Source organism: Bos mutus, chromosome 22, assembly GCF_027580195.1.
Source record: "Bos mutus isolate GX-2022 chromosome 22, NWIPB_WYAK_1.1, whole genome shotgun sequence".
In the NCBI taxonomy this organism is placed as follows: Eukaryota; Metazoa; Chordata; class Mammalia; order Artiodactyla; family Bovidae; genus Bos; species Bos mutus.
In genome coordinates, this window is record NC_091638.1 from 35491242 (window position 1) to 36644674 (window position 1153433).

At 40.8% G+C, this 1153433-nt stretch overlaps 1 protein-coding gene and 1 non-coding gene across 17 annotated transcripts; both read left to right on the forward strand.

Annotated features, from left to right (window-relative positions):
* Positions 1-165656: 165656 nt before the first annotated feature.
* Positions 165657-808251, forward strand: MAGI1 (membrane associated guanylate kinase, WW and PDZ domain containing 1). Of its 16 annotated transcripts, none has more exons than XM_070359138.1 (25): positions 165657-166587; positions 544672-544788; positions 674601-674720; positions 689774-689980; positions 697918-698119; positions 706942-707024; positions 710930-710968; positions 716496-716553; positions 718364-718473; positions 721237-721329; positions 727022-727204; positions 727728-728348; positions 760895-760926; positions 771395-771611; positions 775213-775296; positions 778109-778200; positions 780502-780694; positions 783634-783927; positions 786950-787153; positions 795859-795952; positions 796092-796152; positions 797134-797277; positions 800418-800556; positions 802616-802704; positions 804606-804805. In XM_070359138.1, exons 1-25 carry the CDS (start codon positions 166275-166277, stop codon positions 804660-804662), a joined length of 3846 nt encoding a protein of 1281 aa, XP_070215239.1. In that variant the 5' UTR covers positions 165657-166274; the 3' UTR covers positions 804663-804805. The 16 variants fall into 16 exon arrangements, with proteins under 16 accessions (XP_070215239.1, XP_070215241.1, XP_070215240.1 ...); XM_070359140.1 differs by having other exon boundaries at positions 786953-787153; XM_070359139.1 differs by having other exon boundaries at positions 710933-710968.
* Positions 808252-917376: 109125 nt separating this feature from the next.
* LOC102283897 (thymosin beta-4) lies at positions 917377-917511 on the forward strand. The gene has a single exon (XR_001351724.2). It is a non-coding gene; the product is annotated as a thymosin beta-4 (transcript).
* The last annotated feature ends 235922 nt before the right edge of the window (positions 917512-1153433 follow it).

Consider the following 1153433-nt stretch of genomic DNA (forward strand, 5'->3'; position numbering starts at 1 on the left):
GGGGAAGGAATAGTTATGCGGTTTGGGATGGACATGTACACACTGCTAAATTTAAAATGGATAACCAACAGGGACCTACACCTCTTTAGCTCGTAGAACTCTGCTCAACGTTATGTGGCAGCCTGGATGGGAGGGGAGTTTGGGGGAGAATAGATCCATGTATATATATGGCTGAGTCCCTTCCATGTTCACCTAAAACTCACAACATTGTTGATTGGCTATACCCCAATACAAAATTAAAAGTTTAAAGAAAAAAAAGGACAGTCTTCTTTTAAGTAATAACAACAAGGTTATGCTTTCCATGCGGGTTTGTGTTTTCATTTCATATGAGTAAGGAAAAAAAAAAAAAAAACAAGGCTGTCCTTTCAATAAATGGCTTTGAGACAGTTCAGTTCAGTCGCTCAGTCGTGTCCGACTCTTTGCGACCCCATGAATTGCAGCACGCCAGGCCTCCGTGTCCATCACCAACTCCCAGAGTTCACCCATACTCACGTCCATCGAGTCAGTGATGCCATCCAGCCATCTCATCCTCTGTCACCTGCTTCTCCTCCTGCCCCCAATCCCTCCCAGCAGCAGAGTCTTTTCCAGTGAGTCAACTCTTCGCATCAGGTGGCCAAAATACTGGAGTTTCAGCTTTAGCATCATTCCTTCCAAAGAAATCCTGGGGCTGATCTCCTTCAGAATGGACTGGTTGGATCTCCTTGCAGTCCAAGGGACTCTCAAGAGTCTTCTCCAACATCACAGTTCAAAAGCATCAATTCTTCGGCGTTCAGCCTTCTTCACAGTCTAACTCTCACATCCATACATGACCACAGGAAAAACCATAGCCTTGACTAGACGGACCTTTGTTGGCAAAGAAATGTCTCTGCTTTTGAATATGCTATCTAGGTTGGTCATAACTTTCCTTCCAAGGAGTAAGCGTCTTTTAATTTCATGGCTGCAATCACCATCTGCAGTGATTTTGGAGCCCAAAAATATAAAGTCTGACACTGTTTCCACTGTTTCCCCATCTATTTCCCATGAAGTGATGGGACCGGATGCCATGATCTTCGTTTTCTGAATGTTGAGCTTTAAGCCCACTTTTTCACTCTCCTCTTTCACTTTCATCAAGAAGCTTTTTAGTTCCTCTTCACTTTCCGCCATAAGGGTGGTGTCATCTGCATATCTGAGGTTATTGATATTTCTCCCGGCAATCTTGATTCCAGCTTGTGCTTCTTCCAGCCCAGCGTTTCTCATGATGTACTCTGCATATAAGTTAAATAAGCAGGGTGACAATACACAGCCTTGACAAACTCCTTTTCCTATTTGGAACCAGTCTGTTGTTCCATGTCCAGTTCTAACTGTTGCTTCCTGACCTGCATACAAATTTCTCAAGAGGCAGGTCAGGTGGTCTGGTATTCCCATCTCTTTCAGAATTTTCCACAGTTTATTGTGATCCACACAGTCAAAGTCTTTGTCATAGTCAATAAAACAGAAATATATGTTTTTCTGGAACTCTCTTGCTTTTTCCATGATCCAGCGGATCCTGGCAATTTGAGACAGTTAGATAACCCTTCAGATGAAAATTATGTTTCATCCCTGTCTCATAATTTACCTCCAAAACCAGTTCCAAATGGGTTTAAAATTCTCACTTGACATAATTTGACTATTAAACTACTAGAAGGAAAAGGTAAATATTTTAATATTCTTAAGGTAAATAAACAGGTTTATGCATGAGTTTTTTTAACTAGGAAAAAATATTTGCAACACATATGACAAGAATGAATTCTTAATACTAAATAGCTCCTGTAAATTAAAAAGGGACTTCCCTGGTGGTCCAATGGCTAAGACCCCAAGCTCCCAATGCAGGGAGCCTGGGTTGGATCTCTGGTCAGGGAACTAGATCCCATATGCCACAACTAAGACCCAGAGCAGCCAAATAAATATACATTAAAAAAGAAAGAAAGAAAAACACCAATATCAATAGAAAGAAATGGAGAAAGTCACAAAGGAAGAAAAATAAGTAGCTAATGAACATGTGAAAATATTTTAAATTCCTTAATAACATTGAAATGAAAATTAAAACAATACATTTTTTAAACTTATCAAATAGGCAAAGACTTTTCTAGAGTGTGTGTTTGTTTAGTCGCTGAGTTGTGTCTGACTCTTTGCAACCCCATAGACTGTAGCCCACCAGGCTCCTCTGTCCATGGGATTCTCCAGGCAAGAATCCTGGAGTGGGTTGCCATTTCCTTCACCAGGGATATTCAAGACACAGGGATCAAACCCTCAGCTCCTGCCACATATCCTGCATTGCAGGAAGATCCTTTTACCACTGAGCCACCAGGGAACCCCAAGATTTTTCTAAGGGGAGCATCAAAGCAACTTTTCTGGTGAGTGATATGGCAAGATATCAAAACCCTAAAAAATGTTTTCTATTCCTCAATTTTTCTACTTATTCCATTGTACTCTAAGGAACTATTTTTTTTAATCCATAGAAATATGACTATAAGGATACTCATTTCACAGTTATCCAGAGCAAAAGAAGAATTTTTCTGCAACCAAAAATGTTCATCATTGCATGATTGAGATAATGTGGTTATAGTATCCATATGTATCTGTTTAAAGCCATGATGTAGAAGAATCTTTAATGATACAGAAGGATGGTAAACATAAAAACAGTTGCACAGGGACCTACCTGGTGGTCCAGTGGCTAAGATTCCGAGCTCCCTATGCAGGGGACTCAGGTTCGATCCCAGGGGATCAGGGAACTAACTAATTTCCACGTGCCTCAGCTAGGTGTTCATGTGCCACACTAAGACCTGACGTAGCCAAATAAATAAGTAAACAAATAAAAATATTTTTTTAGAAACGTTGCACAAGAGCACTTGCATATGTTGGTTTCTCTCTTTATGCCCCAGCAAATCCACTCTCTATTTTCTCTTCTCTAATTTTCTGTCCTAGAGAGCCGACCCTTAGGAATTGCTCCCTAGTTTCCAATATGGTTTGGCCAATGAAAGTCATGGACAGATGTGAAGATTGCTGGAGAAAGAGGTCAGGGTAATTCGTCTGTGCTCCCTCCCTGCGCCCACCCGGATCCCTCCCATGGAACAGCTTCCGCTCTCAGGCTCCCTTTCCCCTGCAGGTCTAGGGAGCATGATGGCTTCCCACTGTTGTAAGCACTGGCTCCCTCTTTGTACCTTATTGATTTTCCAACATTGCCCAAGTTTCTCTTCAAAATCCCAGTTGGGTGCCTTCTGTTTGCTGCTAGAACTCTGACTGACAGAAGACACTCTATCCAGTTTTTTGAAACATTTACATAGTAATTATCTATTGCTACAATAACAAACTACCCTAATAACTTGGCAGCTTAGAAACATGTCCCACCTAAGAGTTTTTGTGGGTCTAAAATCCGGAAGTGGCATAGCTAGGCCAGGCTGCCTCAGAGTTTCCCATTACGCTGCAGTCAGCCAGGGCTGCAACCCCATCTGACGGCTCAAATGGAGACCTTCTTCCAAACTCACTCATATGGTTGTTGCCAAGATTCAGTCCTGCAAAGAATGTTGGAGTGAGTGGCTCAATTCCTCGATGTCTGTCAACTGGAGGCCTCCCTCAGTTTCTTGCCACGGGGGCTTTACATATGGGAGCTTTCGACATAGCCCCTGGCTTCCATCAGAGAGAGAGCACCCGAGACAGAAGCCACAATCTTTTATAATCTAATTACACTCAAAGGGAGGGGATTATACAAGGGTAGGCTATAAGGCAGCGACAATCAATGGGGACAATCTTACAGGCAATATATCAATATAATTTACAAATGCACAGAAAAAATCTGTATGACGACTGGTTATCTTTGGGTACATTAAAAATGATTTCTATTTTCTTCCGGCGTGACTGGCCATTTCTAATGAATAAACATTACTGCTGCAAATTGTTACCATCATTTATTGTTTCTGACCCTCCAGCCGACAGCCACTCACATGATATTGCTTAATTTCTTTGCCTTTTCCATGGGCCAATTTATATAAACCTGCCTAGATTTCACCAAGCATGAATCAATTATCTCCCATTATTGGATTTTGTTTAGTATTTGACCCAAGAAGAAGCTCTAGCTATGTTTCTAAAACACACATTAAAATAATCAGGGTGAAATTTGCTCAGCTAATTTTTACATTCTCTGACAAAGATCTCCACTTCGTTGGATGTGGGGAAAAAAAAGTTGTTCAGTCGTGTCCGACCCTTTGTGACCCTATGGACTATACAGTCCGTGGAATGCTCCAGGCCAGAATACTGGGAATGGGTAGCCTTTCCCTTCTCCGGGGGATCTTCCCAACCCAGGGATCAAACCCAGGTCTCCCGCATTGCAGGAGGATTCTTTACCAGCTGAGCCACAAATTATCCTAAAACCTTGTGCCTTGTGCATCTACTGCCCATCAATTTGGCAAGCCTGTCACACTGAAATACAACAAGGAAGTGCCTTTGCTGTAATTGCTCTCCTCTGTTCAAGTGGCAAGTGATAATTATGTCACCTGTGTGATCCCTGACACAGATGACAACAGCAGGTGATTTTTCTCAGCCACTCACTACTGAAATTCAAGGACAAATTGAGCTTTTTTTTTCTTTCTCTCTGCAGTAGAGGAAATAATGGGAATACAGAAATGAGGTCCATGATCTTCCCATTTTAGGAATTTAAAACAAAAATGTCCACCATTAAACCACAATCTTCTGGCTAATCACAAATAAGAACTTTATTAGTCTTCAAATTAATTCCATCAGCAAGTGCTAACCACATTGGTGTCCATAACAGACTTTCTTCTTTCTAAACATCTGATCTTCCCAACTTCATTTTTTATCATGGTGTTCCTTGATTCTTACAATCTGCTAGGCTAAGAAGCCTGCCTCTTGTCCAATTTCTTAATTATCCCTGATGCCTAAACCATTGCCTAATTCTTTAGAGGACTTCTTCCTCTCCTTTCTGCAAAACGACTTGGTTTAAGCCTTCATAAATCAAAACTTAATGACCGAAAAGATCATAAAGACCTTCTCCCAATTCCATATCCCCATTTCCAGTTCATCTGGACAACTATGCAAGAGTAAAGGAAAAAAAAAAGAGAACCATCTTATCCCAGGCCTTATGTAGATGACTGATTTCCCTATCAATTTTCTCAGTTAATTTACGCTGCCGACACCTGTGACTTAGGTATTAAAATCAAGTCTGGGCTCCTGGTTTTTGAAAGGAAAACAGTAAAACCCAAAAGGAAGTCATTGACACTTTGAAGGACAGTTTGGCAGTTTCTTACAAATCCAAATGTAGTCTTAACATATAATCTGCGAATTGTGTTCCATGGTATTTATTTCGTGTATTTCAAATCAGTCAAAAACTTATGTCCACTCAAAAATCTGCAGATGGATGTTTGTAGCAGCTTTATTCATAACTGCCAAAACTTGGAAGTAACCAAGATGCCATTCAGTAAGTAAATGGATAAATAAACTGTGGTCTACCCAGATAATAGAATTGTATTCAGTGTTGAAGAAAAATGAGCTATCAAGCTGTGAAAAGACATGCTGGAACCTTAAACACGTGCTACCGTTTGAGAGACGTCAATCTGAAAATGCTGTATACTGGATGATTTCCAACATTCTGGAAAAAGGCAAATCGAGACTCTTCTATGTGATGCTATAATGGTGGATATATGTCATTACGACTTGTCAAAACTGATAGAATGTACACTACTGAGTGATTCACCCAATGTAAAGTATGGATTTGGATGATAATAAAGTTTCAATGTAGACTTATCAGCTGTAACAAACACACGCCTCTCACGAGGGATGTTGATAGTGGGGGCAGCCGTGGGGTGTGGGCGGACAGGAACCAGGGAGCATATGGGAACTCCCCAGTGAGTACTGCACATGGAGCACTCTCTGCTCAGCTTTGCTGTAATCTAAAACCGCTCTAAAAGATAAATTATATAGTAATAATTTTGTAAAAGGTAGTCATTGTACTATACCCTGAGATTCCCACTGAAAACAAACTTCAGTCAAATTCTATCCTCCTTCTACAGGGGTTGCAGCTTCCCTGGTGGCTCAGAGGATAAAGCGGCTGCCTGCAATGAGGGAGACCAGGGTTCGATCCGTGGGTTGGGAAGATCCCTTGGAGAAGGAAATGGCAACCCACTCCAGTATTCTTGCCTGGACAATCCCATGGACAGAGGAGCCTGGTGGCCTACAGTCCACCGGGTTGCAAAGAGTCGGACTCCACTCGACTTCACGTCCACTTTCACTTTCTACAGGGGTTGGGATTAGCAAGGAAGGAGAGAAGGGAGGGATGGGAGAGAGGGAGGGAAGGGGGAAGGAAGCAAAGAGAGTGCAAAGAAAAAAGGGGATATAAAACTATATATGCAAAGAAAAATATGTTGTCTCTGCTCCATGGGCTGGAGATGCTTTTTCTCCACCCTAAATGTTCATTGACACATGAATAAACAAAATGTGGTGCATACATACAGTGAAACCGCGTATGTATGCTCATTCACTAAGTCTTGACCGACTCTCTCACAACCCCATGGCCTGTAGCCCACCAGGCAAGAATACTAAAGTGGGTTGCCATTTCCTTCTCCAGGGGATCTTCCCAACCCAGGGATCAAACTCACGTCTCCTTCATTGATAGGCAGATTCTTTACCACTGAGCCACCTGGGAAGCCCATTTGCTTATTACCTTAGGTCAAACAAACAGCAGTCCTCCATTCAAAAGGACATGACCTTTTACTCTGAGTTACCAGCATGAGTCCTAAATGAACACTTTAGGCTTCGTGCTACACACTGAATAATCGTCTCCATCCATCCCCAGGTGAACCAATTAGAGCTCAAAAAATCACTTTTAAAAGGTGACTTAATAGCTTTGTCATGTCTCAGGTCTAATGTTACTGACATTGCAAAATGGCCTCTGTTCCCCCAAATAATCACAAGAGAGCGTTGTGTCACTTAGGTGCAAGTCCCATGTACTCTTAATTTTTAGTTCCTCTTGCAGGTTTTATTCCTCAACAGACATTCCTCAACAGCAGCTGAAGCTACTGCTTCAAGCTCTTGGCCTGCCAGGCACCTTTCTCTGCTCTTGATCCCCCAGGGAAGTTGATCTTCTCCACACCTTCTGCCTCAGGGCTTGTGCACAAACTCAACCCCTACTTCCACACCTTTCCTTCTTACTTGACCTTTACTGACGGCTCAGCTTACTGTGGTTTCCTGACACGTTGTCTTCTGTCACATCGCCCTCATCGTACTATATTTCTCCTGTAGCTTTTCCCCCGCACTTATCATAATTTGTAATTCTATGTTTGTATGCTCATCTGTCTCCACCACTAGATTATAGAAGCCATGAGTGGGGACTTCCCTCTGAGTCCAGAGATTAAGAGTGCAGTGCAAGAGATGCGGGTTCCATCCCTGGTCAGGGAACTAAGATCTCACATGCCATGGAGCAACTAAGCCTGTGCAGGACAACTAAGACCCGATGCAGCGTAATATATAAATAATAATAAAATCCATGAAGACAAGGTCCACGTCTATCAAGTTCACCACTGTACTCAGCACCAGACACATAGGAGGAGTTCAGTTGTTGGAAGAATAAAGGACAGACAGGAGAGAGGAAAGGAGGAAGGGAATGAAGGAGACCATAAGAAACAGGTGCATCTTCAGGCATGTAGCAAAGCTGATGTGCATTGGGAAGATTCATCGGGAAGCCAAGACTTCTGGAGACCAATTCCAGAGGGTCTGTAATGCTATGTGAATCTTCAGGTGTCCTTTGCTCCAGAAAACTATTCCTCCTCTATGTCTGAGGGTTGGAAAGCAAAGGATGTCAATTCAGAGCATGTGGTCCTGACAAAGGAGCATGTGTAATCCATACAGCAATCCCTAGCCTCATTTCCCTGATCCCTCCCCTCCCAGAGTTCACTGTCATTGGCCTGCCGTGGTATTCATTCAAAAAATGAGCTCTCCGGACTTCCCTGGTGGTTCAGTGGCTAAGACTCCGAGCTCCCAGTGCAAGGGGCCTGGGTTTGATCCTGGTCAGGGAACTAGATCCCACATGCTGCAACTAAAAAAGATATTGCATGCCATAACTAAGACCCACTGCAGCCAAAATAAATAATTTTTTTTTACAAAAAGAAATGAAACAAGCTCTTTCAGTAGCACAAGTGAATCCAACCAGTGCCATGAGAAACCAGTTGTGCTGTGACCTGGTTGGAAATATAGAATGGCCATTTCACAAAAGCAGGTAATCATCTCTCTTTTTAAAAGTCATTGAGATGATCGATGAGATTGTGTTGCTTGCAGATATTAAACATGAAGACTAAAGAAGAATCTAGATTTTATCTTAGTAAATCCAGAGAAAAAAATCATTAAAAATAATCTTCAAAAAAGCTAGAATACAGTTGGCAAATCCCTCAGAAACAAAGTGATTTTTCTGTAGTGTTTTAATTATAAAGTCTTTTCCCATGCAATATATGGTTTACTCTCAGCAAGTACTCAGCGAGTACTCAACCTACACAAGTACTCAGAGGATGCTTACTTTATGCTTGCATATAATGAATTTTCTAAAAAGTTTTAATTGAATTTGTTACAATATTGATTCTGTTTTATGTTTTGGTTTTTTGGCTGTGAGGCATGCAGGATCTTAGCTCTCCGACCAGGGATTAAGCCTTCGTCCCTTGCATTGGAAGGTGAAGTCTTAACCACTGGACCACCAGCGAAGTCCCTACAATGAATTTTTAAATCATGAAAAATAGGCAGAACTACTGTTGTGCTGATAAACTGTTTCAACAATTGATCAATAGTAATCAGTTCAGTTCAGTTCAGTCTCTCAGTCATGTCCGACTCTTTGCGACCCCATGAGCATGCCAGGCCTCCCTATCCATCACCAACTCCCGGAGTCCACCCAAATCCACGTCCACTGTGTCAGTGATGCCATCCAACCATCTCATCCTCTATTGTCCCCTTCTTCTCCTGCCCTCAATCTTTCCCAGCATCAGGGTCTTTTCAAATGAGTCAGCTCTCCGCATCAGGTGGCCAAAGTATTGGAGTTTCAGCTTCAACATCAGTCTCTCCAATGAACACCCAGGACTGATTTCCTTTAGGATGGACTGGTTGGATCTCCTTGCAGTCCATAATAGTGAAGAAGAAAAGTTAAAATTTTTACATAACCTCCTGCCCTTTCTGCCTCTGTAACTCAGCTTGCTCTTTGCAAAGTCTGGATCATATAGGTCTCAGAAAGTGGGGACTCACAATACTAGGAACTGGAGCTTATCTCATTCACTCTTGTCCTACTCTTTGCAATCGCCCTAGCCCCTACAAACCCGCAAACCCGCTTAATCATGCCTGTCCGTGTATAAAAACTCTGTAACCCCTTTGCGGCTCAGAGGTTGGCATGTTAACTCCTCTGGGCCTGCCGGCATAATAAACCTGAGTTCTCCAATTCTCCAAGTGTGGTGCTTGGTTTCCCAAGTACTGGTTTCTGCAATAATAGTAGATGATTATATCATACTGTCTTTCTTCTCTACTTGTATTTCTTCTCAGCTTCTAAAATAGTCCTCTAAAAGAAAGCTTAGATGGACAAGAAAATTGGGACAGTACTTATGATCAAGATTTAAAATTATAGCAAGACATATATTTCTAAAATGTGTATTATGTGCCTATCTTCTTTTCTAAATATTTTACAATTAATGATGAGACTCATTTGTAATTTTTTAAAGGTTGATTTTAACTATGTATTTCTTTTAAATGAAAGTTTATATTGTTGTTGTTTACTGGCTCAGTCATATCTGACTGCGACTCTGTGCACAGGATTTCCCAGGCAAGAATACTGGAGTGAGTTGCCATTTCCTTCTCCAGGGGATCTTCCCAACCCAGGGATCAAAACTGTGGCTCCTGCCAGGTCTCCTTCATTGCAGGTGGATTCTTTTAACTGCTGGGTCACCGGTGAAGCCCAAAGCCCATGAAAGTTTGTAGCATTTGTCAATTGCTTTAGGTAGGAATTTGAAGATGAGGGCCAAGTTTCATATGCATTGTATTCTTATTCATCAAAGAATCATGCAAAATATTGCAAGTGAATCATGCACAATATTGCATCGGGCCCTGGGCTGAACCAAGATCTGCCTTTGAAACCACTTCAGAGTGTGTCTTCTTGTAGTTCTGCCTCATTGGAAATGACAAACTAAGATACACATGGAAGGTTTTATCTGCCTTGTTTGCTGTGAAACATCTAATTGTTGGGACAATACCGGACTAGAATGGTCTAAAGGATTGGTAGAAAACTGAGACTGCAAACTCTCGGAGCTAATGTAACACACCTATAACTTGTATGCATGGCAGCTATGCCTGTCCATGTAGGTGAAGAAGGCCAGAGGACTGGGAATTTGAATAGCAGCTGGGTCCCTCAGTGAGGTGCAGATGCTGTGTGTGTGGTCTATATCCATCTAAAAAGCTAAGAAAAGATGCTGTTAGGCAAAGGTTTCTGGATCTCCAGAGTCTGACGGCCATTTAGAATCTGTAACTACCACTGGGCTGATACAATCATATTAACTGAAGTCCCTTTTTTCCTGAAATGTCTTCTGTCTGATGCTTTACAAAAATTTATTCACTCTTGCAAAAATAATATCTACCCTTCAGACTTTTTTTAATATAAAAGAAACTGTGTGGGGACTTCCCTGATTTAGTGGCTGACTCCACACTCCCAAAGCAGAGGGCTCAAGTTCGATCCCTGGTCAGGGAACTAGAACCCACGTGCTGTAACTAAGAGTTCAGAAGCTGCAACTAAAAATACTGCATGCCGCAACAACGATCAGGTGGGGTGGTGCAACTGAAACCTGGTGCAGCTAAATAAATACATACATACATAAATAAAGAGAAACTGAGTGTACAGCTTTGCAGGTTGTGTGCTGCATGGCTCCAAGAGGAGACAATCACAGAGTAGTTCTCGTGAACGTTTCACGCAGTGCTCATTGCACAGCTCTGGGAGACAAACATTACATTTCATTCCGTGTAACTGGCAAGCCTCAGAGCAGTAGTGCACAGCCTACCCAGCCTTACATGGCAGCCCTCGATCTACCTCAGTTTGATGTTTGTTAGTTCTAAAAATGGACCTGCCTTGGAGTAGAGAAAGTGAGGATTTTGCACTAAATGATACTGCTGCTTGGCCCCATATCTCTTTGGTTCGCCGGCAGTTGTAAACAGTCCCTGGCACAGTGACAACATCTCAACTCAGCAATCAGTGTCTCTTGTCCTCTATCTGAATGCTCTCCTGCTCCAAGAGCTTGGCGGGCACCATCAAGAAGTGTGGGTAAATCAATGCTCCACCCTTCACTCTAACAGGGACATTTTGTACATGTTCTACATCGTTTCTCAGAGGTTCCCCAGGATAACTGAGCCCTAGTAGCCCCTAGCCCTAACCGGCTATTTTATGCACACTTTGTCACTTTTTCCCCTTTCCTGTCTCACTTTTTCCACTTCCTCGTTTGTGCTTCCAGGAAGTGTCTCCCCCCAGAAACTACCTGCATCCAAGTCTTTGTCTCAGGGTCTGTTGTAGAAGAAACTGAAATTGAGACAGATGCCCTTAGGAACAGATGACCTTAGTTGGTTCTGTAACCTGAGTGCTGGTCTGGGGCAAAATGCTTATTGGATGAATGAATGAATAATTCTCACACAGGGCAATGGACTGCCTCTACTCATCAGGAAGGTGCAAAGTGACAACAAATTAAGCAATGAGTTTTCAGGCCTCAAACTGCATCTGTGACAACGTAACGGGAAACTCAGCTGCCCATCACAGAGCCAACAGAGCGTGCTGCATTCCAGATGAAAATGACTGCTCCTTGAGCAAGCACTGACATAGTTCCCCTTGTAATTTTGAGTGGGGAGAAGTATAAGACCCTTTGTATTTATGCTATAGAGGGTCTTTCTCCACCTCTCAGATTCTCTTCAAGCTCTTAGTAAAATAGCTGCAGACACCCCTAGTCTGATCTGGGACACAAAGCCTTGAGATAATCTAGCTTTGGAAAAATGACAAGTGCATCTGCTTTCTAACCAGAGAAAGATATAAGACTCTGGGGATGAGGAATTATAAATCCATTTCTTTGTTCTTTAAAATCACTGCTTTATCTTTGAGCCTCAACAATGCTTTTTTTCTCCCTCTCTAATTCAGGAAGGAATACATGTGCAAAGAGTGTGAAATTAACAGAATGCATGCACAATCTTAATAAATAAACATGAAAACCTTTTCGTTGCACATCACTAGCTTCATTCAATTAGTATCATGTTAAAACACTGTTGCATTGCACAACCTTTTGATTTGTGGAAAAACTAAATAAAACAAACAAAAAGCTAGTGAATAAAAAAAAAGCCTAAAACTCTTCTATTTCCACCAGAGTACTCAGCCAAACATGGAAGCAGCAAAATCTGTCTTCCAGAATTCTCATTTCCATCTCAGAACCCCTTTAGTCCTCCTGGTTAATACACTTCTCCCATCCAGTACCAGTCTTCCTCTTTGCAGTCACCTAACTGTCCAGAATGTTAGCTGATACCTAAGGCAAGGAGAGTGGTTTAACACATTCATGGCAAACATATTACAAAAATCCTCACTTTGCCTCATTTTGTACATGCAGACATTGCTAATCTATTGCTGAAACAACATCACTCAGCTCAACGAATTGCTGCCAGCAGACAGCAGCTATTAATAAGAATTGGTACCAGAAAGTCACTCCTTCAACTAATCTTTACAGAACTCCAACTACGTTCCAGTCACTATTCTTACTCAAGGAATGAAAATGAAAATGAAAGAGCAGTGTCCTTGATGACATGATAGAGTGGTGAACACAACAGACAGTATGTGCCTGTCTGTTGAGTATGAGGCATCAGCATTTTAACAAGTGCTTTTGAAAACAGAAAACTCTGAATATCCAAAAGAGTGAACCTACAGGAGTAAATGTTATGGGTGCTTTCGGCTGCATACACCATCCTGACACTTTCATTAAAGCTTCCAGCTATATGACAAGCAATTCTAGTACTGTATCATTAGGTCAATTATCTCATATTGATTACAAATTCAGACACAAAGGAAGGAGGTACATAAACTGAGTAGAGTATCCCTTTTTTTCACTTCTTCCCAACACTCTGCATGAGCACTATTTGCAGAGATGGTGATTGACAGGGAGGCCTGGCGTGCTGCACTTCATGGGATCGCAAAGAGCCGGACACAACTGAGCGACTGAACTGAAGTGAACTGAACTGAAACTATGCATGAGGATACAAAGATGACTAAGTTCCATTCTCTGCCGTTGTACTGCTCACAGTGTCACAGGGGTTATGAGGACATCTTTACATTGTTTCTGACCTCCCCACCCTTGTAGCTTACTTGACATTCAACCTGGCTCTGACTTTAACTATACCCAGATCTTGACTCTGATGCTCACCCTAACCATCATACTACCTTCACCCTGGACCTGACCCTCACCCTACCTTGACTCTGATAATGACCCTGACCCTGATTATATACACCTTCACACTTGTGTCACATTGATACTAAATCTGACTCTGATCCTCACCCTGACTCTCCCCTAAACAGTGACCTTACATTCCCACCTTTTCCTTGATCTTAATCCTCACCTTGTTTCTGAAGCTGAACTCAACTTTACCCCAGATTTGACCCTTATGTGGCCTCCCTCTGTTCCTGATTCCCACAGTGAACCCAAGAGTAACCTTGATCTCCACCTGCCCTCAACACCCTGACACTGACCTAACAGCACACTCGCCCTCAACCTGATTCTGATTTCTACTTTCACTCTGACTATAAACCCTTCTTGGGTCATGACTCTTAGGTTGACCTCAACACACATTTTGACCCTGATTCTGAGCCTGATCCTTTCTGTGACCCGAAGCTCACACTCACCGTGACAGTGACCCTGAACCTCACCGTCAAGCCTGTCTGTGATCCTCTTCTTGACACAAAACTTGGTCCTGACCCTCATTATTAACCTCACTGTGACCTGAAACCTACCCTCATCCTGAGCCTGACAGCCTCTGTCATCATGAACCACTTAAACAATACCTTGACCCTTTCCAGAGCCTGATACTGACCCTCATTCTTATTATGACCTGTGCTCTGATGTGAGCCTTGCCTTCATCAGGAGGAATTTAAATATAAAATCTTGTACAATTATACTCTGGTTTTATCAAGATTCCTTGTAACTCAAGATAAGAATGTATTTTTGAAAACTATGTATATACACTTTTGAAGTTTTGAATTCATACTGCATGCTTTCAAATACGCTGTTTTGATTTGTGTTAAGATAGTCTACTTCAAAGTAAGAAAGTGCAGTTGAGAAGAACGTGTGGTCCTCATTGATTTGCCTCAGAGAATAGGCTCAGTTTTGTTAATTCTAACAGTCATTAAGAATTTTCTTTAGATATGAAGGTTTTCTTTTTCTTCAGCTAAATAAAAGTAAGTTTTTCTTTTTTGGTAGCGTCAAGACCATCATCTTTATTAGAGATGAAACTTTGATTCTGAGCTTGATTTCTTCTTTACACCTTGTCTGAACACATATATACAGTTTTCAACTATGTTTGCTTTAACTTACAAAAAGAAGTTATTGTTGGAAACAATTCATAAATACGAGCTCTTTCACATACACAACTTCAGTTCAGTTCAGTTCAGTTCAGTCGCTCAGTCGTGTCCGACTCTTTGCGACCCCATGAATCCCAGCATGCCAGGCCTCCCTGTCCATCACCAACTCCCGGAGTTCACCCAGACTCACGTCCATCGAGTCAGTGATGCCATCCAGCCATCTCGTCCTCTGTCGTCCCCTTCTCCTCCTGCCCCCAATCCCTCCCAGCATCAAAGTCTTTTCCAATGAGTCAACTCTTCGCATCAGGTGGCCAAAGTACTGGAGTTTCAGCTTTGGCATCATTCCTTCCAAAGAAATCCCAGGGCTGATCTCCTTCAGAATGGACTGGTTGGATCTCCCTGCAGTCCAAGGAACTCTCAAGAGTCTTCTCCAACACAACAGTTGAAAAGCATCAATTCTTCAGCACTCAGCCTTCTTCACAGTCCAACTCTCACATCCATACATGACCACAGGAAAAACCATAGCCTTGACTAGATGGACCTTTGTTGGCAAAGTAATGTCTCTGCTTTTGAATATGCTGTCTAGGTTAGGCAAGCCTTAAGCTTGAAGCTTGTTCAAACTCATAGGAAGAAAAAGCAGTTGAGATGAAATGCATTTGAGTTTTTTTGTTTTTTCCTCACATAAATCTTGCATATGTCTCAGTTTAGGCAAACAAGAAACAGTATTGAGAACAATTCATATTGGTGCAAATCAGCTCAGCCTCACACAATCCTTTCATAAGAAAGTCCTTATTTCTCCTTAGAGTAAACCGAGATAAATGTAAGGACAGCAAAACAGATTCATTTCAAAGGTACACGCTTCCCTGAAGAAAAAAAATATATAAAACATTGTTTATAAACCATAATGACCCCATATTAACTGACTCCATATTTCTTAAATTATCAGTGAGTTAAAATATGCACAAACTTTTGGGTGACAATACATATATATTTGTATTTGTCTTACCAAAATGTTTAATTAATATGAGATAATGCTGACACCAAAAAATTACCGGGATGGCTTTTAACTTTCTGTCCTCTAGGTGTCACTTATGACTACAGAAAAAGAAAGAAAAGAATGATTACTTCAATTAAAAATAATAATTAATGTAGTTGATTGAGAGATTCTATTCGATTTTCTATGTGTTTATTTAAAAAAGTTGCTGCAGTTCATTCACATAATAAATGTAATATGACCTATATATTGCTTTATTTAGTAAACTGGCAATTACATTACGTTTTAGAGCTGTAAGTATAAAGTTTAAATTACTACCTAATTATGAGTTTGTGTATCCACAAAAATACTGGATTATAGAACTGGCCCCGTTTTCTAGCAACAGCCAGTCTACAGCAAAGCCTTCACTTCCCTGGGCCTTCCCCAAATCACCCAACAAAAGACCAAATTCTGTAAGAGTTGTTTGTACCAGTCTCCTACTGAGACGCCCTGTGGCACACCAGCGCTGTGCATTCTCCCTCCATGCAACCAGTAATAAGCCCAGGTTATTCAACAGCTATGTTCCCAGGAGTCACTGATTCAAGGGCACTGACAAATCAAATGCATGCATGGGCTCAGGCCTTGTGGGTCAGCCTGCGTAGAGTTAGAATACCTTTTTTCTTGTTTTCCTTAACATTCAAAAATGTTAAAATAATAGAAAATAAAGACTATTTTCAGAGAAAAGGCTGGATGATTTTAAACTTTCTACCCTCTGGGTATCTTTAATGTTTAAAGAAGAAAATAGGAGTTGCTTACTTTAATTAAAGATACTAAATAATTAACAGTATTAACTAATTGATGCTAATTTATATAAATTTCAATAGAAACTATACGAGGTATAACGATTTCACAGACATACAGACCTACATATAGGGTAATTAAAGCTATTGCCAGAAACTTGAAATTATCTCCTATTTATATGTTTGCATATATGTGTGTGCTTGAATTCATACAAATAAATGTATATCAATAGACCCTTTACTAAAATGCATTACATAAATAATGTTAAGAAATAAATTTGAATTTAAGATTTTCGTGTAAAATTACTTTAATCCGGGATAAACAGAGGTTCCTTTTGTCACCAAATTATTGTTAATTCTCAATGCTTTATGCATACTCTTCAACTATTCTGTTGAGATTCCCTTGCATAGCCCTGACCTAATTTTACTTGTTAATGGTAAAAAAAAAAAAAAATGCCATCGCAAACTTGAATCCTTGCCTAAAATATGGACCACAGACCTGCAGGTGGAGACACCCAGCGCGTGCCGTTGAAGCGAGCCCGCTGGCCTTCCCAGCGCAAGCGCACTTTCTCGAAGGAACAGGTAGTCACAATCTGATATTTATCTGAGCCTTGACCCTGCCTGCTGTGTTGTTCTTCCTTTTGAGGAAAGAGGAAGATGCAACAGATCTCCCTGTAAACCCTTATCCTTGCCGCTAACGGGCACTCCAGGGGCTGCGTAAGGGTTCCCTCGAGCTGGAATTTGCAAAGACCCAAGGGACAGAGGAACCTGGTGGGCTGCAGTGCATGGGGTCACAAAGAGTTGGACACGACTAAGTGACTCACACACACACACACACACACACAAGGGTTTTTGAAACCTTAGTTAATTTCAGTTCTAAAATTCCTTTAGTCTTCTGGGTTGTTTGTGACTTGTAGGTGATAAGGACAGTGGAGTTTCTGTGTAAAAGCACTTAATCGCAGTGATAGTGAAATGAGTATCTCAGTCATTAAAGGAGTAAGTGGGAATTCCCCTGGTGGGAAAACAAAACCCACCCCCCAACCCCCGCTCCACCCCAAGTTTGGGCATAACTCTCCAGCAAGGAAAAGCTTAGATGCACTCTGACAGTAAATATACAATGTAAGCAACAAATTCCTAATTTACTTCAAAAAGTATTTGTATGAAGTCCATTTGGAAGTATTTAAAGGACCCTGGGGCTCTTGGTTCCTGTTCTGGATCCACCCACCTTGACAGTTTAAAGGTTGTATGATTGGCAAGTAAGACTTGTTTTGGAAACATCCCTGGTGTCTACTTGTAAAATTAGGCCACTGATGTTGATCTGATACTGTTGCAGGTTTATCTTTGCTTCCTAGGCAACGTTATGAAGTACTGTTGTACAACTCCCTTCTGCAGTTGTTTATGGAGAAGGCAATGGCACCCCACTCCAGTACTCTTGCCTGGAAAATCCCATGGATGGAGGAGCCTGGAAGGCTGCAGTCCATGGGGTCGCTGAGGGTTGGACACGACAGCAACTTCACTTTTACTTGTCACTTTCATGCATTGGAGAAGGAAATGGCAACCCACTCCAGTGTTCTTGCCGGAGAATCCCAGGGACAGGGGAGCCTGGTGGGCTGCCGTCTATGGGGTCGCACAGAGTCGGACACGACTGAAGCGACTTAGCAGCAGCAGCAGCAGCAATTGTTTTGGCATAATCAGCCATCCAGAAATGTAATGAACCTCTTAAGTTGAATTAGGGACGTGTTTCTGACATTTTTTTAATTTCTCAAAGATTTCTCTTGTCTGCATGATTATAAGAGTATTTATCTAGGTAAAAAAAAATTTTTTTAACATCGTAACGGTCTGCCGAAGCGTTGCTATGAGATTATAAGTCTTATTCTTTGACCTTTTATTTTTCATTACAGCTATTTTCTTAGGTACTAACAAAGTACCTAAAAGTTCTTTAATGTGTTGTCCACTTTATTTAGATTTTCAAGGTTAGAAAAAACTTTTTTTTATATATTTATTTAATTAATTTGTTTGGCTGCATTGGTTCTTAGCTTCAGCATGTGGAATGTTTGATCTTCACTGTGGAATCTTTTTGTTATGGCATGCAGGATCCTTTAGTCCCAACATGCAGAATCTTTGGTTGCAGAATGCAGTTATTTGTTCCCTGACCAGGGATTGAACCTGGGCCCCCTGCATTGGGACCAAGGAGTCCTAGCCACTGGACCACCAGGGAAATCCCAGAAACACCTTTGTTTCTAAGTAACTCTGAATTTGTGAGCTACCTCAAGAGCATATTTGTATAAATATTTGCACTTTTATTTTTTGAGAGCAGGCAATCACGAATGAGGACAATTATGCTAGTCATCTGAGCTCATTTATTTGTGGAAGCTGTCTGTCTAAAGGATGACTTAACTTTGTTAAAAAGGATGCTTTTTAACTTTCAACAAATTGGGTCAAGGCTATCCAAGGGACTTGCCAAGAAAGTGGTTGAAGAGTATGCAAAAAACATAAGCGTTAATAATTAACCAACAGTTAACATTTGGTGACAAAAAGGAACTTCTGTTGATCTGGGCATAAAGTAATCATTTTACAGAAAAGTCTCAAATTTTAATATTATTCTTTGGGTACTTCACTTGTGTGACAAATTGTAGCAAAAGATCCATACCTATTCCGTATGCACCAAGACATGTGTGCCTCTGTGTGCTCGGTCACTCGGTTGTGTCTGATTCTTTGCAACCCCTATGGACTGTAGCCTGCCAGGCTCCTCTGTCCATGACTTTTCTAGTCAAGAATATTGGAGTGAGTTGCCATTTCCTCCTTCAGGGGATCTTCCCAACGCAGGGATCAAACCCGCATCTCCGGGGTCTCCTGCTTTGGCAGGCAGATTCTTTACCCCTGAACCACCTGAGAAGCTCAAGAAATAAATAGATATAAAACATATGAGTAGATAATTTAAAGTTTTAAACTTTAAACTATAATTGTCAGTATACTAAATAAAATATCATCTTAAATTTATTATGTGAATGAAGTGCACAACTTTTAAAAATAAACAGAAAATCGCTTCTTATGCGTACACCTGTATCTCTGCAGTTCAGTAGCTGTCCACACCAAGTACTTTCTTTAAATAATCCTTCCTTTCTTTTCTCTCTAGACATAAGGGACACCTAAAGGACAGAAAGTTAAAAACCATGTAGGTAACTTTTTATAAGCATTTATGTCATATTAATTAAAGGCTCTGAGAAGGCATATACAAATAAAAATGTATTATTCATCAAAATATTTGCATATTTTTTAATCCATGGACATTTTAAGAATAAAGGATTAATTAAAAATTACTTAGTAAACAGTAAATTTTTATCTTTTTGTCTTTTTAATAAGAATGTGCCTTTTCAAGTGTTATGCTGTACTTATATTTATCTTGCTTTCCTCTGAAAAGCAATACAGAGTTATCTTTGAAAAGAATGTCTGAAACTGAGCTTGTTTATACAAATACTGACTCTTTTCCCTACTGCTGCTTAGACTCTTCCTCATTGGCTCTAAGGGTGTGCCTTTGAGACGAACATCCACACTTGTGTTCATCTTAGTTTACTCTGAGAAGCACTAAGGAGTTTCTTTTTCGAGAAATATCTGAGACCGAGCTTTTTTTCCATTAATACGAATTTTTTTCCATTGTCCTTTCCGTTTGCCTACGCACAAACATATGTAAAATTTATATAAGCAAAAAACCCTCAGAAACTCACCCTCATCTTCACTGCATTTTCTTCCTGTGAGTTAGAACAAGATAAGAGGACTGTAACCCATATTTATGAAAATAAGTTCATATTTACACACTGTTCTCTATAGTAACTTCTTATTGTGAGTTAAGGCATGTATCACTGAAAATCACATTTGTGTGAAGAAACTAGCAGTACAGAAATCAGATGTTAATCTCTAAAGAAAATTCTTATTGAGAAATCAATGAGAACCACACATTCTCAAAAGTAGACCCTATTAACACGTCAAAGCAGGACATTTGAAAACATACAATACAAATGTAAGAAAGTTCAGAACTATACAAAGTTCTCAAAAGTATGTTCTTGTTGCTAGTTGTAAGAAATCTAGGTGAAATTTGTATGAGAGTATACAAGATTTCATGTTCAGACCCAACTTGGTGATGGTAGGTAATTGTTAGGGGCAGAACCATTCTGAAAAGCATTATGAGAGTCAGAGTCACATTGAGGGTCAGGCAGGGTGAGGTTAGGGGTCAAAGTCACAATGACAGTGAGCTTTAGGATCATGACGAAGGTCAGGATAGGTGTTAGGATCTGGGTCAGGGTATACGTTGAGGTCAGGATCAGTGAGGGAGTTACTGTCAGGGTGACAGAAGAGAAGGTCTGGTACAAGTTCAGAGCGAGGGTGGGTGTACATTTCAGAGTCAGTGTCAGGGTGAGGGTCGGGTTGAGGATCAGCGATCACCATCAAGGTCAGGCTAAGGGTCCTGATAAGAGTTAGGGTAAATATATGAATGAATTTCAGGGTCAAGGTGGAAGTGATGATGAAACGCAGAGTAATTGTCCTTCTTCATACGAGGGACAGGATGAAGATCTGCTCAGGTTGAGATTCCAGTCAGGTTCACTGTCAGTGTGAGGAAAAAGTCAAGGTATGATCAGGATTAGGGTCATGTTGAGGATCAAAAAGGTGACAAAAAAAGTGAGGGTCAACTTCAGGGTGAGAGTAATGCAAGGGTCAAGGTCAGGGTGCTAATCAAGTTCAGAACGATGAACAGGGTCAAGATCACCCAAGAGTAATACTGGGGGCTTAAGGAAGTCAGATAGAGTCAGGGTGACGTCAAGGTCAGAGTCAGTTTGAGGTAAATAAGGTAAATATGGGCATTAGGGTCAGAGTGAGGATCAGGTTGATGAAGCAGAGGTTCTGTGTATTTAGGGTCAAGTTTATCGAAATGGTGAGAATAAGGATGAAGTTCAGGGAGAGGGTCAGGGTCGGAGAGTCAGAGAAAGGGTTAAGTTCAAGCCACATTCAGAGAGAGGTAGATGGTCAGAGTAAAGGTTCATTGATGGTTCTGGTCAGAGTCAGCATGAGGGATATGTTAAAAGTCAGCGTAAAGCGTAGAATCAGGTCAAATCCAGTTTCTGGGTCAGTGTGAGAGTAGAGTCCGCATCAAGATCAGGGAAAAGGTTTTCAAAACAGGGTGATGATGCGGGTCCAGTTAAAGGCAGGGACAAGTTGAGAATCAATTCACGTAAGGCTCCGGGGTGGGAAAGTCAGAGGCAATGTGAAGGCTGACCTTAGAGTCAATTCCACTGAGAATGAGGGTCACAGTGAGGGTCAGGTTGAAGGTCAGTGTCAGGTCAGATCTGGGGACAAGGTCACTGTGGGGCTTGGGATTAGGGTCATTATTTATGCACAGAAAGCCGATAGCTACTTCATGATCCTCCACACTTTTACTGTCCAGTCCACCATGTCAGGTCTTTGGAAAGACCTACCTGAAAATCTGTGGCCTCTTAGGGCACATCTAGAACGGCAAGAAGTATCCGCAACCTCCATTGCAAAAGCTTCCATCACGCCCCTTGAGCCAGTGCCCTGGATGAGTCCTAGCCTCCTCCAGGCATATTTTAATTCTCTGTCAAAGAATTAGAGCACGGCTGCTTGGAGGTTCCCTAGCTTTTCACCCACACTCCCCTCCCTGCAAGCGCTGGTGAGGCCCCGAAACCACTGGCCCTCCAGCCAGAGACTTCTCTCTGGGTCTTAGTTGCCTCACCTGTAAAATAAGGAATTGGATGGTCTTTTCAGACTCCACGCGATCCTTTCAGGTGCCGACTCCTAACTTTCAGGCCCTGCTTCTCTTCTGAAGACTGGAGAATAATGTCTCCCAGCTTTTAAAACTCCCATCCCACGCAGCCCAAAATACAGGGTGATTGTCTCACCTCACAATTCAGAGCCTACCTCCTACACAGTTTCAGGGGTCAAGGAGATTCGGCCGAGCTGTGATTTCTATAGTTTGTGTTGTGAGAATAAGAGAGATTTTTGACATTTCCCCAAACATGAACATCATAATGTGAGATCTGCTTTTTCAAGCAACACCGCATCCCTCACTCCCTTAGAAGAACCCAGCGAGCTCTCTCAGGCTGTCATTTTCAGCTCTCTTTTCAGCTCTCTTTTGGGAATCTCTGTTCTCAAATCATTGAAAGGTATTGATTATCTGCTCTACCACTGCCGTGTTCTCCTTCTTTTTGTCCTGATTGCCACTGTTTGCTGTCAGTTTTCAGATAAGAAAAGAGAGTGCTGTTGAGGCTCTATTTATAATATGTCCTTGAAGACTGAGTGCCGACTTCTTTGAGCTAAAAACTGGCAGGTTAGCAGCAAAGACTCAAGGTGGAGGGTGGTCCTCAGGCAGGTGTGTGTGCACGCACACACACACAGCACACACTTAGCCTCCAGGTCAAAATGAATAAAGAGAAAAGAAATATAGATTCAGGGAAAGAGGGGAAATGCCAGAAGCATAATAGAAACTCCATACAAGTTTGGTGAAAAAAAGACCAGAAAAGAGAGAATGAGAGAGGAAGGGAAGAATTCAGAGAGATAGCAAATTTAGTTCAGAAAGCATGAAACTTGGCATCAGGGGACTTACATTCGAAGCCTTTAGATTAGATTTGTTAGGCAATCGAGCTTGGGAAAGTTTCTTGGCTTCTCTGAACTTGGGTATCCTCTTCCCTCAAGTGGGTGTAATGTTTCCTTTCCAACGAATCTTAGATCAGATCAGATCAGTCGCTCAGTCGTGTCCGACTCTTTGCAACCCCATGAATCGCAGCACACCAGGCCTCCCTGTCCATCACCAACTCCCAGAGTTCACCCAGACTCACGTCCATCGAGTCAGTGATGCCATCCCACCATCTCATCCTCTGTCATCCCCTTCTCCTCCTGCCCCCAATCCCTCCCAGCAGCAGAGTCTTTTCCAATGAGTCAACTCTTCGCATCAGGTGGCCAAAGTACTGGAGTTTCAGCTTTAGCATCATTCCTTCCAAAGAAATCCCAGGGCTGATCTCCTTCAGAATGGACTGGTTGGATCTCTTTGCAGTCCAAGGGACTCTCAAGAGTCTTCTCCAACACCACAGTTCAAAAGCATCAATTCTTCGGATGGCTATAAAAACCAAATGTAATCATAGTTATGGAAGCTCTTTGTAAACTCAAAATATTGGGGGGGAAAAAAAGCAAAAAACCTGAAAATACACAAGGCTCCCACCCTCCTTGACAGAGCTGCGATTTAGTAGAGCAAATTTAGTAGCAGCCTTTATGACTTGCTCTGCATACATTAAAGCATCTAACCTCACAACCATCTTGCAGGTATAAAGTACTACTATTCCTCTTCGGCAGATGAGGAGCCACCAGCCATACAGAGAAACGGTCTTTTGGTGGAGGTCACGCCCTTAGGGAGCCATTAACTAGGATTTGAACAAGACCCTAGTGCAGCAGCCACTTCCCTTAACCACAGGGCCGCCTCTCAGACCCTAACATGCATCCTGAGCTGTTTAACATCCCCTTACGTGTGCTTAGTCACTCAGTCGTTCTCTGTGTGACCCATGGACTGTAGCCTACCAGGCTCCTCTGTCCCTGGGGATTCTCCAGGCAAGAATACCAGAGTGTGTGGGGTCATGCCCTCCTCCAGAGGATCTTCCCAACCCAGGGATCGAACCCAGGTCTCCTGCATTGCAGGTGGATTCTTTACCGTCTGAGCCACCAGGGAAGCCCTTAACATCCCCAGTGAGAAGAAATCCATCTTCCAGTGTTAATTGACATTGACACTGTGTGAGTTAGGGAGGGCCGCCACAACAGAACACCACAGGCCAGGTGGCTTCCACAATAGCAGTGTATTCTCTCACGGTTCTGGGGCTGGAACTCCAAGAGTGAGGCGCCAAGATGGCTGGTTTCTGGTGGGAGCTGTCTTCGAGGCTTGCAGATGGCTGCCTTGTGTCTGGGTCTGCACGTGGCCTTTTCTCTGAGTTTGTGGAGAGACTGGGATCTGTGGTGTCTCTTCCTTTCTTCCAAGGACACCAGTCCCATAGGGTTAGGGACCCACCCTATGACCTCATTCAGTATCAGTTACCTTGCTGCTGCTGCTGCTAAGTCACTTCAGTCGTGTCCGACTCTGTGCGACCCCATAGACGGCAGCACACCAGGCTCCCCCATCCCTGGGATTCTCCAGACAAGAACACTGGATTGGGTTGCCATTTCCTTCTCCAGTGCATGAAAGTGAAAAGTGAAAGTGAAGTCGCTCAGTCATGTCTAACTCTTCACCATCCCATGGACTGCAGCCCACCAGGCTCCTCCATCCATGGGATTTTCCAGGCAAGAGTACTGGAGTGGGGTGCCATTGCCTTCTCAGTTACCTTACTAAAGGTCTTATCTCCAAATACTGTCACATTAATGGGAAAGGGTCAGGATTTCAACATACGAATTGGGGGAGGACGTAATTCAGTCCACACTAGACACATACTCCAAAAAATAAATAAATACTCTGTCAACTTTTTCTCCCCAAGGAGGAAATTTTTTAATCCCATCAGCTCAACAGCAGCCACTGCAGTATAATTCTTGAGCTCTGAGTCCTGCTCAGATAACTCCCATAATGACAAGCAGCTCTGCTGTCAAAGGAATGAAGCGGGTTTCGTGAAAAATACTTAAAACGTTCCGGCTCGCTCCCTCCCTCCTCTCCAGAGCATTCCGCAGAAGTGAAAGGTCTGTCCCTTGTTCCCCTCTTGCCAGGAGTTCCTATTTATAGTTTCTGGCACTGACGCGTCAGAAGAAGTCAAGAGTTTTCACATCACTTCCAAGGCTTTACAGCATGCCGCCCCTTCCCTATCCCCCAGGCCATTATAAATTATTATTCCTTGTTCCCACAGGGTGGGAGCTGGGGGAGAAGGGAAACAGAGAGGTTTGCAGTATGCAAAGCTACAAGTTCTTTTAAAAAGCAAAGCAAAACAAAACCTAGAGGAAAAGGCATTCTGCTTTGTATCTCTGTAGTGCTTTCTGTTGGCTGGCGGTGGTTTAGTCAAGTTGTGTCTGACTTTTGCGACCTCATGGACTATGAGTCCCATGGAGCCCTGCCAGGCTCCTCTGCCCATGGGATTTCCCAGGCAAGAATAGTGGATTTCTATTTAGGTCTCTTCAGAACCAAGCCCTCCCCATCTGTTCCTTAAAACTTAGAGAAAAATTTCCTGTGGACTTCATCCTTGAATCCTACTTCAGAGAGATGCTGATGCATTCGAGGGGAGAGAGACAAAGGCCAGAAAGGTTTGTTGCCTGGAGGCCAGAAGCCATTAAAGCGTTTTACAACTCATCTCCCCACTTGTGCCTGCACATGATAAATTACCAGCATCCATCTATCTAACAGGATCAGACTTCAGAATTTGTGAGCCATATGCTCACGTCATTGCTTTGTGCAAATAGAGACTCTAAATATGCAACAACTTGGCACATTTCATGCGTATTTGTCAAAATGTTCTCTTGTCTCCCAACACGTATTAATATATTAATAAAAAATAATACTGAATAATTCCAAGTGGCAGCTGTGCACATGATTCCAAACTGGAAGTTCAGTTTGCACATTTAATGAAAGTTATTTTTAATCATTTGAAGGGAAAAAAAAATAGCCCAGCAACCAGAAGTCCTTATAGAAGATAGAATGAAGCTCATATGTTTACAGTTTTTATAGATGGCTGCAGTCCATGGGGTCGAAAAAAGCCAGACATGACTGAGCGACAGAACAGCAACAGAGGAAGGATAGAAATGTGGCTGAACTAGATTTATCCCCAGTAAAAATTCTGGATTGGGGGATCAGCTATGCGGGGCAATAGCAAACACTTTACTTTGGGAGCCTTATCCAGGTGACAGGGAAATCGATCACACCCCATCTTTACCCTCATAATGCTAATCTCACAGGATTCTGGAGAAGAAATTGATACATTTTAAAAAATTTGTCTGTTACCTATGCTTCCCCCTTGGTTACCATAGTCAACAACAGAAGCTTTGGGCTTCTAAAGAAAGCAAGAAAGTTGCATTTCAAGGCAACAAATAATAAGTTAGAAAAAAAAAATCTGGAGGAAAATATATGAAATTGAAACTACAGGTTGTAGCTTTGAGCTGAATTTATGTAGGTCATTTTAAATCTTTTTTTAAAGTTTGAATTCACTGACTTACTAGGAAACATGTAATACTGCTTTAACTTTCTAATCAGGGAACATTTTAAAGTACATATTATGAGAAAATATAATAAATGCCTGCATACTTTGCAACCAAAATGAACAAATGTTAATATTCTGTCCACTTCAAATCTTTTCTTTAAAATACATAACAAAAGTTACAGATTAAGTTGAAATCCTCTCTGGAGCCCTTGCAAGCTCCATTTTCCTGTTTACTTCCCCAGAGGTGGCCACCACTGTGAATTAAGAATGCATCCTTCAGCCATAAGCACAGGTAGCCCATCAATTACATATGATATTGTATGTCCTTTGACAATTGCATACACATCTTACTGTATCATTCTTCAACTTAATTTTGCGTTATTATACGCATACTTGGGCTTCTCTGGTGGCTAAGTGGTAAAGAATCCACCTGCAATGGAGGAGCCACAGGAGACTTGGGTACAGTCCCCGGATTGGGAAGATCCCCTGCAGCAGGGCATGGCAACCCACTCCAGTATTCTTGCATGGAAAATTCCACGGACAGAGGGGCCTGGCAGACTATAGTCCATAGGGTTGCAAAGAGTCGGACACGACTGTAGTGGCTTAGCAAGCAAGCACATGCATTCTTAGGGCTTCTCTGGTGGCTCAGACGGTAAAGAATCTGCCTGCAGTGCAGGAGACCCAGTATCAGTCTCTGGGTGAGGAAGATGCCCTGGAGAAGGGCATGGCAACCCACTCCAGTATTCTTGCCTGGAAAATTCCATGGACAGAGGAGCCTGGAGAGTTACAGTCCATGGGGTAGCAAAGAGTTGGACACAACTGAGCAACTAACACTTCCACTTTCATGCATTCTTGAAGGCATTCCTCCTAATACTTGATGACATTTTTTTTAATGTTTAATAAAATTTTTTAACAATTTACATTTTTACTTTAATTTGCAGGAGGAGACATTTCATAAGCTCAATAAGTCTAAGTAATTGGGAGACACCTATATAGTTCCAGCACTTCACAGAATATTATCAGAGAACGGCACTCCCTCAATGATTTACTTTGGGAACCTCTAAGACAAAGATTTTGGGGCAATTAATCTCTTGAGAGTCCCTTAGACTGCAAGGAGATCCAACCAGTCCATTCTGAAGGAGATCAGCCCTGGGATTTCTTTGGAGGGAATGATGCTAAAGCTGAAACTCCAGTACTTTGGCCACCCCATGCGAAGAGTTAACTCATTGGAAAAGACTCTGCTGCTGGGAGGGATTGGGGGCAGGAGGAGAAGGGGACGACAGAGGATGAGATGGCTGGATGGCATCACTGACTCCATGGACGTGAGTCTGGGTGAACTCCGGGAGTTGGTGATGGACAGGGAGGCCTGGCGTGCTGCGATTCATAGGGTCGCAAAGAGTTGGACACAACTGAGCGACTGAACTGAACTGAACTGAATCTATTGAGAGAGTCCCAGGAAGCAAATGAATGAGGAAGTGTGGGATGAGAACATCAGTACCAATGAATATGACTGAAACTGCTTTGGGTGGGGCCACAGAACCTCAATACCACCAGGACCTCTTGTAAACACACGAAACACTGCCCAGGATTATTGGTCTAAAGGCGTGGCGGATGAGAAATTCAACCCTAAGTTCCTCTTCTCCACTGTTGACGATGGGCTCCAGGGCATTAACTTCCCCCAAACTTCAGGGCTGCACCTTCCATGGATGGTGGGGGCATCAGGAATCACCCCAAAGGAGAATAAGACAGAAGCCCACCAGGATGCAGCCAGCCAAGGTGGAGCTGAGCTCACCCTGAATTGCTAGACCTTCTGAACCCCGACCTCCAGCCGCAAAAGCTAGAACACAGCTAGTGGCAGATCTTTTTGCCTTACAACTGAATCTGATTTCTCCACACAGAGTCGGCTTTGTCTGTCTTTAAACAATTAGAGAAGCATCTTACTGTGTCATTCTGCACCTTATTTTTGCATCCTCATTAGGCTTTCTTGAGGGCTTTCCTTCTATGTTACTTGCTCTGGCATTTTAAACATAGTTATTACATTTTAACAATTTACATATTTAAAATGTAATTAGCAGGAGAAGACAGTACATCACCTTAGTAAAGTCAAAGTAACTGAGAAACCCCCTCTATTACTTTGAAGTGAGCCTACTTGGAGAGAGTGGGCTGCTCCCGCAAATTCAACAAATATCAGGAAAATCAAATTTTTTAAGTCTAAAGAGCTGTCTCAAGTAGAAAATTCCACACAAGGGGTCACCATCTTTGAAGTCACCCATCTCCTATAGCCCAAAAGACAACCAAAGAAATAAATCAATTCTGTTAAGTTCACTCATTTTACCACTTTCTCTCCCAGAAGTAGAATAAGAGAGCAGCTGTCCAACAGTGTGAGAAAGCCAACAACATCTTCCTCTTAGGCCTGTACTTGACTAAAGTTAAAGGGAATGAGCCACAGCGGTTCATAAAACTCCAGCACAGGGACTATCCTGGTGGCCCAGTGGATAAGAATCTGCATGCCAATGCAGCAGACACGGGTTCAGTCCCCAGTCGGGGAAGATTCCAAATGCAGTGGAGCAACTAAGCCCCGCGTGCCACAACTGACCATGCGCACCTGGAGTCTGTGCTCTGCAACAGGAGAAGCCCCTGCAATGAGAAGCCCACAGACTGCAACGAAAACCCAGCCCAGCCAAAAGTAATAAATAAATGAGTGAACTAACTACTTAAAAAAAAAACCTTCCAGCACATAATAAATGCTCAGTAAACATATTGTGAACCGTTGACCCCACTTTGTACCTAAAATGCCAACTTTACTTAGCATGATTCTTGAAGGAAGGACAAGTCCATACCCTGAGGGTTTCATACACCATCTGGGTCACCCAGCGATCTCACTGATCCCCATCTCCTGGACAATCACAGGACGGACAGAAGATGGGTACCTCAGAGACATACAGGGGACCACTGCATCTGTTCTATGTGGGGGCAAAACGTAGCATGTGGATTCTATCTGAGGTGGAGGGGACAAGAGATGCTTGCCAGGAAGGGTAGGAGCTTGAAGTGTGTTAATCGCTCAGTTGTGTCCAACTCTTTGTGCCCCTGTGGACTGTAGCCCTCCAGGTTCCTCTGTCCATGGGATTCTCCAAGCAAGAATACTGGGGTAGGTTGCCATGCCCTTCTCCAGGGGATCTTCCTGATCCAGAGACTGAACCCAGGTCTCCAGCATTGCAGGCGGATTCTTTACCATCTGAGCCACCAGGGAAGTCCTTGGTAGCTCAAAGCAGGAGAGCTGCTCACCAGGAAGTGTTGTGAATTTTTACTGAAAACAAGTTTCACTGGGGGTCCACTGTGATTCTCCTTTTGTCATTTATTCTAGTGGTTTTGGGAATAGTTGCTCTGTTCAGAGCCTCCTTGTTACTTATCATTATCACAAAGATTGCCGAAACCTAATCTACTGTGTTCAATCCTGCTATGTCAGCACTTCCAAAATTCTGCAGGCTAGAGATCACATCATCTGATGTTCACTGTGGTACCCAGGGAACCGTCCATTCACTCAGTCAACAGGGCCCATCCTTCGATTAAACCTGCCAAGCTCCCAATGCCAAAGGGAAGCTGAGGATGACAGTGATTGACCGGATGACCCCCACCATCACCTCGCTTTTGCCAAAGTGTGATTCTTACATTAATTGCTTGATGACTGGAGAGAGACTTTATTCTTAGAATTATAAAATTATAAGACTAGAAAGAGATCTAAGAAGGTCATTTATCTCCAGGACAATGAGCTCAGTTATGTGGTACAAAAAGATGTAAAGAACAGACTGTTGGACTCTGTGGGAGAAGGCGAGGGTGGGATGATTTGAGAGAACAGCATTGAAACATGTATATTAACATATGTGAAATAGATTTCCAGTCCAGGTTCGATGCATGAGGCAGGGTGCTCAGGGCTGGTGCACTGGGATGACCCAGAGGGATGGGATGGAGAGGGTCAGGATGGGGGACACACGTACACCCGTGGCTGATTCATGTGAATGTATGGCAAAACCACCACAATATTGTAAAGTAATTAGCCTCCAATTAAAACTTTAAAAAATAATAATAATTTAAAAAAACAATAAAAAAAATAAAAAAATAAAAATTGAAAAAACCAGAAAGATATGAGACACCTCTTCCTTTCCACGCGTAGTGGATGGGGGTTGGGGAGGGGAGAGATTTGTTACCCTCCCTGCCCTCATCCTTCCCAGGTGGCGCAGTAGTAAAGAGCCAGGAGATTCAAGAGATGCAGGTTTGATCCCTAGGTTGGGAAGATCCCCTGGAGAAGGAAATGGTAACCCACTCCAGTATTCTTGCCTGGGAAATTTCACGGACAGAGGAGCCTGGCGGGCGATAGTCCGTGGCGTTGCAGAGTCGGACACAACTGAGCGCACGAGCATTGCTCTCGCTCTGTCTTACCAGCTTTCACGCCTTCCCCAACAAAAGCAACCAAAAATGAAGTCCTCAGCAGATCCTACAGATTCTGAAGTGTCCCTTAGGATCAAAGGATAATGCAGTTGAGGGGATGGGTGAAATGGGCGAGGGGGGGTAGGAGGTACAAACTTAGAGCGATAAGTAAGTCACAGGGACGTGATGGACAACACAGGGAGCAAAGTTAAAAACGTTGCAGGAACTCTGGATGGTGGTTGATGGCAACTAGACATAGTAATCATTTCATAATGTGTGAAGATATAAAAGCATTGTGGTATACACCTGAAACTAACATAATATTGTGTGTCAATTATAATTCAGTTAGAAAAAGGACAGGGACTTCCCCGATGGTTCAGGGGTTAAGACTGTGTGTTTCCACTATAGGGGGTGTAGGATCGATCCCTGGTCAGGGAACTAAAATCCCACAGGCTTCACGGCACAGACAGAAAAAAGAAAAAGGACAGTGTAAGCTGTCCTTTGACACCTGTCTTCAATGACCATTTATTTTGTTGGCTAGATATAAGGTGATGTTAGACTTGGAAATGGTGAATTTAAGTATACACAGACGCCTGAGAGCTTCTAAATTCCCACCCTCTGCTTTTGGCTGATATTTTTTCCTTAACAGTCTCAATTTTCCAGCAACATCCTGTAGCTGCAAATAGGTTTCAGAAGATTTGATTTCTTATTTAATCAATGAGGCTCAAATCTACTTTTGATTTACTGAGCTCCAAGGCATCCTCTGAATTTGTATTAGAGCAGCCCGCAACAGGCACAAGGACTGTCATTTGTAAACAATGCCACCATTCACCAGCTCTCTCTGTGTTTCCCTCTTCCGGCTGTAACAGCGTTTGTCATTTCTAGTTTGGGGGGTTTTTATGGTTATATAACACCTCAGTCGGAGAAGGCAATGGCACCCCACTCCAGTACTCTTGCCTGGAAAATCCCATGGACAGAGGAGTCTGGTAGTCTGCAGTCCATGGGGTCGTGAAGAGTCGGACACAACTGAGCGACTTCACTTTCACTTTTCACTTTCATGTATTGGAGAAGGAAATGGCAACCCACTCCAGTGTTCTTGCCTGGAGAATCCCAGGGACGGGGGAGCCTGGTGGGCTGCCATTTATGGGGCTGCACAGACTCGGACACGACTGAAGCGACTTAGCAGCAGCAGCAACACATCAATACTTTTCTCAGGTTTGATGGAAGATGCCAGAATATTTGTTCAAGTTTTTCTTCTTTCTTAAAGAACTCTATGTAAGCATAGACAGCTTTTCTAAACCATTAGGTGGAGGTGTAATACTCTTATACCACAAAGTAAAAACAGGATGAAACACTCCCTTTGACACGGCACCTCCTTAACGATGGGAAAAAAAAAAAAAATCCAGGTGTGGGTTTTCAAAGATTCCGTTTATCTAAACACCATATTCAAGCCAAAGATCAAGTGCACTTATGATATTCTAATGACTAAAGAAAATTTGCCTTTTTTTAACTTCATAGTGGTTGCCATTTTGCCAAGTGCTTTCCTTCGACACTGTGCCCTGTAATCTCACAGGTTAATTATTTAATCCTCAAAATGACCATAAGGGCCACATATATTTATTGCCATATTGTAGATGAAGAAACTGACGCTTAGAAGTCAGGTGTTCAGATAAACTGTATGCTCAGTGTACCAACTGTGTTTCATTCAACACAGAAACACAACTTACTTTCTGGATTAACTAAACCAATGCAACTTACTTTTGGAATTAACTAAAGTGGGAAGCCAGGTAAACTGAAATGGACCCTCTGAACCTGTAAAGCTTCGAGTGCTATGCTCTGCATAGCAATAGTTGGTGACTTTTCATAATGCATTTTCATATGTCTGACATCATTTCATTTTAGTTTTCATTTAGAAATAATGATGAATATTAATAAGTGCTCAAGGCACTGTCTTTTCTTATGAGAGCCTTATCACACGAGTGGGAGAGCGTCTAAAAGTTTGGTTCAAAATGGAAATGTGGATATAAACGCTGAAGTGCTGAGATGTGGGGATTCTGGGCTGCATAACTTAACTACAAGTCTGCAAACTGCTCCCTAGCCCTGATGAGTTTGGGGCGACTGTACTTTCCAGGGAGAGTCGTTTGTCGGCCATAACTTTATACAGAAGAGGAAAAAAACTCAAATTTGGTTGAATACTGAACAATGGCATCCTATCTGTTTTCTGCTGCTTGTTATGTCAAAGACAAAGAAAGGCAGAAAACCACCTGGGCTGGGACAGCGGCAGCCTCAGGAGAAACCAAACCTGTTCAAACCTTGACCTTGGATTTCTACCCCCAAATCTGTGACAGTAAAGAACTTTGCTTTTGAACAAAAATGTCCACCAACAGATCAATGCACAAAGAAGTCGTGCTACACATATACAATGAACTATTACTCAGCCATAAAAAAGAAGAATGAAATAAAGTCATCGGCAGCAACATGTGGACACCGAGAATGATCATACACTAAATGAAGTAATTCAGGCAGAGAGGGACAAAGAGCCAATCACCTCACTTAAAAGTACAATGGGAAAAACAGATACAGCAGTTCATTTTGTAAAGAATAAATTTACAAAAAAGGAAACACACAAAGTTAAACCACCAACATAGGATTACATACTGGAAAGGTTAAGGAAAAAGAACACATTAGAAGGTCTGGATTCGCATATACACAGAAATATAAAAGTAATAGGAATTCACGAGCAATTGACTTCAGACAAGAAAATCTACTCCACCTTCAGCTCTAACTGCTATGGGAAAATAATCAGAAAACTACTAGATGCACTGTGATATATGTATAAATGAAATTATTGGCTGTACATAGAAAAAGCACACCATTGAAAACCAATTATTTTCACGTCAAAACAAATATCAAGTTTCAAAAAGAAAATAATACAGGAATGGGAGTTATATTGGTTTCAGTCCTCGGGGACCTGGGCTGGAGACAGATCCCTGGACCCCGAGCAGCCTTGACTCCCAAGACTGGACTGGGCTGAATACAGGGTGCCAGGGGACAAGGGACTAGCAAAAGGAGCACAAATTTAAACAGAGAGCATTGAGGCCTGTGAACGGGACGTCAAACTACAGATCCTGGCAGTCTCTGCTGCTGCTGCCGCTGCTGCCGCTGCTGCTAAGTCGCTTCAGTCGTGTCCGACTCTGTGCGACCCCATAGACGGCAGCCCACCAGGCTCCCCCGTCCCTGGGATTCTCCAGGCAAGAACACTGGAGTGGGTTGCCATTTCCTTCTCCAATGCAAGAAAGTGAAAACTGAAAGTGAAGTCGTTCAGTTGTGTCCAACTTTTAGCGACCCCATGGACTGCAGCCTACCAGGCTCCTCTGTCCATGGGATTTTCCAGGCAAGAGTACTGGAGTGGGGTGCCATTGCCTTCCCCGTGGCAGTCTCTAGTACACTTCAAGTTAGCCTGATGCATCTCAAGGACGCTGGATCCTCTGGACTGAAAGCTCTTGAAAAGACACCTGGCCTCAGACTCCCAGTGATGGCGTTCCCCACAGCAGTCTGTTTCTCCTGAGACTCCGGGCCCCTTCAGACAGGACCCTGAGCATAGCTGTTTTGACAGGATTGGGGATTTTTCTGGGGGCGGGGTGCAGGGGAAGGGAAAAAGTCAAAAGACATGCGCCTTGGCACAGGTTTGCCACTCAAATCTATAACCCTGGAACTCAGCTCTGTTGGCAGAGGGACCCCAGTAAGGCATGAAACAGTGCTGTCGCCTTGTGGACATTTCTAGTAACAGCAAGCGGAAAACCGGTGCTTCAGTTCCGTTCAGTCGCTCAGTCGTGTCCGACTCTTTGCGACCCCTGAATCGCAGCACGCCAGGCCTCCCTGTCCATCACCAACTCCCGGAGTTCACTCAGACTCAAGTCCATCGAGTCAGTGATGCCATCCAGCCACCTCATCCTCTGTCGCCCCCTTCTCCTGCCCCCAATCCCTCCCGCATCAGAGTCTTTTCCAATGAGTCAACTCTTCGCATGAGGTGGCCAAAATCCTGGAGTTTCAGCTTCAGATCATTCCCTCCAAAGAAATCCCAGGGCTGATCTCCTTCAGAATGGAAGGGTTGGATCTCCTTGCAGTCCAAGGGAGTCTCAAGAGTCTTCTCCAACACCATAGTTCAAAAGCATCAATTCTTCGGCATTCAGCCTTCTTCACAGTCCAATTCTCACATCCACACACAACCACAGGAAAAACCATAGCCTTGACTAGAAGGACCTTTGTTGGCAAAGTAATGTCTCTGCTTTTGAATATGCTGTCTAGGTTGGTCTTAACTTTCCTTTCAAGGAGTAAGCGTCTTTTAATTTCATGGCTGCAGTCACCATCTTTAGTGATTTTGGAGCCCCCCAAAATAAAGTCTGACACTGTTTCCACTGTTTGCCCATCTATTTCCCATGAAGTGATGGGACCGGATACACTTCTAGTCACAAAGCCTGAAGGGCTGAGAATGATACCTGACCTCAAGCAATGCCCAGGGTAGATTGTTGAAAACATCTCAACAGGGCAGACTTTCAAGGACCCAATCTCTAGAGTTCAATTAACAAAAGGCATTTTGGTTTGTTTTTTTTTTTAAGTCCATGAGAGGCTGATCCACGTCCCTAAATATCACAAAAAATATGAAAGCTGCAATAAGGAATCACCTGGCAGCCCTCAGAACTGCCATCATGAAAAAATTAAAACTGAAGTTTTGGGGAGAATGGATATGTGGGAATGGATGGCTGATTCTCTCCACTTTTCCCCTGAAACTCTTCAGTCTCAGTTCAGTTTCTGAGTCGTATCTGACTCTGTGACCCCATGGACTGCAGCATGCCAGGCTTCCCTGTCCATCACAAACTTCTGGAGCTTGCTCAAACTCATGTCCATCAAGTCGGTAATGCCATCCAACCATCTCATCCTTTGTCGTCCCCTTCTCTTCCTGCCTTCAATCTTCCCCAGCATCAGGGTCTTTTCCAGTGAGTCAGCTCTTCCAATCAGGTGGCCAAAGTATTGGAGCTTCAGCTTCAGCCTTCCAATGAAAATCAGGACTAATTTCCTTTAGGACTGACTGGTTTGATCTCCTGGCAGTCCAAGGGACTCTCGAGATTCTTCTTCAACACCACAGTTCAAAAGCATCAATTTTTTGATGCTCAGCTTTCTTTATGGTCCAACTCTCACATCCATACATGACCACAGGAAAAACCATAGCTTTGACTAGATGGACCTTTGTTGGCAAAGTAATGTCTCTGCTTTTGAATATGCTATCTAGGTTGGTCATAGCTTTTCTTCCAAGGAGCAAGTCTCTTTGAATTTCATGGCTGTGGTCACCATCTGCAGTGATTTTGGAGCCCAAGAAAATAAAGTCTGTCATGGTTTTCATTGTTTCCCCATATATTTGCCATGAAATGATGGGACCAGATGCCATGATCTTAGTTTCTGAATGTTGGATTTTAAGCCAGCTTTTCAACTCTTGCATTGATGCTAATTGGCTCTTCTCCACAGTAAAGTAAAAAGTTGAAGGAAAAAATACAAAGAAACAAACATGGCACCTCAGGGTACAAGGAGTCACGGTGTGAGAGGGCATGGAGAACTGATAACGCGACTACACTTCTCGGGGACTGTGTAGTTGTTAATAGTCAGGACAGAGGACAATAAAGAGATTGCTTAAAAAGCTGGAAATTGAGATGCCGCATGACTGGTCCTTTTCACTCCAGGCCTCTTCTGGGAGAAAGCTGTGATTCTGGAACGACACAAGCAACGTTCACTGCAGCATGACTTACATTCAGCAAAAAGCGAAGCACCCAAAAGTTCCAGGGACGATGATGGAACAAGAAGCCGTTTCATATACCTACAACAATATGCCTCAGCCAGAGAAAATAATGAGCTAAAATCTTGTCCAGCAGCATGGACGTACTTGCAATGATCATACTAAGTGAAGGGAGACTCCGATAGGACAACAAAAGGTCTGGGATATCCCGCATGGGGGAAATATGAACATCCATACACATGGACTGGTTTTAAAAAGAGAAACTGACTCTGAAACTTAGAAAGGAAACTTCTGGTTACCAAAAAGAACGGTCAGGTTCAGGGAGGTTTAAATACAGAGGTTGGTTTGAACATATACACAGTAGTAGAGGCAATGTAAATAGTCCAACAAGACCTAAGGCATAACTCAGGGAAATCTACTCCATGCCCTGTAATAGCACCAATGGGAAAAGAGCCCCAAGAATACACATAGGTATATGGATACCGATCACAGAAGCCACCACTGCTTTTTAATCAGCTCCACTCCGGTATACAATGATAACTCAATTTAAAAAAAGAAGAAAACCTCAGAAATAAATGCCTGGGGTATTGGCCTCAGGCCTAGGAGACCTGGGCTGGTGACACGTCCCTAGACCCTGAGCAACTGTGGATGTCGAGGCTGGACTGTACTGAATCGGAGGGTGTTAGGGAGCATGGATCAGCAAAGGAGCCCCACTTTGGAGGGGGAGTCCCCTGTGGCCTGTGGATGGGACCCTGATCTTCAGATGCAGGCATGTCCTCGGACACCTCCCCCTGGACTGCTGCTGCTGCTGCTGCTAAGTCGCTTCAGTCGTGTCCGACTCTGTGCGACCCCATAGATGGCAGCCCACCAGGCTCCCCCGTCCCTGGGATTCTCCAGGCAAGAACACTGGAGTGGGTTGCCATTTCCTTCTCCAATGCATGAAAGTGAAAAGTGAAAGTGAAGACGCTCAGTCGTGTCCGACTCTTCACAACCCCATGGACTGCAGCCCACCAGGCTCCTCCATCCATGGGATTTTCCAGGCAAGAGTACTGGAGTGGGGTGCCCTTGCCTTCTCCTAGTGCACCCAAAAGACAGCGGGGCTTCTGGGCAGAGAGCTCCTTGAAAACTCCCCTGGCCTCCGAGACTCTCGGTCCCGGGCGTCCGCGCTGCAGCCTGTGTCTCCCGAGACTTCGGGCCCGTTCTGAAATTACCCTGAGCATCACTGTTTGGGCAGGACTTGGGAATCTGCCGGGGAGGTGGGGGGAAGGGTGCAGGGGAAGGGGAAAAAATGTCAAAAGACACGAGCCTTGGCACAGGCTTCCCACTCGAACCCGGGAACGCAGCTCTCTGTAAAGATCCAGTTAGCCTAGGAGCCCCAGTAGCGTATGAGACAGTGCTGCCGCCTTGTGGACATTTCTGGTAACAGCAAGAGAAAAAACGGTGCTTTAGGGACACTTCCGGAGAAGGCAATGGCACCCCACTCCAGTACTCTTGCCTGGAAAATCCCGTGGATGGAGGAGCCTGGTGGGCTGCAGTCCATGGGGTTGCGAAGAGTCAGACACGACTGAGCGTCTTCACTTTCACTTTTCACTTTCATGCATTGGAGAAGGAAATGGCAACGCACTCCAGTGTTCTTGCCTGGAGAATCCCAGAGTCAGGGGAGCCTGGTGGGCTGCCGTCAGTGGGGTCGCACAGAGTCGAACACGACTGAAGCGACTTAGCAGCAGCAGCAGCAGGGGCACTTCCGATGCACAAAGCCTGAAGAGCTGAAAAGGATACCTGACCTCAGGTAACTGTCCAGGGCAGATAGTTGAAACAAACTCAACAGAGCCCATCTTCAAGAATCCAATCTCAAGAGTTCAACTTAACAAAAGTTGTTTGTTTGTTTGTTTGTTTTTGAAAGCCCTTGTAAGGCTGACCCACGTCCCTAAATGTCAGAAAAATGAAAATGGAAACTGCAATGAGGCAACCCTCAGAACCACAGTCATCAAAAAATCAACAAGTTCTGTTTCAGGAAGAACGGATATATGGGAATGAACAACTGAGCCTCTGGCTCTTCACCTTATACTGTCACATTCACGCTAATCAGCTGCTCTCCACAGTAAAGTAAAAAGTTAAAAGAAAAAAAAAAGGGCATTGGGGTACAAAGAGTAAATTCACAAGAGGGCATGGAGAACAGAACCGTACTACACTTCTTGGGAACCGTGTAATTGGCAACAGGACAGAGGACAGTATGGAGTTTCCTTAAAAAATGGAACATTGAGATGCCACGTGACTGGTCCTTTTCGTTCCAGGCCTCTTCCTAGAGAAAGCTGGGAAGTGGGGATGACACAAGCACTCCAGCATTCACTGCAGCATTATTCACATTTAGCAAAAAGCAAAGCACCTACAAGTCCCAGGGAAGATGGATGGATCAAGAAGCTGTTTCGTATACCTAGAACAATATGCCTCAGCCATAGAAAATAGAGAGCTAAAGTCATTTCCAGAAGCATGGGCGGACGTGAGATGATTACACTGAGTGAAGACGGACTCCCAGAGGATGACAAGATTTCTGTGACACCCTGATGGGGGGAACATGAACAGCTATACAAATGAACTGGTTTTAAAAGGAAAAACTGACTCAGAGACTTGGAAATGAGATTTCTGGTTACCAAAGAAGAACGGTGGGGTTCAGGCAGGTTTCAATACAGAGCGTGGTTTGAACATCAACGCAGTAATAGAGGCAATATAAATTATCCACAAGAAGCTAAGGCTTAACTCAGTGAGCTCTACTCAACACTCTGTAATACCGCAGACGGAAAAAGAATCCAAAGAATACACGTTGACATCTCTATAACTGAATCAGGATACCGAACACCCAAGACAACACCACTTTGTTCATCAACTCTACCCCAGTAGGCAATGATATCTAAATAAAACAGAGAAGAAAAACTCAGAAACAAATGGTTTCCAAAGTTGGGATTTACTTCTGGGGTGAGGGGTTATGGTGAGGAAAGAACCCCTTGGGGTTTTTTTTTCCCCCTTTGGCTGCCTGGCAAATGGGATTCTAGTTCCCCCAAGAATTGATCCAGTTGCTGGATCAAATAGAAGCATGGAGTTTTCACCACTGGACCACCAAGGAAGTCCCCTTGGGTACTTGTTCTAACACATAACACTTGAATTTGCAACCCGGGAACGGAACTTTCCATAAAGCTCTTGTCTGAGTAACCAGAACTGGGTATGAAGAAATCCTGCCACCTTGTGGCCATTTCCCATAACAACAACCTTAAAACCGGGGCTTAGGGACACTTCGTGGTAACAAAGACCTTCCCTTGGTAGGCTCAGACGGTTAAGAATCTGCCTGCAATGCAGGAGACCCAGGTTCGATTCCAGGGTCAGGAAGATCCCCTGGAGAAGGGTATGGCAATCTACTTCAGTATTCTTGCCTGGAGAATCCCATGGACAGAGGAGCCTGGCGGGCTACAGTCCATGGGGTTGCAAAAGAGTCGGACACAACTGAGCGACCAACACTTTCACTTCACAAGACCTGGGGGACTGTAAATGACCCCTGCCCTCAAGAAAGGTCCTGTGTGGTAGGGAATCAGAAAAGAATGTAAAACACACAGCCTGCGAAAAAGTCAATTTCAAGATGTAACTTTTATTCACACTGTTTAAAAATAAAACACATGACATGATGCTCAACATTTGTAATTATTAGAGAGATGCAAATCAGAACTACAACGAGGTATCGCCTTGCACCAGTCACAGCGGTCATTCTCAGAAATTCTACAAATAAAAGTAGCTGGAGAGGGTATGGAGAAAAGGGAGCCCTCCTAAGCTGCTGGTGGGAATGGAAACCGACAATCTCTGTAAAGAACAGTATGGCAGTTCCATAAAAAACTTGAAAGAACATTATCAGGTGATCTGACAGCTCCACCCCTGGGGTTTATCCAGAGAAAGCCAGTATTCAAAAAGACCCTCAACCCCAATGTCCATTGCAGCAGTTATTTACAAAAGACAAGACATGGAAGCAATGAAAATGTTCACAGACAGATGAATGGGTCAAGAACATGTGGTATATACAATGGAATACTACTCAGCCATTATAAAAGAATGAAATAATGCCATCTGCAGCAACACGAATGGGCCCAGAGATTATCATACTAAGTGAAGTGAGTAGAAAGAGAAGGATGAATACTGTAAGATACCACTGATATGTGGGATCTAAAATATGACCCAAATAAACTTATCTATAAAACAGAAACAGACTCATAGGCATAGACAAGAGTTTTGTGGTTGCCTAGAGGGGGGGATGGATTGGGAATTTGGGGTTGGCAGATATAAACTATTAAATATCGAATGGAAAAACAGCAAGGTCCTACTGTATAGCACTATACAGGGAACTATATTCAATATCCTATAATAAACCATAACGGAAAAATACGAAAAGAATATACATACATATCTGAATCACTTTGTGGTATAGCAGAAATTAACACAATGTTGTAAATCAACTATACTTCAATAAAATAAATTAAATGGGTCTATATATATATATCTCTGTCTCTATACTTCTTGTTTAAAGCCATCCATCATGGAGGACTTTGTTAGGATAACCCTAACACATGCATACGGAGCCACTGACCAGTCTTGCCTGAACTTGATTTGCTAGAATTTTCAGTTTTCTGAGCCTATGTGTGTGTGTATATATATATATATATATATACACATATTTTTTACTTAATCCAATATGATTGAGTTTCTAACACTTGATACTTAAGATTCCTCACACATACTCCACTGAACTCTTATAGCATTGGTGGTGGGAGGGCTACAGAGAATAGGATGGTGTTGGACTAAAACTGTGTCAACTAGGCACGGTTGAAGAAGCTGGGGATATTTAATCAGCAGAATGACAGTGCAGGAAGGGAGTAAAGGAGGAGTGAGGCTATTTTACATGATCTCCAGGAGAGCAGGACCTTTTCCTGAGAGGTTCCGTGCTGTATCGCCAGTGCTTGCCACAAAGGAGTTGCTCTATAAATATGTGATGAACAAATGCCATGAAAATGGCAGAGGACTTAGTTGCAAGTAATAGCACATGTTTAACAACAATAAGGTGGGGGAGGGTTTATTAAAAGGCTACTAAATAAACCAAATAATTTCTGGGATGACTAGAGAATCTGATCAGAGGAAGCACACTGGGTCATAATCAAAATCATGCTACCAGGCACTTCCTGGTGGTCCAGTGGTTAAGAATCCACCTGCCACTGCAGGGGACACTGGTTGGATCCCTGGTCCAGGAAGACCCCACATGCCACGGAGCAACTATTGAGCCTGTGCCCCAGAGTCCATGAGCCACAACTACTGAACCCATGTACCGGGAGCCTGTGGCTCTGCAGTAAGAGAAGCCACTGCAATGAGAAGCCTGTGCTTTTTTGCATCCAGGTAATATTCTTTGAGTGTCTACCCTGCATCTGGCATAGTTTCTAGAAGCTGGTGATACAGATGTGAACAAGGCGAACAGGCCTGTGTCCTTGGGGAATTGAAATTCTAGGGGCAAGATTACAATAAATACAAAAAGCAAGATACAGAACGAGATGAGATACAGTAACCAAGAGTGACTAATAGGTGGCTGTTTTCATGGGTTGGGCAGGGTAGGTCCTTAGGAGTCTTTTGTGTTGATACCTAAATGGTAAGCCCAATGTTTAAAGAACTAAAAATTGTACTCCAAGGCAGCGGAAATACAAAGTGCAAAGGGTCTGTCTAGGTAATGAATGTGGTCTTAGAGGAATAGAGATGGGACCAGTGTAGGTGCCATATAGTAAATTAACACTGGGTTTGAGGCCCCAGTAACTCAATAGTGCAATAAGCTTAGTTTCTGACCACTTCGTAACTATTTAATAGGCTTTTAGAAATAGACTCTGTGTGTACTAATGACAATTTAGGAAATCTAAAAGTCCTTGTAAAAATTCAAGAAAGGGCCAGCACTTTTAAAAATTATTAATTGCCATTTTAGGAAGACCTGTGGGCTATAGATCAATTTTTAGAAATTACTTGACCTAGGTGGGTTCTGAAGGGCTCCAAACCACCTCTATCAGTTGGAAGCTCTAATTCACCAAATTTTTAGATTCCACTGCAGCCCCTACTTTCACTTCAACCGTCGACTCTTCAACATCTCTAAATTATACTCCAAAATGTCCTACTTTTAGAGAAAAACACAAAGTCCCATGTTTCCAGCAGAGATATTTCAAGTTTGGAGGAAAGAATAAGACTAATTATGGTTCCGACTTGAAGTCAAGGCTCCAAAAGGACTCCCTAAAAATGCTTTAGAAATGCAAGCTTTTGTAAAGAGCTCCCCACTCCAAAAGAGAGAGAAGTTAATTTGAGAGAACATCTGCAAAAGTTTTTCCCTCCTTCAGAATTTCAGGAATGTCACTGTAATAGATTCATCTTAGTGCAGATAAAATCAAAGGCAGTGAATGTTGGAGTGTTCTATCATCCAAAATGGCAGCCATTTCACTGCAATTTAAGCAAAACATTAAGGGAGCAATGGTTTCCTTAAGGTTCTTGTTATGCAAAAAGCTGTTTGCACTTAACTCTGAGCAGCGAGGCATTTTTAACCCATACGGAAAGAAGACAGAGCTCTGTCAGGTTATTATGTAGTTCATTGAGAAATTCAATAAATGAAACACATTAGCCTAATATCAAAGGAGGGAAAATTGAACATTTTCTCCACCATCAGGGCAACACAGCTGCAGGACTGTGTTGAAGGAATCACGTTTATTGTGCACTTAAGGACACCTGGAGAGATTAAAGGATCAGCTCCAGAGAACATTATGGCAGTTTTTACACTTTCTGCTGGACAAAAGGTTTTCAGATATTTTTCTTGTCCTCATAATAACTCTTAGAGTTCGCAGGCTAGTAAGGATTCTTTAGGTTGCAGATGAAAGATACATGTCTTAAGCATGCTTAAGCATAAGAGGGAATGTATTAGCATATATAAGTGTGTGTTAGTTGCTCAATCGTGTCTGACTCCTTGCAACCCCATAGACTATAGCCCGCAAAGCACCTCTGTCCATGGAATTCTCCAGGCAAGAATACTGAAATGGGTTCCATTCCCTTCTCCAGGGGATCTTCCTGACCCAGGGATTGAACCTGGGTCTCCTGCTTTGATTCAGATTCTGTACATCTGAGCTACCCGGAAGCCAATTGGCATATATAAAATGTATTATATTCAGGTCTGGCTGGGTCCAGAGGTCAAACAACCTCTCTCCCTCCCTCTCTTTCATTCTGTCTTAACCCTTCCCTCATGTATCTTGGTTTCATTTTTCTTGAACACATTAGTGTGATCTTCTTCTGTTGCAGATGGCTTCCTACAAGCAGCTAAAGCTTATGTCATCCTTGTAGATCGTACCTCCACATGAAGCAGAAATCAGATCACGTGGGGAGATTCTAACGGGCCCTGCCTCAGTCATGTACCCATCCCTTGAGCCAACCTCTGTGAACACTGGAGCAGTTTGTCACCGTTAGCTGGGCTCACGTGTATGGTTACTATGGTGACCAGACAGTAAATGTGATTGACAGTCCAGCTACAGCCACATGGAATTAGGGCTGGGGGTACTATTTCTGCAATGGAAGGAGGCATGCTAAGCTGACAAAGGCTACAGATAGAGCCAATATCGTTAGTTCCATTTTGCCAATATACAAATTTTAACAGTGGACTTGCCCAAATTAAAACATGTCTGTTAATCATGACCTCGTTAAACTTCATTCCATAAGACAGATGAGGTTTAAAGTGTATGGTAACACAGATAAGTTAAACCAACATGGAAGAAAAAGTTCAAGATTCTGCTGAGAGTCAGTCTTACGTAGGAAGATGTATATAGTCTGTTTATGAAGGAGGAAGGAGGAAATACAGTAAAGAGAGTTATCTGAGTCCTTGTCACTTCCCCTCTAGACTGCAAACTTTTTTAAGGAAAGAGTCTGTGACTTCCCCCTTTCCCCCATGTAGGTCTTGGCAAATAATCGCAAGCAGCAGTAAATGTGTGCTGAATAAACAGAAATAAATTAGCACCTTTCCTTGTCCTCTTTTCCTTGGTAAATTGATGTGAGTTCACTATATCAACCTCAGCACTATGTCCATCTGATAGACAAAGCTGACCTTCTACATTAGCAGGAACTGAAGGTGTTGACATGGATCTAAGAGCAGTACAAAGAAGCTGGAAGCATGAATTTGCAGATTAGAGCTGAGTTTTAAATAGCCTATGATTCAATTCCTCCAATTTTACATATCAGAGAATGGATGCCAGAAAATGCATATCAAGCCCCAAGTTGCCTGTGGAGGGAAGTAGCAGAGGTGCACAGGCTACTGTCCTTGGTTCTGAACCATTGCTTTTCCTAATGGTGGACACTTGTATGCCAGTCCAACTTCTCGTGGTCCTATGGGTGCTTTTGTATTTCTATCTTTGAGATAAATGGGGAAAAAAGATAAGTTATTTACTGCCTCAGAGAAAATAACTGAGACTTGTATCACAATATATAGGTTATTCTACAAGCATTTGATAGTTCTCTCATTTTTTTTCTGACAACTATACCCTCTTCTTCCAAGATGTGCTTATGTCATCCCAAGAAGTGAGTCAGTTTGCCTCAAAGTTCACAAATGAAGCAGAGATCCCAGGCTTCCTGAGTCCTAGTCTGTTGGGTTTCTACCCACCTCTCCCTATTACACCTTACTGTCTTACTAATATTTGAAAATTCCATTTCCAAAGTCTTAAGACTAAGGCTTGTGTAAACTAATCACCCCAAAACTAAGGGACTTAATCAATATGTATTGTCTTACAGTTCCTGTGGGTCGGGAATTCGGAAGCTGCTAGCTGAGTTCTGGCTCAGGATCTCTCATGAGGTTAAGATATGAATCAGAGCTGCAGGCAAGCCGAAGGGTGTCTGGGTCTGGAGGAGCTGCTTCCAGGGACATTCATCCACACGGCTGACAAGTTGGAGCTGGTCGTGGGTGGGAAGCCTCAGCTCCTCTCTTTGTGGGCCTCTCAACAGTTCCTTACATTGTTCTCACAACCAGGCAACTACTTTCCCCCAGAATGGGCACTTCAAGAGAATGAGGGAAAGGCAGCAGTGTCTTTTAGGACCTAGCCTCCAAAGACATATGCCGTCACTTCCATTAGTCAAAAAAACCAACCTAATACAAGCAGATAAATACTAGGAAGCAGGGATCATTGGGGCTCATCTAATGGCAAGAGCCTCTTTTATGCATTCTTATCACAGCACTTCTCCTGATGTGTTGTAATTACCTTTTATTTGCACACCCTTCTGTAGCATACACAGCTGTCTGCTTACCAAGAGTCTTTATTCCCATTCTCCTTGATAATAGAACGCTGCTTTTGTTCAGGTATTAGAAAGCAATTTTTCCAGGTATTAGCAAACTATGACCCATTGAGCTAAAGATAGTTTCAACAGTTATAAAAATTAAAAGAAGAATAAGCAACACAGACCGTATATTGCACTCAAAGCCTAGAATATTTTCTGTATGATCCTTTACAGAAAAAGTTTGCTAATTCCTGATGGTAATCTCATTCCCAACTTTCCCTGAAGGGTTTAAGGACAGGTAGGGGTCCCAATTCTAGTCTGAAGAATAAAGAGAAAGCCTACTGGGCTTGGGGAGCTTTTGGAAAGATTTTTTTCTTCTTCATAAGAAAGAAATGATATCACTAAAGGAGATCCCATATACTTTTCATCTATCCTGCTTTTGGGGTTGTTTTGCAGTCAGCAAAAACAAGACCGGTAGCTGACTGTGGCTCAGATCATGAACTCCTTATTGCCAAATTCAGACTTAAATTGAAGAAAGTGAGGAAAACCACTAGACCATTCAGGTATGACATAAATCAAATCCCATATGATTATACAGTGAAAATGAGAAATAGATTCAAGGGACTAGATCTGATAGATAGAGTGCCTGATGAACTATGGACGGAGGTTCCTGACATTGTACCGGAGACGGAATCAAGACCATCCCCGAGAAAAAGAAATGCAAAAAACCAAAATGGCTGTCTGAGGAGGCCTTACAAATAGCTGTGAAAAGAAGAGAAGTGAAAAGCAAAGGAGAAAAGTAGAGATATAAGCATCTGAATGCAGACTTCCTAAGAATAGCAAGGAGAGATAAAGCCTTTCTCAGCGATCAATGCAAAGAAATAGAGGAAAACAATAGAATAAGAAAGACTAGGGATCTCTTCAAGAAAATCAGAGATACCGAGGGAACATTTCATGCAAAGATGGGCTCGATAAAGGACAGAAATGCTATGGACCTAACAGAAGCAGAAGATATTAAGAAGAGGTGGCAAGAATACATAGAAGAACTATACAAAAATGATCTTCATGACCCAGATAATCACGATGGAGTGATCACTCACCAGAGCCAGACATCCTGGAATGTGAAGTCAAGTGGGTCTTAGGAAGTATCACTACAAACAAAGCTACTGGAGGTGATGGAATTCCAGTGGAGCTATTTCAATTCCTAAAAGATGATGCTGTGAAAGTGCTGCACTCAGTATGTCAGGAAGTTTGGAAAACTCAGCAGTGGCCACAGGACTGGAAAAGGTCAGTTTTCATTCCAATCCCAAAGAAAGGCAATGCCAAAGAATGCTCAAACTACCGTGAAATGACACTCATCTCACAGGCTAGTAAAGTAATGCTCAAAATTCTCCAAGCCCGGCTTCAGCAATACATGAACTGTGAACTTCCAGATGTCCAAGCTGGTTTTAGAAAAGGCAGAGGAACCAGAGATCAGATTGCCAACATCCTCTGGATCATGGAAAAAGCAAGAGAGTTCCAGAAAAACATTTACTTCTGCTTTATTGACTATGCCAAAGCCTTTGACTGTGTGGATCGCAATAAACTGTGGAAAATTCTGAAAGAGATGGGAATACCAGACCACCTGACCTGCCTCTTGAGAAACCTGTATGCAGGTCAGGAAGCAACAGTTAGAACTGGACATGGAACAACAGACTGGTTCCAAATAAGAAAACGAGTACATCAAGGCTGTATACTTTCACCCTGCTTATTTAACTTATATACAGAGTACATCATGAGAAATGCTGGGCTGGATGAAGCACAAGCTGGAATCAAGATTGCTGGGAGAAATATCAATAACCTCAGATATGCAGATGACACCACCCTTATGGCAGAAAGTGAAGAAGAACTAAAGAGCCTCTTGATGAAAGTGAAAGAAGAGAGTGAAAAAGTTGGCTTCAAGCTCAACATTCAGAAAATGAAGATCATGGCATCCAGTCCCATCACTTCATGGCAAATAGATGGGGAAACAGTGGAAACAGTGGCTGACTTTATTTTTTGGGGCTCCAAAATCACTGCAGATGGTGATTGTAGCCATGAAATTAAAAGACATGTACTCCTTGGAAGGAAAGTTATGACCAACCTAGACAGCATATTAAAAAGCAGAGACATTACTTTGTCAACAAAGTTCCGTCTAGTCAAGGCTATGGTTTTTCCAGTGGTCATGTATGGATGTGAGAGTTGGACTATAAAGAAAGCTGAGCACTGAAGAATTGATGCTTTTGAATTGTGGTGTTGGAGAAGACTCTTGAGAGTCCCTTGGACTGCAAGGAGATCCAACCAGTCCATCCTAAAGGAAATCAGTCCTGGTGTTCATTGGAAGGACAGATGCTGAAGCTGAAACTCCAGTATTTTGGCCACTTGATGTGAAGAGCTGACTCATTTGAAAAGACCCTGATGTTGGGAAAGATTGAAGGCAGGAGGAGAAGGGGACAACAGAGGATGAGATGGTTAGATGTCATCACCGACTCGATGGACATGAGTCTGAGTGAACTCCGGGAGTTGGTAATGGACAGGGAGGCCTGGTGTGCTGAGGTTCATGGGGTCCCAAAGAGTTGGATACGACTGAGTGACTGAACTGAGTGACTGACTGTGAGAATGGTGCTGTGGCAGCCACTTTGTAAATATGAAAGGAAAGCCAAGAATATTCTGGAGAAGTTGACTCACACCTCACATTGTTGAGTTGCTTAGTTAACCAATCCTAAAACAACCTATTTCCATATTTTTGTTACATGAGAAAATTTAAACTATCTTCAAGCCAGTCCTTGGGATCGTGTTACTGGCGGCTTAAATCACACCAAATTATATATACCTTCCTCTAGACAGTGAATTTTTAGAGGGTAAAAATGCATGCTTATCACCGCCGCCGCCGCCACCAAGTCGCTTCAGTCGTGTCCGACTCTGTGCGACCCCACGGACTACAGCCTACCAGGCTTCTCCGTCCATGGGATTCTCCAGGCAAGAACACTGGAGTGGGTTGCCATTTCCTTCTCCAATGCATGAAAGTGAAGTCACTCAGTCGTGTTTGACTCTTAGGGACCCCATGGACTGCAGCCTACCAGGCTCCTGCGTCCATGGGATTTGCCAGACAAGAGTACTGGAGTGGGGTGCCATTGGCTTCTGCCATGCTTATCACAAAATCTTTTATTTCTACAATAAGGTCTGGCATAAAGTCTAAAGTATCAGTTGTATAAATCACGGTTTCTCCACCTCAGCATGACTGACTCTGGGGCCAGATAATTCTTTGTTGCAGAGGCTGTCATGTGGATTGTAGGATGCCTAGCAGCATCCCTGGCCACCACCCCACTAGATTTTTACTTTTTTTTTTATTTTGACAGCACCACTCAATGTACAGGATCTTAGTTCCCCTACCAGGGATTGAACCCAAGACCCTTGCAGTAGAAGCACAGGGTCTTAACCACTGGTCCACCGAGGAAGTCTCTCTACCTACTAAATCTCACAAACACCCCTTCCCTTATATTGTGACCAAAAAAATGTTCCCAGACGTTTCCACATGCCCCCTGGGGAACAAAATCACTCCTGGTTGAGAATTACTGGTATTGTGGAATGATTCCTAGGATATTTGTTTCTAGTGTACGTGATGTATTATGCAAAACTTTAGATCAAGTTTGGGGTTCGGCAGAGAGGCCTTCAAGACAATGGGTACATTGAGAGAGGGTGATGGAACCATAAAAACAAAAAGAGGAGGGAGGTGGGCACAGTGGAAATCCTGGCTGTTCCTCAGGCTGGAGAGGGTACAGAGATAACCACTCCCATCTCCTCTTCTGATGCTTTTTGTTGTTGTTGTGTGGAAGTTATTGGGCATGATGACAAAGTTTCTTGGTCTGGGTCTTGGACAAAATGGTCCTGGGGACCACAAAATTTCTGATGATGAAGATGAAAAGAAAGAAATGTAATCTTGCTAACAGTACCCAGGTTTTAGGGAGGCCATGGCCCTTTGGGGCCAAGGTTTTGATAAAGAATGGGGTAGTGGGGTGGCTGGAGATTAAGTAGCACCCAGGACTTCCCTGGTGGTGCACTGGATAATAATCCACCTGCCAATGCAAGGGAGATGGTTCGATCCCTGGTCCAGGAAGATTCCACATGCCTCTGAGCACCTAAAGGCTGTGCTCCACAACTACTGAGCCCAGGTGCTGCAAGTACTGAAGCTCGAGCACTCTATGGCCTGTGCTCCACACAAGAGAAGCCACTGCAGCGAGCTGCCTATGCACGGCAACTGGAGAGTAGCCCACAGGCAGCAATGACGACCTAGTGCAACCAAAAGTAAATAAATAAACCAATCAATTAAAAAAATAAAGGAGGTAGCACCTAAAAGTGGTTGAGAAAACATAACTCAGCAATGAGAAAAATCATTGTATCAAGAGTGGTTCCCAGCAATATGCCTATCTCTTTTGAAAACACAACAGAAAAGCTTCCAGCAAACTGTTTTCTGTCAAACGCTGGCCCCTGACAGATTGTGGCATATGGAGTGTGGTTTGTCTCTTAAGTCATTGGGGTTTTCTCACTCAACATCACCAAATGGCGGCTGTAATTATGGCAGTCAATGCTTCTCAAATGACAGCTTTCTTTCTCCCTTAAAAGGGTGAATGTTTTTAACAAGGCTGTGGAGTAGACCACAAAGAAATATGTGCTGCAGGGCTTTTTGGAAGGGCGGCTAGAGAATGCAGTTGATCACTCAGAAAGGAAGCTGGTTTCCTAGAAAGAGCCTGGGGTGAAGAGTGAGAGAGCAGAGTTCCAACCTGGATCCCGTCTCCGCCTCACAGGCCAGCTTGGTGACCTTGGCTGACAGGTCCCTCTGTCTCTCTGAGCCACGGTTTTCTCAGCTGTGACTTTGGAGGATTGAACAAAAACATCTTCATGAAAGAGCTTCTTTAACTGCACCTACATAAGCAAGGAGGATTCTTACCCTTATTACCTCCACAAATTGTATTCTAGGAAAGGTGCAGGAGTTCTTCCCAGGTGGCACTTGTGGTAAAGAACCCAACGGCTGTGCAGGAGCCACAGGAGGCACAGGTTCAGTTCCTGGGTCAGGAAGATCCCCAGAGGAGGGTATGGCAATCCACTTTGGTATTCTTGCCTGGAGAATGCCATGGACAGAGGACCCTGGCCAGCTATGGGGCATGTGGTTGCAAAGAGTTGGACATGACTGAAGCAACTTGGCATGTGTGAAAGGTGAACAGCCTCCTGACTGCTTGTGCAAAGTCTTGCTACGTAAACATGCACTCTTGAGCAGCCTCTAGATACTACATTAATATAAGTCTGGTGTTCAGCCTTTTGCTTAAAATCCTTCCCTGTACCTCATTGTCCCAATGTTACCTTGGATGGCTGGGCATAGTCTAGCCTTTCTTATGCTCCAGCCCCAAATCTTATTGCTTTCCATGTTACTTCTAGGCTCTAGCTACCCCAAAGGACATGCAGTTTCCTGCAGCTGCCATTTCCTCTAACTTGCCTTGATAAATAGATATATGTGTACCTTTGGCACAGAATGGTCTCCCTCTACCCAGCCCTTCACCTGACTGAATCCTACTTTTGGTTCAAGTCCCAGTTTAAAAGCCCCTTCTTCTGTGTTATGGGCTGAATTGTGTCAGCCCTCAAGTTCATGTGCTGAAGCCCTAACCCCCAGTATTCTGAATGTGAGTATGTAGAGATAGTGCCTTTTGGTGGTTCTGGGTGTTCATTGGAAGGACTGATGTTGAGGCTAAAACTCCAATACTTTGGCCACCTCGTGCAAAGAGTTGACTCATTGGAAAAGACTCTGATGCTGGGAGGGATTGGGGGCAGGAGGAGAAGGGGACGACAGAGGATGAGATGGCCGGATGGCATCACCGACTCGATGGACATGAGTTTGAGTGAACTCCGGGAGTTGGTGATGGACAGGGAGGCCTGGCATGCTGCGATTCACGGGGTCGCAAAGAGTCAGACACGACTGAGTGACTGAACTGAACTGAACTGAAGGTGAAATGAGGTCTTATGGGTGTACCTGATCCAGTATGACTGGTGTTCTTATGAGAAGAGATTAGGACACAGATATACACAGAGGAAAGACCAGGTGAAGATGGCTGTCCAAAAGCCAGGGAGTGAGGCCTTGGGAGAAATCAGCCCTGCCCACATCCTGACTTTGGACTTCCAGCCTCTAGAACTGTGAGGAAATAAATTTCAGTTGTTTAAGCCACCTAGTCTAGGGTACTTCATTGTGCAGCCCAAGCAAACTAATATACCCTAGGAAGTCTTCCATGAATTCCAGAAGACCAGCTATGACCTTCTGTCGCCATCCTTTATTTTTCTTTTCCAAACACTTATCATATTGAAATGTTCTGTCTCCTTAGTGTCTGAGTGTGTGGGCGTTGATGGCCTTGAGTTGTGGGCCTTGAGGGGTGGATGACTGAAAGTCTTGAAATCAGGGATTATGTATCTTATGTATTATCAAGACCTCCCTGAATGCCTGCAGGCATATAGAAGGCATGCAATGCAGTATGTTTCCATAGATGAATGGATGGGTATGAATGGAAAACATCATGTCAGTTATCCAGTAATTTAGGTAAACAAAACCTCTCTCACTTAAGAAAAGACAGATTCGGAGCGGCATTTCCCAGTTCTTCTTCCCTTCCCTTCGCTCAGTCGTGTCCGACTTTTTGCGACCCCATGGACAGTAACCTACCAGGCTCCGCCATCCATGGGATTTTCCAGGCAAGAATACTGGAGTGGGCTGCCATTTCCTTCTCCAGGGGATCTTCCCAACCCAGGGATCGAACCCGGGTCTCCTGCATTGCAGACAGACGCTTTACCGTCTGAGCCAATAGTTTACCTAAATTCAGTAATTTCTAATCAAATTATCTGTACCTCACTAGATCTATGAAGGTACACATTTCAAATGTTCCCCAAATTTGGCCTGAGAATCATGAATAGTCAAAGAAAATTTTCTGGTGGGTTTTCCATTATTTATCTATTTATCTAGGTTCTGTGTCTCACCATGTCTGTTTCACTCACATTCCCCATAAGAGTCAGAGTAAGTGATGATGGGAGGAGAAGATGAAAGAGAGAAGAGTTTCTTGGTGCATTTGCTGCTGCTGCTGCTGCTGCTAAGTCACTTCAGTTGTGTCTGACTCTGTGCGACCCCATAGACGGCAGCCCACCAGGCTCCTCCATCCCTGGGATTCTCCAGGTAAGAACACTGCAGTGGGTTGCCATTTCCTTCTCCAATGCATGCATGCATGCCGTCGCTTCAGTCGTGTCCGATTCTGTGCGACCCATGGACAACAGCCCACCAGGCTCCTCTGTCCACGGAATTCTCTAGGCAAGAGTACTGGAGTGGGTTGCCACTTCCTTCTCCACTTGGTGCATTTAGGGATCCACAGTCTGGAAGCATCTTAATATCTCCTGTGTGCTCAGTCACTCAGTTGTGTCTGACTCTTTGTGATCCCAAGGACTAGCCCACCAGGCTCCTCTGTCCATGGGATTTCCCAGGACAGAATACTGGAATGGGTAGTGATTTCCTTCTCCAGGGGATCTTCCTGACCCAGGGATGGAACCCACATCTGTTGCATCTCCTGAACTGGCAGGTGGATTCGTTACCCACTGAGCCACCTCATCAGCCCTAATACCTCCTGCTGCACCTCAAATCCATGTATGCTGATTCCATAGGAAAGCAATTGGCCTCCACTTTCTATGTAACCACCAATCATAGCTCAAAATGATAAGAGTTTAAAGGAATAAATACAAGACTGGAGAAATTCTTTAGAAAATAAAATCCTATTTTGCATTTTCAGTAATTAAAATCACCCAATAATACCCAGACAAGATCCGCTTTCTTGATATTTGGATAATGAACAACTGAAAGCCAAGACAGCCAGAGGGAGCAATTAGGGAGAAAAAGAAAATTAAGAACTTGCCAATACATTCTATCTGTCAACTTCATCAGTGAAGTGTTCCCTTTAATTGCCATTGATTTTCATAATAGTTTATTAACCCAATATGTTAATTTAAGTTTGTCACAGGCTATACATGTAGAATAATGCATTTTTTTGTCTTGTTGTGGGGGGATGGGGGCTAGTGTAATGGGAATAAATTTATCCCCCTTACACAAAATTGTTTTGCTTGGGCAGAACTTTATTTTATTTTGGGCAGAACTGACCCAAATGGATCAGTCATCCTGACAGTGTTTTGGTTTCCAGCATTAGCTTCTGAAGCACTCTATTTACTCGTTGGCTTTGGAGAGTGGTGGTGGTAGAGAAATGGGAGACAGACTGATTTGACAAATTAAGTCAATAAAACCATCTTATAACTTTCATTATCAATGTCTTATGAATGCAGCCTAGGACTTGTGTAGAACTGAGAGAATCACTGTCAGAACTCATTTGTTTTGCCACTGAAGACACTTTATAAACCTCATGAGTTAAAAAATGCGGCTTCATGAACTTCCTTGGTGGCAGAGTGGATTAGAATCTGCTGCCAGTGCAGGGGACATGGGTTTGATACCTGGTCTGGGAAGATCCCACATGCTGCTGGAGCCGCTAAGCCCAGGCACGGCAACTACTGAGCCTGCGCTCCTAGAGCCCGCGCTCTGTAACAAGAGAAGCCACCACGATGAGAAGTCGTGCACTGCAGCAAAGAGTACCCCTGCTCACCCCAACTAGAGAGAGCCTAAGTGCAGCGAGAAAGACCCAGCACAACCAAAAATAAATTTAAAATAAATTTATTTTTAAAAAATGGGCCTTCACGATACCTGCTTCATCCTACCTTCTCAAGTGGGCACAGGGCCCACATCAGATCGTGGAAGGGCTTCTTAAAGGTAAGAACACAAAAAGAAAAGATGTTACAGGCTTCCTTGTTTACCGGAAAGTATCTTTAACCTCCAAACACTGAAGGACATAGCAGACTCTCAGAGCAAACGCCTGGAACCAGAAGCTTGCAAGATTTACCAATCTTGGCTAATAAAATAGAAATTAAACCCCGATCACTACAGAAGGGAAATCAGATTAATGGGGTGGTACCTTATCTGAATAATAATTATGAATTAGGAGATTCCATTACAAGGCCCAGGCAGGGCATGCTTTATTGGTTCATCAATAAGGCATGCATTCTAATGGACTGGCATAAAACATGCTCTGAGGATCTTCCCGCTCGATACCAGAAACTCAAAATAATTTACATGGTACAAAATCGCTTTTCTTCCAATCTGTAAAACACTCATGAGAAATACTGGGCTTTGTAGAAATATGAGGATTTAAAAGGTCATGGATGCTTCCATCTTTCCTTCCTTCAGTAGGATCACAGCTACTGTGCTTATACTTGTCAGGCCTAGAATTCCCTAAAAGGCAAAAAGCGACCGTGGATTTGCACAAGGGTCTTTGAGGTAGGGCCACGGGATGTGATCATGGTAGTTGTTAGCCTATGGGTTAAAGATTCATTCCCAGATCGGGCTGACACTTACCCCCGAGCCTTTCCATGTGACAGTGCGTTCTCGCACCCAGGCCTCTTTGTGGAAGCCACTGCCCACCAGCTCATGTCCCTCAGCCACCTCCTTGTTGGCCCTCATTCCAGCATCAAAATGGGGACACAGTTCTCACCATATTGAACCCCATCCTTTGGGTCCCAAAGCATCCTGCTGGGGCACAGAGTATTATTACCAGGTGTTTCAGGAACTTCTTGAGCTCTTAACTATTTCCTCTCTTCCCTGAGACTCGAGATCAATTCATGAGACAAGGTTGTCTCTACCTTTCCCTTTTTCCCCTGCCTCTTCACATATAAAGAGATAACAAAAAACTACCTTATATAGTAATTGGTGAACAAAATACCTATAAGATACCAAAACACCCTATACCAACAAGAGAAACCTATAAAATACCTATAAAATACCAAAACACCCTATAACCAACAAGAGAAACAACAGCACTTAGGTTTGTACTTAAGGGAATTAAAAACAAGCATGCACAACACTTCTACGTACATGTTTGTTGGTGGCAATGTTATTCATAACAGCCAAAACGGAAAGCAACTCCAATGGCTATCAACTGATGAACAGACAAATAAAATGAATTACATCCACACAATAGAACAGTATTAAGCTTTAAAAAGGAATGAAGTACAGATACGTGCTACAACACGGATGAACCTCAAATATATGTTAAGTGAAGGAAGCTGAACACAAAGACTGCATGCTGTCTGATTCCATTTATATGAAAAGTCCAGAACATGTAAAGTCAGAGAGACAGAAAGTCAGCAGGTAGTTGCCAGGAGCTAAGGGAAGAGGGGAATGGGGAGTGACTGTGGGTTGATTTCCTTAACTGCAAAATGGGGATTATAATTGTACCTCATAGTATAATTGTAGAAATTAATACATGTAGAGCTTTTAGAACATAGCTGTGAGACTTCATTTTAGAACAAGAAATATATGTTTGGTCTTCATCCCCATTTCTGGCACAGAGCTCCTAAAACCCTAAGTGAAAAGTGTCAAAGGTGTTTTTTTATGTTAACAGGTGTGGGACTGAGTTCTTCACCTGTGGAACCTGGAGCTCTCTCTCCTTAGAGACTGTCAGAATTGACTTGAACTGTAGGACACCCAGCTGACCGTGTAGAGTATCCTCTCTTACTCTGAAATTGTTGACCAGAATAGTTAATTGCTTCTTATAATTAAGTTTGCAGTAAACGTTATCTGTTGCTATTTCAAAGGATTCTGAGAGAATAGACTTGCCCATTGCTGCCTCCTTTCTGTGGAAGACTACTGGGAAAAGTCCAAGATGACTTGAAGTTAAGATAAACAGATGAACGTCTCTCCCATGCACTCCCTCGGCTCCCCCGACCCTGCTGATGCCGGCACTAGGCAGGCCCCCAAAGAAAGCAAAGGTAGGTGGCTCTTCGAATATGGCTTGTCCTGAGCCATGGAGAGTTAGAGAAGGTGACTCCTGCACCTGGTTCTTCCTAAACCAGCCCAAACTCCATTCCTTGCCACAGATTGTTCTTCATATCATGATAAGCACAGAGAGAATTGCAAGGAACATTCTGGACTCTACTCTTAAGCCCTTCTTCATAAATAGAACAACCAGATCCTGGCACTATTTTGGATATTTTGGGCCATAATGACAGACTAAAACACTGTAAGTAGCCATTAAAAATAACCACCTCACTCCTTGCCCCATCATCTTACATTATATTGCCAGTTCCTCCATGCACTTATCTGAAGTTATCCTGCTAGTGTTCACATTTGCTGTAATGTACAATTGTTGGTCTTGTAGAATGAGGGCTCCGGGAGGACAAAGTTCCTGACTGTCTTCCTTGTCGCTGCTGGATCCCAGCACCTGGAATAAAGACCAGAACATGGCAGGCATTTAGCGGCTATTTCTAAAATAATAAATGAATGGTCCTTGCCCCAGCACTCAACACAGTGCCGACGTTCCAGACACAATAATCTCTCTCCAAAATCACCGCTCAGCCTCCATTCCCGCTCTGAGAGAACCAGTCAGCGTTTGCCCTCTGCACCTCTGCTTCTGGGGCCCCTCCACACTGGGGGTGGCTCAGAGGACCTCCCTCACCACACACACTGCCTCTGCCATCATGGCTGGTTAGACCTGGGCTAGATTCCTTCTCTAAGCTGAGACATTCCTAATTTTGTTCAGGAAAATTTGGGCTTGGCACTCAGAGATTCCGATGAATAAGAGTTGGTGCTTAAAATGTGAAGCTGGAGAGGTCTGGATCTCAAATATATTCAAAGCAGAAGGAGCTAGTATGAAGGTAAAGAGAATAAAACTCACTGGCACCCCACTCCAGTACTCTTGCCTGGAAAATCCCATGGACGGAGGAGCCTGGTAGGCTGCAGTCCATGGGGTTGCTGAGAGTTGGATACGACTCAGTGACTTCACTTTCACTTTTCCCTTTCATGCATTGGAGAAGGAAATGGCAACCCACTCCAGTGTTCTGGACTGGAGAATCCCAGGGATGGGGGAGCCTGGTGGGCTGCCGTCTATGGGGTCGCACAGAATTGGCCACGACTGAAGTGACTTAGCAGCAGCAGCAGCAGCAGAGAGGAAGTGAAGAGATGGGAGAAGAGTGAGGAAGAGAGAGGGAGAGCTAGTCCGGGCAAGTGAACTCATTGACTGGAGCATGCTGGTTTCCAGTTTTTCATCTTGCCCCTCAAGACTCGGCTGTGCTTCTAGCCTTGGTTATTTCTTTCACTTTACATTAGTTTGACTGGGTTTCTGTTTCTTGCCCACAAAAAATTCCTGACCACTAAACCCTAGCGTGTGGGAGGCATCCTCAAAACCTTTGTTGACTTGACTTCATTTTTCATATATTCGTTCATTTGTTCACTTACCCAACAAGTATTTATCAAGCTGGGCACTGACCTTAGAAAATAGAGGAAAACAGATGTGCAGAAAGTTAGACACTGCCTCTGCCTTGGTGGAATTAGGGCAGGGAGACAGCATTCATCAAATAAAGACAAGAAGAGAAACAGTGAATGTTTGCATCGTATACTGTCTGGTATGTGCCAGGAATGTGTTGGGCTTAGGTCATCATCAGTATTAAGGGGACCAGCATCTGCTTAGAATGGGGACCCACATACAGTTCTTTACCAACTAAAGAACCAAGCACTAATACACATTTTATCTGATTTGACCCTCAGACTGATCCCACATAATTGATTTTTAAAAGATGTCCATTTTATAGGCATGTTTGTAAAACTGAGCCCCACCCACAAGGGTTAAGTGACTTATCCAAAGTCAGTGAGGCTGGTCAGAGGCAGAGCCTGGACTTAACTGCTGTCTTCTGTCTCCAAAGCCCAGTAGGGTTCTTTAGCAGTCCTGCAAAATGCTGCCTCTACGAGGAGATGACAAGTATGGCAGAACCATACACACTGCACAACCCTGAAGAAACATCGGGCAGAAGGTATCCAGGCAGGACTCTGCTCTGCTATTTTTAGGATAAATTCTGCTAAAACTATGCAAGCAGCAAAGGGAAGAGGCAGTTAGTTAGCTGTGGCTGCTGGAGCAGCGTGTCTATGCCCAGTGCTGGGTCTCTGACAGAGGCCCAGGATCCCCCACCTCAGGAGGCAGGATGGATGGCTGAAGTTCACGAGGCCTCCTATCTCTTCCCTAAATCTCCGGGCAGCCAGGGTCTGGTACCTGGGGGTTTCACATGCAGGCATCACAGTGAGATGATAAACACAGTCCTGGCCACAGAGCTTCTAGGAGACTCAGACTAGGCTTACTGCAACTACATTAAAAGACTCAAATAAACTGGATGTTCCTGTGGTGGGGTTGGGGGGGGGGGTGGTATCTTGTTTTTCTTTCTGACTCATCTCTCAGCATTCTCAGAAAGGAGAGAATTTACCTCCTCAGAGCTATAAAAACGAATGTCAGTGAAACCTTCAGAACTTGCTTGATGCACTGGAACCCTGTCTTCAGGCAATCTTTCCTCCAAAGAAGACGAGAGCTGGGTTTTTATTTGATTTTACAAGGACAAGCAACATTCTGTTATTGTTTCTCAAGGTGTGCTCTGTGGAACACTGACATTCAAATCAACTTTATCAGAGTAAGTGTTCGCTAACTGGACTCTCATTTCAGATTGGATGAATTAATTCTTCAGAGCATGGGACCCAGGACGTTTCATTTTAAACAAGTACTCTTCCTAATCCTTAAGTACAATAAAGCTTGAAAACAACCATTCATCACTATATGTTCCCCTACCAGGGTGCCAGAACACGCTGCAAACAAATGACTGGTTCTAACATCTTGGCCCTCTAGGTCAAATGTTCTCCACTTCCATACTATCAACACCTGGGCCAGGTAGTTATTTTTGCAGATGGGGGTTTATCCTCTACATTATAGAATGTTTAGCACCATCCTATTAGATACCTATAATGACTTCCCTCCAGTTGTGGCAACCAGAAACAGCTCCAAATGTCAATAGAATGTCAATGACCAATGACAAGTGTCCCCTGGGGACAGAACCCCCCCCCTTTACACCCTACTGAGAAGCACTGTTGTAGATAAGTGGGTTCCAATCCTGGGTGAACATTGGAGTCACTCAAGGATCTTTGTCAAACTTGGATTATTGAACTTAACCCTAAGAAAGTCTTGTTTGTTTGAGTTGGGGTGGAAGCTAGGCACCATTAAGTTTTCCCAGATGATTCAATATGGCAGAGTTGAGAATCCCTGCTCTAGGGAGATGCTGGAGGCATGAGTCTACACGTATGTTTGTGACTTCATGGGAGCTATAAACACTCAAGTCACATTGATGGCATTATCTGAGCACCTATGTATCATCAGGACCAGGCACCCAGATAGGATGACAAAAGCCACCTCTTTTGAAACTAACAAACACAGAGCTTCAGCCAAATACATTATAAATTCCTCCCATCTCACCCCACATATGACCTAAATCAGAATTTAAAACAGAACTTTTCTTGATGGCTAGGAAAACAGATACACTTTTTTCTACTGGACAGTAAAATATAGAGATATGACAGCTGAAAAAGCTGCAGTCATTTTGCTACTATCAAAGAAGTGGACCAAATATGGAAAGGGTGCTCAGAGGAGGGCAGCACCAAAAGAATCACAGAGCAACAGAGCTATAGCCTTGATCCAATTGTACCTGAATTCCACCCTGCCAAGTTGTAATCAGTTACACGACAAGATAAACCATCTTTATTTTTTAAGTAAGCCAGCTTGAGGTGGGTTTTCTGTTACCTGCAATTCAAAGCACTCTAACTGATATACCACTCCAGACCAGCATCCTCTTGCAATTATAGATGGTCCCCAAATTACAGTGGTTTGACTCACAATTTTCCAACTTTATGATGACGTGAAAGAAACACACATTCAGTACAAACTGTACCTTAATTTTGAATGTTGATCTTTTCCAGTCTAGCAATATGATATTGTCTTGAGATGCCAGACAGGGCAGCGAGTGTAGTTGCCAGTCAATCATCAATCACAAGGTAAACAACTGATACACTTAGAACCATTCTGTACTCTGAGAACCACTCTGTTTTTCACTCTCAGTATAGCATTCAATAAATTACATGAGATAGTCAAGCTGCTGCTGCTGCTAAGTTGCTTCAGTCGTGTCCGACTCTGTGCGACCCCACAGACGGCAGCCCACTGGGCTCCTCTGTCCCTGGGATTCTCCAGGCAAGAATACTGGAGTGGGGTGCCATTTCCTTCTCCAATGCATGAAAGTGAAAAGTGAAAGTGAAGTCACTTCAGTCGTGTCCGACTCTGTGCGACCCCATAGACAGCAGCCCACCAGGCTCCTCCGTCCATGGGATTTTCCAGGCAAGAGTACTGGAGTGGGGTGCCATTGCCTTCTCCGGAGATAGTCAAGACTTCATTATAAATTAGGGTTTGTGTTAGATGATCTTCCTCAACTTTAGGGTAATGTAGCTGGCACAGTGGTAAAGAATTTGCCTGCCAGCACAAGAGATGCAAGAGATTCGGGTTTGAACCCTGGGTCAGAAAGATCCTCTGGAGTAGAAAACAGCAACCCATTCCAGTATCTCACCTGGAAAATTCCATAGACAGGGGAGCTTGGTGGGCTACAGTCCAGGGAGTCACAAAGAGTCAGACATGACTGAGTGACTGAGCACACACACATACAGGGTAATGTAAGTGTTCTGAGCACTTTAAGGTAGGCTAGGCCATGGTAGAACCATGGTATTCAGCAAGTTAGATACATTAAATGCATCTCCAACGTATAATATTTTTCAGTTATGATGGGCTTATCAGATATAAACTCATTATTAAGTCAAGGAAGATCTATATTGTATATTGCTTAGAGCTAATGAAACGAAATAATTTTTAAGGTAGGGCAAGAAAAGAACTTAACATAAAATTTTCTCTATCTTTTGAGCTCCTAACCCTCTCCCTTTAGTGTGCATTGTACCTTAACTAGATCCCCTAAGAAGACTCAGGAATGCCTACTAGTCAAAAAAAAAAAAGAAGAAGAAGCAATTTCTTCCCCCAGCAAGGTAACACCCTTTAGGAGATGACATTCCTTTCTCAATTCTGTAAGGGGTTACAGTGACCCATTACTAGTTTTATTTTAATGTATAAAAATATACTAGTTTGTCTCAAAAACTTATATAAATGTGGTTTGACCTCTAATGGGTGGAACAGTCCTCAGAAGTTCCTGAACAACTGTCTCCTGGGTTATAATCCTCTGATTGGCCTGAATAAAATGTTCCATTTCTTTCTTAGATTGACTATCGATTAATTTTTTTTTTTATCAACAAGCCTTGATAAAGAGTGGTCCTTGAACCAGCAGCCTCAACATCATCTAGGAACTTCTTAGAAATGCAGAATCACAGGCTCCTCTTCAGATCTAGTGAATCAGAAACTGCGCTGTAATAAGAACCCTGAGGGACTCATATGAACATTAAAGTTTAAGAAACCTGGACTTAGGTAACTGGTCTCTTAAGCACTGAGCTAGATAATAGGGAGCCAAGGATAAGCAAAAAACAGACTTGGTTACTTGGTTCTATGACTTGGTTAAATGCCCTGTTTTATACTTGCCAACACTTCAACTCCATCAGTTCATCCATTCTTTCACTCATTCAACAAATATATATTTAGCACTACCTTTATGAGTTAAGGGCCTCCCTGGTGGCTCAGTCAGTAAAGAATCCACCCGCAATGCAGGAGTCTACCTGCAATGCAGGGACAAAAGTAGCAGAAACATTAAAAAGTGTGCTCAGAGAAGAGAGAAGAGGCATACTCTGCCCTTTAAGAAGCCCCTTGTGCATTTGAGAAAACAGATACCGAAATCACACAGATAAATGTTAACGTGCCAATGATATAAGTGCTACCCTGGAGAGGTCCTGTGGGGGTTCCTCCCATCCGGTTCCTCCGTGGGGGATATTTGATTTTATCTGAGTGGTCAGGCAAGACTGCCCTGAGGAGATCTGAAGGGCGAGTAGAGAAGAGTGGGACACATAAAGAGGAGAATATTTGAGGCACAAGGGAAGACAATGTGTAAGCTTTTCAAGCTGGAAGAAGCGAGTGAACACAACAGTTGCCAGGAGCAGGGAGCAGGGAGGGTCAGAACGAGATCAGGTAACCAAGGGTCAGCGTCTTTAACAATATAAAAACCACGTTAAGGATTCCTCCCTTAATCCTCATAAACTAACAGCCACTGATGCATTTTAATATTTATTTCACTTTGATAGGAATACTTAACATGAAATCTACCCTCTTACCACATTTTTACATGTACATTATTGTTGACTTTAGGCTGACAATGTTATACAGCATTTCTAGAGCTTATTTATCTTCCCTAACTGAAAGTTAATGCCTGTTGATGAGTATTTCCCTGTATCCCTCACTCCCAGCCCCTAGCAACCACCCTTCTTTGATTTTTAAATTTGACTATTTTACATATCTCAAATAAGCAGGGTCATGTAGTATTTGTCTTTCTGTAGCTGGCTTATTTCATTTAGCATAATATCCTTGAGGTTCATCCATGCTGTTGCATATTGCAGTTTTTTTTTTATCAATAGTATTCCCCCATGTGTATATACCACATTGATTTTATTCATTCATCTGTCAATGGACTTTTAGGTTGCTTCCACACCTTATCTATTGTGAATACTGCTGTTTTGAACATGGAAATGTTAATTTCTCTTTGAGACTCTGATTGCAGTTCTTTGGATCAGATACCCAGAGTTGGGATTGCCGGATCACATAGTAGCTCTATATATATATATTTTTTTAACTTTTTTGAGGAATCTCTATATTGTTCTCCATAGTGGGTGCATCAGCTTACATTCTCACCAGCAGTGTGCAAGCCTTCCCACCCTGGCCACAACCTCCACCTCCTCGCCAACATTTGCTGCCTCTTTTGAAAACAGCCATCCTGGCAGGTGTGAGGTGAGACCTGATTATGGTTTTGATTTGCATTTCCCATGGCAACCCACTCCAGCGTTCTTGCCTGGAGAATCCCAGGGACGGGGGAGCCTGGTGGGCTGTCGTCTGTGGGGTCGCACAGAGTCGGACACGACTGAAGCGACTTAGCAGCAGCAGCAGATAATTAGTGATGTTAAGCACTTGTTCATCTGCCTGTCAGTTGTCTGTTTGTCTTCTTTGCAGAAAAGTGTCTTCAAGTCCTTAGCCCATTTAATCAAGTTTTCAGTTATCTTGCTATTGAGTTGTAGGAGTTTCTAATACACTTGGACATCAGATTTGTGGTTTCCATGTATTTTATCCCATCCCATAGGATAGCATCACCATGCTGATTCCTTTGCTGAGCAGGAAGTCATTGACATCTTTTAAATATAGTGCTTTCCCACATAGCACAGTTTGTCAGCTGAGAGTGTACACAATCTGAGCCCTTGTCCCAACACCTTTCGTTTTTGTCTTCCCCCTCCTTGCCTTATCACCCAGCAGAGTAGACCAGCATGGCCCCTAGCTTGTTGACACCACACTTGTTATTTGGGGCTGACAGACAGAATGGAGCTGTGGGTCAGGCTGACTTGAACCCAGTCTGCTTCTATATCTTCGTTGCTGTGAGGGCCACAATGACAGTGATTACAGGTGACAGCATCACAGCGTACTCAGCACTCCATCACACACCTGGGCACAAGGAAGGGCAGACTAGGGACTTCTCTGGCGGCCCACTGGTTAATATTCCGTGCATCCAAGGCAGGAGGTATGGGTTCCATCTCTGGTTGGGGAACTAATGTTTAATGGTGACGCCAGAAAAAAAAAGGACAGACTAAATAATCATTAGGTGAATGACGTAACCCAGGGAAGCTGCTGGGGGCTTCCTTAATCATCACCCCTAGTGACTGCTGGCATCAAGACTCCCTGGAGAGCTGGCTCTCTGTCTACTGAGGGAGGCGCCAGGTGGATGTGCCAGTGGGGCACTCAGAAGGACCCCTGGCTTTGCAGAGGCAGCTCTGGAAGCCCAGGTCTATGGTCTAGGCCAGGAAGCCTTGAACTTGGGCCTGCTTGGTCAGGATGCATGTCCTGTCCCCAGGAGAACCTTCTTATGCAATGTTCTCCAGGTCTTCGCATGAGAGCCAGTCAGCCTGGTCCCCCACGGAGCGTGCCCACACATGTGTGGTTTTGGAGCCGTGTGTAGAGCTGGTGTGCCGGGGACGTGTCTACTTCTGCAGCCAAGAGTGTCCTGAGCAGGATTGTCCTGAGTGTCCTGCTTTTGTAGACAGCTGTACGGTTTCAGAGGGCTCCCCAGGCGGCACTAGTGGTGAAGAGCCCCGTGCCAATGCAGAAGACATGAGAGATGTGGGTTTGATCTCTGGGTTGGGAAGATCCCCTGGAGAAGGGCATGGCAATCCACTCCAGTATTCTTGCCTGGAGAATCCCATGGACAGAGGAACCTGGCCAAGCTATAGTCCATGAGGTTACAAAGAGCCGGACATGACTGAAGTGACTTAACATAACATTGTTAAAAAAAATGTGAAAATATAAAAAAGAAAAGAATCACACCTTATCTCACCCTTAGAGGTGATGATTACATGCATTTTGGGATATACTCTTTTATAATTTATTTTTTGCAGGTAAATACATATGTACACAAGGCTGTGGTTCATGTGATTAGTTTGATTCAGTTCAGTTAAGCCGCTCAGTCATATCCGACTCTTTGCGACCCCATGGACTGCAGCACACCAGGCTTTCCTGCCCATCACCAACTCCCAGAGCTTGCTCAAACTCATGTCCATGGAGTCAGTGATGTCATCCAACCATCTCATCCTCTGTCGTCCCCTTCTCCTCACACCTTCATTCTTTCCCAGCATCAGGTTTTTTCCCATGAGTCAGTTATTTGCATCACATGGCCAAAGTATTGGAGTTTCAGCTTCAGTATCAGTCCTTCCAATGAATATTCAGGACTGGTCTGCTTTTGGATGGACTGGTTGGACCTCCTTGCAGTCCAAGGGATTCTCAAGAGTCTTCTCCTTGCTTTTGGATCATCAAAAAAGCAAGAGAGTTCCAGAAAAGCATCTACTTCTATTTTATTGACTATGCCTTTGACTGTGTGGATCACAACAAACTGTGGAAAATTCTTCAAGAGATGGGAATACCAGAGCACCTGACCTGTCTCCTGAGAAATCTGTATGCAGGTCAAGAAGCAACAGTTAGAACTCGACATGGAACAACAGAATGGCTCCAAATTGGGGAAGGAGTACGTCAAGGCTGTATATTGTCACTGTGCTTATTTAACTTCTATGCAGAGTACATCATGAGAAACGCTGGGCTGGAAGAAGCTGGAATCAAGATTGCCGGGAGAAATAGCAATAACCTCAGATATGCAGATGACACCACCCTTATGGCAGAAAGTGAAGAGGAACTAAAGAGCCTCTTGATGAAGGTGAAAGAGGAGAGTGAAAAAGCTGGCCTAAAACTCAATATTCAAAAAACTAAGATCATGGCATCCAGTCCCATCACTTCATGGCAAATAGATGGGAAAACAATAGAAAGTGAGAGACTTTATTTTCTTGGGCTCCAAAATCACTGCAGAGACATTACTTTGCTGACAAAAGTCCATCTAGTCAAAGCTATGGTTTTTCCAGTGGTCATGTATAGATGTGAGAGTTGGACTATAAAGAAAGCTGAGCGCCAAAGAATTGATGCTTTTGAACTGTGGTGTTGGAGAAGACTCTTGAGAGTCCCTTGGACTGCAAGGAGATCCAACCAGTCCATCCTAAAGGAAATCAGTCCTGAATATTCATTGGAAGGACTGATGCTGAAGCTGAAACTCCAATACTTTGGCCACGTGATGCAAAGAACTGACTCATGGGAAAAAACCCTGATGTTGGGAAAGAATGAATGCGGGAGGAGAAGGGGACAACAGAGGATGAGATGGTTGGATGGCATCACCAACTCAATGGACATGAGTTTGAGCAAGCTCTAGGAGTTGGTGATGGACAGGAAAGCCTGGTGTGCTACAGTCCATGGGGTCAGAAAAGGTCGGAAATGACTGAGCGACTGAAGTGAATTGAACATATATACATATTTTTTAAAAGAAAGGTGAAATTATTATTCAGTTTTTAAATTAAAAGTTCTCAAAAGTGAAAAGTGCATAATAGTCTACCTTTCCTATTAAAACAAATCATAGGAAGTTAATGTTCTCAGATTAAATTTCAATCATACAAAAGATAACGTTATCTTTGCAGAACATTATTATTATTATTATAACGTCACCTTTTCCCAAAACAATTACAAAAAATATATTTTCAGAGTTCTGGTTTATAAAGAAGTGACTTAACTTTCAAATTTTACTCAGGCTGGGAAAAATAAACGTGGGGAATATTTTTTTACTTAGCTGGTTTTCAGTGAATTTCTTCTATGATCATAGAGGAGAAAGGGGAAAAAAAGAATTAAAATAAGATAGCACATTTTCTAGTTTCAATTTCCATCTGGAGAGGTTATATTTAGCTTAAAATGAGAATATAACATTTTGCCTAGGTACCTCACTTTCAAAGGAAAAAAAAAAAACTGCCAAATGATGAGTATTAAAAAAAAAAAAGGTATGTGTTTCACGATCTGAATGGAATGCTGAGTCAGCAATGCCTGTCAAAAAGGCAAGGGAATTTGGAATTTTGTATATTACTAAGGACTATCTTATAACTGGATGCCCGGACATGGCTGAAACCACGCAGAACATTCTCACTGGTTGGTACTTCCACAGATGTACTGAATATGAAGTACACTTTGGAACCTGATATGGCCAGCAATGGGCTTCCCAAGCGGTTCAGTGGTAAAGAATCTGCCTGACAATGTAAGAGATGTAGGTGGCATGGGTTCAACCCTTGGGTTGGGAAGATCCCTGGAGGATGAAATGGCAACACACTCCAGTATCCTTGCCTGGAGAATCCCATGGACAGAGGAGCCTGATGGGCTACAGTCCATGGGGTTGCAACGAGTCAGATGTGACTCAGTATGTACCTAAGGACATGATCAGCAATGAGCTACATTATTTGTATACTTTACACCCCACCACCCAATTCATATGTTGCAATTCTATCCTTAGTGTGATACTATTAGTTGGGGGAGGAGGGACTTTGGGAAGGTAATTAGTTCCCAAAGATGGAGCCCTCATGAATGAGATTAGCGTCCCATTTATTAGATCCTTTATAAAAGGGACCTGAGACAGCTCTCTCATCATCTTTCCACCATGTGAGGATACAGTGAAAAATCCATCTTTCCACCTAGAAGAAGGATCTCACCAAACCCAACCATGCTGTCACCCTGTCCCTAGAATTCCAGCCTCCAGAACTATGAGAAATAAATATTTGTTGTTTAAGACATCCAGTCTGTGGTAGTTTGTTACAACCACTTCAAATGACTGAAGCAGTGTCCTTTAAAATGAATATGATCACATTTATCTGTCCGAGCATGATCTAAGATAACAAAGTGTTTATCTAACCAAAAAGAACTAGGAAATATTTATTCATGAAAATCCCGAGAAGTGTTTATACTGCCTCCTGATCGTTTCTGTGATCTGATATCTTCATTTTCTCCTCTTAGATGATACTCATTGCTGTTCTCTCTCAGTTTCTAGTACTAGCATGCTACGGGAAGACTTGGCGCATACAGGTTTCCCACCACGCCCCCAGTCTCCAACTTTATTAGCTCAGTTTTTTAAACCACTGATTTTACAGTAATTCCTAAAATATTCCTTTTGGACTGCATCACCTCTCTGAGTCACCCATCCTGCCCTCATGGCTCCAGAAACTTCTTGGCTTGGGTGTAAACCCTACTTCTTGGGCCAGGGCTTCCCCAGTTGCAGAAAGAACTGCTAGGTCAGCCAGATGTCTGACTGTTTCACCTACTTAGCGCTTGTAAATGCTGTCTGGCATCATGTTCTCCACATTTTCCCAGTTTCCAGAACTTTATGAGTACTGAACTTTTGAAGGCATGTTGTGAGGGATGAAGGGACACAGAAGCCCTCAGCAATGATGGCAACGCAGCATCCACTCCCGTGTCTGGGTGGTTTGTATGAGAGTGTGCACAGAAGTCACTCTGTGCTCTTGGCCTTAGTTCAGCCTCCTTCCCCCCACGACTCTGCACTTAGAGACTCCTCTTCTAGTCCATCCCAGGAGATGGTCTTTGACCCTGGTTGGCATTATGGTATGCTTCTTAACATTGACTTGCATCACATTCTCCATACACACAACATCCTGCCACCCCTCAGCTTAGCACTCCTACAGACAACCACAAATTCTCTGTGAAGCAGAGTACATTTTACACATGCAGTGAAATCTGACCCCCACCCCGGCCCCCGCTGAGAAGGACCTGGGGAGCAGTGGTGTGCCACGTTCTGTTCATTGAGAATGATGGGTCCAGAGTCTAAAGTTACCAAGCTTCACTGCCTTCACTCCAAAAACAGGTCCCAGTTTTTACTGAGTAGAATTGTAAAAACTCGGGGGCCCTCTTCCAGGAACGTATGGTTAGAAATCATACTTCAACACATGCTGAAGTCACAGGCTCCAGCCACAGTGGCCTGATTCTGTTGTTTTGGTTCTTTAACTACACCAAGAGCATTTACGCCTTGGGGCCTTTGTTCAGTCTATTCCATCTGCTTGGCTGCTCTGCCCTTAGATGGAGATAAACTGTTTCCTTTTTATCATCCAGGTCTGAGCTTGAATATAACCTCAGAAAGGCCCTTCCCCACCACCTATACTAAGTAGCTCACACATTCCTGCTTGTTGCTGCTCATCAAGTATCCCCATTTCATGTACTTGTGGGTGCTTGGCAGCTGAAATGACCATACTTATGTTTTTGTTGTCAGGATCAGCTTCAGCATGAGTGACACGTAAGTTCTCTTGGAATCCCGTGTTTATTCGGGTTCTCCATGTGGTTTAATGCTCTGCTGTCACTGTCTTGGGATTCTAACTTTTTTTTTTTTCCAAGAAGACCTTCATTTTCATTTTATACCACAAGTTATGCACCTCTCCAGCTTACTGTTTATTATCTCTTTGCTAGTAGGTACCCAGGAGAGCAGGGTATCTCCTAGGTTCAATATTGTGTTGTCAGTACTTAGGACATTACAGAGAATACTGTAGCTGCTCAATGAGTATTTGTTAAGTTAGATAGAGGATTATTATGTGACCCAGCAATTTCACTCCTGGGTATATACCCAAAAGAACTGAAAACAGATGTTCAAGCAAAAACTTGTATACCAATGTTATAGTGGCACTATAACTAAAAGGTGGAAACAACTCAAATTTCCATCAGCTGTTGAATGGATGAAGAAAATGTGCTATATCTGTAAAACAGAATATTATTTGACCAGGAAAAAGAGTGAAACACTGATATGTGCTCTGATATGGATGAATGTTTTCCATAGCAAAATATTATGCTGAATCAGTCAGTTCAGTCACTCAGTTGTGTCCGACTCTGCGACCCCATGAATCGAAGCACTCCAGGCCTCCCTGTCCATCACCAACTCCCGGAGTTCACTCAAACTCATGTCCATCAAGTCCGTGACGCCATCCAGCCATCTCATCCTCTGTCATCCCCTTCTCCTCCTGCGCCAATGCTATGTCAAATCAAATACAAAAGATCACATATTTATAATTCTGTCTTGTGAAGTATCCAGAAACAGTTAATCTGTAGAAATAGGAAGTAGATTGATGGTTGCCAGAGGCTAGAGGAGGCAGGGGAGGAAGGAGAGATGGAGAATAACTGCTTGACGAGTATGGGGTTTTATTTTGGTATAACAAACATGGATGGAGTTGGATAGAAATGGTGGTTGTGAAGTGAAGTGAAGTGAAAGTTGCTCAGTCGTGTCTGACTCTTTGGGACCCCATGGACTATACAGTCCATGGAATTCTCCAGGCCAGAATACTGGAGTGGGTATCCTTTCCCTACTCCAGGGGATCTTCCCAACCCAGGGGTCGAAACCAGGTCTCCCGCATTGCAGGCAGATTCTTTACCAGCTGAGCCACAAGGGAAGCTGTTGTCGCACAAGCTTATTATGAATGTATATTACTAAATGCTGCACAATTGTTTCTTTTTAAAAGGTTAGTTTTGTTTTAACTGTGTATTGTTTTAATTTTACCTTGTTTTTTTAAAAAAAGAAAACTGAAAAAAAAAATAAGTATTTGTTGAAAGAATACATATTTATAGAACTTGTGACCAAACTCTTTCCAAAACCAAGTATAGCGTATTCTTAACTTAGCCTAGGGCTTCAGTAATTTCAGTCCATGAAGATAAGGGCACATTCACACCTTTCTTTGAAAAAACATTTTAAGTACTTGCTTCGTCAAGTAACCTTGAGAGAAGGTTAAGGTTACTTCCAACATCAGACCTTGTTATCATTAAGATGCCAACTTTTTTCTACATTTTTTTTTTGGTGGTTGTTTTGTTTGTTGGTCTTATGGTATCTTTATTTAAAAAAAATTGTAAAAGAACTTTTTAGATAATTATAGATGCATATGCAGCTGTAAAAAATATTATACAGAGAGATCCTGTGTTCCTCCTCCCAATGGTAATATCTTTCAAAATTATAGAACAATATCACAACCAGGAAATTGATATTTATACAATCCATCCATCTCATTCAGATTCAGTGGTTTTATCTGTACTCATTTATGTGTGTGTGTTCTGTCTCTAGACTGAAATGTAACAACAGTTCCTTTTAGTATTTCTATAGTCTGTCAACGAATAAGACATTCCAGAGAGATTGTGGCACAACCAGAATAACCACAAGTAAATGGCTCTGAGCACAAGTTAAAAGAAAGAAACATTTCCAAAGAAGTAACAGGGGCCTAGCAGTCTGGAACCTGTTAGGTCAGCCATGCCTTATTTACATTCAGTTGACCCTTTCAGCGCCAGGATTCTCAAAAGGGCTGGAACATATTTTGGTTAATTCAACAGACTGAGGGATGGGGTACTCTAAGATACTCTTCTTTCATTTGAGAAAATGGGAAATGTAAAAGCCAGCAAACATTGGTGGGAGCATAGAAAAGATGCCAGCAAGATTGTTTTTACCTGTTAAGAACACGTGTTATTTCGTCCTGGTAACAAACGTAACTTGGAACTCCACAGGCAAATACATAGACTTGAGGACATTTCCCAGTGTTGATGTAGGCTCCATCCTGTGTATTAACTTAATTTATGTGAAGGTTCTAGTGAATGTTCCTTTCTACATTGCATTTGTTAAAGGGTCAGACATCTCTTTTGCCTTGTCAACATCCCTTCACCATCATCTGCTAATAGCATGTAGGTTTTCCCTTGAAGGGCCACTCACCTCCTCCCTGGTTTTGGTAGTGTTACGTACAAACACCTCACCTCTCTACTTGTTTTGGTAGTGCAACGTACAAACCCTGTTTTCTCCTGCTCTGCCCCTCTGTCACCTCCCCTACCCCTGCCCTGACACACACACACTCATGGCTCAGTGGAAGGACTCCATCAAAACATGTTTTTCTTCTGGACACAATGATTGGTTCAGAAAATGCACATATTCAAAACTGGTCAAAGAGATGTAATCCATGATCTTGCCCGATTATGGGCAATGATGAAGAATCTCTTTCCATTGGGTTTGAAGGTGTTAATACATGTGGAGACCGTCAGGGATGTCATGCTGGAAAGGAAGCCAACAGGGAAGGGAGCAGAATTGACAGCCTTATTGATGGTTCTAAGTGTCTAGAACCAGCTATATCTAAAGCTCTGAACTTCTTAGTTACATGAACTAATAAGATTGAAAAATTACATTTTGGGGTGTAGTTTAATTTTTGTTTTGGTTTGGTTTTTTGGTCACTTGCAACTCACTGAGTAGGATCAAAGTACATAACATTCATTAGGCTAAGCTTGGAGCCATAAATCCTTAAGCTAATTTTAGTCTCTGTCCTCTCATCGTTCAACAATCCCCTTATCTTCTCATGTGTCTGCATTACTGCCTGCAATAATTTGCCTGACCCAGGCTTTGGTGCTTACTGCAAAAGAAGGAACTCAAGTAGCGTGAATGAATGGCACTGGGAGTACATTAATTCTCCTGCCCCTACAATGCTGTCTTTTAAATAGGTTATGCATGCGTCATGCTGCAGCTGACCATCTGTACTGATTATTTAAGTTCTGTAATGAAATGGTCAGGTCTCTCATTGTTTATTTATGTGATGCAGACAGCCACTCTCTAAATCCTACTTCAATCTTCAGTAACTGTTTTGTAGGCTACATGCTCTAATGACTGCAAAAGAAATGTTTGCTGCTTCAGATGGTGTTATTAAAAGAAAATTGTTCCCAAAGAAATTCTTATCTCCTGATGGGGGGAGCTAAATCACTATAAATTATGGAAAAGGAAATTGCAAATGTGTCTTGCTTTCTCTTTATTGGAGGCATTGTTTTATCACAACTGTCAAGGAGAGCGCACACCTATTTTGAAAGCTTTTTACAGCTTTGAATTAAGCCCAAATGGAGAAATAAGAGGCTGCACGATTAGAGCAGCTGACTGGAGTTGTGCTTTGCAAGGCAAAGGCAGGGTTTTACTTTCTTATTCACAAATGGCACCAGCGAGGGGGTGGGGCGGGGCAAGGCGGTGGAAAAGCCGAGAAAAGCAACGGCAAAATACAGTTAAGAAAAACAACCGAAGAGATCACCGGAGACCTGGCAGGAGGATAATAAGAATCTTGAAAAGGAAAGGGGAGACCTTTAGAATTGCATTACTCTGGGGAGGAGACGGGAGGGGGGTTGCGGATTCTCATTTGTTTCAACCGAATAAGCACAATCAGTCAATCCATCAGTGTTGCTGTAAACTTTGTCCTTATAAAAATTGCATAAAGGGTGGCCGTTCCTCGTCTGTCCATCACAGGCGATTTCAATGGACTCGGCTCAAAGCATTACGCAGCGAATGTGTTCGCGGAGGCCAGCAGAGGGAGCGCGAGATTAATGGGTGGGCTCCCAGCGTCACCAAGGCGACCGGCTCCTCGCTCAGGACTGCCCAATCCAGTTTGTGCAGGTGAAGCTGTCTCCATGGCTCCTTTCCTACCCACCACCCTGCATCTCCTCTTCCTGACCTGCCCCCGAAAACAGCCATGAGCTCCCTCCAAGCTGTCTGATTGGTTCATCTGGGAACATTTCTACCCAAGGGTTCACAGGTTGACGTTCTCTCGGCAGATCCCACGATGAGCGCAAAAGCAAGGCCCTACTGCGGGGAAACATCAAAAATGGTGCTGAGGGAAAAGAATTCCGTAACACCAAGTAAAAGGCTGATGATCTAATGTTAAGTGAAGATAACTGGTTGCAAAACTGTGTATACAGTAGTAGCCTGGCGGGCTACAGTCCACAGAGTCGCAAAGAGCTGGACGAAACTGAGTGCACACGAGCACTCACACATATACATATATATATATTTTTTTAATTATAGAAACACTGAATTTTGACAAGTTAAGAATGATTGACTTTGATGCGTGATGTGTGTGTGTGTGTGTGTGTACAGGGAGGTGGAATTTGAGGGAGGCCTTTTTTATTTGCTTTATTGTCTTTTCGTATGTTTCAAATGTGTATTCTGGGCACAGCGTATACAATGTGTACACTGACCACATACAGCTTTGATAATTGTGGGGGAAATGAAAGACTGGAAATGCTTGTATGTATTTCATGTGTTCATATGGTATACTCTCTACTTTATAATAACACAGGGAATCATGTGAGAACACCAAGTATCATCACAGAAAGAAAGAAGCAAACGAGGCTCTAATTAAGTCCTGTGTGCTAAGGACTGTGTGCGAAGCTGAAGGATTAAAAAGATAAGCTAGGTGTACTCTGGGGAGCTTATAGTCACCTGTATCATCTTATTCCTTTGTCACAATGACTCTGGGAGGTAGATGGTAGTGTTCTCAGTTTGATGGCTAGGTTCCTAGAGGTGGTAATCGACCCAAGGCCACTTACTTAATACACAGCTGACTGTTTTTCATCTGGATTTTCACCTCCAAAGACTCTTCTCCATCCTAAATTTGAGGCCTCGTAAAACTCATTGGAAAAGACCCTGATGCTGAGAAAGATTGATGACAAAAGGAGAAGAGGGTGGCAGAGGATGAGACGGTTAGATAATTTCACCGATTCAATGGCCATGAATCTGAGCAATCTGGGAGATAGCGAAGGACAGGAGAGCCTGGCATGCTGCAGTTCATGGGGTCACAAAGAGATTCGATTTAGTGATTGAACAACAATAAGAGTCATGGTATTTGCCATCTCCTAGTTCATCACTTCATGGTAAATAGATGGGGAAACAATGGAAATAGTGGCTGACTTTATTTTTGGGGGTTCCAAAATCACTGCAGATGGTGACCACAGCTGTGAAATTAAAAGACACTTGCTCCTTGGAAGAAAAGCTATGACCAACCTAGACAGCATATTAAAAAGCAGAGACATTACTTTGCTGATAAAGGTCCACCTAATCAATGCTATGGTTTTTCCAGTGATCATGTATGGATGTGAGAGTTGGACTATAAAAAAACTTGAGCACCGAAGAATTGATGCTTTTGAACTGTGGTGTTGGAGAAGACTCTTGAGAGTCCCTTGGACTGCAAGAAGATCAAACCAGTTAATCCTAAAGGAAATCAGTCCTGAATGTTCACTGGAAAGACTGATGCTGAAGCTGAAACTCCAATACTTTGGCCACCTGTTGTGAAGAACTGACTCATTGGAAAAGACCCTGATGCTGGGAAAGACTGAAGGTAGGAGGCGAAGGGGACGACAGAGGATGAGATGGTTGGATGGCATTACTGACTCGATGGACATGAATTTGAGCAAGCTCTGGGAGTTGGTGACGGACAGGGAAGCCTGGTGTGCTGCAGTCCATGGGATCACAAAGAGTCAGACACAACTGAGCAACTGAACTGAACTGAGTTCATAACTGTTATTGCAACCTATTTTTGACAGCAATCTATTTTAAGAGAAGTTTTATACTACTAAGGCAAATTCAAAACAGAATAATTTTCCATAAATAAAAGATAACCGTTAAATAAGGACAATAAAAACAAACAAAAATAATTAAGTATTGACCGTGCTGGGGAAGCTCTGAGGCTCTCTTTGTTGTAGGAGAGTAGCAAGAATGAGAGAGATGTGAAAGGCTCACAGCCACTACATTGAGGCTTTCTTCTCGAATAATCAGAAGACCTGAGCGAGAACTGAGAGGGAGTAGCCACGTATGCAATTTAATGCATACCTTAAATGAGACCAACCGAAGCTTTCAGAAATATGGTATCATTTGATGCAAAGCCAAGAAAAACATCCCCACCAAAGCAGAACAGAGAAACCTAGCAGTTAGAAAGACAAAGCTGAGGTGTGAGACTGTATAAATCAAATTTATTATGAATCTCAAGATTATGGGGTATCCTTTTTTTTTGATAACAAGTAATGACTTTGAATATCAGCATCAACTGGAACATAAAGCTAAAAGCAATCTTTTAATGCATAAAAATCTGTTTCTCAATAAGAAGGCAGTGCTAAGGGATAGAACAAAACAACAGTTTAGGAAGTGAGTGGACAGGATTCAAGTCCAGGTCGGCAGTTTATTGCCTGTATATAATACTCTGAGTTTCTGTGAGCCTAACTCTCTATCTATAAGCCTAGGGAGAATGATAAGAGGTTTTCTATGATTCAGTGGCCATTTGTATAATACCTTAGGTTAAAGGATAATTTTCACAAAAAGGTAAAGGCATGACTCTCCTTAGATACGAAGGGTGAAGTGAAAGTGGAAGTCACTCAGTAGTGTCTGACTCTTTGTGACCCCATGGACTATACAGTCCATGGAATTCTCCAGGCCAGAATACTGGAGTGGGTAGCCTTTCCCTTCTCCAGGGGATCTTCCCAACCCAGGGATTGAACCCAGGTCCCCTGCATTACAGGTGGATTCTTTACCAGCTGAGCCACAAGGAAAGGAATACCTTGTAAATATTTTATTTCACTATCAGTGAAATGTGACAACTCATTCAAAGAAGAAGTCAAAGAGAAGAGACATGTATAGATGGGAATGCTAAAATAAATTTACAAATGGATACAAAGCTGTCTTCTTCCACAACGAGAGGAAAATCAATAGACTGTTCACGGGACACTCTTTGCTTGTCTATGGACAAGAATTATTTGTATTACTAGTTTCCTCATCAAACTCTGAATTGTTCTGGTCAACTAAAATAGTTTTCAAGTTGAATTTTAGCTCAATGGACTTGTAAAATAGCTTAGTCACAGATAAAAATGTGTGTTCCTGTAGGGGTACGAGATCCCCAGAGGTATCAGTATTCTGCTGAAAGACTATCCAGTCATCTCTTTTTTAAAATTCCAAAGTCTTAAATATTTCCTTATGCTTATGTCAAGACCTGATGTGCAGAAGTTAACACCACTTTGAAAATAAATTTATAATACAAAATAGATGAAGTAGGGGGAAAAGTGTGCTCAGAAGCTCAGTGGTGTCTGACTTTTTGTGACCCCATAGACTGTAGCCCACCAGGCTCCTCAGTCCTGGAATTCTCCAGGCAAGAATACTAGAATAGGTTGCCATTTCCTTCTCCAGGGGATCTTCCTGACCCAGGGATGGAACCTAGATCTCCCGCATTGCAGGCAGATTCTCTAGTATCTGAGCCACCAGGGAGATGAGGTGGGAAACCTGGGGAGGGAAGGGGAAGGGCTTCCCCGGGTGGCTCAGTGGTAAAGAATCTGCCTGCCAATGCAGTAGACAGAAGAGACGCAGGTTCGATCCCTGGGTCAGGAAGATCCCCTGGAGGAGGAAATGGCAGTATTCTTGCCTGGGAAATCCCATTTCAGAGGGGCCTGGTGGGCTATGGTCCATGGGGCTGCAAAGAGTTGGACACGACTAGGTGACTGAGCACATAGTAATCATCTAACTAATGGAAAAGATGGGACAGAAAAGGCCCTTTCCAATTCTCAAATTTTAGGGTCCCATCACCTAGCAGTTTATTTACATTTTACAAAAAGCTAAGTTTTAAAAAGGCTGGGAGTAAATTGAAAATCATCCTGACACAGCCACTGTGGAAAGAAATATGGAGGTTTATTCAAAAACTAAAAGTAGAACATTCCAGCAATTCCACTCCTAGAATATACCAAAACCCCCCAAAAACACTAATTTGAAAAGACACATGCAATATCATCAAATTCACTTAAAAAAAAATCAACTTGAAATAAAAATAATTGCTGAAATTAAAATGTAAGTCAAGAAAAAAGAACTGCTTATAGGAAAACAAAATTAAATAACTTTCAGTAAAAGGTGTTATATAATCCCAGACTTTTCCTTATTTAAGAAATACTGACAAAGAATGACACTATCAAAGATGAAAGGTGGCAGAAGCTCTAACTCAAAGTTCTGATCAATACAGAAATTTATGGTAAAACAATTTCCAAGACTTTCTACAAAGTGACCAACATAATGATTTTAAACTCATTCTTTTGCAAAGTTCTCTAACACTGTTTCAATAACAAAGAGTATCATTTTTTAATACAGTCAAAAAGGTAAACCAAGCTACATTTCCTAACCAAATTAAGGTAGCTTGTGAGCATCCGAAAGTTGATTTCCTAATTTCACTAATTTCTTAATTTTACTGTGAACTCCGATTTCCCAGGAAGCTCTGTAAGTCTCTGAAATAGTTCACCCTGGCCCCTAAATGGACTGGTTCTTATTGTCAGTGCAGGGACCATTCCCAATGACAGATCCACAATCCAATAATTCTCTCTAAGCCTCTTAAACCACCCAAGCCTTCAAATAAATTTAGTGAACAAAGCAAAGGAGTTCAAGTGACATTTCCTTCTATTCACAAAAACTTCAACTTTTATGTTCAGTAATTAATGGCACTGTTTAACCAGGAACGACACTACAAAATGAGGGCAGTTGTTATTTACCATCACCGTGAAATAGAGTGTCAAAGGTTATCACAACAGGATATCTGTGTTTAAATGGAAAGAGATAAAGAGACAAAGTCAAGCTAGTTATGCCTGTTTTGTTTTCCAACTGGAGGGAAGTCTGCTAAAATAGACTTCTGAATACCTACAGCTGCCATCTCAGCACCAATGGTAATTTTGATGTTCTAGCCCTTCTTTCCTTTCAATTGGGGGTGACCGAAACGAACATTAGAATACAGCAATTCTGAGTGCCTGCAATGTGAATTATTTTACTGGCATCTTCTCTTGATCCGGATGGAGTATGCATTTTCATTCTCATATTATAGAAGGAGGGTAGGTAGGTTCTAGAAGCAGTCTGGAAACACTGATAGTGAGCCTGTGCTGATGTTGGTTTGGGGAGTGCGGACATCCCCATGTCTTCACTTTAACCGTGAGAGATTGTGCTTTCTCACAGATTCCTCTGCCATCTTCTTATTAGGATTCATTAACAACTGTTATTTTGACCCTTCATCTTTATTTTTATTGAAAAAGGCACAGCTTTAGAGAAACACTCTTCCCTCTCCCTGAACTTATCCAGGAGAGATGTTGAAGCTTAGAGGTTTAGGTTGCATGTGCAGTCAGTAACCCACTGGATTCAAACCCACATCTGCTCAGTTCCTAAGCTGATGTTCTTTCTTCTTCATGCACTCTGTCCTCGTTGAATGTGTATTCATTTAAAAATTGCTTTTAGGAAATTCCCTGGTGGTCCAGTGGTTAGGATTCTGTGCTTCCAGCGCAGGGAGCATGGGTTCGATCCCTGGTTGGGGAACGAAGACCCTACAAGCTTCGGTTCGGCAAAAAAAAAAGAAAAAACATTGCCTTTACCTGTTCCATGTAAAAAGAACTTAAACTTTGCAAGTAAAACCAAAATAAGAAAGTAAAAATAACTCAAACTTCTATCCTACAATGTTTAATACATAAATATGGTGTTTTCCTGGTTTTTTAATGCATCTTAGGAAACTGGAATCATTCAGTAATTACATTATTTCATATCTTCCATATTTTTATTCAAGACATACTGCTGCTACTAAGTCACTTCAGTTGTGTCCGACTCTGTGCAACCCCATAGATGGCAGCCCACCAGGCTTCCCCTGTCCCTGAGATTCTCCAGGCAAGAATACTGGAGTGGGTTGCCATTTCCTTCTCCAATGCATGAAAGTGAAAAGTGAAAGTGAAGTCGCTCAGTCATGTCTGACTCTGTGACCCCATGGACCACAGCCTACCAGGCTCCTCCGCCCATGGGATTTTCCAGGCAAGAGTACTGGAGTGGGTGCCATCGCCTTCTCCTCAAGACATGCTAACATCATATTAATGTTTTTTAGAAAGTGGTTGCTAGTACTTGCAAGTAATTCCTTTGTATTCATGGACCAGTTTCTTCAAACCATTCAAGAAACATTTAAAAATCATTTTGATTATCAAAATCTTTCATCATAAATCTTTATCCTATGAGTAGAATTATTACATCAACAAGCTATGGAATTCAGAAATTGAGAGCATAGGGTTTTGTTGTCAGCAGTTTCAAATACAACTGAATAAGCAGCAGGGACTTCCTCTAAATAGATTATTAGCAAAAAAAGTTGTAGGTGATAAAAACATGAAAAGGTCTGAATCATTATAACTCAGATTTTTCACAATTAAAAAGAAAAATCTTTCACTTAGGCAGCATTTACACAGTACCAAAACATCCAGATAAAGAATGAAAAACCATCTTGACGTGGCAGTTTTGTAGAAGTGCTGAATCATCTGGGCAATCTTGGTAACATCAGGGGTAAAAGAAAGCAACACACAGCACAACACTGCAACCAAAAAGTGAGATGCAAGGGAAAGCCTTTTAAACATCTGTATGCAAAGTATAGGACTTCCCAGTGGGCTCAGTGGTAAAAAATCTGTCTGCAATGCAGAAGACCCAGGTTTGATCCCTGGGTCAGGAAGATCCCCTGGAGAAGGGAATAGCTATCTATTCCAGTATTCTTGCCAGGAAAATCCCATAGACCAAGAAGCCTGGTAAGCTACTGTTCATGGGGTTACAGAGTTGGACACGACTGTGCAACTGAGCACATACACACACACACACAAAGCATAAAAAGTCACTGGTGAAGGTAACGGAAGGTAGTATATTATATCCATGTTACAGTCCCAGTGCTCACTGACATTGTTCCACCTTTCTCCTTAATGATTCTCTTGAAAGTGGACTTGGATGCACCTGAGGATTTGGGTGTAGGAAAGAGTTTTAGGAACCATACTTGTCAATTTGCACAAAGGTGCTATTATAGCACAAAAGGATTGGGAGAAAAAGAACTGGCAGCAGGAGACCATACATTAGCCCAGTCTCAAGAAAAAATAAATCCGATAGCATTTGAATTTGCAATTATGGTCAACAAACTTTCTAGATGCAAAAATAACATATCTGTTGCCATTTCCTTCTCCAGGGGATCTTCCCGACCCAGGGATTGAACCCAGGTCTCCTGCATTGCAGGCAGACACTTTACCCTCTGAGCCACCAGGGAAGCCCATCTTATAACACCTGAGCACCTGAGAACCTTTCTAAGGCTGTGTGTGAATCAGAACATAACACAGAGTTTCACCCAACACGGCAGCCTCTTGACGCTAAAACATCAAGCTCTCAAAATGCATCTTCTTTAATATTAACCTACATTCAAGAGGATATATGTACACATATAACTGATTCACTTTGCTGTATTGCAGAAACTAACACAACAGTGTAAAGTCACTATACCCCAATAAAATTTTTTTAAAAATTAGTACATTTACCAGATGGGCTCATGATTGAACAGAATGTCTCTAAAATTACTCCCTCTCTTATAAATTGCCTGCATCCAGTTTATTTTCTGGAAACATTTTTTTCTTGCATTTGCCTATACCAAGCTTTAAAAACAAAACAAAACAATGCCCTCTGACCCCTCCATCTCATGATCATTTACCATTATTTCCAGGAACAATATCACTTTTGCTCTGTGTGTCAGGGAGAAGAGAGGAGAGAATTTTAAAAAGCATCAAAAAGGAGAAAAGGACTCATCACAGCTTTGAAAGAATGTTTAGGAAAACTAAGGATGATTTATCCCACCTCTTGAAAGCTGGATTTTATAGAACTAGGCAGACATGGTTATACTGCTTCCTTGTCCTGGATTAAATTATAACCAACAAAGGATCAGTAAAATTGCAATTGATCTTGGCAAGATTGCTTGTTTCCTCCTTGAGAATTCAGCTGAAATGTCACCTCTTTGGACAGCTGCTTCCCTGACTTCTAGGTACAATGTAGCATCTGAGTCACTCTAATGTCTCCCCTTATTTTACTACTGCAGCTGTTTGGCATTGTTGGTTTCTGGCAAGTGGGTATGTATTTACCGATGGGTGTGTGTTTGCTTTCTGGTTTTCTGTTTGCCTTAACTACAGTGACAGGTCTGAGGGAGTATGGTTCTTAGAAGTCTCGGGGCAGCTGGCATTGCTAGCCGCTTACTCCAGGATGCCTTTAATTGTACTCTTTTCCCCAATTTTGTTTATGAAATAACACAGCTGACCAAAGAAAATGAAGTAAACAAAAAATGCTGTGTTTCTTAGTATTGCTGCTAGGTGGCCAAGAGATGGGTACGAAGAAGTAAGTGGAGATTGTGCGGGTAGAACTTTACAGGAAGAGATTGCTCGTAGGCTGAGGAGTCCTCTGGAACACACATTTTCCTTTGGCCTTTCCCCTGTTCCTGCCGGGAATGCAGACACTGACGGAGTCGAGGCAGCAAACTTGGGACCGCATGGAGAAGGCAGAAGCAGACAGGGTCCCTGGTGGCCCCTTGGAGCCACTGCACGAGCCCCGGACTGCCTTCGTCTAGACTTCTAATTATACGAGAAAAATAAAACCAACTCAGTTTAAGCCGTTGCTTCCGGTGTTTCTGCCTTCCAAAAGCCATTCCTAGCTACTATAAAGCGACGTTCCTAGTATTTAAACAGTGCCTGGTAGTTGACGGTCAACATTTTTGAGACAGCATGAGGGCCGTTGAAGGCCATTCATAATCAGGTCCTAACGGGTATATGTTAACATGTGTAGATGTCAATTAATCATATTTTTTCATCTCTTGGGGTTTATAAGTCAATTGACATAGAGACACAGGACACTAATAGAGACTTTTTAAAATGACCTTTCATTCATTCATTTCATTCATAAATATTAAATGACTTTTCATTTTCGTTTAATATTTATTGAACATCTACTATGTACCAGCCACCAGGCTAAGCATTGCAAGTAAAGCCACAAACACAACAGACCAAAATTCTGCCCTTGTGGTGCCTCTGTTAAATGGGGTGAGAAAGACAGTGAGCAAGATACACGTGTATGTTAGAAGTGGAGTGGCAATTTAAATACGGTGATCAGGTAAGGCCTCGCTGAAGAGTCATTTGAGCATAAACCTAAGAGGTTAAAACTCAGTCATCAAAGGGAAAAGCGTTCCAGGCAGAGCAAATGAGTGGGGCTGTCGTGGACATTTTCAGGGTCTTGCCCTTATGCCTCAGGCTTTATTAGTAGAGGGCCGGCCTGAGGTCAAATTACCAGCATTTTTATCCTTTCTGCCTGTAGGCTTTCTCTGGGCGCTGGAGCCTTCTATGTTCACACAGGCAGATAGATGGACATACACACACACGACTAGCTGGCAGTACTGCAATCAACAGCTGCCAGCGACAGGAGAGAGTTGGGGCATCACCTCCAGGCCCCGTGCCTCTCGGGAGGGCTGACCCTGCCGTGTCCGTTCCCCACTGGCTCCCACACTTTGCCAGTGGAACTGAAATCAGTGGTCCACAGTGGCGGCTGCCTCAGTCACATTGCATATTAGGAGACTTTCCTTTCCAATCTCCCTTCCCAATGTCCTGTGGTATTTCCTTCACTTCCCCAGCTAAATAACTGACACTCAAATCCTTGTCTCTTGAGTCTGCTGCTGGGGGTGCGGGGCGACACAAACAGAAAGGCCCTGAGTGTGGGCACAGAAGGAGGCCTGGATTGTTGTATGGAAGGAGGCAGGGGAGTGACAGGAGAGAAACTCAGAGAACAAGACAAGATCACGCCACAAGGCCTGGAGGATGCTCAGATGTAGTAAAATGGGCTTCATGGCTGGCGCTAGTGGTTAAGAACCTGCCTGCCTATGCAGGAGACAGAAGAGATGCGAGTTCCATCACTGGGACATGAAGATCCCCTGGAGGAGGCCATGGCCACCAACTTTAGTATTCTTGCCTGGAGAATCCACACCCTGTAGGGTCACAGAGTCGGACACGACTGAAGTGACTTAGCACGCATAAGATGGGAAGCCATTGGAGTGTTTTATTTTTTGGCTGCACTTCACGACTTCTGGGATCTTAGTTCCCTGACCAGAGATAGAACTCATGCCCTCAGTAGTGAAAGTGTGAAGTCCTAACCCCTGGACTGCCAGGGAATTCCTGGGGTGACAAGTTCTGACTGATACTTTAAATGTTTGCTCCAGCTGCTGTGTGGGGAACAAATTGTAGGAAGAGACCATATTAGAAACAGGGAGACTTAGCAGGAAATTATTACAACTAACATAGATAATAGATGATGAGAGTTTGGACCAGAGTGGAAGTTTTATCGTCATTAAAGTTGGAGGGAAGAATACTGCCAACACAGAGCCAAAATAATCTTCCTGTCTCTCCTCGTCTCGGATGAATTTATTCTCCGCGTAGAGCAGCTGGAAAACTGCAGACCTCCCAGCACGGGGCAGGTCAGCATTCAGTAAGCTCCACATCCCTGGGTTTGAGTCCTGGCTCCATCACTTGCTATCACTGCATACTGCACAAGTTACCCAATTTCTCCAGGGCTAAAGATATTACCTTCACAGCTGCTGTGAAGATCAAACTAAATGAGAGAATGTTTGAAAATTGCTGCAACTGCCTAGACCAATAAATTACAGTTTTAATATCATCATTCTAATTACCAGATTTCATCAAAATATAAGACACCATTATTGGTAAATGCATTGTTATTTATCTACCTCCAAGGAAAAGTAAGGATTTCCCAGGTGGTATTAGTGATAAAGAACCTGCCTGGCAATGCAGGAGACATAAGAGATGCAGGTTCAATCCCTGGGTGGGGAAGATCCCCTGGAGAAGGGAATGGCAACCCACTCCAGTATTCTTGCCTGGAGATCCCATGGACAGAAGAGTCTGGAGGGCTACAGTCCAAGAGTCAGATATGACTGAAGTAACGTAGCATGTAAGGAAAAGTAAAAATGCTGCCAAATGACAACACAAGGCTTTAATGACAATCATGCATGATGCCTGAACAAGGTAACACTGGCTTCTCGATGCTTTAAAATTTCTTTCATCTATTTCGAGGAATTTGGCCATTTCTCCTTCCTTCAGCTCCATGACTTGACATGAGATGAGAAATACTTTTGCACATACCTGAGAAACAGCATGAACTCAAGTATGATTGGCAGTTTCATCTCCTTGAGGGGATGTGTGTTCTTAGGTTTCTTCTACAAATATTTAGAAGAACTGAAGTAATCCTCCCTTGATGAATGTTTGTAACAATCACATTATTTGTACCCTGCTACTCTGTTTCTGAACTCCCTTGGTGGCTCAGCAGTAAAGAATCCTCCTGCCAATGTAGGAGACGCAAGATCGATCCTTGGGTTGGGAAGATGCCCTGCAAAAGGAAACGGCAACCCACTCCAGTATTTTTGCCTGGAAAATCTCATGGATGGAAGAGCCTGGCGGGCTACAGTCCACGGGGCTGCAAAAAAATCAGATACGACTTAGTGACCACCACCACCAACTCTTGTTTCTGTATCCATGAAAACTGTGGATATAACTTTCCATTTTAATGCTGAATCATTATGTTCTCTTTTCTCAAGTTTATCAAACATCAGTTAAACCCAATGTGTGTAATTTTAACAATGTGCAAAATGTCATCGATACAACAAAGATGAATAGACATGACCAAGTTAATTAACAGATCCACAGGTAAAAACACCTGCATCACGACCCAAAAGAAATGCATACACGTGTGCACCAAAACTCATACACTAAGATATTCACAGTCGCCCTCTCCCTAAGAGCCTCCAGAGGGAAACTTCCCAAAGGCCTATCAGTGGTGGGATGGATAGCGTTCAGTGTGCGCATACTGCGAAATACACAGCAATCAATAAGAATGAATAACCACCGTCAGCAATGACAAATATCAATCTCACAGACATAAGGTGGGGAAAAAGAAGGCAGATACAAAATGTAATTTTATTTATATCAAGTTTAAGAATAAGCAAACCTCACCTATGAGGCTATCAGAAGACAAGAGAGTTACTTGCTGAGGGGAGTCTGGGGACGGTGGATGGCTGGATTTAACCATGAGACGAGCATTCAGGGTGCTAGCAAAGCTCCGTTCCTGGAGCTAGGTGCTGACTTCCTGGGTATGAAGAGTTTATGAAAATGAAAACTCATTGAGCTTTACACTTAAGGAGTTGTGCGCTTTTCTGTGAGTATATTATAGACCAGAAAAGTTTAAAGTATTGAAGCTCTGGATCATTACATACACACATACACAGGTATGCGTATACAAAAGCAAAACTGATCTTTTTTGTATTAGGCTAAAAAAGTGGCACTTGAGTTAAGGATGACGTGTCTTGCCCTTTATCATAAAATTTTATGTGTGAAAACTTTATGCCAAGCAAAACAATAAACACTTAATTCATTCTTTGCCTCTTGCATGTCGTTGCCATCAGAAACAACATTTTATCGAGTAAGAAATCATTTCTTTTTATAATTTCTTTCAAGGTCAAGTCCCGCTAAGCCTGCTCTCACACCAAACACACATCCACATTAAGCACTGAAGTTTGCACCTCATTTGAAGTTTTGATCCAGTGCCAGGGACCTCTTGTGAGCATAAAATACTACAGGGACACAGCAGGACAAACAACCAGTTCTGCCTGGAGGAATCTGGAAAGCATTTCCCGAGAAGTATATGTAACAGGGCTTCTGCACAAGGATCCATAGGTCACCAGGTCAAGGCTCAGTTATTAGATGAAATGAGAGTGATGAGCTGGAGGATGGGCCGTGCTCCGATGGGATTCTGGTTTCTTTGTATGTGAGTAAATTTGTCTCTTCTTATTTATGCTGCAATTTACCAAACGCCTGATCGCTCCTCCACCTTCTCTAACAGCCTTAGGGTCTGGGGAGGCTTCAGTCTTCTCTCCAAGACTGTCCATCCTGTCTTCCTGAAAAATACAGTGTCACTTATTTTTATCGGCTCTTACCTGCTCTGCTGTGAGAGTCAATTTACATCTCTCCTCAATGAATGTACTAGTTTATCCCCTAGCTAATACCATGGATAGACCTCCAGCTACCCCCACAAGGATCAGAAGAACTACTCAGCCCATATTCTGCACCCACAAAACCAGGAGATATAACAAAATGTTGGGTTTTAAAAAACTTTTTACTGGAGAATAGTTGATTTACAATGGCATGTTAGTTTCAGGTGTGCGGCAAAGTGAATCAGTTACATGTATATCTACTTGCCATTGTAGAGTATTGAGTAGAGTTCCCTGTGTTGTACAGTAGGTCTTTGTGAGTATTTGTTTATTTAATTTGGCAGCACCTGGTCTTAGTTTCAGCATGCGGCATCTTCAGTCTTCTTTGCAGCATGGGGGAACCTTTAATTGCGGCATGAGTGATCTAGTTCCATGACCAGGGATCGAACTCAGGCCCCTTGCTTTGGGGGCACACAGTCTTACCACTGGACCACCAGGGAAGTCCCAGTAGGTCTTTGTTGATTATCTATTTTATATATAGTAGTGTGCAATGTCAATGCCAATTTATCCCTCCCCCTCTTCCCCCCTGGTAATCACAAGAATGTTTTATGTATCTATAACTCTAAATGCTGGTGTTTTATGCCACTCTTTTGGTGAAGCTTGGTATACAGCAAGAGATGACTGGAGCAGTAATAACTGGATTCAGACGATGAATAATTTAAAGGAAATACACTGAATTTGGGGAAAGATTGAGAAACTTATTAGCCCAAATGAAGATAACAGAATAAGACAATAGAAATGAAACTTAGAGAACCACTGGGACAAACTTTCACGTTTTGGTGGTCTTGAAGCTCAGTCCTTGGCCTTCTGCTTTTCTCTAAATAAATACTCCCTGAATGATTTCTTTCAGTCCCATGACTCTAAACATCATCTATATGCCAATAACTCCCCAGTGATATCTCTGGCTCAGATCTTTCTGCTAAAGTCCAGACTCACTGTTTCAACTACCTACTCAGTTGCTTCTCTTGGATGTATATCTAATAGACATGTGGAAATTAACACAGCCAAACTCTACACTCAATCCTCCACTCCACCCCTGACTTGTTCCCTTTGCAGTCTTCCGTATCTCAGCAAATTTCCACTTCCTCTCTCCAGTCGCTCTGGCCAAAAACCTGGGATTCATCCTCGTCTGCAATCTTTGTCTCACTTTCTGTATCCTATCCACCAGGAAATCCTGTTGGCTCTACCATCAAAATGAATCTATGCTCTGTGCTCTTTTATGAGACAGTCAGGCATGGAGTTCCACAAAGAACTCCACACAGGAGTGGCTCAGGCAAACAAGTTTTAATATCCTTACAGACCCTGGAAACAGGAGGCAGAACAGGTCACCTAGGGCCATATGAGGGATACCAGGTTGGGTCAGGGAAAGAAGACAGGAAGGAGGGGAAAATCTAGGTCAACCTTTACTGAAGTTTCTGCAGGAACTGCAAAGCAAGGCACAGCTGGGTGAATGGTTTAGGACTGGCTACTTGGAATAATTCTTTGGAACTTAAGCTCTCAGGGTGGTCTCTAGTTACCTGGTCCCTGGCTTCAGGATGATTAAGGCAGAGGAATGGGAAGCAGAGGTCAAGGAGAGGATGTCTATCTCTGAATTGGTTAGTCTGCAAACCAAAGGCATGCTGAGCCCTTTCCTATCTCTAAGAATAGCCTTGTGAGGGGCAGTCTTTTCCTAGCCAGAAAGGTGTGTTTTTTTTTTTTAAAGACGTCGAAACATCACAACATAAAGAAAATTTAAAAACATAAACAATGCAATCCAGAATCTGATCCCCTGTAACACTTCTACAGACAATACCATGGCCTAACTCATCATCTTCCCTCACCTGCATTAGTCCATGCTTGCAGCCGCTGGAGGACAGATAAAGGCGATCAGGCCAAGGCACCAGCAGTACCAATTGCAGGGACATCACACAGAGTTGCACTAATGACCCGTGTCATCTGGCTTTCCACGTTAGAGTGCTTCCAGCACAGACACATACAGACACGTACTCATTCAATGAACGTATCATGAGCGCCTGCCCCATGCCATGCACTTTTCCAAGCACTGTGGACACAGTGGTGAGTAGGGCAGGCAAGTTTTGTAGAGCTCATAAATGCACCCCTTCTTGTTCCAGAGGAGGCAGTAACGAGCCTGAACTTGGCAGTGATCAGATTGATTCATTTGCTTTATTTAAGTATGACCAAGATTTAATTCAGATTCTTCCTTTATATATCCAATTGGTCTCCAATGGTGGGTCTTCCTACCTCAAAATATTTCAGGGACTCAGAGTGGATCCTAGCCTAGCCCACCATCTTTTCTTCTTCCTTCCTTTCTGATTACTTCTCCAGCTGATGTCACTCAGTGCCATGACTTTAAAATACACTTACTTATTTGTGGACCACCCTTGGTTAGAAAAAGAAAAAGAGGAAACACACTAAAGGAATTGCTTAATACTATGTTACTATGTACTGGCAGTAAAGGAGATTGCCAGCTCAGATTTCAGTCAGGACCACAATCTTAAAAGTACCCCTTGGTGAACTTAGAACAGAAATTATAAATTATAAAGCAAAGGCTCCACAAAGAACAAGAGGCCCAGAGTCTGAACCTGATTTCCTATCTTCTTCTATTACATATGGACATTTCCCATTGGAAGACTTTAAGAGTACAAATGTGCTCCCCACCCCACCATATTTAAAAACAGCATCTCCAGCCTAAGAAGCCTTTAGACTTCTGCATAGTAACAGAACCTCTAAACACCACTAAGGTGTGGGCCACTGTTCTCAGCCAAGGGCTATTTTGTTCCCAGGGGACATTTGGCAATATCTGGAGACATTTTTGGTTGCTGTGACAGCCAGAGGTTAGGTGCTAGAGGCATTTAGTAGGTAGAGGCCAAGCAGGCATCCTACAGGGCACAGGATGGTGCCTACAGCAAAGAATGATCCAGCCCCAAATCTCTAGAGTGCTGAGGCTAGGGATAAGTACCTTCCCTCCTTCCTCCTCACCCCGCCTCACTCCGTCCCTCTCTGCACCTCTCAGCCCTTCAGTGATCAGCTAAATTCAATAGCTATGACTCTAGAAGCTTAGACCACCAGCCTTCACAGTCTGGCTCTCAGTTTCTGAGCGGCTAATACACACTGTCTCCAATAAAGCACACTTGCTGATGTGCATGCCCTTGGGTAATTCTCTACCCTTGAATCTAATTTAAATATATTGGCCGTATGGGATGTGGGGATCTTAGTTCCCCAATCAGGAACTGAACCTGTGCCCCCTCCAGTGGAAGTGTGGAGTCTCAACCACCAGACCAGCAGGGAAGTCCCCTATCCGTGAATCTAAATGTCCCTGTGATTCACTGTCTCCAGTAGGTGCGTGCATACTCAGTCGCTTCAGCTGTGCCCGACTCTTTGCAACCCCATGGACTGTAGCCCACCTGGCTCCTCTGTCTGTGGGATTTTTCCCGGCAAATATACTGGAGTGAGTTGCCATGCCCTCCTCCCGGGTAACTTCCTAACACAATGATCGAACCTGTATCTACTGTGTCTCCTGCACTGTAGGCAGCTTCTTTGCACTGAGCCACTGGGGAAGCCCCATTGTCACCAGCAGAATGTGGCAAATGGGACACTATGCATGATATCAGCCTAAGCCTTGGGAAGGCCTGGGGGCATCTGCTTTTGTACTTGGGAATTCCTGAGGTGCCATGTAAGACATCCAGCTACCTGATTAGAGAGACCAAATGGACAGGCGACATGGAGATGGGGAGGGAGAGGCTCTGAGATGACATGTAAACAGAGAGCAGCCCAGTGTCCCAAGTGAGTCAAACTTAGAGGCATTCCTGTCAAAAGAGACAAGCTCACTGAGCCCCCAGATAACTGTAGCCCCGGAGATGTCACTAGGAGCAGCAGAACTGCCTGGCTGAGCCCAGCCAGCTCACAGAATTGTAGGAGACAACAGAAAGGCCGTTGTGTGAAGCCTTTATGTTTGAAGGTACCCTGCTCTGCAATGATGCTGCTGCTAAGTCGTTTTAGTCATGTCCGACTCTGTGTGACCCCATAGACGGCAGCCCACCAGGCTCCCCCGTCCCTGGGATTCTCCAGGCAAGAACACTGGAGTGGGTTGCCATTTCCTCCTCCAACGCATGAAAGTGAAAAGTGAAAGTGAAGCCGCTCAGTTGTGTCTGACTCTTAGCGACCCCATGGACTGCAGCCTACCAGGCTCCTCTGTCCACGGGATTTTCCAGGCAAGAGTACTGGAGTGGGTTGCCACTGCCTTCTCCACTCTGCAATGATAGACAGTTACAACTTTTTCCTAATCTTTAAGATGAGAAGAGGAGACAAGATCATGGTGTTTCAAATTCTTTTTAGTCTCAGATTCCTGATCTAAACAAAATCTTACCTGGAAGCACCATGTTTGTAAATCTGTCAGGAACGCCTTTTTGAATGCAAGTGAAACCCCTGGAGTAATAGGCACATTTGGCCTTGGAATACGGAATGAAGCAGGGCAAAGGCTAATAGAGTTTTGCCAAGAGAATGCACTGGTCATAGCAAACACCCTCTTCCAACAACACAAGAGGAGACTCTACACATGGACATCACCAGATGGTCAACACCGAAATCAGATTGATTATATATACTTGTAGCCAAAGATGGAGAAGCTCTATACTGTCAGCAAAAATAAGACCGGGAGCTGACTGTGGCTCAGATCATGAATTCCTTATTGCCAAATTCAGACTTAAATTGAAGCAAGTGGGGAAAACCACTAGACCATTCAGGTATGACCTAAATCAAATCCCTTATGATTATACAGTGGAAGTGAGAAATAGATTTAAGGGACTAGATCTGATAGAGTGCCTGATAAACTATGGACGGAAGTTCGTGACACTGTACAGGAGACAGGGATCAAGACCATCCCCATGGAAAAGAAATGCAAAAAAGGAAAATGGCTGTCCAGGGAGGCCTTACAAATAGCTGTAAAAAGAAGAGAAGCAAAAAGCAAAGGAGAAAAGGAAAGATATAAGCATCTGAATACAGTTCCAAAGAATAGCAAGAGATAAGAAAGCCTTCCTCAGTGATCAATGCAAACAAATAGAGGAAAACAGAAGAACGGGAAAGACTAGAGATCTCTTCAAGATAATTAGAGATACCAAGGGAACATTTCATGCGAAGACGGGCTCGATAAAGGACAGAAATGGTATGGACCTAACAGAAGCAGAAGATATTAAGAAGAGGTGTCAAGAATACACAGAAGAACTGTACAAAAAAGATCTTCATGACCAAGAAAATCATGATGGTGTGATCACTCACCTAGAGCCAGTCATCCTGGAACGTGAAGTCAAGTGGGCCTTAGAAAGCATCACTACGAACAAAGCTAGTGGAGGTGATAGAATTCCAGTGGAGCTATTTCAAATCCTGAAAGATGATGATGTGAAAGTGCTGCACTCAATATGCCAGCAAATTTGGAAAACTCAGCAGTGGCCACAGGGCTGGAAAAGGTCAGTTTTCATTCCAATCCCAAAGAAAGGCAATGCCAAAGAATGCTCAAACTACCACACAATTGCACTCATCTCACACGCTAGTAAAGTAATGCTCAAAATTTTCCAAACCAGGCTTCAGCAATACGTGAACTGTGAACTTCCTGATGTTCAAGCTGGTTTTAGAAAAGGCAGAGGAACCAGAGATCAAATTTCCAGCATCCGCTGGATCATGAAAAAGCAAGAGAGTTCCAGAAAAACATCTATTTCTGCTTTATTGACTATGCCAAAGCCTTTGACTGTGTGGATCACAATAAACTGTGGAAAATTCTTTAAGAGATGGGAATACCAGAGCACCTGACCTGCCTCTTGAGAAACCTATATGCAGGTCAGGAAGCAACAGTTAGAACTGGACATGGAACAACAGACTGGTTCCAAATAGGAAAAGGAGTATGTCAAGGCTATATATTATCACCCTGTTTATTTAACCTATATGCAGAGTACATCATGAGAAACGCTGGACTGGAAGAAGCACAAGCTGGAATCAAGATTGCAGGGAGAAATATCAATTACTTCAGATATGCAGATGACATCACCCTTATGGCAGAAAGTAAAGAGGAACTAAAAAGCCTCTTGATGAAAGTGAAAGAGGAAAGTGAAAAAGTTGGCTTAAAACTCAACATTCAGAAAACGAAGATCATGGCATCTGGTCCGATCACTTCACGGCAAATAGATGGGGAAACAGTGGAAACAGTGGCAGACTTTATTTTTCTGGGCTCCAAAATCAGTGCAGATGGTGATTGCAGCCATGAAATTAAAAGACGCTTACTCCTTGGAAGGAAAGTTATGACCAACCTAGACAGCATATTCAAAAGCAGAGACATTACTTTGCCAACAAAGGTCCGTCTAGTCAAGGCTATGGTGTTTCCAGTAGTCATGTATCGATGTGAGAGTTGGACTGTGAAGAAAGCTGAGCCCCGAAGAATTGATGCTTTTGAATTGTGGTGTTGGAGAAGACTCTTGAAAGTCCCTTGGACTGCACGGAGATCCAACCAGTCCTTTCTGAAGGAGATCAGTACTGGGTGTTCTTTGGAAGGAATGATGCTAAAGCTGAAATTCCAGTACTTTAGCCACCTCATGCGAAGAGTTGACTCATTGGAAAAGACTCATGCTGGGAGGGATTGGGGGCAGGAGGAAAGGGGGATGACAGAGGATGAGATGGCTAGATGGCATCACTGACTCGATGGACGTGAGTCTGAGTGAACTCCGGGAGTTGGTGATGGACAGGGAGGCCTGGCATGCTGCGATTCATGGGGTCGCAAAGAGTCGGACACGACTGGGCAACTGAACTGAACTGAACTGAACGAAAGCCCAAATGAAGTAGCTTAGACAGTAAGGGGTTCCTTTCCTCACATGGCAAGAATTCTGGAGCCAGATGTTTGCTGGCATTGATTCAGTAACTCATTGATCAAATTCCATGTGTGCGATTCCAGGCATTCCCATCATGCTTATGGACACATGGTGACAAGACTGCAAGTGGAGAAGCAGACACAATGCTGGCCATGAAGGGAGGCGGAGGAATAAAGGCAAGGTCAGAACCAGCCACACATGTCCCTACTACTAAGGAAACCAAAGTTTCCCCAAAGCTTCAGCATCACGGACTTCTCATGTTTCCATGAGAAGCCATAGTTGGGTCACATGTCAATCCATAGCTCCCAGCCAGACCAGGGACTGAGGGACAGGATTGTCGCGAATGACTCTGATCAGACCCCACAGCTTGAAGTTGGGCCCACTGCCACTGCACAGAAAATCAGGGTGTAGGAAGGAAGTGGGGGAAGAGGACTGAGCAGTAAATAGCTAGTTTCTGAAACAGGGCAAAAAGCATAAAAATGGAGTTGATCAGTCTGGACTGGGGAGGAAGGGCATGAATTCCTGTCACTTCAGTCTCCCATCTATTACAATTTCCCCTTTACCACTGTGAGACTCCAAGGGGGCTTCCAAGAAGACCCCAGAACTCTAGAAATCTGACTGTAAAACTCACTTGATTATAACTTGTCATTTATTTCAGCTTTAACTTTCTAGAATCTGTACAGTCAACTGATGTAACTTCTTAAGGTAGTAACTTCCATACTTTTTTTTTTCTGAGTGCGATAAGCATCTTAAATTTTAATTATCTCAAGTGGTTAAGACTCTCCACTTTTCATAATATTTCATTCATCCATTCACTAACCAGGTCTTTTACAAAACCCTGGGATTTCTCCCACATGTAATGATAACAGGTTAAAAATATATTTTCAGGATCATTGTTTCAATGATCTTCACAGGTACTCTGTGAGGTAGGTATTATTATTTCTTTTTACAGGTGAGGGAAGGAGATCCAGGAAGATGGGGAAATGAGTCAAAGTTGTTCATTGTTGGAAATGCCACCCAAATCATCTGACCCCTTGTCAAGTGCTCTTTGCACCTAGTAAGTACCATGATCTCTTCCAGAAGCTGGGGATGGAGTGGTGAACAGGGCAAGTGAAGGTCTTGCTCTCATACACCTTATGTGGAAGATGAGAAAGACATAAAATAAGCCAACTTGTAGGGCATTCCCTGGCCTTCTCTGGTGGCTCAGTGGTAAAAAAATCTGCCTGCAAAGCAGGAAACTCAGGATCCATCCCTGGGTTGGGAAGATCCCCTGGTGAAGGAAATGGCAATCTACTCCAGTATTTTTGCCTGGGAAATTCTATGGCCAGAGGAGCCTGGAGGGCTACAGTCCACGGGGTTGCAAAAGAGTCAGAGAGGACTTAGTGATTAAACAACAGCAACAAGGGAATTCCCTGGTAGTCCAGTGGTTAGGACTCTGCACTTCCATTGCAAAGAGCACGGGTTTGACCCTTAGTCAGGGAACTAAGATCCCATAAGCTGCACAGTGCAACCAAACAAAAAAGAAAAGTGAACTGGTAAGTGAATAAGCAGTTATTTCAGAGTCCAAAGGATTAAGGAAACAATAAAATGGGGTGAAGTGTTGAAAGAATATTGCTGGAGTAAGCTGGACGGGCTTCTTTCAGTGCAGTGATGAGGAAAGCTACTCTGAAGAAGTGATCCTTGAGCTGAGAAAGTGCCAAGCATGAGAAAATCTGGGAGGAAGACCTCCAGGTCATCATAGAAAAGCTTACATATTTGAGGGGTTGTGAGGAGACCACTGTGGTTGGACTGGAGGGTGGAAGAGGCATTGAGTCAAGAGGAGTGGTCTGAGAGAAGCCAGCCCACTCGTTGGTCCATGACTTCATAAAGTCTCGAAATTCATCGTCCCCATCATTCTCTTTACAAGACTCTGGTTTCACTTTTGTCTTCTTTGAGGGTCAAAAGCTAGAAAAGTCAGATCCACTGATGTTGATTCTGGAACCCAGTGGCTTTATAAGAGTAGGCTTAGAGGAGAAATGGTAAGAGAGAGCCTACAGGTGAATCTCCCTAATGCTGTTTCTTTTTTTTTTTCTTCTCATTTGGAAGCTGGCATTCACCTGACCAGATGAATCATGGTCTTTGCAGCTAAGAACTGCTGAGTCAAGAAAAGATGATGCTTTGCTTTATGGAACGTATGCTGTATCTGTAATATATCTATTCTGAAGTGGAGGGGTGGGGTGCCACTGTGGTGGTATATACTCCAAAATATGAAGGGACAGCCCTAATGTCCTTAGTTCCACAGCTGCAGAATTTATGGGATAAGCCCTTGGTATCTGTTAGAAACCAATCAACAGACATCCGCCAGCAATGAACAGTTTCACAGGATTATTGCCCTAACAGACTTTGTTCACATGAGATAGGAGTTTTTGTTTTTAAATAAGATAAAGAGTGGAATTTGAATGTTAGGTGAGGTCCTGTTGAGCCTGAGCATCAGGAAGCTTCAGTGGACAAGGAGAATCTTTCACTGCGCAGGGATGATTTGTCATCTTCACAGAGTTTCAACAATCCCCAAGTACTATTTATAAGGCTTCCTAACAAGACAATGGGAAATAAACTTGAGGTAACTACATTTGCCCTTTGACATGAGAGCTAAAGTGACTTTTAAAAGAAGCTTAACATAATGGTAATATAATCTGTAACCAATCAACAACTGACTGAGGCTGCAAGCACCACCCTTACGTGCTTCATGATTTATGACAGTGGCCATTATCCCTTTAACAGAATGAAAGGCCACTAACAAAACCTCAAATATTAACAACAAGGATATGTCAGTGAATGGAATAAGAATGAATCATACCATAAAATAATGTCGATAATGACAACAATGATGACCATGATAAATTTTGCCATTTATTAAGAGCATATTATGTGCCAGGAACTTGGCATGTTTTATCTCAGTTCTTACAACATCCCTGTGAGGTAGGTACTAGTGTAATGACAGCTACTGTCATAATACTGCTGCTGCTGCTAAGTCACTTCAGTCGTGTCCGACTCTGTGTGACCCCATAGATAGCAGCCCATCAGGCTCCCCATCCCTGGGATTCTCCAGGCAAGAACACTGGAGTGGGTTGCCATTTCCTTCTCCAATGCATGAAAGTGAAAAGTGAAAGTGAAGTCGCTCAGTCGTGTCCGACTCTTAGCGACCCCATGGACTGCAGCCTACCAGGCTCCTCCATCCATGGGATTTTCCAGGCAAGAGTACTGGAATGGGTTGCCATTGCCTTCTCCTAGATGCTCATTAAACAGAAAATAAAACTAGTCTAAGAATTTGGTAACATGCACTGAGATACTTAATTCTAGGTGTTCTGATTCTACAGGAAGTGAACTTAACCACTAGGCATTCTGCCCCTTAAGCAGCGTTTGTGCCAATTAGATCAGATTTCTGTTTTTAAAGATCCTTTGAAAACAGGTGTTTCAAAACCCACTGAGCCTGTTTCTCCTCCGAGAGGGGGCTTTTAGTTATGTTTTGATTTGGCTGTATTTCTAAATTCACCGATTCACAGTAAACAAACATGTCAAGCTCAATCAAAGACAGCTTAAAGTATATACTGGTTTGGTTGGCTAGCCATCCATGTTCTATGTCATTTGAAATGGTTGGTTTGCACACTTGCTTGTTTGCCAGGAAAAATTCCATGATGGAGTTGATTCCATGAAGGAGTTTAACCTTCTTAACACAACAAAGGTAGTCACACACAGGTCTCCCTTTGGAAGGAAGGGAAGAGGAAAGAAAGGCGGAAGGACAGCCTCTCATTGCATCCTAATTGGTATCCATGAGGGGAGAAGAGCCAAGAGCAAATCATCCTTTAGGTTCCTGAGATGCCCAGCAAACACCATCCCTATGTCAGGAGAGTTACTGGCCGAAGATGAAGGGAGACTCCCCTCTCCCTACCAGCCTCTGATCAGTTAGTTTATTTTGTAAGGCAGCGAGCAACAGGTTCAGAACTCCAGGAGGCAGACTTCAGTTAGAATAGTTTTCCAAGAAGTTCCTTTTAGTGTCTACTCAAAATGACAGCAAATCATGTACTAAAACACACATTTCATAATTTTCTCAGATTCTAACTGCCCCCTTTTCTCTCCTGGTTAGTGCCTCATTCCTGTGTGGTCATTCTTCCACTTCAGGGGCAGGGCACCTGTTTCCTGAGCAGTTGCCAGGGGTTGGGCGATACAGTAGGAAGAGCGGCAAATTAGTTCTCCATGAGGGTAGACTTTGACAGTTGGGAATGGGAAGAGGGAGGGAGAAGAATAGATAAGTCCCCTTCCTTTTCTCCTTCCATGAACTACTCCCAGGCACAATGCTTTCTTGCAACCCAGAGAAAAGCACTATGTATAAAGCCTGAGGAGTGGTTCATGCATCTCTTCATGACTGACAGATAAAGCTAAGCATCACCCTGCTTCCCATCTTTCCTTGTCTGGCTACACTTTTTCCCTCACCATCACCTCCCTGGGTTTGAACATCCAAAATCAAAGTTTTAGTGCCGTACTCATGGCTTCACTGCGAGAGACCAAACTCTTGGATCTGGGTGTGGCTATTTGACTAAGTTCTTGCCAATGGGTTATGGGAAGTGGAATATACAAATTCTAGGTCTTGCCCTTAAAAACAATTTAGTAAACGCCTCCCTCCCGTCCTCTTTCTTTCTATCATCCCACTCGCCACTGGCAGGGAAGTAGCACTGATCTGAACAGTTTTGAGGCTACAAATCAGCGATAGCTGAGCTGCCTCGCCAGTTCTGGACCATTCATCACTGGGTCTGCACATGAGAGAGAGAAACTTTGGTCTTTAGAATGAAAATGCATTGGGTGCCTCTATCTTTCCTTGGGTTCTACTTTCTGAAGAACTCAAGCCAAGGCCAGTAATAATCAGGTATTATCTGTATTCCATTTGCCAGCTTTCTTCTGGTAAATATTTTCCCCTGAATTATACGAAACATCCTGGCTAAAACAAAGGTGCTACTCCCACTCAGGAGGTTAGATACATCTGAGAAGAAATGCTTCCATGCTCAAGCATCGCAGCTGTTAACTTGGACCCAGCTTTTCCCCCTGTAGGGTGACCTTCTTTTATACCTGAAATGATTGACAGATGACATCCAAATGCAAGCATTGATCTTTGGACCACTGAACAGTTGGTTTGCTTTATTCTCAAATAAAAGTATGACAAAGATACAAAGCACGCTCAAATTCTCATAATGTAGAGAAAGATAGAAAGATTCAAGAAGTTCCCAGGCTTCCATTCACGTCCCCAAGTAAAATCACTAAATTAACCCTTACAAATAAAATAGTCTGTGCCATAATCCTTAGTGCTCAACTCTGTGAACATGAAGGAATGGTCACTGCAAGGCAAATAGCCGAGGTCTTGTCCTGCTGAGTCAGGGTCAACCAAGGGTCCTCTGACAAAATACCAAACCTAAGGACAATGTATCTGCAAGTAGACTAGAGGGATTTTGGAAATGAAACAGAAGGGAAAAAACGCCAAATATCTCTCCAAATATCAGCAATTCTACTTCTAGGAATTTACCTTAAGGAAATTACTCAGTATAGTAAGTGCTTTATGTTGTTGTTTAGTCACTAAGTCGTGTCTGACTCTTTGTGACCATATGGGCTGGGGCCTGCCATGGGATTCTCCAGGCAAGAATACTGGAGTGGGTTGCCATTCCCTACTCCAGAGGATCTTCCCCACCCAGGGATCAAACCCACATCTTTTATGTCTCCTGCATTACAGGTGGACTCTTTACTGCTGAGCCACTGGGGAGTGGCTACCAGATAGCCACTGGATAGTCAGGAATACCATAAAATGATATCTATGGCAGGATTGTGCATGTTAATATAATAATACAACCCCCTGCTGAATAGAAGTATCTATTATTTTAGTATCTATCTATTAGTAGCATTGTTTTGCAAGTTCTGATATAGCTGCACAATATATTACTAGGTAGTCACTCAAAAAGATGATAAAGGTCTGTACTCACTGACATGAAAAAGAAGTTCATGAAAGATTTGAGTCTTAAAAGCATGTTGCTAAATACAGTAAGATGGTGGGCTTTCTTGGTGGCTGAGTGGTAAAGAATCAGCCTGCCAATGCAGAGGATATAAGAGTTTGGTCATTGGTCATGGAAAATCCCACGTAACTCGAAGCAAATAAGCCCGAGCATCACAACTATCGAGCCTGTGCTCTAGAGCCTGGGAGCCACAATTACGGCTGCAGCTACTGAAGCCCGCACACCCTAGAGCCCACGCTCTGCAATAAGAGAGGCCACTGAGAAGCCTGAGCCCAGCAAGTAGAGAGAAGCCCCTGTTGGCCACAACTAGAGAAAAGCCCACAAAGCAATGAAGACCCATCACAGCCAAAAATAAATAAATAAATAAATTTTTTAAAAAGAAAATTAAAACAAATAGATACATGCAGTAAGATGGTGTCTAAATTCTAGAGCTGCTGCTGCTGCTGCTAAGTCGCTTCAGTCGTGTCCGACTCTGTGCGACCCCATAGATGGCAGCCCACCAGGCTCCCCCGTCCCTGGGATTCTCCAGGCAAGAACACTGGAGTGGGTTGCTATTTCCTTCTCCAATGCATGAAAGTGAAAAGGGAAAGTGAAGTCGCTCAGTCATGTCTGACTCTTAGCGACCCCATGGACTACGGCCTACCAGGCTCCTCTGTCCATGGGATTTTCCAGGCAAGAGTACTGGAGTGGGGTGCCATTGCCTTCTCCGAATTCTAGAGCAGCAGTTCTCAAAGAGTGGTCCCAGGGCCAGCAGCATCAGCACCATTTGGGAAAATGCCCTATTTCAGACCTACTGACTCAGAAGCTCTTTAATGAATTAAGGCAAGCCTTTTTAATAGCTTTGTAGGTGATTCTAACACATGCTAAATATTGAAAATAATTAGCATCCCTTTGTTATTTTAATACAGCTTAATACCAGGGCTATTAGTTATAGTGTCCAGTAAAAAATACTCAGCCAAATGGTCTTAAACAATATGTAAATTTATTACTTCACGTGAACTTGAATAGGGTAGGTTCTGAGACCTCTGTTTAAGGCTTCGTCTCCGTTTCTTATGATTCTTTCACATATGTGCTTCATCTTCAGTCCTGGCAGTCAGGTGGCTATCGTAGTTCCATGTATCACACACCACATCCAGAGGCAAAATGGACAGTGTTTTCTGGAAGCTCCTTCTTAATAGTAAGGAAACTTTCCTAGGAGCTCCTGTTGCCCTCAGCAGACCTTTATTCCTTTCTCATTGACTAGACATGGTCACAAGCTTATTACTTAGTTAATTACTGGGGAAAGTAATAGGAAAACCAGGATTAACTTAGTAATGATTTGCCCCTGAGCTGGTCATCAGTTCACCTCTCCTGAAATATGGCCACTGAACAAAGTTGAGGTCCTGCTAGTAAGGAGGAAAAGGGGAAATGAATTTTGAGTTTAACAACAAACTGTATTCTACCCTAGGTCTGCATTAATAACTGCTTTTTCATATTTATTGGGCCAAATAGTTCATTCAGAAAAATCCAAATGAACTTGTGGGCCAGCACCATACTTTTCTACAAAACTAGAACGGGTTACCATTTACTTCTCCAGGGAATATTCCAGACTCAGGGGTTGAACCCCCATCTTGTGCACTGCAGGCAGATTCCCTGCTGCTGAGCCACCAGGGAAGCCCCATCCACCACTCATGTGAGTTAACTTGTCAGGTGTGATGAAAAATGGGGTCTGCTGTGTGTTTTTATTTTTTATTTCTAGGGTCTTCCTTGCTTTGGAAATGGCTCCTCAAGCTCCAAAAAAAGGATTTATATCATGCAAGGTTTTCCTTTTTTCTTTCTTTTCCTTTAAGACAACTTAAAAGACTAACAGTATCACAAACTCTGTGGTTGTGGGGCAACTGGAAACCACATACATAGTTGGTAGGAGTATAAATTAGTACAAACACTTTGAAAAAAACAGTCTTATTCTTTGACCTAGCAACTTCATTCCTAGAAATCCCAAAGATATGTGTGTATAAGCATGCATAAGAATATTCATAGAAGCTTTCAAACTGGAAACAACTTATATGTCTATCAACTAAGAAATGGATGAGACAATGTGGTACAAGGCATACAATGCAATACTACATAGCAATGAAAATAAACAAGCTCCTGATACTAACAACTTCTGTGAATGCATCTCACAGATTTAAGATTTAATGAAAGAAATAAGACTCAAAGTAATACACATTGTATAGTTGTATATGAAGATTGAAAGCAGGCAAAATTAATCTAAGTGATGGAGTCAGAATAGTTTTTACCCACGCTAGAAAAGAAAAACTTCAAGTGTGGTCTTGGTCTATCAAATAAATAGCCTTTAAAATTAAAACAGTGTTGTATTTGCAAATGAAGACGCACTGACCTGTGCAATAGGAAGCCTCAAATTGACTCAAGGATATACAAGAATCTAGCATACGATAAAGGTGGCATCTCAAATCACACAAAGGACTATTCCTCAACCATAAAAAAGAAGGAAAAAACACCATTTGTAGCAACATGGATAGACCCTAGAAATTATACTAAGTAAGTCAGAGAAAGACAAATATGTGATATTACTCATATGCGAAATCTAATTTTTAAAAAAATGATCAAATGAACTTATTTACAAAATAGACTCACAGATTTTGAAAACAAATTTATAGTTACCAGAGGGGAAATGTAGAGGAGGGGAGGGAGGGATAAACTAGGAGTTTGGGATTAACATAAACATGATGCCTGTGTGCATGCTCAATGGTGTCTGACTCTGAAACCCCATGGACTGTAGCCCACCAGGCTCCTCTGTCCATACCATTTCCTACTCCAGGGGATCTTCCTGACCCAGGATTGAACCCAAGTCTCTTACGTCTCCTGGATTGGCAGGTGGATTCTTTAGCACTGAGCCACCTGGAAAGCCCATAAACATTGTACTATATATAAAATAGACAACCAACAAGGACCTACTATATAGCACGGGGAACACTACTTAATATTCTGTGATAACCTATATGATCAAAAAGAATCTGAAAAAGAATGAATATGTGTATAACTGAATCACTTGGCTGTACACCCGAAACTGAGACAATGTAAATCAACTCTACTCCAATAAAATTTTTTAAAAAGCAGATAATAAAAGGTCATGTTTAAAGGACACAGGAAGCAACAAGAAGGGACTTCCAATGGCCTAAATCTACCCAATGGACAATCTGAGAAAGAAATACTGATAGTAATGAATTATAATGCATAGAATAAAAGAAATCTCCATGAGTACAGACTAATATTAATAAATAATTAAGTGAAGAAATAAATGTAGGAGAAGGGACAGTTCTTCCTTACAGGAGAGTTTCAATTCATAAGTAGGAAAGGAATGGTAAAAATAGAAAAGCACCGGTTTGGCAAATAATGGATGCTAAAATTAGTCAGTAAATGCCTGATGAGTAATAAGGTATTTGCATGGTCTCAAAATATCTCCCAAGATAATTATTAATTAGAAAGGGGGGAAATATCTTTACATTTGAGAACTCTGGTTACCTTCATCGTGTGATCAGAGCTAATGTCAACAATATCGAGATGTTATCATACGTCTCCAGTTAGAAAGCACTAAGCCAAGCACATCATTTCTGAAGCATTCTTGCCAAAATCACATAACCTGAATGTAATCTGGGGAAACATCACACGGACTGAATTGAGGGACATTCTGCAAAATAGTGGAATGGTCTCTTAAAATGTCATGAAAGACAGGAAAGACAGAGGAACTGTCCCAGATTGGGATAGACTAAAGGGAGAAGAAACCAGGATACAATGTGTGACCCTGGCTTGAATCCTGGATCAGAAAAAGAACTCTAGTGGAATAATTGAGATAAGGTCTGTAGAAGAGTTAGCAGTATTGTATCAATGTTACAATGTTCTCTGGGTTTTAAGGATTGTCAATGATTAAGAAATATGTCACCACTGGGGAAAAGTGGGTGATGGGTAGACAGAAATTTTTTGTCCTACTTTTGCAACTTTTTGTTTTTGGTAAAGATGAGATTATTTCATAATGCAATGTTACGAAAAAACAAAGGAATATTGTTCCCTTCCTGAGAAGTATCGACTGGGAGGGATATAAGGAAAGCTGGGGTATAGATACTCTCTGTCTTGATGCTGGTTGGGGGTACATGGGTGCATACATATTTAAATTTCCCTGTACATTATGCTCAAGATTTATGCATTTGGCTGTAGGCATGTTGTTCCTCAATTTTTAAAAAGTTTTTTAAAAAGGGATCAAATCAACTTAAAGTACAAAGTATGAGCAAGCTCAGCAATGCTCAACCCTGCATTAGGCTGGGCTCTTAATCTTTAAAGTATTAGTTGCTCAGTCATGTCTGACTCTTTGGCTTATAGCCTGCCAGGCTCCTCTGTTGATGGAATTCTCCAAGTAAGAATACTGGAGTGAGTAGCCATTCCCTTCTCCAGGGGATCTTCCCGACCCAGGGATCAAACCTGGGTCTCTCGCATTGCAGGCAGATTCTTTACCGTCTGAGCCACTATAAACGTTCAGACATGTACTATTTATCGTCATGTTGCTCTCAATGACTATGGCAAATCCCAGAGAGACATCACATGTTAAATTCACAGCCCAATTCAGGTTTTCATAGGTGCTTGTAATTGGCAGAGATTATGTGACATGGTTTTTATTTCACCAATTTTTCACGACAAAACATTGAAGGAGATTTCAGGACCCACTTCCAGCCTTTTTAAAGATAAGGAAACCAGGTCTCAGAGAAACAAGAAGACATTGACCACTCAGGCAGAAACTGGCAAAGCCAGTCTTTAAAAGCCAGATCCATCTAAGTCTTAGGTGTTTCCTGTTATTCCATACTGCCTTAAACAGGAAGATTTTTTATTTGCATGTTAAATGGATGAATTCCAAGACATTTTATAGCTCTTAGCACCTGAATTATGGTCATGATTTTAGCTGCAGTCTAACCCCCACCTCCCCCACACACAGACAAAATAGCTAATTTAATAAGGGTTTGGACACTTGACACTTGATAAAGAAATGTGACTTCAAATGTTTAAGAAAGAAATTTTTCCAGTTTAGCTTTTTATCAGTTTGATTTATTTTCTCCTTTTGCTAACTTTCAGACTTCACTTCATTAACTTTCCCTTGAATTTAAGTTGAATGCCTATCACTATTTATAATAAAATGAAAGAACAAATTAAGACAGGCTCATCATCAAGTCAATGAACAAAGACTAAGTGCAGTAATGCCTTCTCACAGTGCTTCTTTGTATCTCTTTGCCACACATATTAAAGACAGGTCTGCTGCTGCTGCTGCTAAGTTGCTTCAGTCGTGTCCGACTCTGTGCGACCCCATAGATGGCAGCCCACCAGGCTCCACCGTCCCTGGGATTCTCCAGGCAAGAATACTGGAGGGGGTTGCCATTTCCTTCTCCAAAGACAGGTCTGCTGCACCTCAAATACCTCTTATTCCCATGAGTCCAAGAAATCCTGAAATCATCTCTATCTAATCCACAGAATTCAGCAGGCCCCTCTGTGAGTAAAATAGGCATGCTAAGTTGCTTCAGTAGTGTCCAGTTCTTTGCGACCCTGTGGACTGTAGCCCACCAGGCTCCTCTGTCCATGGGATTCTCCAGGCAAGAATACTGGAGTGGGTTGCCATGCCCTCCTCCAGGAGATCTTCCCCACCCAGGGATCGAACCTGCGTCTCTTATGTCTCCTGCATTGGCAGACGGGTTCTTTACCACTAGTGCCATCTAGGAAGCCCTCTGTGGATAATACAACCAGTGTTTGAGACTGAAAGAAAGTGTTAGTCACTCAGTGGTGTCCGACTGCTTTTGACCCCATGAACTGTAGCCCACCAGGCTCCTCAGTCCATGGAATTCTCCAGGCAAGGATACAGGAGAGAATAGCCATTTCCATCTCCAGGGGATCTTCCAGACCCAGGGAATGAACCTGGGTCTCCGCATTGTAGGCAGACTCTTTACTGACTGAGCCACCAGGGAAGAGCCCTTCAAATCTGAGATACCTGGGTCAAGTCCTCACTGTTTTTTCAGTGATATGACCTTGGGAAAGTTACTGAACTTCCCTGAAGTCCAGTTTTCTGATCATTAAGATGAGATTGACTGCTACCAATACTACCACTCATAGTCCTTGAATTTGGAGTAGGTGGAGGAGGTCAAACATGTAAAACACTTTGCATATCCTTCAGAACAAAATCATTGTTAACTATTATTATTTTCTGGCACGAACGCAAGCTGACAGATATTCTGTTCACGGTTCAAGCATTCACTCTTGTTATTTGCGTTGATTACTTACTATGCACAAATCACTCTGAAAGACACAAAGATGAATCCTTTCGTATGTCAAAGCTGAAATAATTTAACTCTGGAATACATTCTAAAGACAAGGAATGGGCATCTACAACATGCCAGCCACTGTATTAGGTACGGGACAAACAGTGGCAAATAAAGTCCCCAAACTCCTAAAGCTTGTATTCTATTGGGAGGAAACAGGCAATAAACAAAAAGATGAAAGATGATTGTAGCTTGTGCTGAAAGTAAAGCAAGTTCATGTGACACGGTGTGTACCTCAGGGGGTCACCGGGTGACTGTGCAAAGCCTCTTCTAACCCTTCCAGCCCCGACCTGACCTGTCTGATTGCTTAAATGCCCACAGAGCCAGAGCATCCCATGTGGGGCTGGACAACAATGCAGAGACAGGGGACCCAGACAGAAGGAGCCTCCATCCTGGGTGCCCGGCTGCCCCTGCTGCTCTTCTCTGAGCTCCTGGGAGTCTGTGTTTTTGTCACTCGCAGCCAAAACAATGACTTCCTCTTGGCTGAGGATGTTTCTGCTTCCCATTTTATCAAATACATAAATCTAGAAGAAACTCATAATTTGATTCACAAAAGTAGAGAGAAGGACAGACTATAAACCAGTAACAATTTAGACTTATTTTGTACAATTTTTGTTTTTTTTTTTTAGTATTTACTGAGTACTAAAGAGCTTGGTGGAGAAGGCAATGGCACCCCACTCCAGTACTCTTGCCTGGAAAATCCCATGGACAGAGGAGCCTGGTAGGCTACAGTCTATGGGGTCACAAAGAGTTGGACATGACTGAGCGACTTCACTTTTCAAAGAGCTTCCCAAGTGACTCAGTGAGTAAAGAATATGCCTGAAATGCAGGAGACACAGGTTTGATCTCTCGGTCAGGAAGATCCCCTGGAGAAGGGTATGGCAACCCACTCCAGTATTCTTGCCTGGAGAATCCCATGGACAGAGGAAGCCTGGCAGGCTACTCATAGGGTCGCAAAGATTTGGACATGACTGAGGCAACTGAGCATGCATGCACTGAGTACTAATTTGTGAAGCTTCATTCATATTCACGTGTGAACACAAGCAAACACAATCCCAGTAGTCAAGCACTTACACAGGTGACTGAGGCAAGAGTTAAATCCAGGTGTGAACTAGAGTCAAGGCCAAAATTTGACCTCCTCCCTTTGCCCTCTCCAAGGTCAGCCAGGAAAGGAGAGAAAGTAAACTGAGAAGATAGAGGCACATGACAGAAGGGGGAAAATGAAGAATTAGTTTTAGACTCATCTCCAGAGTCCTCTTGATGGTTCAGATCAGTTCAGTTCAGTTCAGTCGCTCAGTCGTGTCCAACTCTTTGCGACCCCATGACTCACAGCACACCAGGCTGCGAGTCCATCACCAACTACCGGAGTTCACTCAGACTCACGTCCATCACGTCAGTGATGCCATCCAGCCATTTCATCCTCTGTCATCCCCTTCTCCTCCTGCCCCCAATCCCTCCTAGCATCAGAGTCTTTTCCAATGAGTCAACTCTTCGCATGAGGTGGCCAAAGTACTGGAGTTTCAGCTTTAGCATCATTCCCTCCAAAGAAATCCCAGAGCTGATCTCCTTCAAAATGGAAGGGTTGGATCTCCTTGCAGTCCAAGGGACTCTCAAGAGTCTTCTCCAACATCACAGTTCAAAAGTATCAATTGTTCGGCGCTCAGCCTTCTTCACAGTCCACCTCTCACATCCATACATGACCACAGGAAAAACCATAGCCTTGACTAGACGGACCTTTGTTGGCAAAGTAATGTCTCTGCTTTTGAATATGCTGTCTAGGTTGGTCATAACTTTCCTTCCAAGGAGTAAGCATCTTTTAATTTCATGGCTGCAGTCACCATCTGCAGTGATTTTGGAGCCCCTAAAAATAAAGTCTGACACTGTTTCCACTGTTTCCCCATTTTTTTGCCATGAAGTGATGGGACCAGATGCCATGATCTTCGTTTTCTGAATGTTGAGTTTTAAGCCAACTTTTTCACTCTCCACTTTCACTTTCACCAAAAAGCTTTTTAGTTCCTCTTCACTTTCTACCATAAGGGTGGTGTCATCTGCATATCTGAGGTTATTGATATTTCTCCCGGCAGTCTTGATTCCAGCTTGTGTTTCTTCCAGTCCAGCGTTTCTCATGATGTACTCTGCATATAAGTTAAATAAGCAGGGTGACAATATACAGCCTTGACGTACTCCTTTTCCTATTTGGAACCAGTCTGTTGTTCCATGTCCAGTTCTAACTGTTGCTTCCTGACCTGCATACAAATTTCTCAAGAGGCAGGTCAGTTGCTCTGGTATTCCCATCTCTTAAAGAAGTTTCCACAGTTTATTGTGATCCACACAGTCAAAGGCTTTGGCATAGTTAATAAAGCAGAAATAGATGTTTTTCTGGAACTCTCTTGCTTTTTCCATGATCCAGTGGATGTTGGCAATTTGATCTCTGGTTCCTCTGCATTTTCTAAAACCAGCTTGAACATCAGGAAGTTCATGGTTCACATATTGCTGAAGCCTGGCTTGGAGAATTTTGAGCATTACTTTACTAGCGTGTGAGATGAGTGCAATTGTGCAGTAGTTTGAGCATTCTTTGGCATTGCCTTTCTTTGGGATTGGAATGAAAACTGACCTTTTCCAGTCCTGTGGCCACTGCTGAGCCTTCCAAATTTGCTGGCATATTGAGTGCAACACTTTCACAGCAACATCTTTCAGGATTTGAAATAGCTCCACTGGAATTCCATCACCTCCACTAGCTTTGTTTGTAGTGATGCTTTCTAAGGCCCACTTGACTTCACATTCCAGGATGTCTGGCTCTATATGAGTGATCACCATATAGATCACCATATAGATCACCATCGTGATTATCTGGGTCGTGAAGATCTTTTTTGTACAGTTCTTCTGTGTATTTTTGCCACCTCTTCTTAATATCTTCTGCTTCTGTTAGGTCCATACAATTTCTGTCCTTTATCGAGACCATCTTTGCATGAAATGTTCCCTTGGTATCTCTAATTTTCTTGAAGAGATCTCTAGTCTTTCCCATTCTTCTGTTTTCCTCTATTTCTTTGCATTGATTGCTGAGGAAGGCTTTCTTAGCTCTTCTGCTATTCTTAGGAACTCTGCATTCAGATGTTTATATCTTTCCTTTTCTCCTTTGCTTTTCCCTTCGCTTCTTTTCACAGCTATTTGTAAGGCCTCCCCAGACACCCATTTTCCTTTTTTGCATTTCTTTTCCATGGGGATGGTCTTGATCCCTGTCTCCTGCACAATGTCATGAACCTCCATCCATAGTTCATCAGGCACTCTATCTATCAGATCTAGGCCCTTAAATCTATTTCTCACTTCCACTGTATAATCATAAGGGATTTGATTTAGGTCATACCTAAATGGTCTAGTGGTTTTCCCTACTTTCTTCAATTTAAGTCTGAATTTGGCAATAAGGAGTTCATGATCTGAGCCACAGTCAGCTCCTGGTCTTGTTTTTGTTGACTGTATAGAGCTTCTCCATCTTTGGCTGCAAAGAATATAATCAATCTGATTTCAGTGTTGACCATCTGGTGATGTCCATGTGTACAGTCTTCTCTTGTGTTGTTGGAAGAGGGTGTTTGCTATGATGGTATCCAGTACTAATTGTGGCAATCACGACTGAGGCCATCACACATTTACAAATTTTTATAACTTGAAGGTACTGCCCAGAGTAAGATTTCCCATGCAGGAGAAGAGAGTCCTCAGACTCTGCTTTTTGGCAAGCTTAGGTATGGCTCTCAGACCCAACCCTACTCATTGCCTGTTTTGTTTCGTTTTTAATAAAGTTTTATTGATGTAGAGCCACTCTTGTTCATTCAGGTGTTGGTTTTGGCTGTGATTGCTTTCATACCTCAAGTGACAGAGGTGAGAGGTTGTAACAGAGGCATTAAAGCCTTAAATATCCTCTACTCAATACTCTATAATGACCTGTGTGGAAAAGAATTTAAAACAGAGTGGCTATATGCCTATGTATAACTGATTCTCTTTGCTATAGAACAGAAAGTAACACAACATTGTAAATTACCTATACACTCCAATAAAAATTAAGTTTTAAAAAGCCTTAATATTGACAATCTGTCTTTTGTAAAATAAAATAAATAAGCAAACAGAAGTGAAGTGAAAGTGAAGTCGCTCAGTCATGTCCGAGTCTTTGCAACCCCATGGACTGTAGCCTACCAGGCTCCTCCGTCCATGGGATTTTCCAGGCAAGAATACTGGAGTGGGGTGCCATTGCCTTCTCCACGGGACCTCCCCCACTCAGGGATTGAAACCGGGTCTCCCGCATTGCAGGCAGACGCTTTACTGTCTGAGCCACAGGGAAGTAAACCTCAGTTAAATAGAATCAGGAGACCAGAAGGGGGAGCCCTCATGCCCTAGGAAGAAAGACTTTTCTTTCCTGGCAAGGACTCAGCCAATGAATAGTCATGGAGCCTTTGTTTACTCTAGCCCTCCCAACTTCCTTTTCCCCTCTATAAAAGCAGTTTCCTTCCCTGGCTGTGCAAGGCTTGCTGGAGTTGCAGATTCAAATTGCAATTCTCTCCTTATCCCAAATAAATGACCCCCACCTTTTTTTTTTTTTTTTTGCTGGAGAAATATCCAGCGGTCTACTTATTTCAGGTCAACACCCTTTACAGAAAAGTTTACCAACCTTTGCTCTCTGATGTGGCTACAGTTCAAAGATCTTCGTATTTATACCACACCAGTTCCGTTGTAACATCAAGCTGAAGCCTTGGGACCAAACACTAAAAATCTGTTTCCATGGATTTTTCCACTGCTGAACACATGCATTCAGGGATAATGCTGGACCTCTGTATCATAATGAAAACTTTAATTAAATGCTCAGCAATGCAAAACCCATTCAGACTCCCACTCTTTCGTGTGTGTGACCAGTCTGTACACCAGGAGACACCCCCGAACCTTGTTAACACATGCCCTTGTGCACGCCAGCTACCTCGACAAAAAAACGTGACAATAATCTTAATTAAGTTTAAATCCACTGGATTCATATTCTATCGAGTCACAATAAATGAATGTGAAAGAAAATGAAGAAAGTCACCTTAGGGAAGATGACTTTTAGAACACGGTTGGGAAATAGAGGGAAAATGGGCATCCTGGCTGTCTTTTTGAACTGACAGAAAACTGTACTGATTACATTATTCAGCAAGTAATGAAATGTTCCTACACACTTATTCTCAGAGGGGAGAACCTGGGGTTTTAATCAGTTGGTAATGCACTTCCCTCAAATCTTGCAGATTTGTCAAATGCTGTAAATGAACCACAGTTTTCTCTCTTTTCGTCTCTGGGGCCCAGCTCTAGTTTTTCAATCAGCACAGGCAACTTTAAGCAGACAGGACAGCTGGGAAGGGAAACAACCCTTCCAAAGAAGGCTGAGCTCCCCGTGCTGGCCCCAGCTGTGTGTGAAGGGCTGCTGACCCCACCGATCCCTCAGGTTTTTCTGAAGCCTCCTTTAAGGCGGCAGAGGCAGAAGGAGCTGCAATATTTAAAAATTTTCTGGTCTCCTAATGGGAAAGCACTCTTGGTAGGTAAAGCCTGGTTTCTATGCTCGGTTCACAGCGACCACACAACGTGCTTTGATGCCTGACTCGGCTTGATCCTTTTCCTGTCTAATTTCAGCCACTTGTCATTTCTGTTTCCTCTTGGCTTCAAATGCATCGTGGCAATCCTTTCCTGAGGGCGGGGGTGGGGGGCTGTACCATCAATCTTCCTGCGGATTATTCACTGGTTGGATTATAGGACGCATGTTTCTAATCCCAGCTGGGCTTCCACATGCCACCCAGCACGATCTCAGCCAAACCCTCCTCTGCCATCTTACATGCTGGGGAAAGGAAAGCCAGTTCGAATTAGTTAATTCTGGTCTCTGCCTAAGAGAAACAGTACTACCAGAGGATTAAGAGAAAAGGCTTTTGCAGGGAGATGAACTTGGATCTGAGCATCGGTTTTGCCTCTTCCTGGCTGTGTGGCCTGCGGTTAGTGTCTTAACTGTTCTGAATCCGTTTTCTCATTTTAAAATGGGGTGGCAATACCCAACTCCCAAGCTTGTTATGAGGATTAATTGAGTACATGTATAAAAAGGACTTAGATCCTTAAAATAAATGTTCACGAATAAGAGTAAATCCACCTAGAAACTGTGAAGGAGAAAAATATCAGCAAAGCAATAGAAATATGACTGGAACACTGACAGGTCACAGAAAAATAAATATAAATGGCTCTCACACATTTGAAAAGATGTTTGACCACCTCACTTATAATAGGAAAACTGCAAGTCAAAACTGCATAAGGATATCATTTTTCACCTATCAAGTTGGCAAAAATTCAATTCAAAAGTTTTACCCAGTACATTCTGTAATAAATAGTGGAATTGGGCATTTTCACACATTGCTGGCAAGAGTGAAAAATGGCCCACAACCCTTTGGGGAGCTTATTGGCAATCACTATTGAAGTTATGAATGCATTTACTTTTTAACTCAGCAATTTCACTCCTGGGATTTTTTTTTTTTTTTAACAGCTCTACTTAAACCAACGTGAAGTAAAGTGACAGATAAACCTCATTATTGATTGTAAGATTGTGAGCATGTGTGAGCAAGTGGCTGCAAATACCCAAGTGTCAATCTAAAGAGGAGTGGATAAATAATCCATGGTACTTCCATACAGTATCACGTGGCTGAGCAAAGGATGATGCAATTCTCCATGCCCTGTGGAAATATCTCAGGGAAACTATTAAGTGAGAGAGGAAGGATGTAGAGTAGTATATATAGCATTTCTATGTAAACAGGGGACAAATAAGAATATGTTTATATTTGCTTATATCTGGAGAAATACAAACACCAGAAGGTTATACAAGAAATTAATGAGTGGGTACATATAGGAGGCTGAAGGTGGAAAATTAGGTAGGTGGAGTCAGGAGATAGAATAAGACTTCTTTTGACTGCAATATATTTTTAAGTTGTGTGAATATATGACCAACTCCAATAATACAATCAAAATAAAGAAAATAATTAACATCTTCTAAAATGAATACAGACTTCCCAACTCAGATCCATATTTGACTTCTCTGTCATTTTGAAAACCCTAATGGTCCTGTGCAAGGTTGTACGCAGCGCCTATAAAACAGGTAGCCAGGTATGTCTCTTACTCTCAATCAGAGAGTTTAAGGCATACTTTTTCCTGAACAAAAAATGAATGAGCTTGCTGCTTTCAACTGCAGAGAGAATGATCATTAGCTGACTCTGTCAGAAACTATCAAAGAACCAAGGAATGGCATGAAAACAATGAAGTTTTCATTTTTCAAATGGAAAGTAGAAAGCAGACCACTGAAGGAAGAGCTTAATGACCTTAGATATAAAAAAGGAAACTATAAATGTATTCCTTCTCTGAACCTGATGGAAGGCTTTAGTCCAGCTTCCTTTTGGAGGATTTCCATTTGAAATTGAAACCCCAACGCGACAGTGGTGCTGTCTCTACAGGCCAGGAAAGCAGCACTCACCTACCCGGTCGTGTTAAACCTGGAGAGAGACTTGTTAGGTCAAAGAGGATGTTCCTCCACAGAACTTTCAACTTTTTCCTCATCATCAATCCTCCAGGAAAAATGGAGGGGAAGATCAGCTCAGACAGATGACCAGTAAAGTGACTTCTATGCCAAGAAGCCAGTAAAAATTTGTTCACCCATGATTTTCCTTCCTGGATCCACAATAATTTATACAAAAATGCCATCTCCTTACCGCAGGGTGCCTGATTTATAAGATGGGGCATCTGTTTCATATCAAGGGCCTCTGAATGGAACAACACTCCACATTCTAACAAAACAGAGAACTCATTTCATAAATCACTTTCAACCTATCAGATATCTCACACTGAACTTCTTTTAAATCCAGGCACATTTTTCTTTGCCTCAGAGCTTGCCCTACATGTTGCTATTGAGAACACAAAAACACTTGAAGCTTTGAAAAGACTCCAGCAGAGCAATAGCAAACCTAGTAATCGGTCTATTTCTTTCGTTTGAGCTTAGAAGAAGAACCTGTTATAAATGTTTTCAGGAAGAAATATTTTTAAAAAGTTACTGTCCTCAGGGAGCCCAGAGAGTCCAGGAATTTGCAAACAAATGGAACTTATTTTGTCACTTCCTGTTCCTTTGCCCAGAGCAGACATTACTAATTGATCGACTACTTTCCACTGAGCTTGCTTGAAGTCCTGCTGTCCTTCTCAGGCCCCAAATGCCAGGAAACCTCTGTTAGGGAGCAGCAGTTAACATGCAGGGTGAAATAGTCCAATTCCATCACTTTAAACAAAAAAAATTTTTTTAATTTATTGTTGGCTGTGTGGGTCTTCGTTTCTGCACAGGCTTTTCTCTAGTTGTGGCAAGTGGGGGCTACACTCTAGCTGCAGTTCGAGGGCTTCTCCTTGCCGTGGCTTCTCTTGTTGTGGAGCACAGGCTCTAGGGCACTTGGACTTCAGTGGCTGCAGCACATGGGTTCAGTGGTGGTGGTTCCCAGGCCCTAAGAGCACAGGCTCAGTAGTTGTGGCGCTTGGGCTTAGTTGCTCCGAGGCAAGTAGGATCCTCCCAGATGGGTGCTCAACCCTTGTCTCATACATTTGCAGGCAGACTCTACCTCTGTGCCTCCAGCAAAGCTCCTGATCACTTTCAAGATAATAGAACTGAACCCCAGAAGGGGAAAGAAATTTTGCTACAGTCACATTGTGAATTAGTGATGCATCTGACACATAATCCTGAGTACTGAGCCCCAGAGATCGCCTTTATCTGCACCAACACATGACTTAAATTCAGAAGATCAAGTAGAATTTTGGTGTATGTGCAATGGGGAAGCAGTGTGGGTTTTGTTTTTCAACAGAGCTTTCTTCAGAAGAAGTCCTTTTACACCAAACCGATCCCGATTAGCCATGCTTTTCAGATAAAGAGTTTACTAATCATTCTAATACAAATGATTCAGAAGCTCCTGGAAGCCTGCTGCTCTAAATATTATTTTGTTTTAGCAATAATCGTCTTTTACCATCAAATATGCTTCCTCCTCAATGCAGAAGAGATAATTGTTATTAAACAGGAAATTACTTTTCATTTGGGCTAACACAAAGGACATTCTTCATCACAGTTACGCAAAGACGTGGTGAATCTGCTATGCTAAGTCACTTCAGTCGTGTCCGACTCTGTGCAACCCCATAGACGGCAGCCCACCAGGTTCCCCCGTCCCTGGGATTCTCCAGGCAAGAACACTGGAGTGGGCTGCCATTTCCTTCTCCAATGCAGGAAAGTGAAAAGTGAAAGTGAAGTCTCTCAGTCGTGTCCGACTCTTAGAGACCTCATGGATTGCAGCCTACCAGGCCCCTCCATCCATGGGATTTTCCAAGGAAGAGTACTGGAGTGGGGTGCCATTGCCTTCTCCGGGTAAATCTGCAGTGGCTCTTTAATCAATTGATTACAGAGTTTATTAAATCTCAAGTGGGTTTTTTGTTTTGTTTTGTTTTGCTTCACTGAAATTTCTTAGAATTACAGAATGTCAGAGCCAGAGGGGACTTTACATTTCATCTGATGAGACAACTAGGAGAAAGCAGAAGGAGAGTCCTAGACATGACTTGCCCAGGGTAGCACAGTGAGGGCCCGGGTATCACAATTCCAAGCTCCCTTTAACTCAGCATCTCACAGGTCTGAGATCAAAACGAGCAATTCCCCATGTAGCAGACAATGCAAAACATACTGAATTCTCTGATCAAGCTTCTGAAATTGTAATGTGTGTATAAATCCCTTGATGATCTTGTTAGAATTATAGATTCCTCCTATGTAGGTCTGGGATAAAGCCTGAAATTCTGTAGTTCTGACAGCTCCCAGGGGACACTGATGCTGCTGATCCCTGGACCAGTCCTCTGTTTAGTCAAAGATAGCCATCTCAATAGAGAAACTTGACTTAATTCCAAATTTATAAGTCACATATAACTATTGGGTCAATCAGATTATCTCAGGTTGTAAAAACTGAATTACAGTTTACATAGTAATGAAGGTTTATGTGAGAAACTGGTTAATTAAATGAATTGAACTTGATAAGAGTTCCTTGATAAGGAAACAAATCAATTTCCCCCATTGCCATCTTCAGATCTTCTCTACTGTGTTTGTCTCCTCTACCCCAGGTCAATATCTAGGCCAGATTCCATGGCTTGTTCGGGAACATCTGAGATTAACAATCTCATTTTCAGGTATTAGAATGTCCAATGTAGTGTAAACTTCAGTTTCTCATCCATTCCAGCATTTTTTCCCAAGTAGCTCAGACCTGACCCTACATGGGAGAGCAAAATGCTTTGATGCTTCTCTCCTTGTTGTGCCTCCAATTTTAGCCACTTTTGGGTACTTCTGGATCACAAAGAGCTGAGGCTGGGAGAAAGGGAAGAGCTTATGGTCTTTACTGAACTTCAAATATGGTCCTGTCAATCCCTTCTTCGAACTTTTCCATTGTACTCCAGTAGGTGACATTTGCCTTTTTAAAAATACTCTTGACAACTATTATATGTATAATCTATGGACCTTAAATCCGTAGAGGTGTATATTTGTGGACTAAAGCATGTTTCTGAATACAGATGGTTTTAAAGGTCTGATAAAATGGTGCTAATTCTACTAGCATAATGGTTGGCTAAAATGGCATTGAATATTTCTTCTACTTCCATTAATTATAGCAATTGAGCACCTACTAATTTCTAGGCACTCCTTGAAGACTTAAAATCCTAAAATTGCTATGAATTAATGATAAAAGTACTATTAGAATTCTAGTAAGTGACATTTTTTTTCTCCCCATGAAAAATGAATCATACAGAACCTTAAGCTCCTGGTACATTCACACAGTAAAATATCTATCAATGTATTTCTATAGAAAGACATCTATGATAGATTTAGTGAAAAAAATGTTTATAGAAGAGACTATACATAGTATGTATGTGTAATTACAGTTTACAAGGGTATAAACCATCATGTTAACAAAAATGATGATTCAGTTTGTGGGAGAGCTTTTATTTTCTAATTTATTCTTTCCTGTACTAACTTTTTTCTTTTTTACTGTAATCCATTTACAAACAGAAAAAAACATTATTAAGAACTAAATCTCCAGTTTTTCCCTTTCCAGGTATCTTTTGTGAGACTCTGTAATACGTTAAATTAGCCTACCCAATGGAAATAAATATATACGAGCTACAGATAAAATTTTATTCTGTTGACTAAAAAAGATGTACAACTTGAGAGTTGTGAGTTAAGTTTTATTTGTGGCAAAGTGAGAACTGCAGCCCGGGAGGCTGCATCTCAGATAGCCCTGAGAGTGCTCTAAAGTGGCAGTGGGGGGAAAGTCAATGTATATAAGGTTTTGGTGAAGGAGAGGTTCATGAAGCACTCATTTTACAAAAGGTTTTTGTTAGTCATGAAGATCTGATGTTACCTTGAAGGGATTTAGTGCTTCTCTAGATATGAGGAGATGCAAGGATTGAGATAATAAAATCTGTCCCTAAAAACATCCAACTATCTAAAGACCTGTCCCACGAGATTCCCTGGAGCACAGAGTGCCTCTCTCCATCCTGAACTCCCTCAGGGGTTGTTGAAGGTCAACAGCTACATCAGCATGGGTTTCAATTCCCGTAGAGGCAGATGGCAAGAGCCTTTGTGTTCAGCCATGGGCAGTGCTCTTGGTAAGTGCCACTTTGTAGTTGACATAGTAATAAAATATTTTACTTAATCTACTATATCGAAAAGATAGCCATTTTAATATATAATCAATATAATGCCATTGATATATTCTTTTTTTTCCTAAGCCTTTGAAATTCTCTGTATTTTACATAGGACATCTCAGTATGGCTAGAGTCTTGCTGTATAGAACAGAGTGGTTTTAGATGGGCATATGCCCTAATTCTCCATAACAATAGGGTAGCCAGTTCTGTTATTGGTAACTTTCCGCTTTTTTTTTTTTAAATTTAAACTGATCATTAAAAAAAAAACCAAAGCAAAATAAAACAAAGACCTGCTCAAGAGTTAATGGTGTTTATTTTTAGAAGGAGAGTCTTTAATTTACAGGTTGTTTATGTTAAAATTCTATTGTTAAAATATTATTATTACATATTATATCAGTAATATTCATTTATTTCAACTTCCCTGGTGGCTCAGACCATAAAGAATCCACCTGCAATGCAGGAGACCCGGGTTCAGTCCCTGGGTTGGGAAGATGCCCTGGAGGAGGGCATGGCAACCCACTCCAGTATTCTTGCTTGGAGAATCCCAGGGATGGAGGAGCCTGGTGGGCTACAGTCCATGGGTTCACAAAGAGTCAGACACGACTGAGCAACTAACACTTTCACTTTCAATATATATTTATTTAAATAGAAAGGAAAATATGGGGACTTGCGCTGCGGCCCAGTGGTTAAACCTCTATGTTTCCACTGCAGAGGGCCTGGGTTCAATCCCTAGCCGGGTAATGAAGTTCTCACATGCTGCTGGGTGCAGCCAAAAAGAAAAAAAAATATAAGAAAGGAAAATATGTATAACAGGTTTTAAAATTTTTATTAGAGTATAGTTATGTATCAGTTTAAAAGAGAGTTGGTGCTGGGTTATTTGTTTGAAGAAACTGCTGCTGTCAGGAATGCCTTTCCCTGCACTAACACACCTTGGGTGAAACCTCTCATCCTTGTCTCTACTTTCATTCTCTATTGTTGACAGGCAGAGTCAAAGCCAAAATCTTCACGAGCTACAATTTTTGCTAACCCCTGGAGGAAGGAAGGGCAGGGAGATAGCAAGAAAAGGCCACACTTAGCAGAGATCACTCAACTGCACCATGAGAGAAGGACTGAAACTATCTCAAGCTTCTCTGAATAATCGAAGTGACATCACAAAGGTCTGATTCCTTCTAAAGAGTAATCCTGTTCTCTTTTTTGCAGTAACACCAATCCCATGGGGATATTTTCATTGCCTGATCATGAACAAAAGAGAATGGCTACAGTGTATCCAGGTAGGCCTGGGTTTGTATGTCTCTGGGCTTCCTCAACTGTAGACATCATAATATATAACTTACTTCATAAGACTGTACCATAATTTGATGACTCTTTCATAACATTATCTTGCTATTCTGTAACAATATACAAAATACAGGGACTTCCTTGGCAGCCCAGTGGTTAAGAATCTGTCTTCCAATGCAGGGGATGTGGGTGCAAGTCCTGGTCAAGGAACTAGGATCCCACATGCTGCAGGGCAACTAAGTCCACCCACTGCAACAAAAGATGCCACGATGAAGATCCCACGTGCCACAACTAAGACCCAACAGAACCAAAATAAATAAATAAAATAAAATTTTAAAACACATACACAAAATACAAATAGAAAAGTGCATATATCCTAAGTATAAAGCACAATGAATCGTCACAACTTAACAATATACTGCTGTAGGAAATTCTCTGGAGATCCAGTGGTTAGGATTTGGTGCTTTCACTGCTGAGGCCCAGGTTCAGTTCCTGGTTGGGGAACTAAGATCTTGCAAGCCTCAAAGCACAACCTACATATATATGAGTGAGTGAGTGAAAGTCGCTCAGTCATGTCCAACTCTTTGTGACCCCATGAACTATACAGTCCACGGAATTCTCCAGGCCAGCATATTTTTAGCCGTTCCCTTCTCCAGGGGATGTTCCCAACCCAGGGATCAAACCCAGGTCTCTTACACTGCAGGTAGCATCTTTACCAGCTGAGCCATCAGGGGAGCCCAAGAATACTGAAGTGGGTAGCCTGTCCCTTCTCCAGTGGATCTTCCTGATCCAGGAATCAAACCGGGGTCTCCTGCATTGGAGGCAGATTCTTTACCAACTGAGCTACCAGGGAAGCCTATATATACATACACACACATAGAAGTGTAACCATCACTTTGATCAGAAAACAGAATACTTTCAGTGGCTCAGTAGCTCTTTCCAGTCTCTATGATCTATGTTAATTTTATTTTGCTATGTAAAAATCCAGTTTAGTGCCTTAAAACAAGATACATTGATTACCTCAGCTTCCACAGGGCAGGAGTCGGGGTGTGGCTTAGCTAGATCCTCTGCTCAGGTCAGAGGTGAGAATCAAGGTGTCACACAATGCTTGGGTCTTATTTGTGACCTGAGCTCATTCATGTTGTTGTTGGAACTCAGTTTCTTATGGCTCAATAACTGAGGTTCCCCTCTTTCTTGCTAGTTGCTGGCAGGATACCAGTCTCAGCTCCTACAGGTTGCCCACAGTTCTTGCCATGTGGCTTTCATCCAGTTAACCCTGTTGCTTTCTTTCAGTCTAGCAGTAGCTGATCTCTCTAATTTCTATCTCTGACCTTTAAATGCTCTTTCAAGAGCTCACCTGGTTAGTTCAAGCTACCCAGGTCAATCTCCTGGGTGACTAAGATCTTAGTCACAGGAATTATATCCCATCAAATCACAGGTTCCACTGTATTAAAGTGGCAGAGGTTATGCTAGGGAGTAATACTACTGGTATGGATCATGTGGCTGCCTTGGAATTCTCCTACCACACCCTTCTCTAAGGGTAGCTGCTCTCTGACATATATATAACACAGGAGTTTTACCTATTTTTGATCTTTATAAAAATGGAATCATACAGTATGCCTCTTGTGTCTTGTTTCCTGGATTCAACATTACAGTTGTGAAATACACTCATCCTTCTATATGTAATTGTAGATGGTTCATTTGCATTGCTGCGAGTGTGAATATAACACAATTTACTTACTCATTTAAAAGTTGATGGGTATTGGGGTACTTCTTCTTTTGGGGCTATTACTAACATTGCTCCTATGCATATTCTAGAAGATATCTTTTGGTAAGCACCTGTACACATCTGTGTTGGGTATATTTTTACTAAGGAGTGGAATTGCTGGGTCATAGGGTATGCATGTGTTCAGCTTGGGAGAGAGTGCTAGTTTTCTAACGTGGCTTTACCAAGCTGTATACCCACCAACAATGTTAGAATATTCCATAAGCCTGTTTTGAAGAATGTAAAATATGATCATGATAAAGAACACAGGACAGGATCTGGGATATATTAATAGTAATAACTAAATAATAGTATTCCCAGTGGAAATTAATTAATGCCAGGTGTTATCTTCTGTTACACTATTTTTTGAGATATGTGTGTCCTGCTTATTGATGTACCCCTAGTGCCAAGCCAAAATGTATTAAATAGCCTAAGGAACATATCTGTGTAGAGTAGTTTCCTGATCAGAAACAACTTCTTTAGATTTGCATTTACTTTCCTTTTCCTGGGTCCCTGCATCAAGGCACACAATAAGATACTGAATCTCCATTGGTCAGATCTGAAAGTTGTACAGGACTCACTGAGAAGGTAGTTTCTTCAAACTACAAGCCAGCCAGCAAAATAAAGGACCACGGTGATTTTGCATACAGCATCTATCTCTAGAACAAAACTACTCAGATTGTGTCTTGCAGGACAAGATTTAAAGAAAGATAGCTCAGTTGGTGGGATCACTAAACGAAAAGAAATGTTTTGCTTTAAAACCTAGCCTAGGGGCTTCCCTGGTGGTCCAGTGGTTAAGAATCCGCCTAGCAACGCAGAGGACAGGGGTTCCATCCCCCGTCTGAGAGCTAAGGTCCTGCATGCCAAGAGGGCACTAAGCCACAACTAGAGAAATCTTGTGGGCCTCAGTGAAGAGCCCATACATGGAAATAAAGACTCAGGGCAGCCAAAAAACGAAAAACAGAGCTTAGGGAAAGATTTTATCTCCCTTTGCACGTGATTAAGGGCTTCCCTGGTGGCTCAGACGGTAAAGCATCTGCTTGTAATGCGGGAGACCCAGGTTCGATCCCTGGGTCGGGAAGATCCCTGGGAGAAGGAAATGGCAACCCACTCCAGTATTCTTGCCTGGAGAATTCCATGGATTGAGGAGCCTGGTAGGCTACAGTCCATGGGGTCGCAAAGAGTTGGACACAACTGAGTGACTTCATTTCACTTCGCTTTGCTTGCATGGGATTAACACTTGAAAGAGGACACTTAGCAGTAAAGAAATGCTAATCTTCTGTACTGGGTTACCTTTTTATCCATGGGCTCAAGCATACCAGCTCCTCCTAATTGTTTGTTTGTCCTTACTCTACTCCTAATAGTCTTCTAAGGCTGCAATTGCATGCCTTAGAAGGCCAAGTCAAGTTAAAGGGAGTAGTATCAGTAATAACCAGCTCTGGAACACCAGCCTTGAAATTAAAGTTCTTGCCTAGACCAAAAACTCTTCAGAAATTGGTCTGACTTTAATTAGTGGTCACTTCGCTCCTCTAAACTTCTAATTCCTCATTTGTAAAATAGGGCAAATAAAGGCAACAACTTTAAATCATTGATTCAAGAAAGATTTCATTTCCATTATATGCTAGATTCTGCTTCAGGCAATGAATAAGTTTATCAAATGCTAATCATAAATCAGCTACTGTTTAATAATTAATAGTAATAATAATTAAATAATTATTTGCAAATCAACTATCAACTTGGTGAAAATGTATCTGAAAAATGTGGAGTCTTATGTGCTGTGTGCTTAGTTGCTTCAGTCATGTCCAGCTCTTTGTGACCCCATAGACTCTAGCCCACCGCCTCCTCTGCCCATGGGATTCTCCAGGCAAGAATATTGGAGTGGGTTACCATTCTCTTCTCCAGGAGATCTTCCTGACCCAGGGATCAAACCTGCATCTCCTGGGTCTCCTGCATTGGCAGAAGGGTTCTTTATCACCAGCACCACTTGGGAAGCCCATGGAGTCTTGGGCTGGCTTAATTATTATCAACAATTATTTGCATACCAACTCTTCACTGGGTGGGAAAGTATCTGAAACATCTAGAGTCTGAGGCTGGCTTCCTAACCCACCTAACCCCAAACTTACACCCACCCACAAAAATAAATCATATGCCCACTGACGACCACAGTTAAATCCAACTCCTCAAGCCTGTATCCTCCAATTATTGTGAACCAGGAATGACAACTGAGTTTATTGTCAGCCTAAGAGCTTCATAATTAAAAAAGGGAAATTTGCCACGTTTTAAAATCATAGAAAAATTGGGGGATTATCTGCCCCACATTTCCCCTCCCATTGGCTAAGAAGATTAGGGGGCAGATCATGAGATGGGTCTGAAGGCAGACAGATTCTCATTCTCCTCTATTTTCTTACCTTCCCCACCTTCTGTCCCCTCCTGAGTCCCATCCCCACCTCCTAGAACAGTACAAGAAACTACCAGTGAGAAAACGTTTCCAGAGTGTCTTTTTCTTTCCTATTAGAGAAGTGTTCAAATTTGCTTATGGCCTTATTCATATTATTAAAGAGTAAATACTAAATTAACATTGAAAGGGGAACAAAACCACAGGAAGAGAATGGTACTAAACAGAATATTCATCTCTGGAGGGGCTTCCCTGGTGGTCCAGTGGTTGGGACTCCCAGCGCTTCCACTGCAGGGGGCATGGGTTCTATCCTAGCTGGGGAACTAGGATCCCAAATGCAGTGGGAAGTGGCCAAAAAATAAAAATAGACATTGAAGCAAAAAAAAAAAAAATTCCATGATAAATAACAACAAAAAATAATCTCTGGAGCCAAAATTCTTAGGTTCAAATCCTGGCCACTTCATTTTAAGGCTGCCAGATAAAATACATGGCAGCCAGTTAAGTTTAATTCTTAGATAAACACCAAATGCCCATTTAGCAAAAATACAGAGATATTTGTATTTACACAGTGGCGCTAGTGGTAAAGAACTCACTTGCCAATACAGGAGATACAAGAGACGTGGGTTCAAATCTGTCCCAGGAAGATCCCCTGGAGGAGGGCACGGCAACCCACTCCGGTATTCTTGCCTGGAGCAATCTCATGGACAGAGGAGCCTGGAAGGCTACAGTCCATAGCGTTGAAAAGAGTCGGATGGGACTGAAGGTGACTTACACGCACACACACACTAAAAAATTATTTGTTGTTTGTCTGAAATTCAAATTGAACTAAGTGTCCTGTATTTTTATTTGCAAAACCTGGTCCTTCTACTCTGTTTACTGTTTTTGTGACCTGATGCAGGTTCCACAAATTCTCTATGCTTCAGCTTTCTCATCTGTAAAATGGATGAGAAATGGGTGTAGTAAAAGCACATTCTTCATAGAACAGTTGCAGAAGTTATTTTCCTTGTTCAATAAATATGTGTTTTTCTTCCTTCCAGAAACACGGGTAGGGCAGTACTTTCTTGCTCTCTTCAAATTAGGTGAGGCCTACAATCTGCTTTCAGTTCAGTTCAGTTCAGTTCAGTCGCTCAGTCCTGTCCGACTCTTTGCAACCCCATGAATCGCAGCACGCCAGGCCTCCCTGTCCATCACCAACTCCCGGAGTTCACTCAGACTCACGTCCATCGAGTCAGTGATGCCATCCAGCCATCTCATCCTCTGTCGTCCCCTTCTCCTCCTGCCCCCAATCCCTCCCAGCATCAGAGTCTTTTCCAATGAGTCAACTCTTCGCATGACATGGCCAAAGTCCTGGAGTTTCAGCTTTAGCATCATTCCCTCCAAAGAACACCCAGGGCTAATCTCTTTTAGAATGCACTGGTTGGATCTCCTTGCAGTCCAAGGGACTCTCAAGAGTCTTCTCCAACACCACAGTTCAAAAGCATCAATTCTTCGGCGCTCAGCTTTCTTCACAGTCCAACTCTCACATCCATACATGACTACTGGAAAAACCACAGCCTTGACTAGATGGGCCTTTGTTGACAAAGTAATGTCTCTGCTTTTCAATATGCTATCTGCTAAGTCACTTCAGTCGTGTCCGACTCTTTGTGACCCCATAGACAGCAGCCCACCAGGCTCCCCCGTCCCTGGGATTCTCTGGGCAAGAACACTGGAGTGGGTTGCCATTTCCTTCTCCAATGTGTGAAAGTGAAAAGTGAAAATGAAGTCGCTCAGTCGTGTCCGACTCTTAGCGACCCCATGGACTGCAGCCCACCAGGCTCCTCCGTCTGTGGGATTTCCCAGGCAAGAGTACTGGAGTGGGGTGCCATTGCTTCGGGTTACATGTGCTTTAATTTGCTTCCTGGGGGTCCCAGAGGCTGCTCTCCAGGCGGAGGCGCCAGGCTGGGCTCTTCTGCAGCGGGCCCCCCACGACAGCCCTGCAGACCCTCGGGAAGGGCCGTGTCCTCCTGCAGGCCGCCTGTGCCCTCCATGAACTCCTCGTAGGTGATATTCTCTGCAAACGGCCGCGGCCCGAGCAGCTCCACCATGTCGGCCCGCTCCAGCACCTCCTTCTCCAGCAGCCGCCTGCCCACCTTGTCCACCTGCTCGCGGCAGCGCGTGAGCAGGCCCGGGGTGCACGCATGCGCGGAGCCGATGAGCCGCCGCACCTCCTCGTCTGTGAGCTGGGCCGTGGCTTCGCTGAAAGGCTTCTCCACCAGCGCCTCGCCTGGCCGCGGGAGATCGAAGGACACCTGGCCCAGTTTCTCGCTCATCCCGAACTGCACGATCTGGGCATAGGCACTCTGGGTGACCTTCCTCAGGTCGTCCTGGGCGCCCGTGGTGACCCGCCAGAAGAACAGCTGCTCAGCCACGTGGCCGCCCAGCATGGCACACATGCGGTCAAAGAGCTGCTCCCGTGTGTACAGGTACTGCTCCCTGGGCAGGCACTGGGCATGTTATCTAGGTTGGTCATAACTTTCCTTCCAAGGAGTAAGCGTCTTTTAATTTCATGGCTAGAGTCACCATCTGCAGTGATTTTGGAGCCCCCCAAAATAAAGTCTGACACTGTTTCCACTGTTTCCCCATCTATTTCCCATGAAGTGGTTGCTGCTGCTGCTGTTGCTACTAAGTTGCTTCAGTCATGTCCGACTCTGTGCAACCCCATAGACGGCAGCTCACCAGGCTCCCTCGTCCCTGGGATTCTCCAGGCAAGAACACAATCTGCTTTAGCCAATGAGAAGTGAGCAGAAGGAAGGTATTACTTCGAGCAGAAGTCTTAAGTACTGCTGCACAATTTGCCAGCCTCTGTTTCCTAGTCAGAGGGGCCTGCAATTTTCCAGGTGCAGCCAAGGTAGACAGAGGATGATGTGGAGAGGAGCCTCCCACTTATACCCACAAGGACCCAGAAAAACTTAAGTGTGAAGGAGAAATACATATACAGTTTTTATTTTATGGAAGTATAGTTGGGAAAGGTCAGTTTTAATTCCAGGCCCAAAGAAGGACAATGCCAAAGAATGTTCAGACTACCACACAATTGCACTCATTTCACATGTTAGCAAGATAATGCTCAAAGTCCTTCAAGCTAGGCTTCAACAGTATGTGAACCGAAGACTTCCAGATGTACAAGCTGGATTTAGAAAAGGCAGAGAAACCAGAGATCAAATTGTCAACATCCGTTGGATCATAGAAAAACCAAGAGAACTCCAGAAAAAATTCTACTTCTGCTTCATTGACTACACTAAAGCTTTGACTGTGTGGATTACAACTAATTGTGGAAAATTCTTCAAGAGATGGGAATACCAGATCACCTTATCTGCCTCCTGAGAAATCTGTGTACAGGTCAAGAAGCAACCGTTAGAATCGGACATGGAACAATGGATTTTTTCCAAATTGGGAAAGGAGTACGTCAAGGTTGGATATCGTCAGCTTGCTTATTTAACTTATGTGCAGAGTACGTCATGAGAAATGCCGGATTGGCTGGAGCACAAACTGGAATCAAGATTGCTGGGAGAAATATCAATAACCTCAGATAGGCAGATGATACCACCCTTATAACAGAAAGCAAAGAGGAACTAAAGAGCCTCTTGATGAAGGTGAAAGAGGAGAGTGAAAAATCTGGGTAAAACTCAACATTTAGAAAACTAAGATCATGGCATCTGGTCCCATTACTTCATGGCAAGTAGATGGGGAAAAAATGAAAGTAGTGACAGACTTCATTTTCTTGGGCTCCAAAATCACTGCAGACATTGACTGTAGCCATGAAATTAAAAGAGCTTGCTCCATGAAAGAAAAGTTTTGACAAGCCTAAGGCAATGGCACCCCACTCCAGCACTCTTGCCTGGAAAATCCCATGGACGGAGGAGCCTGGTGGGCTGCAGTCCATGGGGTCGCAAAGAGTCGGACACGACTGAGCGACTTCCCTTTCACTTTTCACTTTCCTGCATTGGAGAAGGAAATGGCAACCCACTCCAGTGTTCTTGCCTGGAGAATCCCAGGGACGATGAAGCCTGGTGGGCTGCCATCTATGGGGTTGCACAGAGTCGGACACGACTGAAGCGACTTAGCAGCAGTAGCAGTAGCAGTAGCAGACAGTGTATTAAAAAGCAGAGACATCATTTTGCCGGCAAAAGTCCATCTAGTCAAAGCTACAGTTTTTCCAGTAGTCATGTACAGATGTGAGAGTTGGACCATAAAGAAGCCTGAGCTCCAAACAATTGATGCTTTCAAACTGTGATTCTGGAGAAGACTCTTGGGAGTCCCTTGGACAGCAAAGAGATTAAACCAGTCAATCCTAAAGGAAATCGATTATTCATTGGAAAGACTGATGCTGAAGCTGAAGCTCCAATACTTAGGCCACTTGATGGGAAGATCAGATAATTGAAAAAGACCCTGATCCTGGGAAAGATTGAAGGCAGGAGGAGAAGGGGACAGAGCATGAGATGGTTAGATGACATCACCGACTCAATGGACAAGAGTTTGAGCAAACTCAAGGAGATAGTGAAGGACAGGGAGGGCTGGTGTGCTGCAGTCCATGGGGTCAAAAAGTGTCAGACAGGACAGAGTGACTGAACAGCAACAATAGTTGATTTACAATGTTGTGTTAATTTCTACTGTACAGCAAAGTGATTCACATATATATATTTGTATACATATTCTTTAAAAAATTATTTTCTATTATGGTTTATTCCAAGATACTGAATATAGTTTCCTATTCTATATAGTAGGACCTTGTTGCTTCAGATTTGCATCTGATAACCCACACTTGCAATCCATCCCTCCTTTGCCTCCCCTCCCACTTGTCAATTGCAAGTCTGTTCTCTATGTCTGTGAATCTGTTTCTGTTTGGTAGATAGGTTCATTTGTGTCTATGTTTAGATTCCACGTATTTGTGTCATATGTTTAAATTCCGCACATAAGTGACATCATATGGTATTTGTTTTTCTCTTTCTGACTATTTCACTCCACTATTATTTCTCTTTAGGTTCACCCATGTTGTTGCAAATGGCATTTCATTCTTTCTTAGAGCTGAGTAATATTCCATTGTATATGTAAACAACATCTTCTTCAACCATTTATCTGTTGATTGACATTTAGGTTGTTTCCAAGTCTTGACTACTGTGAACAGTGCTTATATGAACATTGGGGTGCATTTTTCTTTTTGATTTGTAGGAGTTTGAGTAAACTCCGAGAGTTGGTGATGGGCAGGGAGGCCTGGCGTGCTGCAGTCCATGGGGTCACAAAGAGTTGGACACAAGTGAGTGAACTGAACTATTCAGATTTACATCCAGGAGTGGAATCACTAGATCATATGGCAACTCTATTTTAATGTTCTGAGGAGCCTCCATACTATTCTCCACAATGGCTGTACCACTTTACATTCTCATCAACAGTAAAGGAGGGTTCTTTTTTTTTTCAAACTGTCTGGAACTTTTGTTATTTGTAAACATTTTAATCATGGTCATCCTGACAAGGGTGAGGTGGTACCTCACTGTAGTTTTGTAAACACCTGTAGTTTTAAACACTGAAATGTGAGAGCTGTTCCTTAGCATCTCTGAACCCACCCTGACAGAGTCCATAGGAAGACTGCATGACATAGCAGTTAGCACTGGGAACATGAATGGTATATAGCAACACTATGTAGGTAATTTGACTGTGCGGATCACAATAAACTGTGGAAAATTCTGAAAGAGGTTGGAATACCAGAACACCTGACCTGCCTCTTGAGAAACCTGTATGCAGGTCAGGAAGCAACAGTTAGAACTGGACATGGAACAACAGACTGGTTCCAAATAGGAAAAGGAGTATGTTGAGGTTGTATATTGTCACTGTGCTTATTTAACTTAGATGAAGAGTACATCATGAGAAACATTGGGCTGAAAGAAGCACAAGCTGGAATCAAGATTGCTGGGAGAAATTTCAGTAGCCTCAGATATGCAGATGACACCACCCTTATGGCAGAAAGTGAAGAAGAACTAAAGGGCCTCTTGATGAAAGTGAAAGAGGAGAGTGAAAAAGTTAGCTTAAAGCTCAACATTCAGAAAACTAAGATCATGGCATCCAGTCCCATCACTTCGCGGCAAATAGGTGGGGAAACAGGAAACAGTGGCTGACTTTATTTTTTGGGGCTTCAGAATCACTGCAGATGGTGACTGCAGCCATGAAATTCAAAGACGCTTACTCCTTGGAAGGAAAGTTATGACCAACCTAGACAGCACATTAAAAAGCAGAGACATTACTTTGTCAACAAAGGTCCATCTAGTCAAGCCTATGGTTTTCCCAGTAGTCACGTATGGATGTTAGAGTTGGACTATAAAGAAAGCTAAGCACCGAAGAATTGATGCTTTTGAATTGTGGTGTTGGAGAAGACTCTTGAGAGTCCCTTGGACTGCAAGGAGATCCAACTAGTCCATCCTAAAGGAGATCAGTCCTGGATGTTCATTGGAAGGACTGATGTTGAAGCTGAAACTCCAATATTTTGGCCACCTGATGCAAAGAGCTGACTCATTTGAAAAGATCCTGATGCTGGGAAAGATTGAGGGCAGGAGGAAAAGGGGACAACAGAGGATGAGATTGTTGCATGGCGTCACCAACTCAATGGACATGAGTTTGGGTAGACTCTGGGAATCGGTGATGGACGGGGATGCCTGGTGTGCTGTGGTTCCGACACGACTGAGTGACTGAAGTGAACTGAACTGATGTAAGTAATTATTAGTTTAAAAAAAAGTGTGCAACACTCTTTCAGTACTAAACAGGGGTTGAGATAGGCCTTGATTGCTGTCCCAGTTTTGGTAATAAACATGTATTGTCCAATTTTCTGTCTCCAGGCCAAAGAAATCTAATCTACCCCTTCCCCACAGTGTTTGGTAATAAGCTCTGTAAAGTCAGCAGCATTGAGCTCAGGAAGTTTCTTTAATCATTAGACAGAATTTTCATGTCGAGAGCACTCCTGATATAGGTCCACTCAAATTGCAGCATCGGTTCTAACTGAACGGCGGACTGGATCGCAGATGACCCGGGCTGAGCAATCTGCGGAAGCCAACCATGTGCACAGTAATTCAGAGAGGGCAGAGCCGCAGGATCCAGGGGAGAAATCATGGGCAGTTAATGAGAATCAGATGCAGTGTAACTCCGACCGCAGCGCTCGTCCTGATCTCTGGGCACAGAGAATTACATCCATAAACAGACCAGACTTGATTTTATACAGCACTTTCATCCCCCAAAGAATTCCAAAAGCGTTCCAAAAGAATGCTCTGGTTGCTGGTAGCTCAGTGATGGGGAAGACAAACAGGGAAATTGTTGTGTTCACAACCCAGGCTCTGAACCTTTGTTAGAATCTCTGCCCTCCAGAATAGGCTAGCTTGGGAGACCAGGAACCCTTTCCTGTTATGAAAAACATACTCCCCCTGTCCCTTTCAAATATAAACATGCTTATAAAAGAAAGCCAAGCGTGCATTCAAGAGGCTTTCAAACTCTAAGAACCATAGTAGAAGCACATAGTTCATATCAGATTCAATGATTCACTATATTGATTTCTATGTATACTTGGATATATACATATTTTTAAATATACAACTTAAACGAAACTTCACTAAATACTACTTACTCTTCTCTTCTAACATGTGATGTATTCTGATGTTATCTATTCTATTTCATTTATAAAATGCTGACCACTCTCCATAAGTTAATACTGTTATTGTTTAGTCACTAAGTTCCATCCAACTCTTTGTAAACCCATGTAGTGTAGCCCTCCAGTCTTCTCTGTCCATGTGATTTCCCAGGCAAGAAAACTGGAGTGGGTTGCTATTTCCTTCTCTGGGGGATCTTTCTGACCCAGGGATCAAACCAGCGTGTCCTGAATTAGCAGATGGATTCTTTACCCACTAGCCTCCTGGGAAGCCCAAGTTGATGTTACAATCCACATATATGCAAGATCTTACATTTTGAAATTTGTTTCACTAAAAGATAGTGAAAGAGAGTGGAGGACTCTAACGTCACAGCCCTTTAGTTACACCACAACAGACAACCCTGGGACAGTTACTTCACCTTTTTAGGTCACAAACTTTCTGGGATTCTTTCTGGTTTAACTTGCGGAAATTTTTATGTATGGCACTTATGTAGAAAGTGAAAGTGAAAGTTGCTCAGTTGTGTCCGACTTTTTGCAACCCCATGGACTTACAGTCCATGGAATTCCCCAGGCCAGAATACTGGAGTGGGTGGCTTTTCCCTTCTCCAGGGGATTTTCCCAACCCAGAGATCAAACCCAGGTCTCCCACATTGCAGGCGGTATCTTTACCAGCTGAGTCACAAGAGAAGCTGAACCTAAATTCATATGCTGAGACTTTTCCCCAAATTCCTTTGTTGATTCAGAGTTGGGTTTAAGGTATGGAGAAAGTCCACTTTCTTTTAGTACTAAACACAGTTTTGGGCGGCCCCTGAATCAGAATGGTGAGCTTTTTGTCGTCGTCGTTGTTGTTTTTCTATTGCAGGTAACAAAATCCTCCCTGTATCCAAGCACACACAAAGGAAATTACTGGTTCAAATAGTAAACTAGTCTAGAAGCTATAGATTTTAGCACAGATGGACACTGTCTTCCCTCATCTCTGGGTTCTACTTCTCTCTCTCAGCTATTATTTTGTCCTGTTATAGATAGGATTGCTCCTTGAAACTAGTGAAGATATTTGTTTGTCAACACCTCTAGACTTAAATTCTTCCAGCCTAATAATCCAAAGGAAAGAGGGCACCTCTTTCCTGACTGTTTAAGCAAAGTTCTAGACTTCTCATCAGCCCAGCTTAGGGGGTCACATTCCCATTCTTGAACCCAATACTGTGGCCAGGTATATGCACTGTTCCAAATGGTCATGTCTGGACCGCGTGTCTACCCCCAGGGCACAGTGATGGTCTCAGAACAAGCAAAGTACGTGAACTTGAGAATCTCACACAGGAAAATGAATGGGCCATATCCAGAAGTCAGGGACACGAATTGTAAGTAGATGACGAAAAAGCAAAGGCCGTTACTGACCTCTGTGCAGATGTCCAGATATAACTCCAGTCTCTGCTTCCTATTCAGTCTTAAAGTACAGAGACAAAGCTGGCATTCTATCACTCTACTTGAAGAGTACTTTTCTCATCAAGAGAAATCCTGACATTTTCTCTCTCCAATCACTTTGAGAAGTTAGAAGCTGTGGCAAGGGATTCTCTTAGCTTTCAAATGGAAAACTTAATGTGCCATGAACTTCTGGTCATAAGCTAAGAAGTAAAAACTCTCTTTGGGCCTTTTAGAAATCAGCTCTCCAACTTTATGGCCATGGTTTGTAGTGTACTAATTACCTCCCTGGTTGTACAGCAGCTGCCTTCGCAAACAGAGTTGAAACCTGCAGGTCACCTTGGATTAACCAATGTATTGTGTGCACAACTGCCAGGGCCCAGAATATGTGCTCTGTCTTGAACAGAAAAGCACACGAAGAGGGAACACACACAGGCACACAAAACAACTTTGGCTAAATCTGACAAACAGGAAGAAAGCATATTGGAGAAAGATGGCTTGGGTATGATTATTTTCCTGCATTTTGCTAAACACCATTTATCTTCTGGGAAGAAGTACAAACAGAGCTGTGGCTTTCAGACTGTGCAAATATTATTGCTATGCATGCGAAGAGATTAACTCACTGAAACATAGAAAAACACAGACTCTAAGGAGTAGTACAGATTCTTTCTTTTGACTTGCGCCTTTCTCTTGTCAGATTATCATGGCCAGCATTTTGGTTTTTTGTTGGCTTGCCTTTTTAGGGTGTTTGTTCCTTGCTTTGGTTTGGGGTTTTTCTTTCTTTCTTCTTCTTCTTTTTTAAATGATTTCTCACAGAATAGTTCAAAACAAACTGAGAAAATGCAACCTTACTGTGATGTAGGCTCATTTATCACCTTCAAGAAACTGACAGTTTTTCTTCGATAACACTATTTTGCCTTGGGTTTAAGATGCAAAATACAATAGTTATTACTTTATAGGTATCCCATCAGGAATAAAGAAACTGGTGTTTTACCCACTGCCTAGAACACTGTCCCCTCCTTTTTCCTTGGCTGTTTCTTTTTTCATTTTCATATCTTTGCTTAAATGTCAGGACTTAGTTTCTTAAAAATTAAACATACTCAAAAGTAAACAAAATTACCACAACAACTGAGCAATTCTATTTTTAGGCATGTGCCCAAGAGAAATGAAAACATCTGCACAAAAACTTGTGCATGATTGTTCGTAGTGACATTATTCTTAAGAGCCCCAAACTGGGAAACATCCAAAGATTTGTCAACTGGCAAATGGATAAAATGGATAAACAAAAATGATATATCCACAGATCGAAATATTATTTAGCTGCAAAAAGTACTGATATATGCTACAACACTGATTAACTGAAAAACCTTTATGCTAAATGAAAGCAGTCAATACAAAAGATCACATATTGTGTGATTCCCCTTGTATGAAATCTCCAGAAAAAAGAAAATCTATAGGAAGTACTCAACAGGTTGCTTGTGACTAGAGATAGAAACAGAAATTAACTGTACATGGGAATGAGGGAGCTTATAGGGGTGATGAGAATGTTATAAATATTGTATTTTTATGATAGTTATACAACTCAGTCAATTGAATGAAAATCACCAAATTGTACAACAAAAAAATTTTAATAATAATAAAGCCAGGGCTTTTTTAGCCTGAGATTAAATAAAATGCCCTTGCTGTACCTTCCCTTGGCTCCTGCTTTAGATAGCCTCATTCCATGTTAAAGTACCTGGATTTGGTCTCAGATACACGTGGATTCTATTCTCAACTGTGCTATTTACTGGTTTGATCTTGGACAAATCACTTCCCCTCCTTAAGACTTCAGGGTGCAGGTCTATTTGTATTGAATTATTTGTCATAGCATCAGAATGTTTTTGTGTTTGTATCCTTTCTACCTAACTAGACCATGCACTTAGGGCCTGTTCTTCTGTCTCTCTTGTACTATGCCTGGTGACACAGCTGACATCTCTGGGCAGTGCAGTGTGGAGGGTAAAACCTCTGCAACCAGGGTGCTTGCATTTAATGACCCACTCCCTAGCTGTGTGACCGTGGCCAAGGTATTTAACCACACTGATTCACTATTCTTAAATGTTGGTTTTTTTGGTGTGTATATGTGTGTGAGTTATTAAAGTCTTCTGAAAATTAAATGAGATGATACAAATTACATGAGGTGAAGCATGCTGACACATATACAGTGATCAGAACAGTGCCTGGGGGCCCATTAGAATTGCTACGTGCTAGGTATAATCTGTATACTCCATATCTGGACAGATACACATAACACACATCTGCTTGGCTTTTCACTTCCCACAAGTGTTTGGATCCACTCTCGAAATGCATCACCACCAACCAGCCTTGGTAACACTCTTCAACAGAAAATGCTCACCTAGACCTCTGAAAGCCTGGGTGTTTATGGTTCTCCTTTAATCCTCCGCCTCAGTTCCTCATCAAAGTAGGTTGTCCTTCAGTAAAAACTTAACAAATGCTTTTGTACTTGGATTTTGTACTAGCAAATTCCATTAATTTGAAGAATTGTGCACTTAGCATAGTAATTGAATGCTCACTGAGTATTGGAATTCTAGGAGGTGGAGACTGAAATACTTGTCCTTGAGAAGTTTGAGATCAGCATCAGAGATTCCCAAACTCCCTGGGTATCAGTGACCTCGAGAAACAGTAGGTGATAAAGTGTGGCAGGAGGAAGGAAGGATTAAAAAATCACTCCTCTACCCCATCACCTCCAGAAAGTTACATCTAACTAAAACAATTTTTTAAAGTAATGTAATATCTGCAGAAGACCATCTTTAGAAAACCTTGCTATTTTCATTGATCAGTAACATGCAATCAATGTAAACATAACATGTTTGCTATGCAAACACAGTCTCAGTTAAGTCCCCTATGAGATTGTTCCTCAAAACGAACTTCTGACTTACCCCTATGTTGAAATTTTGGAATTGTCATCCAAGTATTAAGTTTTGTTTGCTCATTTACTTATTTAAACCAGTATTCTGGTGGATTTAAAAAATACAGATCCACTGGACTTTCTGACTCAGAATCTCTAGAGGTAGAACCCAGGCATCTGTCCTGTTTACTGTCCCCCGGGGTTCAGTTAACAGATCTGTGTTGGGGAACCACTGCTCACAGGTGGCAGAAAGGGAGGATGGGTTACACTAAAGACAGGGAGACCAGTGAGGAGGTGAGAAGTGAGGAAAAGGTGAGCAAGGCAAGGATGTGGGGGGCTTAGCCCCTCAAGATGTCCATGTCCTCATCCCTCATCTGACATGGCAAAGGACTTTGCAGATGTGATTAGGGACCTTGAGAGAGGGAGGTTATCTGGGTGAGTTCTTAGTGTTATCACAGTATCCTTGTAAGACGAAAGGAGAGGGAGATTCAGTTGTACAAGAGGAAGAAGTCTTTGGATGGGTGACCATAGATGCAGGGAGAGGAAAACTGTTGTTCTTGTTGGAAGCAGCCATTAGGCTTGATCAACGCTGGTGTTAATCCACGTATAATTTACAGTTGGGCCTCCATGTCTATGCTTCTTCTGCAGCCATTGATTCAACCAACAGAGGACCATGTACTGCTATATTATTTACTATTGAGAAATATCCCCATATAAGTAGAAACATGCGGTTCAAACCTGTGTTGTTCAAGGGTCAACTGTACAGAAATATGTAGGAATGAAGCCATTAAGAGCTGGCAATTGTTAGATTATGCAAGGTTTAAAAACAGAGCGAGAAGGAAGAATCAAAAAAGAGTCAAGATTTCTAATTGTTGATGGATGAATTGATTCCTGACCTCCTCAAAAAAAAAACCCCAAAAACAAAAAAGGAGGTTATAAAAAAAAAAATAGTGTTTGGGCTTTTACTCAGGGAAGGTACAGGTGAAGATGGCCAACAGATAGCTGGATATACAGGTTTAAGATTTGGGTTCTATCATCTGCAAAAGGGAAAGCTGAAATATAATCAATGTCTGCTGGTTGCGGGGACTAAAGGAGACAGTGTATGTGGAAGTCTGGTGTGTGAAGGTATTCAACACACCAGAGGAAATACCTCCACCACAGCAGAGTTCCATGATCTGGGGTCTGTTTCCAGGCAAAGGAGGCCATGAGACTTTGTCCCTTATCCCCACGGTCACCCCATTAGTCTATTTGGCAGAATGCAAAATGCTAACTGGAGTGGTCATTAAAATAGTCACTAACATCAGCTAAGGTTTAAATGCCTGGTGAAAGGTACCTCTGTTGACCCCAGAGGAAGACGCAGGCTAATGCAGCCAGTCAATATTTCTTAATTGAGTAAAGCTTCATTAATTGGGGCACAGAAAGGCTCAACTCTTAACAGAGTTTATGTTTTCCCTCTTTTTAAAGAAAAGGGAAGCAAATGAAGAGTTTAACAAGATTTCCAGAGGGAATATTTAAACACCTTACAAAAGCAAACTGCTTTTAATCACCTTCAAACACTTGAGAAGCACCATTGGCCGTCCAGCTGATTTCTGAATGGCAAATCATTTCTAATTCTTTATTAAGCAAGTACTCGAGGGAAGATGAAGGAATAATTTTATAACCTGGTTCTATTTCTTGGAAATAGTGAAACTGTTTCCTTTAAAATATGTCACCATTCTGACCTCCACTCATTCTAATTGGCTTTCCTCTAACAAGGAGTAGGGGCGTCCCTGGTGGCTCAAATGGTAAAGAATCTGCCTGCAGTGCAGGAGATGTGGGTTCAATCCCTGGGTTGGGAAGATTCCCTGGAGAAGATTTAGTGAAAGCTATGGTTTTTCCAGTAGTCATGTACAGATGTGAGAGTTGGCCCATAAAGAAGGCTGAGAGTGAAGAATTAATGCTTTTGAGTTTTGGTGTTGGAGAAGACTCTTGAGAGTCCTTTGGACTGCAAGGAGATCAAACCAATCAATCCTAAAGGAAATCAACCCTGAATATTCATTGGAAGGACTGATGCTGAAGAGGAAGCTCCAATACTTTGGCCACCTGATGGGAAGAGCTGACTCATTTGAAAAAACCCTGATGCTGGGAAAGATTGAAGGTGGGAGAAGAAGGGGATGACAGAGGATGAGATGGTTGGATGGCGTCATTGATTCAGTGGACATGAGTTTGTGCATACTCCGGGAGATGTTGAAAGAAAGGGAGGCCTGGCATGCTGTAGTCCATGGGGTCACAAACAGTCGAACACGACTGAGTGACTGAACAACAAAAACAAGGAGTCAGATAAATGAGAGTTTCATAGATCTTCTCCAGAGCTCCTTCTCCACCACCTGTCTTAGCCATGTATTTTGAGGTTCCTGGACTCAATTCCAGTGTATGAGTGTGTGTAGGGGTAGGGCTCCTTCCCATATCAACAAGCAATTTTCAGGACACCAGGTGGCGTCCTATGATTCAACTCAATTCTGACACTGCATACCCAGATATAGCGTCAGGTTTCAGAGTCAGGGTTCAGTCCCACAGGAGTGCCCCATCTGCTCTCTGCTGTCCCACTTCAGTTATCTCCTGTGCTTGTGACCAGCTGGCTAGAGACTGGAGGTTCTGATGATTCTAATTCATGATGCCAAATGCAAGTCCAGGTTGTCAGCTGTGCATCTGACCAACTAGCTATAGACTGAAGGTTCCCACAGCCTCCTCCCTTAATTTGCTAGAGCAGCTCGTAGAACTCAGAAACATTTATTTACTAGGTTACTGGTTTATTATAAATGGATTTAAAGTTAAAAGGATTTAACTTTAATAATAGCCAGATGGAAGTCAATAGCCAAAAATCAAAAAAATTCAATTAAAAAATAGGTTCAGTTCAGTTCAGTTGCTCAGTCATGTCTAACTCTTTGTGACCCCATAACTGCAGCACACCAGGCCTCCCTGTCCATCACCAACTCCTGGAGTTTACCCAGACTCATGTCCATTGAGTCGGTGATGCCATCCAGCCATCTCATCCTCTGTCGTCCCCTTTTCCTCCTGCCCTCAATCTTTCCCAGCATCAGGGTCTTTTCAAATGAGTCAGTTCTTCGCGTCAGGTGGCCAAAGTATTGGAGTTTCAGCTTCAACATCAGTCCTTCCAATGAACACCCAGGACTGATCTCCTTTAGGATGGACTGGTTGGATCTCCTTGCAGTCCAAGGGACTCTCAAGAGTCTTCTCCAACACCACAGTTCAAAAGCAGCAATTCTTCAGTGCTTAGCTTTCTTTATAGTCCAACTCTCATATCCGTACATGACCACTGGAAAAACCATAGCCTTGACTAGATGGACCTTTGTTGGCAAAGTAATGTCTCTGCTTTTCGATATGCTGTCTAGGTCATAACTTTCCTTCCAAGGAGTAAGCATCTTTCAATTTCAGATATGCTGAATAGATATTTTTCCAAAGAAGACTTACAAATAGCCAATAGGTGTACTCAAAGATACTCCATGTCACTAATCATAAGGGATATGCAAATCAAAACCACAATGAGATGTCCCCTCACACCTGTAAGTAGGCCTATTATCAAAAGACAAGAAATAGCAAGTGTTGGCAAGGATGTGGAGAAGTACTGGAGAGAATGTGTATTAGTATAGCCACTATGGAAAACAGTGGGCTTTCCAGGTAGCCTAGCTGCTAAAGAATCCACTTGTAATTCAGGAGACCTCAGTTCGATTCCTGGATCAGGAAAATCCACTGGAGAAGGGATAGGCTACCCACTCGAGTATTCTTGGGCTTCCCTGGTAGCTCAGATGGTAAAGAATCAGCCTGCAATGCAGGAGACCTGGTTTCGATCCCTGAGCTGGGAAGATCCCCTGGAGAAGGGAATGGCTATCCACTCCAGTATTCTGGCCTGGAGCATTTAATGGACACAGGAGCCTGGCAGGCTACAGTCCATGGGATTGCAAAGAGTCAGACACAACTGAGTGACCTCCACACACATGGAAAACAACATGGGGGTTGCTCAAAAAATTAAAAATGCAGCCGTAATGTGATCCAGAAATTCTACTTCTGGATATTTATCTAAAGACCTCAAAAACACTAATTTGAAAAGAAAAATATGAGCCTCCATGTTTTGCACACACAGACACACACACATACAGTGGAACATTATTCTGCCATAAAAGAGAATTAAATCTGGCCATTTACAACAACGTAAATGGACTTTGAGGGTATTACGCTAAGTGAATACTACATGATCTTACTTACATGGGGAATCTAAAAACAAAAAACCAAGATGATAGATATAGAGAAGAGCTGATTGGTGGTTGCCAGATGTGGCAGGTGAAGGATGGGAGGAACAGGTTAAAAGAAAGAAAAAATTAATTAAAAAAAGGTTTTTTTTTTTTCGTCCCAGCTCCCATCATCTTCTACCTGGACTCCTGCAACAGTTCTTCCTCTAGCTTGTTGAATCTACTCAACAGTCTTCTAATTTCCCCAGTGACAAGTGCCAGTGAGATCTACCCAAAACAAAGTGTAGTCTCTGGAGTCAGACTGAATGGGATCATTAACCCTGGGACTTTTGCTCCTGCATAGTGTTTCCTAACCTCATTGTCTTCATCTGCAAAACTGATAGCAGTCACTGCCTCTGAGGTTTCAGGTGAGGATTAGGTGAAGGTGAAGGGCTTTCCTTGGCACCTACAAATAACAACTGCTAAGTAAATCTAGGTTCCATGACTGTGACCACTTGGCCTGTCCACCAGCCAACCAGTTTAGACAATCTCACCCCAGTTATTACAAACTAGCACGTGTTTATTCTGCAATAGTCATTTATCAGTTTATGAAGTAAAGTGCAAAAGGAGGTTTATGCCTTGTTTTTTTTTCCCCATAATTTTTGAGAAGCATAATTAGGAGAATATGCATATAACTTAAATGAAACCAATCATGCTTATGAACGGTCTAAGTCATGGATATAAAAGGAGCATTTAAAATATGAGTAGATGGATTGTTTCATTATTCTTTCTTTAAAGTGAATACAATTCCTTTCATATGCCTAACAGACTCTTCCCACAACTTATCTCCTGTAGCTCCCAGTAAAAAGATCAAAAACATCTTTAAAGAAATTAAAAAAACAACTCTGAGTGAGCCATTAAATATTCAGAAGGGCACTTAATCTATGAAGAAAGAATGCAATCCGTAGCTGACCGGAGATAAACAAAGAAAAATTAGAAAATAATGCTACTCTGAAATCTTCATTGTAATTCTCTCTAGACACAAATAATGTGTTTTCTATCAGGTGATTCCTTTTTTCTTAGGAGCTGTTCTAATTGCTTAAAATTTGCTCTGAGTTGGGTAATTCAAAGTGTCTCACCATCATATTTTGTGGAAAAGCTCATTATCTTAATGTGAAGGAAGCTTTCTCTAAAATGATGAAAAGAATATATTTAAATGAAATGCCATTTTATTCTTTTTAAAGGACTTAGGGCTGCAGTTTGTACTTTAAGAGGCTCTAAAGACCGAAGACATTACAATGGCTACTCTCCACACCCAACCTCGTATTTCAAAATAAAAACAACTCTAAAATAAGTGGGGGAAAAGGCCAAAGTTCTACTTTTCCCACAAGGACTACATTGTTGATTTCCTTCAAATAGCATATACTTAAATTCTTCAAATTTTTTCTTGGTGAAGTTACCTGATCGGCTTAATTTGCCTAGTACAGACTCAGCGTAGTACGGACCCACAGGACTCGAACTATTTGCTAACTAAATAATAGTATAGAGCTCTTTGCAATTAACCCATCACTTGTACATAAACAGTACCTCAGCAAAGCACTACTGATTTCCTTAAGTAAACTAAATGGGCACCCTTACACTGTTTATTTTTAAAACTTGTTTAGCATGTTCAGACAGCAGAGAATATTTCAAAAACTCCGCAGGTTTCAGTTTATCAGAATTTGAGTTAATGAGTTTTTGGTAGGTAGCCTAACATGTGGAGAGAAGGAATGAACAAAGAAGAGAAGAAAATTATGTACAATGGCTGTTAAAGATAACAGAACACAATCTTTTCAGTGGATTTTAAGCATTTGGGGAGTAAACAAAATATTCTTTTGTAGGAATATGCTTGACACCTGCTGGGAAACCCATTTTCCCGGGAAGGTGAAGGCTTTCAATACCTGCTCAATTACTTTGTGCCTTGTCACTTGTTAGGCGACTGAAATTTTAAAGAAAAAGATGGTACTAGTTAACACCTCATTGCTGCAGGAGTCATTCATTCAGCAAGCAAACTTTTTATTGGGTCTATTCAGTATCAACCTATGATCTTAGATAATTAGGATGAAATTACCAACAAGACTCATATATAACCCTCGTCACACAGAACATACATGTTTGGAGAGGGGAAGAAAGCTACCCTTGAGGACATTTATTTCCTAGTAACCATGTGCCAGGCACTCCTTTAGCACATTACATGTGAATGCATTTTTATGAATTTCACTGATAGGACTGAATTAGAAGCTATGCAATTCCTGTCTCTCCTTGCAGTTACCATCAAAAGTTGTTCAGCAGGAATAAATTAATGGTTAGGATTAATACACACACATTACTTTACATACATATATATCTATTATCTGTGTATATATACATAATAGATAACCAAACAAGATCTACTGTATAGCACAGGGAACTATACTTAATATTTTGTGATAACCTATAAGGGAAAAGAATTTGAAAAAGTATATATATATGTAAAACGGAATCACATGTATTTATATATATAACAATCACAGTATGGTGTGTGTATATATATATATATATGCATGAATGTTAAGTTGCTTCAGTCATGTCCAACTCTTTGCAACCCTATGGATTGTAGCCTGCCACCCTCCTCTGTCCATGGAATTCTCCAGGCAGTAATACTGGAGTGGGTTGCCATTTCTGCCTCCAGGATATATATATATATATATACACATACACATATATGTTAGATATAAACATGTATGTATAGGTTATATATATAATGTATATATGTTATATATATAACCTATACATATATGTTATATGTGTGTATATATGTGTATGTATGTATATATAACACTGAATCACAGTGTCATACATATGAAACTAACACAGAACTGTAAATCAACTATACTTCAATTTTTAAAAATTTGTTAGCTGAAAAATTAAAACCACCATCATTAAACCTAAATTTCTCCAAAAATTTTTTCTATGTAATATATTTAAAAAGGGACCTATGTTCTTCAAAAATGTCACTGTTATGGAAAAAAAAAAAACGTGAAGAATTGATCAAAATTAAAGGAGACATAGTAACAGAATGTAATAAGTAATCTTGGTCTGAATCCTGTACTGTAGAAGAAAAATACAATAAAGATCCTTATTGGATCAGTCAACAAAATTGGAATTTTGTTCCAAAAACAGATTGAATAGAAATATTGATTAATGTTTAATTACCTGAAGTGGGTAACTATAGTGCAGTTATGTAAGAGAATGTTCTTATTCTTAGGAAGACACAGTAAAGAACTTAAGGTGGTATAATGAATGCAACATAACTGCAGATGGTTTGGGAAAAATATTCTATATATGACAAATGACAAAGTAAATAGGGCAAGACATTAACAATTGGTGAATCTAGGTGAAGGGCATTATGGAGTGTTTTTATACTATCTTGGTAATTTTTTTTTCTTGATGCTTGTAATTCCTTGCAAATAGAAGTTTAAAAATACTGTAAATCTAAAACGTAGGCTCCCTAATAACACAAAGGTAGGGATGAAAATTCCAAGTACATACTCTCTGCAGCTGGGGATCATTAAGAATGATGTCCTGTTGTGACCAGATATTAAAAGTCTGATCTACTATGGTGAATTTCTATGGATCTGGGCAATAAAATGGAACATTCTCCCAGCCTAGGATTTTATTATCATTCCTCTAAGGATGTATTCTTGGTTAGATATTCTTTATTTTGGCTCCAGATCACCTACAACTTCAGGATGTGTTTTGAAGTCAATTCATCTCCAAGGCCTTCCAAATATTGAAAATGTCATCAAAATATGAAGTAGAACTGAGCAGACTTTTGCGTTAAAATTCTCCCAACCTATTCCCATTTCCACTCATCACTGTGTGTGTGAGTGTGTGTGTGTACGTGTGTGCACATCCACACGCACTCCATCATGTCCCACTCTTTGTGTTCCTTTGGACTGTAGCCTGCCAGGCTCCTCTGTCTGTGGAATTTTCCAGACAAGAATAAGAGAGTTGGTTGCCATTTCCTTCTCCAGGGGATCTTCCCAACCCAGGGATCGAACCTACGTCTCTTGTCTCCCGCACTGGCAGGTGGGTTCTTTACCAGCTGAGCCACTAGGGAAGCCCTGAGCCACCAGGGATGCCCACTGCGGAAGTTTTACTGAAATCTGAAATCCCTAAGTACCTTAGTCTCTTGATAGCTCAAATATAACTTTTTGCCCTGATTTAAAGTTTTCTTTAACAATGTGATTTATGCGCTAACTTAGACATTTCTCAGGAGATGAGGGATTCAAAGAGCAGCCATGACTTGGGACCCAGGGAAGGAATAATTTTATGGAGGCTCAGTTATAATGGGGAAAATAATTCTTACCTCAGAGGGGATGATGTAAGAGATAATTGTCGTTTGCAAAATGCCTCAAGGTCTTGAGATAAAAGGGGTCATTTTGGTGTATCAGGCTGTCATTTTTATTATGTGCTTTCTTATTTTTCTTTTACAGATTATGGAGCAAAATCGTTTTAAATGAATTCAAAGCGGTTGCCTTACTTCACCGATTAAACCACCTACTTGCCCTTGGTCATGGGCAGAGTTCTTATCAATGGAATGAAGAATAAAGTAATTCCTAGCTTTGTTGCTTCTCCTTTTAATTTCACTGGCTTTCTAAATGAGCTACTTTATTTTCAATATATTATTCCACTTTAATTACTTCCGTATTATTCTTTTAGTTTAAATTATACAAATGACGCTTGCCTTAGCACATTAATGGTAAGTGTACAGCCAGGGAAATTCAATTTCACCGTCTTAGTCTAATTGGGCTGCTCTAACAAAGCATCATAGACTGTGTGGCTTCTAAACAACAGAAATGTGTTTCTCACAGTCTTGGAGACTGGCAGTCTGAGACAAGGGTGCTAGTATGGTTGGGTTCTGACGAGCATCCTCTTCCGGCTTGTAGATTGCCCTCTTCTCCTAGTGCCTTCACATGGAGGAAAGTGGACACGGGAGTACTCTAACCTCTTTTCATAAGGGCACTAATCGGTGGCTCAGACAGTAAAGGATCTGCCTGCAATGCAGGAGACCTGGGTTTGATCCTTGGGTTGGGAAGATCCCCTGGAGAAGACAACAACTACCCGTTCCAGTATTCTTGTCTGGAGAATTCCAGGGACAGAGGAGCCTAGCAGGCTATAGTCCATGGAGACAAGAAGAGTCAGACAGGACTGAGCGACTTTCAATTTACTTCAATCCCATTTACCAAAGCTTCATCACATGACCTAATGACTTCCACTTCCAAATTCCATCACATTAGGAGTTAGAATTAGGGGTGGGGAACACAAACATTGAGTCCATAGCATCCACCAATATTTACTGAACACCTGTCATGTGTTAGGCACTGAGAGAAAACCGGTGGACTCACTTGCTGAGTTTATGAAGCTTGGAGTTTAGTGGTGCAGAAGCACAAGGAATAATCATAAAATAAATAGTCCATTTTAAGGTTTGACAAAAGACATAACCAGAGGCTTGATACTATTAGGATAGAGCCTGGTATAAACTTCTAATAGATCTTCCTAGTTCTGTTTGTAATAAATGTGATTGCAGATGTCCTCAGAGGTAAGACATTTTAATAACACACTAATTTGTCAGGAACAGTGTATCTAGGTCAAAGGAAGAGCTCAGTCTCAATTGTTAGTGATGATTTTGGTTTTCTCTGAGTTTTAATATTTTTGAGGATATGATGGAACATTGCAACTGTAGAAAAAAATTGCAGACACTGAGCCAAAACTGGTTCTTATATAATTGACTGTAAGCATCAAGAGGAAATTAAACATTTTTAAAAAGAAAAATACAAAATAAACAACACTGCAGTAATGAACTTAGGGACAAAATATTTATGAGTCATTGCAGTTCCCTAGTGGAACATCTAGTTATCATTTATTGAATGCTTTCTCTTTATACAGAGTAAGGACTCAAAAAATGATACCTATTACTGTGTTCTATTTTGGAGGCTCATATTGTGGTAAGGACTCACTCAGATTAGCTCAAACAATGTGGAGATGTCAAAAGGATCTGAAAATACAGGCAATCAGCAATTTCAGTTCTGTGGTAAATGATCTCACAGGGACCTAGAAAATGAAATGTTCTATCTAGTCTAAGACTAAGAAGAGGACCCATCTTACTTTAAAGAGATTTGAATGCATGGAATATTTCTGTAGAGTAAAAGTCGCTCAGTTGTGTCCGACTCTTTGCAACCCTGTGGACTGTAGCCCAAACCAGGCTCCTCTGTCCATGGGATTCTCCAGGCAAGAATACTGGAGAGGGTTGCCATTTCCTTCTTCAGGGGATCTTCCCAACACAGGGATCAAACCTATGTCTCCCACATTGCAGGCAGACGCTTTAACCTCTGAGCCACCAGGGAAGCCCTTCTGTAGAGTAGTGGTTCTCAAAGTTTGGTCCTTGGATCCACAGTATCAGCATCAACTAGGAATTTGTTAGCAATGCAAATTCTTGGTGCCTGAGACCCACTGTATCAGGAATTCGGATTTGGAACTAGTATCTCTATTTTAATAGGCCCTCCAGGCAAGGAGAGAAGATTGTTTCTAGATTTCCATCACCTTTACCATCCGGGATAATTGGGACATCAATCACCAATTAAACAGAAGTCTCAATTTAAACAATAAATGGAATTATGGACTGACCTAATTTACAGATATAGAAGCTGGGACTCTCTGCCCAAGTTTGAGGAAAACTGCCCTAGACCAGACATGCCCTGGTTAAGTCTGGCTAGTCACTGGGTATGAAAACCTTGGCTACAGGATTTCATGACTTGACTATATGACTCAGCCTCTTCTCTCTTTTGGGTTTTGCTTCCTTAGCTAACACTTGTTTTATTTTCTCAGTATCTCAATTTGAGAGGGTCTGATTAGTGCCATATTGTAACAAATACTCCTATTGGACAGAGCTCTGGAGCCAGGCCAGCCTATCAGTCATCAATCAGCTTATAAAGTGGCTGTCTTAGGGTCCCATGCTCACTCCTGGTCCAGTCAGCCAAGACCAGAGAGCTGGGCCTATAGGGAAGCCCCTGTAGGTGGGGCTACTGATGCATAATGAATGGCTTGGAACTGTTTATAGAAGTATTCTATGGAAGGCTCTTCATCAAAAGGGACTATTGGTCCTTTACTTTTATCACCTAGAAATATTGAATGACCTAGCATAGACATGACTTCTGATACAGGTCCAAAAATGAATTGGCTTGTACTGAAATAACTGTGAAGCTGTTATAATAAAGTCCCTTAAATACTAATGTGTCTAAATAACTACAGATGACTGGACATTCATCGGACCTACCACGTTTTTCTTCAATGAAGGTCCTTGAGGTAAGGATCAGTACCCAAAATACTCCCTGGCACATAGTGAGTACTCAGTAACTATTTATTGAATAAATGAATGGATGGATGGGTGAGTGAGAAAAAGGAATTTATCTGGACCTACAGATTACCATACGAAGTGAAGTAACCAGAGAAAGACAAATATCATATGATATCACTTATATATGAAATCTAAACAAATGATACAAAGTCATTTACAAAATGGGAATAGACTCACAGACATATAAAACAAACTTAAGATAACCAAAAAGGATGCGATGGGGGAATAAACTGGGAGTAAGGGATTAACAGATACACACTATACATAAAGTAAACATTAAGGATTTACTGTACAGCACAGGGAACTATATTCAATATCTTGTAATAGCTTATAATGGACAAGAATCAAATAAAAATATATGTAATATAATATAGTATAATATAATTTAAAACTGAATCACTTTGCAGTATACCTGAAAATATCCTAATATTGTAAATCAATTATGCTTCAATTTTAAACTCTTTGTCAAAGGGAAGGGTTAACACACACAAACAAAAAAGCCAACAAAAACAAATTTTTGAATTCTTGTATTCAGAGTCTCAAATTTAAAACTTTTGATTCAATAGCCTGTATTTATACAGGCTGTTGTTGAGAACATTTTACATAGCTTTCAAACATAGGAGCATACACAACAACATTTGCTGTAGCTTTATGTAAAATAGCTAAAGGTTATAGTCTAAATGATTCTCTAAAGGACCTTGGTTAAATAAATCACAGAACCAAAACAGAATAGTTTGGAGCTGTTTCATAATTTTAAATGAATTTCTTCAGAAATGTGCAACAGGTATTTGCCACAATTGCTTCATTTCACTGATTAAACAAACAAACTAATTTATTCACCCTTGTTTGCAGGTAGCAGTGAAATAAAGAATGAAAAATTCCTAGCCGTGTTGTCATATTTAAGAAGCAGTTTTCCCATCAAAAAAAAACAAAACAAAACACAAATATGGTTGTTGGTTGCCCATCAACCACATTTCAATTGAAATAAAAAAATAAGGAAGCAGCTTAAATATTTTCTGATATGGAACAACCTCTGAAAAATATTTGTAAGCAAAAAAAGCAAGATGCTGACAGCATATATTAAGTTTGCCAAAAGATTCATTTGTGTTTTTCCATAATGTCTTATAGAAAAACTCAAACGAACTTTTAGGCCAACCCAATAGCACCATTTGTGTCAACTGAAAGGAAGATCTTTGTGCAGAATATCTTTAGAAGTATACTAAGAAGCCTGTAAAGGAATTAAGTGTTGCCTTTGAGGAGGAGAACTGAGGAAAATGGGATGGAGACACCCTCCTCACTGTCTATCCTTTCATACTGTTGCCATTTTTAAGAAAACACATGTATTCAAAATGTTATTAACATATTTAAGGTGTTAACACTTGGAAGATTTCACTTAAAAAAACTAAGAGAAAATAGATCTTGCAGCAATTACAGCTGCATTCTGATTTCCTATCAGATCAGATCAGATCAGTCGCTCAGACGTGTCCAACTCTTTGCGACCCCATGAATCGCAGCACACCAGGCCTCCCTGTCCATCACCAACTCCCGGAGTTCACTCAGACTCACGTCCATCGAGTCAGTGATGCCATCCAGCCATCTCATCCTCTGTCGTCCCCTTCTCCTCCTGCCCCCAATCCCTCCCAGCATCAGAGTCTTTTCCAATGAGTCAACTCTTTGCATGAGGTGGCCAAAGTACTGGAGTTTCAGCTTTAGCATCATTCCTTCCAAAGAAATCCCAGGGCTGATCTCCTTCAGAATGGACTGGTTGATCTCCTTGCAGTCCAAGGGACTCTCAAGAGTCTTCTCCAACACCACAGTTCAAAAGCATCAGTTCTTAGGCGCTCAGCCTTCTCCACAGTCCAACTCTCACATCCATACATGACCACAGGAAAAACCATAGCCTTGACTAGACGAAACTTTGTTGGCAAAGTAATGTCTCTGCTTTTGAATATGCTGTCTAGGTTGGTCCTAACTTTCCTTCCAAGGAGTAAGCGTCTTTTAATTTCATGGCTGCAGTCACCATCTGTAGTGATTTTGGAGCCCAGAAAAATAAAGTCTGACACTGATTTCCTATACATACTACTATATTTGGCCAGCGAATCCAGAAGTTTCAGTTTGAGTAACGGAACATATAGACTTTGTGGAAGAGTCCAGAAACAGGGCCAGATTCAGTTGCTATCTGATTCATGTTATGGGGGCTCCGCTGCTCTTTCCACTCAGTTCTCTCATCTCTGGCCTCTGAATTAGCACTGGCCTCGGGCTGGCTTCCCCTATCAGTGGCAAAAAAATGTCACTGCTGTTGCAGGGGTTGGCAGCACCACCACACAGCCCAGCATTAGGGGAGCCTCTGTCCCAGCATTCCAAGTGCAGTGCCCGAGGTTCATGCCTGGAACCAGCCTAGCTCACAGGTGCAGAGCCTGGCATCCGTGATTGTGGCCAGGTGAACCAAATGGGCCACACCTGGGTTCCCTGCTCCTACCCCTGGGACGACAGAATTCACTTCTGTGGTACCATGATGTAATGGGATGCATGCATGCTCAGTCATGTCTGACTCTTTTCAGCCCCCCCTGGACTGTAGCCCTGCCAGGCTCCTCTGTCTATGGAATTTTCCAGGTAAGAATGCTGGAATGGGTTGCCAGTCCCTTCTCCAGGGGATCTTCACCACCCAGGGATCCAACCCTCATGCCACCTGCTTTGGCAGGTAGGTTTTTTACCACTGAGTCGCCAGGGAAGCCTCCCTGGTACCACAGGTGGCCTCAAATGCAAGATGAGAATTGTTGGGAAGCAGGAACTGAAGAGTGGAGGCTGATAAGAAATATCAGAAATTCTCCCCTGAAAGTTGATTTCAAGTTTGGAAAAGGAGGGGTTGGCTAACTCTTTGCACTTTGTCCCAGACTCATGCTATACCCTTTTGTTTGTGTGTTTGTTTCCTAGCAGATGAAATGCCTTGGCAATCCATCTACTGGATGGGCAGTGGTATCTTAGATAACACCACACATTCTTGAAATAAAAGAACAATATTGTCTTCTCATCTGACAGTTTGATTCTTTAAGACTATGCAGTAAGCACCCATCATAGACTAGAAGTGCACTATGGCTAAGTCAAGATGAGAATGTCATCTTGGTATGACAAAGGGAGAAAAGTGCCGCATGGACTCTTTCTCAGTGGGAGGAGATCTTCAGGGTCACAGTCAGCTTTTATCTACGATTTTGAAATAGAAGTCACAGCTTTGAATACTACCGAATTTGCTGTGCTGTTCTGAACCCAGAATCTGGCATAGTCTACTCAAAAAACTCTAGTTGCCTGTTACCACTGAGGCTTTCAGCTGGTTGTAAGACTGCTGGAGCTGTTAGCCAGTCAGCCAGCCAGTCCACAGATAAAACCCCTGCCCTTGGGACTTCTCAGCTTGTCCAATGGTTAAGAATCTGCCTTCCAATGCAGGGGACATGGGGCTCCATCCCTGGTTGGGGAACTAAGAGCCCACATGCTGCAGGGCAATTGAGCCCTCACACCACAGCTACAGAGCCTACATATGCTCTGAAACCAGCATGTACCACAACGGGAGAGAAGCCCATGCGTGTGCAACTACTGTGCCCTTGAACTCTGGAGCCTGCGCTCCACAACAGATCCCGCGAGACTGGGGCTGGTGCACTGCAATTGGGAGCCATCTGCAGCCCTCTTACCTCAACGGAAAGATCCCATTTGACACAGGGATGATGCTGAGGGCTGCCTCCTTTCCCCTCAGTTCACCCTACTATTCCTAAGGGAACCCTGTGTTCAGATTTGATCAGGTATCTTTTCTATTTTTCTTTTGCAGGGATGTGGGAAGGGGACATAGCAAACAAGCAGGATCTTCGTTTCTTGGCTGTGGCACGTTATTACTTTCTTTAAATATATGTATATAATTGAATTTGTTTATGTTATTTGGGGCTGTGCTGGTTCTTCGTTGCAGCTAAGGCTTTCTCTAGTTGCAGTGAGCAGGGGCTACTTCCTAGTTGTGGTTCGTGGTTGTGGTTCACGGTCTTCTCACCTCCGTGGCTTCTCTTGTGTGGAGGGCGGGCTTCCGGAGTCCTGGTGCAGGGGCTTAGTTGCACTGAGGCAGGTGGAATCTTCCCGAACCGGGGATTCAACCCTTGTTTTCTGCATTGGCAGGTGAATTCTTAACCACTGGACCAGGGAAGTCCATTTCTTAAGATAACAATGAAAAGTTTGCCACAGCGATTGACTCTTCCTTTCACAAATGATTTCTCTTTAGCATGCAATTTGATAGCATTACCCATAGTAGGACTTCTTTCAAATTACAGTCAACCATTTCCAACTCTGCTGCTCCTTTATCAACTAAGCTTATGTCATATTCTAAATCCTTTGTTGTCATTTCAATAATCTTTACAGCGTCTCCTCCAGGAGATGAAGGAAATAATGATCTCAAGAAACCATTTTCTTTGGCCGTCCACAAGAAGCAACTCCTCATTTGTTCATGTTTTATTCTGAGATTGCAGCAATTTAGCCACATCTTCAGGCTCCACTTCTAATTCTAGTTCTCTTGCTATTTCTACCATAGCTGTGGTTACTTTATTCACTGAAGTCTTGAAAGTTATATAGTTATATGTATATATATATATATATAAAAAGTTATATGGGAGGGTTAGAATCGACTTCTTCCAAACTCCCGTTAATATTGACATTTTGACCTCTTCCTATGAATCTTGAATATTCTTAACAGCATCTAAAATGGTGAATCCTTTCCAGAAGGTTTTCAATTTCTTTTGCCTAGATTCATCAGAGGAATCACTGTCTGTAGAAGCTATAGCCTTAGGAAATATATTTCATAATAATAAGACTTGAAAGTAAATATGACTCCTTGATCCACAAGCTGCAGAATGGATAATGTTGCTAGCAGGCATGAAAACATTATCTCATTGTACATCTCCGTCAGAGTGGTTGGACGACAAGATTCACTGTCATTGAGCAGCCGTAATATTTATTTTTAAAAATAATTTATTTATTAAGTTTTGGCTGTGCTGGGTCTTCATTGCTGTGTGGTCTTTTCTCTACTTGTGATGAGGGGGGGCTACTCTGTAGTTGTGGTACGCAGACTTCTCATTGCTGTGGTTTGTCTTATTGGGGAGCGCAGGCTCTAGGGTGTGCGGGCTTCAGTAGTTACAGCACGTGGTCTCAGGAGTTGAGGTTTCTGGGCTCTAGAGCACAGGCTCAGTAGTTGTGGCACATGAATTTAATTGCTTCATGGCATGTGGGATCTTCCTGGACCAGGAATCAAACTCATGTCTCCTGCATTGGTGGGAGGATTCTTTACCACTGAGCCCCCAGAAAAGCCCAGTGAACAGTAATATTTTACAAGGAGATTTTTTTTTTTCCCCCTGAGGAGTAGTTCTCAACAGTGGGCTTAAAATATCCAGTTAACCATGTTGTAAACAGATGTGCTGTCTGTCATCCAGGTTTTGTTGTTCCATTGACAACGCATAAGCAGAGTAGATTAAGCATAATTCTTAAGGGCCCTAAAATTCTCAGAATGGTAAACGAGCATTGGCTTCAACTGCAAATGACCAGCAGCAATAACCCCTCACAAGAGAATCAGCCAATCCTTTGAAGTTTTGAAGCTAGGCATCAACTTCTCCACTCTGGCTACCTCTCTAGCTATGAAAGTCCTAGAGGACATCTTCTTTCAAAAGAACATTGTTTTATGTATATTGAAAATCTCAGGATAGTCACCTTCATAAATTATCTTAGCTAAATATTTTGTATACCTTGCTGCAGCTTCTACGTCAGCACTTGCTGCTTCTGTTTGCACTTTTCTGTTACAGATATGGTTTCTTTCCTTAAGCCTCATGAACCAACCTCTGATAGCTTTAAATTCGTGTTCTACAGCTTGCTTACCTCTCTCAGTCTTCATAGAATAGAAGAGAGTTAGGAACTGGCTCTGGATTAGGCTTTGGCTTAAGGGAATGTTCTGGCTGGTTTGATCTTCTATCCAGACCACTAATATGTTCTCCATATCAGCAGTAAGGCTGCTTCACTTTCTTATCATTTCTGGGTTCACTGGAGCAGCACTTATAATTTTCTCCAAGAACTTTTTCCCTCTGTGTTCACATCTTGACTAACTGGTGCAAGAGGCCTGACTTTTGGCCTGTCTAGGCTTTTGACATTCCTGCCTCACTAAGCTTCATCATTTCTAGTTTTTACTTAAAATTAGAGACATGAGACTCTTCCTTTCACTTGAAAACTTAGAGGCCATTTTAGGTTTATTAATTGGCCTAACGTCAATATCATTGCATCTCAGGGAATAGGACAGCAGGAGGAGAGGGGCCGAGACGGGGCCGGGGGAACGAGCCGTTTGTGGTGCAGTTGGAACACACACAGCATTTATCAGATGAGTTAACTATGTCCTTATACAAGCACAGTTTGTGGTGCTGGAAAACAATTACAATAGTAACATCAAAGATCACTGATCACACATCACCATAACAGATACAATGTTAATGAAAAAAATTGAAATACTGTAAGCATTACCAAAATGTGACACAGAGACCAGGAGTGAGCAAATGTTGATGGAAAAATGGAACCAGTAGATTTGCTTGAGGTGGGATTGCCACAAACCTTCAATTTATAAAAATATTAATACAATATCTGCGAAATGCAGGAAACTGAGGTATGCGTCAGTTAGACTTTGTTACATTTGTTGGTAAGACTAGAATGTTTAAACAGGCACAGAAACTGTTAAACCTTTCCCTCCCCAAATACCCGTCAGACCCAGCTCCCTGCTCTTTACATAGTCACTCAGTTGGCAGTTTTGTTGGCCTGTAGTTTCTTGCCACAGAGGAGGCAATGGCACCCCACTCCAGTACTCTTGGACGGAGGAGCCTGGTGGGCTGCAGTTCAGGGGGTCGAGAAGATTCGGACACGACTGAGCGACTTCACTTTCACTTTTCAGTTTCATGCGTTGGAGAAGGAAATGGCAACCCACTCCAGTGTTCTTGCCTGGAGAATCCCAGGGACAGGGGAGCCTGGTGGGCTGCTGTCTCTGGGGTCGCACAGAGTCGGACACGACTGAAGCGACTTCGCAGCAGCAGCAGCAGCAGTTTCTTGCCAAGAATGGAGATCGAAAATCTCCCATAGAGCAATTAGCTTCAGGGTTGACCAACTAGAAGCCAAACCCTGCAGCTATTTTTCTCCCCACATTCCTTAACTCCCAGGAGAGCCCAAGAGGATGAGGAACAGGGGTTAGAAGGCAGGGTTCTAGAAGTTTCTTTTTCTTACTTTAGAAAGGCTGACTTGTGTGGCTGGAAGAATTGTGTACGGTGTAGAGCAGAGAGTGCTGTGTCTGAATCTTTGGGAGATGAATTTCCTCTACCTCTTTAAATTTGGCCTTTCAGTTACTAATGACACTAAAGGAGCTACATGGTTTCTTCCTGAGCTTTGTCAGGATTTGCTCCATAAATTACCTGGGAAGATGCCATATGCAAATTCACAAAGAAATAGCACTCTTGATATTCATGGTGACAGCTTAGTTATCCTCAAGGGGAAGGGAAGGAAACGTAGGTATCTTTTTTTTTTCCCTAATAAAGCCTTTCCTATCGACTCCGATTCCATGACGATTCTTTTGTAGTAACAGTTGGAAGCAGCCTAGAAATTTTAGTAATAGCAATTTAGCCTAAATTTCAATATAACCTCACAAAATCGTTTTAAAGATCTGTTCACGGGATACTTTTCCTGGGATGTAAAAAGTCACATATGGTGATAAAACTATGATTGTTATCTCCCCAAACCCAGATCACTTTCCTTTTAATGAAATTATCATTAGGAAGACTAGTAACACTCAATTCACATATATACAAAGGTGAACAAAAAAAAAGCATATATTAATCATCATTATTTTTAGGCTAGGTGACAACTTATATAAAAAGTATTTCATTATAACCAATAGCAATGACACACGGTTGACGAATGAGGACTCTGAGTCTCAGACAGGTTATAAAACTTGCCTAAGGATAACTAGTCATTATGTGAGAGCACTGGGCTTTGATTCTAGAGCTGCCAGTTTTGAAAGTCCATGCTCTAAATCAAGATGCTGTACTGAACGCTGGTATTTCATGTAATATTTACTTTTTTTCCTTTTTAAGTTGTATTGTATCTCCCAGCACATTCTGTTTCAGTATACTACCTTTTAAAAATGGTATCCCAGTGAGCTTTTAAATTGAGGTAGAATTCACTGAACATAAAGTTTGCTATTTTAAGCTTATTATTATTATTATTGACACATGGCTTTTGGGACCAGGGATTGAACCTGGGCCACTGCAGTGAAAGCACCAAGCCCAACTACTGGACTGCAGGGAATTCCCTATCTTATCCATTTTAAAGTGTACAAGTCAGTAGCATTGAGTACATTCAAAGTACTGTGCAGCTATCACCATTATTTAGTTCCAGAACATTTTCATCATCCCAAAAGAAAATCCCATGATCATTACCTAGCACTCCTCCTTCTGCCTCCCCACAATTCTGATAACCCCCAATTTATTTCTTATCTCTATGGATTTGCCTGTTCTGGACGTTTCGTATAAATGGAATCACACATTATACGGTCTTTTGTATATGACTTCTTTCACTTAATATCATGTTTTCAGGGTTTTTTGCTTTATAGCATACGTCAGTCCTTTGTTCCTTTTTTACAGCTGAATACTATTCTACTGTATGGAAAGCTACATTTTCTTTAACATAATTTTTTGATGGATTTTTGGGTTATTCCCATCTTTGGCTATTATGACAATTGCCGCTATTAACATCCACATACAAGTTTTTGTTTGTACGTCTGTGTTCAATCCTTTTGCATATATAGATATATACCTAGGAATTAAATTGCTGGGTGATATAGGAATTCAACATTTAGCTTATTGAAGAGCCATCAAACTGTTTTACAGTGTATGCATTATTTTATAGTTCCAGCAAAAATGCATAAGTGTTCTAATTTCTTTGCATCTGCATCAACACTTGTTATTTTCCATTAAAAGAAAAATTGTACCCATCCTAGTGGAGGTATAGTAGTATCTCATTGGGGTTTTGGTTTGCATTTCTCTAATGACTAATGAAATTAAACATTTTTCCATGTGCTTCATTGTGTTCTTAAAAAATATTTTAGAATAATTTTAGATTTATAGAACATTTACAAAAAATATAACACAACATTTTAATAACAATTTCCATATCAAATGTACTGGAAGGCATTTCTTTGCCTCCTCTACTTCTTCCACCTTGAGTTTTTAACTTTTTGGTAGAGAAATATGTCATTGGAAAATACAGTTATTAATGAATGTTCTGATACATTATCTATTTTGGTTACAAAATTATAGGGGTAGGTAGTATTACAGTGATATTAGAAATTAATAAATGGAGGTACATAGCATAGAATTAAGAAGATCATCTGTCTTAGTCACACCAGATCTAACTATAATGGTCGTATCATCTTAGGCAATGTACTTAACCTCTTTGGACCTCAGTCCTTCCTTTTGTAAAACAGGAGTAGCATCTACCTCATAGTGTCCTTATGAGGGTTAATTGAGTAAAGATATTGAAAGCAATTACATAAAGTAGTTGGTGGTGGTGGTGGTGGTGGTGGTTTAATCACTAAGTCATTTTAGACTCTTGTGACTGTAGCCCGCCAGGCTCCTCTGTCCATGGGATTTTCCAGGCAAGAATATTGCAATAGATTACCATTTCCTTTTCCAGGTGATCTTTCTGACCCAGGGATTGAACCTGAGTTTCCTGCATCTCCTTCACTGCAGGTGCGTTTCTTTACTGCTGAGCCACCAGGAAAGCCCACATGAAGTATTTAGCACTTAATAAATGAAGGATTTACCTTGTTTATTTGTTTGGTTGGTTGCTTTTTAAAGCAACAAGCAATCACCTAATTTATCTGTATTCTCATAGTTGGTCAGGGTCTATGGGATACCATCAATCTATCTCTGGATCATTCATACATGTATTCACTCATTCTTCGAATATACATTGGGTCCATATTATGTATGAAGCTATGGTCAAGAAGGTGAAAACATCAATAGTATTAAGAACCAAAAGTTTGGAAGCAGAGAAACCTAGGATTAAATCCTAATTACCACTTCCTAGGTGTGTAACCCTGTGCGAGTGATATAGCCTCTGTTTTGTCATCTATTAAGTGTGACTACTAATATCCCCTGCCTCATAGAGTGAAAGAGAAAATGTTGGTCACTTAGTCATGTCCGACTCTTTGTGACTCCATGGACTAGCTTGCCAGGCTCTCTATCCATGGAATTTTCCAGGCAAGAATATTGGAGTGGGTTGCCATGCCCTTCTCCAGCGGATGTTCCCAACCCAGGAATTGAACCCAGGTCCCCCTCATAGCAGGCAGATTCTTTACCATTTGAGCTACCTGGGAAGCATCATTGAAAGCACTTACCAAAGCATCCTGCACACTGAGCACTCCCTCAAAATGTGTTAACCACTAAAGATTTAACAAGTCAATAAATGCAAAGGCTCAGAAGAGCACATGACATATTGTAAATGTGTCTCATTATAACTTGTTTGCTTTTTAACCACTGAAAAACATAAAACCTTTCTTAGCTTGTAGGTAGTACAGGGAAAGGTTAAGAAATATGGCTGTGGGCCATAACCCAAGGCATAGTACATCATATGCAGAAAGGATAAATATGGTTTCTTGAAATTTTTGTTTCAATCATATATATATGTGTGTGTTTATATGTTTATGTGCTGTTTCTTATTCTGAACAGCAATCAAAGAATTTGAAAACATTAATCTAGAGAACAGTCTCAGCTCTCTGGAGAGCAGTGTCAAAATGCCAGCTTGCCTTAGCAGGTGGGTCACACAGCTTTACTAGTTTTAGGCTTTAGTGGTATCAATTCAAAGTATAAAGTCATACCAAGAGAATAGATTTAAATAAAATTAATAACTGAAAGGGAAGTTGGGTCTAGTTTAAAACAAAGTAGCCTAAGATTTAAGCAAATAAATAAATAAAAGAAAAAGAGAATTGCTATCTGTCTAGTTTTGCTCCCATCACTCAGCTGTGAGTGTTCCCAGGACTCTCAGGATTTTAGAGGAAAGGTCACAAGATCAAGGTCAAACATTTTAAAAATGCAGTTGCTGTGAGTTTGGAAACAGAAACATTCCCAAGCATATGCCAACTTGTGCATTCACTAAAGCAGGGGGCTAACTTAATAATTAAAACTGCAATGTCTTCCAACACTTAGCTTAATTCAGCAGTTCTCTGCTGCATGTAAAATCCTTGGGGTACCCAAACTTAGGCAAGCTGAATTTCTCAGCCAGAATTGTCAGGAATGTTCAGAATACAAGCACTCCAAATTTGGGAACTGACTTCCTAGGGGATGTTGCTCATAACTGTTCCTGGCTTGGCTAAGCCCCCCCTCACCTGGGCAACAGTCCATAAAAATGAGTTTAAAATTCTAGGAATGTGCTAAATCTGGAAAGTGAGTACCGCATCTTTGGGGGTCCTTGTTCATCTGGCTACAAGATTTTATAGGGAACAATTTTCCAAAGATAGTACAGTTCAAGGAGCAAGGCTGCTCAGATTCCAGATTGCTGAGTCATTTTCCAAAACTCCACCTAGTGTTTGCTGGATCACTTTGTGGCAAGACAGAGTTGTCCTTTATGGAAGCACATATTCACACTATATTCAACTGTAACCATCTGGGAACTCAGTGAATGGTTCCATAAAACATATCTTCAAGTATCATAACGTGATCATAAAACGACATTCTCTTTCACTTATTAAAATACTATTAAAATAAATTATAGGTGAAGGAGGCAAGAAGTTCTTCTAAAAATGGCACCTTTAATTTCTGAAGCCATGTTTGCAAATTATAATTTTCCTAAAGAGATGTCTACCAAGATGACCCTAGCTCCTTGTCACTGAACTTACCCAACACAGTTGAACTTGTATTTTTTTTTTTTTTTTTGTCTATGTATCCAGTTAGGAGGTAACCTTCCTCCAGCCAAAAAAAAAAAAAAAACAAAGCCTAGTGGGTCTTTTAGTTCTATATCATCAGTGCCTAGTGCAAACTGACAAAATAAGTATTTAATCAGCATTTGTTGAAGGAACAAATGAATGAAAACAATCTAACAACCTACCAACTGTCACAGATCATCTTAAAATATTTAACTTTCTCTTTTTTAGTTTAGCTTCAGAAAAACTTAGGACTCATTTCAGAATATTTGAAATTGATGTTATGTAAATAATTTAACAAACCATCTGTATTAAATAAGTATAACACTTGACTGGCTTCCTTTGTAAAGGGTACAATCCTGCACTACTGCCAGCTTCAGAGTTTATTCATAATAGCTACCAATGTGTGGGCCAACCACTGCAGCTTTGATTGAAATCAAACTCCCACTGTATTTGTATTCTTGGAACTCTTAGTTAACTGCGTTAAGAGGCAACCACCATAGGAGCTTGTAGAGAAAAGTACCTTAATGACCTTTCCCTGAGTCTCAAGTCTATACACACACTGCCAGGCTTGATCAGGTAGCCAATCATGTTTGTGCCTCACTTGTGTTTATTCTCAAAGCCGGTGAAAAGCACACAAACTCCATCTATACTCTCCACAATTGACACTGAAAGCTTTAATATAGAATGAAATTTCTCGCATTGCTTTTCCCATCTGTTGGTGAAAATCTTTCTTTTGGGATTACTAAACGTAGATGCACGTGGTTGTCTTTCCTGGATTTTGGAAGAAGGTCAATCCATATGTAGTATGAGAGGATGAGGGCAACTAAGGAAAAAAGAACCAAGAGATGGAGGGATAAAGCTGACAGCATTGCTTGAGCCTCTTAATCTAGGCTTGCTGAAAACTAGTTTCATCTCTAGTCTTGCCAGTTATAATGGATTAATACATTTCCTTTTATTCCTAAGTTAGTTCAACTAAGTTTCTGTCCCTGGCAACCAAAACATCCTAATACAAATAATTACTGTAGTCTCATGCAGAATCCTAAATGATCATGAATAGGGCATTGTTTTAATAAATTTTGGAACATTTAAAGAATGGAATATTATTGAGCTGGTAAAAGTGATAGATATAGGTTTATATTTAACAAATAGAAAATTGAGGATATATTGGTGAGTAATAAATTGGTGGCACAGTGGTAAAGAATTCACCTGCCAATGCAGGAGATGCAGATTCAGTCCCTGGGTCAGGAAGATCCCCTGGAGGAGGACATGGCAACCCACGTCAGTATTCTTGCCTGGGAAATCCCATGGACAGAGGAGCCTGATAGGCTACAGTTCATGGGGTCTCAAAGAGTTGGACACAACTGAGCAACTGAGCACACAAACACACACACAAATAAAAGGTATAAAGGATTATTTTATTCCATAAACTATAAATCCTAAATGAGGAGAGAGACAGCTAAAGAAAGTAGATTGTGTCAACGTGTGTATATTTGTATTGGCCAAAGTCCAGGAGGAGATAAACCCAAGTATAAAAGTAGGTAATACAATCTTGAATGATTTAATTCTGCCTTTTTATTTATCTATTTTTAAAGTTGTTCAGCAATAATTTATACTATGGAGTATTTTTAAAAATGCCCGTATTGCATCCTTGATTTCAATGTGTAATCTCCTCTTCTTTCATTCAGTTCTGCTTTAGTGCAATAAAAATTGTTAAATATATAATAAGACATACACAGAATGAACACCTTCACTAATCAAATTATTATTTAAGCATCTACCATGTTCCAATTACTGTATTTTCATAGAGTTGGTGGGAGATAAAATAGATACAAATATCTATTATGAAGAAAATTGCAAATATCCTGTTCATAAGGAAATTTACTGTCACCACGTATATTTTCAGTGGAATTATGCAGGATGATATACTTCAGTATAGCTGAATATTTGGGAAATTTTAGGAGAGATTTCCGTAATAAATTCTTGGGTTTCTCTTGGTTCTTCACAGCCAATATTGAAATTTCAAATCTTCCAGTTACCAGTATTAATTTTTTCCCATGGAAGTGAACCAGAACATTAGCCAGGATTAAACTCTCTTCCTGGAGTTCTTCCTCTAGGATATGAAAATAATAGTTCACATGCGATTGGAAGATCACGAGAATTAACATTTTATTTTTTCTTCCCTAGCTGAAAGGACTAGAGGGGTACTGTGGTCAGAAAAAACCTGTCTGCCTCCCTGTGAGGAAACGAACATGTTATCAAGTGAATCATAAAAGTGCCTCCAGGAGGTGACTCAGAAAGTGGTCCTCACTATCTGTTTCCCTCTATCTGAAATAAGGGTTTTAACTTCCTTTGTTGATCTGCTCTAAATTACCAGTTTGGAGTCAGTTACCTTACTGAATATGAAGCATTTACCTTGATATCTATAATATATGCTTCTTGATGACATTCTTCAGAAACTAAAAGATAACCAATTTTTATGTCCTCTTTTGCCTCACAGTCAACCAACTTATCTCCTGTCTTCACATTTTCAGAAAAAGGAGGTAAGTTACCACTTTCGACTGCAGTAATGCTTTCTTTACTCACAACTAGAAACCTTTGAAAAGAAATGTCTTTGGAAGAAAGAAATGCACAATTTTACATTTGTGGATTTTCTTCTTCCTTTGAGTGGAACTACCTATAGGAAAATAAGACCATCGTTTTTGCAGTTTATTATGTCACAGTTTACTTCTTAATCATGTTTATTAAGATTTTGTTGTTGAACTGCTTCTGCAGTAACAGTATATTGGCATGTCACCTGTACCAGAGCCCACAGATCTCTAGACACTTCAGAAATGTTTGCAAATTAATCTCTCTACATTCCAGTAAATTATTTGATCTTCAGAGCCCACTGAAGGAGGACTGCAGATTGGATTCCAGAGTGGAACACTGTATTCTTTCAGTTTATAAGGAAGAGATGGGAGAGTGTTTTAACTGTCTTAACTGGTATGCATACACTATGTGGTGGATACTGGAGCCAAAATATGCTGGTACCCAAATATGCTAGATGGTGGATGGCCACATCCTACCCCTCCCATAGGGCTGTAGTTCTGAATGTGGGCTTTGGTTCGGGCCCCTGCGTTCACATCCTAGCTCTATCATTTCCAGGCTCTTGAGCAAATTTCTTTACTTAACTAGCTTTACTTTCCTCTAAAATCAAAGTCACTCATACAAAATCAAGGCCATACCTACCTCACACAATTGTTATAATGATTAAATAAAATAATGTACATAACTATCCTGGCACACATGGTAAACCTCAAAGTTAGGTATTTTATGGCATTATTTCCCCCACTAGAATGTATTGTCAAAGTCATAATGTAAGTGAGGGAAGCCAGAACACAGGGTTCTTCTTTATATATATTCAAGAAAAATCTACTTCAAGATAACTATAAACTCTTAAGAAAACAGTCTATAAATATCAGTTTTAGCCACCAAATCTAAATGGGTTTCGTGTTTTTTTTTTTATTTTTTACTTACTTAATTTTTTGGCCATGCCACAGGGAACTCATGCCCCCTGCAACAGAAATGTGTAGTCCTAACTAACCACTGAAAGGCCAGGGAATCTAAATGGGTTTCATGCTAAAGGTCACATACTACATAGTTTAAGGTCACACTTCACCCATGCATTCACACATTCATTCATCAAGTGTGTAAGTGCACACTCACCTCAAGGCATGGGTTTAGGTGCTGAGGATTCAAAGTTTGGATAGAATAAATATGATTTCTGCCCTGAAGCTCCTTCCAATCTGGGACACAGAAACTGAACCAGGAGAAATAGAACAAACAGAAAGGTTCAGAGGAGAGGCAGAGAGTTTGGGAACATCATAAACTTAATGTCTGGAAATTGGCAGTCTCAGCTGTTTTGAAAGCTCAAACTACTCCTTTTTAAATTCCTGGATTTTAATATGTCTCTCTATACCTCTCTCTACCCTGGTGTCTGTGCCCTCACTCTACCCTTCTTTTTTGGGGGGGTTATTCCACACCTAGAATCTGAAGTAGGCTAAATTCCAAGTCCTTTCCTCTTCTCTGCTTCAGGGTCATGTGGAACCCTGGAGAGGGAAGATGGTGCTGCTGCCAGTGGAAGGAACTGCCGACCACTTGATCTTGTTTGGACTCCTCTAGGTAGGTGACCGCTGATTAGAGGCAAGTGGGAGAATTCCTGGCAAGTGGGCACCCACAGTTATAAAATATGGAGTGTGGGAGGTGGGAAGTATAGAAGGGCAAGCTTACCAATGATCTGTAGGGAAATCTGTGATTTCACTCTTAAGGTGGTATGCAAAAATGTGCATTTTGGGAGGAGGATTCACTCACCAAATACTTGAACATTAACAAGGTACCAGATACTGTTCTAAGAACTGGGACTACATCAGTAAACCAAACTGCCAAAATCCACTACCTTCCTGGAGTATATGCTGTCCAAGAAGATGTGGACATAGATTCTTACCCTAAAAGTGTCTGTGAGCTCAGGAATCAAGATGATAGACTGTGGTCCTCGGTGTTGTGTACTAGCACCATGCATGTAAAGGCAAGCTTAAACATCCAGAGGATAGAACCTATCCTTAAGATTCTGACTGGCTGGATCTTTATTTGGTTTTGGGACTGAAGCTTTTTAATTTCTCATTCATTTTGATCCAGTCAAGCTGGAGACAAATGGATATCTTCTGAGAAAAGAGGCTGAAGATGGTTTCCCTTACCAAGAAGAGCCATGGAAAACTGGCCACTTCCTTCTTTTACAAATACTAGAAGGCAATAGGATTTTTCAGTTTTGGATATCTCAAGAGAGAAGTAGCAACGTTCTTCTCTTATATTTATTGGCTTAGAAAAGTGCCCTATAAGCAGTGCTTTAAAATATTTAAATGTATGCCTATATATTTTAAGTTTTAGAGAGAAAAGGAGGAATTATCATGTAACTTGAAACCCCGAATGATTCCTATTTTCAAACTACTACTAGTAAGCTTTTTATTATATATCACTTTACAAGTGTCCTCCCCGTAATACTCCCCAAAATCTTGTCAGGTATTGTTACACTTACTTAAGAAACTCAGGCTCTGAGGGGTCCCAGCGCTTGGTCAAGATCACACGGACACTGGACCGGTGAGAACCTAAACCTCAGAGCCCGCCTCTCAACCCTGACCTCTGCGGCACCCCGTCCTTTCGGAGTCCTTTACACTCACTTCCCTTATTTAGCACTTGAAATCTCTTTTGTGACCCAAGATGGATAAATAAGTTATAAATCACTGAGGAAAAGAAAATGTTTAGGAGACTATCGCCCAGGCCGATTGGGGAGTATTTGGGGAGGGAAGCCTTGCCGGTGCAGGATATTCTTTCTGTCCGCAGCCCCCGAGCACGTTCCGAAACCTAGCAGGGACATTATTAGCTGGCTCTACCCCCGCCCTCGGGCGCCGCCCGAGGCAGAAGCAACTCCCGGCTGTGAATTCCGAGAGGTGGCTGCCGCGCCCACGCCCCCGCGGGCGCCAGGACTCGGGTGCAGATCCGTGACCCAGGAGTGATCCTTATCTCCTGGCCCCGGGGCGGGTCCAAAGGCTGCTTAGCTCAGCCAGGAACTTGAGTCCAGGACAGACGCCTGGTTCCAGAGGTCTCTAGCCGCAAGGGAGTTTTAAAGAGCTAGACCCTTTTCGGTTGAAGACCCCAAGCCCCTCTTGCTTTTTGGCTTCTTTCCCTCGCCTTATACTTTATCTGCGTCCAGAAAAGTTGGCCCTAAAGTTTAAGGATGCAGATAAATGTGTGTATACGTGTGTGAGCGTGTGACGGATCCCATTTGGGGGACCACCACAGCACCGCCCCCCCCCCCCCAGGGTCGCAGAGGCTGGAGCACACCCTGCTCCAAGACCAGAACCCGCCTGCACAGTGCAGGTTGGGGGGAAGCCGGGCAGGCGCACTCCTCTGGGTTGGGTTCAGGGTATTAGAGGGAATTGCGGCGGGGGGTGGGCTAGGTGACCGACAGCGTGGCCAGCCACTGGCCGAGGGCGGTAAGGAAGCTTAGGCCGGCGTGTGTGCGTGCGTGTGAGCGCAAGGGAGTGTGAGTCTCCCCAACCCCCACCTGTTTGAAATGGTTTTAAAATGCCCAAGCAGATTGCCTATGTTTTCAAAAGTTGCAGACAGTTGGAGTAAAACACTTGCTCGTCTCCCAGACCCCCGAAGGGCTATGCAGAGTCGTGAGCACTGAAATAAAAGTAGGAACGAGAAGGGCGTGTGAAGGGGGAGAAAAGTGGCTGATCCTGGAAGGGTCGGACTTAGGACCCAACGGGAAGCATATTGGAATCTCTCACTTCGGGAAGGCCGGGTGGGGCGGGCCGGCCGGCAGGCGGTCGCGGGGCGCATGCGCGCGCGTCTCCTCTTGCCGGCCGCTGCGCTCGGCGGCGCGGAATAGAATGAACTGTAACAAAACAAGCCGAGCCTTTGTATCTGCTTAAAGGGGACGCAGGCACTTCCCTCCTGTCCCCCCCGCCCCCGCTCAGCTACCGCGTCTCCAGGGCTCCCAGCAACTGCCTGGAAGGGCTTCCCTCACCCTCAGAAACTGCCCGCCCGCGAGGAAAGGCGAACCAGACGGGAGGCAAAGAGGAGACACCGCATTTCTAAGAGGCAAGAAAGAAAGAAAGGAAGGAAAAAAAATAATCCAAGCGGCGCAGAGTGGACTCTGGTCCCAGAGAGCACGGTCGGGCGCCGGAACGTGGACCGAGAAGCACCGGAATGCAAACAAAGCTCGCGGGCGCCTGTGCAGGGCTCGCGAGGAAGCCCAGAAAGTTTGTTTTATGATGGCTTGAGTGAGCGAGTGTGTGCAAGGGAGCGAGGCTGCCAAGTTTCTCTCTCCCGCTGCGTTGTTTGGGGGGGAGATGTCTCTCCCATGAACCAGCAGGGGCTTGGGGGCTTGTGCTGTGGGGGGCACCTGTCTCTCATTTTATCATTATTTTTTTTGGCGGAGGTAGGAGGGGTGTAACTCATCATGTCGAAAGTGATCCAGAAGAAGAACCACTGGACTAGCAGGGTTCACGAATGCACCGTAAAGCGGGGACCCCAGGGAGAGCTGGGGGTGACGGTGCTGGGGGGCGCGGAGAACGGAGAGTTTCCGTATGTTGGAGCAGTGACGGCTACCGAAGCGGCGGGGCTTCCCGGTGGCGGCGAGGGCCCTCGGCTGGGCGAGGGCGAGTTGCTTCTGGAGGTGCAGGGGATCCGGGTGTCCGGCTTGCCCCGCTATGACGTACTGGGAGTCATCGACAGCTGCAAGGAGGCCGTCACCTTCAAAGCCGTCAGACAAGGTAAGTCGGGACGCGCCTCCTGGAGGCGCCCCCAGAAAAGGGAACCCGGCTGAGAAGCCTCCTCCCGCCCCCCTTTCGATTTCCCGCTTTTCTCCTGCGAACGCGGTATAGGGGCGATGTTGAGGCCGTGTGCCCAGTGATGGTGAAATACACCAAGTTGTTGAGAGGCTGTGGATTGTTTGCCCACCTGCGTTGGGAAGAGGGGCTTGGGTTAGCTCGGGGAAGCGCAGAGATTTTTCCCTGGCCCGGTTTGCTAACCTGTTATCTCTGCCACCAAGTGCAGCAGTGGCTTGCCTGCACCGGGAGGAGAGTTGGGGAACTGAGGCAGGGGCAAAGTGGACGCTCTCCTGGTTCCCTGGGCGAGTGTTGCAGCGGGCGTAGCTACGGCGTTCTTTGAAATCTTAGCTGTTTTCAGACCTGGAGAATGGGTATGAAGGAGGTGAGGGTCTTTGATTGTTGGACCTCCTTAATCAGAAAATCAGCATCACCCTGTGACCGGCCAGGTGGGCTAGGGCATCACAACCTTTCAGTCCCAAAGCCTGCAGCCTGAAGATCTTGCATTCACCCCACAACTGGATGACTCATGTGTCTCTACCGTGTGGCCTGGCCCCAGACTTGTGGGTGGCGGTGGGGGGAGAGAATAGAGAGGGTATTTTAGCGCCATTCAAGCCCAAGTTTATACTACCACCAACATCACCACCATCCCCATCACTGCAACCATCGTTATCATCCCTGTGAAGATGATTATAGCTGCTATTTCTTGTCGCTTATTATGTGTCAGGTTCTGTGTAAAATGCTTTCCTTGCACTCTTTTGTTCTGATGCACAACAATTCTGAGAGCGAGTTTTTCTTATAAACCCCATGTTACGGATGAAGAAGGTGGGACTGACGTTGTTTCATTTACTGATGTTGGTTCAGTTACTTGCCCAAGGTCACACAGATACCAAGAGTGAGGGTTTGAAAATCCTTGTTGCAGAGCCTTAACCACCAAGGAGGAAGAGGTGGGGGATGAGTGTGGGAGACCTGAGGAGTGCACTTAAGAGAAGGGAGTGGAAGCAAATTCACCTCTCAGAAGCTTGGAGAGGAGTGATGACCCTTCTGATGGCTGCTGGCTAGGGGGAGTCCCTTGCGTCTTAGTTTGGTATAGGCTCAGGGCTGTCCCTGAGTAGAGAAGTAGAGAAGGAATGGATTCCATTAAAGGGGTCCCTTGTATGACCAAACACCGTGATCCAGGTTCTTCCCTGCAAAAGCACCAGGTTGAGCCTTGGTGAAAAGTTCATACATGTGCCTGTGTACTTGAAAGGGCAAGCAGCAGAGGAAAGGAGGGCTGGGCTGAGCTAGTCCTCTTTTGGAAACAGGCCTGTTCCAGATGACGTGGAGGAGGGGGACAGGGAGAAGAGACGGGCCTTTTGGTAGCTTTGGGAGCTGAGGGACTGACAGTTATGGGAATCTCCTTACATTTGGTCCTCAGTATCTGATTGCACACCTCCTCCAAGAAGCCCCCAGGCATCCTGCCAGGATGAAGAAATCAGCCTTCTTCTGGATTCCCCTAAATGTGTGTCTTGTCAGTTTTTTACTTATTCTGAACTATGCGTTAGATCCCTTCCCTTCTTTCCATACAAGGTGATAAGCTCATTGAAAGGAGAGAATATGCCTCATTTACTGCATATCACCTCAGCTTTGCTTAAGGTCAACACCTTGTCTCACCTGGAAATATGTCTCCCGAATCTCTGAACTGGCTGTTTTGTATTACATAAACTTATAAAGGGTGCAGAATAGTGCCTGACACATAATAAGTGCTCAATAAAGACTAGCTATTGTTACGTTTCAAGTGAAATTGGGGCAGTTATTTATTTCTGTGTCTAGCTTTTAAGTTTAGCTTTAAAAAAAAATGTGTTAGCACTTTATTAGATATTAGGTATAGAATGATAATAACCCAGTGTATTACCATTACTCCATTAAAACAGGTTCCACTTACTCCATATATCACCAAACATTTTGAGACATTTATGTGCTATGTACTGAGCTGGCAATGTTAGAGATAAAATGAAGTTTACAAAACAGTCCTCAATCTCTAGGAGCATCCAGTCTCAGGGAAGAAAATAATGCCTATGTACAAACAGGATCTTAAAGTGCAATATAAATGATACTTAAAAAAATGAGCATTAGCATTTAGGAAACTAGGAACTAACTTCCAGTTGTATGATCAGAGAAGGTTTCCTAGAGGACTTCGTTGTTGTTCAGTCTCTAAGTCATGTCTGACTTGGGTTTTTTTAGTGTCAGGAATCTGAATTATGAGGTTAACTCCATAATTCAGGTTCCTGCATTACTAGGACTTGATACAACTGTAGAGAAAATACTGTCATAGCATTTGATGGGGTCGGCTGCAGGTCATCATGCAGGGGCATCTTGGAGACATGGCTGGTAGAGGATGGGCACGAGTTCCTGACTATCCTGGAGATTATGGGCGCAGGGAGCGTTTTACTAGTGTCTAATTGATCAATGGGAGCTCATTCTCAGTGTGTGAGATACTATAGGTGGCTGAGCCTCCCTCCACCAGTTACCAAACATTGGGAGGCTTTGTCCCAATGCTGCATCATCGTGAAACTTTGGAAAGGTCAATCAGGTAACCCAAGTGTGTTTGGAATCAGAGGCCTCTGGGTTTGAAGGAAGCTAGTGTCTCCCCATCTTATTTCCTTTCACCCGGAATTATTCTGTGTGCTATGCAAGAATGCTCATAGAAAGTGTGTGTGCATGTGTGTGTATGCAAACCTACTTGTTCTTCTTATAGTGGAATAAAGTTATGGATGGGGACATTTGAATGGCCTGAAATCCACTGCAATGTGAAAGCTACTATTTCCTGTCATGATTACACAGGCGCAGGCAGCTCTTCTAACATCTTCATTACAGAAAGAAGGCACTGGAAAGCATTTCACCAGCCTTCTCTCTCTCTTTTTTTGGTAGCTTGAAACTTTTTATTTTGTATTGGGATATAGCCGACTTAACAGTGTTGTGGTAGTTTTAGGTAAACAGGGAAGGGACTCAGTCATACATATATATGTGTATCCATTCTCCCCGAACTCCCCTCCCATCCAGGCTTCACCATCACCAGCCTTCTCTTTCATATTGAGAATATGATTTAAATTATAGGACAAAATTGTTCTTCTTGTGTTTTTATTACTGTGTTTTAATCATATTAAATAGGCTCCTACTTGGTAAAGGAAAATAATACTTTTGAGTTGTCTGCGCCTTAAACTAGCTACTCCCAGGGCCACGGGTCACTCTGGGTGCTGTCTGTATGGAAATGTCATGGTCCTCTTGTGGGAGAGAATTCTGCTCTATTTCACGGCAGCTCTCTGGAAAGTTGCACAGACTAAACTAGTCTGTTGTAAATGGTATATGAAATAGGACTGGTCTGTGAAAGAATCAAGCTAAATGGATCTACTTGGTTGGAGTTGGTTTATTTTAAATGAAGGATGACAGTTTTTTGTCATAAAAGTGCCTTAAGAAATTTACATATATACGCTATATAAAATAAATCACTTCATATATATAATAAGATATATATATACATGTACTATATATACTATAGGTTTATATTTACCTGTAGTAAAATGCACAGATCTTAAGTATATAGTTTGATGGGCTTTGACAAATGTATATGCTCATGTCTGCTTCACCCAGATCAAGATACAGAGCGTTTCCATTACCTCAGAAATTTCCCTCCTATACTTTTCCAGTCAGCTCCCTCCACCTCTTCCAGAGGCATTGACTATTTGATTTCTCTCACTTTGGGTTAGTCTTGTCTATCATTGAAATTCATATCAATGAAATAATGCACAAAAGACACTCTTTTGTGTCTGGGTTTTTGCCCTCAACAAAAGATTTTGGAGATTTCGTACTGTGTGTATCATGGTTGTTTTGAATTGGGGAGTAGTATCACATTGCATACATATACCAGATTGTTTATATTTTTGTTTCTCGATGGACATTTGGACTGTTTTTTTCTTTCACCTATTATGAATAAAGCTGCTATAAATGTTCCAGTTCTGCCATATCTTTTCCAATCTTTGATCTTATCTATCTTTTGAACTTTATTCTAGTGTATGTTGAAAAAGGAGAAAAGTGAAGTATTTTTGAATGGTATATTCCAAATTAGGCACAGTGAGAGATTAACAACAACTTGAGAAAACAGAACGAATTATAACACTGTATACTGTAATAAAAGGTATGTGAATGTGGTCTCTCAAGATCCCTTACTGTACAAATTTAATGCCTTTTCTATCTTATCAATATCAAAGCATTTATCATGCACTGCAGCCGCAACTTTGCAATTTTAAGTATGAAAGCAAAACTAGCATGTATTTCTTTTTTCCTTCTTTATGATTTTACAGATAGAAAATTCATTCTTACTGTAGATCTTAGTATCCACAGCTTATGATTTTTTTTTGATTGTGCCATGTGGCATATGGGATCTTAGTTCCCAGATCAGTGATCAAAACCTTGCCCTCTGCGGTAGAAGTGCAGTCTTAACCAGGGAAGTCCCCACAGCATATGATTTTATTAAGTTGAGAACTTGTACCTTTTCACTTCAAGGAAGTACTTTATGGCTTCTCTTTGGCAGATCTGGACTACCAGCATCTCTCCTCTTGTGCTTTCTGGCCATTATTGATCACAGTAAGGGTCACTTGAATACAAGAACTGCTATACCTAGACAGTTGATTTGATAACGGGACTTCTAAGTGACTAATAGGCAGGATACCCTGGACAAAGGGATGATTCATGTCCTGGGCAGGACAGAGTGGGAAGGTGGGAACTTTCATCATGTTACTTGGTGCACAATTTAAAACGTGTGAATTGTGTATTTGTGGGATTTTCTGTTTTATATTTTCAGACTGGGGTTGACTGTAGGTAACTGAAATCACAGAAAGTGAAATAGCAGATAACGGGGAGCCATAATGATTAAGGAAACATTTCTGTAGGCTGTAACTAGTATTTTTTGAGCACTTGCTTCTAAAAGGCCTTGCCCTTGGCTGAGCTAGTGCTTTATGGGCATTTCTTTATTCCTCCCAACTGGACTTATGTGTCAGAGACTGAAGTCCAGAGGGTTTGGGTGGCTTTTCCAAGGGTCATACAAGTGGCTGAAGTGGAGCTGGAACTCAGCTGTGTTAGGTGGCAAAACCCATGCTTCCAGTTCTTGGATCAGTGAATTTCAAGTAGGGTCCCCAGACCAGTGGCATTGACATCACCAGGGAACTCGTTATATGTGCAGATTCCTGGCCCTTAACCCAGCCCTACAGACACCTAAACTCAGGAGTGTGCAGCCTGTGGGTGTTTTAAACAAGTCGTCACGTGATTCTGATGCATGCTCAATTTTGAGCACCGCTGTCCTAGGATATAGAGTGACATTGAAAATATTGCATTGAACTTCCCTGGCAGTCTAGATGTTAAGACTCTGTGCTTCCAATGCAGAGGGCATGTGTTTGATCCCTGGTTGAGGAACTAAAATACCATATGCTGCACAGTGGGGCTGAAAAAAAGAAGAAGAAAACAAATATGGCATCAAATGAAACAGATAATCGTGAACAAGCTAGGTGACTAGTGCTGTTATCTCCAGTATGTTACCTATTTGGACCTTTCTTTATACCTAAAATAAGTGGTTATGCCTCTTCAGTTCCTTTGCATTCATAAAATGCTAAGATTCCCTGAATAACCCAGACTCCAAAAGTTTAAAAGGGTGTGATTGTAGTTTCCCAAACTGGTAATATTATAGGTCACGCTTACATATTTTTGTAAGTGAATTTTGTGGTTTTGCAAATTACCCAGGAACCAAAACTGTCCCTCCACTTTTTTTTTTTTACAGACAGAATGGAGACAATAAATAAGACACAATTTAAAAACCACAACACCACCACCAGACCCTTCCCCTCGCTGTAATGAGGGACTTAGGACCATTACACAATTGAATATAGTTCTTTGTGCTTTTTTGAGTTCTGTTTTGACATTGCGTGTTTATTTTGACCAATTGGAATGTATTACAACATTTTAACAAAATAATTCTGTTCGTGTTTTTTTTAAAACACAGTGCTTTATCTTGCTTGGTTTCCTGTGAATTCTGCTTTTGGGGTCTCTGGGCTTGCTTCCTCCCCCACCCCCCGACCCCACCCAAGATGGTCACAAGATTGACTTGTCTATTTAGTGTCTCTTCAGAAAGACCTCCTCATCTGGTGGTGTGCTCCTAAAGGCTTAACAACTGGCTCTGGTGGCAGGGAGACACTGATTTGTTGCATCACTGGAGTTGGAAAGAGATGGATGTAATTGGTTCTCCAGAGCCAGTCTGAGCTGGCCCCTGTGTTCACACTGATCCCCATATAAGAGAGCTCCCTGTATGACATGCCGTCTCCCCATTTTGGTTTGTGTTTTCATAGCCTTGATATAATTTCACATTATCTTCTTTTGTTGCTTCTTTATTGTCTGTCTCTCTTCCCACTGGAATGTAAGGCTCATGGAAATAAGAAATTTGTATCATGTGTTCATGCCTCTGTTTCCCTAAAATAGTACCTGGCAAGTCATCAGTTTGGTACAGTTGCCCCATCGTGTCTGTTTGCAACCCCATGGACTGCAGCAGGCCAGGCTTCCCTATCCCCAACTCCCAGAGCTTGCTCAAAGTCATGTCCATTGAGCTGGTGATGCCATCCAACCATCTCATCCTCTCTTGTCCCCGTCTCTTCCTGCCTTCAATCTTTCCCAGCATCAGGGTCTTTTCCAGTGAGTCAGTTCTTCTCATCAGGTGGCCAAAGTATTCGAGCTTCAGCTTCAGCATCAGTCCTTCCAGTAATTATTCAGGACTAATTTCCTTTAGAATGGACTGGTTGGATCTCCTTGCAGTCCAGGGTACTCTCAAGAGTCTTCTCCAACACCACAGTTCAAAAGCATCCATTCTTCAGTGCTCAGCTTTCTTTATAGTCCAACTCTCACATCCGTACGTGACTCCTGGAAAAACCATAGCTTTGACTAGGCAGACCTTTGTGGGCAAAGTAATGTTTCTTTTTTTCAGTATGCTGTCTAGGTTTGTCATAGCTCTACTTCCAAGGACCAACCGTCTTTTAATTTCATGGCTGCAGTCGCCATGTGCAGTGATTTTGGAGTCCAAGAAGATAAAGTCTGTCACTGTTTCCACAGGTGCTCGCTAGAATTTGTTGGCTGCATGAATGAATTTTCTCTTCCTGCTTCTTATTAGGATGGTGAATGTAGATCAGGCCATCTACAACATGTTTCCTCCTTTCCTCTCTATTCCTCTTTGATTTCTTCTCAGTTTGGATCCTAATATGTTCATTTTCTCATCACTAGGCATTCTGATCAGCTGGTTCTCTAATAATTTATACTGAGCTATAAATAAATAAATAACTGACAAGGCTTCATGAATTGTACTTAAGTATTTCTGCCTGTGGACTCTAGGTGGGGTTTAAGAGGTAAAATTTCAGATGTTCATTCAACAGGATGACGAGGAACTGTCCTGTTTTCTGTTTATGTGGGACCTGGTCTATGTCAGCATCCAGAAGAATGACACTTTACCTCTGTCTTCTTGTAGCCTTGTCCCTGGGTGCAGTTTTTCCAGCCAAGAGCGAATCGGATCTTTGCTGCAGAAAGCAGCCTGATTTTTGTCCTCTCTTGCTCTTAAACTGAGCTTTGTGTTTATGTCTTCTTTTTTTTAACTTAAACTTTCAAAAATCAATCTGTTTTTGTTCTTGGTGCCAAAAGACCACTCTCTGAAGGATATATTTAGGTTTTACTGTGGAACATTCTACAGCTTTTACAAAAAATAATGCAAGGACAGTGAACCCAACATGTCCACTGTTTCTGGTGGCTACTCTTTGCCAATGGCCGTGTTATTTAAAAATCGAATAACTTGACCTTATGATGCCGTGGCATACAGTGGGCTCACTGCATTTGTTGGCATTCATTACCCAGCTAGTTTCGGATGGCAGAATTGATGATATCCACCAAGGGGAATTAAGTGGTTTATAAGGGAAAACATTCTGACATCTCCTTACCACAAGGGTTTACATGAAGGATGTTACTTTATAAACGATGATTATTTAATGCAAAACACCAGTCTGTGATGTCAGTGGTCCCTTCCTTAAGTTTGTATATACGTGTAACAGAATATACTGATTTTTGTATACACTGTGAATAAAGGCTGTCAAATTCGTTAAGGGCTGACATTCATATCCTAAAAAAAGGAGGTTACTGCCTTCCTGCCTGTCTTTATGGAGCTCATATGTGAGATCTATAACCTTGAAAAATCCTTGGTAAACACTGGAGCTTTGCTCTACTGCGCTCCTGTGGATGTCAACATCCATGTAGTATGTCTGGGGAATTTGTTTTGGTGTTTTTCGCAGCTGAACCTGCATGGATGTCAAGGACAAGCAAGTAATGCTGACTTTCGCTTTATGGTATAGCAGCCTGTGGAGGGTCCAGTGTATTCTAGATGTTATCCTTTCTGAAAGCATGTAGCAACCTGAGAAGATGTAATTTGAACAATGTCTCTTATGATTAAATAGTAATCTCTTTTTATAGCTAAATAATTAAAGAATGGATAATCTATAACACAGTTGTTTCTCTAGTCCTTCTGTCTCTGAGTAAAAACTGAAATCCTCCTGGTGACTCACAAGACCCCCCACCTGCCAACGATCTGGCCTGTAACTTGTCCTCTGTCTCCCCGGCCGTGGCCTGGTGGTCTCCACCTGGTCACCTGGGAGGCTTACTCCCTCATGAACTTCAAATCTTTCCCACTTGTCTTTGTCATTCCCAATCCTGTCCTCTGCTTTATTTTACTTTATAATATGTGAAGTATTTCAGAATGACTAATTTCCTTACTTTGTCTCTCTCAAATATAAGCTCCAAGAGGGTAGGGTTGTTGTAGATCTGTTTCCTGCTGGATCCCCAGTACCAAGAATGGTGCCTAATGCATAGTAATTGCTCAAGTATTTCTTGAATGTTCACTGTCAACTTTAGAGTTAGAAGAATTCTCTCTGAGCTTGGTTGCCTCTGAAAATTCTGATATTTGAAAGTCTCTGAAAATGTAGGTACTTTATGATAAACTGCATTAAACTTGATATAACTTTTGCTGTCTATAACTTGGGCTAAATAGAGCTTCACTGATTGATTTCAGAGTAACCTTGAAGACAGTGAGCCTTGTGGGCTGGTCTCAAATGGTCTTTATTTTAGGGATTTAGACCAGCACCGTGCTGAGTGTGCCAGATAACTTTGCACACTCTCTCACCCTTCAGTGGATGATGGTGGAGATGTTCCAGGCACCGTCAGTTGTGTGTATCGACTTTTCCTGTTCCATCTGCAGTCTGGTGAGAATGAGTTACGTAAGAGAATTACATCCTCCCGGCTAAGGTGTCAGCCCTGTTCTTACTGCCAGCGGAGGCATTAGTGTGTGACTTTAATGGGATGCAGTTATGTTTTCCACAATAAGGCTAATCTTTCAGTCCATTGTGAGGAGAGACTCGAAGCTCTCTTTATGGACAGTGGCATGGTGGTGCAATTAAAAGGCCATTATGCCCTGATTTAAGCCATGTTTCACAGTTATTGCCATATACAGTGTTAACAGGACTGTATGCATTTATCAATGTGTTGTAGATTGGCAGGTTTTGGACTCAGGCTGGCCTGGGTTAGAAGTCAGGCTTTTCAGTATAATACCTGCGTGACTTAGGGCAAGATACTCTTCCTCACTGTGCCAGGATTTCCCCTTCTGAAAATGGGGATAATAATACCTACTACCTGAGGCTGATGGAAGGATCAAATTAGGAGACTGAGGTAAACCACATGGCCCAGGGCCTGGCACGTGGTGAGTGCTCACGAAATACCGGCTTCTGTTATTGTTTGAATGTTCCCTGTTGGAAAGCACGTGCGGGAGAAGAAAGGATCTCTTGAGAGATAGCAATTGTGGTACACAGTTCCCTAGAGAGCTTTTCAAGTCTAGAAAAAGCCCTCATTTTTCTGCCTGATTCAGATGCCACTATTTAAAAAGGCTGAGACTGGATTAGTGCAGACAAGGAAGAAGGAAACCTCTGGATCTCTGCCTGAATTTCTTCCGTGTTGTCACTGGTGAAGAATTAATTCTAATGAGTGTCCTCAGGACCCTGGTTCAGGAAGGTGTAGGGAGGATGATCCTCTCCCAGTTTCCTGGGGGTCCTGGGTAGGGCAGTACCAGCAAAAGTATCCTTAAGAGCTTGACCCTGAGGTCCTCTGGCCTTCGTGGCACCATACCTAGACTCCTGAATCAAGAAAGGCTGGAGAGGCAGTGGGACTTGGTGGTACAAGCTTTTGAAGTCAGCCTGGTTGGGTCTGACTCCAGCTGAAGAGCCATAGGCATGTTAACCTCCCAGAACGTCAGTTGTTCCAGTTGAAAATGAGAATAATGCCTACCTCATAGGGGTGGTTGTGAGGATTAAATGAGAAAACATACGCAAAACAGTTTATCCTGTGCTTGGTGTGTATGGTATGTAGTCCTTACCGCCATACCTACCTAATAGCAGCCATGATAATTTTCAGTTCAGAAATGAAGACCCATCAACAAAGACCCAACAATCCATCCTCTGCAGAAGTGGTTTTTCAACTGAAGAGGATTTTGATCCCCAAGGGACATTTGGCCATGTCTGGAGATGTTGTTGGTTGTCTCAACTCTGCTGCTGCTGCTGCTAAGTCACGACAATCGTGTCCAACTCTGTGCGACCCCATAGATGGCAGCCCACCAGGCTCCCCCGTCCCTGGGATTCTCCAGGCAAGAACACTGGAGTGGGTTGCCATTTCCTTCTCAATGCATGAAAGTGAAAAGTGAAAGTGAAGTCGCTCAGTTGTGTCCGACTCTTCGCGACCCCATGGACTGCAGCCTATCAGGCTCCTCCATCCATGGGATTTTCCAGGCAAGAGTACTGGAGTGGGGTGCCATTGCCTTCTCCGTGTCTCAACTCAGGATGGGGCAATGCTAAGTGGCATTTAGAGAGCAGAGCCCAGAGATGTGACCAAACATCCTACAGTGCAGAATACGTCCACCTGATGCGAAGAGCTGTCTCGTTGGAAAAGACCCTGATGCTGGGAGAGATTGAGGGCAGGAGGAGAAGTGGGTGACAGAGGATGAGATGGTTACATAGGGTCACCAACTCAGTGGACATGAATTTGAGCAAACTCCAGGAGATAGTGGAGGGCAGAGGAACCTGGCGTGCTTAGTGACTGGACAGCAACAACCATCGCAGAGAGATATCCAGCCCCAGAGGGCCCTGAGACTGAGTCCAGAAGCTCTTCTCTCAGGTGTAGTTTCATGGTTGAGATTGGGAATCTGAATTAGAAGCAGTAAACTGATCATCATAATTACTATATATTCATCTTCTGCCATGTCTCTGAGACCCCGGTTAGGGTTTTGCCTGGGTGGATGATGTCATTCTCATTTTAGCTATGAGAAAAGTAGCTTGAGAGCTCAGGTAATTTATCCTGGTCCCCAGGTAGCTTACTTATACTAGGTAGATTCCAGCTCAGATCTGCCTGGTTCCAAAATTCTTGTCCTAGGTTTTTCCACACTAGAAGTGTGTTGACCTCTGTTAAGCTGTACCATTGCTGTCTGAGACAGCAAACCATGCCCGGTGACCTCACCTATCCCCAAAAAGAGTCCCAGAATTAATAATAATAATCATAAAATGGATTTGCAAAGTGTTTATTGGGCAGAACACAGGGTGCTGCTACAGAGTTTCAAACAATTCTGCTTATTTGCCTTCTCTTTTCCCAGATCTCCATCACCAACACTGTTGATTATTTCCTCCTCTGTGCTCTGTCTTCCCGCATGCACATCATGATTTCAAGAGTCCCAATAGTGTCTTGAACGCAGATTTGCTTGTCTGTCTCCTGCACTGGGTTATGTGCTTCTCACAGTCTTGAAGGCAGCATCCCTGTTTTATGTCTCTTTGTAATCTCTGCCCTCTCTAGGTTCTCAAGCAATCACCTTTGAATCGAAATCTTTTGAGGTAACGAGTAGGCATAACTTTTAAATAAATAAAAATTCTTGCCTAAGATCTCGTTGGCTCAAAAATCTGTGGCTTATTTTTAAAGCATATTAAATATACTTAGCCATATGTCTGACTTTTCCGTGATGATTTAAGATGGTTGTCTGCCAGTTGTCGTAGCATTTTGAACTGTCAGGAAAATATTGAATTAATTGTGTTGAAGGTCTTAGAGGGCCTTTTTTCTGACCAGATGTGTGCAGCAGTGGAGCCTATTGCTTATGTAATGTGGCCACGGAAGGCATCACTTTGGCTTGATTTAAATAGAGTCAGTATTTTACCACCTGGATTCTTGGCTAAGCGTTGGAATTTACATCAGATAGGGAGAGCCTGTTCATTTCCTCCTCCAACTATCAGCCTGTTTAAGTCTGTGTGACTTGGTTAAGAATTCAAAACTCAAGATCAAGTTATTAAAAAATGACTTTCTTTGGTGTTGGAGCATGTAGTTTTTTTTCTTTTCCTCTTCCCAGAAAGCACAGGCATGTAGATTTTTTTGGTTTCTAATTTTTTAAAAACTCAAAGTTGTGATCTTGGATGACTGTCGATCACTCTCCATTGTTGTTCTGTGCTTCCATAGCTTATGGTTTTTTCATGGTGAAATTCAATTTGTTCCCTCATTTAAACAATGTGTACTATACAGAAAGATGTGACTGTATGAAAGGAAAATGTACCCACATTGCACATAATCCCGTCTCAGAGAAATACATGTGTTACTCTATTTTTACCCAGACATTTATATGTATATATAAACATATATAAATACACATACTTTTTTTTTTTGGTAGACTTTTTTGGGAGGGTCTTTTTCTTCTGAAAATTGAATGGTACTGCACATGTAGTTTTAGTGTGATTTTTCTTTGTGCCTAACGACATATCATAGACTTTTTTCTTACACTTATGTGTAGATCAACTTTACCATTTTGATGGCTGTGGAATCGGTTTTTAGTAGTGCTATAATATGTTAAATCGTGTTTTCAGAGTGAACATTTAGGTTGTTTTTAGTTCTTGTTTTATACAACACATTGCTGAATATCCTTATATATACATTTCAGTGAACTTCTTCAGCTATTTTCTTTGGATAGATGTCTAGAACTTCTTGTCTCACTTGAATTTTATCTTTTTAAAACTAATGCCTTGAAAAAACCATTCAGGCTGCTTATCAACTTAACTCCCTGCCACCTGGATGTGACAGTCCTGTATATTTCTTAACTTAGCTCAGTTAGAACAGATCCTACCTAGCACTGGAATTGTTCCTTTGCAATAGTCATCACAAACGCAGATAATGAGTGGATATTTTAAAGGGCATCAGGGAATGGTGGGGACTGGGGTAAATTGGAAGGAGCTGTTTTGTTCAAAGGGAGCAGTTGCCACTCAGCTTCAGCTGGTTGTTGACTTGTCAGGGCACTGCCCATTGTTGCCAGATTTTTTTAAGCTTTAAAGAGAAGTGCAGAATCTTTGATTGTTAAAAAAAAATGAACTTTGCCAATTTGAAAGTGTTAGTTCAAAAATTTTCTAAAGCATGGATAAACCAAGCAACACATCTGGGAGCCATATTTGGTCCTCAAGCAGCAAGCTGCAGCCTCTGGTTGACCTGTTTGTCTCTCTCACTTGATGTCTCTCATACTGTTTCTTCAAGAACATTTATCACATTTCTTACTCATCTGTGTTTTCAGGGCCCAGAATAGCCACTGGCTCCCAGAGAGGGCCCACAAACGTGTGTTGAGGAGAATAAGAAGTTCCAGAAGTGGTCAGGTTTGTCTCTTTAGACCATGTTAGTTTATTGGTCGCTTAGCTGGTGACAGCTCTCCCATTCGAGTCACAAGGAGATGGGGAGAGGCTGTATTTTGACAGCTGATCTTGAGTCTTGGACTATTTTATTTCAGGGTCCTGGTCTGCTGAGTCTTAGAACTGGGTGCAAAATAACATCTTGATGACATTTATGTGAGTATGTACTGGGAACAGTATATATTCTCTGCCCTGAGGTTATTGTACTCTAAAATGTGTAGTCTTCCAAATTAAAGAATGAATGACTTTTATGTGTATTTCTTAGGGAACTTCTAAATATGGCAGGAAAATCCCTAATAACATGTCTCGTTTGGCTATTCTACAGGTAAATCAGGACCCTGACCTTTAGTCCAAGAGCAGATGCTTTCAGAGCACGATTCACCTCTGTTCTCCAGGCCAGCATTATCTGGTAGAATTCTAGTTTTTTGAAAACCAGTGCAGCCCTTCTTGCTTTCCTGCCTGCATCATAGATCGTTTTGTGTTGCAGGATTCATGGTGGGCACCAGGCTTGCTGACCTAGGATGGGGAAGGGGACTTGTGTAAATCAGATTTGAAATTTAGGGAGTGCAGTTTTTCTGTCATGGAGCCAACCAAGGACGGGCCTCTGTAAAATGAAAACTGTAGAGTTGGCAGTGAGAACCCGGCATAGAGCTCAGATTGTGCCAGGTGTGGATGGGGACTGTGTTTCTATTCTCTTCTGCTCCCATTGCCTTCTTTCTCTCCATATCTGTATCATAGTGAGAACATTCCAAGAGACTGTCTAGGAATTCAGATTTTAGATAAGATATACTATATGTAATTCAGAACTTTGAGTGTGAGACAAAACTAAGGACTGTTTTCAAGTGGAGACTGCTGTATGCTCTGATCCACCTCCTTCAGTATGATCACCGCTTTTGGGGCACCCATGATTCCCCTAAGTTAGGATGAAATTTGGCTTCTGTCCTACTTTAAAATGCCCAAGGATAAGATGGAGCAGGAAAGGCTTATATTCTGCAGTGTTTTAACTGTTTTTATTATTTTTTTTTAATTTTAATTTTTTTGCTGCCCTATGCCACATGCAGGATCTTCCCAGACCAGGGAATGAGCCTGTGCCCTCTGCAGTGGAGTCTTAACTACTGGACCACCAGGGAAGCCCTCTGCAGTGTTTTAGGCTGGACAGACATTGGTGAGCTTCCCGAGCTTTGGTATTTGGCAGAGAGAAGAGTCCAGCCATGAGGAATCATGCCACAGTGCAAAGTCACCGTTTAGTACCTACACAGGGTCTAGGAAGACTCTTTAGAAAGCACAAAGTGTTGTCTCAATATTGATGTATTGTACACATATCATGATTTGAAAAAAGAATGTCAGAGAGTTAGGATGCCCAGCAGAGGAAAACTCAGTGCAGCTCTTGGCTATTTCTGTCTCTGTCTGTGGGAAAATACTGCCATAAGGAAGAAAGGCCTAGGCTTTCTAAAGCAATGTGAATCCGTTTCTGAGACATTTTAGCTAAAAATGTAAGCTGAAGCTATTCTGCGTGAATTATCTCTGAGGAAGGCGATTGTTAGAAGACGGCGTTACTGGGGAAGATGATAGCTGGTTGTCACTGCTGGAATCTGTTTTGGTGGAAGGAGCCCGTCCATGGGGTTTGATAAAACATGATGAGTCACCCTATTGCCTGGATTCCTGAGGGAAGAAAGACATTCTGGAAGGGCTGTGGGGGAAATCTTGGAGAAAATAATCAACTTCAGAAACAGGGGCCCGCAAATTAGGTTTTGGATAAATGGAAAGTACATCAGAATTACCTGGGAGAGTTTGTGAGCTCTGGACATCTGCGGGCGAGTCCGTTGGTGCCGCTGACTCATGTCTCCCTGCCCAGTGGAATCCTGATAACCCCAATTCCAAAGAGTGGTTCATAAAACGGTCACCGATTCAGAATCATCCAGTGTTTATGAAACTCGGGGGTTACTTGGCCCCATCTCAGACCTGTGGAATCTAGAATCCTAGAGGGTGGACCCTGTGAATCCACACGTTTGTTTAAAAAAAATTTTTGGCTTGTTGTTGTAAGTTTAAAGCTTGAGACTCCAGGCCTTGAGACATCCTAGCCTTTTCAAATCCAGTTCCCTAATAAATGATGGTAGCAGACCCCACTCTACATTTAAATGAACATTGATTGGGGAATGGAGTCAAGAATAGAAATACTAATTGAGTTATTTGAGCTGCTGGTTCTTTTAGGGTGCACATACTGGCTGTGTGCAGATGCGTATGTGGAAGGTCATCTTTTTGCTTCAGGATCCTAGCATTAGCCTAGTAATTTAAGAGACCTCTTCCTCATCACCGTGCTTGCCTTTTTGTAAAATAGAAAGTAAACTCTGGAGAAGGAAAGTATTAATACAACCCAGTAGAGTTTTTTTTTGCAGTGATGGAGATGTTCTTCACCTGTGCTGTCTGCTGTTTTATACACTAGCATAAGGAGATTGTGTACTTGTCATGCGGTGGCGTGGCTACCTCTCACCAGCCATGCTATGAAAAAGGTTTTTTTTCCTTTTTATTTACATAGCATTAAATTAAATTTAGCCATAAGTAGCCACGCTGCTGGAGAAGGAAATGGCAACCCACTCCAGTGTTCTTGCCTGGAGAATCCCATGGAAGGAGAAGCCTGGTGGGCTGCAGTCCATGGGGTTGCACAGAGTCGGACACGACTGAAGCGACTTGGCAGCAGCAGCAGCAGCCACGCTGGAGAAGGCAATGGCACCCCACTCTAGTACTCTTGCCTGGAAAATCCCATGGATGGAGGAGCCTGGAAGGCTGCAGTCCATGGGGTCGCTAAGAGTTGGATACGACTGAGTGACTTCACTTTCTCTTTTCACTTTCATGCATTGGAGAAGGAAATGGCAACCCACTCCAGTGTTCTTGCCTGGAGAATCCCAGGGACGGGGGAGCCTGGTGGGCTGCTGTCTATGGGGTCGCACAGAGTCGGACACGACTGAAGTGACTTAGCAGTAGCAGCAGCCACTCGTGGCTAGAGTCTACCAGACTGAACAGCATGGGAGACGTTGCTATTACAAATGGTGAGGGCAGTCATATTTCTTTAGTGACACATTTATCTGTTCCAAGAAAAAGAGGCTGAAGTGACCCTTTGTGTTGATGTTTGTTAAGTGTGAAAGCCTGGGACAGGTAGATTTTAAGTGTCCTTTTGACCGTTTTATCAAAACGTTTTATCAAAAAAAAAATATATTTATATTTACTGGTGGCACTTTTCTTGAAGAAGCTCGGTATGGCAGTGTGCTGCTTGTCTCAAATGGAGTGGTTTATATAGAACAGATAAATTCCATGAAGCTAGGGATGATGTTTTTCCTGTGGACTGCTCAGTCTCCAGCACCTAATATAACAGATGGTTGAATAAATTACTTCAATTTGAGTATTTTATGCAGGGAGGGAAACTCTTAAGTTACCTGGCATAAGCCATTTTATCACTTGATGCTTTTGGTTGCAAATCAAAGGAAAAAACAACTCAAATGGCTTAAACAGCAAAGAGGATTAACTGATATATGTAACCAAGGATTTCAGAATAAGAAGGGAGCTTCAGGTAGGGTTTGATCAGGGCATGGGCCATGTTTTTCTGATTTGCTTCGGAGCTGCCACTAGCCCATATGATGTCTTTGTTCAGAGTAGAAATTATATCTCTGCTGGGCAAACACATCCCTGCGTGGTGTGGAGAGCAGAGAATGGATTGGATTTCAGCCTATACTTACCAACTGTAGGGACACAGCCTAGATACTGTAAAGGGTAGCCTTGATTCTCTCAGTGCTCTCTTCACAATGCTGGCTTGACCTTAGGATGGCTTCTCTTGTTTGCAGACAGGTGACCGTGGCAAAAGGGGTGACAGGCCTGCTTATTTATAGCCAGGGGGAGAGAGATGGAGAAGAATGCCACATACTGTGTGTAAACCAGTCCTTGAGGCTTAAGCAGATCATTGGCCACTTGCAGTAGGACTGAGTTTAGTCATCTGGGTCCTTGGTATTGTACCAAGATTTAGAAATCCTGGTCTAGACTTGTGTTACCTTCTCATAGAACCTTCCCCTCCTCCAGTCACTCACCACTGCATCACTCTACTTTTGCTTTTGCCCTCATCGCCATCTGAAATTAACCCCTTTATTATCTGTCCCACCAGAATGTGATTACCTTAAGGGCAGGAACTTGAATCATATACTTTGCTATTCGTCTTTTGGCTGCGCATTGCAGCTTTCAGGATCTTAGTTCCCCAACCAGGGATCCAACCCAGGCCATGCCAGTGAAAGCACTAAGTCCTAAGCACTGGACCACCAGGGAATTCCCTGCTTTCTTATTCTTGTGGCCAGGCAGTTTCTGGCACTTGATAGCTGAGCAGAACAAACCAATGAATTGGTCCATTCATTCCATGGACCAATGAATGAATGAAGCTGAATGGCTGCCTTCTCATGGTGGGTAGGTGCTTTCAGATATATGCATGGCTTAGGGAAGAGATGAAAATTATCCAGGAATTTTGATTGAGCAGTGCAGGAGAACTATGGAGACACACCATGGATTCCTGAAGGGCAGAGTGAGAGATGAGCAGACAAATTTTCAGTCTGCTGGCAAAGCTTGACAAGCATGGACTTGAAGAGAGAAATGGAATTAAGTAAGCAGAACAAGCATTGTGTTGTGCTGAGTGAGGTAACAGCCTGAGCACTCAAAATGCAAGGGATGTGAAGAAGGTCACCAGCCTCATTAGCTGTAGCGGGTATTGCTGGAATACATACAGAATCAGGCTATAGGGAACCATGAACTCTGTGAGTCAAAAGAGCTAGGTGGTTACAGTGGGCTGCCCTGATTTCAGTTCCAGTCTACTCTTTACCTGCTGTATGGCCTTGGGCATGTGACTTCACTTCTCTGTGTCTCAGTTCCCTTGTCTGTAAAATCCAGTGATAATTCTAGTTCCTGGCTGCAGGCCACATAGCTAGCTTCTTACTTAAGAGTTTTGGAAATGCAGATTGGGTTCAAATGCTGGCTCTGAATACCCTGGTAGATGGGTGTAGGAGGGGGATGCCATCTTTAGGGAAAGATAGTGTGGCCAAATTCTGTTACCCAAGCATACCGTCTTTGGAGGAAAATAGTCTTCTTTTACGGCTCCCAAGTAGTGGTAACAGAAAGTTGCAAATGTGAGAAGATGCCTCGGTTGCTCCTGTGTGTATTGTGTGTATGAGAAGTACAGCCAGCAATAATTAGGGACCCCATCTCTGACCAAGATAAGAGGGGGAAAGTTAAATGAATCCCAGATAAGAAAGCAATTGGCAGATTTTTAACTCCCGCAGAGGAGTAAGGATGCTTGCTTCTCCTTTATTAAGTTGGCTCCTGGCATTCTCACGGTTCAACTCTAATGCCTTTCTCCTGCTTTACTGTATGAGATCGTAAGTCCATCTTTCTTGTCAGAGTCGGGAGGCCTTCTGGCCCTCACCTCCTCATAGTTTGTCCTGTCGTCTGCCTTTTGGACTTCACTTATGGGAGTGAAAACCCAGCAGAGAAAGCTAGTACCAGTGATGCCCTCAAGAGCAGAACTAGGTTCAGTGCTGGGCAGGTCAGGCTTTGCTCTGAGGGCTGCACAAGCCTGATCTTTAATCCTCAGCACAAGCTGTGAAGTGTGTGTGGTGGTGGAGGTTGTGGTTTCGTCGCTTAGTCATGTCTGACTCTTTGAGACCCCATGGACTATAGCTCGCCAGGCTCCTCTGTCCGTGGAATTTCCCAGGCAAGAATACTGGAGTGGGTTGTCATTTCTTTCTCCAGGGGATCTTCCTGATCCAGGGATCGAACCTGGGTCTCCTGCGTTGCAGGCAGATTCTTTACCACCAGGTTCTGAACCACCAGGGAAGCCCATATATCCCCTCCTATCACCATCTGATTCAGCCTCAACACAGAAGTCACATCTGAACAGAAGACTGCTGCTGCTGCTAAGTCACTTCAGTCGTGTCCGACTCTGTGTGACTTCATAGACAACAGTCCACCAGGCTCCCCCGTCCCTGGGATTCTTCAGGCAAGAACACTGGAGTGGGTTGCCATTTCCTTCTCCAATGCATGAACGTGAAAAAGTGAAAGTGAAGTCGCTCAGTCGTGTCTGACTCTCAGCGACCCCATGGACTGCAGCCCACCAGGCTCCTCCATCCATGGGATTTTCCAGGCAAGAGTACTGGAATGGGGTGCCATTGCCTTCTCCAGAACTGCAGACAGGCCTTGCCTAAAATTGAAGTGTGTATACCATCCTCCCATATTTAATTAATTATATTAATTATTTTAAAAACTTTTAATTTTGTTTTGATTAACAATGTTGTGGTAGTTTCAGGTGAACAGTGAAGGGACTGAGCCATACATAGGCATGTATCCGTTTTCCCTCATACTCCCCTCCCATCTAGGCTGCCATATAACACTGAACAGAGTTCCCTGTGCTATATAGTAGGTCTTTGTTGGTTATCCATTTAAAATATAGTAGTGTGTACATGCCCATCCCAAACTCCCTAACTATCTTTCTAGTTTAGAGGTTGAAGCATTGAGGCTTGAGAGGTCATTACAATCCTAGGGTTCTCCTCAGATTAAGTGCCAGCGATGGCATTTCTGCAGGCTTCCACCAGGATGCTGCATTACTGCCTTGTGGGATCAGCTTCAGATGGCACCACACCACTGTGTGAATTCAGGGTATGGGGACTTCTGGAGTGTAGTCTGGAGAAGGCGGGGAAGGCCGGAAGCCAGGCACCCTTTCTTGTGTTCGGGGAGTCTACAGTCCTTGTTCCTCTCTGGGGAAGGAAATGTCAGTGCCTGGGAGGTGGTTTGCAGTGAGTTTGCTTGGACCATCGCAGCTTAGAGCTTCTGTTTATCTGTCTGTACCCGTGCCCTGCGTAGATCCCGACCCAAGTGCCTGCCTTTCCCAGCACTTAGCACGACTCTCTTCTTATGGTTCCAGGCAATGGGACTTGCTCTTTATGGCCATAGCAAGGTTGTATTTGACTTTTTGAAAAATGGTGGTAAAGTATGTGTAACATGAAATTAATTTAACCATTTAAAAAATGCACAGTTCAGTGGCTTTAAGTACATTCACATTGTTGCGCAATCATTAGTCATCTGACTCCAGAACTCATCCATCTTCCCAAACTCGGTGTCCATTAAAATCTCAGTCTCCATTCTCCCCTCCCCTAGTGCCTGGCAGCTACTATTCTAGTCTCTGTCTCTATAACTCAGACAACTCCAGGTACCTCATATGAGTGAATCATACAGAGTTTGACCTTTTGTGTCTCGCTTCTTTCACTTAGCATATTGTGCTCAAGGCTCATCCAGGTTGTAGCATGTGTCAGAATTTCCTTTTAATGGCTGAGTAATATTCCATTGTATGGGTATACCACCATCGTGTATCCATTCTGCTGCCAATGGGCATTTGGATTTTTACCTTTTTCTATCTGATTTTTCCCACTGCCATCAGAAGCAGGTGCAGTTAGATTTTCTTGAGATCTTGGCTGCATCTGTTCTGCTTTTTCTTCTTTCTCATAGCTTTGCCTGACCTTCCCAGGTGTGTCAGGAACACCATTTGCTTGATGTCTCTGGCTCAGAGGATGGGGAATTTGTTGTCTGGGTTTGCCAGCTTTGCCATCAATACTTCCTCATCATCTCTTTGGCACTTAGAGGGGTATGTATATTGGTCACCAGGTTTTTTTTTTTTTTAAGCTGTCCCTGGTCAACTAGACTTGGAGGCGTCAATCTTACCATCAACTTTGATTTGGCCAACACTTCTTCCTGAGTTTGAGGCCATAAGCTTAGAAGTGATACTCACCAACTTTGCATTTCAGCTCTGTGTGTGCACTCAGTCTCTTTAGTTGTGTCTGACTCTTTGTGACACTATGGACTGTAGCCCGCCAGGCTCCTCTGTCCATGGAATTCTGCAGACAAGAATACTGGAGTGGGTTGCCATGCCTTCCTCTAGGGGATCTTTCTGACACAGGGATCAAACCTGGGTCTCCTGCATCTCCTGTATTGCACATGGATTCTTTACCCACTGGGTTCAAATCCAGTCCCACTGCTTGACTGCTGTGTGACCTTTGATGCATGGTTTTACTTCTGTGACCTTGTATGGTTGCTGCAAGGATTAAAAGAAATGTTGCAATGAAGCTCTTATTGTGGAACACAGAGCATTGAATGAATGATATTATATTACATTTGTCAGCTTCTCTCTTTTGAATCTGATTACTTTTGATTTTAGGTTTATGGAAGCACTGAATTTACTGCATAATTGACTTAAAACACTTCTGTTTAACACTCTGCATTTTTATATTCTTCCTTGGCACTAACACCTCGTCTTAGATTTTATGGAGCTGAATTTGTTGGACCAAATTATATGGAGCAGATTTGATAGAGACACATTCTAAGTATACTCTCTTTATGTCTTTATGTTATTTTTCTTAGATCTCTCTCTTGAGGTCTGAATTTAGTCACCACTCTGGAAGCTACAAATGATTACAGAGCAATTAAATGATTCCTGAGTCTTTAGAATTCTAGAATGATTGGTATAAAGATAGGCATTTTCCAATAAACTTGAGGCAAGAGTAGTTACCTAGTTCGGTCAGTTATTCTTGCAAATGTTTATTCCAGCTGTGAATGGGATCATGAGGAAACCACTAGACATTTATTGCTTATTAAATGTTTTGTATACTTTTCTCTCATTTAATGCTTCTTAAAAGTACTAGTTAGAGCCTGACTGTGTGCTATGCTTTGCTGTCAGTGCTCTGTATTATTTTATTTACTCCTCAAACAACTCTGTGGAGTGTCGGTACTATAATCCTTCCCATTTTATGGAAGAAAAAAATTGAGGCTCAGAGAAGTTAAAAGTATTCTCTGCCATTGCTGTTAATCTCAGAACTGGAATACAAAGTGAGTCCAGGGATGATGGATGCCCTTCTGAGCACTGGGAGGTGGTTGGCATCTTTACTTGTTGATAAAGAAATGGACCTCTCTGAGGATCAGCAGAGCCCATAGAGGTCTTTTTTTTTTTTTTTTTTTTTTTTTTTTTTAATTTAAGTATAGTTGATTTACAGTGATGTGCTATTTACAGCTGTACAGCAAAGTGACTCATATATATATATATATATACACACACACACACACACACACATTCATTTTCATAATTGTTCTTCATCGTGGTTTATCATAGGATATTGAATATAGTTCCACCCATCCAGGTCTTTGATGCTGTGTCTTGAGCTGATTTTGATTTATTACAGCAATCTCCATTATGTACATTACATCTTCCATTTTTCCAGGTCCAGAAAAACCACTGATATATGACAAGGGCAGTTTGGACAAACCCTGCGAATGATGTAACAGATCAGCAAGGTGGTTGAAGGGAAAAAACTCTGTACTTCCCAACTATTCCATTTTACTCCTACTTTCAAATGATCCAGGACTCTGCTACTTTGTACTGCCAATACCTCAGTTTCTTTGTCTGTAGAAAGAGTACTATGCTGTATTTGTGGATGTCAAGACATATTTCTAGAATTCAGTGAGGTTATTGTTTGCGTGTCTGCCGAGGTTGAGTGTCTATCCTGAGCACATGGCTTCTTTGCCCCTTAAGTGCTAGCAGTGGCTTTGGCTGTGCACTCCTCCCCGGTGGAGCTCCAAGTTGCTCATATGGTGCAAGTCTCATTTTGGAATTGCTCCCCAAGCTTCTGCAGTGCCCAGTCGTGTTTGCTGTCTTGAGGCCGCAGGCTGCAGCAGGGCTATATGAATATGTCTTGGGCTTGCAGAGTGCAGCGTGGGGCAGCTCCGGGACTGGAGGGACTGAAAGAACCCTCGGCTGAGCCTGGGTTCAGAGACCTGGCATGCTCCATCCACGGAACTGTTTCATCTGTCCCTGCTTTATATTTAAAATAAATATTTGGTTTCATTGAAAGGGAGAGCTGGTGATGGATAGGTGATTCAAGGTCAGGAATACCTGAGTGGTGATTCCACTAAGTAGCAGGTTCCCACCCCCCCACCCCCCGCCTGAAAATCGAGGCCCCATGCATATAAAGATATTTTATAATCCAGGAAAGAATTCATATGTAACTAAGGCAAGGAGGTCTTGGGACTCTGTTGATTTCCCTCTCAAGTGGGATTTTAGGTGCAGCGTGGGGTACAACATAGGGACACAGGGCCACTGTGTTAGGTACAGACTCTGGGGTCAGGCAGTGGAGAGTCTCAACCCACTCCAGTGTTCTTGCCTGGAGAATCCCAGGGATGGGGGAGCCTGGTGGGCTGCAGTCCATGGGGTCGCACAGAGTCGGACACGACTGAAGCGACTTGGCAGCAGCAGGCAGTGGTGAGTCTGAATGTCTGATTCGCCTGTGGCTTTGGGTGAGACTTGTAACCTCTTCAAGTCTTAGTTTTCTTACATGTAAAGTACCTACCTTATAGAATTATATGTGAGGATTAAGTTATGATAATGGATGAGAAATATTCATCAGAATGCCTTGTACTTTGTAAGTGCTCAATTCATGTGAAATACCATTGTTATTAGTATAATTTGAATCCATTGAGCAATAACATTAAAGGCTCCATTCAACAAACACATATATTATATGGTTTCTATGTGCAATTGAATGTGCTAGATTCCAAAGGACTCACAGTCGAATGAAACTTAGCCCTCAAGGGTGTTCTCTCATTAAATAGTAATAAATTAAATTGTTAGCATTTCTTTCTGTTATCTTATATGTTAAGTATTTTCTATACATTTGCTCATATAATTTTCAAAATAAACCTTAGGGTAGTTACTATATAACATCCCCATTTTATGGATGCAGAAACTGAGGCCTGGAAATTGGGTTAGGGCAGGTCTTTTGCCTGTGTGTGCCCATTGACTCTTGTCTTTGAGTTCCTGTGATTTAGTGGTGATTGTGGACTCTAATTCAGGTTATGGGAAAGGGGTTACAGTGGGGGGAATTAGCATGGTGGGCTTTCGTAGGAGGAAAAGATGATGTGAAGACGGTTTGTAGTTAGTCTGGCTCAGGACAGGTCTTATGGAGGTTGTATTTATTGTTGGTAGCATATTTAAAGAGATGGGTAGAATGTTATTCTAAGTGGAGGGAGCAACAGAGTAGAGGCCTGGTGGCAGGAAAATTCCATATACACTCATGGCCCAGATTGTCTGGAATTGAGGGAACATATAAGGAAATCATGGAATGAGTTAACATCCTTTTTTGTTTGTTTGTTTTGTTTTCAATTTGGCACAGTTGATCAGGGTATGAGGATAGAAATGCCTTTGACATCTCATCTTGGATCATTTGGTCAAGGCTTCTCGGGCATGGTCTCTGACCCCTACCAAAAGGTCACTTACTGCCTATTCTTTTTTTCTCTCTCTAATTTTGTATACATTTGCTTTAAAAAAAGATCAGAAGATTGTTTACATTCTGTAGTGCTTTACAGTTTTCAGAAGTATCCCACACATGATTTCACATAATTCCATAATAACCTTTTTCATCTCCCTTACCCCTATATTGTCCCTCTCACCACTGGTAACCTATTTCTCTATATCTCTGAGTCTTCATTTTTGTTTTATTTGCTAGTTTTATTTATTTATTTTTAGATTCCCCATATAACTGATGTGGGGCTTCCCAGGTGGCTCAGGGGGTAAAGAATCCACCTGCAGGGCAGGAGATGCGGATTCAATCCCTGGGTCAGAAAGTTCCCTTGGAAGAGAGCATGGCAACCCATTCCGGTATTCCTGCCTGGAGAGTCCCATGGACAGAGGTGCCTGGTGGGCTACAGTTCACAGGGTCGCAGAGTTGGACACGACTTAAGAGTGAGCATGCACGCACATAAGTGATATCATACAGTATTTGCCTTTCTCTGACTTACTTCACTTAACAGAATGCTATCCAAGTCCATCCATGTTGTTATAAACAGCAAAATGTCATTCTTTTTTATGCCTGAGCAATATTCTATTGCATATTTCTGGCCCATCTTCTTTATCCATTTGTCTGTTGACGGACACCTAGATTACTTCCATACTGTGGCAGTTGTAAATAATGCTGCTATGAACACTGGGGTACATTAGCATGCTTCCTTTATCAGCTTGGCAGAAACTCAAAAACTGTCAAGGAACTGTCTTGATATGACCTGGGAAAGCATTTGGGGAGATCCCTTCAAAAATTGTAGCCTTTGATTTAGCATTTTCACCACCAGAAGCCTATTCTCTGGAAATACTGCTGCTACTGCTGCTGCTAAGTTGCTTCAGTCGTGTCCGACTCTGTGCGACCCCATAGACGACTCTGCCGTCCCTGGGATTCTCCAGGCAAGAACACTGGAGTGGGTTGCCATTTCCTTCTCCATTGCGTGAAAGTGAAAAGTGAAAGTGAAGTCACTCAGTTGCGTCCAACTCGTAGTGACCCCATGGACTGCAGCCCACCAGGCTCCTCCGTCCATGGGGTTTTCTAGGCAAGAGTACTGGAGTGGGGTGCCATTGCCTTCTCCGCTCCGGAAATACACAAGCCCATAAAAGATGTGTTTAAGGTTATGTTCCCTGTAGCACTACTTGTAATGATGAAAATATGAAGTTGCCTTACATGTGTTTGAAAAATTATGGTACCTTATACAGTAGTATATTCTGCATTAACAACAACAACCAAAAAAATGAGGTGATCTCTGTTTTCTGACATGTAGACACATCATATGTTAAAAAAAAAAAAAACACTCCACAGGAGACAGCAGAATTTATAGGCTCATCCCATTAGTGTGACTCATTCACAGTTGACCTCATGGGTGCCTGTGTGTGTCCCTTAAAATTGTGAATGACAGGTAACTATGAGCCATGGCTACCGCTGAGTGGGATGGCATCTGTCACACTTTGCTGCAGAAATGCCTGGTCCACACCTGTTAACTCAGTGTGATTATTCTCATGCTCCCTTTCAGCCTTAAGTGCCCTGGTTGGGATGATGAATTACATGGTTACTTTACCTTCCTCTGAGGATTAGAATTGGGGCAAGAGGACAGGGAAAGTGGATGTCACACACAGGACTTGGTATAGTTTATAACAGGCAAGTATTATTTTTATAAGGTAAACTGAGGATATGCTCCTAAGATATTATGCAGTGGTGTTCTGCGTAGCCACAATGTGAGGCCATTACTAAAGGATAAGTTACCTTTTTTTGGTTTTGTCTGATATCTGAGCATCTACTTTGTTCTGCTTAAATAAGTCTTGGGTCCACTCATTGAAGATACTCCTTTGTCTGAGAAAAGTGCTTATAAGGCTTCCAACTAACAGCCTTTTTCATTGATCTAGTGGGGGTTTTTGCATTTCCTTCTTTCATTTGGCTCCTAGGCCATTAAATTGAAATTCTCTTTTGGAAAAACAACACACCTTAAAAAAAAAATGTAAAAATTGTGGGCTTCCTCATCCCTGGGTTTCTCAAACATAAAAGACACAATAGGAGTCAGAATTATTAAATGAGCTAGATGTAAACTCTTGACCTAGAGTGGGCTTCAAAGTTGGCTGGGTTCCTCTTTTCTTTGCTTCCCAGTAAAATCATAGAGGAAATAGAGATGGGTGGGAAGTAGCTGCAGTTAAAAAACAGCAGTGATTCAGACTGCCCAGACATCATGGGCACCTTTGATGTGCTGAGCCATTTTCTCACATGCCATCTCATGTGTTCCTTACCAAAACTCTTCAAGAGTGTTATAGGCCCTGTTTTAAGCCTTTGGAGACCAAGGCTCAGAAAAGCGAAGTTCCTGGCCCAGGTACGTGGGATTCTACTTGGGTTCCTTTGGGGATTCTAGAGCTCCCTCCACGCCACTAGGATTTCCCCTCCTCAGCACTATAAACATTTTGTGCTGGATAATTATTTGAGTGCCACTTTCTTGAGTAACTTGACCAAGAAGATACATCTGTAAAGTAGATGTGTTTGGATTTGAGTTCACACACAAAAATTACTTTTTATCTTTTGGCTGTGCCACTCATGTGAGATCATAGTTCCCCGACCAGGAGTGGAACCAGAGTCCCTTGTGTTGGAAGCTCAGCTTCTTAACCACTGGACCGCCAGGGAAGTCCCCTGAATTCACATTTGACTGGTCCCCAAACCTATACTGAGACAGCTTGCAATGAGAGTTGCCACAGAAAAGAATACCCATGGCAGTCTGTTTCATTTTCCATGTGGCTTTATATCTGCTGAGTGTGGGGACCCCCTTGAGGTCTGCTGAATTGGCTTTCTCTGACACTTTTGTCACAGGGGGTGAAAGGAAAGGTAAAATCATTTGTCCTAAACGAATCATCAGTTGGAAAAAACAAGTCTGAACTCTATGCCTCTATTATGTTCCTCAGCCAGGGGTGACTTCAAACACATTGGTGTCCCTCCAGTTCCTCTGGGAAGCACTTGACTCACCAGGTCCTTCATCATTAAAATCCGGTGGGGAGCACTTGGCTTCCTTTCAGAAAGCTCTCAAGTCCTGGTGCTTGGCTTACAGCTGACTGGCGTTCTGCTTGCCCCGATTGCACTAGTACAGGACCAAAGATATAAAAGACTTCTTCTCCACTTTTGTCGATGCCTGGAAATCCTGATTGGTGGTGGCCATGGTGTGCAAAAAATTGGAAAATAAAGGTAGTTCAGTTTATGGTTGAATGAACCCAGAGTTGGAGCAATTCCTCTAAATACCCCAAACAGGAAATTCCAAGGAGGAAGTTACATTTTACCAAAATTCAGTCCTGAGGGATTTTCAGGTCACTGCCTGCTGAGGACATTGCAGTCCAGCCAAGACAGAGAGGTATAGTGAGGTGCTCCCGGTAAGTACACTTCTCTTTAGCCTTTCTTACTGTTTTCTTTTTACCTTTTCTTTTTTTTGGCCTTGCCATATGGCATGTGGGATCTTAGTTCCCCAACCAGGGATGGATCCCATGCCCCTTGCATTGGAAGTGCGGGGTCTTAACCACTGGACCACCAGGGGAGTCCCCAACCTTTCTTACTCTTCACCTGACTCAGGGGGTCAGATTCTTTTAGCAGCAGCTTCCTTCATCCAAGCTTGTCACTCAGCTGGAATTTGGGTGCATCAGGTCTCATTGGGAATTGGTGAATCTCATGCTGATTGCTTCAAGGAGTGGGAGAGCCCTTAGTGGGAACTGCCACCCTACCACTTGGTGTGTGCCCCCAGGGAGCCCTCAGGATCCATGAGCCTGCTTAGAGCCTGGGCTCACACTTGGCACATGAGCCGGCAGCTTGTCCTCTTTGTGCTTTGTTGTGCAGTGGGCTTAATAGCAGTGTCCACTTTGTAGAGCTGTTGTGGTGACTTAATGAAATAATAAATGAGAGATGAGGGCTTCACATTGTGTCTAAGTATTTGCTCCTTGGTAATGAAGATGATTTTTTAATAAAGAAGAGTTAATGTGTTCATGGAGACAGGTTGAGAACCACAGTGATGTGTAAAGTAGGACATATTTCATTGAACACATACTACATGCTAAGGGCATTGCTTAGGGCTTGTAGACTCTGTTTCTGCTTTGTTCAAACCAGTCAGACCCCTGTGATGTAGGGATTATTATGGCCTTGAGTAAATGAAGGCTCAGAGATGTCCAGCAGTAGAACCAGGTCTGAATTCAGACATTCCTAGAGTCTCAAGTACTACTTAACATCCCTCCAACACTACAGGAAGCCATTTAGGCTCATTGACTAGCTTAACTGTGTGTTTCTCTTGCTTTAGCATTGGGGCGCTTCTTGTATACTCTTCTGTAGGTAAGGGGCTCACTTTGTGTTGTGGGGTGGGTGGCAGGCAAGGTAGAGCCAAGGTGCAAAAGGAGGGAAGGTAAATGGTACAAAGAGGATTGTCTGAGATCTGAGTCTTGCTTCCAGAGTGAAATCTCTGCGATCTGTCCACTTGTCTTTTACTCTCTTTTTTTCTCACCTTGGGGAGCCTACCTAAAACCTGCCAGAGACTTCCCTCTGTTCTTAGGATCAAATCTTTCATGGATCTACAGGAGCCCGTGTGATCTGCCCTCTGCCTCTCTTGCCAGTCTCATTTTGTACGTATTGTGCCAATATAGTTCCTTTAATGTGTGGTGTTCCTTCAGGCCACAGGGCTTTTGCATGTCTTTCCTCTCTACCCGAATGCCATACCTTCTCCTTACCTAGTTAATGTCTAAGTCATCCTGCAGATCTCAGTTCTATCATCAGTTTCTCTAGGGAGCCATCCTTGACAGGGTCTGATCTCCTTATTTTCTACTTTCGTAAGACCACACATTTTCCTTTGAAAGCATTCATCACATTTTTTATGTTGTACTTTTATATGTATTTGTGGTTGTATGAGTCTTATCTTCCCTCCACTGCTCCCCCTCCCCCCGCCCAGTGCTCAACTCAGCTGCATGAGGGCCACTGACTTTCTGTTTGTTTGTTTATTGCCTGCTCTGCATCTTCATTGCTGCGAGGGGACTTTCTCTAGTTGTGACAACTTGGGGCCACTCTCCAGTTGCATTATGGTGGCTTCTTTTGTTGTGGAGCACTGACTCTAGGGCACATAGGCTTCAGTATTTGCAGAACATGGGCTTTGTTGCCCTGTGGCATGGTAAATCTTCCTGGACTAGGGATCAAACCCATGTCCCCTGCATTGGCAGGGGCATTCTTAACCGCTGGACCAGCAAGAAAGTCCCAGCATGCTGTTTTTTATATCAGTTTTATATATCTACACGCCCTGCCAGAGATGGTGCCTGCATTCCATGGGTCTTCACATTTTGGAGACTAACTGAAGGAAGAGATGAAGAGAAGATGGGTGGTTCTTCTGGGTTCACCAGATGGTGTAGAGCCCAGCAGAGTAAACTTGAATATGTATGTGAATCATATGGGGATGTCAATTCTGACTCAGTGGCCCAGGTTGGGCAGCTCTAACAAGCTGCCAGGTGATGCTGATGCATTGAATAGTAAGAATCTGTACAGCCAGGTAAGATCCAGAGAACAGGTGTGGCTGGTGTGCACACCCCTCTCCCATTTGTACCTTTCATTCTCTGTTGCTCCCGAGGAAAGTAGAACAGATACACTGACATGGTTTCCTCTTCTCTGTGGCCTGTCACATTTAGTTGTTCTCTGTTTTCCTTCTTGTGTGCAGTGTATTTTGTCTTTTGTGTCAAGCTCATCCGTATCATGTTCCAACTCCTGTGATGAATGGTCCTGAAGTATTTCCTCTGAAACAACACTGCGGCAACAACAGACCTTACCGAAGGTGGCTGCTTGGAATACAGTTAAGGGATTTCTCCTCCATGTAGCAATGTTCTTTTCCTTGTACATTTATGGAGCTGAGTTTCTTTGTCCGCTTTCCTCCTCGTCGTCAGGCTTGGACTGTGCCTAAGACATGTGGTGCCAGAGGACTTGGAGGCAACTCCTGGTGTCTTAGGCACTGATTAGGTTCTGAGTGTGTGACCCAACTTTTCTGCTTCTTGTTTTTCTTATTCTCTTGTTTGCAGCTTGATTTTTGTCTGTTAATTAATTATATAGGAAAAGAGGCAGTGACTTATTGGGAAAATGGGAATGCCACCGTGACCAGGGGGCTTAGAAGAGATAATCAGATAGAGCTGATAATAACCTGAAGGTCTACCAGGATGGGACTGGGGACTCACCCTCCTCTCCTGACCCTCAAATCCGGCCTCTGCCCTGTGCTCTGAGCTTGGTAGAACTCAAATACATTTTATAGGAACTTTGTGCTTTAGATAAAACTGTTGAACTAAAAACAAACCAAACCAAAATTTAAAAATGTATAATCCCATTCTCCCTTAATATTTATGTGTCTGTTTAGATGTTTTTATATCATACTCTTTAAACAGTATAATATGTGACATCATTGGAAACTTCCTTAAGTCCTGATACCATAGGATAGTTAGCGTTAAGCAAATAAAAAAGCTTTATTTGGCATTTGCTGAAAGTAAATCACTTTAGTTTGACTTAGGCATACACACATACATACATACATATACCCAAATATATGCATGACTGTAGTTACATATAAACCCGTATACATACATGTGTGCACACATTTGTGTTGCAAATTAAAAAAAATTACTTGATTGACATTATGAGAAGTTTCTAAGACTTTAAAACTGCAACTAAAATCCATGGCACTTTTCTCTTTTAGAAGGTTGGAATTCCTTTTATTTTACATTTAACCACTGGCAGTAATTTCTCAGTCTCTTGTGAGTTAATTTTTCTTTGTTGATATTATTTGTATAGTAGCAACACAGATGCCTCCTTTCCTGGTTGCTTGTCCTGCCTGGTGAATAGTTCATGCTGAGGAACAATAGATGAATCTGTATGATTTCTATTTGCCTACTGTGTTGCTTGGTAAATCACGTTCTTAGGCAGAACTGAGTTGTCAGTTTTCCAATTAAGCCTCAACTTATTACGATTTTTTTTTGGCCCTGCTGTGCAGTTTGTGGGATCTTAGTTCCCTAACTAGGGATCAAATCTGGGTCCCCCTGCAGTAGAATCACTGAGCCCTAACCACGGGACAATCAGGGAATTCTCTCTAAGCCTCTCTAAGCCTTTTTATCAGCTGTGTGGACCCCATGAAAATCCATAGGTCCTGGTGCAGCTTCTCCTTCAAGGAAAGTCTAGGGCCAACCGTAGAAGTGATTCTCATCTTACATCTCTTGAAGAACGTTTAGAGGAACTCAGGCAACACTTGCATCCTCTGACAGTTTGTCTTCAGTCCCATTCTTGGTACCTGGTAGATGCCTTGACGGTCTCCTCATTGTACATTCTGTATTCTCTAGCAAGTCTCTCCCTGACATCCTGTTGCCCTTCTTCTTGGTCTCTTCCTCCCTCTCTTTTTCTTTATCCTTCAGCTGCTATCTTCTAATCTCCCTTTGCATTTTACTCCTCCACCCACACACAGTAATTGCCTCAGTATGTTGAGTAAGACACAAGGAGATTTAGGAATGGAGTAAGTGCTAAGTGGAAAAGGCCAAAGTTTTCTTAGGAGGTGAGGGGAGGCAAAGAGGCTGTGGATATTGATTACTGAACAAGTATCAGTAGGGCAGTTACTTACATAATAAGTATCCTAACCTAATATCAGATAGCGATGATGGTCCTGGTCGGTGATGGTACTAGAAATCTGAAAGATGAGTCTGTGTGTGTGTGTGTGTATGTGTGCACGCGCATATGCACTTTCAGTTGTGTCCCACTCTTTGTGACCCTGTGGACTGTGGCTTGCCAGGCTTCTCTCTCCATGGGATTTCCCAGGCAAGAATACTGGAGGGGGGTTGCCATTTCCTCCTCCAGGGGATCTTCCTGACCCAGGATCTAACCTGGGTTTCTTGTGTCTCCTGCATTGGCAGGCAGATTCTTTACCACTATACCACCCAGGAAGCCCAAAGATGTGTTTGTTACATCCTTAAAGAGGAAGAGGCATGAATAGGTATTTTAGGTTTAAAAAGGGGAAAGTTGCTGAAAAACCATGGGATAGTGTCGATCATCTCTGCTCTGCCTCTCCTTCTTGCCATCTTAGAGAGCAGACTTGCTTTGAATGCTACATTATCAAAGACTGAAGTCTCCCTTGCAGTACATCCAAAGATCTGTAGGTCACATCAGCTCTGAATTAAACCTCACCCATGGCTTTGCATGTGGGGCTGCTTTATAAACAGCTGCTCTCTGTGTTCCATTACAAATTGAAAAAAAAAATCTATTTAACATGGTGAATTCATGGTTTCATAGATTTCGTCTCAATGTCATCTGAACTTTGGAATTGTAATTCAGCAGATGTTGTATTACTCTCGGACGTTTACATCATATGTCAATGGAATACAGAAGGAACCAAACTGTAATAAAACAGGGGAGGTACATATTGTATGTTGAGGACACTTTTAATTGTTACCAGGGCCAGTGTTTGTAATCATGGCTTCAAAGGAAACTCAGTGGGCTTCTGTGGCTAAAAAGCCGTTCCTCTGGCTTTGGGCTGTGATCTTTTGCCTATCAGAGTGTTGGCTTTAAATTGACAATAGTCAAGGATACCTGAGATCCAGATTTTTGTACTTACCTTGGTCATGGGTTTCTTCTGTCAGGGGTCTGTCTGCGTGGCAGACTGCATTTCCAAAGGTGGAGGCAAAACTCTGTCCCAATCCACAGGCTTATCTTATAACATGACTGTGACTCTTCTTCCATAGAGTAAGGAGGGGCTGTTTATATCTTCTCCTCCGGAACCTGGGCAGACCTTTGTGATCCTCTTGACCTTCAGAGTATGATAAAAGTCATACTGTAACTTTTGAGGCAAGACCATAAAAATGCCATGTGTTTCTGCCTTACTCTTGGAACCCAGCCACCATGCTGTGAGGAAGCTCAAACTAACCCGTGCAGAGAGACCACATGGAGAGGCCATGTGTAGGTGTTCCAGCTAATGGCCAGTGTGAGCCTCCAGACATGTAAGTGAAGATGCCTTCAGACGTTCCAGTGCTTAGCTGTCAAGTCACCCCCAGCCAAAGCCCCAGACACTGTGGAGTCCAACTGTCTCCATTTTGCTCCATCTGAATTTCTGAATTCTAGAACCAGTGAGCCTAATAAAATGGTTATTTCGTACCACAGAGTTTGAGGGTGATTTGTTTCAGAGCATTAGTAATCAGAGAGAGAGGGAGTGAAACAAAAAGTGTTCCATTCAAGTGAATTTTGAGTGTTCTTCCCCCCCCCCCACATATGGATATTTATAACATGAAATAATTCAAAACCTCTTGAATTATTTAGCTTGCCTCCCAGGTATAAAGGAAGTAGCATTGTTAGCTCAAGAAAGAGTACAGGTAGATGCTGTGATGTACTCACCTTTTCTTGGTACTGTTCTGTTACTAAAACAAACTAACAAAAAGGTGAGAATGTACTCCAGGCAGTTATCAGGTTAGCCTTAAATTACCAGGTTAAGCCTTAAAAGCAATTGAGGTTTCTCTTTAACGTGAAATGTTTGAAAACTTTTGGTGTCCTGACATCCCATAGGATCTGCAGTATTCTTGGTTTTGAGTTAATATCTTCCTATATAGCTCCCTATCCATGATAACTTTTCTAAACCACATTTGACAAATATTTGGTGAAAGGCACTTTCTGGTAACGTGTGTCAAGGCTACAATGACCTTGGCAGTCACATGTCTGTTATCTTTATCTTTTGTATTTTTTTGGCCATACTGCTGAGCTTGGACATTATTAGTTTCCTGAGCAGGGCTCAAACCCATTCCCTCTGCAGTGGAAACGCGGTGTCCTAACCACTGGACCCTCTCTGTTATCTTTATCTTACAGAAGCTGATACCGAGAGAGAGATGACTTGGCTGGGGTCACACAGCTAGGATGTGGTAGAGCTTAGACTGGGGTTCTGGCCTCCTGGCTCTCAGGCCAGCACTATTCTTGGGACACCATGCTGTTTTCAGACAGAAATTGCCTAAAGGAGATTTTTAGAAAGTGTTACGCACTCAGTGTTGTCTGACTCTTTGTGACCCCATGGACTGTAGCCCGTCAGGCTCCTCTGTCCATGGAATTCTCCAGGCAAGAATACTGGAGTGAATTGCCATTTCCTTCTCCAGAAGGTGATTTTAGTGTCAATAAAAGCTGTTTGTATTCACAGGAGATGTCCTGAGGACTATTACGTTCCTTTTTTCCTGGTACATAAATAGGTAAATACATTTAAAAAATTTTATCTGTCCATGAGTGATAGAAACAAATAATATGACAGGAGATTTCCCCCTTTTCTGTAGTGGAGTAGTTTTCATTCATGCCCACCCTCTTTTAACCTGAGGAGTCAACAAGCCAATTTACTTGCCGTTATACTGTGGCCAGACCGCCAGTGCACAGGGCCAATGCCAAAGAAAGGGGAGGGGAGGAAGGGAAGGGACGAAGAGTTTGAATGAGAGTTTATGGCACCGCCTGTCTGTGCCTCATCACTACATTATTAGGTACCAAAGTTACCATTTCTTCTTTTGTATGTTCATGGCGAACAGGTCTAAGTAGTTCAAGCAGAAGTTTTGCCTAATATATGAATATACATCTAATACTGCCTGGATGGTGTGTATGTATTTGTGTATATGTGTGTTTATTGTTAATTCCACCCCTGCATTAATTCTCCTGTTGGGTCAGTCATTAATTTACCTGCCTAAGCTAATGGTCCTTCTTAACGCCTGTTGAACCTGGAAATATTAGAGGCCAGCTCTGAAATGTAGTGAATCAGAAGCACTGCTTTTGGTAGTCGTTGGGACATGCAAGTGTTAAGTAGTCCTCATTCGTTTTGGAGAAAACACAGATCATCTTTTCCTCTCCGAAATGTCTTAAAAATAGTCTCCAATTCTTGCCTAAGACCTATGTCCTTTCACATAAAGTAGGGGCGGTAGCGTTGTCTGCTGTATGATTGCATAAAAAGGAAACAAAATGTCAAGTGGTTAAAGTGGATAGGTAGGGAATTTTTTTATTATAGAGATGTTTTAAAATAGTGAGATCTCACTTCTGCAGCCAGACTTATTTTTTTTCTTTTCTGCAAATTGACCCTTTGTTTTGAAAAGTGCTAATTTAAAATGCTTTATTTATAAGCATTGATTAGAAGTTGATTGTAAGCATGATTATAAGTATGGTTATGGAAGTTAGTGTTTTTGTCTGAGGAAAATGAATGCCAGGGCCTTTACTGGCAAGAGATTTCCGTGTTGACCAGTTGTTTTTGTTTATAAGACTCACTCCATGGAATTGAAGCAGCAAGCGTGTCAGGTGACTTCAGAGGGTCTGAAGTCTAGAGGCAGGAAGTAGTTTGTCAAAACTGAGCTTTCTGTTGGGAGGGATCAAGTATAGAAGCCGGGGAAATATCTGGACCTTGACAGTCATCACAGAGGATAGCTTTTTTTTGGCCACACTTCCCAGCACATCAGATTTTTGATTCCCATTCAGGGATTGAACCCTCACTCCCTGAATTTGGAGTGCAGTCTTAACCACTGGACTGCCAGGGAAGGCCCCAGGGTAGCTTTTCGTTTTATATACAGGAGAGCTTTCAACGTCCATCTCTTTCTAAGGGCTTTCATAGCTTGGCCTGTGGGCAAGCAGTTATTTCATTGAATTTGGCATAAATGTCCAAGATTTTCCATTGTTTTTCAGATTATTTGTGTTTTGATTAGGCAGACATATTGTTATGAACTGCAGAGGAAGCAAAGTCTGAAGGGCAAGTAGGAACAGTTTTTAAGGCCTCAGTCATGTACATTTCTGTATTGTATTGGAATGGAGTCCAATCAGTTATTTTCCTTGTTACTCAAACCCTCATTGAGGCTCAATTTTCCCTTCTGTAATATAGGGCTCATTATAGGAACTACTGTTAGTAGTCATGAGGATTTAAGAGAGATCCTGCCTGTTAGGCCTTTATGACAATGCCTGGCACATAATAATCACAATTATTTTTAGATATTGTGCATGTTTTTTGGAGTATTCAATGTTTATTTCAAGATTTTCCTTTTAAAACCCCATTGAGGTGAATTCTTTCTTTTTTTAAATGTATTTTTTGAATTTAAAATTTTATAATTGAAGTATAGTTGATTTACAATGTTGTGTTGGTTTCAGGTATAGAGCAAAGTGATTCAGCAGAGTCATTCAGTTATGTATACATGTGTGCTCAGTCACTTCAGTCATGTACAGCTCTTTGCAATCCCATGGACTGTAGCCCATCAGGCTTGTCTGTCTATGGGATTTTCTCAGCAAGAGTATTGGAGCAGGTTGCCATGCCCTCCTCCAGGGGATCTCCTTGACCCAGGGAGCAAACCTGTGTCTTAGGGGCCTCCTCTGAACCCTTGTATTTGCTTCTTATTGAAATATTCAGTTATTGTCTGAAAACTTTTATATTTCTTCTGTTTGATAAGCAGGTACCTTAAAAAAAATTACATTTCTCCATTTCACCACCTCCAGTACCAGGACAAGGTATCTTCCTATTGTCTTAGTACATGCTGACTGCAGCTCTTGGAGCCTCAGTTTCCTTATTGCTCACTAGATCATTGGGGTGGTTAAATGAAATAATGTGTGTGAAACACTTTAGACAGGGTTTAGCCTGGCGTGGATTGTCACTGAGGTTGGTGGACTGAGAGTGAATAGTTCCCACCCTTTCATAAACTCTGATAGAGAAGATTGAACCCATGATCCAGGGGATTGCATTCCTTAAGTGCCCACTCTGGGCCCAGCCTTTGTGCTAAGTGCTGACCACCCCGACATCAGCCCCCAGCTCTCCTGTCCCCCCAGGAAGCATAGGGCCTACGCCAAGTTTTTAGCCCACCTGCTTACTTTTTGAGATACTACAGATTGCAATACCTTTCATCTTGTGTGGTACCATTGGATAGTCTTCATTTTTAATCCCTACCATTACTTGGTAAATAACCGGAGTTGAATCATCAGCGTATGTGTATATAGGAAGTAGTTTTTGCCTTAATTATATATATATATATATATACACACACACATATATATATATGTATATATATATATACACATTTTTTTAAGCCTGTTTTCTTCAGTAAGAAAATTTAATTGGGATAGGAAGAAAGAGAAGGGAAATTATAGATTAAAACCACATACTATCTCTCAACCTGGTTTCCTGTGTCGCAGAGTTCTTAAAAAAAACCTTTGGGGAGGGGGAATCTCAAGTTTTTTTCCTTGTTAAATGAGAACAAAACCTACTGGACTAGAGTTTGTTTTCTAAAGATATGGTTACGTAGGTTAACTAAAATGTCAAGTTTCTTTACTTTTAGTTGGAATTATCTCACCTCTGTTGGTTTCATTGGCTATCTTGGGAACAGATAAGTTTCTCATTAGTTCATAAGTGCAGCCGGGGAGCTCAGGCGTCTCATGACTGGGCTGTATTTGCAAAGCATGATGCAGTTAGTTCTCTGGATGGCAAAAAGATAATGGACCACTGGTATATCCTACTGTGGCTCTGTTAGGTGCTTCTCCCCTATTTTTTCCACACTTGGAAGGGACGAAGGCATTGATAGATTATACCCATCTGCACGTACAATATTTTAGTATTTCATATGCTTGGCACATTCAAATTAAACATATCAGTACCATAGCTGGGAAACATATTGGTCTCAGATTTTATTGGTCCTTCCCCCTTTCTGTCTGTCTATCCTCCACCCCACTGAAATTGTATTTATGATTGTATTACAGAGGGGTTCTTTCATAGCTGTTGCATTGAGTAGTGAAGGGTCAAAATGAAAAGATACTTAGAGATTGTAATGTGGCTTTACTCCCATTTCAATGTGATTCTAGTCTCTGCTAAGAAATGAAGTAATTGTAAATACAGTATGTAAGTGAACTGTAAAACTACTTCCATTTAGTGTTCAAGTAATGGAAATAGATCAACAATAACCCTACAAAGCTATATGCCTTAAAAGTTTACAGCCTCAATTTTATGAGCTTCAAGGCTTTCTGCACTAGACGAAAGGGATAGTACCCCATTAAAGTTGGTATCTTATGAGCCTGAAGCCTTCACCAGCATTTTAGGAAAGGAGGAGGTTAAAAAAAAATTCATGGTTTCAGAGTATAATCTATAAATGGAAGAAGTAGTTATTATCTTTTGGTTCTGGTTAAATAAGAAAGACCAAACTGTTGGTCTCCTTGGTCCCAGTTTCTGAATATGTATTCTTTATTACACAAAGGAAGCAAAACCAGGCTTAAAACTTGATGTGTTTAGAACTGTCACAAATAGTGGAGTTTTAGAAGGGCTAAGTGGAATGAAATTTTTTTCTTTAGTTACTTTAGCAAACGTACATGGGAAAAAGTGAAAAAAACATATCGAGAGGCTGCTGTTATAGTCATCTATCGGTACAAAAATGGTGTGTAACAAATCACTCCAAACTCCTTGGTATTCAACAGTAAGTTTTTATTCTCACACTTCCACGTCTGCAGGTTGGTCAAGGAGCTCTTTTCTGCAAGTCTCTTTCTGGGGACCAGGCTGGTGGGGGCATTGGTAATTTAGGGCAGGTTCTCCTTGTGGTGCAAGAACCCAAGCTCCTAGAAGGCAAGCAGGTATACACATAGACAGATAAGTCTCGTCTTGGAAGTGACATGACACTGTCATTTAGACACATATCCAAGGCATGTTAATGAAGTATATTTCTCCCACCTTGGTTATAGGAGAAGGAGGGAGAGATATTTGCCAGGAAAAATTTGAATCCATACCCACTACTATTTGCTGTACCTTGTAAGTTCAGAGTTACAGTGATGAACAAGACTGATAAAGTCCTTGCACTCAAGGATCATTTATTCTTGTTTCAGGGGAGCAGGGGTGGAGGGAAAAGATCGTAAACACAACAGGAAATACTGGGACAAGATAGTTTAGGTAGTGGGTGAGATGATGAGGTAGGACATACTGCCTGAGATATCATATGTGTGTATTTTACTTTGTCATTTGTTTAGAGTTCTTTAAGGCTGATAGTTTTTTCTTCCTAGTGTGATATCGCTATAGTTTTATAGGTCTTGGCAAATCTGAACATTGGTCTGTGGTCAACGTGGTGCAGGTTTTCGTGGTTTGGCTCTTGTATGAAGTTTCGCACATGCTGGTCAGAGGAAGTGAGGAAGTTTGTTGCCAGACCACGTCCATCAAGGCCGAGGTGTGCACTCACACACATTTTTAAGTCGTCTCTGGAGCAGAAACTATTCTCTTGAGAGTGTCAAGGGCTGGAGGCAACAGAATCTGCGGGATGTAATCTAAAGAACCATCTATATCCCAATTAAATTTCTGCCTTCACTAAGCATATTTGGAGCCAGCAGGCTGTTTCCTTTTCAGGAGTGAGAAGTTGAAAGTTGAACACCCAGCAAGGTGTGTCCTGGTGATGATGTCATTTGATACTGCGTGTGGCCACACATGAGTTGCTTAAGCAGCAGGCATGTCCTTTGGTGATTAAATCTTTAACCCTGGCTGACTGGGGCCCTCTCTCAGATTAGGGTGCTTATACTATCAGAAACACCCCAGAAAGAATGGTAGAAAGCTTCCTGAGTTCCCAGCCCCTCCCCTGACTGTCCCAGCTGTCAACACAAACTGGAGTGTCTCTTGCTTTACCTGGCAGAGAGCTCCTGGCTCAGAACAGGAAATGTGGGAGTTCTCCACCCAACCTTGACAGACAGGAGTGGAAAGGAGCAAAGCTAGAGGAAGTCTAACTTCATTTTTGGTTTTCAGACCGGCAGACTGGGAGGGTGACTTGAAGTTGGGGATTTTTTTTTTTCTTAGTTTTTCATTTATAGTTATCACTAAATATATTCCAATGATGGAAAATTACGGCTTTTCACTTGCCATTTGGCAGCTGTGCCTGTATCTCTTTTTTAGTTTTTGGTGTATATTTGAAATTCAGTTAGACTTGAATGGGATGGAATTAGACTTAAAAAGAATGAAGTGTCTCACTGCTAATGTAGGGTTAGGTGTGGTATAAAAAGGCGAGTTATAATAGTAGCTAGCAATTATTGAGAGTTTATTGGGTGCTGTGTCCTGAGCAAAGCACTTGACGTATCATTTTTTTCCCCTAACTTCCTAACATCTTTATGAGGTGGGTGTTATAATTATTCTCTTATTATAGATGAGGAAACTGAGGCTTAGAGAAGTGCAGTAGTGGCCCAAGGTTACTGAGCTCATGACTGGTGGGTCCTAGATTCTGATCCACACTTGTATGTCTAGGACGCAAATTCATAGAACTCTGGTTATTATTAGGAAGCAGATAAAGAGCCTTTTGAATTGTTGTACAAACTCTCGTTACGAAGAACCTATTGCCAGGGTTCACACAGCATGGACTTGGTACTTGGATGTTGAGTACTATGGAAACCAGTGTGCTTGAATAATTACAGATGGGAATAGAAGGACCCAGTGGAGCAGTGCTCTCTCAGCTGGAAGAGATTATGGGAGGTTGTTAAGTTGGTGTTTTAGGAATGTGCTTGCTATTCCTTCATTTCCCCTGCTCCCCTGACTATAGCTGGAGTAGGATTTGAATTCGTTGTTTGGGGCCTGGAGACACACTTCGAATCTGACCCCTTTCTCAAAAAAAAAAAAAAAAAGCCTGTAAGGAGCCATCATTCCCTAATTGCCTACAGGGAAAATGGGAGAAAAGATTGTGTCCTCTTGTTTCCATCAGCTGCATGGTTAAAAAAAATATTTTCAATTTCCAGTTAACTTGAGCTTTCAGGGGGACCAAACCTGTCTGCCTCTTATTATTTCTCGACTTCCCTGTGTTGGGTCAACTCAAGCCACTTACCTCCTAAAGACTCATTGTAGTAATTGGCCAAACCCTCTGGACAGGCACTGTCGAGTAGAAAATTCATCCTGAGACCAGATTGCTTGTGTTATTTATGCTGCTGCTTATCTCGGCGCCTTTATGGAAATGTGTTTCTTGTTGTCTGCACCAGGGAGATGCCAAAGCTGTGTGACTCATCAGAGGGTCATGGACGGTGCCTTCCGTGTTTGTCTGAGGCCTGCAGTGTGTGAGCCAGGGGCAGTCAGCGAGGAACAATACAGTGTTCTCCCCTCCGAATCTTGTATGTTGGTGGGGAGGCTTCTGGTCCAAGACTCTGTGCTCCTCACTTTTAGCACCTGATTTCTTAACGCTCTGTAAGCATTTCTAACCATTCAACCGTTCTTGTTGGGACCCCCAACTCGTGGGTGTACAAGGCGTCTCAGAGACCTCAGCTCTATTAGATAAGATACCACTTTGAAAATAATGAAATGGTTGTTGAATTTGTTCTAAGCCCCTAAGTTTTGGTTAATTTGGTTTTAAAAAGGTAATTGAAACATACGTTCAGGAGATAGTTCAGTCTCTCAGGTGTGTCCGACTCTGCGACCACATGGACTGCAGCACGCCGGGCTTCCCTGTCCATCACCAGCTCCCAGAGTTTGCTCAAACTCATGTCTACATAGTTGGTGATGTCGTCCAATCATCTCATCCTCTGTCATCCCCTTCTCCTCCTGCCTTCAATCTTTCCCAGCATCAGGGTCTTTTCAAACGAGTCAGTTCTTTGCATCAGGTGGCCAAAATATTGGAGCTTCAGCTTTAGCATCAGTCCTTCCAATGAATATTCAGGATTGATCTCCTGTAGAATGGACTGGTTGGATCTCTTTTGCAGTCCAAGGGACTCTCAAGAGTCTTCTCCAACACCACAGTTCAAAAGCATCAATTCTTCGGTGCTCAGCTTTCTTTATGGTCCAACTCTCACATCCATACATCACTACTGGAAAAACCATAGCCTTGAGTAGATGGACCTTTGTTGGCAAAGTAATGTCTCTGCTTTTTAATATGCTGTCTAGGCTTGTCATAGCTTTTCTTCCAAGGAATAAGCGTCTTTTAATTTCATGGCTGCAGTCACCTTCTGCAGTGATTTTGCAGCCTAAGAAAATAAAGTCTGTCACTGTTTCCATTGTTTCTGCATCTATTTTCCTTGAAGTGATGGGACCAGATGCCATGATCTTTGTTTTTTGAATGTTGAGTTTTAAGCCATCTTTTTCACTCTCCTCTTTCACTTCATCAAGAGGCTCTTTAGTTCTTCTTCGCTTTCTGCCATCAGGGTGGTTTCATCTGCATATTTGAGGTTCTTGGTATTTCTCGTGGCAATCTTGATTCCAGCTTGTGCTTCATCCAGCCCAAGCATTAAAAATATCCAGGAGATATTTAGTCAGCACTAAGTGTGGGTGCCTCACTGGGCTGGTCTCTGTACCTCCTGGAGCTTAGTGTATGTGTGCGTGCTAAGTTGCTTTGTTTGTGTCTGACTCTTTGCCACCCTATGGACCATACATTGCATGTAAGGATCCTCTGTCCTTGAGATTTCCCAGGGAAGAATATTGGAGTGAGTTGCCATGCTCTTCTCCAGGGGATCTTCCCAACCCAGGGATTGAACCCATGTCTCTTATGTCTCCTGTATTGGCAGGTGGTTTCTTTACCACCGGTGCCAACTTGGAAGCCATATTGTATGGATGGGAAGAAATAGATTTGATATAGTTTCCCAAGTTAAAAGTATTTTGAAAAGGTCAATGAGTTGCTCATGGGATGCTGAGTTCTAGAGGATTTTGTGTTGGAAGTGTTCCCTTTGGCTTACCATTTACCATTTTCTGTGTTTGTTGAATTGCCTTCAGGCTGTGGGTTGTTCTCTATTTTTCATGAGATGGTAAACTTCTTGAGGGCAGGCATGGAGTTGATTCTCTCCTCTGAGGAGGTAGAGCAGGCTCGAGATGGAGAGCATGGATCTTGGAGTCAGGCGGGATGTTGTTCCTTGGTATTTATTAGCTGTGTTGGGAGAAGTTTACTTAACCACCTGAGATGGGTATGTGTGTGTGTGATCTCTCTCTCTTTTTTTTTTGTCTATGCCATGTGGCATGTGGGATCTTAGTTCCCTAACCACGGATCAAACTGCTACCCCCTGCAGTGGTGGTGCAGAGTTTTAACCACTGGGTAGCCAGGGAATTCCCTGTGATCTCTTAACTACAGATAATGTTAACCTCCTGGAGTTCAAAAACTGTAAGATGATGTAGCAGGTAGTCTGATAAGATCTGATAAGATGGCGTTTGAACTGCTGAAGGCATAGGCTTGTTTTGATCAAATGTCATTCAATTTGGTTAAAAAAAAAAAGAGAGAGAAGCTACCAAGGATTGTTAAGGGTACAGTTGTGAACAAATTTCTGAGTTCGGTCTGTGGAACCTAGAACAGGCTTGGCACACAGTGCCTCGCCAGCATTTGTTGAATGAATGACTAATGTGTGAAGTCTGTTTGGATGGAAGTTATTCTTGGTCAGTAGGTGTTCAGTAAGGGCTTGCTGGTTTTTGTAATTGACTCTCAATTTCTACAGCAATCCAGCCTCTAGCTACCTCGACATTTGTTCCACCAACGCAGGGCCACACCCTGTGGAATAATGGGCCAAAAAACTGTCAGTTTGAAGTGTCATTGGGGAATCTGACATCAGATGAGTTGCTGGTAAAATCATCCAAAGCAAGCAGATTAGCTTTGTGTCATTATAACCAGCACCTTAAGGCCTGATCCAATGATTCTCCATTAAGTGGGGGAATTGTTTTAGACATTTTCTGCTTGGAACATCTGAAGATAAAGCTGAATGACAGTCAGACTCTTGGAAAGAAAAGGAAATTTGTGAGAATCTGATAAGGTTCTTCCCTTGTGCTAAGTACTGGATCTGGAAGGTGATGATGTTGTCTGGGTTTTTGCTACCTAAAATGTAGTCTTTGGACTGACTGGCTGCTTCAGCATCTCCTAAGAGCTTATTAAGTATGGAATCTCAGTCCCCTTCCCAGTCCTATGAGATGAGAATCTGCATTTGAACAGGATCCTCAGGTGATGCCTTGGCCCATTGAACGGGTGATGGGAGGAGAATTGGAGAGTTTTGGTTAAATGGGCCTGATATTGAAGGGAAGGCAAAACTAAAAGTGCTGTATAAAGGCAGACAGGATACACTGTTAATTGACAGTTAACTTTGGTCACAATTAACTTTGGTCTGTTTTTGGCTCAGTACAAACAGCATTCAATCCATGTATTTTTATTACAGAGAATGGAGAATATCACTCAGGGATCTGAGGAAGGAGAGCAAAATACTTGTCCTAAATTACTTATGGGCTGAATGTCTGTGTCAGGACATTGGTGAGGTCCTGATTCCTTAACTCTATAACTGGCTTTTTTTTTTTAAAAGAAAGGGAAAGCAGGCTGACATATGCCTATTATATGTCAGTTAGTACACGACCCACCTTTTGTGCGTTGTTTCAGTTCATCATCTTACAGCTTCGGGAAGATGTGGAGGTTTGAGATTAATTTGATTGTGAAAGTTAAAGTGAAGTTGCTCAGTTGTGTCTGACCCTTTGTGACCCCATGGATTGTAGCCTACCAAGCTCCTCTGTCCATGGGATTTTCCAGGCAAGGGTACTGGAGTGGGTTGCCATTTCCTTCTTGAGAGGATCTTCCTGACCCAGAGATCCAAGCCGGGTCTCCTGCACTGCAGGCAGACGCTTTGCCACCTGAGCTACCAGGAATTTGATTGCCCATGATCAAACTCTGCATCTCTCTGGCACGTAAACACGTCTGTGCCATCATCCTGCACACTTTTTTCTCGTGGCTTTGGGATTTATTTTTTTTTTAAACTAAAATCAACATGAAATTTAGGGAGGAATCTAAGCAAGAAAAGCACATCTTTGGTCAGTTAAAGTCTTAGTGTAGTAGTGGTTGGTAAATGTTTGAATTTTATTGCATCAGAAGCAGGCCAGGAGACAGCTAGGATGAGCTCATGTGAGCTATTTTTTTCAGTTTTCTGGGAACGAGAAAAAGTGATGTCTAGTTCTGCATTTCCAACACCTATGTCTCATAAATATACTGAAGCTGTAGAGACACACATATAATGCCATTGAAAGAGAACACTAAAACACATATCTGAAACAGAAGTCCTCAAATATGAGTCATTTGGAAACCACCTTCACAATTTCCCCCCTGTTTTTCTGTAACTATTAACCTGTTTTTCTGTAACTGAGTCACTTTTAAAGAATTAGATGTGTTTTAGGAGCAAGCTTTATATCAGTTTTCCGTGGAAACCCGCACTGTTTGCCATGAATGTAACCCATCTTAAATACAAGCTTCTGGGCCTGAGTCCCGCTGTCCATTCATTAAAGAGTGACCTGGAGGAGTGGGGTGGGGGAGGGGAGCGAGGCCCAAGAAGGAGCTGTTATATGTGTAATTAGGGCTGATTTGCGCTGTTGTATGACGGAACCAACACAACAGTGTAAAGCAGAAAATGCGATTAATCAGTGTTAGATGGGAAAAACCCCATCTAGTTCTAAGCTCTGGCCTTCTGAGATCCAAAATTTGAAGAATTGAGAGAGAATTAGACAGGAGTAATTTTCTCAAAATGTCATTCACTCATTTCTGTGTCTCTCTACCATCGGAATTCTCCTCCTGTCTATTGGCACATATGACTGAAGATGAGTAAGTTTTCATGGTTGGAATTCTCTTCCTTGAGCCATCCCTGACCAAGTGGTTTGTAGACTTTAGGAACATTGTATTATACTGAGTTCATGCTCATCATTTACCCTGTGTGAGGAGGCAGACTGCCTCAAAGGAATATAGTGCCATGGCAGGAACTGAATTTGAAGAATGAAACTTGAAGCATGCGTGTGCCTGAGAATGGCTTGATAGCTATGCTCAGATGGTTTTAGAAACTTCAGCTAAATAAGGAGAGTCTCTTTTGCTCCAGGGCCGTTCTGTGGCAGGCTGCCATAGTAGGTGGCACCTTCCTCAAGGGACTTGTGGATCTTTCTAAGGCAGCTGGCCTGGGCATTTGGTTTAGATGTTGGTCTTCCATCAGCAACCTCCTTAATCTGTAATAACTTTTCCTTTTTCTGCCTGTGGTGGAATGCTTACTGAAACCCTCCCAGGTATTTATAGTACTTGGAGCAAGATAGAGAACTGAGAACTTGACTTCATTCTCCTGTACTTTGTCATGGTGCACTCTTGTTAACTCCTTCTGCCTCTTGCCGGCCACTTGCTGGTTCCTCGTCCTGTGTCTACTTTTTCCTGTCTGCTTTCTCTCCATTCCCCTCCCCACCTCCATCTTTTATCATCAAAGATCTAGACTTGAGCCATTCTTGAACCACCTTCATAATTTTTTTCTCTGTCTGTCTACCACCTGTACTATTTTTTACTTATATTTTTCTGTTGGTCAGAAACTTTTTACAAGATAGTCTGTTAAAGTCTGTAAAATCCTTGGTTTTATAGGATCACTAATGTTTTCCAAATATTCATAAAAATGAACATAAAACTGTTAACACACAATGTGCCTGGTATGACAAAGTCATTTCACATACCATCCTGGCCCATGTATTTTGGGTACTGAGCTCTGACCTGTAGCAGCGGTTTTTCAGCTGAAGTACATTAGATTCATGTGGGAAGATATTAAAAAAAAACAAAAACAAAAACAAAAAAAACAACCCAGCAAACTCCATGTCCCGAGCTTTATCAGTTAAATCAGAATTTCTGAGAATGGGTTACAAGTAGAACGTGTTTTTCTAAAAAGTGTCTGTGGTGAGTCTGTTGTGCAGCTGGAATTGAAAACCACTGAGCCTAGAATAGGGTCAAATAGTCTTACTATCTTTAGTCTCTACCTGTTTTAACTCATGTTTTATTTTATGTCTATGTTAATCTTCTCAACGCTGTGATTATCAAGGCTCACTGGTTGTATAGAAATAATTAAAGTGCTTTGAATAGTATCTGCAGAGGGAACATTTTAGGTATAGTTTGGTGATACTGGAGTGAAAGTGAGCAAACTTGGGTTCTAGGTTCAGGTCTGCCATGTTTTAACTTGAGGACTGTAGGTAAATGGCTGTATCTTTCTGAATTTTAGTTAAGTCAGTAGTCACATAGAGAGACTCATCCATAACCTGCGTATCTCCCAACTCAGTAATGTTCAAACGAGAAAATGCATTCTTAACATGTGCCATCAGGATATATAATATAATTATGATTGATTCACGTTGGTATGGCAGAAACCAACACAGCATTGTAAAGAAATTTTCCTTCAGTTAAAAAAAAAATACCAAAAAAATGTGCCATCAAAAGTATTAAGGCTATCATGTCATGCAAGCATGATTAATTAGCAAGTCTGGGGAAAAATAAGAAATAGCATAGGAAGAGTATGAGGAGAGAATATTTCACATTAGTGGTGGATGATTTAAAAAAATGACTACTTGATAATTATAATTATAGAACCTACCCTATATTTTTGCTCTCGGGCTGTTCATAGTCCCCAAAATGGAACAGCTGGGCTCATCGTAGTGCTTGAAATGAACAGTGGCTGTTAATTACAACTAAAATAAAATACATATTCGGGTCTGAATTTGGTGTCTTGAAGTTAGACTCCCTTTCCTTGTATCTCATAGTGTTTACTTTGTTTTTACTGCAGTGGGTTAGCTCTGGATTTGCCCTCGTTTGTGGTAGAGTCTTGGAAGTTGCGTGTTTCCACACTGGTGATAGAAGGCTTGCTTTGTTCCAGATGACAGCTCAGGTGCAGGAGTGTGGGTGAAGAGAAACATCTACCTTCCCCATCTCCCAGGGGGCTTATGGGCGCTGTATGAATTCCTCCTCTTCCTAGGGACAGTTTCTAACATTATCAGGAACTCAATTATGCCTGATTTAGCCTTCAACTCGAAAATAGCTGGCCTTCCTGGCTTCTGGGAGCCATAGGCTAAAAAAAAATTGGATCTTACAGACAAACAAAAACGTTAAGTTTCAGGACAAGTGGACATCTGAGTGACTTGGAGAGGCTTCTGAATATTTCCATTACTTACTGATGTAGGTTTCTTTTTTGATTGGAATGTCCTAAGTCCCTATTAATAAGCTCTGAAAAGTTGAGAGGATTTTTGTTTTTCAAACTTTAAAAAAAAAAGTATTCAGATAATAACTTACACCTGTTTTATATTTTCAGTGCATTTGCAGATCCCTGTTCTCATTTTAGCCTTATAACACACTTTGAGGTAATCAGGAAAGGCATCAGCTTCGTTTGATAGAAGTAAATGGTGCTGGCAGTTAAAATCCAGCTTTAAGTAAGCTGGAGTCAGAAAGTAAGTGTTTTGAATTCTGGCTCCTATCATTTACAAGCTGTGTGACACTGGGCAAATTAGTTAGTTTCTCTGAGCCATATTATCATGGGCTGTAAGAATGTAGTATGTGGCTGTATGAAGAGTTAAAGGATAACACGTGGGAACCCTTGTGATTTAGCATAGAATTGCTGCTGCTGTTCAGTCGCTAAGTCGTGTCCGACACTTTGTGACCCCATGAAAGGCAGCACGCCCGTCTCCCTTGTCCTTCACCATCCCAGAGTTTGCTCAGACTTGTGTGTATTGTGTTGGTGATGCCATCCAACCGTTTTGTCTTAGTTAATAGCTAAGTTTCACAGTGGTTAAATGATGGGTGTAGGTCAGAGAACTAGCTTGTACACAGAACTCCTGATGTTTGATACTGTGGGAAAGAGCACTGGCCTGAGAGTTTGAAAGTTTACTTACTAGTGCCGACCAGGCCATGGATCATCCATGTGCTCAAGAGCTTACCCTGTCCTATGTTCGTATTATTTACATTTATATAATTATAATTAAATGAATAGAAATCAAATAAAATAATACATTTAATTCCTTAGTTACACTAGCCTCATTTCAAGAACTCAGTAGCCATGTGTGGCTGGTGGCTCCTGTAATTGCATAGCTTAGCTGGACAACAGTGGTCCCCAACCTTTTTGGCACCACTGACCGGGTGTGGAGGAATGGTTTCAGGATGATTCAAGTGTGTTACACTTGACAGGAGGTGGAGCTCAGGCAGTAGTGTGAGAGATGGGGAGTGGCTGTAAATACAGATGAAGCTTTGCTTCCTTGCCCACCTCCTGCTGTGCAGCCTGGTTCCATGGAGCTGCCTATATCCTCTGTCCATGAGATTCCTACTATGCCACCTTGAGCCTCCCCCGACCCCACTGAACATAATCCCTGTACAGACTTGTAAATATTTTATGAGAAGTTTTATACACTAAGACTCAAAAGATGGTGTATATGTATTTTGCATGTAGAGGCAATGGCACCCCACTCCAGTACTCTTGCCTGGAAAATCCTATGGATGGAGGAGCCTGGAAGGCTGCAGTCCCTGGGGTCGCTGAGCGTCGGACATGACTAAGCGACTTCATTTCACTTTTCACTTTCATGCATTGGAGAAGGAAATGGCAACCCATTCCAGTGTTCTTGCCTGGAGAATCCCTGGGATGGGGGCGCCTGGTGGGCTGCCATCTGTGGGGTTGCAAAGAGTCGGACACGACTGAAGTGACTTAGCAGTAGCAGCAGCACTTACCCCTAGTGTTGTAAGTGGGGACCTCTGGCTGCCTTCAGAGTTCAGATTAAAACAGCACTGCAGTGCAGCACCTTCTGACCTTGTAGGAGTGGACATCTTAATTATGTAACTTAAAATAGCAAAGCGATATTTTCCCTGCAGTGCTGTTTTGGCTGCAACTGGGTTTTATCTGAAGACAAGCTCCTTCAGTCTCTTGGCCTAGGCCCCCTGGGCATCTGACCTTTTCCTAGTGGCTCTGAAAAGAACCTAGTGATTTAGGGAGGGGATTTCTGTGAACACTTCGGTCTGAGATTGGCTTGGGATTCAGTTCCCACCCTCTCCTTATCTCTGGGGCTAAACTTGGGCAGGCTCCCTGCTCCTTGTGTTGTGCTGGATATTCCTACACAAGGTGCAGCTTCCAGAATGAAGGCAGATCCCTGTTCTCGTTTCCTCACTGTTGACATACTTCAGTCCCAGTCCTGGACAGAGGTTGGGAGACACTTGGGTACTTTCCACCGTGCATTCATAAAGGGAATAAGTGCCAAACAGGCTATAAAAATGATGGTATATTTTAAATATTTATGCCTAATAAATTTGTGCTTTTAATGCATACCTAATATGCCATGTGGAGTTACTGCCATTATTATATGGTTATGGTTTCATAAAAAATATTAATTACTAGTGTCTTAGAGGATGTGCGGTCTGATAATGGGGCTCATGTGTAAAGTTGTATTGACAGTGATGTAATTTCATTCCTGTCAGTAGATTATAGTCACATATATCTAAACTCACTATGAGACAATGTTGCAAGACTGAATTTGAAGCTCTCTGTGACTAAGAGACCCTGGAACTAAGAGCTTGCAAAAGCCTTCATGACAGTCTTGGGACGGCACAGTCTAGCCTATAAAAATTTTAAAAAAGAAAAAGTTTTTTAACAGCAAGGAGCATGGCTTTTTTAATGCATGGGGTTTCTTAGAGAAGAAGAAAAATCCAGGCTACCTCATAAAGGAGAACTTGTTTGCTTTCTGACATAAATATTTGCTTCCTTTTCTTTATTATGTAGACTTACTTTATTTTTCTCCTCTTGCTTTCTGCTTCAATAGCTCCTGATTTATAGACTATTGCTTACTCGTGTTCCCCTTTGAAGTTGTGAAAATTAAATGAAGTTCTTTCATCCCAGTAATGCAGAGTACAGCGTGGTTCTCTGAGGTCTCTGTGAAGTGACTTTAAAACAACTGGTGAGCATGGCAACTGTAGGCTTTTCTGTCTTTTAAAATTTACTTACAGAATTTGGATTAAAAGAATTGGAATGAATGGGACTTCCCGGGCAGTCCAGTGGTTAAGACTCCATGCTTCCAGTGCAGGGGGCGTTGGCTCAATGCCTGGTCAGGGAATTAAGACCCTGCATACCAGTGCTGCATAGCCAAAAAAAGAAAAAAGAAAGAATTGGCACTGACAACGAGATTTAGATAGCATGATTTCAAATTTGAATGCTTTTTTCTAAGTACATTTTCTTTTTAGATAAATATTGTGTTTAAAAAAAAATCAAATTAAAGGGTTTGGTGGCCAGTCCTTTAAATAAATCATTTATCCGCCCCTCCCATATTCTTCTCTTCCTCCCAATTATCCTCTCATTATTCCCTCATGCCCTCATCTTTCCATCACTCAGCATTCCTAGAGTGGACAGAAACATTAGTTGGGAGCAGCTACTTTCTTGGGTAACTTTGCCAGGTTACTTAACCTTTCTGTGTCTCAGTTTTCCAGATTTGTAAAATAGGAATAGTGATATTACAGCCTCAGATGATAACTACCATAGGTACAGTATATAAATTAGGGGGAGGTTTAAATGAGTTAATGCATATAATGTACCTGGCACCCAGGAAGTACTAAGTACATTGTCATTAATATTACTTTTCTGATGTTATTATTAGTCATCATTATCATCATCCTTCAATTCACCTGCTCTCTCATTCATCCACTATGAGCTGAATGCCTTCTTAGAAGGGAGTATGTTAGTGGTTAATGGAAAAATGTGGTTTTGCATTCATGGATGCTTGAACTTAATATTTATTAAAAAAAAAGAATTCTGTTTATACCAGGGTGGGAATGCTTAATGGAATTGTCGTGGCCAATCTGTATGTTTATATCTTACCCCTTTTAAAATATATAAATATAATAGACCATTATGTATTTTCAAAAGATAATGCCATTTTATTCTCAGATTGGGACTTCGCTGGTGGCTCAGATGGTAAAGAATCTGCCTGCAATGCCGGAGACCAGAGTTTGATCCCTGGGTCAGGAAGATCCCCTGGAGAAGGGAATGGCTTTCCTCTCCAGTATTCTTGCCTGGAGAATTCCATGGACAGAGGAGCCTGCTGGGCTACAGTCCATGGGATTGCAAAGAGTTGGACATGATTGAGCACCTAACACTTTTTTTTTCAGATTAATATTGTGGAGAGGAGGGGAGATTTTACTTTTGTTTTTCTTTGGAGTAATTTGAAGTTCTGCCTCAGTCCAGTTCTTTGTAGCAGCCCTTGCAACCCACTTTTGGTACTGATGGCAAGCACATTTCCTCAGTTATTAACTATGTATTGTGAGCCTTTTGTAAGGCTGTTAGCCTCTCGAGTTCCATGATGAATTAGATAGCCATTCTCTTACTCTGAGCATGTAACTAGAAGTATGCTGAGTATTGGATGGAGTTCCCAGAGTTTCAGGAACATGTGAGAGAAGTTGTTCTTTATACCAACTGTATAGGGAGTGGCAAGTCAAGGACTTGGCAGAAGATAGCATTTAAGCTGAGACCTCGTTCTTGACTTGAGTCTTTTCTGAGAAGGGTCAAAATGATCACAGTGGCCTATTCGGTAGCCTGATTATTTTTGTCATATTCAAGGATATTGTCAATGGCTGATTGGATCTAGTTGATAAGTCAGTATTTAGGCTCTTCCTCATTGGAAATGTATGTGATAAACAATTGGGAAAAGTTTGAAATGTCTATCTATCTGTCTTGATCTCATTGAAAAGTCTTTACATATCACATTCTGAAAAGTTCAATAGGATTGAAGGTTATGGAAGGGAGTACAGGACTAATAAACTGTATAAAGGAATGAATCCCATGCCTTTTTCTCCCTGGTACTTTGAGAGGCTAAAATAAACTTCATTTCCAGTATTTGATTGTTTATTTACTAACCACCTTTTTGGAGGAAATGTCATATTGTCTCAGAACAATGGGGGTATGATTTCAGACAGTGATTTGGGATAGACCCAATTTGGCTCAAGTGTTTTGCATCTGTGAGTTCAGGTGAAAAGGCTAGTGGCACTGCCGAAAATCCAAGAGAGCTGAAAATGGAAAACTAAAACAAAATAGTGTCCGTTTTGAGTCTACACCATGTCTCAATTTAGAACCATTAGTCAAGAGGGATGTGTTACATGCTGCAGACTTCTGCCCTAGTTGATAGATTGCTGTCTTTCACTGGCTTTTGGATGATCAACTCAAGGGCAAGGGTTTAGGATCAGAGTAGCAAATGGGTTAAGTCTATGTGGTCATTGTTTCCCCAAGCCCATGACAGACACAGCTGATCAATTTTGGCACCTTCTCCCACCAAACGCAGTTGTGGTTGCAGTTATTCTCAGGTTATTAGAATTGGCACATGAAATGAAACTGTGTGTTATTCATAATAATATGACATGATTTTTTTCTACTGATGTGTCCTAGATTTTACCCATATTAAATTAACTTAGAAAAAAAAGATCAAATTATCTTAGAAGCAGAGTTAATATTTGCAGAGATCCTTAGGTTCAGATGAAGACATAGGTTCTATAAATACATTTACAACCTATCCTAATTTTATCCATGGATGAGTTGGGGTGTGCATCTGAATCAGGGCCAACCTCTACGCTCTACTAGTATAAGTGTGTAATTAAGGTAAAGGGTTTGGAACACGCCAGCTAGTCCTAAAATTAGCTCTTGCTTTGATGTTCCCCAGGTGCAAATGCATACATCTCAGATTCTTTCACCCTTGATTTCATTGTCTAAGGCATGTGCGTGGCCTTACCAAGGTTGCAGCAATTTGGTTCTGGCTCAGATTAAGTAACTGAGGTTGTTTTTCTCTTATGGTACATAAGACATATTTGAAGTATCCATTGGACTTGCAGAAGCTTATATGCTTGTTTGTCTAAATATTCTTTTAAGGAAAAGTCTTACGTTGCTTGTATTTAGCTTGTGATAGTCCAGCACAAGCTATTTCAAGTTATTTTTGGTCTGATACATTGAGGGTTATGTTGTATTCCTTGGTATCTTTTAAGTGGAGGTAGGCAGTGCAATGCAGGAGGGGGTTTGAAGCTTACTTGTCAGGAGATACCAGTACAGCTACACATTCCCTCTGGCTCCTTTAGGAGGGAAGCCCTTGGACTCCCTGCAACCTTGGGCAAGTTATGTAACTTGTCTTGAGTAAAATGGGGATCATAACAGTACCTGCCTCATAGGGTTGTTATGAGGATTAAATCAAATGACATAACAGAGATGAGTAAATCCACTGACCTTGGTTGCAAAATTTCTGGGGTGCCAAAAGCTCAATAATCAAGGTGCTGCCGCTACTGCTGCTAAGTCGCTTCAGTCGTGTCCGACTCTGTGTGACCCCATAGACGGCAGCCCACCAGGCTTCCCTGTCCCTGGGATTCTCCAGGCAAGAACACTGGAGTGGGTTGCCATTTTCTTCTCCAAATAATCAAGGTAAATAATAACAAATGCAATACTTTTAAATTTATGCAAACATTTATGACAAATACTAAAATTGAAAATAAATTCAGGATCTGACCCTGCACACGGGTGCCCCAGCCTCATTCTCCCCGTCTGCATCTGGCCCTGATGGTTGTTCAGATGTGCTCTCACCCAGGACCAAGGACTCAGCAGCTCTTTCAGGAATGGTGATCTGCTGTACTGACCCACTTTGCAGGTCAGTTCGTTTTGAGTCATTAGCACATACTTTCAAGATGGACTCTCTAAAGCCAAGAGTGCAGCCAAATCCTGAAATATTGCTGAGCTGTTTATCAGGAGAGACTGACTTTGCATCCTTGGTCTCATAGCCTGGTGCTAGAAACGTCTGGGGCTTCCCTTATAGCTCAGTTGGTAAAGAATCTGCCTGCAATTCAGGCAGATTCCTGGGTTCGATTCCGGGGTTGGGAAGATCCCCTGGAGAAGGAAATGGCAACCCACTCCAGTATTCTTGCTTGGGAAATCCCATGGACAGAGGAGCCTGGCAGGCTACAGTCCATGGGGTTGAAAGAGTTGGATATGACTTAACTAAACCAGCACCAGAAGCACCTGAATGATGGAGTCCCCAGACACTGGAGTAATCAGTATGTCCTATTATTGCATAAAATATTCACTCATAAAGATCTCTTTAGGACCCCGTATCTTCAAGTGTATCAACTCAGCTGTTCTTTAGAGAGTTGAAGTGTAAGTTCCAGTTCCTACTGCTGACCTGGTTTCTAAAAACAAAATGAGGAACAGGGAGAGACATGATTCCGGAAGAGGCTTCAATTGTTGCTCATATGTCTCTGAATATTTTATGTAGTAAAACAGAGATTCTGCCATTCAGTTCCCTAAAGTAAAGAGAACTAAGAGTTTTATAAGCACGTCCCCAAAGAAGCTAATCAGGGTTCCTTGGGGTTACTGGGCTACACTGCTTTGAGGAAAAATAGCACAGCCCTGAAGAGTACAAATAGCTGAAACCACACATCCCAGTGGGCTTCCAGCCAAGTGCTCCTGAAGGAAACCGTAGTTAACTGCTGGGAAGGGTTTGTTGGATGGCATTTTGATTAAGCATCAGGCTACTTACTTCCCAGCCCTGGGAATGTGATCTCTTGAAGATAGAAATACTGTAGTCCACATAGGAGTTAGAGGAGCAGCAAGAGCTTGTAGGCTGAGGTTGTGCATTGTGTGATAAATTACTGTAAAAGAAAATTGGACTGGATTTTTAATGTTCAATTCTTATTTATTCAGAGATCCTGAGATCTCTGTAAGTTGACTGCGGCAAAAACAATAAACAACAAAACATGAAAACCCCCAAACCTGGCTGTTTTCTCTAAAACTCTTTTTTTCTGGAATTAAAAAAAAAAATGAGTGAGTTGAGTAGCTATTTAGGCCCACTGGATGAAGAAAGAGATGCTCTCTGGATACTTAAAATTGTTGCTCTGTGATTGAAGAAATTTAAAGCTGAGTCACCCGTATTATATTATTTCAGATTGTACCTGGCAACAAAGAAGCTGAGGGCACTGGTGGAGGCTGGCAGTATTTGGGGGGATGGGGTAGGAGATGAATTAGCTCCCTTCTTCTAACCCTTTTCTTTCCAGCATCCGGCAGTGAGTAGAACAGAGAAGGTCTCTGCTCTGACGGGAGGGCAGCAGGATGTGATAGTTAAGAGTATGAATTCTGGACCCACACACTTCTGGATTTGAATCCTAGTTTTATCCCTGAGTAGCTGTGTGTCCTGGGCAAAGTATTTAACCTCAGTGTGTTTGGTGTTCCCATTTGTGAAATGAGGATGAAAGTATTGATTAGTTGCCTTATGTGGTTGTTGAGAGAACTAAGGTACTTGGAACTATGCCTGGCAACCTAATGAATTTTATATCCAACATCAGCCTTAGTTTTTTATCAACTGCTGTTATTACAGAGCTTGTTGCCTTATGTGTACCCACATGCCAGGCACTAGGCATGTTAATGAGTAAATGCAGGTAAAAATAACAGCTAATGATAAGAGAGAATGGGATATGCAATATTAGTTTGATTGGTTGCGGAGAGCTGTTCTGAGAAGTTGATACTTGAGGCAGGACCTGGATTCTAAGGAGTCTCCCTCGTGATCATCTGGGGGAAGAAGGAGCAGCACCACCAAAGGCCCTGAGACAGAAAAGAACCTAGTGAGCTTGAGGAAGAGCTGCAAGACCAGTGGGACTCAAAGATGAGGTAGTGGCCATTTCACGTAGAGCTTTGTAGACCTTGGAGGTGAACTTGGATTTTATCGTAAGGGTATTTGTAAGGTGGGTGTCCAAATGAGCAGGGTCTTGACTTGGTTTTGGAAAAGCTACTCTGGAACCTGTACCTGAGTGTGCTCTTCGAATGAAGTAAGTGAAGTTGCACACAGGTTGAAGGTGACCATGACACTGGCAGTGATGTTGACAACCTTTGAAGCACGTCATTGGATGGAGGAGAGGTCCACAAGGGTTAGAGTCTATGATGACCTCTGGCCTCCTTTCCAAGGCTGAGATGCTTAAAGCACAAATTAAATGGAAGGAAAGCCATGCTCTTTTATAAATAAGTATTGAACATCACTAAAGAGGGCCAAGGTTAACTGTTTTAATTGACATTTAGGTTTCCTGAAATTAGAATTTGAATGATTGCTGGAGTGGTTTCCGTTTCTTATTAACTTAAAATATTCAAACGATTTCTGCTTGAAAATACCTGAAAGAGATACCACAGAGAATGAAGGTGTTTTTTTGAAATGCCTTCTGCCTTTGTTGCTTCTGAACAAAGCAGGTGTGAAAGTGTGATCTGAATTAGGGCAGGTAATAAAGCTTCTACCAATTTAGTATTACAACTTCTAATGCCTTTTCGTGGTTTAACTGCCCTTTAAACTAAGTGTGTTTTGATTGACTCATGTATGTAATTGAGTTTGCTTCAAAAGACTGACAGAATCAAATTCAAGAGTAATTAACTCTAGAATATGGTAACGTCAATAAACTTAGTGGTGAGAAATGTCTTTTATATATATATATATTTTTTTTTAAAGCATTGAAGTATATAGTTAGTTGATTTTTGTGTTAGTTTCAGGTGTACAGCACAGTGATTCAGTCATACATACATGCAAATATATGTGTGTGTTTATATTTGTATGTATATATTTTCTAGATTCTTTTCCATTATCGGTTATTACAAGGCACTGAATTTCGTTCCCTTTGTTGTATAACAGCAGTAGGTCTTTGTTGTTTAGCTGTTTTGTATATAGTCATGTATATCTGTTAATCTGATACTTCTAATTTATCCCTTCACCACCTTTCCCCTTTGGTTACCATACTTTATTTTCTATATGTGTGAGTCTGTTTCTGTTTTGCAAATAAGTTCATTTGTAACATTCTTTTTCAATTCCACATTTAAATAATATCATATGTTATTTGTCTTTCTCTCTCTGAGAGACCTGAAGAAAATTTTATCATTGCCTTGTGCATGGCCTATGTTTTAACCCCACTTCTCACTTTGAAGAGCAATCATGAACAATAATTTCCATCATTTGAAGGTGTTGCTGATAATTTGCCTTACTTATGAATATCCTACTACTCAGCAGCTTTTACAGAATCATCTAGGGTCATATATGGGCTGAACTGGGAGGGGCAGCAAGGGGTTACAACCCACAGAAGAAGGACGATTGAGGTTACCAAATGCTTCTGGCTTTTTTAGCATTTGCAATAGAACTTTGATGTATGTGTGTGTGTGCGCTCAGTTGCTCAGTTGCATCTGAATCTTTGCAGCCCATGGACTGTAGCCCACGGGCTCCTCCGTCCATGGAAATTTTCCTGGCAAGAATACTGGAGTGGGCTGCCATGTCCTCCTCCAGGGGATCTTCCTGACCCAGGGATTGGACCCGCGTCTCTTGCATCAGCAGGTCGATTCTTTACCACTGTGCCACCTGGGAACTCTAGAATACTGATGAAATATTTGCAAAGGGCAGTTTTGAACATACCAGAAGAGGAAGCAGCCATAAAGACTGTCCTTTGGGAGAGGGACCATCTCCATCATTCAGCAGTAAAACTGAGTTCAGCCTGGCGTTTGTTTCTTCTTAATTCCAGATCCAGAGGGGGGAAAAAGATTTAAAGTACTTTGTATTAATGTATGCTGGCCACTGCCACCATCCTCTGGAAGCCACATAAGGGTATGCAGGAGCTTGATCCAGTCACGGAAGAAGAGCTCAAAAACAAGAGTCAACATTGGTCAGTTATAACTTTATTTTAGTTCAAGTCTGAGTGATGTCTGATTACAGACAAAGAAATAGAGGGAAACTGGTGCAAAGCTTTCGGTGATGTAAAAACCATCTTCCAATTCAGACTTGGGTAATAAGGCATTCTAAAAAAGTGTTTCCTTCTATTTTATGCCTTACTTAAAATGTAACTTATTTATACAAGGGCTCAAAATGACAGCTCGTTTTGTGGTCTAGATTGTTTCTTCATTTATATCTAACCTGTGCTCCAGAAAGAGCGAGATGTGATTTTAGAGATTTGCCTTTTTGGCATTGATGCGTTTGCTAAGTTAAGTTTTGAATTTTTAGAGTGTAAACCACTATTGCCATGAGTTGGGAGTTAGACAGCAGGAGCACTTTGGTCATTTTTGGATCAGGAAGAAAATTAAAGTTGACATTGCTCATAGATGGTTACTTTGCTTTTATAAAACCAAAAAGGTATTTCCCTTTTTGGTTTTATAACATAATATGAATGCTTTGTGTAAGCTTTTGCTACTGTACAAAAAGAAATCTGCCTCTGATGCTGTGTTACTTTGTCAGCATCTGAGCTTGGCTCAGAGATTTAGAAGAGTTGATGATTTCAAACTTTACAGCCTTTAGAGTGGTCCTCCATGATTCCAGGTATTCACACCCTTGTGCAGGACTGGCCTGTGTGACCCCTAGCAGACTTGATGGTGCATCTTTATAGAAGCCTGCCTTCTTTCCTCAGCACTTTTTCTCTTTCCCTCTCTCTTGGGATCCCTCACTCTGGGGAAAAATCCATGTTGTGAGCAGCCGTGTGGAGAGGAACATGCAAACAGACATATGCATGAGCTTGGAAGAGTATCTCCAGACCCAGTCAAGCTGTAGATGACTGCAGTCCTATTAATGTTTTGACTCCAAGACTGTGAGAGATCCTAACCCAGGACCACCCAACTGAGCCATTTCTGGTTTCCTGACCTGCAGAAACTGCGAGATAATAAAATTTTATTGTTTGAAGCCAGTGCATTTGGGGTAATTTGTTATACACAAAAAGAAAATAAATACAGTCTAGTAATATAAGATTGGTTAATTTATCCACCCATGCATCTACCCTTCCATTCATCCATCCATCTACCCACCCCACCCATTCCACCTACTTTATCCATACATTCATCCATCTATCCAACTCTCTGCTTTCAACAAATATTTGAGGAATTACTCTTTCCTATGAACTATACTCAATGATTAGAAAGCTGAAGTGAATGCCACAATCAGTGTTCTCAAGGACTAAAAATATCTACTTTTCCCCATTAAATCAGAGTGGAATACTACCTTTCCACTTTCCTAGGATTAATTTTTTTAAAGGTAGAATTAAATATGACTTTAATAAGTGAATAAATATTTAAAGGAAATTCTTGTTTTGTTCTCTGTCTTTCCTTTTTTATATTCTTTATGCTACTCAAAACAGGTAACAATAAACATTGCTTGCTAAGTCAGTTCAGTCTGTTCCTACTCTGTGTGACCCCATAGACTGTAGCCTTCCAGGCTCCTATATCCATGGGATTTCCTAGGCAAGAATACTGAATGGGTTGCTCTTTCCTCCTCCAGGAGATCTTTCTGACCCAGGGATTGAACCTGAGTCTTTATGTCTCCTGCTTGGCAGGTGGATTCTTTTAGCGCCACCTGGGAAGCCCATAATAAACATTACTTTAAATCTTACTTGGTTTACATGATAAAAATGAATTTTAGATGAAATTAATGCAAAATATATGGCATCAGTATTTATAAGTTGTATATAATGCTTTGATTGAATTCTTGATATTCATTGTTTATAATTTTCCCCTGATTATATGAATGATTCCAAAAATAAAAAGTTACTAAGGAATTTCAGGAAGAAAATGTGATTTGAGCCAGATTAATGCATGGGTACATGCTCTGTCATGTCTGACTCTTTGAGACCCCATAGACTGTAGCCCACCATGCTCTTCTATCTATGGAATTCTCTAGACAAGAATACTGAAGTGGGTTGTCATTTCTTCCTCCAGAGCATGCCAGACTCGGGGATCAAACCCACGTTTCCTATGTCTCCCGCATTGACAGGTGGATTCTTTACCACTGAGCCACCTGGAAAGCCCCAATTAATACTTAATTGTAAATACTATTAATAATATTTATTGGGGTGCTTTCTCTATGCCAGATTCTGTGCTAAGCAGTTTATTTACATATTTTCTGTTAGTCCTCAAAAGGTATTATAATTATTATCCCTATTTTGTGGATATGAAACTAAGATTTAGAACAATTAATCAGCGCAGAGTCCAAAAATCAGTAAGGGTTGGAGGTGATTTTCAAGCTCGGGTCTCAAGATCTTCGCTACTCTGTTCCACGTCGATGTATGTGCTTGTATACCGATACGAAATGCCATACAAGATGTTTCAGGAGTTTGTAGTTTTTGCAGGGTACTCTCAGTTGTCCTGTTTTTTATGTGTAAACAGAGCCCTTAAAGCATGAGTTGGCCAAATTTGTATCAGAATATCCTGGGGGCTGTAATAGTCAGAACTGTAAATAGAGGTTTTGTATTAAGTCCTGTGCAGCCTAAAGGAACTCTTCCTTCGTAAAGATGCTGAAATTGGGGGAAAAAGAGAAAGAAACATAGATTACAGTTCTCATGAAGACTTACTTTATCTCATTAAATTTTGATCACTGTTAAGAGAGGAGGCCGAGATGAGTTGACTTATGCCTCCTGGAGGAGAACAAGTCCCCTTACCTTTGGTCTTTAGAAAGCCGTGTTTGTCACCCACCTGGAGGGCAGTGCACTTGGGAAGGTGTTCCGAGATCAGGACTGGAATTAATTGGCCCTGGCTTTAACCCAAGCACCACTGTTTACCAAGGGTATGACTTAAATCAGAGGCCTAAGCATTTTTTAGCATATTTCCCATATATAGAATTAGAATAATATTAGCATACTATTATGTTGTTCTGAGGATTGAGTAAATGCATATATATGTGTGTTTAATAAACGTTGACTATTAATAGTTTAATATAGGGTCGCTCTTCTTTTCCCTTTCTTCCTCTCTTCATCATCATCATCCTCATCATTAGCAATGATTTTACCAGGAATACCTGAGATTTTAGGCTGGCTAGAAACTTCAAATAAAAATTAAGGAACATAATGGTTCCAGCCAAGTGAAGGTCATATGGTGCTGACTACCCAGGAGGTTACATAATAAAAACTGAGTTAAGAGGAATACTTTTAGTTAATTTACAATTTAAATAAAAGAAGAAATGTGTATGCATATGGCATACACATAGGGGAGTGGAACATTACTGCATCAGGAAATATTCAAAATTGCCAGCAAACCTCCCTCCCACCCAACTAAAAACCAAAAAACTTCTAAAAATAAAAATAGAAAAATAAATTTGTCAGCGAAATTTCATCTTTTGGTAAACATCTTTCTAAAGTATTTGTATTCTGTCTTTTTTTTTTTAGCACTAATGTTTTGGATTTAAAACAATATGCTTTGGGTCACAAATTCCTCTTGTAATAGTTTTCTCCTTTCCACTCTTTTCTCTGCTGCGAGTGTGTGTTTCTCTTCCCTGCTGTCTTGTATCCCTGGTGGTTTTCCAAATAAGAAATGGATGCTGCTTTGCCATGTGACGTGACCGAATTTGGAACCTGCTAGAGGCTGTGAGGATGGAGGGAGTGGGTGTGAGAAAGCTTTGTCTTCATGCATTCTCTCTTGTGCCCCAGGTCAGTCTTCTCCTAGGTGCTGTTCCTCTTATTATCCCCGGATCGAATCTTTTTCCATTTGCCCTTGGATTCTTCTTCTGCTCCTTCTTGTATTGGTGCAGTGTGATTATTGAATATGCCCCAAGGGTGAGCTTGGGGCATAGAAGCATTAGAAGTTTGCCTCTTGGAGAAAAAAATCCAAACCGTTCTTTCTCCTTTAGGCACTTAGTGCAGAGGTGAAGGGAGGCTGGAGCTCTTGAAAGCCCAGGGAAGCACATCAGGCAAGAAACAGAAAAACTTCCTCCCAGCAAGATGCAGGAAGGCATCTCTGTGTTGTGGACATGATGGAGCATTGGAGTTGGCTTCACCGATCTTTGTGGATGTTGACAGGGCTCCTGTGAGCCTTCCGATGGTTCAAGGTTTGGTTTCTTTGACTTGGATCAAAACATGCACTTGACTTGATGTGAATTTTATTTCCTCCATGGGTGAAGGGTCTCGGATAGTATAGTCTGTTGGCTGCCAGCTTGGAGTGACTACCAGGGACTGCTGAAAGGAGAAATTTTGAAAGGGGAGTGCTAAATGAAGCTTGTGCTTCAGGGAGCAGTGCAAATTAGATCCTTTCTGAATCAGATGGTCTTCTCGGATGATAATGCATTATGAGAGGTGCCAGAATTTGTTTTCTTCAGATTTAACACCATTTAAGACTATAAGCCACCGGCCCTTAAGAAATGAAGCACACTTCTACATTGGACTTACCTTCTGCAAAACTCTGAGGCCTAGTGGGCCTCCTAAATAATTCATAAAAGTTTATAGTTCAGGGCATTACATTTAAAATAACCTATACACATATAATTCTAGAATGCAACTCCTAAGATACTTGTGGCAGGTACTCATTGATGATTCTCTTGGTGGTAAAACCATGACCACTAAAACTCTTTGTATCAGATAGCTTTTGGTATAAACATACTGTGTAACAAACTGCTCACATATCCCATAGCCTGTAATAATAACATGTCTTTCTCTCAGTCACAGGTTGGTGAAATGGCTTTAAGGCAGGCTGTGGGTTAATAGATCTTGGCTTCAGAGTATGGGGTTGGGTTTGGATCTGTTCTGTTTATTTCCTCTTTCTTTGACTAGCAGCTACTCTGGCATTTTCTTCTGATGGTGCATCAATCGAGTGTGAAAAGGCAAACCAGACTGCAAAGTACATGGAAACCTCTGTGTCTTGTCATCCTGCCCAAAGCAGATCATGTGGTTAGATCCAACATTAATGGTACAGGGAAATATACTGTATCCATATCAGAAAAAAGAAAACTATAAATTTACAGGGGAAAAGGGCATGGATGTATAATTTTTATGCAGAGATAGCATGAAGAATCATGAGGCATGGTTTAGTCTACCATACTGTGTTAGGTTTTATAGGTCCAACCCTCCATTCATCCATCCATCTGCCCTCCCTCCTTCTCTTTCTTTCTTTTTCTTTTGTGGTAAAACATACATAAATCTGGGCTTCCTGGGTAGCTCAACTTGTAAGAAATCTGCCTGCAATGCAGGAGACCCCAGTTCTATTCCTGGGTTGAAAAGTTCCCTGGAGAAGGGATAGGCTACCCACTCCTGTATTCTTGGGCTTCCCTGGTGGCTCAGCTGGTAAAGAATCTGCCTGCCATGCGGGAGACCTGGGTTCCATCCCTGGGTTGAGGAAATCCCCTGGAGGAGGGCATGGCAACCCACTCCAGTATTCTTGCCTGGAGAATCAGCATGGATAGAGGAGCCTGGTGGACTACAGTCCATGGGGTCACAAAGAGTCGGACACGACTGAGCGGCTAAGCACAGCACAACACATACATAAATCCATAGTTCTTTATGTGGCATTAACTACATTCATGTTTTTGTGAAGCCATCACTATCACCCAGAACTTTTCATCTTCCTCAAGTGAAAGTCTGTGCCCATTAAACACCAACACCCCATTTCTTCTTTCCCCCAGCCCCTATCAACTTCCCTTCTATATAATGTCTCTATGAATTTGATAATTCTAGGAACCTCATGTAAGTAAAATCACCTAATATTTGTTATTTTGTGACTGGCTTATTTTACTTGGCATAATGTCTTCAAGATTCATTCATGTGGTAGCATGTGTCAAATTTTCCTTTCTTTTTCGGGCTGAATAATATACATATACCATATTTTGTTTATCTAATCATCTTTCAGTGGATACTTGGATTAATTTCATTTTTCTGATTCTTTCTCACTGATTTTCCATTTTTCCCTATGGCTGGAGTCATCTGACTTTGCCTAATAATCCTTTCCACTCCAGACCCTGTGTTCATTCTTGTTCATTCATTTATTCATTAATTCAACAAATATTGAGCGCCAGTATGTGCCAGCAGTTTTCCTCAAGCACCCTAAAATTTCTCAATAGACAGAGTTGTGCTCTCCTTTTTGGTAGCCAGTAGTTACATGTGGCTATTTAAATATAAATCAAAGTGAAACAAAATTTTAAAATGTGTTTCTTCACTTGCAGTAGCTGCCTTTCAAAGGATTAATAGCCACATGTGGTTAGTGACTACTGTATTGAATGATGCAGATATAAAACAGCTCTCTCCTTCTGGAAACTTTCTTCTTCTAAACCACAGACCTGTCAAAGTCACCTTTTGAGTGCAAGATGGCCATATTTTATTTGTCTAGATCTGAGCAACCAGCTAGCCAATCAGAGCCCTTCCTCAGCATTTATGAAAGTAAACTGAGCAAATAATTTAGGTTTCTCTAGATCAGTGGTAATTTTACCCGCAGGAGGCATTTGGCAATGTTTGGCAAGAGTTTTGGTTGTCACAGCTGCAGGGAGAGGGAGGTGCTACTGGCATCTCATCTGGAGGGTGGAGGCCAGGGATGCTGATAAACCTCTTACAATGCACAGGGCGGTCCCTGCACCACAAAAGTATATGGCCCCAAATGCTAATGATTCCAAACTAGAGATACGTTCCTGCTCCTGGTGAACTGTTTACAGATGATACCCGATATCTGAGAGACATGGTTTCTGGTATGTAGAAGAGGTGGAGACCCCTGACCAGGATCCAGTTTCCTTGTTTCTGAGACCAGCCTCTTTCCTTTGTTGGGGTTCTGTATAGGACCTCAGTGTTATAAAACTTTCTTCTTTCACCTGAATTCTTTTGAGTTGGGTTTTTAGCCTTTTGCTGCATGTTCCTAATAAGGTAAGTTATTTAGTAGTTCCTTATCTTAATTCCACCCTGTGTAAACTGGCTCAGAGGGTAAAGCATCTGTCTGCAGTTGTAGGAGACCTGGGTTCCATCCCTGGGTTGGGAAGATACCCTGGAGGAGGGCATAGCAACAACCCACTCCAGTATTCTTGCCAGTAATACTCTCTTACTCTTATGTCTACACAGAGTAGGGATTCACTGCAGTAATCTTATGGAGATGTTTTAACTACATTCCAAAGGGAATATCTCATTCCCTATGAATGAAGTATTATTTTACATAAGCAAATCGTGGGACCTCATCATACTTTACTAGTGGCCTTTGGGTTGGTGATAATCTTTAGCCCTACTTGTCAAATCAAAGGGCATCAGTAAAATGCTTATTTAAGATTTTATCAACTCAGCAGGCAGTGGGAGCACCTGAGGATTTTCTGTCTTACATCACCGTATGGACCGAAAGACCTGTATGTACTTAGTGAAAGTTTTAGACGCTCAGTCATGCCTGACTCTTTGAGACCCCATGGACTGCAGCCCACTAAGCTCCTCTGGCAATGGGATTTTTGAGGCAAGAAGACTGCTTTATTCTCTTCTCCAGGGGATCTTCCTGACCTCGGATTTTTGAGTCAAGAAGACTGCTGTATTCTCTTCTCCAAGGGATCTTCCTGACCCAGGATTGAACCTGGGTCTCCTTCATTGCAGGTGTATTCTTTACCATCTGAGCCACCAGAGAAGCCCATATGTACTTTAAGGGGGACCTATTTTTTATGGACATGCTGCAAGGCAAGTAGGATCTTAATTCCCTGACTAGGGGTTGAACTCATGTTCCTTGCATTTAAAGTGCAGAGTCTTAACCACTGGACCGCCAGAGATGTCCCAGGACCTGTGATTTTTGAAGAAGACTTGAATTTTAATAACTTGGAAACTGTATGAATTAACATGATTTCCCCAAATCGATAGCCCCTGAGATACTTTGATTTTATCCCTGAAAAAAATCCATGGCAGAATGTCCATGGAAGTGACACATTTTTGACCTGGATATTTTAATCAACAGCAGTTAATTAGACACATGCATACTTTTTTCCCATTTATCACTTTGCTGTACAGCAGAAATTAACACATTATAAATCTTTAATAAGAATATATAGAAAAATATATAGAAAAGAAAATTTACATAAATACATATACATGCATAGACTCTATGTAATTTTTTATGTTCTGTTCCTTATTGTTTTCACTTAATATTTACAACTTTGTCTCAGAGCTGTTTTTCCATCAGTAGTGAAACTGGCTTCATTCTTTTCAGTGACTTGGAGTTCGCCCTCCTGTCAGTGTTCCATACATTATTTATTGAACCAGTCTCCTGCTAATGTGCATTACAGTCCTCTCCAGGCTTTGGGTTTTATAAATGCTGCAATGAACAATACACTCTTGTATCTTAGTCTTTATGCATATATAATTATATTTGTAAAATAAAATCCCAGTAGTGGACATTCTGGTTCAAAAGGTAGGTACATTTTATGTTTCTGTGACATATTGCCAGTTTGCCTTTTAAAAAGATGCACCGTTTTCTACCTTAAACCTGTTTATGGACGTGCCTAAAATTTCGTCCTTGTACTTCATTATAGTCTTTACCACCCTGTTTCCCTCTCCCACTCTGCTTCCTGCCCCCAGACCCAGTCTAGAAGTTGAGAAGCCTTCAGTGAAAGGGTTTATGTTATTGAAGTCTGTAGAACACAAACTGCAGGAGCTTTCATGAAAGACACAGACCTGTCCCCTGTGTGAGCCCTGCCCCGATTTCCTTCCCGGCGGGGTAGGCAATGCCGCCGGCCAGTGGCCCCCTTCCCCTTCGTTTGCTGGCTCAGCCTCATCGGTGTGAATCCCTTTCCTCACTCTTCTCTCTTCATTCCTTTGGGAAGCTTTTAAGAGCTGGTATTCGTCGCTAGCACCCCGAAAGTCCAAATCTGCTCACTTGTCCTGGGCGCGTGCCAGCACTTAAAGATGGGCATGGTTGGACCACTGCATTCTTTGCCCTTTCGGACGAAGATGTGTCTTGTTTTATGTACAGTGTCAAGAAACGATTTCCAGATGACTGCTTCGGCCTGGCATCTCCATTAACGCTTTCAGTGGGGAGATGGTTTCTCTAGTGAAGCTGGCAGAAGACCAAGCTTTTCATCCCCCCAGCTCCTCTGTTTCCCAGCCCTCCATCCCATTTGGGGTTACCTGTAACTTGATTCTGTGGCTTCTGGAATTTAATGGGGACACTTAAAGAAAAGGGGATTAAAAAAGTCCTTTCAACATGACATCATCGGCAAATCCTTTTTTTCAGTGTTCTTCCATTTTTGAGCAAGAAAACAACATCCTGGGCTCATCCTCACTCTCCTTCAGTATTTTATTATGAGAAATTCTAAACATCTAGCAAAGTTATAAAAATTTTATAGCGAACACTCATATGTCTGCTAATAGATTTTGTCCTAAACATTTTACTATACTTGTATTATTATATCGCTGTCTCCCCATTCATCATTTGAGGCTTTATTAGTGATACCTCTGGCATTTCAGAGGCATCATGGCATGAGTGTGGTTTGGAGTGTGAGCTGTGGGTTTGAATCCTGGCTCCTCTGTTTGAAGCCTGTGACCTTAGGTAAGTTACCAAACCTCTCTGTCGCCTCGGTGTTCTCATCTGCAAAATGGAAATAATAATAGTGCCTACTTCAGGGGGTTTGTGAGATTAAATGCATCAGTACATGTCTAGCATGTAGAACAGGACACAACATATCAGTCACTTAGTACATGCCATAAAGTAAGTGCTAAGTTAAGTTTGATTTCCTGGATTAAAAAAAGAAGCAATAAATTTCCTGGATTTTAAGGAGAAGCAACTGTGTACCTGATATTGGGCCAGACATTGTATGTACATTGCCTCATTTGAGCCTCAAAATAACCTTCAACAGGTTATCCTATTTGTGGATGAGCTAACTGAGGCCAGAAAGTGGCAGGGATTTAGTCACAAGTATATCCTACTCCAATGGTCATTATCTCCATGCTTTGTTCTTTCTTTTTTAATCACAAGATGGAGACATTGCTGGATTGTATAAGGTGGCAGAGATTTCTATGGCTAAGGAAAAAACTTTTCTTTGAATGCCAGAAGCAGGCACCAGCACTCAAGGTTTTACCACTTTGGTTTGACCTTGAGCTGCTGAAGGTCAGTCTTGCAGAAGAAAGAACTTGCTGTTTTTTTGTGTCTTGTTAAAATTCTTTGCCTTCCCATTCACACTTCCAGTTCTGGGTCCTCCTGCTGCCTGGTGTGCTGATTGACCTTGTGGGTAGGAACTACCTTGAGGGTGTTTTGGAGTACCATTGTATGTCACCTGTTTAACATCTCAAATGCTAGCTTGCCTGCTAAGTGGCTTCAGTTGTGTCCAACTCTTTGCAACCCTATGGACTGTAGGTTTTTTAATCCAGGAGATCCTGGTCCATCAGGCTCCTTTGTCCATGGGATTTTCCAGGCAAGAATACTGGAGTGTGTTGCTATGCCCTCCTTCAGGGGATCTTCCCTACCCCAGGGATCAAAGCACTTGGTGCTAGTGGCAGGATCTGCCTGCCAATGCAAGAGACAAAAGAGAGGCAGGTTCCATCCCTCTGTTGGGAAGATCCCTTGGAGGAGAGGAAGTCTGCAGTAAGCGGTGTTATGCACACACCTCAGGTAGTAAAGACCAGATTGAAATAAAGCCCCTAGGCATTTTTTGTCTTCTCCCTGGAGTTCCTGCCTCCATTCAGATTCAATCCTTTCCCCTGTTCCTCTTAATTCTAGGTGCTAATATGTCTTTAATACCCTTTAACATTTGCTAATCTCCCTTTCTGTTGCTTAGGTAGAGCAACGGTAAAGAATCTGCCTGCCAGTGTTGGGAGACACAGGTTCAGTCCCTGGGTCTGGAAGATTCCCCTGGGGTAGGAAATGGCAACTCACTTAAGTATTCTTGTCTGGAGAATCCCTTGGACGGATGAGCCTGGTGGGCTACAGTCCATGCCAAGAGTCTGACACGACTGAGCGTGCACACGTGCACAAATCTCCCTTTCTAGTTGAGAGGCCCTAGTTTTTAATGACATCATTTTGCCTTGCTTGTATTTGCTTTTGGAGTTACCTTATTTTTATGGCAACTGATTCTATATGTCTGCTTATAGAAGTGATAAAGTTTCCATATAAGATATGTTTATTTACATAAATATAAGCTGGGTTTTTTTTGGAAAGTGAAGATGGAATAATAAAATGGTACTCAATTGTGACCAGATTTGTCAGAATGAGTATACAGATGATGGTGTTTAAAGAAATACTGACCAGTCCTCAAGGTTTTTTGTCCTGTCTCTTGACAGTAAATGCTTTGGGCAGAGTGAACATTTATCAGGAAGTTGCTTCTGTTTTGAAGATACTCAGTGGAAAATGCTCACCCTACATCTGTCTCTTGGCTGAGAAGACGTGTGCAGTAGGTTTTGGCCTTTCTGGAAGTTTTCAGAGCAAGGCTAATTAAAATTATGCCTTGGAGCTCTGGGCAAGCACACTTGTTTTTATAAGACAGCCCTTGGTATCATTGGTACCTAGAGTGGTTGAGTTGGATGCTGATGTTTTTAACTTCTCCTTGAATTTCTTTGCATTTCTTATGTGTCCGGACACCCAGGAAATGGTTACTATATGTCTTGTTATTCTTGGGGTGACTTCATAAGGCCAAGGGACATCAAAAAGGGCGTTCTCAGAGAGTGCCTGAAAGGGAGTCCAGGATAAGCCTCAGGATTGGCATGGTTCTCAGTGATTCTGTTCAGGAGGATAAATGTGTACCCCTGCTCTCAGAATCTGTCTGAGCTGGGTTAGTGCTAAATTATTGGATCATCCTTTGGAAAGGAGGGAAGGTAAGGACAGGATCTAACCTCAGAAATAGAAGCAGATGCTCACTGATAAGAACTTGTTCCAATTCATGGACCCTTGAGAAAGGTGCAAATGAAAAAGAGAGAAACCGATTGATTGATTGGGAGAGACTGAGAGATTTCTAGGTATATAAAGGAGAACTCCTTTTCTTTGCATCACTTGGTAAAAGGGGAAACCATGACTCATGCCATTGTTCTGTGAAGAGTTTTCTTTCCCTTTGATTCACTTGCTGACAGAGGGATAGGGGGCCCATTCAGATTGTCTGGGTGATTTCAGATGAGCTCCCTCTACCCTTTGCTTTCTCCTTCTTCTTGGTACTGATTTTGACATTAGTACAGAAGTGACTTTCTCCCACAGGGGCTATGGTATCCACAGGTCCATGGTTTGGCTTCTCCTGAGTTCTGGTGGTCTTCACTTCCCCACGTAGCTGTGCATGTGTGCTAGGTTGCTTCAGTTGTGTACAACTCTTTGTGACCCCATGGACTGTAGCCCGCCAGGCTCCTCTGTCCACAGGATTTCCCAGGCAAGAATACTGGAGTGGATTGCCATTTCTTCCTCCAGGGAGCTTCTTGACCCAGGGATCTATCTCAGTCTCTTGTGTCTCCTGCATTGTCAGGTGGGTTTTTTTTTTTTTACCACTGGGGCCACCTGGGAAGATCCTGTGGAGCTGTGGTGATGGTGGTTTAGTTGCTAAGTTGTGTCTGACTCTTGCAACTCTGTGGACTATAGCCCACAAGGATTCTTCTCCAGGCAAGAATACTGGAGTGGGTTGCCATTTCTTTCTCCATGGAGCTGTAACTCTAAAGTAATTCTTGGGAGTCAGGTTTCCCGAAAGAGACTGGAAGGAGAGTGAAATTCATGGGCAGGGCAGTTACTGGGTTAATGGATTAAAAATATGTTTGTTTCTCATTCTACAGGATAGTGTCTTGTAGCTGCCTTGCAGGGGTATGATGTGATCTTAAAAGTGTTAGAAGTCGATTCTCTTTGTCTGAATCTCTATTCCCGGACTTGTGGACACAAGGGAAGGGAAGAGGAGGTGTGACAAATTGAGATAGTAGCATTGTCCTATATACAGAATAAAATAGATAGCTAGTAGAAAGCTACTGTATAACACAGGGAGCTCAGCCTTGTGCTCTGTGATGACCTAGAGGGGTGGGATGGAGTGTGTGTGTGAGGGAGGTTCAGAGGAAGGGGATATATGTATACATATAGCTGATTCATGTTGTTGTACAGAGAAACTAACAATAGTGTAAAGCAATTATACTCCAATTAAAAAAAAAATTTTTTTAATGGCATTAAAAGGACCAGTCCTGGAGGACTCAGGAATCCCACCACCTTTCATTGGGAGCCTGGCTCAGCCACTTCCTAGTCTTCTTCTGGTCTCCGACAAGGTACTTGAGATTTTTGAGCTTCATTGTCTAACATATGACTTCAGTCAACAGATTTCATTATATACCTACTGTGCACCAGAGACCACGCCAGCTCTTACGATAAATGAGTGAAAAAGCAGGCAAAGCTTTCTGCCCTCACGGAATTTTTTTTCCCCTTCTCACTTAAGATTATTGTGAAATTTAAATAAATTAGTGCCTGTAAAAGGGTATAAGGCTCTTGTTAAAATTAGAAAATAACTGTTATCGAGAAGTGATGAGCTGCCCATTCTACACTGGGGTGTCATTATTTAACAATAGAATTATTGAAAAATGACTTCATTATTCTACACACAGTATTTTTTAAAAATTTGTTTTCTTTTAATGTTCTTTTTTCTTTTTTTTTTTGGCCTATATGAGAGAAACCAAATTTCTTTGTCCCTGTGTCTTGACTTTTTAATCACTATTTTGATATAACAAAGTCCATCTTTTTTTTTACATTAATTTTTATGGGAGTATAGTTGATTTACAGTATTGTGAAAATGTATCTTCTTAAACAACTCAGTAGGAAAGTGCATTTATTTGGTGTGTGTATGCACACGTTTGTGCACGTGTATAACTCTTGGAAAAACTTGAATACATTTGAATAATACAGTTGAGTAGTGTCTGTGAGGAAAAAAAATAAAACTGGATATGCTTCCTTCTTATCTTGAACCTACTGATTATGAGAAAGGTAGTAGAAGAAAAAGAACCTGCTGTTGAATATTATTCCAAGTGGGTCATTGAAAAGTGTCCCAATTGGAAATAACCTCTTCCAAAGACCTTAACTGATTTGCTCAGGTGGCTCCTAAGTGTTTAGTTCAAACCAAGCAACTTGATGTGAGCTTCTTTCTTCTTGGCACAATGGAATATTCATGATGTTTATCAGGGAGAAACTTCATTAAGGGAAGCCTGACAAGAAGGTCATGGGAAAGAGGAATGAGTCTGTTGCTACTGGAAAGCTTGATTTTTGAAACATGTAGAATTACATAAACAGATGTACTTCTGTATGATCTTTTTGGCTCCTGACTGTATTGAAAATGAGGATACTTATTCTTTGTAAAGTGTTTTTTGAGGCACAGTCTAGGTGCTAGGTCTTCCTTACTTCATTGTTAACTCCAAAGGAGCTCCATTAATATTATTGCTTTGTGGTAAGTTGAGTTGTATATTGAGGGTCCACCATGTGCTGTATATGGCTCAGGTAGCCCATCATGTGGGCCCTGTGGTCTGAACCACAAGGGGAGGGAGGCAACTGTTCCATCCATGGTGGAAGGACTAGATGGCCCTCTTGCAGATGGAATTTTGCCTCTTTGAGAATGCAGTGTGAGGTTCCCAGCATCTATTGGTAATACAAGGATTTCATGTTTTTTTTAGTAATATGGTAGGCATATGTATGTGAGTTTTTAGAATTGGTACTAGGACGGTCTTCCCAGGTGGCGCAGTGGTAAAGAATCTGTCTGCCAAGGCAGGAGATGTAAGAGATGTGGGTTTGATCCCTGAGTCAGGAAGATCCCCTGGAGTAGGAAATGACAACTCATTTCAGTATTCTTACCTGGAAGATTCCATGGAGAGAGGAACCTGGCGGGCTGCAGTCCATTGGGTCCCAAAGAGTTGGACACAACCGAGTGACCGAGCACCCATGGCAACAGCAGAGCACGTATACAAAGGTATTTCAGCTGCAAAAGACGACCATACAGTTCGCACGTTATTTTTCAATGTACTTTTTTAGTTTTATATTTTTTCTCAATTTACATAAGATATCTTCAAGACCCTAGTAATTTATTCAGTGCTGACAGTATACAGTTCATTTGCACACGTTCAGGAGCTTAAGCAACTCTCTCTTAGGAAGGGATGGGCTGAGTCACTCAGTGAATTCAAAGAGGTAAGGGGAAATGAATGCTGGGCAAGTAGCACTAAGATCAAGGTGACTTTTGTTTCTACAGATCTGTGTTGAATAAGTTTCTGATTTGATCAAGAGTAGTTTTCTATCGTTTTCCTTCTGATGTATCTTAACACATGGGGATAGCCTTATGCAGGTTGCAAACAGCAGTAATCTTACCCTTCTTCATTCACAGAAGTTTGGTGTCAGGGAAGTTCAAAAGGTTATTCTGGAATTTCGTGTATTTCAAAGCAGAAAAGGAACCTAACTTATCCATCTAGCCTATCAGCCTTTGCATGCCTGCTATGCCGACATATAGGGTGTACTCTGTGCTGAGAGTATGGAAAAGATGGATCAGTCCCTGTCTATCAACAGCTTAGAGCTTAGAGTCAAGGTACAGAAAGTCAGCAAGGGTTACGGGTTATTAACAAACAAGGAAGGAATGCATGTATCTAGAGCATGAAACTCATTTCTTACAATTTTTTTCCTCATGGCCATATAGGAGGAAGGATAAGGAAATTGTATGTAAACTAAGGTGGGGACATTTTAGGGGAGAAGTGAGAGAATGGATATGGGTGAAGAGTACCAAAAACCCACTGCCCGGCACAGTTCTGCTCCACGGCAGTCTTGTGTATTAACATATGTGTATGGGCACTGAGATCCACAATTCTAGCTTGAAACCTGGGAGATTTTCCCCTGTGGTTTCAGCATAAAAGATTGTAATTAGATCATGATTAAGCACATTTTCACTGTTTTGGAGCCACTCCATAGGACAGGCCTTCTTTTTTGTTCGGCAACCGCAGGGACCAGTGACATCCTAGCCTTTTAGAATTGTTTGTACTTACTGGTTTGTTGGAAACCACTCTAAAGACTGCAGTCTGTCCACCCATCCCCCAACTCTCTTCTCCAGAGATGTCAAAACCCTCTTGTGGAATCTGTGAAATGTGAACTATGACTTGGTTATATGAGGTTCAGTGAAATAGCTGGAGGTTTTCCCAGCAGAAGGCTAAGCGGAATCGTCTAGACATCGCCTTCTCCTTATCTCGGCAAGCCTTTCTGGGAGCTTTTCCACATGGGGAATCTAGGCAGAAAGGAAAATGAACTTGACTGTCTAAAAACCCCTCTGACTTTTAGATCTCTCCTGAAACTTACCAGGCTGCAGTTTGTTGTTTTGAATAGAACAGGAAGATATTTGCCTTTGTTGTTATTACGAGAGAGATTTTTCATTTATCCATTAAGACTTTATCGAGCACCCACTGTGCACAGATATTTTGCCGTAAGCAATCAAAGATGGACAGAAAAGTGATGTTCTTTGCAGCAAATGAAATTAAGTAGATAAGGATATATGACAGTTTGAGTAAAGGGCTGATTGGAAAAGAATAACATTCTAAGGGTCTAGAAGATGAAAGGACCCACAGGGGAAGGGGAGGTCAGAGGAAGCTTGGAAGCAGCAAGCTTGAGGCAGGTCTGAAAAATATCTGAGAGTTAACCAAATGAAGGGACCAGACAAACAAACCACTTCAGAGTCCCAGGATCTGTATCTCTTGGAGGTACCATACCTTCAGGGGCTCTTGGAGAGTTTGAAAATTTTTTTAAAGAAATGTGGTTTTATTTTTATTTAGTTATTTAATGACTGCACTAAGTCTTTGTTGCTGTACGCAGACTTTTTCTAGTTGCAGCAAGTGGCCGGGGGGCAGAGGGTGCTCCTCTCTAGTTTTGCTGGATGGTTTCTCCTTGCGGTGGCTTCTGCTGTTGCCAAGCAAGGCTCTAGGGCATGAGTTTTAGTAGTTGCTACGCATGGTCTCTAGTGTACAGGGTCAGTGGTTATGGCCCATGGGCTTACTTGTTCCACAGTGTGTGGAATCTCCCCGGACCAGGGATCGAACCTGTGTCTTCTGCGTTGGTAGACGGATTCTTAACTGCTGGACCACGAGGGAGGTTCAAGTTTGAAATCTTATTTGTCCTTTGGCAGGTTGAGAAGCAGTGCAATTCTTTCTATACTGGCCAAGGGGCATAGTGAGTATTTTTCCTCACTAGGAGCATCAAGATTTTTTTTTAAATCTCAGATACATGGGCCATATCATACTTAGCCCTGTTGTCTTATAGGATTGCTGAAGTAAGTCTGCCATGGTAAAGATGACATTTAAGACCAGGCTGGTCCTTTGTTTTCTCTTAGTAGCTGATGTTGAGAATGCTCAGTTTTTCCCCTGGCATAGAGGATTTTGTACCAAAATACCAAATGACTTCATCATTGCAATAGGAGAGTTATACTTTTGAACCCCTGGCACTGTGTGTGTGCGTGCGCATGCGTGTGTGCCCCTTCCTGAGATGGATCACTATTGTGTCTCTTTGATGCCACAATAAGCAGGTCTTTATTGAATACAAACATGGTTTACAATACTGCTGAGAAGATTTCTCTGTAGAGCTTTTCCTGTGTGTTAAGATCATTGAACTTGATTTAGAATGTCTTATACAGTACCTACCCCTGCCCTCCCAGTACAGATCTTAAAAACCTGGTTTATTTTTCAAGGTTTTATGAATTTCCTTACTTTGTTTGTTTGTTTGTTTTGGAGGGAAGGGAGAGGAAGGTCATCTGAAAGAGAGTCACATAAGTCTTAAGCGGACAGTGGATAAGTTTACCCCGAAGGCTGGATCTGAAATTAGAACTTGGCAATAACCAAGAAGCTCCTTCTTAGGACTTGCTTCCTTCTCCCCGAAAGTATCCGCTGTCCTGACTTTGCTCCCCCCCGATGAGTTGTGCTTGTTTTGGAACTCTGTATAAATGGATTCATTCAGTGTTGTGTTCTTTTGCTTTCATTTCCTCACCATTATCCTGAGGTTTGTCTGTGTATAGCTATGGTTCATTCATTTTCATTTTGGTATGGTATTACAATGTGGAGACAGCAACGTTTACAGGCATGCTTTACTTTTGGTGACATTTATGTTGCTTGCAATTTGGGACTCCTTTGAATAATATTACTGTCACTGTGACCATCGATTACCATCCATGTCTTGGTGTACATGCAAAGTACTTGCATGTCTCAGGGGTGAACCCTGGGATGCAATTGCAGGATTGGGGCATAGGATATGCATTTATCTAATTCTACTAGATAAGTTTAAATAGTGTTCCAAGGTGGTGGTGCCAGTCCACATTCCCACCAGCAGTATATGAATTTCTGTTGTTTAACATTCTCACCTACACTTGGTATTGCCATTCTTTTCATTTTAGACATAGAACAAGTATGCCTACTTTAAATTTTAAAAATTGGTCATTGTAGAGTCTAGGTGTTTTTGGTGAAAAGAATGAGATTTGGAGCCCAGAAACCTTGAATGAATTTTGCTTAAACCCTTGTTGAGGGACACTGAGGTACTGTCTGAGCCAATTTTCTTAAAGTTTGACCTCCAGAATCTCACAGACCAGGGTCCAAAAGCCAATGGCAAACTTTGTGAACCTACACCGTGGCTTGACCTCCATGAGCCTCAGTCTTCTCGCCTACAAAATGGGAATAATTTCAAATTCATCACAGCACTGGTATGAAGAGTCTGTGGGTCAGTCCACCAAAGAGCATGTCATTCCTGGCCCATGGTCATTACAAAAAAGAAGCTATGAGATCGTTGTGAGTCACAGGAAGAAGTGGCTGCTGACTACAATGCTTTGGAACACTCCTGTATTTGTTTTAGTTTACCTATTTTTAGGGGAAACAAAGTTATTTCACTCGGCGCGTTGGACGTCAAAACCCAATATATCCTTTCTGGAACATCCTCGCTTGTTTGATGTTGGGTGGCTCTGTGTGTTGTTTTGAAGGATGGTGTGTTTATAGCTCCGCGGGACTATAAACACTCCTTGAGCCCAGGGCAGCTCTGAATTTGTTTGCAGTTGACACCAGGGCAGCAGAGAAGGAAATCATCTTCAGCTTGTGTTTTGACACAGAGGAGTTTTTGTTTTTCCTTTGTCAAGTCTCAGCATCCTCCACCGAAAACTAACAAAACATTCCAGCCCTGGTAAATATTGTGACGAGCAGCCCTGTGTGGTTGTTTTTTTCCTTTCCTTGCCATCACGGGTGAGCGAGGGTGGCATTTTGAAAGATCAGTCATTGTCATGCTGATATTTGAAGGACAACCAACTGTAGCAATTCCAGAGATGAAAAAGTGATAATAAAGAAAAATAGGAACCTTAAGGTAAATATTTCTTTCGAGGGAAACTGGGAGACTTCTCAAGGAGGAAAAAGCAGAGGATAGTTATGTGGGTTGTTTGCATTCCCTTCCCTAAGCGCCTGGATTTATCATGCTGCCTCTCTTGAGCCTTAGGAGAGATTTTTCCAAGAAAGTTGAGCTGTGGTTAATTGAGTCTCTTCCCTGTGAGCATGGCCTTCCTCTGCTCTATTTGCCTGGCTGGGGAAGATCAACTACAATTGGGGTGCAAGCCAGGCCAAGAGGGCAGGAGAAGAGTAGCCCCTTATCTCTCAGCCTCCAAGAGTTTGACTTGGTGGAATTTCATGTCATAAAGATTATTTTTATTAATTAAAAAAGTATAATATACCCTATTTTTTTTAAACTTCCCCTATCATTTTCTTTTTTTTTAAGAGAGAAATAAGTCAGTAAAGAAAAGCCAGACAAGAGACCAAAGAGACCTGCTGGGTTGTGAGTTGACACCACTGGTGTGCATCCCTCCACATGGTCTCTTATTAACTCCATGATGTAGAGCAAATGCTGTAATTTCTCTAAGCCTCTGTGCTTTCATCTCTGCATGGAGAAAGTAGTCCTACCTTTTGTTAGAAAGGTTGTGGCAAATGGGACAAATGTTACCAAATAACATGTGAGAATTGCAGTTACCTTAAGTACTTGGTATATATACGTTCATTAATTCTTACCACAACCGTGTGGGTTGTGGGCTCTAATTTACAGAGGAGGAAACTGAGGCAGAGAGTGTCTAAGTAACTTGACCAAGCATCACTCAGGTAAGAAGTAGCCAAGCTGGGATTTGCACAGGAGACAGTTTGGTTCCAGAGTTTATGTCTTTGTTACAATATTGCCAGTTTTCCACCATCCCTCCAACCAGGGTATCCCCATCCTTCACTCTTATCTAGAGATAGGCATTTCACAGGTTGGCATAACTCCTCCTATGTAATTTGAAGCAAGAAAGCAGATCCAAGAAACTGGGTCCGTGTTGCTTGTTCCCTGACACACTGTCATAAACATTTTTCCAGGTCAGTACCTATAGCTCTACCTGGGTCAAAATTTAACCGCCTTGGTGAGAGCTGGCCATTTTAGCCCAGCCTTGGCGGGGGCTGGCTGGCTTTCAGAGAAACCCAGTTCTAGCTGGCTTGTTGCCTAGGAACTGGCTTTCTTTCCCACAAAGTAGCTTCTGAGAAAAACTGTGGGAAACAAATGACTTCAGAGGTTTTGAGAAACAAAAGTGCAAACTCTAACAAATTTCATCTGGCCCCAAAATGTTATTACCCCAAATCTTGAAAATATTTTCTTATAGGATTATTCCCCTAAGGTTGTTAATCTGAGAACGGGCCAGGCCTATTAGGCCTGACTTTTTGCCCCCTGATATTGAAATCCTGTGTATTTGAGTGCCGGAGTGCGGGGGTCGAGGTAAAAATATTTCTCTGGAGAAAATGAAGTCATTTTATTTAATATTATAGTTACCACTGGGCCTCCATCATTTCAGCAAGGGGATGACAGTTAACATAGCCAAGAAGAAGCTTTTATATTAGTCCAAGAAATCTTTTAAAAGAGAGCAGTGGGTTTTCAGAGCCACAAATATTGATCGATTGTATCTGCCCTAAAGATTCTTGATGTAGTTAAATTTTACCTAAGAAGCCTTGTCTATCTAGATGAATGTTATTGTAACATTATCAGACTCTTTCTTTTAGTGGTTGGCATTCAAAGCTTTTTACTTTAGTGTTACAGAGTGGCAGCGTGCTAAAATGTTTCTGTGTTGAGATTACTGTGTGTATTTTTGTGGGGCTGTTATCTGGCTCTGGGAGCCTAGCACAGCCTGGAGACAATTCTGCGTTTGTTCACAGAAGGCAAGAATGTGGCCCTTGTACACCTGCCTCCCTGGATACACCTGTAGGGCTGGTTTCTCTGGTGGAAGCTTATGGCTGAGCGCCTGACACAGGCGGAGTTCACGTGGTCCTGGCAACAGTGTCAATAGTGACTGGACACCTAGGAACTAAGGTTTCTGGGTCATTCTCCTGCTAGTTCAGTCCCATGAGCATATGTGTAATCTCTCTTGAGCTGGTGTGGTGAAGTCGAAACTTGGCTTATCACAGGCCTCAATTCTCCTGGAATGTATTTCAGATAAGAGTTGGAAGAAATGGCAGGCCTAGCATTCTCTGTGCTGAGATACAGAGGAGCTTATTTTTCATCACAGACAAAGAAAGGCATTTGGTTTAATTTTGAAACCTGATTGTGAATAGGCTGCAAGGTATAAAGGTGGCCTTTATTATATACAGGTGGCCTTTCTTACCTCATCTAGCTTTACTTTTTCAACGAGTGATTAAGAAGCAAGAATGAAGATGGTAAAACAAAACAAAACAAAACCCTTAGCTCACTTGTAATGAGCAGTCTTGAGGTTCCATTGTTTGGTGTTGACCTCACCTTGAAGAATACAATAGGCAGCTGGTTTCTCTTGGAAGCCCAGCTGTGTGACCTTGGGAAAGTTATTTAACATCTCTCTGAGCCTCAGTTTTCTCATTTTTATTAGGGGATAATACTGATAATACTTAAGTCATAGGATTGTGTTAAGGATTTAGGAGTTATTACTTGGAGTCCTTAGAACAGTACCTCACAGACAATAGGTATAGTAGAAGTGTTTGTAAATTAAAATAAACTGGGAGATACTTTGTGCAATTATATTTAGTTGCTTAGTTGTGTCTGACTCTTTGTGACCCCCATGGACTGCAGCATGCCAGACTTCTCTGTCCATCACCAGCTCCTGGAGCTTGCTCAAACTCATGTCCATCGCATTGGTGATGCCATCCAACCATCTCATCCTGTCGTCCCCTTCTCCTGCCTTCAGTCTTTCCCAGCATCAGGGTCTTTTCCATTGAGTCAGTTCTCTGCATCAGGTGGCCAAAATACTGGAGCTTCAGCTTCAGCATCAGTCCTTCCAATGAATATTCAGGACTGATTTCCTTTGGGGTGACTGGTTGGATCTCCTTGCAGTCCAAGGTACTCTCAAGAGTCTTCTCTAACACCACAGATCAAAAGCATCCATTCTTTGGTGCTCAACTTTCTTTATAGTCCAATTCTTAAGTCCATATATGGCCCCTGGAAAAACCATAGCTTTGACTAGATGAACCTTTGTCGGTAAAGTAATGTTTCTGTTTTTTAATATGCTGTCTAGGTTGGTCAAAGCTTTTCTTCCAAGGAACACACATCTTAATTTCATGGCTGCAGTCACCATCTGCAATGATTCTGGAGCCAAAAAAAAGTCTCTCACAGTTTCTATTGTTTCCGTATCTATTTGCTATGAAGTGATGGGACTGGATGCCATGATCTTCGTTTTTTTTGAATGTTGAGTTTTAAGCCAACTTTTTCACTCTCCTCTTTTACTTTCATCAAGAGGTTCTTTAGTTCCTCTTGCTTTCTGCCATAGGGTGGTGTCATCTCATATCTGAGGTTATTGATATTTGGTCTGAAATGCAGTAATTGGGTGTAATCTCAAAAATGACAGAATGATCTCTGTTTATTTCCATTCAGTATCAAACCATTCAGTATCACAGTAATCCAAGTCTATGCTCCAACTTCTAATGCCGAAGAAGCTAAAGTTGAACAGTTCTATGATGACCTATAAGACCTCCTAGAACCAACACCAAAAAAAGATGTCCTTTTCATCACAGGGGACTGGAATGCAAAAGTAGGAAGTCAAGAGATACCAGGAGTAGCAGCTAAATTTGACCTTGGAGTACAAAATGAAGCAGGGCATGGGCTAACAGAGTTTTGCCAAGAGAATGCACTGGTCATAGGAAACACCCTCCTCCAACAACACAAGAGATGACTCTACACATGGACATCACCAGGTAGTCAGTTATATTAAGTGCCACTGAAATTTCTGTGGTTTTTGTGGTTGCTGAATATTCTGACACACAGAAATTAATCATTAGGTCAAAAGACTATTTTTTGATACTATGCACTTAAAAATTTTTTTCTTTCCTTTTAAATATACATTCTTCAACAAGGTTCTCCTGTATAGGATAGGAAATTATATGCAGTATCCTGTGATATATTATAATAGAAAAGAATATGAAAAATATATGTGTATAACTGAGTCATTTAGCTGTACAGCAGAAAATAACACATTGTAAGTCAACTATACTTCAATAAAATTAAAATATATACATTCTGAACTGCTCTTCCTGTTCCCTTTGGAGAGCAAAAGTATCGGAAAAACACAAGTGCAAGCGTTTCCTTATAATATTGGTTTGGTTGTGGTCAAAAACTTCAATAAAATTAAAATATATACATTCTGAACTGCTCTTCCTGTTCCCTTTGGAGAGCAAAAGTATCGGAAAAACACAAGTGCAAGCGTTTCCTTATAATATTGGTTTGGTTGTGGTCAAAAACAGGAATTGTGAGTCATGACCTCCAAATGAACAGGAATGAGCCAAGGTAAAATGACATCCTAGGGATAGGGGTCATTTTTGACAAACAGATTCAGGAATTCACCAGGTATTAAAACAGTCCTTTTAACCTAGAGTCCATGGATCCCCACGGGGATCTATGAGTAAATATTAAGGGGTTTATACATTTGGGTGGAGTAAAAAGTAAGTACATCCACATTTCCCCCCTCACCCTGAACTGCACTTGAGCATTTCCTTCAATTATAAATGTAGGCAACAAACCTCAGCAGCATAAACAATACCCATAACTTTGCCATCAATAGAAATCTTGGAAAATTTAATATGGCATGACAGATTCATTTATGCTTATCTCTAGTAAGAAATTTTACTAGTCATTAGACTCATCACTATTTATTTATGGTTTTTCAGTTCTTTAATTATGAAAAGTACAATTAAAAAAAGAAAAGCACAATTATAAAATTATTTTTGAAGTGTTTGGGCAACAGTATTTTAGTATAATTGGTTTCATTTGTGAAACCAATTTATTTTATTGTATTCATTTAATAAAATAAACCACTCATTTTATTTATTTATAAGCATCATTCTTAGAAGGGTCCATAGGTTTTATCTGACTGCCAAAGTCCAGACACAGAAAAGGTTAAGAGGGAGTTTTAAAGCTGAAAGTTTAGGCTGATTTAAATCTGAAGAGTGGTGCTGTGCAATTAAATATAATGTGAACCACAAGTAGTTAAAAATTTTTAATAGCTACTTTAAAAGAATAAAATGAGTATATATAATTACTGTTAATAATACAGTTTTATTATTGTATAAATAAAGTTAATTTCAATTGGTAAATTAATTATAATAAGTTAATTTTAATGATACTCATTTTGACTGAGTCTATTCAGAATATTATCATTTCAACAAGTAGTCAATATTAAGTTACTAATGAGATTTTTACCTTTGTTTTCATACCGGTCTTTGAAATCAAGTGTATCTTTTACGTTTAGAGTACATCTCGGTTTAGATGCTATGATTTCATTGGAAATACTTGCTGTGTGTGTGTGTCTCCATACTTGAGTATATACGTTTAAAAGAATTTAGTTGGAAAAGTAGATTCAGGTGGTTTAAAATAAAATGAAAAGTTTTCCATTAACTGCACTATCTTTTTAAATCAGTGAAGATGAAATTAAAAATAAAGTTTCTCTGCCACACTCGCTCGCCTTATAGGTATGTAAGCAGTCCTGTGCGTGGCCTGTATTCATTCTGTTAGCCCATCTTGGGAGCCAGACTAGATATGAAGGCCTGGGCAAGGAGAAGCAGGAATAGGACTCCAGGGAGACTTCCTTAAGATAACATGCGCTCTTTTGCTACTTTGTTTAGTGAACCAAGTGCTTGTTTTGTCCTCTCCTTGAAGTCTCCCCAGCACTCTGTCTTCCAATAGACGCTCATCCTTCCTGTTCCCCACTAGACCCATACAGAATGCAGAACTCTGGCTGGAGCTTTGTGTATTACAGGGTAGACATTTCCATTCAAGTGTTGGCTTTTGAAGATCAGTGCGAGCTGGCATTTTGTAATTTCCATTCCAACTGGTAGAAGAGGGATTTACAAATTCTTGGAGAGGAGAGATTCTAATTATTTTCCTTGAGCAATCCTTTGGCATAATAAGGGAATTAATTTACATATGAATTTATAGTAGTTATATCTGTGTTTTGCAGGACTCAGTTTCATCATTTAGTCTTTTACTTTAGTCCTTACTTTTTGGATTCAAAGCCTATCTTTTTTGACTATCATTCACGAGGTTGGGCAGGTGCAAGCCTAGTGTTTTGGTTTTGTGCCCGTGTGTGTGTGTGTGTGTGTGTGTGTGTGTGTGTACTGAGATATAGTTGGTATATAATATTATATGTTTCAGGTGTCCAACATAGTGATTCACAGTTTTTAAAGATTGTACTCCATTTATAGTTATTGCAAAATAATGGATATATTCCCTATGCTGTACAGTATATACTTTTAGCTTATTTTATACATAGTACTTTGTATCTCTTAATCCTCTATCTTTATCCTGCCCCTTCTCCCCTCTCTCTTCTCACTGGTAACCACTAGTTCTCTATATCTTTAAGTCTGTTTCTTTTTTTGTTGTATTCACTCATTTTAGTTTTTAGATTCACATATAACTAATAACACAGAGTATGTATCCTGACCTACTTATTTCACTAAGCATGAAACCCTCCAGGTCCATCCATGCTGTTGCAAAAGGCAAAATTTCATGCTTTTTTATGACTGAGTGGTATCCGAGCCTAGTGTTTTTCAGTCTTAGCAGGGCTGAGAGGAGATGTAAATCCATGTGGAGTTCCTTTACCAGGAAGGTTAAGTGAGGCTCCACATTTTCCACAATTGACTGCAGTTGTTCATGTCTTTCCCTTCCAGGAATGGATCTCTGAATTAAGCTAGGTAATTTCAGCCAAGACTAAGCTCTCCACAAGACTAAGCTCTCCACTTGGGCGGTCTAGCTCTATTTTTATATCCTAACGTGTGTATCTAATTTTTGATCCTGAATGTGGCCTTTTCATTTCTTCTGCTTAAAATTGACAAGCTGTGAAAACATTATGAACCAATAGAGTAGCTAGTCCCAATCCGGTTTATTGTTTCCTAGACATAAAAGTTTAAACATTTGAGGTTTAGATGGATATGGAAGGCAGTCAGATGCTGTTGGTAAATGAATTCTATACTCCTGGGTGTATTTGGCTCTTTGACAGAATGTTGAACTCTTTGGGACCTTAGAAACCTAGAAGCATGTCCCACCCTTCAGCTGAACTCTGGGCCTGCATGTTGATTGTCATGGTGTTTCTAGGGCTTCTGAAAGAGAACCAAAGGCACATTTCCTGCTCTTGGGGACTTGGAGTCGTTAGTCTTGGTAAAACTAAGCTGTGAATTTGGATAAGCCTGAATGATGATTGAGACAGAAGGTACAATTGTCAGTGGATTCTGTTTTGTTTATTTAATCGCACACCTAACAGAAACTTAGGAATTTCCAGCTAAGCAGCAGTAATAACATCAGAAACAACAGTGGGCATTTACTGGTTCATTCAACAAGTGTTTAGTGGGTGCTTCCTGTGTGTCAAGCACTGTTCTAAAATATAGCTACCCACACAATGGATGCAGAGTTCTCTTGGGTTTATTGTGCAGATGTTGGGGACGTATCAGATGTGACACAGGCACACTTGTACTTTAACGAGTTGGGTGACTAAAAATTTATAGCTGAATGTTCCACTGCTATGGAAGTGTGCTCAGGAAGTGACAAATGCTTGGAAGAATATGGAGCAGTTAGTCTGCTGAGTGCATTTGAAGGAGTGACATTTGCCTTCTTTTCTCTTCACTTCTTCACTCTGCTCTTGTCATCTTTTTAGGTTGGTTACTGGGCAGTTGAAGGAGGCTGGGTGAGTCAGTTCAGTCCTTTTGCTTTGGGACATAAAAATTCAGCTGCATGGTTCACAGTGTATCTCTGCAGTAGCTTCTTCATGCATTGCAGCATTTGTTTCTTAATAAATCTCTTGTGAGATTTTATGATGCTAAAATGAAAATAGGTTTTAAATTGTTCAAACAATTTGAAGCAGTTTAAATTTTAGATAATTTAAATAGTTGCTTAGACATTATACATTGGTATGAATGAAGTTTGAAATGCTTGAGTTGAAGAGGAATGTCTTTGCTTGTGATATTAAGGGATTTGTTTTACAAATCTATTGAATAAGCTGAGCCAGTATGAATTATATTCTTATCGTTTAAAGAAAAGATGTCCAAAGTTCAAACATGGGTTTTGAGGTTTTGAGTTAGTCCGACTGAACTTTCCAAGAATTTTCAACCTCTTGGGTTTAACACAAACTGAAGTTTAATGAGGCTTGCCCAGGTGACTTCTAATCCTGTTTCAAAGTTTACCATAGCTCTGCTTGAACACTTTGAATTTTATTACAATGAAAGGGAAAATTACTGAGCATTTTATTCAGGCTGCTGCAGTAGGGAAAACTTTCATTAATGAGGAAAGTCTCAAAGTAGAGAGAGAAAACTCGACATTTTATAGAACAAGAGAATCCCTGAGAGAGGGCCAAGGGAGGTGGGTCTCATCTCAGAATATTCCAGGTCTTGTCCTTTTGCCCTTAAAGAGGGAATTATTGAACTGGTCTTCTTTTCTTGGGCTTAAAGTTCCACACTGTCTTAGCCACACTGGGCAAAGTAGTTTTAAAAAGGTACCACTGGTAAAAGCTTCAATAGTTAATCAAAGATGTGCAGTTTATAATTAGTGTTATTTGATCACAATAATTTCATGATAGCTTGTCTCAGTGTAGTCTTTTGGCGATTTTAAGATATAAATACAGAATTTTTTTATATGGGCTTCTCTCGTGGATCAGCTGGTAAAGAATCCACCTGCAATGCAGGAGACCTTGGTTTGATCTCTGGGTTGGGAAGATCCCCTGGAGAAGGGAGTGGATACCCATTCCAGTATTCTGGCCTAGAGAATCCCATGGACTGTATAGTCCATGGGGTTGCAAAGAGTTGGACACGACTGAGCGACATTCATTTTTCACTTTCACAGGATTTTAAAATGCTTGCATATTATCTTAAGCCTGAATTTAGAGAAATGTTGTTTATTCTCCCCCTTGTGCCATTTTAGGTTGAGCATACATTTTTCTAGGTACTTAAGCCTTTGTGGGGTATAGTTCCATCTTGCAGTTATGTTTGGGAGTTTTACAAATTTCAATCCCAGCCTTAGTATGGATACAGGTATAAATATAAAAGGACAGAGGCTGACTCTCTTAGCATTTTGCTGGTCTGCTTTCAGAAACTGTTTACTGTGGCTTATAGATCTAATTCTCTTGTAACACTGGAATTCTGTTTCCTTTAGGGACTGCAGGAAGTGCAAGCTGGGAAATTATTTTACATAACAGTCAGGAGAAAATGTTATTTATTTATAAGCTACTCAGGGCCTGAAGGCCTTAGGGCACCAAACATAATGCCCTGTAGAAAGCAAACCAGTTTTCCTTGACATTTAGCTGTAAATTGAAATTAATTCATATAAAATACCTGAGATGAAACACTTTAGTAGTGGAATTTTGGGTACTGCTTGGCTTTCCTGGTTTTGTCATTTAACTTCAGAAGTATGCTGTATCAACTTATTAGTTGGATAAAATTCTCCAGCTATCCGCATTTTATTCTGTACTTTCTCTGTAGCTGAAAAAAATCTTTGTGTATTGAAAAATTTTATGTGTTTTGTTGCATGTGGATTTTATCTTTTTTGTTTTCATTCCCTTTTGTCTGGCCCTGCTTCTTTTGAAAGGCACTGGAAAGGTGGTATACCCTGGATATGTGTGTGTGTGTGTGTGTCTGTGTGTGTCTGTGTGTGTGTGTGTGTGGTCAGGATACCATTTTTGGGAAATGGATGACTGCAAAACAGTCAGGCCTGCCTACTTGTGGGTGAATGACATAACCAGCAGCTTACTGAATGCCTTGCCAAGACAAATAGGACTGAGTTGTCCTCTTTGGTGGCTGATCCTGCCCAGGGTGAATTTCATACCCCCATTGAGTCTGTCTTTCTCTAACCTGGAGATGCTTTTGCTGAAATTTGGAACCAAAGGGGATGGGTGGAGGACCAGAAATAGAATGTAGTGAAGCTTTAATATTTTAAATCAGGAAGTAAATGATAAAATGCAGAAAAGGGAGGGAGCAAATTCTAACTGCACTGAGTTCAGAGGTCAGCATCAGTAACCAGAAGGAGGAAGAGGAGGACTTGGAGCTTTGAAAGTCCTTTAACTGGGGCTTGTTGGCAAGAGAGCGGACATATTTTTTTGCTTCCTCTCTATCAGCACCCTTTCTGTTCTCCAGTGATTCTCCCATGGTCCCAGGGAGAGGGCATACACAGGACTGGCAGGAAAGGCTGGAGCCTCCTTTGCAGACCCTCTCCAGGTGGCTGCTAGCCCTTGTGGTCAGCCTACTCCACTCCCTCCCAGTGTCTACATCTGAGACCGACCTTTGGGTCAGCCCCAGACGGCTGCCTAATGGCTTTTTCCTCTAATGTAATAAATAAATTACAGCAGGGAAATTTTGTTTCCTGAATTATTTTTTCGAATTTATTTGAGGAATACTATATTACTTTAAAATAATTTTTAAAAAGTTATTACCACCTGAATGCTTGTTTCTCATGTGTGCTTTTCTCACTGATTGGATTTTAGCACCTCAAACTGGAATCGCCATGTATTAGGTACCCACTGAGGTTTCACTGAAAGAATGTGTGGTCTACAGACCACCGCCTCAGAAGCTGCTGCGTGGTTGTTAGAAATGCAGATTCTCAGGCACAGCACAGGCCTCAAGAATCAGAATGTCTGGAGAGTGGCCAGAATATCTGCATCTTAAGATTGATTTCTCCAGCAGACTCCTGTTGAGAACTGATGCCCTAATACACCAGCTATCTTCAGTTTTTCCTGTTGTAACGTGAGGATGTTAGTTCCTGTTGTCCAGTCCAGACTGCCTGCCTCTCCACAGCAATATCATATAAGGAATATCCCCTGTGTAACAGATGAGTGCTGATATTATATAATTCATATTTACCCAGTTACACATTTTGGTGTTATCCAGCGAACCGACAAGTCTCTATATTGCCTAAACAATTCCCTGTTTTTACCTTACCACCCCCACCCCCGCATTTTTCATTGTTTCTTGTTTTGTTTTTTGCCTTGCTTTTGCACTTTTCCATTTTAATACTCTGGCAGACTAGAATTTAATAAACATTCGATGAGTGAATCAATGAATGAATGAATGGGTATGTGAATGGCACACATACATGTGTGTGTGTGTGCACGCATACCCTGTTGCTCAGTAGTGTCTGACTCTCTGTGACCCCATGGACTCTAGCCAGCCAGACTCTTCTGTGGAATTTTCCAGGCAAGAATACTGGAGCGGGTTGTTATTTCCTCCTCCAGTGGATCTTCCAGACACAGGAATTGAATTCAGTCTCTGGCATCTCCTGCATTGGCCGGGGTGTTCTTTACCACTGGTGCTTCCTGGGAAGCCCTCTGTTATTCTTTAATGCTACAAAGAATAATTTAGGCATCAGTTCAGTTCAGTTCAGTTCAGTTGCTCAGTGATGTCCGACTCTTTGCGACCCCATGAATCACAGCACGCCAGGCCTCCCTGTCCATCACCAACCCCCGGAGTTCACTCAGACTCACGTCCATTGAGTCAGTGATGGCATCCAGACATCTCATCCTCTGTCGTCCCCTTCTCCTGCTGCCCCCAATCCCTCCCAGCATCAGAATCTTTTTCCAATGAGTCAACTCTTTGCATGAGGTGGCCAAAGTACTGGAGTTTCAGCTTTAGCATCATTCCTTCCAAAGAAATCCCAGGGCTGATCTCCTTTAGAATGGACTGGTTGGATCTCCTTATAGTCCAAGGGACTCTCAAGAGTCTTCTCCAACACCACAGTTCAAAAGCATCAATTCTTCGGCACTTAGCCTTCTTCACAGTTCAACTCTGGTGAGCTAGTGGTTCTTTCTAGAAGTATCTTGTAGAGAGGAGATAGACTATCCAAAGGATTTTCTTCATGGTCTTAAAATGTTTTATTTATTTAAAAGACTGTATTAAAAATTGCTAACTCTGTAAAGTAATAGATGTTAACTAAACTTACTATGGTAATCATTCAGAATATATATATATATATATATATATATATATATATACACATATATATAAAAATTATTATTGTATATTGTAATACAACATTATATGTCAATTATATCTCATTTAAACTAGGAAAAGAAATGCCAACTCCTTCACGCTAAAAACATTTATGTCTATATATTATAAAATTATTATATTAATAATATACAATTAATATAATTATATGCACACACATACACACATACATATAGGCACCCAGTGTAGTGCTTGTACATAAACATTTGTTGGGTAGAATACTGCATAGATGGATGAATGAGCACCTTCCCCCAAAAAAAGACTTTTGAAAGCTTTTAGCATCTATATAGCAGTTTTAATCTCATTTAATCTTACTTATACAAAAAAGATCTTCATGACCTAGATAACCACGATGGTGTGATCACTTATCTAGAGCCAGACATCCTGGAATGTGAAGTCAAGTGGGCCTTAGAAAGCATCACTATGAACAAAGCTAGTAGAGGTGATGGAATTCCAGTTGAGCTATTTCAAATCCTAAAAGATGATGCTGTGAAAGTGCTGCACTCAATGTACCAGCAAATCTGGAAAACTCAACAGTGGCCACAGGACTGAGAAAGGTCAGTTTTCATTCCAATCCCAAGGAAAGGCAATGCCAAAGAATGCTCAAACTACCGCACAATTGCACTCATCTTACATGCTAGCAAAATAATGCTCAAAATTCTCCAATCCAGGCTTCAACAGTACGTGAACCATGAACTTCCAGATGGTCAAACTGGATTTAGAAAAGGGAGAGGAACCAGAGATCAAATTGGTAACATTGGCTGGATCATGGAAAAAGCAAGAGAGTTCCAGAAAAACATCTACTTTTGCTTTATTGACTATGCCAAAGCCTTGGACTGTGTGGATCACAACAAGCTGTGGAAAATTCTTAAAGAGATGGAAATACCAGACTACCTCACCTGCCTCCTGAGAAATCTGTATGCAGGTCAAGAAGCAACAGTTAGTACTGGACATGGAACAACAGACTGGTTCTAAATTGGGAAAGGAGTACATCAAGGCTGTATATTGTCACCCTGCTTATTTTAACTTCTATGCAGAGTACATCATGAGAAACGCTGGGCTGGAAGAAGCACAAACTGGAATCAAGATTGCAGGGAGAAAGATCAATAACCTCAGATATGCAGATGACACCACCCTTATGGCAGAAAGTGAAGAGGAACTAAAGAGCCTCTTGATGAAAGTGAAAGAGCAGAGTGAAAAAGGTGACTTGAAACTCAACATTCAGAAAACTAAGATCATGTCATCTGGTCCCTTCACTTCATGGCAAATAGATGGGGAATCAGTGGAAACAGTGAGAGACTGTTTCTTGGACTCCAAAATCCCTGCAGATGGTGAATGCAGTCATAAAATTAAAAAATGCTTGCTCCTTGGAAGAAAACCTATGACCAACCTAGACTGCATATTAAAAAGCAGAGATATTACTTTACCAACAAACGTCTGTCTAGTCAAATCTATGGTTTTTCCAGTGGTCATGTATGGATGTGAGAGTTGGATTATAAAGAAAGCTGAGCGCTGAAGAATTAATGGTTTTGAACTGTGGTGTTGGAGAAGACTCTTGAGACTCCCTTGGACTGCAAGGAGATCCAACCAGTCCACCCTAAAGGAAATCAGTCCTGAATATTCATTGGAGAGACTGATCCTAAAGCTGAAACTCCAATACTTTGGCCACCTGATGAGAAGAACCGACTAATTGGAAAAGACCCTGATGCTGGGAAAAATTGAAGAAGGGAGGAGAAGGGGATAACAGAGGATGAGATTGTTGGATGGCCACCTGATGTCTGTCACTGACTTGATAGACATGAGTTTGAGAAATTTCCAGGAGTTGATGATGGACAGGGAAGCCTGTCGTGCTGCAGTCCATGGGGTTGCAGAGTCGGATACGGCTGAGTGACTGAACTGAAGTGAACTGAATTTTACTTACTCAGTTAGGACATTCCTTTATAAGGGAAGAGGAATTCAGGATCAGTTCAGTTCAGTTCAGTTGCTCAGTTGTGTCCGACTCTTTGCAACCCCATGAACTGCAGCACGCCAGGCTTCTCTGCCCATCACCAACTCCCGAAGTCCACCCAGACCCATGTCCATTGAGTCAGTGATGCCATCCAACCATCTCATCCTCTGTCATCCCCTTCTCCTCCTGACCTCAATCTTTCCCGGCATCAGAGTCTTTTCTAATGAGTCAGCTCTTTGCCTCAGGTGGCCAAAGTATTGGAGTTTCAGCTTCAACATCTGTCCTTCCAGTGAACACCCAGGACTGATCTCCTTTAGGATGGACTGGTTGGATCTCCTTGCAGTCCAAGGGACTCTCAAGAGTCTTCTCCAACACCACAGTTCAAAAGCATCAATTCTTCGGCGCTCAGCCTTCTTCACAGTCCAACTCTCACATCCATACATGACCACAGGAAAAACCATAGCCTTGACTAGAAGAACCTTTGTTGGCAAAGTAATGTCTCTGCCTTTGAATATGCTATCTAGGTTGGTCATAACTTTCCTTCCAAGGAGTAAGCGTCTTTTAATTTCATGGCTGCAGTCACCATCTGTAGTGATTTTGGAGCCCAGAAAAATAAAGTCTGACACTGTTTCCACTGTTTCCCCACATATTTGCCATGAAGTGATGGGACTGGATGCCATGATCTTAGTTTTCTGAATGTTGAGCTTTAAGCCAGCTTTTTCACTCTCCACTTTCACTTTCATCAAGAGGCTCTTTAGTTCTTCACTTTCTGCCATAAGGGTGGTGTCATCTGCATATCTGAGGTTATTGCTATTTCTCCCAGCAATCTTGATTCCAGCTTGTGTTTCCTCCAGCCCAGCGTTTCTCATGATGTACTCTGCATATAAGTTAAATAAGCAGGGTGACAATATACAGCCTTGACGTACTCCTTTTCCTATTTGGAACCAGTCTGTTGTTCCATGTCCAGTTCTAACTGTTGCTTCCTGACCTGCATACAGGTTTCTCAAGAGGCAGGTCAGCCTCTTTCATATCTTTCAGAATTTTCCACAATTTGTTGTGATCTACACAGTCAAAGGCTTTGGGATAGTCAATAAAGCAGAAATAGATGTTTTCCTGGAATTCTCTTGCTTTTTCCATGATCCAGCGGATGTTAGCAATTTGATCTCTGGTTCCTCTGCCTTTTCTAAAACCAACTTGAACATCTGGAAGTTCACGGTTCATGTATTGCTGCAGCCTGGCTTGGAGAATTTTCAGCATTACTTTACTAGCGTGTGAGATGAGTGCAATTGTGCAGTAGTTTGAGCATTCTGTGGCATTGCCTTTCTTTGGCATTCAGGATCACTTGTCATTAACTCATCTTTAGAGACTGCAAAATGCTTAACAGAATTGAGTGAGAATTCCTAAGCACCTCCCTTCAGTTAGTCACAGGTTCAAGGCATTTGTAGGCTGCGTCACGAAGAATGCCTCTCTGAGGCTTTGTTTTCCTTCCATTTAAGAAATATGAGAATTAGCTATGATTTCTCAAGCTTTGTAGTACCACATTTTTTACCATGGAAGAAAAAATATTCCCAGTCCATAAATAAATTTGAGGTCTTTTGAGTTCTACAGAATGAATCCATTTCTTAATTTAGAATTTCTTGGCTTGCATTGTGTTTGAGGTATATGACATAAACTGTTTCCCAAACTTATTTGACTACAGAACCCCTTCTTTAATGCCTGCTGGTCTTACCTCTCTACAGGGCACCTCTGGCACATATGGTCCTGAAGTGGTGTTTTCAAATGGTAGGACAAGGTTCGTAAATGATGGTAGGGAAATTTATGTAGTAGGTTGCAATCAATTTACATGTAGGAATATGTATGTACATAGGATTAGTACATCACATATAGTGGGGTGTTGTTTTCTAGGAAAAATAATATGACTTTTCCCCCAAGGTGTGAGTGTGTCCTAAAAGTCAGAGATAGAAAGGGACACTTCAAAACAGTGCTCCTACCAGAAGAAAAACAAAAGAACACAAAAATAACAGCCAATTTAACATGAAGAATGCCAGCATATAACCATTAAAATATCATGTTCAAATAACCAGGCCACATTAACTTTATTTAGCAATCACTTATGTTGATTCCTATGTTGCAACACTATTGTAAACCTTGTATAAATATTAATTAATTTGATCCTCATAACAACCCCGTGCTATCATTATTCCGTTTTATGGATGAGAAAAGTGAGGTGCTTGCTAGCATTCTGTGTGATACAATGAACTGTAAAGTCAAAAAGTGGCAGTAATAATTTCTCCAGTATGTATTACTTTGACCTCTTGTTTAATAGTGGTTATTAAAAGCCAAAAAGAGAAGTCAACCATATAATATTGGAGTGGGTATCATGCCAAGTATTCTTTCTAGCCCCATAGTAATGAAGTTGAGGGACATAGCAAGTTATGCTCAGCTGCTGGAATGATCAACTGTCTGCTTGATAGCTCTTAAAATATGACAGCTGTCCAAAACATGGATGAAACTTCTTCAGATACTGTTTGCCAGCCATCCTTAGTAAGAAATATTTTTCTTTGATAATAAAGTGTTTCACTAATGTCAGGATTACTCCTCTTGTTGGTTTTGTATCTGTCTTCTCTGAAAGCAGGATAAAGCTTTGATGAAAGTAACGGTTCTCACAAACTCCACTGTGTACATAGTGGCATGCTGAGTTGGCCACAGGTGAGGAAGAAAACAGTGCTCAGGACATACTACCCCGAAGTATGACCCTTGGCATGTTGGATATTCTTTTTATTGAAGTATAGGGGTTGGAAAGATCTCCTGGAGGAGGGAAGGGCTACCCACTCCAGTATCCTTGCCTAGAGAATTCCATGGACAGAGGATCCTGGCTGGCCACAGTCCCTAGGATCGCAAAAAGTCCGACATGACTGAGCGACTACCACTACTACTACTACTATAGTTGATTTACGCGGCTTCTCAGTTGGCTCTGTGGTAAAGAAATCGCCTGCTAGTGCAGGAGATGCGAGTTTTGATCCCTGGGTCGGAAAGATCCCCTGGAGAAGTAAATGGCAACCCACTCCAGTATGCTTGCCTGAGAAATCCCACAGACAGAGGATCCTGGTGGGCTACAGACTCAACAACAACAGCTGATTTACAGTGTTGTGTTAATTTCTACTATACAGCAAAGTGACTCAGGTTTTCATGCATATATATTCTTTTTCATATTGTTTTCCATTCTGGTTGATCACAGGATATTGAGTGTTGTTCCATGTGCTATATAGTAGGACATTTGTTGTTGGCATTTGACTGTTTTGAACTGAAGGAGTTTGAGAAGTGGCATTGGCATGAAGGGCTCTCTGACCGCCCCCTGAAGCAGGCTCGTGACCTTTGTGTGCCCTGGAGGAAAGGAGCATCCTTGCTTCTCCTAAGACACCACATGTGTGCTCATTTGCTCAGTCATCTCTGGCTCTCTGTCAGCCTTTGGACTGTGTAGCCTGCCAGGCTCCTCTTTCCATGAGATTTTTCAGGCAAGAATACTGGAGTGGGTTGCCTTTTTCCTCCTCTCAGGGATCTTCCCAGCCTAGGAATCAAACCTGCGTCTCCTGTACCTCCTGCATTGTAGACGGGTATTTACCCACTGAGCTGTTAAGACACCAGGAGAAATCTGAATTAAGAGGTTTTGCCAGGCTTCCTCCAGTTCACTACCCTTGCCTCACGTCCTTCTGTCCTGTCAGCTTTTTCATGACTTTGTGCTCTTCATCAAACAGTATAAAAAAATGCTCAGATACTACTTTGGTCTTCATTTCCTTATGAAGGCTTCTGTGTCATGTAAAACTTATATTAAATAAATCTGTGCTTCTCTCTTGTTAATCTGTCTGTTGATATAGAGTCCTGGCTGAGAATTGAGCAGGACAAAGAAAAAAAGACGTTTTCCCCCCTCCTCAACAAAGGAAACTGGCATTCTCTAAGAAAGTTAATATTTTTTCCTCGACTGCCCCAGAGCTGTTGAGAACTACTTTTTTATTTCTAAAGCAGTTATTTGATTCACTTAGGAGAGAAGCTGAACTCATGAGCCTTGTGACTTTATACTAGAGTTGTGGTTCTCATTTCAGTGATGTTAACCTAGCAGTGGTTCTCCACAGGGTTCATGGTGTCTCCCAGGAGACATTTGGCAATATCTGGACACAGTTTTGATTGTCACACCTGGGAGGGTGCTGTTGGTACCTAGAGGGTAGAGGCCAGGGATGCTGCTTAAACGTGCTGCAATGCACAGTATAGTTCCTCAGAGGAAAGAATTTACTAGCTGTGAGAGCAAACATTGCTACAGTTGAGAAAGCCTGCTTTGGAGAAATTAGATGCAGTTTAGTATTAGTGAACCATCTTGGGTTTAACTAAGGACAGTAGAATTCAACTCCTTTGCACCTTGATTATATTAATTTTTTTTTTCCCTTCGCTACAGTTTCATATGCAGTTGCAGATTTTAGTTGGCAGGGAATAGAATCCTGCAGTGGTGAGGAGAGGTGAAAAACAATGGCAGTTGCCTGGAAAATCATAGTATTTATAGAGTTTCTCTAATTGTTGAACTTTGGAATAACAGGAGGTTGTTTGGGGTTTGGAATTTGTATGTTGGTAGAGATCTTCTGCTGAAATACATGCTACAAACAAACTAAATCATGATTAAAAATTTCAGGTTGTCCCTGTGTTAGGTAGTGTGACAACTGCTTTGCATATATTATTTTGCTTACTCACGATAGTCAATAAAATTTAAAATCTTACTCACTTTAATGATGAAAAAAGAATCTCAGTAGTAAAATAACTGGATCCCCTAATTCTTTCTTTAAGCATGATGCAAGGTCTTTGGCATCACGGACTTGATGGACATGAATTTGGGCAAGCTCCGGGTATCGGTGATGGACAGGGAAGCCTGGCGTGCTGCAGTTCACGGGGTCGCAAGGAGCCGGACACGACTGAGCGACTGAACTGAACTGAAAGTCTTTGAGTGGGCATTCCTAAGAGTTGCTTTCCTTGTGAGCTTTGCTTTGTTTGGGATAAAGAGAAGTTGGATGTAGAGAACTTCGTGAGTGTGACTCTGGTACTGTGAAACCTTTCCTCCCTGATGATCTCCTAGCCTACCTCCGGGTACTTGATTACCAGTAATGTGAAAGTTCTCTTACTAAGGGGCAAAAGGGTAGAACTGACAATAGGCAAGTTACAGCTTGTACTGCACTGATATTTCAAAATTCTTCTTTTTTTTAATTTCACTAAAAATTTGTCTTTCTCATTTTTTCTTCCTTTATCTGAGAAACTATAAATTGATCCAGAAACTAGGTAATATTTTGAGTGGCCATTTATCAAGTGGCCACAGTGTGCATACTAATGTTCAAAGAATATGAGGAATGTCAGTTTTGCTTCCAAATCCTCATTAGCCCTGAACTACTTGATATCGTGACTGCTTCAGTCTTTTTACTCCCCAAATCAATCACCCTTTCCTTTCTTGTAGGGTCTGGGATGTGGATGATACATTCTAGGGAAGATCAGAGGGGCTAGTCTGAGTGATGGAGAAGTAGGAGTTGGTGTTTTATATGGCCCTTGTTACTCCTACTTAATAATTTAAATGGGCTCATCTTTGAACATCCACCATTGAAACATTTTCTCAGAAACTAGAAAATGAACCATCTTTAAGACCCTTTGACAGTGTTTCATTGCTATACTTTCACATTACTTAGTCTGTGAGTAATTCAAGATCAGTTGTCTACATTTAGCTGTTTGTAATTTGTTTAGAATTAGCATTGGTGATCCGTCTGGTTATTGATCCCTGCCACCAACCCAGTGTTTAAATATGAAATACTGTGAAATACAGATAGTAAAATGTACTTTGTATATATTTTTAATAGTAAAGATTACACAGTTTGCTGTATATAGGTCTTTGTGCTGATAGTCATAAAATGTGGAAGCCTGCAGGACTTGAAAAAGGAAATTTAAAAAAACAGAGGAAATAAAAAGACTTCATGTCCAACTAGGGGGCCACCGTAAGTTCAAAAGAGAATATTTCATGGATGATCTGAGTGTTCTAGTTTCTGCATAAACAGTCTACTTATTTTAAATTAATCTACATTAATTTAAAATATAAGTAGATTGATTTATGTTTTTCTCTTTAGCTGTATAATCAATCACAAAGGAATTACTAATGCTAATGTTCACTCTATAAGCATAGGGTCTCCTAAATTAATGAGTTAAGCAGGACAGGATGTAATAGCCTGAGAGTGTTCTTGCTGTTTACCTCCAATGGCTGCATCCTCTGTTCGTTTTTTTTTTTTTAATGCCCCTCCCCCTGCTACAAAGGCTGAGCTCTGGCAGCCTACCACAATAAAATGATTTCAGTGATGTGGTCTCATTTCAGGAAATGTTTAATGAGTCTCAGGAAAACTATAAATAAATCTTATGTCACTGTTACACCAAAGAACAAGGATATCTTGAGGCCTGAGATAATTAGGATGTCCTACCTACGTACATTACAAGCACTCTGCATTTAAGGGGTGTGTGTTTGACACTTGTTTTAATTTATTCCATTCTGGGCTTTAAATTGTTTTGTCTAAATGCTGAAAGGGGAAAAATAACAAGTCTCCATGAATAATGGCTAGTAGTGAGGTTTTCCTTTTGAACAATGTCAAAGGAACAACATCTTAAGAATGTTGTTCAACAACATCTTAAGAATGAAGGAGACATTCAGAGATTGTCCCTCCTGTCCCAGCCTCTATGTAGTGCTTGAATCACCTGGAGCAGGTAAGTGAGAGCAGAGCCTTTGTGTTGTACAGTTTCCCCCAAGTAACACTTCAGTTAACTAAGCTAAATTGGAAGATAGTGCATCTTTCCATGGATCAAGTTCTTTATTTCTCATGGTAGCTCTATTTTTATTTGTACCATGGATAATTGAAAAAACATTGGCAGTAGCTTGTAGATTGTCTTCCTTGTATGTATTTGAAGTTGAGCGCAAGGATGATCATATTGATATTTAATGTGAAATATATTCTCTTAAGGTAAATAAAATATCTGATAAAGACTTTAAAAAATATTCTCTTAAGGTCACGTGTGTGTGTGCTCTGTCGTGTCTGACTTTTTGTGGCCCCGTGGATTGTAGCCTTCCAGGCTCCTCTGTCCATGGAATTTTCTAGGCAAGAATACTGGACTGGGTTGCCATTTCCTACTTCAGGAGATCTTCCCGACCCAGGGATCAAAGTCATGTCTTTTGCATCTTCTACATTAGCAGGTGGATTCTTTACCACTGCACCACTTGGGAAGCCCCCTTAAGGTCTCAGGTGTGTAGTTAAATAGTTCATCCTTAGGAAAATGTTATTTTGGCCATATTCCTTTGATTCTGGCAATTGCTGTTAAAAAAACTAAATACATAAATAAAATTAAATAAAAAGTAAAGAGCTGCCATATTCTTTTTTCATTGAATTGATTGGGAGGCTTACTTCCCCTGTTTAAAACTCTTTTGGGCTAAAGTAATCATCAAACTGAAGAATGTCCTTTAGGGAAAATTCTTATTTAATTTTGATGTAATTTAATTACCTCTCTCTTTACCCTTCTTGGATTGAGAGGTCACCCTTTGCAATAGCACTCCTATTTATCAGAAGTGAAGTTGGGGGAAAAAAAAAAAAACTAAAATAAAATTTATGACTTAAAAGTTCTATTTGGCAGGTGAGGGATAGTGAGTCCTGGGTGGTGCTTATTTGAAGCAGTCCATACAGCAGACACTCATGCAGACAGGTAATTCACACTGCAGAGGCTGCCTGAAGCCAGGTGGTTAGCCCAACATCCGCAAGTTGACCAGCCCGGGGAGACAGCTCCAGAGACAGTCTCCCTCTCTCCCTGTAGGCAGTCAGGCCACCTTCAGGAAAAAGCTGACTTCTAAACAATTTCCTGGTGAGCCAGCTGGGGAAGGAGGGGATTTCCTTAGCTGAACACTGTGCCCTGCCATTCAAAACAGACAAAGCTGGGGAGCCTGGGAAATAGGAGGGAAAGGGCAAAGGAGATGTGACAGGGAGGGGCAGACTGAGGTCCACAAATTGGTTGAAAGCATTTTCAAGGTATTTGGCTGCCATCCTTTTGACAGCTCTTGGTGATCTCCAGCGGTCATAACTTGCTGTTGGAATTTAGATTCCAGAAAATAGGCCTTCTTCTCTTTTGCTAGTTTACTTCCCTGATGAGATTCTCTGCCTGGTATAAGCACACGGGTATCAATTTGCTTTTGGTCATCTGTACAAACTGGCTCTTCATTGGGATGAAAGATACCATCTATAGAGAAAGTTAGGGAGAGAATTGGTTTTTTTTAAGCAGTTTGACTCAAATTTTGCTAAATTTTTGACCTGCAAGATAGATAAAATTTCTTTGCTGTATTTATGAGTTGGCACCATGGTGTGGTAAGCCTTTTGGTGTCTCTGATCACTACTTTCACTTCTGAGACCTTCTCTTTGTTCCCATATTTGCCATTTAAAGACAAGGCTTTTTGGAAAGCTCTTCTTCTGTGGCTAGTCTAACAGGTTAAAATGAACCCATCTCCCAGATAAAAAATAATGTATGTAACTATCTAAGAATTAATTTGTAGTCATCCTGCTGCAGATTGTAGACAATCTAATGAAACATGAATGAGCTCAGATTCTGCCCCTTTTTTGTTTTTGTTTTATGTTCTTTTGCATTTCATAATCCATTCTGTCTCTCCTTTAACTTTACAAGATTTTTCAGCTCCTGGAAATCTTGTTGGCCTGGGCACTGTGTCTATGGTATTCATAGATTATGTTACTATATTCTAAAAACCCATCCATGTCTTGCCATTGATTTCAGGATGAATTTCAAAGTCTTTTACCTGGTCCTGTACAATTTGGCTTCTTTCTATTTGCTAACAAAATCCCCAAAGCATAGTAACTTAAAAAAAAATAAGAAAAATAAGAATTTTTTATTTCTTATGATTTTTTGAGTTGACCAGATGGTAGTTGGGCTAATTTCACCTGGGTTCATGAGTCAGTTGGAGGGGTAACTGAGCTCTAGAAGGTCCAAGCTCATCTCCATCATGTGTTTGGTCTTTGGTTCTGGTTGTCTGCTGGGGCACCTTGCTTCTCTTCCAGGTGGTCCCTTTGCCTCCATTAGCCTAGACTGGTTTCCTTACCTGGTGGTTTTGGGACAGCATTCCAAAGGAGTGAAAGAGGATATGGCAAGGTCTCTTGGGGCCCAAACTAATAGAGATCACACAGTGTTACCTTCACCACATTTATTGGTCAAAGCACATCCCAGGCTGGCCAGAATTTAAAGGGTGAGGAAATAGACTTCTCTTCTTGCTGGAACTTGTTGCACAGAATTTACTCTGCTAAACCATTCCTTTCTCGTTTTCCACTTGCCCCCTTTCATTGCACCTTTTAGTCTCTTACTTCTTTCAGTTCCTTAAATTCATCTTGTTTTCTAGCTTTTGGCCTTCAAACATGTATGTCTCTCCACCTGGAATATACTTTCTTGCCCAACTCTCTCCGCCCCCCCTGCCCCCCTCCCCCGTTAATGTATACACATAGTTTAGTTTTTAATTTCATTATCCTTACTAGAGTTTAAAAAAAAAAAAAGTTTTTTTTTTTTACCTTTCCTGGTAAACTGGAAACTATCAGAGATCAGGATTGGTGTCTATCTTGTTCTTACTTTGTGTCTAGTACCCAGCACAGTGACTGGCTTATAATAGCTACCGTTAGATAAACACTTATGGAATCCCAAGATCAAATTGGTGTAGATTCGTTATTGTTGTTTGCTCACAAGATGATTTTGAAGTTCCCCTTGGAATACTACCTCCTAGCCACTCTAAAAGTTTTTTTTTTTCCCCCTTCTCAGCCCAGCAATCTAGCATCAAGATGATAGCCCAGTTGAAGAGGTACTTGGTTGTGGAGTAATTAAGGTGGAACCTTTTTCTTGGATTTAATGAGTCATTAGAGCTGTTAAATCACTTGCTAGCCTCAAATGAGTGTTTGGAAGAAGTCCTACCTGTAATCCCTAAAATAGGTGGTTAAAAATGTGAAGTTAAGCTAAGCTTTTGTTTGTAAAGAGTGGAGAATGGCTTTCCAGTAGCTCAGCCACCCTATTAGTTCTTCCTTTTCTGAGTCTGTATTATACTTAGAATCAGTACACTCTAATTGCTCTCTAATTATGCCATGTGCAAATCTCAACCTCTCACCTAGAATCAACTTTTTGAAGGAATAGAAGTGTATTTCATACCTCATTTATTTTCTTCGCAGGGCATACTATCATAAATAATTAATAGACTCTGGCTCAGCCAAAACATCCTCCTTCTTTCTTCTTTTGCTCCAAGCATTAGATTTACTGTTAAGAGTTTCAGCAAATATGTTTTCTAATCTAGTCATTTGTGGTAGCTAGTCTCCAAGACAGCCCTCCCCCCTCCGCCCGACCTCAGCAGTTCTTACCTCCTTGTATTTATGTCCATCTATAGTCTCTTCCGGAGAAGGCACATTTCTTTTCCAGGTGGAACTTTTCAAACAAAGCTCTAAAAACAATAAAACAATGACATCTGCCATTCATTGAGCTTTTGTTTCATGCTAGGCCATATACTCCGAGAAGGCAATGGCACCCCACTCCAGTACTCTTGCCTGGAAAATCCCATGGACGGAGGAGCCTGATGGGCTGCAGTCCATGAGGTCACTAAGAGTCGGACATGACTGAGCGACTTCACTTTCACTTTTCACTTTCATGCATTGGAGAAGGAAATGGCAACCCACTCCAGTGTTCTTGCCTGGAGAATCCCAGGGACGGTGGAGCCTGGTGGGCTGCCGTCTCTGGGGTCGCACAGAGTCGGACACGACTGAAGCGACTTAGCAGCAGCATAGTCTCTTCCCATACCAAATTATACCGACATTTGAGCCGGTCCAGTATGGTGGAATAAAAGACATTGTGGCTTCTGGTATGCTTTTTTTGATCATTTGCTGTGAGGTAAGCCAGATGCCACTTTAGGATATGCAAGCAGCCTTTGAGAATTGTCCATGTGGTCAATTGGACTATGATGTGAGGAACCCATGTCTCTTGCCAACAACCATATGAGTTAGCATCTTAGAAGCAGATCCTCTAGCCTCCACATGACTGGTCAAAATCCTGACTGCACAAACATGAGGGACTGAGCCAGAGCCACGTAGCTATTTCCAAATCCTGACCAACAGAAATAGTAAATATAGAGATAATTCATGACTCTTGTTATTTTAGGCTTGTTACATGTTGAGTAGTATGTTACATGGAAATAGAGAAGTATATATTGGCCATTTTGCATTCTCTCTGGATTCTAAGAAATAAATGTGGCCTTTGTCTGTGACAAGATTGACTGAGCTTTGCCCTGGAAAAGATACATATTACATAATATATCTATTTATTGGGAGAAACATAACTATAACTTTTCCTGGATACCCAGATTTCAGTGGAATATTGGGTTAGATGCTACCTAGAGACAGATGAGAAAATTGTGTCATCTTTCATATCATTCATACCTTATATGATTAAAACTTTGAAAAGATAGAAATGTTAAGTAAGTTAAATCTGGTACAGGGTAGTATAGCAGAGTGCTTTATTTAAACTTACAAATTGGCTTTGGTTTAAAGTAACAGCATGAGCAGAAAGGAGATTTATTATATAGAAAGAGAAATGTTTCATGGAGCCCCAGGTTAAGGATGGAGGCAGGTCTCATAAAGGATCTAGAACTGGAGTAGAAAATTATAAGGACTCTTACTTCATCTCTTCTTGCTCTAGATATCTTTTTCTCCAGCTGGACTTTCTCTGATTTTCCATTTACGAGGTGGGATTTGGAACTACAGCTCCCTTTATTATGTGAGAGTTTTAGTCACACAGAGACTCCATTCAAGTTTCCCCCAAAGAGAGAATTTGATTGGTAGAGTCTCAGCCAGATGCCCATTCCTGAGCCAATCAGCCATTGCCCTAGGGGAGGAGCTGGAGTTGGGGGGCGGGACTATGGGACTGCTTGTAGCGTTTTCCTGTTGATGATATAGGTATGTTGGGTGGGAGTTGGGTGGGGAGAGTAAGGATACTGTAGGGGGCGTTAGGTTCTAAAGGAGCCTGTGGGACAGACAGAAATCTCAGAGGTATTTGCTCAGATAAGAGAACCAGTTTTAGAAAACATGATGTATTATCTAAACTTTTGTGCTGCTTTGAGGCAGCACATTCTCAGCCTGTCGTTCTTTAAAATGGCAGTTGATGATAAAACCCTAAATATCATTTCCCTTCTCTCCCTTATTCCCACTTAGATCCTGGGTTATAAATGTTACTACCAAGAACTTTAGTGAGAATGTAGTTTATTACCCATGTTAAAGGTCAAAATCAGAGACTGGTATCAATAATGTACTTTTATAACACCTATGAGGAAAGTCAGTGTTCTTGGCCATTCCAAATCATCACTTGTAAATATACATTTGAAAGAGTGGGAGGAGTGAAAACAAATACCCTTCTTCTAGTCCATGTACACTTAAGCTTTGTCTGGGAATTTGGGCAAAATACATGTGGCAGTTCTGATGTTCTTAATTTGCCACATACATCTTAGAGTCAGGATGTCTGAAATACTTCCTCCTTGAACAATATAATGAAATAATTGGGATATGGCACTAGTTTCCAACAGGGCTTTCTCTGTGTTGTTTTAAACAGAATGGAAGAGAAAAATGAACAAGAAACTGACGTACTAGTCAGATTAAAAAGAGCAAGTCTGACGCATTCCTCGCTGAAAAAAATAGTTCACTGAACTCTTCTGAAATGTTTCTAAGCATTTGTGTCTTCACAAGTTTACTTTACTGCATTTTTTTTTCTATTCAAAAATGCTTGCATGCATCAATCTCTTGATTTATCTGTGGAATATTTGGCATTTCCCAGTTTCAGTGAAGTATTTGGAATAACGTATGTGATGGTAGGGCTTTCCTGGTGGCTCTGATGGTAAAGAATCTGCCTGCAATGCAGGAGACGAGGTTTGATCCCTGGATCAGGAAGATCCCTTGGAGATGGGAATGGCTACCCATTCCAGTATTCTTGCCCGGAGAATTCCATGGACAGAGGAGCCTGGTGGGCTACAGTCCAGTTCACAAAAGAGTCAGATATGACTTAGGAACTATTGTAATATTCCAATGGGAAGGGGGTATTTTAAAACACGTGTTTTAGTTAGTGTCATAAGGCTTTTCTTTAAGTGTACATATCCGCATATGCTAGGTATAATACTATTACAGTAAGCGGGAACCCTTCCCAGGGCTCTAGAGATCCTGTGTAACACTCAGAAATGCACGTGCTGATAAAGCAAGACTTCTGTTGGGAAGGGGCGCCTGTGCAGAGAACAGTAAGGCAAGGGAATCCAGGAGAACTCCTCTGCAATGTGGCTCGAAGTCTCAGGTTTTGTAGTAATGGGGTTACTTTCTGGATGGTCATCTTGCTTGGCTCATGTCTGTCTTCTTGGTGGCACATGTGTCTCTCAGCCAAGATGAATCAGTGAAAAGGACTCTGGAAGGTTGGTCATCTCCTTCTTTTGGCCTCTCCCAAATTCTCATGGCTAGTGTTCTTTATTGGGACCTCCTGTTGTGGGACAGCTCAGGCAAGTAGTTATCACTTGCTTGGCCAAGTTGTGTGGTTCCCTAACAGTACAATGAAAAGTCAGTTGCAAGAAAATATAGGTGGGGATTTTCCCTGTGCCATACATAAAATTGGGTTCAAATCCTTTTTTAATGGTAGTATTTTTTGTGCCCTTGGGAATAATGCATAACTTGTTTCTTATCCTATAATATTGGAGAAGGAAATGGCAACCCACTCCAGTGTTCTTGCCTGGAAAATCACATGGACAGAGGAGCTTGGCGGGGTACACACCCCATGGGGTTGCAAAGAGTCGGACATGACTAAGTGACTAACACACACATCCTGTAATATAACTTGAAAAGAAGTTGAGCAAACACAAGAATGCACGTCATCTTTTCGATAAATACTTGGAGAAGCTGAAGGCTGAGACATAATCGGAAGAACCTAATGCTTATTTTAGATACAATATACATTTTTGTTATTCAGAATTTGCTTTTAAAGAGTTTACACTGACACACTTTTAAGGGATTTACCCTGTAGGAAACGTGTGAGGTCCCCACGGAACTAACTTCATTTAATTGCTTGCCCAAAGCCATGAAGGTATTATTACATCAAAGAATGAACTAGAACCCTGGATTTCTGACTGAGTACACCTCCCATGCTACATCCCCTCAGCTTCTCATCCTAAATAATTCCCCTGACTTGGTTTCTGGACCAGGCCTCCTGGTTTGTGGTTTATGGTACCTTATTTGTAAGGATTTGTTTTCATTTTTTACTTTATAACTTTGACAGCATGAAAGGATCTCAGTTAAAGAACAGGTGAAATTGTCCAGTATCTTACACAGATTGCATTACATTCTTGCTTTAAATATTTTGATTCCATTTCTTTGTAATGGTGGAGTTTTTGTCACCATTTTGTTACCACCAAGGGTGGAGAGGGTACTTGTGTAAATGAGTTTTGAATCAGAATGAGGAGAAAGGATGAATGAAGTAGAGATAGCTTTCAGGACAGAGGCGCTACAAAACAGATTCATTGTCACAGGCTTTTTTCATTGAATGCTCTGCGCACTCATTATCATTGCATCTCTGAAAACTGCTAATTGCATCATTTTCAGGGTGTGGGGGTGGTGGTGGTGGTGGGAGATGTCCTTTTCATTGTTTTGCCTGTAGGCTAGAATGGTAACACTGCAAGCTATTCCTTGTGAAACAGCTCATTGTAACTTTCTTATTTGGAAGGTAGGTTTTAAAAGGTGAAACTGCACCTTTTATATTTATAGGAAGGCATTGGCTGCTTTTCTGTTGACATCAGGACCATGGAAATCAGATCTAATGTAATTTGACATGTATTACAGAATTTTAGAATCTTGAGGGAGAAGGAAGCATACAGCCAACTTATGCAGCATGCTTGCTCCTGTGGCAGTGTTGGAGGTGCGGAGATGGGGACAGTGGAGATTCCTGTGCGCACAGAGCTGAGTCAGTGGGAAAACAATGCATTGATTGCATTTCATGTACTTCTGACAAATGATGTCCATTTTCTGTTTAAACATGCTCCTGGGGCCACTTTGGAAAACTCTCTCACTGAAAGTTTGTCCTTAAGTTGCTCTTGCCCTGAATTCTGTCCTCAAATGTAATTAGTGGTATGCTGGTTAATGGTTATCAACCTGCTCAGGGCAGGGAGTGCTGATTTGTAGTGTTTGCCAGTTTCCACTGTGTAAATACTCACACTTTGGCCAATGTTAAGTCACTAATGAAAAGACACTGAGCACAGGATTGGGAAGAGTTGCACACAATTGGCTCCTTGGTGTTAATATGAGTGGTTTCTGCCACCACTGAGCTCCATACACAGTAAATTATCATGGCTGTTAATATAATAACTGTAAATGAGAATGGATAACAGTTTATTGGGAACAAGAGTTTTAAAAGCTCTTTTACACACACACACACACACATTACCTTATTTGAGCACCATGATAACTGGGAAATAAGTGTTATTACTCACCTCATTTTAATACAGTCTCTATTCCCAAATACTTGGATTCTCAACTTCTTTATAGTTATCTCTGTGAAACTTGAGGTTATCCAAATATTTAGAGTGTAATTGCTTGTAAGTGGCAGATTCAAACCCATGTCTTTCTGATACCAGAATCTTCACAGAGAATCACTGTAAAATACAAAATTAAAAGCTGATTGCATTTCATCTAAGCATTTCCTTTCTGGTTGTATGCACCCACAATTCTAATAAAATAGCTCTTTCATTGATTGAGTTTACTGAGCATCTGTGTGTGTTAGTCATTGTTCTGGGCACTCCTGGTGCATCTGTTAACAAAACAGTAAATATCCTCCCCTTTATGGAGGGAGATAGACAACAGACTCATGTAAAAGCGAGCAATTTGCATGTTAGGAGGTGAAAATGCTGTGAAACAAAATAGAAGAGAACGAAGAGGATTTATGTATATTGGAGAGACTTGGGTTGCTGTTTTAAATATGGGGATAATATTCCTCACATGCCTTAATTTTCAGACCTTTCACGATTGCTCATTGCCTTTTCTCAAAAGGACATGCTGTGTTAAGTTGTGTGTCCTGAGCCCCAGGTGTCATAGTGCAAACTGGTCCCTAATAGGTTAAGAATGCAGCCTGAGAGGCCCTTCTGTCTCCATGGACCCAAGTCCCATTCTTGGCTGCTGTTGTCTTGCGGTCAGTGCAAGCCACAGGTCCCTAACCACAGGAATGCCTGCCAGCCATATTAGCTTTCCCTCATCAGATCGTTTTACCATTGACTGATGGAACCTAGAGGCAGTACTTTTGATTTCTGTGGTTTCTCATTATGCAAAATAACTACAGGGGCAGCTTAATTTATTGGCAGATGAATTTGCATTTGTGACATCTCTAGGTCTTAATGCTCCTTGAGGCAATGTTTTCCAAAGTGTGGAATCACTCATGAAAAGTGAGGGGATTGGCACTGAATGATGTTGAGTCTTAAAGAGAGTTGCTCCCCTTGTAGTTCACTGTCAGTGAGTGTGATGCAGTTGAGGATACAGTCTCATTTTGGTGCCAGTGAGTCTTTAATATCTTGTATCAGTTGGAAAGAGTTGGACACAACTGAGCAACTGAACAAAAACAACAATCAGTTGCTGATGTACCTTTTCTCAAAAGAGAAAGAAGACAGGGAGAAGAGGGTGTGTAGGAACTTTAGAGTCTCCTCAGATGACTGGTTTAGCTAGAAATGAACATTCCTTTAGTTACAATATATTGTATTTATTTATCTTTAGGGTTGTCTTATAGTAGATGATATTGATTTTCTTTCAAATTGAAACTGCTGCTGCTGCTGCTGCGTCTGCTGCTAAGTTGCTTCAGTCGTGTCCGACTCTGTGCGACCCCATAGACGGCAGCCCACCAGGCTCTCCCGTCCCTGGAATTCTTCAGGCAAGAATACTGGAGTGGGTTGCCATTTCCTTCTCCAGTGCATGAAAGTGAAAAGTTAAAGTGAAGTCGCTCAGTTGTGTCCAACTCTTCGCTACCCCATGGACTGCAGCCTACCAGGCTCCTCCATCCATGGGATTTTCCAGGCAAGAGTACTGGACTGGGGTGCCATTGCCTTCTCCGCAAATTGAAACTATTCATGTTAAAATGTGTTTAAAGAAATTTGAAATAAATAGCAGATGGTTTTTAAGTTTGACACATGATGAAGGTAAATCTTCAAGTTCTTAAGTTTGGTTAATGTTTGAACTGAATGTTTGTCTAAACAATGCTGCAAGATCAGAAGTGGATACAAAGCTCTTTAAGAGGTCAGATCATAAAATAAGCAACACTTTAGAATCTAAGAACATTTCCTCATAATCATGGGTGTGTATAGCAGTCAGGAGTGTGAACCATAAGTCTCTTGACTTGAATTCCTCTCTTACTAGTTGTGTGATCTTGGGTAAGGTTCTTAATGCTTGGTGCATCCTCAGTGTGCTCATCTGAAAAATGGGGATAAAAGCCCTTATGTCAAAGGGTAGTAGTGAGGATTAAATGAGTTAAATACGTTAAAGATAGTTATGGCTATGTAAGTGTGAACTATTATAATTATTTTAAGAGAGTGATGTTCTTCATGGGAATTCTTCATGTTTATCAGTCTAACCCATACGTTCTAGTTCTTAAAGGAGTGTTATGTAGGGTTCTAGGTTATGTAAACAGAAAAAAGAATGAGCCACATTGTGTTAATATTATGAACAAAAGTTCTTATTGTTTTCCTCCCAGCTCCACTTTGGGAAATTATGTTTTCACTGGCCCTGGGTTGTTTATAATTGTCCTTGTTGAGTCAAGGTGGGCGTTTTTACACTAAGTCTGGGCAAGATGCCCTTTATTGTCATTTCATGTGACCTCTCAGCCAATTTCTGATGTATAAATAACACATAAAAACACCACCTGGATTGAGGCCTTTTATTACTTTGGAATTAAATTTCAACGGAAATATCAAGGACGATGCAATAGATGAGGAACTGGAAATTTAAAGGTGGCCTAAATATGGGTCTGCTTTTTCTTCTGCCATCTCGTGACTTCTGTTATAAATAAAATTTCCTTCTGGATTCCTGAATGAGCAGCTGTGTGTCCCATGGTGAGCTCTGTAGGACTTGAGCTCCCCTAGTGATAGAAAGTGTTTAACAGGTAGAAAAAAGGATCTGCTGGCCAGACAAGTTTGGGAAAGACTGGGACACGTAAAGCTCAATGGATTTATCTGCTCTTATGTTTGTTCACACGGTTTTATGCATGGAAACCCATCATGATGCTTTAAAAATGAAAACAGCAATAACAGTTAACTTTTATTTAGCACTTACTATGTGCCAAATGTGGTTCTGAGCACTTTACGTGTATTACCTTGTAAATCTTCAGAGTGGCTCTAGGAGGTAATAAGCACGACTGTTATTCTCACTTGATATGTGAGGAAACTGAATCCTAGATTGGAGGATGTAGGATTTCTTAAATGTTATCTGACCAGAGACAAGTTTTTTGACTCACCTTATGTAATGAGAGCCATGGGAAGCTTGGTCTAACGCTCTAAACACACTAATTCACATGTAGATAATTTTGGATGTCGGATGACCTTTTTCTGACCTCACGTTTCTAGGCCTTCTGGTTTCTGTGGAGGAAATGATGGCTTCTCTTAAAATCCCCATGTTATATAGATTTGTTTCCCAAAGATTTTCTTGCTTGCTTTGATGCTTTAAGTTCTGAAAGTGCAGGACTCATACATCTTAAAGTGACAGATTTAATTTTCCAACTTTACAGTCTCCTGGATGGAGAGAATAGATCCCTTTTCTGCAGACTGAAAAGGGATCTTCTTCATTTGAGCATTTTAGTAGCATCTCTTGAAGGTGAGAACTTGCTGTGTGGAAATGGAAGATAGCTTTGCATAGGGCTTGTGATCTTACTGGAGTCAAATGAAAGTACATCTGATTAATAAAGGGTTTATATCCTCCTGAAGTTAAAAGAATGAAAAAAAGCTATATTTTTCATCCTAGTTTTAAATGCACATCAGCTGGTAAAATGCCAAAATGGCATTTTGACAAATGGTCTTCACTTCAGTTATTTATACATTTCCCTGAATTATTTCAGTGTTACACAAGTGATGAAATCATCTTGAGTAAATTACTGCCTCTGCTCCCATAGACAGTTGAGTCTAGTGTGTGCAGAATTCTTCCATTATTTCCCATCACTCTTAATATACAATCCAAATTTATTATTGCTACCTACAAGACCTAACCCCTGTCCTCTGCAGCTTCAGGGCTGATGCTAGTTTGAATCGCCTCTTTGTGGTAATGAGGAAATAATGCTCTTCTGGTCAGGCTCTACATATGGATAGGGCTACACATGTTCCTTGGCCATGTGCCCTTGTGCAGTGCACAGCCCGTACAGCTGCACATAACTGACCATCTCATAATGTATTGCCCGTAACATCTTTTATGTTTCTTCGGTAATTCTTATCTCACTTAAAATGACTGATTGAATGTCTCTCATTTTTGCTAGAGGGTAAACTCTCTGTAAACTGTGTCTGTATTTGTCATTTTTACCACTGTATTGTTAAGAACAAGCAAAATGCCAGGTACCCAGTATGCTTTTTATGATGTTTATTGTTTATGATGTTTATTGAAGGCAGGCTTGACAATTGCATCCATGGCTGGGGCCATGGATGTCTATGGAATGAATAGAGAAAGCATAGGTCTAACATGGAAGGATTAGAAATCTTTTGACTGAGGTGTATGAACCTGGGATTTAGAATCAAACTTGCTGGTATAGACCAATCAAGTTTTATCTAGGTACTTTTCAGCCCTTAGGGAGGCTATATTTTGCACATATCTTCTGTTGTGAATCTCTTATATTTGACATAACCAGATGTTCCTGCTATCAAGAAGAAATGGTGTGTTTTCTCATTATGTGCTGTGTTAACAGAGCTCATCTTAGGTGTATGTAGTAGTAATAGAGTTGGGCAGTACACAGCCCTTAGCATGCGGCTGTTGCTCTATGCCATTACAGCACAACTTCTTACCAGGCAACGGTTACCGTGAAACCACTAACGGGAGACCACTGATGTGAGATGGTTAGAGGTCCCTGCTCAGCCATTGGTTGGTGACACAGTGGGCTCCTCCCCCAAGTGAGCAACTGTCAATTGTCAAAGAGCGACTGTTAGTGATCTTGCTCAGACATTGGTTGGTGCTGCAGTTGGGCCCCTCCCCCAGGTGAGCACCTGTCAAGAGTGGCCGTTGGTGGCCTGTTCAGCCAGCAGTCAGTGGAGTGTTGGAGAACGAGGTAAGAGGTGGATCCCAGCCTTATCCCATGGCTCCTCGGTTCACCTGGCCTCGGGCTGGCACGTGAATTGGGGGCCCAGGGAACAGGCTGGGGCCTTTGTCCTGCAGGGCTTCAGAGCCCACATCAAGGCTGCCCACTAGCCAAGCCCAGGGCTTGAGGCAGCGGTGAACCTCTCTTCCCTTTCCCTCTTCCTCAACCCGATGGCAGTGGCTGTCTGCTGTTCTTTATTTGACTTTGTGCATGTCATGTTGTGTATTAGATGCTCAATTTCAGTAGAAGGGCACCAGTAATAGTACTTGTGTCTTAGGAAGTTTTCAGCATTAAATGTGATAATGCAGACAGTGTAATACACAGCCAGTACAGGGTAAAGCATTTAATACTCTCTTCTTGTTCTTTTCTTTCGTATTTAACCTGAACCTAAAATTACTTTCTAAAAAGAATTTTTTTTGTTAACTTTTTCCAAATCAGTTCTGATTTTCTTCTTTGTTTCTCTGACTTTTGTTAGTACGTTGCATACAATTATTCTTTTTAACTCATTCTTCTATGATTTCAGGACAAAATGATCATTCCTTGGGGATCAGGGAAATGGAGAGTGCAGAGTGTATTACAAGAGAGGTAATGATGTCTGTGTTGATTGGAGATTATTCTGATCTGGAGGTAGAGTTTTTAAGAAAGTTGTTAAGTTGAGGCTAAAATACATACTTAAAAAAAATTGTCTTTTCAAGTCAGTTTTTTTATGATTGCACATTGGCTTGAGCAGATATGTGATAAGGTTCTTTCAACTTGGTGAAACCATGTTAAATAATTTCTGCAGTGGGTTGAAATGGTAATAAAAAGTCAAAATCGTACGTTTGCACTTTTAGTGCAATTATCACTTTTTACTGAACTTATTTTGGCAGTGGAGTAGATTATAAGTATAAAATTGCAACCTAATTCTATTTTGTGCTTAGTGAATGTAAATATAATATAAATTAAAATCCATGTATAAATAATCACAAGGGATAATTTAACATTAATTTTCGTCTGAAATGTGAAATTGAATAAATGTTGTTAAGTTTCTTTTTGAGAAGTGGCAGAATGGGCTAAACTTAATTATACTGTATTGTTTAAAAAATATGTAAGTTCCAGGAGAGAATGAAGTTTATAAATATGGAGTGCCTTGAGATGATTGAATCTAAGAGAAGTTAGGTTTTCTTCTGACTCATGTATTATGGCTTAAAATGAGATGGTTCAGGATTAGAAATTCATGTGGTGTTTGCATGTGACTGTCAGAATTTGATTGAAGATCCAATATGTTTTGTTCCACACAGCTTAAAACTGGAAGGAAAGTAATTTTAGAACAACTTGTTCTTGAATATTACCGTCTTTAATGACTATTAACAGAGGCCTTAGAGAAAATGAGGACAGAACTCGAGGAAATAATACAACAGAAAGGAGGTGGAGACCAACACTTTGAATAAGTGAACAACTGATATTTGTAAATGAACTTCTGTTTGTTTTCTGTGATGTGAACAGGACCATGGCCGTAACTGGTGACGTGTGAAGTGCCCTAAAATAAGATGTGGCCGCCTTGAAAGGTGGCTCGTTCATTGGCATCTGAGCTCTCCAAACCCACCCTGGGTCATTCTAAGCAGAAGCTGTGAATGGACTCAGACATTAGATGAGAAGTTGGGCCAGGTGACCACTTAGATTCCTGTCATTCTTGCATTTCCAGAAATTTTAAACTGAGGACCACTGGATACAATTGAAAAATTTAAAGGAGGCAACATGATTGAAGGTCTAGAATGTGTGTGTGTTCCTTTCTGTTTAACTGCTCTTGATTATCCTAAATCTGTTCCCTTACTCAGCTTAAATGTCCTCCCTTTGGAGAGGCCATGCCTAGCTAAAGATTTGTTCTTGTTTAGTCGGTAAGTCATGTCTCATTCTTGGTGACCCCGTGGATTGTAGCCCTCCAGGCTCCTCTGTCCATGGAATTTCCCAGGCAAGAAGACTGGAGTGGGTTGCCATGTCTTTCTCCAGGAGATCTTCCCGACCCAGGGATTGAACCTGCGCCTCTTGTGTCTCCCTCATTGGCAGGCGACAGTGCCTGTTGCAGGCAACACTGCAACACCAGGAAGGTCCTTGAAGGTCTAGAATATTTAGTTGAGAAGTAGACTTTTGATACACAAATGAGTATCTGGCTATTAATGATACATTAGAGTATCATTAATACTCTAATGGCTAAGAGTATGTATGAGCAAAATTTTTCCAACAGTATTTAGTGTTCATTGTCAGCAAGGCCTCAAATGGTGGAAAATTGCCTTTTTCTCACTTGGCACAATGTGAGAGGTGTAGAGGATGGAGGGAGGAGAATAAATATGAATGAGAATATATCCAAATTCCCTCTTGGATGCCTTCTCTTGTGTAAGCATTTTGGGGATTAAGAAATAGCAAATCTGTATAAAAACATTGAATTCTTATGTTGTTTACCTGAAACTAGTATAATGTTATATATCAATTTTAACTCAAAGAGAAAACAAATGGAAAGCTGTGTTGTTTTTACATATATAGTTTCAGAATGAGAAGTCAGCATTTTATCTTCTGGGTGGGAAAAAAAGAACTCCAAAACCAGTTATATTAATTCACTCTTCTCCAAAATAAATGGTGATGAAATTCTCTTGAGTAGGGTCATGAAAACTGATCTTCTCAAATCAATGCTTAGCTTATTTCCTGGTTCCACGTACTCTGAATCCCCAGTAGACATGCTATTGTTGTCTGCCAGAATAATATAGGACTCAGATTTTATGCCCTTTTGGCTGGTGTTCATTTTGTAGTGGTTGTTCTATTTATTTTTATTTTTTGGAAAATGAGGATTATCATCTTTCCTTCAGAAAATCAGGTCTCTCTGGGTTTAACTGTTCAGCACTTTTTATAAGCATTTTCCATATGAGACATTTGTTTATGGGGATGGGGAGTAATCTGAAGTAAAGAAAAATATTTGAAATATTTCAGGCATAAATACCTTGATTTTCAATTCACCTGCCTAGCCCCTAAGCAGTAGGATGAAAACAATTTATTTATTGTAAATAGATCAGTTGAAGAATGTTGTGGAGCTAGATATTTCTATAGATTCTCAAAAGAATACATTGTACAGGTAAAAATTTCCTACTCTAGATTTTTAATCAAGATAAGCTAAGTAAAGAATGCATAGGGGGAAAAGAGGTTATTATATGAAATCACGTGTATCAAACTTTTGAAAATTGTAAAGAACTGTAGAATATAAATTCTTTCATTCAATAAAAAATAGAATTTTATATTAAATATCACACTGTGATTAAACTCAGAGTAATTACAAAATACATTGGAAGCCCAGTTGCTGCCAACAGTCAAATGATATATAAACTATTTGAGGGGGAGAAGCATCTTAATTTTAAGTACTTTTTAATTGTAAGTGCAGAAGATCTGTAGTGAAGAAATAGGAATATTCCTATACAGTAAGTTGAATCTGGAAGATAAAAAAAGAATGCAGAAAATTAACCTGATATAATTAAGTCCCTGTTTAAATTACAGTTGTCCTGAGCATTTAATAAAAATGCTTAAAGATAACAATTTATTTGTTAGGATTCTGACCCTACCTCAGTATGTAGCTATTCTCTTTATAAAATTAACTCAGTCTCATTCTGACATTTTTCTGTGTAGCTTAAAAAAAATAGATTTTGTTTTTTAGAGCAGTTTTAAGTTCATAGCAAAACTGAGAGTAAAGTACAGAGATTTACTCTATACCCTCTGTCCCGACATGCGCACAACCTTGTGTGTTATCAACATGCCTCACCAGAGTGATAACGTTTGTTATAATTGATGAACCTACACTGACACATTGTTATCACCCAAAGTTCATAGTTTCCATTAGGGTTACCTCTTGATATAATGTAGTCTGTTCAGTTCAGTTCAGTCCCTCAGTCCTGTCCCAATCTTTGCGACCCCATGAATCACAGCACGCCAGGCCTCCCTGTCCATCACCAACTCCCGGAGTCTACTCAAACTCATGTCCATCGAGTCGGTGATGCCATCCAGCCATCTCATCCTCTGTCGTCCCCTTCTCTTCCTGCCCCCAATCCCTCCCAGCATCAGGGTCTTTTCCAATGAGTCAATCTTCGCATGAGGTGGCCAAAGTACTGGAGTTTCAGCTTTAGCATCATTCCTTCCAAAGAAATCCCAGGGCTGATCTCCTTCAGAATGGACTGTTTGGATCTCCTTGCAGTCCAAGGGACTCTCAAGAGTCTTCTCCAACACCACAGTTCAAAAGCATCAATTCTTCGGCACTTAACTTTCTTCACAGTCCAACTCTAACATCCATACGTGACCACTGGAAAAACCATAGCCTTGACTAGACAGACCTTTGTTGGCAAAGTAACGTCTCTGCTTTTGAATATACTATCTAGGTTGGGCATAACTTTCCTTTCAAGGAGTAAGCGTCTTTTAATTTCGTGGCTGCAGTCACCATCTGCAGTGATTTTGGAGCCCCAAAAAATAAAGTCTGACACTGTTTCCACTGTTTCCCCATCTATTTGCCATGAAGTGATGGGACCAGATGCCATGATCTTCATTTTCTGAATGTTGAGTTTTAAGCCAACTTTTTCACTCTCCTCTTTCACGTTCATCAAGAGGCTCTTTAGTTCTTCTTCACTTTCTGCCATAAGGGTCGTGTCACCTGCACCTGAGGTTATTGATATTTCTCCTGGCAATCTTGGTTCCAGTTTGTGATTCCTCCAGCCCAGCGTTTCTCATGATGTACTCTGCATATAAGTTTAATAAGCAGAGTGACAATATATAGCCTTGACGTACTCCTTTTCCTATTTGGAACCAGTCTGTTGTTCCATGTCCAGTTCTAACTGTTGCTTCCTGACCTGCATACGGGTTTCTCAAGAGGCAGGTCAGGTGGTCTGGTATTCCCATCTTTTCAGAATTGTCCACAGTTTATTGTGATCCACACAGTCAAAGGCTTTGGCATAGTCAATAAAGTAGAAATAGATGTTTTTCTGGAACACTATTGCTTTTTCGATGATCCAGCGGATGTTGGCAATTTGATCTCTGGTTCCTCTGCCTTTTCTAAAACCAGCTTGAACATCTGGAAGTTCGCGATTCACATATTGCTGAAGCCTGGCTTGGAGAATTTTGAGCATTACTTTACTAGCGTGTGAGATGAGTGCAATTGTGCGGTAGTTTGAGCATTCTTTGGCATTGCCTTTCTTTGGGATTGGAATGAAAACTGACCTTTTCCAGTCCTGTGGCCACTGCTGAGTTTTCCAAATTTGCTGGCATGTTGAGTGCAGCACTTTTACAGCATCATCTTGTAGTCTGTGGGTATCAACAAATGTTTAAAGACTTATATTCTTGGTTATGGTATCATACAGAGTATTTTCTCTGCCCTAAAAATTATCTGTGTTCCTCTAGTCATCCTTCCTGCTGCTCTAACCTCTGGCAACCACTGATCTTTATACTCTTTGAGTAACTTTGCATTTTCCAGAATGTTATATAGTTGAAGTTGTATAGTATAGCCTTTTAAGATTGGTTTTTCATTTAGTCATATGCATGTAACATTCCTCCATGCCCTTTCATGTCTTCATGGCTCATTTCTTTTTAGTGCTGAAAAATGTGGTCCAGATTTACCACAGGTTATTTATCCATTCTCTTACTGAAGGACATCTTGGTTACTTCCAGATTTTTACAATTGTGAATAAAGCTGCTCTAAAGATCTGTGCATAGGTCTTTCTGTGAATGTAAGGTTTTTACCTCCTGTGGGTGAATACCAAGAAGCACGACTGTGTGGTAGCACTGTTTAGTTTTGTAAGAAACCACCAAAATGGCTTCCAAAGTGGCTGTACCATTCTTTGTTCCCACCAGAATGAATGAGAGTTCCTGCTGCTTCTATATCCTTGTCAGCATTTGGTCTTGTCAGTTCTGAATTGTGGCCGGCCGTTCTAATAGATGTGGAAGTGGTATCTCTTTGTTTACCCTCTGAATTCAGTTCATTTCAGTTGCTCAGTCGTGTCCAACTCTTTGCGACCCCATGAATCTCAGCACGCCAGGCCTCCCTGTCCATCACCAACTCCTGGAGTTCACTCAGACTCATGTCCATCAAGTCAGTGATGCCAACCAACCATCTCATCCTCTGTTGTCTGCTTTTCCTCCTGCCTTAATTTTTCCTAGCATCAGGGTCTTTTCCAGTGAGTCAGTTCTTCACACCAAGTGGCTAAAGTATTGGAGTTTCAGCTTCAGCATCAGTCCTTCCAATGAATATTCAGGACTGATTTCCTTTAGGATTGACTGGTTTGATCGGCTTTTACTTTATTATTATTATTTTTAAATTTTAAAGGTGACACTGTTACAGAAGGCTAGACAAAAAAGCGAACCTTCTAGTCACTTCTGCTTAGAGTTAGTGGTCTGATGTATGCCTTTCTAGATACTTTATTTATGTGTGAAAAAGAGAAATATCCATAGGTAAATTTTAGTTAAAAACAGATTAGTGTAAACTTCTTTTTTCATAGTTCTTTGATATGTAAGAAACACCTGGCAGTCCAGATGAAATTTTTAAAAGTCAAAGGTACATTTTAACTAAGAAAACTAACTAAGTCACTTCGGTCGTGTCTGACTCTGTGTGACCCCATAGATGGCAGCCCACCAGGTTCCCCCGACCCTGGGATTCTCCAGGCAAGAACACTGGAGTGGGTTGCCATTTCCTTTTCCAATGCAGGAAAGTGAAAAGTGAAAGTGAAGTCGCTCAGTCGTGTCCAACTCTTAGCGACCCATGGACTGCAGCCTACCAGGCTCCTCCGTCTGTAGGATTTTCCAGGCAAGAGTACTGGAGTGGGGTGCCATTGCCTTCTCCAAGGTACATTTTGGGGGCTATTAATATATTCATCAGGTGTATAATTTCAGAAGGTAAGAGGATGTACGATGAAACCCCTAATCACCGTGGTTCCCCTCAGCTCCCTTGGTGGGTTCTCTTGGGTTAATGACAAGGTATGCGTAGGTGTATATTGTGAAACACAAATGGTAACTTTATAGTCATTTTACATCTAGCTTTTTTATTTTTTTTTAACACTGACAGTACACTTTAATTTAAAATAAATTAAAGCTTGATTTACTAAGCGCTGAGCCTCTTGCTTCATGGTTACTTAATTATTTTTAGAATTAAGGAAATACAAATGAACTGAGATGTCCATAGGGAGGAAAGCCAGGAAGGAGAAAATACCATTAGTTACCTGATAGTCATCATTTTACCAAAGCTAAGAGACGGCGGTTTTCAGGAAAGCATATGGAATATAGCTCTTGATGGAGCTACGTGCCACTTGAAGGATACGTGTGGATAATCCACAGGGATGATTCACTATGGTGCAGCTGTAAACTTCTTTTAATTAGGTAGGAAGCACCTGGGTGTTATTACTTCATCATTTTTCCTCTTCCCAGTCCATTTTCTTCAGGGATTAAAAAAAGAAAAAAGCTCAACAAGTTAGAATTTAAATTTTTTGTAGGGGAAAGTGTTCAGTGTCCTATAAAGGGGAATTATACTGATCATCTGCTGGAAGACGAGGTGAGAACAGTAACATTAATCCGTGTGAATTATAGAGGGAAAATGTGTATATTGCAAAGTGTTTGACAGGGAGCTGTGTATTAGCATCCTATGTGTATTTGGATTTGCACTTCTGATTTGTGTTTAAAAATATTTAATAGAATTAATGCTAAATGTGTACAAACTACTGTTCAAGTTTGAATGGCACTAGTATTTTTTAATCTTCTCTGGGTTTTGAGCATTTCCATGAGGTGGCACTGGCATCTTTCCATGACTTCTGGAAAGTGACTGATGTTGGTCACAAGATAAGTAGCTTCTCCCAAGGGATTGATCAAGGTTGTTTACCTATGAAATTTACTCTGTCCTCCAGTGAATCATTCTGTACATCATGAGTAGTAGTAACTAACATATCAGTTCAGTTCAGTCACTCAGTTGTGTCCTACTCTTTGCAACCCCATGAATCGCAGCATGCCAAGCCTCCCTGTCCATCGCCAACTCCCAGAGTTCACTCAGACTCACGTCCATGGAGTCGGTGATGCCATCCAGCCATCTCATCCTCTATCGTCCCCTGCTCTTCCTGCCCCCAATCCCTCCCAACATCAGAGTCTTTTCCAGTGAGTCAACTCTTCGCATGAGGTGGCCAAAGTATTGGAGTTTCAGCTTTAGCATCATTCCCTCCAAAGAAATCCCATGGCTGATCTCCTTCAGAATGGACTGGTTGGATCTCCTTGCAGTCCAAGGGACTCTCAAGAGTCTTCTCCAACACCACAGTTCAAAAGCATCAATTCTTTGGCGCTCAGCTTTCTTCACAGTCCAACTCTCACATCCATACATGACCACTGGAAAAACCATAGCCTTGACTAGTCGGACTTTTGTTGGCAAAGTAATGTCTCTGCTTTTGAATATGCTATCTAGGTTGGTCATAACTTTCCTTCCAAGGAGTAAGCGTCTTTTAATTTCATGGCTGCAGTCACCATCTGTAGTGATTTTGGAGCCCAGAAAAATAAAGTCTGCCACTGTTTCCACTGTTTCCCCATTTATTTCCCATGAAGTGATGGGACTGGATGCCATGATCTTCGTTTTCTGAATGTTGAGTTTTATGCCAACTTTTTCACTCTCCTCTTTCACGTTCATCAAGAGGGTTTTCAGTTCCTCTTCACTTTCTGCCATAAGGGTGGTGTCATCTGCATATCTGAGGTTATTGATATTTCTCCCGGCAATCTTGATTCCAACTTGTGCTTCTTCCAGCCCTGCATTTCTCATGATGTACTCTGCATATAAGTTAAATAAGCATGGTGACAATATACAGCCTTGACATACTCCTTTTCCTATTTGGAACCAGTCTGTTGTTCCATGTCCAGTTCTAACTGTTGCTTCCTGACCTGCATACAAATTTCTCAAGAGGCAGGTCAGGTGGTCTGGTATTCCCATCTCTTTCAGAATTGTCCACAGTTTATTGTGATCCACACAGTCAAAGGCTTTGGCATAGTCAATAAAGTAGAAATAGATGTTTTTCTGGAACTCTCTTGCTTTTTCCATGATTCAGCGGATGTTGGCAGTTTGGTCTCTGGTTCCTCTGCCTTTTCTAAAACCAGCTTCAACAACTGGAAATTCACGGTTCACGTATTGCTGAAGCCTGGCTTGGAGAATTTTGAGCATTACTTTACTAGCGTGTGAGATGAGTGCAATTGTGCGGTAGTTTGAGCATTCTTTGGCATTGCCTTTCTTTGGGATTGGAATGAAAACTGACCTTTTCCAGTCCTGTGGCCACTGCTGAGTTTTCCAAATTTGCTGGCATATTGAGTGCAGCACTTTCACAGCATTATCTTTCAGGATTTGAAATAGCTCAACTGGAATTCCATCACCTCTACTAGCTTTGTTCGTAGTGATGCTCTCTAAGGCCCACTTCACTTCACATTCCAGGATCTGCCTCTAGATGAGTGATCACACCATCGTGATTATCTGGGTCGTGAAGATCTTTTTTGTACAGTTTTTCTGTGTATTCTTGCCACCTCTTCTTAATATCTTCTGCTTCTGTTAGGTCCATACCATTTCTGTCCTTTATCGAGCCCGTGTTTGCATTAAATGTTCCCTTAGTATCTCTAAATTTCTTGAAGAGATCTCTAGTCTTTCCCATTCTGTTGTTTTCCTCTATTTCTTTGATTTGATTGCTGCGGAAGGCTTTCTTATCTCTCCTTGCTATTCTTTGGAACTCTGCATTCAGATGCTTATATCTTTCCTTTTCTCCTTTGCTTCTTGCTTCTCTTCTTTTCACAGCTATTTGTAAGGCCTCCCCAGACAGCCATTTTGCTTTTTTGCATTTCTTTTCCATGGGGATGGTCTGATCCCTGTCTAGAGTGTCTCGAACCTCAGTCCATAGTTCATCAGGCACTCTATCTATCAGATCTAGGTCCTTAAATCTATTTCTCACTTCCACTGTATAATCATAAGGGATTTGATTTAGGTCATACCTGAATGGTCTAGTGGTTTTCCCTACTTTCTTCAATTTAAGTCTGAATTTGGCAATAAGGAGTTCATGATCTGAGCCACAGTCTGCTCCTGGTCTTGTTTTTGTTGACTGTATAGAGCTTCTCCATCTTTGGCTGCAAAAACATAATCAATCTGATTTCAGTGTTGACCATCTGGTGATATCCATGTGTAGAGTCTTCTCTTGTGTTGTTGGAAGAGGGTGTTTGCTATGACCAGTGCATTTTCTTGGCAAAACTCTATTAGTCTTTGCCCTGCTTCATATACTTCATAATAAAAATTAACTATTGTTTAATTGTGTGTGTAGGTCTGCAGTAAATAGATTGCCAGAAACTTCTCCAGCAAAAATATTTGGGATCAGCAGAGAATCAAAGTTTGATAGTCTGCAACCTTGGCAAGTCACCTGCAAGTTCCTTCTTTGGCAAGGGAAGGAGACCACTTTAGCAGAGAGGAAAAGGAAATTGGAGGAGGGCTATAGTAAACAGAGACCCTGGCTTTTCATTGGCTGAGTCCTTGCCAGTTTCTTCCTCCCATTGGGTTCTTCTATCATAGCAGGTATTGACCCAGCTGTATTTAATTGAAATGTCTTTTTATTAATATTCTTAACAAATGCCTGCTATCTGCTAAAAGTGTTACAAATGTATTCTTGTGTAATCTGTACTGCAGTACAGAGGGCTTGATATTATCATCTTTATTTTATAAATGAGCAGACTCAGGCTCAGAGAGGTGACATATATTGCCTGAAGTCACTCAAGAGTTGATTGTAAGGCGTTCAACTCACTTGTACAGTGTTGAAAATCTGGTATGTTTGTATGTACACCTTGCAAATAGTCATCCACCATAAGCAAATGTATTTGACACATCTGGGTTGACACTCTATTCTCAACTTGGCAATTTGTGAGTTTAATGTGCTCATCAGGCATTTGCAGAGGAGTTGGGTCAAATCCTCTTAAGAATGGTGGGTCTCCAGAGGTCTCAAGCCAGAAGCCTGTAGGCTGAATGTGGACTGCGCCTGTTATGTTTTGTTTTGGAGAGGGGAGGAAGGGAGAAGCCAGTACTGTGTTTTAATTGAATGGAGCATGAAGGCCTTGAGGCTTATATGTGCTCTCAAGCTCCGCCTTAGTCCCCATAACTCTTATTTCCTTAGGCCCTGCCTGCTTCACTCATTAAGGTTATCTACATGGGCCCTGATAGCATCCACATTTGCAATTGCAGAAACCATTAAATCAGGAAGTATGCTTGTTAGGATGTGTTCATTTGTGGGTTCAGATTTATTTACATTACTCTCTATAAAACAATGGGTCGACTTCATTACCAATTTACCGTTAACATGTTTCACAGAAGGCCTTTGGTAGGTAGAATTTCCTGCCTAACTTCTGTCTGCTGACCTGTGGTAGAGTCAAATGTTGCATCCCCTGAAGACTGATGTTTGGTTGATTAGAATAATATACCCTGAGGTGAATTTTTTCGTAAGTCTAAATCTCTTGACTGAAAAAAAGGTGAAAGCAAGTTTGTTCATCATCATTAGGAGAGAAAGAAGAGTCTGATTTTTTTGTTTTCCTTTCCTTCCCTTTCTTGCTTCATTCCTTCCTTCCTCCCATCCTTCCTAATTGACTCTCCAGTTTTAGATGACTTGCATTTTGGCCCCATATGAATGTTTTCTAAGTTATTAATAATGTTCAAGGAACCTTAGTACTCCTTGAATAGTAGGAAGGGAACTTGGGATACTGAGTCAGCGGTAGAACTCCCCTCCCATGCTGCTATTTATGTGCATTGCTATGTTTTGAAAAGAGGTCTGTTTCATGTATTTCCATCTTTAAATATTTTCTACCATATTTTCAATGTGTCTCACATTAAATACTTCCCTGTAGGATGCTCAATACAAATGTTTGGGAAATGTTTTTCATTCCAGCATTTACTCAGGAACTTAAAGTGCGTACTATATTAGAGTATGTGGGCAGTACCATATTTAAGGAATATACTTAGTTTACCAGAGAACTCCCCTGGAACCCATGCTTTCTGTACATCACCTCCTTGTCCTCCAAAACTGCACATACCTATCAGCTTTCTACAGAACATACATTGAGATCGCCTCTTAATAGAAGTTACCTAAAAACCATGAACCATGGTTTTTGTTGGTTTCTTTGGCTTTGTTTGGGCAGGGGGAGGGGGAGGGTGAGAGCATGATCCCAATTCCATTTCATTGGATTTATTTTGTGAAATTCAAGTTTGTCAAGTCTGAAGAATTTTTAATGAAGCATTGAACTTCATAGCTTTGTTGCATTTTAAATGATTAGACTAAATAAAGCCTATGTCATTCTTCATGATGTCTGTGGGTGGATTGCTTGATGACATGGGAACTGCATTTCTTTCTGTTTTGGTGACTGGCAACTACTCTTATCCTGCAGTTTGTAACACATTGGACAGATTTGACCAGATGTCTACTCAGGTGGACCTGCTTTGCTTCTCCTGGTCATGTTTGTTAATATCTTGTCTTGGTCGTAAATCTTTCCTGAACAAAATACTTTCCTTTGATTCTTAAAATAATCCTGTGAGATTACTATAGGAAACATATTTCCCCATTTTATTAAGGAAGCTAGTTCTAGAAAATCAAGTCACTTGCCCAGGGTCTCATGGTGAGTTAATTCAGTGACTTAGTCTTTCTAGCTGGAGAAGGAAATGGCAACCCACTCCAGTGTTCTTGCCTGGAGAATCCCAGGGACGGAGAAGCCTGGTAGGCTGCAGTCCATGGGGTCGCACAGAGTCGGACACGACTGAAGCGACTTAGCAGCAGCAGCAGTCTTTCTAGCTGTATGTCTGCATTCCCAAAACTAACCCTGCTTTGCGTATGACTTGAAAAAAATACCTTTGTGTTAACTTGATTTTTTTTTAAAGCCCAAAATGAGAATTCCTTACATTTTGGCACTTGTTTATTAGACAAAACAGGGAGTCCAAATAAAACCAGATGTGAGCTGTTTTTAACTGTGCCTGAATCCTAATGATCCATATGTAAATTACCACTTGTAGCTAATTTTTAATCCACTGATGGATTCTTCCCAGCTTCTCTCTTGGCTGTTCTGTCACCCTGCCCCTGCCTTGGTTTTGTCAGAGCTGCTTATAAAGCAACTCTAAAGTCTGTGGACATTACTTTGCCAACAAAGGTCCATCTAGTCAAAGCTATGGTTTTTCTAGTAGTCATGTATGGATGTGAGAGTTGGACTATAAAGAAAACTGAAGAATTGATGCTTTTGAGCTGTGGTGTTGGAGAAAACTCCTGAAAGTCCCTTGGACTGCAAGGAGATCCAACCCGTCCATCCTAAAGGAGATCAGTCCTGAATATTCATTGGAAGAATTGATGCTGAAACTGAAACTCCAATACTTTGGCCACCTGTTGCAGAACTGACTCATTTGAAAAGACCCTGATGCTGGGAAAGATTGAAGGCGGGAGGAGAAGGAGACGACAGAGGATGAGGTGGCTGGATGGCATCACCGACTTGATGGACATGAGTCTGAGTGAACTCTGGGAGTTGGTGATGGTAGGGAGGCCTGGCGTGCTGCAGTCCCTGGGGTCGCAAAGAGTCGGACACGACTGAGCGACTGAACTGAACTGAACTGAAAGTCTGTGGACATGGCATGTGTGATTTAGGATGCTGACATTTTTCTTAAGAGAACAGCACTTTTTTTTTTCTGTTTAGATGAAATAATGGATTGTTTCATTTAACTCTGAATAGTTTTCAAGACAGGGCTTGTGGACATTCAGATTGGCAGAGTTTTTAAATGAGACCCAAGGGAAGATATGGGTTGGTCATCTGCAACCAGTTAACAAAATAAAAATCGCCAAGGTACAATTAGTTTCATACCCATTTCCTCCATCCCAGTCAAATGTTATCATTGGTGGTTGGGAATTGAGGTTTTTGAGGGTATACTTGGATTTAAATCCTGGCTTGTTTTTTCCAGAGCAGTGTATGTATAGTCTTCGGCAAGATAATCTCTTTTCAGCCTTAGTATACTTGTCTGTTAAAGGGGATTGCACCACCTATCCTGTGTAGATTAGGTGAAATAAGGTATGGTGAGAGTAAACACCTAGGGATGGGTAGATAAAATAACTTTATCACCTTGGTAGCAAATTCAGTGCTGGAAAATTACAAGTTAGTGGGCTATAAAATTATGGTTTTGTATTTGTTTGACAAAGCAGAGTACATAAAAAAGTAAGAGTACAGGATAGGAGTCATAAAAACTTTGAGGAAGGAGGTTCATGGTGTTGGGATGTAACATTGAGGGTCTTGAAAATTATCTGTGATTGGGTTTTGGTACCAAGCTGTCAGAATGATCTTGTCAAGCATGTGGGCTTTGTGTGTTTTGGGTGCAAGCAGCAGATTATCTGCCCTGCATACACTTTAAGCAGAAGATGCATTTATTAAAAACCAACAGTAGAGACATGGAGGAAGTAGCCTATGGAGTCTGAGGGTCACATGAAAAATGGAATCAGAGTGGTTAGAAACTGGACACCTCCAGGGTTGCTGGGTGAAGGAACTGATGCAACCATCTCTGTCAAATGCCCCCTGTAGATTGATTGCCCCCTGGCCTTTTTTAGCCTTTTTCTGCTGGAACAAATGGTCCAGTTTGGGAAAGTGTCCACACAGAGTGCTTTGACTCTCACTCAACCAGAGCCAGTGAAGAAAGGATTTTGTCTTTTGAAAAAATTGCGTTACTCCTACCAGATGCAGGGGAAATGCATGTTGGGTCGCAAAATTTTACCATGTACGGAAGACACCTGAAGGTAGAAATCAATCAGTGATGTTGCATAGGTGATGAACAGAGATTTGATGAGACCAAGGCCTTTGCATCAGGAAGATATTGGGAAGGAAAGCTGGAGCCATTGTAATATTTTGGTAAAGGTTGAAAGTCATGTCTTGTTTTTACAGCAAAATATTATAAGTAAATAGTTCTTATTTACTTATAACAATTCTTTACAAACCATCACTGACTCTTTCCTTAGATTAATTTCTAATTTTTCCTGGCTACCTCATACCTCCATCATTATAGTTTTCGGCATGTGCTGACCCAGCAACCACTTTAACATATAAATAAGAAAAACACTGACTAATGGTGACATGCTTTTTTCGTTGTTTTCAACTGTCTTATTTTCTAGGGTATTTGATTTTCCTCTGGAATGTGTTTTTGACAGATTTGTATATTGTCAACACAGGATTTATCATCATTTTCTATATATCTGCTTTGAACTAACTGGTATAGTTAGCTCTCTGTATCCACGGGTTTTGCATCCATGGATTGAACCAACCACAGATTAAAAATATTTGAAAAAATTTTCCATAAATTTCCAAAAAGCAAAACTTTAATTTGCAGCACATTGGCAACTATTTACATAGCACTTACAATATATTTTACAACTATTTATGTGATATTTACTTTGTATTAGGTATTATACCTCATGTAGAGATGATTTAAAATATGTGGGAGGATATGCACAGCTTATAAGCAAATAGTGTACAATTTTATATAAGGGACCTGAACACCTGCGGAATTTGATTTCCACGGGGAATCCTGGAACCAGTTTCCCTGGCAGATATTAGAGGGATCACTGTATATTCTTTTCATGGGGATAAAAAAATCTCATAAATTTGACATTCCTAGCTCATGACATATCTAGCTCATAACAAAGATGCTCTTTAAGTCTTTAAATTAATAGCCCAAGCTACTTAAACTACTTATTATTTTGTATTCAGTTATTCAGTATAATGTTTTCTAAACAGACATATGGTTATGAACTAACATTGTATTGATATTATTTGTGTTTGCTTATATTTGGAATCCCCAAACCTCTGAAATAAAGCTGGCAGCAGCTACTTTGGGAAGATGTGGGCTGTAGAACATAATATTGACACTCGCACTTCATTGATGGTGTCAGTGTAGGAAGAGGGATTTTATACTTGTGATTATAACTTGAGAGTCGCCTCCTGGAGCTGGGAGGCACTGTGAGCAGAAAGCACCCTCTAAAAAGAATTCAAATACTGTTCTTGGAAGTAGTTTCACTTTTGAGTCCCAGTTGTGTATAGGGTTGGCACTGCAAAATGAGTTAATTCCTCATAGCTGGGAGGAAATATTTTAAAACCATAAATGTACCATTTTTATTACTAAATTGATCTTCATCAGCATAACATGCTAGGGAATGAAAAGTCTTCTGAGTAGCAGGCCCACTGTGTTACAGATGGAAATGAGGGGACTGTGAATAGCCCTTATAGCTAATGACCAAGAAAATCCTCTGATGAGGTACATGGGAAGGTTGCCCTGCATTGGACAAATGTTGGAAAGACTGATCAATGTTTTTTGGAGGGGCAGGTGGCCAGAGAATCCTGATCTACTTTATTTTGGACAGGTTAGTCAGTTTTTTCTTAGCTGATTGTTGTATCCTAACCTATTTCTTGGCAACCCACTAGAGTATTCTTGCCTGGAGTATCCCATGGACAAAGGAACCTGGTGGGCTACAGTCCATAGGGTTGCAAAGAGTTGGGCATGATGTAATCCTAGTAGGCCTCTTGGAGGAAGTGATGTTTGAGTTGCAATATTGAGCCAAGCTAGGCACATGGATATTGGGGAAAGAGAGTTCCCTGCAGAGAGAATGGCAAGTGTCAAGGGCCTCAGGCAGGAACAAGTCTGAATAAACCATTGGATGTTTGAGGAAGGAAGTGAGATGGAGAAGGAATAGTTAGAAACAGGTTCCAATGACATGACAGTGAAGTTTCCCAGGAGGATTAATGGTGACTAAATGAGGATTCTGGGTCAGGCAACATGAAAAGCCAGGTCTACTGAAGGCTTCTACCTGAAAAATGTCAAGCCTTTGATTGGCCAGTTCTGGAGAGCAGAGTCTTCCAGATTTTAAAACAATTTGTCCTTTTGCTTTTAACCCGATTGTTTGCTTTCATAATTCCTAATGTTTCAGTAGTGGAAGCTTGACTGAGCTGTTATAAGATCCAGGACAGAGGTGGGAGTGGAAGCATTTTGCAGGTGGTAACCTTCAAAGTGTTTGGAACCGGAGACCTGGGTCTGAGTCTTAACTCTGTCACTGACAATCTATAGGACGCTGGGCAAATAACTTCATCTCACTAGGCCTCAGTCTGTGAAAAGATAGTGATATTCACCCACTAGAGTTTTCTGAAGGATCAATGGGTATAACATATATAGAATGTTTATTATTATTAATACATATGACATCATATTTGAAACCAAAGAGAGGTAAGCAGTAAAGATTCTTAGGATTTAAAAACTCTAATTAAAGGGCTTTTAAGGCAGTAGCATGACTAAAACTAATGTTACTGTTGTAACTGAGCTATTTCTTTTTGAAAATCCTTAACCTGCACCAAGATGAGCTTATTCCAGTGGTTATTGTTTTAAGTAAATAAGAAGCAAGATTTTTCTCACTGAATGTATGGATCCATGCTAGATCCAATGGGCTTCCCAGGTGGCTCAGTGCTAAAGAATATGCCTACTGATTGGCGAGGCTCCTCCGGGGCCCCCGCCAGCCACCTACGACGTCTCTGAGACCGAATTTGAAATAAGAGCCAGGCGGTCCCCGCTTCCCTGCGCCCGACTTTTCATAGGCTGGGAAGCGAAGCTTGAGAAACTTGACGTTGTCTTGGGCAGAGTGCGTGTAGCAACAGATCAAAGGAAAAAGGGGAAGAAAACGTGTTCTCAGCTGCCTGGCGAACTCGCTGAGTTGCTTTTGTCTTGCGGGCTTCTGCTGGCTTTGGTGTTTCCCCTCGGAAGACCGCGGCGTGGGCTTCAAAAGTATTAAAAAAAAAAAAAAAAAAAAGAATATGCCTACTAATACAGGAGACATGAAGTTGATCCCTGGGTCAGAAAGATCCCCTTGGATGAGGAAATGGCAACCCACCCCAGTATTCTTGCCTGAAAAGCCTCATGGACAAAGGAGCCTGGCGGGCCACAGTCCATAAGATCACAAAGAGTTGGACATGACTGACCATGCACACTAGATCCAATAGGGAGATCTCATTTTTCTCACCCAACTCAGATGCAGAAGTACATTCTTAATTTCTTTTTAAAACTTCTTGGGAAGACCATGGACTTTGTTTTAGATTTAGACTTTTAATTGTCTTTCCCTTGAGAGTTTAATGAAGGCATTGACTTTCATGGATACTGACGACAGGAAAGGTCTGGGAGCCTGGGGGCTGTTTCCCTCTAGGAAAAGATGTATACTCACTGTACACCTCCTCTCCCTGCATGGCACAGCTCTTGTGCTGCAATTAGCTGCTTGTCTTGGCTGTTCTTCATACTGGGCTGAAATCCTTCCTTGCTTCTGTGTGCCTGTGTAATCCTAACCCTCTGTAAGTCCCACCCTCAGTGCTTCTTTCTCTACGAAGCCTTCACTTGCTCTTTGAGCCACCTTAATCTCTCCAATCCTTTTATTAATTTTAGACCATGAGTCTCCCTTTACTCTCTTAGTCCTGATTCAAGTCCTCCATTCTCTTTATGGTTAACTGCTATCGTTGTGAACATGTGCTTTCATGATAGCAGCATATTTTCAGGCAGAAGAATGACACACCTCTCCATTATTAGGTAATGCAAAACACATGTTCCAGTACAGAGATGTTAAAATAAAAAGTGAACAAATGCAAAGTTATTTTTTTTAAAAAGGAATACTTTAATTGTATATAAACCACCCCAGAGATTCCATTCTTTTAGCATTCTGAAAACTCTGGAGAATGCTTCCTTGTACCCAGAAACAGCACACACAAAAAAATCTATCAGAGGACAAGTCTGTCTTGATCTTTATGGCACTGCCCTCTGGTTTAGATATATTATTTTTCCCTGCTGTGTAGTATAAGTTGGATGGTGTACAGTCCTCAACTGAATTGTTAGACTATATTTTCTCCCATTTCTGTACTCTTTGGGTAAGTGCCACTCTGAACATGGGTATTATAGACTCATGTTGCCTCATGTTGGGTGCAAATGGTGTTTTAATTCCTGGTGCACAATTATTGATACAATTCAACTTTTAGAGATGTAACAAGGGCCTGGATGACTTTAATGCCTCTTCCAATCCTGAGAATCTGCTTTCAGTCAAGTAGGGGAAATAGAAAATGAATCGGGGTTGGTCAATGTAGGTAACTCTGGCCTTCACCAGCTCTCCTCACCTCATAGATTGTAGATCTATCAGCCATGAATGTGATGGTGTTTCTGCACTGTCTAGAATTCGTTTGAAAGGTGAGTACTGAATCAAAAAGTTATTACACAATCTAGATGATTTCCCCAAAGATGACATATTCTGTGTTCCAACCTAATTTGCTAGGTTTGAGTGTTTTCAAGGAATTTAAAATTTTCTGTGCCTGATTTCCAGCACATTGTAAACTGGGCCATTTGTAAAAGGTACTTAGGAATTTTGATTAAAGTAAACCAATTGGCAGGGAATAAAAACAAAAACCTTTCAGGAAGTATCTTCTTTCTTTTCAAGAAACTGATCTTGAAGGTATGGGTGTGTGGGTGTGTGTACATACTCCTCTGTTCATTACCCTTAATAATGACATTTCGTAAGTGCTTTTTGTGTGTTCAGAATTTAATTCTCACCGCACCCTGTGAAGTTTAGGCACTGCTGTTATCGCTGTTCTGTAGATGTAGAAACTTTACCCCAGAGAGGAGCGACTTGTCCAGGGTGGACAAGTTCCAACTAGGAACTGGCGGAGTCAGGATATAAACCAGGGTTGCATAGCTGGAGCTTTTATCTTCTGCTCTCCCACTGCATGAAGACTAAGAACTTCTGGCTGAGTGTGGACAAATTCCATGGCTCCTTTTTAAAGGATTGGCCCTGTGCCTAATTTCAGCCATTTGATTGACACTCATGATCTCTTTTGTTCTCTTCCTTTGATCTTTCATTTTTGATTCTGTTAAAGCTCCTTAGGGCAATTTTAGTTTCCTGATACTAATAGTAATGTTGGAAGGTCAGTGCTAGTGTCCTGGTCTTGCTCTGAAGCTCCAGATGAAGGTGGTATCCTTGCCCTGGCATCTTCCTTGGGAGGGAGCATGATCAGTTTCCTGCACGCAGGTGTGAGCAGTCATTCTAGCAGCCCCGCCCCTTTCTCGGAGTTGCTGGGAGAGCCCTGATAGCCTGTCCCAAATTGGAATAAGGGGGAGGGAGCCGCAGGCTGGTACAGGTAAGAGAGCCCGAGCTCGTTCTGTTGTTTTACAGCTAAAACTCAGCCCTTCTGCTTGTGACTCCAGCAGGGCCGCGGGTGCTTTCTGCAGGAACGAATGACTCCATATGGGGGTTTATTTTTACACTTTCAAGGGGCTGGGGCTACCCCTGCCTCTGAAATCAGTTTTGGTGGGTGGCTGTCTTCCTGCATTGCTGGAATTTCAGTGTGAAGGAGCCATCTTGGCTCTTTTTATTTTCATTACACTCTTGGAAGCTGGGCTTCACGTTGAGGGCTGCCAGTCTGTGACTTCCCTCCTGGAGGGAGAGGCAGTGTTCCTGGGACCAACTGTTTGGGAAGACAGAGCTCAGAGATGTGGGAAGTCCTTTCTCCTTCCACTTTGCTTGTGTGCCTCCCTTTCATTTGTGTAATGCTAACATCCCAACCTGTACAATTGTTTAGGAAGCAGAAGCAAATCCAGCTGTCTATTCCTTATTCTTACTGTATTAGAAGATATCATTGGTTTATAGCAGAGAATGCTCACAGAGGTTTTATTGTTACATTTTTTGATGTTTAGTATCATGGGGAAAAATTAAGTTATGTTTGTTCTTTTGCAGAAAACAGTCCTGGAAGGTTTTTGTTTGTTTGTTTGTTTGGTATGGTGAAAGGGGTGTATTTTAATAATAATGATTTTTTTTGAACCTAGCAGGTGTCTTCTGAAGCAGAATGAGCATGTTCTAGTAAAAGTGAAAACTATTGGAACTCTGTGGGATAGCAGGCATTTGGGGGAGTTTTTAGCCATTCTTGGCTATTTCAGCCCAAGTGTGTGGAAATGAGAACAGTAGAATTAGTCTCTACAAAATTTGCCTTTTTCCCAGAATCTGGGGATTGGACAGAATCTTCCTGTAGCTTAAGCAGAAGTTATTTTTGTTTGTAGATAAATGATTTTCATCCTTCTGAAGCTTAGGAAAAATAGTTTTCGATAGAAACCCCCTCTTGTCACTGCAGTTCTTTCTTTTCCACAGCGGTAGCAAGTGGTGAATGAGAGAATGTTTCTAACTGAAATCACAAAACTTCATCTCAGCCAGCTTTCAATTGCATCCCCTGTGTAGGATTTGCCAGAGTTTCAAACAAGACTGTACAAGAAAGGAAAAGAATGTGGTATTCACAGATACTAAAACATTGTAAAAACAGCGCTGATATCTGTAGCCAGTGGGATCACCGTCTTTCCCCAGCCCTTACTCAGTGGATGAACAGAACTGCAGTTCATCTGCTTGCTCTGAGCTCTCCGGGCTCGGTCTTGGTTCTGCGTGGTGGATTCCTCTTCTGTTCAAGTGCCACCTTGGATCATTTGCCCTTCCCTTTCTCGCCTTTCTTATCTGTTGATTATTTTTGTTAATCTTTCATGTAAGGCTGAGTTGCAAGTAGTATAATGCTTTTTAGCAAAAGCAAAACGAAGGTATGTATTTGTAGGAAATAAGGTGCCTACGAGATAAGGTAAGGCATGTAGTCAAGGTAAGGCATGAAGTCAAGCCTTTAAAATACCCCAGGACTTGGGGCTTTGAACCTTATTTGGTTTTGCTATAAGTATCTGCCCTTTCCCCCTTAATATGCTGTTGCTTTAGTCTTCTGTTTCATAAAAATAGACTCATCTCCCTTCCATACCAGAACGTGATTCCCTGCAGTTCCCAGCATACATTTCTAAACTCTCACTGGCTCAGCCAGACTGAGGTTGGAATCATGTAGTCCCTGTTGAGAATTCCAGGGAGAGGAGCTCTGATTGAGAGAGTTGGGTCCATAAGAGCCTTGATCCATAAATGGTGCAATGGAGTTCTATGCAGCTGTGGTAGCTGGAAGTGTGTCTGCTGAAACCAGTAAATAGGAGTATAACAATGCCTAGATAATTGGTGGCAGAGTATTTCCCAGGCTTCCCGGTGGTATACACCACAGTTGGACTTTATGCTTGTCCACTGGACCTTGTAGGACCTCTTGCTAATTCCCTCTCCATCCTAACTTCAGCTTTATCGGAACTTAAACACTGGTATTTATATGTGTGGTGTTGGACAGACAGATATGGCAAAGTAATTATGTCTAGAATATTATTATTATTTAGTGAGCATTTGAGTGTCTACTGTGTTACGCTTTGTTTCAAGTCTGGTATTAGACATTAATTACATGACTCATTGTATTTTTGTCCATATCTTTACTACCTCTTCCCGATTTTAACTGTTTTTTTCTGTCTGCTTGTCACGCATCATGTTGATTATAGTGAACAGCAAGTTATTTTGAGAGTTAGGTAGTGATGTTTGATATGTATCTTTTATGTTCTGGTGGTGGTTGTGATTTTAAATAGTTAATGAATTCAAAGATGCCCGATAAAGGCAAGATAAAATCTGTAAGAAACTGCATATGTTCTTGAAGGAAGCTGCATGTATCTTTGAAGAAATATCCATGGCATGAAGATTGGATATCTGCTGCCCATCACTTGTCCCAAAGACACTCAAAGAATAATTTACCAGTAGGCAAGAAAGCTCATTATATTCTGGGTCTAGGTAATTGAGGCTAGATGTGCATTTCCATGGGCTTAAGGCCATTTTAGTACTCTCACTTTGGACTTGACCAAGACTTCTGTTTTCTCTGGAAAAGGAATGCATCAGGGAGAGTTTGTTTTAATTTGCATTCCTTAATCCAATTTTAACTTTAATCCCCCTTTGCACATCTAATTCAAAATGTAAGCAAGTTACCTGAAGTATATTAGAAATTATATTAAAAATCTCTAGGGGTTTTTGGTGCATGTATGGAAAATTAACATCGATGCCAAGGTCCTTGCTCTAAATTAATTTTCCAGCATAAAAGTGAAAACAACTCATAAGTGTTCTATTCCCAGTCCTCTTATTTTATTTCTCTGGTATTGTTGTCTACAAAGGATTTTAGTCCAGTCATGGCAAAGGGGTTGGTAGTTTTTGGCATGGGTGATATTTCCATTATCTGTCAGCACCTCTGAAAGGTTCTCTCTCTCTCTTTTTTATGAAGTTGACATTCCTCCTCTGCCTTCCTGTGATCTGTTTTCATTTCATGATAAGCCTGATTTTTTTCAGATGAATGATCATGAAGGTACATGTTGTTAGTAAGAGTTATAGAGAGAAAATAGACCTGAGTAAGTGGGAATTTCCTGCCTCTGGTGACTGTTTTCATGGACCTGAATCCTCTTGGTGTAGATTTCACAGTGTGAATGCATTTTTTTACAGTGTATTGCTTTGTCATTGATTTCTGTTGTTTTTATTTGTTGCTCTAAGTCAGTTTTTTGAAGGACTTTGTATAATAAGCATTTCAAAATGGTAATAGAAACTTTTGCTGAAATGAATCATAGGAATGAATGAGCCATCAACTAACTTCTATTGTTTGTACTTGCCAAAATTTGAATTTCAGATTATATTTTTTGTTTGATATGTGTATGTGTGGGTAACTATACACACATGCACATATAGATCCATAATACAAACAAATATGTATATTCAATTTTTACAAACAAATGACTACATTATATGTTGTGGCCACACTAAACTCTGCTATGTCACTACTTTTTCTTAAGGTATTAAAAAATAATACTTTTTCCTGCACCCCTTACCCCCACCCCATTTGTATTTAAAGTTTTCAGTGGAATATCATTTGGTAAGACTCAGAATTTGATTCTTTATAATTAATGTTGGACTTCTGGGTGAAAATACCTAGCAAAAATAGATAAACTGAAAAAAGTTATTTTGAGCACTGATTCTATTGAAAGAATTATTAAACTTGTGGCATATCAAATGTTCTGGCTGGCATATTAAATGTTATCTCAAGCATTTATCTTAAGAATTGTACAGAGAAAAAACAGCTAATTATGAAATTATCTTGAGTTAAATATTTGGATTTGGGCTACAAGTTAATTTTAGGGGCAAATATCTCTTTGAGAACAATATGCCTTTAAAAATGCTCCATTTAAAGGCATAGAACGTGGGAAACTGCTTATATGATTTCCATTAACTTTCTGATGCAAAAGAATGCTCTGTGTTTGTTAGAGTAACATTAGAAGAGATTAAAAAAAACCTTCCACCAATGTTATCCTTTTGTGATATGTTACTCTAGTATATTTGTATATAAAATTAAGATTTATATTGAAGTGTGTACAGGTTGCTACTTGAATTTTCACTTTGCAATAAATTGTGAATATTTTGTTCTGCCAAAAACATCCCCATATGATTTTTACACTGTCACTTTAAGGTTTACTCAGTATGCACCGTGCATGTGTGTGTGTGTGTGTGTGTGTGTGTGTGTGTGTGTGTTGTCGCTTCAGTCCTGCTCGACTTTTTGCGACCCTGTGGACTGTAGCCCGCTAGGCTCCTATGACCATGGGATTCTCTAGGCAAGAATATTAGAGTGAGTTGTCATTTCCTTCTCCAGGGGATCTTCCCAATCCAAGGATCAAACCTTGCATCTCCTGCATTGACAGGCAGGTTCTTTATCACTAGCACCACCTAGGAAACCCACACTGTGTGTGTGTGTGTGTGTGTGGTTTCCTTATTGTCAGACATCTTGGTTGTGTCCCCTTTTTCACATTTTAAACAACTCTGTGATAAAACATCTTTATACTTAAATCTTTGCCTGACCAATGAATGTTTTTCCTGGAAGGGCTTTCCAGATACAGAATAGCTGAGTCCAAGGTGTTTATTGTTTACTGTTTCTAGCCCTTTTCTTTTTGACTCACATATAATAACCAAGTTTTCCACTATTGATCACCTTCGCATTGTTGTGACTACTGCTGCTATTGTTGTTGTGATGATAATGATGGTGATTTCACATCCTGGTGGTTTCTGTTTTAACTAGGACTTCAGTTTTCTTCCTTGCCCAAGTATGTCTACTCATGCCTGAATTTGAGGTTTTGTAACATTTTACTTTTGGCCTCAGCCTGTAAGAGGGAAAATAACCACAGCTGGTAGAGATGTGATCTGTCTTGGACTTTCTCAGCCAGGCTGTTGGATGTTATTGATAGGATCCTCTTTGAGCATCCTTCAGCAGTGTGGCCCAGACGCAGTAAGAGTGAATCTGTAGTCCTCTCCTTGCTGGAGGAATGCTAGGAAGTGTTTCCATTGCAGAGCAATCAGGGTACCTCTTGGTGTCTAGGCAGCTAAGGAATGTTGAATAATTAATTGGTTTCCAGAGAGATGTTAATTTCTGTCATTGAATATTATTTTGGGCTTAATGGCAATTATAGTTTGATTATTGGAGAATCCAGTTAGAAGAGAAAAGCATTTAGAGGTAAGTATGTTGATGACATAAATATGCACTGTTTTCCAACATTAATATGGAGGTTGACTTGGTATAATTTTGGATGAGGCTTCTCCATCGAGATGGTTTATTTTGATGTGAGCCATTAACTATGCAATTGGCACTTTGAACTACAGTTAAAATATGTGATTCCCTTTGATAAAGCTCCAGGATAGGTAGATAGTCATTAATCATTTCAAAATTTATGGTGGGGGTTTGGAAAGAAAAATTGTGATTATTGTTTGAAGGCAGAGGTAGTGTCTCTGCTGTGCCTTGCATTCTGGAATGACGGACAGTAATTTTGAGAATTCTGGCCTCTGACTCTGGAGCATTAGTTTGATTCTGAACTCTTAAAATGTCATTGATTAAACTCAGACCAGGAAATACTGTGTGTATTTCACATATTGTATTCTTGGGTGGAGAGAAGAGGGATTGAAAAAACAATAATTTTTAAAACCAGGCATTCTATGCTTCCGTGATGTCTCAGTGGTAAAGAATTCGCTGCCAGTGCAGAAGACACGGGATTGATTCCTGATCTGGGAAAATCTCACATGCCATGGAGCAACCAAGCCCATGTGCCACAACTATTGAGCCTGTGCTCTGGAGCATGGGAACTGCCATGACTGAAGCCTGCACTCACTAGAGTCCTTGCTCCCCAACGAGAGAAGTCACTGCAATGAGAAACTCACACACTGCAACTAGAGAAAAGCCCCCACTTGCCGCAACTAGAGAAAAGCCCATGCAGCAGTGAAGACACAACAGAGCCAAAAAAAAAAGATATAGTGATTAAATAAAATAAGGCATTTTGCTTATTACACTTGATATGAACCCATCACGGAACAAGTGCTGACCCTGCCCACTTGAAAGATGCATTTGTCACATTCATGCCTGGCATTTCCTCAACCCAATGATCCAGTGGAGGATGGATGGATTTATTGTCAGGTTATGCAAGACCATGTGCAGATTTTTAAGTCTCCCGCAAACATCCCAGACCCCTATAAAAGAGAAATCTTGAATTGTTTTAATAGATAACGTGAAGTGTCTTCATTTCTGATCCTTGTTGTATCGTTCAGTCCTCTTTGGAAGCGTCACAGTAATGGGTGTGTGTTATCTTTGCCTCATGTGAGGGTGCTATGACAACAGTAAACATTCACATTACAGTTTTCATAAGGCAGTGACTGGGGATGATGCAGGCAGCCTTGGCTTGTAATAAAGATGTGTTGTGAAATTTCCCATGCCAGAAGAGTCACTCATTGCTGGGCTTGGCACTTTCATGGCTGTGGATGGTGATGACTAAGGATTCCTTTCTTGACTTGACCTCAGGTGAAGATGGTAGCTCACTGGGTTCTCTGTGTTGCCTGGGTCTGTCCTATGTAGGCTTCTCTGGATGGTGGCATAGCTGCCCTAGGTGGCTCCTGTTCTTCTCAAGGACTGTCTTTACAGAATGCTCTTGGTACTCCATTTCTCTTAACACTAATCTTAACCCAATTAAAAACAAGCTCTAGTATTCAACATGCTTGACAAGGCTAAAAATATAATAGGATTTTTACTTGCCACCTTTCCAAAATCTGATAATTCTATATTTGGATCATCTTTTAGCATAATTTTTATGAGATGCTTTGCTTTTTAAAAAATTTTTTTCAAAAACATGGGTATGCTACCTTTTGCCAAAGAATAGCACAATTTCAGTGGTGGTTTTACAAGTAATGGTAAATTGTATAGGTTTTGGAATCACCATGGCCTGTTTTAGCATCTTAATATAGTTTATTAGTTATGTCAACTTAGGAAGGTCACAGAGCCTTTCTGAAACTTAGTTTTTCAGTCTAGTTAGGAATCATAATACTCGTCCCTTGGGGATTATGGCACCAATTGCCTGTTGTGATAGCTCCCATTCGACTGGACACTGTTTCCATGGGGAGGAAGCAGGCAGTGGAGTCTATGTTGCTTCTCTTTTGAGTCAAGAGGAATTTGTGATGATGATGGGAGTGGTGCTGTGAGAATTCCAAGACAGTGTCCTGAAAACAGAGCTATTTGCTGAGTTGTCTTGGGACATTTGCCTTTGGAATCCAGCCAGCAGGCTGTGAGGAACCTCAGGCAACCACTTGGAGGTGCTCCCACTGGTGTTGTAGTGGACAGCCCCACTTGAGCTAGGGGGATACTGCATGAGTTACCCCTCGCTGTTGAGTCACCCTCAGTCTTACCAGCGGAAGCTCCAGGAGTCACGAAGCAGAGACAAGACATTTCCACTGTGCTATGTGTAAAACTCTGATGCACCACAACTGTAAAAGGTAATACATGTCTGGTTGTTGTCTGAAGTCATGATATTTTGGGGTGATTTGCCATGTGGCAGTAAGTAACCAGAACAAGTTAATTGCGAGATTCAAATGAAGCAGTCCTTCTTCTAGATTTGAATCCTGTCTCCACTTTGTATTTGTTTCTTTAAGTATAAATGGGACTCCCTCTAGACTTATCATGATATTTAGTGTTTTAATACTTGTGAGATGTCAAATAAATGATAGTTGTTATTTCCTATGAAACTATATTGTTGGAGTTTGAGAATGTGTGGAGGGATTTATGTTGATTGTTGTGATTTTTAAAGGAGTTACGTAAATGTTGTTTAAGCATTTTTAGGTAAGAAACCAGGGGGGCTTTTGGATATCAAAGTTTGAATGTAATTTTTGTGAAATGAAAAAAATCTTTTACTAATATCTGTCAAAACATTTATTTTACACATCTTGCTAAGATTGTACATGTCCAAGAACCTTTGGTTTCAGTGGGTAGAAAGAGGAATACATATTCCATTATAGAAGATCAGATGAAGAAAAGGGCAGCAGAAGGAAATCTTACTTTACTCGTGTTACATACCAAAAACTGTGCTACAGGCTTTTATTTACTGTGGCTTTCGTAGGTACTTTGAGGCAAATAACTGTAGAAGAATCTTACTACATCTTTGCTCTCACTGAAATTGAGTTTGTTACTGTCCTTCTTTGTTGTGTTTTGGGGAAAGAGGAATTTGTTTAAAGTCACTGATAGTATTCAACTAAGGGTAGTCAAGAATAGTCATTACTATGGCTCATTGTGTTGCAGAGTAGCTGAGAAGACAGAGAATATGACTCTGGATTGAAAATGTTGAGCGCATTGCTAAGCCCAGAAGAGAAGGATTTGTGCTGATTCAAAATCTGTGGAAGCAGTGGGACCTTTCCAAGGACTCCCAGAAACAGAAAGGAGTTCTTGGCTTTTTCAGCTGATAGATCTTTCTTTTCTCCTTTCACACATGTTCCACTGCAGGTTGGATGATTGGTCTTTTTGCTTAGTTACTTCAGCCATTTCAGTCTGACCCAGGTCTGATTTAGTAACTCTCCCTGGCTCTCAGACAGTATATTACCCAGGTTAATTGAAAGATCACTCTGGCTAAGGATGTGGTTTCTATTTTTTTAGAGTCTGTATTAAAAAAAAAAATTAGACACTTACTTAATATTAGTTATACTTTTAGGATCTGGTAGTTTTAGAAAGCTACTATGAATCTGGTAGTGCCTATTTATTATACATTGCATCTCTGTATTACCATATCTGTTAAATATGTGTGTAATGGAAAATATTTAGTTTATATTATTTATTATACAGATAATATAGAGTACCAAACCTCTTGGAATAACTGTTTTCCATCTATCAGATTTTGTCACCTGAAGTTCATAGCAGCATTGGATTGAAATGTCTTGAACATCTGGGCAATCTTTATGCTTTCTCTTTCTTTTAGAATGGGAGAATTAAAGGCTTTTAGTTTTTTATAATCAATATTTTGTTTTTGAGAGTTTTTTTTTAATTGTAAAGAATACTGTTTTAGCATTTTAAAATTTAATATCTGTGTGTGTATGTAAGACTGTAGTGAATCAATTTTCCAGTTTCAGGTTCACAATCTGAATCGTTATTATAAATTTTATCCCATTTATTACTTGAATACTTTGATTTTCTTAACTTCTGCCAGTAATAACTTGCAATAAACACCAAGTTTTTTTTTTTACTTCTCAGCTTAGCCTCATAAGAGTTCATTTGGACCTTGAGAGTTATAATGAGTCTCTTAAAACTTTGGCTGACTGTATTAGACAGTCAACATGATGTATGCTCAACAGTTTTCCTTGATTCTGGCCATGAGGATGAAAGACAGTCCTTTTCTCCAGCTCTCTTTGAATACCCTTGGGCTTTTGTAAAGTTGTTTAGGTGAATTCTAGATGCTTAATATTTAATTCTAGATACTCTAATATTTGCTAACATTCAATGTGTGTGATGTTACTCTGTTTGGTGTGTTACTCTGTTTGGTAGTGTAGCTGTGCTCTTACGTGAGAATAAGTACTTGGCAATGGATAGTATACCAGTGCCCAGGTTGGGTAACAGCAGCCTACCACACTCTCACAAGGTCTTGATAGCCTTCAGACACTGATCCATGTTCAAAGATGTACTGATTTAACATTCAGATTGAAAATACTGTGCCTTAGATCCAGGGATGCCCTTTGATTGTTAGTTTATTAATATCTTAACCAGATATAGAATGTGTGTATTTCTGTTCCTTTAATTTTATGTGTTTCTTTTTTTTCCTGTTTACTGTATTAGTCTGAGATAAATTGTTATGTCCATTAAAGGAAAGAAAGTTTAAAAAATAGGTTTAAGTTTTGTGGTGTGCTGTATTTATTTTAATGTACAGTAGAACTTATATGAATGTATGGATTTACTTGATTGACTTCAGAAAGCTGTGGTTTTATTTGTAGATAGAAATTTCATTGCCTCCTCTTGCCTCTGCATTTTCTTTTTTAATTGGTGTAACTTACAGAGTTCTAATATATGCTTTATTTTTGAAGTTTTTGTATATTATTAAAGTAGTACACATTTATTATAAAAATTCTAATAAAACATAGATTTTTTTAGGAAGAAAACTACATTTTTTTCCTGTTACCTACCTCCTTCTTTCTCCAACCCAAATGTCCAGATCTATAGAGATAAACCAATTTCACTTTTATTTATTCTGCACATATAAAGTATGTAGATAATCTTTAGAATTTAAAAAATTTAGATGATTTTTAAATAAGCTGCTGCTGCTGCTGCTAAATCACTTCAGTTGTGTCTGACTCTGTGTGACCCCATAGATGTCAGCCCACCAGGCTCCCCCATCCATGGGATTATCCAGGCAAGGACACTGGAGTGGGTTGTCATTTCCTTCTCCAATGCATGAAAGTGAAGTTGCTCAGTTGTGTACAACTCTTAGCGACCCCATGGACTACAGCCTACCAGGCTTCTCCATCCATGGGATTTTCCAGGCAAGAGTACTGGAGTGGGGTGCCATTTTTCTTCTTCGTTTAAATAAGCAGATATACTTATTTAATTCTTGTTTGAAAATCTGGCTTTCAACTTAGACTACCCTTAATATTTTATTATAGCTATACTTAGTATTTCATGTGTTGGCTCAGAAGTCTTGCGTCCAAGGCTACTGACTAGATTAGTACTCTAATCTATTAGAAATCTATTAGAAATTAGATATTCTGTTTTCTTAAATGATTAAGAAGTCAGAAGCGTTATGTACAGCTTCTCAACTATTTTTTGAAGAAGAGATATGTAAGATCAAGTTCGAGAAATCAAACAGCCAGTTCACTGCTTCCACTGGATTCTAAGAACAGGTTTCAGTCAGTTCAGTTCAGTTACTAAGTCATGTCTAACCCTTCGTGACCCTATGAACTGCTGCACACCAGGCTTCCCTGTCCATCACCAACTCCCAGAGCTTGCTCAAATTCGTGTCCATCGAGTCGGTGATGCCATGCAATCATCTCATCCTCTGTCGTCCCCTTCTCCTCCCGCCTTCAATCTTTGCCAGCATCAGAGTATTTTCCAATGAGTCAGTTCTTCGCATCATCTGGCCAAAGTATTGGAGCTTCAACTTCAGCACCAGTCCTTCCAGATCCTTAAAGGATCAATTTCTTTTAAGATCGACTGGTTTGATCTCCTGGCAGTCCAGGGGACTCTCAATGGTCTCCCAACACCACAGCTCAAAAATATCAGTTCTTTGGTGCTCAACTTTCTTAATGGTCCAACTCTCACATCAATATATGACTACTGGAAAGACCATAGCTTTGACTAGATGGACCTTTGTTGGCAAAGTAATGTCTCTGCTTTTTCATATGCTGTCTAGGTTGGTCATAGCTTTTCTTCCAAGGAGCAAGCATCTTTAATTATTTCATGGCTGCAGTCACCATCTGCAGTGATTTTGGAGCCCAAGAAAATAAAGTCTGTCACTGTTCCCATTGTTTCTGTATCTATTTGCCATGAAGTGATGGGATTGGATGCCATGATCTTCATTTTCTGAATGTTGAGTTTTAAGACACCCTTTTCACTCTCCTCTTTAAATTTCATTAAGAGGCTCTTTAGTTACTATTTGCTTTCTGCCATAAGGGTGGTGACATCTGCATATCTGAGGTTATTGATATTTCTCTCAGCAATCTTGATTCCAGCTTGTGGTTCATCAGTCTGCCATTTTGCATGATGTACACTGAATATAAGTTAAATAAGCAGGGTGACAGTATACAGCCTTGATGTACCCCTTTCTTAATTTGGAACTAGTCTAATCTTCCACGTACAGTTTTAACTCCTTGACATACGGGTTTCTCTGTATACAGAGAAAAATAAAATCTGCATACAGATTTCTCAGGAGGCAGGTAAGGTGGTCTGGCATTCTCATCTCTATAAGAATTTTCCACAGTATGTTGTGATCCACACAGTCAAAGGCTTTAGCACAGTTAATAAAGCAGATGTTTTTCTGGAACTCTCTTGATTTTTCAGTGATCCAGCGGATGTTGGCAGTTTGGTCTCTGATTCCTCTGCCCTTCCTAAATCCGACTTGAACATCTGAAAGTTCACAGTTCATGTACTGTTGAAGTCTAGCTTGGAGAATTTTGAGCGTTACTCTGCTAGCACGAGAGTTGAGTACAATTGTGTGGTAGTTTGAACATTCTTTTCCATTATCTTTCTTTGGGATTGGGATGAAAACTGACCTTTTCCAGTCCTGTGGCCACTGCTGAGTTGTCCAAATTTTCTGGCATATTGAGTGTAGCACTTTAAAAATATCATCTTTTACGGTTTGAAATAGCTCAACTAGAATTCCATCACCTCCACTAGTTTTGTTTGTAGTAATGCTTCTTAAGGCCCACTTGACTTTGCATTCCAGGATATCTGGCTCTAGGTGAGTGATGACACCATCGTAGTTATCTTGGTCATGAAGATCTCTTTTTATAGAGTTCTTCTGTGTATTCTTGCCACCTCTTCTTAATATCTTCTGCTTCTGTTAGGTCCATACTATTTCCGTCCTTTATTGTGTCCATCTTTGCATGAAATATTTCCTTGGTATCTCTAATTTTCTTGACGAGATCTTTAGTCTGTTACATTTTATTGTTTTCCTCTATTTCTTTGTATTGATCACTGAGGAAGGCTTTCTTATCTCTCTTTGCTATTCTTTGGAACTCTGCATTCAGATGGATATATCTTTCCTTTTCTCCTTTGCCTTTCTCTTCTCTCCTTTTCCCAGCTATTTGTAAGGCCTCCTCAGACAACCATTTTGCCTTTTTGCATTTCTTTTTCTTGGGAATGATCTTGATCATGGCCTCCTGTACAGTATCATGAACCTCCGTCCATAGTTCTTCAGGCACTTTGTCTGTCAGATCTAATCCCTTCGATCAATTTGTCACTTCCACTGTACAATTGTAAGGGATTTGGTTTAGGTCATGCCTCAATGGTCTAGCGGTTTTCCCTACTTTCTTCAATTTACATCTGAATTTGGCAAGAAGGAGCTCATGATCTGAGCACAGTAAGCTCCTGGTCTTGGTTTTGCTGAGTGTATATAGAGCTTCTTCATCTTTGGCTGCAAAGAATATAATAGTCTGATTTTGGTATTGACCATCTGGTGATTTCTATGTGTAGAACCGTCTATTGTATTGTTGGAAAAGGGTTTTTCCTATGACTTCAGTATTCTTGCCTTGAGAACCCCATGAACAATATGAAGAGTATGAGAAGACTAGGTTTAGTTGATTATTAGCTGCACTTAGTCACTCTTGTCTGACTCTTTATGACCCCATGGATGGTAGCCTGCCAGACTCCTCTGTCCATGGGATGTCCCAGGCAAGAATACTGGAATGGGTTGCCATTTTTTTCTCCAGGAGATCTTCCCAACCCAAGATCAAACCTACATCTCCTGTGTCTCCTCTTCTCTTGCATTGTAGGTGGATTCTTTACCCACTGAGCCATTGTAGTTTGCACATGCTCTCAAATGATAGTGGTTTTAGTATCACAGAAGTTCATTTCTGTCTCATCTAATGGTCAAACCCTATAACAGTTCAGGGTTAATGTGGTGCTTCTGTGGGGTTGTGAAGTTGGGTTCATTTCATTTATTACTCTGCTGTTTGCAACATTTTGTCCTCCACAGCATTCCTGCTAGTGGTCAGGGGACCATGGGAGTGCAGGGCTCTGCTTTTTGTAGACATGTCTTAGAAATTACACACTCCACTTCTGCTCACATCTCATTAGCCAGACCTCATCATATGGTCATAAGCAGATGCAGTGGAGCACTTTAATCAGAGCAGCCATATGCTCAGCTCAGAAATTTGGAGCATGTGGGGAACAGGTATTTTAGAAGGCATCTCACAGTCTTTGTTACGAGTATAACTTTATCATTTTGTTTAAAAGGAATCTTGAGACATAAACATTTTTTTGAGATTAAGTGAAAAATCCCCTTGATGGTACCAAATATAAGTTAACCAAATAGTTTTCTCTTTTAAGTATTTTCCTTGTTATTAATCATTTATGTAGTTTGACTGTCAAAAAGTATTACATATAATTTTGCTGATAATGAAACCTTTTTGTTGTTTTTTTTGGTATTTGCTAAGTTGTTTCTGACATTTGTGACCCCATGGAGTATAACCTGCCAGGCTTCTGTGTCCTTGGGACTTTCCAGGCAAGAAAATTGGAGTTGGTTGTCATTTCCTCTTCAGGGGCATCTTCCTGACCCACGGATCGAACTCATGTTCTCCTGCATCTTCTGCATTGACAGGCAGATTCTTTACCTCTGAGCTACTTGGGAAGTTCAATGAAACTTTACATATGAATATTCTCTACAGAATAAGTAGAAAGCTAAAATTAGGAAACTATGTAAAAAATAGGGAGTTCTGGAGTATAATAGTTCATTTCTCGGTCTAACGGAAAGTTGGCTCATTACATACATATATGCCTAATCGTTAAGAAAGCATACCACCTAATTCTTGTAGAGTTACTTTTACTTGAATTTATCAAACTTGTTTGCTATACTCAGAAAATATAGACAAATAAAACTGTAATACCTCTTCTCAGAGATTACTGCTGTACAACATTTGATTTTTAAATAGTATTATATATATGTGAATATATCTGTATATAGAAATATATACACATAATACCCACAATTACATAAGCATTTGACTCAGAGATGTTAACTGCTTCATAGCCTGAATTTTTCCCACGTGATCTATATTTGATAATGTAGGATGTTCACGCTTCTATTGTGTTGTTGGAAGAGGGTGTTTGTTGTGACCAGTGTGTTCTCTTGGCAAAACTCTGTTAGCCTTTGACCTGCTTCGTTTTGTACTCCAAGGCCAGCCTGATTTGCCTGTTACTCCAGGTGTCTCCTGACTTACTACTTTTGCATTCCAGTCCCCTTTAATGAAAAGGGCATCATTTTGGGATGTTAGTTCTGTAAGGTCTTGTAGGTCTTCATAGAACCGTTCAACTTCAGCTTTTCCAGCGCTACTGATCAGGACATAGATGTGGATTACTGTGATATTGAATGGTTTGCTTTGGAAACGAACAGAGATCATTCTGTTGTTGTAGAGATTGCATCCAAATACTGCATTTCGGACTCTTTTGTTAACTCCATTTCTTCTAAGGGATTCCTGCCCACAGTAGTAGATATAATGGTCATCTGAGTTAAATTCATCCATTCCAGCCCATTTTAGTTTGTTGATTCCTAAAATGTCGACGTTCACTCTTGCCAGCTCCTGTTTGACCACTTCCGATTTGCCTTGATTCATGGACATAACATTCCAGGTTCTTATGCAATATTGCTCTTTACAGCATCAGACATTGCTTCCAAAACCAGTCACATCCACAACTGGGTGTTGTTTTTGCTTTGGCTCCGTCTCTTCTTTCTTTCTCGAGTTATTTCTCCATTGATCTACAGTAGTGTATGGGCACCTACTGACCCAGGGAGCTCATCTTTCAGTGTCCTTTTTGCCTTGTCATACTGTTCATGGGATTCTCAAGGCAAGAACTCTGAAATGGTTTGCCATTCCCTTCTCCAGTGGACCACGTTTTGTCACAACTCTCCATCATGACCCATCCATCTTGGGTGGCCCTACACGGCATGGGTCAAAGTTTTATTGAGTTAAACAAGGCTGTGGTCCATGTGATCAGTGTGGTTAGTTTTCTGTGATTGTGATTTTCATTCTACCTGCCCTCTGATGGAGAAGGATAAGAGGCTTATGGAAGCTTCCTGATGGGAGAGACTGACAGAGGGGAAAACTGGGTCCTATTCTGATGAGTGAGGCCTTGTTCAGGAAATCTTTAATCCAATTTTCTGTTGATTGGCTGGGCTGTGTTTTCTCCCTGTTGTTTGACCTGAGGCCAAAGTATGGTGGAGCTAATGTGGACATCACCAGATGGTCAATACTGAAATCAGATTGATTATATTCTTTGCAGCCAAAGATGGAGAAGCTCTATACAGTCAGCAGAAACAAGACTGGGAGCTGACTGTGGCTCAGATCATGAACTCCTTATTGCCAAATTCAGACTTAAACTGAAGAAAGTAGGGAAAACCACTAGACCTTTCAGGTATGACCTAGATCAAATCCCTTACGATTATACAGTGGAAGTAACAATAGATCGAAGGGATTAGATCTGACAGAGAGAGTGCCTGAAGAACTATGGTCGGAGGTTCGTGACATTGTACAGGACACAGGTATCAAGACCATCCCCAAGAAAAAGAAATGCAAAAGGGCAAAATGGTTGTCTGAGGAGGCCTTACAAATAGCTGAGAAAAGAAGAGAAGTGAAAGGCAAAGGAAAAAAGGAAAGATATATCCAACTGAATGCAGAGTTCCAAAGAATAGCAAGGAGCGACAAGAAAGCCTTCCTCAGTGATCAGTGCAAAGAAATACAGAAAAACAGTAGAATGGGAAAGACTAGAGATCTCTTCAAGAAAATTAGAGATACCAAGGGAATACGTCATGCAAAGATGGGCTCGATTAAGGAGAGAAATGGTATGGACCTAACAGAAGCAGAAGATACTAAGAAGAGGTGGCAAGAATACACAGAAGATCTATAGAAAAAAGATCTTCACGATCCAGATAATCATGATAGTGTGATTGCTCATCTGGAGCCAGACATCCTGGAATGTGAAGTCAGGTGGGCCTTATGAAGCATCACTATGAACAAATCTGGTAGAGGTGATGGAATTCCAGTTGAGCTATTTCAAATCCTAAAAGATGATGCTGTGAAAATGCAGCACTCAATATGCCACCAAATTTGGAAAGCTCAACAGTGGCCACAGGGCTGGAAAAGTTTAGTTTTCATTTTAATCTCAAAAAAGGATAATTTGAAAGAATGTTTAAACTACCGCACAGTTGCACTCATCTCACACACTAGGAAAGTAATGCTCAAAATTCTCCAATCGAGGCTTCAACAGTACGTGAACTGTGAACTTCCGGATGTTCAAGCTGGATGTAGAAAAGGCAGAGGAATCAGAAATTGAATTGCCAACATCCGCTGGATCATCAAAAAAGGAAGAGAGCTCCAGAAAAACATCTATTTCTGCTTTATTGACTGTGCCAAAGCCTTTGACTCTGTGAGTCACAACAAACTGTGGAAAATTCTTAAAGAGATGGAAATACCAGTCCATCTGACCTGCCTCTTGAGAAATCTGTATGCCGGTCAAGGAACAACAAACTGATTCCAAATCGAGAAAGAAGTACATCAAGGCTGATATTATCACCCTGCTTATTTAACTTATATGCAGAACACATCATGTGAAATGCTGGGCTGATGAAGCATAAGCTGAATCACGATTGCCAGACTAAATATCAGTAACCTCAGATATGCAGATGTCACCACCCTTATGTCAGAAATCAAATAATAACTAAAGAGCCTCTTGATGAAAACGAAAAGGAGAGTGAAAAAGATGGCTTAAAACTCAACATTTAGAAAACTGAATCATGGCATCCTGTCCCATCACTTTTTGGGAAATAGAGGCTGAAGAAATGGAAACAGTGAAAGACTTTATTTTTCGGGGCTCCAAAATCACTGCAGATGGTGACTGCAGCTGTGAAATTAAAAGATGCTTGCTCCTTGGAAGGATAGCTATGACCAATCTAGACAGCATATTAAAAAGCAGAGACATTACTTTGCCAACAAACGTCCGTCTAGTCAAAGCTTTGATTTTTCCAGTAGTCATGTATAGATGTGAGAATTGGACCGTAAAGATAACCGAGTGCCAAAGAATTGATACTTTTGAGCTGTGGTGTTGGAGAAGACTCTGGAGAGTCCCTTGGACTGCCAGGAGGTCAAATCAGTTAATCCTAAAGGACATCAGTCCTGAGTAATCATTGGAAGGACTGATGTTGAAGCTGCAACTCCAATACTTTGGCCACCTGATGCGAAGAACTGACTCATTGGAGAAGACCCTGATGCTGGTAAAGATTGAAGGCATGAGGAGAAGGGGATGACAGAGGATAAGATGGTTGGATGGCATCACTGACCCGATGGACATGACTTTGAGTAAGCTCTGGGCATTGGTGATGGACAGGGAAGCCTGGTGTGCTGCAGTTCTTTGGGTTGCAGAGAGTTAAACATGACTGAGCGACTAAAGTGAACTTAACTGTCATTCATGCTACATGTAAAAACCATTTTGTACCACTATTAAGGTACCTATTTTATGGATATTTTAGAATCGATATAATGAGTTCCAATTTTGAATATTTAGGCTGTGTCTGCACTTCTGCTGTTCTAAACAATACCATGATGAATATTTTTGTGTACATAATGTTGTATATTTTTCTGAATATTTACTTGAGACAGGTATTACATGCAGAACTGTTTGGTGATGGGATTTATACTTTTTTAAGGTTTTTGATAAATATCATGTTAATACAAATTTCCTTGTATCCTACTGAATGCTCGAGTTTTATCTTTCACTTAAATCTGTGATAATCTGATAATAAATATAGTTAATTTTTTAGTAATTGGGAAATTGATTCTAGTTATTAAAATTTTTTTTTTCTCCTTTGATTTTATCCCTCACTTGGAAATAGTGTCTCTTTGTATTCGAGGGGATTATTTTTATTCATGGTTTGCTTATGTTGTGTGTTTGTAGATGGTGGTATAATTGAGTTCTCCCTTTATTCTTCCACTCCATGTGGTACAATTTATCCTTTCTTATTGGTAATGAGTCTGCACTTGGATACCTCATGTTCTGTGCTTTCTGTCAATAGCTCCCTGTTGTATCTAAGGATAGGCAGCAATTGGTTGGCCATAGGGAATGGAGATTGGTAAGCTTTGTGTGGGCCTGCAATTCTTTTTGTTAGATTGTGAGTTTGGGAATCACATTAGTGGACCATCACTTTAGATCGCTTTAATATATCCATCTGTTGGTGAACTACCTCTATTTATCTTCCTCTTTTCATTCTTGTTCTTTTCCATAACTTGTTTTTCAATTAGAATCTCTGTGTCTTTCTTTCTTTTTTTAACCTACTGGAGTATGATTCTGAAAGAATTCCTGTCTTCTTTCTTTTTGGTAAACTTGGGGAATTAAGACTGAAAAGCTTTTTTTTTTCCCTAATGAACAAGAAATATAGTAGCCCTGGTAGTTTATTTGGGAGAGTCACAGTTTATTGAATGCCCGTAGGCAATTCACATATACATAAAGCTCAAGATAAACCATTGTAATTTTTGCAGTTTCCTCTCTCTTTCTTTCTCAGGGTAAGAGACAGGGAAAATAAGACCCTAGAGTAGGTTAGAACAGTGGCTGTCCTGAAATACATCATTTGTCTCACAACTGGATATTCTGATGCCAGTGTTTAGAGTAACAATTTCTGTCAAAGAATATCTTTTGAAAACTGTCAATATTAGTAATTCAGTAATTCACACATTCCAACTTAACTGGGTGGTCTTCCAGCAGTAGAATCTTAGTGCAAATTGCCATTTTCAGTGGAACTCCACAAATATGTCTTTACTGTAATTGTTGCAGAGTTATTTATCTTAACAAGTATGAAGTTCTTTGCTATGATCCATCCTGCTTATAAACAAGATACTGTTTTTCATTCTTGAGAATTACATTTCAGAATTTTAGACTATTTTTTTTAGGCAAGAAGTTTCTAGTGCAACTTCTGCATGCTTATGCTTTTTTAAATTGACTTTTGATTGGAAAATGATTGCTTTACAATGTTGTTGTTGCTTTCTGCCATGCTTCTGCTAAGTCACTTCAGTCATGTCCGACTCCATAGACAGCAGCCCACCAACAACATAAATCAGCCGTAAGTATACGTATGTCCTCTCCCTCTTGAACCTCCCTCCAATGCATATGTTTTTGAAACACTATTTCCAGCTTGTTTGGTTAACACAAAATCCAGCTTCAAAAACGATTGTATGATGAGGTACATCATAAAAAATGATTTCTTATGATTTTCACTGACTTTGGGGCTCCTTTTTAATATATATGTTTTACTTGTGCTCTTCTCATGAGAGTCCCTTGTTATATTCGTACCCAGTCTTCCACTTTTTTAGTGTAGCTAGGCCCATGAAAAGACTGGCATTTTAAAGAAATTGGACAGATCGGCAGTTGTGTGAGCTGCTGCTGTGGGCTTCCTAACTGCACTTGAGATGACTTTGGGCATTTTCTTCGCGGAGGTGATTGGCCCACATTTTCTTTGATCATTTTTTCCTCGTTCTTTTGCTTCCTTTTTCTCCCCTCCCCCCTTTTTTGCCCATTGGGGAACATCTATCTCATTTAGTTTTAATGGTTTGGACAGCCAAAGTTCTCTGACTTCTGCTGGGAGAATATGTGACTTAAGCTAAACCCATAAGACCCTTCCAAAAGTTAAATACAGAACTGAGTGATGTGAAAACTTATTCACCCAGAGGTGAGAAGAGACCGTGGCCCCTGCTTCCTAGATCTTTAGAGTTATTTTGTTACCTGTTCTTCCTAAGGCTGTTTCTTCAGCCTTTTATTTTTTGGTCACATGATAAATTGCTTTTTTTCTTTTACATTAGCCAGAGTTGGTTTCTGTTGCTAACCAAAGAAGCCTATTTGAAATGTACAATGTACAACTGTACAAATGTACAATGAACAATTTCACAGTGGCTCAAGGGCAGCTAGTGCAGCAGCCAGGGAGCCTCCAAGGAGGGTATTTACCTAGCTGCCAGGAGCATTAGTTCACATTAGTTCATTTCACAGAACACCTGAGTTAGAATGAACACATATGAATTTATAAAAAGAAAGGCTGCTGTCAACGTGCAAGCTTAATATAACATTTTAATGCTTGCCTATTGGCAAGCCATGTGGAATTCAGGAATTTCCCAGATAGAAGACTGCTTGATGAATAGGGTAAGATAGTTGTATGATCCAGGATAGAAACCTGATTTCCTCTTGATAGTGCTTGAATGGACTCTGTCAACCCATAGCCCTTTTCTCTGCTAGATTTCCAGAGTGTCCCATGCCTTTTTAACCACTGTCTACTGTGAGGAAGAGAACTTTGAATTTCCTCTCCTACCCAGGTCACCTGCAAGGAAAGTTACAACTAATTTAGAAAGATGTGAAGAGCTGAGGTGCTCCACCATAAAATTGAGAGCACATTCGTCTTTAAATTTATGCTTTCTTAAGGCTAAGTCGTATCATTTTATAAAGCTACTCCAAATGTTAAGATGAGCTTAATACAGCTGCATTATGTTCTCAAGTTCCTGGGACTTAAACCATGCTACCTGGATTGGACTCTAAATGCTTCTGAATTCTTCAGTGTATGTTAGAGAAAACCTCATGTTCATGCTCTAATGTGGCCATTCACAGTTGTTGGCCCAGAGGAACAGCTTTAGTCTCTACCTCCTTCTTATCCTATTTTCCTCTCAAGATCTTGGAGGAAACTTGACAGTAACACCTCTAGATTAGAGGCTGAAAAAGGACCCAGCCTTCCCAGAAAGATAGCTAGACTTGATTTCCCCAGATGTTTTATGTGTCCAAGACTAGAACGTCTTAGGACTGTTGCTGCCCCTGATGTTTATTTTTCTTTTCTGTCACCTTCCCTTCCCTAAGGATTGTTATAATAAGTTTACCTGGTTTCCCTGACTTTAATCTCATCCTTTTACTTAATTTTGTTGATGTCATCAGAATAACTTTTCCAAGAAATTACTTTGATCCTTCTGGTTTCCGTATGCTTTCTGTCTGTAGAGGGGCTGTATAGCACACTGGTCTGGAGCACAGGTTCTTGAGTTTAAATGCTTGGGCTGACTGATTTTTCTCTTGGGTAAATTACTTCCCCTCACAGTGGCATGATTTCTTCATCTGTAGAGTGGGGGATAGTTATAGTACTTAGTGACTATTGAGAGGATTAAATATGTTTGATATTAAATATCAAAATGGCCTTTGTTCTACTTTTTAAGGCTAAAGTTGATTACCGTTTCTTAATCACTGGTATATGCCATGTACTGTGCTAAATTTTGTTAATATGTTGTGAAATAGCTATCCTCCAAGGTAGTCTTCAGCTCCATTTTTCATGTAGGAAAATGAGACTTGGAAAGGTTAGGGCCTGAAGTCAGAGTACTTAGCTGGTGAGGTGGTAGAAGAAAAATTCAGAGCACGAACTGCCCTATCCACACTGTTGCTCTTGGTTCCTCTTGGAAACTGCACTGTATGAAGTTCTGACACACCTGGCCGTGGTCATCCAGCCAGTAGTGTGCCTGCTTGTGACTTTCAGTGTTGCATGCTCAAGAATTGTGCCATATATTATTTTTCTAATCAATGGAAATGCTCTCGTGCAGATTTTTAAACTACTTAGGAAAAAAAAAAAGACATAATTTCTTAGAATAGAATTCCTCCATATCAAAAGACCAAACAATGTTTAAATACTTTAAAATAATTTGTAAAGTTGACTCTCTTATTGAATCATTTTAAAGCAGATTCAGTGGTACATCTTGGCAGTTCTCATAAAATTTCAGTGTATTTAGAAAAGAGGGTCATTCTGGATAATGATTTTGTAGATAGAGAATTGAAGACAGAAGGTTGTTTATTGACTTGCCAAAGGCCACCTGGTAAATTAACAACAAAACTTGCTTTACAACCGTGTTTTCCAGCTCCTTCTGTGCAGTTTTCTACCCTGAGACCATCTTGTCCTTTAAGGCAAGAGAGTAATTTAAAATTTATATGTGATGCTTCCTGGGAAACCAAATCTGTTTGAAATTGTATTTGGGAGGAATTGACACATCTGCCAGGCAACATCCGTGTGTGGATTTCAGTGATGAAGGACGAAGACATATAGGTGCCTAGAAATTGGTTATTAATATTTTTTAAGTGTTGGGATGTCTATAGTGTGCCGGTTATTTGTAATCTTGACTTCAGGCTTGATATGAATCTGCTGTTCCTTCCACCTGGGAGAATCCACACCATTTCTGTTTCTCATCCTTCTCAACACACCTATTCTTGTCATAGTCGTAGTTTAGGTCTCAGTGTCAAACTCTTTCTCAGAAAATCCAACCCTTATTCACTGCTCTGATTCTTCCTCATCTGACCTCACTTCTGTTCTTCAAATTTCCCCCAATTCCCATTTCAGTTTCTTCCTCCCTTTTAGGGGCCAATGTGTCAGAACTTGACTTTGAATCATGCCTATGGATTCTCCTGCCCAAAACATATTGTCCTTGGTGAAATCATGGTCATCAGAATCTTCAGATTCAGTACATTCTACTACTGGCTACAAAACATCCAGTGTTCCAAAATAATAAGCACCTTCATTCACATGGAGAACCTCTCACAAGAATCATTTTTTTTTAACTTGTTACTTATCCCAACCATTCCTAATCATGTAAACATAGGACACTTTTCTCCTGATCAGTACTACCCATCTGTATTATATAATTAATTCTGTAATATGATTCTTCACTTTTAAGAGTGAAGACTGCATGGCGACAGGTTCAGTTCCTGTCTTGGTCATTGATACATCCGCTGGGAAGTGTGTAACACAAAGGAGAAGCTTAGTAAATATTTGTTGTATAAATGCACATTTTGATGAGTGTGTGCAAATGGGCAGTGGTTGAGAGATTGAGGGTGAACGGGAGGGTAGCATGATGAATCTGGGCATCAAGGAGCTTCCAGTCCAGAGGAAGAGAAAAATGGTAAATGATAAAATTCATTTACAGGATCACTGAACTGAGGGTTAATTGGCAGATCAAGGAAAGGGATGACTTGATAAGAGAATGAGAAGTAATTGGTCCTAATTGGGCTGAGGAAAGATAAGGTAGAGCTCACAAAGTAGATGAAATTTAATTTGGCCTTGAAAGATAAACTGATTTAGGAGGGTGGGAAGGGTTCGAAAGCATGACAAATTGCTGTTGTATTTACGCATCCCTGGATCCCTTGTATGATTTCTCTCCTGTCAGGATAGGAGACAGATCCTACGGTTGGGAATCAGGGAACCTGAGTTTGTTGCTGTTTATCATGGGACCTTGCTCACTGCTCTGTATTTCAGTTTATTTGTAACAGAAAGGTATTACACATGAGGTTGAAGGACTCTTTCTCCTCTAGAATTCTAGGATGCCACTTTGTCCTTTGACTCACCTGAGATATGTGCCTTTCTATTGTGACCTTTCTTTTCTGCACGTCATGGAAAATGTCAGTGAGGAATTAGGGTTGTGTCATGGTCCTCTTTGTGGCTTGCTGAGTGCGGACCTGTTCTAGTGTTTCTCTGGTTTTGTTTTAATAGGTGAGGTGTGCAGTTAGAGCAGAGTGGGTAGTGGGATTACAACCTCTTGGGTTCTCCTTGGATCGCCCCAGGTCTCCAGGTCAGGGTTTTGTCAGGCTGAGTTGGGTCCACTTGACTTAGTGGAATACTGATGGTGAGCAACCCCATTGATACAGACTTGGTCATTCTCGCTTCCTACATGTGGATTTGGAAATGCATGGCCTTTTGACCCATAGCTGCTGAAATTCCTTCTTGCACATGAGTTCCTGGGAGAGGTGTCAAGTTATGAAACAAGTGGAAGCAGGGGTCTGAAGAAAGGAATAAGGCTGGAGTTGAGCCCAAACTGCAAATATTTACAGGGTATCTGTGGCCTTTGCAGATCTAAAATTATCTTATGTTAATTATACTATATTTTGAGAACATCGAATGTCCTGAGTGTGATTTTGTTTTCATATGAAATTACTACATTTCTACTCTTCTTCCATGGTAAATTGAGAAGTTTGTTCATTAGATAATCTTTGATACTTCTTAAGTTATAACATGCTATGAATTTTTTAATGAAGGTAGGTGTAAGAGTGAATAGGTAACAGAAAAACTGGGATAGGGGAAGCATCTCCTGTTTGTTAAAACATCATTACTCTGGCGCTTCCCTGGCAGTCCCGTGATTAAGACTCTGCAGTTCCAATGCAGGAGGCATGGGTTTGATCCCTGGATCAGGAAGAAAGTAGTAATCTTGCATTTCTCTCCTCTTCACTTTTTGCCCTCGAGAAATTTGCTTTCTGGTGCAAAAAGAGGAATCAACAAAGATGAACTTCCAGGTTGTGAAAACAATAGTGCCATCTGGTTAATTACCTTTTTTGCTGTGTGGATTTCTTCTGTATTTTCTGGGAAGGAAGTGTTCAATATATACACAATAAATTGTAGGAGTTGTGTGTCTGTGTATCTATGATTCAGGTTTGATTTAATCCCTCATTTATGATGGCAGGGATCTGTTTGTGAAATGATGAATTGCAAATGTTCATCTTTTTTCTTTATTTCTGAGATATTAATGAACTTTGCATGTAAGGCTTGCAAACTGTGAGATCCAAAGAAATAGATTAATCCTTTTGTAGAGGAAAATAGAAAATATTAATGATCAGATACCATTAATTTAGTGAGTCCTTAGTGTTTGCCTGCTAAGAGATTTAGAGATATCATTTATGCATTCAGCAAATATTTAATATCTGGTTAGTTTGTGCCCAGGTACTGTTATAAGGTATTGGCTGTTTACTGGTGAGCATGACTCAGTCCCTGTCCTTATAGACATTAGGGTGAAGAAGAATTAAAATCAGATCCAGAGATGTTTCATTGTTCAAGAAAATGATGAAAATGTGGAAGATGAAAGTGATGTGACATTGTTGAGGTGTGTCCTGGACCAAGAGCACTTTCCTAATCGTTAGTTCAGGAGTTACAACGATTTCGCCAACTTGTCTTTGATTTTCTCTATTGAAGAAAAATTAAGGCCATTTCCTCCCTGCTTAACCTGCTGAGATGGTTTAGTATGGACACCTCCCTGTGATCTGTGACTGTCAGCTGTTCTTCAAGTTCTCACTTGTGAGGTGTGTAATGCTTACTTTTATGGCACAAGCATTTGATCCTCCCACCCCGTCTGTTATAAAGATCCTTGTTTGGGTACCATTCTCCAGTATTTCTTGTCCATAATTGTCCCGCCAAAGCATAGCTCCCTTTCTGTGATACGACTTCCAGATCCCTGATGTTTTAGCTCATATGTAACCCTTGGATTCTCTGCTGACAGAAAAGGTGAGATATTGTATACACACACTTTAGTCCGCAGTGGCACGCAGAGGGTCACTGAGGACTGCTATGATGGTGATAAGCACTGTCAACACCACCCCTGCCCCTATTGTTAGTAGTGTATGGGCTTGCTAGGGAATTTTAATTTTTCTTCTAAGTTTTTTCTTTTTTTTTTTTGTCATATGGACAGGCCAACAGCTGATCTCATGTATCTGTTGCGGTTGATAAGGGGAAGGGTATAGGGGAGAGGAGGGACTGTGATAAAATGTGAGATCTGGGGCCCATCAGACCCACTTCTGCAACTTATCAGGTGTGTAATGTTAAGACAAGTTTTGTATGCCTTCTAAGCTGGTTTCCTTATCTGTAAAATGGGAATAATAATAACCATGAAATGATGTTGATTACTTATTATGAATCAGACATTTTACTCAGATGGTCTACTTCGAACCTTTTAAATAACTCCTCTTTGGGTTGTAGGAATCGTTATTATTTCCAATTTACATATGATTCTTAGCATGGAGAGATTAAGAGCTTTGTGGACACACAGCCAGCGTGAACTGGGGCTGGAATCGGAACACAGGCAGTCTGGTTGCTCAGGTTGCTGTAATACATGAGACTTTGTACATCACTTCCCTTGGTACATTGTCATGTTTATTCAAAGTGTAGTATCACAACCACAGACTGGGCTTTCAGCATCAAATAAAGCTTCTTCTTCCCTCATGGAGGTGGCCTTGACTGCTCTCTCAGTTCAGTTCAGTTGTTCAGTTGTGTCTGACCTTTGCGACCCCACGGACTGCAGTACGCCAGGCCTCCCTGTCCATCACCAACTCCTGGAGCTTGCTCAAACTCATGTTCATCAAGTCGGTGATGCCATCCGGTCATCCTCTGTCGTCCCTTTCTCCTCCTGCCTTCAGTCTTTCCCAGGTAAACTGCTCTCTACCCAGAACCCTTATTCCCAACTTGGAGTTCTTTCTGCCGGCTGCAGGTGGAGGTGGGTCTGATGTTCCAAATTCCTTAACGCAAAGGAAGAATGATTACTTATCCAGTGTTTAACTGTTCATCCTGGGACTTCCTGGTGAACTTAGTCACTTCTTTTCACTCTCTGCTTCCACTTCAATTTCTGGTTTGGCATCAGCATGTTGAGAAATGTTAGAGGAGCTTTGCAGCTAGCCTCTGGTGCCTCGATGAGCTTTTGCACCCACAACTAGGTGTCAGACCTGCCAGGTGGGCATACTTTTTGTTTACTGAGAAGCATTTCTTTCTTTCTTTCTTTTTTTTCTTAAGGTGGCTTGATGGCATGGAAGTTACTCCAAAGTAAGATCTGTATTGACTTTGATCACTTCACCCCCAGCTGGAGGAGTTCTGGCCCCAGGGGCAGCTGAAACCAGCTCCGGTGGGGTCAATGATGAGGATTTGGGGGAAGAAACTCTCTAGTGCAAAAGTCAGTTCCCACCTTAGCACCTCTGTTCATCCCCCAACCTGTTGCCTACATCAACTGGAGGTGGCTTCTGGTCTGAGCTGGTCACCAAATCAATCCAGGCAGCTTTCCTTTTGGGCTGTGACAAGGAGCTGGGTTCTGGGCTATTTGTAAACAGGTTGACAGCATCGAAACAAAGTGTAATATTTAAACCAAAACACAGAACATGCAGTCATGGTGGCAAGCCTGTCCCATCTCTGGTGTGATTTGTCCTTTACTTTTATTTTTTCCTTCTCATCTTGTGGTAAAGAAGTACTCATTTGAAGACTGGAGAGAATGATTATTTTGTCTTTATTTGGATAATTAAAGGATGGATATACACTCTCACATCTAAAATTTTGATTTGCAATGTGAACCCTATGACCTGAGTATTTCATCCAACGCCAGAGTGGTTTGGCTATGGACCGTGGTTTGTTTTTGTTCTGTTTTTTTGTAGGTGATTAGATTCTTCTTTAAAAAACAAAAACAAAAACAGTTTATTTATTTAAAAAATATTTTGGCTGCGTGGTATAGCATGTAGATCTTAGTTCTCTGAGCAGGAATTGAACCCACATCCCTTTCAGTGGAAGCTTGGAGTCTTAACCACTGGACCGCTAGGGAAGTCTCTGATCGGGTTCTTTTCTGATGCTCAGAAAGCTTCAGCACATAAGTTAACTGAAAATTCAGGTTTGTATATTTGGTGGGAAACACTTTCTCTGTCTTTTTCTTACCATACTCATTCTGTTCCTGAGAGCTAAGACACTTTCTCCCTGGTTGAGGCCCTGTTCACTGCAGTTGGATGCAAGCTGAGATCATCTCTAGGGAACCAGCCCTCATGGGTGGAAGTGGAGAAAAACACATTAAAATATCTCTGGGCTTTTGAGAGCTCCTCATTTTTATAAGGAGGCTGCCGATGTTTATGGCCCTGACTAATTACTGGTGTTACTCATCTCAGTTAAGCGTTAGAAGACAAGGAGTTGAACTGTGGAGGGTTTCATCTCTTCTGTGGAATGAATAAACTCATATTGGTGGTTATGTCAAAATGTCTTAAAGATGTTTTCTAAGACGTCTCCAAGATAATTTTTTTTATAAATTTCAGAGGGAAAAAGGCCCCGTAGGTTGGGCCACAGAGTGTGTTGATCGCAGCATGAATTTTGAATTGAGACCTCCTTTTGAATCTCAGCTCAAACTTGAAGAGGGATTTTGGGTTTAACTTAATTTTTATTTTAAAAAATTAATAAAGCAGTACACATAGATAATTTTAAGAAGCTCGAAGATTTATAACAGTAACTTTAGAGTCCCCAACATCACTCCTCCCTACCCTTCAATGGGATCCCCCAGAGGGTACCATTTTTAACTGTAAGTTTTTCTTTTGAAATTTCCCTTTATATTTAGAACTCATATGTTTGTGTCTGTTTTGTAAAGTTTCAAATGTAGGTATCTTGTCTTGTTATGTCTTATTATCCCTTGAAAGGACCTTGAGGTTTGTTTTCTCACTCCATGTAAAAACGCAAAATTCTTCCTCTGCCCTCCTGAAATCTGCATAGTAGTATCAGTGTGTCAGCGTTTTTGGATGAGCATTCACAGTGAAGTCTTATAGTGTACTATAATTACGTGTTTTTTTATGGCACAAGTGCTTTGCTTTTTCTGTTGCTTGTTTTTCTTTGTATCCTAATTCTTCTTCAAACTCTCTACCAGAACTGAAAAATCCTCCCAACATGGTCAAACCAATCAAATTCTTCAGTTCCTTTAAAAATTTTCTTTGGAGTCCTGTCTCATGTTGTTTACTGTCTTTCTGCCCTAATCGTAACTGGGTGTTTTCTGTGTCTGTCCCATAGTGTCATCTTGGAATTTCTCTTCCTAAAGTCTTTGAAAGGGAAAGTGTCTTAACCCTTCTCAGCCATGGTTCTTCCATCTGTGAAATGGGGATAATATTATCTATCACAGGGAGTTATTGTGAGAACTTAATAAGCTGAGAGAACTGGAAGGCAGTGGCGTGAAATAAAAACTTAATCAGTGTTAGTTACTGTTATTCGTGTTAAAGAAAAACTTTCTCCTCTTCTTTATCATGTTAAATTATGCTCACTAATCTGCAATGCATCTTTAAGAATCAGGTGTATTTTTATAGCTGGAAAAGACCTGAGATATAACCTTTCATTTTGCAGGGAGACCCAGAGTAGATAATGTGTCTTTAACAAGGTCATGGGTCTAGTCAGTACAGAGAAGTGGAGCCGTAAGTAGATCCCTGTATCTCTAACATTAGTTATAGTCATGTGTTCTTTCCATTTTCTCATGTAGCCCAGTAGCTTGCAGGGTTTTTAATTTTGTTTTTATTGTGTTATGTCTTAGCCACTTCTTCTTCCTTTGCCTAATTTCTTAATTTAAAACAAATAAGTTGTAGCTTTATTGAAATACAGTTTGAATATCAATCACTCACTTAAAGTTTGTAATTCAATAGTTTTAGCATATTTACAGAATTGTATGCCATTGCCAAAATCTGACTTAACATTTTCACCATCTCAAAAAGAAATCTTGGAATTTTGCTATTACTCCCCTGACCCTTAACCCTCAGTTCAGTTCAGTCGCTCAGTCGTTTCCGACTCTTTGCAATCCCATGAATTGCAGCACACCAGCCTCCCTGTCCATCACCAACTCCCAGAGTTCACTCAAACTCATGTCCATCGAGTCAGTGATGCCATCCAACCATCTCATCCTCTGTCGTCCCCTTCTCCTCCTGCCCCCAATCCCTCCCAGCATCAGAGTCTTTTCCAATGAGTCAACTCTTCACACGAGGTGGCCAAAGTATTGGAGTTTCAGCTTCAGCATCAGTCCTTCCAGTGATAACCCAGGACTGATCTCCTTTAGCAGTATTAAACACAAGTACTTCATCCAGGATTTTCTGGAGTAGTTCAAGAAGGAACAATGATTGTATGGAGTGAAGGACAAAGGAGAGCTGGCGGATCTCTTTCCATAATATTTAGCCTCATCTTCATGGCAAGTTTTTGAGTTTCTTTTCCAGCATTCACTAGAAACTTTGCATGAGGATAATGATAATGGTCCAGATCACGCCTTCCTGCCACTTCTTTCTGAAGTCTCACCCCTCAGTCTGGTCCCAGGTAGAAGTGCCTTCTTATTGCATTTTCTTCTGGCTCTACCTGCCATGTTTTGTGCTCTGTCGGCCTTACACCATGTTTCTGTTGCTTTCTAAGATCCTGCATTTGCCTCCTGGGAAGCACCCAGGGTTCCACAGATATTTTTGTTCCTCTTCCCGTCCATAATTCCCCCATTGTCTTCTCTCGGTGCTGTGCTCTTAGCTGGATGGCGCTGCGGTATTTCCGTAACCCCAGTACTGGAGCAAGTCACGTATTACAGAGGTGCAGGAAAGAAATGTTAACCTCCCTCCTTCCCCCTCCAAACTCACCCTTCCCTCAGCCCCACTCCAGCCAGCCAATGATGCCAGATTGATTAGCTTTTTGTACTTGTAGGAACATATAAAAGCCTTAAGACCATAGTCTGTCTTCCTTTCTTTACTAAAATGGTAGGGCCTCACTGTGCACACAGTCCAGTTTTCTCCTTCTCTCTCCTTTCCTCTTTCTTGTGATTTCTCCTCCTTCCCTCTCTCGCTCTCTCCTTTCTGCCTGCTTCCCTGCAGATCCATGCTCTCTCCTTTTCTGGCTCCTTTCCCCTTCATTTCCCCCTCTCCCCTTCCTAATTTGAGTTGCTTGCTTCGTTCAGTCATCGTGTAGGGACCAGGGGGTTTAAAGATGCACTGAGACAAGGCCGTCACTTTCTAGGAGACCAAGATCTTGTGAGGAGATCAGAATATGAATAGTTTATTGTTATAAAACTTTCTGTCTTTTGGACAGTCCTCCTTACTCACTCAGAATGCAATTGAAGAACCATTGGCGACCCAAACTCCCTTCTCCAGTATTGAATTGACCTTGGGTCCTGAGAATTAAAAAAAAAAATCATATCCCAGTGCTCAGGCAGCCTATTATATTAAGTCCATTCCTATCCTTCCCATGTTTGTTTACATTATAGATATTTGTCAACATTATAGGCTTCTGTCTACAGTAGAAATAAACTCTCAGCATCGTTGGTAGAATAAATAGGTCTTTCTAAGAGGAATTGCATTTAATGAAGAATGGCTTTCCCAACCTCGGAAGTAACTTGATCCATTGTAAGGGTAGCAATCAGTGATTCAATCTATACAGCCAGCTATTGGAATGCAATGCAGATTTCATTTTCTGGGTTGAAGAATAGGGGAGATATATTGACACTTTATTACTCTGTGCCCAGTCTTATACTGCATGGTCCACACCTCTCACCCTCTCATTCTCACTCTCAGACATGAAATAGCCGGCAGTGGAATTGTTTAATTGCAGACAAGAAATGTGAGGTGCTAAACAGTAAGAATCTCTATTTCAGTTTAGTTCACTTAGAAGTATTCATTGGGTGCCTATTGTGTGCCAGGCTCTGTTGTAAGACACTTGGAATACATCATTAAAAAACAAAGAGGCTTGCCCTTAGGCAGTGTACATTCTAAAAAGGGTAGGTAGGTAGGGTAGGATGGATACAAAAGTATGAGCATAATCAATTATAAAATTATAGAATACAGTAGAAGTTGGTAAGAACTGTGGGGGAAAATAAAGTAGAGCAAGGTAAGGGAATTGAAAGTGGTCAGGGTTTAGCAGATTATTGTAGTAAATGAAATAGTCAGGGTAGACTTCATGGAGAAGCCAAGAATTGAGTAAAATATGCAAAATATTACCTATTATCTCATTAAGAGTTGGAAAACTGATCTACCAAGTCTTTGTGGAGCTGGGCAATGCAGGAATGGTTCATCCTGTTACCCATGCCCCTTAATGGCTTATAGTTTCTCTAGGGAGATCCATTAGCCCCAGGAAGTGACTGGGTGGCGGAAGGAATAGAGCAGACAGTTTTTCAGTAGAGTTCAGAGGATGTGAGACTGTATGTCGGTAGCACCTCCTGCAGGTAAATACTTAGCACATGTTACGTGGAGACTTTGTGACCAACTTCCAGAGATTTTGAGCCATTTTTCCAGAACACTAGGAACCTCTCTGGGATTTTAAGTGATGGAGCTCTGTGTTCAGAGTCATATTGCCTTTTGAATGTGAGTTTTACCATTTGACAATGATGATTGTGTTCCTTCACCTCTTTCAGCTTTGCTTTCTTCCTCTGTAAAACAGGAAAATTGATACTTAGCTCAAAAGTTCTTGTAAAGCTGATATAAGTGTTACTGACAGTGTTTAGTATGGGGTCTGACACATTGTCACAGTGGTGATTATTCTTATCCATTCTCATCTGTAGAAACATCTAAGGTTTTGTTTCAAGAAAGGAATCGTTGGCAAGATGCTTTAGATAACAATTAGTCTTGCAAGGCCCCTTGTCTAGGCCAGGTGAGAAGCCCAGAGTAGGGAGGCCCTGGCACTTCTCACTTCTGCTTCCTAACACGGGGCCAACTTTTCAGAACAGCATATGGACCAAAAGAACTCACGGGGATTTTTCTCAGCAGGTAGACTCGTAAACAAATGACAGGACAGAGAGAAGTGACTTGTGGAGTCTTGATAGATCAGCAGTTACAAGGAGTCACCCCTGGGACCACCATCTGTTCCCAGTCCTCCCCTGGCTGAGGTTAGCTTTACGTGGTAGCTGTTTTCTGTGCAGCCCATTCACATCCTTTAAGATGAGGTGGGTTCTCAGTTAGTGATACAGAAAGGAATTCTGGACCTTAGCTCTTGGGGAAATATTCTAGGACTGCTTCATGTATTCAGAAAGCATTGCTGCCATCAGTGTGTGAGACACTGCACTAGGGGTTGTGTAACCAAAACTAGTGGAGGCACAGGCCCTGCTCTCAGGGGGCTTCTGACATAGTGGTTCTTTGGGGTGACCATGGGAGCGTGGGTGGATGATGGTTGGATGATGATAAACACTGGGTGTTTATTTTGGGCCAGGTAAGGGCTGATTCACACAAAGCACTTCTAGGTCTAAAGTCATTTATATGTCACAAAAGCCTTGGGGGAGATACTGTTGTTATGTCCAATTTACAGATGAGAAAACTGTGCTGGAGAATGGACACTTAAAATATCAGATTTCCCAGATGTCTGTGTTTTCAGCTTCTCCTTAAAAAGACCTGCAGATGGATGGACGTGGATGGGCTTGCATCCTGCTCAGTGACGGCCGGCAGCAATTGTGTGGCTGCTCATCCTGTTGGCTGGCTGTAGTCCTCACTGCTCCATAATCTCTCACCCTCTTCCCTGTGCTGACTACCTGACCTCCTCCACACTTGGTGAGCAACCCTGAGTTATGCTGTTATTCAAGTTTATTTGATTAATATGGCAGCACCTCAGTTGCGGAAAATGGTCAGCCTTAGAAAGAAGTGAAGTTCAGATGCCTTGGGAAGGAGAAGGGAAGGGGGACAGAGGAAAGGTGTAGGAGGCAGTGCCCACGGTAGAAACGCTATCTTGCCTCTATATGCATATAACTGAGACACTGCCTCTCTTTAGTTCTAGAGCACATATTACATAGGTTATTCTGTCATAACCTGGCCTCGATGCTGAAACCTGACTTCTGTGCACTGTTGCAGGATTGATTTTCAGGGACAGAGTGTTGGGTGAAGTAGAAAAGAATAGCTTTAGTGCTTTGCCAGTCAGACCGGGATATAGTGGGCTAATGCCCTCAAAACTGTGTGTCCCAACCCAGGAGGATTGGGTGAGGAGTTTTATAGCAGTGGTTCAAGGGGAGTTGCTGATAGGGATTAAGGTATGTGAAGGGCCTGCACTCCTTTAATCTGGTTTCAGGTGGCCTCCTGATCAGCCTCTGTGGTTTTTCACGTTATCAGACTGTGGCCTTCTTCTCTGGAATGAAGAATGCTTCATCAAGCAGTTAGCATCTTCCATTTGTTGGGGGTTCTAGTCCTGTAGAAGAATTCAAAGATACTGTTCTGTGTATCCCTTGAAGAGGAAGCAGGATCCTGGCTCAAGGTTTCCATGCCCAGGAAACCCCCAGGGTCCTGCTCGGTTTCATTCTTTCTCAACTGGCTTTGCTGAACCCTTGTTTAGGTAGTCTTCCTTTTTGCTTTAGAGTTTTCTTTGTTCCCACCTTTTAAAAAAACCTGCATATCTCATTTTTAAAGAAAATACGGGAGAAAAACATAAAGAGGGTCAATATCAACAATCCCTCCCAAGCATATCTGTGCTATTCATGTGTAGTATAACTTCAGTTTATATATGACTCATATAGTTTTATATCCTATGTAATATTTATATTTTAATAGAATAATATAAATGTTTAGTTTATATATATGTTATGTGTTTATGTTAACAAAATTTGAATCAATATATGTAATATTTTGAAAACAATTACAGTATTTTGAAGTTTGTTTTTCATGTAATAATACATCATGAACATCATTCCCTGTCAGCAGATGTACCTGTGATTTTTAAAGTATGCAAAGTGATCCTTGTTTCGATGTACTAAAGTTACTGCTTTGGATATTTGCATATTTGCATTTTGGCACACATCCTAGATTTTTTTTTGGCTGCACCACACAGCATTCAGGGATCTTAGTTCCCCGACCAGGGATTGAACCTTGGCCACTGCCTTGGAAGCATGAAATCTTAACTAGTGGACTAACAGGGAAGTTTCCCTAGATTATTTGTTTGACAAATTTCCAGAAACAAATTGTACCATCAAAGCGTGAAGAATATCAGTCTATGCTGTCTTAGTTTCCCCTACTTCTGATTTTTTAATTAGAACATTATCATATGTATACCTTCCACATACATAGTATATGTATGTGAGTATGCGTGCATGTATTGTATGTATAGTCATGGATGAGCATGTATATATGTGTGTGTGTGCATATGTACATATGTGTGTGTGTAGCAGTACTATAGATGTCCTTATCTAAAGTGTTGAAGGGCAGAGCTGCTTTTGTATATCCTTATGATAATGGTAGATATTTACATATATTCCTTTATCCCTGCCAGCTTTCCCTACAAAAATCTTCATTTCCCTTATTATGCAGCCTCATGAAATCTCCATGTTGTGACTGAGGCTTGAGACTGAAGAGCAGAACAGTGACTAGGCAGAACTGTCCTATTAGTTCAGTATTTCCAGTGAATCACCTCGAAAAGCTACCTGGGTCTGCACCACAGCCTGGAGGCAGGTAGCAGGGAAAGGGCACCAGTGCTTCCCTCCTTCTGTAACTCGTCCAGGGTCCATAGTGAGGCTGCTCAACCTGGGAAACTGAAAATGCAAAGTGCTGTTTTTTCCAGTTTGATGTGCAGCTGGCAACACAGTAGCAGGCCCGGTGGTCTCACTGCTCAGCTTGTGCCCTGGGCCCTGTTGTGGTGCCGTGGCTGATGGATGGCCTGGACCATCCACACTTGCTCATCACAGCTGCTGTTTTCTCAGTTGGCAAGCAAAGCAGGGAAGCAAGCCACCTCTTCCACCTGCTCACAGAAGTGGTCCATTCCATCCATTGCTCAGGAGGAAACTCGATTGGACTGGACCAGGAAAAAGAAAGAGAAAGGGCCTGGAATCTTCTGATCAGGATTATAAACGCCCTACAGACGTTTTCATCTTGGGTAGAAAAGCCCATTATTGACATTTTGGTTAAAGATCTTCCATAGGTTCCTTACTGTGTGTGTGTGTGTGTGTGGTCAGGCGGATGTAAAATTTTTCTTTTGCAAAACAGGACTATGTTGAATATGCTCTTCTGTAACCTAAATTTTAAAATTTAGAAGTATATTATTTTTTCATGTCAGTATTCTGTTGAATATTCATTTATGTATTTATTTATTCACTAACTTTTAAAAATTACACAAAAGAACATGCTTTCCACCACCATTCAATATCATTGGGAGAGACAGATAATAGTCAAATAATTGTAGCAATGAATGTGAAGGAACTCTGAAGGAAAGTTACTTGGTGGGCGTTTAGCAGAGAGGACCCAATCCCCAAGGAACTGTCACTGCAGTTGCCATCTGAGGTCTGCATCTATTTTTATAGCTGTGTAATAATTCCATTTATGGATATGTCATAGATTATATCGGAGAAGGCATTGGCAACCCACTCCAGTACTCCTGCCTGGAAAATCCCATGGATGGAGGGGCCTGGTGGGCTGCAGTCCATGGGGTAGCTAGGAGTTGGATACGACTGAGCGACTTCACTTTCACTTTTCACTTTCATGCATTGGGGAAGGAAATGGCAACCCACTCCAGTGTTCTTGCCTGGAGAATCCCAGGGATGGGGGAGCCTGGTGGGCTGCTGTCTATGGGGTTGCACAGAGTCAGACATGACTGAAGTGACTTAGCAGCAGCAGCAGCATAGATTATATAACATTGTTGGGCTTTTTTTTTTTTCCCAGCTTTATTGATGTATGTGGTGGCATTTAGATTATTCTGATTTTTCATCCATTGTGTTCATTTTTTATGGATGGATTAGAGCTTTGAGCTCTTGGTCTGGCAGTGGAATGAATTTGCATGTATTTACCAACATCCTTATCTGGCTTCTGATACTCAGTGGTCCAAGTTTCCAAAGCTCAGACTGGACTGTAGACAAAGGTAATAGACCTGCCAAGGAACTGCACAACGAAGTGGCCTCGTTTGGTAACTGGACTATGCCCCTTTTCCTTTGTGCCTCTATGAATCTACTTGTGTAACATTTACCAGGGCCCTGCTCCTGCCAAAGAGTATGTTAAGGGTTGAGAACATGAAGTTGGGAAGCTCTTAGCCTCTTCCTTCAAGTACACCCAGTATATGTGATGATTTAGAGGCTGTTCACTCTATAGTATTATAAGGCAGCTTCATGTAGTAAAGGATTGAACCTAGTCTGTTCCATCTGTTCTGGAAGCCCGAGGACATGGTCACCAGCTCCACATGGGTGGCTCAGTGGAGGTTGTATATGAACTAATCCTTGAAGGCTGATTGGAATTTTGTCAGGTATTGAGGGATTTGGGCTTCTGATAGAAGAAACCCTAAGAGGAACAATATCAAGGATTACAGAGGCCTGGCAATACCTGGTACTTAATGGAAAGTAGTAGGTGTATCACTGGCTTTTTGGTGGGAAATGGGCTTGTAGAATATTTGGGGCTGGATTGGCAGAGACCTTGAATGCTGTGCTAGGAAGGTTACATCTCATTCTGTAGGTAGTGAGGAGAGAATCGTTTCATCATGATTATGTTGGGGAATATTAGCTCATTTAGCAGATTAACTCCAGAGCCTCTGTGACTTCACACCATAGAAATTAATTTCTCCTTCACATAATGTCCAAAAGCAGTGTTTGTAATTGACATGCAGCTCTCTTTCAAGTGTTGATTCAGGACCCCAGTCTTTTCCATTTCGGGGACTCTGCATCTTCAGTCTGTGGCTTCCATGTCATATCTGCAACAAGCTGGTGGAAGAAGAAAAAGCACAGAGCAGCCTGAAGTTTTTGTATGCCAAGTTTATAAATGGTCTCATGTCATATTTGTGCACATTTCATTGGTTATAACTAAGTTCCAAGGCACCCTCAAGCTGGACATGGGCTTGGGAGTGGAGCCTAGGTGCAAACGTTGCTGCATCGCTGTTTTAGTTGTGGTGGATTGAGTGTGATCTAGAGGAGAAGGAGCCCAAAGACAGGGAGGGCAAAGGGCTCAGCATGAAGGCATGAATAATTAAGGCTAACATCTTTTTGTTAGTAAATGTGAACAGATGTCACTGTAAGACTGGAGCTAAGTTACTTCATAAGCACCAACCCTGTGAGGCAGTTTGGAGAAGAAAATGGCAACCCACTCCAGTATTCTTCCCTGGAGAATCCCATGGGCACAAGAGCCTAGTGGGCTGCAGTCCATGGGGTCACAGCAAGTCAGACACGACTGAGCGACTAGCATGAGGTGGTCACTGTTGTTGCCCCCATTTTACAGAAGAAAAATCTCAGCCTGGGGATGGCTTGTTGAGAACTGGAAGAAGCAGGGTTCAGAACGAGGCAGATCTTAGTCTAGCATCTGAGTTTTTAGTCTAGACTGACTCTTGCTGGGCTGTGCTGCCTTCCTAGAATGTAGGAGGAAGGGGAAGGTGAGCATTTGGACCAGGTGTGCACAGAGGTGGCCAGTGCCTCATGAGATGTGAGGATAAGAAAGAAGTCCAAGCTGAACAAGATGTCAGGCTTGGGGGCCCAGGGCTGCCCATTAGAAACAGGGCATGCTCTGTGTGACTCTGTGTGAGAGACCTTACCGGTTGTTCCAGATCTCCCATCTCACAATGCCTGACCCTGTTGTTCGCACATGGACTGTACATGCCTGTTCACATCTTGACAAGTTGCCTTGTAAGTAGTTTTATTGGTTTTTATTGGTTGCTCTGTAGTAAGGGAAAGTTTGATGCACTTTTAGATGGGACAGTGGAGGCACAGTCCCTGTGACTCAGCCCTTGAGTCATTCCGATCTTCATTCTCTCAGGCTGCCTCTCCCCTCTGCCACCTTCCAGTCATCTTCAAGACCAAGGTCAGATGGCCTGTCCTTGGGAAGCTTTCTCTAACTTCCATAGTCAGAGGCAATTTTCTCTCTTTTCTGTTCACGCTTTGACGTTATCTCTCTTTGTGTTTATTTTTTGTAATAATCTATTCTGGACTCTTTCCTTTGTGAGGATATTAATTAACATCCCCAGTTTCTGGGGTTTATATACAAATGGGGTTGCAGGGGGCATACTTTTTGTGGACATGAGGTTTGTTCTTTTCCTCTTATGAATATATAAAATGGAGGTTGCAACAGAAAATGTTTAGGGGCCAGGGAGGTGACATAAGAGTGACCCTCACCTGTCTGGGACAGTCAGTTGGTGGGGTGGTAGCTCAATGAGAGAGTGCACACGTGGTCTGTAAAACTGCTAGCTAAACTTAAGAACAAAGCAAAATATTGTTTTGGCAAACAAAATAGTTACATGAGATATGATCAGCCCTTTGGTTTTTTATTTGTGATCTCTGATAAAGAATATAGCTCTTTGGAGAAATCATAGAAAACAGGGATTATTAACATCAAGAGCATATAGCCAAGCCTACCTAGCCCCCTGCCCATCCCCCAAAGCTGAAAACTAGTGTGAGGAGACCTTGTTTTCTGTCACTCTTAAATTTGGCCTTGTGGTCACAGGGTATGCCATCAGCTGACCCGCTGACATCCTTTGAAATACTGCTGAAATCAAGACTTTCACTGAGACACGAGCTGCTGCTGCTGCTAAGTCGCTTCAGTCGTGTCTGACTCTGTGTGACCCCATTGACGGCAGCCCACCAGGCTTCCCCGTCCCTGGGATTCTCCAGGCAAGAACACTGGAGTGGGTTGCCATTTCCCTCTTATTTGAATTCTGCATGTTACTTTGGAAGTAATGAGAAAACAAGGGAAGGTAATGAATGTTGTTTGTTATTTTGAAATGGCTCAAAAGCGTAATTTGTCATGTCAAACCCAGTTGAAATCTATGAAGGGCAGTCTCTTCTCAAAGGAGATGGTGGAAATGGAAGAAGAGGGAAAATTACTCACGATGAGTTTACTGTACACACATCCTGCTTTTCTCTCCTGAGGACGCCTTTCAGAGGCACCAGCTGCCTTGGTGGAGGGCAGCTCAAATCACAATCCCAGAGGGATGTTCTCTGTAGCATCTGACTGAGGATGCCATCACCATGGCAGATCCCCACAGGTCCTGTTAGAGATGTACCCAGAGATCCCTGTGACCTCCCACAAGGACGTCTTTCTTTTTGGAACCGGAGGGAAGGGAGCAGGGCACAACCTTTGAAAGATGACATAGCCCAAGGAGGCAACATAAGCTGATTAGAATCAGATGGGTCTAAGATGGCAGTCAACTTTGACTAGAACTTGATCTTCAGTATATACTCATCGTAACACATTAGAAAGCTAAATGACACACTCAGAGGTGCCATGACAGTTCAATGACTGACCATCAAGGACCAAAAGTGGGAGGTGGCCCAATTCCTGGAAATCTCTACCTCTTCCCCAAAATAGTGGGAATAATCCTCCCACTGATGGAGAAGGATAAGAGGCTTATGGAAGCTTTACTGAGGGGGAAACTGGGTCTTTCCCAAATTGGGAAAGGAGTACATCAAGGCTGTATATTGTCACCCTGTTTTTTTAACTTATATGCAGAGTACATCATTAGAAATGCTTGACTGGATGAAGCACAAGCTGGAATCAAGATTGCTTGGAGAAATATCAATAACTTCATATATGCAGATGATACCACTCTTATGGCAGAAAGCAAAGTAGAACTAAAGAGCCTCTTGATTAAAGTGAAAGAGCAGAGTGAAAAAGTTGGCTTAAAACTCAACATTCAAATAATGAAGATCCTGGCATTTGGTCCCATCACTTCATGGCAAATAGATGGGGAAACAATGGAAACAGAGACTTTATTTTCTTGGGTTCCAAAATCACTGCAGATGTTGACTGAAGCCATGAAATTAAAAGACAATTTTCCCTTGGAAGAAAAGCTATGACCAACCTAGACAGCATATTAAAAAGCAGAGACATTACTTTGCCGACAAAGGTCCGTCTAGTCAAAGCTATGGTTTTTCCAGTAGTCATGTATGGATGTGAGAATTGGACAATAAAGAAGGCTGAGCTCTGAAGAAGGGATGCTTTTGAACTATGGTGTTGGAGAAGACTCTTGAGAGTCCTTTGGACAGCAAGGAGATCAAACTAGTTCATCCTAAAAGAAATCAGTCCTGAATATTCATTGGAAAGACTGATGCTGAAGCTGAAACTCCAGTACTTTGGCCACCTGATGCGAAGAACTGACTGGAAAACACCGTGATGCTGGGAAGGATAGAAGGCGGGAGGAGAAGGGGTGACAGAGGATGAAATGGTTGGATGGCATCACTGACTTGATGGACATGAGTTTGAGTAAGCTCCGGGAATGGACAAGGAAGCCTAGCGTGCTGCAGTCCATGGGGTTGCAAAAGTTGGACATGACTGAGTGACTGGACTGGACTGAGGTCCTGAAACCAGGTGTTGTGATCTCAGTTGAAAGATTGTGGGTTTTGGCTAGGTTTGAGTCCCAACCAGATGTGTTCAAGTCCCAGAGTGGGTTTTGGCTGGGTCCGAGTCCCAATCTGAGGTGAACTGTTTCATTTTGAGTAGTGTGGAGGGAGGGAGGGGAAGCACCAGCTCTCTCACTGCCCATCTGTGAAGCTCTGGTTCATCCTTGATCCACTGTTTGTGTCCATTTTTGACGATGGCTCTGTTAGTATGCTTGTTTACAATTCTGGTATAAGGAAAAAAGAAAATCATATATTTAAAGCACATGCCACAGTAGTGGTGCTGAAATCTCAGCTTCTCTGTACATCAGTGCTAAACCAAATCTTGGAGACAGGATTTTGGGTGAAGCATAAGAGTAGCTTTATTGTTTTGTCAGATAAAGGGGGCCACAGCTGGCTAATACCCTCAAAAGCATGTGTCCCAACTTGGGGGAGATAGTGAGCAGTTTTATAGCAGTTCTTCAAAGAGGGCGTGATCAGCTTGTGGACATTCTTTTCATGGATTGGTGGTGAGGTAGGTAGCAGTCAACATCATTAACCTTCAGGTCCAACTGGTCTGGGGTCTGCATTCTTGTGGGCAGCATACCATCATTAATTGTTCCCTTCTCCTCCTTTCCTGCCCATGGTAAGAATTTCTTGCTCTTTAAGTTTGAAGATTCTGCTTGTATTTATAGTTGATACAGAGGAACTTGGTGTTAGCTCATTCAGGAGTGAAGATGAGTTAACTTTGAATTACTAATGAAATCAGTGATAAAATGCAATTTGTTTTATTGCTATTGCAATTACATGTAGTTGGAGAGTATGTATTTTTCTAAAATAATTCTTGAATATTGCAGTGTTGTTTTACCTCATGTAATCACACAGGTGGAGTTTCTTGCAGAAATGAGAAATACAGGTCCTCGGTGGGGTTTTTTTTTTTTTGAGTGAGTCATTAAACATTTATTTTCAACTTTCTCAGTGTTTTTACAAAGCAAACTTTTAGGGTCATAATGCTACCCATGACCCCTTACTTCTTCCCAAAAGAGGGAGAAAGTCAGAATTGTAGCACATGAAGAGGTAAGGAGTAGAATGGAGTTAAAAGAATTTTAAGTTCCTCCTGGGAAAAAGCAATGATTTAGTGATCTCTTATTAGAATTTTGAAATCTTGCTTCTCATCTTTTCAAATTTATAAATAGCATTTCCCATCCAAACAGAGTCACAAATCCACAAGGTTAAAAATTTGTAGAGTTCACGGAACCACTGATGTATTGTCTCCACAACAACTGGCTTGTGTTGTGAGTATTAGGCATGGAACTTTCTTTTTGCTAATCACGCTGTTTTAGAAACATCCCTTCATGTTATGTCAATGTGGAGCAGAGACTTCTGAAGTCATCTGGAAGCTTCATTTTGTCGTGAATTTTTGTTCAATGCAATGATAACGTTTAAGATTATACCATTATTAAGGTATTATACTTATTATTGTAATTTTGCAGTTAATACTGTTGAAAACACTAGGTTTTTATGAATCTTTACTTAATAGTGTAAATGTTATATCGCTTGGTCAATGCATTCCTTCCCTCTTCCCGGTCGTGTATCCTTTTAAATGCCTAAGGGATGTTTTCAGGGTTTCCCTCCAGAAAGGATGAAATACAGGTAAAGCAGGACCCACCTGTGACTGTCCCATATATAGTCTGACAGACTATAGCACCATCTAACCAGCTTCCTAGGGCATAGCACTTTTCAGGATTTCAAGAAAGGCAGCATCTCAGGTGTGCACATTTTTAGCTTTTTAGGGAAGGGAAAGTAATATTATCTTTACCCTGTTGGTTTTAGCTGAGACACAACCCCCACCACCCTCTTAGTAATAAATGAAAGATTCACAGGAGGAAAACAAATAGAGATTTAATAACATCTTTACCTCTTGTATACAGGAAATATACCTAGGAAAACTGAATAAAATTCCCTGAAATAACCCAAACCATATCTTAAATGCCATCTCCAGTAAAAGACAAAAGAAGATGTTAGGGATGAAATAGGGGCTAGTCAGTTACGGGAGATTCCTAGAAAACCACAGTCAACCAGAGTATGGTTAATATGCAGCTTTAAATCCTTTATTCTCTGTTGATAAGAATTTCTTATTCATGTTCCTCTTCCTGGGACAGACAGGAAGATACCCTTACAAATGGAAATTTCTCTTATCAAGTAAATGTCTCTTAGAAAAGGTAACTCTTACTCACTTTTCAAAGCTTCACCCTGTCGACTGTTTCTTAAAAATGATCAGCCCTAAAACAGTGTTTTTGTCTGAGAGACATGACATATTTTGGGGTGGCAAATTCTGCTTTCCTTCAGGTTCTTCCTTTAGGGGAATACTGGGCAGAAGAGCCAAAAAAATCACAGCCTTGCTGATCAGCTCCTTGTAGCATATCCCTGAGGGGAAGAAGATCAGAGATGCTGAACTCCGAACTGTGTGATCTGGCAGGAAACTCGACCTCCGTCAGTTGGGTTCCAAGATCTCTGCTCTGGCCCGAGTAATGTGAGGCTTAACCTGTGTAAATTTACAGAATAGCCATGAAAGCACTCTAATTTTCAATGATTCCTGGGTGATAATTACACAGTTTTCATCAATTTTAATGTTGTTAAAATGTGAAAAGTAGGACATAGCTGAAATCATAGATGACTTGGCTTCACTTTTGTGTTTTGCTGGTTTGTAAAATCTACAACAGTCTCAGACTTTGGGCAGGCCTCGTATGTTTCCTCCCTCCAGAAAACCACTTGCCAGTCCTCATAAAGACCAGTTCTGTTTCCTGTTCTGAATACCTCTGACCATGACTCTAGCAGCTGCCCCTAGGAAAAAGGCCAGCTCCTATGGAGAAATAAGGTCTGCCTTTCTGCCAGGTGTGCTTGTGTGTGTGTGCGTGGCCATGAATCCCGCTAAGCACCATTACCTCTGTTTGAACTGGCTGATTCCTGTCAAGTGAATAGGGCAGTTAGGTTATATTGGCTTTCATACGGTTCCTGCATTTTGAGGAGACTGGTTGACAGTTTTTCATATGTTACTCAATTAAGAAAAAAGGAAGTCTGGTGCAGTTTGAGGTCCACTTCCATTTGGCATCCTATAAACTTGAGCATGTATCAAGCCTCCCAGAGAAGAGAAGATCCTGTTCCTTTGTGTGCTGACTGCAGTCAAAATCATGTTTCCTTGCCAAGTTGATGATTAACCTCTCTCTATTGAACTGTGGTGTTGGAGAAGACTCTTGAGAGTCCCTTGGACTGCAAGGAGATCCAACCAGTCCATTCTGAAGGAGATCAGCCCTGGGATTTCTTTGGCAGGAATGATGCTAAAGCTGAAACTCCAGTACTTTGGCCACCTCATGCAAAGAGTTGACTCATTGGAAAAGACTCTGATGCTGGGAGGGATTGGGGGCAGGAGGAGAAGGGGACGACAGAGGATGAGATGGCTGGATGGCATCACTGACTCGATGGACGTGAGTCTGAGTGAATTCCGGGAGTTGGTGATGGACAGGGAGGCCTGGCGTGCTGCGATTCATGGGGTTGCAAAGAGTCGGACATGACTGAGCAACTGATCTGATCTGATTGAAAACTGCAAGGCGTTCAAACCAGTCAATCCTAAAGGAAATCAAACCTGAATATTCATTGGAAGGATGGATGCTGAAGCTGAAGCTCCAATATTTTGGCCACCTGATGCGAAGAGCCAACTCATTAGAAAAGACCCTGATGCTGGGAAAGATTGAAGGCAGGAGGAGAAGGGGACGACAGAAGACAAGATAGTTGGATGGCACCACCGACTTGATGGACATGAGTTTGAGCAAGCTCCGGGAGTTGATGCAGGACAGGGAAACCCGGTGTGTTGCAGTCCATAGGGTTGCAAAGAGTGGGACACAACTGAGCAAAACTATTCCTTCTTGTCCTTTTCTTATTCCCTTCAGGATTGAGAAGTATCACAGAAAAGGGGAAGTGAAACCCAGCAGCACTCTGGAGCCTCCCCTCTCTCCTAGGCCTTCCTAGAGTTCCAAGAAGCAGATTGAAGCAGTTACTAATTAGGGAAGTGAGGCAGAAACTAACAAAAGCAGTGAAGCTAACAAAATCCTGGTAACTTAAACAATAATTCAGCAATAAAACAAAACCCTAATTCCTCCTTGAGGGATATACATATGTGACAATCTGTTGCATATCTTTGAGTTGTTCTACAGAAACTAAGACCCCTGCCCAGGTGGAGGGTGCTGACTACATGCTGATAACCCAGACTGGTTGGAACCAGAATATTGATGATTAAGATTCCTGAAACATCACCTCGTTACCTCACCATGAACCAATCAGAATAAAGTCCACAGACTTCAACCATCACCCCAAATAAGCTGATCACTTAAAAAACGATTGTTGACATGAAGGTTTAGCTCATGATATCCTCCCTTATTCATCCGAAATATGTCAGAATAAATAGGAGCAAAGCTTGGTGTGTTCTCTTAGACTCATTGTTTTCTGTAGTGCTGCAGCATTTCTATTACATGATGTGAAGGTGATCTTGTCATTCTGCATGTTGGGATATGTGGAAGGAAAACAGCATCAGGCAGCGTGCAGTTTGGACTGAATTGGATTGGGCATCGGAGTTCATTCACTTAGTGCTCTTGTAGATACTTTATTGGATACGACTTTAAGTGTTTGTCACCACCTGCCATTTGATTTTAATTTCTGTCACCTGGGATAGTTTTTTTTTTTTTTTTTTAATGATTGGATGGAGGAGGTAGGCATGGAAAAGCTGAACATGTGAGCTGTATAATAGATACCGAAAGTTTAGTATACAGAAGGGTATTGGGATGGGTCCTACATTCTGTCCCTCTGGAGTCTTCAATTTTCCTTGCTTTTCTTCTTTCCCATTGAGAATTGCTAGTCTCCAAGCTCTCCCTGTGCCTGTGCTATCCACTGTGGTGCCCATTAGCCACATGGGTCGATTTAAAATGAAATATAAATTGATGAAAATTTAAAAGAATGAAAAGACCCTCAATCCCTCCAACACAATAGCCATGTTTCAAGTGGTCTGTAACCACGTGTGGCTGCCGGGTAGGACAGTGCGATGTAATTGTTTCCATCCAGGCACAAAATTCTGTTGGACAGCACTACAGTCAGTCAACTCTGAAAGAGCAGACGGCCTCTGCGTGTGTGTGTGTACGTGTGCATATGTACATATTAATTCCATCATCCTTAGTGCAGAAATGGGGGTGCCTGACCATGAAAAGCTCCCAGTGACTATCCTCTGCACAAGTGAGTTCGAGAAGGAGAGGTGAATGAAGGGATTTCGTTCTCCATGTGCTTGGTTTAATGCTCTGCTTTTTCCCCCCTCACTCGAACTGATGTCCCCAGCGAGTGTAATGCTTTCCAGGAGTGGTTCTTATAAGTATGCATGTGCCATCTGCCCCCTTCTGACTTCACTTATTTAATTACATTTCCTCCCAGTTCTTCAGAGCTGTTTGATCTTTTGCCTGAAGGTCTCAAAGCAAACATTTCACAGGCCATTTTCTGTCTTTTGGACTTATACTGGGTCCTACTCCTAATGGCATTTTTCTTTGAGTACATCCTGTACACTGGGCACTAAGTGTGTTAGGGCAATAATTTAGTGCAGTCCTTGCATTCTTTGTGGGAGGTAGATTCTCTTGGAGTCCCCATGGGAAAGCTGAGGACTGCCAGGATAAGAAGCTTGCCCAAGGTGAGCCAGCTGTGTAGAACGCGTCAGATCTAGTGGTCGCATCCATATCGAAGAATTGAAAGCCACCAGGTTGGACCCTCTTTCACTATGCCCTTATTGCTTTCATTTCTGCAAATATTCTGATTCATCTTGGAAGTACCTGGGGCTCTGTATCATTTAAGATTAATTGTATTATATCATTTAGGATTAATTGAATTAATGTCATTTAGGATTAATTATATTGGGATGATAGTGCAGAGACCCTAAAATGGTAGCCTATACAAGATTGACTTTTTTCCCCAGGAAATGAAAAGTCTAGGCAAAGGTGATCTAGGGTGTTTAAAGCCCATTGTAATATCATAATTTTTGTTTTCTATTCTGCTGTTCCTGAGTCAGGCTCTTATCCTCACCTTGAATGAGAGAGACTTCTTTGTCAAATTCAAGGTAGGAGGGAGCAAGAAGGATGAGAAGGAGGGTAAGATTAGATGACAGCTGTCTGTCCTGTTTTAAGGAAGTTTTTGGAAGTTCCACCCAGTGACTCTGCTGGCACCTCCTTGACTTTCCCTCACTGCAGGGGAAGCTGGGACATGTAGTCTTTCATCTGAACATCCTTTCCCTAGTGACATTGACCTTCTGCCCACAAGTAATAAGGGAAGAATGAGTGTTAGGTAGGCACCCTGTAGCCTGGCTCAACCCCATGCTTTTATTTCCATTTTAGAGGTTGTGAATGCATATTCCATGGATGTGGGCAGGTTCTATTCTATAAGCCCAGACCTTAACTATTTATTTTTATCCTTAAGGATAAGGCATACCCTCTCCAGCTGCAGTCAGCACACCCCCTCTTGTGTAATGCCCAGCACATGTGCTTGTTTATGGTCACTTTCCTGGTTTCTGCAGACACTTGAGTCTCCAGCCCCTGATCAGAGGATGCTATTCCCATCTTTCAGGTGCCACACTTTTCCCTAGATTGTAGGGTTTTGTTGTTTTCTTTGCAGTACCAAGCAGCTTGTGGGATCTTAGTTCCCCTGCTGCTGCTGCTGCTAAGTCGCTTCAGTCATGTCTGATTCTGTGCGATCCCATAGACAGCAGCCCACCAGGCTCCCCCGTCCCTGGGATTCTCCAGGCAAGAACACCGGAGTGGGTTGCCATTCCCTTCTCCAGTGCGTGAAAAGTGAAAATGAAGTTGCTCAGTCATGTCCGACTCTTTGCGACCCCATGGACTGCAGCCTACCAGGCTCCTCCGCCCATGGAATTTTCCAGGCAAGAGTACTGGAGTGGGTTGCCATTGCCTTCTCCGCTTTGTTCCCCTACCAAGGATTAAACCCAAGTCCTTGGTAGTGATAGCACGGCGTCCTAACATCGGGGCTGTCGTGGAATTCTCATTGTGGGCTTTTAACAGGCATTTCCCTTTTCAGGGACGTGACCATCTGTCATGGCTTATCATCCAGGGGGTATGTGGGAACTGCCCTTCATAGTGCAACCTAAAGAGCCAGGTGACACAGCAGATAGCTTGATTTGTAGATCTCTGCTTTTTTTGTGGCACAGAGCACCGTCTGGGGGGATGTTGCAAATTACCCTGAATAGGATTTCCTGGAGTGGTGTTTTTAAGACTAACTTTAAGCTTTTCTATGAATATATTTGAAAGTTACCCATGTTGTAGAGAAGATGGGTCTCCTAAATCTAGCCTTTGAAACCACTTTTATTTATATGGTGGGCTTTTTGTATGAATCATATGGAAACGGCGATTCCTACAGTACAGGAATTACAGTATGGGAATTCCTGAGCTTTTTGAGTGGAGAGTGGATGCATGTGATTCACTTCATTCATTGAACCATCCATCCATCCATCCACCCATCCCTCATTCACCCATCCAAAGATCTGATATTTTGTATGTACAAAGCACACTCTAAGTTACTGGGTTTACAAAATCCTTGAGTGCAAGAAAGCATATTGCATTTGTTTATGTTTCTTTGTTTTTATCTGCTTAATTTTTCCCCCCCAAATGAAAGGTTAGACTTTTCATACAATCGATCTATTTTTGTCAAGGGCATTTCTGAGAGTTCTTGGTTTAGAAGACCATTTTCTTCCATAAAGATTTCTGCTTTTAGTATTAGCTACAAGATATGCCAGGGAAATCATTTTATCTCAATTTCATAAAATATGTTCTTGTATAGATAGAGACTGCTTTTCTTTCCTTGTCATCCAGTTACCCTTTTTGGACACATCTTAAGATTTATTTATTGATTCAGAAATTCATTGTATGTTTCTTTAATATTAAGCTGATGGGGGAGGACAGTATGGACAGAGCAGATTAATGAGTAAGTTTTAGATGTATCAGAACTTGCCAGCAGCCAAGAAAAGTGTAGTGTTCGAAACTTTTGATAGTAAGGCATTTGAGGGCTGGAGTGTGTGTTAAAAATATTATTAGCACAGGGTATGCATAGAAAAATGAGCTAAGATCTTGCTCCTGCCAGGAACTCACTTATCTGTATCTTAAACATGCACTCGTAGGACTGTTCATATCACACAAGTAAGGTAATGCTCACAGTTTCCCCTGAGCTGTTCACTACATCCATGTTGTGTTGGGCTAGCTAGAGATTGTCATCAATATTAAGACACTTCCTTTTGAATCTTGGGTTACAAATCAACAGAGGATCTGGTGGTGTGCCTCAGAGTAGAGACCACAAATATTTTCTCATAGTTTACCATTTATTTAAAATATGGGTGTAAGGCATGTCTTCTGTACCGCCCCCTTTGTAATGGACATGTGTGTGAACACACCTGTAGTGTTTGTTTTTACTTATTAGGTATGAGCGCCACACTTCTACCCACCATCCTAAATGTGTTTGATCACTGTTCTCCTCTTACTTTTCTGGGCAGGCTCAAACCTGATGCTGACCAGGGGCGGGAATTCCATCCCTGTCAGCCTGCTGTTCCCCTGACTGGGTGCTGTGTCACCTCATGGAAGCCACCAGGAGAAATGCCTTGGTCGGGATCTCTTCCTTGTGCTGGGGTGAAAAAGAGGGCAGTTGTAGGTAGTGCTGACCCACGGACACTTGATACATAGGCCAGTCGTAATCCCAGCTGGTAGAAGAATCGACTACTTGGCTTGGGCCCTTGTGCTCTTGAGCCCCCAGGTCGATTTATTCTCTTTTAAAACCTTAGAAACCTTCTCTATAGGATCTCAGCGTTTGGCCTTCATCCACATTGCTCTCAAATTCTTCCCCTTTTCCTCTTTCTCTTGTAGATCAAAACTCTGCAGCTTCTTCTTTCTTTTGATGCTTATGTTTTCATACTTTTTCACTTAAACTTTGTTTTTTTTTTTTTTTAAATTACTGAGTATAAACACATGATTTCTGCCAGCATAATATATTTTAGAAAAAATTCCCGAACATATGTGGCCATGTCAGTATAGATATATATATAACTTCGCCTAACAGATTTCCCCCAACTTAAGTTTACAAATATACACCCCATCACTACTACCCAACAAAATCCAAATCAAGCAATAACATAATATTTATAAATCACTGAAGTGGGAGAAAATAAGATAAAGAAATTTACAAAAATAAATGAGATCACTTTCATACAGCTATTACTAGTATGCTTCTGTAAATATGATCATCTTTGATAGTTTCGCAAGGGTGGTAGTTTTATCTCTGACTGGAGATTTAGCTACTCATTTAGTGAAACATTGCAGAGTGAGCCCTTCCTGTGTGCCAGGCCTAGTTCTAGATGCCAGGCACACAGGACATCATTAACAAAGCAAAGTCCCGGCCTTCTAGTGGGGGTTGTTTGAAAATAAAGGAAGTGTGGTTGTGCCTTTGCAGGGTTCAAGGCCTCGCCTAGGTTCATGTAGCAAGTTAGGGAGGGTGTGAACGTTGCATCCTAGATGTTTCTACGTCAGCAGTTTTTCTTCTGTAGTCTTGTTTATCAGTTCTTTCCACCTGTGCACCTCTGTAAAAACAGAGCATGAAAAACTCAACTACTTTGACTGCTTGAGTTTTGTTTTTTCCTGAAAGTTCATCCAGAGTTTATGTAGTATTCTATTTTATATCTTTGTTTTCATATGATGTAATGTCCCTCCTTTTATCTTTACATTCCAGGAAGATGTTTCTTGTTTACTTGATGCTTCAAGGATATCTTTTCTTTACTGTGTGGCCCAGCTTCCTGGTTTGTCCTGGATTGAGGGGACTCTTGGGATGTGTGACTTCCTTAACATAGAGACAGCGCTGGACCATCCTCCTGGTTTGCCTGGGACTGAGTGGTTTCCGGGGTCTGTGGGACTTCCAGTGCTTAAACTGGGCAGGTGTCAGGCAAAACGGTACTTGTTGGTCATCCTTGATTGCATACCGGAAGTGGGAGGGGACTACATTTATCTCAGTTTGTAGCACATCACAGACATGCTGGTACATACTCTTAGAATGTTCTACAAATAGTTACATTTAAATTAGCATTATTATTATTTTTTTAAATAGAGAAGGAAGTTTGGCTGCTGATATTCTATCTTGCTTCTTGTTGTTGTTCAGTTGCTAGGTTGTGTCCTGTTCTTTGTGATCCCGTGGATACAGCACACCAGGCTTCTCTGCCCTTCACCATCTCCCAGAGCTTGCTCAAACTCATGTCTATTGAGTCAGTGATGCCATCCAACCATCTCATCCTCTGTTGTCCCCTTCTCCTCCTGCCTTCAATCTTTCCCAGCATCAGGGTCTTTTCTAATGAGTCAGCTGTTTGCATCAGATGACCAGAGTATTGGGGCTTCAGTTTCAGCATCAGCCCTTCCAATGAATATTCAGGGTTGATTTCCTTTAGGATTGACTGGTTTGATCATTATTTTTTAAGCAGAGAAACCGGGTATCTAAATAAGTTTGGCTGGTGATATTTTGTCTCACTTCTAATGTTAGTTATTTTGGAGAAAAATATGATACGGCCTTTAAACTATGATAGTGCATAATTGATAAATTGATTTTAGGTATGTATACATGTTTTGTACCTTGCTAGCCAAGTATCTTATTTATCTGTACTGCAGAGAAAGGCTCTACAGTCTATGTGTGTTTGTATTTGTGTGTATTTTCCTTCTTGTGCTGAGAATTTTCAATGAAGGGAAGAAAATGAACTTAAATTTATAAAGAGATAAATACAGTTTGTAGTAGTGGGGGAAGAATAGCAGCTGTGTAATTTAGTGTCGAGGCTTGGGTTGCTGGACCCTGACAGTCCTGAGTTTTACCCCTGCCCACGCAAGCAAGATGCTCTTGGTTGAGTTGCTTAAACTCTCTTAGAAGCTGACTCTGGAGGAAAGAGTTTATTTCTTTGGGATTAAATTTCTGTAGGTGTCCAAACACCAACATCAAATCTTTAGTGGAACCTGGAAAGAAGGAAAAAAAAAATGTTTATTGGTTTATATTTTAGTTCTGTTAAATCTCTTCTGTGTTAGGTGTGAAGAAAAAAATATACCTCCAGTATACCCTCTGAGAAGGCAATGGCACCCCACTCCAGTACTCTTGCCTGGAAAATCCCATGGATGGAGGAGCCTGGTAGGCTGCAGTCCATGGGGTCGCAAAGAATCGGGCATGACTGAGCGACTTCACTTTCACTTTTCACTTTCACGCATTGGAGAAGGAAATGGCAACCCACTCCACTGTTCTTGCCTCTAGAATCCCAGGGACGGAGGAGCCTGGTGGGCTGCCGTCTATGGGGTCGCACAGAGTCGGACACGACTGAAGTGATGCAGCAGCAGCAGCAGCAGCAGCAATACACCCTGGGAACACCATTTAACCATTTGTACGAGTTTGGCAAAAATGTGTATTTCTTACCAAACAATCAAATGACAACAAACACAACAACAAAAAATCAGTTATTCATTGACTACTTAGGGACATCTTAACTTTACTCTTTATAATTAACTTATAAAAGTGGTCTATCAGTTGGTATTGTCCAAAGTAACAGATGCAACCAATCCCCCAAATACCAGTGCTACCAACAACAACAACAAAAACACAAAAAAGAAAGAAAAAAGACTTGCTTTTTTCTCAGTGTACTTATGCATCAGTTGAGTCAATGAGTGGTGAGTGGTCCTTCCCACTGTAGTCACTCAGAGCCATGGAGAACTCACCCTTCCTGGGTGGTTTAGAATCTGGGGTTCAGAGTTTGGAGTGGACACAGTACAGTTGATTTCTACATACATCTGATGGGCTAGAACCAAACATATGCTCTCCTACCCACCTCTCACTTATAAAAGAGGAGACCGGGTAGTTAACCCTTTCATGTCTTCACTGGCAAAGGGCAAAAAATGGTGAACTGCTCTGATGTCCACCACATGTGGAAATCTCTATTTGAAGATGAGGGACAAGAGACTAAGAAAATTTAAGTAACTTGATCTAGAGCATCCTGCTTGCAGGTGATAGGACTCAGTGCAGATATTTTTGGAGGGGGAGGGTTCTGTTTATTTGGCCATGAAACTTCCCTATTAGCTCAGACAGTAAAGAATCTGCCTGCAGTGCAGGAGATGTAGGTTTGATCCCTGGGTCCGGAAGATCCCCTGGGAAAGGGAATGTCTACCCACTCAGTGTTCTTGCCTTGAGAGTTCCATGGATAGAAGAGCCTGGCGAGCTACAGTCCATGGGGTCACACAGTCAGACATGACTAAGCGACTAACACTTATGTTTTCATTTGCCAACACCATATGGTATGTGGGATCTTAGTTCTTCCCCAGGAATTGAACCCACACCTCCTGCAGTGGAAGTTCAGAGTCTTAACCACTGGACCACCAGGGAAGTCCCTGTCTCTGTATAAATTATCGTTTTTTCCCTTTATTGAAAACTCTCAGAAGAGAAGGAACACACACACAAATACAACGTAAGTTGAGTAACTCTACCAAAAAAGTAATTTTCTTTGTACAAATTATGCCCCAAGTTATTTTCAATGTATTTTAATTAAAATTTGCCTGTCGGCTCTTTGTAAGTGTTACTGTAAGCTGAGCACTAGTAGGTCTGTGGGACCAGGGGTAAATGTATTTAAGTGCTGAAGTAGATTCTCAGTTCATAGGACTTCAATGTGAGCATCTTATTAAGGTTGTTCAAGCCTAGCATGGGATGTGAAACATTCTAGGTCACTTGACTTTGCTTCATCCACCTCTTTAATTCTCCCGTATATTTCCCATTTGGTTTTCTAATGCTCGAGACCATTCAGGATAACACACAGTTCTCATGGTCACCATACTTTCAGTTACTTAGAGAGACAGAGTTGGACAGAGTGGATTTCTTCAGACTTGTGTCTCCTTATTGATGCTTAGTTTAAGTTTACCAAACATCCTTCCTATCCTTTGGGTAATTCTTACCCTCTGGTTATCTCTTTTGTGCTTCTACTGGGCAAAGGTATTTAGGACTTTAGAGCTATCAAAGGTGTACTGAACTTTTAACTATTTAGCTAATGTTTGAGCACTTGTGTGTCCAGTATAATTACACCTATACTTAGTAGATTTCCAGCCAAGGACAATTTCAACTTGACTGCAGTTAGTTAATAGGATTTAAAGATAGAACTCTTAAAACAAAACTGGAACTTCTCCATTTTCATGCACATATATTTGGATGAATCATCATTGTGGTCATCATGACAAAGCAAATCATAGTATAGCAGTGAGGACCATTAAAGACAGGTAAAACAGTATTTAAATCCCTAGTTCTGGGAAAAGTTTTTAATTCAGGCTGAGCCTCATTTTTCTTACCTGTAAAATGATGACATGGACAGTACCCAGTGGAGTCACATTATCAGAAGCACATTTACCTTAGAGGAAACTGTCTCCCCATCCTCAGCATGAATGAATGTTGTGGGTGGTTCCCCATGCTATATGGTTTCAGAAGTGCTCCAGCTGAGCCGGGCGTGAGTCTTTTCAACTCATGTATTTTGATAGAAGTTCTGTATTTAAGAGAATGCTCTGGAGGTGAGTGTTTCCATGTAGATAAAAACTAAATTCGTTCAACACTTTAGTTAGAATTATGTGAATGAAATATAAAGATTGCCTTCTTTCTTCCGTGGATAACCCTGACAGAATATCTTCCAGGTCTTAGTTTCCTGGTTCGGTGGAATTTAGGTTTTAGAGGAGGAAGAAAGCCACCAGGTGGTGCCAGCCATTTTCTGATGCAGAAAGAAGACAACTCAGCTAAGGAATTTCATCCGGGATAACCTTAATAGTTTGGGATCTCTTAAGGCACTCAGCCATCTGCCTCAGATTTAATGTTATTAAGTACTTTGAAATTCTTGCGCTTTAAATCCCTATGGAGAAGACTGTGTCTCTGGCTTGTGATCTGTCATGCTATACTCTTAGCTGATTGGAGTTTTGTATTTACAAAGGAAAAGTAGTTGCCTGTAGTGATCAGCTGTTGCTTTTTTGCATAGCCATTTCATTATGCAGCAATGTTTTAGTACCTATTCTCAGGGTAGTAAAAATTTGGTTCAGCAAATTATTGTGTTAAAATCAGTACAAACAAATCATGCTTGGTATTTAGTAAGATAATTCTATCTGTAATCTGTAGGGAGAACAAATCAATGTTTCCCTCTTTTATTTTGGAAGGGGGAAGAAAAGGCCCTGGAGGATGAAAAGATCAGATGATTGTATTAATTAACCCATCCATCCTTTCACATTTTAAATGCTTCCTTCCGGAAGCGATGTGGTCTGCTGGCTGTAACCTCAGATCCTGAAGGCAGATTGCCTGGGTTTGAATCCTTGCTCCAGCATTTCCTAGCTGCCTTGGATAGAAGTCCCTTGACCTCTCAGTCTACAGTTATCCCATCTGTTTTGGGGGTAAGAGGACCTAGTTTGGGGTTGTTGTGAGCTACAAATATGAAACATTTTTTTTTTAACAGAATAAATGCTCAAAAGACATTGGTGACCATGAATATTGGTACTTTGATCCCAGTTGCTACCTAGGATTATTACAAGGACTTTCAGGGAGCCAGAGACCCCATCCCACTTTCACTGCTCTACTGTGCCATTGGTGGCAGAGTGTCATCTAACAACCCAGAACATCCAGAGCGTGATCCCCATTTTGCAGATGAGGAAATGTTGCTCAGAGTGGTTAAGTGACTTACGAGACCAAGCTGCATCCAGCGACTCAGTGTTGCTGTAAGGTGTACAGTGCTGCACAGTCTAGGGTGAAGTTTACCTTTTCATCTGTTGTTCACTTGAAACTGTATTGTATCAGGGCTTGTTGCATCCTAGAATGACACCAGTGTTCAGTCAGCCCCTAGTCAGCTTTGGAGCTTCCTGTGAGCGTCTTGAAAATAACACTTTTACATGAACACTACCTTCTGTTCCTGTTAGGATGAGGCTAGCAGTTGCTGCATTTATAGCTGCCTGATCTCCTGTGCCCTCGTTCTCTGTGTATGCCTGCAGCCCAAGTCAGTTTCTATGGGTTCAGAACTGGCCAAGTGAAGGGCTTAAGATTAGTACTTCTGATTTGTAGCTTTGATTCCCAAATTTTTCATAAGGAAGATTTATGTTTGTTTGTTTGTTTGTTTTAATCACAGCCTTCTACTTACTTTTTATCTTTTAATTCAATAAGGAGGGCAAAAGGATTGGATAGGTTTTGCATGTAATCTGTCTCTAGGCCATAAGGTCAGTAACATATTGGGTGATATCATGAATGATCTTGAAAGTAAGATAGCAAAGCTTACTCTTTGTAAAACATGGTGAGCTCTGAAGCTTGCCAGAAGGAAGGAAGGGTGGAATTATGGAGAAGTGTTTTGCTGTAGTCCAAATATTTCTTTCAGCAGGAAAAAAATATTAGGTTAAAAGTACACATGTATAAAATTCAAGGGAAAGAGAACGAAAAAGAGGTGAAAACAGGTGTGAATTTGTTTACTTGATTAAATAACCTTTTATACTTCCTCCCTTAGAAGAGTATAAATTGTGATGTTACAAATGCTGATATTATTTATTTGTTATCTCTTAAGAAACCCAGGAGGGAAAAATCAATTGCTTCCTCCTCTCTGGGAAGCAGCTCCATAACTCAGGGCTGTGACATCTGTTTTGATGTTAGGGAAATGGTAATAAAAATTTGATTGAGGCAAGACATTTCTGTGGGTGGTGGGGAAGGTATGGGGCAAGGTCTAGAAAGGTAGAAATAATAAAACATTCTGCTGCTGATGTTTAAATACAGAGTTGTTTAAATACTAATTACCAGAGTTGGCTTCCTTTATGTCTATATTATCACCCTAGATAATGATCCTGTTTTTGAAATGAGCCCCCGATGTCACTCAGGCGTTTTGAGTTGGCTCCCTTCAAGCCAGTTGTAATATGGATCGTTTGTTTTCCATATGTGAAAACCCTCTTCACCTCCTCCCTCACTCACTCCTGGATAATGTCTGGACACATTTTTGATGAACTTGGTGGTGGTGGGAGATGCTCCTGACAGAGGCGAAGGATGCTGCTAAACATCCCACAGTGCACAGCAAAGCCACAGCAGTAGAGAATTATCCAACCCCAAACGTCAACGGTGTGAGGGTCGCGGAGTCGGATACAACTGAGTGACTGAGCACGCACACAGCGCATAAGGAAGTGTGAGATTTGGGGTTATGCCTTTAAGTAACCAGAGAGCAATATCAGATAGGAGCAACATAGCAAAGACCATCATAGATTAGCATGCAGACAAAAACCACTCTTATATCTCTAAAGGAGAAAACAGTATAGCAAAAGAGAAGGAAAATGACAACATGTTTTGAGTTATTTTGTGCTTTACAGTCACCTGTGGTTTTTAGGCCACAGGTAAATGCTCATTGTTGCCAAGCAGCAGGAGCTTGGCTGGAGCTTGGGTGAGCAGCTGGTTGCAGGAGCTGCAGATTTCATACAAGCAAAGGATGAAGACCCTGCTAGTGTGGTATTCCCTTGTGGTGAGCTGGAGGAATAGAGACAAGGGTGGTCTGACTTTGCAGGTGTGTGCGTGTTGGAGAATGGGGCTCGAAGAAATCCAGGGGCCCTGTCTCACCTATGGGAGGTTGTTGCATTTCCCTCCTCTTTCCACTTCAGTGTGCTCTGTCTTCTCTCAGCAGGCACTGCAGCTGGTGTTGACCCGAGGCTTGTTCAGCCAGCTGCTGCAGAAACACCAGACAGGTCCTGGGATGGAGGAGGCAGGAACAGGGAGGCACACATCTGCCTTGGAAACTACATTTGCCTGGGATTATTCCTAGTAGGAAGTGGTTCCCATATCCCACCTGTGCTGCCTTGGAGCTGAGATATCATGGTTGTTTCACAAGGAAACTGATCTGATTCCATTTTCCTGTGTGTGTGTTTTTAAAGATTTCATTTTGTTCATCATTTTTTTTTATCAAAGTATAGTTAGTATATTAGTGATCTTAATTTTTTCTTTGTTGACATCCTCAACCTCTGTTGCATTTTAGAGATCCTTTAAGGAACTAGAAAAACTGTAAGAGCACTGCGCTATGCCTGCAGAATTAGATTAGTCTCTTGGTTACCTAGGGCTAATCAAGGTAACTGTCAGTACCTAAGGTTGTTTACTGTCCTGATTGTAATCTCTAATGCAGAGTTTTCAGATTTTCCAATGAAAAAGTTATCCTTCTTTGGCTTTGTGATGTTGTGTATTGCTCCTTTTACCTCTTACACGGGGCTGGATTCCCTCACTTCAATCCTGGATCCCACAGCCTGCTCTAGGCAACACTGAGCTGGTAAACCAAAGGAATATGTACCCGACACTGCGTGGGTGATGTGGCAGAAGCCACCCAACTAGAGTGTCCTGATACTGGGCCCTCAGGGTGAGCAGCCTGGTTGTATGCAATGATGTGGACTTCAGTTTGCCTTTCTTCTCTTCTTCATGATACCAATTTCGTTATTAAAGCAGAAATAAGCAAGAAGCCTAATACAGTCTACAAGGGAAGAAAAAGCATGGTTGAACAGAAGGACTGCATTTTGGTTTCAGGCCAAGGTGGGAGAGCCTATGTATGGTGCAGTGGGTGCTGAAATTGTAAATATAAGTCATTAAATCTGCCAAATAATGGTCTATAAATACTAGTGTAAAAGATGATTCTCATTTACATTTAAATAGTGTAGATTTCTTAGGTTTTACTATAAAAATGTAATATTAATGCAAATATTATTTGGCAGTGAAAGTAAATATACTACACAGAGTTATTAATTTGTTATACACAGTCATCTATTTTTAAATATTGGCTTATCATGAATGGTCTTTATCATACTTATGAGCCCGATTTGTTAAAGTGGCAAGAACTAGAGACAGGAAATGGAGATTCACGGAATTAGAAAATGCATTAGGTTTGGATTGAAAGTGAATCTTTTTTGTATTTGTTTGATATAAACTAGCTTGCTGGTACATTTGTCATTGCTATTAAGAGGCCCATCTAACACTTTTCTCTTCCTGTCAAACATACCTGAACTAGTGAATTTTAGAAAAGTTATGACCAACCTAGATAGCATATTGAAAAGCAGAGACATTACTTGGCCAACAAAGGTCCGTCTAGTCAAGGCTATGGTTTTTCCTGTGGTCATGTATGGATGTGAGAGTTGGACTGTGAAGAAAGCTGAGTGCCAAAGAATTGATGCTTTTGAACTGTGGTGTTGGAGAAGACTCTTGAGAGTCCCTTGGACTGCAAGGAGATCCAACCAGTCCATCCTAAAGGAAATCAGTTGTGAATATTCATTGGAAGGACTGATGTTGAAGCTGAAACTCCAATACTTTAGCCACCTGATGCAAAGAGCTGACTCATTAGAAAAGACCCTGATGCTGGGAAAGATTGAAGGCAGGAGGAGAAGGGGACGACAGAGGATGATATGGTTGGATGGCATCACCGACTCAATGGACGTGAGTTTGTGTAAGCTCCAAGAACTCACTTCAATTAATATGAAATAGGCAGGCTCAATGTAAAAGGATGGAAAAGTGTATCATGGAAACAGTAATCAAAGGAAAGCAAAGGTGGCTATATTAATATCAGATAAGGTAGGCTTCATAGCAAATAAAATAACTACAGATAGAGGCAGTTTATAATAAAAGGATCGTTCACCAAGTTGATATAGGAATTCTACATGTCTGTGCACCAAACAACAAAGCAGCCAACTATGTGAAGCAAAAACTTATAGATGAAAGGAAAAATAGACAAATCCATAGTTATGGTAGGAGACTTCAACACCTCTGTTTCAGCAATTGTGAGAACAAGTGAGAAGATGAGCAAAGATATTGAAGAATCTTTAGATTCTTCTTTAGATTCTTTAGATAATGAAGCAGCACCATCAACCATCAGGCTGGCATTTATAGATCACTCCACCCATCAAAAGTAGAACATGCATTCAAGTACCCACAGACCATATACCAAGATGGGCTGTATCTTAAGCCATAAAACAAGCCTCACCAAGTTTGAATGAATTGAGATTGTCCTTTGACCATGATGGAATCAAAAGTAGAAATCAGTAAGGGAATGAGAGCTCCAGCTATTTGGGCTTTCTGTTTTGTTTCTCTAACATATTAAACCCATCCACACCACTTGAGGTCTCTGTCTAGATGTCTTTCCTCAGGTTTTCTGCTGACTTACTCATCTAAACTCTAAATTCACCACCATCTCAGAAACTTTGGTAGTTTATCTAAAGAAAATTTGGGTTTCCCTGGTGGGTCAGTCGGTAAAGAATCTGCCTGCAATGAGGAGACCTGGGTTCCATCCCTGGATTGAGAAGATCCCCTGGAGGAGTGCATGGCAGCCCACTCTAGTATTCTCCCCTGGAGAATCCCGATGGAGAGTGGAGCCTGACAGGCTACAGTCCTTGCAGTTGCAAAGAGTCTTACCTGACTGAGTGACTAAGCACACAAAGAAATTTTGCACAGCATTGTCTGGCTACTATCTTCTTGACTTCACCACCTTCATCAACTTTTGTATTAGTCTGCGTTTTCTTAGTACCAGGTGGCTTAGTGGTAAAGAATTTGCCTGAAAAATCCCATGGACAGAGGAGCCTGATGGACCACAGTTCATAGGGTTGCAAAGAATTGGACACGACTGAACATGCATGCATGCACTTACTAATATCTGAAATTACCTTTTCTGTTGTTTACTTATTTATGAGCCAGTATTATACACAAGAATATTAGCTTCAGGAGACTTCCCTGGCAATCCAGTGGTTAAAACTCCATGCTTCCCCTGCAGGGGTGTGGGTTTGTTCCCTGGTTGGGGAACTAAGATCATGTATGCTGCATGATGCAGCCAAATAAATATATGTGTAAGTTTCAGAAAAGTAGGGATTACACTTGCTGTATCACCAGTCCCAGCCTCTGGGGCAGTACGTGCTGAGTAAGAATTTGTTGAATGGATTGTAGATTTCAATCACCTAGGTAGCCACATATACTAGTTATCCAAAGATACTCTCTCTGTCACAGAAAGCCACTAGGGGTCTTGTGAAAGTTAATAAATAAACTCTTTACTGCATGCAAATGAGACAAAGAGAACTTGCCTCTCTCTGTTTAGCTAACCTTTGGTTCACATATTTGTTTTCCCAGCTAAGGAAACTCTTAGGGGAGCTTGGGTTGAAATAGGACAAATGCTTATAAGCATTCAGAAGCCTGCAGACTTAACTTGTGGAACAAGGCTGGTGGTTCCCTGAAGCTGATTGTAATAATGAAGTAAAAATGGAATTTAAAAATTAATATTCTCTATTTTATAGAGCATTGCCAAGACTTGAAAATAGGTAAATGATTACCAAACAGCGGTTACCCTATCAAATAGATAGTTGAACATACACATGCATATTAAGTGAAAAATCATTGTCAAGTTTTTGTTCCTTCTATTTTGGAGTTGGACATGTGCTGTTGGGTAAATTGAAGAAATCATAGTGCATAGCTTTGGGAGTTTGATAGATCTAGGGACCCAGTCCTTGGTTTGTCACTGGTTTTGTTGGGAGATACTTGGAAAGTCAGTTTACTCTTTCAAGACTTAGTTACATCAACCATAAGAAGGCGAATGGCAAAAGCACCACTGTAGAGTTGCTGTATGTATTTTAATAAGAAAAAAAAATAATGCATTTTTAATTTGTTCCCTTGACACTGTCGTATACTGGGTGAAAGTAGTGAAGTAGTAAGTAGAGGTCAAGTTATCTCCCTCCCCCTGTCCCCAACCACATAAAAATAATCAGACTTGCAAACTCAACAGTATCCTTGATGGTGTGTCATTTCCATCAAAGTGGATGGAGACCTAGATGGTTGTATTTGAGGCACATCCTTTTCTTGATTGACAGTCATGGTAGTGAATGTCAAGTACCACTTGTATGTCTGGGGTGGGGCTAGGCTGTTGAGGTACAGAAATGAACAAAAAAATTAGGTCTTGGGAGAGAGATGGTCAGAAAAAAAGGACCAGCTACAAGGCATATAGTAATTGCTGGAACTGACACTGTGGGCTGGGCTCTTTTGTACCGGAGACAAAGGAACATGCACCTTCCCTCAGCATTCTCCAAGGATGAGTGACTCTTCAGCCGACAAAGGTAGAGGAATCAGGCGGAGTTTACTTGCAGAGCAGAGAGGTATGGAAGAACACACATTCAGAGATTTGCTAGCAGTCTGGCTATGAAGAATTGCCATAAACTTTTTAGTTTTGTGATTTCCCAATCCCTAGGAATTTTATTTTCAATAGGTTTAGTTTTATTACACGTACTGAAAACACACTGAAAGTCTTTCCCCATTGTTTAAAAAAAAAAAAATATCTGTTTGCTTCTCCCTTGGCATAATTTTTTGAAGGCTTAACCAAATTATAAGGCGTGAGGACCCTACAGAACCAGCTGCATTTGCAGGCACTGATGTGAGAGACATCAGTTCTGCCAATTAAATGTGGCAGATAGTGGATCTGCAGCGTGATTTATGCTGATGGCTGTGTGGTTGTTCCTTTTCTGTACACGATTAAACATTCCTCTGTGGACAGACGAGAGAGGTGCTCTCAAAAAGAGAGATGGTTGAGAACAACAGAGACCAAAAGGCATTCGGGAGTGATGACAAGAAAGTGGTAGAGACTTCTTGATAAATAACGGTATGAAGTCTCTCAAGAGAGTATGGGCACTATTACTGAAAGCAAGGTCCCCACAATTATTAGTCACCATTCACTAAGTCCAGGAGGGAATAAATGACATAAATTAGAATTCTGAGGATGTTCTCCTCAGTGTAACCTTGTGTCTCACATTGTGGTGGCAGGATTCAGATTTGCCTTTTTCAATTTCATATATGCAGTGAAGACTGATTACCTGCCACCTTTCTTCCCTCCCTCTCTTCCTTTCTTTAAAGTCCTTGCCGTTCAAGTGGGGCATTTAATCTAAAAGTCCCATTCTTGCAAGTAGGTTGTCTTTAGTAGGTGCTTTTAAAATTCTCTCTTGCAAAAAATATTTGTGGAATTCTGTTTTGTTTCATTTTGCTTTCCTGCCCAAATCTTAAGACTAGGAGTCATTTAGCCTGATTTTTTTTTTTTGGTTCAGAAACTTGGCATTCTTTATTGTGGTTGCAGGCCAACTGTCAGGAGTTAGAGGCCAGTCTTCAAGTCTATTTTATGGATTAAGCATTCTATTTTGTGTGCTTTGGAAGAAGAATGGCCAAGTCCAGCAGTGTATTTGGTCCCAATGAGATGCTCTCCCTTTTTTATTTTTCCACTCCACACACTCCATTCTTAAAATTATAAAGGACGTGGAACTCACTAGCTTGGAATTTAATCTGAGCATTGTTTAGTTTTTATAAACAGGGATGCTACTTTGATTGTATAGGAATTTCTCCCCAGGTAGCCCTATTCTCTTCACAGTTAGAAAAGGAAGCTTTTAGCAAAGGAGAAGCTGAGGCTTGCTGGGAAATCCACACTTGCTTGAGGTTGCTCATCAAATCAGGGTTCAGAGCAATGGGCTAACTGACTCCTAGCTCAGTCTTAGACGGAACATCCTCAGAACCTGACGACAATAGGAACACTGCTATTCCACTTTGCACTTGTGAATTTAGAGTGCAGAATCAAATGAGAACCAACCTCATCATTTTACACGAGGGGGAAAATCTTGAGGCCCGATTATTTGTCTAAAGATGTACATCAGATTATTGGCAGAGTCTAAATGCCAGCCTTGTTGTCACTTTAAAAATTTCATATAACCATCCTAAAACCATCAAATGCTGCCTTCTCTGTGGTTTTACGCACTTGTTTGGTTCAATTTAATATTATAAATCTCTTCATTGGTTATCACCAGATGTCACATTTGGGATTTGTGATAAACCATGGAATTATTTTCATCTATTTATATTTTACTTACCATAGTATTGAAGTAAGATTATATTCTAACCTTGATAAACTTTGGGCAAGTGTTCTGGTATTTGATTACATGGGCGTATCTAATTATTTTTAATGGATTGTGCAACAACATACTGTCACGTCGAGTGAACTCTGGGAGTTGGTGATGGACAGGGAGGCCTGGTGTGCTGTGATTCATGGGGTTGCAAAGAGTCGGGCACGACTGAGCGACTGAACTGAACTGAACTGAACTGATAAATTATATTGGAACTTGATTGTGTTTGTCAAGTCAGCCTTGTATTATTTGAGGTTGGTTGCTGGATCTCATATTGATATAAAGTCTGCCTTTGGGAGTCTTGTGGACATAATGTCTACTGCTGGAAAATGAGTATAGCAGCATATTCTCCAAGTATTGGTTTTGTGTGATTTAATATTTAGAAATATAATTGAATCATTTTTCTGTTTTAAAACATTTTCTGTTTGTCTTAAGAACTTAGTTGAACCAAGTTATGGGTTGGTGAAAAACGGAAAGTGCCAACATGCTGCCACATGTATTTTTGGGGAAGTGATTTTTGTTAGGGGAGAGGATAGTCATTCTGTTTATAGTATCTTTCCCAGGTGTGGTTTTACCTGTGTATAAAATAACTTCAGGTGGATTTGTGATTATTAAAAAATTCCTTAAAATGTTAAGAGAATTAAAAATTCTTAGATAGTAAAAATATCTTAAGACTTATCCATAAGATAGAATTTGGAAATCCTGCGATGCCTCTAACAGAGGTACCCTCTGACACATATGTGCCAAGACTAATGGTGGTATTTAGCCCATGATGCTGGTTTTCATTTTATGGGTCTGAGCAGTGCTGGTGGCCAGGACCCAGAAGAATCTTTGCCCCTCTCTGTGTACCAAGCTTTGTATAAATAATTTTCTCCTTTGTGTATGGGATGCAATTTTTCACCTGTATGTAGATTCTGTTGTGGTTAATAAGATGCAAAGTCATTTACAAGCATTAATGAATCCAAACTAGATTTGGGGGATTATGTCAATATATACTTTACTAAAAGCATAACTATTCATGTAGGAGCCCATGCCATTTATTGCTTCTATAATAGCTCCTTATACTTGAAAAAAACTTGGAATTACTGGTCAAAGTTAATTATCTTTGCTTTTGAGGATAATCTGGGTTGATTTAATATTTTTGGTAATAATCTTTCAGAGACCCTGCTGAACACCAACAGCTGTCTTTGGTATTGCAAATGTGGTTCTACAGCCGCTCTCACTTACTGAAGAACATTTGTAAACAATGTACTATGTAATTTGTTCCTTGTGATTTTAAAGACTGAAATCCTAGAAGATATTCTGTCTCACAAGGCTTCGTTTTGCCTGAGCTCATGTATTAGTTTTCTCTTGCTGCTATAACAAATTGTCATGAACCTAGTATCTTATGACAACACAAATTTATTTTATATTTCTGACACAGAATTTACTAGGCTAGTATCAAGGTGTTGGCAGGGCTGCATTCTTTTCTGGAGGCTCTTGGGAGAGATCTGTTTCCTTGATTGTTTGGGTTGTTGGCAAAATTCATTTCGTTGTCATTGTAGTAATGAGATCCCCATTTTCTTGCTGGCTGAGAGCCATTCTTAGCTTCTAAGGACCCTCCATTTTCACTAGCTGGTTACTATATAATCTTCCATCTTTAAGCCAGCAACAGTGGTTGTGTTCCTTTTGCTTTTGAAATCTGTCCTCCTCCTCCTATCCTATCTCTCTGACCAGGACTTGTTCTCAGTTCTTAAGGACTCATATGATTTATATTGCACCTACTGGATAATCCAGGATAGCCTTCACATCTAAAGGACCGTGTGTGTGTGTGCATGTGCTCAGTTGCACAGTTGTGTCTGACTTTTTGCAACCCCATGGACTGTAGTCTGCCAGACTCCTCTGTCCATGGGATTTCCCAGGCAAGAATGCCAGGGTGGGTTGCCATTTGCTACTCCAGGGGATCTTCCTGACCCAGAGATTGAACCCCTATCTTTTGAATCTCCTACATTTCAGGCAGATTCTTCACTGCTGATCAACCAGGAAAGCCCCTAGAGGACCATACCTTTTCTTTATCCTACCTGCCAAGTCCTTTAATGTAACATAACATAATATCTGGGCATTAGGATGTGGACATCCAACGGAATACTATCCTGCCTACATAGCCTAACATGACTTTAAAATTTGAAACCATGTTAGTTTGCTTAGATTTCTGCCTTCAGGATTTGGTGATCAGAGTATTCATCATTAACCATAGGGTAACATTGTAGTTCTTGCTCCCTTTCCTCTAGGCCCCATATTAAAGAGTCATTCAGAGAAATCTGGCCATATATCTAAGATTAGACTACCTCAGAGAATAGCAACAATGCAGAAGCTAGATTTAACTGTAGAGAAGTGGAGAGAAGTTTTGGTGGTGGAAAATCTTATTGCTGTGGGATGACCCTTCTTTCTCCTATCAAAGTTCAGCCCCAGAGTTAGCCTGTGATGCTGATGTTTGATGTTCACTCACCTTGTGATGGAACTTGATAAAGAAATAGTCCTCCTCTGGCCTTGAGATATGTTAAGATGTGCTGAGTTAAGACAGTGAAAAGTAGACCTAGAGGAGAACTTTCGGTTTCAAGTACAGATAGAAACATCCGAGACTCAGATCTTCCTTAAACTGACTTAAAATCCATCTCCTCTACACTGCCAGGAAAGCAGATGGGGTCTTGTCATTGCAGAGTGAAGCAGTGTTAATTAATATATTATGAAACTGACTCCAGTTGAACATGCACTTTATATGAATGAGTGGTTACGGATTCCTCTGAAAGGAGGTGCTCAGGGAATTTTTTGGATGGATATTAAGTCTCAGCATCGTCATGATTGATGTAAAGATGCTATTTATTTTTACACATAACTTTTTATTGTACTGCAGGCAGTTGAAAGGACTTGATGGGATATAACTTACATACTACATAAATATGAGAGCTGTATTTCTCAGTACTGAAGTGATATCAGAGAAAGCTTATCTTTCTCTGTGATAATTATCTCAGTAATATTATACAACTTCCTCCATGCTAATGTGCATAGCTGGGGAACTAGAAATTTAGTGTGTGGTGGAGGGAATGTAGGTGCGTAGGGCTTGAAGAAAAGATGCACCCGATAATGCTGTGGTTTGCCCCCTTCACTCAGGCATCCTGGGTCAAAAACAGTAAAATTTAGATCCTGGCTTGCTTGGAGGTAGAAGGTTATAGTGCTCAAGATAAAGAGTTTTGGACAAGGGTGATTTGACTTCATAGTTAACCAACTTTGCTGTGTGTGACTTTGGTATTGTCTTATTTTACTGAGTACGATCTGGATGTTAGTCTCCAGAAGGGATTTTTGAGCATTGAGAGACTTTTTCTTTTTAAGTAATATGTTGGTACTGTGCTTGGCATGAGGTGAAGTGATCAATAAATGGAAATAGTTGCTTTCTTCTTCCCTTGCACCCCCACTTGCTGTCTGACATTCCAGTTCATCATTAACTTTCTCAAGTTCTGCAGATCTCTTATGCTTCTGGTCATGGGTATTCCTGTTTTGCTGCTGTATCAGGGAAACTAGTGGAATATAGAAAGGAAAGGAAAGAGTTACCCAGTGATTAGTGGTGAAGATAACAGGAATTCTCTCTCTTCTCTGTGTATGTGTGTGTGCGTGTGAGTGACCAGTATCCCCCTGGGGCTCTGCAGTGTGGTAGTTCTCAAGATGGCATACATTTGTAGACCAAATCTCAGATTCCTGGTACTATGGAACAACCACTGAAGCTGTGAAAATGTAACTGTAAGATAAACGAAATATTTCTATGTAACATAGCTGATGAGAAGATCCCACATCTCAATTTCTCAAAAAATTGTGCAGGTTAAAAGTATAAATAGCAACAAAATAAATGATAACATTGAATTGTAGGCCAAAGAATAAAATGATTATCCATGAGCCCACAATGAGCCCTTCACTCTTAGAAGGGGGAGCTAAATTTGCCTCCTATGAAGTGTGGTATGAACTCAGTAACTTGCTTTCAAAGAATATAAGGTAGGGAATGGAAAATAGTGACTTTACCATGGAGAAACCTGGTAGACACAACTTTACTAAGTGAATATGGTCAACATCACCAGTGATAAGCCATGCTAACATCATGTGCCCCTAATATGGTATGATTAGAAGCGTACCTCACCTGTTCGTATTTTACCCACAAGTTTATAACCCTAGTCTAATGAGAAATACATCAAAGAGAAATGGAAGGTTGTTCTATAAAATACCAAATCAGTATTCTTCAGAAGTGTCAAAGTCATGAAGAAAAGGCAAGTCTGAAAAACTTGAAGAAAAGAAGGAAATCCTTATTTTAGGAGCCTTATAATCATCTGATTACTCTGGATTATGGAAATTGAACTCCCACGGGAGATGCTGTATCTCCTGAGATCTCTTTACTGGAGTAGGATACAGGCGCTAGTGGTACAAATTCATATTAGATTCGAATAACTCAAGTAATGTGAGAAGAACCTGGAGGATGTTGCTAAGAACAGTGCTAGTAGGATGGATTAATTTCCTCTTATTCATTTTTAAAGACTTTCTCATTCCTCTCACTAATGTTATCGTTTGCATTATGTTTGATAAAATGTTTAAAGGCATTGGAAAATACTCACATTTGAAATAGGAAATGGGTCATGTTTCTGCCTTCAAAACCTACTGCAGACGGTTTTGGAGAATCTTTGATTACTAGAGCATCCGAATGGCGAAACTGTTGATTTCTCAATACAATGATGTCTTTGTGGTAATTAGAAAGTTAAAAAAAAAATACGTGCTGGTATATGTCATGTTGGCCTGGTCTTCTGAGTTGGGCACAAAATTTTCCAAGTGTTGAATGCTATGGACCAGTGTATGCAGTGATAGGAAAGGTTCACTAAGAAAAGAATTCTTAATTATATGCTAGTTTTTTTTCAAAGTTTCATCAGACTATCTATTCTTAATTAGTCTGGAAGCAGGTAAAGGTGCATTTAGGCCAAAACAACTTCTCAGAATTTACAGGGAACTCTGATACCTAATTCATATCAATATTTTTTAAAAAATAAATAAAATGAAAAGGAGAGAATACTCCCCTCTACTTCTTACCCCAGTCATCTTCACATACAGGTGGTTCATGATTCTAGCATTGAAATTTGTATACTTGGGCCAGTATCATAACACTAATTTCTTTTCATTTAAGTTTTATTGTAGTCCCCTGCCCAGTTTGAAATTATAGCCATTTATTCCAAAAACTTTGGAAAATTCAGAAAAGTTAGATAAACTAGAATTTACTCATACTCTTACCAGCCATTGATAGATAGTGTGTTTTACATATTTTTCCAGATTTTTCTCCCTTTGTTTGTGTATGTATATGTATTTATACATATGTAAGTTACTAAAATGGGATCCCATGTGAAAATACATATATATATATATGTAGTTTTAAAATTACCTCTAATATATAATTGTAACTTTAAAATACTGTGGACACCTTTCTTTCTCCATCAATATATAGTTCAGCATTACTTTTCAAGGTGTTTTGGAATTCTTTTGTATAGTTTTGCCCTAATTTATTAAATCTGTCAAAAAAAATTTTTTTTTAATTTGTAAACTTTTGGCTCTGCTGGGTCTTGGTTGCTGTACAAGCTTTTCTCTACTTGTGGTGAGCAGGGACTATTTTCTAATTGTGGTGCATGGTCTTCTCAGTGTGCTGGCTTCCCTTGTGCTACACGGGCTCTGGGGTGCACGGTCTCCAGTAGTTGCGACACACGGGTCAGGAATTGCAGCTCTCGGGCTCCTGAGCACAGGCTCAATAGTTGCAGCACACAGGCTTAGTTGCTTTGAGGCATGTGGGATCTCCCCCGACCGGGGGATCAAACCCATATCTCCTGCATTGGCAGGCAAATTCTTTACCACTGAGCCACCAGGGAAGCCCAAACCAGTCCCTTTTGGATGGCTATTTTGCTCTGTTGGTGTGCTGGAAAAGAAAAGACTTCTGATTTGTAGCACTTGGTGATTTCCAAGGTGTAAACATAGCCACTGTGACTGATTTCAGCCTATTAACATGAATGTCACTGAACCTGCAATTGAAAAGAGATACTGCAAGCCAGCTTCAGCTACCTAGTGCTAGGGTTCAAAGTTTTATACAATTGATGTTAAGAACAGTTTTTTAAGTAAAAATACTGTTTAAAAGCAAGGCCCTCAGGTAGAGAAAAGACAGTGCCATTGGCCAAAATGGTTAATTGGTGAGCTATAAAGTATGTTGCTTCTCTTAGATTTCCCAAAACTAACCTCAGGCTTATGTTTTCAAAAATAATACATTAAAATGTCTTAAACCAAGATGCTCTTTACAAATGGTTCATTCATTGTCTGCTCTACTTTTTGAAGATAATTCTTTCTCCACTTTGTACTTCAAGGATCTTTTCCCTTAAGCTGCTTGTGTGTGCATGTTTGATTGTTTGAGGTAGGCAGTGCAGATCATGCTTCTCACAGGGAGCATTTGTAAATATTTAGTATCCATGTAATCTTTAAATATTTTTGAATATTGCCACAGATTCGTTGTTGTGTGGCAGCAGAAGAGTTTATGATGGAAAGTAACATGGTGCTTTTCAGCAAGCAGATGTTTCCTGTAATTTACTGAGAGGTTAAATAATTGATAGGAAGAGAAAATCCACGGCTTTGAGCAATACTGGCTGCTTTCCTGACTAAAAACCCAAACCCTAGATGCTGCTATAGATTCCAAAGGTATTTAGGTGGCCACTTTCAGGAGGAAGTGGAGGGCTATTGTGTCTCGTTTCTTTGTTGGTGAGTCCATTAATGATGGAAAGAGGTTGAGTCGGCTGAGAGCAGTGGATGGATTTATTTTTGAAGATGGTGAAACTCATGCAAAATCCTTTCAACAACTCATTTGGCTTGTACATGCTGCTTTCTAAGGGTCTCCCTCACCATTCCTGTATATTTTAACAGCTCAAAGCTAGGGAATTAACTTTGGGCCTTCAAGACCTGCTGACCCCCTCCCTTGTTTGCCTTCATCCATGCAGTGGAGTATGGCTCATTTGCCTCATGCAGCAAGTGTACAAATAATACTTAAAACTTTGGAACTTGTAAAGTTCCAAAAAATTGGAACTTGGCCACCAAGGAGTTGGAGAGAAGTCCAGATGTGATGAGCAGCCAAGTCCTGTTATCTGCATTTCTGCAGCTCTGGCACTTGTTAGGTCTTTCATCTTAGACTCCCCAAGGGCTTAGGAAAAGAACGGGATGGGGATTCTCAAAATCATGTGCAATTCCAAGTTAGCAGGGGTAGTGAGTAGATGTGGGTAACTTGGCCAAACAGCCTTTAATCCTCTTTTAATTAAAACAAGTTAATCTTCAGACTTTTCCTGGGAATAAACCTGATATGACAACCAGTAGCCATAGTAATTATTTTAGCTAGGTATTGTGATAGCCATTTTGTGTTTAATTCCAACAACTCTAGGAAGTAGAATTTTAAATATTCTCTGTTTTACCAGTGAGGACACTGAGGCAAAGAGAGTTTAAAGGATTCATCTAGTGTCCCACCATCTGGTCAGGGGCAAAGCCAAGATTTATACACACGCTTAAATTCTAGAGCCTTCCTGTGCATTGCTGCCTCCCATGGTGACATTGGGGAGGAGGTGTGCCGGGCATGTGTCCATGCTTCAAAATGAAAGCCCCGTGAAAGGCTTATCATCCTCAGGATCTAGATCAGTACAGGTGCAGTAAATACCATTTTTCAAAAGAAAAAAAAATTAGATTCCTTTGGGCTGGACTTTTCTCACTGTTACTGCATTCTAGTAATCATGGAAATGATGTGCCAAGCTGTGAGTACTGAAGGAGAAGCCCCCTGGAAGCACAACAGAAGTGGTAGACGGGAGGGGATGCTGTTGACAACAGCGGTGCATACAGCGTATGGAAATAACAGTAGAAGAAGGCTGGGAAAGGTTTTATTCAGATTTATGTAGGCCTCACCAGTTGCCACTAGCCTTCGGACTAGTGGAGTGAGTAATGTGAACCAAATGAATAATATGAACTAGTGGGGATACCTCTACATTCATTTCTTTTTTTTCTCTCTTTTTTTTTTTTGGTTGAAATGTAATTGATGTACAATATTATGTTAGTTTCAGCTGTACTGCATAATGATTTGACATTTCACACATTATGAAAAGATTACAGTAAGTCTAGTAACCATCTGTCTCCATAAAGTTATTAAAATATTTTTGACCATATTTGGTATGCTGTATTTGACATCCTTGTGGATAATTTATTTTATTGATACAGTTAGAGGTTTGTACCTCTTAGGGCTTCCCAGGCGGTGGTAGTGGTAAAGAATCTGTCTGCCAGTGCAGGAGACACGGGAGACACGGGTTTGATCCCTGGGTCGGGAATGGCAACCCACTCCAGTGTATTCTTGCCTGGGAAATCCCATGGACAGAGGAACCTGGTGGGATACAGTCTGTGGGGTTCCCAAAGAGTCAAACATGACTGAGCATGCATGCACCTTGTACCTCCTAATTCTCTTCACCTATTTTGCCCTCCCACCCTCTGCCTTCCCCACTTCTGGCAGCTACTCTTGTTCTCTGTATCTGTAAGTCTGTTTTCATTTTTTTTTAATTACACATATAACTGAGATCATATGGTATTTGTCTTTCCCTTACTTTCCAGCATAGTACCCTCTAGATTTACCCATGTTGTTGCAAATCACAATATTTCTTTCCTTTAAAAAATCACTAAGTTTTATTCTTCTGTATGGGGTGTGTGTGTGTGTGTGTGTGTGTGTACCACATGTTCTTCATCCATCCATCTATTGATGAACACTTAGGTTGCGTCATACCTTCGCTATTGTAAATAATGCTGCTGTGAATATTATTATGCATATGTCTTTTGAATTAGTATTTAACCCTCTCTTTCATTTAACAAATATTTATTATGCTTTTTCTTCTTTTTTAATTACTGCAGTAAGGTTATTAAACATCCAACATTTTATATATATATATATGATGCATATACATATATGCATGTAACACTGCATATGTATATGGAATGTTAAATGAAACAAAGTTTTTTCCTTGTATGAGAACTCTCCTATGATATACTCTCTTAACAACTTTTATATATAACATACAACAATGTTAAGTATATTTGTCATGCTGTACATTACATCCATAATACCTATTAGGCTAAAAGGTTAAGGACCCTTGGTGCAGCTGTGTTTAAATCAGAGTTGAAGGCATACTTCTTGACTTAAATGGAAGAGATTGCTACTCTGTCACTGGGTTTCCCAGTTGGCGCTAGTGATAAAGAACCTGTCTGCCAATGCAGGGGACAAAAGAGACACAGGTTTGGTCTCTGGGTTGGGAAGATCCTCTGGAGAAGGAAATGACAATCTCCTCCAGTATTCTTGCCTGGAAAATTCCATGGACAAGAGTCGGACAGGACTGAGCAATTCAGCACGTAAGCATGCACTCTGTCACTACCATTCTACCTGCTGGCCCCTCGAAATGGAGGATGATGTCACTGATGTAACAGGAGATGGGCTGTAAATAGCAAGAAAACCATGGAGAAATCTCAAATGCTAAAGAGCAGACTTCTAAAACTGTTCGCATTTGTGGTAAGAGCACCAGAGACTCATCTCCAAGGATCTCCCAGAAAATGGTAATTTTATGCGGTGCAAGCTGAAAGGCAGAAAAAAATATATGCTACAATAAATAACACTATTCAAGTATGGTGATTTTTTTTCTCTCACTTTGAAATACTTGCTTCTGTAGCAGTAAAGACTTGTTTCTCTTTGGGTACTAATTTTTGGGTATTCTAGAAAGTCAGCTTAAAGGTCACTTAGCTAATTTATAAATTGCTGGGATAATGCCTAGTATGGTCCAGTGGGATGCTTCTTCAGTGCAAATGCAGCATATTTGCTTGATACACAGGTATATAATTCTGCTCAACAATTTCTGGATGGATACATTTATCCTTCAACTTTGGTTTTTATTGTTTTAATGCTGGGTGGACTGTATTATATTGGTAGAATCAACACTGTGTAAAAAAGAAATTACTTCAGTTCAGGGGAAGATCTATGTCTTAACTGTGACCTGCTGCTATGCAGGTGTATCCATTGATCACTAGAATGACCGATGTGAAGGTGGTGGGAAGAAGATAGAGTACCTAAAATTTGGGGGAAGCTAATTTAGTAATTATGAAACAGCTTAAACTCCATATCCTTACCACCTATGGATGGTAAGCACATACCTTGTTAGTAAAGAATGATAGAAATATGTATTTGGGGCGTGAATAGGTAAATAGATAGGTTTTCCAGCATGAATTAAGTTGAATCAATGCTGTCAATTGATCTTGCATTGAATCCTGTTAAAACTGCCTTCTGAGAGACAGTCATCAGGAGTCTTATGCACATTGGCCTCCTCCACACTCCAGTTTCTTTTCTCCAAGGCTACCAGGATAATTGTCCTATAAAACTCAAATCTGGCACCTCCAGGCTGTTAAGGATAGAAGCTGAGACTCCTTAATGTGATGTATAAATCCTTCACTGGTTACCTCTGCTCATTCTCGGGCCACGTCTTGAACCCACTTTCTTCTTGAGCTTAGTGAGCATTGCCTTCTCCTTTATTTAGTGCCCTGCTCACCACTGAACTGTTGTACATGTTAATTTTTTGGATAGTGATGCTCTTAACATCCCATATTCTCTGCTCCTCCATTGATTCTGTTTTCCAACTTAGATCACATCTTCTGAAAGACGTTTTCTCACTTCCATATGTGGGCTGGATCCACCCTTCTCTATGTTCTGACAGCATCCTGATTGTGCTCCTATTAGAGCACTTATCAGCTCTTTTTTATCCATAAATTTATGTTGTTCCATCAGACCATTAAACTTACCATGTTCATTGTCAGATTGCCAGTGTCTGATATGGCACTTGTCATATGGAGCCTCAATAAGTATTTTTTGAATTAGATATTGAAGATAGATGTGCAAACAAAAATAGTACAGTGAATACTTTGATAGGAAAATGTATAAGATATCCCATGGAGGATCAGTTAACCAACTTTTTTTCAGGCCAGGGTAGTGTTTGAATTATATGGAATATTGTCTTTAAAGAAAAAAAGGACTATAAGCTTTAAAACAAATTCTTTTTTAAAAGATAAAGTGAGATATATTCATAATTTCACTCGTCCTTTGCTGCAGCTAATGTGTTATGTCTTTGACTTTCACTGTGTAATTGAAAAGGAACAATTAGTAGATATCATGGTCTCTTCAGTCCTGGGTGTACATTGGAAGGACTGATATTGAAGCTGAAACTCCAATATTTTGGCCATCTGATGTGAAGAGCTGACTCATTTGAAATGACCCTGATGTTGGGAAAGATTGAAGACAGGGGGAGAAGGGGACAACAGATGATGAGATAGTTAAACGGCATCACTGACTCAATGGACATGAGTTTGGGTAAACTCATGTGATGGACAGGGAGGCCTGGGATGCTGTGGTTCATGGAGTTGCAAAGAGTTGGACATGACTGAGCAACTGAACTGAACTGATGGTCTCTTGCATTGGAAATGACTGTTTTAGGCCATTATTATAGTCCAAATTTCTTTTAAGATTTGCTTTTCCTTTTTATTGGACCATTGTGTCTTGTATTACATTTGTATGTCATTTTCTTGGAAACAAAGGCAATCTCTTTCTTTTCATTGCTGTCATAAAAGGGGGGTTACAAAGGCCAGAATAGTAGTTGGTACTTAGATGATATAGAGTAGAATAGGAATGGTCCAAAAGAACTGTACCCGGAAAGCAGCTGATGATCTTGGATCTTGAATACATTCAACACATTTTCAGTGTTCCTAATCCCTCTTCCTCTCTCTTTTCTAGCAGCTCTTAGTTGTTAGCCTGTCTTGATTTTGGAAGTTGGACATTCAAGTATATTATCAAGTTAATAAGAAGTGTATCAGGAAGTTTTTGGTGTTTATCTCCAGACAGTTTAATTTACCAGATGAAGTTCCTGGTTTTGTTTAGATTGGTATTATGCTCAGGTTTTGCATGACTGCATTATAAAGGTAAATACAGAGCCATAGAGGATGTTTCTTTTTGAAAGTCCCATTCAGAATATAGTAAATCGTTTTAAATAATTGAGGTATTCACATATATAATTAGTTAAACGTTAAGTTTTAAATTCAGATATAAAATATTTTAACATTTGATATGCAAAATGCAAATAATCTGAGCTTTTGAAAAAACCTCTCACTTGATGGCAAAATTTAGGGAAATACACACATCTCTAGAATGACTACTGACATTTAGTCTTGTAGCCCAAATTAAGGAATGTTAACACACAGGCATGTTTCTTATCAGAGAATTTTTAGAATTCCTATTGAAGTAGAAGTGAGGCTTTTTGGTAGACTGTGGATATTTTTTTGACTTTTCAGGTGGTTCAGTGGTAAAGAATCCACCTGCCAATGCAGAAGATTTGAGTTCCATCTCTTGGTTGGGAAGATTACCTGGAGGAGAAAATAGCAACACAGTCCAGGATTCTTGTGTGGAAAATCCCACGGACAGATGAGCCCATGGGCTACAGTCTACAGGGTTGCAAAGAGTTGAACACGACTTAGCGACTGAGCACATACGACTGAGCACATATATTTTTAGACTGTAACTTGTGTCTAAGCCCTTATATTCCTCAAGTGTTATTAGCTACAGTATTCACGATATTAGGTAAATGTATTTATATTTTCTACACTATTACTAATCAATCCATGGAATATATATGTGTGTGTGTGTGTGTGTATATGTATATATACTTTAGTAGATGCCAAAGATATGAAGATGCAGTTTCTTCACATCCTTAACTGTCTTCATTTCTTTGCATTATCTGTGTGATATGGTGTATATAACAGCCATGGCTTGCAGGTGGTACTTGCTTTATACAGAGCAAATAAAGAATGATTCTGAAGACTTGTGTCCTCAAAGCATATTTGGCTGGACATACTTTCTATGGCATTGATTTTTTTTTTTTTTTCCTGTAAGGTACTCAGAGCATCTGAATTGTTAACAAAGCTCCATTTTGGAAAATTGGTCCTGATGGATATGAACAGTAAGGCCTTATCTACCTTGCCTTGTAGCTTACAGTCCATATCCCTCTTTTTAGCTGTTGCAAACCAAGGATGCTGAGATGCATTGAGGGATCTCTGGAGCTATGTTATCCATTATAGTAGCATCTATTCTCGATTAAATGAAAAATAATTGAAATTAAATGTTAAATTGACTTCTTCAGTCACTCTAGCCACTGTAGCTAGTAGCTACCATACTAGACAAGGCAGATTATAGATTATTTCGAACATGGACAACACTGTGCTAGAGTATTCTAAAACTTCGTTTGGTCACTTAGCTCCTTTTTATTAACATTTAATTTCCACGCTGCATCATTCCAGATGGTAGTTTGACCTGTACTCTCTGTGTAAATCACCTGTGGAAGTATATAAAAATTCTGATGTAGAAACTAATTGGAATCAGAATAGGGATCAAGGCCTGGGGCCTGGGCACCAGCATTTAAAAAAAAAAAAATTCCCTGAGCCATTCCAGTCAGCTGCTGACATTAAGAGCCACCATCTAGACAAAAAACATTTTGTTTTTTAATGGGACAAATCTGTCCTTTGTACTTGCTACCTCTGTCTTTTGTTTACCAGCCTCCTTTGGAACTTGGCTGGAGAGAAATGTAGATATAATGTTAGAGCTCGCATTTAGAGTCAAATGACCCTGGGTTGTTCTGCTTCTTTACTTGTTGCTTGACTTTTGGCCAGTTACTAAACCTGGCCAGACTAAGGTTTCGTAACTAAAATATAGATAATAATAGAATTTGCCTTGAAGCATATGAGGATTAAGATAAGGTATACAAAACACTCCTATATAAACTGCATATAATCACAGTTCCTGGCACAAAATCCCTTTATAAATATTAATATATCTTATAATAGAATATATTTTACAACATAAAATGGATTTTATAATTTAAAAATATAATATAAAATTCATGCTAAGATAATACTACAGGATTTATCTTCATGGATTTTGCCCTTTCTGACAGGGAAATTTTAAGTATTTCCTTACTGTATCTCATGGTAACTCAAGGTAAGAATTTAGGCATGCCTGTCAAATGAGTAGGGAGATATTTTGCAACAGGAAGGTTCCTTTCTTTCTTTTAATAACAGACATTTATTTCTCACAAATGTACATGTTTGGAATCTCAGATCAAGGTCCCAGCATTTTTGACTTTTAATGAGAACTCTTTTCCTGGCTTTTCCATAGGAAGGTTTCTGTAGAGTCTGCTATACCTACTAGAAGTTGCTTGCTCAGCTTTTCTGGTTCACAACATAAAATTGCTGAGCAGGCTTGAATTTGAGTGTTCTTAGCAGGTGTTCGGAGAAGGCAATGGCACCCCACTCCAGTACTCTTGCCTGGAAAATCCCATGGACGGAGGAGCCTGGGAGGCTGCAGTCCATGGGGTCGCTGAGGGTCGGACACGACTGAGCGACTTCACTTTCACTTTTCACTTTCATGCATTGGAGAAGGAAATGGCAACCCACTCCAGTATTCTTGCCTGGAGAATCCCAGGGTCGGGGGAGCCTGGTGGGCTGCCGTCTCTGGGGTCGCACAGACTCGGACACGACTGAAGCGACTTAGCAGCAGCAGCAGCAGGTGTTCTCTCTTGAGACTTGACTGGATTTGGTATTGCCTCCATGCTTAGAGCAGTCAGGGCTTCACTGGTGGATCAGATGGTAAAGAATCGGCCTGCAATGCAGGAGACCTGGGTTCATTCTGTCCTGGGTTGAGAAGATCCCTGGAGATGGGAATGGCTACCTACTCCAGTGTTTTTGCATGGAGAATTCCAGGGACAGAGGAGCTTGACTGGCTACAGTCAGTGGAGTTGCAAAGAGTCAGACATAACTGAGCAACTAACAATTTTCACTTTTTAGAGCAGTCAACATCCAGTTGGCGGCCCTGGTTTGGATTAGGCTGGACCAATTTATTCCCAGACATCAGGCCCAGACATGTCAGATTTTGAGGAAAGAAACTCCCTTCTAGTTCTCTGAGTCCTTGAGCCTTTCATGAGCTTACATGTAGAAGTGGTGATGGAGGAGCACATGTCAGCTCTGCTGTTCGCTATCGGCTCCTGGAACCCTTTAGACAAGGGACGCTCATTGCAGCAGCTGGCTGGGAATGTACCAGGTAGGACTTAGCAGTATATCAGTGGATCTATAGATTGAGTTTCCCAATGGATGATCTTGCAGCTTTCCCAAGTCAAAACTAAAATGCAGTTAAGTTTTATGAGCTTCATCCATCCTTTTCCTCTCTGTAGACACTAGTAATTTCTTTCAATAGGTATGTTTTCATAAGCTGCCTATTAAAATGCCAAGACTCTTAGCAACTGGTTATATAAATGAACCATTCTATGAGTGAATTTTAAAATGATCAAATCAAATTACTATAGAAGTGAAACCTGAATTATCGCCGTTTCTTAAAGACATAAAAACACAACAGCCATACTTTTCTAGATAAAAGACTTTTGTAATGTTCTGTGATGCTCTGAGTGTTCTTTGAATTGTCCTTTGGCTGTGGGGAAAGGCAACCCGTTGAGTTGTTAGTGAGGATATGCAGTTGTTTTAAGAAAATGAAATGCTTGCTTTGTTAGCTGCAAATGTCCCTGCCCCTGCCAACGCCTGTACAGTTCAGATTGGAGTCCTTTAGGTGAGATTTTTGACTATGTAAAAGACATGGCTTTGAACTATCTATAATGTGAAACATGCCATTTTAAAAAGCTTTGTTATCCTTTGTTGGGGAGGGGCTTTGAAAAAAATTGCTTCTATATTTGCTTTTGTTACTTATAAATGTATTCTCCATTATTCCAGTTATCCATAAAGTTATTATATTTTAATAGAACAGCCAATGGAATCGAAACGTATGCATTCAGTTCAGTTCAGTTCAGTCTCTCAGTCATGTCTGACTCTTTGCGACTTCATGGACTGAAGCATGCCAGGGCTCCCTGTCCAACACCAACTCCCGGAGTTTACTCATACTCATGTCCATTGAGTCGATGATGCAATCCAACCATCTCATCCTCTGTCATCCCCTTCTCTTCCCGCGTTCAGTCTTTCCCAGCATCAGGGTCTTTTCACATGAGTCAGTTCTTCGCATCAGGTGGCCAAAAGTACTGGAATTTCAGCTTCAGCATCAGTCCTTCCAATGAATATTCAGGAATGATTTCCTTTAGGATGGACTGGTTGGATCTCTTTGCAGTCCAAGGAACTCTCAAGAGTCTTCTCCAATACCACAGTTCAAAAGCATCAGTTCTTTGGCGCTCAGCTTTCTTTATAGTCCAGCTCTCACATCCATACATGACTACTGGAAAAACCACAGCCTTGACTAGACGTACCTTTGTTGGCATAGTAATGTCTCTGCTTTTTACTATGCTGTCTAGGTTGGTCATAACTTTTCTCCTGAGGAGTAAGTGTCTTTTAATTTCATGGGTGCAGTCACCATCTGCAGTGATTTTGGAGCCCCCAAAAATAAAGTCTCTCAGTGTTTCCACTGTTTCCCCACCTATTTGCCATGAAGTAATGGGACCAGATGCCATAATCTTAGTTTTCTGAATGTTGAGCTTTAAGCCAACTTTTTCACTCTCCTCTTTCACTTTCATCAAGAGGCTCTTTAGTTCTTATTTGCTTTCTGCATAAGTTTGGTGTCATCTGCATATCTGAGGTTATCTATATTTCTTTTGGCAGTCTTGATTCCAGCTTGTGCTTCATCCAGTCCAGCATTTCTCATGATGTACTCTACATACAAGTTAAATAAGCAGGGTGACAGTATGCAACCTTGACATACTCCTTTCCCTATTTGGAACCAGTGTATTGTTCCATGTCCAGTTCTAACCATTGCTTCCTGACCTGCATACAATTTCTCAAGAGGCAGGTCAGGTGTTCTGGTATTCCATCTCTTTAAGAATTTTCCACAGTTTATTGTGATCCACACAGTCAAGCCTTTGGTATAGTCAATAAAGTAGAAATAGATGTTTTTCTGGAGCTCTGTTGCTTTTTTTAGGATCCAGAAGATGTTGACAATTTGATCTCTGGTTGCTCTGCCTTTTCTAAATCCAGCTGAAACATCTGGAATTTCGCGGTTCATATATTGTTCAAGCCTGGCTTGGAGAATTTTGAGCATTACTTTATTAGCGTATGAGATGAATGCCATTGTGCGGTAGTATGAGCATTCTTTGGCATTGCCTTTGGGATTGGAATGAAAACCGACTTTGTCCAGTCCTGTGGCCACTGCTGAGTTTTCCAAATTTGCTGGCATACTGAGTGCAGCACTTTCACAGCATCATCTTTCAGGATTTGAAATAGCTCAACTGGAATTCCATCACCTCCACTAGCTTTGTTCATAGTGATGCTTCCTAAGGCCCACTTGACATTCCAGGATGTCTGGCTCTAGGTGAGTGATCATACCATTGTGAATATCTTGGTCATGAAGATCTTTTTTGTATAGATCTTCTATGTATTCTTGCTACCTCTTCTTAATATCTTCTGCTTCTGTTAAGTCCATACCATTTCTGTGCTTTAGTGAGCCCATCTTTGCATGAAATGTTCCATTGGTATCTCTAATTTTCTTGAAGAAATCTCTAGTCTTTCCCATTTTATTGTTTTCCTCTGTTTCTTTGCACTGATCACTGAGGAAGGCTTTCTTACCTCTCCTCGTATTCGTTGGAAGTCTACATTCAAATGGGTGTATCTTTCCTTTCTTCCTTTGCTTTTCACTTCTCTTCTTTTCTAAGCTATTTGTAAGACCTCCTCAGACAGCCGTTTTGCTTTTTTGCATTTCTTTTTCTTGGGGATGGTCTTGATCTCTCTCTCCTGTACAATGTCAGAAACCTGTGTCCATAGATCTTCAGACACTCTGTCTATCAGATCTAATCCTTTGAATCTATTTGTCACTTCTACTGTATAATCGTAAGGGTTTATATTCGTTAGGCATTTTTACTGAAGATAGTTTGCATTCTATTAAAATTTCACAGAAATAAAATATCTTTCATAACCAGGAAAAGAAAAGACTTGATTTTATGGGTGCCTTCTAGAAGGACTGAGCTGCTGATGATTTTAATTGCTACATTAATGGAAAGTGAAGGTTGAACACTGGCTAAAGTAGGAAAAGGGCTTCCATTGTGGATTCTTGTGTACCAGACACTGAGGCAAAAACTTTTCTATCATCTTAATTAAATTTCCTCACCATCTTAAAGATGAATTTTATCTTAATTGCCTTATGCAGATAAAGTTAAAGAGCATGTTAGAAGTACATTTATGTATTTTCTTTTAAAAGATGTAAGCCAATTTTAACTAGTCATTTTGTGTCATTAATTTTAAGTCATCTAGAATTCCTTTAAAACATAGCATGCCAAGTGTCATTGCTAAATCTTTTAATTATCCTGTAATTTTATTCAATCCTTGCTAGGAAAAGATGTTTTTACAGTTTTGGACCACAGCAAAAATGTGCCCCCATCTCACACATCCTACTGGGGAGCACTGGGTCAGAAACAGATAATTAATAATAGCAACAATAACAGCTATTAACATTCCTAAAATACCCACTTTGTGGCAGCTTTTATGTTGTACCTACACTGAGTCAGAAATACCATGAGAGTCCAACTTGGTGGGGCATTCTTATTTTCCCTCTCTACTTAAAGAAATTATCATTTGTCTAGGAAAATATGTTTCCTGAAAACTATTTACATGGCTTGTCTTTGAGCTTCATAAAGCAAAAAAACCAAACAAACAGTTTCGTGCTGAATTAATTTAGAGATGGTGTGATTCGGAGTTTTTGTGGGAGTTTGCAGTAAAAGAAAAAGTTTCATATTCATAGCCTGTTGTATGCCTGTTCCCATGCATATGTATATAAATACATAAAAGGTTTTCATTTTCTTAGGGTATGTAAATATACATATTGGATTGTATTCAGTTAATTAGCTAGCAACAAAAGTAGCTCAAGTAAAAGAAGAAAAAGAGGGTGTCTGTTATACCAGGGTGTTACATGGTGTTCACCATCACACGTGAGCTGGTACTTGGGAATGAATGGGCTGTCTTCTGGACCTGAAAAACTACTAGGACATTGTCTGGCTCTCTTGCCTCTGCTTTTTAGTTTTTGCTGCATTCTGCTGAGCAGCTTTCTTATTGAAGAAAACATGAATAACCCCTAGCCGCTTCTACAATTCCAGCCACCCACGGAGACTAGCTGGCTGGCTCTCATTCACAGTTCCAATTTCCCTGGAAAGTTAGATTCTGCTTTGCCAAGCCTGGGTCATGTGACTGCTTTTGGCCAATGAGTGCAGCCTGGATTCCCTGTCCAAACATGGCTGCCTGGGGCTCCCCTGGAGATCTGGCAAGAAGCTTCCCAAGAAGATGATTGGCTTCTGGGCTTGGCAGACAATCCAAAAGATGTCCAATATAATAAGAAAAAAGCTACCCAGGATTCAGCCACTAATCTCGTAGACTCTAACCAGGAAATGTTAGCAACTGTAGTCTTCATTGTTTGTTCATGTCAGTACTGTCTGAATTATAAGACCAAGGAAAGTTATCGTAACAGAAAGATGTTCTGTTAACATTGAGGGGCCAAGATGCAAAGAGTTTTTTCTGTGAAACGACATGCAGATAAATAATGAAGTATGTATGCCAACTTTTTGCTTTCTTGTGTACTTGCTTTGGTATTATAGAATATTTTCTATTGTTAACTTGCAGAAGCTAAAAGTCTATGATGAATCGAGCAAAAAATCATTCTTTCCTTCTTCCTTATGTGTTATGGACTGAATGTTTCCATCCCCTCCAAATTCATATGTGGCAGCCCTACTTGCTAATGTGATGATATTGGAGGTAGTGTCTTTGGGAAGTAATTAGATTTTGGTGAGGTCATGACCTTGTAGCCCCCTTGTTGGGAATAATGTCCTTATAAGAAGATAAACAGACCAGAGTGCTCCATTTTGTCACCATGTGAGAAGAGAGTGAGAACGTGGCCCATCTGGAAGCTGGGAAAGAGCTCTCCCCAGGAACCAAATCAGTTGGCGCCTGAATCTTCCACTTCCAAATTTTATTAACTCTGAGAACAAAATTTCTGATGTGTAAGCCACCCAGTATTTTGTTATATTTCTAGCTGATTGGGGCAGTATGTAGCAATTCATTAAATTATTCATCAGTCTTTTGTTTAAAACCAATGGATTAATTATGCCAAAAAATATGTATTAAGTGTTTATACTAGGTCAGGAACTTACAAGGTAATGAAGATACTGCCAGAAGCCTTCCTGAAACATGTGGTCTTGCATGGGAGAATGGGGAGAGAGACTGAACGTGTACATACATAACAAAACAAGTGCAATATCAAAAGTATGTAGGTGCTTTGAAGCACAGAAATAGGTTGCTGAAAATGAGAGTCTGTGGAACTGAGGATGAAACAGGGCTGTTTCCATACCATTAATTTTAAGTCATGAAAAAGATGCATAGGCTTGAGACTGGAGGAAAGGGAAGAATTGGGCAAAGACTCCTCCAGATAGAGGGAAAGACAGTCTTTCGGCTGGGTCATAATGAGCTAGGCAGATCGGGTGTGCCTGATCCTGGGTCATGAAGGCCTGGTAGATGGTGAGTTTTTATTTTTTAACAAGTCTGCGTGGTTTGTAGTCCTTTTTTGGAATATATGACGGATATGACAACAAGCAAATACATCTGGGAATGAGAGGTCCAGGGAACTGTGGGGCCACAGTAAATGCAGCATCTAGATTTCTCAGGAGCGAGGAAAGAAAGTAGGGAAAACTTCTGACCATCCCAGGCTGAGTGAGGTGTGTCAGTGTAAGGTCTAGAGGCTAGATATTTTTGTTTCATCTCAAGGATCTGGACACATGGGGTGTCTTATCCCTACATTCAGAGGTGTGAGTTGAGAAAGTCGCTGAACAGGGAATGCCGTTGAAACTGGAAGACAGATCTCAAGGTTGCCATTAAAAAAAAAAGAAAATCTTTATCTGCTCTTCCCTAAAATACCTTTAGCAGATATTTAATGAAATTACTAAGAAGGCAAACCCATCCTTCTGGTAGTAACATTATTTGTGAGTCATTCTGCAGTTTGATTAACTGCATCATTATGTGTTTTTTTACATATGTATGTTGTGTAAGTAGCAGAGGAATGAGATTTGAACTTGTATCGCCTGTATTTTGTGGAAATGTAGAAACCTCTTTGTTGCCATATGTTGACACTGGTCTGTGCCCCTTTGGCTGACTGAGGAACACAAGATATCCAACAGAAGCCTGCCGTCATCTTCCCTGTGACTAACCTCTGAGCATCACTGACAGACAGGGAACCTTTGTTGGATTTTCAGAAATTAGAGAAGGAAAATACCCATCTGTTCATTGCGTTCTCTCCAGGGAGCCAAATTGGAACTCATTCTCCATTTGTTGTTGTGGTTACTATTTTCTTGTCTGGAGTAGCTTCTGCCTTGTGTTCGTAATCAACACTCTAATGGAATTACTCATGTTTCATTTAACAGTCTGTTTTGAAATAACCTTTTGGAAGTATTACTTTTCTGGGTGAAGACGTTACTAGCCATGCATATCCTTTTAGGTGGATGGAGCAGAAACTGGATAAAGAGAGAGGCCTCCTGTGGGCTATCTTTGTGGCTTGTCTATCTCTGTGGCATGATTTGAAACCCATTTGGAAAAAAGGTCTTCTTGGTCTCCCCAGAAGTGTCACAGTATCTGAAATTCCACCATTAGCATGCATGCCTTCAAGTTTAAATAACTTTATGTAAAGGGACATTACAGGCAAAGAGGAATATGACAGCACCTTTTGGTGAATTAATTCTTATACTGGCTCATGTTTGTACTGTAGATTAAATTATAAGATACTTGTAATAAGTGGAGATCCTGAAATGGAGAAAAATGGTAGATAATGGAGAGAAGTTTGTGTGTGTTGAGTGGGGGATCAGAAGGGGGACTCAGATGAGCACACAGAAGAAGTAGGAGTACAGTTAAAGGAGGGGGGTCAAACTGGGGATGTGTAGTAGGGCAGTAGAGACGAAAGGAACATAAATGAGTTTGAAAGACTGTCAGTTTTTCTAGAAAGAAGAGCTGTGCAGTATTTCGCATTATATGTACATGATACATGATTGGAATGTGCAGTATATGTTTTGCCTGCATCATCTCCATTCCCCTTACTTGATAACTGGATACCACCTCCCACCCTTTTCTCCCTGGAGCTTCCAGGCTCCAGGGCTGGGCGTGTCACTAGGTCAACAGGTGAGAGTGTCCCCGTCTTCAGCTTCAGTTGGGTTTTCTGTCGTAACTGAAAGGGTTTTGTTTTTTTAATTGTTTGGGATTTTTGCGTTGTGGTAGAACTGAGCCACCATAGTGTTACAACTAAGTGAACAGCCCAGTGCAAGGTGTTCCTGAAAGACCCCTAATGTAAGTTGTCCCTTCCTGCTCCATAGTTGTCGCTTCTCCGCCACCTTTAACGCCTCCAGTTGTCTGGCTTGTGTAAGCTCTCCTTTGCCTATTGCAAAAGAACTTAAGATGGATGACATCTGAGAACTGAATTTCTGTGATCCTGAAAAATTATATAAAATTCTTTAACCTACTTATTTCACTTCCCTTTGGAAACAGTTGTTGCTATATTCTAATGGCCTTACATGTAAATTTATCTTCCACATGTGAGCTGCTGAAGTGTCCAGAAACAAGTGTAGGATCCCAGTGTGGTCAATTATCCTAGCTTTTAGATCATCTCATCACTGTCTGTGATGGGAGGGCTCTGTGAAACCTCAAACAATGCTTTTTAACTGGTGTGTGTAGGTAGAATAGTCTCTCACTTAATAACAATCCCTGGGCCCTTTTAAACCATAATCATGGCCTCAATTCTCCTGTGTTATTCCCAATATCCAAATATTTCTCTCAGATTAAATATCTGTACTGTAGATTATTTCCTCCTTGAGTGTTGCTCTCGTTTTCCCACCATAAATCTCCCTTTGTGTCTTTCCTCCCCTTTTGGATTATCCGCCAGACACATTGTTCATGGACCTCACATGTCCCAGCTGACCTTCAACTGTGAAGTTAATATCCTGGTAAAGGGAAATTTCACTTAGAAAAAAACCCCCAAAATATCTGGTTCTACTTAAAATTGAAAAAGCCAATACCTAAATGGAGCCTGAGGTAGTCCAGAGGGACAGGATACCGGAACAGTCCCCAGTTTGTGAGGTGGTTGGATCATGAGTGAGTTCTGTTGGTCTTCTCAAGATCTCACCACAAAGTGGGACCCAAGGGGATTTCACCTGCATCGGTTACTGCCCATGGTATGTGTGCTGTTTATATTATTATTCTTTCTCAACCCATAAAATCATTGTATCCCTAGTAGTTGAAGCTCAGTTGTCAGAACAATCTCATTTTAAGTCTTGGCTCTATTCTGAAAGTCAGTTATGTGACCTTGAATTATTTATTCAAGTCTCTCCGGATGTAGTTTTTTTGTTTTCTTTTTTTTCTTTTTGTTTTTACCTGTAACATAGGAGTGCTGGTGTCTATCTTGAGGGGTTGCTCTGAGGATGATCAAGATGGTATGTAAAGCATATGTTATTAACAGGAGCCTCCCAGGAGTTTCCTGGCCAGCGATGCCCTGCTTCACCTGCCTCTCCACAAAGTCTGTTGTATTCTTTGGGTACCACACTATACATTCACCTCTCTTTGCAATAGCCTATTAGTGTTGCATTAAAAAACACACTCATGATTCTCCTTGGGGAGATGGCAGTATGTAGCATGGTGGTTAAACTTACTGATTTAGAAATTGAACCCTTGTCACCCCCTTAATAATTAGACTTTGAATAAGGCACTTAACTTTTTAAAACTTCAGTTCCTTTATCTATAATATGTGGAAAATTGTAGTAACTATCTCATAGGGTTGTTTTATAGGATAAAGTATAGATAAAGTCCCTAGTACAATATCTGATGTAGAATACTAAGTTGAAATTGTTTTGATCTGCTATTATTACTGCTTTTTTACTATCTTCATCATCATCATTATCATCATCTGTGTCATTGTTGTTTCTTAGTGTTTCTCACCCAAGGGCTGTTTCAGCCCCCAGGAGATATTGGGAATGTCTGGAGATTTTTTTTTTTGGTTGTTGTGACTTGGGTGTTGGCATCTAGTGGGCAGAAACTTGGTATGTGATTAAGCATCCTGCAATGCACAGTCTCCTATAAAAAATAATTGTCTAGTCCCAAGTGCCAAGAGTGTTGGGGTAAGAAACTGATGTAAATAAATTGTCCATAGCAGTCAGTGATGTCATCTGGAAATCTTTCTTCTGTTTTGATATTCTGGAATTACTGTGTCTCTTTTGCTAAGCCATCTGAAAAATGCTCTGTTTTGAAGCATGATGAATTCTTTGGAACTTTCTGCCTTGCTTGTATTCTGCGCCAGGCAGAGTCTGTGCCAGGCTGTGTCAAGGAGCTAATGGTGTGATCCTTCTCTGGGTTTCTACATTGCTAAGACAAATGTTTGTTTTTCAAACTTCTTGAAGGTTACAAATGGGACTTGAATGTCCTTGGAGTTGTCCCAGGGAGAGATGGAGAGTGGATTTTAGAGATTCCTTGAACAGTTTGTGCTAGATTCATGTTATCATTATTATCTTAAAGATTTAAGTTGTTTTTATGGACCTTCTTTAAAAAAAATTTGAGGCCTTCATGTTATCATTCCTGTGTGAAAGAAGGTATGAGGTATTTTGTCCTTAGCAAAATTTATTTAACAAAATATTTTACCTTCGAACATTCAAGTGATGGGTGGAATAAGGTTTCCAAAGGGAACAATTTTAAGATGAGAAGTTTGAAGGGACACATTGTGTCACCTCTGAATATTTCCTTAGTGTATCTTTTAGTTTTAGTCAACAAGCATGTGAATAGAAAATTATTTAAGCATTGACTATTGAGAATAAAAGTAATTTTCAAATAGAAATGTTTAATGCATTCTTATTTGCAGAATACCCTTTATAATATCACATATGTAGTTTAGATCCCAACAGTGTTAAATTTTCACCTCCTAACAGAATGCTGTTAGATTCCTCATACTACTTTTGGTCTATATCACTGCTAGATTAGAGATATTTTCTCTAATACAAAAGAAAAAAAAATCAACTTGTTTAATCATTGTCTTATTCAAAACCTGTTTCACTTTCCAAGTAGCAGAAAACAAACAAAAAGTGGAGGAAGATGTTACTAAAAACATAAAAGGAGGACCTACTGAGGGGGTCTGTTGGGATTGTTTACAACGTTGTCTCTGTCTTTATCTGCTTGATGGTTTCGTGGAATTAGCCATCAGCAGAAGACGTCTACATACAGGCCAAAATTTGCTCCTCACAGCAGCTAGGCTGTGCTCTGCTTAGTAGTGTCCCACTCTCTGCGACCGCACGAACTGGAGCCTGTCAGGCTTCTCTGTCCATGGCGATTCTCCAGGCAAGAGCAGTGGAGTGTTTTGCCATGCCCTCCTCCAGGGGATGTTCCCAACCCATGGATTGAATCCAGGTGTCCTGCATTGCAGGCTGATTCTTTACCAGATGAGCCACCAGGGAAGCCCAAGAATACTGGAGTGGGTAGCCTAGCTCTTCTCCAGGGGATCTTCCTGACCCAGAAATCAACCCGGGGTCTCTTGAATTGCAGGCAGATTCTTTACTATCTGAGCTACCAGGGAAACCCAGCGAGTAAGCTAGCTGTCAACAAAATACAGACACTTAGGAGTGATCCTTTGAGGGGAGTCTTGGATAGTGGGCTGAAGTCACCAAGGAAGGAAAAATGATCAGCATTCAGTCCTTAAGACATGACCCTGGAGTTTCTTCAGGCACTTATTCTTTCAGCAAGCCATTTGATAAGTACATAATTCAGTGTTGGTTGTATGCCAGTCACTGTGTACTTGATGGGCTTTACAGGGACCAACAAAAGAAAGAGGATTCTTGCTTGAGTGTTGCCAGTTTACTAATTCTCATTGATGTGAACAACTGCGGAGAGCCACTGGTTTCTCATTTCAACATGCAGTGTAGAGTTGGCTAGTCTTGTATGCTGAGGATGGCAAGGGTGAGGAAGGCTTAAAGTAGTTGCAAAGGACTGTTTACTTTTTCTAGGTATCTCTTAGTGTTAGTGTTAGTAACTCAGTCATGCCCGACTCTTTGCGACCCCATGGACTGCAGTCCACCAGGCTCCTCTGTCCGTGAGATTTTCCAGGCAAGGATACTGGAGTGGGTTGCCATTTCCTTCTCCAGGGGATCTTCCCAACCCAGGGATCGAACCCGGGTCTCCTGCACTGCAGGCAGATTCTTTACCGACTGAGCTACAAGGGAAGCTATCTCTTACATAATTATTTTACCCCCTCCCATTATGTTTAGTTTCATGACTAATTCGTGAATACATGCAGGTAGTCAAAAATTAAAACACCAAAGATAAAGGAAAAATTACCTCCATCTCTTTCTCTTCCCTCCTTCCCTCAACCAAATAAAATTCAGAATTCTTCTGTCAGAAGAAGCCATTTTGTTCAGACCTCTTTTGAGACAGAGAGGTCTAGGAAGGAGGGAGAGAAGGAATGAGAAGTTTTGAGGGGCAAAATTTGTGTCTCAAGTTCTGTGAACAGTGTCTAGCACATAATAGGGTGTCAAATATCAGTGGAATGACTTGTTTTTAAGTGAATGCAGATACTTTGGGGATTAATAAAATACAAACTCTCTTGGTTTTTAAATGTTTTTAAAAACATGTTTGTTGGGGGTATAGTTGATTTACAAAGTTGTGTTAGTTTCACTTGTACATCAAAGTGAAACTGCCATACATGTACATATATCAACTCTTATTTTGATTCTTTTCCTATATCGGCCATTACAGGGTATTAACTAGAGTTCCCTGTGCTATAACAGTAGGTCCTTTTTAGTTATCAATTTTATATATAGCAACGTGTATGTGTCAATCCCAATCTTCCAATTTATTCTTCCTCCCTTGGTGAATTTCTTAATGGTTTTTAAAATATGTATTTTCTTAAGCAACATATTAATAACTGAATACTTAGTCATTCCACTGAAGTTTAAAACCTGTCTACATTGTTGGAAAAGTTGGAGCCACTGAGTTGGAGTGCTGGACAAGCAGTGGGTGGGCAAGTTGCTGGAAAGTGAGACAGGCTTCCAGGATGATGGTTCCTCAGATTTTTAGAGATCTTCCTCAGACCTTGATAATGTGAAACTTTTTTCAGGCCAAGTTTGTCTAAGATGGTAACTTCAGTGAAGTTACTCAAGTGAAGAGTTTTTTTCTACAGAGTTTGCAGTCATCTTGATGGAATCTAAAATCTAAGGGGTCTGTCATTTTTCTATAATGTTATGACTTTGCGTCTGATCTCAAGACATTGGTACTTTTATCAGTTCAGAGCTTCCAATTGTTTTTTCTTTTTTTTAAACCCATCCTTTGAATGTATAGGATTAGATCTGGAAATCCTCAAGCTGTTGAAATTGACTCCATCAGTGTTTTTGTATAACTGGAAGCTAAACACCTGCTGTTTAGGAAATCTGTATTCCCTCCCCCTCCTGACTGTGGTTGTCTCTTGCCATTTCTACAATGAATATTCTCCTGGAATTTTTAGCACCATGGTGTGAGTCTAAAGAATGTTACCCAGAGTTGTTCTTTATCTCTCATTTTCATAAACATCTAACATAGAAACCAGTGTTGCTTGGCAGTTTGCAAAGAAACATAAGGTGACTGAGAAGGAGAGTTAAGTAAGAACTTGCAGAGAAAATTGCTTGTACTCACTCATTTCATCCCACCCTCTTGTCTCCAAGAAAAACTTAAAAACTATGTAACAAATAGCCTCATTCTAAGTCAAAGAAAGTATATATGCTGTGGAATTTCTGGTAGAATATAAGAATACTGAAGTGCTTGAAAACCATAGCAATGGACACATTTTTATTTTTTCAGTTTGTATTTCTCTTTCCCAGAAGTACCAATTTTGCCAGTTTCTTGTATGGCAATTTTTTCTTGCTTATTTAAAAATATGTCTCATGGTGGGTGTTACCTCTTTCAGTGAATACATTTCACACATTTGAAGCAGTTCCTGGTTTGCTCACAGAGCTCCTGTTTTCTGGGCTGTCTGGTGGATGATCAGGAGGCTGTGATAGTGTTGAGTTGGTCTCACTGACCCTCATGTCTGGCCTTCTCTAAAGATCCCTCTATTTCCTCCTGGGGATAAGAGAGAAGTTCAGAATTACTAAAGGCTGGTCTTCAATTTTAAATAAACTAAGTAATGGACGGTTGACTGTATTTAACAGTTAATGCGGCGTGCAGCGCTTCCCATTTTTATCTACTTGTACATTTAACTTTTATGGGACCTTTAAATGAGAGTACCAAAAATTGATGAAGAAAAAGATGATGATGGTGGTGATGATGATGATTAGCGCTTACTAAAGGCTTGCTATCTGCCAGGTATTTTCCTAAATACTTTACATGCATTGAGTCATCTTTCTTCCTTAGAGCCCAGTATGGGGGCAACATTATTAAGATCTCCATTTCCAAAACAGAAAACAGAGGTTTTGGGAGATGAAGTAACATCCTTAAAGGTGGTTCAACTAGTAAATGCTTGACCTGGAATTATGTAGCCTGAATATTCATTCATGGTATCAAAAAAAATCTGGAAACACATTATAAGATTATTTTTGACCATTATGTTAGCTGTTTGTTCAAATAATATGCTCACTTTTTTAACTACTAGGCAGGCATCTTTTCAACTGAAGAACATTGAAACGTTCTTTGGGTCCACTTACTCATCTGGAAAAGAATGTACAAAATGCTACAGCATTTCCAAATATTTTTTTTAAACACGAATCAAAAGAATATACTTTAAAAAATATTTAAATATGGGTTTTATTATGCTTAGTCCTTTCAGATGCTTTGTGACCCTATGAACTGTAGCCTACCAGGCTCCTCTGTCCACAGGATTCTCCAGGCAAGAATACTGTAGTGGGTTGCCATTTCTTCCTCTAAGGGATCTTCCCAATCCAGGGATCGAATCCATGCCTGCTGCATCTCCTGCATTGCAAGCAGATTCTTTATGCTGAGCCGCACATTAAAACTACAGTTGTCTGATTTGTGAATCAGTCTTTAATATAGCTGTAGTATTTCTGTAAGTGTTTTAATTAAAAGAAACCTCAGTTCACAATGAGGTTCTCAGTGAAGATTGCTTTAGATCTTGGAACTATTTATTTTGATTGCAATCTTCCTGAGTGTTGAGCTTAACGAAACTCAAGGCATTCTTCTGAAGCCACAGTAGAGACATAAAAGCCGTAGCAGCTCTACACTCATCTTGATGGGAGTCCTACCACTGATGTCTTTCTTTGAAACCTAAAGGTGACGTCTTTAATGTTCAGAATGATGTCAGCTCTCTGGGCTCTGATGACTCCGTTTCCTGTGAGGAAGAAGGACATGGAAGGGTGGGGAGGTCATTGTTCAAAGCACCTGTGGCTGTGTTTTTAAAAGGAAGAATTGAAGGTATGTTTTAGCAATTCAGGCAAGTTAAATCCCTGTCAAGAGTTGTACTGCCCATATACGAACATTCCAGGTTTATCTAATCCAGGGATGTACTTACTCATAGCACTGTAATCATAACATACCTTCTAATGTGCTGAATCAAATTTGTATCTTTTTTCCCATGTCTCTATTTTGGACTCTTCTAAGTTCCTGATTATTAATATTGGTTAAAATGCTAAATTTATAGAAAATAGGTTTTTGTTGTTTTTCTACTTCAAATCTATTTCATCAGAAGAAGAAATTGAATTCTTATATCGCAGTAATTAAAAAGCTTTTCCAGAATAATACAGTTAGTCCTAGACTCTCTCAAGGCATCATGACTCCATTAGATGACTCCTTAGAAGCTTCTTCCCTGTTGACTGTGCTACAGTGTTTATCTGGCTCCACTTATTCTTTTGAAAACTTGAGAGACCATTGAAGCTGGGTAATGGCTTGTATTGTCGATGCTAATTACACTTGCTTTCTGTCTCAGAGAATGAGGCTTTTAATCATTTTTCCTTACAGTTAAAAAACTGCCAGCGGATAGTAATAACTCAAGATTCAACGTACAACAAGTAATCATGACTCCTGAGGCATAGCCAAAGTTTTCTAGATGAATAGCAAGTGCTCTTAAAAAAAAGAGAAGTATGATTAGATTCACTTTAAGATCTCACCCTGAAAAGTTGAAGGGGAGAATGAAAAATTCTTGAAAATCTGTTGGTAATAGCTAGGGCAAGGATCTTCAAACTGTGGCCCTCAGACCAAATCTGCCCTGTGATCTGTTTTATAAGTAATGTATGTTCCCCCCCTCCCCCCCCCACCATGTGGCATGCAGGATCTTAGTTCCCTGACCAGGAATTGAACCCATGCTCCCTGCAGTGTGTAACCCCTGGACCAGAAGGGAAGTCCCTATAAGTAAAATTTTGATGGAACACAATCATTCTTATTCGTTTCTGTGTAGTCTAAGGCTGCTCTTCCAATACAACAGCAGACTTGAGAGGTTAGGGTAGAGAATGTATATCCTGCAGTGCATAAAATACTTACCAGTCCTTTCTTATACATATTAAGGTGAAAAGTGAAATTAGTCACTCAGTGGTGTCCAGTTCTTTGTGACCCCATGGGCTATAGCCCATGAGGCTCCTCTGTTCATGGAATTCTCCAGACAAGAATCCTGGAATGGCCAGAAAAATAAACAATCCAATAAAAAAAATGGGCCAAAGAACTAAACAGACATTTCTCCAAAAGAAGATATACAGATGGCTAACAAACACATGAAAAGATGCTCAACATCACTCATTATCAGAGAAATGCAAATCAAAACCACAATGAGGTACCATCTCACACCCGTCAGAATGGCTGCTATCCAAAAGTCTACAAACAATAAATGCTGGAGAGGGTGTGGAGAAAAGGGAACCCTCTTACACTGTTGGTGGGAATGCAAACTAGTACAGCCACTATGGAGAACAGTGTGGAGATTCCTTAAAAAACTGGAAATAGAACTGCCTTATGACCCAGCAATCCCACTGCTGGGCATACACACCGAGGAAACCAGAAGGGAAAGAGACACGTGTACCCCAATGTTCATCGCAGCACTGTTTATAATAGCCAGGACATGGAAGCAACCTAGATGCCCATCAGCAGATGAATGGATAAGAAAGCTGTGGTACATATACACAATGGAGTATTACTCAGCCATTAAAAAGAATACATTTGAATCAGTTCTAATGAGGTGGATGAAACTGGAGCCTATTATACAGAGTGAATAAGTCAGAAAGAAAAACACCAATACAGTATATTAACGCATATATATGGAATTTAGGACGATGCATTGCAGGCAGATGTTTTTACCATCTGAGCCACCTGTGAAGCCCTTTCACGTACATAAGATATGCCAACCCCTTAGTTAGAGCATCAAAATCAGTGTAACTATTATTCATTAGGTTTAAGCTTTAAGTATTCAAACTGAATGAATAAAAATACCTTAATTCTGTTTCATGGAAAAGCTGAACTTACTAACAGCTTGCTTGCCCCACTTAGATGTCACGGTGCTCAGAGCCAATTCCTGTGAGAGCCGAATGCCCCAGTCCCTCCATGTTCTGTTTAGTAGTTGAACACCGAAGAGACAAGTGCAGGATGAGGGCCAGGTTGATGCAGGCAAGCCTGGGGACAGAAACGGTGGGGAAACCATGAAGTGAAAGTCTCCCCAAGGTGGCCTTTGCTTCCCCAGTAGGACTGAGCACTGTAGCGGCAGCTGAGGAAAAGAAAGGGTTGAGTTTTGAGAGTTGCCTATATATTCTGGGTCCTAGTCCAGTATCAGATACATGATTTGCAAATATTTCCTCCCAGTCTGTAGCTTGTCCTTCCGATGAGCAAAAGTTTTACATTTTATATCTCATTCACGGTTTCCCTTTCCATGGATGGTGCTGTTAGCCCTTCCAGATCTTCTGTCCATGGCTTTCCTCTCATCTTTTTACTGTTACTGTACCTCCTAGTTTGAGGATGTGGTCCAAGAAGGGGAAAACCTGGGACCCAACATGTATTTTTTATCGTGGATGTGCAGTAAATTCAAGATACTGTGGTTTCTATGTCCCAGGAGAAAAGAAGGGGATGCGTTTGCAGGCTCGCTGGAGTGCATTGTGAGGAGGAGGTTGGATAACTTCTCAGCCACTGGGAGCTTTAAGTATCATCTGGGTCCACAAGGTGCCAGCATCACATAGTGGAAAATAGACTTGTTTCTGTTTGTGTGGTATGGATGCAAAAATATATCCGTGTAATCCATAACTAGAGTCTCTGTTGGAGTATGGAGAAGACAAAGCAAGGAGAAGAACCAGGGGCACAGTGCTCTTGAAAGGCAGTTCTTCTGGACTAAACAGCTCAGATATCTGCTTCAGTATTCTCTGTGAAATCATAATTTCTTCTAAATACCACTCCAGATTCTTAGGCTAACCGCCTTGAAGTTAACTCAGTGGTTATTTTGATTCTCTAACTTGTCCATGGTCTCTTTTTGGATAAATACTTTGATATGCATAGCCCATGCCTCAGGGTGGGTTTTTTTTGATACTCCTTTTCTGATCTGCTTTGTGTAATTTCTCAGTTCCATCTCATATCTATCATTCTGTGATTCTGTGATTCACAGTGGGAAACAATTGGTTTCTTTATCTCAGGCTCTATTGGTGAGAACTCTTCATTAGTACCATTGTATATAATTAACCAACTTATGTATCAATCATTTTATCCTTTACCAGGGCCAGTAATTTTATTAAAGATGATTGCAAATAGATTCATCCCATGTACAATCTGTCACAACTAAACTGGCTTTTTCCCTTCAGCAGAGCCCAGAGAACCTAAATGGTCTGAATCCAGTTGAATATGACCAAGCCCTGCCAGTAATTGCCACCTTGGCTTCATGGCTGTGCCTTCCAGATTCCCTTCTTTCTGAGGTTGGCTCCCCCAGAGACAGCCTTCACAGGGTTTCTCAGCAAGAAAAGAAACCTATTCAGCTTAGCTGGTTGCCTGAACAAATCATTTGGATCAGAATTTAGCCTTATAATAAACCAATTTTTAAAACTCAGAGACGGTATTTCTCCTACATTGATGTGCTTTAGAGTAAATCACTAAGGGAGACTTAAAATACAAATTCTAGGACTGCCTCAGAAGTTCTGATTTAAAAGAATGGAGTGGAGGTAAGAACACTATTTTGAAAAGATACTCACAGGCAGTCGTGTTGCTTGTGGTTCCACAAGCCATACTATTATACTATTATAAAGGCCTTAAAGAAACATCAAAGGGTAGGTTTGTGTGTGTGGGTATATATGTATATGTATATACATATACATATGTTTTTCTTTTTTATAAATTATGGTCCAGTGGTCTTATAGTTGTTCCTAATTCTTTAATATTGTATCTTGATTTTTACATGTTGGGTTTGTTTAGTGAAATTCAGTTCAGTTCAGTTCAGTCGCTCAGTCGTGTCCGACTCTGCGACCCCAATGAATCGCAGCACACCAGGCCTCCCTGTCCATCACCAACTCCCGGAGTTCACTCAAACTCACTTCCATCAAGTCGGTGTTGCCATCCAGCCATCTCATCCTCTGTCGTCCCCTTTAATTACTTTGTAAGGTTTTTGGTTTGACCTCAAAGAAATTTACAAGAGTCTAGAAAATATGGAGGAAAGGAAAAGTGCAGCTTCCAGACATGCAGCCCATTGTAGCCATGGCTCCCGTAGGATCTAGCCTAAATAAATTTTTTTGTGTGTGTGATTGGCTCCTCTTTACCTCCTTCATCCTTGTCAGCCTCTGTTCCATAGTTGGTTTCAACTATATTAAACCCTGTTATTTCTTGAACTTGCTAAGCTATTCTGCTCCCAAGTTTTTGTACAGGCTTTTTGTTTTCCTGCCTGGGCTATTTTTCTATTTATGTCAGTGGTTAGATTCTTCTCTTAAATTTCAGCTGTATTATCACATCCAGATATAGTTATTCGTAACCACCCAAAGTTAAATTAGGTGTTCAACCTCTGTGTTCCCACACCATCTGCCTACCCTGACATTCCTGTCTCTTTGGTTAGCACCGCTTTGTATCTGTTCATCAGCTCTACTAGGCTCTGTGCTTCCAGAGGGCCAAAAGGGAATGTGACCTTTTCGGCCCTTTTTGCTGTTATGTCTCCAAGCACCTAATATAGCCCCGAGTTACATGGAATAATTTTTAGGTATATAAATGAATGACGTGTGAGAGTTAGTTTCCTTGTCGCTCAAGTACAATGTGTTTTGGCGTTCTATTTAAAGTTTCTGGACTGCCTAGAACTGGCTAAACATAACATCTTTGTTTTGACAATACACTCTTCACTAAAAAATGGCAGAGGAAGACTTTTCAAGTTGAGTTTATCGTTTGGTGATCCAGTTTCTTGCAAAGTGTGTTGCTATGAAAGTGTTTGAGTGCCTGATGAATTCAAGGTACCTTAAAGATGACCAGTGTCTGTGTCTGCAGCAGCTCATCCTCTACCCATTTGTTAATCCCAAATGAAAAAGCAGTCTAAAAAATCATGCCTAATTTTTATTGTAGTTGAGCCTAGGGGGTAATAGAATTTTTGCAACTACACCTGGCTTCTGGGTAGGAAGTAGGGCCAGTATTATTATCGCTTTAGATGCTATTCTGATGTCAAACTGTTTGAAATATGAGAGGGATGGATAGGAATATGATTTCTGATGAAATGTTTTGTGCTTGTGGTTTATTGAGAGGTGCATTGATTGAGGAACTTTAAATAGGAAGACCAGAGACAATGCATTGAGAGAGAGACGTCAGTCAGTATTAAAGGATTCCTTGGACAAAGAAATTATATTTAACACCACAGAATGTCTCTGAGAACTTGTTTGGGAGATACTTATTCGGTGAAATGACTGTAATGTTTTATTCATTTTTGGTATGGATCAAGGGAAATATTTTGATCTTGCTTCCAAGGCATAGGTAAAACTTTCTTTTTCTTATAAATTTAGGAACTGTGGATTTCACTCAGTCATTCGTTTCTCTGATTCATTTAATGAATATTTATTGAGTGCCACTTATACCAGGCATTGTTCCGACGGAAATAAATAACAAAGAACTGGAGACCAAGTATTTATAACATGTTTCATTTCTTGTAATGATTTTTTATTTTATGCTAAATAAATAACTTTGTATAATGTGTTATACAGATAGAAGGGAAAAAAAGAATGAGACACAATGTCATCCATAGTTTCTCTGAAGGAGGTTAATGTTAAAACGTTTACTTTTTATCTGTGTTTAAGTCATGATTTTCTTTTCTTTTTTTTTTAAGTCATGATTTTCTAAACCTGTCACCATCTCTGCTCACACTATTGGCTTAAATGTATTGGATGAAATATACTCCAGCATTAACTCCAACAAAAATTGGAGAAGGAGATCAAACTTGTAAATATTATCCAGGTGATGTAAAATTGGTCTTCCCTGGTGGCTCAGATGGGAGAGAATCTGCCTGCAATGCTGGAGCCCTGGGTTCAATCCTCGGGTTGGGAACATCCCCGGAGGAGGGCATGGCAATCCAATGCAGTATTCTTGCGTGGAGAATCCCCATGGACAGAGGCTGGCGGGCTACAGTCCATGGGGTCGTAAAGAGTCTGACGCAACTGAGCTACTAATGCTAAGCACAGTGTAGAATCTCCTGAGTCTGAAGCTATGAAGAAAGCGCCCTCTTGTGGCTGCCTTTGGTTTTAAATTGTTTTTCAAATTGCTTCCTTATTTAAAACTATGGAGCAGTTCATAAATACATATGGAGAACAGAATAGTATATTAATTATGTCTCAGTAAAGCTGTTTACAATGTAATTTAACTTCTGTACCCCATATGGTTTTTTCCTCTTGTGTGTATACCTAGGAATGGAATTGCTAGGTTATAGGGTAATTCCGTGTTTAACTTCTGAAAAACTACAGGACAGTTTTTCAAAGTGACTGACAGGTCTTAATTTCTCCACATCCTCACCAAAACTTGTTATTATGCCTTTTTAATTTAAGCCACTCTAGCGGATGTGAAATGGTGTTTCATTGTAGCTTTGATTCACAAGTCCTTAGTGAGTAATAATGTTGAGCATCTTAGGTGCGTAGTGGCCACTGTGTATCTTCTTTGAAGAAATGAGTATTTAAATTCTTAGTGAAAGTCTTCTCAGTCGTTGCCAACTCTTTGCAACCCCATGGACTATACAGTCCATGGAATTCTCCAGGCCAGAATACTGTAATGGGTAGCTTTTCCCTTCTCCAGGGGATCTTCCCAACCCAGGGATTGAAACCAGGTCTCCTGCATTGCAGGCGGATTCTTTACCAGCTGAGCCACCAGGGAAGCCCTTAAATTCTTAAGCCAGTTGTTTAATGGGACTGTCTTTTTACTGTTGAGCTTCAGGTTTTTTTTTTTCCATCTTATAGAAGATAATGGACCTTAATCACTATGTGGTTTCCAAATATTTTCCCCATTCTTCAGGTTATCTCTTCCCTTTCTTAATGGCATTGTTTACAGCCCCTAATTTTACTTTTAATGTAGTCCATTTTGTCTGTTTTTTTCTTTCATTGCTTATGCTTTTGGTCACACCTAAAAAACATATTTTGGTTAAAGGTCATGGAATTTACTTCTGTTTTCTTTTAAGAGTTTTAAAGTTTTAGCCCTTAAATTTTGTCTTATGATCCCTTAAATCAATTTTTACCAGTGGCCCAACTGTATTTGCCTCATAGGTTGTGAGAACTTAATGAGGTTGTATTTGCCTCACAGGTGGTGAGAACTTATACCTAGAACATAGCCAACACTCAGCCAATATTAATGGTTGCTATTGAACTTGAAAACAGATCAATTTTACTAAAATAGAATCCTCCACCTATTAAGATCGTACCCTAAAACTGTAATAAAAGTGAACTTCAATTACTCTGAAAGGCAGATATAGTGAGGAAAATAATACTAATAATAAACAACTGTTCATCTAACTTGTGATTTTTTTTCTTTTGATAAAAATAATCCATGTAATTCTTTTACAAAGAGTTTATATTATTCTTTGTTTAAAGAGGTCTAGACAAAAGTTCAGTAATTACTCCCTGTATTAATTTCCTTTTTACTACTGTTAAAAATTAAACAAATTTATGACTTATTATACTTTTTTAGGTTAGAAATCTGACAAGGGTCTCATGGGGCTAAAATCAGGTTATCTGCAGGGTTGCATTCCATTCAAATCTCTAGGATTCCTTGACTTCTCAGTTCATTTCAGTTCAGTCACTCAGTCGTGTCCGACTATTTGTGACCCCATGGACTGCAGCACGCCAGGCTTCCCTTTCCATCACCAACTCCTGGAGCCTACTCAAACTCATGTCCATCAAGTTGGTGTGATTGCAGAGTATTTCCCTTTGATAGCCATGAGTTTCTAGACATGGTACCTGTAAGAAACTGACATGCAAGGCATCTCATTCCAAGCTGTGTGAGATAGTCTGCCCAGGAGGATGCTCTTCTCACGTGTCTCTGTTTTTACAGAACCATTTGCAATGAGGGGCTCTCCAATCAGATGGTTCAGCTTCCCCCTGACCCTGTGAGGAAAGCTACCTCAACTGTGTTTTTGTAGCCTCAGAGGGAGAGGCAGAGTGATAGAGATTAATCAGAATTGACTTCAAACTGTTACCAGTTTGACAGCCTCATGGAGGCTGTTTTCATTATGGTTATTGCCAGTATGGCCCCCAAAGCTGTTATGATCCTATAACAGCATCTCAGTCATGAGATGAAACTGAATTATCTATAATATGACTTTAATGTCACGTCAATTTCATTATATCCTTCTTTTTAGAAAAGCTGTAATTGTATATAATTTGTATAATAATTATTTTAATGAAACCGTTTCTATGAAACAAACTGTTTACTTAAAAAAATAAGACTCCATTCCCTGATCAGGGTTGATGAGGAAGTTAGGACAAAGAGAAAACCAAATGCTTGTAGCATTGAGAGAAACCCTTAGCTTAGTGCCTGGCACATGGATGTGCTCAGTGGATACTATGAACTAGCTTATGGAAGTGAAAGTGAAAATTGCTCATTCATGTCTGACTCTTAGCGACCCCATGGACTATACGGTCCGTGAAATTCTCCAGACCAGAATACCAGAAGGGAAAGTAGCCTTTCCCTTCTCCAAGGGATCTTCCCAACTCAGGGATCGAACCCAGGTCTCCTGCATGCAGGTGGTTTCTCTATTAGTTGAGCCCCAAGGGAAGCCCAATAATGCCGGAGTGGGTAGACTATCCCTTCTGCAGCAAATCTTCCTGACCCAAGAATCGAACCGGAATCTCCTACATTGCAGGTGGATTCTTTACCAACTGAGCTGTCAGGGAAGCCCGAATGAATTATCTTATGACGATGCACACCAGTATTTGTTTTTGAGGATTCTATTTGCAGGCGTTGTTCTCTTTTCCTTCCAAATTTTAAAAATATAAATACAGAAGTATTACAACATAAAAACTTAAAAGCACTGAAAAAATAAAATTCATCCATAAACAGAGCCCTGAAAAGGTATAAGTGGTGCTAATACCTCCTTCTGCCCTCAGTGAGCTAGATTTTTTTCCTCTTCTCTCATCAGCCCCCCTCTGTGGACCACTGTTAATAATTTGATACCCATCCTTCCTTAATTTTTTTAAGTTTTACACACAAATCCACATTTGCCCTTAAAACACACAGTGGGTTATTCATCTAATTGATCAAAATGGTGATTTATTTTAATGTTAGGATCATGTTGTTTTAGAAAAAAAAGAGGAACTTTAGTTCAACTGTTAACACTTTCTGACCTTGTGTAATCTTGAATATGAATATAAAAACTATTTGAAAATTAGCCTTCCCAGATTCTTCTTCATTTTAAAATTTCGTTTACTTATTTGTGACTGCACTGGGTCTGCACCGCTGCTCACGGGCTCTTTTCTAGTTGTGGTGAGCAGGGGCTACTCTCTGTATTTGCCCTGTGAGGGCTTTTCATTGCAGGGGCCTCTTTTGTTGTGGATCATGAGTTCAGGTTCTAGGGCTAAGTCCTCTGTATCTGAGGCGGGTGGACTTGGTTGCTTAGTTCATGTGGTATCTTCCCAGACTGGGGATCACACTTGAACTTGTACCCCCTGCGTTGGCAGGCACATTTCTAACTACTGGACCGCCAGGGAAGTCCAGATGGTTTCAGATCTGCTTGTTCATCCTTTGGGGAAAGGGGAGTCGCTCAGTCGTGTCTGACCCTCTTCCACCCTATGGACTGTAGCCTACCAGGGTCCTCTGTCCATGGGATTTTCCAGACAAGACTACTGGAGTGGGTTGCCACCTCCTTCTCCAGGGGATCCTCCCAACCCAGGGATTGAACCCGGGTCTCCTGCGTTGAGGGCAGACGATTTACCATCTGAGCCACCAAACTGGATGAGAACAATTCAAATTAAATTTGTGGCTTTCTTATTTTCTGGAATTAAAATACCTTGAAATTAAAAGCACCTATGTTTAAATCAGTGCAGTTATTACTAATTTAACATTAATCAAAGAAAATCAACCTGTATAATCATAAATGGATGGATAAAGTTAGAAAGAAACTGTGTTCAGTAAATAACTATTACGTACATCTGTTGAAACAGTGTCCCTTTTGGTCAGCTTCTCATTTTAAAAATTATCAGGGTCTTCTCTCTCTCTTTTTTGGTCACGCCTTGGCATTTGGGATCTTGATTTCCCAATCAGGGAAGAATCCAGTGCCCCCTGCGGTGGAAGCTGGAGTCCTAACCACTGGACTGGGACTTCCAGGGAATTCCCGGGTCTTCTCTTTCTAAATTACAAGTCCAATTTAAAAATATGTCAGTTGGGTGTTAGTAATTTAGCATTAAGTGTTGATTTAAAGTACTCTGTGTAAGTTTGCTGCTGCTGCTTCTAAGTCACTTCAGTCGTGTCTGACTCTGTGCGACCCCATAGACGGAAGCCCACCAGGCTCCCCTGTCCCTGGGATTCTCCAGGCAAGAACACTGGAGTGGGTTGCCATTTCCTTCTCCAGTGCATGAAAGTGAAAAGTGAAAGTGAAAGTTGCTCAGTCGTGTCCGACTCCTAGCGACCCCATGAACTGCAGCCATCAGGCTCCTCCATCCGTGGGATTTGCCAGACAAGCGTACTGGAGTGGGGTGCCATTGACTTCTTCGGTGTAAGTTTGCTAGGGAGAGTATTTTTGCCATCCTGCTTACATGTTAGATGGCCATGGCCTTGAGTAAATCTTTCCTTTTTCCTGCTTCTTATTGTGACACATTAAGTTGACAGCATCATCTCACAAGGCACCACCTCTTTTTCAGGTTGTCAGAAGTGCTACATCTGTCATCCCACCCCCTTCTTAAATGCTGTGATTTGCGTGACAATTCAGATACCCATCACAAGTGATCTGTAACAGATCTAGCCAGTAAGAAGGTGTTTAGAATTACTTGCTACTGTCGTGGCTTAACAACATACTTGTTACTTTCAAAAGATGGGTCTTGGAGACCTTAAGATATCAAGATCTTTTTCTTTATGATGTGAGAAAAGTTCATTAGACTGTGACTTTACAAAAAGGCTTGTGTTCCCACGGGAGAACTATCCATTCAACTAGACCCATAAATCTTAAGTTGAATTTTTCTGGGAAGGGGCAGAGGCTATCAAATTAAGGGATGAATCTATCAAGTGACTATGTGGTTCCTGCCATTAGAAAGCAGATTTAACTTTGCCCTTGCAAAGTTTAATTTAAAATTTTTCCACAATTTCTTAGGCTGGAAAACACAGGCAGAGGAGACCTTATCACTAGGGTGAGGATGTATTATATCTGGAAAAAATTTTAAGTGTGAAAATGAATGTCATCTGAAAAAGCCTGCCCCTGACCTTCCTTACTTTGGGCTGAGTTCTTCCAGAAGCTAATTGAGAACCTTCTGTATCAACTTGAATCCAACCTCGGTCCATTTGTTGCCATCTACATGGAGAAGAGGGCCATGAACATGAATGCTGGCCAAGCCCAGGATGTGATGGATGAGGTCATATTGCCAGTAAGCTGAAGCAGAAACTTAATAGTGAAGAAAAAATGAGTATATTAAGTGGTTATTTGGAGAAGGCAATGGCACCCCACTCCAGTACTCTTGCCTGGAGAATCCCATGGACGGAGGGGCCTGGAAGGCTGCAGTCCATGGGGTCGCTGAGGGTCAGACACGACTGAGCGACTTCACTTTCACTTTTCATTTTCATGCACTGGAGAAGGAAATGGCAACCCACTCCAGTGTTATTGCCTGGAGAATCCCAGGGACGGGGGAGCCTGGTGGGCTGCCGTCTATGGGGTCGCACATAGTCGGATACGACTGAAGTGACTTAGCAGCAACTGGTTATTCCTGTGGAATTGTGGAGCATGACCAAGCACAAGCACAGTACAACTGTTTGGAGAGTCAAAGATTTTTACTTAATTGATTAATACAGGATTTCTTAACCTCTGCTCTATTGATGTTTGGACTGGATAATCCCTTACTGTGTATAGAAGGGCTGTTTTGGCTATTTTATGTATTGTTGTATATTTATCCACATCGTTGGCCTCTACCTGTAGGCACCAGTAGTACCTCAGTCATTGTGACAACCATTAATGTCACTGGACAGTGACAGGGTCCCTGGGAGCATCGTCACCCCTGTAGAGAGCTTTTGGAAATCATTGCCATCTTTGGAAATTTGTTAATAATAAGACCATGAGCTGAGATGAAGAGTTCTCTTTATAAAAGTTACTAAATATAAAGATAAATTCTGATTATTTGGCTTTATTCATCTCTGTTTATTTTTCTGTTTATGAAATTTAAAAAGAGAAGGGCATGAAGTTGGGTGGATCTGAGTTTGAGTTCTGGTCATTTCTGGTCCTGTGTGGTCTTGGCAAGTGGCTTAACTGCTGTGTTTCCTCACCTGTGCAGGTGAAATGATGGTATTAATCTTCTTGGTATGCAGTGAGGAAGAAATTAGATCATATATGTGAAGGGCTCTATAGAGGGCCTGGAACGTGCTGGATATTCAGCAAATGTATCTCTTGTTCTCACCTACATTCCCCCAAAGTTTTTTTTTTTTTCCTTTTCTTTTTAATGCTTTGTCTTTAATGAAGTTAGTGCTGTAAACTCTCTCGTTTGGCTCTTGTGGGACTTTTCAGAATATGGATCTAAAATTTCTTTGTATGCTGTAAGTTCTCATAAGTATGAGTAAATGATACACAACATGAGTAAATGATACACAACATATAAATTATCGTGATGTTGAAAAAATGAAAGGGAAAGTCACTCAGTGATGTCTGACTCTTTCTGAGCTCCTGGACCATACAGTCCTTGGAATTCTCCAGGCCAGAATACTAGAGTGGGTAGCTTTTCCCTTCTCCAGGGGATCTTCCCAACCCATATTACTAGGTCCTCAAATAGCACTCTTGTAGTGTAGCTGAAATGTATTGCTTGTTAACTTTGTGCCAGGGATCTTGCTAAATTCCTTACAAATACTATTAATTTAATCTTCACAAAAACCCTATGAGACGGGAACACAAAAACTTATCATCTCCATATAGAGATTGTTTACACAGACGCCCATAGATTATATTAATACAGCACCCTGACCAAATAGGCAGGATTCAAAGCCAGCTGTGTGTATATGATCCTCATTTTTTAAGGAGACTGAACATATTTTTCATATTCATTTGATATTATACTAAGGATGGCCCCTTGAGTTTTAATAAACTAGTGATAATGAACTTGGTGTTTATTTGCTTCTAGTTACTTTTCCCCCTTGACTTTTATTCTGCGATCCTCATCCTGTTCCAGTTACAAGCAGTAGCTAATTTAACCCTTTCATGACGACCCCCTGAGACAGATACTATTACTCTTTGTTTTCCAGATGAGGAAACCAAGGCACAGAGGCTAAGGGATTTACCTGAGGTCACATAGCTGTTGAGCACAGTATCTGTGTATCTGCTTCTGAACTTAGAATAAGGATCCTCAAAGACTTAAAAATAGAACTACCCTATGATCTAGCAAATCCACTTCTAGGTATGTAACCAAAGGAAACAAAAAGATTAACTTGAAAAGATATCTGCACCCCCATATTCATAGCAGTGTTATTTACAATAGCCTAGACATGACAGCATGCCAAATGTCTACTGAAGGATGGATGAATGAAGAAATTGATATATATAGAGTGTTATCCATAAGAAATGAGGAAAACCTGCTGTTTGCAGCAACATGGATGAAGCTTGACTGCATTATGTTAAATGAAATGTCAAATGGGAAGAGACAAATATGATCTCACTTATATGTGGAATCTAAAATAACCATCTAAAATAACCAACCAACCCCCACCCGCGCCCCCGCCAAACTCGTAGAAAAGGAGAGTACATTTGTAGTTGTCGGAGGTTGGGGTGGAAAGAGGGAGAATTTGAGGAAGGTGGTCAACAAGCTTCTGGCTATAAGGTAAATAAGTACTAGGAATTTAACATATAACATGATGACAGAAGGTAACACTGCTGTGTAAGATGTAGAAAAAAATGTTACAGGTGTAAATCCTAAGAGTTCTCATCACAAAGAAAAAAAATTATTTTTGCTCTTTCTTTTCTTTTTATTCTGTCTATATGAGATGATGGATGCTAACTAATTGTGATTATTTCACAATATATATAAGCCAGACCATTATGCTATGTACCTTAAGCTTAAACAGTGATATATAATAGTTATGTCTTGTCAACTGAAAAAGATGCACGTTGTGAGAACTGTAGCACTTTTATTCGGGGACCTGACTGTAGCCTGGGAGACAGCCTCTCAGATAGCTCTGAGGAATCACTTCAAAGAGACAGGAGGAGATGCCAGTCTTTATACCGTTCTGGTGAAGGAGTACTTGCAATCCAGCATACATCTCAGTTACTGTCTTTCAGGAGAAACAGATGGCTCAGGGAGTTTAGTGCTTGTCAAACTATGGAAAGATGCAAGAATCCAGATTCATAAAAAATGTTTTCCCCTGAAGTATTACTAAGGACCTGTTTTGCTTGTTTTTCCAGAGCAGAGAGTGCCTCACCCTGTTTTTCATCCTGAATTCCTTTCAGGGTGGACTGTAAGTCAGCAACTGCAGTGGCTAATAACTTAATCCTTGTAGAACTGGATGGCAGGCAACACTGTTTTTTAATCTCAAGAAAACTAGAAAAAACTTTAAACAATAGGAAATTTTGTTTTTATAAATTTGTAAATGTTACAAAGTTTTTAAATTTTTATTTGTGAATAGTTTTAGAATCAGGAATGTGTTTTAGTGTTCAGTGCTTGCTTTTGGTACACATTCTTTATTTTAAAAAATTATTTTATTGACATATAGTTGATTTGCAGTGTTGTATTAATTCCTGCTTTAAATTTTAGTGACTGGTTATACATATATATACATTTTTTTAATTCTCTTTTCCATTATGGTTTATCACAGAATACTGAACATAGTTCTCCGGGGGATACAGTAGGTCCTTGGTAGAAAGATTCGTATCTTTCTGTGTATAATGGTTTGTGTCTGCTGATGCCAAATCCCCAGTCCTTCCCTCCCCTACCTTCCTTCCCTTATTAACCATAGTCTTTCTTTACGTCTGTGAATCTGTTTCTGTTTTGTGTTCGGTTCATTTGCGTCATATTTTATACTCTACAATAAAGGGATTCATATGGTGTTTGTCATTCTCTTTCTGACTTACTTTACTTAGTATGATAATCTCTAATTGCACCCATGTTGCTGCTTATGGCATTATTTCATTCTTTTTAATGGCTGAGTAATCTTCTGTTAGGGCTTCCTTGGTGGCTCAGTGGTGAAGAATGTACCTGCCAATGCAGGAGACGCAGGTGTGATCCCTGGGTCAGGAGCATCCACTGGAGCGGGAAATGGCAACTCACTCCAGTATTCTTGTCTGGGAAATCTCATGGACAGAGGAGCCTGTTGGTCTGCAGTCCATGGGGACACAACTTAGTGACTAAACAACACCAGCAAATTTTCCATTGTGTATATGCGTACCACATCTTCTTTGTTCATTCATCTGTTGATGGACATATATGTTGTTTTCCATGTCTTGACTGTTGTAAATAGTTCTGCTCTGAATATAGTGATGCATGTATCTTTTTGAATTATACTCTTGTCTGGATATATGCCCAAGAGTGGAATTGCTGGATCATCTGGTAGTTCTGTTCTTAGTTTTTTGAGGAATCTCTATGCTGTTTTCCATACTGGCTATACACATTTACATTTGCACTAACAGTGAAGATGGATTCCCTTTCCTCCACATTTTGGTGCACATTCTTGATCTGTGCGTTCATTTGCCACCCAGCCTGTCAATCCACGGCCTCTCATTGAGCATCTGCTGTGTTCTTGGCACTGTGCGAGCCCTTGAAGCCCCTCAGGGCTGTAGGCAGATGTAAAATGAGGAGAAAATAAAGGCCTTGTTGGAATCAGTGATAGAAGCCGCAAGTGGTGTTCAACCCAGAGATAATCTGGGTATGAATGAAGCAGCCAGTGATGGGAGTCAACAAGAGTAGCTGAAATGCAGAAAAGGTCTGATGGAAGAGATCAAATCACTCTTTGTTCATGAATGACACAAATGTCTTTCAGCTGTTCTAGGCTAGAAGCCCTGTGGATTCATGTTTTACATTAAATCTGTGGTTATTGGGGCGGGGAGGGGGAGCGCGTATACCGTTTTTTGTTGCTGTCAGGATTTTTTTTTTTTCATTATGATGCCTGAAAGCTGGCATTAATTATTGTAGCGGTGAGTCTGCCCAGAGATTTCTTGCAACTGCCAAGAAAACCAAATATTCGCAAAGTCAAAATCACCCCAGATGTGTTCTATTATAATTTAGAAATCAGCCTTTACAAAACTGATGTCCAATTTATCGTTTAATGTGTTTGACAAGGAGATCTTTGTGTATGTTTTAAAAAGCATTACCATTTAAAAAATTATGTTTTCTGGGACTCAGAAACCTTAAAAATTCTTGGGAAGTATATCTTTCCTTCATTCACTTCATCTCTTTGGAAGTATATCTTTCATTCTTTCACTTCATCACTTTTTTTTTTTTTATATTAATGTTCGTGTGCTGTTTTAAAAAGAAAAATTGAAAGGAGGATTTAATTAATGGAAGGTAAAACATTCCAAAGCCATAAAAAAACCCCAGCTGTCTAATGCCAGTAGTGTTTCATGCAGAAGGTAGTAAAGAATGCTTCATTAATTTCATTTATTCTTTCTGTACCACCTATGGAGAAGACAGGAATGAGTATTTATACCTCAAGGAACTGGTAAAAATTGCCAACTGGGTAGCAAGGGTGACCAAAAAAATGCATTCATGTAATATATTCACCTGTACTTTGAACACTTTGTAAGCTGGTGGTTTTTGTTTTCTTTCTTTTATAGAAGCCCATTTTCATTTCTTTATTTCATAAGGAATATTTGTTCATTGAACAGCAGTAAGAAAATGCTGTTAGAAAGACCTATGGTTTTACCATTTTTTATAACCTTGGCTGATACTCCTGTGTCGATTAGTACAGATATTTTCTGTGTATGTCCGTCAGCATACAGTCTTTGTTGTTTAGTTGCTCAGTCGTGTCCGACTCTTGCTACCCCATGGATTGTAGCTTGCCAGGCTCCCCTGTCCATGGGATTTCCCAGGCAAGAATACTGGGGTGTATTGCCAGTTCCATCTCCAGGGGATCTTCCTGACCCAGGGACTAAGCCTGTGTCGCCTGCATTGCAGACAGATTCTTCACCACTGAGGCACCAGGGAAGCTATGCTTTCTTTGAAGAATAGATACTTTCAAATTGTGGTGCTGGAGAAGGCTCCTGAAGGTCCCTTGGACATCAAGGATATCAGACCAACCAGTCAGTCCTAAAGGAAATCAACCCTGAATAGTCATTGGAAGGATTGTTGCCAAAATAGAAGCTCTGATACTTTGGCCACTTGATGTGAAGAGCCAACTCATTGAAAAAGATCCTGGTGCTCGGAAAGATAGAAGTCAGGAGAAGGGGACGACAGAGGATGAGATGGTTAGATGGCATCACCGATTCAGTGGACATGAGTTTGAGCAAACTCCAAGAGATAGTGGAGGACGGAGGAGCCTGGGGTGTGGCAGTCCATGGGGTCACAAAGAGTAAGACGTGACTCAGCAGCTGAACAACAATGACAGCAGCTTTTACAATGTCTGTCATTTTCCCCCAAAGTAAGCAGCAGTGTTTTTGCAGAGTGGTGGGGGGAAAGGTGAAACTTTTTTATATAACATGATTTCAGAAAATTTAGAAAAATACATTTGAGATTAATGTGTATCTATATTGTGTTAATGTGAGTCTCCTGTATTTAAGAATATAATGATGATAAAGTTGTAGCCAATCTTACTGACCTCTTTCTCAGTACCAGGCACTATGAACTTAATGTATATTGTTCTATCATATTTTCACGACTACCTTGTCATGACGGTAAAATTTTATCCTACATTTGTAGACAGATGAGGAAACCGAAGCTTAGAAAGGCTAGATAATTGGCTCATGTAGCTAATCAACTGCAGAGGCAGCAATCAACCCAGTCCTACCTGGTGCCAAACACATGACCTCTTAATACGGTCTCCCACTGGCCAAGGCCAGGAACGCCTTGCTAGGCACAGAACACCTGCTCATCTCCGTTTGGCTCTTTGTTTCAATTTCTTGACTGTCTTACTGTGATTTTAAGTTCCACATAGTTGTTCTTCAGCAAATGGGAAAGTATTGTGAGTGTGCTGTTTCTCTTAGCAGAATAGTTGAATATCAAGATGAAGAATGAGTACACAGCGCAGTCGTACGCTGTATGAACAGTAGCTTGACTGACTCTTGAGCTTTAGAGGACACCTGCCAGTGACGTTCTAAGGAAAATATGTGAGCACTTACTCTAAGTCCTTTTCTACCAAAACCTGGGTATTCAAAATAAGAAGGAACCTTTTGCTCCAAGAAGATTTTAAATGGAGGGCAAATTTGGCCTTTGGAAACTAATTATTCTAGAAGTGTTTGCAGGACAGAAGTTGTGCTCATTTCAAATGTATTTACAGTAAGTTTGTTGGGTGGGAAGAAAATCACAGGGAGATTTTAGAGGCAACAATAATATTACCTTGGTAATATCACTGATAAATGCCTTCTGTGCCTTTGATAGCAGCAGCGTAGGTGATAAGCACCGTTTCGTCCTGCTCAGGACTTCTGTGCTTGTCAAAAACAGAATTTTACTTCAGCTGGAATTATATTAATGTCATAAACAGAAATTCATAATAATGAAAATTTTCATTCAGTATTAGGATAAAACGGAGAAGGCAACGGCACCCCACTCCAGTACTCTTGCCTGGAGAATCCCATGGATGGAGGAGCCTGGTGGGCTGTAGTCCATGGGGTCGTTGGGAGTCGGACATGACTGAGAGACTTCCCTTTCACTTTTCACTTTCATTCATTGGAGAGGGAAATGGCAACCCACTCCAGTGTTCTTGCCTGGAGAATCCCAAGGATGGGGGAGCCTGGTGGGCTTCCGTCTCTGCGGTCGCACAGAGTCAGACATGACTGAAGCGACTTAGCAGCAGCAGCATTAGGATAAAATGTTATACTCTTTTGGTTTTCAACTTTTTTTTATTAGCTAGAGAATCTGAGGCAATGAAAACAAATATCCTGTGCCACTTAATTATTGAGTTGGTTGCATTTGGGATTCTGTAGTGTGTAATTTTTACAACAGAGCTATGTACCCTTTGGAATTTTCTCTCTTCCTGTGAATTCTTCCTCTTTGTTCGTTGTTCAGAATTATTCTAATTTGTAACTTGTTCAGCAACCACAAGTAATTCATATTAAATTGAAAGTACAATGGGATATAAAAATTCTAATCTTTGTATCTAATTACAAAAAATGTCATTAAAATTAATGACTTAAGTATAATTAAAGCATAGCCAGCCTAGTCAAGGAGATCTGAGGCCTGAGAAAAGCAAATTAGAACAGTTATATTTTCCTTCTGAATTGACCGTACTCTCCAGAAGGCAGTCTTGTACACTTCTTAATCATAGAGGAAATTCAAAGGTGATTGTAACTTAGAATTCCAAGTCCTGTCTACCAGCACCACAGCCTGTGTAACTTTCTAAGCCAGTGTTTGACTTTGTACATTCAGAATGGTGTTTTCAGACCTGGTGTCAGAATATTATGAGTTCATCTGCCAGCAATCCTTACCCAAACCCCATCCTGTTAGGTCATTAGTCTTCAGAAGGCGTTGACTCGTGTTTTAATGTGTCAGTCCTTGGTCATTGTGATTCAGGGTCAGTGAGAACATGAGAGTTCGTGTTTTTTCTTTAACTTTGCATTTTATGGTGGTTAAAGTAGTAATAGCTAATATTAATGGAGAGCCACCATATTTGAAGAAGTCTGGTTATATCTCATTTTAATAGCCAGTTTTTTTTAAATTGCAGTATGTAATATGATAATTGTGATTTTATATTATACAGTTATGAAATTTTCCTTGTGGTTTATGACACTGTCTCTTCTCTGCCACCTGAAAACACTGAGAACCACATTTAAGATTTATTTTTCCCACTTTCACATATTACCTGTGCTGATATTTGCCTAATAATAGGGCGCTAGTGGACTGCAAGGAGATCCAACCAGTCAGTCCTACAGGAAATCAATCCTGAATATTCATTGGAAGAACTGATGCTGAAGCTGAAACTCCAATACTTTGACTACTTGATGCGAAGAACTGACTGTTGGAGAAGACTGATACTGGGAAAGTTTGAAGGCAGGAGGAGAAGGGGACGACAGAGGATGAGATGGTTGGATGGCATCACCGACTTGATGGACATGAGTTTGAACAAGCTCTGGGAGTTGGTGAAGGACAGGGAAGCCTCGTGTGCTGCAGTCCATGGGGTCACAGAGAGTCGGACATGGCTGAACGACTGAACTGAACTGAATTGAGTGGTTAAGAACCCACCTGCAAATGCAGGAGACATAAAAGATGTGGTTCGATCCCTCGATTGGGAAGATCCCCTGGAGGAGGGCATGGCAACTCACTCCAGTATTGCCTGGAGAATCCCATGGACAGAGAAGCCTGGTGGGCTATAGTCCCTAGGTCGCAAACAGTCAGACATGACCGAAGCAACATCGACTTCCTTAAAAATTGGGGAAAAAAAATTACTAATGAAAGAAAACTCACCTGTATACGAACCACTCATTTTTTGAATGCTTATTACTTATTAAAAAGCATCTTTCATAACCCTTTCCCACCCCTCTGTGCAAAGTGCACCACACTTTAAAAAACACTTGAGTCGAATAAGTGTCTTTTACCCATTTGAGCTGAGGCACACAGAGTGACTTGCTTCTGGGAAGGGCTAGTGCGTATGGTCAGAACAAGAACTGACCAGTGGAGTTTTGCCCAGCTCTGGTTCTTTTCACACCTGGCAAGATGAATGGCAGATTAACTTTACTAAGTGATGTCCTGTGGTATTGAAAAGGGTAGAGAAAAATGCATGTTAGCATTTTAAACACTAGTAATGGTGCTTGGCCAATTTTGATATAAGGACAGGAATGACAGTTTTCTAAGAGGCATCCTCTTTAGAACGGGGCCCAGATAGAGAATCCCAGGGAACAGTTGAATGGCCTGAAAGCTTTTGTCCCAGTGGATGCATTTCTGTAGGCAGAAAATTCAAATAAGCCTGTGGAAAACAGAGAGCAGTTAGCATTATGATATATTTTCTTCTCTATCCCTCACTTGCCCTGTATCCTCAGTAATAAGGTACATGAGAGCTATATCATGTCAAGGACCCAAGATAGCAGTCTTCCAGATGGCATATAGATCTGCCAGTTGAGACTTTCAGTGGTGAATTTTGGACACGAACATCTTTGTGCAAGAACCCTGTTGGGTGCATTGACTTTCATTAGAAGTTGTGACAGCAGAAGCCGTCTCATTCATTATGTTTAAGTGACTTTATTGGAGAAGTGATGCAAGCTGGGCAAACTGTTCCCAAATACCCTTCACCCCTCCCAAAACCTGAACTTTAAGGGTCTTTTAACATCTTTCTGCTTCACTTTCCTTTGTGTCAAACAAGTACATGAAATTTATTGCACCAAGATTAAATGAGATGGATAATGAGATTAGGTAGTTGCTTACAGTGGTTCTGAAATGGTTTTTAAATTGTGCTTTTGTTTTCACAACAGTTTAGAGGTAAATAAGACACATTATCATCATCTGTGGGTCCATTCTAGAAAAATCAGATCGTGCTATTTTTTTTAAGGCATTGTTATATAGAGATGGTAGCAACACTTTTAAAACAAGGTGCATATTTATTTCCTTGGTGTCCAGGGGTATGTGTTATCAGTGTCTGGATCTGCATCTTCTCCCCACAGAAGAACAGAGAATGGTGCTTTAGAATCCCCTTACAGCCCAGGGCTTCTTCAACTTTCTTTTACATATGAATCCCCTTGAATATCCTTAAAATACAGCTAGGACCTGGGGTGGTGCCTGTCACTGTGTATTTTTAATAAGCTTCCTGTGATGCTAATGGCCTTTGAGCAGTAAAACCCAGGAAGGGCAAGTGCAATGTGAGCCCATGTTTGTAAAAAGATTGTTGCAAGAAGGGGACTCCTTCCAGGGCCCAAGAGTGTGTTCTTGTCTAACACTGGGAAATGAATTGTTCGAGGAGACACGTGCTGATTATTGGGAAGGGGCGCCTGGGTGGAGAGCAGCAGGGTAAGGGAACCAAGGAGAACTGCTCTGCCACGTGGCTTGCAGTCTCAGTTTTTACGGTAATGGGGTTAGTTTCCCGGTTGTCTCTGACCTATATTCTGACTCAAGGTCCTCCCTGGTGGCACACGCATCACTCAGCCAGGATGGCTTCCAGGGAGGAGGTTTCCAGGAAGTTGGTAGGACATGTGGACTTGTGTTTCCTCTCTCCTTACAACATGTCCTGAATTATTCCAGTTGGTGGTAGTGTGAGTTCCACGTTCCTTCCTAGGACCTCCTGTTGTAAAATAACTCATGCAGACGGTTGCTGTCAGGTCTGGCCAGCGCGGTCAATTTTGGTCAGTGGTTCTCCTGAGAAGATCATGAAACAACCCTTAAATACACACATTGATTAGAATTATATACATTAAAATAACCATTTTGCCTTGCTTACTTGGATTCCTTTGTCATTAAAAAAAAGATTGATGACTTTTGAAGAATATTTTCCTGATTCTTTTCTTTGATGATAAAGCAGACAATGAGTTCAGACTTTGCAAAAAAATATTTTAAGTCACTGCTTCTTATTAAGGAGATGTTGACTTTAAAACTGAAGTACTTCGATTGAAGTTACCAAGATCTATTTGCTAGTTTTACATTTCCTGAATTCTTGCCACTGAGTTTGGGATAGGAAGGCTTACTCAGAATCCCAGCGGGCTGCAGTAAGGTGGCACTGGAAAAATTTACCTTGTCCCTGGGGCTTAAAGGGGAAAATATTATACTCTATGTGGTGCGGTTTTTATCTTTTAAGAACATATTTCTCACATTTTATAAAAGATAATGATTTCTTTAAAGTAATGCCACCATAGAGTTGTCTAAAGCAGAGATACTAAAAATTAAATTTTAGGAAGGTTCACACGCACAGTCGTGTGTGCTTTACCTTAACTGGAAAAAATGGGCCTTGACTGCTGCATTTCATCTTTGTCATTTATTTAATAGATGTGAATAAAGTCATTCCACCCCACAGCTGGCTCTATTATGTAAACCCCGCAGGAGTGATTAGTTTTTCAGAAACCATTCTAACTTTCTGCTCTTAGATTTCAGTAGTTGTTGTAAGCATGCGTGTGCACTTTAGTCAAGCAAAAATGATTAAAAAAACTTAATTGAGGCAAGTGACCTTTGTTTTACCAGTTCTTGAATTTGATGTGGTAGAACCAATATCCTTAAAAAAATGTTTTGTTTTTTGTTTTTTTCCTGCAGTTTGTTTAGAGGATTTCCATTAGGAAAAGGATGCTTGCCTTATTCTGTTGTCAGAGCTTCATCCTGGGATGTTCTGTCCTTCACAGAAGAGGATGGCTTTGTGCTTAATTAATTTTTTCCTTTTCTTTTTTCCTTTTAGCTGCCCTTGGTCTTTGTTGCTGTGCATGGGCTTTCTCTAGTTGTGGCATCAAGTGCCACCCTCTCGTTGTGGTGTGAGGGCTTCTTACTGCAGTGGCTTCTGCGAGCCCGGGCTCCAGGGCGCACAGGCTCAGCGCTTGTGGCTCCCAGGCTCTGGAGTGCTAGCTCAGTAGCTGTGGTGCGTGGACTTGGTTGCCCCAAGGCATGTGGAATCTTCCTGTATCAGGGATCGAACCCTTGTCCCCTGCATTGGTAGGTAGATTATTAACCATACGACCAGCAGGAAAGTCTAGCTTTTGCTTTTTAAGTGCTATAAAAATATTCTCCAATTTAGGATGGTGGGGATTTTGGAAATGCGTTGAGGAAAGTCTTCATTAACCAAACAAAATTATGAGTGACTCAGAAAGAGAAAGCATATGTATTTTTGGATCATACAGGGGTTAGGAAGGAACGTTAAAAGTGTGAATAGGTGATTATTGATAAGATGGAGAGGCAACAGTGTGAGGATCTGAGGAATTCTTACTGACCAAATGGAACCTCTGTGCTGGTTGGTTTTGCATGCCATAGTTCTGCCATTTCTGCTAGATAATCGAGACCAAGCACATAGAAGATAAAAAGAAACTGCAAGTCAAAGAGAGGCATATGACTTGCTCAGGATAGTGGTCTGCTATCAACCGTTAGGACAAGAACCAGGCATTTTCCCCCCATGCTGGTGTATTTTGTATTGCTCCGTCACACTAATGGCTGTGGTGAAGGTGTTCCTTTCACTTCAGCAGACCGTGTTTCCCACTCTTGCCATTTTATCGAACTTGCCAATTTGTCTTTACAGGTGTCTTGAAGCTCTTGTCAGTAGCTGATGTCTCAGCTTTTTTTTTTTTTTTTTTTTAAAGGGGGAAAAAAGCGTTTAGCATCTCTTCCCTAAATGTGTCCCTAAATGCTAAGAATGTTAGTTTTTTTTTTTATCTCCACTAGGAAGATATTATGGTATCGTATCATTTCCAACTGTTTGACATACAACCCCCCACCTTGTTTTTGTTTTTTAGTGTATCCTATTAAACTCTTGTTTTGAGCTAATATAAGGAACATTTTTTCTTAGGTATATACCTCCCGTAGAATCCCTTTCAACCTGGTTTCAAATCTCTCTTACTTACATTTCCTTTGGGCAGAGTTTGGTTTGTGTCCCTCTTAAGGTGTGGCACCCAGACTGAATTACAGTAATTTGGGTGTTTTGTCAGTACCATTGATGTCCACTTATCCATGGTTTCACATTCTGTGGTTTCATTTATCCCAGGTCTACTGCGGTCTGAGAACATTAAGTGGAAACTTCCAGAAATAAACAGTTCATAGGTTTTAAATCATGTGCCCCTCTGAGCAGCATGGTGGAATCTGCTGACCTGCCCTAGGAGAGCATCATCCCTCTGTACGTCATGTCCACCTGGTAGTCACAGGAGCAGATCAGATCTACTGTATTCACAGTCCTTGTGTTCTAGTGGCCTTTATTTTACTTAATGACCCCAAACGGCAGGAGTAGTAGTAACACTGGCAGTTTAGGTTTGCCAGCGAGAAGTCCCAGAGTGCTTCCTTGAAGGGAGTCCATGAGAGTTCTTGACTTAATGAGGAAAGAAAAAACTGTGTGCAGAGGTTGCTGAGATCTCTGGTAAGATTGAATCTTCTATCCGTGAAATTGTGAAAAAGGAAAAAGACATCCATGCTAGTTTTGTTGTTGCATCTCAAAGTGCAAAAGGTGTGGCCACAGTGAGTGATAGCTACTTAGTTAAGATGGAAAAGGCATTAAATTTGGTATTGAATATGGTATTTTAAAAGACAGATAATATTCACATAACTCTCATTACATTATATTGTTATAGTTGTTCCATTTTCTTATTAATTATTTTAGTCTCTTACTGTGCCTACTTTGTATATTAAACTTTACCATGGGTATGTACACCTAGGGAAAAACATAGTATACATAGGGCTGGGTATTACGTCCAGTTTTAGGTATCCACTGGAGGGGGAGTCGTAGCACATATCCCCTAGCAATAAGCGGGGAACTGTTATATTGCCTGCTAGAGCAGGATGCCTCCTTCTTTTTTAATTTTTTATTGAAGCATAATTGATTTACAACGTTGTGTGAATTTCTGTTATACCGCAAAGAGACTCGGTTATACGTGTGTGTGTGTGTGATTCTTTTTCATATTCTTTCCCATTGTGGTTTATCACAGGATATTTAATGCAGTTTCGCGTTGTTTATCTATTCCACATATACTAAATTGCATCTGCTAATCCCATAGTCCCAGTCTACCACCTACCCTCAACCACAACTGTTCTCTAGGTCTGTGAGGACACCTCCCTTCTTCTAGATCATGTGCTACATTGAATACCACCAAAACTCATTAAAATCTCTACTTCTGAGCTGAAGCAGATTCTTCACACTTATACCAATTTTCTGAGCATTAATTTGTTAACTTGTGCTGTGCCTTGTAGAAAGAGCTGTGCTAAATCTGTGAAGCTTAATTAGTACTAAATATGTTAGGAAGGCAAATGCAAATAGCCATAGTTGTTAATTAAATAAGCAGGGAAATGTTAGGTGTAGTTCATTCCTACCTCTTTATCTCAGGTTAATAAGTAGCAAGAATAAAGCCACAGGTGGGACTGGTGTTTGGGATGGTCAAGTAATCAAGTTATTATTTAGTTAAGGGCAGCAAGTATTTTGGTTATATTAAGCAGAGTTATGTTCATATTAACAGGTTAGGCAGATTTTGAAGAAATGAGAATATTGTCCAGGAAGAATCATTACCCTGCTTAGAAACAAGTTTAAGAAGGACAGGAAATCTGAAAATGTTAACCCATGTGAAGATTGTCCATTGACTTGCTTATAGAAACAAAGGAATTGATTCTGTAGGGAAGGAACCACTGGCATTCACCAGCTAGTGATAAATTCTCTACAAAATTAATTCCAAAATGTTGTATAAGCTCTGGTTGAATACTTCTAAAGGCTAGTGTCACACTTTTTTTTTTTTTTTTTAGTGTCACACTTTTTAAGGCAAGGTAAAGATGGAGGAAAGGCACTATAGGCTAGTGAATTTGGGGTTAGGCTATGCTGAGCTTGATTCCTGACTTGTCCAGATCTCTAGTTGAATGACGTGGGTTTATTACTTAAATCCTTTAAAATTCAATTTTCTTTATTATGTAAGATAGAGTTAATCAGACACACTTTCTAAGATTGTTAAGAGCACTAATGAGACTCTTGTGTTTTACAGTTCTCAAATATTAGTACCTTTATAGTTGTCATTGCCATGACCAGTTATTGAAGGAGAACCAAATACTTGGCACTAAATAAAAATCGAGCCCCATATTAGCTATCTTGTTGTAGTTGGGTGGCTTTTACCTTTAGTATTAGCCCATTCCTAACACCAGTACTGTAAATGGGATTCATTGTGTTTGCCAGAGATTTTCATTCTATAGGAGCTGACTTCATGTATTATACTTTTAAAATAGAACAGATCAGTCAGAGATAGTGTTAATCACATAACATTAGCTTTTGAGTTTTGTAGGACCCAGGACACTATGGCAAGAGCCATCCATTGACCTCTAAGATGGAAAGTATGCATTGCATCCCCAGGGACATAGCCCCTTAGGAAAGCCAACCTCACTGTTTGGTTGACTTAATTTATTTCCTATGATTTCTTTGATGATTGAGTGTTCACTTTTCTGCCATAATCTTGGTTTAGTGTTGAAACTGCAAGGAGATAGTACACAGTGTGCTGCCAGGGTACTTTGAGTCAAGTGAAAAAGACATGAAAGTGGACAAAACAGGAGTTGCTGTTTTTAAATGTCTGGCAGAAATCTTGAAACCCCAGGCATGAACTGTATCTGTTGTGTAGGCACCACTAGTTCATGTCAGAAGTGAATGGATTTCTGAAATTCCATTCAAAAAATCATGTTAATTGATACTTTTTTTTCCCCACATCTTGTGCTTTTTGTAAAAAAGAAAACGGTAGATATAAATATATATATATCTCGATAATTCAGTATCATACCATTTTTGACATCTCTTTTTTTTTTTTTTGGCAGAGGAGGGGTTGAGTTCTGGAAATTCTGCTAACTGTATGAAGTATTTTGTTATAAAATGAAAGAGAAAACTTTTAAAATACTCTCTTATAAATTTTTTTTTGAACAATTGGGGTTTTTTCTTTATTAAAAAATGTGTGTATAAGTAATAAAATATGGAATATACTACATTCCCAAAAAGGAGATTGTGTTGTTTTGTAACGATTAATATAGGGTTCTGCTTAAGAACATACACTTTGGGCTGACAGCCTGGATTGGATCCCTAGCTTTTGAACTTAGCAGTCATGTGATTGGGTGCTTTGTCTGTCTGTGTCTCAGCTGTCTGAAGTGGTTGAGAGGATTAAATGAGCTAATAGGTGGAAAATATCTGACAGACAGTGAGTGCTATGTAAATGTTGCTGTCATCCTTTGCATATATTACATCGTATGACTTGATCACAATTTTGTGACCCAGCCCTACTTGGGGGATAGATGATATTTTCATTTTTTGGTTTTACTCTGTTGCAGTGAATATCCTTGTATGTACACCAATGCCTGCATTTAGTAGACCATGTCCTGAAGGTGATAGAGTGATGTATACATTTATACCATATAGAAAATGCTGCTCTATTTCTTTTTCTAAGTGCAGACCAGAGTTTAAATCCTATCTCAAGCCACTTACTAGCTATACGACTGGTAAGTTATTCAGCCTCTCAGGACCTGTTTCCTCTTTGATAAAATAAGAGGAACCGATAGTATCTACTTCAATGCTGTTTATAAGGATTATATGGAAAAAGCATGTAAAACACTTAGGGAAGTGGTTGGGCCATTATAAACGCATCAGACATGATGTAACCAAAGGAACAAATAGAAACAGGATCATTATTGTTAATGATAGCATTCTTGCTTCCCCAGAGTCCTGTTCACGATTCTCCAGTAAATGAATAAATGAAGAATGAGTGGTTCACTACTTTCATGGGATTATTATAAAGTAGAATAATGATGGTGTCTGTCTGAGAGCTTGTGCATTTTTGCTTTTTTTTCTTCCCCTTCCTACTCTTTGTTACCTCACTGTCTATCTGCTCTGCAATATTGAGATTCCTAAAAGAGGCTAGGTTTTAGAGAATGAATAGGTGCTTTGAAAGTACCTCTGCTGCAAAGATCTCTTTTCCATCATCAGAGAGGTCTATACAAAATTTCTGATTTGGAGAAGAGCGAAATGGATTTTCAAGGAGGTGCCAATGGAACCCCTTCCCAGGATACGTTTGTGGTTTTTGTTGGAAAGGAAAGTGAAACCAGATGAGCTGCGATTGTTTACGGCTTGCCTGCCTGAAAGGACCTGGGCATTTGAAGTGGTTTTTACCTGTTGAAATGCAATTGTTCTGGAGTATGTGAATGCTGGATACAGAAGACTGAGTTACAGAAACAAGAAAGGAAAGTGCTTGCCCTCACTGCCCTCTGGCCTCCTGAAACATTGTGGGTTTCTTTCACCATCTGCTCTTGAGAGGCTTGGATCTCCAAGGGTTAACAGTCCTCGCTTTGTGTCCATTGAGTCCTGTATACAAACAGGATGGAAAATGCAACTCTTCATCTTGTCAGGGCCATTTTTCATTTCTCTCAGCAGCTGACTTGTTTTCACAGACACCTGGAAGCCCAGCAATCCTCCCCTTGGAGGGGAAATAAAACTGATCGCATTCCCTACTATGTGGTCCTGAGAGGCAAGACCCGTCAGGTTTACCTGCAGTCGTCACTAGCCTCTCTTTGCTGTGACTGCCATGAAATTGTGCATTCCAGGCTCATTCTTGGCTGGCTAATGAGGAGCAGGCTGGCTGACAGAATAAAGACTTCTTTTGCAGCTTTGTGCATTCAGTTTGTGGCTTGTTTGAAACAAAATTGTTCTCTCCTCTTAACCTTTCTGCCTTTGCCACTGTAGACAAGAGACAGACATAAAAGCGTTTGGAGAGGTTAGGAATGAAACCTCATGTAATTACTGTAGGAAAAGGCTCAACAACGTTGGGATTTGGTATTCTGTTGTAGTTCTTTACAGTCCTTACTTGACAAGATTACGCCTAGGACTATTGGAAATGCTTTATTCTTCATAGAAATGTCTATAATGGTTTTCTTAAATTGACTCTATTTGCCTTCTCTGGCTGTGTTGGTATCTCCAGTTATAGTCTTGAGTTGAATAATTATTCCTCTGAATTTGGTTGGTGATCATATGGTGAAGTTGTATAGGTTTATGATGCCTGAAGGCTGTTTTCCTCCAAATATCCCATCTTTTGCCTTCTACATCTCAGGGACACTCTGAGAATTGGACTTGCTTGATGAGAGTCAAGATTGAGGGTTTAAAATAACATATGTTATTTTACTTCATCTGCCATGTGGAAAGGCTTCATTTTTTCCTTCTTCAATATCTGCCTTTTTCAGGGATCCTTGATCGTGCCTTTAGGTCATCTGTCCGTATACACTAAATATGTTTAATGACAAGCAAGCTCACTGCACTCAAATACAGTTTCCCACCTACCTCAATCCCTTATGTCAAAGGTGTGTTTCCAGAAGCTTCCCTCTACAGGCCAGCTCAGGCATGTAGTTTCTCTTCATGGTCTTGAGGTGAAGCTCGTGTGTTGAAATTTTAGGTTCATGAGAAATTTCTCAGCCTCAGTTTCACTGTTCCTCTTTTTTTTTCCCCTCGCCATGCCTCATGCATCATGCGAGATCATAGTTCCCTTATCAGGGATTGAGCCCGCACCCCATGCAGTGGAAGCCTGGAGTCCTAACCACTGGATCTCCAGGAAAGTCCCCACTGTTACTTTATTTTAAAACAGGGTGTCAGGTGGATAAGGACTTAGACTTTGAAGCCTGACAGCCTGGGCTCCAATTTCAGCTCTGTTGCTTCCCAGCTGTGTGACCCTGAGCAAGTTTCTTAACCTCTCTGATGGCTAATTTCTTCCTTTTTCAAAGGGGATGGTAATAGTAACTATCTCATAGTACAGTGTTTGGCATGTAGTACACCATCATGAAATGTTTGCAATTGTTAATCAGTAGACATTCAAAACTGTGAGCCTGCTGTGAGCCTGGTCTTCCGGATGATGATGGTGTTGATGACAGTCATTGTGATGATAACAGAAAGCAACATCAGTAGTGATGGTTAGCATTTATTCTGCATGTACTGTATGTTAAGAGTTCAACATGTGCTTTTTCATTTCAATCTCAAAGTAGTTCTATGAGGGAGAGGTACTGTTGTCATGTCCAAATTTGACAAGAAGGCTGAATTGTTACCAGTATTATGTAACTTTCTACTGATCAGAGCTAGAAAGTCGTAGAGCCAGGATTTGAATCTGGGTTGTATGATTTGAGTTGGGCTTGATTTTAATTTCAGTGCCACATCAGTCATGTTAAAATGAGCTTCATTTTGAGTCTGTTTGACCTATCCCTTTCAATAGGGAGATTAGATTCAGATCAGTTTTACTGGACAAAGATATTTATGATAGGTGCTGCTTATGGTGGCTTTCCTCTCCTTCCATTGGGTTGCTGGCTTAAATATTATTCTGCTATAATTACACACTTGATCTGGAGTCCCACTTCATGCAAAGAACAATAGCAGCTGTTTGTTCTTCAGAGAGCTTGTTCTGTGCCAAGTTCAGATTTTTTTCCAAGTGTTTCACGAGTGCCTTTCTTGGGTACAAGCTCCACATGATTAAAAGAAAAAAAACAGTGAGACAGACTGTCCAATATGTGGAATGTTTTGAGTATAATAAAATCAGCTGCTAGATCTTTAAAGACAATGAATACCTTTCTTTCCCTCTCTTCTCTTGGTTTTGTCAGTTTTAGTCTGCCCCAGTCTTGACTTGGGAAGGTGATTAGTTTAACAATGTGTGTCTCTCGTTTTCCTTTTTTTGGTGTGTGTGTGTGTGTTCCTCTCTGTGCTTCTTTGAGAGACTCAACTAGAAGTCAGAGATTTATCTCCTAGAGGGTCAGTCAGTACACTCTTGAAGTCAGCAAGTGTCCTTTTTTTGGGTTTGAACCACTTAATTAGGCTCTAGGATTTCAGGTGCCTTTAAGCTGTGTGTAACACACTTAGATATCACAGAAATGGGCCTCTCATGTTCTCTCTTCCTTGGAGAAGTTCCTGGCAAGAGAAGAAATACTCCTAAATGTCTCCCTGGAGCAGAATGTCTTTCAGTATTTTTCAGAGGAAATTAGGTGCTTCATTTAGTTAAAATTTAAGTGTGTCTTACTTTCTATATCAAAAGATGGAAATCTTAACTTTAAACCAGGGAAAGCAGAAATGAGTATTTTTTTCTTTTTAATTTCTTTAAGAATCCATTTTAGAGTTCCAGTTTAATGAATCAGACTGTAAAGAAGCTGGCAGAGAAACCTCAAACTGAAGTTGTTATTTGTCCCTACATCTTCTGAGAAGATGGTTTAAGTAACTAAGTGGTTATGGTTTTATTTATAGAAATTTAGTTTACACTATATTTTAAAAAACTCAACTGGTTATATAGCTACAGTAGAGTCCGTTTGTTTTCATGTTCAGAAAATCTCTTTTCTGTAAATACCCTCCAAAATGGTTATAAGTCAATGGTTATAAGTCACTTAATGGTTATAAGTCGCTTATTTATAAAAAAGAGTCCATATAGATAATCAAATATAGTTTTTCTCCAGGTTTCTGGTTAAAAAAAATTAGCTAATGGAAATCTACATAGTTTGGGAAAGGCTTTTGAATGATTTTATAAACTTTGCATTCAAAACTGTAATAACCTAAGGCTATGATATATTACAAGATTCTGAAGTATATTTTAAGTGTCTGAAAGCAAATTATTTCTTCACGGTTTTAGAGTTATTTTCTTGAACTGAAAAGCTTTCAAACTTCGCCATCTATGTAAAAGTTTAAATATAAGTTCCAAAGGAATTCTATTTTTTATCAAGGTTCAGTTCAGTTCAGAGTACTCTGCACTGATAATAAGAATGTCTGCCATTAACCTCACACAGAATGTGTCACTTGGGAATATTACCATAATTTTCCATACATGTAGTTTATAAGAAAAAGACTGCCACCATAATTCACGTTTGAGCATGTCCAGTGGGCAAAGGGCATATTTCAGGATATCCAGATACCATGAAAGGCTTGTTGTTGTGGACACCTCTGCAAATAGCAGGTCCTGGAGGCTGGCGTGCACACATCATGTTTATAACTCTGTACTCAGCCTGTCCAGTCCCAGAGCCGTGTTGCATTTAAAGAAGCATAGTCCCATGTGAATTTTGATCTTCACTCATGTTTTTACAAAGAACCCAGGTGGTACCTGTAAAGAATTTGCCTGCCAGTGCTGGAGAGGTAAGAGATGCAGGTTTGAATCTCGGTGGGGAAGATCCCCTTCATGGCAACCCACTCCAGTATTCTTGCCTGGAGAATCCCATGGATGGAGGATTCTGGTGGCTTACAATCCGTGGGGTCGCAGAGAGTCAGAAACAACTGACGCAACTTCACGTGCACGCATGTTTTTACGAGGTATTGAAGGTTGTCCAAAACCACTGACTATATGACAGCTCTTACTGAAATTTTCTCGCGGCTCTTTTCTCTAGCTACTCAGTGCTTGAGAACTTGGCTTTCACTTACACCATCATGTACCACCATTCAGTTCCTTAGCTGTGCTGCAGAGAAATGTGTACAGTTTCTTCCTAACAGACTTTGTTTCCCCAGCGGTAGGCAGCCTCCATTCTAACTCTGATGTGGAAACTCATCAGATTGTCCCTTTCCTTTTCATCCAGTGGGGGTCAGGGAGGAAACCCAGTTGGGAAAGAGAAGAAGAAATCCAGGAATTCTCCTGTATTAATGTTTTCATCACCTGCATATTGTGTCGTTGTTCCCAGATTCAGAATATTTTTGGATATTCAGAATATTTTTAGATTCTTTCATTGTGAAAGTTTAAAGTATTTTAAAAATTTAAAGTGAGAGCTTATTCATAAGTGGAGAAGTAAAAATAGTAATGCTGTATGAATGTAACATGTAAGAGATCAGAAAGGACAGATTTTGAATTATCCAGGTTCAAAGGTGATTCATTATTTGTATTATAACATAATAATGCAGAAACTTGCCTCTGGCGTAACAGTTTCCTCGAATGGGCACTATTTTAAATAAGTTGGCGCAGGGTTAATGAGATTTTATTTTAATAATTATGGTAACTTTGAAGAATAGCTGTTGCCTTAATTTTTTTCTAGACTTGATTGTGGTAAGTTAATTTCATTATTCACATGAGAAAATATTAAAGCATTATACTAACCTTCCTGTAGGTCATCAATATATATAGTCATATCCTTGGGTCTCATTTACATTTTTTAGAAGATATTTATTTTGTATGCTTATATGCCTACCATCCTCATGCTGAATTCCATCACATATGGTGTGGAAGAAATTAATTCTGATATTGCCCACGCTCTTTCCCTGCCTCGTCTACAACTCTGCACAAAATAGTGATTTTTATTTCAAATAAACTCCCCTGTGTTTGTGTAAATGTGCTGCTCTTAGAGACTGCAGGTATAGGGCACAAGAATATGGGCTGCATCTGGTCAGAAATGACCATGAACCCAGACAAGTCAATTAAGTTTTCTAAGCCCTTTCCTTAATTGTCAAAAGAAGGTAACTACCTTCTTGGGTGAATTGTTTAAGCATTCATTTGAGAGAATATGTAAGTTGGTATAGCTACTGTGGAAAATGTTATAGAGGTTCGTCAAAAAATTAGAAATAGAACTACCATAGAATCTAAAAATTCAAATATATCTCAAGGAAATGAAATCACTGTGTCAAAGAGATATTTGCATCCCCCTCCCCACCATGTTCAGAGAAAAGTATTATTTATAATAGCCAAGACACAGAAGCAACCTGTGTTTCCATCAGCAGATGACTGGAAGAAAAAAATGTGGTGTATGCATATACAATGAAATGCTGTTCAGTCATAAAAAGGAAACTGTGATTTGTAACAACAGAGATAGGCCTCGATGCTACCAGGAAAGATGAATATTATATGATCTCACTTATGTATGAGAACTCATAGAAGCAAAGTAAAAATTGGTGTTTTCCAAAAGCCAGGAGCGGGGATGGGGTGGGGTGGGAAATGGGTGAAAAAATTGAAATATTCTAAATATACTGTGTTTGGGGGGATAGTAGGTGTTGAACTGACCCTTCTTCTACCCTCCTTTAATTGGAAGGTACTCAAATCTTTTAAACATGGAAAATAGCAATCAACTGATATGGATTTAACCTCTAAGATATAGATTTAACCTCTAATATTCAAATCAGTTGACTAGGAGTTTGCCATGTGTTTATCTGTAACTTGCATATTTGGTTTCAAATAATGAGAAGATAGAACTTAAAACCTAATAGGGCTTTTCCAAAGTTTTACTTCTTTTAGCTTCCTGGAGCTAACATTGCCTTTGGGGGGTAAAACTGGTTTATATAAAGCTGTTTTCCTTAAGGTATTTCCTTTCACAGTAGCACCGCTAAAAAGGTAGACTCAGCAATAAAAAAATTACATCATAAAATACAGTTAATAAAATGCTTGTCTTGGAAACCTGTGAAATAACTTACGTATTACTCTTGAAAAAATGATGAGGGTAAAAACCTGGGGACTAGAACAAGTGAGTAAGCATCAAATTGGTTGAACATGTTTTTGAGTGCCCATAATGTTAGTAAGTCTTTGATAGATATTTTAAATAGTTAACTGTTTCATTTTGTTATTACCAATTAGCTGTTTATTTTTTTTCCTTCTTGCAACTGTCACTTGAATAGAGACAAATTAATTTTTAATATGCCATTGTTTTTACATCAGATACTGGCATATTTGCTTGATTTACTGTTTGTGGTAATGATCAAAATTCTGTCTCTCATCAGTAACTAGGACATAACAGTTTTGCTTTTATGCCTTAAAATAATCGGTAAAAAGTTAGTTTTTCCAGCAGGAGCCATCATGTGTTAGATTTCAAGTGACTAGGAAGGAGAAGTAAGGTTTTCTAGGATAAATTTTGGGAAAACAATGAGAAAGATTTTGTGTGATTATAGCTAACGTTGAGGGCAAACTAACTTGCTTCTTATATAAGACTTTGTGTCCATCAAAAATTGCCTGCATCCACATGGTCCGCTAACAGGATTGCGGCTGAAGGCAAGTCAAAGTAATTAGGTATCAAGGAGGGGAGAGTTATTATGATTTGTTAAAATGGAGCTAGGCAGGCCAAAAGTGGGATGAGGAACAAGGCCAAGAAGAAAGCTTAGAGGAGTCCAGCTAAAGTTTGGTCTAAGAGAAAGTCTTTGTCAACACACAGGGATACAGGAAGGCCTGTCCCCTTAGTCGCTTGGCTCTTTCTGGATGCTTAAAAATCACACCTCTGAGATTGCACTTATATCTTTACAAAATCATTTCTAAAATTTTATGGAGAGAAACCATTTTAGATTAATTATGTGATTCATTTTGACTTTAAATTTTCTTTATGAGCTGGGTTGCCATTTGTAAAGCACTTTCCTATACATTATTTCATTTATGCCTCACAAGAAATCTAAGTAGGCATCTTAAAGACAAAATTAAAGCTTAAAGAGATTAAGTGACTTGGCTGACATCATACTAAAGTAAACTTCAAAACCTGAGGTTTGAATCTCGATCTTAAAAATATTTTTAGGTATCTTTAGAAACAGCTTTAAAGGTAAATACCTTTAAAAATTTCTTCTGTAAGGAATTCTGTATTTGCAAAAGACTGAACAGAACAAAGAAGGAAATTAAGAAAATTAGTGATCAAGTCTTTCAATTATTCTGTTTTCTTTTAAGCTGTAAAAATGTTATATGAACTTAATTGTAGAATTCGTATATATTTCAGTGAAGGAGAAAAATATGTTTAATATATAGGTGCATATACAAATTCACATGAACACATATTCTTGCAATACCTACCGTCCACATTTGCCTCAGTGACACTTACAAAGAACATTCTTCAGTGACATTTGGAAATCACTTTTGTCATTGGTGTCTTTTTCCTAAGGCTACTATTAAATGACACAATTGTCGTCTTGTCCTCTTGGTAAGAAGTATTGCTAGCGTCTAGGAAGTGTTTTTTAGAAAGCAGCTTATCAGAACTGTGTAGAACAGTGCCCTTTTCTCTAAAGGTTAGTGCGACATCATAATCTGAGATTGAAAAGAGACATCAAAGTAGACAAGGAGAGACACTGTTTGCTCTTTGAAGCTGACCCTGCCACACAGTGAAACCACTCTGGCCTGACTGATGCTGCAAATGTCTCATTCTTTCTCTCTCTGTGTTAATAACCCGTTGCCCAGCAGGGGGCAGGACAGTTTCTTTCTTTGTGGGAAGAGGGCAGCCAAAGGCTCCTTGTACTTCAGGGAGTCTCAGGGCTAAGGGCAGAAATGTAATTGGCACTTTCCTCCTCTTTTAAATGCAGAACTAGCTATCTCATTTTAAGCAAATATTTTATCCAGATAATTATAGCTTATAACTGTTAGGCACTTGCTCTCTGCCAGGCGCTGTGCACATGATGAATGTATTAGCTGGGTAAATTCTGTTAAGATTTATGACATTATTTTTAATACCCGTTTTAAAGATGAATAAAGTGAGGTTCTGAGAGCTTAAATAGCTTGCCCACTGCAGCTTTTTTTGGAGGAGGGTTCAGGATTGGGAACACGTGTACACCCCTGGCAGATTCATGTTGATGTATGGCAAAACCAGTACAATATTGTAAAGTAATTAGCCTCTAATTAAAATAAATAAATTTAACAACAACAAAAAGAAACAAAAAATAAAAATAAAATTAAATTAAAAAAAAAAGCTGGCATTGAGTCGTTTGTAAGTCATTAGTTGATTTACAATATTAAGTGTTTCAGTTGTGTAACTTAGTGATTTGCAATTTTTAAGTTATACTCCATTTATAGTTATTATAAAACATGGGCTATATTCCCGGTGCAATACAGTGTATCTTGGTAGCGTATTTATTTATTTTGCCCATAGCACTTTCTTAATCCTCTGCCCTGTCTTGTTCCTCCTCCGTTCCCTCTCCCTACTGGCAACCTCTAGTTTGTTCTCTGTATCCCTGAGTTTGTTTCTTTTTTGTTATGTTCACTCTTACGTTTTGACTGCATCTTATATAAAGGAAGGTTCAGAGATTTTTTTATAAGCTGCTGCTTCTTTGGTAATTCATTTCAGTATCCAAAGACACCTCCTGTTGTAAAACTCTTTGACTACAAAAACTCCAAGTAGTATTTTATTTCTTACGTTCATTGAGGACAGTTCACTGAGGACAGTTGCGTATGTAACAGCCTGTCCTTCAAGGTCTACTTCCTTTCCTCTGGGGCTTTCAGATTTCACTGTTTGTAAAATTCTTCGGGGGAGCTTGTGAAAATTTCGTATTCCTGTGACCTGAAGATTCCAATGAAATGAATCTGACTTGTGTCCTAAAGTGTGCTTTTGTCGTCGTTGTTGTTGTTTTTTTACAAATATCTCTAGTGAGAAAGCACTAGGTTTGGAGAAATTCTAATCTAAATAGCAAATTTTGAACTTAAGTCTGATTCTCAGAGTCACTAAATGATATTAAATAGATTGTCTAAATGTATATAAACCAGTATTTGTGAAATAAATCTCAATTTAGAGGACCTATGTTGTGAGATCTTTTATAAAATTTGTGAGTTCATCTTCTTCATTCATCTCGTTTGTTAATGCCAGATTTTGTCTTAGAGGGAGATGCATCTCTACATGAGAAGCAGTATTAAAGATTTCTTTCCTACCTCTCTGCTTATAAATCCCAGCTCCTCAGTCACTTTTTAAAAAGCCTGTTCTCCCAACCCCTCTGTGACATGTGTACCTCCCTTTTGAACTCTCAGGTTTCACATATTTTCATCCCTGTCTCCATTAGCACACTTGGCAGAATTACAGGATGCTTCCTCAATGGTCCCCGACCATCATTTTACTGATTACCCCCTTGTCTTTTTCTCCTGTTTGCCTGAGGGCTTTGATTTTTCTGATTTTAATTTGTGGCATGTATCTAAGCTTTAGCAGCAACTGGACCCCATCCTGTTTTGCCTGCCCTTAACCAGAGCTTTGCCCTCCAGGAAGCTGGATTTTCCTCATTTGTGCTATAGTCTTTCTGACCCGTCTTCCATTGCATCATTATTTTGACTTTAAATCCCACCTTCAAGGTTATGGAGCCTGGTGGAAAGAGGATGCTCTGTCTTTATCACCTGGACTTTGCCGGAGGAGGCTCAAACAAAGTATGTATTTTGGAATAAAGATTCCAGAACATGGCTGGAGGCCTTCCCTTTGTTTGCTTGGCCACGATTTGATTCTGTAATATCAGCTCTTTCTGAATATAACTTTCAACTTCACTCACATAATAAATGATTAGCCTGCAGCACAGTGTAATAGCTGATTTTGGTCTATGTTTTACATATAACAGAATCAAATTCATCTTTATTTGTCCTGATGCTCAGTTACAAGGAGAACTCCAGCAATAGCAGTAACAACAGTTATTACGAATCACATTTTTCAGACACTTCCAGGGCTTCCTTTCATTTCACGTTCCTTACAGTCTTGGCTACAGTTTGCTGGCCACCACCAAGTGCTTTCCACTCGTCTGTGACCAAGTCTTAGATGCCTGTCAGCTCTTCCACTAGAGAGAATTGGCTGTTTGTGCTGTTTTCCTCTCTTTAATTTTGTGCATCCTGTCATTTGCAGAGTCCTGGGCTTCCCTGGTGGCTCAGATGGTAAAGAATCTGCCTGCAATTCAGGAGACCTGAGTTTGATCCCTGGGTCAGGAAGATCCCCCGAGGAAGGGATTCGCCACCCTCTCCAGGATTCTTGCCTAGAGAATTCCATGGACAGAGGAGCCTAATAGGCTACAGTCCATGGGGTCACAAAGAGTTGGACACCACTAAGCAACTAACACTTTTACTTCATTTTCATCAATGGTATTCCAAAGTATCTCTGTATCCATCTCCTTCTATCACTGTTCCTAACTGGCCAAGCTGACGACGCCCATCACGCCCACTGTCATCACTCCTCTGTCTTCTCCAGCGTTTAGTTTAATCCCCTTTCCCAGAGTTGCTTTGGGATCCTGTGTTGCTTCTGCCTTTTGTACGTGTGTTCCCCCCAAGTTTCAACATGGTTGGACCTTTCATTTCCTCACCTGGCAAAATACTACTTGTTAACCAGACTTCAATTTTGACAACGTCTCCTCCAGAAAGATATGTTCTTCTTATTGTCCTTCCTTTGGGTGCCTATAGTATCCTTTCTTTACCTTTTAACATATATCAGACTCCATAATTCTGGTCTTTTTTTAAAAAAAAATCAGTTCATCAACTTGATCACCAGGTCCTGGATGTCAGGTCTGACACACAGTTGGTGTTTAATAGGGGTCAGTTGAAAGAATGAATGGACAGCTGAACCTAGCCTGTCCTGTACTGAGTAGGAGCACAAAGCAATAGCTATAAATTTACATCATCCTGTGTCTGAAAATTGCATATCTTTAATTGCCTTTCCCTAGCATCCTGTACTCTCTGGGGGTTACTGCTCGGTTTTTAAAACCCTAACCCAGAAGAGAGCTCAAAGATCTAAAGGCTCACATCCTTCCCCTAGCTTTACGTTAATCATGTCCAGAAGATTTGAACTTGAGAATTGGAATGTCTGTACAGTCTTTGCCTAAGTTTCCTTCTCTTTGCCACAGGAGAAAGTGACTTTAGTCACTTTAGTCTATGATGACATTTTCAAGTTACCTGGTATATATTAAAACAGGAAAATCTTAATTCTTCTAATCTTGATAAGAACGGACCTGAAAAGTCTTAATAGCTAAATTCTGCTACTATGGTGCCTACAGCCATTGGTTGTAGCTTGATTGTCTCTGAGACTTTTTGTTTTCGTAGTCCCTCTTAGCTGTCATAAGAGAGAGGAGGTGTTCTGTTTCAGGCAATCATGCTGGGAAGCATTTATCTTATCCATAGCATTCTTCAGAGTCACACCTTAGTTCTAGTCACCATCGCCTCTCATCCTGGTTGCCAAGCATTCCGTTTACAGGTTTCTCTGCCCACCTCCTTCAGTAGCTTCAATTCTTCTTTTTTATAGGTCAGTGGTTCTCAAACCATTTGATCTCAGCATTCTTAATCCCCCCTCTTTCTTTTGTAAGGAATAATTGATTTACAGTATTATTTTCAGGGATACAACATAGTGATTCAAAATGTTTATAGATTATACTTCATTTGTAGTTATAAAATATTGGCTACATTCTCTTTGCTGTACTATATGTCTATGTTGCTTGTCTATTGTATATATAATTGTTTCTGCTTATTAATCCTCCACCTCTATCTTGCCCTTTTCCACCTTTCCTCTCCCCACTGGTAACCTCTAACTTGTTCTCTGTCTGAGTCTGTTTCTTTTTTCTTATATTCATTCAGTTCATTTCACTGACTCAGTCATGTCTGACTCTTTGTGACCCCATGGACTTCAGCACACCAGGTTTCCCTGTCCTTCACCAACTCCTGGAGCTTGCTCAAACTCATGTCCTTCAAGTTGGTGATGCCATCCAACCATCTCATCCCCTGTCATCCCTTTCTCTTGCCTTTAGTCTTTCCCAGCATCAGGATCTTTTCCAGTGAGTCACTTCTTCGCATCAGGTGGCCAAAGTATTAGAGCTTCAGCTTCAGCATTAATCCTTCCAATGAATATTCAGGACTGATTTCCTTTAGGATGGACTGGTTTGATCTCCTTGCAGTCCAAGGGACTCTCAGGAGTCTTCTCCAACACCACAGTTCAAAAGCATCAATTCTGTGGCACTCAGCTTTCTTCACGGTCCAACTCTCATATCCACACGTGACTACTGGAAAAGCCATAGCTTTGACTAGATGGACTTTTGTCAACAAAGTAACGTGTCTGCTTTTTAATATGCTGTCTAGTTTGATCATATATTCATATATATGCTGTCTAGGTTGGCTTACATTCATTAGTTTTATTTTTAAGGTTCCAAATATACATGATAACCTGTAGTAACTATCTTTCTCTGACTTACTTCACTAAGTATAATATACTCTGGTTCCATCCATGTTGTTGCAAATGGCAACATTTCATTTTGATGGCTGAGTCATATTCCACAGAATGTGTGTGTGTGTGTAATGTCCTTGTCTATTCATCTGTTGTTGGACACGTAGGTTGTTTCCATATCTTGGCTACCATAAATACTGCTGTTGTGGACATTAGGTGCATGTGTCTTTCTGAATTACTGTTTTTGTTTTCTTCAGATCTATCATATGGTAATTCTATATTTAGTTTTGTGAAGAATCTTCATACTTTTTTCCACAGTGGTTTCACCAATTTATGTTCCCACCAACAGCGTTCAAGGGTTCCTTTTTTTTCCCACATCCTTGGCAATATTTGTTATTTGTGTTTCTCTTGATGATAGCCATTCTGACAGGTCTGAACTGATATATTATTGTGGTTTTGATTTGCATTTCTCTGATGATTAATGATGTTGAACATCTCTTCATATGCCTGTTGATCATCTGTGTGTCTTCTTTGGAAAAGATAGCTGTTTAGGTCTTCTGTCCGTGTTTTTAGTCATGTGGTTTGTTATTTTGATGCTGAGTTGTATGAACTGTGTATACACTTTGATTATTTACTCCTTCTCAGTCACATCGTTTACACATATTTTCTCCCATTCAGTAGTTTGTCTTTTTGTTTTGCCGGTGACATCCTTTGCTGTGCCAAAGCTTTTAAGTTTAATTAGGTCCTGTTTGTTTCTGTTTTCTTTGCCTTAGGAGACAGATATTTTAAAAAAAAAAAGCTGCAATTTATGTCAAAGAGCATTTTACTTTTTTTTTTTCTTCTAGGAGTTTTACAATTTCTGGTATTACATTTAGCTCTTTTATCCATTTAGAGTTTATTTTTTCATATTGGATGTGAATCTCTTTCTTTTTAATAGACTTTAGTTTTTAGAGGAGCTTTGGGTTTACTGAAAAATGGCACAGAAAATGTATAGAGTTCCCACATACCCTTTTCCCTTTACCTCATAGTTTCTCTTATTAATAACTTCTTGCGTTGCTGCTGAACAGTCACTAAGTCATGTCCAACTCTGTATTTTTATACAGTTTTTCTGTAAACCCAAAGCTGCTTTAAAAATCACTAACATAGTGTGTATTTTTGTTAGCATCCATGAACCAATGTCAATATATTATTTAATCAAAGTCCATAGTTTGATTCACTGAGTGAATGGATGGATATTCAACTAGTGAACAGGTGAATTCAGTGATTAGATGGGATTTTGAGTGAGAGTGGAGGACTTATTTCATTATGTAATTATTGTGTCCTGGAAATGACTAACTGCCCCATTAATAATATAATTGCTGTCAACTCTGAGTTAAGTTTGATGCAATGGTTTCATATATTTGTGTTAGGAGCGCTTATCAAATATACGTTCTAGATGGAAACGTTTCCATCAAAACAGTCTTGAGTTGGTGGGAACAATGCACTTTGAATTAAGACTTCAGTATTCCCTTGCCTTTGCCAGTCTTCCGTGAGAAGAAGAAATAATTGATTAAACATGTAGCTTAAATGACTAAGAAAGACATAAAATTATGCCAGTTGAATTTTAATATGTGTTATGTGTTTATGTTTTTCAGGTAAGGAATTATATTTCGTTCTGCCTGGTTTCCTAAGGAGCCTGACAGGTGCTGTCTTCTCGTGTTCATTTGTACCTTGCCAAGTCATGCAAAATGTGCTTGCCTGCAAAATTAGAGCTTCAGTTGTAAGTAAGATGCTCTGTGCTTTTGTCAGTGGAGTGAACCCGGAGGTAAGAGCTCTGCAAGACATTCTGCGTTGCATTTGCTCTCTCTTAGGCTGATGTCAGCGTGCCAGTCAGATTCATAACCTCTGATCGTAAGCTCCTCTCCCTACACCAATGTGTAGACCATCTGTCCTCATACTGTTCCTGCTATATTCTTCCTTCTTGGGGCGGCTTCCTTTTCCCCTTCTGCTCCATTGTTTATCATTCATTATTAAAACGCAAAGCCTGATGATTTCCTATATATAACAGTTCCACTGTAGTACAAAATTCAAATATGAAAATACAAATTTTTAAAAATTATCAGTTGTAGAGGAACCTCGAAAGCATTGTGGTACTTGAAAGAAGCCAGAGACAAAGGCACCGATATTATATGATGCCATTTATATGAATTCTTTAGACAACTTCATAGAAACGGGGAGTGGACTAGAGGTTACCAGGGATGGGAGGAGGGAGGCAGAGAGTATGAAGTTATTGCTTAATAATTACAGAACTTTTATTTGAGTTGATGACTAAGGTTTTTTTCCTCCCTGTGTTATTGAAATATAACTGAAAAAGTTTTGTAAATAAATAGTGATGATGGTTGTATAACTGTGAATGTAAGTAATGCTGCCCAATTACTCATTTAAAAATGGCTAAAATGACTAATACAGTGTGTGTATATTTTTATATACACACACAAATCTATATGTAATCACAGTTTTTAAAATGTTGAAAAATAAATCAACCATAATCCTACCCCTCTGAGATATCACTCAGGCACGTTTTTCTTACCTTTTACATTTTTAACAATTTTCTTGATAATGTTTCTTATTATTGAAGTTAAACTCATGTAGTATAATAAATTCTACATCACTTCAGTATTTTTTCCATACCTTTGGAGCCTTCGCATCTATACTGTCAACTACATAAGATTTCATCCTAATCAGGGACATTGATCCAAGACCAAGTGCTGTTCATCCCATTCCTGGTCACGCGATCTGTCCGTTTTGTTCGTTCAGCATGCAGCTCTTGAGCACTCACCGTGTGCCAGTCATTCTTCTGGGCCCTCTGAACCCAGAGGGTTCTTCTGACCTATGCAAACTACTTGTGTGGGATATATTTCGAGTGACACTGGGCTGAATGTTCTAGGATTCTGTCCCCTTCCTGGGGTCTGAGATTCTCTGATATAGGGCATTTAATTTTGACACTTTAAATGCAGGTAACCTGGCCATGAACAAGCAATGATGAGCATTTTCCAAAGTAAGCTCTATTGGACATTCCCTGGTGGTCCAGTGGTTAGGACTCTGCAGTCTCATTGCTGAGTGCCGGGGTTCAATCCCTGGTCAGGGAACTAAAATCCCACAAGCATATGCTCCAGCCAAAAACCAAACAAACAAAACAAAGTCAGCTAGCTCTTCTTTCTTATTCTGTGGATGCTCGACAGACATGCTTTAGGCCTTTCCTCAAAACGGATTTGTAATATAATAGCTCACTTTCCTAGAATGCTAATGAAGGAGGGTGTAGTCTCATATTTTAAGAATGAGAAGGACAGAGCTCGCACACAATAGTGGAGTCTTGGTGAATACGTGTCTATCTTAACGTGTAAATGAATTCTCCTCAGGCTTTCTTTTCTTCTATTAAAATGTATCCCATTCAAGATTAGAGAATCAACACAGGAAAAATGAATATATTTTAAAAATACGACAGGGACAGGGGAAAAATACACATTTTCACAAAAGCCTTAATGAAGTGCATTGAAGTGTTTTTTAGCATTTTTAAATACTGGTGGTAACTAGGTTTGCTTCAGAAACATTTATCTTGGTTGATTTATAAGTGAGATGGTGGAGTAAGAATAATTGGAGAAACTGTTTGGGATCTTCTGGACTATCTTATCATTGTGTATAACTGTACCAGGCGTATAGTAGGAACTTGATATGCAGCTAGATGAATGAAGGGATTTTTGAAAGGACAGAACTTTTTAACATTAGACCATGAATGTTATCACCACAGGGCCAAAGATATATTTTAACACATGATCTCAGGGAGATTGGAGAGGTGATCATGGGATGGTATGACTCCTGTTTGTATTGTTATGAGCATCTGGCAGTAAGAACTCTGTGCTGATGCCTTTGTAGATAGAGAGCAGATAGCATTGCTTTTCCTAGAGATTGATAAAAATAGGGCTTGTTTTACCCTACCTCCTATTATCCCCTTCAGAAGCTAAGTATCCTGTCTGTTTTCAGGCTTGTATGTGGGCAGATGTTTCAGAGTCTATTTACAAACATTTCCCAGACATATTGTCGATCAGCAGGTTTCCTCAATTAACATGCAGCTTCTTCAGTCTGTTTTCTGTGTTCTGATTGTATGACAAATGCTATAGGGTTTTGTAGATGCAGGGACAGAGAAGTTTACCAACTCAGCAGAGTCCAGGGAAGCCTGATAAGGAGTCTGAGGGCGAAGTGTACAGCATGGAATTCATTAAAATTGCACAGGAAGCAGTTTGGTTGCAGTCTTGACTTGAGTAAGAACATGGCCAGTTGTTCTGTGCCTATCCTGCCGGGTCCTGGGCAGTGCACACACACATTCACTCACATGTGGTGTCTTATGGCATCCTCTGAAGAGTTTGGAAGAGAGACTGGAACCTTTATTTCACAGATGAGGACAGAGTGGCTCAGAGGCCATAGAATTGACCGCAGTTTGGACAAATTCTCAGTGCCCCCCAAGTCATACTCTGTTGTGTCAGGCTCCAAAGTCCTACCTGCTCATATAAACAAGGAATTATTGAATGAGAAGCGTGTTCTGGGGTGTGTTGGATTTTTGTGAAAGGAAAAAGATATGGATGCATTGTCTCAAAACATGAGCACAGAGATTCTGAGAGTCATCTCTTAAATATGAGAGACAATGTAAAATTTTGACATGGTCCCTGATACCCTGTAAGTCATGAGTTCTATTGCTGCTGTTTTTGTTATTGATACAGAATAGCAGAAGACTGTGTAGACAGCCTCTGTTCTTGTACTTAATATGGTGGGCATGGTTTTGAGAAACACGGGTTGGAGTCAGGCTCTCCAGGTTCAGATCTCAGGGTTGTAATTTCCTGGATTGGTAACCCGTGGCCAGCTCATTAACGTGCCTAAGCGCTGCTCTTTGTCTTTGCACATTGGGGATAGTAATTGCACTAACCTCCTAGGATCCATTCAAGGATTAAATGTTAAAGTCATGTGTGAACTGTACCTTGTACATCTGGCACTCAGAAAATGTGATTAATGTTATTATCAGTCATTAGTGTCATTGTCAGTTGATCATTATAAACCCTAAAAGGCACCCCCATTGGAAGCTGATCCATGGTATTTCCTAGCAGAAATGTGAATCTAGGTTGCTGATTTGATATGTGAGTGGTGTGTGTGTGTGTGTATTGAGTATACATTCTTATCAGATGCTTCAGCTGAACTAGCACAAGAGAACCAATTATAAGTCTCCTTGGAGGCAGTGGGGAGGATGGGTGCTCGTTTCATTGTAAACCTATGATTGAAAACACTTTGGGACTGGAGTGAGAAGATGTGGCCTGAAGCCATTGGCACAAAGTGGAAAGAAAACTGGGAGCTTTGGAAAGCACTCTTGCTTACAGTGAGCCTTTTTATGTTAGAAAATTGTAAGAGGATACAGAATCTAATTTTAGGAGACCTAATGAGGCTGGTTTCACAGGCTAATGCTATGTGTGGTTGGGTGTGTGTATTCAGTCAGTGGAGAAGTGGAACCTCAATCTTGCCTTGTCACCTACTTCTGACCCATTTGCCAGAGGTAGCTGGCTGGAGTGATGCTGATGAAGTGGAATCTGATGGCCTCAATTTTTGAAGCCTTTCATTGATTCTAATTTGACAGGACTTACTTGGGTTTTGGTGACCTGGCCCTGGCCACCTGCTCATCGAAAGTCTTTATTTCTTGCTTGCAGCAGAGTTGGAAGGGCTGATAGTAGGTGGTGGCGGTTGGTCGTCAGTGAGAAGTGGCTGAAGCCCTTAGACCAAGCTTTCAGGCCCCACAGCTTATTAATGGCACTTGCCTGACATCTGTAGACACTTGCCTGGTGCTACAGACATTTGTCACCTGTGGACAAAGATGACTGTGGTGTCTTTAGTATAGGAATTTATCTCCCCATTGCTATGTTCCCATCAAACTTTCTTCTGCTTACCCTCATTGAGACATTTACACAATTGGAGCATTCCAGTGTCTACCATGTTAGATTCTGACTCCGGGCACACTTGGTGAATGAATAAATTAGTTCCAAAGATTGACTAGGGGGCTTCCCTGGTGGCTCAGACGGTAAAGCGTCTGTCTGCAATGCAGGAGACCCGGGTTCGATCCCTGGGCTGGGAAGATTCCCTGGAGAAGGAAACGGCAGCCCACTCCAGGATTCTTGCCTGGAAAATCCCGTGGACGGTGGAGCCTGGTAGGCTACTGTCCACGGGATCACAAAGAGTCAGACACGACTGAGTGAAGGGAAGAAGAAGAAGAAGAAAGATTGACTGGTCTCTTACCTGAGACCAGTAGAAGTTGCTTTTATCATTAATTTTGGGGCAGATCTCTGTCAAGCTAGACATCCATCCATCCATCCATCCATCCACCCACCCACCCACCCATCTATTCCTTTTACTTTTATTTCTTAAATTTTAACAATTTAGAAGTCCTTCCAATTCAGTTGGTTCATTTATTTATTTATTTTGGCTGTGTAGTACAGCATTTGGAATCTTAGTTTCCCAACTGGGGATTGAACCCATGCCCCCTGCAGTGGAAGCACAGAGTCCTAACTTCTGGACCGCCAGAGAATTTCCCTCATCCCTCATTTTAAAAAACTTGAAGTAGATAGTATTAATGTTCAGTTTTGGCAGGTGAGGATACAGGGATTTGTAATATTTGATGAACGTTGTTGTCTTTGAAATTAATAGTATTCCCTTAAACAAGGCCCCTGGAGCATTATTCATCTAAAAATAACCACTGTCAAATCCTAAATAAGTCTGCTGCTGTGTCAGGGAACTTTTCATATGTGTTCGAGATCCACAGATAGAATTGAAAGACCCTTTGCAGTGAGACACATATAAAGCTATAGGTGAGTTAAATGATGGAAACAGAGAATGAGGGGTGGGTAGCCAACCATTTCCTCTCTGAATTCATTTTAACAAATATCCGTGTTGTTTCTGAAAAGGCTATGTCTGGGAATTTTAGTTGTTAGAGCTTCTTAGGTAAGATAGATAGCTTTGGATCTGGGTTTGGGCTATAGCTTGTGTACTCACTGGTGGGATGACCCTGAGTGGGCCATCTCATCTCCATGGGTGTCGTGAACCCTGACTATAGAGATAAGAATGGCAAGTCTCACAAAGACACCTTCAGAATTCATTGACACAGTGCCTGTTAAGTGCTTGGCATAGTGCCTGGCATGGTCTATACATTTAATGGATGGTGGCAGTTATCATTGTTAAACTGTTCATATTGAAATGCCTGATTTCTTCAGTTGTAAATGAGAATTAGCAGAGGAAAAAATCTTTGCTTGTGGAGCTCTTTGGTTACCATGTGTTGCATTTTGTTTGGTCTTTAATAGGCTGTTGATAATAATCACTATCTATGCTGCTCTGGGACCTGGGGGTTGCATTTTTACACAGTTTCCGCTGACTTTGATCCACAGCAAGAGTTATGTGTACTCAATTTCAGTGGTATCTGAGCATGAGTGGAGTCTTCAGATTGCCCTTGACCCTTTGACAACATGACTGATTATTCTGATTTATAGTCTCCAAATGATAAAGCAAGTCCACAGAATCTCACTGATCCCACTTATTCTTCAGTTCAGTTCAGTTCGGTTCAGTCGCTCAGTTGTGTTCGACTCTTTGCGACCCCATGAATCACAGCATGCCAGGCCTCCCTGTCTATCACCAACTCCCGGAGTTCACCCAGACTTAATGTCCATCGAGTCGGTGATGCCATCCAGCCATCTCATCCTCTGTCGTCCCCTTCTCCTCCTGCCCCCAATCCCTCCCAGCATCAGACTCTTTTCCAATGAGTCAACTCTTCGCACGAGGTGGCCAAAGTACTGGTGTTTCAGCTTTAGCATCATTCCTTCCAAAGAACATCCAGGGCTGATCTCCTTTAAAATGGACTGGTTGGATCTCCTTGCAGTCCAAGGGACTCTCAAGAGTCTTCTCCAACACCACAGTTCAAAAGCATCAATTCTTCGGCGCTCAGCCTTCTTCACAGTCCAACTCTCACATCCATACATGACCACAGGAAAAACCATAGCCTTGACTAGACGAACCTTTGTTGGCAAAGTAATGTCTCTGCTTTTGAATATGCTATCTAGGTTGGGCATAACTTTCCTTCCAAGGAGTAAGCGTCTTTTAATTTCATGGCTGCAGTCACCATCTGCAGTGATTTTGGAGCCCCCAAAAATAAAGTCTGACATTGTTTCCACTGTTTCCCCATCTATTTCCCATGAAGTGGTGGAACCGGATGCCATGATCTTTGTTTTCTGAATGTTGAGCTTTAAGCCAACTTTTTCACTCTCCTCTTTCACTTTCATCAAGTTCCTCTTCACTTTCTGCCGTAAGGGTGGTGTCATCTGCATATCTGAGGTTATTGATATTTCTCCCGGCAATCTTGATTCCAGCTTGTGCTTCTTCCAGTCCAGCGTTTCTCATGATGTACTCTGCATAGAAGTTAAACAATCAGGGTGACAATATACAGCCTTGACGTACTCCTTTTCCTATTTGGAACCAGTCTGTTGTTCCATGTCCAGTTCTAACTGTTGCTTCCTGACCTGCATACAGATTTCTCAAGAGGCAGGTCAGGTGGTCTGGTATTCCCATCTCTTTCAGAATTTTCCACAGTTTATTGTGATCCACACAGTCAAAGGCTTCCAAATTGCCAACATCCGCTGGATCATGGAAAAAGCAAGAGAGTTCCAGAAAAACACTTATTCTTACATTACCTCAATTATCACATCAGCATTTGTTAAAAAAAACCAAATGATAAAAAGCATTTGATAAAAAAAAAACTTAAAAATTTGATATCAAAAACATTTGATTAAAAAAACAAACTTAAAAAAATCAGCCTTATCCAGGGGAGAGGGGAGCAGAGGGTGAGATGTATGGAGAGAGTAACATGGAAACTTACATTATCATATGCAAAATAGATAGCCAATGGGAATTTCCTGTATGTCTCAGGAAATTCAAACAGAATCTCTGTATCAATCTAGCGGGGTGGGTTGGGGAGGAAGAAGGGAGGGAGGTTCAAAAGGGAGTGAATATATGTATACCTATGGCTGATTCATGTTGAAGTTTGACAGAAAACAACAAAATTCTGTAAAGCAGTTATCCTTCAATTTAAAAATAAGTAAATTTAAAAAAATAAGGGAAAAAACCTCAACATTCAAACAACGAACAAAAAATCAACCTTACTCACTTTTAAAATGAGAGACCTAAAACAATGCATTCTGCTTTCATTTGTCTATTATTAGAACACTTGCAGGGAGCAATCAATACAGTGAAATTGTAAACGAAGCAGTCTGCATGACTCTCGTACATTCATTTTCATGGGAAAAATTAAGTGCTACGAATATAATACAATTCCAGTAGGGATTTGAAGCAGTGTTTGGAAATGAAACGACATCCATTGGTCTTTAAATGTAACTTTGCATCTCCTTCAGGAATAATTTGCTTTTAAATGATCAATAAAGATTTGGCGAGCTTTTTGAGTAACTTAACTGTATGTACAGGTTCAAACATTGTTTAATATATAGAGAGAGACTCTCATGTGAATCACAGTGGTCAGTAGGATAATTTTAGGGTCTGTTCTCTTGCTCTCTATCTCTTTCTCACTTACTCACTCTGTCTCTTGTCCAGAGCTGTTAATCCAGATATGATACTGGATTTAGGCTCCCTGGGAACTCCTGGTAAATGCATAAATATATTGAGAGATTGCGTCTTTTTATTAAATTTTAGCAACTCTGCTTCCTTCAGAAAGCTTCAAAGGTTATGTATCTGAGTGGAGAACAGTCACTAAGGAGATTTCAGTGCTGCTTGCTGAAATAGAGATTTGACTAATGATAGTAAAGGTTATATAGATAAGATAGTGTATTTAACCCTCAAATGAAAATGAGCTGGCACGTTGCCAGCTCATCCTCATTTGCTAAATCTTTTCTCATATGCCTTGGTCTGTCAGCTCTGGAGAAAATGGACTGAGAGTTTGTACTCATTTTTGAAAAGGATAAATGGAAGTGAGGAAGGGCCATTATGCTGATAGGAAGGGTAGATTGGAATTTAAATCAGACCGAAGATGAGGAAAGGTAACAGTAGGAGTTAAGGCTAGAAATTTTGTTTTAGCAGCCCTGCATTGCCCTTCCGTGGGGGACAGCAACTGACAGCAGCGGTGCCTCGGCCTCCTGCAAACATGAAGGCTGTCCCGTTGCCTCCACTTCCTCCTTGGGGGATGACCTTCTGACTACCTGTCCTCTGAGCTTTTGGACTAAGCAGGCAGGGAAGAAATAGCCCAAACTGGGAGTGATTTATTTTTGTTTTAATATGCCATATAAAGCTACTTTGTTTCAAAATTAAGTTGAAAAACCCAAGAAAGGGACTAGCTGAAGATTTAAGCAGTCTTCAAATTACCACATCTGCTACATCTGTCCCTATTAACCAGATGGTTTTTTGATAGGCTGAATCTCATTGCAGGAGAGATGGATGAGTTTTCCTTGTCTGGTTTGTCTCTTGGTTTGTAGTTGCCATTGACAGATGGTGTTACAGCAGAGATATCTGCCCTGGTGGGCAAATCCAATTTATTGTTGTGATTTCTTTTACCCAGTATATAGTGTTTTGTGGTAATTTAAACATCAGAATCATGGACATTTTATATATATAATTGGGGACTTTTCTGTAGGAAAAAATCAAGTTTTTTTGCAACCCTGGGCCCAGGAACGAAGTAGATCCTCACCCCTAGAAGGGGCATGAGTTTTCCAGTTTGTCACAGTACTCACCATTCCTTAAGTTTTTATACCCAGCTTATTTCTGATTTGCATTTCTAATCAATGAATTCTAGAATCACCGAGTCACCATAAAAAAGAATAAAATAATGCCATTTGCAGCAACATGGATGGAACCTAGATGTTATATTAAGTGAAGTAAACCAGACAAAGACAAATATATGATACTGCTTATTTGTGGAATCTTTTTTAAAAAAGAGAAACTATACAAATGCACTTACTTATAAAACAAAAATAGACCCACTGCATAGAAAACAAATTTATGGTTATCAAAAGGGAAGGGGATGAGGGATAAATTAGTAGGAGTATGGGATTAACAGGTACATACTATACTGAATAACTTATGCTTAAATGTTGATGTACAGTCAATCTATGACAAGATTTTTGCATGATTTCCTCAGGTAGTCAAAATGGAAAAACCTAAGTCTCAGAAGAGTTTTGAATGTTATATTGAAGAAATCCTCATTTTAAATCAATTTCACATTCTTGTTTTTAAGTCATCAGAAATAAATGAATAAAAAGTATGTAGTGATGTGAAAACTTTAGCAGTCTGGTCTTTTTTTTCCTGCTGTAATATTCAGCTCCTTTAGAAGGCAGTATAGAGCAGTTTAATGTTAGAGTCTGGGGCAGGGTCACCAGTTTGGAATAATTCTGAAACCTTCTATCTTTCTTGCATGTAAATTCTGGGAGTACAAGGAGTTCTTGGAGATGTGAGAAAAGGGATGAAAGTTAGATTTTCTGCTAGGTATTGTTTAGTATCATCCCTAGGAATCAAATAAGAAATGTGTATGTACAAAGTATTGGCAAGTTTTTGTGTCTTTTATTTTTTTGTGTGTGTCTTTTAAATCATTCTGGCCAAATATTGTCTTCATGTCTGTTTTGTTTGACTACTAAGTGCCAAAGAACTGGACTGTAATCCTAGCACAGAAACAATGAAAAGAAAGCCAGAAGCTCTTCCTCTCTAGTTTCTGTTGTCTCAGATTTCTGGCCTCTATCTTTAGACTAAGACTGAATTCATTTTATTCCTGAACAGGTTGGCAAGAGCTATTTTGCTTAATTGATTTACATGGTTATTTTCTACTAGGCAGCAAAGTAATTTAAAGGGGAAATTTTCCACAGGACTTAGAATTGTTTAATTTGACATTTTATTATCATCTTTATACCATATCTGAACCCCAGATAATCACTTTAACAATATTACATCTGGTGGTTTCTAAAATTTGCAGACCCTGTGCTTAAAACTTAGCAAGAATAGAGACTGCATCTTACTTTCCAATCTTGGCGACTACTAACATTTAATGTTTATCTTAGTCCTTGATTCCTGGGGGTACATGTACACAGTTTGCTTATTGGCTGAGTTTTAGGAAATACTGTTGACTGTTTAAAACACTAAAAATTGCAATTTATGTGTAATAATGTAAATTTCTTTATATGCTACTGGAATTCAGTTTTAGCCAGACTGCAACCAAATGTTAAGGTTGGCTATGCAATAGTGTTTTTAGCTATAACATAGAAATTACTTGTATATGTGCCTGACTTGGCAGAGAAACATCCTCATGTTTCCTTTGGAGCTCTATATTCTGACAACAGATTGCCTCCAAGTTTCACCTTTTCTTTATATACTACTTGTTATATCACTGGAGTATGTGTTGTACATTTAAAATTGACATTTAAATCACCTTCCAGGGATAGTGGATGAAATAACCTGTTGTATTTTTGTTACCCTTGGAGTTATCCGATCACTGTATTTGGAGGGGTGGGAAGATATTTCCAGAGACGATTTGATCCTGCTTCTTTGCAGAGGATATGGTAAAACTTGGTATGGAGATGACCATCTCTCTTATTAAGAACAATCCTCAGAAAATCCAAGGAGGAGAGTTAGATAATAACTCACCTGCTTTTATAGTTCTGACCCATTTCAGTTTCCCACAATATTCAGGCTTAACAGGAGATGGAAGATATACTATTATATTTTTTTCTTTAATGGCCACGTGTTTATGTGGTTTTTCATAGATCCCTCCATTCTGTGAAACACTTGTGGCATAAACAACTATTTTTGCCTAACTAGCACCTATCCCCTCAGTTTTGTTTGTAGTCAGCTTGGTCTCAAGCAAAGCAGGTTGACTCCAGTAATCCTTGATGAATTGTGATTGGTCTAAGCCAGTCTAGTCAGTCCATTCTGCTTCAGCAGTGATTGGTATAAAGATGTGCATTTGACTCAGTCCTAACCAATGAGGCTTAAGGGGAAGTGGGAGAGATTCCCTTCCTGAATAAAAATGACTCCCATGAAGGTAAATCCTTTTGCCCCTGTCTCTCTTGCTTTCTGCTTTAATAGAGGATATGTTGCTTGGAAAGGTAGCAGCCAACTTGAAAAATGAGGAGACAGGCTTGAAGAAGAAAACTCACATGCTGAGGATGGTAGACTAGAAAGGGAGAGCTGTGTCTTCATCAGCATTGTGGAATAGCTGAATCACTCCCAGGGACCACCTCTCTCCAGATTTCTAGGCAAAAAATAAACTGCTAATTATTGAAGCCACTGTTATTTAAGGATTCTCTTATTTGCACTCAAAAGTATTCCTAATTGATATACCATGTAAAGGTAACATGCAGTGGAGAAGTTCAGCAACTCAACTAGATGAAAAGACAGCAGTGTATTTTATCTCAATCTGCTATTCTGTAAATATTATTTTCTTTTGGCCTGGAATGAAAGACAGATGTTGAGAAATGTAGACTCCCGGTATTTGTGGCCAAGTTTTAATTTTTAATTGAACATGAGGTCCCAAAGTATTTGGCAACAGAAAGAAAATAATCTAGCATTTCTTTTTTAATTAAATCATCCTGTACTACTGTATAACTGAAGATCAGAGCTAGCAGGGTTGCGTGTCACGGTGATTTTAGTGTTGCTGTCTTTTATTGCAAACTACTTGTTTTAAAATCTAGTCCAGTCTGCTGCTTAGGCTATAGTACTGTATTTACAGTAGACTGACCCAGAGTTTGCCTCCAGAGACCCTGAGTATGACTGTATTCCTGAAACAGCTGAAGAGGTCAGGAGGTGGAGTTTACTTTCATTAGTGATAGGAGCCTCCAGGATGGGTTCCCAGGGAGGGCAGGCACAGGTCTACTCAAGGAACCTGGGCTTGTTGGGGAGTTGCTGTAATATGTAGATAGAGCAAGATTAGTAGTGTCTCTTCTGAGTTAGATTCAGCTTCATTTCTAAACCTAAAGAGCTGTAGGTTACTGCACTTAGAAATTCAGGTAAAACCAAATCTACAAGGGACCAGACGGAATATGTCTGTTGTTTATTAAGTATTGTGCAAAATGTTATACCTGGAATATTAAAATGCACTGATTGTGTGTGATTCAAACCAACCTCAATGTTTAGCTAGAATTACTGAGAATTTTCATCTAGGAAATATTTTGAAATAAATACATTTGTTTGCTAATATATAGATGTAAGAAACGTCAAAGTAGCCTATGAATGTAATAGTAATCTTTAAGTGGCCTGCATGAATGAGTAGATGAACAGTTTGTAATCAGTGCTTGGTTCAGTATAAATATATTTCTGTATAGTTTGTTCTCTTCAGATTGAATACCCTCCTCCCTGTAATAATTTGTTAATCCCTAATTTGTAGAACAGAATTTGAAAAAATTGGATAAAGCAGAATACTGATTCAGATTACCCAGGTCCAGATTTTCACAGAATCCCATTTAATAGGACCAGAATTAATCAGATTTTGTCATATGCCAAGGTTTTCTCTTTTAAATCTCAAGAGTTATTAAAAATGGTAAGTTATCATTTTGTGAGGCAATGTCATGTGGGTATTGATTAAAAATCAAGGTAAAGCCTTACTATTTTTAAAAAATAATTGGCTTCAGTACACACTTGGGCTCTACTAGAGGAATAATGCTTGTGTAGGTAAAAAAAAAGTTTTATCCTCGAGTTCTTTCTCTTTTTTTCCCTTTCATTTACAATTCAAAAGAAGGTTGTTAAGAATAAATGATGCTGTAGACAAGCTAACATGAAAGCAAATTTTTTGATTTCTTTGTGTCACTTCTTTGGCATGACTGTATCTCCTCTGACAATAGTGCAGTGCCCCCGTGTGACAGAATATCTTAACTGGTCCTTCTTGCTGCTGCTGCTGCTGCTGCTAAGTCGCTTCAGTCGTGCCCGACTCTGTGCGACCCCATAGACGGCAGCCCACCAGGCTCCACCGCCCCTGGGATTCTCCAGGCAAGAACACTGGAGTGGGTTGCCATTTCCTTCTCCAATGCGTGAAAGTGAAAAGTGAAAGTGAAGTCTCTCAGTCTTGTCTGACTCTTAGCAACCCCATGGACTGCAGCTCACCAGGCTCCTCCCTGCAGCTCACCAGGCTCCACCACCCATGGGATTTTCCAGGCAAGAGTACTGGAGTGGGGTGCCATTGCCTTTTCCACTGACCCTCCTTAGTTGGATGAAAATCAGGCCTGACTCATCTCTGCAGAATTTGGACTTTAGGCCCTAAGATTTGAGGAGGTAACCTACTATCAGTCAGTTCAGTTGCTGAGTCGTGTCCGACTCTTTGCGACCCCATGAATCGCAGCACGCCAGGCCTCCCTGTCCATCACCAACTCCCGGAGTTCACTCAAAGTCATGTCCATTGAGTCGGTGATGCCATCCAGCCATCTCATCCTCTGTCGTCCCCTTCTCCTCCTGCCCCCAATCCCTCCCAGCATCAGAGTCTTTTCCAATGAGTCAGCTCTTCGCATGACGTGGTCAAAGTACTGGAGTTTCAGCTTTAGCATCATTCCTTCCAAAGAACATCCAGGGCTGATCTCCTTCAGAATGGACTGGTTGGATCTCCTTGCAGTCCAAGGGACTCTCAAGAGTCTTCTCCAACACCACAGTTCAAAAGCATCAATTCTTCGGCGATCAGCTTATAATTATTCTATTTCATTTCTTTACTTTTTCCTATCACTGTTTCCCACACAACAGCACCCAACTTTATTTTAAAGAAAAATTTATTTATTTACTGATTTTTGGCTGTGCTGGGTCTTTGTTAAGGCTTCCCTGGTGGCTCAGATGATAAAGAATCTGCCTGCCAGTGCAGGAGACACGGGTTCGATTGCTAGGTCTGGAAGATCCCCTGGAGAAGGAAATGGCAACCCACTCCAGTAGTCTTGCCTGGGAAACACCATGGACAGAGGAGCCTGGAGGGCTACAGTCTATGGATTTGCAAAGCGCTGGACACGGCTTAGCAACTCGACAACAACAGGGTGTTTGTTGCTGCTCAGGCTTTTCTCCAGTTGGAGTGAGCTGGGGCTGCTCTTCAGTTGAGGTGCTTGGGCTTCGCATTGCAGGGGCGGAGCACGGGCTCTAGGGTGAGGGGCTTCAGTAGTTGAGGCTTGTGGGCTCGGTAGCTGCGGCTCATGGCCCTAGAACACAGGCTCAGGAGTTGTGGCGCACAGACTTAGTTGCTCTGCAGCTTGTGGAATCTTCTCAGATTAGGGAACAAAACTGTGTCTCCTGCATTTGCAAGTGGATTCTTTACCAGGAAGCCACCAGGGATGCCCTAACAGCACCCATTTTTAATGACAGAAATCATGTCAGGGCTTTTACTGTTAAAAAGTACTGAGTTCCTTTCCTTAGATGTGCATCCGGATTCTTTACCCTGGGTTCTGTGGTCGCATGTGATCTGTTCCCTTCCTTGGTCTACAGGCTCATCTTTTGCCACCTTCTCCCTCATAGGAAGTTTTCTAACTGCACTTACTGTCTTTACCCCAAACTCACTTCTGTCTCTAAGCACTTGCATCTGTTGTTTGTCTAGTAAGGGAAACCTCTTTTCAGATCTTTGCTTGACTGACTTACTCTCCTGGTTACAGACTCCAGTCCTGTGTCACCCCAATCTTTCTTGCTATGTCACATCACCCAGGTTGATGAGTCACGCTTTCAAGTCTGAATTTATTTTGTATATCCGTATTTCTATTGTCCGTCTCCCTTTCTGTGGATAGAAGTTCCATGTGGCCCACTGTAAGTATTTCTAAGGACCATGGGATCGCCCAGTGCCTAAGGCACATAGTAGGCACTCATTGATGCTCCTCAAATGGAGCAAAAGGAAGAAAACAATGTAAAAAATATACCTGGAATATTTTAGAAGTAAAATGGCAGAATTAATTGAGGCCATCGGAGAAGGCAATGGCACCCCACTCCAGTACTCTTGCCTGGAAAATCCCATGGATGGAGGAGCCTGGTAGGCTGCAGTCCAGGGGGTCGCAAAGAGTCGGACACAACTGAACGACTTCACTTTCACTTTTCACGTTGGAGAAGGAAATGGCAACCCACTCCAGTGTTCTTGCCTGGAGAATCCCAGGGAGGGGGAGCCTGGTGGGCTGCTGTCTCTGGGGTCACACAGAGTCGGACACGACTGAATCGACTTAGCAGCAGCAGCAGCAGCATCCAAATATATTCTTACTCTCTTCTTCCAGATCACATTCTGTCCTTTGTATCATAAAATGTCTACGTCATCAGGAACTCCATCTGGAATAATACCTCCTTTCTTTTTTTATTTATTTTAAAAACAATTCAGATGTAACTCAAATGCTTATTGAAGCCCCTTCATCCAGTCACAAGCTTAATACTCAGAGCAGCAGTTCTCACACTGTGTTCTGTTCTTAATCCAGATGAAACACCATTAAAACGTGAGTGCTGTCAAATAAGTTGGTGAAATCCAGCAGTATCGTATTCCTTTAGCATATTCCAATAGCATATCAAGGGTTTTTCAAAGTCTGTAGTAGAGAAACCCCTTATTCCTTTGTGTTACTATTCACTATACTTACTTAGCCATGGAGTGCCCATCCCAGTATATTTTGCTTTCTTCCAAACTCCTATTAAGATTGTATGGAACTATAGCCTGTCCTTCTGCCTACAACCTTTGGCATATCATGGCTGAAATAGCCAGTGGTATTATTAGCATGACATTTCAGAGAGAATTTAGAGCTCTAATAAAATGCATATAGGATGAGTTCATCCTGGGGCTCTCATTTCCCCAAATCCCCACTGAGGCCCCCAGGGCTGAGGGTATCAATTTTCCTAGGAACCCTAGTTGAGAAGCTATGCTTTCTAGCACATTTATGAATGGAGTCCTAGATAACGTAGACTATGGCCTTTCAAATCACTATGTGTAGAAGATCACTGGAGAGAATCACATTCTCTTCAGCTATTTCCTAGATGTCATCTGTGAAGTAAAAATGGCATCATTCAGAGATTTTTGGACTTTCTGAATGCTGCAGAAGTTTGGTTCCCCAACAAGAAAGTATGGTAGTACATGCCTGTGGTATAGTTGTTAAAGATTGGTAGAGTTTTAAAATCTACTTCCCAATCATAAGAAAATATACATTGCAATAGTTCTCCAATGTCAGAGACTCAGTGTCTTTACCAGATTGAATGGTTTAGCATCACACATGCTAAATTTTCTCTTCTCCTAGACTCCCATTTTGGCATAATTTAATTCAAAAGCAAGGTTTCTTATTGTGAAATATTAAGCCAAGGTGTTTTATATAAAAAGTGTTGAATTATTTTATTCTCCGGGTGGCAGAGTTTAAATAAGATGAAAGTGTAAATCTAATCAACTACAAGACCATGTCTATTTTATGCTGTATAGATTCTTGAAAAAAGACTGATTCATATGCAACAGTAATTCATTTAATCTCAACAAGTCTTTGCATAATTTTATATTTCTTCACTCTACAGAGTCTGCCAAGAATTTGTTCATATAAATCTCTTTTCCCCTGCTAAATTGGCTTCAGAAAATATTTGAAAAGCAACCAGACTATTAACCCTTTAAATCATAGTTTCTTTCCCCCTTTTCTTTCCCCCCCTTTTTTTTTTTTTGCTAGTTAGATTATCTGAAACCAGGTTTTCTGAGAGGTTGAGTTTCCACGTTTTTCTTATTATGCACAGAATTTTCTAATATTGGAGCAGCCAGCTTGGAGTGTCTCAGCTAACCTCTAGATTTTTTGGTCTATGATTGGTTGAGGCTGGCTCCTTCCACTTTTTTAGTTGGCTGGAATCAAATGTGTTGCCAGTCATTCTGCAGTTATGGTGGAGTGTAGATGGAGGAGATCATAGTTCTTTTCTTTCAACCCCTTGGTGTCAATGAAGTCCCTCACGTTCCTTCTTTTTTGTGCTGTGGATCAAAAAGCAAGCCCACATGTTTAGTTTCCAGTCTTAGTTTCTGAATAGCGGTTGGAAATTAAAAGCATCTATTCATTGTGATCTTCAGAGATTTGGTAGAGTTTCTAAGTCCACTTCCCAACTGTAGGAAAATGTCTACCAGTTTTTGCATAGTTGGGGCAGTGGAAGGCTGTCTCATGATTGTCCTTCTGCCTCCTGGTGGGGAGAGTTAAACATGTAGCCAGATATATAATATCTGCTGCTGTTGTAAGAACATGGGGATATTTTAGTCATTTTTTTATCTATAGTGTGTGCTGAATGGTAATAGCCAACATTTGATGCCTGTTTCTCACTGTCTTTCTCAGATGGAAACACTGAGGCACACGCAGATTAGCTGATCGCTTTAAAGTCACTTGGTGATAGAGTCAGAATTCAAACCCAGGCTTCTTGGTCCCAGAGTCCATCTACTTCACCATTGTACTCCTGTGTCTGTTGAATGAGTTCATTATAAATGGAAGAGATAAAGAATAAAGCTTAAGGAATCTTGTTTGGATTTCTTCTGATCAGATTGAAAAATTGAGTACTCTTGACTCCAAACCTGGGCCTTTTGATTTTACAAGACTGTGGAGTTTTACACTGTGGTTCTCCTTAGTGCTGTGTTTTTCATTATGATCTTTCATTTAACATATATTTATTGAGCACTTAGCATGTGCCAGGCATTATCTGAGTTAATGCTGTTTCAGCAAAAAGTAAAACGGTGGAGAAACCCTACTTTCATGTAGCATACCTGCTACTGGGCAGTGCTGCCTATTTTTTTGAGCCAGGTATGCAGTAAAATTTCCTGTCCAGAGACTTTGTAGTTATGGCCACACTCAGGTAATTCAGAACAGAGTCCTGTGCCTAAGGGACTTTCTTCTGGATGGCTGAAAGATAACTTGAGCAAGTCATTCTGGTAAGAACCTGAGAGATGAGACAGAATCACTTAGATATCTTCAGTATGGTGGCGATTTTTGTTGCTATGGTAACCACTTCTCTTAGCATCCCTCTCCACTGCTACATCATAATTTTGACAGGACAGTGTGAGTGAGTTTATGAACACACAAATGTACTTTTTACAGAGCCTGGTTGGAACAGAGGAAATCTGTAATACCTGTGTTGTCTTTATAAAGATCTTCAATGTTCAGGGTAATTAAACCTGTCTGTGCAGGCTTCTAATTGCCCCTGCCTCGCCTGGAATATCAGATTGCTTTGTTTGTAATGATAGTCTGCCTACAAGCAATGGGCTTTTTAAAATATATATGTTCACAGGTACACCTAGCAGATTCTCACTTTTTCTAATCCAGAAAACATGCTAATTTTCACACAAAGCTCTCTGAAGCTCATGCTACATCTCAGTGAAGATGAAATACTTGAGGCTCTAATGAGGCCCTCCTCTGTGATTCAGATTTCATTGCTCTCACTTTAGCATAAGTTCTCCACAAAACTGTGATTATGATGTGCATTTTACATGTCAGAATGACTGACTTTATCATCTTTTGTTGTTGTTGTTGCTGGTTTCCTGAGATTAATAGGGAGCACTACTTAAAGAGGAGTTGTGTGTTCAAGAGGCATAGATGCCAGCCTGTTTTGAATGGTGGCACAAGTTACATCTGAGGAATCTAGTCACCATCCTGGGGAACCCTGTGAGCAGGAGAAAGGCCTTGGCAGAATGATTTAGGAAAATATAAAGAAGTCCTGAGACCTTGAGTAGTTTCCACAACCAGAGATACCAAGATAAGACTCTCTGCTCTTGTCTCTGCCATCTGGAGGGTCTCTGTTTCCTTCTTGAGCTACCTTGGGGTTGGGGGGGTGTCAGATCAAGACATTCTGTGTGAAAACCCCAGTAGTGAACTTTTGATGAGGTAGCTTCTTTTTTCTCCCGTACACCCACCCATTTTCCTCACTACAGTGTATCCACAGTGACAGAGGGATTTCACTGCTGGCCATACCCCGTCCCCCTCCTAGGGCCATCATTTTCTCATTCATGTATTGACAGTGATGTCATAGGGGAATATGAATTCCTATGAAGCAGTGTTCAAAGTATTTGTTACTGATAGTATTTGTTCATCTGGGAGAAACAAAGTTACAAAATAGCACATAATGTTCCATTGTTTATTAAAAGTTATTTGTATAGTCAATATAGGGCTTCCCAGATGACTCATGATAAAGAATCCGCCTGCCAGGGCAGGAGATGAGGGGTTGGGAAGATCCTCTGGAGGAGGAAATGGTAATCCACTCCAGTATTCTTGCCTGGGAAATCTCATGGACAGAGGACCGTGAAGGGCTACAGTTGTTGGGGTCACAAAAGAGTCGGACACGAATGAGCACACGCACAACAACAATGGATATAGTCAATGTAGTTTAATACAGAAATCTGTACAGTAAATATGGTATAATATCCATACAATAAATGTAGTGTATTATCTATGCTTTACAAAAATGAAGTTGTATATAGTAATACATGAGGACTGTATGTGTGCATGCATGCTAAGTCGCTTCAGTCATGTCCAATTCTGCGACGCTGTGGACCGTAGCCCACCAGGGTCCTCAGTTGATGGGATTCTCTAGGCAAGAATACTGGAGTGGGTCGCCATGCCCTCCCTCAGAGGATCTTGCCAACCCAGGTATCAAACCCAGGTCTCCTGCGTTGGCAGGCGAGTTCTTTACCACTAGTGCCACTGGGAAGGCCATATGTACCGTGTATGTATGTATACATTCTGTGTCGTTCATATGTGTTTGTATAAAGGCACACATTTATGTACAGTTTGAACAAATCTAAAGCAGTATGTTTATACTGATTATCTTTGTGTGGACAGACTGCTGCTTGTAGATTTCTTGGTATTTGTGTCTCCTGGTGTTTTGCAATGAATATGTAATTTTTTGGTTCAGATGTTATTTTTTGAAAGGGCATTTACTCTGTGTCCTTTTGTTTGTAGGGCTGTGTGCTGCTGGTTGGAAATTCTGGAAGACAGCTCGTAGGATGGGGTGAGGAGCAGAGAGAGGGCAGGGTGGAGTTGGCAAGGACTCTTAGTGAGTTTTGAAAGGAAGGAATGATGGAAGGGAATAAGGAAGGAAAGGAAGAAATGAGAAATGAAGGAGGGAAAAGTACTGTGCTCTAGTTTGAAAGGAAGGGACACATCTGTAAAGGATGCTTAGTGATGCTTGACTTGGGAAGCATGAGTCCAAACAGGACACATACATTGTTCATGGGAGATTCATATGCAAAAAGAGGAGCTTATTCATCTTACTCTTATGTTGCCCTCCTTAGTGTTTTATCAACTTCTAGGTTCACATTCTCATGTTTGTATGTGACTCTTATAATAAGTTGACTTCATTTATGCTCAGAAATCTATATCATCCTTGATCACAGGCTACTTACGACTTTTTATAAAAGAGTTATGAAAAGGTAAGAAAATTTTAAGGCAGGGCACGTGACCAGTGCTTAACTAAAGTGAACCACTTATGCTTTGCAGATAAAAGAAGTGTGAGAGAAGAGGTCCTTTTGAAAAGATAAAGCAAATACTCAGCATTGCCACGTTTGGGCTGGGGCACGAAGGTCATCTCCCTTTCTCCTGGCTGTTGCTGTTACTGATCAAAAATTCGTTCGTCTTTGTCTTGGTCTAGAAATGTGTGCTGTGAAGAGAATTGCATCAAGTTCTGAGACTAATCCTCTTTTCATCATCTTAGGCAGTTAGGTGTTAGATCCAGCCACAGTGCTCCTGGCAGTTTTGTAGAGTTTACTTCTACTGTGAGAGTGCCCGGTCATAGCTTTCTTAAAAAGAAAGTCTTCTTGACCAAATCGTGTCATGTTAACCTGAGACAACACAGCCTGCCGGTTGTGTGTCGTTTTGACCCTTCAGAAACACTTTGATGGAGAGCTAGGGAGACAATTCAGAGCCCCAAGGAGAGATGTGGAGCCAACAGATTCCTGTTCATGGAAGATGTTGTTAGTGGTTATAGAACCCTCCAGAATCACTGTTGATCCACTCGATGAGACAGACTCTGCCTCAGCAGCAGACATTTAAGATTCTTACGTTGTTTCCTTCTGACGGTCATCTTCTGCCACTGCATAATGGTTTATGTGGGGCTGGAGCAGACTCAGCCCTTCTGGGCCTAGGGGAGGGCATGTAACTCAGCTTGGCCCATCAGAATAGTACTTCATCCTCATAGCCGCTGAGATTAATTTACGTTGTTGTTCAGTCACTCAGTCACGTCCGACTTTGCAACCCTGTGGACTGCAGTATGCCAGGCTTCTCTCTCCTTCATTGTCTCTCGGAGCTTGCTCAAACTCATGTCCATTGAGTCAATGATGCCATTCAACCATCTCACCCTCTGTCGTCCCCTTCTCCTCCTACCCTCAATCTTTCCCAGCATCAGGGTCTTTTCCAATGAGTCAGCTCTTTGCATCAGGTGGCCAAAGTATTGGAGCTTCAGTTTCAGCATCAGTCCTTCCAATGATTCAGGATTGATTTCCTTTAATCCTGGTTTGATCTCCTTGCTGTCTCTCAAGAGTTTAGGAGTCGGGATAAATCAAGATGGGCCAATCAGAATCACCCGCAGGACTTTGCCAGACCCATCAAAGAAGGGATTTTGGGGGTTGAAAGCAGTGGGCTTGAAGCTGTGTGCAGCCACTTTGCTACCATGTGGGGAGATCTTACCTAAGAATAAAACTAAACAAAGCCAAGACATACAGAGAAATGTGTCAGTATAATGTTAGGACAGAGCACTGTTGATGTTTTGGGCTGGGTGATCTTTGTTGATGGGGGCTGTGTTACACCTCATAGGATGTTTGACACCATGCTTGACCTCTACCCAGAGATGCCAATTGCACAGTCCCTGAACTTTAGGTTTGGTAACTGGACATGTTTCCAGGTTTTTCCAGATGTCCTCTGAAGGACAAAATTGCCTCTAGGTGAAAACTACTGGTTGAAGCAACAGGGTCTAATTGGGTTTGAAGAGAACGCGTGAACTTTTTGGTCGTTTGTACTGTATCAGTTTTCTGTTGCTGTTGTCTATATGACTGTGTTTCTGTCTTCGTATCTGTGACTAAAGCCAGAAAGTATTCTTCTCTTTTAAGGAGTCATATGATTAGATTGGCCCATCCAGGTAATCCAGAATAGCCTCCCCGTCTTGGTCCTTAATTTCCTCTGCTAAGTCATTTTGCCATGTAAGGAGACGTATTCATAAGTTCCGGGAGTTGGGGTGGACATTTTTCTGCCTCCTGCGTGCACTGATTAATTTCTTTTTTTTTTTTAATTTCTTTTTTGCTTGAACTAGATTGACGTCAGTGACTACAGCCAAAAATTAACAATAAAATGTTTGAGATCTAGTATTGGAAACCTCTTTTTAATCATGGTACAGTTTATAAACTCAGTTTTTTTAAACTGCCAGCACCTAACACAAAGCCTGTTACACAGTGGGCCCTCCCTGTGGACTCAGTAAATGTGAGTTTATTCTTTCCATTCGTCTTGGGTGCCATGAAGAAGAGTTATTAGAAACTTTACCACGTGAATTGTTAGACAGGACTCTGGGAGAGAAAATGAAGAGAAAGGAAGTAAACATTCCCTGCAAAGAGAAGCAATTAAGTGATTTTAAAGAGCTGGGATTTCAGAGTCAGGTAGCAAAGAACGAATTGCAGTTCCCCACTGTTCCTACCACTCTGTGAAATAAGATAGTCAGTCTTCATGGTAGCCTAATTGCTGCTCTTCCTTACCTTCATTTTTTGTGCCTTTAAATCAACCTGGGTGGATAAGAATTTATTACTTTTATTTTCCTTCTCAGAGCAGTTTCTCAAACTGCTCAGACTCAGAGCAGTTTCTCAAACATATGTTTATGTTCTCAGCTGTGTGTCCTGGAGTCTGTGAATTTTCTAACAGGGAGATTACACAAATCCCTTTGGAATTACCATTTACCAGCCTGGAGCACATCCGGTGGTCCTTTCAATGCCTTGCATGTCCTCAGAGACTCTCCTGGCTTCTCAGGTTGGTCCTGCCTCTGATGTCCTTCCTCACTCCACAAGAGATGCTGTCTGGTGCATCAGCCCCCAAGGTGACGCCCAGGGATGCCTTTCATTTCAAGCGATCCAAGGGAGCCTGACTGCTTTAGTAGAGCACGTGCCCTCTTGGAGGCTAATTTTTTGTTTTCAAAGGCCTCAGGGAACAGAGAGACCTGAATCTCACATCCCTTGACTTATGACAGGGAACTGGGAACTTTTTGAAAACTCCATTCTCATGAACTGCTTCCAGCACCTCTGGTTGTTCAAAGGACAGCTTATATGGGAGTGTCCTGGCCTTACGGTGCTCAATTTGTGAATCCCAAACAGAATGAATTTAACAACCTAAACTCTTCCTGATTTTTTACTTCAGCAGAAAGCCTTGGTTATAAAATGCAATGTTTTCCTATAATGAGTGTGCATAAATATTTCACTAAGGCAATTATCTTTGACGTGAAATAATTCTGCAGCTTGGCTAGTGCCTGGAAGAAATGATCAACCTACTTCCTTCCCCTGAGTGATTTCTTTTTTAAATAAACAAAATGTGCGTCTGAAACGGCGGTTCATGTGTGTGCATGTCTCTCTGTACCTGCCATTTCCTTCCCTGGAATTTGCATGTGACTTCTAAGAGGAAGTTGTAATGAGATAGGAAAGCAGTGGGTTTTTTTTTTTTTTTTTTCTTCTTTTGTTTTTGGCAGTCACAATGAAATAGTCAATGGCTGGTCCAGTTGCAGTTTCCAGACTCCTAGCAGTATCCTTATTTGAAAATGCATTTCAGATTCTGAGCTTTTGCCATATATAATAAGAGGTAGTGAATTCAACTTACACCTTTGCACTTAAAAATAAAATGGCTTGGAGAGAAGAAAGAAAATACAATAATAAGAGTCTGGGAAAAGCTTCTGACCCTTCAAAAATAATAACTGCTGCCTGTCCATTTTTTACTTTTACTTGAGATAGAGGAAATTGTTACATACCATTTTTACCATCTGATACAAGTGATATGCCCTTTTGCTGATTAAAACTTACTTGTCTAAGCTCATTTTTCTTCCTAGATAGGTCTCCATTTGAGAGCAAATCTGTGTGCTTTATCTCATTTGCAAATTTGCCACCTTCTTTGTTTTTATGATTCTTTGGCGTTCCCTCTTTCCCTGTCTTTTTTCATAATTTCATCACTGTACTATATGCTGATTCTAAAGTTGTGTCTCTATAGGGTCTCTGGTCTTTCTGACTTGCTAGAGGAAGAAAAAAAAGCCATCGTTCATACAATAGTTCTCTAGTGATGAGGAATAAAAGAAACTGCCCTGCTTAGTGGTGGTGGGAAAAGAAATTGGAGATGATTTAGACTGGGGCTGTGTGATGTGTGTATATTTTGTGATGATGGTATCTGAAAACCATCATTAAGAGAGCCTGCTGTGTCAGGGAGGAAGTGACTGAGGACTTATCTATAGAAAACTAAGTTAAAGGTGACTGGTGATTTTGGAAGGATGCTATCAGGATTGGAGATTCTACCCTGCATATGAACTAGAATGGCCTATTATGGTATCATGCATGCTTCCAGAAAACATAAGGCTCCTGGGCCAGATAAAGAACTTAATCAGTCACAGCACAATAGGCACCAGGAGCATCACGTATATATCAGCTCCCCCACATCTCACGCAGGCGATGTGAAGGGGCCTCAGGGAATACTGTGTGCACTGGGTTTGCTGCAAAGCCAAGGAATTGGGAGCTTGGGGGATCCATCTCATTTATGCAAACCTGCTTTTTGCTCTGGAAGCAGACAAGACTTTTCCCCTCAAGATTGCTCTCTGCAGACAAAGACCTGTTGGTGGCCTTGGCAAAGAGTGGTCAGGACTTAGCATTCTTTGCTGGGACTCTCAGGGCTCATGGCCTGTGGTGAAATGCTACTCCCAAGGTACTTTGATGTGTCATATTAATCATACAACTAGCTGCCATTTACCGAGCATCATCGTGCTCCAATCACAGCATATGTACTCAGGGTAGTTTAATTTGCATCCCTGTGACAACTCCAGTGCAGTGTATGACTGTTTGCTGCTGCTGCTGCTAAGTTGCTTCAGTCGTGTCCAACTCTGTGCGACCCTATAGACAGCAGCCCTCCAGGTTCCAACATCCTTGGGGTTCTCCAGGCAAGAACACTGGAGTGGGTTGCCATTTCCTTCTCTAATGCATGAAAGTAAAAAGTGAAAGCAAAGTTGCTTGGTCTTGTCCGACTCTCACGACCCCATGGACTGCAGCCCACAAGGCTCCTCCACCCATGGGATTTTCCAGGCAAGAGTACTGGAGTGGGGTGCCATTGCATGCAAACTCACATGTAAAGAGTTGAAACAGCATTACCTGCACTAAGGTGAAACTGTTATTTTGTTTTAGCTTCTTATATGTCTCTTTCCTGGCTCTTATCACAACATGTCCTTTTGTTTAAATGTTTTTCTCTGTCTTCACTGCTAGAATGAAAGCACCTTAATGTCAAGGATTTCATCTCATTCACCTTTGTTTTCCCTGCAGCTAGATTATGTGCCTAGTGGTGTGTTAGGCATGAGGTAGATCTTTCTGGAGTATGTCTGTTTTGTATCCCAAGGGTTTTCTCAAAGCTACTGTGACCTAGTAGATACCTCAAATATTTGTTGAATGAATATATAAATGAGCAAATGGACTTGCCCAGCTACTTAGTAATGGAGTCAGGACTGGAAATGAGGTCTTTCTGACTCGGAGTTAATTATTATTAGTCTCTGCCCTTCTCAATTAGTGGTGGAATCAGCCTGATGCACAACCATCCTTGGAGCTTATGGTTCTGTATCACTTGTTTTAGTAGTTCCCACAAGGTAGACAGTAAGTATAATTTTGGAAGTCAGTTACAAATGAGTTTCATTTGTTTTTATTTTTGGAATCTCTCTTACAGCTTCATAGGGAGAAAACAATGGGAGAAAGCAATAGGTGCCTCTCAGAATTTGAAACAACCATTTTTACTGAAGTATGAGCTTCTCCTTCCAGAGCTTTCTGTGAGTGATAGCATAGAGGGCTTGCCCAAGAATGTTGAGCTTCTTCCTGGGCTGGTTTCCATGGTAATGGTTGCAGCTTTGGGCTGGGGCGCAGAGAGAGGAAGCAGCAGACAAGGTGATACTGCATCGTGAGGAATCCCAGATCCTTATGACCACAAATAGTACGGTCTGCAGCCAGTGACAGTGGGCAGAAACTGGCTCATAATGTTCGAGGAATGGGTTCTGAAAAGCTGTTTTTGTCTTTGGAAGAGAGGTTTGCCTGTATTCAGGGTCAAGACTTAACAGTAGGATTACTTTTCTAACTAAGATTTGCCTCAATACATAGTAAGTTGGAGATTTTACCTGTGAGGGAATAAAGGTAGAATGGTGCTCTTGTGGTAAGGTTCCCAGAGGCATCCCAAAGCACTATGGGCAAGATTTATAGGAATAAGTCAGAAAGAATTTCATGGAGAACATATTTAAAGAGTGCTGTTTGAGTAATCTCTTGCTGCATAACCTTTCCAAAGCAACACAGTTTACCATAACAACTTTATATTATCTGCCCTGGTTTGGGGGGTTGCTCTTGTTCTGGTCTCTTGTGTGGTTGCAGTTCAGGTGGGAACTGCAGCTGTATTCATCCTGGGGGTTCCTAATTCATGTTCTGGCTGATGCTGGCTCATAGTTGGGACCTCCCCTTGAACTGTCAGCCAGCACATGTGCTGGTGGTCTCTCTACCTGGCCTGGTTTCATCACCCTGTGCTGACTGGGGTGCAGGAGTGCGTGTCCAGGAGAAAGGAACTGGAAGTCTCTTAAGCCCTCAGCCTGAAAACTGGCACAACATTGCTTCTGCCATATTCTGCATGGTCATGTTGTCTAAAAGCCCACATTAAAGGGGAGGAGACATAGACCCTACCTGCCAATGGAAAGAGTGTGAAAAATGTTTAGGTTGTCTTTTAAGCCATCACAAGTGGCAGCTCTGCCCTCTTGCTATCCTTCTGAAGTTCGTAGACAAAACAGTACTAAGTAGTCTTCCCAGGTGTAGCACTAGTAGTAAAAATCCTTCCTACTGTATAGGATCATAAGAGACCAGAGTTTGATTCCTGGGTCAGGAAGATGCCCTTCAGGAAGCAATGGCTACCTGCTCCAGTATTCTTGACTGGAGAATCCCATGGACAAAGGAGCCTGGTGGGCTACAGTCCATGGAGTCACAAAGAGTCGGACTCATCTAAAGCGACTGAGTACATAAGCACTCTTGAAATTTAAGGGGAGACATGATACTCAAAATCAAGGGTCTTCTAAACTTGCCCATTTTAAGCCTGTGTTTGTCCGTTATGGACTTCCCTGACGACTCAGATGGTAAAGAATCTGCCTGCAATGCAGGAGACCCAGGTTCAGTCCCTGCATCAGGAAGATCCCCTAGAGAAGGGATTGGCTACGCACTCCAGTATTCTTGCCTGGAGAACCCCATGGACAGAGGAGCCCGGCGAGCTACAGTTCACGGAGTCACAGAGAGTTGGACACAACTGAGTAACGAACATTTTCGCTTTTTCAGTTATGCCTAAACTGTCTCCTTCCTGTAGTATTTTGCTTTTCTAAATCAACTCTAAAGGATTGTGAAGTCTTAGGGAATAACTTCTTCAGTTTAGTTCAGTCACTCAGTCATGTCCAACTCTTTGCGAGCACATGGACTGCAGCACACTAGGCTTCCATGTCCGTCGCCAACTCCCAGAGCTTGCTCAAACTCATGTCCATTGAGGCGGTGATGCCATCCAACCATCTCATCCTCTGTCATCCCCTTCTCCTCCCACCTTCAATCTTTCCCAGCATCAGGGTCTTTTCCAATGAGTCAGTTCTTTGCATCACGTGGCCAAAGTATTGGAGTTTCAGCTTCAGCATCAGTCCTTCCAATGAATATTAGGTGATCTCCAAAAGAGTACTTTCAAAAGCCAAAAACTTAGACTTCTGTGTTCTTCTATGTTCACTCTTTTCTCCTTGAGTAGGCTTTTTGGAGGACATATGGCCATAAGGTCACTGATTTTGGAGACAGTTATTCCCCATAACTTACAGCATACCAGACACTTCTACGCATATCAAGCATTGTCTGATTTACACCAGTTATAGTTTGCATTTCAATTAATATAGAGGCTGGTGTCATATGTATATTACAGCTACTCATTTTCTTTTCAAATTGCTTGACAAAAGCATGTCTTGAGTTTTTAACCTGTTACATATGACACATAAAGTGAGCACTTTCATGTACTGATGGAGGTGACAGAATTGGATGTCAGCTTGCTTAAACACAACTCTAATGGATAAGAAACAGAAAGGAAGGTATTAAATGTATCCTGTCTTGCTGGAAGCTTGTGTTAGCAAAAAAGTGCTGATATCCTTGCTTTGTCTATAGTTCACATCTTCATTTTCCCAAACCTCAACTATGATGTTTCTAAAAGAGATTTAAATATTTTGTCCTCCAATCTGTTTTTTTTTTCCAGTAGATCTTAAAAGTGAAGGGAAACCTCAGAAGTATTAACAGAGGTGGTTGAATTGACTCACTTTAAAAGGCAAAGTCTTGGCAAAAGACACAGCCTCAAAGATGAATTTTCTCAAAACTTTTGAGGACTCTGTAATCCAGTGTGCTAAGCATTGGACTGGAAACAAAGAGATAGAGGGTTTTCATTTCTGATGTGTCACTAACCACGTCTACCTTGGAAATTGGTTTAAGACATGTGTCAGGCTGCATATCTTTCTTTCCTCCTCAACTCTTTTTATACTTGTAAAAAACTGAGTGATACTGATGTGAATATAGAGCGCATTTCCGTCACACAAAAGGGAACAGAGATCTCATATATATAACATATATGTGCATCCGTCCATCTTTATTGGAAAATGGCTGACTAGTTTTAAACTTACTTTCTACCCTGCAGAAGCTGGGATGTGGGGTCTGTCCCATTTTCTGAGGTCTAGTTAAATTAGAACAATTTGTTAACTCTTTTGAAACCTCAGATTTCCCTCTCTGAGCCACAGAGCCAGTGTAGAATTGGGAGAATATAATAGGGTGAGAGTGGGAAATTACTCCGCTTCTTGGCTGGATTTCTCCTTTTATCAGCTACCTTAGCAGTAAGGGGGGTAATAAGGGGAATGCTAATTGATATGAATGCAAGTTCTCTGTAAGCTGTCAGAAGACGTGGAGTGTTATCTTTTGTCTGTTCTTTCTCCTTTTTCCTTCCTCTTCTTTTTCTTTCTTTTTGTTGATCATACCGTATGGCATGTGGGATCATAGTTCCCCGACCAGGAATTGAACTCACTCCTCCTGTGGTGGAAATGGGACAGCTTAACCACTGGACTGCCAGGAAATGCCCCCTCCATCTCTTCTTTCTTCTTTAGCCTTCTTCCCCACCCCCATGCATCAACTCTTCTCTCCTCCTGTCTTGTTTTCTCAATTTCAGTTCAGTTCAGTCGCTCAGTCGTGTCTGACTCTTTGCGACCCCATGAATCGCAGTTGGTTACTTTGGTCAATAAGTTGTATGTAGAAGTACGTCCAACTTCATGCTCTTTGATGATGAAATGCCATTTAATATGTGTACATTAATGCTGTATCTAATGATGCATAGCTCTTTGTACCTATTCAGTTGTATATTCTTCACACAGTCACAGCCTCAGGTGGGACTGGCATGGTCATTACTTGGGTTTTGACACACCTTCTAATTGTCAGTATTTTATTGATCACTTTTCCTCTGGTTCGACTATTGATGTAGTTTAAAGGCTTTATGGAGAAAGAAACTTGAGAGGGAAGTTTTGATACCCTTGACTGGCAAAACATCTTTTATCTCTGTGGCTTAGTAACTCTCTCTTCTCCACAGGTGCCTTTTCCTTCTTGATTGCATATTTTGATTATTTACAAAGTGCTTCCATGTGGCATAACATCAAACCTGAAGCATATGAGTCATGAAATATTTAATTTGTAAGTGTGAAATGTCAGGTTTAGTTTGAAAGTTATACCTTAGGAGCCTTGCTAATCAGCCCTGAAGAATGTTTCCTACATCTAAGGTTTGGTCAGACTTTGGGGATAGAAGTTCCTATACTGTTTACAGTAACTATGGCATACACATTCATGTTTGATCAATGAGCTGTCACCTCTCTAAGTTCTTTGCCAAGGCTTCAGTTTATCCTGCTGCCTCCTGAAAGAGTGGCTCATTGGAGATGATGGATGAAACCCACAGGTGGTTTGGGTATGGAAATTTTTTATGCCTCCCAAAGATGGAATTATAGGGCTGGATTTAAAGCAAATTGAGCATCCTAAATAAATGTCTTCAGTGTCTTCCTGCTGAAATGAGAATAAGGTGCAGAAACTTATTACCATGGCCAACCAAGCCCTGTGGTGTCTGGCCCCTCCCTGCTTTTTCAGTTCCATCCCATGCTACCCAGCCCTGTTTTCATTTGTCTGAAATCAACAGAAATGCCATAGTGCTGTCATAATTACTTTGTTTTAGAATCTTGCATTTCCCTATCTTCTTTCTGAATCTCTCCCTTCTCCTCCCATGCGTGCTAGGTTGCTTCAATTGTGTCTGACCCTTTGCAACACTATGGACTGTAGCCTGCGAGGCTCCTCTGTCCTTGGGATTCTGCAGGCAGGAATACTGGAGTGGGTTGCCATGCCCTCCTCCAGGGGATCTCCCCTACCCAGGGATTGCACCCTGCTCTCTTGTGTCTCCTGTGTTGGCAGGCAGGTTCTTTACCACTACTACCACCTGGGAAGTCCTCCTCATCTTTTACCCCAGTCAGGAGCATCCTGGGTTTCCTCCCAACATCCCAAGCTTCCCTATGCCCTTTTTATTTGGCAGATTCTATTGTAAGTAAGTATAAGTGTTAGTCGCTCAGTCGTGCCCAGCTCTTTGCGACCCCATGGACTGCAGCTCACCAGACTCTTCTGTCCATGAGATTTTCCAGGCAAGGATACTGGAGTGGGTTGCCATTTCCTTCTCCAGGGGATCTTTCCAACCCAGGGATCAAACCCAGGCCTCCACTGCAGGCAGATTCCTTACTGACTGAGCTACAAGGGAAGCCAATAGAAAAGCCAATAGAAAAGATTCTATTGTAGTGTTGTCTGTTTCCCAGCTCATTGAAACAGGGGACCTTGGCTCATTTTTAACCGTTTTCCCATGTGTTGGCTTGTGGTTCGTACCTAGGATATGCTGAATCTATACTTGTTGAACCAGTGAATGGAGTTAGAGAGGATGGGGGAAGAATTTGTTAACTCATGGACTTAGACTAAGTTTATGCTAAAAATCCAGTTCCTCCACAGAAATATACAGCAGGTAAGGAAATGATCTTTCTACTATAAGAGTTTTCCTTCATTAATAAAATTATCAGTACTAACTTCTTGTTTGATTCTGTAATGTGAGGACAGATGCTCTGAAACCTGAAGAATCTTGGAACTTTTGTTCTGTGGCATTGAACTTAAAGGTCAATAGTTATTTAATTTTAAAATTAACTTTTTCATATGGAAGTAATCTTTGAAATGGGATGAGTGAAGGTCTCATCATTGAGGGGAGTGTGAAGATGTCTAGGATCAATTATAATTCAGAGACTTATAGCCATAGATTTCAAGAATTGGGTGTATAATTAGTCTTTCTTCTCTTAAGGGTCTAGTTGGAATTTTAGTAAATTCCTAGAGAACCTCATAGATGGCCTTGGTTTGCCACTGAATGGTAACCACTTTCTAAAACTTCACAGGGCAGAAAAAATACTCAGTTAAGCTGCTGCTGCTATTGCTAAGTCGCTTCAGTCGTGTCCGACTCTGTGCGACCCCATAGATGGCAGCCCACCAGGCTCCACCGCCCCTGGGATTCGCCAAGCAAGAACACTGGAGTGGGTTGCCATTTCCTTCTCCAATGCATGAAAGTGAAAAGTGAAAGTGAAGTTGCTCAGTCATATCTGACTCCCAGCGACCCCATGGACCGTAGCCCACCAGGCTCCTCTGTCCATGGGATTTTCCAGGCAAGAGTACTGGAGTGGAAGCTAACACACTCAAAATTTTTTTAATTAGCTAGAATAGCACTTTATTATCAAAATGTAAGCTTACAAAATTTCTCTTACTTCAAATGAACCTTGATACGAGCATATCTTGACTTATCATATCTTGACTTAACACCATGAAAATGAGAGTTTTTATAAAATCTTCCAAAATTCTTGGCATCAGTGTCCTATCTAGTATTTGTATGAAAGTAATATGTGATGAATTGTGACTGATCCTTCACATCAGCAAAATTCTCCAAAGATTCAGCCAGGCAGAGCCATTTTTAATTGATTGGAGATTTGGGAAAGCCACTAAGGAGTTTGTGCAGCAGTAGAAAGCCATATTTTGAGTCTAGAAGGAAAGTAGGGATTAATTGAAAGAGTAGGTAAATATGAGACATACCTCACAGGGCACATCTATTGCAGAATGGAATGAGATGGGGTCTTGTGCATGACTATGACAGAGGAGAAATATTTAGCTCATTAGATAGGTGCATGTCTGCATAGGGTTAGTGTTGATGCTATGTGTCATTAGAAAAAAAAAGAATCTAAAAAAAGTCAATCTTTACAAGTCAAGGCATTCAGTTCTCAGGAATTGATGAAAATAAATGTTGAAAAAGAAACTGATCTACAATAACATCCCTAAACTTAAAAATCCACTTCAACTCCATTGATTCTGTTGTAAAATGTGCAAGTTCTTGGTGCCAACTCAGATGAGGGGGATTAAAAAAAAGCACAGATTCAATTAAAAATAATCTGTCTGGACATAGATAATCGGAAACAGAGAATATCAAGGGCAGGAGAAATCTGGCAAGGGGTAATGTCCAAAAACTCTCAAGGCAGCATGTGGAGAGTGGGTAGCACAGGCGGTCTGACCTGAGCATCTCCCTGGGCAGCATAGATGTTCGGCCCTGGGCACACTGGCTGAGGCAAACCTGAGGCAGGTGCACATTTGGTAACAACCGCGTCAAAGAAAATTGGAAAGAGTTGAAGCTTGGGAGCAAGCTGCAAATGAAACTGTGTCTTTTGAGAAGAACAGCACTCTGTTTAAGGATGTTGCTAACTAAGACTGTGTTGCTGAACGAAAACATAAAAGCAATGAGGCAGAACACTAGACTGGCTGGACTTGCATGGTGTTGCTCAAGAAACAGTATTTTCCTAAGAGGATTGTAAAAAGAGAACAGTGGATTGATGATCTCCATCCTCTTTCACTCCTTCTCATCTCCTGTCCTGGGAGATCCTTCATTAACTGAGACACCTTAAAAGCTAAGTAAGCAATAACGGGCTATTAGGTTGTACCTGCTTCCCTGTAAACCTTCCCTGCACTTAATTCTAGGCAAGTGAATTTCTTACAGCAACTGTAAGGCCATCATTGTCTAAGAAATCCCCAGCTAACACTGTCGTTTACAATTGCCAGGTTAATGGGAGGTTGGGTAGCATTTTATTGACAGTGTTCACTGCCATTTGTGCTGTAGAATTCATTTCCCTGAGGTTCATTTACCCAAGCAAATCAGTTCAGTGGCATCCTCCCTACAGGCATCCCCATCCATGAGAGGGAAAGACTGTGTATAGTCTTTTGTGTCATCTGAACCTGAAATGAACCTGCCACTTTCTATCAGCATGACCTTAGGCAAGTTTTGCACATTATGAATTTGAGATGCCTGCAAGATATCCAAGTAGCCATGTCCAAGAGGCAGTTGGCCATATGGGAGAAGCTCAAGAGAAAGGTCCAGCCTGGAAGACTCATTAGCATAGAGAGAGTAATTGAAGACTTGAGCTCAGATTGAATTGCCTAAGGGCAACATGTCTAATGGAATGGGAAAGGGCACCAGGAGTGTATTTAAATTTTCTTGAGCAAGTTTTTATTGGGTCTTTATACTAATGAGCCAGAAAAGTTGTCCAGGGCAGTCTTGCTAGCATTTGAATAGATAATTGATTCACCAGTCTCTGGTCTTCACTTATACCTCATTCCTGGGTTCAGTGTATGCGCTCCTGGTGTTCATTACTCTAGTTAAGTTCACTCAGCCATTGGGGCAGCTGTCATATGTGCTCATCTTCTGGTTGAGTAGCCATAAAACACATATAGCAGCAATGGCTGAAAAGCCAGCCACCCTCTGCCCAAACAGTAGGGAAAAGTACATCATGCCTTGAAGCCCAAGTGAGGCAGATTGGCAAGTGCTGCATGGATCTCCTGAACTTGGAGGGTGCCCTGACTCCCTAGGCCCCTACCTCAGTGTTTCTGCTCCAGATTCTACTTGAAAGTGTTCTATGAAGGCAAATACCTTCCATTATCGTTAGCAGGGGGATAGCCCTGGCTCTCTGATGTCTAAGGAAGAAAGTTCCTCAGTGCCATATGTGGAGCTCAAGCTTTTAGGAGTGGAAATTTTAAAAGCGAGCTGCATATTTATTTATTTACTTGGCAAGCATGCATTAAAAGCCTCTGCGTTTGAGATACCCTATTGTCAATACAAAGTCTCTGCTTTTAAGGAATTCACATTCTAGAAGAGAGATACATAGATAAAATAAATGAAATAATTATAAGTGATTAATATTCTGGTAGAAAATAATTGAGTAATCTTCTTAGCTTCCCCAGTGGGTCAGCAGTAAAAATGTCCCTCTACAGTGCAGGAGACAGAGGTTTGATCCTGGGTTGGGAGGATCCCCTGGAAGAGGTCATGGCAACCCACTCCAGTATTCTTGCCTGGGAAATCCCATGGACAGAGGAGCCTGCAGTTTGGACTGGTAGGTTACAGTCCATGGGGTTGCAAAAGAGTTGGACACAACTTAGCAACTTAGTGACTAAACAACAAGAAATGTTTAGCCTAGGGATGGCCTCTTCAAAGAGTGGACATTTAAGCCGAGTCCTGAAGGACGCAAAGGGGATAGATTTAGGACAATCAAGGGCAGTTAAATAGTTACAAAGGCCATGCTGGAGAGGCTTTGGTAATTCTAGGCAGTGGGAGGTGTATGCATGTGTGAGATGTCTCCCAGGCTGGTGACCCTATGACAGACGACAGCAGTGACTCAGAGAGTAGTGATGGCATTGAGCTTTCCTGGGTTTCCATTTGATTTCTCATTTCAAAGGCATTGGGTTCAACTGTGAAAAACTTTCTGCCTAATGAGTCCATCAAAGAGGTGGTTTGTTGTGTGCGTGTGTGGATTTTTAAAGAAGCAGGGTGGCAAGAGTCCGCCTGTAACTAGGCTGAGACCTTTGAAATTGACACTTAAAAAATGTGTGTATACAAATTCTTCTAGACGTTTGGATTTAGTGCTGCCATTGTAGGAGACCAGTGAACGTAGGTACAGAATACCGATCAGAAACTTCCCTCAGATTTGTCATCTCCACTGCAGCAAATATTCCATACAGAGCACTGAGCCAAGAGGACAGTCACAGTTCCATTGTTTTTACTTGGATTTCCTGAGGGCCGAGTCCAGGGGAGGGCAGAGCACAAAAAAAAAAGAAAAAAAAAAGGCAGGGAGGGAGGGGGAGGGACAGAGAGAGAGAGAGAGAGAGAGGTGGAAATATGTGCAGGCATTGTGGAGGAGAAGGCAATGGCACCCCATTCCAGTACTCTTGCCTGGAAAATTCCATGGACAGGAGAGCCTGGTGGGCTGCAGTCCATGGGGTCACTAAGAGTCGGACAAGACTGAGCGACTTCACTTTGACTTTTCACTTTCATGCACTGGAGAAGGAAATGGCAACCCACTCCAGTGTTCTTGCCTGGAGAATCCCAGGGACGGGGGAGCCTGGTGGGCTGCCATCTATGGGGTCGCACAGAGTCGGACACAACTGAAGCGACTTAGCAGCAGCGGCAGGCATTGTGGGGGATTTGCATGGGGTTTACATAGCACTTGATAAGCTGAAATCTGGTCTCCGAAAATGTTCAAATTAAAATTTTATAACGGCTACCAATGTAGCCATTTCTTACTATTTCCCTCTCTATTTCATTCTTTCCCTCACATTGACTGTCTGTGATGCATGTATCTTTTTGTTAGAAATGTACAGCTGTGATTCAGAGAATCTAAGAAGGAAAAACGGGGAAAATCTGAGTCTGCCAGAGACCATTTCTTGGCAAATGAAGTTTGCATTCAAGTGCTTCAAGTCTAGTCACATCTTCCTCTGTCCTTTAGTGGAAGTGCCTTTATTTGGGAAGCTCAAGGAAGCCATATGTGTGATAGGGAAAAAAGGAAGTCTTGTGTAGAAAGCTACTTGGATTCCAGTTCAGGCTTTGGTCTTTGTGTTGTACAATTTTAGATAAGTTACTTTGTCTGTTGGGACCTCAGTTCCTTTGTTTGTAACTGAGGATAAATACAAACGTCCGAGGGCCATTGTGAAAATGAAACACCATGTACTATGAATGTAGCACTTAGTGTAAGGCTAGCAATTCTTATCGCTAACTTGTTTATATAAACTGTCCTCAAGCCATATCATGGGCATGGTTTTTGTCTCTGAAATTTGATAATGAACACTGTTGTGGTGGCTGCAGAATGTCAACTGCAGTGATTTGGGGACCCCAACACTGTGTTCTCTAGAGTTGGGGAGTGACTTAAGCACTTTGGTTTTCTGAAGAGCCGTGCGCAGCTTATAAATACTCACATTTGCACTTAATATTTAATTAACACATGCACTGACTTCATTAGAAGCAATTAGAGAAACAACTTCAGGTAAAGACAGTTTGTGAAATTTCTGGACATGGGGCCAATAGACACTCATGTTCTCAGTCCTTCGAGGATTTCTTACAGGACGTTTTGCAGTCATTTTTTAATTTGCTGATGCCTCAGAGAAGGCAATGGCAACCCACTCCAGTACTCTTGCCTGGAAAATCCCGTGGACAGAAGAGCCTGGTGCGCCTCAGTCCATGGAGTTGCTAAGAGTCAGACACGACTGAGCGACTTCACTTTCACTTTTCACTTGCATGCATTGGAGAAGGAAATGGCAACCCACTCCAGTGTTCTTGCCTGGAGAATCCCAGGGACGGTGGAGCCTGGTGGGCTGCCGTCTATGGGGTCGCACAGAGTCGGACACGACTGAAGCGACTTAGCAGCAGCAGCTAATTATCAGAACTTCTACCTGAAACAGTCACAACAGTGGCATAAGGTTAGATGTGCTTGTTCCATTTTATTTATAAGTAGATCTGTGGCAGATATGGAATATGAAGCTTGATTCTTAAAAATGCTGAAAACATTGACTCTATTTTGTACAACTTTTTGTGAAAATTACAATCCCATTAAGGTGATAAGATCAAGTTTGCTATTATTTAAGAGCTATCTTATTCACCTTATAAGGAATCATGTTTTTAATTTACAAGACAAAAGAGTAAAGTTTTGCCTAGTTAAAGTTTGAAAAAGTTCACATCCATTTGGGGGCAGCAGTTATGAAACTGGAATGTACACCAGAATCGTTTAGAAGGCTTGTTAAAGGGCCCCTATTTCTGGGTCTTTACCTTTAGAGTTTTTGATTCAGGGTATGTAGAGTCAGGCCCAAGACTTTGCATTTCGAGCTTGGAAGGAGGGGGCCTGATGCTGAGCTTAGGGACTGCATTTTGAGAATCACTGCTTTAGGGAAAACCCATAATGGGTTATGCAGGGGCGTTTCCCCATCTTGTTTCCTTGTTACATGTGTGTCATGGTTGGGTGCATTGCTTTTTGCTGAGAATGTGGATTTATGTTTGACTTCTGTCTAGAATTTTTTCAAATTGGGAAATTGGATTTATGGTATTTGGTAGCAAGATATGAAATCCATATATGTTGCAGGAAAGGGGACCCCTTCCAGGACCCAAGAGTGAGCTCTTGTCTGACACTCGGAAGTGAATTGTCCGAGGAGACAACACGAGCTGACAAAGCAAGAGACTTTATTGGAAAGGGGCGCCTGGGTGGAGAGCAGTAAGGCGAGGAAACCCAGGAGAACTGCTCTGCCACGTAGCTTGCAGTCACAGTAATGGGTTTAGTTTCCAGGTTGTCTCTGACCAATCGTCATGCTTGGCCTATGGTTGTTCTGACTCAGGTCCTTCCTGGTGGCACGAGCCTCTCTCACCCAAGGTGGATTCCAGGAGGTTGGTAGGATATATTATGGGCTGGCGTCTCCTCCCTCCTTTTGGCCCCTCCCAATTTTTCCAGTTAGTTTTTAGCACCAGCACCATGTTCCTTTTTCAGACCTCCTGTTGCAAGACCACTCATGCAAGCAGTGACCATTGTGCCTGGCCAAGGTGGGCAGTTTCAGTCAACAGTTCCCTAACGTATAGACAGGCTTTCATGGGTGAATAAGCTATTCTTTCAATGAAAATAGGCTTTAATCATTTTAATTATCAGTGGGAATTTATTTATTTATTATTCATTCATTCAGCATATATGTTTGGGGGACTCTCCTTATGTACCCAGTATTATTCTCAGCGTTCTGGATACTTCTTGAATAAGGAAGACAAAATCACTTTTCTAATGGAGTTTAGGCATTTAGGTGGCACATGGGAAGGGATGGAGGGAGCAAACAGACAATAAATGATGTCAAGTAAGAAATATCCTAAAGAAGAATAAAGCTAATGGGAATACAAAAAGTGGTGGTGAGGGAGGGCAATTTTACAAAGGGGAAAAGCCATTGAATACCAGACCACCTGACTTGCCTCTTGAGAAATATGTATGCAAGTCAGGAAGTAACAGCACCAGACATGGAACAACAGACTAGTTCCAAATAGAAAAAGGAGTCAAGGCTGTATATTGTCACCCTGCTTATTTAACTTATATGCAGAGTACATCATGAGAAACGCTGTGCTGGAATCAAGATTGCTGGGAGAAATATACCAGAAATAACCTCAGATATGCAGATAACACCACCCTATGGCAGAAAGTGAAGAAAAACTAAAGAGCCTCTTGATGAAAGTGAAAGAGGAGAGTGAAAAAGTTGGCTTAAAGCTCAGCATTCAGAAAACGAAGATCATGGCATCTGGTCCCATCACTTCATGGCAAATAGATGGGGACACAGTGGGAACAGTGGCTGACTTTATTTTTGGGGGGCTTCAAAATCACTGCAGATGGTGACTGCAGCCATGAAATTAAAAAGACACTTACCTCTTGGAAGGAAAGTTATGACCAACCTAGGCATATTAAAAAACAGAGATATTACTTTGCTAACAAAGGTCTGTCTAGTCAAGGCTATGGTTTTTCCAGTAGAATGGATGTATGTATGTATGTGATGTATGGATGTGAGAGTTGGACTATAAAGAAAGCTGAATGCCAAGAATTGATGCTTTTGAACTGTGGTGTTGGAGAAGACTCTTGAGAGTCCCTTGGACTGCAAGGAAATCCAACCAGTCCATCCTAAAGGAAACCCAACCAGTCCATCCTAAAGGAAACCAGTCATGAATATTCCTTGGAAGAACTGATGCTGAAGCTGAAACTCCAGTACTTTGGCCACCTGATGTGAAGAACTGACTCATGGGAAAAGACCATGATGCTGGGAAAGATTGAAGGTGGGAGGAAAAGGGGATGACAGAGGATGAGATGGTTGGATGGTATCACTGACTCAATGGACATGAGTTTGGGTAAATTCTGGGAGCTGGTGATGAACAGGGAGGCCTGGCGTGCTACAGTCCATGGGGTCCCAAAGAGTCAGACACGACTGAGCGACTAAACTGAATTGAACTGAAAAGCCATTAAGATGGCTTCGAACATAACATGCTCAGAACAGAACTCTTGGTGTCTGCACATGAAATGAAGTCTCTTTCTCTCTCTCCCAACAGTTCACATAGCAAATGACTTTCCAGTGCTGTATCTATCCTTCAAAGAGGTCTGGACACCTGCTTCAGTGACATTCATTCATTAACACTATATACTGAGTGTTGTGAGGCAGACAGTAAGAAGCCTATAAGTAGATTGACTTGATAATTTCAGATCATATGTGCTTCAAAGAAGAAGAACTTGACTGAGTCCTGAAAAATGAGGCCATTTACATAATAGGGGATGCAGAAGAGCAGCAGGTTCAGGGTTCCATGGCTAGATGGACTGAATGAGAATGTGTCTTGGGCACAGATCCTGTTTTTTCTTAGTTCACATGTATCCTTCTGGTCCGTGAATCCTTTGATGGGGGTGATGGATGCCTGAGTCCGTTCTGGGCTTTCCCTTTAATATCCCCCACCATCCCACTCTCTTGCTCTCATTTCCATTTTGTCTTCCTTTCTGAAATTCTTTTATTTCTTATCCTCTTTTTTTTCATTTTTCCATTACTTATGTTGATGAGGATTGTGTGGGGGACTCTATTAGGATGGATTTCACCTGGCATTTATGTGTTAATAAGCTTATTAGTTTGGGGACTTCCTTTCTTCTTTGCCTCCATAATTATTTTTTGTAATAAGAGCCCGTTTCATTTTCTCTATTTTCCCTTGAGCCCAGGAGACCTTATATACAAAAGGTATTTCTCATCCTGTACCTTGATATAGTGTTTGCTCAAATACACACACAGAAAAGAAGTCATTCAACAGGAAAAATAAAACAAAAAGGAAACCAGTTGTTTCATCTGTTCAGAGAGGCAGCCAGCCAGAGTAGTGAGTAGTAATTACAGTATTTTGTCATGGAAGTTTTTGGTTGTAAATAATAGATGTCTGTTTTTTGGCTTACTTTTGTCTTATTGCCCATTGGAGGGCCTTGCTTTGAATAGTGCAGCTGAGGGCTTAGTCATGGGAGCGTGAGTTAGCGAGAAGTATGGGGCAGCTGCTCTTTGCTGTGTAAGAGTTTCGAGGTGTGGTTGGTGCAGAACTGAGGCTCAGCCAGAACCGACCCTGTTGTCAGAGTGTGTCTTGATTAAAGGACTCTACAGTGAGCCCTTTTTGCTCTCCAACCTTGAAGATGGCTCACTATGCTCTGGTATACTCATCTGTAAAATGGAGTTAATTGGGCCCACCTTATTGGGTTTCTGTGGGGATTAACTCACGATGGTGATGAGAAGAGTTCACATTTTGAGTGCTTGAAATCCACCAGGCAGATGCCAGAGCACTTTCCATTCACCGTTTCTGTTGATCTTGCAGTAGCTGCTGAGATCAGCACTGCTGCCCTCATGCTCCTCTTGGGGAAAGGATGGCATGGAAGGTTAGGTGAACCGCTCAAGGGCACCGAGGTTAGTGCAGTGCCTGATACACATGGAGCGTTTCTGGAAAGGAAATAGCTGCTGCTGCTGCTGTTCTTTAGATTTAACAAAAGAGAGACATAGTTTGAATATATTAGAGTATAAGAGATCTGATACCTAATATGTGTTGTTTTCTGTTTATGTAGTTGTCTGACTCCATTTCATAACACTAATTTTCATCTTTGTTTTTCTACTGATAAAAAATCAGTTTAAATTTTTTGTTTTTATCAATTTTTTTTCCTCCTCTAAATGCTCTGAATATGGACATGCTATCAGAACACAATATCTTTTGGTCCTCTTGGATCAAGCCTTCTTTGTGTCATCTAGGAAGACTCTTCTTGACGCCCCTTTGGGGATAGGGGAATAGACATTTTGTATAAGTCAATGAAGATCCTCCAGGAAATTATGACTGTGGGCATTCCTTCTACTTCTTCTAATTTTTAGCATCTTCAGAATCTCATTTGGTTTACTTGGAAACAGAGCCAGTTTGTACACTACTTTTTATGTTTCTGGTGGGTTGGACACAAGAGTGTAAGGGCAGGAAAGATGAGTCTGTATCTGAGCTCTGTTTATAAAAGTTGCCTGATCTTAGGAAAGTCTCTCAGTGTTTCAGCATCTCAGCCCTCATAACCCCAAATGGGGCTGGTAGGGATGATGACATGATGATGATGCTAGTGAACTGTCCATCTTGTAGGGTTACATTAGTTAAATACAACTTTGTAGGTTAAGGCTGCTGTAGGCTTTTATTCCTCCTCTCAAATTATATATTCCATTCTCTGTGTGTTCTACTTTTCCCTCATTTTCTGTTTCCTTTACAATGTTCCTTCCTGCCTTCTGTACCCTTTCTTCCATTCTTTCCATCCTTCCATCTGTCCAATAGTCTGTCCACTCACCCACCCACCCATTCTTCCTTCCATACACCCATCCATCCATGCATCTGTCTATCCATCCATCATCTATCCATCTGTCTATTCATCTGTCCATCCAGCCAGCCATTCAGCTATCCCCACCCCCTCTTCAACTTTGAGTTTCAGTTTTACCAAATGCCCCTTTGCACCTTGGGCCTACATCAGTGAACAAATTGTTGCCAGTTACAGTGCCATGGCCATATAGATGTTAATCTATACCATGATCTTTAGATAATATGCTTTTCTTATCTTATTGTGTTTATTTTCTGTCCTCCCCTCTATCCACTAGATTTTTTACTTAATGTCCTAAGTGTAGCTGTATCCCCAGTGTCTAGAACAGTTCCTGGCATGGAGTGAATTCTCAACAAATACTTTTGAATAAACAAATGGATCCCTACTGAAACTTAACATTCAGGCAAGTTGAGATATAGATGAGCTTGCTTTTTCTAAAGATTTTTTTAAAAATTTTTAAGAGGTTTTGGTAGTTTCAGAATTGTAGCAGAAGATAACTATGAACAGTTTGCAAATGATGGCCTTTGTAGATTTGGGAGTTTGTTTAAAGTGTGTTGAAATTGATTTTCTGGGAGAAGAGAGAAATGCTGAGCTGATGTGATTCTGGCTTCCCACACCCAGCTTTAGTCAGACTGGTTTTGCTTTTCTCTGATTTATGTATCTGGCTTCTACTTAAGATCTGATTTGAAGAATGGTTTCCCCTACTGAAAAGTTTTATTTTAGATTAGAAAATTCTTCAAATGCAACACTGCCCTGGCAGTCTCCTGTTTTGGCCACTTTCTGACCTCCTTCAGGCATTTTCCACATCAGAGCCAAGATGGTATTCTGAAGTATAAACCTGACCACCATGTCACTCCCTCAAAACACTACAATGGATTCATGTTAATAATAAAAGCAATATCTGCTGTTTATTAAGGCTTACTAAGTCCATTCTGAGTGTTTTCTGTGTATTGACTCATTGGATCCTTTGTACTATAGAGAGAGTCTTCTAAATCCCCATTTTACAGATGAGGGAACCAGGTTTCAGAGATGTTAGAACTTGCCCAAGTGACGCAGCTGGCAATTAAAATTAGAAGAGAGACAAAATAAAGATATTAAAAGTTCCTAAACTTTTTTTTTTTTTTTGTTCCTAAACTTTTTTTGCCTGGACCCTTTCTGGCACTCTGGTAAAACCTATGGAAACTGTCTCAGCATATTATTTTTTAACTGTATAAATTAGTATTACAAAGAAAACAATTGCATTTAAATATAATGTGCAAAACATTTTAAATAAACTTGGAGCTTATGGATCGTAGAAGTAATATATGAACTTCTTCAAATGTATTAAGTTACGAGATCCAGAGCTAGGCACAGTAACTCCATAATTTGTAAGTAGTGATAAATGTATATGAATTTCGTGGTGTCTGCAAAACCCTAACAAGATAGGAAAATGGATTCTAATTTCTATTGGTGAGAAAGTGGCAGCTATTGCTATAATAGCATCATGATTTGTTGCCTGCGCTCATAATAGAAGGAAATGCTGAATTTTAGTCAAAAGAGAATAAAGATAGAAATGTAATTTTTACCCATCCAAGTTCTGAGACCCTTGGAATATAATCTTAACAGTAGGTCCTTCCCTGTCTTGTACCCTACGGCTTGGCCTCTGGTTACCTTGCCAGACATGTATCTCCTTCCACATTAGCTTCCTCTTTGCTCCCAGTCACACTGCCGACTCTTGGTCCCTCATATGCCTCTCCATGAGACCTTCGCACATACTGGATCTCCTGCCTGGAATGTACACCCTCTCCTTTCTCACTCTGTTCTTTCCTCCCCATGTTGGTACAGTGTCTCTTCCCCAGGGAAAATCTCCTTAGTCTCCCCTCCAGGTCACAGAACCTCTTTTGGGATCTCCATGCTCCCACTCAGAACTCCAGGTTGGGGATTCTTTGTGTGATCATTTGAACAAAGTCTGCCTCTATATAGAGTTTAAGCTTTCTGAGTGTATTTGTTTGCTAACATCACCAAATATTGACTAGGTGGCTTCAGCAACAGAAATTTATTCCCTCACAATTCTGGAGGCTAGAAGTTGGTTTCCAGCAGGATTGGCTTCTTCTGAAGTTTCATTCCTTGCCTTATAGATGGCCACCGTCCTTCTGTGTTTTCACATGGTCTTGCCTCTGTGCATGTCTGTGTCCTAATTTCTTCTTCATATAAAGATACCCTTTGTATTGGATTAGGACCACTCTTATGACCTCATTTTAACTTAATCACCTTTTTTAGGACCTTATCTCCAAATACAGTCACATTCTGAGAATGCTGGGAGTTAGAACTTAAATGAATTTGACCTGCATGGAGATGGAGCACAGTTCAGCCAATAACACTAGTGAAGGGAGAAAGTGTGTTTCATTCGCCACACTTTCCCATCATCTAGCATCTAGCACCTAACCCAGAGTTGACCGATAAATATCTCATGGGCTTCCTTGGTAGCTCAGCTGATAAAGAATCGGCCTGCAATGCAGGAGACCCTGGTTCAATTCCTGGGTTGGCGAAGATCCCCTGGAGAAGGGATAGGCTACCCACTCCAGTATTCTTGGGCTTCCCTGGTGGCTCAAATGGTAAAGAACCAGCTTGCAGTGCTGGAGACCCGGGTTTGATCCCTGGGTTGGGAAGATCTGCTGGAGCAGGAAATGGTAACTCACCCCAGTATTCTTGCCTGGAGAATCCCCAGGGACAGAGGGAAGACTGGTGGGCTCCATGGAGTCACAAAGAGTGGGACATGACTAAGTGACTACCACACACACAAATATCTATTAAATGAATGAATATGGATGCAAGTATAAATGAATGAAATATACTTTGTTGACTACTGAAACATTAAAAACATGCCTTTTTATCTCATGTTCTAACATTGAGCTTATTCTTTGGATTCTATTTTTCGCTGTTCTGAAATGAGTCCATCTGATCTAGGAATGTCCAAATCACATTAAATGGAAAATCTCATGTGCCTATACTTGTCTACTTGATTCAGCTCAAATAGCGTTACTCATGTAATTAAATAACAGACTCAGAATATTTAAATTTCAATTCTGGGCTGATTAGTTATAACCTGAATGTTACTCTGTTCTGACATGCAGCACGTTGACTTTGGTTGTTAAATCGAATCGCTATGTGGTTGTAGAAAGCAGGGTGTTAGCTTCTATGAGAAACTAATTAGATTGGAATTGGTTGAAGCAGCTATTTTCTGGGATGATTGCAGTCCCTGTACGCATGCCTTTTTCTTTTTGCTCCCATGTAAGTATAGGTGGCCACAGCAGTCTCAAATACAAAATTGAAAAATGTAACACAGTGCTGAGAGTATAACTTCTAGAAGTACATTATCATGTGATAGGCTGTGATAGTGGGATTTAAATTCTGTTGGATTTCAAAAATCAAGGTTCTTAGCATTTTTATCAATGTAGCAGCAAACTGGGAAGAATGAGCTGAGGGATGTACTTAACATGGGACTGGTGGGTTCTTTATTTTTTTTTTAAGGTTTTGCATGTGTAAGTCGCTTCAGTTGTGCCCAACTCTTTGTGATCCCGTGGACTGTAGCCCTCTAGGCTCCTCTGTCCATGGAATTCTCCAGGCAAGAATACTGGAGTGGGTTGCCATTCCCTTCTCCATGTGTAACATAGGCAAAAATATTTAAGTCAATAAATTTTTAAGGAATTTCCTATATTTTGATTCTTTCCACTGCCAATCACTTTAGTTCTACCAAAGTCATGATCTTCTAGATAAGATAGGCCTTTCAAAAAGTTTTGTTCAATCCACAGCTGTCATTTTAGTCAGCCCACAGTTCTTGCAGTTGGACCTCTTTGATCTCCAGTGGAATATGGACACACTTCAAAATTCCCCATCTGTACTCTTTGGGATCCAATTTCCTCAAGCAGTTTACTGTAGGACCATGTTTAGGGTTAGAAGATAGATCTGCCTGAATTTGACACCCTCTAAAAGTATTAAGTTCATATCATATTCACTCCTAAGTTGTCACACCCTAGAATAGTACACATCGTTGGGATATGCCAAGACCTTTGTAAAATCCAGATATTGTGTTTTCAAGATAAAAGGCTAAAAAAAGAAGCCATCTTTGTTTCATGTCAACATTAAAATTAGAGTACTCAATCAATACAGCTGATGATTTAAATGTAGCTGATGGGATCTTGAGTGTAGTGTTTTCCCTAATGTTCCTGCTGCTGCTGCTAAGTCACTTCAGTCGTGTCTGACTCTGTGTGACCCCATAGACAGCAGCCCACCAGCCTCCCCCGTCCCTGGAATTCTCCAGGCAAGAACACTGGAGTGGGTTGCCATTTCCTTCTCCAGTGCATGCAAGTGAAAAGTGAAAATGAAGTCGCTCAGTCATGTCTGACTCTTAGCGACCCCATGGACTGCAGCCTACCAGGCTCCTCCGTCCATGGGATTCTCCAGGCTGGAGTACTGGAGTGGGGTGCCATTGCCTTCTCCAATGTTCCTGAGTACTGCTAAAAATAAATTACAAATAAATAAATAAAAACATAATAATAAATGAAAGTTTTTTTGGTCAAAGAGCACAACCACTCTTAAAATGCTGATATTCGTTGTGACTTTCCAGGTCAGAAATACAGTGTGTACACTTGCACACATTCCCCCCCCCCCCCGCCCCCGACTCTTTTTTTCTTAAGGGACTGGTATCCTGAGAAACATACTTTGAGGGTGGTTTCTGTAGACAGTCTGAAATTAGTTCACACATTTTGTTGCTTTGGGGATATTTCTTAGAATTTCATCTTTTACCGTTTAAGATATCAGAATTATATGTTGGTATTTCACAGGCATCATTCTAAATATGTTTTTAATGCAGACCATTACAGTGGTTAAAGTGTAAGTTTTAAAACTATATTTAGCAGTTAAAAAAAAAACTCCTCAAAGTTTCCTTGTTTATTGTTGCAAGTGTCAGAAAATCAACTCCAACTGGCTTTAACAAAAAATTGTGTGAAAGTGTCTGGACAGGGATTTTTAACTGCTAAAGAGTGTGTCATCAGGATTCAGCCCAGTTCTGTCTGCAGAATTTTCTCTCCCTCTGCAGTCACTTGATCATTAAGGAAGATCTTTTCCTGTCTAAGGAGAATGACTCTTGTAGGTCTGCTCACTTAGTGTGTGCAGTGGCTATTTCCTTTCTTCCAACAGAGTCCTACATTTAATTCTCATTGGTCTGGTTTGGGTCCTGTGACTCCCTGCCTCCTACTTCCTCCTAGTCCTGTGTGGGCAAAACTGGATTGTGTACCCTGTCTTATGCTGAGGGGTGGGGGCTACCCCATTAAAAGTCCATGCACAGAGCAAGGAAGAGGACGTGGGGTATGGATCCCTAGGGGAAAATGGAAGTACAGTGGCCCAAAGAAGCAGAAATGTATGCCTGGCAGGTGAAAACATCAGAGGTATTCACAAGCCTGCCTTCAGGCTTGTGAATACCTCTTTTCCTGTAAATCCAATGAAAAAGATTTCAGTTAATTAAGTTTCTAGTTAGTTAAACTGCAGCTGATTAAGTTTGTTAGCTAACTAGGTACTGATGAAGTAAACAAATAGAAGAAATGTCACAGAAATAAAATCAACATATCCTGACAATTGATTCTGTGTGGGAAGCAAGTGAGAGGGAGGATTCAAGGATGACTTTATTCCAGATGAGATGACTGTTGACTATGAGGATTTCTTGTCTGTGAGCTTGACCACCTGGGGTACCATGTTTGTCCCATCTTGGTGTCACTGTAGCCTGGCATATAGTTAATTGTCAGTGACTTTTTTCACTGTTACAGGATTAGAGGATTGGGATTTTTATTTATTTATTTATTCTTGGTGAGAAGTCATGAGCTGAAATAAGGGAGCGTAGGGGAAAAAGCAGATTAAGGAGAAAAGATGCTGAGTGTGAATTTGGAAGTGAGACTCACTTGACCTATTAGTGGAACAGTGGCAGTTGGGAGCATGGAATCAGGTCCATTTGGTTGTATCCTGGGAAAATTCAATTTTAGCTGTAACTTCAGTTTAAAGCAAAATTTTCCCTGGTAAAAGTGTAGGCATATTTCCTCATGAGATGCAGGAGGTGGGGTGCTGTATTAAGGAAGAAGACTATTCAAGGGAAGTATTTATGGGGCATTTTCTCTTAACTGCACTGATATGTTTCCCAGTGTTTCCATTTGTGAGTGGCAAATTGTGTTCCTGCCACGTTTTAGTGACATTAACATCTCACTGCCTCAATGAAGACAGTTTGGGGTACAAAAATTATAGTCAAGGAAAAATTCACATTTGTTTCTACTGTAGTCAGCTGAACTTCAACTCTTTTCCTAGGGCTGGAAAAATAATACTACAAACAGAGCTGGAAATGGGTAAATAGTTTCTTCAGTAGTTCTCAACGCTGAGACTCCCTATTTTATATTTAATAATAAATGTTTTAATATTCCCTTTAGTTTCCAAAAATAAAACTAGTAGATAATATATTTTAAAATATGCCTGATTCCTCTCTCTCTGTTTATTATTTTTTGTTGAAGTATCATTGATTTATAATGTTTTGTTTCAAGTATATAGCAAAGTGCTTCAGTTATTACATTTATAAGATAATTGCATATGGTTCCCTGTGCTATAAAGTAGGTGATTGCTGTTTATCGATTTTATATATAGCACTGTGTATCTGTGAACCCCAAATTCTTAATTTAACTTTAATTCATCTCATTCTTTAAAATCATGTACTTAAGTAACCCTAGAAAATAAAAATGGAAGTAATTTATAACAAATGATACATGTTGCAGTATGTGAGTGATGCTTCAGCACAGGTTTTCTAGAGCATCACTTCTCTTGAGAATTTTCTAAAATGCATATTCTGATTCTGCGGCTCTGGTGTGGGGCCTGAGATTATTCATTTCTAACAACCTACAAGGAAATGCTGGTACCAATGAGTTTGATCCCCATTTTGGACAAGAAGACTCTGAAGGACATAATAAGATATCAGATGCTTGCGCGTATACACAAATTCTTTACGAATGCTGCAGCTATGAAACCCGCTGCTACAGATGCATTGAATGGGCTACTGTTGCTGTGGGTGATGCCATTTTTGAAATGGTAAACAATCCTTAGTAAAGTTCCTAGCAAAGCGGAATAGCAGTTTCTTCTCATTTTACACAATTTTACATGCTGAGCATATTAAGACTATAAAGCAAAAACAGAAACAAAAAATTATTATTTGCATTTTTGTGAACTGAAGGAGGTTTCTCTGTTTGGAGGCTTGGCATTTTGTTTCCTACGCACTAGGGCAGCCCTGTATATTGGGCTGTATATTGTCACCCTGCTTATTTAACTTATATATGCACAGTACATCATGAGAAATGCTGGGCTGGAAGAAGCACAAGTTGGAATCAAGATTGCCAGGAGAAATATCAATAACCTCAGATATGCAGATGATACCACACTTATGGCAGAAAATGAAGAACAACTAAAGAGCCTCTTGATGAAAATGAAAGTGGTGAGTGAAAAAGTTGGCTTAAAGCTCAACATTTAGAAAACTAAGATCATGGCATCTGGTCCCATCACTTCATGGGAAATAGACGGGGAAACAGTGGAAACAGTGTCAGACTTTATTTTTCTGGGCTCCAAAATCACTGCAGATGATGATTGCAGCCACCATCTTAAATGGAATTAAATTAAATTAAATTTATTTTAATTAAAAGCATCTTAATTAAAAGACGCTTGCTCCTTGGAAGGAAAGTTATGACCAACCTAGACAGCATATTCAAAAGCAGAGGCATTACTTTTGCCAACAAAGGTCCATTTAGTCAAGGCTGTGGTTTTTCCAGTAGTCATGTATGGATGTGAAAGTTGGACTATAAAGAAAGCTGAGTGCTGAAGAATTGATGCTTTTGAACTGAGGTGTTGGAGAAGACTCTTGAGAGTCCCTTGGTTTGCAAGGAGATCCAACCAGTCCATCCTAAAGGAAATCAGTCCTGAATATTCACTGAGAGTACTGATGTTGAAGCTGAAACTCTAATACTTTGGCCACCTGCTGCAAAGAACTGACTCATTAGAAAAGACTGTGATGCTGGGAAAGATTGAAGGCATGAGGAGAAGGGGACGACAGAGGATGAGATGGTTGGATGGCATCACCGACTCAACAGACATGAGTTTGAGTAAACTCCGGGAGTTGGTGATGGACAGGGAGGCCTGACGTGCTGCAGTCCATGAGGTCGCAAAGAGTCGGACATGACTGAACGACTGAACTGAACTGAACTGAGGGCAGTCCCGAGTTATACACAATCCTGGGAGACACTCTACCCATCAGATCCCACTCCTGCCTCTCAATTGTTCCCTTTCCCTCTGGATTCAGAAAACACCCCGTAGAGTTCTAAGATGCTCCCTGGGAGCAAGTACCATCTGTTGAGGACTGATGAACCCAAAGACCAATAGACGGGAACAGGCCACAGGGACAGTCACAGGTGTGCTGTCACTCCCTATAGTTTATTTAGGCACATTGTCCCATAATCCAGGCCCGTGCTTAATAGAGAGATGGAAGTCCTTGCACAGCGCATGACAGCTGAAGGGCACATTCTTTTTGGAGGTGTTTTCCCTTCTGTTCACTTTGTTACCCTGGTAATCGGGGGAAGTTGCTATGGCCGTATTTGCTGCTGACAGATTTGTTTTGCAGTGCGTTGTGAGAGGGTGTTAAATGCAGGCCTGTGAAGAAACTGACGCAACTGGAGATAATTTGGGGGGTGGGGTGGAAATAAGCAATTGTGACTTCCTGGTAAGCACAGACTGAATTGTTTTTCCAGCTTAGTTTTTACCTCTCCCCATGGCCCTGTATTTCCAGTGTCAGAGACCATGGGTATCCTCCTGACACAGAAAAGGAAAGAGCAGTTTTTCAGGGTGATGTAATCCTCTGAAGTCCTACCTTTGTACCGTACAGTTCTGCTGAGTCTTATTCCTTGGTTTTAATAGTTGTATTGCAAGAAAGATTTATTTTCAAGGAACCACCACTTCTGGATTCAACGTTACTGCCTCAAATAGGTTCTTACCTTAAAAAATCTTAACACCTTAATCCTCAGACAAGTTGCCTTCTCTCTCATTGTGCTGGGTAAGAAATATATACAATGAGGATGATTTTTTTCCTCCTTTTGATATCAAGCATTTTTAATACCATTGAAGTATAAGAACCATTGGATTATATACATTTTAGAGTATTTGAAAAATAAATTACAAATTTGAGAGAAAAATTATACAGCAAGTAACCGTGTGCCTCATCTCACCATCAGAAATGACAGCTGCAGACTTAATCCTTTTTTAATATAAAAATAGTATAGGCACATGTTCACATTTTAACAGAATCAGAATAGTTCCACTCATTTTGTATGCTAGTATTTTTATTTAGTGTTATAAAGTATGAATCTTAATGATGCTTCATATTAGCACTAATTTTTTATTAATAGAAAACTTAGAGATACTCATAGGTTTGCAGGCAGTTTCATGAGATAGATACCTTTGACACTTGGCCCAGTTTCATCCAATGGTTACATTTTGCAAAACTCAAGTCTAGAAACAGAAACACTGAGAACAGACCTGTGGTTGCCAAGGGGGAGGGGGTGGGGAGGGGTGGAGTGGAGATGGGGTTTAGCAGATGGAAACCATTATGTATAGAATGGATAAACCGCAAGGTCGTGCTGTACCTAGCAAGGGGAAATGTATTCAATATCTTGTGATAAGACAAAATGGAAAAAGGATAAAAAACGGATGTATATATGTGTATGTACATTTATGTACACATTATATACATATATATGTATAACTGAATCAGTTTGCTGTACTGCACAAATCAACTCAACATTGTAAATCAACTATATTTCAATTTAAAAAAAAAAAAAGGCTCGAGTGATCAGAGGGTTGGAAATTTCATACTGTGCCACTGACTTTCAGGGAGAAAGAAGTAGCTGGAGATGAACTCTATGAAAACTTTTGAACCACAAGATTTGGGGAACTTCCCTGTTAGTGAAAACATCAGCACGACACACTACCAGCGGGCATGGCAGCCCCCCCCCCACACCCTCTTCTCTTTGGCTGTTCCTTAGTTGCATCTCTTTGTATTTAACCAGTAGCAGTAAGTAAAAACAGAAAAAACAACAAAAAACACCTCTAGTGTAATAGCCCACCACAGATATTGACACGGATACAGTCTACCAGTTTTGTTACAGTTTCTCCTGTTGTGCTTGTACTCATTCGTGTGGATACATGTACTGGGTTTTGTAAAGTTCAGTCACCTGCGTACGTTTGTGTGTCCACCGCCACAGTCAAATATGAACAGTTTTGACATCACAACTAGCCCTCCTGTTTCCCTTTTACAGCCACACCCATCTCCCTCCTGGCTCCACTTCTAACCCCCGATAACCACTCCTCTGGCTCAATTTCTAAAATTTTGTCTTTTCAAAAATTTTGTTACTGCAATATTACATATTAACATTTTGGGGTGCCCATCCTAATTCTCTGGAGATTCATCCACATTGTTGTTAGTATCAATATTCTGTTGCTTTTCAATTGCTGAGTAGTATATCATGATACATAGACACATACTATATATATACACAATATATATGTGTGTCCATCAATATATTATTACATATATATATATTTAGATGTATGTATGTATACGTGTATAATTCTATGTATTCCACAGTTTGCTTAATCACTCATCTGTTGAAAGACACTTTGGCTGGATCCAGCTTTTAGCTGTGAGAAAGCTGCCGTGAACATTCGTGTACAGTTTTTTTGTGTGGTTTCTTGTTTTGAATAAAAATTTTCATGTTTTTCCCCCCTGGAATAAACACACATGAGTGCAATTGCTGATGAAATGTTTAGTTTTATAAGAAACTGACCAACCATTTTCCAGACTTGTGTCATCCTCCCCAGCACTATACGAGTATAATGCAGTTTTGTCGCATCCTCACTAGCACATGCTGTTGTCACTGTTTTAATTTTATCCATTCTGATAGGTGTGAAATGATCTCATTGTAGTTTAAATTGGCATTTCCCTAGTGCCTTATTATTGGTTCTTTATTACTGCTTATAAGGGCTTCCCTGGTTGCATAGTGGTAAAGAATCCTCCTGCCAATGCAGGAGACGTGGGTTCAATCCCTGGGTTGGGAAGATCCCTCGGAGAGGAAATACTTTTGAGGTGGCAACCCACTCCAGTATTCTTGCCTCAGAAATCCCATGGACAGAGGAGCCTGGCAGGCTACAGTCCATGGGGTCACAAGTTGGACACAACTGATCAGCTACACAATAGCAATAATGCCTAATAATGTTGAACATCTCTTCATGTGCTTGCCGTCTGCAGATCTTCTTCAGTCAGATATCTATTCAGGCCTTTTGCTCATTTTTTTAAATTGGACTTTTTGTTTCTGATGTTGATGTTTGAGAGTTCTTTATATGTTATAGATACTAGTCACATATGTGATATGAAATATTTTCTCCCAGTCTGTAGGTTGTCTTTTTGTTTTTCTTCACGTGGGTTTTCGTAGAGCAAAAGTTTTAAATTTTGATTAGGTTCAAATCATCAATTTTTTTGTTTTATGAATCAATATTTTGGTATCAAGTCTAGTAATTATAATAGTGAATAACACTTGCTCTAGATCTAAAGATTTTTGCATTTATTCCCCTCTAAAAGTGTAAAAGTTTTACATCCTACATTTTAATCCTTGATCCGCCCTGAGTAAAGTTTTGTGTGTGGTGTGAGATTATGTCAGTAGTCTTTTTTTTTTGCCAATGAATATCTACTTGTTCTAGTACCATTTGTTAAAAGGACTAATCCTCTGTTTGAATGCTTTTTGTACCTTTGTCAGTCAGTCAGGCATGTTTGTGTAGGTCTGTGTCTGGGTTCTAGATTATGTCCCATTGATTTTTGTGTTTTTCCCTCTGTCCTCATTACTGTAGCTCTGTAACAAACCTTAATATTAGGAATTAATATTAATTAATTCCTAATTAATATTAGGAATTTATTAATTAATTCCTAATTAATATTAGGAATTCCTTCCTAATTTCCTTCCACCTATTCTTTGTCAGGATTGTTGCAGCTCTTCTAGGGCTGCTTGTCGTGGGTGGGTCCTCTTTTCTGCTTTTGCATACCTGTCCTTGATGTTCATTTTCAACCCTGGACTCAGTGTTCTAATTTTCTCTCCAGAGATTATTTTGTTTTACAGAGGGAACATTTCATTTTCCCAGGAAATCCTGTCTTTTATTTTTCCTTGCTCAGTTTTCACAATTGTAGATGTCAATGATTTTATTTATGTGTACCTAAACCTGCTGGACTTTTCAAGGACATTGCCGTACACTCATTCTGGCCTTTTTTTTTATCATCATCTACTTAGATACTTGGGTATCTAACTTCTTTCGATTTTGTTCAAGTTTATCTACATGATTGGGAATGGGGATGAAGAGTGGAAATTAGCCACTGACATTCTCACAGTATTATGTTCAAAAGCAAGAGGGTTTTGCACTGGAATCTCGGTGAACCTGAGCATAAATATAAGTGCTCAGGGTCTGCCAGTGTTTATTTAAACAGAAAGTTTTTTGGCGTTATCTTCTTTGGAAAATGTTTCCAAACAATATGACAGCAAAATGATAGTGTAAATTGTAATGTCTGTCTCAGTTAGATTTATAAACATAGGAAGAGTCTTTTTCTGAAAAATGTTTGAGTTGTTCATTAAGAGTGAAAATGATATAACTCATATTATGAAATAAGGGCAGGATGAAATAATGATTTTTATCTTTGAGAGTCATAGGTCCTTTGTTACTTGGAAGGGAGTTGAAGGGAACAGCTTGTTTGGGGCAGATGTTTTTAGATTGTGGTCTGTGAGTAAATCCCAGGTGTTTGGAAGAGAGAAGGAATACATTCAGGGAGAGATGATTTAGAATTATTCTTAGTTCATAAATAATGGAATGGGTGCTCTCAAGTGTCTCTGATCATGCTGTAGCGAATAAACCATGGAGTACCTAAGCTCTCTTCTCAAAGTTCCTGAGACACTTGTGCACAGAAGATGAATCAGAGTGCAAGCACGTAGAAGGCTTTGTCCCCATGCCCCCCTGCAGACCTTGGTTAAGCACGTCTGGACCTACGGACCTGTGGGGAACACCTTTCCTGAGCCCTGTCAGGCAAACCAGGAATCAGTTCTTCGGCGCTCAGCTTTCTTTATGGTCCAGCTCTGACACCCGTACATGACTACTGGAAAAACCATAGCTTTGATTAGATGGACCTTTGTTGGCAAAGTAATGTCTCTGCTTTTTAATATACTGTCTAGGTTGGTCATAGCTTTCCTTCCAAGGAGTAAGCGTCTTTTAATTTCATGGCTGCAGTCACCATCTGCAGTGATTTTGGAGCCCAAGAAAATAAAGTCTCTCACTGTTTCCATTTTTTTCCCCATCTATTTGCCTGAAGTGATGGGACTGTGATCTTCATTTTTTGAATGTTGAGTTTTAAGCCAACTTTTTCACTCTCCTCTTTCACTTTCATCAAGAGGCCCTTTAGTTCCTTTTTGCTTTCTGCCGTAAGGATAATGTCATCTGCATATCTGAGGTTATTGAGATTTCTCTCAGCAATCTTGAGTCTAGCTTGTGCTTCATCCAGCTTGACATTTCTCATGATGCATATAAGTTAAATAAGCAGGGTGACAATAAACAGCCTTGATGTATTTATTTCTTTCCCAATTTGAAACCAGTCCATTGTTACATGTCTGGTTCTAACTGTTGCTTCTTGACCTGCATACAGATTTCTCAGGAGGCAGGTAAAGTGGTCTGGTACTCCCATATGTTTAAGAATTTTGCACAGTATGTTGTGATCCACACAATCTCAGGCTTTGGCATAGTCAATAAAGCAGAAGTAGTTGTTTTTCTGGAACTCTCTTGCTTTTTCTGTGATCTAAGGGATGTTGGCAATTTGATCTCTGGTTCCTCTGGCTTTTCTAAATCCAGCTTGAACATCTGTAAGTTCTCACAGTTCACGTACTGTTGAAGCCTCACTTGGAGAATTTTGAGCATTACTTTGCTAGCATGTAAGATCAGTGCAGTTGTGTGGTAGTTTGAACATTCTTTGGCATGTCACGTGCTTGTGACAATTCTAATATATATCCCTGGTTGTCCCAGTATAATTAACTATTTAAAGTACTCCCTTTCACTCTGAAGAGGGTCCGTGTCTGGATGATATTACAGGCCCCATAGGCTTAGCGCACTTAAGTCCTAAACAAATCTAAAGGAAAGTATTGATGACAGCACGAGGTGACCTCCCTTAAAGCCTGGAGGAGGCTGCCCGAGGCTTCTGTCCACTAATGTGCCCCGACTGAGATGAGTTAGGCACAGCGCATGGGAATCTAATGGAAATACTTGCAGATCTGTTCTACTTTTTCTCATGAAGGAATAGGAAGCATACAAAGAAAAAAGTACGAAATGTCAGGGCTTTTCCTATGCATGCCTTTCCACCTTTTCTACCCATATTTCAAAGCGGGGAATCTTTGAGGTCAAGGGAGAAAAAGGTTCTGTCTCCTTCATCCCCCTTCATCAAGAGAAGAGTCAATGCCAGAGTATCAGCAGCATCTTGCCATACTCTTTCCTAGAGCCTTAACCATGTTACTGCCCAAGAGCCATGGAAACTTGGAAGATGGGCAAGATTCTGCAGCCCCGTGCAGTCAGACTTCTGACTGGCAGAAAGCAACCCCCACCCAGTCATTGAAAACACCAGAATGACCTTTGCCCTCTCCTACCATGGCAGTCCTCTTACTGGATGGTAGAATGAAGGTGGGAGATATGAGGGGTTTTCTTAAAGCCACATCTGTCTCCTGCTCTTCATGAATAGTCCCCAGTTCTTATCATTATTTTGCCTCTAAGGAATGGGGTGACATGATGCAACTTTTCCACAAGGTAAGGGTAGCATCGGTGCCTCCAGTCTTCTTAGGTATAGCATGCTTAACAGTATTTTTTAAACACATAAGTAGTGATACCAACAATTTGTATATCTCAAAAAGTCTCATCTTAGCAGGAAATGAAACTGGTATCTTAAACATTTCGTTAGAAAGTATTTGTTACTATTAATGGCACTATCAGTAAGGAATGCATACAATATTTGACATTTGAGCAGTAAAATTCACACATTTCTCACTGAACTAAAGAAGATAGAGTAGAATGCCGATATGGGAGGACTACGTTTTTTGTGACTGTGCCTCTAATTCATACTAGTTTATGTGAAAAAGAGAAGAAAATAATTAGCAAACCTGAAGGCTTGATTGTTAAGTTCCTTGTTTCATTCTTTCTACCCTTTTGGGAAGTATACTGGAGTGTTTGAGGACCTCTGAGCAAGAGTGGGGACATTAAACAGCTACAGGCCTTACGTCATCTGTCCAGGTAACATGTAGAACCCTCTGAAGGCAGCACCCTCTGTAAGGTCTTGTGGGTTTGATTTATTCTCCTTTCTTTTTTTTTTAAATTATTTATTCAATTTTGACTGCACTGGGTCTTCATTGCTACACATAGGATTTCTCACTGTGGTGGCTTCTCTTGTGGAGCACACGCTCTAGCACACGGGCTCCAGTTGTTGTAGCACAGAGGCTCAGTAGTTCCTGCTCATGGGCTCTAGAATGCAGGCTCACTAGTTGTGCTCTCGGGCTTAGTTGCTCTGAGACCTGTGGGATCTTCCCAGACCGGGGGTTGAACCCACTGTCCCTTGCATTGGGAGGCGGATCCTTATCCACTGCATCACCAGGGAAGTCTTCTCCTTTCTTTTTGATGGATTTTCTGATTAGTCCAGGGGAGGCTTTCATTAGGCCGTGGGAATGCTGTTAAGGAAACAGTAAGACTTATCCAAAAAATCCCCAGGGAAACATTGATCACAGTTCTTATCACCATAGATACCTGTACAGGGATGGTCCTAAAATGAAGTAATCACTGGCTCACTGTGTGTAATTCATGTATCAAACACAATGCAATTGCAGAATACTTGAGATAGTTGAGTATTTACCACATTCAGGTTTTTGAGCTGAAGGAGGTAGGCAGGTAAATGGCAAGCTCTTCCTGCAGAAATGGCACATGCAAGGGGAAAATTGATTTATTAGTCCAAAGATATGCTTAGCTGACGAGTAATTAAACAACATGATTGAGGAGGAAAAGCTAAGTAGGTAGAACATGGAAATAACAAAGAATTTTGTCACCATCTAGGCCATTATTCATGTTTGGAGATTAGATAGCTCTTAACTATTCATTTGGGTCTCCATGAGGATAGAGAACATCTATCTTTGAAGAAAAAAAGGATACGTTGAAATGAACAAGAGATTCACAAGATAAGTATGTGTGGAATTTTGTAGCTGTTCAGAAATCTGTTGAGTTTCGGAATAGGAGAGCCATGCTCCACTGATCGGAGAAGGTGATGGCACCCCACTCCAGTACTCTTGCCTGGAAAATCCCATGGATGGAGGAGCCTGGTAGGCTGCAGTCCATGGGGTCGGGAAGAGTCAGACGCGACTGAGCGACTTCACTTTCACTTTTCACTTTCATGCATTGGAGAAGGAAATGGCAACCCACTCTTGCCTGGAGAATCCCAGGGATGGGGGAGCCTGGTGGGCTGCCGTCTATGGGGTCGCACAGAGTTGGACACGACTTAGCAGCAGCAGCAGCAGCAGCTCCACTGCTGGACAGTATTGTTTGAAGGGCATTAGCACAACAAGCTGACAACAAGCACAGCACTGATAAGCAAAGGAATGAAAAGATGACTCTGAGGTTTTTGCATTGAAAAAGGCAAGCTGTGTGTTAGTATCAGTGCAACCAAATCCAACTACACTTCCTTGAATCTTCAGAAAGTCTAAAAAGACAGAGTGGACATGAGATAGTCTGGATTATCCATTCCTTCCATTTTTAGGACCAGAAAGTCTTCTGTGCATTTCCCTTAATCCCATTGTGCTGTTACTTGATCTGGTAGTAGTGCTCACATTTATTTTGTTGGCAAAGGGATTTGATTTAATTTTTGGTCTGCATGGTAGATACATAAAGAAAACACAAAAATACTGCCACTTAGTAGATTTTTCTTTTTTTAGGGAATGGAAACACAGCCTACCAATGGTTAATAGTGTTGCATTTTTGTCCTCACCTGTGGCACATGCCCTGGTATCTGTTCTTTAGTGTATTTCTTTGTGTTTTTGCATTAGGCAGAGGTGGGTCGCTTGGTATATGAAGAGTTTTACTGTTTGGCATGGATACAAAAGATCAAGCAGGAGAAGTTGCCACTGAGCTTTCATGGCAACTACAGAAAGCTGCAAGCTGTAGAAAGTATGGAGGCAACAAAAGTGCCCCTTTTCCTAAAGGATAAATCTGGATCCAAATTTGACTTTTTAAACTGCTTTCCTGTTTCCACAAACTGATGTGAATTCTTTTTCATTTTGTTAAGTACTCTTCTCGAATTCAACATCTTTCTTCCTGCTTGTGTCAGTTATTGGAACACCCCCCATTGCTGTTTATGACACTACCAGACCTTGCTCATTTGTCACCAAGCCAGGTCATATATTCTTTGATGGTCATTACCCTTAACTCAGCTGGCACTGCTGGATGGCTTATGGCTGTGGAAGGCTCTTTCTTACTCTTTATGCCTTCAACTTGCTGTATGGCCTGACCAGAGCTTCAGTGTACTCTTTTCCGAAGCTTATCTGATCTTGCTGGCGAATAGTAAATACCAAAGCAAGACAAAACCAAAAACTTATGAAGGAAAACAAAATAAAATAGTAAAAATTTAAAAAGTCCATTAAATAGTTTTCTGCTTACCCTATTTAGCCTAGTCTCAACTCTATAAAGATCTTGTTTATGCTATAATAATAATGATCATAATTAATGATGATGATGGAATGCAGTCTCCTAGTTCATCTTAAACTACTCTGAATTGTTTATCTTCTTTCCTACTAAGAAGTTTTAAATTTGTAAAGTTCCCTCCCCTGCTCGTAATAAAATATCAGTGCATGGGAGACACTGAATTAATATTTGTTGAATTAAGTTAAAAACATCTGGTGAAATCCCTTTGAATAGCTCATTAGTAATGAAGTCTGGTAAGTTCCTGTATGAGCAGCAAACTGGGGTATGTCATTCTGTATTGTCAAACATGATATTGTCCCTCCAGAAAAACATTGTTGGTTTTGTGTGATTTCATTGACAAATTCAAAGGATGGGGTGACCATCTGTTTTCTATAGCTCCTGAGGAAAGAACAAAAAGACTGGGCTCTGAGCTGAGAAGAAGAAGAAGAGGGTAGATAAAAGGAAGAATTTTTTTTCACTGTTCATGTTATATAACCATTGACTGGATTATCTAGGAACTCTGCCATCTTCTTCCCTAGAGTCTTCATAAAAAGGAATGTCCTCTTTGATGGAGATGATGGGCACAGTTTTTCCAGATGACCTCTCTGGGCTGATTCCAATTCTGTGGTTTCTGGTTCAAGTGTTTCCCCCTCTTATTCTCCAGATTTTTTTTTTTTAATTATAAGGGAGATTTGTTTGTTTAAAAATATATGAGATTTCAGAAACATATAACATAAAAAAAAATGCAACCTCTGCTCCACTTTCTTTCCCCAGAACTAACCACTATTATTAATGGTTTATGCTATGCTAACTCGCTTCAGTCGTGTCCGACTCTGTGTGACTCCAGAGATGGCAGCCCACCAGGCTCCCCCATTCCTGGGATTTTCCAGGCAAGAACACTGGAGTGGGTTGCCATTTCCTTCTCCAGTGCATGAAAGTGAAAAGTGAAAGTGAAGTCGCTCAGTCGTGTCCGATCCTCAGCGACCCCATGGACTGCAGCCCAGCAGGCTCCTCCATCCATGGGATTTTCCAGGCAAGAGTACTGGAGTGGGGTGCCATTGCCTTCTCCGTATTAATGGTTTAGTGCCTGTCTTTTTCTGCTTTTTACTTTAAATATAAAAACATATATACATGCATATATGACGAAACATGTCGTGACTTTTATAAAAGACGATTATAGTTTTTATTCTTTCTAATTTGCATATTTTCTTTCATTACTGTGTATGCACATTTCCTTCTTTTTAATGATTTTGTAGGATTTCAATATATATTTGTCATAATTCTGTAACTGCTCTCAAATAGATACATGTTGGGGTTGTTTCCAGAATTAAATATTGAATCCAATGCTGCAAATATCCTTGTACTTTACCAAAGCGTAATTTTTTGCTCAATTTTATCAGAGGCTTTCTTTATATTATATGCTCAGGTAATCATGTGGTTTTTTTTCTCTAAATTATTGATATGTCTAGGGTATTAATGTTGAAGGGTTTCACAGGTGGTTCAGTGTTAAAGAATCTGCCTGCCAGTGCCGGAGACATGGGTTCAGTCCCTGGATTGGGGAGATCACCTGGAGAAGGAAATGACAACCCACTCCAGTATTCTTGTATTCTAGTATTGGGGAAAACCCCAAAGACAGAGGAGCCTGGTGGGCTATAGTCCATGCAGTCATGAAAGAGTCAGACGTGACTTAGCAACTAAACAACAAAACAAATTAATGTTGAAAGTTAATAAACAAGGTGAAAATTGTACAGACATTCCCTGACTTATCATGGTTTGACTTATGATTTTTTGGCAAAAGTGTTCTGTATCCAGTAGACACCATGCCTTGAAGTTTTATCTTTTCCTTGATTAGTGGCACATAGGGTGATCCTCTCCTGTGATGCTGGGCAGTGGCCGCCACTGCAGCTCCGCGTCGGCCATGTGAGCGCAAGGGTAAACAACCTTTAGGATTGCAACCGTTCAGTACCCAGACAGCCATTCTGTTTTCACTTTGAATGCAGTGGACAACAAGTTACATGGGATATCAAGACTGCATTATAAAACCTTCTTTGTGCTAGATGGTTGTGTCCAACCACAGGCCAAGTATTCTGAGCATATTTAAGGTATGCCGACTAAGCCATGATGTTTGCTACCATTTAGACTTAATGGTTGGAGAAGGTGATGGCACCCCACTCCAGTACTCTTGCCTGGAAAATCCCATGGACGGAGGAGCCTGGTAGGCTGCAGTCCGTGGGGTCGCGAAGAGTCGGATAGGACTGAGCGACTTCACTTTAACTTTTTACTTTCACGCACTGGAGAAGGAAATGGCAACCCACTCCAGTGTTCTTGCCTGGAGAATCCCAGGGACAGGGAAGCCTGGGAGGCTGCCATCTATGGGGTCGCAAAGAGTCGGACATGACTGAAGCGACTTAGCAGCAGCAGACTTAATGGTATTTTCCACTTATGATGGGTTTGTCAGGACATAATCACATTGTAAGTCAGGAAGTTTTGTACAATACTGTCATGATTTTTTTTGAAAATCTGTCAAACCATTCCCACTTCTGCTCTAGTATTTCTCAGTGAGAACAGCTCAGCTAATTTTTCCTCTGAGGTTGAAATAGATCATTGTTTCTTTGAATGAATCTCATGAACTGACTGGCTTGTGTTAAAGAACCATCTTTTATCAAAGACAGTTGTTCTTGGTTTTGTTGCTATTGTTTTGTTTTGAGCTAAGTAATACAGTTTAAATTCCTAAGTCAGATGTGGATATGAGACTCTACCATTGTAATGAACTCTGCAATAGATCTTTCTGTTGTTTTTCCCTTTAGTTTTGGGGTCAAGCCCCACTTGGTTCATGGTGGATTTGCTTTTGTTTTTAATACACTGTTGAATTCACTGTGCTCTATTTGTGTGTGAGTTTGTATGAGCTTATCTCTTTATGTTTTTCATAGGTTCCTTAATGGGTAACCTTTGTACATGTTCTATCATGTACTGTTAGTACACTTTTTCAAGTAGTATTTTTCTGGCACCTTTAAAAATTTTTCTTGTGTTTAAGTTGCCATTTATGCTTTGGCAGAGATTACTTTGAGACTGATGACTGCAGCTTTCCAAACTGATTTATTCAAAGCAAGCATCTTCCTTCCTCCTTGAAGTTTGGAGGCCATGGGGGTTCCATTTTTAAGGCTGATACGTTGCTGTTTTAAATTATACCGAAAACTCTAAACATATGGAGCTTTTCATCTACCCTTCCATCACACAAGTTAATGAATGTCATGATTTTATTTTTATTTGGCCTCATGAATCTCAGTGCCCACATGATGTGATTAAGAGTGATGATATGGTGGAAGTTTTGTTAGGAAGATTAGAGAGCATCAGGTCAGAATGTTTCTCCCCCTCTAATTTCTGAATCTTTTATCTTGTGAAATACAGCAGAGTCGGCTGCTTGCATCCTTGGGTACTGCACCCTTAGAATATCAATGGCGCTCTCCCCTCTTCTCTGTTGGGAACCTGATACAAAAGCAAAATTGGGAATGCACTTTACAGTGTCTGCAGGAAGTTTGAAGTTTATTTATTAACACTAAATGCATCTGTTGGGCTGCGGTGATGAGTTTAATCCTCTATTTTAATATTTGGTTTGCAACTGATTAATAGCTTGAAGCCTTCACTGTCATACAAATGTAGACTACTGATGTGACTGGGAAGTGTACCAGATTTTTAATTAGATAGCAAGTTGTGTGGTGGGCAGCTCTCAAACCACAGAACACCTGGATCTAGGTTGGAGTGGAAATAGTGACAAGGTGAAGGGGTGCATTGGAATTTTTTTTTTTCGCAGTGACTAGAGAATGAACCTTGTCTAAAAACATAAAATCTGGGAAATAGCTGCTGTAGGAATGAGGGAAAGCTGAACCGTGTCAGTAGAAGAGATGAACATGACTGAGTATCTCTTTGCAAGCCCATGGACTGTAGCTCCCCAGGCTCTTCTGTCCATGGGATTCTTCAGGCAAGAATACTGGAGTGGGTTGCCATTTCCTCTTCCATGGAATTTTCCCCACCCAGGGATCGAATTCCCATTTCCTGCATCTCCTGCATTGGCAGGCGGATTCTTTACCACTGAGCTCCCTGGGAAGCTCAAAAGAGAGGGAGGGTATTCTTTAACTTGTGCACTAGTGTTCTCCTTGGAAGGAAAGTTATGACCAACCTAGATAGCATATTCAGAAGCAGAGACATTACTTTGCCAACAAAGGTTCATCTAGTCAAGGCTATGGTTTTTCCAGTGGTCATAAAGAAAGCTGAGCGCCGAAGAATTGATGCTTTTGAACTGTGGTGTTGGAGAAGACTCTTGAGAGTCCCTTGGACTGCAAGGAGATCCAACCAGTCCATCCTAAAGGAGGTCAGTCCTGGTGGAAGGACTAATGTTGAAGCTGAAACTACAATACTTTGGTCACCTGATGTGAAGAGCTGACTCATTTGAAAAGACCCTGATGCTGGGAAAGATTGAGGGCAGGAGGAGAAGGGGACGACAGAGGATGGGATGGTTGTGTGGCGTCACTGACTCAATGGACATGAGTTTGGGTAAATTCTGGGAGTTGGTGATGGACAGGGAGGCCTGACGTGCTGCGGTTCATGGGGTTGCAAAGAGTCAGACACGACTGTGCGACTGAACTGAACTGAACTGAAATCAATTAGCATTTCAACCTGAATATTTGGCGATAAAATATAAGAAGTTGAAGTGTAAGTAACCTTAAATATTTTTATGTGGACCAGGAGTGGATTACTCTGGTGCTGAACATAAAATTCTTACGAAATTTTAATATGAATATATAAAACATCAGGAAATTTGAGGCAACTTTACCTCCAGGTCACTACAGGGAATTCATTCAATGTCCACATACGTAAGGGGTGCAGATATTGGGCAAAATGTTTAAGGACTTCTGTACCACACCATTAAGGATAGTATAAAGTTGCTCCTCCACATGCAAAATTTCAATTAAGGAACCTTGAACCAAAGTGAATAAAGAAACTGTGAACCAGAGTAAAAGTGCAACTCTACCGACCACCAACAGATGGCGGTAGTGGTCATTTAGTTGACACCCCTCTAGGCTTGAGCACAAGTATTTTTTAGCACTCATCTCTGTATAACCTATTGTATACATCAGTTTAGAAGCTTGTATAGAAGAAAGCAATTTTTGATACTTGTTTATGGCCTGGTGGCATGACACTTATGTTCAGTTGATTGCCTTCTGTAATTCCATACTTGCCAAGAAAGTTGAAATAGTTTCTTTCACACTTTAATATTGATAAGACCTGCCTTGATAGAGTGGCCTTGGTAGTATATATTTAAAGGAATGGATTTGAAACTACAGTTACAAGTCTGTTTTCTGTGAGATCAGTTTCTCGTAAGTTGATTTAGTGATATATGATCTTTTCTTAAGTGATAGCGTGCAATTAATTTCTGGGCAGAAGACTGTATCCTGGTGTTTTAATTCAAGAAGTCTCTCCTTTCCTCTTGACCCCCTGCATATTCCCTTCTATTCAACATTCTTGCAGGAATTCTTTTCTTCCCCGTCCTATTTGAAGAATGAAAGAACGGTTATTCTCTCTTTCACTTTGGCCACTCCAGACACTTTCAAGTATAACCCCTTTCACTTCATTTCTACACATGGGCATATAAAGTAAAAGTGAGCTAAACTGATGTAGCATGCCGATTATATACAAATTTTTACAAGCAAACAAATGTGTCTTCTTTTAACTCTGTTTGTATAATCCCTCAGCAGTTGTTTCCTTACGCTCCTAAAAGTGAGCTAAACTGATGTAACATGCCGATTATATACGAATTTTTACAAGCAAACAAACGTGGCTTCTTTTAACTCTGTTTGTATAATCCCTCAGCAGTTGTTTCCTTACGCTCCTAACTAGTATATACAGATAGAGCAATGACAGTTTGAGGCTTTAAAGTACTTTTTTTCAGTCATGGAATGAATTTTGTTGAGTTGGGATAAAAACTGGGACTTTCAGACTAAAGCCTTCATGTTTATAGTGTAGATAATGTCCACTTTTTTTTGCATTCTTTTACGTAAGTGACATGGACATATTTCATGAATCCAAAAGCGTGAGCACATTTCCCAGTGTTTTCTTCAAATCGAAGATTTCTGGTGAATATAGTTCATGGCAGTGCTGGTTTGGGGGATGGTTTTTTTCAGGGATGCAGTAGATACTTTGCTTAATGCCAAGCGGCATTTCTAATTTGAGATTAAATTTCACTTCCCCTCAAATGTAAAGTGGAAATTAGCCTTTTTCCAGCAGTGATTCCTTACCAGTTTTGTGTCTGCAGTGAATAGATTGTGTTTCTATTAAGAAATCTGTCTTTGGCCAGATTGTCTCATAGCTCCATGACGGAGTTGTTCAAACTTTTCTGTTTGGGGAATTTGACCCACTTTGTGCAGCGTGGCATAGAAATTGGGCTGGAGTGGAACACTGGTTGTCGGACGGTTTCACCAAGTGGATGGTTAACTGTGGAGAGGTCTCCACATCGTCTAGCTGTGTCTACTCAACTTACCAATAAGGGATTTGAGACTCTGAGAAGGCAAGTAATTCCTCCAGATGCAACTAATGGGGCCAGGGACAAATGTCTCCTCCTCCTCTTAAGTTTCTCCTGAGCCATTTTGCTGGATCCCTAGAAATTGGAAGCTCTGGTAGGGCTTGGTGCCTGCAATTCTAATCTTATTTTTAAAAGCATCTAATTCATAGTCAGGTTGAGGAATTCCTCTACTCTGTTTCTCTTAATTTGCAACACTGCTGCTCAATAAGGGCAGTTTTGACTCACAGAGGTCATTTGGCAAGCTCATTGGAATGAGTTTTGTTCTTACCAGAGCCACTTTTAATTGTCACAAATGGAAATGGCTCCTGGTATCCAGTTGGTGGTGGCTAGAGATGCTGCTAAACACCTGTGATGCACAGCACGGAAGTATTGAGTCCTGTGTCCAAATTGAGAAACCTGATTACAGTAATTAATAGCACAGGGTCTCAAGTCTGCCAGACTCCAGATTGAATCTTACTAGCTCTGTGACCCTAGGCAAGTTACTTAATTCCTTGAAGCTTAGTTTTCCCATCTGTAAAATGGGGATACTTCACAACAGGGCACACTTAACAAAAACTTAGAAGCATGCATGGCTGGTAGCAAATTCTCAATAAACATTTGGTGTTATGACTAAATTATCATTACAGTGCATGATTTTTAGTTTTGATATAATATCGTTAAGACATGGCTGAAAACAGTGAATGAATGACCTTCAAAGGTGAAAACTTACAAAAAGCACTTCGGCACATTCTGGGGGCTTGATGCATGCTTGTTGATTTTTATTAAGTTAAAAATCTGAATGAGAGTGAAAGAGTGTGAGTGTGAGTGTGTGTGTGTGTGTGTGTGTGTGTGTGTACCATCACTGTTTTTCTGTACGTATCTAGTAGGAATGATGAGCCCCCAGTATGCATAGCCTCAGGCTCTACTGATCCGTATCAACTGTGGAGGGAGCTGAGGTTTCTGGAGGAAGGACAGAAGACAGATAATGGTACTTAAAAGGACCCAGGGAAGGCAATGATCACTGACTACTTGGGGCCAGATTCCTGCTTGCTCTTCCTTTAATCCTATGAGAGAAGAGATTGAGTTTTACTTCTGGCATTTTCTTTGCAAACACTTTTAGCTAGGTGGTAAACTCTTTGTGGGCAAAGACCTTTGTTATGCCTCTTCTGTAGCCCATAATGACTAGGCCTGTGCACATACACACGTGTGTGTGTGTGTGTGTGTGTACATATATATATATATGTATAGATATAGATATAGATATAGATATGATGTTCTGGGAAATGTTTAACACTGACTGCTTTTTCAGAGGATGACAGATGTCATTGAATATGGAGTTGGAAAAGAATTTTACTCTGAGCCAGTACAAGTGAACTCTAGTACACAGCTATTAATACTCCTTGTGTGTGCCAGGTACTGTGCTAAGTATTATAAGTATATTAATTCATTTACATACTTATGTATATAAGTATATAACTTCATGTCAGCCCTTTTGAGGTAGATGTACTAGTAACATCCCCATTTTGCAGGTGAGAAAACTGAGCACAGAAAGGTTAAGCAAAGAACCTAAGGTCACAAAGCTGGTAAATGTCAGAGTTGGGTTGGGGACCCAGGCAGCCTAGTTTCAGAGTGTGTGTCCTGCACCTCAGCATTATATTGTTATCACTCAGAAAACTCTTAACAGGTCCAGAATTACTTCTGAAAGACACCCCTTCCTCCTGGCTGTCTCCTTTTCGCTCACATGCAGCCCTCCCTTCCGTCACCAGTGCCAAGCACACATCACGCTTCTCATGTAGGCATGTCTCTGATGGCTTCAGAAAGCATAATTAAGTTTTACCTTCTGGCTGCTTTTCTCGTAGGAGCTAGCCACTGTGGGATTCTGAAGAACCAAACTCTATTCTGCATAACATTTGTTCATCCTGTTTAAACCACCCTTTCATGTTCTCAAAAGACTCCAGTACTTGTCCATTTGGAATTGTCCCTCAAGGCCTAGCCCATTGCTTACTTCTTTATGGACTCTCTCCTGATGCCACCGAATTATTTACATAAAGGCCTTTTGAAAATGAACATATCTTAATTTGAAGACTTTCTCCTCTGTTCTTATTCCAGACAGAAGGAAGGCCATTTTCACTCCATGTGGACAAACAGGAAACTGTCAGTTTTCTTCTTTAAGAGCATTCTTTTGTCATGCTCGTCTCTCCCAGTGGGGTAGTTGTAGCTATTTGTAAAAGACTTAACTTGGATTGTATTGTCTGGTTTGGGATGGATGTTGTCATGGAGAAAAAAGAAGTGAAGCCCAATCTTTGTCTCCCACTGAGGACCCTTAACTGTGGCATGCCACCATGAGGCAAATGGTGCAGCCGTGGAATTTCTGAAGGGATCCAAAACTGTATAGAGAGGGATCTGTGATGAGTCCTTACATTTAGGAAAGGAGAGTGAGGAGTCACAGAGGACCCGTGAGAGCAGTGAAGGGCCCATTGGTGGCAGATGGTTTTATCTTTCTCTGTGGCCTCTGCCAGTAATATATTCAAACAATATTTCTCAGTGTTGTTCCCTGGAGTTTATAGGTGCTTAAAAGAAGTCCCTCATCATCTAAGTCTGAGAACTGCTTTTTGAAACATGTTTCAGACATGTTTCATTCCCTTTAGGGAGTCTCTGAGCTTTCATTATATTTTATGTGATGGAATGTCTGCAAGGTTTACCTAGCAATTTTCCTAGTCTCACCTGCCATAGAATTCTTTCTTCTCGAATAATTTTATGGGATTTGTGTTCAGTAGAAGATCCTCTGGGGAATTTTGTATTGAAGATAAAAATTGTTTGACATTTGAGGATGACCATGAGATCCACACTGAGCAGGAGTCAGTCATTGAACTCTTAAGAAAATACATTTCCAAGTCATTCATAATCCTGTTAATGTCTCTGATGATTGTTTAATGTTTTAAAATAATTCTGTTTATTTATTTTTGGCTGTGCTGGGTCTTGGTCACTGTACGGGCTTTTCTCTAGCCACTGGGGCTGCTCTTTAATTGTGGTGCACAGGCTTCTCACTGTGATGGCTTCTGGTGTGGAGCATGGACTCTAGCGGGCACGGACTTCAGCAGTTGTGGCTCCTTGAGCTTTGTTGCTCCATGGCATGTGGTATCTTCCTGGATTAGGGATCAGACCCGTGTCTCCTGCATTAGCAGGTGGACTCTTTACCAATGAGCCACCAGGGAAGCCCACTGTGATGATTTTTTAATGCTATTTGTCTATTGCTGTGATTATTAATGTAATAGTTCATGGTAAACAAAGGCACAAATGTGGAGTTTTCAAGAGGTGGGAAATTTAAATTTGCTGAGAGTGACCAGGAGTCGATGATGAACTCCTATTATATACTGATGAACATGAGTGACGGAAGAGATGATTGCATGGCATTACCAAGTCAATGGGCATGAGTTTGAGCAAACTCTGGGAGATAGTAAAGGATAAGGAAGCCTGGCGTACTGCAGTCCATGAGGTTGCAAATGGTCAGGCATGATTTGGTGACTGAACACCCCCACCACCATGGGTTAGTGTAACTGTGGTTAGTATAGAAAGCCTTCTGCCTCAGTGAGTACACTTTTGGCTGGAATTTTAGGTGGGGTTACTTTTTAAATAACCCCATGAAGGTGTTGGATTTTTTTTTTTCCCCTCTGGTGGTTTTAGGTAAATTGTTGACTGGAAGCAAAGATATAATCCAGATAGTTTCACGACATCAGCTTGTATTTCTGGCTCCACACATTTAATTCAGGGTTATGCCAGATTCTGGGATGAATAGTTAAATTTTGTTAGGGAGCATAGTATGCCCCAGATATTCATAGACACAGGTCTGTGGATAAAGAACATTCAGATTTATGGACGCTTGTGCTGAAATTTTAATTCAGAGCACCAAGGTAAGCTTAGAAACGTGTGATTTCTATGGGTAGTCTAAGAGGAGTTGGTGCTTGTTATTTGCAGTACTTATGTTCTGTAGGGCTGCCGGAATGCTGAGTTTGCAAATACTGAGCTATTACTCCTAGGGTAAATACAGAATTAGGTTCCTGCAAGCTTTTGGTCACATTTTCGTCCGTTACTCAGTGCATGTCTTTGTTTTATTTCTGTTTCTGTTTACGGACATTTTATGTAACATGTACTTCTAAAAATCATACATTCAGAATTTCTTTATAATGAAACAGGAAATAAGAAAGATTTAATATTTTCCTGACCCTGCATAATGTGACCATAAATTTCTTTGACTTTCAGTCTCACAGTCCTGTCTACTATGCTGTTTTTTAAAAAATCAGTTGTCATCTCAAGAACTCACAAATGTAGCCACTTTTCTATTTTTTTTCTGTAGCTTCATCATGTGCTATAAATGTTACTTTTAGCACTTTCTGGAGCAGCCTCATGTACAGATGGGCAAATTTTCTATTCCTTTTTCTGGGTGTACCTACTATTGAACTCATGGCACTATATAGCCTCTTAATATCTGAGACTGATTGGTTCCAGGACTCCTGCCCCGGGGATACAAAAATCTAAGGATTTTTATATAAAGTGGTTTAGTATTTGCGTATAACCTAGGCTCATCCTATATGTGTATTGTGAATCATCTCTGGATGATTATAATACCGGATACAATGTAAATGCCATGTAAATAGTTGCTGGTGCATAGGGAAATCAAGTTTTGCTTCTTGGAACTTCCCGGAAATTTTTTTTTAATCTTTTTGATCTGAGATTGATTAAATATGCAGATGATGAAAGCCACCTGTAGTTCATGCCTAAATGAAACTTATCTAATGCGTATTTTTTCTGTAAGGCACATCACAACCTTCTTGCACTTTGGGACACTAACAGCATTTTAGCAGTTTATTTGAGGGTTACTTTCAATAGAGAAATCACAACAAAAAGCACAAAAGTGTGAAAACATGGCACTTAATAGATCATGAGAAAAATGCTTGTTTACACTGTGAAACCTACAAAAAGAAGATAGAGCCTCACCTTCTTTAATCTCCTGTAATGTGATGTTGGTCAATGAAAATTTTTCACTGATTGTCATGTGTCTGTGAATTATTGGGAAAGTGCCGCAAATGTTGATTTAGGGGTTACATATAGGTGAATTCAGAAATACCTACTCTGTGGATAATCAGTATGAGGAACCACCTCTGGAGAAGAATTCAAAATCCCTCTTCTGACAGTTTGTGTCAGAGTGCCGTAACTTCAGACTCATTATTTAGTTTCTCTTATCCTCAGGTTATTTTTTGGTACAAAATGTGACAGTATCAGATGCTCTCTCATAGGCCGTCATGACCATTACTTGAGATAATGGTCAGAACAGGTTTGTATATGTGCATACTCCATAAATGTGAAACGTTCTGTGTTGGTGGCCGTTATGATCTTAGACTTGGAGTAAACTGGCCTACTTCATGCTAAAGGTTTAATTTAAGTATATCTGTTTACTTTCCCTTGCAAGCAGACTATAATAATTACAGTTGACTGTGTACAATGCTGGGATTAGGGAGAGTAACCTTCTGTGCCATTGAAAATCCATTTATAACTTTATAGTATTTGTGGTTCCACATCCACAGATTCAACCAGATTATGCAGTAATGTAGTAAATTACTGTAGAAAAAAAAATCTGTGTGTGAGTGGATCCACCCTGTTCACCCTGTGTTGTTCAAGGTTCATCTGTGCTTTAGAGGGCTGCAGTGTGCACTTTATCGACATACCGTTGGTGACAGAATTTGGTTAGCTCTGAAGGCCAACAGAACAGTTACAGTGTGATGAAGCAGTATGAATGCAGTCTACCATTTTCCCAGTAGTCATAAATATCACTTAGTCAGCATTTACAGTATTTTTTTCCTGAGGTTTTAACATTTGGGGGTAAAGCCCCTTTCTCACCACTTAGCATATTATAGTTCCCCGTCAACTATGATTATCATTCTTTTGCTTTCCACCAGTGGTTCACAGTGGAAGTGATTTTGCTTATCAGGGGCATTTGGCAGTGTCTGAAGATCTTTGTGGGTTGTCATAACTGGAGGTGCCACTGGCATCTAGTGGGTAGACGCCAGGGTTGCTGCTAAGTTTCTTACAGACACAGGACAGCTAGCTGCCCACAGCAAAGAACTCTCTGGTTCAAAATGGCCATTGGGCCAAGGGAGAAAAACCCTGAATGAAACTGAAAGCTTCCTGAGCTCAGGCACTGACTTACTCACCCTCCTGAACTCTGGCACAGGAGTGGATACTCAGTGGGCCCTCAAGGGATACTTGTAGATTGAAGGAATTTACAAATGCACAGACCTTTGGTTGGGCATGTCCGCAGGTGGGCTTCATGACCTCTAATCTTAAGAGTTAATCTTTGACTTTTCTCCTCCCTTTTCATTTTATTATTTATAAAATTTCAACTGTGCCATATTTCAAACATATGGAAAAAAACAACAGAAAATAGTATAAACAGAGCTCACAGTGTGGTCTGTGGAGTGGTGCCAGTCTGCAAACTGTTATCAGTCCAGAAGGAGGCCAGTAGAGAATGTGGGAGTAAGAGTTTAGGCATTTTGAGAGCAATTGGCCAATCCTGTGATGTTTCTGTTGAATATAGAGTATTATCGAACTGCAGCAGGTTGGAAATTTAAAAGCCTGATTCTTCACTTTTGCTAGTTTGAAAAGTATAGATAAAGAATTATCGGACTGCAGCAGATTGGAAATTTAAAAGCCTGATTCTTCACTTCTGCTAGTTTGAGAAGTATAGATAACCAATGCTCAGATTCTGACTTTCTGACAATGCTCAGATTTCACAAATGTTGACAGTTTGGTATCTTTTTCTTTTTTGAAGTTGGCCAAGCCGCTTGTCTTTCAGGATCTTAGGTGCTTGAGCAGGGATCAAATCCATGCCCCCTGCTGTGGAAATGGGGAGTCTTAACCCCTGGACCGCCAGGGAATTCCTGACACTGCTATCTCAAGCTTGTATTTGTTATCTCCCTTTCAGCCTCACTCTGTCGCCTTTTCTCTGTTTGTTAAAGAGGTACAACATTGCTGACACTGAGCACCCAGTCCGTGCTTGGGCGCAGGTAGGGTGCCATTCTCTGGAACAGGTGTTGCAGTGCTCTGCTCAGCATGCTGCCTCTCCACTCCACTCAGAACCCTGTCTTCGCCCACCCCAGCCCCATCCAGAACCACAGCGAGTCGACAGAACCAGCTGCTGGAAAAACAATAAGCACATACGTACCATACTGACTTCTCAAACTTCCATTTAGGTCAGAGATTGGCAAGCTACTCCCGTTTCATAAAAGTTTTATTGGAACACAGCCATGTCCATGCATTGTCTGTGGCTGCTTGCACACTAACAAGCTGAATTGAGTGGTTGCTACAGAGTCTGTATGGTCTGCAAATTGTAAGATAATCAGTGTGGTCTTTTATAGAAAATGTATGGTGATTCCTAATTTAGACAAGCACTTTTTCATGTAAAACCAGGCTAGGTGCTCATTTGCATATCTGATCTAAACAATTTGATTTCTCTTTGAACTAAATAGGTCCTACTTGTTATGATGGGGGTGAGAGAAAGTGGTTCCAGTCAAATGATGATTTTTATTTTTATTTTTTTCTCCTTTAATGCACCTTTTGGTTTGTTTTGATAAAGCTTCTATCCTAAATTTGTTAGTGGAGTTCTTGGTAATTCCTGTTTTTTCAGTATGTCCATGGTCTGCTCTTTTGGTGGTCATAATAAAGAGATAAAGATGAAACTGTGGTTTTCCAGTAGTCATGTATGGATGTGAGAGTTGGACCATAAAGAAGGCTGAGGGCTGAAGAACTGATGCTTTTGAATTGTGGTGCCAGAGAAAATGATTGAGAGTGCCCTGGATAGCAAGATAAAACTAGTCCATCCTAAAGGAAATCAAGCCTGCATATTCATTGAAAGGACTGCTGCTAAAGCTGAAACTCCAATATTTTGGCCACCTGTTGCAAAGAGCTGACTCATTGGAAAACACCCTGATGCTGGGAAAGATTGAGGGCGGAAGAGGGCGACAGAAGATGAGATGGTTGGATGGCATCACCCATTCAATGGACATGGAATGGAATGGAATGAACTCAATGGACATGAGTTTGAACAAATTCTGGGAGATCATGAAGCACAGGGAAGCCTGGCATGCTGTAGTCCATGGGGTCGCAGAGTCTGACGTGACTTAGTGACTGAACAACAATAACATAAGAAATAACATAGAAATAACAGGTGATGATTACTAGTACACAGTACCAGGGTATGTACTTTGTATGCCTTACATCATAGCAAATATGCCCCTATTTTCATATGGGGAACCCAAGGCCCAGATATGAGACACCCAAGGTCTTCTAGCTTAGAAGGAGCAGGACAGGGTTTCCAACTCAAATATCTTGACCTGAGTCTAGGCATAACCCTTATACATCAGAGGCTTTTGTTTATTGATGTGTTGCTGTGGTTTCTGTTTTCCCCATATGTTTTAGAATGTTAATTTTCCAGCTCTTTTTCTGAAAAACCAAGATGTCATTTTAAATGGCTGTTTTCCACTGAATTTGTCCTTGTTTAATTATGAAAATGACTTGTGCATTTAATAAGATGCCACTTCCAAAACAACCTACAGGATTCATTTTGTTGACAGAAAATCATTTATTCTGTAATTTACATAGGATAATGGGGGTATGCTTTGACATTTGCTTTTCTCCCCACTCATTCTAGATTGAGACTAGGGATCTGAAACGGCTAGTTCTGCCCCCTGGGGAGAACATATACCCACAATTAATCTAGTTGCAAACCATCTGCTGAGCAAATGTCTAGAAGATAGACATTTGGGCTTTTCAAGTTTGTTTGTTTGTTTTTTTCTAGAGCTCTCAACTAATGTTGGAAAAGATAATTCTGTGTCCTGAAGGGTGCCTGATTTGCTCGGAAAATGAGTATTGGTGCTGGAATCCTGGGGTGTAGTTTAGTGTTTTGTCTGATATGCCTTTGAGGTGCCAGTTTGATGAGTGTGTTTTTATTTGAACTTGATGCTTTTCTGCCTACCACTTTTATTCCCAGAATTAACTTCTAGTAATAACTGGTCCTCTGGCACCGTGTAGTTGACTTCAGTGTGTTGTAATAGCTTGTCATGGAAGACTGGACCCTGTGGCCTCCCATGGAGATGATGTTCCTTGTTAGTCTTGTTTCATTATAGCAAAATTTGTCTAATCTGAAAGTGAAAAGCATAATTAGAAGACAGATGTCAGGAAACTTTTTGACACCCCTGCTTTCTGTGATTTTAAGCCTAGTTTGAAGTAATCATGTGATAAGAGCAGAAATCTGGCGCATTTTCCTCTAATGAGATCTGGAAACTTTCAAAAGACAATAATGTCCTTTGTTCCCCATGAATGTGTAGATTTCAGAGTTGTCAAGGGGCAATCACTTTGTATAGCTAGACCACTCCCTCAAAGGTGGCTAAATATTGGTGTTTGAGTATTTATCTTAACCTTGCTTGAGTTTTTTAGAATGTAATGTCTGTGGCCCTACACAAGACCACGTCTCCCCCAGCATTTTGTACTTGACTATTGTTCCACTCATCACAATTCTGATTATTTATATAATTTCACATTTAATGTGTATTTCTACTGCTTGACTATGAACTCAGGGTGAAACCGTTGTCTGACAACTCTGCAGAGTGGGTGACATGGGATAATCACAGAGTGAATATTTGTGAAATGAATGAGTCAAATCAATAAAAGTTTTACCTCACCAAATATACTGGGTTCCTTTGGAGGCTGAAACCATGCCTTCTCTTTCTTGTATGTACGTAACAACAAAGCAAGAGGAGTCATTTTCTAAATAGCTGTTAAATTGGACAGCTGAGTGATTTCTGTGTGGCTGATTTATAATCTGTGACTATTTAGTATTGTTCTCGGCAGGCTATAAAGCACAGACTCAGTCTATCACATGGAGAGACCCAACCAAACTCTGGGAACCTGTTCTCTTCACCATCCACTCATTCGGAAATTCTAGGGATGAGAAAGGTAGCACTTGAGGCCAACATCACTGTGACACAGGGAGTGATTTGGTGCTGAATTTTTCCGGAAGCAGAATTGGCAGTTCTGGGATAATTGTGCATCATGGCATAGTGTTTATGAGCATGGACTTGGTAGTCAGACACACTATACTTCCTGTCTGGCGACATTGGGCAAGTTATTTAATCTGGCTGAGCCTCACTTTCCTCTTGTATAGAGTAGAGTAAATACAGGACCTACCTGGTAGTTCCTTTTCATAGTGTTCATGGAAATGCCAGACTGGATGAAGCACGAGCTGGAATCAAGATTGCAGGGAGAAATATCAATAACCTTAGATATGCAGATAACACCACCCTTATGACAGAAAGTGAAGAGGAACTAAAGAACCTCTTGATGAAAGTGAAAGAGGAGGGTGAAAAAGCTGGCTTGAAACTCAGCATTCAAAAAACTTAAGATTATGGCATCTGGTCCCATCACTTCATGGCAAATAGATCATGGCAAATGAAAACAGTGAGAGACTTTATTTTTGGGGGCTCCAAAATCATTGCAGATGGTGACTGCAGCCATGAAATTAAAAGACGCTTGCTCCCTGGAAGAAAAGCCATGACCAACCTAGATAGCATATTAAAAAGCAGAGACATTAGTTTGTCAATGATGGTCCATCTAGTCAAAGCTATGGTTTCCCCAGTAGTCATGTATGGATGTGAGAGCTGGTCTATAAAGAAAGCTGAACCCTGAAGAACTGATGCTTTTGAACTGTGGTGTTGGAGAAGACTCTTGAGAGTCCCTTGGACTGCCAGGAGATCCAACCAGTCCATCCTAAAGGAAATCAGTCCTGAATGTTCATTGGAAGGACTGATGCTGAAGCTGAAGCTCCAATACTTTGGCCACCTGATGCGAAGAGCTGACTCCTTGGAAAAGACCTTGATGCCGGGAAAGATTGACGGCAGGAGGAGAAGGGGACGACAGAGGATGAGATGGTTGGATGGCATCACCAACGTGATGGACATGAGTTTGAATAGGCTTCGGGAGTCGGTGATGGACAGGGAAGCCTGGTGTGCTGCAGTCCATGGGGTTGCAAAGAGTCAGACACGACTGAGGGACTGAACTGACTGACTGACTGACCTGGTGGTTGCTGAGATGAGGTGACTGTAGAGGACTGGCATGAAACACGTGAGGAGGGAGGCACCATCACTGATCCTTAAAAGAAGGAATTGTGGATATGCTGCTGCTAAGTCACTTCAGTCGTGTCCGACTCTGTGTGACCCCAGAGACGGCAGCCACCAGGCTCCCCGGTCCCTGGGATTCTCCAGGCAAGAACAATGGAGTGGGTTGCCATTTCCTTCTCCAGTGCATGAAAGTGAAAAGTGAAAGTGAAGTCACTTAGTCGTGTCCGACTCTTCTCGACCCCATGGACTGCAGCCTACCAGGCTCCTCCATCCATGGGATTTTCCAGGCAAAAGTACTGGAGTGGGGTGCCATTGCCTTCTCCAATTGTGGATATAAGTTCTGGTTAATTCCTAGTATTTGCTATCTTCATCCTTGTGTAGTTACATTATGGCACTGGGAAAGAAAACCCTCAAATTTAGACCCACTGTACTTTTGTACTTTGTATATATTTCATTTGGTTTTGGCATTGGACAGAAACTTAGGGTAGGAGCACAGAATGTTGCTTATGAGCTGATAACTCTTTCTTTTAAAAGCTGGACTTATGAGAGAGAGAGCATGCGTGCACATGTGCGTGATGGTTGCCTTGTGGCCCACAGCCTTCCTACTCAAAGTGTGATCCGTGCACCAGCAGCATTGGCATCACCTGTGAGTTTGTTAGAAATGCAGAACTTCATGGCTCACATCAGTCGGGAGGAACCAGATCAACATTGTAACCAAATTCCTAGATAATTGAAAAAAAGGCGCATTAACATCTGAGAAGATACATCTGTTAGAGTTCCTTCATTTGGTTACTAGCAAATGGGAATCTTGGTGCTTATAGATGGCATTGGAGGACAGAAAAGTTAAAAATCATTTTTTAAATTAAATGTTTAATTTAATTGTTAAAATAGCAGCATTTTCCTTGACCACTGAATTTTGACTCAATAACTAACTGGAGCTTTCATTTCTTTACTGACATATTGATATTTGGTTTGTCACATCCTTACGGAAAGTCAACAGTGATATTTATAGAGATCTGTGTAGTTCTCTGGAGTCCAAAAGAAAGATTTTGTAAGTGATTTTGAGTCAGAAAGACTATAATAAATAAATGTTAAGAAACCCTCACCTCATTCCACCTTTGCAATACAGATTGTTCTTTTTGGCATTCAATCTCTTTCCCCAAGGAACATAACAGTTAAGTCACTGATTTTCCCTAGTGTGACTTCCACATCGTTTGAAAGTCCTCACATACTCATTGACGTTAAATCCCAAATTGCTTTCTGTGTACACACTTAATGCTTCACTGATAAATATATCAGATGTGATGCAAACATTTCACATGCATTATCTCAATTGACAAAGACCCGCACGGGAAGATACTGCTCCACTAGTTTGATAGATGAGGAAATTTCACTCAGAATATTGGTGACCTTCCCAGTAGCAGGTGGTCATTCAGTGGCAGAATCAAGATTTAAACGAAGATCTTAGTACTATCGCCTCTATCGGAGGTTTTTTCCAAGTTCGTTTGATTTTTATTAGGCTTTGCTCCAGACTTGGGAGCAAGTGTCATTGCTATCATGTTGTGGCTGCACAAAGCTCAGGCTAATTAGGATGCATGCAGATAGAGGTTTTTATAGAAAGCAAAGTTTAACCAGACTGACCGTTGAAGCAGGTAGGAGGCAGGCAGGGGTGTTCAATTCCCCAATTGCTTGGGGGATCCTGCTTTGTGTTCCCTTTGACAGGGGAATTCATTTAGGAAATAACTGCAACTTTCTCCCTCAATAACTAGCTACATATGTCTATTGTACATATTAAATAGAGAGACTTTCCCCTACCTCTCTTAATTCAAAGGCATCTTTTCTGTTTGTTTTACCTGGGAGGCATTGCCACTACAGGCCCTGGAGGTGGATCTCAGCCCCACATTTGCTGTACGCCTTGGGCAATATACTTAGCCTGTCTGTGTTTCTGTTTCCTTCTCTTTAAATCGGAACTAACAGTAGTATTTACTTTTTAGAGATGTTGTGGCTTTGAAAGGGGTGTGTGTGTGTGTGTGTGTGCCCTAAACATGTGTGTGCATGTTCAGTCATGTCTGACTCTTTACCAACCCCATTGTAGCCCATGGACTAGGTAGCCCACCAGGCTCCTCTGCCCATGGAACTTTCCAGGCAAAAATACTGGAATGAGTTGAGATTTCCTCCTCCAGGGGATCTTCCCCACCCAGGGATTGAACCCATGTTCCTGCATTAACTGGTGGATTCTTTACCACTGTGCCACCTGGGAAGTCCCGGGAGGCTTATCAGGTTCTTAGCCCAATACTTGGCAGGTATTAGGCATTCCATAATATTAACTATTGATATCATTATCCTTAGCCTCTTTATCATCATGTTTGCTATTGTCTCTCTTTTTTGATACCTCCAGATATAGCCTATGTTTGGTGTGGAACACCGTAGATATTCTTCCATTTATTCCCTTTTTTTTTATTTCTTTTTTTGTTAGATAGCCCTTCTTCATTTCCCCCATGGAATAAGAAGTTTGTACCAAAAGATTCCCTTATATTTTTACCTATGATGATTATCTTAAGTCCATTAGCCTCTTTTATATTCCGTAATATTTTATATTATGGAATGCATAATATAAATGATGAAATGCATATAATAACATATTATGAAATGCATAAGATTTAGAATTGAAAATTACTTAAAAGATGCATGTTATTCTGTGTTTAAGGATGGTTTGGCATATAGAATTTGATCTTCTTTGGATGTGAGATCTAGTTTGAAAATTGATACCAGACTTCACCTCATTTCTAATATTAAGCCTTCTGGGAGGCCAACTGGAAAAGAGAAAGAGAGTTAACATCATAGCAGTGTTATATGTAGTTTGAGATACAGTAAAATGCATCAGAGGCAAAGGGGCTTTGAGATGGATGCAAGTTTTCTTTTGATCAAGAATGAATTTTCTCAATATATGGCCTGGAATTTTTGTGGTGATATTGAGGTAAACTTTTTTTAAATTTAGCACTTCTGAAACTTCATTTCTCTTTCCCTGATGCAGACTTGATAAGATTGGAGGATTATGTTTTTATACTGAAATCTGGAATGGTTAGCAAGAAGACCCATGCGTGCATGCTCGGACAGTTCCAGTGTCTTTGGCACTAGAGCTTTCCAGGTTGTCAGTGAACTCAAGGTACAGTCCACCTTTGAGAAGAAACTAAACGATAAAAACCAAACAAATCCCCCGAACTTAGAAAGATGATTTCTTGCTAAACAGCATGACTTTTCGCAAGAGTGTGAAAGAGCCCTGGGAACTGGCTCTTACCACGCTGTTTGAACTTGGGCAGCTTTCCCAACTTGTCTGTGCTTCCGTTTTTGTTTCCGAAAACAGAGATAATGATAGTTCCCATTTCGAAATGTGGTGAGGATTGAATTTAATAATGTATGTAAGCACTTACCACAGTCCTGCAATAAATTGCAGTCAGCGTGGTGATGCATGAGGATGATTCAGAATTCTCCTCTACATGTCAAAGTGAGCAACATGGAAAAACTCTTTGAGTTAACACATCTGTAGGCATTGTACCATCAGTGGAATGAAAACCAGAAAAGCTCTTCATTTTCTCATGTGTGTTTTGCTAGAGTTTGGGTTCTATTTCCAAAGTCATAGTTGACTGTATAATAATCTGTACCATAACTCTGTGTGGCTGGATGTAGATTTTTTTCCCCCCTTTTAATTAGTGCATTGCTTTATATTTTCTAAAGCCTTCATGGGTTTTCGGTGAAGAGTTTTCCAGTGCCATCTGGGATTACAGGTGGTGAGATGCTGATTTTTCCCCTTCTCTTCTCTCTGTGTCTGTATTCCCAGTCATCATACTGTTAGAATGCCAGGGAGTTGAATGAGACCCCCCCGCTGGCCTTCATACTGGTAGGAAAATGCATTGTGTGTAATAAAGAGAGCTTATAAAGGCTTCTGTAATGATTGCAACTGTGCTAAGGCAGGAGACAATTTTCACTTTTTGAAATTGATCTGAAAGAAATGTAAGAGGCATTTTCATGTTGAAATTTAGGTTATTTGACAGTTACAAAATACATAGTTCACTCCACATGTACTTTATGCTTACCATTTTGCATTTCTCAAACTACTGGACAATGAAGTCAATGTAGTTTGTATTCTTACAAGCTGGGACCCTCAACACTCAGAAACTTGGAAAAAAAAATGCAGTAGACAGAAGGAGTCAGTGTGGAACGTGGTCCCTACACAAAGGTGCGTTTCTTGCCCTGACCAAAGTTCACACTGCTGCTTTGGGGCAAGAAGAGATAAAAGCAGGTAAAGTTAGGCAGATTGGCATGTCATCTTGCCCAGAATGAAAAAAGACATTCTTCAGGGCAAAAGTAGACAGTCACTGCCCATGTCACTAGCACAGAGAACAAGACTCAGCAGTGTGTGTTGAATTAAGCTGTGAATTTGAAGCTTTTTACTCTGCATGAAAGCGGCGAGGAAACCTTTTCACTGATCATTATCAGGCACTCATACTTCAAAACCATGCTTTTCCTTTTGCTTATATTCCCAGTGGGTCAGCGTTCCACAGCTTTCTCCGTACCTTTAACTTGTGCACTAGTGTTCTCCTGCCACCGTTTAACAATGTAACAGCACATTTCCCTGCCCTCGATTTTGTGTATCTTGCTGTGTGTTTGTCAAAAAGCTTAGGGCTGAAGGAATTGAGGGGATAACGCTGGACACACCAGACCACAACAGTTTCTATTCTGTGCCCTGTTATCTGGGCACAGAGATCTGCAGCTTAGCAGAATAAGGGCAAGTGATAAATCTTTACATTCCAGAATAATTTCATTCCAGATGCTACCTTTGCCATCTGTTCTGTATCTTAGCAGATATATAAAGGCTTACTGTTTTTTATTAATTAATTTTTTACTGAAGGATAATTGCTTTATAGAATTTTGTTTTCTATCAAAGCTCAACATGAAGCAAAGGCTTACTTAAAGTTACCTTTTAGAGTTTTTGTTTACTTTTCCTATTCTGTTATTGATGGTGGAAACCACATGAAAGTATGGAGAATCAAATGAATCATCTCTAATCTCAGCATCCAGAGATATTCCTGTTAACATATGGCTGTGTTTCTTTCTGGTTCATTTGCCTTGCTTAGAACTCTCCCTGTAACAGCTTCCTCTACTCCATGGAAATATACCACGTGTGTGTGTGTGTATATTTTGAACATAGCTGGAGTTGTGTTTTATATTCCAGAATCACATTCTAAATAATGTTTATCACCAATTTAACTTCCCCAAACCTTCACCCCTGCCACATTTAAACTAATCTTGGCCTAACTCCCTCACTGTCTCAGGGAAAAGGAAGGCACAACAGAAATTCAAAGAAAAACTAAGGTTGATTCTTGGCCTTTGAGCTTCCAAAAGCCCAGGTTCTGGCAGCTTAGTGGGATTTTTAGATATAATTTAGATTACCAGTAATTCTGGCTTTTTAAACTTTTAGTACCAGACTCAGCTTAAGGTCTGATTCCATTGCATGTGATACTGATTTTTTTTATATATATATCCCTCCCCTGCACCCACATTGATGGTCCAGATAATGTAGAAGCATAAGGATGTTTGGATTTCATTTAAGAACAGTGGGACACCCGTGAAGAAATACAAGCTGGAGAAAGGCAATCAGATTTGTGTATTTGAAAAATTGTTTTATGTCCCATGGGAGAGGCCAAGACTAGAAGCTCAGTATTTGGTTAGGAGGTGTCTGTAGTAATTCAGCAGTGAAATGTATGATGGGAAGAAGTGAGCCTATTCAAGAGAGACACAGAGGTGGAACTGGGAGAACTTGGCAACTATTGTGGTATGGGGGATGTGGGAAATAGAAAGAGTCAAAGATGCCTTTCAGGTATAAGAAGGTGCCTTTTCCTGTTCACCAGGTTGTGAGTTGAGTGGAGATTTTCATTGGGAAAGAAATGGAAAAATAACATAGAGAGTTGCTTACCTCTTTGAATGTATTTGTTAAACACTAGTGACCTCTGTGGATGAGTTAGTTCACCTTGTGCCCTTCTCCTAACTATTCAGTGTTCCTGGACTCCAGCAATTTAGGCTAATAGGCGGTCATATTTTGATGATAACTTTGGCCAGGACTGCAGTCTACTTGCCCATAGTTTTGGGCATAGTGACCATTTCAGGTATGCCTCACAATAATTCTAGTCACTGGCTTCAGCCTTCAAAATATACATATATTCAGTCTCTAGAAAATCAGTGAGCAGTTGACACCACCATTATTTCAATCCCAGTAAAGCTGAGGCCTCTTCATGCATGGACTTGCATTGCATGCCCTCTGCTAATACTTGATGATTCCTCAAATGCAGTCATAGGAGGTTGAATGGTGGCAGTCATTCTGTTGTGTTGGCAAACCACTAAGCCACAGAGGCCAAGAGAGAGTTCAGTTACATTTAGGATTCACTAGGCTACTCTGTTGCTTAAGCAGTGGTGCTCAGTCGAGGACAGTTAATTCCCCAGGAGAAATTTGGCAATGTCTAGAGATGTGTTTGGTTTTCACAACTGGCCACAAATGAGTTTTGGCATCTCGTGGGTAGATACCAGGGATGCTGCTGAACATCCCACAATACACAGCACAGCCCCCACAACAAAGAATTATCTCACCCTGGATGTCAGTAGTGCTAAGGGTAAAAGTCCTGAATTAAAGTAAAACTTTTATTTGTTCTAGTTGTTATGGCTCTCTTACTGTCTTTGAGTGACTGTGAATCACCCTTCCTTTTTGAAATCTTTAAAAAATGACCAGTGACTTCATATTTAAAAGTAAAAACCAGTTTTCTTACAAGAGTGTTTATTTATCTACCCTTTGATAATCAGAGTTTAAAAATACTTAAGTAATGATTTCATAGCATGAGTGTGACTAGTATAGAAACAGTAATAAAGCTCCTTTAGTTTTCATTTTGGATGGCATGTGTATAAATAATTGTTGAAGTTTGAAAGTAGATATTGTTTTGTTCAGCCAGTGTAGCATTATCCCTTTAATTACAGTGTTTTTTTTTTCCCCCTTCAGTGTAATAGTTAAGGAATATAGGGTTTTAGATGTTTACATATAAATATTCCCAGAACATGTTTGAACTGGGTCACTACATACAGAGTTTATCTGAAATGTAGTCATTTTGAGATGAGGTGGGGAAAGTTGGCTTGTAGTAAAAAATCATTTGAAGAGTTAACTTTGGGGTTAAGTTAAGCATATAGTTTTTTTCAACTGTGGGACACGGATTATCTCTTGGATCCTTTGAAAATCTGGTGGTGTTTTCTTGGTGCCATTTACAAGGATGACATGCTTGGGATTCTGCCTGCAGTGAGGAAAAAAAGGAAACAAAGAATTTAAAAGTTGACTCACTGATGAGCAGTCAGTTGCTTTCTTTGTCTGGTGCTGATGCCATGTGTCTGGAGGAGTGGGTTTAATGTACAGTCTCAGAGACCGTAATGTCCAGGCATACAGCTAGCCACCATCACAGTCAGGACATTGAGTATTTCTGGTGAGTGTTGGGCTCTCGCTGCCATATCTGCATCCTGAAGCCAGTGTAGATCCAAAGACTTTGGACCTGCAGGGAGTGTTACTCTACCGACAAGTTGGACCTTATGTCTAGGGCATATTTGAGCTGCTTTGGGTGTGCCTTCAAATGAGAGTCCTTTGGACCACTCTTTGTTCTTTTTGCAGGTAGTTAAACTGGCTAAAACCAAGCCAGGGCCCTTGCAGATCTGGTTGTTCATGAGCCTGGGTAACCTCAAGTATGTGGGATTTCATTCTACCAGGCCGTCATGATCTTAGGAAAGCAGCAAGCCAGAAAGTAAAAAGTGTTGATCCTCATACATTGGCCCTGGCATCTTGTCATGTAACATATTAGCAGGATTATAAGTGTTAAGAACAAAGTGGGGGACTTGGTGGGGAAAGAGTCATAACCCCTCTGCCCCCAAACTGCTCTTTTTATGTTGTGCTCATTTCCTGCCAGGCACACACAAATTTCACTGGCATTAAGGAATTTCAGATGTGTCCCCTGCTTATTTTGCTTATGGGGATATAATACATACATTCCATGTTGGTACAAAGTCATCACTATGGTGAATTAAGAATTGTGTAGTAGGGAATTCCCTGGTGGTTCAGTGGTCAGGACTCTGTGCTTTCACTGCTAAAGGCCTGGGTTGATCTCTGGATGAGGAACTAAGATCCCACAAGCTGTGTGGTCTCCATCCTCCCAATCATGTAATAGTTCATATCAGTGCCCCTCAAACTTTATTTGCATGTTCATCACTTGGCAACGTTTATTTTTTTGAATGTTTATTTGTATTTATTTATTTGCCTGCACCAGGTCTTAATTACGGCACGTAAGATCTTTCATTGCAGCATACAGAATCTTTCAGTTGTGGCGTGTAACTTCTCGGTTGCAGCCTGTGAACTCTTAGTTGATTTATGTGAGATCCCATTCCGTGACTAGGGATCAAACCCAGGCCCCCCTGCCTTGAACCTATTACCTGGTTCCTTAGGTAGAGAGAACAGACTTTTGTTGGACTCTTGTCATCTGCACCTATTGACATTTACTTGTTGTCAGCGTCTTCTGCTGCGATGCTGGGTTATATGGGACATAAAGAAAGAGAACTCATCTGCATGCTGAGATCTTTCCTGAGAGTCCTAAGAGGTGTGCCTCTGTTCACATTTCAGAGCCTTCTTGTCAGTTTCATAGATGACATTGGAGGTCTGCTGTTGTGGTCCGTGGGAGGATGAGGGAAATGCACATCTGCATTATCATCCCAGAAGAGGAGGTGTTACTCCTTTACTGTTTATAGACAGCAGATGTGACATTGACTTGGCTCTGTAAGCCAGAACATTTATTAATGAGAGCTGTCGAGTTGGCATGAGATGTTTGATAAAGGCATGGTTTTAAAGGAGATAATAATTCCCCAGAAAACTGGTTATATGCATTTATCCAGTTCTTGTCTTTCCAACCCTTGTAAGGCACCCTCACCTGGAGAGGCTCTATTGTAAGGGCAGAGATGATGAGAAGCTGAGAAATGAATAACCTACCCCACCATCTGGCCTGTTGCAGTTCCAAAAGTCACATGGCATAGCCAAGTTAGTTCTTCTTCTCTGTGTTTATTTGAGGTGCCAAATGCTAGATTTAAGCCAAGAACCGATTTTGAAAATATTTTTCTACTTCTGTTTTGTCAAACGTGTTCCTTGGCATATTATGTTAGGGCTTGTTCTGCTAAAGCTTAGCAGAGCCTTCTGTTTCTTCAAGCTGATTTGGCTTGCACAATTTAAACATTAGACCCTGGTTTTGGAACAGAATTCTTCTCTAGAGATAGCACGAAGTGTTTTAATTTCCAATCAGGTAATACCTATCAAATGAAGGATGGAGCTTTTATTCTTTAATTGTTATTCTTTTGTATATGGGGCTTCTATTTTAGCTATTTTCTGCTCAAGCCTGTTTGACTACATTTTCTCTTCTCTTTCCATAATCTTTCTAATTATGGGGGGAAACGCAAATGTTAAGCTAGAATTCTTTTAACAAGAAAAAGAAATGAAAGTGTAACTGCTTTACTTTCATAATTTGATTTTGCTTGAACTTTTAAGATACCAGTGTGACTTTAATATAAAGAAATAAAGACTACACATGAGGGTTTTGGGGAGTATACATGTCTAGGTATGATAGTACAGAAATACCTCAAGGAAAATTTTAATATACAGATGAGGAAAAAGTTTTCTGCTGGGGTTAAATATATGTAGTTGCTGATGAAAAAGCTTTAAAGCCTTTTCACTTATTCCCTGGGCGTCTTTTGGAGAGAGGGATGATTGTAGTAGCTTCTATATCTCTGACTAGTGGCAGAATAATATTTCATTAAAGGAAATTGATTGATTGTGAGCACTGAACAGCTTGATTGAGAACTGAGGGTGACTGAAAGCATCACTTGGTGTTGGTACTTGAAGAAATGAAGTAGCCCATGGTTCAGTGTCAGCTTAAGTGTAGAATCCATCAACAGAATAATTACCCAATTCACAGCAGTTACATTTGTGCTGTGTTTAATTTAGGGGAGACTTCTGTTTGTTCTTCCATCGTCTCTGTTTCTTCCTAAGTGTGTCAGTGCTTTCTTCAGCTCCAGAAGTCAGCCTGTACCACTTTTCAGACATCAGCATTACTGTGTTCATGTGGGAAAGCCCTGCATTTGTGCTCGCAGTCCACCCTGTCCCACCTTGTTCTTTGTCATTGGTTGTAGCCCCTTTCCCACCTTTTCACTTGATATGTGTTCTTCAAACTAAATATATGTAACTTACTACTTTTCTCAGGAATTGATCAGAAAGCCGAAGGAATGGCTGAGCTGCAGTGAGAGACATCAAAGTCCAAGTCACCCAGCGTCCCCAGAGCCTTTGAAATGAATTTTCTACCTGGCTAATTTGAGTTTTCTTCCCTAGTCAGAGCAGGCAGAAACCCAATTTAATTTCCCAGGGCTATGGCTCTAAGAGGGTGTTAGATTTTGTTTGTTTGTTTGTTTTAAGCTCTCTTTCCTCTTGGTGTTCTTCACTCCACCCATCCCACCCTGCTCCTGGTTCAGAGTCTGATTTCACCTTTGAAGCTCAGGGCACTTCATCTTAGGAGATCCTACAGGATTCTCTCTACACAGAAGGTTCTGCATAGATATTCTCACAATTAGTGACTTCACTAAGTATCCAGAATCAGAGAAGTAGGCTAGGCTTAGAATGCTGACTGCACACTGCAATCCCTAGGGAAGATGAAAAACCAAAACAACCCACCACTGTCCAGTCTCTACTCATAGATTCTTATTTAGTTGCTCAGAGATGGGAGATTGGACACTGGTATTATTTCAGCTGTGCCCTAGTGATTCTAATGTTCATCAAGGTTCATAACCCTCCCTTCCAGGTAATATCCAGTTACCTCTTCCATTCTGAGTGAGCCTGGCTGGTTGCTTGTCATTAGGACATTCCAGGCCCCAAGGAGAGACCAGTTCCCTGCTTTTGCTGTTAGAGACATGTGAGGGAAGCCAGATGGACTCCATTCCTTCAGGTTCTTACGGTGACCCTAAATCATTATCACCTAATTTTCTTATTTAATATGGCTTATTCTAAAGCAGGAATTCTCAAATGTGGCTTGACATCTCCCTGGGGTGTAGGCTGGTCTCAAAAGGCGTCGCAAAATTTATTTAAGATCACTTTAATTTCTAAAGAAAATTTTCTGTCTCCTGTGAACTGGTCTGAAATCAAGCAATGGAAAAGAGGGTGTCAGAGGTTCCCAAAGGCTGAGGTGTTGACATACTTCTGTTTGTTCCTCTGACAAATGTTAGACCCCCTTCTATGTTTTGGTACCTCTGGAGTGTCACCTGTGACTTGCTTGCCTCATAACAACAATCAGTAATTAGATTTATTGCCTCATTTGGTGACTTTGTTGCAGTTTTTAAAATGTCAGTTTAGAAGTCTTGTGAGTATGTCTGTGTATCAGTAATTTTTTTATTTATTGGTTTTTGGTTTGTTTTAGCATACTGGGTTTTTTTAATTGAAACATAGTTGATTTACAATGCTGTTTTAGTTGCAAGTGCATAGCCATGATTCAGTTATACATATATATATGAATCAGTTATATATATATATATATGATTCTATTTTAGATTAATTTAGATTAACATTCTTTTTTAGATTCTTTCCCATTGTAGGTTATTACAAGATCTTGAGTAGAGTTCCCTGTGCTATTAAGAATTCGGCTGCTGTAACCTCTATGATGTGTAAATACTCAAATAACTTTGAACTGTCTGAACTCCTTAGCTAGCACTCTGCTTCCTCAAAGTGGGGGCAAACAAGCCAGAACAGGTTTACATGTAGCAGGGCCTGTTCAGAGTGACTGCTGAGCTGATGAGCCAAGAGAATGGTTTGTCACTTTTTCTGAGAGGCATAGCTGGATTAATTTTGCGAGAGGACACCCGAGGGAGGAGCCCTTGCTGGAATAGAAAGGAGAGATCAAGATAAGTATCAGAATGGGAGAGAACTCTGGGATTGTCAAATCTAGCCTTACAGGTATGTGAACCAAGCTGATTTATTAGGGATTTCAGCAAGATTCATTAAGTGCCTGTTAGAATACTGCATGTTGTGTTGGAACTACAAGAGGTAGTTAATGTATTTGGGTTCTGCAGAGAAACAGAACCAATAGGAAGTCTTTTCTATTTATGGATATTTATGATAAGAAATTGGGCTTCCCTTGTGGCTCAGCTGGGAAAGAATATGCCTGCAATGCAGGAGACCTTGGTTTGATCCCTGGGTTGGGAAGATCCCTTGGAGAAGGGAACAGCTATCCACTCCAATATTCTTGTCTGGAGAATTCCGTGATCTGTATAGTCCATGGGATCGCAAAGACACATGACTGAGCGACTTTTCTTTACTTACTTTACCGTAAGAAATTGGTTTATGCAGTTATGTAGACTGACAAGCCCCAAGGTCTATAGTTGGTAAGCTGGAGGCCCAGAAATACTGATGGTATGAGTCTAGAGGCTTGAGATCTGGGAGAGCTGATGGTGTAAGTTCTAGTCTGAAGGCTGCAGGCTTGTGACAAGGAGAGCTGATGTTTTGGTTTAGTATGAAATCTGGAAAGCTGATGTCTTAGCTTCAAGGTTGAGGCAGGAGCGCTTATTCATGGGCAAGTCAGCTTGCCCTCAACTGATTGGGTGAGGCCCACTTATATTAGAGATGGTGATCTGCTTTACTCAGTATATTAGTTGAAACATGAAAGTCATACAGTAGGATTCTCATAAGAAGCATGCTAAATAATACTTGACTAGATACATAGATATCTAGACACCTTGTGGTCCAGTCAGGCTGATGCATAAAGTCAGCCCTTACCCATGACTTTTCCAAAACATATGGCACAGATGTAGGTCTCAAATCAACATCTCCTGACCCTTGCTCAGAGTTCTGTCTGCTTCATGTTCCTATTTTATGACTCATCTGTAACAAATGAACAATAAAGACAAAAGTAGCCGTAAAAATCAATAAATGAGGCTTCATCAACCATCAAAACTTCCACTCATCAAAAGATATCCCTAACAAAGTGAATAGACGAGTCACAGGCTAGGAGAAGGGGTCTGCAAAATTTATTTCTGACAAAGGATTGATATGCAGGATGTATAAGGAACTCTTAAAGTCAATATTAAGATAAACTAATAAAAAGAAGTTAAACAATTTGAATAGAAATTTCACAAATGAATAGAAGATACTTCATATCCTTATCCATCAGGGTAATACAAATTAAAGTAATGAAGAAGCAATATAACACATATATGAAGAACATTGAAATAAATAGTAAAGTGAAACATGAATGCCAGATTTCCTGATAACTGGTGCTGGACTGAAGGGTGTTTGATACTCTGCACTGTCATTCATATTCCATACAAACCTAAAAGTCCTGTCTCTGGCCTCCGCACACCTTTGGCCATAGAGTGTGCCATGGATGCACTATTTGTAAGTGTTCGGTGTGTGAAAGCAGTCCAGTGACCGCATCCAAGTTTTAGTTAGTTTTCAGCCTAGTAATATGGAAAGCTTAACTTGTTTAACTTGTTTTTTACATTTTGTCATAAGCATTAATCATTAAAAAAACTCTCCTTGAGGACAAACAACTCCACAAAAGGTACATTTTAGAATATGATACTGATACTTCCAAGTCAAGGGGAGGGGAGCTAGCATTTGCGGAACATTGCATGTTTTCATTTATAATTTCATTTCATAATCTTGACCACCCTGTTGTATGTACTGTCATTATCCCCATTTTCCTAATAAGGAAACAGAGACCCAGAGTGATTAAGGAACTTGCCTAAGAACACTGAGGTAGCAAATGGCAAAGTCAGGATGGGAATGTAGTTCTGCTTAGTCCTTCTTCAGTCACTAGTGTTATTTTAAGTAGTGTTTTCGTCCTTCATCCACTCATTTAATCATCACTAGGTCTATGCCGATTTCTCCTCTAAGCTGAGAGGGTCTCAGCTCTCATGTGAAACTATCATGGTGGTGGAGGACACATAATAAACAAGATAAAGAAATATATTGATAAACCACCTCAGATGGCTCAGTGGGTAAAAAAACCATCACTTTAAGTGGCTCAGTGGGTGAAAAATTCACCTGCAGTGCAGGAGATGCAGGAGACAAGGGTTCTATTCCCAGGTCAGGAAGAGCCGCTAGAGAAGGGCACGGCAACCTACTGCAGTATTCTTGCCTGGAGAATCCCTTGGACAGAGGAGCCTGGTGGGCTACAGTCCATAGGGTCACAAAGAGTTGGACATACTGAAGCAACTGAGCGGTCATGCAAAGCCTGTGAACACAATAAACCAGAACGATGGGCTAGACACTGGTGGAGGGGCTTTCTGTTGAGAGCCTTGCCCGAGACTATCTCTGCTGCATCATTGTTAAGACTAGCACAAACCTCTGGTCTCAGCATTAAGCTCTGATTCCTCTTTCCCAGCATCCCTGCACTAGAAGACAGATATGTTTATGTAAGTATGTGCAGAGGAGATCTTAGCTGTTTGAAATCATCCCCAGTATGAGGGTTTTTCCCCCAGTATTCTTCTAATATGCTCTTAGATCTAAATGGAGAAAAGAAAGAAAGCTCGACAGGAATAACTGTTCCTGATTGCTCTTCATTTATCCGTCTCCCAGGGTGGTACTGCCTCACTGGGCTTGTTGCAGTGACTGGAGATCACTTCAGGCATTTATTTGGAAGCTGCCAAGAACCGGGCTGCTGAGGTTCAGAGAGTAAACCCACAACAAAGAATTTTCTTGTCCAAGATGCCAGTGGCACTCCTGTAAGAAACCCTTGGTGAATCGTGCCATGGGCTTAAGCTTGTATCTCTTAAAGTCTTGTGTATCAAGGGGGTGAGATTTGACCAGCTAGGTCTGAGTTCTTTCATCCGTGGATTTCCTTTAGGTCTTTCCCATTCTGTGACAAAGGCCAGGATTCTGACCAGATCCAGTTGATGATGTTCTGTGCTTTTCCTCTGGTTATCTGGATCCATGAGATGGCAAGACAGAGAATGGTTTATTGAGTCTGTTTTTCTTTACTTGTATATAAAATTTTAAATGCTGTAGCACTTTGGCTTGCAAGTCTGTGCTCTAGTTAAGAAAAAGATGACTATTAAGAGCCATGTTTTCATCTACAATTGGAGAGTTCATCAGAGAGAAACCAGCTTGGCAGATGTGCTGGGGTTTCCTTACATAAATCACCTCCCACTGTCGGGGTGGGCATATGGCCAGTGAGTGTCCTAATTATTGAATGGCTTTTATAGCCCCATTATTTATAATCACTTTTGAATAACAGCTGAAAGATGGTGATGGAATGAAAATAGTAGTGTGAAAACGATAATCACTTATGGAATTACAGGAATTAGAAATATCTTGTGACCACCTATGAATTAAGAACTCTTTCTCCCAAATAATTTTTAGCCACATATACTGTATATCATACTCTCTATAAATGAGAACTGTGATCAGTCCCTGTAAGAATTCTTACCTACTGGTTTCACGAAAGTAAAACAGCCCGAGAACCCTGCACATAGGCACATTCACATAGGTGCATTATGTACATTTTTTTAGAAATAAATTCTGTTTTGGAATATTTTAGATGCAAAAAGCTGCAAAGATAGTACAGAGCATTCTGGAATCTCCTTTACCTAATTTTCCCCAGTGCCAACATCTTGCATAGTCATGATACATCTGACCTAAGTTGCTTTTACCAGTGTCTATTTTCTGTCTATGTTGTATTTAGTTGTCATGTCTTAAACTCCTCTAGTCTGTACAAGGTTCTTAATCTTTTCTTGTTTTTCCATGACCTTGACAGTTGCGATAAATACCAGTATATGTTTTCAACAAAAAGTTTCACCCTCCACTGCTGGATAAACACCTGGTTTAGAATCACAGAGATGAAAGGGGGAAAGTGTAGAGGTTTGGAGTTAGGATATCTGAGTTCTAGTCCTACCTCCATCTGATCCCTTCAGTACCTGAGAGTCTCACTTTCTTCATCTGTTTTGAAGTGGGAACAATATTACCATTCTCCCTGGGTTTTATGAGGTTTAAATGAGATAAAGTTCATGAAAGAGATTTATGATAAAGCATCAAACATATGATCGTCAAAGGGAAATTCTTATTTATAATGTCTGAGTTTTTCTATCCTGCAGATCTGTATAGAGTGGAGATTGACACCAGTAACATTCCATTCCAGGAAACATTTAGTACATTTCTCAGAAGGCTCTTTAAATGTATAAAATTGTTCTGCTTTGTAGAGGCCATGAGAATGGGTTATGTTTAAGCCATTGAGTTTTTTTATGAAAGCCCCACCAGTGCAGATCTGTGGCTCACCCTCCTACTCTTTTTCTAAGGCAGTTGTTTGTACACCAGAGCTACCTGTATACACACAGATGCACAGTCATGTAAAGCCTGGCAAGCTTAGGCAAACATCACGTTTTTGAGAGAGAGACAATCCTTGGAATGGGGTGGTGGCAAACTACAGCTTGTGGGCCAAGTCCAGGCTACTGTATGTTTTTGTAATAAAGTTTTATTAGAACATAGCCAGGCACAATTGTTTACATCTTGTTTAGAGTTGATTTACTGGTAAAACAGAGCTGAAGAGTTGGAACACAGACCTTACAGCCTACGAAGCCTAAAATATTTACTATCTGACCTTGCAGAAAAGTTTTGCCTGCATCTGCTGTAGAATCTTACTGATGCAAGATGTCTTTCTTTCCATTCTCACCTGTCTGGGACCATATACTTGTGATTCTCTTATTTGTTCTCAGTTCTGAAACATTTTTAAAGAGGAGTACTGTGCAAAGCATAGACTTATTAGGATGCTTTGCTCAGGGAAAATGGTCTCACCTTTTTCAGACCCATCAAATAATGTGTAGATATTGTTGGTGGGCTCTGTTCTCACAATCCAGCAGAAATTGGAGTGGCATGTGCTAATGTAATCCTTGTTGTTCAGTCACTCAGTAGTTTCTGACTCTTTGCAATCCCGTGGCCTGCAGCATAACAGGCTTCTCTGCCCTTCACTATCCCCTGGAGTTTGCTCAAACTCACGTCCATTGAGCTGATGATGCCATCCAGCAATTTCATCCTCTGCCGCCTCCTCCTCCTCCTGCCTTCAGTCTTTCCCAGCACCGTTTGTATGGCTTGGTGGCTTCCCTGGTGATTCAGACGGTAAAGCATCTGCCCACAATGCAGACCTGGGTTCAGTCCCTGGGTCAGGAAGATCCCCTGGAGAAGGAAATGACAATCCATTCCAGTACTGTTGCCTGGAAAATCCCATGGACGGAGGAGCCTGGTAGGCTACAGTCCGTGGGGTCCCAAAGAGTTGGAACACGACTGAGTGAATTCACTTTAACTTTATGCTTCTATGATATTTCCTTGTGTAGGTCAGAGGACCTGGAACTCTAGTCCTAGTCTGCTGTTGCTTGAATGATATCAGACCATATTAGAATATAGTTTACCACCTGCATTATCTATTCTTATCTGAGAATAAATTGGAGTGAGATTGGGACGGTAGGGGAACAGCTGTGTTAATTACTATGGATGTTCAAACTATGGAATGCCAATGGCATCTCAGTTTGTATTTGCCTTCAGAGCCATGTCCATCCAGTGTTCACTGTTAGCACTTGAGTCCTGCAGGTTGGTTGAGCACAGTTCTGTTAGATCCTAATGTCTTTTTAAGAATTTAGTGTCTTCTTGAAGGACGCACACACACTATCGTCAGATTCCACTCGTGGTTCTGATTGTAGAGACATTTGACTTCAACTTTACATGAGGTCATGCAGCTGTTTATTGATTAGGGTTGGGCAGAAGCTCATATCAGCTATATAGTGTTGCCAGCAGGGGACCATTGTCTTTTCTGCTCTCAGTAAACCTTTTATTTATTCATTTTTCTGAGCAGGTGTTATTCTACTACCCTGTTTAACTAGAACGAATATAAGAAGCACAAAAGGCTGGAAATAATGAGAAAAATAGAGATGATGGAATTTGAACCTTGTTTTCTTTTCCATGCTTAATTCAGGTTTCTTCTCGCTGTGGGATGAAATTTATCAAAAGATTGACCAGGAGAAAAAGAACCGAAAAAACAGGCAGAATAATAATAATAAAGCAGCTATCCTGAAGTGCTAGCAAAATGTTTCATGCTTGTCCATGTGGGGAGTTAAATGTAGATAGTAATTTCTGGAGCTTCATCAGCATACAGAAATCTATCCTGCAGCCTCTGTTTCACATCACAGACTCACCATGTATTTTTCTTTTCTGTTTTTTAAGTTCTGCAGAAACAAGATTGTAAGGATAGCAGTCTTTGTACCACTAGGGGAAAGGATTCAATCTCTGCTGGTCTAATGAGATACCACCTGCCTGGAGTCATGTGTGCTGTGCCTCTTATTATAAAGTGTTGTTACTGGCTCACTAGTGGAGTGGCAGCATCTCTTGAGGTTTGCAAGAGATGGGAGAAATAGGGAAAAGCTCATTCTTAGAACCTAGTTCCCCAAGTTTTATTAAGGAACTTTGCTGGCCTTAGACCTTTAATTTGAAGACTTTAGCATGTATAAAATCACTTGAAGGCTTGTTAAACCATAGATTGGTGAACCTGACTTTCAGAGATTTTAGTTCAGTAGGTCCTGAGTACAATGTAGTAATCTGAATTTCAGTAAGTTTCTGAGTAGAGCCGCTTAGGCTAATGTTAGAGATGATGAATATCCTGTACCCCAAGTATTACACAAGAATTGCTCACCTGGAGATGCAGAACCAACGTCTGGACCAAGAGTTAGCCAAATGTGGCCCCTGGGCCGAATCTGCTGCCTACGTTTGTAAATAAGTTCTATTGGAAAACAACTTTTTTTACATATAATCTATGGCTGTTTTCATACTACAAAGGCAGAGTTGACCAGTTGGACTGAGTCCATGCATGCCCCCAAAGCTGAAAAATATGTGCTGTCTGGCTGTTGGCCCTTTACAGAAAAATTTTGCTGACCCCTGACCTAGACCAGTGCTTCCATGCCATTTGGGGGAAGGCGGCTTGGAAGTAATTCTGTAACTGGCACACTGAGTGTTACCAATTTCTGTATTTTTTAGACACAAGGGTTCTTTTGTTTTTATTTTTATTTTTTTACTTAAATACATATGATAATGGAATTCATTTGTTATTTCTCAACAAGCCGTTCTCCAAATCAGTTTTCTCATTGGAACCAACAGTTTCTCAGAATTAAAGGAAACATAGTTTTAGTAGCCATGCTTCCTCTCTTAATACAGAGTTTTGAATTAGAATTATTTGAATTATTGGTGGAAACTTTTTTTATAATTGCATAATTTAAAGGAGAAAAATCATTCTCATATGGACTCTGTAATTGTCAGATGTGTGTTAGTTGCTCAGTCATGTCTGGCTCTTAGTGACCCCATGGACTGCCCACCAGGCTCCTCTGTCCATGGAATTCTTCAGGCAAGAATACTGGAGTGGGTAGCCATTCTCTTCTCCAGGGGATCTTCCTGACCCAGGGATTGAACTCAGGTCTCCTACATTACAGGCAGATTCTTTACCTTGTGAGCCACCAGGGAAGCCCCCAGTTGTCAGATCAGTGATACTATATTTCCTTCAAAAACTGCTGTATGGAAGGCAGTTTGTCAATATGTTATCAAAAATCTTTAATGTTCATACTCATTGCTCTATTCATTCTACTTCCAGGAATTTCAGCAAAAATTCATATTTAATGTTTTCCATTACAGCACTATTTATATTATTTTTTTTTTAAGAAAAAAAAAAAACATCTAATTGACTGTTAATGTGAAGCTAATAATATTAAGGTGAACCCACACTGCTATTTTGGGACCATTTAAAATCAAGCTGGAAGGAAATGCCCTGGCTGTTCAGTGGTTGAGACTCCGTGTTTGTACTGCAGGGGGCATAGATTTGATCTCTGGTTGGGGAACTAAGATCCCACATGCCTTGTGATGTGGTAAAAATAAATGAAATCAAGCTGGATGAAGTGATGCTGATACAATCTTTTTGGAGAGGATTTTCTGTCAAGAACCTTAAACGTTTTTATACCTTTTGTACCAACATTTTCACTTAAGAATCATGAGAAAGTAATAAGAAATACAGATAGATTTTGTATAAGGAAGATAAGCGCAGTGGAAACAATTTGTATGCTTAATAATTGGTAATGATTACATAGGTTGTGATAAATTGATAAGCTAAAGTACTATGTAAATTAAAAGTATATTTTGAGCTCTAATAGTATATTGGAAATGCTTATGAATTATTAGAATATTTGGGTATGAATCATGTATATCACACGATCTTACGCATCCCATGTTAAATAGGTACTCATGGAACTCTTAGTTCCACTCAGACCTGTTCATCACAGCTTAACTGAAGCTCAGACACCAAAGTCATTTTTGAGTCCTCTCTTGTATTTGGTATTTTCCTCCATCACATAGGTGAACTCTATCAGTTTCAGCTTTAAATTGCACCTCCTCTGTCCCCTCTGCCCTTCTATTTGGTCATTTCCTTAATCCAGGTCATCTCAGGTCTCGTTGGGTCAGCTTCATCCCATTTCCTCCCTGTACCCTTCACCCACTGCATGGCTGCAAGAGTCATCTCAAAATTTAGACCAGACCTTCCCACCTCCCTGACTAAAATCCCTTGAGTGGATTCCTACTGAGCTTGGAATAAAGTGCAGACTCTTATGGTCTGCAAGGTACAAAATTATCTGGTCCCTGCTTATCTTTGGAACCTCAATATGAGCCTAGGCCTTGTCTGAGCTTTATGCTGTTTCTCTAAATTTTAACCTCTTTTCCGCTTCTGGAACTTTTACACATGCTGTCCCTCTGCCTACAGTGCTTTACCCCACACTGAGCAAAACTAACCAGCTTCTCGTCTTCCTTTTCATCTTACTATTATCTCAGACCCGAGGCCTGCTTTTTGCTTCCGGAAACGGGTGTGTCAGTCCTGACTCAGGAACTCAGTGTTTTCATGCCCTCTCTTCTGGGCCCACAGGGTATCTGGCTGAAGGCACTTAAGAAAGATTTGTTGAGTGAATCAACGAATCTGCTCCAATATTTAAGCGTATTATAAGTATGTATGTATATGCATACTCAGGGCATATAGTACTAAATGTTAATGGTGATGCAAATTAAATAACAGTTTATTTTTAAACTTTTGGCAGCAAACAACAAAATTCTGTAAAGCAGTTATCTTTCAATTAAAAATAAATAAACTTTCTTTGGGAAGTTTTGTATATTTTTTAAATCTTGTAATTAATTTATATTGCTTCTTTATTGTGGTAAAATATACATAATATAAAATATATCATTTTAACCATTTTTAAGTATACAGGTCTGTGGCATTAAGTACATTCACTTTGTTGTACAGCCATCAACACCATACATTTCCAGAATTTTTTTTGTCCTTCCCAGGTGAAACTCTGTACCCATTAAATATTAAATTTCACCAGTAACTTATCTTATTTTCACAATAAGAAAAACATTAGGAAAAATATGTTATGACAAAACAGATAGCGAACATATTTTTTCGGACAAAGCTCATTTAAACATATATCAGATTGTAAGTCTGAGTGACTACAAAGCTAGTACATTTGTTCTTCACCTTATAATTTTGTATTAGAAAAGCCTATCCTGTATATAGTTCATATATACAGATGTATATATATATATTACCCCTCCCTTTTCCTTTGGTAACCATAAGTTTGTTTTCTATGTCTATGAGCCTATTTCTGTTTTGTAAATAAGTTCATTTGTATCATTCTTTAGATTCCACATATAAGTGGTATCATATAGCATTTGCCTTTCTCAGTCTGACTTCACTTAATATAATATTCTCTAGGTCCATCCATTTTGTTGCAAATGACAGTATTTTATTCTTTTTTATGGCTGAGTAATATTTCAGGTTTTTTTTTTTTTTTTGAGTGTGTGTGCACATGCCTGCGTGTATACACACACATACACTGTATCTTCTTTAGTCATTGATCTACCGCTGGACACTTAGGTTGCTTCCATGACTTGGCTATTGTTAATATTTCTGCTATGAGCATAGGAGTTCACATATCTTTTTGAATTAGAGTTTTCACCTTTTCCAAGTATATGCCCAGAAGTGGGGTTGGTGGATCGTATGGTAGCTTTATTTTTTGTTTTTTTAAGGAACCTCTATACTATTCTCCGTAGTGCTTGCACAGATTTACTTTTTCCCATCAACAATGTAGGAGAGTTCTCTTTTCTCCACATGCTCTTCAGCATTTATTAATTGTAGACTTTTTGATGGTGGCAGTTCTGGTTGATATAAGGTGATATCTCATTGTAGTTTTGATTTGCATTTCTCTAATAATTAGCAATGTTGAGCATATTTTCATGTGTCTCTTGGCTGTCTGTGTATCTTCTTTGGAAAAATATCTACCTAGGTCTTCTGTCCATTTTTTGATTGAGTTTTTTTGGGTTTTTTTGTTGTTGGGCTGCATGAGCTGTTTCTATATTTTGGAAATAAATCCGAAATAGGTTGCATCGTTTGTACATACTGAATATTTTCTCCCATTCCGTAGGTACTTTTGTTTATGTGGAAAACTAATTTCTTGACCGTGCAGATTTCTACTGACTAGCATTCCTGCTTAGAATCTGTATTCTAGGAGATAGAGATCAGAGCAGAGTTCCCTCATAATCCCTCATAGAGACCAGAGCAGAAAATGATGCTCTGGTTGAGTTGGTAGAAAACTATCTAGCATGGGAGAGCAATAGTTGGAGAATAGCACAACGCAGTTATTTTGGGAATTGTTTCATGTTTAAATAATAATAGGCAAGGTTTGTAACGTAAATACTTGATGAAGGAATCATACCAAGAATATATAAATAGCATCTTATCAAGAATAACAAGACAACCTATTAGGAAAATACACAAAGACTATGAACAGGCAAGTTACAGGAGAAGAAATGTTAAAAAGAAAAAAAGAAGGTCCAATTTCATTAATACATGGTTTGTAAATAAATTAGTGTAATGTATCAAATAAATTGATAAAATATCAATTCATCTTTATTAGATCAGGAAGATTTTTTAAAAAGATGGGTGGTTTGTATATGCTCAGTTATGTGTGACTCTTTGCCCTCCCATGGACTGTGTAGCCCACCAGGCTCCTCTGTCCATGGAATTTTCTAGGCAAGAATACTGGAGTGGGTTGCCATTTCCTACTCCAGGGGATCATCCTGACCCAGGGATTGAATCCTTGTCTCTTGCATCTCCTGCATTGGCAGGTGGATTCTTTACCATTGCACCACCTGGGAAACACCATGGACAGTGCAGAAAAGAGTTGCTGGTTAGTTTGAATGCCAGCGTACCAAATTGGCTCTTGGCTCGGGTCTAGGAAATTGCATTTCCAGAGGGTTCTCTCCATTCCCAGAACTAATAGCGGCTTATTGTGCTTTAACTGTTGATGCAAAAGATACATTTTATCCTTTCCTTCTGAGAGTTTGGAACTTGATTTTATGCCAGGCAGAGGCTGCCTACATGATTAGTTCCTAATACAAATTCTGGGCCCTTATGTGTAATGAGCTGCCTTGAGTGTCTAAAGGGCACATTTCACATTGTTGCCCTGGGAGTTAGAGTGACTTCACCGGGGAGGGGGCTCTCAGAAGCTTGTACCTGATTTCCTTTGGACTTTACTGCCCCTGGAACCTTTTCCCTTTGCTGCACTTGAGTTGTACCCTTTTTCCATAATGAAATATAGCTTTGAGTACAAGTATATTCTGAGTCATGTGAATCTTCCTAGCAAATCTTCAAATCTGGGACTAGTCCCAGGACCCTACATTCACAAATAATGGCAAATGTTGGCCTAAGTGTGGGGAAATGGGACTTCCCAGCCTTTTGGTAGAAAAGCAAGTTGGCCCCAATGATTTTGAGAATTTAGAGATACCTAGGTAAGTTAGAAGGTGACTACATCTATTTCCAGGTTTAGATATTTTAAGAGTAAAAAAATACACAGTTTTGCTTTTTTTTTTAAAGTATTTTAATGACACTTACTGCAGCATTGTTGAATTGTCAGCAACATTGGAAATAGCCTAATTATCTCTGAAGGAGAAATAAAATTACTGTATTTTAAAAATGGAATATTATACAGCATTTAAATAATTCAAAAGTACACTGATTGACATGGTTAAATTTCTGTCAAGTAATGGTAATCAAAAGAGCAGAGCTATATTGTTGTACATTTAAAACCACAGAATTCCAGATATATACATATGAAAATATGAAATAGTGGCTAATCCAAGACAGGGTCTAAAGTCCCCCTTTTGCTATTTAAATAATAAAATTATCTTAAAATTAGCTCTGAAACCTTTTGTTGGAAAAAGTTCTGTATGTTGCTGACCTGTGTTCTCTTTTCCATTTGCAAAACAAATCTTGAATTTCACAGAGAGCGAAGATGCTATGACAAACCCTTCCTCTAACAATTATTATTTCATTGGCTCACTGCCCTTGACAATTAGGAGAAGATTTATAGACATGTTCCCCTGAATAATTGGCAATTAATTTGAGATTAGATGCCCAAAAAGTACAGTATTTCTAATGTAATGCGAAGGTTGAGGCTTTTGGCTTATAAATGTCATGGAACACAGAGTAAATGTTAACCGGCAGCGAAGTTAACCTTGCCCTTTTGCACATCCGCAGTAGGGAGGAGTTTTAGTTTGATGATCATAAACTTTAGCTAGCTTGGCTAGTTTGATTGTAAAGCTCAAGTGTCAACAAAGAGTGTCTATGAATTAAGAATGCTTCCAGTCTCAGTGCCCCAGGTTCATCTTGATAGGTATTGAATATGATTCATAAGGATCTATGTGGGATAAAGGAACACTCTATCCTGAGTCTTCTTTGGATTTTTGTTTTGGACTCGTAAGGACCTATATGAAATAAAGAGATACTGAATCCCGAGTCTTCGGAATTGCTTTTGACTTAGGCAGTGGTACATTTGGATCCCATAACATCTTTACAGCTTACAGATCAAATGTTAGCTGTCAGTGTGTTTTTATTGCACAGAACTCTGGTCTCCTAGGGGAATATAAATACTAGGTTCTAGGCAATGGGGATTTTGCTGATAAACTTTCTTTTCCTTGTGGTCAAATTCAAGAACGTTTAGACCTAGAAGTAGAGTTGACCAGCATGACTATCACATGTCAGTAATTTACTAGTTGATTTTATTTTCTGAACAATTCCAGTGCAGTGCCAGTTCAGTTCAGTCCAGTCGCTCAATCGTGTCCAGTTCTTTGCGACCCCATGGGCTATAGCACACCAGGCAGGGGTCCATCACCAACTCCTGGAGCTTGCTTAAGCTCATGTCTATCAAGTTGGTGGCACAGTGCCAGGAGTATATTAAATCTGTGCTAAATGTTAACCAGTTTACACATGTCCAGAAAATTTTAGTGCAGTAGAGTTTTATTAGAGTGCTGAATATTCATTGGAAGGACTGATGCTGAAGCTGAAACTCCAATACTTTGGCCACCCAATGTGAAGAACTGATTCTCTGGAAAAGACCCTAATGCTGGGAAAGATTGAAGGCAGGAGGAGAAGGGGATGACAGAGGATGAGATGGTTGGATGGCATCACCAACGCGATGGACATGAGTTTGAGTAGGCTCCGTGAGTTGGTGATGGACAGGAAAGCCTAGTGTGCTGCAGTCCATGGGGTCTCTGAGTCAGACACAGCTGAGCAACTGAACTAAACTGAGAGTTTTATTCCCTTCTGGAAACTCTAGAAGTAGCCTTTATTCCAAATTTCCCTGTGCCTGTATTTTGTTTCTGGCCATGTAAGTCAAAAGTTTTATGTGCATTTTTTAAAAGCTCATTTTAATTATAATTTCTTATGTATCTAATTCATAGTTAGTATTTTGTATGTGTGTGTATTTGGCCACTCTGTGTGGCTTTTTAGGATCTTGGTTCCTTAACCAGTGATTGAACTGAGGGAGGCCCTTGGCAGCGAGAGCTTGTTGTCCTAAGCATTGGACCACCAGGGAATTTCCTCTGTGTATTTTTAAAAGGAATACCAGTCCGTTTTTGGACTGATCTCAGCTCTTTCTTCACTTGCTTCAATGGTGGCCCACTCTAGTGATAATCTCCATCTTTTATTAAGTGCTTTCTCTTCGCCAAGTACTGTCTGAATCTCCTATAATCTTTACAAGTCTTGTATTAGAGCTACTGTTACGCCAGTGCTCTGTTTTCATAAATGAGAAAAGTGAGGTTCAGAGAGAATAAGCAAGGCACTTAGGTTCACCAGCTAATAAAGAGTAGAACCAGGATTCACACACAAACCTGTCTGTCTCAACCACCAAGATTTACTCCACTCTTCTTTCAGTTTCTCTCTTTAATGAGAAATTGAAAACTAAGCATTTAGAACAGTGCCTACCATAGTCTTTCGATAATTATGTACAGTTTAAATTTTTGAAATTGATTTTATGATAGTACAATTTCTATACTATAAAATGTCTCCATTTAGACATACTATTCTGTAAGTTTTGATAAATGTGTAAACCTGTGTTATCACTAATACAATTGAGATATACTGCATTGGAATCCCTGCCGCCCGTCCCCCGCCACCACCCCCCCCCCCCGCCCAAGTTTCCTTTTGATTTCCCTGTTTAAAAAAGTTTTTGTCTTGCTATCAGTGTTGGCTCTCAGGAAGTCATAAAAAATAGTTCAGACTTCTTGCTTATCCTTCACCCTGCCTCTTCCAGTGGTAGCATTCTTATGTAGCTATATAGTACAGTTGCAAAACCAGGAAATTACAGGTATACTCTATAGAGTTTGTTCCCTGTGTGTTAATCTCTGCCTGTTCTCACTCCAGGTAACTGCTGAACTGTTTTCTGTCATTGTAGATAGGCCTGCTGTGAAGCTTTATATATAAATGGAATCAGATAATATGTTGTCTTTTGTGTCTGGCTTCTTTTGCTCAGCATAATGTATTTGAGATTCATCAATATTCGTGGTTTGTATCTTTTAATTGTTGTGTAGCATCCTGTTGTTTGAATATAATACAGTTCCCTTATCCATTCAGTGTTGATAATCATTTGGATTGTTTCCAATTTGGGGCTAGCATATAATGAATGAAGTTGCTGTGATGATTCATCTATAAGTTTTGTGTTTATATGTGTGTACTTGTTTTCACTTCTCTTGCATAAATAACAGTGGAATTGGGTCATTTGGTTAGTGAAGATTAGTTTATAAAATACTGTCAAGTTGTTTTCCCATTTTAGACGCCCACTAGCAGTATATTGCCTGGAAAATCCCATGAACAGAGGAGCCTGGTAGGCTATAGTCCATGGGGTCACAAAGAGTCAGACACAACTGAGCGACTTCACTTTCACTTTCACTTAGCAGTATATAGGAGTTCCTGTTGCTTCACAGTCTTGCTAAAACCTAATATTGATTTTTTCCATTGTGGCAGGTATGTAGTAGGATCTCACTATGACTTTAATTTGCCTTTCTCTAATAATTAGCGGTATTGAATATCTTTTCATATGCTTAATGCACAATTGTATATATTTTATAAACTATATATTCAGACCATTGTGGGGAGGTGGGAAATGTGTGTTTGTGTGTGTGTGTGTGTCTTCTTAATAAATATTTGATGAATAATTGAATGACCTGTATTTTTCTTTTGGCCACTTGAAATCTTAGGTGTACTACAACTCAAATAAAGTAGTTCAAATTGAGTTTCATTAGTCTATTCTAAAATGATCAGCTATAGTAGGAAATCTGGTTTAGAATATGATACTAAAATAAAGATCAGTAATTCCTCTCCTAGGAATCATAGCATCTTCTTAACCATCAAACTTTGATGCTCATAACTTGCTCTTTTTGACTATGGGAAAATTATCTTCTGAAGACGTGAATTCTGTGGTTCACACGGATACTGCATTGTTTCTCTAATGCTAAAGATGCTCTTACTTAATTTTTATCTTGTCTAAAAACAGAAGGACAATCTTAGCCTTGTTATTTTTAGCTGTCACTGAAGCAGTTTTCTCCATTAAGAATAAGTGTTAGCTATGTTGATCTATAACCCATCTGCTGATCATGTAGACTATAATTTGTGTTTATAATTTTTTTTAAAAGTTTGGTTACCTTCTTCTTTCTGTGATACATTTTGTAATAATATATTTTTTAAGCTTTTGTTTAGGTCTGTTAACTGTAGAGAATTAAAAAGAAATAAACACACAGACCAGCCCAGATAACTATTGCTTAAGCAACACCAATTAAAAAAAAAAAAATGTGTTCAGTGATTATAAATCAACACAGAATAGTAAGATCTATATATCTCTTTCTGTCTGTATAATGAAGAGTGACGTATCCTCTTTTATTTCCCAAACTCAAGTCCTTCTTCCTAAAGGAGACTGTTGTTAAAACTTTTTGGTGGTTCCTTCCATTAATACATGTCTCTCCTTTTCTTTATTCTTCTCACATAAAAGGTCAGATGGTAGTTACCATTCCACATATTTTCCTGCAGTTCCAACACATGAAGATCTAGCTTTTGTAGTTATTATGCAGATGATAGTTTTACTTAGTTGATTCCTGATGGTTGTTTCCAGGGTTTTTTTGTGATTATTTTTATTTATTCACTGCTACAAAAATGTTTCAGTGAACAATACTGGAGATTTGGGCAGACTTTTGCAAGTATAGCCATAGAGTAAATTTATTCCAGTTGAATCCCTAGTCAAAGAGCATTTTATAATTTGTCAGCTATTGATAGATTGTCCTCTGTAAGATTTCAGCCATCCACTTTCCATCTAATAATGTTTGCAAGTGTCTACAATACATATTTTAAATGTAATAGCTTCTTTTGAATTCTTTGTTGTTTGATTCTCCTAGTATTATGTGAATTGGGATCCCCAAATTAATACTGTTTCAGTGCTGTTTTATGTTTATTACATTCCTGCTTGCTTTTTCCCCTGCATAGGAAAACCAAAACTTAAGTCTTCCTGATGACAGAGGGTAGCAGACTAGAATGGCTTCTTGTGGCTTTCCTATACATGGCTCTCAGGCTGCTCAGTCTCTAGGAAACCTGATGTTTGATGCCTTCTGTTTTATATATTTCCTATAGGAGGAAAGCTGAACAAAGACCTGCGACATTTTCTCAATCAGAGGTTCCAGAAAGGGTCGCCTGATCATGAGCTCCAGCAGACCATAAGAGATAACCTTTACCGCCATGCTGTGCCTTGTAAGTAGCCAGTTTGGGACATCTTACTGCTGGTGGGTGTGTGAAAAGTTGAGGGAAGACAAACAATAGCTGGTTCTGGAGTACTTGGCAGTTTGCTCATTTAGTGACTCCCTAAGTGCAGGGAGTCCAAATTGACAGTGTGGGACTAGCAATCCAGTGGTTAAGACTCCACGCTTCCAATGTAGGGGGTGTGAGTTCTATCCCTAGTTAGGACACTAAGACCCCACATACTGCAAGGGGAGGCCCCAAAATGGCGAAACAATTTAAAAACAAGCAAAACAATTGACAGACAGAGTACCTAACCAGGTGAATTACTTAGTTTTTCAAGTTCTGGCTTGAATATGCCAGGCAAATTATTTATCCTTTGTAAGGGCATGTTTTCACAGTAGTGAAAAAGACATCTCACTCTTACTAACTTCACAGAACTGTTAGAAAGTCAGAGGAGTGACATTTGTCATGTGTTTGTATCGTATGGGCACGGTGTAAGCCTCATAAATGTTAACCATTTTTGTTATGAGTGGAAAGGACCAGGCCAGAGGCCTTCAAACTGACCTCTGAGGATTTCAGTAGGTCTCTGGTGGCCCTCAGCAAAGGGAATGCCTCAGTGAACTCTCTCTTCCCACCTTAATGAAATTCATAAATCATGATTTCATGTATGATTTCCTTTGAAGAAAGCCTCTGTGATTCCACAGATTAAAAATCCCAAAGTTCCAAACCTATTCAGTTCAGTTCAGTTCAGTTCAGTCTCTCAGTCGTGTCCGACTCTTTGCGATACCATGAATTGCAGCACGCCAGGCCTCCCTGTCCATCGCCAACTCCTGGAGTTCACTCAAACTCACGTCCATTGAGTCGATGATGCCATCCAGCCATCTCATCCTCTGTCGTCCCCTTCTCCTCCTGCCCCAAGTCCCTCCCAGCATTAGACTCTTTTCCAATGAGTCAACTCTTCACATGAGGTGGCCAAAGTACTGGAGTTTCAGCTTTAGCATCATTCCTTCCAAAGAACACCCAGGACTGATCTCCTTTAGAATGGACTGGTTGGATCTCCTTGCAGTCCAAGGGACCTATTAGATAAGACCAAATCTGAGAAAGCAAGATAATAGAACATAGGGACTATGACATTGGGAATTTTGTGGTTAAGGGAAAGAAGGAAGGGAGGAGGGAATCAGCCTACCAGATCATGAGGTTTAACCATGCTCTATCAGTCTACATTCTCATCCAGCTCATTATGAGATGAGAATCCTGGGAAGATGTGTGATTATTTACCTTCATTCAAAATAGGAAGAGAAAAAGAAGAAAATAAGAAGAAAGAATGATTTTTATTTTATTACTTGGGAGTTTTCTTTTTTCCTGTTATCCAGTCCTTCAAAATTTTATAATTAAAAAAATTTTTTTTAATCACCTAAAAAAAGGAGGACAAATTTGAAGTTCAAGGTACTCTGCCTATTGTTCTAATTCATTTGCTATGGACGGTTTTTTTTTAAAAGAAGTAATATTTTTCCAGTGATGTGCTTGAGTGCTAGTGTTTCCTCATACTACTGAAAATGATGAACAGAATAGATTTCAGGCACGCCGTGGTTCTGCAGGGACTTAGACTGGAAGCGTAGCTGGGGACCTTTGGCGATCAGATTTTAGGACAGACCCTGCCTTCCATTTCACCTATTCATAAAGCCAAGAGTAAGAGACTGAGTTGACTGCAAGTGACTTGGGCCAGTGCCCCAAAGTTGCCTCTTTCTGCTGAGTGGAAGAGCCACATTTATTTATTTTCAGAGCTGCATTTGACAGAGAAAATATGATCATGCATTAATGTGAATCTCTGGCCCCCAGTTCTTTTAATTTTGTATTATTAGTATTGAAAGCCATAATCCTAATAGTATCCTAACTGTTCCTTACACTTGGATTAATAATAATAATGATGATAATACCTATGGTTACTCACATGAATGGGCAGGGATTGCCTTTCTATTTTTATAGAAATAAAGAAAGAAATCAAGACAGGAAGGTAAGCCAATTAAAGTAAGGCCAAATGTGACTAGGGTTTCAAGCCATTGTCCTACCTCTGATATACTGTCCCATTTTACACTTAGAATAGCAGCCCTTTGAGGTTGAGGTTTCCAGTACCCATTTTCCAGATGAGGAAACACAGAGCAATCAAGTAACTGTTACATGGCAGATCCAGGGCTTTGGGACTTGTAAGCCATCCAGGGCTATTTCTGTAGCTCGACCGTTGCTGCCTCCGAAGTTCTAGTAAGCAGGTTGGATGCAATTTTGCATAATTCAGTAATTGCAGAATCATGATTGTTCTCTGTGTAATTTTTCCCCTACTCAGATTCCAATTTAAGAAATGGGGAATGAAGCAAATGAGCACACCATTTCTTGACGCATCTGTGGTGTTACTATGGTTACATTTTGGCAAGATTTTCCATTTATTTTTTCCAGTGATTTATTGGACCTGACTGTGAGCTAAATGGCTTGATTTTAAGCTTATCACTCTGTAGGAATTGGGGCAAAAATGACCTCAGCCTTTTAAAAAACAGTGGAAAATAATATTTTGTCTTTGCTTATATAGAGCCATTGGTATTGATGTTTCATGTCTATGAAACCAATAAATCAGAAATTGAGAATGTGGAGAGAGATTTTTTTTTCACTAAAGAGAAAAGAGGTAACATTTCATTTTATATTTCCTGCATAAAACAGGAAGGAAACTTGGAAGAGGTCTGTTTCTGAATCTGGCGCCGTGTGTGCGCCTTGGAACAGGGTCCCGTGGGATTTGGTTATGGGCTTAGATGACTGGGGCCACACGTGTGTTTATTTTGGTTCTTTGGCCCATGTGACTGACAGAGCAGAGCTCAGTACCAAGCTGTCGTGCTCATGGGTGAGGAAGCCCTGGACCGAGTCACGGATCTTCCCAGTGATGTTGTTGACTGTGCCACAGGGAAATGAACTCCTGCAATCTATATTTTCCAGAACTTCCTGCTGCCGGTATTTCAGTACCTTTGGTCTTTTGAGAAGGGATGATCTCATGAGCAGGTGCTTGGGAGCTGGGGTAGACTTCCCTTTCTGTACATTTTAGGAGGCTCACATGTCACAAGAAATGAACAGATAAGGCTGTTTGTTCTAAAGTTTGTTTTAGTGTCACCATAGTGTAGTAGAACCTTCTGGGCACCATGATGGGTTTTGCCATTCAGAATTCCATTTTATCCTAGTTTTTTGGCAAAGACAGTGGAAGTTTTGCATCCGTATTTTCGGGTAAAAAAATGAAGTAACAAATGTAGTTTCCTCAAAATCATACCAGTTCTAATGCCGCATTACTCACTTCTCATCCAGAATTTACCTAGTTAAATTGTTCATTTAGTGCTATTTTTGCTATAGTCATTATTATTTTCTACTCCTCTTTTGTTTTGATTCAAAAACATTTTATTCCATAGTATGAAAAGGGTCATCATAGATAAAATTTAATTATATTATCATTGAAAATTATTTGTTTCAGTTCATTTGCTCAGTTGTGTTTGACTCTTTGTGACCCCACAGACTGCAGCACACCAGGCTTTCCTGTCCATCACCAACTTCTAGAGCTTTCTTAAACTCATGTCCATGGAGTCGATGATGCCATCCAACCATCTCATCCTCTGTCATCCCCCTTCTCCTCCTGCCTTCAATCTTTCCTAGCATCACAGTCTTTTCTAATGAGTCAGTTTTTGACATCAGGTGGCTAAAGTATTGGAGCTTCAGCTTCAGCAACAGTCCTTCCAGTGAGTATTCATGAGGAGTTCATGATCTGATCCACAGTCAGCTCCCAGTCTTGTTTTTACTGACTGTATAGAGCTTCTCTATCTTTGGCTGCAAAGAATATAATCAGTCTGATTTTGGTATTGACCATTTGGTGATGTCCATGTGTAGAGTTGTCTCTTGTATTGTTGGAAGAGGGTATTTGCTATGACCAGTGTGTTCTCTTGGCAAAACTCTATTTGCCGTTGCCCTGCTTCATTCTGTCCTCCGAGACCAAACTTCCCTGTTACACTAGGTATTTCTTGACTTCCTACTTTTGCATTCCAGTCCCCTATGAGGAAAGGACATCTTTTTTGGGTGTTAGTTCTAGAAGGTCTTATAGGTCATCATAGAACCGTTCAACTTCAGCTTTGTCAGCGTTAGTGGTTGGGGCGTAGACTTGAATTGCTGTTATACTGAATGGCTTGCCTTGGAAATGAACAGAGATCATTCTGTCATTTTTCAGATTGCTCCCAAGCACTGCATTTCAGACTCTTGTTGAGTATAAGGGCTACTCCATTTGTTCTAAGGGATTCTTGCCCACAATAGTAGATAGAATGGTCATCTGAATTAAATTCACCCATTCCGGTCCATTTTAGTTCGCTGATTCCTAAAATGTCGATGTTCACTCTTAAAATGTCCTGTTTGACCACTTTCAATTTACCTTGATTCATGGACCTAACATTCCAGGTTTCTATGCAATATTGTTCTTTACAGTACTGGACTTTATTTCCATCACTAATCACATCCACAACTGGGCATTGTTTTCGCTTTGGTTCTGTTTCTTCATTCTTTCTGGAGTATTTTTCCACTCTTCTCCAGTAGCATATTGGGCACCTACCGACCTGGGGAGTTCATCTTTCAGTATCATATATTTTTGCCTTTTCATACTGAAAATTACTACCACCTCCCCCCCCACCCCAAATTACTGTGGAAAAAGAGAGAACTAGATGCAGAATGAGTCAGAAGCCTTGGTGTAAAATATGAGGGCTGTTCTATAACTGGTCAGCTTGGTCAGATAGCCTCTCTGAGTCTCTCTCTCTCTTTTTTTTTTTTTCTTAAATCTCTAGTAAAATGGAACTAGAAATATCTATCTCCAACATTGTCTCACCAAACACTGACAGCAGCCCCAAGAGATGGATCCATTGGAGGAGACAAAGGCTCAGAGAGATTGCTTCGAATCACACAGTTAGCAAGAGCATGGACAGGGTTTAACCAATTCTCTAACTCCTGTACTGGGTATAATTGACAGTAATGTAATTAGAGAAACCTGTTTGCAGTTCAAGAAGCAACCATTAGAACTGGACATGGAACAATGAACTGGTTCAAAATTAGGAAAGAGTATGTATGTCAAGGCTGTGTATTGTTACCCTGCTTATTTAACTTATATGCAGAGTACATCATGTGAAATGCTGGGCTGAATGAAGCACAACCTGGAATCCAGATTGCAGGGAGAAATATAAATAATCCCCAATATGCAGATGATACCACCCTTATGGCTGGAAAGCGAAGAGGAACTAACTGAAGATCCTTTGATAAGGGTGAAAGAGGAGAGTGAAAAAGCTGGCTTAAAACTCAACAATCAAAAAAATAAGATCATGGCATCCAGTCCTACCACTTCATCACTTCATGGCAAATAGATGGGGAAACAATGACACTGTTATTTTCTTAGGCTCCAAAAGCACTGCAGATAGTGACTGCAGCCTTGAAATTAAAAAACACTTGCTCCTTGTAAGAAAAGCTATGGCAAGCCAGAACAGCATATTAAAAAGCAGAGGCATTAATTTACCAACAAATGTTTGTCTAGTCAGCGCCATGGTTTTTTTAATAGTCATGTATGGATGTGAGAGTTGGACTATAAAGAAAGCTGAGCCCTGAAGCATTGATGCTTTTGAACTGTGGTGTTGGAGAAGACTGTTGAGAATCTGTTGGACTGCAAGGAGTTCAAACCAGTCAACCCTAAAGGAAATCAATCCTGAATATTCATTGTAAGGACTGATCTGAAGCTGCAACTCCAATACTTTGGCCACCTGATGCGAAAAGCTGACTCATTAGAAAAGACCCTGATGTTGGGAAAGATTGAGGCGGAGGAGAAGAGAATGACAGAGGACCTGATGGTTGGATGGAATCTCTGATTCAATGGACATGAGTTTGAGCAAGCTCCTGGAGGTGGCGGTGAACAGGAAAGCCTGGCATGCTGCAGTCTATGGGGTCGCAAAGAGTCAGACACAACTAAGAGACTAAACAACAACGATGTGATTAGAGCAGTATACCATGGACCACTGAGATTGAAAGAAGAAAGAAAGAAAAACCTCACTGTTGAATTATAAATGTTTAAAATCATAGAGTTTTATGTCTTGGGGGTGGGAAGCTAGATAAGTCATTGTATCTAAGAAATAAGCGTCTTCTCTCTGATTTTCATGTATTTCACTGATGTGTAGTATTGAATTTTAATAACTGCTTAATGATTATTCAGCTTTTAAAAAATCACTGTAGGAATCTCTTGAGATATATCAGTGGTCTACTCATGGAAAACCACCTTAAGATAAATGGATCTTTTAAAAAAGAATTTTTAAAATTTTCAGCTGTCTTGGGTCTTCCTTGCTGCATGAGCTTGTCTCTAGTTGCAGTGAATGGGGGCTATTCTGTAGTTGCAATGAGCAGGCTTCATTGGTTTTATCTCAATATTTGTGGTTCCCGGGCTCTAGGGCACAGGCTCAATGGTTGTGGTGCACAGGCTTAGTTGCTCCTCAGCATGTGGGATCTTCCTGAACCAGGAATCCAATCCGCAGGCAGATTCTTTACCACTGAGCTCCAGGGGGATCCCCAATAAGTAGATTTCAAATGCATGTAAACATCATCAGTGTTGCTGACTTCTGTCATTCCTCAGAATCATCTGGTTAATATTTCTGTCTCCTGCCCCTTAAATCCTGCTTACATTCCCAATCCCCTTCCCCTAAATTCTTTAGTCATACAAACTTTGTCCATTTCTCAAATATGCCTGATATCTTCTTATAACTGGGTATAAATTATTGTCTCTTTTCTCTCCATCTTTCCATCTAACCAGTTCATAAGCTTCTTGTAAGCTTTAGTCTAGATGCTGCTACCTCCAGGAAGGCCTCCGTAGCTTGTGCCCACCGCCTTCCTCACTGCTCCCCCAGCCCCGCCACCCCATTTGACCACGTACCCTGCCTGCTGTATATCTATCTGTTCTTTTAGAATCCTACTCTTCTGAGGCCAGCGACTGGATCTACCTCAGTGATCAGCCCACACCTGGCTGGCTGAGTTTCTGGAACATGGGATAAATATCTATTGATTGAAAGAACTCATGAAGAGATGGATAGAGACCCACTTTGTTTTTCTTGTTTTATTATTTTTTTTCTTCATTACTTAACATTTTGGGGAATCAGCAGAGCTACTCTTGCCATAAAACTCTCAGAATAAAGGGCAGCTCAGCGGCTTGAGCTCCGAGTTGGCTGATGAAGACTCCACTGATTACATGACTGAGAATCTAAACCCAGAAAGTCCAGGCTCCTGGTGAGCTTGGAGCTGGAGTGCCCATTCACAGCCCCTCCTAATTACAGTCTAGATATCACTGCACTTCCTGCAATGATAGCCATTCTGCTTTATGACTTCTTGTCTTAGCTGATGTGACAACATCTGAGATTCTTGTTTTGGAACGGCTGCTTTGCCCGTGAAGATAAATGCGTTACCTGACAGGGCTTGTCATTTACTCTACTGCTGCTGTCAAAACGAGATACAACTCATCTAGGAGTCTCAGGGCTCTGGAATGCCGAAGTCCACCCCTCCTGTTCCTTCTCCCTTCTCTGGGCTCAATAGAGATTGAACACCTCTTTCTTTTCAAGCAGAGGTCATTTGAAAGAGGAAAGGATAAGTCAGTTTTTTCTGTAGCTTAACATGTTGATCAAGGCTCTCCCTGATACTGAGATCATTGCAACCTGTAAGAGGCATTGATCATTGACTTAAAGGAGTTTACAAAGGAATTAAACATCTTTGATCTCTAAGATTATTTAAATCTAATGTGGTAAACATAGGTGATCCTGCTTTTTATTTGTAGTGGTGGTAGATTTTAATGGGCATGTTAGCATCTGCTAACCAACAGTTGATGTATTTATTATTTTGAATGTGACTGTGATGTCAGGACCATAAGTTACCTTTGGTGTTATTCAAATGTGTTAGTTTCTCTTAAGCATAGCTGTTTCCAGTACTTCTTGCCTGGAACTAACTCATTTTTCATTTACAGCTGATGATACTAACTAGACCACTTTATCAGCAAGAGGCCAGGATAAAGAACTGGGTATAGGAACTTTGCTTCTTTCTTAGACTGTACATCTCTGTGTTTAGGTTGTGTTTGACACAAGTAGAAGGCTTCAGATTTTCATTCATGATGTAGACAGTTCTGTAAGCAACCCCAGGACTAATTAGATGAAAGTCACTAGAAATGTTCTCACTGTGACTATTTCCCTTTTCCTCTTACCAGTTAGTGATGGCTGATATTGAAGGATCACTTTAGTCTTTACCAAGCCCAGCCTTGTTGCAAAACTCTGACTAGTAACAGTTATAACAGCTCTCCAAGTGCCCTCTTTTGTGCTCATACTGTGTCCCACAAGCGTTGCCATAATGCTGATACATAGGCTGTCTCTCACTCTGGGCTCAAAAAAAAAAAAAAACAGTCTACTGAGGACCTGAACTCAAGCTCACTGCACTGGTAGACCCTCCCCCTTTTCTATTCAGTTGCAAATGTTTGTTGCCCACAATCAGATCAGTGTATGTCCTCATCCCTTCTCCATCACTTCCCCACTTTTTCTCTCCTCTTCCATTCTACCCATCAGTCCTGTATTTTACCATGTGCTCCTAGCTGGTCTGAGGTCTGGAGACTCCCATTACCCACTGGCCCATCCCTTACTGCCTATGCCTGTCCTTTCTTTCTTTCTCCATCAGATCTTACTTGTTCTACATTGGTTTCCCATGGGGCTGTCCAATAAGAAGCCAAGAATTATAATAAAGAAGTGAATGGTTCATATGATGGTACAGAGTTCTCTCTTACATAATACTTATGTCTTAACACATATAAGTTTAAACTGATGCTTCTGTAAACATCCTATAAAATGGGATATTCTGGCAACAAGGGATGTTCATAGGTAGGGATGAATTCTTAGGGTTTTGATTTGTTTTTGTACTTTTTCTAGGTTTAACACAGTATGGTATACACAGAAGATATTTTAAACATAGGCTTGTCTATGTCAAGGGGATTTCCCCCACTGCTGGCTGTTTCACTTCTCAGATGTATGAATTTTCCCATTTCATCAAGTACAAGCTGAGAAGGTAAAGCAATAGTAGGCAAGGAGTTTTGTGCCAAATTAAAAGCTGGCTTAAAGCTCAACATTCAGAAAACTAAGATCATGGCATCTGGTCCCATCACTTTGTGGCAAATAGATGGGGAAACAGTGGAAACAGTGGCTGACTTTATTTTTTGGGCTCCAAAATCACTGCAGATGGTGATTGCAGCCATGAAATTAAAATATGCTTACTTCTTGGAAGGAAAGTTATGACCAACCTAGATAGCGTATTCAAAAGCAGAGACATTACTTTGCCAACAAAGGTCCGTCTAGTCAAGGCTATGGTTTTTCCAGTGGTCATGTATGGATGTGAGGGTTGGACTATAAAGAAAGCTGAGCACTGAAGAATTGCTGCTTTTGAACTGTAGTGTTGGAGAAGACTCTTGAGAGTCCCTTGGACTGCAAGAAGTTCCAACCAGTCCATCCTAAAGGAGATCAGTCTTGGGTGTTCATTGGAAGGACTGATGTTGAAGCTGAAACTCCAATACTTTGGCCACCTGATGTGAAGAGCTGACTCATTGGAAAAGACCCTGATGCTGGGAAAGATTGACGGCAGGAGGAGAAGGGGACGGCAGGAGGAGAAGGGGACGACAGAGGATGAGATGGTTGGATGTCATCACCGACTTGATGGATACGTGTTTAGGTGAACTCCGGGAGTTGGTGATGGACAGGGAGGCCTGGCGTGCTGCGGTTCGTGGTGTCGCAAAGAGTCGGACACGACTGAATGACTGAACTGATTAGGGAAAAAACAAAAACAAAAAACTTGTTTCTTAGGTGTAATCTAGATTTAGAGTTATCCCATCAGTAAGTTCATGAGAAAAACTTGGACATTCCTGATCTGGATGTTCTCTCTTCTTCTTGGGGCTAGATCTTCACGTGTGCTGGGCTTTCTGCTATGCCGGACCAGAGAGGCTGGCAGGACCCTAACCAGTGCTGTTGACTTGGGTTCTTTGAGACTCCGTTTCCTCATTACCTGTGTTGATGTTTCTGAGGTACCTAAGCCCCCCGCAGTGATCATGGCAGTTCATAGATCCTCTATTTAAGGGTCCTCTTTGTATAAGTTTTTTGTTTTGTTTTGGTTGTACCGTGTGGCTTGCAAGATCTGTTTCCCCACCAGGGATGGAACCTGGGCCATGATAGTGAAAGACCAGAATTCTAACCCCTGGGCCACCAGGGAAGTACCAAAGGTCCTCTGTGTAAAGTAGTCTTCTTTCTTCCAGACCCTTTTCCCTTTCCTTTCTAACATGACTCTTCAAGTTCAGCTGTTTTCCCTTTTTTCATGTTGTCATTAGACTTTGGGCTTTATGTATATGGTTCTCTGTTTTATGATTTTTATAATTTTTTTTGCAGGGTGGGGGGGTGGATAACAAGCTAAGTTTAAAGAAAAAAGATTCTCCAATGTTTGTTGAGTAACAACCCAATATTCAGTGTTAGGTAAGAACATAGTGGAGATTAATGATTGGCTCATTTAGCCTATAATAGGCACACTTGAAATAGCACATTCTCTGCATATCCCCAGCATCAGCTAGTTCCCTAATGTCCTTTCTTCTTTGTATTTATTATTATATGTTGTTAACTGTAATTGCCATTGCATATTTGGTGAGTGGATGGAGTCATATTGGAAAAAAAAATGAAAAACTATGAACTTAAAGGCTCATTACACTGGATTTGATTTATATGTGTCTGTTAATAGACTCATATAAACATGGTTTGGCTGGTGTTCTTTATTCTAAGGTTCTCAGGAGTGTAGAACAAGGAAAAGCCATAGGAGTTTAGATTTAAGTTTAATTACAGTTGATGGAATTTCTGATCTTCTTGTGAAAACATGTTAGACCAACCTTATTGCTTAATAATAACATCTGTCATTAATCGAGTATTTACCATTACGTACCAGGTACTGTGCCCAGTGATTTACAAGTTTTGTCTCTTTTATCCTTCACCAGACTCTGAAAGGCATGATGTTACCATCCCTGTGTTAGGAGCATGGAATGAGGAGCTTATAAGTGACTTGTTCAAGATAAGCAGTTTAATAATGATGGAACCCAGATTCAAATCCAGTACTAATCTCCCTTGAGAGGCCATGCTCTTGGTTTATATCTCTGGGTTCAGTCACCTTAAAGACCAGTTTTTAAATTAATGTATTGAATTTAAAAGAGTCTTAATAACATATAGATTAGTCCTTGGCTGGATGTAGGATGCTAGCATATCTGTTTGGCAGCCATGTTAATTTATTTAATTGCTTTATAATTTTAGCTGACATTTTTCATCAAGATTTGTTGAAATTATAAAGCAATTTCCATAGAAACTTATGTAGGGACAGGGAAGTTTCACAGTATCCTTACCACTTAGTTATTTTAAGAATAGATCTGATGAAATTTTAGTAATTTTAGATTTAGGAAGAATCATTTAAGAGAATGACATACAATATATATTTAAAGAAATCTTGTATCAAAAGTGTTTTATAAAACTATGTACAAATAAAATTTCTAGCTTCTCTAATGGATAATGGACACTTATGATGAGATCCAAGTAAGAACACTTCACCAGTTATGCTATGTTAAGGTTACCTAAAGTCTCTATGAAATGAGCTACCCACAGTTTAAACAGTAAGAAAATGTCACTTTTGTTAGTTTCATTCATGATAAGAATAAAGTAGACTTATGACCTGCTTGACATATTGCCTATTGCATTTAAATTTTAACCAAATATACATCTCTATTTTGGGAAAATACACTGTAATGTTTTTAGGGATATAGGGCCATGGTGAATGCAGCTTACTTTCACATGGCTACAAAACATTAGAAATGGTTAAAATTTTGTATTATTCTTATTCTTACAAATTTCTATAAATATGCAATTATTTCCAAATAAAAGTATTTTTAAAACAGTTCAGTTTAGTCACTCATTTGTGTCCAACTCTTTGTGACCCCATAGACTGCAGCACACCAGGCTTTCCTGTCCATCACCAAGTCCCGGGGTCTACTGAAACTCATGTCCATCACATTGGTGACGCCATCAACCGTCTCATCCTTTGTCATCCCCTTCTCCTCCCACCTTCATCTTTCCCAGCATCAGGGTCTTTTCCAAAAGTCAGTTCTTTGCATCAGGTGGCCAAAGTATTGGAGCTTCAGGTTTAGCATCAGTCCTTCCAATGAATATTCAGAACCGATTTCCTTTAGGATGGATCTCCTTGCAATCCAAGGGACTCTCAAGAGTCTTCTCCAACACCACAGTTCAAAAGCATCAGTTTTTCGGTACTCAGCTTTCTTTATGGTCCAACTCTCACATCCATACATGGCTACTGGAAAAACCATAGCTTTGACTAGATGGACCTTTGTTGGCAAAATAATGTCTCTGTTTTTTAATATGCTGTCTAGGTTTGTCATAGCTTTTCTTCCAAGGAGCAAGTATCATGGTTTCATGGTTGCAGTCACCATCTGCAGTGATTTTGGAGCCCCCCAAAATAAAGTCTCTGTTTCCAGTGTTTCCCCATCTATTTACCCATACCAAAAGTTTTTTTAAAAAAACAACGAATGTAGTTTTTGGAAAAGGGGATTATATATTAGTGTTATATTTTTGTTTTTCCAGATTATTAATGTTTTTAACATAACATTGAGATTTTGTTAGTACTTTGATAGATCTTATTTATTAAACTATAGCGGGACTAGCCTGAGACATTGTGCATATATTAAAACAAAAACCCTACACTTACGGAATACCAAATACATGCTAGGTGTTGTAGTTTTAGTTTCTCATTTAACCTTTGCGGAAAAACTGTGGGTATAAAGTAATTGTTGTTGTAAATAACAATTTACGTAAATGAGTTTCCTCATTTACGGATGAGGAAACTGAGACTTGGTAAGGTTAATACTTTGTCTTAAAATTGTGGAGTCGAACTGCAACTGAGGCACTCGCCACGGATGCTAATGCTGCCAGTAGTAGCCACCACATTTTCTTCACTCAGACTGTGTATAGATTCATATACACAGACTCAATATATTTAGGAAATAAGCTAGGAAGAATTCTTTTAAATGGATCCTAAGTATCTGCTAATGGCATTCTAGATTACTATGAGTATAATTATCATCATTAGAATTCTTACCATATATTGAGTGCTTGCAAGGTGCTAGGTTTTATATTATATTTGTGTAATAGCTCATTTAATCCTCACAGTAGCCTTGTATGTATATGTTATTACTCTCCACATTTAGGGAAACTGAGGAACAAGGTGATTGGATACCTTGCTGAAGATGTCATGGTGAAGGTAGAACGGTGTTGTCTTGTTCTAAAAGTTTCCTTCTTAGCCCGTGGCTCATATTGCTTGCTATTTATAAAACCTGGAGAACATTAGAAAAAAAAAAAAGGAAAATAATCAGTAATTCAACATACTCCTTCCTTTTTTGGAGAACAGAGGAACTATTTTTTCATACTCTTTTTTTGGTGGGGGAATGGGGGTATTAGGTCCATGACCAGGAATTGATCTCACTCCACAACAGTGAAAGTGTGGAGTCCTAATCACTGAACTGACAGGAAACTCCCTGTTTTTCAAGAAAATATGTCTTCGTCTTAGATTCGATCAAAGCTACCACATTATACAATTCCAGGGGGCACTATTCAGTTTATAATCTATGTAAATGGTGCCCTGGGTTGTGGGCAGCACCCTGACTGCCTGGCTTTATGTCGTGGCTGAGTTCCAGTAGTAGATACTCAGCTAGCCTGAAAGAGAACCAGTTGCCATTCATTTGGGATGCATGCATCTCATTCATGGTAAAACGGTACCTTACTCCTATGAGGGTAATACCCACCAGATACTTGAACACCAGAAGCCTAATCCAGTCCAATTACAAGATCTCTTCATCCTTAATTCTGCTAATTAAAGGTTTGAGACAGTACTGGAATTGAATCTTTTAGGGTAGAAGCTGATATTTCTTTCATTTATCCTGCCTTCATTCATTTGCTCTAACTATTCACACAGCCATTCTCCATTTATTTCATGTATCTGTCTATTCAGCAAGCGTGTATTGAATACTACTGTGAGCAGGTCACCATGATAGACGCTCAACATTTAGGGGGGAAACTGGTTACCTTTCCTGCTTTCAGGGAGTTTATAGCATAGTGGGCAACCACTGTAACAAAGAGACAGCTGTAAGAGAGTGAAGTAAATCCCATGGTAGAGTAAGCCCAGGACTACATGACATACAAGGACAGACACCAAGCTCAGTCTTGACACCAATGAATCGGTGTGACCAGGACGTGAAATAAATCCCCAATTTGAAGACATAAGGAAAAGGAGTGGAATATCTTTCCTAGGAAGAATCAGGAAATATCGACTCATGTAACCACGGGCAAGTGACTAACATCTCCGGGCTTAATTCCTCTTTAAAAAGGAGTATGTTTATTAGGGGTATAATTGACTCGTTAAGCATCTTAATATCCCAGGCCCAGTCTCAAGATAATATAGTCCTTTGTACAGTGCTCTCTCCTGAGGACTCTTCAAGAATAGACTGCTTAGAGTTTTGTTTCTTCTGAAATGTTTAAAAGTAACAACAACAAAACCCAGTGCCACAGTAAAAGATAGGACGTGGTTTTAATGCTTGCATTTACTTAATCCTTTTAGCATACACATAACAATGCAGTATGATAGGGCCGTTCACTAACTGCAAGATGCCTAAAACATTAACTCAAGGTATATTAAAGGCAGTAGAGTCTAGTAAAAGACTCCAAGTCCAAATACATTTCTTTTAGTGTATCTTTGTCACTGTAGACATAACTTTATTTGATGATAACAAAAGTCTAATTTTAAGGCCCTATGTGAATAGTAGACGTGGGTTAAAGACCTTGCCCCTTTGCCTCCTTGGCAATCCCAGTAGATATAGGATGCTATGAGATGAGATAGGGGCATCCCTGATAGCTCAGTTGGTAAAGAATCTGCTGCAGTGCAAGAGACTCTGGTTTGACTTTTGTGTCGGGAAGATCTGCTGGAGAAGGAGTAGACCACCCGCTCCAGTATTCTTGGGCTTCCCTTGTGGTTCAGCTGGTAGAGAATCCACCTGCAATGCGGGAGACCTGGGTTTGATCCATGGGTTGGGAAGATCTCCCAGAGAAGGGAAAAGCTACCCACTCCAGTATTCTGGCCTGAAGAATTCCAAGGACCGCATAGTCCATGGAGTCACAAAGAGTGGGACACAACTGAGCGACTTTCTAAAACCAGTTTGAACACCTGGAAGTTCACGGTTCACGTATTGCTGAAGCCTGGCTTGGAGAATTTTGAGCATTACTTTACTAACGTGTGAGATGAGTGCAATTGTGCGGTAGTTTGAGCATTCTTTGGCATTGCCTTTCTTTGGGATTTGAATGAAAACTGACCTTTTCCAGTCCTGTGGCCACTGCTGAGTTTTCCAAATTTGCTGGCATATTGAGTGCAGCACTTTGACAGCATCATCTTTCAGGATTTGAAATAGCTCAACTGGAATTCCATCACCTCCACTAGCTTTGTTTGTAGTGAAGCTTTCTAAGGCCCACTTGACTTCACATTCCAGGATATCTGGCTCTAGGTCAGTGATCACACCATCGTGATTATCTGGGTCATGAAGATCTTTTTGTACAGTGCTTCTGTGTATTCTTGCCACTTCTTAATATGTTCTGCTTCTGTTAGGTCCATACCATTTCTGTCCTTTATTGTGCCCATCTTTGCATGAAATGTTCCCTTGGTATCTCTAATTCTCTTGAAGAGATCTCTAGTCTTCCCCATTCTGTTGTTTTCCTCTATTTCTTTGCATTGATCTCTGAGGAAGGCTTTCTTATCTCTCCTTGCTATTCTTTGAAACTCTGCATTCAGATGCTTATATCTTTCCTTTTCTCCTTTGCTTTTCACTTCTCTTCTTTTCACAGCTATTTGTAAGTCCTCCTCAGACAGCCATTTTGGTTTTTTGCGTTTCTTTTCCATGGGGATGGTCTTGATCCCTGTCTCCTGTACAGTGTCAGGAACCTCTGTCCATAGTTTATCAGGCACTCTGTCTATCAGATCTAGTCCCTTAAATCTATTTCTCACTTGCACTGTATAATCAGAAGGGATTTGATTTAGGTCATACCTGAATGGTCTAGTGGTTTTCCCACTTTCTTCAATTTAAGTCTGAATTTGGCAATAAGGAGTTCATGATCTGAGCCACAGTCAGCTCCTGGTCTTGTTTTTGCTCCATCTTTGGCTCCAAAGAATATAATCAGTCTGATTTCAGAGGAACCAGAGGTCAAATTGCCAACATCTGCTGGATCATGGAAAAAGCAAGAGAGTTCCAGAAAAACATCTATTTCTGCTTTATTGACTATGCCAAAGCCTTTGAATGTGTGGATCACAGTAAACTGTGGAAAATTCTGAAAGAGATGGGAATACCAGACCATCTGACCTGCCTCTTGAGAAACCTATATGCAGGTCAGGAAGCAACAGTTAGAACTGGACAGGAAACAACTGACTGGTTCCAAATAGGAAAAGGAATACGTCAAGGCTGTATATTGTCACCCTGCTTATTTAAATTATATGCAGAGTACATCATGAGAAATGCTGGGCTTGAAGAAGCATCCTATAAAACCATCCTATAAAAGAAACATCCTATAAAACCATCAGATGGACTGAAATTTGGCCTAAAATCTGATGGTTTGGTGCATGACTGTAAATAAGTCTGAGGATCTACATGTTTTTGCCCTAGTGAATAGAAGTTTGTGACTAATAGAGGTTCTGTTGAATTTCAAGTTTGCTGCTTAATGTGGTCCTCCCATGCAGGCCACCTGCTAGAAGGTAGGTATTCAGCTTCCTTCATTACACTGGAATCAGACACCCCATGCAAATCCACCATCATCTGGGATCCTTTGGAAGAATTTTGTACCTTCTGACTGTAGATGTGGATGATTTGCAGAAGCAAACTGTTCGGTTCAGTTCAGTTCAGTCACTCAGTCGTGTCCGACTCTTAGCGACCCCATGAATCGCAGCACACCAGGCCTCCCTGTCCATCACCAACTCCCGGAGTTCACTCAGACTCACCTCCATCGAGTTGTGATGCCATCCAGCCATCTCATCCTCTGTCGTCCCCTTCTCTTCCTGCCCCCAATCCCTCCCATCATCAGACTCTTTTCCAATGAGTCAACTCTTCGCATGAGGTGGCCAAAGTACTGGAGTTTCAGCTTTAGCATCATTCCTTCCAAAAAAATCCCAGGGCTGATCTCCTTTAGAATGGACTGGTTGGATCTCCTTGCAGTCCAAGGGACTCTCAAGAGTCTTCTCCAACACCACAGTTCAAAAGCATCAATTCTTCGGTGCTCAGCCTTCTTCACAGTCCAACTCTCACATCCATACATGACCACAGGAAAAACCATAGCCTTGACTAGACGGACCTTTGTTGGCAAAGTCATGTCTCTGCTTTTGAATATGCTATCTAGGTTGGTCATAGCCTTCCTTCCAAGGAGTAAGCGTCTTTTAATTTCATGGCTGCAATCACCATCTGCAGTGATTTTGGAGCCCCCCAAAATAAAGTCTGACACTGTTTCCACTGTTCCCCATCTACTTCCCATGAAGTGATGGGACCGGATGCCATGATCTTCGTTTTCTGAATGTTGAGCTTTAAGCCAGCTTTTTCACTCTCCACTTTCACTTTCATCAAGAGGCTTTTTAGTTCCTCTTCACTTTCTGCCATAAGTGTGGTGTCATCTGCATATCTGAGGTTATTGATATTTCTCCCGGCAATCTTGATTCCAGCTTGTGCTTCTTCCAGTCCAGCGTTTCTCATGATGTACTCTGCATAGAAGTTAAATAAGCAGGGTGACAATATACAGCCTTGACGTATTCCTTTTCCTGTTTGGAACCAGTCTGTTGTTCCATGTCCAGTTCTAACTGTTGCTTCCTGACCTGCACACAGATTTCTCAAGAGGCAGGTCAGGTGGTCTGGTATTCCCATCTCTTTCAGAATTTTCCACAGTTTATTGTGATCCACACAGTCAAAGTTGTCTGGGGAGGCCTTACAAATAGCTGTGAAAAGAAGAGAAGCCAAAAGCAAAGGAGAAAAGGAAAGATATAAGCATCTGAATGCAGAGTTCCAAAGAATAGCAAGAAGAGATAAGAAAGCAAGCTATTAGATACAACTAAAAAAATGATATCTTTAGAGAACATGGAGCAGTTAAAAAATATAATTTGATATAATACTTGCTGTTGTGTTCTGAATTCATGTTGAATACTTCAGGGGCCTGGCCTGCCATGACCTGTCAGCCTTCTTTCTCCTTTCCTCTGTTCTTTCCTTCCTTCCATTGTCCTTCCCACCCTCCATTTCCTACCCCCTCTTTCTTTTCTTTCCTTCTACCACAAACTGTCTTATTTCTTCCCCTTGTTCCAAACTCTGGCAGTAGAGCAGTCCATAGCCATTATTGGAGCTATGTGTACATGGGTTCTAACAGAGACCCTAAAAAAAAGTTAAGGTAGAAAACAAATAAAACATCTATAATAAATTATATAAATCCTAAATTCATAGCTCGCTGAATTTTTGTGCACATTCACGTTTATACCCCCACCCCCATGTCTATGCAACCATTTCGCAGATCAACAGGGAGAGCACTGAGCATTCCAGCAGGCCCCTCATGTCTCCTCTTATGATTGTGACTTAAGTGCCCTGGATTGTTTGGTCTGTTGTTGAATTTCCTATAAACAGAATCATACAATGTGTATTATTTTGTTCTAACTCCTTTTTCTTCCTTAGTGTTTGCATGTAACAGCAGCAGTAGTTTGGGTTTTTGTTGTTTTTGTGCTGAGTCTTGCATTGTGTGACTATAGCACCATCTTTATCCATTTTTCTGTTGATTTAAACTATCTCCCAGTTTTAGCTTACTTACTGCTGGGAACATTCTTATGTAAGGGGATGTGTGTACTCATTTCACACCCAGAATTGTTGGCATATGTGTAGGCATATGCAGCCATAAGCAGTTCCCTGTAACAGAGATCGTCACACAGTTTCCAAAGTGATTGTTCCGATTTGCACCAGTACTTCCATGCGTGAGAGCTCCAGTTGCTCCTCATCCTCGCTGACATTTCCTATCGTCAGTCTTTTAGATTTTTCATCCTCCTGGTAGATGTGCCATGGTATTTCATTATCATTTGAATTTTCATTTTTTTAAAATATATAATGATATTAAGCACATTTTCAAATGTTTATTGTCTACTTGGGGACCTTCTTTTGTGAAATACAATTGAAATCCTTTCCCATTTTTCTTTTTAATTGGGTAGTTTGTCTTTTTATTGCTGATTGGTAGAAGAAGCTGGGTTTTAAACCCTGACTCTGCTGCTTATTAGATGTGTTTGGAAAGGTTGCCTCACCTTTTTGAGTTTCATCTATAGGATCGGGCCAGTAACACCTATTTTATAGGTTGAGGTGAGAGTGACTTGAAGAATTGTATGTTAATTTCTAGTAATATACATTAGTATGCCTGTGTTTCCAAGCACAGAAAAGGCATGGGTGACTTATACCTAAACTGAAAAAAAGTCTGTTCTGCTATCAGGTGAACAGCCTATTGAGATATTTTAAATACCTTTCTTTTTCTTTCCCAATATTCTCTTCTATTTTTTATACTTACATAACAAAAGGGAAGACAGTGCCCATGTGCATAATACACTATAGGCCAAAGTGACTTATCTCCTACAAAAGGACACTGGAAGTTGTATCTGTTCCCCTAAGAAGTCTGTGCTTGCAACTGGGACAAGTGAGAACCAAGAGAGTTTCTGAAAAGGAGAGAATAAGATAAAATGCAGATGTAGGACCCAATTAAAGAAATCTGCCTGCCCCGGGTAGTGGTGGGAAGCATGTCCTTTATTTCCTTTTTCTTCCTAGTCAGCCAGTTTCTTGAGACTTTGCTTTCTCATTTGCAAAATAGGAATAACAATACTTTTCTTAAAGGGTGATTCAGGTGGCCTGGAGCCATCTTGATCTCCTGTAAGCACTTCACATCTGGACAATGCGGGGATGGGTCATGGGCTTGGTGATTGTGCTGGCCATGATGGGGATAGTGGTGATGGTATTGAAGATACTGAAGGGACGACTTATGTTAGCAGACTTGTTTACAGCCCACGTGAAAGGCTGTTTTGGGGCAGACAATAGCAGTTTCAGGAAGTAGGTGGGAAGGCTAGAAAAGAGCAAAGAATCCTCTGTTCTGAGAGGAATTAGCATAGGTTGCCCATTTGTACACCAGATTTGTGTGTGTTGAAGATGACCTGGGCATCCCAAACCATATTACTGTGATAGATTATTTATTCCTAAAAATATCAAAATCAGAATATCCTAATGGTATAGGCAGTTATTGAAACTCTCCTTGAATACCTGTGTCAACATTGAGCAGAACCTTATTTCAAGGGAACTTCCTGGAAAATCAGTCCCCTTCAGTTTTCAGGATGCTGAAGAGGCACAGGGTTGTGACTGCTTAGTCAACATGAGCTTCGGTTGTGGATGGAACTGGTTTGACTCACCACCCCTCCACTCTGTGGCTCTGTGATCTCAGATAAATTACTTCCCTGAGGTTTCCTAGTTTATAAAATTGGGACAGTAGTATCATCCCAGTAAAATTGTGATGAGAGTTATGTGACATAAGACATAAGAAGCACCAACAGAGGTCCTGGCAAGTAATAGTTGCTCAAACTGCAGAAATATATTCATGTATCTGATGAGTAGATGTACATGCTTTATTTCTATGACAGCTGTTTATGAGCAGAGTGGAGTGGTGCAGAGGAGGACGAAAGGGTCTTTCGATGTAACTACTCTGCTGTACAAGAGGACTTGCTAGACCTCATCTCTGGGTTGTGGACAAAAATGGGCTTTCTTTAAAAAAAAAAAAGGCTTTCTTGTAAGGTTTGGTCTCTATAATTCTTCCACTATAATGTTTGATGTTAGAGCAATTACCATTGAGAAAAGTCTACCGTATAACTCACCTACTATCGAGGAGGCCATGTTGGACAATTTATACATAAGGCCCACTGATAGGTACTTTCAAATGCTGCATAGTGTAAGCTTAATTCATTCTCTCCTCCTCATTAACTCTGATCTGCTGAAAGCCCTTCAGCAGACTCTAAAGGTAGGATAGGCACCCTGCAAAGGACTAGTTGGCCTCCAAGGGCTAGTTTTTCTTTTATTGCCATCTCTTGGGCTCTCCATCTCTGAGTCATTGCATATCTGCAAGAAGATAAGCACTCCCTGCAGTGGTGCATGGTCCCCAAGAAGCACAATTGTCTTTCACAACAGACTCTCTGCAAAGTATCGAATCTGTATTTCATGCCCCCTTTACACATTCACTGTGACAGATTTATTCAGAAGCCTTTTTGGCTGGTATATGAATGTAGTGAAAGGTTCTAACATGCACATGGTGAATATACTCTTGGGAGTCCTAATTTGTATCCTGAAGGCAGCAGGAGTCAAAAGACACAAAGATGATACTGTAGGTTCAATGTAAGTTTCGCAGTTTAAAGGAGGGAGAGATGTGGTCTTGTAAAGCAGGTCATTGTAGAGAAATCTGGTCATAAAAATGTAAAGAGTCAATTTTGACACCATCCTTTGAGCAGTTAAAGTCTGAAGTTCCTGAAGCTTTGATCTTTGATAGCACCATTGCAGGATCCTTCTATTAATTATCTTAAATTGTGTATTTTCATTGCATGAGCCATTTTCTTGTGTAATAGCTGGAAGCCTGATTTTTTTTTTTGCATTTTTTTGGAAAACCTGTAAAAAATCTCATTTGAGTCCCATCTAAGAATATGATCATCTTTCACACCTTGAAGAGAAGTAATGCTAGAATTATGACACTTTAATGTAAATGTTCAATGTCTATCCTATTTCCATTTCTTGTTGAAATTTACAGCCATAAGAATTCTATATATTTCCCCTTTGCTATTTGGCTCCTCCGTTGACTAACAAAAGCCAGAAAATTGTCAGTGGAGTTTTTGCTTCATAAAGGGTCTCTTCCTCACACTTCCGTGGAAATTTGAGTTAAATATCCAGCTGGAAAATACCATCTCAAGTTGATCTATATATTTTTTAATGCTGGAAATCCAAGTTTATTATAAGGAAAATACCCATTTCTTTGGGTACGTAAATACTCAAAGCTAAGTGATATGTCATTTGTCTTTGACATATGAAAGTTGTTATCTTTCATCCATAAGTCATGAAAAAACATGAACAATATAAACTCCAGTATCACTCTTATAAGTTGATCTTATATTCAGGCCCCTTGGTCACTTTAAAAAGCATCAGATATAATGAGATGCTTCTGATTTCCTTCCTAACCAATGCTGTTTTCCTTAATAACCAAAATATTTGTTATTTCTTATAATTAATGTCCATATCTGATTAAATATCATTTTCCAAACCGAACTTGGCTACAGAATCTAAACAACACAGATTAAATTATTATCATTTGAAGAATATTTTTCATTTTTATCAGCATCTCACTTGGTTAGATAGCACCATTATTTCTTGATTCTCAGACAGTAAGAAATCAATATTTTTTTCTGTGATTGGCTGTTGTCGAACACAGATGTAGATGTTTATTGTGGTAGTTTTCTTTTTTTCTGGAAAGCTGTTAATTCAAAGATGTATTTTATAATTAATGATATCTTAGAACTAAGAAAATTTTGGTATTATAAAAATTACCAGGCTACTGCTTTAACGTTCTGGTCAGGCTTGCAAATCCAGCATTCAGAGACTATTTATTTAGTTCCTTAGGGATTTTTGCCTGCAATTAGAATACATTGCCATAAGGTGGCAATAATGGTACCCTCTTATCTACCCTCCATGTTCCAGTCAGAGAGACAGAAAATTTAGTCTCCAGTGAACACTTTAATTTTTTTTCACTTCAAATTCCTTTTCCTATTATGTAAGTGATGCATCTCAATTTTTTCATTAAAACAAAAGCATCACAATGACTGTCAGCATCCTCTGTGACCATCCCACCCTCATGCTGTTTTCTTTTGTTTTCCCCAAAGGCAACCACAGATCACCATTTAAAATTGTCCTCTGGGATAGTTTCCTAATCATTCATAAATATATATACAAATCCACAGAAAATGGATAATACATAGTTGTGTGTGTGTTTTGATTACCATAAAGGGTACCACATTCTTCTTTGAAAGTCTTTATAAAATCTGCCCATAAAGCATCCTGGCCTGGGACATGTTTTTTCCCTTATAAATGCTAGGAAAAGGGAACAAGGAGACAATTCTTTAACATCATTTCATTTTAGTTAAAGCCATTGTTCTACTTAGGATTCCTATTGCTTCTTGAGGTAGTTCCATTAATTTATTGCCCTGGAAAATGATCTGTTCCTACTAGATTTTGAAATTAAACTGGTATAAAGCTGTACATGGTATTCTCTTATACATGAAAATAAATCTCTTTTATCTATTTTTAATGCCACCTCTTTTGTGCTAAAGTTGATTTTTTTTTTTTTGAGTGTGTGTCATTTCTCCTCCCCACTCCATACCCATCCATGGTCATAATTGCCAAAGGCTTTTCAGTTTTATTAATCCTATAATAAAACAGCTTTTTTTTTTTTTTCCTCTTGATTTTTTTTCTTTGTTGCCTCCAGTTACCTATCTATATTTCCACCTTAATTTCATTATTCCTTCTTTCTACATTTTTAGAACAACTTTATGGAAATGTAATTCACATACTATGTAGTTTACCCGCTTTTCAAAAATTCAGTGTTTTTTAGTATATTCACAAGGTTGTGAGGGTATCACCATAATCAAATTTTAGGGTGTTTTAATCGTCCCCACAAGGAATCCTTGACTAATTAACAGTTATGCCCCATTTCCTCCCAAATCCCAAAGCTTTAGGTAACTATAATACTAGTCTATTCTCCGTCTATAAATTTGCCTGCTCTTGGACATTTCATATCAATGTCTTCCATAGTGCAGCATTTTGTGTCTAGTTTCTTTAACTTAGCACAATGTTTTCAAGGTTCATCCAAGTTGCAGCATCTATCAGTACTTAATTCCTTTTTATTGCTGAGTAATATCCCATTGTACGGATACACCACATTTATGAATTCATTTGTTAGTTGATGGACCTTTGGTTTATTTCCTCTTTGGGTTGTTATGAATAATGTTGCTAGCAACATTCAATTAAAAGTTTTGTGTAGAAGTAGTTTTAATTTCTCTTGGCCATAGATCTAGGAATAGAGTTGCTGAGTTTTCAATGATAGCCACCCAAGTGAGTTTGAAGTGGTATCTCGTCTTGGTTTTGACTGACATTTCCCTAATGACTAATGATGTTGTACTTCTAACATGCTTATTGGCCACCTGTGTTTTGTCTTTGGAGAAATATCTAAGTACTTTCTCTTTTTTTAATTGGGCTATTTGTCTTTATTGTTAAGTTGGAGGGATTCTTTGTACAGTCTAGATGCAAGTCCCTTATCAGGTATGTGATTCACAACTATCCTCTTCCATTTTGTGGATTGTCATTAAAAAAAAAATGTTGGACTATAGTTGATTTATAATGTTGTGTTAGTTTCAGATATGCAGCAGAGTGAATCTGTTATACGTGTACATATATCCTCCATAGATTGTCATTTCACATTATTGGTAATATTGTTCTTAGCACAAAACATAGATTTTGATGTAGTATAACCTACCTATTTTTTCTTTTGTGACTTGTGCTTTTGTTGTCATTATCTAATGCAAATTTACTGCTGTGTTTTCTTCTAGGAGCAGTATAGTTTTAGGTCTTACACTTAGGCCTATGATTCATTTTGAGTTACTTTTCATGTACAGTATGAGGTGGGTTTCCAACTTGATTCATTTGTATGTGGATATTCAGTTGTCTCAACTCAAATTTTCTTTGGCTTCTTTTAAAAATTCATTTCATTTTTATTTTATAGCTTCATGAGTATAAAGCATAAGACATTAATTTTCTGTCTCTCTTGTTCTCTAATAAATGCATTTAAAGCTATAATTTCCTTCTGTTTAGGAATCTAGGTACATCCCACAGATTTTATTGTTATTATTGATAATTTTCCTTCTTTTTCTATTAATTTTTTTCTGTTTTTGTTGCATTTTACTCCACAAAGGTAGCCTGTATTATTAATGTCACATAAAAAAATCAATATAATTTTATCCAAAGTATATTTCTATTAAAAAATAAAGTTTTTTTCAACTCTATCATGTACTACTTATTACATGCAAATGCTGTGTACTTGGTATGTGCTAATACATATTTATGGGAAGACATATGTAGAGCAACCTAAATGTTAGAAGTGATTGATGTCACAGTAATAACACTTACTAAGTACTTTTCTCTGCCCCAGCCACTCATATAAGTGCCTTGCCCAGTATGTACTCAGTCTTTGTAACAATCCTGTGAGGCAGGAACGCTTTATTCCCACTTTATAGGTGAGAAAGTGAAGGTGTAGCAAGGTGATGTCTCTTACCCAATGATTCATACCAAGAGAGAGCCAGAGGTGGGTTTTCAACCCAGCTAGTCTGGCCCCAAATGCCACTCTGATAATTACTACATTCTATCGCCTCCTAAGTGGTCACTCTCCCACATTTAATTGGTCTGATTTATAATTATTTCTGTAATTGCTTTGAACACAGTCAGTGGAGGAAATTCTTGGCCCTTTTCTTTCCGTTGTTAGTTAAATATTTTCATAAAGGCATATCTACATTTCGCTACAACTCTGAACTGTGCTGTGGAGACACTGCATAGCTCACCCTTAAGTTTCAGAAGTTAGACATCCAGGAAGAAAGGCTAGTTCAGGACCTACTGGTTTTCATTTGTGTGTGTGTGTGACAAAAAGAAACTCAGAAGAAATGCAGTGAAGCATCTCTCCTGGCTTATGCTGGAGACCACACAAGCTCAGAGAGCCAGTTTTTGAGATCAAGTGTGTACTCTGATAAAAACCAAGTAGATTTTCATGGAATCTTTTCCTTGTGCTTCATTAGACATAGAGAAACCTGGTTTTTGGAGCTCTGATTGAAAATAATTTGTTATTGTTAGGGACATTTCCAAACCAAATGAGGGCTATTTTTCTCCCCCTATTGAAGATTGGAAAGCTACATCCTTGAATACTTATTGAATAAAAGTTCCCTTCTTTCTTTCATAAGGAGAATGGCTTTTGTATTTTTGTTCCCATCAGTGCAGTCTCTAAGCAGATTCCTTGCAAAAGAGCAATTTAATTTGTACTGCACAATCATTTTCTTGTGGAAAACTAATAATACACAAATTCCATTTTTCAGCATTGGGTTGTAGCTAAAGGCTTTTAAAAGTTTTGTGTAGAATCTTCTTTCCTTTTTGTTTCTTCTTTTTTGATGATGATCAAGAGGGGAAATGATGTAAATGTTCACATGTTTTATGTACATGATTGATAAAGAAACCATCCCCTTAAGTTTTTATTGTTTCTTGCAAACCAAAAATGTAATCTAATACTCCTCATTCACTTCTCAAGGCCTTTCCAGCTTCCTCAAAGTAGATGTGAGTCAAGAATGAAGCAGATGAAACTGCTTTATCTTCCAGGGTATCTGTTTCTGACCAGGTGACATCCAGGGTGCTGCTGTGTGCCTTTTGCTAAGCCTGGGGAGCTGTCCCAGTTTGTAGGTGTCCACAGAAGCAGAGGATGGAGGTTTTCATGTTGTGAGGACTCTTTACATAGAGATAAAGTCATAATAATCGTAGGTGACATTTAGTGAGCACCGTTTTTTTGTGTGGTGAACTGTGCCAGGCACTTGGTATATATTATCCAACAAGTAGATAGTTTTAGTACCTTTTACATGTGGAGAAAAACAGATGCAGACCTAGCAAGTAAGTTACCCTCTGCCCCACAGCAGAAAGCTAGAGAGAATAGGGAGAACCCAATAAGTGTGACTCCAGAGTTGAGGTTTTGACCATCATGAATGACTAGAAGGACAAGGAGCTTTAGCAGTGCTGTCCGTCCACATCCCGGTTAGTCAGGGAGCAGATAGCAAGATGGATGTGCACACAGAGACTGTTTACTGGGTAGCAAATATCGAAGGAACACATTTTGTTTTCTCATCTGGTGCGAAATGCAACTGATGCTGCCTTCAAGGGTGAATTCTTTATTACCCTGTGATTTGAATGTCTCTGCTGCCCTCTCACCTTTCCCTCCATCATCCTGCTTTACCATCACATGAAATCTGGTCTTCTGTCCATGTTGAATATAGGTTCTGCATTGTCCTGGTCCACCCTAACCCCCAGGAATAGACATGTCCCTTGCTTCCTCCCTCCCTTTTCTTATATTCTTCTCACTTGTCCCCCTGAAATATTTCTCCTGCCCCCTTATCTCCTCCTGTCCCAACTGACTCAGGAATTTTCAGAGGCTGCTTACATAGGGCTCTGTCACACCTGGGTGAGGGGAAGGCAGGCAGTGGATTGTCTCCCTCCTTTGACAGTCTGTGGGCGTTCTCTGCCTTACAAGTGGTTTCAGCAGTTTCTAAGGACTGACCATTTGACAATAGAGGGAAAAAATGTACCTCTTTAGAGCCAGATGGCTTTCAATAAAGTTTTCTCGGTAAGGAGGGTGAGGGCCCCTAAGGAGGGGAGGGATGCCTCTTTGGAAGCAGAGGCGAGATAACACCACTAGTCTCTTACGTTTAAAGAGTGGATTTGAATGACACAGAGATAAGCCCTAAAGAACAGCTTGATTCTGAGCCCACTTCTGCTCTGAGTTCTTGAAGTGGCTGTTCCTTGAAAGTAGATTTCACAAATTAATATGCTAAGCTTCTCCATCCACCTCTAACTCCAGGGAAAACTATTATTTCAAACATCAGAGTTATTATCTTTGAAGTTCCCTCCAGAGTTGGGGACAAGGCAGAAGGACAGAAATGAGTCCCACCTGAAGGTGCTTGGAAGCCGGCTGCCCCTTCCTCTTGGGAAGTCAGGGTTGCATCCTTAGCCAAGAGAATCACCACCTCCCCCCGTCTTTCCTTCCCCCAGCCTTCTGCGTCTTGCAAATGGAGCAGCCTTATATCCCGCCTTTCCTTGGCCAGGGTCTCCCCCAGGACCTCACGGCGACGGGGACCTGACACGCCTGGCGGGAGAGAGAGGCCGTGCCTGCTTCGCTTGGCTCTTGGCTTCCGCCCTCTCCGCAGGTGCGGCCCTAATCCCCCTGGCCTAGATATCCGGCAGCCTCTAGGAACCCGGGCTCTGTGATGTAATGCTCTTTTTTCACACTCCCGGCTTAAATACAGATGGAAATTGTTGTCATGTGTTAGAAATGTCGCCTGTAATATAAAAGGCGCAAGCTTGGGCATCTTCGTTTCCTTCTCGCACCGTCAGCTGCTCCTGCCGCCAGCGCCTGCTTCCCTCGCAAAACCTCTCCATGGTCAGGTGGCGGAGGCGCCCCCAGCTCGCCTAGGAAGGGGTTCGGATCCCACCCCACCCCCTCAACCCCCGCCTCTCTTTACAGCCGCTGCAGAGCCGAGGACCAGCGTGGTGGGAGGCTCTTTCTGGCTCACAAAGGGAAGGATTAATCTTGGCGATTGGGCTGGGGTTTGCAGGCAAGTACAAGAGGTCCACGATCGCCCGCTCTTCGCCCCCGCCGCCCCCTGCCCACCTCTGGATTCGAACGCTCCGCTGCGGGAGGAAGCCTGGGCACAGGCAGGCGTCGGCAGAGGCGCACCGTCGCCCGAGGTTTGCGCTTGGGTTGTGGGAACATCCATGGAGGTGAAGATGCCCTGTGTGGTGTGTGGACCAGGGAGGAGGGGCGGGGAGAAACCGGGCCAGCTTGGGAGGGCCAGATGGCTGCGGCTGCGTTCTAATTCACCGGACAGGCCCGTTTGGCCCGGCAGGGCGGGCGGGAGGGGGTGGGGGGAGAAAAAAAAATCAGGGGTCAGTGGGTAGGGAGAGGCCGGGCTCTGGAGCAGATGCCTGGCGAACAATGGGGCTTTTGAAGGGGATGCTGGAGGAAGTGTGGCGCGCGCTTTGTATCGCCTCCTCCGCATTGCAGGTTGGAATCGGGCAGCTAAATTTTAATGAAGTGCATTCCAAAGTGTGCTCGTCAGCCTGGGCTTTCGAGAGAGGGGCTCGGCTGAATGGGAACCGGTGGTGGGAGGGGGAAGGGGGCGCCGAAATGAGTTCCTGATGGATGGTAAAGGAGGAGATGAAAGCCTGCTCAGTGTGGAGGGCAGGGGAAGGGACGGGGGAAAAATCAATAGGTCCTCGTGCATATTAATAGGCTCCAGCAGGTGTTGGGAAATGTATGTTACTGCATTGTTCCGGCGCCCAGGCTGGGGTAGGCGGGGAAGAGGGTGAGCTACTTCGCCCGGGCACTGGTGGGCAAATGTCTTTGCACTTTGGAGGGCTTTGCAAGCTCCCGGGGAAGTGAAAGGAGGAAAGAGCTGCCATCCCTTCCTCCCGTTTTACCCATTTTTAAAAGTAAGAGAGTACCTGCAGGTGCAGGCGGCTTTTTAAGTTTCCTGGAAATTAACATGTGTGTATCAGAGCACTGTCTTATCTAGGTAAGATATGGATGTCTGTGGGCAACCAGAAAATAGCAATCAGAATCTAGAGTCTGTGGCTTGCTGAGTGCTTGGGAGCTGAAAGGCTCTTCTCGCTGTCTGGTTCTTCTAAGTGAGTGGGCCAAGCAAGGAAGGCTGGGAGGGTTTTAGAGAGGCACGAAGGCTGGCCCTTCCCCTTCCCAAGTCGTGAGTCTGTCTGACCTGAGTGCCAGGCAACAGTGGAGTGTGCATGGAAGCTGTCATGTCGTGGTGTTGAAACACAGACTTTTGCCTGGAACACAAAGGGAATGGATTTGTGCCTGAGCCAAATTATTTGAGGGTATGTGTAGCATATTTATAAGGATTAGGAGGTATGTAGTGTCCTTTTCTCTTTCCTAGAGTTTACTGAGCTCGTGCTTTGTCAGTTGAGAATCATTGAGGAGGCTACTTACTCATGAGCGTGTGCTGACCAAAAAAGCCTTGCTGGTTTTTGTTGTGGTCTGTTTGTTTGTTTTACTATTCATCTTGAATAATTCTTCAGTGCTTTCAAAACGTTCAGACATGTTTGTTGGGGGAGCCAATAAAACTGGAAGCTTTTGCATGAGGTCATCGTGACTTTTTCATTTTAAAAATACTTGAGAGTGGGTGTGTATACAACGCAGATGAACCCATGTATATGAACTCAGTAACCCCAATAATAACATACTGTCTTTCTGGTTCTGGGAAAATACATTTCTTTAGTTGAGAAAAAGCTTGTCTTGTATCACCTGTAAGGCTATTACCTTCTAAAAATTGGTGTTTTTGATAACTTTGCAAGCGCTCAAGTATTGATTGGATATGCCTGTAGGTTCTTTTCTTGATTTAACTTGCACTGGAACTTGTCAACAAGATGCAGCTCATCAGTTGCCCATGAATTTTAGTGCTGTTGAAAGCTTTAGCAGATTAATGGTATCAACAGGGTCTTGATTCCTCCATTTCTCAACTGAGCAAACAGAAGCAGTCTGCCCTGGCCTCCCAGTGTCTTTCCTTTTATGTTTTGGAGAAGGGGATGGGCCAGAGGGAAAAGCTCCCTGCTGATGACACTGGTCTCTACTCCTGAAGTCCACCTCACCCCTCCTGGACCTCACCAAATGAAATACTGAATGTATAGGTTTGCATCCCTATGTAGTTTTTTTCGTAGGCTATATTTCTGTGGCAGCATTATAAAAAAAACAAGTTTGGGTTTTGGTATTTGAATTTGCTGTGCATGTAATAAAGATATGTGGGATCAGTTTTTTGTTCTTTTCACTTACTATAGCTCCTGAATGGATCTGTATTTCTTTTAGACTTGAGTCTTACCTGCTGGTTTGTGCTGAGCAAAAACATGGAGAGTTGTGTTTATCTTGACACCTCCCACAGGGGAGTCCAGAGCCTCACTACCTTTTAAGTTAACTGTGGTCAGAGGAGCAGTTTGTGATGGAGCCTCTGGTGTGTTTCCTAGAGCTACCAATCATGGAACTTGGGTTCTCTGAAAACTTGCAGGTAACAATTTCATTAACAGAAAGGACCATCTCAAACCAGTATATTTTTTCCGACAGCAGGACTGTTTTTGTAGTCAACAGCTGTAGCTCTTTGACATGCATAAGTGTGAAAACAGAAACGGTGCCCGTACATTAAAGGCACCACAGAAGCCATGACAATAGCTGATGTTACTAAGACTCATGTAGCAGAGGCTTCTGATGAGACACTCCTTCTCTCCCCCTTGTTTCCATTCTCTCATAGCATCTGGATGTGGGTAGAGGAGAGGAAAAAGAGGAGAGAGAGAGAGAGAATGAGACTCCCATATTCACAGAGGAGCCAATCTCCATGATTACGTGATACCAGTGATAGAAAAATTAAATTGTAATTTCTGTTTGATCCTCTGTTGTGTCACTTAAAGCAGGTGATGTAATACCAACAGAGATTGCTGATTTACTGATCCCAAGAAGTACGTAGATCCATGATGCTGGCTGATTATAGAGTTGCTGTAGGGAAAAGAATTTGGGAGACACCTATAACTAAAAGTAAAAGAATTTCTAAAAGGAGAAGTAAACACAGAGATGATAGTGTTAGAAAAAGGGAAATCACAGGAATCCCTCAGCTCCCTCAAATACACAGCAAGTGTTTTTTTTTCCCCTTGTAACTATATTTTCATGGCAAAATCCAGTTAGTTTGGTGATCACCATTTTCATATTATGTTTGCTTCTTTTTAAAATTGTTTTTATGTTGATAATCAGATCCCAAATATTTGACTGTAAGCACATCCCTTGCAGTCATACTGACACCCTCTGGCACCAGAAAAACTGTCAGAAAAAATTTGAGAATTCTGGTGGGAAGAAGAGAGAGCAGTGCCAACCATTAATTCAGTAACTCTTCTGATGGCTGTGTCTGACAGCCGGTCGGCTCTGGGTGACTTTTAGAGCATTATAAACACTAAGTGCAGAGATCTTGCTGGCTTGTTGGGTCTTGATGACAATTTTCGGCCCCTGGGGATCTCTGGCACAACTGATCAATTTAGGATGCTCACAGCCAGGAAGATTATGCCCAAACAGTACCTCTGAAAGAGTGTGGTATGCCGTTTTCACTGATAAACCTACTTGATATGTGGTGCCATGGTGATAAAAATGCCACACTGAACCCATTCACTTCCCCATAGTCTATTGAGTTGATGACTGAATGTGATCTAGATACCTGTTTTTGTTTTTTGTTGATGCAGTTCTGGAGCTGCTGTTAATGATTTTTATTCTTTGTTCCAATGAGGTTGACATCCGTTAAAGTTTGAATCGACTATCAGACTTAGCAGAATGGTAGAAATATTGCCTAGTATTTACTAAGATGTTTGAGAAGATTGTAAGCATGAGAGTAGAAGAGGTCTTAGAAATGAATTAATAGGCTGAAAGTTCTTGAATGAAAAGATTTTGAATGTGTTGACATTTACGTTTACCTAACCTGAAAGGACAGCAAAAAAGCATAGTGCACGTAACTGCTTTGTGAGGCTCAGCATTTTTGTCCCTGGAGGGTTTTGCTATTCCTTTTTCTGTGTATGAGTTCTAAGCCCAACACTTAACCTATCACATGTGTTCAACAAGCAGTTGAATGAGTGGTTGCATCGAGAACATAGACCAGTCACTGTGAAAAAGTTTGAGTTATTTCCAGGAGTGGAATTACTCAGCAAAACAGCAAAAAGCACAATTTTATCAAATGTTGTTTTAAAAATAGAAAAAGGAAACAACCCTTTTTATCAAATTTAAAAACATTATTCTTTCCCACAAGCCAGTTTTTCCTGTTGTTCTATTGGAAATTTAAATCATTTAGGTTTCTACTAATTGGTTAATTGATCTTAAATGCTCAGCTATTCTCTTTATTAGAGAGTCTCCTTTTTCCATGACCTGTCCCACTGTAGTTGACCTTGGGTCTGAATTATTGCACTGGGTATTCTTCGTTGCCGCCATGAATATTAGATCAGTGGGAATCTACACATTTGACAATTACCATATGAAGTAACTTGCCTGTGAGACAATAAATGCCATAATTTTCAAGTTGTGGAGCAGTGCCAAAGAGAGTTGCTCTAAAAATACACAATGATTGTGAGAGAGACCTGAAAGGGAGCAAAAATGTCTAAAACGTTTTAACTCCTTATTTGGAGGCTTAATACTCTAGTTTATGGAGGCCTTTGATATTTCTTTTTGAACTGTTTCATTCATTGCTTATATTTTTACCTGGAGGTGGTCTCATATTAGAACCAATTTACTTTATAAATATTTAAGAGCCTACTATGTGCCAGACACTTCCTGAGTATTAGCACAGTGACCAAATCAGACAGTTTCCCTGCCCTCCTCGAGCTTGTATTAGAATCTGTATTAATTTAGTCCTAATAAGATCAGGGAATAGGGAATAAGGTTGAAATGATTAGTTAAAATGAAATCTTTCAGCTGTGAGAAGCTTGTTCCTAAAAATGTCTGTGGTTGGTAAAACTGAGATTTGCTTGATTCCTTGTACAATGAAACAAGGCAGTATAAAATTACACAGGAGCCTTCTTTCTCTCCTCAACTTCACTCCTCAAAAATAACTTATTTTAAAATATGTCTTTCAAATATAAAAACTATAGAAATTTGGTTTCCCTCCTTTTTTGCTTTAATATTTATACACACAACTTCTTTTCTTTTTTTTTTTAATTTCAAAGTAAACGGTTCAGTTCAGTTCAGTCACTCAGTCGTGTCCGACTCTTTGCGACCCCATGAATCGCAGCACGCCAGGCCTCCCTGTCCATCACCAACTCCCGGAGTTCACCCAGACTCACGTCCATCGAGTCAGTGATGCCGTCCAGCCATCTCATCCTCTGTCGTCCCCTTCTCCTCCTGCCCCCAATCCCTCCCAGCATCAGAGTCTTTTCCAATGAGTCAACTCTTCACATGAGATGGCCAAAGTACTGGAGTTTCAGCTTTAGCATCATTCCTTCCAAAGAAATCCCGTGGCTGATCTCCTTCAGAATGGACTGGTTGGATCTCCTTGCAGTCCAAGGGATTCTCAAGAGTCTTCTCCAACACCACAGTTCAAAAGCATCAATTCTTCAGCGCTCAGCTTTCTTCACAGTCCAACTCTCACATCCATACATGACCATGGGAAAAACCATAGCCTTGACTAGATGGACCTTTGTTGGCAAAGTTATGTCTCTGCTTCTGGATATGCTATCTAGGTTGGTCATAACTTTCCTTCCAAGGAGTAAGCGTCTTTTAATTTCATGACTGCAGTCACCATCTGCAGTGATTTTGGAGCCCCAAAAAATAGTCTGACACTGTTTCCACTGTTTCCCCATCTATTTCCCATGAAGTGATGGGACCGGATGCCATGATCTTCATTTTCTGAATGTTGAGTTTTAAGCCAACTTTTTCACTCTCCTCTTTCACCTTCATCAAGAGGCTTTTTAGTTCCTCTTCACTTTCTGCCATAAGGGTGGTGTCATCTGCATATCTGAGGTTATTGATATTTCTCCCGGCAATCTTGATTCCAGCTTGTCTGTTTAGTCGATAACAACTTTTTTCCCGTAGCTGAAATTGATATCTTAATATGATAAAGTAAGTATTCATACATAGTTCTTGGTAACGACTATGTGGTATCCAAAGCATGACTTGAGGATTGGCATAATCTATTTAAATATTACCTGGGTAAAGAGATTTTAGATTGTTTCTGTTTGTCTTTTTTTTTTTTCGGTATTGCTAATAGTGCTGTGATAACTATCTTTGCATAGTAACTTGGCTTTTATTATTGTCGTTATGACTGGCCAACCTTCCACATCAGTACCTATATGCTTACTTCATTCTTTCTAATAACTGGAACCCATATTTATCAGATGACTATTTGCTGGGGCTGGTTCATTTTCTTCTCACAAAATCATTAAGATTTTCATTCAGCAAATACTTATTAAACAACCTTCATGTGCTAGAAACTGTTCTAGGTGCTTGGGATATTATTGATCAAAAGAGATAAAGATTCTTCTTGAGGGTTTATGTTCTAGTCAGGGAAACAGACAATAAACAGTTAATGTACTCAAATAAGTAAATTATTTTGTATATTAGAAGGTGGTATGTGGGAGGGGAAGCAATGCAGAGTAACATTGTCAAGACTGTGGAAATGGGGCATGTTGTAATTTTAAACAGGGTTATCAGGGTAGACCTCTCTGGGAAAGTAGCATTTAAGCAGAAATTTGAAAGAATGAACTGAGGGGCCATGTGTATATCTGGCTGAAGTACAGATGTCCTTTGGTGGAGGTGCAAAGGCCCTGAGACAGAAGTAGTACCTGCGTTGTGACAAGAGTGGCTGGAATAAAGAGAGCAGAGGCTAGAAATGTGGAAAGAGAGGTCAAATTGTAAGGGACAGCAGACAGGTCATGCCAAGCATTGTGGATCCTTTTAATTACTTGACTCCGAGTGCAGCGGTAGTCATTGCAGGGTCTTGATTGGGATAATGACATGTCTCAATTAACATAGGAGAAGTCTCACTTTGGTTAATGCATTAAGGATTTATGGAAGGGTAGAAGCAGGGAGCGCAGCTAGGAATCTGTTATCGAAATCCTAGTGCAAGATGGTAGTGGTTAGACCAGAGTAGCAGTAGGAGTAAAGGTGGTAGGAGTGGTTGGGTGATTTTGAAAGCATCCCCAAAGCAATTGCCTGATGGCTTAGATGAGGGATGTGAGAATGACTACAAAATTTTGTTTGTTTGTTTGTTTGTTTAAATGGAGCACCTTAAAAGACGGAGTTGCTCTTTACTGGATGGGGAGAGCTAGGGCTGTGTCAGAAAGTGAAAAGTGAAAGTGTTTGTCTCTAAGTCATGTCTGACCCTTTGCGATCCCGTGGACTGTAGTCTGTCACGCTGCTCTGTCCGTGGTATTTTCCAGGCAAGAATACTGGAGTGGGTTGCCATTCCCTTTTCCAGTTAGATCTTCCCAACCCAGAGATTGAACCTGGGTATCCTGCACTGCAGGCGGATTCTTAACGGTCTGGGCCCCACCAGGGAGGCCATGTGGCTGGGTCATCTCTTGTTGTAAGATCTGGAGTTTCATTTTGGACTTACTGAATTTGAGATGTTCATTAGACACGGACGTGGGCTGTCAGGAAGTCAATGGGTGAATTCATGAAGAACATGGCTGTACCATCATCCTGCAGTTGTGGAAAGGTAGAAACAGTGCTGAAAAAGAGCATCTTGCACATACACCTGGGCGCCCACCTGTGAATCCTAATGAAAGCTAAACTGAAGCTGGCCTCACTGAGTTTCAGAGTGTGTGCATTTTAGGATTTGAAAGTACTTCCAAATTACTCTACCAAAAGGATTGTATGATTTACATTCCCATCAGTGTGTACAAGAGTATTTATTTCGCTTCATCTTTGCTGAAACTTAACATAGTTTTTTAAAGTTTTGCAACTTCAATGGGTCAAAGACTTTTTATGGGCTTTTACTTTGAGCTCACATGTCCTCTGATCTCAGAAGCTCTGTCCAGCTCTGGAACACATAGGACTGTTCCCTGTTCTGTGAAGGTTTGCACAGTGGTAATGCAGGTCATACTTGGTAGCTTGAGGACTAATTGCTTGAGGATTTAGCTCTCTGGAAGAGGATGCAACCTATTCAGCATTGTTCAAGCAGCTAATTAAAGACTAATGGGGGGACAGCTAAGTAGCAGTTTTAAAGTACATCTCTTTTAAAAGGGGAAATGTTGAATTATATCCTCTTGAAAAAGAACAGTTCATTCTGACATTTGGACAACTTTTAATAGCGAGTGTTGAATTCAAATCATTGACATCACCAAGATAGTTAGAACTTTGAGAGAATTGCAGTCTCTTTATTTAAAGTTAGGCCAAGTCAAATGAGCACCAAGTTAGAAGTTTTGTGACTTCCTTTTACTAGTTAAATAAATAGTTGCTATGAAACAGCTAAGTTCTAGATACTATGTTAGATCTAGAGGATGCAAAGATATATGAAACACAACCTTTATCCTCACAGAGGGTCCATTGGAGTTGGTGGGGGAAGACACATATACAACCAGACGTTCCAGTGTGCCATGGGCTATAAAAGAATTATGTAAAAGTTCTTGGGGAATAAAGACATTGGCCTGAATTTTGTCCAGAATTCAGGTCAGGGAATTTTCATGAAAGAAACATTGGTTATGGGTTTGAAGGACAGATGTAATGTATTAGAGACGTGATGTATTAGAGGATGTGTGTAGCCAGTTATACTAGAGGAGACATTGCAGAAAGAGGACCCAAGCATGTGCAAATCATGGCGTGAGAGGTTGGTATTTCTGGGAAGCATCAAGTCATTGATTGCTGAATGTGCAGTCTTAAGAGCTGTGAGGGACTGGCGAGGGGAGAGACACAGAGGCCCTTGTATGTCCTGCCAAGGAGCCTGGAACTTCTCCTGAGGGCAGTGGGAGACTTAGAGTTTAGGGTAGGGAATAACATGGTCTTATTTGTATTTTGAAAGCCACTCTGGCAGACATCTAAGACAGGGTTCATCAAACTATGATCCTCAGGCCACTGCCTGTTTTTGTTAAAGATGTTTTAGTGGAACACAGTCCTGTGTTTATGTATTGTTTGTGGCTGCTTTTGTGCTACAGTGGCATTGTTGAGTAGTTGAATCAGAGACTGTACGGTCTCCAAAGCCTGAGCTATTCACTCTCTGGCCCTTTACAGAAAAAGTTTGTCAACCCTTAATTTATGGGATGAAATTAATGTGGGTGGTGAGGAGTAGAGTGGAAACAGAGAAGCTAAAGTGAAAACTTAAGGCAAAGGAGGCCAGGAGGAGGGGAGACTCAGGAGGTATTCAGGGCAGAGAATTTAGTGAGTCATGGGATGGGAGGTGTAGAAAGAGGGAGGAGGCCAAGATTGTGTGCAGGGTCCTGGGAAGAGTGACCAGGCTGACCAGAAGGTCATAAGGGACATCTGAATGGAAATGTCCAGCTGAATGAGGAATAAATGAGCCTAATGTGGTAGAAACGGGTGTTCAAAATGGTGAGTTTGAACCTGTGTTCAAAGTATCTTGTTATCATGTGGAAGTCCACAACCATCTAATCCCACTGCCCCATCAAACATCATATTCTGGAAATGAGTCCATTCTTTGACATTTTTGATCTTTCTTGACCAGTCAATGCTTGTTGTCGTGTGTGTGCCCTTCAGGAGGCCTTGTTTGCAGACTACAGGATGTCCGTGCTGACTCTCCCTTCTCTGATCCTTTTATGTGGATTCAGTGGAAACACTTTACTGCCTATGTGGTTCTTATATCAAATAATCATTTCTTGTTTCCCTATCTAGATCGTAAGTTCAAGGATACACTCTGTGTCTCATGCATGTTTGTGTGTGTGCTAGGTCTACCATGAAGTCTCAAATTAGGTGTATAAATGTTTGTTTCTAATTTACAGAAGCCAATAGTCACATGATGGGACAAAAGCATTCTTATCTTACCTCTAATATCATTCACTCAGTTGTTCAACAACAATTTATTGAGCACATTGTACATATATGCCACTCTGCTAGGTATCAGTTCAGTTCAGTCACTCATTCGTGTCCGACTCTTAGAGACCCCCATGGACCGCAGCACGCCAGGCCACCCTCTACATCACCAACTCCGGGAGTTTACTCAAACTCATGTCCATTGAGTTGGTGATGCCATCCAACCATCTCATCCTCTGTCATCCCCTTCTTCTCCCACCTTCAATCTTTTCCAGCATCAGGGTCTTTTCAGATGAGTCAGTTCTTTGCATCAGGTGGCCTAAGTATTGGAGTTGCAGCTTCAGCATCAGTCTTTCCAATGAATATTCAGGACTGGTTTCCTTTAGGATGGACTCGTTGTATCTCCTTGCAGTCCAAGGGACTCTCAGGAATCTTCTCCAACACCACAGTTCAAAAGCATCAGTTCTTTACCACTCAGTTTTCTTTATAGTCCAACTCTCACATCCATACATGACTACTGGAAAAACCATAGCTTTGACTAGACGGACCTTTGTTGGCAAAGTAATGTCTCTGCTTTTTAATATGCTCTCTAGGTTGGTCATAATTTTTTTTCCAAGGAGGATGCGTCTTTTAATTTCATGGCCGCAATCACCATCTGCAGTGATTTTGGAGCCCCGAAAAATAAAGTCTGTCACTGCTTCCACTGTTTCCCCATCTGTTTGCTATGAAGTGGTGGGACCAGATGCCATGATCTTAGCTTTCTGAATGTTGAGTTTTAAGCCAACTTTTTCACTCTCCTCTTTTACTTTCATCAAGAGGCTCTTTAGTTCCTCTTTGCTTTCTGCCATAAGTGTGGTGTCATCTGCATATTTGAGGTTATTGATATTTCTCCCAGCAATCTTGATTCCAGCTTATGCTTCATCCAGTACTCCCTTTCCTATAATGTACTCTGCATATAAGTTAAATAAGCAGGGTGACAATATACAGCCTTGATACACTTCTTTCCTGGTTTGGAACCAGTCTGTTGTTCCATGTCCAGTTCTAACTGTTGCTTCATGACCTGCATACAGATTTCTCAGGAGGCAGGTCAGGTGGTCTATTCCCATCTCTTTCAGAAATTTCCACAGTTTATTGTGATCCACACAGTCAAAGGCTTTGACGTAGTCAATAAAGCAGAAGTAGACACTTTTCTGGAACTCTCTTGCTTTTTCTATGATCCAGTGGATGTTGGAAATTTGATCTCTGGTTCCTCTGCCTTTTCTAAATCCAGCTTGAACATCTGGAATTTCACGGTTCACGTACTGTTGAAGCCTGGCTTGGAGAATTTTGAGCATTACTTTCCTAACATTTGAGATGAGTGTGCAATTGTGCGGTAGTATGAGCATTCTTTGGCATTGCCTTTCTTTGGGATTGGAATAAAAATTGACCTTTTTGAGTCCTGTGGCCACTGCTGAGGTTTTGAAATTTGCTGGTATACTGAGTGCAGCACTTTCACAACATCATCTTTTAGGATTTGAAATAGCTCAGCTGAAATTCCATCACCTCCATTAGCTTTGTTCATAGTGATGCTTCCTAAGGCCCACTCGACTTCACATTCCAGTATGTCTGGCTCTAGGTGAGTGATCACACCATTGTGATTATCTGGCTCATGAAGATCTTTTTTGTAGAGTTCTTCTGTGTATTCTTGCCACCTCTTCTTAATATGTTCTGCTTCTGTTAGGTCCATACCATTTCTGTCCTTTATTGTGCCCATCTTTGCATGAAATGTTCCCTTGGTATCTCTAATTTCTTGAAAAGAACTCTAGTCTTTCCCATTCTATTGTTTTTCTCTATTTCTTTGCATTGATCACTGAAGAAGGCTTTCTTGTCTCTCATGAAGATCTTTTTTGTACAGTTCTTCTGTGTATTCTTGCCACCTCTTCTTAATATGTTCTGCTTCTGTTAGGTCCATACCATTTCTGTCCTTTATTGTGCCCATCTTTGCATGAAATGTTCCCTTGGTATCTGTAATTTCTTGAAAAGAACTCTAGTCTTTCCCATTCTATTGTTTTTCTCTATTTCTTTGCATTGATCACTGAAGAAGGCTTTCTTGTCTCTCCTTGGTAATCTTTGGAACTCGGCATTGAAATGGGTGTATCTTTCCTTTTCTCCTTTGCCTTTTGCTTCTTTTCTTTTCATAGCTATTTGTAAGGCCTCCTTAGACAACCATTTTGCTTTTTGCCTTTATTTTTCATGGGGATGGTCTTGATCACTGCCTCCTGTACAATGTCAGGAACCTCCAACCATAGTTCTTCAGGCACTCTATCAGATCTAATCCCTTGAATCTATTTCTCACTTCCACTGGATAATCATAAGGTATTTGATTTAGGTCATGCCTGAATGGTCTAGTGGTTTTCCCTACTTTTGTCAATTTAAGTCTGAATTTGGCAATAAGGAGTTCATGATCTGAGCCACAGTCTGCTCCCAATCTTGTTTTTACTAACTGTATACAGCTTTTCCATCTTTGACTTCAAAGAATATAATCAATCTGATTTTGGTGTTAACCATATGGTGATGTCCATGTGTAGAGTCTTCTCTTGTGTTGTTGGAAGAGGGTGTTTGCTATGACCAGTGCATTCTCTTGGCAAAACTCTATTAGCCTTTGCCCTGCTTCATTCTGTCCTCCATGGCCAAATTTGCCTGTTACTCGAGGTGTTTCTTAACTTCCTACTTTTGCATTCCAGTCCCCTATATTGAAAAGGACATCTTTTTGGGTGTTAGTTCTAGAAGGTCTTTTGGATCTTCATAGAACCATTCAACTTCAACTTCTTGAGCATTACTGGTTGGGGCATAGACCTGGATTACTGTGATACTGAATGGTTTGCCTTGAAAATGACAAGAGATCCTTCTGTCATTTTTAAGATTGCATCCGAGTACTGCATTTTGTGCTCTTTTGTTGACTATGATGGCTACTCCATTTCTTCTAAGAGATTCTTGCCCACAGTAGTTGATATAATGGTCTTCTGAGGTAAATTCACTGATTCCAGTTCATTTTAGTTCGGTGATTCCTAGAATGTTGACGTTCACTCTTGCCAGCTCCTGTTTGACCACTTCCAATTTGCCTTGATTCATGGACCTAACATTCCAGGTTCCTATGCAGTATTGCTCTTTACAGCACCTGACTTTCCTTCCATCACAAGTCACATCCACAGCTGGGTGTTGTTTTTGCTTTGGTTCCATCTCTTCATTCTTTCTGGAGTTATTTTTTCACTGATCTCCAGTAGCATATTGGGCACCTACCTACTGACCTGGGGAGTTCATCTTTCAGTGTCTTATCTTTTTGTCTTTCCATACTGTTCATGGGATTCTCAAGACAAGAATCCTGAAGTGGTTTGCTAGGTATCAAGGATACAATGATTGCCCTCATGAAACTTAAATTTTAATAGAAGACAGAAAAGATGTTACCCTCTACGCTTTTCTTAAAAGTATAGAATATAATATTGCAAGAGAACACTGAGATTGCATTCTTGCTCAGTTGTCTTATTTTACATATGTTTAAATTGTGCATATATAGACCTTGAACTGCCCATTTCAGAAGTAGAGTGACAAGGCTTTCATTCATGTTGTTCAGATTGAACAGTGTGATTTGATTTCCATTCAAGAACATTGCAATTCATTGTTTCAATGCACTTTTGTATACAGAGAGTTGCTTGTTATATTTACTCTGGTGAGTGTCCATTCTGAAGTGTCAGGGTTTTATTTTTGTTTTTTTTCTGCTTTCAGACTTGTGTTTTCCTGCAAAATCTCTGCCATACTGGGGTCAAATGTAGGGAGGAATGCTTCACCCTGGTTCCCATTTTATTCTCATGTCGATATCTGTATTCTTGGAAACTGACATGGAAAATGAAGGAACACGGAGTCTCTGGCGGCTTCCCGTTTTCATCATTATAGGAGTTGAAAGCATCAATTTTCATTTCATGCTTTGAATTGCTTGTAATATAGGTTTTTAACAAGTCTTTGGTAGGCAGATGAGCCAGAGCTCGGGGGCTGTTCATGAAAGGATCCTCTAAGGAAAGCAAGAGAATAAGCTCTCGAGCCCCAGGGAGGGAACCATATGTGTGCTGGGGAATTGAGCCATGAGTGTTACTCTCCCAAAACTGCCAAGCGGAGCTGCTCTGGCTTGCCAGAGACTTCATTTATACTTACTGATTGAGAGCCTCTGTTAGGTCTCTTTGTGTTTGATGAGTCTTGCAAAAAAGTGGGATGGAGAGTGTGGCTAATATTCCAGTGATAGTAAGAAAAACATCAGGGGAAGGAGAGACTTGGGGCCCAAAGATAACTTATTGGGGAATGGCACAAGATGTCAAAAGGAGATAACCGTGACTTTGACAGCAGAGCATTTACCCAGCAGTAGCTGAGGATGGAAACTCCTGGGACAGTTGACCAGGTTATTCTTATGGTGCATCTTCCCTAATGGGAAACCAGCAAGCCTTTGGGAAATTACAGCTTTGTGACAGTTTCTGTCTTGTAAAGACATACATTAGTTACAGCAGATTTTATGACATTACAGACTGAGGAGAAACCTGTCTCCCCTGGCCCAGGAGCTCCCCTGTACCACATTTTTGTATTTTCCAGCATTCAGAGTGAAGGTACTGGAGGGAACTGTTCTACTTGCCAACCAGAGGGAAGGTGTTAAGGAAAAAAAGTCTGTTACTTGCCAGTAGGAAAGTATGTGTGGTCCAACATTTTGTCTTTAAGAAAATTACTTGAAATTTGAGATGGCTATAATCAAGATGAGTTTCCAGCATCGTAATGCATCTATGAGAGGTGTTTAATTTGTCATGTTAAAAAAGCACAATTTTTTGAAGTGAGCTTTATTCACCTTTCAGAGTGTACTTGCAATAAAGTTTGCTCTTCTTGCTAAACTATTCTCTGAGTTTTGGTAAATGCATACAATCTTGTGACCATCATTTCATTCAAGATACAGAACAGTCTCACCCCTTCCGTCTGCAAAATTCTTTCCTCTTACTCTTTTGTTCTTAGTCTCTTCCCCATCACTTGGCAACCACAGCTGTTTTCTGTTCTTAATAATTTTGCCTTTTTCCGAATGTTGTATAAATGAAATCATATAGTATGAAGCTTTTGGATTTAGCTTCTTTCACTTACTAAGAGGATTTCAGGTTCATTCATTTTGTTGCTTCTATCACATTTGTTCATTTTTCTCACTGCTTCATATTCCACTTTATGGACATACCAGAGTGTGTTTATTTTTTTGCTAGTTAAAGGACAGTTGAGTTGTTGCTGGTTTTAGGGGATTATGAGCTTCCAAAGGAAGCAAGAGAATAGACTTAAGCCCTAGGGAAAGAATCAAAGATATAGTAGAGAGGTTTTGTGTAAATACACGTTCTCAGTTTGCTTGGGTAGATCCCTAGGAGTGAGATCACTGGTTATGGTGAATATGTACAACTTTATAAGAAACTGCCAGTCTTTTGCAAAAAGCTGAACCATTTTGCATTCTTTCTTAGCAATGTTTAAAAGTTCCAGTTGCTCTGCATCTTCACAGGCAGTTGGTGTTGTCAATTAAAAATAAGTTTCCCTCACCTCCAGACAAATACATAATATGGGGGTATTTCTTTGTGATTTTAACTTGCATTTTCCAAATGATTAAAATGTTGAACATGTTTTCATGTGTATATTTGACATCAATGTTTTTGGTGAAGTGTCTTTTATCCATTTTTTAAAGTGGAATTTTTTTCAATTACACAGTTTAAGAGAAAAACTATCACTCTATCACTCTATGTACAAACTATCACTCAATCCTGCTCATGTTTGGCTTGCCTGATTTTTTTCAATACAAATAACACTTTCAAGCATTATTTATAAACATTTTATTTTTTAAAACTTAGAGTTGACTTACAATATTGTATTAGTTTCAAGTGTACAGCAAAGTGGTTAAAGTATATATGTGCATATATATGGAAAAGGATCTATATATAAGGATGTATCCATACACATGTATTCTTTAGAATATATTTAGATTCTTTTCCATTATAAGTTATTATAAGATAATGAATAAAGTTTCCTGTGCTATACAGTATAAACACTTTATTTTCAAACATTAAGCTTATGACAGGAATCAGACAAATCTGGACATCTTGGCTCTGTCATTGACTATCTGATTGACCTTGGCAAGTCATTTGACCTCTTCAGCATTCAGTTACATCGTCTGTAAAATGGTCTCAATGCCTACTTACTGATGGTTGTTAGGACTGAGTGCCTTGCATAGAACATAACACATAATAGGTATTCACCAAATACCAGTTCTCATAAATATCAGCGTCACTGACTCAGGTGAACTTAGGTAGGCAGGTCTGTGTCAACCATTGCCGTGTCAGTGTCTAGCATGGTGCCCAGTGAAGTGATTGAATGAAGATGTGAAGTGATTGAATGAAGAGATGAGTCAAGGAAAGCATATTTATGCTTAACTCACCGAGAATATCACGCATATGGTTTTGTGAGACAGTGTCGTGAATCTAGGAGTATTTGTTGAGTTGTAGCCCTGTTACATTTTACATTTATTTTAGTGTGTAGTTATTGATATCTTTTTACCCACACACTTCAGATTTATTTTTAGGGAGGCTGAGGGTGGAAGCATTTGGGATGCTGCATGATTTTCTTTTTCTTCTCTCTGCTTTTATATGCTTTCTCAAGGGCCAAAGAACCATGACCCATGACTCATTCTTAGGTGTCTCTCCCACTTGAATGGGATGCTAGCAAATAATTGCAGATAGATCGATGGCTTCCGAGCTTTGCTGAACACTGCTTATCACTCAGCTCTGCTAGAGGTTGCTGCCAGTTTCGTTTTGGCTGTTTTCTGGTTAGTGGGTGTGTGTAGGCTGGTCTTTGCCTTTTCCAAGAAAGAAGGCCGGTAGATAGAGCATCTGAGTTCCTGTGTCCTGACCCCATTTTGAAGAAATCGCTGATTTTGGCAGGGTGATTTCAGAGCTTCACCAACTCCAGAAATGGTCTGGAAAACCGTTTTTTCAGCTGGTCGCTGCTGAGTCAGCCGTTAGAAGTGGGCCTGAATGTCTCATTCTGTAGGCAGAACAATACTGGAAACTAGCCTTCCACCCTCAAAGGAGGCAGTTAGCATTCAACCAGTATGTTCTCTTTTGCAGAAGTAACTTTTTTTTAGGTCGTGGTAGATGGAAATAAGGGTGGGGAATGTCTGAGTCTGGATGCTCGGTGATGTGTTAATTATTTTAGGTCCATTGTGCTACAGACTTCACACCACTGTCGCTGTGGAAAGTTCTGCAAATTGAACTGCCTCTCATATTCTGGTAATCCATTTCACCTTTGAGAGGCTAGTAGAAGCTCTAATCTCATCTTTGAGGAGAAAATGACAGAGCTCTTCTTGGTATAGATTTTCAAAGCAACTTTCTCACCTGGTAAATTTCCTCCTAACCTGAATATGTTTAAAGTTCTTCTTCATTAAAAAGGTGGTTAGAGCATTCCTTTGAGTTCTCAGAGTCCTGTCCTGTTCTTCTTAAGCCTCATCTTGGTTTTATCTATTGGATCACAAAGAGCTGACTTACAGGCATGCAATTACAATGAGAAGGTAAATGCCCTTGAACTTTGCCCTGTTTTAACTTCTTTTCTGTTGCTGTGCATTTGTTTGTTGTTGGGGATGTTGGCATGCTGTTTCAAGAAACCTTGCAGTCAGCACAGACTTGCCCTTGCTATCCATAAGGAACTCCACTATAAGAAACTTAAGGAACCTGATGAAATTAACTGAAATGGGTTCTAGTTAGAGGTCAGAGAAACACACATACTATTTTCAAATGAGAGACAGGTTATCTCTTACTCACCTGTCCTTTCATGCTGTGATATTGCTTCATTTAACTGCCTTGCAAGGAACATGTTTTTGAATCTGAGAATAATGAAAGTGATGTCATTATAGGTTAGGAGACATTTTAAAATCAGTTGTAAAATCTTGAGATGGTGCTAGTCTGAGAGTAACACTAACATCCTGAAGGAGAAAGAACTTAACATACAGACTTGGCTGCCCACTCTGGTAGCCTCTAGCCATTCGTGACTTGGAGCGTTTCTTATGTGACCAGGTTGCACTGAAGTAAGCTGTTCATGCAAAATATATACTAGATTTTGAAGAATTGGTATGAAAAAGACATTTTCATTAACATTTCGTTGTTGACTTCATGTTATAATTACAGTATTTTGGATATATCCGGTTAGGATAAAAATTGAAACAGTATTAAATTAATTTCACTTGTTTATTTTTACTTTTTTAAAAATAATTTTAAATTGAAGTATAATTATAATGCTGTGTTAGTTCAGGTATACAGCAAAGTGATTCAGCTTTATATGCACATACATACATTTTATATATATGTATATATTTCAGGTTCTTTTCCACTATTGGTTATTATAAGAATGTAGTTTCTTGTGCTATACAATGGATCCTTAATGTCTGTTTTATATGTGTATATGTATATACATACACACACACACATATATATATAGTGTATATGTTAATCGTAAACTTATTTTTAATGTTATGCATGTAATTTAACATTGCATGTGTGGTTCACATTATGTCTTTATTAGACAGTGCTGAAAGACTGAGTATGAAAATGGTACCCTTCATCCCAAAGGCTGGAGACATTGTAGTCCTGTCTCATAGCAGTGTTCATTTGCTTAAGAGGTCTATCCATCTTTGGAACATTCACATTCATGAAGTAGAGCCTGTGAGAATTGTGATAGATCAGACACAGGTGATGATCGAGGTTTCTTCCCTGGATAGTTGGGCTCATGGCAGGGAATATCACCTGAGTGGTGACATTCAAGATGAGAGAAGTGGTCACAAGGTGAGAATATGAAGGGCAACCCCAGCAATTTCCCTAGTGAAGCTTGCTTTCCACAAGAGTCTTACTTGACCTCGTTTTTGTGTTCAGCATCCTCACGTACGTCAGCACTGGTGAGGCTCTCTCTGCTGTGATGTAATAGGAATTCCGAAGGGCTGTCACCTGACGTGAAATGCTTCTGTGCCATGTTTACAATCATCCCTTTTGCTAATATTCCCAGGAATAATGAGAGAGGCCCCTGTGTGTAGTGCTGCCACCTGGTTTGTTTGTTTTTTTCTTTCATCTAGTCATTACCCAGAGCTGAGCCTCTGTGTCTGGTGTGACTTCTGTGTCTGGGTAGGATCAGACACTCAGAACCAAAAGAGCTGTATTTCATGTCCACAGGGAGCTTACAGCATGCCACATGTTATCTGGGTTTGAGGATGCAGCAGTGAGAAAGCAGATTTAAGTTCCTACCTATAGGGAGCTTACATTCTGGTGGAGCCTGTGGTATAGTTTAAAACCTCAACTGGAATAAATTTGTGAGCTGGGGAGGAGGGTTGCCTTGGGGATTATGTAGCCCAACCCATTTATTTAACAGAATAACTGATATTTTACATGTTAAATGTATCATAGGGGTTAGTGCGATACCTCACACACGGCAGGCTCCAGTTGTGTATATTCATTTATTCCACAGGTATTTATTAAATGCCTGCTACATTCTAGGCACTTTTCTAAGCATTGGGAATATATTGGTAAGTAGAAGAAAGATTAGTGTTCTCAAGGAACTTTGATTCCATCTGAGTGTAGATAGTGGGGTATCTGACAATGGCATAAGATAAAGTAAGTTATATGGCATGTCTGTAATTGATAAAAATGTATGAAAGGAAAAAGACAAGTATAGCAGGGTAGTAGTGGGTATTGGGAATGCTGGTGGGAGATGGGTTGCAACTTTCAATAGAGCCTAATTTGAGAGGTATCTGCTGTGCAAGAGTTGGTGTGGAGGATATTAAGGACTGGCAGGGATGAGGGGCTAGAGGGGTTGGGTTACATTCCAGGTAAAGGGAAGAAACTGGTACAAAGTTGCCAAGGCAGGAGCCTACCTAATCTGTTTGAGGAGTAGTCAGAGGGCTAGTGTGACTGGACCACAATGTGCCAGAGGAGAAAGAATATTAGAAGATGAAGTCAGGGAGGTGAATAGGCAATTGGATCAAAGGGTAATTTCACTTTTACAATCCAGGATTTTGAACAGAGAACTTCACTGGTCTGACTTAACATTTTTCATTAAAATTTTTTTTAAACATACCTTTTTTGGTGTACAGTTCTCTGAGCTTTGATAAATGCACACAGTCATATGACCGCAACCACAATCAAAGCACACAGTCAGTCTTCCCATCACTTCAGAAACGTCCCTCGTTCTACCACTTTGCTAATAACTTAATACTTGAGAGGACAGTTTTGGATGCTCTGTGGATTGTAGACTATGGGAGAGCACCTGAGATGCAGGAAGACCAGTAGGGACACTTATGCAGTTATTAAGGTGAGTAGTGATGGAGGGTTGCCTGGAGCAAGTGAGGACTGGTCTTTTCTGAAGGTAGAGGTGTGGTAGGTGTAAAAGAAAGCGAGCAGAAAATCATGACATGATTTTTGCCCTGAGCCAAAAGGAAAACTGGTGTCATTTATTGAGATAGGACAAGTTGTAGGTTTGAAGGGGAAGAATATTGTGCAGCTTTGGACATTTTTGATTTCATTAGCTATCCAAGTAGAGATATCAGTCGGAAAGTCAGATGAATTGAAATGCACAAATAATTTTTAGAAACCAATTTTTTAATATCATGAAACAGTTGGGGAAAATGTGCAATTCTTAAAGGAATCCACTTGTAAGTCTTTAGCATTCAAAAGTTCTTGGGTAATCTGACACCCAGGACTTTTGTGTGCACAACTTTATGGTCCGTCAATTCGTTCTCTTTCTTGTTTTTTTCTATTTTTGCCTATGCCACACTGCATGTAGGAACTTAGTTTCCCAACCAGGGATCAAACCCACGCCCCCTGCAGTGGAAGTGGGGCATCTTGTCCCCTGGACCACCAGGGAAGTCCTTCAGTTCGTTTCTTTATCTGTTCTTTGGTAGACAGACCTACATCCTTTCTGTGCAGAGAGTACCACAGAGTTCAACATGATGATAATGGTCCTGGTGTTTGCTTAACTTAATTGAAAACATGACCTGTGTTGGTAGTGAGGAAGAACTAGTTCCGAAGAACTCTTTTTATTCCACCAAAGATGTTAAACTCCAGGAAGAACTTCCAGTGTTTGACTTTAGGTCATCGTGTATTGACTGACTCATTTCTGGTGCCTTTAGCTGCCAATGTACTTGAGTTGAAGAAGAGAGAACCGAAGGGAAGGCTAAAAATAAAAGCAAGATATGATGTTAGTTGGCAAAGAAAAGTAGAATGCAAAATTCTATATATGGTCTAATCTCAAACTAGATTGAAAGCTTGTATGTACATGTACAGAATACATTCTGAACAGAATATTCTGAAATAGAACAGCCACTATCTCTCTGTTGTGAAATGATGGGAGAGTTTTATTTCATTTAAAGTATTTTTGGGGGGGAATTTCAATAAGTAGATATATTTTTCTTTTTTAAAAAAGTATTCAGGAAATGTTTATTCAATATTAGATTCAGACACAGATGAAGGCAGATCGGTGAATAAGACAGGAAGAGGTTTTGCAGCTTCAGGGAGCTAATAGCCTTGTGAGATCATTGTAGTTTTATAATTAGAAGAAAGATACACTAATTAATGAAGAAAGAATGCAAGTGAACTTGTCTAGTTTCATTGGCTTTTTTATACACATGGACTGAGCGAGTTTTTTATGAATCACTCTCTGTCCACGTTCCTTCCTGTGATGGTCTCAAAGAAGTGAGCCTTGGCTCTGTGTGACTCTTGGCTGAATTTCTGAAGCCACTCGTATAATACGGCATATCTTGTAGTAGTGGGTTGAAGGGTCTATCTCGCCTTACCATGGTGAGGGGCTACATAATGCCTGGACATGTAACAGCCTTGGGCTTAAGTGATCCTGCCACAGGGCAGCTACAAAGATCATACTTCCTTGACAGAAGCTTTGGGGAAAAGTCAAACCTGCTGTTGCCTTCCCAGGGGGCTCAGTGGTAAAGAATCTGCCAATGCGGGAGATTCAGGAGACACAGGTTCGACCCCTGGGTTGGGAAGATAGCCTGGAGGGGGAAATGACAACCCACTCCAGTATTCTTGCCTGGGAAATCTATGGACAGATGAGCCTGGCGGGCTACAATCTATGGGGTCGCAAAGAGTCAGACGTGACTGAGCATGCACACATGCATACCTGCTGTCAGTATGATCTAAAATGAGTTACCCAGCCTTGCTAAGCAAGCTTCTGCTACCTCATTTGAATAATATCTGGGACTAGTTGAATCTGATCCTCTGCGAGTCCAGAATTTACACAATGGTGGTGCTGGACAATGCCTGATTTGAATGTGAAGAACATTCACCTCATGGATATTTACATGAATATAATTATCCAGCCTCCCTTCTGTTAAGAGATGTCCTGTGCCAAATCCATGCTTTGTTTCAGTGACCCAAAAAATGGAGCTGATTGCGGAGAGCTCACAGAGAATACCCATTCTCACTGAGAGACTTAGATCAGGGAGGTTTCATTTTCCCCCATGACTGTCTTTCCATTTAGACTCAAATACATTGAATAGAATTGGCATCCAGCTCTTAGATTAGTGACTGGCTAGATGCCACAAGGAGGAACAAAGAGAAATAGGAGGGGTTATTTTGTACCTGAGGATTTGAAATCTGCAAGACACATTTGCTCTTATCTTCTCTGTACTGGATTTTGTAGCTGGTTGAGTTTTGCTTTCCTCCTTTTTTTCTCTCTTGTGTGAAAATGTTGATATGGTGACTTTCTTCTAATTTTATCAAATACAGTATGTCCAGAAACAAAACAGAACCATGTTTCCGTGTGTGATTCCTGGCAGAAATGGTGCGATTTCATCTCAGGATGAAACTGTGAATTTGTGAGAAGCAATATGGTACGGGTACTTAGGGAAAGCAAAAGGAATACAGAGCCTGGCTGCCAGTCGCCTTTGTCTTGGTGACTGGAGGAAAACACTCGTGATTTGTAGGAGCTGAGGCCCCTGAGGAGAGAGTCAGTCAATGAGCAGGCAAGCCGGGTAAGGCCAAGGCTCAGGCAGTATTATGTTTCCAGTAGAGCCATATAATTTATGCATTCACATTGCACAAGTGTGTGTTTATGTGCACGTGAGAGAGAGAAAGAGAAAAAGACAGAAATGGAGAGAAAGAGGCACAGAGGGAAAGAAAGAACACAAATGAAAACACATATGGACAGAAGAGCATAACTGGGTCCAGCTGCCTTGGAGGCTGTGCCTGGAGTCGGGGTGACATGGAAGACAAGATTCTGTTGATCTCAGTTCCCAGGGACCTCACACAGCATCAGCACCTCGAGCTGAGTGTGACAGTGCTAAAGACACATTTCGTGTATGGTGAGGCTCTTTAAATATAAGCCAGCATCTTCACGCAGGGCTTATCTGGAGAAGCAGTAAGCTGTTCCAACACTGGCGACAAATGAACTGGGTTGAATGTGTGGAGAGGAGAATTTATTTCATAGGCAGTCTAAGGGATTTTTCAAGGTCAATTTTGATAGTCAAGCAGAGCTGGGGTTAGGTGAAGCCAATGAGCCACTCACCTTCAGCACAAAATTAATGCAGGTGCTAAAAAAAAATTCATAATCATGAGAAACAATGTTTTTTAAAAGTCAAAAATTTTTTAAAATAAATGTAGAATCGGTGTAACTATTTTTTTTCCTTTTGCCTCAGGCTTCAATACGACTCAGCATGACACTATTAACTGATTTCATCTTTATTTAAAACTGATGCTTGGCTCATCAGGGATTTGTTTGCATTAATTTTGATTTTAAAAAATGTTACATGAAAATAACTATTTCTCCCAGTTACTGAATTCTGGGGGCAGTTCAGTGAAATTTGCACTCAAGTGATGTGGCTTAGTTGTTTGACTATAGTCCAGCTCTGTTCATGACATTTGCATTAGTTTTTAACTTTAGAAGCCCTGAGTAAAAAATGACTCCAAGGGACAAATAAAGCACACAGGGTGACTATCTTCAAGAACCTCAGTATTTATAGAATATTATCTATGTATATGAATTGAAGTCTTTTTAATATGCCATGATATGGGAAAGGCTATTTACACATTCATTTATTTAGTAGCTCTTTATTCAGCACTTCGTATGTGCTTGGCACTATTTTAGGTGCTGGAGTTACAGTGATACACCAATTAGACAAAATGTCAGTATTTGTAGAGCTCACATCCCATTGGTAACCGTATATCATCTCTAGTTTTCACAACTCTGTAATATAGATATCAGTTTCACCATTTCATAGGTGAGAAAAATGATGCTCAAACATAACTCTAACTACAAATAACTATGGCATTGTCTAGTACAGAATCTAGTGTTGAAAGGATTCAGAGAAAGCCATAGTTACTGTGATACGGGCTTAGTCAATAGGAAACTTCTGGAATGAGTCTTAAATTGATTCTTAGAGGAGAACATTATGGAAACATATTTAAACACAAGACTTAATGTCAGCAATAATACCAAGCCCATTTCCCTTGATTTTAGTAAAGCAATAAATGGCACACTGAAAGCCAGGCAAGAAAATAAAGATAGAAAAGTGTTTACCTACCTTAATCAGCAGCACCCTCTAGACATCTGGAGTGGCATGAGGGTTAACCTTTTGTACCAGCTCCAAGCTGTTAGAACTGGAATCCTTTATCCAGGCTTAGAGAGGAAGAGTATAGTGATTGGTTAGTCATATCTCCATGGATCACCACTAGTTTTATTCTAGTATGTTACATACATTATGATATTGGTGCCACTATGTTGATTATCCTAGTGTCTCAAGGTAAATTTCCAGATTGTCAGTGTTGAGATACATCAAAATTATTGTTGAATGGGTTATTAATAAGTGTCACTGTATAGGAGAGTATGTCTATTTCTACAAAAAGGCATGGTGGGATTTTGATTGTGATTACATTGACTATAGAGAGATCAATTTAGGGGAGAATTGACATTTTAAAAACATTTGATCATGAAAGGAATACATCTTTTAAAATATTTCACAGTACATTTTTAATAGTATTTATATAGGTCATTCAAATTTTTAGTCAGTTATCCCTGAGTATTTTTTATTTTTAATGCTATTATAAGTATGATTTTAAATATGCAATTTCTGATTACCAAGGACAACTATGCTGCTGCTGCTGCTAAGTCACTTCAGTCGTGTCCGACTCTGTGCGACCCCATAGACAGCAGCCCACCAGGCTCCCCCGTCCCTGGGATTCTCTAGGCAAGAACACTGGAGTGGGTTGCCATTTCCTTCTCCAACGCATGAAAGTGAAAAGTGAAAGTGAAGTTCCTCAGTCGCATCTGACCCTCAGTGACCCCGTGGACTGCAGCCCACCAGGCTCCTCCATCCATGGGATTTCAGGCAAGAGTACTGGAGTGGGGTGCCATTGCCTTCTCTGAAGGAGAAGTATAGGTATACTTTATTGCAATAATGTGCCCCACACAAATTTTTTAGTTTCCCAATATGTATTTGCTTTTTCTTATTCTTTATGAATAAAATGTGTGAACCCAAAGTGAAATTCATAGTAACTCCTGGGAAATTCTTTGGGGAGTGTGTAAGTGGGAGAGAAATCATCTGGGTTTAGGTGAGAGATCCTTCCTAAAACTGTTGAACAAATCAGGTGTTTCTATGATCTGGTTGCTCTTTTGGGAAGAAAATATTATAGGTAGGCATGGGTTTTTGTAACTAGACGGATCTGACCTTGAATCTCTGTCCGGTTAACTGACGTGCCTGTGGGCTTTTACTTTTTCTGTTTTTAAAATGGGCATAATATCTACCAGGCAATATTGTTACAATGATACAGGGTACTATAAAAAAAAAAAAAACTAACATAGAACATTTAAACTAAATGGTAATAAATGGTCATCTCTACTAAAACTGTTATTGCTGGTCCATTTATATGATCAAAGAAACACAAGGTCTCTCTCAAATCTACCTTTACACTCAGTGCCTACATTATCTTCATGTTTGACAGGTGATCTCCTGCTTCTGCTTAACTAGTTTGAAGGATAGATGTTTATGACTTTATAGTCTTTTAATTCTTCTGCTGCAATGGTCAGCAGTGTCTACCTGATTGGTTGTCCAGTCTCCCCTCATATTGTGCCACACATCATGGGCTAGCAGCACTGGCTTTCTTTCTGTCCCTCTAATATCTTTAGCTTGTCCTTAGCTTGAGGTGGTTACATTACCTGCTCTCTTAGCCTGGGATATAAATCCAGATTGCCTCACTGAAAGTAATGTGATCTTGGACCATCCTTTGAGTCTTAATTTAATTATCCATGAAAATGGGATAGTAAGGATACCCTCCTTGTTAGTGATATTGATGAAATATAACTTGTAAAATATTCAGAACTAACGACAGACTGGTTCCAAATAGGAAAAGGAGTACGTCAAGGCTGTGTATTGTCACCCTGCTTATTTAAGTTATATGCAGAGTACATCATGAGAAGCGCTGGGCTGCAAGAAACACAAGCTGGAATCAAGATTGCTGGGAGAAATATCAATAACCTCAGATATGCAGATGACACCACCCTTATGGCAGAAAGTAAGGAGGAACTAAAAAGCCTCTTGATGAAGGTGAAAGTGGAGAGTGAAAAGGTTGGCTTAAAGCTCAACATTCAGAAAACGAAGATCATGGCATCCGGTCCCATCACTTCATGGGAAATAGATGGGGAAACAGTGGAAGCAGTGTCAGACTTTATTTCTTTGGGCTCCAAAATCACTGCAGATGGTGACTGCAGCCATGAAATTAAAAGACGCTTACTCCTTGGAAGGAAAGCTATGACCAACCTAGATAGCATATTCAAAAGCAGAGACATTACTTTGCCAACAAAGGTCCGTCTAGTCAAGGCTATGGTTTCTCCTGTGGTCACGTATGGATGTGAGAGTTGGACTGTGAAGAAGGCTGAGCGCTGAAGAATGGATGCTTTTGAACTGTGGTGTTGGAGAAGACTCTTGAGAGTCCCTTGGACTGCAAAGAGATCCAACCAGTCCATTCTGAAGGAAATCAGCCTTGGGATTTCTTTGGAAGGAAAGATGCTAAAGCTGAAACTCCAGTACTTTGGCCACCTCATGTGAAGAGTTGACTCATTGGAAAAGACTCTGATGCTGGGAGGGATTGGGAGCAAGAGGAGAAGGGGATGACAGAGGATGAGATGGCTGGATGGCATAACCGACTCGATGGACGTGAGTCTGAGTGAACTCCGGGAGTTGGTGATGGACAGGGAGCCCTGGCGTGCTGGGATTCATGGGGTCACAAAGAGTCAGAGGCGACTGAGTGACTGAACTGAACTGAACTGAACGGTGCTTGACACACACTAAGTGTTCAGTATTATCAACCAATCTGATCTGCCTCACTCTCATTAATCACAAGGTAGTAGGATTAGTTCCTCCCATGTTTTTCACATGACTTCTCTGTTAAAGGATAAATTCTTCCTGTCCCTGTCTCCTAAATGCCCTAACCCCATTGTGATATATGTGATATATACATACAGAATGGGTAGCCTTTCCCTTCTCCAGGGGATTTTCCCAACCCAAGGATCAAATCTGGGTCTCCCACATTGCAGGCAGGTTATTTACCATCTGATCCACCAGGGAGGTCCCATATATATGAGCATAATATACCACTTGGGGGGGTGGGAGGGGACATTTAGGAAAGTATACAAATATATAAATATATTTTTCTGACTGACCAAGTGATTTTAAACCTTTTAAAATGCAGCAAATTATCAACATTATCTTGGAGCTATTTTTGATCAGCATGCCATTTGAGTTTTCATCATGGATAAGCACACATCACTGAATGGGACAGAGTCAAATATGGAATTTGTTTATATCTCTCAAAATTGAGCCATCAATCAAAACTCTTGTCCAGTTACTTTTGGCTCCTCCCTTGTCAAGGATGTCGTAGGTAAACCCTCAGTTCAGCTCAGTTCAGTCGCTCAGTTGTGTCCAACTCTTTGCGACCCCATGAATTGCAGCATGCCAGGCCTCCCTGTCCATCACCGACTCCCGGAGTTCACTCGGACTCACGTCCATCGAGTTGGTTATGCCATCCAGCCATCTCATCCTCTGTCATCCCCTTCTCCTCCTGCCCCCAATCCCTCCCAGCATCAGAGTCTTTTCCGATGAGTCAACTCTACCCATGAGATGGCCAAAGTACTGGAGTTTCAGCTTTAGCATCATTCCTTCCAAAGAACACCCAGGACTGATCTCCTTTAGAATGGACTGGTTGGATCTCCTTGCAATTCAAGGGACTCTCAAGAGTCTTCTCTAACACCAAAGTTCAAAAGCATCCATTCTTTGGCGCTTAGCCTTCTTCACAGTCCAACTCTCACATCCATACGTGACCACAGGAAAAACTATAGCCTTCACTAGAGAGACCTTTGTTGGCAAAGTAATGTCTCTGCTTTTCAATATGCTATCTAGGTTGGTCATAACTTTCCTTCCAAGGAATAAGCGTCTTTTAATTTCATGGCTGCAGTCACCACGTGCAGTGATTTTGGAGCCCCCAAAAATAAAGTCTGACACTGTTTCCACTGTTCCCCATCTATTTCCCATGAAGTGATGGGACCAGATGCCATAATCTTAGCTTTCTGAATGTTGAGCTTTAAGCCAACTTTTTCACTCTCCTCTTTCACTTTCATCAAGAGGCTTTTTAGTTCCTCTTCACTTTCTGCCATAAGGGTGGTGTCATCTGCATATCTGAGGTTATTTATATTTTTCCCAGCAATCTTGATTCCAGCTTCTGCTTCTTTCAGCCCAGCGTTTCTCATGATGTACTCTGCATATAAGTTAAATAAGCAGGGTGACAATATTCAGCCTTGACGTACTCCTTTTCCCATTTGGAACCAGTCTGTCGTTCTATTTCCAGTTCTGACTGCTGCTTCCTTACCAAATGGCTTTTGAAGTCCCGATGCACTTTGCTATATTCTTTGACCTATACTCTGTGATAACGAACCCTAAGAATTATTGAAAGAAGCTGATTGGTTATGATTTTCTCTTGCTGATCCCATGGTTATATCATTATGTACTTTTGAAGGGTGCATTTTTTTAAAAGCAGCCTTTCCAAATTGCTTACTTATTTATGGCTGTGCTGGGTCTTCAGTGCTGTGCATGGGCTTTCCCCAGTTGCATTGTGTGGGCTTCTCATTGCAAGGGCTTCTCTCGTTGTGGAGGACAGGCTGTAGTCTGCCCAGGCTTCGGTAGTTGTGGCTCCTGGGCTCTCGAGCACAGGTTCAGTAGTTGTGGCACACGGGCTTAGTTGCTCTGAGGCATGTAGAAACTTCCTAGACCAGGGAACTGGACCTACGTCCCCTGCACTGGCAAGCAGTTTCCCACTGAACCGCCAGGGAAATGCTTGGATACATTTCACAAATTTATGAAATACAAAAGTCTGTTTAAGAAAGTCTTCTGAAAATTTCATTTAAGGATTCATTTGAAGATCATCTGGACACTTTTTAAGAATAACACTATACAACTTCCTTTTAGTGATAGGCCTTTATTACATGTGTTCATGATGTTTAAAATCATTTAAAGAACACTTGTTTTCTTTTGCATTTTCCATGGTACAAAATTTGAGAAATAGTTTCTTTTAGATATTTGTATTGCTCAATAGAAAAGTTCTACGATATAATTCACATGTAGTTGAGTGATGGGGGCAGTGCACCTTAGTTTCAACCACTGCAGTTTTTAAAATGGAATTTTCCAAGCATTTAAAGCCTAATGTGGGCAGGTGCATTTGGGTTTTTCATTTGCCGGAACATATTTCATGTTTAAAATTTTAATGAAAAACAATAAAAAGGAAACTGGTTTATAGGTTTCTGGAAAAAGAGATGAACTTTCTGTCTGCCCTCTTCAAGGTAAAAATATTAAAATAGTAAATATACCTGATTTTAAAAAACACTGAAGGCCATTTTCTTCAGATACAGTGGCAAAACTGAATATGTTATACTGTAATTGACAGTTTGCTTTGGTTTCCTTTATATATATATATATATATATATATATATTTCTTTTTTTGAATCATTAAATTAAAAAGACCAAAACCACTTGACAGCTAAAGGTTGAGCAGTGCACTGGGGGAAAAAAAGTTATTTTATCTGTTTTCATTGCTTATTCTGTTTTCTGTTTTTAACTTGATTTTCCCCCCAGAAATGAGATAGACTATTATAATAAATCTAGATATACCCAACACCTTGTTTTTATAGTTATCAACTCTTGGCAAATCTTGTCTTATCTATGCACTTATATCCTCTGACACTGGATTAATTTGAAGCAAATTTTTGACATTGAATAGTTTCACTTGTTCAGTTCAGTTCAGTTGCTCAGTCATGTCGGACTCTTTGCGACCCCATGGACTGCAGCACGCCAGGCCTCCCTGTCCATCACCAACTTCCAGAGTTTACTTAGAATCATATCCATTGAGTCGGTGATGCCATACAACCATCTCATCCTCTGTCGTCCCCATCTCCTCCTGCCCTCAATCTTTCCCAGCATCAGGGTCTTTTCAAATGAGTTAGTTCTTCGCATGAGGTGGCCAAAGTATTGGAGTTTCAGCTTCAGCATCAGTCCTTCCAATGACCACCCAGGACTGATCCCCTTTAGGATGGACTGGTTGGATCTCCTTGCAGTCCAAGGGGCTCTCAAGAGTCTTCTCCAACACCACAGTTCAAAAGCATCAATTCTTCAGTGCTCAGCTTTCTTTATAGTCTAACTCTCGCATCCATACATGACTACTGGAAAAACCATAGCTTTGACTAGACAGACCTTTGTTGGCAAAGTAATGTCTCTGCTTTTGAATATGCTCTCTAGGTTGGTCATAACTTTTCTTCCAAGGAGGAAGCGTCTTTTAATTTCATGCTACAGTCACCATCTGCAGTGATTTTGGAGCCCCGAAAAAGAAAGTCTGTCACTGCTTCCACTGTTTCCCCTTCTATTTGCCATAAAGTGATGGGACCAGATGCCATCATCTTAGCTTTCTGAATGTTGAGTTTTAAGCCAACTTTTTCACTCTCTTTCACTTTCATCAAGAGGCTCTGTAGTTCTTTGCTTTCTGCTGTAAGTGTGGTGTCATCTGCAAATCTGAGATTATGGATATTTCTCCCAGCAATCTTGATTCCAGCTTGTGCCTCATCCAGCCCAGCATTTCTCATAATGTACTCTGCATATAAATTAAATAAGCAGGGTAACAATTTACAGCCTTGACGTACTCATTTCCCTATTTGGAACCAGTGTGTTGTTCCATGTCCAGTTCTAACTGTTGCTTCATGACCTGTATACAGATTTCTCAGGAGGCAGGTCAGGTGGTCTGCTATTCCCATCTCTTTAAGAATTTCCCACAGTTTGTTGTGATCCACACAGTCAAAGGCTTTGACATAGTCAATAAAGCAGAAGTAGACATTTTTCTGGACCTTTCTTGCTTGCTTTCTCAATGATCCAGTGGTTATTGGCAGTTTGTTTTCTGGTTCTTCTGCCTTTTCTAAATCCAGCTTGAACATCTGGAATTTCACGGTTCACATACTGTTGAAGCCTGGCGTGGAGAATTTTGAGCATTACTTTCCTAGCATGTGAGATGAGTGCAATTGTGGAGTAGTTTGAGCATTCTTTGGCATTGCCTCTCTTTGGGATTGGAATAAAGACTGACCTTGTCTATTCCTGCTGTGGCCACTGCTGAGTTTTCCAAATTTGCTGGCATATTGAGTGCAGCACTTTCACAGCATCATCTTTTAGGATTTGAAATAGCTCAGCTAAAATTCCATCACCTCCATTAGCTTTGTTCGTAGTGATGCTTCCTAAGGCCCACTTGACTTCACATTCCAGGATGTCTGGCTCTAGGTGAGTGATCACACCATTGTGATTATCTGGCTCGTGAAGATCTTTTTTGTACAGTTCTTCTGTGTATTCTTGCCACCTCTTCTTAATATCTTTCGTTTCTGTTAGGCCCATATTATTTCTGTCCTTTATTGTGCCCATCTTTTTATGAAATGTTCCCTTGGTATCTCTAATTTTCTTGAAGAAATCTCGAGTCTTTCCCATTCTATTGTTTTCCTCTATTTCTTTGCATTGATCACTGAGGAAGGCATTCTTATCTCTCCTTGGTATTCTTTGGAACTCTGCATTCAAATAGGTATATCTTTCGTTTTCTCCTTTCCCTTTCACTTCTCTTCTTTTCTCAGCTATTTGTAAGACCACCTCAGACAACCATTTTGCCTTTTTGCATTTCTTTTTCATGGGGATGGTCTTGATCACTGCCTCCTGTACAGGGTCACAAACCTCCAACCATAGTTCTTCAGGCACTCTCTCTATCAGGTCTAATCCCTTGGATTTATTTCTCACTTCCACTGGATAAGTCTAAGGGGTTTGATTTAGGTCATACCTGAATGGTCTAGTGGTTTTCCCCACTTTCTTCAATTTAAGTCTGAATTTGGCAATAAGGAGTTCATGATCTGAGCCAGAGTCAGCTCCCGGTCTTGTTTTTGCTAACTATATAGAGCTTCTCCATCTTTGGCTGCAAAGAATATAATAGGTCTGATTTTGGTATTGATCATCTGGTGATGTCTATGTGTAGTATCTCCTCTTGTGTTGTTGCAAGAGAGTGTTTGCTATGACCAGTATGTTCTCTTGGCAAAACTCTATTAGCCTTTGCCCTGCTTCATTCTGTCCTCCACGGCCAAATTTGCCTGTTACTCCAGGTATTTCTTGATTTCCTGCTTTTGCATTCCAGTCCCGTATAATGAAAAGGACGTCTTTTTGGGTGTTAGTTCTAGAAGATCTTGTGGGTCTTCATAGAATCGTTCACCTTCAGCTTCTTGAGCATTACTGGTTGGGGCATAGACCTGGATTACTATGATACTGAATCGTTTGCCTTGAAAACGACCAGAGATCCTTCTGTCGTTTTTAAGATTGCATCCAAGTACTGCATTTTGTGCTCTTTTGTTGACTATGATGGCTACTCCATTTCTTCTAAGGGATTCTTGCCCACTGTAATAGATATAATGGTCTTCTGAGTTAAATTCACCCATTCCAGTCCATTTTAGTTTGCTGATTCCTAGAATGTCGATGTTCACTCTTGCCATCTCCTGTTTGACCACTTCCAATTTGCCTTGATTCATTGACCTAACGTTCCGAGTTCCTATGCAATATTGCTCTTTATAGCATCTGACTTTACTTCCATCACTAGTCACATCCACAACTGGGTATTGTTTTTGGTTTGGCTCCGTCTCTTCATTGTTTCTGAAGTTATTTTTCCACTGATCTCCAGTGGCGTATTGGGCACCTACTGACCTGGGGAATTCCTCTTTCAGTGTCCTATCTATCTTTTTGCCTTTCCATATTGTTCATGGGGTTCTCAAGGCAAGAATTTTGAAGTAGTTTACAAATTTCGTTTGTAAATATTTCAGTACCTTTGATCTGATGATCATAGGTTTTATAGATAGTGGACTTTTCTTGATGTTTGGTATTCTTTTTTAGTACAGTATTAAATTTCTAATCAACTTATAATTTTTTTCTTTCATTGTTACATTTTAATGTGATCAGATTAAGCATATATTCCTTTAAAATTTTGTAGAAATGAAGGAAGCTTACTTATGTGTTGAGGGAAAGTGTTGCCTGTCACCTTCCTTCTCATTCTGCAAATTCCTCAATTGCCTCATCCCAACTGAGTATTTCAGTAAAAATAGTGTAAGTCTCAACAATCAGCAGTTAAGGTTCTCTTGAAAATTATTAATCTTAGATCATTAATAGAAAAAGTCCTGAGGTGGATTTATACCAAAGTAGTGAGCATGGTTATTTTTGCATTGTGCAAGGAGTTATATTTTCGTATCTGCATTTTTGATTCTACAATGCACATATATTCATTTTTATACCTGAGTATGGTTTTTTAATATTTAAAATTATAGCTAAATATACATAACAAAATTTAACATTTTGACTATTTTAAAGTATGCGGTTCATTTCTGTGAAGTACATTTACACTGTTACACAACCACTACCATCATCCGTCTCCAGATCTTTTTCATCCTCTCACACTAAAACTGTGTGGTCTCCAAAGTATAATTTCCTATCCCATCCTTTCCCCAGCAGATGGTAACCATGTTTCTTCTTTTTTTTTGTAAATTTAATTTTTTAAGATATCTCATATAAGTGAAATTATATAATATTTGTATCTGGCTTATTTTACTGCACGTGTCTTCAGAGTTCATCCTTTGATGTGTATCACATTTTAAAATTAAAAACTTTTTTTCACAGTCAGACTTTAATTGTGCCCTTTGTTTTATAGTTGCAGAAACTGTTTGACACTCATTCAAACCTCCAGAAAACTTGAAGGTGAATGGGGGTCACAGGACTCTTTTTGCAGATGCAGAAACTGAGATTCTGAAAGCCTATATAGGCTTGCAAGGAGTACATGGTGTTCATATCCGCAGACAGACCTTGGGACTCTGGGTGTACTTATTCTCTATTTGAATCACTCGGTGAAAGGCCTATTGATGGCAAGAAGTTAACATAAATCAACATTTCATCTTATTTTAATGACTTTATTGGCCCTGTGGGTGGCACAGTTCCCTTGTGTGACGTTGTCTCAGGTATCAGAGACCATTTCACATCTCTGCCTCTGCACAGTGCCCATCCCTTAATGTGTGACAACCAAAATCACATCCATGCATTTTCTAAAAGTTTCCTGGTAAAGAGGGGTTGGTTATGGTGGTGGTAGGCATTACCCTCTGTCAGATGTATAGGGTCTGAGATATGCAAACCACTTTACATTCATTTCCTATGATTAAGCATAAAATAATATGGAAACTGCCCAGAAGTAAAAAATCAAGGATTACTATTGTTATATAATTCACAGTAATAGAGAATCTACCTGCAGTGCAAGAGACACACATTTGATCCCTGGGTCAAGAAGATCCCCTGGAAAAGGAAATGGCAACCCACTCTAGTATTCTTATCTCGAGCATCCCATGAATAGAGGAGCCTGGTGGGCTACAGTCCATGGAGTTGCAGAAGAGTTGAATATGACTTAGTGACTGAGCACACACAGCAAATTGTTGCCTAACATAAAATGAATCTACCCAAACGAAATCTTCCTAAGAATACACATCACACTGACGTTCCTTCAGGTGGGGTGGCCTATCACAGGGCATTCGGTCTAAGTGGGTGTCTGCAGTGGGCCATTAGTCACTTTGGAGAAGGAGAAGGATCTTTGTGTTACCAGTGACCAGAGAGGACATCACTATGAGTTGAGTCTGATTTTTTGCTCTCAACAGAGAGAGATTGACAATCTCTGCTGAGAGGCTGAACCTCTCAGTAGTGGGAGAGTGAAGGGCTGCATTCATCCCTGCAGAGAGACTGAATGTCATTGAGCTATGGAAGCTCAGGGCTTTTCGTCTTTAGCGGATCCGTTTATTGGTCTTTGTTATAGCTCTTACACATGCTTTCTTACTTTTATCCATTTAATTTTAGGCTTTATACCGGACTGGATAAGATTCTCTGGATACACCCAGAATATTATGAATATAATATGTGGGTATCTTAAGGGTACTGTGGCTAGAACTGAAACTAAGCACCATTATTCATACACGCAAAGCATTCTGCATGCCCCATGTTGGGAACTGTTGCCATAACTAAATGAAATGGGCTGTGCAGGTTGACGACAGGGAGGGTAGGGAATTTGAGAAGCTAGGGCACATAAAGGGTATATTCTCCTCTGCTCCAGCCTCCATGCCAGGCACAATGCAGGCCCCATGCTGTCACATCTTCTCCGTTTTTTCTAAGGCAAGCTAGAAATGTGGATTTTTTTTTTCTATGACTTCTCCCAGTTTTTAAATTTATTTTTAAACTTTTACTTGGATGATAATTACTTTACAATACTGTGATGGTTTCTACTATATATCAGCATGAATCAGCCATGAGTATGTATGGGGGAGGTATGCCCCCGCACTTAAACCTCCCTCCCACCTGCCTCCCCATCCCACTCCTCCGGGTTGTCACAGACCACTGGCTTTGGGTTCCCTGTGTCATACAGCAAATTCCCACTGGCTATCTACTTTACATACGGTAATGTGTATGTTTCAGTGCTACTCTCTTAAATCATTCCATCTTCTCTCTCCCCCGAGCTGTGTCCAAAAGTCTGTTCTCTATGTCTGCATCTTCATTGCTGCTCTATAGGTAGGTTCATCAGTACTATCTATTGGCAATATTTTAAATTGTGCTAAAATACATATAAAACTTACCATCTCACACAGTGGTAAGTGCATGGCTCAGTTGCACTACATGCACACTGTCGTGCAGCCAGTCTCCAGAACTTTCTTTTCCTTGTGAAACTGAAACTGTACCCATTAAACAACTCCCCGTTGCCCCTCCCCCAGCCCTTGACGACCGTCCTTCTACTTTCCATCTCTGAGTTTGACTACTTTAGGGACCTCATATAAGTGTGTGTGTGTGTGTGTGTGTGTGTGTGTGTGGCTGTAGCACACAGAATGTAGTATCTTGTTCCCTGACCAAGGAACAAACTTGAACCCTCTGCATTGGAAGCGTGTAGTCTTAAGCACTGGACCTCCAGGGAAGTCCTCTCAAATAAGTGGAATCATAGACAATGCTGGTTTTTTTGTGATGGGCTTGTTTCACTTAGTATAATGTCTTCAAGGTTCCATCTATGTTGTAGCATGTGTCAGAACTTCCTTTTTAAGGCTGAATAATATTCCTTTGTATGTGTAGGCCAACTTTTATTTACCCATTCATCCGTTGATCAGTACTTGGGTTGCTCAGCAACTAATTTATCAAAGGAATTGGAAGCACAGTGTGACAAAAAAAATTTCAGGTGTCTGGATTTAGGACATGGGCTGCCATTTGCATCAGCTGCCCTACATGGATAATAAAATTACACATGGACGTTTTTATGCACTCATTGCTATCGGTCACGGAAACCTTGAAAGTGCAGAGGATAAAGTAACCCCGGAAATCACACTAATGGGTCAGGCCTCCATCTACTTAAAGGCTTGATTTGTTCTGTAAGTGAAATTTATGGAGCATTATCAGAGACTTTTCAGGACACCCTGCACTTATATTTAATACTGAATGTGGTTAAAGTCCTAAAGCAAACTTGGCAGCAGTTCTTTGGGAACCAGCACACAACACCTTGCATGGAGCTTAGCCCAACAGCAGGCACTAGTAAGTGCAGGATGAATGAATAAATTTCAGACCCAAGTTGCACTCAGTCCCTGTTATCTGGTACACTGCTAGAGAAATGAAATCTTTTGCCAAAGCAGCCAACCTGAGCACAGCCTGAGGGCTAATCAAGTGAAAGCTTCCTGCCTATGTGCAGTGGCTGCCTGACTCGGAGTTTCAGAGAGATGTCTCCTTTCTGTGCCTTGATTTGCTTGTGGTTAAGGACTGATGACAGACCATGCAGCACATCACCTGGATTCCTTGAATGCATGTAACAAGGCCTCTCTACGCTCATGTGGACAACAAACAAAAGCCCCAAATACATGTTTCCCAGTCAATTATTATTTTACTTTCATTGCCACAAAGCTTGGTTTATAAACCAGAGAAGATGAGGGAATGAGCTGCGGAAACAATTCCTGCTTCTCTCCCAATATGAACAGTGCCTATGATTTACTCAGAGATGTGAAGAATTTATGAACAGTCGGTCTTAAAGTAGTGGCTTGGCTCTTTAGCAGTCTTCCATGTCACTTCCCCCTCTGGTTGGGTCCTTCCCCTGGTAAATATGTTCCCTTAGGACCGTGCTTTTTAAGGTTTCTGTGTTGGTGTTGACATAGATGCTGACAAAAGGATTTATGTTCTAAGATTCCTTTGAAGGAAACATTGAGTGACTAAGAGAGATTTACTAGAGACCTGTTCAGCCTCAATTAAGTGTGAATATCACCTGCCTGTGGGGTATGTGATAGCAGTATATGAGGAGTGCCTGCAGTTTCCCCTCCTCTTTTTTTTCCCTTATTTCAATTTGATGAAATGGTAATGGACACAGTTATAGGGCTTTCCATCAAATACTTTGGACATTAATTTTTTAAAATTTAATTAATTAACTGATTTTTGGCTGCTCTAGGTTTTCGTTGCTGTGCATAGCCTTTGTGGATCATGGGCTTTAGTTACTCAGGCTTCAGCAGTTGCACTGTGTGGGCTCTAGAGCATGGGCTCAGTAATTATGGGACACAGGCTTAGTTGCTCCATGGCATGTGGGATCTTCCCAGACTAGGGATCGAACCGCATCCTCTGTATTGGCAGGCGGATTCTTCACCACTGACCATGTTAATTTTTTTAAAAGTTACTTTTTCCACCAAATGCTTAGGACATTATTTTTTTAAGTATTAGTAGCTCTCCTTCTTGGAAAAGGCAATGGCACCCCACTCCAGTACTCTTGCCTGGAAAATCCCATGGACGGAGGAGCCTGGTGGGCTGCAGTCCATGGGGTCACGAAGAGTTGGACACGACCGAGCGACTTCACTTTCACTTTTCACTTTCACGCATTGGAGAAGGAAATGGCACCCACTCCAGTGTTCTTGCCTGGAGAATCTCAGGGACGGGGGAGCCTGGTGGGCTGCCGTCTATGGGGTTGCACAGAGTTGGACACGACTGAAGCGACTTAGCAGCAGCAGCAGCAGCTCTCCTTCTATAGAATCATTTGACGGGGGGCATTGCTTTTCATCCTTCACAGGGTTGGAATAGTTATCAAGGGAGGAAGAATGGCCCCAAATTTAGACTTTTGACATCATCTGCAAATGAAGGGTGACATAGATTCATATAGATACATTCACAAGATTTTAACTAGTATTGTTGTTTAGTTGCTAAGTCACGGCCAACTCTTGTGACCCCATGGACTGAAGCCCACCAGGCTTCTCTGCCATGGGATTTCCCAGACAAAAATACCGAAGTGGGTTACCATTCCCTTCTCCAGGAGATCTTCCCAACCCAGGGATCGAACCTATGTCTCCTGCATTGGCAGGTGGATTCTTCACCACTTAGCCACCAGGGAGGCTGTTAACTAGTCTATGTAAAGATAAATCATAATTTTTATAAGAATTTCTGTGTGTTTGTACAAAAGGCCTCAAAAAACCAGAAGCTTCCCGGGCTGCTTCTGACATGGAAGAGGCCCTGTTGATTTTGCCTGCTTTTAGAGAAGTACTACTAATTAAAGCTGTATTGTACCTTGGATTGCTTTTTGCAGAATGCCTAAACTCTTGAGCAGAAGCATGTGCTTCATATTGCAAAGCAAAACAAACCAAACCTCAGTAGTATTGACTTGGGAAAACTGACCTTTATGTTAACATGTCATGTTAACCAAAGCCTTAAGAAACTCTGAAAACAAATGTCCCCAGGTTATGAGTATGAAGTGTGTACTTCAGCTTTTTCTACCATTTGCAGTTCACGTAACTATCACAGATCATTTGTGTTAATTGTGGAAAGAAAAGACAGATAAACAAAAGGGGGAAACGAAAATCATCCAAATTTCCTTCCTATCTTTTTTCTGTGAGTATATACATGAAGTTTGTAGATGTGTAACACGACTGAGCGACTTCACTTTCACTTTTCACTTTCATGCATTGGAGAAGGAAATGGCAACCCACTCCACTGTTCTTGCCTGGAGAATTCCAGGGACGGGGGAGCCTGGTGGGCTGCCGTCTGTGGGGTCACACGGAGTCGGACTCGACTGAAGTGACTTAGCAGCAGCAGCAACATGTGTGCATATGTTAACCAGACTTGCTTTTTATCCTTTTTTCCTACTTCAAATGTTGTGCCATTTTTCTCTTCCAGTTCCTATACCTGGCTCTTAAGTGGTAAAAGCTCTTTCTGAGTCCATTGAGTGGTGGATTTTTCCTTAGCTGCTACTTGGTGCCCACTTAGGGGCATGTAGATTGCTGCAGAAATATTTCTTAATAAGAGTAGTTTTACCCAAACTGAACCACGTTGTTTAGCTGAAGAGGGTTAGAATCTGAGATACTAAACCAACCAAAACACTTTGACTTAACAGTCATGAGTGCAGGTGGCCACTGCATGTTTTTATTTAAAACTTCTCCTACAGTTCTACTCTTACAGTCTTCTACAGTCTTATGAAATACTTGTTGTCCGTTACTGTGCCTGCATATTTTCTAATTAGTACAGACATGCTAGATTTGGCTACATACTGTGGGTTCACAGCAAGGAATATGATAGGCCATTGATAAGAATAATAGAGTTAGTCTGTATCTGATACAGGCCACAGCATTTAATAATGAGAAATAAAGAGAAAAGATGTCTTAAATCATGTACACTTCTTTCCTCTTGCTTTTGATCACTAGAACCGTGTTTAATCGTTTCATGAATTGCTTGTACATTCATGTTTATGTGTGTATGTGTGTGTGTGAGTCGCTCAGTCGTGTCCAACTCTTTGCGACCCCATGGACTGTAGCCCACCAAGCTCCTCTGTCCATGGAGTTCTTCAGGCAAGAATCCTGGAGTGGGGTGCCATGCCTTTCTCCAGGGGATCTTTCTGACCCAGGGATCGAACCTGGGCATCCTGCATTGCTGGCAGATTCTTTACTGTCTGAGCCATGAGGGGAGCCCAGTATATATACCCCTATGTGTGCATGTGTGCATATGGGCTTGCGTTGGTGCCTGTTGGTGAGCATCTAGGTTTGGGCAGAAGTTACTGTTAGTATCCATAGTATCGTGGCAGTTCAGCTGGTCTCAATTGAAGTTTTACTGCATTTGTCTTCTCTGGGGTACCTGTAGGCTGAATATGTAGCCTGCTGGCTCATCTCTATTTTTAAGTGGTATCCCACTTGGTCTGAAGCCTTTGGAAACACACTGTATTTCTGCCATGGATGGATTGGTTGGCAGTGAGAGAGCAGTAAACTTATTCTCTCATAGGCATTTAATGACGTTCAAACATTGGTGATGCCATTTAAGAGCAGTTTTGACAATTAGTCTCTCTGCTAAAGACCCTGGCTGCAGGTTAGAATACTGTTAGACCATCAAAATGTTAAGCAAATAAATCTTGAGTTTGCTATTGAACATGAGATGAGGCTGTGCCTATTTTTAATTTCCTGGGGGATTCAGGAATAGCTATTACATGGCCCGCTTTTTTTTTTTTTTTTGTCTACTTGTTGTTAGTATTGTAAATTAGATAACAACTCTTGTCCACAGTTATTTCAAGATTTCTGCAGGGAGTTATTTATAAGGGATTTTTAAAATAAAATCTCATTCATTCTTACGCCATCTAATCATCTCTTTGCCTTGGCTAGATCTAGTCAGTGAAAAAGAAAAATCAGAATTAGATGTGGAAGGAGGCCAGAAGCAGGGGCAGAACATGGCAGTGGAAATATCAAAATCAGGGCATTTGTGAAGCACATTGTGATTGTAAAAGGAAGGAAAGAATCTTTAAAATAGATCTGTTCTGACGTTCTATTTTTTATTTTTTTCCTTAAAAGATTTGTTATCTATTTTTGTAGCCTTGTCTAAGGCAGGGTCCAGGATCCATGAGGTCACCTGCCAGCCCTGCACTCCATTCTGATCAGTTTTTCTGACCTAGTGAGGAAGCCCCTTTAATAGGAGAGAAGGAATGGAGAACAGTGAATCCAGGAGCTCAGGTGGTCCATTTGGCCTGAGGGGACCTGTGTCTTGTTTCCCTGGAGCCCAGCCTCTGAGTGCTGGAGTGCTTCCTTATCATATGTCCTTTTGCTGGAAGCTGCATCTTTGATGTATTTTCCAAGTGCCACACTCTAGTACTTACCTTAGTGAGAAAGTAAGGATGAAGAAGGCTTATGGATCACCATAAGAAGGCTTATGATCACCGTAATATGACTACACACATTAAGGCTTGGTTTGATGTAAGTTTGCATTCGGTTACCATTAGCTGTTGGCAGTATTTGTACTGAATTTATAACAACTCCTGATAACAACCCAGTGAATTTGCATGAATGTCAATCCCATTTTATTGATGAGAATATTGAGTCTTAGGAGAGTGGAGTACCTCACTTACCGAGCTATCAGTGGCTGCATCTGGGTTTGAATCCAGGTCGGAAAGATGACAAAACTTATTCTCATAAGCACTGATTATATTAGAGATCAGTATCATGTATGTAATGGGTGTTTGCTGTTGTCAGTTATTTTGTAGACATTCTTATGTAATCTTTATGAAACCCAGTGATGTTGGTCTGATCTGACTCACCCAAGATCACAGAGCTTACAAGAGGTAAGGTGAAGTTGTGAATTCTATCCTTGATTTTGTTTTCTGTGCTGTCAAACTGATTTCAGTCCTGGAGGCAAAGGAACTATAGGAATTATCTATGTTTTTACCAAAATTAGGCTCTTACTTTTGAGCTGGAGTTCAGCTCTTTCTGCAGCCTCTCTACCCTCTTGTACGATGATGTTGGGGATAGTTAGAGGGAACCCACCACCATCCCAGAGAGTGAACATCTGGAATGCCCCTGCTCTGACCAGTGCCGATGGAAGAAGGGACCAGGAGAGACACATCTGTGCATTAGCTTCCCCATCTTAGCTTAGAGCAAGGGAAATGGGTACTCACTGTGTGATTTGGGGTAAATTCTTAATCCCCATGACTTGAAATGTTTCCTTATCTGTAAAATTTATAGGATAATTATAAGAAAGTATATTCAGGACACATGAGAACCATGGTATCTATTTCTGTTTTTGCCAGTCGGAGTCTCCTCTTGCCCTTCTCTGAATTTTGAGGTCTTAAAAGCCAGCTTCATCTAATACATGCTTCTATGTTAGCCTCCTTTGTATTTCATAAAACAGATTTGTTTAGCTAAGGCTTGACCATGAGGATTTGAATAAGACATCAGTAGTTTCTGCTAATTGATTTTCTTTGCATATAAAGAGGGACTGGATTGGCTATACTGAAATGTAGGTATTTTCTAGATCACTTACTTCTGGGTTTTTTTCTGCCCCAGATTTTGTTTTTTATAAAAGAGATTTATATGTGGGCTTCAGAGACCTACTTTTTCAAGCTTGGCTATTCCAAGGACCGATGACTCCCCAGTATAGACCTTCAAAAGTACAGTGCAGTGCAGGAGAAGAAAGCAGACAGAATTGAGGTTTTGGCCAGGAGCCACTTGCAGGTGTTCAGGATGGGTAGCAGGCAGTGGACACTGGTTTGACATCATGAAGGCACCAAGCAAGCACAGAGTGGGTTGGATTTTCCCAGATCCTCTTTTTTTCCCCAACTTCCATTTGTTACAGGGCTCAGCCACCTTTACTCCAACCCTCTTGCTTACTGGTACCCTTGTTACCATCTCTTAATTTATTACTTATCTTTGATTCAGTACCATTCTGGGGAATTAGGAAAGAAGACTGCCATGTGGTAAGTCACTTCAATCATATCCGACTCTTTGTGACCCTATGGACTGTAGCCCACCAGGCTCCTCTGTTCATGGGATTCTCCAGACAAGCATACTGGAGTGGGTTGCCATTCCCTCCTCTAGGGGATCTTCCCGACCCAGGGATTGAACCCGCATCTCCTGCATTGGAAGGCGGATTCTTTACCCCCGAGCCACCAGGGAGGCCTGGAACGGAGACTAGAGCCTCACATATAAAAGGGGTATTTGGTAGCCTCCAGTAGTACAGAAGTGCTTCCCTGTGGCTCAGCTGGTAAACAATCCACCTGCAATGACGGAGACCTGGGTTCAATCCCTGGGTTGGGAAGATCCCCTGGAAAAGGGAAAGGCTACCCACTCCAGTATTCTGGCCTGGAGAATTCCATGGACTGTATAGTCCATGGGGTCACAAAGAGTCGGACACAGTTGAGCCGCTTTCACTTTCAGTAATATAGAAATTCAGAGAACTTGTAGGAAGCTTCACTTAATCAATTCACTCTTCATTCTGAAAGGTGCCCTCAGCCTGCTAACTGCCTACGTTGTTTAGAAGGCTGCTGTATTTGTTATTACTTTTATGTGACAAACTACCCACAGACTTTGTGACTTAAAACAATGGATGGCTTCATATAGTTCCTGTAGAAGGGGAAACTGGGAGTGCCTTAGCTGGGCTGTTCTGGGCCAATGTCATCTCAGTGGATATCAGCCTAGGTGGCTGAATCCTCCAAAGGCTTGGCTGGGGCTGGATGATCTATTTCCTAGCTGTCTCACTTGCATACCTGGTTACTGGGTGTTGGTTGTGGGCAGGTTGTTAAATCAGGTGTTGGAATAACTGCAAAATGTAAAGAGAAGTCATTAAAAGAAAATCTAAAACATTCACGTTGCTTTGCAAGTGTCTTTACATTATTACTCCATTTCAACTGAACCCAAATGGGAAATCATAGACTCTAAATTGTAAGTGTTTATATCAAGAAAGAGCCTATAGAATCCTAAACTGGTAACATATGTCCAAAAATAGTTCTCAATCTACTTTAAAAGATGGATGAAGGAATGAACACCCTGTGTGTTAAAATAAGATACTTGACGTATGTATGAATAATTTTGTATGATTTCTTCTCTTGTGATTAACTCAGTATGTGCTAGTCTCAAACATGGTGAAAAGAGGACTCAAGTTTCACAGGCTTTCTCTTACAGTTTAATTTTTACAAAAGGAAGTTTAATACATTCTGTTCCTCCAAGAGTCATATAAATCAAGGCATTACTTTTTTTGCAATATTGCATTTCATCAAATCTGAGATGCAGAGTTTTAGAAATGCAAATACATTCAACCATCTTGTTATTTAACTGGCAGTATATTTCCTGCCTTATTGCTTCATAAATTACAATTGTTATCTTACATTTGGTGAAGCATGGTATGTCTTATGATTTTATTTTCTAGAAAACATGTTAAATACTTGTTAATGCTCATTGTAGTTGAGGTGGGCATATCTGCCCAGCTGTGGTTTGGCCACGTCTGTCTAAATGTATTAATAAAGTTTTATAAAGCAATGGTTTCTTTTAAAAAGTGAAAAACTCATATTTTATCTTCTTTGAGTGAAAGTAATCATCACATCTGTGTGTCTCATTTTTCTGATGTGTCAAATAAGAGTGGCCATAAATTAGGTCTAAAAAGTCTCTGTCAGTTTGATTATCCTAAGATTCTGGATCTTTTCTAGAAGAAAACAGAACTTAATTCTTCATCTGCGTGGTTGGGGGAGAGTCAGAAATTTTTTATAGTAGGATGAAATCCATCAATCCTCTCCAACAAATAGTGCTCATGAGAGCATAGTATCAGAGTTTGTGATTTCAGGAGGGTCATGAACTCTTGGGCTTCCCACATGGCTCTAGTTGGCTCTCTGCCAATGCAGGAGATACGGGTTCAATCCCTGGGTCAGGAAGATCCCCTGGAGAAGGGCATGGCAATCCACTGCAGTCTTCATGCCTAGAGAATTCCATGGACAGAGGAGTCTGGCGGGCTACAGTCCATCGGGTCGCAAAGAGTCAGACACTACTGAAGTGACTTAGCATGCACCACACATGGACCCCTGCCTCAGAGCCCTTTCCTAAACATCTCAGGGTTCTTTGACCTCCAGCTAAGCAGATACTAGGATTTTGCTTCTTGAGTTTAGATTTTTCTGTGTGGTGGTTTTTTCCTTTGTGAAAAACAGGTGAAATAGAACTTTTTTGAATTATTAGTTTATCCGTTGCTAATATCCTCCACTTTAATCTGGCCAGAATCCTTACTTTTCCTTTGCCCCAACCATAGATACTGTAAACGGGGCCCTGGTACTGAGGATAAAGGACTGAATACACGTATGGAGGGGGGAAAAAAGCTCTCAAAATACTTTTATGAAATGAGATCTTCTTTATAACTCAAAGCTATGCCAAATAGGGAAGTGTTACTAATAAAAAAAAAATCATTGTTATATGTTCTGAATTTTCTTAATCATGTTTGAAGATCTGTGAAATATTTTTCTATATAGAGGTACAAAGTCTTGATAAAACCCTAAGGTATAGAGCCTGTTACCGACCGAAATAAGGAGAGCACCAGGTTTGACACTGAAGTGCCTCAAACAGGTTGTTTTTATTTCCTCTCCAATCTTTATTGGGACTTTCCTGGTGGCTCAGTGGTAAAGAATTTGTTTGCAATGTAGGAAATGCGGGTCCTATCCTTGGGTTGGGAAAATGTAGAGAAGGAAATGGCAAGCCACTCCAGTATTATTGCCTGGGAAATCCCGTGGACAGAGGAGCCTGGGGGGCTACAGTCCATAGGGTCACGTCACAAGAGTCAGACACAACTTAGCAACTAAACCACCACTACATCCAATCTTTATTATTTCCTTCCTTCTGCTGACTTTAGGTTTTATTTGTTCTTCTTTTTCTCACTCTTTTAGGTGGTGGGTTAGGTTGTTTATCTGAGATTTTTCTGGCTTTTTGAGGAAGGCTTGTATCACTATGAACTTCCCTCTAAGAACTGCTTTTGCTACATCTCATAGATCAAACAACTTTTTCTCTTTCTCTGTGTATCTGTCGTACTGGTTGTGTTGTTGCAGTAAGACTACTGATAGAAGGATGCTTTGCCTGTAACATTTTCAAAAAGTGGACTGCATCTGTACTGATGCAAAAATTTATTCCAATGGATCACCTTTTATGCCTTTTATGAGCTTTTATGCCTGGCAGTAGAGTCCATTTCTTCAGTTACTTGTTAAAAAGGCTGATTTCAAGGCTCTTTCTCTGGAAATTCTGACTGAATGTATCGAGATGGGGTCAAAAATCCAGGTTTTTTTGTTTGTTTGTTTGTTTGTTTTTAAAGCAAGCACCCCTGTTGAAAGTATGTATTCAAGAAAGGCTGCACAACCCTAGCTTCCACATGCAACCCACTGGAAGTGATGGCTAAAGCCCTGTGTTTCTTGGAAGTGAATCGTGGGCCTTGTGTTCCCCTTGTCTACCCATAAGACCTTAAGTGGGGAAGTAGCTGAAGGTGCATTGTGCAAGGAGAGAATAAAATATATCATCAGCTTTGAATTAACACTGGGTATTGATGGCCTGTCACATCTCTTTGGGGTACCGCTGGCTGTATTTTACTTCAAAGATGATTCCGTTTATGACCAGCAGTCTTAATGTTACAGAGGGGAGACCAACAGTGTAGTTTTCATCTTTGGTTGAATGAAAATCAACCAATTAAAAATAGAAACAAGTCAGGGCACTTAGTCCCCTGGTTGGGTATTGAGAACATTTACCTCTAGTTCTTAGGAAGACATTGTGCGTAACATGCAGTACTCTGATAATTATCCTTCAAGGGTGAGAAAGTCTATTAGTGCCCCGGACTTCCATAGATCTCCATGACAGTGACAGGAGGGAGAGTGCAATCTGGCCAGATCGGGATCAGATGCTATTTTATTGTTATGATTAGCCTCTTGGGTTTGACAGCCAGTGTTCCCTGTTGAAGTTATGCTGCAGAGTGACAGTAATGGTGGATGAGGCTGTGTTTGGATACTTGTTTACATGGATCTCTCATATTAATTACTGACTACATCTAGGGCTCATGTTATGTATGAAAGTTAAAGTGAAGTCGCTCAGTTGTGTCCGACTCTTTTGCGACCCATTGGACTGTAGCCTACCAGGCTTCTCCATCCATGGGATTCTCCAGGCAGGAATACTGGAGTGGGTTACCATTTCCTTCTCCAGGGGATCTTCCTGACCCAGGGATCAACCCCGGGTCTTCCACATTGGAGGCAGACGCTTTAACCTCTGAGCCACCAGGGAAGCCCCATGTTATGTATAGTGACTCCCTACCAAAAGCAAGTTTAGCAAGGTGATTACATTAATGAAGGAAAATCTTCCCGGTATATGACTCTGAAAATAGAATCACATAATGTCAGAAAGTGAAGAGGAACTAAAAAGCCTCTAGTTGAAAGTGAAAGAAGAGAATGAAAAAGTTGGCTTAAAGCTCAACATTCAGAAAACTAAGATCATGGCATCTGGTCCCATCACTTCATGGCAAATAGATGGGGAAACAGTGGAAACAGTGTCAGACTTTATTTTTCTGGGCTCCAAAATCACTGCAGATGGTGATGGCAGCCATGAAATTAAAAGACGCTTATTCCTTGGAAGGAAAGTTATGACCAACCTAGATAGCATATTCAAAAGCAGAGACGTTACTTTGCCAACAAAGGTCCGTGTAGTCAAGGCTATGGTTTTTCCAGTGGTTATGTATGGATTTGAGAGTTGGACTGTGAAGAAAGGCAGAGGAAAAGAGCCATATGCCTGTATGCAACTTACACTCCCAGCACGGGGCATGGCACGAGCACACGGATGGCACAGCAGTAGCAGCAAGATTTGGCCCATAGGTGTTGCCCCATAGCTATACTCAGAAAGGCTGAAATCCCTAAAATATAGAATAATATCCATGGCATTAGGAATTTTTGTTTTGCTTGGTTCATTGCTGATTACCAGCCTCTGGGCACACTTGTTGCAAGAATGAATGAAAAAATCATCATCTTTCTTAAATTTACTATTTCAAAATCATTTAAATTTGGAGAAAAGTTGCAGAAATAGTATGAAGTTTTGCCATAACCAGCTTCCCCTAATGTTAGCCTCTTACGTAACCATGTATGATGATCAAAACTGAGAAATTAACATTGACACAATACTGTTAACTAAGGACTCTTTGGATTTCACTGTTTTTTTCCCCACTAGAGTCTTTTTCTGTTTCAGGGTCCGTCTAGGGTACCATATTGTACTTAGATGTCTTGTCCTCTCCAATTTGGGGGATTTCCTCCTCAACCAATCCTAGTCTTTCATGACCTCAACATTTTTTTTAATAAACTGTAATAAGTTATTCTGTAAATTGTCCTTCAGCTTAGATTTATGTGATGACTGAAACCTGGAAAAGCCTTTGTACTGAAAAAGACATCATGAGGAATTGGTGCTTTGGGTGGACTTGATGGAGGAGTGAGACTTGGATGGACAGAAAAGTCGAAGGTGGAGTTTTCGGGCCAGAAAAAACTCTGTGCCCACATCTCTAACTGGGAGCACCTTGGTGCTGTCTTGGTTCTTTTCTGCATGTGTAAGTGATGGGTAACCTGAGTTGACTGATTAAGAGTTGTAAGCACACCTTGTCTAGCTGCCCTGCTTCTTTGCATCTTGCCGTTTTCTCATCAGCAAGAAGATCTGATTCGGGCTCAACTCTAGCTTCCAGATGCTGCTGGCTGTGATACTGGATTTGGGCTTTGGTTCCCTGGATAACAGAGCTGATGGGCTTTTTGCTATCTTTTTATCAGAATTTATGCTCTTCTGTAGTCTGGTGACACAGGGCCTTCTATTTATTTTTACTATGACTATTATATTGGTTAAGACTCAGCAAGCACTGTGCCAGGCTCTAAGCCAACTTTTCTCAATGGGGAGCAGTATCACCCGTAAGGGGAAAAAACATTGGTTTTTTGGGAAGTGAAAAAAAAAATTCTTCTTGTGTATAAGTACACAATACCAAAACAGCCATATGAGATATCTGTGGTATTAAAATTTCACTGAAGGAGGGGGGGGTGTTGATTAGGGGAAAAGAAATCTTAAAAAACTTACTGATAGGATCAATGAGGGAGAAAAAAGGTTGAGATATGTTGATTTAGGCCAGATGACTTGGCTTATGTCATCTCATTTTAATTCTCAACATTATCTCAAGGGACATATTATTCCCATTAAAAAATACAAATGGGGAAATTGTGAATTAGCAGAATTGAGTACCTTCCTCAAGGTCACAGAGCCAAGTGTAGATTGCTGCTGCTACTGCTAAGTCGCTTCAGTCGTGTCTGACTCTGTGCGACCCCATAGACGGCAGCCCACCAGGCTCCCCCGTCCCTGGGATTCTCCAGGCAAGAACACTGGAGTGGGTTGCCATTTCCTTCTCCAATGCATGAAAGTGAAAAGTGAAAGTGAAGTCGCTCAGTTGTGTCCAACTCGTAGCAACCTCATGAACTGCAGCCTACCAGGCTCCTCCGCCCATGGGATTTTCCAGGCAAGAGTACTGGAGTCGGGTGCCATATTAGGCATATCCATTCAGGACAGGTAGGCTCCAAGGTCAAGCTCTAAACAGTGATCATCCTTGTCAATTTGTAGCCTTATTTATGAAAACCAGTAAAAAAGAAAGTCAATAGAATAAAACCATAACATATCCTAAGGAAAAGTTTTCTAGGCTTACTCAGTAATTAGAATTTCCTGTTATATTATTTCCCCATGATTAAGGTTAATAATTGTGGGTCAGTTCTGCATACATTTACAGTGTTGATATTAGGAGTCCAGTCAGCTACAGGAATATAATTGCATGAAGGCAGGTTTTTTGTCTGTCCACTGTTGTATCTCCAATGCTGAGAACAATGCAACACATACTAAGTGCTCAAAAAATACGTGTTGAATAAATCAAAACAAAAGGTTATTGTATTTTAAGAAAAAAAAATTCAAAGCCAAACTCAATTACATCTGTTTGATGTTAATGCTGTGATGCTTCCTCTTAAAAAAATAAACAGCAACCACCAAAGTGTATGACAAGACGCATACCTACCACAGAGAAAATAAGTTCTGGGTGGCCATTTGAGTTTGATGTAGAAACTGCCTCCAGCTACTCAAACTCCAAACATATGACTTAATATTGTTATACCATGCAGAGCTAAGAGAGATTAAATCAGACTTAATTTTTCCATCCATTTTGAGGGGTTAAAAAAAAACAACAACCAATATTATTGTTTGAGACAGAATATTGATAATACAATTGGCTGAAATATACAGTGTCATCTTTTCTTTTTCAATTGAATGTCAAGACCAGCTATTTCTGTTTTGGGGTAGGGACTAAACCTATCTGAGATGTATTATAGTCATGGACAGATGAATGCAAACCCCAAGTTGTATGGGATATAATTTCTTCCCCTTGAGAAACTTTACATTTACCATATGTGAACAGGAAACATAAATTAGGTTATTACACACAATGCATCTCATAAACCTTACCAAGTGGAAGCACATGCATTTCCTTGAGATACTGCAAAGGTTCAGGAGTGACTAAGGAATTAAGTTGGATTTGCCAAACTATCCCTTCCAGACAAATGCAAATTTCAGTTTTTCACAGACCCTTCCTGAAATAAGTAATTCAGAGGATCAGGGCCCAAGAAAGGCTTGGTTGGCTCAGAAGAAGCCCATTTTCATATATATGAGTCGAGATAGACAAAAAGGTGGTGACTTCACCACCAATCCTCATTTTCTTATTCTCAGTGGCATATACCCGCAGCATTGAGAGGGCTTCTAAGAAGGTTTACCATGAGTGCAAATGAAATAAGAAGTCATGAAGGTCAGAATCTGAGAGTGGGGAGGAATTTTGCTGGCTGCTTCAAAGGCTAAGCCACTCTCCTGCCCCCATGTTAGATGAGCTGCTTTTGGATGTGGGTTCAAATATCTCTTTCTCTAACTCACATTTTTTTTAGGGTCCTGTTAAGTGGCTTTTTTGTTTCCCTTTGTTTTTATTTCTTTTTTTCCCACCACTGGAAACTTATAAACCTTGGTATTATATGGTAATTAGATGGGGATGCTGGGAAATGGAGACTGAGGACACACACTCTCTCACTCTCTCTCACTCTTACAAAGACACACTCACCCTCAAACCCTATTACCTGGGCAGGCTGCCCTCCAGCCTTCATGGAGAGGTGGGGACTTCAGGGCTTCTAATTACAGGCTTTCTGCCTTTGAGAACCCTCTCAGCAGGAACACCGTGTACTACAGACACTCCTTTCTACACACTGAAAGCCCTAGCATAATTGTTTGAAATGGAAAGTCACTTTCACTTCAACCTGCACCCACCCGCTTACCTTTCTGGAGTTATTAGCATAGACATTCCTTTACTGCATCTTTTCACAATCAGGCTTATCTAGTCTTGTAATGAGCTCCACTAGAGAAATTGTCGGAGAAGGCAATGGCACCCCACTCCAGTACTCTTGCCTGGAAAATCCCATGGACGGAGGAGCCTGGTGGGCTGCAGTCCATGGGGTTGCTGGGAGTCGGACACGACTGAGCAACTTCACTTTCACTTTTCACTTTCATGCATTGGAGAAGGAAATGGCAACCCACTCCAGTGTTCTTGCCTTGAGAATCCCAGGGACGGCGGAGCCTGGTGGGCTGCCGTCTATGGGGTCGCACAGAGTCGGACCCGAGTGAAGCAACTTAGCAGCAGAGAAATTGTGCTAGGTTCACTCTGGGAAACCCCTCATGTCAAATCCTTCTCCTGTGGTTGCTAGGGGGAAAAAAGACACAGGAGTAAATGGGTTGTGGTGTTTGCTCTTTTGGCTAATATTTTTCCACACGTTGGATGGGAGTCCCACTCAGACCGTCGATGTGGATTTTATTGTCCTCCGCTTCTATAACTCACATGGAAACTTCATTTTAACATTATGTAAAGTGTTTCAAATAACTGCATTAGGGCTTCTTCCTTGGGAGATACTTTGGGGTCCCAGGCAGTGACATGCATATGCTGGGGACCAACCCCAGTGTTGTCAAATTGATGACTTCCCGTGAATGCTCCACTCACTACCGCCACACTCCACCTGAAATTAGAACTAAAATTCTATATGAATCAAAAGGAAATGCTGAGGTGAGGTGATAGATTCAAAGGGAGCTCTGTTTTTTTTTTCCCCTCTTAGCCCAGGGAACTCACCTTTTTCAGGTTTTTTTCACCAGAGAAGAGGTGAAGTATTTTCCAGAGTTCAAAAGGCATGCCTCTTGACCTTAAAAGTTCACAAAAGGCAGAAGCATAGGGAGACCAAGATTCAGGACTTTGAACTTGGACTGACCTGAGACATTGCTCCAAGCTCTTAGCTGAGTGACCTTTGACTGTTACTTAACCTCTGAGCTTCATCCTTTTCATCTTTCAGAGGCCAGACAAATAGTTCCCTCTTTCCAGGGCTGCATGATGATGAGATGGATTGGCTTTGCAACTAGAGAGTAGGGGTCTTTTTTAGGATTTCTTTCTTTGTTTTTTTTTAAGGGACCTTGAATGCTAAGCTCAGGTGTTTGGCTTTTATTCTATGGATTGGGGCCAATCTAAGTTTCCTGAAGAGTGAAGAGACGATTTGTATTAACCAAAGGGTCACAGTGGTATACTGGAACACCAGCGCAGTACTTTCAGAATCGTCTGTACCAGGAGAGAATAAAAGGCTCCTCATAGTCATTAGTAAAAGGGCAGGTGCTATTTAAGAATTGTTATTTTAAATAAAATAATGATGAGGAAGGAAGGTTCAACTTTATTCCTGATATATTTTAAAGTATATCTGACTCTCCTGTTTGACCACCGTCTCCACATCCGTTTCCAAGGTTGCAACTCTTCGTGGGCCCATATTTCCTTGGTTACCCTGGACCGGGACCACGTGACCTCCCCTCCCACGCTGGGTACCGTGAAAGCCCTGCTTATCCACACCCCACCCCCTCCGCACCCCTACCCAGGCCCTGTGGATGGGGTGGGCGGGAGGCCGCCGCTCACTACCGGGGACCCAGCAGCGGCCCCTGAGTGTGAATAGCGCACATTGACGACGCTGCCGCCCAAGAGGGCTGGGGACGCCAGGGCACTGCCTCTGCCTGCGGGCCCCATAAAAGGAGCAGCTGCCGCTGGGGCCGCTCAGATGCGCGGGGATGAGGCGGGCGGCGGCTGAGTGCGCGCCTGGACTCCGGCAGTGACCGAGGCAGACCTTGGGGCCACTCTAAGGGCCCGCAGGTAACCGCGGGCGGGCGGGTTTTGTCCCCGGGCTTGGGAGGGACAGCAGGAGGAGGGCAGGGACGAGGGTCAGGGTGGCAGGAAGGAGGCTGGGCAGGGATGAAGAAGGGAGGAAGCCAGGAAGACGGGAAGGAGGAGGAAAGGGAAGGAGGGAGAGGGAGGGAGGGAGGAAGGAGCCACGCCAAGGAGCAGCTGGCACGCGCTGCACTTGCCTCCAGCCCAAGCGTTCAAGTTCCCCACCTCCGACCTCTCCCAGCTGCGGGGCCGGGCGCCAGGCGCATCCCTCCCCAAAACGCTCCCGCGTCGCGCGCGCCTCGCGGATACTCAGCCATGTTTTCTGCGCGAGCATCTCCGGCGGCACAGCTGAGCGGCAAGGCCCCCACGCGGGGACAGCCTTGGCTGCGGCGTGGGGGCAGGTGGAAGGGGATGAGAGCGGTCGCTCTGCTCCAGGCTCGCGCTGCTTAGGGCAGAGGGCCCGCTGGATGATGCTTTACTTTGCTTCCAGTTGGGTAAAAGCCAGGGTTGCCCCCCGCCCCCCGCTGCCTCCCGTTCCTGCAAACCCCACTTCACTGGCCTGCTGCCACTCTCTGAACTGTTGGCTCCCCCACCCTGTTCTTCCTCAGCCATCCAGCAGCCTGTATTTTGAGCTTCTTTTAGAGCGTTGTTTGCATATAACTGGGCTCAGCTGGAGAAAAAGGAGAGGGACTGAAAAGGAGGAGGGCCTTTTGTGCTGAGCCCCATTGTAAAGCCCTCTTCCCCCCACCCCAACTCTGAGCCGCTGAAGGTTCCCAACAGAGAAGGATGGATGCTAAGGCACCCCAGAAGTCCTTGGCTTGCTGTCTGTCAACTGCCCTTCTCCTCTATTGGGCTTCTTCTTCTGTGGGTAAAAGGTCGCTCTGAAGCTGTGAGGGCTCCATTTCACCTGGGATGCCCCCAGACATCCCGTGGCTCTAGTTGCCATGGCTTCGCTGCCCACTCACAGGAAATGCAACTCCTGGCAATCACGCCTGTCTGCCAAAGGCAGAGTTTCTTCCTCCAGCCCGAAGTAGATCCACGTTAGCAGGCTCTGCGAATTCTCAGCAGAGTTTGGTGGTTATTACAGATGCTTGCTTGAGGAGCTCTTGGATGGGAGTTCAGGAGTTCCTCAGTGACTCCTCAGTTGAATATTGTCCTTAATTTTCTCCTAATAATGAATTTTCACAGTTGGCCTTTTCTACAACATATGATGTGTTTCAACCCCAGGCTGTGCTCCCTGAGGTAGTTTTGTGGTTGTTTGTATTTTGTTGTTTGGTTGCTCAGTTGTGTCAGACTCTTTGCGATCCATGGCTGCAGCACGCCAGGCTTCCCTGTCCCTCACCATCTCCCGGAGTTTGCTCAGACTCATGTCCATTGAGTTGGTGATGCCATCCAACCATCTCATCCTCTGTCATCTGTATGTAAGATAGGTGATTGTAGCTCTATTCTAGAATGAGTAATGGCAGTGTTGTCGTAGTGGTGAGCTGTCTAGAGAGCCTAAGCATTGACTGGGCACAGTTCTCAGCTATATTATCCCTTTGATACATAGAGCTACCAAGAATCTCTAATAGATAAATGGAAACATGGAGAGATTAATTTATCCAGTGTCCACAGTAACCACTTGCTGGGATTTGAATCTAGGCAGTATTAGTCCAGAGCTGATGCCCTTAACTCTTCTTCTTTGAGGAAGGTGGGCAGTAAAATCTGTCCATGGCATCATCATTCTGAGGTTCCACCAGGTGGATTCAAGAAGACTCACTGTAGAGTCAGATAGACTGGGGTTGAATCTTGGATCCAACATATGTAGAATTGTGAGTTAACCTTTATCACTCCTCCATGGTTTGTCATTTTAAATGACTGGTACATAATTTATAAACAATTGTTAAATGGATTTTGTAGTTGCAGGAGCACAGTGTCATAACCAGTTACAGATTTTAAAGCCAAGGCTGTCCATGTTTATGTTCAGTCCTATCACGTAGGGGCTGAATGAACTTGGCAAAATATCTAAACTTCTCTTAAGCCTCAGTTTTCACATATGTAGAGGGGTTCTCCTGCAACCAAATGAGAAGATGTACTTAAAATCCTTGACACAGGGTCTGGCATACATGGTACTCAAGAAATGTCATTGTTGGAGTTTGTTGTTTGGTTTGGTTTGATGGTGTCTTTTTGTGAATCTGTGCAGGTTCCTGTATTGGGTTTGTTTTTATTTTGTCATTTCTGAATTTGTCTGGTTCAGCAATTACTCCTTGGGCTGCAGTGCATAATGTGCTTAGTCTTTCAGTTGTGTCTGACTCTTTGCGACCCCATGGACTGTAGCCCACCAGGCTCCCCTGTCCATGAGGATACTCCAGGCAAGAATACTGGAGTGGATGCATCATTACCCTTTGCAAATGTTGTGGGACACACACACACACACACACCCAGAACATGTACATTTAAAATGATAAGTACTAAGTGAATTCTGTCTTGTTCAGTAAGAACTCTGTTTCTCTTGGCGAAGCAGTCACTCTGACTTTTAAGGGTTAGGGAAACTTCAAAGTTAATTTTAAAGCTGTCTGAAAACCAGCTGGAAGAATTAGCACTGCACCTAACAGTTGCAAGGGGGGAGAAATGGATTGGCAATGACATTTGCTTTCTTCCTGGGTTCTGAAAAACTGTAACATATTCTGCTAAACTGTTACAAATAATCAACTGGAATTTTAACTTAGTTAAACAATTCTAGGAGAATATCTTCTCCCATGTGGTTTTATAGATACTGATTAAATGAAAAGAACTTAATGAATAAAACATTTTCAAGATACAATGTTGACGTAAATTAACTGGTTTTAAATGGCTGTTTAGAATTTGGCCCAAATATTTGTTTATAAATGAAGAGAATGCTATAAGATCAACATTTATTAAAAAAAAATAAAGCATGCATTAACTGGAAAAGAACCTAAAAGCCCATCAGTAAGGGATTGGTTAAAGGCATAGTAGCATATACTTACAGTGGGTGAGTTACAGCCCCTTGAGAGAATGAAGTATGGTTTCTATGCTAAGAGAAGGCAATGGCACCCCACTCCAGTACTCTTGCCTGGAAAAGCCCATGGATGGAAGAGCCTGGTAGGCTGCAGTCCATGGGGTCTCGAAGAGTCGGACACTTTCACTTTTCACTTTCCTGCATTGGAGAAGGAAATGGCAACCCACTCCAGTGTTCTTGCCTGGAGAATCCCAGGGATGGGGGAGCCTGGTGGGCTGCTGTCTATGGGTTCGCACAGAGTCGGACACACCTGAAGCGACTTAGCAGCAGCATAGAATGTAATACTGCAGTATCAACTCCATGAGTTTAAGGATTTCATCCATTTTGATCAGCTCTCTAGCACCTGTACAATAGTGCTTGCTATGTAATAGATGCTTAGTAAACACTGACTGAATAAATGAATGTGTTCATTGAGGCAAAACAAGGTATTGAACAGAGTTTATAGTTCAATGCCATGTATGTTTTTAAATGAGTAAATATATATTTGTTTGCAAATGTAGGGCTGGGGGTGGGAGGCAATTTTTGTGTTTGCTGGTTGATTGATTGTTATCTTGTTTTATTTTTTAAACCCTTCCCCATTTTGTACATGTACTAGTCAAAAACTGAAAAGTTAAGAGTACCTAATTTTCCCCAGTGTTCTATTTAACTAACCCTTTCTGTTATTCTTTGATTATATGCTGTTTAATTTCTTTGCCTTGTTTAAGTACTTGTAACCCTTTGATAGGACTTCCCAGGTGGAGCTAGTGGTAGAGAACTCACCTGCCAGTGCAGGAGACATAAGAGACTCAAGTTTGATCCCTGGGTTGGGAAGATCCCCTGAAGGAGGAAATGGCAACCCACTCCAGTATTCTTGCCTGGAGAATCCCATGGACATGGGGGCCTGGCAGGCTACGGTCCATGGGGTTGTAAAGAGTTGGACATTACTGAAGTGACTTAGCAAGTCACACACACAACTCTTTGGATCTGATGATAGGATTGGATTTTTTTTTTTTTTTTTTTTTTTGAGAGTTGTCTACTGGATGTAATTCCTACATTGATTCATTGTCCTGCCTTTGGAGTTGCTCATGAGGGAGACCCTTTTTTTGTCTATTAGAACAGGTTTCATGCACCTTCATGCCTTATACAAAGCATGGTCCCTCTCAGGAACCCCATAAATTATTTTGTAATGAATGGATAGCTAAAGTATGAGTCACATCAGTTCAGTTCAGTCACTCAGTCATGTCCGACTCTTTGTGACACCATGGACTACAGCATGCTAGGCTTCCCTGTCCATCACCATCTCCCAGAACTTGCTCAAACTCATGTCCATAGAGTCATTGATGCCGTCCAACCATCTCATCCTCTGTCATCCCCTTCTCCTCCTGTCTTCCATCTTTCCCAGCATCAGGGTCTTTTCCAATGAGTACGTTCTTCCCATCAGGCCAAAATACTGGGGCTTCTGGTTCAGCATCAGTCCTTCCAATGAATATTCAGGACTGATTTCCTTTAGGATGGACTGGTTTGATCTCCTTGCAGTCCAAGGGACTCTCAAGAGTCTTCTCCAACACCACAGTTCAAAAGCATCAATTCTTCGGCACTCAGCTTTGTTTACGGTCCAACTGTCACATCCATACATGACTACTGGAAAAACCAAAACTTTGACTATATGGAACTTGTCAGTAATATCTCTGCTTTTTTAATATGCTGTCTAGAGGTTGGTCATAGCTTTTCTTCCAAGGAGCGAGTGTCTTTTAATTTCAAGGCTGCAGTCAGCATCTGTTGTGATTTTGGAGCCCAAAAAAATAAAGTCTGTCACTGCTTCCACTGTTTCCTCATCTATTTGCCATGAAGTGTTGGGACCAGATGCCGTGATCTTAGTTTTCTGAATGTTGAGTTTTAAGCAAAACTTTTCACTCTCCTCTTTCACTTCCATCAAGAGACTCTTTAGTTCTTCTTCACTTTCTGCCATAATAAGAATTTTAGTTTCATAACAATAAGGGCTCGTCTCATTAAGCAGTTTTTGCTTCAGGACAAGTACTTCCTAATTTTTGAAAAACATCATATATGTACTTTCAGAATTCCGACCCTTATGTAGGTTCTAGAAGGAGGTAGTCTCCAAAATATGAGATGCCCCAGGAGAATGCAGGAAGAAACTCTCAAGAGTTCTGTATCTTTTTAATACTGTTTGCTGGCTCAGATGTTGATAGTGTGGGATACCTGCTTTCTCTCATTGCTTTGTTTTGTTTCTGACCAGACCATTGAAAGTTTGTTGCACACATCATACTCTCACCTTTGCTCCTCTTCCCCCTCAATCTTTCTTTTAGTTACTATATTTGGGGATAGGTATTACACTTCTTTCTTTCTTATGCATTTTTAAGGATACATGTTACAGTTAAGAAATAGATGTTTTAAAAGTTGTCTTAATATTTAGTATCTATCCTTTTTAAAGATCTGGGCCTTAATTTTTACCATCCTTAACCATCTTGGTAGAGTAATACCAATGTACAAGTTTCCATTGCTGACCTCTAAAAGAATACTGATTCTTATGTCTTAGAAGAGATTGTTACAGATACATGTTCTTGAACCACCCACAAACCTCAAAGTGTGCACTCTCCCTGTTGCAATGAGGAATAAACCAACTCGTTCAACTATAAGTATTTTCCTGATTGTTTTGAAAGCGTTTGGTATTTAGTTGTGAATAAACCACATTTTGTCAGACCTCTCCACCATGACCCGCCCGTCTTGGGTGGCCCCACATGGCATGGCTTAGTTTCATTGAATTAGACAAGACTGTGGTCCGTGTGATTAGATAGTTTTCTGTGATTATGGTTTAGTGTTTCTGCCCTCTCATGCCCTCTCACAACACCTACCATCTTACTTGGGTTTCTCTTACCTTGGATGTGGGATATCTCATCACAGCTGCTCCAGCAAAGCGCAGCTGCTGCTCCTTACCTTGGACGAGGGGTATCTCCTCACCACTGCCCCTCCTGACCTTGAATGTGGAGTAGCTCCTCTCAGCCCTCCTGCACCCCTGCAGCCACTGCTCCTTGGATGTGGGGTTGCTCCTCTCGGCTGCCACCCCTGACCTTGGGCATGGGTTAGCTCCTCCTGGCCACCGCCCCTGGTTTTGAACTGTGGTGTTGGAGAAGACTCTTGAGAGTCCCTTGGACTGCAAGGATATCCAACCAGTCCATCCTAAAGGAGATCAGTCCTGGGTGTTCATTGGAAGGAGTGATGCTGAAGCTGAAACTCCAGTAATTTGGCCACCTCATGCGAAGAGTTGACTCATTGGAAAAGACTCTGATGCTGGGAGGGATTGGGGGCAGGAGGAGAAGGGGACGACAGAGGATGAGATGGCTGGATGGCATCACCGACTCGATGGACGTGACTTTGAGTGAACTCCGGAAGTTGGTGATGGATAGGGAGGCCTGGCGTGCTGCAATTCATGGGATCGCAAAGAGTTGGACACGACTGAGCGACAACTGAACTGAACTGTGAATAAACAGAATATTTCAGAAGTGCTTGAGTAATATTCTAAGTACAGCATTTTGTCTGAAAATTACGAAAAGAAACTGAGAAGTACAAAAAGATATCAAGAATAAATGGTTCTTAATTACATAAACTAGGAATCATCATTTTGAATACAGCTATATTTTCTTTACCTATATCCATTTCTATATCTTTCTTTCCATATGTATACATACTCTCTCTTCATGTGTGTCTGTATAAATAATGTGTATAAATATATATGTGTATATATGTATTTATATTATTTTGATCAGAAAATTCATTCAGGATTTCCTGTAACATCTAATGTACTTTTGTATCCTGCTTTTTACATTTAACATGAAATCATGAATATGACCTTATATAAATCTGATTTTGCTCAAGTACTTATTTTTTTATTATTAAATAGTATCTTGACATTAGATAGTTGCTCATTCATTATCCTCCATAAAATTATCAGCTTTTACTTTTGAACTGGCTGTGAGCCACATCTTCATGTTTTAATGTGTGTTTAGATTTCTGTTTATTTCTTTAGCCTAGTTTTCCCTAGAAAGGTATATACTGTAAAGAAGTTCTTCTTATCTAGTGCCTAATTATTCCCCACCCCCCCCACCCCCTCAGAATTGTTGATTCTTGTACCACCCAGAGATTTGGTGCCAGTTGGAAACTGGGACTGGCAGCACTGTGGGGAGCCCTGAAGTCCTCTTTCAGCTCTGCTGCATCTCTGTACATCTGCTTCCTTCATCCTTCTCCCTGCACACTTGTTGTTACTTACATTTTACCCATGTGGCTGCCTTTGCTTTCATCACATAGGAGGATGGCGAAGGGCAGTTCTAGTGAAAGAAGAATTACTGTACATTAATGCACCCCAGGGCTTCCTCAATAGCTCCATTGGTAAAGAATCCTCTGGAATCCAGTGCAGGAAACCCCGGTTCAATTCCTGGGTCAGGAAGATCCGCTGGAAAAGGGATAGGCTTCCCACTCCAGTATTCTTAGGCTTCCTTTGTGGCTCAGCTGGTAACGAATCTGCCTGCACTGCGGGAGACCTGGGTTCAATCCATGGGTTGGGAGGACCCCCTCGAGAAGGGAAAAGCTACCCACTCCAGTATTCTGGCCTGGAGAATTCCACAGTCCATATAGTCCATGGGGTTGAATAGAGTTGGATACGACTGAGTGACTTTCACTTTCACTTTGATGCACCCCAGTGTATGGAAACCAGATTATTCTAAAACTTCTTTAAGGTCAGGATCTGATTAATCATTAGCTCTTCGTCCATGCCTAGGAGGTAACATTGTAAAATGTACTCTCCAATAAATATTTCTTGCCTAAGTAGAGGATAATCCTGTTTGACTTAAAATAACCTGCAATATTAAAAATACTTTTTATCAAAGACAGCCTTTTCCCCAGAACAAATACATAAATTTATAACCCTTATACTTTTTGACTTCATTCTATCATCCTCCAGATTTTTATTCAGGGCCTCTTTTTATCCAGACACTGTTATGGGAACTGGGAGGTATAGCAGTGAGCTCAACTAACCTTACATTATGGAGTGTGGATACAGAAAATAAACCCCTAATAAATATACAATGCCAGGGAGTGGTACATGTTTTGATATGAAATAATAAAGCAGAATGAGAAGATAGAGTATAGTTATTCACAGTTTCGTGTTCCTTGGTTTCAGTTACCTGAGATCAACCATGGTCCAGAAATGTCAAATGGAAAATTCTAGAAGTAAACAATGTACTAGTTTTAAATTGTGCACCATTCTGTGTTGCATGAAGAAGTCTCAGGCCATTCTGTTCTGTCCCACCTGGATGTGAATCATCCCTTTGTCCAGCGAGTTCTGTCCATTTGTCACTTAATAATAGTAACCCTCTTGGTTATCAGGCTGGCTGTCCTGCTATCAAAGTGTTTGTGTTCGAATGATCCTTATTTTACTCAATAATTGCCTCAAAGCACAAGAGGAGTGATACTGGCAGTTCAAAAGTGCTAAAGAGAAGCCATGAAGTGTTTCCTTTAAGTGAAAAGAGTAAAGTCCTTGTCTTAATTAAAAAAAAAAAAAAAAAAAAACATGCTGAGGTTGCTAAGATCTATAGGAAGAACAAATCTTCTATCCATGAAATTATGAAGAATGAAAAAGAATTCATATTTGTTTTGCTCTTACACCTCATACTGCAAAAGTTATGGTCATAGCTTATGATAAGCATTTTTTTAAGATGGAAAAGGCATTAAATTTGTTCAGTAAGATATTTTGAGAGATCACATTCACATAACTCCTATTACATTATATTGTGATTGTTGTTCTTTTTGCTAGTTATTGTTGTTAATCTGTTACTGAATCTAATTTATAGATTAAATTTTATCATAAATATATATGATGAGAAAAAATGTAGTGTGTGTGTGTGTGTGTGTGTGTGTGTGTGTGTGTGTATAGATTCTGTATTATCTGTAGTTTTAAATGTCCACGTCCACTGGCATTGTTGAAAGGTTTCCTCCTGGGATAAGGAGGGACTACTTTAAAGGGATTTAGAAAAGGCAGAACTAGAGATCAAATTGCCAACATCTGCTCCATCATCAAAAAAGCAAGAGTTCCAGAAAAGCATCTACTTCTCCTCTATTGACCACGCCAAAGCCTTTGACTGTGTGGATCACAACAAACTGTGGAAAATTCTTAAAGAGATGGGAATACCAGACCACCTGACCTGCCTCCTGAGAAATCTATATGCAGGTCAAGAAGCAACAGTTAGAACCAGACATGGAAGAAAAGACTGGCTCCAGATCGGGAAAGGAGTACGTCAAGGCTGTGTATTGTCACCCTGCTTATTTAACTTATATGCAGACTACATCATGAAAAACGCTGGGTTGGATGAAGCACAAGCTGGAATCAAGATTGCCGGGAGAAATATCAGTAACCTCAGATACGCAGATGACACCACCCTTATGGCAGAAAGTGAAGAGGTACTAAAAAGCTTCTTGATGAAAGTGAAAGAGGAGAGTGAAAAAGTTGGCTTAAAGCTCAACATTCAGAAAGCTAAGATCATGGCATCCAGTCCCATCACTTCATGGGAAATAGATGGGGAAACAGTGGAAGCAGTGACAGACTTTATTTTTTTGGGCTGCAAAATCACTGCAGATGGTGACTGCAGCCATGAAATTAAAAGACTCTTGCTCCTTGGAAGAAAAGTTATGACCAACCTAGACAGCATATTGAAGACCAGAGACATTACTTTGCCAACAAAGGTCCGTCTAATCAAATCTATGGTTTTTCCAGTGGTCATGCATGTATGGATGTGAGAGTTGGATTATAAAGAAAGCTGAGCACCAAAGAATTGATCTTTTTGAATTGTGGTTTGGAGGAGATTCCTGAGAGTCCCTTGGAGTGCAAGGAGATCCAACCTACGATCCTTTAGGAGTCCATCCTAAAGGAAATCAGTCCTGAGTATTCATTGGAAGGAACTCCAATACTTTGGCCACCTGATGCGAAGAACTGACTCATGGGAAAAGACCCTGATTCTGGGAAAGACTGAAGACGGGAGGAGAAGGGGATGACAGAGGATGAGATGGTTGGATGGCATCACCGACTCAATGGACATGAGTTTGAGTAAACTCTGGGAGTTGGTGATGGACAGGGAGGCCTGGCATGCTGCATTCCATGGGGTCACAGGAATAGGACACTACTCAGCAAATGAACTGAATTTCAAAGAGATCTGTATTTCTTCAGGGTAGAGTGGTCCAGGAAGTCAAATCTAAATTAAGAAGCCTCTTGTATTGTCTGTGATAGTTGATCTAGAATAGTTATCATAACATAGCTGTTACTGAACGTCTAACTACCAGCTGTCACTGTGTGTGCTTTGTGAGTCTCCCTTAAGCACTTCATGGTGACAGGCACTTCCATCCATTATTTAACCTCATATTCTCACTGGTCTTATGAGAGAGCTATTATGCCTTTTCTAAGTATATGGCAAAGCAAGAGAAGTTAAGTTACTGACCCAAGTTCACACAGCTCCTAAGTAGCAGAGGTGATACTCAAATCCAGAATTGAAATCCCTTTAAAACCAAAGGCTATGAGTCTAGAGTTAGTCCTCTGGCTCCTGAGGCTCAGAAGGAAAAGGCCCTTGTGGTCAAAACCACTGGTGAAAGGTTAATTAGAAACTATTGGTATGTAAACTATTTGTATTGATGACAGACTGCTTTTATTTCCAGAAAGTGGGTATGGGCACAGGGCCTCTCTTCATATGCTAACTAGTTGTACACAAGCTGCTGAAGTTCTGAGGACGCCAGCTCCCTTTGTGTCTTGCAATAGCATTGCAAGGTTTGCTCTGCTTTTGGTCGTGAGTTATTTAACATATGTTTCCTTACACCGCTATTATTGAGCACATATGCTTTGGCCCATGATCACAAATGCGGGTCCAGGTTAAAAGGACACAGGCATCTTTTTTTGGTTGTTGTTCGTATTCCTCAGAGAACGGGGATATCCATTTCAGATGGCCCCTTGGCAATAGCGGGAGAGAATTTGCTGTTTGATGGTAGTTGGTGTGTCTGTCTTATTTCACAAAAGAAAAATATTGAGGACCAAATGGAGAGAAAGTGGCTGCTCTGGGTCTGGCTGCTGCCTTTCACATCCATCTGGTTCTGACATGAATCTTGTTCAATGAGATTGAGATGATAGTGCAGTGTCTAGCAAATCTTACCAATTGAAGAGAATTACATTGAGGCTGTAATTAATTTTTCAGCTCAATTACATGCTTCTCTTGATAGCCTTAATGTTTTCTTTTCCTGATTTCAAAGAGCTTTGGTAATTTTACAGTTAAACCCAGCCTAACGTGCGGTGCATCTACCTGTAGGAGATTTCTGGATGTATGTATTTCTTTCCAACAATGCTTAACACAAGACAAATATTTTTGGATGAGAGAAGGAGAGAGATCAGTGTCACACTGTGCTAAAAGTGTGATGTGTACTTTTCTGTCTGGGCGACCAATTTCCCGTTGAGTCCATCCCTGTTAAAGGATTATTTGTAGCTGAGGCAGTTTGTTGCCTGTACTGAGAGTAGGTGGCCTTGAAGCCATTGCTTTCCTGAAATCCGTATTTCTGCCTTATGATTTCATTCTTATGCTCTAACCTGTACATTATGGAAAATGTGAGAGGCAGATCCACAGTTGTGATTACATTTAACTTCATTAAGTTTGTTCTCTGTCTCTTTAAACGTAGTTCTCAGAAGTTAGTGGGGAGAACATGGAATCCTAATTTGACTATAGCAGTGATTGTTTCTAGTGATTCTTCAGTGTAAGGAGGAAGACGGGAAGGTTATTTTGGAAATATTTGAATCGAATACTGATCTCCTGATTTTTGCTTTTATTACAAGTTGTTTTCAGGTCCTCGAGAATCTTGTTCAGAAAATATCCTTTTCCTCTACCTTTCATCCCTTTTTCCTTCATACAGTCATTTAGTCAACATTAAACTGTGAGGAAACAAAAGTGAGTAAGTTCACTTTCTTGAATATGGACTGTTGAACAGGAGGAGAGATAAAGGAACATTTAATAGTAGTCCAGTGTGGTAAATGCCATCACATGCCATATTGTAGGAGGAAATACAAAGGAGGCATAGAGAAGGGAGTTGTTGTTTCTGCTAATGAGTCTTGGGAGATGGTTATAGAAAAATGGGCTTTGTAGTATAAATAGTTTTCCAGGCAAAGAAAGGAGGAAGGATCTCATGAAGAGAGCTAATATCACGAGCAAAGGCATGTTGGCATAAATGTGCCTGGTGTTTTCATGCACAGTTGATAATGGAGGGCATCTAATATTTAAATGCATGAAATGAATGGTAGATGATGGCAGGTGAGGTTAGAGAAAGTAGATTGGAATATATTGTGAAGAATCTGAGAGTTGCAAACCTGTGGTAATCCTCAGAAACACCCATATTTCACTTAGAACTCTTTTCCATTACCATAGTTAGAATCTGAAATTAGTCCTGATTTAATTAGAAAAGAATTTATTGGCTTATCTAATGGGAAAAAGTCTGAAGATACAGCTGCCTTCAGGAATGACTGGATCCAGGTACCCAGAATTTGTTACCATGAATCTGTACCTCAGCTCTGCTCTGTGCTGTGTTGGTTGAATTCACAGGCTAGTCTTTGATGGGAATGATATTGTTCCTCACAGCTGTAGACTCCCATCCTTGCAGCTTAGCAATCTCCCAGAAAAGTGAGTTTCTTTTTCTTAATGGTTGCAATCATAAGTAAGTCCTGAGATTGAATCCAGTCGGATTAACTTGGATCATATGACCACTGCTGAACACTTTGGCTAGAGAATGGACCACGCTGATAGCTAGATCAGGGTCACTCACCAGACTGTAGGAAAATAGGGAATGGAGAGTAGATAGAACAAAACAGTACGTTCTCAATGCAAATTCTACTCTGTAAATTAAAAGGATTGTCTTCTTTGAAAAGACTGTGAAATCCTTTCGGATGCCTTTTTACCTTCCTTACTGTTGTAAGGAGGCCAGCCAGAAGGCATAGTATCCTTTTTGGTGCGTTGGGACAACCCTGATGGATGGGATGGGGAGAGAGGTTGGAGGGGGGTTCAGGATGGGGGACACATGTACACCCATGGCTGATTCATGTGAATGTATGGCAAAAACCACTACAATGTTGTAAAGTAATTAGCCTTCAATTAAAATAAATTAATTTACAAAAAAATAAATTAAAAAAATTTCTAGAAAAGATAAGATGTAGCAACATTTTCATACCTTCCATTTAAAAAAATCATATTTCACTAGCACATCATTTTTCCCCCATTACTATTATCCAGTATAAGGTTCCTGAAAACCTCCTGTGTGGAAAGTACTAGAAGCTAGGAACCTGAAGTGTCCTAGGAGTTATTACACAAAGATGAACTCCACCTTCACAGAAGTTACAGCTTGTTAGGGGAGAGAAGATTAGAACAAAAAGAATAAAATAATAAGTAGTGAAATGTGAGTCTATGTAAAAAACTAAATCAAAATCAAAATTTATAAGGAAAAACATACATATAATACAGTCCATGTCAGCTACCTTTCAATACTGTGGGTAAAATCTCCAGAGTGAGCAGAAATTGAGGCATGAATCTTTTTCATTTGTTCTCAGTTTTCATGTGCCCCTTATGGTGTGAGCATCTGACCAAGTAGGTATGAATCTAGTGCTTTTCTTTATTTTTTTTTAAACGTGGTCCTCAGAGGGAAGGGATGGGGAGGGAGGTGGGAGGGGGGGGGCTCAGGATGGGGAGCACACGTACACTCGTGGCTGATTCATGTCAAGTATGGCAAAACCACTACAGTATTGTAAAGTAATTAGCCTCCAATTTTAAAAAAATAAACACATAAATGTGGTCGTTGAATTCAAGCCAGCTTGCTCAGCTGCTGTTTAACCAAAGCAGCAGCCATGAAGGGTGATTTTGACTGTAAGCTGTCAAGAAAAAAATATTGAGGTGTCATAATTAAGAAAGAGATGACCTAACTGATCTCTGTTTTAAGAAATGTTAATTTTCATTTTGTCAAGTACAGCCATTTGCCGTTTTTCTTTGAATCATCCCTCATAGTCAAAGGCATAAAATAGCTTTCAGTTGAATGAAATGTATGTGCATGTCATTGATAGTTTCATTCTATTAAAAGAGAAACAATATTTGCGTTACTTTCTGGATTGAAAAGATCACCGTGTTCGTTTTTCTGGTGTGATACATACATGTATACTCATAGAAATACACGTGAGCTCACATTCTTATGGATCCTATTTCAGTGTTCCCTGCCCTTTTCCTTTGAAGATGAACTTTACTCCCAGAGACTGGTGGGATCCGTCTCCACAGCTTCCTTCCTCCTCTCCCCTTTGCCATCTCTGGCACATGACCTCAGAAACTTATTTCAGAGCTACAAGAGATGAGCCATCTCATCTAGTTCACCTGCTTTTTTTTTTTTTAACAGAGGAGAGTGAGGTCGTTAAGCTTCCTCAAAGTTAACAATGATCTTCCCTTTGAAGAGTTATTGATGCACCAGGCTTATAGGAAAGGGGAAAATTGTTTTAATGGCCTGGCCTTAGAAATATCTGCTGTCATCAGTTTTCCTTTTCATCTTTCAGTTCCTTTTCAAATTCATCACAAATCAGTAAAATCTTTTGGGGAACAAGAACAGCCCCAAGAAGGAGCTGACCTGGGCCAACATCTCCTACCAGCCGTTTTGGATTTCGCCAGGGTTATTTTTGCTCTTGGCAGTCTAATTCCTCCCTAATTGCAGGGCCATATGGTGCCTTGTCCCCCATGTGGAGCATTGGCACTTCCCCTTCAGTCTCTGTCCTTCCTGCTGCACAGATTACCTGCCATGGTGAAGGGGTTGAACAGACTCATCCTGCAGAGATTTTGCATCTTCTACACCTTAAGAACCAGAGCTGAATGCTTGTCTTGATGCTCTAGATTGGAGACCATAGTTGAAAAAAGTTGTACAACAGATAGTAAAATGAGATTGAGTTTCAGAGGCAGTCAGACCTGGATTCCAATTCTGGCTCACTCTTGCTGTCATTATCGTCATACTCACTTATGTCATAGTGCTCGTTTATGCCAGGAGCTGTCATCTCATTTCCTAATCTCATTTATTTGTCACCTCAGGCCTTGTGGAACTGAGGCTTGAAGTAGTTACTGAGGCACTTGTCCACATCACATAGCTCAGGCCAATTTCAGACTCTGGTCTTTCTTTTTCCTAACCCCACACTCCTAACCAATAGTCCTTTTTAACTCTAAAATAGTATCTAGTTTTGTGCTTTATACTGCATTCTTTGTCATGATGTAATCTGGAAGTGGAACCATTAGTGGTCATTTTTTGAAAAACTATCCCAAGGTAACATTTACAAAAGTGATAAAAAGTTTTCACAAGCAATCTTAGATAGTAGTGGAAAATCTGAGACTGGATGGAGGTAGTAAGTGAGATGATTTTATAAGACTTTGTAGACTGAATTTTCAAGGCTTCTTCCTTGCATTGAATTAAATCAAGAAAGCGTCTTAACCATGAGGATAATTCCTTACTCATATGCACAGAAAATGTTTTGAGATGGGTGGTCTGTTTGGAATTGCCTTTTTTGAGAATATTTGGTCTCTTTAAAAGCACTTCGTAAAATCCTATTTGTTACTATTCTCAGGGGGGTGATCAAAGTCTTTGAATTCTGGAGAGTGATTTAGAAGAGAGGACGGAGCAATGACAGAACTTTTCAATAATTGAGTGTTTTGTGACATTTTTAAAGCTATCTTTTGGAAGATATCCATGTTTTGTTGATAGAACACTACACAAGTGATTCCAACGTTCTCCAAAATTAGATCCAAAGATGAAAATAATGGGTAATGTCTAAGCTCCTCTTTAAGTATACACTGAGCAAAAGTTACCATCAACTTACCATTTACTTCTTGAATATTTAATGGTGCTCTAAGGAATGAGGAAAACAGTATTGTCACACCATGAAGTCACTGGGGACAGTGACTGTGTCAGCTGTCTTTGTTTCGCCAGTGTTTCCACCCTGTGGGTGCTGAGTTACTGTTTATTTTACATTAAATCTACCAATACTGAGATTAGTTATTAACTAGCACCTGCCCTTTTAATCCTTCTAATAACTCTGTCCTGTAGGTGCTATTTATTCTCATTTTACAGATGACAATACTGACGTAAGGGAAGGTCAGGTCATTTGTCTAAGGTCATTTGGCTGGAAACTGGAGGAGCCAGGATGATGCCTGATTGCTTCCCTTTCATTAGGTGCACCGTGGTTCTTTTATTGAGATGGCTAGGGAATTTAGAGGTAGAGAGCAAACCTATACTCGTTCAGTTTGGGCCAGGTTAGTTTTAGTAATCATTAATGACTTAAAAATCATTAATGACTTTTACTCTGAAAATAGTGTGACTCACATAAAGTTGCAAATATAGTACAGAGAGTTTCTGTGTTTCCTTCCCCCAGCTTCTACCAATAATAATTTCTTAGGCATGCACTATATTAATTCTGAGATGCTTCAGTGATCTGAGTGAAGATTTCACATAGACTTTTGGATAATAGACAAATCTGCAGCTCACACTGCAGCTATAAATTTAAAATCCATCAGTATGTATATGTAGAACCATGGGTCTGGATTGAAACAGTTAGGGTTAATGTTCCCAGAGATTCTGGTGTGTCCTGGGAGACTTTAGGCTTCGCAGGTGGCTCTGGGGTGAAGAATCTGCCTGTTAGTGCAGAAGACTCAGGAAACGTGAGTTTGATCCCTGAGTCAGGGAAGATCCCCTAGAGGAAGAAATGACAACCCACTCCAGTATTCTTGCCTGGATAATCCCGTGGACACAGGAGCCTGACGGGCTACAGCCCATGGGGTTGCAAAGAGTTGGGCATGATTGAGTGACTGAGCACGCCCATGTGGGAGACTTTAGTGTAAGAGGAGAGTTTTGGCACAGACTTGGAATCTACTTAATTAATGGTTAGAGGTACACTTCATGTGAATTATGTCATTCACTTCTCTTAGCGACTCAAAGACATGTGAATTATTTTCCTTGTTTCTTAGACAGGCAAATGGAAGCTTACAGGAACTGTAGATAGCGACATGGCCGGTAGAGATTCCAGCAGTGATCTGTCTCCAAACCTATATTTTTAATTGCTATGCCATACCATTTGGAGGAGTTTTGTGATAGACGAGAGAAATCAAGGTCAGCTTTAGCACTTGCCTAATTAAATAAAATGGGTGAATGGTAACAGGTATTCTGAAACTGAAAATCAGAGTAGTACTCTGAGCACTGAAGGCTGCTCTTTATTTTAACCTTGAATATTGATTATGGGGTCAATTTTCCTTCAGGTGCTCACTTTATCTTTGCTCTACACAAGGTACTACTTCATTCATTCAGTTCAGTTGCTCAGTTCTGTCCGACTCTTTGCGACCCCATGGACTGCAGCATGCCAGGCCTCCCTGTCCATCACCAACTCCAGGAGTTTACTCAAATTCATGTCCATTGAGTTGGTGATGCCATCCAACCGTCTCATCCTCTGTCGTCCCCTTCTCCTGCCTTCAGTCTTTCCCAGCATCAGGATCTTATCAAATGAGTTAGTTCTTTGCATCTGGTGGCCAAAGTATTGGAGTTTCAGCTTCAGCATCAGTCCTTCCAGTGAATATTCAGGACTGATTTCCTTTAGCATCGACTGGTTGGATCTCCTTGCAATCCAAGGGACTCTCAAGAGTCTTCTTCAACACCGTAGTTCAAAAACATCAATTCTTCGGCACTCAGCTTTCTTTATAGTTCACCTCTCACATTCATACATAGCATCCATTCATTCAGCAGACATTAATGGAACAGCTAGTACATGCTAGGAACTCTGCTAGATATAAGGGTAATACATAAGCAGGGGGTATGGAAAGGACATAAAATTGTTTTAGGAGATTGCAATTTGAAAGTGAGAGTTGGTCAAAATCAGCTAGTGATGGAGCTGCTGCTGCCGCTGCTGCTAAGTCGCTTCAGTCGTGTCCGACTCTGTGTGACCCCATAGACGGCAGCCCACCAGGCTTCCCCGTCCCTGGGATTCTCCAGGCAAGAACACTGGAGTGGGTTGCCATTTCCTTCTCCAACGCAGGAAAGTAAAAAGTGAAAGTAAAGTCGCTCAGTCGTGTCCGACTCTTAGCGACCCCATGGACTGCAGCCTACCAGGCTCCCCTGTCCATGGATTTTCCAGGCAAGAGTACTGGAGTGGGGTGCCATTGCCTTCTCCGCAATGATGGAGCAGGGAATAGGAAAGGTCTTAACTGAACAAGTATAACAGGATTATTACAGAAGGTGTGTGCTATATGTATGTACATATTTAGTGTAACTACATATTAATTATATCTACGTATATGTAACAGATGTGTATATTTATATATATTATTTTATGTATGTGTGTGTGTATTTCATATATATGATATATTTAACATATTTAAAACCCATTCTACTCCTAGGTATATACTCAATATAGTTGCAAACAGATGCTCAAACAAAAACTTGTTCAGAAATGTTCATAGCAGCTTGCTGTTCACAATAGCTAAAAGGTAGAAACAACTCAGACATCCCTCAACTGTAGATAAAGAAAATGTGGGGTGTGCACACAACAGAATATTATTCAGGAATGAAAAGAAATGAAGTGCTGACATATGCTACAATGTAAGTGAACCTTGAACACTTTATGCTCAGTGCAGGAAGCCAGGCAGAAAAGGCCTCATTTTGTACAGTTGAGTTTATATGCGAAGAACCAACTCACTGTAAAAGACCCTGATGCTGGGAAAGATTAAAGGCAGGAGGAGAAGGGGACAACAGAGGATAAAATGGTCGGATGGCATCACTGACTCAGTGGACATGAGTTTGAGCAAACTTGGGGAAATAGTGAAGGAATAAAGAGTCTGACATGGCGTATCAACTGAACAACAATAAATTTATATGAAATGTCCATAACAGGCAAGCCCATAGCAGTTACTGGGAGTTGGGGTAGAGGGGAATAGGAGTAAATGCTTAATGGGTATGGAATTTCCATTTGGGGTAACAAATGTTTTGGAATCAGATTATGATGATGGTTGCACAGCATTGTGAATGTACTAAACACACTGAATTTATACAGTAAAATGATTTGAATGGTGAATTGTATATTTTTTCTATTTTACCTCTATAAAAATAAGTATTCAAAACCTTCCACTTTTAAAATGGAACAGAACTTCCAGGATTTCTTTTTTTATTTTTAGAGCAGAAAACATTCTCATTAGACATTAATTAATGGCAATATTTTGAATAGCTGCAAGTACTGTATTGGCACAGTGGTGAATTTTTACCTTGGAAAGAAGGAAAAGAAAGGTGTGTTGACATTTGCTGTGTGTGTGCTCTCTTTTTAGACCCTGTGCAAAATGTTTAACCAGGTTATCAAGTTTAAATAGCTCTTTGTTGAGGGTGGGGTGGATGTATTTTCTCCGTGTTACAGATTCAAAAGTAGAGGTGTAGGTGTTCTGTAACCTGCCCAGCGTTGCGCAGAGAGGTATAGTCTCTGTGAGTGCTGGGGTCCTTGGATGTTCCGCTACATGGGGCCAGGTACCGATCTCCGGCCCTGACTCCTGGCCCACCATGGCAAATGTATTCAGTCTGGTCAATGAATGGACATAGGTCTTTAGCTACATAAAGCAGCTCCATTTTTGATGACAAGTGGACCACTTTTGGGGGAGGGGGGGAATCATTCCTGAGAAAACAGATGAATTTTGCACCATTAGATGAATCTCTACTGATTGACATGGAATAAAAGTGAAGTGCAAACATGGTGTTTCTGATTGGTTTTAAAAGTCTTGAGTTTGAAGTCACGCTTTTCAAGGTGTTTGAATTCTTCCTGATGTAAATGATAGAAGTGGAACAAGAAGGACTTAATAAGTAATTTAGAATTACTTTATTGTCCTTTTAAAGTCTTGATATTCTTTTCAGTCAACCAAAAAAGGCAGTCTATAAAATTAACTTTAAGTAAAGCTCAGTATTCTACACTTCTTGTGAACTTGCCAGTTGGTACTTATAATCTCTCTGAAATGTAATTGACTTTGAAAACAGTATTGCAAATATGTATCTGTGAGATGATGCTGAGGGTCTTCATGGTAGCATCCCCAGCAGCCATGTAAGTGCTGGTTCTGCTGGCTGCATCTTGGCCTCCTTGGATGTAGACTGCTGGAGTGACCAAGGGATGCTTACTTTTACTCTGCAGGTTTAGCCTAAAAGCAATGATTCAGAACGGCTATTTGAGAAATCAAGAAAATACCAGAGAAAGAGAAAATGTATGATTGTTAGCCTTCCTGAAATTTAATGGCCCTTGTCAATGGGTTAAGCCTGCATTCTTGCTTTTATGCATGGTTTCAAGCCTGGAAATAAGGACTGAATATTCTTTTTTCCTTTCTCACTCCTACCTTCTGATAGCCTTTACAATTTATAGGAAAACCTAAGGCTGAACACCTGTGAGTTTGATGGCTGTTTAATTTTTTAACCTTTAGAGGACTGTGGAATTACTTAATCACCCAGTTACCCATATTGTTAATTGAGGGAGCATTCCCATCACAGGATTGAAGAAGACAGGTCTGTGAAAGGTAGCCTGGAGATTTACCCCCCTTGGCTGTTGCACTTATTTAAAGCACTGTAGAGGTGGGTTAAATGCAGGGTCCCACGTGCTGGAAGGTGGTTAGTTAGGCCTTTGGTTGGTAAACTATTGTGGGTATATGCAGTGGGTTATTAGAGTAATTGAACTGTGCTTCCATAAAGAGGAGAGTTTCATTATCAGATTCTTGTTTGAATACTGTCATAATAGCAGCTGTGGCACATATGACCTAATTTGCATGCAGATAAGAATTCTAGACAGCTTGGTAGCATAATTACTACATAACACACGTTGCTAGTAAGAACTGGGGCTTTTACCGGAGGTGTGCTCCTGGGACGCATCTCCCTGACTTTGTTAAGTTTCTAATGATAGACAAGTAGGAAGTGGCCATTTCAGTGATGCCCTACTTGTTTTACAGCATCCTAATTTGAGCAGCCTTTTTGGTGTAATATGGTAGTGGTGTCAACACCACCTTCCCAATGAACCAAATCGCAGGAGGGCAGGGAAAATAAGAGTGGGTTGCCCTTTCCTACTCCATGGGATCTTCTGACCCAGGGATCAAACCTGCATCTCCTGAATTAGCAGGCAGATTCTTTACCACTGCACCACCAGGCAAGCCCGAAAGGCACAATAGATTTTACTAACTAGAAAGTCTGATGAATTGGGGCAATGTAAATTATGATGAAAATAGAGACTATAAGATTAATTCTTTGAAAATCTAACAATAAGAAACAGGTTTTTTGTTGTCTTTGCAAAGATCGGGAAGCCTTTTTTTCTGTGCACATTGTGTAAAAACTTTCATCTCCCTGTGGCTGTGATTCGGTGAAGTCACTGAGGTCCCCAGGGGAGTGAGCACCTGTTTGCATGCAAGCAAGAGACTGTTTGCATCCCTTACACTGGGCATGGTGATTATAGTATGTGCTCAGTAAATAATTATAGAATGAAGAATTAGATTTTTTTTATTGTCATCAAAAAGTCTACATGTGGGACTTCGCTGATGGTCCAGTGGTTGAGACCTTGCCATCCAATACAGGAGATACAGGTTTTATCCCTGGTCCTGCAGCTAAGTTCCTACATGTCTCATAGCCAAAAACAAAAAGCATATCTTAAAGCAAAAACAATATTGTAACAAATTCAATAAAGACTTTAAAGATGGTCCTCATCAAAAAGAAAAAAAGTCCACACATAGTGATTGTTGGAGAAGATAGAAGAAGAGGTTACCTTTGTACACTGTTAGTGGGAAATGAAATTGGTGCAACTGCTATGGAAAACAGAATGAAGCTTCCTTAAAAAATTCAACATAGAACCACCATATGATACAGCAATTCCACTCCTGGGTGTATATCTGGAAAAAAAAGAAAACACCAATTCACAGAGATACATGTATCCCAGTATTCAGAGCAGGATTATTTATAGTATGATATCACTTATATGTGGACTCTAAAAAATAAAACAAATGTATACACAAAAGAGAAACAGACTCATGGGTATAGAATACAAACTTGTGGTTACCAAAGGGAAGAAGGGAAGGGGACAGGGACACATTAGGGTATGGGATTAGCAGATACCAACTACCATATATAGTAGTAGGTTCACAGTATTGTAAATCAACTATAGTTCAATTTTTCAAAGATACCATTTTATTTTACCTTTCTCAAGCTACTCTATTGGACTTGAAGACTCAATATCCTTAAACTTAATGTTTACATTTCTGATTACCACTGGTTCTTTAGTGAAAATCTTTGGGTATCATGAATTTATCTTAAATACTTGATTGTTAAAAGCATTCCAAACATTAGTTATTTCTCTGCAGATTGCCTCAGTATAGCAGATGATAACCAATAATATGCTTGGTTATAAAGAGTCTAAGGAGAAGAAAGCAAACAGAACGACTAAGTGTTGATGGGATTTGTGGGGCTCAGTTGAAGCTGTTGATTTGAGGAAGGTGTTCTGTTCAGTGCTTGCTGGAATTTTCCCAGGAACCTTGTCTAGAAATGAGGCAGCCTTGACATCAGGACAGAGGGATGGCTGCATCTGGGGAACATGCTGATTGATCATTGTGAGCTGAAAGGGGGGACCACAGACTCGTTCTAGGGAGATGAGAATGTTTACAATTTGAGTCTAGAAATGCAGCTAAGTAGGTATTAAAATTCTGGCTGAGGTAAGTGGAGCAGGAGGGAGTGGAGAATCTAGCGAACCACACAAATGAACCTCTGTTTTAAAGTAATTGTTTCTGGAAGACATATGTGAGGCTGCACCTCCAAGCTCTGTGGTCTTGAGTGCTTGATCTGAGGGGCACAGTTTGCCAATTATTAATGGGCTAGCCTGGGAGCTTTGCCAGTTTTCCTATTACATTTTTCTGGATCACAGCCAGAACCTTGTGGATGAGCTCCCACCTCCAGAGAGAGCCCCATGGAGCTGAGAGAGCTGGAATGTGAGTGGCCGCAAGGAATTCTGCCTGGCCCTACTGACCAGAGATCCCCCTGCTGTCATCCATCGTGTGCCTCATCCTGGTTCTGTGGTGAGGACTGCACACTTACTTGCTTACTGCTCGCTCGTCTGCACACTCCCCCAGCAGGCCGGAGGAGCAGGCTGTGTTCACACCCTGTAGGGTGTGCTGCGTTTGCTTCGTTTTTCTTTGTTTCCTGTGTTGCCCGACCCTACTCCATTCTAGCATGATCAGTCTGGAACTGAGTGATGCCCTGAAACACCTGAGCAGTTGCTCTGGAAATTGGTCAAAAAACAACTAAATGCCTCTGTCTTTTCTGTAAGCAAGAAGAGAACGAGAGAAGAGCTATGGGCTCACATTCATTAAATCCTGTGAAAGGCCAAGCCTTGTATATACAAGAGTTCTACCAGTTATCTCAGAACTTTCAGAATAGAGCAGTGAGCTGTGATGAGAAATGAGCACTACTGCTTTATTGGGGTCCTTTGTCTTCTTATGGAGTCTATCAGAGACTCCATTGTTTCTAGATAGAACATGTTGGAAGGTTTCCACTGGGTAGCATCCATTTTCATTGTATACCAAGGCTCGTGGTTTGAGAGTATCGGTTACTATTTTGGTTGTCCCACATTGCTGTGGAATTACAGAAATATCCTAAAGGCCAAAACCAACTTGCCTTGCTTCTTTCACTCCCTCTTTACTTTTCTTCCTCATTCTTTCTGTTGTTCCTCTTTTCCTTCCTTCCCTCCTCTTTGTCCTCCCTTCCTTTCTTCCCACCCTTTCTCAAAATTTTACTGAGCAAAATTTTACTGGAGTAACTTGAGGGCAGTGTTTTCTGAGATCTCTAAATTTGAGTTTCTGTTGCTGTCAGGAGCTTCATTGACTCTTCTGTAGTGAGATCTCCCAGGATGTGCACTCTGGAAATATTAATGTTTGTCCAAATGACACAAAATTAAGAAAAGGATTTTTTTCAGCTTGGTGTCTAATTTGTGTCTTCTTCTCAGTTCTCACCACTATTTCTAATTCGTGCTGGCACTGAAAAGAGTCCTTTGTTAGAATGCTTAGGCAGTTGAGTTTTAACTTAGGATGAGTTCATTTTCAAGCACATGATGCAAATGAAACAGCTTTAAGGTCTAATTTTCCATTGAAATTTTCGTGTTTGGTGAAGTGTCTAACTTCACCATGGGGCAAGATGCTTGCTTTGAGATGCACAGGAAGCAGAGACCACTGGGAGAGCAGCCTTTCATTTCCTGGTTACTCAAAGACAGAAGGTCATGTAAATGGAGTAACAAGAGCACTCTCCCTTGTTTTTCTGTCTTTTGTGTTTATTTTTCCCCCCCTCCATCTCTCTCCTTTTTTCTGATGTCACTCATAAAGTTTGCTCACATCAGGTGACATTTATAATGATTGCCCTGTAATGCTCTCTTGGACTTTATAGTGTGTAGACTAGAACATCGTCTCATTCAGCATTCCTAGCATCTGAAGTAGAATTTTCTCCTCTTGAGATTAAATGGCAGGGATACAATGGTTCAAAAACCATTTGTTTAGTGATTCTTATGGGCTAGCACACCTCTGAGCAACTGCCTGTGCTTTATTGATTGATTGCGGTGTAAAAGACTCCTTAGTAGACATGACATGTGTGCCCAAACGCTACAGTTACTAACAGCACCCAGGGCATGGACGTGCTGGTTGAGGAAACAGCCAAGTTCTTGGACTGGAGAGTGGTAAGTGGCTGTGGTGTGGCCGAGGACCGGGTACTGTGAGAATCCACAGTAATGATACCCAGCCCAGTCTCTGTGTGTCAGGCTAGGATTCCTGGAAGAGTTGGCATCTGCCCTGAGAATTACCCTGGAGGAGCACATGGGGTGCAGTAGGGATTGGTAGTGTAAGTGTTGTGTGAGAGGGAAACAGCAAGCTTGGGGTTTCCACGTGTAGACAGTTCCAGTAGGTGCCACATTCAGAAGTTAGCCAAGACTGCCCTGCCTTTGGAGCAATTGCTTGGCTGGGGGTTCCAGGGCACCGGAAGCAGCAAAACTGAGATCCTCAGCGCCGACGGATATGACCGGAGGAGAAAGCTCGAGCCAGTCATGGGAAGCTTCCAGGAACTCTACAGAAACTGAGTTTTATGTTTGTAGACTGTGGCAAGCTTCAAACAGGTGAATGATGTAATTACATTTGAATTTGCTGTTCTTGTCTCCTGAGCCTAGAAGGTATAATCTGTATAATTAATTATTGTCAGATTTTTATCCTAAACTTAGCTTTATGTGGTAGATGAGGCGTCATTTCTTCATACTGAGATCCTCTAAAACCATGAGTAAGCTTCGTAGGAAGTTAAGGATAGTGGTACCCAAATTTTGCTTGCTTCTGTTAGTATTTCTCAACGTGTGTGTCAAGGAATACTAGTCCTGTGAAATGCCCACTGAAGAAAGAGTTGGGTAAACAGAAGTCTTGCAGTAAAGAATTCTGTTGAATTGGATTAAACCTGGTGCTTTCCAAAATCATTTGACTTAGATTTCTTTACGGCTGAAAATCTGTTAACATTTGCAGGCTATGCTGTGGGAGAAAGCATTGTTCTTAATGAAGAATATTGAATGAAATATTCAGTATTCAATGAGGAATGAAACTGGTTTTTCCTTTCTCTGTGATATGTTCTCTTGATTGCTACCTCTCTATAGCAGTTAAGGGAATCAGGAACCCATTGCTAACTTAAGCTAGTGTAGTTGTAACGAAGAACACTGGAAATTGTAGAGAAACACATCTTCAGTAAATTGAATCTTGTTAAACTAAAGCATAAGGTTAATAGCCATTGCAGGCTTTTTGTTTCTTTTTGCTTTGGGCCACATCCCACCATTTGTGAGATCTTAGTTCCCCAAATCAGGGTTTGAACCTGGATTCTCTGCAGTGAAAGCACAGAGTCCTAACCACTTGACCACCAGAGAATTCCCCGAAAGTCTTTTTAAACAGCAGACCTTTGGTTTCTGCTTTAGCAGATGCATGGTGACTTCTCTGTAAAAATGAAAAGTTTTAGAACTGTTAGTTTGTAATGACTTTCTAATGCATTTCACCATTTGGCAGTTTAAAATGATAACTTGAGTCTTCATAAAGCTCTTATGCCTTAAATTACTCTTTAACATATGGTAAGAGGTATAATGTTTATCATAATCTAACAACCACCAAATAGGAAACTAAATCACTCAGAAACTCAGGTATGCATATTTAGATTAAAACAGTGAATTTTCGTCATTCATGAATATTCATTGTGCTTTGTATTTACTCGGTAAGTAGTACAGGCCTCATGTCAATATTTTCTGAAGTCTGTATTTCACAAACTAATGGCGCATCAGCATGCATGTTTAAATATTTATTAAACTAGTTCTAAATGTCTGTCATACTTGCTCCTAAATCACGGGCTGCTGATGTTTTTTAAGAAATATTCGTTTCTAATGTCCTTCCAGTGATGTATCTTGAAGGCTGATTATTTAATGTAGAGATATGTGACAATAGGTTTTTCTGTTTTGTTATAATTGTTAGGTCAGAATTTTATTGCTCATGGCTAAATGCCATGGAAAGACTTCTACTGTTAAAAGCAACTCTCTGTTCAGTGTAATCTCTGTGATAAAGTGGAAATGGAATGTGAGTCTCAAACAGTGATCTGTTATCAAACCCAGGTTAATAAAGTGGTCAAGCGATGCTTCTGTTTAAGTCTCTCCCACTGTTTGTGGTGAATGTTACAGTGTATGTCTTGGGTTTTATGATGAAGTTTGCACTAATTATCAGCAACGAGATTCTGGATAGAATGATAAAATCATTCTTTCTTTTATGAACTTACAGAACCTCATAAGTTGGTGTCATGATGGTTTGCCCTCCCCTGGGTTGGCTAAAACTTAAATAGATTTGGTGGTCTTAAATTTTGGTAAGGGTTATGCTGAGGTATTTAGTTAGCTTCTGTTACCACCATGCTTCATCAGTCACAAGAGGCTTCTGAAAGGAAGTTTGACAGATCATAATAAGACAAATAAGACATCTTAATAAACACTGTTCACGCTTAGAAGATGGGTAGTCAACTGTGGTTGCTCATTCCCCTGGGGCTAATTCCTTTTGTAGTTCAGCTCTTAATGTAATGGAAATCAGGGAGTCATGCCACACAAGTTTCCATTTTGAAAATGTTCCGTGATAATGCCATTTTTTAAAAAGGTGAAAACCAATTCTTTTGCTAGCATACTTTTTTTGGGCCGGGGGGGGGAGGGTTGGGGAGAGCACTCATCATGTGTCAGGCACTCGCTGAGTATTTTATGAACATTATCTCAATGTAACCTCACAATATTTTTAGAAACTAGGCCCTATTATTAATCTCATTTACAGACAGGGAAGCTGAAGTTCAGAAAAATCAATGAATTTGCCTTGGGTCACCTGTTAAGCAGCTTACCTGAGTTTAAATACAAATCTTTCTGACTCCAAAACTCAAGTTCTTAACTGTATTAATGTAATATCTCCCACATAAGTGCTTCAGAACTTTTTTTTCCCCTTTTGGCTGATCCAATCCCCAGTGAATTGTTAGCCACCTCTGTGTCACAGATCACTCCATCACTCCAAAATTTAGCGGCTTAAAAACAATAGCAAGCATTTATCTTGTTCGTGAATCTGCAGTTAGGCTCAGTCTCAGTGGGGTGTCTTCACTAAGGGTAGGCTGGGTGGTTCAAGTGAAGTTCGAGGGTTTACTTCTTGTAGCTGCAGCCCAACCGGGACTGTTGGAGGGAACTTTGGTTCCTCTCTGTTGTCTGTCCAGCTCCCTCCTAGCATGGCTGCTGTGTTACAAAAGCCTATTAGCAAGTATAAGAGGCCACATCACAAGCTACAAGAGTTCTTTTGACTGGGCTCAGTAATAGCATAGCATCACTTTCTCTATATTCTCTTGGCCAAGCAAGTTATTGGTGATGGTTTAGTCGCTCAGTCATGTCTGACTCTTTGTGACCCCATGGACTGTAGCCCGTCAGGCTCCTCTGTCCATGGGACTTCCCCAGCAAGAATACTGGAGTGGGTTGCCATTTCCTTCGCCAGGGGATCTTCCTGACACAGGGATCAAAGCTGGGTCCCCTGCATTGCAGGCAGATTTCTTTACCAGCTGAGCCACCACGGAAGCCCAAGCAAGTTAATAAGCAGATTCAAATTCAAGAGGAGTAGAGTTGGGCACCGTGTTTTAATGGGCAGGATTAGTAGCTCTTTTCCATTCTCACAATCTATTACTTCAGTTGCTATAATATCCTCTTAACTATTGTTCCTCTTCCTTTTCTAGTCCAGCATGGAGTTTGTTCTCAACCCAGTAGACAGAGTGACCTACTTAAAATCAGTCTGTAAAACCTCTTGACCCTGCTCTGGTGAAAACCCTCTAACTGCTTCCCTTCTTATTTGAAGTAATAAACAAAGTCCTCATGGGGGCCTGCATCTCCTTGTGTTATCAAATCTTTGTCCTCTCTGCTCTAATGTTTGTCTGTCTCTGTTCCGTGTTCTCATTCAAACACCAAGTATGTTCCTGCCTCAGGGCAGTTGTATTTGGTGTTGCATGCTGTGTATGCCTAGAATACTCTCTCGGATTTTTTATGTCACTCCCACCTTCCTTTCTTCTAGACCTCTGTGCGTTTTATCTTCCAAGTGAGGCATCCGCTGACCAGAGAAGACTGAATGCCGCTTCACCATCCACAATTTGCTTTCACTCTTTTTCCACTTTTGCTCCCTTACACTGAGTGTCACGTGACATTTTTATTAACTTATTTATTGTGTTATCTCCACGCATTAGAATATAATCTCCATGAGGACAGAGACTGGTTTATTTTGTTGCTGGATCACAGTAACTTGCACAATGCAATACCTGGCATGTAGTAGGTGTTCGGTGAATATTTGTCAGATGCACAGAGGAACTTGATTTCAACACAGATTTAAATTTTTCATGGCATTAATGTTTATGAAGTATTTTAATTTATGAGTATAACTTTGTGTCTCATAATGCTGTGGGATTAAGTCTGGTTTAACAACAGCCATTTGGAATTTCAGGTCTTACCGAGGAGATCCACAATGAAATCTCTGCTTATTCCAATCTCCTCCTCCTTTTTCTTTTTGTAAACATTCATGGAGATTATCATCTTGTGAAGTTTTCTAAGCCCCAATGTACCTTTCTTTCAATAAATACTTGTACAACTGCTGCATGCTCAGTCTGTGCTAGTCACTGAGGATATAGTAGGACAGGCACAGCCCTGACCTTACAATGTTAACCTCATGATGAAAGAGAAAGACAGTAAATAATTGTACATATATACCAAGTCATTACAGAGTCTTTAAAAAGCACTCTGAAAGCTATGCAGCGGTCTGTGAAGGGGAGTTAGGCAGGATTTGCTTTAGATATAGACAGGGAGAAACTGGGTACAAGGAGGTCTTTAGGCTGAAATGTAGACCGTGGTTTTTGGTTAGTTTTAAGCTACCAACCAGAGGGATATGTTTATTCAACTAATGTGAATTTAGCACCTACCATGTGCCAGATGTTTTTCCACACAGTAGGGATTCTGCTTTAACAGGACAGAAAAACCCTCTATTTTCATGGATTTTACATTCCACTATGAAGATACTAAAAAATTTTTTTTATAATCTAACATTGAAATTACTGTAATACTTTACAGTATATTCAGCAGGGTCAAGTCAGGAAGACAGAAGCAATACTAGGTATTTCAGCAGAGAGAATCTAGTAATGTAGGGTCTGAAAGAGCTAAAGGAGAGCTCAGTGTTACTCAAAGAGAAAACAATAAGGTCATGAAGCGGCTCACACTGTTAGGGAGGGAGAGTCCAATGAAAGGGGGGAATGTTAGGAGAGGGACTTCATGGCTGAGAGCTCAAGAGACCTCTAAGGAGGCAGCACTGGCCTGGGGTGTAGGTACCTCTCGGATGGCTTGGGGAAAGTGCAAAGGCCCTGAGGCAGGAACCTGCCTGGAGTGTTGTGGGAACAAGGAGACCAACGTGGCTGACACAGAGGGAGACATCAAGATATCTGGTATCAGACTTAATGCTCCAGTGTCAGGAAACCCCAAATTTTAATACCAGTTCAGCTCCCTCTTTAACTGACCATCGAAAGCAAGTAATACATGCTTTCCAATGCTCAGTTTGCCCATTTGGGAAACAGGGATACAAACACTATGTCCTATGGTTATGATGACATTTCAAGGGGAAAAATGTACTTTACACAGTGGCTGACACATAGTAAGTGCTTCATAAATGCTTGGTTGTGGTGGTGATAATAGTAGACCTATATTACTATTTTATACAGCTCTACTACTACAGAGAATTCCAGAAAAACACCTACTTCTGCTTCATTGACTGTGCTAAAGCCTTTGACTATATATGATAAGAAAAAAATGTAGTGTGTATATATATACATATATATATATATACACACACACACACACACACACACACACACACACACATATATATGGATTCTGTATTATCTGTAGCTTTAAGCATCCACCGGGGTTGTTGAAAGGTATCCTCCTAGGCTAAGGAGGGACTACTTTAAAGGGATTTAGAAAAGGCAGAGGAACCAGAGATCAAATTGCCAACGTCCGTTGGATCATCAAAAAAGCGAGAGAGTTCCAGAAAAACATCTACTTCTGCTTTATTGATTATGCCAAAGCCTTTAAATATGTGGATCACAACAAACTGTGGAAAATTCTGAAAGAGATGGGAATACCAGACCACCTGACCTGCCTCCTGAGAAATTTGTATGCAGGTCAAGAAGCAACAGTTAGAACTGGACATGGAACAACAGACTGGTTCCAAATTGGGAAAGGGGTATGTCAAGGCTGTATATTGTCACCTTGCTTATTTAACTTAAATAAATTAGTTATTTATTTAACTATAAAAATTCAGTTATTTAACTAACTTATTTAACTTATATCGTGTGAAAGCCAAGCTGGTTGAAGCACAAGATGGAATTAAAATTGTTGGGAAAAATATCAATAACCTCAGCTATGCAGATGACACCACCCTTATGGCAGAAAGCGAAGTGAAACTAAAGAACCTCTTGATGAAAGAGGAAAGTGAAAAAGTTGGCTTAAAACTCAACATTCCAAAAACAAAGGTCATGGCATCCGGTCCCATCACTTCATGGCAAATAGATGAGAAGCAATGGAAACAGTGAGAGACTTTATTTTCTTGGGCTCAAAATCACTGCAGCCATGAAATTAAAAGACACTTACTCTTTGGAAGAAAAGCTGTCGTCAACCTAGATAGCATACTAAAAAAGTAGAGAAAGTACGGACAAGTTCCATCTAGTCAAAGCTTTGATTTTTCCAGTAGTCATGTATGGATGTGAGAGTTGGACCGTAAACAAAGCTGAGGGCCAAAGGATTGATGCTTCTCCAACACTGTGGTGTTGGAGAAGACTCTTGAGAGTCCCTTGGACTGCAAGGAAATCAAACCAGTGAATCCTAAAGGTTGGAAGGACAGATGCTGAACCTGAAGCTCCAGTAATTTTGGCCACCTGATGTGAAGAAGTGACTCATAGGAAAAGACCCTGATGCTGGGAAAGATTGAAGGCAGAAGGAGAAGGGGACGACAGAAGATGAGATGGTTGGATGGCACCACTGACTCGATGGCCATAAGTTTGAGCAAATTCCCAGCAATAGTGAAGGACAGGGAAGACTGGTGTGCTGCTGTCCATGGGGTCCCAAAGAGTTGGACAGGACGGAGCAACTGACCTGATCTGATTATTATTTTAACACCTGCTGTCAGAAATGCTGCTGCTTCTCTTCCTTTTCTTCTTGATCCTGACTGCTACTGCTGTGAAACTTCTTTCATGACCCGGAGCCTGGAGCCCAGGACAAGACATTGCTTTTAATCAATTTCGAAATGTTTAGAATTCCAACCCCTATACTCCATGGACAGGTTTCTGAGTTGTGCATCAGTCAGTACTGCTTCCTACAGTAAACTTTGTGATGTGTCCTCCCTCTCAGTTTTAGAATTTGTGTAATTGAAGCATTACAGCGGTAGGTGTGCTGGTGTGTTTAGAAAAACAAAAAACAGTTGTTTCCCTCTGTCCAATATTGGCCACGGTTATTACGCTGATTGTAGTGGAGGCTGCAGTAGTTAGGGATGATTCTGACGACTGAGAGTTTACCTCACAATGCCAGGACTCAGTGGTGACTGGGGACTTAAGGTCCTTGAATATTGATACATTGCCATGTTCCTTTCCGGATGGTGGAGAGGCTTGTTTTCTTTATGCTTTTTATGGGTTTGACATATTCTAGAGCATGTACTTTTTATCTCTGAAAAGATGAAAAATCTTATCTCTGAAGAGAGAAATAAGAGAGTAAAAGTTATTGATTTTTAAGCTAGCCACTTCTTCCTCAATTTTGATCAGGCCCTATTTTATGAATGTCCTATAGCACTTTTATTTTGTTGTAAATGTCATTCACTGACCTTAGTTGCTCATTTAAAGGTTTAGGAAAGCACTCTTCCCTTTTAAATGTCTCATTTCCTGTTTTACATATGTACAACAAAAATCTTCTGTACAGATTGGTAAAAAGTCCCTAACTTTAAAAATTAATCGCTTTAGTCTCTTACTGCTCTTTTCAGATGTAACATGTATGGCATGTTGAGAGTAAAATAAGCTTTCTGGATTTCCCAGCTGGCTCAATCAAATACCTATACCATTTTTTGTTTATTTATTTTGTTGTGTGAAACCAAATCTGTGGATGGCCATGGTGGTAGCTTTTGGATAAAACTCAGTTTTTATGCTTTTTGGATTTATTGAAGATGTTGACTCTTTGCTCCCTCCGGGCAAAAATGTGGGTTTCCTAGAAAATGAAAGTGTAAGTGCTGGGTAAATAGGTTAAGAGGTAGGTATCTGGTGAAAACTCCTTGTAAGAGCTCCGGGATCATCTGTCACGTCCTCAGGTCTTCACCTGCTGACAGGAAGCTAATGGCAGTGGTACCCATGCTGCCAGATCAAGGAAATAAAGATTGCCTCTCCCTGCTCCTTGCCCTTGATCAGCAGGCGCTGTCAATAGGGCTGATGAATGAGAGAAACTCAAGAGTGAGGACCAGGAAGCATTGTGCAATATGACATTTAATTACTAGGTGTGAAATAAACCAGAAACAAATGAAACCACTCGATTTTTTTCTAAAGATAGATTGTTCATATGTCAGAGCTAAGATGTCATTGCCTTTTAATGAATTGGTTTATAAAATGCTGTCCTTAATAGTCATTGATTTGATCCTTGACCTGATTTTATCTGGACACATATTAGGTCTAGTTTGTGTTAAGGACACGGGCATAATTTGCTTTCTTGAGGTAAGGAGAAGCCTGTGGACTGAAAATGATGTGGCTATTTTTGAAGGCAGCTCTTTCACTCACCTGACATCTCTGAAATAAGGTTTCTTTGAAAAGGGCCAATTTCTATTAGAAAGCATAGAATAATTTAGAGTTTTATATAGTAATTATTATAAGTAACTCACAATAACATTTCTACTTGATTTTACTTATTCAAAACTGGCCACTCACTTCCTAATAATGCCTTTGCTATCTCATACACTATTCTAATGAAATCATTTCTTTCAAAGTCAGTGTAGGTGATATCATATGAACTCAGGCTTCCGTTCATTACTGTCTTCATTTTTCCTAGCAAATGTTTAGAAGCATTAATAATTTGTGTTTAATTTCAACTCTGAAAGATACTTGATTTGGCTTACCAGGCAGAGTGAAAAATAATAATTTATATGAGTCATCTATCTAGGAAGTGTAGTCTATAACATAAAATGACCCAGAGCTGTGACAAGAGAAGTACTGCATAATGTGAGACTGTAATTGCTCATTGAGAAATGAATTAAGCAAAAGAAGGGCAATAACAGTTCATCAGCTGGATCTCTACATCATTTTGCAGTTGTTCCCAGTCCATATTTTTTTGGAATGTGACTTAGAGTTGGAGAGGTAGTTGGCAAGAATTAGATACGGTAATGTATGGTCCCAGGGTGGGGGAAGTCAAGGCCGTAATTCAGTTTTCTGGGAATCTGCTGATGTCATCATTTATGGGGAAAAGCATAAGTAGCTTACGAACAATAGCAGAGTCCCAGGAGTGAATTCAGCTGCCTGGGATCCCATCCTTATGTGATGTTCACATGTTCATATTTCTCAGACTTGGCTCATAAGACACTTTTTGAATGTTAGAGTTTTGAGTGCCAATATAGTCTTCTCAAGGTGAAGGGTGGTATTACGGGAAATTTAAAAGGCAGAGAAGGACATGCTAAAAAATAGAAATACTCAGTTTTTATGCTTTTTGCTCAGTTTTAACACTTTTGAAACATAATCCTAGAAATTTTACTGTTCACATCATGTTTTCCTTTATTATAAAGGCCATACTCTGGTGTTTAAGTAAGGAAACACATAAACAGTGCCATAAACATGTATGTCTTTGGTATATGCTTAATGTTGTTCAGTTCAGTTCAGTTCAGTTGCTCAGTCGTGTCTGACTCTTTGTGACCCCATGAATCGCAGCACACCAGGCCTCCCTGTCTATCACCAACTCCTGGAGTTCACTCAGACTCACGTCCATCGAGTCAGTGATGCCATCTAGCCATCTCATCCTCTGTCGTCCCCTTCTCCTCTTGCCCCCAATCCCTCCCAGCGTCAGAGTCTTTTCCAATGAGTCAACTCTTCGCATGAGGTGGCCAAAGTACTGGAGTTTCAGCTTTAGCATCTTTCCTTCCAAAGAAATCCCAGGGCTGATCTCCTTCAGAATGGACTGGTTGGATCTCCTTGCAGTCCAAGGGACTCTCAAGAGTCTTCTCCAACACCACAGTTCAAAAGCATCAATTCTTCGGCGCTCAGCCTTCTTCACAGTCCGACTCTCACATCCATACATGACCATGGGAAAAACCATAGCCTTGACTAGACGAACCTTTGTTGGCAAAGTCATGTCTCTGCTTCTGAATATGCTATCTAGGTTGGTCATAACTTTCCTTCCAAGGAGTAAGCGTCTTTTAATTTCATGGCTGCAGTCACCATCTGCAGTGATTTTGGAGCCCCGAAAATAAAGTCTGACACAGTTTCCACTATCCCCATCTATTTCCCATGAAGTGATGGGACCGGATGTCATGATCTTCGTTTTCTGAATGTTGAGCTTTAAGCCAACTTTTTCACTCTCCTCTTTCACTTTCATCAAGAGGCTTTTTAGTACCTCTTCACTTTCTGCCGTAAGGGTGGTGTCATCTGCATATCTGAGGTTATGGATATTTCTCCCAGCAATCTTGATTCCAGCTTGTGTTTCTTGCAGCCCAGCGTTTCTCATGATGTACTCTGCATAGAAGTTAAATAAGCAGGGTGACTATATACAACCTTGATGTACTCCGTTTCCTATTTGGAACCAGTCTGTTGTTCCATGTCCAGTTCTAACTGTTGCTTCCTGACCTGCATACAGGTTTCTCAAGAGGCAGGTCAGGTGGTCTGGTATTCCCATCTCTTTCAGAATTTTCCACAGTTTATTGTGATCCACACAGTCAAAGGCTTTGGCATAGTCAATAAAGCAGAAATAGATGTTTTTCTGGAACTCTCTTGCTTTTCCCAAACTGCTTTATTCTTTTAGCATCTCATATTGTGTGTCACACAGTATTTCCTTCTGTTTTCTTTGACAGAGCAGTTATACACTTGACAAGAGCCAAAGTAAAATTTACACGGTGATGAGTGTTAGTCTGAATACTTGAGAAGACTTTAAGAATTGTCATGCCTAGGTCAACAGAGAACCAGTGTATTAATTAAATCAATGCAAACTCTTTTTTTCTTATGTCCATCTCGACTTGCTCTTGTAACTGTTCTCTCTTGGTGTTAGATATAAATTGTTTTCTCTCTTTATATCCAGGTTTATGGTATTTCTTTAGTAAGTCTATATTTACCCTTTCCATGAGAAGGAGTTAATTGTATGAAGAATAGCATGATAACATGAAATTATGGGACTTGAGGGCCTCACATTCAGACATACTGTATTCCAGCAAATAGGCATCTATCTATCCTTATAGATACATGCTAGTGCTTAATGACAATGATCATTTAAAATTATGGTATTTACAGAGCAAGTTGACTTTATGATTTCTTAGCAAAATGCAGTCCACAAAGTTGTGGCTGGGAGTTGTTTGCTTTTGTATGAGAGGTTTTGACAAATAATAATTAAAAATAGAAAATTTTGTGTGATGTGAAACTTGTGGGAAAAGAATGCCACTCTTGGGATAATTAAATTAGGCGTTATGTACAGAAAACCTGTGTTCCACAGTAGCAGTGTAATGAAGGGGCAGTAGTTACTTTCTTTTCTTTTAAAGGGAAATGGTTGGAGAGAGAGAAGAGGGCGTTGTGGTGGTGATGGTGATGATGCTTTTGTTGTTACAGTCAGTGTTCATTGAATGCAGATTATGACCAGACCTACAGGTTATATGTATTGTCTTAATCCTTACACAAGTTTATGAGGCAGGTATTATTGTTCCCATTTTGGAGATGAAGAAATCATGGCCCAAAATGTTTAACTTGGCTATGGTTACACAGTCAGTATCAGAGCTGGAGTTTGAACTCACCAAGTCTGATTTTAGATCTTGTAACAGTTTCTGTCTATATGGCTGTTCTGGGAGAATTTCAGACCCCTGCAGTTTTTAGGAAGATATAACATAACATGGTCAATAATTTCTGATCTCACGCTTACACTTGATTCATATATTAGAAGAACTAATGAAAGCAGGTTACTGTTGAAGAAGAAATTTATGCCATGCACATATTATTCACAGAAATGTTAACAACTCCTCTACTGAATAGTCATATCCTTGGAGACAGAGACTACCTTCTGTTTATCTCTGCATATCTATAGTTCAGTATTATTTTTAACAGTGTTATTGATAGTGTAAACTCCATAAAAGTCAGCATTTTTATTATATTCCTTAAACTGTGAAACCAGCTATCTAATTTCAGGACATTCTTTTTACCCCTGAAAGAAACCATCTACCCATTGGCAGTCAGTCTTATTTTCTTTTTAAACTAAAGAAAGAAAGCTGCCAGAGATTAGCAGCATTTAGCAGTGGCTTGCAGTCACCTAATTTATGAAAACTTGACATTCTCCATTAATTATAGCTTTTCACCGAAATAACCATTTTCTTTCACATGCTTTTGAAATTACCTGGTTGAAATCATTGGCATTAGTTCATTCCATTTTATACAAACAATTGCTGTCATTAATTCAGAGAAAGTAAAATGTATAAACTGTCATAATACTGAAAGTCTATCTGATCTAATCCCTTCTTATCATAGACAGCCTTTAGTACTAAACTATGGCATTACTGATTTTCAGAATTCCTTTCTGAGCAAAAAAATGCCTCAAGATAATCCCCCCAAAGTTGATTTTTGATAAGCGTGTATGGAGTGTTGGAAATTCTTTTTGTTCATTGCCTGAATGCTGAATGTTTGCAATGAATCTGTGACAGCTTGAAAATTTTCCCTTTCCTGTTTTTAATGAACACAGGATTTCCATGACTATATTTGCCTCTCCCCCGCATCAAAGAGGAAGAATGGTTAATATGCATGTTCAAGTTATTGCTTGACTTGCCTATTCAGTGATTCTGGCCTGAATTACCTCATTATTCTGATTAAGAGGTAGTAAAACATATTTCCTGGGAGCTCAGGGTTTGGATTAAGGAAGTCATAGAGGGTGAGGCTGAGCATTCTCCCCCAGGCTTAACTCCATCAGCACCCCTTCGTTTTGTTTGATGAGGACAGAGATGAAGAGCTATGAAAACTAAGCTGTCTCCCTCCTCCCACTAGTTTGTTCCTGTACCCAGTGCTTTCTTCATATACAGGGGTTTTTGCTGCCCTGTGGAAATAAAGTCTTGAGTTCAAATCCTGGCTCTGCCACTTAGCAACTGTGTAATTTTTGGCAAGTCACTTCATCTCTATGTGCCTATTCTGTCACCTGTGAAGTGGGGACAATAATAATAACTATAGGGTTGTTTTTGTTTGACTATTTATTGGATTTAAAAGGACACAAGCATGGCACTTGTTTTAAATATTTTGTTCTTTTCCTGATTATTAAAAATTGAGGTATAGTTGATTTATGATGTTTAGGTATACAGCAAAGCGATTTTGTTATACATATATATATCTGTAAGTATGTATATGTATGTATGCATTCTTTCTCAGATTCTTCTCCGTTATAGGTTATTGTAAGACATTGAATATAGTTATAGTTCCCTGTGCTATACAGTAGGTCCTTGTTGTTTGTATAATTTTTTTAGGTCCCACATGTGAGAGAGATCAAGTGATATTTGTCTTTCTCTGTCTGATTTACTCCACTGGAGAATGTCTAGGTCCATCCTTGTTAGTGCAAATGGCATTATTTCATTCCTTTTTATGACTGAGTAGTATTCCATTTTATGTATATATATCACATTTTCTTTAGCCATTCATCTGTTGATGGACTGACTTTAAACATGAACACATTCTCTTAGGAGAAAAGGTCTATTGGTCTTCTGTCCTCAGTTCTCTGTTCCTGCCTCCTGTTCACTGGCAGCCCTGGTAATACAAAAGTTTCAGTAAAAGCAAGTGCTTTTTATCCAGGAGGAAACACCCACTAGCTATTCAAGGGGCTCCACATTTGGGTGCCTAAAGCCATGATTAAGGCGCCATAGAAAAGTCACTAGTGTTTTGAGTCTATTAGACATGCAAGGCTTTGTGGTCAGTATTAGTAGATACATTGTTTCTAAATCTCTGGGGAGGAAGGGGATTTACACCCTTGTGGTTGGTCAGGCTCCCTAGAAAAGGGCATGTACTCATAGAAAAATGTTTGTTATGGTACATGCTACAAGATTTGTATTTCTGAGATGGTGACAAGAGGACACGAGCATTCATGAATTGGAGCCAAAGAGTTAGGACTTATCCCTACAGGGTAAAAACATAATGATCGCTTAGTTGTAGGACACACCTTCCTTCCATTTTTAAAAAACGTAAAGATCGCTTAGTTGTAGGACATACGTTCCTTTCATTTTTATGTTGAAATGAAATAGATGGGGTGGACATGGTAAATAGGCAGATGATCTCCTAGCCGGGGTAAAGAAGGTTGCATTAACTGAGGGCCAGAAATGACGCAGGTTTGACTGTGAGAATATCTGGTAGGAAAACAAAATAATATGTAATGTATTTAAATCATATGCAGAGAGGTTTTTCTCCTTGAACATATCTCCAAGAGTGTTGATGAAACTCACCTCCGAGTTTCCCAGCTAGCCAAATCCAAGTCAGCTGCTCATCACCTACTTGTTTGTTTCGGGTACTCTGTCCCCGCTGGACACCGTGATGGGAGTGGCACATACCTTGTCTCCCTTTGTGCCTGCACAAAGCCCAGAGGTATAGGTGTTTTTACTACTTAAAATTGTTGTCTTAAATTTTGATGGTTTTATTTTTTTCCACCCTCAATGTAGGTGAGGAAGCTGAGACTTAGATGGATCAACCTAAATTCTTTAGAGAGTAAGGTGATGGAGTAGGACTCTGAAACTGCTGTTTTCCACCTTAAAAACTAGAGGCTCTAATGTCTGTCCTGGGTTTTCCTGGTTGGTAGAGAACTAGTCCTAGTGGTTCCCAGCATGACTTCCGTGATGAAGTGAGATGATTTTAAGCAGTGTTCTTGATGCTACTTAAAGATCTAATCTAATACTGAGCATATGACTCTCTGTAATTAAAAATAAAATGCTTGTAATTGTGTTAAGGAGAAAGTCTCAGTTTGGAGCTAATAAATCTCTAATGTTTGTTAATCTCCCTTTGTAATGAGAGAATGTGGACTTCAGGCTCAGAGCCTAAGACTCTAAATAAAATGAACCAATTTTATTTTTGTTGTATTTATTTTTAGTTGTTTATGACAGGCTGGAACTGATTGTTCATTGTAGGTAATGCTAAGTGTTTCCTTTTTGAAGTTTTATAACAGTAAAATCTGCTCTTTGTCGTGTACAGTTCTATAGGTTTTGAGAAGTACATTGTCCTTCACCTTCCACCGCAATCAGGATACAGAACTTTTCTGCCTCCTCAAACCCTCTCCACTCCTCCCATTCCCTGGTGCTGCCCCCTTGCAGTCAACGTCAACCATACACTTGGCAACAGCTGGTTTATTCTCCATCTCTATTGTAGTTTTGCCTTTTATAGACTATCACTGAAATGGAATATGCAGTATCTAACCTTTTGAGTCTGGCTTTTTTTTTTTTTTTTTTACACTTATTAAAATGTATTTGGGATTAATCCACATTGTTGTGTACATTTAAACTGTTGTTGAGTTCATTGTAAGGACTTTACACTGTGTATCCAATTGTCAATTGAAGCACATTCAGGTTGTCTGTCTGTTTTGGGCTGATTATGTGTAGAGCTGCTTAAACATTTGTATATAGGTTTTTGTATAAATGTGAGTTTTCATTTATTGAGGATAAATATTTAGGAGTATGATTTGGGGGTCCTATGTAGATTTGTGTTTAACTTTTTAACAAGCTGCCAAACTCTTTTTCAAGTGGCTGTACCATTTTGCATCCTTACCAACAATGTATTAAAAAGTTCCAGTTGCTCCATGTTTTCACTAGCATCTGGTACTGTAAGTTTTTTTTTAAAAGCCCATTCTAATAGGTATATAGCAGTTAAGCATTTCTTTTGATCTCAAGATATGGCACAAACCGTGTGCGTGCATGCCAAGTCACTTCAGTCGTTTTCAACTCTTAGTGACCCCAGGGACTGTAGCCTGCAAGGTTCCTCTGTCCATGGGACTCTCCAGGCAAGAATACTGGAGTGAGTAGCCATGCCCTCCCTGAGGGGATCTTTCCGACCTAGGGATCGAACCTGTGGCTCCTGCATTGCAGGCAGATTTTTTCCACTGAGCCACTGGGGAAAAATTGTGTGAGTGGTAGGTAACTTAGTGAATTTGGGGAAAAAACATGTTCTACTCTACTGTATCTCTGGCAACTAAAGAATAAAGACTATGAGGTTATCTTGGATATCTAATGAATTTCAAGCAACGTAAACACTTGTTTTCTTAACCTGTAAGCAGATGGAGTGACTATGATTTTTGAAAGTCTCGTTACATTTAGATAAGCAAAACCCAGATGAAGTTAACATCAGATGATCCCATTGAGTATTAACAATTTACTCTTAGTAATGATCCCTCTACTAGCAGTCTGGCCTTGAGGCCAGTTGAAGTGATGACTTGCCTTGAAACTTAATGGCATTGGGAACACTTAGCAGTAGGAAATAGCATATTAGTGTTTCATTTCTAAATTTTTTTTTCTGGCTTGAACTGGATATTTCAAAAGAAATTCTAGAAATAAGGCGAGAATGCAGATGAGCTCCAAATCTGGTTTTGTTTCTGTAGCCATTTGTTGTTCAGTGACTGTTGTGTGAGATTCTGCCCCGCCATGGACTGCAGCACACCAGGCTTCCCTGTCCTTCACTGTCTCTCAGTTTGCTTAAACTCGAATCCATGGATTCGGTAATGCTATCCAACCATCTCGTTCTCTGTAGCCGTAGTTTGTGGAGCTTGATGATAAGGAAGGTAGTTTTTTGATTTCCTCATCAAGATTCCCTCGTGCCAGGTACACTGAAAGTTTATGAACCATACAATGTGCCCAAGAAGCAAGCAGCCACTCAAGCTTTGGAGGCAAACTTTTTTGGGTACTGCTAATTCGTACTGAGACAGTCAGCAGGGCAGAGCTCAAATTCATTTATCTGGTGCAGAAAAGGCTGATAGTATTCACTTCTCTGGTGCACATTTTGTTAAATTTTAACACTTAAAAAAGACTCTGTGTAAGTGATGAATGATTTGAAATTTAAAAACCAAAATCAGGCAGAAAAATATTGCCACCTTCTCCTAACTTTAGGTCGCAAAGTGTCGGATACAACTGAGCGACTGAACAACCACAACCTATTCATAGCTAAAGGCAAGTAGTGAGGACCTTGATGCTAGCTTTCTATAGTTGGAAACCTTGGGACGTATTATGTGTTGATTCAGTTGGAGCCTCTATTCTTTGGCATGTTCTTGCAAGGATTAAGCTAATATCGAAGTTGTTTGAGTAGGATGCCTAACAATCAGGACTTTCAGGATTATTTTATTATTTTATTCGATTTATAAAATACCAAAACAGCTAACTACAAGCACAGTGGTACAATTCAGAGAGATGTAAAGAAACAATTTTTTTTTCTCCTCCCATTTCTGCACCCACCCTCTTCTGGTTACCGCTGTTAAGGATTTATTCCATCCATTTGCTGCTGCTGCTGCGTCACTTCAGTCATGTCCAACTCTGTGCGACCCCATAGACGGCAGCCCACCAGGCTCCCCGTCCCCGGGATTCTCCAGGCAAGAACACTGGAGTGGGTTGCCATTTCCTTCTCCAATGCGTGAAAGTGAAAAGTGAAAGGGAAGTCGCTCAGTCATGTCCGACCCTTAGCGACTACATGGACTGCAGCCCACCAGGCTCCTCCGTCCATGGGATTCTCCAGGCAAGAGTACTGGAGTGGGGTGCCATTGCCTTCTCCGTCCATTTAACTATTTATTAACTCAGAAAACATGTAGCACCCATAGGGCTTTCTTTTCTCTTTTTCAGTAAAATGCAGTGATTATTTTTATACTTTATGTTACTTAACTGTATATTATAGATATTCTTTCTCATAACTGCTTGAGCATCTAACTAGTACTTCTTTACAGAGGAAAAAAAAATTTCCTAAGGGCAGATCTACCATATTTCATTTACTCATTCCTATGTTCACAGGAACTCACTTTGTGTGTGTGTATGTATTTTGGAGGACTGCTTTTGTTTTGATCTTGTTGCTTTTGGTTTTTGTTTTGGCTGCCAAAAGTGATGGCACAAATATCTAGGAAGACTTTTTTCCCAAGATACCATATCCAAAAGAAACATAAAGCTTGACTGTCATTTTTCAAAGCAGATAAGAGGCTTTTAAAGGATGAGTTTCCTGTGTGAGGACAAGATTCTGCCGTTTGACTGTTGTTGTTAAGTCGGTAAGTCATGTCTGACTCTCTGTGACCCTGTGGACTGTTGTTTGCCAGGCTCCTGTGTCCATGGCATTTCCCAGACAAGAATACTGGAGTGGGTTGCCATTTCCTTCTCAAGCAATTTGATATGGTTCTTATTTTTATTTCAAAAGCTGAAAGTGCTTTGCGGGCATGGTAGTGAACATAGTACTGGAAACGCCCTCCTGGTTTAGAAATGCACTGGCCAATCCAGTTGCCGCTAGCCACGTGTGCCTCTTTAAATCTAAAGTAATTAACATTAGATAAAATTTCCGTTCAGTTCCTCTGTCACGTTAGCCACATATCAATAGCTACATGTGTACACGTGTTGAACTTTAATGCTGTGCACCTGAAATGTATTTAATAAAAATAATAATAATAACCAGATGTGGCTCGTGGCTACCATCTTAGACTCACGTCTATGAAACATTTCCCATACGGCAGAACGTTCTTTTGGACAACAATGATTTCAAATGACTAAAGTCAGATTGCCTAACTTTCAAATCATAGCTTTCCCCAGCTGAGTTGTATGTGACCTTGGGAAGGTTACTTTGCTTCTCTAGGTGTCAGCTTCCTCATCTTTAAAAAAGTGAGTATAATAGCAATCCTTCTGTGTTTCTGAGAAAGATTAGCTATAGCACTGTTGATTAACTGTTGAACACTTTACCTAAGATATAGGTAAGCATCAAATAAGTGGAAGCTGTCCTTTTTTCCTAGTGTTTGATTATCTCTTCTTTCTTTTGGAAGGCCAGGGGTGAGCTCTGTTTGTTTGTTCAGACATGGTAGCTGCAAGATATTGTTGCCCTGGTTTCTAGCTGGACCAACAAAAGACGGTATAGTAAGCTGGAAGCAACTTCCATGTGTCAGCCTGCTGGTTTCTTTAAAATACGTTGTCCCTGAGAAACATGGTAGAATTTGTTTTACTTCTCTTCTGCCAGGAAGTAACCCTTCTGGCTTTGTTAGAAGTGTGGTTTGTAATAATTGTACCCACCCCAGATGGCTCCTGAAAAACCTTTGAAATGCCATCTGCCAGGCGTGTGTCCAGCAGGCAGCCTGTCATTCTGCTGAAAGAAAAGAGAGGGCGGGGTCCCCTCCCAGGCCCTTTCTGCCTAGCATCTCTGAATGGGAGCCTGATCATGTGGACCAGGCCCAGGGCCGGTTGCTCAGAGGATGACTCCAGTAAGCTCCTGCTGGTCTGCAGAGAGGAAAGGTTTTGTCTGGGTAGTAAACCCTGAAGGTTTTGTGGGTGGAGATGAATCTTCCCCCATCCCCTTCCCCTGCTGTTTAAAGGCCATTCTAAGCGTATTTATTTCCAAGGGAAAATGGTGTCTGCATGTTTTCATTTTTCCTCTACAATGTACCATTTTCCCCCAAGTTCTTGATTATTTTCAATCCTTTCAGGAAATTAAGTCCCAGAGGTTAATGTTGTCTCAACAGTTACTCTGACAGATTGTTTCAGAAAACATGACTGGAAGAAATGTCAACGATAAGATGATTATAGGAAGGGGAGAAAAAACCAAAATATTGTCTGGTGTGGAAGACTTTAAAAAAACAAACAAACAGATCTTCTGTTTGGTCTTCCTCATTTACCTGCATTTGGGGGCGCTGGGAATGGAGGGATGGATTTAGTTAATAGAATTTTGGTATGGAGACTTGAGTGTGAGAGTTGCCATATAGAACATATTTAAGACAGATTCTTTCACAGCAAGTTTCAAAGAGGTTCTGTTCTTGCCCTACACGGGAATTTCCCAGTATGATGCATGCAGACTTCGTGTTTTCCAAATAGCTGGCTGAACAGCTTCTGCACTTGGCTCTGAGACATCACACCCTCCTCCTCTGCTCCTGCTTTGTTGACAGCTGCCTCTTCATCTCCTCTGAGGATCTTTTCCTCTTCTTAGTTTCCAAAAATTGTAAAGTTTTTGTGTTTAAGTCAGACTTCTTGACTGCCTTTTCTATACTGTCTCTCCCCCTAGATTCTCTCTCTTGCCTTCAAATGCCAGTGGTTTAGTGATAACTCTCAAATTTAGGGCCCAGCCACCCATCTGTTTTTTGGTTTACATATTCAGCTGTCCAGAGCTCTCTACACCCAAGGTGTCTGATAGGCATCTCAAGCTTTCACATATTCAGAAGTGAACTCTTAATTTTTTTTCCCTTATACACCATTCCCCCATCTTCTTGATGTCTGTAAGTAGCACATCCCGTTTGCCCAGGGATGTGCTACTTATTCTTCTGTTTTTCTTACACACTCCATCAGAGGTTTCTGTCTTTAAAATCTAAACCTAGCCTGGCCTGATGAGTTGATGTACTTTGAACACATCTATCCTGTATACTCTCTTACAGCTGTTTAAAGTGTTCACCATTCATAATAGAAATCTCATGGCTTCTTATCACCTCCGTCCTATTGTTCTTGTCTGTGCCTTGATTTTTTTTCTCAACTGGACACTGAAAAGGGTGAAAGTGTTAGTCTCTCAGTCATGTCTGACTCTTTGCCACCCCATGGACTATAGCTCGCCAAGCTTCTCGTTCATGGCAAGTTTCTAGGCAAGAGTACTGGAGTGTATTGCCATTCCCTTCTTCAGGGGATCTTTCCCAACCAGGGATCAAAGCAGGGTCTTCTGCATTGCATGCAGATTCTTTACCATCTGAGCCACCAGGGAAGCTCAATTATGTATATAATTTGAACTATAATACCAACTCATTTCATTCTGTAATAACATAAACTGTGTATCTGGTAGCAGGTACTGAGCTAGGCCTTTTAAAAGCCTTGTCTTATTCAATACACGCAACAAACTTATAGGTAGTTTATTGTCCTTATTTCACAGATTAGGAAACGGAGAAACAGCAGAAGCTCAGGAACCAGACAGACCATGAATTCATCATTCCCTTTCTATGTGTACCTCCTCCACAGCAGTATACGGTACTCTTTATGCTTCTGGAGTACCCACTGTATGCCTGACACCCGAGATGTAAATTTAAACATTGTAAAGTACCTCAAGGGTGTCATAGTCTGCCAGGGAAGCAAGAAATGGAAACAACTTAGGAAACAGTTTAAGAATAGACTTTTGGACACTACACAAGCAGGCTTCTATACCAGAAAGTCCTGGTGTGCTGAGCATGACAAGCAAACATTTGTAACATAACTGGTACTATGGGCAATTTGCAGCTTTTTGTAACACTCAGACTTCAGATATTAGAAAAATTGGACTTGTTTAAAAATGTTTTGCTTGAGTAAAATATGTAAGAAGTGTTGACTTCTTGACGTAAGAGAATTCTGGATATCCATTGTAGATGCATGGGAATTCACATGGGCAGGTAACCAGAGACTGTGTTCTGCCATGAACACTGGAGACAACATAAGTTGGTTATGTAATTGCTTTTTAGGGAGAATTAGAACTAGGACTAAGGGGAAAAATTCCTACTTATTATATTTTTAAAAATGACTTAATAGCACTATGGGTAAGTGTGCCTTGCAGAGTGAACCCATGCTGGTTGTATGCCTTACCTAACTTAAATGTTGGAGCAGAAATCATGAATTTTGCTTTTTTTTTTTTTAATCTCCCCTACCATTTAATGTAGATTTCTAGTATGTACTCCGAAATTGCTTATGGTTTCTTTTCTTTTTTTAGTTTGAGTGTAAACCACACTCCTTCCACACTTTTGATCGAGGTTGAGTGGGCTAAAATGACAGGTCTTTCGCCCAGCACCTCAGCTGGGTGACTTAAATATTCTAGAGGGCCTGTGTTATTTCATAAGAAGAATTGTTATATTTATGAGTCTTTGAATGCATGATGAGGTTAATTCAGGGGGAGAATTTTCTACCGAAAGCAGTGTCCTTTTTCTCCTGTCAGAACTTACGGGTGGCCTCTTTTTGCCAAACATATTAATTACATGGAGACACAGCAACATTTTGATCCCTGGGAGGTATCCAGCCACAGATCTTGGGCAATTGAATTTCTCTAGTGATGTGTTTATGCAGCGGGTGTCATTTTCTTCAAAGGGCTTATTACATTGGAAGTTGCCGGATATATTGAGGAACACAAGAATTTCAAGGCCTGTGATAAAAATATAAACCCCTTAGGCTGAGCTTAAGGTGGATAATGTTTTTAGAATTTACTGGAGCCCTAAAAGCTGCTGATTGTGAATGTTGTCTGTATAAAATACAGTTCACCCTTTTCATTCAGTGCATTCATCATTTTTTTCAGTGATAAAAATCTCCCTGGGCTGCCTTGCTGTGTTTGGTTTTCTCTTTCTGGTATTTGAGGGGCCCAGGCTCGAGAGGATGAAAGTCAGGATGCTTTTCTGCTAGAAAGACATTACCTTTGCCAGCTCCCTGTCTCAGTAGGTGGGTCTGTCAGCTTAGGTACTTACTGAACTGGTTATTTTAATTACACCTGGATGGGGCGCTTCCTCTTTCAGTGGACTGATGTTTTCTTGTGCCTTTTGTCTTGTCTGCCACAGGCACAACCCGGTCTCCCAGAGAAGGAGAGGTGCCTGGCGTGGACTATAACTTTCTGACTGTGAAGGAGTTCTTGGACCTCGAGCAGAGCGGGACTCTTCTAGAAGTTGGCACCTATGAAGGTGAGCTGATCTGTATGGCAGCAATGAGTGTGCCTCTCTGCTGGGCACCGCAGAGGATCCTGGGCCATTGAGGCAGAGATGTTCTGTGGACTAGTGAAGTCTAAACATCTGTAGGAGATGGCAGTTCACCTTAATGGGATTAATAATAACAAAATATATGGAATAAGGCTTTGTGGAACTCTTTAAAAATACTTTTGATTTTTTTTTTCCTCCAGGATTTTTCTCCTTTAATTTGTTGATTTAAATGCGGGCATGTGTGAGTGTGGGCGTGTGTGTGTGTGTTTAATATGGGTATGTATGGTATTAGAAAGAAGAGGAAGAAGACTCATAGCATAAAATGTGACGTTATAGGTGGTGGTGTTTTAGTCTCAAAAGGACTGGAATGTCATTTGTACCACCAATTGATGTTTAATATATTTTGGAATAGATGATACATTTTCATGGAATATTTCAAAGCAGAATATTTCAGAAGTATTCAGTAAGTAAGCTCTTTCCTAGATCTATCTTCCACCTGCCTAATTTCCATTTCTCTTTTCCCCAGATACTAAAACCGGTGTTATTCATTTCTGATTACTCTTCTGAAGTTTTTTTTTTTTTTAATGTAAATACAAACACATATATGCAAGTGTCCACATACATGTATTTGTTTCATACATGTGTTCTCATATCTTCCCTTATAGAAGGTATATATGCTAGTTGGCATCTTACTCTTTTATATCATGAAAATATGTCTTCTGAGTCTTTGAGGTTCAGTACTAGAGTGCTTTTTGTTTTCTTTTTTAAGTGAGTAAGTAATCTCCTGAATACGTGGACCATAATTTATTTAACTAGGTCTTTTTGAATAAACATTTTTTAATATTTCAAAACATGACTGTGTTGAATAACATGAGTATAAATCATTTCACATAGGTGAAAGTAAATCTGTAGGATGGGATCAAAGCCTAATGTGGGGAGAAAATTAAACTTACATCTTCTGAAGACAGTGTTATAGCTTGATTGTTTTGTTGAGTGTCATTATTTGAGACAGAAGGATATACTATGATACTGTTAATAACTGGATCAAGTTATTAAGTTTTGTGTACTTTTTAGAAACTCTCAAAATCTGGATTTATGGGATGAACACAGTGGCATTTTGCAGATGAGATTTAAAAACAAAGGATGAATACAAAATAGACTAATTTTCTTAGGGGCATTATAACTCTGACGTGATAATTGCTCTGTTTCAGGGGCACTTTTTGCAGTGGGGACAGGGAAGAATGTTAACTTTGTGCCTACTGTTCATGTCCAAATTTTGAATATACATTTAACATTAGGTAGATATTAATGAGATTCCTGATTGTGAATACAAGAAGATTTGCTTTGAGTATTGCTGGTTATCCATTGTTGTGAAAGTCGCTCAGTCATGTCCAGCCCTTTGCAACTCCATGGACTGTAGCCTGTCAGGCTCCTCTGTCCATGGAATTCTCCAGATCAGAATACTGGAGTGAGTAGCCATTCCCTTCTCCAGGGGGTCTTCCCACCCCAGGGATCGAACCCAGGTCTCCTGCATTGCAGGCAGATTCTTTATCGTCTGAGCCATCGTTATCCATTGTTGTCGTTTCCTTGAAGTATTGGGATTTGACTGGGGGTTGGTGGGCTGGGAGATCTGAGAGTGCCCCAAGGAAGAATGATTTGTTCAGACTGGTTCATATATACAATGGAATATTACTCAGCAATAAAAAGAAATGCATTTGAGTCCGTTCTAATGAAATGGATGAAGAGTGAAATAATGACATGGATGAAGAGTGAAGTAAGTCAGAAAGAGTGAGACTAATATCGTATATTAATGCACATATATGGAATCTAGACAGATAATACCTCTGATCCTATTTGCAGGGTAGCAAAGGAGACGCAGACATAAAGGACAGACTTTTGGAAAAACTGAGGGAAGGAGAGGGTGGGATGATTTGAGAAAGTAGCATTGAAACATATACATTATCATATGGAAAATAGATAGCCAGTGGTATGACACAGGGAACCCAAAGCTGGTGCTCTGTGACAACCTAGAGGGCTGGGATGGGAAGGGAGATGGAAAGGCGGTTTAAGAGGAAGGGGACCTATGTATACCTATGGCTGATTCATGTTGATGAATGGCAGAAGCCATCACAATATTGTAAAGTATTTATCCTCCAATAAAAAGAATTGACCTAGTTGTGAGGTTAGAAAAGGGATGGGGGCTCAGTGGATATACCAAGAGCTTCTTCAGTGTGTTCTTTTGTAAATGTGAATATGGTTAAAAATTCACGTGGCTAAGAAGAGAGCAAGTGTTGGATCCTCTTTGCTGTAAGAAAGTGAGTTGTCCTGTCTGAAATCACTTATTATGACCATCAGAGGAGCTTTAATCCAGAATATAAAAAATATTCATTTGCATGTTTGGAGAGGTTAAGGGTGGGAGTGGCTGTGCAAAGCCAAAGAGTACTTTGTTGAAAAAGAAAAGCATGTGATTAGGTAACAGCATATCAGGGACAAAAAAGAAAATCAACTCATTTTATTGAGGTGTTTATGTTACAAGTGGTACGTAGGTGGAGTCACTTTTTTCCCCACTAGTTTTATCGCTTTGACAGAGGTAGCTATTATCCCCAGCTTTTTCGATGAGGATGCTTAGACCAGATAGCACTTTGGGACTTTGTTAAGGTTGTGCAGCTGGTTCCAGAAGGCGAGAGCCAGGAAACAGACCCGGCTGTTGGATTTTTAGATCCCATGCTCTTTCCTGGAAATGCCAAGATGATACTGATGTAACCAAAAAGTTGTGATAATAGACCCTTAGTACTTTCACCCGACTTCTTGCTGGGCAACAACAGGAAAAAGTTTTTCAGAAAATGTCTAGTCATCCGTCTTTCTGTGAATGTCATTCAGTTATTTTAGAGTTGAAATTCTCATGCTGCATATGGGTCCAGTGTCTTTTAGCCTTTTACCTGTGTTCTTCAGCATTTTGACCTTTTGGCTGTATGATTTCCCTGCTGTACAAGACGGCTCCTAATTTTTTGGTAGCAATTGGAATGTATTGTATTGACTTTCATAAGGTGAAAGCAAAATGGAATTTGTATGATATGCCAGATAGTGTTACAGGAATAGGGCTGGAGAGATCTTTGTGAGCCCCTCTGGGCCCCCTTAATGGGGATTCTGTCAACTGGACACTAACAAGCCTGCAGGCTGGGCTGTGGCCCTGCCAGAGTTTAAGTCTCAGCCCCTTTGCTGCTGAGCTGTGTGCCCTCTGGCAAGTTACTTAATGCTCCATGTCTCCTTTTTCCCTTCGGTAAAATGAGGATAATAATAGTGCTTTCTCATAGGTAGGATTAAATGAGACAATAATTGGAAAGGGCTGAGCACAGCGTCTGACACACGTAAGCTCTCCGTCAGCATTAGCTCTTATATTTACACACACGATTGGCCCCAAATTGCCACCCTGTTGGATGGATTCTCTCCTCCTTCTCCTAGTCAGTAAACTAGTGGATTTACCAGTAAAATATCTTTATTTACTTCCCTAGGTACTCACTGTCTATTTCCCTTGCTCACATTTTTTCCCTCTTGTCCTGACCTGGCTCCAAAGAGGAAAACACCGCAACGCAAATCACTCTTCAAAGCAAGACTTTTAAACAGCTTGAAGTAAAAGTAATGAATATACACTATGGAATTCTTTCTAGAGTAAAGAACTTAAACATCTTTAAGTCTGAGTTGATTCTCCTCCTTCTCACAGGAAACCTCTGTTAAGGGTCTGGTGCAAAGATTCAGAAAACATAGACATAAATGGCATAAACCTAAGTATTGCTGTCCGTCGACTTAACACATCCTGGAGATCTTTCCAGTTACCCCACGCAGTTCCACCTCATTCTTTATAAATGCTGCAAAATATCCCATTGTATGAATTTATATAGTTGATTTAACTAGCCCCCTGCAGGTGGACATTTAATATGCCTCCTTCCCCCACCTTTTAATGTTTTGTAAACAATACTGCTGCGAACACCTCTGTACAAATGTCTCACTGTACTGTTTTGAATGGATTTATAGAGGAAATTCCTGGCAGTGCAGTTTTAAAGGCAGCCCTTCTGTGCCTACATGGTTCATTTCAACATTTTCCATGGCATAGGGTGTGATGTATGGGGCAGAAGATCAAAGTAGCTCTGCCTTTGAAGGTGCTTATGCTTCATAGTGATTTATTTCTGACAGTGTTTGTTCAGTATATACATGATGAGTGCTTTTCAAAGTGCATTATGTATAACAACTCACTTAATTATCCAGTAATCCTATGAGCTGAGGACAGTTTGTCCCCATTTTACAGAAGAAGAGTATGAGGCCCAGAGATGCCCACTGTCTTTTTTAACTCCACATGGTGAGCCCAAGATAGAGCTGGCATTCAAACCCAGGCTTATCTGGCTCTAGGGTCTCTACAGCCCCTCAGTCTTGGGAGGCAAAATAATTTAAACAGCTTCTAGAGAAGTGATGAGTGCTCAGAGAAGAGAACTACAAGAGTGCTCCATTGACGCTAACATTAGGGTCAGTCCCCTTGAAGAAATGGACTTTGATCTGAAGCTTGTCAGAGGATCTCATGAGTTCAGGTGTGTTAGCACCGACCCTAAAGCCTGAATCTCGAGAAAGCAAATGCAGTGTGAACCAAGAAAAGGTCAGAACGTGTGTGCTAGAGATGGAAGATCAGGGAATCATTTCTTGCTTCGTGTACAACCAATGCCATCCAACAGGACTTTCTTCAGTGATGAAAATGTTCAATATTCCGAGCTGTCCAACACAATAGTCACGGACCACATGTGATTTTTGTGACTGAGAAGCTGCATTTTAAAATTAATTTAGTTTAAACTAATTTAGCCTTAAATAGTCCCATGTGTCTGATGACTGCCATATTTTCTAGGGCAGTTCTAGAATGAAAGCTTCTGCAAGGATGGTTGAGGACCTACTCAAGAAGATCTTTCTCTTCTCCGTCATCTGACTTCAGAGAGCTAAGGTCATCTTTAAGAGCTAATCTCCTTTTGGAAAACATAGTTTTAAATCCTCCCAAAGAGGATGTCACTACAGAGGAGAGGTGATCTTCTTTATGTACATTCTGTGACATATATAGGGCAGACAAGTAGAGTGAACCAATAAAGCCTCAAGGCCTGATAACCTTCTGAATATTCTTTCAGGTCCAGTATTTGTTTGGGGTTTAGAATTTCAGGGTTGTAAAAGTTTAAACTGAAAGGCAGTAGAGCTCATCTCTTCAGAAAACAAAACCGAGGTCCAGAAAGAGAATGTCTAAGACACTAAAGGGAATTGGGGACCAAATCTGGCCAAATGCCTTTCACTAAGGTCATGTCCCAGGCAGGACTGAAATGCTCATCTTGCCTGAGTCTGCTGCTTGGAAATGGATACTCTTCCTGTAGACTCTCTTACTAGTTTGTGCATGCATCCATTTAACCATTAATGATAAAATGTTTAGCAAAACCAGACATGATTGTTGTCCTTAGAGGGCTAACAGTAGTCTGTAGCTCCTAGTAGACTGTAGCCTGCCAGGCACCTCTGTCCATGGGATTCTTCAGGCAAGAATACTGGAGTGGGTTGCCATTCCCTTCTCCAGGGGATCTTCCCAACCCAGGGATCGAACCTAGATCTCCCACAGGCAGATTCTTTACCATCTGAGCCACCATTTTTAAGGCAGTGTCACATTATTATATCAACGGTATGAAAAGTTTATGTGGACTTGCTAATGTATTAGTTATTAGAAGAAGAGATAAAAGATTCAGGTGATGATATTCCACCTAGGATGACTCCTGCTTCTGTTGGAAAGATGTTGGTACTGTTTGCTTAGATTAGAAACACTGGGAAAAGCCAGGATTGGTGTGGGGTGTCAGGGGCTCCATGATGGAATTTTCCACCCCCATCAGCTGTAATGCTGGCATATTATGTGTATCCTCCAACAGAGTAGATGCCCTTTGTGACTGTTTAAGGAACCTAAGTATTACCCCTCACAAAGGCATACGAGTTATGAGTAGAGTTCATAATTGGTCTCAGCTCTGCAGTTTGAGCCAACTCCTCATTCTGTCACTGGCTGCAGTCAACATCAAGGCAAGACACAGAAGACAAGACTAAACGTGTCTTTCCTCCTTGGCCCAGCTTAATTGCGACACTGAGCTCATTTATTGGATGGCATTCTTGAAATAAATCAGAAGCACCATCTCCTTTTTTCCTTGCTTTTTTTTTTTCTCCTGTTGACATTTTTGCTCAATACGACAGGTCACTGCCTCAGCCAGCCCTTGGGACTTCTCTGGGAGAGAGTTTGTAAGGGCGGAATGTTCAATGAGGGTGGTTCCAAACATGCCTGTTTTACAAATGCCTCTGGGTAGAAGAGGCTGATTGATTATACACTCTGAGCTTGCAAAGCTTTTCCCTCAGCATGGAAGTGCAGTCCCAATGTGACATTTCCAGTTGTAGTTATGTGTTGCATATCTCTTCATGCTAATTAGGAAGGGAGTATGTCTGTCAGCCTTCAATAATGGTACTGTTCTGCTTCTTAGAAGGTCTGCAAAAAGGCAGTTGCCAAGGGTCTGCTTTGGGGGGACATAGTAATAAAGGTGGGGTGAAGAGAGTTCTTGTTTGTCATTGAAGAAGACGAGACCGTCTGGAGTCCTGTTCTTTGGCAGGCCTCAGCAGCCGTCTGTTGTGATAAGCTCTGTTGGCAAACTCCACTGTGGAGTGTTCTCTGTTGATAATGAAAGAACCAAAGGAAATCTGTATGACAATTGTATGTTCCTCTGCCTTTCAAGACAAGGAAGCCAAGCCCAGGGACGTTTTGGTTAACTTTCTGCTCAGAGATCCCCAACCATTCCTGGAGTCGAGAGCATAGACAGTGAAGACAGATCCATGTTTAAATGCCAGCTGTCATTAAGCAGTGTGTGAATGTCAGTTTCTTCGTCTGAAAATGGGAATATTATTTTTTTTTTCTGTAGAATTGTTAATGATTAGAATAAGTGAGGGAGAAGGCAATGGCACCCCACTCCAGTACTCTTGCCTGGAAAATCCCATGGCTGGAGGAGCCTGGTAGGCTGTAGTCCATGGGGTCGCTAAGAGTCAGACACGACTGAGCAATTTCACTTTCACTTTTCATTTTCATGCATTGGAGAAGGAAATGGCAACCCACTCCAGTATTCTTGCCTGGAGAATCCCAGGGACGGGGGAGCCTGGTGGGCTGCCATCTACGGGGTCGCACAGAGTCGGACACGACTTAAGTGACTTAGCAGCAGCAGCAGAATAAGTGAATGTGTAGGTAGCAACATATCGTAGATGCACAATAAAGGTAACTTTTTGTTAACGTTCTTTAAATATGTGCTTTGATAACAATACCCAATTTTACATCTTAGAGCTGCTTAGAGTATCAGGAACAACTGATGCTGGGGTTTATTACATGCTCATATTGTGCCAAGCACAGTACTGAGTGCTTTATATATGTGATCCAGTTTAATCTGGCAAAAACTCTGTTTCACGAGTACTGGTCTTTCTACATGAGAACCGAGGCTGGAAAGAAAGCGGTCCCTTACCTTGTTCAGGATCACAACACTATTAACTTACTTTGCCCTTTCTGGTCTTAAATTCAAAGCCAAATGGCACGAGTAAGAACAAACCTCTACTTACAGAGCATGGGCTTCTTATCCTTCTGTGCATGCAGATCATAGATTTGTAGAGTGGAGCAGGTCAGTCAAGAAAGAATAAATAGAAAGTGATGGGCGTTTTATGAATGATACCATCATGTGTTGAGTAAGCAAGTGGCAAAGTGAAGTGATGTGGATCTGAGATAATTCAGATAGAATTGATGGCCTGAAAAGAAACTGCCATGAGTCATGCTCTTAAAAACCAGATCCGCAGTATAGGTATTGAGCATCCTGGGCTGGGCTTTGTGTGTGCTATCTCCACTTGATTCAGTTACTCATTCTGCAGAGAATCACCGAGTGGCACCGTGTGCCCGGCACCATGTTTGTTTTGGGAATGCCGTAGTGCACAAAACACATGTGGATCCTGCCTTCATGGAGCTTACAGTTTAGAGGTAAAGACAGATATCATTTCATTAAATAGCCTGATAAACTGAGCAAAGGGCCTTGGGAAGGAAGAGATACAAGCTTCCCTAAAAACATATACTGGAGACTTTGATCTAGTTGGTGGGGACAGAGGATCAGCAGGTGGTATTGGGATGAGAAGCAGAGGAAAGAAAGTTAAACAGAGAGAAGAGTGAGTGCAAGAGCTGTGAGGTGAGTGGGGGCACAGATTGCATATGAGGCCTGAAAGAAAACCAGTGAGATTTGAGCAGAGACAGCAAGGGGTTCAACTGTGAAGCTTGCCTGCAGAGCCTGCAAGAGTCAAACATGCATGACCTTGAGACCAAGACAAAATCAGATATGCTGGATCTATGTCCTTAAGTACTGTATACATATTTGTGCTTTACAAAGAGCAAGAGTAAGGTTTTTGGACCCCACACATCTTACCCTGGGCTTCCCAGGTGGCTCAGTGGTAATGAATCTTCCTGTCAATGCAGGAGACGCAGGAGACTTGAGTTCGATCCCTGGGTTGGAAAGATCCTCTTGAAGAAGAAATGGTAACCCACTCCAGTATTCTTGCCTGAAAACGTCCACGGACAAAGGAGCCTGATGAGCTATAGTCCATGGTGTCACAAAGAGTTGGACACAACTGAGCACACACTCAACTTTTGCCCCTTGGGTATAGTATTGCCCCTTTGATAATAATATGCTCTAGATTTCCAGCCATTCGTGGTCATTGTCATCCTGTCCTGCTGTTTATTTTCAAAGCTTGTTCTGTTTGGAAAAAGACAAGCAAGCCATCTCTCCCTTCATCTCCCCCACCCCTGCCACCTCCCAGTTCTAAAGAAACATAGGACTACAGGACAAAGGACCTAAATGTGAATTCTTTTCTCTGATTTCTTCACCTTTGCTGCACAGAAGGTGGTCCATGGACCAGTATTATCAGCATCACCTGAGTCCTTGTTAGAAATTCAAAATTTCAAGCCCCACCTTGACCTTTTAAAAGAGAATCTTCATTTGATGTAACTATTATTTGTACAGAGTTTTAAAAAGTGATGTATACCATGCAGAGCATTTGTGAAAATCATGTTCTAGTTCATTTCTGCCTTTCCAGCATAGTGCCTAGCATAACAAGAGGTTCTCTGTAAGGAAATGAATGAATGAATATTAAATTTATACAAAGTGAAAGGCTTTAAAGATTTGATTCATTCTGGCTTAAAACTCAGGGTTGCAGTCCTCCTTCAATATTTTATCAAGCTCTAAAAATTTATTTGCAGTCCCCATTAATTTTTAACTGTGTGTCAGAAAATATTTTCTTTGGCTTGGTCATGGCCAAAGAATGTGCCTGTTAATTATGGCCATTGGTGGCTTCCTCTTGCGTCTTCCCTGCCCTCCTCTCCCTCCCCAGCCGTCATCCCTGCTGAGTTGTGTTGTGGAGCCAGTTCTGAAAATAGCAGCTGGGACATGCACAATTGTCACTTGGGAGAGAGCCCAGTCACCTCAGGAAGTGTGTGTTGGCTAACATGGGGACTGTGGGATGGTCAGGCTCGTGTCTCTTAGAAACTGTGCAGCCTGCCAAGTGATAACCTAAATTAATCTTTTATTCATGTATAATTCTTCAAGTGATTTTTACTTAGTACCATTAAGTGATCCATATAGTCTTCACAGAAAGTCTCTTGTGCATATTCTATGTAAGGTTCGTGTTTCTGGATAGGCTTGACTTGATGCTGACCAGAGTGGAAATGATTGATGAGGTGGAGAGTTTCCTGGAAGGGCAAGGTTTTGAATTTAAATGCCTGGAGGTCAAAATGAGTGGAGTGAGTAAATACATGGCGGGTGAAGGTAGTGTTGGTGGGAACGGTGGTAAACGGAGGAGTGCACGAGTCATCTTGCCCTTGGTTGTGTGGAAAGATAACGTGGCCAATCCCAGATTCAGCAAAAATCACTTCATTCACAGACCCATCGGAATTCCTCAAGTTTAAAGTTTTCTTCCATCTCTCTTATGTCCATGGCCCTTTATCTGCTCAGACCTTAGGGCACTCTTCTAGGTTGAGGTCAAGGTGTTTGTCTGGCAAAGGCTGAGACACACCAAAGATATCAGCCAAAACCTCTGTGCAGAAATCCTTAATTGTGTGTGTTCAGTTCGGTTGCTCAGTTGTGTCCGATTCTTTGCAACCCCATGGACTGCAGCACGCCAGGTTTCCCTGTCTATCACCATATCCCAGAGCTTGCTCCAACTCATGTCCATCGAATCAGTGATGCCATCCAACCATATCATCCTCTGTTGTCCCTTTCTCCTCCTGCCTTTAATGTTTCCCAGCATCAGGGTCTTTTTCCAATGAGTCAGTTCTTCGCATCAGGTAGCCGAAGTGTTGGAGTTTTTCAGCTTCAGCATCAGTCCTTCCGATGAATATTCAGAATTGATTTCCTTTAGGATTGACTGGTTTGATCTCCTTGCAGTCCAAGGGACTTTCAGAAGTCTCCTCCAACACCACAGTGTAGTGTGGTCCTGGTGAATTTGGTCACACACTTGTCACCAACATTGCCCATAAGAGACAAATATCAGGAAAACAGACCTTACAGTTTATCCAGCAGCATGTCTCAGTATATCCAGACTTGAATCAGAGATATCAGTTTTTAAATGTGGGTCACTAAATTCTTTATTTTGAAAAATGTATCTGCAGTGGAAAGTGGAACCCTCTGCCCTTAGGAAACACCACTTGATAGAAGCTTTTCTGTAAAGGTTGTAGGTAATACGCTAGAGAAGTTTGAATAATTACACTCTCTCGTATTTATAACACCTTATAGTTTACAGGGTACGTTCAAGAAAGTTACATCATTTGATTGTCGTGGTAATCCCTTGATGTTATTTGAGCTCATGCTGCCATTACCATATCACAGAGAAAGTATGAGATGATAGTAAGTAATTTGCTCAAGGTTATTTGGTCATTGGGAGGTTTACCTGCTTGTTCCTTTATGTCAGTAAAGTTGTGGTACTCTGTTACCATATGGCAAGCACTTCAGACACATTGTCTCATTCATCCTACTAAGGTGTAAAGAGCTTCCTTTTAAAGATTCAAAACATACACTGTTAACATTAAGTATTATAGCATGTATCAAGCCTTGTAATGAAGTCTTTTGCAAGTGCTAAAAGCATTAAATGGACTGTCTCATTGTATCCTCATAATAGGATGAGTCGGCTCTTCACATCAGGTAGCCAAAGTATTGGAGCTTCAGCTTCAGCATCAGTCCTTCCAGTGAATATTCACTGTTGATTTCCTTTAGGATTGACTATTTTGCTCTCCATGCAGACCAAGGAACTCATGAGTTTTCTCCAGTACCACAATTCGAAAGCATTATTTCTTTAGCACTCAGCCTTCTTTATGGTCCAACTGTCACATTCATATATGACTACTGGAAAACGGAGCTTTGACTACATGGACCTTTGTCAGCAAAGTAATATCTGCTTTTTAATATGTTATCTAGGTTTGTCATAGCTTTCCTTCCAAGGAGCAGGCATCTTTTAATTTTATGGCTACAGTCACCATCCATAATGACTTTGGAGACCAATAAAATAAAATCTGTCACTACTTCCACTTTTACCCCTTCTATTTGTCATAAAGTGATGGGACCAGATGCCGTGATCTTAGTTTTTTTAATGTTGAGTTTTAAGCCAGCTTTTTCAACCTCATCAAGAGGATCTTTAGTTCCTTTTCACTTCCTACCATTATAGTGGTATCATCTGCATATCTGAGGTTGTTGATATTCCTCCCTGCAATCCTGATTCTAACTTGTGATCTATCCAGCCTGGTATTTTTGCACAATGTACTCTCCATATAAGTAAATAAACAGGGTGACAGTATGCAGCCTTGTCATATTCCTTTCCCGATTTTGGACAAGTCATTCTATGTAAGGTTCTCACTGTGGCTTTCTGACTCACATACTGGTTTCTCAGGAGACAGGTCAGGTGGTCTGGTACTCCCATCTCTTTAAGAATTTTCCACAGTTTGTTGTGATCCACATGATCAAAGGCTTTAACATAGTCAGTGAAGCAGAAGTAGATGTTTTTCTGGAACTCTCTTGCTTTTTCTGTGATCCAGTGATTGTTGAGCATACATTAATCTGTACTTTGCTGCTGCTAAGTCACTTCAGTCATGTCTGACTCTGTTGACCCCATAGATGGCAGCCCACCAGGCTCCCCCGTCCCTGGGATTCTCTAGGCAAGAACACTGGAGTGGGTTGCCATTTCCTTCTCCAATGCACGAAAGTGAAAAGTGAAAGTGAAGTTGCTCAGTCGTGTCCGACTCTTAGCGACCCCATGGACTTCAGCCCACCAGGCTCCTCCACCCATGGGATTTTCCAGGCAAGATTACTGGAGTGGGGTGCCATCGCCTTCTCCGTGTCTATACTTTAGATTAACCCAAATGAAATTGCTGATATTTGACAGTTTGCCTTCTACATCAACAGTTGCATATGGTTCAGTCTAATAATATGTACTTTATCTGTCTCTAATCAATCTTATACTGATTTCCAGAAGCAGGAAACAACTATGAATAAGTGGGTTGTTTGGGGGGAATTTGTAATTGTGTTGAGAAACGTGCTAATCATTTACTAACTTAAGAAAGACCCTGACCTCCCTTGAAAACTGAGGAAAATCCACATAAATTTGTCAAATTTAGGTAGAACATTTCTTTTCCAGACATTTATTTCTGTCATAAACAAGGATGTCTAAGTTTTAATTGATTTTTAAATGACAATAGCTTCATGAATGTTATAAAATTGTAATTATAAAACTATGAATCAAGAGTTTTTTAAATCACATCCTTTAGTGGAAGATTCTTATTTGTAGACATTGGTCTTACTTTAATCTCTAACTCAAAAATGTACACTATGTTTTGGTATGATAAAGATCATAAAGAATTCGGTAGAGCTTTGTCTTTATTTCTTGTTCACCATGAAAATTACTTTTTAAATAGTCAACTGTTTTATTTATCTAAACCCCACTTAGAATCTTCAGTTAGTGAAAATAGTCAATGCTGCGGCCTTCGACTTAAGAAAGATCCTTAAGACCCTCGTCAACTGCGAGTTTCAACTTCATCAAATGGGCAGCCTTTGGTGTAACCTGTTGAGAAACACACGCTGAGTCTTGGCTTATGCGTGTGTGCATTTTCCCTGCACTTGTGTTAGTCCCTAGAAACACACACGGATGCCGTTTCTTCACGCTGGTTCCACTCTGTCTCTGTACCTTTGAGTCAGAAAGCTGAATGAAGGTTTTGAAGAGGTCGAGATAGCACCTTGTGTGAGAGAGTGTAAGCCACCAGAATGTGCTCATCGGCTTCTGTGTGGTTTCCTTTAAGTTCAAACATGGTGCCCTTTAGTCTGCTGCTCTTTTTAATATGTGTGTCCAAGATTTCCCTGCTGACACATGCTGTTTACACCACTCTCAAAGAAAGTGGATGCATATGTTCATAAATTCGATGATTCAAAAAATAGTTTAAAGAAATAATGTTCATAAAGAAAATTTAATATAAAGATAAAGCAATGTATATAAATTCTGTAATATCTGTGTGTCTCATACAGAGAATCATACTCCTTCTTCTCTGCTTCTGTGCTTGTATCATTAAAATGTGTATTTTATATGATTTAATTATGTGGTGAGGTTCGACAATGGGATATGATTCTTGGGAAGAAACAGCGTGTATAGGATTTGTTATTATTTACAAATTTTACTTTAGCAAGCACAAAACTAGAGACATTACATAGGATTTTTTGTAGGGCTTAATAAGATCTGTCTATCTGGCGTTACTCTAAAAGATGTGAGATGGTAAGTGGACGGTTGGCAATCTGATGTTGATGCTTTTGGTCATATGGTCACTGAATATTATTGATTTTAAGTTGTCGTTTTCAAACGTTGCCCATTCGTGAATTACCTTCAAGATTTTGTCTGTATCTTGTTACAGGGTCCATTATTTTCTTGACACTTTCTTTAAAATAACTTAATTGTTAACTTGTGTTCAAAAGGAACATCATTGCTACCATTGTTATTATGTACTCAATTAATTTCTTATTAAATATATATGCTTTTTTTAAACTTGAAGTTTAATTTTTACATTTTAAAAAGTCAATTTTATAAAGTATTGCTTTATCACTTAACTTTTTAAAGTAAATATTTTATTTTACTAGTTAGATTTCTGTACTGCACACTAAAAATATACACATTTTAAATTAAAAAAAAAAAAAAAATTAAGACATAAAAGCCTATCCTGGTCCTGCCCAGAGTCACTTTGCACATGAGAGTCAGAGCTGAGCCAAACTCTAGAGGGAAGTGGCTAAAAATGAAAATGGGCACTGACCAAACAAGTGACCCGTGAAGGGTGCCACTCTGCCACTGCTGACCCAGAGTTTCCTGTGAAAGCTAGGCAAGGGTTTGTTCCAGCCACACATGGCTGTGCCAGTCAGACCTGCCATTCAGTTAAAGAGGTGCCACGTGGTGTTCACGCTCTTTTTTTAAAAAAAGTACTGCTTGGGTTCCCTCTTGAGGAGTTTCCTTATTAAGGGAGGGTGACCTCCACTGTGTCAGCTTGTAAGGGTGCTGGCGGTAATGAATTTGTTATTTTGTGTGCCACTCACTCCAAATTGGATTCTGCATTATGCTAGTGCATATATGTGAAACGGTGACCAATTGAAATTCAAATGTAATGAGGATGAAGCTTTTCCATTCTGCACAGCCGCTTTTGTTTTCATCCCTAGTAGGTTCTTTCCCCACCACAATGCAGCTTTCCTCCTGGCTTCTGAAATCTCCATGTCTAACTGGGTAGGACCAACATGTTTTCTTACCCATTCCAGAAATGAAATACAGTTTGTTCTGGTTTTCTAATCTAAAAAAAAAAAAAAAAAAAAATTTTTTTTTTTGAATGGGCTAAGAGATTTGGATTTGCAGACTTGAGAAAAACAAAGTATTCTTTCTAAAACATGCAAATGTGTCTCTCCATCACCTAGGAAACTATTATGGGACACCCAAACCTCCTAGCCAGCCAGTCAGTGGGAAAGTGATCACGACGGATGCCTTGCAAAACCTTCATTCTGGCTCCAAGCAGTCGACCCCAAAGCGAACCAAGTCCTACAATGATATGCAAAATGCTGGCATAGTCCACGCGGAGAATGAGGAAGAGGATGATGTTCCTGAAATGAACAGTAGCTTTACAGGTAAAGACCAGATGATGCTCCCCCTCAGTGGACTTGGGAAAGGAGGGCGGGGGGAGGATTTACAAGGAGTTGTGAGGAGGTTTCTGTTCTCAGCAAGAATTTGGAAGGATCACCAAAATTCAAACTCTGACCACACAGTGCTTATGGAAGAGATGGTCTTTTTATCCTTTTCCTGTGCCCAGAAATTTTTTTTTTCTTTTTTAAATTTTATTAATTTTTTTAATTGAAGGATCATTGCTTTACAGAATTTTGTTGTTTTCTGTCAAACATCAACATGAATCAGCCATAGGTATACATATGTCCCCTTCCTTTTGAACCTCCCTCCCATCTCCCTTTTTTTTTAAATTTTTATTTTTAATTGAAGGGTAATTGCTTTACAATACGGTTTTGGTTACTGCCATACATTAATGTGAATCGGCCATAGGTATACATATGTCCCCTCCCTTTTGAACCTCCCTCCCACTAGGTTGTCAGAATACTGGCTTGAGCTCCCTGGGTCATACAGCAAATTCCCACAGGCTGTCTGTTTCACATGTGTTCGCGGGTATGTCTCCATGCTACGCTCTCCGTTCGTCCCACCCTCCCTTCCACCACTGTGTCCGCAAGTCTGCTCTGTATGTCTCAGTTTTCCACTGTTGCCCTGTGATGGTTCGTCAGTACCGTCTTTCTAGATTCCACATATATGCGTTAATATACGACATTTGTGTTTCTCTTTCTGACTTACTTCGCTCTGTATAATAGCTGATCTTTTCCCTGGTTTTTTTTTCATGCTTCTTGTCAAGAATCTTTTAACTTCACCCAGCTATCTTAAAGGGACAGGAGGGAAGTGTTTGTAGAAGGAAATAAAAAATAATCGGCATCCTTTCTCTCTCTTCAAAATGATACCTATAAGAATCACTATTTTGTTCATTTATTACTTGGCCTTGACACTGCTCCATAATTATGCCTGATTGTTTATAAAGAAAAGTAGGAGAATTTGTTTAATATCACTTTGATGCTATATGGAATGCATCCTTTTATCTCATACCTTTGTAGATAGAGATACAGTGGAAGTAAATCATGTTTTCAGTTAATTAATGCAAAGTTTACTACATTCCATAAGAAATAAAAAATGGAAAAATAATAAATATTCTAAGATTATATTTTGTATATGTATTTTATATTGCATAGCATATATTACTCATTGCAGTATAATTTTTAATATACAGTCAGAGCTATCTATGCTCTAGCTTAGTAGGCTGTATTTTATGAAAGGCTCTTCAAGGACAAACCCTCTGCATAAAGCTATGCAGATTAGGAAGTGCACATTCCTGGGAGGCACTGTTCACTGAGGCCATGATATATGCTCTGTAGGTTAGCACAGTGACCCAGAATGGGTCAATAATATTTTTGGCTTTGTGGGGGTTTAATACACAGAGTAACTCAAAATTTAACAAATGCCTAAGACATGAGTTACTCCAGTCTATAAGGTTGTGACTTTGAAGACCATCTTGTTTCTTCTGTTTTTCCTGTACTTGTTTTCTTTGATATTTTAGAATATTTTCCTCCTTGTGCTGTCAAGTCTAACAGTCTTTCAGAAAAACAGCTTCTATTAGTTGAGTGCTTTCTACTGCCTGTATGGACCTCTCTGAAGCTTTCTCATTCATTGAACACAGAAGTCTAAAATTTTTCAAGTTAACAATTAAAAAAAAAATGTTTTTGGTGGCTTGTCATCATAACAGTAGCCCAGCCATTCTGCAAGAAGCACTAGAGAAAGGAGGAGACCCGGTTTGCTACCCTAGCTTTGTTCTTGGTAGCTGTCTTGTTATGAACTTAGTATCTAACTTCTCTAATTACTGATTAGGGTTCAATCACATCAGGTTCCCCCTTCCAGCTTTAAGGATTCAAGTTCATGAAAATTTCCATTTTCTTCATTATGCCGGTCACTGACCTATTGTTAACAGTATCTAGGAGAAATTTACCTGTTTTTACTTAGGCATTTATTGAAATCAGCTAATTTTACCTACTTCAAAATATTTTATCCATATATAGTAGCTGTCACCAAAATGAAAGCACATTATGGATAAAAAAAAAGGGTCTTGATTTTTCAGCAAGTAAGACTAGCAAATCACGATATAACCCCAAAATATAGACGTGTACCTTTGTATGTCCTCCATTGACTAAGTAGATTTGTTGGTACAAAGCATGAACAGAGCAGGGATAGCTGATTGTAGGTCTGGGTGTTTCCTAATTTCTAACTGCTAAAAATCTCTGTTGTAGAAGCCAAGCCTCAGAAAATCTGACCTTGTAACACCCCTATTTGAAATCCTGGTGTCAAAAAAACCAAAAATCTGGCCCCTGGTCATCATTGCTAAAAGCAGTCTAAACATTCATCTATGCACAAAGAAAGAAAGCTGATTGTCACCTGATCAGATGTACAGGGAGAGAATTGATCTTGAGATAGACAAGCAATCGGGCATCTTCAGTATGCAAGGGATATGTTGAATATGTCTTCTTATTTACCAGACTGCAAGTATGACAGCTGAGAAGCTGTCATACTCTCACCCGTGTGAATTCTTCGAAATAATTGACACTGCCCAGTCTGTGAGATGTGTACCATGCCAGCTGTGTCAAAGCATATTGCATTCTGAACCACTGATAAGTAGCAATCCACCAGCCGCTTCGAGGTCTTGGCTCCTGGTTGGGCCAGTTGTGATGAAGGGTACTGGATTCAAATATAGAAACACAATACCGCTATTTAAAATGATATTTAACTAGGATGTTTTTAAATAATGGGCTGTTGGTACGATTTCAGCTGACATCTGCTTGGGTCTTTTGAAAGGAACACAGGATATCTAAATAACACGCCTAAATAATATTGGCGCTGTCTGCTGCCAGAAGAACAGGCTACTGAAGGCCTGGAGCATCCTGGGGAGGTTGTGCCTTCCTTTCTGAAAGCGAAGATGGAGGCAGGAGCTGAGTAATGAGCAGTCATCCCAGGTTCATTACCATAGAACTTACTGTCGAACACAAGGCAGAAGGAGAATCGTCCTCAAATAATGCCCAAATTATAGATTTAAAGGAGGCCCTAGAGAGAGAATACTGTATGTGCTTCACGAAGATAGATGTAAGCTTAAATTGTTGGGCAAAACACACAGTTATTTACATAATAAATTAAAACTTTTTTTTAAAAGATTTTTTTCACTAATGAAAAACTTGGAAAATATATAACAAACCACTACAACTAAAAAGTAGTTGATGCATCCATCAACCGTATCTAAGAGACACCAAAAGTGTTATTTAATTGTCTTCCAAAGCTTGTTTCCTCAACGGCTTCCCTATTGTTCAACATTAGGCTGCCGATGCTTCTTTTCATTAGTGATTAATGATAAAATACTGCTTTGGAATGTCAAGAGATAACGATATTACCAAAAGAGCTAATGTTTCCCAGTGCTCTGTGGCAGGCATTTTGGTAAGCTCTCATGCATATTACTGGGGAGTCCTAACCACTTGTCCAGTATTACTCAGCCAGTGAGGGTCAAAGCTGTCATTTCAACCCAAAAACCTTGACTCCAGAATCTATATGGCTTTGTGTTTTAAGTTAAGTTTGTTAGCCCTTTGCAGCATCAAAGGTTTTGACTGGTTATGTACACAGTGAGTGTACACATAAATCTAAATGCATGTGTAATTTAAAATAAGCTCCAGAATGTGTGTTTGACATGAGCTTATGTTCTCAAAGTCATCTTCAAAATCTCCTGAGTGTGTGTGTGTGTGTGTGATGTAAATACTGGGAAGTGTCTGCAAATGAAAATGTTTTCTGTGTTTGTTTATGGTTTATGAGTCTTTTTCACATGTATATTATAAACCTTTTGGAAATTTTGAGAAATAAGCAGTCTAACTATTATCTTCCCCATTTTGTAGACAGAAACCCTGAGAAATAGTGTTATCAATCCCACTGGGCAGTTGGAGCATGTAGCTTCTTATCTACTTGCCAGTCTCAGTATTCCAGTAATCCATTCTACCTGTCCTCTTTGGATACATTGGCAATCTTTAGTAATAATTTAGTAATCTAATCGTTAGAGCATGATAGCAGTGCTCTTAAATGTTTGTAAATTAAATGAAAGAGTTTTTGAAGTCAGAGCATGTGTCAGGGTCAAAGCTGTGATAAGGAGTATGAATTTTTAAAATCTGCCCCACTCTCTCATTTTTGAACTTCTCATTTTCTTTCAGAGAATGAGAATGTTTAAGGTTCTATTGAAAAAAGAAACAGAAAACTAAACATATCAAGCTGTATGTGTTTAATATCTATCTTTTTTTTTTCCCCAAAAAATTAACTAGATGGAAGGAATCCTTGGGTAACACATGTCAAATTGTCATGATGTACATTTTAAATATCTTACAGTTTTGTCAGTTATACCTCAAAGCTGAGAAATTAATATCTGTAACTTTTCGTATGTCAGTTATATGTAAATAAAGTGGTTTTAAAACAGGAAGACACTGAGACCCTATAAAATAAATAATTGGATAATTTAAAATAAGGATTCATTGCTAGAGGAATTTCTTTTTTCTCTAGGAAGTTACAATTTACATATATGTATTTCCAGTGAGCTAATATTCCCTTCATGTAGTCGAGATTTTGGAATGCTGGCAGGACTTTCTTCCTCTCCCTCCTCTCTCTTCTTCTCAGCATAAATTGTATACATTAGGTATTAAATCACATTATTTCTCTTTTCATCTGTAGTGAGCTACCTATGGCTACCATCCTTTTCCTGTTACATCTAGTTTCTATTAAAATGGGTTAATTAAGATTTTTCAGTCAAATTATTCAGTGTCTACTATTGTCCCAGCATTTCTCTGACTCTTAAATGTCATATTAAGAGATGACCACTGACTTTGGCCCTGGGTATTTCTGGTAGCCAGTCCTGGTCCTGAGCTCTCTGGAGCACTCTGAGCGCCAGGTGCTTTGGCACCTGCTTTGCGTGTATTGAAAACGTTCCATTCTTATAGTGCATGTGTTATGCCCATTTTACAGATGAGAAAACAGATGCCCAGAAAGGTAAAGTCTCTTTCAAAGACACACAGCTAGAAACAGGCACACTGTGATTTGATCTGTGGTTTGATGTCTAATCCATCCTTTTCTGCCTGTTTGTTATGAATCTGCAGCCTATGGGCCAGCTCTGGCCAGGAAGAAAAGATTAATAATAACAACTTTAATGAGAAAGATGAGGTTTATTGTATATTAAAAACTGTTCTGAGTGCTTTACATAAACTAATCCTCCCTACAATCTTATAAGGTAGGTACTGTTACTATTCTGACTGTAAAGATAAGGAAACTCAAGCACGTAAAGGTTGAGTAAACCCAGTAAACATAAAGCCAAGATTCAGACTCAAGTAGACTGGCCTCACAGTCAGTGCTTATAGTCACTACCTTTCTTTTTTCTTTTTTTTTTTTTTTTGCTTGAGCCAGACACACTGCTTTATTTTGTTAAGGAATTATGATTGGTAGATTGGTAATTTTTGCATCGAAATATAAATTTCCACCTTCTCGTAAAGAGTCAGAGATCTGGAAACCCTGAGTCCACTTTTTTCAGGATGTTAATTGCCTGGCACAGAGTTCTCTACTTCCTTCTGATAGGATGTAGTGTTCTGGATATCCGTTATTTGTACCATGTGGCTGCACCGTACTCTGGCACATTGCCAGCTGACTAAACCTATCTGAGAAACTAAAGATTCCAGTGAATTTTTTTTTTTTTAAGTACTTTTTGTATCTCAGTCTTCAAAATGTAATGCTTGTACTTGAATCTCAATCACCTGGGTGCTCTCAAAGTATGTATTTTGAACCTAATTCCAAATCTATTCTCTGAAGTAGGGAGCCATGCCTGAAGGAGGGAATGGCATCCCACTGCAGTATTCTTGCCTGAAGAATCCCATAAACAGATGAGCCTAGAGGGCTACAGTCCATGTGGTCACAAAGAGTCAGACATGACTGAGGAGACTTAGCACACATGCATGCTTTTAATTCTTGCCAACTTTTGAATTTTTGTTATTCATTACCAATTTCAAGGGCTTTTCTGGTGGCTCAGCTGTGAAGTGTCTGCCTACAGTGCAGGAGACAGAGGAGACACAGGTTCAGTACCTGGTTAGGGAAGATCCCCTGGAGTAGGGCATGGCAACCCACTCCAGTATCCTTGCATGGAGAATCTCATGGACAGAAGAGCCTGGTGGGCTACAGTCCTAGGGTTGCAAAGAGAGTCGATCACGACTGAAGCAACTGAACACATACGCTCACACCAGTTTCAAACTGTTTCTCCCATGGTGGCCTAATTTCCTCTTTTTTTCTTCTAACTTAAAATTTTACTAATCGCCACTCATGGGTGCAAATTGTAAAAGCAGTTCAGATTGGTTTAAGCAGGAGAGGGAGTTGAGGGGATCAAGCAATTAGAGAAGCCAGGAGTACATGTAATGAGAGAGGCTTCATCAGGGGTTTTGGGTGACTTTCTCATATTTCATCTTTTCTCCATGAGGGTTTAGTTCTCAGATAAGCCTTGCCAAGGTTCATCAAGATGGCCATCAGCACCATCAGCATTCTCATCTCACAACATGAGACTCTACCAGCTTATTAATTTTAGCATCAAGAGGCTACCTCTTGCCTAATAGTTCAGCAAGCACTTGTATGCTGAACCATCAGTAGTTTGCTAGGGATCATGTGCCTGATCCAACCGTAAATGCAAGAGTGAAATGGGTGTGACTTGAGCCTCCTGCGTGAGCTTGGAGTGGGCATAGGTCAGTGTCCACCTGGACCACACAAACCTTCGATGAAGGAGAAGATTTCCAAACGGAGATCTGAGTGGTTGGTACCAGAGGAAGAGGTTATAGATGCAGGGCATTGAAAGACCCCAGGCTTCCTTCTCCAAGGCAGTGGATATTTGGTGGAGGTAGTTGTTTAATAGGCTTGACGCATCCTCCATCCAGCTTTTGGATTGCCTTTATTCTCATGTGTGTCATTGGGAGCTACTCATCAGAGAAAGATTTGAAAGCAACCTTTTATTATTCCTCAGTTGGCTTTGAGTAAATCAGAAATGTCTGTAGGAGAACTATTGTGGGAGACAGAAAATGACTACATCCCCCGATTAATGTTTTAAAGTCCCATAGAGATTGACATTTAATATCATCAGCCTCTATAAAAATTCAACCAGAATGTCAACAATGCCGTTTGTGGAAACTCTGATGACATCCCCTCTGGATATTTCTAGTTAACAAGAAGGCAAAGAGATTCAGAAACTTAGAGCCTTCAAGACCCAAGTCAAATCAGTCCACCCACAGGATACTTTTTGGGGGTAACTGTCTTGGTTTTCACAGGAACATTCTACTCACTTTTCCAAAAGAGGCTAGACTGACTCATTGGTGGAGCTGTCTCTATATTCTAAACCTTTGTAGACTTGTTAGTTTGATTTGTCATTCTTTGATATTCACCACCATCTACCAAAAATATTTTAGATAAATTTTTACAAATGGATGATAATGTCACTATCTCTGTGTTTTCAGCATGGACTTTTTCCTTGCCCCAGAAGTCCTTTTGAGTCATGAAGCCAAATGATACCTAAGTAATGAGAGTTCAGCTCAGTCTGTGACTTGATGGCCTTCTTAAAGTTAGAGGGACTTGAGGGTTTGAGTCATGAATATGTTTCTTCTTTGACATTTCCGGGATTGTGAGTAATGCATTATTTGAGCGTATTTTCTCCTTTTCTTCTTTTTCAGTAAAATAAATTTGGTTCATCATGTCAGTGTTTTCTATTAAAAGAACTTTCATCTAAGTAAGACAGAATATAGTTGATGTCCTGCAGTTAGGAAAGGATTTTAAGAACATAAGTGTGCACAATAATGATCACCCTGGTTTGGAGTATGATTGATGAATTTTTTTGTTTTCCTCTCTCTTTCTCTCTCTGGTGAATAAATAGCCGATTCTGGTGACCAAGAAGAGCACAGTCTCCAAGAAGCAGCACACCCACCTGTGAATAGTAGCATCATCGCTGCTCCCATCACGGACCCTTCTCAGAAGTTCCCTCAATACCTACCTCTTTCTGCAGAGGATAATTTAGGTCCTCTACCTGAAAACTGGGAGATGGCCTATACCGAAAATGGAGAAGTCTATTTTATAGAGTAAAGTACCATTATTTCTACTTGAATCTCTCCCTTTTTCCCCCCTATTTCCTTTCTCTTTCTCTAGCAGCTACAGATGTAAATTAACTCTAAAAGGATTGATCACATGCTATTGGTCTTCTCTCCTACAATTTAACAAGCCTTGTACAAAAAAAGCAATTAGCATAACATCCTAACCATTGCATCTGAAGAGCTGGAGGAAGCATAAGAATAATTATTTCCCTAAAGAGTCAAACAACTAAATTATGGTGCATATATAAATTATGATATTATATATTAATATGAAGAATATATCTAGCTCCTTAGAAGAGGTAAATCCTTTGCTTTTTTTTTTTTCTTAATTGGGTTACAGTTTCCTTTGAGTGTTAAAGAGTTCTTCACATATTTTTGATTCAATTTCTTAATTACATTTGTGATTTGCAAACATTTTGTCCAAATTTGATTTTTCATTCTTAACTGCATCTTTTAAAGAGCCAGAAGTTCTTAATTTTTATGAACTCTAATCACTTTCTTTTTTCCTTTGTGAATTGTGCTTTTATTGTGGAACCTAAGAAATCGTTACCTGACTTGAAGTCAAAATTCAGTCATTTTCTGCTATATTTGTTTTAGAAGTTTTACAGCTTACATTTTACATTTTGGTATATGATATATTTTTAGTTAATTTTTTTACATGGTGCAAGGCAAATGGGTTAAAGTTTGAGAATATAAAGATGTGAAAAGTCTTTTAAAATTAAAAACTTAAATATTATATAGTTAAACATTAGCAACCAATACTGGAAAGGAACAAAAAAATTTATAAAATTGAAACCTTTCTAGAAAATCTGAGCTAATATAATTTCTTAACCATGACAGTCAATTTTTAAAATTTTTTGTCCCTCCTTTTGAGATTTCCTATTAACATTCACCATAGTATTATGAACCTGTAAAAAATAAAAATAAAAAGACCAATTAAACTTTGAAACAATTCAAAACGTAGGTAAATCTGTTCTACTCAGATGGATTAATGTTACAGGTCTGCTGTTCATGGAACAATAACAACAGAGGACATTTCTGAACAACATGAAGTATCTTATTTTGTAAAATACATGGGTATATACACTTATGTACTGTGCTGTGTGTATATTTGTTTTCTGTGAAAATGTAGATATAATTCTATGTGAAGAAAATTCCAGAAATATCTATTAACACTTGAGTTTAAGTAAGGAATTTAAGGAATTTATTTTCTTAACTACATTATACATTTCTGTGGGGTTTGAATACATATTCCCACTTAGAAAGATATTCCAGCATACATTCTGTAATCAGAAAAATCAGCAAGGATAAGAAAGTACAATTTTCTTAAAGATTTGGGAATAAGGGAGAAGGCTTGGGTCTCAAAACATCCTTTCTCAGAACTAACCTAGGAAATCAGAGATGAGTAAGCTATTGCTCCTGGGTTATTTTCCAGCCTGAAGGAGATGACAGTCCACATTTGTGTCTTCATGTTAATAACAAATGCTTGTTGAAGACATGGGTGGACAGTGAAGTCTTTGCCTTAGATTTAGGAAAGTACAGTGGTTAAGAACTCCCCAAAGATCATTATCTGTTTGACCTTGAGTTTGCCTCTCCGCATCTCAGTTTTCCCTATCTGTAGAAGGACATGAGTGTTATTGATCACGCCTACCCTGTCAGATTTTCGTGAGAGTTAGATGAGATAAGGGATATAAAACTTGGGCTTGTGCCAATTAGTGAGTATTATTGTTACTGTTACCATGTTTATCTTCATCATGTGGTTATTACAGAGAAACGTAAATGTTATGAAAACGGATGTCAGCTATAAGCTTAGAATTTTGTACTTAGCTTTTGTGAGAAGTTGTCCTTTAAATTATGTCTGTTAGTAAGGAAGAATTGTGTGGAGCAAAGGAAAATAACAACAGAGGAATTCCTAATACAGTAATATGTGAAACTCAAACTTTTGGAAAAGAATGTGTTAATAGTTTTGCTCAAGACTGACTTGATAAATTTGAAAAAAAAAAATTGGTTATTTTGAGGGTTAGTGAGGACTGTGGTTAGTAAAAATAGTTAATGAAGATCCAAGACTTTGAGTTCTTTAGAGGAGAGTATGCTGATTTGCTTACTTTTTATAACCTAGTTTAGCTTTTAATCAGTGCTAGAGTTGGAGTGTGAAGAAAGCTGAGTGCTGAAGAATTGATGCTTTTGAATTGTGGTGTTGGAGAAGACTCTTGAGAGTCCCTTGGACTGCAAGGAGATCCAACCAGTCCATTCTAAAGGAGATCAGCCCTGGGTGTTCTTTGGAAGGAATGATGCTAAAGCTGAAACTCCTGTACTTTGGCCACCTCATGCGAATTGACTCATTGGAAAAGACCCTGACGCTGGGAGGGATTGGGGGCAGGGGGAGAAGGGGACGACAGAGGATGAGATGGCTGGATGGCATCACCAACTCGATGGACATGAGCTTGAGTGAAATCCAGGAGATGGTGATGGACAGGGAGGCCTGGCGTACTGCGATTCATGGGGTCGCAAAGAACCAGACACGACTGAGCAACTGAACTGAGGCCAATCTTTTGTCTGTTGTTTAATAGAAAATTTATGCAAAAGTATAGCTTATGATGACAACTCTGTGATTTGGTCTGCAGCAGCCCAATTCCATACACATTAAATTATTAGATGCACACCATTTGGGCTTCCCTCATGGCTCAGTGTTACAGACTCCACCTGCCAATGAAGGATATGTAGGTTCAACCCCTGGGTTGGGAAAATCCCCTGTAAAAGGAAATAGCGACCCACTCCAGTATTCTTGCCTGGGAAATTCCATGGACAGAGGAGCCTGGCAGGCTACAATCCATGGGGTCACTAAAGAGTCAGATACAACTGAGCAACTAAACAACAGCAGTGTATCCTGTTTGATGAGTTTTCCAGTGTCCCGCGTCCTGAAAACTTCATCTTAGACTGTCTTACATCGAATAGCAAGTTAAATTTCTATAGACTCAGATCTACCTTGTTTTACTTATACACATGTAAGTCTATGTTAGCTCTACAGTTTTATGGGAAATCTAAGAAATACTGGAACATTAAAAATTAAGCATAAACTTGCAGACCCTGGATATTGTATAGGAAATGAACATAAGAAGACTTGAAAAGGAAATAAAAATAATGCAGATTGGCTAGAGAACTTGGGATCACAGAAATGACAAGTCATAAATTCCCTGAATTTTCTTTTTACCTCATATATCCCAGATTTAGAGCTATAGAAGCCAGTAATCCAGAAACACCAACAAACGGACACCAAAAAACAAAACCCTCATGAAAGGAAATAAAAGGTACATAGACTGGTTGTCTAACTGGAAAATCACCAGAAATATATAAGAAGTTCTAGAATAAATGAGTTCAGCAAGATAGAAGCTAATCATACAAATATCCATGGTATATCTATATACTAACAATGAACAAGCAGATAACAAAATTCAAAATAAAATATAATTTACATTTACTTTAAAAAATCAATTAGGTATAAATATAATGAAATATGTACAGTATTTGTATTCTGTAAACTACAAAATGCTGATGAAAGAAATAAATGAAAGTTTAAGTAAATTGAGAGACCTACTCTATTCATGGATTGAAAGACTCAGAATTGGTATAGTAAAGATGTCAGTTATCCCCAAATGTGTGTACAGGTTTAATATAAATCCTGTCAAAAATCTCAGTGAGGCATTTTGTTAGTATTGACAAGTTTATTCTAAAATTTATTATCGAAAGGAAAAGGAACTAGACTAGTTAAAACAGTTTTGAAAAGGAGAATAAAGTCATAGTAATCGGTCTACCCAATATCAGGCTTATTATAAATCTACTGTCGTAAAGGTTGAATGCTACTGATGAAGAAAAAGACCCATAGATCAAAGGAACGCACAAACAGACCCACAAATGTGTCCAACTTTCAGTAGAGAATGCAAAAGCAGTTCAATGCACGGAAGGTAACCTTTTCAATAAAATGGTACTCTAAGCAGCTCTACAGCCAAAGGCAAATAAATTAACCTGAAACTAGACCTCTTGCCTTATTAAAAAAAAAAAAAACTCAAATCATCGTAAAGTATAAAATGTAAAGTAACAGAATTTTTAAGGGGAAGAAAAATAGAAATTCTTTGAGACCTAGTAATAGGTAAAGGGTTCTCAGATGTGACATCAAAAGCATAATCCTAAAAGGAATAATTGGTCAACACAGCTTTATCAAAATGAAAAAATTTCACTTTGCAAAGACTGGTCAGTAAATGAAAGGACAATCTATACACAGGGAAAACATATTTATAAAGCTTGTATCTCAAAATGGACTGGTATCTAGAATATGTAAAAGTGAAGTCACTCAGTTGTGTCTGACTCTTTGTAACCCCATGGATTGTAGCCTACTAGGCTTCTCTGTCCATGGGATTTTCCAGGCAAGAGTACTCAAGTGGGTCGGCATTTCCTTCTCCAGGGGATCTTCCTGACCCAGGGATCGAACTCAGGTCTCCCGCATTGTAGGCAGACGCTTTTACCATCTGAACCACTCTCAAAACTCAACAGTAAAAAGAAAAAAAAATCCAATTAGAGAATGAACTAAAAAACACTAAATGATGGTAAAGATGCAGAGAAGCTGTATCACTAACACATTGCTGGTGGGTATGTAAAATTCTGTGGTATTCCAAAAAGCAGTTTGGCACTTTTTTAAACTAAACATTTCAATTAGCATAGAACCCAGCCATTGCACATTTCTCCAGAGAAGAGAATACTTCGTTGTGGTTGTTTAATCACCAAGTTGTGTAGGACTCTTTTGCAACCCCATGAACTGTAGCCTGCCAGGCTCCTCTGTCTGTGGGATTTTCCAGGCACGAATACTGGAGTGGGTTGGCATTTCCTTCTCCAGGGGATTTTTCCAACCTAAAAATCATACTTGTGTCTCCTGCATTGACAGGCAGATTCTTTACCTCTGAGCCATCTAGGAAGCCCAAGTGAACACTTACATTCACATAAAAGCTTGTGCATAGATGTTTATAGTAGTCAGTTCAGTCACTCCGTTATGTCCGACTCTTTGCAACCCCGTGAACTGCATGTAACACACCAGGCTTCCCTGTCCATCACCAACTCCTAGTGCTTGCTCAAACTTGTGTCCATCGAGTCGGTGATGCCATCCAACCGTCTTATCCTCTGTCGTCCCTTCTCCTCCTGCCTTTAGTCTTTCCCAGCAACAGGGTCTTTTCCAGTGAGTCAGTTCTTCACATCAGGTGGCCAAAGTATTGGAGCTTCAGTATTAGTCCTTCCAATGAATACTCAGGATTGATTTCCTTTAGAATTGACTGGTTTGATCTCTTTGCAATTCAAAGGACTCTTAAGAGTCTTCTCCAACACCACAGTTCAAAAGCATCAATTCTTTGGTGCTCAGCTTTCTTTATGGTCCAACTCACACATCCATACATGATTACTGGAAAAACAATAGCTTTGACTAGATGAACCTTTGTTGGTAAAGCAATGTCTCTGCTTTTTAATATGCTGTTTAGGTTAGTTATAGCTTTTCTTTCAAAGAGCAAGTGTCTTGTAATTTCATGGCTGCAGTCACTCTCTTCTGTGATTTTGGAGCCCAAGAAAATAACGTCTCTCACTGTTTCCATTGTTTCTGCATCTATTTGCCATGAAGTGATGGGACCGGATGCCATGATCTTTGTTTTTTGGCTTGTTGAGTTTTAAGCCAGCTTTTTCACTCTCCTATTTCACCTTCATCAAGAGGCTCTTTAGTTCCTCATTGCTTTCTGCCATAAGGGTGGCGTCATTTGCATGTCTGAGGTTATTGATATTTCTCGCAGCAATCTTGATTCCAGCTTGTGCTTCATCCAGCCCGGCATTTCACATAATGTTCTCTGCATATAAGTTAAATAAGCAGGGTGACACTATATATCCTTGACTTACTCCTTTCCCAATTTGAAACCAGTCCATTGTTCCATGTCCAGTTCTAATTGTTGCTTCTTGACCTGCATACAGATTTTACAGGAGGCAGGTTAGGTGGTCTGGTATTCCCATCTCTTTAAGAATTTTCCGCAGTTTGTTGTGATCCACACAGTCAAAGGCTTTAGCATAGTCAGTGAAGCAGAAGTAGATGTTTTTTTCTGGAATTCTCTTGCTTTTTCTATGATCCAGTGGATGTCTTTCCCTTCTCCAGGGGATCTTCCCAACCAGGGGTCGAACCCAGGTCCCCCACATTGCAGGTGGATTCTTTATCAGCTGAGCCACCAGGAAAGCCTGTTTATAATAGGTTTTCTTCTAAATAACCCAAAGCTAGAAGCCACTCAGGTGTCCTTCAGTGGTTAAACTGTAGTACATTCATGCCATGAAACACTGCTGACAATAAAAACAGTTACTGATGTATGCAACAATCTTGAGGAGAGTTATGCTGAATGAAAAATGCAAATCCCCAAAGATTCTATACCATATGATTTCATTTATATAACATTTTTGTTATGACAAAAGTACAGAAATGGAGAACAGATTAGAGGTCGCCATGGAGAAGAAAATGGCAACCCACTCCAGTGTTCTTGCCTGGAGAATCCCAGGAACGGAGGAGCCTGGTTGGCTGCCTTCTGTGGGGTCGCACAGAATCGGACACGACTGAAGTGACTTAGCAGCAGCAGGGATTAACAGTGGGTTTTTTGTAGGTAAGGGTTGGAAGGGAACCGAGTGTGGCTATCAAAGGGTGACATGAGGGATCCTGTGATGATGGAAGCCTTCCATATATTGACTGGCTGTTAGTATCCCAGTTGTGACTTTGTACTATAGTTCTGCAAGATGTTACCTTTGGTGGTATCTTGGTAAGGTGAATGTAGGCTCTCTCTTTGTTCATTCTTACAACTGCATGTGAATCTACAATTATCTTGAGATACTAGTGTTTTTTTAAAATATCACACCTAATATTCCCTCCCGTCATTCTCCATTTTTGCTCTCTTATTTGTAAGATTAGCACAGACCATGGTTTCTAGTGTGGGACTCCTTGGATTTGATTCCGTGTGTCAGCAGGGTGTCCTTTGCAGGTTTCTTCACATCTCTGTCCTCAGTTTTCTCATGTGTAAAATAGGGAGTCATCATTTTAATACTAATGATACTCCTCTCACAGGGCTCTTGGTAAGGATTAAGTAAATTGTAATTTATATGTAAATGACAAAGTAGGTTTAGATAGTTTTAATTGGGCTTTTGGTTATTCTAGAGGTCCTGCTTCATGATAAAGATAATGGTTCCCCAGCTCCCTCTCTCTTCCCCTTCAGCTTTCTTTGCTTATTGGACCCCATCTCCCAAGAGCTCTGTCTCTGCCCAGGCTTTCCTGCAGGCATCTCAGCCAGGCCCTGGGTTATACCCTGTTCTCTGAGCCAGTTATTTCTCTTCCTTCATCTCCAGGTCCAAACTGTTCTGAGCACTAGTCTTGTATATTCTCCACATACCCTTCCCAAATATACCCTCCAGTTTCTTCTGCACTCCCCACCTACACTGGTGCTTAAAACCTTCAGAAAGTTCTCCTTGTTCTGAGGATAAAACCCCCAAATTCTTAACATGCCTGCAAAAGTATGCATGATTGGCAAAATTAGGACAGATTAGATTCGGATTGTTCTACATAGACAAGTAAGTATTGTTGGTTGAGATACTTGTAACTGTATTACCTTTCATTTGTTTTATTTTATTTGAACACATTTTAGACAATGTTTGTAGGCTTTTGCATATTCTGTTTCTCACTTAAGCCTTAAGTTTTTCCCATCAATTAATAAGATTTGAATTAGAATTAAAAACTGTGACAGTTTTTTCAACATTACTCCTTGGAAGGAAAGTTATGTCCAACTTAGATAGCATATTGAAAAGCAGAGACATTGCTTTGTCAACAAAGGTCTGTCTAGTCAAGGCTATGGTTTTTCCTGTGGTCATATATGGATGTGAGAGTTAGACTGTGAAGAAGGCTGAGCGCCAAAGAACTGATGCTTTTGAACTGTGGTGTTGGAGAAGACTCTTGAGAACCCCTTGGACTGCAAAGAAATCCAGCCAGTCCATTCTGAAGGAGATCAGCCCTGGGATTTCTTTGGAAGGAATGATGCTAAAGCTGGAAGTCCAGTACTTTGGCCACCTCATGCGAAGAGTTGACTCATTGGAAACGACTCTGATGCTGGGAGGGATTGGGGGCAGGAGGAGAAGGGGACGACAGAGGATGAGGTGGCTGGATGGCATCACTGACTCGATGGACGTGAGTCTGAGTGAACTCCGGGAGTTGGTGATGGACAGGGAGGCCTAGCATGCTGCGATTCATGGGGTCGCAAGGAGTCGGACACGACTGAGCAACTGAACTAAACTAAACTGAACTGAAACTTAAGACTTCATACCTACACTTGCGGAAAAAAAATTTTTTTTCTGTGTTTCATTTTTGGTTTGCAGCTTGAACTGTTGGACTTGTAGCTCTTTGATCCTCTTGTTTAGTTTGCATAGAATGGACTGGTTGCTCAAGCAGAATTTTGTCCCAAATCTACTTCAGGTCAATCAGCCCAGTCATTTGCCTATCATCTGTCTCTTAATCGAAGGAAAACGGTGTCTATTGAAACACTTCTCTGGTTGGGCTCGACCCTCCTGAAGGAAGTAGGGTTTCATGTCCAGCCTCTCCAAGCTTCTTATTCCAGGGCTCTCTTTTGCCCTCAGTTGACTGTTGACAGTATCTTTGCTTTAGTGAAGAGTAAATATTCAAGACTGTTTAAATCTTTTGTCATTGAGTTTTTACATTCCACGCCCCCCCCACCCTTTCAAACGTATTTCTTGTTTCTGAATTTCAGCCACAATACAAAAACAACATCTTGGTTAGACCCTCGGTGCCTGAACAAGCAGCAGAAGCCTCTGGAGGAGTGTGAAGATGATGGTAAGGGGCTAAGAAAGTCTGGGTTTAAGTGGGGTTGTTCACACATGCAAATTTTATTTTATTTTTTATCCTTTTCCTGTACTGTATGGCATGTGGGATCTTAGTTCACCAACCAGATTGAACCTGTGCCCCTTGCAGTGGAAGTGCAGAGTTGTAGCAAGGTCAGCCAGGTTTCTAACAAAGAGTTTTTGAAAGGTAATCCAGTTTCTAGTAAGTGCATTATGGTTTTCAAAAGCAGGAGAGAAATCTCTACAATTGTTTTAGAAGAACAGTTTGTTTAAACATAAAGACGTACTCAGCTCTCTCTTAGAGACAGAGCTGCAGCACAGCCAGGAAGGATTCAGATGTGGATGCAACCGAAGCCCTTCAGGAACTTGGAGAAAACTCTAGAAAGTCTCTACGAATTTAGAACCCAAAAATGCTTTGGTCACTTACCTACTGAACTGTAATCATATATTGTGACAGTATTAGAGAAAAAAATATTAGAAACTTTTCTTGAAGTGTTCATGCTTCATAATTTGAGTGTTTCTCCAGGTTTAGCATTAAGAAAGCAGATCTTATTATGTTTGGGAATCTCTGTGTGGCTTAAAGTGTATCTTAAATATGAGAAAGTACATTCTTCCACAAGAGAGGCTGAGGTGTTACCCTTAGCCCCACTCTTCCTGTTAATTTAAAGAAAAAAGGTTCAGCTGTCAATAAAGTCTAATTCAAGGCTTTGGAATTTCTAGTTACTTTTGCAAAAGTGAAGAAGAAATTAAGGTTGAACAAGTGTGTTCCCTTTTGATTTGTCCTGTTTTACCAAAATTGCTCTTTGACACGGACAAATTAAAAGGGAAATGGCGTGATTTACTACTCATTATTTATTCCTGGCATTTGAATTAGTAGTATAATTATTGAATATACATTTTACTGTAAGTTAGTGAAACTTTATTATTCTATGGGGCAGAATTATTGCCTGTATAAACTTTATATTTGTTTGAAAATATAAGCCAGTAAAGTATGATCCTGTGAAAGCTTTAAACTACAGGATATATGTGGATTGTAAGATTGCATGAAATGAACATAGAATTGTGTGTTCATGTTTATCTGAGTAACTTCAAGTGGAAATACAAATCCTTCTGACTGAGGAGGCATAACTGAGAGACCCATTTTATTCTGATTGCTTAGTCGTAAAGAAGAAAAGGAACGGGCATGGGCAAATGCATTATTTCGCATGCTTAAGGATAATGGGCTATCATGATCATTCACATATTCTCTTAAACATGTGATACAGAAGTGACCAGTTTTCAAAGATAAGAACATAAAATACATCCAACCATAAAACTTCTTGGAACAGAATGTAATCTTCATTTGATGCCTGAGATTTTGAAACTGTTTTAGGCCCTCTTATTACCATCAGATCTTCAGTTTCACTATCCATTATAATTATACTGGGAATGTATGAAAATGCCTGTTAGTATAATTTGATAGATAATAGAAGATTCCAATAGCTTTTACTGAGAAAAATGATACAATTTTGATACAATTACTGAATTTTCTTTTTAGCCATTCTAATAATTTTTAATTCTTAGAGTTCATGTCACTGGTGTGAACATTATTCCCTTTGGAGCAAGTATGTATTCATATCCAGTGCAGTTCACTTAGTGATGGTCGCTTCACCGTTAGAATTCATATGTTCTTTTTCTGGTAGAAATTATATGTATGTCCGTGTGCCTGTAAAACCACAAATGGTTTTAGTATATACAGGCAGAGTCTACCACAGTGGCAAGTATCCATTCCCACATCTGCCTTTTCTCCTGCCAATTACCACAAAACCCTCTTGTGTTGTTTATATCAGGTCACAAGAATCACATTGTTCTTTTGCAATACTGTTGCTGTGTTTCTTTCTGCTCTCTAGAGGTCATATGCATGTTGAATGTAACAGTATAACATTATATAAAAAATGTTCTGTTATCTTTTTCCTGTCTCAAAAAAGCAGAAACTAATTTGGGATTTTGATATTCAGTGTATAACCCTTGTTGTGATTTCTGTGTTTTAGTAGTTCCATTAGATTTCTCCCTTGCTTATGAGCTCTGGGCCAGTATTGTAATATTTAATAATGCTTTTTGTCCTAAAGAGAGTTTACATTCATTTTGATTAAAACCCGACTAATGATGCCCATCAACCCAAATGTGGTCTTCTAAAAGTATTCCCTGTCAGTACTACCAGCTGAGTTCACCTTGCCTCCCTGGCGTCTCTGGAATTCATTCTCCATTTTCCTCACCATGTATACCATCCTAGTCAAGGTCGTGCCGATCTTCGACCCACACTCTTGCCCACTCTCCTTCTTGCACTGTATTCAGAGCAGTCTGTTAAAATGTGTTTGTGTTATCACCACTGACTCAAGCCCTGTTTAATGCTGTAGCTCTCTGGTCTGTTCAGTGAATGCCAGGTTCAAAGCTTGTCTTTCCAAGTTCTCTGTGGTTCAGCCTCTAAGCTTGTCTGACTCTAGTTCCATCACACATTCTGTCCATCACCCCCAGTCCGTATTGAGTTCCTGCTCTGTGATAGTTAGATGTGCGGTTCTCCCTTCTTAGAATGCTCTTACATTCCACGAATAATTGTTGAATGCTTTTTGTATGTCACGTGCATTCTGGGAATGTCAGTTGCATCATTGAACACAATAAACGAGAAGCCCCACTCTAGCCGAGCTTGAATTCTAGCCATTTTTCACTCTAAGTCTTTTCCTTAAATTTTACATAACGTTCAGATGACGGCTCAGGGACTTGCACATAGTAAATCTCGTTAAAGAATTTTTAAGGGAATGAATGAGTGCCCCAAAAGATATTTTAAATAATATCCTAATGAGGATTTTCATGAAAGATTTTATGTAACTAAGATTCCCTTCTTAGGGAACAGTGCCAGTGTCCACCTTATTACCTTATTGTTGGCAGTTGGTGACTAAAGTCAATAATCGATTCATTTGTTTGTTTGTTTATTCATCCATTTGAGAAATATTTGGTGCCTGTTATATATCCAGGGCTCCAGTGGGCACTGAGCGCTGCAGTAGTGAAAGCTGCCTTGATCCCGTGCTTGTTTAGCTCATGGTGGAGGGGACAACCATAACTGTGTATGAAGTGACTTGTTGTATGGTGTCCTATATTCTCTTTGCAGTTATCACAAAATGTTTTACTGACAGCAAGAGGTGGTCAGGAGTGAAAAGGATCTTGACTTGTTTTGCTTATTGAAATTACAGAGAACGTTTTCATTCTAATATTTCTGAGCTGCTTGACTTAGAAATCTTACACAAAGTAAACTCTGCTTCCCAATCGTCCTTTCAGGGCAGCCTTCAAGCCTCACCCCCCGATGTATATCATCCTGACATAGTTCATTTTTCTAACTGCTTTTGAAAGATAAAAGTATAGCTTATCTTAGAATCTTTGTTCTCAGTTTGACCTCACCTTCCGTTTTTCAGGCAGTAGTATTACTTATAGGTTAAGTAATTTTTTAATTGTGAGTATAATTGCCTCACAGATTAGAGGATCATAGAAGGATTAAAAGGACTAATATTGAAAGGTCTAGCAGCTTTGTTTGCTCGAAATAAGGTCTGTAATAAGTGACTTCCCACGTAAGAACACCAAAAACCGCAAAGGTGTTTGTCATCTTTTACAACCAATCAAACCTTATTTTGACTTGCAAGGAAATGAGCCATGTAATTATGTTGCCAATATCAGCTCTTCCCGTTTAGTGATTTACACTGAGGTCTCGAGTTGAGTAGCCAAGCCAGTGAAATAGCCACAATGCAGGTAAGGACAAAATAAAGTGATGTGTTTGCTGTTTTTCTTGAAGGGAGTTTCTTTCCTTGGTGCTGGTGTCTGAATTTTTCTTTCTCTCTTTTCTGTCTCATTCCTGCTATTCCTTTGGAGAAGAAGGGATCCATACGGAGGAGCTGGACAGTGAACTAGGTAAACCCTCCCAGCCTGCATGACTTGCTCTGGTGCTTTGGTTTCCAGTGACTTGCTTAATCCCTCTGTTTCTTTAATTTGAACTTCTTCAATTACGATTTTCATTCCGGCTTAGCCACGAAAGGTCAGTCGTATACAACTCATGTGTCTGACTGCAGACATCATACAGAGTTGTAATAAATTGTGTCTACAAAGAAAATGTCTGAGGGAATTGGGGCTAGAATGAGAGTTAGCAGATCAGTACTCTCGTAAATTAAGGATTAAGAAAAAACCGAGGGATAGATGCTTGCCATGTCCCCTGAACTCTCCTATAGTCTATCTCAGTCTCAATTATTTATTTGGTATGAGTGGTTTTCTCCATGGGGAATATAGAAAAGCAAAACAAACAAAAATCTACCAGACTAATTGAAAGATCTTAGGGAGAGTAACAGCAGTACAACAGTTCCACTGATAAACTGAATGGTTGCTAAGTCCTAGTGTAATATTGTTAGTCACAGGCTACTTGTTGAGTTTGTAACTGTAGTGAATGGCTTGAAAACCAGATGCTGGTTTCTGTGTTATTGTCCTTCGAATGTGTATGTCAGTAGAAATCAAGTCTGACTACTCTGAGTTCTTGCAGTTTGGGAATAATTTACATTAGTTGATCATGCCAAACTCTTTTATCTTTGCTGTTGGAACATATTGAATTATGTTCCCTGGTAAGTTAAACGTTTAATGTTCATCTTTGAACGGTATAAAAATTAGTTTGCTTTCCATCTGATGCATGTATGAAACGATAGATGGGAAAGCACAAGTTTTGGCTAAATTGCACTTGAAAGCCTTGGCTGATTGAAAATTGACAATAATATATTTTTAAAACAAGATTATTTAACATCAGTATGAATAGAACTGTCCTGAGATTATTCAATCAGGCTAGCATTTTTAAGTTTGCCTTAAAAACTGATAATATAAATATTTAATACAGATTATTGGGTTTTGTTCAGTTTGATGTTTTATTATCTAAATAAAGATGATTTATCATGGTTGGCTCAGGATATAATAGAATTTTGCTCTATCTTTGTTAATGTTTGGAACGTATCCTGTTGTTTTTGGTGGATATGTCAACAGTGGTCAATAACTGTTGAAAGATATATTTTTAAAGACATACAGTAAGTTGTCATTGTGGTAGGAATGATTTGAGATTCAGCCTGTGTAATAGAACAATTTGAAACTCATTTTGTAAGTTAAAAAATATATTAATCTAGTGATATTAATTATTGTTGAAAAAGACAGAACTAGGTTTTCCAGATGAAAAATGAGCGCCTCAGTCCTTCGTGGAACCAGTTTAAACTACTCTGTGTGTGTGCTCAGTCGTGTCTGACTCTCTGCAACTCCATGGACTGTAGCCCCTGGCTGCCTGACTGATGTGTGTGAGCGCCCACCACCATGTGTAGCTGGCTGGTGAGATAATTCCACTGTGCACAGGGGCACAGCCTATTTGCTTCTTGGAAGCTTGAATGTTGACATTTTTAGGGAAAAATCAATTGTCCTCTTTTTTGGTATACCTGTAACATTGTGGAAACATTCCTGTGCTGTTAAAGACTGCAAAGTAAGTGTTACTGGCTGCATAGTATCCCTTTTCATGTTCAGAGCCACAGTTCTGGGAGATGGTTTGGTAAAGCAGAAGCTGTCTCAGGGGTCAAGGCACATTGCCTGGCTTCATTTCTGGGCTCTCCCACCTACTGACTCTGTCACCTTGGGGAAGTCATTCACCTTCTCTTAGCTTCCTATTCCTAACCTGTAAAGACGAGCTCCTATGGGGCTTAAGAGAAAACTTAATGATATTGTATCTTACTATGTATTTGTCCCTGTGATCACATATTGTTTTTGCCAATTTTCTGATTTATTAACCAGTTCTTCCCTGTTGGACATTTTTCTTCTTCCTTGTGATACTTTTTGTGTCTAATGTGGGACAGGAGAGCAACATGTGTACTACAGAGTTGGCCCAAATGTGTCCTTGTGTGTAGAGATAGGACTCCCTGGTTTTTGTCTGTCTGTGTCCTCTGTATAAAGAGTGGTGTACATACACACACACACTTTTTCCTTGCATTCACTTCAGGTTCTTTTGACAAGCTCACTGCCCATTTTCTTAATAAGAGGATCCTAATTTCAGACAATAGCAACTGTCAAGGTTTTCATTGGAAAATATGATTCTAGATGTGACAAGGACACCCTCTCTATAATCTGCGTCTGAGAAGTAGGGGTTGTGGGCTTGAGTATTGGACCCAGATCATTTGCTTACAGAGTTGTCATTTCTGAGCTCTGTTGTTTGTGCTGAATCGGTAGCTCCATTATGCACTTTGGGTTTGTAGAATTTATCACATCTTCTGTAGTAAACTCCCCAGAATCAAAAAGCACTTGGACAGGCTTCTTTTTGAATTACAGAGTATTCATGTGCTGCAGCCAGTTAGGAGGCAGAGACAGAGAAGTGAGGTCCCCTCTCAGCCAACACTGAATCACAGTTTAGAAATTTATCTCTGTTTGTGAACATGACTTTTAATCTGTGTGTTGACAAAACTCTGGGAACATTAGTCTGCTCCATATTCGCTTCCATGGTGATGATTAGTACAGCGTGAATTTTTTAGTGGTAGGAACAGCAAGCTAACAGGCCACGTGGATCTGTCCTGCTCCTTTTGGCCTTTCTTACAATTGCCATTAGCTAAGCTTAGGTGCCAGGTGCTATGTAAAAGGTTTTCAAACCTTATTTAATCTACATTTGACCTTCAAGGTAAATCTAGGGGAAAGGTGTGGTTTCAAGATGTTAGTAAGTAGCTGAACATGAGGCAGATAGAAAAGAGTATGGCTAAGGTTCATACCTTAGATCTGGACAACCCCAAAAGGATCTTCGCCACCTTCAGTCTCAGTCATATCTTGTCCAGACTGGTCTGAGGTCTGACAGTTGTTAGACACGAGGGCGTGGCTCTCTTAAGTAACTTTAGAGTAAGAAAAAATTTTAATGTCATCATTTTTTAGGCTTCAGTATTTTCTCCCATTTTCAACTTTTTAGACCCAAATGGCACACTGCAAGACAAGCATCCTGTTTTAAATCGATGACCAATTTCTATTTTAAGCTTTCAGAAATGAATTTCTATTATTAAGTTAATCACCACATTGGAAGTGAGAGATCTATCTTTTCAATGTTAAATGAGCTTTATCTTGAAAAGCTGGACCATTTTTGGAGTTTGTTAATCTGTCCCAGAAGAGCAAATGTCCAAGTACCAGTTGGCCAACGTCGTGTCTCAACCCTAGTATGTAAGTTGTCGAGTAGGTGACACGGCTAAGTCAAGGGTGGCTTCTCTTCTTGAAGCCCTCTTGGACCTCCATTAGAGCACTCCCTGTGCCATATTTGAATTGTCTGCCCAAACGGTGCCCTTGTAATTATCTCTGTGTCCTTGGTGTCTAGCACACCCTCAGGCACTCAACAAATGTTTGAGTAGGCACTCAACAAATGTTTGACAAGTAATGGAATGGATCAAATTCTTAATTTTTTCCCTATGTTAGCCAAAGATGATCAGGCCATATATATCTTTTTAAGTTTTTTTTTTTCTTTCCCCAAATGTGGACCATTTTTTAAAAAAGAGTCTTTGTTGAATTTGTTACAATGTTGCTTCTCTTTTTTATGTTTTGGTTTTTTGGCTCAGAGTCTTATGGGATCTTAGCTCCCCAACCACCAGGGATAGAACTCGGACCCTCTGCACTGGGAGACAAAGTCTTAACCACTGGACTGCCAGTGAAGTCCCTAGGTCATACATTAAGGCTGCCGAATTTGAAAAGAAGTTTGATTCATTAAACAAGGTGCAGTCAGTCCCCTAATACCCACTCACTCTTCTGCCCTGTGCCAGCACAAACATATGCCTGGGCACCAATTTGCATTTTTCTAATCTTCAGATTTCCCAGCTCTTTGGAAATATTTTTCCTGGTTCATTTTCATTTAAATGGTAATTTCCAGCATTGTAAGGGGAAACCACTTCCCAGGCATTTGATTCGCATCACTTCACAAGACACTGCGTATAAAAGCCAAGTTGTGTCAACATCTGCACATTGGACCTGCCTTGCATTTTAGTAGCTGTGTCTCCCAGTATTCAGACTTCTTTAGAACCTGCTAAGTGTTCCCCACGCCTGTAAAGAAAGGGGGAGGGGAAAACATGTCTCTGTTTGCAAACAAATAACATGTGGAGCAAAACCCATAAAATTAATGTCTCTTGATGTGCAGCCAAATCTGAGCAAAATGTAAACTTTGAGTAATTAGCCTGTGTGTGTGTGTGTGTGTGTGTGTGTCTGTGTATCTGTGTCTGCACATGTGTGTGTGTGCATGCACGACTCCATTTTAGTGTAGAACTGTTTGTGTCTTATGGAAAACCTAAGCCCTGATGAAATGGTCACTATTTTCAAATGGTGACCACAAAATCATGGATTGTTTTTTAAAGTCTTGTTTTTCAATCAAGTGTAATGTTCAGTTCAAGTCAGTCCTAACGTGTCCTTCTAGGAATAAAGGTTCGCTTTGGAGTACAGTGTTCTATACCACCTTGCCTCAACTACACACAGAGCAGAGTGGCTTTGAAATTAAGTTGAGAATTGCAGCTCTGCCTGAAAAATTGTTTAGTGACACAAAATACCACGTAGCTGCTCTTTCACAGGGTCATCTGGTGCAGTGGGCTTTTGGAAATAAGCTCTTGTTATGACAGAACCCTCTGTTACCTCGTTAACGGAGTTGCAACTTTCGATATGAAACTTTATGAAGTGAAGTTCAGTGGAGCACAGAGGAGTTTTCCGAAAGGCATGCATATTCCCCAGCACCATTTTACCACCAGCATTTAAAGGAATGAAGTATACCCAGTTATGTGGAGAGTTTTGGGAGAGCAGGACCGATGTTTCTGCTTTCATAGGCACAGCCTGGTGAAGATTTGGGCCTGTCCAGATGTAGCCAGTTGAGTGATAGGTGTGTACAACTCAAGAACTCAACTCCAGGTGGGCATTTTTATTTACTTGGTAGCATTTTAATTAGGAACAAGGAGAAAATTAGATGCAAGTTTTAATGTATTCTAGGGAGAGCAAAAATGGGACTTGCATTGAAAATGAAAAAGAACATTTATTTTCAGCCATTTTTGCTTGTGTGGTAAGGCAGTCTAGCAATAGAATGAGAACACTGCAGATATTTAGGATGGGAACCAGGCATTCAAGGCAAAATTTAAATATATTTTCATTAAAATCTAGTTTAATAGTTGATTTAGAATGAAGGCACCTAAGACTGCATTATATTAAGTTTCCTTTGCTTATACAAAATATCAGTAAAGAATTGTTCTTTGTGTGGAAAAACACTGATAATATAATGCTCACTTTTTAATTGAACTTTAGACAGTATTTTTATTTGGACTTAAGACAGTATTTTTATGACTTTTTTTTTTTTTTTGCCTAAGTTGGTTGTTGAAAATCTCTAGGCTCTTCAGGAATATCTTCTTCTTGCTCTGAATGTTCTTTTATTTTTCAGAACTGCCTGCTGGTTGGGAAAAGATTGAAGACCCTGTGTATGGTATCTACTATGTAGAGTAAGTGCCTATTAAGACACATTTTAGTTTGCATTCTTCTGTAATTATATACATTTATGCTGAATAGAATTTGCCATTGTGATAAGGTAAAAACAAGTACTAATAGTAGCATTATATTAATCTTATAATGAAAAAAATAATGAATAAGAAAATATTCAGCAAATCTGATGATGATATAGAATAAAATCCCTGAGGGCAACATGTCTTCTGTTTACTACGGTATTGCCAGAGCCAAACATAGTCCTGGTCTATGGCAGGTACTTAATAATAGGTATTATTTGAATGAATGCGAAAAGCAACTACTCAATAGACCATATGAGTATGAGTTGTTTATCTTCAGGAAGAGCATCAGCTTTGCCTATTGTTTTGCCCTGTTTTGCTCAGGTCTGAGATTCTCAGTGATTACTTATTCATTTAAACTTTCTAAATTCTCCAGTACCAGAAGGTAGCCGTTTCCTTCTCCAGGGGATCTTCCCAACCCAGGGATCGAACCCAGGTCTCCCGCATTGCAGGTGGATTCTTTAGCAGCTGAGCTTCCAGGGAAACTGTTAAAAAATAAAGCCTGGCTTGAAAACAGTATTTTGAGTTCTAAATAATCACAGAGTAGGAATATTTCTAAACTTCTTATGAAATATGATTTTGATGAGGTAAAAAATATGTGTAGGCCTGTATATATATGTGTTGATGTAATATGTGAATATATACATATATCGTAATCGTTGCTTAGTTTCTCAGTTGTGTCTGACTCTTTTGTGTCCGCATGGACTGTAACCTGCCAGGCTCCTCTGTCCATGGGATTTCCCAGGCAAGAATAGTGGTGTCGGTTGCCATGTCCTTCTCCAGGGGATCTTTTTGACCCAGGGATCAAGCCCAGGTCTCCTGCATTGGCAGACGAATTCTTTACTGCTGAGCCAACAGGGGAGCCTACATATATATACACTGAATAAGAATGGCAAAAAAAAAAAGTGCTTTGGATTCATATATATATTTGTAACGTATGTGTGTGTATTTTTATGTTTCCTTGCCCTTATTCATTTTGGAGCCATCTGAAGTATCTGGGTCTTTGTCACTTTGAACACATCACATTTGCTTAGGTTAGCTGCATTTGGATGGAATCTTTTTGCCTAGGGCTTGTACTTTGAATCCTGACTCCATGCCTATTGATCAAAATAGTTGACAGATGTTGGTATAGTCCTTCTTTTAACTTGATCTTTGGGGGGCAGGGTGCTTATGGTTGCATGAACTGTATTGTAGAAAGTTACACGCAGTTTCTGGCACTACATGTTACAGACAACACCACATATCCACTTTCAGCTCCATTTTAAAATAATTCTGTAACTGACTTCTTGTTGAATTAAAGAAACGTCCTTTGTCACGTGATTCTTTGGACATTTGGGAGAGTCGGTGTTTACAGTCCTGGGACTTGAGAGCTGACCATGCTGAGCTTGAAGCCTCCTTAGTGCTGACTAGCTCTGTTTTGTTAGGTCAACTGTTACTTAACTGCTCAGAAACTTATTTTCCTTATCCACAAAATAACAATAAAAATAGGACCTTCATCTTGGCATTTACTGGAGATTTTTAAAATAAATCACATGTAAAACTGGTTGTACAATACTTGGTACAGATAAGCAGTCAATGTGTGGAAACCATTCATTTTTATTTTTATTGTATCTTCCTAACTGTGCTTTTTGACACAAAATGCTCAACCACCTGCTTTGCTCAGGTCCAATCAAGGGAACTTGGCCTGATTGGCATTTTGCTTGTGGGACAAAATGTTTCCTAACTGAGTGCAATATGCCTTCTGTTCCAGCCACATCAACAGGAAGACACAATATGAGAACCCAGTTCTAGAAGCCAAACGGAAGAAGCAGCTGGAGCAGCAGCAACAACAACAACAGCAACAGCAACAGCAGCCAGAAGGTTGGCTTTCCCTCTATCTGTGGGCCAGAAGCTCCAGGCAAAGCCTGGGCACTGACACCCCCGTGTGGTCAGAAGAGGCCACGAGGATCATGTCCTGTGTGGTGCTAGGAACTCAATGTCCTGGAAGCGTGGGGAGTGATGCAGAACCTCTGCTAGAGTCCACACCCTGAACCCAGACAGCTAAAGTGGGGGGCCCAGTTTAAAAGCACCCAATCTCCACTCGGATTTAGAAAGGGGCTGTTGTTAGATTGGAGAACATTTCTGATGGTGACAGAATTCCCTTGTCCCCGGGAGCTTTTGCACAGCTGCTGCTGCTAAGTCACTTCAGTCGTGTCCGACTCTGTGCGACCCCATAGACGGCAGCCCACCAGGCCCCACCATCCCTGGTATTCTCCAGGCAAGAATGCTGGAGTGGGTTGCCATTTCCTCCTCCAGTGCATGAAAGTGAAAAGTGAAAGTGAAGTCGCTCAGTCGTGTCCTATATCTAAATCCAAACCACTGCTAGCACTTTAAGAAGATGTGCAGGGTATGGAACTAACTTTTAATTGTAGGCATGTAGGCATCAGGGACGGAGAAGGCAATGGCACCCCACTCCAGTACTCTTGCCTGGAAAATCCCATGGACGGAGGAGCCTGGTAGGCTGCAGTCCATGGGGTCACTAGGAGTCAGACACGACCGAGCGACTTCACTTTGACTTTTCACTTTCATGCATTGGAGAAGGAAATGGCAACCCACTCCAGTGTTCTTGCCTGGAGAATCCCGGGGACAGGGGAGCCTGGTGGGCTGCCGTCTCTGGGGTCGCACAGAGTTGGACACTACTGGAGCGACTTAGCAGCAGCAGCAGCAGGCATCAGACAAAGCTGGTAATTTTCGGGGCTCTCAAAAAATTAAAAGTTACTTCGTGCTCTTCACAAAAACATGAACAGTTCAGAAGTGGAGAACATTTGCATCTCCCTGCTGGCTCCCATTCTATTCTCAGCAATAAGCAATGTGCAGAAATTTTCTGGAGATATACAAATATGCAGATTTTAACAAACACCAGGTCATAATTTATGTATATGAATACATTCTGTATTTACATACATATTAGTTTTCTGGCCTATTTTTCTCAGTTAAATATATCTCTTGCACCTTTTCAAGGATGCTTAATATAGATTTACCTTGGGATTTTTAATGACTGCATAATATTCCTTTTATGAATCTCTTTACTTCATTTAGCCATCTGTGTATTAGCAGATGCTTAGATTGTTCTTCATTTTTCATTGCAGTCTTTAAAAATATTAGGTTTACTGCTCCTTTTATATGAATATAAAATTCAGTACTTCTCTTATTATCATATTGAACTTAATAAATATAGACCATAGCATGGAAGTTGGCAAACTTTTTTGTAAATGACCAGATAATAAACACTTTAGGCTTTTCTATTCTTACAGCATCTATTACAGCTACTCATCTCTGCCTTTATGGTATGAAATATGTTATAGACTGTAAACAAATGTATGTGGCTGAAACACTGAACCCTGAAATTTGAGTGTCATGTAATTTATGTGTCAACAAAATATTCTTCTGAATCATTTAGAAATGTGTGAAAGCCGTTCTTGACTTGCAAGCTTGATAGAAATAGGCATGGGGGCCAATTTGGCCTGTAAGCCATAGTTTGCCAACCACGGCCATAGGCTGTATTTTAGAGAGTGTGTTTGTGTGTGTGTGTGTGTGTGTGTGTGTGTGTGTGTGTGTGTCTTGTGTGGCACAAGATATACATGCAATCTTGTGCTGCCAGCCCTCAGCTATTGAGAAGTTCTCCTTTCTACCTTAATCTCTTTTCTATTTAAAAATTTTAAAAAATATTTTTATGAATTTGGGGAATGAGAATGTACAATTGAAAAATGAGTATAAAATTGACTATATGTACACAGTTGACTGTGTACATAAACTCACAAATGAATCTTAATGATTCTTAAGATTCATTCGCAGTGAGTTATTTCTTGGTCTTCAAAGTGAACGAGACTACCCTTAGTTCGTAAACTTAGACTAGTTAGGACTCGGGGGTTTTTGTAATGGGTCCCCCTCGGGTTTTAGAGATGATAGGGGACAGCACCTTACCAAACTCCTGAAACCTACCTTTACTGCCCCAGCCAAGCAGACTTCAGCTGCCCAGCCAAGTCTCAGATGAATTATAGAAGTTTCTGCCTTATTGGGCCTGCTTTAGTTTACTGTATATCTTTTCTGATATTTTCTTACTTGATCTCACTTTGAACTCTGCAGCCAGAGAGAACTGGAGATATTATTGGTTGTATTTTTATTGGTTTTAGTTCTGTCCTCAGAGGTCTTAGGAGAAAGACACAAAAACGCACACACACACAGGGAGGGACCTTAACACAGAGTAGGTGTGCTAAGTGGTGTCCTACTCTGTGCAGCCATATGGGCTGTAGCCCGCCAGGCTCCTCTGTCCATGGGATTCTCCACACAAGAACGCTGGAGCAGGTTGCCAGTGCCCTTCTCTAGGGGATCTTCCTGATCCAGGGATCGAACCCACATCTATCTCTTATGTCTCCTGCATTGGCAGGGGGGTTCTTTACCACTAGCGCCACCTGGGAAGCCCTACATAGAATAGCATCAGATACCAATTTCTTTTCAAGTGAAGCTCTCTGCTTCTGGTTTTATTGGTTTGGATAGTTTTGTAATGAAGAAGGTGGTGAATCCTGAGTAAGGTGACCAGTGATTGGAAGGAAAACAGTAAACTGTTTCTTGTTTTCATTGTAGAATGGACAGAAGATCATTCATCGCTTGTGCCTCCTGCTATTCCAAACCACCCCCCAAGTAATCCGGAGCCAGCCAGAGAAGCTCCACTTCAGGGTAAAGTGTTTTTATAATTGCATCCTAGTTTGACTCAAAAGTTTAATTTTTTTCAAGAAACTTTAAAAAATGAAATCTGATAATTCCCAGACCTTTGCAAAGGATTGTTCCAAGATAGTTCTTTGTTGTGGGGCTGACCTGTATATATGGTAGGGAATGAGCAATGTTCCCAGCCTCTACCCACTCAATGCCAGGAGAAACCCTCCCCCAATGTGACAAACAAAGCTGTCTCCAGATATTGCCAAATGCTGCTGGGAGTGGGGGGATGGTGGTATGCAAAATCATGTTGAGTTGTGAACCCTAAATTTAGAAGACACACACATTTAATACTGTGTTAAATAAGATACATTGAAAATTCAGCACTGCATGTTTTAAGATTCTAGTCAATGTATTTGCTTTTGAGTAAGATTTTCTTGTAAATGTAAAATGGTTTGATATTACTGTGTTTTACACTCTAACCTCTGTTCTTGTTGCAGTTTGGGCATTTATGCATGTATTCCAACGTTTCATTGGCTCTCACTTATTTACATTCACAAACAGTATGCATCCCTACTGAGCTTCATTACAGAAAATTGGAAGCTCAGAATCTTGCTACTTTCAGGCCTCATTACTTTTAAAGGATAGAAAAGATTTGGGGATTTTTTTCTTTAGCTTTTTTCTTTTAGATAAAAAAATAGAATAAACATCATATTTAATAGTGTTGGGGAGTATGTTACAGAACCAATAAAAAGCTGTAAAATTTGTCTTTTCTTCTCTCTACATTTTTAAAGATATAAATGTGTTAGATATTAAAAGATAGGGAAGATACCCCTTTTCCCTAATTTTCATTCCTCCATTTTTTTATAAGAAAAATTATTTCCCTTTTAGCTGATATTATCATGAGATTAGTGTTAATATCAACTTGTATAAAATAGTTTGATACCATTTAATGGTGGTAATGTTTTTAATACAGACAAAACATAGAAGATAATGATATATAAATTAATATCAACAGGATTGTGGTCTCCTCTGTATTTTTAAAGTATAAAATTCCTTCTTCAACTTCATGTTGTCTTCTTTCTTTCTCTCATGGTAAGTTAACTACACTAACTTTTCAGTTCCTTGAACCTCTTGTTAATTCCTTGAATCCTTGAAACTGTGGACCACATTAGGGTCTTTGCATATGCTGTTCTCTGTTTGCAGCTGTCTTTTCCTCCCACTCTTTGCTTTGCCAACTTCTGCTCATCTAAGGTTTTTGTTGGATTCTGTCCTATTCACTCTTCCCATGTCAAACTTCTCATTTATAGAATTTAACAGTTGGTAATTAGTGTTCATTTGAGTTCAGTTATTTAGCAAGTTTCCTCTTCAGACTTTAAATCCCATGGAGGTATGAAACTGTGTTTTGTTTTGTTTTGTTTTTCCACTGTAGGATATCCTGAACTAGATCTCATCCTCTCTGCTAAATTTATTATTGTGTGAAATAACGTATGTACATCCATGATAAACAGCCTGGCTTCCTTAAAGGATTGTCTTAGAGATTAAATAAATTAGAGCTTTAAAGTTTCAGATTCTGAGTGTCAAATGCTTTGTGCACCAACTGAGTTAAGAGTCCAGACAGTATTGATCTGTATGAGGAACTTTATTTCAGATTCTTCTCTTTCTTTCCCCCCCTCCCCTTTCTTCTTTAATCTTCTTGGGTTCCCTAGTGGTTGGAGTTTGGGAGAGGCTCACTGAACTCCCTGTGGGAAATAGTCTATTCTTAAAACTTTCTACTCTATAGTCTCTGTATTGATTGTTGTCTTTCAAGCATAATCGTAATCTTCAAAGTATAACCAATACCATAGAAGCCAGTTTAAATCCATACTCTCTGACTCCAAGCTACAGTTGTAAGAAACATTAAGTTGGGCTTTATCACCATAGGTTACAACTCTGAGTTCCCTATGTACCTGTTAAGCATCCTGGTCTGTGTTCCTGACAGTACTCTCAGGAAGAAGCTGTGTAGCTAATAGGGTTAGATTTGTTTGGTATTAATTTTGCCAAGTTCATTGCTCAACTGAACTTTCCTCTGATCAAGAGAGTATCCTTCTCAAACTCAGAAAATGTTAACTTTAAAGAGATTTGCTCTTGGGAAGTCTCTCTAGCTTCCAGCTTTATGCTCAGAGATTTTGCAGCTACCCCTTCACCCTACCCATTTCACCACCACCATCAACAAAATAATAACCTACATTGATAACCTCTTTTTATGCATCAGGCACCTCCTTGAGCACTTCAGCTATGTTGTCTGTCACCGTTCCTTCTTACAGCTGTCATGTAAATAGTGAGGTTAGTACCCTCATTATCTCCACTTATACACCCGACACTCAGGCAGAGAGAGGTTTAGTAATTCACACACAGCCAGGAAGTAGTAGAGCACAGATTTGAACCCTGGGTGTCCTTAGGAACAGTTTAACTTCTGACTTAAACCTTTTTGTTGTGTTTTTTTTTTTTTTTTTTTGTGGGATACCTCATCGTCTTAATGTATGCCATTCAGTTTGGATGCTACTGGGTACATGTTACCTTTTAAATTCAAGTTAATTCCAGTTTTAAAAAATAAAAAAGTTAGTTTCTTGTTTCCACTGGCCACATTTCAAGGGGTCAGGAAAGCCTCGTTTTTGACTAGCGGCTGCTGTATTGGATAGTATAGATACCGAGCATTTCCTGTGTCACAGGAAGTACTCTGGGGCAACACTGTTCTATGGTATTCACACACTAGTTCCAAGAATAGTGCCATCTTGGCGGAGAAGCAGGCAGCTACAGGTTGTTCATGAGTAGATGTTTTTGGGCCGAGACCCAGAAGTTCCAGATTCAGTGAATCCAGGGCAGGCCCTAGAAATGAATACATAAAAAAAAAAGCTACCCAGGTGATCCTTCCACCTCACCAGATCTTACAACTGGTGACTAGTCAGCAGATTAGCCTGTCTTAGAAAATTACATGTGCCACCAGGCTGCAGCAGAGAGCTCCTCATTCCACTGCTTGTATATAGAAAAGCACTTCTCCAAAGCTACAGTAACTGATGACCTACCTGTACATAAAACGTAATAAAATGTGCATAAATGTGGAACCCTCTGATCTTCCCTCCCTAGTTAAATGTTGAAACAGAAAGTCAGTGTGTAATTTCAAAGTCCTCTTCATGTCTCTTTTAAGCTGAAAGCATTCTCAACTCAAAATATGCTAATGGCTTTTTAAAATATTCATTTAGATAAACTGCCAGATTTTTACATTTTCTAACTTTGCTATAATCAGGGTGAAAAACTTACACACCCAGCCACCTCTTGCAGCCTTCTCAAAGACACGTTAAATTTCATTTCTTTGTGTTCTTATTCGTTCATTCAACACACATTTTTGGAGCACACACAATGAAACAGGCCATGTTTTATTTACACTCTGGACATGCAATCAGGAATCCTTGTGGAGTTGGTTCTAGTGTTGTACGTGTGAGCATGTGCTGTGCCTCTCCTGCAGTGGGGTATGGGGGAGAGGGAGAAAAAACTCCCAATCAGTGAGTAAGCTGTATCCCATGTAGGATAAATGCTGAGATCAATAATAAAGCAGGTAGGGGGGATTGTGAATGCTGGAGGAGATATTGCAGTATTTAATAAGGGGTCAGAGAGTGTCTCACTGAAAAGTTGATGGTTATTGATGTCTTTGCCTAAGTGAAATATGTGTTTTCCTTAAAGCTTTCCCTAGTAGCCTCTGCTTCAAGAATAGCTGTTATTCGCATATCCCATAAAGGGAAATTCGGGGGTTATCTGAATGGTTCTCAATTTTCCATCTAGTCATTGCCATGGCAACTCTTTCAGTACAATCCCTGACTGCGCTTGACATCCCTTCCCTGGTGCTTTGGCAGATGCCTTCACATGGTGAATCCAACTCGGTCTTGCCATGGTGACAAGACTGTAGTTTGTCGTGCTTCCAGCCAGCCTTGGGACTACAGTAGAGGGGAGGAGGTTAGTGAGCAGACCTGTGACTCCAGGCAATTTAAAAAAGCCTTCTTAAGAGCCAGAGACTTTTGAAATGTGCAATTAAAAATTGTATGTGTTCCCAGAGACCTTTTTAAAAAGACCTTTTAGATGTAGCTAACCAAAAATAACTTGCCTTCCTGTGTGCCAGCCTCCTAGTGCAGGGGTATATGGAGACATGGAGATTCTTTTCTCCTTTTTTTGGATAGCATATTTGGTAGTAAAGTGATAGGGCATATGGGGAAGCTGTGTCAAGGGCAGGAAACAGGAAGTATAATAGGAGAGCTGAAAGAGTCTGAGCCCAGAATGATGTTCACTACTTTGAAATAATCAGGAAAATTCAATTGAGCTTCTCAATTACAGAGAAAGGCCCAAACTCAAAATAAAATATTGGGTTTGTGTATAAAATGTTGTTTGTGAATGTTGTCAAGAGAATTCACTAAATGTTTAGAAGCTATTTAGCTGTATATGTGTTAATTTATTTTTAATGAGACAACTGATTTTGGACATACCTAGGCTATTTCACAAATTGTTAAACGATGCAAATGGACAGGAAAAATCAGTTGAATTTAGAATTCAATTCAAAATAGTGACTCCTTTTAATTTTTAAAATAGCGATGCTCTGTTTATTTATTTATTTATTTTTGGTTGTGCTGGATCTTCGTTGATGTGCATGGGCTTTCTCGCATTGCATCGAGCGGGGGCCTGCTCTCTAGTTGCGATTTGTGGGCTCCTGATTGTGGTGGTGTCTCCTGTCCTGGAGCACGGGCTCTAGGTTGTTCAGGCTTCAGTGATTTGTTGCATGGTCTCAGCCGTTGTGGTGCACAGGCTTAGTTGTGCTGGGGCGTGTACAATCTTCCCAGACACCCGGGCATGCGGGATGAACCCAGGCCCCTGCACTGGAAGGTGAAGTCTTAGAGAGTGTGTATTAGTCACTCAGTTGTTTCTGGCTCTTGGTGACCCTGTGGACTGTAGTCCACCAGGCTCCTCCATCCATGGGATTCCCCACGACAAGAATACTGGAGTGGATTGTCATTTCCTTCTCCAGGGGATCTTCCCGACCCAGGGATTGAACCCGGGTCTCCTGCATTGCAGGCAGACTCTTTACCAACTGAGCCACAGGGAAGACCTCCTAACCAGTGGACAAACAGGGAAGTCCCATGATTCTCCATTTTTTATTTATATGAGTTATTCTTTGTGACCATACTATGTCTCCTGGTATCATCTGTTTATTTTCAGAATGAGTTTTCTCTTTGAAAAGTTATTGTGTAATTGACTCTACAAATGGGAGCCAAACTCAAAACAATACACTGGAAGCCATAGTAGAAAATATAATCTGTAACAAAACAAAAGACACAAAGCAAAGACCCACTCCATTTTTTTTTTTGAAGGGCCTCATAGCAGATCAGTTGCTATCAAACTACATGAAACAAGACCAAGGATCTGTGTCAGACAGTGGACACCAATGTCATCCTTCTGTTATATTTTCTTTTGATCTTTGTGCTGACACACAGTGAACCCTAGCCCCCTCCTTACACTAAAGGGTCTGGGAATTCCCTTATAACTGAAATCAAGAAGGGCTTTATTGAAACACCTCTGTGCCCCCATGCCCCAGCACAGGAGTTTGGAGAGAGATCTCTAACTTGTATCATTTCTTATTTACTTCATCTTTTCACTCATGGTGACCTTCCTTCCACATCTTGTTTTGATGCAGGCAAACCCTTTTTTACACGAAACCCTTCAGAGTTGAAAGGCAAATTCATTCACACGAAGCTGCGGAAAAGCAGTCGTGGCTTTGGCTTCACAGTTGTTGGAGGGGATGAACCTGACGAGTTTCTACAAATCAAGAGCTTGGTCCTAGATGGTCCTGCCGCCCTGGATGGCAAGATGGAAACAGGTATGAGACACCACATGGTCCTCTGTGGTCAGGACCAGACAACACCATGATTTCTTGAGCTTGTCATTGTCCTTTAAAAACTTGGCGAATGAGCAAGCTAACTGTACTACGTAAATGTGTTCCCTGGTATAGATGAAAACCTTTGAAGCTGCTTTAACATTTTCCCTTTTGGGTAACTGTTAGGGTGCTGATGAGTATAGTAAAGGAGTAATTTACTAAAAATGCAGATCCATTTGAATGAATGAATTCTCAACTTGGTATTCTGCAGTGATTTTTTTTTTTTTTTTTTACAAAAAAGCTCAAATGTTCTTTCAATGATCATTATACTCCCATTAGCAGGGAAGCCGGTAAATGCTACAAGAATGCCTTATTAGCATAAACAAAGTAGTAGCAGCTGTCTTTTCGTGCCTTGCAGTATCACCCCCTAATCCAATTTCAGTTCAACTTCTTATTGGTAGGATTTTATAGTATAAAATCGATAGACTTTCCTGGGCAGTGTTCTTAATCCCCAACTCTTTTGCAGGAGACGTAATTGTGAGCGTGAATGACACCTGTGTTTTGGGACACACACATGCACAAGTTGTGAAAATCTTCCAGTCCATTCCCATCGGTGCCAGCGTGGACCTTGAACTCTGCCGAGGTTATCCACTGCCCTTTGACCCAGATGACCCCAACACGAGTTTAGTGACTTCGGTGGCCATTCTGGATAAAGAACCAATTATTGTGAATGGGCAAGAGACCTATGACTCGCCAGCTAGTCACAGTAGTAAAACAGGCAAAGTCAGCAGTATGAAGGATGCCAGGCCAAGCAGCCCTGCGGATGTGGCTTCAAATGGTTCCCATGGTTACCCCAACGACACTGTCTCTTTGGCTTCCTCCATAGCCACTCAGCCAGAACTCATAACTGTTCATATAGTGAAAGGGCCAATGGGTTTTGGTTTTACTATCGCGGACAGTCCTGGGGGTGGCGGCCAAAGAGTGAAACAGATTGTTGACAGTCCAAGGTGCCGAGGCCTGAAAGAAGGGGATCTTATAGTGGAAGTTAATAAGAAGAATGTGCAGGCCCTAACTCACAACCAAGTCGTGGACATGCTCATCGAATGTCCAAAGGGAAGTGAGGTCACATTATTGGTGCAACGAGGAGGTATGTAGATTTATTTTGTTTCATTTTTTTAAAACCTTACATCCATTGTTATATATACTGGTTATCAGGTGGCTCTTTGGGGCTTTCTAAATGTCTACTCCTTTAAGATCATTTTTATTTAAATACTGGGAAATGCATTCAAAATGCCTTCTGATTTCTCCAAATGCTGGCCTCTTTAGACTAAAGGTTATGTTTATACATTATGTGTTTATACAAAGGGCATGCACATGGGGTAATACTGTTGCTGAGAGTGGGATCCAGCTGCTCGAGACTCAAAAGCCAATAAAAATGCAAGGCTGGTGGAAAGGAAAATTTGCTTTGTTTTGGAGGCGGGCAACCTGAGGGAGGGTGGACTCATGTCCAGAGGCCGAGTCCCACCCGCCCCTCCCCCACTGACATTCAGTGGGCTGGAACTTTTATAGCAGGAGGAGGAGGTGTATAGGCAGAGAGAAGAGGCTACATGTGGAAATAGCACCGTCGTCTTAAAATTGGTCATGCAGTGGTCTGATCAGTGTCATCTTGATTGTTTCACAGGCAGTTAGTTTTCAGTTCCAGGGTCAGTTTATTCCCGTTTCTTTGAGGCCAGTTCTCAGAATTGTGGCAGCTTATGTCATGGCTACATTCTGATCATCAGGTAGTTAGCTTATTCCACCTGATGGGGGTTTCAGTGTCTATAAAACAGCTCAAAGGATATGGCTCCAAATGCTATTTGTAGACATTGAGGAAGACCCCAAGGTCCCTGCCTTTGCTTAGTGACTAAACTAATATTTTTTGGTTCTGTTTGATTGTTTTCATTTGCTTCTGCATTTTCTCACTTCTCCAATTAAACTTAATCTTTGACTAAAGTTTTTCTATGGACAAAAGACAGGCGGAAGACCTGGAGGGAAAGAACCATAGTATCCTGCTCTGTTTCAGTTTCCTTTAAACGTAAATCAAACTGTGCCTTTTACAACCCATTAAGATTTGAAAACCTTTATCCTGTAAGTCTCCTGAACCTGGTCTGCACAGCGTGCATGTGAAATGTAGCTCTTGTCCACTCTTCCAGCCTCATCTCACACTCCTCTCCCTTCCTCAGTGTGCTTGGCCACCTGGCTTCTCTGTGATGCCTTCAGTTCTCTAAGCCCTTCTGTGTCAGGGCCTTTGCACTTTCTGTTTCCATTGCTTGGAAAACTTTTCCCCAACTCTTCACTTGGCTGGCTCAGTCTCACTCAAGTCTCCTCCTGAGAGAGGGATTCTCTGATTATTTCTCTAAAGTAGCCCCCAGCAATCCTGTGTAATCCCTGTTGCATCACTCCATTTCTTGTTAGCTTTTATCATAGTCATTATTATCGCAAGCCTTTGTTTTGTACATTTTCTTATTTTTCTTTGTTGCTTTCCCTTTTTCATTAGAATCTAATATCCTTAAAGCCGGGGACCATGTCTGCATGTTGACAGTTGTCCCTGGCATTTAACATAGTACCTGACTCCTGCTAGGTGTTCATGCATGAACAGATAATGAATGAATGGACACGTGATTATTATTTCCCTTGGTGGGAGCAACAGTTCCATGAATCATATTAAAAACATCTCAGCATACCCACATTTTGATGAAGTGGTTAAGAATCTCAGAGAAGTGAGGTATTCGAAATAAATCTTGAGACAGTTGACTTTCTTCTTTTTCCCCTGTCAGCACCCCCATCCCCCCACCCCTGTCCCACCAGAACTTCCAGGACCTCACACTGAGAAATATTTCCTGGGTCAGTGTTTGTGGCCAATCTTGACTGATTACCCCCCACAATGGGCAGGAGATTGGTAGTTCCCCTGACTCTTGCCAACATGATGTGTTTATGCACAGAGTATTCTGACCCTCTGAAAAAGATCAGGACCAGACTTCTACTTTCTCTCTGTTTCACTGAGATGGAAAAGCTTGTGTATGTTGGAACAGCGATGATCTTGGGCTCTCATGAAACTGTGTGTTCTGTGATCAAAATGATTGGGGTTGTTGGAAGGGAATCCAGAATTCAGAACTGTCTTTGTGAATCACAGTGCTCAGTTCACCATTCTTAAACAGGTATAAAAGCCATTTGCACATTTTTTCAAAGAGTTATTTCTACCAATAATATTTTGAAGTGTCTTCTTGTACCCAGATCACTTGATTTCACAGATGTGTTTTAAACAGTGACCAAAATGTAACAGGAAGTGACCTGAGGTTAAGGATGAGGAGGGGGAGAGGGTGGAGGATGGTAGTACCTGGCACTCAAAAGCAGGAGAGCAGTTTACAAAGTACTTTTCAAACCTACATGCGCCTCTCAGGCCATGTTTACCATGTCCCTGAAAAGGTAGGCAGGTACCAACCAAGAGCAGGATTGAGAAGTTCACCTGGATTCTTGGGTTTCCAGTCCAGTATTCTGCTTTACTTAACTCTGAATACCACTGATTTTTGCATATTTGCTGGTTTTAGTGGCCAGCAAGTTGGAAACTTGTAAATAGTTTTTGGTACATTAGGGCATCTCTGATTCAGCCACTGCTCATTTGACATTACAAATCACACTGTTCTCCTTCTTCATTTATTTGCCCCTCCATTTCTTTTGTCATTTTGTTCAGTTTTTCTTTTCCATTCAATTTAATTTTGAAGGGACGAAAAACAAAGTATCATTGTAATCTACTAAACCACGATGGTTAATGGAACCATTTTGTAATCAATCTGCCCAAGCCAGCAAACAACTCATTATAAAAACATATCCCTAGCTGATTCACTTTGTTGTACAGCAGAAACTAACACAACATTGTAAAGCAATTATACTCCAATAATAAAATTTAAAAGTTTTTTTAAAGAGTGTACAGGGAAGCATGTTAAAGAATCTTAACCACAGCGAAATACAATGGAAATGATCAGACTATTCATCAATAAAGTATGGGTTAAAAATAAAATACCCTTGATTTCAAATATGTTTATTTTCTCTCTTAATTCCTCAGACCGTCTTTCAGTTAATGCCATTACATTATAACATTAAATTAACAAGAGAAGCTCCAGAATACATTACCACATTAGTCAAGATCTGCATAGTTTATTCCAGAACCTGAGTAATTTAAAATCACTGTAACATCAGCAGTCTTTAAATATGCTATGTGCTTTGCGTTTGATTTATGTATGGGATAGAACGTTTGTACATCTTCCCGTGGCAAGCCAGCACCAGCTACTATTAATCTTTCTAGAAAGCATAATAATATATTTGTTTCTGCCATATATCAGTTATTTGAATCAGGGCTGGCATTTTAATCATTCTTCTTGTATGATGGGAGTGTAAATGAGAAGGTTTGATGATCAATAAGGATAGCAGCTAGGTTAAATGAGAAAGCAAATGGCCACTTCACTGATTCTTTCTAATGAATCTCATTTGTGTCTTAACTCCTGGTAAGCAGATTGATAAACTCATTAAGTCCACACTTGGCTTGATTCTCAGGATTTTATATCTCAAGGATGGTACTTTCTGTGCTTTAAAGAAGTAGTCTTTCTACTTTGGGGCAAAACTTAGCTACATTTGCATTTTGGTTTTCACTCGTAGTCTCCTAAACTCATTTTTTATTTTTGTTCTGGTTGAGATCAGGTGTGTTTTGTTTTTCTTTCCATCTCCCTCCTGCCAACCTGAAAATAAGCAGAGGTTGAAATATTGTTTGTAAATTTCTGGAGACAGTTCTCTGGGTCAGGCTTGGGCTTGCTGGGGGTGTCCATCCATAGCTTGTCAGTTGGGATCGTTACTGATTTGTTTATAGGTGTCTTCTCCGTAAACAAGGCCGTGTCTGTGGCTAGCAGTCAAGTTCTATAAAGGGCAGCCCCTTCTTCCTTAGCCTGGCTTCCCATCGTCCCATGGCCAGTCCATTCCTCCTTCTCCCTCTGCTGTCCAGTCAGGAGAATGCCTTTTATTTTTCTTAATTTTTCACAGAGCATTTGCATTCAGAAGACCCATCACCTGACACCAGTGTGAGTCTAGAGTCTTTTTTATGTTTGGAAAATGGTGCTACAAGGTTATTACTATTGTTTTGAGTAATTTTTTTTAATTTACAAAAGATGAAGAATTTGTTTCATAAAGGTTTTTTACTTTTAAAAAGGGGTTATAGTATATGTAGCATAACTACCTGTGCCCCCTGTGTATTTTGTGTATTTGGCTAATTTCTACCTAGTAGGAAGTGCGATGCTTTTGAAGATACCATTGGGGGTGGAGTCAGAATACTCTTGTTTCAAGAGACAACTTGGAATATTTCTTGAAAGAGAAGACTGTGTGTTTTACTTTGACAGAATATGTGTATTGAAAAAGCTGAACTGAGGACTTCCCTGGTGGTCCAGTGGTTAAGACTCTGAGTTCCCAGTGAAGAGGCCTGACTTCATTCCCTGGTCAGGGAACTAGAGCCCACATGCCACAACTAAGATTCAGCGTGGCCAAATTAAAAAAAAAAGAAAGTACATATCATTTTGTGTTTGTTGTTGTTCGGTCACTAGGTCATGTCCGACTCTTTGCAACCCCATGGACTGTAGCGTGCCAGGCCTCTCTGTCCTATACTATCTGCTGGAGTTGGCTCAAACCCCTGGCCATTGAGTTCTTGATGCCATCCAACCATCTCATCCTCTGTCGCCCTCTTCTCCTCCTGCCCTCAGACCTTCACAGCATCAGGGCCTTTTCAACGAGTCAGCTCTTTGCATCAAGTGGCCAAAGTATTGGAACTTCAGCTTTGGCATCAGTGCTTCCTATGAATATTCAGAGTTAATGTCCTTTAAAATTGACTGGTTTGACCTCCTTGCAATCCAAGGGACTCTCAGGAATCTTCTCTAGCACCACAGTTAGAAAACATCAGTTCTTTGGTGCTCAGCCTTCTTTATGGTCCAACTCTCACATCTATCCATGACTACTGAAAAAACCATAGCTTTGACTGTAATGGACCTTTGTTGACTAAGTGATATCTTTGATTTTTATGCACTAAGTTTGCTACAGCTTCTCTTCCAAGGAGTAAGCGTGTTTTAATCATCTTGTTTTAAGTGTTATTTAAAAGAAAAAGCTAAACTAGGGTTCCAGGAGTCTGCCTCTAGTTCAACCTCTGCCTGTAACTCCTCTATAACTCTGACTGGGTTACAACTCCTGCCCTGAGACTCATTTCTTTATCTTAAAAAAAAAAAGGAAAGAAAAGAATATTTTGAACTAGATCATCTTTAGGATAACCGCTCTAATTTTATGCCAGTACTTTCATTGACGTGTAGAGGAAAGAAAGATTTGAGAGTCGGATGATGCAAGTTTAAATTCCAACTCCTGCCTTTATTCCCTTTGTGACTTTAGGCAAGTCATCTGAAAAAAGTAGCACTTGCGCCAGTTCCGGACCTAGAAGCAGTCACGTGATGAGTAGTGTGTTACTGATCTTATCTAGTATCAGAAGCCCCTGAGTGTGGTAGCTTACTTTTTCTCTTTTTAAAAAGAGTTTTATCCTTTATCTGCAGAATCTTAATCTGAGTACACGATGTGCAGGCACCTGTGTTTTTTTTTTAGAAGCTCTACCAGCAATTCTGATATAAAATCAGAATTGGAATCAGTCTTAGGCTCCTGCCCTCCTGATTCCTTCTCATTTAGATTCTGTGACATATAAATGGAAGTTAAATAAGTTTATAAAGTTTAACAGTTGTTTTCATTTCTAAGTAATATTCTTCTTCTAAAGTCTACTTTCTAAGCAACAGATTTCTCCATCTTTGCTAAGGTCCATTGCAGCTCCCAAATTTGATATTTTTCTACTTTAGAGGAGGTTAGAAAGGAGGACTTGGTCTCAGAGATGCTTCTCTTGAGCTTATCCCCCGAGTGGCTTTAGCTGATCAAAACGGAATTAGAAGTGATGCTTTGTTTACTGAGTGCTCTTGTCAGGACACTGAGTAATTTTAGGATCTGAATGTAAAGTAATGAAATGCTAGGATTCCTGGAGGGCAAGACTCTATCCAACTTGTACTTTTGTATCTCTGGACATCATGGGGAACTTGTATGTAGTAAGGTCTCAGTTAAATACCAACTGGATAAATTTAACTTCCTCTGCAAGTCACATTAGAAAATTAATTTCTTAGCTTCACAGTCACTCTTCATAACTTCTGAAACATAAGAGAGAGATGTTAAAAGACAATAAATTAGGTATAAAAATGGTGGTAGTGATAGTAATGATCGTGTTAAAAACATTATTGGTTATACTATGTACCAGAATTGTTACCGTGGTACAAGCGATACATACACACTTAAATAAACCTCTTAGCATCCCGTTGTCACGACCACAGTGGAAGCATCCGTTTGGAGTGTGATTCTGAACAGGGCTCTGTGGGAAATGAAGGCAGTGATTGGTAGGGGGGAAAAAAGGAATTGCTTTTGCTGTAGGTGTTGCGACTCCACAGTTAAAATTGCTTAGTATATAAAGCAAAAGGGAAATTTCTGGTTTAGTTGGTATGTATAAGACACTCCCTTGCTTAAAGCTTCTGTAATAAAAACACTAAACGTTTCCACAGTGTGCCAGGCTGACTTGGTTCTAAACATTTTACATGTCTAGCCCTCTGAAGTGATTAAAACCTGGTTGTTGTTTAGTCGCTAAGTAGTGTCTAACTCTTGTGACCACGTGGACTGTAGCTCACCAGGCTCCTCTGCCCATGGGATTTTCCAGGTAAAAATACTGGAGTGGGTTGCCATTTCCTTCTCCAGAGGATCTTCCTGACTCAGGGATTGAACATGCATCTCCTGCATTGGCAGGCGGATTCTTGACTGCTGAGCCACCAGGGGAGCCTGATTAAAACCTTATCTCCCCTTTAACGATTTTTTAAATAGGAAATCATTTACATTTTTATTTGTTTATCTTTGAGGTCTTTATTGAATTTGTTGCAATATTGCTTCTGTTTTATGTTTTGTTTTTTTGGCCCCGAGGCATGTGGAATCTTAGTTCCCTGACCAGGGATCAAACCTACACCCCAAGAATTGGAAGGCAGAGTCTTAACCACTGGAGCAGCAGGGAAGTCTCTACCTCCACTTAAGAGGAGAGGATCCTGAGGCCCAGAGAAGCTCACTGATTTACCCGGAATCACACAGCTGAATTTGAACCCAGCGATTCTACTTCCAAAGAGAAATGTCTTACCCACTATGTTAAGCAGCCTCCTGGCTTTTAGATGAGAAGCTCCAATACCGTAACTGTTGAGCAGTACGCCTTATACATAAAGGAATGAATGAGGTCTGAAGTCCGTGGCAAATTAATGCAACTTAATTTTCATACAAATTAATGATGATATTTAGTTGATTAAATCGTCATCGATCCACATAGGGAAAGCAATATCTAATCTCATCATCCAAGCACATGATTAGCATTAGCTGTTCTTTGTGTGTGTTTTTCCTCTGTCTGAAACGATGTAGAACCATCATAATTAGAACTGCAGTGAGCTGTGCCCTGCCTCAGAGTTAAACCCCAGTTATCTGGCGCCTCTGTTCTCTTTGCCCTCTGGTCACGGACTGGAGAATGAATTGCAAATTGCACCACTTAAGGTTTGACTGCCAGAATCTCTTCAGTTGAGCTGCAGGGCCTCGGAAAGGAAAATTCAGGTTGCTGGCTGAGTGATACCCTAAAGAGGTGGAGAGTCCTGTGTATTCACATCAGCACAACCCATCCCGTCCCCCTCCTCTGTCCTGTCATCCTCCCCTGTCTTCCCCGGCCTCTGCTATCCATCATGTGGCACCTGGCCTTGCCGTGGCCTTGCAACAGGTCTCGAAGCTTCCTGTAGTCCATTCTCCAGCTAGAGTGATTTAAAGTCAATTGGCTCCAGTCACTGCTAGTGTCAGGATGACGTCCCATCATTCAGAGGAAACTCCAAAGTCCTGTGTCACAGCCGAGAGCTGCTGTTTTTTCTGTCTGTGTATTTCTTCTTGCAGAGAGCCACGGGGCTCTCTCCCTGCTGTCCTTCAGGCTTCTGCTCTGACTGCTACATAGCAAACAGTGTCCACCACCATCATGCTCTGCCCTTTCCTCCGTGAGAGCAAAGACTGGGTCTCAATCACGATTGGATCCTCACCACCTAAAATTGTGCCTGGCACATTGTAGGTCTTCAGAAAATTCTCTATACTGAAAGAAAAATAGAAATTAATGCCAGGCCATTTGTTTTCATAAGTCCTCATCATCTTGGACAGAACTTTCTGGGATGAGCGCTTATCATTAGAGCTGGGAAGATGGGCAGCAGGAGATGGACCACCTCAGAAATCACAGAGCATGAAGGTGACCTAGCCTGACTTCCAACCCAGGCTTCTTGGCCTACAAAACCCATCCCTCTATCATGGGCTGTTCTAAATGGCAAGGGAAACATGGTAGAAATGAACTTATATACAAGATAGAAATAGACCCACAGACAGTAGATAACAAACTGATGGTTACCAAAGGGAAGGGATAAATTAGGAGTTTGGCATTAATAGATACACACTGCTATGTATATAATAGATAAACGACAAAGACCCACGGTATAGCATAGGAAATGTTTTATAATAACCTATAAGAGAAAAGAGTCTGAAAAATATTACACACACACATACACACACACGTGTGTGTGTGTATGTGTGTGCTTAGTCACTCAGCCATGCCTGACTCTTATGTGACCCCATGGACTGTAGCCTGCTAGGCTCCTCTGTGGGATTTTCCAGGCAGGAATACTGGAGCAGGGTGCCATTTCCTACTCGAGGGGATCTTCCCGACCCAGGAATCGAACCCATATTTCTTGAGTCTCCTGCATTGGCAGGTGGATTCTTTACCACTGCGCTACCTGGGAAGCCTGTGTGTGTGTGTGTGTGTATGTAACTGAATCACTGTGCTATGTACCTAAAACTAACACAACATTGTAAATCAACTCTACTTCATGTAAATAAATAAATGACAAAGAAATACATTACATGACAGTGAATCATGGTCCAATTAAGCCTGTTCTCCAGGTCCAGTGCAGTTGTTACTATCCACATGTGGCTATTTAATTAAAGTTAAATACAATGGAAAATGTAGTCTGATGGACCACATTTCAAGAACTGAAGAGCCATATGTGGCCCATGGCTACCATATTGGACAGTGCAGTTTTAGAATCTTTGCATCCTCGTAGAAAATGCTGTTGGACAGTGTTGCTTTAGAGATTTTGATTATTTTGCCCTCAAAAGTGCTATGTTGATTATCCTTCATTTTACCTTTTCTCTTGTTTTTAATGCCTTTTAAAGCAGAAAAATATGAAATTGAAGGCAACTTCATGGTTAATGTACTTCTTTTATACAGATGATAATAATAATAGGTCCTATTTATTAAATTCTTTCCATGTGTAGGTACTGCTCTCAGCTGTCTACATGTGTTAACTGGATGTTAGGGGGTCACAAGGAATTGAGACTCAGAGAACATGAAACACTTGAAACATATTAGTGCTTGGGCGATCTGCTGTGTTCCAGTCCTGAGATAGCTTATCAGCTTTTAACCTGGCCAGGAAGCATCTCATGTGTTATACTGGACTGCTGTTAAGGAGTTTAATTTACATTATTATATTATGTAAAGTATCTTTACCCCAAAAAGGGAAGAAACTTTAACACAAGAAAAATTCACCTTAAATTCTTATATATAAAATAGTATATAATCTGCTGCATGAACTATCAGCAATTTACAGTTTGTCAGACCTCTACTTAAAAAAGGAAGGTGTAGATGTCATCTTGGTGTGTTTATCTGGTTTGGTATCTCAAACTAATTGACCTCCCCGCTTACCTGTGATGCTTGGTTTTTCTAGTAATTTTGAAAGTCAAGTCCTCTTATTAAATCCAGTGTGCTACCTAATAATTTCTTAGTGATTAAATGTAAACTTAATGCACCAAGTTATTTGCTTTTGTGCATTATTTATTATAAATGTATATGTGATTTATAATCTTCATTAAGGAGTGGTGACGTTGTCTCCCCTTTCTGGAAGAGTGTAGGAATTTCAAGTTAGAATTATTGCATTGGTCTGTGGGCTGTAGAGAAGGCAATGGCACCCCACTCCAGTACTCTTGCCTGGAAAATCGCATGGACAGAGGAGCCTGGAAGGCTGCAGTCCATGGGGTTGCTAAGATTTGGGCATGACAGAGCGACTTCACATTCACTTTTCACTTTCATGCATTGGAGAAGGAAATGGCAACCCACTCCAGTGTTCTTGCCTGGAGAATCCCAGGAACGGGGGAGCCTGGTGGGCTGCCGTCTATGGGGTCGCACAGAGTCGGACACGACTGAAGTGACTTAGCAGCAGCAGCAGCAGTGGGCTGTAGAATACTCATTCTACCTACAGCTCTGCATTTAAATGTAAAGAGGTTCTTTTGTTTTCCCTTTTGGGGGGGACAAATTCCTAAACATTGTGGGCCAGGCATTGTCTAGGTGCTGGGAATGAAACAGATCATCCACAAACCAAACAAGTTTACTGCAGATTTCATGACCCTTTTATTCTACAGGAAGGAGAAAAAGGGCAGAAATATTCAGATGAGCAAGAAAATATCATCCAGAGAGAAGTGCTGTGAGGAAACTGGATGAAGTGGTGTGGGAGTGACAGAGGAGTAGGGCTGCTTTCAATTAGGTGACAAGATTTGAGTGACCACAAGGAAGGAAACAGCATTCCAGGAACAAGGGACAGTTAATGCCAAGGCCCCAAGAAGGAACTAGAATGGGGGACAGTGTGGCTGAAGAAAGATGAGCAAGGGGAGTGGTGATGAGCTTCAGAGACCAGCACCCAGGGTCTAGAATTTGGATTTTATTTTTTGTGTGATGTCTGGTTTTAAGAAATGCAAGGATGAGATCTCGTTAACATTTTAAACAATCCCTCTGGCATATTTGTTGAGAATATATTTTAGAGGAATTGATGTGGAAGGGGAGACCCAGTAGGGCCATTGTGGTGGTTGGAGAAGGGTGTTTGCAGTGTAAACTCTTGTGATGGCCATGGAGACAGAAGGAAGTTGGGGGTCGGGGGTGGTGTTTAAGGAGTGTTAAGGAGTGCTCAGGAGAGTTGACAGCACTGGGTAGGTTGACTCAAGATAAGGCTTGGCCAACTCTTGTCTCTGAAGGACCAGATGGTCTGTATTTTCACTTTGTGGGCCACATTCTCTGTTACCACTACTCTCCTCTGCCATTGTAGCAGATGACGTGAACATAAATGGATTGGTTGTGTTCCAAGAAAACATTATTTGGTCCTGGGGCTACAGTTTGCTGAGCCCTGCTGAAGAAGGAAAGGAAAGGAGAGGAACCAGGAATGACCCCCAAGTTTCTTGCTGGGGCAGGTAGATAGACAGAGGGACCATTTGTTGAGATGTGTGTACTGAGGTAGGAGTGGATGGGCCTTGAACTCAGGCATCAAGGGTGCCTTCTCAGACATGGTAACTGTGAAATGCCCATCTGACATCCAAGTGGAGCAGAAACACAGGCAGTTGTCTGGGACCTGGAGTTCATTACTGGCAAGTTAGGACAGGCGAGATAAACACTTAGGAGCCATTATCTTAGTAAGTTTGCTGCATACCACAAGCCATGGCCTGTTACTAGGTCCTGAAACTACTGTACTGGGCTATGACCAGTGTTTTTCTCAAAAGCAAAATAAAATAGAAACAGTAATAATATGTCTTCCTCAGTAAAGATAAGCACATGTTCATGAAACTTTGACTTATATGTGTGCATACACATATACACTCACATATGAACACATGTATGTATGTGTGTGTCAATCTGTTACCAAGTGCATTTCTCACTGTGGACTATGTTCACTACCATTTGTCAAACACACATGTAGATAGTATATAGAGCCATGAAGGTGAATGAAATTAGCAAAAGAGTAGAAAGGAAAGAAAGAGCCAGGACAGAAGCCTGGGGCACATCATCTTGCAGGGATCAAGCTGAGGAAGAGGGACTGGTAACGGAGATCATGGGGCACCCAGTGCAAACAGGAAGTGTGGTGTTACGAGTCCCAGAGAAAAAAGTATCTCAAGTGTATTCCTTCCACATCAGGAAGTGGAGGCATGTGAGGGTGGAAACATTGTGTGTGGCATTGGTCATCTCTGAGAGCGGAGTACATGATGTGTCTATAAGCAGCAGCCTGGAGTGGGGCATAGAAGGCAGGAGTGGGGTGGGGATTTGATCAAGTGGTCCAAGAATTCTCCCTGTGAAATGGAGCAGAGAAAAGAGCTACTGGCTAGAGAGGTCGAGAGGGCTGTGCAGTTGAGAGAATTTGCCTTGGTTTTTTACATGGGAGACCGTGCAACGTGTATGTCGATAGAAACCACCCAGAGGATAGAGAAACTGGATATGCAGAGGAGAAAGGGGCATCATTGTAGGAGTGAGGGCTTTAAGAAGGGAAGGAAGTAGGACCCAGCGTCAGAGAGGAGGGGTTGGCCTTTCGAACAGTATTTGTAAGTTGCAGAAAACAGAACTAGATTTGGTGACTCCCTTTTCTCCTAAAATTAAGCTAGTGAAATTTCTGTGTATTTGAGGTTTTCTGTTTGTAGAATCAGTTGAGCTTATATATTGTAGCTGTTCTTCCTCTCTCTTTTGCATCCTTGTTCTAAACTGGTGACAAGCCTTTTTCCAGTTGACCCATCGTGTAATCGAGGTCTGAGTGCATTCCATGTGCACAGCCCTAGGATAAGGGGAGAGGAACCAAGGTACCCGCAACCCAGATACAGAAACAAGACTAACCTGTGAATGTAACCAGCAGTAATCTGTAGTCTGAATCTGTGCCTACAGATTGGGGTAAGAGGTGCATCAAGGAGGAAAGGGATGACAAATGGCACCTTTTAAATGACATGAGGCCACAGCGGAGTGTCTCAGCCTCAGTACTATTGACATTTAGGGTCAGATTTTTTTTTTTTTTAATTGGAGTTTAGTTGATTTACCGTGTTGTGTTACCTTCAGGTGTGTAGCAAAGTGACTTGGTTATACAAGCGTCTATTCTTTTTCAAATTCTTTTCCCATAGAAACCATTATAGAGTACTGAGTATAGTTCCCTATGGTATACAGTAGGTCTTTATTAGTTATCTGTTTTGTATATAATAGTGTGTATATGTCAATTCCAGTCTCATAATCCCCGCCTTCTGCCCCCACACTTAGGGCCAGATAATTGTTGCAAGGGTTCATCCTGTGCGTTGCCAGATGTTGAGCAACTTCCCTGGTCTCTGCCCAGTGTGTGCCTGCCTCCACATTCCCTCCCCGAATGTCTTCAGACATGACAGATGACCAATGGGAATGGGACACAATTACCATTTGCTGAGAACTGCTAGTTCTACTAGTAGTTCTACTAGAACTACTACTGAAGTACCTGAAGAATTGAGAGTTGTGAGTGGGTGGTCCATGAGTAGTATTTGGCATGACCCACTCATGTATTTTTTAGTAGTCTCTTTAAAAAGTATTTTTAAATTTACATGCCTTTGGTTGGTGCCAACAATTCCAATTTGCCACAGCCTGCCATTTCCTTTTTTATCCCATCTGGCCTCACACACTCCTGTGCTTTTCCTGCCCACTGCTCATACACAGTGGACTTTGAGACCCCAAAACAGCATGTGTGCAGGCACTGTGAGGAGGACCTGTTTCCTAGGAATTTCTTTTTACCATCCTTATCTCAAAATTTCAGGAACTGGCTGCTTTTCTTTTCTTTTGGATTTAATTTATACTTTTTTTTTTGGTGACGAAAGATGACATCCTCAGACTTTTTTTTTTTTCTTGACATTGAAGTTTATTTTCTTCCTTTACTTGGGTTCTATATGAAAATTAGTTAGTGATCACCTCTTTGGAATGGGGGCTGTGGTGTGAGAGGCATCTGATACAAGGAACATTATGTTGGGTTTTTTAATTACTATTCTCCCTTATTTGATACTAGTTTTGTGACTTCACTTCATTAAGCTTCTCTTTATTGGAAGAGGTATCTTCCTAGCCTTTCCTCTAAGCATTTTGCAGTTCTGAACATTTTCAAAACAGTTATTGAGGCAGAGAGTTTACTCAGGGTAATATTTTTCCACCTTCCTTCATTTTCCTTAAATTAAATCACACATTCTTTACCACCATCTGGAGTTAAGTGTCTGCTATGGTTTTTATTGAGTCTGTCTTTGCATTGCACCTGCAAATTTTAAAACATTCCCCAACTTGTATCCTGCCTGGTATTTCACATGTTTGTATTCCTGCTCAAAGATTAGTCATGTCCTTCATTTATGAACATAATCCTTTTTGGTTCCGAAATCATGTTGGTAGAATTTTAACATCTTTGAAAATAGCGCTGGGTCGTTAGAAGTGTTGTTTCCACTGGCAGCGTGGAACCTGCCTTTTTGTATGCCAAGTTGCTGCCTGGGTTTATGTGACAATCCTGTTTAGTGTGTGTGTGTTTCTAATGTTCTTGATGTGTTTCATTTCTCACCACACGCAACAAATGCTGTTCAGCCTTTCTTTTATGCAGTGGGCTTTCAGTACTGTGATAATCTCTCATTATAGATGAATGACATGTGAGTAAACATCTAAAATACAGTGTGGTTAATCATATCCTCTCCATTTCCTTATGCTCAGTTCTTTTTCCAGAAATTCCATTTAGCATATCACCTTTGCCATGAAAACTTCTCATATCCTAGTTTTGTAATTTTAACACTTGAGGCAGAGTTATTCAAAAGATACTTTTGCACTGTATCTTTTTTTTTTTTTTTCAAAAGTTTTAAATTTTATTTTATTTTTAAACTTTACAATATTGTATTAGTTTTGCCAAATATCGAAATGAATCCGCCACAGGTATACCTGTGTTCCCCATCCTGAACCCTCCTCCCTCCTCCCTCCCCATACCCTGCCTCTGGGTCGTCCCAGTGCACCAGCCCCAAGCATCCAGTATCGTGCATCGAACCTGGACTGGCGACTCGTTTCATACATGATATTATCTTAGGATAGCAGTCAAAATAGCTAGGAAACTGCAGCGTGGAGCAATGTTAAGATCCTGTAATAGAGGGAATTCCTTTCCTCTCAGGTGTTGGGTATCAGCATGCCTTATTCAGCCACCTGTTTTGTTTTGTCTTTTGGTATGGTTTGTTTATTTATTTGGCTGTCCACGTCTTAGCTGTGGCCTGTGTAATCTAGTTCTCTGACCGGGGATCAGACCCAGGGCCCCTGCATTGGGAGCACAGAGTCTTAGCCACTGGACCACCGGGGAAGTGCCTTCTGTTTTTATGAGACATTTATTTTAACAGTTGGTGTGTTCAGGGTCCATGGCATGAGGAACCCATCAAAAAAAACCCTATATTTTAAAAATCTTTCTTATGGTTGCATAATACAAAGCAGTTTATTTTAATCATTTGGAGACAGTTGGAATTAGATCTATGCTTCCTGAGATATTTATATTGTTTCTAAACTGAAAAATGTTCTCTGTGATTACTTTTGCCATAGATACCAATGACCAAAGTGGGAAATGTTTGTGTCGGAAAAATAATAACAGTGCACATGAATTCATGGAGTCTTTGTTTTTGTAGTTTGCCCCTGCAAAATAACTGTCACTTTGACTTTGGTGATGAAACAGGAAGGTGCAGTTGTTTTTTTATCCCAAAGTTTCTCAAACCGGGCCCTATTGATATCATGGACCAGGCAGTTCTTTGTTAGGGGGGCTGCCCTGTGCATCATGGGATGTGTCACAGCGTCCTTTGCCTCTGTCCTCTAGATGCCAGCAGCACTCTCCTCCTCCTCCCCAGCAATGATACCCGACAGTGTATTCAGACATGGCCGATGTCCACTGAAGGGCAGTAGCAACCTGGAATGAGACTCCTTAGACACCCTTTATTTTTACTTCTTGGAAATGGTGTCTTATTTTTTTTTTAAGATGTAAATGGAATTAGTTTATGGACTTTTGTGTGTTGAATTTGGATGGAAGAGAGTTCATGGGAGAAGTCCCCGTTCGTTCTCAATCGTTGCTTCTATATTGATGCAATCAGCTGCATCGATCAGCTCACTGATGGAAGTGACCCACTGGCCCACATCATGTTCTCCGTTCAGTCCTCCTCTCTGCCACTTGCCAGCAGTTCTGCCTGGGCCAGCCATGGGCAATGTCCCTGAGCCTCGCACTGTCATCCGAAATACGAGGGGATCTGTACCTTCCTCAGTATTTCAGTGAGGATGGAACGAGACGAGGACTCGTCTTACTCACCCTGCGGCCCGGTCCTGATGGAGGGTTGACTGCTCTGTATGATTGGATGGGGCTTCAAGCCATCCAGGAGAAAGAGGGTGGATGAAATATTCAGGTGGTCCTCCCGTTTTCAATACTTCAGGAGAAGTTTTCTGGGGGAGAGACAAGAGAAGGCAAAAAAGAGTCACCTCAAGAAAAAATGTGGCCGGAGATGTTTCTTATTCTACTCTGTGATGACAGTGATTTTCAGTAAACAGTGAAATGAGAATAAAGCAGGATAGAGAAGTAGGTTATTCGTGAAGTTTTATAAGCTCTCAAAGACTCTCTTTGGGAGATTATATCCCTCTATCTTTTTTTTTTTTCTTTTGAAGTATCCTTTTACTTATGGAATAGTAGTTGGTTGTTACCTTTCCACCCCCTTTTTAATGTTTCTAGTTTGCAAAATAAGGAATTGGCACTTTGTGGTCAGTTGCTCAAATCCATTTAGTGAAAAATTGCTGGTTCCTAAAATCTGAAATGCAGGAATCACTGCTGTAGAAAAGGAGGCTGTCAGGATGTTAGAGAGAGCAGAGGAAAGGAGGTGGGATTCTTGGAAGTAATGTATGAGTGGGGAGTCTAGAATCCAAGCCACAGGAAGAGCAGTGGGAACCTCCTTGGTCTTAACCAGGGCTTCCACAGTCTCTTAATTTAGGGAGAAAGTGAGTGAGAAGTTCAAGGCCAGGGGTGGATTCATCTGTCTGCCCTGTGTTGCCCTTACAAAATACTACCTTTATTGGTTAGACTCTTTCAGAAATTCTTTCGTCATGTATAAGTTATTAAGGTAACTCAGAGAATGTTAAATCCAAAAGCAAGAGAAAAATTGGATGAACTATACACATTCATGATGCATGAGACATGCCAAAATATCTGTGGCTAATTCCGCGTATATAAAAAAGTGTCAAAAACTTAATGATAGCTTTTTTAAAAAAATCCATTTTCAATGGGTCCATTTGCATTAAGTTCTCCCTCTGCATTAACTCTAAACCTGATTAGAGCTTTATTTACTAAGAAAAAAAAAAAACTGCCAAAATCAGATAGGGGAGGGAGCAAAAGGATTCTGGCATTTGATCTCCACCATGAGAAATGTGTTGAGTGCCTTCTTCAGTGTAAATGCTTACTGGGGATCATCTGTGTCATTTCCAATATGAATTTATGCTACTTACTCTTCCTTGCCATAAATGGAATGTACTTCTTGAAGGCAAATGCCCTGTTGTACATCTTGTTCCCAGCTGAAATATTTCATTAAAAGGACTTGCAGTCCTTGAATTTCCCTGCATCTTAAATGTACTTGACCTATAAAAGTTCTTTCTAATTGAGATTCATCCTGAGTGGGGCATTATGTGTGTTGGGGTGTGTGTGGGTGAAACCGATTCCCATATTCTGCCTTTAAGCAAATCCAATTCGCAAAATGAGTATTGACTCACTGAAACCTGCAATCTAATAGTTGAACAAAGCATGAGCTTCTACTGCTTCCCATGGCTGTATGAAGCAGCTGTCATTAGAAATTGACAAAGTCAAGGTAACAGCTTTTTTCCCTCTGCAATTCACATAATCACTTAGACCAGGGCAGATATTGTTTCAGCAAGAGGATTTTGAAGACATTTAATATCTCCATGGGAGAAGAATGGGGCTGCTCATCATGTGTCCTTTGCCCGTTGGAAAAACATGACCCGTTAGTAAATGGCTCTTTGGGTCTGACTGCCAGACACTTTGAATAATGCAGTGCTGTCGGACTCATAAGTTGGATCTCCTTGCCTTTGTTAACATGACCCATGCTTTCCAAAAGCTAATATGATCTTCTAAATTTAAGAGATTGGAGTCAGGTTTGATACAGTGCCAGGGGTGGCTTCCGTCGCAATTAAGCAGTTTGGTAATGAAGTTAATTGAAATGGCTGAATAATAGATGCCCTTACAGAGCAGATGGGAAAATTGCCCTCCTATTTGGCAAAAGTACACTGTGACAGAAAAGTGATTGTCACACCCAATCAAGGCTGTTAAAACTGCTCAAGAGATTCATGAATTTGACTGAAGAAAAGAACGTGAAATAGTTTTCATCCTCCCGTGTTTGCCTTTTGTCAGGAAGGGTGAAGCATTTGGAGCTTTTTAACTCAGTGTTGTCATAAGAAGTTGCTTTTCTAAGGAAAGGGATGAAGCTGTCCTTAACTGAAAATGTGTTTAGATTCTCCAGGAGTCCCTGAGAACACACTCCTCTGATGAGACCAATAACTGTCAGGCTTGGGGTTGCTTTGTGAGCCTCCAGTTAATCCTGGGACTTGAGCGATTCCCATTCGTTGTGATAAGGAATTTAGAACACCAGGTGGCACAGTGGAACCTTGCTCTCCGCGCAGAGGGAGGCAGCGGTGAGTCAAGCTGAGCCTGGCAGCTCACCAATAAATCAAGGAGCAGCCCAAGGATCAAGAGCTGTTAAGCAGTCACAGCAGAGATGATGGTGATCAAAAGAAAGGCCAAGTCGCCCTCCCCTTTGCCTCATCAGCTCTTCTTGCAACCCTCAAGACATTTACTCACTTTCTGAGTTCCCAGCAATCATGCATTCATTCCAAAGATACTTGTTGAAATGGGACCAGATACCCTCAAGGGCTGGGGGACTAACTTTAGTATAACATGCAAAGTCCCTGAAACAGAGACAATAAACAAGTAAATGGTAATAAACAATATAAACAGTAAACAAATAAATATATAAGTCACAGGGTCTATGAAAACAAACTGAGCTATGTGAATATAGTGGAACAAGAAGGGTCTTTTCTTCTGCTGACCAGGGTTCCTAAATAGCTTCTCTGAAGAAGTGACATTTGAGGAGAGCCCTGAGTAATGGGAAAAAGCTGCCCCATGTAGATCTGCAGGAACAGTGTTCCAGACAGAGGGAACAGCCAGTGAAAGTGCCCAGAGGAATGAAAGGAAAGAGCCCAGAAGTGGAGAGAGTGCACCTCTGGCTGTGGTGCATGGTCAAGGGGGAGAGTGGTGGGATTTAAAGAGGCAAGCAGGCTCAGAGCAAGGAGGGCTTTGCGGGACACAGAGTTTGTGTTTTGTTGAAACTGTGTTGGGAAGCCACAGGGATGTGTAGTCAGGAGTCCATGTAATCTGATTTATGCTGTAGAAAGATGTCTCTGGCCTCTTTGTGGACAATGAATTAAAGTGGATGAAGAATAAAACAGGGAGACCAGGTTTTTGGCCCTTGTGGTCACACAAGCAAGAAAAGGTGGTGGCAGTGGAGATAGATGTTTCAGAATACATTTAGAAGATGGACATGGTAAGAAAGATAAATAAGCCTCAAGAAGGGCCTCAAATTTTAGAGGTTTGAGGTCTAGTAAGGTTAAGACTGGAGAAGGCAATGGCACCCCACTCCAGTACTCTTGCCTGGAAAATCCCATGGACAGAGGAGCCTGGTAGGCTGCAGTCCATGGGGTCGCTAAGAGTTGGACACGACTGAGTGACTTCACTTTCACTTTTCACTTTCATGCACTGGAAAAGAAAATGGCAACCCACTCCAGTGTTCTTGCCTGGAGAATCCCAGGGACAGGGAGCCTGGTGGGCTGCCGTCTATGGGGTCACACAGTTGGACGTGACTGAAGCGACTTAGCAGCAGCAGCAACTTTACTATAATCATTGATTAGCTCTAGTAATTTTCTGATGGAGTCTTTAGGGTTTTCTATGTAGAGGATCATGTCATCTGCAAATAGTGAGAGTTTTACTTCTTCTTTTCCAATTTGGATTCCTTTTATTTCTTTTTCTGCTCTGATTGCTGTGGCCAAAACTTCCAAAACTATGTTGAATAGTAATGGTGAAAGTGGGCACCCTTGTTTTGTTCCTGACTTTAGGGGAAATGCTTTCAATTTTTCACCATTGAGGATAATGTTTGCTGTGGGTTTGTCATATACAGCTTTTATTATGTTGAGGTATGTTCCTTCTATTCCTGCTTTCTGGAGAGTTTTTATCATAAATGGGTGTTGAATTTTGTCAAAGGCTTTCTCTGCATCTATTGAGATAATCATATGGTTTTTGTTTTTCAATTTGACCAGAAACTATAAAACTCCTAGAGGAGAACATAGGCAAAACACTCTCTGACATACATCACAGCAGGATCCTCTATGACCCACCTCCCAGAATATTCGAAATAAAAGCAAAAATAAACAAATGGGACCTAATTAAACTTAAAAGCTTCTGCACATCAAAGGAAACTATTAGCAAGGTGAAAAGACAGCCTTCAGAATGGGAGAAAATAATAGCAAATGAAGCAACCGACAAACAACTAATCTCAAAAATATACAAGCAACTCCTACAGCTCAACTCCAGAAAAATAAATGACCCAATCAAAAAATGGGCCAAAGATCTAAATAGACATTTCTCCAAAGAAGACATACAGATGGCTAACAAACACATGAAAAGATGCTCAACATCACTCATTATCAGAGAAATGCAAATCAAAACCACTATGAGATACCATTACACACCAGTCAGAATGGCTGCGATCCAAAAGTCTACAAATAATAAATGCTGGAGAGGGTGTGGAGAAAAGGGAACCCTCTTACACTGTTGGTGGGAATGCAAACTAGTACAGCCACTATGGAGAACAGTGTAGAGATTCCTTAAAAAACTGGAAATAGAACTGCCTTATGATCCAGCAATCCCACTGCTGGGCATACACACTGAGGAAACCAGAAGGGAAAGAGACACGTGTACCCCAGTGTTCATCGCAGCACTGTTTATAATAGCCAGGACATGGAAGCAACCTAGATGTCCATCAGCAGATGAATGGATAAGAAAGCTGTGGTACATATACACAATGGAGTATTACTCAGCCATTAAAAAGAATACATTTGAATCAGTTCTAATGAGGTGGATGAAACTGGAGCCTATTATACAGAGTGAAGTAAGCCAGAAGGAAAAACACCAATACAGTATACTAATGCATATATATGGAATTTAGAAAGATGGTAACGATAACCCTGTATACGAGACAGCAAAAGAGACACTGATGTATAGAACAGGCTTATGGACTCTGTGGGAGAGGGAGAGGGTGGGAAGATTTGGGAGAATGGCATTGAAACATGTGAAATGTCATGTATGAAACGAGATGCCAGTCCAGGTTCAATGCACGATGCTGGATGCTTGGGGCTGGTGCACTGGGACGACCCAGAGGGATGGTATGGGGAGGGAGGAGGGAGGAGGGTTCAGGATGGGTTCTTAAATTTGTAAGGAATATATTAAATTAAAAAAATTTTTTAAACAAAAAAAAAATAAAATAAAATAAAAGTATATCACAGGACTTGGTGTCCAGGCAACCTATTAGTTATATAGCTTAAAAGACTGGCTTCATTGCCTTCAAATCAGAGACCCAGATTATTAGCATGTGTAGCTTTAGATGGCCAATGATTTCCATACTGTGACTTGGAGTAAAATATCACAGACATCTTAGGAATTTGATTGACCATACATGGACTCTCATGCTGTTTGTAGAAAGGAAGCTCTCTTTCTAGATTCACATTACAATTATGGGTCCAAGATACCTCTACCCATTGACCTATAGGTTGATATTCATATATTCCATGAAGCTATGTGCCACATTTGCTATGAATACATTTTGATGCACAAACACTGTCATTCTAATCACTTCATGATGGGCTACGGTCCAAATAGATGAAGCACCTTTAAATGAGACTGTACAGTTCAGTGTTTAAATGCATAAACTTGACATTAGACCAGATCTTCAGACCACTGCTCACCTAACTGTGTGACCTTGGCCATGTTATTTACCCATCACTGTCTCAATATTCTCATCTGTAATCACAGAGATGCTATTAGTACTTGGATAACAGTTATGAAGAATAAGTGTATGTCAGAGGCAAGCTCTCAGTTCTTGTTATTTTTGCATTTAGCTCTTACTTTTAAAGACCCCCTTTGTGTTTATTTCTTAACAAATAGGAAGCTGAGTCAGAGACCCTTCAAAGTGTTTTTTATATTTTCAAAAGTCAACAGTAGGACTATCCATGTTACTTCAGTGACACTCTATCTGAAGTGACCATTTATCTTTCAAGAATTGCACGAGGACAATCCATCCATCTTACCCAGATTTTGGAGCAGCTCGGAGTATTATTGACTCTGGGTCTTTCCTCACCTGTGCCAGTTCAAGGCTTATGACTTTGAGGTGAAAGGCCCTGTAAACCATTAGCAATCACCAGCCTTGCAAGCCATTTATTTCTCTTCAGGACATATTTATTAGGCTATATGTACTGTGTAATTGAAGCAGACTTCTCCATGGCTGTAAAGCTGTACAACTGTATTCTTAATCTTCCTAACAAAATGCCACCTGACGTAGCATTGGGAGCTCACTTAGTCCAAACGTCAGAAGTCTAAGCATCTCTTTAAATTATGGTGGCTGTACTATTTAATAATGACCATTATGAGGTCCCCAAAGGAAAGAATGTCTTCATCTTTTTAGAGGCATTGAGTCTGATGCTCCTGTTCTTGGCAGCTGGTATCATATTTGCTTTGAAAAATTATGCTGCAGGGTTGATGATGGTATTTGGCTAGAAGAAGGAGATAAAAATCAAACATAGCTAAATTAGTACCATTTTTCATTTTGCTTTATGGATTCAGTTTTGTGATACATTGTGTTTATAAGGTCCTTCAGTGGAAATGTACTCTAGTTTTAACTTGGCATTGAGTTTATGCTGGCACACTAACTTTGTTTGAAGGGACAGTAACTTTTTAAAAAAAGGTCATCATTATTATTCAATCAGGAATCAGTTATTGCATGTTCCAACGTCTTGACCTCATGTTTAGATGCTTCAGTGGTCATTGTCCCCTCTGCTCCCTTCTTCACATTGGATTTGCTTTTTTCTCTCATACTTCCAAGAGCAGTGGAGCTCCCTCTTATCACAGCACTTAGTACTGATCACATTGCATCATAACTGTTATTTTGCATCTTTCTCTCTTTAAAAAAAAGAAAATTATTGTTTTGGCTGTACTAAGTCTCATTTGTGGCATGTGGGATCTAGTTCCCTGACCAGTGATTGAACCCAGGCCCTGTCTTAAAAGAGAAAGAGGTGGGACTTCCCTCATGGTCCCCTGCATTGGGAGCTCAGAGACTTAGCCATGGGACCTCCAGGGAAGTCTCACCTCTTTCTCTTTTAAGACAGACTATAAACTTGTCCAGGTCAGGGCCATGTCTGATTTACCTTTCATGCTTCAATAGGCACTTGGCAGAGCTCAATAAATCTTGAATGGATGAATAGGTACATGGACAGTCTCGTCTCATGATTCAGGTCTTATTTTAAATACTCTATTTAAGAAAGAGATGCTTGGCCACTGAGTATAAAGTAGCCATGCATGCCAGGCACTGCATGTTCCATCATCCTGCTTCAGTTCAGTTCACTCGCTCAGTCGTGTCCGACTCTGCGAGCCCATGAATTGCAGCACACCAGGCCTCCCTGTCCATCACCAACTCCCGGAGTCCACCCAAACTCATGTGCATCGAGTCGGTGATGCCATCCAGCCATCTCATCCTCTGTCGTCCTCTTCTCCTCTTGCCCCCAATCCCTCCCAGCATCAGAGTCTTTTCCAGTGATTTCAACTCTTTGCATGAGGTGGCCAAAGTATTGGAGTTTCAGCTTCAGCATCAGTCCTTCCAATGAACACCCAGGACTGGTCTCCTTTAGGATGGACTGGTTGGATCTCCTTGCAGTCCAGGGGACTCTCAAGAGTCTTCTCCAACACCACAGTTTAAAAGCATCAATTCTTTGGTGCTCAGCTTTCTTCACAGTCCAACTCTCACATCCATACATGACCGCTGGAAAAACCATAGCCTTGACTAGACTGACCTTAGTTGGCAAAGTAATATCTCTGCTTTTTAATATGCTGTCTAGGTTGGTCATAACTTTCTTTCCAAGGAGTAAGCGTCTTTTAATTTCATGGCTGCAGTCACCATCTGCAGTGATTTTGGAGCCCAAAAAAATAAAGCCTGCCAGTGTTTCCACTGTTTCCCCATCTATTTGCCATGAAGTGATGGGACCAGATGCCATGATCTTCGTTTTCTGAATGTTGAGCTTTAAGCCAACTTTTTCACTCTCCTCTTTCACTTTCAACAAGAGGCTTTTTAGTTCCTCTTCCCTTTCTGCCATAAGGGTGGTGTCATCTGCATATCTGAGGTTATTGATATTTCTCCCGGCAATCTTTATTCTAGCTTGTGCTTCTTCCAGCCCAGCGTTTCTCATGATGTACTCTGCATATAAGTTAAATAAGCAGGGTGACAATACACAGCCTTGACGTACTCCTTTTCCTATTTGGAATCAGTCTGTTGTTCCATGTCCAGTTCTAACTGTTGCTTTCTGACCTGCATATAGGTTTGTCAAGAGGCAGGTCATGTGGTCTGGTATTCCCATCTCTTTCAGAATTTTCCACAGCTTATTGTGATCCACACAGTCAAAGGCTTTGGCATAGTCAATAAAGCAGAAACATGTTTTTCTGGAACTCTCTTGCTTTTTCCATGATCCAGCGGATGTTGGCAATGTGATCTCTGGTTCCTCTGCCTTTTCTAAAACTAGCTTGAACATCTGGAAGTTCACGGTTCACGTATTACTGAAGCCTGGCTTGGAGAATTTTGAGCATTACTTTACTAGTGTGTGAGATGAGTGCAATTGTGCGGTAGTTTGTGCATTCTTTGGCATTGCCTTTCTTTGGGATTGGAATGAAAACTGACCTTTTCCAGTCCTGTGGCCACTGCTGAGTTTTCCAAATTTGCTGGCATATTGAGTGCAGCACTTTCAGAACATCATCTTTCAGGATTTGAAATCTCAAAAACGAAAGAATGATCTCTGTTCGTTTCCAAGGCAAACCATTCAATATCACGATGATCCAAGCCTGTGCCCCAACCAGTAACGCTGAAGAAGCTGAAGTTGAACGGTTCTATGAAGACATACAAGACCTTTTAGAACTAACACCCAAAAAAGATGTCCTTTTCATTATAGGGGACTGGAATGCAAAAGTAGGAAGTCAAGAAACACCTGGAGTAACAGGCAGATTTGGCCTTGGGGTATGAAATGAAGCAGGACAAAGGCTAATAGAGTTTTGCCAAGAGAACACACTGGTCATGGCAAACACCCTCTTCCAGCAACATAAGAGAAGACACTACACATGGACATCACCAGATGGTCAACACTAAAATCAGATTGATTATATTATTCTTTGCAGCCAAAGATGGAGAAGCTCTATACAGTCAGCAAAAACAAGACCGGGAGCTGAATGTGGCTCAGATAATGAACTCCTTTTTGTTCTGCTTAATTTCCTTTAAAAAAAAAAAAAAAAAGTTAAGTGATTTATTTGTTTATTGGCTGCACTGGGTCTTCACTGCTGCACACCCGGTCTCTCTAGTTCTGGCAAGTGGGGGCTACTGTGTTGCAGTGTTTAGGGTTCTCACTGTGATAGTTTCTCCTTGTGGGCCATGTGCTGTAGAGCGCAGGCTCAGTAGTTGTGGCATATGGGCTTAGCTGCCCTGAGGCATGTGGAATCTTCCCAGACCAGGGATCAAACCGTGTTCCCTGCATTGGCAGGAGGATTCTTATGCACTGACCACAAGGGGAGTCCTATCCTGCTTCATTTTCTTCACCAAAATTATCACTCTGAAATTATTTGTGGATTTTGTTTTTCTATTTCCCCACAGAATGTGAACACTGCAAAAACAGGTTCAGTTAAATGCTGTATCTCATGCCAGCTCTTGGCACCTAGCAGGCCCTTAGCCTACTTTGCTTAAATGAGTGAGTGCATTTTCCCTAATTTCCTTCCTGCCTTTAGTGAAAAAAGTTAAGGCCAACTGTACCTACCTTTTTCAGTTTTCTGGACTGTCCTTATTAGCATTTCACTGGTAAGGTGAGGGCAAATTAAATTTGTTTTGTGGTTTATATATTATGTATTGAACAAAACAAATGAAATACTAATTGATAGAGAATGGTGCAGATGGCTTTTTTCCAGAAAGGTTACTGGCCATTAATGTTAATTGTTCAGAGCCATTGGTTTGCAATCGAATAATCATCACATCTGCATTACCAGGAACATCACAGATTTTCTCACTCCCTTTGCCCTGTACCTCTTCCCATCTGGACCTTAATGATCTCTTGGTATTTGGCTCCCTCAGCATACTACTCTATCCTCCACCAGTAAAAGCATTACCTGCTAGTTTCATAATTTTTTCATGCAGCAGCATTTTTGCACATAAGTATTAGTGTTCTGGTGTGTTCTTTAATGCAGTATCGCTCCTCAAATTTTTTTCTTAGCTGTGCCCTTTAGATCTTCCCAAAAAAGAAGGAGAGGAAAGCAGTGAAACCCTCCCCTTTCTGCTTGATTCTTCTCATTGTCCCCTCTATTTGCAGATGAAGTATTTTGCATACCCTGTTCTTAGAGACACAAACTCAGCAGAAATGAACTTCATTCTAGGAATTGCTTCTAACACCATACTCATGTGCTTGAACAAGATGATTTAACCTGCAGATCATATACCCCAACAGAAGGGGCTTCTCAGGCTCCCTGGTCAAGGTTTCAGACGCTCCTTGAATTTGTATGCAAAACTGTGTGCTTCTCTGCAGCTTTGCTTCAGAAAGGCTCAACAGCTTTGTATCCCATTTTCAATCGAGGCCATGGCCCATAATTTAGCAGTACAGACACTTGAGTAGAAATGGCATCATTGAATCAAGAGAGAGCTAAAACAAACTCCAGTTATTTTTTAATCTAGCAGTGCACTAAAGCCAGTAGGTATATCCCACTGTCCAAGTGCATTCAGTGTGGCTAAATGTTCAATAAAAATTAACTCTTTATGATTCTAGTTGTAGTGTATATAAATTATTGGAAAACACCAAAAATAAGATGAATCACCTATTCATCCTAGCAGTCGGGAAGGATATTTTAATACATCTTTCTGTAGTCTTTGGGTGTGTGATGTATGTGTATGATATAACATTTTTTAAAAACGAATTTATATTGTCTGGCAGGTTTTAATCTGCTTTTCATGTCTTGTCCCATGTTGCTTGATAGTCTTCACTTTTACAATCCATTCGTTTTTAATCAATTCATAATTTTCCATCTTGTTGATATAACAATATGCTTGCTCATTCCTCGGTTCTTGGAAGTTCAATTTGTTTCCATTTCTGCCTTCTTTAAATAACACTGTGTGGAACATCTTTTCTATGTATATCTGTGTGAGACTCTTTGTGTTCCCTTAATACAAATCCTAATGATAAGTTTACTGAGTTAAAGTCAGTTGTAATCTTTGAATCCTGCATTTAGCGTTATGCATTGTTAAGTCTTAGAATAAGAAAGAAAACTTGTAGGGTCTGAAATGAAAATGTGCTCAAAAGTAGTCTTATTCTCTTTGAATTCTATCTAAGACTAGCCTCTGACCAAGTTCTTAGTCTTCTTTCTGTGGCTTTTCTGTGAGCTACCTCTGTCTTTCTGAATATATATAAGTTCCTTGCTCCTTACACATGGCATTACCATGTTCAGCAGTGGTAATGCATCATTTTGCTCTGCACACTTCTAAGGAATCCCTTGTGTTTGATGATGTAAATTAGTGACATAGCATATGTTAGAATACTGAGGTGGAAACCAAATGTTTCCATTAAAATTCTCAAATCTAGAGACTAGGTGAAAAGGGGAATGACTATCACAATGAAAAAAAAAAGGAAATTGATGACCCAGTACATTTTTCTTATTTGAAGATCCACTTTGCTTTTGACAATGACTTTAGCATTCCCCCCTTTCAGACCCTTTGTGCAATTTTTCTTGGTTCTTTCAGAGAGTAAGGTTGGTAGACATTCTCACTTCCTTTCAGCCTAGAGGAAATTAGGTCCAGCGAAGTCCAATCTCTTTCCCAGCATCTCAGGTTTTATTTATCTTGGTGACAAAATGGGAAAGAGATTGACTTCTGTTTGGCTTGCCTGATACCCAGCTGAGCTATCCAGTGTCTTCCCTATTTCCATCTAGTCAGTAGGACAAACACAAGTCTTAATCTCAACAGGATGTTTAAAGAAACTCAACGTGTATATATTCATTTGGGGAAAAAGTAAGCAACTCTTGGAGAAGAAGTCAGTAGTGGCTCTAGAGATTTAAAAATGTAATAAAATGTTCTGAAATTTGCTGCATTTATCTTACTTAAAGAGGCAGTATAGACCTTATTGTGGGATCTGTGAGTATGTATATGTTCATAAGTAAATAAAGCTTTTCTTGTTGTGGAAGATTCTAAAATAGGTAATAAAGCCATCCATGATATCATTGGCCCAAGAACACACGGTTTTAACGTATAAATTTCTGTGCTTTATTCCCAAATGCTTTGTATTCTGTTATATTTTTACTTTTTTCATATAAACTTTCATGTACAACCATTTTAAAAATTCACCAAGAATAACACTTGCCATTTAGTTGTATGAGAACACGTTCAGTAGCATAGTTTATGGCCTTGATAGCTAAAGGAAAGAGATTCCTCCTCCTCCTCCTCATGTTAATTGGTCATTTATCAGTCACTAGCAGATCATTTGCCATTTGTTTTCTCCAGAGGCACACCTTGTTCATTGGAAACTTTAGAAATTCAGGCCCCCAGGTTTTCTCACTTCTGTAGATCACACCCAGAGTGACACTTTGAAGGTACACTTTCCTGTGAAATTTCCTGGGATCCCTTTGAAGTTCCAGGCTCTAAGAGCAGATGGTGCTGTCCATGGATTTTTTCTTCTGCCTCTTCTCAAAATCCCCCTTCCTTTCCCTGAAGGGAGCAGATGAGCCCATTAAAACAGGTGCTCTTTCTGCCCATATGCCTCCTATGTAGTATGTGACATGATTTCTACAAGACGGGCTTCCTGCTTCCCCTGGGAACACAAAGTTTACCTTTGTCCTAAGGAAAACCACTGACATGCTGTTGGTATGGGATGGTTCTGCTTTCTGTGGCCCATCCAAGGTAGGATGGCCTGCAGTCACCTCCAGCTAAAGCAGAGCCACCTAGCAGGATTTCTCAGTCTTGGAAAATTCTGCCGAAAAGGGATCTCTTTTAGTGCTTTCCATTAGGTCTTCACAGCTATTTTCAGCCCATCTGAATAGCTTTGGTTGAAATAAATTATAAATTGTCATCAGGAGCTTGGTTCCAACATTCATATTCATTAGATTTTAAGGTTTAATGATGATGTGGACCTAAAACAAATCTTTGATTTCTTCTTTTTTTAGCAGTCAAATGGAGTCTCTTGATTTTTGACTTTTTAAATACTGTTTTGTGGGCACATTTGGCTCCTGTCAATGGTGTGGCTTTTTTAAAAAGAAGAGTTTTGGCAACTAGCCAGCACAGAAGAGCAAATCCCTCTTTATTTGTAAAACAACTTGCTGTGTCACTTGAGCCTGGGATTTTTTAGAAGTGTCCATGGACTGCTTCTTCAGAGCAAACAGACTAACTGGTTACCACAATATGCTTTAGACTGGTTGATTTTGCACAGTTAATGGAAGGGCCATTAATTAATGTTTAGTTTATTGCCTCAACAAGATGTGAATATGTTGTTGTGAAAAGAATTCTAGATTAAGTCTGAAGCCTGCTTAAAATAGTCCATCCACTCCCTGCCCCTTATTTCCCCACTGGAAATACTTCACTTGCCAATATTTGTGTGTGACAGTCAAGAGCACGGAGGTGTCTGAATCTGTATAATACCCATCTCTTATGCCTTCCCTTCAGCTTCATGCTGTTCTCATTCAGCATTATAGTTTGGAGACCATTCATGCTGTCACTAATAGAGATAGCTTGTACCTTTTAACCTCTGCTTCATAGGTTGGCTGTCCCTGAGTTTATCTAGAACTTCCAATCGTTTCCAGATTCTTTTTGTACTAGTCACGCTGCAGTGAGCAGCATGTACCTGTAAAACTTTGAATGTGGGTGTGAATATTTCACTATGATAGAGGATCCAAAGTACCCTTTATTTTATATATGAAAATCGTAAGAGATTGAGGATTTGAGATGGTCAGAGTTTCAGAACTGATAAGCAGAGTGTAAATTGAAGTCATTTTCCCTGACTCCTCCAAACTAGTTGTAGATTCTTTACAAAGTTTTGTAGAGGGTTGTTGGAATCCTGGGCGATGACAAGTCTAGCAAAAGCTCACTCCTGTGAAGTATTGTTTATTCCAATGCACTAAGATCAGTCTGAATTAGAGAAAAATCTATATTTAAAGATGTAATATTAGACCATTTTAATGTGTACACAGTGACTCAAAACTAATATCACTTGATAAAATTCCTTAAGGGAATCTCATTAATGAACAAATCAAAGCACCTAATGATTATTTTTAAGAAAAAATGACACATCTAAATTGCTCAAGACAGTTATTCTCATCCATAGGCAAAATATTTCCCCTAGCATGTTAAAATGCAATATATATATATATTGCATTTTATATATATAAATTGTTACAAATAATAAATATTAATATAGTCTATAAATATAAAAAAATATATTTTTTATATATTGCATTTTAACATCTTAGGCAAATGCTTTCTCCTAATTAGAGTAAGATAACCATAACCATTTATTTTTCCTCCTGAATGGTGTAAATTAGCAAAGAAGGGTAAAAGGGTTGACATTTGAGGTCCCACCTGCTCTATGCCAGGTTTGAGGCTTTTAAACATTTTGTCTATTAAATTACCCCAAATGGGCACAAAGAGTCTTTAGTCTCTCCGTTTCCTAAACTGAGGAATGAAGGACGGTAAAGCAACTGACTGAAGTTAGCCTACGCAGATTTGCCAGAATTGAGAGAGTGGTAATCCTTGTCCTACAGTGGTGTAGTTCCCTTAAAAGAGTCCTCAGACCTTCTGTGTCAAAATTTCCTGGGATATATTTTCATTCTGCAGGTTCCTGGGCCCCTGACGGTGGGCCCTGGGATTCTGCTCTGGTAAGAAGTTGCCAGGTCCTCCATGTGCGCTCTGAAGTCCCAGAGCCACTGTGCCAGACCGTGCTGACCTCCTTTCAGTGAGATGACAGTCCATCCCACAAGAGTGGCCCCGCTGCCCGTGGGGCCGAGCAGCCCCGCCACGCCCTCTTGCAGGCCCCATTAGCAGTGCTCCTCTGCACTTCCGCCTACTCACCCACTTCCGCCGCCTCCCCCAACTTGCATTGGACTTAGCACGCCTCGTGGTTTGACAAGTCACTTCTAAGTAGAGGTGAAATCATCACTACCTACAGATCGTGTTCCAAAAAAGGTTGACATTTCCGGTGCAAAGTCATCAGATCCCAATACATCAGGACCTGTATTGTGCCTAACACAGGTGGAATCTGCGTTTTGCAATCTAACCTTGGCTCAAACCAAAAATTAAAAAAAGAAAAAAAGAGAGAGGACAGCTTGCAGAAATGATTACTTTTTAAACACCGATAAACGCTGTGCTTTTCCTTTCCAGCCCTCCTTGGCCACACTCTTCTTGGTGACAGGTTTCCCATAAGTCTGCCCCTAATGGCTGCTGAGTTTCCCAGAAGTGAGAGCAACGGTCCCTTTCAGCTCTCCCTCTCCCAGTAAAGACAGTGGGGGGGTTTGGAAGAGCCTGCTAGGATCTGTGAGCACCTTTTCTCCTCTGCCTTTCTCTTTCTACATTATTATCTTTTTCTCTCAGCACCATGAAATTTCTCTTTTTACTTCCTAACCATCTGCTTTCGAGGGGCTGGTCCTGGGAAACTGAATAGGAGTGTACTTGCACGAGTGACGTGTGGAGAGGTGTGCCATGATCCAGAGGGGTTCCTAGACTGGCTTAGGTTTGTGATCTGTATGTGCTGGCAAAAGAGGATCTGTCTTTGTTTTGGTATTCAGCTCATCCAAATAAAGAAGGCATTTCCTCTCCTAAAAGGCAGGGGGGAAAAAAAGACTGAGAAAAAAATTTCTTTTTTAATTTTAACCATGGACTCCTCTGAAACTAAATATACACCCCCTTCCTCTGTCCTGATTGGTCCTCATCAACTGACAAGTGGATCGTGTGGAAAGGAAATATCTTGGACTTAATTGTAAGTTAAGTCTCTCTTAATCCAGAAGAGCATTTGAGATTCTGTCCAAGTGTTCAATTTCCCAGGCCGCTGAGGTCTGTGAATTTCTTTTCCCAGCCTCCAGGCTGCTGCAGTACAAGTCAGCATAGCTAATGCAGATAGATCTCCTGCCTCTCGCTCTCCTCCTCCCTCTGCTTTGATTCGATATGAACAGCCTGGTAACTCCGATGCTGGGGAGAAATCTGACATAACTCTGCAGATGGCTAGGTTGCCATGAAACACCTGGGGATTGTTCTTTAAGGAAAAGGTAACATTTATATGCTAATGATCTCTTCCCCCCCTCCCCCCAACCCCTTCCCTCCTTGTTGCATTTTTTCCAGGACTGCCAGTTCCCAAGAAGAGCCCAAAGTCGGTAAGGACTTGTCAGTTACTTGGTACTGGTTTTTTGGGGGGTGGAGGGTGGGAGGCTGGTGGTGGGAGGAGATGCTATCTGGCTGGACTTCACTAAATGTGTTTTAGAGTGGGTGGAGGAGACAAGAACCAAGGCTCATTTTATTAAGTTCTGGAGCTCCATTTGGTATAAAAGGTATTATCTGGGTTTGTCTTTAACTGTCCAGTGATTTGTAGGCAGGGTGCAGAAGCCTGGATAAAGAATGCACGTTTGTAATCTTCTCTGTATAAATGCTTCACAACTCTCATTCCAATGCATGAGTCTCTTAGATGTTTTAACTTGATATAAATGCTATTGTTTCTTTTGGGAGGAGGGAAAAAAAAACCCTCCACCTGCTTCCTGAATAGCATTGCTCTCAACTGGTGTTTCCAGCCATTCACATGGGTGGATTCCCTCCCTAAGCTTTCTTATGCACTGGATGATAAATTATTTAAAAATTGTAAAGCCTGTAGGTTTACGGAGGAATAACTCTGTCCTGTGTATATGCCCATGCTCACATGGAAAATGCCCCAGAACTGAGAATAAGACATTTTCCCCTCTGTGGAAATGTCCTTTGTTGTTTTTCCGGCTTTAGCGGCATTATGCTGCAGGTATAGGATTCTTTAAAAAAAAAAAAATCAATGTTATGCTGTCCTTTCTAATCTGGTTTCCCTGAAGATGCATTACCTAGTTGACATGTTAGCTAATAGCTTAGAGGCTCTAGTGTTTTGCTTGGTGGTGGTGAGCTTCTACTCCCAGGGCACTGACAACAAATTAAAATGCTACTTAAAAACTCAAAATCTGGAACTCCGGTGCCTGTGCAATTGATCCAGGTGAAAGAACTTTTCCCAAATCTTTAACACCAAGATACAGAGAGAGGGGTGTGCTTCCTTGTGGCTTAGAATATTAGGGGGCGGGGGAGGGAAAATTGACAACCTTCTGCCATCCGGGAGTGGAGAACCCTTAAAAACTTTGCAGCTTATGTGCTGCAGCTGAATTTTTCCACCTGTCTCCAAGACTGGCAGCAAGAGGCAGAAGTTTATTCATGAGATGAGAGAGGGGGCTTCCTGCATTCATAAGCCCTGCTCCTAAGTTCTCCAAAGAGAAAAACCTGCAATAATTGATGTGATTCCAGTGGCATGATGCTATGGTGATGGGAACATGTGACTTTGTCTGCCTCCCTTGTCATTTTGTGTTAATGTCCAAGCTGAGAAGGGCTGGTCGGTGTCCGTGTTGGAACTATGGAGATTCCAAAGCCTCTGTGTGTGTGTGTGCATGTGCACACGTGTGTGCGTGTATGTGCATGCATATGTGTCTCCCCATCCCTGGGTCATAGTCCAGAAACCTTTTCAGCCTTCAGAAAAAAATAGAAGCACAACTGAGAGAGGTGTCACATGAGCTTGAGTTATCAGGAGTCATCCTTTTTTCTCCCCCGCCCCCTGGCATGCTGCGTGATGCATGGACTTACTTTATGCACTCCACATGAAATGGAGTCTTGACATGGAGCGTACTGGGGGAGAGAGCAGTTTGGCACAGGCAGGATGACATCAGTAGCAAGGTGTTCTGTGTTGTTTTGCATTCCATTTAAACTTGCTGTGCAAAAGGATCTTTGTAGATTCATTTGCATCTTTTTTTCCCCCAACACATTGTGGAATTTCCTGCTGAACTTAAAGGATATCAAACAGGTATAGGGGCCCGCATTCACCAAGTCAGTTAAGAATTCCCCATGACCGTTTATTTTTATGGAAGCCGTGTCATTAGCAAGCAGCAAACCAATTACTCAGGCTACATTCCTAGGGAAAAAGCCTCTCTTAACTGCTTTGCCCACAGTCTGCTGGCTCTTAATTACCACAAGCTAAGAGACTGGTGTGTTGCTGGGTTAGAAAAGAGCCAGCCCCCAGCTTGGGGCTTGTCCTTCCCTGGTTTCTCTGCCAGGACAGGGATGGTGGTTTTCACAGCATTGCTGGCACCCTCTGGCAGCTGCTGCACAAAACTGGGGGGGCTATCAGCCAAGGTCTGCTGTTGCCAGTTAGAGCCTTGCTAACATCTGTGATCAGTAGGAGTTCTGTACAGGTGGGTTGAAAGCTGTTCCCCTTTCCCAGTATGAATTTTGATGAAGTCCTGCCAGAGAGACAGATGACGATGAGATTTTTTTGCGTAGGATGGGAGGAAATCCGTGGGGAAGTTGAATGTCCTGGTTCCAGAACGCCATTCCCATAGTGACAGACAGACAGGCTGCAGAATGAAATGTACACTGTCTGTGCCTGGGTTATGATACGCTGAGAGTTACTGTTAGTTCTGAGATACACTGTCTGAACTGAGGATGGTGTCTGTTCTTTATTCATAGAGGCTCCTGATATTGTTGACTTGCTCATGTGACTGACAGCTTCCTTTGCCCTCATATCTTTTTTCCCCTAAAATTTCAATAATTAAGTAGTTGGGGTTTTTTTAGAACAGAAGGACTTCTCTTGTTTATCTCATTTCCCCTCCTGGATAGTCTCTGTAACTTACTCTCAATCAGCAATTTCACCTACTAGGTTTAGTGTAAATGTTAAATTTATGGTTTATATACTCATGGGGGACAATGGTGGTGTCTTAATAAAATCTTTCTAATTTAATACCTGGACATCCATATAGCATCAGGGATTTTTCTGCCAAATGGCAGAGACAAAAATAAGACATATTTGCTGTCAGGTTTTAGTCCTCACTGGGAAACATTTGGTGGCCCAATTTAATCATCTTGACTGGAAACTTGTTTAACAGAGACTCTGTCAAAATTGCACACAAGGATTTTGTGTGTGAGAATTGAAAACTCTCAGTATCACACTAAACCCTGAATTTGAAGTCAGTGTTCACCTAGGTTTGTTCGATAGTTCATTTCCCAATCGTTGCTTTCTTTTCTCTCTTCTTTCATCTGCCCATCTAGCCATACATTTCTCTTTTATCTACTCATCCTTTCATCCATCCATTCAGCAAGCTGGTGTTGAAAAACTACCAAGTGTCAGGTTTGGTGTGAGCCACTGGAAATGATGTAATAAATAAGATGGTGCCTTCCTGGAGCCTACAAATGATTTATTGATTGCTCCTTTCAAAAAAAGGATGCCCTGTCACAGATCAGTAAAAACTTTTATGCATTTGTTCCATCAATGGGTATTTATTGGGTATCTCCTATGAGCCAGACCCAGACCCAGGAACTAAAACAGAAAACATTCAAGCCCTCATACAACTGGAGAGAGAGAAAAAGACAAATCTATACTCACCGTCTTCATGAGGTCTAAAGTCTGATGAGCATGTATTTTTAAAAGGTAGCCAAGCAGAAATACAACATTGAACAAGTATACACGTAATAAAAGTCATTGAGCGCTTAATGATGATAACCTTAGTGAAGTAGTCATCCAAAGCCATAAAAAGCCATTTAAAAAATTGAGTTAGATGCTGTGATGGGGCTATGAAACTCTTCTGAGTTCCCCAGCAGCCTATGCAATGTAGGTAACCACATTATTTACTTATCTTTTATTTTCAAATTAAAAAAAAAAAGCATAATGTGTTCACTAAAGAGACAGTATGTTTCTAGTTTTGAAAAAAAGTTCTCGCACAAAGTTTTCCTGCTACTGCTGTTGCTAAGTTGCTTCAGTCGTGTCTGACTCTGTGCGACCCCAAAGACGGCAGCCCACCAGGCTCCCCCGTCCCTGGGATTCTCCAGGCAAGAATTCTGGAGTGGGTTGCCATTTCCTTCTCCAATGCATGAAAGTGAAAAGTGAAAGTGAAGTCGCTCAGTTGTGTCCCACTCTTTGCGACCCCATGGACTGTAGCCTATCAGGCTCCTCTGTCCATGGGATTTTCCAGGCAAGAGTACTGGAGTGGGGTGCCATTGCCTTCTCCAAAGTTTTCCTAAAGGACGCCAAATGATGAACAAAGAAGTATCTTCAGTGAACACAATGGATGAAAGTAGCAACAACAACAGGTTTCTGTTCCATTGTTCTCTGTCCCTTACTCCTGGAAGGACTGCCAAAGACATAGTTGACAGCTAGTCATTAAAAAATACAAGAGAGAGATGTTAGGCAATGTACACAGTTAAGTAACCCAGCCTGAATCCGCCTGAATGCTGCCTCTTTCTCACATTCTCCGTTGCCTTAGTGCCCCGAATGCCACTTAACCCAGAACCAGGACAATGGTTCAGCCCACCTAAGTCCAAGCTGCAAGGAAAAGCAGTGGGAGAAGTAGATGGTAGAAGGCCTAAGGGTTGCTTACGTAAGTCTTCTTGCCTCTCATTGCTCACAGCAGCTCAGACCCTCAGCCCTTTGGAGCCCTACAAAATAGACTTTGCTGTTGTATTCGACTCCATTAAAACATGCGTAGTTCATTTTCATATTAATCAATACTTCCCTTCTCTTCTCCATTAACTCCTTCCTCTTTCTTGCTTTTTGGAAAAAAATCATTTGACTTAGACCCATAAATGATAAAAGAAAGAGAAAAAAGGACCGTCCTCTGCTTTGGCTTGTATTTGAGACTGATTTTGGAGCAACCTTTAATGACATTGGCCTAATACCTCATCAGCACTTGGAGTTTTTCCTGTTGTCCATGTAAATCACTGCAGTGGCCTTCAGTCTTGGCAGATACATGAACTGTAAATAATTTTGCTTTAAAAATGGATCAATTTGTCATTTTTAAGCCACATGAATTCTTTTCATCATTTAAGCACCTAAGTGCTGTCTGTATTAGTTTGCTCTTCCGAGCAAATATTTTCAGCTCACTTTATAAGTACCTCGACTTTGAGATCATTCTGTGAAATACTAATGAGCTGGCTTTTTCCCCCATTCCCATTTGTAAAATCCATTGCATCTTTCCAATTTCCCTGGCCTGTCAGTAATAAGGAAATCATTTGTTTTAGGGGGATTGGATCAGTGTTATTTTCAAAGGTCTTATGACACAAGTTCAAGGCTAGTGTGTGGCCAAGGACTTCCAAGGAGTTTTCAAAATTGAACCCGTTTCTTTCTTCCTAGTTGGCCCTGATGTGATACTCAGAAATAAAAAGTCTTGCTCCAAAAGTGTCCACGTAGTGATAACAGCTTGTGTTGGAGATATTCAGCTCAATATGTGGTACTCCTTTCCAATCGTTTATTTAAGCTGGAGACCTAAAGGTAGATATCCATGTCTCTAGGAGCTCCTTTTCCTCTGCCTAACCATTCCTCCTCCCCTCTGCTCCTCCTCCTCGTCTCCTCCTTTCAAGCTTTCAGCAATGCCTGTCAATCTGGCACCAAAACGTCTTTTGACTTTACTTGTCCCTCCCCTTTGTTGCTGCTTTTCCCCTGGGGTAAACCACCCTCTGTCCTTCACCTGTTCTGTACAGTAGCCTCCTGACTGGTGTTATGCTTTTACTCCCATCCCCGCCCACATATTCTCCAGGTAGAAGCCAGACCAAACTTTCTGGAAATAAGTTGGCTCTTGGCACATCCCTGCTTTAATTTGTTAATGGAGTCTTCCTCCCCAGAACTGAGAGTGAACCCAGACTCCTTAGAGTAGCCCACAAGGCCCTTGCATTATTTGGTCTCCAAGTTCATCTCAGGCCACCTCTGCACCCCGTCTGCCCCCCAACCCCAGTGTGCCTCCATAGCCGTCTCTCAGTTCTTCTAACAGTTTAGGCTCCGTGTTGCTTTGCAGACTTAGCACATGCTGCTTTTAGCAATGGAATATTCTTCCAGAAGCCACCCCTTACTATTTTCCTAAAGGATGTTGCAGTATGTTGTCATCAGTCTGTGTTGATTATTTGATTACTGTCCATCTACATGCACATGTACACACGCACACACACGTACCTCCCCTAATAACTTCTCAGATAATATCTCTTTCTTACTTATACATTAGATCTTTCAGAATCTGGCTCATAGCAGGCCATCAGTATATATTTATTGGATGAGGGAATAAATGTATGGCAGGTATTTACTCAGGAGGGGCTGTTCTGGGTCTTCTGTCATTGATGTTCTGGGTGTTTGCACCGTCCATGTTCTTAGCATGCACAGAACTACTTCAGCATGTATGCGTGTGTGGGTGCCAAGTAGCTTCAATCGTGTCCAATTCTTTGCAACCACGTGGACTGTAGCCCACCAGACTCTTCTGCCCATGGGATTCTCCTGGCAAGAATAATGGGGAGGATTGCCACGCCCTTCTACAGGGGATCTTCCAGACCCAGGGAATCCAACCCATGTCTCTTATGTTTTCTGCAATGACAGGCAGGTTCTTTACCACTGATGCTACCTGGGAAGCCCTTGAAAGTATATCTTTAACTATTAATGCTTATTTGGGGGCCAGTTTCTCACCTAGAAAAATGAGGTGAAAGATAGTCATACTATCTTTGCATTTTTCTGATGCAAGTCAGATCCTGTGTTATAACAAGTTCAGAAGTAAATCTGTTCTTATGCCCCAAGTCTTCTGGGAGGTAATGCAGACTGTTGAAAGGCATACAAGATGACTTTAATTTGAGAGCTATATAAACATTGGTTTTCTCCTGGACAGTTCTGGACCTTAACCAAATAAAAGACAATGTCACAGCTAATTAACATGTTCTCAGAAAATAAAAAGGTGTATTTTGAACTTCTCTACACCCACCGAACATAGCTTCACAAAGTTTAGGTGCCAAGATATTAAATACAGAATGCATCTTCCAATTAAGTCATTTTTATAATTGAACTTGAGAAGAAACATAAAGCAAGGTTAAATCTTATCAGGGAAAAGTCCAAAAAGCTTCCAGATGCTCATATGTTTAGCCCCTGAGGGTAGGTTAGAATTATTCCAATTAGTGATAGGTTAGTGGTGGCATAGTTTTTAGAGCATATTCTCAGGATGCTGCTTTGCTTTGATTTTCCACATTTAGGAACAAAGTTTAGATGGGATTCAAAGGGGATGCAGAGGTGCAGTTTGATGGAGAGGCAGTTTTGCAAACTCAGTCTGGATCATATCTGTCATTTTGTGATAAATTGGACCTAAATGTGTCCTTTATGGGAAAGTTGAGAAAAGGTGATAAAAATTTTTAAATGGCCTAAGCCATTTCCAGTAAACTTTATTTACACTCTTTGGTTATGGTGAGGCTGTCTCTTTAGTTAAACACAAGATTTCCAGGTCCTCCATGTCAGATCTGTTACACTGGGATAGCCATCAGAGGGTCTTGGAAACCCCTGAGGTGACGGACAGAATCTCTGTGCATGCCTTTGTGAGCATGTGTGTGAGAGCACATGTGTTCTCTGTTGGAGAAATGTCCAAACTCTTTCAGTGGGACAGGGCTGCCGGAAGAAGGGTGTGAGGTTTCCCTCAGGTAATCCTGTAGTGGCCCTCACAGGGTCCCAGAGGCTTCGTGAAGAGGAGCCTCTGTACAAAGGATGTGAGAGCTTCCAGAGTCTGAGTCCGACTTTAACCATAAACTGAACTTAGTGATAATGGTCGGAACCCACATCTGTCATTTGCTACTCGTTTGAAAAGCTGGGAAAGGGAGGGCATTTGAAGAGAAGGATGCAACTCTCATGGTAAACCCAGAGGTTCTTCATCTATTGAATTGTTTGCTTTCACTTTTATTTATTTATTTTAAGTTTTTCACTTATTTATTAATTCAGCTATTTATTTTATTTTTTAAATTTAAAAAAATTAAGTTTATTTTAAATAATTTTAAATTATTTTAATTGGACACTACTTTACGGTATTGTAGTGGTTTTTGCCATACATTGACATGAATCAGCCATGGGTGTACATGTGCCCCCCATTCTGAACGCCCCTCCTGCCTCGCTCCCCATCCCATCCCTCAGGGCTGTTCCCGTGCACTGGCTTTGAGTGCCCTGTTTCATGCATGGAACTTGGACTGGTCGTCTTTTTCACATATGGTAATATTCATGTTGCTTTCACTTTTAAAATATCATTTTCCTCCCCGTCCACGTGGTAGTCACTTAGTTGTGTCCAGTTCTTTGCAACACTATGGACTATAGTCCACCAGGTTCCTCTGACCACGGGGATTCTCCAGGCAAGAATACTGGAGTGGGTTGCCATGCCCTTCTCCAAGGGATCTTCCCAACGTAGGGATCAAACCCCATCTCCTGAATTACAGGCAGATCTTTACCATTTGAGCCACCAGGGAAGCCCCCTCCCCCACTCCTTTCTAGGCGGGCGGAAACAAAACGCTTCCAAATTGTAAAAAGTAGAAAGTTACAGCCCCATTAATTCTCCTTACTAAGGTTCATTTCTAAATGAAAACAGGTTTACATTTGGTCTGGATTATAAAAACATTCTCTGTGCATTATGCAAGTAAGAAGTAGGCAGTACAGGAAAATACAAGAGGGGGAAAATTCCCCCCTAACCCAATATATTTTCTGTTTGTGCTGGGATGTTTACACACCCAAAATGGGCTGACACTGCACATATTTGTTTATAACGGAGACCCTTGTAAAGACTGCAGTGAAGAGAAAAACAAATTCCCATATATGTGTATAAGGGGATAGGAGTGTATCCGTCATTAACATTTTTCTGACTCTGAACATCTTCAGCATGTCTCTAGGGGAAGCAAGAAGGCAGTATTGATCTTCTTAGGAAATAGAAAGGGGATACCTGGCCCTGAGAGCTGAATTCACCTTGGTGGGGGGCATTGTTGGAAGTTGGCAGAACCAGGTTCTGTCCCAAGTCTTGGAATGCTGATCCATCCAGGTCTGAACTGAGCCCCTGGTCCTCAAAAGGGAACGTGGTGACGTGGGGTAATGGTGATGGTTGTCCTTGCCAGTGTGTTTTCCTGACCTCTCCATCGGCTTTTCCCTTGCGTCTGAGTGCGTTAAGCCTCTCATACCATTGGTTACCAAGACTTCTTTGCTAGTTTAGAATACGTTCCTCAAGTTTCTCCCACAGGCCACACCGAGTATAATTTTAAAGCATGTATTTTACCTTCATGAAACGCATGCCCCATTTTCCTCAACTTTGAATCCTTGCTAAAACCTATATTCAGATCTGTAATCTGGAACAGTCAAGGGAAAATTAAGTTTTTGTCCTCCTTGACCTTACTTTGATGTTTATTTCAAAGCAAGGACTGGAAAGGGAAGGAGTAGAGGGACCTAAGAAGTAAATGAGAGGGACCTTGGAAATTTCCGTTGAGATGGGAATAAAAGTTGGAGGCTACCTGGGGAGAGAGCAAGGAAGAATGATGTGATAGGACTGATCGTGAGGCCAAGGGCAAGAGTTTGATACTATAAAGAACATTAGGGAACTGGAATGTCTAGGTCAGAGATCTTATAAGCTACTTGATAGGCTACACAGAATCTATAACACAAGCTGGAGATGCCCTTTTACTATAACTGTAGGGATAGTGTGCTGTAAGAGACAGGACTCCAGGATTTTTCTTTTGAATGAGAACACACACCTGGGCTTACCACATCTTTCGTTGGAGAAAATAAGAGCAGAAATTATTTTATTTCCCGTCCAGTATTTTTCCTCCCACTAGATTTTGCTCTCCCTTCAGTGGTCCTTTCTACAAAGAGCATCTCATAAAATGGGAAGGGTCTTTTGCTGAGCATATTTTAAGGAACAGGAATTTGCTTATTCTAACTGAAATTCTAGTGAAACTCTGTGCCTTTGACTACTGCTTGGAGTTTGAACAAGTCAGTGCACATCTAAGAAGGCTTAGCCCTGGAGGTCAACCCATATATAAAGTTGGATCTTGGTTTTCAAGCAACAGTAGTTATCAGGAGATCAGAGGTGAAATGTGATGCCTGCAAAACTGATTCACTAAGAATTATGAGAGCTCTTCAGATAGTAGTTATTTATATAGTTGTAAGTACAAGTGCACACATAATGCTAGGCATGGGTTGTTTTTTTTAAAGATCTGATCCTTATTTCTTACAGACTAAAAAGACTGCTAGTAAACCCTTAACTAGAGGTTGGGTATTTTATTATTGAAAGATGGAAAATGCAGGATCTGAAGGAACCTTGTTAACCCTGATTTACTTCCTTGGATATTTTAGCCTTCTGTTTAAACCATGCATGATATTTTCTGTCAGATATTTGATTTTAAAATGACAATGTTTATGCAAGTATTAAGATGGAAGGATTTAACTCCTGAATAAAATTCTTTGTAATTAGAAAAAAAGAAGATGTTAAAACAGATACATCTCATAATAAACAAGCCTGGTGTCTTAGCTGAGAACCTGTGATGAAAATTGGATTTGTTTTCTGCTCCAGCCCTGAAAGCAGTATGTTTTGTGATGATGTCCTTCTATCTGGCCCACCCCTCTATCTGTCTGTCAATCACCTGGAGATTTATCTGCATTCAGCATGAGCCCGACGAAGGTGGAAGCCAAAATGTTGTTGATAAATTTATGTATGTGTGCACAGAAGTGATGAACAAAAAGTGAGCTGATGGAAAACACGCACTCAGGGAACCAATAATAATCTTCTCTTCTTGCCCCTCTCACTTGCTTCCTTTCAGCAACCACTGGAAAGAAAAGACAGCCAGAATAGTTCCCAGCATAGTGTCGCCAGCCACCGAAGCCTGCACACTGCCTCCCCCAGCCACAGCACACAGGTGCTGCCCGAGCTCCCACCCGCCGAGGCCCCGGCTCCAGATCAGACCGACAATTCTGGGCAGAAAAAACCAGATCCTTTTAAAATCTGGGCCCAGTCCAGGAGCATGTATGAAAATCGACGTAAGTAGCACCCTGGCTCCTGTCTTGCCTGGACCCCATCTTGGTGCTCCAACTCTGTCTTGAGGGTTGTTGAGAATAGATTGTCAGTGTGTGAACAGGAGAGAGGTGAATCCGGGTGAAAGGTGACAGCATCTCAGAGCAGTGATAGAATCTGCTGGACATTCATGGAGGCTCTGTTCTGTCATCTGTTTGGGCGGGGTGGGGTAGTCATGGATGGTCATCAGATGAAGGGCCTGGGGGAAAAATGGCTTTATTTTTCCTTTCTGTCAGAAGAAGTGGCAGATAAGAACTACTGCCTCATTTATGCTTCCCTGCGTGGAGACGGTGGCCTCCTTCGAGCTCCTGTCTAGTGAAAGGGCTCTCATATACAATAGAACATAAATACAATTGGTGTGGATTACAAGAGTAATAAGAAGAAATTCAGTGCTTTTTTAGTGGTCTCTTGGTTTTTAAGAATACTTATAATGTTTTAAACTGTTATTAATCTTTCTAAACATTCCTTTCAAAAAGGAAAAAAACAAGCAGTGGGTATTTGTGCTTTAATTGTTCATGCTGTAGTTTTGTGTATTCCTTCAGCTTCACCTTTTTGATAAATATGAACTACTGTTGTCTTATTGGCTCTGATAAACTGAATAGTCCCTGGACTTTTTTTTTTTTTTTGCTTTTTATTATGAGATGATTTCAAAGACTGTTCACCACAAATAATATTCATTTATCTTACTAAATCCATGTTCCTAAAAATACTTTAATCTTAGGGCGTGCAAATAGACACCGCTTCTCCTTTTTTTTTTAGCTGTTGATTTTACTGACGTTTTTTCGTACGTGTGGTCAGGACGAAGTAACTATAAAGTACATGCACTTTAGATTGTCATGGGATAGGAGAGCATGTTTAATGAGGGTCTGCTAAAGGGTCTGATTAAAATTGGAATAGAGAAAGGAATCACTCTGTCCATCCTCGTGGCCCCCACTCCCCTCAGCGTAAGTGTCCTTTGGAGTCACAGCTGGGGTTCTCTCCGTACAGCCCTCTGGAGAGGCGAGACGCAGAGGTGATGGGGGCTATGGGAAGTGCTACAGCCTGCTGCCCACCCACTTGGACTTGGCCAGGAGGCAGTCCCTGGCTGGCTGAAGCAGCTCCTCTGTGACCCAAACCGGACAGGAGAGTGAGCCCAGCAACCTGTCTGAAAGCAGGCCACACTGCTGGGTGAAAGTCAGCACTTAGGGGACATAAGGCCTGTCTGCAGTCTTGGTGATGGTCAAGTGTTAGAAGTTACCCAGAGGTTTGTCTGTCTCCTTTTCCTCTCCAAGGGAGAGACATCATTACCTTCTCACTACAGTAGTATGTGGAATTAAGTACAGTCTTTTGGCTAAGGTTTCACTATGCTGGCAAAAGCCCGATAATTTGAGAAGGATTTATTTAGTCTCTGGACTAGAAAGACCCCTGGAGTATGCCTGACTTCAGGCCAGAAGAAATGAAGTTCCATTTGGAGCATCCCTTGTAAGCAGTATTGCTAAGCATGAACCTGGCGTCTGTTCTCACTGGGACTTCTCATTGATTGTAATGATTTCATTGAAGAAAAGTTTTTCAAAGAGTATGTTCACATTCCCTTCACATTTCCAAGCACACGGCTCCTCCAATCAATGACCCAACTTCAGCTGATGTGAAGATACCGCTTTATTGACCATGTCCCTGCTCTTCTCAGTTAGTACACATTTATGACTGAGTTTCCCATGTATGAATCTTTTTGCAGTAAAACAAATTGTGTTCTGAAGTGCTGGTGAGGGCTACATGGATTGACAGACAATTCTAACACACCCGAGGAACACAAGGCTCTAGCTCAGATGCCATTTTTACCTTGATGGAAATGGTATTTCTGTTATATCAAGCGGTATTTCTATTATATCAAGACTTTGGTATTTACTTTTTTAAAAGTTTTCACCAGGAAAAAAAAAAAACAACTAATTCTGCCATAGCCAGCTGCTCTAAACCTAGAATGAGAAGCAGACCGAAACATTTGGAATGGTGCCTCTTTAGGCCTTGACTTTCTAGGACATCTAAGGAATAGGATCTAGCAGCACAAATGAGAAGCAAATTTTTTTTTTTTTTTTTTGGTGATTAGAGGCTCCATAATTGAGTGATCGTAGAACCTAATTGATGTTAAAATTCACACGGATTTCTTCCTCACAACTAAATGAGGATAATGATAAGATTTCTCTCTCCATGTTATTCAGTATCTATCACAGATTTTTTTTTTCTTCACAATATCTATTGAATGAACCTACATTAGTCTTGTCTTTTAATCAGTATTTTGCTTTATTCCAGATCAGTTTCTGCCATTCCCACAGGCTGTTTTTTAATCTGCTTTTTTGAAAAAAAGAAAAATTGCAACATGTAGCCGCATTAAGTGTGATTCCCTGCCCCTCCCTGCAAGGCAAAGTACTCCAGGAAAAACAGGAAAATTAAAGTCAACGGGAGCACCTTCATTGTACCCTTAATTTATCCCCCTTTTGAGGGGGAAATATATTTTCCTTATATTTCATTTCATTGTGAAGGGCGGTGTGAAGATTCTTAACCAAGTCTCTGATCCAGTTCCTTCACATGGTATGAATGCCATGAATACCACATTCTTTATATGGCCATCTGTCAAAACAGCAGTGTCCAGATGAATCAATCTGAATTACAGATGTGTTAATAAATCCCTTTGATAAACTTAAATGTTCAGTTAAAAACAAGCATGGAAGTCCCTTAAAAGTCACATTGACTGTTTTGTATTTTTTCTAGATTACATGGCAGTTGTGCATATCTTTAAAAAATGACATTGATGAAGTCAGTTATTTGTAAATGTTCAGGAAGAGCAGCTGGTATCCACTAGTGTTTACTACAAAAGAAAATCTAAAGCTTTCACTTGAAACTTTACCTGTTCGCAAGAGAGTTGGGAAAGAAAAAATGACAAAGCTGTCATATTAACCGGCTTACACCTGTCCCTTGAGAGACATGCTTACTGATCTCGAATTGGTGTACAGCTCCTTTATCATGGTTTAAGAAGCTTGGAAGCTCTAGATTTTAAGAGCTATTGTGACAGTTCTTACTTGTGTATTTGTTCAACTCTTGGCCAGATGTGATGACTTGTGTCACTAAATAACATAGTATTTTGATTGAACTGCCAAGAATACATCTGAACAGGTATTAGTCAAAGAATTAATCGCATCAGAAACTTGATACTATTTTAAATGACAAAAGCATGCTTACATTTTTCTCAAAAGGAAATAAGTGGTTTAGATAAATCTCAGGTTCATGACATGATTCAAACAAGGTCATATGAGAATGGGTACTTTAGAGTATAATTAAATAGGAAGAGTCTTAAGATGGTAATGCTGGTTCAATGAAATTCTCAATGGTACTGTTGTAAATTCTAGCTTTTTGACGAGAAAAGTACCATGAAAAAGAAAAGACTCAAACTATAGTCTTTTAAAATCCACAGCAGCCTTGACCTTTACTGTGAAAGCTTAACTGCACATTCCTTATCAATCAAAACTAAATTAAAATGAAGTAAGAGAAAGCACATACATTAAGCTTTGCAAAATTGTGACATTAATATTCCAGCTATGTCACCTTCGCCTGCATCGGGATTGAGCAAGGGTGAAAGAGAGAGAGAAATCAATTCCACGAATTTTGGAGAATGTCAGAGTAAGGATCCGCTGAAAACTTTCATTTCTGTATTATTACTCATCCTGTTTGATGTTCCCATTGGTCTGGGGGTGGGAAGAAACTCAGAAAAAGGAGGGAAGAAAGTGGGATGCCAGGAACAGAAGTGTTTGGGACTTTCTTGTTGACCAAGCCTAGATCAAAGACAAGGTGAAGTAAAAAAGTGATAGGCATGTTGTAACCAAGTCTGCAAATATGTTGTGTGTCTGTAGTAATGGAGACACCAGGAGGGTTCTCTGCAAACCTGGTGATCCCATTGTCTCTAACGATCAAAGGAAGTCTTTTGACTGCTCTGTCGGGTTGTTGATGGAATTACAAAGGAAACGAGCTGCTCTTCCTGTCCCCTGTTCCAGTGCTTAGAATAAAGAGAGCTGGATGAGATTTTCTTAGCTCTTCTTGATTTAGACTGGGAAAAATAAAAAGGCGATAGTAATATCAGAAAGTTGGTTCTACCGTGCTACCTCCTAAAAACTTAATTCTAATAAAATCTTCCTGAAATGAAGAAGAGAACAAAAACAAACATTTTGGGGGAGTAGTTTAGAAACTGTAATGCCATTGGGAATAAGTGGCAGCAGAGGACAGAGAAGATAAAATAATTCTGTAATGTGTTTCGGTACTGATTGATCACCAAAGTTCTATATTTGGTACATGGTATTTGGTTGGCGGAAGAATATAATTGTCAAAATGCTCAAGTTCAAGGGCCAAAAGACTTTCTTTGTAACTTATCTGTGTTTGTGTGTGTTTTCCTGAAGGTTCATTGTTTGCATCTTCTGCACCCTTGGGGTCTGTCATTGGGCATCTTCATTTTCAATCGGAAGCTCTTTAAGTAAATTTGCCATTTGCTTATTTCTGAGAAGAATTTTTTTTCCCCAATGGGCTAAGCTGTTTGATAAGCCTAAGTCTGTTGCTACATTTGGTGTCACTATAGAATGGGCAGGTGTTCTGGTGTTACATGATGCTGTGATAAAAATAAAAATTGGTCTGGGCTGGAGGTCTCTGCAGAGGTCTTTGCTTGTTCACAGAAAAGTTCAGCTATTTTCAGGCAGACTCTGCCAAGAACCTTGTGTTGGCTGGAAAGCACCCATGGTCTATTTTGGTAATAATTCTCCTGCTTGAGTGAACCTAAGACGGAGACTCAAGTTGATTTAATTTGTTGTTTCAATGAGGCTATTACAGCAAATACCCTTTAGCCAGCTACTCAAACAGAAAGAAAATATTGTTACCTTAGCACGCTCAAGAAAATACCATTCTCAAATTGTGTTTCTGGGAGTACTGTGATGTAGCTTAACTCCATGTACCATGGCGTCTGACAGCTTAGCCCAGGCAATTATAATGAAATGTGTTGGATAAGAAGATTCATTGAAAGCACAGCATTAAGATAGCTCAAGCACAAATATTGGATTCAGGCTCCTCTGACTTGGATTTACCTGTTCATTTAGTTTCTTTTCTCTTGACATATTCATTCACTGTCATTTTAAGCTTATGGGTGAGTCCCCAAAGTGGGACATCTGTCACCTGCTTGAAATCTGAAAAGCCACCTTCTTCTTCCCATTGCCATTGTACAAAATCAGAGAAGGTGGAAACTAAATTCTTAGTATCTACACACTCCTTTAGCCCCAAAGCCAAGGAATTAAAGAAACCAGAAATTCTGCAGAGCAGTATTTGAAAATCTCTTTTAGGATTCACAGCCACTAAATTATTTTTTTTCTCTTTAAATAAAAGATTGGTCATCTTATAGACTATAAAACACACTACAAATACACTAAAATATTAAGTAAGAATTAAATAGGAATAACCCTTTTTTATTACCTTAGTTAAGTCATAATGGTGTATAGGACAGTCTCATGTACAATAAGCATGGTCTTACGGAAATTTCTTTAAACAAAAAATGAGATTTCCATTTCAAAACCCTGAACTGTTACTGCATTTTGAAAGTAAAATATCAAGTTATTGGCTAATAAATTAGTACTTACAATGTTGAAATATAGGCAAATCATGGAGTAAAAAACTCATTTAGTGATGAAATATGGTTCATTTTCATAGAACAATTTGTTGTTGCAAATTGTAAATTGTTCATTTACATAGAACAATTGATCTTAAGGATATAGAAGGCTGGCTACTTTTTGGTAATAGTAGTGAAATCATAGTAAATGTTCTAAATTGGGAAATATTAGGATGTTTGAGAGTAACTAGTTTGGCAAAAATGACCTAACAGATCATATTATCAGTGTGCTAGTCTTGGTTACTTTAAGGAAAAACAGAAGCGGTGTTGTTTTTTTAATAGTTTTTGCCATAAGCTGTTTTTTTTCATCTTGTAGTTTATAACATCGGCACTTAACAGGTCTCCTGACTCCTCGTCCCCAGCCTCCGCATCAGAGGTCAGTCTGACTTAGCATGAACTCCTTCCTCAGATATGGGCACCCACTTTGTGGTGCAGAGCATGATAATTTTAATTTACTAAATTCCTCTTGCAACAATACCCAGGAGAGTGGCGAGCACTGACTGCAGCCTTCATCAGGAATAATTTCTTGATGAGGAACTATCAAACAGTGATTAGTCCTTTGGAAAAAAGAAACAAAAACAACACTTCAGGCTCAATGACTGTCCCCACGATTTATTTTCGCTCACCGTCCTCTTTTATTTCACCTGTCCAGATTATTTTGTTTGCTTGTCTGTGTTTGAAAACTGTCATCCATTCAGGCACGGTCAGTATTGGTCCTGTGACTATGTTCGCCTTAGGGCTCTGATTCCTTTTATCACAGAAATAATCTCTCTTCCTCTCCCTTCTCTGCAGTTCCAGATTATCAAGAACAGGACATCTTCCTCTGGAGAAAAGAGACCGGATTTGGATTTAGGATTCTGGGTGGCAATGAACCAGGGGAACCTGTGAGTCTCTTGTCTCCCTGCCCCATCCTGTCCCTCACAGTACTAATTTCTAAGAATTCAAAACCAATTGGCAGCAGTGACAGATCACCAAGATTCGAGTTCCACTAGGTGCACCCAAAACTGTTTTCATCTTTTGAAAAAAAAAGTTTGATTTACAATGTTGGTGTTAATTTCTGCTATTCAGCAAAGTGACTCAGTTATATATATATGTATCTTCTCTGGCTCTTTCATCTTAACCAGTGGGAGTTATTCTTTGGGTTTTGTGGAGCTCTTTCTGTCTTGAGGAAGAAGAGACTAGATCCTTTCTAAAGAGTGTGTATTCATGTTTGTGGAGGGCGGCAGCTGCAGCATCTGTAGCTCCCTATCAAAGAAACAGAAACCAAAAAAAGCAAAACAGGAATAGACATCAACTGAGAACACAATGGCCTGATCCTTCTGGGCAATTCTGTTAAATCTACCAGCAGGTCGTTGGCTTTGTATATTGAGTAGCTAGGACATAGAAGGCACTTCACAAGGCATTATGAGAGATTAGAGAAAGTAGGAGCACTCTCTTTACAAAATTAGAGAAAGAACCCTGAACAAGGATCAGGAGACATTTAATCTCTCCGGGCCTCATCTTTAGAGTACATTGAGGAGACCACCGTGAGATTCTTTTGAAAGGGGAAAAAAGAACTAAAGATAAGTATTGTTCAAATTTTCCTCATCACAGTAAAAATAGTTATCATTTCTTGTCTGCTTACTATGTGCCAGTTGCTATGCCAAAGGCTTTTAACGTACATCCTTCTCATGTATGCATCAAATCTATGAATTTACCCCCATTTTCAAATCATGAAATAAAGACACAGAAAGATTAATGTGATCTTGCCTGGGATCACAGAGTTAGTAAATGGAGGGACTGGAAAGGCTGTGATTCCAGAGTCCGTATTCTTAACCCCTCTTCTACCAAAGTTCTTTGTAAAAGATACATGTCATGTAAAGACCGTTGTGCATTATTACCTAGTGAGAAGGCAAGGAAAACAGATGTTTTAGCTAAAGTTTGTAATGTGCTCAGTCACTCAGTTGTGTCTGACTCTTAGCAACTCCACAGACTGTAGCCCGCCAGCCTCCTCTGTCCGTGGTATTTTCCAGGCAAGAATACTGGAGTGGGTTGTCATTTCTTTATCCTGGGGATCTTCCCGACCTAGGGATCGAACCTGTGTCTCCTGTATCTCCTGCATTGCAGGCAGATTCTTTACCACTGTGCCACCTGTGAAGTTTAGTGACCGGTTAATATAACAATACCAAGACACTAAAAATAAAGACCTGTTCTGCATGCCAATGCTATAGACTATGGAAATAGGGATGCCCAACCAGACTTTGCTTGATTCACCCTTTCATTTAACAGTATTTATCGTGCATTCCCTATTGCTAGGCACATGCTGACCTTTAAAGAAAAGTTGTATTACTGTTATACTTAGCAGAATTTTCTGAATAGAAGGCTTATAGAAAAGGAGAAAAGGTTTTGCCCATGAAGGGAGTAAAATGATTGATTTCTGCAAAGGGGAAAAAAGAATGAGTCATCAGCAAACCACAGATAAATGTCAAGGAAGCAAACAACAAAAGGTTATTTTTTTGCACCACTTAAGAATTATTGTACCACCTAGCACAGCAGCTAGAACCCAGTGAAGGGCACGGATACAGACACAAATGAATGGGCTGAATTTTGCTCAGAGATGTGAAGGCCATCATTACACAGACAAGCCTTGTTTTATTAAGCTTTGCAAAAATTACATTTTTTTGCAAGTTGGAGTTTGGTGCCAACCTTCCACTGTCAGATGATGGTTAGCATTTTTTACCACTTAAGTTTTTTTTTTTTTTTTTAATTAAGGTATGTAATACCTTAATTTTTAGACATACTATTGCACACTTACTAAACTACAGTATCTGTGTTTGTTTGAGCAGTTAGTCGTGTCCAACTCTTTGTGACCCCATTGTCTGTAGCCCACCAGGCTCCCATGACCATGGAATTTCCCAGGCAAGAATACTGGAGCAGGTTGCCATTTTTATCTCTAGGGGCTCTGTCTGACCCAGGGATTGAATCCGTCTCTCTTGGGTCTCCTGAATTGGCAGGCAGATTCTTTACCACCAGCGCCGGGTAAACATAACTTGTATGCATTGGGGAGAAAAATCATGTGACTCACTTTGTGGTGATACTTGCTTTATTGCGGTGATCCAGAACTGAACCCATAATGTCACCAAGGTGTGCCTATAATAGTCAACCAAAAAGGTTAGTGTTTCATCTATCATCTAATTACTCAACAGATTTATATTGGTCACATCGTACCACTGGGTGCTGCTGATACGGACGGCCGTCTGAGGTCTGGGGATGAATTAATCTGTGTGGATGGGACACCAGTCATTGGAAAATCACACCAGCTTGTGGTCCAGCTTATGCAACAAGCCGCCAAGCAAGGCCACGTCAATCTAACGGTGCGGCGTAAAGTGGTGTTTGCGGGTATGTTTTTCATTCATTCCTTTAGACATTGCCTTGTCGCTTTATGCACAGAAGAGGCCCCCTTCCTGTGTCTGCCTCCTCAAGCATCTATTTTAGCAAATGTTTGCAAATGTGATTAAGCACAGAATTTCCAGATGGTTTGCTTCTCTCAAACCCTGCAAAACCACTGTCACTCAAAAGTACTGTAATGTGCCAGCCATGCATATCCAACAAAGGCTTTTAGAGCAAAGCTAGTTGAATATATGGTTACGTCCCTCCATCCCCTTGCCAACCAGAACTTAGTCGTTGTCTTCATTTGATGAGGATTCTCAACAAAAGAGGTCACTGTGACAGGTGAATTGTAGCACCCAAATAAGAGAGCAAAAATCAGTCTCATGCTGCCGAATAAGCTTATAAAAAGTTACTCTATTGTTGACAGTCATATGTATTAAACTATTTTAATTTTTTACTTTTTCTCTATAAGAAAGCCGTATGGCTAGCCAGTTTTAGGTACTCTTTGATTTCTTCCTCTACACCCAGAAGTCCTATATGTTCTTAACTCAAATATAACCTGTTTTGTAAAACCCTTGGCAATTCTCTACTCCCTCCAACTGCCTGCTGATTTTAGCCTTCCTTTCTTGCCATCCTTGGCAATCATGGTTTACTTCTGTGCTAGAATCTGCCATTTTGAGACAGTCCATGGAGTGTCTTCCTTTCGCATTCATTCATCACCTTTGTTGGCAGCCCCCACCTCCAAGTATTTAAGACAACCCAGAATGCTGAAGAAAGAAATTCCATGTTATATCAGTGGAATTACTGAAAAAGTATGACATGAAATTTTATGAATTCTCCATAGCTATGGTACTAGTGAAACAGCTACTTATCAAATAAAATCAACTGGCTCCTTGTTTAGGAAAAATTAGTAGAACTCACTTCAATGGTATGTAATTAATTTCAAAAGAATTAAGACATCAGGGTCCAGTGTGAAAGCCCTACTACCTGTTGCTGCCATGGAAAGCAGTGTTAATCATTTATGTCCTGAGAGCTCGTTTATGGTGTCAGGATAACATGGTGTCCCGTGTAGCCAGAAGCAATCAGAAATGACTTTAGAGATGAGTTGAAAACTTTTTATTTCACTGGTCCAGATAAAAATAATAGAACAATGAGATGTTTGTTTCAGATTTATTTTTTTTAATTTTAAATATTGGGGTTTTTAAGCTCTTGGGTAAAAAGGCATATTAAATCTTTGAAGAGACATAAGGCTCAGTGAAATAAGCCAGTCACAAAAGGACAAAAATGGTATGCTTATACCTCTATGAGGTGCCTAGAGTAGTCAATGTATAGACAGAAAGAATGGTGGCTGCCAGGGGTTGGTGATTAGTGATTAGTTGCCAGGGAAAGTGATTAGTGTTTAAAAGATAACAAAACTTCAGTTTCAGAAGATGAAAGTTTCTGGAGATAGCTGGTGGGGATGGTTGGACAACAGTGATTCTGTACTTCGTGCCACTGAAGGATACATCTAAATGGTTACAATAATAAGTTTTAGGTTCTGTATATTCTACTACTATAAAATGAAATCTATGAAAGGAGATGCTTTAGGGAATAAATTTAGTAGTCCTATCCAAAATCTGAACCCATATTTTGCTTTTGGCATGAAAAATGAGTGGTCCCACCTACTTTTGTGGCTATCTAGGAGTGGTTTACCCTGCCACTTGATAAAGCAATAAAACTGGAATTTGATAAAATGAATTCTGAGGGAGGTTAATGTATCCAATTCTGTGATCAGAGTGGATCATTGACATCTGGAATCTGGGAAGAAAAGCAAAGTATACCTCTGACAGGTGTTGTCAGGAATCCTGCAGTAGGGAGGTCATAATGGTGCTGTCAACTTACAGTCTCTCTGATGGAAAAAGCAGAAGCAGAGCTGAGCAGAAATGTGACTTGAGGGTAATGACAACTTGAATGCAGATATGTCTCTGAGGCAAAGATGGTGGGCCACATCTTATGCTTCCTTCAGTGGGTTGTTTCTGTTTGTTTCATTGACGTCTTACTGCTGTACAATATCACATATGTTACAAGTGTATAATACAGTGATTCACAGTTTTTAAAGGTTATACTCCATTTGTGAAATGAAGTGAAAAGTCGCTTAGTCATGTCCAACTCTTTGCAACCTCATGGACTGTAGCCTGCCAGGCTCCTCTGTCATGGAATTCTCCAGGCAAGAATACCGGAGTGGGTAGCCATTCCCTTCTCCAGGGGATCTTCCCAACCCAGAGATCAAACTCAAGTCTCCTGCATTGCAGGCAGATTCTTTTCCATCTGAGCCACCAGGGAAGCCCATTTATAGTTATTATAAAATACTGGCTATATTGCAACATTGTAGAATATATCTTTATAGCTCATTTTATACCTAATAGTTTGTACCTCTTACTCCCCTACCCCTATCCTGCCCCTCCGCCCATCTTCTGCCCTCCGATAACTGCTAGTTTGTTCTCTGTACGTTTGTCTGCTTCTTTTTGTTAATCCACTAGTTGGTTGTATTTTTTAGATTCTACACATAAGTGATGCCGTGCAATATTTGTTTTCTCTGTCTGACTTATTTCACTTAGCATAATGCCAAGGGGTCATTTTTCTATCTGTGAAGCAGGAAATATTTCAGAATGGGCCAGTCTTGCTGCAGATTTGAGTCCAAATACAGATGCTGAGACACAGTATGCCCTAAATGTAACAGACTCTGGGTGTCCCCTTTGTTCTCCCATGGTATCGATGTCTGCAGATCCTGAATGTAAATACTAATGAGAGTGGTTTTCAGTTCCTGTGTCTCAGTTATGTGAGGCCAGGTGCTGTTATAGCTGTCACTCTCTTGGTTTGGTTGTGGGGTGGATGGGGGAAGGAGGAAGGGGTTGACAGGGCACATTTCTTGCAAAGGCGGGTAACCAAGAGGTACGTCTCTTGCACAGCCCCCAAAACCGAGAACGAGGTACCCTCGCCAGCCTCATCCCATCACAGTAGCAACCAGCCGGCCTCGCTGACGGAGGAGAAGCGGACCCCGCAGGGCAGCCAGAACTCCCTGAACACGGTGAGCTCAGGCAGTGGCAGCACCAGTGGCATCGGCAGTGGCGGCGGCGGCGGCAGCGGTGTGGTGAGCACCGTGGTCCAGCCCTACGACGTGGAGATCCGGCGCGGCGAGAACGAGGGCTTCGGCTTTGTCATCGTGTCATCGGTGAGCAGGCCCGAGGCCGGCACGACGTTCGGTGAGTGTGGTCACTTCTGCTCCCCAGCGTTTCCTGGGGTGACTGTTCTCTGGAGAGGGAAAGACGAGCCAGAATCTCATTAACAGAAATGCTTGTCATGCTTTCCGCTTCAGGTAATGAAAGTCTTAATTGGGGACGGACTTCATTGGGTAGCTTTTCCCCTCCTGAAGGTTGGGATTTTTTTTTTTTTAACTCTTCAGCTTCCATTCTGGTGGCACGTTCACAGGCAGACAACGTCATGCATAGGTGAAATTTGCAAAGAAGCCCCTTGACAGGATAAACTGTGAGAAATTCTTGCCAGAGAGAGACCTTTGCAAGGTCCTGAGCAGGGTATCAATCATAGCAGTTGTCTCAGAAGGTCTCCGCATTTTTAAAAGAAGCATATGGTTTTAGAAATAAATGCCTGGGGGGAAAAATAGAGGTGTGAGGAGTAAAAAATATACATGCAATGCCCTTTCCATCTTATCTGTGTCCTTCCTCTACTCTACCTATCTCCATCTGAAATTTTAAAATTTTAATTTAAAATAATATGTTTACTGTTGCCTGGTGGAGAATCTAATTAAAATCTGAGTGCAGAGCTGTTTGTCTTCACTGCCCTTGAATTCTAGCAGGGGTGGTTGTCCTGTCTCACCCAGATGTTGGGGGTTTCAGCAGAGAGTGGAGAAGCACAACTGTCACCCTCTCACAAGGTCAGCTCTCTGCAGGGTGCACGGGCTGAGACAAATAGGAAGCCAGGTGATTCTAGGAACTAGGAATCACGAGTCTTCCTACTAGAATGGATCATAAGTATATACTCCAGAACTGATCCACCTTCTTCATTAAATAAAATGTCATTTGTTGTTTTTCCCAAGCACATTTGTTAGTTAATATGGAATATGATGGGAGACAGGAAGGGCTGTGAAACATGCTTCAGCTCTGTCTCCAAATTGGCCTACCCACAAGGAGTCTGAGGACCACTGGTCCAGGTCGCTTGCTGGCTAACATCAGCTAGGTGCTCCATCCTGTTGGATTTCTGCTCTGGTACAACTCTGTTTGTCTCCATTTAGTCTTGGTACTTTGCTTCCTGCTAAAGTCATGTCCCTTTAAGGTGCAAACTTCAGGGGACAGTGCGTCAAGCCAGGTCTGTGCATGTGTGGCTGCAATAACAAACACGCATTACTAACAGTGCCTCTCTGAGCTCTGTTAATAGCATTATCACAGCATGTTGTGGGTGGTGGGTGACTTGACCTCAAGGCAGGGTGGTTTTCTGGCTTGTTTCTCCATTAGTTTTGAAGACTTTTCAGTCCAATTTGAAAAGAAAAGAAAAGCAGAGGGGACAAAGACATCTCAAATTATTTTCTTCAGATCTGCAGTTTGTCCCTATGCACCCGGTGATATTCTCAGAATTTGAGTTCTCAGTTTCTCCTTCTAGAATGAAACAACAGATACGTCTGGTGGGAGGTTTTGTGTTGTTAACAAATATCGAATGTCTTCACTCACCGTTTGGTGTCTGATTGTTTTCCTCCAACTTCTACAATGAGCAAATTAAACTGTCCCTAATACCTTGCATGTGACCTCTCTCCTGAGCTACGCAGACTTTCCTCCCACCTGCTGTATGATACCTTTCCCATGGACTTGTCCTTGGAGATGGGCTAAACTTAATCAAGACCTTGAATTTGAGTATGGAGGCTTTCCACCACACCTGCTTGTTGCTTTCCAGAAGACTGTTTAACTCTCTTTTGAAAAATTCTTTAACTTTAACCTTAACATCCAGTGATACACACTCAGGCAAATATGCTGAAATTCAAAGCAATTGCAGCTCATTTCCCATACATTTTATCCTTACGCTCTGAATTAGGATGGAAGAGCCTTCTCTTTCAGGGTTTCCCATGTTAATTTTGTCACCCTTTCCCAAAGATGGCTCAACTACGTAACTATCTTTACAGAAAGACAAACTCTCAAAATCAGTGGACGTGCCCAAGGAAGTTTACAACTCAGTATGCAAGTATCTGGAAACACTAGATCAGGCCTCAAAGCCTATTTTCCACCTCTCTTCTAAAAGTTACCAGTCACTCTTGGTTGTGACATGAAGTGCCTCAGAGCACACAGTAAACTTTCTTCTTCAAATGCACTTTTCCTGATTTTTCCCGTCAGAGCTGTGTAGTAACTGAGGAGGACAAAGGAAATGATTAAAGAAAAAGGGTTGAGGAATGATTTGAACCTAGCTTCAGATCACTGTTCTCCATCTGAGTATGTACTAGATTTTCTTACAGCTTTGAGGGGATTTCTATGAGGAAGAAGGAGGATTTCAGAGCTAATGAGCCATTTGGGCCCTTCTCTGAAAGCCCGCGAGAGCAGCTGATTGAGCAAAGGTCATAAAAGGAAAAACGCGTGTCAAGGTTGGGTGCTTTCTTGGCTCGTCTCGTAATTACGCCCCTTTGCTAAAGCTTTCCTCGTGCTGGATAGCAGGCAGAAAGTCTATGTGTTCGTCTCTTCGGTGTCTTCAGATTGGATTTTTGGCACTGGTGGACTCTCTGACCTCACTAGACACCCAGGGGTTGTGTTTTCTAAATGGGGGAAGAACAAAACATTGGCAGAAGCGTAAGCAACAGCTGGCAAAAAGGAAGTGACATGAACACAGAATGTGCGAAAGCTTCCACCCCAGCTCTGGGTTTCATGTTTGAAGTCCCCACATAAGCCCACAGCAAGTTACTTTGGGGGCTCTTGAGAATCTTTGGAAATGGCTAAAGATCCCAAATTTTGCCACTGATAGAAAGAGGAAAGCTGGAGTGTCCCCCTCATTTTTAATCGGGAGAGGACTGCAGCGATGAACTATCATTTAGGGCTGTAACTCTTTACACAAACGCCCGAAACTTTGCCAATGTTTTGACCCTCGGCACAGAGTTCTCCTTTAATAACATTTGCTTAATGCTTTAATTAATTAACACTTAACCTTCTCTTTCCCTTTTCAACCCTTTTTCTCCTCCCTTCACTCTATTCCCATGTAACGTTAAAAAAAAAAAATTAAAACTGACTATCAAAGCAGGCAATGCATGTGTGGCCATGCCTCACAAAATAGGTCGGATTATTGAGGGGAGCCCTGCTGACCGATGCGGCAAGCTGAAAGTGGGAGACCGGATCTTGGCAGTAAATGGATGTTCCATCACCAACAAATCCCACTCTGACATTGTCAACCTCATCAAGGAAGCGGGCAACACAGTCACCCTCCGCATCATCCCTGGGGATGGTAAAGTATACCTCTCGCGTGTGTCTCTGTCTCTCTCTCTCTCTTCGTTCTTATTCTGTCTTTGGTGTTCATGTAATTGAATAGTGTTGACTTAGAGACAGTCCTCTCCGACCCTCTCTGAGTATACCCATCAAGCACTCATGAGCCACTGTTACTAAATCTTACCTCACCGTCTTGACTTTATCCTCTTGCCCAGGGACCCTGTCTTGCTACAGAGATAAACATATCAGAAAATTTTTAACTCTCTCCAATTTATTTTGGCTGTGGTGCCCTTGTCTTTAAAACAACAGAATAGTTTGGGTATAGGTGGTAAAACTTGCCTGATATTCTACCTGGAAATTATAGACTTTTTTAAAAAAACAGGAATGTAAAATCTGAGTGTATAGTATGATGATATCATAAAACCTATGTAAGGACAGTGGAGAGCCAATGCTGGTTTTTTTTTTCGATCAGAGTAAGTGAATGTATCCATGTTTTTTATTTAATAGAAGGTTATTAGAATTTGTGCTATATGATTTGTCTCTACTTTGCATGTGGATGAAGAAAGAATAAAATCTCAGTATTTTCAGTATTTTGACAGGCTTCCATTAAACTAGGCCTGTTCATATTTATTTGGTTTATATGGTTCAATTCAGATCTCTGATTCTTTTATAACAGTGGTGATTCTGCCCCTTGAGGGACATTTGACATTGTCTGGAGTAGGTACTAAATGATAATCTAGCGGGTAGAGACCAAGGACACTTCTAAACATCCTACAGTACACAGGACAGCCCCCACTACCAAACATTTTCCAGCAAAAAAATATCAGTACTTACTTTATTATTCTTGCTGCTAAGTCACTTCAGTCGTGTCCGACTCTTTGTGACCCCATAGACAGCAGCCCACAAGGCTCCCCCGTCCTTGGGATTCTCCAGGCAAGAACACTGGAGTGGGTTGCCATTTCCTTCTCCAATGCAGGAAAGTGAAAAGTGAGAGTGAAGTCGCTCAGTCGTGTCCGACTCTTACTGACCCCATGGACTGCAGCCTACCAGGCTCCTCCATCCATGGGATTTTCTAGGCAAGAGTACTAGAGTGGGGTGCCATTGCCTTCTCCAAATTACTCTTACATACTATATTATTATAGTATATAATACTTATTATATTATATTATATTTAGTTATTTTATTATTATTATTTAATAAAAATGGAGTTGATACACTAATGTCTCTAAGAACCTTCAGAGAATTAAGTCCTGTATATTGACTTCCTTCTAAGCAGATTTTGCCCTTGGGAAAAAAAAGTGATATTTTTCCCAGAATGTTTCAGTGCCTTTTTTTTTTTTTTTCTCTACTATATATTTATAAAATAAAATATATTCCAAAGTCAGTGGTTATTTCTCGAGAGACAACTGTGGTTTATGGTTATAGTGTGATAAAATTCTATGCCACTGATCTGTAAAATAAGAAAATCAGAAGTTTTATCTGAAAGTAATTCACCAGATCAACATTTTTATCTACTAATTGCTAGAAAGTGAGCCATGTTAGTTTAAAATTTGAGTACTATAGCCTGTGCATTTCAGAAGATGTAAGTCTAAAACCAAACAATAAATATTTGAAAATTGTTCATTCTAAGAACAGGGATATTTCACTGTACCAGAAATACCCGCTGCCAAATGTGGAGGGAAAAAATAGCTCCTTGAATGATGGTCTATTTCAGCCTGCCTCAAATGCATGGTTAGTAATTTACCATCTGGTCTAGAGTCCATTCTACCAAATCACCACTCTGGAAAGCTATTAGAATTTAGGAAAGTAGTCACAAGATGATATAACCTAGGTTCCTAATGGAAAAGATGAAGGAAGCTAGGAAAATTTGGTGACAAATGGTGGAGAGAGCCTAATGTAGTATATAAATTTAGATACATTTATCTCCATGCTGTGGTGAGATTTCAGAAAATTAATTCAAAAGAAATGAACACAGGATATAACTTGCTGAGTCTATGTTGGTTAGTCTGTGGGAATGAAAATTTCCAAAAAGGAAGGAAGGAGAGAAAGAGCTCCTTGAGGGAAGAGCTTAGAAAAGAATTCACAATCAGGAAAGATAAATATGCAGAAGCAACTTATATTCCTGTGCACGTACTTGTTGACTTAAATTAATATTGGGCAAGGGAAAGTATTTTTTGAGAACCTGAACACCAAGAACTGGAAAGCAAGATAGATTATCCAATAACATTTGTCAATAAAAAGATGTTTTTTAAAACCACAGTCCTTCAAAAGTGTAAAATTTGAACAGAGCTATCACAGGCTGTCTTGGTGAGAAGAAAGTAGATGTTAAAGTTGATACAGTGTAGTTAAGGATTGATGTGCTGCTGAGGACGTGATTTCATCACAAGATATTTCAGGAATTCACCACCATGATAATAAAACTCTTCACCAATTACTTTGTCATTTTCAAAGTGCAGGTAAAGGGAATCAAGTCTGACAGAAAGTGGATTTCTAATACTCATCTTTGTGCAGGTAAAGGGAATCAAGTCTGGCAGAGGGTGGATTTCTAATACTCATCTTTAAAGTGGGGCCAAAAATTGCCATCTTGGAAGTTAGAATGAAGGCAGTAGGGTTAGATTTCTGGAGAGATGCTGAAGCAATCCATGAGGATTTTACAAGAACCTATAGAACAGAGAGTGACCTTTGCAATCTGATGAAGAGAAAATCATGCTGGATCCACTTCCTCTCCATAAAAGTGTGCTGGACATGGTAGATTGTAAGGTAAAAGGAAGGCATTCTCTCCATGTCAGAAAGTTCTGGTCTCCTTCAGTCTCTTACTCTAGTGTTTAATGGACTAGCCCAGAGACATTTTGTTGAGTGATCTTCATAAAAAAACTGAAGTCCTTCATCGGAGTGGCTCAGGAGCTCTTAGAAATCCATCTTGTTCAGGGTACTGTTCTCAGAAACACAAGGAGCCACTTCAGGAAGAGGCACTCTAATGAGCCAGACAGAAGGAGATAAGCTGACCAAACTTGGAGGAGATGAGGCTAAACACTTTATATTAGTTTCTGGGCTAGTTACTTGTTCATTATGGAGTTGAAGACTAACTCATCCTTTCTTTGCACAGCTCCTCAAAGGGGAACTTAAAAAGCAAAGTAGTCTTGAAATAATATCACAACGTGGTTGAGCAATTTTAACAGTTCTTGGCGGTTATTTTTATCAGACAAGGATTGAACTGCAGTCATCATTTTCACACTGTCATTGAATACTTGTGCTTTCTGATTTTATCCTGTCATGTCAGTCATATTTCAATTCAGGATAAATGTTTGCAAAATGTATATTCAAAGATGCCTCTAACAGATAACCCATTTACTATTAATGGAGTCATGAATTAAGGAGAGATCACATATACTTAATGACTGAGAATGGCCCTAAATGAAATTCACAACCAAAATATTAATATATGGTTTAAAGGAATAAACCATACCTGGCATTAGTCCCCAAGTGAGTTTTATATATATATTTTTCCCTTCTATTTTACATAAGGCATCAGAACCATTTAAAAAATTTTCTTACTACAAACTGTTTTAGTTTTCTCACTAAAAAATGATCAAATTAAAAAAAAGAGGACGATGCACCCTTGATTGGGCCATGCTGGGAACTTACTCCCTATCCATTGGCTGTGCCTTGTGGCAATTCTTCCCCAACCAGGAACCATACCCACGCCTCCTGCAATGGAATCATGGGATCAAGATCGACTGTTTTCCAGGGAAGCAGCATGCTCATGTTCGTTCCTCTTGTCATCAGTCACCTGATTTCTCCAGCTTCACTTCTGTCCTCACTCTCTTTCTCCCATTCCCCTCTCACCGTTCTGTCTCTGCTAGCCCCCTCCAACAAAAGCTTTGAAACATGACCCCCCTTGATTTGGGCACTATTGTGTCATTCACAGTTCTCAGACAGGCGTGTTCAGGGGGGTTCTCACCATCCTAGGCTTTTGCGACCTTTGGGAAGAGGCTGGGAGGTGGAGTGAGGGCAGAGCCTCTTCCCCTGTGAGAGGTGGACAGCTGGATAGGAAATTTATCATGGCAACACAGAAAGGCCCACAGACTGGCTTACATACTGAATTTGAACTTGAATTCTGGCAAGTCAGAGCACACATGCCTCCTACTACTGGAGTGTATAGAAATACCCTGTGAAGTCTGTGAGTGAGACTAATCAGAAAGAGCAGATCCTGACTGAGCCAGGCTCTCATGGAATCATCAGACTGAGTCAAGTTCAAACTAATGAAAATATTTATGAAATTAAAAATACATTATTTAGGGACTTACTTGGAGGTCCAGTGGTTAAGTATCCATGCTTCCGCTGTATGGGGCGTGGGTTTGATCCCTGGTTGGGGAACTAAGATCCTGCTTGCCCCGTGGTGCACCCTAAATAAATAAATAATAAAAATAAAAGACATTATTTAAATATAGTCTCTTTTCCCTGAAGTCTTTTTATTTTTTAATTTTTTCTTTTTATTGACGTATAGTTAGTTAACAACGCTGTGTTAGTTTCTGGTGCACAACAAAGTGATTCAGTTATACGTGTTTATGTATCTGTTTCTGTACTTCACATCTCTCTGACTTAAAGTATTTACTTGTATAGGAAGTAAGGCTTGGTGACACAGGTAATGCCATTTCCTTGGCAAAGGTAGATATGATAGCTAGCATATACTCAGGCAAGAAGAACAGAGTTTCTATCATACACATTTTAAAAGCCTCCACAAACTTTTCAAATATTTATGGGATTTAAATTTTCAAATGCTTCCTTCAGGTGTTTATTACATATGTGTTTATGCATTAAAATATTTATGAATAGAATGATTGTATCCATTGTCTATTTGCTTGGCCTTGTAATGTGGTTCTGTAAGGGCAGCTAAGGATATTAACATGGGAGCAAGGTTAGAATGGTAATCACTTGTCACGGAGATAAGTTGAAACCCAAGATAGAAGCTCCTTTCAGAAGTTAGTGCCCTGGTTTAGCACAGCACCGTGACGGTGCCTTGAGAGGTAGGATATGCTCCTCTCGATACGTGATTGCTGTGGAAACGGTAGTAATATCCATTTTCATTCTCCCAGGAGAGTTAAAGCAGGTATAAACACTGTTTAAGAAAGCACATAGGGCACTTGCTGGAATTTATCATGAAAACAGTCAACCTGTCCACCTGCCTTAAGAGTTCCACAAGTCAAATACATTGACAGTCCTTTTTAAAACTGTTGCTAGGGTGTATATTATATCAGACCCGTCTTTTGTGTTTATTCTTTTATATGGGGGACAGTTTACTTTGGACTAGAGATAGAAATTTGTGAGGATGGGCTTCAACTCCGTAGTTTTAAAAGCTGGAGAGAATTTCAGCACACACGGTCTTGGTTTGATTCTAAATGAAGACTTAAAAGCTCATTTAAATATATATATATAACATTATAGATCTTTTAAAAAGCATCCTGGAAATTGAGGATATGGTAAAAGTTAATAGTGCTTGAAAATGACCCAGGAAATCTAGAAGTCAAAACCAGAGTGTTTTGTATTTTAATTCATCTGTGATACAACTTAGTGAAGTTGGTATTTATACAGGAAGGTAAAAGTACTTGCTTGTTAAGAAGGAAATGTACCAATCACATCCAATTTCCTTGACCCCTGAATAATTCCCTTGTAAATAGAGTGAAACTAAAAGTTAACTATCAGGCAGACCCTGGGTTTAATTGCCAGTGCCTCCACTTGCTCTCTGGATGACCTTGGACATATTGCCTACTTTTTGTAAGCCTCAGCGTCTTCAGCTTTAAAATGGGCATAATTAATCGCACCTATTTCTTTGAGTTATGAGGATGAAATGAAACAGTGCATGTGGGAAGGAACCGTACACGGTGTGTGGCACATTGGAAATAATTGAAATATGGTGGTTGTTCATAGATTAAGAAAAACAAACAAAAGGAGAAAAAATTCAGTGGGCTCGCTCAAATAGGCACTTGCATACCAAATGTTAATTTCCGAAATGCTTAACGTTAAGCTTCAACTCAGAACAGATTTGCATATAAATATTTGAAAATAGCAAAGGAATGATGGGAGGAAAATAAATAAAAGAATTCTACTTATACGTATGTTGAGTGGTTATCTGTTACATCTCATCAAGCCTTGAAAATGGCAGAAGTACTTGAAAGTACTTGAAAGTATAAGAAAAAGGCTTGAGAATAGGATCTGATCTGCCTAGAAAACTCTGGCTACCAAAAACACCCAAGAACTCTAAAGGGGAACCTCTGCACAATTCAGTAATTATAATCACTCTAATTACAAGGAAACTTTCTTTTTGGTATCCTGATGGTGATTTCCCCATGGCCCAAGCAATCTTGTGATTTCCCAGAGAGTCTCCATAAAATTAATTACAGTACATAATATGAAGTTTTTGTAAAGGACCAATACATGTTTATGAAACTTCTGGCAAGTCACATTGACAGGCTTTGCAGTCTACTAGTCCTAGGTAGGAGCACAGCAGGTAGACTTTATGAAATACCACTTCAGTTTATCACCTTGGTTGTGCCGGTTAACTGCGGTCATAAAAACAGACTAATATTATGCTCTTAATATTGTGATAACGGTAATAAATACATGCCACCCATAAAAAAGATGGTCTTCAATTTTTGAGCAGTTTTTACGTGCCGGGCACGAGCCCAAACACTTTTCCTCCCGGGTAGTCTTTGCATCAGTGTTCTTAGATACTTCTGTTGTTCTGTATGTGTAGATGAGGAAACTCAAGCATAGAAGGTCTAAGTAACTTTCCTTCAAGTCCCAGCTAGTAAATTGCAAAGTTTGGGTTGCAAAGCCAGGTAGTCTGAGTCTAGTCTCTGACCTTGTAACCAGAACACCCGACGAGCTTGAGAAGCACCACGTCCCCCTCTTGGAGGGTCCCAAGGTATACTGGCACCATTAAGGGCCCATAGGGAACACAAAACACAGACACGCAAAAACACTTCTGTCTCATCCACTGGTTTTCAGCCCTGCTTGACCACAGATTACTGTTCCCTCAGATTCTGGTGCAGCATTTGGTAGAACAGGTTCTGTGGGAGACATCGTTCTGAAGCATGAACTTTGTTCACCTGATTGCGTTACATTTTCTTACTAATCTTGCACCACCACTATCCAGATCATAAGCTTTAGGGCTGGAATAGAAACTGTTAAAGTCATATTTCAACTGTCTCATTTTGCAGAGAGTTTAAAAAACTTAAACCCATTTCCACAGTAATAAATACAGAATAGAAACAGTAGCAAGGGCACTGGCTGCAGTCAGTGTATGTTGAGTGCTTACTATATGTCAGATACAGTGCTATGTGTTTCATATACTTTACTCCAAGGAAAGGGATGATGATTGTCATCATCCCTTTCAAGGAAAAGAAGACATACAGATAGTGAGTCAAGGACAAAGAGGTTTGAACCCGGGTCTGATCTCCAGCCCTTTGCCTTTAACAGCTATTTGTAATGAAAATAGAATAACGGAAAGTCAGATCTAAGCTGAGTAGCATTTTTAGCAAAGTACAATGGAAGATAGAGCACAAATAAGTGGGATTAGTGAGATATCCATAGAAACTCCGTTATACGTGGTGGGTAGATACATGTATTCCACAAACTATGGAGTGCCTACTGCAAACCTCAGAACTCCTAGAAACTTCTAGACTTCATGGTACACTGTGAAGTAAAGGGGTAGTTTACAGGCTAATCTAAGAACTTCACCCCCACATTTAGCATTTTCTTGATTAGAAAATGTGTGGCAGGTTCCAAAGTGTCAATCTAAAAATAAATTCAAATAGTGCAGCTTACTCATCATTGTTTATTATCTGCCTTGATCTTAATGGAGAAATAATTAGTAAAAGAACATAAGACTGATACTATGTAAATTATTTTAATATATTTTTATATATGCACGTCGGTTAGCAGTCTGTAGGCATGTTCATGAGTGTTTTCAAATCCTAGGTTTCCAAGCTCCCAGAGATTAATGAAGATGTTTATGAATGTGTTTAGTGAAGAAGAAAGTCAATTTACATAAGAATACAATCATATTTGTTACATTAGGATGGCTTCCTGATTTGTACAACTTAGATTTACATACTGGCTCTGACTAATGCAAGTTTTAAAAATAACTCTTCATGAGTGATACTAGGCAAGATCTCACAAGAATTCCACATTTTTAGTTGTGTTTCATTAAAAGCTTTGGGGAAGAAAGTAGATGTTCTCTGTATGTATATTTATTAGTAGCAAGAAGTTAGAACACTGACTATTCACATGAGAAAATCAAGCAGACTCACTAAAGATCACCGATAAATTGCAGGGACATTAGCAGAGACATTTATTATTAGCCTGTAAAAGTCTGGGAAATAATTTTGCAGTGATTTGATGGGACTGCCCTTTTCAAGTGATGGGGGAAGAGTGAAAGGCACCTACCTTGGCTATGATTTTTAAAGTACCATTTTCTTGGCAAACTCTTTATTTCATTTGTGGAGATACCTAGTTGGAGGAGTGTCATGGGGGTGTACATGGCTCACATCATAGAAGATCTTAGAATGGTTCTTTACACTCTTTTTTAGAAATTCAAGTCAGAACATTTTGAAATGGTGACAGAGAATTCAGATGTCATTCAGGTGTGGGGCTTCTGCACACCCGATTTGATGATGTCTTCTCCGGGGCCTTCATTTCATGATGTTCTCTCTTACCCTGCAGAGTCTTCAAATGCCACTCTGCTGACCAATGCGGAGAAGATAGCCACCATCACCACCACACACACCCCTTCGCAGCAAGGAGCCCAGGAGACCAGGTCAGACATGACTTTGGCTTCTTTTGTTACTTTCAGGGGAAAAAAGTAACTCTTGGTGGTGTGATGATACTGCTCTTTGATTCTTTCTCAGGCTCTCCACGGCTTGCTCTTATATATATTTTTTCTCTTGCTTTGGCAGGAATACCACCAAACCAAAGCCAGAATCTCAGTTTGAATTCAAAGCACCCCAGGCAACACAGGTGAGGACTGTTTCTCTTTTTGCCTTATTGGCTTTGTGCATTTCCTTCCAATTTCCTGAAGCTCTTTTTACCAGGTATCTCATAAGGTACTTGCAATTAACATAAATAACCTTTTATGTACTAAATATATACTAAACATGAACTCACATTGGGTTATCAAGTAAATAACATTACTTTACTACCTTTGAAAAATATCCCTAGACATCCTTTTTCTGGAGGCAGGGGACAAGGAGGACCAAACAAAATAAAATGCTACCAATTATCTCAATAATAGGTGATCAGAGAAAGAGCAAAACAGGAGATAGCTGGTCATGGTATTCGTAAAGGCATTTATGTCAAGAAAATGTCTTTTGGTTAAGCTGTTTTTCAGACTTGTGAATTTCAGGTGAGGCTCCTAAAGCTACCTACCTGTCCCACAAGGTGGTAATGGAGGGTACACACGTGATAATAAGTGAAGCAGATTTGGGAAACATTGGGTGATACAGAGTTAAGTAGTTTTTTTTTTTTTGTTTTTCCTCCCCCTCACTGGCCTTCTCAAAGCCTTTCCTAATCTTTTCCCAATTCTCCTAACCAGCATAGGAACCACTGTCAGGATGTGTGGGGCTTGCCATTGCTATCCAAATGATGAGATATTTTAGGGCCTTGGGCAGGGAGGCTAAAACACCAGCAATGTGCAGGATGGTATTATTTAATGAAGGATTTTTCCTGCCACAAATGCAAGTCACAGCCTCACTGATTAAATTTTAATATATGTGTGTTGGTATGCAATCTGTATGCACACTCATGAATGTTTTCATATTCTGGATCTCCAAACTCCTAAGGTTAATTGATATTAATAAACAATTAGAAACCACCAAGAAGGGGATACAAATTGTGCCTTTGGGTCAAATGAGCCATAATGGAGAGTGTTTGGGAAAAGAGAGAGAAATGTGTGTCAATTTAAGTCCTCCCAGAATAACTGCGTTTAATTTCTTTGAATAGGAGCAAGATTTTTACACTGTGGAGCTGGAAAGAGGAGCCAAGGGATTTGGTTTCAGTCTTCGAGGAGGTCGAGAGTATAACATGGACCTCTACGTTCTGCGCTTAGCAGAGGATGGTCCTGCCGAAAGGTGTGGGAAGATGAAGGTAAGTAAGGGAGAGGCATCTGGGATGGACGTGAATAAGTCATCTGCAGTGACTTCTTGACATCTTATGATTAGGGCCTGCACGCTCGTGAGCATTACATGTTTCTACAGCTTTTCATCTCTCCCTCAAGCTTAGATGTATCTACCAGAATTAGGTGAGCTCTTCCAACTCTGGCATTGAATAAAGGATTAAAATCACCCATGAACTTAATAAAGTGGATATTGTCTGAATCCCATTTCCAAATCCCAATCCCATTTTCCATCTCTTATACTTAATCTCGTATTCAGTTCAGTTCAGTTCAGTCTCTCAGTCGTGTCCGACTCTTTGCGACCCCATGAATTGCAGCACCAACTCCCGGAGTTCACTCAAACTCATGTCCATGGAGTCGGTGATGCCATCCAGCCATCTCATCCTCTGTCGTCCCCTTCTCCTCCTGCCCCCAATCCCTCCCAGCATCAGAGTGTTTTCCAATGAGTTAACTCTTCCCATGAGGTGGCCAAAGTATTGGCGTTTCAGCCTCAGCATCATTCCTTCCAGAGAACACCCAGGACTGATCCCCTTTAGAATGGACTGGTTGGATCTCCTTGCAGTCCAAGGGACTCTCAAGAGTCTTCTCCAACACCACAGTTCAAAAGCATCAATTCTTCGGCGCTCAGCCTTCTTCACAGTCCAACTCTCCCATCCATACATGATGTGAGAAAAACCATAGCCTTGTTGGCAAAGTAATGTCTCTGCTTTTCAATATGCTATCTAGGTTGGTCATAACTTTCCTTCCAAGGAATAAGCATCTTTTAATTTCATGGCTGCAATCACCATCTGCAGTGATTCTGGAGCCCCAAAAAATAAAGTCAGCCACTGTTTCCCGATCTATTTCCTATGAAGTGATGGGACCAGATGCCATGATCTTAGTTTTCTGAATGTTGAGCTTTAAGCCACCTTTTTCACTCTGCTCTTTCACTTTCATCAAGAGGCTTTTTAGTTGCTCTTCACTTTCTGCCATAAGGGTGGTGTCATCTGTATATCTGAGGTTATTGATATTTCTCCCGGCAATCTTGATTCCAGCTTGTGCTTCTTCCAGCCTTACTTCCCTGGAATTCCTGGATATCCCAGCATGCTTTGAGAGCAGGAAGCCATGTGGTTCTGTAGGTTCTGGGTGGTGAGCTCCGTTCAGTCTCTCACTACTCACTGCCACCTTTCCCTGGCCTCAGGAATGAGTTAACTGTCTTTCTTAACAGTGGGCCAAGGACACCATAGCATGAATATTCAAGATCATTTGGTATTACTCAGTAATGCAAATTTTAAATGCACACATGCCAAAAAAACCACTGTGTTCTATTTCGATATCTAATATCTCCTACCACGTATGAATATGTTGCTCTTCTGGGCAGATCAAATGATTTTTAAAAAATCATTTGTTCATTATATCTAGGGGGCATAGATTGAGACATACATAGGGAGCAGTTTGGAAGGAATTAAAAGAAATCAAGAGTCAGATCAGGAAAGGAAAAAAGTGAATAAAATTAGTCCTGAGCAGAAAGGGCGGAAAGTGACCAAAGATAAGGAATTTAATAATTGTAACTTAAGACAGAATCTTGAAGTTTATATTTCTGAAGACTGAATTTTTTAATAAGATTTTTTTAATTGAGAAAGTAGACCACTGTGATTTTTTAGAATTAGATAAAAAAAATGATGCATAGTAAGAATATAATTTCCAAGGTCAAATTATGTACCAGTTTCTTTTTTTTTTTTTTTTGTACCAGTTTCTTATATATCCTTCCTCTATATATACACATGCGTAATTTGTGCATATACAGTGGTATATAGTCCTTTTGTTCATATTTCAAACACATGGATTTTGCTTTTAGCACCCCACTCCAGTACTCTTGCCTAGAAAATCCCATGGACAGAGGGGCCTGGTGGGCTGCAGTCCATGGGGTCGCTAGGAGTCGGACACGACTGAGCGACCTCACTTTATTTTTTCGCTTTCATGCATTGGAGAAGGAAATGGCAACCCACTCCAGTGTTCTTGCCTGGAGAATCCCAAGGACGGGGGAACCTGGTGGGCTGCCATCTATGGGGTCGCACAGAGTCGGACACGACTGAAGCGACTTAGCAGCAGTTACTCATTTAAAAAAGTTTCTGATTGAAAGAAATACCATTATTATATTTTGTATCATGTTATCTAGTTCACATGACATACTGTAACATTTAATTGGACCTCAACATGAAAGGCATGAGTTGTTATCCTCCCCTTACTCAGATAGGAAATGAACTGCAAAAAAGTAGAGAACTTAGCCAAGATCACTTAGCTAACAAGTGATAGGACTCAAATTCAGTGCCTTAAACTCCAGCACCAGTCTTTTTCTCTTCTGCCTTCTAGAATATGTGCTTCTTGAGAGGAAGTATCTGGCCTGTCTTGTTCACTCCTTTACCTCCAGCGTATTAGCAGTCAGTGTATCAGCCTGGAGTGTGGTCTCATCTGAAGGCTCCTCTAGGGAAGGATTTGCCTCTAAAGCTTCATGGTTGTTGTCAGGATCAGTGCAGCTTGGGCTGTTGGCCCAAGCCCTCTCTCGTTTCAGTACCATAGGCTCTGTCACAACATGCATCAGAATAGACAAGTGAGACGACAAATGAGGGCCAGTAAGGCAAAAGCCAAAGTTGTTTTGTAACCTTATCTTTGACCTCTCATCACATTTACCATGTTCTGTTCGTGAAAAGCAAGTCATTCATTCCAGCCCACATCCAAAGGAAAGGAGTTTACACAGGGTTTGAATTCAAGTAGGCAAGGATCACTGGGGGCCATTCTAGAAGCTGTCAACCACATCCTCTTCCTTCAGCAACTTGTATTTCACATCCTCTTCCTTCAGCAACTTATATTTCCCTCTGCTTTATTTTTTTACCTTAGCGCTTACACTATCTAGCATACCATGTATTTTTTTAAGTTGCCTGTTGTATTATATTTCCCATATTAGAATGTCATCTCCTTGAGGACAGAGAGTTTGGGGTTGTTTTTTTTTTTCATTTCTGTCTCCTAAGTAATAGAAGATTTTTCTGGAACATGTCCAATGAAATCATAAAGCATCTCCATAGCTGATGAAACCCTTTGGTGATCTTCTCACTTGGTTCTCTCTTTCTGGCAGGTTGGTGATGAAATTTTAGAGATCAATGGTGAGACCACCAAAAACATGAAGCATTCTCGGGCTATAGAACTGATTAAGAATGGTGGCCGCAGAGTGCGTCTGTTTCTGAAGCGGGGAGACGGCTCGGTCCCAGAATATGGTGGGTCAAACTATGAAAACATTCCTTCCTTCCCTGGCATGACTCCATGAATTTGTCTCCAGAACTGCAGCAGGAAAGTCTTTGTTTCCCCTGTTCACCAGTGTCTTACCAGCCTCTCGCACCATGTGATTATTTGCCTCGCTTGTTCTGAAATCTCTACACATTTCATCCTTTTGCTTGCTCACGTGGACTGGGGCATGGTCTAAGATGAGTTCTTTATATAGCCCCCTTTCTGATAATCAGAGAGAACATTTTGTCTAGTCCGACCAAGAGCGAAGGAATGTTTGTTTGAACTGTGCCAAACCGTTTCTCAGATCCAATTGTTAGCACAAAATGACTCTACTCCTTTTAAGAAGCAGGAAAGCAGGTTTCCTGAGTGATAATGTTGAGGCACAATTTTTTTTCTCCTCTCTTGTTTTTGATTACTTGATATCTTTATTTAAGAGGCATGAATTTTGGAGATGATTTGGGGGCCTTGCTCAGCATCAAGGAGGTGTATACAGTTCTTCTGCATGCCTCCCACTGGTCCCTACCCCAAATCAGACCACCTGAGCCCACAACTCAAACAAACAAACAAACAAAACTGTTGAAACTTTAGCCATATGTTTTTAGATGATAAAGGATGAAATCAATTCCCAGTGCCCATCATGAGGGAAACATGTTACTATACCTTTCCTGTGAGGAAAGCCAGCTTATGCATAGAGTTCCTTTGTCATATCTGTAGACATGATTTGACCAAACAGCAATGATCTTTACATAGCTTAGTGTTCTGATGGCGAAATATTGTATATTATAATAATTATGTCCTATTTGAGATTCTTGTTTAAAATTTAAAGGAAAAAAAAAAAAAAAGCTATGCCCTAGATGTAGGGCTCTTCTTCCCAACCAAAGGTCTACAAAAGTTTCTATAGAAACTGTGATTGAATGGTCCCCATATACATTGGTCCCCTTTATTAGGGATTTATCTGTTATTACCCTCTTTTCTGAAAGTCATTTGGCACAATTCCCAGTTGCGTTTTGGAGTTGATGAGATCCTTAATTCAGGTGCAGGTCAAGGAGAACGAGAACTCCTTTGAAGGACAGTCTTCCCAGGTGTTGGACATCCATACAGGTGCAAAATATGAGGGGCCCCTGGTGGGGGAGGGGTGGGTATCTGATGAGGCCCCTTTAGACATGCCCAACCACAGGGGAAGTATTTTGACAACATTACGATGCCACAACTGTGCACTGTACTAAACCTTGACTGTAGGTGTACCGATGCCACTGAAACTGTGTAACAATGTCTCCCTTTTCTGTCTTCCCTATGCTTCTGTTGGATGTGATCTTTCATTTGCGAGTCATCATCAGTAACCTGTGTACCTTCTCAAAACCTATGTCTGTTGCACTGAGGATGAAAATCCAACACTAACCAATGTTCTTTGGGCTAAAAATAAAGATCATTTCAATACACCATTTTTTTTTTTTTTTTTTCCAAAAAGGGTTGAATGTGCCAGGGTTGTGCTACTGTAACGTCTCCATATGTCATTGGGACTAAATTTCTCTAATTCTATTGATTAGAGTCACAAATGGGTTATAATATGTTAAGTTCCAATATTTTTCTGACTTGATTGGAACCTGCTTCTCTGTGAGGCTATTTTTGTAATGAGTTTTTTGTACTTAATTTAACTGCCGCGGTCTTGGGGGCGGGGAGGGGGAGGGAGGGAACTTTGTTTTTCTGTTGTTTATTGTTAATGCTCTCCTATGCCAGCCTGTCATTGTTCCAGTTGTTTGAAAAAGAAAGAAAGTAAAAGAAAAAAAGGATGCATCCATTGTCTGGGTTCTCTCACCTTATCTGGCTGTCTGAAAACGTCACTGTTCTGATTTTGGTCTCTGCAGCCTTATTTGAGTGTTGCCTTAGACTGTCTGACTGGACAAATAAACTCTCTTTACCCTATGTTAACAAATGCAGATTTTTTTTCTTTCCTCTTTGTTATAGGGAATCTAAATGTTCAACTTTTTCTCTTTCTCTCTTTCTCTCTCTTCTCTGACTGTTCTTGGTGCTGGGCCCTCCCTTCTACAGCGATGATACCTCCTAATATCGCTGCATGTATGAGAAATGAAAAGCTCGGGGAGGCTTGCTTCTACCTTATGGGCCATAATCAAACTACGGTTTGTAGCTCAATCAATACTAGGTGTTTCTGTGCTGTGGCCTAATTTCCTCATTGCTTCTGCTTTAGCTCTGTTTTGATATGTTTGGCAATTCATTCTGAGCACCCTGCGTTCTTTGAATTGTAAGTACACCACTGACTCTGTGGAAGCCTTACTCTCCCTTCTCTTAAATATAGGTGTAGGAAACCCCAAGGTTAGATTTAGGATGGTCACTGAAGCCCCTTCCCTCACCTAGATCTTAAAATGACTTCATAAGCTTCTGTGTGTGTTATTTCTAGACACCTCCCCAGCCATTCCAAAACAACAAATCTCAGATCGCAAAGCTCTCACCTCAAGAGATAAGACTCTGCTAAAACAGGAAGATGAGATTTCCTACTTAGTTATCTCTTGTCGAATGACAGTCCAGGGGCCAAATCTATCCACAGCCTGTTTTTGAATTGATAAGTTTTATTGGCACAAAACCATGGCCATTTCTTGAATGTGTTGTCTATGGCTGCGTTTGCCATATAGTGGCAGATGAACAGTTGTGACAAAGTATGTGGCATGCAAAAACCATAAATATTTTACTCTTTGGCCCTTTACAGAAAAAAGTTTACTGATTCCTGCTTTAGGCTATGTTCCTGTTTTTGTTAAAACTCACCCTAGGTTTTGGGAGATCATTCGTGAAAGATTAATTGCCTAATGTTGACCTTGTTGACTCATTAAAGATCCTTAAAGAGCACCAATGATTTCTTAGTCTCTGTGACTGTGGCCCTGGTTTGTCCTCTATGATACAGCACATCATGTCTGGTGCTGAGCCTGGAATGGGATAGTATGTATGACTTACTGGGTTTAGGTATGACAAAGCTTTGAAAAGAACTCTCCTAAATCCAGGATGCTATTTAATGTTTTTGCAGTGTCATTTCAGATAGTTTAACAATAAAAACAGGAGCCTTTATAGGGCTCCCCTGCTTTTTAATCTACAGATGTCTTAAGGTTATAAAAAGTCACCCAGTGAATCCACACCTTAGATGTAATTCTGGCTGCTTTTATAGCATCAAGAAGAGTGCTTCTGTGCAAACGCCATGTAATGTCAAATGTGCACTTGACAACCTCTCTTCCACTTCCTTTTATCTGTCCAATGACTCCACAGTTTAAAAACAGCTCCTTAAACATATGCAAAAATAAAGAAAATAGTTGCACAGCACTCACACAGGTAGAGAGATGTTTAATGGACCCTCCCATAATGTCACGTTTGCCTGTCGTCAACATCTGGCTGTGTTGCCTCTGTCATCACCAGCCTGGATGTTTTTTTTTTTAATGAAAGTATACTTTGCTTACAGTAACATTCATAAAGCCTGAGGGTCCAGAGCAGTGAATTTCTACCTCTCTATGAACCCATTTAATCCCTACTCAGATCAAAACATAGATTCTTTCCATTCCCTTACAAAGTTCCCTCATGCCCCTCTAGTTCAACAGCCCAGATTTTTGTAAGCAAATTAAAACAATCTTTAAACAAAGGAATATTTTCTGTCATGGAGTAGGGGGAGATGTCAGGGAGGAAGGGTGATGGCTGGGGGAAAAAGAAAGGGAGATACTAAGGGGGAGGGCCATTTTGATACTTCTAGACAGATTACTTGGGTTATACCTTTAAAGACTAAACTCATGACTGATGTTACAAGTTGAATGATCTATATGAGTATAAAGATAGTAGGCTAGATACCAAAAGCCACAAGTACCAGTTTTTAACCATGGCTAGTTGCAATTATACTTAAATTAACTCAGAGTCAGTTTGGCTTTGATTCTGACTGCTTTTAACAGTTGTTTGTTTGTTGTGACTAATGGGGTCTCAAGAGGGCGGGTGGGGACAGGAGCCAAGGTCCTTGATACCAAACTGTTGCTCTCGTTTCTCTTCCTGGCAGACCCCGGCAGCGACGGGAACGGCCCCCCCACCGGTCCACAAGGTGTTCCGGAAATGAGGGCTGGGCCCCCGGACCGCCGACAGCATCCATCATTGGAGTCCAGCTACCCACCCGATCTTCACAAATCATCACCACATGGGGAAAAGCGGGCACACGTGAGAGATCCCAAAGGCAGCAGAGAGTATAGCAGACAACCCAATGAACATCACACGTGGAACGGAACTTCTAGAAAACCCGACAGTGGGGCTTGCCGACCCAAGGACCGGGCACCCGAGGGACGAAGAGACGCCCAACCCGAGCGGATGGTGACCAATGGCCCCAAGAGGAGGTCTCCGGAGAAGCGGAGGGAAGGCACACGCAGCGCTGACAACACTTTGGAGAGAAGGGAGAAGCAGGAGAAGAGGAAGGAGGTTTCCCCGGAGAGGAGGCGAGAGCGGTCCCCGACCCGCCGGAGGGACGGCTCTCCAGGCCGGCGGCGGCGGTCTCTGGAGAGACTCTTGGATCAGAGAAGATCGCCCGAGCGCAAGAGAGGAAGCTCGCCCGAAAGGAGAGCCAAATCCACCGACCGGAGGCGGACCAAGTCCCCCGAGCGGAGGAGAGAGCGGTCCCTGGAGAAAAGGAACAAAGAGGACAGAGGCAGCCACCGGGAGAGGGACGAGACGAGTCTAAGACAGGACACCGGCCGGAGTTCCAGACATCCCCCGGAGCAGCGGAGAAGACCTTACAAAGAATGCAGCACCGACCTCAGTATCTGAGAGCCTGCGTCACATTTCCAGCCTTTACCATGTCAAAGGTTCGAAGAGGAAGCTCACAAACCTGAAATCATTTAGTTTCTTACCTAATGAAGCATCTGACGTCAGCTTGATGATCCTCTGACTAGCGACATTTGATGCATTTGAAATCTTATAAGAAAAAAATATATATATGAAAAGTGTTGTGCCTGATGTATCATATTAAAGAAAGTATTTTTAAATGCATACTTTTTTGGGAAATTATTTGCTAAATGCTTCCCCAAAGGGATATAAATTTTGTTTCTACATAAACTGTAGAATTGTTAAGAATTGTTCCCTTTGGGGGTGGGGGTGATCTTTTTCTCTCCTGGTTAATTGCGGCTGTTGATCATTTTCTCTAAGTAAGGAAAATTATTGATCAAATTTAATTAATTTGATGGAGACTGTTATGTACTGATGTAGTGCTGTAGTGTAGTTAGGAGTTTGGTTGTTGTTGTTTTTTGATAAAAGCAAAAAGGCAAAAGTTATATTTGTAAAAGCTGAGGACTCTGGAATAAATGAGGATTACTGATGATCCTAAAGTTAAGCAAACTGTATGAAGAGACTACTGTTGCAAATGAAGGATATTTATAGCTAAAGGACACAGCACAAAGCACAAAGAAATGTTATGTTCTCAAGTTATTCTCCATTCAGAAAACAGTTTGTACTCTCCCTGGCTATAGAAAGGTGCAGAGAGGAGAAGGTTGGTCGCCATTACCTAAACGCAGCCCAAGCACAGATGGTCAGGTTCGTTAGCATCACCAACACTGAATGAGAATCTCATTAAGGCAGTGCCATGAAAGTTTTGCTCACCTACTAGAAGGAACGCACAGCAAACACCTTTGGCGTTGTCTTGCCTGATTTGAGACTGAATAGTAAATGGCATGGGAGACAATGTGCTGGTGTGAGGAGCCCGAAGAATCACTAGTACAGAAAGTTTCCCCTTTTTATCATGAGCCTGTGGTTGCCCTTTGCCAAACTGGGGAGGAGGGAGTAAGCCTTGGTAGAAGGAACTTCTCTATTGATATTTAAAGACATGAGGGTTGGGCATGCTCATTCTTAGAAATGCCAGTTTTCTTTGGAACCATAATAAAAATCTCCAAAATGGTTGAAAGAGAAGGATTCAATCTCATTGGTTCTAGATCTGGTTGACAAACATCTGCACTTATGACCCTGTCCTTTTAATCTTTGGACAGAACAAAGTATAGAAATTTTTCCTTAATAGAAGACATTCTTTTGCTATCTCACAGGAGGTTGGTTGGGTCGGCTGTAGCCCCGGGTTGTGGTTGAAATGAATTACTGCCTAGCTGAGCCAAAACCTTTGCTTGTACCTGTTGGACCACAACAAATCGCTGCTTATGATGCATTGCGTATTTCCGTAGTACTGTTTTGCATTTTCCATACAGACACAAAACTTTGCAAGTCAATCACTGTTGTTCTCATGGTACTGTTTAAAAAAAAAAAAAAAGGATAAAGAAAAAAAATGGAGAAAACCAGCCAATTATCTTGTGTACAGAGTTAAAAATTGTAATTAATAGAGCCTGTTTTAAAAACAAACAACTGTTGCCTTTTTTTCTTGTATAAAAGAGAATTTATGACAAAAAAATTAGCTGTGAGGAATGTGACATGTGTTTATATTTCTGAATATGGAACAAATTGATTCATTGGGATATATTTTACTGTAAACTAAATCAGGTATGTAAAGCTGTTTTAAAAATGGGAGACTATATAAGTAATTCTCTAAAGCTTTAGTTGGTTTGAATATCATCATTTCCTCCATGGTGAGCCTGCTTGTGAATTATTAAGCACTTGTTTGCATTTCTGTTCTTCATTCATTTCTTGCGGTGTGCTGTGGACTTAATGCTCTTTCTGTATTGATGAAAAGCAGTATGTGGGCCAATCTTTTTATAAAACACTATGCATATATAAATATTACATTGTTCATAGCTTTATTTGACTTATGGGTTTATACAACATTACAATGAGTAGCTGTCCTTCTGTGGATATGCACAAACCAAGTTCATTTCCTGGAACAGACACAATGTACATTCTATAGCTAAAAAAGAGGAAAAAGTCTGAGACTGCTATTTTTATCTTCAGAGTTTTCCATACAGAGCATACATTGAGCTACAGTAGTATGGTGAGGGAGAACGCAACTGAATAATGATGTTCTTTTTTCATCAATTTCCTAAGAGCCAACTGGGGATTTTATTCCTAAGGCTCCACTGCTAGGAATTCTCTCACTCATTCTAGCCAAATCCGTGATATTAAATGATCGATGCTCTCAATTGTGGTCCAGAGTTTTAAATAAATGAAATCAAGAGGTGGATTTTTGGAGTGGATCGTGACGTTAACATCTCAGTGTCTCTCTTGTTGTCAGAGATGTTTGACATGTTAAAATCTATGTGCTGCCCACCTGGGCTTGGCTTTATCCGTGAAGACTTAGTGTGGCAGTGTCATCTGAGTTTCATACTTTGAAAATACCGTACTTTACAGGGACTGTACATTAACCAGAAAGATAAGAGTTTTTCTCTGAACTACTGTAACCTTAAATTGGAGACTGATTCTTTTGAGCCTACTTTCCCTAGTTCCCCACTTCATGTAAATGTCTTGATGAGAGATGATATGAATGAGTATTTTGTATGATTAAATCAAACCCTTTAGGAACTCCCCTCCCACCCATGAGACAGTTGATGCTGGAAAGAATGTTGTGGGGAGGACTTAACACCCTACTTGTATTTTTTAAGTTTCTTTTGTGAAAGATTTTTTAATGCATTTTTACTGTAAAAATACATGGAAATGTATGCATTCCATAACCACGATTGCTTCTGGATTGATATCTTTCTTGTCTCTGTGTTGTCTCAAATATATCAGGGTCACGTAACCAAGTAAGAGTGTCTGGCTCCTAATGCAATGAACTATCGTAACATTCTGTTGAAAGGGAAGAGATGATGGTCTTTCAGTAGTATGGTGCCTTGCTACTCAGAATCCAGTCTGTAGACCAACTGCCATCTCGTCACTGGAGAGCATATTAGAAATGCAAAGTTCAAACCCCACTCTTGACCTACTGAGTCAGAATGTGCCTTTAGCAAGACCCCCATCTAATATGAATGCACATGAAAGTCTGAGCTGCATGGTATTGCACAGAACCCTGGTGATAAAGCACAACCTGCTAAGCCAAGAACTTCATTGCCTCCTGACTGTGTAATATTGGGCCAGTTCCTTAACTTCTTTTAAAGAATCAGTTTCCTCATCTTTGAAGGGGCAGATGTCATAGAGTTGGTGAAAGGAAATGCAAAGTGATTAGCACACCTCTGACAATCAGAAAAATCCTCAGTAAATAACACTAAACCTTTTTTTTTTTAAGGAGGATTTTCTGCATGCCAGTCAGTATTCTACTCCTTTGTATTGTCCTGGTTTATTTTCCAATCAAAACGAAGAAGTATTTTCTCGATTAAAATGGGGAAGAAGGCCTTCTATTTTAATTGTAAAGTTAGCAAATAATGTGGTTCATACTACTTCACAAGTATAAAAATTACAGTGACCAGTGTTTTAAAATAGGAATCCAAAATGCCATGCTGTGAAAGTTAAGATGAAAATAGCCTCAAAACTTATCTTTTGGTGATAGAGATGTATGTGAAGTTACACATACTTGAAACTTGATGAAAAGGCTAACCAGTCAGTGAGTGACTCTGCATGTATTCTGGCTGATCATGTAGTTTGTAATCCTTTCCAATTTCCTTACAGTTTTTGGATTGTTCTTTCAGATGACTTAGTAGTTAGGATTTTCCTACAGAACCTGAGTTCCTAGGCACTCAAAAAGTATCGTGTGTGATAGTATATTGCTTTATTTTGTCACCAACATGGTGATTGTAGACACTGCTCACTTCCCAAAACTCTTTTGCTAAAGATGCTATCTAGATTGGTCCTTGGCTTAACTGACAATGGAAACTGTTTGTGAAACCCTTACATTGCACAAGTTCTTTGCCTGTCATAAATGGTCACACCACAAAGAAGGAAGGTGCTGAGGGTCAATTAGAGCTCTCAGGATTTTTCCTGCTGGGGGGCCAGTGTGAGACCACCTGAGGTGGTCTGCATCAATTGGGAAAGGTCCTTCCGAGTTCTTGCAGGAGACTTTTCTTACCATCCCTCAGCATCATCAGCATGCGGTATTTAGCACAGTAAGATGCTAGTGCTCTTGCACCATGTGTAATTACAAACTTTTAAGAAAAATAACGAAGCTGGCCCCTTCCAGTACGGTTATTTGTTTTTGTTTTTGCAGGAGTGGACCTTCTGTGAAAATGTTTTGACAGTTTCCTCTAGTGATGTCTTTAATCATTGTGCTCATTGTCAGGGGCAGGAGTGGTGTGGTTTTACTTCTCCACACCACACAAGACATCAGGTGTTCCCTCAAGCCAAAGGGCAAGGCCTTTTTGAAAGCACATAGATCTCAGCAAGGTGGTGGAACTGCACACCTCAGATTGGAACTTGAACCCACTGTCTTTGAATTGAGATCACATACCGGGCCTCAGAACTTTATAAAACTCAGATTCTTTGTGTCTCATCGCAGAAAGAATTCAGTGGGAGACAAAGTGATAGGTAAGAAGTGGACTTCTTTAGAGCCATACACATTCCATAGACAGAATGCAGTCTGTCTCAGAAGACAAGAGAGACCCTAAGGCATGGTCATCTCAGAAAGTGAGAGCAGTAAAGGCCGAAACACACACTACAGTGTGGAGTGTGGGCAGGCTCCATAGGTGAGAGACCCTGAAATACGGGGTGGTGAGTTTTTATGCCCTGGATAATTTTTTTTTTTTTTTTTTTGGCCATGTCCGTGCGCTTCCCAAGTTGCACTCGCGCTACCTGTCAGTGCAGGAGACGTGCAGTGTAAGAGATGCATGTTCAATCCGTGGGTCCGGAAGATCCCCTGGAGAGGGGCGTGGCAACCCACTCCAGTGTTCTTGCCTGGAGAATTCCAAGGACAGTGGAACCTGGCAGACTACAGTCCATAGGGTCACACAGAGTCAGACAGGAGTGAAGCGACTTAGCACGCACACACTCACAGGCACAGGCCATAGCATGCACACACTCACAGTCACAGGCCACGGCAGTGGAAGTGCAGAGTCCTAACCATTAGACTGCCAGAAAATTCCCTGGGGTGGGTAAATTCATATGCTAATGAGCAGGAGGATTATTCCAACTATTTGAGGGGGTTGGTGCTGGGAAGGGCTGGAATTTCTAGAAACTGTCGTGCTGGTGGGCGTGTCATTTAGCTAATTATTATAATGAGTGAGTAAGGAGGCCCAAGGTACACTGGAGGTTGAGGCTTCCGCCATCTTGGACCTAGGCAGTTCTAACCAGTTCAGCAGTGTCCTCTGGCTTCAGTTGTGACCTGGCTGCTTCCCTCCACTTTCTGTGGTATTAACAGTAAATACTGGAGTTTTGCATGTGACTGCTGCCTTTCCACCTAACTGCTAAGTGTGCTTTGTCATGTTGAGGAAATAATAACTTGGTCTGCACAGCAGGGCCCTCTAAATGCCACACCATACTGGTAAGCATTGACTTTCTAAGTATATTTATCTCTCAGGGAAGAAATTCCCTTTGATTGCCTAGGATCCTACAGGTGAAGGGAAAAGAGCTCAAAAAGGCTGCTAATTCCTACATGTGTCATAGTCAAGGCTGTGACACATTCATTCAACACATTGAGGACCACTGTGGGCCAGGTACAGCCTGCGACTAGAAACACCTGCTCCCGGTCTTGAACACGTATAGCTTAGTGGGGGAAAGTGAATGGTCAAATACTTATAAACTCCATTTCAAGCAGAAGCACAGGGTATTGTGAGAGAAAGTAATTGGGGTTTTACGCAGACTGAGGAAGGTTATGTTTCCATAAGGAAGAGGGGTTAACTGGTCAAAGGGAGAGAACATGGTTCAAAATGGAAAAGAGAGTGCTTTGAAGGGCCGTGGGGCCGGGAGGGTGGTTATTTTGAATTTTAGACTTTGTTGTAATAAGTGACCACAGGAGAGTGTAATGGACCCCCTCACCCCACCCACCCAACCCGGCTCCGCAAGCTATATGTGTGCTGGGGAGGGGCTGGTGACCAGCTCAGGTTTGAACTTAACAAAGATGGCCTTGGATCTGCACAGAGAGCAGATGAGAGGAGGGTGGAGGTGAATCTTCAGAGAGCATCGCTTATCGTAAAACAGCATCCTGGTCAAGACAGGAGTTCTCTTAGGCGTGTTTATCATCCTCTTGTGAGGAGAATTCGTTTCCTTTCCAACCTAATCCTGCTGCCCCACCCCACCCCCACCCCTACTGCCTTCACTAGACGTTTGTTAAGACATGCAGAACACTCTGTACCTGGTTTCTTTCTTTTTTTAATAGATGATTTTGTATTTTATGTATGTATTTATTTTTGGATGTGCTGAGTCCTTGTTGCTGCGCAAGGGCTTTCTTTGGTTGCCATGAGTGGGGGCCGCTCTCTTGTGGAGCACCCGCTCTAGAGCATGGGCTCCATGGTTGTGGCACACAGGCTTAGCTGCTCCATGGCACATGGAATCTCACCAGACCAGGGATCAAAACCAGATCCCTTCATTGGCAGGCGGATTGTTAACCACTGACCAACAGTAAAATCCTATATTCTGTTTCTTGTGTTAAAGTCAGTCATTCACTCTTCTACCTGGTTTTCTTCAGGTTTCTTCCCACCAGAAGTTTTTTTTTTTTTTTTTTTTTCAGCTTCTGGTTTAAAACCTTGTAATCCTGTTTTCTTTTTGAGATCATCTGTAATACATCTTTCTTAAACTATAGAAGCTCAGTTGAGTATTACCCCATCTTTGTTAAACATCCCCATATTTGTATTCAGAAAGGAACTGCTCCTAGAATATCGCACTTGGAAAAGTAGTGTGTTTGGGGGTTTATTTTTTTGGCTGTGTCACATGGCATATGGGACCTGAGAACCTGAACCCCATGCAGTGGAAGCACGGAGTCCTAACTGCTAAACTTCCAGGCAATTCCCAGCAGTGGAATTTTTTTTTTTAATTTTACAAAACTAACTCATTCTTAAAATATTCATGTGTCGGAAGAGTATAAAATAAAATATGACATTGTTCCTTACTATCTGTCATTCCCAATCCCGAGAAATTATTATTAACAGCATAGTTTATGACATTTACAATCTTTTTCTACATAAGTATGTGTGTATACATACATATATATGTATATATATATATATATACACCACACACACACTTTGGGAGTTTGATTTTATACAACAAAAATGGGCCATTGGGACTTTCCAGGTGGTCCAGTGGTTAAGAATCCATCTTACAATGCAGGGAACGTGGGTTCAGTCCCTGGTTGGGGAACTAAGATCTCACATGCCCCAGTGGGGTGGAAGGCACCTCAGCACAACTGATATATGTATCAGTTCAGTTCAGTCGCTCAGTCCTGTCCAACTCTGTGATCTCATGGACTGCAGCACACCAGGCTTCCCTGTCCATCACCAACTCCTGGAGCTTACTCAAACTCATGTCCATTGAGTCCGAGGTGCCATCCAACCATCTCATCCTCTGTCATCCCCTTCTCTTCCCACCTTCAATCTTTCCCAGAATCAGGATCTTTCCTAGTGAGTCAGTTCTTCACATCAGATGGCCAAAGTATTGGAGTTTCAGCTTCAGCATCAGTCCTTCCAATGAATATTCAGGACTGATTTCCTTCAGGATGGACTGGTTGGACCTCCTTGCAGTCCAAGGGACTCTCAAGAGTCTTCTCCAACACCACAGTTCAAAAGCATCAATTCTTTGGCGCTCAGCTTTCTTTATAGTCCAACTCTCACATCCGTACATGACTACTGGAAAAACCATTGCTTTGACTAGACAGACCTTTGTTGGCAAAGTAATGTCTCTGCTTTTAAATATGCTGTCTAGGTTGGTCATAGCTTTTCTTCCAAAGAGTAAGTGTCTTTTAATTTCATGGCTGCAGTCACCATCTGCAGTGATTTTGGCGCCCCCAAAAATAAAAGTCTCTCACGTTTTCCATTGTTTCCTCATCTATTTGCAATGAAGTGATGGGACCGGATGCCATGATCTTAGTTTTCTGAATGTTGAGTTTTAAGCCACCTTTTTCACTCTCCTCTTTCACTTTCATCAAGAGGCTCTTTGGTTCTTCTTTGCTTTCTGCCATAAGAGTGTTGTCATCTGCCTATTCGAGGTTGTTGGTATTTCTCCCAGCAATCTTGATTCCAGTTTGTGCTTCATCCAGCCTGGCATTTTGCATGATGTACTCTGCGTATAAGTTAAATAAACAGGGTGACAATATACAGCCTTGACGTACTCCTTTCCGGATTTGGAACCAGTCTGTCATTCCATGTCCAGTTCTAATTGTTGCTTCTTGACTATGTGTGTGTGTGTGTATATATATATATATATACACACACACACACATATATATATGTACATATATATATATACATACACAGAATTAGAGTGTGTGTGTATATATATATATGTATATAAAATACACATATCTGTCCTTCATCCCGAGTTACTTCAATAGCTTTCTTCTTGTTTTTCTTGCCCACCTACAGACTGTCTCCACACAGCAAACCTTTCAAAATCCCAAGTGAAGGGCCAGAGTCCTTACAGCAGACTCTAAAGCGCTGTGTGACCCAGCCTTTCCTTCTCTCCTGATGCTACCTCTCCAGTTCTGCTCCATCCACACTCCAGGCATGCTCCCAGCCTCACTTACTACCTTTGCTCTAGCTAGTCCTTCATCTGGAAAGCTCTTTCCCCAAGGATTCACAATGGACTCCCTCATTTCATTCATTCTGCTCAAATCTCCCCCTTCCAATGGGGCTTATCCTGGCCACTTCCGTTTACAACTTGATTCCCTTTCTTAGTTCTCTTTTCCCCTCCATGGCACTTAGCAGCTTCTAACATGTTGTACACTGTATGTACTTATTATCTTTATTGTGTATCACCTGTCTCCCTCCTTTAGAAACTGGGTTGACTTTATGTATGTGCAGTCCTGCACATCCGTGGATCCCATACTTGATTTAATGCTCTGCCATCACCATCTTAAAATTTAGTAATTCTTGAGCAAGGAGCAGCACATTTGCGGTTTGCACTGAGCCCTGCAAATGATGTAGCTTGCCTTGTACAGAATACAAGATTCACAAGATCTTGGTGCTGAACCCTGATGTATTTCAAGTTCCCGTGATAGGATCATATTTATAGTAGATGCACATAATATTTGCTCAGTAAGTAGAAGTATTATATTTCTTAGTTTTTTAGTTTTCTGAAGTTGAACGTTTACTTAACTAGTTGAGTCACAAAAACACGCTGCTGCGAACAACCTAATACGAAAACTCAGTACTCTTGGGTAGTTTGAACACTTTTAAAGGGATACATTGTGAGTGCTAGTTCTTTTTATTTTTGGTAATACTAGTATTGTTGAGACTTTGCCTGCTTTCATTGGAAATAGCTGTCTTGAGAAAAGTGCTTGCAGACTGGAGACCTATATCTTATCAGGGAGAGTTACCAAACACAGTGTAGCCACTAAACCACCAGTTCAAGGAAATCACCCAGAAGCTTTCAAAATGCCTGGACCCACCCTCAGAGATCCTGGCATAATTAGTCTGGGGTGTGACCTGGCTTTTCTTAAGTTCCCAGAGGATTCCAATTGGCTGCAGTTGCATTCTTCATTTACTTTAACCTCATAGACTGTGTGGGATTTTCTTTCTGCTTTATCGTATCTACTATTGTCATTTTTAGTTTGCAATATAGCAACAGCTCAAAGGAAAGATGGTTAGAGAATATTTTCCCAAAGTAAACTAATGGCCTATACAGTCCATGTAATTCTCTAAGCCAGAATACTGGAGTGGGTAGCCTTTACTTCTCCAGGGGATCTGCCCAACCCAGGGATCAAACCCAGGTCTCCCACATTGCAGACAGATTCTTTACCAGTTGAGCCACCAGGGAAGCCCAAAGTAAACTAAAATGCCTTTCAATTCCAAGAAGCTAGTAGTCAAATAAAAAGATAATAAGTGTATATATTTCCATTGTGAGTTCTGTTTAATATTCCTGCCACTGCTAAACTTATTCATTAGTAAGGATAATGGAGAGACGTCTACATCCTGAACAAGAGATCTGAACACTATCATTTAAACCAAAATTTAGCTGGTGTACTTCCACTTAAATTAGTTTGAGAAATACTTTAATGATCTTACAAAATGGAGCAATACAATGCAATGCTAAGTCGCTTCAGTCATGTCTGACTCTGTGCTACCCTCTGGACTGCAGCCCATCAGGCTTCTCTGTCCATGGGATTCTCCAGGCAAGAATACTGGAGTGGGTTGCCATTCCCTTCTCCAGGGGATGTTCCCAACCCAGGGGTCAAACCAGCTTCTCTTACACCTAACCTGTGCTGGCAGGTGGGTTGTTTACCTCTAGCGCCACCTGGGAAGCCCATGAAATGGGACATGTGGTATGTTAAATAAAACCTAATGAAATAACGAGAATACTGAATAATTAGCAATTAGCAATCATGATGATGAACCATTGTTTTCTAACAAGTTCTTCCAAAGTATTTATCATTCTTCTTCCCTCAACCCCCTACACAGCTATTGTACTTTTAGCAGACAACTTTGGGGCTGAAAAGTAATTATTCCGTGGCTGAATAAGGGAAATGTGACATTCCTATGACCAAAACAACATCCATACTTTAAAATCCACGGGGTATAAAATTCTTGGGAAAACAGTGCTGGGAATAAGTGCCATTTACATAGATTAACATAAAAGACTCTAACATTTATCTAGGCCACTGGTGTGGGATCCACCATTGAGATGACCAGCCCTAACTCTGGACCAAAGGGAAATATATTTGAAATAGTCATAGTGTCTAGACGGAGGCAGGATACATCTTTCATTGACTGATGAATGTGGCAAGACCAGTGAAAATTTCATCTGTCTACCCAACACATCAACTTGGTAGCCCTCCCTGTCGTCACCCTTTATGTAAGGAATTTTATCAGGCAAATTCTCCATATATCCTTGGAATAATAACTTAGTTGACTTTAACTCCTCCGTTGTCTCCTGAAAATAGAGCTTTGTTCAAAGCAGGTTGTTAGCAAGTATGTAGTGACTACTGTTTTCCAGGCACAGTGCTCATTGTCAAAGGCAACAAAAACCCCAACCTTCCTGAAGTTTAGAGTCTGACAGGGTGGATGGACATTGAATGATGAACTTCAATTGTGGTAAGAGCTGTAGATATGGCCGCAGTGCTCATAACTGTCTGTAAGAAGGCAACTTACTCTGGACAGTGCAAAGAAAGGCAAAGAGGAAGAAGGGCTTGCCAAAGAGAAAGGAGAGCTGGACAGAGGCCTCATGGCAGAGGGAGTGCAGCTTGTTCCAGGAGTGAATCCAGAGACCCATGGGACTAGAAATCTAGGCCAACAAGAGAGGAAGAGGGAGGAGCAAGACTTGGAATGTGTCTGTAAGCCATAGGGAGAGAGCCTTACTGGGTGAGAAAAGAGAGCCCAAAGGAGCAATTAACAAGGGATCAAGTGATTCCCCCATCACTAAAATGTCACACACACACACACACACAAAAGCTGTGAGAATGGAGGACATTTGACATCTCTATAATCCTGAAATCTGCTAGAGTAACCACAAATATTTGAAAGAAAAATCATGTATTAATCTCCTTTTTACAAAGAAGCAAATATTGTGTGTATTCTTGCTGTAAAAGCCAACCTTTAGGTTATAGAAAATGCACTGAGGTTGCGTGTACCTCTGCCCTTGGTCACTTTTTTTGTTTATTTTAAACCAAGTAGGTCTTACTGGAAATGTGTAATAGGAAACATTTCCTGCAGATAGATGGGAAAAATTATTGAGCAAGGTTACAAACCCTGTGAAATCACCCAGTCTGATTTATGATGTCTTTTCCCCTCAGGCTGTTTTGGTTTTATTTTAGAAATGTATTTCATGGGGGGTTATTTTTATTACTTGGATGTATTATGTTTGGATGGCTCTTGTTTTGGTCTTTCTTACTAAAAATTTGTTTTCTTTCTCTCTCTGACTTCAACTGATATGAACTGAATAAGAAATTCCAAAGGTGCGTGCCTGGAGAATGAAAATGTTTTAATTGTACCCCATATTAGTGAACTTTAATTTGGATTTGAGAAAGAGTTAGTGCCTCTGTGTGCCCCGCCCCCCCCATGATGGCATGAACAGTGACATTCAAAGATTGGCAAGAGATCTGCTCCATTCATAGGATTTAGACCAAAAAGGATTCCCTATTCTCTTACTGTTTTTAATACTGTTAGAAAGAGCCAGGTGTGAGCATCACTGAGAGTATGACTCAGGCTTTGAAAATACTCCAAGGACAGGTGTGACAAAAACCTTAACTTTTTATTTGTTTTGTGACACAAATAATAGATACTACATTAGCTTTGTTTAAAAATAATCTAAATAGCATAAATAAAAGACCCTGTTGATGACACCCCCACCCCCAATTCCAGTCATACCCCACAGCTAGCCACTGTTACCACATCAGGTCTGTCCATTGAGACACATCACTGTACATACATAAATGTGTGTGTGTGTGTGTATATATATACACACATATATACAGAATAGAGAATATAGAATAGAATAGGGAATAGAGATGGGGAGTTTTTGTGGAATTCTAAAATAAGTGCATGATAATATACATATTGCTTGGCAGTGTTATTTGTTTTTTCTCACATAATATATTTTGTAGATCTTACCAGTTTAGTTAGTGTTCTCACACTTTTTTTCTTGTTTTTTAAACTGCTGAATAGTATTCTGTAGTCTACTAGTCTGCTCATGCTGCTGTAACGGAACACCATAGATTCAGTGATTTAGAGAACAGCAGTTTATTTTCTCATCTTTTTCTAGGCTAGAAGTCCAGAATTAAACTCCTTGGATTGGTTCCTGGTGACTACCCTTCCTGGCTTACAGATGGTTGTCTTCTCTTTCTGTTCTCATATAGTCTTTTCTCTGGGCATAAGCCCTGCTGCTGTCTCTCCCTCCTCTTGTAAGGACACTAATCCTTCCTGATTAGGGCCCACCCTTATAACCTCATTTAAGCGTAGTTATATCCTTAAAGACTATCTCTGCAGTCACACAGGGATTAGAGCTTCAACATAAGAATTTCAAGGAAATGTAGTTCTGCCCATAGCATTTATATGGATGTATTATACTTTCTTTAATCTCTTTAACTGTATCTGCCATGTAGAAATTCCTTTACATTTTTTTGAAGTTTCACTACAGCATGATTTTGTCCTCTTAATCTAAGAGACTGAGATTTCCTTCGCCTCTGGGGGTATGGGAGTCGAGTGAGAGGGAATAGAGATAGGGAGGGATAGGAAGTAAGAGATTGATTTCTAAAAGGCTGATTCCCCAATTACTCATTATCACTTTGCCAAAGTGCCCACTTTGCCCACTTTCAGCTTCTTCTCTCCCTGCAAAGAAAGTGGGAGAATTTGGCATTTGAGGACGCAAAGTTGGAGGAGGCTGGCAAGGCCAGAAATGTCCGCTGTGGGCTGCACATCCTCCGTAAAAATGAGCATTGCCAGTGGGAAACCTCGGAGGACCAGAAAAAGCTCCAGGCCACAGGCAGACACCCCCAGCTTAGTTCCCAGCCACTCTTCAGACAGGTTGCCCAGGGGGATTTGCATCCAGTTACCAAAGGCTGCGTTCACTATTCTGTGCATCTTTAGGAACCCTCTGCATGCATCCACACCCGAGTCCCTGATGCATGGGAAAGTCTGGAATTCCCTGTTCATTTAGATGAAAGAGTAATAACCCAGGGAAGATAAAAACTGTTTTTTTCTGGTAAATCTACCAAGGCCCTCTGGAGGTGAGCACTACTGGAGAGAAACACTTTGACCTCTTGCTTAAGACAACGATTCTCAGTTTTGCCCCCAGGGCACAGTTATCAGCATCTGGAGACACTTTCTTTGTCATAACTAGGGGAGGGGGAAGGGTGCTGGCTACTACATTTAGAGGGTAGAGGCCAGGGATGCTGCTGAACATTCTCCAAAGTACACGACAGGAACAACGAACTATCTAGCCTCCAGTGTCAGCAGTGCCAAGGTTGAGAAAAACTGGTTTAACCCAAATGATAGAAATTTGCTGGGGACTTGCAGCTGGGGACTTGTATCTTTTTTTATTGAAGTATAGTTGACTTAAAATGTTGTGTCAGTTTCAGGTATACAGCAAAGTGATTCTGTTTTATATATATAAATATATATGTATATTATTTTTTTATTACCTTATACTGCATAGGTTATTGCAAGATACTGAATATACTTCCCTGTGCTATGCAGTGGGTCCTTGCTGTTTATCTCTTTTATATATAGTACTATGTATCTGTTAATCCCAAACTCCTAATTTATCCCTTCTCCCCCTTTCTCCTTTGGAGACCTTAAGTTTGTTTTTTGTCTGTGAGTCTGTTTCTATTTTGTAAATAAATTCATTTGCACTAACTTTTAGATTCCACGTATAAGTGATATCATATAATATTTGTCTTTGACTTATGTCACTTAGTATGATAATCTCTGGCTCCATCCATGTTGCTGCAAATGACATTATTTCATTGCTTTTTAATGGCTGAGTAATATTCCATTGTGTGTATATATGAAAGTGAAGTCGCTCAGTCATGTCCGACTCTTTGTGACCCCATGGACTGTAGCCTATCAGGCTCCTCCATCCATGGGATTTTCCTGGCAAGAGTGCTGGAGTGGATTGCCATTTCCTTCTCCAGGGGATCTTCCCGACCCAGGAATCGAACCCGGGTCTCTCACATTGCAGGCAGACGCTTTTACCATCTGAGCCACCAGTGTATATATATATATATATGTATATGTATATATACCATATCATCTTTATTCATTCATCTGTTGATGGACACTTAGGTTGCTTCCATTTCTTGGCTTTTTTGAATAGTGTTGCTGTGAACATTGGGATACATGTATCTTTTTGAATTACAGTTTGCATTTTCTCTGGATATATGCCCAAGAGGGAGATGACAGGATCATACAGTAATTCCATTTTTAGTTTTAAGGCACCTCCATGATATTTTTCATAATGCTTGCACTAATATACATTCCCACCAGTGTAGGAGGGTTCCCTTTTCTCCACACTCTCTCCAGATTGATTATTTGTAGAATTTTTTATGATGGCCAGTCTGATCCAGTGTGAGATGATACCTCATTGTGCTTTTGATTTATATTTCTCTAGTGTTGAGTACTTTTTTATGTGCCTGTTGGCTATCTCTCTGTCTTCTTTGGAGAAATATGTTGGGGTCTTCTGCCACTTTTTGAATAGGTTGTTGGGGTTTTTTTTTATATTGAGCTGAATGAGCTGTTATGTATTTTGGAAATTAAATCTTTGTCAGTTATATTGTTTGAAAATATTTTCTCCAGTTTGTCTTTTTGTTTTGTTTATGGTATCCTCTACTGTGCAAAGTCTTATGTGTGATTGGGTCTCATTTGTTTAGTTTTGCTTTTATTTCTATTGTTTTGGGAGACTGACCTAAGAGGATATATTTATATTTAAAGAATGTATTGCTTATGTTCTCTTGTAGGATTTTTATGGTATCATGTCTTGTATTTAAGTCTTTAAGCCATTTTGAGTTTATGTTTGTATATGTCAGCAATTTATATGTGGAGTGTTTTAACGTCAGTAATTTATATGTGGCTGACCAGATTTCCCAAAACCACTTGCTGAAGAGATTCACTTTCCTCCATTGTGTATTCTTGCCTCCTTTGTTGAAGATTAATCGACCATCTGTGTGGGGTATTACTTCTGTCCTCTCTTTTCTGTTCCTCTGATCTATGTCTGCTTTTGCAGCAATACCACACTCTTGTGGTTACTGTAGTTTGTAGTATTGCCTGAAATCAGAAAAGGTTATGCCTTCAGCTTTGTTCTTTTCCTCAGGATTGCTTTGGCAATTCTGGGTCTTCTGTGGTTCAATATGTATTTTAGGATTATTTGTTCCAGTTCTATGAACAATGTCATGAGTAATTTGATAGAGATCTCATTAAATCTGTAGACTGCTTTGAGTTTTATTGCCATTTTAGCTCTATTAATTATTCCAATCCAAGAGCATGGGATATCTTTCCATTTCTTTGAATCATCTTCAGTTTCCTTCATCAGTGTTTTATAGCTCTTAGCATATAAGTCACCTCCTCCTTGGTCAGGTTACTTCCAAGGTTTGGGGTTTTTTTAATTTATTTTAATGCAATTTTAAATGGGATTTTAAAAAACTGTCAGTGTAAAGAAATACATCAGATTTCTGCATATTAATCTTGTATCCTGCTACCATGCTGAATTCATTCATCAGTTCTAATAGTTTTTGTGTGAAGTCTGTAGGGTTTTCTATAGAGTATCATTTCATTTGCTTACGATGTCAATTTAACCACTTCCAGGGATTCCCTGGTGGCTCAGACTGTAAAGACCCAGGTTTGATCCCTGGGTTGGGAAAGTCCCAAGGAGAAGGGAAGATCCCCTAGAGGAGGGCATGGCAGTCTAGTTTTCTTTCCTGGAGAATTCCATGGGCAGAGGAGCCTGGCAGGTTATAGTCCATGGGGTTGCAAAAAAGTCAGACACAACTGAGCAACTTCACTTTTACTTTTCCAATTTGGATACCTTTTATTTCTTTTTCTTTTGTGATTGGACTTCCAATACAATGTTGGATAGAAATGGTTGGAGTGAGCATCCTTGTCCTGTTAGCAAGAAGGCTTTCAGCTTTTTGTCATAACTGGCTTTTATTTTGTTGAGATATGTTTCCTCTGTATTCACTTTGGTGAGAGTTTTATGGATGTTGAATTTTATCCAATGCTTTTCCTGTACCTATTGAGGTGTTCATGTGGTTTTTGTCTTTTCTTGATGTGTTATATCACACTGATTGATGTGTATATGCCAAACTATCTTTGTGACCTAGAACAACTCCAACTTGATCATAATATGATCCTTTTTATGTGTTTGCTAATTTTGTTGAAGGTTTTTGCATCTATATTCATAAAGACATTGACCTATATCTTTCTTTTTTGATATCGTCTTTGTCTGATTTTGGTATCAAGGTGATGGTGGCTTCATAGAATGACTGAGAGTATTCCCTCTTCTTTGATCTTTTGGAAGAGTTCAAAAAGGATAGTTATAAATTCTTCTTTGTAGTTTTGGTAGAACTTAGGGAAATAGTTTTAAAGAATATTGACATCTTAATTTTGCAGAAGATACAATTTTTAGACGAGCCTCCAAAATTGGTAATTTGAATGTTTCCTTGAAATGGTAGACATCTCAGTGAACAGTTTCCTTTTATTTATTTATTTTCAGATAGCTACTGAAGCAGTCTGTTAAATTTCTTAGTTGTAACATACAGGTTTCTTAGGAGGGCTGACATCTACAGCCCTCCTAAGTTTGGTTACATATTCAGTTGCATTATTTCTCACTATCAAGTGGCCTTGATCTGAATTTCAACCACCAACTGAGGCTTCACCTTGAATTAAATAGTAATGCATGCATCAGAAGGTGTTATGGGAATTAATTAGTTAACTTTTGTAAGGTTCTTTAAAGATAAAAAATCCTGCTTTTGAGTTCTCCGTTTTACAAATAGGCAGGTTAGGCATTTTTTAGCCATTATGAGTAGCTTTGATTCTGTCTGGTTCTTCCTTGCCCAAGCAGTTAGTTTGCTGTGAGGAAGGATATTGGAATAAGCAGTAGTGACCCACGGTGGAAAAACGCTAACCTCGTTTGTGATGGCTATTTTCAGATTCTCTTTTAGTGGCAAGATGAGGAGAAAAAACATCCCCAAGGGAAATTAACATCCCTTAGTAGTGATGGGAGACTTCAAGGCAGTACTTCTGAAACACCGATAAGTAAATTCGAGAAATGGTGTGTGTTCTCTTATGTACTTGATCCATTCCCGCTGTGTCCCCTACTCCCTGTCCCTTATAAAATGGAAAATATGACGGAGTCTGCTAAAATCTTTCAAGTAAACCACAGCCTATATTAGGGAATCTTTATTTCCTATGCAGACTCTTATCTTTTAACCCCTCTGGTGTTTGTCTCTTTCTTCCCTTATAATGATCAGCTTTGTCATTTTCGTCATTAACTTTTATTTGTACAACCTTTTGTAGTTTGGAAAAAAGTTGTAGTCCGAATGTGCCAAGCTCTGTCCTTGCCTGCTGCACACCCCATCTAATCGTCACAACACCTACTGAGGTGGGTACCACTGTCCCCAGTTCACAGATGCCATAACTGAGGCTCACAGAGGTGCTCTCATGACCCTGGACACATCTGGGAAGCGGTGATGCTGAGACTGATTGTTTCAGTGTTGTATTCTTTCCAGCACCTCATGCAAAAGAATTTTCATTGCACCTTTTCTTTTCCACTCTGGCTTTTGACTCCCTGTGAGTCTAGTAGGAAAGGTGGTATTTTCTCTGTTCTTCAGATTAAAGAGACAGGAAATAAAGGATTTGCCTACAAATGCCAACAAATGTTGTTGAGTTCATTTGCTCACCTCACAGGTACTCTGCAGCCCCTGCAGTTCAGACTGTGTATTGACCCCTGGTGACCCAAGCCCATAAAGGCTAATAGACAAGTCTTAAGGGACAAGTTCAATGCCCGTTTCCTGCTTTCCCTCTCTTCCCTTTCTACAGCACTGCGCACACAGCTGACCGCCCTCTCCTTGGCTCTCCACCTGTGCTGTTCCCTTCCTTTCCTCTGACCTATACTGTCCACCCATCTTCATTGTCTCCTTGCCCCTGTGTCCTTTTAGATGCTAATAGCTTCCCATGGGACCATCCTGGGTATTCTTCTCTACTTTGGTGTTTCCACCTATGTTCATAATCAATGTGTCCTAAATTTTGCTGCCATTTTAGAACTACCTGAGGATGCATTTAAACATCCCAGTGCCCAGACTGCACTGTAGATCAATTAAAACAGAGTTTCTAATCACTGGTGTTTTTAAAAATCTCTCTAGATGATTCCCAAGCGCAGCCAAGTACAAGAAGCAGAAGTGGGAATCATTTCCCAAAAGTGATTCTCAGGTATCTACTTCTAGCCTCAACCTCTCCTCTCAATATGAGACCTAGGTCTCCATCTGCTCTCCATGTCCCATTGACACCTCAAACTCAGTACATCCAAAACCTAGGGTTACCAAACTTAGCAAGAAAATTACAGAAGGCTTCATTACATGTATATGTCAGATAAACAATGAATAACTTTTTAGGTTAAGTATGTTCTAAGTTTTGCATGGGATATGCTTATCCTAAAAACGTATCCATTGTTTTTCTTGTATTCATATGTAACTGGGCCTCCTGTATTTTATCTGGCAATCCACCCTAGAGAAAAACTATCTCTGCTGTTGAATTCCCTTAGCTTGGGAGAGAGCTTGCCCGTGTTCCCTGTTGACCTAAAGTCAACGTCAGAGCTTTCTTTCTTTGACCCAGTTCTTCCAACTTCACGTCCTAGCTCCAGCTCTCCTGAGCAGTCCTGAAATGCTCCCCAAGTGTCTTCTCACTTCTTTGCCAGTGTGTCTCCCTCAGCCTGTCTCCAGTTGCCTCAAGACTTCTTCTTATCCTTTCAGGAGTATGTCAGTTTTGTAGCTGGACCCCTTTGCATCTATACTCTTCCCTCAAGTAATGTGATTCCCTTGATTTGCCAAAAGAACTTTATAAAACACAGATCTCATTATGTCACTCTTCCCTATAAAAGCCTACTTACCAGGGTCACTCACTGCTGAAGACAAGGCAGTGCTCCTCCAAATTAGACCCCAACCTAACTTTCTAACAGCTCCCCTACCTCCATCCTAGACCCCCAAGCATACAGTCTTAGAAAACATTGTAGTCTGGCACTTGCCTACACTTCAGTTGCTGCTTGGCCTTGGATGCCTTCCCCTTCCTAACAAAACTATAACAAACAAAAAATGTACTTTGAGGCCACTCTTGTGACTTTCTAATCTATTAGTAATTCATGTAGACTTGACCTTCTAACTCTTACCAGCCGTCAGCCACTTCTCCCCAGCCTCACCATTCATGCTTTTTCAAGATACTAGCATCTGAAGCCTGGACTAATGTAGAACTTACTTATTGGTCTCATTTGCCCCCTTCTAAGTGTGAACCTTTTTAGGAGTAGGTCAGATGCTGCCTGGGTGCCCCCTCCCTGCTTCATCACACCCTCTCCCCTGGTTGGTTATGGTCAGTGCACATCAGCTGGACTTCCAATGGCTAGAATCTGAATTTTGAAGCCTATGAGCGATCTCTGGCCATTGGAACCATTCTTACTATGTAAGCAGCAGACTGGCAGGACCAGGGATTAAATAATCCAGTCCTAACAGCCCTCAACCAGTGCTTGACAAGTCTTATGTGTGTGACCAATACTGCTTCTTAAGAGTTTCCCAGCAGGATTAAGTGTTAATTGCTCACCATGATAATTTGCTTGTTAATTCACCATTAATTTGTTCCTTCTGGTCTCTGGTTTTCCTCACTCCTGTGTTGACTTTTCCTGGGATTACCTCCCAAATAAGCTGAAAAGTGAAAGTGAAATTGTTCTGTCGTGTCTGACTCTATGCAATTCCATGGATTGCCTGCCAGCCAGGTTGCTCTGTCCATGGGATTCTCCAGGCAAGAATATTGGAGTGGGTTGCCATTTCCTTCTCCAGGGATCTTCCCGTCTCAGGGATTGAACCCGGGTCTCCCACACTGCAGGCAGACTCTTTATTGTCTGAGTCACTTAGGAAGCTCCCAAAGAAGCTAATTGCCCTTAAATCTTTGACTCAGAGTCTGTTGCTAGGGATCCCTCAAACTCAAACTAAAACTAAAATACTTCTCTTAAGCATGGTTAGATAGAGGAAAATAAGCAATGCCATTTTTCAGCTATTCTAAAAATTTAATATATCGGAACACAGATTTTCAAAGAATCAAAATGAATGAATGAATTTCTATGATATCACAAGATTGACTTCTTTCCCTCCTTATTGAAACCCCTTCCTAAAGCTGGGGAGAATTATTGTCATCAACAGTTTAGAGGTATGCCTATGCAACCTCTTAAGTGCCTCCCTCACCCATGAAACAAGGGGCCCTGGGAACCATTTTTACAGTCTCTAACCCTGGTCATATATGGTTGGACAAGTGTGGCCCTCTGACCCAAGCTGGACCAATAAAATCTACCTTATCAGGAATATGAAATTAGGACTTAGACTTTCTGAATCAGTTTGAGCTGAGAAAAATAAACCATAGGAAAAACAGGACAGCCATTTTCCACCCTGTATTCTCTACCATGTGGGTTAAGGAACAGAAAAAACTAGTTTGCAGAGAGAGGAAAATAAAGTCAGCAGAGATGAGAGAAAGACTGTCTTGTTTCCTGGCTGCTTTTCAGCCTCTTCTGGAAACTGCTGCATCTTTGTCCATCAATTCTGAGAAACAACCTCTATCCTCTTAAGTCTCTCTCTCTCTTTTTTTTTTTCAATGCCTTAGCCAATTCAAGTTGGTTTCTGTTACTTGCAACCAAAAGATTCAAATGAATACAGTTTCCATGGAGCTTGCAACAAAAGAAGGAAAACATCTTTGATGTGTTTTCTTGGTGGAAGATTTTTGTTCAGATCACTCAGGCGGCTAAACAGAAAGCACCCTGTGCCCACAGGAGAACAGTCTGGATGAAGGTAGGGAGCACAGTGCTCTGTGTTTTTGTTTCCTGACAGGCTTTTTTTGTTTGTTTTAGTTTGCCTCTCTAACCAGAGTATTTTGATGCTATTTTACTTCTTAAGACTTCTTGTCTCTGTTAAGTCTTAACTTTGGGGGAAAGTATATTTGAAAATAATCACCACTGAAATTATAAAAGACTTCTTTTCAGCATGGTTAAGTAGAGAAAAGAAGCAGTACTGTCTTTCAGCTATTCTAAAATTTTGAAACATAGATTTTCAGAGAATCAGAATCAGTTGATTCCTCCCACTCTTTCCCCTGGTTGAGTGATAGCATGATGTGTTCCAATCCCAGAGAATGCGTGGCTGTATGGAGCTGATATTGGGGTGGCCACAGGGATGGGCCAGCTGCATTGATGACCTCAAATCATTGTCTGTCTGGATTTATTCCTTTTGCCCTGAAACTTTATAGTTTCCATTTCAGTATGATTCTTGGCCAGCTTTGTGATTTGCATTAGCCAAGAGAATGTGTTGGAAATGATGACACAACGGTTTGGGGCCTAGGTCTCAAGAGAGCTCACATGTTCCACCTGTTTTCTTGCATAATTGGTCTCGCTCATGTTTGGACTCCAGCCATGGCATGAGAACCAGCCCTGGCTAATGTTCTAGAGGACGAAGACCTTAGGGAGAAGAGCTAAGTCATCCTAGTCAAGGCCATCCAAGGCCACCCAGCCCCAGCTGACCCACTGGCTGACTGCAGACATATGCAAATCCAGCCAAGATCAGCAAATCAGGCCCAGTTTAGCAGAACCATCCAGGGGATCACTAGATGTTGGAGAAATGACAGATCGGTGTTGTATTCAGTTACTGAATTTGGGGATGATTTGTTTAATAGCCTGACTGTAGTAATAGATACAGCATATAGACCACCTGATTTTTCTTCTATTGGAATTAAAATGCTTAAATCCCTGACACTTGAAAGAGAAAGATATTATAAGTCTGTTCATTTGTGTTATTATTTGCTTTTCAACAGATTAGGAGGCTATACTCTGTATGATTGTCTTAATATGGGCCCCACTGTGTACATGAAAGTCACTTGAGGGTTGACCGGGATGTCATCTGCAAGAGATTAATCCTACAGAGCAGCGCTCTGTAACCCATGGACCAAATCCCACCTGTGGCCAGTTTTTGTCTAGTTTTATTGGGACACACTCATACTCACTTGTTCACATGTTATCTGTGGTTGCTTTTGGGCTACTTGATAGAGCTGTATACTTTTGACAGACACTATATGGTCTGCAAAGCCTAGAATATATATTTTCTGGCCTTTATAGGAAAAAATTTGCTGATCCTTACTCCAGAGAATCTAAAACTAAGGTTCCATGTCCTAATGATTGGAAGAGAGGTGCCATATGGGTTAAGACTACAAGGGCAGAGAAATCAGCAGTGACAAATAACAAGCTAAAAACCTGAAGTCTCAGAGATAGAAGCTGCAAATGGCAACCACCCACTGGTGCTTTTCACGGGAACACACGCATGCACACGCTCCACGGAGAGACACAGCAGGGGTTTGTTTAATTAATGACCAGTAGCAGTTTCTCGACTCAACCCCAGAAGGCCCAGCTTGTTCTAAATATAAACGTCACCCTTAAACTCCTTAAAAATCACTTTTGTCTGTAGTCAACATCTGAGTCTGTAATCCTTCTCTCTGGAGTGCAACTTATTATTTTTTTTTCTTTTCAGTGTAAAAAACCATAGAGAAAAATATTGTAAAGAGATTGGTCCCAAAGAACCCTGCCACTGATTTACCACCTAACAAATAAATGAAGGGAGAGTCAGGAAAATTAACCCAGCTTCTCATGGATGATGGATCCCAGTTACTCAAATCATTCCTCCTATCAACTATCAACTATCCTATTTCAGCAAGAAAAACTATTCTATTTTAGCAAATGGGAATGAAAGGTATGGGTAAGTGACATGGATACAATTTTCTTCACAAATTTGTCTTAACTGAAATGTCTGCAGGAAACACATAATTTAAATAGCAGTTCAGAGGCTTTCATAAAGAATTCTAGGCTATGATTATTCAGCTGTGTCTGCTTTCCCCCTCTCTTTTTCTCGCCCCATTGATAGAGCTCTCGCTATGTGCCAGGCGTTGTACAGACCCTCTCCCCACCCCCTACCTTCATGCCAGAGGAGAACCATGTCAAAGGCAGCAAGTCCAAGTTGACACTATTGATTCCTCCATCCAAACTCACTCCTGCTGTCTTGCCCAGCCACGTGAAATTTCAGCAGCCCCACCCGGATGTTCACACCCCAAGTTAAGCATTTCTTTGGCTTCTGTTCCCTTTGTTTCTCCCTTCTGATATATCTCCTGATTCTAACAGTTCTTCCATCAACATATAACATTTTCTGACAACTGCTCCATGTGCGCATTGCTATCATCACAGTCTCCACACCAGCATCTCTCCTTGGGTGCCTGAGTGAGCCTTTGTAAGTGGACCCATTTCTTCTATTCTACCCTTGAGGGTCAGTTCTCCCCATGGTAGCCAGTGATCTCTTCAAGAGGAAAACAAAGTCAAATTCTTTTCAAAACTTCTCTCAGCTTCTCTTGCCACTCACATTCCAAATCTCTTACTACCATCTCTGAGGACCTGCGTGATCTAGTCCCTCACTGATCCCGACTCAACGTCTTCTTCCTTTTGACATCAGCGTTTTAGACATCTACACTCCTTCCTGTTCTTCCAAACCACTGGCTGATTCTCACCCTAAGGGTAGGTGCATTTATACTTGCGCTTCCTTCTCCCTGTAAGACTCTGCCCTTGAACAGCCACATCCCTCTCCCCCTTACTGTTCTCTTAGTGCTTCTCACCTGGGGCAGTTGCACCCAACAGAGGACATCTGACAGCTGCCTGGAAACATATTTGATTGTCACAACTGAGGAAGATGCTAGTACATCTAGTGGGTAGAATCCAGGGGTGCTGCTAGGCTTCCTACATACACAGGACAGCCGCAATGTTGGGAGTTACCTGGCCCCAGACGTCAGTGATGCTGCCAAGGATGAGAATCCCTGCCCTCCTCAGTCCTTTGCCCCATTATTTTCTCCTTGAGAAAAGAGAAAACTTTGATGCTCACTCCCTGAAACAGTGTTTCCCCTCTTCTGATTCCAATTCAGTTCAGTCACTCAGTCGTGTCCGACTCTTTGCAACCCCGTGGACTGCAGCACGCCAGGCTTCCCTGTCCATCACCAACTCCCAGAGCTTACTCAAACTCCAGCCATCTCATCCTCTGTCATCACCTTCTCCTCCAGCCTTCAATCTTTCCCAGCATCAGGGTCTTTCGCAATGAGTCAGTTCTTAATATCAGGTGGCCAAAGTATTGGAGTTTCAGCTTCAGCATCAGTACTTCCAATGAATATTTAGGACTTCCTTTAGGATGGACTGGCTGGATCTCCTTGCTGACCAAGGAGCTCTCAAGAGTCTTCTCCAACACCACAGTTCAAAAGCATCAATTCTTTACCGCTAGCTTTCTTTACGTTCCAATTCTCACATCTGTACAGGACTACTGGAAAAAACCATAGCTTTGACTAGACAGACCTTTGTCAGCAAAGTAATGTCTCTGCTTTTTAATATGCTGTCTAGGTTGGTCATAGCTTTTCTTCCAAGGAGCAGTTCAGTTTAGTTCAGTTGCTCAGTCGTGTCCGACTCTTTGCGACCCCATGGACTGCAGCATGCCAGGCCTCCCTGTCCATCACCAACTCCCAGAGTTTACTCAAGCTCATGTCCATTGAGTTGTTGATGCCATCCAACCATCTCATCCTCTGTCGTCCCCTTCTCCTCCTGCCTTCAATCTTTCCCAGCATCAGCAAGTGTCTTTTAATTTCATGGCTGCAGTCACCATCTGCAGTGATTTTGGAGCCCCCCAATATAGTCTCACTTTTTCCACTGTTTCCCCATCTATTTTCCATGAAGTGATGGGACCAGATGCCATGATCTTAGTTTTCTGAATGTTGCATTTTAAGCCAACTTTTTCACTCTCCTCTTTCACTTTCATTAAGAGGCTCTTTAGTTCTTTGCTTTTTGCCGTAAGTGTGGTGTCATCTGCATATCTGAGGTTATTGATATTTCTCCCAGCAATCTTGATTCCAGCTTGTGCCTCATCGAGCCTGGCATTTCACATGATGTACTCTGCATATAAGTTAAATAAGCAGGGTGGCAATAAGCAGCCTTGATGTACTCCTTTCCCGATTTGGAACCAGTCTGTTGTTCCGTGTCCATTTCTAACTATTGCTCCTTGACCTGCATACAGATTTCTCAGGAGGCAGGTCAGGTGGTCTGGTATACTCATCTCTAAGAATTTTCCATAGTTTGTTGTGATCAACACAGTCAAAGGCTTTGGCATAGTCAATAAAGCAGAAGTAGATTTTTATCTGGAACTCTTTTGGTTTTTTGATGATCCAGTGGATGCTGGCAATTTGATCTCTGGTTCCTCTGCCTTTCTAAATCCAGCTTGAACATCTGGAAGTCCATGGTTCACGTATTGTTGAAGCCTGGCTTGGAGAATTTTGAGCACTACTTTGCTAGCATGTGAGATGAGTGCAGTTGTGCAGTAGTTTGAACATTCTTTGGCATTGCCTTTCTTTGGGATTGGAATGAAAACTGACCTTTTCCAGTCATGTGGCCACTGCTGAGTTTTCCAGATTTGCTGGTATATTGAGTGCAGCACTTTCACAGCATCATCTTTTAGGATTTGAAATAGTTCAACTGGAATTCCATCACCTCCACTAGCTTTGTTTGTAGTGATGCTTCCTAAGACCCATTTGACTTCACATTCCAGGATGTCTGGCTCTCGGTGAGTGATCATACCATCATGGTTGTCTTGGTCGTGAAGATCTATTTTGTACAGTTCTTCTGTGTATTCTTGCCACCTCTTCGTAATATCTTCTGCTTCTGTTAGGTCCATACCATTTCTGTCTTTTATTGTGTCCATCTTCACATGAGAAGTTCCCTTAGTATCTCTAATTTTCTTGAAGAGATCTAGTCTTTCCCAATCTATTGTTTTCCTCTATTTCTTTGCATTGATCACCGAGGAAGTCTTTCTTATCTCTCCTTGCTATTCTTTGGAACTCTGCATTCAAATAGGTATATCTTTCCTTTTCTCCTTTACTTTTTGCTTCTCTTCTTTTCTCAGCTATTTGTAAGGCCTCCTCAGACAACCATTTTGCCTTTTTGCAATTCTTTTTCTTGGGAATGGTCTTGATCACTGCCTCCTGTAGAATGTCACAAACCTTCACGAATCTTCTGATTTCACTCACTCCTTATTCTCTTATTCAGCTTAACAACCACCTGGAATCAGAGTTCCATTTAGGTTTTGTGTCTTTCATCCCTTAAATTTCAGTTTCCTGAGGGCAGGAGCTCGTCTGCTTTACCACTGGTTCTTAAGTGTCCGTGGCCAATGCCTGGCACACAGTAAGCCTTCAGTACATGTTGATGGATCTCTGAGGTTTGGAAAGGTTAGTAATTTGCCAAAGATCACATGTGGCTAGGAAGAAGCAAAGTCACCCATGTGTCTATCACTCCCTTAAAGGCCCCGCACAGACACATACAATCCAAGGGAACAGCTTTATGCTGGTTATGTAAATGTAGCTTTAAGACGGTTTTCTCAGCTTTCCCTTTTCAATTTCCCATAGTCTTCCCATGCCCTATGGCAAGTTGCTCCTATGTAGAAATTCTCAATTCATTAAAACCCAGATCCTCTGACAAACAGTTCTTGAACCTTCTCTTCCTAATCCAAAAAATGGCTAATGAAAGTGAGATGGAAATGCCAGGCAGCTGGGAGCCAGATAAGTCTATCAGCAAGTTCCACTGTCAATATTGCATTAATTGCTTGTTTAACCTTGAGATCTCTGTAGCTTTTCGCTCCCAGACAAAAATTACCAGTCCCCTTTAGTACCAACTTGGCAGCGACAGAGGAAGATTTGAAACGATTATCCCCATTTAAAGATACCATGAATTTCTGGCTCTTTTTATAAGTGAACATATTATAGTGTCTTTTGTTCTTGCAAAAGTGAAGAGCTTAGAAAAAGTCATTTATTGTCCCTTCTTGACTTTTCTGTAGTCAAGAAGGGACAATAAATATCTTCGTATTTTATTCCTCAAAGACTTGGCATTTCTGTAGTTTAACATTGAACATTGTCATTTTAGGCTTGGCCCATTTCCCTAGATTTTCTTCCATCCTGCCTATGTTCTCCCAGTCTCTTCTGCCCCCTAACACATCATTTCTAATGATGAATACATAGCCATTCTAACCATGGAAAGAGTTGACACATTGGAAAAGACTGTGATGCTGGGAGGGATTGGGGGCAGGAGGAGAAGGGACGACAGAGGATGAGATGGCTGGATGACATCACTGACTCGATGGACGTGAGTCTGGGTGAACTCCGGGAGTTGGTGATGGACAGAGAGGCCTGGCGTGCTGCGATTCATGGGGTCGCAAAGAGTTGGACACGACTGAGCGACTGATCTGATCTGATCTGAACCATGGAAATGATCTTGACCTGGAGAGCCAGTTGTTTAAGGGAGCCCCCAGCTGGACACCACCAAGGTTGCAAAATGGATTGAGCCATTTCCTTATTTACAAGGAGGTTCCCAGGCCTTTGGCTGTGTGCTTGCCTTTCTGTCTTATCAAAAGCTGTGTGCTTTCCATGGCACTGGAGCCTGTTTCTTTAGTGAATCAATTTCTTGGCAGCCTTCTTGGTGTACAGCTGAGCACTTCATTTTCTCATTTGGGATTTCCTGTCAACCTTGACCTTGGCTGGCTCTGGCTGGGAAAGTAGCCTGCAGACTGGCTTCGCTTAGACTGAATTACCGCTTTTTTAGGAGACAAGTTGCATGTGTTCCCCCTCCATAATCCCTCTGAGGTCTTCAACTTGAGAGGACCCTGAAGCTCTTTGAATTACATTCAAACAGCTGTTGTGTTGGCTGCAAAATTTAAATTAGCCAAGCTCAGGAGAAAGCTACTAAGGCAATTCATGTTTCAAGGAGGTAGTATATATTGAACATGCGGCAGGATGTCACAGAGCGCCTAGAACTCAGGCTTTGGGGAATGAACTGGTTCGCATTTTATTCCAGTGTGTACATGTTGTGTGACCCAGGCTAAATCACTGAACCTCTCTGGGCTTTAATTGCCCCACAAAATGGGATTTCCTATATATATTTAATATCATTTTAGAGTTTGGGGGAAGATTGGAAATAGCATATGTATAGTGACTAATAAAGTGACTGACATGTAGTGAGGCTATTTGTATCTTTACTGAAAAATAAATAGCTATGGAATTTTTATTTTCTGTGAAAAGCTCAGTGCCTTTTGTTTCTGTTGAGAGACAGTCTGAATGATGACCCTCTGCACTCGTGTGTTGGGGAGGGCAGATGAAAGACTGAGTTTTCTGAGGTTGGGAATTTCCGTTTGAAGAATACATGGGGAGAGGGAGGTTTTTAAGGGAGAAGAAAAACAGTGTGCTCTATCTGCTGGCAGAGTTATGGGTATGAGATTCTGGTTGTGCTGTGGGACCATCCATAGAAGGGGTCTGGTGACTTTGCCATTGCCTGACAGTCTGACCCGGAGATATGCCAGGCAACTGGAACTTAAGGTTCTCTAGTCTGTGTAACTTCCAATGACCAGTTTGTACCTTCTGATTCAACTCTCCGTAATGCCCAGATTGTATTTAAATGCTCTGCAAGCAGTGTGTTTTGTTTTATACTGATTTTTTCCTGTTATATTATCCTTCCTTTTCCCCTCCTTTTCAAACAAGTGTTTGATATGTGAGTGTCTTAGGTTGTGCTCCTCTAGAAGCAAACCGCAAGGGAAACCATTGAATGCAAATTGTTGCTTTGGAAGGTGATTCTAGGATGCACTGGGAAGGTGATGGGGGAAGTGAGACAGGAAAAGAAGGAAGCCCACCCAAGGTAGCTTGGTTGTTAGATACCTCCGGGGGCTGCTGGGGCTCAGTCCCACAAGCAGTTCCCTGGGAGACAGTGGGTAGCATCCTCAGGGATGTTCCACCAGAAGCTAGGACATAAGCCAAGCAGCAAATGCTGAGAGGTGGTGGCTGGGGCATTGGTAGCAACCGAGAAGTGGGATAAGGTAAAGACAACAGCACCTAAAAATGAGGAGGAGACCAGTTTGATGTTGTTAAAGGAACCCTAGACCAGGAAATGAGGAGAACCAGTTTTGAATCCTCTGACTCTACCCAGGTGGGTAAGCTTGGGCAAGTGACTTCCCTTCTCTGGGTCTCAGATTTTCTCATCTGTGGAGAAAGGACCATGGGCTAAATGATCCTGGAGGCATCTGGCAGCTTAGAAAGTCACTGGTCCTTTGAATCAGAGTACCATGATGGACTCAAAGGAACATGTTGATGTTCCCCACGAGCTTGTTTGATTGCTCAATCATATCTGACTCTTTGCAGCCCCATGGAATACAGCCCACCAGGCTCCTCTGTCCATGGAATTTTTCAGGCAGGAACACTGGAGTGGGTTGCCATTTCCTCCTCCAGGGGATCTTCCCAATCCAGGGATTGAACTCTGTCTCCTGCATTGGCAGGTGGGTTCTTTACCACCAGCGCCACCTGGGAGGCACTTGTCCTTGCTGCATAGATATTAAGTGATAGAGGTGAGCTTTGAGATCATGCCCGTCTGACTTGTAACTGCTGTTTTCTACTGCCTCCCACTTTTGTGGTGATGGCCCAGAACATCCGTGCTATAGAATCCTCTCACATGTGGACCCATCTGTGCACATTCAGTGAGACCCCCCCTTCCTCTGTCATATCTTAGGACCTCTAGATTATGAACACAACCTAGATCTGTCCATAATATAAGCTTTTAGAATGGAATGGAATCTCTACTTACAATACACTTTTCTCAACATCATCGTCGTTGTCATCATAGATCAATCACTTCTTGGTGAGTGACTACTTTCCTGGTACTTTTGGCGCTTTATGTTTGTCAACTTTCTCAATCTGTACAAGGCTGTGAAATTGGTGCAATTATTATTCCTGTTTTAGATACAGGAAAACTGAAGCCCAGAGATGTTCAGTAACTTGATTGGGTCTCTTGGTCACATATGACCGGATAAGGGCAAAGCTAGGGGTCTGGCTGAGAGCCTACACTCATTTCTCTATCACTAGTTGGTCTTTGCAGTCTCTCATACTTACCACCTTGGCATTTGCATTTGCAGGGTGTCCCGCCAAGTTAGAGCTCAGACTGCATTTCCCTGTGCCACCTAGAAATCAACAGAGGAGTGACTGAGAGCCATTTCAGCCAAGATGATCCAGGTGCCAGTATGTGACTTGAAACCCTTTCGTGTTGTCTTTGTTCCCTGGTACGTTCTACTTACTGTAAATGCTGTTACCCTGAAAGAAGTGGGTTAAGTCCAAAGAGACTTTTTCTTCTTGAACCCATTTAGGAACACGGCATCTGCCTGGGTCCTTATTACTGTTTGAAAACCATGTTGCCTCCCAGTGTTCTCACAGTATCTGTCCTTCATCTGTCCCCAGTTACTCCTGAGCTAGCGTAAGCACGGTTATTCTGCACAACAGCCAAGTTCCACTGGTAAAAGTGCTTCTGGTTGCAGGCTCCAGAGCATTCTGCAAGTGAAGACACACAGGCAAGACTGGCCGTGCCACAGGCACCTGTGGTGGCTTTTGATTTTTCTTTGATTGAATGAAAGATTCTTTAATTTCTAAACAGGATTGGATATAATCCCTAATAAACTCCCCCCTCATACTGTGCCTTCCCTGTCCCCACTGGTAACTGCTTGCTTGTTCTCTGTATCTGTGAGTCTGCTTCTCTTTTGTTCTATTCACGAGTTTGTTGTGAAAGTGAAGGTCGCTCAGTCGTGTCCAAATCTTTGCAACCCCTTGGACTGTACAGTTCATGGAATTCTCCAGGCTAGAATACTGAAGTGGGTAGCCTTTCCCTTCTCCAGGGGATCTTTCCAGCTCCAGGGAATCAAACCCAGGTCTCCTGCATTACAGGCAGATTCTTTACCCAGCTGAGCCACAAGGGAAGCCCAAGAATACTGGAGTGGACAGCCTATCCCTTCTGCAGCAGATCTTCCTGACCCAGGAATCAAACCGGGGTCTCCTGCATTGCAGGCAGATTCTTTACCAACTGAGCTATCGGGGATAGTTTTTAAAATTTCACATAGGAGTGATATCATACAGTATTTGTCTTTCTCTGTCTGACTTATTTCATTTAGCAGAATGCCCTCCATTATATATATGCACACACACACACACACACACAAACATATATATGCCACATCTTCTTTTTCCATTCTTCTGTTGATGACACTTAGGCTGCTTCCATACCTTGGTAATTGTAGACAATGTTGCTATGAACATTGGGGTGCATGTTTCTTTCTGAATTAGTGTTTTTGCTTTTTTTTTTTTTTTCGGGTACATACCCAGGAGTGGAATTGCTATGTCATATGGTCTTTTGATTTTTAGTTTTTAAAGAGACCTCCATATTGTTTTCCACAGTGGCTGCACCAATTTACATTCGTACCCACAGTACACGAGGGCTCCCTTTTCTCCACATCTTCTGCGACATTGGTTATTTGTGGTCTTTTTGATGATAACCGTTCTGACAGGTATGAGGCGATTATCTCACTGTGATTCTGATCCACATTCCCCTGATGATTAGTGTTGGTGATAATTCGATGACTTCTTTACCTACTTGCTCTGCATTCATTCATTTGTACATTCATTCAAGAATCCCACACCAATTCATGATCAGATTCTCTACGAGGTACCATGAGGAACACAACAGGTGAATAAGACTTACTCAGAATCCTCAGAGGTCTACTGGTCAGCTTTCTAAAATACAGAGTGGAGGTAGAGATAAGGAAAGAACCAGTTAATCACGGAATGAAATTAGGACACTATCATGAAAAAAACATTAACTAGTGAAAAGTCACCACCTTAAATATTTGAAAATACATACTTCCTTCAGAAAATGATAGGAACATTTTGGCTGGGAAATAACAAGCATTCCTCAAGTTAGAAAAAGCAAGGGGATAAGACATGGCATATTTTCAAAATAAATTAATTTTAATTGCAAATTTTAAAATGTCAAGCTCTTTTTAAAAGCTTGCTTAATTTTTTTTTTTTCTTTTCCGTTAGTTATTTAGCAATGTTAGAAGTAGATCAGATTGTGCTGGTAGCTCATTTGAACTTAACCTCTGATCTTAGCTCTGAGGGATCTCGAGGCTTGCTGTCCACCAGAGGTAGGTACAGTTCCTTAGATGGATATGAAAGCAGTTTGTAATTAGACAGGAAGATGGAGAGAGACTGCAGTTGTTCCCGAAGGTGGTGGTTACAGGTGCTGAAGTGTGGACTTTCTTTAGCAGTGACAGATCCATTTGTCCTCAGGAGAGGAGAGAGCTGAAGGCAGGAGGAGAAAAACACTTCATTTTGAAGGATAGTTGCCCATCGTGATCTCTGCAGGGGGCTTGCTGGATTATTTAGAGAGCACGGGTAAGATGTCCATGGGAGGTATCAGTGAGGATGCAGAATGTGGATCCCATGGTCTCCTGAAACAAAAACTGGTGATGGGCACTTCTTCCTGGGTAATCAAAATCCTTAAGCTGTAAATAACTAGTGTAAACCATGCTGTTCTCCTCTAAATAGACTCATTGGCTATTGTGAAATAACCAAAGCATTATAGGATAAGGCCTATAGTGTAGGGACAAAGAGGCTCCTAAAATACCAACAGTTGCTGAGCTTCATCGAATTTTGTCCCCAGTCATGCATTTGCCTATACTCTTCACTAGATAAATATTTATTAAGCAGCTACCATGTACTTGCAATGTTCTAGGTGCTGGGACTTAATAGTGAATGGACAGAAGAAATCTTTGTCTTTATGCAGTGTATATGTTAATGGAGTGATATATCCACTGCCTCTTGAGAAACCAGTATGCAGGTCAGGAAGCAACAGTTAGAACTGGACATGGAACAACAGACTGGTTCCAAATAGGAAAAGGAGTATGTCAAGGCTGTATATTGTCACCCTGCTTATTTAACTTATATGCAGAGTACATCATGAGAAATGCTGGGCTGGAAGAAGCACAAGCTGGAATCAAGATTGCCAGGAGAAATACCAGTAACCTCAGATATGCAGATGACACCACCCTTATGGCAGAAAGTGAAGAGGAACTAAAAAGCCTCTTGATGAAAGTGAAAGTGGAGAGTGAAAAAGTTGGTTTAAAGCTCAACATTCAGAAAACTAAGATCATGGCATCCAGTCCCATCACTTCATGGCAAATAGATGGAGAAACAGTGGACACAGTGGCTGACTTTATTTTTTGGGGCTCCAAAATCACTGCAGATGGTGATTGCAGCCATGAAATTAAAAGATGCTTACTCCTTGGAAGGAAAATTGTGACCAACCTAGACAGCATCATGTATGGCAAAACCACTACAATATTGTAAAGTAATTAGCCTCCAATAAAGATAAATAAATAAATAAAAAGCAGAGACATTACTTTGTTAACAAAGGTCCGTCTAGTGAAGGCTATGGTTCTTCCTGTGGTCATGTATGGATGTGAGAGTTGGACTATAAACAAGGCTGAGCCAAAGAATTGATGCTTTGAACTGTGGTGTTGGAGAAGACTCTTGAGAGTCCCTTGGACTGCAAGGAGATCCAACCAGTCCATCCTAAAGGAGATCAGTCCTGGGTGTTCATTGGAAGGATTGATGTTGAAGCTGAAACTCCAATTCTTTGGCCACCTGATGCAAAGAGCTGACTATTTGAAAAGACCCTGATGCTGGAAAAGATTGAGGGCAGGAGGAGAAGGGGATGACAGAGGATGAGATGATTAGATGGCATCACCGACTCAGTGGACATGAGTTTGGGTAAACTTCGGGAGTTGGTGATAGACAGGGAGGCCTGGCGTGCTGCAGTTCATGGGGTTGCAAAGAGTCGGACATGACTGAGCGACTGAACTGAACTGATATATCCACTAAATAAGTAAGTAATAAAATTATGCAGGATGTCAACTGATGATGAATGATATGTACAAGTGAGGGACAAGGGTTGGAAAGAGGGGATGTGGGAGCTGCAATTATAGATTGTTTATTTTTAGCCATTGTTGTTGTTTAGTTGCTAAGTTGTGTCTGACTCTTTGTGACCCCATGGACTAGACCACCAGGCTTCTCTCTCCATGGGATTTCCCAGGCAAGAAAACTAGAGTGGGTTACCATTTGCTTCTCCAAGGGATCTTCCCCAACCAGGGATTGAACTCACATCTCCTGCATTGGCAGGCAGATTCTTTACCACTGAGCCACCTGGAAAGCCTACAGTTATAAACAGGAAGGTGTATAAGGTCTCATTGAGAAGGTGAAGGAGGCGGGCCAAGCTGTGCTTATCTGGTGACAGAGCACAGGTCAAAACTGGGGAGAACTAGAAACTCAAAAGTCCTGAGTTGGGTGGGTTCCTGTCCAGTTCAAGGAGTAAGAGTGAGATTGCTATGGTGCAAAGGAGAGTAGTAGGAGATATAAAGAGATGGAAGCAGTGGAGGTGAATACCCTTTGCTAGTTGAGCCACTGGTATTTATTGACAAATTAGATGTGGCCTGGAAGAGTGAACTGGGAGTCCAGAATGATTCCAAGGATGTTGGTCCAAGCAAATCAGATGATGGAGTTGCCATTTACTGACATGGTGGACCATATTTACAATATAATGTTGACTTACAGTAAGAGGTTAAGTGAGAGATGGTCAGTCACCATTTCTTCATGCTGGATCCATGGGAGACACTAAGTATGGGTTTGAATGTGATCTCAGAACAATTCTTAACATAGTTCTCCTGGAAGCCAATATGTGTCAAAGTTGGCATTCAGGATGAAACCACTGCTGTGTTGCCTATGACTCAGGTACAGGGGTGAGAAAATATGTGACCTACTTCAGGAAGAGTTCTAGCCAAGAATGATTTAATTTCTATAAAATATAGTTTATTAATATGCTTCATAATATAGTTGATTAATACTCTTCAATTCCTTACCCTGGAAGTCCATGCAAGGAAAAGATTGGCAGAAGCGTGCAGAATTATCCTCAGAAACTCTGCCATCCTGACTATAACATCTTTCATTGTAGAGTGGAATTTCATATGGCATGGAGCTGATTGATGCCACTATAGCGTGACTCTTTGAAGGACAGGAGCTGTGTTCCATTCATTTCCATCTGTTTAGTACTTGGATCACTACAAATGATCAATAAAGTTGATTACCTTGAACATTTTTGGATTAGCACGGGGCCTGATTTTAAAGTGACATTACCACATTATGTAAAACTATCAAGCATTTATTAAGTACCTGCCTTGTACTGATTATATGAGGTCTAGTGGAGCCAGTCAAGAGAAGGACAGTGTGGGCTGTCTAAGCCAATATGTATGGAGAACTTACTGCATGTCACACACTGGGCTTGATTCCATCTGGCCCTCAAGTAGCCCTGAGTTTCACAAGGATGCTCTCAATCTATTTTAATGGCTTCATTAAGGATCACAAATTCACATAAGCATAGAACTTGCACAGAGATGTCAGAGAATCATGTCATCCAACTTCCTATCCTTAAGGCACGTAGAATAACGTTATCCACACTGTTGGTGTGAACAACAAAAGGCCAGAGAAGCCTGGCCAAGGGCATACACCCGAACCTTTCTGGAAACTGTTCTCAACTGGGGCATTTTGTCCTCTAAAGGACATTTGGCAATGTCTGTATTGCCAAAAGAGACACTTTTGTCTGTTTTAAAAAACAAAAAGGTTCTATTGGCATCTAGTGAGTAGAGGCTGGGGATGCTATTACTCATCCGCTAGCATACAGAATAGCCCCATAGCAAGGAGTTTTACAGGTCAGAATGTCAAGAGTGCCAAGGCTGAGAAACCATTATGCCTATGCTGGAGAGCATCAGAGCTTTGGGTCTGCTTACCATAATCTGAAGGAGAGGATGAAACAAGAAGTATAGTTTTAGAAATATATAATGTATGGCACAGAGTCTCTTTAAACCGCGAGGCCCCCTGTGTGCGCTGGACAGTGTGGGAGTGTTTGCTTACACAGATACTCAGCCTTGTCTTCATCTGATGGGGCTCTGGACTTCATTTTGACTAGTGTTTGTGTGTTCTCAGTCAAATTGGGTGGTGTTTGGAGAAAAGTCAAGAGGTTTGCTTAGGAAAAAAAAATATTTTTGTTGTTCTGTTGGCAATTTGCTGTTGATTTTTCCAATGCAGCCAAGGAGAGAACAGGGGCAAAAGCTCTGATGTATGGCGATGAGGTTGATGATGGTGAACCGTGGTGTGTGGGTATATCATATGCTGATGATTTGTAAACTCTCCCCACTTTGAAACAGGTGAAAGAAAAACTGTCAAAGTCAGGATGATATTAAGGGTCAGAAAGTAGCCTAAAAATACTTCATTCTCTTACTGTATGACATGGACTTGAAAAGTAAAATTTAACCCTCCACTGGCTTCTTGACACCTTTCAAGCAAAGCACCAAAATTCTTACCCTGATCTACAAGGCCTTGCCTATGTCTCTGACCATCTCTCTCGGTTGTTCACTTCCCTGGCTTCCTTTCCGTGCCTTAAGCACACAAGGCATGGTCCTACCTCAGGGCCTTTGCATTCCCTATTCCTTCTTCTTGGAACTTTCTTCTCCTGCATTTCCCCCACTCCTTCATGTCTCCATTCAGAGTGGCTGTCTTCGAACATTACCTCCCTCAATGTCTCTCTTTATTCAAGAGAATACCATGTTAATATCTGATATAAGTTTTTAATTGAAGTAGAGTTGATTTGTAATGTATTAGCTGCAGGTGTACAGCAAAGTGATTCAGTTATACACACACACACACACACACACTTTCTTTTTCAGATTCTTTTCCCTCGTAGGTAATTATAAAATATTGAGTACAGGTCCCTGTGCTATACAATAGCTCCTTGTTGTTTATATATTTTATGTAGAGTGGTCCCAAACTCCTAATATATCCCTCCCCCTCTTTCCCCTTTGGTAACCATAAGTTTGTTTTCTACGACTATAGGTCTATGTGTGTTTTGTAAATAATTTCATTTGTATCATTTTTTTTAGATTCCACATGTAAGTGATATCATATGATATTTGTCTTTGGCTTACTTCAGTTAGTTTGATAATCTTTAGGTCCATCTGTGCTGCTGGAAATGGCGTTATTTCACTTTTCATGTCTTAATATTCCATTGTGTATGTATACTCTACCTTCTTTATCCATTCATCTACTGATGGACATTTAGGCTGTTTACATGTCTTGGCTGTTGTAAATAATGGTGCAATGAACACTGGGGTGTGTGTATCTTTTCGTGTTAGAGTTTTCTCTGGATATATGTCCAAGAGCGGGATTGCTGGATCAAATGGTAGCTCTTTCTTTCATTTTTTAGGGAACCTCCATACTGTTCTCCATAGTGGCAGCACCAATTTTACATTCCCACTAATAGTGTCAGAGGGTTCCTTTCTCTCCTCTCCAGCACTTCTCATCTCACATAGCATATCATTTGGTATAGCTTTTCAGTTTGCTTGTCCATTCCCTGCCATCCTTCAACACCTGCCCCACCCCTCTTTAAACCTGCAACTGCTCATCTCTCCTCCATTTCTATTATTTTATGATTCCAAGAATGTTACATAAATGGCATGTCACAGTGTGTAATCTTTTGTGAGCGGTTCTTTTCAGTCGGTGTAATTCTCTGGAGGTTTGTTCACATTTTTCACATGTATTCAGAGTTCCTTTTTTTGCTGAATCATATTCCATAGTATGGATGTACCACACATGTAATTTTTCACCCATGGAAGGTCAACTTGGCTGTTTCCATTTGGGGACCATTAAGAATGTTGTAAACCTTTGTGTACAAGTTGGATTTTGGCTTCTTTGGCTTCATTTGGGGATATACAAGGCAAACAGAAAATCCAAGATATTTAGCACCGTTTCATTCCTTTGATCTCAGATCCCTAGCTGAACTGCCTTCTTCATTCCTTTTAGAGTTTCCTTATGCTTGGCACCCCACTCCAGTACTCTTGCCTGGAAAATCCCATGGACGGAGGAGCCTGGTGGGCTGCAGTCCATGGGGTTGCTAAGAGTCGGACACGACTGAGCGACTTCACTTTCACTTTTCACTTTCATGCATTGGAGAAGGAGATGGCAACCCATTCCAGTGTTCTTGCCTGGAGAATCCTGGGACGGGGAAGCCTGGTGGGCTGCCATCTATGGGGTCGCACAGAGTCTGACACAACTGAAGGGACTTAGCAGCAGCAGCAGCAGCTTGTTTCATATACAACACCCAGGGTTTTAGTTATACTTAGCAGAAAGACTACTGAAAAGTACATTCTCTTCTCCCAGAAGCAGCAGCCCTGGCATTCTTTTTCATTGGTGAGTGCCACCCTGTAGTATGAGTGCATGGGTATATCATAGTACAGGTCATCCAACGTAACATTTTCCCACATTTTTATTCAAAAAACCATGCTCCCCAGAATGGCCTAGTGCACGTCTATTTGTGCTCCTGTGAAGATGCTTTTCTGTGATATTAACCAGAGTGCAATTTCTTGATCAAAGGGTATAAACCCTTTTGTTATTATGTAAGTTTCAGGTGTACAGCATTGTCATCTGACACATATAAAAGGGTATAAACTCATATTTTGATAGATACTCCAAATTCTTTTACAAAAACGCCTTCCTATTATACGTCCCCAGCCACCCTAATAGTCACTGGGTAATGTCTGATGGACGTGGAAGGCCGACTCTGTCCTCACTCGATGTGTAATAGGTGCAGGTGAGGTAAAGTGGGGCAGATCCATTGTGACCTGGAAGTGGGCTCAAACATGGGATCATCTGTTCCTGCATCTGAGTGTTGAGTGCTTATTTATTTTTTACATAACAACTTAAAAGATTTATTGTTGGAGGATAATTGCTATAAATTGTTATGTTAGTCTCTGTACAACATAGTGAATCAGCTATGTGTACATAGATCCCCTCCCTCTAGAGCCTCCCCCGCCCATCCCATCCCTCTAGGTGATCACTGAGCACTGAGCTGAGCTCCCTGTGCTATAGCAGCTTCCTCCTAGTTACCCATTTTACACGTGGTAGTATATATATGTCAGTGCTTGAGTGTTGAGAATTTAAAAAGCTGGTCAGATGACTGATAAGAAGCTGGTCCCACAGCTCTTAGTTCCAGTGTATCGGTGGTGAGGGCCTCATTGAACTGATCAGAGAGCTGTGTTTTACAATGGGATGATTCCTCACTGAGCCCTTCTCAAGCTCGTGAGAGAGTTTGGTTGGCTGGAGAAATCAGCCTGGGCTCAGAGTCAAGAAGGAACCAACTTACAGCTCTAAAGGTAGGTGTGTGTGTGTGTGTATGTGTGTGACTAAAGTTCAGGAAGATGCTAGGGGTTGTCTTTGTTGTAGGGAGAGGAAGAGAGCCAAGTGGTGAGAAAAGGAAAAGTGATGGAGCCAGGAAAGCAGGACTACAGAACCACGAAGGTCTTACCAGGTGGAGGGAATCGACTGAGTTGGATATATCTGAAGTTATGGTGATCTGTGTGGACATAGGCAGAGAAATCCCTGTAAGAAGATAGGCCCAGAGTCACCCCTGTGGGAAAGGGATATTGAGAAGAGGCTAAGAACCAAACTACTAGGGAGGCCCTGGGACACACGTGAGGAGATAGCAGAGGAGAAATTTTGGATATGATTCTTTACAAAAGAACAGGATTTCAAAGACAAGGGAGAGCATTCTCGAAAGACAGCACAGTACTTACTATATTAGTTTTCCCTGCTGTGTAACAAACTTAGCAGCTTAAAATAACACACAATTATTATCTCACCATTTTTGTGGGTCAGGCATTTGGGCAAAGCTTGGCTGAGTTCTATATGCAAAATCTCACAAGGCTTCAATGAAGGTGTTAACTACGGTTGGTTCTCATCAGAGGCTCAACTGGGGTAGGGTCCACTTCTAAGTTTCATTAAATTGGTGGCAGAATTAATTTCCTCGACATTGTAGAGTTCAGGGCAGCTTGCTTCATTAAAATGAGCAATGGAGAGAGAGAGAGATAGAGATTCTAGAATGAATATGCTAGCAATAGAGAATGTTATCTAACATGATCAGGGGGTTTCATCCCATCCTTTTGGTCGTATTCTGTTGATCGAAAGCAGACACTCAAGGGGATTGGATGACACAAAGATGTGAATGCACCAGGCATGTTGGGGATGGTGGTTGCCCATTTGTATTTGGTCTGTCACAGTAGCAAAACACTGGAGGTTATTAGAATATTGGTTTCAACTATTGGACACAAAGCTAGATCTGAAGTTTCCTGCTACATTTTATTTTTTTTATTATTATTTTTAAAATTTATTTTATTTTTAAACTTTATATAATTGTATTAGTTTTGCCAAATATCAAAATGAATCCGCCACAGGTATACATGTGTTCCCCATCCTGAGCCCTCCTCCCTCCTCCCTCCCCATACCATCCCTCTGGGTCATCCCAGTGCACCAGCCCCAAGCATCCAGTATTGTGCATCAAACCTGGACTGGCGACTCGTTTCATACATGATATTATACATGTTTCAATGCCATTCTCCCAAATCTTCCCACCCTCTCCCTCTGCAACAGAGTCCATAAGACTGTCCTATACATCAGTGTCTCTTTTGCTGTCTCGTACACAGGGTTATTGTTACCATCTTTCTAAATTCCATATATATGCGTTAGTATACTGTATTGGTGTTTTTCTTTCTGGCTTACTTCACTCTATATAATAGGCTCCAGTTTCATCCACCTCATCAGAACTGATTCAAATGTATTCTTTTTGATGGCTGAGTAATACTCCATTGTGTATATGTACCCCAGCTTTCTTATCCATTCATCTGCTGATGGACATCTAGGTTGCTTCAAACACTCTCTGACATACATCACAGCAGGATCCTGCTACATTTTAAAAATTACTTTATTTTAATTGGAGAATAATTGCAATACTGTGAAGGTTTTTGCCATACATCAACATGAATCAGCCACAGGTATACATGTGTTCCCCACCTTCCTGAACCCCCCTCACTTCCCTCCATACACTACATTTTCAGGATCCTTGAAAGACAGTTTGAGAGATTTGCCCTTTGGGCATTATGGAATTCTTAAAGGACCTTTCCATCCTTGGCCTCATGGTGCTTCCTGAAGCCAGCATCCTTGCTAAACAACCCATTTTTAAAATTTCAGTTCTGTGCTTTGATACTCATTTCCCAAGCAATCATTTCTTTTTAGAAGTGTTGTAGAAATGAAATGACAATTGCATTTCAAGTGCAGTATCTACATTAAAATTAACCTTGACCATTTTCTGTGGTTTCATTATTTATATAGTTGTTGAAGCCAAATACACAAACTCATCCTGCATTGAGAAGGAAAACAGTAGGTAACCTTTTCTACCTTTTCTCTACCTTGACTACTCTGTGGGACTAATTGTGGAGAATAGAATGTGCTACCCACTCAATGCTTCATATCTTTATTCTCTCCTGTGAGTGTCTGTTTAAGGAGATTTGTGAGAAAAGAAAAGATTCTTCGGAAGTGTTCAGGAAGGTAAAAATTTATGGAGATGTAGCTCATTTGGACTATGTCATAAATAGTTCTCAAATATCATAGAAAAGATTGAAATATAACAGTAGCACCAAATAAAAATGTTCCCTGTAGGCGGAATTTATAAGCCTCTAAAATAGTGTTTTGCACTGTTTTAATTATCAAAATGTTTTGTGAACTTCATATGATGTATATTTGACCAAAAGTAAAATCTTTATAATGTACTTATACCTTATTGAAAATGACAATCTCATTGGTGATTAATTTTTTGCTTGTGTATGACGAGAATTAAAAAAAAATCTTGTTGAAAAGTGTGGACTTTTTTCCTGAAAGATGCTTATAGGCAGAACATGAGTGCTTGTAGTGGTCATGGACACCCCCATCCCCAAACCACCTGTTGTGGACATCCGTGGTCTCTACATTAAGAAACTCTGAGTTGCATATATTTGGGAAAAATCAGATCAGATCAGTCGCTCAGTCGTGTCCGACTCTTTGCGACCCCATGAATCGCAGCACGCCAGGCCTCCCTGTCCATCACCAACTCCCGGAGTTCACTCAGACTCACGTCCATTGAGTCAGTGATGCCATCCAGACATGTCATCCTCTGTCGTCCCCTTCTCCTGCTGCCCCCAATCCCTCCCAGCATCAGAGTCTTTTCCAATGAGTCAACTCTTCGCATGAGGTGGCCAAAGTACTGGAGTTTCAGCTTTAGCATCATTCCTTCCAAAGAAATCCCAGGGCTGATCTCCTTCAGAATGGACTGGTTGGATCTCCTTGCAGTCCAAGGGACTCTCAAGAGTCTTCTCCAACACCACAGTTCAAAAGCATCAATTCTTCGGCGTTCAGCCTTCTTCACAGTCTAACTCTCACATCCATACATGACCACAGGAAAAACCATAGCCTTGACTAGACGAACCTTTGTCTCTGCTTTTGAATATGCTATCTAGGTTGGTCATAACTTTCCTTCCAAGGAGTAAGCGTCTTTTAATTTCATGGCTGCAGTCAGCATCTGTAGTGATTTTGGAGCCCAGAAAAATAAAGTCTGACACTGTTTCCACTGTTTCCCCATCTATTTCCCATGAAGTGATGGGACCGGATGCCATGACCTTCGTTTTCTGAATGTTGAGCTTTAAGCCAACTTTTTCACTCTCTACTTTCACCTTCATCAAGAGTCTTTTTAGTTCCTCTTCTCTTTCTGCCATAAGGGTGGTGTCATCTGCATATCTGAGCTTATTGATATTTCTCCCGGCAATCTTGATTCCACCTTGTGCTTCCTCCAGTCCAGCGTTTCTCATGATGTACTCTGCATAGAAGTTAAATAAGCAGGGTGACAATATACAGCCTTGACGTACTCTTTTTCCTATTTGGAACCAAAAATAGTAAATTCAAATATAAAATATATAACATATTTAGTCTATACCTGGTGATTTTTGTTGTTGTTCAGTTGCTCAGTCGTGTCTGACTCTGTGCAACCCCATGAACTGCAGTATACTAGGCTTCCCTGTCCTTCATCATCTCCCAGAGTTTGCTCAAACTCATGTCCATTGAGTTGGTGATGCCATCCAACCATCTCATCCTCTGTCATCCCCTTCTCCTCCTGCCTTCAATCTTTCCCAGCATCAGGAAAAGATTTGGCTTTTCTAATGATTTGGCTCTTTGTATCAGTTGGTCAAAGTATTGGAGCTTCCGTTTCAGCATCAGTCCTTCCAATGAATAGTCTGGGTTGATTTCCTTTAGGACTGACTGGTTTGATCTCCTTACTGTCAAGGGAGTCTCAAAAGTCTTCTCCAACACCCCAGTTCACAAGCATCAATTCTTTGGCACTCAGCCTAGGTACCTATAGACTTGAGGATATCTCTGGACATATTTTGGACTACTGATCTAAGTGACAAGAAGGAGCCTTCACTAAATGTTTGGGTCCTCGTGGGAAATCCTGGATGCTGAGGATAATGAAGACCCTGCCCTGTGTTTGTATTGAGACTTTGTTTTAGTAATGAATGACAGTTCTCTGCAGGGAAACATTGTTTTCCATTGTGCTAGTGTGGGAGACATGTAACAGTTTATTGGGGTTAATAGTGAGGAGAAAACAGGAATGCCATTGGTTGTTTCTGTATGCATGAACAGGTATGAGAGAGTGAGAGACAGAGAAAGAGAGAGGGGAGAAAGGCACACACATACACACACATACAGAAACAGAGACACACACACAGAGACACTGCTGCTTTCTCTCTATAGAGAGCCAGAGGGGGAGAGACGAAGGAGCAAGGAAAAGAGAGAGACTGAGACAAATAGAAAGACACAGAGAAATACACATAGAGAGGAACATAAAGAGAGAGACGGACAAACAGAGAGGCATGTGGAGACAGAAATTAAGTTAGGGAGGGAGAAAGAATAAGAGGTAGAGACAGAGCCAGGGACAGAGTCTGTCAGATTGCTGTGAAGACTAACAGACAAGCATGACACGGGCAGAATGAGAGGCAGAGAATTTCTTAGCCTGTGAACTCCCAGGGGTGCTCTTACCTGCTGACCAGCAGCTGGGTACCAGCGATGTGCTTTATCTCCACGGCTGTACTGTGAAGGGGCTGCTGGATGATTGAACAGAGGCAAGGCCCTTCTGGGTGAGTTACTTCCTGGGTAAAATTAGGCGATTGAGAAAGGACATCAATATGGACCTTGCTCTACCACTTGTTAAGCCCTTGGCTGGGACTGTGCTGCTGGGCTGGAAGGAATTGATCAATACCTCTTAGCTTTCCAGGAGATTTTTGTTGAATTTCTGAAAAAGTTTAGCTGAACTTCTGGAAATGTGTTTATCTCATCTCTCCATGAATGCGAGAACGTCTAAAACAAAACATGCTTTCAACTCTTCCCAGAAATTTGCTAAGTTTTTTTCCCCCTGAATGCCTGGTCCGTGAATGTTACATAAGGCAAAAAAAAGTTATTTACAAAGACATTATACTAGTCTTTCATGGGGGATCAGTCAGGGCAAGCATTAACGTCCACAGAGAGATGGAAAATTTGCTGGCAGCATCTTTTGATGTGCAGAGAATTGCCCACTGGTTCCCCACACAGTAAATGGCTGTAATTCATGCAGTGACTGTTCAGTGCCTTTAATGTCTTGTAACATGAAAGACTTGGATTTTAAAAATCTTGCTTGGAAAAATGATAGGTCATGTCTTCGTGCATATGTCCCTGATAAACATATGCTTTGAGCAGGTATTCAATCTCTCCTACCTGCTGAGTTGATGAAAACTCTAGAGAATTTACCAGAAAAACCTCCTTTTCATATGTCATCATCACATTGCATTAGGACCTCATTTGTGTCAGAGGAATGACTTATTGTTCAATCAAACCTTGACACGAGCACTTTTCCAACCACCAAAATTAAGCATCAATATTTCTGTCCATCCTGGGACCCACTAACTTGAAAAAGTGTGGGTGAGAGAATAGAAGTGGAAATCAAAATCACCCTGATGAATTGTAGCCTATAAATAAAGATGGGAGTTTAGTGGATACTTATATCATAGACCATCTTTAAAGGATGACATTTTACAATGAGTGGCCAGGAAAGTGCATGGTGTGAAAGAAAGACATTTTAGAACAGCAGCCTTGACTAAAATAGCTGGGATTAGGAACTGTGTCTATCTTGGTGATTTTGTGTTACATTCAGAACAGTGTCTAGCTCTTTAGGAGATGCCCAAATAATATTTTTAATGAATTAAGTGAACAAATGAATAAAAATAGTGTTGTTAGAAATATGCATATGTTAGAAAGGAGGACCTAGAAAATCATGCTTAGTAATACAGAACTGTTCATTTTAAAGAGAAGATGGAGACAGGAATTTTAGAAGACCGTTGATTGATAATGCAAAGCAGATGTAGCTGATTCTACAACTGGCAAAAGCATTTAAAGTGTTGTTTTTAGTCACTCAGTTGTGGCCTACTCTTTGCGACCGCATAAACTGTAGTCTGCCAGGCTCCTCTGTCCGTGGAATTCTCCAGGCAAGAATACTGGAATGGATTGCCATTTTCTTCTCCAGGGGATCTTCCTGCCCCAGGTATCGAACCTTGGCCTCCTGCATGGCAGGCTGATTCTTTACCATCTGAATCAATGTAGTTTCTTCTCATACTTTCCACCCCCATATTCTTTTCTTCAATAAGACGTTTTGCTTTGGTGAGAACTGAGTCATTAGGGACAGATCAGGGACCCTGGCTCTTTGGTGGAAAAAAGGTAAGTCTGTGAAATTGCCACATAACATAGTATGTAAAGCCTTTACCTTCCTAGTGATATTAATATTGTTTAGGTGATTGTCATATTGTAGGAGCAGCTATTAAAAGTACTTTCTATTTAAGCTGTGCTGGACATTGTGCTATATATTTTATATGCTGTTATTTAATCATCAGAGAATCTGCAATGTTAGATGTTATTAGCTTTGTTTACTCATGAGGAGAATGAGGCTCACAGAGGCTCTGCAATTGGCCCAAGTTTGCTCAACTAGATTGGGAGTAGAAGTTTATGCAAAAACATTTTCATTACACATCCAGTTACTCTTAGTTGCAAACATTAACTTCAATGCTAAGCTCTTTGTCTGTGACACAAATACTTCACTGTCTGGGAATGTCCCAGATTAATTCTTTTATTCTGTTGCCATAAGGTCTGTGTCTGTCTATCAGTGTGAGTATTAGATTATTTATTAACTCTTAGAGCACAGAGTTGGCTTCTTAAATCTCTACACAAAGTACCTGGCTTTGTGTCCCCAGAGTCGGCCACTTAGAAAGCACTCACTAATTTATCCAACAAGTCACCAAATGAGTGAGCAAGTGTCACATGTGAATTAGGACCTTTCCTTTGGGCTCACTTTTAATGTATAAATAAGTTTGTGCTTTACATGCTCATTATACACAAATTCTAAAGTATCAGGGAAAATGATCAAACAGAATGTTGAATTTTACATCAGGAAAGCTTTTGTGATGCTGATGAGGTATGTGGTCCTGTTCTCTCTCCTGGGGCTAGAGGTGGGACTGGTGGCTCATGTCTCATTTTCTAGGTTGAGAGCACTGGTGATTTCAAAGTTCCTTTGTGGGCAGTTATGAGGAACTCCATGTGGAAGGGGCTGGCGCATTTTCTCTCCATATCCCTTAGACTTCTACTGCTGCTGCTGCTGCTGCTGCTAAGTCGCTTCAGTCATGTCCGACTCTGTGCGACCCCATAGACGGCAGCCCACCAGGCTCCCCCATCCCTGGGATTCTCCAGGCAAGACTTCTGGAGTGGGTTGCCATTTCCTTCTGCAATGCAGGAAAGTGAAAAGTGAAAGTGAAGTCACTCAGTCGTGTCCAACTCTTAGCGACCCCATGGACTGCAGCCCACCAGGCTCCTCCATCCATGGGAGGATGGAGTACTGGGATTTTCCAGGCAAGAGTACTGGAGTGGGGTGCCATTGCCTTCTCTGAGACTTCTAGTATAGGTATTCTTTCAGGGCTAGTTAATACTAAGCCACAATTACCAGTTTTCCTCACTATCCTTAACTCCCTTAATATTCGTGTTTGTGTTCTACTACCCTTCCTGTGGATTTTCTATTTTTAAACAATTTATTTATGTATTAAAAAAATTATTTATGTATGTATTTGAGTGTACTGAGTCTTAGTTATGCTATGTGGTATTTGATTCCTTGACCAGGGATCAAATCCGGGCCCCCTACTTTGGGAGAGTGGAGTCTTAGCCACTGGATCTCCCTGTGGATTTTCTAAATGTCAAATTCTGGGGGGTAGAGACACCTCATAAAAAACTTACTCATAAAGGAAGCCTTCGGTTTTCTTTTATAGTTGCCCAAGAGCTGGTCCTGACTCATGTTTCAGGATTGTATCTGACTGCTGTGTGCTGGTTCAACTTGGGTGTCCACTTGACTGGGTCACAGGGTGCCCAGATATTTGGTAAAATGTTCTTTTGGGTGTGTCTTTGAGTGTGCTTTTGGATAAGGTTAATATTTGAATGGTAGACTGAGAAAAGCAGATTGCTCTACCTAATGTGGATGGCCCTCAGCCAATCCACTGAAGGCCTCAATAGAACACAAAAGCTGACTTTCCCATGATGAAGGGATAAACTCCTCCTGCCAGACTGCGGAGCTGGGACGTCGCTTTTTTCCTGGCTTTAAACTTGAAACATTGGCTGTTCTTAAGTCTCGAGCCTGCTGGCTTTTGGACTGGGGTTTATTCCATCGGTTCTCCTGTTTCTCAGGCCTTTGGATTTAGCCTGGACTTAGATCATTGGTTCTGTTGAGTCTCCAGCTTGCTGACTGCAGCTCTTATGACTTCTCAGTCTCCCAAATCACATAAGTCAATTCCTTACAAATAAGAATCTCTTTATATCTTCATTTATCCTGTTGGTTCTGTTTCTCTGGAGAACCCCAAGTAATACAGCTTGTTATGATAAAGCCTGTAAAACTTGTATGAAAAAGAGGTCTAATTGTCTCAGAGAAGAAGGAAAGGTCTGGCAGTAGGCAGTACTGGGTCAACACGTAGCCCGCTGATCAAGTATCCAGGCTCGCTCTCTCCTCTTTCTTTGCCTTTCTGTGTGACTTTTTCTCATACTCATAAGGTGGTTGCTACACATCTAAGGGTTCTTCTTACCTTCCAGGCAGGAAGGAAGTCCAGGGACAAAAGCTAAAGGGCTCGTGGGAATGCTCATGTGGTAGCTAATACCTCATTGGCCAGACTTACAGGTGTCACATGGACACTCTTCTTCCAAGGAGTTGGGAGATAAAGCCTTAGGTCATTATGTTACTGCTACAAATAAATTTTGGGTTCTGTTAGGAAGAAGTGAAAGTGAAAGTGTTAGCTGCTCAGTCATGTCCGACTCTGCGACTCCATGGACTGTGGCCCTCCAGTCTCCTCTGTCCATGGAATTCTCCAGGTAAGAATACTGAAGTTGGTTGGCATCCCTCTCTCAAAGGGGTCTTCCCAACCCAGGGACTGAACCCGGGTCTCCTGTATTACAGGCAGATTGTTTACTGTCTGAGCCACCAGGGAAGCCCATTAGAAAGAAAAGGGGATTATATATATATATATATATTTTTTTTTTTTTTTTAGGTCACTAAGTCACTAGCAATATTCTCCACAAATTGTTGGGTAACTATGCCATAAGCATATCGTTAGGTAACTGTGACAATCAAAAAGAGATTTCAGTATTTCTTTGGCTTTGGAGATTATGTGAATTCACAATTCATTTGAAATTAAATATTATATATAAGTTTCTCCAAATTCAGTGCATGATTAAATGTTTCTAGTTAATGAGAGAAGATAGTTACATTTACTGAGCAGATACTATATACCATGAGCAAAGCCATTGCTTTCTATATTACCTTTTTGTTTCTATTGTCCCTATCTTAAAAATAGAGTAAACGAGCCTCAGGGAGATTTTACCTAAGTTGTCTAAAACTGCAAAGCAAGGAAGTAGAAAAGTCAGGTTAGAACTCATAAAACTCTTGTTCTTATAAGAAAGAACATATAAATTACATGTAGCAACATAGGTATTTTTAATTCTGCTCAGCACAGTGTTTTGCATTTAGTAAGCTCTCAGTAAATGTCTGTTGATCATATCAATTTTTTTTTTCAGTTGCAGCCACTGACATTGATACTTCTTTTACAAGATCCTTTCTAAGTCCCAATCTAGAAGAGCCAGCTCACATCTGAAGCCAGAAAAGCATCCAGCAACCATTTGTTGAATACCTTTTCTAAGCCAGTCCCCTCTAAAGCCTCTCTTATTTTTCTAGCTGTTTGTTTTGTGTGCTGCATTCTGGATAAGTGCCTTCTCTCTTCTGTTCCACTTATTCTCTTGTTATGTGATCTCCTGCTCAATTTATTGTTTCAACTTTCAGTTGTTGTATTTTTAATTTATGCAAGTTTAATTTGGTTCTTTTTTCAATCTGCTGGAACACTTTTAGAGTTTCCTATACCCTTCATTTTCAAATTTATCTCATTTCCTTAAGCAAAGAAGCATAGCTTTTTAAAAATGCTCCATGTCTTATAATTGCAGTATCTGAAGTATTTAAGTGTCTGTTATATCTGCTGTTTCTCACTCATGGTATATTATTTCCTTAGGTAATTTTTGTCACCTTTGTGGCTCACTGACCTTAAGCAACTGTGTGTGTGTGTGTGTGTGTGTGTGTGTGTGTGTGTGTGTGGAGGGGCACTTCCTGATGACCAGAGAACTATTTTAAGCTAAAACCATCGTGTATAGTTTTTTGATTGCTTAGGTGCTGCAAAATTGAGACAGTAAGCCCTAGAGAGCTTATCCATGGTTTACACCCTCTCAAGGACAATTCTCTTTTCTTTTTCTTTCCTTTCTTTACTCCTGCTCTGCTCAGCAACAAGGTACATTTCCCCAAAACTACTGGGATGGAGGGAGTGGGGTGGAAAAACTGTCGGTTGATCCTTTCTCTGATGCTGTAACCCTTTGAGATCTCAGCTTAGTGCATACCCTGTGAGGTGGGTTACCAGACACACAACAATGAACGGGCCCCATACTTTTGTAGCCCTCGTCCCACTAGGCCATCAAAACACAATTTCGTTTCTTCCAGATTGGCAAATGCCTTCAGAGCTAAAGCAACTCATAAGTTTTCCATTTACCTTTCTTATTTTAGTATTGTACTTATTCGGTATTTCCTCTCTATTTTGTCAGCTCTTTGATGCTGCTAAAAGGATTACAAATGTTTAATGCAGCAGTTTCAGCTGTTTTCAGTAGGAGAGCTAGTCCAAATAACTTGGTCTGTCATTGTCACCTCATCAGCCTTTTAAAGAATCATCCTATTATACAGAGTGAAGTAAGCCAGAAGGAAAAACACCAATACAGTATACTAACGCATACATATGGAATTTAGAAAGATGGTAACGATAACCCTGTATACGAGACAGCAAAAGAGACACTGATGTATAGAACAGTCTTATGGACTCTGTGGGAGAGGGAGAGGGTGGGAAGATTTGGGAGAATGGCATTGAAACATGTAAAATATCATGTATGAAACGAGATGCCAGTCCAGGTTCAATGCAAAAAAAAATAATAAAAAAAAAAAAAAATAAAGATCATCCTTAATAACCTTTCTCCTTTTATAATTAGGGGAAAAAAACTAAGAAATTCAGCAATTTTGCTTTCCTTTTGTTGGACTTATGTTCTATTCTTTTCCTTTCTTCTTTTAAATTTTGAGATTACTTCTAACTTTCTGGGATTTATTATTTTTTTCCAATTGTACCATCAGCTTCAGAGTGCTGAGGGGAAATGGAGTGACCATATGGTAACTACAGCAATGAAATTTGGTTCTTTACTCATGTCTCTATAGGATGTGGTATTAGGCACAGAATCACCATTTCTTTATAAAATTGACCAAATTGGCTAATTTCCTTAATGTATTTAACATATTTCCATAATGAATGTGATCTGAGCTGAATTAGCCTGGTAGAAAAATGAGTTATGCATGAAGACATAAATTGGGAGGGGGAAGTATGAACCATTTCATTCACTTCTTTAACATGAATGCAACGTCAGATTACATGGATTTTACAGATCTGGCCACTAACTTCATTCACTTGCACTTTTCATTAACCTTTAGCTGGTTTATTTCTTTTTTCTTTCATGCTTCATGAAGTGCACTTAAGAACTCTGTTTTGTTCTTATGGGAATGTGACATAAGATGTATCATTCCCTGTTGAATGAGTTTTTTCAGATTATGAATTCCTCTCTCCCTCCTTATTATAAATGTCTTTTTTTCTTTCTTTTGAAAAAACATTCTCTGTAGTTCTATGTAGACTTTTTATGTTTATTACTCACTTAACTTTTCTAAATGGAGATAGTTCCACTTTTGTATTCTCATTGTTTGAGTAATACATCTCTGTAAAAATGCAGAAAATCAAAACCTTTGGGGGATGCTGCAATGGCACCCCACTCCAGTACTCTTGCCTGGAAAATCCTATGGATGGAGGAGCCTGGTAGGCTGCAGTCCATGGGGTCGCTAAGAGTCAGACACGACTGAGTGATTTCACTTTGACTTTTCACTTTCATGCATTGGAGGAGGAAATGGCAACCCACTCCGGTGTTCTTGCCTGGAGAATCCCATGGACAGAGGAGCCTGGTGGGCTGCCGTCTATGGAGTCGCACAGAGTTGGACACGACCAGCAGCAGCAGCAGCAAAAGCTTTATTATTTCCACATCCTGGGAAAGGGATCCAAGGCTGTTAAAAAGCTGCCTAGTGGCTGCAGAAAGGAGCTTCAAGAAGAAGCTCTGACACCAAAGAGGCTCCTCAAAGTCCACTCGGCTTCCGAGGCTGCTAGTCAAGCTTGAGGGTGAGCCTTTCAATGAGATGCTGGCCCAGCCTCACCTGCGGACCAGTCATCCTGCGGAGGTTAGTCACATGGTCATACATTGTCTCGATGCGTTTCACCTGCTCCTGTGAGACGCTGCTTTCGGTAAGTCACAGAGGTGTGGGTTTGCCTGGGCAAAACCAGGGTGTGCAGGCCCACCAGCTCGTAGTTCAGGTTCTTCTCCATAAAAATGACTGCTTCCACAGCACTCTGGTTTTGCCCCACCTGTCTTGGGACGGCTACTGGATGTTCTGGAAGACAGGGGCTGCTGCCACAGTGGTTTTGCATTTTCAAGAGGTGCTGGGTGCCCTCTTATTTCTCCCCGGCCGATTGCTGGAAAAAGCCGGCACACACCTTCTGGAGACATTGTGAAGGTGGAAATAGAAGCCAGAGAGAGGCAGGTATAGGAGGCCCACAGATGCATGGTGGTTGATGACAGCTTCCATGTTAGTAAAATAACTCTGACAAACCCGGGAGCTTGTGGTTGATCCCTAATAAGGAGTAAAGCTCAAAAAATGGTATTGGCTGGCCCCAGTGACTGAGGATAGTTGAGAGGCTGGTTCCAAAGGTTGTGACTGGAAACCTCTGAGACACTGTCCAAAGCTCTTCTTTTTTTTTGAAGATAGTATATTCTTTGCTATTATATTATTGGTGGTGGTTTAGTTGCTAAGACATGTCTGATTCTTGCGACCCCATGGACTGTGGCCCACGACGCTTGTCTATCCATGGGATTTTCCAGGCAAGAATACTGCAGTGGGATGCCATTTCCTTCTCCAGGGGATATTCCTGACCCAGGGGTTGAATCTGGGTCTCCTGCACTGCAGGCAGATTCTTTACTCACTGAGCTACCTAGGAATTCCCCATTATTATTATTGCTTGGGTTATTGTTTTAATCTTTTTTATTTTTTAACTGGAGGATAATTGCTTTGCAATATTGTGTTGGCTTCTGACATACATCAACATGAATCAGCCATAGGTATACGTATGTCCCCCCGCACCCGGAACCTCCCTCCCACCTCCCACCCCATCCCACCCCTCTAGGTTGCCACAGAGCACTGACTTTCCAGAATTAATTTCTCTGATGGTTGATTAAGAGTTTTGGTAAATATAATTCCAAATTTCTCTTTCTCTATCTGCTACTGCTGCTGAGTCACTTCAGTCATGTTTGACTCTGTGCGACCCCATAGACGGCAGCCCACCAGGATCCCTCATCCCTGAGATTCTCCAGGTAAGAACACTGGAGTGGGTTGCCATTTCCTTCCCCAATGCATAAAAGTGAAAAGTGAAAGTGAAGTCGCTCAGTCGTGTCTGACTCTTAGCGACCCCATGGATTGCAGCCTACCAGGCTCCTCCATCCATGGGATTTTCCAGGCAAGAATATTGGAGTGGGGTGCCATTTCCTCTCCAACATGTCTAAATTTGTGTGTATAGTATATACATGTATGCATGTATATGAAGTGTATGTGTATATGTGCATACACACATACGTATTTATAAAAATGTGACCACACCATACAGCTATAAGAAGGTGTGAGGAAAATAAAACTGTTCTTCTAATGACACAGGTACATCCACATCTGTCTCTTTAAGGGGTGGCAGCATTTCTTTCTGCATCAGATAACTTTTGGCTTAGCAAAAATACATGAATAGGCTATTTATCCACAAAACGATGGTCTCTGTAGATGTCTTAAAAGTAGAAAATTGAAACAAAGGAATTAAATTCCTCTCATAAAAAAAGAATGTGAGCGCTCTCCAGGAACCACTGTGGAAAGGGGCAGAGGGGCTCTGGAGGAAAGACAGCTAGCTAGCAAATTAGCTAGAGGCAAACTAAAAGCCAGTGGCAGTTAGAGAGGATTTGAAAGAAATGATGGCCAAGATCCAATCCTTAGTCAATTGCTATAAAAGTGTTGAGACTCCCCCCTTCCCTGCCTCTGGCCCGTAACTGTTTTCTAAACCATCTATAGGTGGTTTAGAAATCTCTTTTGTCTGGGGCACTTTCTGGAGTGAAGGCACTGGGATAGTGTTCAACATGGCCTGATATTGTGCCGAAACACACAAGAAGGGAGAGATTCAGAGTGGTGATGGAGAATTCAGTATGAGATAGAAACTGGATCCAGAGCTGATGAGACGCTATTAAGCTGGGACTACACCCTGGATCCCTGTTCTTAACCACTGGAGTCCTGAGCATGGTAGCCTCCATCCTTCCCACGTGCTAGCCTTTACTGTCCTCAGGTATAGACCAGTATCATTTTTATTTCTCAACTAGTATTACATCCCTAGTCATTTTAGGATTTCTTAACTCCATTTATTACTCTATCCTCACCCCATACCTGTTCTCGAATTCTCCAATACAGCTTCAATAGACAGTTAGTAAATGCCATCTTTTCCTTTTCAACATGTATAAGTTAGAACCTTTTAGAGTCATTCTTATCATGATTAAAAAAGCAATATTTGAGGAGATGATTTGGTTGAAAAAGTGAAAGTTAGTCACAGTCATGTCTGGCTCTTTGTGACCCCATGGACTGTAGCCCACCAGTCTTCTCTGTGCATGGAATTCTCCAGGCAAGAACACTGGAATGGGTTGCCATTTCCTTCTACAAGGGATCTTCCTGGCCCAGAGATCAAACCCAGGTCTCTCGCCTTGCGGGCAGACTCTATACTGACTGAGCCACCAGGGAAGCCCCTGATTCAGTTGATGGCAGCCTCAAATGTTAGAAATAGACCTTTTTAAAATTTGATAGTGTCTGGTACATACTGTCCCTAACATTAGTGACTTTTTTTTCTCACTTGTATTCAAAAAAGCTATAACTAAGGGCAGGGTAATGAATATGGCTAAAGAAACAGATGGGTTAGAAAAGAAAATAATATGGAGCTCTTAATGCCAAGATTCCCCATTCCACTCTTTTCAGCCAGTAGACTACCCTTCCCTGTGCACTCCTAACAAGAGACAGGATATTTATTTTCTGGGGAGATGACTCTTTCATGCTTGCAAAGACTTAAAATGTATTCATAGTATCCTGCCCTACGAAGATTCTGGAGGTTGTACTCCTATAAACAATTGGGTAGAAAACAGCAAAAAAGCAAACGTAGAATTCAGGAATGGGCGCTCTAATACAAAGGAAAAGACCTAGAATGACCATTGAGTAGCAGGCCTAGAAATGAAGGTCCAGAATGGAGCAAAAGTGGGTGGAGATCTTTGGTGAAGAAAGAAAATAGAACTGATGTGTGTGGGTAAGTGGAAAATATTATTCACAGGTGTGTAGTAGAGATGTTGAAGCATTTGAAATTTTTAACAAATTGTACTCAGAAAATCAGGCTAAAACAAGAAAATAAACCCAAGGCAGTGATTGACTCCAAAAACTATGAAGGACTGTCCAAAGAAGGCATGGTCAGAAAATACAGACTGGCTCAGAAGTATCATAAAATGTGTAGATAATATCTAAAATGGGTGAGTTAGGAAAGAATAGTACAGCCCTATTATTTATAAATATGGAAACAAATATTAATTTAAGGAAAGCAATAGAAGAGTTTGCATGTTTGTTGCCTGTGGGGAGTTGGTCTGAAGGATGCAGAAGAATCTGGATATGTCATTAAAATAAGTACGCTGTTGGCAACCCACTCCAGTATTCTTGCCTGGAGAATTCCATAGACAAAGGAGCCCGGAAGGCTACATTCCATGGGGTCACAGAGTCAGACACAACTGAGCGATTCGTTGGTTGGTTGGCAGGCATTTAAAACCATGCACCTGTAATTTTTTGATAAACATTAACTTTAAAAGTCAGACTTTATTTATTTATACAACAGGGCCCATAAACACAACCCAAAGACTTCATTTGGTGTTCAACTGAGAATTTGTCAACACTGGGAGAAAAATGGTCTGTTTGGAATCACTGAGAGATAGTACACTGATACAAAATCAAGTAGATTAAGACTGTGGCGGATTCATTTTGATATTTGGCAAAACTAATACAATTATGTAAAGTTTAAAAATAAAATCAATCAATGCAAAAATAAATAAATTAAAAAAATAAAAAAAAAAAAAAATAAAAAAACTCTATGTACTATTCAGAAACGTGCCCTTAATTGTTTAATTTGTGGTATTGTAGTTGCATGAATGTTTCCCCTGTGGTAACTTGGGAGGCTTATGGTTTGCTTGTCATTCTTCCAGCGGTTGCCTTTATGCCATTGTTGAATATGCATAAATACTGTTATTGCTTTAGCTACTATAGATGGTCTCTACTAACTCCCTGCTGGGAAAATGGAAAAATTATTAAACTATGTCTTTTCTTTAAAAAAAAAAAAAACAAAGACTTGGAGTGATTTAAATCATTTTTCTTGATATTTTTAAAGCCAGGCAATTTTTCCTTAATCACCATGTGAGTTGGGACCCTACATGAACAGAGACTAAGGTGCCAGACTTAGCAAAAACGAGCAAGCAAGCAAACAAGCAAAAGAAAAATATATCAAACCAAACTAAAGTGATTAGTTACATTTGAATTTCAGATAAACGATACCTTTTTAAGTACAAGTATATTTCAAATACTGTATGGGATATCCTTACACTAAAAATCTCTGAAACTTAAATTGAATTGGGTGTCATGAATTTTATGTGGAGACCCTATATGATGCCCGAAAGATAATTGTTGGGTCTCTCTTTTCTTCATGACCCGTTATTATCTGACATCTAAGAATTATGAAAACCTGCTTGTAATCTACCTCTATTTTCAAGCTCTATCAGCTTTGGGGATTAATGAGTTCCATAAGGTCACTAACCCACCTGTAAGTTTAGAAGAATGAGTCTATCTGTGTCTCTCTGTCATAAATTTGTCTGTAACTTTCCAATGGCCACACTAATGACTTGGATGCAAAACCTTAAGAACAAATCCAGGTACAAGTCATGTTAAACAAATCTGATAGCAGTTTTTAAAACTTTGGTGGTTAAAGAAAGGATGTATGACATGGAATGACATATCTGAATAAGCTGGCTTATACTTGATAGAAGGTGGTGACCTTGTTTTAAGACTGTCAGACATAAAGTTGATCTTGTCCTCTCTTTGAACTCAAGCCCAACATGTTAATAGTCATGGCTGTTACCAATCAAGCTTTTATCCCAAGTCAGTCCATTTTTCTGGTTAGAATTTTTCTCTGGGACCTCTTTCACCTTTAATATAATTGCAGAGTAATTCATTTTTCTTCATTGGCAATTAGCTGGTCAGAGTTCCAGCGCCCAGTTTTCAAATCCTTTCCAGAATTCAACTCTTCAAACAGCTTGGAGAAATCAAAGAAGCCATAAAGTGGTCTATTGCATGCCTCTGCTTTTCAATTATTTCCAGCATGGTAAAGATTCTATCTGTAATGGACTTAGGAGTATTAAGTCCCTAACTTTATAATGTGGCATTTTCTGGTTATCAAAGAAATTTTCTGAAACCAAATGTATCTTACTATAATTACTTCCCTAGCTTGTACTGCTCTTTTTTCCCTGTCCTTCTTCTCATTTATAAAAGGCAGAATAATTTTCTCTTCATAATTCCCATCTCTTTGATTTTCCGTATCTAGCCAAAATGTCAATAAGCCTCTTTGTTTGAAGATTATTGGCTTCTATAAGTGTGGTTGCTTCAGCAATTTTATTCCTTTCATTTTTTCAACTTAATCTGTATCAGTCATTTTATTCATCTTCTGATAATTCACCCCAAACTGCAAGATCTAAAATGGATTGTGTTATCTGTGTGTATGCTCACATATGTGTTTGTTTCAAAAAAAGCAGATATGTCTAGGGAAGATGGGATACTAGAGTAAGTTGTTGAGCTTCATCTGAAGATTCTAAAATATTATCTTGGGCAGACCTGAAGGACAGTGAGATGTTTTGGAAAATAGACAAGACTAGAGAATACGACTACAACAATCACAGTCACTGAATGTATGTATGTGTGTGTTTGTGGGCAAGAGAGAGAGACTCTAAATAAAAAAAAACATAATAATAATCCTGTAATGGATGGAGCCATACAGATCCACAATTGAATCCAAGCCCTATGATTTTCTGTCTGTGTCATAAGACTAAGTCACTATAGTTCTTCCTATCCCCAATTTTATCACCTCTAAAGCAGTAACAGCATCTACCATGTAGATTGGGCTCCAATGAGATGAGAGTAAAGTTTGCATGGGCTCTGCCACAAACTTGTCTCATAATAAAATGTAGCTATTCAGAAAGCATTTTCACACAAAATGCCATTTTTGGGGAGTCAACCCCAGATCCACCCCCTCAACCTGCGTGTTTTGCAGAAAATATCTCAGTGTCAGCATAAATGAATTGCTTCGTGCCTCAGGGCTTCTAGCTAGACGAACAGGGCTTAGAATGTAGGAATTCTGATGCTCTCTGTTCTGTGTAACACACCACACTGCCTCATGGTTTCAGTGGTACGGAGATTCTTTAGAAGCATCTGCTTTCCCTGAGTTAATTTAAAAAGTTCTCTGCATCGTGGTTTCATTAGATTATTTGAGGACGAATCATTGTTTTTCAAGGCTGTCTTGTACTTTTATGAGCTTTTGGAAAATTTTCATTGTAGACTATGCCTCCGGGGGCTCTCTGGCCCCACAAAGAATGGAGAATGGTGACAAAAATCATCAAATACAAAAAATAATGAAAAAGGAGATTTGTTCTATGTGATGTGTATAATGTCTGTGATTCGGAGTTGTGAGAACATTTGTTGCTACCTACCAGGAGCAGGAGTAGTATCCTGAAGTACCTCAGAAGGGAGCACAGGGCTGTGCAGACACTGGCAAGGACAGTAAGGGCAGACGGTATTTAGCAGTGACAACCTCGTTTGGCTCAGTTGCCGAGGGGTTATATTGTTTGCTGTCCTTTAAGAGCCTTTGCTAAGTTGAAGTCAGCTTTGTCTCACCTGCCACTGAGAGATGCTGTAAACAGAACTAGATGTTTCCAAGGAGCCATTTGCCCAGTGGCTTTTCTTCAGTTTTTTTTTTTTTTTTAATTTATTATTTCTTTGCTTTTGGCTGTGCTGGGTCTTCATTGCTGCACACGGGCTTCCTCTAGTTGAGGTGAGTAGGGAGCTGGTCTTCACTGTGGTGTGAGGGCTTCTCATTACAGTGCCTTCTCATGTCGCAGAGCATGGACTCTAGGCGTGAAGGCTTCAGTGGTTGTGGTACATGGGCTTAGTTGCTCCATGGCGTGTGGTATCTTCCCAGACCAGGGATCGAACCCATGTCCCCTGGATTGGCAGGTGGATTCTTAACCAGTGGACCACCAGGGAAGTCCTCTTCTGCAGTTTTTTTATCTCTGACACAGAAGCTACAAAGTTATGGTAACTCTTCTCAGTTATTATGAAAGTATTTGCGTGGATTTCACCTGAAAAGTGTGGAACACACGACCGTGCTTGGTGGGTGCTTTTCTCTTGGGGAATCCACTTGAGTATGGAGGAACCTGTCAGTTGTCTGCAGGAGACACAGCCATTTCTTTTTTTCCAAGAACAGAACACAGATTTTTCTTGGACAGTAATGTGTCTAGGTCTGCCGGTGAGTCATGATTGGTCGAAGTCTAGCCTTTGCCACCTACCCCTGTACTAGGGAGCTGCTGATATAGCTCTTGCTGATTAGGTGTAAATAAAAGTCAGCTGAGGCATCTTGGAAAGCAGAGGTTGTGCGTACCACCCCTCTCTCTTCCTGAATTGTCAATGTGATGCCAGAAGCTACAAGAGTCATCTTGTAACTATGAAACAAGAAACATGAAGACAAAAGGCCAAAAGGTAACCATCAGAATGAAAGCTAGTGATTACTGACCTTCATACTCCTTGTGGAAGCCACAGAGAGTTGGGTTTTCTATTGCTTTAAGCCAAAAAGCACTCCTAATAGCTTATTGCTGGTTATTGCTGGTGGAGTAGGTTTTGAGTCTTTTTGCCTTTCTTTCCTCATATAACTTTAATTTTCTTATTCTTGCTTTGGAATAATCGTCAGATCTTTTATCTATCCTTTCCAAGGTATCTATGAGGTGTGTGTTAGTCTCTCAGTCATGTCCGTTAGTCGTTAGTCTCTTTGCAACCCCATGGACTGTAGCCCACCAGGCTCCTTTGTCCATGGGATTCTCCAGGCAAGAATACTGGAGTGGGTTGCCATTTCCATCTCCAAACCTATGAGGTAGTAAAGTAAAGAAAGAAGCTATTGAATTCAGAAAGTTTGAATATGATTATCATTTGTTTCAGGGACATGACCATCAAGGAGAATTTAAATATTTTTCTTGGACAAAGATTTTATTTTATTTTATTATTTATTTTTTCTTATTTTTTTTAAATTTTATTTTATTTTTTAATTTTATAATATTGTATTGGTTTTGCCATATATCAACATGAATCTGCCACAGGACAACTATTTCATTGATTTTTATCAGAGTATAGTTGCTTTAGAGGATTTAAATCTTGAAGGCTCAGTTTTCTCATCTGTAAAATGAGGATGATGATAACCACTTCAACAGTAATGATAATAGCTGACTGACATGTGATGCTCGTTTATGAAATGCCAGGCTCTGAGCCAAAGAAATTTGTTGATATTATCAAAGACTTCTCAACATGGTGACAATGTAGATATTTTAAACATTTCTAGTGTATTGAGAAAACGAAATTTATAAAAATTAAGTTATTCATCTGAAGGTTTATGTCTTTGAACTCATCTCTTTCAGGTATTTATTCAATCCCAGTGTTAGCCAGCCTCCAAGGAAGCCCCCAGGGGTCCTGGCATCCTAATAGCCACACGCTGGTAGTCTCCCACAGTGGCCCAGGTTTCATATGTGTGAACATGGGAATACAGCAGAAGGATTGGTCTGTCACTTCTGGAATGAGATTATAAAAGCCTGTGGCTTGCATGAGTTCTCTCTCTCATCACTTGCTCTGGGGGATGGAGTAGCTAACTGCCAGGTTGCAAATACTTTCAGAAGCACACAGAGACATTCACACAGAAATGAACTGAGGTTTGCCAAACTGTGGATTCCTCAGCCCCAGGCCACTCTCAGATGCCTGCAGCCCCAGCTGACATCATCTTTATGAGAGACCTTGAGTCAGAACCACCCAACTTAGCTGCTCTTGAATTCCTGACCCATAGAAATTATGGGATAATAAATGTTTATTGTTTTAAGATGCAAAGTTAAGGAGTATTTTTCTACTGGAGCAACAGATAATGAATACAGTCACCTTCTCAGGGCGTCTTTCCCTGATTCTCCTATTTAAAACTGACTCCCTCCCTTGCTATCCCAGAACTCCCCAACCTCCTTACACTTTTTCTTCTTAGCCCTTATTACCACCTGAAGCCTCTAAAGACAGGGGTTTCTTGTCCATTTCATTTAACACTATATCCTTAGCACGTAGAGTGGCTCACGGCGCATAGTAAGGGCAATCACTAGGAAATGAACAAATGCTCAGCTCCACAGTCTCCACTCTTAAATATGTTTCCTGTCTCATTTGCAAAATAATGCATGAAAATGCCTCCTGGAATGTCTGGTGTTTGTTTTCAAATTTGAATGACCTTTTGCAGTAGGAGGCTATCAATCTTAAGCCATATTTCTGTTAGGACTTATCCCTACTATAAGTCTTCTCAGTCTGTGAATCAATACATAGAAGGAATTTTAAGTAAGATGTCTATTAGAACAAGTAGACCCCAATTCTAATTCCATCTCTACCTCTCATTTGTTTGTAACCATGAAGAATGAACTTTCTTCCAACTTCTTTTTTCTCGTCTTTGCAGTTTCCTTTTTATTCAAACACGTTGTCTTATTCATCTTCGTTATCTTAGGAAAAAGCAAACTATTTTTAATAATTTGCTAATAATTGTGCCTATTTCATCTTCATTTATATTAAAAGTTTTGCCTAGCAACTTTTTGATGATGATCTTAGGGAAAATAAAGGCCAGAAGGCTTGTACTTGCTTGGTCTTGTCATCAGAGCCCAGAGTTAAAGAAGCTTAGATAACATACTTGGAAATTTACAAAGCTGTGTTCAAGGACTTGCACTGACCACCACAGTGGAATATTTGAAGAGTTAAGGCCAGGGGCATCTACCCAAGTCTTTGATCTACAATAGTTGCTAACTTAATGAGGCTTTTAGGTTTAAGGCATCATCTCACCTACCAAAGTCTTTTCTATGGAAGAGGGTGGAGTAAAGAGTGATTTCACAGTAGAGTTTAATACCCACTACCTAGTTTGGGAAAGAATTATTTAGAACATACTTCTTGACTGCTCAGTACCAGCTCTTCTTTGTCATGTATCCTTTGTTCTGAGTTTTGGTAGTATTTGGGTCATCTGCTCTTGTTGATATTCAACACTTCCATTTTCATTTATATCCTCCCTGTTTCTGAAGGTAACTTTGGTCAAGGTTTTGTGTTAATGATAATTTCTCATCTTTCAGTATTTACCTTGTCCTTTCTTCCCATCTCTTTCTCTGTCCCTATCTCATTCTGTATCTTAGGATGTTTTGATTGAAAATAAGAACATTTCAGTTCAAGCTCTTTTGCAAAATATGGACAATCTACAGAGGTGACATAAATGAAAACTGTGAAGATAGAGCTTCAGATGTGGTTTGATCCAGAATTTTATGATGTTACTAGATATCTAGATACTTTTTTCTGGGATTTGCTTGATTCCACTTGGCAGCTTCATCCTATTACTGGTTTCCTTATGGTTTCAAAAATTGGTATTGTCAGGGAGCTCCCACTTCAGCAAACCATACATCCAGAAAAAGAATATGCACCTGTTTTCTTGGGTTCCAGGCTACAACATGAGGATCTGCAAGAGTTCAATTCACAGGCCAGGAAGAGGCTACTGGTTGACCCCTAATATCTATTCTTCTTTCCTAGTAACATAATTGTAGCCAGGCACATATATGCCTAGAAAAAAAAAAACACACAAAACTGTTTTCCATCTTCCTTTGCTGTTAGTGTGACTGTGTGACTGAGTTCTAGCCAATGAGAAGTAAGTGAAACTGTTGTGTACAGTTTTGCTGTTTTTTCCCCTGGAGTAAAAAGAGGAAATGAGTGCTTTTTCGTTGCAAGCACTCTTGGAAATATGCAGATAAGAGCAGAACTTGAGGAAGAGAAGAGTAACAAGATAGAAAGAGCTTGGGCCTCTCTGCCGGCACAGAGCAGAATTGTTATACCAGCTTGAGTTGTATCTGATAGAGAAATACACTTTGATCTTGTTTAAGTCACTGCTGGGGCTTCCCCCATAGCTCAGTCGGTAAAGAATCTGCCTGCAATGCAGGTGACACAGGTTCGATCCCTGGGTTGGGAAGATCCCCCGGAGAAGGAAATGGCAACCCACTCCACTATTCTTGCCTGGAGACTCCCCTGGGCAGAGGAGCCTGGTAGACTACAGTCCATGGGGTTGCAAGAGTCAGACACAATTTAGCAACTACACCACCACCACCACTCCCCCAAGTCACTGCTCATTTGGAGTCTCTGTCCCATTCACAGCTGCATCCTTTTAAAAACACCTGCCTAATACTGACACAATCACTGACCTAAGGGGTGAAATGCAAGGATGGGTTCAGCTGAGGTCACACATTCCCCTGCTGAGTTTGGGGTGGAGTCGGCTGATCTCCAAATACAAATTGAAGACTGTTTAGAACAAAGAGGGAAACTACCACCAATTATTCAGTAAGCCTTGATTTCCTTTCTCTACCTCTATTTATTTCTGGTTTTAGCTTTCATAACTAGTTTGCTTACAACTCAGAGATTGCTGTTGGCTTTAAGCAGCCCAAACAGATAAATAAACAACAAAACCAGGAGGTTGTCACGACATCTTAGAAAATGGTGGTACTCAAACCAGGGTCTGGTGACCGCCGTGAAGGGCATGTTGCCCCTTTGCAAAGATGACAGAAGATTGAGATGCACGTCTTCCTTTGATTTTCATTTTTTGTCAGGAAAGGCTGTGTCTTTATCATGAAGAATATGCTCAGTACTTGTTTGTCACTTGAATGTGTTTAATCACCACAGCACAGAGAATTAAACAGGCTCTCCAAAGAGAATCCTGAATGTGCCATTAACCAAGAAAAATGGGGGTAAGAAATAGATTGTAAAAATACGGAAATAGCTCTAAAGGAAAATACATTTCCCCAGTGGCACAAAAGAATAAGTTTTAGGATATATGAATAACGGCACAGTGATATGTACCACAATTATGGAGAGGAATCAGAAATAGGGAGAGAAAAATCTTAGAGTAGACATTTGCCAAGTTCACCTGCTTTCATTTCATTTCATGGTTTGCTTGTTCATCTGGTAATTCATGGATGGGGATTCAGAACTTAGCATGCTGAGAATTTGTTTTCACTGTGTATACGTGGGAGGCAGTTAAGGGTGGGGTGAGCTGGAAGGCAATTCACTGTTCTGCTTGTCCAGATTTACCTGGAAGACCCATTTCACAGATTGAAGTCAACTGCCAGCAAGTAGTATTGTTTACCCTTATAATTTCTCTTGTGTAAAAAATAAAGTCTTTTTGGATTTCAAAAGACATTGCCCCAGACTTTTTGAACAGAGTTAATCAATTTATCTTTAATAAAGTAGAAATCAATTTATCTTTAATAGAGTTAAAAATCTGTATTAAAAATGCATGAAAGTCAGTGGAAGAAGTCCCCACAGTACTCTGGCAAGGAGGATAGAGCAAACACAAGAGTGCAGAAAAACCACCAGCAGATAATGAGGAAATTGCTGTGAAGGTTCTTGTGCTTGCATTTGCATAAGAGCTCCAGCTATGTGCATTGTTTCACCTAAATATTTTATACTATGTCACCTTAGGCTGTATCACACATCAGTCAAAGCTCGGAGCTTTTGCTCAGTCTCTCTCTTTCCATTGTTGTGTGAACAATGTGCTTCAAACACTTGTCTAAACAAGGTCTATTGCTGCTGCAGGCGGCAGCAGTGACTGCTGGGATATCAAACGAGAAGAGTGGGAGAGGAGTTGAGCTGTTGGTTGGTTCCACCGCATGCAAATGCCTGGCCTGGATTAAACCCAGACTTGGTGCCCATTGATTCTGGCTGTTATTGGATATATCTGCCTGGGTTATTGTACTGTAGCCTGCCAGGTTCCTCTATCCATGGGATTCTCCGGGCAAGAACACTGGAGTGGGTTGCCATTTTCTTCTCCAGGAGATCTTCTGAACCCAGGAATCTCACCCAGGTCTCTAGCATTGCAGTCAGATTCTTTACCGACTGAGCTATGAGGGAAGCTCATGGGTATGGGCACCACATGTCTTTAAAGACTTTCCAGGATAGTATGGTGAAAGTGATTGCTTTGTTTGGGCCGAATGGACAGTCACATGTATACAGCCCTCAGTTCTGGTGTTTTTTATAGACTTAAAGGAACAACTTCCCATCCTAGTTAAGTGGCCTGTGGAGAGTATCATTCATTCTCAATGTTTCCGGAAAATCAGATAGAGCTTTTCCTTGTTTGCTGAGTCTGTGCCAAGAATGTACCAAGACCACTTAAGCATCTGACTCCTCTGCTCCAGGCTTGCACACAAGCTCATGGTGGGACCTTGTGGCTCAGAATTAGATGGAGAATGTTCGATATCTCTTGGCAATGACTGAGGGGATGGTTCCTGTCCGTGATCTGGGGGACCAGAATGGCCATTAATGGACAGCATAACATTCTGGGAGAGAGTGGGATAAATAGAGGGAGAGTGGAACACAGAATTCGTCAGTCTAGGGAGCTCAAAATGTTTTCAAGAACAGTGGGCACGGGCCACAACTTGTGATTTATAATGGAACTGAAATTGATATTTGAGTGACTCTTAAGTCTGAGCAAAGAAAGCTCTTGATTTTGATGTAGGGAGTTGACACCTGGAATGAGTCCCTGCCTGCTGAGCTATACTGGTCCCAACTGAGTTAAGCTCTGCACGAAAACACTTCTGTCATGTTGGCGCATGATGCTACATTGTCTATTGTAGAGACCATGGTGCTGGAGGCAGGGGACCGCTAAAGTTAACTCCCTGCCAGGGTCATCAGTGTCCTGGTCCTCTAAAGCCAGAGTTTCTAAAGTCCTTTGATCTTCAGAATCCCCCGGAGAGCTTTAAGCATTCTGATTTTAGGTCTACCTTGACTTACTGATTGGGACCCTTTGGTATGAGTCCTGAGATGAAGTCTTTGAAAAAAAAAGTCTCTGCAGGAGGTTTTGAGGATTGCCTAGAATTAAGAATTGCCTTGAGCAGCACTGCATCATGGTGAAGTGTGGATACTTAGAATCAGACTGTACAGGGTTAACCCCTGTGTTGCTACTTCTGAGCTCTGAGCCTAGACTAGCAACTTCTCTGTATTTCAGTGCTGTCACCTGTAGACAAGGGGAATGATAGTACTTCCCCACTATGCATGAGTGAGGAATAATGTGTGAAGAACTTAGCATAATGTCTGGCATGCAGTCAATACTCTCTATAAATTAACTGCTGCTATTAGCTATTAGGACATGTTAGTCTTTAAGAGCCAGATCTAGTCATAGCTTCTCCATGCATCAAAGACCAGAACAATGATAATAGCAAAGCGTTATGCAGAGGAGGCAATGGTGACCCACTCCAGTATTCTTGCCTGGAAAATCCCATGGATGGAGGAGCTTGGTGGGCTGCAGTTCATGGGGTCGTTAAGAGTCGGACATGACTGAGTGACTTCACTTTCACTTTTCACTTTCATGCATTGGAGAAGGAAATGGCAGCCCACTCCAGTGTTCTTGCCTGGAGAATCCCAGGGACAGGGGAGTCTGGTGGGCTGCCGTCTATGGGGTAGCACAGAGTTGGACACAACCGAAGTGCCTTAGCAGCAGCAGCAGCAGCAGCATGCAATATTTGTTTTGTGTCAGAAAGCACAAGGTTTTTCCCAACAATTATACCATCTCGTCATCACAAGTTCTCCATAAAGTAGGCTGTGTTAGTATCTCTGTTATTTAAAGGAGGTATCTGATATTCAGAAAAGTGAGGTCCTATAACCAGAGTCTCATTCCTTACAGCTAGTGAGTGGCAGTGCTGGGGTTTGAACTCGGGTCTAACTGACCCCAAAGCCCTCGTACCTAATAAGGGCTATCTTCTTCTGCTGTTGTACCTACCATAAATCTCTCCTTTATCTGAAAAAATTATAGAACTGAAAAAAAAAACCCATGTTCACTCAGTACTCCTCCCTGTCTTCTGTGTGTCTGTACCAGCCACAAACTTATTTAATAAAGCCTTATGTTTTTACAGTGTTGAATGTTTTCTCAAATATCTAACACCTTCTTCCTCTCTGCTGAGAATGACTGTCCTTGAACATGGTTTAATCTGCTTCACACAACTATGATCTTGGATAAGCCAGCTTATTGTTTCCTGTATGAACACTGTGAGCATTTTAAGGACAACGAGAGTATTTATTGTCCTTCTTTTACCATCCTCAGGGCCCAGCCCAGTGCAGATGAAATAAGATATCATGGGCAGATGCTCAAAGAACCTTTGCTGAAAGCAGACTGACCAAGTTTGGGTTCATATACGATTTTTCTTTCTGAAATCTCTCCATTGGAAGTTGAGACTATATTCCCTGCTCTGGAACACTTAAAATTTCTTATTCTCAATTCCATATCCACAGTCTATCTTGGGGAGCCTTAAAAAGATCCAAAAGAATCGAAATTAAGCTTTTGGAGAGATATCTGTACTCCCATATTCATTGGAGCTTTATGCATAAAGGCCAAAAGTAGACATAGTGTAAATGCCTGTCACAGATGAACAGGTGATGAAAATGTGGTGTATACATACAAGGGATTATGACTCAGCCTTCAGAAAGAAGGCAGTCCTGCTATTTCCAGGTCCTTCAGGACATTGTGGACATTGTGTCAAGTGAAATAAGTCAGTCACAGGAGGGCAAATACTGCATGATTCCACTTTCATGAGGGGTATGAGCCCGTGAAATGCACAGAAGCAGAGAGTAGAATGGTGGTTGCCAGGGGTTGGGGAAGGTGAACTGAGGAGTTACTGTTCACCAGGTATAAAATTACAGCTTTTCTAGATGACTAAGTTCTTGAGATCTGCTGTATAATATTGCACCTATAGTTACCAACACTGTACTGTGTACTTAAACAGTTGAGTAGATCTCATCTTAAGTATTATTTCCATAATTAAAAAAAAAACACAGGGTTACTCACATGAAGTGGGAGTGAAACTGCCTTTCCTGTCAGGTTAGATCTGTCTCTCATTTGCCTTTGTCTCTCCTGCCTCTTTACTGCTCCCTGACACCAGCATCCTCTCTACCTGTGGACATTTCATGGTCTCTTTTGTGTTCAGGGAGTAGTCAGATAGACCTTCATTATAGCCTTGAAGGGCTCTATATTTTCCTTCTTAGCATGTTTTCCTAGCATATTGTCCTTTCAAAGCCTTTTTTTTTCTTTTTAAAAAGATGCTTACTTAAATTTATGTTTTCATTTTTTGGCCGCATTGCATGGGATCTTAGTTCTCTGACCAGGGATCGAACCTGTGTCCCCTGCAATGGAAGTATGCAGTCTTAACCACTGGAAAACCAGGGAAGTCCCTCAAAGCCTGTTTATCTGTGCCTTTACTTGACTTATGTCTCCACTCTCAGAATGAAGTGCCTATTTTGCACACAATATTTTCTCTTATCAGAGTACCTGGTCCTCACAGAATATTTTATGAATGAGTGGATGGATTTATTATTGTTATATTTGTGAAAAATAAGCATGGAGAGTAATACAAGTCAAATGGTCTCAGTCACAAAAAGGGAATAATTGACTCACATAATTGAACACGTCAGGTTTCAATTCAGGAATGGAGGCAAAAGGAGGCAGATGCTTAAACAGTGAGCATCAAAATCTGCTTTTCTACATGTCTCAGCTTCACTTATATTACCTTCATGATTAGGAAGTCTATTATCTCATGGTGAATAGGCTGCCACCAGCTACAGGCAAGTATACTCACAATTTCATCATCTCACTGAAAAAAAAGCTGTTTTCTTCTCCATTCTTCCATCAGAAGTCCTGGACTTGAATGTCACTGGCCCAACTTGAATAACATACTCATGTCCTGAACCAATCACTGTTGCCTGGAGGGAGGATCATGTGAATGGTCCAGGCTTTGATCATGCCCATGCCAGGATCTGGGGAGGGTGCGCTCAGCCCCACTAGCAAAGTGTATTCTGAGAGTTGGGGAGGTATTTTCCCCTTGCTAGGTCCTAGATGTTATCCCCGGAAGGAAGAAGATGGGGTCCTGGAGAGACAAAACTCACAATTATTCACTGTGGTTCAAACTACTTCTAAGTCTGATGAGTGTCCCTGAAGTTAAGAAGTAGAAAAGCTCTTAGAAAGAAAAAGCTCATTAACTAAAAGAACTCTCTAGATTACTAAATGAGGCCCTCAACGGCAAATTTCAAAGTAAAGGCAAAAATTATCTGTACCAGCGTACTCTTCACTTCTTTGCTAGTAAGAACCTTCACTGTGATTTATTATGGTGAAGAGGTGAACCCTGAGCCGGGCGGAGCACACTGTGGATGAAAGACAGCGCAGGATGGAGCAGGGCTTAACCAACGCAATGATCTGTACACGTGTGCTTCCTTGAGTGGAAATTACAGAGCCTCCTTCCACCCATATCTCACCAAGTCAGCCAGGCTTTCTAGGCTTCTGTATGTCCTACTAGCTTCTGTTTTCACTACGTTATTCCAGGGACCCCAAGAATGGTCCAAATGATGGGAAATGGTCTAGCTGTCTATAGTAAGGCTTTAACTTCCTAGTGAAATTCTCTTGGATAATATATTTATCTCTAACCTGAGGTAGCAAGTGCTTGACTTTCATTTTGGGCTCAGCAATCATTCATCTTCTTAATGCCATCAGTTTTTTTTTTCCCCCCTGGAGAACTAGCCCTCCTGCAGTGAATGTGGGCTTGCATGTACCACTCTCCTGCTACAGAAACTGAAAGGTGAGGAGAGGAGAGCAGACTCCTCCTCTGCCAGTTCTTTGAAAGAGCCAGGGGCTGGATGTGTGGCTTGAGTTCAGCCAGTCAGATGCTCTCTCTTGTGACTTAATTCTTGAAATAGTGATACAAGCCTAAAAATTTGGAGGAATTTTCATGGCTGTTGGTGGCAATGGTAGTAACAAGAGTGGTATCACCTGTAATATACTTGACTAGACTATTTCTGAAGAGAGTTACTATGCGTCCTGTTTCTATCAAAATCACCCCTGCAGAGCCCTGGCTGTCCCCACACCCTACTTCCCAGCTGCTTATTGGAACTGAGCCATTTAAATCGTTCCAATGAATCCTTCTTGCTAAAGGTCATCCCAGTTTGTTTATCTTCCTTGAAGCCAGGAATCCCAACTGATGCCTTTTTTTTTTTTTAATTGCTTAAACTGTATTTTATAGGTAAGTAATTCTAATTCCAAATTCATCCACCTTCTGGAAAAGCTTGCACCTTAGGGTGAAGCCACTGGGCTGGGACTCAGAAGCACTAAATTTAACCCTCAGTGCTGTAGCCATTTAGGTGTAGGATTTCAGTAAGTTATTTAATGTCCATCTCAGTTTCTTCATGAAATGGGAATAGAAAGACTTTCTGAGCATAAGGATATTGTGAGTGCCAGAAAGAATGTGTAGCAGAGTCCTGAAAAGATAAAAGGCCATGTAAACTATCAATGTGAGATAGAATTATGTGGATCATCCATGAGTGGATGAATTTAATCGAATTCTTCAGGGTTGCAACTTTATTCTACCTCCACTCAGCACATGCTAATTACTGACATTGGGATTCATGTATTCATTCCAGAGACTTTTATTAAGTGCCCACTATGTGCCAGTCACCAGTTTCTAATTAGCATTTTTATAAGGAATTTATCATTTGCTACGTGTCTGTCATCTTCTTCCACTTCTACAGAATACATGAGTCAGATCTCCATGCCTGCAGGAGGAAATCACTGACTAGTTTCCAGATGTCCTGCCTCCATTGCTGAGTATCTTTTTCCTCCTAAGAAAGCCTTGATGAAACAAGGGCAGCCAGGAAGCAGCCTTTCTTTCCTGCAATGCTTTTACTTTCCCCAACCAAAAAAAATTTTTTTTTCAACTGTGTAAGTCTTGGTGCTATATCCCCCACCTCTACATACACCTGCCCCAGCATTTCTCAAGTTGTCCCTGCTGGCAAGGGGAGAAGACCCTGATTAGCAAGCATTAAGACTTTGATATCAGTAAGTTCTGGCAGAACAAGCAAGGAGGCAGGTGATAATGTTCCCAACTAAAGAAATTTATTTTCTGATAAGAATCAAAAAGTAAAGAAAAAAGGTGAGATCTTCAGTTCAATAACTGAGTGCAGTGCACAAGTCTTGAAATGAAATGTATGTGATATGCACTGAAAGCTACATTGTGTGATCAGCAGGGCAAAATTTCAGAAAATGGTCGCAGGTAATAGTGATGACTTGGAAACCTTGACAAATGGAGTTTACCTGAAATGAGCTAAGGATTTGCTTATTCTTGTAGGAACCTAAGTAGACCCTTCTTTCTTGCAAAGTATTATAGAATCAGTTTTTCTTGGAGATTTATTTGTCTACTGTAATAGAGCTACGAAATGATCCTAGCTGCAATTACTATCTAGCTAATTCCAATGATGTAGGGGGTGAGACCTGAGGTGAAGTTGACATTTTTAATGTCAACTATTCATAATTCTTAAAGGAACACAAAGAAGAGAAAATTTGGCTGCCACCTAATTATTCATGGTGATTCAATATTTCTGGAGTGCCAGCTCTACCAAGGGCACATGAGAGTGAGCACAAGAGCACATTTCGAGAGGGGCCCTTTGCTTTTGTTCCTCAAAGCTGCTTGTTTTACTGAGGCGGACGAGCCTCCCTCTGCTGGGACTGGCTTCTGTTTACCACTTAAAAGCAAGCCTTTGCAAGAGGTGACCCATAGGAATGTGGATTCTCAAAATGTGGGACCTTAAAGGGACCTTGGAAATCATACATTCAACCTCCCCTCCCTGCCCCTGCCACATTTCCCCCCCAGAAACTCAAGCTGTAGGACCTAAGGGAGTTGTAAGATGGTGACACATGTCATACTGGAATAGAAAACTAAGAATTTTGAAATCCTTCCACCAGCTATATTGTCTCTCCATTTTTGAAAAACAGAACCAATTTGAAGATATAGCACAGTTTATATACCAGGTTATAAATGGCTCTATCAATCTATGAGATAGGGTCTTTGCATCCCCTTTCTTAGGGGTTATTTTGTTCATTTTAAATAGATTGTTTTCTAAACTCTTGTGGAGTGGAGGAAGGGAGAGGCAGATGTCAATTTCCAGAAAACATCTTCTGTGAGAGCAAACAGAGAAGACTAGAGAGTGTGAGAAATTCAGCTTCCGGAGAGAGGCTCAGTGGGCTTGATGACCTTGATGTTCATGCTATAGTTGTTATGGCAACAGGAAAGTGAAATGATGGTTGCTAAGGGACACCGAACTGAAGCAATCTCCATTACTTACTGGTCACTCCACTTTGAAACTCAGAAATCCACCCCAAGCTGGAATGAGTCAGCAAAACAAATTTTTAAAGATGGAGTTAAAATCGGGTTACATTTAGTACTTTTTGTTCTTGAAGAAGGTCCCAAGATTTGGTCATGGTTGGAGCAATTGTTTTAAAGGCCTCAGATGACTTAAATGCGGTAAAATCTTCCAAATGGGAGGCATTCTCATGTGGCCACGTCTGCAAACCTTTGCAGGCACCATGCCACCGTTTCATTTACAAACAGATGAGTTTTGAAACAGGTAATATATTCACAGTGTCAATCTTTGCCTCAAGAAAGGTCAATATAATTAGTGAAGAGAAAGCTCAGGCTGTACCTGAAAATGACTAATGAGTCATTGAGTGGAATGTTGCCCTGTGCCATCTTGGGGGAACTGTCAGTGACATCAAAGTTCATTTTCCTGAGCGATGACTCTCACCCTCCCTCAAAAATTTCCCGGTGTACGGAGGATACTTTGTTGACCAAGTAATGCTGGGAAACAGTGACCACAGTGGAATTAAATGCCCTGTGTTGTGATGCTCAGGTTGGAGACCACATGCATGAGTCATGTGGAGATGTCCTCTCTCCATCTGGTACACAGTAGGCACTCAATATATATTTGATAAGTTGTGTGGGTGACAAGAAGGGACAGACGACTGTATGCATGCAGCCTGTGGATGAACATTTTTGGACATGTGCAGAGATACATGAAAAATGGTTCCTGTCCTTTAACCCTTCTTCTTTCATTCTTTCCCTCCTGCCTGAGCGTCTTTCTTTCTTTATGCATACATTTCCTGAACATTTCCTATCTGCCAGGTGCTGGAGATACAGTGATAAGTAAGGGTATGCACTTAGCCTTCAAGAGGCATGTTCACAGTAGGATCGTGGACTTGTAAACAACTGTGACAGGCTGCAAAGTGTGATCATGGAGGTATGAGTGATGCAATGGGAATAGAGAAGAGCCAGCACTGTCTGGGGGTGTCAGGTGGGCGCTGAGAGAGGCATCCTCGTGCAGCATCCTTAACCATGGGTGTGCGTGCTCATGCATGTCCTCTCTCGCATGGGTGTGTGCGAGAACTTGTTTGTGGGTGGTGTTGGTGATTTGTGCCAGGGAGGTTCCTTGGGAAGCAGATACCAAGTTAGAGGTAGGCATGGAAGAGGGTTAATACCAGTGGAGGATGAGAGGAAGGGAGGAAGAGTGGGCAGGGAAAGCCTTCAGACCATGAAGTAGGGCTGGCACCTAGGACCGGTAAGGTGAAAGGAAGGCCTAGGAGCCTCACATTGTAGGATAGACCTGAGAGAGTCTCAGCTCGTCCAAAGGGAGCCCTGGTGTGAAGGTTACCTGCAGAGGCATTTCAGGACATGTCAGGCCTGTACCATGCTGTGCTTCAGTCTTGGCTGGAGTGTACCTGGGACTGGGGGGCCTCCGCTAAAAATTGAAGCAGATTCTGATACAACCATGGTGGAGACTGAGAGCTAACTGCACTCTCTGTTTCTGTCTCTCTCATTTTTCTTTCTCCTTCCCTCCACCCACCCACTATTGTGGTAAAAAAACACACAACATAAAATTTACCATGTTAGCCATTTTCAAGTGTACAGTCATGTTAAGAATATGCACATTGTTGTATAACAGTCTCTGGAACTGTTTCATCTTGTACAACAGAAATTTGATATCTCCCAAACAACTTTCCTTTCTCCCCTCTCACAGTCCTCCAGTGACCACCATTCTATTTGCTGTTGCTAAGAGTTTGATTCTATTCTGCTTTCTGTGACTGGCTTATTTCACTAAGCATACTGTCCTTAAGGTTCATCCCTGTTGTAGCATGTGTCAGAATTTCATTCTTTTCTCAGGCTGAGTAGTATTCCCTTGTAGGTATGGATCACACTTTTTTATTCATTCATCTGTTGATGGACACTTAGGTTGATTCTACCTGTTGGGTATTGTGACTACTCAAGATGAACATAGCTGTGAAGATATTTCGTCAAGATGCCATTGTCTTTTGAAGGAGATGTGAGTGGTATACCCCCATGACTTCGGCACTGTTAGAGGTCACATCTCTTTTTGGATGGATTGCCACAATGCATAAATGGAGATGCCCATCATCCAGATGTTTGGGAGTAGCCGGATGATTGATACCAGGCTACTGTTTTAATATCCACGTTTATTCTGATAGTTTCTTTTGGGCAACTCCTTCTCTGAGAAATTGTCCCTCTCTGCACACAAAGACATGCCACCTTGCAATCATGATTATTTTATGTAACTATACTTCTAAATGACTTCAGCAGTTTGGATGAAAATAGACTCCTGAGTAAAGTGAGTCTTTTCATTGGTTGGGCTCAGCTATGAGATGTTCTGACCTGGGAATTTGGAATTGGGACACAGGGATGAGAGGGAGCTGGTTGGTGGCACTGGATCTGGGAAGCAGTATGAGAAAGCGTTGAGGTAGCTGTGTTTCACTAGCTGTTAAGAAGAAGCAGAGAAATCTGGGCTTGAGAAGAATGTGCACATGAGGAGTGAATAACTGAAAAGAGCAAGACAGAAAATAGCTTTGCCCCAGCTCTTCCAGTTTCAGTTTCTCAACAGCCTTAAAATTCCATGAGATATTCCTGACCCTTAGAAAAATTTCTCCTCTTAAGGCAGTCTGGGTGGGTTTCATTTTTGGTAACCAAATAATTCTGAACCTTTGTTAAAATGAAACTAACCTTAATCTCTTCTGATATACCAGCCAGAGTTTTCACCCTGTGGCTGAGAGCAAGCTAACCTGATAAGAAATAACCCTGCTAATCTGTGAACTAGAGAAGAGATGTTAGTCCTGGACTCAATTTTAGCTCCCATCCTGCTACTTTTTGACGGTGTGACCTTGGACAATTGCTTACTCTTTGGGCTGAAATTACTGCATTTGTAAAATGAGAATTGCTCCTGGCTTATAAAATACTGTGCTTTGGGAGTGTGTGTGATGCGATGGTCTGTGACAAGTACCAATGGCTGCCGTGTTTTGGCTGCACAGTTGGTGGAAAGGCAGAGGGATTAGTTGGTGTTTTGTAAAAGATAATGAGACTAAAATATATATTTGGACTTGCATGTTGTGCACATTAAATATGTTGTTACTGTTTAGTAACCTATCAGGAGAATGACACCTGATGCTGTGAATCAAGTTTGGTGCACAAACTATCATCACTACAGTAGCTCATTGAAGGGCTACAGTGGGATGGAAGATTCTCAAAGGCCATGATGGGAGAATGGATCTGGATGAGTTATCTCATACTTCCAAGACAGGCCTCCCCATGGGGAAAATGGAAATAACAGTGCTCTGCTTTATTCATGGTGATTTTGTGAAATCAAGTCAGGTAAAGTGTATTAAAGCGCTGTGAATTCTCCGAGTGCTTTTCAAATGTGAGGACTTGGTTATACTTATTTATAAAATTTATTCACTTGTAATTTATTTTGAGTTTTGCTATCATAAATAAAATTCTTTTCTTATACAGTTGATTTATTTTTAACTTTTTTGTTTTATATGATAATATAGTTAATTAACAATGTTGTGTTAGTTTTAGGGGTACAGCGAAGTGATTTAATTATATATTCATGTATCTATTCTTTTCCAAGTTCTTTTCCCATTTAGCTTGTTATATAATATTGAACAGAGTTCACTGTGCTGTATGGTAGGTACTCGTTGGTTATCTATTTTAAATATAATGCGTACATGTTAATCCCAAACTCCCTGACTAAGGGATTGGTGTTATGAATAAGAATAGGTAGGATTTATACTAGCAGAGAAAGACAAGGAAAAGGAATTCCAGGAAGGGAGAAGATCATGAAGACAGATAGAAGTAAAATTGTATGTGATCTCTTGCTCTCTCTCTCATCTCTGTATCTCTCTCTATTACTACCCCTCTCTCTCCATGTCCATTCCTGTCGTCTCCAGAGATAGAGATAGCTGTGTAGAAAGATACAGAAATATACAGAGATAAGGACAGGAATGAGGAAGGAGTTGATGGAGGAGGGTGGGGGAACAAAGCTCACCTGACCTCAAAGGAATTTCCTAGGATTTGAAGAATAGAACTATACATTGAGAACTATTTGCTAATGGAAGCATTTAATCTAACATGGAAAAGTATTGGGACATAGTGAATATTGGGACATATTCCATTTTCTTTGGTTACCCAGTATCCAAGCCCTGTTATATTTACAGCAAAACTCTCCTATCAAGGGTAGTTCTTTCTGGGAAACTGAGGGGGCCAACATAGGTTGAAGATGACCCTGAGACAGACGTTTGTCTGTATGTGGTTCACTGGGATGCACTCTTCGGAGAAATGCCTGTAAGGGAGACAGGAAAACAGGATGATGTTGAACTGTGTTGTAGTTTGTCAACCCACAGGAGCTCTGAGTCTGGGATGGTCCTTTGCTGCTGCTGCTGCTAAGTTGCTTCAGTCATGTCCGACTCTGTGTGACCCCAAAGACCGCAGCCCACCCAGCTCCCATCCCTGGGATTCTCCAGGCAAGAACACTGGAGTGGGTTGCCATTTCCTTCTCCAATGCATGTAACTGAAAAGTGAAAGTGAAGTCGCTCAGTCACGTCCGACTCTTAGCGACCTCATGGACTGCAGCCCACCAGGCTCCTCTGTCCGTGGGATTTTCCAGGCAAAAGTACTGGAGTGGGGTGCCATCACCTTCTCCGCTGGGATGGTCCTTTAATGATGTCCAAATTGAGGCATGGGGGCCAGACTTTAGTGTCCCTGTATCCATTGGCATTGATTATGGGCTGCCCCTAAAAGAGAATGTACCCCAGGGTGAGGCGACCCCTCCCACTGGAGGATGATTCCTTGGGAAGGGCATCAGTAGGTGACATCCCAAGGGGTGGGAGGAGCTGGCCGTGGATGACAGCATCCCCTCCTTGGGCCACTTTCCCTGTCTCTATGCTGCCTGGCTGCTCTGGCATGTGCACTTGTGTGAGAGCAGCCCATCCTGGTCTCTCACCACAGAATTTAAATCTTGAGCAAAGGAAACAGAGAAGAAGGACCCATTAGTATTCACTTGGGGCCATGACAGCAGCTGCAGGCATGCTTGTCTTTTGAGGTTTGTGGAAGCAGTAACTAGCCCAAATATGTCTGATACCCGGCTTTCCAGTGTCTCATGGTTCCTTAGCATTTCCACGTCCTGGCTCTTGAATCTCTGATTGATACTGTCTTTCTAATATCCTTCCAGTAAATTTCTTTTTATCAGTAAACACTGAGAGTTCATTTTGGTTTCTTGGACTTAGGAATTCATGACTAGTTTATTTATTTATCTAGGGCTTCACTGGGTCTGTGTTGCGGCATGTGGGCTTCTCGTGGCGGTGGCTTCTCTTGTGTGGAGTCCAGGCTCTAGGCAGCACGGGCTTCAGCAGTTGCAGCACAAGGACTCGGTAGTTGCAGCTCATGGGCGTAGCTGGCTCTGTGGCATGTGGAATCTTCCCAGACCAAGGATCGAACCTGTGTCCCCTGCATTGGCAGGTAGATTCTTATCCACTGTACTACTAAGGAAGTTTGGACTTAGGAATTCTGATTACTAAAAGCAATGAATGCCAAAAGAGAAAGAGGAAAGAAGGAAAACTAAATTCTAGAATAATGCTGATTATCTATACTAGTATTAAAGGAAGAAACTATCTTTTTAATAAGATATGACAATGGTAATAATAAGTTGACTATTATTTCCCCATCCCCTCAGACTTCACATCTTTAACCCCAGAGAAGGATAAAAAAGAGATATAATTTTGTTTCAAAAAATACATTTAAAAATAACTTTACAAAATGAGCAATTTGATGGGCTGTGTCAGAGGTGGCGTACATTTGGTGACACAAGTTCAATCCTTGATCCGGGAAGATTCCACATGCCACAGAGCAACTAAGCCTGTGAACTGTAACTACTGAGTCCTTGCTGCCACTAATGAATCCCATGCCCCCTAGAGCCTGTACTCTGCAGCAAAGGTGGCATACACCTCCTCTGCATCACATTATCAAGCATATTTGCAAAAACAAGTGGATTTTCAGAAGATGGATCTGATTAAGTGGGTTAAGCTAATCAGTTGAGAAAAATGGGAAACTGCCACTTGACATATTAACATCTTCAGGGGCAGGACAGGCAAAGTCATATTAAGAAGTATAGAAGCTGGTTAAGACTTTGGTGGCAGTTCTGTGAAGGCCTCTCTGGCTAAATCAGAATTAAAGGTTGAAGGGTGTACATAGAACATGAGGTGAGTTGGGGATACCATTGGCTCTTGGGGCACATACTCAAGGTAGCAGCCCCTAGTAGACTTTCCAAGAAGTGGAAAAGAAAGGTGAGGGATAGGGTAGCTTAAGTATTAATGACAGCATGTTTGGGGTGTTGAAGTCTTTGACTAATGGCTTAATAAATCATGGATTAATAGAGAGGTCTCTGGTGGGGAAATCAAAGTTCTCAACCAATCAACTGATATGTAGATAGAATGCTCCCTGGGTTAGGTTATTAAAACTCTGTTAGAATGTACTTATCAAAGCAAGTGGTACTAAATGGGAGACTAAATTGCCTTTCCTTGTTGACTGGATTGAAAGCAAATCAGCTCAAGTTGGTCCCCCGCCATCCGCATGTTATCCCTTTTGGAGCGTGCCTGCTGATAGAGGAAATGGATCCCAGCAGGAACAGATCTTGAAGTGTTTAATCTCTTACTGATGCTGCTGCAGCATTGACCGGCTTGAAAGAGCCCGGCTAAAAATTGGAATTTCTGTTTCTTAGACTCTTGAGAATGGGGATAATATGAAAACCCTAGCAGAAGGTATCAAACTTCCTTTCTGGGAAAATTGTGTTGCAAGGTGTTGGGCTTGGAAGAATAAAGAATACTCTTTGGGCAGGTTGGTCAGAAACCTCCTCAGTGAGGAGGTGATATTTCGGGCGAGACCAGTAAGATCAGAAGGAGCCAGCCATGCAAAAAGGTTGGGGATGAGGCTGGGTGTGGTAGGGAAGAATGTTTTAGGCAGAGGAAATTGCGCCAAGAGGAAAGAATTTGGTTTGGTGGGCAGTGTGGCTGAAATTAGTAAGTAGGGGAGGATAGTGGAAGGGGAGGGGGCAATTGGGTACTAGTCATTGTTAGAGAGGCAGGAAGGGCAACAGTATACTTGGCCAAGTAGACTACGATACATAGTTTGGATTTTTGTGGCATCTAAGAAACTAAAACAAACTACTGATTATAACAAAAAAGAAACAGACTTATAGGTACAGAGAACAACCAATAGTTACCAGCGGAGGAGAGGGAAGGGGGAGGGGCAAGATAAGGGTAGAGGATGAAGAAGTACTAACTACTGTGTATAAAGTAAATAAGCTATAAGGATATATTGACAACACAGGGATTATAGTCAATCAGTTCAGTTCAGTCGCTCAGTCGTGTCCGACTCTTTGCGACCCCATGAATGGCAGCACATCAGGCCTCCCTGTCCATCACCAACTCCCGGAGTTCACTTAAACTCATGTCCATCGAGTCGGTGATGCCATCCAGCCATCTCATCCTCTGTCGTCCCTTTCTCCTCCTGCCCCCAGTCCCTCCTAGCATCAGAGTCTTTTCCAATGAGTCAACTCTTCTCATCAGGTGCCAAAGTTTGGAGTTTCAGCTTTAGCATCAGTCCTTCCAATGAACACCCAGGATTGATCTCCTTTAGAATGGACTGGTTGGATCTCCTTGGAGTCCAAGGGACTCTCAAGAGTCTTCTCCAACACCACAGTTCAAAAGCATCAATTCTTCGGCACTCAGCTTTCTTCACAGTCCAACTCTCACATCCATACATGACTACTGGGGAAAAACCATAGCCTTGACTAGACGGACCTTTGTTGGAAAGTAATGTCTCTGCTTTTCAATATACTATCTAGGTTGGTCATAACTTTTCTTCCAAGGAGTAAGCATCTTTTAATTTCATGGCTGCATTCACCATCTGCGGTGGTTTTGGAGCCCAGAAGAATAAAGTCTGACACTGTTTCCACTGTTTCCCCATCTATTTCCCATGAAGTGATGGGACCAGATGCCATGATCTTCATTTTCTGAATGTTGAGCTTTAAACCAACTTTTTCACTCTCCTCTTTCACTTTCATCAAGAGGCTTTTTAGTTCCTCTTCACTTTCTGCCATAAGGGTGGTATCATCTGCATATCTGAGGTTATTGATATTTCTCCCGGCAATCTTGATTCCAGCTTGTGCTTCTTCCAGCCCAGCGTTCTCATGATGTATGCTGCATATAAGTTAAATAAGCAGGGTGACAATATGCAGCCTTGACGTATTCCTTTTCCTATTTGGAACCAGTCTGTTGTTCCATGTCCAGTTCTAACTGTTGCTTCCTGACCTGCATATAGGTTTCTCAAGAGGCAGGTCAGGTGGTCTGGTATTCCCATCTCTTTCAGAATTTTCCACAGTTTATTGTGATCCACACAGTCAAAGGCTTTGGCATAGTCAATAAAGCAGAAATAGATGTTTTTCTGGAACTCTCTTGCTTTTTCACAATATTTAATAATAATTATAAATGGAATATAACCTTTAAAATTGTGCATCACTGTTGTACACCTGAAGACTATTCAACATTGTACAACAACTATACCTCAATAAAAATGTTTGGATTTTACCCTAAGTTTAATGGTTTTTAAGGTATAATGTGATCAGATTTCTATTTATAAAAATCACTATGACTTCCACAAGGAGAATGGAGTAGGGGGAAAGGAGTGGAACCAGGCAATTACAGTACAGGAGACATGATAATGGCTTGGTCTAGGGTAGTGATGCCAGTGGAGGTCGAGAGAGACTGATGAATTAAGGGTATAATTATGTGGCAAAAAATGAGGGTCGACTGATGGTTTGGCTGGTGGAGAGGGATCGTTAGAATGGGAGGCAGACAGTATAATACCCAGGTTTCTGTGTTGAGTTTATTGATGGTATGTGGTCTGTTGGGCAGTGTTATATTCTTACATTTTATTCTGTTGAGCTTTTGCTAAGTCAGGGTCTCAGTTGTTCCTTCTCCCCCATCATGCCTGTCCAGTGTCCAGAGACTGAAAAAAAAAAAAAAGAAGAAGAAAACCCAGCTTCTCTCCTATGCAAGCTATGCCTCTTGCCAATAGAAATGAAAAATGGAGCTCCTTTTGGATTATCAGCACTGCATGACTCACCTTGTTCGCATGCAGTGCTAGATTCCTGAATGATTTAGAATCAGCTCTTCCTGCTCAGCCCTAATATGAATGCATTGCCTGTTGATTATTTCAGACACAACTTATTACCCTGAATTTAAGACTCCTTCAGCTTTGTTTCAATTAATGTGGCAATGAGTGTGCGCATTAGAATGGCCAAGCAATAGCTAGGATTTAATTGATTTAATTTGCATATCTCATTCTGAAAGAATTATATGTTATAAATTCACCCGCTGGCAGGACCTGACCACTGCTGCCTCCTTTGTGAATGCAAAATTAGCTTCCCTGAAGGTTTTCCCAACCCTGGTTGCCTTTCGATCACTTAAATTCGTGGTGTTTGTTCCATCTTTTAAGAGGAGAGTACTGAACCCTCTTGTAAATGAATGTGAGTTCAGGGGAAGCCTGTGAGTAAGGCTAGATTGCTTATGAGAGGACCAGTTGACAATGAGACTAGTCTCACTTTGGAGCCATCTCCAAGGGATCTTTCAGGAACTGTTTCTTTGGGAGCTGAAGTCAAAGCAGATGCTTCTTTGATGGAAAGAATAATGGGAAAGAGAGTTAATGTATCTTTCTGGGCAAAAGTATCTTTCTCAGATATCTGGATACTTGTGTGCATATCACTGGAAGTTAGAAAAGAGAATGTGTAAAATGCAAACTGTTGGAAATCTTATTTTTCATATGTATACCTGTATATAAATTATATTACACATATAAATACACACAAACACATATACAGCTGGTTAATCACCAAGAGTGCACCAGTACATTTATATTGGGCTTCCCTGGTGGCTCAACGATAAAGAATCTGCCTGTTAATGTAGGAGACATGAATTCAGTCCCTAGATTGGGAAGATCCCCTGGAGAATGAATGGCAACCTACTTCAATATTCCTGCCTGGGAAATCCCATGGACAGAGGAGCCTGGTGGTGGCGGTGGTATAGTCGCTAAGTTGTGTCCAACTCTTGAGACCCCATGGACTATAGCCTGCCAGGCTCCTCTGTCCATGGGATTCTCCAGGCAAGAATACTTCAGTGGGTTACCATTTCCTTCTCTACTAAATGGGGCTTAATGACATCCACCTCACTGGACCGTGAAGGGGCTCAAGAGAGACAAAGACTCCTAAAGTTCTCTCCACAAGGCTTGGTACCCAAGAAGTCTTCCATACACGGTAAGTTCGTTGTGAGCAGTGATCAGGAACACTCCCGGGGGCCTGCAGCATTCCCTGAGGGAAAGGAGCGGGGCACCCACCTCCCCAGTCTGATAGCGCCAGGAAACACTGGCGCACGGCCCTCCTTGCGGAAGCAGCCTGATGGATTGTAATCTATGGGGTCACAGAAGAGTTGGACTTGACTTAGTGACTAAACAACAACAAAGTTGTATTAGCTGATGAAGTACTGAAATACTTCCACAGCACTTGCTAAGTAGCTGCTGACTTCACATGCTTCTCTTGCCACCCCCGAAAACGCTGGTCTCCCCATGATAGAGCAGCTAAAGTGGCAAAACTTGGCCCTTGGAGGGTGCCTCCATGCCCCTGTCCCAGTCTTACGGCCAGCATCTGTTCTAAATGATCCATGAGTTTATAGGTTGCTGACTATTTTGTATATTATCTGTGTGGAATGGGCATGTAATCAAGGTCTGGCTAAATGTGTCTCCTTTCCCCTTGATTGGTTCAGTGATGAACATAGGACCTCGGTTCAGTCCAGTAAGTTTCAGTCCCAAGATACGTGATGGACATGTTAGAAAAAGGAGGTTTCTCTCATTCTGCTGGTGTTGCTAAGCAGATCAGCATCTGGTTGTCAACTTGCTACTGTGAGGAGAGCTAGACCATCTTGGAAAGCAGAGTTGAGCTATGAAAAGAAACCCAGATTCCTAATGGATACCATCTAGGCATTTGGATTCTGGCACGCTGATGCCTATAGAGAGAGACCTTGGCTCTTTTAGTTTTGTTGGCAGTAATACCCCTTTCAGCTTAACTCAGTCATGGTAAGGTCCTGCCATGTGTAAGTGAAGAGACCTGACTGGTACCTCTTACCCAGTAGAGTAACCCACTGGGACTCTTGGGAACAACACCAATTAAGAGGCAAGTGGATTTAGAGGACTTTGCCAAGGATATAAAAATGGAAATGTCAGAAAATGGGAGGAGAACCCACACAGTTGCTTGTACAAAGAGCTGTCGGTCAAGGTGAATGTATTTTATTTTCTTAAGTAAGTCTGGGACCAGAAGTCACCTTTGCATACTGACCATGCATGCAGCCTCCTTTTTCTGTTGAACTTGCTCATATGCAATCCATATAATCTACTTTCCATCATTTTATTTGTTTTAAAACCACTACTTAAAAATCAGCAGTTCAAAGGGAAATGCCAGTAAGGCATTTTCCTTAACAGCACTGGATCTGAAGAAGTGAATTTTAATTTAAAGATGTTTTATCATAATGCCCTCAAGCACTGTATTCTTTTCCTCCTGGGCTTATATCAGTTTGTTTGAAGACCACTTCATTTTGTCACTTGTACTTTTTGATTTCATAGTAAACTAGCTTAATAATAATGTTGTAGTATCAATAATAATATTGATCACTTACTCCATGCTGAAGACTCGTTTAAGCTCTTTGTATGCAGCTAGCCTGTGAGGATGGCAACCATTGTTAACCCCATTTTAGAGATGAGTAAGCTAAGGTGTTGAAAGACTGAAATGTGCCCAAACTTATACAGCTAGTAAGTGACAAAGTCAGGTCATTGAGCTCACTTTTATAGGATTCTTTTTTTCTATTTTGTACACACATATGGAAAAAACTAACCTTCAAAGGCCTAGGTTTTATGCTCTCTGACATTCATTTTATGTGACTTTTAATTTCTTAGTCCTTCAATGATGTCTTACTTCTCTGTATATCACCTCTAAGTCAATAATTTACAAGACCTCTCATTAGCAACAGGTAATAACTCTTTTTTTCTGGGCAACTCTGATGACCAGTCTCTCTAGCCATCTCCCCTCCCTGTTAAAAGTGATTGCCTTCCATGCATCATTTTGTGTGATTTCTGAAACATCACAGCCAATATTTATCCTCGGTTGCTTAATAAATACAGTGAGCACAGCAGCCCTAAGTATTTCGTAAGAACCACTCCTTGATTTCTCAGCAGTAATGAATCTGTCGACCAGAGGAGCAGCCTGGAGGGATGCTATTTTTTGTAGAATGGGATGAAAAATTTTGCCCATAAAACAAAACCAGAAAATCTGGGGTTTCCCTCAGTGCTGTTACCTGATTTTTCTCCACTCCGATGGCTTTAATCTCTATGATGGTTATCTCTCTGCACCATGACAGATGCAAATAATTTCTCAAGTGACTGTTAAGAGATCCAGGCTTAGACCAGTTCGGATTTTTGATAGGCATTAAAGTAGGCATACATTCCTTTACAGAAGTGTTTCTTACAAATGCCAAAGCAAGACATACAATAGATGATAAAGTCTCATATCTTTCAAATTTAAATTCTTTGTAAAACATGTGCAAGTCAAGCCCCCTCCTACTCACTGAGAGGAAATTGTTTTTACCCACAACACATCTTTTCTGAACTGCCAACTGAAAAAGAAATATGACAAAAACAAAACAAAAAAAACTTCATGGGAAAACTATCCTAGAACCTCTTAGCTTATTAGTAGTGAGGAGAAAGCAGAGCAGTTCTTGGTAATGAAGTCATTCTAGCAGTTGCTTCCTGTGTAAGACCTGCCTTTCTTAGCATATAACGAGTGTTCCTTGACAGAAGAGTTTTCAGTCACTGTCTGATTTTTTGGAGTGAAGACAGAAGTTTCTTGGCTGTTAATTTTCTCAAAATGATTGTTTCAACCCTTCAGTCCTGTCTGACTCTTTTGCAACCCCATGGACTATAGCCCACCAGGCTCCTCTGACAATGGGATTTTCCAGGCAAATCCTGGAGTGGGTTGCCATTTCCTCCTCCAGGGGATCTTCCCAACTCAGGGCTTGAACCCATGTCTCCTGCATTGCAGGTGGATTCTTTACTGCTGAGCCACTGGGGAAGCCCCCTTTAAGTGGAGGCAGTCTGATTTTCTACCACTTAGGATAAAAGAGCTGGAATATTTTCCACCTAATTTTTGGTAGAGTCTCTCCATAATCTAAGCTGAACTGACCAATTAAATGAACCTGTTTACCTAGACACCTGACTCAGAGGTTAAAGCGTCTGCCTGCTATGCGGGAGACCTGGGTTCGATCCCTGGGTTGGGAAGATCCCCTGGAGAAGGAAATGGCAACCCACTCCAGAATTCTTGCCTGGAGAATCCTATGGACGGAGGAGCCTGGTGGGCTACAGTCTGGGGTCACAAAGAGTCGGATACGACTGAGCTTCTTCACTCACCTAGACACCATGATGGGTTTAGAGATGTGCTCTTGATCCATTTTAGTTCTGTTCCATAAGAGTCTTCCTTTCTCACCTCCCAAGGTTCCTCTTCTTTCCCCTCCCCAAGCTATGAAAAAAGGCTTAGTTTTACTACCAAGACTCCTAAACATGTAGGATATGAGTGGGGGCAGAAGATGGCAATAATAAACATCTACATCTTAGGGAAATCAGTGAACTAAAGTAGATGGGAATGGGAAAATTTAATTCAGATGACCACTATATCTACTACTGTGGCAAGAATCTAATAGAAGAAATGGAGTAGCCCTCATAGTCAACAAAAGAGTCCAAAATGCAGTACTTGGGTGCAACCTCAAAAACAATAGAATGATCTCAGCTTGTTTTCCAGGCAAACCATTCAACATCACAGTAATCTAAGTCTATGCCCCAGCCACTAATGCCAAAAAAGCTGAAGTTGCTAATTTCCATGAAGACCTACAAGACCTCCTAGAACTAACACCAAAAAAGATGTCCTATTCATCACAGGGGATTGGAGTGCAAATGTAAGAAGTCAAGAGATACCTGGAGTAACCAGCAAGTTTGGCCTTGAGGTACAAAATGAAGCAGGGTGAAGGCTAACAAAATTCTGCCAAGAGAATGTAAACAGTTTTGTTCAACAACATAAGAGATGACCTAACACATAGACATAACCAAATGTTCAATACCAAAATCAGATTGATTACATTCTTTGTAGCTGGAGATGGAGAAGAGAAGCTGTATACAGGAACCAAAGACAAGACCAGGAGCTGACTGTGACTCAGAATCATCAGCTCCTTATAGCAAAATTCGGGCTTAAACTAATGAAAGTGGGGAAAACCACTAAGCTAGTCAGGTACAACTTAAATCAAATCCCCTATGAATATACAGTGGAGGTGACGAATAGATTCAAGGGATTAGATCTCCTAAACAGAGTGCCTGAAGAACTGTGGTTCATAATATTGTATAGGAGGCAGCAAACAAAACCATCCCAAAGAAAAAGAAATGCAAGAAGGCAAAGTCGTTGTCTGAGGAGGCTTTATAATACTGAGGAAAGAAGAGAAGTGAAAAGCAAGGGAGAAAAGGAAAGTTATACTCAACTAAATGCAGTTTCACAGAATAGCAAGGAGAAACAAAAAGGCCTTCTTCCATGAACAATGCAGAGAAATAGAGGAAAACAGTTGAAGGGGAAAGACTAGAGATCTCTTCAAGAAAGTTAGAAATATAAAAGGAACACTTCATCCAAAGATGGGCACAATAAAGGACAAAAATGGTAGAGAACTAACAGAAGCAGAAGAGATCAAAGAGAGATGGCAAGCACACACAGAAGAACTGAACAAAAAAGATCATAATGACCCGGATAAACACGATGGTGTGGTCACCCACCCAGAGCCAGACATGGTGGAGTGTGAAGTCAAGTGGGCCTTAGGAAGCATTGCTGCCAATAAAGCTAGTGGAGGTGATGGAATTCCAGCAGAGCTATTTAAAACTCCTAAAGATGATGCTCTCAAAGTGCTGCATTCAGTGCGTCAGCAAATTTGGAAAACTCAGCAGTGGCCACAGGACTGGAAAAGGTCAATCTTCATCCCAGTTCCCAAGAAGGGCAGTATTAAAGAATGTTCAAACTACCAGAAAACTGCACTCATCTTCCATGCTAATAAAGTTATGCTCAAAATCGTTCAAGTTAGACTTTAGCAGTGTATGAACTGAGAACTCCCAGATGGTCAAGCTGGATTTAGAAAAGGCAGAGATCATAGAGAAAGCAAGAGAATTCCAGAAAAAAATCTACCTCTGTTTCATTGTCTCTGCTAAATTCTTTGACTGTGTGGATCATAATAAACTGTGGAAAACTCTTAAAGAGATGGGAATACCAGACCATCTAACCTGTCCTGAGAAACCTGTATACAGGTCAAGAAGCAACAGTTAGATCCTTATATGGAACGATGGACTGGTTCAAAATTGAGAAAGGAGTATGATGAGGCCGTTTATTGTCACCCTTTTTATTTAACTTATACACTGAGCACATCATGTGAAATGCTGGGCTGGTTGAGTTATAAGCTAGACTCAAGATTGCCGGGGGAAATATCAACAACCTCAGATATGCAGATGATATCATTTTGAAGGTAGAAAGTGAAAAGGAATTTAAGAGCCTCTTGATGAGTCTGAAATAGGAAAGGGAAAAAGTAAAACTCAATATTAAAAAAAAAAACAAAACTAATATCATGGCATCTGGTCCCATCACTTCATGGCAAATAAAAGGGGAAAAGGTGGAAGCAGTGACAGACTTTCCCTTCTTGGGTTCTAAAACCACTGAGTATGGTAACTGCAGCCATGAAATTAGATGATTGCTTCTTTGCAGGAAAACTATTACAAACCTAGACAGTGTGTTAAAAAGTGAAGACATCACTTTGATGAGTCAAGGCTGTGGTCTTTCCAGTAGTCTCATATGGATGTGAGCTGCTGCTGCTGCTGCTAAGTCACTTCAATCCTGTCCGACTCTGTGTGACCCCATAGACGGCAGCCCACTAGGCTCCTCTGTCCCTGGGATTCTCCAGGCAAGAGTAGAGTTGGGCCATAAAGAAGGCTGAGTGCCAAAGAACTGATGTTTTCAAACTGTGGTGCTGGAGAAGACTCTTGAGAGTCTCTTGGACAGCAAGGAGATCAAACCAGTCAGTCCTAAAGGAAATCTACCCTTATTACTCATTGGAAGGACTGATGCTGAAGCTGAAGCTCCAATCCTTTGGCCACCTGATGCAAAGAGCTGACTCATTGGAAAAGACCCTGATGCTGGGGAGGATCAAAGGCAGGAGGAGAAGAGGACTACAGAGGATGAGATGGTTGGATGGCATCACTGACTCAATGGACATGAATTTGGACAAGCTCTGGAAGATGGTGAGGGACAGGGAAGCCTGGCATGCTGCAGTCCATGGGGTTGCAAAGAGTTGGACAGAACTTGGCAACTGAACAACAGGGCTGCTTGTGGTGGTTTGCAACCATGAAGAGAGGACCTATCTAAAAAAAAAAAAAAGCCAAAGGGATTCAGAAAGATACAAGAAATAAAGGGAGACACAGATTTCCTTTGACTTTACTTGGACCTCTGGGTCAAACTATGCCTAAGTCTGTTATCCTTTTGATTCCTCAATTATATGATCTTATAGCTTCCCTTTTGCTTATACCAGTTGGGTTTCTGTTGCTTGTGATACAGAGTTCTGACTCATAATTGTGTAATTTAACCTGATTTAAGTTTCCCCTTCTGAATTTATGGTTAGAAAACATCTCTTTTTGTAAAACTGAGCATGCAGATTGTAGCATTGTGCTTGTCACAGAAACCCACATTTCATTGGTAAAAGAAAAACACATTTCATGGTGGGAGGGCTTCCCAGAGGCTCATTTTGGGCATACGTTGGAGCTCCTTGTGGTGGGAGTGTGGGCAGTTCAGCCCTTTGCGATAGTAGAATGGACACTGGATGAATGAGGTTGTGTCATTTAAAACTGATGTGATCATATCAACAATGAATGCTAGTTCATACAATATTTTGTACTTTTTAATAGTTACATTTTCAGGTGTAAGACTCATTTATCCATTCAACATTTTGAAATCTCAACTCCATGGATGAGAGTAGTTAACTTTAAACAAAGGAGTGGCTATACCTCTCAACTGTTTACAAAGTGTATTGGCTCCCTGTTGCCTAGAAAAAGAAAAGTCACATTTTGGTCCTTCTCAGTCAAAGCTTAACCTGCCTTTGAAGCCATAGTTCCTGCCATACTTTCTCAGAGAGTTTGTGTGACAGTCATGCTGTGTTATTGATCTCTTACCAAGCCCGGGCACCACTACTCCCTGTGGCCGCCATTGCCTCCGCTCACCTGAATTCCTTGGATTGGATGCACTTCTTTGGGTACTCATTTTTCAAGATATGGATGAAGTGAAACTTAATCCATGACCTGCTGTTCACATTAAGATCAAACCCTCCTTTAAACCCTGAATGTATTTTTTTTTTCACATTCCTCTTACTAGACTTCTCAGATCATAAAAAAGTTGATTCGTATTTTCCCCTTTATTATGCTGTGAGGTATATCTCTTTTATCTTCAGTGCCCCAGAGAAACTAACTAGGTCCATTCCTCTAGCATATTCTGTTGTGGCATCACTTATTTCTCTACAATATTTGCCACGACTGGAGTTTTATAGTTGTTTGTGTGACTTTTGGATTAATTTGTTTCTTCTTTACTACATCAGAAGCCTAAAAGGGTCAGGATCAAGATGAATTTTGTTTGCCAGTGTAACCCTCTGGCCTAACATAGTTCCTGACACGTGACGGGTGCTAAAAAATAATCATCGAATAGACGGGTAAAATTTTGTCAAATGAATGAATGAATATGTATTCTCCTTCAGGAATATTAGTAGTTAAAAAAGATAAACCAAAAGAAGATAATACTTTCATCTAGTGGAGACAGCTAGTAATGTCAATAATAGTGGAATTTTAGGATGAAGGGCTACTTAAAAAGAATGTTTGAATTTCTTCCTACAGAAAAATTGAAGAAACTACACAAAGAACTTTTTCCCCACCTGAATCACTGGAGAGTAAGTTGTAAACATAGAGGCCGTTCATTCCCCAGAACTTTGGAGTATACTTGACCTAAATGAGGACATACTCCTGTATAACTAGAATATAACCATCAGCATCACGAAGTTAACATTTATAAATGACTATCATTTAATTCATAGATCACATTCAAGTTTTGTTCATTGTTCCATTAATGTCATTTATAGTGAATGGATCTAATCTTGGATCACACGTTGCATTCAATTGTCCTATCTCCTTTTATTTATCTAAATACATTTAGTTAGCTTGACTTATAAAACAGATTACTGTAGTATGTAGATCTTCATTTGAACTCTTGCCCTAGGCTCTGCATATGTTACTGGTGGGATTTTCTCAGATTTCCCTATCTACACCACTCCTTATGTAAGTCCCCAAATTTATCATTATCCTGAACTCTAGAGACAGCTCAGAGATAATTTTCAAATTCTATGCATTGGAGAGGATTGGATGTGTTTGTCCATTTAGTAACCATTGCCATTTGCTTCATAATCACACAGCCTTGTGGATTGTCAGGGGACTCCTGTGTGCAGTGTCTTCTTTTGGTTCAGGTCTGATGGCAGTTGACAGTTAAAGCTTGGCTTTAAGCATGTTGCCTTTTCCTACTCCAGGGAATCTTCCCAACCCAGGGATTGAACCCATATCTCTTGCATCTACTGTACTGGCAGGCAGATTTTTTACTGGAGCCACCTGGGAAACCCCAAATAACAAAGTTAATACGGTTAAAAAATGAGTCTGATCATTTAGAGTTGCCCAGGTTATTGTTTAATTATCTGTTCACAAGTTGGTGTTGGTCTGCAGTATACAATGGTGTTTTGTGCCACTTCTTGCCTGGAGAATCCCAGGGACGGGGGAGCCTGGTGGGCTGCCGTCTATGGGGTCTCATAGAGTCGGACACGACTGAAGCGACTTAGCAGCAGCAGCAGCTGCAGCAGCAGCCCTTCTAATGAGTTCTTGTGGAATCTCAATTTAGACAGTGTAACATGTAAGTGTTTCCAGAATGGAAACTCTTCCCATTCCAGTAAGGAGCTAGCTGATGTTAAAGCACTGTCTCCACTCTACTCTCCTCCTACTGTCCCTTTGATCATATAGGTTTTTTTTTTTTCTTATCATAAAACCGATACATGTTTATAGAAGGAAAGAAAAAGATAAGCGAAGAAAAGAAAATAACAGCTCCAGAAATTCTACCAGGCAGACAGTCACTGATTACATATCAGTATATCTTTAGAATCACTTGGGGAGCTTTTAAGGAATAACAATGGCTATGTTTCCCTTCAAGAGATTCTGATTCCAGTGGTCAAGAGTGCACTTGGGCAGGGGTCATTGTATGGGTCTAATGTTCAGGCAAAAACAATAAATCTGGGCATTTAGTATGTATATAAAATGTATATTTTACCAAAATGGGCATTCTATAATGCAGTTTTATAACCTGATTTTATCATTCAACAGTTTATTACCAACATCTTGCCATAGAAGGATGAGTTATCTAAGCAGGATGTTTTCACCCAGGCCAAGGGACAGACCGGGAGTGGGGATTGAGGATAGGGGAGGAAGCAGAAAATGCTTCAGAAAGCTCACTGGCGCCGAGAAAACAGAACCACACTTGGTTTGGATTATGACAAATGAAACAAAGACCGGAATTCTCTGGCTATAAAGCTGTGATTTTCAGTGGAACTGTCTCTAAATAATTGCTTATTAGCCATAGACATAACTGGAAATTCTTCCAATTATTTCTCATTCATTCCTTCTTTCAGTCAACACATACAGAACACTACTTAGGGTATACTACTAGAGATATAAAGATGGATAAGATTTTGTTTTTCAATTCAAGGAGTTTATAATCTCAGAAGAGCTGAGACATGTACAAACACTTGCATGTGTATTTATTGAGCACTTATTCTGTTCCACCTCATGCGAAGAGTTCTGGGAGGGATTGGGGGCAGGAGGAAAAGGGGACGACAGAGGATGAGATGGCTGGATGGCATCACCGACTCGATGGATATGAGTTTGAGTGAACTCTGGGAGTTGGTGATGGACAGGGAGGCCTGGTGTGCTGCGATTCATGGGGTCGCAAAGAGTCGGACATGACTGAGTGACTGAACTGAACTGATTCTGTTCCACATACTCTTCTAGGCACACTAAATAAATTTCCTCAATAAATGTTCCTCACTACCTGATTAAATCAGTAGTATTATTACCCTTTTCTAACCACGAGGAGACTGAGGCCTGAGAGGTTACATTGTCTGGCTCCAGAGTTCAAGCTCTTAACCTGTATACTCTGCTACATCAAAGAATATGCCAAAGGACCATATGTACCATAGTAAGGTTCATAAAGGAGGAAATGATGAATTCTGATGTGAGGAATGAGGAAGAGCTTCAGGAAAGACTGTGGAGTCAGACAGATTATTTTATTTTATAAGGGAAAATACCATAAGTAGGGAAGATATGTAAATACTTGCCATATATAGCCATAGTGCTGTTTGTTGGGAATATTTTGTTTCTTCTCTATGTCTCCTATGTCTTCATAGCCCACAGAAGCTGCAGGAAGACCAACTGAGTTAGTCTGGTAGCCACTAGAGTGTGGATCCATTCATGCTTCAGTACCAGGTGGGGCAATGGAGCCCCCATGGATGCACTGGAACTCCTGCATGGGAGAAAAGTCACACTGGCGCCTTTTGATTAGGGGCAGATAAAAGTGTGCACAAAAGGAGGGTATCATCACCTCAAGGTCCTTCTCCTAAAGGAAGACCACTGAACCAAGAACTGAGAAGATGGTACTCAGGTGAAAATCCAATTTGTTGTGAGATCTGAGGAAACTGCTCGAGGAGTTCTGATCAATACACTTACTGAGAGAGAGATTCCAGAATGCCTGCTGCTACAACCCACACTGGTATAGGTGCCCTGGCTGTCTGGAAGAGGATACTGGTTAGAATTTACTGGACTGTCAAGCAGAAATAAGCACAGAAATATATCTTGCCAATAGAGGGGCAGAAAATCACATGGTGAGGATTAGAAAGTAGACTACTCCTGAAGAGTGTTCAAAGAGTTTTTACATACACTGATAATCTTCTTTAACAGGGTGAATCCTGGCCTTGGTTCTGTGAACATATAGATGGGTTTGTTTATGCATGTATAAAAGTAAGAACTGTAAAGATATGAGTTTCGCTGTTAAAATGCTTTGTATCAAAGGAAAAACAAGATCTTGCCCCAAATAGGTTTAAAAATTAAAGAAAGCTTGGCTCATAAGAGTTCAAAGTCTAATATTAGAAAGACTTCAGGCTTGGTTGATTCAGTACCTAAGGAATTTGGTTATATTAATTAGTGTAGGAAATGCCGTGTGCCATGTCTTTGTTATTTGTGCCACTGTAACAGAATGTCATAAGCGGAATGACTTAAAATCAACAGAAATCTGGAGATTGCAAGTCCAAGATGAGGCTTCCAGCATGGCCAGGTTCTGCTGAGGGGTCTTTTTTGGGGTTGCAGACTGCCAACTTCTTATACTTTCACAGTGTTGAAAGACAATGAGCTCTCTGGCCTCTTCTTATGAGGACACTAATCCTGTTCATGAGGGCTTCACCCTCATGACTTAATTACCTTGCAAAGACCTCACCTTGAGTACCATTACACTGGAAGTTAGATTTCAGCATATGAATTTGGGAAAGACACAAACATTCAGTCTATAATAGGCTACAACAAACTAGTTGTGAGATCTCAAGGGCATCATACAATACAGCAGTACTATTCTATGCAAGTGGAGGCTTCTACTACATCCATGGACCTTGCCTCCTTTTATGCTATAGTCCTGCCATCTTGAACATGGCTTCACACTCATCCTGGCACAATCTGTTCTACAGTGGAGAAGCAGAAGGTTGTGAAGGATCAAGCAGGACATTTTCCAGCCCAGTCCCAGAAGCTGTAAACATCGTTTCCATCCATAATCCACTAGTCAGGACTCAATTGTGTGGCACTGCCTAACTTCAGGAGAGGCTATCAACTATGGTTTCCTTGGTGCCTAGGAAGAAAATCAAATGAATTTGGTGAGTTTACCATCTCGATCTCATGAGTTCTTTCCATTTTTCTGCTTTGACATTCTCAAAGTCTTCTGGTAGCTACCTTCTCTGATAGCAACATGGCTGCAGCAGTTCCAGGTGTCACATCCTGTCGCCATGGCTGAGGAAAGAAAGGAAATTGTCTCTGTTTTTGGCTGTCTCCTTTGAATGAGTACACCTCTTCCAGAAACCTCCCAGCAAACCTTGCCTCACTTCTCATTGACCATCAGTTGCCCCTACCTGCATATATCACTCGGAGAAGGCAATGGCACCCCACTCCAGTACTCTTGCCTGGAAAATCCCATGGATGGAGGAGCCTGGTAGGCTGCAGTCCATGGGGTCGCTAGGAGTCGGACATGACTTGAGCGACTTCACTTTCACTTTTCACTTTCATGCATTGCAGAAGGAAATGGCAGCCCACTCCAGTGTTCTTGCCTGGAGAATCCCAGGGACGGGGGAGCCTGGTGGGCTGCCATCTCTGGGGTCGCACAGAGTCAGACACAACTGAAGCTACTTAACAGCAGCAGCAGCAGCAGCATATATCGCTGGAAGGTGAATGAGATTCCTCTCTGACAAATCAAGTCTGTTGTTGGAGCTGGTGAGACGGGATGTGTCCTCTGAAGCATGGAGTTGCCTGTACAGTTGGATTGCTAAAAATTTCACGGTTCTATTAGAATGCAAAAGAGGGAAATGTTGCTGATTACATGAACATCAGTGTCTGGTGTATTTATTCTGCATATTCGAGAGGGACTAGATAGGTTTCTCTGGGAAATGACTGAGAAGGGCAGTAAGGAGAAAGGTTAGTGATATGGAGTTCTGATAGGACTGTTCTCCTTGTCCCCTGCCCTCTAATAAATTCTTCCTTGCTTCCAGCATTGCTTTTGCAGAAACTGGCAAAGGACTGAATTTCTCATCTGGATTAACAAAGGGTAACAGAACACACGTGGAAGCTGAGGCTATAGGAGAGATGGGAACGTGGCAGAAGACATTGGGAGGGCAATGTAATTGTGAGTTAAAGCTGAGGTTGTCTAAATCTCAGATGAAGACAAGTCTCATCAGCAGCCATGCAGGTAACAAGAGGACAGCTGTGGACTTTAGGGTTTTTTTTTGGCTGTGACTGGTCTTAATTGTGGCCCATGGGATCTTCAGTCTTTGTTGTGGCATATGAGATCTTTAGTTTTGGCACGTGGAATCTTCAGTCTTCATTGGGGCATGCAAACTCTTAATTGCATCAGGTAAGATCTAGTTCCGTGCCCAGGGATTGAACATGCGTTGGGAGCATGGAGTCTTAGCCACTTGACTTGATCCACTTCCCTGGATCACCAGGGAAATTCCAGAAATTGAAAGTAACACTAAGGAAAACACCTTAGTGTTTTTAAGGAGGAGGCTTAAGATTTGTGGAAATCTTTGGGTAGTTTTAATGTGCCATTTACTAACTACAAGATACATGTTGATTCTCCACCACTACTTTAATAAAATAAGACACAAAAGTGAAGAAATTTAAGGTTGTCCAGGAGGGTGAATTTCCAAAGGTCTGGATGGGAGCTGTGGCTAAGTTGAGTGTAATTTACCCCCTAGGAACTAATGCAGTGATGTTCTTCTGTCGAGGAAATTTCAATGCTGAACACTTCCAATGGTCATCCAGTGAAGTGGTGACAAACCCAGAGTTCTCTCCAGACAAATGTCCCAAAGGCTTTGATGTGCCTGTGAGTGACCAAAGCATGTTCCTTGGGAGGTTCTGTGATGTAGAGGTTAAAAGTATGGTTTCTGAGGTCAGAGAGTCCCGGGTTCCAAGTTCCACTCTACTTCCAGCTCTTTGACCTTGGGTGGCTAACACAACCTCTTTAATCTCATCATGTATCCTCTAGTAGGGTCATTATACAGTTTCTAAGAGGTATTTAAAGTAAAAGCACTACAGCGTTCCTGGATGGTAAAAAGTACTTAATAAATTCCAGCTGCTCTTGTTACTATAATTTAGTTTATAATACAGTAGCTGCAGTGGTAGAAACAGAGATGCACTTTGTGGATTACATAAGGGTGAATAAAGTCACACACACAGCACAGTGGAAGAAGACACCCTCAGACAACTTTCTAAGAAGACTCCATTGTCAGCTGTCTAGCGTGGTTGGAAGCCAAAATAGAGGACATAGTGCCCTTCTTGGGAAGAGGAGCTCTGCTTTTAGAGATACTTGACATTTTTTGGTGTGGGATTTTAATGAGCACACATGGTGATTTTTGTCGCTATGCATTTAGCTAAATGTATTTTAAACAATTCCTAAGAATTTATTCAAGTAAAACTTCTATATGTGTCTAGATGAAAAGGTTGATCTGCCCCTCATTCATTCGTTCATTCATTCTCTATCTGTCTACCTGTCTATCTCTGTCCATCCATAAATTCATCCATCCTTTTATCTATCTCTGGCACTGAGTAATGTCCATGGTTTATAAATGAGAAAGAATTTCCTGACCTCACATTCCTTGCAAACTATGAGGGAGAAATGCAAGGATACTGAACATTAGGGTTAAAGTATTCATGGAGTGCTTGAAAGCAGCATAGGAGGGTATTCATTCCAGATTTGCCGTGGGCCTAGAGGCTTGGCATGCTCCTCAGAGAAAGCTGCAGTTCATTGCTCTTCAGAGTGTGGTCCTTGAAGTCAGCACCTCATCATCACCTGGGAGCTTGGAAGAAATGCAACATCTTAGACCCCACTCCTGATCTTCTGAATCAGAATCTGCATTTTGACAAGACCCTCAAGCAATGTGATGCCCATTAAAGTTTGTAAAAGATTTCTATGAGTTATTCATCAGGGTGCATGCATGCTCAGTCATATCCACCTTTTTGCGACCCCATGGACTATAGTCTGCCAGCCTCCTCTTGGCCATGGAATTTTTCAGGCAAGAATACCGGAGTGGGTTACCATTTTCTTCTTCCGGGGGATCTTTCCAACCCAGAGATTGAATCACATTTCTTCCATCCCCTGCATTGGCAGGTAAAAAAAAATTTTTTTTAACCACTAGTGCCACCTGGGGAGCCCTATAGTACCTTGGTCAGGGGCAACCCTGTAGGCGGTCTTGTCAGTAATGGTCAGATCCTTAATCTAATAGGGTATGGCATGCCATGAAAAGATGTTCATTAGGGAGGTGGTGTGGTCACATTTGTTCTTTGTTTTATTTTCAGTATTTGTATGTTAGTATTTAATATATTTCTTTTCTAGTTGAAGTATGGTTGACATACATTAGTCTTAAGTGTACAACAAAGTCACAACTGGACAGCAATCTTGATTTCAGCTTGTGTTTCCAAATCGGGAAAGGAGTACATCAAGGCTATATATTGTCACCCTGCTTATTTAACTTATATACAGAGTACATCATGTGAAATGCTGGGCTGGATGAAGCACAAACTGAAATCAAGATTGCTGGGAGAAATACCAATAACCTCAGATATGCAGGTGACACCACCCTTCTGGAAGAAAGTGAAGAACTAAAGAGCCTCTTAATGAAAGTGAAAGAGGAGAGTGAAAAAGGTGGCTTAAAACTCAACATTCAAAAAACTAAGATCATGGCATCCTGTCCCATCACTTCTTGGCAAATAGATGGGGAAACAGTGGAAACAGTGAGAGACTTTATTTTTGGGGCTCCAAAGTCAATGCAGATGGTGACTGCAACCATGAAATTAAAAGATGCTTGCTCCTTGGAACAAAAGTTATGACAGCATATTAAAAAGCAGGGTCATTACTTTGCTGACAAAGGTCCGTCTAGTCAAAGCCATGGTTTTTCCAGTAGTCATGTATGAATGTGAGTTGGTCTAAGCCCCAAAGAATTGTTGCTTTTGAACTGTGATGTTGGAAAAGACTCTTGAGAGTCCCTTGGACAGCAAGGAGATCCAACCATTCCATCCTAAAGGAAATCATTCCTGACTATTCATTGGAAGGACCGATGCTGAGGCTGAAACTCCAATACTTTGGCCACCTGATGTGAAGAACTGATTCATTGGAAAAGACCCTGATGCTGGGAAAGATTGAAGGTGGGAGGAGAAGGGGATGACAGAGGATGAGATGGTTGGATGGCATCACCGACTCAATGGACATGAGTTTGAGCAAGCTCCAGGAGTTGGTGATGGACAGGGAACCCAGGCATGCTGCAGTCCATGGGGTTGCAAGAGTCGGACATGATTGAGAGACTGAACTGAACTGATATATTACAAACAGATCACCGCAATAAGTCTAGTAGCCGTTTGTCACCACATAAAGTTATTACAGTGTTATTGACTTTATTTCCTATCTGCACATCACGTGGTTGTGACCCATTTGCTTTAAATATGAAGTTTTATTCTAGGCCCATTCATGTTATCAAAAATGGCGAAATTTCATTCTTTTAAATGACTGAAGAATATTCCATTGTATATATACTGCATCTTTCTTATCCATTCACTTATCAGTGGATATTTAGAGTGCTTCCACTTCTTGGCAGTTGTAAATAGTGCTGCAGTGAACATAGGGGGGCCTCTCTCTCTTCTAGTTAGTGTGTCTATTTTCTTCAGACAGATACCCAGAAGTGAAATTGCTATATAATACGGTAAAGTTCGATGTTTAGTTTTTCAAGAAATCTCCACACTGTTCTCCCTAGTGGCTACATATATTTACATTCTTAGCAAAAGTGCACAAAGATGCCCTGTTTTACATATACTTGCTAACACTTATATGTTGTCTTCTTAAAAAATATGTTGTCATTTTACTGATAGCCATTCTGATTTTCCTGATGATTAGTGATCCTGATAATCCTTTCAGGTCTCTCTTGATCATCTTTGTGTCTTCCTTTGAAAAATGTCTATTCAGATCCTCTGCCTCCTTTTTAATAGGATTTTTTGATATTGATTTATATGAGTTATTTGTGTATTTTCAATATTAACTGCTTCTTGAATGTATCATTTACAAGTATCTTCCATTCAGGAGGTTGCCTTTTTGTTTTGTTGATAGCCTCTTTCCCTGTGCAGAACTTTTTCTGTTTAATTTGATCCTACTTGTTAAGTTTTGTTTTTGTTGTCCTTGCCTGAGAAGGCATATCAAAAATATTGCTGAGATCTGTGTCAAAGAACATGTTGCCTGTATTTTCTTCTAGGATTTTGAAGGTTTCATTTTATATTTAAGTTTTTGATCCATTTTATTTTTTATATATAATGCCAGAAAGTGGTCCAGTTTCAGTCTTTTGCATCTGTCCAACTTTCTCTACACCATATATTAAAGAGACTCTTCCCTCACTGTATGGTTTTAGCACCTTCTCATAAATTAATTGACCATGTAAATGTGGGTTTATTTCTGGGCTTTCTATTCTGTTCCAATGATCTGTGTCTGTTTTGGTGCCAATACTACAGTTTTATTATTATATCTTTGTCATATAGCTTGAAATCAGGCAGCATACTTCTAGCTTTGTTCTTCTAAAGATTTCTATGATTATTAAGGGTATTTTATGGTTCCATACAAATTTTAGAATTATTTGTTCCAGTTGTATTAAAAAATACAATTGGTATTTTGATAGGGATTGCCTTGAATCTGTAGATTGCTATGTGTAGTATAGACATTTTAAACATGAGTTTGAACTTTGGGAGTTGGTGATGGACAGGGAGGCCTGGCATGCTGCAGTCCATGGGGTCACAAAGAGCTGGACATGACTGAACGACTGAGCTGAATTGAACTGAATTGATTTCTAGTATCCTCATTTTTTAACATTATTTTTTTCTTTTCTGCTACTACAGTTGGGTGATTTTAACTACCCCATCTTCCACATTGCTCATTGGTTTTTCTGCATCCTCTAATATACTATTGGTTCCTTATAGAGTATCTTTCGTTTCGCTTATTGCATTCTTTAGATCAGATTAAAAAATACTTTTTAATCTCTTTGTTGATGTTCTCACTGAGTTTAGCGAACATCTTTGTGACTATGTGAATTCTTTGTTTCATAAATTGGTTATCTCCATTTTATTTAGTTCTTTTTCTGAGGTCTTTGTCTTATCCTTTCATTTGCAAGGTTTTCCTTTGTCTTCTCACTTTGCCTAACTCTCTGTGTTTCTATGTATTAGGTATATTACCTACAATTTCCTAGTCTTGAAAGAGTGGCCTAAAATAGAGTGTGTCCTGTGGGGCCCGTTGGCATAATACCTCTTGGTCACCAGAGCCGGCGCTCCAGGGGTGGCCCTTGTGTTTGCCTCTCCAGTGTGGTTTAGCCACAATTGCTGTGGGGACACTGGTGGGTGGGGTTGGTCCCCAGGCAAGGTGGCTGCAAACTCAGCCTTGACTGATACAGGTTTATGAAGTGTATCTTGCTTTGCTTCATGAGGTAGTAAGTCTGGTCTTTCGGTGTGCTGAGTTGGCGCTCTGCACACGACTCTGAGGTGAACAAAAGGCATATCCCCTTTCCAGCCCACTTGTACCTCAGATGCCACCACATCTGTTCTTTCTGCCTAAAGTTCTGTGCATAATTGAAATGCAAATAATGGCTAAGATTATTTTGCTGTGATGCGTTAGGTACTCTGCTAAGCAGTGTAACATCTTGTAAATCCTCACAAAAGCCTTGCCGGAAAGGTACTATATTAATACTTACATTTTACAGATGAGGAAACTGAAAGCCAGAGTGAAATACTGGATTTCACCTCGGGCCATCTACAGATGCCATGGCTTTTGTAGTCTATGAGACTTCGACTTGCTAGTCACTTCTCCATGCGACCGAGTTTTATCAGCTGTGTGACTGAGATGTAGTTTTGATAGGTAGAGGGAATTACTGGGTACAGAGCTCTGTGTGCTCTGAAAAGCAGAGGTACTTAAGATCAAGAAAGAGGAATGTGATAGTATAGTGATGATGAATTCTTATTCTTTCCTGAAAAATGGAGCAAAAAGAACCTTCCCATGCCTCAATTTGTGACATTGTTCATCTTTTGCTTATTTGATGATGTTAACTCTGTTTTAAAATTCTCTCAACACATCAAGCTTCCCTATTTATTATTTATTATGATTTTAACCTGTGCTGTACCTCTCTTTGGAAATGATCCTTCTTTTCTCTTCCTTTTCCTTACCCAGTCAGGGTATCTTTTCTCAGGGAGAGTAAAAGTCCTCAGGGAAGATTGTTCCCACCTGCTAACCTAGGTAACATGACCCTGTCATCACCTTTCAGAATACTTTTGCTTCTCTGCCATGCAACACTGATGGTGGGTCTGTGTGAAGGAGACCGGCAGGGGGCGTAATACTTAAAAACAAAAAAGTGGTAATACAAGATAAAGGGAAAGGGGGCGTCTTGGTCATTCAGGACATCAGGAATGTACCAACCCTTGGGCAAAACTGAAAATTCTGGACTAGATAAAGAGTTCATCAGAAAGCACAGGATAAGTAAGGCAGTGGAAAAGAAACACAAACTGGATTTTTTAGGCTTCCCTGCTGTGATGCAATCCTCAGACATCTGTCCTGGCCAAAGCGTTCATCTTCTTCATCCAGAGATGGATGCTGGAGTTGGAAAACCAGATGGAAATAGATCAATTCTTAGGAGCTCTGTCCCTGGAAGAGTGAAGAGCACACCTCCAGAGGTGTCTCTGCAGCCCCTTTCTGTTTCACCTTTTCTTAGAGGGCAGCTTGGTTGCATCCTTTTTGTTTCTGTGACTTAGAGAGAGTATCTGTGGCTTTCTGGATCATTTTCCTACCCATCATTATTTGCTCAGAGTGCTGACTGATCAAGAGAAAAATACTAAAACCCAATTTTTGTGCTAGGAATATGACTCAAAAATGGCAGTTTGTGTGTTATTTGATATTAGGTTCTGCCCTTACATTACATATTCCTTACAAATAACCTTTTGTAAACTGGAACCACTGACTGTCAATTTTATGATATACACTGCTCAGAAGTCTTTTGAGCATGCCACCATTTAAAAAAATTTTCTGATCTGTCTTACTGAGTTTAGTTTTAGGTTGTGATTGAAACTCTTAATTAATCTCTGCCAACATGGAGATGTGGAAAGGAACTCAGCAGAAAAGCAATTAAAGGACTCTCTCTGATTGTTTTTCCCATTAACCAAGTCTATTGAAATCACTAAGCCAGCTGTGGAGAGTCTATTTAATAACTTTCTTTTCATTTCCTGATTTCTTACTCAGTTTCTCCTGCACTCCTCATTCCTGGGCAGCCTGGCTTCATTGTTTGCTATTTCCGCCCATATGCTACTTTAAAATAATCACATGTGGATTTATGTTAAAGTCTGCCTTTAGAATTGATTTCCTTGGCCAGCAGTTATCATTGATGGAAACCAGTATAACAGAAGACTGGGATAAATGATGAAGGGAGATAAGAAATACATCTTCCCCTCTCCAGCATACAGTTCAATAAGGTACTGAAATTATAAATTTTATTATATATATGTTTTTTTTTTTTTAATTAAAGATAATCTTTGCCCAAAAAGGGCCCTCGCATGGTGAGGCACAAGAGGGCAGTGTTACGTTAAATTACATTAAATTAAACTTCATGAAGATGCGATTAGTTGTGGAAACATGAGGGTATTAGATGAATCATGATGCTGGAAATGAGACTTTGGTGCTAATGGCAGTGAGAACTTGAATAATGCAAGAGGAGAGATCGGAATCCATCTCCCAGTGCTCAGGTCCACTGGCCATGCTCCATGGTATCAGCTAGTAGATTAATCTGAGAGGAGATGGGAAACTGGTCCTCTGCAACTTAGCCATAGCAGGGACTTTGCAGGCCATGCTAACTCTTGAATCTATTTTTAATTACCCTTGGGTTTTTAAAAGTCATGCTTATCTTTTTAATTTGATTTTGCCTTAGAGAGCTCTGGAGAGACAGCGTACAGCCAAGAAAAAGCTGGGGGGTGGGGAAGATTGACATGACAAGAAACTTTATTATTGCAAAGGTTTGTATCCCAGTATTCTGGAGTCAGTGGACTTCAGGCCTTCTTGTAACCTTATGGGCTGCTGAATATTTGACCTAAATATTTGACTCCAAAGCCAAGAAGTGTTCGTGTTTCAACTTCTATAAGGTGGTAGCCAAGGGATATGATTGTCCTTCAACGAAGCAGACTTCCTTGTCTTTGCTTTGTGCTCAGTTGCCAGCCTCTTTTTCTTTTAGTAACTTCTGCATCTCCTCTGGATATCATGACTGTGTCTTCCTCCCACAGCATTGTTCCTCCCACCCCTGGTTGATTCCTCCACAAGACGTTGCTCTGTGTCTTGCGCCTCATTTCCACATGTATAGAAACTGGTTAAAAATAAAACTGTAAAACTTACATGTGAAATAAAATCAGCAAATGACCATAATGACAAGTGAACTTGCTTTTTAATAAATGGTAAATAAATGCTTGTCACTATGGTTCTACCAATCTATGACATGAATGATACTGAAAATGAGTCCAACTTCTCAGAATGTTAAGGTATCTTCAACATCAAAATACCCTTAGGCTTCTATTTTTTTCAAATTGTAGAGAGATTTACTAAAATTAGGTCGACTCCACACCTGAAACTAACACAACATTGTAAATCAACTATCAGGAATCAGTTCAGTCGCTCAGTCGTATCCAACTCTTTGCAACCCCATAGACTGCAGCATGCCAGGAAATCAACTATACTCCAATAAAAATAAATTAGATTAACTGTATAAATGCATTTAGCATTCAAGCTCAGATACCTTTGCAAGTGAAAGGTAATGCTATTAATAACTACATCAGGACAACAGGAATAAAGCTGGACTATCATAACCGAATCAGGATGTATGGTCATGCTAATAAAATGTACATGCTTTGTTGAAGCAATAAATTCAGATTTGAAATGCAAGGAGACTGTCAAGTGAAGCTTTATGACATGAGCATGCAGTGAGAAATGATTGCAGAAGTTGTGAAGAGGAAAATAAAACAATTGGATTTCCCCAATTATATTAGAATAGAAGCTCTATTTTTATGCTTTTTGTTATCACTGTCTCCAGTACACAAGCAAGAAAACCATGCCCATCTCAAGACCTCAGTTCCAATACCTTAGAATTTACTAATGTCTTCTGGAGCTCTTTCGTTCAGGCCAGTTTTCATAGCACTGAAATCTGGGTGGGGAGTTTTCCTTTAGTTTCTTAATACCTGTTGAGTGATGTTTGCAGGTCCTGTTTGGGATGTAGCTGGGCCTGGGAAGAGGGTAACCTTCAAATATCCCCTGTTCAGGGTAAGACCACCGGAACCCTCTTTCCTGGTGCCACAGCCTTTTTTCTGCATTACATTCTGATTGCATTGTCCTTTTGGAACAAAGAAATCTGTCTCATTCATCATTGTCAACAATCTGTAAGGACAGTGCCTGGCACATAATGCAATGCCCTTGAATTAAAGAGGGAAATAAAACAAAGGCTTCAACCCCTTAAAAAGTTAAAAAGGAAAGGGCTACGCAACACAGGTAGATGTTCCTACCAAGTTCCTACCAAGGAATACAGAAACATTTATTGAGCTCTGACTCTGTGCCAGGCCTTGCTAAGCTCTTTATATTTTGATTTCATTTAATCTTTACAACAGTCTTAGTCCTAATTTATAGATGGAGAAATTGAGGCTCAGAGATTTTAGATAACTAGCCAGAGATCATATGACCTCTAAGTCAACTTAGACAAAGGCAAAGGTTTCAGACACAGTTGCTGAAAGAATTGCTGAGTATTCCTCATATACATGAGGTGTGGACTCTCAAAGGTGAGTGAGGGCCATTGCTATGCTGTGCATGACAGGGAGCCATCATTAACCAGAAACTCTGTGATCCTTTCCTTCTAATAAAGACCTAAAAAATCCATCATGCCACTTACCTTGTCTTCCTCTGCTCTCAGAGAATCTTTGTTCCAGTCAGTATGGATTCCAGGTGACTTCTCCACTTTTAAACGATTTCTCCTTGGAGAGGTCACTTGAGCTACTTAAAAAAAAATCCAATACTGACCTTTCAAGTACCACTTGCCGCAACAAGTAATGCTTGTGGAGTTGGTGCAATGGGTTTTGAGTGGTTAAGAAAGATTTCCTCTAAGTGGTAGAAAGAAGCAGTTTACTTCTCTAGTTGGTACTGCTGGTGAATTCCAGTTGCCTGTGACAACCTCTCCATGGAAACTTCCTCAAGGCCAGGTACATTTGCCCCATTTCTTTGTCTCACTGTTAGATTTAATAGGCAGTGATCTGCCTTCCAAAGTGCTGGTTGCTCACACCCCCCTGCTGAGTCACAAGCAGCCAGCTAATAGGGCAGATTCTAGTTTTTTTGCAAAGGTTCTTGCCAGCTCCTTAGACACCATTCTGCAATATATTTTTGGCAGATAACAATGAAGGAAATACAGGAGTTGGAATGGTTTCTTCAATACGATATTTAACAGCACAGATATCTTAAAAGAATGAGCACAATGTGTTTGGTATTGGGCCACAACGAAATCGATTCTTTGAAACAATAACATCAGTATTTTTAGCCTGCTCTGAGTGTGTGCTTTTGAAACCCACTATTTAGGAGGGGTCTATGCCACCTCAAGCGAAGAGCTGACTCATTGGAAAAGACCCTGATGCTGAGAGGGATTGGGGGCAGGACGAGAAGGGGACGACAGAGGATGAGATGGCTGGATGGCATCACCAACCCGATGCACATGAGTTTGGGTGAACTCTGGGAGTTGGTGATGGACAGGGAGGCCTGGCATGCTGCAATTCATGGGGTCTCAAAGAGTCAGACATGACTGAGCGACTGAACTGAACTGAACTGAACTGAGGAGTTAAGATTTTATGGTTAAAGCTTCCTGTTATTTAGAGGATGAAGTGTTGATTTTCCTGTACAACATACATTCTCTTCCCCCTCAGGATGAGCTAGCTGCTGTAACAAACAGCCCCTCAGTCCTATTAAATGCTTACCTGCATGTCCACTGTGCTTTGACTGGGGCTTGTTCTCAAACAGTCTCTCAGAGACCCAAGTTGAGGGAGGTTTCATCTTAACATATGCTTCCTTGATCACTGCAATAGTCAGGTGGGAACAAGCACAATCACAAATAGGCCCCCACAGGTTCTTCCAGAAGCAACACTAGGTTACATTTCTAGGCCAAAGCAAGTCATTTGTCCACATCTAAATTCAAAGAGGACGGGAGGTACAAACTCATCCAATTCCCTGAAGTCAGAAAGCTAAAAATACTTGATGAATAGCACTCCATGCCTTCTTTTTTCAACAAACTTTTTATTATGAAAATGTCTACAGGAAGAAGTTGGCTTGGATCAGCTGCCCTTTTTGGATCAACTGATATTGCAGGGAAATCTGGAAATACTTTCTTTCATATGACCAGGGAAGGTAGTGGACACCATGGTTGACCACTCACAGAATAGGTGGTCATGGTTGTGGATCCCAATTCCAGAATTGAGGATACTAGGCAAAGGAAAGCACCTGGGTCCTCTCCATCCACCTACATAGTAAAAAAAAAAAAAAAAAAAAAGGTAGATGAATGAATGCCAGGCTGGATGAATCACAAGTCGGAATCAAGATTGCCCAGAGAAATGTCAACAACCTCGGATATGCCGATGATACCACTCTAATGGCATGAAGAGGAGCTAAAGTGCCTCTTGATGAGGGTGAAAGAGGAGGGGGAAAAAGCTGGCTTGAAATTCAACATGAAAAAACAAAAATCACGGCATCCAGTCCAATCACTTCATGGCAAACAGATGAGAAAAAAATGGAAGCAGTGACAGATTTTATTTTTTGGTGGGGGGGGCTCCAAAATCACTGTGGATGGTGACTGCAGCCATGAAATTAAAAGATGCTTGCTCCTTGAAAGGAAAGTTATGACAAACCTAGACAATGTATTAAAAAGCAGAGACATCACTTTGCTGACAAAGGTCTGTATAGTCAAAGCTATGGTTTTTCCAGCTTTTTCTCACAGATGTGAGAGTTGGACCATAAAGAAGGGTGAGCACTGAAGAATTGATGCTTTTGAATTGTGGTGCTTGAGAAGACTCTTGAGAATCCTTTGGACTGCAAGGAGATCAAACCAGTCAATCCTAAAGGAAATCAATCCTGCATAGTCATTGGACAGACTGGTGCTAAAGCTCCAATACTTTGGCCACCTGATGTGAAGAGCTGACTCATTGGGGAAGACTCTGATGCTGGGGGAGATTGAAGGCAGGAGGAGATAAGAACAGAGGATGAGATGGTTGGATGGCATCACTGACTCAATGGACATGAATTTGAGCAAACTCCGGGAAATAGTGGAGGACACAGGAGCCTGGATCCTGCAGTCCATGAGGTTGCAGAGTTGGACATGACTTCATGATTGAACAACAGCAAGAAATTTTAAGTGTCCTAATGCCTGTATGAGACCCTGAGGGATTGTTCAGCTCACTCAGGATAGGGCAAGGTCAGAAGTGCTAAGTAGGGTAAGAGAGAGAGAGTTGAAGGGTGTTACTTTTCAGATGAAGGAACTATTCCCTACAGCCAGGGGGAATTAGCTATGACTTTTCAGAGGTACTATTAACTTGATAATGAAATGCGCACAATACTGGCACTTAAAAGACTAGAGTTTGATTCTTGGCTGCTCTAGTTATCAGCTGTGTAACACTGGCACTGTCTAAACTCACTGTCTCCAAAATGGGAGTATGATAGTTTGTGCCTCCTCAGGACATGGCCTGGAAAAGAGGCACATTTTTAGTATAAGGCCCGCTGCTGCTGCTGCTAAGTTGCTTCAGTCGTGTCCAACTCTGTGCGACCCCAGAGACGGCAACCCACCAGGCTCCCCCGTCCCTTGGATTCTCCGGGCAAGAACACTGGAGTGTGTTGCCATTTCCTTCTCCAATACATGAAAGTGAAAAGTGAAAGTGAAGTCGCTCAGTCGTGTCCGACTCTTCGTGACCCCATGGACTGCAGCCTACCAGGCTCCTCCATCCATGGGATTTTCCAGGCAAGAGTACTGGAGTGGGGTGCCATTGCCTTCTCCGAGTATATGGCCTAGCATGAAACAAAAGCTCAATGAATGGCAGATGTCATTGTTTTATTGTTTTTAGAGCTTTGTTTGAAAAGTTCCACCTGGAAAAGAAATGTGACATCCTTAATGACATTTGTGAATGTGCTAAGGATACAGAAAGATGGTGTGACTATAAAGACACCAGCGTTAGTTCTGTGGAAATGGTGGAGGAAGGGGGGGTCTCTGTTTTTGTGTGATGGGCAGTAGCCTCATGGTGGGTGGCAGCTGCATTGTGTCATAGCCAGTTGTGTGCCCAGAACTTTGTGTTTCCTATTGAAGAGGATAAAGAGACAACTAAGGAAAAATAGACATGAATTATAGGGGAAACGGCACTGAGTCTGTTTTGGATTAGTGGCAATGAAATGGGTGGAAAACATTTGGTTGTTTGATCATAAGAAGAGCTATTTAAGAAGTCCCAGGTTTATATGTTCTCCAGAATGCTGCTTCTAGTAATAATGCCAGGGGAGTCATGTACTGTAGGAAAGAAGTTGTAGGTTGGACTCAAAAGAATTAGTTTTAGTCTTAAGCTATCAGGTTCTGGTATGGGAACCTGGCCAGGCTCACCTCGAATTGTCAGCCTCTATTTCCTCATCTGCAAGTTAGGGTGATGCTCTGTCTTCCTTGCAAGGTTATTAGGGGGAAAATCAAGTAACACAACAAATTAAGAGTCGTTAGCACTGCAGGGCAGTGTAAGTGTTGGCCTCAGGGTTCAAGAGACGTGTCTGGTTACGTCAACACAGCTTAGGATTCCCTATCATAATGTGGAACTTTTATAACTAGGGTGACTGCCCAAGCCTGGAATCCATAGCCCTGTCTTTAGGGAATGACTTGTTTTCTTCTTTTTTTAATCATTTAAAAAAATGTTTTTTAAACTGAAGTGCAGTTGATTTATAATGTTGTGTTAATTACTGTTATACAGCAAAGTGATTCAATTATACATATGTACATTCTTTTTTCTTTAAATTATTTTCCATTACGGTTTATCATAGGATATTGAATATAATTCCTCATGCTATACAGGAGGACCTTGTTGTTTATCCATTCTATATATAAAAGCTTATATCTATTAACCCCCACTCCCTCTCCTTTGGCAATCACTGCTGCTGCTGCTACTGCTGCTAAGTTGCTTCAGTCATGTCCGACTCTGTGTGACCCCACAGATGGCAGCCTACCAGGCTCCACCGTCCCTAGGATTCTCCAGGCAAGAATACTGGAGTGGGTTGCCATTTCCTTCTCCAATGCATGAAAAGGAAAAGTGAAAGTGAAGTCGCTCAGTCATGCCGACTCTCAGCGACCCCGTGGACTGCAGCCCACCAGGCTCCTCCATCCATGGGAATCACAGATCTGTTCTTTATGTCCATGATTCTGTTTCTGTTTCATAGTTAAGTTCACTTGTCTTAGATTCCACCTGTTAGTGGTATCATATGGTATTTGTCTTTCCCTTTCTGACTTACTTCACTTAATATGATAATCTCTAGGTTCATCCAGGTTGCTGCAGATGGCATTATTTCATTCTTTTTTATAGTTCAGTAGTAGAGAATGTGGAGAAGGCAACGGCACCCCACTCCAGTACTCTTGCCTGGAAAATCCCATGGACAGAGGAGCCTGGTAGGCTGCAGTCCGTGGGGTCGTGAAGAGTCGGACACGACTGAATGACTTCACTTTAACTTTTCACTTTCCTGCATTGGAGAAGGAAATGGCAACCCACTCCAGTGTTCTTGCCTGGAGAATTCCAGGGACGGCGGAGCCTGGTGGGCTGCCGTCTATGGGGTCACACAGAGTTGGACACGACTGAAGCGACTTAGCAGCAGCAGCAGCAGCAGCAGTAGCAGTAGAGAATGAGTTGTTGTCTATAAGGGTATTTCAGTGTTGTGTTTTTTTGTTTGTTTGTTTTGATGAAAATCTAACAAAAGCAATACATGCATCTTCTGGATCATCTGTTTCTCCTTATAACCAAGTATTGCCACTCAATACCAAGGCCTACATTTGCATTGGTGTTTATGACTCTTTTGGAGCCAAGAAGAACTACTTCATCTCAGGCTAAAGAGTAAAGGCAGAACTTCCACAAAAATTCTTAATACATGCCAAGGGAGGGCCACATAATATCATGGCACACTGTATGAACAGTTCAAGTAAATTTGCAAGTGGTGATTTAGGGTCAGCAAGCAGCAGTATCTCTCTGACCATTGTTCATATTCTGTTTCATAGATAAGTTCATTTGTGCCGAATTTTGCTTAGATTTAGTCTTTAATTTTTATAGTCACATAAAATTAATAAGTAAAAGAAGTGTTTGCCTGATTTTATATTGGCACTTTATTAATATCGTAATAAAAATAGGAATTTCCCTGGCTGTCCAGTGGTTAGGACTCTGTGCTCCCAGTGCAGGGGGCATGGCTTTGATCCCGGGTCAGGGAACTAAGATCCCATAGGTCATATGGTGTGGCCAAAAACCACATATATAGGCACACACATAACAGTATAAAACTTATTTAAGTAAAGTTTAGGGATTGGTGTGATTTTATTTTTTTCATTTAAAAAGAATCACATTGTCTTGTTTGGGAAACAGTGATGTTGAATATAAAAGCTTGCATTTTAAAATAAGCACATGAAAAGATGTTCAACATCATTACTCACTGGGAAAATTCAAGTTAAAACCACATCAAGACTCTGCAGCTGCCACCACGGACTTGACTCACTCACAGCTTGCTTGGCTCCCTCTGCAGCCATGTCTTACAAGCCCGATACGGCTGAGATTGAGAAATTCGGTAAGTCGACGTTGAAGAAAGCAGAAATGCAAGAGAAAAATCCACTGCCTTCAAAAGAAATGATTGAAGAGGAGAGGCAAGCAGGCGAGTCGTGATGAAGTGTGCGCTGCCAGTATGCACTATATATTCCACAAGCATCGCCTTATTTTACTTCTTTTAGCTGTTCAGCTTTGTAATATGCAAAGAGATTGGATCAAGTTTAAATGACTGTGCTACCCTTTTCAGATCAAAGAATGGAGAAATACTGACAACGTAGGTCGCGCCTGCCTCTCCCACCTGTCTGCTTGCCTGGCAGGGAAGGAAAAGAACTTGCTTGGTGGTGAAGGAGAAAGCTGGATGGAACGAGAGTGAAATCTGGAGTAAAAAGCAAGCTGGTCCAGGCTGACTTGTGGGCTGTAAAATGCACTTTAATCAGAGTGCCATTTTTTTGTTGTTCAGATGATTTTAATTATTGGAATGTACAGGTTTTTAATATGCAAATAAAAAGTTGTAAAACCTGAAAAAAACCCACAACAAGGTATCACCACGTATCCATTACAATTGTTAAAATTAAAAAGACTAGCCTATACTAAGTGTGGATGAGAACATGTAGTCACCGGAACCCTGTAACACTGCTGGTAAGAATGTAAAGTGGTGCAGTCACCTTGGAAGGAAATCTGGCCATTCCTCAAAAAGTTAAATGCAGCTAATATATGACCTGGTCATCCCACTCCTGCATATTTATCCAAGAGATATGAAAGCATATATTCCCACAAAGATATTACATGATTGCTCTTTGCAGTGTATTTGTAGTTGTCTCAAACTGGAAACAATCCAGTGTTCATTAACAGGTGAATGGATGAACAAATTGTGGAATATTCATAAAATGGAATATCACTTAGGAAAAAAATAAGAGGGAACTATTGACACCCCCGATAATGTGGATGAATCTCAAAATTTATATGCTGAGTAAAAGTAGGCAGCTGAGAAGGTACATAGTCTATAATTCCATTTAAATATAACTCTCAAAAACCAAAGTATAGTGACAAAAAAACCACTGGTCGTGTAGGGTTAGGGTAGCGATCAGGAGAGAGGGATGATACAAGAGCATGAGAAAGCTTTTAGGGGAGGTGGAATCACTTTTTTGGATCATGATGATGATTTTTTAGATGTAGACATATTTCAAAACTCATCAAATCATCCCCTTTATGCGCAGTTAATTGTATGCCAGTTAGACCTCAATACAGCTGTTAAAGAAATAAAAAAGATGCACTGCTAAACCTTGCCTTCAGACTGTCTTGGTTTTGATCCCACCTTTGACTCTAGGGTGTACCTGATGGCTCAGATGGTAAAGAATCCACCTGCAATGTGGGAGACCTGGGTTCAATCCCTGGGTTGGGAAGAGTTTCTTGGAGGAGGGCATGGCAACCCACTCCAGTATTCTTGCCTGGGGAATCCTCATGCACAGAGGAGCCTGTGCATGCTCCTGGGCTGCAATCAATGGGGTCATAAAGAGTTGGACATGGGTGTCTGACTCTTTGTGACCCCATGGACTGCATCATGCCAGGCCTCCCTCTCCATCACCAACTCCCGGAGTTTACTCAAACTCATGTCCATTGAGTTGGTGATGCCATCCAACTATCTCATCCTCTGTCATCACCTTCTTCTCCCGCCTTCAATCTTTCCCAGCATCAGGGTATTTTCCAATGAATCAGCTCTTTGCATCAAGTGGCCAAATTATTGGAGTTTCAGCTTCAGCATCAGTCCTTCCAATGAATATTCAGGACTGATCTCCTTTAGGATGGACTGGTTGGATCTCCTTGCAGTCCAAGGGACTCTCAAGAGTCTTCTCAAACACCACAGTTCAAAAGCATCAATTCTTCAGCACTCAGCTTTCTTTACAGTCCAACTTTCACATCCATACATCACTACTGGGAAAACCATAGCTTTGACTAGATGGACCTTTGTTGGCAAAGTAATGTCTCTGCTTATTAATATGCTGTTGGTTGGTCATAGCTTTTCTTCCAAGGAGCAAGTGTGTTTTAATTTCATGGCAGCAGTCATCATCTGCAGTGATTTTAGAGCCCCCCAAAATAAAGTCTGTCACTGTTTGCATTGTTTCCCCATCTATTCACCATTAAGTGAAGCTGTCTTAGCTGCAAGCTGTTTGACTCTTGGACAATTGGTTAATTTTTGAGTGTCACGTGAAATGGGTATGATAATACCTACCCTAGTAGGTTATCTTAGATCAAGTGAAATATACGTGCCTTCTAACAAAGGACTTGCTTCTTAGTAAATACCCAGTAAGTAGCAATCGTACTTCAGTGGTATTCTACTTGAGAGAAAGCAATCTAGGCCATATGTCTACATAAATATTTTCTTTTTCCTGGAGATCATAGTATATTCTCTCTATTTATGACCTATGACAACTTCTATATAAATGTGCTACCACTTCCTTGTATGTAGCGGTACTAACAACAAAAATGCCCATTGCCTAGGGTACATCCTACATCTGCAAAATTAGAATCTATATGGGTGAAAACCCGGCAGCAGTATTTTAACAGCTTTGAACTGAATCAGATATATGGGGAAGTTAAAGAAAGAGGACTCTGAGGCTGTGCTCCTCTCAATGTGATCCCCAGACCAGCAGCGCCACTTCACATGGGAGCATCTTAGAAATATAGCAGCTCAGGCCTAAACCCAGATCTGCTAAATCAGAAGCTGTGTTTGATTTATTCCAAACCTCAGGTTGATTTGTGTGCACCTTAAAGATGGAGGAGCAACAGGAGTCGTCGTCTCAGAGGGTCCTTCCTTCTTTCAAATGCTGTGCCAAATTTTTTGAGTATGATGTAATATGATATCTCATTTTAAATCTTGTTGGGAGGAATCACAGAGACCGGAAGATAATACCTCTGAGAGAAAGGCAGTTCAGAGAAATGTTTGCTAGAGGAGGTGCTTACTTCCCAGAACAGAAGGCTCTCCATCAGACCTGTATAAAATGATAATATGGGATGACTGGGGACAAATTGACCTCGATAGAAACTCAGCATTTATATACTTAGCAAATGGCTCTATTTATATGGTTCATTTTCAGACACTTTCCAAATGTTGCAATTAACACAAAAAATTTTTCTTTCAGGAATCTGGTTTGATGGGCCACTATTTCAGTTCAATTATAATCAATTGAACTAAAATTGTATGCTGGGTTTTGCTGAACTGTCTTATTTAATTTAACCCTCATGTTAACCCTATGAAACACTTACCATTGGTTAACCCATTTTTATAATGGAAGGAAACATGGTTTTGAGTTCTTGGTGATTTGCCCTAGATCCCATCCAGCTAGAAGCTGGCAGCATGGGGATTTGAACCCATGTCTGTAAAGATCAGAACTTGTTTGTGTGCCGAGGCTAGTTGGGCAAAGAGGAGAAGTGTTTGATTCTGGAGTTGGCCTGCTGGGGTTCGTGCCTGACTCACTGTTGAATGGAAGAATACATGAGTGGTTTTGCTGTATAACGTGACTGTGGGGTGGGGAAGAAGGTCCAGAACAGGAGGGAAGCATGTGGCAGTCAGCCTCTAACTCAGAAGGTTGGTGGTGGGGGACCGGCGACATAGAGTTGATAGGAAGGATGGAGTTGCGGGAGGATGGAGGTGTTGATCATGAAATGTACCTGTATCACATCTTTGGCCAAATTAAGTGATACATGTAAGGTTTATATCTGGCGCATGGCCTGACATCTATTAGCACTTAAATGGTAACTATCTCTAGGCTCAAGGACAAATCTATTGTTACTGTTTTCTGTCAAACAAGAGTCTGTGCAGGAACCAGCTGCCTCATCTATTATTTCATTATCCTCCTTTCCTAAAGGTGATTACTGCAAACTGGAAATCCCACACAGCTCCATCCTAAAGGTCTATTTCAAAGATTACAAAATAATTCTTTGCAATTTCTCTCCTATATTATCTTCTTTAGTAATCTAACTTGATTTTTAATATTACTTAATTTAAAATATCTTAAATAAGAAATTGATTTTTTGTGAAAAAACAGAAAGCACATTTAAGCAAAAATATAAAACATATAACTCTAATCTTTTGTTCTTTAATATTTAGGTAATTGGCAATATCTTACCATTATAAAGAGGCTTTCATGGTGGCTCAGACAGTAGAGAATCTGCCTGAGACCCAGGTTCAAATCCGTGGGTTGGGAGGATCCCCTAGAGAAGGAAATGGCAACCCACTCCAGTATCTTTGCCTGGAGAATTCCATGGACAGAGAAGCCTGGCAGGTTGCAAAGAGCTGGACACAACTGAGCAACTAACATTTTCACACTTTCACTTTTTTCATTATAAATAATGCTGATATGACCATCCTTGTTTGCAAATCTTTGTGCATATCCTTTATTATTTCATTAAGATGTATTTCGCAAGAAGAACCAACAAAGGTATTTGTCACCAGTGCTGGTTGTGATTTCCAGCCCTAGATTCAGGGTATAAGCCCCTAGAAACTTAGGTCTGTCACTAAGAAGAGAGACTTGCTAAGTGGAGAAAATTTGCCCTTCCTAATTTACATGTAGCTTCCCCTGAGATTGAGCCTGCTCTGGTGTGTTTCAGAGGTAACATTTCAAAATAATTAGGTGGGGAACTCACCTAATAAAAATCCCTGAGGACAGCATTTTCAATTCTGCAGATCTTTCCCCCAGGGTTTTCCTCTATCAGTTCAGTTCAGTTCAGTCCCTCGGTCATGTCCGACTCTTTGCGATCCCATGAATCGCAGCTCGCCAGGCCTCCCTGTCCATCACCAACTCCCGGAGTTCACTCAGACTCATGTCTATCGAGTCAGTGATGCCATCCAGCCATCTCATCCTCTGTCGTCCCCTTCTCCTTCTGCCCCCAATCCCTCCCAGCATCAGGGTCTTTTCCAATGAGTCAACTCTTCGCATGAGGTGGCCAAAATACTGGAGTTTCAGCTTTAGCATCATTCCTTCCAAAGAAATCCCAGGGCTTATCTCCTTCAGAATGGACTGGTTGGATCTCCTTGCAGGCCAAGGGACTCTCAAGAGTCTTCTCCAACACCATAGTTCAAAAGCATCAATTCTTCGGCGCACAGCCTTCTTCACAGTCCAACTCTCCCATCCATACATGATGTGAGAAAAACCATAGCCTTGACTAGACGAACCTTTGTTGGCAAAGTAATGTCTCTGCTTTTCAATATGTTATCTAGGTTGGTCATAACTGTCCTTCCAAGGAGTAAGCGTCTTTTAATTTCATGGCTGCAGTCACTATCTGTAGTGATTTTGGAGCCCAAAACAATAAAGTCTGACACTGTTTCCACTGTTTCTCCATCTATTTCCCATGAAGTGATGGGACCAGATGCCATGATCTTTGTTTTCTGAATGTTGAGTTTTAAGCCAACTTTTTCACTCTCCACTTTCATTTTCATCAAGAGGCTTTTTAGTTCCTCTTCACTTTCTGCCATAAGAGTGGTGTCATCTGCATATCTAAGGTTATTGATATTTCTCCCAGCAATCTTGATTCCAGCTTGTGTTTCTTCCAGTCCAGCGTTTCTTATGACGTACTCAGCATATAAGTTAAATAAGCAGGGTGACAATATATAGCCTTGACGTACTCCTTTTCCTATTTGGAACCAGTCTAACCCAAGGTCTGAAATGCCAATAGGAATGGTAATCTCTCTGTTTAGTATAACACTTTCTTCACTCCTCAGGAGAACTCAAAGTACTATTTTAGGTACTTTTAGCACAGTCTGAATTCTGGAAAATTGCATCACTTTACCATCAACAAAGCCAAAATAGTTCAAATTGGTCATTCCAATGAACAGAGCATCGGTATGAACAGAAACCATATCTAAAGTAACCAATCATACTTATTGGAACAAAATATTTTCCCTGAAAGCAAAGTAAAAATTAGAAAGAAAAGCAATTCTTTTTACTAGGACAAGGAAGGATATAGAAGAACACTGCAGGGATTCACGGGGGGACAAAAAAACCTCATCTCCATGTATCAAAATAAAGTAATCACTGATGGATGAGTTTCCTATGAGCTGAGAAAAGGAACCCTGAATCATTTGTGCTGCCTTCCCATTACTTATGAAAAGAGAGAGGGGCAAAGATGTGGCTGCTGACATGGAAATGAAGGATTTAAAATGTTCTCCAACTGACTTCCAGGGGAATTCCACAGCCTGTTCGCCTCCACATATCCAGTTTTATGGCCCCAAATGGACCTCGAGCCTCAAGACTCAGCTCCCATATCTTTTTTCAAGACTTTCCTCTGTCCAACAAAAAAGGGAGGTGATCTAACCACATAGCAAGACAAAAATTTCTGTTCTTCTCAGACTCTTGTTTATAGTACTTGGCTTGCTGAAATGTTTATCATGTGATCTTTGTAAAATATTTACATGGAAAACCTTAAGCTAAAAATGTGTTCAAGTTGGCAACCAATTTTTTTTTGTTAAATGGGAAGACTTATATAGGCACTTGACCAAAGAGAACAATCAATATTTGAAAATATTTGAAAGGTGCCCAACATTGTAATTACAACAGTAACACAAATGAAAACCACCATGAAATTGCCACTAAAAATCGATGAAAATGGCAAAAATTGTATATCAGAAATCTGAAAGTGTGTATGGATATCTAATGCCTTCATAATTCAACACTAACATGTTAACTATCCCAAAGGAAACGTTCGTATCTACACTGAGAGGCAGATAGGAAAATGTTCATAGAACGTTATTCCAATGTTGTGGCCACTAAACCCTAAATCAACAATACAGTTGATAATTAAATTATTATATTTACACAGAAATCCCAAACTACAAACTACCGTCTATGCAACAACATGGATAAATCTCAGAGATGTTGGCAAAACAAGCTGACATGGAATAAATACCGTGTGATTCCATTATATAATATTCAAAACAGGCCAAACTGATCGAAGATGTAGGTCAGGATGGTGGCTACCTCTCATGGAGGAGGAGTAGTGATTGGTGGAGAGACAGGGGAGAGGCTTCTAGAATGCTGATCAAGTTCTAGTTCTTTCTTGATTCCATGGGTATGAACAGTTCGAAAAATTCACCAAGCCACACAGCATGCAGGAAATGTTTCTACATGTAGGTTATACTTCAACGAACTGGTTTACTTTAAAACAAGATCAGAAGGGAGATGCCTAATAAATATGCAGCTCAGCTCTTTTTATGGGGTGAGGATAAGAACTGTAGTTGATTCCAGGACAACAGTTTTTATAATTGTATCTTATTCTGCTCACCAAGTGTGGGCTAAAAACTTGTGGGTAAACAAGTTATGCTAAATTGAATCTAGTTCTTTAAGGCGATCTTGTGCCAAATAATTTTGAGAAGGTCCTTGCTCTCTAATTCATCTTGTCTGTGAATTAAGAAATTTATTCATTAAGCATGTATGTCTCCAGAGAGGTACACCTATAATGCTTCAAATATGGGTCATTTGTAGTTGTTTTATTTAAGCTATAAGCTGTATTCTCAAACAGCATCTACATTCCCTGGTGGCCCTGATCTGCCTGCAGTGCAGGAGATGCAGATTCGATCCCTGGATCGGGAAGATCCCCTGGAGAAGGAAATGGTTACTCACTTCAGTATTCTTGCCTGGAAAATGCCCTGGACAGGGGAGCCTGGCAGGCTACGAATCCATGGGGTCATGAAGAGTCAGCTATGACTGAGCAACTAACACTTTTTCTCACTACTATATTTGATTCCTAGGGCTGCCATTACAAAGTACTACAAACTGGATAGCTTAAAACAACAGAAATGTGTTCTCTCACAGTTTTGGAGATCAGAAGTCTGGAATGGCTGTGTCAGTAGGGCTACATGCCTGACAAGGCTTTAGAGGGGAATCCTGGTCTCATCTAGGTTCTGGCGGCTACTGGCATTCCTTGGCTTATGGCATCATAACTCCAGGTTTCGCCCCTGCATCTGCACAGGGCCTTGCTCTCTGGGTTACTCTGTGTTCTCTCTTCTTCTTTAAAAGAGAAAGGGCCACCCTAAATTCTAGATGATTTTTATCTTTATTTTAGATTCTTAACTAGTGACATCAGCAGAAGATCCTATTTCCAGGTAGGTCACATGCTGAGGTTCTGGGTGCATATGAATTTGGGAGAACCGAGACCAATTTTAATGGACTCAGCCTACCCACAATCCTGTACTCCATGCTCTTGGCTTCATGGCCTGGAAGCTGTCAGGAGCTCCATCTCCCCGAACACTGATTTCCCTTTCAGTAATTCAACAAATATTTTTGAGCCTCTGCTACATGCCTGACATTACCCCAGACGTAGAAGATCAAGAACATGGCAAGTAATGTTAGGAAGTGACTAGGTGCCAAGATTTTTATCATTTAATCCTCTGCACAATTCTATCATTTTATAGATGTTGCAACTGTGGTGACACAAATTGTTTAAGTAACTTTCTCAAGCTTAAACAATTATCATGTGATTAAGCTCAGGTCTGTCTGCTCCTAAGGGCATATTCCTGTTCTTCTTCTTTAAATTGGCTGCCTTGGGTCTTAGTTGTGGCATGTGGGCCCTTTCATTGTAGCACACAGATTCAGTTGTGGTGCACAGGCTTAGTTGCCTGTGGGCTATTTTGAAATAGCTTAGTTCCCTGCTGCTACTGCTGCTAAGTCACTTCAGTCGTGTCTGACTCTGTGCGACCCCATAGACGGCAGCCCACCAGGCTCCCCCATCCCTGGGATTCTCCAGGCAAGAACACTGGAGTGGGTTGCCATTTCCTTTCCAGGGATCAAAACCACACATCCTGCAAGGTAGATTCTTAACCACTGGACCACCGGGGAAGTTCCTACCTGTTTTCAGACACCTGTTTTATACTACATGGCACTGAACATTAATTGCATACTCAATTTGGGTCAAGGCCCTGAATTAGACAGTGGGCCATGGAAACAAATGAAACACATGCCCTGCCTCTGGGAAGCTCATGACCTAAATTCATACTTAAACCAAGAGTATGAATGGCAAACCGTTCATTCAACAAATATGGAATGAAAGCTTCGCATGTGTTGAGCATGGTTTTAGATGATGAATCACTAGCAAATGTGATACATAGGATCCTCTTTCTCTTGGAGCTTATAGTCTATTGGGGAGAACAGAATGATAATAAATAAGCCAAGAGGAAATAAATATGTCCACGTTGTGGTAGATATTATGAAGTGAACCAGGAAATCAGTAATGGTGTGGTGCCATCCCTTCTGGAGAAATAATAATTTAGCAGTGGCCTTGGAGAACAGACCCAAGTGTAAATACTTCAGGTGATCTAGCCTACACTTAGGGTATAAGGCTCTACATAAAACCTGGTAGAGCTACTCATGACATGGGTGACTCCATGGAAGTTACTAAAAACCCTCATCTGTATATTAGGGATAACAATAGTTTCCACTTCAGAGGGTTGTTTTATAAAGTGAATACACACATAAAGAACTTGGCATAGTGCTTGGCACATAGCAAAAGGCTCAGTAACAATTAGGACCCATAGTTTAGTGCAGGAGGGTGGAAAGGTTACTAGTTGCTAAACCTTTCCTGCCTCCCTCTTCCTCTGATACCTCAATGCACTGACTCATCTCCCCTGCACAGGGGGCTGGGACTTCCAGTAAGATCGCATTCGGTTTAGGGAGATAGTGGCTGACCATGGGGGAAGATGGATGCAGTGTGAAGATTCTCCCTCGTAGAATCCTGCTTTTATTCCTCCTGACAGTTTATAGCCTTCGAACCACGCCCACCTCTCATTTTCCCTGCACTGAGCCTGTTTCCTCCTACATCAAAGTGGCTCTGTCCTGTGGAGCCTCACGTCCCTATTGGTCAGTGCTGTGCGCATGTGCAGATATTGCTGGTTGCATCTTATTAAGCGTCCAGGGGAAATTTGAATATTGACAGCTGTGACTGGTCACTGGACGCAGCCCACAACTGCAGAGCTGATTTCTCTCTCTCCTCTTCCAGTGATATGATAGATTTCATTCCCGGAGAGCTTTATGGACAAGATTTACGTCTGTTTTTCCCTGCTGTGAGCCTGGAATAAAGTCTTTGCAGATTGCCGAAGCAGGTTTAGTGAATCACTCCCGCTTATTTACTCCTGCTCCTCATTCCTCCGCATGGAGGATACAACCTGGTTTAATAAATGTCACTCTCCTCTTCTATCCATCACTAGCCTCAGACACACTGCCAGGCAGTGGCACTCAGTTGCAATGGTTCCTATCAGGGCATTACAGAAGAGCCTTTTCCCAATGCAATCTTTCAAATAGAAGATTGCCCTTCTGCAAGACCCAGAATGGCAACATGCCAGGGCCACTCTGTGGCCTAAGAAGCCAGTGATCCCTGGGACCAAATACAGAAACATCAGCTCTGGAAAAAGCCTGTGTCAAAGCCGATGATAGCTTCTGTCAAGATGTAGAAGTTTTTGTTGTTGGAGAGGCGGGCTGTCTGGATTGTTTGGACAAAATGTTTGCAGAAGATAAAACTGCTGGCTTAGGAATGATGAATGATGTGGCTCATGTTCGAATATACTAGTTACTATTTTGTAGCTGTGGGCAAGTTTTTGAACTTCTCTGATCCTCAGTTTGATTGTCTGTAGAACAGTACTTAATGTGGGGTTTTGTGATAGGGTATAATGTGTGAGAGTGTGGTACCTGACGCCTAGTAAATGTGAGATAGATACTATCTTCAGCTCCAGGTGACTCCAAACCCTTAGGTTTAACTACTGTCTGGTCAAATGAATTCATGTTTTTAAAGATGAAAAATCTTCTCAAACTCATTTTTTAAAGAAGACTTCTTCAATATCTTTTGGTGTCCTGAATCCTTTACATGGCATTTAAAGGCCTTTGAGGGCTAACCTAGACCATGCTCCCATCCTCACGTCCTAGTGTTTCTGGGGGTCTATGCCTTCTCACTGTACCCATCATTTTCTTGCTATTTCCCAGAACTTGCCGTTCACATCGGCCTCTGAGCCTTTGGTGTCTGTTCCCTCTGACTATGATGTCCTTCTCCTGTCTGCTTGTTTACCTGAAAAAACTGTGGCTTTCTTTAGGCTCGGGATTGTTGACCTTCTCTATGATGCGTGATTCTGACCTCTCAGAGCCTGTTACCTTGTCCTTTGTGTTTTCAGGGCACCTGGCTCATGACACATGGCACGTTGTCACATCCTTCCAGGATTATCTATGAATCTGTCATTATCTCTGTTCAAAATGCTGGTTGGTATCACTAGCACCATTCACAGTACCTGGCATAAACTGTGTTTAATACATGCTTGTGGAATGGGTGAGTGGAATGTGCCTTGTAGGGGTTCTATCCCCTTTGCCTTATTGGTCTTCCCCTACTTGACAGGTGATGGGGAGGAGGCATTTCAGCTCAGTCATATGTTGAGCACTGCAGTATAGGCTAGGACAGGAGGTCATGCTGTTTAAAAAGGTTGGTTTGCCTTAGAGTTACTCTTCTCTTGTGCTAACACCTTGGGCAAATGGTTGTGGACTGGGCTGGGGCCAGGAAAACTTGGTGTTATGTGTATCACAAGAATATTCTTGATCACCAAATTCCACGTCTAGAAATTCATCCTGAAAATTTAATCACTGGTGAAAATATTTTATTGTTGTTCATGATTGTAATTATTTAATAGCAAACAATTTGAAAAAATTGAAATGTCCGCCAGTGTGTAATTGATTGACTATATTTTTGTATATCTGTATAATAGAATTCAAGTTATTGATTAAAAATAACATTGTAGATGAATATTTTTGATACAGGAAAATATGTTCACAGGTAGAGTAAGAAGAGCAGCTTACAAAACAGATGTATGGCATACTGCCTTATTTATAAAATTATCTTATATGTAATTTTATAATATTTTTCTAAAATATTTTTCATATGTATAATTCAAATCTGTGTGTGTGTGTGTGTACCTGTGACAGAGAGAGAGAGATAGAGACAGAGATACATTTAGGAAAAGGTTTGGAATGTTATATACCAAAATGTTAACAGTGTTTCTCTCTGGTTGGTAGAATTACAAGCGTAAAAGTTATTTTTCTTGTAACAAAGATATTCTGAAGTTATGTTTAAAGTATATTTATATCCAAAGCCATGTTAAGTAGGGTTTGTTTTCTAAATGCTAGTATTTCCTTTATATTAAGACAAAAATTCTTTTACAGTAGTGTAGTAAAATGAAGCTAGCTACAAGTGATCAAAGTTTCCTTTTTATTATATATGACAAACTTTCTGAAAGTGATGGGTTTTTGGCAATTTACAATCCAATTGCTGGGGTGAAAAATTATTTTACTACAAACAGAAGGAGAGGGTGAAGTATAATTGCTTCTTTAAATTTACTTTATGTTGGGGGGATTACCTGATTGCTTTATGGTAAAAACCAGGCTTTCAAGAAAGCTCCCCAGATATATCAGCTGACAAAAACAGTTTAACCCATCCAGGCTCCAGGGATGGTAATATAATGAGACATTTAAAATAAAGATCATGAGACACTACTCAGTTGCAGGCAAGCTGCCATCTGCAAGGCTAATGTAATTATAGAGACCAAATCTTGTATAGTTTTTTTCTTCACTAAATTCCTTTGGCACTCAGGATCTTTTCTTCATAATGTAGCTCTTGATTACACAGTGTCTTTTATTCTTCCCTTGCTATTGGAAATAAATTCTGTTCTCCTTATCACTCTGTGAGTATCCTAAAATATATACTTTCCTAGCAAACTGAAGCAATGAGTATGAGTAACAAAGCAATGATGAATGAGTAGGGAGTAGTAGATGAGAAGCCTTGGGTGTTTCTAGTATTTCAAAATGCCAACCAGACAAGGTATATTTCCCCACCCTAAAGCCATGTAAGCCAACTAAAATGTCAGTTGTCCTTGCTCTTTGCTGGAATTATATAAACAGGGCAATAATCCTAGTTATTTTTTTTATTTGCTCGATGTGCAAATTGGCTCTCGAGGATGTTATAGAAATTTTGGGGGTGTTTATGGGGCCTAGTTATCAGAGTCCTATGGTTTGATTATGGAAGAATGGCAAACCATTGGTTGAGGACACAGATGAGCACAATATTTATGCTTAATATATATTAGTTGGCTTGATTGAGGGAACATTTATTTCATCAAGATAATTATTCAATTTATTCAATTTATTTGACACTGAATCAAGCAGACAAAATAACAAGTTCTTGACTGAAATTTTGCTTGTTTTGTGGCTGTGGTTCCCCACTGGTTGCATCAGCATCATGTAGAGAACTTGTGACACTACAGATTCTCCCATTTCCCTATTCTAAATTCTAGGATTCTAATTTAGCAGGTTTGGGCTGAATCATGGGAATGTGAATTTTTGACAAACCTCTAGATGGTTACTATGCACATTTAAGTTTAAGAACGTCCTATGTAGATTAACATTAAATAACTTACAAAAGCTAAATAGGCGTAAAGTTTCAACAAACTTTGCATAAATGTATACAACAATAAGGATGCCTACGAATGACCTACCTAGGATGATTGCTAGAATGTTCTAGCTCTTGCTGACTCTTCTTTCTGCCTGCTGTAATCCCTAGGACAGCTTCTGTAGAATGTTCCCTGAATGAAATGCAGACTGTGTTACTTGCCATGAGGTTAATGAGATTCTCTGCTGATAAGATGATTCTTTCCCCTCTGGCTTGAAGGATGTGCAGACTCTATAAATAATTAAGGGAAGAAAAAATATAACCAGATATAATTAGTGTAAACTCTTAATTCAGTAAGAAAACAAAAAAGACAGAGTGTGCTTCCAGATTATATTCCAATAGATACACATAACTTAACTATTATTCTCCTCTCCTTATAAGATCATTAGTGTTTCTAACACTGAATAAACAAGGTGGACTCGTAGCTTGGCTGGGTTTGAATCCAGAATATTTTCCACTTTGGAAGAAGAACCCCTGAGAATACTTTATTTACTATAATGATGCAGTAAGAAGCTCCACTGCTGTTAAGAAAATTCTATCTAAATTATCAAAACCAATATCATTTAATAGAAATAAATGCTCAATTAAATTGAAAATCAACCCATGGGAATCCATGTAAAGAATATTATTGAGAGTAAACACATTTTGGGGAAAGAATAATGACTTATAAAAATTATTTATTTTTAAATGAAAGATAATTACTTTAAAATATTGTATTTTTTTTTGCCACACAGCAACATGAATCCACCATAGGTATACATATGTCCCCTGCCTCTTGCTCCTCCCTCCCAGAATGATGACTTTTAAAATGTTTAGGATATAGTGTTAAGTGATACAAACATTTAAAAAAATATATACTGGCATAGACCAACTTTGGGTAATCCAAATAGAAAAATAAATTGGTTAGTAAGGGACACCCCAAAAATATCATCAGTGGTTATCTTTGGTTGACATAATTAAAGTCATTTTTCTTTATTTTATTATAATTACTGTCATTTTCCCTTCATTTTATATATTTGCTACACAAAGTACATGATAACATTCTGATAGGAAAACAAATAAATTTATTTTAAAGCAATTGCCTGCATATATATTGGGTAGAGATCTAACTTTTATTGATCTATACCCATACAATAAAAGTTAGATCGCTACCCAATATAATCATGGCATCTGGTCCCATCACTTCACAGGAAATAGATGGGAAAACAGTGAAAACAGTGTCAGACTTTATTTTTTTGGGCTCTGAAATCACTGCAGATGGTGATTGCAGCCAGGAAATTAAAAGACGCTTGCTCCTTGGAAGAAAAGCTATGACAAACCTAGACAGCATATTCAAAAGCAGAGACGTTACTTTGCCAAAAAAGGTCTGTCTAGTCAAGGCTGTGGTTTTTGCAGTGATCATGTATGGATGTGAGAGTTGGACTGTGAAGAAAGCTGAGCACTGAAGAATTGATGCTTTTGAACTGTGGTGTTGGAGAAGACTCTTGAGAGTCCCTTGGACTGCAAGGAGATCCAACCAGTCCATCCTAAAGGAGATCAGTCCTGGGTGTTCATTGGAAGGACTCATTCTGAAGCTGAAACTCCAATACTTTGGCCACCTCATGTGAAGAGTTGACTCATTGGAAAAGCCTCTGATGCTGGGAGGGATTGGGGGCAGAAGGAGAAGGGGATGACAGAGGATGAGATGGCTGGATGGCATCACTGACTCGATGGGCATGAGTTTGAGTGAACTCCGGGAGTTGATGAGGGACAGGGGGGCCTGGCATGCTGCGATTCATGGGGTCACAGAGAGTCAGACACGACTGAGCGACTGAACTGAACTGAACCGATACCCATACAAAGATTAGAATCCTGGATAAAGAAAATAGATTGGTGTTTCATGAAAAACATGAAGCTCTTGTGTCAAATGAGAGGGGAGCTGGGGACTGGGTTGATGGAGGGACAAGGCAGATTAACTTGAGGTCACCCACTCCTGCCCTGTGAGACCCATGGCAGGCATGACCAATGACTTCAGCCTTCTTTCCCATAGAGCCCTGACATTAAACTTCCCAACATCCTACCAGTTCGTAGTACTTGATTGGAAATGGCACAAAGGGAGCTGGTCTTCACTGGCTTATGAAAGAGTCCATGTCCTCAAGTCATGGTATCTAACTGGGAGACAAAGCAAACATAAGACATGTTAAGTATAAAGATTTAATTCCTGGTTCAAAATAACCGAGAAAGAAGCATCACAAGGCAGTCCATGATTAATTACCAAATGAATCAGACAAGGAGGATGTTTTCTTTGAGGATGGTGAGAATATCAAATATTCTCCAGTATGTTCGGGTTTTGTCCTTGTGACGTCAAAGTATGTGGAAGAAAATGTCTCTGCCTTCCACTTGGCAGGTCAGAATCCTTTCCGCTCCTGGGTGATCAGAGTTGAGACATATCTAGTCAAACAATGAAACTGAACATGCTGATTTCACCCTATGGGTCTTAATTTTCTTTTTCTTTACAGTGAGCTAGAGTGACTTCACTTTCACTTTTCACTTTCATGCATTGGAGAAGGAAATGGCAACCCACTCCAGTGTTCTTGCCTGGAGAATCCCAGGGACGGGGGAGCCTGGTGGGCTGCCATCTATGGTGTCACACAGAGTTGGACACGACTGAAGCGACTTAGCAGCAGCAGCAGCAGGAGGCTTTGTCATCAGAGGTTGTGGCAAATGTGATAATATGTCAGTATTTTGAAACTGTAGCAGAAAAACATGAAGTTACTTAAGTATAGTAAAAGTTCCTTTCAGGATTTTATTTTCACAGACCCATATTATCCCATGTATCAAGCAATGACCTCCCTATGTTTCGTGTGATAAGGTACATTTTACACTTTACTCGGGAGCGTTTGAAAAACTGATTGGTTGTGATAATTAAACTTAACCTCCTTTTAGAATGTATGTATTACTTTTCATTTAATTACTGGTAGAGTCATAGAACAGGTTAAGGCACATAGGGGTTGGTGGCTACAAGATAGTTATGGAAAGAAGGAATGCAATTTTATTGCTTCCCTAAAATGGATGATGGCTGCTTCATTTTAACTTGTGAAAACAGCATTTTGTCATGAGTTTTCACACAGCAGAATGTTTCATATTTTTTTTTTTTTACACTTCTTAGCAGATAGAGGAAGAGTGCAAAAGCAGAGATGAATAGACCGTATTCCAGTGTGTGGAATGGTGTTTTCCAGTGCTGTGCTGGGGGTCAGAAGACCTGGGAGTTAGTCCCAACTTGGTCACTTACTGGTTTTCCCTGGTGCGTCAAATGGTAAAGAATCTGCCTGCAATATGAGAGACCTGGGTTCCATCCCTGGATTGGGAAGATCCCCTGGCAAAGAGAATGGCTACCCACTCCAGTATTCTTCCCTGGAGAATTCCATGGACAGAAAAGCCTGGTGGCCTATAATCCATGGGGTTGCAGAGTCTGACATGACTGAGTGACTAACACTTTCACTTCACTTTTTCACTGTGGTCATTTACTAGTTATATGTTCTTAGGTATTAAAGCCTGTTTTTGTGTGTGTGTGTGTGTGTTTTTTTTTTTAATTTCCCCTGCCAAACTCCCACTTTACCCTTTTCAGAGCAGTGGTGCCTCAATTTTCCTTTGAATAACTGTCCTTTCTCCATTCAGTGCCAACCTGTGAATGAGGTATGCAGTGTGAACAAACCTGGCTGATAAGGACAGCAGTGATCGCTTGAGAGATGGGCATGTGACCCAAACTGGACCAGTTAAAGTGAATCCTGAAATTTGCCAGAATTTCTGGGAAAGGAGAATTCTCTTTTACTTGGGAGACTGCTAACCCTCCACTCCCGCATCTTCTCACTGTTGGAATTACCTGCCTGAGAATGAAAGATAATTTCTACTACTTCTATTAGTAGTAGAAGAAATGAAGATATAAAAAGGAGAAAAATATTCAGACAAATATTTTGATCATCTAAATTCAGCTGTTACTGAAACTGGAGGCCTCAGAATCCTGTGAATCAGTAAGTTAGCTGATTTGCTGAAATTTTGAGTCAGATTTTTGCCACTTGTAGCGAGAGTTCTTGCCAGTTAGGCAATACCCCTTGAGGGTTTTAGTTTTCTTCTCTTTAGAAGGTGAGATACTTTAAAATTTTTAATTTTGCTTTAGAAAGCAATACATTTTTCTTATTGTAAAACTGTAACATTGTAGGAAGGGATTATCAGGTTGTATTCACTTAACCATTATGTGTTAGTCACTCAGTTATGTCCAACTCTTCAGGATCGCATGGACTGTAGGCTGCCAGGCTTCTTCTTCCAAGCAAGAATACTGGAGTAGGTATCCATTCCCATCTCCAGGGGATCTTCCCCACCCAGGGATTGACCCCGGGTCTCCTGCATTGCAGGCAGATTCCTTACCATCTGAACAACCAGGATGTCAGTTAACTATTACTATATAACAAATCTCACCTGAATCCAATGGCTTGAAATAGTAAGTGTTTATATTGCTCATGACTTTAAATATTTGTTGGGTGGTTCTGCTGATCTGGTCCAAGCTTAGTAGATCATACCTGAACTGGCTTATCTGTCTGTGGTTAGCAAGTATGTTGGCTAGAGTAACTGGTTTAGGATAGCCTCATTTGCAAATCTGGTGGAGCTGGCTGTCAGTTGGGGCAATGGAGGTCTCTGGGTTGTGTGTTTTTTATCACCAGCAGGCTGGTTCTCATGATGGCTGAGCAGGGCCCTACAAGAGCAAGTGGAAGCTTTTTGAGGCCTGGGTTTGTACTGGCATTCCCTTTTTCCTGCTTCTTCTATTGGCCAAAGCAGACTCATGGCCAGCCAAGATTCAAGTAGAGGAGAAATTGACTCCATATTTTGGTTGCGAAGTCACATTTTAAGCAGCATATATACAGAAAGGGGAAATAATGTGAGCTCTTATTGTAGTCACTGTATAACTTTATTCCCTCAAAAATAATCACTATTTGTATTTTAAAATTCTTCTGGATTTATCCAGAATATTTCTATCTATTTTTATTTTTTAGAACATATTTTTTTCCAGAAAAGGTATATATATTTTTTTGCTCCTTATATTTATAAGGGCTTCTCTGGTGGTTCAGTGGTAAAGAATCTGCCTGCCAATGCAGGAGATGTGGGTTCAATCCCTGGGTTGGGAAGATGCCCTGGAAAAGAAAATGGCAACCCACTCCAGTGTTCTTGCTTGGGAAATCTTATGGGCAGAGGAGCCTCTTGGGCTATAGTCCATGGGGTCACAAAAGAGTCAGATATGACTTAGCAACTAAACAACATCAGCAAATTTCTAAAAATTGATATTATATATATATATTGTTTTGCAGTTTATTGTTTTCATTGACAGTATATTTTGAACATTTTCATGCTTATACATATCAATGTCTTATAAAGAAATTGAATATAGATGCTTTTCTTGGTTTTGACCTTTTGAGACTCTGAAATTCTATGACTCATTATGAACCAAATTTTCCAAATCCTCAAGCTCATTTCCTGAAAGTGGTAAGAAAACTGTTAGATTCCGAAGCAGCTAAGAAGTTGATCCTATAATTCTAACTGAGATTATGTGTCAATTTCAGTGTTGAGTGATTTCACCCTAGCTGGTTAGAAAATTACCTATATTATTATTATTAATTATAATGATAATTAAAAGACTATTTCTGTTGAAATTCCAGCAATTGTTCTCATTAGCCCACGGAACTATATGTTGATTATTCTGGATATACTGCTTGTCTTCTGGTCTGTACTGATTTAATAAATATGCTAAATATGGAAGAAGAACCTGCTACTAAGAATAGGTAACCGAGTTAAGTGCTCACCATGTGGTTTCCACAGTGTCAAGTTAAAAAAGAATGATGGACCGAGGTTTATTGGGCTCTGGCTTCTTTCTGGCCATTTGGTTTTGAGAACTCATGACGTCTTAAGAGCTGTTTGTATTTCTTGTCCTCCTAGTTCTTAAGCAACTTCAGCCTGAGGACAGCTGACAGTGTAGTAACTGGAAGAAATTCTTTCTGTATTATGATTAAGAACTTTGGGGAAATTTGAGCTAACAAATGTTAGCTAAAGACTGACAAAAGTGTTACTGATTCTATAAGTGACTCATCCCTGAAATAGTTGCTTCTAATCTTTTTTCTTTAATATGCTATCTAGCTTGGTCATAACTTTCCTTCCAAGGAGTAAGCGTCTTTTAATTTCATGGCTGCAATCACCATCTGCAGTGATTTTGGAGAATCACCCAAAAAATAAAGTCTGCCAGTGTGTCCACTGTTTCCCCATCTATTTCCCATGAAGTGATGGGACCAGTGATGGACTAAGATGCCATGATCTTCGTTTTCTGAATGTTGAGCTTTAAGCCAACTTTTTCACTCTCCTCTTTCACTTTCATCACGAGGCTTTTTAGTTCCTCTTCATTTTCTGCCATAAAGGTGGTGTCATCTGCATATCTGAGGTTATTGATATTTCTCCCAGCAATCTTCATTCCAGCTTGTGCTTCTTCCAGCCCAGCGTTTTTCATGATGTACTCTGCATATAAATAAGTAGGGTGACAATATATAGCCTTGACGTACTCCTTTTCCTATTTGGAACCAGTCTGTTTTTCCATGTCCAGTTCTAACTGTTGCTTCCTGACCTGCATATAGGTTTCTCAAGAGGCAGATCAGGTGGTCTGGTATTCCCAACTCTTTCAGAATTTTCCACAGTTTATTGTGATCCACACAGTCAAAGGCTTTGGCATAGTCAATAAAGCAGAAATAGATGTTTTTCTGGGACTCTCTTGCTTTTTCGATGATCCAGCAGATGTTGGCAATTTGATCTCTGGTTCCTCTGCCTTTTCTAAAACCAGCTTGAACATCTGGAAGTTCACAGTTCACGTATTGCTGAAGCCTGGCTTGGAGAATTTTGAGCATTATTTTACTAGCATGTGAGATGAGTGCAATTGTGTGGTAGTTTGAGCATTCCTTGGCATCGCCTTTCTTTGGGATTGGAATGAAAACTGACCTTTTCCAGTCCTGTGGCCACTGCTGAGTTTTCCAAATTTGCTGGCATATTGAGTGCAGCACTTTCACAGCATCATCTTTCAGGATTGGAAATAGTTCAACTGGAATTCCATCACTTCCACTAGCTTTGTTCGTAGTGATGCTCTCTAAGGCCCACTTGACTTCACATTCCAGGATGTCTGGCTCTAGGTCAGTGATCACACCACCGTGATTATCTGGGTCATGAAGATCTTTTTTGTACAGTTCTTCTGTGTATTCTTGCCACCTCTTCTTAATATCTTCTGCTTCTGTTAGATCCATACCATTTCTGTCCTTTATCGAGCCCATCTTTGCATGAAATGTTCCCTTGGTATCTCTAATTTTCTTGAAGAGATCTCTAGTCTTTCCCATTCTGTTGTTTTCCTCTATTTCTTTGCAGTGATGGCTGAGGAAGGCTTTCTTATCTCTCCTTGCTATTCTTTGGAACTCTGCATTCAGATGCTTATATCTCTCCTTTTCTCTTTTGCTTTTCACTTCTCTTCTTTTCACAGCTATTTGTAAGGCCTCCTCAGACAGCCATTTTGTTTTTTTACATTTCTTTTCCATGGGGATGGTCTTGATCCCTGTCTCCTCTGCAATGTCACGAACCTCCATCTATAGTTCATCAGGCACTCTGTCTATCAAATGTAGTCCCTTAAGTCTATTTCTCACTTCCACTGTATAATCATAAGGGATTTGATTTAGGTCATACCTGAATGGTCTAGTGGTTTTCCCTACTTTCTTCAATTTAAGTCTGAATTTGGCAATAAGGTGTTCATAATCTGAGCCACAGTCAGCTCCCAGTCTTGTTTTTGCTGACTGTATAGAGCTTCTTCATCTTTGGAGATGGAGAAGCTCTATACAGCTCTATATAATCAATCTGATTTCGGTGTTGACCATCTGGTGATGTCCATGTGTAGAGTCTTCTCTTGTGTTGTTGGAAGAGGGTGTTTGCTATGACCAGTGCGTTCTCTTGGCAAAACTGTATTAGCCTTTGCCCTGCTTCATTCTGTATTCCAAGGCCAAATTTGCCTGTTACTCCAGGTTTTTCTTGACTTCCTACTTTTGCGTTCCAGTCCCCTATAATATTGAAAAGCAGAGACATTACTTTGCCAACAAAGGTCTGTTTAGTCAAGGCTATGGTTATTCCAGTGGTCATTTATGGATATGAGAGTTGGACTGTGAAGAAAGCTGAGCACCGAGGAATTGATGCTTTTGAACTGTGGTGTTGGAGAAGATTCTTGAGAGTCCCTTGGACTGCAAGGAGATCCAACCAGTCCATCCTAAAGGAGATCAGTCCTGGGTGTTCATTGGAAGGACTGATGCTGAAGCTGAAACTCCAATACTTTTGCCACCTCATGCGAAGAGTTGACTCATTGGAAAAGACTCTGATGCTGGGAGGGGCTGGGGGCAGGAGGAGAAGGGGACGACAGAGGATGAGATGGCTGGATGGCATCACCAACTCGATGGACATGAGTTTGAGTGAACTCCGGGAGTTGGTGATGGACAGGGAGGCCTGGCGTGCTGGGAATCATGGGGTCGCAAAGAGTCAGATATGACTGAGCGACTGAACTGAACTGAATCTCTCTTTTAGCATAACCTCAGGTTAGCCATCAGTTCCACTGACAGAACTGATCAGACTAATGTGACATGAGCTAAGAACAAGTTGATTTTTTGGATGCTTTGGGGCAGAATTTTTTCATCCATCCATTCATTTATTCATTAAAATATTTATTGATCATCTGTAATTTGTTAAGAAAATGTAAAGATTACTGCAAACAGTTTTTGTCCTTAAAGTCTTACATTTTAGTTAAGGGAGAGTCATACCTATAATGTGATTTACAGTGTTCCATGAGTAGAAATTGATGTCATAGTTAAAAGGAAAATTGAGATGTCGTACAAAGATACAAAGCCCAAAGCCTTGACTGTGTAGATCACAACAAACTGTGGAAAATTCTTAAAAAGATGGGAATATCAGACCACCTGACCTGCCTCCTGAGAAATCTGTATGCAGGTCAAGAAGCAACAGTTAGAACCAGACATGGAACAACAGACTGATTCCAAATTGGGAAAGGAGTATGTCAAGGCTGTATATTGTCACCCTGCTTATTTAACTTCTATGCAGAGTACATCATGGGAAATGCTGGACTGGATGAAGAACAAGCTAGAATCAAGATTGCTGGGAGAAATATCAATAACCTCAGTTATGCAGATGATACCACACTTATGGCAGAAAGTGAAGAGGAACTAAAGTGCCTCTTGATGAAAGTGAAAGAGGAGAGTGAAAAGCTGGCTTAAAGCTCAACATTCAGAAAACTAAGATCATGGCATCTGGTCCCATTACTTCATGGCAAATAAATGGGGAAACAGTGGAAACAATGAGAGACTTAATATTCTTGGGCTCCAAAATCACTGCAGATGGTGACTGTGGCCATGAAATTAAAAGACGCTTGCTCCTTGGAAGAAAAGCTATGACCAACCTAGACAGCGTATTCAAAAGCAGAGACGTTACTTTGCCAACAAAGGTCTGTCTAGTTAAAGATATAGTTTTCCCAGTAGATATGTATGAATGTGAGAGTTGGGCTATAAAGAAAGCTGAGCGCCAAAGAACTGTGGTGTTGGAGAAGACTCTTGAGAGTCCCTTGGACTGCAAGGAGATCCAATCAGTCCATCCTAAAGGAAATCAGTCCTGAATATTCACTGGGAGGACTGATGCTGAAGCTGAAACTCCAGTACTCTGGTCACCTGATGCGAGGAACTGACTCACTGGAAAAGACCCTGATGCCGGGAAAGATAGAAGGCAGGAGGAGAAGGGGACGACAGAGGATGAGATGGTTGAATGGCATCACTGCCTCAAAGGACATGAGCTTGAGCAAGCTCCAGGAGTTGGTGATGGACAGGGAAGGCTGGTGTGTTGCAGTCTGTGGGTTCCGAAAAAGTCAGACATGTCTGAGCAACTGAACAAAACTGAACAAATGAAGTACATTGTAATAATATATGGTAATAGAGTATGCTTGTGTAGTGTTCCTATCAGTCAGAGTTCTCCAGTGAAACAGAACCCATAGGAGTTCGACAAATAATCAATAAATGTTTTATCGTATTGGTAAGAGGGAGAGGGAGAAGGAGTGGGAGAGAAAAGGATGATGGTCAAAAGAAGACCGTTAGTGCACCTGCTCAGCTATTGGTTGGTGCTGCGGTGGGCCCCTCCCCCAAGTGAGCAACTGTCAAATGAGGACCGTTAGTGGACCTTCTCAGCTATTGGTTGGTGCTGCGGTGGGCCCCTCCCCCAAGTGACCAGCTGTCAAATGAGGACCGTTAGTGGACCTTCTCAGCTATTGGCTGGTGCTGCGGTGGGCCCCTCCCCCAAGTGAGCAACTGTCAAATGAGGACCGTTAGTGGACCTTCTCAGCTATTGGCTGGTGCTGCGGTGGGCCCCTCCCCCAAGTGAGCAACTGTCAAATGAGGACCGTTAGTGCACCTGCTCAGCTATTGGTTGGTGCTGTGATGGGCCCCTCCCCCCAATGAGCAACTGTCAAGCGAGGACCGTTAGTGGACCTTCTCAGCTATTGGTTGGTGCTGCAGTGTGCCCCTCTCCCAAGTGACCAGCTGTCAAAGGGCGACCCTTATTGGCTATTCCGCCAACAGTCAGTGGAATGGTGGTCCTCAGGCGGAGAGCGAGGTAAGAGTTGGATCCTGCCTTTCTCCTTAGGGCTCTTCTGGTCACTCGACCTGTGCCACTAGGTGAGCTGGGGGTCCCCAGGGAACAGGCTGGAACCTGCAGGGCTCCAGAGCCCTCGTCATGGCTGCTCACTGGCCAGGTCCAGGTCTTGAAGTGGCAGTGAACCTCTCCCCCATCCCCACCTTGGCAACCTAATGACAGCAGCCGTCCAGGTATAATGCAGTCTGAGGGACCTGCCCCACTGTGTGGGCGGCCTGAGGAACCTGGGGGCCAGCTGTCTCTTGGCCACCTGGCTCCCTCAGCAATGACAGCTGGGTGGAAGTGACCCTGAGGAGCTGCCAACTGAGACCTGCCTCCTCTCAGTCAGGGTGAAAACTGTGCCTGGGGACCTTGCACTTTCTTCTCACAACAGAGAGTAACAATCTGTTTGATGGAGATTTATAGGAACATTGTTACCTGACCATGATCTGACCTCAAGAACAAGACCTCTGACAAAGCTTACGAGGAGTTTGGGGTTTTAAAGACATGAAACACCCATTTCCTTCCACGGCCCTCAATAAAGCTTTCTCTCTTCCAGACTCTAATGTTTTGGTATAGTTTGGCCTCACTGTCCATTGGGCACACGGACTTCTGTTTCCATAACAGTTAAGTGAATAAGAGAGGGAAGAGAAAGATATTTGCTTAATACACACAGATTCACATTTGTAACAAAATGAGAAAACACTGATGACAACAACCTGTTTCTGAAACTGATCTCATGATCTTCGCTGGTGTTTATAACTACTTTCCTCTACTACCTGTTCTATGTCCTCACCTCAGGACAAAGAACAGGTACTTCTCTGTCCTCACCTTTACCTGGTGATGTGACCCAAACCTTCATTCCTGAAGACTCTTGGCCCTAAGTAGCCTTGCTTCAATTGAGTTTTTGTGATTTTCTATTGATTTTAACCACAAAGCAAAGAGTACATAACAAGAGACACCCTAAGAGCCCTTCTGTATTCCAAATGTACTCTTCTTTACCTCCAGTGGGAGTAGTCATCTAATTTCCCCTTGATAATCAGAATCAGTCACGCTAGCCAGTGTGGTAACTCTCTTCTTTGCCTACTAATTCAGAATCATGAGGAGCGCAAAGTGGCTGGGTGGCAGTCTTAACTTTCTGTTCAATGGAATCATTGTCATGGCTTCTGGTAAAGGATTGCTTTGGAACTAAGACCTGTAGATTTTCAGAAAAAAGTTTCCAGGAGTAAGAAGCAAAATTTGTTAGTGGATCATTAGAGTTATTTTCTAGTGAATCCCCTTTTGACTCCTGGATCCATCAGTTTCTTGACTGTGGGAGAAATGTTGGCTGTAGGGCGCTGAATCAGAGCATATATAGCTTCTTGGAGAATCTTGCTCCTGCCCTGCAAGGCATTGCCACTTAAATGACCCTGTGACTGAGACATCAGATCATTCCACCAATCTATCAAGCCACCCTCTTCAGGATGGTGGGGAACATGGCAGGACAAGTAAATTGCACAAATGTGGACTCATAGCCAGTTCATTCGCTGTGAAGCAAGTTCCTTGGTCAGAAGCAATGCTGTGTGGAATGGCATGAATGTGGATGAGGCATTCTGTAAACCTACAAATGGTGGTTTTGGCAGAATTTTTGACTGCTGGGAAGGCGAATCCATATTTAGATTAAGTGTCTGTTCCAGTAAGAGCAAAATGCTGCCCCTTCCATGATGGAAGTGGTCCAGTGTAATCAACATGTGCCCAGGGAATGGTGCCATATTGGGAACTCAGTGTTGGTCTCTGCTGCTGGGAGAAGTCAAGGTCACAAAGCTAGAAAGGGAATGTGGCCCCAGAGTCTGTGTTATAACTCTGCTCTCTATCTAGCCTGTCATAGTGAGAAACATCCCCAGAGTGTGCACAAGATGAAGTAGTTTTCAGGAAAACCCTGGTGTTGAGCATGACATACTAAAGTAAGCCTCTGGAGACCTGACTCTGATTACAAGTCAGCTAGTAACTTGACACGAGTAACCCCCTTTCTTCTGTGTGTTGTCTATAAAATCACAGTGTTAAATTACAGATCTTCAAATGGTGTTAATGATGTTTGGTCACTCAAAGTTTTGGCAGTGAGAGATCTCTGAGAGGCAGAGATGCTGAAGAGGTGGGTTTCTGGGTATCTTCCCACTACCAGCTCTGCTTCAAGTAGAGAAGCTCAGCTTTCATCTAGTTTCATCTATGGGAGGTTGAAACCCCCAGGACCAGAAGATTAGGTGTCTTCTGTCTTCAACATTATAGAGGAATAAGATTGAGCTTCAGTCAAAATGTGCTATATACTAAGTTTCTCTACTTAGGAGCTCTAAACCCCAAAACTGTTTTCAGCTATCACTTAGTGGCTTAACGTAACGCTGTGTTTTTTCTTACAGCTCTGTCAGTGGGCTGCATGGTTCTTTTGCTCCAAGTGGTGTTGGCTGGGAGACCTCATGAAGTTTCATTCAGCTGGTGGCTGGGCTGGGCTGTAAGACTTCACCATCTTGTCTCACATGTCAGGGGTTTCAGTGCTGGCTAACGTTGGGAAGCCCTTGCTCTCCACCTTGTGCCCTCTCTTCCTCCAGGACTTTCCTTGAGGCCTCTGTCACAGCAGGCTAGGCCAGACCTGTACAGCAAGATATCCTCTTTAATGACCATTTTTGCTACATTTGTTTGGTCAGTGCAAGTTACAAGACATTCCCAATTAAGAGAGAAGAGAAATAGACCCCCATCTCTTGATGGGATGAATGGCGTGTGTGTACAGGGAAGGAGGCTTTGTTATTGACTTGTCTTTTGTTTCACTGATTTTCTTTACTTTCTAACCCTTTATACTTCTATATGTTACAGGCCTAGGAATACAATTATGTATGAATTTTTGGTACAGTTGCCTTTTAAATTAGTTAAGAAAAGAAAGTAAAAGAAACAAGAATTTGTACCATCTTTTATAATTACATAATTACCTTAACTGGTGTGTACTTTATTTTTTGGTTGGATTTGAATTACCACCTGGGAATGCTTTCTTTAAGCCTAATGAACTTCCTTTAGTATTTCTTGTAAGGCGGATTAGTGACCATCTTAGATGATCTGCCATAAATCATAGAATTTAAGAAAGCCATACACTAGACCAAGTGCATATCATCACTACCCACCACCAACAGGTGGCATTAGAGGTTGAAGCAATGGCATTATAAACACACTGATGATCACCTTGGTTGGAGCTTTAATTGTAAGTAGAGGACATTTCAATGATGCTGGGCAGTGTGCTAAACAAACCTTCTGGGGAGGGGCTCAGGAAGGTGGAGGATGCTCCTAGGCTTGGGTCAGGGCCTCAAAGTTGTCAAATAGTCTGCCTTGGTTGGTCTGACCCACAAAGCAGAAGAGAGGAAGCTTCCAACTCTGGCTCCTTCCCAAGGCAAAGAAAATATTCCCAATTATGCTGTGGCAGCTTAAAAATAGGTCACATCTACAGCCTCAGCTATTTTGTGGTGACTCTGTAATCTAAACCAGCTTCTTGCTCTCTATTTAATTTGGAAAATCATTAAAACAAAACAAAACAAGAGTCCAATTAGGAAAGACCTGCTGCATAACAGATAATCACTGGCTTTTCAGAAAATGAGTATCTTTGGGTATACCTGGATTTGGAGAGGCAGTGCCAAATGCCATGGACTGGACACTCTACTGGGCATTGTCAATAATTTCTCTCTAATGCGTCATGAAAAAACCCCGTGAGTCAGATGTTTCTATCTCCTGTTTATAGAAGCAGAATCTGGAGCCATGAGAGTTTAAGTAACTGGGTCCAGTCACATAGCTCGTAAGTGGAAGAGAGTCGAAATGTATGTCACTGTGTCTCAAGTCTCATGACAATTGTAAGGGTCAAAATGATAAATTCAGAGAGGTGAGAGCACCTTTAGTTCTGGTCTAACTTGAAGCAGTTTTGTTCATCATCATCTTCCTCGATCTGTCTGTACCAAGTTTGTGTTTCGTGCTGTGTTCTATTTTATGTATAGATTGATGCTCTAATGTAAGTACATTCTATTTGATGATTCAATGGTTTGATAATTTTAGCATTATGATATTTGCTTTCTGTTCTTCTCCCTGTTGGAAAGGAATTTGTGGGGCCATCAGTTCAGTTCGGTTCAATCGCTCAGTCATGTCCGACTCTTTGCGACACCATGAATTGCAGCACGCCAGGCCTCCCTGTCCATCACCAACTCCCGGAGTTCACTTATGTCCATCAAGTCAGTGATGCCATCCAGCCATCTCATCCTCTGTCATCCCCTTCTCCTCCGGCCCGCAATCCCTCCCAACATCAGAATCTTTTCCAGTGAGTCAACTGTTCGCATGAGGTGGCCAAAGTACTGGACTTTCAGCTTTAGCGTCATTCCTTCCAAGGAAATCCCAGGGCTAATCTCCCTCAGAATGGACTGGTTGGATCTCCTTGCAGTCCAAGGGACTCTCAAGAGTCTTCTCCAACACCACAGTTCAAAAGCTTCAATTCTTTGGCATTCAGCCTTCTTCACAGTCCAACTCTCACATCCATACATGACCACTGGAAAAACCATAGCCTTGACTAGACGAACCTTTGTTGGCAAAGTAATGTCTCTGTTTTTGAATATGCTATCTAGATTGGTCATAACTTTCCTTCCAAGGAGTAAGCGTCTTTTAATTTCATGGCTGCAGTCACCATCTGCAGTGATTTTGGAGCCACCCAAAATAAAGTCTGACACTATTTCCACTGTTTCCCCATCTATTTCTCATGAAGTGATGGGACTGGATGCCATGCTGACCTCTAATAAAAACTTAAACAGAAGTTTGTGTGTAAGGTTGACCTGCAGGTCATGACACTTTGAATACATTCATGATAGCATCATAATAAGAGCCAGTTATAAAAATCAATTTTAAAAAGACATCAGAATAAATAAAATAGAGCCAATTAGATTCCTCTGGTTGATGGGTAAAAAATACTGGTGTTGGCTGTCATGAGATCTTAATGTATCACTACTTCTACCACAAACAAATTGCATGATTTTGGGCAAGTCATTTTATCTTGCTGGACCTCCATTTTTTCCATCTGTGAAATTAGAGGGTTGCGCTTGATACTTCCAAATTTCTATGATTTTTGACTTAAGACTTCGTTATGGCCTCATCAGATGATTAGAGGTTGGGAGAGTAATTAGAAATGTGCATAAGCTTGTGTTCTCCATGTCCCACTATCATTCCAGCCATAGCAGCGCATACAAGCCAATTGCCCAGCTACTGGCGTGTTCACTCTCTCTCCTTCCCACTCGACTCGGAAGCCTGTGGATTGTTACTGTCTTGGTTTTCTGGTTTGAGAATGCAAGGACTCACTCTTTTCATAACCTTTGTCCCACCAGTACAGTGTTGGCACTTGCTGCCTTCAGTTGAGTCCTGCTTTACTCCAATTCCCTGCCATTGTTTGAGCATCCACTATTTGTAGATTATCTCATTTAATCCTCACAACATGCCTGTAAAGTGGACATTATTATTATACCCAGTGAGATAGGATGTAGGAAAAAAAAAAGCCCAGAGAGAGTAAGTGGCAGAACTAGGATTAGAACTCAGACTCTCCAAAACCTGAACCTGTGTGCTTAGCCACGAGGAAAAGTGAAAGACTGGGAAACCTCAGCACAACTCACCGGGAGTGTGGGTCCTGGATGTGAGGTCCACCTTCCCAAACTATGTGTCTTTTTTCCAGTGGGGAATGCATAGAATGAATATTTGGAGGTAACGACGATGTCTATTCTGGGGTTTTAGATAAACTTGCTAAATATAACTTACATTCAGATAGGAAGTTATCAGTAGTTCATAACTAAGTATCACCTGTCAAATAAGGGGGTTAAGATTACAGAAAAGACAAATGTGTTTTTCCCATAGGCAGATGGAAAGGACAGGACTCTCTCATCCAAGATGGAGGATCTGAGAATGAAGACCAATAAAACAAGTTTTTGGCTATCATGTCCACTGTTACATTTGCATCCAATGGAGTTATATATGTCAAGAAACCACTTCAAAATAGCTTCAAGGACCATTTCCACCTTGGAGTTCCTAGAAGTATATACCTATTATGTCCCTCCTCTAGCCACAAGTCCTGAGACTTCTAACCCAGCCATGTGAGATGCTTTTCATGGATAACACTGAGTGAGACCACAAAGTGGAGATGCTTGTCCTTTCCAACCTCGTTTCTCATCTTTGAGTTGAAAGGCATAAGAAGAGAGAGGAGCATTCAAGCCACTTCTCACAGAAAACTTTGAGTCTTAAACTTTGTGCTGTGATTGTTCATAACTGGTTTGGGAAGAAATGTTAAGAAGGGTTGATGACAATTTTGAAAGTCAGAACCAACTATAAAGTATCCATTATTATAATGATATTTTGGTGATGGGAAGTAGCTTTGTAGCAGAGCTCTCTACTGATGAGCAACATTTCTCTGTAGATCACGTATCTTGGTTTAAAAATTAGATGGCAGGTTATTTTTCGTTTCCTTGAATGAAATTGACCCATGCAAAACTTGAATCAAGATGAACAAATTTTCTGTTGTGGCTTTACTCTCAGTCTCACCCTTGGTCTTCCCATATGGGAGCACAAGAAAGATCTTCAGCCTACTGGTTAGTGCCGGGGCTGGGGGCAATTTAACACTGTCTTCTACACAGCTGGGAAAAGGAAGATGCTTTTTCAAGAATAAGTAGGAAACATGCAAAATCTAGAAGTGCCAGTCCATGTGGAGAAAAAAGTAAGTAAAAAACTGCAAATAATTCCTTCTATACATGCTTCTCTAGAAAGCAGTGAAACAGTTTTTAAAATAAAGCTCTCTGGAGTCTAAAACTTCTTTTAAAATGTATATTCAATAACTTTTGCCAATGATTTCATCCTTGTTTTTTTGGTGCCAAATCTGAATAATGATAGTTCTTTTTCTAAAGCTTAACAGAGAGCTGTTTAATGGTGTCAGTTTGGTTTTACGGATTCATTTTGCTAGAGGAACATGTTAACAAAAGCAAATAGGATTTTATGGAGTAATTAGTGGTTAGAAAGGAGGAGCGAACATTTTTTTTTTTTAATGGAGGATGCTCAAGTGCTACTGATAACAGATAGCTTATGATGTACTTCCTATTCCACCAAAGTAATTTACTCTGAACTCTAGCTACATTCCTACAGACCCAGGTACACCTGTGTCCCTAAGCAGCTGAGAGTGACCTCAGTGGCTTGGATGGGAAAGCCTTGGTCCAAGGCCAGTCTTCCTTTAGACCAAGAAAGCTGTGGCTTTTGTGTTAATGATTTTTAAATATATGGTGATGGCACACCTGAGATTTGGAGAAGGTCTAGTACTGTATTTTGTGTCTGTTAGTCTCACTCCTCAACCACTCACTGAGAAGCTAAAAGAAGAAAAATCTAGTTTCTACCTTCTAACAAGACTGTTGACCATAGTCCCCTAATATATAGTCATAGTAACTCTGAAATAGCCTTGGTTTTAGGGAACCCCACCCTTCAATTTCCTAAAAGGATTTTTTTTTTGTTCATCACTAATTTCTGTACCAAGAACCCCATCATAACACACTTGTGACTTTAAGTTTGGCCTTAGAAGATACAGAAGACTTCAGTGAAGGAAGAACGTCCATGGAGAAATATTTAGTATCTAAAATGCTGCCCATTGACCCTCCCTTGCAGTCTTTGTATAAGAGTGGGCTGGACCTAGTACTTGCTTTTGTTGTTCTTCGGTTGCTAAAAGGAAAAAAAAATCTGAGCAGGTAAAAAATGAGCGATCATTCCAACTTGGTGGCATGAAATAATAATAATCACTCATTATTATCTTTCACAGTTCTGTTGGCTAGCAAGCTTTATGGTTTCTACTTGGGGTCGTTAAGGCAGTTGCAGTCAGATGGTGGCAAACCTAGAGTCATGTTAAGGGCATCATCACTCATACATTTGACACCTGGGCTGGGAAGATTTGAACAGCTAGAATTCCTGGCTCATCTCTCTCTCTTTGTTGTTTTGCCAGTATGGTGGCTCAGGGTTCCAGAGGTCTGTGTCCCAAGAGGCAAGAGAGCCAGGTGTCTTTTATGGGTCTAGCCCCAGAAGCCACACAGAAATCCATTGCTTCCTCTTCCTCAAAAGGGAGCTATATTCTAGGGAAATGGAATAAGAGTTCACTCTTGATGAGAAGAGCATAAGAGAATATATTTTAAATATCACTGGTGGATTAAAAAAGTTTTTTTTTCCTTTCTGAATCAGCACTTACTTGTGAATTATTCCCAGATGAGACCAAGATTTGACTGAATCCTATGTGTATTTGACCAAGGATATCATCACTGAATCCAAGGACTGAGGTTTTTAATTTCCGGACTAGAAAAAAATTACATATATTTTCTTAATCAGAGCTCCAAATCTGAAAGAAATGTGGGATTTAATACTAAGAATTTATACACACACCGATATGTGTTTGCATTTTTATTTATTGACTTGAGCAATCCTCCTAGTGAAGGGAGGGTGTGTACCTGCTCAGCTATAAGCCATTGTATTTCCTGTGCATGCAGAGGGTCCTTGTTATCCTCAGGGTTTGCTTTCTTATGCACAGCATCATTTTTTATTGAGGAAAGAGATTCTGAGTGGTAGAATTGCTTTTTGCTCTCTAAAAGTTGGTTAATCTCCTTCATGTCATTATTTGTTGTGTATTTCCCAAGGATTTCTAAATGTACAGTTGTGTTTGTGTGTGTGTGAATAAATGGTTTAAAATGTTTTATTAGTCAAACCAAAGTGAAGTAGCCATCCTTTTGAGAAAAATTTGAATGCCTGGCCTTACAAACTCTTTTTGCCACAGACTTGAATTGTATCTCTGGGCAAGTTGTTTCATCTTTCTGTGCCTCAGTTTCTTTGTTAGGCTACATTGGGCATGGAGTGTAATGCACTCAGAAGCTCATATCTAAAATTCATACACCTTTAAGCCTGGGGTTCTGGGCCTCACATACATAAAAAAAAGCCCTCCTGTATATGTATCTTAACAGATTCCTTCTAGATGTGCTTAAGCCCCATGAACCATAAAATGGACAAGTTCTTCCTCTCAGTAATTCTTCAGTGCCTCTCTGTCACTGCCACAAGCTTCTACCCTTCTCTTGATGATAAGATACAAGAAGAGATGGGATGCACAAAGTAGATTTTATGATTTCTCTATTCCTCTACTGGCATGGCTCAGGAAGAGGAGAAAAAGCAAGATGGATTTCATGAGATTATTTGGGATTTCGGGGTCACTTGCTATGGGAGCAGGAGACAATAAAATATGCATTTTTGACAAGCTTGTGGTGCTTCGTCCAGACTCCCTGTTAGTGTATCTCCAGGGGGAGGTGGGGATGGTTGGCGGGAACTCAACCAAAAAGGAGATGTACAAGTGAGCTCAGGCAGGATGTATCCGTGAATTGTGGTGGTGGGAGTCTTGGAGGTCAGAGACCCCTCTGAGAATCTCTGAGCACAGTTACCTCTCCTGACATTTTAGTAAAAGAATGTAATTTTCTCAGATTAGGAGATTCTTGTGATTCATTTCTTGGATAGTGAAACCAGTGAAGCTTTCTCTCAGTTCCTGAGTTGACCTTTGGAGTTTGTGGCCATAACATAAGGAGAATCTTGAGGCAGGCTGACTCTTGGGAAGGAAATCCTCTAAACCCTTTTATCCATAAACACAGGGTCCAAGTTGTGGTCACGTTTGAGGCCTTTCCCAGCTTTTAGAATCTTATTCATCTTCTTCCTAGTACAGCGCCTAGCAGGCAATGGGAACTCATTGAATACTAAGTGAATGAATAGATTTATCTGAGCAGCATGAAGTAGTGGGAAAATATGGCTGTTGGATGCACACAGACTTGAATTTCAGCCCCAGCTCACCTTTTTTTTAACTGTGACCTTGGACATGTAAGGTATGGTCTCTGGTTCAGTTAGGAACCAACCAGAAAAAGACAACACTCTATTTGTTTAAAATCCTGCATTGACAGGCGGATTTTTTTACTGCCTGTGGCACTTTACCACTAGTGCCACCTGGGAAGCCCGTGTTTAAATCAAGCAGATATAATGCAGAGAATCAGTTACATGGATCATCAAAGATGGGCTGAGTGGCCAGTGGGAATTGACAACCAGTCAGCCACTAAAGTAAGCATGTAGCATGCCAACGGGTCAGGGACAAAGAGGAAAGGTAGGATTATTGAAGCTTAAGGTCTAGAGTCAGATGTTGTAAGGCCACTAGCTAAGTAGTCTTTGGTTCAACTTTAGTTTATATAGTTTATAGCATGAAAATAATAAGAGTTATTACACACATTTTTTTTCAAACCACTTGTATGCTCTTCCCTCCCCCTCTCCCTAACCTAATTCTTATAGCCTCATTCTATTAAAAGCCACTGAAATAAGACAAGTTTAATCAGGGATCAGAAAGCCTTATTCATAGCAGATGGTTAATAAGTTTTTCAGCAAAATGAAATTGTAATGCAAACATCTGGGGGAGGTACCAGATTATGACACCTTCACCTTGGGATGAGGTAGATTATAAGATTTTTTTCCTGTTTACTGGGTGATGCATAGATGGGCCTGATATCCCTTGTGGCTCAAATTCAGAGGCACATAAACAGGTCAAGGGCTCCCTGATATCTCAGTTGGTAAAGAATTCGCCTGCAATGCAGGAGACCCTGGTTCAATTCCTGAGTCAGAAAGATCTACTGGAGAAGGGATAGGCTACCCACTCCAGTATTCTTGAGCTTCCCTGGTGGCTCAGCTTGTAAAGAATCCACCTGCAATGTGGGAGACCTGGGTTTGATCCCTGGGTTCAGAAGATTCCCTGGAGAAGGGAAAGGCTACCCACTCCAGTATTCTGGCCTAGAGAATTCCATGGGCTGTATAGTCCATTGGGTCACAAAGAGTCAGACACAACTGAGCGACTTTCACTTTCACTTTCAAAGAGGTCAAAGTGTCTTAAAAAAATGACCAACTCAGAACTCAGATCTTTTGGCATAATGAAATTACAAATGTTTGCCCTAAATTCTTCAACCTACTCCAATGATATTATCTGGCAGGTAATTGTTTGCTCTAAACTAAGCTTTGGTATGTATGTCTTATATACATTTTAATGATTCACAGCATCTGAAATACTATTTCTTCCTAAAAAAAGAAAATATATCCATTATAACCATGAATTAGCCCTTAGCCTTTGGGAAGAAAGACCACTGGGCTGTCTTTTTAAACTCTTTTAGAAAATCAGGCTTTTGCCTGTTTGCTCTGTAAACCAGTCTTTTTCGGTATCAGTCAAGAAGCTCCAAAACTTTGGCCATCTGATTTGAAGAGCCAACTCATTGGAAAAGACCCTGATATTAGGAAAGATGGAGGGCATGATGAGGAAGGGGTGGCAGAAGATGAAATGGTTAGACAGCATCACCAACTCAATTAGTTCAGTTCAGTTCAGTCACTCAGTTGTGTCCGACTCTTTGAGACCCCATGGACTGCAGCATGCCTGGCTTCCCTGTCCATCACCAACTCCTGGAGCTTGCTCAAACTCATGTCCATTGAGTTGGTGATGCCATCTCATCCTCTCTTATCCCCTTCTCTTCCTGCCTTCAATCTTTCCCTCAGGGTCTTTTTCCAATGAGTCCGTTCTTCACAGAAGATAGTATGGCCAATGTATTGGAGTTTCAGCTTCAGCATCAGTCCTTCCAATGAATATTCAGGACTGATTTCCTTTAGAATGGACTGGTTTGATCTCCTTGCAGTCCAAGGGACTCTCAAGAGTCTTCTCCAACACCACAGTTCAAAAGCATCAATTCTTCAGCACTCAGCTTTCTTTATAGTCCAACTCTCACATCCATACATGACTACTAGAAAAACCATAGCTTTGACTAGATGGAACTTCGTTGGCAAAGTAATGTCTCTGCTTTAGAATATGCTCCCTAGGTTGGTCACAGCTTTTCTTCCAAGGAGCAAGCATCTTTTAATTTCATGGCTGGAGCCCAGGAATATAAAGTCTCTCACTGTTTCTGTTATTTCCTCATCTATTTGCCATAAAGTGATGGGACCAGATACCATGATCTTAGTTTTCTGAAGATTGAGTTTTAAGCCAGCTTTTTCACTCTCCTCTTTCACTTTCATCAAGAGTCTCTTTAGTTCTTTTTTGTTTTTTGCCATAAGGATGGTGTCATCTGTGTATGTGAGGTTATTGATATTTCTCCCAGCAATCTTGATTCTAGCTTGTGCTTCATCCAGCCTGGCATTTTGCCTGATGTACTCTGCATATAGGTTAAATAAGCAGGGTGACAATGTACACCCTTGACATATTCCTTTCCCAATTTGGAACCAGTCTGTTGTTCCATGTCTGGTTCTAACTGTTGCTTCTTGACCTGCATACAGATTTCTCAGGAGGCAGGTCAGGTGGCCTGGTATTCCCATCTCTTTAAGATTTTTCCACAGTTTGTTGTGGTCCACACAGTCAAAGGCTTTGGCATAGTCAATAAAGCAGAAGTAGATGCTTTTCTGGAACTCTCTTTATTTATCAGTGATCCAAAGGATGTTGGTCATTTGATCTCTGGTTCCTCTGCCTTTTCTAAATCCAGGTTGAACATCTGGAAGTTCATGATTAACATACTGTTGAGGCCTGGCTTGGAGAGTTTTGAGCATTACTTTGCTAGCATATGAGATGAGTACAACTGTGCAATAGTTTGAACATTTTTTGGCATTGCCTTTCTTTGGGATTGGAATGAAAACTGAACTTTTCCAGTCCTGTGGCCACTGCTGAGTTTTCCAAATTTGCTGGCATATTGAGTGCAGCACTTTCTCAGCATCATCTTTTAGGATTTGGAATGGCTCAACTGGAATTCCATCACCTCCACTAGCTTTGTTTGTAGTGATGCTTCCTAAGGCTCATTTGACTTCACATTCCAGGATGTCTGGCTCGAGGTGAGTGATCACATCATCATGGTTATCTGGGTCATAAAGATCTTTTCTGTATAGTTCTTCTGTGTATTCTTGCTACCTCTTCTTAATATCTTCTACTTCTGTTAGGTCCATACCATTTCTGTCCTTTATTGAGCCCATCATTGCATGAAATATTCCCTTGGTATCTCTAATTTTCTTGAAGAGATCTCTAGTCTAGACTCTAGTCAAGAGTCTTGAGTCTAGTTAACTCAATGTACATGAACAAACTCTGGGAGATACTGAAGGTCAGGTGAATCTGGTGTTTTATAGTCCATGTGTTACAAAGAGTTGGACATGACTTAGTGACTGAACAACAAACATTGTTTGCTTAATCCCTATTTTCTAAAAAGGTCAGAAATAAGCTCGTTAAAAGCATTTAAAAAGTCCAGATAAGAATCTCCATGGGGGCTAGTAGTGGGTTAGATTAGCAGTCCAACTTCTTTCCCCCCGCAAGGTTCACCATGTTGCACAAAACACTAATTGGCCCCTCATTGTTGTTCAGCCACTCAGTTGTGTCTGACTCTTTGCAACCCCATGGACTGCAGCACATCAGGCTTCCCTGTCCTTCACCATCTCCTGGAGTTTGCTCAAATTCATGTCCATAGAGTCTGTGATGCCATCCAACCATCTTGTCCTCTGTCGTCCCCTTCTCCTCCTGCCTTCAATCTTCACAGCATCAGAGTCTTTCCTAATGAGCCAGCTTTTTGCATCAGGTGGCCAAAGTATTGGAGTTTCAGCTTCAACATCAGTCCTTCCAATGAATATTCAGGATTGATTTCCTTTAGGATGGACTGGTTTGACCTTTTTGCAGTCCAAGGGACTTGCAAGAGTCTTCAATACCACAGTTCAAAAGTATCAATTCTTTTCGCTCAATCTTCTTTATGGTTCAACTCTCCCATCCCCTCATATCTTACTTCAGAAAATGGTCATTCTCAGAGAAGAGAATTTGTAAATATATAAGAACACAAAGTCTTCATCTACTTCTATCAAATATAACAAATACCTTTGAAAAGGAAGTTTGTTTTTTCCAAAAAGAAAAGATGCCAACATTAAAAAATTACCATAAAATAATGGCAAAGCTGTTTTCCTTGTTTCTCAGCATGGCGAAGCTCCGTCTGGTCTCAGATTTGTTATGTTTGTGGCCTGACCAGTGCTGTCTTCACCCATCTTGATCCCTTATTTCATTCAGGGATCCCTGAGGTCTCTGCTTAAGTGTCATCTCTTCAGAGACGTCTTCCTTGATCATGCTGGTGACAGTGTCTCTGCTCTGATAGAGGGGGATGTCACATAAGCCAATTAATGCTTAATGTGACACAAAACCAGGGTAAAGGGCATTAGAGAATAAGCTGGTGGGAGGAGGGGATTTTATTGATCAGTCAGCAAAGGCCTTCCTGAAGAGTGGACATTTGTGCCCAGTAATGACAGGAGCTTGCTCTATATGTTCAAAGAAAAGAAAGCAAGCCAAAAGCCTGGATTGTTGTCCCTGAAAGTCACAGATAGGAAGTGAGATCCAACAGGTAGCAGATCACAGAGGCTGGAATAAACTTTGGACTTCATGGTTCTAAGTGGAGGGGTAACATGGCCAAATTTCCTTTGGTCATTCCAGTTACTTTATGGAAAATACACTGTTGTAGCTTAAGAGAGAACATAGAGAGACTAGGTAAGGGTTCCTTTTTGGCTTTTCTTTGGATGACTGAGTAAAGAGATCACGTGTGTGAATTCTCTTTTGGTTTTTGGACTGTGTTCCATTGACTGCCATTCTCTAAACTGTCACAAAAGTGGCTGTATTGGTCTGTGGGATTTATCTCCTTTACATGTACATGAAGTATTCCCAACATACCAGCCTCAGTGCCAAGCACCAGGGTAAGAACTTGCCAACCCACAGTTTTAGTTACTGCTGAAACCAAAGGATGACATGATCCTAAGCAGGGAACAAATTTTAGATGTGGATCTTTCAGCCATTTTGGGGGGCTTATTTGACAGAAGAGTTGGGTAGGATAGGAGAATATAACATAGCTGCTATGTTTTCCCTTTTTTTACTCTCTGACTTGTAAAAATGTTTGTGAGACACGCACATGGCCTGAACTTCAGAAGGAAGATTAGTGGGAAGGAAGAAAAAAATCAGACTCATTGTTTGAGTCATCTGGCAGGGGCAGAGAGGTTTTGTGCTCAAAGGAGGCCCTCCTGCATGAAATAACTCATTCTGTCAGCTCAGTTTAGAGGCAGGAAGAGTATTCAAGGCCAAACTTGGGCCCAGGCTCCAATTCACTTGAGGGAAATCCCCAAAATTATTTCTATCAGGGATACAATGCTATAGGTTCAATTTGAGACCCCAAATGCCAAGACAGAAGTGCCCATGTGGTGTGAATATCATTTCCAGGTCCCAGTGGCTGGCAGCCAAACTAGTAATATCCTGTTGCCATGACAGTGAAAGTATCACACCTCCAATGACATCTGAGGTGGCAGGAGGCAACAGGACCCTGAGAAGACCAAGTATAAAACTTTTCAATGTTGTGTGTAACTCTGCAGAGCCTGCTGTCTTGAGTGTGAAACAAAATTTGCAGGTGTACTTGTATGGAGGAGTTCTGGAATCTTAGAACATTCTTGGGGCTCTTAGAACATTCCTTTCTCCCTCCCTCTTTACTTGTTATCAGCTGTTGATGACATGGCTCACATTTGTCCTACATATCGCCTTGAACTCACGCTGAAAGCATTCATAATTCTACCAGGGCCAACACTTGGGAGGATAAAAAGATCAGTATGCCAAGACCAACACATGAATTAACGCAGTGTCACAGCTACTCTGTTTGCTAACACAACCTGATGCTCAGGTTAAAATTTCTTACGTGGAGCCTCTTAAGCTCTTTATTCTAACATAAGCCTCAACATTCCAATATTGAAAGAACTTTTGATTAAGAACTGTTTTCCCTGGGGTAGAGGTGTCAGTGATTTGTGTTACAATGGGTTGAAAGACCTTGTGTTATATGATAGAAAGACGTTTGGTAGAACAGGAATAATCTTTATCCTGTGAAAGAAACCAGACTAGTAACAAGACTTTACACCAACATCGAACTCAAGAGTTTATCTTTGTCATCTCTGTGACTGCCTCTGTTTTCTGCTCTCCTTTTGAGAGATGGGAAATGGAGACCCTAGGATATAGCAGACAATAGGTCTGATAGGGTGTGATGTAAACCAGACACTGCAAGGTGGTATCAGTTGGGTGGTTCTAGAAAAAAATATGAACACGGCTCTCCATAAAGAGTGATTCGCTGGCTTTCACTGTGGTGTGGACTCCAGTGCAGTCAGGCCAGTGGGCAAATAAATGCTTTAGGGGCATCTCAAACCCCTCTGTTCTCATGGCAGCCATTCCTCTTTGATTTGACTTATTTTGTTAGATCCCTGTTTTTATTCAAAGCCTTTTAGTAATGGATGGTTGGAGCAGGGCTGATGCCCTGCTGTCTTTCACGGGCTCCCCATTCTCATGTCACTGGTTTTCAGTTGGGGATGATTGTGCCCCCAGAGACATTTTCCAGTGTCTGGAGTCATTTGTGGTCATCACTACTGGGAAGGGGGTGCTTCTGACATCTAGTGTGTAGAGGAGGGACGCTAAACATCTTACAATGCACTGTACAGACCCCTTCAACAAGGAATGATCTGGCCCAAAATGTCTACAGTGAGAGGTGGAGAAACCCTTTGGTGTTATTTTTCAGATCAGTTCAGTTCAGTTCGGTCGCTCAGTCATGTCCGACTCTTTGCGACCCCATGAATCGCAGCACGCCAGGCCTCCCTGTCCATCACCAACTCCCGGAGTTCACTCAGACTCACATCCATCGAGTCTGTGATGCCATCCAGCCATCTCATCCTCTGTCATCCCCTTCTCTTCCTGCCCCCAATTCCTCCCAGCATCAGAGACTTTTCCAGTGAGTCAACTCTTTGCATGAGGTGACCAAAGTCCTGGAGTTTCAGCTTTAGCATCTTTCCTCCCAAAGAAATCCCAGGGCTGATCTCCTTCAGAATGGACTGTTTGGATCTCCTTGCAGTCCCAGGGATTCTCAAGAGTCTTCTCCAACACCACATTTTAAAAGCATCAATTCTTTGTCGCTCAGCTTTCTTCACAGTCCAACTCTCATATCCATACATGACCACTGGAAAAACCATAGCCTTGACTAGACGGACCTTTGTTGGCAAAGTAATGTCTCTGATTTTCAATATGCTATCTAGGTTGGTCATAACTTTTCTTCCAAGGAGTAAGTGTCTTTTAATTTCATGGCTGCAGTCACCATCTGTAGTGATTTTGAAGTCTGACACTGTTTCCACTGTTTCTCCATCTATTTCCCATGAAGTGATGGGACCAGATGCCATGATCTTCGTTTTCGGAATGTTGAGCTTTAAAGCCAACTTTTTCACTCTCTACTTTCACTTTCATGAAGAGGCTTTTTAGTTCCTCTTCACTTTCTGCCATAAGGGTGGTGTCATCTGCATATCTGAGGTTATTGATATTTCTCCCGGCAATCTTGATTCCAGCTTGTGTTTCTTCCAGTCCAGCGTTTCTCATGATGTACTCTGAATATAAGTTAAATAAGCAGGGTGATAATATACAGGTTTGACGTACTCCTTTTCCTACTTGGAACCAGTCTGTTGTTCCATGTCTGTTGCTTCCTGACCTGCATACAGATTTCTCAAGAGGCAGATCAGGTAATCTGGTATTCCCATCTCTTTCAGAATTTTCCACAGTTTATCGTGATCCACACAGTCAAAGGCTTTGGCATAGTCAATAAAGCAGAAACAGATGTTTTTCTGGAACTCTCTTGCTTTTTCGATGATCCAGCAGATGTTGGCAATTTGGTCTCTGGTTCCTCTGCCTTTTCTAAAACCAGCTTGAACAACTGGAAGTTCACGGTTCACGTATTACTGAAGCCTGGCTTGGAGAATTTTGAGCATTACTTTACTAGCATGTGAGATGAGTGCAATTGTGCAGTAGTTTGAGCATTCTTTGGCATTGCCTTTCTTTGGGATTGGAATGAAAACTGACCTCTTCCAGTCCTGTGGCCACTGCTGAGTTTTCCAAATTTGCTGGCATATTGAGTGCAGCACTTTCACAGCATCATCTTTCAGGATTTGAAATAGCTCAACTGGAATTCCATCACATCCACTAGCTTTGTTCATAATGATGCTCTCTAAGGCCCACTTGACTTCACATTCCAGAATGTCTGGCTCTAGGTCAGTGATCACACCACCGTGATTATCTTGGTCATGAAGATCTTTTTTGTACAGTTCTTCTGTGTATTCTTGCCACCTCTTCTTAATATCTTCTGCTTCTGTTAGGTCCATACCATTTCTGTCCTTTATCGAGCCCATCTTTGCATGAAATGTTCCCTTGGTATCTCTAATTTTCTTGAAGAGATCTCTAGTCTTTCCCATTCTGTTGTTTTCCTCTATTTCTTTGCACTGATCGCTGAGGAAGGCTTTCTTATCTCTCCTTGCTATTCTTTGGAACTCTGCATTCAAATGGGTATATCTTTCCCTTTCTCCTTTGCTTTTCGCTTCTTTTCACAGCTATTTGTAAGGCCTCCCCAGACAACCATTTTGCTTTTTTGCATTTCTTTTCCATGGGGATGGTCTTGATCCCTGTCTCTTGTACAATGTCACGAACCTCCATTCATAGTTCATCAGGCACTCTATCAGATCTAGTCCCTTAAATCTATTTCTCACTTCCACTGTATAATCATAAGGGATTTGATTTAGGTCATACCAGAATGGTCTAGTGGTTTTCCCTACTTTCTTCAATTTAATTCTGAATTTGGCAATAAGGAGTTCATGATCTGAGCCACAGTCAGCTCACGGTCTTGTACACCCAAAAAAGATGTCCTTTTCATTATAGGGGACTGGAATGCAAGTGTAGGAAGTCAAGAAACACCTGGAGTAACAGGCAAATTTGGCTTTGGAATACAGAATGAAGCAGGGCGAAGACTAATAGAGTTTTGCCAAGAAAATGCACTGGTCATAGCAAACACCCTCTTCTAACAACACAAGAGAAAACGCTACACATGGATATCACCAGATGGTCAACACCGAAATCAGATTGATTATATTCTTTGCAGCCAAAGGTGGAGAAGCTCTATACAGTCAGCAAAAACAAGACCAGGAGCTGACTGTGGCTCAGATCATGAACTCCTTATTGCCAAATTCAGGTGTTATTTTTACTCTTTTTTAAAAATTTTATTGGAGTATAATTGATTTACAATGTTGTGTTAATATCTGACATACAGCAAAGTGATTTAGTTATGCATATATGTATATATTCTTTTAAAACATTCTTTTAAATTATAGTTTTTCACAGGATATTGACTATAGTTCCCTGTGCTGTACAGTAGAACCTTGTTGTTCATCCATTTTATATATAGTAGTTTGCATCGTGTTGTCCAGTCGTCCCGTTGTGTGTGACTCTGCGACCCCATAGACTGCAGCATTGCAGCACAGGTTGCAGCTGCTAAACTCCCACTTCATCCCCCCACCACTACCGTACACTGTTGGCAACCACAAGTGTACTCTCTATGTCTGTTAGTCTGTGAGAAATCCTGCTCTAAATGAATGATCTGATCCCCGGCCTCCCCACCCTCTACCCCATCTCATGTCTTTCAGCATGGTCCGTAGGAAGATTCCGAACAGAAGATAGGCCTGCATGTATTTTGTGTTCAGATTTTGTTTAAAAGTCATGTGCTGTGCTGTGCTTAGTTGCTCAGTTGTGTCCGACTTTTTGCAGCCCCATGGACTGTAGCCCACCAGGCTCCTCTGTCCATGGGGATAAAAATCTATATTAAATAGTATTTTGTATTAATACTCTAAATGTTAATAATATAAATACTATCTGATAATCTCTATTATATTTAATAGTCTATATTCCACAGTACAAATGCAAAGTTGCTGTTAAGAGCTGATAGACTTTGGAGTGAGAAAAACTGGGATTCCCTTTGGGTCTGCTACATGCAATCTGTGCTTAACTACTTGGAGCTCAGTTTTTTCATCTGTAAAGTGAAAGGACTATCCGTGGTGAGAATTTAGTGAAATTTAGGACATAGCAGTTCTATGAAGAAGACACAAGACTCCATGAGCTGAACTTGTAACGTGCTGCCTAAGCCTCTGTGCTAAGCTGACTGAATGATTGCTGCATTGATCATTTTTATTATCTGTAGTTAGGAAAATATATATGGCAGTTTCTGTGTCAAATAAAGATTTCCTGACCACATCCCCTTTTCAGAAAAATGCTGCTTTTATGTACAGTGTAATCTTTGGTATGGAGGCCTCAGAATCAAAATAGAAAATACAACTACAAACAAAAGTAACTGAGGATAGAAGAAACATTGAACCCATACAGAATTAAACAATGAGTTGGATTTTGTGGTGATATCATTCTGAAAGAACTCTAATTGGAAAAAAAAAATGCTATTTTTAGGAAAACGTTTCTCTATTCTTGAGTTATTTAGCTGAATGATTCTTGCCTGTACCTCCCACCCTAACTGTGACTCCCCAGAAATGTTTCTGAGTTACCAGAATTTCCAAGTGAGTGTCTCTGTGTTCACATGAGGAGGGCTTCTAATAGGATTCTGAGAATGCCTTCAACATGGCTTATGATGGATGTCTGTGATGGAAGGCCCCCGCGGTTTTCATTTTGGACTTGACTTAATCAAAAACAATCATGCTAACAAAAGAGGGTGGGAGGGAGTCTGCTTCTCCCAGTTTTTCTATTGTGTGGCCAATTTAATGTCGGACTTCTCAAAGGGCTTTAAAATATAAGATGGCAGGAAAAACAATTTAATATAGAAATGCCAGCATGGACTAAACTTAAGTAGAGTAAATCAAGCATGAAGTAGAGTGTCTTAAGGATATAGATTTTGCTTTTTTTTTTTTTTTTAATTTCAATGCTCAACTGCTCAGGGCCATGGAGTTTGCCTTTCCATGCATTAATATAACCATCAAGAGAAGACTTTAATCAGACACACCCCAGTCGGTATCAGAGCCCCTCTCATAGAGTCTTGAGCCAGTCTAATTTCCCTGTTGGTTAAGAAAGATGAGAATTTCAGACACAATGCTGGCATCCTGTGCCAAGATGGAAGAAGAAACTGATTCTATCAAGTGATACCCAAACAAAACCAAAATATTTCCTTTCCTCAGCTAGAGTTCTTGAAATTCCTCGTTGGCATTAAAATCTTATAGACCCTCGATTACAGATATTCTATCTGGAACAGCAACCCAGTAGTTATCAAGCTCAGCTGCAATCAATTGGAGAGTCTTTAAGAATTACTGATGCTATTCAATATCTATAAGAAAATAACTTAACTGACATAGGGTAGAACTGGCCATCAGTATTTAAAAAAAAAAAAAGCTCTTTCACATAATTTCCAACCTGCAGCCAGTCTTGAAAACCATTGCAGTAACAATTGAAGCTCTGGCCCTTGGATTTTTTTTTTTTTTTTTTTCTGAATCAAAATACCTAAAGATGAATACACATCTTCATTGATCACATTGACTCCCTTTGTCACTGATTCATGAGATAGAGTTTTGAATTTGGGTAAGGAGCAGAGAAACTGGAGGGAAGAGAAGGCATGACATACATACATACACACATATATATATGTATGTATAGACATGTTGCATGTGCAGGGTGGTGGTGGTGGTGTTAAAGTCTTTAACAGTGTGCCACAGGCCCTGAGCTGTTAGCACAGATGCTCCTTAATACCAGGTCTGTGCATTGACGTCCCTCTATTTTTGAGAATCTGGGTATTAGGACACTGGCAGCTCCTGACTCTTTTACATTGTGAATTCATCCTATCATTTTTGCAATCTTCTAGCAAAAATCCAAGTCAGGGGAGTGGAGAAGAAGTTGAATGTTGGGGGACCACAGGTGCAGGGTGTCTGACTGCCTATTTAGTCAGGGAGAGGAGGATTTAATAATAGAGCAGCAATGGACAGAAGGCTGATAGTGTTGAGATGCAGAAACAGATATTACCTACTTCCCAGGGTTGCCTTGGTTCCGCCATGTTCTTGGGTGTTGAGATGTTTTATGAATATGATGCCCCTTATAAGAATTCTGGAGATGGGAACTATTAAAAACTTGGAACTTAAAAACATGTCTTCTAATTAGAATTAATGGTTCTCAATAAACCCCCTCAGGTCACATAACAATCAAACTATAAAACATAGAGCCTGAGACCTAAGTGAGGGGTCACCATGACATTGTGTACATCATTAAGTTAGTGACCCTTACTTGCCTGTTGGTGGCTGAGGACCTCTCTCCTGCAGCCTCAATCATCTGTGTTCTTTGTGAGTCCAAGAAATTCCTGGGAAAAGACCAGTCCTGGTTTCAACTGTACCTCCAACCCCAGTTTGGCTTACATCAGCACTTTTCCCCCTTAAACCATCCCTTTGGCAGTCCTGTTCTGTTGATAAAAGGGAAAAACTGGAAATTTAAGTTGGAATAGAATTGAAAATTCATAGTTTGGAAAAGGAAATGGCAACCCATTCCAGTATTCTTGCCTGGGAAATCCTGTGGACAAAGGAGCCTGGCAGACAATAGTCTGTGGGATCACAAAAGAGTTGAACACGACTTAGTGATTAAACAACATCTTGTGATTAAAAAAAAAGAAAGTTCATAGTTAAAACTCCAGTGTGTAATTATCCTGTGACCTGGGAAATATGCCTTGTTCCACATTTGTCAGAGATGCTCTTTGACTTTAGTCCACCTTTAACTCAATTCACATTGATGTGAAAAATGATGTGCATTGAAGTAGATCTGTTTTTGCAGATATCAAGCATGTTCAAACCGTTAAGATCAGAAATCTAAAAATCAATTTATGCCATGCACCTTTCAGACACATTTCCAAGCTGTGGTGATTTATTAAAACATTTGCCAGATACTGTCTTTTTCTTCATTCTCTACAAATGCTAAACTGCTCGTGGTCAAGATTTTTCTTGACAACAATGAAGCATTGCATTGCTGAGCTGTTATTTATGTGATATTTGAGGTCAAGAGGATATTTGATCTTTCTATCACTACCACCTTCAAAGAAAAGAAGAGTTAGTCTTATTTCTTAGCATCTCCTGGTAAGTGAAAAATATCCTGGTGGCAAAGATAAACTGTTATTTACAGGTCATTTCAGCTGCACTGTATAACAACCTTTATTTCTGGTTCAGAATCCATACAGATGATTAGTTATAGGTCTTCATACGCAGCTTAGAGGCTGTCTTCTCAGCCTGAGACCTCCCAATCTTTCTGAAACTGCAGTCATAAAAGTGTTTTATTTATTTATTTAAAATTTTATAGACAACCTATGGAATGGGGAAGAAAATATTTGCAAATGATGTGACCCAGCAAGGAGCCAGAGTGCAAAATATACAGACAACTCATATAACTCAATATCAAAATAACAAACAACCCAATCAAAGGCAACGTACAGTTGACTAAAAGGCATCTGAAAAGATGTTCAAGAAAGTTAATTATTAGAGAAATGCAAATCAAAACCACAATGAGGTATCACTTCATACCTGTCAGAATGGTGTGGCCAAAAAGAACACAAATAACAGATATTGGCAAGCATGTGGAGAAAAGGGAACCCTCCTACAGCCCTTCATGGGGATGTAAATTGGTGCAGCTACTGTGGAAAACTGTGGATGTTTCTCAAGAAACTAAAAACAAAACTACCATATGACCCAGCAATTCCACTCATGGGTATATATCCAAAAAACAAAACAAAAAGACTAATTCAGAAAGATACATGCACCCCAATGTTCATAGCAGTGCTATTTATAATAGCCAAAGCATGAAAGCAACCCAAGTGCCCATCAACAGACTGTTGGCTTAAGAAGATGTGCTAGATATACACAATGGAATACTATTCAGCCATAAACAGAATGAAATAACAGCATTTGTAGCATCATGGAAGGACTAGAGAATATTATGTTTAGTGAAATAAGTCAAAGAAAGACAAATACTATATGATATCACTTATATGTGGAATCTAGAAAATAACACAAATGAATGTATATCTAAAACGGAAACAGAGTCATAGACATAGAAGACAAACTTGTGGTTAGCAAAGGGGAGAAGGAAGGGGGAGGGACAAATTAGGAGTATAGGATTAACCAATACAACTACGATACATAAAATAGGTAATCAATAAGAATTTACTGTGCAGCACAGGGAATTATACCCATTATCTTGTAATAGCCTAAAATGGAATATAAACTGCAAAAGTACCGAATCATTATCTTGCGCACTTGAAGCTAACACATTATAAATGAACTATACTTTAAAAAAGGAAAAACAATTATTTGTTGTGGTTGTTTTGGACCTCCAGGATAAAGCCTTTAGTTGGTTGTACATACCAGTTGCTGCCACATTACCATCATTGTTCTGTGGAAGATCTCTTTTTGTTCCATTTATCATTCACCCCATTTCATTTGCACATCCCCCACTCCCATTTATGCCAATGGTACTCTTTATTATTTTATAGACATTTTTATATTAACTACCTTTTTTTCATTAAGCATTGTGTATTTCAGATTTGCAGTGACCAATAGGACGTCAATTGTAGGATCCAACATCTCTTCCCATCAACTATAAATGAGCTGGCTGGTATTAGGAGCTCCTTTCCTCTCTCCAGTAGGGATGGACTGTAGCCAGTCTCAGTTTCCCTAAAGTTCTGCAGATGCATTCAGCATTGCAACTACCCTGAAGCCAGTAGGTACAGCTTGGTTTCCCCGGTGGCTCAGACTTAAAGAGTCTGCCAGTCATGGGGAGATGACCCGGGTTTGATCCCTGGGTCCGAAAGGTCCCCTAGAAAGGAATGGCTACCCACTCCAGTATTCTTGCCTGGAGAATTTCATGGAGAGAGAAGCCCGGTGGGCTACAGCTATCACAAAGGGTCGGATACAACTGGGCAACTAACACTTGCACTTTTCTTTTCTCCAGCCTGGTTTGGCCCTGTGTTGCTGCATGCAAAGCAGCTCTCACAAACCTTATGAAAAGGAGTGGGTCTCCCTCCTTGTGCACAACCCACCATCCATCTGGCTACACTCTGACCTAAGAACTTCTCTCCAGGGGATGCCATGGTAAAGGACAACTATGTGTCCTACCTTGTGCTGTAGCTCTTCTCCCTGGGATTCCTGATCTGTCTCTAAGTAGCTTACACCATGAGTGACAAAGCCCCACACTCAACAAACATCTTCTATGTGCCACTGTGTAGTCCTTTGCTTCTATTTGCTGCATAATACTCTGCCATGTGCATCCACTGAATTTTACCTCACTTCCTCTTGCTGTGATAGACACACAACTTCTTGCCAATACAGTGTGCAAAGAATATCCTTATTCATGTCCCTTTATGAACCTGTGTAAATTTTCCTTGAAGTGGAGCTTCTAGGTCACAGGAAATGCATATACAGCATTTGCCTGAGTGGTTCTTCTACTAGGAGATTGTTCTTGTGTGAGAACTTTCTCCTCTGTTGAAACCTGATTGGAGGTTGGATTTCATGTGGAAATTCAGAGTCAGGAAAAGTAGTCTGTCTAATCATTCAAATTCATTTCCGTTCAGCCGCTCAGTCATGTCCAACTCTTTGAGACCCCATGAACTGCAGCACTCCAGGCCTCCCTGTCCATCCCAGAGCTTACTCAAACTCATGTCCATTGAGTCAGAGAGGCCATCCAACCATCTCATTCTCTGTCGTCCCCGTCTCCTCCCGCCTTCAATCTTTCCCAGCATTAGGGTCTTTTCAGATGAGTCAGTTCTTTGCATCAGGTGGCCAAAGTATTGGAGTTTCAGCTTCAGCATCAGTCCTTCCAATGAATATTCAGGACTGATTTCCTTTAGGATGGACTGGTTGGATCTCCTTGCAGACCAAGGGACTCTCAAGAGTCTTCTCCAACACCACAGTTCAAAAACATAAATTCTTCAGTGCTCAGCTTTCCTTATAGTCCAACTCTCATATCTGTACATGACTGCTGGAAAAACCATAGCTTTGACTAGATGGACCTTTGTTGGCAAAGTAATCTCTCTGCCTTTTAATAACGCTGTCTAGGTTGATCATAGCTTTTCTTCCAAGGAGCATCTTTTAATTTCATGGCTGCAGTCACCATCTGCAGTGATTTTGGAGCCCAAGAAAAGAAAGTATGTCACTGTTTCTGCTGTTTCCCATCTATTTGCCATGAAGTGATGGGACCAGATGCCATGATCTTCGTTTTCGGAATGTTGAGCTTTAAGCCAAATTTTTCACTCTCCCCTGTCACTTTCATCAAGAGGCTCTTTAGTTCTTTTTTGCTTTCTGCCATAAGGGTGGTGTCATCTGCATATCTGAGGTTATTGATATTTCTCCCAGCAATCTTGATTCCAGTTTGTGCTTCATCCAGTCCAGCATTTCTCATGATGTACTCTGCATATAAGTTAAATAAGCAGGGTGACACTATATAGCCTTGATGTACTCCTTTCCCAATTTGGAACCAGTCTGTTGTTCCATGTCTGGTTCTAACTGTTGCTTCTTTGCCCGCATACAGATTTCTCAGGAAGCAGGTCAGGTGGCCTGGTATTCCCATCACTTGAAGAATTTTCCACAGTTTGTGTGATCCAAACAGTCAAAGCCTTTGGCATAGTCAATAAAATTATTCAAATTGGGGATCTGCAAAATTGTGAGTTGCAGGAATGGCCAGTTTCTGTCATGCATGCCTGCAGTGGCAGAGGAAGCTATTTTACACAGAGAAGACTGAAATCGACTCCACAGATATGCAGAAATGACAGAATATCATGCAGGTAGATCAGGATTCAGAGACTGGCTGTCTAGATCTTGGTTCATGTCCAAGAACTATTCCCTGCCCTTGAGTTCTACGGTATATTCTGTTCATCTCCTATCCCAAAGCAAGATTCAAAGAATTTCTGTTACTGTGACCAAATGAGCTTTTAACACAAAAGGAATTCATCCTTCTAAAAATTGACAATAGCAACAACAAACATTCAGAAATTTTTTTTTAAGTTTGCTGAGAGTCATATTCTAGAGATTTTTGGAAATAAAGTTTTAGGTTGAAAATTAAGTTTTATCAGTGCCTTTTCTCATGAGAAGAGAAGGCAATGGCACCCCACTCCAGTACTCCTGCCTGGAAAATCCCATGGACGGAGGAGCCTGGTGGGCTGCAGTCCATGGGGTCGCTAAGAGTCGGACACGACTGAGCGACTTCCCTTTCACTTTTCACTTTCATGCATTGGAGAAGGAAATGGCAACCCACTCCAGTATTCTTGCCTAGAGAATCCCAGGGACGGGGGAGCCTGGTTGGCTGCTGTCTATGGGGTCACACAGAGTCGGACATGACTGAAACGACTTAGTAGCAGCAGCAGTTACTCATGAGAAAGGTGGTTCTTCTATCAGATAAAGACTGTTCTTGAATTTCTACTGAGAGAATAAAAGAAGTAAGACCGTGGTATACATCAGAAAAGTTTTGCAGGACTAGGACCCTATAAAAATTAGATAGCAAGTCCCTAATGTGAAGATAGTTGTTTTAATGTATGATCTGTTTTTTGGTATCAGGTAGGCATAGTGTATGTGTTTAAGTATATATATATGTGTAGATTTATTTTCTATTTAAACATTTTGTGTCATGGTATAAATTGCTCTTCTGCCATTAATCTTGAATTTTAGCATAACTTTTAAGATTGCAGACACTTGTTCAATCAGTTGACTCTATTCTCACCTGTCTGGGAATGTTTGGATGGGCTAGATTTCAGTGGACCTTGATTTCCATAACATCTTTTTTCAAGGCTGGTTAAAGATGTCTGGTGAGTTTTGTTTCAGGAAGAATGCAATTTTGAGTCAGGAATATGGGAGTTGGAGGATTTAACATCACTGAACATGGTTGCTCTGTTTTATGACCACTAAGTATGCAGAGAGCAATGGAAACAAATCCTTTATGTCAGGACATTAAAATATGATGGATATAATGCCAAAGTATCTTCTCTCTTTCCAGGCTGCAATAATGCTTAAGGTGAATGCAGCTGTTTCTTCAGTTAAAAAAAAATGTTTTTCTTCATTTAAAGGTAGTTATCAAATCTTTTGTTTTGTTAAGACTACCTCTTGAATCCTTGTTTTATCCTTTCTGAGAGCTGTTCTATCTTCTCTGTAGTTTTTGCCCAGTAATTTTATCTTTCCTTTCTTCCCATTTTATTTTTGTTGATTCATAGCCCATCTGTTGTGAATCTCAGATAAAATGTAGTAAAAATTCAGATTTATGGCAAGGGAAAATCAGAATCAGGTGGTTTTCAGTTAAAGAAAAACAGATTTGTAATGACAAAAATCTAGTAAAATCACATGTAAACCTAGAATATATTGAGTTCCCTTCACAGAAAAGTGTAAGAAAGATAAGTGAAAATGACCTTGATTTTTCATTTGAACATTTCTACATGATCAAGGCATAGATCATTTGAGGTCATGGGGAAGCAATACCCAGGGTCCTGTGAATTTACCAAAAGGAAACTTATTTTTTTCAGCTTGTAAACTTTTGCTTTTCCCATGAAGATAAAAAGCAGAATTTCAAAGCCACAAGTCTCCTTTTGCTCCTAGGAAATGTTTTTGTACTTATACTATTGTTACAAAGTTTAACTTTTTTTTTCTTTTTAATTGAACAAATGAATTTCTGGGGTTATACCACATATTTGAATTTCAAACTTCTTTTAGTCATTTAAACTTTATGAAATGAGTCAGAATTAAGTAGATGTGAGAATTCTGGTCTCTGGCTTTCAAGTTATGGGATAGACTTCTTCACCGGGCTTGAATTAGTGTGGATACCCTTTGCTCCATGTGAACAGAACTTGCCTTCTGAAAGCAGAGGTCTTAGTGTGATGGTTGTTTGTGACCTCCAAAATTCTCTTTCTGTCTGAGAAGTGGTACTTCAAGTCTTCCAGTAGTTTCTTTCAGTGCTTTCTCTACTACCCTGTTTACTAATTCCCAGCACAATTCACACATTTATGCTATATGCTTGGTTCCTCAGGGGATTTTTGTAATGCTTGGCTTAGTTGATAAATAAATGGTACCTAAGACAGTTCAGCCAACCATCTACCCATTCATCTATCCATGGAAGTTTATTTAGTGCCTCTATGGGCTAGGTCCTGTTACATGTTGAGAATGTAATGGCAAACATTAAAATACCAAGTCTCTGCTCTTCAGGAATTTAGAGTCTGGTAAAAAAGACAAATATTGCTCAAGTAGTCCAACTGGATGAATGCATAATTAGAAACATTTAGAGACATATCTAAATCCTGTAAAGGGGAGAAAAAAATCTGGCTTTAGACTAGGGTAGGAACTGTGTCCACAAAAGGCTCTCTGAAGCAGGACTGCTGAGCAGGAATCTGACAAATGAGCAGGGTTAATGGGGGAAAGAGCACTGCGGGCTGAGGGAGCCTTTGCTCAAGACCCTGTGAAACCAAGGGCCTGGTGTGGCCACAGGTCTGAAGATGGCCAGAATGGCTGAACATGTGGGGAACTGGCTCTAGTTGAGGTGAGTGAGGGGCACAGTGGTCATCTCTGTGAGGGCCTCGTAGACCAATTAAGGCTTTCATTTCCAGTCCCAAGAACAGTGGGAAGTCACTGAAAGCAGTGGTGTGGTGTGGCAGGTATTTCACCAGGACATTCTGCCTGCTAAGTGGAGAATAGAGGGGAGCAGGGGGAAAGGGAAGCAGTGGGACCAGATAGAAGAAGGCTGTTGCTAGAAGAGAATTGAAGAAGGGTTGGCAGGGGTGATAAAATCGATTGTCTTAAGTGACAGTGAGGGAGAGTTATGTCATTTTATGTCAGTGTGTGTATTCTCAGTCGTGTCCAATTCTGCATTGCCAAGGACTGTAGCCCACCAGAGTCCTCTGTACACATCCAGGCAAGAAAACTGGAATGGGTTGCCATTTCCTCCTCCAGGGGATCTTCTCTATCCAGGGATTGAACCCAAGTCTCTTGCATCCCCTGAATTCGAAGGCAGGCTTTTTACCACTGAGACAGGCTATTACAGAGGAGGGGCAACATTGCTGCATCTTGGTCCCTAATGTCTAACAGCCTCCCTCTGATCAACTGAGTTTCATTTCCAAGTCATTGTACACTGAGATACAACTTGGGAAAGAGGGTGCAGTGAGGTGGGGCGGAGTTTGAAAAGTGATAGCAAAAGGAGCAACAGATTTTTACTGAGCACTTACTATGTGCCAAGCAATGAGTTAATTGCTGGGATGCTAGGAGTAAGGAAAGTAAAATCGTGTTCTTGCCTTCTTGGAATATCTCTCTAATAGGAGAGACAAAATGTATATAATTACTTCATTAATTATTTTTGCTTTTGTGATCAATATGATAAAGCAAATTAAACTAATCAGCTCTGGTTGGAGGTAGGGTGGGGAACAAGGTCAAGACAGGTGCTCAAAGGATGAGAAGACACAACCTAGGATTCCCACTGCTGGACATACACACTGAGGAAACCAGAATTGAAAGAGACACATGTACCCTATTGTTTATTGCATCACTGTTTACAATAGCTAGGACATGGAAGCAACCTATATGCCCATCAGCAGATGAATGGATAAGCAAGTTGTGGTACATGTACACAATGGAATACTACTCAGCTATAAAAAACAACGCATTTGAGTCAGTTCTCATGAGGTCGATGAAACTGGAGCCTATGATACAGAGTGAAGTAAGTCAGAAAGAGAAACACCAATACAGTATATTAATGTATATATGTGGAATTTAGAAAGATGGTAATGACAACCCTATATGTAAGACAGCAAAAGAGACAGATATAAAGAACAGATGTTTGGACAATGTGGGAGAAGGTGAGGGTGGGATGATTTGAGAGAACAGCACTGAAACATGTATATTACCATATGTAAAATAGATGACGAGGGCAAGTTCAAAGCATGAAGCAGAACACTCAAAGCTGGTGCTCTGGTACAACCCAGAGGGATGGGATGGGGAGGGAGGTGGGAGGGGGTTTAGGATGGGGGGCCACTTGTGCACCCATGGCTGATTCATGTTGATGTATGGCAAAACCACCACATTATTGTAAGGTAATTAGCTTCCAATTAAAATAAATTAATTTTTACAAAAGAAGGCTGAGAAGAAAAAGAAACCAGTCCAGACAAGGAATAAACATTTTTGAAGTTTCCAAGGAATCTGTAGTATGGTGTGTTTAAAGAACCGAGAGAGAGGGACGTCCTTCTAGCTGGTGAAGGTGGAGGGTGCACTGTGACAATCCTGTGGACAGAAATGCAGTGCAGACATGATCCTGGCAAGTCACTGTGTCACTGCTTTCATTGACCCAGACATCTGAAAGCTGTTGTTTCTTTTCTTTTTTTGAAATAACTTCCCATCCTGAGAACTCAAGAGAGAAAAGAAAACTTTCAGTTGGGAGGTGTATGGTTCTTACAAAGTAGAACTTGGAGAAAGAAGGGGAAGAACTACATAGCAAGATAGGCAAAGAGACTGGGCTAGAGGAAGAATTTTGAATCTTTGTGTATTTCAGACTCAAGCTTAAATTCGTCCCCCCCCGCCTTTGTTTTGCACTTCATTTCTTGGTCTGGGATGATTTTATTTTATTACCTTTTAGATCCCATTAGTTCCTGAGCTTACATCTTGATCATAGTTACGGAATATGTGCCATCTGGTAACCAGTCTCTTCAAGGGACTCACAGAGGTGTTTTCCCTTTGGTACTTACCCAACAGCCTTCTCCAGAGAGTGTGGGTGCTGTTTTTATTCTGGATGAGAGGGGAGATTTAGAAGATTCATAAGGAAATAAGATGCGCAGTGAGACAGTCTTGTAGAACAATGTCCCCTGTCTGCTTTCTATTCTAATGTGTATTTTGGTATACATGTGTGCTTGCATGCTAACTCAGTTCAGTCGTGCCTGACTCTTCGTGCCCCCATGGACAGTAGCCAGGTAAGCTGCTCTGTCCATAGGATTCTCCAGATCAGAATACTCGAGTGGGCTGCCATGCCCTCCAGGGGATCTTCCTGACCCAGGGATTGAACCAGCCTCTCTTACGTCTCCTGTCTGGGCAGGGGGATTCTTTACCACTAGCACCACCTGGGAAATCATTTGGGTATGAAGATACCTTATGATTCTCTCCTTATTTTTTCTGAAATTTTCTCTAGTCTCCTTTCTCAGTTTTAGTCTACTTTACCCTGTCTTTTATCATGTTGTAGTTCCTTCTGTGAGCTACCAGAAATATAGGCCTCACAAGGAGATCTGTCTCATTTAAGAACTTGCTTGAAAAAAAGAAAAGCATCATGGAACATTTTAATCTTTCCCATTTTCTAGATACACTCAGCTGAACATTAATTTGAGGCACTTCCTTTGAAAGGAGATCATGGCTTTCTTATCTCCATGGCTTTTCCTGATAATCTGAGTTGTGTGCATGTTCTGAGGTTGGGAGTTTCTTCTTGGGCAGCATTGGGGACAGCATGATTGGTTCTATCTTGGGAATGAAATAATCTCTTGTTCACTTCTGTTATCACGGATTTTTCAAGCAATAGTTTCTCTCTGACTCAAGACAGAATAATATAAATAGCTTTAAGATTTGTTTTGAAACAGATTAGACACCCTAGATTTCACTTGAATTGGTGTATGTGTGCGTGTGCCTGCATGGATATGAGTGTGTGTGTTTGTGTGGTGGAGAGAAGAGGAAACAATGCAATGGAAAGAACATAAGATAAGGAATTTGGAATTTCAAATCAGAATATTGGTTCTGTCTGTCCCCAGACTAAATTGTACAACCCCAGGTGCATCATTCTACTCCCTGACCATCATTTTTGAAATCCGAAAATGGAAATAATAATAATAATTTCCACCTCTCTTCAGCAAAATGCTGATTTGAGGACATGAACAAAGGCTTTATACATATGAGAACATTATTATTAGAATTGGTGCTTCTTCTCCTATGATTCTTCATTCATTCATTTGTTCATTCATTCAAAAATGATGGGGTGTGATGAGATGTGACTTGCTCAGTGAAGGGTGAGCTGAAGGGGAGCATGAGTAGAGGTGGGAGAACAGTAGGGTGACTGCAGTCATCCAGGAAGGAATGGCCCAGACCTGGCGGTGGCTGGAGAAGTGGAAAGATGTGGATGGTTCATCATGATAGAGTGCACTGATTAGAATCTTTCTGCAGGAAATGAAACTTAAGCTTAGGTAACTGAAGAACAAGACGAGTACTTAGGAACAAATGTGTAGCAAAGTGTGTCCCAAGAAGGAAGAGGTCAATGAGGAATAGGTGGGAATATTCCGTTTTGTTTTTCTTTTAATTCTCAAAGTCATATATTCAGAAAGGAAAAGGAAAAAAAAAAAGTTGCTTTCCATGTAAAAGATCACAATCCATCAGATTGATGGTATGTCATTTTAAGTTCATATGGTGTGAATGATTTCTGTCTTTATTAACTTCCAATTACTTTAATTTCTCAGGGTGTGGCAATAGCAACCTCAAAACCCCAAAGAAACAAACTTTGTAGCATGGTTCAGAATGCCTTTTATGTTCTATTGAACAAGGCTGGCTTGTGGGAGAATCACAGCATCTGTGGAATGTGTTAAGACACAGAGTCACGAGAGAGCCGCCGACACTTTAATTTGCTGTTACACAGTCATTGTTCACAGAATCAGAATCCACACATCCGTGCTAGTCTGTGCAATACAGTCTGCATTACACATCAGCATCATCAGCTGTTGCCTGACTCATTAATTCTTTTTTAGCATCACTGAGTAACAAATGTACAGCACGTGGATATAAGTTTTGTTGGTTGAAAATACCACAGTAGCAGACAACACTCTTTAGAGACTGTGATTGAATTAATTACGGTAGGTATTAGTATGCCTATGTTCAATACATTCTCCATTTCTAGTTTGACCAGTGCATGTGTCTTATGGAAATACACCATTATTATTCTATCTAAATAAATGAAGGACAGGAATGTGCATCATTTTTCACTCATGTAGCACTATGTATTATCTAGCTATATTTGGGGAGGATCATTTTTTTAACCTTTAAATTATTCATGCATTTGGTGAGCGTGTGTTTTACCATATGCTAGGAGAAGGCAATGGCACCCCACTCCAGTACTTTTGCCTGGAAAATCCCATGGATGGAGGAGCCTAGTGGGCTGCAGTCCATGGGGTCGCTAAGAGTCGGACACAACTGAGCGACTTCGCTTTCACTTTTCACTTTCTTGCATTGGAGAAGGAAATGGCAACTCACTCCAGTGTTCTTGCCTAGAGAATCCCAGGGACAGGGGAGCCTGGTGGGCTGCCGTCTATGGGGTTGCACAGAGTCGGACACGACTGAAGTGACTTAGCATAGCATAGCATAGGCGTTGTTTTAGACATGGGGATACAGAGGACGGGCAGACATTATTCCTGCTCTTCTGAATGGGAAAGTCTGACACATACCCTGAAATGAAGTATTAAACATTGAATAATATTGAATATATTATAATGAAAATTACAAAATAAATATATGATAAATGTTGGATAATGATAATGTATTGTTCATTATTTTAGTAAATTAAAGTCAGTAAAATAATTTCAAATTAGTAATTTCAAGTTATAGTACTATGCACGGCCCAGTATGCTGTGGGAGGGATTTGGATTTTAGTCTAAGTGTAATGGGGTAACCTTGTAAAATTTTAGGCAAAGAAGTATTGAGACCTGGTGTAGGTTACAGACTATAATTTTGCTTCTGTGTGAAGAGTAGATTGAGCAGAAATAGAATAGCCAATATGTACAATAATAGATGCTCAACATAATTAGTTGTTAGGGTAAGGCAGATCAAACTATAATGAGGTACTATAATGAGATATCACTTCATATCCACTATGAAGACTATAATCAAAATGACAGATATAGTAAGAGTTGGTAAGGATGTAGAGGAACTGGCACCTCAAATATTGTTGGTGATAATGTAAAATAGTACAGCCACTTTGGAAAATAGGCCATTTCTCAAAAAATTAAAGGTCGAGTGAACCATATGACCCAACAATTCTACTCCTGTGTATACTGTTTTTGTTGCTCAGTCATTCAGTCATATCTGATTCTTTGCAACCCCAAGGACACCAGGCTCCCCTGTCCTTCACCATCTCCCGGAGTTTGCTCAAACTCATGTCCATTGAGTTGGTGATGCCATCCAACCATCTCATCTTCTATTGTCCCCTTCTCTTCCTGTCTTCAATCTTTCCCAGCATCAGGGTCTTTTCCAATGAATTGGTTTTTTGCATCAGGTGGCCAAAGTATTGGAGCTTCAGCTTCAGCATCAGTCCTTCCAATGAATATTCCTAGGTATATACCCAGGACAAATAAAAATATATACTCATGGAAGTACTTGTATATGAATATTGAGAGCAGCATCATTCATAATGGCCAAAAGGTGGAAATAATTCAAAGGTCCATAAGCTGATGAGTTGAGGATATAAAATGTACTGTATCCATGCAGTGCAATATTATTGAGCCATGAAAAGGAGTGAAGTACGGATACATGCTACAACAAAGTTGACTCTAGAAAACATTGTGCTAAGTAAGATAAGTCAGAGAAGACTAGATATTGTAGAATTCCTTTTATATGAAATCTCCAGAACTGGCAAATATGTAGAGACTGAAGTAGATTAATGTTTGCCTATGGGTGGAGTGTGGGGATGAGGGCTGATTTAGTGGGTATGAGGCTGCTTTTTGGGGGTGATGAAAATGTTCTGGAATTAGTGGTGATCGTTGTACAACTCAGTGACTATACTAAATCTATTGACTTGTACACTTACACAGGTGAATTGGATAATATGTGTATTATATATTTGTAAAGATGTCAAAGAAAAGAAAAAAAGAGAAAAACAAGAGAGGAATCTAGTAGGAACATGGGCTTTGTGGCTGGCCTTCTTGCTATGGTTCACAACTGGCATACTTGGGGAATGAATGTGCCAGATACATTCATACTAGCTGTCAGAATGACTTCTGACCGCCCTCCGTATTCATACACCAGCCCTGCAAAATGACCTTCATTTCTCTGAACCAGCCCTGCACTTTTGTTTCTGCTTACCTTTGATTATTGACTATGCCAAAGCCTTTGACTGTGTGGATCACAATAAGCTGTGGAAAATTCTGAAAGAGATGGGAATACCAGACCACCTGATCTGCCTCTTGAGAAATTTGTATGCAGGTCAGGAAGCAACAGTTAGAACTGGACATGGAACAACAGACTGGTTCCAAATGGGAAAAGGAGTCATCAAGGCTATATATTGTCACCCTGTGTATTTAACTTATATGCAGAGTACATCATGAGAAACCCTGGACTGGAAGAAACACAAGCTGGAATCAAGATTGCCGGGAGAAATATCAATAACCTCAAATATGCAGATGACACCACCCTTATGGCAGAAAGTGAAGAGGAACTCAAAAGCCTCTTGATGAAAGTGAAAGTGGAGAGTGAAAAAGTTGGCTTAAAGCTCAACATTCAGAAAAGTAAGATCACGGCATCTGGTCCCATCACTTCATGGGAAATAGATGGGGAAACAGTGGAAACAGTGTCAGACTTTATTTTTTTGGGCTCCAAAATCACTGCAGATGGTGACTGCAGCCAAGAAATTAAAAGACGCTTACTCCTTGGAAGGAAAGTTATGACCAACCTAGATAGCAATATTCAAAAGCAGAGACATTACTTTGCCAACAAAGGTTTGTCTAGTCAAAGCTATGGTTTTTCCTGTGGTCATGTATGGATGTGAGAGTTGGACTGTGAAGAAGGCTGAGCGCCGAAGAATTGATGCTTTTGAATTGTGGTGTTGGAGAAGACTCTCGAGAGTCCCTTGGACTGCAAGGAGATCCAACCAGTCCACTCTGAAGGAGATCAGCCCTGGGATTTCTTTGGGAGGAATGATGCTAAAGCTGAAAGTCCAGTACTTTGGCCACCTCATGCGAAGAGTTGACTGATTGGAAAAGACTCTGATGCTGGGAGGGATTGGGGGCAAGAGGAGAAGGGGACAACAGAGGATGAGATGGCTGGATGGCATCACTGACTCGATGGACGTGAGTCTGAGTGAACTCCGGGAGTTGGTGATGGTAGGGAGGCCTGGTGTGCTGTGATTCATGGGGTCGCAAAGAGTCGGACACGACTGAGCGACTGATCTGATCTGATGTTTTTCTTTTCCTTCTCTTTCTGTTAGGAAAAAAAAACATTACTAAATCTACAAGTTTAATTCAAATTCCTCCTTGAAACTCACCTTGATTTCCCAGTAATATATTGTTCTTGTTTTTTGTGGGTTCATTTAATGTGGTTTGTGCCTCTGTAAGATCTTAACCACATAGCATTTCAAGATCCATTTTGAATTCACTTTTTCTCTTCCTCTCTCTCTTATCTCTTTCCTTTCCTTCCTTTCATCTGCTCCAGCTTGTGTTCTCTCTCTCCTTACATTCCTTTTTGACAATCAGAAGGAAGTTTCCCTGATATTTTAAAGTCTCCAAATCTATCTTCTCGCATTTGATATCTGTAGATTTGCTTGGGCTTCCCTGATGGCTCAGTGGTAAGGAATCTGCCTGCCAATGCAGGAGACGCAGGTTCAATCCTTGGGTAGGGAAGATCCCTTGGAGAAGGATATGGCAACACACTCCAGTATTCTTGCCTGAAAAATTCCATGGACAGAGAAGCCTGCAAACTACATGCATAGGCTGGCAGTTTCAAACAGTATATAATAAGCAATTCTGAAAATAATCAATTCAATAAATGCTTATTAAACACCTCCTATGTGCCAGGCATCAGTTCCTAGGAATACAGCAGAGAACAACAGGTATCTTCTTTGAGATTATTTAAGATCAGAAAATGACAGCTGTACTGCAGAGACATACTGAGTAATAGGAGAAGGAATAAAGACATCTTAAGATATTCCCTGGCCATTTAATCTTAAGATGTCTTTATTCCTTCCCCTATTACTCAGTATAAGTCTCTGCAGTACAGCTGTCATTTTCTGATCTGAATGACAGAAAGGAGCAGAATATCCTCCCGGCAGAGGGAAAAGTTCATGTGTAGGCCCTAGGGTCAGGAGGTGCTTGGACCAAAAGAATGTTTCCTGTGATGAGAGTTTGGTGGGCAAAGGAGTGAGAGAGGCAGCAATGCAGTTGGAGAACTCGCCAGGAGCTGGGTCTTCTGTTTCGCATTTCCGTGGAAGGAGTTTTGTTTTAATTTCAATGAGAAATCGCTAAAGGAAATGTGTGTGCGTGTGTACCAGTTTCCAAATTTGTTAAAGTTGGGGATTTCATGTTTAAAACTTTCTATGGTCTATGGAAAAGTAACATTCCAGTCCAAAAAGTGTAAAAGAGAAGTGAAGAGATGGTCAGGAGAATGGAACTCACATAGCTAAGGGTCAAACTGGAAAAGAATGGAACTTACAAAATACTGGACTTCAAGTGATAAAGGACAACATTTAGAGATGCTGTTACCAGAGGTTGCACAACATGTATTGTGGGCTTCTTATTTTTGCATAATCCAATTCCAGCTTAAATGACAGAGGAAAGAATTATTTTCTATCAGAAAACTTTAAAAGCCTTTCTTACTGTCACACAGAAGAGTGTGTGTGTATTGTAATGAAACTGAAAATAAGATGTGATTGGTTACCAAGACAAAGAAGTATAGCATCACATTCTTAGCCAGAATTGTAAAGAACATTTTGAAAGGAAAAATGTATTCAAATAGAAATCCATTGAATATACCAAAAGGTTTCATAATGTTTATTCATTTTAGACATTGGAAACTTTACTTCTAGGAATTTATCTTAAGGAAGAGATCTTAAATCTGTGTAAACATTTACCAGCAAGTATGTTCAACAGTGTTGTAAAACTAATAAAAATTTGGAAACCTTCTAAATATCCAGTAATGGGACAATGGTTAAATAAATACTCTAAGCAATGCAATGCTAAGATTTTTTTCCATAAAGTATGGTTAAGTGAAAAATATGGCATTTTCCAATTAGTGATGGTTATAAGCAAACAAATTAGGTAAAAAAATAACATCTGTACTTTATTTCTAGTTCTGAGATTGTATATTAAAAACTCAAGAAGGAAACTTTTCCAAAATGTTAACAGTGGTTATTTCTAAGAGACTACTACTACTACTACTAAGTCGCTTCAGTCGTGTCTGACTCTGTGCTGGATAACAGAAAATTTTAAATGTTCTTATTTTTATTTTTCTCCTTTTTAATTTATTTTCTGAAATTTCTAATGCAAATATAAGTAAATATTAATAGAAATTTATTAATCAAAAATTAATTAATAAAAATAGCTGAAGATTTATCTACTGCTTACCATGCTCTAAATGCTTTATCATAAGTAAGTTGATTTAATGCTTACAATCATTTTTTGAAACAGGTAATCCCATTTAGTGTTGACAAAATTGAAGCACAGAGATGTTAGTAATATACTCAAATCACACATCTAGCAAACATTGATGCTGGATTTAGAATCCCAGGCATTTGGATACTATGCTTCTTGCAAATAGCTAAACAGAAAGTAAAAAGTTCATCTGTTACCAGACACAGAATGAGAACTGTTTCTTCAACTTTATTGTTGAGAGTTTGTCACCAGCTCCTTAGTGAGGAGTGGCTCAAGATTACATGTCATCTATTACCAATTTTATAGAACGTGGATTTTCTTATGGAATACAAATTCTAACATTTTCTATGAGCCTTTCAGATTTTTTGATTAAACACATCTCATTTGTAGGTACTTAGACAAGAGGCCATCTGACCTGCCTCTTGAGAAACCTGTATGCAGGTCAGGAAGCAACAGTTAGAACTGGACATGGAACAACAGACTGGTTCCAAAGAGGAAAAGAAGTACGTCAAGGATGTATATTGTCACCCTGCTTATTTAACTTATACGCAGAGTACAAGATGAGAAATGTTGGGCTGGAAGAAGCACAAGCTGGAATCAAGATTGCCGGGAGAAATATCAATAACCTCAGATATGCAGATCACACCACCCTTATGGCTGAAAGTGAAGAGGAACTAAAGAGCCTCTTGATGAAAGTGAAAGTGGAGAGTGAAAAAGTTGGCTTCAAGCTCAGTATTCAGAAAACAAAGATCATGGCATCTGGTCCCATCACTTCGTGGGAAATAGATGGGGAAACAGTGGAAACAGTGTCAGACTTTATTTTTTGGGCTCCAAAATCACTGCAGATGGTGATTGCAGCCATGAAATTAAAAGATGCTTACTCCTTAGAAGGAAAGTTATGACCAACCTAGATAGCATATTAAAAAGCACAGATATTAGTTTCCAACAAAGGTCCGTCTAGTCAAGGCTATGGTTTTTCCAGTGGTCGTGTATGGATGTGAGAGTTGGACTGTGAAGAAAGCTGAGTGCCGAAGAATTGATGCTTTTGAACTGTGGTGTTGGAGAAGACTCTTGAGAGTCCCTGGGACTGCAAGGAGATCCAACCAGTTCATCCTAAGGGAGATCAGTCCTGGATATTCATTGGAAGGACTGATGTTGAAGCTGAAACTCCAGTACTTTGGCCACCTCATGTGAAGAGTTGACTCACTGGAAAAGACCCTGATGCTGGGAGGGATTGAGGGCAGGAGGAGAAGGGGATGACAGAGGATGAGATGGCTGGATGGCATCACTGACTCGATGGACATGAGTTTGAGTGAACTCCAGGAGTTGGTGATGGACAGGGAGGCCTGGCTTGCTGCGATTCATGGGGTCACAAAGAGTCGGACACGAATGAGCGACTGCAGTGAACTGAGACAAGAGGCTTATATCAGACTTCATGAGTCAAGATTCTGATGTCTCTCCAATGAGAAAAACCAGGTAAGCTTATTTTGCATAATGTCTTTAGACTCTAATTTCACTGGATTTGCAATGGACTATCCCCCTTCCACTTATTGTGGCCTTGTGTCAGATGGCTTGGACTGGCCCTCGTCGTGTACACCTTTTATACGGTTAGACTATATTTTAGCAAAAAGAGGACACAATAAGAAACATGAAAAAGTAGACTTTACACTAGGAATGAAACTGGAACAAGATGTCAAATGAGACTGTGATGAGAACTGCCCATAACTATGACACTAGCATGTATCACGTAATAGATATAATTATTATTATTAATTGAAGTATGCTGATTTATAATATTGTATTAGTTTCAAGTTTATAGCAAAGTGATTCAGTTATATATATTAATATATGTATGCTGCTGCTGCTACTGCTTAGTCGCTTCAGTCGTGTCCAACTCTGTGCAACCCCATAGACGGCAGCCCACCAGGCTTTTCCGTCCCTGGGATTCTCCAGGCAAGAACACTGGAGTGGGTTGCCATTTCCTTCTCCAACACATGAAAGTAAAAAGTGAAAGTAAAGTCGCTCAGTTGTGTCCGACTCTTAGCAACCCCATGGACTGCCGCCCACCAGGCTCCTCCGTCCATGGATTTTCCAGGTAAGAGTACTGGACTGGGGTGCCATTGCCTTCTCCAAATATATGTATAGATAGAAGGACCTACTATATAGCACAGGGAACTATATTCAATATGTTGTAATAAGCTATAATGGAAAAGAATCTGAAAAAGAATATTAATATCTATCTACACATATATTAGATATTAATAGATATTCTTTTTCAGATTCTTTTCCATTATAGCTTATTACAAGATATTGAATATAGTTCCCTGTGCTATATTGTAGGTCCTTGTTTTTTATCTATTTTATATATACTGGTGTTTATCTGTTCACTCCATACTCCTAATTTATTACCTGTGCCTTTCCCCTCTAATCACCTTAAGTTTATTTTCTTTGTCTGTGAGTCTGTTTCATAAGATAGATTTTATTAATAAGTGCTTGCTAAGTGCATATAACGTCTGTGAGTCTTTCATACAGCAGCAGCACCAAGTGCATACAATACGTGTAATCCCCCCTACTCAAAGCCATCTGTTAGATGGGTGTCCTCTTTTTCCCGCTCACGCAGAGAGAGGTAAATTGCCCGAGGCCACGCAGGCCGCCCTAGTGCTCTCATCACAAGTAGTCTACTTTTGCTTCCGCAAAAGCAAATGTCATCTTTCACAGCCAGCACGCTATCTTTCTGTTCCTTCTTCAAATAGAAATCCTTAAAGTACTATTTTCATTATTGTTTTACTTCTACTAAGTGATAAAGAAATGAAAGATTTTCTTTTGGTGCGCTTTCGATGTTCTTTGTGAGAGATCTTTTCTCTCCTATTATTAAAACTCTTTGCTGAAATGTTATGTGTTCCTTCAGCTGCCCCTGGGGATTCATGATCCTGAGTTGTGCTGGCAGAGAATGTGATGGTTCACTGTACGGGGCTCTGGGAATAGGCCAATCATCATGAAATGATTTCAGTAGGCACTGAGTCAGGATGGCTAGAAGCCTTTGGAATCTAACAAATTCACACCCTTCTTTATTCACCTGTCACTGTGCTTTACTCTGGGTGTTCCTGGGCAAAAGGGCTGACAGCCCTGTTACTCTGGTGTCTGAACATGACTGAGTAACAGGGCTGTCAGCCCTTTTGCTCAGGAACACCCAGAGTAAAGCACAGTGACAGGTAAATAAAGAAGGGTGTGGTTTTCTTGCTTTTGCATCTGTGTCTAGCCTGTCTGCTGTACAGCATCTTAGGCTGCCTCTGGAAGAGCCTGCCATTGTCAGAGGACTGGGCTCACTCTTGGCCAGCTGGGAGATCAGAGCCATGTTTCGGTCACAGCCCTTCTGTCTCTGCCAGCTGCTTGCCAGAAATCCTTAACTGGTTGTCAGCAGTTATGCTCTGGCCCTTCAGATTGGACACTCCCATTTGGACGCATCATCACTTCAGTTTGGATCATTTTTCAACTAGTTTTAAACATGGCACCTTTTTCCCATTGGCATTCTATACTGACTTCCATTCTCCTGTCTTGAAAAAGACACTCCCTTTCACCTTGCTGTTTAGCACACACTCTATGTGTTACAGTGTTTATAACCTCACTTTCAGTGTTGCCTTTCTCTTCTATTCCATTCTTCAATGAATTATAATGCATCTTTAAAGGATATTCACTTTTTCCCTTAAAACAACAACAAATGAAAATTATGTGCAATTAAGGTGCCCAAAGATTATTGCTATTGTCATTATGCAAGTGTCTTCCCTTTGTATTGGTGCCTGTGTCCTATACTTTACAGGCAGAGGTATGCTTACAGCTGAACAGCAATGAAAATTGTCTTCAAAATTTGCCTGCTGGTGAAAGAAGGTGGACATGTTTGTTTGAAATAATTGTTGTTTTGTTTAGGCTAATGCTAATTTTTCCCCTTTAAAGAAGTTATAACATGCATCCATTATAGTACACAAATATTCAGTGCATAATTTGTCTTGCATATGTGTATACCTGTGTAATAAGCCCCCAAGATTAAGACAGAATGTCTTCAGCACCCTTCACCTAAGAAGATCCCCTCATGGCCCATCCCAGTCAATAACTCCTCTTCCCTAAGAGGACTGTTCTGATCCTTATCACCTTAAATTAGTTTTGTCACTTCTTGAACTTTATATAAATGGAGTCATCCAGTCATTCCTTTGGTGTCTGATTTCTTTTGCTTAATATTATGTCTGTAAAAGTCATCCATGTTGTTGCATTAACAGTAGTTTGCTCTTTAGAAAAAACTAGCTGCATAGTATTCCTTGTCTGAATACACTGCAGTTGATTTTGTTGATGAACATTCTGGATTGTTTCCACTTTTAGGCTTTGATGAATAGAGATGCTATTTTGATTAAAGGTGAGAACTTTGTAGTGATTGCATTGGTAGTGATTGCATTGTTGCCCAACTTCTCCCTCTGCCCAGTCCAGCTCTCTTTCCTCCCAATCCCATTACCAATTTTGAAGGACTCCTTAATAATCTTCTCTGCTGCTGCTGCTAAGTCACTTCAGTCGTGTCCGACTCTGTGTGACTCCATAGACGGCAGCCCACCAGGCTCCCTTGTCCCTGGGATTCTCCAGGCAAAAACACTGGAGTGGGTTGCCATTTCCTTCTCCAATGCATGAAACTGAAAAGTGAAAGTGAAGTCGCTCAGTCGTGTCCGACTCTTAGCGACCCCATGGACTGCAGCCTACCAGGCTCCTCTGTCCATGGGGTTTTCCATGCAAGAGTACTGGAGTGGGGTGCCATTGCCTTCTCCAAATAATCTTCTCTAATGGTGTTAATTCCATTTCACAGTTCACTTTCTGAAAACCTGACCCTCAACAGCAGCTTTGATGAATGTGTTATGTTATGTCATGTTGTTGGTGCTGGTTTTTTTTTTCCTCTAAGACTTGAAAATGCTGAACCTTAGAAGTCAAGTTTTCATAAGGTCCTGGTCATAAAAGGGACATAACTTGACATACCAGGTGCACTGTCAGATTGAATGTCATGGTGAAAAGTAATTTCCCAAGCACAGATGAGAGTTCTTTAGATTTTTAGGCAAAAGCTTCATGTAAAATGAGAAAAGTGGTGTTGTAGGAGGTGTCATCTGGCTTTGACGTACAAAATGAATTGAGAAGAAATCTTTTCTGGACAATTACAAAAGTTCTGACATAAGGAAGCAATAATCATGGAGGGAGGAATGGATGGAAGGACCTTTGTGAAGGAAAGAGATCCAGCTTGAGGCATCGAGACTCTGTGTAGACTTGTCAGAGCAGAGGATGGGGAAGTTAATGATGACACCAGTGCTCTGAATTCAAATGGCTGGGATTACATTTCTCGTTCCATTCATCTGGGCTTTGGGAAAGAGGAAAGAAGAGGGTAAAGGAGCATGCTTTTGAAAAAAAGAAAAAGCATGTATGTGGATAAGAAGATGCAGGGTTTAGCACATGCAGTTGGAACCATTTTATTCCATCAAAGGATAAAGATATGGGCCTTTTATGTACATGGGGATTCAAAAAAGAGGGATAAAGATCTGGAGGTCATACCATATTCAGTTATCTATTGCTGTGTAACAGGTTACCCCAAGACTTATCAGCTGGTAAAAGACAAGATTTTTCTTATTTCACAGATCCTGTGGATCAGGAATCCAACTTAACTGGGTTTCTCATGGGGCGACTGTCATCTCAAGGCTTAACCGGGAAGGATTTGCTTCCAAGATCACTCACATGTCTGTTGGCAAGATTCATTTCCATGTGGGTTGTTGGGCTAAGTTTCAGTTCCTTGTGAGCTCTTGACCACCATCAGTTGGTTTCCAGCTGGCCCTCTCCACAGGGCAACAGACAGCAATGCTAACAGGGGATCGAGAAGCTCAGAGAGAGTGCCAGCAGAAGAGAGAAAAAGTGAGAAAGATGCGAGTCTGACTTCTTTGTAACTTGATCATGGAAATGACATCCCATCACCTTTGTTATATTCTGCTTGTTACGAGTGAGTCCCTAGGTTCTGCAGGTACTCATGGAAAGTGGGGATCACAGAAAAGTGTGGGTCCAAGGAGGCAAAGATCATTGGGAACCCTGCCAAATGCTGCCTACCACATCTAGATAAAGTAATATTGGAGGACATGGTGCTGATACACTATGAAGAGACTCTCCAAGCATTGTTGACTTCTTATAACTTTGTAATTAGGAACTTCCAGAAGAACATTAGAAACATTTTCCTTCGATAGAAGGTCATATGTCAGTGGAGGTGTTCTGGACGTTTATTAGTGCACTAAGTAACCTGATTTGAAAAGTGAACTGTGCGATACTATAAAATATCAAACACTTTTCTAGCAAAAGCATATTACCTTTAATTACACTGATTTAAAGCTGTTAATATTTTTGTCAGAAATAATTTTTAAATGGATGTGTCAAGGTAAAAACAGCAGTTGTCAAGTGAAGAAAGAAGTAATTTGTGCCTGTGCTGTCTGTTTTATGAGCAATTGAGTCTTTAAATACTGAGCATTTGTGCTTACCATTTCTTTTCTAGAAAGCCTTCTGACAGTGAGGGATTCTAACTGCTGGAATGCTATTGTTTGTGGTAAATATTTGTCCTATGACTAGGGAATTAAATTTGGTTTCTACCCTGTAATATAGACAAAAGCATCACTAAGAAGTGAAAGCATTTAAGCAATTCACCAATTGGTCAAACACATAGCATAAGCAAAGCACTCTGGGTGATTACAGAGTGGAATAATAATAACAGTAATGATGACTACTCTTTGATGAGAGCAAATCAGGTGACTTAGAGCACTTGAAAAGGCTTGAATTCTATTTGCAGTCTTTTTAAGCTATTAATTTCTTTAGCAAGTCTTTGTTATTGGGCAGTGAAAAGGAGGGCTTTTGCTTGACCTCTATGGCAGGGTTTCATAGTAGTGGCTTTATTGACATTTTGAGTCATGTAATTCTTTGTTGTAGGGGGTGGCGGGGCTGTCCTGTGCACTGTAAGATGCTGAGCAGCATTCCTGGCTTCTATCCACTGGATGCCAATAGCTTTGCTCCTCCCACCCAAGTTGTGACAATGAAATATATTTCCAGACATTGCCACGTGTACCTGGGGGTGGAAGGAGAAAGGCAAAATCATCATATTATGGAAATTAACACAACTTTGCAATTAACATTCTGAACTAACAAGAGGTACTGTTATTTTACTTTTACCTGTTGCACTTATGAACAGGTTGTCTTTTCTCTTGATCCTCAAAAGCAAAATTCTATATGCTATATACAAGATAATTCATTCTTTTATTCATTGAGCCAATAAACATCCATTAGACACATCCATTGAGTGCCTATTGCATGCAATTAACTTTAGGCATTGTAAAGAATAAAGAAAAAAAAATACTAGATACAGATTTTTTTTCCTCCAGAAGCTTGAGATCTTAGAGGAGGTGGAGTAGATATTTAGGCCATGAATGTGTATAGCTTTGGTGCAAGTAGGAAGCATTAAATTTGAAAAAAGAAAGAGATAAAATTTATGAAATGTTTTAAAGGGGGGGAACTCTTATTTTTCTTTTGCAGATCAGTGGTCGATGAGAAGCTCATTCCTGGGCTGGGATTCTGTGGTCTGAGTTTAATAGGGTGAGGTTGACCTACAGTTTGGAATATAAGAGTAGATTGGAGTTAGAACTAGACCTCAGGAATAAAACATCAAATCCAGAGAGAGAGACAGAGATGGAAACTCCCTCTGAAGCTTAATGTGGGTTCTCAGCCAGAAATGGCAAGATGGAGGAAGCATGCATGCATGCTAGGTCACTTCAGTCGTGTCCAACTCTTTGTGACGCTATGGACTGTAGCCCACCAGTCTCCTCTGTCCATGGGTTTCTCCAGGCAAGAATACTGATGATGCCATGCCCTCCTCCAGGGAATCTTCCCGACCCAGGGACTGGACCTGCATCTCTTTTGTCTCCTGCACTGGCAGGTGGGTCTTTACCACTAGTGCCTCCCGGGAAGCCTGGAAGAAGCACATGTGTGTTTGTTAGTTGCTCAGTTGTGTCTGACTCTTCTCAGCCCCATGGACTGTAGCCCACCAGCCTGCCAATGCAGGAGACCCAGGTCTGATCCCTGATCCCAGAAGATCCCACATGCCTTGGAGCAACTAAGCCCATGTGCCACAACTACTGAGCCTGTGCTCTAGAACTTGGGAAAGCAACTACTGAGCTCACATGCCTAGAGTCTGTGTGCCTAGAGTCCATGGAATTCTCCAGGCAAGAATACTGGAGTGGATTGCCATTTCCGTCTCCATGGGATCTTCCCAACCCAGGGACTGAACCCGGGTCTCCTGCATTGCAGGCAGATTCTTTACTTCTGAGCCAGCATATTTAAGACCAAAAATGTGAGGAACCAGGAGAACTTTTCCTACAATACTGTTAAACAACATTTAGTCCCCTTTGTACAAATCTGTTAATGGCCAATGTACAGAGGGAGCTGTAAGTGTACTAAACAGATTTGATGAGAGGGAGACCTCCCAGTGGGACCAAATTTATTTTTCTATTACTCATGGTATCCAATTACTCAGGACTGGTATATGGAGAGCAGTTCAAGTTGAATCCAGGAGTAGAAGTGTAGCCATTAGAAGGTACCAATCACCTTCCACTGACCAGCCATGTGCCCTCCATCTCCTTCATTAGAGGTGCATTGTTTGGATGAGCCTTCAAAGAAAAATTCTCCAGAGAGGATGTTATTAACCACAAATCTCATGGTGTTAAAATTCTTCAAGTCTATTCCAAGACTGTTAATAGGTATTACCTTAAAGAGTTTAATCCACAGATTTGTTTTTGAAATGCCACGTAAAGCAAATTAAACACATTTGTTTACTGCACAACTTGTCAGAGCCATTCAGATACATCATACATCTCAAATGGAGGGATATAAATAATATGAAACATTTCCAAATTATTTGATTGCTAACCTGTTTTGTCCTGTAGCATCTCATGAGAACAGGTCTAGGCTACACGCTTTGTAGAGCCCTGCCTGCTTATGAATGAGTTTGTGAAATGAGAGGCTGTTGAGGGTACAGTAGGGAAAATTCATCCGCATGTGAATATTCACGTGTCCCTCTCTTCTTCACTTGCTCAACAAGGATCTGGCTCTGCCAACATGGTTCCATCACTTCCATTCTACCAAACAGGTTTCTGTCTTGATCACTAGCTTCTTGATCTTTATAAAACATCACTGGACATAGTGAGGACGTCACTGGACATGGTGAGGTCTGGAGATACTAGTTAATTACTCTGAAAAGGTCAAAGAGCAAACGGTAGGAGAAAAATAATAGTGAGGGGAAAATGAAAAGTGGGACCAGTTTGAAAAGCAGGTGTTTGGCAAAACTAATACAATTATGTAAAGTTTAAAAAATAAAATAAAATTTAAAAAAAATAAAGAGGATAAAAAAATAAATAAAGTATTTTCTGAGAATAAAAAAAAAAAAAGCAGGTGTTGGTGTTAGCTTTCATGCATCTTAGAGTTTGAGAAAGCGGAATATTTGGCAAGAGACTTTTTCTGGATGTTACAAGATTAATTTTTTTTTTTTATTTTTTTATTCTTCCAATTTTATTTATTTTTAAACTTTACATAATTGTATTAGTTTTGCCAAATATCAAAATGAATCCACCACAGGTATACATGTGTTCCCCATCCCAAACCCTCCTCCCTCCTCCCTCCCCATACTATCCCTCTGGGCCGTCCCAGTGCACCAGCCCCAAGCATCCAGCATCATGCATCGAACCTGGACTGGCAACTCGTTTCCTACATGATATTTTACATGTTTCATTGCCATTCTCCCAAATCTTCCCACCCTCTCCCTCTCCCACAGAGTCCATAAGACTGTTCTATACATCAGTGTCTCTTTTGCTGTCTCGTACACCGGGTTATTGTTACCATCTTTCTAAATTCCATATATGTGCGTTAGTATACTGTATTTATGTTTTTCCTTCTGGCTTACTTCACTCTGTATAATAGGCTCCAGTTTCATCCACCTCATTAGAACTGATTCAAATGTATTCTTTTTAATGGCTGAGTAATACTCCATTGTGTATATGTACCACAGCTTTCTTATCCATTCATCTGCTGATGGACATCTAGGTTGCTTCCATGTCTTGGCTATTATAAACAGTGCTGCGATGAACATTGGGGTACACGTGTCTCTTTCCCTCTGGTTTCCTCAGTGTGTATGCCCAGCAGTGGGGTTGCTGGATCATAAGGCAGTTCTATTTCCAGTTTTTTAAGGAATCTCACACTGTTCTCCATAGTGGCTGTACTAGTTTGCATTCCCACCAACAGTGTAAGAGGGTTCCCTTTTCTCCACACCCTCTCCAGCATTTATTATTTGTAGACTTTTGGATCGCAGCCATTCTGACTGGCGTGAAATGGTACCTCATAGTGGTTTTGATTTGCATTTCTCTGATAATGAGTGATGTTGAGCATCTTTTCATGTGTTTGTTAGCCATCTGTATGTCTTTTTTTGGAGAAATGTCTATTTAGTTCTTTGGCCCATTTTTTTGATTGGGTCGTTTATTTTTCTGGAATTGAGCTGTAGGAGTTGCTTGTATATTTTTGAGATTAGTTGTTTGTCGGTTGCTTCATTTGCTATTATTTTCTCCCATTCTGAAGGCTGTCTTTTCACCTTGCTAATAGTTTCCTTTGATGTGCAGAAGCTTTTAAGGTTAATTAGGTCCCATTTGTTTATTTTTTGTTTATTTCCAATATTCTGGGAGGTGGGTCATAGAGGATCCTGCTGTGATGTATGTCAGAGAGTGTTTTGCCTATGTTCTCCTCTAGGAGTTTTATAGTTTCTGGTCTTACGTTTAGATCTTTAATCCATTTTGAGTTTATTTTTGTGTATGGTGTTAGAAAGTGGTCCAGTTTCATTCTTTTTACAAGTGGTTGACCAGATTTCCCAGCACCACTTGTTAAAGAGATTGTCTTTAATCCATTGTATATTCTTGCCTCCTTTGTCGAAGATAAGGTGTCCATATGTGCGTGGATTTATCTCTGGGCTTTCTATTTTATTCCATTGATCAATATTTCTGTCTTTGTGCCAGTACCATACTGTCTTGATAACTGTGGCTTTGTAGTAGAGCCTGAAGTCAGGTAGGTTGATTCCTCCAGTTCCATTCTTCTTTCTCAAGATCGCTTTGGCTATTCGAGGTTTTTGTATTTCCATACAAATTGTGAAATTATTTGTTCTAGCTCTGTGAAGAATACTGTTGGTAGCTTGATAGGGATTGCATTGAATCTATAAATTACTTTGGGTAGTATACTCATTTTCACTATATTGATTCTTCCAATCCATGAACATGGTATATTTCTCCATCTATTAGTGTCCTCTTTGATTTCTTTCACCAGTGTTTTATAGTTTTCTATATATAGGTCTTTAGTTTCTTTAGGTAGATATAATCCTAAGTATTTTATTCTTTCCATTGCAATGGTGAATGGAATTGTTTCCTTAATTTCTCTTTCTGTTTTCTCATTATTAGTGTATAGGAATGCCAGGGATTTCTGTGTGTTGATTTTATATCCTGCAACTTTACTGTAGTCATTGATTATTTCTAGTAATTTTCTGGTGGACTCTTTAGGGTTTTCTATGTAGAGGATCATGTCATCTGCAAATAGTGAGAGTTTTACTTCTTCTTTTCCAATTTGGATTCCTTTTATTTCTTTTTCTGCTCTGATTGCTGTGGCCAAAACTTCCAAAACTATGTTGAATAGTAATGGTGAAAGTGGGCACCCTTGTCTTGTTCCTGACTTTAGAGGAAATGCTTTCAATTTTTCACCATTGAGGATAATGTTTGCAGTGGGTTTGTCATATATAGCTTTTATTATGTTGAGGTATGTTCCTTCTATTCCTGCTTTCTGGAGAGTTTTTATCATAAATGGATGTTGAATTTTGTCAAAGGCTTTCTCTGCATCTATTGAGATAATCATATGGTTTTTATTTTTCAATTTGTTAATGTGGTGTATTACATTGATTGATTTATGGATATTGAAGAATCCTTGCATCCCTGGGATAAAGCCCACTTGATCATGGTGTATGATCTTTTTAATGTGTTGTTGGATTCTGATTGCTAGAATTTTGTTAAGGATTTTTGCATCTATGTTCATCAGTGATATTGGCCTGTAGTTTTCTTTTTTTGTGGGATCTTTGTCAGGTTTTGGTATTAGGGTGATGGTGGCCTCATAGAATGAGTTTGGAAGTTTACCTTCCTCTGCGATTTTCTGGAAGAGTTTGAGCAGGATAGGTGTTAGCTCTTCTCTAAATTTTTGGTAGAATTCAGCTGTGAAGCCATCTGGACCGGGCTTTTGCTTGCTGGAAGATTTTTGATTACAGTTTCAATTTCCATGCTTGTGATGGGTCTGTTAAGATTTTCTATTTCTTCCTGGTCCAGTTTTGGAAAGTTGTACTTTTCTAAGAATTTGTCCATTTCTTCCACGTTGTCCATTTTCTTGGCATATAATTGTTGATAGTAGTCTCTTATGATCCTTTGTATTTCTATGTTGTCTGTTGTGATCTCTCCATTTTCGTTTCTAATTTTGTTGATTTGATTTTTCTCCCTTTGTTTCTTGATGAGTCTGGCTAATGGTTTGTCAATTTTATTTATCCTTTCAAAGAACCAGCTTTTGGTTTTGTTGATTTTTGCTATGGTCTCTTTTGTTTCTTTTGCATTTATTTCTGCTCTAATTTTTAAGATTTCTTTCCTTCTACTAACCCTGGGTTCTTCATTTCTTCCTTTTCTAGTTGCTTTAGGTGTAGAGTTATGTTATTTATTTGACTTTTTCTTGTTTCTTGAGGTGTGCCTGTATTGCTATGAACTTTCCCCTTAGGACTGCTTTTACCGTGTCCCACAGGTTTTGGGTTGTTGTGTTTTCATTTTCATTCGTTTCTATGCAAATTTTGATTTCTTTTTGATTTCTTCTGTGATTTGTTGGTTATTCAGCAGCGTGTTGTTCAGCCTCCATATGTTGGAATTTTTAATAGTTTTTCTCCTGTAATTGAGATCTAATCTTACTGCATTGTGGTCAGAAAAAATGCTTGGAATGGTTTCTATTTTTTTGAATTTACAAGGCTAGCTTTATGGCCCAGGATGTGATCTATCCTGGAGAAGGTTCCATGTGCGCTTGAGAAAAAGGTGAAATTCATTGTTTTGGGATGAAATGACCTATAGATATCAATTAGGTCTAACTGGTCTATTGTATCGTTTTAAAAGTTTGTGTTTCCTTGTTAATTTTCTGTTTAGTTGATCTATCCATAGGTGTAAGTGGGGTATTAAAGTCTCCCACTATTATTGTGTTATTGTTAATTTCTCCTTTCATACTTGTTAGCATTTGTCTTACGTACTGTGGTGCTCCTGTGTTGGGTGCATATATATTTATAATTGTTATATCTTCTTCTTGGATTGATCCTTTGATCATTATGTAGTGACCTTCTTTGTCTCTTTTCACAGCCTTTGTTTTAAAGTCTATTTTATCTGATATGAGTATTGCTACTCCTGCTTTCTTTTGGTCCCTATTTGCATGGAAAATCTTTTTCCAGCCCTTCACTTTCAGTCTGTATGTGTCCCCTGTTTTGAGGTGGGTCTCTTGTAGACAACATATGTAGGGGTCTTGTTTTTGTATCCATTCAGCCAGTCTTTGTCTTTTTTGTTGGGGCATTCAACCCATTTACATTTAAGGTAATTACTGATAAGTATGTTCCCGTTGCCATTTACTTTATTGTTTTGGGTTCGAGTTTATACACCATTTTTGTGTTTCCTGTCTAGAGAATATCCTTTAGTATTTGTTGGAGAGCTGGTTTGGTGGTGCAGAATTCTCTCAGCTTTTGCTTGTCTGAAAAGCTTTTGATTTCTCCTTCATACTTGAATGCGATCCTTGCTGGGTACAATAATCTGGGCTGTAGGTTATTTTCTTTCATCATTTTAAGTATGTCTTGCCATTCCCTCCTGGCTTGAAGAGTTTCTATTGAAAGATCAGCTGTTATCCTTATGGGAATTCCCTTGTGTGTTATTTGTTGTTTTTCCCTTGCTGCTTTTAATATTTGTTCTTTGTGTTTGATCTTTGTTAATTTGATTAATATGTGTCTTGGGGTGTTTCTCCTTGGGTTTATCCTGTTTGGTACTCTCTGGGTTTCTTGGACTTGGGTGATTATTTCCTTCCCCATTTTAGGGAAGTTTTCCACTATTATCTCCTCAAGTATTTTCTCATGGTCTTTCTTTTTGTCTTCTTCTTCTGGAACCCCTATGATTCGAATGTTGTAGCGTTTAATATTGTCCTGGAGGTCTCTGAGATTGTCCTCATTTCTTTTAATTCGTTTTTCTTTTATCCTCTCTGATTCATTTATTTCTACCATTCTATCTTCTAATTCACTAATCCTGTCTTCTGCCTCTGTTATTCTACTATTTGTTGCCTCCAGAGTGTTTTTAATTTCACTTATTGCATTATTCATTATATATTGACTCTTTTTATTTCTTCTAGGTCCTTGTTAAACCTTTCTTGCATCTTCTCAATCCTTGTCTCCAGGCTATTTATCTGTGATTCCATTTTAGTTTCAAGATTTTGGATCAATTTCACTATCATTATTCGAATTCTTTATCAGGTAGATTCCTATCTCTTCCTCTTTTATTTGGTTTGGTGGGCATTTATCCTGTTCCTTTATCTGCTGAGTATTCCTCTGTCTCTTCATCTTGTTTAAATTGCTGAGTTTGGGGTGTCCTTTCTGTATTCTGGCAGTTTGTGGAGTTCTCTTTATTATGGCGTTTCTCACTGTGTGTGGGTTTGTACAGGTGGCTTGTCAAGGTTTCCTGGTTAGGGAAGCTTGTGTCGGTGTTCTGGTGGGTGGAGCTGTATTTCTTCTCTCTGGAGTGCAATGAAATGTCCAGTAATGAGTTATGAGATGTCTATAGTTTTGGGGTGACTTTGGGCAGCCTGTATCTTGAAGCTCAGGGCTGTGTTCCTTTGTTGCTGGAGAATTTGCTTGGTATGTCTTGCCCTGGAACTTATTGGCCCTTGTGTGGTGCTTGGTTTCAGTGTCGGTATGGAGGCATTTGATGAGCTCCTGTCAATGAATGTTCCTTGAGTCAGGAGTTCCTGGAGTCAGGGTTTGGACTTAAGTCTCCTGCTTCCGATTATCGGTCTTATTTTTACAGTAGTTTCAAAACTTCTCCTTCTATACAGCACCATTGATAAAACATCTACATTAAAGATGATAAGTTTCTCTACAGTGAGGGTCACTCAGAGAGGTTCACAGGGTTACATGGAGAAGAGAAGAGGGAGGAGGGTTAGAGGTGACCCAAATGAGATGAGGTGAATCAATAGTGGAGAGAGTGGGCTAGCCAGTAGTCACTTCCTTATGTGCACTCCAAACTGGACCACTCAGAGATGTTCACGGGGTTATACAGAGAAGAGAAGAAGGAGGAAGGTAACAGAGGTGGCCAGAAGGATAAAAGGGGGAATGAAAAGGAGGGAGACAGATCCAGCCAGTAATCAGTTCCCTAAGTGTTCTCCACCATCTGGAACACACAGAAATTCACAGAGTTGGGTAGAGTAGAGAGAGGTTAGGGAGGAGACACAGGCGACCTGGTGGAGAAAAAGGAGGGTCCAAAGGGAGAGAGAGCAGTCAAGCCAGTAATCTCACTCCCTAGTGAAAAATGGGTCCTGAAGATTGGGTCCTTAAAGGTACAAAATTGGTAACAAATACATAAAAGCAAAAATTAAAAATCTAGAGTAGAGTTTGGAATTTCAAAAATACGATGTTAAAGAAAAGAAGAAGGAAAAGAAAGAGAGAAAGGACGAACAAACAAAAACAAACAAGGTTGCGAAAATTATAAAGAAAGTACAGGTACAAAATTGATAACTAATACCAGAAAGCGAAAATTAAAAATCTAGAGTAGAGTTTGGAATTTCAAAAATACGATGTTAAAGAAAAGAAGAAGGAAAAGAAAGAGAGAAAAACGAACAAACAAAAACAAACAAGGTCATGAAAATTATAAAGAAAGTACAGGTACAAAATTGATAACTAATACCAGAAAGCAAAAATTAAAAATCTAGAGTAGAGTTTGGAATTTCAGAAATACAATGTTAAAAAAAAAAAAAAAAAGAAGAAGAAGAAAAAAAGAGAGAAAACAAACAAACAAATACGAACAATGTCACAAAAATTATAAAGAAAATACAGGTACAAAATTGATATCAAATACCAAAAAGCATAAATTAAAAATCTAGAGTAAAGTTTGGAATTTCAGATATACAATGTTATATAAAAGAAGAAGAGAAAGAAACAGAGAAGAAGAAAAAAAAGAAGAAAAAAAAAAGTCACAGAAATTATATAAAAAAACTATAGGTACAAAATTGATAACATATACCAAAAAGCGAAAATTAAAAATCTAGAGTAGAGTTTGGAATTTCAAAATACAATGTTAAAGAAAAGAAGAAAAAAAAAAAAAAAAAACAAAAAAAAAAAAACAAGGTCAAAAAATTATAAAATATATATATATGAAGTTTGCTGAAGAAGAAAAAAATAGGGTCTTTTTTTTTTTTTTTTGCAAAGTAATAGGTTATAAAAGTGAAAATTAAAGGAACAATAGAGGACTTAAAATTTTTTTTTTTTTTTAGTTAAAACAAAAAAAGAAAGAATGATCGTAAAAATAATAAAAGTATATCTAGGACTTTTTGTTTTTTTTTTTGTGGGTGTTGTGGGGTTCAGTTCATTTTTGGCTAGTTCCTTGGTCAGATTTATATTTCTCAAGATCTATAGGCCCTTCCTATGTAGTCCGTAGTAACCACAGGGTTTTGATCTATTGCCTGTAGCTTCCAAGGCGTTTCCCTCTGTTATATCTTCTTCTGTTTGCTAGTCTCTTCAGTATCTGGTTTCCGCCCTGACTCAAAGGGCACGGTGGAGGACACTCTTTTTTTTTTTTTTTTTTTTTTTAGCTTACTTGTTCAGTCGCTGTGTGGGGATGGAGGGAGGGATGCTGCAAACAAATAACACTGGTGTGGGCTCGCAGTGCCTCAGCCACCCTGGGTCTGCCCGCTCACGGCGCGTGTAGCCTCCCTGTCCACACTGCTCGGACTCTAGGTTGTTCCGCTGGGAACAATCCGAGGCTGGCCCTGGGCTGCATGCACCTCCCAGGTCCAAGCCGCCAGGTTCAGGCACTCGGGTAGTCCTCAGAGGCGCAGACTCAGTTGGGCCTGCGTTTTGTGCTCTTCCCAGGTCCGAGCGCCAATTTGCTCTTCCCAGGCGAGCGCCAATGCTGCGACTTATCGCCTCCCCGCCACTCAGTTATCTGGATGTAAAACCGACGCACCTTCTCAGGCAGATGTTGACCGTCCAGACCCCCAAGAAGTTTTAGTTAGCAAAGAAGCCTGCTTACAATTTTATAGATAATGTCTCTCTGGGGCTGCGATTGCCCCCTTCCGGCTCTGGCTGCCTGTCACCGGAGGGGGAAGGTCTGCAGCCAGCTATCTCTGTTCAGTCCTTTGTTCCGTGCGCGGGCCTGGCGGTCTTAGGTTAGGGCTGGCTTTTCGCGTGGTAGGTATCCCACAGTCTGGTTTGCTAGCCCAAATTATTTCGCTCAGATAGCGCTCAGGGTATTCAGGCCAGATTCTTACTCTCAGCGATGCAGCCCACGCCGCGCCTCCCTGCCCAGCCCCGTTTGCTAATGGCGGATGCAGGCGCTCGCGCTGCTTCTCTGCTGGGGGAGTTACCGTAGGGCTCTGCAATCTCATGAGTTTTAAATTGTTTATTTATTTTTCTCCCTGTTATGTTGCCCTCTGTGCTTCCAAAGCTCGGCACAGATTCGCAGTGAGAAGGTTTCCTGATGTTTGGAAACTTCTCTCTTTTTTAAGATTCCCTTCCGGGACGGAACTCCGTCCCTCCCTCTTTGTCTCTTTTTTTGTTTGTTTTTAATATTTTTTCCTACCTCCTTTCGAAGAGTTGGGTTGCTTTTCTGGGTGCCTGATGTCCTCTGCCGGCATTCAGAAGTTGTTTTGTGGAATTTACTCGACGTTTAAATGCTTTTTTGATGAATTTGTGGGGGAGAAAGTGTTCTCCCCGTCCTACTCCTCCGCCATCTTGGCTCCTCCCCACAAGATTAATTTTTGAAAGAGTTTCATCTATTTGTTTTTGGCTGTGCTGGGTCTTGGTTTCTGTGTGGGCTTTTCTCTAGTTGCAGCAAGTAGGGGCTACTCTAGTTGTGGTGCATGGGCTTCTCACTGTGTTGGCTTCTCTTGTGAAGCATGGGCTCTCGGCACACAGACTCTAGGCCTGTGGGCTCAGTTGTTGCCTTCCCCAGTTCTAGAGCGCAGGCTCAGTAGTTGTGGGACCTGAGCTTAGTTGCTCTGAGTCATGTGGGATCTTCTGGGATCAGGGATCAGACCTGGGTCTCCCGCATTGATATGCAGATTCTTTACTACTGAGCTGCCAAGGAAGTCTAGAAAAGTAATTCTTAAGTTGACTTTTTTCCTTATCAAACGGTAATAAGCATTTAAATTGCTTTTTATTTACTGGTTACTAGGATAAATTTCTTTAAATATAAAAATGAGTTGAAACGAAGCTTTTAAGATGGATCCAAAAAGCTTTTATAACCATTAAAATGTTATTACAGGGAGTATTTAATTGGAATCAGAGCTTGTGGGTTAAGGTGAAAGAGTGTCACAGTATATGGATATCCTGGAAATAAAGGCTTAATGGAATGAATTGATGAATATCTCTTATTTTTATTTTCCCACCCATGTTCTCAGAACAGCAAATATGCCCCATTTTCTAGGAACTGTTCCTCTTCTACTCCATGTGGTTCTGAGGAGCTGCTGATCCCAGGTCATAGCCTTGTGGCCACAGGAATGGACACATGAAAGAGTCCTGGCCAATCACAATCACCCATTCCCATAGCTGCAGGTATGAGCATGTGACTCAATCCAGGCCAATCAGAATCTTTCCCTGCAATTTTATATAGAGAGATGGTGAACTAAAGAAATGGTGATGGGATTAAGCAGGGGTAATGGAAACCGGGCATTGTCTGCATCCGCATTTCTGTTACCACTCCATCCCTCATGCTGGCCACCAGGAAAAAGCCAGTCTATAGACATGAAGGGAGGCACCAGCAGAATCTGAGTTGGGAAACAGGAGAAGATTGTAAAACATCATTGCATTGTCTAAGTTACTGGGTTCCCTGTGACCAGTTACCTCTGGACTCTCTTGTTATCTGGACCAGTCATTCCAGTCTAGTTTAATTAATGTTAGTTTCTGTCCCTGGTAAACAAAGGCATCCTGGGGAATTATCTAGACATGTTCAGAGTGCTATGAGGACAGAAATGTATACATGACAGTGATGAAGTAGAAGGGTCTTGAAGATGGAGAGAGAAGAGATTGCTGTCAACTTTCTCATGAGCTCTGTTTGCTCAGAGCAGAGGCTGATAGGAGACTGAGGATATGAGGAGGGAGTGGCAATCATGAAGTGATCAAAAACTGAGAAACTAATTTCATCTCCTCCTTGAGTTTGCTGCCTAACTGAAGTGATAAGGCAAGATGAGCTGGATGCCCTGGATGGTGATTTGATTTTGAATTACCTAAGTTTACAATCTAAAGATTGATCTATCTTTTCTCTGATCTGTTTATCACTATAGTCACGGTATATTACCATAAAATACTTTTAGGGTGTACTATCATAACAAATAAATGGTATATTATCATAATATAATACAGACCCACACTTTTTATCATTTGCTTGTTTTAAGCGCATCTTTATGGTTTGAAGAGGCTGTAGGTACAAAGAAAATACGATACTTCTCCAGATTCATCTGGTGCAGTATTCAGGCTGTGGATGTGAGCAGAATGAAACTGTGGTAAAATCTACCCACATCTGGCTGGGCAGGGTTATTCACTCATCAATGCCAGGTGGCACCCACAGATCCTTCTCATATCCATTCCCTGTATATTTCTTTAGAAAATTCAGTTCTTCCTGTACAAATTCACATCTCACTTTGTGTCTTTGTGAAAGGCAGTAACTAAGCAGACGATATGCTTTGAAGTGGGAAGCATTTGAATTCTTGAAAGAAAACACAGAGACCATATTGATTTTTCACTGTGAACCCAAAACATAAATGAGAGCACCACATCAGGGTTTGTTTTTTTTTTTCCCACCCACCTCGGCATTTACTTTATTTTATTCCTCTATCTGTCTATTAAAAAATAAAGTTCTTATGATGCTACCTCTAATCTTAGCGTGTCATTTTCCTTCTCTTCTATTGCCTGTGTACCTAGGATTGATACCTAGGATAAACTCAAATTGAATCAGAAATACATTTCCAAAGGCAACTAAACTGGGAAATTAATTCACCCTTTGGTCTGTTTGCATGCACGTGAGGTGTGGGCTTGGCTTAGTGGGAGGAGGTGGACAATAGGCCTGTGGTCCCGGTCAGCAAACACCTCATAAACTTGGCAGCAGGGCTAGGGAACCTCTAAACATAATGTAGGACCTTTTCTCCTCAGATAAAAAGGTCTTGGGATCTATGTCCTATGATGGCTCAATAAATGTTAGCTGACTTTTTTTAGCTAGTTAATACAATTATGCATTGCTTAAAGACACTTGGGGTGTGTAGCCAAGTGAATGGAAGGGATGTGGGGAAATGGATGATGATAATGCTGGAGACTAGTGTTTATTAAACACCCACTCTGTGTAAAGGCACTACTGGAAGCGCTCTGTGCATGTTTTCATTTAATTGCTACAATGACCTTATGAGGTTGTACATCTCTCACATGACGAGACAGAAGATCTGAGACAGAGCTCATGTAGCTAGTGTGTAGTGGACCCAGATCTCTGTGACTCCAGAGGCTAAGTTATAAAAGAGCTAATTTTGAGTCAACTAGTGAATGGTAATTTGATGTCTAGCAAGGGAATGGCTGTCTTGTTGTAGCTGTTCCTAGAGATGCCCAATCCTAGGCTGAGGTTTATGGTCAAGGCTGTGGTAGAGAGGCATTCCATCCACTGTATAAAGAGGACAGGGTGAAAACTCAGAGGAGAAAGACAGCTTGTGGGGCAGTGACCTCAGAATCTGGACAGATGAGCCAGGGTCATATATTATTTATAAGGGTTTGATATCTTCATCCTAAAAGCCTTACAAAGGATTGGAGAGGCTTAATGCCAGAGTGGGCATTTTTATAAGATTTACACTTGTTTCACTACAAAATGGATCCAAGTGTCCAGATGGGGTCAGCAGGGACTTTTAGGAGGTCATTCCATTGATACCATTGGTATGGGAGAGCTAATCAAGGCTTGAATTAAGCCACTTGATTAAAATAAATCCAACTTGGGCAATATCATCCCAGATGTTTAGTCTGTCACATTCATACATTCCTCTTGCTTTGTAATTTGGTCACCACTTTCAGCTGAACAAGGAAACTTGGGGGATTTTGTGAAGAAGTTACTCATCAAATCTGGGTAGCGAAGGGGAGAAGTATAAGTGACTAAATCTTGTTTCTGGGTAGAGGTGTTTGGATGAAGGAGGAATGTGGATCTGAAGGACAGGATTTGCTGTTAGTGAGAGGTGGAAGAATTGAAGTTACTATTTGTTCCAAAGACAGGCAACTCAGGCAAGTACAAAAACCTGTGAACTGAGAATCAGGAGACTGCTACTTTTTATTCATTAAAAAAAAATTATTTCATTGAAATGTAGTTGATTTATAATGTTGTATTAATTTCTATTGTACCAGCAAAGTGATCCAGTTATACATATGTATACATTCTTTTTCTTATTGTTTTCCATCATGGTTTATAACAGAATATTGAATGTAAGCCCCTATGGTGGGACCTTGTTGTTTATCCATCCTATATGTAATAATTTGCATCTGCTAATTTAATCTGCTAATCCCAAATCACTCAATTGTGTCTGACATGGTAGCTATTACTATTTCAATGTGTTTTCAATTTTACAGGGCACTTTTCAGCTGCATTTTCTCATTTAATCATCCTTAACATTACTGATAAGGTGGTGGTGGTGGGGATGCATGATTATTATGCATCTTACACCATTTATCCACTTACAAAGGTTTTGCATGGATATGTGAATGATCTTCCCTGCTCTCCTTTCCCCATATTCCCTGGGAAATTCTCTAAGAGAGAGAATCAGTGGGAGAGGGTTGGAGACAGCTTGTTAGAAGGGATAATGATGACAGCAAATGACATTAAGACTCAAGACATTCCCATGCCCCTGGGCACCTATAACACTGTATAGAGGTTCAGATCAGCCTTTGCATCATCAGTGACCTGCCTTCCCATCGACCCATGGGGGATCACGGTGGTGGTACACCCTGAGGTGATGCTGACGCATGGCCCCGCAATGTTCCAAACAGTTCTGGGGTGGTAGTGGGCACCCAGCCGAGCTGGAACTCATGATGTCACAGAGGAATCTTAGCACTTGGAAGGCTGACAGAGCCTGCCTTTGCCAGCTACACACTGCAAATCAGAAGGGAATTGGACTGCCACAAAGCACACTCTCACTCCAGCCTGGAGCCAGTCAAAATCAGAACAAGACTCTTCATGGTTATAGATTGATTTAGTTGAAAGTGAGGAGTAGCACCCACTAATCCTCTCTAAGATGACTGATTAAAAATTATTCCCATCCTTACAGGGCAAACACCTAGCTCCGCCTTCCTGCATCAGACCTCAATGTTCTCAACCTCCTTCCCTAAAGCCGAGGACCTGCAAGGAGCAAAACTGTAGGGGGAGCTGTTTTGTTTTGAATGTGGAGTATAATCTTGCCTTTTTGAAAGATAGTCAAATTTTCTCTGAGTTTCTTCTGGAGAAAAAATTGTACTTTCTGAGACATTACAAAAATGTCATAGAAAGAAGTCTTCATCATTGTATAGGAAACCTCACTTGATATAGTTCAAGGCTGAGTCTGAATTAGGAAATGAGGCACATGCTCTTTGCAACAATACCAAATGAAATACGGACATTTTGGAGATAAGGAAAAAACACAGGCTTTGAAGTTGAAGAGACCTGGGTTCAGGTCCTAGCTCAACTGCTTACTAGCTAAGTGACCTAGGACATGTTGCCTCCTAACCCTGTGAAAAGGAAATAGAAGAGCATCAATCACCTACCCATGTTATTATTTGGATTTAATTTGACAAATGCATTTAAAGCTTGACCTGCAGAACAAGTGCTCAACGAATGATTTTTCTACCCTTCTCATTTCTTAAGAGTTTCAGACATGATACCCATACATCCCATCTATGAATTTTACCTCTCTAATTGGTATTTGGCTTTTCATATGAAAGATGTGATTAGGTTCACAAAACAGGGCACAGACTCAAAATTAGTGGTGCTATTAAGCTAGGCATCCTCCTTCCAGGATAGCTGGAGGATTGAGCCTCAGCAGAAGAGTGTTTGGTGCTGTGGGGAAATGTATTTGTGCTCAGGTCAGAGAGAAAATAATGACAGAATGGCATTTGCTTCTGTGGAAATGCCTGGGAAGTGACTTGAAAATGATTCTTGAACAAAAGCATATTTTCTAGCATGCTATGGATATATGACTGTTGCAGCCTAGGGACTGCTTGGCTCCTCAGATGTAATATTCTGCTCAGGTTAAGCCTCCTTCAGAACCCAAAAGCCTAGAGGTCCAGCAAGCCAATTGCTCTGCCTGCAACAAAACAAAGATTACTTTGGAATCCATCTTACAAATCACAAAGGGGCTTACTACCTGACCAAGAAAACTATGAGTAGTTAAGTAATAACTGGAATCAGGATGGCGGGGCGGGAACAGTCCCACAAAAGACCAGCAACAGATTACAAGGGAAAGTGTTCTGCGTGTTCTCTTGTTCTGCAGTGTTCGGACACAAGCATCTTAATGAGAAGCTCTGTTCTCTCAGGATATTACCTCAGGGAGTCTCTCAGAAGCCTTGCTAAGAGGTTGCTTTCTTAGATTTTTGTTCCTCCTGTCTCATGTATACAAGAGAATTCCATATTTGACAGTGTCCTGGTACTTCCTTTATTGAACAAAGGCATCTTAATTTTTCCATGACGGTAGCATTTAAGTTACCTCAGGTCCAGTCTTAAAATAGCTGTTACACTTAAGGGGTATTATTAGAATAAAGGTGGAAGGAAACATGGAGACAATTACTCCAATTCCCTCATTTTGTAGGTGACAATTTGGGTGCCCAAGTTTAGTGCCTTTTTAAAGCAACACAATGACTAAGGTCAGGGCTTAGTCAAGAACTCATTTGCATTTCTACACTGAAGCTCCTTTGACATATCGTCCTTTGGGTGATTAATTTAGAACGTTAAAAGGGATGTAAGTCTAAAAGGATAACACTACACAGGACCACTGTAGAAAATGGTAACACACAGAATGAAGGCACCACAGAGATCATGCGGTTTATGTTTTATACAGAAAATGTAGCAAAGATAAGGCAACAGGGCTAATCACCTATGGAGCCAAAATTTGAACTCATTGTGTCTGGTGCATCTGGTATCAGTTATAAATTAAGCTGGAGCTAGCCAAGGGTTTTACTGGACTAATCTGTGTTTGGAATATTCTGAAAGATTTGCTGATCCAACTTCAGTGGTGTGTGAAGAAGTTTGCACTTTGGGAGCACACAGAGGCTGGAAATGGGAATTCCCACTGAGCCTGAATGGAGAGAGTTTTCCAGTTGCATCTCCAGTCCTATACCACAGAAGAGAGTAGGTTTGCTTCATAAGAAGAGCAGAAGTGACTTTGAAATGTGTGTGTGTGTATTCCCGGGGTGAGGGAGTCGGGGAGAGGCTGTGTTCTGCTTGAATACAATCTGTCATTTCCTTTTTTGCCTTTCAGCTCGTTTAGGGACTTTTACAGCCAGAAGAGCTTTCATGGTTTCACTGATTTGACAAGGTGTAGACACAGATGGCCCCTATGAAAGCCCCTCTCCAGGGTGCTTAAATTTGGGCATAGTGATTGAATTAGTCACCTTTGGAGAGATGAAAGTCATATAGACTTATGATTTGATGCCACAAGGGATGCCATGATCAGATATGTTTTTGAAAGCAGAGAACAGCTAAGTGGAGAGACAAAGATAACCAGATGAATGAATGAACAAACAAATGAATGAATTGCATGTGCTGTATCATCTAGCTCTAAGGGGTACTTGACCTATGATTTTTCATTATGACCATTAAGGGTCTGACCATAAAGTCAACACAGTGGAAGGCAGAGTGGTGACAGGGAATAAAAATAGGTCAAGATAATATCATTTGGATCTGGAATCTAGTTGAGCCAAAGCCAACCTCTATTATGGACATTTCTGAAAAACAGGCCAATAGCTTCTCTCTTTTAACTTAATTCTGTTCAAGTCGAGTTTTCAGCTCCATGCAAAAGACAGTTGTAACTGACACATGAACTTCAATTGCCAGTAAATTGCTTTGTTTTGCAGGATGCCCAGCCAAGCTTTAAGAAAAAAGAAAAGAAGTGCTAGGTTGGCAGCTTACTTATTGCAGTTGCTTTATTTATTTTTTTCTTTTTATTATTTTTGTAAAGAACATGTTAAGAAACACTCCAACTGAATTCCACGTGGTGCCTAGATCCTGATCCTTCTGAAGCAAAAAATTTTTTTTCCATTCTCTGGATGGTTCCTGGATACTGAGGTTCTAAAAGAATAAGAAACAAAAGAGTTGGTCAGAGTACAGTTTTTTTTAAGAAGTCAGAGAACTGAAGGGGTGTAGAAATGATCAAAACAAAGGAAAACAAACAAAAAGGAGTGAAATATCCAAGTTTGAGCTTGATTTCATTTGCTAAATGTTCCTAGTAAATTGAGAAATTGGCCAAAAGCATCATAAAGGAAAAGCTTGTTTGGAAAGGTATGTATTAATCAAGTAACTCCCATAGAAACAGTAAGTATTTTTTTCCAAAGTAGTCTCCAGACATTGAAACTCATTGGCCTTAACCAGCCTAGATTGAGTTCCTTTGTTCATCCCTGAACTAATCGCTATGGTCCCAGGGATGAGATGCTGTGATCGGTTAGGCTCATATCTAGCTGGAGCTATGGAGTTGATGGATGCCACTCTATTGAGATGGTGGAAAGGCAGTACAAGGAAAATCAGGATGTGAAAGGTAAGTGAAGAGAGATTAGGCAGGTAACAGCCTAGAACATTCATACTAGAATTGTCTCTAAAGTGGCCACTGGGTCGAATCAAAACTCCTTTAATGGCATATTTCTAAGGAAACATTAGTGTCCAAGGTAAGTATTTCTGTGAGATTTATAATAAACATACCTGTTTCTGTATGTTGGCATTTTCACATTTACAGGAATAGTCCTCAAACACAGAGAAACTGCTAGGAACCTATAGAATACTTGGGGTTTATATAACAGTGAGAAAGTTGAGAACTGAACATTTGAAAATCATAAAGACTTCACTTTCAGTTACTTGTTATATCATCTTATTATAGACTCAAGATTTCCTTCAGAGCATATTAATATAAATAATTTCAGAGTCATAAAACTGTGATTTTTGTGAAACTATCAGCCTTGCGCTCTTTTATTGTAACACATTCAGAGCTTTCTCACTGATGCAGATGTACAGAAAGAATCCATTTGTTTGGGGTGACTAATTGGGGTGACTAACCAAAATGATTGCTTGGAATTATTTGGCCCTCTTGTAAGAAGTTTCCTATGAAACAAAATCTATATATTGTGTCTTTTCATAGAGTTGGGTTTGGTGACTTTCTTATTGCACTTTTCATATTCCTTTCCCTCAGAATATTTGGTACATAAATAATTCACTAATTTAAAAACCTTCCCTCATACCTAGGAAATGTGTCTTATTCTGAGAGGAAGATGGATGCTTACAATAAAAATAAAGCAAGGGAAAGATGAATGGGCAGTGTTGGATAAATGCTGGAAGAAAATAAGATGGTGGTTATGTCATTCTGGCCTGAGTTTCCTCTGTTTGACTTGCTAGTCCACCTTCAGAAACAGGTGACTGTGCCATCCATCATATTCTCCATTTCCTTTGTAGTAGATTTCACTGGTTTTAATTACCATATGTCATTGACTGCATGTAACATGCAGTATTTGAGTTGAAAGGGGGCATGGACAACTAAAATGACATCTCATTTTTAAAGGAACCTCTGTTCTTAAATACAGGAAGTTGTAAAATCTCCAGTAGCAAATTTCATTAGTTCTTAGGCAGTACTATAAGTGATGGTATTCTATCGAGTCAATATCTTGAACATGAATCAGGAGTTTAACTTTTGTAACAAACTGTCAGTCTTCACTCTTAAATTATGGTGAGTAGTATTTTTTGTTTGTTTTAACTTTGAAGTTGAATTATTCTTTTTCTTCAGTTCTGTCAATCAGAAAGGAGATTTTTCTTCTCATTTGCGTTCTGCATGGTTTTCTGTAGATAATTAACATCTCTTCCCCCTCCTCCACTATGCCATTACTTTGTTATTATTCTCATTCATCAAGTTCTAAGTATTTCTTTAAAATTCTGAGGAGCTTGACAGGTAAAACTATATCCCATTATTTATGATATTAAAAAACACCTTCTGAAAACCCCTTTTCAGGCTTTCTGTCACATTTTTAGTAAAATGTCATTATATTTGTATCTTTATTTCTTTAAGAGAGAGATGCACACAGAGAGAGGTCATTTCAGAACCATTTGCCAAAGCTCTCTGCAATATGATACTATCTGTGTCAACAGACCTATGAGCTTGACTGTTTACATATTGTGTCCAAAAGATTTTATTTCTGCCTTATTTTTATTAGCTAAAAAACAAGAGTAGAAATGATCTAAATTTTCAAGTAGGTGAAACATTAAAAAAAACCATGTCACAACATAATGTTAGATAATATCAATAAAGGATAAAGTAGATTTACTTGGACTCACTTGAAATGAAGTTTATGGAGTATTATTAGAAATAAAACAATGAAACTAGAACACTTTCTAACACCATACACAAAAATAAACTCAAAATGGATTAAAGATCTCAACGTAAGACCAGAAACTATAAAACTCCTAGAGGAGAACATAGGCAAAACACTCTCCGACATACATCACAGCAGGATCCTCTATGACCCACCTCCCAGAATATTGGAAATAAAAGCAAAAATAAACAAATGGGACCTAATTAAACTTAAAAGCTTCTGCACAACAAAGGAAACTATTAGCAAGGTGAAAAGGCAGCCTTCAGAATGGGAGAAAATAATAGCAAATGAAGCAACTGACAAACAACTAATCTCAAAAATATACAAGCAACTCCTACAGCTCAACTCCAGAAAAATAAATGACCCAATCAAAAAATGGGCCAAAAAACTAAATAGACATTTCTCCAAAGAAGACATACAGATGGCTAACAAACACATGAAAAGATGCTCAACGTCACTCATTATCAGAGAAATGCAAATCAAAACCACTATGAGGTACCATTTCACGCCAGTCAGAACGGCTGCGATCCAAAAGTCTACAAGCAATAAATGCTGGAGAGGGTGTGGAGAAAAGGGAACCCTCTTACACTGTTGGTGGGAATGCAAACTAGTACAGCCACTATGGAGAACAGTGTGGAGATTCCTTAAAAAACTGGAAATAGAACTGCCTTATGACCCAACAATCCCACTGCTGGGCATACACACTGAGGAAACCAGAAGGGAAAGAGACACGTGTACCCCAATGTTCATCGCAACACTGTTTATAATAGCCAGGACATGGAAGCAACCTAGATGTCCATCAGCAGATGAATGGATAAGAAAGCTGTGGTACATATACACAATGGAGTATTACTCAGCCATTAAAAAGAATACATTTGAATCAGTTCTAATGAGGTGGATGAAACTGGAACCTATTATACAGAGTGAAGTAAGCCAGAAAGAAAAACACCAATACAGTATACTAACATATATATATGGAATTTAGAAAGATGGTAACAATAACCCTGTGTATGAGACAGCAAAAGAGACACTGATGTATAGATCAGTCTTATGGACTCTGTGGGAGAGGGATAGGGAGAGGGTGGGGAGATTTGGGAGAATGGCATTGAAACATGTATACTATCATGTATGAAATGAGTCACCAGTCCAGGTTTGATGCACGATACTGAATGCTTGGGGCTGGTGCACTGGGACGACCCAGAGGGAGGGTATGGGGAGGGAGGAGGGAGGAGGGTTCAGGATGGGGAGCATGGGTATACCTGTGGCGGATTCATCTTGATGTTTGGCAAAACTAATACAATATTGTAAAGTTTAAAAATAAAATAAAATTAAAAGAAAAAAAAGTGAAAGTGAAAGTTTAAAAAAAAGAAATAAAAAAGCAATTGCATGATAGTCCATAGAGTAGAGTAATTTTTAAAATAAATATTTTTATCTCATGTATCTATGAATACATAGAAACTATCTTCTGTGGTTATCTTTGAGCAGTGAGAATTATGGCTAATCAATTGGAGAGGAGTGTTCCTGTTATGTTGACATACCCCTGCATTTTTTTTTATAAGAAAGGATAAAGATTCTAGAATGCACATAGATGGAAGAAAATACATTATCACACACCCTCATTTTATAAGTAAGAGAAATGAGAATGGAGGAATTAAATGACTTTCTCACAGTAACACTGCCCATTTGAGCCAGAGATGGACTTTGGATCCAAATCTTTGGACTTCAACTTCTGTATGATTATTCATGTATCAGATTGGCCTTCCTCATATGAACTAATTTTTAAAAATTAATCATCAATACTAATATCTTTAAAATCAAATAGAAACAAAACTTACAACTCCTACCACAAAAGCTTGGAATTTAAATTTTAAAAGTTTAGATTTTACTCTTCCTCATCTATAAGTGTACTTTTCCTGAATGAGTTAAAATTAAATGCTTCTCTTCATTTTTTAAAGTGAGCTTTATTATCATCTAATAGAAAGGATAACCCTTTCCTTTAAGGGAAGAAATATCTTAATTAACAGAAAAGTTAAATTGAGTCATCAAATCAATGTGTGAAATTAAGAGGAAGAGGGCAGAGGGAGGAAGGGAAGACTGCATTTGGGCTGCTTTGGGTAATAGTCTAATCTTCCAACACCAGGGAAAGTCTCCGTGCCTCAGCTCTTCCATCACAGATGCTCACTGGAATGATATCTGTGAATTGACTTTACAAAGACCATCTACACAGGTGAATTCTCTCTTTTTGAAATTGTTGTCTTTTGTATTTATTTATTTGGTCATACTGTGCAGCATGTGGGATCTTAGTTCCTCAACCAGGGATTAAATCTGGGCCTCCTGCATTGTCAGTGTGATGTCCATACTGGACCACCAGGTTAGTCCCCAGATGGGTTCTCAATTGAGCTCAGCTTCTTTTACTCTTTCCTTGGTCTCATTCATTCTTTCCTCCCTGGCTGCCCACAAAAAGTTGCCCTGGATAGATGCTAAAGCACCTGAATTCACCTTGCTGAGTACTTTATTCGCTATTTTCTTGCTGCTATCTTTGACTTACAAATATTTAAATTTATCAGCGTGTTGATATTCTCTTTCTGTCTGGGTGATATAGATTCCTTGAGTTTTGAGGAAAGAACATTGTGAAAAAGAGAGAAAGGCGATAATCAAAAAGAGTTTCTGAGCTGAATTTTGATATGACCTTATCATGAGTGTTGTCTTCCTTACCAATTATCAATCACCGCTATCATCAGTCGAATCCCTGTCTTCATCACAACTACTATTTGTTGAACACTGACTGGGAGCCAGGCATGGCAATAGGCATTTTATATAGCCTTCTGCTTCATACAACTCATGAGGGTAGGTGCTGTTATTATTCTTGTTTGTATGTAAGGAGAGTGAAGCCAATAAGGCTTACATGATTTGTAAGCCAAGGTCACATTGGTAGGACTGTCTTAGCTGTTTTGGAGTAAGAGATTTAGGGTAGGCAAATAGGCCAATGGAACATAGTAACACACTCATCACAGAAATGGAATCCTCCAACACTTTCCGCCTCTACTGTGTTCAGCTTCTTACTTTATAAGGGATCTCTTTGACTTTTTGAAAACGTCTATTGATTGCTTTGTGTGGGGAGATTTAAACAGACAATTTGTAGGTCTCAGATGCCATTCAAACATTCACTGCTTGGTTGTGGATAGGAAGGATGTTTGTAAAAGGAAGGCCAAGTAATGTCATCATTTGGCTTCATTTGTGCAATGGATGACTGTGTTCCTGGCACTGAGAGAGATGCCCCAAAGCCATTTGAAAGATGAAAGTGCTTATCTTGAAGCAAGGTTTTCTGCAAGATCACAAACCAACCATCTAAAAGGCTGGTTCAAAAAAAAAAAAAAAAAAGAGCAAAGAACTATCAGACTCTTCAAATCGAAATTTCTAATTAGGATTTTAACAGCATGTAGGAAAATTATCTTTGCCCTGGTCTTTGATTCTTCTTATAGGATGGGGAGAAGGTTTTCTTATCCTTTGGTATTGAAACTTCAAAGACACATAGCAATTATGGAGTTTTCACTTGGCCTAACTTTGGTATCTGGGCATTCTTGCTGGATTCTATAGTCAAAATTCTTGTCTGCAGCTTGGGACCGATTTTTATATAAATAGTAGGTTTGTCCTATCTCGGGTGCTTATTAAAATGTCATTAAGTAATTAGCTGAATCAAAAAAGGATCATTGTACACCTATGTTCTGACTCAAAGCTTGTCTGTATCTGAGTTGAGAATCTTACTTTACCCCCATTACATTGAAGCAACTGTTGAGTTGGGTGCCTGAGCTATTAATGGAGAAGGAACAAGTGCCACTCTTCAGTTATCTGAAGGAAACCATTTCTGTTACTCTCTCTGCTAACACCACCAACTAGTTTTGGAAGTGATAAGGGTACATGTCCTGAGGTCATCAGTGGCTATGTAACACATTATGAAAACAAATAATTGTATTGTAATGTTACTTCTTATAGCACTTTCCACAAATGTTTAGATTTTGTGTAATCTTGAAAGTTGGATATTAAACAGTGTTCTAAAAAAGTTTTTTTTTTTTTTTTAAAGATTTACCCCTACATAATCTCAGACTGCAATAATGTAGTTATTACCAGTGGGATTTTGTTTTTTGTTTCCCTTCCAATAAATTTGGAAGAACTCCCTGAGATGTTGCTATCACACTAAATGGTTAAGTTTTTTTAGGGCAAGTCTGAAGCAATTTGATTTTCTCAATATTTTGCCTTATTTCTAGTATCTGCTAGAACATGCCTCATTTTGGTAGCAATATAGTTGAGACATACTTTGGGCATGGAAAAAGTAACAAAAATAGGGAATCTCCCCTCTTCACTCTCCCTGGAGAGTACATAATATGTACATGGATGTTTGGTATGGTGAAATATTACTTCCAACTCTGCTTGATTCTGAGTTCATAGTAAGGATGAAGCTTATATGTACAAAGAACTTTGTCATTGAAAAAAAGATTTCCAAACCTTTTGGTCAACTGGCACATAACATTATTCTTCATTTTATTTCATTGATCTACATGTCTACCCTTATGCCAGTACTGCCCTGTCTTTATTAATGTAGATTTTTAAGAAGATTTGAAATCAGAAAGTGTGATTTCAAACAGCCTTGCACTGTGATAGCTAGCTACAAATACCAGCAGTCTACCAGCCACTGAAGGCAGAAAATGTGTTTGGAACTCCCCCGAAGCCCAGTCCCCAGAGAATTTCCACTATTTAGCTCATCTGGAAGCTTGCTGAAAAACTATTCTCAGAGCTTGCTCTTACCTTACCCGATTCAGAACTAACTCTGTATCAGCAGCATTTTCCTCTGGGTATTCGTTGGAAACAATAAGTGGCAATTATTTATAATGGCCAAAGTTGGCTTAAAATTCAACATTCAGAAAACTAAGATCATGGCACCTGGTCCCATCACTTCACGGCAAATAGATGGGGAAACAATGGAAACAGTGACAGATTTTATTTTGGGGAGCTTCAAAATCACTGCAGATTGTGATTGCAGCCATGAAATTAAAAGACGCTTGCTCCTTGGAAGAAAAGCTATGACCAACTTAGACAGCATATTAAAAAGCAGAGACAATAGTTTGTCAACAAAGGTCCATCTAGTCAAAGCTATGGAATTTCCAGTAGTCATGTATAGATGTGAGAGTTGGACTATAAAGAAAGCTGAGCACTGAAGAATTGATGCTTTTGAACTGTGGTGTTGGAGAAGACTCTTGAGAGTCCCTTGGGCATCAAGGAGATCCAATCAGTTCCAAATATTCATTGGAAGGACTGATGTTGTAGCTGAAACTCCAATACTTTGGCCACCTGATGCAAAGAACTGACTCATTTAAAAAGACCCTGATGCTGGGGAAGATTGAAGGAGGGGACCACAGAGGATGAGATGGTTGGATGGCATCACTGACATGATGGACATGAGTTTGAGTAAGCTCCGGGAGTTGGTGATGAACAGGGAAGCCTGGCATGCTGCAGTCCATGGGGTTGCAAAGAGTCAGACACAACTGAGTGACTGAACTGAACTGGTACCATTACCATTAGGGTTAACAAGAGGTTGACCAACAAATGAGGAAAAAATAAGGAACGGGAGACCCATAGTGGGTTTTGAAAGTTTCTGACATATTCCTAGGAATCTAAAAGACCATAGAAATTTTATGCAGAAAATCTTCAGGGACCCGCCTCCCCCCAACACACAAATGATTAGACCTAATAAATGAGTTCAACAAGTTGCAGGACATAAGATCAGCATTCACTATCAATTGTATTTTCCAGTTTTATCAGTGAATAAATTGAAAATGAAATGAAAGCAATTCTATTTCCAATAGCATCAAAAAGAATGAAATACTTAAGAATAAAGTTAACAAAATAAATGTAAGACTTGTACCCTGAAAACTAAAAGAAATCATTGATTGAAGCTAAAGAATACTTAGATGAGTTGAAAAATATCCCAAGTCTATGGATTGGAAAATTAATAATATTAAGAAACAAAGCTTCCTCAATTAATCTACAGATCTAACACTATCTCTTTCAAAATCCAAGCTGCCTTTCTTTGCAAAAATGGACAAGCTGTTCTTAAAATTCATATGGAAAAATAAGGGACCCAGAGAAGAAAAAGCAAGCTTGAAAAAGGAGAACAAAGCTTAAAAATTCAAATTTGAAATTCAAATTTGAAAATTCAAATTTGAAATCACTTCCTGATTTCAAATCTTATTAAAAATCTACAATAATAAAGACAGGGTGGTACTGGCATGCTGCTGCTGCTGCTGCTAAGTTGCATCAGTTGTGTCCGACTCTTCGCAACCCCATGGACTGTAGCCCACCAGGCTCTTCCGTCCATGGGATTCTCCAGGCAAGAGTACTAGAGTGGGTTGCCATTGTCTTCTCTGGTACTGGCATAAGGGTAGACATATAGATCAATGGAATAAACTGAAATGTCCAGAGATAAACCCTGAAATTTATTTTAATTGATTTTTGGCAAGAGTGGTAAGAAAATTCAATAGGGAAAGCATAAACTTTTCAACAACTGCTACTGATACAACTGGATACCCACAGGCAATAGAATGAATTTGTATCCCTATTCACCATTATATACAAAAATTACCTCAAAATGCATCATATCCCTAAATATAAGAAATTAATCTTAATGACATTTGATTAGGCATGGTTTCCTGGAAATTACAATAAAAGCAAAAATAGAAAGTATAGATAAGTCTGATATCCTCAGAATTTAAAACTTGTGTGCTTCAAAAGATCGTCAATAAAGTAAAAGTAAAGTCATCAGTAAAGTAAAAAGACCATCCAGATAATTGGAGAATATATTTTCAAATTATATGTCTAATAAGAATCTAGTATCCAGGATATATAAAGAATTCTTATAGCTCAACAATAAAAGGACAACCTAATTTAAAAATGAGCAAAGGATTTCAATAGACTTTTCTCAGGAAAATATACAAATAGTCCATAATCATATGAAAACATGCTGAATATCATTAGTCAATCAGTTCAGTTCAGTCACTCAGTCATATCCAACTCTTTGCGACCCCATGAACCGCAGCACGCCAGGCTTTCCTGTCCATCACTAACTCCCTGAGTTTACCCAAACTCATGTCCATTGAGTCGGTGATGCCATCCAGCCATCTCATCCTCTGTCGTCCCCTTCTCCTCCTGCCCCCAATCCCTCCCAGCATCAGAGTCTTTTCCAATGAGTCAACTCTTCGCATGAGGTGGCCAAAGTACTGGAGTTTCAGCTTTAGCATCATTTCTTCCAAAGAAATCCCAGGGCTGATCTCCTTCAGAATGGACTGGTTGGATCTCCTTGCAGTCCAAGGGACTCTCAAGAGTCTTCTCCAACACCACAGTTCAAAAACATCAATTCTTCGGCACTCAGCCTTCTTCACAGTCCAACTCTCACATCCATACATGACCACAGGAAAAACCATAACCTTGACTAGACGATCCTTTGTTGGAAAAGTAATGTCTTTGCTTTTGAACATGCTATCTAGGTTGGTCATAACTTTCCTTCCAAGGAGTAAGCATCTTTTAATTTCATGGCTGCAGTCACCATCTGCAGTGATTTTGGAGCCCAGAAAAATAAAGTCTGCCACTGTTTCCGCTGTTTCCCCATCTATTTCCCTTGAAGTGGTGGGACCCGATGCCATGATCTTCATTTTCTGAATGTTGAGCTTTAAGCCAACTTTTTCACTCTCCACTTTCACTTTCATCAAGAGGCTTTTGAGTTCCTCTTCACTTTCTGCCATAAGGGTGGTGTCATCTGCATATTTGAGGTTATAGATATTTCTCCCGGCAATCTTGATTCCAGCTTGTGTTTCTTCCAGTCCAGCGTTTCTCATGATGTACTCTGCATATAAGTTAAATAAACAGGGTGACAATATACAGCCTTGACGAACTCATTTTCCTATTTGGAACCAGTCTGTTGTTCCATGTCCAGTTCTAACTGTTGCTTCCTGACCTGCATACAAATTTCTCAAGAGGCAGATCAGGTGGTCTGGTATTCCCATATCTTTCAGAATTTTCCACAGTTTATTGTGATCCACAATAATCACACTAGGACCACAGCCTTGTCTAACTCAATGAAACTAAGCCATGCCCGTGGGGTAACCCAAGACGGGCGGGTCGTGGTGGAGAGATCTGACAGAATGTGGTCCACTGGAGAAGGGAATGGCAAACCACTTCAGTATTCTTGCCTTGAGAACCCCATGAACAGTATGAAAAGGCAAAATGATAGGATACTGAAAGAGAAACTCCCCAGGTCAGTAGGTGCCCAATATGCTACTGGAGATCAGTGGAGAAATAACTCCAGAAAGAATGAAGGGATGGAGCTAAAGCAAAAAGAATACCCAGCTGTGGATATGACTGGTGATAGAAGCAAGATCCGATGCTGTAAAGAGCAATATTGCATAGGATCCTGGAATGTTAGGTCCATGAATCAAGGCAAATTGGAAGTGGTCAAACAAGATATGGCAAGAGTGAATGTCGACATTCTAGGAATCAGCGAACTGAAATGGACTGGAATGTTTCCAAGAAACTGTAAATTTTTACTGGTAGGAATGTAAAATGGTGAGGCCACTTTGAAGAAAGTTTGGCAGTTTCTCAAAAATTCAACATAGGGTTATCATGGCCAAAAATTTCCAACTTTAGGTATAAACTCTAGAGAACTGAAAATATGTTCACACAAAAATGTTTATTCAAATGTTCATGATAACATTATTCATAATAGCCAAAAGTTAAAGCAAGCCAAACATCCATCTATTAATGAATGGATAAACAAAACCTGATATATGTATATAATGGAATATTATTCAACCATACAAAAGTGAATACCACTATATGCTACAACGTGGGTGAACCTTGAAACAAACACTAAGTTCAGTGAAAGAAGTCCATCACAAAAGGCCACATATTGTCACATTCTGTCTATATAAATTGCCTGTAGGCAAATTTATGGAGTCATAAAGTAAATTAATGCAGCACCTGAGTGGAGGAGGTGGTGAGGAGTGACTTTTTAATGGGTATGGCGATTCTTTTGGACATAATGAAAATGTTTTGGAATTATATAGTGGTGATGATTGCACAATTTTGTGAATATACTGAAAACACTGAGTTGTATGTTTTAAAAAGGTCAATTTTATGGGATGTGAATTTTATCTCAATAAAGCTGTTTTTAAAAAGATAAAGGCTTTTCCCAGCTGCTCCCAAATAATTGCTCTCTGGTCTTTTGTGGATGAGTGACTCAGCAGAAGCCAGTAGTTTTTAACTTACATTTTTAAGAAAGCTAAACTGTTTTTGCAACACAGCAAACATGTATTAAACAAAATGTAATCATCACATCTCCCTGTTAAAAACTAGATAAACAAAGCAGATTTCTTCACAAACAACATATGTAAATGAGACTCATCCATCAATACATCCAGTTAGCTTTGGTCACTTTGCACTGAGCTTGTGCTGCAGAGAAAAAGAAAAGGGAAATTAAGACTGAATAACCTCAGCCTGATGATTCTGCTCTTCATCAAAAACAGTAAAAAGGTTTTGTTGGATCCTTACCTGTCCAGTCTGGCTCCCTATACTGATTATGTTCGACAGATAATAGTGTGTTGGCTAGGTACTGCTAATTATTTTAGATGGTGAGATTTCACTATGATTAAATTAATTAAAATCTGTCTCCTTGGCATACTAAATAAAGCCTGTAGGTCTCACGGTTTAAGTCTTTTTTTTTTTTTTTTCCCCTTAAATTAGAGAATAGTTAAAGAGAGATTGGTGTTTCCTTGAAAAAGAAAAAAGTCAGACTCTTCTGTGTTATGTGTTAGTTGCTCAGTCTTGTCCTACTCTTCGTGATCCATGGACTGTAGCCCACCAGGCGCCTCTGTCTGTGGGATTCTCCGGGCAAGAATACTGGAGTGGGTTGCCATTTCCTTCTCTAGACTCTTCTACTTGGTGTCATAATAAAAGCTGATAATCAAGTAAGAGTTGAGCCTTTTTGCAGTGAAGATGGCTTTAAACCTGAAACTCTCCTGTTGTATTTCTTCTTGGTCTCATCATTTCCTTTCCGAGTCAGTATCTTTGTCTATTTAATGTCAAATTTTATTCTCACATTTTAATGTTAATATTTTAGTCCCAGAACCTTGGAAGCATAAGAATTCAGTTCAGATCAGTCGCTCAGTCATGTCTGACTCTTTGCAACCCCATGGACTGCAGCATGCCAGGCTTCCCTGTCCATCACCAACTCCAGGAGCCTACTCAAACTCATGCCCATCATGTCGGTGATGCCATCCAAGCATCTCATCCTCTGTCATCCCCTTCTTCTCCCACCTTCAATCTTTCCCAGTACCAGGGTCTTTTCCAAGGAATCAGTTCTTTGCATCAGATGGCCAAAATATTGGAGTTTTAGCTTCAGCATCAGTTCTTCCAATGAATATTCAGGGCTGATTTCCCTTAGGATGGACTGGTTGAATCTCCTTGCAGTCCCAGGGACTCTCAAGTTTTCTCCATCATCACAGTTCAAAAGCATCAATTCTTCAGCACTCAGCTTTCTTTATATTCCAACCCTCACACCTGTACATGACTGCTGGAATATCCTGCTAGGACTCTTTTAATTGCCATGAGAAATGACTAAGTGTATCCTAAAAAGAAGAGGCACATGAGAAATTTAAACAGTTTAAGTTTTGAGATTTTAGTTTTTAGTTGTTTGTATACATAGATATTTATATTTTGTTCTGTGTTTGCTAACATAAGTCTTACATGGTCATATGATCTTGGGTATAACCAAGGCCATACTCTTGAGGAAATGAAATTGTGACATTGTATTGCAATTTAAATATTCCGTGGGGACAATCTAAAGATACTGTTCATTTTATGGATTGACAATTTTTTGGGGGGGAGAGTTTGAAATATAGGTCATGCATAACTCTTCCTCCTGGTTAACCTCTTTAGCCACTTGACAATGAATCTACTTTGGACACATCTATCTTAAGTTTGTCACAAGAGGACAAAGAGGAGGGCTTTGAACTGTCATCTGCAAGCGAATTATCTGATATCATTTATACATTTTAAGGAACCTGGGGGCAGATCTTGTTTAGATTTGATATATACTGTGTAATTCTCATGTGGATATGAATATGGTAATCTTGAAGGGTAATTTAGATTTTCTGTTGCTTTTTTGTAGTGACTGGTTTTTGCTAAAGAATGCATGTAAATTACAAATTAGAACAACTTCTTTAGAATTTTGAACTTATATTGGTGATTGATGCAGTCTAACATTGCCATAAACAGTGGAGAGATCTGAAAATATTTCTAAACGAAGTGGAAAGTTATTGTCCCAGATCCACTCAGCAACACGAATCCCAAAAGGAAGAGTGTATTAGTAGGAAAATGAAAGGTTGGCTTAATTTTGGAGCAGTTACATCCAAAATGGGAGTATGTTTTCAGAGCCTGATCAGAGTCTGCTGACTCTCTGAAAGTTTTGGAGATTAAAGACAAAAGGAATTTTAGGGTCCCAGCACGCATGCAAGAATGCATGACGGCGCTCTGATGGTCCATTCAGGGCAGAAATCACCAACAGAACAGAACCAACTTGGCTGATAAACCCTAAGATAAAGTATGACAGTCAGTCTCCAAAATGTCTCCCAATGATCCTAGCCTCCCTGTGTATCCACTCCCTTGTGTAATTCCTTCCTATATTGCATAAAGCTGTCCTGTTTGAATCTTAGAATAGAGTGTAAGTGACAGTGTGTGACTTCTGAGACTAAGTCAAAAAGATGTTGTGACCTACTCCCTTTGTTCTCTTTTGGATCCTTTCTTGGGAGGGAGGCTAGCTGCCCTGTTGTGAGGAACCCTCAAGCAACACTGTGGAGAATTCCCTGTGGTGAGTCCTCCTGCTAATAGCCAGTAGAAACTTGCCAGTCTTCTGAGTGAGCCACCTGGGAAGTGGACCCTCCAGGTCCATCACGCCATCATTTGACTGCAACCTTGGGAGAGGCCCTGGGGCAGAACCATACAACTATGCTTTTCCTGACCTATAGAAACTATAAGAGATAGTAGGTATTCTTTATTGTCTCAAGCTGAATTTGGGGGCCATTTGTTACACAGCAGTAGTTAACTAATGCATAATGTTTGAATGGTGATCCTAGGAAGCAGAAATGAAGGAGTGAGGAAAGTGAGTCAGGGGACAGAGAATAAAGGATACCTTAATATGGACAGTTGGGTTCAGTCCCATCAGCATATCATTGAGGATGATTTGTGACATACCTGAGAATTATGTAACCAAGACACAGGGCTTGTGTACTTTTCCACTGACTTCGATTTCTCATGGACACAAAGTTTCCCTGTGGGGGCATGAAATTGTTAATCTTTCAGGCTGCTCTGACCTTGGGCTCCTAGAATCAGAGAAAATCCTCAGAGAAGCAGAATGCTGTAGGTGGTTGAAATAGGAGGCTGTCAGCATGTAACAGAATTGTCCACTGAGGCTACAGGTGAACTCAAGAGTGGACAGAATTGAGGAAAAGTGGACCTTCAGTAACATCAGCCTCATAGCTTCATCGTGTTTTTCATTGCCACACTTGGAGCGACCACTCCCAGTCAATTAGCGTTAGGATTTGAGATGAAGTCACTTGTTTTCACTAGTCTGGAATATACTCCTCACTCTTTGTTCTGTCTCCTCCACTCAACACTACTTTTCACCTGGTGAATTCTTAGTTAATTCTCAAGGGTCAAGGGTTACCTACCCAATGACCCTTACCTAATAACACCCCTTTGCCTGACTAAATTAACCTTCCTTTCCTCATCAGTCGCCTGCTTTCAATAGTCACACAAATGGACTGTAATCATTTCTTTATGTGCTTATCTCCCTGACTTACCTCCTGGTGAATGTTTGCTCATCTTCATATATCCAATGTCTAGCATATATTAGGCCCTTAAAAAATGCAAGCTAAATGAGCAAGACTTAGAGGATTTGAAGTAAAGGTACAAATCTCCTAAGTGTTCCACAGCACCACAGTGCTCTCCCAGACTTTATTTTCTCTACCAAGGTACCCACAGATGTGTGTTTTACTATGGATAAAAGGAACATATTGACATGCTTTTAGATTACTTAGATTGCTCTGTATAAAAGGAACAAACCAAGTGAGAATAAACAGCCTGGCAAACTGGGTTTGGGAAAATATAATTTTAAGCCTTAGGCTCTCCATTACCTGAATTTATTAATATATATACTACGTGTATTTTTTTCAAACTGTTGTCTTCTACTGATTTGGTAGTGAAACACTTTTATGCAGAAAAAAAATATGGACTCTCCATAGCAAAGTCATGGAATGGCTATGTTGCCATGTGAAGTGTGGTATAAAGTTTGGTTCTGATTATTAAAGTTTGAAGAATTCTGTTTATATGGGGTGGGGGGAAGGGGAAAGTGACCAGCACTATTTCAAAGCTGGCATTGTTTCTAAAGGTCCCTGGGGAATGTTTCCATCCCCAAACACTAACAGATGTCATTCTCCTGTCCTGGATTGACCTGAGGCCCTTACCCATGGTTCACTCGTGCAGCGATTCAGCCCATATGCATTTCGTCATATTTCCCTTCAGGGCAGGACAAGCAAAGAGAAGAGAAGTGATTTTCATTTTGGCTTATTTTGGGTTCTTTTTTTTTGTCCCATCAGAGCCACTCCATGGCTTTGTTTAGAGCATCTAATACTTGCCGGACCTGGAGAATCCCTTCTTGTTGGATGCCAAGAGTTAAATGGATTCAGTGTATTTTCCAGGGGGCTTGATGAAAGGTGCTAACAGATGTCGATTTCAGCTTTGTCATTCAAGTGCTTCTCAAAAACCACCTGATGTATCTGTGTTAGAGCTTTTCTTTCAGCCTTTTCTCATTACATTTTAGCTCTATTTTGTGACTAAAGCTTTGAAGAAATTTGAGAGCTATTTTGGAAACCTAAGGAGTAGAAAGCTTGAAATATCTAAGCTGTGAAATATGCATTTGACCTTATTCCCAATGCCCATAATCTAGGGAAGGCAACAGCAGATGCTCGGTATTTTTCTGTGCTCTGAAAAGATGATATTTCATTAAAAAATTAATCATTAATTCTATTATAATTATATATATACACATTCTACTTTTTCCACTGTGGTCTTTGTAAAAATCCTTTAAATTTGGTGTTGAAAAGTTCATATGTTTAGAACTTTGAAATGATTTTATTTATCCTAAAGGTGGATATAATAAAGCTTCATTCAAATACTTTTTTTTCTGTAGGAATCTGTAGTAGAGACAAGGATTACACGCCAGTATTAAGCTCAGAGTTTGCATTTTCAGAAGTAGTTTGGGATGCATTTGATTTTTAGGAAAATACAGAAGTCTTAATTCAGCTAATTTCCCTTCAGTTCTAGTTTAAGCCTGATTCAATTAGGACAGTAAACAGTGTTTGACTATTTACATGAGTGAATAGAAGTGTTAAGTGTATCTCTGAGATGCCATTTCACATAAATAGTCCTACTTTCAGCAAGTTGGAGATGACCTGCCAGAGACATGCAATGTCAAGGATATGTCTTTTTTTTTTTCTTTTTTTTTCAGTTTTATTTATTTATTTACTTTACAATATTGTATTGGTTTTGCCATACATTGACATGAATCTGCCATGGGTGTACATGTGTTCCCCATCCTGAACCCCCCTCCAGCCTCCCTCCCATCCCATCCTTCTGGGTCATCCCAGTGCGCCAGCCCCAAGCACCCTACATCGAACCTGGACTAGCAATCTGTTTCACATGTAATAATTTACATGTTTCAGTGCCATTCTCCTATAACATCCCACCCTCGCCCTCTCCCACAGAGTCCAAAAGACCGTTCTATACATCTGTGTCTCTTTTGCTGTCTCACATACAGGGTTATCCTTACCATCTCTCTAAATTCTGTGTATATGCATTATTATACTGTATTGGTGTTTTTCTTTCTGGCTTACTTCACTCTGTATAATAGGCTCCAGTTTCATCCACCTCATTAGAACTGATTCAAATGTATGTGGTGGATTCATTTTGATATTTGGCAAAACTAATACAATTTGTAAAGTTTAAAAATAAAATAAAATTTAAAAAAACCAAATGTATTCTTTTTAATGGCTGAGTAATATTCCATTGTGTATATGTACCACAGCTTTCTTATCCATTCATCTGCCGATGGACATCTAGGTTGCTTCCATGTCCTGGCTATTATAAACAGTGCTGCGATGAACATTGGGATACATGTGTCTCAATTCTGGTTTCCTCGGTGTGTATGCCCAGCAGTGGGATTGCTGGATCATAAGGCAGTTCTATTTCCAGATTTTTAAGGAATGTCCACACTGTTCTCCATAGTGGCTGTACTAGTTTGCATTCCCACCAACAGTGTTAGAGGGTTCCCTTTTCTCCACACCCTCTCCAGCGTTTATTGCTTGTAGACTTTTGGATCGCACCCATTCTGACTGGCATGATGAAATGGTACCTCATTGTGGTTTTGATTTACATTTCTCTGATAATGAGTGATACTGAGCATCTTTTCATGTGTTTGTTATCCATCTGTATGTCTTCTTTGGAGAAATGTCTGTTTAGTTCTTTTGCCCACTTTTTGATTGGGTCGTTTATTTTTCTGGAATTGAGCTTCAGGAGTTGCTTGTATATTTTTGAGATTAATTCTTTGTCCATTGCTTCATTTGCTATTATTTTCTCCCTTTCCGAAGGCTGTCTTTTCACCTTGCTTATAGTTTCCTTTGTTGTGCAGAAGCCTTTAATTTTAATTAGGTCCCATTTGTTTATTTTTGCTTTTATTTCCAATATTCTGGGAGGTGGGTCATAGAGGATCCTGCTGTGGTTTATGTCGGAGTGTTTTTCCTATGTTTTCCTCTAGGACTTTTATAGTTTCTGGTCTTACATTTAGATCTTTACTCCACTTTGAGTTTATTTTTGGGTATGGTGTTAGAAAGTGTTCTTGTTTAATTCTTTTACAAGTGGTTGACCAGTTTTCCCAGCACCACTTTTTAAAGAGTTGTCTTTTCTCCATTGTATATTCTTTCCTCCTTTGTCAAAGATAAGGGGTCCATAGGTGTGTGGATTTATCTCTGGGCTTTCTATTTTGTTCCCTTGATCTATATTTCTGTCTTTGTGCCAGTAGCATACTCTTTTGATGACTGTGGCTTTGTAGTAGAGCCTGAAGTCAGGCAGGTTGATTCCTCCAGTCCCATTCTTCTTTCTCAAGACTGCTTTGGCTATTAGAAGTTTTTTGTATTCCCATACAAGTTGTGAAAGTATTTGTTCTAATTCTCTGAAAAATACTGTTGGTAGCTTAATAGGGATTGCATTGAATCTATAGATTGCTTTGGGTAGTATACTCATTTTCACTATATTGATTCTTCCGATCCATGAACACGGTATATTTCTCCATCTATTAGTGTCCTCTTTGATTTCTTTCACCAGTGTTTTATAGTTTCTTTAGGTAGATATATTCCTAAGTATTTTATTATTTTCATTGCAATGATGAATGGAATTGTTTCCTTAATTTCTCTTTCTGTTTTTCTCATTGTTAGTATATAGGAATGCAAGGTTATGTCTTATATGTGCTGGCCGAGCACTCCTGCCCCTTTCCTAGAGAACAGCTGGTCAGTTCCATTGAGGAACCACTGATCTCTAATTCCTAGTCTCCCCCACCCACTAATCCCTAGATGTGGGAATGTTTCTACTTTGTTGACTCAAGATTCAGCCTGGGCCAGTTAGAAGATCACAGTTGTCCTGATCACAGTTATTGGTTCAGGCAGATCAAAGCCTTTCTGAAGACTTTTGCTGAAGCTGTAGTGCAACAGTTCCCCTTGTCTTCAAGGACATAGATGTCAAGAAATTTAAACTCAGACCTGTCAGTGGCCACACTGATGAAGAGATCTACCTTCGGTAAGAAACATTTCAGAGGAAAACTGAAACAGGTGATGGTGAGAAAGAGTGCTTCTGAGATCTTGCCATACCAGGAACAACTGACCTTAGTCTTCCCTTCTAAGTGAGCCAAAATGATCCACTTTTGTTGTTGTTGAAGTTCTTTGAGTTGAAATGCAAACTAATATACAGCACTCCCTGGGAGCTCCTTTGTAGGGTGGAGTTGGACTTCCTGAAGACTGGAGAGAGGGTCCTTGGAAGTGAAATGGGGTTCCATAAAGAGATGTACTCTGGCTGAACTTCACTTCTTCATCATGAACACTACAATTTCTGGCAATCATTTTTAAAGCCTTTTTTTTTTTTTTTTTTGGTGGGGGGTGGAGTGGAGAAAGCCAGAGTGAATGCAGAACATGTGTCTGAGTTCATGCTCCTCTTCTGCACTAACGCATAACTTTGTACCAATACTTACCATGGTAAAAGTTTTGACTTCCTTGCAGTAGACTGCAGTTTCTTGCAAAGTAAATCTAGGTTGGTAAATTTCAAACTACTATGCGGAGCTCTTGGAGGAAGAAGTAACCTTAGGAAATAGAGGAAATCAAGTCATCACAGTTTGGATTTCCCAACCATATTCCCCATCCTGTTCAATGTGCAGTGATCTTTTACTTATTTTATGTTGAAAATTTCATTTGAAAAGGAGAAAAACCTTTTTTCTTAAAAAGCATTTGAAAACCACTTAAGAGTTCTCTGAGTAAGTTTCCTTCTAGCTTGTTTCTCTGTCATCCTCAAGACAGTCATCTCTGAGGACTTCATGTTGAAGGCTCTAGATAGAGTCTGGTCTGCATCCCAGTTGAGTTATATCTCTTGATTGATGTGCAGAGGCAAAGATCCTGTTTTTACCTCTTCCCTGTTTCTAAATTTTGAGTTTGCTTTCTTGGTGATGTTAGCAGTCTTTAGTTCATTGACCTTCTCTCCAAGAAGGGCTTGTTTGGTGGATAGTTTATTGTATTTATCTCTTTTTAAAGCGAGTTTTAAAAAAGCTGTTTATCAATGGCATAACTATACTCGCTCATTTTAGAATTTTTAAAAATCTAAAAGTTAAGGGGGAAAATATCTTTCTTAGTCTCACTACCTGAAGAGAAGACATTGGTCTGCTGAAAATCTGCCTGATGCTTTCTAGTATATTAGAGATCAAATCCCCTCTTTCAAGCCTGCCCTCCTGCCAGGGCCTCCATCTGACCTAGACTGAGCCAAGTCTACCACTATACCTGGTGGCTCCTAGCATCTTATGACTTCTCCTACTTCTTTCTGTTCTTCAGAAGGACTCATTTCCTTTTACCTCCAAATCTTTGTACTGCTATTACACACCTCCTTCACAATGAAAGTTTCTCCTTGCATTGTGGATCTCAGCTGAGCTGGCCCAACCTGTAGGAAAGCTGCTTTTCATAATCAGGGGTTTGCTAGGCATATACTCCTGGAGCACCTTGTACTTTCCTGAGCACTCAGTTCAGTTCAGTTGCTCAGTCGTGTCCAACTCTTTGTGACCCCATGGACTGTAGCATGCCAGGCTTCCCTGTCCATCACCAAACCCTGGAGCTTACCCAAACTCACGTCCATTGAGTTGGTGATGCCATCCAACCATCTCATCCTCTGCCATCCCTTTCTCCTCCCACGTTCAATCTTGCCTAGCATTAGGGTTTTTGCCAGTGAGTCAGTTCTTCACATCAGGTGGCCAAAGTATTGGATTTTTCAGGACTGATTTCCTTTGGAATGGACTGGTTGGATCTCCTTGCAGTCCAAGGGACTCTCAAGAGCCTTCTCCAACACCACAGTTCAAAAGCATCAATTCTTCAGTGCTCAGCTTTCTTCACAGTCCAACTCTCATCTATACATGACTGCTGGAAAAACCATAGCCTTGACTAGATGGATCTTTGTTGGCAAAGTAATGTCTCTGCTTTTCAATATGCTATCTAGTTTGGTCATAACTTTTCTTTCAAGGAGTGAGAGTCTTTTAATTTCAGTCACCATCTGCAGTGGTTCTGGAGCTCCCCAAAATAAAGTCTGTCACTGTTTCCACTGTTTCTCCATCTATTTGCCATGAAGTGATGGGACTGGATGCCATGATCTTAGTTTTCTGAATGTTGAGTTTGAAGCCAACTTTTTCACTCTCCTCTTTCACTTTCATCAAGAGACTCTTTCGTTCTTCTTTGCTTTCTGCCATAGTGTGATGTCATCTGCATATCTGAGGTTATTGATATTTCTGAGCACTATTGATATTTCCTGAGCACTACCATGATATAATATTGTCAGTAGTTTATTTACCTCCATCTCCCAGCAGTTTCATGATAACAGACATTAATTATGTCTTTTTCACCATTATATTGCTGCCCCCTCCCACTACCATATTTAGCCCTAATCTGATATAAAGTTGTTACCCAGTATAGATTGGCAGAATGAGTCAATGCCATTCAGTAACTGAATTTTTATTAAGACTTAATTTTTTTCAAGCAGTTTAGGTTCACAGTAAAATTGAATGGAAGGCACAGAGATATCCCATTTACATGCTTAGCCACATGCTTAGCCTCCCCCATTACCAACATGCCCCATAGTAGAGAACATTTGTTAAAATTGATGAACCTATGATGATACACTGTGGGGCTTCCCAGGTGGCTAAGTGGTAAAGAATGCACCTGACAATGCAGGAGACACTGGAGACATGGGTTCAATCCCTGTTCAGGAAGAGCCCTGGAGAAGGGAATGGCAACCCACTCCAGTATTCTTGCCTGGAAAACCCTGTGGACAGAGGAGCCTGGCAGTTTACAATCCATAGGGTTTCAAAGAGCTGGACAGGACTTAGTGACTTTCACTTCACACTTGTGAAAGATATAAGATCAATGTCTCGATGTATTTCTTTGTATGTGCCTGTCCAGTTGTTCTAGCACCATTGATTGAGAAGACTGTCTTTGCTCCGTTGTATTTTCTGTTTTCCTTTGTCAAAAATCAACTAACTATATTTATGGAAGTCTATTTTGGGGCCCTCTATTCTGTTCCATTGATTTGTTTATTTATTCTTTTGCCAGTGCCATAATGTTTTTGATTATAGCAGTTTTATAGTTAAGCCTTGAAATCAAGTATTATTATTAATAGTTTTCTAACTTTGTTCTTTCACTATGGTGTTGGCTAGTCTGTGTCTGTTGTCTCTCCACATAAACTTTAGAACTAGTTTGTTCATATCTATAAACAAGCTTTTGCAGAACTTCTTCTGTCATATGATTACTGTACTGACAAAGGTCACTATAGTCAAAGCTATGGTTTTTCCAGTAGTCGTGTATGGATGTGAGAACTGGACCATAAATAAAGCTGAGCACCAAAGAATTGATGCTTTTGAACTGTGGTGTTGGAGAAGACTCGTGAGAGTTCCTTGGTCAGAGGGAGATCAAACCAGCCAATCCTAAAGGAAATCAGTCCTGAATATTCATTGGAAAGACTAATGCTAAAGTGGAAGCTCCGGTGTTTTGGCCACCTAATGCAAAGAACTGACTCATTGGAAAAGACCCCGATGCTGGGTAAGATTGAAGGCAGAAGGAGAAGGGGACAACAGAGGATGAGATGGTTGGATGGCATCATGGACTCGATGGACATAAGTTTGAGCAAGCTCTGGGAGTTGGTGATGGACAGGGAAGCCTGGTGTGCTGCAGTCCGTGGGGTTGCAGAGTCAGACATGACTGAGCAACAGAACTGACTGACTGATATCTATAAAACAACTTTCTGGGGTGCTTCCTGGGTAGTACTAGTGGTAAAGAACCCGCCTGTTAATGCAGGAGATGTAAGAGATGCAGGTTCGATCTCTGGATTGGGAAGATCCCTTGGAGGAGGGCATGGCAACCCACTCCAGTATTCTTGTCTGGAGAATCCTATGGTCAGGGGAGCCTGGCTGGCTACAATTCATGAGGTCGCAAAGAGTCGGACATGACTCAAGTGACTTGGTGTGCACACATGCATTGACTACAGATCAAAGGAAAGAACTGACATCTTGACAGTATTGAGTGTTCCTATTCAAGAACATGGGATATTTCTTTGTTTATTTAGTCTTTGTGGATTTCTTTTTGTTATGTATTTCCTTGGTCAATCCTTCTACCTCAAAATTTTCTTTCAAATATAACTCAAGGTTGACGCTTCCGCCGTACTCTGGATGTTCTGTTAAACATTGATACAGAAAGTGAGAGCCATCTCTCTTTGCTTTAACTGCTGTCTCTTCTGTGCCATGACATCATTTTTGTTTTTGTGCCCTGACACTGCTCTGTGCCAGGTACTGTGCTGAGTGCTTGTCCATGTATTAGCTCTGAAGTATTGCCTAGGGCCATGCAGAGTAGGGAGGCTTTATCACTCTCATTCTCTAGATTAGAATTTGAAGGCTTAAAGAAGTTAAATAACTTGCCCAAGGACACCAAAAAATTAAGTATCTTGACTTGAGGTCTGAACCGGGATTCAGGTATATCTGAATTCAAGTTATTGCTTGACTTCTATGATGGTTCTCTGGCCTGTGAACTCAGATCACTCTGTAAAGAAGTTTTTGTTGACTCTAATTAAATGAAGAATTTGAAAAAGTGAAAGTTTTCTACCAGTTAGCATATCTAGAGGATGAGGTTATACACAGTATAAATGTAATTCTAGGTAAAGTTCAGCCTGTTTTAATATGGAAAGTCTTTTGTTGCTTCTGCTATGGAAGAGGTGATTTAGCCATCTGAGAATGAGGTGTCTTCCTGAAGGATGGCAAGTAAATATTTCTTCTCACTTCTATGAATTGAAATTAAAGAATCTTATTTTAAAGACCAAGCCCTTCTTGTCCTCAAGGGAGTGGCAACCAAATTTTTGCTTGTTGATTTAGATTCTGCTTTCAATGGAGCTGTGAAAGTTTCCAAGTGGGCCAAACAAAGGAAATAAGAGGATTTCAGAGGGTGGTGTGAAGCTAAGTGATAATCTATGGGAAGGAAAGCACAGAGAAAGGAGCCTAAAGCCTGTGACTCTGGGCAGAAGGGATTTGGCAGTACCTCTGATCTGCTTAGGAAGTGCTTGGTTAAATGGCCCTGGAGAAAAAGTACTGGTCACAGCATATATTAACACACTGCTCAGTCCCACAAAATTAGTAACTCTACATGACCTCTGCCAAAAGGTCTGACTGATTGGCAGGCCAATCTTGACGCAAAGTCACTCTTAGCAATGACTGCCCAGCAGGAACAACACTTGGTCTAAGCCACAAGGCTTCCATCTGAGGACCGGTGTGTGTACCTTCCCACAGTTCTCCCAGAGCTACTGCAAATTCAAAGGGACCCCTTGAAGTGGTAGGGAAGCAAACACCCTCCTGGATGTGAAATGAGACCGAGCAAGAAGCAGATGTCTCTCTTATGCCTAGTTGGATGAAAGACCTTGCCTTGGGCAGTTTTGGATTGTGAGATTGGAATCAGAATATAAGATGCACACTTCAGACATCCTTTCATCCTGTGTAGCAAATGGCATCATTACCAAATCATTAGAGAGCTCCTGCTGTGTGTTCTGATAAGACCATGTTTAAGTTGAATCTCCTACAACTCAAGGAAGCTCTAAGCATTCTCCGTGATTTTGTAGCATTAGTACTTCTACTTTTCACTTTCTGCTTCCTGAGTTTACTCAGCCTTCCAGACTTTGCCTTATGCTTGCTCTTAACAAGTTCTGACTCTTCTTTTTCCATTAAAAAAAAAAAAAAATGGTCTTTCTGAATACTTTGTGAAGCATTAGTAATTTTCCTAAAAAGTTGGGCATGTCATCCAAGGCTGACCATCTGTTACCTTCAGGTACTCACATTACCCTCCCCATCATGGCAGCCACCTGGGAAAGTAACCTTTTGTTCCCTCTTTACCCACCATTTTACTTTGGGGTTTTATAGTGTCTGGCACAGTGCCCAGAGCTTCATCGACATTTATTGAATGAATTAGTGAATTTGTCCAAAAATGCATGATTGGAAGGACTGATGCTCATGCTGAAACTCCAATACTTTGGCCACCTGATGCAAAGAACTGACTCACTGGAAAAGACCCTGATGCTGGGAAAGATTGAAGAAAGGAGGAAAAGGGGACAACAGAGTATGAGATGGTTGGATGGCATCACTGACTCAATGGACATGAGTTTGAGCAGGCTTCAGGAGTTGGTGATGGACAGGGAAGCCTGGCATGCTGTAGTCTTTGGGGCCACAAAGAGTCAGATATGACTGAGTAACTGAACTGAACTGAAAAACCTTTCTCCTGTGGATGACAAAGTGAAATCGAGCCACTTACAACATTGCAGAATGAAGAGTTACTGTCTCTTATCTGAAGAGTACATTCAATACAGTAATGAGAAGTACTAAAGTACTGTTGTGAGCTCCTTCTCAGGCTCCACAGATGGTCAAGTGTCTCATCTAGACCTGCTGCTGCTGCTGCTAAGTCGCTTCAGTCGTGTCTGACTCTGTGCAGCCCCATAGATGGCAGCCCACTAGGCTCCTCTGTCCCTGGGATTCTCCAGGCAAGAATACTGGAGTGGGTTGCCATTTCCTTCTCCACATCTAGACCTAGGCCAGTTCTTTTCTTTGTTATTCTATGCACAGGAAGAACTTGCTTAGGCAGCCTGTGAAACAGTGACAAGCTCATTTCTCACTACTGTGATAAAAAGTTTAATGCTTTAGTGTCCTATCTGAGTTTTAAAACTTATGGAATCACAGTATCTAGCCTGGCCTCATATTTTTAAAATGTGCATACAGGGAGTAAGGTAGTATTACCAGTTCCATAACTAGAAATAGAAACACTTAATTTCACCTCTTGGTTCAGAATTCTTTCCTCTATAACACCCCCTTTCTTCTAAATAGGAGTCTACTTGCTCAAATGTGTTATGACATCCTAAGAGGGAATATAAGGGAAAGAAGTTGTGAGGTATAATACAATAGGGAGTGGTGGTGAGTATGGCAAACTAGATTATATGCTCCATTTCAAGGACAAGACCTACATTTTTGCTCTTGCTAGTGTTGCATGAGGAGAAGGCAGTGGCACCCCACTCCAGTACTCTTGCCTGGAAAATCCCATGGACAGTGGAGCCTGGTAGGCTGCAGTCCATGGGGTTGCTAAGATTTGGACACAACTGAGCGACTTCAATTTCCCTTTTCTCTTTCATGCATTGGAGAAGGAAATGGCAACCCACTCCAGTGTTCTTGCCTGGAGAATCCCAGGGATGGGGGAGCCTGCCAGGCTACGGTTCCTAGGGTCGCAGAGTTAGACATGACTGAGCGACCAAGACTTTCACACTTCCCTTCACATTTTTTATATTAATTTAAATAAATCACACTTTGTTTTTAAACAATATAAAAAGAGAAGTATCACTGGATGGCGAAAGGATCAGTGGTTTGGAAACCAGCTATGGCACCCCACCCCAGTACTCTTGCCTGGAAAATCCCATGGACAGAGGAGCCTGGTAGGCTGCAGTCCATGGGGTTGCTGAGGGTCGGACACAACTGAGTGGCTTCACTTTCACTTTTCACTTTCATGCATTGGAGAAGGAAATGGCAACCCACTCCAGTATTCTTGCCTGGAGAATCCCAGGGACGGGGGAGCCTGGTGGGCTGCTGTCTATGGGGTCCCACAGAGTCGGACACGACTGAAGTGACTTAGCAGCAGTAGCAGCAGTGTTGCATGAGGGAGCATTGATAAACCTGCTTATCCTAGAAAAGCCTAAAACCTGAATATTTATGTAAAAATGTTCAACCTTTATATTTTGACAAAACATTTTTTAAAACTTAAAGATATCATATAGACTGAGCAGAGCATATATTCAAAATTTGCCCAAGCAACTTCTGCTCTGTGCCTTCCAGTAAACGTGACCACAGAGCTAGGATAGAGAATTTTAAGTGTTGTCTCAAGTCATTTGACACTGGTCTGTGGTTCTCTATACCAATATCTGAAATAAGCAATTTCCTGTTTAAAAGTATTTTTGTGTGAATTTAAAATTCTCTAAAGCTAATTCTTACTTTCTTTGCCTTTGGTGATGTTTTATGAAGAGGAGTGAAAAGGATGCAGTTACATTTCTGTTTCTTAACAGGTAGAGGAGATAGCAGTCAAGAGCAGAATCTGTGGAAGCTGTCTGCTTGGATATGTGACCTTGGGCAAGTTACTTAATCTTCCCATGTCTTGGTTTCTTCAAACTGACTCATTTGAAAAGACCCTGATGTTGGGAAAGATTGAACAGAGGATGAGATGATTAGGTGGTGTCACCGACTCAATGGATATGAGTTTGGGTAAACTCCAGGAGTTGGTGATAGACAGGGAGGCCTGGCGTACTGCAGCCCATGGGGTCGCAAAGAGTCGGACACAACTGAGCGACTGAACTGCCTGACTGCATAGGGTTGCTGCAAGGATTAATTGAGTTATATGTTAATTGCTTAGAATAGTGCCTAGGCACCCAGTAAGCACACAGCAATTTCTGGTGTTTTTAGGATTATTTTGCTAGTATTGCTAGTGAATTGTGCTTATCCTTGGATTTACTGCAAATCAGTTTTGTCCCTCATGTGGATCAGAGCTGAACAAAGGGTGGGTTTAAGCACTACTCTTTATGACATGTAGGCGGATGAAGGTTAAGAGTAGCAACACATAATCCCTAGGTCTTCTCATTTGGATAGCCTTTCAGAGGGATCGGGAAGCCATCAGGCTATGTAGACACTGGCAAAAATAAGGAATAAAGCTGAGGGTTGAGACTGTCCAGAGATGGCTGTACTGAGAGAGCCCAGCTGATTTAAAACAGAGACCTCTTTAAAGTTAGTCTATTACCTATTTCTGATTTTGTCACAAATATGTCGTTAAAAATGACCACCTCTGTTGCTCTAATAGATTATTGGCTACTCGCTGTTCTCAGAATTTCTACTAAAGCACTGTAATGTCTTTGCAGTCACTTTCTGATACTACTGCCTTTTATTAAACTTAACCTACTTCATTGAATTTATTTATTATCTTGGTCATTATTTTGCAACATTATTTTCCCACTTTTATTGATAAATAATTGATGTGCATCACTTGTATAAGTTTAAGGTGTACAGCATGGTGGTTTGATTTTAGATATGTTGTGAGATGACCACAACACGAACAGTTGGTTTAGCTAACCATCTGTTCTTCTCATACAGACATAGTGTTAAGAAAAAGAAAAAGGGAAGGAAAATTCTTCTTTGTAATGAGGTCTTTTAGGATTCACTCTTTTAACAACTTTTTTATATATCATACAGCAACGTTAGCTATAGTCATCACATTATACTTAGTATCCTCAGTTTGTATTAAAACTGGAAGTCTGTACATGTTGACTACCTTGGAGCATATATTTTCTAACTGGTTGAACAAGCTGGAATCTCTTGCTCAGGTAGAGGAAGAAGCTCATTTTATGTGGAGAGAGAGTGTCCAGAAAGAAATCATGTGATAGATTTCTTGTGTTTCTTAATAGTGCAGACAGCTGGAGTATGATAGGAGCAGTGCAAGATCTGACCTCATAAACATCTCAGAACCATACTCTGAGGCTTTCAACCAATAGCTTGCCTTTCACTTGACCCCATCTTGCCATGTGCAGAAACCCTCCAAGGAAAGGAGATGATCACATCTCTCCAGGTGGCAGACAAGTGTCATAAGAAAGGAATGTGGAGACTCCAGTGGGTTGTGGCCATGATGTGGAGATCACGGCCATTTCTCTTTGAGCTGTCAAAGAGTTCATAGTGAATGTGTATGGAGAGGGCTCCTCCTCCTTAAGAAAGGCTCTTTCTTCAGGTGTTCATTCTCTGACCCCTTTCTTTGTGTGAATCATCAACTCTTTCATTAACCTTTTTTTTTCCAGGGAGAGGGCTCTATGAGACAGTGATGTCAGGAATATATTTTGGGGGCCTGCCCTACAGACCCTCCCACCTCCCATGTTGACATTTATGAGACAGAAAGAAGATAACCCGGAATCCATAAAAATTGGTGTGGATGCCTGAAGGCATGCCAGACTTATTTTCTGAGTCTGAGCAAGGCTCGACGGGGTGACTGTGGCAGGCATCCATGGATGGTCCCTTCTGTCTGTCCTAGAGACTCACTGGATGGTGAGTTATATGCGAGATAAGGCATGTTTGGCATGCCCAAACAAGAAAAGGGCTTGCCTGATGACCCTACTGGGGTTAATTCCAGTGAACGTGTACACTGTCTTATTCCTCTTGGACAGGCCTTTGCCTGGATGTAAAGGGCTCAGTGGTACATGGTCTCTGATTTATCCACCTCTCTGTTCCACAGAACCAAAGATCCTATCACCCCTTTATGCTTGGGATCAAGTGATTTCTTTAGAGTTTTGGGCTTTTATCCAAGAGTTCAAATGTCCTTTTCAATGTCATCTATGATTAGTAGGAAACTGAACTTTATTTCTCTATTTTGATTTGCTTTTTCTTGAACTGTGATTTCCCCATCTTGATTGAAGCAGGAATGATTTGCCTATTATACTCTTTCCCTGTCTGGAAATTGTATCAAGATTGGAGACATCATGGGCTGTCTCTTGAGCTATTCATTGCATAATGCCTTCTTGATAGGCCAATTACAGTGAACAAAGCATTTTAGGTGACATCTAACTGGTGACTTGTAAACTATAATTGTCACTTTGATTTCTGTTCTATCATTTAGTACTGTGTTTTCTCTGCTTTGGTTACAATCCCGCATGTGGTTTTTAATCCATCCCAGGTGCTGAACTTTAAAAATGTATTTGTGTGGTCAGCACATTGTACCAGAATAGCCTCTCTTAATCTGGCATGAGTTTGGGGTTCAGTTTACATGTGTTTGTACCAATTCTTGTTTCCAAAATTCAAAGCCCTTTTCATTTTTATGGATACTGCTGAGGGAGCTATTCATATCCCAGTATTTACATGATTAATCCACACCCCATATCATGGCTTCTAGCATCTCCAACTGTAGATGAAAAAGTCTTGGTAGCAGTACCTTCTATTTGAAGTTGTGATAAGAACTGACTTTTGTGTTTACTGATGATAAAGGGATTTTTAAAATGTCCATTTACTGATGCATCATTGGAAATCTTTTATAAGTTGAAAAGAAAATACCACACCATTGACATCTTGGCCTCTGTCTCTGTAAAATCTTTACCTTAAAGGGTGGTGACATCAACATCCAACATATCTCCCTGCAATGCTGGAAATGTTCTATTCTGTGCCATCCAGTATGGTAGTCACTAGCTACATGTGACTGTTGAGCATTTGAAAGATAGCTAACATGCCTCAGAGATTGAAGTTTTCATTTCATTTTATAATTCAAATTTGAATAGCCACATGTGTCTAATAGCTCCCTTATTGGGCAAGTAGTAGTATATGTGAACTGAAGGTTGATTATTGAGACTAAGTTTGTGAATTATTCTTTTGTTGTTGTTGTTTTTTACCCCCTTCTGTTTAAATCTGCCTGAAAAATCAATAATGTTGATGGTAATGATAGTTTTGAGTCCTTATTCTGTGCTGTGTGTTATCTGTGCTTTGTGTTTTCACATGCATTGCCTCATTTAATCTTTACCTCCAACTATAAGGGAACTATCAATACTGTCTTGTCTTTGTTGTTAAAAGAGAGACCAAGAAAAGAGAAACCACTTGTTCAAGGTCACACTGGAAACAGGAGTTGTAGCCCAAGGCCAAGTGATCCCAGGAGGGTACTTTTCTGTCTCTCTTCCAGACATTAAACTGTTTGTGCTTTTCCCTTGTTTATGGATTGTCTAAATGAGAGTGGAATTAATTCCCTGGGGCTGTCATAAAAAATACCACAAATTGGGTGGTTTAGGATGACACATATTTATTGTCTCACAGCTCTGGAGGCCAGTGCTCATAGTGCTGTGAATCTCTCGGAAACCTGCAGGGAAGAACCCCTCCCTGTCTCTTCCTGGCGTCTAACAATTTGCTGGCAATCTTTGGCATCCTGTCTTGTAAATGAGTGCCCCCAAAACTCCTTACCACATGGTGGGCTCCTTTTGTGTTTCCATTCACATGGCTTCCTTCTTATAAGGACACTAGTCTTATTGCACTGTAGGCCCACCCTACCCCATGTGACCTCACCTTGACTAATTACATCTGCAATGATTATATTTCCAAAGAAGGTCACCTTCTGAGATCCTAGGGTTTAGGACCTCAACATATCTTTTGGGGGGACACAATTCAACCCATAGCAAGAACCTATCTTATTTTATTAGGATGGGGGCTTTTCTGCATTATTTGATAATTTTAGACTGAAAGCTTTCTGGTGAAGGAGGGAACAGACAGAACAGGCTCCATCTTGAAAGCAGGACTCCATCTTGGGCCAGACTGTGGACTTTGAGCTATATGCTCAGTATCTATGGAAACGGCATACCAACTGAAAAAGCAGGTCCACTGGATGGAAGAGCCCCAGGGCTCCTACCTAGATTCTCTGTTGCCTGAAAGAATACCCTAATTATCTGTGTAACCGAATAAAATCATAAATTCTATTATGCTTATTGGGATATGACCACAGGCCTATTGATAATTGTCCACTGTTGACTACCTAGGCTTAAGGCATATGAATCACGGGTTAACTTTGATTGTATCTTTCTTTTCCTTTGTTCAGACTAGTTTCAGGGAATTTGGGGAGGTGGGTTTGGGCACGTACACTTAGGGTGTATAAGGTTTTCAGAAAAACTGGTCAGGGTCCTTGGCTAAGAAGAGACTCTGCCTTGGGCCCGCCGGTATAATAAACTGCAGTCCACTATCTGCATTGTCCTTCTGAGTGAGTTTGTTTCCCAGAACGCGTGGCTACAACATATGGCCCATGTCATACAACATTTGACATGTGTCAGGAAACTCCTCACTTTGAGGAGACAAGTCCCATTTGGGACTACTGCGAGGACCTGTGGATCGAATCTTCTAGAGGGGAGAAGGCGCCTTGCCCTTCTGGAAGGATTCTGCTTCTCAATGCCCAGACCTTTCATGTTAGCAGGTAGTGGACGGCAGCAGGGGAACTGAGCACTCAGGTGAGGAGGAACCCACCCGGTAGGGTGGAAGAGTGGCCTGATCACCCCCCTGGGAGGGATTAGAAGGGGCACAGACCCACAGGAGCCTGGAATAGGCAGGTGGCAACAATTGCTTGGTACACAGGTTGACGAGTGTGTTAGGGCATAGTGTGGAAATTTGTGAAGGTCATTTAGGACGTGGTGTCCATGCTGTCTCGGGGAAAATTATTACCAAGCAAATGCCAGGGGATTTTTAGGAGAAGAAACTTGGTTTTTGTGTGCTTGTATTCTACCCTCCCCAAGGTGATGTCCCAACTGCTATGAATTTCTTGACCCCCTCGGAATTGTCAGGCTAGAAGGAGGGGGATACATAAGTGAGTATAAATTGGCTTTTCCAGAGATGGCCTGGGACGTGGGATATTTAACCCATCTGTATTTTCATCCGGACCTGATCAAGCCCACCAAGGCAGAATGGACTTTAAAAGTTAAGGGAGAAACAGTCTTGGATCACGTGGTGTTCCGGTTCGGCTCTGCTGACTGGTAGGTGAAGACACGCCGATCCTCCTTCTCCCTCTGGGATCTGGCAGGTAAGGCCCTTCTCACCCCAATTAGGAAGGAGGCAAAATGGCAATTGAAGTGTCATTGAGTGGAAATATCAGAAGTACATAGGGTACCGAGAACTTCGTAGACAGAACAAAAAGGAAAAGTAGAAGAAGGTCTGAGAATGTAAGCAAGATCGGGGGAAGTTAATGTAAGGCAACTGTATTGGAGTGCATGATTAAAAATTTAAAGAAGGGATTTGGAGGAGACTGTGGGGTGAAGATGAAGCCTAACCACCTCCACATACTCTGTGAGGTTGAATGGCCCCCTATGGGAGTAGGATGGCCACCAGAGAACACCATGAACTTACAAATAGTGGAAGCAGTCTATACAGTAGTCACAGGAGAGCCAGGACACCTGGATCAATACCCATATACTGACTCATGGCTAGGATTAGCTCAAGACCCTCCTACTTGGATAAGGTTCTGTATCCAGAAGGGAAAGGGGAAAATATTAATGGCACAAAAACTGACTGATGATAAAAAAGGAAATTCTACAGGATTTGGACGGGGATGACCTGACCCCTCCCCTATACTGGATAATGACACGCCTGCCTCCCAGTGCTCCACCAAGACCAGAGGCCGCCTTAATGCCCAATCCAGGGCCAGGTGAAGTTCCTGCAGAGGCCACTGCTCTTCTACCAGCTCTCCCGGAGTTCGTAGAGCCGCCATTTCAGCAGGCTCCAATCCCAGCAATGGAGACCTCTGGTCAATGCCCCCAGAATTCCACCTCAGCTGGACCTCCTGGACTGTATCCACCTCTCCCGCTGAGTACTGACGGGAAGGGAAAGAAAACACAGCAATTAGATAGAGGCTGCGCTCTGCCAAGGAACAGGGGGAAAGAACCCCACTACAGATGCCCCTCAGAGAGCTACAACAGCCTCCAGTTCAGGACGCATGGGGCACTACCATCAGCCCCCTGTAGCCTATTGTTACCAGCCATTTTCCTCTGAGGATATATTAAACTGGCAGAGACATGCTCCACTGTACTCGGGGGAGCCACAAGCCATGATTAGGCTAATGGAGACTATTTGTCGAACCCACCGCCCTACATAGGATGACATAATCCAACTACTAGTCTCCCTTTTCAGCCCTGAGGAAAGACACAGGATCCTACCTGAGGCCAGAAAATGGTTAAGAGCAATGGCACCAGAGGGTACTGCAAACCCGCAGCGGTGGGCAGAACTAGCCACCCCCGATAAGAGGCCCAACTGGGACTGTAACACAGAGGAAGGGAGGGGCCACCTGGAGACCTACCAGGTGGCTATTTTACAAGGCCTCAAGAGGGGAGCCCGAAAAGCTATGAGTATCGCAAAACCCTCCAAAGTGATTCAAAGGGAAAGCGAATCACCCTCTGACTTCTGCGAAAGATTGTGCGAGGCCTATAGATTCTATACACCAGTAGACCCAGCCAGAGGCTGCTGGGTCTCAGGTGGTGATAAATGCAGCCTTTGTGTCTCTAGCCTACCCTGAAAATGTCAGATAGGGGGACACCCAGTGACTCGTGAATTTTTATACATCCCTGAATGCCCAGTACCTGTTAGGAAGAGACTTGCTGTCTAAACTGGGGGCACAAGTGGCCTTTCCCCCAAGAAAGACCCACTGTTTGAGTGGCTCAACCATCTGTTTACTCTTCCACTCAGTAATCCCTCAAGATAAATGGAGGTTGCACAATCTCCCGGCAAGGAAACCGGACGGGCTAAACAGTCAAGAGAGAGAGTTAACAATTCCTCGAGGTCTGGGCGCAAGACAACCCCCACTCCCACCCCCACCCCCACCACCCCAGGCTTGCAAAACAAGTTCCACTGGTAATAGAACTCAAACCCCCTACAATTACGTCAGCACCCGCCTTGGGCCTGCCAGACCTTGCTAAGCCATTTACTGTTTACATGACTGAAAAGGACAAGGTGGCTATGGGAGTGTTGTCCCAGACTATGGGGACATGGGACAGACCAGTGACTTATCTCTAATCAGCTGGACAATGTTGCCACTGGGATGCTGGAGGCTTACGGGCAGTTGCTGCGGTTGCCTTACTGGTCCGGGAGGCAACCAAGCTGACTTTGGGCCAAGATTTTTTCGTAAAAGTCCCTCATGAGGTCAGCACTCTCCTGCGAGGGGACCCCATAAATGGCTGTCAACATTCTGGACTACTCAATACCAGGGACTGTTATGTGAGAACCCCCATGTCACTATTGAGCCTTCTCAGGCCCTGAATCTGGCCACTCTCTTTCTTGTGGGAAAAGGTGGGCCCTCACATGATTGCAAGGAAATATGCCAGCAGCCCTGACTTGAGAGACCAGCCAATCCCAGACCCAGAATTGGTCTTGTACACCAAGGGCACCAGCCTAGTGAAACAAGGACGATGACTGTCGGGATATGCAGTAGTCATGGAAGAAACCATCGTTGAGGCTAGCTCTCTGCCATCACACTGGTCCGCTCAACAGGCCGAACTATATGCTCTAATCCAGGCCCTCCAGCTGTCAAAAGGACAGAATCTCAGAACTGCACTGCCTGCTCACAGGTCAATGTTGCCTCGGCACAGACAGAAACCTCCAGGGATTCAGGTAAAAGGCACTCTGCCCTTCGAACACCTGGAATTGGACTTCACTGAAATGAAACCTCACCGACACTACCATTACCTGCTGGTCATAGTATGTACGTTCTCCGGATGGGTAGAAGCTTTTCCTACCCGGGCTGGAAGAGCATCAAAAGTAGCCTGGTGCCTGCTTAGGGAGATAGTTCCCAGATTTGGATTTCCTACCAGCATTGTATCAGACATTGGCCTGGCTTTTGTAGCTGATTTAGTATAACAAGTAAGCAAAACTTTAAACCTCAAGTGGAAATTATATACGACATACAGGCCCCAGAGTCCTGGGATGGTGGAAGGAACCAACTGGACACTTAAAAAGACACTCTCCAAGTGGTCTTAGACACTGACTGTTCCTGGGTGGGCTTTTTTCCCGACGACTCTGCTCAGACTCAGGATGACCGCACAGTCCTATGGCTCTTCTCCGTACAGAATTCTGTATGGGAGGTCCCCTCCCATAATAAAAGAGGTGTCAACAATTTGCCTCAGATAAGGGGAGATGAGATTTCACAGCAGATGGAACAACTGGGTAAGGTAATAAATCAGGTAACTAAGCTTGTACAAGAAAGGGTGCCGTTTCCCTTTGGTGAACAGATTCACAAATTTGTGCCCAGGGATCAGGTGTGGTCAAGGACTGGAAACACGACTCATTGGCCCCACATTGGAAGGGTCCATATACTGTTGTTCTAACCAGCCCTACTGTAGATAAAGTGGTAGGTGTCACTCCCTGGATCTACCACATGAGAGTGAAGAGAGCATACCACGCAGACCCGGAGGACGCCTAGTGGACTACACAAAAGGACCCCACTGATCCCCATGAAACCAAGATCATCTCAAAGAAGAAAAAGAGATGCAGCTCTATAATCAACTGCTCCTTCAAGGACTTACTGGTATCCTCTTGAGACTAACCATAGTTTCAATACAAAGAGGGACGTGTGCTAGAATTAAAGTTGACTGTTGTGTATATATTCCTGATTTATCTGGCTATATATCAGCCACCCTAGATGACATGAAAGGTCAGGTAAAAGTTATGTCTGATGATAACTTTCCTTTTTGGACTGTGGTCCTACGTGGGTGAAGGGTGATTGGTGGAAACTATATTTACCGTTGTTATAGATGCCTTGATAGCTCTGCTTTGTGGACCCTTTAGTTTACAATGTCTTATGAAATTTAGTAACCCAAAGGTTGATGTTGTTCTCCCAAATTGGAGGTCGGAGAGTCAGGGTGCAATATATCCCTAAGAATGATGCTCATACTATTAGTTAAGACATCAAAAGTGGGGAATGAAGGAAGAAACAGACAGAACAGGCTCCGTCTTCAAAGCTGGACTCCATCTTGAGCTGGACTCCATCTGGAGCCAGACTGTGGGCTTTGAGCTATATTCCCAGTATCTATGGAAACGACATACCAAATGGAAAAGCAGGTCCACTGGATGGAAGAGCCCCAGGGCTCCTACCTAGACTCTCTGTTGCCTGAAAGAATACCCTAATTATCTGTGTAACTGAATAAAATCATAAATTCTATTATGCTTATTGGGGTATGACCACAGGCCTATTGATAATTGTCCACTGTTGACTACCTAGGCTTAAGGCATATGAATCACGGGTTAACTTTGATTGTATCTTTCTTTTCCTTTGTTCAGACTAGTTTCAGGGAATTTGGGGAGGTGGGTTTGGGCACGTACACTTAGGGTGTATAAGGTTTTCAGAAAAACTGGTCAGGGTCCTTGGCTAAGAAGAGACTCTGCCTTGGGCCCGCCGGTGTAATAAACTGCAGTCCACTATCTGCATTGTCCTTCTGAGTGAGTTTGTTTCCCAGAACGCGTGGCTACAACATATGGCCCATGTCATACAACATTTGACATGTGTCAGGAAACTCCTCACTTTGAGAAGACAAATCCCATTTGGGACTACTGCGAGGACCTGTGGATCAAATCTTCTAGAGGGGAGAAGGTGCCTCGCCCTTCTGGAAGGATTCTGCTTCTCAATACCTGGACCTTTCATGTTAGCAGGTAGTGGATGGCAGCAGGGGAACTGAGCACTCAGGTGAGGAGGAACCCACCCGGTAGGGTGGAAGAGGGGCCTGATCACCCCCCTGGGAGGGATTAGAAGGGGCACAGACCCACAGGAGCCTGGAATTGGCAGGTGGCAACAATTGCTTGGTACACAGGTTGATGAGCATGTTAGGGCATAGCGTGGAAATTTGTGAAGGTCATTTAGGACGTGATGTCCATGCTGTCTCGGGGAAAATTATTACCAAGCAAATGCCAGGGGATTTTTAGGAGAAGAAACTTGGTTTTTGTGTGCTCATATTCTGCCCTCCCCAAGGTGGTGTCCCATCTGCTATGAAATCTTGACCCCCTCGGAATTGTAGGGATAGAACGAGGGGGATATATAAGTGAGTACGAATTGGCTTTTCCAGAGACGGCCTGGGACGTGGGATATTTAACCCATCTGTATTTTTATCCGCACATGATCAAGCTCACCAAGGCAGAACGGACTTTAAAAGTTAAGGGAGAAACAGTCTTGAATCACGTGGTGTTCTGGTTCAGCTGTGCTGACCAGCAGGTGAAGACACACTGATCCTCCTTCTCCCTCTGGGATCTGGCAGGTAAGGCTCTTCTCACCCCATTTAGGAAGGAGGCAAAATGGCAATTGAAGTGTCATTGAGTGGAAATATCAGAGGTACATAGGGTACCGAGAACTTCGTAGACAGAACAAAAAGGAAAAGTAGAAGAAGGTCTGAGAAGGTAAGCAAGATCGGGGGTAGTGAATCTAAGGCAACTGTATTGGAGTGCATGATTAAAAATTTAAAGAAGGGATTTGGAGGAGACTGTGGGGTGAAGATGAAGCCTAAACACCTCCACACTCTGTGAGGTCGAATGGCCCCCTATGGGAGTAGGATGGCCACCAGAGAACACCATGAACTTACAAATAGTGGAAGCAGTCTATACAGTAGTCACAGGAGAGCCAGGACACCTGGATCAATATCCACATACTGACTCATGGCTAGGGTTAGCTCAAGACCCTCCTACTTGGACAAGGTTCTGTATCCAGAAGGGAAAGGGAAAAATATTAATGGCACAAAAATTGACTGATGATAAAAAAGGAAATTCTACAGGATTTGGATGGGGATCCCCTATACTGGGTAATGACACGCCTGCCTCCCAGTGCTCCACCAAGACCAGAGGCCGCCTTAATGCCCAATCCAGGGCCAGGTGAAGTTCCTGCAGAGGCCACTGCTCTTCTACCAGCTCTCCCGGAGTTCGTAGAGCCGCCATTTCAGCAGGCTCCAATCCCAGCAATGGAGACCTCTGGTCAATGCCCCCAGAATTCCACCTCAGCTGGACCTCCTGGACTGTATCCACCTCTCCCGCTGAGTACTGATGGGAAGGGGAAAGAAAACACAGCAGTTAGATAGAGGCTGCGCTCTGCCAAGGAACAGGGGGAAAGAACCCCACTACAGATGCCCCTCAGAGAGCTACAACAGCCTCCAGTTCAGGACGCATGGGGCACTACCATCAGCCCCCTGTAGCCTATTGTTACCAGCCATTTTCCTCTGAGGATATATTAAACTGGCAGAGACATGCTCCACTGTACTCGGGGGAGCCACAAGCCATGATTAGGCTAATGGAGACTATTTGTCGAACCCACCGCCCTACATAGGATGACATAATCCAACTACTAGTCTCCCTTTTCAGCCCTGAGGAAAGACACAGGATCCTACCTGAGGCCAGAAAATGGTTAAGAGCAATGGCACCAGAGGGTACTGCAAACCCGCAGCGGTGGGCAGAACTAGCCACCCCCGATAAGAGGCCCAACTGGGACTGTAACACAGAGGAAGGGAGGGGCCACCTGGAGACCTACCAGGTGGCTATTTTACAAGGCCTCAAGAGGGGAGCCCGAAAAGCTATGAGTATCGCAAAACCCTCCAAAGTGATTCAAAGGGAAAGCGAATCACCCTCTGACTTCTGCGAAAGATTGTGCGAGGCCTATAGATTCTATACACCAGTAGACCCAGCCAGAGGCTGCTGGGTCTCAGGTGGTGATAAATGCAGCCTTTGTGTCTCTAGCCTACCCTGAAAATGTCAGATAGGGGGACACTAAGTGACTCGTGAATTTTTATACATCCCTGAGACTCCAGTACTTTGGCCACCTCATGGGAAGAGTTGACTCATTGGAAAAGACTCTGATGCTGGGAGGGATTGGGGGCAGGAGGAGGAGGGGACGATAGAGGATGAGATGGCTGGATGGCATCACTGACTTGATGGATGTGAGTCTGAGTGAACTCCGGGAGTTGGTGATGGACAGGGAGGCCTGGTGTGCTGCAATTCATGGGGTCGCAAAGAGTCGGACACGACTGAGCGGCTGATCTGATCTGAATGCCCAGTACCTTTGTTAGGAAGAGACTTGCTGTCTAAATTGGGGGTACAAGTGACCTTTCTCCCCACGAAAGACCCACTGTTCAAGTGGGCTCAACCACCTGTTTACTCTTCCACTCAGTAATCCCTCAAGATAAATGGAGGTTGCACAATCTCCTGGCAAGGAAACCGGACGGGCTAAACAGTCAAGAGAGAGAGTTAACAACAATTCCCCGAGGTCTGGGCGCAAGACAACCCACCACTCCACCCCTCCCCAAGCTTGCAAAACAAGTCCTACTGGTAATAGAACTCAAACCCCGTACAATTATGTCAACACCGCCTTGGGCCTGCCAGACCTTGCTAAGCCGTTTACTCTTTACATGACTGAAAAGGACAAGGTGGCTATGGGAGTGTTGTCCCAGACTATGGGGACATGGGACAGACCAGTGACTTACCTCTAATTAGCTGGACAAAGTTGCCACTGGGATGTTGAAATGCTTATGGGCAGTTGCCACAGTTGCCTTACTGGTCCGGGAGGCAACCAAGCTGATTTGGGGCCAAGATTTGTTCGTAAAAGTCCCTCATGAGGTCAACACTCTCCTGCGAGGGGACCCCCATAAATGGCTGTCAACATCCTGGACTACTCAATACCAGGGACTGTTATGTGAGAACCCCCATGTCACTATTGAGCCTTCTCAGGCCCTGAATCTGGCCACTCTCTTTCTTGTGGGAGAAGGTGGGCCCTCACATGATTGCAAGGAAATATGCCAGCAGCCCTGACTTGAGAGACCAGCCAATCCCAGACCCAGAATTGGTCCTGTACACCAAGGGCACCAGCCTGGTGAAACAAGGACAATGACTGTCGGGATATGCAGTAGTCATGGAAGAAACCATCGTTGAGGCTAGCTCTCTGCCATCACACTGGTCCGCTCAACAGGCCGAACTATATGCTCTAATCCAGGCCCTCCAGCTGTCAAAAGGACAGAATCTCAGAACTGCACTGCCTGCTCACAGGTCAATGCTGCCTCTCGGCACAGACAGAAACCTCCAGGGATTCAGGTAAAAGGCACTCTGCCCTTCGAACACCTGGAATTGGACTTCACTGAAATGAAACCTCACCGACACTACCATTACCTGCTGGTCATAGTATGTACGTTCTCCGGATGGGTAGAAGCTTTTCCTACCCGGGCTGGAAGAGCATCAAAAGTAGCCTGGTGCCTGCTTAGGGAGATAGTTCCCAGATTTGGATTTCCTACCAGCATTGTATCAGACATTGGCCTGGCTTTTGTAGCTGATTTAGTATAACAAGTAAGCAAAACTTTAAACCTCAAGTGGAAATTACATAGGGCATACAGGCCCCAGAGTCCTGGGATGGTGGAAGGACCAACCGGACACTTAAAGAGATACTCTTCAAGTGGATCTTAGACACTCACTGTTCCTGGATGGACTTGTTCCCGATGGCTCATCTCAGGCTAGGGATGACCCCACAGTCGCATGGCTCTTCTCCATACAAAATTGTGTATGGGAGGCCCCCTCCCATAATAAAAGAGGTGTTAACAAATTTGCCTCAGGTAAAGGGAGATGAGATTTCACAGCAGATGGAACAACTGGGTAAGGTAATAAATCAGGTAACTAAGCTTGTAGAAGAAAGGGTGCCATTCCCCCTTGGGGAATAGATTCACGAATTTGTGCCCAGGGATCGGGTGTGGTCAAGGACTGGAAACACGACTCATTGGCCCCACATTGGAAGGGTCCATATACTGTTGTTCTAACCAGCCCTACTGCAGTTAAAGTGGCAGGTGTCACTCCTGGATTTACCACACAAGCGTGAAGAGAGCATACCACGCAGACCTGGAGGACGCCTAGCGGACTACACAAAAGGACCCCACTGATGCCCGTGAAACCAAGATCATCTTAAAGAAGAAAAAGAGATGCAGCTCTATAATCAACTGCTCCTTCAAGAACTTGCTGGTATCATCTTGAGACTAACCATAGTTTCAATACAAAGGGGGACCTGTGCTAGAATTAAAGTTGAATGTTGTGTATATATTCCTGATTTATCTGGCTATATATCAGCCACCCTAGATGACATGAAAGGTCAGGTAAAAGTTATGTCTGATGACAGTCTTCCTTTTTGGACTTCGGTCCTACGTGGGTGAAGGGCGATTGGTGGAAACTATATTTACCATTATTATAGCTGCCTTGATAGCTCTGCTTTGTGGACCCTTTAGTTTACAACATCTTATGAACTTAGTAACCCAAAGGTTGATGTTGTTCTCCCAAATTGGAGGTCGGAGAGTCAGGGTGCAATATACCCCTATGAATGATGCTTATACTATTAGTTAAGACATCAAGAACGGGGAGTGAAGGAGGAAACAGACAGAACAGGCTCCATCTTCAAAGCTGTACTCCATCTTGAGCTGGACTTGGACTTTTAGCTATATGCTCAGTATCTCTTGAAACGACAAACCAAGTGGAAAAGCAAGCCCCCTGGATGGAGAGCCCCAGGGCTCATACCTAGACTCTCTGTTGTCTAAAAGAATACTCTAATTATCTGTGTAACCGAGTAGAATCATAAATTGTATTATTCTTATTGGGGTATGACCACAGGCCTATTGATAATTGTCCATTGTTAGCTACCTAGGCTTAAGGCATATGAATCACGGGTTAACTTTGATTGTATCTTTCTTTTCCTTTGTTCAGACTAGTTTCAGGGAATTTGGGGAGTTTGGTTTGGACAAGTACGCTTAGGGTATATAAGGTTTTCAGAAAAACTGGTCAGGATTCTTGGCTAAGAGGAGATTCCGCCTTTGGCCCACCAGTGTAATAAACTGCACTCCACTATCTACATTGTCCTTCTGAGTGAGTTTGTTTTCCAGAACACGTGGCTATGACACTGGGAGCAAATTGTCATAATGGGAAGAGCACTACAGTGGGAATCAGAAAGCCTGTGTTTGAATTCTGGGAACCCTTTAGTCTAACCTCCATTCCTTGGTTCTCTGTCTGTAAAATGTGCATGACATGAACCGTGGTCTGGTTGTCCATTTCTCTCCTCTTCCTCTGGCAGAGCTTGCTAAGCAGTGGAAAGCGTGCAGCCTTTCTCACCTGGCAGAGCCTGCCAGTTAACGGTGATGGCTCTTTGTCCCATACCTCTCATCCCCATGCAGGTGTCAGGACATAGTCCTTCCCACAGGTTCAGGTGAAGACAGGGGAAGGGGGTGGCAGAAGATGGCATGACTTTGCACTCACATTGGTTCTCTGGATTCCTGAGGACACATTGGTATTGCACAATGAGTGGTCCTGGTGGAAGAGAAGGAAGCATATGGGAGTAGGGAGCACCACCACATGCCGTGATGATGTGGAGAGATGGCTGAGTAGTCAGATGCATGCTTGGGATCTAGCTCTGTGGTCTCCATCTGTGTGACCACTGGGGAGAGATTTCGTCTCTGCATTCCAATCCTTTCTCCTACTGTGAGTGCAGGATTAGATTCCATGTTCACTGAGCCGTCCTCTTTCCCTAGATTTATTGATTGATGCAGACTTAAGCCAAAGACCAGCGAGGCCTTTAAAAAAAATTTGTTTAATCTGAAATCATTTCCTCCTTTTGCAGACTTGGATGTTTCTTTGGAATTATGGAAGCAAAGTTTGATCTTTCCTTATGCTGCATTCAACAGCTTAATACTGATATGGTCTCAGAAGGTAAGGAAGTTGCATTGTGTGCATGCTGCTCATACTTCACATATTTAAAGGCTGAATTCTTAAATCTTTTGTGCTGCTGCTGTCTAAAAAATCTGGTGGTAATTCATCTGAATATCTCTTACTCAGTGTCTTTGCAGTACATTGTGTTTTATATTCTCCTTTTGACTCTCCATGGCTCAATCTTCTGATAGAATTCCTGGGTTCATTGACTCAAGTCTTACACTGTTCTTTTTCCTGTATTGGCTTATCAGGTAAGAAAGCACAGTCATCAGAGGGCAAATCAAGAAGAGTTTGGGACTATATCCATTCTTGTCTCCTGATTAGCTGTACCTCAGATGATACCCAGAGACAGAATCTTGATCTTCCCCAAATTTCTCAGGTATTGAATAGACAGAAATTAAAGAAATGCCCACTGCTCTAGTCATGAACTGTCATGGTCTGAGCAGACCTGGTTGCATTATTGGTCAATATCTATTTCCACCCTTTTAAAGTTAGTTTTTAAAGAAATTGACTTGCTTGGTAGTATCCAGTGATTTGAAGACTGTCTTTTAAAAAATGATTCTCTTTTAAATGGACATCTCAGCTTGTCAGGCAGTATTTCTTCTTAAAATATGGTTTTTACTTTCAAAGATTTTGTTCCACATATATACTAACCTTGCCCTTTGCTAAGATTTCTTGAGGGAACCTTTATTTTCCAGTTATGATTATGCCAATTTTGTACATTGTGCAATAACGTATTAGAGGAATTTAATAAATATTTTTTTAATAGTTAGCCCTGGGTTATACTTCAGTGGGAATAACAGAAAAAATTCCCCAATAGCCATGGTTTAATAAAAGGTTGAAGTGAATTTCTTTTTCATACTTAAGAAGTTAGAGGAAGTCCACCCAGGAATGCCACAATGGCATATGGCATCAGAGAGGAAGATTTCTTTCATCCTTTGCTTCTGTCAGGTGTATTTTTTGCTCCATGTATATCTCATTGTTCAAGACGGCTGCTTACTTGAAGCAATTGCCTGACTACTCTAACCAACACTAACAGAAAGTAGCAGCAAATGGCACTCCCCGTCGCTTTAAGGAAAATTCATAAAAGTTGCACACACACTGGTTTTGCTTATATCCCATAAGTATATTTGAGCCAAGGTTATGATTAATTGTGAAGGGGTCTAGGGAGTGTAGAGTTTATTTCAGGTTGCTTTGTGCACAGCTAAAAAGCAAGTGTTCTTTTCTGTTTTTTAATTGAAGTAGAGTTGATTTGCAATGTTGTTTGCAAAATTTGTACTCTGTTTCTGGTGTATAGCAAAGTGATTCACTTGTATACGTGTATATGTGTGTGTGTGTGTGTGTGTGTGTGTGTATTCTTTTTCACATTCTTTTCCCATTATAGGTTATTACAAGATAATGAATATAATCCCTTTGCTATACAGTGAGTCTTTGTTGGTTATCTACTTTATATACAGAAGTGTGTGTATGTTAATCCAAACCCCTAATTTGTCCCTTCTTCATCCTCTTTCCCCTTTGGTAACCATAAGTTTGTTTTCTGTATCTGTGAGTCTATTTCTGTTTTGTAAATAAGTTAATTTGTATCATTTTTTTAGATTCCACATATAAGTGATGTCGTATGATACCTGTCTTACTTCACTTAGTATGATGATCTCTAGGTCCATTCATGTTGCTGTGAATGGTATTATTTCATTCTTTTTATCTCTGTGTAATATTTCATTGTGTGTATATGAAGCATCTTCTTTACTCATTCATCTGTTGATGGACATTTATGTTGCCTCTATGTCTTGGCTATTGTAAATGGTGCTACTGCAAACATTGGGCTGCAGGTATCTTTTCAAATTAGAGTTTTTATCTTTTCTGGATATATGCCCAGGAGTGGGAATGCTGGATCATATGGCTATGATATTTTCAGATAAAGTAACCTCCATACTGTTTTCCATAGTGGTTGCACCCATATACATTGCCACCAACAGTGTAAGAGGCTTCCGTTTTCTCTCCACCCTCTGCAGCATATATTATTTGTAAACTTTATGATGATGGCCATTTTGACTGGAGTGAGGTGGTACCTCATTGTCATTTTGATTTGCATTTCTCTAATAATTAGTAATTTTTTAATTTAATTTTTTTTTGGAAAATTGCTTTATAATGTTATGTTGGTTTCTGCCACACAACAACACAAATCAGCCATAATTATACATATATCCTTTCCCTGTTGCACCTCCCTTCTCTCCCCATCCCATCCCACTAAGTTGTCACAGCGTGCCAGGCTGGGCTCCCTGTGTTATGTAGCAACATCCTACCAGCTATTTAACACGTGATAATGTATATATGTCAATGTTACTGTCTCCATTTGTCTCACCTGCTCCTTCCCCCCACTGTGTCTACTGAGATGTAGACCATTATCTGCATCTGCATCTCCACTCCTTCCCTGCAAATAGGTTCATCAGTACCACTTTTCTAGATTTCCATATAAATGCATTAATATACAATGTTTGCTTTTCTCTTTTTGGCTTGTTTACTCTGTATAACAGGCTCTAGGTTCATCCACCTCACTACCACTGACTCAAATTCACTCCTTCTTTTTGGCAGAGTATTATTCCTTTGTATAGATGGACCACATGTTCTTTATCCATTCTTCTGTCAATGGACATCTAGGTTGTTTCCATGTCCTGGCTATTGTAAATAGTGCTGCAATGAACATTGGAATACATGTGTCTTTTAGAATTGTGGTTTTCTCAGTATATATGCCCAGTAGTGGGATTGCTGGGTCATATGGTAAATTTATTCCTAGTTTTTTAAGGAATCTCTGTACTGTTTTCCATAATGACTGTATCAGTTTACATTCCCACCAACGGGGCAGGAGTGTTCCCTTTTTTCCACACCCTCTACAGCATTTATAGTTTGTACATTTTTTTGATGATGGCCTTTCTGATTGGTATGAAGTGATATCTCATAGTAATTTTGATTTATATTTCGCTAATGATTAGTGATGTTGAGCATCTTTTCATGTATTTATTGACCATCAGTATGTCTTCCTTGGAGAATGTCTGTTTAGATCTGCCCATTTTTTATTTGGGCTGTTTGTTTTTCTGATACTGAATTGTATGCGCTGCTTATATATTTCGGAAACTAATCCTTTGTCAGTTGCTTCATTTGCAATTATTTTCTCCCATTCTGAGGGTTGTCTTTTCATCTTGTTAATAGTTTCCTTTGCTGTGCAAAAGCTTTTATGTTTAATTAGATCCAATTTATCTTAATTTTTATTTTCATTACTCTAGGAGGTGGGTCAAAGAGGATCTTGCTGTGATTTATGGCAAAGAGTGTATTGCCTATATTTTCCTGTAAGATCTTTATAGTTTCTGGCCTTATATTTAAGTCTTTAACCCATTTTGAGTTTATTTTTGTGTGTTGTATTAGGAAATGTTCTAGTTTCTTTCTTTTACATGTAGCTATTCAGTTTTCCTAGCATCACTTATTGAAGAGGCTGTCTTTTCTCTATTGTATATCTTGCCTCCCTTGTCAAAGATAAGGTGCCCATAGGTGCATGGGTTTATCTCTGGGCTTTCTGTCATGTTCCATTGGTTTACATCTCTGCTTTTGTGCCAGTACCATACTGACTCAATGACTGTAACTTTGTAACATAGACTGACGTTTGGAAGGTTGATTTATTCAGCTTTGGCTATTCAGGGTCTTTTGTGTTCCTACACAAGTTGTGAAATCTTTTGTTCTAGTTCTGTGAAAAATACCATTGGTAGTTTGATATGGATTGCATTGCATTGTAGATTGTTTTGCAATCCAAAAACATGGTATGTCTCTCTGTTTTTGTTGCTGTATATTTCTTTCATTAGTGTCTGATAGTTTTCTGCATACAGGTGTTTTATCTCTTTTGGTCTGTTTATTCCTAGGTAATTGATATACAACTTACAGCATTGTGATCAGGAAAAATGCTTGATACAATTCCAATTTTTAAAAATTTACCCAGGCTTGATTTGTGACCGAAGATGTGACATATCCTAAAAAACATTCCGTGTGCACTTGAGAAAAAGGTGAAATATACTCTTTTTGGATGAAATATCCTATAGATATCAATTAGATATTTTGGACATCTTTTCATGTTCCTGTTGGCCATTTGTGTATCTTTTTAGGAGAAATGTCCAGAAATGTCCAAACAAACCAATCAAAAGTACCCAATTTTTTATTGGTTTGTTTGTTTTGGTATTGAGCTGTCTGAGCTGTTTGCCTATTGAGAGAAGGTAGAGAGGATTTTAAGAGAAGAATCAGTAGCCTCTCATCAAGTGCTGTACCCCAAGCCATGTAGGATGCTAAATAATCAGAGAACATAGCCCAGTCTAAAATTCCCTCCCATACTTAGTCTCTGCTTATCTTTTGAGATTCATTTTTCAATCATCTCTTCATAAACATTCTAATCTCCTATGCATTGACCTTCTCTCAATTCATCCCATTACTCTTTCTTAGCATTGAATCTTTATGTTGTTTCTTTGGTCTAAACTGCTCTCCTCTTTTCCTACCCTCCATATAAAACACTGATTTTTTTTTTTTCTAAATTTTCTCTCAAGTTCCATATCCTCAAGGAACATTTTGCTGGTTCTGTGTGTGTAAGGTTCTGTAGTCACATATTTTCATTGAACCATATTCCTTTAGAGCATTGATCACTGTCTCCTATTGATCAAATGTACTCCTATTCATGTCTTTATCTGATGACCATCCCTCCTCTCACTTAGACTGTAAGTGCTGCTTGAAGGTAGAGATGATGCCTGTGTTTTTCATTGCCAAACCTACTGTGACCATCAGGATCCTGAACATATGATTGAAAATTAATAAATATACATTGAGCAAAATGAAATGTATCAATATATTTTGTGTGCTAAGATGCTCAGTTGACTCTGACTCTTTGTGACCCCATGGACTGTAGCCCACCAGGCTCCTCCACCCATGGGATTCTCCCAGCAAGAACACTGGAGTAGGGTACCATTTCCTCGTCCTGGGGGGTCTTCCTGACCAGGGACTGAACCTGCGTCTCTGGTGTATCCTGCATAGGGAAGTGGATTCTTTACCACTAGTGCCACCTGGGAAGCTCTGAGCAAAAAAAAAAAATAAGTTTTACTAGGGTAGTACAATGCAGAGTTTACTTAGTATATGCAAGAAATGCATGCAAATGGCTAAATGAATTAAAAAATTAAGAGAGAGAGCAACCTAGTGAATCCAAGGCTTCCAGTTATGAAAAGTTCCATTTTTCCCTTCTGCTGATTTTTTTTTGATTGGCATTTAGAATTAGCTTAATAGTAAATCTCATCTCCATATTAGGAAAAGTGGTGTTTTCTCTCAGTTGTCAGTTAGCTTTACAATGTTCCTATTGAGTATTTTGTTCCTGTTTTGATCTGATTTTGCAAGTAAGGGACTGTGGTTCTGTCTGTACCAGGTGTGAGTGACTTCACTCTCCATATTCTCAGATTCTGTACCCTCTGTTCTCTTAGATACTTCACTCTCAGAATCTCATTTTATTTTATTTTTTAATATAAATTTATTTATTTTAATTGGAGGCTAATTACTTTACAATATTGTATTGGTTTTGCCATACATTGATATGAATCCACACGGGTGTACATGTGTTCCCCACCCTGGACCCCCTCCCACCTCCCTCTCCAAACCATTCCTCTGGGTCATCTCAGTGCACCAGCCCCAAGCATCCTGTGTCATGCATTGAACCTGGACTGGTGATTTGTTTCACATACGATAATATGCATGTTTCAATGCCATTCTCCCAGATTATCCCACCCGCGCCCTCTCCCACAGAGTCCAAAAGACTGTTCTATACATCCGTGTCTCTTTTGCTGTCTCACACACAGGGTTATCCTTACCATCTTTCTAAATTCCATATATATGTGTTAGTATACTGTATTGGTGTTTCTCTTTCTGGCTTACTTTACTCTGTATAATAGGCTCCAGTTTCATCCACTTCATTAGAACTGATTCAAATGTATTCTTTTTAATGGCTGAGTAATACTCCGTTGTATATATGTACCACAGCTTTCTTATCCATTCATCTGCTGATGGACATCTAGGTTGCTTCCATGTCCTGGCTATTATAAACAGTGCTGCGATGGACATTGGGGTACACGTGTCTCTTTCAATTCTGGTTTCCTCAGGGTGTATTCCCAGAAGTGGGACTCCTGGGTCATATGGCAGTTCTATTTCCAGATTTTTAAGGAATCTCTACACTGTTCTCCATAGTGGCTGTACTAGTTTGCATTCCCACCAACAGTGTAAGAGAGTTCCCTTTTCTCCGCACCCTCTCCAGCATTTATTGCTTGTAGACTTTTGGATCGCAGCCATTCTGACTGGCGTGAAATGGTACCTCATTGTGCTTTTGATTTGCATTTCTCTGATAATGAGTGATATTGAGCATCTTTTCATGTGTTTGTTAGCCATCTGTATGTCTTCTTTGGAGAAATGTCTGTTTAGTTCTTTGGCCCACTTTTTGATTGGGTCATTTATTTTCCTGGAATTGAGCTGCAGGAGTTGCTTGTATATTTTTGAGATTAATTCTTTGTTCATTGCTTCATTTGCTATTATTTTCTCCCATTCCAAAGGCTGTCTTTTCACCTCGCTTATAGTTTCCTTTGTTGTGCAGAAGCTTTTAATTTTAATTAGATCCCATTTGTTTATTTTTGCTTTTATTTCCAATATTCTTGGAGGTGGGTCATAGAGGATCCTGCTGTGGTTTATGTCAGAGAGTGTTTTGCCTATATTCTCCTCTAGGAGTTTTATAGTTTCTGGTCTTACGTTTAGATCTTTAATCCATTTTGAGTTTATTTTTGTGTATGGTGTTAGAAAGTGTTCTAATTTCATTCTTTTACAAGTGGTTAACTAGTTTTCCCATCACCATTTGTTAGAGATTGTCTTTTCTCCATTGTATATTCTTGCCTCCTTTGTCAAAGATGAGGTGTCCATAGGTGTGTGGATTTATCTCTGGGCTTTCTATTTTGTTCCCTTGATCTATATTTCTGTCTTTGTGCTAGTACCATACTGTTTTGATGACTGTGGCTTTGTAGTAGAGCCTGAAGTCAGGTAGGCTGATTTCTCCAGTTCCATTCTTCTTTCTCAAGATTTCTTTGGCTATTAGAGGTTTTTTGTATTTCCGTACAAATTGTGAAATTATTTGTTCTAGTTCTCTGAAAAATACCGTCGGTAGCTTGATAGGGATTGCATTGAATCTATAGATTTCTTTGGATAGTATACTCATTTTCACTATATTGATTCTTCTGATCCATGAACACGGTATATTTCTCCATCTATTAGTGTCCTCTTTGATTTCTTTCACCAGTGTTTTATAGTTTTCTATATATAGGTCTTTTGTTTCTTTAGGTTGATATATTCTTAAGTATTTTATTCTTTTCATTGCAATGGTGAATGGAATTGTTTCCTTAATTTCTCTTCCTATTTTATCATTTATTACTGTATAGGAATGCAAGGGATTTCTGTGTGTTGATTTTATATCCTGCATCTTTACTATATTCATTGATTAGCTCTAGTAATTTTCTGGTGGAGTCTTTAGGGTTTTCTATGTAGAGGATCATGTCATCTGCAAACAGTGAGAGTTTTACTTCTTCTTTTCCAATTTGGATTCCTTCTATTTCTTTTTCTGCTCTGATTGCTGTGGCCAAAACTTCCAAAACTATGTTGAATAGTAATGGTGAGAGTGGGCACCCTCGTCTTGTTCCTGACTTTAGGGGAATTGCTTTCAATTTTTCACCATTGAGGATAATGTTTGCTGTGGGTTTGTCATATATAGCTTTTATTATGTTGAGGTATATTCCTTCTATTCCTACTTTCTGGAGGGTTTTTGTCATAAATGGATATTGAATTTTGTCAAAGGCTTTCTCTGCATCTATTGAGATAATCCTATGGCTTTTAGTTTTCAATTTGTTAATGTGGTATATTACATTGATTGACTTGCAGATATTGAAGAACGCTTGCATCCCTGGGATAAAGCCCACTTGGTCATGATGTATGATCTTTTTAATGTGTTGTTAGATTCTGATTGCTAGAATTTTGTTAAGGAGTTTTGCATCTATGTTCATCAGTGATATTGGCCTGTAGTTTTCTTTTTTTGTGTCATCTTTGTCAGGTTTTGGTATTAGGGTGATGGTGGCCTCATAGAATGAGTTTGGAAGTTTACCTTCCTCTGAAATTTTCTGGAAGAGTTTGAGTAGGATAGGGGTTAGCTCTTCTCTAAATTTTTGGTAGAATTCAGCTGTGAAGCCGTCTGGATCTGGGCTTTTGTTTGCTGGAATATTTCTGATTACAGTTTCAATTTCCATGCTTGTGATGAGTCTGTTAAGATTTTCTATTTCTTCCTGGTTCAGTTTTGGAAAGTTGTACTTTTCTAAGAATTTGTCCATTTCTTCCACGTTGTCTATTTTATTGGCATATAATTGCTGATAGTAGTCTCTTATGATCCTTTGTATTTCTGTGTTGTCTGTTGTAGAATCTCATTTTAAAATGGGCTTGATACAGAAAGAAAAACACCAATACAGTGTACTAACACATATATATGGAATTTAGAAAGATGGTAATGATAACCCTATATGCAAGACAGCGAAAGAGACACAGATGTATAGAACAGTCTTTTGGACTCTGTAGGAGAAGGTGAGGGTGGGAAGATCTGAGAGAATAGCATTGAAACATGTATATTATTATATATGAAATAGATCACCAGTCCAGGTTCAATGCATGAGACAGGGTGCTCAGGGCTGGTGCACTGGGATGACCCAGAGGGATGGGATTGAGAGGGAGGTCGGAGGGGGGTTCAGGATGGGGAATACATGTAAACCCATGGCTGATTCATATCAATGTATGGCAAAAAAAATTACAATATTGTAAAGTAATTAGCCTCTGACTAAAATAAAAAAATAATGAAAATTAAAAAGTGAAAAAAAAATAAAATGGGCTTGATAAGAGTATCTAACTCTTAAGTATTACACTGATTTGGATGGGCCATGCTGCACTGACAAGTCCCCCAAAACTTTGGTGCTCAATCTGACAAAGCTTTACTTCTCATTTAAATCTCCCAAGAGTCAGGTAACTCCCCAAAGCAACTACTCTCCATTCACTGGCTTTGTGGTAATCTAGGTGACCTCAGTCTTGTGACATTGTCCTTTTAATGCAACTTCCAGGAATGGGAGAGGAAGCTGGAAGAAAAGGGGTCATCATTCCCCAGGCTTTAAATGCTTCAGGTGGGAGGGGAAACGTGACACATCTCCTCACAGCCCATTTATCAGAACTACTCCCATCACCTCCTCTAAAGCCAGAGGACAGCGAAGTGTGGGCAAGCACATGGATTTCAGTTCAGTTCAGTCGCTCAGTCATGTCTGACTCTTTGCGACCCCATGGACTGTAGCATACCAGGCATCCCTGTCCATCACCAACTCCTGGAGCTTACTCAAACTCTTGTCCATCAAGCCACTAATTCCATCCAACCATTGTCCCCTTCTCCTCCTGCCTTCAATCTTTCCCAGCATCAGTCTTTTCACATGAGTCAGTTCTTTGCATCAGGTGGCCAAAGTATTGGAGTTTCAGCTTCAGCATCAGTCCTTCCAATGAATATTCAGGACTGATTTATTTTAAGATGGACTGGTTGGATCTCCTTGCAGTCCAAGGGACTCTCAAGAGTCTTCTCCAACACCGCAGTTCAAAAGCATCAATTCTTTGGTGCTCAGCTTTGCTTATGGTCCAACTCTCACATCTGTACATGACTACTGGAAAAACCATAGCTTTGACTAGACAGATCCTTGTCGGCAAAGTAAGGTTTTTAATATGCTGTCTAGGTTGGTCATAGCTTTTCTTCCAAGGAGCAAGCGTCTTTTAAATTCATGGCTGTAATCACTATCTGCAGTGATTTTGGAGCCCCCTCAAGAATAAAGTTTCTCACTGATACCATTGTTTCCCCATTTATTTGCCATGAAGTGATATGACTGGATGCCATGATCTTAGTTTTCTGAATGTTGAATTTTAAGCCAACTTTTTCACTCTCCTCTTTCAATTTCATCAACATGCTCTTTAGTCTTCTTTGCTTTCTGCCAGAAGGGTGGTGTCATCTGCGTGTCTGAGGTTACTAATATTTCTCCCAGCAATTTTGATTCCAGCTTATGCTTCATCCAGTCCAGCATTTTGCATGATGTACTCTGCATATAAGTTAAATAAGCAGGGTGACAATATGCAGCCGTGACATACTCCTATCCTGATTTTGAACCAGTCTGTTGTTCCATGTCCACTTCTAACTGTTGCTTCTTGACCTGCATACAGACTTCTCAGAAGGCAGGTCAGGTGGTCTAGTATTCCCATCTCTTGAAGAATTTTCTACAGTTTGTTGTGATTCACACAGTCAAAGGCCTTGGTGTAGTCCATAAAGCAGAAGTAGATATTTTTCCGGAACTCTTGTACTTTCTCAATGATCCAGCATGGGTTTCAGTGGGCAATAAATATATCAGCCATGGGGTAACACCAGGGGTTAATTAATTGATGATGATGATGACATTCTGATAGATATTTCATTAAGAGCACAAGTTTGATTTCTCTTTATCCCTCACACCCACCTTCCCACTTAGAAACAAGCAGCAATTAACACCACAAATACCCTAAATATTATGTTTGCTAAGTAACAGAACACTAAGGAAAAAATAGAAGCCAGCATTCATTGAGTGATGGCTGTGATGATGATGATGGGGTTCCTATGAGGGAGGAAGAAATGGCAGTTAATGCACTGGAAAATTTTTCAGGGCTTGTCCTGCTATGTAGAACAAGTAGGATTTGAGAAGTAGAGAAAGTAGTTGAGATGGAGGAAGTGGGGAGTTCCTAAAACATAAGCAGTGTCCCCAAGGTCTTACAATGCCATCTGTGACCACTGGGGAATTATATGTGGTGAGACCAATAGAAAGAGCTGAGATGGACATGAGGATCCTTGTGAGGGAAGTGTCTCAAGTATTAAGTGACTGATTATACAGTTGTCTTCAATTAGATGCTATGATTTTCCTTCACTCTATTCCTAGTTTTGTCCTCATGCTCTCTCTCTGCTCCTCCCACTTTCAACATATCAGATCCCAAAGACAGGAAAATAGTCACATTTTTGTGATCTGTTGGTCTGATGTGCAGTGAATGAAGAAAGCCTTTGCCTCCACTCCTCCAAACCTACTCTATAATTTTTGTACATTTTGTAATAAAATTATGGGGAAAGGCTTTGAAACAAAAATATCTTTGTATTTTTTTTTATGCTTTCATCGGATCTCCTTGTTACTCTCTAACAGCTGACAGGGTTGGGTCAGCTTTAACTGGGCCTCTATTTTTCTCATCTATTTTAGGAAAATAGGTTTGTGAGGAGACTTCTGATTTGTCTTTTCATTTGTTGTTTTTCAAATTTTCATAGAGTGAGCAAATGTCATTTGACTTTGTTCCCTTTTCCTTTTGTGAGTAAAATGTCCTTTTTTGTCTCTATGGAAACCCTCTGGAAGTGCTACCAGTATTTCTGGTAGAAGCCACTGATGCTTTATGTTTGAATTATTTCTTCCTGCTGGAAATCTGAGGCATTATCATTTGATTGGGCAAAATCTCTGAGAGTGTCTCTTCTAAAAGTCAAGTTTCTCATGGAACCACAAGAAGAAGGCAAAGATACAAAACTCATGGTGGAACTTAAGGTGAGGGATGGTTTCCAGGGTGTCTTCACCAGAGGGTGAAGCTCCATGATGAGTCTGAAGAAGTTCAGAGTGGGAACAGCACCCCAGGTTGGACATGGTGGCTGCCAGCATCATGGGCAGCACATCATGGGCAGATCTTTCTGTATGTGATTAGGAGCACAAATGAAGGCTCTAGGGGGAGTGGATCAGTACATTCATCATAGGAATTGATCTTCTCATGCTTTCTTTATGCAGGCTGGAATATATTAAACTAAAAACCAATCCATCATGGCCTTTCCAAGGTACAGGCACCTTGCCTAGAAAATGAAAAGGGAAGGAAAGGAATTACATCAGGTGGTAAAGGTTATTGCTCTCAGACCAGCCGAATTAATGAGTGCTTGGAAGAGGTCTGGCAGCCAAGTGGATTGTTGGCTTGTTGGTATCACTCTAGTGGTTGGGGATTTTGAGATAATGGGAAAAGTGGAGAGGACTGGGGCATTATAGGCTGAGAGAGGGCAGACTGTATCAGAAGCCCATGAGAGCAGAGAGCTTAGATGTCATTAAAAAAATGACCTGACTAGCCACAAAGATTGATTATAAGAAAAGAAAGAAAAGGAAAAGAGCTTTTGCCTCAATCAGGTGGTAATTTATTTACTGTTTAATATAATGAGAAATACAAATGAGATTTTGGGTTAGAAAGAGGGATTTCAGGTATGACCATCAATGGAAACTTAAAATAGAGCTTCCCAAATCCATTAGCCAAACAGGCATGGCAGCTTAGCAGTGTGTGCCTAAGCAGGAAATAGCCTACAGTGTTGTAGGAGAACCAACATCTGGTAGCTGTCACTGCACATAGACCTGGAGATAGAACTTGGAAGATTTGAAATCAAACAAAACAAAGTGTAGTGTCAAAGACATAAGGAGGAAGATCTCTGGGCCACCTTGTAGAGTAGACTTCCATCAAAATAGTATCTCTCATTTATTGAGATTTAACCATGAATAAATGTATTATTTGAATTAATCCTTGCAACAAATTATGAGTTAGACCAAACTGTTATATTCATTTTACAGATGGATAGACTAGGACTCTGAAGAAGGCAATGGCACCCCACTCCAGTACTCTTGCCTGGAAAATCCCATGGATGGAGGAGCCTGGTAGGCTGCAGTCCATGGGGTTGCGAAGAGTCGGACTCGACTGAGTGACTTCACTTTCACTTTTCACTTTCATTCATTGGAGAAGGAAATGGCAACCCACTCCAGTGTTCTTGCCTGGAGAATCCCAGGGACGGGGGAGCCTGGTGGGCTGCCGTCTATGGGGTCGCACAGAGTCGGACACGACTAAAGCGACTTAGCAGCAGCAGCAGCAGACTAGGGCTCACAGATGTTAAGTGATACAACCAGAACACAAAAGTAGGGTAGAGGGTTGAGTTGTTGTTTAGTCACTAAGTTGCATATGACTCTATTGCGACCCCATGGACTATAGCCCACTAGGCTTCCCTGTCCATGGGATTTCCCAGGCAAGAATACTGGAGTGGGTTGCCAATTCCTCTTCCAGGGGATCTTCTCAACCCAGAGGTCGAACCCGTGCCTCCTGAATTACAGGCAGATTCTTTACCATCTGAGCTTCCAGGAGAGCTTGAGAGTTAAAGAATACTGGAGTAGATAGCCATTCTCTTCTCCAGGGGCTCTTCTTGACCCAGGGATAGAGCCCAGGTCTCCTGCGTTGCAGGCAGATCCTTTACCATCTGAGCCACCAGGGGAGCTTGAGAGTTAAAGTTGAAGCTCTTAGCTGCTTTCCTCACAAGGGATTGTATATGGGACTCACAAAGTATCGTATATGTGTGTGAAGACCAAGGTAAATGTGTCCTGCTTCAGACAGGGGTTAAAAGGCAAAAATATGTGTTGGAAACCATTCTGTTTCTTATACACTTTCTTGCCTCTATTACCTCATATCCTTGGCCTGATATTTTTAGTTTTGTTTCCTTTTCCCCTTCCTATATTTGTACCCATCTCTTAGACTGCAGCTTTGATCTGCCCTTTCATTCTACTTTGCTTTTGTTTATATCAAAACAGTCAACAAAGAATAGTGGTTGAAGGTGTGACTTCTGATGCTGAGTAGCCTGGGTTCAAATCTTAAGTTTTGCTGCTTGATTAGCTATCACGGCCCTTTGTGATCCTGTTTTCTCATCAGTTTTGGTGGTGTTGGAGAAGACTCTTGAGAGTCCCTTGGACTGCAAGGAGATCCAACCAGTCCATTCTGAAGGAGATCAGCCCTGGGATTTCTTTGGAAGGAATGATGCTAAAGCTGAAACTCCAGTACTTTGGCCACCTCATGCGAAGAGTTGACTCATTGGAAGAGACTCTGATGCTGGGAGGGACTGGGGGCAGGAGGAGAAGGGGATGACAGAGGATGAGATGGCTGGATGGCATCACTGACTCGATGGACGTGAGTCTGGGTGAACTCCGGGAGTTGGTGTTGGACAGGGAGGCCTGGCGTGCTGTGATTCATGGGGTCACAAAGAGTCGGACACAACTGAGTGACTGATCTGATCTGATCTGATCTGATGGCTGTGTAACAACCCACCCCACAACTTAAGAGTTTTAAAATAATCATAACCATTTATTTGCTCACACATTGGCCAGAACTCGACATGGATGGCTCATCTCTGCTCCAAATAGTGCTGGCCTGCAGGGAGGCAGGGGTTTGACTGGTGATTGAGGAGCCACATGGCCTCATTCACGTGCCTAGGGCTTCAGGGATAGGGATGGATGGAACAGGAACAGCCCAGGGTTGACTGACTCTCTCCCTCTTGTCTCTCATCATTCAAAAGTCTAGTCCAAACTTTTAAACATGGTGGCTGGATCTCAAGACTGCAAATATAGAACCTACCAAGTCCCTTACAGTCTAGGTCCAAAAATACATTGGCTGCATTATATGGCCAAAGAGAGTCATGAGGTCACCCTAGTTTCAAGAGAAGGTGAAATATGCTCTACCTCCTGGTGGGAGGAACAGCATAGGTGGAATTGAGGGGGCATTTTTTTCAGATCATCTACCATGGAGAGGTGAGTAGGTTGTTGAGGTAGTTGGTTCATATTGTCCTAACCACAACTTCTTGAGTTATCAGGAGAAAAATATCATAAAGTATAGACTCTTGGATTCTGTTTGAGATGAAATGCACACCTGTGCAAATTTGGAACAGGAAAAGAATTCACTGGCACTAAATCCTCATTAGAAGCCAAATGGATGTGCTAATGTAAAAAATTAAAACATCTACCATTCAGCTGACATTTTTGTTTCCTGAAAAGGCAGAGTCACGCTGAGCTTTTCCAGATAGTTCATTAATTATAGTCCTCTAAATAGTCATCTAAATTATAATTTGAATTTCATCAGGGTTTTGAAGAATTATTGTTAGAGGAACAGAAATGAAATAAGGCCAACTTCCCTAGTAAATCAGGAATTCACAAATTCTTGAAAGTAGCTAATTGAAGACACTGTGAAATATTTACTATCTACTGCTTTTAACAATGCCTGTATCACAGCATGTTGCATTTGTCATAAATATGTGGACCCAGTCAGCAAAGGTATACCCATGACCATGACTGCTGAGATGTATCACAGCTTCTGAAGAGGAGCCCATGAGATATATAGAATTATCCAAGGCAGAAACAGACAGGAACCTTAGTAAATCCAGTAAGCTAAATATCTTGAATCTCACATCTTGTTGTCGACATGAAGAGATTGATTTTTTTTTTTTTCCTTTTATGTGGAATCTTGAGATTCTCTCTCTTCTGAAGTCTTCCATGCCCCTTTCAAGACACAAAGCTAAGCACTAAGTTCTCAAGGTCATCTCCATGCAGAACCATCATCTGCCCATCAGCTTATGTGAGTTCAAGCACACACAAGAAGTGAGACCCCTGTTGCTTCACTTATCAACAGGCATAAATGAAATTAGTCTGAATGTGATTCAAGTATCATTGTATTGTCTTTTCTTGAATGTACATTTATGCTCATGTGTCTGTCTTAGAACATTAGTTCCATGAGAACAAGGATTAATTGTTTTAATCGATTCAGCAAAAGCTTATATGTAAATATAGCATACATACATATAATAGCTTATACAAGTTAGACATTCATCCATAGTCAACAAATGTTTACAAAGCACCTACTATGTGCCACACATTTTTCTAGGCTCTTTGGATATAAAAGAGAATGAGATTGATGTAATTCTTGACCTCTAGGATTTTTATCCAAGGTGGGATGGTAGATATTTAACAAATAATTGTTAGTAGTTAAGTAAATAATTTTAAAAGCACATACTATCACAAAGGGAAAGTTCAGAGTGATATGGAGTATATATTAGGGAACCCAACTTGGTCTGGAGAGTAAGAGAGTCCTCCCTGAAGGAAGTCCATGTTTAAATTCAGTCAATCAAAGGATAGTTATTGAGTATTTACTATAATCTGGGTACTTTCCCAGGAATTGGGGATAGCAAAAGAACATGATAACACTAGGGAATACCTAGATGAATAGAGTGGGGAAGAATATCTCGCACAAAGGGAATAGCATGTGTAGTGACCTGGAGAGAGCCTAGAATATTCTAGGAATTGAGGAAAGTCAGCACAGCTGAAGCTGAAAGAGAGTGGGAACACTGGAGAGGTATATAGGACACAGGTCATACCAGTCTCTGGAGGCCCTGTTGAGGTTTTGGGTCTTCATCCTGCAAGCAGTGGAAAATCTTTGAGTGTATAAAAGCCAAGGAAAGCAATTCATTCACTTATTTTCATCCAACAGATGGCTTTTGAGCCTTTTTAATTGGCAATCATTGGCCAGGTATTAGGTATAGAGCAGCAAATAGGACAAATGTGTCTGAGCCTGCTAATTGCATTCTGGTATTAGTTTTTCCTATCTTCTTTAATAATAGAATCCCTGTTTTTTGTCTGAACCAGTTCAGAAACAAAGACTACATTTCCTAGCCTCCCTTGCAGAAAATATGACAATGTGATTTAGTATAGGCCAGTGAGATGTAAACAGTAGTATATTTAAGGCAAGAAGGGCTTTGCTTCTTTTCACCTAGTCTTTCTTGCTACTCATTAGAAAACAGAAGCCATGACTGAACATTGAGGTGAAAGTTTGTTGAAGGCAAATTCAAAAGTTTGAAAGAATCTGAGCCCCTTGAGGGTCTTGGATTATCCTTATCAGCCCTAGACTTCTTACTTCTGATCAACTTCAATGTGAAAGAAAAATGAGTTCTTATCTGGTTGATGAATTTCCATGAACAGCAGAGCAAACTCATCTTAATTGGAACAATAGTTAAGACTCCAGTTCTCATGGAGTTTATACTCTGTTGTAGGGAAATAAGTCAGAAAAAAACTGGAAGGGAAAGTCGTTTGGAGAGAGGCACTGGGAAGACAAATGTTGCCTGGCTACTTTAGATTAATGGTTCAAGATCTCTTTGAAGAAGTGTGAGTTAAGCTGTGGCAGTGACAGATGTTATGAAAGATTGCTGGCAGAAGTGTGGTGTGGCAAATCAGTTTTAAGAGGAGACATTCTCCTCTTCTTTGAACAACACAAAAGGATATGATTTATGGGAGTTGTCTAACATCTGTCCTATATACTTAGATTAAACTGTGCACGACATCCTCTTACATACAAATATCATCCTCTCACATGGTGGATACCTCAAATAAAAGTCCAAAGAAACGTCAACTCATTATGTCTGCACACCTGCCCTCATAACAGTTACCAAAGTATTGTTCTCATTTCCCAGCCATAGGGACAGGCTGCCCTGGGTCTGAATCAGTGATGAAATATGAGTGCATTTGTATTATATTGAATGATAGACCTTGTGGCTCACACTACCAATCTCCATTGGCAAATCCCAGATTTTAAATGAATTCAGTGGTTTACCCCATGTTGAAGCTGATGAACATTTTGGAAAGCATCTAACAGATACATGAGAAGAGAAAGCAGTGATCTGTGAGGCCCCCACTTTACAGAGAGGTTGCATTTCATCTACCAGTGAGGATACTCAACACTCCAAAATTAAGACTTTTGTTCTTGGACTAGAGGCCACATTTAGAGCAGTTGACATGTACACTTCCCCTCTCCTGACTTGGTTTTCTCCTTTTCCCAGAACCAGAGCATCATTTTGTCTCATTCACTGGGACTGACAGACTAAGATACTCTTTTAAGTTGTTGGGGAATGGATGTGGCAGAAGCAATCTTGTCCTGTGGACGCAGTGAAATCAAATACTTTACTACAGTCTTCACCAAGATAGCAGGGAGTGTAAGAAGGACTACTGTAACCAGAATTTGGAAGGAGAGTTTAGATACCTGCCATGACTGTGGTCCTTGTCCACAACTTTTGACTTGTTTAACAACCATGGGAAAACTACCACAGTTCTCCCCTATTGGGTTTGGCCCTTTTTATCAATGTTAATATCACTTGCTGACATTTACTAGGGGGCCTTAAGGAGGTTACCTGGGTGATGAGAAGAACCCCTGAACTTTATGGGAGAATGGTTTGTATTCTAGATGGGAACTTTTTTATCTATGAGAAGAGCTGTGGTCTAGGAGTCAGAAAACTCTGGTTTTAATTCTAGTTCAGTTCAGTTCAGTCACTCAGTCGTGTCTGACTCTTTGCGACCCCATGAATCACAGCACGCCAGGCCTCCCTGTCCAACACCAACTCCCAGAGTTCACTCGAACTCACATCCATCAAGTCAGTGATGCCATCCAGCCATCTCATCCTCTGTCGTCCCCTTCTCCTCCTGCCCCTAATCCCTCCCAGCATCAGAGTCTCTTCCAATGAGTCAACTCTTCGCATGAGGTGGCCAAAGTACTGGAGTTTCAGCTTTAGCATCATTCCTTCCAAAGAACACCCAGGGCTGATCTCCTTTAATTCTAAGCTTCTGCCAATTCTAAGAGAGTTCCAGAAACACACATATTTCTGCTTTATTGACTATGCCAAAGCCTTTGACTGTGTGGATCACAACAACCTGTGGAAAATTTTCCAAGAGATGGGAATACCAGACCACCTGACCTGCCTCTTCAGAAATCTGTATGCAGGTCAGGAAGCAACAGTTAGAACTGGACATGGAACAATAGACTGGTTTCAAATAGGAAAAGGGGTATGTCAAGGCTGTATATTGTTACCCTGCTATTTAACTTATACACAGAGTGCATCATGAAAAATGCTGGGCTGGAAGAAGCACAAGCTGGAATCAAGATTGCTGGGAGAAATATCAATAACCTCAGATATGCAGATGACACCACCCTTATGGCAGAAAGTGAAGAAGAACTAAAGAGCCTCTTGATGAAAGTGAAAGAGGAGAGTGAAAAATTTGGCTTAAAGCTCAACATTCAGAAAATTAAGGTCATGGCATCTGGTCCCATCACTTCATGGCAAATAGATGGGGAAACAGTGGCAGACCTTAACTGTGGGGCTCCAAAATCACTGCAGGTAGTGACTGGAGCCATGAATTTAAAATACACTCCTTGGAAGAAAAGTTATGACCAACCTAGACAGCATATTAAAAAGCAGAGACGTTACTTTGCCAACAAAGGTCTGTCTAGTCAAGGCCGTGGTTTTTCCAGTAGTCATGTATGGATGTGAGAGTTGGATTATAAAGAAAGCTGAATGTCAAAGAATTGATGCTTTTGAACTGTGGTGTTGGAGAAGACTTTTGAGAGTCCCTTGGACTGCAAGGAGATCCAACCAGTCCATCCTAAAGGAAATCAGTTGTGAATATTCACTGGAAGGACTGATGTTGAAGCTGAAACTCCAATACTTTGGCCACCTGATGCAAAGAGCTGACTCATTAGAAAAGACCCTGATTCTGGGAAAGATTGAAGGCAGAAGGAGAAGGGGACGACAGAGGATGAGATGGTTGGATGGCATCACCGACTCAGTGGACATGAGTTTGTGTAAGCTCTAGGAGTTGGTGATGGACAGGGAACCCTGATGTGCTACAGTCCATGGGGTTGCAAAGAGCTGGACATGACTGAGCAACTGAACTGAACTGAATTCTAAGCTCTTCCTCTGACTGACTCACCTAGTGACTTATACCCATGCTGCTAATGATCCCAGCCCATTCCTAGTTCTCAGGAACTCTGAGGATAGGGTATCATGATGTATATTTTCCTTGAGCTATGTAGAAGGCTGAAACTCTGAATAATTACAAACATGGAAATCAGTCAATGATTATATTAACTTATTAACTATGGCTTCTAATCTGAGAGAAGATATCAAACAATGAGTAAGTGATTAGGCATGGGTCACGGAGTTAGATAAATCCAGGATGAAGGACCAGCTCTGCCACTTTTACTTGTGTGACTTTGAAAAAGTGCCTTACCTCTCTGGGGTTCAGTTTCTTTATCACAAAAGCATAAAATGATACCTTCCTCTGAAATACAATGATGGTCACATAAGTCTGCCTAGGAAGCATTTAGCACCATGTCTGGCATTTATTAACATTCAGTAAAAGGAAACTTTTAAACTTAAATTATTTTTCAGTTCAGCTCAGTCACTCAGTCGTGTCCAACTCTTTGCAACCCCATGGACTACAGCACAACAGGCTTCCCTGTCCATCACCAACCCCCGGAGTTTATTCAAACTCATGTCCATTGAGTCGGTGATGCCATCCAACCGTCTCATCCTCTGTCATCCCCTTCTCCTCCTGCCTTCAATCTTTCCCAGCATCAAGGTCTTTTCCAATGAGTCAGCTCTTTGCATCAGGTGGACAAAGTATTGGAGTCTCAGCTTCAACATCAGTCTTTCCAGTGAATATTCACAACTGATTTCCTTTAGGATGGACTTGTTGGATCTCCTTGCAGTCCAAGGGACTCTCAAAAGTCTTCTACAACACCACAGTTCAAAAGCATCAATTCTTTGACATTCAGCTTTCTTTATAGTCCAACTCTCACGTCCATACATGACTACTGGAAAAACCACAGCCTTGACTAGACAGACCTTTGTTGGCAAAGTAACGTCTCTGCTTTTTAATATGCTGTCTAGTTTGGTCATAACTTTTTTCCCAAAGAGTAAACGTCTTTTAATTTCATGGCTCCAGTCACCATCTGCAGTGATTTTGGAACCCCCCAAAATAAAGTCTGTCACTGTTTCCACTGTTTGTCCATCTATTTGCCATGAAGTGATCTGCTGGATCATAGAAAAAGCAAGAGAGTTCCAGAAAAACATCTATTTCTGCTTTATTGACTATGCCAGAGCCTTTGACTGTGTGGATCACAATAAACTGTGGAAAATTCTGAAAGAGATGGGAATACCAGACCACCTGATCTGCCTCTTGAGAAATCTGTATGCAGGTCAGGAAGCAACAGTTAGAACTGGACATGGAACAACAGACTGGTTCCAAATAGGAAAAGGAGTACATCATGGCTGTATATTGTCACCCTGTTTATTTAACTTATATGCAGAGTACATCATGAGAAACGCTGGACTGGAAGAAACACAAGCTGGAATCAAGATTGCCGGGAGAAATATCAGTAACCTCAGATATGCAGATGACACCACCCTTATGGCAGAAAGTGAAGAGGAACTCAAAAGCCTCTTGATGAAAGTGCAAGTGGAGAGTGAAGAAGTTGACTTAAAGCTCAACATTCAGAAAACGAAAATCATGGCATCCGGTCCCACCACTTCATGGGAAATAGATGGGGAAACAGTGGAAACAGTGGCAGACTTTATTTTTTGGGGCTCCAAAATCACTGCAGATGGTGACTGCAGCCATGAAATTAAAAGACGCTTACTCCTTGGAAGGAAAGTTATGACCAACCTAGGTAGCATATTCAAAAGCAGAGACATTACTTTGCCAACAAAGGTTTGTCTAGTCAAGGCTATGGTTTTTCCTGTGGTCATGTATGGATGTGAGAGTTGGACTGTGAAGAAGGCTGAGCACCGAAGAATTGATGCTTTTGAACTGTGGTGTTGGAGAAGACTCTTGAGAACCCCTTGGACTGCAAAGAGATCCAACCAGTCCATTCTGAAGGAGATCAGCCCTGGGATTTCTTTGGAAGGAATGATGCTAAAGCTGAAACTCCAGTACTTTGGCCACCTCATGCGAAGAGTTGACTCATTGGAAAAGACTCTGATGCTGGGAGGGATTGGGGGCAAGAGGAGAAGGGGACAACAGAGGATGAGATGGCTGGATGGCATCACTGACTCGATGGACGTGAGTCTGAGTGAACTCCGGGAGTTGGTGATGGACAGGGAGGCCTGGTGTGCTGCGATTCATGGGGTCGCAAAGAGTTGGACATGACTGAGCGACTGATATGATCTGATCTGATGGGACTGGATGCCATGATCTTAATTTTTTGAATGTTGAGCTTTAAGCCAACTTTTTCACTCTCTGCTTTTACTTTCATCAAGAGACTCTTTAGTTCTTCTTCGCTTTCTGCCATAAGGGTGGTGTCATCTACATATCTGAGGTTATTGATATTTCTCCTGGCAATCTTAATTGCAGCTTGTGCTTCATCCAGCCCATTAACAATACATAAATAATAGTACTTTGCACTTTGAAGCACCCTCTATGACCTTTCTTGGGAGTCCCAGTTAGAAGAGACTAAAGAGAACATTCTGTACAAGCAACAATGTAGAGGAGGCAAGAAATTATAAATGACACTATTGTATGGAAATGTATAAGTATGAAAATGCTTGAGAAATCCTTAAAATTAGAAAAGCTAAATGGTGAAAATTTCCTGGATAGCTTCTAGAAACCCTATATAACAGACAGTATTTATTGCCTTTGCTCCCATCCCCACCAAAAGTAAGCAAGCAAATAAACACAAACTAGCTCATTCCTTTTCAATAGAACTCCCTTCCTCCTCTGCCCCCACATATTCTCTTTAGCCAAAAGATCAATCCAGAGTCTATCAAGAATTTCCCTTCTCAATCAGTTGTTTTAGGTGTGAGCATGAAACCCAGCTCTGGCCAATGAGAAATGAGAGGTTGGCTCGGGACTTTTTGAAAGAACTTTCCCAAAGAAATTTCTGTCTCAGTCAAGTTCAGGAAGAGGTGGTCTCTTTTCTACTAGATGTTGTTTCATCACATGTGAAGCCTGGAACTGTGTGGCAGCCATTTTATGACCATGAGGAGAGCTAACCCAAAGTAGAGCTTCTGTGTTGAGGATGGTAGAGTCTAAAACTAGAGAAAAAGATTTTTCTAATGCACACCGTGAGTGATTCTCTTGAAATCATCTTCATATAAAAATTGTGTCCTGATGTCACACACATGTGTACCTGTCTACTCTTCTGACATTGTAAGTATAGCACTTGAATTATGCTACTACTCTTAGCTATTGCCTGCTTGAGGGCAATCATGGAAGTCAGAGAAATTATCTAGTCTTTACAGGAGGCAAATTATCGAAGGGACAGAAGGGTATTTTCTTGTAGATTATTGGTGGAATAGAAAGAACAAACTATGTGTAGCGTGAATATCTTGACAATGTTTATAGAATAATGTGATACAGAAGATATATATGGATATATATACACCTACACACACACACACACACACACATGTATGGATACACACACACATATGGTATGTAAACGTCATTGATATCTTTAGCAAGTACGAAATCTCATTACATATCTACAGCTAAGCAGGAAGCATACTATTGATATATTGGAATGCTTTGTGTTTTTTGGTTTTATCCCTGTGATTTGTCATTGTTTAGTCACTGTTGTGTCCTACTCTTTTGTGATCCCATGGACTGTAACCCAACAGATTCCTCTGTCCATAGGATTTCTCAAGCAAGAATACTGGAGTGGGTTGCCAATTCCTTCTACAAAAGATCTTCCCGGACCAAGGTATCAAACTTGTGTCCCCTGCATTGGCAGGCAGATTCTTTACTGCTGAATCACCAGGGAAGCCTATCTCTGTGATTTACCACAAGAGAAATTCCAACTGATTTTTATTCCAAGATAACTTAAGAAGACTCAGCGATAATAATTCATCCTTCTTTCTCTTGGTAATATTAAGACTAATAAAACATAATATTTCTCTGCGTGGGCTCTAAAATCTGCAGTTGGTGACTGCAGTCATGAAATTAGAAGACAATTGCCTCTTGAAAGGAAAGCTATGACAAACCTAACAGTATATTAATAAGTGAAGACATCACTTTGCGACAAAGGTTCATGTAGTCAAGGCTGTGGTCTTACCAGTAGTCATGTGTGGATATGAGAGCTGGACCATAGAGAAGCAGAGTGCCAAAGAATTTATGGTTTTGACCTGTGGTGCTGGATAAGACTCTTGAGAATCCTTTGCACAGCAAGGAGATCAACCAGTCAATCCTAAAGAAAATCAACCCTGAATACTCATTGGAAGAACTGGTGCTGACGCTGAATTTCCAATACTTTGGCCGCCTGAAAAGACCCTGATGCTGGGATAGATTGACGGCAGGAGAAGGGGACAACAGAGGATGAGATGGCTGGATGGCATCACTGATTCAGTGGACATGAACTTGGGCAAACTCCAGGAGATGGTGAGTGACAGGGAGGCCTGGCATGCTGCAATCCATGGGGTTGCAAAGAGTCAGACATGACTTGCTGACTGACCAGCAACAACAAAAACCAGTATTAATAGAGAGAATTTCCTCACCAACTTGCAGAATAGGTGAGAGTATTTTCATCACCTCTAGTCCTCCATTTCATAGTGAGATACAAAGGAGTTCAAATTCTTTTACCCTTAGTAAAAGACAGAGTTCCATGTAGAATCCCAAGAATGATACTGTCCATTTTTGGACACTAGTAAGCTCCTTTCCAGACTCAGATAAAACCAGGGAGATGTCTTTTAAAGTTTCAGAGACCCAACTCAAGGGAAATAGAGAAAATCTATTTGCTTCTGCCTAAAAGACAAACCTCAGAATGTCTTTGGACTGGACTATTTTGGACTGGACTCTCTTTTCCCTCAGTTTGTGTTGTTTTCTTCTGTTGGTACTATCTTTGCAAGGCCATGGAATGAGACCAGTTTCTAAGCTTTGTTCATTAACATTGTAATGTTAGAGAATTGTACTTAGGGACAGAGATGAAAAAAACTTAAGGTTTGTGGTTCTAAATTCTCTTCAGTGGCTATGATGCTGTGAGCTTAAGAAAGCAGTAATATCAGAAAGAGATGATCAAACAAACCATTTAATATTGGAGAAACATGTAAGTTTCAATAAAGGGAGGTTTCACCTCCCTTCACGGGTTATCTGGGAGTTACAGGTACAGTTTTGGTTGTTCCAAGGATTGGGAGTATTTGTAGCTTTTGTGCTCCTCTGCACAGATGAAATCTTCTGACTCTTTTATTTATGACTTTCAATGCCCAAACATGCAAATATTGTAATGCATAACATATAAAGATAAGTGGCTTTTCCCCCTCTAGATTACAGGCAGGGAATATTTATCTATCTTTTATTTAAATGATACGTTGGTATGTTATCTGTGACTTTTATTTCTGAAGACAGGTGTGGCAAAATGAATGGCTGCTAACCACTGGTTTACACAGAAGAAAACTTCCCTGTGGTTCAGCAGAAGTTTTCAACTTTATAACCAGTTGATTCAGGGTTGTATGAATAAAACCTGTCTCCTTGCCGAAAGCAAGAATGCATTTCATCAGTTTCAACTCCTTGCAGCACCCAAAGTGTTTGAAGACAAAAAAAAATCATTCACTGGCAAATAATTTAGTAATGAGTCATTGGAGAGCTAGGATGTTAGAAGAATAATTTAGAGGACAATTTTGTATGTTCTGGGTAATTGACTTATCTGTTTCATGATTTACAGTACTGACTATAAATGTGTATTTACTACATGTGATTGTTTCTCCCTCCTCCCAGGTTATTTTTGTATAGGAGGTTTATTTCTTTAGTTGTGTTTCTTGGTTACCAGTTCTTAAAAGAACTGAAATCTGCATGAGTATTTAATGTGGAATGTTGAGCTAGTTTTAATCAGCAAAGTGCACTGTAGTAAAAATTGCCACTCAAATCTTTTTTGTGTGGTTACAAAATACTGTCCATTCTGTGCATAGATTTACAGCTCACTTCTTATAGGACTTAAGTCCTGAGGTTATGAGACTCTCTTGTGCACTGTTTTAATGAGCAAAATAAAAATTGGAGTTATACCAGATCTGACATAATAAGGTGGGATTGGCCATTTGGGTATGATATGAGGAGCTGTAAAACACTGTGTACATGATGAGATGGATTCAAGTCTATTCTCTGGCTTTTTAAAGCCCCAAATTTGAGTAAAAATGTAAATGGGTAATGTGGGCAGCATAATTCATTTAAAAATTCTCATTTAGCCTTACTCTAATGCAAATTACTTATAAAATTAACCTGGAAACTGAAACACAAAGAATGAGTCATGTTGCAGGCAACTTGAGGTTAAATTGAGTGTCCAGGGTCTATTTCTCAAAGTCAGGGTAACCTGAAAAGAAAATGGACCAACATCTTTGGTTAAAAGACAAAAAAAAAAAAAACAAAACAGAGGATTTCCCCACGATCCAGTGGTTAGGACTCCTTGCTTCCCCTGAGTGGAGCATGGGTTTAGTTCCTAGTTGGGGAACTAAGATCCCACAAGCCATGAAGTGATGGGATTAAGTGGACAGTTCAAGATGAAATCTATCAAAAGAAACACTCATTAGGGGACAGATTGTGGAAACGTAACTTGTGTCCCTATGCAGCTTGGTATTTTTATGGACACAGCCCTGATGATCTGGGCATTCATTCCTGTTAAGGGAAGATGTAGCCTCAGAATCATTTTAAAACCCAGAAGACACTACCAACCCATTCTTCGCACATGAAATGAAACATTTCTTTTTGTACATACTAGGGTATTCCTTTTCAGTGGTGGCAACATATAGTTAAACCCAAAGTATAAAAGAACCCAAACTTCATCTGGAGAAGTGCAAGAAGTTCTTTTAGTTCCTTTAGTTGATGCAGAGCATTGCCTACTGTGTGCAGAGGTTTAGCACTGAAAGTTCTCTAGTTAGCTGGTCACTAGAACCAACATCCTAAGATAGAGCTTTTCTTAAGCTGGAACAAATAGAAAGGGTTAAGAGAGGTAACTTTAAAATGTCCAAGATTTCTTTGATGGAAAAAAGCAGAGAGAGGAAAAATGATCTTTAAGTCTGTAGCCACACACGTAGACAGTGCAGTTAATCTCAGGGGAAACAGAAGTCAAAACAAAAATATGGAATCACTTTGCAGGTGAAATCATTTATCAGTTGTGCTCACAGACAGGATATAATGATGCCTTTGATTTTGCAGGTACAATTGCCTAATCTATCATTTTGGATACAGGAAACTTTTCAGGTTTGCTGCTTAACAATTGGATTTTGTGAAAACGTACTGAAGATATCCAGCTTATTGGTAGCATTCCCTTGTAAACACTTTAAAATTTGGATTCTAATTGAGAACTTTCACCCTTACATAATTTCGTTAAAAAGTATTCATGGACACTGCATGTAGAAAAATCTCAACATTGCTCGTTAGAGATGTGATGATAAGATGAGAAATATTCCCCTGGCTTTACTCTATTAGAAAACAAAACATCTCAAAGTATCTAAATATCTTATCTCTACAATGACTCCCCTTGGGTTTTCTGACTCATTTCCTGAAGTGCTTTAGTTCTCCTTCTGAGCTTGCTGCATGAGAGATGCTCTGAAGGAGCTAAGTTTTGACATTATATGTAATTCAATCTTTCAGGGCAGAGGCAATGGTGGATCAAACAGAGTCTATCTTGAGTCTTTTTAGGAGAGCAAATGGAAAATGCCACAAGTCTACCTACCCCCAGGCAGATTTATGGCTGGGTGTCTGGTGAATCTTTAGATTAACACTCTCCAACCCCTATTGTCTAGACCTGCCAAAGGCAAGAAGATTAATGTCAACAGGGAGGCAGTCTGCTCTAGATGTTGGAAACAGAGATCCTACCTTTGACTGGGCTATAGATCAAAGAAGCTTGCCATTTAGACAGCCCTTGGAAGGAGATTTGCAAATCAAGGAGAGGGATCTATGTCACAAGTGAAAATGTAAGCCTCAGAAAAGAAAAAGGAAGTGTGTGAAAACTTGAGTTAAGAGACCACAGCAATCTTGAATTTTAACTTGAACAACTTCTGTCTTATGGGTTAAAGTTAGTTGGAAATGGAGGTAAGAATGAAGGTGGAGATTTTGTCTATGTATTACAATCTTTGTTCAGTGATGACAGATACAAGAGTCCTCTCTGTGGTCTCATGGGCAGAAGCAGGGTGTTTGTTTACCACCCAGTCAAATGTGTGAGTTTGGAAATTTGCTTTCATCAAAAGAAGTTTAAAGGGGATGTTTGCAGAGAACATTTACCATCCCTCCTCCCCTGAGTAAAATGTTTCAGTGATTTATTTCTATGGAAGTTAGGAGGATGAAGATAAATCATAAAATACACTCTCTCTGAAATGAGAGCACTGGGCTGCCTGACATCCAGAGCAGGAGTGGTCAGTGGTCCTGATTTCTGATGGGAAGGGTCACAAATGGACCCGGGGTGAGTTTCAGTGGGCTATAAGTCACCAATGGTTTTGACTCAGTCTTTGGTTCTGCTGTTTTAATTCTTCATTGTTTATTTGTTCATTCAACAATGAAGTATTACTCTGTCTTTAGTTTTGAGCTTGACATTGGGTTTTAAAGACCTACTGTCTATTAGAGTGGTTCTCACTTGCTGCCATTTTGGCTCCCTTACATTCCATTCTCTGCACAGAGCCAAAGTAAACTCTTCAAAAATGAGAATCACATGAGATCATACCTTAAGCAAGACCCCCCAAGTGGCTCCCCCTCTCCCACTTAAAACAGCATCCCAACTCCTTCCATTGACCTTTAAAGCCAGCAGGAGGTGGACCCCACCAAGTGCCACATTTATTGTGGATGAGTGACCCAGGATGGGTGAGGACACCACGGTGAATGTGTGTGTCGTGTTAATAAATATTAACTTGTAAGATAAAAATAAATGTAAAGGAAATGGACTGGAGAGTAATACAAGGTGAATTTACACAGAATGGTGAGACTTTTTAGGGTACGAGTAAAGAGTTATACTTTATCCTAACTGGAGGGAAAATCACTAAAAGTTGATATGATCAGGTGCATGCTTTAAAAGGTCCCTTGGGCTGATGTGTGAAAGTTGGATTGAAGACATAGAGAATATAAAGAGAAGCCTTATTAGGACACCATTGTAGTAGCTTAGAGAATGGGAAATGGGTGGATATGAAATGTATATTAGAAGTAAAATTCACGGGATTGGAGTTAGATTGGACTTAGAGTGGGGTGAGGGAAAGGGAGAATCTTGCTCAGTGAATGGTTCCCAGCTTCTCTGTGACGTACTCTTCCTAAGACCCTCAAAGTGTCACTATTTTCTCATTGGTATCAATGTGGTTGGTAGCATCATTGGTATCATCCACTCCTATATGCAGAGTTTAGTTGGCTTTTATTTGCTTTTGGCAAAAATATGATGAATTATGTAAAAAAATCACTGGATTTGATTTAAGAGACAGTCAAACCAGATACTCCATCTTTTCTTAAACATGAATGAAGCTCTCACTAAGAGATTTCATTAAGTTTCCTTTTTCTTCTCCAAAAAGTATATGATTGTGTACAAAAGTATGTGTCCTGAGATTTAAAAAAAACAAGGAGTTGAGACATGGTAACAATATACACTTCTTGTGAGAAGTTGACAGTGAGCAAATATATTGTGTTGGATGAATTAGTATAAATAAGAAGTGCAAACTATTGGATAATTGAAGCCTTTCTGATGGAACCATCTATAGAGTAAAGCCCAATGCATTTTTAACACATCTTATAAAACTACAGAATATTAACAGCAAAATATCTGCAACATGTAGTTGAAAGTTCTGGCATCATAGCAACTCATTGGGTGAAATTCTTTTAGCTAAAAGAATCAGAAGGCTGGCTTTATGCCATCTTGCAAAGTGCAATGTCTTTTCACGCTTTCAATTAAAATCAACCAATAATTTAGTCTAACAATCTGGTGCTGCCTAAGAAGTCCTCTTCAAGTCTGAGTTTTGCATATGAACAGTTAGTCATTGGTCTTCATTCTGTACCACTTACAGCTGGTCCTCATATTATTCAAAGTAAGCAACATCACAAAACTTCCCAAGAATCATTGAGTGTGGTACTACATTGGTAATACATGGGTTTCTAACAATTTTTAAATTTGTATTTATTTGTTTTAATTGGCAGATGATTGCCTTACAATATTGTGATAGCTGTTCTTATACATCAACATGAATTGGCCACAGGTATACATGTGTCCCACCCATTCTGAACCTCTGTCCCACCTCTGTTCCCACCTCATCCCTCCAGGTTATCACAGAGCACTGAGGTTTCTAACAATTTAAAGTGCACTCTTATGTCCCACAGAAATTTTAACCTGAAGTCAAAATTATTAATAGTTCTGATCAGAACATGATCAGCAGGAATTTTAACCTTCTGTTTGTCTTTCTAAAATAACTTTTTCATCTTACTATTTATGATATGTCATCAACATGCCACATTTGTTTGGCATGCAGTCCAAAAGGGTTGCATAAGCCTTTTCTTCTCCCAAAAGAAGGTTTTCATCATGAATTTTCTCTTATGTATGTACTGATATTCCATCTTACTTGTTTTAAGAACTTGCTAAAAGTTATCTTGATTACGACTGTCTTTTGCATCCTTAGAAACTCTATCCTTTATCGTTTTTCCTTTTCTCCCACATCTGTAGCTTTTCTCCTTCCTTCTTGTCATCCATCTCTGTCTCCATGTCTTCCTCCCTTTCTTTTCCAAGCAGTTTATCTTTAAGCTACTTTATATGTGTCAGTCCCTAAACTATGCATGAAGGCAGACAAAGACCTTAGCCTGAAGGTCACACAATTAGATAGGTAAGACAGATTCAGAAACTAGAAATTGCAATATTGGTAAAAGAGGCTCTTAGAAAAAGTATGGATAAATTAGTTAGGTGGCTAATGGGATTACCTGACATATCTGTTCTTCATTTTATTCATTCATACTGTTAACAAATATTTATTGAGCTGGAGAGAGCTTAAAGCCCAGGAGAACTGGCATTTTTGAAAAACTGCACTTGCAGCAGTATAATTGCAATTGTGGTATACATTATCATGAAAAGTTTAGGATCCTATGAGGTCACATTACAGAACATAGACTAGTAGTTGGAGTACGAATGGTGGACTTCTCCTGACAAATAGACTTTCACACTATGACTGACGGGTGGAAAGAAAGAGAAAATCAGGGGCAGGGGACAGTGGTCTCAGTGGAGACCCTATGGTGGAAGAAAGCCAATATAGTTGAAGACCAGTAAGCCTGGAAAGAGTGATAGAGCAAGGACTAAGGAGTTGCCGGATTAGCCTAAAGACTTTGACCTTAATCCCAAGAGCCATAGAAAATGGTTAAGCAGAAGAGGGACAAGATCTTGTACTTCTCAACATTTTATTTTACCTTGCCTCTCCAGCTTTGACTTTTGGCCAATTTCAATAATGGGTTTTGTAGCTGAAGAAGTGGAAATCAGTACCTAGGATTAGTGTGCTAATGATAATTAGAATTCATATACTGACACCCCAAGCCAGAAAACACACTGACAACATGGCCTGGAGATGTAATAGTCTGTTAAGAGATACACTGCCCATTATCACAGAGGTTTAAACAGTGACCTTTGGGAGCAGCAATAATCCAGTGCAATTTTTTACCTTTGCCATGTTTGTAAATAGTATAGCGTATAACAACTTGAAATATGATAGCTTTGATAAGGTCTTTGGAAGGCACATTCAGGTGAGCAAGCTCCTCTTTTCTCACTCTTTCTTTTTTAAATCTGGAGAATTTTGGTGATATCCACACCAGCAATTAGTGATAATAAATCATACAAAACTGAGCACTCATACAATATTCTCATGAAGTTTAGCACTTTTCTCTCCATCTCGTATTTGTGTATATCTGTGTTATAGGCCTTTTCAGTTTCGTTAGTTAAGTATTAATTGGAAAAAAGAGCACTTAGTCTTGTGAGGATCTTTGTTCTGAAGTCACATACATGGTACTATATCTAAGTCAAGGAAGATCATGTGTTGCCATGTGTAGGTAATGTAACATCCAAGATTGTGCTTAAATTTAAACAAAATCCTTTATTTTTGTAATAAGAACCCCCAACCATGAGGTCAGATCAGACAGGCACCAAGAAGAGAAAAAGAGTCAGGAAGGGGTTCTCTCTGATTTTTCTTCCTGATCTGAAAATTTTTTTTTTGAAAATTATTTTAAAAAATAAAGGTTACAAGAGTTTGTTTTCCAAAGAGAGCCATCACTTTACCTTCAAAGACTCTTCATGACAGATTTTTTGGTTGTAGATATATTTTTTTGATTTGCACAAATTTTACCCAGGAGTCCCAAGGGCTGGGGTTATTGTATTCTACCACGCAGTTTATAAATTCTCTTTTGCATTATCACCTTTACTTATTTACATTCTAAAATCAATATTCTGTTATGTGCATAGAAGGAATAATGGCTATAATGCATAGAAGGAATAATGGCTGTTGATGTTCTAGTAATTCACTTAAACAAAAACGAAGACAAAAATATTCTTACGGATAATTTAGTTCCACAAGTTGGAGATTATTTTAATTTATTTTCATTCACACTTGTCAGGAATATACAGCTAAATCCAGCGTTCAGCATCTGTCTTGTCTTTTCCTCTCTTACAAACTGCTAAATCATAGCTACGTGGGGATCTAGCTCTAATTTAGCATTATTAAATAATTCAGTGCAAAGATGGATGAACATCAACAAAAACATTGCAAAATAATGGAAAAAACTTCTATTTTTGGAAATGATATAGAATGGTTACTGCATATTTATAGATTATAGGAGTTGTCTTGAATTCTTCTTGCCTTAGTCATCATCCTGCCTAAAAAAGATGAGAAAAGTCCGTAAATATGTAACTCATCTGAAGTCAGGGTCTCTCAGTTCAGTTCAGTCACTCAGTCATGTCCGACTCTTTGCGACCCCATGACCTGCAGCACACCAGGCCTCCCTGTACATCACCAACTCCCGGAGTCCACCCAAACCCATGTTCACTGAGTCGGTGATGCCATCCAACCATCTCATCCTCTGTTGTCCCCTTCTCCTCCTTCCCTCAATCTTTCCCAGCATCAGGGTCTTTTCCAATGAGTCAGCTCTTTACATCAGGTGGACAAAGTATTGGAGTTTCAGCTTCAACATCAGTCCTTCCAATGAACACCCAGGATTGATCTCCTTTAGGATGGACTGGTTGGATCTCCTTGCAGTCCAAGGGACTCTCAAGAGTCTTCTCCAACACCACAGTTCAAAAGCATCAATTCTTCTGCAGTCAGCTTTCTTTATAGTCCAACTCTCACATCCATACATGACTACTGGAAAAACCATAGCCTTGACTAGATGGACCTTTGTTGGCAGAATAACATCTCTGCTTTTTAATATGCTGTCTAGGTTGGTCATAACTTTTCTCCCAAAGAGTAAGTGTCTTTTAATTTCATGGCTGCAGTCACTATCTGCAGTGATTTTGGAGCCCAGAAAAATAAAGTCTTACACTGTTTCTACTGTTTCCCCATCTGTTTGCCATGAAGTGATGGGACCGGATGCCATGATCTTTGTTTTCTGAATGTTGAACTTTAAGCCAACTTTTTCATTCTCCTCTTTCATTTCATCAAGAGGCTCTTTAGTTCTTCTTCACTTTCTGCCATAAGGGTGGTGTCATCTGCCTATCTGAGGTTATTGATATTTCTCCCAGCAATCTTGATTCCAGCTTGTGCTTCCTCCAGCCCAGTGTTTCTCATGATCTCTAGTGGCCCCCTTTTATCCAGTTTCATGTAAAAAAAATCAGCAGTAATGACACCTAAAGATAGTGCAGAAAAATTTTTAAATTTTTGTGGGGTTCCTAAAAAAATGACAGATGGAAAACCATTTAACATTGTCCAGCAAGACTTTTCTCATCTTTCTGTATATTTATCTGTCATCTTTCTATATATTTATCTGTGATTGCCCTCCATTTCATTTTTGTGTCTCTACATTTTCCTAAAGTTCACCCACAAACTCACCCTGTCTGAATCTCTTTGCCTTTCCCTCTCTGCTTATTTATCTCATGATGAATGTCTGCTTCTCCTATCTCAGTTTTCCTTTCTATCCATTAGCCTTTCTAGGTGGCTCAGTGGTAAAGAATCTACCCGCCGATGCAGGATACATGGATTTGACCCCTGGGTCAGGCAGATTCCCCAGAGAAGGAAATGGCAACACACTCCAGTGTTCCTGCCTGGCAAATCCCATGGACAGAGGAGCCTGGAGGGCTACAGTTGATGGGGTTGCAAAGAGCTGAACAACTGAGCGCATGCACACACAAACACACACACATCTATCCACTGCAAAATAAGTAGGAAGACTTTCTCCTTAATAGAGTGGGTTGTAGGGTAGAGGTGGGGATGGAGGCAGATAGAACCTACACCCGTGGTTCTCATATTTGAATGTTCACATGAACCCTGGGGTGTAAAGTGTGAATGTGTTAGTCACTGAGTTGTGTCTGACTCTTTGCAACCTGTGGACTGTAGCCCACCAGGCTCCTCTGTCCACAGAACTTTCCAGGCAGAATTACTGGAGTATGTTGCCATTCCCTTCTCCAGGGGATCTTCCTGACCCGGGGATTGAACCTGGGTCTCCTGCCATTGCAGGCAGATTCTTTACCGTCAGGCTCAGACAGTAAAGAATCCTGCAGAACCTGTCCGAAAAGCGGATCCTGACTCACTGGGCCTGAGATGGGGCCTCAGATTCTGCACTTCCAGTCAGCTCCAGGACAGTCTGTTGCTTCTGGTTCCTGGACCACTCTGAATAGGAAGGCCTTAAAGAACAGTCAAGCTAGGTACCAAGGAAGAGAAGGCCTGGGTGTAAAGAAAGTAGCTAGACTGTACACCCCACCAAGACACTAATGGTGTCTGCTTTACTTGCCACTGTAGCACATGGCCTGATACAGTTACCATATTCTGTAAATGTGTATGTTTTCCCTGATGATCTTCAATCAGCATGCCCTGAAGGCTCCTATTTTTTTTTTTTCAATCTTGTCTTATTTTAACAGTTAAAAAGCCTGAGCAGTATCCACATTTCTTGGAGCAACCCCATTTATTCCAGACATTTATCCATCTTCTAGTTCACACTGAATCCCGTGGCACTGAAGTAGTTTTGTCTGACCCTTACAGTCTTCAGAGATTCATTCTTCACTCCCAACTATGCTCACATCCCACCCTTGGCCATAGCTCACTTCTGACAGGCTGGTTTGGATCTTAATCACGGCTCCCAAAGTTAGTTAATACAGCTTTATCCGTAAACGTAATCAGCAAGCTCTCTACTTTATCATTTCAGCCATTGATCAAACAACAGCCACTAAATCATAGAGGGCCCTGGCTGATTCCTGAAAACTATGCCCATTCTTGACCCTGAGCCACTGATGGAAAGTACTTGTATGTTGCTTTTTAACCACTTATTTACCAGTTTCATTTCAACAGAATCACTCATAATTAGCAGTTTTAAAAATTTATTTATAAGCAAATGTGAAACTTGCTTTTTGTTTTAAAAATGTAAGAAACCAATCATAACCTCATACATCTACAGTTTTTTTTTTTAAGATCAAACTATGGATATTGATCTGCCGCTTATTTTGCTCATTTAGTATTTCTAGGCAGCAATCCTTGTCAGTATTATCCTAAGATTATAAATGATACAACTGAATTTTGACATTTAAATAGCCATCCTTTTAACATCAAGTCTGATAAAATTTATGTATAAGGTAAATTTGACTATATGCTTATCTGTAAATATATATTTAAATATTTGCTTTGCCATTTAGTCATTTGTAAATGTGTTTTACAATAATTATGTATAATCTTATATGTAAAAATAATCTGGGAGACCTAAGTAGCATACTCATGAAGAAAAAATATTGAAAGCAATTTTATAAGATAAAATATTTAAGAATGTAATGAATAACAAGCCAGAAGCAACACCAACCAAATGAATAACAAAACTCCTTATCTTTAAAGTTAAGTGATATAGAAAACATCAGTTTGTTTCTACATGATAAACTTTAGTATAGCTAATTTTATAAAAGAGGAGGAGATAACAAAGCACATAAATGTAAAAACATAAATATAAATACAACAGTATATGAAGGTATAGCTAATTTCAGTTTTCAGTAGATGATGTTTTCTCATTTTTAATGGAAAATTTGAGAAGTCAGAGTTCAGTTAATCTAAGGATTTTATTGTAGAAGCAGATTCACATCATAGGAAAGGTACATTGAGTTTTTATTTGCAGTCTTGATCTGAGGTTAGGTCAAGAGGGAAAAAAAAATATTTTCTGTTGTCTAAGCCTAGTTTATGGTATTTTGTTACAGCAGGCCTATCAAAGGAACACACTGGAAAATGTAGACTTTGATGTGGACCTGGATATTAATCCAATCTTTGCTCCATTACATACTAGCTTTTGACTTTTGACAAGTAATTTTAACATCCTCATGGTTTGTTGTTGTTCAGTTACTAGGTTGTGTCCGAGTCTGCAGCCCCATGGATTGCAGCATGCCAGGCTTAGGTCAGGGGAATTTTTCAAACCATCATTTATAAACTTTTTTTTTTTAATGTCTCTGCTTCTCAGCTTTCCTTCATTAAGTGATGAGTAGTTAACATTTAATGCAAGATTGGACTAGTTCAGAGAATCACTTCTGTTGTGGACATTGGTTCATTAACTGTGTTTTGATTGCCCAGCATCACTTAGCTTTTCTTCAGGCACTCTGATTTCCTTAGGCTGAGCCCGTTGTAAACAATCTTATAACCGTACCTTTCGTGCAACCCCATTTTTTTGCTGTTTTGATGGGAAAGAAAATTAAGCTGTGCATCCTTCTTAACATGGAAGTGAGGGAGAACCTGGGAAGTATCTTCAGTCAGCTTTTTTTTTTCCATTGTGGTGTGACAGAAAGTAGGTAAGAGGAGAAAGTGAAGGTAGTGATGGATTAGACATTAAAAGACTGGTTCTTAACTTCTAAGATGTACCCTTGGAAGGATAGGGATACACATTAGACAACCTCTTCTGTTTCTCTTTCTCATCTCTCTTTTCTGTTTCCATTCTTCTTTTTCTCCACAAACTTCTTTATCATTATTTATTTTCTCCTACTTCCTTGTCCCCTGACTTTTATTTCCTTTTTCTTGCTAGCCTATACTTTTTCTTCCTTTGGTACAAAAGGCATTCATGTCTGAAAATCTCTGTTATCCTATGTCTCTTTTCTGTCTAGTCATCCAACAGTGTTGGTGTTTTTAATAGTTTTCTCCTTTTCTTTATCCCCTCTCATATTCTTATCAACATACTCAAAGGAAGAAAAAAGTGACTGTGTTTTCCACCACTCAAATCAGATGTTATCCCATAGTTTGCTGAGAAAAGAATTTCATGTTACTTGCAGTGGTTTCCCTTATCTGCATGTCTCACTTATCACTGGCTACTCTGACTGTGAGGGATATATATGGGGCTCAAACTGTGTTCTTTTCCCAAACCTTTGCAATAGAGGTTGGTCCCAAGGTCTCCAGTCTTCTGCATGTAATGGTTGTTTTTCCAAGTTCTATGCATCTCATTTTTATGGTTTTTTCATTATTTCAAATGTATTCTAGCTGGAGCTTCACAACCCACAAAAATGTAAATGTTTCTGTCCATTGTGGACCACAGGCCAAATAGCTTCAGGCGTCTTCGAGCGCCCTCAACTGTAGCCTCTACTTCCTCTCTCTCATCACTTTTCTATCCTCTCCCTTCCCCCCAGCATACTCTCCCATTGTATTTTACAGTAACAGTACTGTTAGAAAAATAATACATAAAAGCATATTCTATTGGAAACTGTAAACCACTGAGCTGGTCACCAGAAGACCAGTTTCATTTGTGTTATGCAAACATGTATTATTTTTCAGCAGAGAAGAAGATGGTGTCAGAAAGTCTGAATCTGTACACTCTGTAGAGACAATGAGGTTATACAAATGCATAGACTCCAGAAATATGCTCTTGTGGTTTGTGTGATCTCTTTCTGTGATGAATGGCAAGCCACTAAGCAGGATCAGTTAAAGTTGAAGGAGGAAACCTCAGGTTTATATTAGACCAAGGTCATTAAGGTCAGATGTAGATATTTTCTTGGGCATTTTATCATGAATCTGATTATTAGTTCTGCTCATGATGACATGTTTTGGCTGTCTCAGAGGAAATATTGGGGTGTATTATTATTTGATCCAAATAAATGGGAAGGAAGAAAATATATTTTAAAAGACCTTCTAATGCCAGAGAGAAGTTCAAGATGACTTGGTCCAACTCCTTTACTCTTCAACATAGAAGCCAAGGTCCAGAGAAATTAGAAATCTGCTTGAGTCACACAGGCATTTCTGGACAAAACCAGGTTCAGAATCATGGTCTCTGGTCTCTGTGATTGGTGCCCGTGTCTCTTCTTTGAATTTACATTTGTAAGGACTTAAGTCCTTTTGAATAGTTGTAGCAAGTTCAACAAATATATATTCATTCTTATCTTTACTCTTAAAAATGTCTGATACACATGCAAAGAATTGTACTTGTGGTTTGAATGGTTTGAATGTGTATGGGAGTAGTATTGTATTTGTTTTACATTGCTAATATAACAAACAGTTGACAAAGTTAGTGTCTTAAAACTGCAGAAATGTATGATCTTACAGTTCTGTAAGTCAGAAGTCTCATAATACTGGTTAAGAGTTTGGATTCTAGACCCCTAAATGGCTTTGTTTGAACAACAGATGTGTTACTGGACATCTTAACTGTTCACTGACTCAGTTTTCCTTTCTGTAAAATGTGCACATTGAGGGTATCTGATACTTAGACCTACTGTGAAGATTATAGGTGTTAATTCCATTAAACACAGTGGCATATTGTAAGCACAGGAGAGAGAAAGATTGATTCTTATTATTATAATTGTCATTACTACTAAGAAAATTGGGCAACAAAATTCTTCCTATTTAGGAGCTTACAGTTGAGATGCTAAGAAGTGTTTTACGATGAGTAGTGTTTTACACTATGAGTTACTCAGTTTTCTGGAATGGTTTTGATAATGTAGTAAGATGACTGTACTTGATGTTCAAGAGAACAGGAGGCATTTTGAGTGGGGGAAGGGGCAGGAAAAGAAAGGCTTAAATCCAAAATGTAGAATCTGAGCACTGTTGTATCCAGTATGTAAGCCAGACAAGTGTCATAAATGGAGTTACCTTGTTGGTTCACATTTGTTGAGATCATTCAGCAAGTATTGGTAGCCTCTGACAAGAAAAGCAGGGTGGGAAGTGGATGTCTCTTCCCCTGCATATACATTTTTCTATCAAGTCATTTGTCATTAATGAGGGCAAGACTTGAAAAAAGTTTCTGCCCAAAGTATGAACCTTTATTCATAGTTCTCTTCTGTGAACCTGTGGCTAACTCCGTTCTTGTTGTTTTAAGTTCTCTAAACAATACCTTGAGGGAAAGGGTCGCTCTAAGACAGACACGGCCATGCTCTGATGGTGAGATTAACTGAGGTAGTTGTGCTGGGCCACAGACACAGCTGTGATGTAGGCCTACCTGTGGCTGAATGGCACTGTAGTAGAGTTGCTAGGCTGTTAGGCCCACCAGATTCCTAGGTCCCATCTTTGTAAGGCTGAGAGGTCCTGGATAGCATTTAAAATCAACTACCTGTCTTGAGTATCATTCACTTGACCAATGGAAAAACTACTTCCAACATCTGTTTTGCTCATTCATGGATCCACTATTAGGCCTTTTTAAAAAAAAATTATCTATTTTTAACTGGAGTATAATTGCTTTACAATATTGTGTTGATTTCTGTCATACATCTGGCTGTTGTACATTTTTATGGAGTTATTTGAAATGTTTGCTGTAGAACTACTAGATTATGGGTTCCTGTTTGTCTTTTAAATGCTAACTAAACAGATTAGGATTCTTCAGATTTAATCACCTGACCCCAGATTCTATATTAGATTTAATTTATACATATGCACCTATATATTACATGACCTATTAAAATATTTTCAAGTAAATTGCATACAGATGGCTACAGTTGAAGATTTGTGTTATGGACCTAGAAGCAGTAATATTACAAATGAGTTTTGGCTGTTTGGTGCTCAAGCTCTTCCTGACATTCCAAATTCTTTGTTGTAAATAAAGCTTCAGCATAAAAACATGTTCAGATCTCTTACAGTACTAAAATTTTCCTTTGAGTCCACCTCTCCTAGGGTTATACCTCATTTCTTTGCTTTCCTTCATAAGCACACCATAATAATTCCAGTTCTCAATTCCCCTTTTTAACATTTTTTATGATAAAAAATATTTTTGAAACTATCAAATGTATCTTCCACATAAGAAGAGTGTATAAAATGCCTTTATGGCTAAAAGAATAAAAATAACATGCACATCACATGTACAGTCAAGAATCTCAGATGTTCTATCCTTGGATCGGAATAATCAACAACAGGTATGGTGATGGCAGGCTCAGATTTCCTGTTTCCTCAGTCACACTGATCCAATCTGGACTCACAGTCTTCTGGAAAATCTAGGACAATCTGTCTCATGTGATTGGGCTTTTTGTATTCATTTCTTTCTCTTCTTTTGATTTGTTTCTTATTTTTTACGGGGTTTATCCTTTGATAGCTTTTGAAGAAAGATTAGAGAGGCAGTACTATTTTTTAGGATATGTGTATTTAAATGTGGTCTTCCAACCCTCATATTTGACTCATAGCTTAGCTGAGTTTGGGATTTAGGTTGAAAATGATTTTCCTTGCTTCCAGGGCTGTGTTGAAAACCTCAAAATTGTTCTGATTTCTGATCTTTTGTTTCTGACATATTATTTTTTCATTTCTCTATGAAAAATTAGGGACTCTTATCTTTATCCATGAATAACAACCTGGTTCCAAACAGGAAAAAGAGTACATCAAGGCTGTATATTGTCACCCTGCTTATTTAACTTATATGCAGCATACATCATGAGAACGCTGGGCTGGAAGAAGCACAAGCTGGAATCAAGATTGCTGGGAGAAATATCAATAACCTCAGATATGCACATGACACCACCCTTATGGCAGAAAGTGAAGAAGAACTAAAGAGCCTCTTGATGAAAGCAAAAGAGGAGAGTGAAAAATTTGGCTTAAAGTTCAACATTCAGAAAACAAAGATCATGGCATCCAGTCCCATCACTTCATGGCAAATAGATGGGGAAACAGTAGAAACAGTGTCAGACTTTATTTTTCTGGGCTCCAAGATAACTGCAGATGGTGACTGCAGCCATGAAATTAAAAGACTTGCTCCTTGGAAGAAAAGTCATGACCAACCTAGACAGCATATTAAAAAGCAGAGACATTACTTTGCCAACAAAGGTCCTTCTAGCTGAGGCTATGGTTTTTCCAGTAGTCATGTATGGATGTGAGAGTTGGACTATAAAGAAATCTGAGTGCTGAATAATTGATGCTTTTGAACTGTGGTGTTGGAGAACACTCTTGAGAGTCTTGGACTGCAAAGAGATCCAACCAGTCCATCCTAAAGGAAATCAGTCCTGAATATTCATTGGAAGGACTGATGTTGAAGCTGAAACTCCAATACTTTGGCCACCTGATGCGAAGAGCTGACTCATTTGAAAAGACCCTGATGCTGGAAAAGATTGAAGGTGGGAGGAGAAGGGGATGATAGAGGATGAGATGGTTGGATGGCATCACTAACTCAATGGACATGAGTTCAAGTAAAATCCAGGAGTTGATGATGGACAGAGAGGCCTGGCATGCTGCAGTCCATGGGGTCACAAAGAGTCGGACACTCCTGAGTGACTGAACTAAACTGAACTGATCTTTATCCTCACTGATGTGTTTATTTTCATCTGTTATTTTAGGCACTCTGTGGGTCCTTTCAATCTGGTGACTAATGTCCTTCAGGAAATACTGCATCATTTTGTTGATGATTTCTACTCCTCTCTTTCCTTTGTTTATCATACCCTTATTTCTTGGACGGTAGACTTTCCGAACTTTTTTTTCTTGTCTATCTTTTCCTCTTCTGTTTTCTCCCCATTTATTTATTTATTTAGCTTTCTTTTTGAGTGATTTCCTTAATTTTATCTTACAATTCTTGGGTTACATAATTTTTCAATTTGTTTTAATGTATTTAATTTTCAAGAGAATCTTGTTTTGCTTATGGGAGCATTATCTTTCTTTTACTATTTGGAAGGTATTCACATTGGTAATTTTGAAGTTATGTCTGTGTACTGCTTGTTTCCTCCAAGTTTTTTTTTTTTTTTCCTCTTTGTATTGTAATAATTTCTGTCTTCCATGTTAGAGACTTTCTTCCACATGTCTGATGATGCTTGAGCATATACTCATGATTAAGAGTAGAGGGGAACGGAACTGTTGGAATGACCTGAGTACATGGGTGGGGCTTATCAACTTTGGACTCATTTTTGAACAAACCCTCAAAGTAAGTATCTTTAGCATCTTCTCCATGGATTTGATCAGGTTCCCCAGGGAAGTGTTTTCCCATCTCCTGGCTCAAAGAATAGGTTCTGAATCCTTGTTATTTTGGAGCCAAGTAGGAAAAGAGAGATAGGGTGCCTCTCTATTCATCACTGAATATTCATGCAATCACTTATGCTCTGGAAAATCTTTGGGCAGAAGAGCCTGTCAGGGTATAGTTCATGGAGCCACAAAGAGTCGGACAAAACTGAGCACACACAGGAAAAGAGAGATAGTGGATCTCTGTATTCAGCGTTGAATATTCACATAATCATTTAATCTGCCTTGTTTTCAGTATGTCATTCACTTTCTTGACTAATCCAGAGATTCTCTGTTTTACTTTCTTTAGGTAAAAAAGTCCCCTAGACTTCTATGGGGTAGAAGAGGGACAGTTACGCAACAGAGTGAAATGGGGGAGGAATTGAGGAATCTGTTTTTCAAACAATTTTCATCAAGTCCTTTTCATTTTGGTAAACTCCCCCAGCACCTAGTTCTCGAGTTACTGGCTGCTACTAATTCCTGTGTCTGTTGAGGACTTTGTGGTACAAATTGGCTTGTGCTCAGATTTCCTCATGACTAGCTTGGATTCAGCTTTCTTGAGTCTGCTAAGCCATTTGCCACTCATCCATCTGCTTTTAAGCTTCCAAAATTTTGTTACTTTTGTCTTTTTTCCTCCTCCTTGTCTCATCCTTGTAGTCCTGTGTCTTTCTTTCTTTTTTTTTTTTTTGATGGCTTTTTACTGAACTTTTGTGAGAACATGAATTAGATGTATGTTCAGTCTATTAACTTGGTCCAGACAGTCCCCATTCTTCTTCAACTTGTTTTGATCTGGTTTCTGCTTCTATTGTACCAATAAAAGTGATCATATTTGGGTCACTAGTGACTTCCGTGTCGCTCATTCAGCATCCATTTTGGGTACTCATTTCATTGGGCCTCTCCACATCACCTGATACTATTCCTTGGAACCACCAACTTGCCTTCTGTGGTATGGCTCTTATCTGACTTTTCCCCGATGTCTTTTCATTAGCCTTACTTTCTGGTTTCTCTACCTCAGAACCACACTCTAAGTCATAATGTTCTTTGGTTCCTTGTATCTTGTATTTATTCTGTCACCCTAGGTTAGCAATCTGTTGTCCATCACAGCATCAAGAAAAGACCTGTATGTTGATTATGCCCCACATTTCATCTCCATTATTAATCTCTCTTCTGAGTTTTCAGTCTTATATATCCAATTATTCATTTTCCTTATCACATGTTCCATTTTTCATTATGTAGTAATTTACATTGGAGAAGGAAATGGCAGCCCACTCTAGTATTCTTGCCTGGAGAATCCCAGGGATGGAGGAGCCTGGTGGGCTGCCATCTATGGGGTCGCATGGAGTCGGATACAACTGAAGCGACTTAGCAATAGCAGCAGCAGTAATTTACATATTTAATTATATCTTCATTTTCTTCCTAGACTCTGAAGCCTATTAAGGAAGAAACTTATCTGTGTGCTTACTATTATTTATCTAGTATTGCATCTGTCACATGGAAGGGTCTCGATAATGCATGTTGAATTAATTAGATATAAATATCTATGAATATGACTTTAGCCCCATATTTTCTATTCTCCAACATATTCTCCAACTCTTTGTCTAGGACTGAGCTATGGACTTTGCAGACTGTTAAAAACTGGCATGGATCACTGCCCTTGTTTTCTTTTATTTTCTGCATGTGCCCTTATCAAGCCTTAGAGAAAAGATTCAACCACATACATTTAAAATCAGACATTTTAAGAGAAGGTGGTGAATAATATGAGGAGAGTTGAGTAAAATTTCTTTCTTTAAAAATACCTATTTAATTTGTAAAAAATAAACTCCAAATTATCAGCATTTAACTTCTCGCCAAAATTAACAACAACATAAAACCATGAGTTTCCCCCCTCCGCCCCCACCCCACTCAATTTTCACAGTCTTCCATTAGGGAAAAAGATACGAGGAGATTTTCAGGCACTTAATCATGGGTTTTTACCTAGTTCTGGAGTCTCCATTAACTCCTGACATCTTTATTTGTTGAGATAACATTTTGGGGATCCAGGTAGAGTAGAATTGAAAACAGGGGATTTCCATCAGCCTCCTGGCTGGAAGTTTCCCCTTTAGTTTTTCGCATTGCCTAAGGATGGTAAGCCAAAGATTATTGAAAAGAAAACAATGATTTGCCAGGTAATGTGATATGGAAAGCCAGTGTTGGCTGTTCAGGGAATTGCACCTCCCACACTGTTGAAACAGGCTTGCTTTATCATGTGTTAAAATCACATTTTAGATATTCTGCTATGCTTCTATGTCTCTGGTGGCTGAGCCTGTCTCTGAAGTGATTTCAACTGGGCCTAGATTAAAATCCAGTTTAGTTCAAAGAGCATTTGCACTGTATACTACGTATCCATGGCCAGTGAAATCACCCCTTAGGAGTCTTTTTTTTTTTTTTAATGTACAATTAGCTTGATAATGATTGATACAGTTCAGTCATTAAAGTAGTCTGCTGCTGCTGCTGCTGCTGAGTTGCTTCAGTCGTGTCTGACTCTGTGTGACCCCATGGACGGCAGCCCACCAGGTTTCCCCGTCCCTGGGATTCTCCAGGCAAGATCATTGGAGAGGGTTGCCATTTCCTTCTCCAATGCATGAAAGTGAAAAGTGAAAGTGAAGTCGCTCAGTCGTGTCTGACTCCTAGTAACCCTATGGACTGCAGCCTACCAGGCTCCTCCATCCATGGGATTTTTCAGGCAAGAGTACTGGAGTGGGGTGCAATTGCCTTCTCCGATAAAGTAGTCTAAGACGTTGTTTTTTACACACACATTTTGAAGGGCTGCTACACAACAGATGCTGTCTTAGGTACTATAGACATTGTAGCAAACAAGTTTGAAAGTTGGACGAAGATAGAAAATAAAGGATAAACAAATATATTGAAAACCCAAGTAACTTTCAATAAAAGAAAACAAGTAGTGTGGAGTGATTTTCTAATGCTTTGGAGTGGGTGCATGTGTTTGGGTTCTTTAGATCAAGGTGGTCATGGAAGACCTCTATGAGGAGGTACTTTCAAGCTAAAATTTAGACAATAACAAGAGGTCAGTCATTTAATGACCTGAAAAGAGCGTTTTGTGTCAGAAAAATAGGGTCAAAAATATATGCCATCAGAGATCTGGGTGATGGAATTCAAAGACCAGCTTGGCTGACTGCAGTGAGCAAAGTGGGATAGTGTTTGGTGATGAGTGTTTGGAGAAAGACTGAAGTTGGGGTAAGAATTCAGAGTAAACCTCTATTGGTGGTGCAGGCCTGGAGGAGGGAACAACAATTTCTGTGGGAAAGGCGTGAAGCCCAACCAAATCCTTCAACTGGAACCATTGGACAAAGGATTTAAAATTAATTGAACGAGTATCTTATAGGTTCTAGTAAAACAGAAGATGACACACAATATCAGATGATGAACTTCAGCAGAGAGATGGAAATAACAGAAAATGATCAAACAGAAATGCTGTACGTGAAAAACAGAGATTAAAAAAAATGTCACTGAGAAGCTTATAAGTAGACTTAATCTGGCTGAGAAAAGAATCAGTGGAATTAAAAGTAGGCCAGTAGAAATTGCTCAGTATGAAACACAAATGGAAAAAATAATTTTTGGAAAAGAGATCTGAGCATTCAAGACCTGTGGAACAATATCAGATGATTCTACACACATGTGATTAGAATCCTAGGAAAAGAAGAGATAAAGAATAGGACAGAAGCAATGTTTGAAAAACTGGCTGAGAATTTTCTAACATTAATGAAAGATTCCAAGCCACAGATCTGAGAAGCTTGGAGACTACTACAGATTTAAAACAAAAGAACAAAACCAAATCCAGAAACCTGGACACCATATACTCAAACTTCTGAAAAACAAAGATAAAACCTTGAAGGCAGTATGAGAAAAAGGGACATTACATAAACAAGAACAAAGCTGAAAATTACAGGAGACACTTTTTCCAAACTCTTTAAACTGGAAGACAAGAGAGTGACATTTTTAAAGCATGGCAAACCAGAAGACAGGAGAGTGACATTTTTAAAGCATGGCAAAAAAAGTCAATGCAGATTTATATACCCCCCAAAAAAATCTTTCAAAAATGAAAGAGAAGTAGAGGCTTTTTCAGACCAATAAAAACTGAGTGATTCTTTACTATCAGATCTTTTTTATTAAAAATGTTAAAGGAATTCCTTCAGGCAGAATAATATAATACAATAAAAACTTGGATCTATATGAAGAAGTAAAGAGCACTGGAAATGGCATTAATGAAAGTAGATATAAAATTCACGCTTTTTATTTTTCACTTTGCTCTAAAAGATAACTTACTTTTCTAAGTATTAATATTTGTCTAAAGCAAGTAGTAGTATATTTACAACATATGTAAATAAAACGTATAAAATAATTAAAAAAGTAGAGGACAGAAAAAGCAAGACTACTGTTTTGTTTCTTATACATAATGCAAAAGAGTATAATATTATTTGAAAGTAGATTGATTAAAGATAGAGTAAATTCTAGAGCAACCACTAATAGTTATACTAAAAGAGGCCTCAGTTCAGTCCAGTTCAGTCACTCAGTCGTGTCCGACTCTTTGCGATCCCATGAATCGCAGCACACCAGGCCTCCCTGTCCATCACCATCTCCCAGAGTTCACTCAAACTCCCGTCCATCGAGTCAGAGATGCCATCCAGCCATCTCATCCTCTGTCATCCCCTTCTTCTCCTGCCCCCAATCCCTCCCAGCATCAGGATCTTTTCCAATGAGTCAGCTCTTTGGCGTGAGGTGGCCAAAGTACTGGAGTTTCAGCTTCAGCATCAGTCCTTCCAATGAACACCCAGGACTGCTCTCCTTTAGGATGGACTGGTTGGATCTCCTTGCAGTCCAAGGGACTCTCAAGAGTCTTCTCCAACACCACAGTTCAAAAGCATCAATTCTTCGGTGCTCAGCTTTCTTCACAGTCCAACTCTCTCATCCATACATGATCACTGGAAAAACCATAGCCTTGACTAGACGGACCTTTGTTGGCAAAGTAATGTCTCTGCTTTAGCTCCTCAATAAAAAATAAATTAGTTAATTAAATAAAAATACATTGTAATCACAAAAAATAAAAGAGGCGTAACAATATTTCAGCTTTAATTTCGAATACAGTAAGCATGATAGGTATAACCCAGCTTTTTGCATTTTTGTTAATTTTTAGGAGTGTAAAAGAATACAGAAACCAAAAAGTTTTACAGTTGATGTAACACCTTAAAGGCCTTGGAAGAAATGTCTCTTTATTTTTTTCTAAGTATGATTTGAAGCTCTTTGAAAATTTTTTAATTTATTTTAAATTGGAGAATAGCTGCTTTACCATATTGTGTTGGTTTCTGCCATATATCAACATGGATCAGTCATAGGTATATGTATGTTCCCTCCCTCTTGAACCTCCCTTCTACCTCCCATCCCATCCCACCCCTCTTGGTTGTCACAGAGCACTAGATTTGAGCTCCCTGTGTCATACAGAAGATTTCCACTGGCTATCTAAGTTTACGCGTGGTAATGTACATGTTTCGATGCTGATCTCTTGATCCGTCCCACCCTTTCCTCCCTGCCCCATGTCTACAAGTACTTTCTCTGTGTCTGTGTCTCCACTGCTGCCCTGCAGATAGGTTCATCAGTACCATCTTTCTAGATTCCATATATGTGCATTAACACGCAATATTTGTTTTCTCTTTCTGACATTTCACTCTGTATAATAGGCTTTAGATTCATCTACCTTATTAGAACTGAGTCAAACGTGTTCCTTTTTATGGTTGAGTAATATTCCATTGTGTGTATGTACCACAGTCTATCAATTCATCTGTCGATGGACATCTAGGTTGCTTCCATGTCCTAGCTATTGTAAACAGTGCTGTGATGAACATTGGGGTACATGTGATTTTTTTTCAGTTATGGTTTTCTCAGAGTATATGCCCAATAGTGGGATTTCTGGGTCATATGGTAGTTTTATTTCTACTTTTTTTTTTTTTTTAAAGGAATCTCCATACCTTTGAAAGTTTTAAGTAAAGGCATAGGATGACCAACTGGATTTACATCATTAACCATTATTAACAGACATGGAGAAAAGAATAGAGGCAAAGACCACTCAAGAGTCATCCAGGCTACATGGACTGGTGACTTAGCCAAAAGTGGTGGCAATGGAGAGGAGTGGATGGATTGGGCTGGTCTCATAAGATGCACTTAGAAGTTTGAGTTGAGAAAAAAGATTAATCAAGGATAACTTCTAGATTTTCAATCAACTTTATTGATTAAACTTTACCATTTTAAAGTGCTCAACTGGATGCAAGTAGACAGATGTATACACCTGTGAACAAACCACAATATAGGAATATTTAATATTTCTACCAATCCTAAAGAATTCTTTCTGCCTTTTCCTAGGACTCCTAGACTTTTTAATTTAGCAACTAAAAGAATAATGGTGTAATTAGGCTCAATAAGGGAGAAATATGTTTGAAATGGGAGAACTGCTGCTGCTGCTAAGTCGCTTCAGTCATGTCTGACTCTGTGCGACCCCATAGACGGCAACCCACCAGGCTCCCCTGTCCCTGGAATTCTCAAGGCAAGAACACCGGAGTGGGTTGCCATTTCCTTCTCCAATGCATGAAAGTGAAAAGTGAAAGTAAAGTCGTTCAGTTGTGTCTGACTCTTCGTGACCCCATGGACTGCAGCCTACCAGGCTCCTCCATCCATGGGATTTTCCAGGCAAGAGTACTGGAGTGGGTTGCCATTGTCTTCTCCTGAAATGGGGGAGAGGTGAGAATTAATAATTCTGGCACTAGATTGATGGACTTTTTTTTTTTTGCCACACCATGTAGAACTTCCCTGACCAGGGATCAAGCCTGTGACCCCTGCAATAGAACCATGGAGTCTTAACCACTGGGCCATCAGGGAAATCCTGATAGACTCTTTTTAATGATCATGTTTAATATCCTCCAAAAAGACATCCATATCATTGCCTTTTAATCTTCTCCACCTGGGGGAGAGCCTTCCAATTCTACCCTGGAATGATATTCTATAATTCCATTTATCGTACACTCACCATGTTGCTGGATTGTAATTGCTTGTGTATCTGCAACTACAGTGAGCTCTTAGGTGTTTCAACTGCTCTCCTGCACAAAGTTTGACAGATAATGAGCATGCGGTAAATGCTGGACTAATAAGTGCGTGTGGGCTATTCTCAGTTTGCTGGGATTTCCCATCATTATTAAGGTGGCATTCTTTATACCTGACTGGAATACAAAACATCCACCACCATTCTCCAGCTGCAATGTCAGTTGTAAGATACTATTTCATTGGTTAATATACCTCTTTTTGATGCGATTCTGGCATTTTTGAGCAACAGACAGCATCTGTAAGCTGGCTGGTTGGGATGGAAAAGCCTTTTAGGATTAGAGCAGAGAGATGATAACTGCTCCACAAAGACTCCAGCCCTTTGAGCTCTGAGTGTTGACACAGGAAGCCCAGACAGCCTCCAGAATATGCTCCATCCACATTTTCTTTAATGTGGTACTGCCTTCTGGAACAGCAATGATGAAGACTTAGAGTGGGCATCACATTTTAAACATTGGGTTATAACATACCTATAATAAAGTACACAATGAATTTTTATATGTATATTCACCCTTGGAACCATCAACCAAATTGAAGAAATGGAACCCAGAATCTAACAGTAAAGGGAGGAAAAGTGAATGGTCATTCATCATGCAAGAGATTGAAGTGTAGAGCATAACACATCCAACTGTATTTTCACTTCCACGTGTTATGTAAGGAAAGCAATTTAAATGCTATCTTACCTGCCATGTGAAGCAGTATAATATTATTTGAAGGCAGACTGAGGAACTAAACTTGTATATTGTGAACCTGTGGGCAAACACTGGACATTCTTTTCAAGAGGTTTAAAAGTTTAGGCAACATGTGATTGCTGCTATATAATCATTATTTTTCTTGATTTTTGCATCAGGAAGTATTCACAACTTAAAAAAATATCTTTTAAACTTTCTCCTCTGAACTCTTATTTTATTGATACTTTCATTCACCTTATGATTAGCTTCATCAGAGAGCTGAGAGAAAAACTTCAGCACAGATTAGGTTGAATAATTGAAATGTTTGAATTAGTGGGAGCTGACTGAAAAGGTTGTGCAGATAATAATAAAGGGTTATTTTCTGTATGTCTTGTCCTAGTCAGATGTATCGCATAAAACTGGGGACAGTGTCTGGGCCGAGCAGACCACACCAGTGCATTTGAGAGCCTTATGGATTCACTCACTGATTTGAAGTGTGTCAACACCCAGAAAATGGAAACAAGAGATACGAAAATCACGTCTGTCCGTGTTTCATTTAAAGTCAGATTTACGGGAAGAATTTGAAAGGCATAACCCATTTCTCCAGGAGGATGCTGGATAAGAGATTGACATGCATTACATAACAAATGTTCTTCCAGTAATAACAATACTTGCATTTATAAGCAGCTTTTAACTTTTCACTGGGTTTTTAACACATATTATCTCATTTAAGATCATTTTATATGCCTCCTAAAAAGCACATAAATGCTGGATTTCAAACATAGATGAAATTTGCAGTGGATTTTGAAGTAGTCATAGATGGCTGTGGAAGTACCCCCAAGAACATGCCTTCCGTAACAAGAACAGCGTGTATCTTTAAACCTCCGATGTTAAAAAGCTGACAGTTGATGTATTACTGTAAGAAGCAAGCTCTTTTCCAAGTCCCTCCCAGGAATCATTTGCACGTTTTTCAGATATGGAGCGTCCAGAATTGTTTTTAATTTGGAGCCAAGAACTTTTCAGCTGACTCCTTTTCTTGTTTTTACCTGTATCCCCTTAAGCTGAGATTGTAAGGAGAGTGATTAAAATCAAACAGATACCTCCTTTCTGTAGGCCGGGAGAGAATATTCTGTAAGACAGGAGAATTATTGGTAGAGGGAACAACAGATTTTAGGTAAAATCTTGTACAGTTAGATTTGAGGACAGAGGGGTGTTGCGTGAGGGTGTTAACAAAGTTGGGGAGACAGAAAAGTCTGTGATTTGAGAAACACTGCTCAAGGGAAAAAAATAGATAAAAGTTGGGTAGGTCTGTCTGGTGTTGTTCATGGTCAGTGCGTTGTCACACCAAAGCTGGAGCTAGCAGTATAATTGTTACTATAGGAGGGCTTGGGAGCCTGATTCTGGTTTAAGACTGAATTATGTCTGATTCCTACTTTAGTGATTTAGAGTGACTTACGCAATCTCTTTTGAGCCTCAGTGCTTGCCCTGTAAATTGGGGGTGATATGGTCCCAACATATCCTAGATTCATTCAAAGATTAATTGAAATAATGTACATAAAGCATTTAGCATTCCATTTGGCACACAAAAATTGCTTCATAAATGCTACGCTTCATCAGGGTTGAATTTTAACTAGCGTTATCAGAGTGAATGCTCATAAATTGAAGAAGATAAAAGGATCAAAACTGTGGGAGAGAAAACAGGTTTTGAAATGAAACCTAGAAATTTCATGTATTTCATGGGTAACCAGTTAAAGGATTACCTCATCATTTAGAGTTTCCTGTTTAAATAAAATGGTAGTGGTGGTTTAGTTGCTAAGTCGTGTCCAACTCTTGTGACCCCATGGACTGTAACCCGCCAGGCTCCTCTCTCCATGGGATTCTCTAGGCAAGAATACTGGAGTAGGTTGCCATTTCCTCCTCCAAGGGATCTTTCCAACCCAGGGACTGAACCTGGGTCTCCTGCATTGTAGGCGGATTCTTGACTAACTGAGCTACCTGGGAAGCCCCTCATAAATAAATAAATAAAATGGTAGCGCACTTAAGTTGAGATGCTGTTTCTACAAGGAAGAGAAATTTGTTTTTCCTAGAGTTTAGCTTTTCCCACAGTAATCTGGATTGTGGTACTATTACATTTATAAACATGATAACTGTAAGTTTTGTATCAGTAACTTAACTTCATATTTATTTAGGTAGCCACATCATTAAAAAAAAAAAACTAGCAAGATTGGAACTGATATTTTTGCTTGTCATATTCCATGAAGTGTTATGACACATTTTTTTTCTAGGAAAATTAATGTCTTTCTTTTTCCCATCTCTTCAGCTATACTCCTCTCAGCCATTTGCATTAAATACTTCTTAGGATTCCAGTCATAATATGTATACATGTATGACAGCACCTACTAAACTTATCATGATGATGATAATATTGTTGTTGTTCTTGACTGACTACTAGATGCCAGGCACTGTACTCAGATTTTAAAAATGAACTCCTTTCATCACTCCAGCAACTCTGTGAGGCAGATACTAACATTTCAAGTGGGGAAAACTCAGGAGAGTTTAAACAACCACAACCTGCCCACAGTCAGTGGGCAGCAGTCAGTCAGTAAGCAGCAGTGTGAGTGTTTGAATCAGGGCGGTTGTCACCAGAGCCCTAATCTTAGCTTCGATGGCTTGACTAGGGCCTGTGTGTATGTGTATTAGTCACTCAGTTGTGTCCAACTCTTTGCAACCCCATGGACTGTAGCCCACCAGGCTCCTCTGTCCATGGAATGCTCCAGGCAAGAATACCAGAGTGGGTTGTCGTTTCCTCCTCCTGATCAGGGCCTACATGAAGCCAAAGCATGTTGGCTTTTGGTAGAGAATCTATATGTCCCGGGTTGCCCAAGGCAGTCCAGTTTACATGCTATGTTATTATTAACGGTGCCCATGTTTACTCCCCAAATAGTCCCAGCCTTGTTTGGATGATAAATTCTCCAGTCTCCCTAGTCTTTTGTCTCTTTTTATCCTCATCTCTCCTTAGGTCTCATATTTCCATTTATAATCTCTCCCCCAGGCACCAAGTGCCATGTGATGCACTGGGTTTTCTCCATTTCTCTGCAGTGGCAGCTTTTAATAGCATGTTGCTACAAGTGTCAGCCGTGTTGGGTAGGCTCTTGGTGGGGCTGCAGACATTCGTCTTCACCATGATATCCTTCATTCATCTTTGGGTTTCTCTGCTTAAACACCTGGAATGACCTTGAATAACTTTTATTTTAAAAATTCAACCTAAAAGAAAAACTTGGAAAACTAGACGTTTCAAAAACCTTCACAGAGGGTTATGGGTGTCCTTTTTAGTTGTTGTTTATTGTTTTGCCTAAAGAAAGGTGAGCTAATATTTTGGAAAGATTCATCAGCTGGTGAACTTTATCTTGTCTCCACTTTACGTCTTTTAGCCCTTGAAAATGTCTTTTCAAAGCAGTGTTATCTGCCCATGGAGTATTTAAACAGGAGTCGTTGTCATTTTCTTCCAATTTCTTATTTTATTTATTTGTTTATTCTTGTGGCCACACCACAAGATAATACAGCCTCAGCTGATTCCTTTCCTCACTGCTAATGATGGGTTCTCGTGCTGGATCTCTTTGCACCCTTCGCTGAAACTTGATGACAATTTTTTTTTTTTTTTCATTCTTCCCCACATGGTCTGAAAGGTTCTTTTTCTTTCTTAACACCTTGTCACTACACCTGTATTCTGACATAGTGCTTCTAGTTTGTGGGTGATCTCAGTCAACCCTTTGTATGTGACTTCTGACATTTGTTCCTGAGCTCCAAGGACCCATAACTCCCTGATTCCAGAAAATTCTCTACCTTGCTTTGAGGCACCTTAGCTTGGTTCTGTGACTGTGTTTCCTTTCATGAGAAGCTGATGAGCAAAAATTGCAGCCATTGTTCTCAAGTTGGGTGTCCCTTCTTAGAAATAGGCTGTCCACCTATTAGGAGGAAGGAAGACATTGAATACTATATATTCTCTGCTGAAAGGCTCATTTGTTGAGGACTTATTCTTTTACAAAACATGTTTTTCATATAAATGTATATGTGTACCAAAATAGGTTATGAAAAACGTGCCTGTGATGTGACAAACAAAAGAATGTTGACTAGATCAAGGAACCCATCATTTCAACTCAGTTAAGGGGGTAGAAATGGCCCCATTCAGCACCCTCATGTGTCCTCTGGGACCCCTGTAATGCCTGCAGCCCATCCTCCTCCCCTTTTCTGGGTGAACCTGCTCCATGTCCACACAGAGCCTGAGGCTGAGGATCCTGAGACAGGGAGACAGTGGGTAGTACTTTGCACTGCAGTCATCTTGAGATCTTGTCCAGAACCTCTGTTATTGTGTGAATGCAAAGACCCAAGAGTGACTGTGAGATCATAATAACTTAAGAAAGCAAGTGCTGTGTGCACAGTACATCCCTACATTTGTTCCTTTAAATAAGGTGGGGTTTAAGGCTCTTACTTGAAACTATTGCTAACAATCATCCAATACGTTCAAGACACTCTATCCCAGTGACAGTCTCATTATTACCTTACCCTGTGATGTGAATAATGTGATTTTCAGTTTCATCAAGCAGGTCTCACGTTTCATCAGACTCATGTCTGGCTCAAAGTCACATGACTAGCCAATGGGCACTCCAGGCCCAGATCAGATAGATACCATTTCCCCTATATTGAGCTTCCTTCGGATTTCTCTTCATTCTTCTACAACAGAAATCCTACATAGCCAAACAAAAGAGGTGGAAAATCCAGTGTGTGGAAAGGAGTATTTCTTTAGATAGCTTGTTCACAAAGCACATCCAGTACTGCATTTAAATGAGCATCCTGGCTTTCATTTATATGCAGGCAATCTGATGTGCAGAAGTGAGAGGCAGAGCAGAGTATGACCGTAGTCATGCTGTGTCCATCTGATGCAGCTGGACAGCTTTAAAGCTACACACACAAAGAATCTGGCAAATGTAAATGTCCTCTGACATCTACTTGGTAGTAAACACAAGCATCTGACTTCCTCAGCCTTGTTTGCTTTCTTACTGAAAGTATCCCCTCTCCCTGTCTTTCTCCCACTCAGTTTAAAAAAAAATTAAACTACTTAATATCTTCTTTCATGGGTCAGAACACAATTTGGAGAGAACAATGGAACATCAAATTTAGCAAGAAATGTGGTTTATACCAATCAACTTGCTGAATGTAAAAATTTAGAAAGGAGGAAAGGGAAGTAGAAAAAATATTAAAAGCTGAATCTTTATACCCAAAAGGATTTTTTGCATCAGTGAGCTTTATTTTTTAGAGCAATTTTGAGTTCATGGCAAAAGGAATCACCTTTGATGGTGTACATTTTATTGGTTTGAACAGATGTATAATGATAAATGTAAAATGACACCAATCCACCATTGTCATAGTTACAGGGTAGTTTCTCTGACCTCTGCATGCCATCTATTCATCTTCCCATCCCAGCCCCTGGTCACCACTGATCTTTTTTAATGTTTCTACTTGATCATGGGCTTTTAAGCCACAGAAGTGTCTCTGTGTCACACCCTCAGCCTCTAGTGAGGGCTCCCTCCTGGCCCAACATCTTGAACTTGTTCATTTCTGTCTTAAGGAGGGATGACTGGCTTCTATAAAAAGATACTCTCAAGTTCGTTCAAGTAAAGAAGGTAATTTAAGGATACAACAAGAAGTGTACAGTTGGGCTTAACAGTGAGAGCCTTAGAATCAGAAATGAACTTTACTACCATTTACATCATGAGGCAAATCACTATGTCTCTCAGCTTCACTCTGTCATCCATAAAATGGGAACAATAACAGTTCTTCCTAGGGTTGTTTGAGGATGTAATGAAACATCGTATGTATGTATGTATGTATAATGTCTTGTATGCTGCTGCTTCTGCTGAGTTGCTTCAGTCGTGTCCGACTCTGTGCGACCCAAGAGATGGCAGCCCACCAGGCTCCGCCGTCCCTGAGATTCTCCAGGCAAGAATATGTGCTCAATAAAATTGACCGTTGTACCTTTGTCATGAATTTGGATACTGAGTCTTCATGAGACTGGAGGCGGCAAGTTGATAAGAAAGGAAGATACTTCTCTCTGGGGCTACCCATTCTGTCTTTTTCTTCCTTTCAGTTTGAATGCTAAGTTGCTTCAGTCGTGTCTGGCTCTTTGCAACCCTGTGGACAGTAGCCCACCAGGCTCCTCTGTCCTTAGGATTTCCAGGCAAGAATACTGGAGTGGATTGCCATGCCCTCCTCCAGGGGAATCTTCCCAACCCAGGAATCGAACCCACGTCTCTTATGTCTTACATTGGCAGACGGGTTCTTTAGCGCTAGCGCCACCTGGGAAACCCTGGTTTTGTGTCTTTTAATTTTTTCTCTTTCCTGACTGAGGTCCTCAGTTTTCTGTTTCTGTCTCTCAGTTAGCGTGGCCTACCTGACCACCAGTCCTAAATCTGTTTGACTTTATGATCCAGTGTTCATCACCAGTTGACTATAGACTCTAAATAGCTTAGTTCAAATTCCCCATAATGACAATCTGATTGGTTGCTGGGTTGACACCTTGGTTCAATTTTCCACTCATAGTGTAATTAAGCTCATGGTCAAGTTGTTGACTCCCAGCATCAAATAAGTTCCACTTTTCATTCTACATTGAATCTCAGAGTGTTTTATGCCACCGTCCCTGACCCTCTGGCTTTAGATTCAAGGATTTGAGCAAAATGCTTTCCTTGTCTGAAATCTAAAAGATCTGTCACTTAATGTGTTCAGGCTTCTTGTAAGTTCTGCAGACCTTTCAAAGGGAAGTTTCGAAAGCTTCTCAACAAAGATAATTGTGTCAAAAGGGAAACAGCTGTCTCTGTATTTGCAGAGGAGAAGAAAATTAAACAAATAGCAAAGATGAGACTCATGTATAATTAAAATTGGATTATTTCAACATTTGACTCACCAGCTGGGAGCTCAATTCCTCTGCCTTGGTATCCAGTTCTGACCATTTCTTCATGCTTACCCTGCATTCCCATCTTTCATTCAGTATTTCCCTTTCATTTAGCTGGAATGCTTTTCTCCGTGCTTCATAGCACATTTCTCCATTCCTGTACTTCATCATCAATCCTTTCTTCCAGCTTCTTTTGTTCTTTGCTTCTTGTTTGTTTTGTCTGTTTTGGGTTTTGTTTTGTCTTTTTTTCATTTCTGAGAGAAGAATAAATGAAGGATATGATAAATTCTTACATTACTTCTCTTTATTTCTGAAAACAATCATTTCAGCTTATTGTGTGGTGAAATCTCACAGAACTCATTAAAATCAAAAGCACAGTATTAATCTCTTGCTGTTTACATGTAAGCAATTTCAGCCAGTTTTTTTGAATGTTTAAATATGTGGTCAGAAGCTGTGGTTTACCTCCCGACTTTGTTTGGGAAAACCTAACTAAAACAGCTAGGCTTTTTCTCTTTAGCCTGGGTTCATGACCAGAGTTTCTTCCTTGAATCAATTGACATTATTCTGTTGTGTCTTAAATGTTAAAAAGTCACAAAGTAACTTGTTCTGAAAAAATCTCTAAATTCATACCAATCAGAAAAGATATATATGTTATAAAGATACATTTTTACTTTCATTAAAATATCAACAACTTGTTGGTAGTATTTCCTTTTAACTGAAATATAGTTAGTTGACTTATTATATTAGTTTCAGGTATATGACCTGAAAGATGATTCAATATTTTTATAGATTATACTCCTTTTAAAGTTATTATAAAGTCATAGCTATATTCTCTGTGTTGTATAATATATCCTTGTTATTTATTTATTTTATACATAGCAGTTTGTACTGCTTAAACACATACCCTTGGCCCTCCCCTTTTCCTTCTCCCCACTAGTAACCACTAGCTTGTTTTCTATATCTGTGAATCTATTTCTGTTTTGTTTTTTATTCAGTATATTCATTTGTTTTAGTTTCTAGATTCCACGTGTGTAACAGTATTTGTCTTTCTTTGATTTATTTCACTAAGGATAAATGCTGCAGCATTTCATTTTTTAAGGCTGAGTAATATTCCACTGTAACTCTATACCACCTTTTCTTGATCCATTCATGCGTTGACGGACACTTAGGTTGCTTCCATCTCCTGGTTATTGTAACTAATGCTTCTGTGAACATCGGAGTACATTCACCTTTTCAGATTAGCGTTCCTGTTTTCTTTGAATATGTATCCAGCAGTGAAATTGCTGAATTATCTGGTAATTCTAATTTTAGTTTTTTGAGGAAACTCTATGTTGCTTTCCATAATGGCTGCACTAGTTTATGGATATACTCCCACCAACAGTATATTAGGATTCCCTTTTCTTCACATTCTTGTTGACATTTGTTAGTTGTTAGTTATTTGTAGGCTTTTTTTGGATGATAACCATTCTGGTGGATGTGTATGGCATTGTCTCATTGTGATTTTGATTTACATTTCTCAGATAATTGGCAATGTTGAACATATATTTATGTGCCTGTTAGCCATCTCTATGTTTTCTTTGGAAAAATGTCTATTCAGTTTATCTGCCCATTAAAAAAAATTTTTTTATATACTGAGTTATATGAACTGTGTATATATTTTGAATATTAACCTCTTATCAGTCATATCATTTGCAAATATTTTTTCCCATTCTATAAGTTGTTTTTCATTTTGTTGGTGGTTTCCTTTGCTGTACAAAAACTTTTAAGTTCCATTTAATTAGGAACTTTGTTTAGTAGGTTCCATTTGCTTATTTTTGCTTTTGTTTCTTTTTCCTCAAGAGACAGAACCCCAGGAATATAGCTACATTTATGTCACATGGTGTTCTGCCCTTATTCTCTTCTGAGAGTTTTATGATTTCAGGCCTACATTTAGGTCTTTAATCCATTTTGAGTTTATTTTTGTATATGCTGTGAGGAAATGTTCTAATTTCATCCTTTTACATATAACTGTTCAATTTTCCCAGCACTATTTATTAAAGAAACTGTCTGCTTTTATTTGTACATTCTTTACTTCTTTGTCTTAGGTTAATTGAACCTATGGGCTTAGGTTTATTTCTGGACTTTCTGTTCTGTATCACTGATCTTTAAGTCTGCTTTTGTGCCAGTACCATCCTGTTTTGATTACTATACTTGGTAGTATAGTCTGACAGAGAAGGCAATGGCACCCCACTCCAGTACTTTTGCCTGGAAAATCCCATGGATGGAGGAGCCTGGTGGGCTGCAGTCCATGGGGTCACTAAGAGTCAGATATGACTGAGCGACTTCACTCTCACTTTTCACTTTCATGCATTGGAGAAGGAAATGGCAACCCACTCCAGTGTTCTTGCTTGGAGAATCCCAGGGATGGGGGAGCCTGGTGGGCTGCCGTCTATGGGGTCTCACAGAGTCGGACACGACTGAAGTGACTTAGTAGTAGTAGTATAGTCTGAAGTCAGGGAGCATGACACCTCCAGCTTTGTTCTTTTTTTCTCAAGATGACTTTAGCTATATGTGATCTTTTTGGTTCCATAAAAATTTTAGTATGACTTTTCACTTTTCTGTGAAAAGTCATGGGTATTTTGATAGGATTTGTGTTAAGTCCATCAACAGTATTTTTGTTTGGTTTGTTCCACAAATAATAGTTTAGTGCCTACTAAGAACTGGAAATAAAAAGAGGTAAAAGGGTACATGATAGATATATACTGGCAGCTGTTTAGTGGAAGAGTCAAACAATACATAATAAATGGATAAATTGCACAGCTGTTTGAATTTCCCATGTTATTGTGGAATAACTATGCAAAGAATTATTAGAAACTCTTACAAACTGATTTTATTTTGAGAAGGCAAAAATCACTAAGTAGAAGAGTTTGGGGTGCTTTTAATTTATTTTAAAAAACTAAATAAATTTTGATCTTAATCTGAAATCTCAGTTTAGGTCCACTTTATGTTTAATTACATATTTGACAGATCTTGTGTAGTACTGAGGCAGGTATTAGACAACTAATCACATGTTTATATGTTTATTTACAAATTAAGTTCAGTGGTATGAAGAAAAACTACAAGGGATTGCAAGAATATCCTTGGGAACCAAATTTAGTTTGTGGTGTTATGGTCTAGAGCAGAGTGTTTAGTTGTGGAGGAGCTGGAACCAGAGAGACCTAGGTACCAGTTTTGACTATACTGCCTACTAAGTGTATGACCATGTGATGTAACCTCTTTTAGCCCCTGCTGTGAAATGGACACATATACAATACTTCCTGTTTCAAGGGTTTGTTGCAACAAGCACTTAGGCATAGAATAAGGACTTATAGAAAGTAGCTTTTACTGTAAATTCTAACAGAGACATTAAATACAAAGAACAGGAAGTAAGAAAATAAACAATTATTTGGAAACATTTACGTTCATAAAACCTCAGTGCAGCACAAAGCCAAGACATGACCATTTTTTCCAGAAATCCTGGGGATTATGTGTTATTGAGCTTTCCTTCATTCTGAAACTGTGTCCCTGTTTTGAATGTTGTGGCTCCATTTCCTCTCAATTCTGAAGTAGGTTGAAGGCTGTGTGTGGGCCTGGTCATGAGTCTACCTGAGGTTATGTTTTACATCCGTTTCCACTGTTATCTGTGTTTCATCGATCTCCATCCCTGACATGCCTTGAAATATGAGCTTTGCCTCCACCAGGCTGCTCTTCATGTCCTCCTTCCCAAAGCTAGAAGCAAAATAATTGCTTTTAAAGTGTGTTTAAGGCCTCAGGAAGCTAACACAGTGGACAGCCTGAGACCCAAATATCCTTTGATTTACAAAGTGTACAACTCAGAGGCAGACAAGTCAGCTGCTACACACTGCCCTTCATGGGGTCTAAGAGGCCATCCCTACTCTCCAATCCTAAGATAGTGTTTTCTAAAACATGAGCAAGGGTAAGGTAGCTTCTTCACCACTAAGTTTCTTTCTAGCTCTATGTCAGTGCTCTTAGTAAAGATGGGGAAAAATACATAGATGTGGAATTTTGTATATTTGTTGGATATTTATTCTGCCCTAGTTTATGGTTTAGGGATAAAGACAATATCGATAATCATCGCCAACAATTTTGAAGCACCTACAGTGTGCTAGAGACCATGTCAGAGGTTGTCCTGGCATGTACCTTTTTTGTCATTACAATAGACTTATGGGGAAGGAACTACCATTGTCTGTGTTTCAAGGATTAAGAAACTGAGATTCAAAGAAAATCCAGCCTTGCTGAGTTCACTGACACTCAAAATATGAGCTTGTACCCATATATGTCTGTATTCACTCATTACTCATTTGACATTGATTTGCTGAGTATGTACTACCTATCAGACAAAATTCTGGGCACCAGAGATAAAGGAGTAGGCAAAATTCCTACGCTCATGAAGCTTACTTACATTCTAGTAGAACACAGAAAGTAAAATATATAAATTTTATAGTGCAAAGTGATAAATGCCAAGGGGAGAAACTAAAGAGGGGGAGATATAGTTTTAAACAGGGTGGTCAGCAAGGTCTCAATGAAAAGGTGACCTTTCACGTATCACAAACGTCAAGTGCGTCATTCAGGGTCTGGTACTGGGAATGTACTTGAGGTCAGTTCTTGTCTTTCTTTCCTTTCTTGTCTCATCTTCCTTTCTTCCTCCAGGCAGTCTTCTTCAGGTTGTCTTCTTTTCCAGGATCTCTGAGCAAGCCGTCTGTAGAGTGACCCCAGCCAAAACACATAAGGACACTTGCAACCCTCCTGAACTAGTGTGTCCTTTTATAGGCACCTCACTCTTAAAAGTGACGGACGTGGAATTAAACAAGTGCTTTGGACTTGAAAATTCCGTTAAGATAACTTTTGGTTATGAGCTGCTGTTGAAATAGGTTTGGACATGAATACTGTTCTCCTGTTCAACATACATTTAAGGACCAGATGCTGATAAAACATAGCTTCCAAATGAAGTCTTTATTAGTTCAAGAGTCATCAGAAAATGCATTAGTGAGGAAAGACCCTGGTCAATGTGTATAGAGCGTCCCAAATCACCCAAGGAGAAAAACCACAAAACAAACATTGGAGATCAGAGTTGCCTCCTAGAGTTCATTTTATTCCATCAAATATGCTATAGCAATATAGTAGATGGCAAGGTTAAGTTTTACATATGTAGGTGCCCACACTCACACACACTTATATAAATATACATACATATGTATGTTTTACTTTTCAGACTTGCCTCACTTGTAACAGCAAAAGCTTTTAAGATCATTTTTTGTTGATGTTTTTGTTGTTCAGCAGCTAAGTTGTGTCCAACTCTTCGTGACCCCATGGACTGTAGCACCACGCTAGGCCCTTCTGTCGTCCACTGTCTCCCAGAATTTGCTCACATTTGTGTCCACGGAGTTAGCTGGTGATGCTATCTAACCTTCTCACCCTCTGCTACCCTCTTCTCCTTTTGTCTTCCATCTTTCTCAGCGTCAGGATTGGTCACCAATATTGTGAAATGTGTTCTTCAGAAAACAGCTTGGGCTCAAAGTTTTCTAGCATTCCTGAAGAAAAATGGTTGCATTAACAGCAAAGATAAGATAGAAGGAGATGGTTTAGCTTTTTAACATCAAACTGCTTTACAGTGATTGGTACACCCTGAATAGCATCCCTGCCCTCGAATAATTCTACCTCTTAGCAGCCCTAGCAGGACCTTGCCACCCTGAGAAAGTCATTCACTATTGGTCTTTCCTCTTGAAACAATACTGCTACATCTCCTTCATAATTCTCCACACTTAAGATTTCATAGTAATTCCAAGTGGCCATTACCCCAGTTATTCTTAATTAGTGAGATTTGCCGCTTAGGAGCTTGCTGTGATTACATGTGAATGGTCACAGATTCTTAACATCACTGTTCCATTTCCTTTTAGGTTCTGGCTTCTAACCCCACCTTGCCTTTTACCAGTTCGCACAAGTCAGGTAAATAAGATTAATTCTGTTTCAGTATCTTCAGCTGTTTTCTGAATCAATTCTGCTTTTATTGCACTGTATTTCCTATGCATTACAGAATAAAAATGAACTTTCCTTGGGGCACTTTACATTCCTTCAGACTTTTCAGCTCTACTTTTTAGAAAGCCCACTCTGAATGTCCACAGATTTAGTGTGTTCTCTGGGGTAAGTCCTATCTAGTGGTGATAGGTTTGTTTTGCTAAAATCAAGTCATTTCCCAGTTTTGACTGGGAAATTTCATTTAATGAGTCCCAAATTTCTTTAGCTCAGTTCAGTTCAGTTGCTCAGTCATGTCTGACTCTTTGCAACCCCATGGACTGCAGCACACCAGGCTTCCCTGTCCATCACCAACTCCTGGAGCTTACTCAAACTCATGTCCATTGAGTCGGTGATGCCATCCAACGATCTCATCATCCTCTGTCATCCCCTTTTCCTTCCTCCTTTAGTCTTTCCCAGCATTAGGGTCTTTTCTAATGAGTCAGTTTTTCATATCAGGTTCCCTAACATTCCAAATTTCTAAGCCATTGTGAAACAGATCAACAATCTGGACTAAACGTGAATCATATACAATGTAATTCTACACCTTTACTGAGAAACTTATTTCCTCCCAAAGTTTCATATAGTTTTATATCACTCACCGAAGATCAATTAAAATTCTTGTGGAAAAACCTATGCTTTCACTAGTAAAGTGAAAAAAAATGAGGTATAGTTAGAAATCATCAGAGAAGAATGCTAGAATTGAAGGGTGATTTTGTAAATTATACACCAGGGGTCAAAACCTCAAGTCTGCCCAGGGGATTGGTTGGTAACTTAAAGATGTCATCAGTCTAGGCAAGGACTACCTCCAGTATCTACATATTGGAAAAATGTCAGGACAAGGTTATACAGAAAGGAGCAAGAGTTCATTTTAGCCATTCATGTTCAATGTTTAAAGGCACAACAACAGGAACAAAATATACAGGTCAACAAATGGTATCTATTGGTCATATTTGGCCTGTGTGCTGTCATCTTAAACACTTGGTTATTGGCAAAACTAACTAGCTTTTCACAGTAATCCAAGTCTATGCCCCAACCAGTAACGCTGAAGAAGCTGAAGTTGAACGGTTCTATGAAGACCTACAAGACCTTTTAGAACTAACACCCAAAAAAGATGTTCTTTTCATTATAGGGGACTGGAATGCAAAAGTAGGTAGTCAAGAAACACCTGGACTAACAGGCTAATTTGGCCTTGGAATATGGAATGAAGCAGGGCAAAAACTAATAGAGTTTTGCCAAGAAAATGCACTGGTCATAACAAACACCCTCTTCCAACAACACAAGAGAAGACTCTATACATGGACATCACCAGATGGTCAACACCGAAATCAGATTGATTATATTCTTTGCAGCCAAAGATGGAGAAGCTCTATACAGTCAGCAAAAACAAGACCAGGAGCTGACTGTGGCTCAGACCATGAACTCCTTATTGCCAAATTCAGACTTAAATTGAAGAAAGTAGGGAAAACCACTAGACCATTCAGGTATGACCTAAATAAAATCCCTTATGATTATACAGTGGAAGTGAGAAATAGATTTAAGGGCCTAGATCTGATAGATAGAGTGCCTGATGAACTATGGAATGAGGTTCATGACATTGTACAGGAGAAAGGGATCAAGACCATCCCCATGGAAAAGAAATGCAAAATAGCAAAATGGCTGTCTGGGGAGGCCTTGCAAATAGCTGGGAAAAGAAGAGAAGTGAAAAGCAAAGGAGAAAAGGGAAGATATAAACATCTGAATGCAGAGTTCCAAAGAATAGCAAGAAGAGATAAGAAAGCCTTCTTCAGCGATCAATGCAAAGAAATAGAGGAAAACAACAGAATGGGAAAGACGAGAGATCTCTTCAAGAAAATCAGAGATACCAAAGGAATATTTCATGCAAAGATGGGCTCGATAAAGGACAGAAATGGTATGGACCTAACAGAAGCAGAAGATATTAAGAAGAGATGGCAAGAATACACAGAAGAACTGTATAAAAAAGATCTTTACGACCCAGATAATCACGATGGTGTGATCGCTGGCCTAGAGCCAGACATCCTGGAATGTGAAGTCAAGTGGGCCTTAGAAAGCATCACTACGAACAAAGCTAGCGGAGGTGATAGAATTCCAGTTGAGCTATTCCAAATTCTGAAAGATGATGCTGTGAAAGTGTTGCACTCAATATGCCAGCAAATTTGGAAAACTCAGCAGTGGCCACAGGACTGGAAAAGGTCAGTTTTCATTCCAATCCCAAAGAAAGGCAATGCCAAAGAATGCTCAAACTACCGCACAATTGCACTCATCTCACACGCTAGTAAAGTAATGGTCAAAATTCTCCAAGCCAGGCTTCAGCAATATGTGAACCGTGAACTTCCTGATGTTCAAGCTGGTTTTAGAAAGGGCAGAGGAACCAGAGATCAAATTGCCAACATCTGCTGGATCATGGAAAAAGCAAGAGAGTTCCAGAAAAACATCTATTTCTGCTTTATTGACTATGCCAAAGCCTTTGTTTGGATCACAATAAACTGGAAAATTCTGAAAGAGATGGGAATACCAGACCACCTGATCTGCCTCTTGAGAAATTTGTATGCAGGTCAGGAAGCAACAGTTAGAACTGGACATGGAACAACAGACTGGTTCCAAATAGGAAAAAGAGTACGTTGAGGCTGTATATTGTCACCCTGTTTATTTAACTTATGTGCAGAGTACATCATGAGAAATGCTGGACTGGAAGAAACGCAAGCTGGAATCAAGATTGCCGGGAGAAATATCAATAACCTCAGATATGCAGATGACACCACCCTTATGGCAGAAAGTGAAGAGGAACTCAAAAGCCTCTTGATGAAAGTGAAAGTGAAGAGTGAAAAAGTTGGCTTAAAGCTCAACATTCAGAAAACGAAGATCATGGCATCCGGTCCCATCACTTCATGGGAAATAGATGGGGAAACAGTGGAAACAGTGTCAGACTTTATTTTGGGGGGCTCCAAAATCACTGCAGATGGTGACTGCAGCCATGAAATTAAAAGACACTTACTCCTTGGAAGGAAAGTTATGACCAACCTAGATAGCATATTCAAAAGCAGAGACATTACTTTGCCAACAAAGGTCCGTCTAGTCAAGGCTGTGGTTTTTCCTGTGGTCATGTATGGATGTGAGAGTTGGACTGTGAAGAAGGCTGAGCTCCGAAGAATGGATGCTTTTGAACTGTGGTGTTGGAGAAGACTCTTGAGAGTCCCTTGGACTGCAAGGAGATCCAACCAGTCCATTCTGAAGGAGATCAGCCCTGGGATTTCTTTGGAAAGAATGATGCTAAAGCTGAAACTCCAGTACTTTGGCCACCTCACACGAAGAGTTGACTCATTGGAAAAGACTCTGATGCTGGGAGGGATAGGGGGCAGGAGGAGAAGGGGACGACAGAGGATGAGATGGCTGGATGGCATCACTGACTCGATGGACGTGAGTCTGAGTGAACTCCGGGAGTTGGTGACGGACAGGGAGGCCTGGTGTGCTGCAATTCATGGGGTCGCAAAGAGTCAGACACGACTGAGCGACTGATCTGATCTGATCTGATCTGAACTAGCTTTTAATTACCTGTGCCAAGACAAAGAATGGGCAACCAGATCGCTATGACTTTCCAGATCACTTGCATCTGTCTTTAAGGTTGGATGTTTATTTGCCCAACTAGTTAGTTTCCTTTGTGGCTTTAGCAGAAGACTGCAGAGCACAACAAAATGGCATCCCCAGTGTGAGCAGTTCATTCTACTTGGTCTGGAAGAAAGGTCAGCCAAATGCGAAAACTTGTGTTGCTCATTTCTGCTCCCTCCTATCCTGTAGTATTAAACTATCCACTCTTTTTTTGAAAAAAAAAAAAATATATATATATATACATATATAAAATTGTTCAGTTCACAGATAATGCTGCTTTTATATCCACATATGGTTTTCGAAGAAGTTGGCCTTTTCCCAATTTTTCTTTTCACTCTTGCCATGGATCTTTCCAATAGACAAGAAGGCCATGAATCTGGAAAGTCTCCCTTTTATAGACAAGGAATACTCAGGCTTTTTTTTTTCCCCCTCTAATATATATTGAAACCAGATCCAGGAGACTGGAGGAAATTTGAATCATCATGTCAATTAAATGAGAGTGTATCATTATCTGTAAGAATGAAATGTTTCTTTGATTGGTGAGCAAAAATATTCCCCTTTAGTAGGTTCTCTTCCCATTAGCAGCCCATCAATATGTTAAATGCTACTTTCCCATTACTCAATAATGCACTCAAGACATCACACTCTGGCCTGATGTTTTACTTTTCATTTTGGCTCTGTGGTAGCTAAGCTTACCTAATGTATATCTTATTCTATTAAATCTTGTGTCAAGTGACTATTGGTGGCTGGATGTGTTACCCATGTTAGGGAACATGTTGATCTTTTAAGGCAGAGTGAGAGCTATTCCCAGCAGGCCACTAATTAGATCGATATAGTTCCTTGGCTCTTATTTCTAAGTTCAGAATTACCCTCTGCAGATCCACAGGACAACATGAAGAAATATTTCTCCCCCAGCTAAATAACCCTTACAGCAGTGGTTTCAAACCATGCCTCCTCCTCATGCATTGTTAGGAATGCAAATTCTTGGGCCTAAAATCAGATCTGGGAGAAGGCAATGGCAACCCACTCCAGTACTCTTGCCTGGCAAATCCCATGGATGGAGGAGCCTGGTAGGCTGCAGTCCATGGGGTCGCTAGGAGTCGGACACAACTGAGCAACTTCACTTTCACTTTTCACTTTCATGCATTGGAGAAGGAAATGGCAACCCACTCCAGTGTTCTTGCCTGGAGAATCCCAGGGGCGGGGGAGCCTGGTGGGCTGCTGTCTATGGGATCACACAGAGTCAGACACGACTGAAGCGACTTAGTAGCAGCAGCAGCAGCAAAATCAGATCTACTGAATCAGAAACTATGGGAATCAGGTCCAGCAATGCCTCTTTAATAAGCCCTCTTGGCAATTCTGACACATGTTAAAACTTCCAGACCCACTTGAATATTTGGATCTTCCTTCCAAAGCTTTGTAGGCAGCCTGGATTTTTCCACCAATCTCCCCAACCAGATTGTAAATTCCAAAACAACAAGAATCTCACCTGATTGTTTGTCATTAAATTCCCAGTCTCCAGTGGGAACACATGGCACATAGTAGGTGCTTCATATATATTTATTGAATGTGTGAGCAAATGCCTGAGTAGTTGGCTAATGCCTACTTCTGTAATGGTTGTTGTAGTTCAGCCTCTCAGTCATGTCTGACTGTTTGCAAACCCATGGGCTGCAGAATTCTAGGATTTCCTGTCCCTCACCATCTCCCAGAGCTTGCTCAAACTCATGCCTGTTGACTCAGTGATGCCATTCAATCACCTCATCTTCTGTTATCCCCTTCTCCTCCTGTCTTCAATCTTTCACAGCATCAGGGTCTTTTCTGATGAGTCAGCTTTTTGCAACAGGTGGCCAAAATATTGGAGCTTCAACATCAGTCCTTCCAATGAATATTCAGGGTTGATTTCCTTTAGGATTGACTGGTTTGATCTTGCTGTCTAAGGCACTCTCAAGAGTATTCTCTAGCACCACAGTTCGAAGGTGCCGCTTCTTTGTCACTCAGCCTTTTTATCGTCCAGCTCTCACACCCATACATGACTACTGGGAAAACCATAACTTTGACTATACAGACCGTTATAGACAAAGTAATATCTCTGATTTTCAATACGCTGTCTAGGTTTGTCATAGCTTTTCTTCCAAGGAGCAAGTGTCTGTTAATTTCATGGTTGCAGTCATTGCCCACAGTGATTTTGGAGCCCAAGAAAAAGTCTGTCACTGTTTCCATTGTTTCCCCATCTATTTGCCATGAAGTGATGGAACCATAATCTTCATTTTTTGAATGATGAGTTTTAAGCCAGCTTTTTCACTATCCTCTTTCACATTCATCAAGAGGCTGTTTAGTTCCTCTTGGCTTTCTGCCATAAGCGTGGTGTTATCTGCATATCTGAGGTCATTGATATTTCTCCTACATCTTGATTCCATCCAGTAACTCATCCAGCCTGGCATTTCTCATGATGTACTCTGCATATGAGTTGATAAGCAGGGTGACAATATACAGCCTCAAAGTACTCCTTTCCAAATTTTAAACCAGTCCATTGTTCCATGTCCAGTTCTAACTGTTGCCACAACTTTCCCAACCCATTCATGCCAACCTGAGAGTGAATTGAATAGAGAGATTTTTATGAGCTGCACTGCTTTGGTTTAAATCTTTGTTCCAACGTCTATCAGCTGTGCAACCTTTGGCAAATTGATTCAGCTCTCTTGATATACCTTGATTTTCTCATCTGTAATATGGGAATGAAAATAGTACATCAACCTCATTGGGTGCTTTTTTTTTAAAGATTAGTCGTGGTGGTGGTATTTTTTTCTTATTTTAGCATAATGTTTCTCCATTCCTGTATGGCAGCCTGGCCACCCTCCACCTTAACCTGCAGAGATTCTGAAAAGATCTGGGTTGTGTTTGTCCCACACTTTCATTAGCATGATATTAAGAGAACTGGATCCTGCAGGCCTCAGTCTAATTCTTAGCTTTGTACGTTCCTCCTCAAGATTTTCTACATCATTTATTACTTCGATTAGTATTTGCATTGCAAATAATGCCTTGTGGGAATACTTGAATTGACTCTCAATCTGTTTGCATAAACAATGTCAATGACCTGATATGATTTCCATGATAAAGCTTCTCTCCAATCTTTTCCTACTTCTTGACAGGCCTGTGTTCCTATTACCTTTACAAAGACCTCAAACGGTCGTCATGGTTAAACCACTAAAATACAAACAAGTTATTTTTTGTTCTGCCACATGCAATAATGTGCTATTTATTATCTCCTTGTGACTAATCCCGATTTTGTTTTTAATGCTCAGCATTTTCCTTTCTGTTCAGAGCCCTAGACTGGCAGGAGTTCAAGGAAAGGCTGAAAATGCTTCTTAGAAACTATTTTAATCCCAAACGGTTAATGTTTGGGGAGCAGGTTGAAACATATGTAATATCGGCACCCAAATGTAGGCAATTATCTCCAAAGGGCAAAAGGGGACAGAGAAGAGAGAGAATAAAGGCCATGCTGCCCTGAGGTCGAGGGTAAAGCACTGAAGAAACGCCTTCTTTGGTTTTCCAAGTGTCACAATGTCAACTGGAGAATGAAATGGTAATACAAACGGAACAGCTTGATAACACCCAAATGAGTGTATTTATTCGCACAGTTCAAGCCTGATGATTGGAGCTCTTTTTCTGTCTGCTGACAGCAATTCTGAGCATTATAACAAGATCCAGAACTTAATGTCTAGAAACCCTTAATGATACTTTGTACAAAGTGGATGAAGGGTGACAGGGCAGAGGGGAGCGCGTATAGAAGTTTTGGGTCAAAAAACTTGTGGCTTTCAGAGGTTCTTTGTGTTGACTTGTACCTTTGAACAACACAAAGACAAGAGCTCACATTTCTGAAGGTGGAAAGGGATGTCCCAGAGTTAGAATTACCTTCTCTTTCAATAATGCCATTTCTGCTATCCTTGAAGCTCTGCATGGGACAGGACGAGCTGCCTCTGGTCTTCCTTCCATAGTTTCAACTGCCATTTAACCACGTATATTCAAAAGCATGCACACACACATACCACCCTTGGTAAAGCAATACAACTGCTGTTTAACCATGTATATTCACAAGCATGCACACGCACACACCATCCTCGGTAAAGTATTTACAACTGCTGTTTAACCATATATATTCATAAGCATGCACAGACACACACCATCCTTAGTAAAGCAACACACACTAGGGTATTCAACACAATAAGGTAGCACAATTACTTATTATTTGATACTTACCATGCAGCTATAATTCAAAATGATTTTCAGAGAGGAAATACACTGTTAAAAGCGTAACACCACCTTGCAGGATCAGTTAGAGGGAAAATATGAGCTAAGGAGCCGGAAATCCTTGTTTAGTATTACCGAGAAATTATGACAAGCCATGAAAAGTTCCATAGGCTTTTGTAGCACTCAAGCCATTCCTTTAAAACTGACTTCTATGAAAATCTCCTATGCCTGGAATTTGCCCTGTCAAAGCCAGACACATTTTTTTAATTGAATCTTGCTCTGAGAGTAGTAGTTTTTTTCCCCCCCTGCATCTGTAATTTGCTTTTTATGTGAATGGAGAGCTGTTCTGTTTCTCTTCTTTGGGGAGTTGTCATTTTCCTGTAAAAACAATCAATGATGGGCCATTTATCTCTTGCTGCATCAAACTGTGATGTGGGGTGGAAGTATGTGTACATTTGCAATATAGATTTTTCATTTCTGTATTTTATAGTCATATTATTGGCAAGTGGCCCTCATTTATTTTCCAGAACATTTCTAAGCTAATGACAACTCTTTAGTCTTTGTTAACTGTGTCTTACCTGTCTACCTTTTCATGTAATAGTTGCTTTCAGGGAATACAACAGAAATCGAGTATTGCTTTGTTGAAAATTTTTCAAATCAAATACACCATAGCACAACTATCTGTGAAAATACATTTCATCTTTCATCAAATTCTGCCAAGGTTTTTTGGGGGATTAATAATCCCTTCCTGGGGGTGTGCATCTATGGCTAATGTAATATCGTTGGGTACAGACTAGGTTATACTTATGTTCAGACTCAGGGTAAAAAAGAAAAGGATGTGTTGAAGGGAGAATTATTGAATGTTTTCCCTTCTAAATTCTTGTTACTTGCAGGACAAATGCCTTTAAAATGGAAAATACTGTTGAGAAACTGTTTGTGGCAGAGTGGGGAGACAGATATAGAAGTAAAAGCCATATTCACTTTTCTTGTATGTAGAGTCCAGTTCTCTACCAACCAATCAGCCCCTAGGAGAGGTACATGCATAGTAACAGAACAAGAACTGCCTGATGCCCTTCAAAGGTTGATTCTGGGGAAAGGGGTGTATGTCTCTCTTGTTTTTTCTTGGCAATTGTGACCCTTGTGCTTCCTGCCTATCTTCGTGTCCCATACATTAATCTCTCCTTTCATTCTCCAGACCCCCATTAGTATAGAGCTCTTGCATGTAAGAGAAGATATGGTGGGGCAGGCTGTGGTGGGGACTATAAGATACTAAAGTACGTGAAGCAACTGAAATTCCATTAAGACACATCTCTGTCTCTGAAAGTTCCTTGGCAACTACTTATTTCTTTTCAGGTTCTGAACTCCTACTGTATTGCCAGAACCCTTGTCCACAGAATGCCCTTCCCCCTCTCTCTCTAGGTGTTACAATAAGAAACAGAAGACATAATTCACAATTAAATGTGATAACTGAGAAGAATATAGAAAAGGGACTATTATTTATAAGGTCATAGGCCAGGTATTTTGGGGGCTCCCAAATCACCGCAGATGGTGATTGCAGCCATAAAATTAAAAGACGCTTACTACTTGGAAGAAAAGTTATGACCAACCTAGATAGCATATTCAAAAGCAGAGACATTACTTTGCCAATAAAGGTCCATCTAGTCAAGGCTATGGTTTTTCCAGTAGTCATGTATGGATGTGAGAGTTGGACTGTGAAGAAAGCTGATCACCGAAGAATTGATGCTCTTGGACTGTGGTGTTGGAGAAGACTCTTGAGAGTCCCTTGGACTGCAAGGAGATCCAACCAGTCCATTCTAAAGGAGATCAGTCCTGGGTGTTTTTTGGAAAGAATGATGCTAAAGCTGAAACTCCAATACTTTGGCCACCTCATGCGAAGAGTTGACTCATTGGCAAAGACTCTGATGCTGGGAGGGATTGGGGGCAGGAGGAAAAGGGGACGACAGAGGACGAGATGGCTGGATGGCATCACCGACTCGATGGACGTGAGTCTGAGTGAACTCCGGGAGTTGGTGATGGACAGGGAGGCCTGGCGTGCTGTGATTCATGGAGTCACATAGAGTCAGACACGACTGAGCGACTGAACTGAACTGAGGCCAGGTATAGAAAAATGAACTATGTACAGTCAGTTACGTTTTAACAGTTGTTTTGAAAATTCAAATTTGTGCCAGTGTCCTTGATGTCTTTGGAAACAGCTTGAACCTAGGTTTACACTTGTTCTTATGTGATTTTGCCCATGAGAAAGTTAGGAGAACCCAGAAATTTGTATCTAGTTGAACCAAGTGTGTAGGAACCTATCAATGCATACCATCCCCCAAATACCCTCTGCCCACCTCAGGTGACTACACAGTTATGCACCACACCATCCCCATCTGGTGGGGCAGTTTTCTGTCCCCATTTCAGATAAGCTTCCTGATGCCGCTTCACAATAGCTTACAAGCTACAACTCTTTGGAAGCTTAATTCCACCAGCAAACTCCAAGGTCTTGTTCAAAGTAAAATGCAGTATTTATTGTATTTCTTAATCATGTGACAAGTGTAACACTGGCAACTGTTTTTGTTAGGGTCTTCTCTTTTTCAAATGTCATAGATAATAGTTTTTGTATGTGCGTGCCTTTAACCCCTTTTTCCCATAAGCACCATGTTTTTTATTGCACAGTTTTGTATTGCATGATGATTTTTAAGAACACATATGTTGCTTGTGGCAGAGCTGAATGTATGTTGAAGCTTTGTGTGGCTGGCAACAGTGGGGAGCTGTTACTAACTTTTAGCTGGAAGGACAAGGGCAGAGAAGCAGTCTCTGAAACCTTGAGGGAGGAGCCCCACTGTGGGAAAGAATTGCCTCGCTTCTGCTGGCCAGAGGCCCAGCACAGAGAGGGCTTCGGGAATAAACACCCTGACTTCACCCTCCAATCATCAGTAGTTATCCCCTGGTACAACCCAGTTGGAAACAAGTGGGTTAGGGAGTCTGTTTCATGCCTTCCACAGGACAGGTTAAACATATCAGAGTAAAGTAGGATGGAGGAATAGATCACAAGGTATCTCTTGCCTTTGGGAAAATTACTTTTTAAGGAATTGTTTTTATTTCACTATGTAAGTCAGTTTTATTCTTCTCTTTCTGGATGGCTGTTATCTAGGCCAGGGGATAGGTAATAACGCGACTCATACAGGTGTTTTTCTAAACAAAGAACATCTTTCTGCCAACAAAGAGAATCTGCACTTCTTTTAGTCCAATCAGTTCAAACAGTAGCTGCCTTAGAAAATAGCATATTTTTTCCCACTTCTCATTATGTATGTACACATATCTATATTCACAGCCCCTTGTATATGAATTTCTTTCTAAGGGCAATCATGTTTTCACCTTTAATACTTGAATATTGCCCCAATTGGCTGGATACTGTTAAATAATTTACTACCTTTTGTGATTGGTCAGGAAGAGAAATACAGAGGAGCTGGTGTAATTTACTTGCCTACATACCTCCCTTTGATTAGGATATTAATTTCTTTTATAGGCCTATTACAAGACAGCTGGCCATTTCCTCTAATGTTTAAGTAATAGAGAGGAGAGGTGGGGACTGGCTTGAAATGAGCATCTGTAATAGGTTCTGCCGATTTTCCAGATGCCTCAGCTTGATCTGAAATTCAGAAGACACATTGAGCTCATAAGTTTCAGGGTAATTATGCAAAATGATGTTAAAACTGAAACGGGTCAATTTATCATTGATTAGTATTTGTCTTCCTTGCCCAGAAAGAACTTGAAACAAAGAGAGAGAGATAAATCGTATAGAGTTAAGATGTTTATTTGAGGAAAAAAATACAAAAAATTTGAAACTTCAAAAGAGAGTAAAATATGTATCTTAAAAAAATTTCCCCAGAGTTTCCTTTCTATGAAAGAAGAAACTCAAGTTTTATTCTTTCATAAGTAAAATTAATTTCTCCAACTCAAGTTTTATTCTTTCATAAGTAAAATTCACTTCATCATTGTCATAATTTGCTGTGTTTTATGCTAAAGTGGATAGCTCATACCTGTTAACCTGTGACTGAGGAAAGTAATACCATATTGACAATGTTAATAGGGATAATAGAGATGAAGATTTAGATCCTACTGGAGGCTCATGTACTTTTAAAACTGAGATAGAATACATTTACTACTAAATCTACCCTTTTAAAGTATACAATTTAGTGGTTGTTTGTTTTTTTTTTTAAGCATACTGGCAAAATTTATAAAACCGTCACCACGATCTAATGTCACCACATTTTCATCACCCCAGAAACTCCATATTCATTACGAGTCACTCTATATTCCTCCTCCCCTGGCAACTGCCAATCTACTTTCTGTTCTGTGGTTTTACCTATTCTGGACATTTCATATAAGTGGAATCATGCCATATGGCCTTTCGTATCTGACTTTCTTCATTTAGTATTGTTCTAAAGGTTCATCCTTGCTGTTGCTTGTTTCTGTGTTTCATTCCTTTTGTGTTGTTGTTGTTCCGTCACTCAGTTGTGTCTGACTCTTTGTGACCCCATGGACTGCAGCATGCCAGGCTTCCCTGTCCTTCACTGTCTTCTGAAGTTTGTTCAGACTCGTGTCCACTGAATTGGTGATGCCATCCAACCATCTCATCCTCTGTCTTCCTCTTCTCCTTCTGCCCTCAGTCTTTCCCAGCATCCGGGATTTTTCCTATGAGTTGGCTCTTCATATCAGGTGGCCAAAGTATTGGAGCTTCAGCTTTAGCATCAGTTCTTCCAATGAATATTCAGGGTTGATTTTCCTGAGGATTGACTGGTTTGATCTCCTTACTGTGCAAAGGACTCTCAGGAGTCTTCTCCAACACCACAGTTGAAAGCATCAATTCTTCAGGGCTCAGCCTTCTTATGGTCCAGCTCTCACATCCATACATGACTACTGGAAAAACAAAGCTTTGACTATACAGACCTTTGTCAGCAAAGTGATGTCTCTGCTTTTTTAATATGCAGTCTGGGTTTGTCATAGCTTTTCTTCCAAGGAGCAAGTGTCTTTTAATTTTGGCTGCAGTCTTTGTCTGCAGTGATTTTGGAGCCCAAGATAATAAAGTCTGTCACTGTTTTCATTTTTTCCCCTATCTATTTGCCATGAAGTGATGGGACCAGACACAGTGGCCTTAGCTTTTTGAATGTTGAGTTTTAAGTCAGCTTTTTCACTCTCCTCTTTCACCTTCATCAAGAGGTTCTTTAGTTCCTCTTCACTTTCTGCCATTAGGGTGGTGTCATCTGCATATCTGAGGTGTCATCTGCATATCTGAGGTTATTGATATTTCTCCTGGCAATCTTGAACCAGTCCATTCCAAACATTCCATGTTTGGTCCAACTCTTGCTTCTTGACCTGCCTCCAGGTTTCTCAAGGAGGTAGGTAAGGTGTTCTGTCATTTCCTATCTCTTTCAGAATTTTCTAGTTTATTGCATTCATTTTTATTGCAAATGGATGGGCATCTGGTTGTTTCTATATTTTGGTTATAGTGAATAATGTTGCTATAAACATTCATGTACAAGTTTTCCTTTGGACACATATTGTCACTTCCTTTGGGTATGTATCTAGTAGTGGAATTACTGGGTATATGGTAGTTTCACATTTAACCTTTTAATGAACTTTCAGACTGTTTTCAGAAGTGAGTACAAAATTTTACATCCCTACCAAAAATTTCTTCATATTTCTGTCAGCACTAGTTTGTATGTATCTTTTTGGTTATAGTCATTTTAGTGGGTATGAAGTTGTATTTCATTGTGATTTTTATTTGCATTTCCCTGATAATGGTGAGCATCTTTTCATATGCTTTTTGGCTATTTGCATATCTTTAGAGAAATGTTTATTCAGGTCCCTTACTTGTTTTCTAAGAGGGTTATTCATCATTTTATTATTGCATTATAACAACAAAATTCTTTATATACTCCATCTTACAGATCCCTTATCAGATACAGGATTTGCAAATATTTTGTCTCATTCTGTGGGGTGTCTTTTTATTTTGTTAGGTATCCTTTGAAGCACAAATATTTTTAAAATTTTGATGAAGTCCAATTTATCTTTTTTCTTTCATCACTTGATCTTTTGGTGTCATATCTCAGACAACTTTGCCTAATCTAGGATCATGAAGATTTTTTCTATATTTTCTTCTAATAGTTTTATAGTTTGATCTCTTATATCTGGATCTATGATCCATCTTGATTTGTTATGTATATGAGGAAGGGGTCTAACTTCATTTAGTTGCATGGAGATATCAAGTTGTCTCAGGACCATTTGTTGAAAAGACTATTATTTTCTCATTGAGTTGTCTTGACACACTTACTGAAAAATCAATTGATAATGAATATAGATGGGTTTGTTTCTAGACTCTCAGTTTTATTCTAGTCTCACAGACCTTTAGAACTAGACAGACCCTTTGAGGTAATGAAGTGTAGGAGTCACACATTCACAGGCATAAATGAATGAAGTGGGTAACATATACCTGAAAAATATTTGCTTTGCCCAATGGCTGCCATATGGGAATACAGGATGAGGTTGTTTAATCTTTTGATTTTTCAAAGGAGCCAGAGAGTGTATTATTTTTCTGCCAAAATGTCTTGAGTTAAAGTTAAGCAACTAATTCAACTAGCCAAAGAAAACACATCTTTAAGCAGCACCTGGCTCATAAACCGCCAGTTTTCAATCTGTGAAACACTTCAGTGCTTTCATTTGTATAGATAAGGTTGCCAGGTCACAGAGTGTTTAGGTGACTAATCCTAGGTTATGTTGTTAGTTTATGTCAGACTCAGATCTGGAAATCAAAATCTGTGCTTTCTACCCACCCCCGGCCCGCCAGTTCCATATATCTGATATACTAATATTCTAAGAATTCTCTAATTTTCTAATTGTATTTTCTTATTACTGTGATCAGATAATGTGTTTTCCTTTAATATTAAAAAACTTTGAGGCCTAAACAAACGTTCAGTTAAGATATATGTCAGTAACAGTTTTGCACTGTAAGCAGATGGGGGAGCCTGGTGGGCTGCCGTCTATGGGGTCGCACAGAGTCGGACATGACTGAAGTGACTTAGCAGCAGCAGCATTTAAAAGTAGAAATCTAACATGTTTTCAGAAGTGCAGTAGAAAACCTTTGTTTTTTGTCTGACAATAGATGAGAAAGAAGTGCACACCTCTGTCTCCTGGAACACAGATACATATACTCCTGGAACACAGAACACAGATACACACAGACACACACAACACTCCCTTTCCACACAACAACGAATAAGGCATGGTTTGTAGAGTCTTCCCACAGTTGGCATGGTTGTAAATATACTACATGTTGAAGGGTTATAACGCATCATTTTCAATTTGCTCTGCTCAGTTTTGTGTTTAAAGCCTTTGTTAGGAGCAGACATTTTCATCCCTGAGATTCTCAATGGCATATTTTCTCACTCTAATAACCACTCCTTGAGGGACGTTTCCAACTCCTGGGGGAACGTTCCTAATCTGTTGCATAAATGTTGGTCTCCAACAATATTAATGTACTCTATTTTCCAACTCTTTTATATTTACTTCAGTTCAGCAAATGTGCAATGATGACTGATAAAGAAAGTATGAGGAAGAATCAGGGGATTACTAAAATGAATAAAAAGTATGATGATCTCAGAGACAAATATATTTCCAGAAAGAAGTAAGTTATAATTAAAAGTGCAAATAGACTGAAGTGGGATCAACAGTGACAATAATTGGGGAAGTTAGACAAGACTTCACCCTGTATGGATATTTGTACCTCTGGGCCAGGTGAATAGCACCCACCAAGGCAAAAACCATGCAAACCTGCAGAAATTCAGAGCTAATGGACATTACCTATACTAGGTTCAATCAGGCCAAAGATGGATGAAATATTTAGTCAGCCTGAATCCTGTATGTGCTTACCACCAACCATCCCGCTGTTTGATACTTAAGCAAAGCAATTAGCTAATTGATAAAATTTTACTTCTCGTTCATTTATTTGCAGTCAATAGTATGCAGTTTGCCAAATCTTGAGAGAAAATTCTATTGCCCGCATAATTTATTTCCTAATAAGAGCAGATAATTTGGAAGTCAGCAGGAGGTTGTGTGGGGCAAGTAAGGTGTAAGATACCCAAGTCTGTTTCTTTTCCTGGAAAGTTACCTTGGGTTAATAGGCTTGTGACAAGACTGCTTTATTACTCAGTAAGATTCTTATGCCCTTATTTTGCAGGAAGTTCTCATTGTTCATGAACTTTTGAGAAAATGTGGTGTGTTAATCTGAAAAGAAGATGCCAAGATGGGATTAAATGAGTAGGAACTTAACTAGGGAAACACCTGAGAGAGAATATAGGGAAGGAAGAAACTGATACGGTTGGGAGCACCATCACATGGTGAAACCACCCGCCCCAAGTGAGGGGAGAGTGAAGGAAGATTGACTGGAAGTATTTTAGACTGCTATACTATCTAAGGAGTTGCAGCAAAGCCACCGAGGAGTCCTTGAGTCATTTGGCTGTTAGAGGAGTCTTGGGTCTCCCCAAAATGAGAGTGCATCCCCACCACACTGAGATTATGGGAGCAGCTTACGGGAAGTGAGTGCTGGGTGCAGATGTGATGGTGAGTTTCAGATTGTAGCCTCTGGGTCTTGGTTAATTATACTCCCTACAGTCGCAAGCCTTTGAGTTGCAGCCTCGTGGCTGATGAAGAGAGTAGTTTTGTTAAAATATAGATTAGCTACAATAAGAGAATCCAGAATAGTGGCTGACACAAGATAGAATTTTATATCTCTCTCAAATTGGGATTTTAAGGTAAATGTTGGGGACCCAGACCCCTTCTGTCTTGTTGCTCCAACTTCCTCCCATGTTACTGTTATTCACACAATGAGTGATGGTACAAGTTGGCTCACCAGCACTTCTTCACTGCAGCCACCTGGATAGAAGAGAGACGAAAGGGAAAGAAGCACCTTTCCTTTGAAGAGCATGAACTGGAAGCTGGACATCTCCTTTTCTGCTCAAATTTTGTTTGTCAGAACTTAGTTAGATTAGTTACCTGTAACTGTTATAACAAATTACCCAAATGTAGTGGCTTAAAACAAGAGAAGTGTATACTCTAACAGTTCTTTCTTGGTCTCTCTGAGCTGAAATCAGGATGCCCAAATGGCTGCACTCCTTCTGCAGGCTTTTGGGAGAGTTTCCTTGCAGCTTTCAGCTTCTGGTGGCTGGCTGTGTCCCTGGGCTGGGACTGCGTCACCCCCATTTCCTCCTATGTGGTCACATGACATTCTTCTCCTCTGTATGTCATACCTCTTGATCTCTATTTCATAAGGACATTTGTGATTGCCTTTGGGAATCACCCCGTAATCCAGAATAATCTCTCCATCTTGAGATCCTTAACTTAACCAAGTTGGCAAGAAGTCTGTTACCACATAGGGAATTTTCACACGTTCCAGGGATTAAGACTTGGATATCTTTGGAAGCCGTAACTACAATTACCACATCAGTCCTGTGGTTGTATTTGGCTACAGGGAAGTGTGGGAAATAATACTCTTTTGCTGCCTGATGTGCACATATCCAAACTGAGATGGGGTGGGTAGGACAGGTTATTACTGAAAGTAGAGTAGGTTTTTCCAGTAGGATGTATGAGTTGGACCATAAAGAAGGCTGAGCACCAAAGAATTGATGCTTTTGAACTGTGGTGTTGGAGAACTCTTGAGAGTCTGTTGAACTTCAAGGAGATCAAACCAGTCAATCCTAAAGGAAATCAACCCTGAATATTCATTGGAAGGACTGATGCTGAAGCTGAAACTCCAGTACTTTGGCCACCTGATGTGAAGAGCCATCTTATTGGAAAGACCCTGATGCTGGGAAAGATTGAATGCAGGAAGAGAAGGGGAGGAGAGTGGATGAGATGGTTGGATGGTATCACCAAATCAATGCACATGAGTTTGAGCAAGCTCCAGGAGATGGTGAGGGACAGGGAGGCCTGGTGTGCTGCAGTCCATGGGGTCTTAAAGAGTCCATCGTGACTGAGCGACTGAATAACAAGAGTAGGAGAGTCAATATTAGGTTTCAGCCATCTCTTCCTCAAAAGATTCTTTGAAATACTGTAGTTTGAATCTTAGAGTAAACAGCTTTACATTATCAGCTCTAAATTCTGTATTTTATTGAGTACTTTGAAATCCAAGAGAGGTTGGGATGGAAGTGCATTTTTTTTTACTTGTCCACTATTTATCATGCATTCCCCACTTTTTCTGGGAACAGTGTCCTGATTTGCCTGTGAACAAACACCCCATCTTAAATTTCAGTCCACGCAGTATGTGGGCCTATAGTCTGCTGCTGCTGCTAAGTCACTTCAGTTGTGTCCAACTCTGTGCCACCCCATAGACGGCAGCCCACTAGGCTCCCCCATCCCTAGGATTCTCCAGGCAAGAACACTGGAGTGGGTTGCCATTTCCTTCTCCAATGCATGAAAGTGAAAAGTGAAAGTGAAGTCGCTCAGTCATGTCCGACTCTTTGCAACCCCATGGACTGCAGCCTACCAGGCTCCTCCGTCCATGGGATTTTCCAGGCAAGAGTACTGGAGTGGGTTGCCATTGCCTTCTCAGGGCCTATAGTCTAGACCTGGCTAATTTACAGTTTTCATTGGTTCAAGGTAGGGCCTGAGACCTAAAGGTTCTCTCCAATGACCATGGGACTTTTATGAAAACAGAAAAAGTGGTGGTCTCCTGCCCCAAGGATTGCTGATAGACATAGCTAGAACTGCTAATAATAATCTTTTCATAGGGTGTGAAAATTCTATCTGAAAGTAAAGTCAGCTTATAGGAAAAGGGAGCCGGGGGCCAGGGAGAAACCTGTTCTTGATGACGTCTTTAAAACACCTGGATCCAGCCACGCCAAATATACTCCTGGACTTTTTATATGAGCTAGTGAGTGGCTGTTCTCTACCTCTGCTTTTATTTCTTGTTTTGCCAGTTGCCTTGAGTTCTGTCACTTGAAACCAAGAGGCCTGGCTAATGCAAAGTGAGTGATGTGTGCTGAAGGAAATGGATCACATTATGGGCAAAGTCAAAGCTAAAATTAAGATGTCCTTCCTTCTAAGCTTTTCTATTTTGCTGCCTTTCCTTCTTTTCATATAATAGCTGTTTACAGATTTCTTTTGAGTCCACTATGAGGTGGAAGTCGTTTAGTCCTTTTAGTCAGTCTTGAATTTTACAAATGGTTTGAGTTTTTATGTGATTTCTTTTCATCTGGCCAATAAGTTTCGATAGTTTATCAAAGGAACATCACTGACAAATAGATTCTGTGACAACATTGAATACCGTGGTTTTGTTTGGGAAGTAGCAGAGAGGCAGGAAAAGACAGTAATTTCAAAATGCCAACAGAACGTGAGGAAGAGACTGATGACATTTTTCTGTTGTTTCTGGCAGATTTATATTGCAATATAAAATTTGTTCTGCAATCCTTCAGCACATGTGGTTGATATTATACTTTTTAGTCAAAATTGTTCATGTCTTCAAGAGGCTCTGAAGATTTTTATTTAAGTGAAGGATGCTGCTAAAATGTTGAACTCAACATTCCCCCTAAGTTCTTACAAGACTGTTATTATGAATAGTCTAGTTTTAAGAAATTCCAGATGAATTGTGCAAACCAAGATGAAAGACAAAGCTTATAAGCAGCTGTGCAGAGGAATTATGCAGAAGTATGCAAATTTTAACCCCGGTGATGATGGAAATGTTAACCTTATGTTTCAGTAATAATAATAACTTCACTGATCTAATGGTGAGCCAAAAGGTGCAAAGGGCACTTGGAGTCAAGAATTAATAAGAAGTAAAGAGAGCCTTCCCCCCACAGTATCAGGTTATTTTTCTGAATACCTTATTGTTCAGTGCAGTTCACCTGGAAACAAATATTAGCAATGACATGTTCATGGCACAGGTACTTCTCATTAAATATAATCCTATTTTATAGAAATTTGATCCTTAAGCTTCCAAAAAACTGGGTACAGTAGTCTTTCCTTATCTGAGGGAGATGGACAAAATCACCAGTAGTACCAAACCCTATATATACTGTATTTTCTTCCCTACATTCATATCTATGATAAAGTTTAATTTACAAATTAGGCACAGTAAGAGATTAACAACTATAGCTAGTAATGAAATAGAACAATTATAACAATATACTATAATAAAAGATATGTGAATGTGGTTTTTCTTTTAAAATACCTTGCTTCCTCTATGCTGCTGCTGCTGCTGCTAAGTCGCGTCAGTCGTGTCCGACTCTGTGCGACCCCATAGATGGCAGCCCACCAGGCTCCCCTGTCCCTGGGATTCTCCAGGCAATAACATATATATAATGCCTTTTTCATCTTAACTAAGCACTTATCCAGAGAAGGCAATGGCACCCCACTCTAGTACTCTTGCCTGGAAAATCCCATGGACAGAGGAGCCTGGTCGGCTGCAGTCCATGAGGTCGCTAAGAGTCAGGCATGACTGAGCGACTTCACTTTCATTTTTCACTTTCATGCATTGGAGAAGGAAATGACAACCCACTCCAGTGTTCTTGCCTGGAGAATCCCAAGGACAGAGGAGCCTAGTGGGCTGCCGTCTATGGGGTCACACAGTCGGACACAACTGAAGCGTCAGCAGCAGCAGCAAGCACTTATCATGCAAGATGGCCATAACTTTTAGTTTAAGATACAACAGCAAAGTGAAAGTGAAAGTCGCTCAGTCATCTCCAACTCTTTTCGACTCCATGGACTATACAGTCCATGGAATTCTCCAGGCTAGAATACTGGAGTGGGTAGCCTTTTCCTTCTTCAGGGGATCTTCCCAACCCAGGGATCGAACCCAGGTCTCCCTCATTGCAGGTGGAGTCTTTACCAGCTGAGCCACAAGGGAAACAAGCCCAAGAATACTGGAGTGGGTAGCCTATCCCTTCTCCATCGGATCTTCCAGACCCAGGAATCGAACTGGGGTCTCCTGCATTGCTGGCGGATTCTTTACCAACTGAGCTATGAGGGAAGCCCCAAACTAGCACTAATTTCTTTGTTCTTCTTCTTCTTGGATAGGAGATTTGTTCTTACTGTAGATCTTAGTAACCTCAGCATATGATTTGTTTCTTTCTTTACTTACTAAGTTGAGAACTTTCACCTTTTCACTTAAAGGAAACAATTTAAGGCTTCTCTTTTTGGCATCTGAACTGCCAGCATCACTACTGTTATGCTTCAGGGCCATTTTAAGTAAAATAAGGGTTACTTGAACCCAAGGAGTTTGTTATCAGGATAGATGATCTGTTAACTGAGAGGCTCCTATGTAAGGCACAGGACATGTTAGACGAAGATCACCTGGTGTCTCACAGTGCAGAGTAGGGTGATTGAAATTTCATCATAGTGTAGTGTGCAATTTAATATTGATGAGTTCTTTTCTTCTGGATTTTTCCACTTAATATGTTTGGATTGTGGTTAACCATGGGTAACTGAAACTGTGTAAAGAAAGCCCATGGATGAGGGGTAACTACTGTACATACTAATTTATTTTTTTCAGAAGCTAAATCCTTAAACCTTATAACACTATTAGAATTTGGGGGCAAGACTGAGTCATATTTCTATGTTTTGAAGGGAAAAAAGAGAAATGGGCTTTGGACAATGCTAACAAGAGGAATCCAGACCTGGGCAAGTGTTATAAAGTTCTGGCAACATGAAGGGCTGTCACTGAGTAAGCACTTTGTGCCGGATACCATATAATACTTTAAGGTTACAAAGTCATTAAAACCACAGAATAACCCTATGAATTAGGGAGAACAGAGACTTCCCTGGGATTTCGAAACTGAAACGAGGTGTGAATACATGTGTGCTCAGTCATGTCCAAGTCTTTGCAACCCCACAGACTGTAGCCTGCCAGGCTCCTCAGTCCGTGGGATTCTCTAGGCACGAATATTGTAGTGGGTTGCCATGTTCTCCTCCAAGGGAGCTTCCTGACCTAGGGATTGAACTTGGGTCTCCAGCATCCCCTGCATTGCAGACGGATTCTTTACCACTGAGCCACTAGGGAAGCCAAGAAAGAGGTGGGGCAAAGCCTATTTAGGTGTATTAGAACTATATGTGGGTGCCCTCCAACCTTGTCCTGTGAAAGCATCATACCACACATCAGGATGCTACATTTATCTCTTATATAACCAAATATATATAACCTTTTATCTCGTAGGTTGATGTTGAAAAGCTTTATTTCAAATATTTCTTGTTTAAGTTTTAAAAACCAGTGATTATTTTGTAATATCTGTATAACTAACTCTTCTCTAAAAAGTAAAATAAAACATTGCAGGTAAGGCTGAAGTTTGCTTTGCCTACCCCCAGTAATATTATTTCTTCCTTGCCTCTCTACTGGGACTGCACGATGACCAGCCATTTCTGTCTCTTGTACTTTTTCCTCTCTTTCATCTGTTCCTTTCTCTTTGTACTATTAAGTGAACCCTGTTCATTCCTTGAAAGTTCTTTGTCTAAGTCCTCAGAAATCTACACATTTATTTACCAAAGGAGGTATCCAGTGGTGTGATGGAGCCTACTTATATTAGAAAAAAGAATTCCTAGCAAATGAAAAATCTATAGCAAACATTATAGTTAATCAACATTAGAAGCATTACTTTTAAATTCAGGGAAATATCAATAAATATTGTCACTGACTGTTATTTGCATTTAATTTTAAGTTGACTTCTGTCTATTTCCCATAAAATGATGGGACCCAATGCCATGATCTTTGTTTTCTGAATGTTGAGCTTTAAGCCAACTTTTTCACTCTCCACTTTCACTTTCATCAAGAGGCTTTTGAGTTCCTCTTCACTTTCTGCCATAAGGGTGGTATCATCTGCATATCTGAGGGTATTGATATTTCTCCCGGCAATCTTGATTCCAGCTTGTGTTTCTTCCAGTCCAGCTTTTCTCATGATGTACTCTGCATATAAGTTAGATAAACAGGGTGACAATATACAGCCTTGAAGTACTCCTTTTCCTATTTGGAACCAGTCTGTTGTTCCATGTCCAGTTCTAACTGTTGCTTCCTGACCTGCATATAGATTTCTCAAGAGGCAGATCAGGTGGTCTGGTATTCCCATCTCTTGAAGAATTTTCCACAGTTTATTGTGATCCACACAGTCAAAGGCTTTGGCATAGTCAATAAAGCAGAAATAGATGCTTTTCTGGAACTCTCTTGCTTTTTCCATGATCCAGCGGATGTTGGCAATTTGATCTCTGGTTCCTCTGCCTTTTCTAAAACCAGCTTGAACATCAGGAAGTTCACGGTTCACATATTGCTGAAGCCTGGCTTGGAGAATTTTGAGCATTACTAGCGTGTGAGATGAGTGCAATTGTGCGGTAGTTTGAGCATTCTTTGGCATTGCCTTTCTTTGGGATTGGAATGAACACTGACCTTTTCCAGTCCTTTAGCCACTGCTGAGTTTTCCAAATTTGCTAGCATATTGAGTGCAGCACTTTCATAGCATCATCTTTCAGGATTTGAAATAGCTCAATTGGAATTCCATCACCTCCACTAGCTTTGTTCGTAGTGATGCTTTCTAAGGCCCACTTGACTTCACATTCCAGGATGTCTGGCTCTAGGTCAGTGATCACACCATTGTGATTATCTGGGTAGTGAAGATCTTTTTTGTACAGTTCTTCTGTGTATTCTTGCCGTCTCTTCTTAATATCTTCTGCTTCTGTTAGGTCCATACCATTTCTGTCCTTTATCGAGCCCATCTTTGCATGAAATGTTCCTTTGGTATCTCTGATTTTCTTGAAGAGATCTCTAGTCTTTCCCATTCTGTTGTTTTCCTCTATTTCTTTGCAGTGATCGCTGAAGAAGGCTTTCTTATGTCTTCTTGCTATTCTTCGGAACTCTGCATTCAGATACTTATATCTTTCCTTTTCTCCTTTGCTTTTCACTTCTCTTCTTTTCCCAGCTATTTGTAAGGCCTCCCCAGACAGCCATTTTGCTGTTTTGCATTTCTTTTCCGTGGGGATGGTCTTGATCCCTGTCTCCTGTACAATGTCACAAACCTCATTCCATAGTTCATCAGGCACTCTATCTATCAGATCTTGGCCCTTAAATCTATTTCTCACTTCCACTGTATAATCATAAGGGATTTGATTTAGGTTATACCTGAATGGTCTAGTGGTTTTCCCTACTTTCTTCAATTTAAGTCTGAATTTGGCAATAAGGAGTTCAAGGTCTTAGCCACAGTCAGCTCCTGGTCTTGTTTTTGCTGACTGTATAGAGCTTCTCCATCTTTGGCTGCAAAGAATATAATCAATCTGATTTTGGTGTTGACCATCTGGTGATGTCCATGTATGGAGTCTTCTCTTGTGTTGTTGGAAGAGGGTGTTTGTTATGACCAGTGCATTTTCTTGGCAAAACTCTATTAGTCTTTGCCCTGCTTCATTCTGTATTCCAAGGCCAAATTTGCCTGTTAGTCCAGGTGTTTCTTGACTTCCTCCTTTTGCATTCCAGTCCCCTGTAATGAAAAGGACATCTTTTTTGGGTGTTAGTTCTAAAAGGTCTTATAGGTCTTTATAGAACCATTCAACTTCAGCTTCTTCAGCGTTACTGGTTGGGGCATAGACTTGGATTTCTGTGATATTGAATGGTTTGCCTTGGAAATGAACAGAGATTATTCTGTCGTTTTTGAGATTGCATCCAAGTACTGCATTTCGGCTTAAAGCTCAACATTCAGAAAACGAAGATCATGGCATCCAGCCCCATCACTTCATGGGAAATAGATGGGGAAACAGTGGAAACAGTGTCAGACTATTTTGGGGGGCTCCAAAATCACTGCAGATGGTGACTGCAGCCATGAAATTAAAAGACGCTTACTCCTTGGAAGAAAGTTATGACCAACCTAGACAGCATATTCAAAAGCAGAGACATTACTTTGCCAACAAAGGCTCGTCTAGTCAAGGCTGTGGTTTTTCCTGTGGTCATGTGTGGATGTGAGAGTTGGACTGTGAAGAAGGCTGAGGGTCGAAGAATTGATGCTTTGAACTGTGGTGTTGGAGAAGACTCTTGAGAGTCCCTTGGACTGCAAGAAGATCCAACCAGTCCATTCTGAAGGAGATCAGCCCTGGGATTTCTTTGGAAGGAATGATGCTAAAGCTGAAACTCCAGTACTTTGGCCATCTCATGCAAAGAGTTGACTCATTGGAAAAGACTCTGATGCTGGGAGGGATTGGGGGCAGGAGGAGAAGGGGACAACAGAGGATGAGATGGCTGGATGGCATCACTGACTCGATGGACGTGAGTCTGGGTGAACTCCGGGAGTTGGTGACGGACAGGGAGGCCTGGTGTGCTGCAATTCATGGGGTCGCAAAGAGTCAGACACGACTGAGTGACTGATCTGATGTGATTTATGTGCCAGTCAATATACTAAAAGCTTTGTGTAGCTTTTCTCGTTTTGACCTCAAACTAATATGGCATAACTAGTCTCAATTTATCAGTTAGGAAATCGAAATTCAGAAAAATAGGGAAATTAGTAAGGTCATCTAATACATAACCAATGGGTGGAGTAATGAGACATAAAAATAGACTTGGGCCCTTAGATACAAAGTGACATAGTCTTTTAATTGTGAGCTATTCATTCATGAACCAACAATTTACTGAATGCCTAATATGTGGGGGACATATTAGAGGTACTGAGAGGACACTATACTGAAGGACACTATTCCTTCAGCCTCTATACTGAAGGAATCTAGAGTCCTTCAATAGTAGTTACTATTGTAGGCTCTGGAGAAAATTCTATTTAAGTCTTAAAACCCTACTTGTGTTTTCCTTAATGCACAAAACCTAATATGAGTGTCTCATTCTAAATGGTTAATACCTCTTTCTGTTGGGAGGGACAGAAATGAAAATTCTCAAGACACTTCCCATAGACTATATTAAGCATTCAAGACAAATGCACTGGTAATTCAGCTCAAGGTACATAATTATCACTCAGAGATTGTTTTGTAAAGCATGTCAGCAGATATATTTTTGAATTAGAATTGAGTGCAAAAATCTGGTTAAAACAGTGTTATATTATTGCCTTCCAGTTTTAGAGGAGTGGAGAGGGCAATGGCACCCCACTCCAGTATTCTTGCCTGGATAATCCCATGGATGGAGGAGTCTGGTAGGCTACAGTCCATGGGGTCGAGAAGAGTCGGGCATGACTGAGCAACTTCACTTTCACTTTTCACTTTCATGCATTGGAGAAGGAAATGGCAACCCACTCCAGTGTTCTTGCCTGGAGAGTCCCAGGGATGGGGGAGCCTGGTGGGCTGCTGTCTATGGGGTCGCACAGTGTCGGACATGACTGAAGTGACTTAGCAGCTGCAGCAGTTTTAGAGGAGAGTGAAAATGTAGTTTTTTAGACTTTTGACAATGGAGATTTCCTTTCAAAAGAATGTGACAGCGAGTTTAATTCTAGAATTATCTTTCGATACCAAAAGAAAAACACACCCACACACACATTTGGCTTACTTACATAACTGTAGACACAGAAAATTATGATTCCTTCACCCTAGTTAAGTCAATCCTGGTCATGGTACACATCATGCATTTGTGGAGTGGTTTCTCTCTGCAAGTCCTTATTATGAGGTTAGCTCATCCTTCTGGGCTAAGTTATTCTATGAGCTTCCTCTAAACAGAGTTTTATTTTGCCAGGTCAGTCACGTGCTACTGCTTGCTTACGGATCAGGGTAGGAAGGTGCACTTACTTTTCTCATCAGACTTAAGACCACATTGGTATATTACAAACACCATGTTTCCACAAGTATTCTGTGTTGTATCTCCAGTAGATAAGGAATTTTCAAAAACACAACTACAATGCTATTAAATCACATAGCAAAATTATAAATAATTCTCTTATCTCACTTATATCTTGTTGACCACTGAATCTGGCCCTTCCACAAGCCAATCAAGTTCCTTTTCTATTTAAGACAATTCTATTTATAGAAAGACTTCAATTTTAAGTTGAAGTTTCTAGTACTCATAACCAAAGTTATATGCTGAGTGCAATATCAGAAAAAGAGTTTAAATTATTTAAGTAGGATACAATTTTTTTTCAGATGAACATTGATAGTGTACATTAACATATAAGTAATGACTGTACTGCATAAGAAACATTACATGAATAATGAATCCTTTATAGCTTTGTGTTTCATGGGTTGTAAAATGCTTTTGCATACATTCTATTCACTGTTCACAGATGCTGTATAAGCAGTGATTATCTCATCTCATGTGAGAAGTGATTATCATTCGTGATTTATATGAGGAAATTAAGATACACATGAATTAAGAGACTTCCAAAAATCAACAAAAGTGAGATGAAAGGTTGTAATCAGAAGCATCTTCCTCCTAACACTCCCCTTGGTTCCTGTGAGTCTCTGCAAGTCACTAGCTCCAGGCCAGTAGGGCTTCCCTGGTGGCTAAGATGGTAAAGAATCCACCTGCAATACGAGAGACCTGCGTTTGATTCCTGGGTTGGGAAGATTCCCTGGAGGAGGGCGTGGCAACACACTCTAGTATTCTTGCCTGGAGAATCCGCATGGACAGAGGAGCCTGGCGGGCTACAGTCCATAGGGTCGCAAAGAGTCAGACATGACTGAACAACTAAGCACAGCGCAGGAGCATCCAACAAAAGATGTAAGCAGGCTAATAAGGTGGATGAAGAACAATTCCAGTGTGTGTGTGTGTGGTGTGTTTCATGAATAGCTTCTATTTAAAAAGTCGGGCAAAATTTTCCAGCAGAAAGTAGTATTAGTCCTTTTAAAGAGGTACTTCCCTAGCAGCATTTAGCTTTGATCTAGTGATCCAAGGTAAAGTCAACAAGTTTTCTTAAAAGACCAACATCCCAAAACCTTAAAATTAGACCTTTGCTTTCCAAAGTCTTAGCCAAGAAATCAGTGTGGTAAACTGTCTTCTCTGTTTATCTAATTTGGGAGGATGAAGGCCCATGCTGACCTGGCAGGATTTGAACTCATGGTTCCAGGAAGTCTAAATGAGCTAAAGATAATGCTTGGCCATGGATCATTACCCCTGTCGGAGAACATGCAGAGCTTGAAGCTTGTTTACTCTGACAAAGTGTTTTAAGATAAGGGATTAAAATCCTCCCTAAAAGCAGAGTCTTGATGTCTGCCTTCATGCAATAGGTAGGTAGATCGTTCCAGAATATGTCTATAAAGTATTTGAGGTACTCTTCATAGGATGGAATAAGGAACTTATTTACCTGTGACAGAAAAAAAAATGACAAGCAAACTGTTCTTCCCTATCTTAAGGAGAGTAAGGCCTAGGGTGAGAGACGAGTTTCATACTACTCTAAGAAATCATTAAAAAGAAGTAATTTTCTCCTCCCTCAGGCTCTGCGGTAAAGTGGTTCCAGTCAGAACCTAAAACAAGACTAGCAGCTTCTGTTTGCAGCTTAGATAATCATTTCCTGCTTGTCCTTAGGCACATTGCCTCATCAGTTTGGGGAGCCTTGATTAAGAGTATCTCAATTTACCCATCTAAAATAATAGCTGCTTTATCAAGCATATTGTGGGATTTAATTAAAGCCTGTGAAGAGTAATGAGATCCTTAGATAAGACCCTGTGTAAACACTAAGTAAGGTATATCTGTACGTACTCACCATGTACAGATATAGGTCTGGTTCTAGCAAACTGAATTTTCTGGCAAAGTTGTTTCCTTCATCACATCAACATGCCTCACCCCGGCTTGTTGTCCCACACTTTAGAACATAAATTCCTCCAGGCCAGTATTCTCCAAGGATTGCCAAATGCTTAGGTAAGACACCTTGGTGAGGTGTTAAATGCCATAGCCAAGGTCAGGTCTGGCTGCAATATTTCCTAAATTTCGGGCATTCATTTCCCAGATTCACAATTTTACTCTTTCTGCTTACTATAGTTTACTTAATACCTTTAAACTGAGATAGTTTCTGTTTGAAAAGTTTATTTAAAACAAATACTTTATGTGATCTTTCTTTATAGAAAACCAGTGTTTCCTAACATACACTAATCTACGTATGGTGGTGGTTTGGTCACTAAGTCATGTCTGACTCTTGTGACCACATGGGCTGTAGCCTGCCAGGCTCCTCTGTCCATAGAATTCTCCAGGCCAGAACACTGGAGTGGATTGCCATTTCCTTCTCCAAATCTATGTATATATCTATGAAAATTTTAAAGGTTTATTTGTGTTATTTTAAAATTATCTTGCATACCACTAGTTTATGCATATCACATTTTGATGAGGTCAAAAGTAAAGATAACTCAAAATTGCATATATATATATATGTGTGTGTGTGTGTGTGTGTGTGTATAGAACACACTTTGATGCTATTCTTTTAGGCAGCTTTATCAACAAGCTACTGGAGTATAACAAACTCGTCCAAAACTCAGAGGCTTGGAACAACACTCATTTATTATTACTGAAGTGTCCATGAGTCAACTGGACAGTTCTGATGGTCTAGGTCAGATGTCCCTGATTTGTCTGGCTGGCTTATGTGTTCCTGGCCAGCTGGCAGGTTGGCTGGGGCTGGATGGGCTAAGATGGCTTCATTCACATCTCTAGTGGTTGTCTGAGTTTTGCTTTGGAGTAAAGCACTGACTGGAGGGCTTGCCAGATTGCACAGTGGTAAAGAATTAAAAAATACATGGGTTCAATTCCTGGATCAGGAAGATCCCTTGGAGTAGGAAATGGCAACCCATTCCAGAATTCTTACCTGGAAAATTCCATGGACAGAGGAACCTGGAGGGCTACAGTCCATGAGGTCACAAAGAGATGGACATGACTGAGCACAGAGTATACACACAATGCACTGACTAGACCACATATCTTTTCTCATCCAATAGGCTATACTAGATTTATTCCCAAGTTTCAAGGTTCCAAAAGAAAGCAGAGCCATGAGGCCTGTTGAGACGTAGCTGGGATCGAGAACTTTCCTTTCAGCACATTTTATTGACCATAGAAAACTGCAATTCCAGCCCACATTTAAGCAATAAGAAAATAGATTCTGCCTTCTCATAAGAAAAGAGAGTACGGAGTCAAAGAGGAGTAAAGACCTAGAGCCATTTTGGGGTAGCTTTAACGCTTGTTTGGTTTTAGCTTAGGAAAATATGAAAATGAGTGAGCCTTTCTTGGATTCACATGAAGTGATGGAGGAAAAATGACACAGATTTGGGAAACTTGGCTCATGGATTCACTGTATATAGTGTGTGACCTTGGCCAACTGTTCCCAAAAAAATAGAAGAAAAGAGACCATTTCCCAACTCAGTCTGACTCTAGGATTACTCTGATACCAAAACTTGACAAAGACATCACAAGAAAAGAAAACTGCAGCTTATATCTCCTATGGATAAGACACAAAATTCTCCATAAAATACCAGAAAACTGAATCCAGCAATACCAAAAAAGAAGAGTATACATTATGATAAAATGGGATTTATCCCAAAAATGTAAGTTTGGTTTAATATCCAAAAATTTAACATAATGTACTGTCAAAATATCAACATAACCCAGGACAAAAAACGTGAGATTATCTTAGAAGGTCCAGAAAAAGCATTTGACAAAACTCAAAATGCTTTAGGACAAAACACTCAGTAGACTAGGAGTAGAAGGGAATTCCTCAACCTGATTAAGGGCATCTACAAAAAATCAGAGAGAGCATAGTTAACATTATCCTTAAAGGAGAAAAACTGAAAGCTTTCCACTGATTCAGGAACAGGACAAGAATGTCCCTTTATGCCACTTTAAATAAAATATATACTTGAGTTAGGAAATTAGGTGAGAAAAAGTCATTTAAATTGAACAGAATATAGTAAAACTATGTCTATTTTCAGATGACATGATCTTATATGTAAAAAATTCTAAAGAATTAAAAAAACATTAAAACTAATAAATGAGTTCAACAAGTTTAAAGGACACAGATCAATGTACAAAAATCATTCATATTTTTTATACAGTCAGTTCACTTCAGTCGCTCAGTCATGTCCGACTCTTTGCGACCTCATGAATCGCAGCACACCAGGCCTCCCTGTCCATCACCATCTCCCGGAGTTCACTCAAACTCATGTCCATCGAGTCAGTGATGCCATCCAGCCATCTCATCCTCTGTCGTCCCCTTTTCCTCCTGCCCCCAATCCCTCCCAGCATCAGAGTCTTTTCCAGTGAGTCAACTCTTCGCATGAGGTGGCCAAAGTATTGGCGTTTCAGCTTTAGCATCATTCCTTCCAAAGAACACCCAGGACTGATCTCCTTCAGAATGGACTGGTTGGATCTCCTTGCAGTCCAAGGGACTCTCAAGAGTCTTCTCCAACACCACAGTTCAAAAGCATCAGTTCTTCGGTGCTCAGCTTTCTTCACAGTCCAACTCTCATATGACCACTGGAAATAACCATAGCCTTGACTAGATGGACCTTTGTTGGCAAAGTAATGTCTCTGCTTTTCAATATGCTATCTAGGTTGGTCATAACTTTCTTCCAAGTAGTAAGCGTCTTTTAATTTCATGGCTGCAGTCACCATCTGCAGTGATTTTGGAGCCCCCCAAAACAAAGTCTGACACTGTTTTCACTGTTTCCCCATCTATTTCCCATGAAGTGATGGGACCAGATGCCATAATCTTTGTTTTCTGAATGTTGAGCTTTAAGTCAACTTTTTCACTCTCCTCTTTCACTTTCATCAAGAGGCTTTTGAGTTCCTCTTCCCTTTCTGCCGTAAGGGTGGTGTCATCTGCATATCTGAGGTTATTGATATTTCTCCCAGCAATCTTGATTCCAGCTTGTGCTTCTTCCAGCAAGGGACAAAATGAAAAATGACATTAAGAAATGAATTCCATTTTCATTAGCTTATTCAAAAAGAATAAAACTCTTAGGAATAAATTTATCAAAGTAGTACAGAATTTACACTGAAAACTACAAAGAATTACTGAAAGAAATTTTAAAAGACATAAATAAATAAAAAGTTATTCCATATTCATGGGCTAGAAGATCTAATGTTATTAAGATGACAGTACTCCCCAAATTGATCCACAGACTCATTGCAATCCTATTCAAAAGGTGAGTTTTTTTTTTCCCAGAAATTGAGAAGATGAACCTAATATTTATATAAAAAATCAAGGAATTTATAGTAGACAAAACAACCTTGAAAATGAGAGCATATTTGAAGAACTCACATCAATTTAAAAACTTACTACAAAGCCTTTAATTAAGACAGTGTGGTACTAACATAAGTATAAATATATACATCAATAGAGAGGATTGAAAATCTGGAAAGAAACCCTCACAATCACAGTAAATGGTTTGCTACAATGGGACATAGAGAATTTAAGGAGGTAAAATGAATCTTTTCAACAAATGATGCTAAGACAACTTGGTAGCCAATGTGAAAAAGTGAAGTTGGACCCCCTCTCTCACCCCATATACAAAAATTAACTGAAAATGGATCACACACTTAAATATGAGAGTTGAAACTGTAAAAGTTTTGGAAGAAAACATAGGAGTACATCTTTTTGACTTTGTTAGACAATAGATTCTTAGATATGACATCAAAAGTACAAGTGACATTGGAAAAATAGATAACATGGGCTTAATCATAATTAAAGCTCTGTACTGAAAGAATACAATCAAGAAAAAGGAAAGATAATAACCCACAAACTGAGAGAAAATCATATATTTGATAAGGGACTTGCATCTGAATTATAGAAACAAAAACTCGTACTATTCAAAAAATAAAATGACAACCCAATTAAATAATGGATACAAGATCTGAATGGACATTTCTCTGAAGAAAATATGCAAGTACCAATGAGCATATGCAACGATCTTTAAATATTCAGTTCAGTTCAGTCACTCAGTCGAGTCCGACTCTTTGCGACCCCCTGAATCGCAGCACGCCAGGCCTCACTGTCCCTCACCAACTCCCAGAGTTCACCCAGACTCATGTCAATCGAGTCAGTGATGCCATCCAGCCATCTCATCCTCTGTCGTCCCCTTCTCCTCTTGCCCCCAATCCCTCCCAGCATCAGAGTCTTTGCCAATGAGTCAATTCGTCGCTGAGGTGGCCAAAGTATTGGAGTTTCAGCTTTAGCATCATTCCCTCCAAAGAACACCCAGGGCTGATCTCCTTCAGAATGGACTGGTTGGATCTCCTTGCAGTCCAAGGGACTCTCAAAAGTCTTCTCCAACACCACACTTCAGAAGCATCCATTCTTTGGCTCTCAGCCTTCTTCACAGTCCAACTCTCACATCCATACATGATCACAGGAAAAACCATAGCCTTGACTAGACGGACCTTTGTTGGCAAAGTAATGTCTCTGCTTTTGAATATGCTATCTAGGTTGGTCAAAACTTTCCTTCCAAGGAGTGTCTTTTAATTTCATGGCTGCAGTCACCATCTGCAGTGATTTTGGAGCCCAAAAAAATAAAGTCTGACACTGTTTCCACTGTTTCCCCATCTATTTCCCATGAAGTGATGGGACCGGATGCCATGATCTTCGTTTTCTGAATGTTGAGCTTTAAGCCAACTTTTTTCACTCTCCACTTTCACTTTCATCAAGAGGCTTTTAGTTCCTCTTCCCTTTCTGCCATAAGGGTGGTGTCATCTGCATATCTGAGGTTATTGATATTTCTCCCGGCAATCTTGATTCCAGCTTGTGCTTCTTCCAGTCCTGCGTTTCTCATGATGTACTCTGCATATAAGTTAAATAAACAAGGTGACAATATACAGCCTTGACGTACTCCTTTTCGTATTTGGAACCAGTCTGTTGTTCCATGTCCAGTTCTAACTGTTGCTTCCTGACCTGCATACAGATTTCTCAAGAGGCAGGTCAGGTGGTCTGGTATTCCCATCTCTTGAAGAATTTTCCACAGTCTATTGTGATCCACACAGTCAAAGGCTTTGGCATAGTCAATAAAGCAGAAATAGATGCTTTTCTGGAACTCTCTTGCTTTTTCCATGATCCAGTGGATGTTGGCAATTTGATCTCTGGTTCCTCTGCCTTTTCTAAAACCAGCTTGAACATCAGGAAGTTCACGGTTCACATATTGCTGAAGCCTGGCTTGGAGAATTTTGACCATTACTTTACTAGCATGTGAGATGAGTGCAATTGTGCAGTAGTTTGAGCATTCTTTGGCATTGCCTTTCTTTGGGATTGGAATGAAAACTAACCTTTTCCAGTCCTGTGGCCACTGCTGAGTTTTCCAAATTTGCTAGCATATTGAATGCAACACTTTCACAGCATCATCTTTCAGGATTTGAAATAACTCTACTGGAATTCCATCACCTCCACTAGCTTTGTTCGTAGTGATGCTTTCTAAGGCCCACTTGACTTCACATTCCAGGATGTCTGGCTCTAGGTCAGTGATCACACCATCATGATTATCTGGGTCGTGAAGATCTTTTTTGTATAGTTCTTCTGTGTATTCTTGCCATCTCTTCTTAATATCTTCTGCTTCTGTTAGGTCCATACCATTTCTGTCCTTTATCGAGCCCATCTTTGCATGAAATGTTCCCTTGGTATCTCTGATTTTCTTGAAGAGATCTCTCGTCTTTCCCATTCTGTTGTTTTCCTCTATTTCTTTGCATTGATCGCTGAAGAAGGCTTTCTTATGTCTTCTTGCTATTCTTTGGAACTCTGCATTCAGATACTTATATCTTTCCTTTTCTCCTTTGCTTTTCACTTCTCTTCTTTTCCCAGCTATTTGTAAGGCCTCCCCAGACAGCCATTTTGCTGTTTTGCATTTCTTTTCCATGGGGATGGTCTTGATCCCTGTCTCCTGTACAATGTCACGAACCTCATTCCATAGTTCATCAGGCACTCTGTCTATCAGATCTAGGCCCTTAAATCTATTTCTCACTTCTGCTGTATAATCATAAGGGATTTGATTTAGGTTATACCTGAATAGTCCAGTGGTTTTCCCTACTTTCTTCAATTTAAGTCTGAATTTGGCAATAAGGAGTTCATGGTCTGAGCCAGTCAGCTCCTGGTCTTGTTTTTGCTGACTGTATAGAGCTTCTCCATCTTTGGCTGCAAAGAATATAATCAATCTGATTTTGGTGTTGACCATCTGGTGATGTCCATGTATGGAGTCTTCTCTTGTGTTGTTGGAAGAGGGTGTTTGCCATGACCAGTGCATTTTCTTGGCAAATCTCTATTAGTCTTTGCCCTGCTTCATTCCATATTCCAAGGCCAAATTTGCCTGTTACTCCAGGTGTTTCTTGACTTCCTCCTTTTGCATTCCAGTCCCCTATAATGAAAAGGACATCTTTTTTGGGTGTTAGTCCTAAAAGGTCTTGTAGGTCTTCATAGAACCGTTGAACTTCAGCTTCTTCAGCATTACTGGTGGGAGCATAGACTTGGATTTCTGTGATATTGAATGGTTTGCCTTGGAAACGAACAGAGATCATTCTGTCGTTTTTGAGATTGCATCCAAGTACTGCATTTCGGACTCTTTTGTTGACCATGATGGCTACTCCATTTCTTCTGCGGGATTCCTGCCCGCAGTAGTAGATATATTGGTCATCTGAGTTAAATTCACCCATTCCAGTCCATTTCAGTTCACTGATTCCTAGAATGTCAACATTCACTCTTGCCATCTCTTGTTTGACCACTTCCAATTTGCCTTGATTCATGGACCTGACATTCCAGGTTCCTATGCAATATTGCTCTTTACAGCATTGGACCTTGCTTCTATCACCAGTCACATCCACAGCTGGGTATTCTTTTTGCTTTGGCTCCATCCCTTCATTCTTTCTGGAGTTATTTCTCCACCGATCTCCAGTAGCATATGGGGCACCTACTCACCTGGGGAGTTTCTCTTTCAGTATCCTATCATTTTGCCTTTTCATACTGTTCATGGGGTTCTCAAGGCAAGAATACTGAAGTGGTTTGCCATTCCCTTCTCCAGTGGACCACATTCTGTCAGATCTCTCCACCATGACCCGCCCATCTTGGGTTGCCCCACCGGCATGGCTTAGTTTCATTGAGTTAGACAAGGCTGTGGTCCTAGTGTGATTAGATTGACTAGTTTTCTGTGATTATGGTTTCAGTGTGTCTGCCCTCTGATGCCCTCTTGCAACACCTACCCTCTTACTTGGGTTTCTCTTACCTTGGGCGTGGGGTATCTCTTCACGGCTGCTCCAGCAAAGCGCAGCCACTGCTCCTTACCTTGGATGAGGGGTATCTCCTCACCGCCGCCCTTCCTAACCTTCAATGTGGGATAGCTCCTCTAGGCCCTCCTGTGCCCGCGCAGCCACGGCTCCTTGGACTTGGGGTTGGTCCTCCCCGCCGCTGCCCCTGGCCTCAGGCTTGGGGTAGCTCCTCCCAGCTGCTGCCCCTGACCTCCGACGCGAGGTAACTCCTCTCGTCGCTGCCCTGACTTCAGAGGCGGGTTAGCGCCCCTTGGACACCCCCGCTGACCTCAGACGCGGGGTAGCTCCTCTCAGCCGGTAAATGCAAATGAAAATTATACTGAGCTATCATTCAACACCCATTAAGACAGCTATAATAAAAAGACCAGACAATAACAAGTTGGGAAAGGCATGGAGAAGTGAGACTTCTTACGCACTACTGGTGAGAAATTAAAATTTTGAAGACACTCTGAAAAATGGTCTGGCAGTTAGTTCCTCAAATGATTAGGCAGAGTTACTATACTATGTGATCTTATAATTCCTCTCCTAGATACATACCCACAGAGAAGGCAATGGCACCCCACTCCAGTACTGTTCCTGGAAAATCCCATGGACAGAGGAGCCTGGTAGGAAACGACTGAGCAACTTCACTTTCACTTTCACTTTTCAGTTTCATGCATTGGAGAAGGAAATGGCAACCCACTCCAGTGTTCTTGCCTGGAGAATCCCAGGGACAGCGGAGCCTGGTGGGCTGCCGTCTATGGGGTCGCACAGAGTCGGACACGACTGAAGCGACTTAGCAGCAGCAGCAGATACATACAGAGAAATGAAAATATATGTTCACACTAAAATTTGTCTATCAGTGTTCATAGCAGCTTGTTTCTAATGGCCAAAAACCAGAAACAACTCATATGTCCATCAGCTGGTAAATGGATATGTAAAATGTGATATATCCATCCATAATATGAAATATTCCTGAGCCATAAAAATAAATAATATATTACAGCATGAATAAACTTTGAAAACATTGTACTAACAATGAAACAAGTGAAAGAAGTGAGTGAAATGACCAAGCGTTGTATAATCCCATGTATATGAAATGCCTAGAATAGGCAAATATATAGAGACAGAAATTAGATTAGTCATTGCTGAGAGGTGGAGGATTTTATTGTAGTGGGTGGAGAATAACTCTTCATTCATATTGATTTCTTTTGCGAGTGGTGAAGATGTGCTAAAATTGTGGCGATGGCTACAGACTTTTGAATACACTGAAAACCATGGAATTGTACCTTTTAAATGGGTGAATTGTGTTATATGTAAATTACATCTCAAGAAGTTTATATATAGAAGAGAATATACTAGCTCTAAGAGGATGGTTGATCAACAGCTACAAGAATAACAAAACACGCCTGGGGTTACATTTAGCTCACATATCACCGATTTGTCCTTTAGGATTTTCATTTTATGTCAGAGAAGTCTCACTCAGAAACAAAGGGATTAATGTTCAGTATGTAGAACCAACATGTGACTGGAGTTGACTAGATAGCCATCTATCTGTCTAAGCTGATCAACATTGTGAGGAGATGGGAACAAAAGTTACGCCTAACTGACTCAGGTGGACAAGAAGAAAGAGTCGGTTGCTAATTCCAAACTTAACACAGTCTAAAGACTAAAACTGCCTCCTTAGCAAGGACACCTGATCTTCTGAACTTAGAAGGAAAGAAGGTCTTGTGATGAGCAAGAAGTGTAGGCTTCAAATAGGATCGGGTACAAATTCAGGCTCTGTCAACTGTCACTGTAACCTCAGAATTCCTCGGCCTCGATTGTCTTATCTATAAGGGAAGACAACATAGCTATCCTGAAAAATTTGGGAGGACTGTTAAAATATGGTTATAAAATGCCTAGCCTGTTAAAGGTACTCAGAAATTAATTTTTTTTTCCTTTTATGTGGCAGGAAACCTAGCCAGAGTGTAAGATAATACAAAATACAAGAAAATATTTCTTTAAATTCATTAGCATAGACCCCAATATATCATACTGTTCTGTACTGGTATTCCTTCCTTTAAAAAAATTCACAAGTACACTCCTCCTATATTCTGCAGGAAGCATAGTTTACTATCAACATGATGGTATTTGATTGAGAAAATCATGTTATTAATATTTCATTTAAAGAGGAAAGGAAAACTCCCTACCACTGCTATTACTACTACCAAATAGCATCAACCCACAGCTTCTGGATTTCAAACTAAGTTGATTGGGAAGGATAAAGAAAATTATTTGCCCAGAAAAAAGTAAAATTCAGATTCAAACCTAAATGTGGTTCCAAACCCTGTGAGTGCAGTCAAACGCTGCAAAGGAGAGGAACAAGGTATTCCAGGAGAATACAGAACAAGAGGACCTCGCTTGGTCCAATTGGCTCTTAAAGTAGCTGCATTACTGTTTTTGCTTCCTCCAACCCCTCCCCACCAAATGGTTTGAAACTGGCCTTTGTGAAGTTGGTCTTTCAAACAATCATTTGCTGCCTCTAACACGTTTTAAATGGCTGTCTTGGTAAAAGTGAAATCAATATTCTTTCAGCCTGGGCTTTTAGCAGATAATGTCTCCCCATAAATCAGGGGCATAATGACATTGGAATAATTCATCATCTCATTACATTTACATATGATGCGCCACATTGTTCTGAGGCGAAGGTTATCTTCCCTGCCTGGGATTCCATCCAGAAACAAATAAAAACCAAGGAACCTGATGATTTCATGGTCCGTTTATAGATGCTATTGTGGATCAGTTTTCTGTCCATCAGCTACTTTTTCTTTACAGCCCTTCTGTGCACACACTGCAGGAATATATCCTTCCAGCCTAAGAATTTCAATAACATTTAAAACTTTGTGAAAATGCATCTGTCTGGGTTGAAAATGTTTTCTGTACTCTCGACTTCTTTTTATATCTGTGCCAGTTCCAAGGTCATTAGTAAAAAATAGTCAAGTATTTATTGAGCACCTACTATGTTTCAAGTATGACCCTGGATGCTGGGGCTTATGTGTGTGTGTGTGTGTGTGTGTGTGTGTGTGTGTGTATGAATTTGCTGCTGTCATTGAGCTTAGCATAGTATGGGGAAAGATGACAAAGAACTCTTCACAAATATTCATACTATCTTTGCTAGTAGTAAGGATGCTATTGATGAAGGACCCTCTAGACTGGTGTAGTGGGGCATAGATTATGGAAGGCATCCCTGAGAGTGGTGTTTAGGGTAACACTTAACAGTTAGATATTGCAATCACAGCATTCCAGACAGAAGGAACATCATATCTCTTAATCAATAATATAAATAGGAGAAGGAGTGAATGAATGATAGGGCAATAACCAAAAAGTGGTCTAATAAATAAATAGCTCAGATAATGGCTATAAATTTTGAGGACCTACTCTTTTTCTACTCAAGGAGAATTGAATTAGTAAAATGTCAATGAAGGCGTGGGTAGGCCTGTGGCATTACCACTTCACCTCCAACTCTTACCAATTATACAGACTGCTGGAATCCTGACCTGGATAAAGTACTTAGAGAAAAACAGACTTGAGTGTGAATTTCAGAGTTACACCTTATGGATGACTTGGTCCAAGGTTTCCTTGGGTGAATTACTTTCTTAATCACAATTTCTTCCATTGTAAAATGGGAATTACATATGAGATCCTCTTAAGGCTGCTGTGAAGATAAGAGATCATGAATGTTCAAGTAGAAAAATACAGGAGTTAAGCGAGGCTGGGTTTCTGAGAAGATTGCATTTGAATATCTTCTGGGCCACCATTTAGCCATGTGACCTTGAGCAAATTTCATAATAGTTTTGCTATAACACAGCATGCTTGCTTGTGTGCATGCTATGTTGCTTCAGTCGTGTCTGACTCTTTGCGACCCCATGGACTGTAGCCTGCCAGGCTCCTCTCTCTGTGGGATTCTTCAGGCAAGTATACTGCAGTGGGTTGCCATGCCCTCCTCCAGGGGATCTTCCTGACCCGGGGATCAAACCTGTGTTTTATACATCTCCTGCCTTGACGGATGGGTCCTTTACCACTATCACCATCTGGGAAGCCCTATAACACAGCATGTGTGTTCCTAAAAATCATCGTGCTTTGCAAAAGTGGGCAAAAGACAAATCACGGAGCTTATGGAGAAAATCGAGGCTAGGGCCACAAGGCAAAAACTTGTCAGTGATACAGAAAACATAGTCTAACAACAGTAGACAGTTTACAGGCGTTCAGTAGCTAGGAAATACATTAATCCTATAAATACTGCACTTTGCCCTGAAAAGGATCAGGAGTTTGCTTGT

Coding starts and splice junctions, on each gene's coding strand:
- MAGI1 (XM_070359128.1), top strand. CDS start 166,275: ATGTCGAAAGTGATCCAGAAGAAGAACCACTGGACTAGCAGGGTTCAC. Junction 716,554..718,363: donor TATGGTATCTACTATGTAGA/GTAAGTGCCTAT, acceptor CTTCTGTTCCAG/CCACATCAACAGGAAGACAC. Junction 787,154..795,858: donor CCGCATCATCCCTGGGGATG/GTAAAGTATACC, acceptor CTTACCCTGCAG/AGTCTTCAAATGCCACTCTG.